The sequence below is a fragment of the Schistocerca piceifrons genome, chromosome 1, assembly GCF_021461385.2.
Source record: "Schistocerca piceifrons isolate TAMUIC-IGC-003096 chromosome 1, iqSchPice1.1, whole genome shotgun sequence".
NCBI classification, from domain to species: domain Eukaryota; kingdom Metazoa; phylum Arthropoda; class Insecta; order Orthoptera; family Acrididae; genus Schistocerca; species Schistocerca piceifrons.
Window position 1 is genome coordinate 252,192,537 of NC_060138.1, and position 1,098,229 is coordinate 253,290,765.

Here is a 1,098,229-nt window from a genome sequence, read left to right on the forward strand (position 1 = left end):
CGGTATACATTCCAATCTGAGTTTAGGATTTCATTACTGTTTACGTCTGGTTTCAGTCAACTTTCTGTCCCTAGTACTATATGAGTATTGTGGCCATTTATTAATGAGAGCAGTTCTGGGATCTTTCTATAGACGCTCCTGCAGTTTACTATTAGCACATTAAGATCGTTATTCGCTGTTGGATTTTGCCTACTCCTACCTTGCCACGTTTCAGGAGGCGTCTTGTCGAGCCTAGGGAGGGAATTCACTAACCTAAAAAACCCACATGTGCACTCCACACGTACTCCGCTACCCTTGTAGCTGCTTCCAGCGTGTAGTGCACGCCTGACCTATTCAGGGGGACCCTCCATTTCTCCACCCAATAGCGGAAGTAGAGAAATTTGCACCCCAGATCTCCACAGAATCGTCTGAGCCTCTGGTTTAAGCCTTCTACTCGGCTCCAAACAAGAGGACCGTGATCGGTTCTGGGAACGATACTACAAATAGTTAGCTCAGATTCCACCCCGCGAGCAAGGCTTTCTGCCTTCACCAATTCCGCCAACTGCCTGTACGAACTGAGGATGACCTCTGAACCCAGACAGCAGGAGGTATTTCTCTGACACTGATGCACATGTGGAACTTGTGACTAAGAGATTGTCAGCAGGTACTAAATCACATAATGTAACCACTGGGTGAGTTGACTGTTAAATTGCTCACGTGCCTACAAGAAACAGTGCAGCTTCATCCACAAGAGAACTGCAGTAGTTTAGTTGTGGATGTGTTAGTATTGACAGCATGACATTGTCTGTTGTCCCAGAATGTCCATTGTCCAAGAAACCCAAATGCCTGACTGCAATCGGTTTCTGAATTATTCCTCTTCCACCACATAGTGAGTAATGGCCACATATGTGTTATAAGCTACCGCAATGGCTGCAATTTGACAGTGTACATTGTTCAGTTGCATTGCAGATGTGTGCAAAGTGTTATAGTTTGGTCACCATTTGAGACAACTTGTATTTTTGAATATGTTGAATATTTTGATGTATAACAAGGGAAATCTGAATAGCAACTATTATGGCAGAGAGGTTTGGGGTCCAAGTTATTTTCAGAAACTCTACATGCCATGTACCAACAAGATTGGGAGACAATTTCCTATGTATTACTTCAGTCTTTATAGGTTTTATTTTATGATATGCGAGTAAAATATTATTCCTCCCTTGCCTCTGTGCACATTGGGAGTCAAACGTGCCTTAGATAATGCTTGGCTGGTGACTTGTTAATCACAGTCTTCCAGCAACAACCTTTGATGTTTTGTGGTCGTTATCAATACAAACCTCTTACTCACTCTGCTGTACAGTACTTTGCACTTGGGCATTAAGCAGACAAGTGGGTCAGGGCAAATGACAAACAAGAGATGCATGTGTCTGTTTAAAAGCTGTACTTTCAGAAGGTCATAACCGTGTACCATGAGAATAAGGGCCTGAATTTTTTGCATGATATCTTGCAGATTTGCTTTCCTGTGCTTAAAATACTAGGTAAAGTTGGTGATTTTTCCTCGACAGTAAAATCTGTAATTATTATCAGTACCCATGAGCAAAGCCTGTAGCTGTATTTTCTACATAGATATTTATCTATCTCTCTCTCTCTCTCTCTCTCTCTCTCTCTCTCTCTCTCTCTAACAATTTTTCTGAGATCCTGTGATCCCGAATGGCAAATAAAAATTTATATTTAGATCTGTTTCACATGTATTCATGTCACATGGTCACATGTACAGTCCTCCATGTGCAATAAATATAAAACATTTGTTTAATGGATGTATAAAAATAGAATTTATAAAAAGTGTCACTGTTGGGAGATGTACTGACTTCTTCCACTTTAAACTTCATGGTTACCAGTTAAAAGAAAGATCAGAGTATTGTAACTCAAACTGCCAAAGACTGTTTCTGTAATACTTTAATAATTTACATGAGAAAATTATTGTACAGGCTCTTAAAATACAAAATATCATTTAACAGCAGTATAACAGACAACAAAGTTAAGAAATTTTGTATACACATAATACAAGTATTTACATCTTTTCCATAAACTTACATTACTGATAGTTCAGCAGAATGTGCATGAGAAATTGGCCAGTCAGTCAGTCTTCCAAATCCTCAACAAGAAATTGAAACTTTTGTTTTGAAGTGGAATATATTTTATTCATTAACTTCTAAATTGTTTACTGTATTTCCAATCAGCAGTTTATAAGCAAAATTGCAAGTAATAGATAAAACAATATTTACAGAGTGAGCTTAGTATCCCAGCAAATTTACTGAATCTAATACAAATTACCTAAGACCATACATGTCTGATTTCTGAAAAATAAAATAATGGAATACAGAAACTGTTATGAGAATGTTTCATGGAATGTGTTTTTGACAATCACAGATCAAACTATGTCACACAAAAATAACTGTTAGAATTCTTTACTTTCTCTTTTAAAACTACATCCCCACAACTGCTTCATTTTCAGTGCCTACTAAGACAAAATTTATAAAAGAAGAAAAATTTCTGTACCTAATATGTTTTATACATTTCATAAAACAACAATATAGGTGACACATAGGACTGAACAGCAAAAGTTTTGAGAGTCAATAGCACAAAATCATCTTTATTATTTCTCTTCAATTGAATGTGCGTAAAAGTTATGATTTTTTATGTTACTTGCTTGAATTCAGGTAAACTGTTCTTTACTTAATGTACTTGTGTTGTTAATTTTTTGTTGAATTTTATTGCTTTTGGAAGCATATCAAATAGTGTCAGGTACAGCAGTCTCAAACATCAGTATGAAATGGAAAAGACATATGGTTGCTGAGATTTGCAAAGGTTAAACGTCAAAACTTGCTTGCTGGCCAGAGATGAAGTGGCAGAAAAAAATAATAACTGTATAAAAACGAAAACTGTATAATTACAGGGAGACATTATGGCTGACCAGTACCTACCTCCAGGATGAAAAATACCAAATACGTGTTGAAAGGAAATCGCTTAAGAAACATAAACACACATACACACCACACACAATATTTTCTCCCTGAGAAATGAACAATCAAAACAGTGAAAAATTATAGATTAAGGGATCTAGTGTACATCAAGAACTGCAAATGTTGAAGAGGTTTTCACATCACTCTGTATACAAGTGAAGTATGTAGCAAGCAACTGAAACACATATTGACATAGTCTTGGCAATAAAGTACTGTACTAGTGGTGAACTGTTTGTTCACACTGTAAAATCAATAAGCTGTCTGAAGCATAGAATTGCTCATTCTCCTGACAAATAATTTTGGCTGTTGCATACGCCACGAGCAGGGGTAAACACATAGAGATTTGAAACTGTAAAATATATTGTTTAACAAGAGTCAAAACTCGAAACTGACTGAATTTGGATCTAGTCACACCTTTTAACATTCTTCTTGATTTCCACTGTATTTAAAACTATAATTGTTTCTGGTCAGGAACTGCCTAGGTTCTGAAGTTGGTATCTGGAGTACGGGTGTGGTTCTTTAAGCGTAACTAAATCAAAATGCAGTTCACCTTGTCAATATCCATGAAGTGAGTTATAGGTTGTGTAAACACCTAAACTTGGCATACTGCTCTAAAACTTTTTAAAAAAAATGGGAAAAAACTTAAATTAGAAGCTCAACAAGCAACATGTATGGTGCTCTATAAAATATCCTAATAAAATCATTTATAAAGAAAAAAGACTGAAATAAAGTTCCAAGCACAGACTGCATTATTACACATGTGGCAGACTCACACATTATACAAATGTATGACAGCATTTTAATGTGTTATCTGGCAAGACAACATATATAACTTCTTTTATAATTATCTACTGCAAAAGTATTACTGACATTAACCATAACAAAATCCTTCAATAATGTTCTTTGGTTTGCCAAAACACAAATAATCTTCAGTCTTTTAATAATTAATTCATCCCCATCATCATCTTACAACAGAGAAATAGTATCCACAGTCTCTTATAGTGTTTGACTTTTCCAGAAGTCCTTGCTCTTCACACTTACAAATGACAGTACTCAAGAGAACATTACTTCTTTTGCCACCACAAAAAAATTAACAAATGCAAATATTTAGTATGTTTGAGAAAACTGTGTACTATTTTCAAATACATATATTCTTTGGTTAACTGAGATAGTTACAAGAGTTTTGGAAGCATTCTGTTCCAATTAAAGCTAGAAGTGCTGCTAGTTGGCTCTTTAATGTACATGAAAAAAAAGAGCAATAACTTCCTAAAGCATACATGGCCACAGTGTTGATAAACAACTTGTCCTCTGTGGAGATGATTTGATTTTATCTATGTTAACTATATAGAATAATCATTAAATTAACAAAATGATACACTAATCTACTGCTTAAATGCTGAACTAAGATGTTTTAGACTGATGAATATCACAAAACGACAACTTTGATGTTGGTCTGTTTGGCTAAAAACAGAAAGATAAAAAATATATATTTCTAATTGCAAAGTGCATGGGCAAGCTCTGTGAGTACTATTTCTAAACAGCTTGCAGTATGCACATACAGTTCACAAAATAAGTTTTTGTTTACAAAAATCTTAGCTGAATTAGCTATGAGGAATGATGTATAATTGTACTGCACATTTGGAACAAAGAGGAAAATTCTTGCAGTTGTCTTACAAAACTGCTTATAAATTATATTCTCATTACAATGGACTGTTCAAAGAGGTTTGGGTACATTGCTCACAAACTGGCCAATGTAATTTCCACGTGGATTGTAATTTGCTACAATTATAGCTCTTCCATTTTTGGAGCGTGCTATCCCCATACCAAGTTCTTTGCTGCTCCTCCATATCATTTGTGAAAAGTGACCTAAATGAGAAGAAAAAACTATGAAGTGTTAAATGTTCCTGTCACAATAAGACAAAAATATATTTTAATTCATTTATGTGGATTTCAAATAAACTACAAATAATTCTAGTGACAATGACTCTACTACAAACTTTTATGAGGCAATGTAAACATTCTCTTATAATAAGCAATGTGATCTGTTATTACATGACAATTATAATTAACATATTAACCAACAAGTTTGAGGTACTCTGTCTCATTGAAACTGAAACTGAATCACTGGGAGTCACTACATCTATTTTGGGAAAACCTATTATGTCCGGTGTCAAGAGGAGGCAAACACAAAAGGATAGGGGTCTATTAATCAACAGCTGTTCAAACATATGGCAAATGATGGTACCCCTTATAGAAATGGCAGCAAGTGACAGGGAAGGATGCTAGGTGCTATCAGTGTGTATGTCTGAGAGCCTCATTCAACACACTAAAGAGGCTGTCCAGCAGGTACTGAGAAAAAAGATGCAATCAACTGCAGATTGTGGCACACATTGGGGGCAAATGGTGCCTGTCATCTTGGCTCCAAGGTCATACTTGGGTCACTCCAGCAACTGGCAGAGATGGTTGAGAAGACAGCCTTGCGCATGGAGTTTCAATGAAGCTCACAATTTGCAGCACTGTCCCCAGAACTGATTGTGGCCTTTGGTTCTGAGTTGTGTGGAAGGACTGAATCAGAGTCTTTGAAAGTTTTGTGACAAGCCAGGCTGTGATTTCCTGGACTTGCATCATAAGGTTGAGAACTGTAGTGCCCCCTAAATGGTTCAGCTGTGCACTACACATCAGAGGCTACTCTACTATTCAGGTAGCTGATTGTGTGCAGGGTGCACATATGGTTTTTTTTTAGATTAGGCAACTTTCCACCCAATCCAGATAATGATAGCTGTAGATAAGTGTAATATTGAAAGAAATGCCTCCCACAGGTCAGAGTGTTAAAACCATAATGGTAAACTGCTGAAGCATTTGTGACAAAGTACTAGAGTTTGTAGTATTCATGAAAAGCAGTGAAGCTCACATAATACAGACAGCTGATGGAAACCTGAAATTGACAGCAGTGAGATTTTTGAGGACAATTTAAGTGTATCTGAAAAGTACAGGTAAATGAAAAACGGAAGTTGTGGATTTGTTGCAGTAGACAAGAAACTCATATCATCAAATTGAAGCTGCATGTGGGATTGTCTAGGCAATACTCAGTATCAGGCATAAAATGATAATTGATCCATCCCTCACCCACCAGACTCACCTCCTGGCGTAATAGAAAACTTTAGAGAAAGCTCCAGTGCATTTGGAGACTTGAATATCCAACAATTAATTGGGAAAATTACAGTTTTGTTAGTGGTGGGCTGAGAACTACCTAAAACAGATGGTAAGGAACCCCACTCATGATAGGAACATATTGTATCTACGAGTAATTGAAACAAACAGATCTTTGATGATGTCCAGATGGAAACTAGTATCAATAACTGTGTTGCAGTTGTGGCAAAAATGATTACCAAAGTACAAAGGACAACTAAACCAAGCAGAAAGATATAAATGAACAGTTATCAATATAATGGAAGGAAACATTCCACGTGGGAAAAATTATATATAAAAACAAAGATGAGGTGACTTACCGAACAAAAGCGCTGGCAGGTCGATAGACACACAAACAAACACAAACATACACACAAAATTCAAGCTTTCGCAACAAACTGTTGCCTCATCAGGAAAGAGGGAAGGAGAGGGGAAGACGAAGGAAGTGGGTTTTAAGGGAGAGGGTAAGGAGTCATTCCAATCCCGGGAGCGGAAAGACTTACCTTAGGGGGAAAAAAGGACAGGTATACACTCGCACACACGCACGCACATATCCATCCACACATACAGACACAAGCAGACATATTTAAATATGTCTGCTTGTGTCTGTATGTGTGGATGGATATGTGCGTGTGTGCGAGTGTATACCTGTCCTTTTTTCCCCCTAAGGTAAGTCTTTCCGCTCCCGGGATTGGAATGACTCCTTACCCTCTCCCTTAAAACCCACTTCCTTCGTCTTCCCCTCTCCTTCCCTCTTTCCTGATGAGGCAACAGTTTGTTGCGAAAGCTTGAATTTTGTGTGTATGTTTGTGTTTGTTTGTGTGTCTATCGACCTGCCAGCGCTTTTGTTCGGTAAGTCACCTCATCTTTGTTTTTATATATAAATGAACAGTTACCTATATAAAACAGCAGTAGTGTCATATCTCAATGAAAAACTTGAAAATTTCAGCACAGGGCAAGAGCATGTACAGGCACTATGGCTCAAGTTTAAAAGAATAGCTGACCATGCATTGAATAGATATGTACTCAGTGGAACAGTCCACAGTGAAAGGAAACCTCCATGGTACACAGTCTCTGTAAAGAAACTTCTAAAGGAACAAAGACTGCTGCATAATAGGCGTAAAACAAAGCGTAGGGCTTTAGATAGGGAGATGCTGAATGACAAGCATTTGGCTGTCAAGAGATAGTACTACTGTATCAGAATATTGTCAAATGATATTTCACAGAACCCAAAGAAATTCTGGTCATATGTAAAGGCTGTTAGTGGCACCAAAGTGAAGTGTCCAGTCCCTAGCAAATGAGACAGGAGCTGAAACTGAGGGCAGTAAAGCAAAAGCTGAAATGCGTAATTCTATTTTCAAATATACCTTTACAAAGGAAAACCCAGGAGAAGTGCTTCAATTTAATCCTCGCACCACTGAAAAGATGAATAAAAACAGTATTAGTGTCAGTGATGTTGAGAAGCAACTGAAATTGTTGAAACTGAACAAAGCTCCAGGACCTGATGGAATCCCTGTCAGATTCTATACTGAATTTGTGTCCAAGTTGCCCTCTTCCAACTATCATCTATCACACATCCCTTGAATAAAAAACTGTGTCCAGTTTTTGGAAAAAAGCTCAGGTCACACCTGTCCACAAGAAGGGTTGTAGAAGGGGTCCGCAAAACTACCATTCAATATCCTTGACATTGATTTGTTGTAGAATGAGGTATCTTGAACAGAATGGCCTCCTCAGTGCCAACCAGCATGAATTCTGGAAAAAATAATGATCATGTGAAACCCACTTTTCTCACATGACATACTAAAAGCGCCTAGCATCTAGCACATGTTGGTCTAGCGATTATTCAGGTTGGTTTTTGAACATTTTTTAACACATTTTAAATTGATTTCTGAATGAATCTTAAGTTGATTTTTGAATGTATAAACAGTGTATGTGATGTGTCTGCCAGGGGAATCCCCATCACATCTAGAAATAAAAATCTTTCATGCAGACTAAAGGTGACAGGGCACACAAGCTGAGCTGAATAAACTCAAACAGGTGAATGGCAATCACTGTTTGTTTATGTGCTTGATTGGGTATGCAAATGATAAACATTATTTTAATCATTAGTGAAATATATAGATTCAGATTATCAGAATGTGAATAAACAACTAACAGGAATAACAGGTAAGAAATATTACATATTATCTTGTTGGTATATCTGAGAAAATGAAATTATGACACAAAATTTTTGTCACACTACTAAAGGTGATCCCTAGTCTGCAGCTCCTTAAACTCTGTTTTAAGAATAGCACAGAAAATGCTTTGTACAGGCATGTAATAATGCCTAACTGGAGAATAAACATGGGATAACTGAACTGGTTAGTGAAGTTAACCAGAGAATAAGTTTTCACAACTTACTTGATTATGGAATTAGTAATGAAAAGATCATTTGTTAGAAAGAGAAAGGAGAAGAAACATGGACATCACACAGATTATACTGAAGAATATGACAATCCCAAATTTTTATAAAAATTTTGAACTAACACTACTTTCCAATCTCATGCTTGAGGAATTGGAGTGTATGAATTAAATGTGAAACTATTTCCTAACATAAAACTTTTTGCTTGTAGTAGACATAATACGCATTTGATATTGGTACTTTATGAATTATATTCTGTAGTGTATCTAAAAACAAAGATGATGAGACTTACCAAGCAAAAGCGCTGGCAGGTCGATAGACACACAAACATACACACAAAATTCAAGCTTTCGCAACAAACGGTTGCTTCATCAGGAAAGAGGGTACACCTGGTGTATGTGTGGATGGATGGATGTGTGTGTGTGTGTGTGTGTGTGTGTGTGTGTGTGTGTGTGTGTGTGTGTGTGTGTGTGTGTGCACTCGCAAGTGTATACCTGTCCTTTTTTCCCCCTAAGGTAAGTCTTTCCGCTCCCGGGATTGGAATGACTCCTTACCCTCTCCCTTAAAACCCACATCCTTTCGTCTTTCCCTCTCCTTCCCTCTTTCCTGATGAAGCAACCGTTTGTTGCGAAAGCTTGAATTTTGTGTGTATGTTTGTGTGTCTATCGACCTGCCAGCGCTTTTGTTTGGTAAGTCTCATCATCTTTGTTTTTAGATATAATTTTCCCATGTGGAATGTTTCCCTCTATTATATTCATATTCTGTAGTGTTATTTATATAAATGACATACATAAAAATGACCATTTTCATTTCCACTGCTTTTATGGCTTCCATTACGAAACATACACGTTTGGATTCCACAGAGCAAAATACAGTTCATGCAATAGAAGAATGCTGTGTGAAGAGGCATGCCACTGCATTTTGGCACACTTAAGACCAAATAACATGTCTTACATTTCATCAAACACATATGTTTCATATATCAAACTCACCAAAAAGATGTGCAGTACAAAATGAGCATAATTTTGAAACATCAATTTTTTTTTTTTTTTTTTTTTTTTAATTCTTGGTGTCCTATCTGAAACGCTCAAGGGGGAGGAGGAGTGTCACTATCAAGTTTTGTCCCAGTTTGGGAATATCATAGGTCTTGGGTTGCAGAGAAGGGCAGCACAAATAGTCACAAGTTTGTTTAATCCATGGAAGAGTGTCACAGAGATACTGAAGGAACTGAACACTGTTGAAGACAGGTGTAAAGTATCCCAAGAAAGTCTACTAACAAAGTTTCAAGAACCAACTTTAAATGGTGACTCTAGGAATAATACTACAATCCCCTGTATATTCTTCACACACAGATCATGACAATAGGATTAGGATAATAACTACATGCACAGAGGCATTCACACAATCATTCTTCCTGCACTCCATACATGAATGGAACAGGAAGAACCCCTAATAACTGGTACAATGGGACAGTGGTTTGCAGAATATAGATGTAGATGTAGTTGCAGATGGTGTAAGGCCATGTCTATGCCACCCTACCCCTGTGATTCACCTGTAAATGGATTAATGTAAGTCCTGAATTGTGTTCACAGGAATTTTGTAATTTCGTCATACTGTGAAAAATTTTCACCAGATGCTACACTTTGCACTGAATCACAATCCATTACAAAATTGCAAATTATCTGTAATATTACAGGTGATTATGAATTCAAAAGTGATCAAAGTCAACCTGAAATTCTTCAAGTCACACTTGAACAGAAGTATGGGCTTTCTTCAATAGGTATCAAAACTGATCCCAAAACGAAATTTATTGCAGATGTATGTGCAACTGTAAGACTGTTCAGGAACCCCATCAAAGTTACATGGATCACTTCAATCATACAGAAACTAAGTCTTTTCAGCATAGTTGGGCACATGACCATTAATCATCAATTACCATCTTCAGAAATCATGTTGTGGCAAGTTCGGGGCAAGTAGGTGTGTGGCTAAAATCAATTGCACGTGATCAATGCAAACAGTCAAGCATGAGTGAGAATAATTAGGTGTTGGCTGTTTATGATTGTATGTTAACTGAGATCAGGTTACACACTACTTTTGTTTAGTGGATTGATTTTAAACTACATGATGGAATCAGATTCTAGCTCTACAACTGATGAATATCTATGGTTGCATTAAAGTGGTTACATTAATTTTGTATCCAAATGGGGAGAGCAAACACTTGACTGTAAATTGTGCTTGCCTAAAAGATCAACAATTAGGGCTCACACTTCAAGCCATAATGATCTGAAACAACATGTAAGGGGAGGACACAAATCTTGGTATGTTGAATTTGAACAAAAAGTGAGGACAGGATCTGGTCAAGGGAAATCTTGGGCAGTCAGACAAAGAGAGAGGAATCATTAAAAGCAATTTGGTTAAAAGAATATGACAGAGAAGCACTGGTGAGACTTTTTGGGATTGCAGCAATTGGCAGTGATGTTTCTCAACCTAGTGTGGACCAGTGTGTCATAACATTAATAAATAAATAATTATAAAACTACATGATTTGGTCATATGTTTGATTCCCTTGCTCATTTCACTACAGTCACAATACATCATTAACTCTGCTGAGTTTAGAGGTGGATATTACAATGCCCCACTGATGAGTACCTACTCCTGTTCAACAGCATCAATCATTTGAGTGTTATCACATTGTGAGCCTACAAGTAGTTGGATGTGCATATCAATGGATATGTTGGGCACAACATATTCATGTCACAACTTTCAGCTGTGGTCTACGGAATATTCCCACACCTGCAGATCAGATTCTGGACTTCTACATAGTATGAACATCAAGATAGATGCATTGTGCAGGCAATGATGGAAGGCCAAACTTCAATCAGGGATAAAATCTGAGCACTTATTGCATCCACTGTGTCATCACAGCCACTGGAAACCATCTGCTTGCAGCCAGAATACGACCACAGACTACCACTGAAACCACAGCACAGCTAAACATGGCTACTCTGGTGTTGTGAAAGAGGTAAAGTAACCAGTGCCTGCTACATTACACAGACAGTGACCACATGCTGAAGGCAATTGCTTCATTAGGAAGGTGATGTGGTTTTTCAGCAATATAATGCACATCCACATACAGCTGCTGCGATGCAACATGCTCTTCATGATGAACAACAACTGCCCTTGCCAGTAAGATCACTATATGCCTCACCAGTTTAACACACTGCAACAAAAGGCCCAAGATGCTTGGGACAATCTGTCACAGGATACCATTTGGCACCTTTACGATTGTTTGCAATCTTAGCATGTGAGTATACACACCTACATTGCCAACAGAGATGGGTAAACTGCAAATTTATTCAACTGTTTGGGCACCATTTACTGTGCTGTGTACTTCTCATTTGGTCTGAATTTATTATATTATTGTTGTGGTCTTCAGTCTGAAGACTGGTTTGATGCAGCTTTTCATTCTACTCAATCCTGTGCAACTATCTTCATCTGTGTACAGCTATTGCAACCTACATCCATCTGAATCTGCTTACTGTATTAATCTCTTGGTCTCCCTGTGTGATTTTCACCTCCCCCCTCCCCCAACTTCCCTTCATATAATCTATCGATCTAACCTACTTTCTTGTGTAGCACCATATTTCAAAAGCCTCTACTCTCTTCTTGTCTGATCTGTTTATCATCCATGCTTTGCTTCCATGCATGACAAACTCCAGAGAAATACCTTTAGAAAAGACTTCCTAACTATTAGGCCTATATTTGAGTTAACGAATTTCTTTTCTTCAGAAATGCTTTTTTTGACATTGCTAGTCAACATTTTATATCATCTTGACTTTGCACAAGTAGCAAAACTGATCTACTACTTTAAGTGTCTCATTTCCTAATCTAATTCACAATTCGGATGTATTCCAATATCCTTGCTGCCCCACAACCTCCTGATGCTGTACCTGTTGGCAGTCTAGTCCCTGCACACTCCACCAGACAGCATCTCGACTGCAACTTGATGTGTCTTCTTTATAGGAAGTAGCAATCTGTCAGTGCCTGCTTTCTTTGAAATTGGAATTATTACATTTTTTTTGTAGTCTGATGATATTTCGCCTGTCTCATACATCTTGCACTCCATATGGAATAGTTTTGTAATGGCTGGCTCTCCCAAGTCTATTGTTAGTCATGACAGAATGTTATCTACCCCTGGGGCGTTGTTTCAACATACGTCTTTCACTGCTCGGTCAAATTTTTCTCACAGAGTCATATCTCCAATCTCATCCTTGTCTACGTCCTCTGTCCTTTCTATACTATTACCATCAAGTACAACTGTCTTATATACACCCTCTATATACTCCTTCTACCTTGCAGCTTTCCCTTCTTTGCTTAGTACTGGTTTTCCATCCGAGCTCTTGATATTCATACAGCTGCTGCTTCTTTCTCCTAAGACCTCTTTAATTTTCCTGTCAGTGGTTTCTATGTTCCCCATAGTGAAATATGCTTCTAAATCCTTACATTTGTCCTCTAGTCATTTCTGCTTAGCCATTTTGCACTTCCTGTCAATCTCATTGTTTAGACATTTGTATCTCCTTTCACATGCTTCATTTATGGCATTTTCACATTTTCTTCTTTCAACAATTAAATTCATTATCTCCTGTGATGTTTAGGGATTTCTACTAGGCCTTGTCATTTTACATATTTGATCCTCTGTTCCTACAATGATGAACTAGCTGCCATGTCACTTGTCACGAAAATGACCCTGTCTTGAGGATACTGCTCTTTTTCTGGTAGTGTAGCTTTAACAATGTATACAATTACTATTCAATACAATGATACAGTAACGGTAACTTTAACTTTATCTGATGACTGCTTGCGCAGGGTACTCCAGGCCAGCCATGGAAGCTGCTCTCGCCAATTGAATGGGACCAGTGGGACCACACTATGCCCCCATCTTTTGTTGTAAGTTTTAGCCTGTAGGCCATACAGACATACGCACCTTGTCGGTCAGTGTCATTCGAGCAGTGAAACAGGCATCATGAGTATAACAGTGAAGTTTGTGAATGCAAAAATGGGAAGAGTGAATTATTCAATATTTGCAATTCGTATATGCATACAGAGTCAGCTCATACTGTTGATAGTTTGTTTGAACAGTAGTTTCCAGGTGTGAGTTCTAAGTCGTGATGCAGTTCACAAATTAGTGAATAAATTTCGTGAAATGTGAGGTGTTCAAGACACTGCATATTGCCTGGAAAGTTCCCCTTAAACGTCTCTTAGGCATCTTTCACAGCAAACACAAATATCATGCACCTCTGCACAAAGAGGTGCTAAGCTGTTTAAGCTAACGCCCTATAAAGTATCTGTAGTACAAGAACTTTGACCTCGTGATCTCACAAATGGGTTTTAAAACAAGTGCATGAAGGTGAAATGGATCCTTACCTCATTCTGTTTTCAGATGAGGCTTGGTTCCATTTACACGGATATGTTACTTCCCAAAACTGTTGACATTGCAGTGCGCACAGACCTGTTGTGCTTCATGAGGAACCTCTTCATGATCAGAAAGTAGGGGTGTGGTACACAGTTAGTGGTGAAAGAATAATACACCCAATTTTTTTTAATGACACAGTTATAAGTGAAAGATACGTGCAAAACATTTTGCGAACATTTTTTTATTGAACTGGGGTGAAAGAGAATGAAGCATCACATTTTTTCAACAGGATTCAGTCAGGGCTCGTATGGCCAATGTTTCTTAGTATGCAATTCATGATGTGTGAGATAAAAGCTGATTAGTAACAATATTTGCCTCCTAGATGTCCTGATTTAACACTCTGTGATTTTTGTTTGTGGGGTGCACTGAAGGACAAAGTGTACACAACAAATCCTCACATGATAAAGGAACTCAAGGATAATATCCATGAATCAATTAATTCAATATTTCAGAGAGAATTACATAGTGTGATTAATAATTTCTTGAGTAGATGCCAGAAATGCATGGAAAATAATGGCACGCATTTCCAGCATCTCCTTGCATGACTTGTTGAGTACAAAATTTATTCACTTATAATTTAAATGCAGACGTGTTGTACCACAGCAGTAGCCGGGCAACACTGTGTCTGATCGCCGGGCAATGGAGCGCTCACTGTGTGGCATCGACTGTGCCGTGCAGGCAGTCATCAGATAGATGGAACACCCTGTATAAGTCTTACAGGAGTTTAGATCTTACCCCTTCAGTCATAAGCAATCCTTTATGATACATTTTAGAACCTATTCATCTGTCACCAAGAACTACTTCCACAACTACTTTGATAGCCCAAAAGTGTTTCACTGTCTATTATGAAAATAGTAAGTTATAAGATAGATTTAAATAATTAACATCATGTTTTCTGATTAGCCCTGACACTTGGCAATATTAGGAAGTAAAAATACAGTCTGAATTAATCACAGAGAGTGAGTATCTTGTTCTCATTTCCTGGCTGTAGTATCGTGAAGCTTTTGTTTTTTTCATTACCAATATAATTGGTGCTGCAGATGTGGTTTGCTACTATAACAATGACTTGTCGCATCCATCAGTCCCAAACAACAAAGTTGTAAAAAGTGCAGATTATTTACAGTACTACAACACCCATTGAAAACAATATGTAACATGATAGAGGTGTCATCCACTTCATGATGACTGATGTCTAGCATACAGTTCCTTTTCTAGTTATATTGCCTGATGACCATTCATACACTGCACATCAATGAAAACATTGAAGTCTGTACTTTTATTTCTTATGTATACATCATATTTTGACAGAAATGGGGTTGGAATAGGGGGAAATATCACAAACCATGCATTTTTGAGCAGTTTTGGTGGAATGTCAATACTGAAGAACCACGAAGTCAAAAATCATACTTCCTTGAACAGTATCCTGAATATAGTTTAAATAACACTTCTCTACTTAGGGGGAGATTTTCATTGTTTTCTGGCTAGTCATTTGATTGCAATAATATACCAGGCTACACCCCGAGACTGCCATTACTGTTATAGCTACTACCACAAAGAAAACTTGGGTGTAAAGCTTGAATTTTGACAGTTATATCACTTTACCATTATTAATGAATAGTTCCCTCATTTGAGAGTTCAGAGTTAGCTTGTAGTTGCTTTCATTGCTGCAATCCACAAAGGCTGTGATTGAGCCTAGCTGTCATACCAGTGCACTACCACCACTGTAATGCATTTTGTTCGGTGGCTGTTGAGTATACAAGGCAAATTTCAGCCTTTTAAGAAACAGTAAAATGGGAAAGTGAATATTATTGTTTAGTATACAAGCAGTCCTCAATAACTGAGGAATGGTATCTGTTGTGCATAAGTACAGTTAATAAAATTGAACTGTGATGCACAGTGATTAGCTAGGATAAAGTTCGCAGGGCAGAACGACAAATTTAAAAAAAAAAAAATAATAATAAAAAAATAATTAGAAAAAGATTAAACTAACTACCTGACATTACCAGTGATTAGAAATTCTATGTCACTGATTACTGGAAATTTAATTATGGAATTCTTCCTCAATTTCATACATGAATAACAATCATGATCCTTTTTTTCTTTTTCTTTTTTTTGCCCTGTGTCACTCTTTAATACACCACATTTTTGCCCAAAAAAATTTATGCCGGCACACTACACAAACCCATACAGAATGCAACACTGTTTGAATTCCACATGTGATTATCATATACATTTTCTGACACCCAAGGCATTTTTTTAGACATTGTCTTCTTTGTTTTATTGTCTCTTTTTTTCCCCAAAGTCACAGTCATACAAGTTATATTTTGTTGCTGCTATGCAAACTTTCTGGGATGATTTGAATTCCACCTAGTTTCATAATTGTAATAAAGAACCCATTGCCTATTTTGCAAGGGTCTTATTTCCTCACAAGTATTTGTCTCTTTCCTCTTACACTCAATTATTTTCCATCATTATAGGTAATTTATTGATTTTTTTATTTGAAACTGAATTTCTGAACAACACATCAACTTTCTTGAACGAAATTTCTGCCATTTGACTGTAGATTTGTATTCACTCTTTTCACACAGTCAGGATTTCAGCTTTATAGCCATTTTCAAGGGCAATTTGAAATCTCAAAAAACAACCAACCTGCCTCATTCACACGTCATCATTGAAATAACATTTATCTGATCTCATAAACCAGTTGTTGTATTAAAGGAGATGTGTATATATTTAAGAGACATAATATACTGAAACTGTGCATATACGGTACAACAAATAGTTTACAAGAGCAGGCAAATGTTATTTCGATGATGACATGTCAGTTAGGAGGGCAGACATTTTTTGACATTTTAAATTGTGCTTGAGATTGGCTACAAAGTTGAAATCATGATTGTTTGAAATGAACAAATACAAATCTACAGTCAAATGGCATAAATTTCTTTCAAAAAGTTCTAGGCAACTGTGGTCCCCCACGAAGGAAAAATTATTAACGCAACTAACAGTTTTACTACTCGTGCCAGTACAGCCTTCCACTTGAGTTTTCTAATTTCCCAATAGGCCTGCTACTGCTGGAAAGCACTTTCCTACATACAAGAAGCATTTCCTTAGATACAAGTCATGGAATTTTCCTTCTTATGGCCCCCTGAGTAACAGCATCCAGTATAAATTTCTGTCATATGCCAGAACACTTTTTTGGTCATGTAAAACTTGGAAATTTTTAGTTTTTTGGTCTTCTTTTAAAATTGGTTCCATAATTTTTTCGATTATCTACACCTACACCTGCATCCATACTCTGCAAACTGTTCAACAGTTGCTGGTAGAGGGTACTTCCCATTGTACATATGGATCGCGGGATGGACAAATGTTTAAATAACTTAATGCACACTATAATTCATCTAACTTTGGACTCACGGTTCCTATCAGAGCGACAGGTGGACAGTTGCAGCATATTCCTAGAGTCATCATTTAAAGCCAGTTCATGAAACTTTGTAAGTAGGTTTCTTGGGGTAGTTTGTGGCTATCTTCAAGTGTCTGCAAGTTAAGTTTTTTCAGCAACTTTGTGACATTCTCCCATGGGTCAATCAAACCTGGGATCACTCATGATGCCCTTCTCTGTATACATTTAAAATCAGCTATGAGCCATATTTAGTATGGGTCCAACACACTTGAGCACCGTTATAGGGTGGGTCTCAGGAATGATTGGTAACCAATTTCCTTTGTAGACCGATTTCATTACCCTGCTATTATACCAACAAACTGAAGTCTGCCACCTGCCTCACCCATAACTGAGCCTATGAAACTGCTACATTTCATATCCCTACAATGTGTTATATCCTGATATCTGTACGAGTTGACCTATTCCAACTGTGAATCATTGATCTGCAGTCATATAATACTATAGTTATCTTTTTCATTTTGTGAAGTGCAAAATTCTACATAAGGATACCTTCTTATCAATAAATGCATTATCATGAAAAGGTTGAGGTGATTATTAATGTTGTCTGCAAGGTCTTTAATATACAACATGACCAGCAAGGGTCCCAACACACTCCCTTGGGCACACCCAAAGTTACTTATATATCTGTTGTTGAAGTTCCATCCAAGATACCATGAGGCTTTCTCCCTAACAAAAAACTCTCAATCAATATATTTTTCTTGATACCCCACATGAGTGTACTTCTGATAATACACTGAAGTGGCAAATAAACTGGTATCAGCATGTGTATTCAAATACAGAGATAGGTAAACAGGCAGAATACGGCACTGTGATCGGCAATGCCTATGTAAGACAAGTGTCTGGCACAGTTGTTAAATCTGTTACTGCTGCTGCTTCAATATGGGCTTTTGGAGCGTAAGGCTCACTCGAGAACCCTTGACGACTGCATGATACAAAGCTTTAAGACTCACCTGGGCCCGTAAACACCAACATTGGACTGTTCATGACTGGAAACATGTTGCCCGGTCAGGCGAGTCTTGTTTTAAATTGTATCAAGCAGATGGACACGTACAGGCATGGAGACAACTTCATGAATCCATGGACCCTGCATGTCAGCAGGGAACTGTTCAAAACTGGTAGAGGCTCTATAATGATGTGTGGCACGTGCAGTTGGAGTGATATGGCACCCCTGATACACTTAGATATGACTCTTGACAGATGATACGTACGTAAGCATCCTGTCTGATCACCTGCATCCATTCATGTCCATTGTGCATTCTGATGGAATTGGGCGATTCCAGTAAGACAACCTGATACCCCACACATTCAGAATTGCTACAGAGTGGCTACAGGAACACTCTTCTGAGTTTAAACACTTTCGCTGGCTATCAAACTCCCCAGACATGAACATTATTCAGCATATCTGGAATGCCTTGCAACATGCTGTTCAGAAGAGATCTCCACTCCCTCGTAGTCTTACGGATTTATAGACAGCCCTTCAGGACTCATGGTGTCAGTTCACTCCAGGACTACTTCAGACGTTAGCAGAGTCCATGCCATATTGTGTTGTGGCACTTCTTTGTGCTCACGGGGGCCCCACATGATATTAGGCAGGTGTATCAGTTCCTTTGCCTCTTCAGTGTGAAGTGTAGATGGGGTACTGAATCAAATGCTTCTTGGAAATCTAGAAATACTATATCTTCCTTACTGCCTTGATCTGTAGCTTTCAGGATGTGAGAAAAAAGGGAGATGGGTTTCATGTGATCGACGTTTTCAGAACCCATGCTGGGTGACATTGAGAAGGTCATTTCACTTCTGCTACCTCTGTCATAGATGGATGTGACCTGTGCTTTGTTCCAACTACTGGTCATGGATTTTTGTTCAAGGAATCTGTGGCAGATTATAGCTAAAAGAGGTGCTAACTCAGCTGCACATTCAGTATAGAATCTGTGACATTCAGCAGTTTTCTTAACTAGCTCTGAGTCAGAGCTGCTTGTGCCCTGTTCTTTTTCAGTACAAAACTAAGTGTGCACACTGATGATCAAGCACCTCTTACAAATTTGTAAATGGTGCCTAATCCCGTGTTATATGACAGCACATGTACTACTTATATGATGAGAAACCCTGGTATAACCATGGCGACAATTAGAGGTGAAATACAGATTGGAATTCAGCAACATATTACCCACAAGGATGAGCTGGATGAGGAAACAAAATCCAAGTACATTAAATATGTTATACTAGTCCTTTATATAGAATTATGTACAAAGCTTGCACTCCATTTTTTGTCTTGTTCACACCTTTCCCCACATGACAAATAGCAACAATATACACCTGCCATTATTATAACAAAATGATTAACCAGAAAGCAGAGAATATCCACCACTAAATAGAGAAGGATTATATCTTCGACAGTTCACAAAAAAAAAAAAAAAAAGTGGTTTGACAAGTATTTCTGCACATATCATTATCCTATTGTCCAGAATATAATACCCACATATGAAGTGGAAGATGACTGTTGCACTTCCAGAGAATCGTGGCACTCCTATGCTTGTCATGCAATGAATATAAAGGAAGCCAGGGGCCATTCATAATGAAATTTATAACAGAATACCAGATACCCACATTTCAGAGGAATCATATCCCACATTACTCACATATGTAACAGTATTCATCACACACATATTCCCCAGTCAGAAGTAATACCTTCAGTGAGGTGGAATGATTTTGTGTACTCATTACTGATGAGATGTAACTACTATGGATGCAACCATTTGTTAAATGGACTATCATTGGATTGTGAAATAAAGTTCCCTTTCTTCTAGAGGAGAAGATTACTGTTTAACTCCAGTCAACAATGAGGTCGCTGGACACAGCACAAGCTCAGAGTAGGGAGGGATGGAGACAGAAATTGGCCATGCCATTTTAAAGGAACAATCCCAGTATTTGCCTTAAGTGATTTATGGTAATCTTGGAAAACCTAAATGTGGATGGGGATGCGGGTTTGTAACCATCATCCCCATAAATGTGAGTCCAGTGTACTGACTACTGTGCTACTTCACCTCAGCCCCTTTTTTCTGGGTGCTACAAACAAAATTGACCACAGAGGAAAGGAGTACAAAATAACAGCTGCCATTAATAACTGAAACAAGCACAACTCTTCTCTGTTGAATGTTTGGTAAGATTGAACGTACATTTTCCAATGTACACACACTTGTCTCATAATTTTACAGGATGACCTGAAAGACTGTTAACATTTGAAAACATGCTGTTCCTGAAACAATGGAGGTAGAGATGTAAAACTTGACACACGTGCCTGAAATGACATGGGGTTTTATTTAAATGAAAAGAAGGTGCAAAAACCAGCCAATGCTCTCACTGGGCAACAACATGTAAGTGATGCTGCATGAAAACACCCACAACTGCAGAATTTGAGCAACTGAAAATACTACAACATTCGGCAAATCTCACTGGACAACGAGAGAGTCATGGTGTGGTGTGGATTTATCACATCAATCATGATTGGACCCTTTCTCTTTGAGGAAATGTGAGGTGCTGCCTTTCAAACTGTCAGCATGAGAGGTGTGAGGTATACCAGTGTGTTACAGTATCACATCACCTCTAGCATGGCTAATAACCAACTGCTGGAATGTATGACTTTTACACAGGATAGCACTCCACCCCATATTGTTACATGTGTGGAAGACCCCTTTGGCACCTAATTTGGTGAGAATCATGAGCTGAGCTTCCCCAGGTCCCCAGACCTCATTCCATGGTTTCCTGAAGTCACAAGTCTGTCACAATCAACTTACCCCACGGATGCTGAAAGACAACATCTGACAACAATTTGTCACGATACCTACTGATGTGCTGTACAGTGCTGTTCACAACGTTGTCTCTTGGCTACAGATATTATTGATGAATGACAGCCAACAGGTTGAGCATTTGTTGCAAGGAACATTTCTAACATTGTTAAAAATCCAGAATGAGATTTTCACTCTGCAGCGGAGTGTGCGCTGATATGAAACTTCCTGGCAGATTAAAACTTTGAGTCTCGATCGGGCACACAGTTTTAATCTGCCAGGAAGTTTCATATCAGCGCACACTCCGCTGCAGAGTGAAAATCTCATTCTGGAAACATCCCCCAGGCTGTGGCTAAGCCATGTCTCCGCAGTATCCTTTCTTTCAGGAGTGCTAGTTCTGCGAGTTTCGCAGGAGAGCTTCTGTAAAGTTTGGAAGGTAGGAGACAAGATACTGGCAGAAGTAAAGCTGTGAGTACCGGGCGTGAGTCTTGCTTCGGTAGCTCAGTTGGTAGAGCACTTGCCCGCGAAAGGCAAAGGTCCCGAGTTCAAGTCTCGGTCGGGCACACAGTTTTAATCTGCCAGGAAGTTTCATTGTTAAAAAATCAGTTGTTGTGCCAATTATTCCTTTTGTATCATATGAAACATCATCTGTTGGTCATTTTGTGCACTTTTTTTATTTCAGTAAAGCCTCATGTCATTTCAAGCATGTGTGTAAGTGTTTACCTCTCTACCTACATTATTCTGTGAAGTACTGAATCTCAAATGTTAACAGATTTTTAGGTCACCCTGTATTTTGAGTAAAAATCTGATAAAATACGAGTGTCATTCCAAAATTAATCCCTCCTACTTTTTTGTGGTGACTTTGGATGCCCATTCAAGATGTCTCTGGTCTAGTGCTAATGCTTGAACCTCCCTCTTTCATTTTCAGTTGGTTACGTTGTTCTGTGGTAGTTGTCACCAGCAGGGGAGTGTATAAAACAGTAATGTGTGATTGAATTCCTTACTGCTGAAGAAATTGCACTGACTGAAATCCATACACACTTGCTAAAGGTGAATGGAGATGATACAATAGACATGAGCAATGTGAGGCAATGGGTAATTTATTTTCAAGGTGGTGAAAAGGGTGTGCATGACAAGCCGCCATGGCACAATCAACCCTGAACAGCTGTCATCCCTTGCAGTGAAGAGCATCTTGATCAACTCATCCACGCTGATTGGCCGACAACAACCAGAGAATTCTGTGCAAAGCTGAATGTTGGGTGTAATGCCTTGGAAATAATGTTGCAACATCTTGGTTATTGCAAAGTTTGTGCGAGTTGGGTTCCACGAATGCTTATGGAAGAACAAAAAACTCCTCAAATGGAAATTTGTCAGGACCTGCTGGACCAATATCAAGCTGAAGGTGACAATTTTCTGAATAGCATTGTCACTGGAGATGAGAAGGGTGTCACCACTACAAGCCAGAATCCAACAGACTGTTCATGGAGTGGTGACATGAGAATTCTCCATCAAAGAAGAAATTCAGACACAGCCATCTGCAGGCAAATTGATGTGCACAGTGTTCTGGGATAGCCAGGGTGTGGTTCTTTTGGATGTCCTGGAGCCTGGAAAACTGTCAGTTCAGCACGTTATAAGATGACACTGACTAAGCTGAAATTCTGAATTTCCAGGGTAAGGCCAGAGAGGAAGACCAGCTTGCACATGCAGCGTGATAATGCCAGGACCCACACCAGTTTTGTGACCATGCAAATCATTGCAAAATTTGGCTGGAATTTCTTACAACATCCACTGCACAGTCTTGATTTAGCGCCTTCAGAATTCCATCTCTTTGGGCTTCTGAAAGATGGACTACATGGCAAACATTTTCAAGGCTGAGATGTGGTTGAAAAAGTGGTTAGCCTCTGCTAGTTCTGAATTTTATAAGTACGGCTTGCAGGCTCTGGTTCATCGTTGGCAAACGTACATAATGAATGGTGGTGACTACGTGGAAAAATTATGAAATATGGCTCTATTTAGCTGCGCTGTGTATGATTTATGTATCCAGGGGCGATTCTAGAAGTTGGTCAAGGAGGGGTGGGCTAATGACCGGGGAGGGGGGTTGGGGGAATGGAATATCACTTAACAAAAGGAATTGGGATCCTCCACCAACAAATTGCTAAAATTTGGTGTTGCTTAAAGTAGTTTTTGGTAACTGTTTTGGGGTTCAGGTTAAAAACGTGTCTACAAAATGTGTGTGCCCAGGAAAATAATATGATCTGACCCAGATGTCTGGCAATTTCGTAGTTTTTGTCTGGGGTAGGAAGTTTAAATGTTGGTAGGCATATTTAGCTTTCTTGTACATTAATATACATCCATTATATATTAATAAATAATAAGACATAAATTTTAAGTTAAATAATATTTATTGGGGATAATGCCAAATGTCAGACAAGCCTGAGTAAATAAAATGTGGGGGTTTAGATAGTAAGCTATTTGCCATTCTTAATCTTTTGTTAAAATGTGTTTGAAATACATTGCAACCTATATTGCCACATAATTATTTAAAAAAATGATTGATCTGTTGAAGTAATATATTCGCTGATTTCTGAAGTTATTTTATCCAGTGTAATATGATACTCCATTGGGAGGCAGGGGGGGGGGGGGGAGGGAGCTATAGCCCCCATAGCCCCCCCCCCCTTGCCACCACCCCTATATTTATCTCCTGTAGTTTCCATGAATAAAAATAGGAAGCATTACTTTTGGAATGACCCTCGTCTTATCAATTAGGAAATTGACACACATTGCTAGTACAGTGGAGAGAACAATATTTGGTTCCAGATGTTGAAAACCTCAACAGAAATCTCAAACAATAACTGGTTTCAAACCTTACAACTTTCTAAAGCTAGGTATCAAAAAAGTATCAATCGCGATTAGCATAATTAATTTGTCTCAAAAAGTGTGCAGAAAAATAATGACTTAGGCATCATTTAGTTCATACAAGGATCTTACAAGTACAGTACACCACCTTTTAAAATACGAGGCTAAGTCAATTATTATCAGCAATTTAGTTATATTTTTGTTTATTTTGGTAGTAATGTCATCTTACTTTGATGACGCATGCTTTGTTTATTTGTTGTTATATCTTTGCAATTTTCAAGCTGCTAGGTTAGTTTCATTATCACTGCCATGCTCTTAATAATGGCTGCTCCACTGTCTATTTGCACCAAAGAAGAGCAACGTTTAGTGATCTGTTTTTTGTGGTTGGAGGGCACATCAGGGGCTGAAATTCATCAAAGATTTTCGGTACAGCATGGGAACAGTGTTTTGCCACAACAAAGTGTCTATGAATGGAGTGAAAAATTCCGAAATGATCGCACCAGTGTGACGCACAATGAAGGAGCCGGACGACTGTTTACCACTTCAAATGAAGAAACCATTGAGCAGTCATGTGAAATGATTCTCTTAGACAGACAATTAACTACTGATGAAGCAACACATTGTCATGGTTCTGACCACAAAATCATCCATGACAGACTTCGTATAGTTCATGCAAGATGGATCCCAAAACAACTCACACAATTGAATAAACAAACGTACTTGGACACCTGCAAAAAACATTTGGACTGCTATGGTAACAAAGGGGACAACTTCTTAGACAGGATCATTACTGACCATCACTTGCTTGGTCCACTCAAACAGGCATTAAGGGGCCACTGATTTGCCTCGGACCAAGCAGTGAAAGAAGTGGTGCATTCCTAGCTCGCAGCTCAACCGAGAACCCTCTTTTATGAGGGCATCAGGAAGCTCAATGATGGACCAAGTGCGTTGAAATGCAAGGAGACTATGCCAAAAAATGATGTTCTTGTAAGTTTCCTATTTGATTACAATAAAATTTTATAATTACTTTGCAGATAATAATTGACTTACCCTTATAGCTGTCAGTATAATTAGCATAAACATATATAATTTTTACCGTATCTGTAATGACCATGATTTACTGAAACCTTGGAGAAACCAGGCAAACAAAAATATTCAAAATTCAACCATGATGCCTTTTAATTCCTAGATAATAAGGCACTTTATAAGGGAAAGAAAGAAAATCAATGAACTGAAGACAAGCTATCCACAGAAAGTGCAAATTATGAGTATTATGTTGCTTAATCAGTACTTAATTGAATACAATAATTTAATGAATCTTTATTTTCATCAAGGGTGAATATAGAGGTCCTTTTATAATATACCTGATTTCAGCATTCTTGGCTCAACTCCAAACGTAAAATCTTTTACTTCTTTGTACCACTTCTGACAGGCATCTCGTGCTGTAACATTTTTTCCAGCATCTGAGGACCACACGCAAAAGATATTTTCCCCATATTTTCCATCTGGGCGATGACAAAATTTATCTTCTTTTGCCAAAGTTTTGGCCCATTCTGTAGCATATTCACACAACTAAAAACAAAGAAATTATTGTTTAGTTAATAAAATATTCAAAACATTTATGTCTGTACATAACAAAGTCTTTAATAAGAAATTATTTCTTAGAAATACATCAGTGTACAATCATACAATTACATATTTTGTCACAGCATTTGCCAAAGTTCATAGATAACAGTTTATGTAAGGGGGAAATTATAGGAGCACATCCTTCTCTAAACCCAGTTCTTTAGTTGCGTTTCTTCGGTGAGAGAGTGGGGGAGATGGTGCTGCAAATGATCAAGTGATAAACATCACAACTCCAAAAGTAAACCCCAACTTTAAAGAATATGACTGGCTAATTTTTCTAAAAAAGTCGATTGTCCATTTGCAATAATTTTATCTAATGTTTGTTGCATATCTTCATACTCAAAGTTATTTACTTTTCAACGTTCTGAAATGTTTCTGGAACATATGTCATAAATATGAAAGTTACAAAACTTATGAGTGGGACAACAAGCAGTTAACAGAGTTACAAGCTATTAATTAAATTATTAAGAAATTAGTAGAACATAAAACTTTTGCTCTCAGACACTAAACATTCGAGTCATTTATGTTAATTTTGAAAAATAACAGTTGCTCTTAATTTGCAAAGTTTGCTTCTCCAGTCTCTGTAGTCACATAGCAGGAGAAAGAGTTATTTCCCACTAGAAATGAAACCTACACAACATTAAAACTGATTTGGTGCTATTCAGGTAACACCATTTTAACTTCTCTTGTATTTAGGGAGCTAATGGTGGTGTGCGAAATCAGTTAAGGTGCGTAAACACTTAGTGAAATGATTTAGATAAAAACTACAGCTGGTTAATGACAGAGGGACAAAAGTCTTCTCACATAATAACTACTTTCAAGCTGTCCACCTCAGACATTGTCCGATACCGATATATTAAATTTGGATTTCATCCAGATGAATTTTAAGAAACTCCTCACTAAACAATATATAGCCTCTTTTGATATACACAAGGTGTAGTGGGACACACTCAACTAACATTACCTTTCTTTAACAGAAATAGCCGATACCAGGAATATTTTTGTATCTTGTACAGGTGAACATTATCTCAGCTGTTTAGATAAATGAATTTCATTTGATTTTGTATGTGATGCATTATATGTCTGGCTAAAATATATAAAAAGAAATTAATTTGTTGTGATTGATATGTACTAACTCTGTATGTACAGTTCAAATTACTCTTCTTTTAGTAATATTTGAAGCTACAAAATATGTGGTATACTTAAAATTCCGCAATCTGATGCCAGTTATTATTTCTAGAGTGATTTACAAAATAATGATATAACTTGGTGATGATTCTTCTTTTGTCAAGAAAGTTTGTAATCTCTCTGGTTCCGTGAACTCTCTGGTTCCGTGAACTCTCTGGTTCCGTGAACTCTCTGGTTCCGTGAACTCTCTGGAATATTGTTAGTACCACAGGACAAGTTAGTGTGGTGGGCTTGCCTGTGATGGAATTGGATGTGCTTTTATTTTTGGCAATAATAATGAAATTTTCTGTTTTATCGTAGTGGGGATTGTAAAGTCAGTGTGATATAGAAGACTGTGACACAATAAAAAAAAGTGCAAACAAAGATAATGCAACAGGCTTACTTATTATTTATCTAGTGATTTGGAACTCGCAAAGTTGAAACATTTCACCCTCAAGAAACTACCCCTAGACATGGCAAACTGCAGCCAACAACAAGAAAATGAAAATAAGTAAAAAACCACAAAGTTCTGTAAGTTTGTGCCAGATGGGTCCCTTGTCGTTTGGTTGCAGGTCTTGTGTTGAGACGTTTGGAGCCCTGTCAGATGCTTACAGCAAGGTCTGCAAAAGAAGTGAATGCATTTTTGAGTCAGATCATTATCTGTGATGAAATATGGGCCTCCACTACACTATAAAGCCAAAACAAGACATTATGTGGATGAAAGGGAAGACAGCCACAGTAAAAACCAAGACTTGACTGTAACCAGATTTCCCTGACTGGCAGGCAGTTCACTCATTGATTTTTTGCACGAGCAATGCACAATCAATGCTGTTTACTACCACAAGCTGTTGAACCCAGTGAGAGTTGCATACCATCACAAAAGATGAGACCAACACATTTGAAAGTTTGCAATTTCATACCCAAATAAGGAAATATGTCATCTCAGATGAAGAGAAAACAGAGTGTTGCACTGCCATGATATGAGAATAAAAGGGGCACACAGCTGATTTAGCTTTTCTTCTGTCTGTGTTAATCATGCATGGTAGGTGATAATTAGTTTAAAAAAGTAAATATCAATCACAAACCAAAGGGAATTAGATATGCAACTTTGTTATGGATAATGCAGAAGGAATGCAAAGAGCATAGTAAATTGTATGCACAAAGGTATCCCAACAGAAAGTGTCAACAAGAATGGTAAGTCAGCAGATATGCAAAACTGTTATTGGAGCACAAGTGGAAAGCCTGTAATGAGTGGAGTGAACAAAATGTCCAACATCCTTGTTATCTAAAGATGATTAAAATCATCACAATCTTCTGAAACCTATTGGTCATATTCAAGTGTTAACCCTATAGAAATTGCAAATGCCTCTGGAATAAGTCAATGTTCACATTTAGTGTGCAAACAGTTCCATCCATGTCATGTCGCTTCACCAGCAGATTAACCAGAGCAAGTCCAGAACAGACATGGAATTCAGTAGCTCAGTTTTGATGTGGCTGCAGGACATTAGGTTCTTTTTACAAAGAATTCACCTTACCAAAGAAGCTACCTTTGCAAATCATGGAAAGATGAATGTAACAAATATGCTTTATTGGGCCACTGGGAAACCACAGGTTGAACATCAGAGGTAGTGGAGTGTGAATGTTTGGTGCAGGATCATTGGAGACTACATGATTGCTCATTACTTCATTAAAGAAACCTTTATAAGCAGAAGATACCATTTCTTACAGAAGTGCTAGCACGTCTCATAGATGGAGTACCATTTTAAATACATAGATGTACATGGTACCAACATGATGAGTGCTCAGCTCACTGCTTCTGGCTGTGAAAGCACTCTCATAGTTCTTTCATTGTAAACAGATATGAAGTGAAGACACCATCAGTTGGTTGGCACATTTGCCTGATTTGACACCTCTAGACTTCTTTCTGTGGAGTAAACTCAAAGACTAAATCCATGCTCATCATTGTGCTGTTGAAGCATGTACAGTAATACAGAAGAAGTCTATCCAAAAGTCATTGCATCAGCAACTGCAAAGATGTGCTCCAGTAGAGACTAAATGGGGGGTATTTCAAACACTTGATGACATAAATGAAATTTTGAGGAATCAGATCAACCTCAATCTTTTGTTATTTTCTTTTTGTTGATTTTACCCTTGTGAGGACAACTGAGGAACTACTTGTTTGAAAAGTAGTGGCTCTGGTCACAAAAACTGACACTGGCCAGGAGAGTAGGGCGCTGACCAAATGTACCTCCATATTTGCATCCAGTGATGCCTATTGTCAGAGGATGACACAGTGGTTGGGTCTTCTGAGGCCTGTTTGGACAGAGTTTTTGTTGATTTTGATCATATAAGAGTGTATTTTTACATTAAGCTCAAGACATGTAAACTATCTTTGTAACTAAATTCCCTGTTTTTCAAATTGATTCAGTTTTTGATGTGCACATTTCTTTCAAGATTCTGGCAGAAACTAGATCAGAACTGGGACCATAGTTAACTTATGAATCATCCTTGGATGCCATGCCCTGTGCATTTCAATTGGTGTGTTTGTGCAAACATGTGCATTCCAATTGGTGTGTTTGTGCAAAGACTTGTAGCCAAGTGTGATTATTATTAATTTTAAATTAAACTTTTCTCCACTATTCTGCTTTTAAGTAGATTCTCTTAGCTGCATTCAGCTGGAGTGCACCATCAGCCTGACACATTTGTTCTATATAACAACACGAACTTCTGTAAAAGACAGCAATCAGATTTATATTCCAAACTAATCAATCTTAAGATCTAAATACTTCAATTATTTGAAGCTACTAATCAAATTTTGTAGAGGGAAACTACAGTACTGGCAGCAGAAATTATCATAGCTCTATTTGAAGAAGTGAACTTGGTACTTCTGTAATTAATATACCTATGAAAAAAAAAGACCACATGCAATTTAGTAATTACTTTTTCACGGTTCAATTGGGTGAAAACAGAATCACGATAACTTGTTTTGTGTGCGCGCGTGTGTGTGTGTGTGTGTGTGTGTGTGTGTGTGTGTGTGTGTGTGTGTGTGAGAGAGAGAGAGAGAGAGAGAGAGAGAGAGAGAGAGAGAGAGAGAGAGATATGTAAGTTATGAATTTTGCAAAAAAATTTCTGTAAGGGCAGATATATAAGCCAAGGAAGAAGTGTTGGACAAGTACTTGCACTAGAGGTGGGTTGTTCATAAATGAATGGATCCAAAGGAATGGTTCACTAAAGTGAAGAGAAGGACCGAGGAATGACTTCTAAGTAACGGTCATTCATTGCTCACTTCAGGCACGGCTGATCTCATTCCTCGAACACTTGTAGCCCGTCTTGCTCCCACCTCAGTCTCTTTCTTTTTTGGGTAGTAACACATTCCATGTTCCATTTAAACTTTTTATAATTATACAGGGTGATTCAAAAAGAATACCACAACTTTAGGAATTTAAAACTCTGCAACGACAAAAGGCAGAGCTAAGCACTATCTGTTGGCGAATTAAGGGAGCTATAAAGTTTCATTTAGTTGTACATTTGTTCGCTTGAGGCGCTGTTGACTAGGCGTCAGCGTCACCTTTCTTCGAAGGTGCTACTGTAACTGGACTACAGTATCTGGAGACGTTAGAGAATTGGCTGTTCCCTCAGCTCGAACAAGAAGCACAACAATTCATATTTCAGCAGGATGGAGCGCCACCACATTGGCACTTATCTGTCCGTAACTATCTGAACGTCAACTACCCGAGGCGATGGATCGGCCGCCATGCAGCCCGTGACAGAGCACTTCATCACTGGCCTCCAAGAAGCCCTGATCTTACCCCCCTGAGATTTTTTCTTATGGGGGTATGTTAAGGATATGGTGTTTCGGCCACCTCTCCCAGCCACCATTGATGATTTGAAACGAGAAATAGCAGCTATCCAAACTGTTACGCCTGATATGCTACAGAGAGTGTGGAACGAGTTGGAGTATCAGGTTGATATTGCTCGAGTGTCTGGAGGGGGCCATATTGAACATCTCTGAACTTGTTTTTGAGTGAAAAAAACCTTTTTAAATACTCTTTGTAATGACGTATAGCAGAAGGTTATATTATGTTTCTTTCATTAAATACACATTTTTAAAGTAGTGGTATTCTTTTTGAATCACCCTGTATAATTTATACAAAAACTAAGTTATATCTAATGTATACATTCTTTTCCGGCAGCAACAATCAAATCTATTTATCTCTATCATTTTGATCAGCTGTTGAACACATACCTACATCAAGGCAAGTGTTTTTTTATAATTTTTACTCATAGATTCTTTTTAGCTATCATCTGCTTGATATAAAGTCTAGTTTTTAAAGTAGCTTGTAACCATTTTCAGATTGTAGTGTAAGGAAGTTTACATAAAACTTATGATTTTCCCATTTCTTCCAAAAATAAAACAGGACATTTAGGAAGGTTCTTATTTTTCAAGTTTGGTTGCTTCCTTGTGCTACCTGTGGTGTGATTACTTTGCACAAAAAAATGAGTTGTTCCTGATTTTGACTCAGTAGGAGAAAGGGAAGCAATGTTTCTCCATTTGAAAAATTGTAGAATGGCATAAAATTGTATTTAGTTTGTATCTAAGAGATATTGTTGAAAAGCATCTTTTTAGTAAAGAAACTATTACTTTCAATAATTTTTCATAATGTGGGGCTACAGTCATAATATATTTCTTTAAAGTCAGTACCGCCAGTAGAGTTTTTATTTTATTTTATTTTTTTGGGCACGATCATGATTTCGGCTTACAATGCCATTATCAAGTGTTTTAATGCTGTATAGCTCCTAAGATGGCATACTGTTGTATTTAAAATACACTATTAGACACATTGTCTAAGGATCAATATTTCTGGTAAAATACTACTGCTAAAATTTATCACTGAGTATACCATCTTGACTGAAGGACAGTTGGCAAAGAGTCGAATTGTCTTTCTCAAAGAAATTCCTGGTACAAACAGGAATTTCGTGTTACAAGCAGGAATATCTTTGACCAAGACAATTGACACTTAGCCAACTGCCATTCAGCCAAGATGGTATATTCAGTGATGTACACTCAGTGATGTACACTCAGTGATAAAACATAGCAGTAGGATTTTACCAGAAATATTGACCTTAGACAATGTGTCTAATAGTGTATTTTAAATATGAAAGTATGGCATCTTAGGCACTGTATAACATTAAAACAACTGATAATGGCATTTTAAGCTGAAATCATGATCATGTAAATGTAACACTGCAAATAAAAAATAAAATAAAGTAAAAAAATAATAAAGTCTAATGGCAGTACTGACTTTAAATAAGTATTACTTTCAACTTAGTTATTAATACTCATTGTTATATTAACTTTAATAACACAAGATATAAATCTACCATTTACTAAGTGACTGAGGCAGATATCATGAGTAAATCACATTTTCATTTAAAAATAGTTATTCTTCATTAATGGGTCATTTTTGGCCTGGAACCATATTGGGATACTCTGGTACAACCTGAAGTATATCTAGCCTCCTTTCCTTTTTTTTGTGAATTATTTGTTACAGTGTTACATGAAGTTGATGCCAATCTCAATCACATAATTTAAACATCTGGTTTAGTAACTAAGTGTAGAGCACTGACATCCTCATTTACATGCCACTGTGGAAAATCTGTCTTGAAGAACTTGTCACTCACATTAAATTGTTGAAAGAAACTCCTTTTTTATTAGAAATAAGCGTTCTATTTTTGATGAAGGCCTTGCTGGCCGAAAGCTTATTTGTGACAGTCTTTTCATTGTGCGTACCTTCGACTTCTTAATAGTCATGGGTGACTGGAATTCGATAGTAGGAAAAGAAAGAGAAGGAAACATAGTAGGTGAATATGGACTGGGGGTAAGAAATGAAAGAGGAAGCCACATAGTAGAATTTTCCACAGAGAATAATTTAATCATAGCTAACACTTGGTTCAAGAATCATAAAAGAAGGTTGTATACATAGAAGAAACCTGGAGATACTAATAGGTTTAAGATAGATTATATTAATCGTAAGACAGAGATTTAGGAACCAGGTTTTAAATTGTAAGACATTTCCAGGGGCAGATGTGGACTCTGACCACAATCTATTGGTTATGAACTGTAGATTAAAACTGAAGAAACTGCAAAAAGGTGGGAATTTAAGGAGATGGGACCTGGATAAACTGACTAAACCAGAGGTTGTACAGAGTTTCAGGGAGAGCATAAGGGAACAACTGACAAGAATGGGGGAAAGAAATACAGTAGAAGAAGTAGTGAAGGCAGCAGAGGATCAAAGAGGTAAAAAGAAGAGGGCTAGTAGAAATCCTTGGGTAACAGAAGAAATATTCAATTTAATTGATGAAAGGAGAAAATATAAAAATGCAGTAAATGAAGCAGGCAAAAAGGAATACAAACATCTCAAAAATGAGATTGACAGGAAGTGCAAAATGGCTAAGCAGGGATGGCTAGAGGACAAATGTAAGGATGTAGAAGCTTATCTCACTAGAGGTAAGATAGATACTGCCTACAGGAAAATTAAAGAGACCTTTGGAGAAAAGAGAACCACTTGTATGAATATCAAGAGCTCAGATGGAAACCCAATTCTAAGCAAAGAAGGCAAAGCAGAAAGGTGGAACGAGTATATAGAGGGTCTATACAAGGGCGATCTACTTGAGGGCAATATTATGGAAATGGAAGAGGATGTAGATTAAGATGAAATGAGAGATATGATACTGCGTGAAGAGTTTGACAGAGCACTGAAAGACCTGAAGCAAAACAAGGCCCCAGGAGTAGACAACATTCCATTAGAACTACTGACAGCCTTGGGAGAGCCAGTCCTGACAAATCTCTACCATCTTGTGAGCAAAATGTATGAGACAGGCCAGATACCCTCAGACTTCAAGAAGAATATTATAATTCCAATCCCAAAGAAATCAGGTGTTGATAGATGTGAATATTACCGAACTATCAGTTTAATAAGCCACGGCTGCAAAACACTAATGCGAATTCTTTACAGAAGAATGGAAAAACTGGTAGAAGCCGACCTCGGGGAAGATCAGTTTGGATTCTGTAGAAATGTTGGAACACGTGAGGCAATACTGACCCTACGGCTTATCTTAGAAGCTAGATTTAGAAAAGGGAAACCTACATTTCTAGCACTTGTAGACTTAGAGAAAGCTTTTGACAATGTTGACTGGAATACTCTCTTTCAAATTCTGAAGGTGGCAGGGGTAAAAAACAGGGAGCAAAAGGCTATTTACAATTTGTACAGAAACCAGATGGCAAATATAAGAGCTGAGGGACATGAAAGAGAAGCAGTGGTTGGGAAGGGAGTGAGACAGGGGTGTAGCCTCTCCCCGATGTTATTCAATCCATATATTGAGCAAGCAGTAAAGGAAACAAAAGAAAAATTCGGAGTAGGTGTTAAAATCCATGGAGAAGAAGTAAAAACTTTAAGGTTCGCTGACGACATTGTAATTCTGTGAGAGACAGCATAGGATTTGAAAGAGCAGTTGATCGGAATGGACAGTGTCTTGAAAGGAGGATGTAAGATGAACATATACAAAAGCAAAATGAGGATAATGGAATGTAGTCGAATAAACTCAGGTGATGCTGAGGGAATTAGATTAGGAAATGAGACACTTAAAGTAGTAAAGGAGTTCTGCTATTTGGGGAGCAAAATAACTGATGATGGTCGAAGTAGATAGGATATAAAATGTAGACTGGCAATGGCAAGGAAAGCGTTTCAGAAGAAGAGAAATTTGTTAACATCGAGTACAGGTTTAAGTGTCAGGAAGTCGTTTCTGAAAGTATTTGTATGGAGTGTAGCCATGTATGGAAGTGAAACATGGATGATAAATAGTTTGGACAAGAAGAGAATAGAAGACTATGATGATACAAACCTTTTAATCTGAGTATGCATTTTCTCAGCTCCTGTGTTGGAGGCTGTTAATTTTCTGAATAAATCTCACTTCCCACACAGTATGATCAGTTGGTAGGACGTGTTCTGAGGCATCAAGGGATCACCAATTTAGTACTGGAGGGCAGTGTGGAGGGTAAAAATCGTAGAGGGAGACCAAGAGATGAATACACTAAGCAGGTTCAGAAGGATGTAGGCCGCAGTACGTACTGGAAGATGAAGCAGCTTGCACAGGATAGAGTAGCATGGAGAGCTGCTTCAAACCAGTCTCAGGACTGAAGACCACAACAACACACAATCTTCGACTCAATATTTCTCTGCTATATGGTGAGTGGCAACTTTCATTTTCTTAATATTGTGTGTAAAGCTTATCTTTTTAGTACATTAATATGCACTGGTAACTTACTGATTTGTTGATTTTCATATTCGTCTCACTCTTATCTGTTAGTGGTTGCCTGAGCTCCCTCAGAAGTTCTCTTTTCCAAATAACTGATGGCTGATCAGAAACTGGTTATATTTTTTGATTGTAAAAGTCTTCAAAGCAATGACATGCTATGTCACAAACATCTTAAAAAAATTGATGATACAAACCTTTTAATCTGAGTATGCAGTTTCTCAGCTCCTGTGTTGGAGGCTGTTAATTTTCTGAATAAATCTTCACTTCCCACATGGTATGATACTTTGATGTGTAGTTAATTTACACATCCACAAATTGTTAAAGAAAAGCACTAATGTTGGTTTGACAGGTGATAGTTTACTTTCAGTTATTTCATGCTAGTAATGCCCATACAAATATAGATCATTTTCTGTAAACATACTGAAACACTGTACTTGCTATGACTATAATCTTCCCTCATAAGTGATTGGGTTTGTTCACGCTGGGTCATAAACAGGTTGCAAAATTTTTACTTCTGATCAGCTTATGATGGGCTCTCTCTGCCTGGCTTTCAGTCACTGGCCAGTCACTTTACCTGGTTAATATGATGTGTTCTGAGAACACAGTCAGCCAAGGAAATTGAAGTAAACAACTTGTCTGCATTAGATCAACAATAAATTTTTCATGTAGAGGTAATAACTGTGTGTACAGGATGTTTTTCACGGGATTTATGTAAAATTAGATAAAGAAAGTAATGATGAACAAGTAAAAATGAACAGTTTCCAAAAAAGAATTATCTCCAGTGAACTATTTCCTAAAGATGGACAAGTTTGCCCATCTCTGACTTGCATTGCCTCAATAATCACTAACATCTATGTGAGACTGAATTATCACATTACTTTAATTCTATTGTGGAGCAACAATCATACATTGCAAATAGTTTGACTACAACCTAAACAATATCCACTTATTTCATATGTAACTTATATTATTAATGGAAATTGCCTTCCAAAACTCATCAAAAATTTTACAATAATCCTATCATTCTTGTGGTTCAAATGTCTTCTGTTAACTAAATCTTTTTATACAGTCATCTACAAACACTGTTCTTATGTAATCTGCACAGTTTGCTCTTTTTTCCCACCTATCTCATTTCTCCTTTTCTTTAAGCATTTTTTCTCAATGTGTTGATCTAATTAAAGAAACACTAATTTTTCTGAAAATGTGTAGATGACTAAAAACATAGTAGTTTCAAATGTCCTTTATCACTGATGAGACAGAAATAGATTCACAATCTATCAATGTTAGACCTTCATCTTAGAGTTTCAGTTGTTTATTTTATACTGCATGACATTAAAATATAACCTTCAAATTATTCTGTGCAGGGTAGACAAATGAGGAGAGTACAGAATATAACTTTACTGTAGAAATTTACCAACTATCATGGATGGCAAGCATTTGAAGTCTGTTTGAGAATTAACTTTTTACTCTAAGTAGATCGTTTCCTGCAGTTACTGTATATCGTAAGTTAAAACTGAATGCTGCAAGGGATTCAAACCCAGATTTCTGCTTTCATGGATAGTGTACTACCAGTTACTCCATCCCAACATACCAGTGGACTGAAACAAAGCTTCGGCTTGTCACAAGTTCCTGATTCTACCACTTCCTCAGTATCTTTTGACAGCTATCCACATTTTACAATGAATATTGATCTCAGCTGAACTGAGAATTTAAAACCACTTTGGTCCCATAAATTCACATTTTTGGCAGTGAAAGCCTGCATCAGTCATCAAAAATACTTGTAAAATAAAAAAATAAAAAGAAGCAAAAATCATTGCCCAAATTTCACAGATGGTGGCTGTTTTTATTCTGTGCTTCTTTTTCACTGATACATCATTATTTGTGCATGGTTCATCACAAAAACAGATGCAGTAAGTTACTTGACAACAAAAGTCTGAGTAATGTGCCTGCAAAATGGTAGTGCTAACTGGCCAACTGTCACTATGATTCATAAGTAAATCTTACTTTCTTTTGATGAGCTGCTCATATTTGACAAGAACTTAGTAACCCTCATATATTTTATATGACTTTCAGTAATCAGTAAGACAAAGTGCCATTAAATACCTCTTTGCTTAATTTCAAATCAGGTACCCCATGCTTTCTTCTGTACTCATTGTGGATCCTTAGACCCTCCTCTGCAAAGTCTTCATCACTTGCACTCCCATTAACAGCAGATCCATTAACAACAGCACCATACTTTACTGGAGTCTTCTTAGCCTTGTCCTTAGGGAATCCTCTGAAAATAAATATTACAGAACTTTATTCAATTCATATTTTACTCAAAACTATAAATATAAACTATGAAGATGGAAGTTGTCACACTAGGCTTCTGAAATACTTGTGCTTCAAAAGCAAAATCATCCACATAGATCTACCAAAAAAGCTGCTTTATTAACACGAATACCTTGACATGAAACTAAAGAAGCATGGTATCTTAGATGACTGTAGATCAATGTCTACACCTATGTCTTCATGTATAGTTGCAGTCTGCTTGCCTGTAGTGGATGACATTTCAGCATATTCTATTTTAGTGCCTATGTCTTGCACAAACAACTGGAGACATGATATAATTAACTGATTTCATTAAGAAGCAAATCTTTCTCAGACTTAGTCAGTTTAGACAATAAAATTTTTATTTTAAGTTCATTGCTTCTCTCACAATAATCTTCATGTCAATTATGTTCAACTTCCATTAACTGCCATTCGTTTTGAATTGCCACCAACTCTGTTTCTGTTTTGAGTAACTTTTAATATAATTTCCCAGACTTCAGTATATTGTTTGTCATGTATAGTGCATGTCCTAAGGTATGTCTGAATCTGAACTGTAGTTTTAATATAAAATGATATGGTATATTTCTTTAACTAGACAAAATTTCTCTCTCACATAGGAGGAATGCATACTCCCAACTCATGAGGCTGCAATATATGATGTCCGTAATTCTCTATTTTGTTACTTGATTTCGGTATATGGATATCTCATACTTAACATAACTTGAGCACTCAGAATCATAGAAGAGATCCAACTACTCAAATGAAGTAACATCTAAAAATTGCTCAAGTTTGTTTTAATTGGAAATGATAAACAGAAACATTAAAACTATCAGCTATATGAACAGAAGTTACTGAATTCTAATATCTAGGTTTGACTAGGTACATACCCCAGTGGTGGTACATTTTCAGCAAAGCTTCCAAGGAAATTGCCTGGTGGTGAATAGTTTGCAACAACAAAAACTTGGCCACTGCGACTTCGTGCCACTGCTACTCCTAGCTCCTCGCTGTCTCTCCATACAACCTGGCTAAAGTGCCCTGAAAATGTTTAAAAAGATATTTTTAATCACGTAAATCATACATCACCTCTGATAATTAATTTTAAGAAACAAACAAATAATATCATTTAAAGTAGATGTATTCTAAAAATAATTTAAAATGTAATGTAATGATAGTAAAAGGTGATCTGTATGACATATAGCCTTACTGATTTTACCCCTGTTCACATTGGTGTATAGGATGTATGAGTCTGGTGACATACCATCTCACTTTTGGAAATATATCACCAAAACAATTCTGAAGACTGCAAGAGCTGACAAGTGCAAGAATTATTGCACAATAAGCTTAACAACAGCCCAAGTGTCCAAGTTGCTGACAAGAATAATATGCAGAAGAATGAAAAAGAAAATTGAGGATGTGTTAGATGACAATCAGTTCAGTTTTAGGAAATGTTAAGGCACCAGAGAGGCAATTCTGATCTTGTGGTTGGTAATGGAAGCAAAACTAAAGAAAAATCAAGACAAGTTCATAGGATGTATCAACATAGAAAAAGTGTTCAATAATGTAAAATGGTGCAAGATGTTCAAAATTCTGAGAAAAATCTATAGGGAGAGACATGTGATATACAATATGTACAAGAGCCAAGAGGGAATAACAACATTGGATGACCAAGAATGAAGTGCTCGGACTAAAAAGGGCATAATACAGGGATGTAGTCTTTAGCCCCTACTATTCAACCTGTACATCAAAGAAGTAATTATAGAAATAAAAGAAAGGTTCCAGAGTGGGATTAAAATTTAAGGTGAAAGGGTATCAAGGACATGATTCACTGATGACATTGCTAACCTCAGTGAAAATGAGGAAGAATTACATGATCTGCTGAAGGGAATAAACAGTCTAATAAGTGCAGAATATGGATTGAGAGTAAATTGAAGAAAGACCAAAGCAATGAGAAGTAGCAGAAATGAGAACAGCGAGAAACTTAAAATCAGGATTACAGGTCATGAAGTAGATGAAGTTAAGGAATTCTGCAATCTAGGCAGCAAAATAACTGATGATGGATGGACCAGGGAGTACATCAAAAGCAGACTAGCACTGGCAAAAAGGCATTCCCCACCAAGAAAAGTCTACTATTATCAAACATAGTTCTTAATTTGATGAAGAAATTCCTGAGAATGTATGTTTGGAGCACAGCATTGTATGGTAGTGAAACATGGGTTGTGGGAAAACCGGAACAGAAGAGAAGCAAAGCATTTGAGATGTGGTGCTACAGACAAATGTTGAACATAAGGTGGACTGTTAAGGTAAGGGATGAGGTGATTCTGCACAAAATCAGAGAGGAAAGGAATATGTGGAAAACACTGACAAGGAGAAGAGACAGGATGATAGGACATCTGTTAAGACATCAGGGAATGACTTCCATGGTACCAGAGGGTAAAAACTGTAGAGGAAGACAGACACTGTAATACAGACAACAAATAATTGAGAATGTAGGGTGCAAAGGCTACTCTGATATGAAGAGCTTGCACAGGAGAGGAATTTGTAGTGGGCCACATCAAACCAGTCAGAAGAATGACGACACAAAAAAAGAAGAGTGAGTTCTCTGATGATCCATTTTTCTCAGTTAACTCTCTAATAAGCCTTGGGAGTGTGCTTTACCTCAGATAACTTTTCTGAATGAGGTTACTAAAATATAAATTTTACTAATATATACATTTTAATTCTGAGAACTCACATCTACAGTATCAATTTCAAGAATAATATATTCATTATGCATTTTTTACAACAAATGCACAAACAAAATATTTTTCATTTGCTGAACAAAACTTAAAATTCAGAAACTCATACAACTAATATTAAGTTTCCAGAGTCCTTTTGAATATTACTTAAATACAACAGAAACACTCAATCTGCCAACTGTGCTCTGACCCTCAAAACTACAGTCATGTTGTTACTCTTAATTTTTCTTCTTATGAAATTCATTCCAGGATAATTACCTGATTTTAAATCACGTGGTTCTCTCCCAAAAGGATGATCCTTTATTTCACTGTACCAATGATCAACAGGCTCTCTCCCAGTGACTTTGTGAGCTCCACTAGATGACCAACTGCAGAAAATGTTTTCTCCATAATCAGAGTTTTGTCGATGTTCTGAGTGACCTTTCTGGGCAAGATGCTTGGCCCATTCTTCACTGTATTTACACAGCTGTAGGAGGAAACAGTGAAACCTTTAGCAGCAATAACAAATTTGACTGGGAGACAATGCAAATTTCAGAAGGAGGCTGGTGTGTAGAGAATTATTCATTTTCCCCTGAACAGAGTTGTGTGTCCGTAGAAACTGGAAATTCTCTCTGCTCTTATGTAACGGATATATTTTACTCCTTTTACTTCTCTAAAAATTAAGCTCAGAGGTTTACTTTACTTGACAGAACATTGCTTTACTTCATTTACATATTGACACAGCCTGTATAATCAAATAAGTCAGGGACTAAATCAAAATATTTTCAGTTATTAGTAACTTATGTGACAAACACAAGGAGTAGAATGAGGAAAAAAGATGCAAATATTTGATCAGATGGAGAAAATATAAGTTACCTTACCAGAAGACTAAATGGGTGGTAGAAATCAAAATTCGCTAGAAACATGTCCTCATAGCTTCATTCTACAGCATAGATACTGATGATAAGTGCAAATAATGACAGGCATGGCTACATTATTATTGTTGCTTCTGTGTTATTAGCTGATCAAAATATTATTTCACCTGGGAGTGATGGTGTTTTGATTGGCTTATTGTGATTTTTTTATAAATATATCTGAAGAGGACATGCTGAACCACTTGGTAGTATATGCACAACTGTCTTCGAAGTATTCACAATATGATGTGTTTTCCTTGATTACCACAGTAATTGTTTACTGTGACATCACCTCATGTTTCCTTTAATGCCCACAGGAGAGCAAGTGCAACAATATCACGGCCAGCAAATACATGCTTTCTCTAGGTCCCTCTGTATTGTCAATATACGATCAGTCTGTTTTTGAGGCATCTTTGTTATAAGGTTTATGACAGTCTTAATACTGTAAGTGGCGTCTTGTTACCATTGGCTGTATAAATATTTAGGAAAATGGCTGTCATTGTTATGAAATATGCATGTTATGATTAATAAATATGTTTCATGACAAGAGGCTGGACTAATTTCATTTGTCATTCTGTGAACCTATGTAAAGCTGAAAATGGTAATGTATGTTAGGTTGCACAGCTGTGTCACAATATGTTTCCAGACAGAAGGCAGCACAGTCGTGCAACATCTGCTGCTGCTTACCATCATATTCCTGAGACAGAGTCTGTAGTGCTTTGAACAGTGGAAGGAGATATACCAAGACCTAGTTGTACACATAACAGAAGGACCACATTCTGTAGGCTACTGATCAAGATCAAGCCAAGTATCAGTACACAACTTCTTGTCATCGCACATAATACATCTTACGGTACTACACAGAGGGTATTTCATGGTACTTTCAAACACAAGGATTGGAACTTTAATAGTGGCAACTATTTATTTACAGCTCATACAAAATATATACACGTTTCAAAATTTTACTGACCTTCAAAGTAGTCACCAGCACTGTGTATAATCCATTTCCACCGATGTGGAAGTCTAAAGATACTCTTAGCAGTGTCAGTTGTGTTGACAGTTTGAGTGGCGCAGTCTATTGCCAGACGAATATGTAGCAGTTCTGGAGCGAATGCCGTGATGTATTTCCTTCAGTTTAGAAATCGAGTTGAACTCACGAGGGCTTAAGTCAGGGGAGTGCAGTAGGTGGTATAGCACTTAGCAGCCCCATCAGTCAAACAAATCATTAACAGCTTGCACTGTATGTGCTTGAGCATTGTCCTGCAAAATGATGGTCAGGTCCTGCAGAAAGTGTCATCACTTCTGTCTCTAAGCTGGTCACAGGCTGTGTTCCATAAATGAACAGCACAGAGAAATAAATAGATAAATAAATAAATAGTTGCCATTATTAAAGTTCCAACCCTCGTATTTGTGTCAGATTCGATCTATACAGCAACTTTAACCTCCTGTTAACCAATGATACAACTACTTTCCACCAGTGATTTATTGCACTATCTGCTGGTCCATGGTCCAGTCTCATTTTGAGATGAGACAACATTTGGAAGAGATGGAACAGCATATTTCCCTGACTGACAATTAATTATTGGCAGATGAAAATTATCATGGTAAAATATTGTGAAAAGGAAAGTTGCTACTCACCTTACAGAAGAGATGCTCAATCGCATACAGACACAACAAAAACTCAGTGTCAGAGTTGTGTTCATGTGAGTGTGTGTGTGAGCATTTGTCGTCTAATTTTGACAGAGGCCTTACTGGCCAAAAGCTATATTTGTGACAGTCTTTTTGTTGTGCCTATCTGCGACTCACCATCTCTACTATATGGCGAGTAGCAACTTCCTTTTCACAATGTTGTCACATTCCATCCTGGATTTTCCATTATCATCATACAATTGAATTAGACACCAGTTGCAGTTTGATGCGTGGACTGGTACTACTCAGAACTGTCTGTGGTAAGTTCATGTGCTTTACTAGTTCATCTTATAGGTGCTACCTAAAATGTCTATTCAGAACACACTTCCAGGTTAGCTACAGGATGCGCCCCTGAAAATACATGAAAGCATGTGGTTTGTGCATAATGGAGCTCCAACACATTTCAGTCACTTTGTTATAAATACACTGAATGATATCACCCATGATGCATGGATAGGTGGGAAATTAGTGGATCCATTATGTGCACCTTCTCCCAGAGCTGGCCATTCCAAAGCAGTGATGCTTTATAAACATATCTTGAAAGTTCGAAAAAACATTTTCCATTGTTGAAGGATATTTGAAAAGGTGGAATCAGACAGGCACTATATCCCAAACCTAGTCTGCAAACAAATTTCCTGCAGCCTATCCTCTCACAGCCCCGGCTCACTTACCACCACAAGAATCACCTACAAAGGAGCACCCATTCTCAACCAGTACCACACTGGGCTTAAAAAATTGAACAATATCCTTCACCAAGATTTTGATTATCTATCATCATGCTCTGAAATGAGGCACATCTTACCACATATCCTTCCCACACTCCTCAAGTGGCGTTCCATTACCCACCCAACCTACACAACATCCTAGTTCATCTCTATGCCACTTCCTTTTCCAACCTGTCTCCATAGGTTCATACCCTTGTGGCAGACCTACTGCAAGATTTACCCAATCCACACATCCAGCACTTCCTGCTCTAGACCTGTTAAGGCCTATCCTGTCTGAACAGAGGCAGGGCTACCTGTGAAAGCAGCTATGTCATATATGAACAAAACATATTTAACCAGATTTTGTAGATGACATAAATCTGGGATTACAATAATTTTGTGGTGCGTACATTTAGTGGTCGCCATTAACATGTATGTGTACTTACTTCATGAGAAACTACAGAGTGGTTTGCTATTTAACACAGGGTGTACAACCTAGAGATCAGAAACTTTACTTAAACCAGTTCACTCTCCCCCCCCCCAGTTCCTGCTACCCTCCTGCATCTAATGTACTAGTGGTAAAAAACTTCTACCAACAGAATTCAAAATGGGTATGTCCAAGTTGAACATTTCCAAATAGCCTCTTTTAGTAAACAGCTGGAGTTATTGTACAATATGCTTTAAGGAGGACATAACAGTGAATAATAAAAGAAAATATATCCAATTTTTAAAATCATAAAACAGAATGGCAGGGTCACTGCCTAATTTCAAGAGGTAAACTTCTTGTATTAATGATACAAAGAAATTAAGTACAAGAAACTATCCCAGTTTGCAGCTAACCTTGGGGAAAAGAGAAGGATAGTTTGGTGAAGATTAGAAAAGTGGGGCATGCCACTCTCAAGAGAACTATATACAAACTGGGTGACCAACTTTGTTCACCTTTCACGTGACTGTAGTACAAACTTAGATGTAGAAAATACTTTTGAGGCATTTATGCGAATTGAGATTTGAAGTTTTATGATCCTATTCAGTACCATGAGAAAAGTACCTGTCAAATAGTGCATGACATTATGTGCAACTGGCTGAACTGGCAGAATGCAAGTCTGCCCATGCTGCACTCAAGTCTAATCTTCCACCAAACACTTACATCACCACAATGAATTACATTTCTTCAGAATGGAAAAGCAACAGCAACAACAACAACAACAATAATGAAAATAATATGAATAATGATATCATAGTGTTACATTCATGGCAAGATATAATAAAGATTCTTTATAAAAATGAACCTTTATTCATGCACAAATCACAGTGAAGTGATACTGTTCTATAACTGCTTTGAGTAATGTACAATGTATTAGTAATTCTTTCGGAGCATCAACGGAAAGTAGCTGTGACCACTATTTGTGGAATGGGCTGTGGTTGGCAACTTTCCTACCTGTTGCATTACAGAATATGTCATTTCAATGTTAGAATTGGTCTATTTGCTAGTGAACCACTCAGGAGCCTTGTTTATTTCTGTACACTGCACAGATTCATTTAGTGTGTTTTAAAAATGGAGGCATTACCATGACCTCCAACAGCAACTGAAGAATAATAACAAATAATGACAAGTCTCAAATGCAGTAGGGGCTAACATCTAGTCTATTGCCTCAGCCAGTAATGCTGATGCTATAGATGCTACCATATGATATTCAACAGGCTTTGATTTCTCAAAAAATGTTAAAGAAGTGCATTGTATTAGGACAGAAATAGTTACACATAAGTACCTACTACTGTCACGTGAAAGATGGGCAAAATGAGTTACACATTGCACGCATGCCTCTCATAAGTTTTCTCAATTGAATTTTCCTTTGATACAATCTTTCCAGTTTGGTAGATGAATGTCATCCAGCCAACAATGCCCAGAATTTTCCTTTGATACAATCTTTCCAGTTTGGTAGATGAATGTCATCCAGCCAACAATGCCACAAGACTACTTTAAGCATTTCATATTAGTGAATAAGTATTTTTAATCAGTTTTGCCAGCAGGATTGATTTGCCTTATTTTATTCGAAGGAGTTAAAATCACCTTCTTGCTTAGCCTCAAGGGTGGAACACCATGCTTCTCTCTGTACTCATTATGGGCATTAAGACAATCTGTTGCAAAATCAGCATCACTTTCCATAGATTCAGTTGATGCTGCACCATTTGTTGTTGGACTAACAGGCTTCAATCTTGATTTCAGTAAACTCAGCTGCGTTTCAGCTTTCTGTAACAAAATTGATGATAGTATTAATTGTGTCATAATTCACATCATATATATTTGCTTCTGTCTTATACATGCACTACCTGATCAAAAGTATCCGGGCAGCCCTCTGTAATGTGAAATTGACCAGCAGATGTCTTGAGGGATGGAACCACCAGTATAAAAGGATGCAGCAAGTGTTGTGTTGTCAGTAGAGTAGCAGTAACAACAGACTCGGTCAGTCAGGAGAGCTACGTGACCTTGAACTTGGACTAGTCACTGGGACATTTCAACCCCACTAAATCTGCCCAAGTTTATTGTTGTGATGTGATTGTGAAGTGGAAATATGAAGGAACAACCATAGCTAAACCACAACCATGCAGACTACATATACCAACGGACAGCGACTGTTTAGCACTGTGAAGGTGGTTGTGAAAGATCGCATGAAATCAGTGGAAAGAATCACTCACGAGTACCAAACTGCTGCAGAAATCCAGCTAACACAATGTCTGTGCGTAGCGAGTTAAAAACAGTGGGGTACAGTGGTCAAGCAGTGTGTCACAAGTCGCACATCTCTGTAGTCAATGCTAAGCGACGCTTGAGGTTGTGTAAAGAGCAGCACCACTGAACAGTGGTTGAAATGATTGATTGGGAGTGATGAGTCATGCTATAACTTGTGGCAATTTGACAGAAGGGTTTGGGTGTGTCGGATACCTGGAGAACATTAACTGCCATCATGTGTATTGCCAACAGTGAGGTAAGGAGGAGACGGTGTAATGGTATGGGAACGTTTTTCATTGTTAGGTTATGGTAGTCTTATTCTGCTTAAGAAAATACTAAATGTGAAAGGATATGACTACTTTTTACAGCATTGTGTACTGCGTATAGTAGAGGAACAGTCGGGAGATGATGATAGTTTGTATCAGTGTAACAATACACCCTGCGAGGCAATAATTGGTGGACAATATCAATCCTATAATGTACTAGCCTGCCCAGAGTCATAGCCTGAATATTAAGGAATTGTTAAAATGAGTTAGAATGTTGACTTAGCTTCAGACCCCTGTGCCCAGCATCACTCTCCTCCTCTAGTTTCAGCTCGTGGCGAAAAATGTACATTCCTCCACAGACATTCAGGCACCTAATTGAAAATGTACCCAGCAGAATTTAAGCTATCATAAAAGCAAAGGGTGAACATACCCTATACTACTGTTCACTAATAGGTGTCCGGATACTTTTGATTACATAATGTATTAAAAGAACTAAAGTAGGCCAAACTTCATTGCCTTTAACTGAAATATTGCAGATGTTTACAAACTGTATATGGCTCCTTGATACCAGTCTACATTTTCATGTAGTCATGAGCTGTACTACACAGAAAGCACAGCAGTCAAATGCTATTTATATAACTACTAAAGTGTTTCTGCTTTAGTTGTAAATTTACCTTTGGTGAGGGAATATCTGGAGATACACTAGGAGAACGAAATTTTGAAGTTCCTGTAAAATAAAATACAGAGACACAGCTTTTTTAATTGCTAATGTAGAGGCCAGGAAAATACAGCAAGCTATGCATAATATACAAATGCATAAGTACAGTATACAAATTGTTTGTAAAGATCTCTATGGCAACGGCTCTTCCTAGCTCTGAAGATGGCTATTGCTTTTTGCCTACAGCCATTTGAGTGTCACAATTGAAAGCTGTCAAAAGGGTTGCTAGGTATCAGGGACTTTCTTACTCAGTGTTTACGACATATTTGTGTATGTAGGTTCAGCAGTTTATGTAGGCATTTTCTGTGAAATATATTGTGAATACAGTTAGTAGAAAAGAAGTAATAAATTTAAATATCATGCACAATGCGGCAGTTTTCCGTGCATTTTAGTGTTCATGACGTCTTATATCCTGAACTGTGATAGGTAGATGGTTATTATCCCCACAGTCATTGTTACCTAACAGTAAGGGATGTGTGTTCCATGTTGAACATACACACTTGTACTGATGAGCCAGAACATTCTGAGCACCTACCAAATAGTATGTCCACCTTTGGTACAGGTAACTGAGGCAACATGTCATGGCAAGGAACCCTTGAGGCTTGGTAGGTCACTGAAGAGAGTTGGCGTAACATCTGCACACCAAAGTCACCTAATTCCCATAAATTCTGAGGAGAGAGCAATGAGCTCTGATGCCACATTCAAACACAGCCCAGCTGTGTCCAATCGGGTTCTGATCTGGTGAGTTGGGAGGCAAGCACGTCAATTGGAACTCACGACCGTGTTCTTCAAACCCCTCCATCACACTCTTGGCCTTATGACATGGTGCATTATCTCACTGAAAAATGCCACTGCTATCAGGAAACATGATCATCATGAAGGAGTGTATATTGTCTGCAACCAGTCTACAATACTCCTTGGACACCATGGTGCCATGCATGAGCTCCACTGAACCCAAGGATGCCCACATGAATGTTTCCCAGAGCATAAGAAGTTATTGGGTTCATCAGAGCATGCAATGCTCTGCCACTGTGCCAACGTCCAATGTCAATGGTCTTATGGCCATTTCAGTCATAGTTGCCAATCTCTTGTTGTTATCACTGGCATATGCATGGTTTGTTGGCTGCGGAGGTCCACTATTAGGAGTGTTCGGTGCACTGTGTGTTCAGACACACTTATATTCTGCCCAGCATTAAATTATTATGTTAGTTACACCACAGTTTACCACCTGTCCTGTTTTACTAGTCTGCCCAACCTACGATGTCTGACATCTGTAATGAGGGGTGACCACCCAACCCTCATGACATCTGGACATGGTTTCTCCTTGGTATTGTCAAATGCTGAAGACACCACAGTACTCCTAGAACAACCGACAAGTTATGCAGTTTCTGAAATGCTCATCCCAAGCCTCCAGTGATCACAATCTGCCCTTGGTCAAAAACAGATAGATCATACACCTCCCCATTCTACAAACAGACAGCATGCTCACTTATTCTACATGCACCATGTGTGTGTTTGACTAGCAGTCATTCCTCACCAGCTGATGCTGCTATTGCCTGGACAGGTTTATATCAATAATAGGTCAGTTGTCATAATGTTCTGGTTGACCAGTGTACATACATCCATTTTTATAACCTGTATGGAGTTAATAGACAACCCACAGATGCAACATAGTGCATTTTTTTGAGTAATTTTGTAATTGATGCTTTCTCCCTATGTTTATGTTAAGAATTTTAGTATGAATTATATGTGTTGCCACACAGCACAAATGGAAGGAACTGTCATCCCAAGAATTATTATGAATCACACAACCAGGCCAACATACACATCTGCTGATGAAAAGAATGGTAAGACTAAAAGATAATCAAAATCAATGCCAGATATATCTTTATGATAACCATATGTGCATGTAAAAATAATTGTGATGTGACTCATGTGCATGAAGGAAAACACGCATGTAAAAGTACAAATACAAGGCTAGAAAATTAGGAATCATTCCATACCATTTTGCGAAGGTGTGCCAGGAAGTGAGGCGAGTAGATCCTGTGGCATTCCTTTGATAACATCTCTCTTTTCAGAAGTAATCACTTTTTGTGGACGGTGTCCCATGAAGGTCTCCACAGTCTCTCTTGTAACTGTTTCAAATTTTGGTTCCTTAAAAAAATAGAAGCAACCACCATGAGGATCTCTGAATAAACCACCATAAGGATTTTTGAATAAACAGAAACATGGAAAAAGTAAAAAAATACCATTAAATACTGATACACTATGTGATCAAAAGTATCCAGGCACTCCCAAAAACATACTTTTTTCATATTAGGTGCATTGTGCTGCCACCTTTTGCCAGATATTCCATATCAGCAACCTCAGTGGTCATTAGACATCGTGAGAGAGCAGAATTGGGCACTCCACAGAACTCATGGACTTCGAACAGGGTCAGGTGACTGGGTGTCACTTGTGTCATATGTCTGTATGCGAGATTTCCACATTCCTTAACATCCCTAGGCCCAGGTTTCTGATGTGATAGTGAAGTGGAAATGTGAAGGGACATGTACAGCACAAAAGCGTACAGGCCGACCTCATCTGTTGACTGACAGATACCGCCGACAGTTGAAGGGGGTTGTAATGTGTAATAGGCAGATGTCAATCCAGACCATCACACAGGAATTCCAAACTGCATCAGGATCCAGTGCAAGTACTATGACAGTTAGGCGGGAGGTGAGAAAACTTGGATTTCATGATAAAGCGGCTGCTCATCACAGTGGTAAATACCAAACGATGCCTTGCTTGATGTCAGGAGCAAAAACAATGGACAATTGAACATTGGAAAAATGTTGTGTGGAGTGATGAATCATGGTACACAATGTGGCGATCTGAAGGCAGGGTGTGGGTAAGGCGAATGTCTGGTGAACATCATCTGCCAGCGTTGTAGTGTCAACAGTAAAATTCGGAGGTGGAGGTGTTACGGTGTCGTCATGTTTTTCATGGAGGGGGCTTGCACCACTTGTTGTTTTGCATGGCATTATCACAGCATAGGCCTACATTGATGTTTTAAGCACCTTCTTGCTTCCCACTGTTGAATAGCAATTTGGGGATGACGATTGCACCTTTCAACGTGATTGAACGTTCATAATGCACAGCCTGTGGCGGAGTGGTTACACGACAATAACATCCCTGCAATGGACTGGCCTGCACAGAGTCCTGACTTTAATCCTATAGAACACCTTTGGGATGTTTTGGAATGCCGATTTTGAGCCAGGCCTCACCAACCGACATTGACATCTCTCCTAGTACAGCACTCCATGAGAAATGGGCTGCCATTCCCCAAGAAACCTTCCAGCACCTGAGTGAACATATGCCTGCAAGAGTGGAAGCTGTCATCAAGGCTAAGGGTGGGCCAACACCATACTGAATTGCATCATTACCGATGGAGGGTGCCACGAACTTTCAAGTCATTTTCAGCCAGGTGTCCAGATACTTTTGATCACATAGTGTATGGAAGTAAATGTATTTCTAACACACAAATTCTGGTATTGATGGACATTGTTCAAAACTGTACCATTTGTGAGCATTATTATTACAATTATAGAAACATTTATTTACTTTAAAATGCTGAAAAATATGAACACTTTCATAAAAATTGCAGTGAAATATTGATGACTCACAAAACAGTATCAGCAGTATCATATTATCACATTTTTATTGTGCCTGCATACCATTCACCCTTATTGTAAGGAACACTTGTAAGAAGTCAAATGCAGTAAAGATTTCACAAGATGATAAATATGGCATAGGAGAGAGAATCACTGTGAAGATCTTAGAGAAGCAGCATAGAGCTCACTGTTAGGTGAAGAGTCTCATATATATGCACAGATGTAGAACAATAACAAAATTAGCAAAATCAATAATCCTTCGGGAATTTATGCTTTGTAGGTGTCCAACTGAAATATGATGACAGCCTTCTTTGTTAGATGTTTCTGCATCATAATTTAGGCTATTAAATTGCACATATATTCACATCTGATGCATTGACATCCTTGTACTATTTCTATTTGCTCCCAGATAAGGAAGCCACTTCTCTGGCTTGCTAGCAGTGCAACCAGCTTATCAAAGATGGTAACATCAAAACCTTGAGTGGCTACTTTACTATTAATGTGTTACGGAATACCCCCAGCCAGAGAGTTTGACCAACCATATACTTCACACTTCCAGGAGTTACAGTTCCCCATCAAGGACAAAGATCCTGCTCAGAACCACTTCATTCTGAGCAGCAGTTCTAATTACGTAAATCTGCAGCAATCTCATGTCTCAAACAGATTCTACCCGTATACTCATCGCCAGTGCCAATGATTGTTCTGGAACTTCTCCCAACACAGCAACTCAAGGCAGCCACATCATTGTCTTTAAATTCTGTACAGCCCACTGCTGATTCTTATTTCAGTCTTCTCCTTTTTTTCCTAGTTCTATCCCATAGCTTCACAGATGGGCACGTTAATTTGAATTTGGCAATGTTAGTAGTCGATGGTGACTGGATGCATTCCCTGATACTGTAACCTTACTTACCCTCCCGCCCCTCACCCACCCCACCCCAGGATGGAAACTGTGTACCCCAGCGATTACATCTAGTGTTTCAAATCGTGGAAGTGGTCTGCTAACACATGCAGCTATCCCTCCTATCTCCGGTGCTTATTTCAATACTCCATATCTTTTAATTTTTGTTCCTGTCATTTGTCAGTCCCTCAAGCTGAAATCTTTTTCCCAGTGTCTTAATTTGCTTTTATCATCTTTATTAATCACAGCAACTCCTACTATGCCTTGAACAATATTGTTGTGCAGTCCAGAATTGTGTCAGTTTTTTTGCAGCTATAACACTAACAAAACGTAAGTTATCCAGTTAAATGCTGTCCATATCAGACCCAATATTTGCGGGTATAAATGCGGTTGGTATCCCTGCAGACGCCCGTGTTTAACGTGTAGCTGCAGGAAGTTTCACTGTTGTCTGTCTGTTCATTATTGTTCAGTGCTGTATTGAGTAGAACGTTGTGTCGCGCAGTTTGCGAATTTCAAGATGGTAGAGATAGAGGAGCAACACATCCACATTAAATTTTGCGTGAAACTCAATAAAATCCTTACAAAGACACCAAATGATGCAGGGAGCCTGTGGTAATTAATGCTTAAGCCGTACTCAGTGTTACAATTGGTGCACACGGTTTAAAAATGGCCGACAGAAGTTAAAGGTGACGCTCATTCAGTGCATCCTTAGACTTCGACCGACAACGCTCAAGTCAGGAACGTGAACGAAATTGTGCGTGCCAATCGAAAACTGTCAGAGAGACTGCAGAAGAATTTAACATTTCAGTAGGATCATGTCATGAAATCCAGACACAGCATCTTGGACTGCATCGTGTTGCCACTAAGTTCTTCCCGGGTTGATAGGCCTCAAGCGTCATTTAAACTGTTTGTCATTAGTTCTCCTTCACCACTGTGGAACGCTTTAAACAGCTGTCATTAATGCCCTGCATGCATTTCACACACACATTTAACAAGTTTCACACATGTTTGTACATACAGTACATGTCATTCGTGTCTCTAGCGAAATCCGCCCTGGAGTTTCATCTGAATTAAGAGCAGACGTGTAATGCAGTCAGTAACTGATTGTCGTTACGCGAAAAAGAACGGACGCTGCCAACTGTCAGATGCACCGCTGTTTTACACCATCCAACTGATGATATGGTATTACCTAAATCCAAAAAGTATTTCTCTCTCCTAGTGTCTGTCTCGTCGCATGGGCTCCGCTGTTTCTTCAACATTTCGCAATTTCATTTTATTTTAACTCTTTAACCATGTGCCCTTCTACCGCGACAGTTGTCAGTTAATGTGAGGCCCCCGTACACGATCAAACAATTTGTCAAACTTTACTAAGTTTACCAAATATTTGACACTGTACGCGCTGCTTAACGTATTTGTCAAACGCAGGGCGTGTTTTTGAAACATTCTGACTGCCAAAAAATTTTACGAGATGGCGGATATTATTTGTGTTTATGTTTCGCCGCATATGTTTGGTGAAAATGAGTTTTATTACAATTTATCTCCCTCTATCGTGAGTTTCCACAACTATGGAAGCTATTATGAAGCATAAAAATGAAACAGCACTGGCTATTACCAAAATGGTAGAGATGTCTCACTTTTACTAGTCATGTTACTCATTAGGCCTATGCAGGAAGAGGTTAAGAAGAAAATCGATAGGTACACACGAAATAAAAGTGGATGTGCAATAAAATTAAAAAAAAATCTAAATTCCTTGTGTATTGCCCGGACAGTACAGTATGTGTGTTTCCACATTTTGCTATTTTAGTAAACCGTCATTGATGACCAAGAAGAAGCTATACGAGCAAATCAGTCTACGAAAAAACAAAATTGTGTAACAGAAGCACGGCTTGTCTGTACAGTTGCACACAATACACTAATATACCACCTAATCTTATACACAAGTTGTTAAACTTGCGAGTTAGTCGGTCATTCGTGACGTAAGAATGACGTTTTTGTGACTGCTTGAGAGGAAACCTTAGCGCAAAGTGCAGCTTGTAATTAGTTTTAAAATTTTTAACGTCTGCAATCCATTGTAAGCAAGTATCGCCCAAATACCATCAAGTGAGATCCCGGATTTTATTCATGCATGACAGTTTTCTCTAAGAGAGCCTCTTAATTGAAACTGAATATGCACCTGACATCCTCGATGCTTCCTTCCGCCCCTTATCTCGCACTTACCCCCACCATGAACGCCAAAACAAAAAGGGAACCTCTCGCTTCGTGAGTCGTGACGATGAATCGAACATCTGACGTACGTTCATTGCATATTCATGCCATGAAAAGTTTACGAGGGGTTAGAGGGACCGCTTACATCATCTGTCTGCACCGCATGGACAGAATACGTAAGATGATGTGACGATACTTATATTTATCCTTCGGTCGGAGATTATAAATACATACTCTTGAGTCAGATTTACGTAACACGCACATTTCCCATCCGCTACCAAGATCCTGCACCTCAAACAAAGTACGAGGATCACCCAGAAAGTAAAGCACCACCTTTTATGTCATCCAACAACAATGGTACGAATGCGAAATTTAGGTAAGCATTATTTTAAGTTGCCGGAGTGCGCGCGCAAAATTTTCCATTACCTCCGACAGAAAGCGTAGCTGCAGCAATGTTTCAAAATAGCGTCATTGAATTTATCACTCTGGAGAAAGAAACTGTTGGGCATATTCACAAACGTATGTGGGCAGTTTATGGAGCATCTGCAGTCGACAGAAGTACGGTTAGTAGCTGGGCAAAGAGGGCGAGGCCATTACGAGAAGGCGGTTCGGCAGAGCTCCAAGCTTTGCAGCGTTGGAGGAGACCATCCAGGGGTGTCACACTTTACGAGACGCAGCTTGGTGATGTGCTCATTTGTGATGCCAAGGGGCTGCGTCATTAACTTCGTAGCATATGTGAACACATTAATCAAACTCAAGAAGTGCTTCCAGACACTTCGGCGCCATAACAACCCAGGTGATTGATTCACTATGATAGTGATCGGCCTCACACGTTTAAGAACTCCAGAACACATCACTAAACAGGACTGAACACTGTTACCCTATCCATCCAACAACCCTGAACTACCTCCCTCAGACTTCCACTTGTGTCAGCCATTATGCCACTCGTGGAAGTAATTTTGAGGACGGCAGAGAGGTAACACGCACGCTGAAGAAAGGGCATCATGACCAGAGTAAGGAATGGTAGCCATAGGGCATACGCACCCTTGTCTCTCACTGGAGGAAGGTCACAGAATGGGAAGGTGATTACTGGAAAAATTGGGAGTATGGAAGAAACATCATTCTTTCTTGTCTGTACGTTTCACTGTGTTCAATCAACAATTGTTGAAGAAAAAGAAATGTGGTGCATTACTTTCTGGCCAAAAACTGAGTCACGAAATTTTAACCCCGGATAGCAGATGCAAGTACGAATCAAAACTACTAATGTTGTGTAGGTCGCCAACGCACCATTTTTAAACTGTGGAAACTTGGCGTCATGCGCTCCAGTTGACCGTGGGATTGCCCTGTTGCCGTTCATCGGTTGGCGTGCAGCGCTATGGTTGTCCGTTCACACCATAGACTTACTAAGTAAAAACTAGACCGCGCATTGGCGCTAGTGTCGCGTCCCCACATTGAACGTGGTAGAAGCCACCATTTGCAGGGAAACGGTGCGTAAACAGGGTTCGTTCGTGTGCTGCTTTTAATTGTAACAGTATAATGGAAGCAAAGACGAAGACGGAAACAATGTTACATTTCACAGGTCAGTCATTTCTGGTTGTTTGTTACTTTCTGTTACTTGTATATAGCATTTTCATGGAGAAATAATACATCATGAGCGTTTGTTTTTGTTTAGGTTTCCCCTTACAAATGATTTTCTAAATCTGAAATGGATAGTTGCTACTCGGAGAGAGAACTTCCAACCGACAGCAAATCATTTGCTGTGCTCTCTTCATTTTGAAGAGAATTGTTACATGGAAAATTATGTAAATATACGTCAACTGAAGGACGATGCTATACCGACAGTATTTGGATTTCCAACTCATTTGAAAAAGGTATAGTGTCCTGGAAATCGTGCAATATAGGCGGAGGTTAAATAGTGTGCAAATACTGTCAGTGTGTATAACTTTGACGTTCCTTTTCCAGGTTACCAAGGCAATCAAATATATATTAAATATGAATCGTAGGTAGTTCGAATAACTGCGTTTAGATACTTAATCTGTATTGTCAGGTGGTGATTATACTTCGTAAATGGTCAAATATTTGACTAAATGTTTGAAACTCAACCACTTTCAGAGGTGCTAACAGTGTTAAAAACTAATGTGCGAATGAAATTCCTACGGTATTTAAAGTGATATGGATTATTACAATTAATCATACCAAAATTCGAGTGTGGACAATACTGTGCTACACAAAAGTAAGCGTGCAAAATGTACACAGTAGCCGGCAAAAAGCAAACGGACCTGACAGGAAAATTACGTGAATTAAATAATAATCGTACTGTCTGCTACTTTAAAATTTTCATGTAACTATCTAATGCAAATAACTCGATGTAAACTCGCTTCACCTTGTCAGGAAAGATCCTTACATTCTTAAATTTCGCGTCTCTATGCAGACGTATTTCGGAAATTAGGAAACTTCTTTCATTTAAGTATACTTTTCAAAGAGACTCGAATACTCAGTACTTTTTTAAACAAACGTGTTTAATTTGTGCTTCAATTTGCTCTTGTTGCGTCTCATATACTTCAAATCACAACCCCAGTACTAGGATTCATCCCTGAAAATGGCGGCGATCAGCTGCTTCAATTGGGGGACAGTTGCCTCGCTTCCCCGCTACGGCGTGGTAGGGGCTTGGTTCACACATACAAACGTCCCTCGCCCCGTCAATGCCCAAACGCCTTGGATACATCGCGATCTCCGGCAGGCAAAGTATTCGCGGTCATGCGTTGTCCAGAGCATGCGGCAACAGGGCAATCCCGCGGCCAATCGGAGAGGGTGGCGCCAAGTTTCCGTAGTTTAAAAATTGTGCGTTGTCGACCTACACAACATTAGTAATATTCGTTCCTACTGTCATCGGCTATCCAGAGTTAAAATTTCGTGACAATTTTTCTCCACTCTGTATTTGCAACTGTAATGATGAATCAAATGCCACACTGTGAATAATGGGGAAAATGACGTGGAAGTCAATATGGAATGCCCTTGGATACTACTTGTTACTATGGATGAAGAAGTTGATATTACTATTTCTGTGCTAAGGGCGTTTCATTGGTGGACCACACATCAAAGAAATTTTGTAGGTGGCTCTCACGTTTGCCACAGAGTTGATTTTTGTACCATTGAGTTGATTTTCGTTCTTTTAGTGTGTGTTCACATTACTTAAAAAAAGTTAAAGATTTGAAAAATAATAGATTATGACCAATTTAGCGGAGTTTGTGATTAATTGGGTAAATGAAATGAGAAATTTTGTAGATTAACAGGATACAAGAAACCACAGGATATTTATAAGACATAAAAGAAATAATAAGCTTCACAACAAAGTAGATATTCGTTCATAGATAAGGATAGAAAACTGGCAAAAAATGGTTATAAGAACGAAGAATTTCGTGGATTCACTAAGAGGTTCATGAGAATTAGAAGACAAAACCATCAGATCAATCAAAAGACTTATAGATGCGGTAAAAAAAATATATATATTGAAGGACTGCTTTTTGCAGTATGCAACCAACGAAGAGTTTATAACAAGAAATAGCGATCTTTCGTTTAAGCTACTGTTTATTCCCTGGCTAGATACGACACACAGTTTGAGGTGTTCATACAGCGTAATGTGCAGCGCGCTAGCTCGCACGACAGGGAGATAGATTAACGGTGGATTAACGACCGCAGTCTGTTACACTGGCCAGCCTGAGAATGGTTTCTAGTCGGTTTTGCACGCTCGTTTAGGCAAATGCTGCTCTGGTCCCCACACTCCGCCTCAGAGTATACGATACACAAACTGAATACTTAAAATAAGATTACATGCAGAACGAAATTTACACTACTCATAGACAGAGACGCACATGACTGCTCCCTTAGATTACCTTGACGACTGTGGCCTTAGGAAAAACATCCATCTACAAAGTTAAATAATAAAATTTGCTAATTTCTGAAAAAAGACACCTTACTGTACAAGATAAATACTAGAGAAAAGGAAGAAAGAATTACATATTGTGTACCTGCATAAATAGACACGCTTGACTGTCATTCTGTCTAGTACAATAAACACAGACAAAAAGAATAAAAATTACTTAAATGTATTCCAATGTATTTTGTTTTAAAAGTAAGGTGTGGAAAGTAACGAATTAACCGTTTGTTCTGATAAGATGAACGCAAAAATGATTATCTGCCTTGGAAAAGACTTCAGTGCAGCGAGCAACTGATGCTGTAAATAAATGTGAACCGAACTGGCTCCTACTGGTGTTCTGCTACAGCTCTATGGAAAAGCGTTTCCTATGTAACACAATGATATCATCTCATAAGGTTTGGCAAGATATATACCAATTTTTTGACACTAAACTTGGGAGATGAACTGGTTGAGTATTTGAAAGAAAAGAGTCTTGATTTTTCATTACAAAGCTTAAACCAAGAACATTCACATTTCAGTTTTGCTCAGAGCAAAGTTATATATATAGCAGAGTATATATGGAATCTGCTCCCAAACCTCTGCGTCGATTTCAACCAAGTTTGGTACAGTAAAAGCATGCCTCGTGAGCATCAGCTTTGTGGGATTTATAACCTCCTAGCTCCAACAGGAGTAGAGATACGGCAAAAACGTGTTTTTTCAGCCCCTGGCATATGGGCTCCACTTCATGATACGTATTTTGTGTAGAAACAGTACGCATTTGCCAAATCAACCTGCTTCGCAGTGCAGCCTACATGTAAGAGGCAACAAACGGTTTTCTGGGCTGCAGCATGTAGGTTGCCCTGCATGAGAGGTGTGTTGGGCGAATAGTACTGACCTGCTTCATTGAACTGTATTGCAGAGGATACATATGCACAAAGTATGTTGATGGGGAAGTTGAGGCATACAGAGGAAGGGTTAGACAGATAGAGCGGGAGGAGGAGCTGGACAGAAAGAGAGGGATGGAGGCGATGGACAGAGAGAGGGGAAAAGAGGGAAAACTTATGCGAGTGAAGCTGCAGCGAAAAGTCTAGTCTGTTAATAATTAAAAAAAAGGGGTGAATGGAGTTGAGTGATGTGATTTCAGTTTACGAAATCCAGATCCCACAGCTGTTCTTGGTAAAGTGTAGTTAGATAAATTCTTCGTGTTTTTGAAAAAACTGAAGGGAATATACCACCTTTTGCAATACGAAATTTTTGCATTTCAACACTTGTGTTGACATTTGTTTCTTACAACAGATGAAGTGCAAGGTATGGCTATAAAATTTGTTTAATGATTCCATGATCCTTAGAAAATAGATGAAACAAAATACCATGATTCTCCTTCAAAGTAATCCGCATAGGTAGAAGACACATTTGTTAAGTTTCATGGAGCTGCTGGTAACTATCTGCCAAGACTTTTTTTTAATCGAAGTATTGATATCACTTTTCTTAGACGTTCAATATATTGGCAAAAATCTCTCTTTTGCTATTCTGCTGAAGAGGAAACAGAGGTGTCTATAAGCAACATATCCGGGAGTAAATTGAATCTTTCAGAACCGTTTCATGGAGTTTAGTTGTCACTGTTCTTTGTTAACCTCTTCTACCACAGAGAGACACAAAACCGCACGTGACTCCATCTCTGTCATCCTAAGCTCTGAAACCAACCAATGAGGTCAGCGCTCTGAAATTACATGGCGAAGTAGGGTAGACAACTCAGTTTGTTCTTTACAACGTAAGCCAATCACTGATTTTCAAAATCAAGTAATCTGATGTTCTAGTATTACATCAGTGAATCTCCACCACCGATCCTTTAAAGACTCGAACCTCAATGTATGAAACTGCTTCAACTGTCTGATTACAAATGACTAAAGATATGACATTAAGCGTCCATGTGGGAAAAGGTTTGTTTAAAGTTTGTTGGAAGTCGCTAAGACCTCTCTTTCTCAAATATTGGATAAATATAGTCTGGGTAATTTGTACTCCGTAAGTTACGCTGCCTAAAGACGTGTGTAGTTTCTAACTGTAACACTTGTCTTATCGTGTCAAATTTTTACTCTGGACGAGTATACCACGACAGCATTTTAATTTTCAAATTCGGTCGATAATTAGATGAAATATTGAACATCAAGTTTCTGTTACCCCTGGAAGAAGTTCGATAGGCAACTTGCAGCTGCGAACATATCCTCGGTTAGTCATTCAGTAATATAGTAGATGTGTATCATTATTAGTAACATCGTTTCTGTGAAACAGTCTTACATTGATATACAGTCCGTCACTGAAGTATACATATACCCCCATTTTGTAGCATGGTGCGTACAACCTGGATGCACAGAGGTAGACGTGCAACACTCTGCCTGCGTCCATAACATAAACCAAGGTCTTCAGACAGGTACTGTGCATTGCAAGCGTGATAGATGCAACAGTATTTGTTTACTGCGGTACAGAAGTCAACATACACTTCCGAGTCTGTCGTTAGTTGCGAGAGAGACGTTGCAGTGGGCATGGTGCAAGTGGTGTTTTGTTGATACAATAGACGTGTATTGCAATACATAATTCGATCGCGTAAAATGGATTCAAAACGAACTGAAATACCAGTGGAGGTGAGGAAAAATATTATTGAACTCAGTAAAAAGGGCTTCTCACTGTGGAAATTGTTAGGAGGAGCCATGCAAGTGTCCAGAGCGTAATAAGAAATTACAAGGATCAAGGAAGTGTAGAAAACAAAGCTAAATGAGGATGAGGATGACCACCGAAATTAACTAACACGGAGCGCCGACACATAATTAGAAAAGTCAATGCAGATCCCAGAATTACAGCTACGGAGCTGCCATTTGATGTCGCAAATACTAGTGGAAATACAGTACGAAGACTCCTGCATACTCATAGATTTGGAAGTAGAACATCAAGAAGAAACCGTTCATAAGAAGGGTAAATGAACAGAAGCGCCTAGAATTTGCAACTCTGCGCCGAAATAAAGATTCCACATTTTGGAATACAGAACTTTTCACGGATGAGAGTAACATCTTCCAGTGTGATGGACAGCAAAAGATGTAGCGAAACAGGAATGAAAGTTGGGAGAAGAGAAATCTTGTCCCATCAGTGAAGTATGGTGGTGGAAATATTCTTGTGTGGGGTTGCATGTCTGGAGCTGGAGTTGGGAATTTAGTATTTATTGAAGGTATTATGGATAAACGGAAGTATCTCACCATCTTAAAAGAGAATCTGAAGCCATCTGCGGAGAAACTGGGACTAAGAACAGACTGTGTTTCAGCAAGCGCACGGCCATTATCGTAAAAGAATGGCTACTTTACAATGTACCATAACAGTTGCATTCGCCTTGCCAGCCACCAGATATTAACCCAATTGAGCATCTTTGGGGCGAACTAAAGTGTAGGATAAAAAAATACAACATCAAAAGCAAAGATGATTTAAAAGCAGCCTTAGTGAAAGAGTGGAATAACTTTACACGTGCGTACACGAAAAAAATGGTGGAATTTATGCGTCGACGTTTGGAATCTGTGATCGAAGCAGAAGGTGGCAATACAAAATATTAACCTGACCGCTGTTTCAAAAATGGTTCAAATGGCTCTGAGCACTATGGGACTTAACATCTAAGGTCATCAGTCCCCTAGAACTTAGAACTACTTAAACCTAACTAACCTAAGGACATCACACACATCTATGCCCGAGGCGGGATTCGAACCTGCGACCGTAGCGGTCGCGCGGCTCCAGACTGAAGCGCCTAGAACCGCTCGGCCACACCGGCTGGCTTCGTTCTGTCATTGCAACTACAAAAAATGCCTGTTTTTTCGCCAGACGCGTTTCGCTTTATTGAGGTTAGGCTTCATCAATGGTCTGTAATTAAGTTATTTACATTTCGATTTGCTTTCAGATCGAAAAACAGTTCGTTAACAATATGTTGGTTTGTACTTATGGTTATTTCCGCTTGATTTCTCGCTTCCTACGGAAAATGCCGTCAGCTGGCACATCATTGATGTTGTTCTTGTTTAGACACCCATAGTTTTAGTCTAAGCGGAAATCACCGCATTTAAAAACCAACATATTGCTAACGAACTATTTTGCGATCTGACAGCAAGTCAAAATGTAAACAACTTAATTACAGACCACTGATGATGCTTTACATCAATAAACCGAAACGCATCTGGTTAAAAAAAAGACGCATTTTTTGTAGTTGCAACGGCAGAACAAAAATCCTCTCAAGAATGTAAAGCAATACGGACAATATGGCCACACAAATGAAGAATTTAAAGACATGGCTGTAGTCTACTTTTTAGATAGACATACACTTTACGTGTACGTAAAGTTTCACGCACCTAAGAAAGATAGTCAGGCAAAGATTCCAAATGTGAACCAGCACATCAAAATGTAATTTACTGATCTTCACAAAAAGTATTGCAATAAGTCAGCGTGAGAAATAATGTTATTAATTGTACATCAAAATGTTCAGGAAGAAATTCTCCTATAGTATTACAGTTTTTATAGTACTAAAAGTTAGAGCCGTGTAAGCTTTATGACCGTTGTTAGTATTTTTCCAGACGTTCGCAGGCAAGATACATGAGCATATTGTTAAGGAAGGAAACAAAGTATTGATTTCTTGCAAAGTGAGACTTACCTGCGAGCGTACAACACAGAAATCACAGAACTATTTGTATGCACATCCGCGTAACACTAGCTCCGTCACAGCAGAAGAGGCGCCCGTGCAGAAACGTACCTCTCCGCTCCTGGTGGAAGCAAATGTCCGCTGCTCCGTCTTGCGCACCATGACGACCCGGCTGAGCCCGGAGTGGAAGTCGTGCGCATGCGTAGTGCTCGGCAACATGTTCAGGTCCATAATCCCTGTGTACCGCAAGGACCTGCAACACCAAAACACATCCCAGTCACTTTATGACGCAATCAACGTGACAAATGTGGCATTTACTATGGAACAGAACAGGTGGAAGGCACGATCTCCTACCTCGACCCCCCCCCCCCCCTCCATCGGAACTACAGCCAATAGTATGTATGACAACTGGCGTCACTGGAATCCTTACATGCTGAAGAAGCTTGAAATGTGTTTACGTTTTAGCAACACCAGTCCATAGCGTTAAGTTATGTGACAGTAAACTATACAAGGTCTGTTGATAAAATAAAGCAACTTTATTTTTAAACTTTATTGAGACGTAGATACATATTTTTAATTTGACAGATTGTTAGTCCTTGTCCTCTTCAAAGTCCTCACACTCTCCCCCCCCCCCCCCCTGTCCCCCATTCACACACTGATCTCAGTGGTGTTTTCATTTCGCGAACCAATCCGGGATAGTCTCATTTGCTTTTATGTTACCAATACTCTGAAAACGGCGTCCTTTCACTACAGATTTTAGTTTCGTAAGTAACTAGAAATCACAACGAGTCAAGTCTGGCAATTAAGGAGGCTGCGGCACATCAGTCATCTGACTCCTGCTACCAAACTGACGAACTGACAAATGTGAGTGTGCATGAGCTGTCGCGCCACAACTTTGGCGTCTTTTTTTTTTTCACGTACCGGTAATCGTTGCAACATAGTTATCGCTGATTTTCCCGCATCAGATCGTCGATTTTATGAACGTGTGAGTTGTCAGTTGAATTGGAAGGCCTTCCTGATCAAGAATCACCGCCAATTGACCGACGACCACTTTTAAACCGTGAAAACCATTTGTAACATTGTGTACGACTCAGAGCGTCATTGCCGGCCGGTGTGGCCGAGCGGTTCGGGCGCTTCGGTGTGGAACCGCGCGACCGCTACGGTCGCAGGTTCGAATCCTGCCTCGGGCATGGATGTGTGTGATGTCCTTAGGTTCGTTAGGTTTAAGTAGTTCTAAGTTCTAGGGGACTGATGACCTCAGCTGTTAAGACCCATAGTGCTCAGAGCCACTTTAGAGCGTCATATCCGTAAGCTTATTTCAAAAGTCGAAACGTTACTGTAAAAATTTTCCCCAGTTTCATGCAAAATTTGACGTTACATCGTTCCTCCACAGAACACAACATTTCAAAAATCGTCGCTAAATGTTGCACTCAAAAAAGCAATATCACGAAAACTAAACGAAATACCATCACTAAGAAAACAGGGAGGTTACGAAGGAGGTAATACACAAGGCAGTGCTGCCAACCACATATCACTAAATATATGCGTTGGCGAATAATTTAAAAGTGATTTGTTATTTTCTAAACAGAGCTCTTACATTTTATTACGTTTGGATTGCTTTCAGTATCACAGGGCAACAGAAGCATGACTAAGTTCGGCAGATTTTGTGGTGTAGTTCATGTTTGTGGGAAGGGGTATTCAATGTTCTGCTAGAATACTGTGACTTCCCCCACCCTCCACCCAGCACGTCAATGACCACATTGGAGGGCACGAGATGCAGTACGAAAAGTATAGAGTGTAGCATAAACAGGCACGGGATAAAATTTTACCCGCGTGCTCCATAACTTAATCACAATACTACTTGAGCACGTTATATGTAACTGTACTGCGTGTGACAGCGTACTATACAGTCGTACCTGTTGACAAGACTGTACAACGCTCTCTTCTCCAGTTTGTTAACCCATATTGGAAAACCAGGAGATTGAGGTCAGGCGATCGTGGAGGCGAAGTCACAGACACCTATCCATCTCGAACCATATTGGCGAGCTACATGTTATCTTAACGCCAGAAGAAAATGGTCCGGTACCTCAGCATGTATGTACGAGTATTACATTCCCCAATCATGGGTCGTGGATGAAATTTTAGCTCAAGGAGATGGGTTCTTAATTGAAATGTTTACATTTCAATAACATTTGTACTAAGTATATGGTCCAGTCACACTAATACGACCACCGCCTATGTTCGACGTCAGCATGGAATAACCACTCGCAGGTGGCACCACTAGCATGGAAAGTGCATATAGAGCGCGTCCGGGGTACAAGGAAAAAAACAGTGCAGTCGCCGTCGTTATGCAGGATAGGAGCGATTTATCTTGCGCCCAAAAAGGCATGATCATCGGCTTCCGGACCAAGAGCGGCAGCATTTCCGAAACGGCTAAGTTCGTAAACTGTGCACGCGGTTAAAGTATACCGTGCATGGCAAAATAGCGCAACCCAAAGATCCATGACGTAGGTGACTGACGGCTGCGGAGATCCGTACGGGAGAATAGACGTATAATTGTTGAGCAATTGACCACCCAGATGAACCAACGACACAGCTCAGCGAACGTTGCTGCGTACAGGCCTCCGCAGCTAGCGCCTGGTTCATACGCCCTGATTGGGAACGCAGGCAGCAATCTGCAAGCCAATACCGCAACTGGGCTTCCACTGAGGGACGATAGGTGGCCTTTTCAGGTGAATCGCCTTTTACGTTTAATAGGACAGACGGCATTGACGTGTTAAGCTTGGAAAGTCCGAAAGCAAACATTCTGCAACAATTGTCGGAAGGATCTAGGCCGGAGAGGAGAGCCTTATGGTCTGGGAAATGTTTTCGTGACAGTCCCTGGGTGATCTCGTCATTCTGGAAGGCACGATGGATCAACACGAGTACGCGTCTATCCTTGGGGACCATGTCCATCCCTATATGCAGATTGTTTTTCCTAGGCACAATGGCATCTACTTGCAGGACAATGCAACAAATCACACGGCCTCGCAGTGTGCGTGCGTGTGTGTTTGGAAAAGCGCCAGGATGAGTTTCCCTTAATCCGCTGTCCGGATTTAAAGCCAGTCGAGACTCTGCGGTCTCACATCGATCGGGCTGTTCGTACCATGAATCCTCAAACGAGAAACCTAGCGCAGCTAGCCACGGAGCTCTCGCTCTCCGTCTGAACAGGCCATGAAGGTCCAACGGTACCGACCGGCCGCCGTGTGATCCTCAGCCCACAGGAGTCACTGGATGCGGATATGGAGGGGCATGTGGTCAACACACCGCTCTCCCGGCCGTATGTCAGTTTACAAGACAGGAGCCGCTACTTCTCAGTCAAGTAGCTCCTCAGTTTGTCTCACAAGGGCTGAGTGCACCCCGCTTGACAACAGCGCTCGGCAGACCGGATGGTCACCCATTCAAGTGCTAGCCCAGCCCAACAGCGCTTAACTTCGGTGATCTGACGGGAACCGGTGTTACCACTGCGGCAAGGCCGTTGGCCACGAAGCTGTAGTTGGCATGATAAAATCTTCTCGGGTTGACAGCCGAGTCAATACATGGTTTTCCGGCAACGTTTCAGCAAGTTTCTTACTTGCCATCTTCGCCTGAAGATGGCAAGTAAGAAACTTTCTGAAACGTTGCCGGAAAACGACGCATTGACTTGACTCGGCTGTCAACCCGAAAAGACTTTATCATCGAGATTCGCCGAGAAAGCCTGCATTCTCATGTAGTCGGCTTGGCTCCACCATCTTGTCGGTGTCCTCCACAACCTCGTTGACTCTGCAAACGCTGCCAAAGTAGTTTATTCAGGCTTTTGACAGGTGTCACATTACTGTGACTGGAGAGTGTAGGACAATATTTCCATATAGAACACAGTGGCTACTTGTAACATTACCTAACAAACGGCCTGTTTGGGGACCAAGGCTTAATGGAATGTATTTGTTTCTATTATCGTATACTTTTACCCATGTTACGCTGTGATACATCGTTTACTGCAGATACGAGGGGTGCAGAGAAATCGTATGATCAGATACATGTACAGACAACATTACGCATCACTTACGGATCAGATTACTCTCAGCTCTAATAAAAATTGCTCACTTTTCTCGTTACGGAGACAGTCACGCGCAATGCGTTAGTTGAAGGAAATGCTGAAAACATTTGTCATGGTGAATTTCACGAATAGTTCATAACAGCACTTTCGGGCTGAATGTGAGCTTTACTTTGCCACCATAGTGAGTTCGGACTCGCTCGATTTCATCTGGTTCGTACATACTACCTCAAGATCTTGCACTTCGAGCATTAAATTTTTGATCATCGGTAGGTGTTTGGTAAACCGTCGACTGGATGCAACCGGGGAAAAAATTCAATACGTACAAGCTGGGGATCATAAAAAAAGATTTATTAGCAAGGAGATCGCTGTTACATCCATCTCAGTCACATAATTTGCGCACTGAGTTTCATTACAATTCTACTCGCTAAAAACATACATCCTCTCTGAATGAGTCTTGCGAACAGGCAGGTGAGTTTTACAATGTAGAAGTCGAGAGGGCGTAGCTGTTCACTATACAAATGGTATTTCGATTAAGACATCGTACGCAGCTGGAACATTTAAGCTGAGATGTACGTCTACGTATCTTTCATACCTGTGACAATTTCCTGTACTGTTTTATTCGCTACGGAGAGCAGGAAAAAATTATGCTCTCTGTATGCCTGCGTACGTGCCCTAGCCAGACTCACGTTGTTCTCATGATTCCAGCAGGAAGTCTAGGACTGAAGCAGGATACCGAAAAGCCTGTCTCGAGTTCCCGGTCTCTAAATTTACACTACAGGATTTCGCGGCAACATCGCTTTTCTTCCAGTGATTTCTATTTCAGATCACTGCGCGTCTCTGTTAATTTTTCGTGTGAGCTATGCCGACCGCTTGCATTCGTGTCATGGAGTTCCTAAATTCCTTCGTCGTCTGTTACCTATACGACACGGATCTGAAACACAGGAGCAGTACCCTACAATAGGTACACTAGTTTCTAGTAATCAGTTTCCCCAACGAAGTCAGTGATTTTAAAACATAATCCTGCCGACAAATTTAAAGTCCTCCATTCGTGTTCTCTATTAATGTTTTAACGTGTCACTGTCTTCCCTAATGTTAACAAGTGACAGACTGAAGATCTGAACGACTAAGGCTGTAGACTAATTCCTCTTCTTTATGCCCATTCTCTAACATCTATTCAGACACAAAGTGCAACTACAGCTGACGTCGTCTTGTACTAGCTCACAATAATCCAGTGACGTTGTTTTCCTATAGCCATCAGCGATGTCAGTGAACAATCTGAATGTGCTGCTGACGTATCTGATAAGGCTTTTACGTATACTGAGAACATTAACTGTGCTTTTGCACTTCCTTGGGACACACCCAATGTTACGTTCCTTCGCTCAAACACCTGTCGTCACAGACTAAGTGCAGGGATCTACATCGACATCTACGTTTATGTTTACATCTGTACTCCGCAAACTACTGCGAAGTTGATACCAGAAGCTAAGAGGGTATTTCCCACTGAAGAACTTATTAGGGACTTCTTGCCGTTACGTTAGTGTATGGAGCTGGAGAAAAATTATTGCTTGGATGCTTCTCTGTGCGCTGTAATTCATCTTCTCTTTGCGGTCCCTGCGGGACTCCTAGATTTCTCAGTTAATGCTGTTAAGCAGGCTTTTGCGGGATATTAGGCGCTTATTTTCAGGTGTCTGCCAGTTCTAGATTTTCAGCATTTCTCACGCGGGTCAAACAGACGTGTAGCCAAACGTACTGCCTTTTATTTGTATAAAGTTCTTACGAATCATGCTTAGCCCCCACTTTCCTTGATTCATTTATTAGGGAACGACACCGATATGGATGAAAAATAACTTTCCATTTATGTCTAATATTTTTTTACCCGCTATATACACTGAGGTGTCAAAAGCCATGGGATAGCGAGATATATATATAGGGTGCGTCACCTAACGTTACCGCTGGATATATTTCGTAAACCACATCAAATACTGACGAATCGATTCCACAGACCGAACGTGAGGAGAGGGGCTAGTGTAATTGGTTAATACAAACCATAAAAAAATGCGCGGAAGTATGTTTTTTAACACAAACCTACGTTTTTAAATGGAACCCCGTTAGTTTTGTTAGCACATCTGAACATATAAACAAATAAGTAATCAGTGCCGTTTGTTGCATTGTAAAATGTTAATTACATCCGGAGATATTGTAACCTAAAGTTGACGCTTGAGTACCACTCCTCCGCTGTTCGATCGTGTGTGTCGGAGAGCACCGAATTACGTATGGATCCAAAGGGAACGGTGATGGACCTTAGGTACAGAAGAGACTGGAACAGCACATTACGTCCACATGCTAACACCTTTTTATTGGTCTTTTTCACTGACGCACATGTACATTACCATGAGGGGTGAGGTAAACGCACACACGTGGTTTCCGTTTTCAATTACGAAGTGGAATAGGGTGTGTCCTACTGGAAACGCGTGGACGTATGTGGTATCAGCATGATGGTGCACCTGCACATTCCGCAATTAACACTAGGCTGACCCTTGACAGGATGTTCGACGGGCGTTTCATAGGACGTGGAGGACGCATAATTGGCCAGCCCGGTCTCCTGATCTTACACCTCTGGACTTCTTTCTGTGGGGCACGTTAAAGGAGAATGTGTACCGTGATGTGCCTACAACCCCAGAGGATATGAAACAACGTACTGTGGCAGCCTGCGGCGACATTACACCAGATGTACTGCGACGTGTACGGCATTCACTACGCCAGATATTGCAATTGTGTGCAGCAAATGATGGCCACCACATTGAACATCTATTGGACTGACATGTCTGGACACACTCTATTCCACTCCGTAATTGAAAACGGAAACCACGTGTGTACGTGTACCTCACCCCTCATGGTAATGTACATGTGCGTCAGTGAAAAAGACCAATAAAAAGGTGTTAGCATGTGGACGTAATGTGCTGTTCCAGTCTCTTCTGTACCTAAGGTCCATCACCGTTCCCTTTGGATCCATACGTAATTCGGTGCTCTCCGACACACACGATCGAACAGCGGAGGAGTGGTACTCAAGCGTCAACTTTAGGTTACAATATCTCCGGATGTAATTAACATTTTACAATGCAACAAACGGCACTGATTACGTATTTGTTTATATGTTCAGATGTGCTAACAAAACTAACGGGGTTCCATTTAAAAAACGTAGGTTTGTGTTAAAAAACATACTTCCGCGCATTTTTTTATGGTTTGTATTAACCAATTACACTAGCCCCTCTCCTCACGTTCGGTCTGTGGAATCGATTCGTCAGTATTTGATGTGGTTTACGAAATATATCCATCGGTAACGTTAGGTGACTTACCCTATATACGGCGGTAGTGTCGCGTACGCAAGGTGTGAAAGAGCAGTGCCTTGGCGGAGTTGTCATATCTACTCAAGTGATTTCATAGACTTTGGACTCGGAATGGTAGCTGAAGCTACATGCATGGGATATTCTGAGATCCATAGTGTCAAAAGTGTCCTAATTTCAGGCATTACCTCACACCAGGGACAACGTAGCGGTCGAAAGCCTTCACTTAACGACCGATAGCAGTAGCGTTTGCATAGAGTTAGTGCTAACAAACAACTACTGAAATGCAGTGTCTGAAATAATATCAGAAATCAATGTTGGACGTACGAGAACGTGTCCGTTAAGACAGTGTGGCGAGATTTGGCGTTACTGGTCTATGACAGCAGACGACCGTGCGAGTCCTTTTGCTAACGGCAGGACATCGCCCGCATCGCCTCTCCGGGTTCGTGAGCATATTGGTTGGATCCTAGACGACTGGAAAACCGTGGCTGGTCAGATGAGTTGGTAGGAGCTGCTGGTAGGGTTCGAGTGTGGCACAGACCCCACGAAGCCATGAACCCAAACTGTCGACAAGGCACTGTGCAAGCTACGAAATTGTGTCGGCTGTGTTTACATCGAACGGACTGGGTCCTCTGGTAAACTAAATCGATCGTTGACTGGAAGTGGTTATGTTCGGTTACTTTGAGACCATTTGCAACCTTTCAACGACGGAATTTTTGTGGATGATGGTGCGCCGTGTCATCAGGTCTTAATTGTTAGCGATTGGTTTGAAGAACATTCTGGACAATTCGAAAGAATGATTTGGTCACCCAGATCGACCATCAAACATTTATGGGTTATAATCAAGAGGTCAGTTCGTGCACAAAATCCTGCACCGGCAATACTTTCGAAATTATGGACAGTTACAGAGGCAGCATGGCTCCATATTTCTGCAGGGGCCTTTCCTGTTGAGTCAACATCACGTAGAGCTACTGCACTAAGAGCCCCATGACTTCTACAATGAGGTGGGTATTCAATGACAGCAGCAATATAGCACACTGTCGCCCGCTTACATAGCGTTTATAAATGTCAGTTCACGCATTAAGAAGTAGTGTCACGTCTTTTTTTCTCTTTATTTGGCCTTCGGCAGCTAACAGCCATTTAACCAAGCAAAATATAAGTAACTGACACACACTACAAAACATAAATTGACGACATAATAAGAGAGGATAGAAATATAAGTTTAACGAAGGAATTTATAAGCTTGCTGTTGATTTACATGCATGTAAGATTTTTACAATAGGTTTTTGAAATTTAAAGTCGAAGAACAACATAACACTACGATAAAAAATTATGTTCTGGCACAAAGATAAGTATGCCCGTATACATTTGTCAACGATGTGAAGCATGCTGTGTAAAACTCTACACGGTAGTTTAACAGAGTTAATTGTTCTGACATCACAAATTTACGAAATTAAACGGAAATGATAGAAACAATAGAAATACAACTTTTCAGTGTCTAAATTGAATAATTACAGTTATAAAATTCTTATTAACATGAAACAACAGTTAAAAGTTCCTAGAGCCGCGTAATTACTACAAAGATATCTTGGTAGCTTTTAAAAGTTCTTCAGTATATACGGGATTACTCAATGACAATAGAATTGCAGCACTCGTAGAGAACTCTACTTTCAGACAACGGAAGTGTTGCAGAAACGATTGTCTGTGCCTACCCTATTTTACACATGCAAAGAGGGTGCGATTGATTTCACCTACTGTAGCGTTAGTGCAGACCAAGAACGGAATCAAAGTGATCCCACTGCTGAGAAAAGCATCTGAAAACTTGGATATCACGCATCTGGATAGGTGAACATTGCGATACCAGGGTCGACGCGGAACAACAGGCTGAACATACGCATAACACAGGGGTGGACGAATATACGAAAACATTGTGAGAAATGCGAGCTTGAACATAAATGTAGATGCTAGCCAAGTCTGCGTTTTGTTGTGTTTGATACGACCACGAACTGCACCGAAGCGATGTCCTCAGTACTTTGCAAGTGTCAGTTATGGTCAGAACGGTATTTCTGTAGTTGCAGATGCATTACGTCGGAGCCCGGTGCATTCTAATATGGGCACGTTGTTGGTATTTATGGTGCGTGCTTCTGTAACCAAGATAACCGCAGTGTTTCGAGAGCCACCATCCTGAAGATCCATAACGCACTTAGGGGGAAGCGAAAAAACTTCATCCGGATCAAAGTGTATGTTGAGTGAACCTGACAGATAGTTCAAATGGCTCTGAGCACTATGGGACTTAACATCGGAGGTCATCAGTCACCTAGAACTTAGAACTACTTAAACCTAACTAACCTAAGGACATCACACACATCCAAGCCCGAGGCAGGATTCGAACCTGCGACCGTAGCAGTCGCGCGGTTCCGGACTGAAGCGCCTAGAACCGCTCGGCCACCGCGGCCGGCGACAGATAGTTACTGAAGAAAACTGTGACGAAAAATAAGAGGAAGACAGCTGCAAAAGTCATTGCAAAACTGAATGTTGCACTCGCGAACCCTGTCAGCATCAAAACAACACGAAGGGAGCTCCAGAAGTAGAGAATTTTAGGGTGAGCTGGAATTCCAAAACCACTCATCAGTGATGCAAATGTCCAAAATAGGAAAACGTGATGTCCAATCCACAAAACCTGGAGCAATGGAAGAAAGTTATTTGGTTGCAAGAGTCTTGTTGGACATTGGACCCCAACTTCTCGCCGAGCTGGCCAGGCGGGGATTCGGTGATGATTCGGGTATCCTTGTCGAGGTAGTCCAAGTGACCCTTGTGATTCTGCAAGATCGCATTACTACCAAGGATCATGTGACTATTTTGGCAGATCAGGTCCATCCCATGGTATAATGTTTGCTCTCCAGTGGTGATCAGGGACCTTGTCATCTTGGAACACTGCACCATCAGCTCCCATCCTCCAGGACTGGTTTTGTGAGCACGAAGATGAAGCGTCGCGTCTCCGTGGCCACCACAGCCACCAAATCTCAATATTATCGAACCTTTGTGGTCTACTTTGGAAAAAAGGGTGCCTGATTGCTCTCCACCTCAATTATCGTTACCTGAAGCTGATACTGTTTTGCAGGAAGAATGTTATAGGATTCCGCTGAAAACCATACAGGACATGTATTTCTTCATTTCGAGACCAGTGGCAGATGTTGTGAATGACAACGTGTTTCCCACCCCTTGTTGTGCATGGCAATGCGTTTGTGGTTTTTTTTTTTATGTTTTTGCCCACCTGAAGAATTGAGACACACATGTTCCAGTCCTCTCGCCACTGGTGAAGGCGCTTTCGCTGTCTCTCGACGCAGCCAGCTACGGCAGCAATTGGTGACGAGTACCAAAGCTGACAGACACGTGGCGCGGACTGCCGCACACTGAACGGGCAGATTTAAAGCGTCTGGAGAGATGCCTGCACCAGCCGCGCTAGACACGCCCCCCGCCAATGTTGTTTGTATTGTTGGGCTGGCGGCCTTCCAGACTCGCTTCTGCGATCTCCACTGCGCCATCATCAGCGAAATTGATGCGAACGAACGCGACTTGATTGCACGGGGCTAGTTATGCCAGACATACACACACGAACTGGCGGGAACTAGCTACACCGACAAACTCACAACAGCTGCGCGATTTCCAAGGACTACCGGATGTTTCGCTGTGGCATGTCGCCGATTTTTGGCAAATCGCTAACAATTTCATTTATGAATCATACATACTGTTGCTCTAGTCAAACGGTGAGACGGTGGTTTTAAAAATATTGCTCAGGTTAAATACAGAGAATGCCAAACAACTGTAGATACTAAAACTTCCTTTACATATTGCGCTTTTGGTTGTTCAGACTTTCTCTCAGCGCCCCAATGGTATTCGTCCCATTTTTTGCTAATCATATATCCATGAAGATGAGGGGTTCGTGGGGTGCTCAACTGCGCGGTCATCAGCGCCAGTACAAACTCCCAACCTTTGCTCAGTCCATACTCGCTACTTTCATGAATAATGATGAAATGATGGGGACAATACAAACACCCAGTCATCTAGAGGAAGGTGAAAATCCCTGACCCAGCCGGGAATCGAACCCGGGACCCCGTGTTCGAGAAGCGAGAACGCGACCGCGAGACCGCGAGCTGCGGACTGTAGTCCATTGCATCCATTTTATTCTGGAGCACTGTACCATCATCATCATCATCATCATCATCAACATCTTCTTCTTCTTATCCAGAAATAGATGTTGGCGACCACACGATGCGTCTTTGTTCTATGAAACGCAGTATTCAATATTTGTTCTGCACTTCGTAGTCAGAAGCATTGCCTCATTTCATCGCGATAATCTTCTTCGCCCTTTTCTTATACAGGGTGTCCCAAAAATCGACGAACTTTAGTGTCAGATTCCTTACACAAAAACAAGGAAACATACCTCGTAAAGGGCTCTAAAGCGCATGCCTTAAGCGATATGAGCACTTATTCGTCTTCGAAACGACGAAAACTTTTCTTCTATTGCTCAATATTTCCTCCTCCCAAAAGACGGAAACCAAATACCTTGCGGTAGATAACATCTGTTTCATATTAGTGAAGTTGAGCAAGTGCTTATATCTGTTAAGGTATGCAATTTAGCGTCCATGGGCACTAGACGCTTTTACTAACTTCTGTATATGGAACTTGTCCCTAAAGTTTGTCGGTGTAATTCTTTTGGGACACTATTTTTGATGTTCCGTGTGATATGTCACAGGTATACAGTTTTTCATTCTTTTAAAAGTTGTTAACTGTTTTCTCTGTTCGAGTATTCTTCCCAGTATTTCGTTATTAGTTATTCTTGCTGTCCACGGTATTTTAAGCACTCTGTGGTAAATCCACATTTCAAAGGCCTCGATCATTCTCGCTGTTATATTTAGTGTCCATCCTTCAGAATCGTACAGAAGTATAGACCAGATGTAGCATCTTACAAATCGAACACTTGTGAGAATTTTCTTAAATTTTATGTAGGAGTTACGGGCGTTCTCTATGCGACGTTTTATTTCCATGTCTGTTCTCCACCGTACCACGTGTACTTTAAGATATCTACTCTTTGTAGTAAGGACGTATACATAAAGGAGTCGGGTTGTCGCATGACAATCATAAAATTCGTCTTTCTTATGTTAATATTCTGACCTAGATTATTGCAGTGATCTCCTACTATACTGACGAGTTGTTGATCATCTAAATTATCAGCAAACAATACCGAATCATCAGCATAGCGAATGATGATGTTGAAGTCTCCATTAACCTTTATGTCTTTTTACATACCTCCAAGTGCTTCCTGAAAAATACTCCCAGAGTACAAATTAAATAATAGGAGTGACAGAATGCAACCTTGTCGGACTCCTCTACCGATTCTAACCACGTCGGTGACCTCATTATCAAACTTAACCTGTGCTCTTTGATTCCAATATAAATTCTCTGTACATCGGATGTACTTCTGGTCTATACTGAAGTGACAAAAACTATGGAATATCTCCTAATAACGTGTTGGCTCTCCTTTTTCCCGGTGCAGTCCACCAACTCGGCGAGGCATGGACGACTCGTTGCAAGTCCCCTGCAGAAATATTTATTCATGCCGCCTTTGGAGCCGACCATAGTTGCGAAAGTGTTGCCGGCGCAGGATTTTGTGCAGGAACTGACTTCTCGATTATGTCCCAGATATGTTCGTTTGGATTTATATCGGGCGATCTGGGTAGCCAAATTACTCGCTAGAATTGTCCGGGGTGTTGACAAACAGGTGACACAGCGCATTGTCGCTGTTTGGTGACATGAAGTAGCGGAATATAATAATTTCCGTCACGATCGTTCAGCCATGTACACACAACCCACACCATCATGGAGCCACCACCAACTTGCACAGTGCCTTGTTGACAGCTTGGTTCCATGGCTCTGAGAGGTCTGGGCCAGACTAACTTTACCATCAGCTCTTACCAGCTGAAATCGAGATTCATGTTAACAGGCCGAGGTTTTCCAGTCGTCTAGTCCGACCGACATGGTCACGAGCCCATGAGAGGCGCTGCAGGTGATGTCATGCTGTTTGCAATGGCACTCGCGTCGTTCGTCTGCTGCTATAGCCCAGTAACACCAAATTTCGCCGCACTGTCCTAACGGATACGTACGTCGCGCGGCCCACAGTGATTTCTGCGGTTATTTCACGTAGTATTGCTTGTCTGGTAGCAGTGACAACCCTACGCGAACGCCGCTGCTCCCCGTCGTTAAGTGAAAACCATCGGACACTGCGTGTTCCGTGGTGACCGATAGTGTCGGGTACACTTTTGACAATGTGGATCTCGTGATATTGGACACCCTAACGATTCCCGAAATGGAATGTACCATGCGTCTGGCTCCAACTATCATTCGGCGTTCAAGAATTCCCGTCGTGTGGCCATCATCACGTCGGACACCTTTCACATGAATCACCTGGGTACAAATGTCAGCTCCGCCAATGCAATGCACTTCTATATCTTGCGAACGCGGTACTACCGCCATCTGCACAAATAATGCGTATCACTATCCCACGACTTTTGTCACCTCAGTGTATACCAGTTTTTCTGAAAATTTCCGAAAGTTTTATGATTTACTCTATCGAAGGCTTTTTCACAATCAATAAAACAAAGGCCCACATTTTTATCCTGATCATAGCAGTTTTGCACTAGAACTTTTGGTGTAACTGTGGCTTCTCTTGTACCTAAACTTTTCCTACATCCGAAATGTGTTTCACCAATGAGTTTCTCGCGTTTTTATAAGCTTTCATGGCTGGCTTTGAGACGTATTTTCAAGGAATGGCTCTGAGCACTATGGGACTTAACAGCTATGGTCATCAGTCCCCTAGAACTTAAACTACTTAAACCTAACTAACCTAAGGACATCACACAACACCCAGTCATCACGAGGCAGAGAAAATCCCTGACCCCGCCGGGAATCGAACCCGGGAACCTTCAAGGAATGGCTCTCAAGTCTATGATCGTGATATTTTCGCGTAATTTCTTTTTTTGATAAGGGAATAAAAGTTGATACTAGCCACTGGGCATGGTAATCTGTAACGTGTATTTTGTTAAAAAGATAGAGTAAGAATCTGACACCTTCAAGAAGTTACTGGATTCCACTGGAATTTCGTAGGTTACTGTATTCGATACCTTAAAATAAATATCCGTAATTCTGTATTCATTCTTCCATGTCTTTTTTTTTTGTTCTTCTGAAAATGTCTTTTCTGGTGTATGTTAAAGATGGAAAGGGAGACCAGAGCTCAACAATCCGTCTACGATGAGTTCATTATAGATGGATCAAATGTCTGCAGATGACAATGAGTGGTAAAGAGACTGGACGTGGTCATTTCGCACAAACCATTCCGAAATTCGGGTTAATTTAGGAACATTGAGGAAGGCCAAAATGTGGAAGTTGTATATTGCTACTTCCGAGTGGGAGTCCACTTTCCTGAACATTGAGCCACGTAGCTAGGTTCCTTTTCTTCCTCATGATCTACACCTCTCTTCAAAAGAGTATGAATGTATTTGTAGTTATCATGAGTTCGAAGACTGGCTGGACGCAGCTCTCCACGCCAGTGAATATTATGCAAATATTTGCACATTCTGCATCCTACAGCTATTTGAATCTGATTACTGTACTCAGGTCTTGGTCTGTCTCTATAATTTTTATCCCTCACACTTCTCTTAATTACCAGATTATCAATTCTTTGATGCCTCAGAATGTGTCCTATCAACCTAAGACTTCGTTCTGTCATACTTGTGCCACTCAACTCTTTTCTCCGCAATTTCCTTTAGCACCTCTCTAATAGTCGCTAGATCTGCCCATCTAATCTTCAACAGAAAATACTCTTTGGCACTGGCCCCATATTTACCGTGTATTTATCGCGAATCTCTCGCTCAGCACTAAGTGCCAATCGTCGGAAAAAAAAACGCTAAAAGAACTCACCCGCAAAAATTAATAACCAATATCCTTAACATCGGTTTGCCGCAAAATTCTTGCGCATAACCTTTCGAAGATAATAAATTTCCTTTTTACAGAAAAACATCTTTCCACGAATTAGCGCGTATTTAGAAAACATCGTTCGTGGGGAAACTCGGCTTGTCCTCCTCTCGCACGATATCCATCGATTCATGGATGAAGGGCAACAGGCAGATTCCATATTACTAAATTCCCGGAAAGCGTTTGGCATAGTGCCACACTGCAGACTACTAATGGAGGTCAAAGCATGCGGAATAGGTTCTCAGATATGTGAGTGGCTCGAAGGCTCCTTGACTAATAAGACCCAGAGTTGTTTATGAAGGCGAGTGTTCAGCAGAGACAAGGGTATGATAGGAACGCTCCTATTTCGTATGAACATAAATGACCTGGCGGACAGCGCGAGCAGCAATCTGCGACTCTTTGTTCATGACGCCGTAGTGTATGGGAAAGTGTCATCGTTGAGTGACTGTCGGAGGATACTGCAAGATTTAGAAAGAATTTATATTTGATATGATGAATGGCAACCTGCTCTAAATGTATATTTGATATGATGAATGGCAACCTGCTCTAAATGTAGAAAAATGTATGTTAATAGACATGAATTGAAAAAACATCCCTGTAATGGCCAAACACAATATAAGTGGTGTGCTGCTCGGCACAGTCAATCTATTTATGCGTAAAGTTGCAAACGATATGATACGGAGCTAGTAGATCACGTCGCTGGTAGGGAAGATGAAAGGTCGCCTTCAATTTATTACAAGAATTCTAGGAAAGTGTAGCAAATTTATGAAGGGGACCGGTTATAGAACACAAATTTCTGAGTACTGTTCAAGTGTTTGGGATTCCCACTAGACAGAATTAAAAGATCTTCAGGAAGCATGCTGCTAGATTTGTTATGGCAGGTTCGATCAACATGCGCGTATTACGGAGGTGCTTCGAGAACGCAAATGGGAATCCGTAGACGAAAGGTGACACTCTTCTCTCGAAAAGCTATTGACAAAATTTAGAAAACCGGCGTTTGTGGCTGACTGCAGAACGATTCTGCTGCTACAGCCGCGCGGGGTTAGCCGAGCGGTCTCAGGCGCTGCAGTCATGGACTGTGCGGCTCGTCCCGACGGAGGTTCGAGTCCTCCCTCGGACATGGGTGTGTGTGTTTGTCCTTAGGATAATTTAGGTCAAGTAGTGCGTAAGCTTAGAGACTGATGCCCTTAGCAGTTAAGTCCCATAAGATTTCGCACACATTTGAACATTTTTGCTGCCACCAACGTATATTTCGCCTAAAGACCGCGAAGACAAGGTAAGAGCTTGTAAGGAGGCATACAGACAGTCGTTTTCCCCTCGCTCCATTTGAAAGTGAAACAGTGTCTAGTAGTGGTACAAGGCATCCTCCGCCATGCAACTTATGGTGGCTTGCGGAGTGCGTATGTAGATATAGATTTCAAAACCTTATATTATTTCTAGCAAATCTTTCCTGAAAGTATTTATTTGTAGCGTGATCTTGACAGGAAATGAAATGTCAGCTATAAATGTTACAGGCAAGAGGGGGGAAGAGAAATAACCGAGTAAAATTTCGTTACACTATTTCCATTTTTAAAAAATTCTTTTAATGCGTGCCCTTAATGTAAGTAGTTCTCCTTGTTTCATTCAGCTAAACGATTTGCCTGTTTTCGGATACCAGCTTATACCCTGCTGCCTGTACGTTGTCCAAACGCGATGACTTCAGTCTTGTTCCTCCAAATACCAAGGTTATGGACCACACTATCAACTGGAGCTCGCGAGCGGCTTCCTGAAGATATTTTCCACTGTAAACAATTATTGCCGCTTTACCAGCAAAAATATAATCATTATATATTATTTATTAGAATGTAAGTGGTACTTCGTTTTCTTAATTTATAGTCTCCATTCCTGCAGCACATCATCAACATCAAATTTAAACTGTATTTAAGCTCCACTTCCCGTACATCTACATTTTTATTCGATAAAAGGACTGCTTTGCCACTGCTACCTTGTTTCCACTTCTTCTTTGCATGTCATGCGGCTGCTTGTCCTGCATCCTACATACCTGGAAACTACGTTTTCCTTTATAATTTCCCTTCCAATTATCATATTCAGCTTGCTTTTCCCCCAGGCTGTCATAATTGCCTTTGTCTTTTTGGTTCAAATGGTTCAAATGGCTCTGAGCACTATGGGACTCAACTGCGGTGGTCACAAGTCCCCTATAACTTAGAACTACTTAAACCTAACTAACCTAAGGACATCACACACACCCATGCCCGAGGCAGGATTCGAACCTGCGACCGTAGCGGTCCTTTGTCTTTTTAACATTTGTGATTAGACCATATTGTTCACAACTCTCCTATACTTTTTTGAAACTGCTAATGATTATCTTCTCATTTTCGGCTAATTATGATGTATCATCAGTAAATCTTACACATCTGATCTTCCTTCCACCAACTACAACTCCTCTTCCTCTTCATCCCTGAAGACAGCCTTTACTTTTTCTCTAAATAATTTGGAAATAACCTCTTCAATTTCACTCGAAACCAGACTGGTAACTTACAAACATGTCTCTAACGTTACGTGTATCGGTGTCCTTACATAGCTATGGCAATGCGGCATCTTTACTGACCTTTACGCCTGGTAAGAGTGAAATTATGAAGCAACGAAGTTGTCATGAAACACAAAATAGTGTTGCTTTGCAAGTCAGGTACCTGGGCTCCGGGAAGCTGTTCCAGATACAGTGGCGGCGGTGGACCACATAGAGCCGGAAGTGCCGATAAGCAATCTCTAAGCCCGATATGCGGGGGCAACCAAAGCGGCGAGAGCGGCATCTACCTGCGGTGTGGACTTTATGGCCATACAACGTAAGTGGTACATCCTTCTCCAGCTTCAACAAACAAACTGTTCCCTATTAAAGAAGGACAAGCGTAGGAAAAATACACTTAGTTACAACTATATTGCTGAGTCAACTCTTTGTGAAATTGTGCGTTACGCTTTGCTGTCCAGCATTTTTTTTTTTTTTTTTTTTTTATCAGCCTTCTGCTGGGTGTATGCAGGCCGCTACGATTTCCTCTCCTGTAACAACCTCTTCATTTCGCGGTAGCACTCACATACGATATCTTTAACTGTTTGTTGTTTATATTCTGACCCTTGTCTTGCCTTTCATATTTTCCCTGTGGAAACAATGGAGGCGACCCCGGATGTCGCAACACATGTCCTATTGCCCTGTCCCTTCCTCGGGTTAGTGTTTCCCAATTATTTCATTCTTCGTCAATTTTCCAGATAATCCCTTCACTTTTTATCTTATCAGTCCACATAATTTTCGCCATCCTCCAGTAAAACCGTATCTCAGACGCTTCGATTCTCCAATTCTGCGATTTTCTCAAAGTCACAGTAAGAGTTATATGTGGTAAGAACTCAAGAACATACTGCAGAAGCCTGTTTAGGGAACTAGGGATACTAACTACTGCTTCCCAATATATTTATTCCTTAATGAAATTTGTCATTAAAAATATATCACTTTTTCAAACCAACAGCTCAATTCATGGAATCAATACTAGAAATAAGAATAATCTTCACAAGGATTTAAAGTCACTTAGTCTTGTACAAAAAGGTGTGCATTGTTCAGGAACACACATTTTAAATAACTTGCCAGCAGCTATAAAAAGCTTAACAACCAATGAAATTCGTTTAAGAGAAGCCTAAAGGATTTATTGATGGCCAACTCCTACTCCACTGATGAATTTCTCAGTAGAACCAACTGATTTGTATATATCAAACTTCTTCACAATTTCAGTGCAGTAATGTGTTCATTGTAAATAAGTGTGTGTGTGTGTGTGTGTGTGTGTGTGTGTGTGTGTGTGTGTGTGTGTGTGTGTGTGTGTGTAAGTACAATCTAACTTCTGCACCACTTTAGTGCAGTAATGTGTTCATTGTAAGTAAGTATTATAGTAGTTGCATTGCAGGTTTATTACCTTATAAATAAATAAAAAACTTTATTATTTTAAATTCAGTGCATTAGTATTTGTAAAATGATTCTTTCATACAGTGTTCATTAAAAAAATGACGATCATTCCACTTGGGACCCGTGGAATTGTACATTAGCTTATTTGTTTGAGTTGTAAATATTGCCATGTATTATTGCTTTTCTGACGTATTCTACATCCTGGAGGACATCCTAACTACGGATCAATTTGAATGAAAGTAAATCTAATCTAATCACTTCCGTACAAGCTGTGCTCTGGACGAACAATCACAGAAATCTGTTTTTCAAAGTGAGACATATATTTGATAATGATAGATGTCTGCCATGCGTTATTTTGCTTCCAAGATAGTAAAATTCCCTCACTTCATCGACTACGCGGTCCCAAATTTTGATGTCTAGTGTTTAACTATCATAAAGCCGTTGCTCCTCAATATTTTGAGTTACTTTAAATCCATATTAGGTGGTCAGTAGCCACAACTGCAAGACCAAAAACGAGGTGCTCGGCTTAAAAAGGTGTAAGACAGGAATCGGGGTGGCCGAGCGGTTCTAGGCGCTACAGTCTGGAACCGCGCGACCGCTACGGTCGCAGGTTCGAATCCTGCCTCGGGCATGGATGTGTGTGATGTCCTTAGGTTAGTTAGGTTTAAGTAGTACTAAGTTCTAGAATATGGAATGAAAATAAACCGGAAAAAACAAAAATTATGAGGAGTGGCAGAAATCGGAATAGCGAGGAACTTCACATCAAAATTATATACTCATATGGATATGGTGTCTGTTCTTTCGGACATGGCTCAGATGGATAGAGCGTCTGCCATGTAAACAGGAGATCCCGGGTTCGAGTCCCGATCGGGGCACACATTTTCACCTGTCCCCGTTGATATATATCAACGACCGTTAGCAGCTGAAGGTATTAATATAATTCTAATTTCACATCAAAACTGGTGATCACAGGGCGGGTGAGGATAAGGAATTCGGCCACCTTGGAAGCAAAATAACCCATGACGGGTGTAGCGAGAACATAAAAAGCAGACAAAACGGGCATTGCTGACCAAGAGAAGTGTACTAGTATCAAACATGGACCTTAATTTGAGGAACAAGTTTCTGAGAGTCTACGTTTGGAGCAACAGCACTGTATGGTAGTGAATCACGGACAATGTCAAAACCGAGAAGACAGTATGCCATCTTAGGCACTGTATAACACTTGTGAAAAACACTTGATAATAGCACTTTGAAGCCGAAATCATGATCGTGTAAATGTAACACTGCAAATAAAAAACAGTATAATGGCGGTACTGACTTTAAAGAAAATATGTTATGACTGTGCTCCCACATTATGAAAACAGAACAATGTTGAAAATCGTGTGGACTGATAAGAAAGAATGTTCTCCGCAGAATCGGCGAAGAAAGGAACCTCCATGGTACTAGAGCAATCTGTAGAGGATAAAAACTGCAGAGGACACAGATTGGAATACATAGAACAAATAACCGAGGACGTGGTGTGCAAGTGTTACTTTGAGAGCGCTGGAGAGGAATTCGTGACAGGCCGCATCAGACCAGTCAGAAGACAGATGACGCACATAAAAAAAGACTCTTCACCCGATTCAACATGGCCGGTAATTATTCCTCATTTTGACAGAGGGTAACAACTTCATCAGCAAATCTTAACACTGATATCATTTCCCCTAAATTTTGATTGTTGTCTGATCCTTTCGTTGAAAAGTACGCATTTCATTTCCATCGCAAATACAAGCTTGTCCCCCACCTCTAATAACCTCGTTGTCGATGGGATGTTAGACCCTAACCTTCCTGCCTTCCTTCTTTATACATTACGCAGTGCTTAGCTGTTGAAATTCCGATAGCATACGTTCCGAAAGAGAGTCGGGGCAACTTCTGCGTTCCTTCTCCACAGATCTCAAGAAATGACGATGACAGGAAAAAATGAATTACAGCTAACATGAACTTTCACAGACAGTTGTCCTTCCCTTGCGCCGTTCGTGAGTGGAGCACGAAATATTGAAAATAACAGTGCGACCGGCACCTGAAGGACCCTCTGTTACCGTAAGGTGGATTACGGCTATAGCTGTAGAATTGAGCTTCGTGATAGATCGGCAGTTCGTATCGCCAGAGCAACAAATGCACAGCCAGCGAGATTCAGGGAAAGATTCTTAAACACAAAAATTGCCCTTGATGAGGAGGATTGCTCTTGACATTTAGACAAATGTCTCTCTGAGGGGTCAAGAAATATACTGCTGCCTCCTACATACAGGTCGCGTCATGACTGCAAAGTTCAAATTGAAGAAAATTAGGGCACAACTGCCCACCTCGGGCACCATCCTCACGTTTAACTTCCCGTCGACGTCGAGGTCATCGGAGACGGAGAATGTACTCTAGCTGCACAAGTGTTGGGGAAGAAAATTATTCTACGAACGTTTCGCGAGTAATGACCACACGTTGTTCGTCAAAAGTCGTTGTCATCTCTATAACCAGTGCGGTCAAATGTCAAACGAAGTCAGTATCCTAATAACGGATACCAGGGTTTTTGAGAGGGCCAAGATTGGGCACACAATTACCACAATTCATTGATCGTAAATAACTGATTTTTCATGAATAACACACTTTTTAACACTTGATTCAAAAGCAGTTACCATGTTGGTAATCTAGGGCCTCTATTGCCTCGCATGGAGGCATGGATAGGATGCCTCATCTTCCAAACCTTACAAGGAATATGTTGGTACCGCGACGAGCGTTTATTCTCAATATCGTCAGACAAATAAAAATGACCTGCTGGCACCAGAAAAAGGTATTATTCTTGACGTAGTGAATGGAACACTACGTGTAAAGTTCCTTGGAGTCCAGACTACAGTCTAAATCGTAATCAAACTGATCAAGAAGCTCAAATCATCACATTGCACTTAGAAGTATCTCACACTGTATTCATTACAATAAGATATCAGGTTGTTTTGTATGTTTTCATTACGTATTGTCTTGCAGAGTTATCATCTGGCGTGATGCAGCAAAAGTAGACAAAACGATTACTCAGCAAAAGTGAGGAGTAAGTGTACAATAGTTAACCGAATTAGTTGACGGAGATTACTGAAGTCTCTTCAAAAATCTTGCAATTATTACACTCATTTCCCATTACAATTACTCCTTAACTGTATTTATTGCTAAAAATCAATTTCTAATGAACTGTAGTTTGCATACCCACAATGCAAGGCTGGAAAATAGTTTCGAGCAGACTTTGCCTCTTTGTGCGGGGTTCAGAGTGAATTCTCTATCGTGGTCATACGCTGCAGTGTACTAGGTAAGGTTAGGGTAGCAACAGAAGACATACAACAGCTATTTACAACTGAGGAACTGTCTTTTTTCCAAAAGTCAACTGCATTAAAAAACAGTTTGAATAAGTGTGGATACTTCGCAGCAGTTTAACGATAGACATTTGATCCAGTTTCTAGCAGCTAATTCACACCTAAATCTATACCTTAATTCGTCGTAGCGCTGAAATAACTTGCAATAGAAATTATTGCTTCGAGTTTCGAAGGATGGCGCAGAGAAAGAGATTTTTTGGGGGGGGGGGGGGGGGGGCGGTGTGGAATGATGGAGGAAGCCGGAGAAGAAGAGGAATGATGATGTCTGGTTCGTGGGGCGCTCAACTGCGCGGTCATCCCGTACAAAGTCCCAATTTTTACGCAGTCCAATCTTGCCACTGTCACGAATGATGAAATGAGGAGGACAACACAAACACCTACTCCTCGGTAGAGAAAATCCCAAACCCAGCCGGGAATCGAACCCGGGACCCCGTGATCCAGAGGCAGCAACGCTAGCCACTAGACCACGAGCTGCGGACGAAGAAGAGGGAGGAAGGCAATTTATGGAAATTTGTGGTAAGTTCTATGGGACCAAACTGCTGAGATCATCGGTCCCTAGGCTTATACACTACTTAATGTAACAAACTAACTTACACTAAAGACAAAACACACACACACACACACACACACACACACACACACACACACACACACACACACACACGACCATGCCGAAGGGAGGACCCGAACCTTCGACGGGGGCAGCCGCGCGAACCGTGGGCAAGTGCCCCTAGACCGCGCGGCGGGAATTTATGTGCCGATAACTATAGGTATAGACTGTACATACTGAAGGGATCGGCGTGGAAATTGAAATTGCTATTGTCTACATAACATTGTTAATGTATCAGCCAGTGTCAAAAATGTTTTCAAGCGGACTGACAGGCTGTAACTCCGTGAAAGCAACATTTGCATCTCAGTGAACTGAGTGACTTGTAATCAAGGCGGTTAAGAATTGCATGCCTGTTGTCCATCCATGGGCGTTCGCAGAAATTTTAATTAGCTTTTTTGACGGAAATGAGTTGTCTGTTTCGAGACATGCCGTAAGAAGTAAATTTTAAGGTGACACAAAGAATTTACCATCGCCCAGGGAATTCATGGTTATCCAAATAAAATATGGATAAAACCTCTATGCTCCAGATTCCGAGAGAGGATAGCTGGGTCGGCACCCCATTGCGGAAGCCTATGTGGTCAGCCAAATTTAAGTCTTCCTTGGACTCGCTAAACATCTCAAGGGAATATGAGAATGGCTGCTTCGACTAGCTCATTCACCTACACTTGTCCAAGTGTGCTAGGGCTCTATCTGTAACAGTACAAACGTTAAACATCAACTAACAGTATTTCTGTCCCTCCCCATTTATTTGTGTAGGCTGTTCCTACAGGATGCAAACGAAAAGAAAGAAGCATTTGCAATTAACAACACAAACATTTTCTTGGGCGCCTTTTAAAGTTGTCTCGTGGCACAAGCTCTGGCGGTCTAAGAGAATTACATTCCTTGGAAGAAGCATTCCACTGAAAGTCAATGGCGGAGGAAGTTGGTTATGACTTCTTCTGCTTCTGCATTGCGGGAACTAGGTCAGACTGCTGTGCAGCGCTTTGTCGCATTGTCTGCTGAACATTATTCTTCGCTCGCCGCATCGCTGTTGCCAGCTTTTCGTGACAATCCGCCATGGCAGCGGAGCAGGCGGAAAAAGCGTAACGACGCTGCAGGCCGTGAAAGCCCGCCACCCGACTACACTGTCGAGCCACGGCCAGCACGATAGGGTCTAGGCTTGCCACAGGCGTTACTGCCCGTCGGATGTCAAGGGTAGAGGGGATTTAACTGTGTTGGGACGCCAAGGTGGCCATAATACGTAATCGCACGCTTGACCAGATGCGCAAAACTGTTTCGTTTCCACTCACATGAGGACCAGCAGACCTGTTAATCACGTATTTCGACAGGTGTTAGACACGATGTAAAGCAGAGTGTCCAACCTTTTAGCTTCCCTGGCACACATTGTAAGAAGACGAGTGTTTTTGGGTCACCAATAATGTAGTTAACATTAACAACAACCGCCGACGAGGAAAAAACATGATTCTTTATTATAAAAAAGCAAGATTGAATTAATTTGACATTTTATATATGAGATTTCATTAACGATTTTATATGTAAGTAATAACAAACCACAGAAAATGTGACAGTTGTCCTTGAATTTGAGAAATTAATACGGTTCGATCGAAGTTACTGCAATTTTCAGGGTGTTCTCGATGTCTTCATCTAAGATTTTGATTCTAATTTTACTCTTTGTGTGCTTTACTATCGAAAATACTTGCTTACAAACGTACGTGTTTCCAAACAAAGATGACATACACAATTTATGACTGTGCAACAATGGATATTTGTCTCTGGCTAGATGATCTGTAAAAGATGAACAAAGATGCAAGCTCAAATTTTTCTTTTAGTCGAATGTCAGACTGCATGCAACTCTACGCATTACATTTGAAGATCTTTGGCAACGTATCTATATTGTTCTGAATCGTGTCGCATAAACACAAAATATTTGCTTATTTTCTCGAAAATCATGAAATAGATTTTCAAATTCTTGCATCAAATCGAAAATTATGGCTGCTTCTTTCATCCCGCACTTTGCCAAGGTGTTGAAATGAAAAAAAAATGTACTTTCCATAATTTCAGTTTCACAAACATTGTACTGGCAAATACGTTCCTAAGCTGAAGACTCCTGTTTAGGTCACCTAAATGAACAGTCACGTCTGCCAAAATTCTAAACCTGTCACGGAGTTGGCATCGTCAAGTTCTGGCAAAGACTTTGCTTTTGATTTCATTTCATTAATTATGCTGTAAAATTTTTAACACCTGACCTCGACTGAGCACCCTTACTTCTGTAAAAAATACACGGCATCATCACACACAGCATGCAAACTTCTGATGAATTCCTGGAATCGGCAATGTTCAAATGTGTCTGAATTACTAAGGAATCAAACTTCTGAGGTCATCGGTCCCTGGATTTACACACCACTTGAACTAAGTTAGACTAACTTATACTAAGAACAACGCACACATCCATGCCTGAGGGAGGACTCGAACCTCCGGCGGGAGGGGCCGCGCAATCCGTGCATTGCTCCTCAAACCACGCGGCCACTGTGGCAACGATTCAAACTTCTCTTCTTACAAAATTCAATCTTTACAACGATTTGAATAACGTGAACCATTTTTAAAACTTTTTCCTCATAATTTTTCTTGGTTGCCGACTGGCTTGTTACGAGAACTGAGACTTTCTGGGTTGAAGTACATCACGGGCGGAAACATTATGAACGGGGTAAACGAATGAAAGAAGAGCATCGTGTGGTGGGACTTTCAAATTGAAAATATTCAATTTATCGTAACTTTACATTAACGGAATTTTATGTTTTTAGATTTCTATTTTTATTACCGGTCACTTCTCGGGCCGCATTGATACTTGCTCTGGGCCACATGCGGCCCGCGGGTCGCGAGTTGTACACCCGGCTTGTAGAGAGACACGTTCTGAGTACGTGGCTAGTGGTTTTACATGCGACGACTCCTAGTTTCCGAGAAAATCGATGTTAAAGTTTTATGCGTACCTTTTATATATCCGTAAAGTTAAATTTGTTTCGACCGAGCCAGCGTAGTGCAGTTTCAAGGCCACCGCGCTGTCGGTAGGGATTCAAACGCTGCACGTGTATTTTTTTTTTTTTTAATTTCTTCGTGCAGATCATCATCAAAGAGTATATGTCATACAAAATTATTCTAAAATAGACGTTCTCGCCGGTGTAATTTCACTAATAAATCAATCACCACAGCACACGTTCTTCAAATGCATATTCTGTTTGTGGTTCGTAGTTAAAATTCCAAATATTGTATTTGGACAGCTCCAAAGAGTTCTCAACGACGCAGAAGTATTTGCAGCTGTGGAAGGATTCCAGATACAGTCGGATGTATTCATGTATGATTTCGACCTCGTTTATGTGACTAACGCCGATCAAACTGGCTGCCAATTCCAATCGTCGTACGGAACAAAGAGTGAAAACTGTTTCTTCACAGCACAGTATACAGAATCTGCGTCAGAACAGACATTCCCTTACGTTTTCTGGTGTGTGTAAGAACCATCCGGGAAAAGGTCGGACGGTTCAAAAAAGAGCTGACGACTTGCTCATAAATTAAAAAGTGACCTGCGCGAAGTCAGGGAAGTTTACGCAAGTGCTGCGTGGCGAAAATGACTATTTTTGAATAATTTTGCATGACATACACTATTTAATAATATTATGTATGATTAAATAAAAAAATATGAGTAGGTTTTGAACCCATACCACCAGCGTGGTAGCCACGAACCTTAGCCACCGCACTACGCTTGGTCGAATCCAAATAAGTGTTTAATGCTATGCAAATAAGAGGTACGCATAAAATTTCAACATAGATTTTCTCAGAAATTATGGGATGTCGCATGAAAAGTCGCTAGCCAGCTTTTCACGGCAGATCCCTCTACAACATATACCTATGGCTCATCAAAATCCGCGATTAACAGATCTGATACAAACTGTGCGTATATCTTGCACGTGGGCGTTTCTCAGCTTGGTTGGTGCCCAAGTAGCCGCTACTAATTGTGAAAAGTCCTGTACAGAAATCGTGCAGTTGTGACGCCCCCTAGTGCCTCTTTCAGCACGATGCTCCAAACTTCGGCTTGTGTCGCGTGGGCCTTAAACTGGCCCTGGTAATGATGTTATTGCAGTGTCGTCCGAACAAGACACAGCCAGGGCAAAAGCGCCAGAGGCGCGAAGAAGCGAGCTGGTGCCAGTGCCATAGAGACTGACCATTTGGCGCGCGTTCCACCTGCGCCACGGGGGTCCTGAGGATAAAGATAACGACTTCGCCTCGGCCAATTGCCGGACGAGTACAATCCACCAATGAGCGGACAACAGCGGACGAAGTCTACTACGAAGATAGCAGTGCTCGCCCACTTGATGACAGATCATCGTGCAGGGCTGGCTTGGACAGGGAACGTCGTTGGGGAACTCTTAGACGTATACAGAGTTGTTATAAATTGCATTTGCTATGTAGTGTATTTACCTACGATTATTTGCACTTAGCCATTGAGGGCCCTTTTTGTGTTATACAGGGTGTTACAAAAAGGTGCGGCCAAACATTCATTCAGGAAACATTCCTCACACACAAATAAAGAAAAGATGTGATGTGGACATGTGTCCGGAAACGCGTAATTTCCATGTTAGAGCTCACTTTAGTTTCGTCCACCTACGCTCAATGGAGCGCGTTGTCATGATTTCACACGGGATACTCTACCTGTGCTGCTAGAACATGTGCCTTTACAAGTACGACACAACATGTGGTTCATGCACGATGGAGCTCCTGCACATTTCAGTCGAAGTGTTCGTACGCTTCTCAACAACAGATTCGGTGACCGATGGATTGGTAGAGGCGGACCAATTCCATGGCCTCCACGCTCTCCTGACCTCAACCCTCTTGACTTTCATTTATGGGGCCATTTCAAAGCTCTTGTCTACACAACCCCGGTACCAAATGTAGAGACTCTTCGTGCTCGTATTGTGGACGACTGTGATACAATACGCCATTCTCCAGGGCTACATCAGCGCATCAGGGATTCCATGCGACGGAGGGTGGATGCATGTATCCTCGCTAACGGAGGACATTTTGAACGTTTCCTGTAACAAAGTGTTTGAAGTCACGCTGGTACGTTCTGTTGCTGTGTGTTTCCATTCCATGATTAATGTGATTTTAAGAGAAGTAATAAAATGAGCTCTAACATGGAAAGTAAGCGTTTTCGGACACATGCCCACATGACATATTTTCTTTCTTTGTGTGTGAGGAATGTTTCCTGAAAGTTTGGCCGTACCTTTTTGTAACGCTCTTTACACTCATTCTCATAAATTAAGGATAATGCTGATACGTGGTGAAACAACGGTCTGGTGGGCGGTTTGCGGGTTTAGATCACCTCGGGGTACGATCATGCGGTGCATTTGACCTGCGGTCGTCGCACAGTGGCGCTGGCAGCAGTCCACATACGCAGAGGTGTGTTGGTGCATGTCAGAGTACGGTGCAGGGAGTAAGTGTTCAAACATTTTCAGATGTGTTAATGGTGACTGTGTGTTGCAAATGGCTCAGAACACATTGATGACGTTAGGAGGGGTAGAACACTAGGGCGACTGGAGGCTGGTCAAACACAGCAGGTCGTAGCACAGGCTCTCCGTGTGCCACAAAGCGTGATCTCAAGATTATGGCAACGATTCCAGCAGACAGGAAATGTGTTCAGACGCTACAGTACGGAACGTCCACAGTGTACAACACAACAAGAAGAACGGCCACGGAATACTGCAGGTAGCCTTGCTCGGTACCTCAGTGCAGTCACTGGAACAGTTGTCTCCAGACACACAGTCTACAGACGACTGAACAGACGTGGTTTATTCGCCTGGAGAGCTGCAAGGTGCATTACACTGACCCCTGGTCACAGGAGAGCGCGTAAAGCCTGGTGACAAGAACACAGTACATGGTCACTAGAACAGTGGTTCCAGACTATGTTCACGGACGATTCCAGGTATAGTCTGAACAGCGATTCTCGCCGGCTTTTCATCTGGCTTGAACCAGGAACCGGATACCATCTCCTTAATGTCCTGGAGGTCGTGGTTTGATGGTGTGGGGTGGAATTATGATTAGTGCACGTACACCCCTGCATGTCTTTGACAGAGGAACTGTAACAGGTCAGGTGTATCGGGACGTCATTTTGCACCAGTATGTCTCCCTTTTCATGGGTGCAGTGGATCCCACCTTCCTCCTGACGGACGATAACGCACGGCCTAACCGAGCTGCGATCGTGGAGGAGTACCTTGAAACAGAATATATCAGGTGAATGGAGTGGCCTGCCTGTTCTCCAGTCCTGAACCCCATCGACCACGTCTGGGATGCTCTCGGTCGACGTATCGCTGCACGTCTTCATACCCCTAGAACATTTCAGGAGCTCCGACAGGCACTGGTGCAAGAATGGGAGGCTATACCCCAGCAGCTGCTCGACCACCTGATCCAGAGTATGCCAACCCGTTGTGCAGCCTGTGTACGTGTGCATGGTGATCATATCCCGTAATGATGTCGGGGTTCATGCGCAGTAAACAGTGGCGTTTTGTAGCACATGTGTTTCGGAACGGTTTTCTCAACTTATCACCAATACTGTGGAGTTACAGATCTGTGTCGCGTGTGTTCCCTATGTGCCTATGCTATTAGCGCCAGTTTTGTGTAGTGCCACGTTGTCTGGCGCCACATTCTGCAATTATGCTTAATTTACGAGCATGAGTGTATTAGAAGCACTGTTGCAGACTTCCTTATTCAAGTAGTTACAAAGATAAGTAAACCTATTAAGTCATTTGTGTGACTTCGTTACTAATTTCTTGGAGTGTTGTAGAATCTTCATTCTCCTATCCTGTTACCTGATCCTGGGGCATAGCTGTGAAACAGTGGCAGGGAGAAACTGTCTGAGCTGTGTACTGCACCAGAAGCTGTTTCACGAACTCAGTAACTCTGCCTACCGTAACAACAGTGGCAACTCTGCCTCCACAGCAGTAGCGACGAGGCCTTTACAAAACTGGCGACGGCGGTTCACAAAAGTTATTTACTCTTCATAACGTACTTTCAGGTCGACTACACTACTTGATCAAAAGTATCCGCACACCTATTAGTGAATGGTGTATGCCCACTGATCGCCTTTTTAACGGCTTGAACTCAACCGGGGTCATTTTCCATGAGGTATCTGAATGTTTTTGGAGGAACTGCAGCTAATTACCAAACAACAGCCGAAACCAGAGAAGGCAGTGATGTTAGGCACTGTGGTATGCAGCGAATTCCACATTCTAATTCATTCCGATCATGTTCCACTGGACTGAAGTGAAGACTATGGGCAAGGCACTCCATTTCAAGAATGTTATTGTCCACAAACCATTGCCTCACTGATGATGTTTTAAGAATGGATGCATTCGAACTGCTCCTCTACTGTACGAACTACACAATGCTGTAAAAAGTGTTCATTTCCTTCCACATTTAGCGTTTTCTTAAGCGCAATAAGCGGACCACAGCGAAAGGAAAAAAAAGATTCATCCATAACGTAACACAACCTCCTCAGTTCACTGTTGGCGGTACACATGATAGCAAATAAACTTATTCTCCAGGAATTTGTCGGATCCACACCCATCAGATTGCCACAAAGTATAGCGTGATCATCACTCCAAATCATTCGTTTCCAGTCATCCACTGTTCAGTGGATGACTACCGAAATATGTGCTCGGTCACCATACTCCCAACGCGTAGTCACTGTGTTAACTGGACTGGCAGGACTCACGAGTGATTCTTCCCGCTGATTTCATGCGATATTTTACAACCATCCTTCGCAATTATCGACGATCCCTGTCAATCAGAACATGACGACTGCGTGGTCTTTGTTTAGCTGTGGTAGTTCCTTCGCCTTTCCACTTCATAGTCATACCACCAACTGTCGACTTGGCTGCTTTAGAAGGTTTCAAATCAAATGACTCTGAGCACTATGGGACTTAACATCTGAGGTCATCAGTCCTCTAGAACTTAGAACTACTTAAACCTAACTATAACCTAAGGACATCACACACATCCATGCCCGAGACAGGGTTCGAACCTGAGACCGTAGCAGCAGCGCGGTTCCGGACTGAATTAGAAGGTTTGAAATGTCGCTTATGGAGTCTCCTGCCGACCGATTCTGCTGTTACTGCTTTTTTTACTGACCACAGTATACTCTTTCCCTCGTTTTCTAATGGCAGATCCGTCTCTTGCAACATCTAGTGGTCAATTATGCATTACATAGAGGTGTCCGGATACTTTTGATCAGATAGTATGTATTTTGAGAGCTGTAGATTAGTTTAGATTAGATTAGTTTTTTGTTCCATAGATCCGTGCTGAGGAGATCGTGGATGTGGAAAATGTCAATTTTTTTAAAAGCTGAAATAACTATACTAATAGTATGAGTATATACAATACATTATTTTTTAAGCTGAAATAACAATACTAATAGTATGAGTATATACAATAAATCACTTGTTTCTATTAAAAAATTCATCAATGGAGTAGAAGGAGTTGGCCACTATTAAGTCTTTCAGGCTCCTTTTAAACTGATCTTTATTTGTAACTAAATTTTTTATGTTTGCTGGCAAATTATTGAAGATGAGTGTTCCTGAGTAGTGGACCCCTTTTTGAACTAAAGTAAGTGCTTTTAAGTCCTTGTGCAGATTACTTTTGTTACTGGTATTGTATGTATGAACTGAGCTGTTTGTTTGAAAAAGAGATATATTATTTAGGACAAATTTCATTAAGGAGTAAGTATACTGAGCGGCAGTAGTTAGTATACCCAGTTCTTTGAAGAGGTTACTTCAGCACGTCCGTGAATTTACTCCACAAATAATACGTATTACACGCTCTTGGACTCTTAAAACTTTTGTTTGACTTTAAGAGTTACCCCAAAATATACCATATGACATTATGGAATGAAAGTAGGCAAGTATGCAAGCTTTTTCATTTTTATGTCGCCTATTTCTGCTAACACTCGAATTTCAAATACAGATTTGTTAAGGCGTTTCTGCTGTTCTGTGGTGTGCTCCTCCCAACTGAATTTATTATCAAGTTGTAATCCCAGGAATTTAAGGTTGTCAACCTCTTCTATCTGCTCTTCTTCATACTTTATGCATATGCTGGGTGGAAACCTCTTACAGGTTCTGAATTGCATATAGTGAGTCTTTTCGAAGTTTAATGTCAGTGAGTTGGCTTTAAACCATTTATTAATATCCATGAAAATATCATTAGCAGAGCTTTCTAGAACTACACTCGACATACTATTTATTGCAATACTTGTGTCATCTGCAAACAAAACGAACTCTGCTTCTGGCAGTGTAACTGATAAGAGATCATTAATGACTTGAACCATTTTGCAGCACTGCCCGTGACACCATAGATTTCTAATTTATTTAAAAGGATGCTGTGGTTTACACAATCAAATGCCTTTGACAAATCAAAGAAAATACCTGCTGCTTGTAATTTGTTATTTAATGAATTAAGTACACTTTCACTGTAGGTGTAAATAGCCTTCTCGATATCAGAACCCTTCAGAAATCCAAACTGTGTTCTTGATTCCAGAATGAGATTTTCACTCTGCAGCGGAGTGTGCGCTGATATGAAACTTCCTGGCAGATTAAAACTGTGTGCCCGACCGAGACTCGAACTCGGGACCTTTGCCTTTCGCGGGCAAGTGCTCTACCATCTGAGCTACCGAAGCACGACTCACGCCCGGTACTCACAGCTGTACTTCTGCCAGTACCTCGTCTCCTACCTTCCAAACTTTACAGAAGCTCTCCTGCGAACCTTGCAGAACTAGCACTCCTGAAAGAAAGGATATTGCGGAGACATGGCTTAGCCACAGCCTGGGGGATGTTTCCAGAATGAGATTTTCACTCTGCAGCGGAGTGTGCGCTGATATGAAACTTCCTGGCAGATTAAAACTGTGTGCCCGACCGAGACTCGAACTCGGGACCTTTGCCTTTCGCGGGCAAGTACCGGGCGTGAGTCGTGCTTCGGTAGCTCAGATGGTAGAGCACTTGCCCGCGAAAGGCAAAGGTCCCGAGTTCGAGTCTTGTGTTCTTGATAATATGTTATTTGTGGTCAGATGGTTGAGAAGCTGCCTGTATATTACTTTTTCTAAATCTTTTTAAAATTCTGGCAAAAGTGAAATCCGTCTGTAGTTTGATGGTATCTCTTTATCCCCTTTCTTGAATAGAGGCTTAACATCTGCATATTTTAGCCAGTCAGGAAATGTCCCAGTAATAATTGACTGGTTACGCAAGTAACTTAGAATTGTACTAAGCTCACAAGAACATGCCTTAATTAACTTTGTTGATATTTCATCGTAACCACTAGAATGCTTTGTTTTTAAAGATTTTATTATGGAAGTTATTTCTTTTGGTGAAGTGAGTGACGTACTCATGTACCTGAAGCTATTTGTAAAGGCTAGTTTCAGATATTCAAGGGCATGCCATTCTATCATCAACGGATATAAAGTACTTGTTAAGTAGATTTGCCACACTATGCCCATCGGTTACTAATGTATCTACCCTTAATGCTGTTTGCTCCTGTTCTGGTTCTACCAGTCTCAAATGGCTCTGAGCTCTATGGGACTTAACATCTGAGGTCATCAGTCCCCTAGAACTTAGAACTACTTAAATCTAACTAACCTAACGACATCACACACATCCATGCCCGATGCAGGATTCGAACCTGCGACCGTAGCGGTCGCGCGGTTCCAAACTGAAGAACCTAGAACCGCTCGGCCACACCGGCCGGCTCTACCAGTCTCCTCTCTCACTATATCCCACATTGTTTTTATTTTGTTCCTTGACATTGCTATCTTCTACTCGTAGGGCATTTGTTTGGATGTCTGAATTACTTTCTTTAATATTTTACAGTATTCCTTGTATTTAGCTAAATCATCAGCAATGGAGCTATTCTACATTACCCTGTGTATTATCCCAGCTGATTTAATCCATAACCATTACGATGGATAAAACAGTAAGAAAGGAGTGTTCCGCCTCAAGACTGGCGTAGAAATCCTGCAGTGTTCCACTGCAGGCGCGGCCCAAATGCGAAGAAAGCTAAAAGTGTGCAATGACGGGCAGAGCGCTTGTCGACCAGCGCTGTTCCTAATCGTTACCGTCGCCCACCACTGGGGATATATTGGCGCGTATGTGGATTGTTGGCTTTGGCTGAGTTTACACTTTGTTTATATCGCACAGCTGAGGTTAGGCGTCCGCCCCCGCATCTCAGCAGTTCAGTGGAAAGGAGCTAACGTTTATGAGCGACCCGGGTAAAGGTCCCTGTAAACGATCAAACAATTTGTCAAATTCCAATAGTTTGTCAAACTGTTTGTTTGACCAAGACGTCTAACAAAGCCACTAACTGCCACAGAGAGTGACGTGTTCGAGACAGATTTTGCTTGACAGCCAATTTGGTAAAATGTTGGACGTCGTTTGCGTTGAAATTTTCTTCGCGAATATTTAGCGAGAAAGAGTTTTCACTACATTCCACAATTGTGGAAACCACGATTAGGAGAGTAATGGATAAAAAGAAAAGAGCACTGGCAATTACCAAAATAGTGGAGGTGTTTCCTGTCCGTATATTACGTAGGAAGACGTAAGAAGATAATCAATATTCTACGACAGCATACAGGCGATAATGCAATAAAATGGAAAAGTAAATAAAATATCCAAGCTCTCCGGTTCTTCCACGGACGATCTATATGTTCCGATAGCGTGTTATTTTAATGAACTTTCATTAGCGGAAGGAGTACAAGAGAACAGATTTTCGCCCAAGTGTGTCTTCTTTTTCAATTTGAATGTGTAGTAGATCTAACAAGTTATTAGAAGTTTACAAAACTGTTCAGGCTTTCGTGGACGCTTGTTGACAAATTGCCTGATAACCGAAGTTTAAATGATAATTTTTCTGATATTTCGCCAGCGCGAATGGCTAGCATTCTCGAAGTTTCACCCTGTAGTCCACCACCGTCACCACCACCAACAGAGGAAGAAGCTTCGACATTACCATCCATTCATACTGTTGAAACGTCGAAAAATTATCAAACAAATGTCGGCCGGAGAAGCCGAGACAGAAGCCAACAGATAGTTTCTTAAAAGTTTGATTGTCCATTAGGAGAAAGCTGATGCAATTATCAGGGTTCTGAGTGTAATATTTCCTTTAGAAAATTTTAATGGGTGTATTTCCTTATCCGTTTCAACAGTTGTCTGTACCACCGTCGTCCTTTCTTTTCTTCTTTATACAAGGGGGCGATCAATGAGTAATACACCATATTTTTTTCTGAATGTACGTTGGTTTTATTCAGGATTCCAATACACCATATTATTTCCCAATCTTATGGTTACAAAACCCTCGTTTTCAATATAATCTCCGTTCAGTGCGAAGGCCTGTATGCTCGCATGATACCACTCTACCGGTCGAGATCTGAGCCAACGTCTTGCTGCATCAATAACGTCCACATCATCCACATACTGCTTCCCGCGGAGTGCATCCTTCATTCGGCCAAACAGATGGATGATGCGAGATCCAGACTGTAGTGTGGTATTCTGTTAGGCGGCGAGAAAACCAGCGGGCACGCACCTCTGAGTTCCCAAACTGGAGGACGAATGTGGTAGCACTACTAACAAGACGTCCTGTTGAGCAGCACGGTGTGTGATCCGTCGATCACCTCGAATGAGAGTGTCCGCACGTTCCAACACTGTAGGAGTCACAGTTGTGTGCGGCCGGCTGGACGCGGGGATGGAGGTTTGTACAACGTCGTTGTGCTGGTAATAGACGCCTTGCCCAATAATTGACCGTACTTTTGTTCACTGCCAGGTCTCCGTAAATATTCTGCAAGCGCCTATGATTGTCTGCAATGCTCTGGTTTTCCACCAAAAGAAACTCAATGATATCTCTCTAGCGCACCTCCGTTACAAACGAAATTTTGAAGGTTGCATATAGCGCCGCCAGCATATCACCAGTCGCAACTTCATGAAACTGTAGCGATTGAAGCGGAATATTCCACGATGTCCTGCAACAAATTCCTCATTTTTTGAACAGAAACCGGCCGCAATTACTTACTGAACGCCCCACATACATAGCGCTAAAGTCAATGTAAGAAATGCCATGTCTTCACTGATAACCATTCCCGTTGTTGTTGTGGTCTTCAGTCCTGAGACTGGTTTGATGCAGCTCTCCATGCTACTCTATCCTGTGCAAGCTGCTTCATCTCTCAGTACCTACTGCAACCTACATCCTTCTGAATCTGTTTAGTGTATTCATCTCTTTGTCTCCCTCTGCGATTTTTACCCTCCACGCTGCCCTCCAATACTAAATTGGTGACCCCTTGATGCCTCAGAACATGTCCTACCAACCGATCCCTTCTTCTAGTCAAGTTGTGCCACAAACTCCTCCCCAATTCTATTCAATACCTCCTCATTAGTTATATGATCTACCCATCTAATATTCAGCATTCTTCCGCAGCACCACATTTCGAAAGCTTCTATTCTCTTCTTCTCCAAACTTTTGATCGCCCACGTTTCACTTCCATACATGACTACACTCCATACAAATACTTTTAGAAACGACTTCTTCACACTTAAATCTATACTCGTTAACAAATTTCTCTTCCTCAGAAACGCTTTCCTTGCCATTGCCAGTCTACATTTTATATCCTCTCTACTTCGACCATCATCAGTTATTTTGCTCCCCAAATAGCAAAACTCCTTTACTATTTTAAGTGTGTCATTTCCTTATCTAATTCACTCAGCATCACCCGATTTAATTCGACCACATTCCATTACCCTCGTTTTGCTTTTATTGATGTTCATCTTATGTCCTCCTTTCAAAACACTGTCAACTCCGTTTAGCTGCTCTTGCAGGTGCTTTGCTGCCATTGGCAGAATTACAATGTCATCGGCGAACAGCAAAGTTTTTATTTCTCCTCCATGGATTTTAATTCCTACTCCGAATTTTTCTTTTGTTTCCTTTACTGCTTGCTCAATATACAAATTGAATAACATCGGGGATAGGCTGAAACACTGTCTCACTCCCTTCCCAACCATTGCTTCCCTTTCATGCCCCTCCACTCTTATAACTGCCATCTGGTTTATGTACAAATTGTAAATAGCCTTTCGCTCCCTGTACTTTACCCCTGCCACCTTCAGAATTTGAAAGAGAGTATTTCAGTCAACATTGTCAAAAGCTTTCTCTAAGTCTACAAATGCTAGAAACGTAGGTTTGCCTTTCCTTAACCTAGCTTCTAAGATAAGTCGTAGGGTGAGTATTGCCTCACGTGTTCCAATATTTCTACAGAATCCAAACTGATCTTCCCCGAGGTCGGCTTCTACTAGTTTTTCTATTCGTCTGTAAAGAATTCGCGTTAGTATTTTGCAGCCGTGACTTATTAAACTGATAGTTCGGTAATTTTCACATCTGTCAACACCTGCTTTCTTTGGGATTGGAATTATTAAATTCTTCTTGAAGTCTGAGGGTATTTCGCCTGTCTCATACATCTTGCTCACGAGATGGTAGAGTTTTGTCAGGACTGTGTCTCCCAAGGCTGTCAGTAGTTCTAATGGAATGTTGTCCACTCCGGGGCCTTGTTTAGCTATTCCCAGTAGAGTAAAAAAAAAATCCCGACCCCATACGCACAGCGACAGCTGTTTCAGAATTGAGGTTACGTTTGACAATCTTCGTTGGTACGTCTGAGAGGGAGATAGGAGAAGGTAGGGGGGGGGGGGGGAGAGAGAGAGAGAGAGAGAGAGACTGACTTCGGTGAGGGGGAGGGGGGCGTCGGTCAGAAGTCCAATCTCACAGCGCCGAGCAGGGAATCCACCTGAAGGGCGTCACCTGTGGCCATGTGCGACTCAGCAGTCAATGGCCGCCCGCGTGACCGGCAAGCGTAAGGCTTCTTTCATCCTCGCGTGGCTCCGCTAAAGCTCACGGCAGATGAAGGTTCAACGTCCCGCCGACGGCGACGTCAATAGTGACTGAGCGCAATCTCGGATTAGGCTAAGACATCGGCAGCGTCCTTTTCAAAGGAACAGTCCTGGTAAGCAACAAGCACGCCAACCCTCTGCCGATAACTCTCTGTCTGGCTGGCCAGCTCATCTGCAATAGCCTGCAGATTAGATTATACGCAGGCACGTTCATTGACGTATGTAAGCCAAGTTCAGCGAATCTGCGCCGTCATCGCACAGCCGACGCAGTGTCAGGGACGTTGCTGCCTCGTCGATAACATTTCAAAGAACTGCAAACGAATACGCCGTATTTTAGCAGTAGTTCTTTCTCCAAGTGGAACGCAGAGGCGAGTTGTCGTGCATTTTATTTCGTAAACATCGCACAGAGTCCATTTTACCTATTGCAAGATGTCGACTTATTGATGGGCTTACCATACGGCCGGGATTAGCCCTCTGTCCGGGGTTGCAGAAACATCCAGGGTTTGAGGATTTTATGGCAGTTTGACATGTATGTCCGCCGTCGCGTTTTTAAACTTGCTCTCGCGGCCGTGCCTGTGTCATCCGACCTTGGAGCAAGAGCTGACGTCGACGAGGAAGCGTTGCTACCGTTCGGGCCACAACTTTTCACTTACTGTTGTCATTTGGCAACAATGTGTATACTGCTTCAGAGTGTGAAGTAACTGGTCTACACGTTTTTTATAGTTTTATGACTATTCGTTTTTTGTCTCATCGTTTAGCAATGGGCAAAAGAAACTGTGTTTAGTGAATGTCGCAGTACACTCGACAGACAAACAAAAACGGAATCGAAGTTGGTGGATGTAGACTGTAACATCAAAGGCACACGGTATTGGGCGGTTCAGCAACAGATTGCATGCCACTGCCGGTTTCTTAAGATGGACGCTCGCAAAAAGAGAAATTGGTACCCTAGCAGGTTAGATGAAATCAATAAAACGAGATTCATTCCGTCTTAAAACTGATTCCTGACTTACTGTCGCGGACAGTGTAAATATATTCATAGAATGTGATAAATACCATCATTCAAGAACAGCTACACTGTTTAATACGAGGGCAGTTCAATAAGTAATGCAACACATTTTTTTTTCTGAAACAGGGGTTGTTTTATTCAGCATTGAAATACACCAGGTTATTCCCCAATCTTTTAGCTACACAACACTATTTTTCAACGTAATCTCCATTCAATGCTACGGCCTTACGCCACCTTGAAATGAGGGCCTGTATGCCTGCACGGTACCATTCCACTGGTCGATGTCGGAGCCAACGTCGTACTGCATCAATAACTTCTTCATCATCCGCGTAGTGCCTCCCACGGATTGCGTCCTTCATTGGGCCAAACATATGGAAATCCGACGGTGCGAGATCGGGGCTGTAGGGTGCATGAGGAAGAACAGTCCACTGAAGTTTTGTGAGCTCCTCTCGGGTGTGAAGACTTGTGTGAGGTCTTGCGTTGTCATGAAGAAGGAGAAGTTCGTTCAGATTTTTGTGCCTACGAACACGCTGAAGTCGTTTCTTCAATTTCTGAAGAGTAGCACAATACACTTCAGAGTTGATCGTTTGACCATGGGGGAGGGCATCGAACAGAATAACCCCTTCAGCGTCCCAGAAGACTGTAACCAAGACTTTACCGGCTGAGGGTATGGCTTTAAACTTTTTCTTGGTAGGGGAGTGGGTGTGGCGCCACTCCATTGATTGCCGTTTTGTTTCAGGTTCGAAGTGATGAACCCATGTTTCATCGCCTGTAACAATCTTTGACAAGAAATTGTCACCCTCAGCCACATGACGAGCAAGCAATTCCGCACAGATGGTTCTCCTTTGCTCTTTATGGTGTTCGGTTAGACAACGAGGGACCCAGCGGGAACAAACCTTTGAATATCCCAACTGGTGAACAATTGTGACAGCACTACCAACAGAGATGTCAAGTTGAGCAGTGAGTTGTTTGATGGTGATCCGTCGATCATCTCGAACGAGTGTGTTCGCACGCTCCGCCATTGCAGGAGTCACAGCTGTGCACGGCCGGCCCGCACGCGGAAGATCAGACAGTCTTGCTTGACCTTGCGGCGATGATGACACACGCTTTGCCCAACGACTCACCGTGCTTTTGTCCACTGCCAGATCACCGTAGACATTCTGCAAGCGCCTATGAATATCTGAGATGCCCTGGTTTTCCGCCAAAAGAAACTCGATCACTGCCCGTTGTTTGCAACGCACATCCGTTACAGACGCCATTTTAACAGCTCCGTACAGCGCTGCCACCTGTCGGAAGTCAATGAAACTATACGAGACGAAGCGGGAATGTTTGAAGATATTCCACAAGAAATTTCCGGTTTTTTCAACCAAAATGGGCCGAGAAAAAAAATGTGTTGCATTACTTATTGAACTGCCCTCGTATTTTAAAAATTAAGGGCTATTTTTCTCTTGGTTTAGCTCTTAAGTTCCATGAATACGTTCTTTGTCACGTGTATTTGCCATTTCATTCGTCTTCGTAAAAGGAAACTTCACAAATTGTGATCTTTAACATTCATTACGTGTGTATATAATTGCATTTTATCATAAAATTTCGTGGCTTTTTTGTAATGGTGCAGTAAGACTAATGGATTTTGTTGCCTCCTTATCTCGTTTAATTGTGTTTCATATTTTGTAATGAAATCAGACGCACGTTCTGTTTGTATGATAAGTGCAATAATTGTGTGTGGTCAAATGGGCTCCGCCTGAAACCAAACAAAAAAAAAACTTGTGTAATGTTAACCTGCAACAGGATTAAATTTTTTTAAAAAATTAGGGTCTGGTGCAAGTGTTTTGATCAAAAATGCCACATTTCGTCTTTTACGGGTGAACTAATCATTCTGATAATAGCCTAAAGCGTAAAGGGGCCATTTCTTTCTTACGTGGACTCGTCCAAGCGACTTTTCATTTATATGCATAACTTTTGGTTGTGCTGTTTAGTGGCTTTATTTCTGTCGTTTGATTGTAGCCATCCTGTCAATTCAACTCGATAATCTCTCTTGGTGAACGCTGTGAAAAGGAATGATTGAAAACTACCCAAAACATCAGTTTCGTTAGTCTGTGTGGAGGAAAATATTGGATTACAGACGCGGCGTTCTCACATCACATACTTCTCGGTTATTCTAAACGAATAACAAAAAGAAAGTCACATTAACGAGGTGGAAAGCGTCGCATTACTGCATCAGCTACTCATTTACGAACGGAAAGAGTCCAAATATGCTTTCGCAACGCTGCGTTATTAACAAAAGCTCTGCAACATTTTCCATTTAAAAAAACTGTTGCACGGATACGACAGTGGTCTGCTAATATTTAAGGGCTACTAACAAGACAGCCCAGGCTTTAAAAGCAACGGACAGCCTGGGCCTATATTATCATCTCCTGTCATTACACAGTATCTCCACGTGCTTCACCAAAGAGAAGAGATTTTTGAAACCTAAAGATGCCAATAACGATGATCTGGAGCGTGCTGCTAAAGAGGCTACATTTTCATACGACACTGCTAGACACAATCTCTATTTCAAAACATCAGAAAGCACATCGAAACATATTAAACAGTTATATGTACAGATTTTCATCGGCTTGAACCAAAACCGAGGCAATTATTGTTAACGTTAATTCGTCATTTGTATTTGTTAATTTGCTGCGTTCTTTGGAAAACATTAATTATGTAACAGCAACGATGGATAGTTCAAAACAAGTGGCGTAAAACTTGTTGCAACGGTAAGATATTTCAGTCTGTAGAAGGGAATTCAAGTTAAACTTTTGAATTTCGGTGAAGCGTCAGGTGACACAGCTCAAATTATGATTCAGTATATTTTGCAGTGTATGAAGAAATACATACTTGAAAAAATGGATCAAATGGCTCTAAGCACTATGGGACTTAACATCTGAGGTCATCAGTCCCCTAGACTTAGAACTACTTAAACCTAACTAACCTAAGAACATCACACACATCCATGCCCGGGGCAGGATTCGAACCTGCGACCGTAGCAGCAGCGTGGTTCCGGACTGCAGCGCCTAGAAGCGCTCGTCCACAGCGGCCGGCTTGTTCATATCGAAAAATACAATTGCATAAATAAAGTTTCAGTAAACTGTTGAGACTTATAAGTAATTTCAAAAATATACCTTGAGTTGGACCCAAGGAAAATGGTAATTTGTCCTGCATTGGACCAATAAAAATATGTTAAGCATACCTATTGTTTGCCAAAATATTTCACTGAAGCAACATAGATAAGCCTGTAGCTAATAAAAATATGAACACATCGAAAATAGCTAGGTCGAAAATCTTTGGATATACAGTCTTTGACAAGATTTTTAATATCGTATAACGCAAAACTCTTGTGATAGTAAAACAAGTACGGAGGGGGGCGGCTAGGGGTGGTTGGGAGGCGAAGATGATGAAAGAAATGGCTCTGAGCACTATGGGACTCAACTGCTGAGGTCATTAGTCCCCTAGAACTTAGAACTACTTAAATCTAACTAACCTAAGGACATCACAAACATCCATGCCCGAGGCAGGATTCGAACCTGCGACCGTAGCGGTCTTGCGGTTCCAGACTGCAGTGCCTTTAACCGCACGGCCACTTCGGCCGGCGATGATGAAAGACAAGTCCGTGTTAAGAAGGGTATTATTTCCATAACGCTGTAATAATTACCACATAGTGTTACAGTTACCACATACCGACAGATGTCAGCAGGATGCAGCAGCAGTTATCTTATAGAAGGCATCGTTATCAATTAGGGAAGCCCCCTCCGAGTTACGAGGGTCGGTTAATATATGAAGTCCCACAATTTTTTCTCGGAACGCATTCGCTATTTATAGATGGAATTTGGTGAAACTGTTAACATTTATTTTACATGTACCGCACTATGTTTCTATCTCCCCCCCTCCCTCCCTTCCCCACCCCATGGACCATGGACCATGGACCTTGCCGTCGGTGGGATGGCTTCCATGCCTCAGCGATACAGATAGCCCTATTATAGGTACAATCACAACGGAAGGGTATTTCTTGAGAGGCCAGATACATGTGTGGCTCCTGAAGAGAGGCAGCAGTCTTTTCAGTAGTCGCAGAGGAAAAAGTTTGGAACAGGAATTAAAGTTCAGGGAGAAGAAATAAAAACGCTGAGGTTCGCCGATCACATTGTATTTCTGTCAGAGACAGCAAAGGACTTGAAAGAGCAGTCCGACGGAATGGACAGTGTCTTGAAAGGACGATATAAGATGAATATCAACAAAAGCAAAACAAGAGTAATGGAATGCAGTCGAATTAAATCAAGTGATGTTGAGGGAATCAGATTAGGAAACGAGGAACTCAAAGTAGTAGATGAGCAAAATAGCTGATGATGACCACACTAGAAAGGACATGAAATGTAGACCGGCAGTAGCAAGAAAAGCACTTCTGAAGAAGAAGAAAAAATAGTTAACATCGAACATAGATTTAAGTGTCCGAAAGTCTTTTCTGGACGTATTTGTCTGGAGTGTAGCCATGCACGGAAGTGAAACATCTGCCAGAATGACAGCAGCGCTATACCAAGGACTGTCATTCTGATACTGTCAGTAGAGGAAATCCGCCTTGAAGGTCTTCTTTTTTGGTGAATTCACTCCAATGACTGTCTTTTCTTTCCAGCTCAAGGTGGTGCACCCATGTTTCCTCATCTGTAACGATCAGAGGCAGAAAGGCCTCTCCATTGATCTCAAACTGCTCCAACAGTTCAGATGAAACGCTTTTACTTCGAACCGTGTGATCTATTGTGAGCATTCATGGATCCGATCTTGAGTGCACCTCTGAATATCCAAGAGTCAACCAATGCACTCGCACTTTCAGTGCTCACCCTTACTGTAGTGCCAGTTGTCGACATGTGATGCGCCGCTCGGCACGAATAAGGGTATCCGTGCGCTTCAACCATTCGGGAGTTGTGGCTGTGACACGACGACCCGAACGTGGCCGATCATATAGTTCATGTTCTGAAGTTACTGACGCCTTAACTCTGTTTGCCCGTGGCCCAACAGCACTTCTATCAGCGGCATCAGTGCCATGCACTGCACGCAAACGTTAATGGATGTTTAATATGATTTCTTTTTTCATAATCGAGAATTCAGTTACAGCACGTTGCTAGTAAGGAGTGTCTGGCGTAGACGACACTTTGTCATCTGCCAGAATTGTTTGAGACTGCAGAAGAAAAGTTAAATTTGAAGCACCGATACAGACGTTTCCGTATGTATAGTAACGGCTGTAAGAAAAAAATGATAGATTTTGTTGAATGATAGTCGTGACTGTGTATGTCTGACGCGATTTAAAGAAAAGAAACCGCTCTACACTTTCGTGAGTAGCGCCCTTTCAGCTGAACATAGGATCACGCTTTCATAGGCATACAAGCAGCATGGCCATTCAACAAATAACAATGCAACACGTAGTTTCGCTTGTGATGGATTCAAATCTGTCCCTAGCCTCGTAGGGTATTTTTGTCTGATACAAAGGACCACCTTCTTCCCAGAAGTAAATTAAAAAAAGTAAGGCAAATCTCGACTTGTAATTGGCTGCAAAGTAAAAAATACATAGGGATCATAAGCGGTTTCTTTCTTCTATAGCGTACACGCAACGTATGCGTATCTCTTATGACAAGCAGCAGTATAGAAGTCGGAGCAAAGGCCACCAGCAAAGGACCCGGTTAGAGCGTCTGGCTGTGGCCCGTTTTCTGTGTTGCTCCCGAATAATGTCTGTTCGCGAAGTACTTAAAGTAACGCAGCTGTTCATCGCACATGACAGAAGAAAGGAGCTTTGCGAGGAAGTTGTCAATAGCAGGAAACGATTTGATGGACAGTGCGTGTCTGTCGTCAGAGTAGAAGGCTGGGAATCCTATAAGAGTGAGTAAGAAGTCAGCAGTTGGAGACTATAGAGCCTGTGACGTCTGCCTAGGGAAGACCGCAGCTCCGCTGTCCATCGTAAGTCTCGCCTGAGACCCTCAGAGTTCTAACAGAATGTTAGTAGCAGTCGGTTCTTCTCTTAACATAGCTTCAGTCGTCGGTCGAATAATAGAAACGCCAGTGGAATCATTATATGGCACTTGATAATTTGTTATATCAAACTAAGTGCTTCTTTTGAAGCACCTTCAGACTGTCCTAAGCTTCAGTTCAAAATTCCAGCTTCAACTCTTGTGCCTGTTACCTTACGCTGCACGATCTCACCTCTGCTGACTTCTCGAAACCACTCGCAGGACGCAATCAGATTTGTGTTCCGTTGCGTTGATAAGGGTAGCACAGTTACACGCTATTTCATTATAACTGCAAATGGTAACTTTTATCGTACGTCTTTCCCATTCTGCACTCGACGGTCACACGAATGGCCAGCCACCTGTTCCAAGACATCCCAGGAATGGACCATGCCGAACAATCTCATTCGTCTCGGTCATATTTGCAATCTGTCTGACACAGCACTTATCCTTAATTCTATTCTCTCCCCTCGTTCGAACTGGCCTCGGCTAACGTTACCGATTGGCCGCCGTGTCATCCTCAGCGAGGCTTACGAGAAAGACAGGCCGTGGTACGTACGTCATAGCACGTGACACTGCAGGTCTTGAAGAATGCCAGCAGCCGTCTCCGCCGGGGAGCGAGTAACTATATCTGGCGACTTTAGTAATTCTTGACTGCGCGTTTAAAAGCACGCAAGTTCTCGATAGCACACGACAAAGTTAAGATCTGAGGTGGGTACCTTTTCAATTAAATACTGATTTCTCGTTGGCCCTGTACGGAGCTGAGCGTTCGTAAAGTGTCGTGGTGGGCACACAGAGTCGAGGCCCACGAGGACAGGCCAGGGCGTGTACGCCACGAAGGTAGGCCTGAACTCGCTCGCTCGCTCGCTCTCTCAACTCAGTAGACAAAATGCGTTTCTAAACCTTTTAACTGGCAGCTGGCCGTGTACGTACTAACGAGAATTGCATCTTCTATTGGAATCTGCTACTATGAAGTCTTACTGATTGACAGTACTACAACAAAATTTTATTTAAGATCAGTACTCGTCATAAATGGTGTAACGGTTTGTTTATAGCATTTAGTCTCATTTCATACAATGACACGTTATGCAACTGGTACTGGCATAATTTTAATTTTATTGTACCCCAGTACAGCCGTAACAAATTATAAGTAGGCTATGGACTTCTGATCATTGTAGGACTAATAATAGCGGATTCAAGTAGAGGATGAAATTCTCGTTTGTACGTACACACCTAGTTACGAATTAACAGATGCAGAAACGTAGTTTGTCTGCTGAGTTGGGCGAGCGCAGGCCTCTCTTCGTCTTTCTCGTAGGTCTCACACCGATTGGTGTGACGTCACAAGTTCGTTGCAGGGCCCTTATATCTCGTTGGTCCCGTCCTCAGCCGACTGCAGTCATCGTATACGGATCTGGAGGAGCGTTTGGTCAGCACACAACTCTCTGCCGTTGTCAATGTTCGTGACCTGGAGCCGCTACTATTCTGTTAACCCTTTCTCGCTTATTTGGCCTTTCGTATCCACGTCCCATTCCTAATCAATTACGTACGGAAACATTTTTAAACGTCTTCCTTGCATTCATAGCGCCAGACTTGCACCTGGTGGCTAAAATTGGAACTATTTTTTTCTAGTGTAAATCGGTTCCGCATTAACGCATTGGAATATCTACGAAATATCGCTGCCATAGGTGATACGTACAGTTCACACTGGACCTCTGTGAGTAGCTGCGCTTTGATTATAACTACCCGATAGCTCCGGAATTAGCATCACGAGGCTGAGAGCACCCCGGTATGTCAACAGCGCCTGGCGACACGGATGTTGTCCCATACAAGTGCCACCCACGCCCGACGGTGCTTAACTTTGGTGATCTGGCGCACGGCGCACGGCCGTTGACATCCTTAACTCTATTGATCGTGAAAATGCAGCATTTAACATTTTAAATTTTAACGATTTGGTTACGTAAGTCAAAGCAGTTATAGGGTGAAAATTTTAACGTGGCTGGTCGCGATCGTAAATAAACGAGAACTTCACGTTGGACTGGCGTGGGAAGAGGAGCTGCGTTGGGGAACCAGCACTATCTTCCTTTTCTTGCAGTGTTGCCAGCCATCACAACAGATCCGTGTTTCTGCGCAAGCAGAACTGACACACAGTAATTGCGTTCGTCGGTTGTTGACTGGGTCTTCAAGTCGTACTCGAATCCTGCGACGGGCCTAAATTGCCTTCTTCAGCCATTCCAAAAGTAAGAAAACTGCGAGCAAATCAGTGTGGAACATACAAAGAATTCTGTAATGGCTACCGCAATTCCTTGCTGAGGTTATGAGACGACTGTGGCTTTCAGTCTGTGTTGTGACAGTCGCTTGCACTTCCCGATTGAAAGCTGGCAACAGTGCAGCTAACTGATATTCATCTTTTTTCGCCGTATAGAGTATAGGTTGCAGAAGCGGGTGTCTTTCTCCAGGAGAGCTATTTGATCCGACCACGCACGACTGATAAACCCATTCAGACTTTCTCTTCTTCCCTTCTCTACTACGCTGCTTAACCTCACACAGCTGTTGAATGACAGACTTAACCACTCTTACCTCCTCCTCCTCCTAATACCGGTACTGTAGTTTGGGAGTACTCACACAATAAAAATGATAATAATAATGATGAGAAGAAGAAGAAGAAGAAAAAGACTACAGTTAAGTAAATGACATAGCCTTAGACAAAGTGAATCTTTTCTTCTGTGTGAGTACTATCTACACCAAGGAGTAGGGACGATTGTTCGAGATCAGATGCATTATTTAACAGTTACTGCAATTACTGCAAAGCGCAGCTCGTCAGCCGGAGAAAGATCGATGGATCTGAGGATAAACCGTAACAAACGTCAGAAGCAGTTATATACTAAAACTTGACCCAGACGGTATCTTTTTTCATTATAGATGAAGGAAGATTAGGACTTGATGTCCTGCCGATGAAGAGATTATTAGAGACTGAACACAAGCTGGTATTTGGGAAGGATAAGGGACGTATTGGTCGTGTCTTTACGAAGAGGAACCCGACCCCGGCGCGATTTAGCAAAACCACGGAAAACGTAATTCTGGAAGACCGGAAGAGGACTAACTGTTACCCTCCCGAAAGCGAAATCCGTGTTATACAATCATTACACCTCTCTCGTTAAGGTGTGCTGTCAGTGATTTTGATGGCGGCCACACTGGAAGACAGCGACATCAGAAACACACGGAAAATACGTCAAATAATAGGCTAGACTGCCAAGTAAGAAGGAAACGTCAATATATTGTATGAAAACCTCTCCAGCAATTCCTTGATCCCTAACATTACACTGTTGTGTAAGCCTTACCTAAAATTCAGCACCAACATCACACTCGCAGCATCTACATGAAACTATTTACAACAAAGGAAAATTGTGTGTCCTCAAATCTTCCAGCAACAGAATTTCTTCCTGCCAACCGTACACTAATGAGTTACCTGCCTTTCCCCTCTCCGCTTCTCTGCCCGTCCAGGCAAAACTGCTAACCTCTTATTCTAGTTGCTTACGTACTGCCTTCGTCTGTTGCCGCACTGGGCAAACATTCATAATAGGGCCGGCCAAACCAGCCTACTACTGACCGCAGTTAATCCCCATCTCTCTCCCCTACCCTTATAATATTTTCAGCCTTTTCCACTTCTGATCGTTGGACTTTAACCTCAATAAAAGCGAGTCCCCCAATGGTCACACTCGATTCCGTTCGCAGCAGTGCTAGGTACTCCCAGGTGCAATTTTCTATATAAACTATCGGAATATCTGATCATAAGTATCCAGACGCCTATTAGTGAACATTAATATGGGGTGCGTATACCCATTGCTTTTACGATGGCTTGAACTCTGCCGGGGAAACATTCAGTGAGATGTCTGACTGTAGGTGGAGGAATGTTAGTCCTCAAGATTCGAAACCAGAGAAAGTAGTGATGTTGGACGCTAGGGTGTGGAGCGAAATTGACATTCCAGCTCACCCCAAAACTGGAGCGAAGTCAACGTTCCAGCTCATCTCAAAATTGTTCCACTGGGTTGAGATCCGGTTTCTGGACAGACCAGTCCATTTCAGCAATGTTATTGTACCCAAACCACTGCTTCACATATGGTGTTTTATGATAGTGTGTACTGTCATGGTTCTACGAACAATTATCGTCTCCGAACTATTACACTACCGTTTGCAGTACACAGTGCTGCCTGTGCGTCCATATCCTTCTGCATTTAGCGTCTTCTTAAGGGCAATAAGGGGACCACACCCTAACCATGTAAAACACCCGCATACCGGAACACCACCTCCACCATGCTGCATTGCTGGCACTACACATGATGGCACCTAACATTTTACAGCCACTCTCCACACCCAAATCCTTCCACCGGATTGCTACAGAGTACAGCGTGATTCATCACTCCAAATCTCTCGTTTTCAGTCATCCACCCTTGCCACCGCCCCTGATCAAGGATAAAAACAAAATAGCACTGTCGATTACCAAATTGGTAGATGTGTCATCTTTTCCAACCATATATTACGCAGGAAAAAGTTAAAATGAAAATCAATCTTCCACACACAACATACAAGCGGCAGTGCAATAAAAACAAACAAAAAAAACCTAAGTTCTCCGGTTGTTTCACGGAGGATGTAGACCATATGTTCCAAAGCTGTTATATTTTAATGTACAGACATTATAGGACCAAGTACAAGAGAAAACATTCTCATATTTGTGTATTCTTTTTCAGTGTGGGGGAGAAATAAATTTAAACAAGTTATTAAAAATGTCTCTGTACATTCACAGAATGTTGATGCAATCATCACGTTAAGACTGTAACATTTGCTTAAACAGGTTTTCATGTGAGTATTTCTCTCTTATTTTGAACCATTTCATTGAGCAACGTCTTGTTTTCTTCTTCTTTAAACACGGTGCCATAGTCGGTGTTAGAAATGCTTTATCTGCAAGTGCAGCCATTCCCACTAGTGTCAAAATACGGCATACACGAACAGCTTCAAAAGTGAGGTGAAATTTACAAACTTTGTTGGTGCGTGTACCGGCTTATTTCACAGACTCGTGGCAAGAAAAAGGAAACTGACAAACAAGCTTATGAGGGTCTGCATAGTAATTCCTGAGAATACAAACAGACAGACAAAAACGCAGCGAAAGACTTTATAAATAAAGATAACTGTATACTTCCACCTTTTCTTGTGGTATTCTTTCTGTTATATACGTCGATCTGAAAATGGAAATTCCGGCCGAAACTAGTGGTCAATAAAGCGTTATTCACTAAAAGCAGCTTATGGTGGTAATGTGAATTCCTTTAAAAACCTTGGCGCTGTTGGGTACGCATTACAAGAAATGTTTTGGTATTTACTGTGTAAAAAACATACCATCTGATTAAGTTGCAGTGCTCCAGGGTGTACTACACTACCAACAAACGTAAATTGTTTGTTGCTTAACAATGAAAGACTGGCTTATGATTTGTCAACTGGCCGTTCCACGGTCAAGGCTGCCGTTCCGGAGGAAGACCTGCCCCGTAGAGTAACGACAGTAGGACAGTGTAATTACTCCGAGTCTCCTCGTGGCGGCCTCATTAGTAAACTCTCACTTAGCGGCGTGCCATGGCCTGAGCGTGCCGAATGTTGTCACGCAGTCCCGTTTTCTATTCGTACCGCGAGGGGCACGCTGCTCGCCGGCTCGGCGCCAGCATGTCTGTCGCTACTGTTGGCGGGAAACGGTTGACTCATTGTAGAAACTTGGTGAAACGGAATTCTCGGTACGCCTGTGTACACAACTCGATAGGCGCAATCATTAACATTCCGTGAAAACTCTCGAATCGCCAAATTTTCTGAGCCACAAACGGCCACTATAAAACCGTTGACTTTAAAGTTTCTCTGAGATTTATTAGTCCATTGTTTACTTTAAATATCGACGGCTTAATTAACACTCACTTGTTTTACGAGGTGCGTATTATTGCACGATGGTATTGAAGCATTTGAAAACGCAACAAAATACGGGTAATCTGTTAGTTGATCCAGGACCGCACATACTTTTCTGTGCGGACCACCACGTAATTAAGGCAATCCCAATTAGTACTACTAATTTTATCAGTTCTGGAGGATGTCTCCAGACAATGAAACGTATACAAAACCATCTTCGTTTTGCTGTTGACTTTGTACTACTTGTATAGTCCTGAAAATCAGTTACAAAAAGACTGTTATAATGCATAATGAACCACTGAAAAGAAGATAGTACAAATTAACAATGATGTTGTACAGGCTTTTTTAGGATGAATAGTAGAGGGTGTAGAAACAAGGAGAGAAGTAAATATGGGCATCCCTCCCCAAGGGGGAATGAGGGGTGCTGCTACCTGGTGGACAGCACTGTAAATGTAGCCGCTTGTTGGAAGACAGCAGTGAGCAATTAGAATCGTTATTTCAAGTACGTTCGCTTCAGCGTCGGTTATTGTATGAATTGGTGTTTGTTGTGGACTGCGAACCTGAGGCAGGTTTATGAAATCAGTTTCTTTCCATGCTCTTCTGATTAGTTTAGTCCGAACAGCCGAGAGATGAAGACAGAGACTGGAATGCATCTATCAAATAATTAAGGATGTAAGTTGCAAATGCTACGCTCGGAAGAAAGATTAGCACAGGAGAAGAATTCGTGGAAGGCGCTTCTGATGCATGGGGAGGACTTGAAACGCATCGCTGATAGACGAGGGCTGGTGAGCCGCCCAGCGTGGATGTGATTTCTAGGCTGTTTCCCACATCCGACAAGGTAAATAACGGCCTGGTACCCACGTCCTGCCTTAAATACATTCTACGGAAAGGGTTAGAAAACGTTATCACTGTTGACCATAAGATCCATACACGACGTAGACTTGGGGTGCACAGATTCCTTCCCATGTCAATTGGTGGAGTCAGGAAGGGCATCTGGCCACAGTATGCCACTTACATTGCCAAAACTGATTTATAGGGTGCAATGAGTATAGGTGCAGATATTTTTTTACGTGGTACGCTAATATGTAGACATCTGTGTTTGCTTGTTTTTTATCTGCGTCCAACAATCTTATCACAAGCACGTCACAAACCTTAAGACCCAACGTTTTCTGCACAGTCATAACTGCATCACAAAGTGAACTACGCCTGTAAGTATAAACTAACCGTTTTGGGTCCACACTTCGATACCTGACCTGCCGCCGATGGGAGAGTAAACATTAATGGCTTGCTCTTGCTATATGTACATCGAGGTACTACTCAACTTAAAACCATCCGAGTAGTAATAGCTATACCTATTAGTCTGCAAATGACGTAAATACTCCTGTAATGTTCATCCGTACACCGTCCACAGCCACCAGTAGAAATATCTGCACTAATACCCGTTACATCCTGTATAACAACGCTGACCCTGTAGGGAACGGGAAACGGCGGAAGGAAAGGAGGTTGTTATAGTCCACAATAATTTCATAATATCTGGTTGAAATGGCTCAAAGCACTGTGGTAGTTGAAATCTGTGTCATCAGTCCCCTAGACTTAGCACTACTGAAACCCAAATAACCTAAGGACGTCACACACATCCATGCCCGTCAAATGCACTTTTTTTTTTCATTGCTTCTGCAACAGTGTTCTGATCGTTTTGTGTACAAGGAGCGAGGGGGCGGGGAGGGCAGTACATTCTCTTATTAATTTATCTGGTATATATTCCTAAATGTCCATCGATACTATTTCTCTGAATTTAAACCGCATCCGGTCTACGCTTACAATAGTCAGATTGGAAGGAGTGTAGACTCTCTCTTAGGAAGAAAAGAAACGAATTTTTATCTGCTTTTTTTAAATAGATGTATTTTGCGTTTGTTTTTGATGGGTTTGGACGTTATTGTACTCAATTTAGTTACAACAGCCTGGTGGTCACTAACTCCTGTATCTGTCATGATGCTCCCTATTTGGTCCGGATTATTTTGGTCCGGTTTATTTGCTGCTAAGAGGTCAAGTATGTTTTCGCAACCATTTAAATTTCGAGTGGTCTCCTGAACTAATTGCCCAAAATAATTTTCGGAGAAAGCATTTAGTACGCTTTCAGTCTATCATTTATGCCTGCCACCTTCTTTAAAACATGTATTTTCCCACACATATCGAGGGTAGTTTGAACTCACCACTAACTAAAGTTATATCAGTGGGGCACCTATTTGAAATGAGTTTCAAGTTTTCTTTGACCTGTTCAGCAACTATATCATCTGACTCGGTCTCAGTCGCCAATATTAAGAAAAATTCTACTCAGATACCCAAAGCAGCACTCTCACCACTGGAACGCCGTATAAGGTTCAGTTGAGCAACTCCCTTGACAGAAGTGCTGTTAAGAAACGGTCGTTAAATTTTTGCAAGATTAGGGGCTGGCCAATGGGCAGAAGAGGGGCGACAGCAAGCCTTACGATTTGACATTCGGTTTAAACGCTTTCTAGACCAGGCTACCATTCACTTTCATCAAAACACCTTTAAAGAATTTTTGTACTTTCTTGGGAGAGGATCCATAATTGCACACAATTATTATAGTGCGATTTTATGAGCTTTTCGAACAGAAATAACTAATGTTAATCATGGTTTCGCCTTTTTAGTGAACTTGTTATACGTGGTCCACTCAGATTAATGTGCCCACCGCCAGTGCTGACTTGGCTCTGAGCACTATGGGACTTAATATCTGAGGTCATCAGTCCCCTAGAACTTAGAACTACTTAACCTAACTGACCTAAGGACAACACACACATCCATGCCGGAGGCAGGATTCGAACCTGCGACCGTAGAGGCCGCGCGGTTCCAGACTGAAGCGCCTAGAACCGCTTGGCCACACCCCGCCAGTGCTGTACGTCAACTTGCAATAACCACTCACAGGCGGCAGATGGCAGCACTATCAGGACGGGAGGACGCAAAAAGAGCGCAGCCGTTGTTGTAATGCGAAAACAGGGCGATTCATCTGACCAAGGGTGGAAACACTTCTGTAAAGACAGTCTGTAAAAAGTGCGCGTGCCGCCGTGGATAAAGCATACAATGCCTGGAATATGGTGCTAATCAAAACCAGCGCCGCTGTGACCGAGTGGCTCTGGGCGCTTCAGTGTGGAACCGCGCTGCTGCTACGGTCGCAGGTTCGAATCCTGCCTCGGGCATGGATGTGTGTGATGTCCTTAGGTTAGTTAGGTTTAAGTAGTTCTAAGTTCTAGGGGACTGATGACTTCAGATGTTAAGTCCCATAGAGCTCAGAGCCATTTTGAGCAACTGTGGTGCACCACGGTCCATTGATGACAGGGACGAAAGATGGCTGCTGAGGTGTGTAAAGTCGAATTGACGTTCAACTGTTGAGCAACTGACCGCTCAGAAGAGCCAAGTGGCTAGCAATACTATCTCCTCAACGACCGCTCAGCGAACGTTGCTGCATTTGGGCCTCCGCAGCAGACGCCGGGTACATGACCCACGCTGACTGCTCTTCATTGGCGAAGAAGGCTGCAGATTGCACGCCAATATGGCAACTGAACGTCCACCTCTACATGCAGCTCGTTTTGCTTCGGCACGATGGCATCTACAGTGGGAGAATGCAACGTGTAACTCAGCTCGCAGTGTGCGGCCGTGGTTCGAAGAGCATCCTTGCCACCAAACTCCCCTCATTAAAGCCCAATCGAGAATCTGTAGGAGCATCTCGATCGGTACCTTCCAGAACCTCACTGGCACTATTCCAGCGGCGTGCGCTGCAAAAGATGGTTATCCAGGCCGTTGAAAGATGATCACATATGTGACGGGACATTATGATTGTTCATGAAGGTCAAAAATCTACAATTTTTCCGAAATGAAGTACCTTTATGTCAATAACAAAATAGACTTCCCATATTTGTACCTGCTGCAGATACTTTAGGTGGTCCTAGACCAGATTAATTAACATTCCATGATGATGGTCGAAGTAGAGAGGATATAAAATGTAGACTGGCTATGGCAAGGAAAGCGTTTCTGAAGAAGAGAAATTTGTTAACATCGAGTATAGATTTAGGTGTCAGGAAGTCATTTCTGAAAGTATTTGTATGGAGTGTAGCCATGTATGGAAGTGAAACATGGACGATAAATAGTTTGGACAAGAAGAGAATAGAAGCTTTCGAAATGTGATGCTACAGAAGAATGCTGAAGATTAGATGGGTAGATCACATAACTAATGAGGAAGTATTGAATAGGATTGGGGAGAAGAGAAGTTTGTGGCACAACTTGACCAGAAGAAGGGATCGGTTGGTAGGACATGTTCTAAGGCATCAAGGGATCACCAATTTAGTATTGAAGGGCAGCGTGGAGGTTAAAAATCGTAGAGGGAGACCAAGAGATGAATACACTAAGCAGATTCAGAAGGATGTAGGTTGCAGTAGGTACTGGGAGATGAAAAAGCTTGCACAGGATAGAGTAGCATGGAGAGCTGCATCAAACCAGTCTCAGGACTGAAGACCACAACAACAACATATCAGGCGACCAAGAGATAAGCTTTCATTTCGTGTGTTGGTGCTTCAATACTAAGCATTTATTTGTTGAGTGTCATTCCCGCTTTCATGTTGATGCTGTGAAGTTGTGTTTAAGTTTACATTATTCAATTTTTCCACTATTGTTGTGACCAATTGCCTAATTCTACCTCGTTGTTTAACCATGCCGCACGTACTTACAAATGCTGAGTGCGGCATATGGTTTTTGTGTACGTACTTTGTAATGGAAACGTTCAAGTTCAAGTCTCTCTAAGCACTATGGGACTTAACATCTGAGGTCATCAGGACATCAAACCTAAGAACATCAATGCCCGACGCAGGATTCGAACCTACGAAGGTAGCAATGGAAACATTAATGCTGCTTATAGTAAGGTAGACTATTTCCCAACCGCAGAGTACCAGATTCACTCGTGATTCCACTAAATGGAATGTGACTGACACAGTGTCCAGCAGTCCTATTTCATCTGAATTGGAAGTGAACAGAATGTGAATTAATTAGAACACATTATTCGATTAGCAAAACTTAATCCTTTTAACGTATCGGTGTTCCACGTACAAGAATACGACAAACATTAGGCGTGCAACGGTTCTATCATTTCCACTTATTGCGGATTCAACGAGTTGGAGGAGGAGACGCAAATGACGATTGAAATTTTGTTGTTACCCAGTCCAAAATCGCCGAGTTATGCCATTAGTATTGTTTCTGACGAAGCCACTTTCACTAGTGAGGATATCAGTAACAGTCGTAACTCACATCGGTGGTTCGATAAATACCCACATGTCTTGTGGAGATACATTTTCAATAGTGCTTCACGTGCTGTATGATAGAGAATCAGCTGAGTGAGTCCGTGTTGCTGCATCGTTTCGTAAGACTTCTTTCAAAACGAGGTTCCAGCCTCATCGGATGCCCATTTACTGTGTCTGGTGAGGCATCATCTAAATCTAACGTTCATCGGAAGATGGATTGGCAGAAATTGTCACGTTTCTTGGCCATCAAAGTGCCCGAACCTTCCCCCCTATAGATTTTTGCCTGCTGGGATGGTTGGAAGGCGAAGTCTACAACAGAAAAGGTAAGCATAAGAGACGAATTCATCTTTCTAAATACGTGTAATGCTGGCCCTCATAACGTAACTCCCAACCAAGCGCACAAACGCTACACGCGCCATTGTCAAGGGAATTCGAGAGTGCGTTGAAGTTAGGGTGAAATTCATGAAAATCAGCTTTGAACTCAATTATTTGCCTCCCAGAACACATTCTGTGAGTAGTAGTTGTGATTACATTCTAACAACTGAATCTTTAAAAACATAAAAATTTTGACACCTATTGTATGGATTACCTCCTAAGATATTTACTATTCCTCGTGAGACAATCAGTACATTCAGTCAATGAGGTTTAGTGTTTATAGAAAATGGAGACTTCAAATGCGAACGTTTTTGGTGTGGCTTTAATGCGTCCGGTATTGATATCGAATGATACAAGTTTCAAATGGTTCAAATGGCTCTGAGCACTATGGGACTTAACATCTTAGGTCATCAGTCCCCTAGAACTTAGAACTACTTAAACCTAACTAACCTAAGGACATCACACACATCCATGCCCGAGGCAGGATTCGAACCTGCGACCGTAGCAGTCCCGTGGTTCCGGACTGCAGCGCCTAGAACCGCACGGCCACCGCGGCCGGCCACAACAAGTTTATTGTTACCAGTTGCCAACAAATAAACATGAATATTCATAGCCGGTTTCGGTACACAATATTACCAGAGAACGATACTCTAAAGTTTTTTAACTTTTGTGCGTCATCTACCGACAGGACATTGCGATGCACAGGTCAGACCAACAGGCTCGCGGTCAAAATAGTGTTCAAGTACCAGTCCAGTCATTATAATTTAGCTTTCCGTAAATCACACCCAGTGTGAGTTCGGATGATACTTTCTTCGCGGATCTTCGTCTATTCTGGTCCTAACACTGATAAGAAAAAGTCTTTCCCTGCCGGTCCAACCATTCAAAAAGCAGATGCTGGTCCAAGCACTTAAAGACAGAAGAGCGAAGGATACGTAACAGCGACAATATTTATCCCTTAAAAACATCTGTCGTCTCCCCTTCCGTAGTAGCTCTGTTCCTTGATGCTAAAATCAATGCTATAACCTGATCGATTACAAATAAACAGTCGTCACAAATTGCGGTATTTTTACTCAAAAATTAATCTAGATAAAAGCCGCAATTAGGATGTGTATTCAGACAAGTTTATTCTCCTAAAAACTCTCCTAAACCTAAAGTCAGCGATCGCCAATGACTCTCAAGGAAAAGCAGAAAATGGCCAAGTACTGTCGTTATGTGAATGTTGAAATTTTTCTGTTAGGATTTCGATTACAATAAGAGAAAACCAAGTATTTTGAAGTAATTACTCGAAAATGCATGATCTGAAGTTACACTTTACCGAACAAGCACTTTAAGTTATACTGAGCCATAACAAAATAACGCTTCTTATCTACGAGAGAGGCTATTTACAACACGCTCTTGCATTGTATCTTTTACCATTGTTCCAACGCGTGAGAATTCTACGGCACTGAACAGACGATAGAGCGAGAAATGTTGCGAGGCAGAGTCACGCTATCTGTTTGATGGCCTGAGAACACGTCAATCCATTCTTCTCTACAAGGCTGGACAAAGCGGTAAATTTCGAGAACCGGCGAAACTGAACCAACGATCACTTCGCTGCCGTTATATATTCATAATAAATATGAGAGTGATTCAATACAACAAGTAAGGCACTCGATGTGTATTTTTCTTCGGGTTCCATGCTTCCGAAACAGAAAATAGCAGAAGCAGATGAGAACTACACTAGAAGGCTGAGGAACCAAGAACAGTTTTTTCTCGCGCACTGCGTATCGGAAGTTATAAACCAAATGTGATGTGGCGCATACCAGTACTACAAGAGCAGCAAGTATTCGTGCTGCTCTACATCCGTGTACTTTGTGAGGCCAACGAAAAGCAGCCAAAAGGATCAAATCTACAAGCGAGATAGTGCAGCAACAAAACAATAGACCGTTATTTTCTATCATTCCGGAATAAAGTTTTGCGTAATTACCTTGAATTAATGCAGGTTTTGAAGATAATTTACAAGATGATTCGTTCAAACAGACTACTCTTGTTGACCAACTGACTTCACAGCCTACCCTATCACTTGTGGCACGACGGTAAAGACGAAAGATTCGTGCAATAGCATTCATTACATATGCTATATAAGTAGCAATACTTTTGGTTTTCCCAACCACTTTGATTGACCAAGAGCAAGAAACATGACATGTTCTTGGTATAATCTTAGAACCACAATACCTAACAAGCTGATGAAGTTCTCATTGATAACTGCTTCCTTGACTTTATTAATAAAGAAAGCAAGTTCGAAAAATGAGAATACAATCATCGACTTTGCGAAGAAAACTGTCTAGTTCGCTCAATATATTTTCGTGTATTACAAAGTTTCGGCTACTTCAATCACTAAATCAAAACATAGACCTTGTAAAATAAAGTTTAGAGTCAGCGGACATAAAATTTATGCCTACTGCACCTGTCTGTGAACACAGACTTTAACGATTTCTAAGTTTTGATGCCGCTAGCCAAGTGGTAATACACGAAAATATTTTGGGCGATCTAGATGGCTTCCTTCGCGTTAATGTCCCTACTATGTCGTAGCTTACGGGAGATGCTTGACATATCATGTTTTGAAACGTGTATTTTGGAGTCGAACAATCCGCGTTGCTAATCGTACAGACTTATTTTAGAATTATCGAAGTTGACTACAGATACCTACATGAATAACTGATAATATCGGTTAGATAGTAGTTGTAAATGTATTCCTTATCGTTCTCAGTTACTCTTATCGCGGTGCTAAAAATTGCATAATTCGGGGAACAACTTCAAACAATGTCTTCACGGAATATTTGTTTGGCGCGGGAGTGACCACATCGAATTTCTGAACGGTAACTGAAAATTTGTGAACACTAGCCCCCCACGTTCGAGACGGCGACATTGTTCAAGCAGAGACAACATCCCCAACGGGGATCAATGACGACTAACCTGGCGTCGGCGTGCTGGTTGCTCCGTGCCCGTCTGGGCGCAATCTAACGTACTACTGGCCAACAGCTGGTGTGTGACGGCGACCGCTTCGATCAAGCATCGCGACGCCAGCAGTGCGCATGCTCCGACACCGCGTCGGCGACTCACTGGCGGCGTAGCGTGGCGTCTGGCAGAGCGCACCTGCTGGCGTTGAAGGGCTGCACGCACCGCGCTTATGAGGGACAGTGTGTCAGCGGCCAACACACGCGCCGGCGCCGAAGCCGGCGCTGGCGTTTGTGCCGCCGCCGCCGCTACAAGCCATTGTTAGCCGCCCAGCCTTTCGGGGAGCCCCGTTCGTTGGAGGTTACGCACGTCTCCACTTCGACCTCTACATCATTACCATCACCCCAGTCACATCATCTGCTTTATAAAGATCTCTATAGACTTTTCCACGCATTACGGTCTCGGTTAAATGCTCTCGCGTTGCTCGTATATGATTCTTAATGACATTCTCATAGCTTCTGTTATGTTCGCGCCTTTTCGCATTTCTTGGAGTCGGGTAAAGAATTTTGCATTAACTACGATGTAGGTATCCAATCTGTATATTGAGCAAGGAGTAAAGGAAACCAAAGAAAAGTTTGGGATTGGAATTAAGGTTAAGTGGGGAGAGATAATAACCTTGAGATTTACCTGTCAGAGACAGCAGAGGACTTCGAAGAGCATTTATATGGAATGGACAGTGCCTTGGAAGGAGAATATAATATGAACAACAACAAAAGCAAACAATGATAATGCAATGTAGTTGCCGGCCGCCGTTAAGTGGTTCCAGGCCCTTCAGTCCGAACCACACAGCTGCTACAGTCGCAGGTTCGAATCCTGCCTCGGGCATGGACGTGTGTGATGTCCTTAGGTTAGTTAGGTTTAAGTAGTTCTAAGTCTAGGGGACTGATGACCGCAGATGTTAAGTCCCATAGTGCTTAGAGCCATTTGCGCCATTTTTTGCAATGCAGTCGAATTAAATCTAGTGACGCTGAGGGGCCGGCCGGAGTGGCCGAGCGGTTCTAGTCGCTTCAGTCTGGAACCGCGCGACCGCTACGGTCGCAGGTTCGAATCCTGCCTCGGGCATGGATGTGTGTGATGTTCTTAGGTTAGTTAGGTTTAAGTAGTTCTGAGTTCTAGGGGACTGATGACCTCAGAAGTTAAGTCCCATTGTGCTCAGAGCCATTTGAACCATTTGCCATTGACGCTGAGGGAATCAAATTAGGAAACGAGGCACTTACAGTAGTAGATGAGCTTTTTGCTATTTGGCAGAAAAATTGCTGATGATGGGCAAAGTAGAAATGATACAGAATGTAGACTTGCGATGGCAAGAAAAGTGTTTCTGAAGAAGAGAAATCTGCTGACATGGAGTATAGATTTAAGTGTCGGGAAATCTTTTCTGAAAGTATTTGTATCGAGTCTAACCATGTATGGAAGTGAAACATCTAAGATAAACAATTTAGAAAATAATAGAAGCTTTTGAAGTGTGCTACAGAAGAATGCTGAAGATTAGAGGGTAAACCACGCAACTAATTGGGAGGCACTGAATGGAATTGGAGAGACCAGAAATTTGTGGCACAATTAGACTAAAATGAGGGACCTGTTCATAGGATACATTCTGAGACATCGAGGGATCACTCATTTAGTACTGGAGAGAAGTGTGTGTGTGTGTGTGTGTGTGTGTGTGTGTGTGTGTGTGTGTGTGTGTGTGTGGGAGGGGGTGGGGGGCGTTAAAAATCGTGGAGAGAGACCAAGTTACGAATACAGTAAGCGGATTCAGAACGATGTATTTGTAGTTACTCGGAGACAAAAGAGGCCTGTGGACCACAACAATAACATATATGCAGACAGAAGCGAGGAAGACAGACCTGGGTTCATATCCCAGACTTGGTACGAGTTTTCGTTCGTTGCTTCAGTCTGCACATATACGTCATTGATGTTCGAAACTTGAAAAGTTCTCTGGAATCATGTAGTTACATTAATATTCACTGTGCTCGGTGCATATGGCACAATAATTCGGAATGAAAACTTTGAGCTTTCAACAACTGCCACCATTGCCTTCGTCAGGAAAGCAAGTGATGGTCAAGGAAGTTAAGGAATCGCACACTTGTAACCATGGGAGTATAGTACGGGGCGTTGTCTTGACGTCACAAACTTGAAACCGACGTCCGCCATGTTAGGAGCCCCAAGCATTAGTTCCTGATAAACGTGGTTTGATAAACACAGGTTACTTTCACTGCAATGGTTTTATTTCTGTAATTTGGCTTTAGATTTCCTATCATTACAGCTCGATGAGCGCTCTGGTTGAGCGCTGTGAGAAGGAAATGTTACAAAGTGTCCAGACGTAGCTAAATATGTTCTTAGGAGTTCCGGGAAGGTGACACACCTAGACGGAACGTTAGTTCGTCATTCCATGTTAAGGAAAATGCTGGATTACAAAAGCAGCTTTGTCACATTAGATAGTTCGCTTCTCGGTCATTCGAAACATTTTACATAAAGAAAGTTATATTAATGAGGCCAAATGCGTCCTATTACCGAAACAAATATGCCTTTAAGACCAGGAAAGTCTGAAAATGCCTTCCTGACACTATGTTAATCACGAAAGCAATATATGTAATGTTGACCGTTTGAAAGAACTGTTGCGTGGACACGACAGAAATTAATAACCTGAAGCAATTGTACACAGTAGGAGGAGGAGGAGATTAGTGTTTAACGTCCCGTCGACAACGAGGTCATTAGAGACGGAGCGCAAGCTCGGGTAAAGGAAGGATGGGGAAGGAAATCGGCCGTGCCGTTTCAAAGGAACCATCCCGGCATTTGCCTGAAGCGATTTAGGGAAATCACGGAAAACCTAAATCAGGATGGCCGGAGACGGGATTGAACCGTCGTCCTCCCGAATGCGAGTCCAGTGTGCTAACCACTGCGCCGCCTCGCTCCGTGTGTACACAGTAGTCTGCTAATTGTTGCGGGCTACTAGCTCGGCGGCACCGTCTTCAAAGCTACGTGTAGCGTAAGGCTGAAGCGCCGCATCCCCTTATTATACCTGCATGGATCTAAACTAAGCCGGCCGCGGTGGCCGAGCGGTTCTAGGCGCTTCAGTCCGGAACCGCGCGACTGTTACGGTCGCAGGTTCGAATCCTGCCTCGGGCATGGATGTGTGTGATGTCCTTAGGTTAGTTAGGTTTAAGTAGTTCTAAGTTCTAGGAGACTGATGACCTCAGATGTTAAGTCCCATAGTGCTCAGAGCCATTTGAACCATTTTGAACCATCTAAACTAATATTGTAAAGTCCATTGCGACCAAAGATAACGTTGGTGCCACGCTGCGAGTGATTTTTCGTCGTTGGCGTCAGTATAACCTCTGGTCGGTGTGGGCACAACAATATTTGCGTAATTCCATTGCTCCCTTGACTCAGTACTTTCCTGACCAAGGCAATAGCGGATATTGTATAACAGTCAGTTTTCATAGAGAATTAACGCTAGAAGTCTACGGAGAACAGTTAAGACAACAAAACAACCGTCGCGGAATACGCGAGCGGGTAGAGAATTCGCCCATCCGATTACACTGTCACACCCCTCCAACCTCCACCATTCCGCCGCCGCTACTCTACTCTACTTACCGAATGATTTGTTTGTTTTAGTATTATTCTCCAATATATGTGTCTCTACTGTCCGCTTACCAAGCCTCAGTTTCAGGGTTTCGCTGGTGACGACGTTGTCTACTGATTAAAAATTATGTAGAGCTGTGCTATTTATTAAATGTTCAGTCCAGTTATTTGCCTGGCCTGATAATCCTTTTTCCCGTTACTGTAACGTTTCAATAATTTCTGCCTTTTAAAGGAAACAAAAATTTAATTGAGTTGCGGGCTGGAATTGGATAGTACGAGAACGAAGGAAAAAGTAATACGGGAAAGGAAGGAAAGTGGGAAATCCCCTGAAAGAATGTTGTAAAGAGCACAATTTAATCACTGCAAACACTCGATTTACGAATCATGAAAGGAAATTATATACATTGAAGAGGCCTGAGGACGCCGAAAGGTTTGTGACAGATTATGTAACGGCAATACAAATATCCCGAAATCATATTTTAAACTACAAAACATTTCCAGGGGAAGCTGTGGACTCTAACCTTAATTTACTGATTATGAACGCCAAAGAAATTGCAGAAAGAAACCTGGGACCCGCATAAATTTAAGGAACCGGAAGTTGTTGAGAGTGGGGAGTATTAGGCAGCGAATGACAGGAACTGGAGATAGGAAGACGAACAGAAGACGAATGGGTAGCTTTGAAAGATGAAATTGTGAAGGCAGCAGAGCAGCAAATAGACAAAATGGCAATACCCACTGGTAATATGTGGGTAACACAAGAGACGTTGAATTAAATACTGAAGTGAGAAAATATAAATATGCCGCAAATGAAGTAAGGTATAGAAAATACACGCGTCTAAGAAATGAGATATATAGAAAATACAAAATGTAAAGCATGAGACACGAAGCTATTGAAGCATGCATGACAAAGGAGACGACAGATTCCTCCTGCAGGACCTCTGGAGAAAAGCAAAGCATCTGTATCAGATGACTAGCCAGTCTCAAACAAAGTAGGGAAAGCTGAAAATTTGAGGGAATATAGAGGTGTCTATTCAAAGTAAACAAACATATCAGTATGGGAAGGGAAGAGGGAATTGTGGAGGTTGACGTCGGGGATGAGATACTGCGAGAAGAATTGAAATGCGTTAGTCGAAAGGAGGGAGATGGAATAGACGACGTTTCTTCGGAACTACGAGATCCTTGAGGTAAGTACCCATGACAAAACCATTTCACCTGCAGGCAACTTACACGAAATACTACACGGTAAAACACTTGTCTTGATCGCTAAAATAATTTTATTTGTTGTCTCAAGACGCATACCAGGAGAACTCCATCCTCAGATCTGTGGCATTAAACAACGACATAAGACATGTTAAAAGGAATACATTGCAATAATGCAGTACATCTTAGTAAAATAACTATTAAAATCAATACAAAGTATGTTATCACTTCCTACTACATTCTGCAACACGATTGGAGCCCTGCTGACGTAGGGAGCTCGACGTTGCTCATGGTAAACAATTATACACGCACGTTGCGTTGGTGACTATAACATTAAGCATAATTCTTGTATTACTTAGTGCTTATTAAGAAGTATAATAAAGGACTCAAATTGTATTAAACATGGCCGTAGCTGCAGCATTTCAAAGCTGCTGTAATTTGAACACAGTAAAATCTGTAATAGGTGCTTATTGTCTCTAATATGACATTCTAACGCACTCATATTACTAGTAAAAGTGTACTCCCGGAAACGCATATTGAAATTACGCCCTGACTGCCCAGCATAATACTCTTGACAAGACTCGCTTTTCAAACTTGTGATGAAGACACAAACCAACTCTTTCCTTAGTAAGAAAACCTATCTTCACAGAGGACTTTTTAAATGCATTAGCAATAGGCCATAATGTGATTGTAATTATAACATATAGTTTTCAATAACCGTTTGCCACGTAGGAAGCAGTAGGTATGTAGAGATGAGCACAGCGCAGAGAGTGCCATCATGCGGATTTTCGGATGGAAGACGACAACAACAACAACAACAACAACAACAACAACAAGACTCACCGAAAGCAGAAATGTGCGCAAGTGAAATATTTGAGTTACACTGTGTTTACGATTCTGCGTTAACTGTGGGCTTTGTGAACCAGATGACAGACTGGATGAAGCCAAGAGCCTATAACCTCCAATCGGCCCACTCCTAGTGGAACATCCTCGTGTTCAAAACAGCGTTCAAACTGGTGATTGGTCAAGTTCCAAGTACTCGTACCTCAAAGTCAGAGACATATGTTAGCAGCATTTCAGCCTTATATTGCTTAAGACACATATGGATTTAAAATTTTTTAAATGCATCAATTAAGAATTTTTCCTGATATAAATTAAAATGAAGAAAGTTGTTTATCGGTACTGAAGTTCAATGACGATGTTTTCGGTTTTCTGTTATGAGCAAAAACGATGAAAGGGATTGTCCCAGAGATAGTGTTGAACTGAAGAATCCAAACCTTGGAAAGCCATTTTGAGGGGAGACACTTAAATGTTTGTTTGAATGACTATATGTGGGCAGAAGTAGTTACGTGGAAATATGGGGACAGATTTCTTCGTAATCTTCCTGTATCCATTAATTTCTCCTAGTTTGACGCCGTCGTCCATCTCATATCTTCTGCTATTCCGAGCAGTAGGAACTGCAATCTAGTGCTGTACCGTCGTTTAATAGTTACAGAACCTCAGTATAAAAATCAGATTGATTTTAGATGTTGACAACGCTCACAGTAATGACTATTTCGTCTGACTAAAGAAATATTCCACATGCATTGTCATTAGAAAGCAAATTATTGCCTGAAACACAGAGTATGTACTCAACTGACTTCGGACGTTCTCAGACCATGCTACAATGTGTTACTTCCTCGGTTATTACGACGTAAGGCCACAAATTATCTTCAAAATTTCCGTTGTTTGTCACAGTGGATGATGTGAACCACGTTTTCCAGACTGCGTGTAATTTGTATCTGCACTCTGTTTATCATTTTGAGACCCTTGTGTAACTATCAGTTGTCGGTTTGTAAAATGGCATGCAAGACTGAGTCAGTACTCAACTAAAATCTACTTCCTCGAAAGGCCGTCTACGTAAATATTTAATAGCGCAGGGAATGCATAGCAGATTTCTCCTTCTCCCTGGATAGTTGGAAATTCCTTGTACGGGCGGTCGTCATAACTAATATTACGGATTCGTTCCCTTGAGACTTGCAATATTATTCGTTTCCCAATTTCGCCTAAGACGACCTCTTGAAACGTTATCAAAAGCGTTTTGGACATCTACAAAGTTCATAAAAATTTCAGGTTTATTCTCTCTGTGTGTATTAGGAGTTTAATACCGAACAATCTTTCAAGTCCAAATGTTCATCTTCCACGAATAATCTATACTTTTATACACAAACAAGACGTTTAACGTTGTCGCCAAAATTCTCGAAAAGTTCTTGAACTATTTACTTCAGATATTTACACAATAATCTAACAAATGTTCAGATGGACATAAGCTATACACTTTTTAAAAGAACAGTGTACAAGTGTCTTGTAAAAACCGACAGCGATAAAGGAAATGCTGTGCTGTGAATATGTGCTATTTCATTTTCTTTCTCGCAGTCATTTTTAACTATGATAGCAGGGCATTTAAATTATTACACAACTTGTTTCTGCTATATATTTTCGTTTTAGTTACGACGTTGCATTGTTTCTTTCTTTCTTTTTTCTTCGCTGTTAGTTTTAACAGGAAACAGGAAAGCTGTATTTTCAGCTTATCTGATCATGATCAGATATTGATATGGACTGTGATTTTGTAATCCTACCCGTTCGCAGATTTAAACTTATGTGTAATACCGTCACTGAAGCTACTACCTTCATAGATGCACCAGCTGGAGCAGCCTCTCTCATATTCCATGTACCAGTGATCCTAACCGATTTACCCACTCATTTTAAGCAACTTCAACACACAATCAGGTTTTTGTTTGCAACCGCAATAAACACATCGAAGAAGCAAAGATGGAAATAAAAGAAAGGTTCAGGAGAGGAATTAAGAATTGAATGTGAAAGGATATGTGACGCGATTCGCTGATGACCCTGCTATCCTCAGTGAAAGTGAAGAAAAATTACATGACCTGCTGAACGGAATGAACAATCTAATGAGTACAGAATATGGATTAAGAGTAAATCGAAAACAGACGAAGGTAATGAGAAGTAGCAGAAATGCGAACAGCGAGAAATTTAACATCAGGATTGATGTTCATGAAGTAGATGAAGTTGAGGAATTGTGCTACCTAGGTAGCAAAATAACCAATGACGGATGGAGCGAGGAGGACATCAAAATCAGACTAACACTGGGAAAAATGGCATTCCTGGCAAAGAGAAGTCTGGTAGTATCAAACATAGGCCTTACTTGGATGAAGAAATTACTGAGACTGTACATTTGAAACACAGCGTTCTATGGTAGTGAAACATGGATCATGGGAAACCGGCAACAGAAGAGAATCGAAGCATTTGAGATGTGGTGGTGCAAACGAATGTTGAAAATTAAGTGGACTGATAAGGTAAGAATGAGGAGATTCTGCGCAGAATCGGAGAGGAAAGGAATATGTGGAAAACACTGATAAAGAGAAGGGACAAAATGATAGAACCTCTGTTAAGACATAAGGGAATGACTTCCATGCTATCAGAGGGAACTACAGTCCACTCAGAAGACTGATTACTCAGATAAAAGAAAAGGTATGAACAATGCACAAGGTCATAGAGAGAGGGGGAGGAGATGGACATAGAGAGGGGGAGGTGGTGATGGGCAGAGAGAGGTAGGAGAAGGATATTAGGACGTATATCCAATATATATTTAGTAACTGTAAATCATTGCCTGGTTCGCTAGTCTGTTATAAATTGCAATCTATTGTTTTAAAATTACAACATATGGTATATAGCGAAATGATTTCTCAGCTATAGTCTTCAGGGTATGTTCTGTTTACGTTCTTGAAAGAGACACCACTATGGATTTAGAGGCAGTAAGGGATTTCATAAAAAACGTTATGTAGTACAGGTTCAGCAGCGGACTGTGATGTACAGATTTTTTTAAAAGTTCAAAACTACCGCATTCAGGCGATATGATCGCAAACTTCATGAGACCTTGGCGCTCAGGCTGGTATAGTCAGGAACTCTCCTCCTCCTCTCCAGACAATAATCGTAAAAAAAAATTTCCAACGTAAGGATTCGAACCAGTTATATTCGCCACTGCATTATTGTGCGTTGTTGTCCAGTGGTAACGAGACCGGTAACTGGCAGTTTCTTTGAAGACATTACTTCAAAAATTAAAGCAAAAGTTTTGTTTCATTAGATTTATAATTTACCTTAAAGATGTAATTTTCGTACATGTACGTCTCTGGTTACTAAACGAATAAATACGCAACCGAAATGCTGATATTTATTTTAAAAATTGTCTTAATATACTGAAATAGATTAGCTTCTGTTTCTGACGCGACAGAAGGCACTGCCTTTATATAAGATTTACGTAGCGTCTGATGAAACTCGTTGTGAACAAACAGCGTAGTAACGACATTGGTTTCAATGGTATATCGTGTGGATTCAGAATTAGCGACTGCCCAGTAATTCGCGGCCGTATACCATTAGTATCCATTTTCTGCTATTGTGAACAATTTTCTAGTTTTTCTCTACTTGCAGTGATTGAAATATATTGTTTACCAACTTGTATAAATTTTTAACATCAGCTTATTTTTCTGCAATTACTCGTTGCTTTCTCTCATCTGTGGCAGACACAGCAGTTTATTCTAGAGTTTGCAGACGCGATTTGCTAAAGCTTAATGCTCTCTTATCATTGAGAATCAGAAAGGCAGATGCCATCAGAACGAATATTACACAGTTACAGAATCTGTGGATGCATCGTTTCCTGTTCTGTAGGACCTCCATGCCAAATAAATCTGAAGTATCAAAGAACCAATCCTCAACATACTTCATAGTGAGACTGTTTGCTGACGTTGTACGGGAAAGTATCGTTTGTTGAGTGACTGTAGAAGGACAAAAGATGACTTGGACAGAATATCTATTTAGTGTGATGAATGTGGAAAAATGTAAATTCGGAAGAGTAGGGGAAAAAATCGTGTAATATTCGAATACGGTATTAGAGGTGTGTTGCTTGACATCATCGCGTCGGTTAAATACCTAGGCGTGACGTTGCAAAGCGGGTAGGGAGTGACACTGTTTACTGGAAGAGTTTGACGAAAGTTTGACTCATTTACAAAGGAGAACGCGTATACAACACTTATGCGACCACTCTTAAGTACTGCTCGAATTTTTGGAATCCCCCACCGGATTACAGCAAGATACTGGAACAATTCAGATGCGGGCTGCTATATGTGTTACGGTAGGTTCGATCAACACGCGGCTGTTATACAGACGCTTCGTAAACTGAAATGAGAATCCGTGGAGGGAATACGATGTTCTTATCGCGAAGAAACTCTATTGAGGAAGTTTGGATAACGATTCTACTGTCGCCAACGTACGTTGCGCGAAAGGATGAGGAAGATAAGTGAAATTAGGTCTCGCACTGGGACGAATACATAGCCGTTTTCCCATCGCTCCATATGCGAGCGGAACAGGAAATGACTGGTACTGATACATTATACCTTCAGTCAGATCCGATGAGGTGGATTGCGGAGTACTGATGTAGATGAAGACCTAGATCAAAGTGCAAGATAGAAAACCTTCTAGTCTTTTGACTACACGAGAAAGAACATTTTTTAAAAATCTTGTCACAAGAAATGGCCTCGCAGCGAAGGCGAGCTGCAGCATTGAAGAAGTAACCAGAAGGACCGCTGCAAGACAATGCGTCCAGCAAAATACAGGGAACAACGAAAGTACGTATTAAAGAATGTGTCGCCGATAGTCAGGATGGATGGTGTTTGTTTCAGAAGACAAGCTGCAGCAGTGGGCAATGAACGGTCACCGATGGCATCTCTCATTATCACTACATGTCGTAAGTAACACCTGTGATTTTCAAGCTCAGATCATAAATTTTACGAACAATGCCGTTTTACAGAAAAGTGCTCTTGTCCGTCATTAAAGAAGTATACTACAACTGGTATGCTGTAACTAAACGTAATTCCCTGGAGTCGAATAACACCCAATTATTGACATTTATACACTCGTATAAGTTTTCAATCGAAAGATAAGAAAGAAAAACCATCACAAACGCTGTGATATCTTAGATATGGAGCAGTAGCTTCCTGAACTCAGTCATCGCCATGTGCCCGAAGTGGTTTCTGAAAACAAGCGAAGACCAAAGCCAGTCCTGCTTATCCCAATACGAGGACTGTGTTTTAACTACTGAATCATGTCTTTCAGTCTTACCTCTTTATGAAACCATTTATTCTACGTCAGCTTCCATTGTCACCAAATTAGTTGCATAAACAAACATTTTCCTAGTTATTTTCGTTTGTAGTGGGTGTTCACGTTGACTGATGTAGATTTTGTGAGATACCGAATTCTCCCGTAATTGCAGCTAGCGTATATTCTTAATTTATCTTCATATCCTCCTCACCTAACCCAATATTTACTACATGACAAGTGGATTTGTCCGTTATTGTAGGTCCAATTTACAGGTTGTTTTTCTGGTTGCAGGCCACACTTTCAGCTGTCTTATCCTTCAATAACGGCTATGTGTCATAAAGAGGTGTGTATGTCTTTGGTTGTTCTGATTTAAATGAATCTGTTTCTGATCTACTGTGTATGTACTGTAGTCGTCTTCTTTGGTCTTACTTCACAGTTTATAGTTTGGTACATTACCTACCCACACACCTGCCTACCAGCAGACTTCCCACTTTCAAGATGATGTTGATTATGACCTTTCCCGTATGATATTTCAACACTTCCTGTTTGGTAGGGATTTGTTACGAGGTATTACAATAACTTCACAGTTTGAGTAATTAAAAAATGTTTTTAGTAATAACGGGCACATTATGAATCTGTGGTTGACAGATTTAGTTGACGTAACTTTATATTCTTGTTTTATTAGTAGTTAGTATATGAACATGGTAATAACGTGGGGTTGGCCACCAGTAAGTGTTTTATGTTTTACTAGTATATGATTATCTCACCTGAAGATATAATTTCGCTGTCTAAAATAAATATTTAGAGGAAAAGTTGTGACAGAGCTTTGAAACCTGTTGTTCTAACGTTGACACCAAATAAAGAGCGAATACAAGAAGAATGCGTGGGAGAAGAAAAACTTGTTAGTCAGAAGGAAAGACGTGTCAAAGAGAGAAGAGAGAGTGCTACGATAACAAAACAACGTATGCTAGATTTCATTATATCAGTGCCACTAAAGGGAAGAAAGCAGGTCAGACAGCCAGGTGATTCTTCTTCTTCTTCTTCTTCTTCTTCAGAGTCAAATTCGGACTTCTCACATCATGACAGTAGCTTAGATACAGCTATGGGCTTACTATTTAGCGAAGAAATATCCAAAAAAGAAGAGCAGCCTGGTGCTGCGGACTGCTAACCGAAGGGACCTGGGTTCACTCCCGGTCGAGTCGGAGATTTTCTCTGCTGCGTGTTGTGTCATCATTGCATTCGTATCGTTACAATTGGCATTTCACTACTGAAATGCCTGTATGGCCAATCAGATTCTCCTGTCACTTAATGACTTGGCTGTACTAAAAGAGCAGGGAAAACCCGGAAATTCATTGTGGCTCTTTGTGGCCAAGGTAATTTTATTAAACCAAGAGGGAGGCTACTTACAAAAGACTTCTAGGAGCCACAGGAAGAACCATTCATTGACACTGACGATTTGATAATGAAACTGTCGAATCTGTTCGTGGAGAAGAATGCATTATTTTTTAAAGAAGTATTTTTAAGTATAATGTTCAAATTTATGAGGTATTTAAGTTCAATATTGTGTTTGGTAACTTGGCTACAGCACAGCAATGTTGCACAAGATTATTTTAAATGTTTTTATTACGCATTCATTCTTACGTATCCATGTTTAACTCAATGATCCGCACTTCGGGGCTTTATCCAATTCCGTGCGGTAGAACCACGCATTTTTTGTTTTTGCTGAATTGTAATCCTCCCTATAATTAATAATCAGAAAGATCTAGAATTTGGATGGGCAATAGGTAACAAAACAATCTATGACTTCAATTTGAAATCGCGGGAAAATCTTCCCCTCACTGACGATAATGTTAGAGAAACTAAAAATTGCGGAACTTCAGCCTCACGTACCATAGATAACGCTGCGCATTCATAGAACACAATAGTCAGCTTACAGCTTCCGTTCACTGATTGCCGATATAATTTCCGAAACTACCATAAGAAGACTGTGAATTAGACAATACAGGGAACTCGGTAGATTTATGTCGAGTCCCAGAACGACTAAGGATTTCGAATAGTCACAGAAGTATTTGTGCAGAGAACTACAAAAGTTGGGTTGCAATCCCTTGTTACTGCAGTGCAGTAGCAGCAGTAGTGGCGGGGGCGTTTTCTTGGCGCCGCCAGACTGCTACTGGCGACAGCGTGTCGGCTATGCCCAGACACTGCGCCGCCTGCGTGTTGCATATAGGGCCGGGATCAATGTTCAAGTATACGGCAGGGTGGGGGTCCAAATAACGTTCAGCTATACTGTTTTAGATTTACCGTACCTTTCCTAAATTACCAGAGACGAATCCCGAAACGATCCCATCAAAACGACCGCTAACACTTTTTCTCTCCTCTTTTTCTTTATCGTTCTCGACGGCGACTAGAAACTCTAATGTACCTTACTTGCACGCACCACTCATGTGGCACACTTCTTTCTCAGGAAATTCATTTGAATGGTAGCATCTGTGTGGCCCCTTTTTACCTCTCTCGACATTCCTGCACTGGCTATATATTTTTTCTTTAACAGCGTTAGACACTTATCGAGAGCCACTGAAGATCGTCGCATGGCTGGGTAGAGCACTATAATTTTTTTTAAAAATTAACGCAGTGCAGCTGATATCGACTTTCACTCATTAAAAATGAAGTTCCTGACTTTCCAACGATTTGTATTGCAACGGGTGTACAAAATTGTTGTGTCTAGACAAGACAGCCTAGACACAATGAGAGGAAGCCGAAAGGCACGCGCTAAGTTAAAGCTGGATAGCGTGAAGTCTGAAACAGGATACATAATGAATGCTATAAAGAAAAGTACGTAGCTGCGGGAATACTTAACTTTAATCCATCCTTTTGGTACATCTGGAGATTGTGGCGATACAAGTGAGATTCTTTAGATACATGCAATGTTACTAATGGCGCCTTGCTAGGTCGTAGCCATTGACTTAGCTGAAGGCTATTCTAACTATTGGCTCGGCTAATGAGCAACGCTTCGTCCATGTAGTCGCTAGCAAAGTCGTCCGTACAACTGGGGCGAGTGCTAGTCCGTATCTCGAGACCTGCCTTGTGGTGGCGCTCGGTCTGCGATCCCTGACAGTGGCGACACGCGGGTCCGACATGTACTAGTGGACCGCGGCCGATTTAAAACTACCACCTAGCAAGTGTGGTGTCTGGCGGTGACACCACAAAAACAACTAGTTCCGCCTTAGGCAACTGCGTCGAAATTCTCTGTCAGTATCTATCAAAAGCATTCCACATCGACAATTTTGAAAATCATCTTGTTTCTCCTACCTTGCAGTTTCAGCCTGCTTATCTTACAGGTTACCCATCTTCCCTTGCTCTCCGAGGGTATCGTTTTAATTTTAGTGTGTATTTCTTTATTTTTGAGTCATTTGTGCCCGTACCATTTCAGAGTCCATTCTTTGCAAATGCTCATTCCACCTCACATTGTTTTCTTTTAATTTTACTTTTACATGACACACGTTTGGTTCATTTGCAGTATCATTATTCTAATTAAGTCTGCCTTTTTCACCTCGTGGTACCTCTTGGAGATCCCATCCCATTATTCTGGATATACCTTTCTAGTGCCTTGTTTACCACCAACAATTTAACCCGTATTATCATGGTGGTAGGGGGTTAGTCTCGATTGTTATTGTTTTGTTTTGGTCATCAAAGACTGGTTAGACGCCACTCTCCAGATTATCCTATCCTTTGCAACCGTCTTCATCTCTACGAAACCACTGCAGCGGCCATCTATTTGAACCTGCTTAGTCTATTCATCCCTTGGTCTCCCGCTACAGATTCCCTCCCCCCCCCCTCTTCCTTACATATCAAAACTGACAAATATTTTAAAGATTCAGGATCAGTACTACCAACCGATCCCTTCTTTTAGTCAGGTTGCGCCATAAATGTCTCTTCTCTCCATTTTGATTCAGTACCCATTCATCAGTTACTCGATCTGTTTCAGCATTCTCCTGCAGCACCACTTTTCAAAACCTTCTATTCTTTTTTTGTCTAAACTCCTTATCGTCCACGTTTCCTTCTGTACAAGACTTAACTTCAAATAAATTCCTTCAGACAAGACTTCCTAAATTTGCATTTATATTGGAAATTAAAGAAAATTATCTTTTCCAGAAATTCTGTTCTTACAGTTGCCAGTCTGCTTTTTATTCCTCTTTACTTCGGCCATCATCAGCTATGTTGCTGCCCAAACAACAAACCTTATCTGTTACCTTTAGTCTCTTATGTTCTAACCTAATTACCTCAGCATCACGTATTTTATTTGAACTACATTCCATTAAGCTTTTTTTTATTGGTCTTCATGTTATCACTTCTTCCCAATACTCTATCCGTTCCGTGCAACTGCTCTTCTAAATCCTTTACTGTCCCAGACAAATTACAGTATCATCGGGAAACATTAGTTTTTATTTTTTCTCCCTGAATTTTAATTCGCTTTCCAAATTTCAAATGTTCAAATGTGTGTGAATTCCTAAGGGACCTACCGAGCGAGGTGGCGCAGTGGTTAGACCCTGGACTCGCATTCGGGAGGACGACGGTTCAATCCCGCGTCCGGCCATCCTGATTTAGGTTTTCCGTGATTTCCCTAAATCACTCCAGGCAAATGCCGGGATGGTTCCTCTGAAAGGGCACGGCCAACTTCCTTCCCTAATCCGATGAGACCGATGACCACGCTGTCTGGTCTCCTTCCCCAACCAACCTAAGGGACTAAACTGCTGGGGTCATCGGTCCCTAAACTTACACACTACTTAAACTAACTTATGATAAGAATACACACACCCATGCTCGAGGGAGGACTCTAACCTCCGTCGGGAGGGGCCGCGCAGTCCGTGACATGGCGCCTCAAACCGTGCGGCCACTCCGCGCGGCTTTCAAAATTTGTCTTTTTTTTTTTAAGATACCTACTGACTGTTCTGCAAACATTACCAAACTTATTAATTTCAATTAGTATATTTTTGTCATAATCGTACCTTATGTCACAGGCAAGGCATCTGAAGCTTAATATACTGCGAAAGATCACTTTTTGGAAACCCCACAATAGTTTGAAATTTGGCTCAAAGGTGCCTACAACCTTCCTTTGTAATGCTGCAAATGCGTGGAGCACTGCGGTGTCGCCCTAAGTCTTGGCGACGCTTAGAACAACGAAGTGTCGGCAACAAAAGAAAAGGCTGCAGCTCGGTAGCTCATGTGAAGTGTAAGTTGTTAATGTTAATGATGTCACATTGCCACCAAATTTCACTCCATTTCTGCCAAACGCCATCGTGGACACGTCATACAAAGGAAAGGTCGTCACACTCCGTCTTACCCTCATTTCATCCCTCTTTTTGACGCCTCTGTGACCGAAGTCAGAACCGCGGCTCCCAGTGTTGAAATCACACGGTTTCCTTATGGGCGGCCAAGGAAAACATTTTGTTTCGGACACACTACCGCTCAGAATCGACATGAAAGCCATAAGGAGGTGAATCGACCCGGGAAAGCCCCAAAAAGTGGCATAAAGACGTCAGTGAAACCACACCTTCCACTGGGGAAGATCGAGAACTACGGTCCGTAATGCGATCAGCAACAGAACGACGTTCTTGAAAACGTTAGACAGTGCTGGCACCCTCGGACGATTCAGCCCTACTCTAAATGCGTCGTGCGCTGCAACTACAGTGATTATGATTTGACCCCTTCAGAGTGTAATGCGACTACAAATCGTTCAAATGGTTCTAAGCACTAAAATGGTTCAAATGGCTCTGAGCACTATGGGACTTAACATTTGAGGTCATCAGTCCCCTAGACTTAGAAGTACTTAAACCTAACTAACCTAAGGAACATAACACACATCCATTCCCGAGGCAGGATTCGAACCTGCGACCGTAGCAGCAGCGCGGCTCCGGACTGAAGCACCTTGAACCGCTCGGTCACAGCGGCCGGCCAGAGTGTTTGCCTACATCGACATTACCTATTTTTTTGTTGCATAAACTCCTACCCATACGCGTCTTTTGTACTTCAGAGCAGAGCAAACCAGTTGTATCTTTCCATTATTACTTTAAAGAAGACAACACACAGTCACTTTTTTATATATTTTTATCTAAACTAATACGCGTTTCGGAGTTTCACCCATCTTCAACTGACGTAATACAGCTTTATATCTTCATTTAGTAGATCGTTAAAAACATGGACTGCAATTTGAATGGTGCACTCCCCTCTGCAAAATAACAATTTTCTTTCACTGCTGTACTTCGCGAACTACACATTGGATAAATTAATACAAATGATAAATTACCGCATATCCTTCGATGTGAATTGCAATTGCTGAACCAACTTCCCGTCGTCTCCTAGCAAACAGTTCGATACGACTTTAGGTTTTCGTAGAAGAGAAAGTCTGACCTTCCTGTACGTCTTCATGCTTTATCGTATCAGCGAATATCAAACCCACAGGGACCATAAAGCCCTGCAGGACAATGTTGACGTTCATTTCTAAGCGTATCATGTCGACTTACGGCTGCTGCCAACTATACGTAGTAAAATAAGCGTGCCACAGCGCCCTCTCCGTCTTTGTTATTCAAGGTGTACGCGGGTGGCTTATGCTGAATGCATCCCAAAACGCATTGCTGGAGTCGAGGCCGTGAAAAGAATTCAAACTCTGAACGATCTTCAATTGGCCGGAGCAAGTGGCCAGAATGCAAAATTCTAATCGTGGGAAGCTTACCAACTTCATTTCTCATCTGTAATAAGTTCTCCCGAAACCTATAAAATCGGGTCCTCTACTATGTAAACAGCCTGAACATTTGCTTCTGCATGTGTACTCAGCAAGCTAGTCCCCAGTGCGTGATGGAGAGTCCTTTGTACCAGTATTAGCAAAACTTCGTTGCCTGTATGCCTCTGTACGAGCCCTGACCTCTTACTCTCGCAATGCCTTTACGAGACGTACATGCTAGCAGCAGCATGGTTGCACAGTCTTCCACTAAGACAATCGCTCTGAACTAAGGATTTCAGGGGGAAGACAATGGACTCGTATTCGGGAGGACGGCGATTCAATCCCTCCCTCCCTCCCCCCCCCCCCCCTTCCCCCTGTTCACACACAGATTTTGGGCTTCCGCGATTTTCCTAAATATCTTAAGAGGAACGCCTGGATGATTCCTTGCCTTTCCCATCCTTCCACAATCCTTGTGCTCTATGTCTAATCACCTCGTCGTCGATGGGACGTTAAACCATAATATTTCTTTCTTCCAACAGGCATTCGCGAAAAATGCGTCACCTTTCTTCGAAGCATTTCTGATTAAGATCCGAACATCTCTGTTAAACTTTCATCCCTGCTACGAATGCGTAAATAGCTCTGACTGTTACGTTTTGACAAATATAGAGTTTAACCGATTTTGATGAAATTTAGTATGGAGGCAGCTAGAAGGACGCTTGAAGAAGAACGTAGGTTGTTTTTCAATTTTAAAAAAATTAGGGAATGTGAAAGGTGGCTACACTGTGCCACTGCGCCAGAGAGTGCGCCAAAGAGTACTATTAAGCCGCCTACACAGTGCTTGTTGTGAGCTCGTCGTAGTCAGTGGTTGTTAAGAGATCGGAGAGGACAGTGCGTGTTAAGAGCTCATGGCAGTCAGTGCTTGTTGTGACATCGGAGAGGACAGTGGTTGTTGAGAGTTCATAGCAGTAAGTGCCTGTTGAGAGCTCGTTGAAGACAGTGTGTGTTAAGAGCTCGTGGTTGTCGTGAAGTTGGAGTAAGATGTTGTAGTAAAGAGTGTTGTTCCATGTCTTATGCAGTTATTTGATGGGAGAGATAGCAGATGTTATTGTAATGAGTGCATTTCGTCAATATATATGAAGGTAAAATTTATAATGTTCTTTTATTAATTATGTATCTGAAATAATGCGTCACTACAGGTTCAGTCAACAAAGCATCTGGCTTGTGTTCTTGTATTAGAGTGAGTTCTGGTTTTCTTACGCAATTACAGTTTTTCTAAATTTCTTTTGTCACGTCAGCATAGTTGGTATTTAAAAAATTCTTGTCTTGTTGGAAAAGAACCGTGCCAGATGTGGACGTTGAGTCACACTCCCACATACAGAACAGTTACTCTTGTGCTTATTGGTGTTGTAGGTTTTATAGTTGCTGGGGACTTAATTAATTAACTGTGTTTACGAAAATTTTCTTACATTGTTTGTTGCAGTCAGATAGCGTAATAATACTAGTCAGGGCCAACCGATTACGAGACTTGCGTAATCGGACATTACAGCTACTAAAAATCATTTTCAATCTATAATATTTAATTAAGCCCCCATGCAAATGGAACATCTTTTTATGGTTCCGTTGCTCAGTTCGTAGAACGAAACCCTTTTTGTTGTCTGTCTGTCTATATGTCCGGCTGTTAAATACCCTTTTCCTCAGGAATGGGTGGACATATCAATATGCAATTTATAAAATCTACGGTTGCTTGGCGCTGTAAAAAAATGTAAGCTTCTAAATCAATTCATTCATGTCAGATATTTTGATACTCGCAGACTCACTCATCAAAACCTATAGGATACTTCGCGCTGACTTAGAATCATAAAATTTAGCAAGAAGCAAGGTTTCAAAGTTTGAGTAAAGTAAAAAAATCCGAAAATTGTTAATCTGCAGTTATATCACACGAAAAATTGTAATTTGTTAAAATTAAAACGGATGGGACTAATGTAATCGGCGACTGCATTTATTTCGTGTAGAGAGAAGAGCAGTCATCCGCAATAAATGTTTATTGCAAATCTAGATTTCGGTCACTGTGTCGCCATCTTCAACACAGCAAGTTAAAAAAAAAAAACGATATTTTTTCCGACTGCTGTACTCTTCACTACTTAAAACATCCTCTAAAGTCTTGGAATTCCCAGGACCCATAACTGGCTAGCTTCGAAAGTTACTCGATCCAACAAACCCCTGAGCAATCTCAGACACGCCCGATCTAGGATGCAGAGCTAGAGAGACATTAAAACAGCCACAAGCTCGTCGCACTTAAGAAGCTGAGCGTCACGCGCGTCTTAATAGCTTCTGAGACGCTTGAAGACTCACGACGACGGCTTCATTTAAAAGCTGTACGACAAACAGAGAGACGGGCTGCCTTTAGTTGGTCACCGTCTATCATCATAGCAAAACTACGAATGTACGAGCGCCGCCGTGGGTAACAGGTAGTACGGGCATAACGAACTGTTGCGATCCTAACAATGCCTGTCTCCGTTTCATTTCTGATTTTAATCCCTGCTTCATGAGAACTCCTGACGCTGGAACAGTACTCTGTAGTTGGTCTCAATACTGTAAGTACTGTCTTCTACGTAGTTCACTAAACCACTGCAGTTTCACATAACCCTTCCAACAAAATCAAGTCTTCCATTCGCCTCCCTACAATTTTACGTGTTCGTTCCATTTCATAGCCTAACAAAAACAAGGGAGACCGATGACCTGAGCAGTTTGGTCCCTTAGGAATTCACACAAATTTGATCTAAGAAAAAAAAGTGAACCACCTAGAAGAGGAAGAGCAGAAGAATCCTTCACGGGCTGAGAGTGAGTGAGTGATGTTATTCCAGTGATTACAAAATCGAATCAAATTTAAAATTAGCTTGGCAGTATCAGCCCACTTACCAGTATGAAGTTGCTTCCCTTCTCGCCTGGATTCATGCACTAATTCGGTAGAGACCTTGTATCCTCTCCTGATGGATGGTGGCTCACAACTGCTGTAACTAGTCCTTGATATCCTGGACACTGGCACTGGACAAAGTTGATCGAGACCGTCCCAAACATGTTCTATCGGGTACAGACCTGGGGATCTCCTTGGTCATGTGAGTACTTTAACATCACGCAGACAGTTCTTTGAGACACGTGTCATATGTGGACGAGCATTGTCCTGTTGAAAAATGGGACCATGATACTGGCGCATGACAGGTAACGCATCAGGACGTAGATTCTGCCGTCAGAGTTCCCTCAGTTACTAGCAGCCGTGACCTGAAGTCATACCCGATGGCTCCCCACAAAATGACGCAAGGTATAATACCACTGTGGCTCTCAAATCATTGGAAGAACGGCAGCTCTCGCCAGGTCGCCACCATACTCGGTAACAACAGCCATCCAAGCTACTGCGGAGCTGCGATTCATCGCTGAATACAGTGCGACGCCATTCATCAGCCGCCCATGACACCACTCCAACCGCAGCTGTTTGCCTCGCACTGTTAACGACTGCTGCTACTCTCCAACCACTTGTGCGGGATGACACAAACTGTAGCCGGACGTCCACCACTTCTTGTTCTCCGATGGCAGGCGTAGATGTGAAAGAGTTACGATGTGCCTCTGTCTTGTGATACAAAGATCGTACCTTGAATACCCGACGGTTATTCGTATTCCGCGCCTAGTCTGAGTATCGATAAGGACGTCAGCGACATTCGGGCTCCAAGCGACAACCGCAACTTGAGCCCGCAGCAAGAATGTCAGGTGACGCCGCTAAAAACCCCAGCCCGGCTATTGATGGCCAATCTCTCGCTAGTCACTGAAGCGTTTAATTAAGCACCATTGAGTTCTGACCTTGACTGATTTACGTTAGTGATCTGGATTGCTGTCTGTATTGTTGTATACGCTTAACAAAACTTTGCTACACCCTGGACTTGTTTTGTTCATTCCTTTACTCCACGTTCTCCGCTGCCAGTTACCTCCGGAACCGCCTGCTTCGTTTCTGCGGCAACCAGTGCACGTTACCACAAACCATGTTGTAACTACGCTGAGATGGACAGAAGAATCCCTTGTGCTGCTCAGACGTGGTCGACCAGAACCAGCTAAACGCAAATCAACAAAGGGGCACCTATTACGCACTGTCCGGTGTTCACGACGCCGTCTTACACGGGTTGGCGGAATCTCCGTGTCCTTCCAAGTGATCATCAACATCTGATGCTATCCATACTTCTTATCTGTATAAGCTCTATCAATGGTGTTAACATAAAGTACCAATAATAAGAAGGGCATTTGAAAAGTCCCTGCAAAGTCCGAGAGATGGCACCACCGACGCGTATCGAGGTCATGTTTAGTTAGTAGCATCTTTGGAAAGAGCGCACACCAAGTTTCGGCCATATTGGCCTATTTCTTTGTGTTTGGCATTCGTGTGAATCAAGGAAGTTGAGTGATTGTCAAAAAATGGAAGAAAAAGAATTTCGTGTGGTGACAGAACATTACTTTACGAAAGGCAAAACGCCTCAGGAGACTAAAGAGAAGCTTGATAAACATTATGCTGACTCTGCACCTTCGATTAGAACAGTTTATGAGTAGTTTCAAAATTTTTGGAGTGCCCATATGGACATAAGTAATGCTGAACGTTCTGGACGCCCTGTGGAGGTTACGACTCCAGAAATCATTGATAAAATCCATGATATAGTGATGCATGACAGAAGAGTTATGATGTGTGAGATTGCTAGAGCTGTGGGCATCTAGAATGAACGGGTACATAATATTTTGCATAAACATTTGGACATGAGAAAGCTATTCGCAAGATGGGTTCCGCGATTGCTCACGCTTGACCAAAAACGGAATCGTGTGAAGTGTTGCAAGGATGGTTTGCAGCTGTTCAGGAAGAATCCGCAGGACTTTAAGCGTTGTCTCGTCACTGTGGAAGAAACATGGGTACATTACTATACAACAATGGGTTACCAAGGGAGAATCTGCACCAAAAAAAGCGAAGACCATTCCTTCGACCGGAAAGGTTAAGGCGACTGTCTTTTGGGATTCGCAAGGGATAATCCTCATCGACCATCCGGAAAAGGATAAAACTATTACAGGTCCATATTATTCATCGTTACTGGACCGTTTGAAAACAGAGTTCCAAAAAAAAAAAAAAACGCCGGCGATTGGACCGCAAAAAGGTCCTTTTCCATCACGACAATGCACCAGTACACCCCTCAGCAGTTGTAGAAGCAAAATTAATGGAAATAGGATTCCAACTCGTTTCACCCCCCCCCCCATCCCCTATTCTCCAGACTTGGCTTTGTCGGACTACCATTTGTTCTCCAATTTGAAGAAATGGCTGGCGGGACAAAGAGGAGGTGATTGCAGCAACTAATAGCTATTTTGCAGACTTGGACAATTCCTATTATTCGGAAGGGATTAGGAAATTAGAACAGCGTTGGACTAAGTGTATAAGTCTAAAAGGAGACTATGTCGAAAAATAAAAAAAGTTTACACCAAACACGTAAGTAGTTTTTATTTTTGCATGGACTTTTCAAATGCCCCTCATACTAATTCACTCTGGTGACCATTCAGCTTGTCACAGAGAATTGCAACTCTAATCATTTACAAGGGCTGTTCGGAAAGTGAGGAACGATCAGTCGCGAAATGGAAACCACAGTGAAAATTCAACGAAGCTTTGCACAGATGTGTTGGGCAGTGTCTCTAGTACGCCGGTAAATGGCATTACGTCGCTCTTCTCAGTTCTGACCACAAAGCAATCGCGTAAATACGCTTAGAAACTAGTGTTTCCCAGCAAGTGTGAGTGCCCGCCTTGATAGTTCGCCTGATTTCATGCAACCCAGCATAATGTAACTGTAAAGCGTTTCATTATTCAAGACAGCTCTCGCCACACACAGTGGCAATGAGGACGCTGCTGCAAAGTTTTTCACGGGAAGTGTCTGATCATGCACCATACAGTCCGGGCACGGCTGCCGCCAATTTTCATTTCAGCTCGAATGAACCGCTAGCTATGAAGACAGCATTTTGGCACAGACAACGTGCTGTAGTCCAGCGGAGAAAATTGTCGGAAAGCACAAGATGCTGTCTTCTATGACGAGAGTATTGAAAGTTGGTACAACGCTACGACAAATTGGAACGGCGACTATGTGGAGAAGTACCTGGAAGGTGTAAATAACTATTTCACTGTGGTTCCCATTTCGAGACCGCCTGTTCCTTAATTTCCAGAAGCCCTCTTACATACCAGCCGATATTGTGTACGTGTACAAAGTTACATTGATATCCAAACACGTCCTCTCGGTATTCCACTTTTTTGTCAGGTCATGCACTTACACAGTGTGACGTTCATAATACGTTCCGTACTAATCTTGAACGCGGAGGCCATCGGGTGCTACCTCTTTGTTCAGGAATTATCTTACATGTATCCATACTTAAGGAGAGCTCCCATTAGTTACACGATCTGGTGTGTGTCTTGACAGCTCTCGAGCGTTCTGTGCGAAAGATTCAGAAATTCAAATACTTTCCCCTTATACAGCTACAAACGACTTTTCTCAAAATCAAACTTCGTGAAATCAATCATAGTTTATCTGGAGCAAATAACTGTTAAAGAAGATTTTTGCCTTGGTGATAACAGCCTTACCAACTTCCTTCGAGATTCCACCAGAATCAGACGTGAGGTCCAAATGTTTTCTTTTGAAGAATGTTTTGTTTCCATAGACAACGAGGTCATTAAGGACGAAACTCGAGGGAGAAGGAGATTATTAAAGACGGTCATTAGAGACGGAGCACAAGCTCGGATTAGGGAAGGATGGGGAAGGAAATCGGCAGTGTCCTTTCAAATGAATCATCCCAGCATTTGCCTGAAGTGATTTAGAGAAATCACGGAAAGCCTAAATAAGGATGGCCGGAAGCGGGTTTGAACCGCCATCCATGCGAGTTCAGTGTGCTAATCACGGAGCTACATCGCTCGGTACGAAACTCGAACTGGACAGGAATGGGGAAGAAAGTCCTTATCGTAGCGATCACCCCGACATTCACCTGAACGTTTTCACGAAATGTATATCTAGATCTGGATGGACGGTAGGGATTCTCAACTATGGCCTTCACGAATGCGAGTTCAGTCCCTCAACCACTCCATTACAAGGCTTCATTTTTGAAGCGGAAGTCTATCAATAAATAAATGAACATACAAATAAATAATAGCTAAAGATGTTGCAGAGTGAGTCGTCCCGCAGGTGCCATGTGTCTCGCTGCAATTACGTAGATTCCAGCATCGCGTGCAGCAGGTATAGTTGTATTCAAGGACATGAAAGTCTCATTAGCAAGAGGTGCCTTATCGCGTTTCATTTGTCCTGCGGAAGTACCTTATCAGTACAACACAGCCTGACAGCAAACAAGTGTCAAAATCTCCGACCGACTACGCACTATTGATTCACCAGCGTTTACTTTGCTCTAACAAACAGAAGAAAAATTATTTCGGGTTGCGGCTAACAATTTGCGCTTTTATTATTGTAGTGACAATGCCTACTAACGAAAATAAAAATCGAAGAGTCGGCATTTTTAGTCCAAACTTAAAAAGCTGCAGGGAAATCAAACATGGTATGGATTCCGTCATGATTCTAGGGTTCTTTTCCCTATTCCGCAGTTTCCTTCTGTTGCCTGAAGCGTTATTGTAATTTTTCATTTTAATCTTCCCAAATGACTTCTGAGAACTTTTCAATTTTCCTTGCACGTAATCTGTAAATTTTTTACATGTTTCATTATTTGATAATTACAAATACTATACAAAATTCTTGTACGTGTCATACAGAGAGAGAGAGAGAGAGAGAGAGAGAGAGAGAGAGAGAGAGAGATTTAGTGTATACACTCGCTTACTTAGTTACCGGAAGTTAGTGTTAGTTGTAAAACATTCCTTCAGGAAGTCAATGTTTATCAACACTTGTCTCCCCTATTCGTCGACCACAATATTATTGCGCATGAGAGTGAAGGCGCTTCGGTCTGCTTATCTTGAGTTTTTACCGTGATATTTCACGAGGACACGCTGAACCACTTAAAGAGTATGTGCACGACTGTCTTGAAACCATTCACAGTGACATGCGTTTTCATTAATCACCACTGTACCTATTTATCGTGGGAAGGCAAGTGTGGTAGTATCGTGGTCGGATTATGGTTTAGCAGGAATCACCGGTTGTCTACTTTCGGACACTATAAGCTGAGTTGTTGCTTCCGCACTAATGCACTTTTGGTTTGTACCAGCAACATTGACGAGATATTTTTTGTCAAATTATTTGATGTATTTTTTAAGATGGTCAGTGGCCAGACCGCATCAAGAAATTAATAAAATAATTGTGCGCAAGGCGAACAAACAGTTCAGTTATACAGGGTGATTTAAATTTTTTACAACAAACTGTTAGGGTTGATAGATCACGTCATGGGGAGCAATTATTGTTGGAGACGGGATGTTCACTGACTGTTTCCAGCGACAGTAGGCGTCGTACAAGATTGGTTACACTCCTGACAGGCAGCAGCGCATAAGCATTCTGCGGCATTCGCATGCACTGTGTGTTGCCTATCATACAGTCACCAGCTACACGCAAATGGCTGTACGCCGAGCAAAATTGAAGTTCCTCATTCGCTATCAAAATATATTTCTCCGCCTAGCAACACTCAGTTTTAAGGTTTTCTTAAAAATACTGGGATAGTTGTATGCAGCACACTTGGTTAGAAGACCCTGCTGCTTAAGTGAAATCTTCTCGCCCCACAGCGGGTGTACAGGGTGCTACAAAAAGGTACGGCCAAACTTTCAGGAAACATTCCTCACACACAAAGAAAGAAAATATGTTATGTGGACATGTGTCCGGAAACGCTTCCTTTCCATGTAAGAGCTCATTTTATTACTTCTCTTCAAATCACATTAATCATGGAATGGAAACACACAGCAACAGAAAGTACCAGCGTGACTTCAAACACTTTGTTACAGGAAATGTTCAAAATGTCCTCCGTTACCAAGGATACATGCATCCACCCTCCGTCGCATGGAATCCCTGATGCGCTGATGCAACCCTGGAGAATGGCGTATTGTATCACAGCCGTCCACAATACGAGCACGAAGAGTCTCTACATTTGGTACCGGGGTTGCGTAGACAAGACCTTTCAAATGCCCTCATAAATGAAAGTCAAGAGGGTTGAGGTCAGGAGTGCGTGAAGGCCATGGAATTGGTCCGCCTCTACCAATCCATCGCGCACCGAATCTGTTGTTGAGAAGCGTACGAACATTTCGACTGAAATGTGCAGGAGCTCCATCGTGCATGAACCACATGTTGTGTCGTACTTGTAAAGGCACATGTTCTAGCAGCACAGGTAGAGTATCCCGTATGAAATCATGATAACGTGCTCCATTGAGCGTGTGTGGAAGAACATGGCGCCCAATCAAAACATCACCAACAATGCCTGCCCAAACGTTCACAGAAAATCTGTGTTGATGACGTGATTGCACAATTGCGTGCGGATTCTCGTCAGCCCACACATGTTGATTGTGAAAATTTACAATTTGATCATGTTGGAATGAAGCCTCATCCGTAAAGAGAACATTTGCACTGAAATGAGGATTGACACATTGTTGGATGAACCAGAAGTGTACCCGTGGAGGTCAATCAGCTACTGATAGTGCCTGCACACGCTGTACATGGTACGGAAACAACTGGTTCTCCCGTAGCACTCTCCATACAGTGACGTGGTCAACGTTGCCTTGTACAGCAGCAACTTCTCTGACGCTGACATCAGGGTTATCGTCAACTGTACGAAGAATTGCCTCCTCCATTGCAGGTGTCTTCATCGTTCTAGGTCTTCCCCAGTCGCGAGTCATAGGCTGGAATGTTCCGTGCTCCCTAAGACGCCAACCAATTGCTTCGAATGTCTTCCTGTCGGGACACCTTCGTTCTGGAAATCTGCCTCGATACAAACGTACGTACCGAGCGTGGTGTCGGAGTGGTTAGACACTGGACTCGCATTCGAGAGGACGACGGTTCAATCCCGCGTCCGGCCATCCTGATTTAGGTTTTCCGTGATTTCCCTAAATCACTCCAGGCAAATGCCGGGATGGTTCCTCTGAAAGGGCACGGCCGACTTCCTTCCCAATCCTTCCCTAATCCGATGAGACCGATGACCACGCTGTCTGGTCTCCTTCCCCAAACCAACCAACCAACCAACCAACCAACCAACCAACCAAACGTACCGCGCCACGGCTATTGCCCCGTGCTAATCCTTACATCAAATGGGCATCTGCCAACTCCGCATTTGTAAACATTGCACTGACTGCAAAACCACGTTCGTGATGAACTCTAACCTATTGATGCTACGTACTGATGTGCTTGATGCTAGTACTGTAGAGCAATGAGTCGAATGTCAACACAAGCACCAAAGTCAACATTACCTTCCTTCAATTGGGCCAACTGGCGGTGAATCGAGGAAGTATAGTACATACTAACGAAACTAAAATGAGCTCTAACATGGAAATTAAGCGTTTCCGGACACATGTCCACATAACATCTTTTCTTTACTTGTGTTTGAGGAATGTTTCCTGAAAGTTTGGCCGTCCCTTTTTGTAACACCCTGTATACTGAATTAAACCTACCATCACTGGGAAGCGTCAGTGAACTTTTACATTCGAACAAAAGTTGTTTTCCATGACATGATCTATCATCCATAGAGGTTTGTCGTACAGATTGTGAAACACTCCTTACACATTAAGATGACAAAAGTCATGGGATAACGGCTTGCACAAATACAGATGGCGCTAGCATCGCGAACACACTGTATAAAATGGCAGTACATTGGCGCAGCTGGTATTTGTACTCAGGTGATCCACACGAAAAGGTGTCGGACGTCATTATGGCCGCACGACGGGAATTAAGAGACTTTCAACGCGGAATAGTAGTTGGAGCTAGACACACGGGACTTTCGATTCCGGAAACCGTTAGTGAATTCATTATTTTGAGATCTACTGTGTCAACAGTTTGCCGAGAATACCAAATTTCAGGCTTTACCTCTCAGCACGAACGACGCAGTAGCCGAAGGCCTTCACTTAACGGCCGAGAGCAGCGTCGTTTGCGTAGAGTTGTCATTGCTAATAGACAAGCAAGACGGCGTAAAATAACCGCAGAAATAAATGTGGGAAAGTACGACGAACGTATCTGTTATCACAGTGCGGCGAAATTTGGCGTTAATGGGCGATGGCTGCAGACGACCGATGCGACTGCCTTTGCTAACAGCACAACATTGCCTGCAGCGCCTCTCCTGGGCTCGTGACTATATCGGTTGGACCCTAGACGACTTAAAATCCGCGGCCTGGTCAGATGAGTCCCGATTTCAGTTGGTAAGACCTGATGGTACGTTTCGAATGTGGCGCAGATCCCACGAAGTCATGGACCCAAGTTGTCAACAAGGCACTTTGCAAGCTGGTAGTGGCTGCATAATAATGTGAAGCGGTGTTTGCATGGAATGAACCGATTATTGACTGAAAATGATTATGTTCGGCTACTTGGAGCACAGTTGCCGCCATTCATGGACTTCATGTTCCCAAACAACAACGGAATTTTTATGGCTGAGAATGGATCAAGTTAACGGGTCACAATTGTTCACGGCTTGTTTGAAGAACGTTTTGCCGGCCGCTGTAGCCGAGCGGTTCTAGGCGCTTCAGTCCAGAACCACGCTGCTGCTAGGGTCGCAGGTTCGAATCCTGCATTGGGCATGGATGTGTGTGTTGTCCTTAGGTTAGTTAGGTTTCAGTAGTTCTAAGTCTAGGGCACTGATGACCTCAGATGTTAAGTCCTATCGTGCTTAGAGCCATTTGAACCATTTGAAGAACGTTCTGGATAATTAGAGCGAATGATTTGGCTACCCACATCGCCCGATATGGGACACTGCGCTGGCACTGCTCTCGCAATTATGGACGTCTATAGCTGCAGCATGACTCAATATTTCTGCAGGGGACTTCCAACGACTTTTGGAGTCTTGTCACGTCGAGTTGTTGCAATACACTGGGCAAAAGGTGGTCCGACACGATATTAGAAGATATCCCCTACCTTTTGTACACCAGAGCGTGCTGAAAATATTTTCTGTATGAAACAAATTTTCCATTATTCTTCAGCCCTATATATTTGTAGCCCTCTGTCGTTAGAGGGCTCCAAATTGTAGTGTGTAACATGGCGGTGTCTAACGTACTGTGTCGGCGGGTGAGAAACAAATTCCTGTCATCGAGTTTCCGATTCGGAGAGTTCGTCCACACATGGAGCACCCTGTCTTTCACATAACAATGCCAGCGACGTACGAGCCCTGCAACATCTGCAACAATCCGACGCCTTAATTTCATTATCATCGATCATCCTCCATACACTCCCGACGTAACCCCGAGTTTCATGTTTCCAGAATTTGGAGAACACCTTCGAGGACTGCACTCTGATAGTGACCAAGCGGTGCAAGCAGAGGTAATGTTATGGTTCCGTCAACAATGTCAAACATCGTACAACGACAGCAGAAGTAATGTTATGGTTCCGTCAACAATGTCAAACATCGTACAACGACGGTACCAAGATACTGCTCTCTCGTTGGGAGAAATATGTTTGTCGCCAGGGTGACTATGGTGAGAAATAAATGTGTGGACTTGAAGAGTAAAATGTATAATGACAACAGCTTTTGGTTTATTTAAACAACTTTAATAGTTTTCGGATAAATAATTCGGAAGCATTACTTTTCAGGATGACCCCGTATGTACAGTAATCGGAAAAATTAAAGCCAAGTCTTACTTAGTCCATTAAGGTAAAATATCATTCTGATGCAAGTAGGTAGAAAAATCTTTAATGGAGTATGAATAGCCATGAATAACGCATTAATTATCGACTAGTAATGAAGTTTTTGTTTGATTTCATCTCTCTTCAAAATTTATTTTCTGAAAATTTCTCGCACAGTGGATAGAAATTCCGTGAGTGCCCGATCCTGAGCGGTATGTACATTGAAACCTTTATCCCTGTATATTCGGCTTTCTGGCATCTTTATTTCGATAGACTCCTCAATTATGCTGTCCAGAAACTCTGCATCTGGATTTATTACACTCTCGCCGACCGTCACAGTCATCAAAGTTAGCAAACACTCAGGGAATCACGTAGTATTGGTGCATAATCTGTAAAACAAAAGAGTGCGGCAACACGACACCGACGCATTGTTTGTTCTTTGGACGAGCAGCTGATTTCTCTGATTTGACGTTTATTCTTTATTTTTCGTTTTTTGGTTAGAGCTGACTTCCGAAGTTAATCCACGTAAAATAAATGTGTCTAAGTATATGTCGGTTTGATTTCTTACCTACAATAGCATCAAAGGGCTCAGTGGACACTGGGAATCGAACGCGGCTCTAAATTCCGGCGTGAGACCAACAATACTCTGGTTGGAGTCCATGCACCGAGAACAAATTACTGCAAAACCCGCAACACCTGAAGAAGACGACTGGAACGGTGTCCAAAATATTGTGCAGGAAATCGAAACAGTTGCTCGACTGAGCAGCCGTAAAAGCAAGCACTCCGTCTTCAGGCCACAAGTGGCCCATGGGGACCATCCGACTGCCGCGTCATTCTCAGCTGAGGATGCGGATAGGAGGGTCGTGTGGTCAGCGCACCGCTCTCCCGGTCGTTACGATGGATTTCTGTGACCGGAGCCGCTACTATTCGGTCGAGTAGCTCCTAAATTGAGCAGCCGTAAGCTCACTATTAATTAAACAATCGGAAGGTTCTACGAATCGTTCGATTTCCCGAAGACTAAAATCCGCTCCTTCACCACGAAGTCATTCGAGAACCGCTGTGTGAACGTCTTGATCGCTAGAAAATCTTCACAGATGTTCTTTCGCTTCACGGAAAAATGGCATTCGCAAGTTGCAACATCTGGACTTCGCAATACGCATAATCCACGCCTGTTCGGCCTTGCTCAAATTGTGGCACCATGTCACTACGGAAGGACGGCACATTGCATTTGATCCATATACCGGCAGAATTTCACGGTGCACTTTAGACGTTTTGACCACAAGAATCGTACTAAGGCACGTACCTCAACTTAGGAGTACGTTTTCAGCTGCCGTGCCATTTGAATGTTCAAACATGTGTGAAATCTTATTGGACTTAGCTACTAAGGTCATCAGTCCCTAAACTTGCACACTATTTAACCTAAATTATCCTAAGGACAAACACACACACACACACACACACACACACACACACACACACACACACACACCAATGCCCGAGGGAGAACTCTAACTTCCGCCGGGACCAGCCGCACAGTCCATGACTGCAGCGGCACAGACCGCTCGGCTAACCCCGCGCGGCGTGCCATTTGAATGGCATACTGTGATGCACCTGTTATCCGTTTTGTAGCAGAACTGTGTCTGCTGGAAACCGGGTACCTCTACTATTTCAGACTGTGCGTTAGTGTCTTGCTCAATGGTCTTAGCGTGTGACGACATGTGTAACTTCCTTGCTGAAGTCCGTATGTACAAGAAAACCATTTTAAGCGTAAGGGGCACGATTGCGGTAGGCGACAGTATTGTGTGTCAGAGAACGAAAGGAACCATGTCTGGGTTTTAACATAGTCTCAGAAAGGAGCAAAAGCTGTGAAAGGCCGGCCTGGTGCCACGAGTGAAAGGATCCGTTTACCGAGCGCTTTCCTGCTGCCCTGGGCGGCGCCCGCGTTCTCTAGAAATACACAATGACTCCCACAGGTTACGGCATCGGGGCTGTCGCACAGCAGAAGCGGTCTCAAGACAAGGTCAGACTTGATAGCCATACACAATGCTTGATGACTGAACAACGCGAACAACCTGCAAAAGACCATCCCTGAGAGAAGGAGCAAACACACTACAGGCCATTAAAATTGCTACTCCAAGAAGAAATGTAGATGATAAACGGGTATTCATTGGACAAATATACACTCCTGGAAATGGAAAAAAGAACACATTGACACCGGTGTGTCAGACCCACCATACTTGCTCCGGACACTGCGAGAGGGCTGTACAAGCAATGATCACACGCACGGCACAGCGGACACACCTGGAACCGCGGTGTTGGCCGTCGAATGGCGCTAGCTGCGCAGCATTTGTGCACCGCCGCCGTCAGTGTCAGCCAGTTTGCCGTGGAATACGGAGCTCCATCGCAGTCTTTAACACTGGTAGCATGCCGCGACAGCGTGGACGTGAACCGTATGTGCAGTTGACGGACTTTGAGCGAGGGCGTATAGTGGGCATGCGGGAGGCCGGGTGGACGTACCGCCGAATTGCTCAACACGTGGGGCGTGAGGTCTCCACAGTACATCGATGTTGTCGCCAGTGGTCGGCAGAAGGTGCACGTGCCCGTCGACCTGGGACCGGACCGCAGCGACGCACGGATGCACGCCAAGACCGTAGGATCCTACGCAGTGCCGTAGGGGACCGCACCGCCACTTCCCAGCAAATTAGGGACACTGTTGCTCCTGGGGTATCGGCGAGGACCATTCGCAACCGTCTCCATGAAGCTGGGCTACGGTCCCGCACACCGTTAGGCCGTCTTCCGCTCACGCCCCAACATCGTGCAGCCCGCCTCCAGTGGTGTCGCGACAGGCGTGAATGGAGGGACGAATGGAGACGTGTCGTCTTCAGCGATGAGAGTCGCTTCTGCCTTGGTGCCAATGATGGTCGTATGCGTGTTTGGCGCCGTGCAGGTGAGCGCCACAATCAGGACTGCATACGACCGAGGCACACAGGGCCAACACCCGGCATCATGGTGTGGGGAGCGATCTCCTACACTGGCCGTACACCACTGGTGATCGTCGAGGGGACACTGAATAGTGCACGGTACATCCAAACCGTCATCGAACCCATCGTTCTACCATTCCTAGACCGGCAAGGGAACTTGCTGTTCCAACAGGACAATGCACGTCCGCATGTATCCCGTGCCACCCAACGTGCTCTAGAAGGTGTAAGTCAACTACCCTGGCCAGCAAGATCTCCGGATCTGTCCCCCATTGAGCATGTTTGGGACTGGATGAAGCGTCGTCTCACGCGGTCTGCACGTCCAGCACGAACGCTGGTCCAACTGAGGCGCCAGGTGGAAATGGCATGGCAAGCCGTTCCACAGGACTACATCCAGCATCTCTACGATCGTCTCCATGGGAGAATAGCAGCCTGCATTGCTGCGAAAGGTGGATATACACTGTACTAGTGCCGACATTGTGCATGCTCTGTTGCCTGTGTCTATGTGCCTGTGGTTCTGTCAGTGTGATCATGTGATGTATCTGACCCCAGGAATGTGTCAATAAAGTTTCCCCTTCCTGGGACAACGAATTCACGGTGTTCTTATTTCAATTTCCAGGAGTGTATTATACTAGAACTGACATGTGATTACATTTTCACGCAATTTGGTTGCATAGATCCTGAGAAATCAGAACCGCCGGCCGAAGTGGCCGTGCGGTTAAAGGCGCTGCAGTCTGGAACGGCAAGGCCGTTACGGTCGCAGGTTCGAATCCTGCCTCGGGCAAGATGTTTGTGATGTCCTTAGGTTAGTTAGGTTTAACTAGTTCTAAGTTCTAGGGGACTAATGACCTCAGCAGTTGATTCCCATAGTGCTCAGAGCCATTTCAACCAAATCAGAACCCAGAACAACCACCTCTGGCCGTAATAACGGCCTTGATACGTCTGGGCATTGAGTCAAACAGAGCTTGGATGGCGTGTACAGGTACAGCTGCCCATGCAGCTTCAACACGATACCACAGTTGATCAAGAGTAGTGACTGGCGTATTGTGACGAGCCAGTTGCTCGGCCACCATTGAACAGATGTTTTCAATTGGTGAGAGATCTGGAGAATGTGCTGGCCAGGGCAGCAGTCGAACATTTTCTGTATCCAGAAAGGCCAGTACAGGTCCTGCAACATGCGGTCGTGCATTATCCTGCTGAAATGTAGGGTTTCGCAGCGATCGAATTTAGGGTAGAGCCACGGTTCGAAACACATCTGAAATGTAATGTCCACTGTTCAAACTGCCGTCAATGCGAACAAGAGGTGATCGAGACGTGTAACCAACGGCACCCCACACCACCACGCCGGGTGATACGCCAGTATGGCGATGACGAATACACGCTTCCAATGTGCGTTCACTGCGATGTCGCCAAACACGGATCCGACCATCATGATGCTGTAAACAGAACGTGGATTCATCCGAAAAAATGACGTTTTGCCATTCGTGCACCCAGGTTCGTCCTTGAGTACACCATTGCAGGCGCTCCTGTTTGTGATGCAGCGTCAAGGGTAACCGCAGCCATTGTCTCCGAGCTGATAGTCCATGCTGCTGCAAACGTCGTCGACCTGTTCGTGCAGATTGTTGTTGTCTTGCAAACGTCCGCATCTGGTGACTCAGGGATCGAGACGTGGCTGCACGATCCGTTTCAGCCATGCGGATAAGATGCCTGTCATCTCGACTGCTAGTGATACGAAGCCGTTGGGATCCAGCACGGCGTTCCGTATTACCCTCCTGAACTCACCGATTCCATATTCTGCTAACAGTCATTGGATCTCGACCAACGCGAGCAGCAATGTCGCGATAAGATAAACCGCAATCGCGATAGGCTACAATCCGACCCTTATCAAAGTCGGAAACATGATGGTACGCATTTCTCCTCTTTACACGAGGCATCATAACGTTTCACCAGGCAACGCCGGTTAATTGCTGTTTGTGTATGAAAAATCGGTTGGAAACTTTCCTTATGTCAGCACGTTGCAGGTGTCGCCACCGGCGCCAACCTTGTGTGAATGCTCTGAGAAGCTAATCATTTGCATATCACAGCACCTTCTTTCTGTCGGTTACATTTCGCGTCTGTAGCACGTCATCTTCGTGGAGTAGCAATTTTAATGGCCAGTTGTGTAGGTTTAACAAAGTAAGTCCGGAAATGCATGATTTCTATTCTACAGGCCATTTTGTTCACTGTCTTGCGAGGGTGTTACACTACGTATCAATGTTCTGTATGCTAGTTAGCAGACTCATAGTACCTTCTTTCTTTCTCCAGATCCAGGTTCCCAGGTGCTCCCGGGTACGGTTTTCTGCTTATAAATATCTTTCCTGGTCGAACATGTAAAGATTTCAACAAAGTTTGGGGAAACGTGTGCGCATTGCCACTTTACGACACTAACGGCTGTCAGAACAGCAGTCTGACGAATCGCCGTCCGCCTCAGAGACGTCATTCGAACGTTCTGTTCCTCTCGTGAGATATGCAACGCTGAAGAACTGGTTTCTCGCGGTTAATAAAAATGACCTGAGGGAAATTGCATGTACGAGCGTCACTCCAAAAGAAATGCACACTATTTTTTTTAAAATCCATCTTTTATTCCACATGTTTGAAAATTTTACAGTGTGTAGATACACCCTTTAGGAACAATATTTTCATTTCTCCGTATAATTTCCATCCCTCTCAACTGCCTTATGCCATCTTGGAGCCAGAGCCTGTATACCTGCACGGTAAAATTCTGGACCAACCTGTTGGAGCCACTGTTCGGCAGCGTGCACAAGAGAATTATAATCTTCAAACCTTGTTCCACGACGAGAGCCTTTCAGTTTCCCAAAGAGGTGATAGACATATGGAGCCAGGTCAGGATTATAAGGCGGGTGTTTCAGTGTTGTCCATTCCAGTTTTGTGATCGCATCCACGGTTTTTTGACTGACATGTGGCCGTGCACGGTCGTGCAACATCAAAACATCCTGCTTTTGCCGATTGGTCGAACACGACTCAGTCGAGCTTGAAGTTTGTTCAGTGTCGTCACATATGCATCAGAATTTATGGTGGTTCCACTTGGCAATGTGTCCACAAGCAAGAGTCCTTCGGAATCGAAAAACACCCTAGTCATAACTTTTCCAGCAGAAGGTGTGGTTTTGAATTCTTTTTCCTTGGGTGAATTTGAATGATGCCACTCCATTGACTGCCTCTTCGTCTCTGGTGAAAAATGATGGAGCCATGTTTCATCACCTGTCACTATTCTTCCAAGAAATTCATCTCTACCATTCTCGTACTGTTCCAAAAGTTCGCTGCATGCCGTTTTTCTTGTTTCTTTGTGAGGCACTGTCAACATCCTGGGAACCTACTTGGCACAAACCTTTTTTAACGCCACCACTTTCAGTAATCTGCAAACGCTTCCTTCCCCTATCCCAACGTAGCGTGACAATTCGTTCACTGTGATGCGCCTGTCAGCAGTCACCAATTCGTTAACTCTCTGCACATTGTCTGGAGTGTGTGCAGTACGAGGCCTGCCGCTGCGATGACAATCCTCAATATTGCCGTGCCCGCTTTCATCACTTAACCTGCTTGCCCACCGACTAACTGTACTGCGATCGACAGCAGCATCTCCATACACCTTTTCAACCTCTTGTGGATGTTTTCCACTGTCTCTTTTTCAAAGCATAGGAATTCTATGACAGCACGTTGCTTCTGACGAACAAGTGTAGCAGCCATCTTGAAGACATGCTGTGAAGGCGCCACTCACGGAAACAGGTGGAACTAAATTAGAAAACAAGCGGGAAGGATGTATCTACACACTGCAAAACTTTCACACATGCAGAATGAAAACTGTACTTTTACAAAAATAGTGTGCGCTTCTTTTGGAATGACCCTCGTAGGTACCGCCACCGGAAAGCAGTGGACCTGTGGGCTGCCTTTTGAGGCTGGGTGGCTGCGTGGACACAGACATCGACATCGAAATAAGTGTCCAAGGAATAGAAAAGCAACTGGAATCACTCAACAGAGGAAAGTCCACTGGACCTGACGGGATACCAATTCGATTCTACACAGAGTACGCGAAAGAACTTGCCCCCCTTCTAACAGCCGTGTACCGCAAGTCTCTAGAGGAACGGAAGGTTCCAAATGATTGGAAAAGAGCACAGGTAGTCCCATTCTTCAAGAATGGTGGTCGAGCAGATGCGCAAAACTATAGACCTATATCTCTGACGTCGATCTGTTGTAGAATTTTAGAATGTTTTTTGCTCGAGTATCATGTCGTTTTTGGAAACCCAGAATCTACTATGTAGGAATCAACATGGATTCCGGAAACAGCGATCGTGTGAGACCCAACTCGCTTTATTTGTTCATGAGACCCAGAAAATATTAGATACAGGCTCCCAGGTAGATGCTATTTTTCTTGACTTCCGGAAGGCGTTCGATACAGTTCCGCACTGTCGCCTGATAAACAAAGTAAGAGCCTACGGAATATCAGACCAGCTGTGTGGCTGGATTGAAGAGTTTTTAGCAAACAGAACACAGCATGTTGTTATCAATGGAGAGACGTCTACAGACGTCAAAGTAACCTCTAGCGTGCCACAGGGGAGTGTTATGGGACCATTGGTTTTCACAATATATATATAAATGACCTAGTAGATAGTGTCGGAAGTTCCATGCGGCTTTTCGCGGATAATGCTGTAGTATACAGAGAAGTTGCACCATTAGAAAATTGTAGCGAAATGCAGGAATATCTGCAGCGGATAGGCACTTGGTGCAGGGAGTGGCAACTGACCCCTAACATAGACAAATGTAATGTATTGCGAATACATAGAAAGAAGGATCCTTTATTGTATGATTATATGATAGTGGAACAAACACTGGTAGCAGTTACTTCTGTAAAATATCTGGGAGTATGCGTGCGGAACGATTTGAAGTGGAATGATCACATAAAATTAATTGTTGGTAAGGCGGGTACCAGGTTGAGATTCATTGGGAGAGTGCTTAGAAAATGTAGTCCATCAACAAAGGAGGTGGCTTACAAAACACTCGTTCGACCTATACTTGAGTATTGCTCATCAGTGTGGGATCCGTACCAGATCGGTTTGACGGAGGAGATAGAGAAGATCCAAAGAAGAGCGGCGCGTTTCGTCACAGGGTTATTTGGTAACCGTGATTGCGTTACGGAGATGTTTAGCAAACTCAAGTGGCAGACTCTGCAAGAGAGGCGCTCTGCATCGCGGTGTAGCTTGCTCGCCAGGTTTCGAGAGGGTGCGTTTCTGGATGAGGTATCGAATATCTTGCTTCCCCCTACTTATACCTCCCGAGGAATCACGAATGTAAGATTAGAGAGATTACAGCGCGCACGGAGGCTTTCAGACAGTCTTTCTTCCCGCGAACCATACGCGACTGGAACAGGAAAGGGAGGTAATGACAGTGGCACGTTAAGTGCCCTCCGCCACACACCGTCGCGTGGCTTGCGGAGTATAAATGTAGATGTAGATGTAGAGTGCGTAACCGCCTCTACGCGACGAATCTGGCCTTTAGCTGCACATCAGCAACAAAATACTACCTTCCCATCGCAATAGTGCGCAAAGACTGTGGTTAAGGGAACTTCTAGAGCTGAACCTGGATCGGTGGCGTCTGCTTCTCTTCACCGACGAATGCAGGGTTTGTGTGACGCCTGCGGATGTGTGGAGGTAACCAGTTACCGATGGGTATATTTATGAGTTACCCACTTCTCGTCGTTATCTACAGTAATATGTGGATCTCACCGTGGCCACCTCACGAACACGTCATTCCAGGAGGTAGGAAGAAAGTGAATGGAGTGGCCTGGGATATCTGCTGACATGAATCTCACTGCGCGTGCTTGGGACGAGATGGCACTCACAGCTCGTCGTCGCAGGAACCCACCTCACACAATTGACCACGTCCGGAGGGCTGCTGTCGAAGAGAGAAGCAGACTCCAACAAGAGTATTTAGACCAGCATGGGAGGGAGTCTCCAAAAGGGAGAGTCCAAACTACTATGCACATGGCAGACCTGCAGGATATTGAATGTTATGCAACAGCGGATTTCGGTTATACAATCTTTTTCTCTTTCACTGTAGCCAGAGTCCGTGGTCTAGATACTGGGGAACCGTGTTCGATTATAGGCAGCGCCGGAGATTTTCTTCGCTCACAGACTGGATGTTTGTGTTGTCTTAACCATTTGCTCTCATCTTCATTGACATGCAAGTTGCCAAAGTAGCGTCAAATAACTACTGGCCATTAAAATTGCTACACCACGAAGATGGCATGCTACAGACGCGAAATTTAACCGACAGGAAGATGATGCTCTGATATGCAAATGATTAGATTTTCAGAGCATTTACACAAGGTTGGCGGCGGTGACGACACCTTCAAAGTGCTGACATTAGGAAAGTTTCCAACCGAGTTCTCATACACAAACAGCAGTAGACCGGCGTTTCCTGGTGAAACGTTGTTGTGATGCTTCGTGTAGGGAGGAGAAATACGTACTATCACGTTTCCGACTTTGATAAAGGTCGGATTCTAGCCCACCTAGATTGCGGTTTATCGTATCGCGACATTGCTGCTCGCGTTGGTCGGGTTCCAACGACTATTAGCAGAATATGGAATCGGTGGGTTCAGGAGGGTAATACGGAACGCCGTGCTGGATCCCAATGGCCTCGTATCACTAGTAGTCGAGACCACAGGTATCGTATCCGCATGGCTGTAACGTATCGTGCAGCGAAGTCTTGATCCCTGAATCCACAGATGGGGACGCTTGCAAGACAACAACCATCTGCAGGAACAGTTCGACGACGTTTGCAGCAGCATGGACTATCAGCTCGGAGACTATGGCTGCGGTTACCCTTGACGCTGCATCACAGACAGGAGCGCCTGCAATGGTGTACTCAACGACGAACCTGGGTGCACGAATGGCAAAACGTCATTTTTTCGGATGAATCCAGGTTCTGTTTACAGCATCATGATGGTCGCATCCGTGTTTGGCTACATCGCGGTGAACGCACATTGGATGCGTGTATTCGTCATCGCCATACAGGCGTATCACCTGGCGTGATGGTATGGGGTGCCATTGGTTACACGTCTCGGTCACCTCTTTTTCGCAGTGACGGCACTTAGAGAAGTGGACGTTACATTTCAGATGTGTTACGACCCGTGGCTCTACCCTTCATTCGATCCCTGCAAAACCCTACATTTCAGCAGGATAATGCACAACCGCATGTTGCAGGTTCTGTAAGGGCGTTTCTGGATACAAAAGCCGGCCGGTGTGGCCGTGCGGTTCTAGGCGCTTCAGTCTGGAACCGCGTGACTGCTACGGTCGCACGTTCGAATCCTGCCTCGGGCATGGATGTGTGTGCTTTCCTTAGGTTAGTTAGGTTTAAGTAGTTCTAAGTTCTAGGGGACTGATGACCACAGATGTTAAGTCCCATAGTGCTAGAGCCATTGGAACCATTTGAACCATTTTTTTGGCTACAGAAAATGTTCGACTGCTGCCGTGGGCAGCACATTCTCCAGATCTCTCACCAACTGAAAACGTCTGGTCAATGGTGGCCGAGCAACTGGCTCGTCTCAATACGCCAGTCAGTCACTACTCTTGATGAACTGTGGTATCGTGTTGAAGCTGCATGGGCAGCTGTACCTGTAAACGCCATCCAAGCTCTGTTTGACTCAATGCCCAGGCGTATCAAGGCCGTTACTACGGCCAGAAGTGAATGTTCTGGGTACTGATTTCTCAGGATCTATGCATCCCAAACTGCGTGAAAATTTATTCACTTGTCAGTTCTAGTATAATATATTTGCACCAGACGTTTCATATTTGTTTCACGCAAAAGTTACTTCTTTTTTTACTTCGATAAGGCTTGGTCTTTCATTCTCTGCTCCCTGCTGGACCTGCGCAGATAAGCAAAGGTATCAGTCTTTTTCTTTGGATGCTTTATTTGGCGAGAGTCGTACTAATGGTCTGTGAGATGGTGGAGCTGGAACAGTCGCTGCAGCCTGCAGGCAGTGGCGGCTGTTGACCCGCAGACCTGCCGCGTCGCCTAATTGCCGGCGCCGGCTCATTTAAGAGCGCGTGTTCTCGCAGACCGCCCCGCCGCACGCGCGTCGCACGCACTCGCCGGCGGCCGCGTGCGCTGAGCGTGACTGTCCCGACGTGCCGTTACATCCTCAATACTAGTCCACAACGCGAGCCGCCACAGTTTTCCGCAACCAGGAACACCAGTCCCTCGCGTGTCCACTCGTTCCTACCCATTAACCCCTCCCCTCCCCCTCCTCACGCACACGGGCTTTTTAAAAATGTTTTGTGGGAACAATTTAAATGTTTCACCCCCACTTATTCACAACTGGAACTAACTCTATCCAACTACCGTTTCTCCTCGTATTTCGCTAAACAAGCCGGGAACTTTAGTATGTTCCATCTTACACTACTGGCCATTAAAATTGCTACACCAAGAAGAAATGCAGATGCTAAACGGGTATTCACTGGACAAATATTTTATACTAGAACTGACATGTGATTATATTTTCACGCAATTTGGGTGCATATCCTGAGAAACCAGTACCCAGAACAACCACCTCTGGCCGTAATAACGGCCTTGATACGCCTGGGCACTGAGTCAAACAGAGTTTGGATGGCGTGTACAGGTACAGCTGCCCATGCAACTTGATACCACAGTTCATGGAGAGTAGTGACTGGCGTATTGTGACGTGTCAGTTGCTCGGCCACCATTGACCAGACGTTTTCAATTGGTGAGAGATCTGGAGAATGTGCTGGCCAGTGCAGCAGTTGAACATGTTATGTATCCAGAAAGGCCCGTACAGAACCTGCAACATGCGGTCGTGTATTATCATGCTGAAATGTAGGGTTTCGCAGGGATCGAATTTAGGGTAGAGCCACGGTTCGAAACACATCTGAAATGTAACGTCCACTGTTCAAACTGCCGTAGTGCGAACAAGAGGTGACCGAGACGTGTAACCAATGGCACCCCATACCGTTAGGTGATACACCAGTATAGCGACACGCTTCCAATGTGTGTTCACCGCGATGTCGCCAAACACGGATGCGACCATTCATGATGCTGTAAACACAACCTAGATTCATCCGAAAAAACGACGTTTTGCCACTCGTGCACCCAGGTTCGTCGTTTAGTACACCATCGCAGGCGCTCCTGACTCTGATGCAGCGTCAAGGCTAACCGCAGTCATGGTCTCCGAGCTGATAGTCCATGCTGCTGCATACGCCGTCGAACTGTTCGTGCACATGGTTGTTGTCTTGCAAACGTCCCCATCTGTTGACTCAGGTATCGAGACGTGGCTGCACGATCCGTTTCAGCCATGCCGATAAGATGCCTGTCATCTCGACTGCTAGTGATACGAGGACGTTGGGATCCAGCACGGCGTTCCGTATTACCCTCCTGAACACACCGATTCCATATTCTGCTAACAGTCATTGGATCTCGACCAACGCGAACAGCAATGTCGCGATATGATAAACCGCAATCCCCATAGGCTACAAGCCGACCCTTATCAAAGTCGGAAACGTGATGGTACGCATTTCTCCTCGTTACACGAGGCATCACAATAACGTTTCACCAGGCAACGCCGGTCAACTGCTGTTTGTTTGTGAGAAATCGGTTGGAAACTTTCCTCATGTCAGCACGTTGCAGGTGTCGCCACCGGCGCCAACCTTGTGTGAATGCTCTGAAAAGCTAATCGTTTGCATATCACAGCATCTTCTTCTTGTCGGTTAAATTACGCGTCTGTAGCACGTCATCTTTGTGGTGTAGTAATTTTAATGGCCAGTGATGTAAATATACCGCCATAGATAGGATACCAAGTGTACGGATCAGTTACCAATGAAACCATGACAAGAGCGAAGAAGCAAAACCGGAATGGACGAAAGAGAGAATTTTCTTTATTTTGGGTAGAGACCTGGCTCCAACTCGCCTGTTGTTGTTGTTTAGTTTGCAAGTATTTTTGATTGCAGAATTTTACGTAATCGGTCAGATGCGGGCGTTAAAAGCCGTTCTCCAAGTGCTATATTTTATTTGATTTGATTTTTTATTGGTCCAGTTTTATCACACAGCATAAATTGTACAACTGATATTGGACAGGTCAAAGATAAGTTACAATAATACATTGTATTAGCAAAATAGTAGTACGCAAATTACTAATAGGTACCTATTACAATTAATTTTGTTACGTATTCAGAAATTCTCTGACAGAAGAGAAACAGTGCTTCGTTAGAAATGCCTTTAGTTTAGCTTTAAATATTGGATGAGTAGCATTTTTTATTTCCTCTGGTACCTTATTGTGTAGTATTACACCAATGTTAATTATGCTCCTCTGATAGGTGGTTGTCCTGTAACATTTTTGATGTATATTTGATTTCCCTCTGGTACTATAACTGTGTACATTTTTGCTCTGTAGCTGTTTGCCTGTTTTCAGGAGGTAGTCCCTAGTAAACAAGATAATTTCTTAAATGAATAAACTTGGAACATTAAGAACATCAAGCTCAGTAAAATGGGATTTACAGGACTCCATCTTTCTAAGGCCACAAATTATTCTTAGAGCTCTTTTTTGCATTCTAAAAACCTTTACACTGTGAGTTAAGTATCCCCAGAAAACGATCCCATGTCGGACTAGTGTGTGGAGCTGTGCATAGTATGCCTGCAGTACTCTTGCTTTGCTTGTTGCAGCCTTTAAAAGGTAACAAAACGACTGATCCTCACTTTAAACTCCCGGGCTGATAAGTCGCAATCAATGCATAATAAAGCTTTCCCCTAAAGTTTCATCTCAGACTGCAGGAGACGTCTTCAGACCTTTGAAGATGTCTCTCGCAGTCGTAAATCAAAAGTTATGGGAAAGTTTTATGCATCGATCAAAGCCTATCACCCCTAAAGTTCTAAGTGAAGTCAGTACAGGCCGTGAAAGCCTACATTCTGTGATGAAACGATTGCTGTTCGTGCTTCCACCTGAGATTATGGACACTGTGAGCTATATCAGTATGCTTACTTGCTGTAGGTGTTTTCATAGGAATGGCGGATGGGAATGACTACGGTCATCTTCAACGGATGAAGGAGAAATTTGAAACAGGGCGTTTCGAAATTTTTTATAAAAATATCGGTATTTTAGTTCGATATTTGTGCTATCGGTATTTATACAAAGTATTCGCTAATCTGATGGTATAGTAAAATGTATCATTAAGCTTTCACTACTAGTTCAATAAGAATTGAAATGTTCGTAGTAACAGAGTAATAGAGGAAGTAAGTGCTATAGCTACTGACCATTCAACAGAAGCATACACAGCAAGCTAGGCGGGCGTTCTCGAAAGTAAGGGATCCGAACTCTTTATGTGAAAATTCTTAAAGGTTTTTAAATAACATACTTTTGATTTTGTTGAAGGAGCCATATTCTCACCTCTGCTTGCACCGCTTCATCACTATCAAAGTGAAGTCCTCGAATGTGCTCTCTAAGTTTTTGAAATATGAAAATCGGATGGAGACACTTCGGGACTATATTGGAGGATATTCGATGATAATAAACCCATGGCGTCAGATTGTTGCAGATCTGGCAGAGCTCGTGTGTAGTCTCGCATTGTCATGGTGAAGGAGAGGGTGCTCTGTGTGTGGACGAACACTTCGAATTCGAAACTAATTACAGCACGCTGTTTGTCACGCACCAGCATAATTTCGTTACATACCGCCATGTTGCACGCTACAATTCGGAGCCCTTCGCAGCAGAGGGCTGCAAGTATGTAGAAATGAAGAATAGATGCAGAAATTGATAACTTTTGTTTTCGGAATGAGATTTTCACTCTGCAGCGGAGTGTGCGCTGATATGAAACTTCCTGGCAGATTAAAACTGTGTGCCGGACCGAGATTCGAACCCGGGACCTTTGCCTTTTGCGGGCCAGTGCTCTACCATGTGAGCTACCCAAGCACGACTCACGCCCCGTCCTCACAGCTTCACTTCTTCTAGTATCTCGTTTCCTACCTTCCAATCTTTACAGAAGCCCTCCTGCAAACCAAGCAGGGAGTGCTTGTTCTGCTTGGTTCGCAGGAGAGCTTCTGTGAAGTTAGGAAGGTAGGAGACGTGGTACTGGAAGAAGTGAAGCTGTGAGGACGGGAAGTGAGTCGTGCTTGGGTAGCTCAGATGGTAGTGCACTTGTCCGCGAAAGGCAAATGTCCCGAGTTCGAATCTCGGTCCGCCACACAGTTTTAATCTGCAAGGAAAGTTTCAACCTTTTTTTTATTTAAAAATTTTATAAGAGTTTTAATGTAAAAATTCGAAGGCATTACTTTTCCATGCCCATGTAAAAGCGGCTCCATTCTGTAAATAACACGTTGTGATTTTATTGTTTCCCGCTCGTCCGATCTTCCGATCACGTGAAGGCATGGTTAGTTGCAGTTTTTGTCGTACGTTGTTGCTTGAAAGTGATCGCAAAGTCTTATCGTCGTTCTCCGTGTTGGTCAAATACAGAATGTCGTATTCTGTGAATGAAATCATGTCTCTAGTTGATTATTACAGCCTCACAGGTTCATTTAAGACTACTCAAATTTTCCCATGAACAATTTCAGTGTGCAATCAGGCGAGAGAAATCCGCACACGTACAGAGCTTGTGGCCGTCTCTGTATTACACTGTTGGCGTTAAATCGCTGGAAATTTTAACACCCTTAAAGTACCTATCCGTTTCCGTCCGGTGTACCGTAAGTGGAACGACCACATAAATCTAAATCTAATTGTAATAAAAGACTGACAGCTGGAACTGAAAGGCAGAATCCTGAGGAAACTTCACTAATTCATGAAAGAAATGGGTTACAAACAATCCTTCGATCGATTCTTGACTAATTTTTTTCAGACTGAAGTGTTTACCGAGTATGAATAATAGAAGAGGCAAAGAAGAGCATCATGTTTCGTCTTGGGTTCGTTTAGTAGTCGCGAGAGCTGCGGAGAAGCTCAGCCAGCCGCTGTGACAGAGAGGTTCTAGGCGCTTCAGTCCAGAACCGCGCTGCTGCTAAGGTCGAAGGTTCGACTCCTGTCTCGGGCATGGATGTGTTTGATGTCCTTTGATTAGTTAGGTTTAGGTAGTTTTAAGTCTAGGGGACTGATGACCTCATATTAAGTCCCATAGTGCTCAGAGCCATTTGAACCATTTATGGAGAATCTCACCAATTGCAATGTTCAAACATAGCCTTTGTGCATCAAGGGGAGGTTGATATTAAAATTTCGACAGCATACATTCAAAGAGAGACAGGTAACAAATTTCCTCATCCAACGTAAATCTCACAACATGATCAAAACGGAAAATTCGGACAAATTGGAACTCTAAGAATGCATAGGATAGTCCTCCCCCTCACGCATCATTTATAAACAAAGAAGGAAAGGCGGGGAAATAACAATGTTACCCAAAAATATTCTCTGCCACACACCGTAAGATGGTTTGCGTAGCAGAGATGTAGATATGTTCGTGGAACGCATACTAAGAGCAGGAGCGTCGTTTTACGTCGTCGACGCTTAGAAATCCGCAGTAATAATCGCGAAAGATGACCCGTGCCGTAGTCTTATAACAGTTCACAGGACTATTAAGACTCGGAGCGCTAGTCAGGTAAGCCGCGTTCTAACCGGCCAGATTCCGTAATCTGTGGCACACATCCACAAAGTGTGGTGATGTTATCTAAATTGCTTTAGGAAAGGTACGAGGTGCTGTTGCCTCAGCGAGGCATAGACATCAAAAGCTGCCGCCATGCTATCTCTTGTTTGTTACCTTCAGCGTTTCCCTCCTCGTTTGACACGCCGAGATTCCTTCACTCGTTTTAACTGTCAACCGCTATAAGAACGTAAACATTCATACGTGTAGTGTCTACAGAAGGCGATAAGAAGTTCTTTTAAAAATTCCTTCCGTTGGTTCGGCTGCGTGAAGATAATTCTTACTCGTCCCTGTTTTGGTCTGGCCGCCGCGGTGAACCTATTTCCTTTCCATACGGAAAACTTGTAAAAAAGGTGTATGACCCGCCATTAGCGTTTTAAGTTTCGTGCTGTTTACTAAAACCTCTGCACATAATTGCAGACTCTGGACACAGCGTCGCAACACACGGAAGTCGCTAATTCCCCTTACGTTCGTCTTTTTTACTTCTGTTCTGAGGAGCGCGTAAAGTTGTGGAATCAGTTGACAACGGGCAGGGTAAGAATCATCGTTCCGGGTTGGCCAGGGGTAGGGGAGGGGGGATGGGTGAACGTACGATGGAGCTTCTGAAAGGAAGTTACACATTATTATTGTAGGCAGTGACGCAGATACTGATATTTTCCAACCTTGTGACAAAGTCTCTGTAAATAACGGTCTGTCCGTTCTATCAGTCGTTCAGTTCCTCGACGGTAGAAAGCTGCTCCTTGGCCACGGAGCCATTCGAGAAACGCTGTGTGGAACTTCTCATCGTTGGAAAATTAACTTTTTCCCCCAGTCGTTCTTTCAGCTTGCCGCAAAGATAATAACCATGTGGTGCAATATCTTCATTCCTTCTCAGTCAGCCTCACCCACGTCTGAGCAGCTTTGGTCAAATTGTTGGCACCATCTCATAACAACTAGTCGCGACATTGTATTTGGTCCATACATCGCCAGAATTCCAAGGTGAATTTGCATGACGTTTAAACGTTCTGCCTGTAAGAATCGTACTTAACGCGCACTTCGCCTTCGGAGTATGGTTGCCACGCCTTCTCACTCGCACACTGTGATGCAGGTATGGCGGTTATCGCCGAAACAACCGGTTATCGGTTCTATTGGATGTTTCGTCTCCAGTTTAACCTGACCTAAAACCTGTAAAAATAACTGGTTTTCGAAATAACCTATTTTCGGTTTTTTATTATTTCCAGCTAACTGCACAGACTCCCAACAAAGGTGAAAAATTCTAATGCACGTGCAAGGACGAGGAGGAGATCTCGATCTATATGGGGTTGAGGCTGTGACAGAAATCAGTCGTTGAGGATCAACAGCCAGTTTCTCCCACAATCGCCGAATCTCTGTACGTCTACCAGCATTCCGCAATAGTTTTCTGGTGTTGCCGCTTCCAAGCACAACAGCATCAACTGTGAACGGCTTCGCGAAATTTACGACATTATCTACGAGATCATTTTTGTACACATTGTGGACATTAGTGGCCCTATAGCTACTCCTGGTATTACTTCTACAGCTGACGATATCGCCCAGTTCATTACGCCAAGTCAAGGCCTGTGACGAAATCCTGAATACAGCCGTATAGTACATCTGGAGGAATATTTCGTAAGCTAGTACACTATGCGATCAAAACTATCCGGACACCTGGCTGAAAATGACTTACAAGTTCTTGGCGCCCTCCATCGGTAACGCTGGAATTAAATTTGGTGTTGCGCCATGACGACATGGCATAATGCTGGTACATGCACAAGTGTTTCGGGAGCACACCGTCCATCGCACGTTGTTGAACATAGGGCTTCGCAGCAGACGGCTCCTGTGTCCTTCCATGTTGACTCAACGACATCGTCAATTACGACTGCAGTAAAGCGGGATCATCGAGGTCGGGCGCCAGATCAAGGGGTACGGGAGTTCTGGTCGGATGAGTCAAATTTCTTGTTGGCAAAGTCGATAGTAGTGTCCGGATACACCGTCATCCAGGCGAACAGCTGCTGGCCATGTGGGGGAGGGGGGGGGTCGGCTGTATTGTGTTGTGGGGGATAATAACCTAGATCTCCGTGGGAATAGTGTTAGTAATCGAAGGTACCATGACAATAATGGAATGCGTGAATATTACTGAGGATCACCTACATCCGTTTATGGTTGATGTCTTCCCTGACAGACAGCAGGGTAATTGTCAGTGTCCTAAGTACAAAATCGTGCTACATTGATTTGAGAAGCATGATACTGAACTCATATTAATATCTTACCGACTGGCAATTTGTCGGTTCAGGTCTGATGACCGCTGTTACCATAACTCTTTTCCATTTTCTTTTTTTCCTCGCAATGTTAAACGATTAATTATGAAGTTTAAATATGTTTAAAAAGTTCAAATTATACACGTAAAATGAATATATTCATTTTAGTTATGATTACATTTGTAAGAGGGTCACTCCAAAAGAAATGCACACTATTTTTGTAAAAATACAGTTTTCATTCTGCATGTGTGAAAGTTATACAGTGTGTAGATACATCCTTCCCGCATGTTTTCAAACTTAGTTCAACCTGTTACCGTGAGTGGCGCCGTCACAGCATGTCTTCAAGATGGCTGCTATACTTGACGTTCGTCAGAAGCAACGTGCTGTCATATAATTCCTGTGCTGTGAAAACGAGACAGTGGGAAACATCCACAAGAGGTGGAAAAAGGTGTATGGAGATGCTGCTGTCGAACGCAGTACAATTAGTTGGTGGGCAAGCAGGTTACGTGACGAGAGCGGGCACGGCAATATTGAGGATTGTCCTCGCAGCGGCAGGCTTCGTACTGCACACACTCCAGACAATGTGCAGAGAGTTAACGAATTGGTGACTGCTGACAGACGAATCACAGTGAACAAATTGCCACGCTACGTTGGGATAGGGGAAGGAAGCGTTTGCAGAATACTGAAAGTGGTGGTGTTAAAAAAGGTTTGTGCTAGGTGGGTTCCCAGGATGTTGGCAGTGCCTCACAAAGAAACAAGGAAAACGGTATGCAGCGAACTTTTGGAACAGTACGAGAATGGTGGAGATGAATTTATTGGAAGAATTGTGACTGGTGATGAAACATGGCTCCATCATTTTTCACAAGAGACGAAGAGGTGATCAATGGAGTGGCACCATTCAAATTCACCCAAGAAAAAAAATTCAAAACCACACCTTCTGCTGGAAAAGTTATGATTAGGGTGTTTTTCGATTCCGAAGGACTCTTGCTTGTGGACATCGTGCCAAGTGGAACCACCCTAAATTCTGATGCATATGTGACGACACTGAATAAACTTCAAGCTCGACTGAGTCGTGTTAGACCAATTGGCAAAAGCAGGATGTTTTGCCGTTGCACGACAATGCACGGCCATATATCAGTCAAAAAACCATGGAAGCGATCACAGAACTCGGATGGACAATACTGAAACACCCGACTTACAGTCCTGACCTGGCTCCATGTGACTATCATCTCTTTGGGAAACTGAAAGACACTCTTCGTGGAAAAATATTTGAAGATGATGACTCCCTTGTGCACGCTGCCAAACAGTGGCTCCAACAGGTTGGTCGAGAATTTTACCATGCGGGTGTACAAGCGCTTGTTCCAATATGGCGTAAGGCAGTTGAGAGGGATGGAAATTATGTGGAGAAATGAGAATATTGTTCCTAAAGGATGTATCTATACACTGTAAAACTTTCAAACATGTAGAATAAAAGATGGATTTTAAAAAAATAGTGTGCATTTCTTTTGGAGTGACCCTCGTAAATCCAAAGGGTACAGGCCAGCACATTGCAGCACATTGGTAAAATCTGCACGAGCTGCTACTGCTGTAAGACCTCAGATATAGAGAGATTTTTACTGTCTACACTCGTCTGCGTCATCACACCAAGAGCACGTGCTGTTACCTCCTCGACAATGGCGTGCATGGCCAAGAGCTATTATATGTGAAAGCTTCTGTCTGCTCGTTGTGTATCCAGTGGTAACCCCGCTACTTTTATCACCTCCCCACTTACCTGTTACAACCTCTCACTGAACGACTGCTTTCTCGCTTATTGAGTCACGAAAGAAAGTGCCCTTTCATTTCTGGCGATTGCCGCCATGATCGGTGAACATCTGGGGCCGATGAGTGAACACTTGCCTTTCTAGTGCTCGGAGATAGCAGCTACCGAGACCGCAGATCTTGACGTAAGAAATGAGAATGGCCTCTGACGTCCATCTTTGAAAAAAAAAATGCAATTGAGTGGCGCAATATCTACTACGGTAACATTAACTGTCATTGTTATATAACCCTTAAACTATTCACATTGGGCAGGTCAGAAAAATAAAGGTACATCATATTTCAGTAATAATTAGAAAAAATAAGTCAACGTACATTAACGCTTTGACTACGTGCTGGAAACTTATTTTACCAGCTTACAGTGAAGGCCGTGTCTATGTGGGCGACAAAAACCAATGACGACTGGACGCGCGACTTAACACGTACACTGGTGTGCAAAACTTAAAGCTAACAGTAACTTTTGCATGATGTTTCATTACCAAGTAATATAGCTCTACGAAACATGCACCGTTCTTGGAAAGGACTTTTACAGTATAGTCCAGAAGGTAACTGAAAGAAATATCCAATGAGACTAACAGAAATTACACTGAAGTCACCGCATTTCATGATGGTCCACTGTACATTACAAAAGGAGAGAAGTGCTTCCTAATAGCGTTTATGATCACCACGGACGAGAATGCATGCTGTGCAACGTGTTCCCATGCTGGCCAATCCTCCAACAGTCCTGTTGGTGCATGTACACATACTGCAGTACTTCTCTCCAATGCATCCCACACGTGTTGTACGGGATTTAAGTGAAGGAAATGGGCAGGTCAGTCTATTCGTTGAATATCGTCTCGTTCCGAGAGCTCCTCCACTTAGGCTATTCGATGCGGTCACGGACTGGCATCCACAAAACAGAAATCAGGGCTGAATGCACCCTTGAAAATACGCAGATGGGAAAGGAGTACAGTACCACAATAACGTTGAAAGGTAAGTGTATCACGTACAAAGATTTGAAGGTCAGTAAGCTCGTCCAACATTAAGCCAGTCCACACCATAACACTTGGAGCACCAAAACGATCACTTTCGACAATGTTCCAGCGTGCGTTACGTTTTCCAACCTCTCCACCAGCACGGTAAATATACACTACTAGACATTAAAATTGTTACACCACGAAGATGAGGAGCTACTGACGCGAAATTTAACCGACAGGAAGAAGATGCTGTGATATGAAAATGATTAGTTTTTCAGAGCGTTCACACAAGGTTGCCACCGGTGGCGACACCTACAACGTGCTGACATGAGGAACAGCAGTTGACCGGTGTTCCCTGGTGAAACGTTGTTGTGATGCCTCGTGTAAGGAGGAGAAATGCGTACCATCACGTTTCCGACTTTTATAAAGGTCGTATTGCCATGCTGGACCCCAACGGCCTCGTATCACTACCAGTCGAGATGACAGGCATCTTATCCGCATGGCTGTAACGGATCGTGCAGCCACGTCTCGATCTCTGAGTCAACAGATGGGGACGTTTGCAAGACAACAACAATCTGCACGAACAGTTCGACATCGTTTGCAGCATTATGGACTATCAGCTCTGAGACCATGGCTGCGGTTACCCTTGACGCTGCATCACAGACAGGAGCGCCTGCAATGGTGTACTCAACGACGAACCTGAGTGCACGAATGGCAAAACGTCATTTTTTCGGATGAATCCAGGTTCTGTTTACAGCATCATGATGGTCGCATCCGTGTTTGGCGACATCGCGGTGAACGCACATTGGAAGCGTGTATTCGTCATCACCGTACTGGCGTATCACCCGGCGTGGTGGTATGGCGTGCCATTGATTACACGTCTCGGTCACCTATTGTTCGCATTGATGGCACTTTGAACAGTGGACGTTTCATTTCAGATGTGTTACGACCCGTTGCTCTACCCTTCATTCGATCCCTGCGAAACCCTACATTTCAGCAGGATAATGCACGACCGCATGTTGCAGGTCCTGTACGGGCCTTTCAGGATACAGAAAATGTTCGACTGCTGCCCTGGCCAGCACCAATTGAAAACGTCTGGTCAATGGTGGCCGAGTAACTGGCTCGAAATTGGGTCTGAGCACTATGCGACTTAACTTCTAAGATCATCAGTCGCCTAGAACTTAGAACTAATTAAACCTAACTAACCTAAGGACATTACACACATCCATGCCCGAGGCAGGATTCGAACCTGCGACCGTAGCGGTCGCCCGGCTCCAGACTGTAGCGCCTAGAACCGCACGGCCACTCCGGCAACTGGCTCGTCACAATACGCCAGTCTGTGGTATCGTGTTGAAGCTGCATTGGCAGCAAGCTGTACCTGTACACACCATCTTAGCTCTGTTTGACTCAATGCCCAGGCGTATCAAGGCAGTTATTACGGCCAGAGGAGGTTGTTCTGGGTACTGATTTCTCAGGATCTATGCACCCAAATTGAGTGAAAATGTAATCACATGTCAGTTCTAGTATATTTGTCCACTGAATACCCGTTTATCATCTGCATTTCTTCTTGCTGTAGCAATTTTAATGGCCAGTAGTGTACTTAATGTGTTCCTATTGCTTCTTCAGAACCCAATCTGATTTTCCCTGCGGTCAGCTTCTAGTAGATTAGTGTTACTTTATTCTAGTTTGCTTATAAATCTATTGTAAAACTTGTATAAGGTAGTTAATACTTACCAAGTTATTTGTAGTTCTCAAGTCACTCTCCAAATGTGAACACAGTCGCAAATCAGAAATTCGTCGTAGTCAATTTCTCGGTTAAGTAGAAAGTTTTTCAAATAAAACAATCTTTATTAATATTCTACATCTTTAATCTTCATGTCTATATATTTATTTCCGAACAGAGTCACCCTGGCAACGAAGACATTCTCCCAACGAGAGACCAGTTTGTTGATACTGTCGTTTGACTTCGTTGACGGAGCCACAACTTTGCCTTTGCTTAGTGCTCATTTCATCATTGTCAAAGTGATGTCCTCGAATATGTTCTTTGGGTTTTGGAAACAGGCCAAAATCGAATGGAGCCAAGTCGTGGCACTAAGGAGTTGGATGGAGGACAGTGAACCCAACGCGTCGGATTGCTGATGTCTTAGCGCTCGTATGTGGTCTGGCATTGTCACGCTGAAGAAGAGCGAGCTCATGTGTGTACGAACTCTGAATTCGAAACTCGTTTACAGCACGGTGTTTCTCACGCACAGAAAAATTCAAGTTGCACACCATGTTACACGCTGCAATTCTGAGACCTCCAGCGGCAGAGGGCTGCAAGTATGTAGAACTGAAGAATAAAGATGTAGAACGTTAATGTTTATTTTATTTAAAAACTATTAAGAGTTTCACTTTCAAAATTCGGAAGCATTACTTTTCAGCACGCCCTCGTAAATATACACACATTTTACTGTGGTACTTCCTACTTTACGTAGTGTTTTTCCCTATAGAAAATTTTTCTGCAATTGTTTAATCAGCTTTGACTTTCAGACACTGAGTTAAATATCAGAATTTTTTCATGGTGCACTTAAGATAACCTTTGAAGTGGCTGTTACACAGTTTCCATTCGTACAAACTGACATTTCGATGCCAGGTATATTACCACGAAGATTACTGCTACAACCTTTCAATAAAACTTGTACGCCGTGGCGTTGCGTCATAATAGCATCAGCGATGACGTTTATGCCTGTAATAAACCAACAGTTATTGGAGGTTCTGCTTACTGCATAGCTGTTCGAGTAATGTCAGGTCTTGACCCAGAAAAGTCCCGTATCGCATGGTGGCGTCGTTTTAAGCACATGACGTTTCTGAACGGTGCCTATTGCTATCGCGTATTTGAAAGCGTTGGCATAGTCTGCGGCTCAGTTCAGTAGCGATTAATACGTTTTTAATTGGTCTTCTTCTTGCACCACGACGGTAGCACATTCGTACAGACAATTTTCAAATTATTATATTTATTACAAATTAATTTTTTTTTACTATCATCTGGCTAGTTTCATGCTGCCGCCAGAGTTGCTTACCTGTGCCAACCTTTTCATATCACAGTAGCACATGCAGTCTACGTCCCCAATTATTTGCTGGGTTGTATATTTAGTCTCTGTCTTCCTCTAGAGTTTTTTCCCCTCTACTGTTCCCTCTGGTACTGTGGAAGTCATTTTCAGATGTCTCAGAAGATTTCATTCTGTGACTTCTCCTCATCAGTGTTTCCCATATGTTCCTTTCCTTGTCGATTCTGTGGAGAACCTCCTCATTCCTTACGTTATCAGCCCACCTTATTATCATATTCTTCAATTCTCTTCTGTTCCGGTTTTTCCGCAGCTCGTGTTTCACTACTATACAATGCTATGCTTCCATCGTACATTCTAGGAATTTTTCTCAAGTTAAGGCCTATGTCTAATAGCAGCAGATTTCTATTGGCCAGGAATGCTCTGTTTGTTAGTGCTAGTCTGCTTTTTACGCCTTTGCAGCCTAACTAGCAAAATTCCTTAGCTTCCCGTACTTCTCACTCTTCCATGTCCTCTGTCGCAGCAGATTCGTTGTCTAGGTGACAACAATGAGCAGGTAGTGAATCCCTGGTTATAATGTAGTGTTCCGTGAGCAGAAATGAAGTATTTCTCAGGTGAGTACAGGTTCCATAGACACGATGCTTCCCTATGCATACAATGTGAATACACCAGTCAATTGGGGCTCCCTCTATCGGAGGTTCGAGTCCTCCCTCGGGCATGAGTGTGTCCTTAGCGTAAGTTAGTTAGATTAAGTAGTGTGTAAGCCTAGGGACCGATGACCTCAGCAGTTTGGTCCCATAGTTCTTACCACAAATTTCCAATTTTTCCAGTCAATTGCAAACCTGAGACGTAGAATGAGCTTTAAATCGAGTCAGTGATTTTATATCAAATTAATAACCATATCTACATTTACATCTATATGTACATACTACTCTGCCATTCACATCTAAGTGCTTAGTAGAAGGTTCACAAACTCACTTTCGGACTATTTTGCTAAGTTCTGTCGCATCCTGGTGTCCCTTGCACCAGGAGCCAGACAGCTTGGTTCAAATGGCTCTGAGCATTATGGGACTTAACTTCTAAGATCATCAGTCCCCTAGAACTTAGAACTACTTAAACCTAACTAACCTAAAGACTTCACACACATCCATGCCCGAGGCAGGATTCGAACCTGAGACCGTAGCGGTCACGCGGTTCCAGACTGTAGCGCCTAGAACCGCTTAGTGCAGGTACTCGGGGTAATGGACGACATCCACGTGCTGACGTTGACAGAGGACAAATGTAAACATAAGTAGAATGCACACCCGTCATTCTGTCAACCATCGTCAGTGGAAGAGTTGCACGAGTAGAATGTACACCAACGAAGAGAAGGTACAAATGCTACTCATCTATGGGAAATGTAAGTTAGCAGAACAGTAACTACAACACTGTTTTCTTATGTACGGATACATTTAGTACAGTAGTTTAGTCCTTTTAAATCCTGTTGTGTATAGTAGGCATACAGTAAAGGCAGTCATTCCTACAAACTGCATCGACATAACGTTTCTTTTGTTGTTGTTGTTGTTGTTGAAGATGGGCGAAATGCTACACAGGCAGCGGAAATGTACAGAGAGCGATATCCTGACAAAAACCCACCTTCCCGATGGATGTTTTCTCGTCTTGTTGCGACACTTCAGGAAGCGGGAAGTTTCAACCCACGACAACGCAATCGACGTAGCACTCGCGCAGACGAAGCTGCTGAAGTTACTGTTCTCGCTTCCGTTGCTATGAATCCACACGTGAGCAACGACAGCTTGAACACGAGATTGGCATTCCTATGACCAGTGTACATCGTATTCTTACAAGTCACCGTTTCCATCCTTACCATGTATAGCTACATCAAGAATTGCATGGGAATGATTTTCAGAATCGTGTACAATTCTGTCACTGGGCACAACAGCAAATCCTCACCAACCCGAACTACTTCTCAAATGTTCTATTTACCGGTGAATGTGCCTTCTCAAACAAAGGAACATGCATTATTGGTCCAGCGACAACCCACGACGGCTGAGACAGATGGAACATCAGCGTCAATGGAGAGAGAACGTCTAGTGTGGGATGCTTGGTACTACAATTATTGGCCCTTCTTTCATCAATGGTAGTCTAAACGGCACAGCGTATGCCAACTTCCTCAGACGAATTCTTCCTCCTCTTCTGGAAGAAGTGCCGCTAAGAACCAGAATGCTTATGTGGTATCAACACGATTGATGTCCAGCACATAATGCCTTGCGCGCACGTCGTATTCTGAACCGAATGTATCCTGCCAGATGGATTGGTAGAGAAGGAACAGTAACTTGGCCTGCTAGGTCTCCTGATTTAAATCCTCTGGGCTTTTATCTTTGAGGATTCATTAAAGACGTTGTCTATAGCGATATTCCAACTACTCCAGAGGACATGCAGGAACGGATCGTGCTAGCTTGTAATTCTCTTCAGCAGGCAACAATGGAAGCAGTAAATAATTCTTTCATTCAACGAGTGCACCGGTGTATCGGTGTCCAGGGTCACCACTTTGTGCAAAAAAAATGTTCGAATGTGTGAAATCTTATGGGACTTAACCTGCTAAGGTCATCAGTCCCTAAGCTTACACACTACTTAACCTAAATTATCCTAAGGACAAACACACACCCATGCCCGAGGGAGGACTCTAACCTCAGCCGGGACCAGCCGCACAGTCCATGACTGCTGCGCCTGAGAATGCTCGGCTACTCCCGCGCGGCCCACTTTGTGCACTTTTGAATGTTCTACTCCTGGGCAATGGTACAGGAGAGTCAAAGTCAATTTTGTGTTATGTTTTTACTTGGTTTTCATTTGTTTTTTGACAACTCCAGCAAGTGGACGAGTTTGCGAACCCGGGCTCAAAGTCAATGTTGTATTATGTAATTAATAACGTTGTGTTTCAGTGAACGGTAAGCTGCAATACATTTTTGAATAAGTCTTTAGGAGATCAAATGAATTACCAAATAAAAAATAGAAGGTGCCATTTAAAAAAAAGTCATACCGCTGTTCACATCTTTGTAAGAAACAAAGCTACAACGAAGGCAATCATGCTGATTGATGCCCCCCTGGCGGCTAAAGAACATTTGCTTGAAACATTTTGCAATTTGCATCTGGACAGACAGTTATTTAGGATGGTGAAGATAAATGGGACACCCTGTATATCAACAACAACTGTGGTTATTTCATGTCCAACCTGTTCGCCTTGGGCGAAAAAAAGATAGCTGCAATTCAAGTTTCGGCTCCAGTGGTCGTCATGCATTGTCCTTTAGAAACCTGCAGTGCGACTTTCTAAGCATTCTCCGTAAAGCAAGGTCGATGCCCTACTCGAAACTTCACAGCTCAAGAAAAGAAAAAAACACTAACTTCCTGAACACGCGAAATTCCACCGCCATCTACTCTTACCGAGAGACGCACGCCGCGTTTTACAAGATGTAACAGATAACTGAAAATCCTGTTTGTCGTACGTGTCTTTACCATCGCTAAGACTGTGAGCCGCGCTAAGTGATAACGCGACCACCTTCTTGTGTCAGGAAATGTCAGAAAGTGCGCAATACTGCGTCCAAGATGGATCTCACGTTCTACAGTGAGTGACCTGACAGTTCTCTTCAAATCTGTCAGGGTGATACGACAGCTTTCCACAGGAAATGCGCCTAGCCTTTATGAAATCACCGAGAAACAAAGGAATTGTGGCAAATACGTGACTACCCGAATTTACAGAGATGGACTGAGAATTTAAATTTTATTTTTTGTCTGAGGAGTTTTCTAAGAGAAGCAGTAACCAGTTATCGTTTATTTTTCGGGGTGTTGGAAATAATTACACTTAACAATAGTTACAACATAGCTTGGAATACTATATTGCAACTGATAGCTACTGCATTGTAATTTTGTACGTCATATTTGTTATCGAAGCACGGGAGCAAAAATAATGAATTGTACGAAACTGAAAAGGCCGAAGCCAAACAAAGTATGAAGAACTATTATAGCAAATTTTGGAAGCAAGTTTACATGATGAAGGAAAAGCAAAAGAAATTGTTTTTCGTCAGTATTCAGCAGCTGACATCCGTGCACATCCCACCTACATGGAAGAAAGAAAACATTTCTAAGCGGAAACACGAAGAACATTTATTTGCATTTATTTTCACGGCGCAACACTCTGCAGAATTACTTTGAACGTTGGATAATTTTTCGATAATATGCTTATCTTCCAGAAAAAAATCGACGTTCGGAAGTATTCATCTTTTTGTTACGTGTTTCAAAATAAGAAATTTCTCAAATTCAGACTAAGCTTTGTTTGTTGATTGCTGTAGGTACTTCAGATATACCTTGATTTCTTTTTTCACCTATGTTTTCAGAATTTGTAGCTTATTTTATACAGTTATGTCTTGAGTTTTAACTCTCAAGTCATACTGTCCCCAGTCAGAATGTTGGTTTGCATGCTATAGTAAGCATGGTGCTATCAGAGGTCGTATGTCCATCTTTCCCCTACCTTGAATTTCTTAAACACACATCTAGCAAGGTGTCGTTAAATAGTTATAATGTAGAACTGCCAAAAAGACATACAGAAATTAATGTAGTATTTCGTAATACCCAAACTTAACAAAAGAAGGTGACTAGAATATTAGTATTTTTAATCATTTGCACAGAAAGAATGACAGTAGGATAGCAAAACAGATCATCAAGTATGTTTGGTAAAATAAATTGTACTTTGCTCCCAAAAAGACTAAGTAATAAATAATATATCAACGAAGATGGCGAAACACCAAGAAGTGTTCTCAGATTTTTTCCCGTTGTTATTTCATGTCTCTTTCCCCGTATGGACTAGGGGTGGGCTGTTAGCGGTACAATATCCCTCTCTTCAGCCAAGCGAACTGAAAATTATAACGAGAATGAGAAATAATTTTAGGATTATTTTTCTATTTTATATATAAATCAAAGACGGAAAATACATATATTAAAAAAAAACCATCGCAGAATGGCGAAATTCTTCTGTGGAAACGCACTGAAGCACTGCACCTTCACTTAAATTCTGGAGTACCTACAAAGAGTGAGAAGTATTTGGGGAGGAGTGAATGTGTTCCACATGGTTAAGGGATGTGAGTAGTTAGATAAGAAAACTATTGAGATGAAGGTTGATAGAGGGAATACAGAATGTGGGAAAGATAGAGGGTGAGGAGGAGTTTGGGTACGTTAGTGGTAACAGGAGAAAAGGGACGGTGATGCATGAACAGTGAAAAGGAGAGAGGAACCATGATGTGGGTTGGGATACGTGACAAGGGTTAAAGTTGGCGCTTCAGTCCGGAACCGCGCGACTGCTACGGTCGCAGATTCGATTCCTGCCTCGCGCATGGATGTGTGTGATGTCCTTAGCTTAGTTAGGTTTAAGCAGTTGTAAGCTCTAGGGGACTGATGACCTCAGATGTTAAGTCCCATAGTGCTCAGAGCCATCTGAAGTTAAAGTTGGTACGCAGAATAAATATCCGGATGGATCTCATTGTCTGGGAGAGCGAGTTGAAGTTTCATTGGGATCAGAGAGGACACAATTGGCTATTGGAATCATTTTCAGGAAAAAAGGCTGAGAACTATAGGGCTTACGTGGTAGAAGGGGATGAACGAATAGGATTAAAGCGAACTGAAAATAATGCTACGACAACTTAAATGAGTATTTTAGTAAAAGAAAATTTAAAATGGGATGAAGTAGATAATGACACGCGATTCGTAAATGGCCATTCTTATGAGAAATAAGAAGAAAATAACGTGTCGCTTCGTACAGATTCTAGTTACTGCAGACTGCGATGCGATAGGCAACTGAATAATTCTTCTCTCTGCCACTAGAATGCACTAATGTGATGGAAGTGTAGGACCGACGTAAGCATGAATTTTCTGAAGGATGTGAATCGAGTACGACAGAGTCATTACACAAGTCCGTGTCTTCCCCGACAAAACAAGCATACAGATTTCTACATTTGAAGGAGTGAGCAACCGCAGTCAGATGTGAAACTGCGTACTTGGACGCGAGAGCCTAGCGGGATTATCCTCCTGCTAGCAGCGGGACAACGATGTACGGTTTGATGCGTGTAAAGCGACGTCTGTCCTTGTGTAATAATAGTGAAGCGACCAATTTTTCCTCAGAAAATACTGTTGTCTCAGTTGACGCAGGCGGAGAGCCAACTGGCGTCCGTAACGATTCATACGCGGTCAGTGTCTGGCGCCAAATGTGTTTGCTACTATCTCACAGTTTTTGGCCACTGCTGATTGCAGTACTACACCGAAAAATTTGTAACAAAAATAGAGTGACATTTCACTATTCATTAAAATAACGTTAGAATACAGAGTGCCCATAAATGCTCGCTATCATTTCAGATAATTAGAACTTGGAAAATAGTAGAGGTATAGAGAGAGAGAGAGAGAGAGAGAGAGAGAGAGAGAGAGAGAGAGAGAGAGAGTCGTGGTCTGTTGCAAAACGTTTAGCACCTTTCGAAGCATTTTTTTCTGTTATTCCAGAATTTAATCTGTTTCTCATGGTGAGCTCCCCATTGACACTCCCCTCCGGAGATCCGAGTGGGGGACTGCCAACGAAGGGATCATCAAGACACTTTCTCAACTAGAGGGACTGAGATGTACTCTTTCGCTCCTACGGTTCGTCTGGACATCTAAGAAGCAACATCCGAAATAAAAGAAATGTTGGAAAGTGGGATTGAAATTCAGGTTGAGAGGATATCTACGATTAGACTAGCTAATGACAATGCTGTCCTTAGTGTAAGTGAAGAATGAAATGAAAAATCTAATGATTACAGAATATGGACTAAGTGTAAACTGAAGAAAAAAGTAATGAGAACAGGGAAAAATTTAACATCGATCTGAGGATCACGAGGTAGGTGAATTTAAGGAATTCTATTGTCTAGGCTGCAAAATAACCCATGATGTACGTAGCAGGGAAGGCATAAAATGCAGACTCGCCCCGGCAAAAAGGGCACCATAAGCCTTAATTTGAAGAAGAAACTTCTGAGAATGTACGTTTGGAACACAGCGTTATACTGTAGCGAAACACAGACTGTGGTAAAACCGGAACAGAAGAGAGTCAAAGCATTGGGATGTGGTGCTACAGACGAATGTTGAAAATGAAGTGTTCTGATACGGTAACAGTGGCACAGTTTCTCCGCAGAATCGTCGAAAAAAGAAATATATGGAAAGCAGTGACAGGAAGAACGGATAAGATAATAGGGCATCTATTGAGACGTCAGGGAATAACTGTAGAGGAAGACAGAGATTAGGATACGTCCAGAAAATAATTGCAACTGCATAATAGTGTAATACGGAGCTATACCTGATATATGGACGTGAAATTGACCGTAAGTGTGTAACTAAGTGGCAAAACTATCATACCAGCATAACTGTAGTAAAGGTGCTTCATCTTTTTGTAAGTACAGACATATTTTCGTCAAATGCTGCCTTACCACTTATAATTGTCCCACTTGTACTTGTGTAGTCACCAGAAAATTATTTTTTTTTTGTATTTATACAGTGATCTCCAGCAGTACAAACATGTAAATGAATGTATAAACACCTGAAGATGGGCGCAAGCCCGAAACCGGTCGTGTGACGAATAAACAACCTTTTATTGTGACTGGTAGCGGATATTTTTCTACAACCCCATAAAGGAACAATCACGGAGTTCGACAGCATCCACTATGGATAAAATTCATTCAGCATTGTCTGAATTCTAAAACAAGTCTTATAAAGGAAGAAAATGGAACAAAATTCGAAATGTGAGTATCGTCCTGTTTCTCATATTCCAGTTTATTCCTGATCAAAATATGAACTGGAATGTGAGAAACAGGTCAATACGCACGTTCTCGAAGTTTATTACTTCTTCTTACTTTATTAGCTGGTCTTACAGCCTTGACAATGTATTCAATTTTAGAGTGATTCCTGTAATCAGTTTTACCGTTTTCATATGGTTAAACTTTTTTAATCTTGCTTTCTTATATTTAACTGGGAATACGTTAAAGAACTGTATTTTTAAATGAATTTCCTTTTACTAGGCGCTTCAGTTCGGAACCACGCGGCTGCTACGGTGGCAGGTTCGAATCCTGCCTCGGGCATGGATGCGTGTGATGTCCTTAGGTTAGTTAGGTTTAAGTAGTTCTAAGTCTAGGGGACTGATGACCTCCCATAGTGCTCAGAGCCATTTGAACTTACTTTTTATATTTATTGGTACGTTATGCATGCATAGAAGACCCCTTCGATCGCTTTGTATCTTACATATGATTTGTTGCAGTGCAACAGAACGAGACGTAAATCCTATTTTTACTATAATCGTCTGTCATTTGTTTTTAATCTCTTGAGGTAGTAGCTAGTAATGTACTTTCTTTTCCTCCTATTGCAGAATCTGAAGATGGGCATTGTACAGCCGAAACCGGTAGTTCTACTCAGGAAGCTGTAGGATCAAGGCAATTAAATAAAAATTATGTACATTATGATCGGTCTCCAATTGTCATTTAACGCCAAATGCTGTTCGACTTTGAAACGTCCGGAGAAACTGGATGTCAGGGCCACTTGATGGTTTTCCTCAACTAAATCTTGTCTACTCCATTATTGACGAAATCATATGATCTTATCTTTGTGACCTAAGAAAATCTTTATCGTCTTTTGATACCTAGTCATATCCATCAAATTTTGCCGGGAAATGTCAGATAACTCGACGAGATCGCCTTTCCAAATCTGCTGCTTCATATATACTGTTTTTCGATTTTTTTTACTCTGGTTTAGTATTCTCTATACGGCTTCTGAATATCAGCACAGATATTTGCTTTCCTCCAAATTTCCTGTAGCTTAGTACTGGTAGTTTTAGCAGCACCAGAAAGCGTTTCCTTCATTTCCTTGCGACTGTAAATAAAAACTAAAAGTACTTTTTCTTTTGAAGGGAGCCGAGCTCCTAAAAACTCACCACGAGGCACCTTTTCTTGCAGCCAAATACCTCTTTTGGTTCCCATTTTAAAGTTCATTTACCTGCAAAGGATGAAAGAAAATACATGAGAAGCTTATTAGTATAAAGCACTTCAACATTAGAAATTTAACTAGTTTGAGATGAAAGTGATCAATGTATGCAACAACCTAACTAATATTTTGAAATTTGGCATGTATGTCTGATGCGTCACAGACAATCGAGGCGTAAGTAAAGTCATATTAAAATCTCATCTTTGGCAAAATGGAACATGCTGATGTTCTAACTGTACTGCTAGTGAGGATTTGTATGAGCGGAAGGTACCAAGCCACAAAACTTTAATTGAAAACGAGATTCACAATACTTTATTTCACTTTCAATTTAGTAAACTTCACAAGTAATGGAAAAGAATTTTAAAGTTTAATCATTTCCAATTTGAACCAACTTGACCAAGCTGCCTTGTGTACTATTGAAACTAACAGTGATAAAAGACTTTCATCATAACCGTTCGGAAGCCCTCTTCACCTCCGCTAAATTGCACTAAAATAGAGAAATGATTACACTGCAAATTACTCACAAGATTCAACTTACTATTGCAAGCAAACATTGACTACGACAATCCTGACACTAGATCAATCAATTGGGAATGGAATAATTACCCAACAAAGAAATTATTTCATTTTAACGTATTTGCTCTAGACAGCATGTTACTAACCATAAGCCTTTAAATCATAGCTTAATACAGAGTATTAAAACCATTCTAGTTCTGTAACAGAAATATTAAATGCATTTACAGTGAAAGTGATAAAACTGACAGTTCAACGTGCAAAACTGGTTTATATATAATGGTCGCCAAGGAGGGGAAGGAAGCCAGAGTGCACTCCGCGTGCATACCGGGAGGAGACATTCCGGATGTGGAAAGGCTGCTTCCGGATGCCATGAAGTGTACAGGGTGCAGCCAACTGCAGGTGGTGGCTTATGTCGGTACCAATGACATGTGTCGCTTTGGATCAGAGGAGGTTGTCTCTGGTTTCGGACGGCTAGCGGAAATGGTAGAGACTGCCAGTCTTGCTTGCGAGATTAAGCCGGAGCTTACCATCTGCAGCATCGTCGATAGAACCGTCTGGGATCCTTTGGTGCAGCGTGGTGAGTTTCCAGGTTCCGCCTAACAGGTCAGGGGTCCACTATACGGAGGAAGCGGCTACACGGGCAGCGGTGGCTGTGTGGAAGTGATTGGGAGGTTTTTTAGGTTACGGTGTCTCAGGAAACCACAGAAAGGTCGTTCGTCTTAAAGGGGGCAGATAAAACACAGTAAGCTAGTTGTAGCAACAATCGGTAATTCAGTTGTAAATTGTCGTAGCTGTGTTGGGGAAAAAACCAGAGCTCCAAGCCCTAATAGAAAGAACTGAAGCTCAAATAGTAATAGGTACAGAATGTTGGTTAAAGCCGGAAATAAGTTCAGCCGAAATGTTTTCAATCAACCTAACAGTGTGAAAGGTTAGATTAAATACAGTTTGCTGTCAGAAACAGTTTACCTTGCAGTGAAATTGAAGTAGATAGTTCTTGCGAAATAGGGAGGTTAGAGGTTATACTTGACAATCGGACTAGAATATTAATTGAATCGTTTTACCGCCCCCCCCCCCCCCGACTCAAAAGATATACTTTCTGAACAGTTCAAAGGAAACATGAATCTCATTTCAAATAGGCACCCCATTCATTCATACAATTATAGTCGGTGGTGACTTCATCTAGCCGCGATATGCTGGAAAAATTAACCGTTAAAAGCCGGCGGCAGGCATAAAACGTCATCCGAAATTGTACTGAAGGCTTTCTCAGAAAATTATTTTGAACAATTAATTCCTAAGCCCAATCGAAGCATAAATGGTTGCGAAAGCATATTTGACCTCTTAACAAGAAATAACCCTGGACAAATAGGGAGTATCACGACGGATAAAGGGATTAGCGACCACAAGGCAATTGCTGCTAGGCTGAATACCGTAACACCGACAGCTATCAGAAAGAAAACACAAAGTACATCTAACTAAAAAAGCTGAAAAAATGCTCTTACCGCCTTTTTGAGAGACAGTCTCCGCTCCTTCCGATCTGATCACGTAAGCGTAGAAAAGTTGTGGAATACTTTCAAAGAGATAGTATCGACGGCAATTGAGAGATATATACCACATTAATTAATAAGTGATTGTACTGATCCCCCATGGTACACAAAGCGTGTCAGATCGCTGTTGCAGAAGCAACGAAAAAAGCACGCCAAATTTAAAAGAACGCAACATTCCCAAGATTGGCAAAGTTTTGCAGAAATTAGATGTATAGCGCGTGCTTCAATGCGAGATGCTTTTAATAATTTCCACAACTAAACTCTCACTGCGCGATAACAACTGTGAAGTCACTGATGACGGTGCCACTAAAGCAGAGATATTAAACACTGTTTTCCGATACTCTTTCACCATAGAAGACGAAGTAAATATTCCTGAATTCCAACCAAGAACAACTGCGAAGATGAGAAGCGTAGAACTAGATATCCTCGGTGTGGCAAAGCAGCTTAAATCACTTAATAAAGGCATGGCCTCCGGTCCAGACAGGTTCCTTTCAGAGTATGCTGATACAATAGCAATTATATACAACCACTCGCTCTTAGAAAGATCCTTACCTAAAGGCTGGAAAATTGCTCAAGTGACACCAATACCAAAAAAGGGAAGTAGAGTAATCCGCTGAATTGGAGGTCCATATCACTAAGGTCGATTTGCAGTAGGGTTTTGGAACATATACTGTGTTCGAACATTGTGAAGCACCTCGAGGAACGGATTCAGAAAATATCGTTCTTGTGAAACACAAGAAGTAATGAGTGCTACCGACAGGGGATGTCAAATTGATTCCGTACTTTTAAATGTCCAGAAAGCTTTCGACACCGTCCCTCACAAGAGTCTTCTAACCGAACTACCTATGGAATATGGCCTAAGTTGTGTGACTGGATTCGTGATTTTCTGTCAGAAACGTCACAGTTCGTAGTAACAGACGGAAAGTCATCGAGTAAAACAGAAGTAATATCCAGCGTTCCCCAAGGAAGTGTTATAAGCCCTCTATTGCTCCTGATCTATATTAACAACATAGGAGACAATCTGAGTAGTCCTCTTAGATTGTTTGCAGATGATGCTGTCATTTACAGTCTTGTAAAGTCATCAGATGACCAAAATGAATTGCAAAATGATTGACATACGATATCTGTATGGTGCGAAAAGTGGCAATTGACCCTGCATAAAGAAAAGTGTGAAGTTATTCACTTGAGTACTAAAAGAAATCAACTAAATTTCGATGACGCGGTAAGTCACGCAAAGCTAAAGGCTGTAAATTCAACTAAATACTTAGGGATCACAATTACAAGTAACCCAAATTGGAACGATCACGTAGATAATGCTGTGGGTAGAGCCAACTAAAGACTGCGATTCATTGGCAGAACACTTAGGAGGTGCAACAGGTCTACTGAAGAGACTGCTGTGGGGTGTGGGATCCGCATCAGGTGTGACTGATGGATGACATCGAAACAGTACAAAGAAGGGCAGCTCGTTTTGTATCATCGCGAAATGGGGGAGACAGTGCCACAGACATGATGCGTGAATTGGAGTGACAATCATCAAAACAAAGGCGTTTTTCGTTGCAACGGTATCTTCTCATGAAATTACAATCACCAGTTTTGTCCTCCGACTGACATTCTGTTGGCACCCACCTACGTAGGAGCAAATGATCATCACCGAAACCTGCAATGTCGAAGATCTTTTATCTCCATATTAAAGTGCATCTATTCTCCCTTGGAACGTATTCCAGTTCATACGTCATCTAACCATTATTGCTCCTTATCCTCTCAGGAATAGTTTCATGCAGATTAGAAAAATCATACCGTATATGATTCGTATTGAGGTGTGCTAATGATAATTTAGCAACTTTTTTTATTTCTGAAAACACAGAGGAAGTTAACTTTTTTAACGGTTAGAATGTTGCATGAATTCATGAGCCAGAGTGGAGGGGGTAGGGAAAGAGGGAGGGAGGGGAGTGGAGTGGAGGGGAGTGGAGGGGAGGGGAGGGGAGGGACATAGAGCGAGAGAGAGGGGAGGGGAAGGACCGAGAGCCAGAGAGAGAAAGAGGGGGGGGGGGGGCTTGATGTCATCTGGAAATCGGCATTGACTAGCCCGTCTGTTTCCCTGCAGTGAGCGTGCAGTGTGTTCACTGCAATTACACTTACCGCAATATATCACTTTGTTCCCATTTACGCTAGTGGGCTCTCTGCTCGTGGTCGTCTGTTGTAAGCACTGCAGTTCCACAGCCAGTTCAAAAACTTCATCATTTTGGGGAGCCTAAAATTTAACTGGCAGCAGCTATCAGAAAAACATTTCCTGATAAACGATGACCAGTGCAAGGCGTTTCTGCATTTTTGTACTTCGCAAGCAACCGTGCGGTTTGAGACGGAGAGGGGGTATCGTTCTCCTCAAAATACGTCCCTCTCTCCCACCCCACGCCACATCGTCTTAATCGATTACAGTATGTGTACGGGATTAAAGGAGAGAATCTACGCAGACAAAGAGTGGTGGCCAACCTTTCGGAGGCCACCATGTTAACAACAGTCTGCGCACGGGGTCACATTTAGGTAGAATCGTAAGGTTATATCCAGTTACCAACCGACCATAAAAAGAAACAGATTATATAAGAGTCTTCCAAAACAGCATTTCTAACCTATTATTTAGTAAGAGATTAAAGCAGGCGCCATGTATTTAAGCAAAAATTACGTATTCTGATCTGAGGGTAAAGTGACCTGTTTGTCGCGAAACGTTTTTGAGCGTACTGTCATCCAATCTTACTCATTATATGAACGTGTGAGTAGTCCGCCGGCGCGAAGAACTCGAATCGACACATCGCCCCTGAAGGTGGGCTTTGTCGTCAGCACAGACTGGAGTCAGGCAGTGACTGGTGCCTCCCGCATCCTTACCAGACAGCGCAGTATCGGAATGAAAATGGCGTTAAATAGAACGTCGTAATGCTTCCTCTAATGTAAGCTCCCTTGCAAATACGGCCTGAATGTTGTGAAGAATCCGACGAAGTATTGTATCTATAGAAGAGTGCTGTATCCAGTAATAAGCAAAATTGCAGTCGCCTGTAGTGTTTATGCACATGCGATTAGGCCGGCCTCTGTGGCCAAGCGGTTCTAGGTGCTTCAGTCTGGAACCGCGCTTTTGCTGCTGCGGTCGCAGGTTCGAATACTGCCTCGGGCATGGATGTGTGTGATGTCCTTGGGTTGGTTAGGTTTAAGTAGTTCTAAGCCTAGGGGACTGATGACCTCGGATATTAAGTCCCATTGTGCTCAGAGCCATTTGAACCAGCACATGCTATTATGATTTATTATCCAGATATTTGTGACAGTATCACTTCAGTAATACTACCAGACCGAACTGTGCCACTTGCGTGGGGAAGGGTGTGTGTGTGTGTGTGTGTGTGTGTGTGTGTGTGTGTGTGTGTGTTGGATGATTATGAGAGAAGGGACAAACTCAGTGCTGGCACATAGCACACTTTTCTCGAATAGCATCAAGGGGCCCTCCGACGGACAGATTACCATCAGCAATATCGTAAACCCTCAGTTCGTGAGATACTGCCGAGGGTTTTGGTATTTAATCCAGGACGTTGGTGTCCCTCCTTTCACCCGTACCGGCAAAGGGAACAGCTGCCAGCAGCACGCAAGATACCCAGACGGTAACCGATCCAAGCATTGGCCACCCAATGGCGCTTAACTTTGGTATTCTGACCGGAACCTGTGTACCCACCGTGCCATGCCCGTTGACTCATCCAATAGTGACTAATTAATAATAAGTTCTGAACCCATACCTGTGATAAACCGTTTCCAAACGTGCAGTACTAATGGTTGTTTCATTAAAGGTCCTTCAGGAGGTACAGGAGTGTATTTTTGAGCTTGTGGGGGTGATGTTCAAAAATCGCATTACTACCAACATAACTACCACTTTCAGATACGACCTGTGGCAGCGTGGACAGTGAGTGATCATAACCTATGTACCACTGGAAGGTGAGGGGCATATAACATTATGACGTGCTCTTGATCAACAAACATACGACTGCGCGAAACATATTACATTTCACAATGCGCGGTGTTCGGCTCCAGGCAACATGGTAGAATAGTCTAACAAAACAGTACTGACACATCTAATTGTACAAGAGCAAGAGTAAGGTGCCTCTTTCCTTTATTCCAATATTGTAATCCCAAACTACGGCGACGTTCGGAATTCTTCCCGAAATCATGTAGTTCTCATAACTTCATGTGCAGAAAGTTTAAGCAGATGTCATGGTTGCCTTAGTGGCTATTCTTGGCAAGACAGTGAAATGCATCTTTCCAAAAGTATTTCTGCCACACCAGTTTACATTCCGAAGTCAGCTTTTTATCATTTGGACTGCAGTTGTCCTTCACTGTGATGTCAACCCGTGTCTGGCGTGTCGTCATTGCAGTGAAGGTCTTTATAGTCTTGATGATGAAGAGATGACTTTGAAACGTCTATTGGTAAGGTCTTAATATTTTTTTGGGGGGGGGGGGGTGATTAGTCTTTTGACTGGTTTGATGCGGCCCGCCACGAATTCCTCTCCGTGCCAACCTCTTCACCTTGGCAAGGCAGAAACTCTGTAGATGACAGTAGATGCGTTTTATTATTAAGCGTCCGTTAAGCAGCTAAAAAAATTGCTGCTCATATCACTCGGCAATCGTAACATTAAGACTCCGAAACTAGGAAACTGTCCTCGTCAAGAAGCACTAACAGCGTGCCTTCACAGCAGTGTCAGATCTCTCGAGCGGGGATAATGATCGTATTGTGTCACTGTCTTCCTTAACGACTTTACAGTCGTTATGACGTCTTATGTAACAGCGTCTGTTCCGATAACGTGAGCGTTACTTAGAGCTAGTCGTAGCTTTCTGTGTTGAACACGCCTGCCCACGCTGTGTTGTGGGCAGACAGATCTCGTATCCTCTGAGGGTAAAGGGGCATTTGATGACTGCACCGATTCTGAGAAGCCGGTCAGTCGACTGAAGGACAGATTTTTGCATGGATTCAACAATGCATATCCAAAAGAACGCGGTGTTCAAAACTAATACTTTCACGGCGACATACATCAATTACACGAATTCGGTATCAACAGCTGTGTTATCATGCACATCTCTACAGAATCAAAGTACTAATGTGCTCATATTGTGAGGATCTCTCCTCAGAAGTAGCAAATCTAAACCATCTTCGAGCTACTCCAGTCGGGAGGCCATACTTTACATGGGAATCGTCAAACTGGGAATTCCTCTACCAACAGGAGTCACGAAACTGTGCTCACGCCGCAGTATACTTTCGAGAGACGGAAATTCATCCCTGAATTCTAAGACGGGGAACCTTCCGTACGTGTCAAGGAGCGACACAGACGAAACTTCGCAGAGTGAAAAAGGGATGGAAAAAAAAAAGAAAGACACCATTTTGGCTTAGGTTCACACACTCAATAGTATCCGAGAAAATGACACTTGAAGTTTCGACTCCGTTTTATGAATCCCTGGCACAGTGAAAAAATGAATCGGCAGCGTGGAGATACCATGTTCAAATCCAGTGTTATGTTGTTTCTTTCTTTTATTTTTTGTTACTGTAGAAGCATGTAACGTCATTATTCTTTGACATGGTGAGATAGAATGGAATTATTGATAAAATAAATAAGCATTTCAAATCTATTTAAAAGTGGATTTTATCAACAGAAATCTTATACAATCTTGTATTATTAACATTAATTTAAATTAATGTGTCACATAGTGGAATAAGGCAAGTCGGAGCGCCTAATGATGCACTGAATAAACAAACATGTAACAAATTTCACACAAGAATAGGATAAAATTTAACAAACCAGTAATTTTTTCATATTTTGCAACAGTAAATAACAATCTTTATGAAAAGTCGATATGCTGGAAACATCTAACAGTTATCACATCCCTTCAATAGTAATACTGATCAGGACCCGATCGAATCAGGAGGATATAAAGGACCTCCAGGAGAAATGTCAAAAGAAAATGTTTCCCATTTCGGGATGTGTTTCTTGACACACAATAGAATATTGGATTCCATTGAGGATTTTTCATCTAATTCCGCACGAATAGCATTGTTAACGATTAAGTTGGAAAAAAAAATCTACAAACTGTTAAATGTTCCTGTTCCAACTAACAGAAAAATTTTGGGGTGAATTTGAGCAATTGTTAACGACCACACCGAATACTAATATTAAACTTCTAGATGGAAACTTTAATGCAAAGATAGGACGAGATAAAAAAATTTCGAAGTCTGGTGGGGCGATGGACAACGCATAAACTTACAAATAGGAATGGAGAACTGTTCATTGAACTTTGTACTTTTATACAGGTTGGTCAAATCTCTCACGAAATAAGCATCAAACGAAAAAACTACAAAGAACGAAACTTGTCTAGCGTGAAGGGGGAAACCAGATGGCGCTATGGTTGGCCCGCTAGATGGCGCTGCCATAGGTCAAACGGATATAGGAACCCCCATTTTTATAACATATTCGTGTAGTAAGTAAAGAAATACACTCCTGGAAATTGAAATAAGAACACCGTGAATTCATTGTCCCAGGAAGGGGAAACTTTATTGACACATTCCTGGGGTCAGATACATCACATGATCACACTGACAGAACCACAGGCACATAGACACAGGCAACAGAGCATGCACAATGTCGGCACTAGTACAGTGTATATCCACCTTTCGCAGCAATGCAGGCTGCTATTCTCCCATGGAGACGATGGTAGAGATGCTGGATGTAGTCCTGTGGAACGGCTTGCCATGCCATTTCCACCTGGCGCCTCAGTTGGACCAGCGTTCGTGCTGGACGTGCAGACCGCGTGAGACGACGCTTCATCCAGTCCCAAACATGCTCAATGGGGGACAGATCCGGAGATCTTGCTGGCCAGGGTAGTTGACTTACACCTTCTAGAGCACGTTGGGTGGCACGGGATACATGCGGACGTGCATTGTCCTGTTGGAACAGCAAGTTCCCTTGCCGGTCTAGGAATGGTAGAACGATGGGTTCGATGACGGTTTGGATGTACCGTGCACTATTCAGTGTCCCCTCGACGATCACCAGTGGTGTACGGCCAGTGTAGGAGATCGCTCCCCACACCATGATGCCGGGTGTTGGCCCTGTGTGCCTCGATCGTATGCAGTCCTGATTGTGGCGCTCACCTGCACGGCGCCAAACACGCATACGACCATCATTGGCATCAAGGCAGAAGCGACTCTCATCGCTGAAGACGACACGTCTCCATTCGTCCCTCCATTCACGCCTGTCGCGACACCACTGGAGGCGGGCTGCACGATGTTGGGGCGTGAGCGGAAGACGGCCTAACGGTGTGCGGAACCGTAGCCCAGCTTCATGGAGACGGTTGCGAATGGTCCTCGCCGATACCCCAGGAGCAACAGTGTCCCTAATTTGCTGGGAAGTGGCGGTGCGGTCCCCTACGGCACTGCGTAGGATCCTACGGTCTTGGCGTGCATCCGTGCGTCGCTGCGGTCCGGTCCCAGGTCGACGGGTACGTGCACCTTCCGCCGACCACTGGCGACAACATCGATGTACTGTGGAGACCTCACGCCCCACGTGTTGAGCAATTCGGCGGTACGTCCACCCGGCCTCCCGCATGCCCACTATACGCCCTCGCTCAAAGTCCGTCAACTGCACATACGGTTCACGTCCATGCTGTCGCGGCATGCTACCAGTGTTAAAGACTGCGATGGAGCTCCGTATGCTAAGGCAAACTGGCTGACACTGACGGCGGCGGTGCACAAATGCTGCGCAGCTAGCGCCATTCGACGGCCAACACCGCGGTTCCTGGTGTGTCCGCTGTGCCGTGCGTGTGATCATTGCTTGTACAGCCCTCTCGCAGTGTCCGGAGCAAGTATGGTGGGTCTGACACACCGGTGTCAATGTGTTCTCTTTTCCATTTCCAGGAGTGTATGAATACTTTAGTTGAACCACTTTTTCCGCTTTGTGATAGATGGCGCTGTAATAGTCACAAACATATGGCTCACAATTTAAGACCAACAGTTGGTAACAGGTAGGTTTTTTAAATTAAAATACAGAACGTAGGTACGTTTGAACATTTTATTTCGGTTGTTCCAATGTGATACCTGTACCTTTGTGTACGTATCATTTCTGAGAACTAATTTTGTGTCTCGTGAAAAGATCTTTCACGTAACTCCTTGGTTTAACATTTTGTAGGTCTTTGCACCAGCTTTCTCCAGCTGATGATAAAGTTTATGCAGACACGCTACTCTTTCAAGTCAGCCAGTGTACAACCGCAGTTCCGAGGAAACACAAACCCGATAATACGTACACAAAATACAACCCACTCCAATCAGAACGGCACTGCTTGTAACACCCATTTTGGGAAGGTGGCGTAGGGCGAAGGAAGGAGCAGTGTCCCTGAATAGTCCTCAGTTCCCTCCATATTCTTCCAGTAGGGAGCGTCAGGATAAAATTAGATTAATAACAGCTGCTTGGTTCACAAGCAGTCAGCCTTCGCCCTCTGTATCCATGAATGAAACGGCAGGAAGCTTTAAATTTACATTTCAGGCTTCTATCTGGTCTAGTGTCTTTCATTTTCTGGTATCTTTGATAACATTTTTCCCTCTACGTACTTAATACAACCAATGTGCCCGATAACCTGTTTCAAATATTCCAATCTTTGTCCCTACAATCTTTCAAATGCTCATTGTACTGTTCTGTTGTCTATGATTTGATGCCGTAACATCATTCACCACTAACCTGTCTCCTCTCTCGGTAAAAGTGTCCGACAAACTTAGTAAATCACCTTTTCTTTTTAGTAATAAATCTAGATCTACATACATACTCTGCAAGTCACTATACGGTGCATAAAGAAGGGTATCTTTTCACATTACTAGTTATCTTTTCTGCTCCAATAGCAAATAATGCAAGTGCAAAACGTCTGTCTATGTGTAAGAGCCCATATTATCTCGTATTCACGTTGTAGACAGCAGTCTGCCGCAAACGCTCTTTCTCTATTACGTTTCGCGAAAAGAACGTCGTCTTTCTTCTAGAGATTTCTATTTTAAGTCAAAGGCCATTTCCGTAATATTGCCGGTAACAAACCTAGCAGTAACCTCTGAGTTGCTTCAGTATATTCCTTTACTCCGACCTAGTGGAGATCCAAAACAGCAAATCAGCACTCAAGGATGGGTCGCACAAGTGTTCTGTACGCGGTCTGACACTGGATACTGTCCTAGAATTCTCCCAATAAGCCGATGTCGACCTCCCATCTTCCCTACCACAAATCTTAGGCGCTCTTTCCATTTCATATTGCTTTGCAACGTTACGCTTAGATACTTAATCGATATGACTGTCAAGTAGTACAGGACCTGCACGGTCTAAGGCGCTGCAGTCATGGACCGTGCGGCTGGTCCCGGCGGAGGTTCGAGTCCTCCTACGGGCATGGGTGTGTGTGTTTGTCCTTAGGATAATTTAGGATAAGTAGTGTGTAAGCTTAGGGACTGATAACCTTAGCAGTTAAGTCCCATAAGATTTCACACACATTTGAACACAGGACTGCTAGTGATACGAGGCCGTTGGGATCCAACACGGCGTTCCGTGTTACCCTCCTGAACCCACCGGTTCCATATTCTGCTAACAGTCATTGGATCTTGACCAACGCGAGCAGTAATGTTGCGATACAACAAACCGCAATCGCGATAGGCTACAATCCGACCTTTATCAAAGTCGGAAACGTGATGGTACGCATTTCTCCTCCTTACAAGAGGCATCACAACCACGTTTCACCAGGCAACGCCGGTCAATTCCTGTAGGTGCTCACCCGTCTCCTAGCACAGAGGTGTCTTAGGATCTACGCCACCCGAGGAGGTTAACATCTATCCTACTTCATACATAGAGTAGATTCTAACCTAACTCAATGTCTTTGACTCCGAAAAAACCTGGCAAAGGAGATCAGACGCACTGTGATCACGCTGTCGACCGATGTTGTGGGCGACCTCTGGCGAAGACGACCGATGACCGTTGTCGGTGCCACTATGAACGCAGCCTTAGATTCGCCACATCCACTCGGTCATCGAACCGCAAGAATGAATCCTGAGGAACTCCAATTCGTCTAAGAATGAGGTCACTTAGATCACTCTTTCAACCAATTCTTTAGTCCCCAGAATGAGATTTTCACTCTGCAGCGGACTGTGCGCTGATATGAAACTTCCTGGCAGATTAAAACTGTGTGCCGGACCGAGACGCGAACTCGGGACCTTTGCCTTCTGTAAGGTTCGCAGGAGAGTTTATGTAAAGTTTGGAAGGTAGGATGTAACCTCCCCCCTCACTTATCGACCTTAAAGACAGTGAGAAATTAAACCGCGTGTACCTAATGGAAATTTGGGAAAAGCAATCGTCACCGAAGTTAATCTATCGGTAAAGAGGGAGGAAAGGGTTACATCTAAATGAAAGGAAAAATGCAAATGAAACTGGTGGAAATTAATTTTGAAAAGGGGTAAAGATAATAAAGAAAGTAAATGTGCGGCCGTTACGTTAACAATTAACTAGCGGTAATTAGATATTTGAGATTTGGGGGAAATCACGGTCGCCAGTCCTAAGGACAATTACTATAGTAACTGAAAAAGAAAGGTTATTACACATATAATTAACACTAGAAGCGTGGCAACTGAAGGTTGACACGTGTAGTGTGAAAACTGAAAGTTTGTCAGAAGTAATAAATTTCGCTACACTCTGACTTAATTTAGCAAAGAATTAATAAAACCGGAAAATCGAAAATTAATTTAGTGACTGAAGTTAATAGTGAGCTTTCTTTCTGAAGCACATCGAAATCCAGTAAAATACGGTTAGTCTTGGACTACCTCAACAATCATTTCAAAAGCAACTTGACTCTACGCAATTTAGAAACAAGAGATTTAACTTTGAACTTGAATTAAATGATTCTGAACAATTAACAATAGTAAAATTTAGTACGTACCAAGCTGAGCTGCAGTCACAGGTAAGCTAAAATATGCTAACAAAACTCGCACTCTAAATTTGTGCTCGTGTAACCTAAATATTGTAGCCAGCTGCTGAACTTTGAAATTAAAGCAGTGAAATCTAATTATATTATTTTAATGCTGGCGTTTGAATTTCAACGACACTCGGGTTCATTTCGGAAAAGGAAGGGACCCTGCTTGGCAATGCAATCGGGACAATGAGCAACAAAGGTTCATGCTAAGTTGCTGTAATTTTGCGAGGCAAATGGAACAATTTGAAAAGCTGAGGTCTGCCATACAGTTCTGAAACTTTACGTGCTTTTAGTCTTCCTTGTTGGTTGATTGAAGGTTTGAAGCCGTCGATCGAGGAGGTGGCGACAGTCACTCATTGTCGGCCGTCGCTATTGCAGAAGCTGGATGTTGGCGCGCCTTCTTCTCGACACGGTCACCAGGCGAAACGGGCTCTTGATGTGCGCCAGCTAATGCTTCCCGTCCGCGACACCATGTCAGAAACTATCATCGCGAGTCGAGCGCAATTACATGCTGCCAAACCCCGAAAGCGCGGCAACTCGCGGGAGCTTCACACAACACCTGCTCCACTCGCTACTCCCGCCAGACTCCCACTGCTCTGCCCGCGCTCCACGCGGCAGAGTTAACACTACCAAAGATCCTACACACTTTGATTCGTCACACGACCTATCGACGTAATCGTTCGATAGCAGTTTTCCCTAGGCAAGACCCAGCGTAAAAATACAAATAATATTTACGAAACAAACCAATTATACATCGACATGAGTGCATAAATATATATATACAAACAGTAAAACAATTACAATATATAAAGAGACAGAAATGTCATATCTTGAGGTAACAAAACAAGGAAAAAAAATAATAGTACAATAGATGGAAATAGGAGTATATGCATTTCCGGCGTTACAAGGAGACGAGGTACTGGCAGAAGTAAAGCTGTGAGGACGGGGCATGAATCTTGCTTGGGTAGATCAGTTGGTAGAGCACTTGCCCGCGAAAGGCAAAAGTCCCGAGTTCGAGTCTCGGCCCGGCAGACAATTTTAATCTGCCAGGAAGTTTCAATTCTTTAGTACTGTCAGGCGGTCTGGTATCCTCAATTAACAGAGAAGAGAAAAAGAGAGTCAGAGAATAGCAGCACGCTGCGTCGCACATTTGTTCTGACTGCATGGCTCTGAGCACTACGGGACTCAACTGCTGAGGTCATTAGTCCCCTAGAACTTAGAACTAGTTAAACCTAACTAACCTAAGGACATCACATACACCCATGCCCGAGGCAGGATTCGAACCTGCGACCGTAGCGGTCTTGCGGTTCCAGACTGCAGCGCCTTTAACTGCACGGCCACTTCGGCCGGCTGTTCTGACTGCATGATAGAGGCATGGAAATGCTCAACGAAGTCCATTGGACCACTGGGAAACAGTGCTAGGAAGGCGTTGTGCATCTCAGAGAGCCTTATTTTCAGACTATAGAGGTATTCCAAAAATGTTCAAATGTGTGTGAAATCATATGGGACTTAACTGCTAAGGTCATCAGTCCCTAAGCTTACACACTACTTAACCTAAATTATCCTAAGGACGAACACACACACACACACACACACACACACACACACACCCATGCCCGAGGGAGGACTCGAACCTCCGCCGGGACCAGGACCAGAGGCATTCCAATAAGAGTCAGGAATTGTACTTTTTTTTACTCCAACTCATCTCGCATGTTGAGCAAGAGGAATAAATCAGAGAAATATTGGCGTCTACATAATTATGCAGACAGTAGTAATTATCACATCTCTTTTTTGAACGGAGTAAGAACGGAGGAAAATTATTTTGGCAGATCTTGCGTTGTTCTCCATGTGGTTCGCAGGGAACAGACGTATTTTGTGTTTTACGGGAGGTAGATCGCGTGGGTACCACAGCATCACATTAAAGGAGTATCACTCTTTGTCCGCTGGTAGAACAACGTACCTTACCTTAATGTACTGCAGCTATGTCGGCGCTGTTAACACTTCACTTCAGAGGCTAGAGCTCCTTCCTTATCACTGCGTGTCCACAGCTCCGCGCTCGCGTTTTACAAGCTCCGCGCCACGATAAAGTGCGTCATCCACAGATAAATGTCGTCACAAAGTGTTAATTCCTGGCGAAGCTGGTACATTCATCTCCTGCCGAAATTTCGGCAGAATCCGCCTATCGTATCTGTCGTATCTTGATATAATAAGGGCGTTGCCCAGCGGATTAACCGTAACAGCTTGGCAAACATAGCTTTGTCGCGGGTTATCAAATAAACGTCGATTCATCATACATATTCGTGTCCACATCTGTCCTTCGCAAGCCATATGTTTCGGATAGTACTTTGTGTGACACCATCATATTCCTTTTGAATGGTAGAAATGATGCCCTTGTGTTGCATGATTTTGTGGTGTTGTTCAGCGCGCTCTTGTCCGACGCATGTTCGTGGTGAGCTGCAACCGGGGCAGCGAGAGATTTTGGTTGTGGAGATGTAAAAAAGTTTTATAGGATAATTTTCACTTTATTACTTGTGTTCTGTTCTCAGAAATTACACGCATTGAACCCTGATTGCCTTAAGAACAATGTTGAATTAATGCCAATACATTATCTTCCAAGAATGCCACATGTATGGATATCTGCAATACTTAACGCTATAGTAACACTTCGACTAATAACCCTAGGTTCGGTATGAGGCGACGGTGGGGTGGGTGGACTGCTGTAGCCTGCTGTTGGGTTCTGTACCACTGCGGGCTACGGTGGGGACGAAGCCTCTCCGTCGTTTCTAGGTCCCCAGGTCCATACAATACAATACACAATACAATACAACACTTCGACTTCCTGGTATTTTATGTCTAGAATGTTTCACAACTTTGATCCTCATAACGATTAGGTACACATATTAATACAGCATTACACTTATCCCTTCGTATAAGTAATCTCGTTTATGTGGTAGGTGTTGCACGCGTTCAGACTATCCTATCAGTAACAGCTGACTGATGGAGAGACTTTGCACTGTGGTGTCACACCTTTCCTCCGCCTCTCCTCCCATTTCATCTCCTTGCGCAAATCTTTCAAAAAATATTATATATCCCACTTCCAGTTTGTCTTTGAACTTTAATGAACTTCTGTTAACCATAAAAGGTCTCTTCACTAATTCTGTAGCTCACGACGTGACGAATTTGAATCTTACACTTTTATGATGTGATTTGGCTAAATATCTAGTTCTAGGCGGAAGGGATGATTGTTTGCCAAACGAATATACACAAAATGCTTATTAATACACTATCTGATCAAAAGTACATGGCAACGGCCTTGCCGCAGTGGGTACACCGGTTCCCGTCAGATCACCGAAGTTAAGCGCTGTCGGGCGTGGCCGGCACTTGGATGGGTGACCATCCGGGCCGCCATGAGCTGTTGCCATTTTTCGGGGTGCACTCAGCCTTGTGATGCCAATTGAGGAGCTACTCGACCGAATAGTAGCAGCTCCGGTCAATGAATACCACCATAACGACCGGGAGAGCGGTGTGCTGACCACACGCCCCTCCTATCCGCATCCTCATCTGAGGATGATACGGCGGTCGGATGGTCCCGATGGGCCACTTGTGGCCTGAAGACGGAGTGCTATCTTTGATCAAAAGCATCCGGGCACGTATTAGTGGACATTAATACGGGCTGTGACAGTTCTTATGACGGCTTGAACACTGCTGGGGACTCTTTCAACGAGTTGTCTGAATGTCTGCAGAGGAAAGGCAGTCCCTTCTTCCTCAGAAGCCGAAACCACAAACGGTTGTGACGTTGGGACCTGGGGTATTGAACGAAGTCGACGTTCCAACTCATCCCAAAGAGGCTCCAATGGGTTCAGGTCAGGACTTAGGGCAAGCCAGTCCATTTCCCCCACAGATTCTGCTTTAATACTGGGCGCACCCTCATGATCATACAAAATCACCGTCTCCAAGGTGGTGTTCTAATGCATGTGGTAGACAATGCTATAAAAGGTGGTCACATCCTACCTCATCCAGCATTTAAGTAAGCACAATAAGGAGACCACAACCAACCACAAAAGGACTCCCATACTCAATATCTCCTTCACTGCTGGAACGCGGTGGCCGAGCGGTTCTACGCGCTTCACTCCGGAACGACGCGGCTGCTACGGTCGCAGGTTCGAATCCTGCCTCGGGCATGGATGTGTGTGATGTCCTTAGGTTGGTTAGGTTTAAGTAGTTCTAAGTCTAGGGAACTGATGACCTCAGATGTTAAGTCGCATAGTGCTTAGAACCAGTTGAACCATTTTGAACTGCTGGAACTGCGCTAGATTATAGATAATGTTCTCTAGGCACTCGCCAAATCCAGACATTTCCATCGTACTGCCACAGGGTATAACGTGATTCATCACTCCAAAACACTCGTTTGTTGCCATCCACTGTCCAGTGGCGCCCCTCTTTACACCACCTCCGGCGTCGCTTATCAGTGATACAGAAATATGTGGGTTATGAGTGGCTGCACAACCACTGTGCCTCGTTCATTTTAAATCCCTACACACAGCCATAGCGCTAGCTGGACTGCTGGATCTCACGAGTAATTCCTTCAGTTGATTTCACGCTATTTTATTACGCCCACCCTCCGCAATGCTCGACTGCCCCTTTTCGTCAGTGCATAAGGTCTCCATCATTTTGGTAACAGTCGGACAGGTTTAGAAGGGCTGAAATGTACCTGATGGATCTGTTAGTCAGATGACACCCAAGGACTAGTTGCTCTGCTCTAGAGACAACTCAATACACCCTGCCTCCTTTCATACAGATGACCTGCCTCCCTTGGCACCCAACCAGTGCTCAATTCCTCATTACATAGAGGGTTCCGGATACATTTTATCAATGTATCTTACATCCCACATCTAAGTAGCCGAATACTCGGTATCATATCCATACGCCAGAGTTTGCAACCCTGAGTCTTCGAAATTGATAGCAATTTAAATGGGAAGCAATATATACAGTTTTCTTGAATCTTCCTGACAGATTAAAACTGTGCCTCTGACCGGTTCTGGAGCACGGAAAATTGCCTTTCGGGAACAATGCTATTCCAGCACGAATCTCGACTCATCTACACAGCTTCAGGTTCGTCGCCCGCTTTCACGCCCAGGATGAATATTTCACCCTGCAGCAGAGCGGATGCTGTTTCGAAACTGTGTTGGTATGGCTAAGCTACTTTTCTGTAGTTGTTTGCTTCCAGCAGTGCTGGTCCCGCAAGGTGTGCAGGAGAGCTTCTGCGACATTCTGAAAGAAGAAGAGGTATTCGAGGAAGTAAAGTTGTGAGGTAGATTCGTCAGTTGTGTCTGGATAGCGCAAGTCATCAAAAGTACTTCCCGCGAAAGACAAGACTCTGGGTTCGAGACTAGGTCAGGTACAACGTGATCATGGTCATGTGTCATCGAACGCATTGCTGCAGGGAGAAATATTCATTCTACAAATAAAGACATGTATTTGAATATAGAAGTAAAAAACAAACTGTATTAATTCTTCGCCGTCAAACTATTAGTAATTGACAGCTCCATCTCTTCAGTCACTATGGAAGCTACACCCGACTATTCCCGTTCAGAATGGAAATTTTACTCTGCTGTGGAGTGTGCGCTGATACGAAACTTCCTGGCAGATTGAAACGTTCTAGTCTCGGTCCGGCAAACAGTTTCTTATTCCCGTTCCCTTTGCGAGTGGTAAGTGGGAAGAACCACAGGGCAGTTACAATTCAACTTTCGCTAACTGAGAGGGCCACCATTAGAAACGAGTGATCGTAGACCAATGAATCTTCGCGGAAACTTGCGGGAGAGAAAAAACTACTGAAAGAAACATTTTAATTTCCACATCAGTGGACAACGTTTGTTAATTGCTTACCATATTTACGTTCTAGGTTACAAACATTGCTCAGTGTGATGACCATATTCATCCAAGATAGCCTAGAACCGCAGTAGACACTGCTCTACTGCTGCCCGAAACATCTCAGGTGAGATGTTGGTTACCTCCCTCGCTATGCTCATCTTCAACCTCCAACGTGTGTTAGAGTCAGTTTAATAAACCGTGCCCTCCAGGTAACCCCACATTCAGAAATCACATGAGTTCAAATCTGGTGATCTTGGTGGCCACGTAATTTCGAACGACCGGCCAATGATTCCGTTTTCTCCAAATGTATTACGGAGTAACAAAGACACATCACGGACAATGTGAGGTGGAGCTGCATCAAAAACAGCTGAGTTCAAAGCGCCTCTCTCCCGTAGAGCAGGGAGCACATGTTGGCGAAGCAGATCACGTTGTATGTCCTTACTCGTTGGGGTCCGTGTTCCATTACCAGTTCCGGCGCCTAACGGCAAGTCATGACACTAACACTATCAACATCGCAAATCTTGCACCTCACAGTCTGAACATCATTCCTGTACAGTTGGGCACACATACAGTAAACAGTTTTCCCTTTACTCTTGTCAATTAGCGAAAATTTAATTGTAACTGCCCTGTACTACAGACAAGACTCCGTATGTTCTCGAATTTCTGCGCCTTTACCGTCATAGTAGTTTCACGAGGTGTCGGTAGGGGGAACTAAATATTTGATTAGTTTTTACTTGAAACCTAAGTCCTCAGAATTTTAATAGCAAACCTCTCAGTGATGCGCAACACCCATCTCGCAGCGTTTTCCATTGGAGTTCGCGAAACATCTCAGTGACATTTTCGCGCTTACCAAGCGAACCCGTGAGGAAACATGCTGCTTTTCTTTCTTCACTGCCTGACAAAAAAAGGATGAAGCACCCATTCGTACACGACACACCACCAGTAAGTCTGTAAGTGACTAGAACTGCAATTCTGTAAATATGTGTGTGTAATTTCCTAAGGGACCACACTGCTGAGATCATCGATCCATAGATTTACACACTACTTAAACTACCTTATGCTAAGAACAACACACACACCCATGCCCGAGGGAGGACTCTAACCTCCGGCGGGAGAGGCCGCGCAGTCCGTGACATAGCACCTCAAACCGCGCGGTCTGCATTTCTCTGTGACAAGTAGAACGGCCATCAGAGTGCATAAGTGTTGTTCGTGGTTAGGGCTGCTACCACGGCCAGTAAGACAAGTATTTAGGTTGAATAGCGTCATATGTTGAGTGATCACTGTCAATGACACGGAGTTCCACCGTACTAGTGTGACACACCGTTATCAGCCGCTTAAAGGGCTTGAAAGGGGCGTCATTGTGGATCTCCATTTGCCCAGCTGGTAGACTCGTTCAGTATCCACATACTTGGCGCATTCAGATGTTACTGTGGCCCGATGTTGGACTGTGATGAGAAGGATAGGCGTCATCAAGATTCCAGTCGATCACGCCTGACAACAATGAGAAAGCCTCCCCGTATTTTACACCAAGCAAATTCGTAACCCGTTCTCACCAGACCATGCCATACAAGAAATAGTAACGGACTCCCTGCAAGATTCTGTGCAATCCCGCATCATTCGTCGGAGCCTAGCATCAGCCGAACTAGAGAATTACCGCCTCATGCGAGGCTGCCATTAACACTCAGCACAAACGGCTACATTTGGTGTGTTGTAACCGGGAAGCACGGAACGCTGATGAATGGCGTCGCGCTGAGCGACAAGTCACGGTTCTGGTTTAACACGGATGACCATCATCGGCGAGTATGGTGGCAATCTGACGAGGTCTACTCCTACGCTTACATTACAACCCGGAAATTCACAATTAAGTGTCTGGCAGCGGGTTCATCGAACCATTTTCGGAATATTTCTCAACCGTTCCATTCTCGAATAGCGCGCAGGTAGATGAAACACTTAAGTCTTTCAGTGCGACCTCTAAATGTGTGTTATTCTATTACGATGAACATTTCTCCCTATGTAGGCTGCCGCCAACAAAAGGCAGTATTTTCACGTTCAGAGGAGGAGGTTGGTGACTGAAATTTCGTGGAAAGATTTCGCTGCAACGTATATTCAAAACGTGCAACCTTTCCTTTAACTTTCGACGTCCTCCGTCAGTTTTATCTGGTAAGGTATTGCTACCTTTATTCTGTACCGGCGCCCTGTGGATGTTCAAAATGGTTCAAATGGCTCTGAGCACTATGGGACTTAACTGCTGAGGTCATCAGTCCCCTAGAACTTAGAACTACTTAAACCTAACTAACCTAGGGACAACACACACATCCATGCCCGAGGCAGGATTCGAACCTGCGACCGTAGCGGTCGCGCGGTTCCAGACTGCAGCGCCTAGAACCGCTCGGCCACTCCGGCCGGCCCCTGTAGATGTCAATATGAAACTTTTGTAGAATTTAATACTTGTTATTGCCTACTTTTTCCGTTTCTGTCAATAATTGAATTGACTTAAGAGTGGCACTGAATAATTTTTAACTGGATTTCGCTATGAATTTTCACGCATTGCTAAATTTGCCAGTATGACTGGTCTGAACGTTTACACAGACCGTTTCGCGGCCGAATGCGTATATTATTTTGCTAATTCGTAACAATCTGGGGTACTTTGTTTTACTAAAACCGTTATGTTATCTCGATAAGCTGAAATTTATTTTTATTAGTACAGTTCATACTAATTAACGTTTCTTCTTTCATTTACATCTTATACTTACGGTTGTGTTTAACACACTAATCGGCATTAATATAGTCTTACACATGATTGAAAACAGTCTGACAAAGTTCGGGTAGTTTTTCAGTTTCACGCCTGTGCGTAGTACGTTGGTAGCACTTTTTCGCCATGCTTGTTATACTGTATAGCAGACTTTAATGCTGTGCGAATCGGCATAACGAAAAGGCCAAAGGGTCTCCCTCGTTTTGTCAACATCCGTGCAATTTGCTGGCTGTAACAAATCTAATCGTCAGTGAATGGCTATGGCTATATATGGTATACCTAAAGAAACTTTTGGACTTTTCCCTGCCGAATTGAAGCCATTATCGATGTTGAGCTCAGTGTCAGAATTTATTAGCATTATGTATCCTAGTTTTCTAAAGTTATGTCCACCGTGTTTACTTACATGTTCAAGCCATCATGCCAAGGCCATTAACGAATTGTGAGTCCATATCTGAAGTGGAAAATACTTTGTCATAAAGTACGGCACGGTTTATCAGCGCGACTTATCGGCTGGGCCATGTAGAAATGTCGCGCGTAGGGAGTTTACGTCTTGCGTTTAAGTCAGTGACACAGTAGAGCATTCCAGAAATGAATCAACGGTTAGCTTATCGATGTTTTTTTTTCTCCGTCCTGTCATTCGTGATTACTTTTAGACTCATCGGTCTTTGTCGAACCACCCCACATGGAGATTTACGTATGAAATAGTTACCAGCTTACGTGGCAGAGCTGATGAATGTTGCGAACGATAGACCCGAATATACAATCTATATACGGGAGAACTTCGAAAGGCAAGCTACAGATGTCGTTCCACGCTAAGACCATTGAGTGGTGCATCGTTAGAGTGAGGACATGTTCTGGGTTTCCTATAGACACAGTTTTACTGCAGTGTATCACGGTTACCAGGCAGCCTGTTTTGTGCGAAACGAAGTCTAGGTCGTAGACTGATAACTGTGTTAGATGGTATTCGAAATATCTACGAAATGCAAGTTAATTAATCAGGGACGTTGTAAGAGAAATAGAAACCGTCTGACAGGTAAAATTCGAGCAGTTAAAATTGACTCCTTCGCTGGCGTCGGCATATCTGCGGTGAAACTGAAACGAAGAGACTGCGATTACTGACCATGGAAGCTGTAATCAGCGGCCTCGTGGGAGAGAAGGTGCCCACAGCTTTCCGAAGACGGAAATGAAGTCACGCAGCGGAACAAAAAGAATGAGAAGTCACGCTCCGACGATATGAAATTTTGTTGCGTCTTCCCCCTTTACACGCTCGAGCAACTCGTGGGACCCATCAGGGAAGTTCGACCTTCGATGCGGTCTATGCCTTACAAGCAAGACAAGTAACTTCCATTTTAGCCCGTCATGGTAACAGGGATGTCCGTTCAACTAAGAATACGTAGCAAACAGAATTTTTAACTGCCAGCTCTATGGAAAGACTTGTAATCGTCTCATGTGTAACGTGCTGCCCGTCACCGTATCCCGTTTATTCTTGACAAACGTCCCACATAAATGTAATCATACAGTTTCATCTCTGCCACCTTCTTTAACGAAATTGTAACGTGTTTTGCAGCTGCCTACGTATAATTTCAGGCCCGAAAGTCTTGTTCGGTTCGCACGTCGATTGTCTAGGCCTGTCAAGTGACCATGATAGGATTCGCTAACTTCTTCAGCCACATTCTCATGTTTGTCGTTATATACTTTTCTTAATCCAGAGATCCTAAGCTAAATAAACGGCATCGCTTTCAGTATAAAGAGACACGCTCTTTCTTCCAACGGCTATGTCAGAGAAACCGCGGAGGAATGGGCATAGTATCAAAGAAATTCTTCTTGCGACTGATACAGTCCATGATGACAGCAATCATCAACGGCGTTCCTGAGCTACTTGTTTGCAAATATTTGGTACAATACGGCTTACGTTTGTGGAACCTTTCCTCCTGGCTGCTGGTTGGTGCTTTACTGCGCACTTATGTTCATATTTGATAATATTTGGCACAGGTACTGTCACTGATGTCTTCTTCGAAGGATATTTTAAATGCCACAGGAAAAAGTATATACTTCCATTGACAAAAAAAGTGTGTGTCATAATGCAGCTCTATAAGCGTTAAAAATTACTTGCGAACATCAGAAAATTCAGTACATTAACAGCTACAACTTAGCGAAAACCGCACCTCGATATACCTATTCATTTTGCATATATTTTTGTAGCATTGCATTCGCTACCGCACCATGTATAAAACTGTGTAGGGTGAATGTGCATCGGATCATTATACACTACTGGCGATTAAAATTGCTGCAGCACAAAGATGTCGTGCTACAGACGCGAAATTTAACCGACACGAAGAAGATGCTGTGATATGCAAGTCATTACCTTTTCAGAGTATTCACACAAGGTTGGCGCCGGTGGCGATACCTACATCGTGCTGACATGAGGAAAGTTTCCAACCGATTTCACATACACAAACACCAGTTGGCCGGCGTTGCCTGGTGAAACGTTGTTGTCATGCCTAGTGTAAGGAGAAGAAATGCGTACCATCACGTTTCCCACCTTGATAAAAATCGGATTGTAGCCTATCGCGATTGCGTTTTATCGTCTCGCGACAATGCTGCTCGCGTTGGTCGAAATCGAATGACTGTTAGCAGATTATGGAATCGGTGGGTTCAGGAGGGTAATACGGAACGCCGTGCTGGATCCCAACGGCCTCGTATCACTAGCAGTCGAGATGACAGGCATCTTATCCGCATGGTTGTAAGGGATCGTGCAGCCACGTCTCGATCCCTGAGTCAACAGATGGGGACGTTTGCAAGACAACAACCACCTGCACCAACAGTTCGACGACGTTTGGAGCAGCATGGACTATCAGCTCGGAGAACATGGCAGCGATTACCCTTGACGCTGCATCACAGACAGGAGCGCCTGCGATGGTGTAAACGACGAACCTGGGTGCACGAATGGCAAAACGTCATTTTTTCGGATGAATCCAGGTTCTGTTTACAGCATCATGATAGTCGCATCCGTGTTAGACGACATCGCGGTGAACGCACATTGGAAGCGTGTATTCTTCATCGCCATACTGACGTATCACCCGGCGTGACGGTATGGGGTGCCAATGGTTACACGTCTCGGTCACCTCTTGTTCCCATTGACGGCACTTTGAACAGTGGACGTTACATTTCAGATGTGTTACGACCTGTGGCTCTACCCTTCATTCGACCACTGCGAAACCTACATATGAGCAGGATAATGCACGACCACATGTTGCAGGTCCTGTACGGGCCTTTCTGGATGCAGAAAACGTTCGATTGCTGCCCTGGCCAGCACATTCTCCAGATCTCTCACCAATTGAAAACGTCTGTTCAATGGCGGCCGAGAAACTGGCTCGTCACAATACGCCAGTCACTACTCTTGATGAACTGTGGTATCGTGTTGAAGCTGCATGGGCAGCTGTACCTGTACACACCATCCTAGCTCTGTTTGACTCAATGCCCAGGCGTATCAATGCCGTTATTACGGCCAGAGGTGGTTGTTTTGGGTACTGATTTCTCAGGATATGCACCCAAATTGCTTGAAAATGTAATCACATGTCAGTTGTAGTATAATATATTTGTCCAATGAATACCCGTTTATCATGTGCATTTCTTTTGGTGTAGCAATTTTAATGGCCAGTAGTGTAAATGAACAGGAAATACAAAGAAACTAAATCAGAAATGCAGGATGGTTGGTTTAAGGATTAAAGGGACCAAACTGCAGAGGTCATCGGTCCCTTTTTCCAAAATACTAAAAATACCCACAGAGAATAAAAAAAATTTTCAACAGAATAGGAGACAGACGACACAGAACAAAAGAAACATAGACAAGGACCAGACAAATCGAAATAAAATCACACAGAGTGTGACGGTGGTTGGCCGACCATAGGAACAAAAAAAAGGGAAAAGCTAACCACCGAAAACACATTAAAAACTTAGTTTAAAATCGTAGGCCAAAGGCCAGAATCAACACAAAACAATAAAATAAAACAGAAACACTCAGATTAAAGAATAAAAACTCCCTGCCCTAATAAAACTTAAAACTAAGGCAGCCATAACAGGGCCATCAGATAAAATGGCAGGGAGCGTATCAGGCAGCGCAAATGTCTGCCTGACCACAGCTAAAAGGGGGCAGGCCAACAGAATGTGGGTCACTGTCAAAGCCGCCCCGCAGCGACATACAGGAGGGTCCTCCCGGCGCAGTAAATAACTGTGTGTTAGCCGGGAGTGGCCAATGCGGAGCCGACAAAGGACGACTGAGTCCCTGCGGTTGGCTCGCATGGATGACCGCCACACAGTCGTCGTCTCTTTAATGGCACGGAGTTTATTGGGTGTGATCCGATCGCGCCATTCAGCGTCCCAAAGCGCAAAAACTTTTCGGCGGAGGACTGCCCGCAAATCAGTCTCTGGGAGGCCAACATCCAGAGATGGGTTACTCGTGGCCTCTTTCGCCAGGCGGTCAACATGTTCATTGCCCGGGATACCGACATGACCGGGGGTCCACACAAAGACCACAGAACGGCCGCAACGCGCAAGAGTATGCAGGGACTCATGGATAGCCATCACCAGACGAGAACGAGGAAAACACTGGTCGAGAGCTCGTAAACCGCTCAGGGAATCGCTACAGATAACGAAGGACTCACCTGAGCAGGAGCGGATATACTCTAGGGCTCGAAAGATGCCGACTAGCTCAGCAGTGTAAACGCTGCAGCCAGCCGCCAAGGACCATTGTTCGGAATGGTCCCCTAGAGTTAGCACATACCCGACACGACCAGCAACCATCGAACCGTCGGTGTACACAATTCCAGAGCTCTGATACGTGGCCAGGATGGAAGAAAAGCGGCGGCGGAAGGCCTCTGGAGGGACCGAGTCCTTCGAGCCCTGTGCCAAGTCGAGCCGAAGGCAAGGGCGAGGAACACACCACGGGGGTGTACGCAGAGGCGCCTGGAAAGGAGGTGGGACAGGGAAAAACCCAAGCCCGCAGAGAAGCTCCTTGACACGTACGGCGATCGGACAACCCGACCGGGGCCGACGGTCCGGCAGATGGACGACCAACTGCGGGAACAGGACACGGTAATTTGGATGCCCGGGCAAGCTAAAAACATGGGCAGCATAAGCAGCCAGTAATTGTTGGCGTCGTAACCGCAGTGGAGGGACACCTGCCTCAACAAGGATGCTGTCCACAGGGCTGGTGCGGAAGGCACCAGTGGCAAGTCGGATCCCGCTGTGTAGTATTGGGTCCAGCACCCGCAACGCAGAGGGGGATGCTGAGCCATAAGCCAGGCTTCCATAATCCAGACGGGATTGGATTAACGCCTGGTAGAGCCGCAACAGGGTAAATCGGTCGGCGCCCCAGCGGGTGTGGCTCAAGCATCTCAGAGCGCTTAGATGCCGCCAACACGCCTGTTTAAGCTGCCGGATATGAGGCAGCCAAGTCAACCAGGCATCGAAAACCACCCCCAAAAACCTGTGATTCCACCACTGAAAGAAGTTCGCCGGCAAGATAAAGCCGCGGCTCCGGGTGGACAGTGCGTCGCCGGCAGAAATGCATTACGCAGGTCTTGGCTGCCGAAAACTGGAACCCATGAGCTACAGCCCAAGACTGCGCCTTGCGGATACCACCCTGTAGCTGACGTTCAACAGCTGCAATGCCAGGAGAGCTGTAATAAAGGCAGAAGTCGTCAGCATACAGGGAAGCAGAGACAGAATTTCCCACGGCCGCAGCGAGCCCGTTAATGGCAATTAAAAACAGGCAGACACTTAAAACAGAACCCTGGGGCACACCGTTCTCCTGGACGTGGGTGGAACTATAGGAGGCTGCGATACGACACAAAATTTCTGATAAAGATCGGCAGAGGGCCCCAAAGACCCCATCCATGAAGCGTAGAAAGGATGTGATCACGCCATGTCGTCTCGTACGCCTTCCGCATGTCGAAAAAGACAGCGACCAGGTGCTGACGGCGGGCAAAGGCAGTACGGATGGCCGACTCCAGGCTCACCAGATTGTCGGCGGCGGAGCGGCCTTTACGGAACCCACCCTGAGATGGAGCCAGAAGGCCCCGAGACTCCAGTACCCAAGCCAAGCGCCGGCTCACCATCCGTTCGAGATGCTTGCAAAGAACGTTGGTGAGGCTAATGGGGCGGTAGCTGTCCACCTCCAAAGGGTTCTTGCCTGGTTTCAGAATGGGGATAACGATACTTGCCCGCCACTGCGACGGAAACTCATCCTCGACCCAAATTCGGTTGTAAAGGTCGAGAAGCCGTCGCTGGCAGTCCACTGAGAGGTGTTTCAGCATCTGGCAGTGGATGCTATCTGGTCCAGGAGCGGTATCAGGACAAGCGGCAAGGGCACTGCGGAATTCCCACTTACTGAATGGAACATTGTACGATTCTGGATGGTGGGTGCGAAACGAAAGGCTCCGACGTTCCATCCGCTCTTTAATCGAGCGGAAGGCCTTAGGGTAATTCGCAGAAGCGGAACTCATAGCAAAATGCTCTGCTAAGTGGTTTGCAATGACGTCGGAGTCAGTACAAACTGCTCCATTCATTGAGAGCGCAGGGACGCTGACAGGTGGCCGATAGCCGTAGACGCGTCGAATCTTGGCCCAGACCTGCGATGGAGTGACATGGAGGCCAATGGTGGACACGTACCGCTCCCAGCACTCCTGCTTGCTTTGGTGGATAAGGCGGCGGGCCCGCGCACGCAGCCGTTTGAAGGTGATCAGGTGTTCAATGCAGGGATGTCGCTTCTGACGCTGTAGCGCCCGCCGGCGATCTGTAATCGCTGCAGCGATCTCAGGCGACCACCAAGGCACAGTCCGCCGCCGAGGGGACCCAGAGGAGCGGGGAATGGCAGATTATGCGGCAGTAACGATGCCGGTGGTGACCGATTGAACCACCGCATCAATGTCGTCATTAGAGAGAGGCTCAAGAGCGGCAGTGGAGGAGAACAAGTCCCAGTCAGCCTTATTCATAGCCCATCTGCTAGGGCGCCCAGAAGAGTGACGCTGTGGCAGTGACAGAAAGATCGGAAAGTGGTCACTACCACACAGGTCGTCGTGCACACTCCATTGGACAGACGGTAAGAGGCTAGGGCTACAGATGGAAAGGTCAATGGCGGAGTGTGTGCCATGCACCACACTGAAGTGTGTGAAGGCACCATCATTTAAAATCGAGGGATCGAGCTGCGACAATAAATGCTCAACGATGGCGCCTCGACCTGTTGCCACTGACCCACCCCACAGAGGGTTATGGGCGTTGAAGTCGCCCAATAGCAAGAAAGGTGGCGGCAATTGGGCTATCAGCGCAGCCAGGACATGCTGCGAGACATCACCATCCGGTGGAAGGTAAAGACTGCAGACGGTAACAGCCTGTGGCGTCCACACCCGAACAGCGACAGCCTCTAAAGGTGTTTGGAGAGGGACAGACTCGCTGTGCAGAGTGTGACGGACATAGAGGCAGACGCCACCCGACACCCTTTCATATGTTGCCCGGTTCTTATAATAACCCCGATAGCCACGGGGGGCGGGGGTTCGCATTGCTGGAAACCAAGTTTCCTGAAGAGCAATGCAGAAGAAAGGGTGAAGGCTGATAAGTTGTTGGAGCTCAGCTAGATGGTGGAAAAAACCGCCGCAGTTCCACTGGAGGATGATATTGTCCATGGCTGAGAAAGCCGTGAAAGGACTGGGAAGGCAATTTACGCCGCTTGTTCACTTACTGCCACCGATTCAGTACCCGTATGAGAGGCATCCATGGCGTCTGAGGGACCAGCGAGATCAAGGTCCTCAGCGGACGCTAGAATCTCGACTTCATCCTCAGACGCAGAGCGCGAAAGGTGCGGTGGGGTTGGTGCCACCGCAAGTTCTTTGGCCTTAGAGATCTTTCTCTTGGACTTCTCTCGCTGAACCTTGGGTTTCACCGGCTGGGAAGGCTTCACCGATTCAGTCTCCGGGACAGAGGAGGATCGTGAAGCCCTACGCCCGGCCGCTGGTGAGGACTTATGCCACTGGTGGCCGTCATCCTTCCCGCTGGTGGAACCCTGGGAAGGGAGGGTCCCAAGGGAACTCTTACGAGCGAGAGTAGTCGAAGAAGTTAGACGCTTCTCCGGCTGAGAAGCGGGGACGGACGTCCCCGACGGGTGGGAGGAGGTTGCTCCTGAGGTAGGTGGTGCAGGAGCAACCGGTTGGGTAGAGACCCCCACGGGCAAGGGGGCCGGATGAGTCTTACTGCTTATCGAGCTGGCTGGAAGTCTCGAAACTGATGGAGCTAGCACAGTTGTTGTAGCAGCTGCATAAGAAGATGTCATTCTCACAGGATGGAGTCTGTCATATTTCCTTTTGGCCTCAGTATAGGTCAGCCGGTCCAGGGTCTTATATTCCATGATTTTGCGCTCTTTCTGAAAGACTTTACAGTCAGGCGAGCAAGGTGAATGGTGCTCCCCGCAGTTGACACAGATGGGAGGCGGGGCACATGGAGTATCGGGATGAGATGGGCGTCCGCAATCTCGACATGTGAGGCTGGAAGTGCAGCGGGAAGACATATGGCCGAACTTCCAGCACTTGAAGCACCGCATCGGGGGAGGGATATAGGGCTTGACGTCACATCGGTAGACCATCACCTTGACCTTTTCCGGTAACGTATCACCCTCGAAGGCCAAGATGAAGGCACCGGTAGCAACCTGATTGTCCCTCGGACCCCGATGAACGCGCCGGACGAAATGAACACCTCTACGTTCTAAGTAGGCGCGCAGCTCGTCATCAGACTGCAAAAGTAGGTCCCTATGGAAAATAACACCCTGGACCAAATTAAAATCTTATGTGGTGTAATAGTAACGTTAACATCCCCCAACTTGTCACAAGCAAGTAACCTGCGTGACTGGGCGGAGGATGCCGTTTGTATCAGTACTGATCCAGAGGGCATTTTAGACAAGCCCTCCACCTCCCCAAACTTGTCCTCTAAATGCTCGACGAAGAACTGAGGCTTTGTGGAGAGAAAAGACTCCCCATCAGCTCTCGTGCAAACTAAGAATCGGGGCGAATAACTGTTACCTCCATCCTGAAACTTACGCTCTTCCCACGGCGTGGCCAGGGAGGGGAACGTTTTCGGATCGTACTTCTGAGCATTAAATTGAGTCCGAGAACGCTTAGAGACTGCTGGCGGCTGGCCGCCAGCGAGAGATGATGTACCACGCTTCATTGCGGGTCATCCGCCCTGATGCCACCTACTCCGACCAAGGGCCCTCCCCACGGGCGCCACCCAGCCACAGCAAAGGCCACCTGGCAGGATGGCCGTTGCCGGGAGTCCCGATACCCCAGGAGGATAGGCATCTACTCCTTGGCATACGTGGGGAGTTAACGGCGCAGGCATCAGTAGAGCGATCCCTGTGTTGTCAGGGGGCTACAACCAAGAGGGTACATGGCGGCCCCACCACAACGGACTGGCTACCGTGCTGGATCTTAGGTGCAAAAATGTCCAAGGTCGTCGTCGTCGCAGTTAAAAGAAACACTGCAGAGTGCAGCGTGGTAATCGCACCCAGGGACGTATCCTCGCCCAAGAGATCGAAAACGAGCGGGACACCATTGCAACGACGAGAAATCCGGCTAAAGGTCGAATTGCACGACGGATACAGTGCACCATGTAAGGCGCCCTTCCCCAATTGGCTCGCTCTTCGGATAAATTTAGAAAGATGGAGGTCAAACCCGAGAGGGGACCATTACATAAGGCCGAAACGTTGGAGACTCCTTTTAGTCGCCTCTTAAGACAGGCAGGAATACCGCGGGCCTATTCTAACCCCCGAACCTGCAGGGGGGAGAAATGCAGGAGCTCGTCGGAAAGTTGGAGACAGTGCATAGACAGAAAAAACGCAACTATAGCGAAATAAATCTGTGTTTACATGAGTACTCCGCAATTCACACTTAAATGTCCGGCAGAGTATTCTAATCGAACTATCGAACCACCTTCAGACTGTATCACCACCATTCAACACTGAAAACGGGAATAATGAACGTTTAAACATTTTCGAGTGAGCTCTTATCTATTTTCTTTCGATGATCATTGCTCCCTATGTAGGTGAGCGTAAACAACATATATTCGCATCCAGAGGAGAAAGTTGGTGATTGAAATTATGTGATAAGACCTTGCCGTGACCAAAACTTCTTTGCTTTAATGATTTCCAGCTCAAATCCCTCATCATATACGTCATGCCCTTTCCCTATTTCACGATAGTACGAAAGGACTTTTTCGATGTCCTCTATCTCTCGCATATTTTAAGGATCTCATACCGTGCAGCAGTACTCTATAAGAGGACGGACAAACAGTCTCTTTGGTAGATCTGTCGTACCTTCGAAGTATTCTGCCAATAAACGCAGTCTTTGGTTCGCCTTCCCCACAACATTATCTATAAGATCGTTTCTGTTCACATTGTTAGTAATTGTAATACCCTGGGTATTTCGTTGAGTTGACAGCCTTTAGCTTTGTGTGATTTTCATGTAACCGAAATGTAACAGATTCCTTTTAGTACTCGTATAGATGACATTACAAGTTTCATTATTTAGGGTCAACTGCCACTATTCGCATCATACATATACAGTATCTTATCTAAATTGGCGCCGCGCGGTCTAGGGCACCTTGTCACGGTCCGCGTGGCTCCCCCCGTTGGAGGTTCGAGTCCTCCCTCGCGCATGTGTGTGTGTGTGTGTGTGTGTGTGTGTGTGCGCTCTCCTTAGCGTAAGTTAGTTTAACTTAAACTAAGTAGTGCGTAAGCTTAGGGACCGATGACCTCAGCAGTTTGGTTCAATAAGACCTTACCACAAATTTCCAATTTTTCGAAATTGGTTTTTATCTTCATATGGCCTTAAGAGACAGTAAACGTCAGCATCATTCGCAAACAATCAAAGAGGGCTGCTCAAATTGTCTCCTATACCATTTATACATGTTAGTAACAATGGGGGATCTATAATACATCCTTAGGGAACGTCAGATATCCTTAGGGAACGTCAGATATCACCTTGGTTTTTCTCGATAGCTTTCCATCAATTACTAAGAACAGTGACATTTCCGACGGGAAATCACGAATCCAGTCGCACAGCTGAGGCTGTACTCCGCAGGTACGAAATTTGAAAGAATTAAGCTTGTGAGACAGAAAGACGAACTGATAGAAAGGCGATTCTTAAATGTGATCAGGTTTTATCACATCAACAAATAATCTGAGCTCCAAGTTAGTAAAGGTCGGTAATATATCTTCTGATTAAAGTGTAGGGAGGTGTAAGAACTAGCAGATTACTTAGTGTGGGATGAAAAATCTAAATAAGAAAGACTTATCTCTCAAACGGTGAAGCCGTGGATTAATGTTTTCAAAACCACGCGATAAGAGAACGCCGAATAAAATTTTCCCGTTTTTATAAATCCGCAGTAATTCTAGGAAAAAATTCGGCTCCTCAACACCTCTTGCCAGCAACATAAACAGGCTTCGAAAACCTGATTATAGCAAAGGTTTCTGACATCTGTGTTAACGAATCACCCTGTAGTTTTTTTTTTTTTTTTTTTTTTTTTTTCCTTTGCGGTACTGAAGTGTCACATCGTTCCGTGCCAAGCCGATGAATGAACGACTTCAACGAAGGAAATTTATATATATATATATATATATATATATATATATATATATATGAACCACCTACCTGAAACACACTAGTTATTTTTTGCTGTAACCTATACTTTCGACAATTTTGATTCCATTAGAGACAAAGCACCTCCAGGATGGACGTGGCTTATAGCCGAGAGGGAAACGTGGCAATCGATTCCAAAGTGAAAGTTCCTGGTGTAAGAATTTTTAGCATATTGTAGCTCCGTCAGCAACTGTGATAGACTAATATATTGAAAAATCCGCCTTTGTGCGAAAATTGTCTGGTCTTCACCCAGGTTTCGGCTAGAATAATCTAGCCTTCTCCAGAAGCATAAAATTACTATAACGTGCCAGAGTAAGGCACAGTCAACATTAAAAATTAAAACAACTGAAGTCCAGCCCCGGCATCGCTTCACCACGCGGTCGGTTGGCAGCGGCAACTATGTTGGCAATCCAGTGTGAAGGGATGCCGGGGCTGGACTTCAGTTGTTTTAATTTTTAATGTTGACTGTGCCTTACTCTGGCACGTTATAGTAATTTTATGCTTCTGAAAAAGGCTTAATTATTCTAGCCGAAACCTGGGTAAAGTCCAGAAAATTTTCGCAACCGAGGCGGATTTTTCAATATATTAATTCCTGGTGTCTTAATACGCAGACGACAATACAGGAAGAAAGCTGACGTGCAGAACAGCCATAAACTGAGCGTCGTCTCATATCCGAGAGCATCGATCAGATGCGATGGGCCTGCACTTCTTCCTGGGATGTTTTCCCAACAGGTTACGTAGACATCATAATGGTTTCCAGCATGAACAAATACTAAGTCCCATTGTTCACGTTTTGTGTGTCTCATGTGCCCGCTCGCGGGTTGTCAAATTGCATTTCCTCGCGTTTGTAGTTCACTGACATCGTTACCAAGCCCCGCTATAAAAGTAAATTTGTCACTTTATTACTGTTTCCTGCGTGCACAATCTTCCGATCACGTGACGGACGATGTGAAATGTCGCAGCTTATTAGTTGCTTTGAAAGTGCTGAGAATCTCTAATCGTCGTTCTCCGCGCTATCACGCAAAGTGTGCAGTATTCTGTTAGTGGAATGCTGTTTACAGTTGAAGTTTAGAGTCGGGCCGGTTCATTTACGCAGACTCGTAAAATTTTTCATGAACAATTCTCGAAGTTCTGTGGTCATAAAAAAAACTGGTGTTCGGGAACTGATAAAAAAAATAGGAGTCCAATGGCGATATACACCATCTCATCAAAAATGGACAATTTTGCGTAGTGCGTCCACTCTTCTCCCTGCAGCTCTTTCAACGAGACGTCTGAGTGTCTGCAGAGGAATGGCAGCCCACTCTTCCTCAAGAGCCGAAACCAGAGAAGGTTGTTGAACTCTAGGGTCTAGAGCGACGTCGATGTTCTAAGTCATCGGAAAGATGTTTGTAATATTAGTAATTTTCGCCTCACAAACATTAATATACGCTCAATAGTAAACGTCTGATGGCCTAAAGTTATCGAACAATTGTAAGGTAAAAGAAATGAACCATCGCATAGCAGCGACAGAATCTATTATTCTTTATCTTTGCCATTCTTGCGCGGTGCCAGTAAATCTCTATGTACATTTATCGATTAATGGTATAAAAAAGAATTCTGTTGTTTCAAGACAAATGAGGCTTTTGGCGCCTCACCTTTTACTGTTTGTATTCCATGAGAGGCGGACGCGGAGTTGCTGCGTTCCGCAACTGTATTTTATACTCTATGTGAAATATTGAGTGAAAATGCTAAATTTTTTTTTTTTTTTTTTTTCAGTCAGAAAGCATGTAGTTTCTGGTAACAGATTACGAACAGACAGCATCAAGAGGACATTTTGAGTGTTATGCATAAAGTATTTAACCACTATGGTCATCTATTGTAATTTAATATGAAAAGGTACGTAGCATTAAAAAAAACGTGTGTTAAAGATAAGTGTGCTTATTTTCGTAAATTAACCTTGATGATTCCATCTCCTTATTTACTTGAATTATAATTATTTTGTGTTACTTCATCATCAGAAATTACGATCACGCTGATGGGCCGAACGCAGCATGAGGCAGAAGGAACATTATCGTTTTCCTATTATTTCTGAACCAATTTTTTTTGTGTAGTGTTGCATTTCTTTTAAAGTCTATAAATCTTCTGGTCCCTTAGTGTTGATCCGGGTATGACTACATCGCGACTATAAAAAAATTCACAGAAATGATGTTTCTTCCGAGTGATCTCAAATATATATATATATCAATATGCTGCTCTTATTCAGGTATTTAATGGTCAACGTATGTTACTATAATAGCGTTATAAATCCCTGATTCTGTTGCCAAGTGGCCCACCAAAATATTCACTTTTTCGACATTAAAAGAAAAGTAACAATTCTTTTTATTTTCGTCCCCCAAGAGCAACGCTACATGTTCCACTGGGATCAGATTGGAACGCTAGACAGGCCAGTCCTTTTTGGGAATGCTATCGTCCATAAACCATTCCCTGACTGTTGCTGACAGGGTGCACTGTCACACAGATACGTACAATAATTGTCTCCGAATTCTGCCTCTACTGTAAGCAGTACACATTCTTCCGCACTTTTCCTTTTCTTAAGGACAGTAGCAGGCAACATCGAAACCACAGAAACGATGCCACATCTCCTCCGTATTTTACTGTTGGCGCTACACACGATAGCAGATAACGTTCTCCCGGTATTCGCCAAACCCAACGTTTCCACCACATTTCCACAGGGCATAACGTGATCCATCGCTCCAAATCTCTCGTTTCCAGCCATCCACTGCAGCTCTTTACACCTCCTCAAGTGTCGCTTAGCGTTGCCTGCAGAACTGTGTGGCTTTTGAGGAGTTGCCCGGCCACACTTCCCCATTCTTTTTAACTCTTGCGCACAGTGACTGTGATAGCTGCTAATACTTCGGAACTCACGAGTGATTCCTTCTGCCGATTTTATGTGATTTCTTACAACCACCACCCGCAATGCTCGACCGTCCCTGTCCACCAGCACATCAGGTGTGCCTGGTCTTGGTTTGGCTTAGATTGTTCCTTCGCGTTTTCACGTCACAGTCACATGAACAGCCGACTTGGGAAACTTCAGGCATGGATTTTTTATTCAGGCGACAGTCAATGACCAGTCATTGATTGACCTCTTCTGACCGACCTATTTTGCTGTTACTGCTTCTTTACTACCAATAAGTACTCTTTTTATACAGGCGGGTCCATCTCATGCGACATCTAGAGGCTAATTCAGCGTTACATAAGGATGTCCGGATACTTTCGATCATATATGGAAATGCCCAGCATTAGATACACTATGTCTTGTTTGACGTGGCTGTAAACATTTTGCAGAAAATTAGTGTCTGCCCGAAAAGAACATCTCACAAGGGGACCAAAAGGCAACAGGATTTTCGTAATCTTTATATTTATGGTACGTGAAATCCAGAACTAAAATATACCACTCTCAAAGCAGTTTCATGCAAGTCTCAACCATCCTCGAGAAATTCAACTTTGAAGTTTTCCAGCCATGTTTCATACGCTAAAATGAGGTACATATTTTTCGGCGAGTGGTAGGGCTCGCTTGCTGCGTGTGGGGGCTGGGTTCGGTTTCAGGTGAGATCGAATTTTTAAACAGAGGTGCATGTTCCACAAGCATTTCCGTGCAGCGAAGAATACATACAGCACACTAGATTAGTAATCGCTAAGTAGAGTGTCATTTCGGTCATTTTTTCTTTTTCCCTTTCAGTTCGAATACATACGTCATACGCTTCAAGTAAATGCTCATAAAACACGCAAACTTGTTTAAAAATTGCATTGCGCCAGGATTCGAACCCTGGATCCCCATGGATCAGGTGAGCACTCCACTACATAGGCGCGCTGCTGTCGAAAGACCACCATTTTAGTTTAGCATGTTATTAATGGTAGGAAAACTCCAAAGTCACTTTTCTCGAGTATTCTTGAGAGTTGCATCGAATTGCCATGGGAGAGGTGCTCGTATATTTGAGTTTTGAAGTTCAGGTGCAACAAATATAAAAAATTAAAAAGGTCTCATCGCCGTTTGGTCCCCTTGTCAAGTGGTTTCCACAAGAGACTGGTGTCAATTGTAGATTTTGTCATTCTTTACCTACGTCCTTACACCTGAAACATTGATGCGTTTCCCGTGTTCAGGTATTACTACCAGCTGATAAGGAAAGAGGTTTAAGTGTTGCAAGATGGTTAATGGAAAAGACTGTGCATGACGTACTTTACCCGACATTGTAGTTTATGAGGCATGACACGGTTTCTCCTTTATGGTCATTCGACCAGCCAGACTAATCGTTCCTGGTCCACTGAAATCTCTCCCACTGTGCATCAAAAGCCTCATCACCATAAAAAAATGACTGGAGAGTGAAAATATAATACGTTCTAAGTGGCACTTTTTTTTTACCAAATGCGTTTCCACTGCAGCTGTGTTCTCGGTATGCCTCAATATTTGTTGCAAGTCCAAATCATGGAGAAAATGTTTCAAACATCTATTACCAGATGACGTATGGTCTTCGTGCCAAGCAGTGCTTCCCTCTGAAATTCCGAGTACGATACATCATGGTTGAGAAAGCAAAACCTATGAATCCCTTCCATGTCATTCCAATGCATACAACTGACTTATTTGATTTTGAACATGATGTCGGAACATTGCTATCAGTGCAGATGCGTAACATCTCCAGATGCAGTATGACCAAAGAATATCATGATCGTCTATCTCAAATAGCTACCAAAAAGTATTATTCTGAAACAGAAGATTGGAAAAATATCAACCTATTTTAAAAGCGAAAGGTTATGACTTATGAATGCCGTCTGAAAGACCAGCTAAGTTTGTCTGATGCAAAACAGAAAGAACTATTAATTATCTTGCAGTCTCTTCCTCGAGACCACAGGGAAGTTCCGCAGTAAATATTGCAACTTCTGATCCGAAGAACGAAGTTGTGTAAGAAACAGAAGTCTGTTGATAGAACGTCTTTTTTTTCTTGTAAAAAAAACTGTAATAGGTTTGCGAAATGAATTTCGTTGACGACAGATCCACTATTTTATAACTGACGCCATGTCGCAGGAAACCGAGATCGGTGTTGTTATAGTAAATAAGCGATCACCGAGTGGATCACTTTTTTATTACCTGCTACCGATTTCAGTCTGCGCTGCATATCATCTTTAGGTCTGCCTCACCAAAGTGCAGTTTGTCAGTGAACTTAAAATACAACCTTTGTATTTTACGTTAGTCGCCGAATTGTACTTTGAGGCGCCAGACCTGAAAATGATATGCAGCGCAGACTGAAATCGGTAGCAGGTAATAAAAGAAGTAATCAAAACGGTGCTTGTTTATTATTTAGAACAGTTCTAGTACCGATAGTTAAAATATTACTGCTGAACTTCAGTAACCCTACTATTAGAAAAAAAATTATTCCTCGAGTATTAATGGCACCTGAAAAACAAATTTTCTTATTAGCGGTTAGAATCTGTCAGTTCCCTGGTATGGTACCTAGAATATTCTTGTTAAATTGTTATCCAACTAGATTTTTTTTTCAGCGACGAGCTGTGCAGAATAATTCCGTGGTACCTGAATTCCTTAGAAATTTTTGATACAACTAAACTAAAATAAACTAAACTCCGACCGAACAGGCCTTGGAAGGCCCAACGGTATCAACCGGCAGCCGTGTCATCCTCAGCCCACAGGCGTCACTGGATGCTGATATGGTGGGGCTTGTGGTCAGCACACCGCTCTCCCGGGCAGAAGTAGTTTACGAGACTGGAGTCACTACTTTTCAGTCAAGTAGCTCCTCAGTTTGCCTCACAAGCAAAGTGCACCTCGCTTGTCAACAGTTCTCGGTAGACCAGATAGTCACCAATCCAAGTGCTAGCCCAGCCCGACAGCTCTTAACTTCGGTGATCTGACGGGAACCGGTGTTACCACTGCGGCAAGGCCGTTTGCTTTGATGCGACTAAGTTTCTCTAGACAAACGTGAGAATTAGGACGAAGAAAGTCTGACATTTCCACACTCTAATTTAAGTTTGGAGAGCGGATCTGGTACTCGAATTAAGGGTCCACAGCCTTGAAATCACTGTCAACTCAGATGTTTATCTTCCAGTGTTCCAGGACTTGTATTCTCAGTTTAAGGAACTTGAAAGGTATTAATGCTTCGTCCAGCAAGACAAGACGGTGTGCGTGTAAGTTCTGCTTCAAGTGAGTTTAATGTTATTTCACCAGCACAAAACTGCATAGATGGATAAGGCAACCACTTTGAGCAGGAGTTCAATTTTTAAAAATATTTTCTGATTTTAAATGCAACACAATTTTCTCTGTGACTGAATATGTGTATCAGTGATGTGTGGCCGCATTTACCTTGGACACACTCTGCCTCACCAAAAGTATCCAGTCACCCAATAGATGTCACGAGATGATCATGATCATCACAACACGATCAGCACGATGATCATGATGACTGGTTTGTGGGGTGCTCAACTGCGTGGTCATCAGCGCCCGTACAATGTCCCAATCTTCCCCATCTTTTAGCCACGTTAAAAAATGATGATGATGATTAAATGATGGGGACAACATAAACACCCGGTGCCTGGGCAGAGAAAGTCGCCAACCTGGCCGGAGATCGAACCTGGGACCACGTGATCCAGAGGCAGCAACACTAGCCACCGGACCACGAGCTGTGGGATGTCACAAGAGGCGGACCCGCCAGTATAAAAAGAGGCGGGGATTATTGTCAGTAGACAAGCAGTATCAGCACAATGCGTCGGTTAGGAGAGCTCAGTGACTGACTGTAAACTAGTCATTGGATGTCACCTGAGTAACTACTCCATCAGGGATATTTCAACCCTTCTGAAGTTGCCCATGTCGACTGTTACCAAAACCAGGCAGACCTCATGCACTGACAAAAAGGAACAGTCGAGCACTGCGGATGGAGGTTGAAGGAACCGCATGAAATAAGCGAAAGGAATCACCCGTGCATTCCAAAGTGCTACCAGTACTCCAATGACAGTACTTAAAGAGTTAGAAAGGAAGGGGTACGAAGGTCGAGTAGCTGGTTATAAGCCACATATATCTGGAGTCAGTGCTATGCGACGTTTGAGGCTCTGTAAAGAGCGACATCACTGAATTATAGCCTGTGGCAATCCGATGGAACGGTCTGACGTTTTGGACTGGCTGGAGAACGTTACCTGTTATCATATGTGGTGCCAGCAGTGCAGTATAGACGAAGTGGTGTTACGGTATTGGGATGTTTTTCGTGGTTATAGTGTGCCCGCATAACGTGCTTAAGAAAATGCTAAATGCGGAAGATTACGAACACATTTCACATCATTGTGTACAGCGCGTGATAGGGGAACAGTTGGAAGACAGTGACTGTATCAGCATGACAATGCACCCTGTAATAAAGTAGCATCTGGGGACTAACGGACTGGGTGTGCCGCCCATAGCCCCGACCTTAACCCAATGGAACGTCAGCTTCGCTTCAGACCACTGACACTGAGACACATAATTGAACATGTCGCCAGTAAAGCCGTCATAAAGGCGAAGGGTGAACACACTCTATATTTATATCCACTAATATGTGTCTTAATACTTTTGATCATGTATTGCACTGAAGTTTTTTAGCAGTGAAAAATAAAAGGAATGTATCTGACAAACACAAAAATTATTTCTGTTCTGCTTCCTATGCAGATCTCCTGCACATCGTGTGCAGTCGCCATAATCATTCTGATCATCCGAACAGGCCGCGCGGTCCTATCCCCCTTGCCATGGATCGCGCGGCTCCCCGCATCGGAAGTTCGAGTCCTCCCTCGGGCGCGCGTGTGTGTGTGTGTGTGTGTGTGTGTGTGTGTGTGTGTGTGTGTGTGTGTGTGTGTGTGTGTTGTCGTTAGCGTAAGTTAGTTTAAGTTAGATTAAGTAGTGTGTAAGCCTAGGGACCGATGACCTCAGCAGTTAGAATTTGAATGAGTCCTGGAGGCGTGCTCAGATGTGTTCGCCACACCAGCGAAGACCTGTCAGCAAAATGATTATTCCACTAAGCCGGTAAAATACATCTCATAGAAGACAGTGGAACATTGCGTAACGTCAGACATTTTATTTATCCTGAAGCTTTCCACTCTAATCTCTACGCATCTGGTTTTCTTAAGTAAACGCTGGAGGTCGTACGCAAGTTTTTGTCGGCGTGTAATTTATCTCTGCGAAGACAGGTTCTCGGAACTGCTCCGAATTTTCCGAGTTCCTGAAAGAATACTTTCGAAATGACGTAAAATTTGATAATATATCCATACAGCAATCGTTCTCCAAGAAGTGATGAGAGACATCTGTTTTTTATTTTTTATTTCATTGATACTGTCTGAATGTGCGGTATGGAACGTGACGGCCTCTGTTGCCAAAGCCGCTAACGCAACCTTGTGCAGTGGCACTCGTTTCGTAGGTAAGATGGTTCGAATCCCGGTGTTGTTGTTGTCGTCGTCGTCGTCTTCAGCCCAAAGACTGGTTTGATGCAGTTCTCCGTGCTACTCTATCCCGCGCAAGCCTATTCATCTCCGAGTAATTACTGCAACCTACATCCTTGTGAATCTTCTTAGTGCATTCATCTCTTGGTCTCCTTCTACGATTTTTACACTCTATGCTTCCTTCCAATACTAAATTGGTGATCCCTTAATACATCTGAAAGTGTTCTATCAACCGATCCCTTCTTCTAGTCAAGTTGTGCCACAAATTTCTCTTCTCCCCAATTCTATTCAATACCTCCTCATTAGTTATGTGATCTACCCATCTAATCTTCAGCATTATTCTGTAGCTCCACATTTCAAAAGCTTCTATTCTCTTCTTGTCTAAAATGTATATCGTCCATGTTTCACTCCCATACTTGGCTACACTCCATACAGATACCTTCAGAAAAGACTACCTGACACTTAAATCTATTCCCGAAGGTAACAAATTTTTCTTCTTCAGAAATAGTTTCCTTGCCATCGCCAGTCTACATTTTATATCCTCTCTACATCGACCAACAACAGTTATTTTGCTGCCCAAATAGCAAAATTCATCTACTAGTTTACGTGTCTCATTTCCAACTCTAATTCCCTGAGCATCAACTGATTTAATTCGACTACATTCCATTGTCCTTGTTTTGCTTCTGTTGTGTTCATCTTATGTCCTCCTTTCAAGACACTGTCTATTCCGATCAACTGCTCCTCCAAATCCTTTGTTGTCTCAGAGAGAATTACAATGTCATCGGGGAACCTCAAAGTTTTTAGTTCTTCTCTGTGGATTTTAATCCGTATTCCAAATTTTTCTTTTGTTTATTTACTGCTTGCTCAATATACAGACTGAATAACATCGGGGATAGGTTACAACCCTGTCTCACTCCCTTCCCAGCCACTGCTTCCCTTTCGTGCCCTTCGATTCTTGTAACTGCCATCTGGTTTCTGTACAAATTATAAATAGCCTTTCGCTCTCTGCATTTTACCCCTGCCACCTTTAGAATTTGAAAGAGTATTACCGTCAACACTGTCAATCTCTTTCTCTAATCCTACAAATACTATAAATGTAGCTTTGTCTTTCCTTGTGGTCCATCTTTAATGACTGCACCGTAGGCGGGATATTAAGTCATTACCTTCCCGCCTTCCTTCCTTCATCCTTCCTATGTCCCTTAGAAACAAATTACTATTCAGAAAAAGGAATGCCGAAACGTCACCGAGTCTTAGGTCATCGTATACCGGAAATTAGCTCAGTTCGACAGTGATTGGGAAGGAATTCGACGGTAGTCTGCTGACATACATTTTATTTATCCGACCAAGCGTAATTTTAACAGCAACTATTACAACATTTATAAACACAGTATCTCATTAATGCAGAAACGGGGCAAATGAATAAGTTAAAGTTAGATATAGCGGGTATACGGTATCGTTGAATCGTACAACGCCTGCTGAAGACTAACGACTACAATTATGTGATACTTTTTGACGAACACTAAACGGTAAATCAGTAGTAAGTATGCAAAAAAAGAAAAACAAATAACAATATTTTAAACTTTACTTTCGTTTAGTCTGAAAAATGTTATAAATGATTTGATCATGGAATAATTATTATTAGAATTAGATTACATTGTAGTTTGCTCCACATTAAAAAAACGTGGTATCATATAAAGTATTACGAACTTTATTGTATATGATTTGAATTTCTGCCATGAACGTTATGGAAGTTTTTTATAAATAATTAGTAGAATTTAATTTACCATAGATATGAAAAAGAGTATCTGTTGTAATGTACCGATGCTGCACGTATATCAAGAATACAGTCTGAAAAGAAACAAACTTTGATCCTTCTCATTAAGTAAAGTTGAGAAAAAAGTTCATTATTTCAAAATCCAGTAGACACGGCCAAAAAACAGGGGCTACAACATCGTGACTATAAAAGACGTCGGGAGAATTTCCCTCATGCACGAAATAAAATCACTGTGCAAGGGCTTTCAAGAAAATACACTAATGGCCATTAAAATTGCTACACCAAGAAGAAATGTAGATGATAAACGGGTATTTATTGGACAAATATATTATACTAGAACTGACATGCGATTACATTTTCACGCAATTTGGTTGCATAGATCCTGAGAAATCAGTACCCAAAACAACCACCTCTGGCCGTAATAACCGCCTTGATACGCCTGAGCATTGAGTGAAACAGAGCTTGGATGGCGTGTACAGGTACAGCTGCCCATGCAGCTTCAACACGATACCACAGTTCATCAATAGTAGTGACTGGTTTATTGTGACGAGCCAGTTACTCGGCTACCATTGACCAGACGTTTTCAGTTGGTGAGATCTGGAGAATGTGCAGGCCAGGGCAGCATTTGAATGTTTTCTGTATCCAGAAAGGCCCGTACAGGACCTGCAACATGCGGTCGTGCATTATCCTGCTGAAATGTAGGGTTTCGCAGGGATCGAATGAAGGGTATAGCCACGGGTCGTAACAAATCTGAAATGTAACGTCCACTGTTCAAGGTGCCGTCAACGCGAACAAGAGGTGACCGAGCCGTGTAACCAATGGCACCCCACACCATCACGCCGGGTGATACGCCAGTACGTCGATGACGAATACGCTTCCAATGTGCGTTCACCGCGATGACGCCAAACACGGATGCGACCATCATGATGCTGTAAACAGAACCTGGATTCATCCGAAAAAATGACGTTTTGCCATTCGTGCACCTAGGTTCGTCGTTGAGTACACCATCGCAGGCGCTCCTGTCTGTGATGCAGCGTCAAGGGTAACCGCAGCCATGGTCTCCGAGCTGATAGTCCATGCTGTTGCAAACGTCGTCGAACTGTTCGTGCAGATCGTTGTTGTCGTGCAAACGTGCCCATCTGTTGACTCAGGGATCGAGACGTGGCTGCACGATCCGTTACATCCATGCTGATGAGATGCCTGTCATCTCGACTGCTAGTGATACGAGGCCGTTGGGATCCAGCACGGCGTTCTGTATTACCCTCCTGAACCCACCGATTCTATATTCTGCTAACAGTCATTCGATTTCGACCAACGCGAGCAGCAATGTCGCGATACGATAAACCGCAACCGCGATAGGCTACAATCCGACCTTTATCAAAGTCGGAAACGTGATGGTACGCATTTCTCCTCCTTACACGAGGCATCACAACAACGTTTCACCAGGCAACGCCGGTCAACTGGTGTTTGTGTATGTGAAATCGGTTGGAAACTTTCCTCATGTCAGCACGTTGTAGGTATCGCCACCGGCGCCAACGTTGTGTGAATGCTCTGAAAAGCTAATCATTTGCATATCACAGCACCTTCTTCCTGTTGGTTAAATTTCGCGTCTGTATCACGTCATCATCGTGGTGTAGCAATTTTAATGGCCAGTAGTATACAGGAAACTGTACACACCTTTAATGAAATACGCGTATTACGAAAATTTACTGAGGAGTCGATTTTAATAAATTTTGTACCATACATTTAACTTTCTGAGGTCAGTAACACCGCTGTAGTACCACCATTACCAGTTACAGCACATGGGGATTAGTGAAGTTCATTGTCAGGAAGAACAGGACTTCTGGTCAGTTGAGTACAGGGTTGAAAGTACAAAATCAAATATGGGTAATGCAGTACTCTATCTAACAATCAAGAAGAAAATAGGAATGAGGGTGAGCTACTACGAACAGCATGGTGACCACATTATCCTAACAAAAATAAACACGAAAATCATGAAGACATTGACGAAATTTATGATGAAATAAAGGAAATTTTTCAGATAGTTAGGGGAGGGGAAAATTTATTGTGATGGGGGACTGCAATTCGGTAGTAGGAAGAGAAAAAGAAGAAAATAAATAGATGATAATAGACTTGGAGAAAGAAATTGAAGACAAAGCCACCTGGTGCTATTTTGCACCGAGAATAATTTAATCATCGCTCACATTCTGTCTAACAACCATGAACGAAGGTTCTATACGTGGCACACACAAGGAGACATCAGATTGATTATATAATTGTAAGAGAGATTTTGGAGCCATATTTTAACCTGCAAGGGACAGATGTGCACTCTGGCCACAATTTATTGGTTATGAATTGTAGACTGAAACTGAAGAAACTGCACAAAGGTAGGAAATTGGGGAGATGAGACGTAGATAAGCTGAAAGAACCAGAGGCTGTTGAGAGTTTCAGAGGAAGCATTACGCAGCGACTGATTCAACAGGCGAAAGGAATACAGTAGACGAATAGGTAGCTTTGAGAGATGAATCGTAAAGGCAGCAGAGGATCAAACATGTGATGATCAGTTGGATTCCGGAAAAATATAACAACACGTGATGCCATAGTGACCCTACGATTTATTTTAGAAGGTAGGTTAAAAAGCCTTACCTACGTTTATAACGTTTGTGGATTTAAAGAAAGCTATTGACAATGTTGACTGGAATACTTTCCCTGAAATTCTGAACGTAGCAAGGGTAATATACAGGGAGCAAAAGGCTGTTTACAACTTGTACAGAAACCATACCGCAGTTATGAGAGTCGAAGGGCATGGAAGGAAAGCAGTGGCTGAGAAGGGACTGAGACAGCCTATCGCCAATGTTATTCAATCTGTACACTGCGCAAGAAATAAAGGACACAACTGAAAAATGTGGGGTAGGAATTAAAGTTAAGGGAGAAGAAATAAAAACTTTGAGGTTTGCCGGTGACACTGTAATTCTGTCAGACACAGCAAAAGACTCGGAACAGCAATAGATCGGAATGGATGTCTTGAAAAATGAACATCAACAAAACCGAAACAAGAGTAATGGAATGTAGTACAACTAAATCAGATTATGCTGAGGCAATTAAATTAGGAAACGAGACACTAAAAGCAGTAGATGAGTTTCGCGTTGAGGGCAGCAAAATAACTGAAGAGCGTCGGAGTAGAGAGAATATAAATGTAGAATGGTAAGGAAAGCGTTACCGAAGAAGAGAAATTTGTTAACTTCGAATATAGATTTAAGTGTTAGAAAGCCTTTTATGAAGGTGTTTGGAGCGTAGCCTTGTAGGGAAGTGACACGTGGACGATGAATAGTTTAGGCAAGAAAAGAATAGAAGCTTTTAAATGTGGTGATACTGATGAATGCTTAAGATTAGATGGGTAGATTGTGGGCAGAGAAATTTGTGGGATAACTTGATTAAAAGAAGAGATCGGTTGGAAGGACATTCTGAGACATCAAGGAATCACCAGTTTAATGTTGAAGAGAAGTGTGCTGATTAAAAATGAGACCAATACAGTAGGGAGGTTGAATAGGATGTAGGTCGCAGTAAATATTCGGATACGAAGGGTGTTCCACAGGATGGAGTAGCATGGAGAACTGCATCAAACCAGTCTTCGGACTGAAGACGAAGACGATGACGACGAGAATAATAACAACAACAACACTTAAGACGGCTGCTCTCTCTCTCTCTCTCTCTCTCTCTCTCTATATATATATATATATATATATATATATATATATATATATATATATATATATATATATATATATATATATATATATATATATATATTATTGTGAAGCATATTCAATGAATATTTGTAGTCAAATACAGGCGAACACATGGACCAACAGCCTAAATCTGAGAAGCTAACTTTACACAATTCTTTTTCATAATTGGGCCTTGAATTTTTGTAATTTAAAGACTGTCTTTTCATGAAGAAAAAAAAATGGAGCCAACGTCTCCAACATTAACGCCAACTTTCTGCTATAACTTATGCCTCTGCATAATTTTTTGACTGAAGTTGTCAATTGACACCTGAATTATGTTGAAAATTTTTGGAGAGTGAACTTTTTTAAAAACTAACCTTTTAACTTGTCATCCTTTGTAGCTTGATGCGTAATGCACGCTTGTCGCTCTTTACGTTTCTTTAATTTTATTTGCAGATCTGGTGATGGCAATAGCCGAAACGATGTAATAAATATATACATATATTAAGTACTGAAAATGTATTCGCAACTGAGAACATGAATCACCATCGGCTGTATATTATAATGACAACAACGAAAATTTGTGCTGGACCAGGACCCGACCCAGGATTTCCTGATTCACGAGAGCGGTTGCTTTAACAGCTTCGGCTATCCGTGCACGAATCACAGACAGACCCAAACTTCCAAACGTCGTCGTCCATGTGTCACAAACTGCACTAGTACGTTATGTATATTCCCGTCCATTAAAGGACACATTTATTTAGAGTCTACGGCGTGGTGTTGGTGAATAAATGCGAAACAGAAGTGCCTGTGTTATTAAGAAGTATGATGCAATGTTCCTTCGGAAAATGCATGCATGCATCTCCGAAAGAACATTGCATCGTCCTTTTTAATAACACATGCGTAAGTGCGAGGGTCATTCAATAATTAAAGAGAGAAATTGGTCTGGGGGAAAAAACTATTAGTAGGGCAAGTTCGGTACTTTTAAGACTAAGTTGGTATCACTGGGATGAGCCCTGATGAGCTGATGTATCAACATTGTTTTGTTTATAACTTCAAAAATATATTTCAAGATGGCGAGTCCGCTTGAAACGTCCACATTAGTTGAACAACGTTCTGTTATTCGTTTTTTACTTGCTGAAGGCGAGAAACCAATGAATATATACTGTAGAATGTCTAAAATTTATGGTGAAGGTTGTATGAATCGTGCATATTTCTACAGGTGGGTAGAGCAGTTCAAAAACGGTCTCGACTCAGTGACTGACGAACACCGTTCTGGCCGTTGCAGTTGCAGTTTCGACTCCCTCACTTGAAAGTCGAACTGATGACATTATTCGTGTCGACAGCCGGGTGACTGTGGCAATGATAGGTGCTACGGTTCAACTCAGCTACTCAAGGAGACAAGGTTGAGAATGTGCACAGAGCTAAAGGAACGTTATGTACTACCTCAACAAAATTTTAACTTGTGATGAAGCTTGGGTTCTGGCTATTATGAACCAGAATCAAAAAGACAAAGCATGGAGTGGAAGCACACCAACTCACCTATCAAGAAAAAATTCAAAACCTGAGGATCAGTAGTAAAAGTCATGTTGACGGTGTTTTGGGACGCTGAAGGTCGAGTTTTTCGTGATTATCTCTAAGAGCAGCGTACAATGAACAACCAATACTACTCGGATTTGCTTTTAAACAAAGTGAAACCAGCCATGAGAAAAAGACGTCGTGAATCTCAGAGGAGAGGTGTGATTCTCCAGCAAGGCGACACACGTCCGCATATTGCTAAACTAACCCGTGAAACCATCGACAAAATGCGCTGAGAAGTACTGCCTCATCCCCCTTACAGTCCCGATTTAGCACCTAGTGATTTCCATTTATTTGGTGCACTGAAGGAGGCATTACGTGGGAAGAGGTTCAAGCACAACGAGGACGTGAAAAAGTTTGTGGGAAATTGGTTCAAACATCAAGATAAAGAGTTCTTTGCAGCCAGAATAAAAAAAAAGCTTGTAGCCCGCTGGAACAAGGGCATAAATGTTCAAGGAGATTATGTTGAAAAGTAGGAAAAGTATTATTTTGTAAAAATAAACGTTTTTTCTCCAGACCAATTTGTCTCTTTAATTATTGAATGACCCTTGTGAATTATGCGATTCCGACGGTTTTATTCCAAAACATCCAATTTGCTCGCGGACGGGTACAGGAAATTTATTTCATTTATTAAGAAGTTTGTAGAAGTAACAGCAACAGATCTAAGTTAATTTAAGGAAACGGCGAAGAAGCTAAATTTTGAGGTATGGCCGGAGATTTTAATTTGTTTCATACGGAATATCTGTTAATGGAACAGCAATTTAAAAAAATAAAACAAAATCTAGTCTATATGTATTTACGAATACAAAACGAAAGAATCGTAAAGAAAAATAATGGAATCATATTAACAGAATCTTCCGTCGGTTCTTGGTAGAACAACATTATAATAATAAATGAAAAGCACCAGTTGGCTTTTGTTCTACAATATTATTTTTATTGCTAACCGGTTTTCGGCTTACAAGGCCATCTTCACGCATTTACTGAGTATTATCACCAAAGAATTTAAATGTTAGCAGACAACACTGGAAGAGAAGTAACACATCTAGAGTGAAGTAGAAACATACAGTAACATCTTTGCAATGAAATAGTAAAAACTGAACAGTACATAAATAACAATGGAGTTGACAGGTTGGTTGGTTGGTTTGGGGGGGTTAAAGGGACCAGACTGCTACGGTCATCGGTCCCTTGTTCCAAAGACAAAGAACACCCACAGAGAATAAAAACGAGGAACAGAAGAGATCACAGACGATACAGAAAAAGAGAAACAGACAAGGACAAGACAAAACGAACTAAAACCACACAGAGCGCGATGGTGGTTGGCCGACCATAGAAAGAAATAAGGAAAAGCCAACCACTTAGAAATACATTAAAAAATCAGTGTAAAACCATAGGCCAAAGGCCAGAATCAACACAAAACGATAAAATAAAACAGAAACACTCAGAGTAAATGATAAAATCCCCCTGCCCGAACAAAACGTAAAACTAAGTCAGCCATAGTGGAGTCGTCTGTTAAAAGGGCAGGGAGCGTAGCAGGCAGCGCAAATGTCTGCCTGACCACAGCTAAAAGGGGGCAGGCCAGCAAAATGTGGGCCACTGTCAAAGCTGCCCCACAGCGACATAGAGGAGGGTCCTCCCGGCGCAGTAAATAACTGTGTGTCAGCCGGGAGTGGCCAATGCGGAGCCGGCAAATAACTACTGAGTCCCTGCGAGTGGCTTGCAGGGATGACCGCCACACAGCCGTCGTCTCCTTGACAGCACGAAGTTTATTGGACATTGTCAGTTCGCGCCATTCATCTTCCCATAGCGCCAAGATTTTGCGGCGGAAGACTGCCTGCAAATCAGTCTCTGGGAGGCCAAGGTCCAGAGATGGCTTGCTGGTGGCCTCTTTCGCCAGGCGGTCAACATGTTCGTTACCCGGGATACCGACATGACCGGGGGTCCACACAAAGACCACAGAGCGGCCGCAACAGGCAAGAGTATGCAGAGACTCGTGGATAGCCATCACCAGACGAGAACGAGGGAAACACTGGTCGAGAGCTCGTAAACCGCTCAGGGAATCGCTACAGATAACGAAGGATTCACCTGAGCAGGAGCGGATATACTCTAGGGCACGAAGGATGGCGACCAATTCAGCAGTGTAAACGCTGCAGCCATCCTGCAAGGAACGTTGTTCGGAACGGTCCCCTAGAGTGAGCGCATACCCGACACGACCAGCAACCATCGAACCGTCAGTGTAGACAATACCAGAGCCCTGATACGTGGCCAGGATAGAATAAAAGCGGCGGCGGAAGGCCTCTGGAGGGCCCTGTGCCAGGTCCAGCCGAAGGCAAGGGCGACGAACACACCATGGGGGTGTATGCAAAGTAGCACGGAAAGTAGGTGGAACAGTGAAAACCTGAAGCCCAGAGAGAAGCTCTTTGACGCGGACCGCTATTGTACAACTAGACCGGGGCCGACGATCTGGCAGATGTACGACCGATCGCGGGAACAGGAGACGATAATTTGGATGCCCAGGCGAGCTTAGAACATGGGCAGCATAAGCGGCCAGCAAACGTTGGCGTCGGAACCGCAGGGGAGGTACACCTGCCTCCACTAGTACGCTGTCCACGGGGCTGATGCGGAAAGCACCAGTGGCAAGGCGTATCCCGCTGTGGAGAATTGGGTCCAGCACCTGTAACGCAGATGGGGATGCTGAGCCATAAGCCAGGCTCCCATAATCCAGACGGGACTGGATTAACGCCTGGTAGAGCCGCAACAGGGTAAAGCGGTCGGCGCCCCAGCGGGTGTGGCTCAAGCATCTCAGAGCGTTTAGATGCCGCCAACACGTCTGTTTAAGCTGCCGGATATGAGGCAGCCAAGTCAACCGGGCATCGAAAACCACCCCCAAAAACCTGTGGGTCTCCACCACAGCAAGGAGTTCGTCGGCAAGATAAAGCTGCGGCTCAGGATGGACTGTTCGGCGCCGGTAGAAATGCATAACGCGGGTCTTGGCTGCCGAAAACTGAAACCCATGGGCTACAGCCCAAGACTGCGCCTTACGGATAGCGCCCTGTAGCTGACGTTCAACAGCTGCAATGCCAGTAGAGCTGTAATAAAGGCAGAAGTCGTCAGCATACAGGGAAGCAGAGACAGAATTACCCACGGCCGCAGCAAGCCCGTTAATGGCTATTAAAAACAGACAGACACTTAAAACAGAGCCCTGTGGCACACCGTTCTCCTGGACGTGGGAGGAACTATGCGAGGCCGCGACTTGCACGCGAAAGGTACGACAAGACAGAAAATTGCGGATAAAAATCGGCAGAGGACCCCGAAGACCCCATCCATGAAGCGTAGAAAGAATGTGATGACGCCATGTCGTATCGTACGCCTTCCGCATGTCGAAAAAGACAGCGACCAGGTGCTGACGGCGGGCAAAGGCAGTACGGATGGCAGTCTCCAGGCTCACCAGATTGTTGGTGGCTGAGCGGCCTCTACGGAACCCACCCTGAGACAGAGCCAGAAGGCCCCGAGACTCCAGTACCCAATGCAAGCGCCGGCTCACCATCCGTTCGAGAAGCTTGCAAAGAACGTTGGTGAGGCTAATGGGACGGTAGCTGTCCACCTCCAGAGGGGTCTTTCCAGGTTTCAAAACGGGGATGATTATGCCTTCCCGCCATTGCGACGGAAACTCCCCCTCGACCCAAAGACGGTTGTAAAGATCGAGAAGGCGCCGCTGGCAGTCCACTGAAAGGTGTTTCAGCATCTGACAGTGGATGCCATCTGCCCCAGGAGCGGTATCAGGGCAAGCAGCTAGGGCACTGCGAAATTCCCACTCACTGAATGGAGCATTGTAAGATTCCGGGTGGTTGGTGCGAAACGAAAGGCTCCGACGTTCCATCCGCTCTTTAATCGAGCGGAAGGCCTGGGGGTAATTCGCAGAAGCGGAACTCATAGCAAAATGCTCTGCTAAGCGATTGGTAATGACGTCGGAGTCAGTACAAACTGCTCCATTCAGCGAGAGCGCAGGGACGCTGACAGGTGGCCGATAGCCGTAGACGCGTCGAATCTTGGCCCAGACCTGCGATGGAGTGACATGGAGGCCAATCGTGGACACATACCGCTCCCACCACTCCTTCTTGCCTTGGCGGATGAGGAGGCGGGCCCGCGCACGCAGCCATTTGAAGGCGATAAGGTGGTCGAGGGAGGGATGTCGCTTGTGACGCTGGAGCGCCCGCCGGCGATCTGTAATCGCTGCAGCGATCTCAGGCGACCACCAAGGCACAGTCCGCCGCCGAGGGGACCCAGAGGAGCGGGGAATGGCAGATTCGGCGGCAGTAACGATGCCGGTGGTGACCGATTGAACCACCGCATCAATGTCATCGGTAGCGAGAGGCTCAAAAGCGGCAGTGGAGGAGAACAAGTCCCAGTCAGCCTTATTCATAGCCCATCTGCTAGGGCGCCCAGAAGAGTGGCGCTGTGGTAGTGACAAAATGATCGGAAAATGGTCACTACCACACAGGTCGTCATGCACACTCCATTGGACAGACGGTAAGAGGCTATGGCTACAAATTGAAAGGTCAATGGCGGAGTAGGTGCCATGCGCCACACTGAAGTGTGTGAAGGCACCATCATTTAACAGCGAGAGATCGAGCTGCGACAATAAATGCTCAACGATGGCGCCTCGACCTGTGGCCACTGACCCACCCCACAGAGGGTTATGAGCGTTGAAGTCGCCCAATAGCAAGAAAGGTGGCGGCAATTGGGCGACCAGTGCAGCCAGGACATGCTGCGAAACATCACCATCCGGTGGAATGTAAAGACTGCAGACGGTAACAGCCTGTGGCGTCCACGCGCGTACAGCGACAGCCTCTAAAGGCGTCTGGAGAGGGACAGACTCGCTGTGCAGAGTGTGAAGGACATATATGCAGACGCCACCAGACACCCTTTCATAAGCTGCTCGGTTCTTATAATAACCCCGATAGCCACGGAGGGCGGGGGTTCGCATTGCTGGAAACCAAGTTTCCTGGAGAGCAATGCAGAAGAAAGGGCGAAGGCTGAGAAGTTGGCGGAGCTCAGCTAAATGGTGGAAAAAACCGCCGCAGTTCCACTGGAGGATGGTATTGTCCATGGCTGAGAAAGGCGTGAAAGGACTGGGAAGGCAATTTACGCCGCTTGTTCACTCACTGCCACCGATTCAGTACCCGTACGAGAGGCATCCATGGCGTCTGAGGGACCAGCGAGATCAAGGTCCTCAGCGGACGCTAGAATCTCGACTTCATCCTCAGACGCAGAGCGCGAAAGGTGCGGTGGGGTTGGTGCCACCGCAAGTTCTTTGGCCTTAGAGATCTTTCTCTTGGACTTCTCTCGCTGAACCTTGGGTTTCACCGGCTGGGAAGGCTTCACCGATTCAGTCTCCGGGACAGAGGAGGATCGTGAAGCCCTACGCCCGGCCGCTGGTGAGGACTTATGCCACTGGTGGCCGTCATCCTTCCCGCTGGTGGAACCCTGGGAAGGGAGGGTCCCAAGGGAACTCTTACGAGCGAGAGTAGTCGAAGAAGTTAGACGCTTCTCCGGCTGAGAAGCGGGGACGGACGTCCCCGACGGGTGGGAGGAGGTTGCTCCTGAGGTAGGTGGTGCAGGAGCAACCTGTTGGGTAGAGCCCCCCACGAGCAAGGGGGCAGGAGGAGTCTTACTGCTTATCGAGCTGGCTGGAAGTCTCGAAACTGATGGAGCTAGCACAGTTGTTGTAGCAGCTGCATAAGAAGATGTCATTCTCACAGGATGGAGTCTGTCATATTTCCGTTTGGCCTCAGTATAGGTCAGCCGGTCCAGGGCCTTATATTCCATGATTTTGCGCTCTTTCTGAAAGACTTTGCAGTCAGGCGAGCATGGTGAATGGTGCTCCCCGCAGTTGACGCAGATGGGAGGCGGGGCACATGGAGTATCGGGATGAGATGGGCGTCCGCAATCGCGACATGTGAGGCTGGAAGTGCAGCGGGAAGACATATGGCCGAACTTCCAGCACTTGAAGCACCGCATCGGGGGAGGCATATAGGGCTTGACGTCACATCGGTAGACCATCACCTTGACCTTTTCCGGTAACGTATCACCCTCGAAGGCCAAGATGAAGGCACCGGTAGCAACTTGATTGTCCCTCGGACCCCGATGAACGCGCCGGACGAAAAGAACACCTCTACGTTCTAAGTTGGCGCGCAGCTCGTCATCAGACTGCAAAAGGAGATCCCTATGGAAAATAACACCCTGGACCATATTTAAACTCTTATGTGGTGTAATAGAAACGTTAACATCCCCCAACTTGTCACAAGCAAGTAACCTGCAGGACTGGGCGGAGGATGCCGTTTGTATCAGTACTGACCCAGAGCGCATTTTAGACAAGCCCTCCACCTCCCCAAACTTGTCCTCTAAATGCTCAACGAAGAACTGAGGCTTGGAGTTGACAGGAAAACATTTAGCACAATATAAGAATAACATGCCTACATAACGGTATCTATTGATAAACAAAACTATTGAAATAAGATAAACTTAGTACTAGGCAAGGCTGCATCAAGAGGTATGAAACATGGAGAGTGATACACAACCAATTAAAAAAGAAGAGACAGTTGTCAATGTAAATACAGAATACACGAAGAACTTAAGCTATATCAATACGATAAACAGAAATTAATAAATGCCGGAAAATTGAGGTGTTTGAGGGAACCTACAGTTTGAGAGTGTGGTGGTACTGCATTTTAACATTAACTTTATACCAGTTTACATTAAATAAATGAGCAAAGTAAAATATGAACAGTATTTGATGAGACAACTACAAGGGGAGTTAAACGTGGACAGTAATACAAGTACAAGTTAAAAGCAAACCCTTAACTATTGAAACTACAGCATATGTGGAATACAAAGACAACTGCAACAAATAAAACAACTTAATGACTACAGGAAAATGGGAATATGTAGGAAGAGAGGGTGTGGGAAGTAATGAACAACAAAGATGATTATATGAAGTTTAGGAGAGGGGAAGTGTTGAGTTGTGTCTGGTCATTTAGGATGAGATCTGGACTGTGAGCAAGATGTTTGTTAATTTCCAGGGTTTCCAGCAGGTTGAGTTTATGGCCTTTATTTGCTAAGTGAAGTACATGGGACACTGGCTGGTAGTTGTGACCCTCACTCAGTACATGCTCAGCAAATGCAGAGTCTGAATTCTGCAACCTCCAGCTGTGTTCAAGTTCAGCCAGCCTAGTTGATATGTCTCTGCCTGACTGACCAATGTAAAATTTTTGTCACAATCAGAACAGGTGATTTTGTATACCCCACTGTTGGCTAATAACTGGATCTTATCTTTGCTATTAAAAACACACTGGGCTGTAGTGTTCCTGACATAGTAGGAAACCCTATACTTGCAGGATTTCAGTGCTTTGGCTATAGTCTGTGATACCTTACCTAGAAATGGTAGAATACACCATTTCTTGCAGACAGTGGATGGGGAAGCAGGTGGGGCATAGAGGAGGGGTATAATTTTCCGTTTTTGTTTCCTGTGCAAGATGTGGTCAATAAGAACTGGATTGTAGCCATTGGCTGAGGCAATAAATTTTATTGTATCTAACTCTGCTTTAAAATCATCTCTGGACATGGGGATGGATATGAGACGGTGTACCATTGAGTGGAAAGCTGCATGTTTGTGAGCTATGGGGTGTTGTGAGCAAGAAGGTATTACTGTGTCTGTAGTTGTTGTTTTTCTGTAAATTTTGAAACAATGTGTGTGTGTGTACTGATGTCAATGGTGAGATCTAAGAAGTTTATGGATTTGTTGCCAATTTCCATAGTGAACTGGATATTTTTATGTTGACCGTTTAGGTTTTTCAAGAATGTGTTGAGTTGTCTTGTAGTACCAGTCCACATACACAGGACATCATCTACATATCTAAACCAGTATTTGATGTTTGCACTCAAAGGTTCTGTTTTTAGAAAATTTTGTTCAAAATGGTCCATAAATATTTCAGACAACAGTGGACTAAGAGGGGAACCCATAGCTAAGCCATCTAATTGTTTATAAAGAGTGCCTTGGAACTGGAAATAGTTCTGTGCAAGGCAGGTCTGTGTGGCAAGTCTCAAGTCATTCAATTCCACAGGATTGACATTAGACTTGTGCATCAGCTCTGTCAGAATGTCTATACATTCTACTACTGGTATGTTAGAAAACAAACTGCTGACATCAAAGGATACTAATTTATCACTGTGTGAGACAGATATACCTTTTAACTTGTTTACTAGGTCCACAGAGTTTGAAATACCATGCTTTGGTTTAAATTTAGTCTTGCTCTTAATTAGGACATCAAGTTTACTGGCTAGTTTGTAAGATGGAGCAGTGAATGATGATACAACTGGACGAATAGGAATATCTTGTTTATGCAGTTTAGGAAGGCCGTACATTCTAGGAGGCATTGGGTTCATGTTAGTTAACAGTTTTACTTCAAATTCAGAGAATATGCTTTTGCATGAAATGATTGCATATTTAACATCCTCTTTGAACAATTTAGTAGGGTCTTTAGGACAGGCTTGGAAGCCTGTGGTATTCAGAAAATCATTAACTTTACCCACATAATCACATTTGTTCAAAAGCACAATGCTGTTGCCTTTATCAGATTTTGTGGCAACGATACCTTGGTGTTGTAATTTCTGTTTTAAGGACTTGAGGGTGTGAAAGTCAATAGACCGTGGGATGTTACACACGAATTTGGTTTCGTTCTTTAGTGCATTGGCAACTATATATTTTGCAGTGGTGTCTTTCGTTAAGTCATTTGCTTTTAACTTGTACTTGTATTACTGTCCACGTTTAACTCCCCTTGTAGTTGTCTCATCAAATACTGTTCATATTTTACTTTGCTCATTTATTTAATGTAAACTGGTATAAAGTTAATGTTAAAATGCAGTACCACCACACTCTCAAACTGTAGGTTCCCTCAAACACCTCAATTTTCCTGCATTTATTAACTTCTGTTTATCGTATTGATATAGCTTAAGTTCTTCGTGTATTCTGTATTTACATTGACAACTGTCTCTTCTTTTTTAATTGGTTGTGTATCACTCTCCATGTTTCATACCTCTTGATGCAGCCTTGCCTAGTACTAAGTTTATCTTATTTCAATAGTTTTGTTTATCAATAGATACCGTTATGTAGGCATGTTATTCTTATATTGTGCTAAATGTTTTCCTGTCAACTCCATTGTTATTTATGTACTGTTCAGTTTTTACTATTTCATTGCAAAGATGTTACTCACTGTATGTTTCTACTTCACTCTAGATGTGTTACTTCTCTTCCAGTGTTGTCTGCTAACATTTAACTTCTTTGGTGATAATACTCAGTAAATGCCTGAAGATGGCCTTGTAAGCCGAAAACCGGTTAGCAATAAAAATAATATTGTAGAACAAAAGCCAACTGGTGCTTTTCATTTATTATAATAATGGAATCATTATTGCAACCTTTTCTATTACGTTGCAGACGATATTTAAGACACAGTGTTCGTCCAAGCAGCTTCGCTTGTAAAGTACAGCAATAACGACGAAATTGCACGTAAATTTTGGAAATTTGTGGTAAGTTCCTATGGGACCAAACTGCTGAGGTCATCGGTCCCTAGCCTTACACACTACTTAATCTAACTTAAACTAACTTAAGCTAAGGACAACACACACACACACCCTTGCCCGAGGGAGGACTCGAACCTCCGAAGCGGGGAGCCGCGCGAACCCTGGCAAGACGAGACGCGGCTACCGCGAGCGGGGAAATTGCACGTAAGAAATATCTTCTAGTAACAAACTGTGGAGGCTTTTCTGCAGAAAGAAAGATGAACTTTTCCTAGTACACAGTTTTACAATATTCTCGGAGATAACATTACTTTTAAATTCATAGGGAGTTCAGGCAACAGAAAAGTAAGGTAATACTGAATACACTCGTAAAAAAGGTGAACATCGCCTAGTACACAATTTTGTAATATTCTCGGCGATGACATCACTTTTAAAAACACGAAGAGTTCAGGCGACAGAAAAGTAAAGTAACATTGAATATACTCGTAAATCGTGTAACTCGAGACACAGCTTCGACCTCAGATACGAAAAGGTCGAACAGTCGCGCAAACAGTTTCTTGTAAGATTACGACATGGAAACATTGCTATAAATCCGACAATTTAAAAAAAAAAAGCTTTTCATTTCAAATTTATAGTGTGTAACGTGAAGTGAACGTAATTCTGCGAAGAAACGCTCCTTGGTAGTGGATCGTACCCATTTATCAAATGGCTCCAAGCACTATGGGACTCAACATCTGAGGTCATCAGTCCCCTAGACTTAGAACTAGTTAGGGAACTGTTGACCTCAGATGTTAAGTCCCATAGTGCTTGGAGCCATTTGACAAGTTTTAGCGACGAAATATACGGCTGTACTGGGTTCTTCACTAATTGACAACACTGATCAATATACTTCACCGATGTTAAACTCTTAAGGTACAACTAACACAGAAGCAACAGATCTTCCCGTATGCTTCATTGTTCAGCATTTTCGTTCCGTGTGAACATCTCATTTTAGCTGCCATGCACACCAGGACGTTACACCTTGCAATATGTCAATCACGCCGTTTTACAAGCTAGCCCGTCTTGCACTTGATCTTGAGCATACGATGCATTCTACGACTTTTACAGCGAAGCCAAATAGATGTCCATGTTCTGAACAACGTATATTGTTTATACATTTTACTTAAGATTGTTTGGTACACAGGTATAATCATTATTCCATCCTGGTAGTTTCATTCCTGTTTTATCCCTATGAAGAATTATAGCTGTTTACTTAGCAATTAACGTAGCTATTTTTTTAGAGATTAATGTCTTATTATGTATTATATAGATTGAAATGTGGGGCTGCAGGAGAATGTTGAAGACTAAATGGGTAGATCATGTAACCAATGAAGTGGTACTGAATAGACCTGAGAAGGAAAAAAAAATTGTGGATAACTTGACTAAAAGAAAGGAACGGTTGATAGGACACACACTGGGACACCAAGGGATCACCACTTTAGTATTGGAGATGAAGAGGCTTGCACAGGATAAAGTAGCATGGAGAGCTGCTTCACACCAGTCTATGGATTGAAGGCAACAACAACAACAACAACAACAACAACAACAGTGGTGAAATGCTGTTGCAATGTGACTACCCAAAATTTGTATCTCTATACAGAGACTCACGCTTTAAGTATGCTGAGTATTTGAGAATGGTACTACGATCTAAAAGTTAATAGCAAAGGAAGGTATACACATTAAAAAATGAAGAGTTCTATATCCAGAAGAAAACATTTCAGTTGAATTTTGTGAACATAATATATAGTGCGTTAGTTTTGAGCCGGTTTGCTTCTTGTAATTGATACTGTACATTTATAAACAGCACGAGTTTAGAATTATCTCCGGTTAACTTGTTTTTAAATAAAGCAGACCGTCTCTATAATGAACCTGCGGAAACCTGGTGCTGCGAAACGAGACTCGGCAACACGAAGCACGCTCTGTAGCTGTCTTACAGTCTTAAAACCCGTGCTAGTTACTAGACTCGTTTCCTACAGGCAAACGTTGGCCCCTGACACCGACACCCGTTAAATGGCACTGGCTAACTGTGCTACCCTTGCTGAAAAAAAAAAAAAAAAAAAAAAAAAGACGGGCCCGCCGTGACGGGATAATGGTAGCAGCGCCAGTCAGCATCCTGCAGCACGCAACAGTTAGGGAGAGGAAAGTGTGCCGGTGCTGCCATCTACTCGCCAGGAAGCGGAAGCTACCACCAGCCGGCGCGTGCTGACACGCCGCATTTCTGGCACGGAAGATTGAGGGTTCGCCACTGCGGTTCTCCAGCCTCTATTTCAACACGTACCGGCCTGCAGACACGAGAGACGCCTGAGAAACAGACGTGAATGGATGAGTGGCTTCTTGGAAGAAGATAATGTGAGGAAATAGCAGCCGTCACGTCAGGTGAAGAACGTATCCATCCCTCTTAACACGCAGACAATAGCCGAGCCGGACGTCTGCAGTGATATCAGATGCGACTATCAAACTGGAACCTGCATTTCGATTTGAAACATCTATACTTTCGAAACAGAGAATATATTTCGGAGTAGTAAATCTACAGATATTTCGCGCACGTCCCCAGGGTGTGGTACATCTACATCTTTACTTTGCAACCCATCGTGAGGTGCATGAAAGGTACACCATAGCAGAGGTGGCTAACTCAGATTAGTGCAGAGATGCTCAGTTCAGAGGCAGCCACTTGGAGTTCTGGTGGAGGAAGGAGATATGTACCAGCACTAGATCCGAGTCTCTGCCTCCTTTTGCTTTATTTCCTTACTCGTCAGGACCGCATAGTCAACATCAGAATTTACACGACCCTTCCTGAGTGCTGACTAACGGCACTGCACTGAGAAGACCATAAGTGCATTGTGAGGTATATTCCATTAACGTACAAAAACGCAGAACACCATTCGGTTCTTCAACCATCGCACTAATGCGATACAGATACTAATAAGGGAACCTCCCCATCGCACCCCCCTCAGATTTAGTTATAAGTTGGCACAGTGGATAGGCCTTGAAAAACTGAACACAGATCAATCGAGAAAACAGGAAGAAGTTGTGTGGAACTATGAAAAAAATAAGCAAAATATACAAACTGAGTAGTCCATGTGCAACATAGGCAACATAAAGGATAATGCGAGCACACGAGCGCCGTGGTCCCGTGGTTAGCGTGAGCAGCTGCGGAACGAGAGGTCCTTGGTTCAAGTCTTCCCCCGAGTGAAAAGCTTAATTTTTTTATTTTCAGACAATTATTATCTGTTCGTCCGTCCGTCCGATGCGAGGTAACTGCTCCGTAGCATGTGGACGCTACACCTAAACAAACATCGAAACACACGACGTCAGTCGGCTTCACCGTACGGAAGAGAGAGTATTCCTGGTAACGAGATTCCGTGGCTGGCAGTTGACTGTTCGCTACTTTGGACGAGAGTGCATTAAATACGTGAGATGTATTCCCTGGGCAATATGAATCCAGCAAATATAGCTCGCGACTTCAATAACAAGGTCAATGAATATTTTCCGAACTGGAAGTTTGCGGTGCGGTCGCAAAACACAGACACTAAACTTATTACAGTGAACAGAGACGTCAATGAACGAACGGACAGATCATAACTTTGCGAAAACAAAGAATGTAAACTTTTCACTCGAGGGAAGACTTGAACCAAGGAACTCTCGTTCCGCAGCTGCTCACGCTAACCACGGGACCACGGCGCTCGGGTGCTGACATTATCCTTTATGTTGCCTATCTTGCACATGGACTGCTCAGTTTGTATATTTTGCTTATTTTTTTCATAGTTCCACACAACTTCTTCCTGTTTTCTCGATTGATCTGTGTTCAGTTTTTCCAAGGTCTATCCACTGTGCCAACTTATAACTAAATCTGCGGGGGTGCGATGGGGAGGTTCCCTTGTAAGGATTTTTTTTTATCCGCGTCTGAAGCATCAATACAAAGAAAACAAAAAATTGTGGACTGCGTAACTCATGTAATCAAAGTAAACATGTCTGGACTGATTATACCATGGATGACCAAAAGCGGTCTCATATGCATCTGCAGCTGTCTGAAGTAGGTTTTCCTTGTTGGAGGATGCGGGACAGAGCCGCTAGCAGATAAAGCGGTCCATGAATTGTACTTCTTCACAGTCGCAGTTGGTGACTATTGGAAGCCGCCACTTTTGGAGATTGCATCTAGATCTTCCAACTCCACAGCGCAGGCGACTGGGTGGACGCCATGCGGTCCACTTCTACTGGCAACCAGAGGGAGATATTCGGATGGTTGAGATCAATGAGGGTTGTTTATAACTTTTTTTTCCATTTCCGCTTTGTAAGGAGTCGTTTCTAGGATGTTGACGGTTTCCTTTAAGCTTTTACTGGACCTCTGTCTTTGGACGGTTGGTACATGCAATGTATGGCTAGGCTTCGTGACCAGGTTGTTTGTTCTCACATTGAGAGCAACATCAAGACTGATGTCTAAGGGAGCATTACCTGCCACAGGATATATATACTTTGGCTAATGACAAGAGCGTCGGACACTAACAAGTCTACAAATCTCACTTGTTGCCTTGTCGACTTCTTTGATGTGGCAGACATGTAACAGACACAGCATTCGTATTCTAACACAGAGAAGAACGATTGATAATGCCGTTTTTCTTCAAGTTCGTGACTGAGACACCTAAGTACTGCATGTTATTTCTGGTTTCTACTTTAAGTTTTGTGTTACGGGAATGCTGGATGTAAATAAAGCTGCGATCAAAAAAATGGTTCAAATGGCTCTGAGCACTATGGGACTTAACATCTGAGTTCATCAGTCCCTTAGAACTTAGAACTACGTAAACCTAATTAAACTAATGACATCACACACGTCCATGCCCGATGCGGGATTCGAACCTGCGACCGTAGCGGTCGGGCGGTTCCAGACTGAACCGCCCAGCCGGCCGGAGTGGCCGTGCGGTTCTAGGCGCTACAGTCTGGAGCCGAGCGACCGCTACGGTCGCAGGTTCGAATACTGCGTCCGGCATGGATGTGTGTGATGTCCTTGGGTTAGTTAGGTTTAATTAGTTATAAGCGACTGATGACCTCAGAAGTTAAGTCGCATAATGCTCAGAGCCATTTGAACCATTTTTTGAATCGGCCAGAACCGCTCGGCCACATCGGCCGGCAGCTGCGATCAGTTGAGACAACTAAATATTCTGGATATGGTGTGGCATCCAGTTGTACTAGCCACGAGAAACAGAGTTTGTGATGTACCTACTCACACAGTTGTGTTGGTTTGGGCGAAGTTGATTGTTATTGTGATAAATACACTACTCTTCTTGAAAGCATCTTACAGGTGGACTTCCACTTCTTCAAAGGACCCGACATAAGCTGCCAAAGCTAAACCTTAGTGTACTCCGAAATTAGCTGGTCATTAGATGTTAAAAGGAGCAGGGTCAAAACCCATCCCTGTGATAAAGCATTTTTCAGACATCGACCGTTATGGTCTTAATAGACTCCATAGGATCTACTGTTTCCGCGTAATCCTCCAATTGTTTGATTACACCAAATTCCTTTGTAAGCCCAGGTATTGTTTTTTTTAATCAGCATTCGCTGACTGACAGCATCATCAGCACCAAAAATCACTAAAATATCTATAAACTACTAGTCGCGAATATACTGTAGATCAACATATTCAGAGTTTCTCAAGAAATTATGTTTGGTCTACAATCAAATCTAAATGCCGTGAATTGTTTTCTGCAGGTGCTGTGTTCCATAGTGACATTAGGACCATACATCATCTGCGACAACTACAAACCTGAAGTCTTGAGTATCTTCCGCGTCCAATGTACCTCTCAGATCTTCCCCGAGCGATTACCAAATTGAATATTTCGCAGCTTGAAGTTCTGTTGGAGAGGACACATAGTGTAGTGAATGGGTGCTTTTGAAGATCCTCGAAAGGAATTTGTTTCTGCATTAATTCAGGCACATTTTAAGCAAAGGCGAACTTTAATTACATGTAGGGATATGAAATCGAAAAATTACCCAACTTCTCATCACATAAGCTCAAAAATGTTTTTAAAAATATTTACCGTTTTCACTCGACTCACTGCTGTACCGACAATCGTATAGTTATCTGAATGTTCAGTTCAGCTGACGAATTTTTTCTACCGAAGTCTGATAAACGTAGCTACAAAAGTCGAAGGTCGACTCTGAAACATTAACAAAATTTATGGCGGCCAGAATCTTTAATGCGTATTAGTGTAAGCTATTTCAGTTTATTCACTTATCATCCTTTACGCTCTATGGGAGATGATAAAGTCACATCCGAGCTTGTGACCTTTACGTTTGAGATACGGAGCAGTCTTGAGTAAGATAGCTCCCTTTTCTTATCGTATATGGCAACTTTCATATACGTCATTAGTGAGATAACTAACATATACCGCGTAACTGTATGACATTCAACATGAACAAATAAAATACATTTTTCAGTTGATGACGCTACTCTAGATAATCTTAATAATAATAATAATAATCTTGCCGTATTTTTAATACAGAGAAGTCGCTCGGAGCGTAGGTCAGGGCGGTAGAAAAACACTGTAGCGAAAGAAGTTTGTCGTTTCGTTGCACATGATTTAGATATTTGCGGGAATGAAAAATAAATATGTAGCTCCGTCTCTGCGATCGAGTTCTCTTGACAAATGCCACTGGCGGACTGAAGCCCAACGTCTCGGGAGCTCTATTATTCCATCCAGAACACCACTTCCATTCATCTGTGTACCAGCTCGTATAACGGTGGTAGAAATCTCTCCCAGAGATAGATAACGACATCCACGCATAAGTTTTTTCTACTTCTGGGACAAGTCGAAATCTGGTGGACTCACGTCCAGGCTGTAGGGAGGATGGGGGCAACACTTCCCATCCCTATTCCACAGTTTTTGGGCTACGACATGGCCGATATGTGGGCAAACATTGTCGTGGAGAATGAATGCCCCAGCCTCGAGCAACTGAGGTTCGGGTTTTGTGCATTTTTCTGCGCAAGTTTTCCACGAAGTTCCGATAATACACTGCCGCGACACTTGTCCCACGTGGAACTATCTGTCCTGATGACTCCTTGGTGATCATAAGCAAAAATCATCATTTACTTGAGCTTTGATTGTGCGAATCGAATTTTTTTTGGACGTGGAGAGTCTGAAGCTCACCACTCATTGGACTGTGATTTCAACTCTGATTCACAGTCTCTAACCCACGTTTCATCAATAGCAACAATTCGACACAAGAATCATTGACATTCAAGAACGAATCGCGACAATGCACAGGTTGGTGAATTACACAGAAATTTGGAAAAACGCTTCCGCTTCGAAGAGTACATCATATCTGCGATGGCTAGTAAGAGAAATGTGAAACGCATGTCAGCTTCACCAAATTATTACGAAACGTAAAACAATATACTACGTAAATTTCCTGAACATATCTTTGCCAGCTAGATATATTACTACACAGGTTTACATAGAATTTTACTAATTGTGTTTGCTGATATTACACAACTAAATTTGGAGCATCAGAATGAACTGGATACCACCAGAAATCTCAAAGCTACTCCTAACCTCTCATCGACTGCCATTAGTTCTCATTAACGTATTTTGTTTCGCTGTTTTATCTAGTATCAACAATTATAACTTGTCGTACGATGCAGGATTCATCGGAAAATAATTTATGAAGTTTTTCGAGTCCGTGGTTCTGATCTGTCAGTAACTTAATATATAACGAGTTTTTTTCAATCATTATTAGATCCAAGTTATGGTGAATTTACAGGGTGATTTTCTACACCGTGTATAAACCCTAGCGATTGATCGATGATAGGAAACGGAACAAAAAGGTATAATGAACTTATGTCCGAAAATACATGGTTTCCATGCTAGAGACCATTTATTCAGCCATACTTTGTTATAGAGAGTGCGGTCTAATAAGCGCTGTACCAAGCAGCCACGTTTACAGTATGTGCTGAAAATGGTTTCCATGTGCCTCAACGCAAGCGTGTCATGTCTCACACGTTCACATCGACCAAGCTGCATCCGAATAGTGTGAAACACAGAATGAATATGCTGCCCCAGTGTCTCCACATCTGGAATGGACTCTGCATACAAGATACTTTTGAGATGGCCCTGTAACCAGAAATCGCACGTGTCGATATCTGGTGAACGAACAGGCCACGCAACTGGACCCCCCTCGTCCAATCTATCGGCCGTGGAAGGCACAATTGAAATACGTCAGGACGTTAAGTGCGAAGTGGGCTAGAGCACCATCATATAGCAGCAACGTAACCCCTCGAATTATTAATGGCATTTCTTCCAGCAGGGCAGGCAAAGTCACCCGTAAGAAATGCCGACAGTTCCGGCCTGTTAGGCGACGTGGAAGGACGACCGGTCCCACTATACAGTCACCAATTCTGGCTCCACCGATGCTGATGATTCGGCCACTACACCATGGAGGCTCTGCATACTGCCCCACAGATGACTGTTATGTGAGCTGAAGATACCACTATGTATAAAGGTGGCCTCATGTGTGAATATGATGGACGACACAGATTCCGAAATTGTGGTTACCTGGTGAAGAAACCAGTGACAGAATTGCTCGCGATGTGGAAAGTCTGTCGCTAGTAAGCCCTGCACACGCTGTAAGTGATAAGGGTAGTAACAATTGTCATGGAGAATGTCGCACACAGTCGTCTGGCTTAGCCTTTACTGGCGGACACAGTCGTCTGGCTTACACTGTACTGGCGGACCAACTGCCTGGTATTGACACGGCGGTCGCCTCCACAGTGTTAATCACATTTTCCTCCGTCTGGTGTCAGAAACATTCGGGTACGTCCTTCATGATTTCCTGCTGCCTGAAACGACCCTGTCTCAGCCAAACGGCGAAACACTTTTGCGAACATCGAATGCTGTGGCTGTTGTCGACGGGGATAGGTCTCCTGATACAACCTTGTTGCCCACCGCCCGTTGCCATTCGCCTTTCCGTGTGTAAACACCATGTCGGCAAACTCTCGATTCGAATACGGAACCATTGTGCACAACGCTGTATCACATGCGCTGCAAGATGAATCAGCAAGAGAAGTGAATCGGACACGACACAACAAATTACCATTGCAGGAGAGGGCGGTAGGGCAAGACGTATGAGGTACAGTTCCACCCTCTAGGAGAAAACCATGCATACTGTAACTGTGGCTGCATGGTACAGCGCGTATTACACCGCAGTCTCTGTAACAAAATATGACTGAATAAATGGTCTCTAGCATGGAAACCATGCAATTGGACATGAGTTCATTAGACCTGTATTGCTCAGTATCCTCTCATCGATCAATCCATAGAGTTTGTACACGGTGGAAAAAAAATCACCCTGTAATTGCAGCAAACGCTTTCTTTTGAGTGTTCGACATCTTAACCTTATAAAGTCGCCGCTGTCAATAAACTTTTGTCAATATTATTGACAGTGTGACGTCGATTCGGTATATTTAAGGTTTAACAAACCAGTATTGTCAATAATTCTTGAACGTATGTGGATCCCTTTATAGCATCACTTTGTCAATAAATTCGTGTTTCGTATCCAAGAAGTCAATTATTAAACTACACCTATCGAAAGAAGCAAAACAATTTCGTCAAGTTTCAGATCTAAATCAGTAAACTCTTATATCATAACCAAGTAAGCTCAATGTTGGTTTCTATTCCTAAAGATAATATTGCGGCGCTTATTTGTGTCACTGATGTAAACTACCGACCAAATCCTTCCTCTAAAACAAATGAACAGAGTCGTCTATTGGTTCCTTGATGGACTAAGAAACTAACTACGCCATGTGTAGATTCTTTGGTGTATTACGCCGTTACTAAGATAAACATCCGGACTACTAAGCTGAACAGACTCTTAAAACTTTGATTTACGATATCTTTTTTTCTTCCGTGATCCAATTGTGACGAAATGAAGCCTTTAAGTTGCCCCAAACTCCGCTCAAGTTTAAAGTATTTTGGCTAGACCGTTGATTTTCTCCGAGAGAAATGTTCTCAAAAATTACGCTCAAGTTATCTGTGAAAACCCCATGAAAATTCCCATAATAGTTTTCGAGATTGGCGGGTTGACACAGACACAACGGGTTTACAGATTTATTATTAGTACAGACAATTCCCGTATGTCATTGTAACTGTCGCTCTAAAAGAGACTGTAGCAGAAACAACGCAGAAATATTGCGAAATATTCGAAGAAGGCACAGTAACGTACCAGGGAGAGTTCTGCGTATTAGCTTTATTTGCCTCTTCCATGTAAGTACTCACTAAAATGAAATTCCTGACCTGAAAACATTCTGAGGAAGAACACTAAGTTTCCTTATGATGTTCTGCGGAGCTATCTATACTGGGAATAGGACTAGCAGACAAATTTGCTTCTCATGAACTCGTTCCCAGAATGCTGCATTGTAACGCAGGTTGTGTACATAAGGAAGCACTTGCCATTGTGGGTGTTTCCTAGAATGTCAACCTTGACACGTGTTTAAAACATTTTTCAATCTCATGGAAATTTCGGCGTAACTTCGTTTTAAGCACTATTATTTTATTTATTAGCAAGTTAAAGTGACGTCAGCACCTTACGACTTGTAGAAACAAATAATACACATTGTGCTGGTGAAAATATTTATATTATACAAAAAATAATTAGAAAGAGCAGTTGTTTCTTGTATTTCTGGGCGAAACAATTGTAATCGTGAAAAAGTCTCTAGATACACATAAATGTAGGGCACCAACAGCTAAGAGCATCACAAGAAACGCTCAAATTCCAAAAATCTGGTATTTTACGATGCCATCCCAGAGCGTCAGGATGACTAAAATAAAAGAGACGTGGAAAATCTTCATATGTCCAACACAAAATGTGACCCCAGTCAATGAACACGAAATCATGGTTCAAATGGCTCTGAGTACTATGGGACTTAACAGTCCCCTAGAACGTAGAACTACTTAAACCTAACTAACTTAAGGGCATCACACACATCCATGCCCCAGGCAGGATTCGAACCTGCGACCGTAGCAGTCGCGCGGTTCCAGACTGAAGCGCCTAGAACCGCTCGGCCACCACGGCCGGCGACGAGAATCATCCACACTGGTAACAGCCATCGGTGAGGTCGCTAGAGCGCTCTGGATGATACATGAAACTGTAAGGCAGATCTAACAGCTGACCTACCAGTCAGCAACGCGCTAGCTAAAGAGCACGGAGGTAACAATAAAAAGGAGCGAATCCACGAGACTGATAAACGACCATAGTTCTAGTACACCGATGAGGCTGGGTGTGAGTTTTAGATAATTTTCCACGTTCTTTCTGGCAAAAGCTTGGGTTTTCCCCAGTCTCTGTGATACATAAACAGTTGAAATACAACAACAGAAATAAAGTTTACATGATTCACAGACAGCGCAAATGGTTTCTGCCCGTTGCGTATCTCATACGATGGCATTAAAGCAGGGGGTGGGGGGTGGGGAGAGAGAGAGAGAGAGAGAGAGAGAGAGAGAGAGAGAGAGAGAGATTGTGTCGACCTGAAATATGGCAACAATGTTTTCAGTTTTCTGCTGCAGATCTTCCAGTCTATAAGGAATATTTGAGTACTCCTGGACTTTCAGCTTTATCTTAAAAATCACACGCACAGTGCCTTTTCCGTCATTTTCTTACCGAGCAGCCAGCCTTTGTGGCCGAGCAGTTATAGCCGCTTCAGTCCGGAAGCGCGCTGCTGCTAGAGTCGCTGCCTCGGGCGTGGATGTGTGTGATGTCTTTAGGTTAGTTCGGTTTAAGCAGTTCTAAGTCTAGGGGACTGATGACCTCAAATGTTAAGTCCCATAGTGCTCAGAGACATTTCAACCATCTTACCGAGCTATGCAAGAAATGGCGCCAGAATTACATGGTGGGGTGCTATTTTCCTCCATCTTGCTGAGAAAATCCATACAGTCGGTCACATTATGTCATCTGAACTACAAATGGTTTAAAGAGATTCTGGACATAACAGGTTTTCCCTTTTTCCCGCCAGTAAAGTACGACCCTTTCTACGGCAGTGCGTTAAAACATCATTGTGTTTTCTAAGACATCTGTCAACTGTTTGGATGGTCACTTCCGTAGAATACTGATTCGCCCTTTACTTTATGGTCATATCGTGATAATTTTTAATCATACAGATTAACAGAGCATGGAAATTAGGAAATGTGCCGCGAAAGTGCTTCCGCATTCCAGGAATTGCCTGCTTTTTCCTCTTGGAACAGGACTTCACGCGAACGCTAGGAGGACTATTTCGTCACGTGTTCCGCACCTTTGAACGATCGTCATAGCCGAGGGACACCATGTTATCCAAGTTATCATTAGTCCAGTATAATAACCGAATTTCTACAATAGTCATGATGTACTGTTATTCTGAAACAGTTTGTTACAAATGTAATGTTAATCGTCAGTTTCTTTATTTTAGTTGTTGATTTAAAAAACAAAAACAAAAAAAACTATTCTGCTGGGGCTGTAAGCTTTTGTTATAAATTAAAATTTATTGGGGTATCACGCATAATGGATTCCTGCTTAAGTAACTTCAAATACTGAAATTTAAATTAGATTTTTCGGAAATTAGATGAGAAAATAAAAAGCACACTGCACGTCTACAGACGCGTAGTTTTCTTGAGAAATAACGTAATATTCCTTCATGTGGAGAAAATAATATAAATTACAGAATTTAATCTGCACTGTCGCGAAACTTAGGATAATACTGATCAGCGTATGTAAGTTGACCAACATGTGAGCATTACCCATAATCGCTGTGGTGAAATTGGCAGGAAATTACAAAGACTTAAAACTCTTTTTCTTCATACCAACAGTTTTTTTTCCACAATAGCTGAACGGACAGTGTTTCTGAGACAGACCTCCTGTAAAAGCGAAATTTTATCATCACAGCGTTGTCACATAATCAGGCAGTTCAAATACACTCCTGGAAATTGAAATAAGAACACCGTGAATTCATTGTCCCAGGAAGGGGAAACTTTATTGACACATTCCTGGGGTCAGATACATCACATGATCACACTGACAGAACCACAGGCACATAGACACAGGCAACAGAGCATGCACAATGTCGGCACTAGTACAGTGTATATCCACCTTTCGCAGCAATGCAGGCTGCTATTCTCCCATGGAGACGATCGTAGAGATGCTGGATGTAGTCCTGTCGAACGGCTTGCCATGCCATTTCCACCTGGCGCCTCAGTTGGACCAGCGTTCGTGCTGGACGTGCAGACCGCGTGAGACGACGCTTCATCCAGTCCCAAACATGCTCAATGGAGGACAGATCCGGAGATCTTGCTGGCCAGGGTAGTTGACTTACACCTTCTAGAGCACGTTGGGTGGCACGGGATACATGCGGACGTGCATTGTCCTGTTGGAACAGCAAGTTCCCTTGCCGGTCTAGGAATGGTAGAACGATGGGTTCGATGACGGTTTGGATGTACCGTGCACTATTCAGTGTCCCCTCGACGATCACCAGTGGTGTACGGCCAGTGTAGGAGATCGCTCCCCACACCATGATGCCGGGTGTTGGCCCTGTGTGCCTCGGTCGTATGCAGTCCTGATTGTGGCGCTCACCTGCACGGCGCCAAAAACGCATACGACCATCATTGGCACCAAGGCAGAAGCGACTCTCATCGCTGAAGACGACACGTCTCCATTCGTCCCTCCATTCACGCCTGTCGCGACACCACTGGAGGCGGGCTGCACGATGTTGGGGCGTGAGCGGAAGACGGCCTAACGGTGTGCGGGACCGTAGCCCAGCTTCATGGAGACGGTTGCGAATGGTCCTCGCCGATACCCCAGGAGCAACAGTGTCCCTAATTTGCTGGGAAGTGGCGCTGCGGTCCCCTACGGCACTGCGTAGGATCCTACGGTCTTGGCGTGCATCCGTGCGTCGCTGCGGTCCGGTCCCAGGTCAACGGGCACGTGCACCTTCCGCCGACCACTGGCGACAACATCGATGTACTGTGGAGACCTCACGCCCCACGTGTTGAGCAATTCGGCGGTACGTCCACCCGGCCTCCCGCATGCCCACTATACGCCCTCGCTCAAAGTCCGTCAACTGCACATACGGTTCACGTCCACGCTGTCGCGGCATGCTACCAGTGTTAAAGACTGCGATGGAGCTCCGTATGCCACGGCAAACTGGCTGACACTGACGGCGGCGGTGCACAAATGCTGCGCAGCTAGCGCCATTCGACGGCCAACACCGCGGTTCCTGGTGTGTCCGCTGTGCCGTGCGTGTGATCATTGCTTGTACAGCCCTCTCGCAGTGTCCGGAGCAAGTATGGTGGGTCTCACACACCGGTGTCAATGTGTTCTTTTTTCCATTTCCAGGAGTGTATTTTAAAGTGTTAGAACTGAAGAGAGAGAGGTAAAGCTTTCTTGAACGTAGCATATTCAGGATCTCTTACACATTCTGCATGTTGGTACTTCCAGTACAAGAATTGTCTCCACTGTCGTCAATGACACCAAAACTCAAGGGCTTGTTGGCTTTGCTTACTTTCAGTCAATTATGTCCTGTGATACAGCATTTTGTAGAAACTCTGTAGACCGGACTAGTGTGATCACAACCTAGTGTGTTGAAAGGTGCTGCAGAATTCACTCAACTAATATTCGGCAGAAAACTATTTTTACTTGGATTGCGCTTGTTTCTACAGAAAGGTGTGAACTGTTCTACAGACTGCTTTTTCAATAAGCTTCCTAAAGAACTGTAAAATTTGTCAAATAATTTTTTTTTAAATGAAGTTAAATGGTTTCCGCGTGGTAAATTTATTTGGCAATGAGGTGACAAAAGCCACGGTATACTTCCTACAACCGCGTCGGACCTCTTTTTGGCCGGTGTAGTGCAGCGATTCGACGTGACATGGGCTCAACAAGCCGTTGGAAGTCCCCTGCAGAAATATTGAGCCATGCTGCCCCTATAGCCGTCCTTGGGATTCATCTCGGGCGATCTGAGTGGCCAAATCATTTGCTCGAATTGTCCAGAATGTTCTTCAACCGAATGCGATCAAAAGTGGCCCTGTGAAATGGAACATTGTCATCATAAAAATTCCATCTTTGTTTGGGAACACGAAGCCCACGAATGGCTGAGAATGGTCTCAAAGTAGCCGAACATTACCATTTTCAGGCAGTGATCGGTTCAGTTGAACCAGAGGATCCAGTCCATTCCATGTGAACACAACCTACACCATTGTGGAGTCACCACCAGCTTGCACAGTGCCTTGTTGACAACTTGAGTCCGTGTAAAATCGGTTAAACGAAACCATGAGAAGGACCAACTTTTGCAACTCAATAAGGACTTCCAAAACAATAACACGAGTTCCTTCTAAAAAAAAAAATTTAGATCTTATTTGCAAAAATATCAGCCACCGAACCATCACATCTGTGTTTCAAAGTTGATAAAGAGAAATAAGCGCTAAATAATAAGAAAAAATGTATATTTCTGGCAAGATACTGACAGAAACTTTAAACTGTGAAAAACAAACAGAAATTCCCAAAGGAAGTCCCATAAGCTAAATCTGAAGAATCACAACTGCCAGATTTTCAGGTAATTCAATAAAACGGGGAAAAACAAAATGACTGCAGAAATGGTGAAAAATGCAGGTATACAATTCTAAAATAGCTACACAACTATATAATCTCTGAGACTGAACAAACAGCAGAGGAAGTAAAACAGCGCATTTTCATCTGTTACACAAAAAAGGGGGGAAAATGTAAAGAATTATCGAGTGATATCTCTCCTCCTAGTGGCGCATAAAATCCCGTAAAAAGCGTTGCAAAATTGATTAGAAAATCAAATGCGGTAACAATAAGGAGAATCCCAGTGAGAGTTCAGGAAAGGAAGACCATTTGTTCAATAGATATTAAAAGTAAAAATATAAGATATTAAACGTAAAAATATTTATGTCTTCTTTGGCAGTTTTTAAAAACCCTTTAGTTCTATCGATAAAAATACGCTACTCAATGCCCTTTAAGAAACTGGTGCTGACAATAGAACGGTGTCAATCTTTAAGAAAACTAAATCTGGCGTAAGGCAGGAGGATGTACTATTTCCATTATTATTCAACTGCGTTTTGGATAAAATAGTACGAGAATGGAGACAAAGAACAGAAGAGGAACGAATACATAAAGTGAAAATTGGAAGAAAGAGAGAGAACTTTGAAAGTGACTGCTTAGCTTCTACTGCTGACTTCGCTACCTCAGCAGTAAACATTCCCCAAGAGGTACCAGAAAAAAAAAAATCTGGCTTACAAATTTCGTTTGAAAAAAACCCATACATGACCAACGTTTAAGTGCAGCAAAATATATGGAATCGGAAAGTGGAAAACAAAGTTTCGGAATTTAAATATTTAGGAAAAAGAAACAGAAATGGTCTGGACAAAGCAGTTAACATAAATGGAAATGGGATTTTACTTAATAAACAACATATCTATTAATACAAAACGATAATTACAACTAAATGTCTTTATACCTCAGAATACTCGCCATAAACACAGCTGCATAGTTGAATAATTTGGAGAAAGAAGATTAGCAATTCAAAATCTTTTGTCAGAAGTATGAAAATGGAATTTGGAAACTGAGAAGCAACATGACAGTTTATAATATATATATTTTCTATAGCCACTTAAAAACCGTGGATACCAAGAGGCTGTCAAAAAAAGATTCAAATTCTTTGAGCATAATCCGAAAACTCAATTTCTTGATTTATAGAAGGCGAGAGCTCGGAATAACAGACAGAGATACAGAAAACAGACATGAATTCAGGGAAAAGCTGCAAAGAGTCAAGGGCTTCCAAAAGAAAATACAAAAGAAGAGAGGAGAGGAGAGACGTGCACAAAAGAAAGAAAACACCAAAATGAAATAATGAAGTACTTGAAAGTAGTAGAAAAAATGGGGAAAGAATATAATTTCATGAATTGGCTGTTTTACGTGGTTCTGAGATGGCCAAATTCGAATCATAATAATAAAATATCCTCGAACGCTTTGGTAGCATTACGGGACTGAAGATCGGAATGCGAAAATATTCACCATGGTCTCCGGTGAGAGGGCCACTCACAAAGCTATTACAATTCGCAGGAACAGTCGACGTGGAATACAGCATCGGTCGCGGAGAGGCAGACAGTAGTACGTATCGTCGCTAGATGGCAGGGCAGTCGGTCCGCGCCTGCTCTTCTCTCTCTCTCTCTCTCTCTCTCTCTCTCTCTGTGTGTGTGTGTGTGTCTCGCGCGCTTTGATCAGTTCATGAAGAGTGTAGCCCCTTATCGAGGTTTCTTAAAGTTGCTTTACGAAATGGTGAGGGTGTATTTGTAATGCGCGGATGCTTATGAGGAACGCTTTTTTCCCTACGAGTGAGTAGGAAGTGAAACGGATAGGGGTGGGGGTTGGGGGGTGGGGTTGGGGGAGAGGGGGATAGATCTTACCCCTAGCACACAGCAACCATTTTTCTAATTTCTCTGCCCATGGCTCCGAGCATATTGTTTACATCCGGTGGACGGTCCACTGTCAATACCATACGAAGAGCGGGGCGATTTAGGATTTTACCCAGGATGTTGGAGGACAGTCTGATGCTCAAGACTTCCGTTTGCCCGTCTAATTCTGGTAATGAAAATATGCACCATCAGGATCCGAAATAGGAACCACTTAAGGCCTCATCGATTTAATGAGTTAACTAACTTAAGCGGCGAAATTCTTTCTTGTACTGCTCCATTTGTATGGTAACCAGCCAAAAAACTAAAACCATCCGACTGAAGGCCATATGTTGCCTGTGTCGACAGGATAATGAGATTATTTACTGAAACATCATTATACATTGACTGAATGATGCCGTCCGTGCCATGAGCCAGGATGATGTATTTAGCAACTCTTACAGCTGTGGCTTCATAGTCCGTCACGACCAGAAACCAATGTTCAGACTACTTATTTCTTACAGCTTGAAGCTATTTACAAGAGGACTGCAACAAAGAAAATGGTTTGATGTCATCCTGTAACTGATTTACGGGTGGCATCTTTTATTTAAGCCTTCCCGACAATTTCAGTTGAGAATGGAGCAGCAGAGATTCCGTTTCGAGACCCTATGTGGGCAACAGGATTACTGTCACTTAAGTTCAAACAGATGAAACTACTGTGGAAATGATCTCTGGAAAAACTCCAAATAGTCAAGTAAAGTATTTACTTAGATGACCGGTTTCGGTAAGAAAATGTTACCATCTTCGGAACTTCAACTTTACAGTTCACACAATGCCCGCAATCTGCGCTTTATATAGTCTGATATCACAAATGATTGTGTAAGAATAATGGAACACAATGGATGCCGCTATGTCACAATCAAAATATCTGCGTATGCAAAACATACAGTAATTTGGTAACAGTGTTCTGTACATACAGTTGTTTTAATTACGACATGCCGACATGAAGTGCGTCACACGATCCTTAAACATACATTTGTGATATAGACGGTACAAAGCGCGGATGACGGAGATTGTATGAACTAAAGATGAAGATCCGAAAACAGTAACACAGTCTTACAGAAACCGGTCATCTAAGTAAATTTAAATAGGCCTACTTTATTTAGCGATCCTGGCTATTTTGGGGTTTTCCAGAGTTCATTATATTACAGATCGCCCACATTTTGGCAAATACATATTGTGGAAGTAATGAACATTTTGCATACGGGTGGATGATCAGAGTATGACGCCACGTCGAACTCAAGGTCATTAGCGATGGCGCAGAAATGTAGTTTGTACAGGATGGAAATACGAGTAGATACGAGTCGCAGACTTCTTTAACGAACAATACTGGCATTCGTAACGTTTACCGTTTAAAACTGCCAACTAGCCATATGTATGGTTTAGAAAGGCCATAAATCACATGCACAGCTAAACACAGAATTGTCGTGAATGTATTCCGAGGTCATCTGCGTTGGCGACCATGTTACGTGTAACTGTGTATGACATGTTATTTATGTTTTATATCACTTACATCCACGTACATTGAGCACTCGAGAATGATCAACGCTAGAAACTAACTAGTAGTGCTGAAGAAAGTAGTAATTTGAAATAAAAGTCAGATTGAAACGATGTTTTGTGAGTTCGTAACATGACATTTACTTGCATCAGGCGTTGGTCATTTGCACGTCTCTCTGTATTTCATAACAAAGAGTTGCCTGCCAGGTCATTTACGTATGTACCGGTCCTACCACACTACCTCGAGGTACGTCGGTTGCTATTTTCGCTTCTGACGAAGTCTGCCGGCTAAGAATGACGTACAGTCGTGAGAGGGCAAAGGTCTCAGTGCAGCGCGCAATGCTAATGTATAGGCAACTTCCCTTGCAAAACTCTTGTTTGACAGTGGAGTCAGAGGCGTCGAAATTTTAAAATGTGCTAAAAGGTTCACGGTTGGCCTCCCTTCTCATTCCAGTGGCCTAACTAACAGTCTTGCACGGAAAACGACTTCGCAAAGCGATGGGGAAAGATGCAAGCAAGCAGAGAGATTAATTGCTGCAGACGTGGAGTGCACTTCCTAACGACCTTGCCACCAGCGCTGATAGCGTCAAGAGTGATGACGGCGTAGGATTTAGCAGCCTGCTAATGAGATCTTGAGACTGAGACGCCGACAAAGCTGATTTCTCGAGTCGTTCGAAAAAAGCCAAGCGTCGCGAACGGCCATGTTAAGTCTTAGTGCGGATGCCGGAGCAAGAACTTATCAATAGAACAACTCTCAGATCACTTGAAAATAGCCTGATGCAAAGCCCAAAACCCATCGTGGTGTTACTAATGTTCCTATTAACAAATGGTGCGGCTTTCCACTAACTGAACACACAATTACGGAATCATCACCATCTGAACACGGAGAAACTAACAATTACAACAGCCAGGGAAACAGCCATAGTATATGCAACACATTGTCGCAGATTATCTCCTCTATACGAACTGATATCAAGTTGATAGGTTTCATTTGAGTATTAATCGATTGTATAATAATGTCATATCCTCGCTCTCGAGCTGATACATGAGAGCGAGCAGCGATGTTGTAAGCTGTATCGCTGGGTTAGGTTAACATCTTTGGTGTGCGCGTACGAGCAGTAGCAGATAGTGGTTAGCTGTGTTGAAGTGAGGAAGTAGTTGTAATGTTACGTTTCAAATGTAAAGTCTTGATTTTTTCTGTGTGTTTAATTAAGATGATTATGTAATGGTAATTGATCTCAGAAGGAGGAAGTGTAATGGAATCTCTTATTTACGTGTGACGAGGAATTACAAAGTAATTTTTTTTTAAGTCACTCTTATTATTGCAGTGCTTTTTTCACCTACCTTTCTCTTACAATTTTTAACTGATCATGATTTTTTTCATGAAGTAGAAAAGGAAGCAAGTGTGTTCCGAAAATACTTCAATTTGCAACTAACAGAGAACTCATTGCACCTCAAGTGTTTCTGTGTAGATATACTAATTTTCAGCTTTAGCACAGCGGCGCGAAAGACTGCAGCGCGTTATCCAGATTTGCGCAGTATAGAGGTAAGGACTAAATATTTTTATATTTTTTTTATTCAACCTACTGTAGTGTCAAGGAATGGCCTGTGACACACATGTATGTTGCAGGAAAGAATAGTGTTGGGACCAAACCATTACGTGTACCACGTCGTACTAATACCGTTTTTTTTTATTCAACCTACTGTAGTGTCAAGGAATGGCCTGTGACACACATGTATGTTGCAGGAAAGAATAGTGTTGGGACCAAACCATTACGTGTACCACGTCGTACTAATACCGTTTCCTATTAAGTTAGGCCTTAGAAAGAATTTTGCAGAGCCTCATAATAAACTGACTGAGGTTTCCAGTCTCTGGAAAACAGGTTTTTCCTAAGATCAGTGGGACCCAGTGGAAAGGACGTGTGTTTATCGTAACACAAATAGGAAAACTGCAAAAATAGCCGTGTGTTCGAAATCATGAAAACACACTTTTTTATGCTTGTTATTTTGTTTTTATTTTCAGCAAAACTTCACTGCTGTTGTGTACAAACAGGGTGATCGCTTCCATCAAGACATCTTTTACTATGGAACATCGCTCTCAAGAACGCTAGAATCCTTCAATAATGAGTGATTATTATAGATTTTTGTTTCGGTAGACTAGTGGAACGCCTTACGAAAGAAAAGCATTGTCATCCCATGTCTGCAAATAAATTAGCATTAAACTTACGTAACACATTAACACTTTGAACTATGATTGCTGTTTTGATCGTACATGTGGCGTTATGTACAACATCATGATCATTTTGATATTTTATGTACGCGAGGTAACACAATGCGTGTCAGTTCTGAATACCATCGAAAGAGGTTGCTGATTAAATGTTTAAGAAGAAATACAAATTTGCACACACATGACGAAACATCCTGGCATAATTCTGAATGAACAGATGGCCCTAATAAACGAAAAAATTCATCGAAAATCTCACAAAACGTCTAGTGTTTAATTTAAATACGTTCTTTACGTTCTTTTGTTTACATATTCCATTAACACAGATAATTTAAAATGAAATTATATGATCTATTACATAAAAGACTCAGTCATTATTACATCCTGATTAAAACAATAACATGGTTAGCTAATTATGTGACTGTTGTAGGCAAACGTCTTCGGTATACGCCGAGAAAAAAAACAAATGAAATTTATGAAAATGTAGTGACAAACTATTATTAAACACTGTATACGTGAGGTCAATATGTTTTGAAAAATACTTTTTCAGTAATGCAGATGACGCTGATAATGGGCCCGTGCATCCGATAGTAGTTTGGGAATAATAAACGAAGGTCCTCTCCACTGAGTCGCGCAATCGCGTAACTATGATTGTAAGGATGTAGAGCGCTAATCGCGCGAAATTTAAACTCTTTGTCGCTCTCGTCTTTTGCTCGCTGCATTAAGAAAAACATATAATTTATAAATTATAAAGCGCAGCAATCAGTCTTCCTTTTTTTGAAGGTTTATTACGCAAATCCAGATTACGGCTAGTACCTAGCCATTATCAATGCACTATTTGCTAGTCTCGATTCATGTCAAGTTCCCTGTTGTTCGGGCGTCAGTCACGGCAGTGCAGTTAAATGAGATGGTTAACGCTCGTTTTAATTTGACGTAATTTCGAAACTGCAACTTCTTGATTTGTTTCAAAATAATTTAATTGCGTCTTACAACCTGAAGGACAATCTTTAGTGTCGTATACAGTCAGACAGGTTCAAAATGGTTCAAATGGCTCTGAGCACTATGGGACTTAACATCTGAGGTCATCAGTCCCCTAGAACTTAGAACTACTTAAACCTAACTAACCTAAGGACATCTCACACATCCATGCCCGAGGCACGATTCGAACCTGCGACCGTAGCAGCAGCGCGGTTCCGGACTAAAGCACTTAGAACAGCTGGGTCACAGCGGACGGCTGTGTATAAGGCAAGGGTATAATAATCTTTAATGTTTTATTATTATTTTATAAGTCTGAATTGTGACATGATGGAAAAACTGACTCCACCACTGAATTCGGCATCGCAAAAAGAAACAATATGCTGAAAAAACATTTTAATTTGTCGTCTTGAGTAATTACGGAAGTGCTGTGTATACATCCCATTTCGAACTGCCACATAAACAATGTCTTAATACTGCAGCAGTGCTTGCAATTGCTCTGGATCCGCCGATGAACGTCTTTTAACTAATAAGTTGTGTAATACGTTTTATAATTTGCTTTGTGTGCCGCTCGATGGTTGGAGCGCGTTGTCTGCGGCTGCAGAATCGAGTGCACGTGGATCTTTGCGCGACCGCAAGTCGCCGCAAAACAAGAAAAGGAAGGTAAATTCCAAACTTAGCCACGCTTTTACTGTGTTGATGTTAATTAAGAAACCTCGCGGCAGTGACACTTTAAGGTTTCACCGTTCGCTTTCCATTTAAAATCGAGAATCTTTCGACTATGTGGCACATGTAAACAGCTTGCGGCTCGACGTCCGCTGTTCAAATCAGGATACTGTCGGCGGACACTTTCGCGTTGCGCAACCACGCGAGACTGGTTTCGCTGTTAACAGATTAATTATGGCGTCTTTTTGTTGGGCGCCGTAACCTGTCCCGGACGACTGCACTTTCCATCTCGCGCGCAGCCGGCGGCGGCAGCCAACAGTGTTTGAGCGGTACCGCTTATCGGATTTAACGCCGGGCCCGTTATACGTGCAAGGCTCAGGGTTGCCTGTCACTCTTTGCGTAACACCTAGCTGTGGAATTCCTGCAGCGCACAGCATCGTGACTGAAATGACTCTTAATTTAAAATGCTGCAACCGTTTTTTGATGGAGCTCTGCATGTACTCTATTCTGTGCGACGCTTTTCATCACCCAATTGCTACATCCGTTTGAAGCTGCTTGTTGTATTGAAGCCTCGGTCTCCCTCAACAGTTGTTCCCCCTCCCCCTCCCCACTTCCCCCCGTTACCAAACTGACGACTGCCAGCCGGGGTGGCCGAGCGGTTCTAGGCGCTACAGTCTGGAACCGCAGGACCGCTACGGTCGCAGGTTCGAATCCTGCCTCAGGCATGGATGTGTGTGATATGTTTAGGTTAGTTAAGTTTAAGTAGTTCTAAGTCTAGGGGACTGATGACCTTAGAAGTTAAGTCCCATAGTGCTCAGAGCCATTTGAACCAGCCAAACTGACGATTCCTTTATGTCTCAGGATGTGTCCCAGTACTATCAAGAGATCCCTTCTTTTAGTCTGATCATGCCACAAATTTCTGTTCTTTTTTTCAGTTTTATTTAACAACTTATCATTAGTTATTCCATTACTCCATATAATTTGCAGCATTCTTCTGTAGCACCATATGTCGAAAGCTTCTGTTGTATTCCTGCTGAACTGTTTATCTTCCAAGTTTCACATTAGTAAAAGGCCACGCTCCAGACAAATACCATGCAGCTGTGTTAGCTACAATGCTAGGGTAGTTTAATGGATAGTACATCTGCCCAGTAAACAGGAGGCTCAGGTTCAAGTCCCGTCCTTGGCACAGATTTTAATTCATTCTACCTTTATCGAAGTTAGGATATACAATTGTATATTCCACGTTAACCAATTTCTCTGTTTCAAAATTGCTTTCTCGCTATTACCAGTCTGCATTTTATCCTGTGTACTTCGGCCGTCGTCACTTATTTTGCAGCTCAAACACCAAACCTCGTCTGCTAACATTGTGTCACTTCTTCGGCATCTCCTGTCGTAATCAGACTACATTTCGTTACCCTTCTTTCTGTTCCTGTCACAACCGCTTTTCAAGGCACTGTCCATTCCCTTAAACTGTTCTCCGTTACGATCTCTAGCAATTCTGATATGAAGGTAACGAAATGTAGTTGGATTACGTCAGGAGATGCCGAAGAAATCACACAATAGTGGAAGATGAGTTTTGGTATTCGGGCAGGCAATCTACAAAATTTTATTTCTTCTCCTAGAACTTTAACTCTCTTTTGAAATTTCGCCTTGGTTTCCTTCACAACTCTCTCACTGTACAGACTGCATGACGTACTTGATAGACTACAACCCTCATTTACGTTTGCAAAAGTTACGTAGTCAGTGAAGCACATACTAGCAGCCATGCGTTCTGTCAGGTGTTGCTCGCCTTGTTTACAAGCGTATGACAACTATTTTCTAATGATGTAACTTTCCCCTACGTCGTCCGCGAATGGCAACGTACAGATTACAGACTTTACGTGTTAAGACCCACGTTGCTTTCGCTTCTGAAGGTGCTTCCCCACTGACCTCCAAAACTGTGTTAGACAAGAAGCCTTTAATCCGATAGCGCACTTGAACTGATATACCGAAAAAAAAAGAAAAGAAAAGATGCGCCAGTGAGACCGAGAAGAGACAGTATATGAGAAACATCAAGGTATCTCCTAAATGGATGACAGCATAAGGATGGAAAATTCAGAAGGTGGAGGGATAGGTTTGGTTTGGTTTGGTTGTTCGGGGAAGGAGACCAGATAGCGAGGTCATCGGTCTCATCGGATTAGATAAGGATGGGGAAGGAAATCGGCCGTGCCCTTTCAGACGAACCATCCCGGCATTTGCCTGGAGTGATTTGGGGAAATCACGGAAAACCTAAATCAGGATGGCCGGACGCGGGATTGAACCGTCGACCTCCCGAATGCGAGTCCAGTGTCTAACCACTGCGCCACCCCGCTCGGTCAGGTGGAGGGATATGAATACCTAGGAGCCAGGGATTTACAAAGGGATCATAAAAGAAGAAAGTCAGAATTTGGAAATACAAAGGAATATCACTAATACCAGCGAGTTGCAAGATATTCCTAAAAGTAATTCTGAACAGAGTGGAAAGCCACTAAATTCGCGAATAGGGAAACACCACGGAGGCTTCTGAAATAGCATATCATACAAAGAACAAAACTTGAATTTTAAACTAGTAATCGCATATCAAAAACAGAGGATCAAGAATTTTGTGCTCACATTCGTAGGCTTCAAGAAGGCATATGATTAAGTAGATAGATGAACACTGTTAAAATTTTTGGAGGATAGAAAATCCAGTGAACTAATTAAACAGACCTTAAGCCACACAGCGTCAAAGATCAAGTTCAGAGGAAATCTTTCAGAGACCTTCAAGATTTCAAACATGGAGACGAACTGTTCGTTTTGCTCTTTACTGGCTCTTGGTAGGAAGGTAATCAAGGAATGGCGACGAGAAATGAGAGGAATGGGTAGAATATGATTGGTATCCAAGAAAAAACATGTAGAATGTGTGGCATTTGCAAACGATGTTGGCGTAATCATTAAAAGAGGTTGTTAACTAAACCACGCAACTACAGAGACTAACGGCTGAATCAGACTTACAGAACTCAATCGAGAAGAAGTAGTATATTATGAGAAACTTCAAGGCGTCTCCTAACTCATGCTCATAAATTAAGGATAATGCTGATACATGGAGAAGCAACGCTCTCCTGGGCGGTTTGCGGATTTAAATCACCTCGGGTTATGACCATGTGGTGCATTTGACCTGCGGTCGTAGCACGGTGGCGCTGGCAGCAGTCCACATACGTAGAGGTATGTTGGTGCATGTCAGAGTACGGTGCAGCGAGTATGTGTGCAGACATTTTCAGACGTGCTAATGGTGACTGTGTTAAAATGGTTCAAATACCACATATTGATGACGTTATGAGGGGTAGAATACTAGAGCGACTGGAGGCTGGTCAAACACAGCAGGTCGTAGCACGTGCCCTTCGTGTGCCACAAAGTGTGATCTCAAGATTATGGCAACGATTCCAGCAGACAGGAAACGTGTCCAGGCGCTACAGTACAGGACGTCCACAGTGTACAACACCACAAGAAGACCGATATCTCACCATCAGTGCCCGCAGATGGCCACGAAGTGCTGCAGGTAGCCTTGTTCTGGACCTTAACGGCAGCCACTGGAACAGTTGTCTTCAGACACACAGTCTACAAACGACTGAATAGACATGGTTTATTCGCCCGGAGAACTGCAAGGTGCATTCCACTGACCCCTGGTCACAGGAGGAGCCCGCAAAGCCTGGTGTCAAGAACACAGTACATGGCCATTGGAACATTGGCCCCAGTTTATGTTTACGGACGAGTCGAGGTATAGTTTGAACAGTGATTCTCGCTCTGTTTTCATCTGGCGTGAACCAGAAACCAAATACTATCCCCTTAATGTCCTTGAAAGGGACGTGTTTGGAGGTCGTGGTTTCATGGTGTGGGGGTGGGATTAGGATTGGTGCACGTACACCCCTGCATGTCTTTGACAGAGGAACTGTAACAGGTCAGGTGTATTTGGACGTCATTTTGCACCAGTATGTCCGCCTTTTCAAGGGTGCAGTGGGTCCCACCTTCCTCCTGGTGGATGATAACGCGCGACCCCACCGAGCTGGCATCGTGGAGGAGTACCTTGAAACAGAAGATACCAGGCGAATGGGGTGGCCTGCCTGTTCTCCAGACCTAAACCCCATTGATCAAGTCTGGGATGCTCTCGGTCGACGTATCGCTGCACGTCTTCCAACCCCTAGGACACTTCAGGAGCTCCGACAGGCACTGGTGCAAGAATGGGAGGCTATACCCCAGCAGCTGCTCGACCACCTGATCCAGAGTATGCCAACCCGTTGTGCGGCCTGTGTACGTGTGCATGGTGATCATATCCCATATTGGTGTCGGGGTACATGCGCAGGAAACAGTGGCGTTTTGTAGCACGTGTGTTTCGGGACGGTTTTCTCAACTTATCACACAGATCTGTGTCGTGTGTGTTTTCCCTATGTGCCTATGCTATTAGCACCAGTTTTGTGTAGTGCCACGTTTTGTGGCACCACATTCTGCAATTATCCTTAGTTGATGGGCTAGAGTGTAGATAGATGACAACATAAGGAGGGAAAATTCGGAGGGTGGAGAGATTTAATTACCTAGAAAACAGCGATTTACAACAAGGTGATTTTCAAATTAAAAATTTAGGCTATCACTTGTTTCAGGGGCAGAACTAGACCCAAGACAAAATCATCGTGGACAGGAGAATGAAGAAGGTTGCGAAATGTGAGAGTGAAAGTACAATAGACAAGATGAAATACAAGAAGAAATGAACTTGATCCGAATTAACATGGTTCTCAGGCAGTCAAGACCAAAAGAAGAAGAAGACGAAGTCAAGGCACACGACATCAATTTTTGTGTTGTTGGGAGAATTATTCTGCCATTTGGTGAAGTTAATGGGAAACTTAGAATGACCGCATCAGTGAGCACCATTCGTGCGGAATACAGGTTGAGCGTTAAACGTCTTATATATTTTGTGCTACACTATGCAGCTTGGATTCTGTTTACGCTACATGAAAAGTAGCAAATAGTCTACAGGGGAAGGGAAACACGGAGGAAAATATGTCGCTAATTTAACTGACAGGAATATTAATTATCTTGAGCGGTAACTGACTTTAAATTTACGTACCCTACATCTCACGTGTGTGTGTGTGTGTGTGTGTGTGTGTGTGTGTGTGTGTGTGTGTGTGTGTGAGAGAGAAAGAGCGCAGTGCACCCAGAATTACGGACAATAGTCGGTAGTAACGCTTTAGTGATATTTTTGACTTGAATTGTGCAAAAGACGTACATGGTTTACTCCAAAAGCATAAGTATATCTCACTCCCACTACCCTCTCTTATCCCTTGGATTCGTTTACAACAGCTGCCGCGACATTAAGGAAGAACGGATCAGGTATGAACATGCACTCAGCTAACAGCCGCGCGGGAATAGCCGAGCGGTCTCGGGCGCTGTAGTCGTGGACTGTGCGGCTGGTCCCGGCGGAGGTTCGAGTCCTCCCTCGGGCATGGGTGTGTGTGCTTGTCCTTAGGATAATTTGGGTTAAGTAGTGTGTAAGCTTAGGGACTGATGACCTTAGCAGTTAAGTCCCATAAGATTTCACACACATTTGAACATTCTTGAAGTCAGCTGACACAAACTTTGATGTCCTGTTCGCTGCATTACTGCCACAGAGGTTGACAATGGAATTTCATTCGGAATGGGGTTCAAATTCTCGTCCAGTGATCCAGATTTTCGCTTGAGGCGAATACTGCGATGACATACATTAAATGTATTCTCAGTTGCGAATATGGATAACCATCAGCTGTGTGATGGAATAACGACAATGAAAATTTGTGCCGGACCTGGACTCTGGGTCTGGCCTTGAGTCGTGCTCAGGTAGCCAAATTGTAAGGCGACCGCTCGCGATGAGCGGGAAATCCAGGTTCCAGTTCCGGTCAGGGACAAATTTTCACTGTCATCATCCCACTATACAGCTGACGATTATCCATATTGCAACTGAGAATGCATTAAATGTATTTCATAATGGCTGCAATCGCCGAAGTGCCTGTTCTTTCGGACATAGATGCAAGTTAGAAGAAACTTTGCATCGTAATTCGGTATAACACAGGCACTGCAGTATCAAATACTGCGATGGTTCCTTTGAAAAGAACACGGCTGATTTCCACTGTCAACACGCGACGAACGAGCCCTGCGCTCCGTCTCTAATAATGTCGCTGTCGGAGAGACGTTAACCGCTAACTACTCATTTTTCGCCCCCCCCCCCCCCCAACACCACAATCGGTATCAATATACATGGCACGATGTCAGTCGAAACATCCGGCACTCAAAGGACCGTACCTACATTGCCTGTCGCTATATGTGCCACACAATGTCAGACTAATGGGGTCACTTGACTGCGGAAGCAGGAAGGATTCGCATCAATGTTTCCGGCTGCCTCCCACTCACGTCTCTTCCGTCGGAGGCGGATGCAGCAGCTTCCACAGGAAGCCAGATGCGACTGGCAAGCCGATAACGTGAGTGGTACCGTCCGGTAGTACGATAAAGAGCTTCCTTCATCTGAGACCACAGCTCTAATTTTCTTGCTATTCTGCTTGCCTGAGCCAGAAACAAGCCAAAGTTTTAATTACATGTACGTATAATGTGTGGTCAAAAACGCATAAGAAAATATAAGTGAGCGTACGTTCTACGATACTGGCCATTAAAATTGCTACACCAAGAAGACATGCAGATAATAAACGGGTATTCATTCGACAAATATATTATACTAGAACTGACATGTGATTACATTTTCACGCAATTTGGTTGCATAGGTCCTGAGAAATCAGTACCCAGAACAACCACCTCTGGACGTAATAACGGCCTAGATACTCCTGCGCATTGAGTCAAACAGAGTTTAAATGGCGTGTACAGGTACAGCTGCCCATGCAGCTTCAACACGATACCACAGTTCATAAAGAGTAGTGACTGACATATTGTGACGAGCCAGTTCCTCGGCCACCATTGTCCAGACGTTTTCAGTTGGTGAGAGATCTGGAAATGTGCTGTCCAGGGCAGCAGTTGAACATTTTCTGTATCCAGGAAGGCTCGTACAGGACCTGCAACATGCGGTCGTGCATTATCCTGCTGAAATGTAGAGTTTCGCAGGGATCGAATGAAGGGTAAAGCCACTGGTCGTAACACGTCTGAAATGTAACGTCCACAGTTCAAAATGCAGTCAATGCGAACAAGAGGTGACCGTGACGTCTAACCAATGGCACCCCATACCATCACGCCGGGTGATAACGCCAGTATGGCGATGACCAATACACGCTTCCAATGTGCGTTCACCGCGATGTCGCCAAAACTCGGATGCGACCATCATGAAGCTGTAAACAGAAACTGGATTGATCCGAAAAAATGACGTTTTGTCATTCGTGCACTCAGGTTCGTCGTTGAGTACACCATCGCAGGCGCTCCTGTCTGTGATGCAGCATCAAGGGTAACCGCAGCCATGGTCTCCGAGCTGATAGTCCATACTGCTGCAAACGTCGTCGTACTGTTCGTGCAGATGCTTGTTGTCTTGCAAACGTCCCCATCTGTTGACTCAGGGATCGAGACGTGGCTGCACGATCCGTTACAGCCATGTGGATAAGATGCCTGTCAACTCGACTGCTAGTGAGGCCGTTGGGACCCTGCACGGCGTTCCGTATTACCCTCCTGAACCCACCGATTCCATATTCTGCTAACAGTCATTGGATCTCGACAAACGCGAGCACCAATGTCGCGATACGATAAACCGCAATCGCGATAGGCTACAATCCGACCTTTATCAAAGTGGGAAATGTGATGGCACACATTTCTCCTCCTTACACGAGGCATCACAACAACGTTTCACCAGGCAACTCCGGTGAACTGCTGTTTGTGTATGAGAAATCGGTTGGAAACTTTCCTCATGTCGGCACATTGTAGGTGTCGCTACCGGTGCCAACCTTGTGGGAATGCTCTGAAAAGCTAATCATTTGCAAATCACAGCATCTTCTTCCTGTCGGTTAAATTTCGCATCTGTAGCACGTGATCTTCGTGATGTTGCAATTTTAATGGCCAGTGGTGTATTCTAACGCCCATTAATCATGAAATCGTGACTCCTGAACAAAGGAGGAGGAAAGAAACTGCTTTATCCTCCGTGTAGAAATAGTTATACAAGGGAAATGGTTTCAGAAAAGAGGCAAAATCAAAATCAGATAGTCAGGCTGGAATTTAAGCACCTGCTGCCTTACTTGGAATAAATACTTTACCTTAAGTCTTTTAGGTAGAACACACTATTCCAGTCTTAAGAACGTTGGTCTCTCAGAAAAACATGACAACTTTGGCAACTGCGCATAGAAGTAAGGAGAGTGTCCCAAATCTTTGTAAAGACAGTAAAGCATCACTGCTTGCACAGTTCACTATTGTGTATGTCAAGGCCGAATTCCGGTATGTGGGGGACCGGGTCTTTTTCCAGTACGGGGAGGGGGGGGGGGGGGAGGGGCAGGGACGTTCTTTTTATCGCCTAGGGATGGAGGGATGGTTTTCCGTAAACGTCCAATATGTACTGTGGTTTGGTCCTAGGAGGCTGGCTCTGCGGGAACGTCCAAAATGTACTGTGGTTTGGTCCTAGGAGGCTGGCTCTGCAGTAAGTGATTTTTCCCAGGATGGCAGCTGATTTCCGGCATTGGATACGAACGAACTAATAAAAGCCCTGGAAGAAAGCAGGTCTTTCCTAAAGGATACAGGGTGCAGGAAATGGGCAATGAAAGTGCTCAAATTCTGCTCCGGAGACTGACTGACTGAAAGGCTTGACTGCCGAAAACAATTTCTTGGAGAACTTTGGAGCTGCTGAAGTCATGGAGTCGGCTGCCAGCCCCCGCAGAAGCAGGAAACTAGTCGTGGGCTCTGTCGGTTGGAGGTGATATTTTAAATGTTGTTTGGTGGGGTTCTTTTGTGATGGTAGGTGGGTAGCGCAAGTCACGGGTAGATCGAAAGCAGTTTAAGCCTTCAGTTATTTCTAAACAGTTTCTTACTGAAGACTCATGACTATGTCCGGCAATTGGGGAAGGGGTAGGCCTCGAACCCATGGACGAGCAGTCACGAAAATGCCTGCAGATGTTACGCCCAGCAAGGCTCAGTAATGGGGCGTCGTTGCATTATGGGAATTCCAGAGTGGCGACGTCTGTGTCAGGTGCTGGCGCGGCAGTGTGACCTGCTACGTCGATAGCGAGGCAGCTGCGGTAACTGCCCAGCCGTGGCGAGAGAAGGAAGCGTAGACGTTCTGAGCCTCGATATCTGATGTTGGCATCTAACGTCGGTACTCTCCTGGTGGACTGGGGGCTCGTATAGTCTCAGTTCGACCGTGGGTCCATCAGTGTTGTGGCTGGACGACCAAGGACGTAGTCCTGTCAAGACAGTTAAGCAATGGTGGCCTCGCGGAGAAGTGGACGATTCAGTGCGTCAGCCTAGTAAGGCGGTCAGTATCTCTGGAACCAGACTGGGATTCTTTAGCAGACACCCCAGGTGCCTTACACACCACCTGCCTCGTTAGAGTAATATGGTTCAAATGGTTCTATGCACTATGGGATTTAACATCTGAGGTCATCAGTCCCCTAAACTTAGAACTACTTAAACCTAACTAACGTAAGGATATTACACACATCCATGCTCAAGGCAGGATTCGAACCTGCGACCGTAGCAGGAGCGCGGTTCCGGACTGGTTCCATAACCGCTCGGCCACAGCGGCCGGCGTTAGAGTAATAGCGTTGGTCATTGACCGAGAGGTGGTCCTCGTGTGCTGAGGTGTGGTGGCGAAACGCTTCACCAGCTGGCAAGCAACTCGATGCATGCATGTATGTATGTATGTATGTATGTATGTATGAAGAAGCATTGCATCGTACTTCTGAACAAAACAAGCATTGAAATATTGTATTTATTCGCCGACATCCAGTAAGCGACTTCCAATTAAAATGTCACCCCTGTACGGGAATATACATAATGGATGTACGAGCGCAGGTTGTAGACACATGGTTGACAACATTTGGAAATTTCGAACTGGCCGTGAGTCGTACTCTGATAGCCTAATGATAAGGCGACGGCTTCCGACAAGCGAGAAATCCGGATTCGAATCTCGGTCCAGCACACATTTTCATTGTAATCATTTCATTATACAGCTGATGATTGTACATATTCGCAACAGCGAATACATTTCATGTAAGGCGGCCAGTGTGGCCGTGCGGTTCTAGGCGCTTCAGTCTGGAACCGCATGACCGCTACGGTCGCAGGTTCGAATCCTGTCTCGGGCATGGATGTGTGTGATATCCTTAGGTTAGTTAGGTTTAAGTAGTTCTAAGTTCTAGGGGACTGATGACCTCCGATGTTAAGTCCCGTACTGCTCAGAGCCATTTGAACCATTTATTTCATGGAACTGTACGAAATTCATCCTGATATTTACCACTATGTGAATGAGCTACTACAGCAAGGTTCTTAGCAATTCCTTTAAAATTTGCTTCGCAATTATTTGGCTCCTCCTGAATCCAGTAATGGTTTTTTATCGGCTAACTGAAAAAGAAAGAAATATTCGCCAGGCATTTTTTCATAAAATGCGGACTACGTTTTTAATGGCTGAGTCATATTAAAATTTAATTTCAGGGAGTTCAATATGGAAGGGACTTCAGAAATGTTGATCTAGAGTACTAACAAAAACAGACTAAATGCTCGAGGGAAATTAGAGTCAGAAACAGATACTGTTGTGTGTAGGTTAACTGCGGTCTTTTAACAAGTGTGATAAAAATCTTAGACCAGACGTTTCGCTTTGTTTTAAGGCGTTTTCAGTGTTCTGAAGCGTAAATGTGTGAATTGCAGTGAAAGTTCTCTGTGCAAATGGAATACTTAACACACACATGGAAGACGAAGAAAAATGGAATAAACAACACACCTGACCACTGAAGATGCTTTAAAATAATGCGAAACGCGTCTGGTCTGAATAAGATTTTTATTGCAGTTGCTAAAGACGGCAATTAACCTGTACAATTTGTATACGTGCAACTGTGGAAAAACAGGAAAAAACCAAAGAAGACAACATGTAGATACTGTTGTACTACACGTATTGTCGGTACTTGTTCGTTGTCGAACAGACATTCCCCCCGCTGTAACGGTGGATATATGAAGTACGGAACTTGGCATTCGTCTGCCTATTAAAATACTCATTTGCATGCGACTTGATTCGGTAATTTCATTCTGGGAAAGGAAGTTAAGACAATGAGAATGGCTAAAGCGTTCTGTTCCCTCTAGTTAAATGACAATGGCAGCTAAAAAGGCAGACAATCTCTTCGTCCAAATGTGTTTCTCACGGAACTAACCCTTCTCTTGTATCACAGTCGTTCTGTAAAGGCGACGGCGTCGGCATCTTGGCTGTGGAAAAGGAATGAGCTCTTACGTCTTCAAACGGCGATCGTTGGAAGGTCTCTAGAAATGTTTGCAGGCGGCGCAGTTGTGTGCGGGGAGGTCGTGCCGTTCAAAAACTGTTGAGAAATGCGGAGAGAATCGAAAATGGCCGCCGTTTGGTATAAGACATTCAACATAAATAAATGTAGTCTAAAATAGTTCGCGTAAATACACGACTAGATATTGTGACTACAGTATCTACGACCACATCAACGCCGTACTCCGGAAGTCACCTAACGATGTGTGATGGAGGATACTTCTAGTACCTACCCACCTCTCCCTGTTCCACTCGCGAATGGCGCGAGGGAAGAAAGATTGTCGTTAAGCCTTTTTATTAACTCCAATTTCTCGAGTTTTCTTGCCGCGGTTGTTCTGCAAACCGATACTGGTATCCTGGCGTTGTTGCTTCCTGGTAGCCAACGGTAGCAGCTGCGAACGATCTAAAATAGTTTTCGACGCTTTCTACTAGATTACTTATATGCATTGTATATAACTGGGAACTATTAACCATCAAGTAATTTAGCTAAAATAGCCAATGAATATCAAAAACCCCTTGTTCTTGCACTTACAAAATGTAAAATTGACTTCTGTGAAAGTTTCATCACAAAATATTGTGAATTTTAAGAACAAAAAATATTAACGATTAAATCATTTTGTCTGGTCTTCTTACAACGAAACTAAAGCGTCTGTAAGGATTAAGTTTACACTGAACTAGCTGTACTTCTGTACTGTAACTCAGACTGGTTAAATTGAAAAGAAAGAAAAGTAGTAGTATGGGAATTGGATATATGTCCTAATCTCCTCCCCTTCCCTGTCTCTGTCCATCTTACCCCACCCCTTTCTTCGTCCATCACCTTCTTCTTCCTCCTGTCTCTGTCCATCTCCTCCTTCCCGTTTTCTGTTTACGTCTTCTCTTATCCCTCTGTCCAGCCCTTGAGCCTTGTCTATGATTGCTGAAAATTCAGATTCTGTAGTAGTATCCTAAACACAAATAAATTACCCGTAAATCAACTTTCCTGTTTGTTAATAACGTTTCAGTATTATATACTTTGTATGTATATTTACATGTTAAGAAGTATACAGTCTGTATGTGTCCAAACGTTTATTACAGTAATGTGTAAAAATCTGAAGTAAATAGGAGGGATACATTTTGCGATTTTTTGGTAATATATATATATATATATATATATATATATATATATATATATATAATGTGTATGTGTGTGTGTGTGTGTGTGTGTGTGTGTAAGTAAGTAAGAATTAGGTCCCTAAAAACACGCATGTATTAGAATACAACGTTGTGTCAAAATTCCAAAGCAATCGGTCAAGAACTTGCGGAGATACACGAGTCTGAACGAACGAACATTTACATTTTTGTTTACATTGTCTGTAAACGTAATTAGTTTTTGCACAACGTCTGCAAAAGTCATTTTTATTTCATTTCCCTCACGGGGAAGCTTAAATTAATAGTTTTAACGAAACAGTCGACTAAGCCGGTGATGCAAGAGAGCGTGAGGATATTGAAAATCTTGCGCGAAGCGCGTGCACTGTAGGTTTGATAGCTTTTGTAGGTCAATGTGAGGTTATTTGCCGGCTCGATAGAGCGCAAGTTTCTTATATCAAATTGTTCGTCTTGACGTCTCCTACATCACTGTGATGGGTTGTAAGCAATGATCGTTCGCTTGGGATAGAGGGGGGGTTAAAAATTGTTAAACGCTTCCTCACCGATTCGGTTAGTCTGCGTGAGAACGTAACCTAAATGCTCGACGAACTCTAATGTAGTGTTGGTTAACCCAAGAACCGAGAATTTCTGTATTCCAACTTGTACTCTGTTTTTCGCGAGTCGAATATTCGAAAACACTACCGGAAACAAGCGCCCCCTCTCCTCTCCCCCTAATTTCCCGTTGTTCATGTGATCGTGTTGGCAGCTCTCTAGATCATAACGTGAACTTTTGTAGGCTCTACGCGTCAAAGTTGCTGTATATGTATTCCCTTACGTTTGATCCCTACTTCCTTTTCTAGTTAATGTCACCGGATGTGTATTTGTGTTCATTTAGCGTCTGCTGGCTCTTGGCAGGAGAATTCACGCAGCTGCTTTTATTGAATGGTGCATTAAAAGCACAATGCATACGGTTTTGGTACGATGGCGACAAATTGCACTTCGTTGGTTGAATCTATTTGGTTCAAATGGCTCTGAGCACTATGGGACTTAACATCTATGGTCATCAGTCCCCTAGAACTTAGAACTACTTAAACCTAACCAACCTAAGGACAGCACACAACACCCAGTCATCACGAGGCAGAGAAAGTTGAATCTGTTACTATACACAAAATGTACTGGCCCGAATCGGAATGTAAACCTCTGCAGAAGTTTTATTTAACTACTGAGTGTGCGTATCTCATTACATGGTGGAGAATACTTCTTACCCATGCTATCTACGTTCCTTCATATTCCATTCGCATTTTGAGCCAAGGGGAAATTACTGTCCAAAAAGCTCTGTGCAAATGGGCCAGGGTTCTTTGGCTGAGTGCTGCTTCGGTACAAACAATTTTCCATCTTCTCTCTGATCGAAATCAGTATTTCGTAAGTCATTTCAATAACGAATTCTCTGTAATTAAATTTTAAAAAGAACACCAAAAAGAGGCAATATTTTGTGAGCTTGATAGCGATGAATCAAGTGTCTTTTCAGATACCTCGTATGAAAAGTTGGTATTGGCTTTTTTTTGTACAAAAGTATATTTGTATTTATTTTGCATATTCTGAATGTGACCGAACGTCTGTAACATTTCTTTATTTAAATATCGTTATGGTATATTAGTTTAATCGGGAAAGATGTCAAGTTGAATCAAATCATGTCGTAGAACTTTCAATCACCAACTTCCTCCCCTGAACGCGAAAATATTTTGTTGATGTAGAGCTACGTAGGGAGAAACAATCATAATAATAAATAAATGAGATCTTAGCCCACGCGTAAAGATATAGATGTTAGTTTTTTCTGCGTGCTGTTCGAAAGTGGAATAACAAAATTATTGTGAAGGTTGTTCAGTAACCCTCGGCCAGCCTTTTACGTGTGGTTCGCAGAACAGTCACGTAGATGTATAGAACAATGTATTTTTGGTGGCGATCAGCTTCAGCCAATGGAAAAGCAGGCAATAGTGGAGCATCACTGGTGCCAAGTGGAGACAGACTTCATTTCGAGGGAAGAGCTTGAGAGAGCGATTCGATACACTTTTTCGTTTGTGCTGGAAGAAGGCTGACCTGCCTAAGGTAATGTGCATGGTTCGGTCGTATAGGTGACTGACAGTCGGTGGTGCAAGGCCACTACGATTCTTTAACCTTTCCGATCTCGTGTGTATCAACATGTTGAAAGCTGAACTCTTTTGAGCTACTAAATATTTAAGTGTATTTTGATCACGAAATTGACTTAGTTTTCGCGAGTCTTGTTCTCTATTTAATTTGTGGATTCTGGTACCATTCTCGAACCGAACTGGACGCAGTTATTTTTTGCACGTATTTTAATTGAACATTGTAGGACCCCTTTCCGTTTAGCTCACACTTTCATATATATACATGAGTCAGCATTATTCTCTGCCGCGTACATCATTGACAGGCGTTATAATAGAGTCTTTTTTATTATACTATTCATTAATGGTTCAAATGGCTCTGAGCACTATGCGACTCAACTTCTGAGGTCATCAGTCGCCTAGAACTTAGAACTACTTAAACCTAACTAAAGGACATCACACACATCCATGCCCGAGGCAGGATTCGAACCTGCGACCGTAGCGGTCACGCGGTTCCAGACTGAAGCGCCTTTAACCGCACGGCCACACCGGCCGGCCTACTATTCATTAATTTTATTTTATATTTCAGTGTATTTTATTAATTCGCAAGTGCAGCCAATGCATAGACTATTTGACCGCAGGATCACAACTACATATTATTATTTGCAGTGGGTTAGCTGCTGGGCATGGAAACAGACATGCGGCTAGACCCCATAACTACTTCGAGCTGTTCCTTTTGAACAGAGCCGTGCATAGTACAAGCAACATCACATAAATTCGCAATTAGTTTGCTTGCATGTACCACTGGTTACAGCGGTACTACTGAACAGAAAACCGCCAGATAAAGTCGCAGTTTCCACTTCTTTCAGTTGCTTCTCGGCGCCAGTGATGTCTATTTCTACGTTCTTCATACGGGAGTCTGTGCGATGGTCAAACCATTAGTTTGTACGATCCTCTCACGTGAATGATTTCCTTCAGGCGAAATTTAAAACGTCAGCTTTCCTTTTGCTGTCTACTTTTGTCACACGAGACTGGTCAACAAGTGACTGGATAGAAGCCTTCGACCCGCTTAGCGATTTTACTCAGGACCAGAATCTATTGTTAAAAAAATTTGGAAATTTCTGGTAAGGTCTTACGGGACCAGACTGCTGAGGTCATCGGTCCCTAAGCCTACACACTACCTAATCTAACTTAAACTAACTTACGCTATGAACAACACACACACCCATGTCCGAAGGATGACTCGAGCCTCCGACGGGGGAGGGGGGGTGGGGAGGGGGGGAGCCGCACGGACCGTGACAAGGCGCCCTAGACCGCGCGGCTGATCTATTGTTAAGTAGTTATAGCGGTGGAAGTAGTTGTATGTTTCGCGCATCGACCTTATTCAAACTCACAAATCTCTGCTAACTTTTGCCTGTCATTTGCGTGCTTTCTCTAGTACTGTCCGTGCAACAGTCTTTGCTTCCTCAGCATTTTCGGAAGTTTGTTATTACGGTAATAATGTAATTGTTTTCGCATGTTTCAGTTTGACATCACAAAGGTTCGCCAAAAAGAAAAGAAACTACCTATGAACGTCTGATGGGAAAGAAATGGCTCTGAGCACTATGGGACTTAACATCTGCGGTCGTCAGTCCCCTAGAACTTAGAACTACTTAAAGCTAACCAACCTAAGGACATCACACACATCCATGCTCGAGGCAGGATTCGAACCTGCGACCGTAGCAGCAGCGCGGTTCCAGACTGAACCGCCTAGAACCGCTAGGCCACCACGGCCGGCGCGGCTAGTCGGAATGCCGAAATATTGTGTCAGATTGAGCTGCAAACTCGACACACAAAAGACGCATTACTAAGCCGGGAAAGACTACCCAGTCAAATCGTCAATAACTTACTGTATGTTGCGGAAGAGCTACTTCGACAACCAAATGAATAAAATCAAGCGGCAGCAGTGCCTGACGCCGTACCACCGTTATTGGGGTAGGTTTGAAAAGTACGAAGCCAGAGAGGCTGATGCGGGTGGGGGGCAAGGGGGAAGGAATCGGAGAGCTGTCCGCTCCACCGCCGCCAGACGCGAGAGCATTGCCTGGTATTAGTTCTGTCTGCGAGGGCGTACGCCGTGCCGTTTACGTGGGGGACCCTCCAGGGAGCAGCGCGGGGAGCGACCGTTGCTATGGAGACGACCCGGGCGCGCTGTCCCCACCGGAATCACGGCGTGCAGCAGACAGCCGGCAAGCGCTGCAGCTCCGCGCTTTACGAGGCCTTAAAAAGGACTCAACAGCTCTGACGATGCACTGGGCGACGAAAACGATGAGTGCACTTTCTGCGCGTCGTAAGCCTTTGGAACAAAAGTGCCTGGTAACGTCGGAAAATAATGAGGTAAGCGAGCAATGCCTTGTAAGTTGGAATGACCACATAAAAGTAATCGCAGGTGGGACAAATGCCAGGCTGATGTTCATTGAAGTAATAGTCACGAAGCGACCTACGAAGGATGTAGCTTCGTTGTTCGTGTGTTCCGTGCACCATAACTGCGAACTCTCGCTGTGATGTGGAACGTGTCTGTTTTACAAAAATGTTCAAATGTGTGTGACTTGCTAAGGGGCCAAACTGCTGAGATCATCGGTCCCTAATCTTACACGCTACTTAAACTAACTTAAACTAAGAACAACACACACACCTATGCCCGAGGGAGGACTCGAACCTCCGGCGAGAGAGGCCGCGCAATCCGTGACATGGTGCCTCAAACCACTCGGCCACTCCCCGCGGCTCGGTTTTACAGTTATACTAAACAGTCTAGGCGGAAAATATGGCAGCATGCCTATTTATATGATTTCTTTACAATAAATTTTTACATGCTCACAGTTATTCATTATTAAGTAGCTTATCTGATCAAAAGCGCCCGGACAGCAATCAGTGGACATTAATGTGGGTTGTGGCCCCTTTGACTTTATGTAGGCTTTAACGCTCCTGAGGAGCTACGATAGTTCGTTAGTTACATGTTCCACAGATCATTTGAACGATTCTTTTACCGAAATGATGTGGAACGAGTCAGTATTTACATGTTTAGTGTTAACATTAATGAACACTTATTTTGGTCCTACTCATGCAACTACACTTAAAAGCAGGTGGCTTTTTTGTGAGGATCGAACATCTGTCATCGTTTTGTAGCGAGCGCACCCGCACACGCAATGTTACTTTACAACGTCAAAATGTTGGTTCAATTTTATTACCTAATATTCCACAAGGAGCTCATATACATTAACGAAGTATATGTGTCTTCAGTGTTCTACATTAGCCTCACTTAAAACTACAGTGAAAAGTGAAAAGCGACAAAAAACGCGCAACAGTCGTTTCTGCTCAAGTTATAAGCTAAAGGAAGTATTAGGTTTCTCGATTAATATTTGGAATGTGGGCAGTCTGAATGCTGAGAGATAGGCCTTCAGATACAAGCGAATAATCAGACTGTTCTGATGCTGCTGTATTCTTGAAGAACTGCAAATACACATCTTACTAAAAACGATCGAAGTCACCTGTAATCGCCAGAAACTGTCAACGTTTTATCCTTTCCTTGTTTCTGAAGATGTTTAACTAGCGAATGTTTCAACAAGCACTGATAGAAGAAGACTAATATAGGAATACGCGTTGATACAATGTGAGATTCCTTGCTAAAAACTGTGTCGAAAAGGCGCCAATTTATCACTACGACTTTTCTCAACATTCGCTGTTCACCGATGAATATACACACATCAAAAAAGTTTTGCATTACCCCGGTTCCCAGAACGCCTGAATACAGACGTTGACTGTGGATGTTGTATCACGGACACAGTCCCTTTGACTGATCAGAGAGGTCACTAAATCCGCTCAAAGATGTAAACAACCATGCATGAGCAGCCTTGCTGAGGCCGCCCAGGGCCTACTACTGCAGTGGATGACCGCTACCTACAAATTATGGCTTGGAGGAACCCTGACAGGAACGCCACCATGTTGAATAATGCTTTCGTGCAGCCACTGGACGTCGTGTTACGACTCTAACTGTGCGCAATAGGGTGCATATGCGCAACTCCACTCGCGACGTCCATGGCGAGGTCCATCTTTGCAACCACGGCACCATGCAGCGCGGTACAGATGGACTCAACAACATGCCGAATGGACCGCTCAAGATTGGCATCACGTTCTCTTCACCGATGAGTGTTGCATACGCCTTCAACCAGACAATCGTCGGAGACTTGTTTGGAGGCAATCCGGTCAGGCTGAACGCCTTATACACACTGTTCAGCGAGTACAGCAAGGTGGAGGTTCCCTACTGTTTTGGGCTGGCATTATGTGGGGCCGACGTACGCCGCTGGTGTTAATGGAAGGCGCCGTAACGGCTGTACGATACGCAAATGCCATCCTCCGACCGATAGTGCAACCATATCGGCAGCATAGTGGCGAGGCATTCATCTTCATGGACGAAAATTCGCGCCCCAATCATGTACATCCTGTGAATGACTTCCTTCAGGATAACTTCACCGCTCGAATAGAGTGGCCAGCAGGTTCTCCAGACATGAATCCTATCGAACATGCACGGGATAGATCGAAAAGAGCTGTTTATGGACGACGTAACCCACCAGCCACTCAGAGGAATCTACGCCGAATCGCCGTTGAGGAGTGGGACAATCTGGACCGACAGTGCCTTGACGAATTTGTGGATAGTATGCCACGACGAACACAGGCATGCATCAATGCAAGAGGACGTATTACTGGATGTTACAGGTACCGGTGTGTACATGCAGTGTGTGGTTTTCATGCGCAATAAAAAGGGCGGAAATGATGTTTATGTTGATCTCTATTCCAAATATCACGGAACCGAGGTGATGCAAAACTTTTTTTGATGTGTGTATGTAGTCCGACAGCCTGTATTGGGGCGTGGGATTACGACGAAATCTTCAACAGTCTACTCACGTAATACTGTATTCCTGCTACTCTCGCACTCGCACTGCTAGAACATGAGACACACGGTGTTCGTACCTGAAACAAAACAAAAAAAATAATAATAAATAAATACTTAAGAGTCATGTTGGGGAACATTAAGCAAATATTTAGATCGTAAAAAAGTTTAATTTTAACATTTATTGGACAAAGTATTATTTTAAAAGAAAACTTTTATTTTGTATTAATCTTTTAAATAAAGCATCTGAAATGATTCCTAGTTCTGGTATGAAGTTTTTGGTATGAACCTTGCTATTGTGATTCTTTCTAATTAGCTGTGCACAACGAAATAATGGTTAATTGTCGAGCTAAATTCATGTGACATCACAGGAAACTAAATTTACTGAAATCGTGCACGAAGAAAATAGTAGAACGATATTTGTGCATATGAAGAGAGCTTCAAACAGGTCCAAATGGCTTTAATTAGGTTTGTCAAAATAAATATGATAAAAATCTAAAGTTTTCTTCTTAAAACTGAAAAGATGAAGAGAGATGTAGCAGGTGATTGACCAGAGTGGCAGAATTACTGAAAAATTTGGCGTTTCCTGGTTTGCTGTTGGTTGAGTAACTTCCAAGAAAAGCCGTCGATAGTGGCACCCATTCACAGCAAAGTATCCAAGTTAAAACTTTGCTGTCTACTAAGTGGTTCACGCATTGATTAGGCTGAGCCAGCGGTGGAGATAAAATATACGCATTCATAAGGGATAATTTTTATTGATTTTGACCTCAAATCAGTATTCGAAAGGTTTACAACAAGATTTTGACGACTCTTCACCTTCTGACTGCGATAATACTCCCAGTCGGCCTTCGTCTGAGGTCAGTTAATTACACAGGACTCATTACTTCCACTGATTGTGCCTGTATATCTAGCTGAAATAATTGCATAAAATACACTTTGCAGATTAATGTAACTGTACGGTTTCTCTGAAAGAATAACCTCAGACGATAATCCAAATAGAAATGTTCTGGGGCGGACAGCAGTATGATGACTGAGAATCGATCCCAGAGTGCAAAATGAGTGGCGGTAGCAACAAACGATATATTATTTGGCTGGTAATGCAAAAGAAATTATAAATACACAAATACTACGTATATTCTTAATGCATTTCAATGTGTTCGTTATAATGATAAAAACGCTCTGAAATCCAACTGGTGTGGGAGAAAATAGAGGAACAATTGCACCACGGTTTTGCTACGCACGGATAGCTCATCTGCATACTGCAAATGGTTTGCTGCGGCGATACTGACTGCAGAGATGTCACAAAAGGAGCCCCTCAGGGTTCAATTTTGGGTCAATTTCTATTCCTTACACAGGGTGAGTCACAAACTATTGCCACCTAGAACAACTCCGAAAGTATGATAGTAGATGAAAACTTTGTAGGACAAAAGCTGCATGGGACATGGGGGGACCATAATATGATGCTTTTTTTTTTTTTTTTTTTTTGCTAGGTGGGGTCGTGTCAGAGATATGAAGGTCAACTTTGTTTCTTTTTTTTTTTAATTTGGTATGCTATAGTTTGGTACTTATTTTCTGATAGCGGCTATCGAGAAGAATCCAATGGCGTGTAACAGTAAAGTCTTTGAAGGTCAACGAAGGTCAAAAAGGTGGCATGAACGCCCATTTACAGAAGGTGTTCGGAGTGGCGTCCACTGGTATCAATGCTGTGCTGCAATCTTCTTATCATGGATTGAGTGGTATTCCTTATCACTTCCTCACTTATCGAAGCACATGCTCTGACAATTTTCTCTCGTATATTGTGCAAATAGTAAATATTCGCCGAATACGACGTATCCATCTAACGTGCCATTGACATGTAAACACCATTCGATGGTTTTGTTATACAACACTAATAGGAACGTTAAGACTAGTATCGTCAAATCAAGCGAATGTGAATAGTGTATTCCTTCGAAGAACAAGTCGATATGCTTCACATTTACGGAGAATGCCACCGAAGTTCAGTGAGAGCTAGAGACTTATACGCTGAAAGAGAAACCCAACGTACCCACCCTACACGTCGTACATTTAAATGCGTGTATGATAAATTGAGAACTGGATCTTTAACGCACCGGAAACATATCGGGCAAAGGAAATTTACTAATGAGGAAACGGAAATTGGTACTCTTGCCATTGTGGTCCGAGATCCTTGTGTTACTTCGCGTCAAATGGCAACGGAATCTGGCATGAGCCATAGTAGTAGTGTTCGTGTTCTGCATCGCCATAAATATCATCCTTACCGTATCAGTCTCCACCAAGATTTAACTGGTATGGATTGTATGTGTCGCATTGAATTCTGCCGATGGGCACAACTTCAGATTCAGAGGGATGGCATATTCATTAATTTGATTTTATTTACTGACGAGGCTATATTCACGTACCCTGGAAATGTTAATTTGCATAAGATGCATTACCGGGCAACTGAAAACCCATGTTGGCTGCGGCAAGTTGCACACCAAAAGCCGTGGACAGTGATTGTATGGTGTGGTGTGGGATTCTGGAGGACAGAATTATAGGCCCCTATTTTATCGAAGGAAATCTTAAATGGCTCTGAGCACTATGGGACTTAACATCTATGGTCATCAGTCCCCTAGAACTTAGAACTACTTAAACCTAACTAACCTAAGGACATCGCACACATCTATGCCCGAGGCAGGATTCGAACCTGCGACCGTAGCAGTCGCGCGGCTCCGGACTGACCGCCTAGAACCGCTAGACCACCGCGGCCGGCGGAAATCTTAATGGTAGGAAGTACACCACAGTCCTGCAAGAAACATCAGGCCTGTTATTGGAAGAAATACCTTTAGGAACAAGAAACAGATTGTGGCATCAACACGATGGGTGTCCGACACATGTTTCCCAGATGGCTAGAAATGAGTTGCAGAGATAATTCCCATATCGTTGGATTTGACGCGGAGGAGATGTGTCGTGGCCGGCTCGTTCACCAGACTTTACGCCTCTAGATTTTTTCTCGTGGGGATTCGTGAAAGACATTGTTTATAAAGACGTCCCAACTGCAACCGAAGATATGCGAGAGAGAACTGTCAGAACATGTGCTTCGATGTGATAAGGAATGCCACTGAATCCATGATAAGAAGATTGCAGCATTTGCGCTGATACCAATGGTCATCGCTTCGAACACCTTCTGTAAATGGACGTTCCTGCCACCTTTTTGACCTTCGTTGACTTTCAAAGACCTTACTGTTACACATCATTGGATTCGTCTAGATAGCCGCTCTCAGAAAATAAGTATCAAACTATAGCATCCCATAAAAAAAAGAAACCAAACAAAGTTGACCCTCATATCTGTGAAGCGATCCCACCCAGCAACAAAAAAATCAACATCATATTATGGCCCCCAGTTCTCCCAAGCAACTTTTGTGCTACAAACTTTTCAGGTCCTATCATACTTTCGGAGTTATTCTTGTTGGCAACAGTTAGTGACTCACCCTGTATATGTCAATGAGCTTCCACTTAACATTCAACATGTACAATTAGTACTTTCGGCAGACGATACTAGTACAATAAATCCCATTAGGGAGAAAGCGCAGAAGAGATGTTTCACAAAGAATTATTAAGTGGCTTTTTACCAACAATTATGGAGCACATGAACTCCAGTCGGTAGGTAAGACAGAATGATCTAAAGTTTTCGGTGTACATATTGGTGAAAAATTGAACTAGAAGAAGCATATTACTGAGCTTCTCAAACTATCAAGTTCAGCTACATTTGTTCTTCGAATAACTGCTAGTCTTGGAAAAAAAGGAATGAAACTCCTTGCATATTAGGCGTGTTTCCACTCAGTAATGTCTCCGGAATCATTTTTTCGTGTAAGCCATCACTTAGAAAAAAGCATTAATTGTACAAAAGCGATCAGGAGGGATAACATGTGGTGTTCACCCACGGGCATCATGTAGCTACTACTTCAACGACCTTACGTCATCCATGTTGGACTGTTGGAAGGAACTGCGACTGTTTATGACAATGAAAGTGCAATTGAAACGAGTATCTGTGTGAGGCACTCTTTATTTCATGCCACGACGCGTCTCGAAAGTTTACACTCTCATCTTCACGTGGGAAAAAGATATTACGTTACGTTTTTGCTGGCTAGATGCAACCAATTGTTTACTGTGATTTTATTTTGCTACAAAAACGTAGCAAAGGCGCTTGTTAGCTTAATCTAGTACTAAGGTTATAAATTTTAAACGGTGATAGTGAATCACAATCTGTTCCAGTGCACAGAACCCTGCGGTTCGTTATACACATACATTTTAAACTTAATTTGTCTCACAGAACACGAATTAATAACATAGACAAATCAAAGGTTATAACGACGTCAAGATATAGTGCCTTACCTCAGAGACCATTCATTACTAACTTACATTGTCGACCATAATACAAAAAAGAATTAAAAAATTGTTTCATTGTGTACAACTTGTTAAAAGGGTTACTACTGCAAATACATGACAGTAAAGAAACAAATATAAAAAAATATAAAACTTAAAAAACATAAAACTTGCAGACCTTCTATCAACATAATCTAACTCTTATTGTTTCTGTATGGTGCTTTGGTAATTATCTTTTATCAACGTCCCTCAGGAAGTGGTTCGAATGGTTCAAATGGCTCTGAGCGCTATGGGACTTAACTTCTGAGGTCATCAGTCCCCTAGACTTAGAACTACTTAAACCTAACTAACCTAAGGACATCACACACGTCCATACTCGAGGCAGGATTCGAACCTGCGACCGTAGCAGCCGCGCGGTTCTGGACTGAAGTGCCTAGAACCTCTCGGCCACAACGCCGGCCCTCAGGAAGTGGAAAGAGTAAAAGTGTACCATCTAGTGTACCCGCGAAGTTTTTAAAGAAGCTCAGTGGCTGTGTCTCACCTTTTTCATTTAGTGTGTTCTATTCACGTTTTCTATTGTGAGTGAAAATTTCCAGTTCTTCATACAGATTGTTTGTGGCCTTTGTTTATTTTATGAAGTAGGAAAGGAATGTCTTATGTCCTGAATGAGTGTAGCTGTGACAGCTTTATTGGATGTGTATCTGCCGAAGACGGAGAAACCAATAACAATTGATTTTAACAGCTGGTGCGGAAGATGGCCATGAAAAAAAAGTATTACTGTCCTATGTAAATGCTCTATATGTGATCACTTTGGTATCTTGTGTATGAACAATATCTGTGTTAAGTCGCACCTTATTTTATCTTTGCTTTTGACGCTAGCATTTCCGTGGGAGAATCCAGTTTCTGGTTAATTGGTTAATCGCCAGCCTTGGACACGCAGATGACGAATCAGCAGTGGAACTGCTCCACTTTTTGCTGCGACCGTGCGGCCACCTGCAGGAGTAATGCGGCCGATCCGGATTAGCAGTGCGGGCCTGAGCGGCTGGGTGATATGCACTACTTGCTCGTGCCACAGGCGGCTGGACACGGCTGGCACGCAGCAGCCCCCACGGTAATTGGAAAGTAACCGTTCGTCGGCAGTGAGGCGGGGGCGGACAGCGGATCGCCCCGAGAGCGAGCGGAACGACGAATAACGGGGCAGCAACCGTTTTTGCCCTCGCAGCGATGGAAGCACGTCTCCCCATTGTCAGAGCGACGCACAGGATCAACGGCAGCTAGCTGCCGACCACAGCGTCCGGCACTGGAAAACACGAGGTCGGGACGCTCACACTGTTACCTGACCCTAAGGCCGCAAGTGCAGGACCATCGCCACTCATATTGTTAACGTGCCACAGAAGCGTATGATTTTAATAACAATTAAAAGTATAATACGTAAAATATTTTATCTACATAAATGTGAATGGTCTGTTTTCGGAAAGGCTACGCATGAGCCTTTCGAACGACTTAATTTTGCATTTTGATACACGAAATACAACTCTCGCGCATCGTGGAAAAATATCTTTTTTTTTTATCACAAGAAACGAAAGTATCTTCCAAGGAAAAGTAGCTTAATAGAGGTTCTACATGTAAGTTGGGCCCTCTCTTTAGAAGAATAATGCGTAACTATGTACTCTATTGACATCGAAGAACGTTGCAAGGAATTAACAGAAATTCTCGATGACCAAACGCAGCACCTCTGGCGGCTGGCGCGTAAACACTGACAGCCCGATACACACACACACACACACACACACACACACACACACACTGCTGCAGCTGACGGCAATCTTCATTGCTACAGTTCGTTTGTTCAGAATGTTAAATCTCTGGAAGTTCTTCACCGATTGCTTCGAAATTTTGACAAAACGTTGCATTCGAATACGCTCATTTTTTATATTACGTAATGCAGCACTATTTGTCGAACGTAAACATATGTACACTCACGGAAATGGAAAAAAGAACACATTGACACCGGTGTGTCAGACCCACCATACTTGCTCCAGACACTGCGAGAGGGCTGTACAAGCAATGATCACACGCACGGCACAGCGGACACACCAGGAACCGCGGTGTTGGCCGTCGAATGGCGCTAGCTGCGCAGCATTTGTGCACCGCCGCCGTCAGTGTCAGCCAGTTTGCCGTGGCATACGGAGCTCCATCGCAGTCTTTAACACTGGTAGCATGCCGCGACAGCGTGGACGTGAACCGTATGTGCAGTTGACGGACTTTGAGCGAGGGCGTATAGTGGGCATGCGGGAGGCCGGGTGGACGTACCGCCGAATTGCTCAACACGTGGGGCGTGAGGTCTCCACAGTACATCGATGTTGTCGCCAGTGGTCGGCGGAAGGTGCACGTGCCCGTCGACCTGGGACCGGACCGCAGCGACGCACGAATGCACGCCAAGACCGTAGGATCCTACGCAGTGCCGTAGGGGACCGCACCGCCACTTCCCAGCAAATTAGGGACACTGTTGCTCCTGGGGTATCGGCGAGGACCATTCGCAACCGTCTCCATGAAGCTGGGCTACGGTCCCGCACACCGTTAGGCCGTCTTCCGCTCACGCCCCAACATCGTGCAGCCCGCCTCCAGTGGTGTCGCGACAGGCGTGAATGGAGGGACGAATGGAGACGTGTCGTCTTCAGCGATGAGAGTCGCTTCTGCCTTGGTGCCAATGATGGTCGTATGGGTGTTTGGCGCCGTGCAGGTGAGTGCCACAATCAGGACTGCATACGACCGAGGCACACAGGGCCAACACCCGGCATCATGGTGTGGGGAGCGATCTCCTACACTGGCCGTACACCACTGGTGATCGTCGAGGGGACACTGAATAGTGCACGGTACATCCAAACCGTCATCGAACCCATCGCTCTACCATTCCTAGACCGGCAAGGGAACTTGCTGTTCCAACAGGACAATGCACGTCCGCATGTATCCCGTGCCACCCAACGTGCTCTAGAAGTCAACTACCCTGGCCAGCAAGATCTCCGGATCTGTCCCCCATTGAGCATGTTTGGGACTGGATGAAGCGTCGTCTCACGCGGTCTGCAAGTCCAGCACGAACGCTGGTCCAACTGAGGCGCCAGGTGGAAATGGCATGGCAAGCCGTTCCACAGGACTACATCCAGCATCTCTACGATCGTCTCCATGGGAGAATAGCAGCCTGCGTTGCTGCGAAAGGTGGATATACACTGTACTAGTGCCGACATTGTGCATGCTCTGTTGCCTGTGTCTATGTGCCTGTGGTTCTGTCAGTGTGATCATGTGATGTATCTGACCCCAGGAATGTGTCAATAAAGTTTCCCCTTCCTGGGACAATGAATTCACGGTGTTCTTATTTCAATTTCCAGGAGTGTATATAAAATAAGGTAATATTGTTAGCAAAAATCTTGAAAAGCTCCTGACAGATTAACCTCAAATATTTACACGAAACAATTTTAATAGCAACAATGCACAGGTTTTGAGTGAAATACAACTGCGAGAAAGCAAATGAGGTGCTGTGAAAATGTACAGTTCGTTTTCGTTTCCGCAGTTACTTTTAACTACGATAGCAGCGCATTTAAACCGTTAGACAAGCTTTTTCTCCCACCAATATTCGTTTTCCCTTACATATAATTTTAAACAAAAATTCTGTACAGAACTACGTGCTGATTTGTGTGGTTTCAACATCGCAGCACAGTTAGCAATCATGATAATCTAATATGTAAGAAACTATCAGACTCGATTGCGATAATGAAACCAACCTTTACCTAGGTTTCAGCCCAAATAATTGAGCCTTCTTCAGAAGATATACCTGAATCTATAATTTATCTAGGACGGCGTGGTCCAGAAATAAAACTAAAACAGTCTGAATAGGCGTGGTCACATTTTAAAAATGCGGTACATAAGTACTAAGTCAACACCAAGACTTAAGCTCTGTCGTGGGCCTCGTCTCCATGGACACCGTTCGGTGGTAGACCACGCACCGTAGATGACAGAGGCGAATAAAGGCTGCGGAAATGTGTAGGGGCGCATAGATGTCCAACTGTTGAGCAACTGATCGCGCAGATGAATCAAGGGGCTAACTACAGTATCTCTTCAAGGACTCTTCAGCGAACATTGGCGCGTATGGGCCTCCGCACCAGACGCCTGGAGCATGCACCCATGCTGACTGTTGTTCATCGACGACAACGGAATTTGGAAATTTGTGGTAAGGACTACGGGACCAAACTGCTGAGGTCATCGGTCCCTAGGCTTACGCACTACTTTATCTAACTTAAACTAATTTATGCTAAGAAAAACACTCACACCCATGCCCGAGGGAGGGCTCGAACCTCCGACGGGGAGAGCCGCGCGAACCGCGACAGGACGCCCCTGAGCGCACGGCTGCTCTGCGCGGCGACGACGACAACGACTAGAATTTGCAAGACAATAATGCAACTGGGCGTCCACTGAGTGCCGAGAGGCGGCTTTGTCAGATGAATCACGCTTTACATCTCATCGGACACGTGGCCGGTTGCGCGTACGGCGTGAAGTGTCGTAGAGCATATACCTTGCAACCAGGAGGAAGCTTTATGCTCCGAGTATTTTTTTCATGGCCTGGGCGACCTCGTCAATGTGGATGGGACAGTGGATCAACACAAGTACGCGTCTATCCTTGGGGACCATGTGCATCCCTACATGTAGTTTGATTTTCCTCGTAGCAATGACATCTACCAGCAGAACAATGCAACGTGTCAAACAGCTCGCAGTGTTCGTGCGTTGTTCGAAGAGCACCAGGATGAGTTTACCGTACTCCACTGGCCGCCAAATTCCCCGGATTCAAACGCAGTCGAGAATCTGTGCTATCAACTCGATCGGGCTGGACGCTCCATGGATCCTCAACAGAGAAGCCTTGCACAGCTGGCCACAGCACTGGAGTCAGCATACCTCTACATCCCTGTAGGTACCTTCGAGAACCTCACTGATTCTCTTCCTGCACGTCTCGCAGCGGTCCGCTGCTGCACAACGTGGTTATTCAGGCTTTTGACAGGTGGTCACATCCAATGTTACTGGAGAGTGTAATAACAACAACAATAACAATAATAACAACAACAACAACAATTTGTATACATCAGCCCTTAGAACGTCACTTCTGGCACAGCTTCCAAGAAATTTCAGTTCTGAGAAATGCACCATTTGTGAAATATTTGTCTGAAGAAGTGGGAAGTACATACGTCACGATTTTGATTTAAGAAAAATAATAGCAACAAAGGCTGACAGCTTTAAAAAATCATACACAGAGTGATTATAATAAACTTAGGTCCACCTGTGTCATAATTTTAGTTCAGTAGTTGGGAAATCCTCTCTTGCCACACCTAACACCAAGGACCCGTTTACCAGGGCCACGCCTTAGCTTTTGCCTAATCCACTGTGCAAACTTCGTAATTCAGCAACGCTCTATCTCTCAGTGGCACAGGTGATGTACATAACTGCACCAGTCTGAAGGATAGCATTCAAAGCTCTAATAGCGCTTGTCTCTACGGAACAACGCAATTAAGTGAAACAAAGATTAAGTCATTCGGTGTTGGATACTTACAACACTGATCCGAGCTGAAGCAAGTATTACAGACGAACGTCAACTGCTGAGAGCCGTTTCGTGGAAGTGAGAAACAAATGCGCGACAGTGGCGCACCGTTCTTCTCAGCAATTTCAGTAGACGAAAACAAAAGCAGAGTGCGTGTAACGAACTCTGTGTCCTTATTCATCATTAGCTTCATTTCATTTCCCTTTCCATTTTTGCTGTGCAAGGTACCGCAGTGATTAGCTTGCTGTAGTGGCATTCGGGAAGACTGCGATTGAAATCCACGTGCAGTCATCAAAATTTAAGCTTTCTCTTGTGTGGCCGGCCGGGTTGGCCGAGAGGTTCTAGGCGCCACAGTCTGGAACCGCGCGACCGCTACGGCCGCAGGTTCAAATCCTGCCTCGGGCATTGATGTGTGTGATGTCCATAGTTTAGTTAGGTTTAAGTAGTTCTAAGTTCTAGGGGACTCATGACCCCAGAAGTTTAGTCCCATAGTGCTCAGAGCCATTTGAACCATCTCTTGTGTGTCTAAATCGTTTAAGCCAAATGCAGGGTGGTTCCGTTGCAAAGAAAACGAACCTGTTTCCTTACCTACATTTCCTCAATCCAAGGCTCTGATAATTCGTCATCTACAGCTACGTCTACATAAATACTCCGCAAGCCACCGCATGGTGTGTGTAGCGGAGGGTACCTTGTAACATTACTATTCATTAGCTTTCCAGTTCCACTCGGAAATAGCCTCTGTACGAGCCTTCATTTCTAGTATCTTCGTGGTCTTTATGCGATATGCTTGTTGGCGGAAGCACAACCGTTCTGCAGTCGGCTCCAAACGTCAGTTCTCTAAATTTTCTCTGTGTTCCTCGAAAAAATGTAGTCTCCTCTCCAGGGATTCCCATTTCAATTCTCGAAAAATCTGCGTAACATACCGTTCGTACCTACCGGTAACAAACTTAGCAGCCCGCCTCTTAATTGCTTAGAAGTATTCCTTTAATCTGACCTGGTATCGATCACAGACACTCTAGCAGTACTAAAGAACAGATCGCACAAGCGTCCTGAATGCTGTCTGCTTTCCAGATTAACCGTACTTTCCCAAAATTCTCCCAGTAAACCAAAGTCTACAATTTTCTTTCCGTACCACAACCCTCACACTCTCGTCCTATTTCATATCGCCTTGCAACGTCACGCCCAGATATTTAAACGACGTGACTGCGCAAAACAGGATTGAGCTAATGTTGTATACGAACATTATGCGTTTGTTTTTCCTAGTCATAAGTATTAACTTACATTTTTCTCTGTTTAGAGCTAGCTGCCATTCATGACACCAACTAGAATATTTGTGTAAGTTATCTCCACGGCGATACCTTCCCATACGCCACAAAATCATCGGGAAAGAAACGCGGATTGCTGGAACTTTGTCCGCGAGATTATTTATGTATACAGAAAATAATAGAATGCGAACTTATTCCATATTCTCGTACCTTTGTTAGAATCAGTGGAGCACCGTGTCAAATGCTTTTCGGAAACCTAAGAATATGGAATCTGCCTGTTGCCCTTCATCCGTAGTTCGCAGGGTCCCACGTGAGGAAAGGGCAAACTGAGTTTCGATCGAGCCATGGTTCCTAAAACCGTGCCGGTTGTTGGACATAAGCATTTTGGTCCTTAGGATACTCATTATATCCAAAATGAGAATATGTTCAAGAAATGCGCTGGAAACCGATTTTAAAGATATTGGTCTGTAATTTTGCGGGTCCGTTCTTTTGCCCTTCTTATCCCTGCGCTTTCTTTCCAGTCGCTCGGGACTTTGCTCAGGGCGAGAGATGCGCGATAAATCGAGCTGAGGTGGGGGACAACGCTGTAGAGTACTCTTTGCAGAACCGAACAGGAATTCCATGTGGACCTAGTGACTTATTTGTTTTCTATTCTTCCAGTTGTTTCTCTACACCAGGGCTACTTACTATGTCGTCCATAGGGGACTTTCGTTTTTTTTCCCTCTTTCCACTCGAAAAGTGATTTATATTATCCATAACGGGAGATTTCCCTTTTGTGAACTTGCGGCATTATACAGATTTAAAATTGGTACCAGTGCGTTGTGTTGTGCACCTCCAACCGTACCTATGATTCTATTGAAAATGATTTTTTTTTTCATTTTCAATAGAATCATAGGTACGGTTCGAGGTGCACATCACAACACACCGGTGGAGATTGCGCAACCCACCGACAGCGGTAAATTCCTGTGTTTGCGCTCTGGTGCCCTCTGTGAATGCCGCGGGATGAGTCCTGATGTTACACATAGATAGCGCTCGTTTGCCAAGGACGGATCGCACGCCCGCATCGTAGCTCCCACCGGCGTTATGTAAAAGCCGTCTCGTGGGCCGCGCATCGCGAGGTCGCCTCGACCGTACAGCGTGTCTATCGGTGCACGGGGAATTCCCCCAAATTTATTAAACAGTTTGGAACGGTACCACGATGTAAGACTGCCAGCTTGATACCTCAAAGAGTGTTGTTCAGCGAGATTGTGATAATGGCTTTGAGCTCAGTTTCGGTAGAAACTGGGTTCAAAACCCAGTCCTGTTTTAGATTTTTGGATGCTTCTGTAACTCAAACTCCAGGACGATTCCTTTGATTAAGCTACGTCCGATTTCTTTAGACTTCCTCCTCTAGCTGAGCTAAATTATGAGTGCAAAACAAATGTGCAAAGGGCTGAATTGTTCTACTTGTTTAGCTAGGTTCTAGCTTGATGGAGGTGCTGAGTAGGTCTCTTTCATTCATTCAGACAGTTTATTTTTATATAAAACAACAATGTTTTTTTTTTTTAACTATTTCATTTTTATTACTAAGGCACCAATCTAACCACGAAAAGTGTGATCTTTCATAAAGCACGTTACCCATCCATCGAATGGACTAAAATGAGGATGACTAGCCTCTCACGGCGTTCAAATGTAATGATGATTATCGTTGTTCTTCATATCCCTTGTTGTACCCCGCAACAGTTGCGGCAGTGTTGTTCAGAAAAGCATAATTACAATAGACGTTACTACATTGTGTATGGATAAGCTAGAAAATTGCAGCGAATTGTAGGCAGATCTGCAAAAGATCTACACTTAGTGCAGGCATCAGCATTTCTGACGGTCAGCCTAAGCAAATGTGCTTAAATAAATAGAAACACCCGTTATCGTAAGATGACAGGACTGCCAAACGATCACTGGAAACACGCTCAGAAAATGTTTGGCAGTACGCATTTGAGCGTTTCCAAATGAGGCTAACATAAAACTACTTGTAGTAAAGGTACAGGCATTGGACAAATACACTACTGGCCATTAAAATTGCTACACCACGAAGATGACGTGCTACAGACGCGAAATTTAACCGACAGGAAGAAGATGCTATGACATGCAAACGATTAGCTTTTCAGAGCATTCACACAAGGTTGGCGCCGGTGTTGACACCTACAACGTGCTGACATGAGGAAACTTTCCAACCGATTTCTCATACACAAACACCAGTTGATCGGCGTTGCCTGGTGAAACTTTGTTGTGATGCCTCATGTAAGGAGGAGAAATGCGTACCATCACGTTTCCGACTTTGATAAAGGTCGGATTGTAGCATATCGCGATTTCCGTTTATCGTATCGCGACATTGCTGCTCGCGTTGGTCGAGATCCAGTAACTGTTAGCAGAATATGGAATCGGTGGGTTCCGGAGGGTAATACGGAACGCCGTGCTGGATCCCAACGGCCTCGTATCACTAGCAGTCGAGATGACAGGCATCTTATCCGCATAGCTGTAACGCATCGTGCAGCCGCGTCTCGATCCCTGAGTCAACAGATGGAACGTTTGCAAGACAACAACAATCTGCACGAACAGTTCGACGACGTTTGCAGCAGCATGGACTATCAGCTCGGAGACCACGGCTGCGGTTACCCTTGACGCTGCATCACAGACAGGAGCGCCTGCGATGGTGTACTCAACGACGAACCTGGCTGCACGAATTGCAAAACGTCATTTTTTCGGATGAATGCAGGTTCTGTTTACAGCATCATGATGGTCGCATCCGTGTTTGGCGACATCGCGGTGAACGCACATTGGAAGCGTGTATTGGTCATCGCCATACTGGCGTATCACCCAGCGTGATGGTATGGGGTGCCATTGGTTACACGTTTCTCACCTCTTGTTCGCATTGACGTCTCTTTGAACAGTGGACGTTACATTTCAGATGTATTGCGAACCGTGGCTCTACCCTTCATTCGATCCCTGCGAAACCCTACATTTCAGCAGGATAATGCACGACCGCATGATGCAGCTCCTGTACGGGCCTTTCTGGGTACAGAAAATGTTCGACTGCTGCGCTGGCCAGCACATTCTCCAAATCTCTCACCAATTGAAAACGTCTGGTCAGTGGTGGTCGAGCATCTGGCTCGTCAAAATAGGCCAGTCACTACTCTTTATGAATGTGGTATCGTGTTGAAGCTGCATGGGCAGCTGTACCTGTACACTCCATCCAGGCGCATCATAGGCCGTTATTACGGCCAGAGGTGGTTGTTCTCGGTACTGACGTCTCAAGATACATGCACCCAAATTGCGTGAAAAAGTGATCACATGTCAGTTCTAGTTAAATATATTTGTCCAATGAATACCCATTTATCATCTGCATTTCTTCGTGGTGTAGCAATTTTTATGTCCAGTAGTGTATATGGAACCCGCAAGAAAACCTTGCTTGAACATAAAAGCAGATGACAGTCAGGCCTGCAGGTTGCGCTGTTGTATTTAACCACGAACGGCCCTTCTACAATGTTCCCACTAGGTCGCAAGTGTCAGTCGTGGTCAGAACAGTGTTCTGTGTAATTATGAGTGCATTATATCGGAAAACTGTTTGTGTTCGTAGGCGGGTGCCTCCCTAACGAAGGGAGCCGAAGTGTTTGGTGTATGAAGATGATGCTTATTCAAAATTTATACGCGTACAGGGAAAGCGGAAAATCGTCATCCGCTAAGTTACAACGCAGACGAAAATGTATGCTGAGTTGTCGTGACGGACTGTCATTGAACAGAGCTGCGATTAAGAGGAGGATGACAGCTGCAAGAGCGCCTAAAGAACGGAGTGTCGCATTCACGAACCCTGTCAGCATCGAAACAACACGAAGAGAGCTTCGTAAGCTGGGAACTGCAGGATTTCCAAAACCGCTCACCAGTGATGCAAATGCACGTAACAGGAAACGTGGCACCGAGGCCATGAAACCTGATCTATTGAGCAATGCAAGAAACTCATTTGCTCGCATGAGTCTTTTGTCACGCTGTTTCAACTTCTGGCCGAGTTTACGACCCAAACGTGGGGGTTGGGCTGTTTGAGGGAAGAGACCAAACAGCGAGGTCATCGGTCTCATCGGATTAGGGAAGGATGGGAAGGAAGTCGGCCGTGCCCTTTCAAAGGAACCATCCCGGAATTTGCCTGGAGCGATTTAGAGAAGTCACGGAAAACCTAAATCATGATGACCCGATGCGGGATTGAAACGTCGTATTCCGGAATGCGAGTCCAGTGTGCTAACCACTGCGCCACCTCGCTCGGGTCCCAAACGTGGAAAATGGCGGCGGTTCGATGATGATTTGGACAACATTATATCTGTAATCGATGGGCCGTCTGCTTATTCCGCAAGAGCGCATTACCGCGAAGGATTCTGTGAGCATTTTGGCTGATCAGGTCCGTCCCGTGATACAACGTTTGTTCCCCAGTAGTGATGCTGTTTTCTACGACGACTGTTCCCACAGTTCGCGTTGTACAGGACTGGTTTTGTCAGCTTGAGGATAAAGCGTCGTGTCTCGCCTGGCCACCACAGTCAGCAGATCTCAATAATACTGGACCTTTGTGGTCTACTTCGGAAAGAATGGAGCACCTTTATCTGAACTTGCATTTATTTTGCCGATTAGATGGTATATGGTTCCCTTCAAAACCATACAGAACAGACATTTATACATTCCGAAATGACTGGAAGCTGTTTTGAATACCAACGGTATTTCTACACCATATTAGGCGTAGCAATGTGTTGTGCTTGCAGTGTTTCGATATTTTTCTGGGCCTTATGTAATATCTGACAAAGTTATCGAAAGGTTCCTAAGAACGTGTGGCCCATTCCAGGAGGAAGCTTACAATATTCTCGTTCGACCTGAACTTGAGTACTGCTCCCCATTCTGACACCTTGACACCGTATGAAGCATAGAGGAAATATAGAAGACAAACGGAAACGCTGAGTGTTTCGTCACTGGTTCCTTTAGTTAGCGGGAGAGCGTCATGAAGATGCTTATCCAACTCTAGTTGTAGATGCAGTAGGAGAGGTGTCACACATCGTGGTGTGATTTACAGTTAATGATCTGAGAACGTAAGATCCTAGAAAATTTAAGCAACACATTGCTTGCTCCTACATGAAGTAGGGAGCCAAAACATTATGACCACCGCTTAATGGTCTGTTTGTCCACTAGAGAGCGATTCCTTGTTGCATGAATTCAACAAAGCCTTTGTAGGTTTCCGGGGATATGTTGGCCAGATGTCAGTGAGCAAGCTACTCATTAAAATTAAAACAATTACAGCCCTCGGTCACAAAATTTAAGTCTTTTGACCAGGTTTCAACACTTCTATGAGTGTCTTCATCAGAAATTAAATATTCATATTGGCCTATAACATAAACACAAATTTATGGGAAATTTTTTTTATATAAAAGTGTAAGTACTGACTAAAAGTACAGGAAAGAAACAGTACTTACACGTCACGTATAAAATATATATTAAGCGAAAAAGCTTTTTCACAATTTTTAAAGTAGAATTCGTGGAAAGCAAGCTACACATAGGCGAACAGCCCTTGGTGGCTTGCTTTCCACGCATTCTACTTTAAACATTGTACTGAAGCTTTTTCACTTAATATTTATTTTATACGTGACGTGTAAGTACTGTTTCTTTCTTTCTCTGTTAGTTAATTAAAAAAAAATTCCCATAAATTTTTATTTGTCATAGGTCAATTTGAATATTTAATTTCTAACGAAGGCACTCATGGAAGTGTTGAAACCTGGTCAAAAGACTTAATTTTTGTGAGCGGTGGCTGCAATTGCTTTAAATTTAATTTGAAAACGGTCACTGAACTACGCAGCCGTGTTTAAAGCTCTAAGTTACTCATTTCCGGTAAACTACCGTATGGTACGTGTGGCTGCTGAACTGGAGCCCGATTGTGTCCCATATGCGATCCATCGCATTCAGATGAGGCGAATTTGGCAACCAAGAAATCAGTGTGACCTCACTATCATGCTCCTCAAACCACAGTACCACGATTACGGTATTCTGATACTGTGAGAGATCATGCTAGAAAATGCTATCGCCATCCGAAAGATGAAGAGACGTAGGTGGTTCGCAATAATATTCACGTAGACCACAGCTGTGTCGGTGCCTCAGATTACCACCACAGGCCCCATGGAAGCCCATGTAAATGTCCCCAAAGGACAACACTGCCCCACTCGCTCACGATTGTGACGAGATGCATTTTCCGAGCAGCCTGGACGACGGCGCACGTGGATACGACAGTCGACCAGGTGTAACAAGACGTATGATTCATCTGATCAAGCGACATTGATCCACTGTGCGAGCTCGATGATACTATGCCCGCTGCACATGATCATTTCGTTGGGCCAACATGTAACACGTAGTGATCGTCTGCTGCGGAGCTTCATATCCAACAATGTGTGTCAAACTGTGTTCTTCGGGATACCTGTGTCTGCACCAGCCTTGTATTCTGTCATTGGATCTACCACAAATCGCTGCCTATACTGCTTTATAAAGCGGACAAAGCCTCTGACATCTAATCCTGTCAAGAGACGTGGACGCCCGAACGCTTGTCGCCCACTCATAGTTTCACTGTCCATCAGCGACTTCACACATACGCTCGCGACTATAGCATTCGAACAAATGACCAACTTCGCCGTTTCCGAGTTGCTCGTTGCTAGTTGGCGGCCTCAACAATGTACCTTTTGTCGAAGTTACTTTTGTCAGTGGATTCTCCCATTTGCGCCCCCATGTCACTGCTAGAATTTCGTCGTTATTCGTCTCTGTACAGCTTACATACAGTACTTTCCTTACGCTGACACGTGCTCGAAACGCCCCCAACCGGCAGTCGATCTCGCAGTGGAAAGTACTCCTAGTATTGTGTACGAGAGCTATCCAAAAAATAGTAGACGTTTTGAAATAAAAAATTTGCAATATGGAAAAACCAAATTTTAGACCCACATTTTAAGGGGGGGACGTTGATGAAATTGACCAAAAATGTCAATTTTCGATTTATTTTTTATTCGATAGTACAACTCATGGACAATAAGTTCCCAAAGTTCAATGTTGAAATCGCAACCGAAGTGCCTGAAAATTAATTGAAAGTGTGAAGTGGCGTTTTAAGCAGAACTTCAAGACCAGCTCAGTGAACAACGATTCTGTGTATTACTTTCAACCAAACGTGTGCAGGATGCATCTAGAAGGCCGTGATACATACTATTTGGTTTTATAGATCATATTTGACTCTGTTCCGTATCTTATAAACTCATATGGAAACGATGCCCTAAAAACACATTTGCATCTGCTACCGTTGTCAGAATTGCAACTTATGATGCAGTTACTGTATTTAATGATGGGAACGCCGGGAGGATGAGGTATTAGAAAGAATGGGCTTCAAGGTCGGAAATTTTACTCAAGACATCCTGAGAAAGAGAGATTTACAGCGCGCCTCTGCAGCTAAAACGTCAGTTGAAGACCTGGTAAAGGAAAGAAGACAAACAACAAGAAACTAGAAGAGAAGCCTTGAAGGGAAAGACGACCCAGATTACAAATGTGGTGTCTTCTGAAAAAATGACATACGGAAAAAAGTTAGGTTGAACTGTGTCCTGAAAAGTTTGTATTTTAAAGTTTATGCACCTTTTCCTCAGATTCCATGAATGCTAGAATTATGATATTTTGTACACATATTTCTGTAAACCTAATAAACGTTACCTCAAGAGCAAATTTTGAAATTCTGATTGCAAGCTGAGATATGGGGCAAAGTGCTTGAAATTTTGCATGAATTTTAAATTGTACTTGTGGAATTATAATTAAAAAATTATGAAAATTCTCCTATTTGACCTATTCCAGAAACCTCACGACAAAAGCTTACAACATATAAAGAGATGAAACAGAGAAATTTTTGTAGATATCTCTTTAATACGTTCTGAGAAAAAGGAACATACATAATTTTTTGAAAATAAAGCTTCAAATTTCATTAAAAAAAGTTGAATATATATATAAACTCTAAGGATTTTATATGTGAATGTGTTACTTTCATGTAAGGCGTGGTACAAAATTTCATTGCCATATCTTCAAAACTGTGGATTTGACGCATTTTTGAAATAGTGTGTTTTTCATCAACGTCCCCCTTAAAGGTACACTCTTAAGCTTTTTTCTCCGTAATTGGCCTTCAAATTGAGGCACTTATTATACCGCGGAACAAATTTTTCAACACCGTCTCTGCAAAAATCTGCCGCCTGCGATGTCAAACCATTGGTTTATGCCGGTATGCAGTTCAACGTCCGTATCAAAACCTTGTGTTAGCGACCCATGTCTTCACAGCTGGTCATCGCTCGGTGCCAATTGCAGATTGTTTGGTGGGCGATCTAACATCTCGCACTCAAAACCCCAGGAGTTTTCGGGTACGACTGGCCTTGTGTGGAGAGCATTTTTGTGAAAAAACAAAACTTTTGCGCTGTTTTCCCCGACGCTTGTTTTTTACCACCCGCCGTAGCTTTGTCAGTGCTGTAATCGCCAAACTACGATTTTCACGTATTTTGTCGTTGATTTTCACCACCAGTTCGTCAGTGATAGGCCAGGTCTACCACCGCGGTCCTCATCGCGAACATTGGTACAGCTCCAGATTGAGATTTTCACTCTGCAGCGGAGTGTGCGCTGATATGAAACTTCCTGGCAGATTAAAACTGTGTGCCGGACCGAGACTCGAACACTTGCCCGCGAAAGGCAAAGGTCCCGAGTTCGAGTGTCTGTCCGGCACACAGTTTTAATCTGCCAGGAAGTTTCATATCAACGCACACTCCGCTGCAGAGTGAAAACCTCATTCTGGAAACATCCCCCAGGCTGTGGCTAAGCCATGCCTCCGCAATATCCTTTCTTTCAGGAGTGCTAGTTCTGCAAGGTTCGCAGGGGAGCTTCTGTAAGGTTTGGAAGGTAGGAGACGAGATACTGGCAGAAGTAAAGCTGTGAGGACGGGGCGTGAGTCATGCTTGGGTAGCTCCGTTGGTAGAGCACTTGTCCGCGAAAGGCAAAGGTCCCGAATCCGAGTCTCGGTCCGGCACACAGTTTTAATCTGCCAGAAAGTTTCATTGGTACGGCTATTTTCGAAAATAAATGCACCATTGTCTCACTCGACTTCAACTGTTTCGTAGTTTTTTACCAACAAAAACCTAATCAGAGAACGCATCTCACAAGTGGCAGCATTTTCTATTGCAGCGCACATTTTACCACATCACAGAATGCACAGTAGTAGAGAGACAGACGACAAGCCACCACCACCGGATGTGTACTGATTGTACGAACGTTACTGCACCTTCCGCCGCGACAGACAAACATCTGTTATTATCTGGACAGCCCTCGTATCATCAGTGTACAACCGGTGAATATCAGTTTCGAACTCACTCGAAAGCTGAACAGCATTCGCGAACGGTTTGGGAACTGGTACATGAGGCACTTTCCTGCTTCTATCACACACACCATAAGGTGTCTTGCAGAATGTGAATGAAGACGTCGATCCTCTGACGTTGCCATCTACATTACCTGCAGTTCAATCTGTGTGATCTGTCCGCTTTCTAGCTCCTCGCCTTGTTAGCGCACCTCAGCGTAATAACAGCCAAGTGCTTCAGTGTTACAACACTTGGTAATATCTAAGTGCGGCGTGACAACGACGCTGGCTGGCTTTCGCGGAATGCCGAGCAGGAAATTCGCTGCCGCGAGCGGGCGTGTGAAAGGTCGCGGGGAGCGGACGGCATTTGCGGGCGTAAATTCGTAGCCAGCCCCAAGGCCGGTCACGCCCCATGTAGCTCTTCCAGTGGTACGTGAGTGATACGGTCTGGTATGCGGGTAACAGAACAGGGCGAGCCGAGGTTATCTCGCTATCTGCCGTGTGGGCGGCTTTGTTCCGTCCCAGGTCTCTCCAATGTCGACAGCTTAACAATTCAGCTCCTCTCTCTGCATAGTATCGTTTCCGGTACGAGAAGGGGTGAAAGGGTGAAGGGTAGACCTTACGCTATGATCGGTGAAGATACCCCAAGCAACAGTTTATATTTTTCTGGGCTTTTCTGTGTCAAAAGAGCTAAGAACAGAATGAAACATTATAGAGAAATACACCCTGTGAACCCGACAACTCATTGGTTTACCAAGAAAACAACGTGGAAAGTGTTTTGTGGAGCATATATGAGTTTTAATCATGGTCGTTCCAAAAAAGATTTAAAAGTCCCTAGGCAGAACAACAGTTCTGTCGCCTCACGTTTTTTCACTCAAAAATCATGAAAACAAAGAGATAGTACAGCACATATAGAGGCATAGAATCAACTGTTTCTCCCTGGCCCAGTATAAACTGATTTAAGAAGGGAGTGGGTAATGCTGGGACAAAATAGCCTCCGTCATGTGTTTTGCAGTGTCTTTCGGAGTATGTATGTCTGTCGGACATAGAATGGACTACACTTGCACGAAAGGTTTGCTCGCCAGGTTTCGAGAGGGTGCGTTTCTGGATGAGGTATCGAATATATTGCTTCCCCCTACTTATACCTCCCGAGGAGATCACGAATGTAAAATTAGAGAGATTAGAGCGCGCACGGAGGCTTTCAGACAGTCGTTCTTCCCGCGAACCATACGCGACTGGAACAGGAAAGGGAGGTAATGACAGTGGCACGTAAAGTGCCCTCCGCCACACACCGTTGGGTGGCTTGCGGAGTATAAATGTAAATGTAGATGTAGATGTAGGTATGCAGAAACCTCGAACTTTGGTATTTCGAATTTTAGAGATTCTCTCCGAATTTGATTGTAAGAAGGCCTCATCAAACGTGAAGTATATTACCGATTGAACAACACATGATGTTATACACACACTGTAGGAAGGCTCTAGGCGAGCGAGATGAGTGATGTGGGATGCGGAATCGAGAAAGTCAGGTGACATCAACCAATATGTAACTGTTTTCTGACCTCTGCCAACTTTAGTTGGTTGGTTGGTTGGTTGGTTTGTGGGATTAAAGGGACCAGACTGCGATGGTCATCGGTCCCTTTTTCCAAAAAAATTAAAACTGCCAAAAGAGAATAAAAAACGAACAGCAGGAAAGACGTCAGGCGACACAGGACGAGAAACACTCCGACAGAGATCAGACAAAAGAAATTAAAACACACAGAGTGTGACGGTGGTTGGCCGACCATAGAGAAAAAAAAGAGGAAAAGCCAACCACCAAGAACACATTAAAAACTCAGTTTAAAATCAGAGGCTAAAAGCCAGAATCAACACTAAAAAACAAACACTGAGATTAAACTATAAAAACCCCCTGCCCGAAAAAAACGCAAAACCAAGTCCACCATGGCAGAGTCATCTAGTAAAAGGGCAGGGAGCGTATCAGGCAGCGCAAATGTCTGCCTGAGCACAGTTAAAAGCGGACAAGTTAATAAAATGTGCACCACCGTCAAAACCGCCCCACAGCGACAGAGAGGCGGGTCCTCACGACGCAACAAATAACTGTGAGACAGTCGGGTGTGGCCAATGCGGAGCCGACAAAGAACAACTGAATCTCTGCGAGTGGCTCGCATGGATGACTGCCACACACGCGTCGTCGCCTTGAGAGAACGGAGTTTGTTTGGCGTGGGCAGATTGCGCCATTCAGTATCTCAAAGCGAGAGAACTTCGCGGCGGAAGACTGCCCGCAAATCAGTCTCCGGGAGGCCAATCTCCAGGGTGGGTTCACTGGTGGCCTGTTTGGCCAGGCGGTCAACACGTTCATTGCCCGGGATACCGACGTGACTGGGGGTCCATACAAAGACCACAGAGCGGCCGCAACGCGCAAGAGTATGCAGGGACTCATGGATAGCCATCACCAGACGAGAACGAGGAAAACACTGGTCGAGAGCTCGTAAACCGCTCAGGGAATCGCTACAGATAGCGGACTCACATGAGCAGGAGCGGATATACTCTAGGGCACGAAAGATGGCGACCAGCTCAGCAGTGTAAACGCTGCAGCCATCCGGCAAAGAACGTTGTTCGGAATGGTCCCCTAGAGTTAGCGCATATCCGACACGACCAGCAACCATCGAACCGTCAGTGTAAACAATTCCAGAGCCCCGATACGTGGCCAGGATGGAATAAAAGCGGCGGCGGAAGGCCTCTGGAGGGACTGAGTCCTTCGAGCCCTGTGCTAAGTCGAACCGAAGGCAAGGGCGAGGATCACACCACGGGGGTGTACGCAGAGGTGCCCGGAAAGGAGGTGGAACAGGGAAAAACCCAAGCCCGGAGAGAAGCTCCTTGACGCGTACGGCGATCGGACAACCCGACCGGGGCCGACGGTCTGGCAAATGGACGACTGACTGCGGGAACAGGACACGGTAATTTGGATGCCCGGGCAAGCTAAAAACATGGGCAGCATAAGCAGCCAGTAATTGTTGGCGTCGTAACCGCAGTGGAGGGACACCTGCCTCCACTAGTATGCTGTCCACAGGGCTGGTGCGGAAAGCACCAGTGGCAAGGCGTATCCCGCTATGGAGGATTAGGTCCAGCACCCGCAACGCAGATGGGGAAGCTGAGCCATAAGCCAGGCTCCCATAATCCAGACGAGACTGGATTAACGCCTGGTAGAGCCGGAACAGGGTAGATCGGTCGGCGCCCCAGCGGGTGTGGCTCAAACATCGCAGAGCATTGAGATGCCGCCAACACGCCTGTTTGAGCTGCCGGATATGAGGCAGCCAAGTCAACCGGGCATCGAAAACCACCCCCAAAAACCTGTGTGATTCCACCACTGAAAGAAGTTCGCCGTTAAGAGAAAGCTGCGGCTCCGGGTGGACAGTACGTCGCCGGCAGAAATGCTTAACGCAGGTCTTGGCTACCGAAAACTGGAACCCATGAGCTACAGCCCAAGACTGCGCCTTGCGGATAGCGCCCTGTAGCTGACGTTCAACAGCTGCAATGCCAGTAGAGCTGTAGTAAAGGCAGAAGTCGTCAGCATACAGGGAAGCGGAGACAGAATTTCCCACGGCCGCAGCGAGCCCGTTAATGGCTATTAAAAAGAGGCAGACACTTAAAACAGAACCCTGCGGCACGCCGTTCTCCTGGACGTGGGAGGAACTATATGAGGCTGCGACTTGCACGCGGAAGGTACGATACGACAGCAAATTGCGGAGAAAAATCGGCGGAGGGCCCCGAAGACCCCATCCATGAAGCGTAGTAAGGATGTGATGACGCCATGTCGTATCGTACGCCTTCCGCATGTCGAAAAAGACAGCGACCAGGTGCTGACGGCGGGCAAAGGCAGTACGGATGGCAGACTCCAGGCTCACCAGATTGTCGGCGGCGGAGCGGCCTTTACGGAACCCACCCTGAGACGGAGCCAGAAGGCCCCGAGACTCCAGTACCCAATTCAAGCGCCAGCTCACTATCCGTTCGAGAAGCTTGCAAAGAACGTTGGTGAGGCTAATGGGGCGGTAGCTGTCCACCTCCAAAGGGCTCTTGCCCGGTTTCAAAACGGAGATGACAATGCTCTCCCGCCATTGCGACGGAAACTCACCCTCGACCCAGAGACGGTTGTAAAGGTCGAGGTGGCGTCGCTTGCAGTCTACTGAAAGGTGTTTCAGCATCTGACAGTGGATGCGATCGGGCCCGGGAGCGGTATCAGGGCAAGCGGCAAGGGCACTGTGAAATTCCCACTCACTGAATGGAGCATTGTAGGATTCAGAAGTGTTTGAGCGAAAAGAAAGGTTCCGACGTTCCATCCGCTCTTTAATGGAGCGGAAGGCCTGGGGGTAATTCACAGAAGCGGAACTCATAGCAAAATGCTCTGCTAAGCGGTTTGCAATGACGTCGGAGTCAGTACAAACTGCTCCATTCAGTGAGAGCGCAGGGACGCTGGCAGGGGTCCGATAGCCGTAAACGCGTCGAATCTTGGCCCAGACCTGCGATGGAGTGACATGGAGGCCAATGGTGGACACATACCGCTCCCAGCACTCCTTCTTGCCTTGGCGGATAAGGAGGCGGGTCCGCGCACGCAGCCGTTTGAAGGCGATAAGGTGGTCTATAGAGGGATGTCGCTTGTGACGCTGGAGCGCCCGCCGGCGATCTTTAATCGCTTCAGCGATCTCAGGCGACCACCAAGGCACAGCCCTCCGCTGAGGGGATCCAGAAGAACGGGGAATGGCAGATTCGGCGGCAGTAACGATGCCGGTGGTGACCGATTGAACCACCGGATCAATGTCATCATTAGAGAGAGTCTCAATAGCGGCAGTGGAGGAGAACAAGTCCCAGTCAGCCTTATTCATAGCCCATCTGCTAGGGCGCCCAGAAGAGCGACGCTGTGGTAGTGACAGAAAGATCGGAAAGTGGTCACTACCACACAGGTCGTCATGCACACTCCATTGGACAGACGGTAAGAGGCTAGGGCTACAGATCGAAAGGTCAATGGCGGAGTATGTGCCATGCACCACACTGAAGTGTGTGAAGGCACCATCATTTAAAATCGAGAGATCGAGCTGCGACAATAAATACTCAACGGTGGCGCCTCGACCTGTCGCCACTGACCCACCCCACAGAGGGTTATGGGCGTTGAAGTCGCCCAGAAGCAAGAAAGGTAGCGGAAATTGGGCTATCAGCGCAGCCAGGACATGCTGCGAGACATCACCATCCGGTGGAAGGTAAAGACTGCAGACGGTAACAGCCTGTGGCGTCCACACCCGAACAGCGACAGCCTCTAAAGGTGTTTGGAGAGGGACAGACTCGCTGTGCAGAGTGTGAAGGACATAGAGGCAGACGCCACCAGACACCCTTTCATAAGCTGCCCGGTTCTTATAATAACCCCGATAGCCACGGAGGGCGGGAGTTCGCATTGCTGGAAACCAAGTTTCCTGAAGAGCAATGCAGAAGAAAGGGTGAAGGCTGATAAGTTGGCGGAGCTCAGCTAGATGGTGGAAAAAACCGCTGCAGTTCCACTGGAGGATGGCACTGTCCATGTCTGAGAAAGGCGTGACGGGACTGGGAAGGCAGATTACGCCGCTGGGTCACCTGCTGCCTCCGATGGAGCACCCGTGCAAGTGCTATCCATTGCGTCTGAGGGACCGGCGAGATCGAGGTCCTCAGCGGACGCAAGGATCTCCACCTCATCCTCAGACGCAAAGCTTTTAGGTAGCGGTGGAGTAGGGGCCACCGCAGGTGTCTTGGTCTTACAGGTCTTCAAAGTCGTTTTCTCTCGCTGTTCCTTTGGTTGCCGTTGTTGAGAGGGCGTATTGGAGTCAGTCTCCGCGACCGAAGAGGATCGCGAAGAGGATCGACCAGTGACCTGTGGCTTCTTCAGCCACTGGTTGGCGTCTGCTGTGCCGCTGGTAGGAACCTGGGAAGGGAGTGACCCAAGGGATCCCTTCCAAGCGAGAGAAGCCGAAGAAGACTTACGCTTCTCCGGCTTAGAAGTGGGGACTGGTGTCCCCAGTGGTTTAGTGGGTGCTGCTCCCAAGGTAGATGGTGTGGGAGCAACAGCGAGAGAAGGAGCCCCCATCGTCAAGGGGGCAGGTGAGGTCCTCTGACTCTGAGAGCTGACTGTATATCTTGCAGCTGAAGGAGCTGGAGCAGGAGTGACAGTGGAGGCATAAGATGACATCATGCGCACGGGATGTAGCCGTTCAAATTTCCGCTTAGCCTCAGTGTAGGTCAGTCGGTCCAGGGTCTTATATTCCATGATTTTGCGTTCTTTCTGTAAGATACTGCAGTCCGGCGAGCAAGGTGAATGAGGCTCTCCACAGTTGACACAGACGGGAGGCGGAGCACATGGAGTATCGGGACGAGATGGGCGTCCACAATCTCGACATGTGAGGCTAGAAGTACAGCGAGAGGACATGTGACCGAACTTCCAGCACTTAAAGCACCGCATCGGGGGAGGGATATAGGGTTTGACGTCACATCGGCAGATCATCACCTTGACCTTCTCTGGTAACGTATCACCTTCGAAGGCCAAGATGAAGGCACCGGTAGCTACCTGATTGTCCCTCGGACCCCGATGAACGCGCCGGACGAAATGTACACCTCGGCGCTCTAAATTGGCGCGCAGCTCGTCATCAGACTGCAAAAGTAGGTCCCGATGGAAAATAATACCCTGGACCATATTTAAACACTTATGTGGGGTGATGGTAACGTTAACATCCCCCAACTTGTCACAAGCAAGTAACCTGCGTGACTGGGCAGAGGATGCAGTTTTTATCAGAACTGACCCAGAGCGCATTTTGGACAAGCCCTCCACCTCCCCAAACTTGTCCTCTAAATGCTCTACAAAGAACTGAGGCTTCACGGATAGAAACGAGTCACCATCAGCTCTGGTACAGACGAGATACCTGGGCGAATACACGTCACTGTCATTCATTGCCTTTCGTTCCTCCCACGGTGTGGCCAGGGAGGGGAACGATTTGGGGTCATAAACGTTAGCTTTAAAATGAGCCCTCGAACGCTTAGAAACTGCTGGTGGCTGGCCACCGGCAAGAGAAGATGTGCCACGCTTCATTGCGTGTCATCCACCCTGATGCCACCTACTCCGACCAAGGGCCCTCCCCACGGGCGCCACCCAGCCACAGCAAAGGCCACCTGGCAGGAGGGCCATTGCCGGGAGTCCCGATGCCCCAGGGAGATGGGCATCTACTCCTTGGCATACGTGGGGAGTTAACGGCGCAGGCATCAGTAGAGCGATCCCTGTGTTGTCAGGGGAACAGGGTACATGGCGGCCCCACCACAACGGACTGGCTACCGTGCTGGATGTTAGGTGACATGTGGTCCATGGTCGCCGTCAGTGCAGAAAGTGGCCCTGCACATTGCTTGGCATAAAGTGCACGCAGGAGCGTATCCATGCCCAAGAGATGTAGAGCGGGCAGGACTGCAACGCAACGACGAATTAGCTGGCGAAAGTTCTCAACGCAAGATGGACACAACGCACCAAGTAAGTCGCCCTGCCCCAATCGGCTCGCTCTTCGGAAAAATTTTGAGATATGGAGGTCAAACCCGACAGGGGACCATCACATAAGGCCGAAACGTTTGAGACTCCTTTTAGTCGCCTCTTACGACAGGCAGGAATACCGCGGGCCTATTCTTACCCCCGAACCCGCAGGGGGGGCAACTTTAGTTAGCAGGAGATATTATGTTTAGTGTGCCAACATTTATGGAAGTGGAAGCGACTGAGTAAGACGATTATCTTATTTATTGGGGTAATTAGATGCATTATACAGTACGTTGTCTGCTAGTTAAAGTAGGTAGCGACCGAAAAGTAACCAGTACTGGACAATGGCATTCAATTTCTATCAATTCAGCTACTGACATGTGGATAATCTGGTATACTGCCGGATATTTGTGTCGCTCTGGCACAATATTTCGGCCACGTAACTCGTTGCATTCTTCAGGTGCTATCTCCAATACGGCAGTCTCACGTAGCATTAAATTTATGTATTTATCTTCGTAATTATTCCGCTGGTTCGTTTTAAAATAACTGCAGCTCTAAGGGAAACATGAGTGACTGTGAAACGATGTTGTATTTTCAGTTGCACACGATGTACTCTTGCAGGATACAGGAAGACGAAATTCTCTAGGGTCTGTTGGAAGGGATTTCTTCTGACACCGGCTCGGATTCATAGTAGCAGTTGAAAGTAGAAATGATGTGTTAGCTAAAGACAGTGATCTCGATTTTCGACGAAAGAAATCAGTATTGTCGTGCATTGTTTCGGAGAGAGAGAGAGAGAGAGAGAGAGAGAGAGAGAGAGAGAGAGAGAGAGAGAGAGAGAGAGCAGAGAACCACAATAAAAAAAAAGTACAACTATTGTTCCGGTTGAAAAACATGCAACACAAGCAAAGCATCTATCAATTACATGGCACCTCAAGACACTGTGTACACTGTAGCACAAAGGAGCTGCCTCACTGAAGCAGATGCAAGTGTGCTCTGTCTACTAGCCCTATGCCTAACTGCGGAAAGGAACTGCATTTTACCCTTTCACCAAAAGTAACGACAGTACATGCGCAGTGGCTCCATTTGAAACCACCCCTTGTGTGTTCAATTAATTTGTGTAAAACTTGTTTTTCACGCTGTTCTGCGTCACTGTATGTCTCATAACCTAATATAAACAAGAAAACTTACAAAAAATTAATTTTTAATATTTCGAATCTGAATGAGTTAAGCAGCTGGGTATATTAACCGTGGCCTCTCAGTACATTTATTCATTTACGAAATATGTTACCAACAGCCCATCTGAGTTTGAGAGTAACAGATATATTCGCGAGTACAACACTACAAGGAAAAATGATATGCGGTTCCCTTTAATGAACTGAACTTTGGTACAGAGAGCCGTGAAATGTTCTGTTATAAAACTATTTCGTAATTATAGGTTTCCTTTAATTTACGTCTATGCTCACAATCTTTTTGTTTAACAGATTACCGGTTTCGGTCTTTAATGACCATCACCAGATCTGTTTCATAAAAACAAAGTCCTAATGTACTGCAGCTATATTTCGTAAGTACCGATAGAAATTAAATGTTTGATTTTTAACAATTCCGTCCACATATTTTCAGTTAACAGCATACTACTATACCATAGAGGAACTTTTGAATAGAAATAAACCGTAAGTAGCCAGCATGTAGCCATACATTCAAATTTTTTTTAAATATGCGTTTTATAGGAGCGACGGGCGATCAAAAAGTTTCCATACCAAGGCCGTACAGTCCGGAACCAGAATGTCAATCAGGCAAAATCGTCGTGAGCGTTGAGATGATCATCCCACCAGATTGAAGATACCCGGTTTGGTTAAACAACGTTCCTGCTGCTTGAGGAAGTCCGTAACTGCCTGATGCACATCCTCGCCCGACACTTCAAGGCCTGTTTTAAGGGACCGAAGGCGTGATAATCGCATAGGGAGAGATCAGGAGTGGAGAACAGGTACTATGCTTCCCACATGAGTTGGTGCAACTTCTGCATTGCGACATTTCCGATGTGGGGACGTGCGCTGTCATGACCTTGGTGCACCATTCCACAACGGTGTTCTTCGACAGACATGCTGCCCTAGACGCATTCTTCATTCTCCAATGAATGTCTACCTCTGTCTGTGATTCGGCAGCCAAGAAAACAATAACAGCGCGTTGGTCCTTTATGGGTGCATTTGGTTGATTGATTTGCTGGAGGGGACCAAACAGCAAGTCATCGGTCCCATCGGATTAGCGAAGAATGGGGAAGGAAGTGGGCCGTGCCCTGATGGCCGGACGCGGGTTTGAACCGTCGGCCTCCCGAATGCCAGTCTAGTGTGCTAACCACTGCGCCACCTCGCTCGGTGGCGCATTAGGTAATAACGCTGCCGCAATTCACGTTTCCGCATTTACCGCACGCATTTCAGTAAGACACGATTGCCACCTTGATCCGCTGCCAGCATGTCGGTACTTATATACTAGCATACGTTGCATATACGCTGCATCAACGACTTCAAACGGGAACTTTTTGATTGCTCCTTATGTGTTTCTGCAATTAACATGTTTAACATCATCACGTTTATCGTGAGTATGATATTCGGAACGTGCAACAAGCTGACTAGCACTCAACTCGCAGAGAATCTTCTTTCGAGTGCGAGAACAGTTGAAACTACCTTTTTAATTATTTTTATTAAACACTGACCTACAGAATTTTACCTGACAAAGACAACTCAAAGTTAACCTACTCATTTATTACCCACAATATATAAGGCCAACGCAAGCGAACTGGAATGCACTGACAACATGACTTCCAATAATTAAAATAAAAGAATGGCCCAGAATTGCAAGAAATCCCAACAATAATACCAATCCAAAGAAAAAATTAAATAAATATGAAACCACCTGCAACTCTGTTAATTGCCTAAACTCATTTCAGCCACGAATCCCAACAGTGCAAATCCCATTCTTTTTCATATGTGACTCACATCACAGAAAATCTTCGTAACACGAACTACAGCAACTAAAACAAGTAGCAACTATAGCCAGCTGAATGAAGAGATTTTAACTAATATAGACTCCAACTACTGGGAGGCATATGGTTAGCGAAAGAAAGATTTGCTGAAGAGCAATGTTTCAGAAAATTTTTCCTTTTCATATGACATCAAGTTCCAATAATTATGTAGTTGTCAATAATTCTACTGTCCAAATATTATCAACCAAACATCCATCATCACTCATTTCCTTGAATATTTTCTTATAAACACATCATTTCATCTCGCTTTACAATGCATGTCCTACCAACACAGGGTCTCCACTAAAAATATCATGTCCATACATTCCTTTGTCCACTCGCTAACTGCTAGTCCGTCCAACCACAGAATCTTTTGCCGAGACGTCAAGCGCTGTCAGCGATATTAAAACAGTCTATAGTGCTGCCAACATACAAACAGGCTATTTGCACAGTGAGAAGACACCTGGCGGCCTGACTCTTCCTAACCTACCAGACTTAACATCATTGCCGATGCCAATAAAATACTTCTGCGCTGTTGACCGCATTGTCAATATATAAAATTGTCCGACGTTTCGGCCACTATTGCAAGCGGCCTTCGTCAGGTCTTTCTGCTGAGCTGACTGCTGAATGAGATGGACTTTAAATCTTATACAGTAGCAGAGAAAGGTGCCTTCCCTTGACGTGGAAGTTTACCGAAAGCCTGACGGTAAACTTGCCAACAGAGTATACAGAAAAGCCACCAGAACAGGCAGGTACATCCGCGTCTCCTCACACCATCATCTTATGCAGAAGACGTCCGCCCTTACCCGTTGCTCTCCCGTTCACAGGATCAGCGACGACGATCACCTGAAGCCACAACTACGAAAATTCTGATCGTTTTTGGAGCCAATGGTAATGGCAAGAATATGACACAAAACTATGACGATAGAGGAAGAAGCAAGTAGGGAAGAGGAGAAGCCCTATTACCGTATGTACAAGAGGTCACTGAACGTTTGAGCAAAATTCTCTGCCGAGCCGTCATCAAGCCAATCTTTCGGAGCAATAAAAGATGTTCTAGGCTCAACGAAAGACGCGGTCGACAAGCTAAACACGGACAGGAGTCTACGAAATAGGTTGCGAACGTGGGCGAGACGGAGCGGCTGATCAGCACACGAACTGCAAAAAATGAAAGTTATATCCGTCTGGGACAAAGCACCAGTCAGCGGTGGCATAACATCAGGATGAGTGCGATAAAGAGGGAATATTCCATGAAGACCGCATACTGGTTAAAACGCCATTTACACTGAAGAGAAAGATTAGAGCGGCGATAGAAATGGTTAAGTGACCAGCCAACATGAACAGAGAGGACAGGTATGGGTTTCTGGCGTCCTGGTTGCCAGCAGTGACAACGCTACGGAAGAGCAACGCGTAAGAAGTAACTCACACAGGCGCGCGGGAGGCGGCGATGGCCTTACGTGCACAGAGCTCAGGCACACCGCAGCCCGCACCTGGCAACAAGTAAACACCGCTGCGTCACGGCCACCGTCCGTTTCTAATTCGCCTGCCTCCACCAATGGCAAGAAATAATGTAAACACCTGTCACGCACGTCTTTTATCCGCCAATGACGAGGAATAATATATAGACCAGTACATAACGCCTAACCCCTAATACCGTCAAGTACCTTACCAAATTATATAAACAGCCTCCTCCGCTACTATATACACTACTGGCCATTAAAATTGCTGCAGCAAGAAGAAATGCAGATGATAAACGGGTATTCATTGGACAAATATATTATACTAGAACTGACATGTCATTACATTTTCACGCAATTTGGGTGCATAGATCCTGAGAAATCAGTACCCAGAGCAACCACCTCTGGCCGTAATAACGGCCTTTGATGCGCCTGGATGGAGTGTACAGGTACAGCTGACCATGCAGCTTCAACACGATACCACAGTTCATCAAGAGTAGTGACTGGCCTATTTTGACGAGCCAGATGCTCGACCACCACTGACCAGACGTTTTCAATTGGTGAGAGATTTGGAGAATGTGCTGGCCAGCGCAGCAGTCCAACATTTTCTGTACCCAGAAAGGCCCGCACAGGACCTGCAACATGCGGTCGTGCATTATCCTGCTGAAATGTAGGGTTTCGCAGGAATCGAATTAAGGGTAGAGCCACGGGTCGTAGCACATCTGAAATGTAACGTCCACTGTTCAAAGTGTCGTCAATGCGAACAAGAGGTGACCGAGACGTGTAACCAATGGCACCTCATACCATCACGCCGGGTGATACGCTAGTAAGGCGATAACGAATACACGCTTCCAATGTGCGTTCACCGCGATGTCGCCAAACACCGATGCGACCATCATGATGCTGTAAACAGAACCTGGATTCATCCGAAAAAATGACGTTTTGCCATTCGTGCACCCAGGTTCGTCGTTGAGCACACCATCGCAGGCGCTCCTGTCGGTGATGCAGCGTCAAGGGTAACCGCAGCCATGGTCTCCGAGCTGATAGTCCATGCTGCTGCAAACGTCGTCGAACTGTTCGTGGAGATGGTTGTTGTCTTGCAAACGTCCCCATCTGTTGACACAGGGATCGAGACATGGCTGCACGACCCGTTACAGCCACGCGGATAAGATGCCTGTCATCTCGACTGCTAGTGATACGAGGCCTTTGGGATCCAGCACGGCGTTCCGTATTACCCTCCGATTCCATATTCTGCTAACAGTCATTGGATCTCGACCAACGCGAGCAGCAATGTCGCGATACGATAAACCGCAATCGCAATAGGCTACAATCTGACCTTTATCAAAGTCGGAAACGTCATGGTATGCGTTTCTCCTCCTTACACGAGGCATCACAACAACGTTTCACCAGGCAACTCCGGTTAACTGCTGTTTGTTTATGAGAAATCGGTTGGAAACTTTCCTCATGTCAGCGCGTTGTAGGTGTCGCCACCGGCGCCAACCTTGTGTGAATGCTCTGAAAAGCTAATCATTTGCATATCACAGCATCATCTTCATGTCGGTTAAATTTCACGTCTGTAGTACGTCATCTTCGTGGTGTAGCAATTATAATGGCCAGTAGTGTAAGATCTAAAATCTCTTTCATTCAGCAATCAGCCCAGCACAAAACCCTCAGGAAGGCCGCCCGCAATAGTGGCCGAAACATTTACATATTGACAATGCGGTCAAGAGCCCAGAAGAGTTTTATTGACAGTGACAACGGCCGCGAAAGCTTACGTTTACATAATTGTCGATGTACATTTCACGACATATTTGCCCTCCTGTCCTTTTCCTGTGGATCAGATGCTCCGTCTGTAACTGGTAGTTACCACGACATCAATCGGACTTTAACCTCTCTCTCTTATTTACACCAGTAAGAGCGGGGATAATACAATCATTAAAGTAACAGAGGATGGTATGGATAATGCCCGTCCTCATGTCCTCTTCACGGGCTCGAAAGTACTTTTTAATGTTGGTGTGACCAGGCCGCATCGTACCGCGTAGTAATCTGCGATTTCACGGCCTGACCAGGAACTGTTCCATGCGAGGTACTCCGTTCGCTGCGCTAATTACGAACGGCGCGCTAGTCAGCTGCCGCGGCTAGCTGCAGCAGGTGTGCTCCAGCTGTGCTGACTGATCACGTAACCAGAGGAGAGAGAGGTAAGGGCTCTCAGCAGCGCTTGCCCCGCCGTTCAGCGTGCCTCCATCTAGGACACAAGCGAGCCACTGCCGGCTAAACGTCCCTTCGTGCTGCAACTTGTTACGCACACTGTCGAAGTACTTGAATACGGGGGCTGTGCACTCTCATTGTTCACGTAACGAGATGGCCTTCCCGACAAAGCTCACCGCAGCTCCGCCGAAATAAGTTTGCGTGCTAGCAAGACAGACGGAGGTGAGCGCCATGTACTCTGTGCAAAAAAGAAACTGATGGAGAGGAAGATTTGGGTTTAGCATCCCGTCGATGGCGAGACAATTAGTGACTATGTAAACAATCAGTATAGCGAAAAACCAGTCCAGAATCGCAAATTTTACTTTTTTATTCACCCGATGACTAGTTTCGGGCGGAGACCAATTTTCAAATTATCCTAACATAGTCAAAAATGATAGTTCCGAGGAGGCGAAAACCATGTCAAAAATGCGCAACGAACAGTTACAGATAGTTATCTGTATGCGCTGTAACTTTTCCTTGCGCATTATTGACATTGTTTTCACACCTTCGGAAATACCATCTTCGGAAACAAGCCATCGAGTGAATAAAAAAGTAAAATTTGCAACTTTGGACAGGTTTTTCGTTGTACTGATTAACAGAAGTTGCTGATCCACAGCTACTCCAGCATGCTGGAAGTTCGTAAATATGTGAACAAGGTTGGAAACCGTATTGCTCCGCGCCACCCCGATGTGGTTGCGGCCAAAGAATGACGTTTTCTGTAACTGACAAGAAGAAAGATATGGTAGTAGTGGTTAATTCGAAACAATTTTACTGTCAGAAATGTTTTTTTTTTTTTTTTTCATGTTCAGGCTGTCGAACAGAGAACGATGGTGCCTTCTATGGCCAAACGCAGTCACGGCTACCGAAACGAAGGCGCGTAATAATCACCACCTTAAGCGCCACACATAGCAGGAATCTCCTCGGAGGGCGGAAGAACGCTGAATTCCTAAGAGGAGATACATGTTTTTCTCACAACGTCAGCTCATGTTTGATGAGATTTGAAGAGAGATACGTAAGAGATGGATACCCGACATTGTCAGCAAGAGAGCGATATTAGAGAGGGTTATTTGCCCACATCGTGATACATACGTACAACTAGATTCGGCAAGTTAAATTGTTGCCGTCTTCGGACCATCTACATACACATTCCATTCTGCTACTCTATGTCGTGAACCGTCATTAAGTCATGAACATATCTGGAAAAAAACTCGTAGAATACGCTTCAACCTAGCGAGGTGGTGCAGTGGTTAGCATACTGCATTCGCATTCGGGGGGAGGACGGTTCAAACCTGCGTACGGCCATCCTGGTATAGGTTTTCCGTTGGTTGTTGGTTGGTTGGGGGAATGGACTAAACAGCAAGGTCGGAGGAGGGAAGGGTGGGGAAGGAAATTGGATGTGACATTTCAAAGGAACCATACCGGTATTTGCCTGAAGAGATTTAGAAAAATCAAGAAAAACCTAAATCAGGATGGCCGGACGCGGGTTTGAACCGTCGTCCTCCCGAATGCGAGTCCAATGTGCTAACCACTGAGCCATCCCGCTCGGTAGGTTGTGATTTCCCTAAATCGCTTTCCTTTGAAAGTGTACGGCCGACTTCCTTCCCCATCCTTCCCTAGTCCGATGGGGCCGATGACCTCACTGTTTGGTTCCCTCCACCAGACCAACCAACCAGCGCTCCAGTATACCTTTATACACTGTACAATAAAAGCACGATAGTGCCAAACACAACTTCTGTGCATGTTTGGTACAACCATGGTTTTATTGCGTAGTGTATTACACTGGAGCGTATTCTACAAGCTGTTCCCAATATGTCCATGACTAAGTGACAGTTCGCTAGGTAGAGTGGCACAACGGTTTGTGTATATAGATGATCCGAAGATGGCAACAATCTGACTTGTCGAAACTAATTGTAGGTACATGGATTTCGCGATATAGACAAATTTCTGTAGTAAGAAGATTACATTTTTCAAGAATGTTGTAACCATGTATGTTAACTGCCAGTTTAGCATCGACTAGTACTGTACGCTGTGGCGCAGAAATGTGTTATTTCAGCTGACTGCTTTTTTTACTACTGAGGTTCAATCAGTTGTTCAATGCGGTGCAGCAGATGCGTTAGACAATTACAAGTGACTGACTGTGAGTTCGGCGCAACAGACGCAATACGGACTCTACGTTAGCAAGAAGATATTAAGTAAGTAATGGCACAAGAAATATATCAGCGTCAAAATAAATAATGAAACAGCTGCCACATTATAAAACCTCTGTTTGGCACAAAGATGAAGATTATCTCAAATGGCTCTGAGCACTATGGGACTTAACTTCTGAGGTCATCTGTCCCCTAGAACTTATAGCTACTTAAACCTAACTAACCTAAGGACATCACACACATCCATGCCCGAGGCAGGATTCGAACCTGCGACGGTAGCAGTCGCGCCGTTCCAGACTGTAGCGCCTAGAACCGCTCGACCACAATGGCCGGCGAAGATGATCTCAATGATATTGTTTCTGTTATATTAGTACACGTAGCGGAATCATATGTAACAGTTTTATTTGTGGAATAGGTTTTTACGGTGTTTTAAAGGGGTGTTGCTGTGTGTTTCGTTCAGACGGACAATTTGGATTCGGCGCTGCCATGAATTTCCCCGTTTTGAACGCCTACTGCTTACGGCCAGTCGTCCATAGTAGACGTTGCAGGGAGACTGCTCCATCATTCAAATGATCCGTGCTTTCCGTTGAAAATGGACGCACTCAAGCTTCAACCAGCCATGAAAACATCGAGAAAGTGTACAATTTTGTGTTGGATGATTGGAGATATAGTGCGTCTCAAATACCTGAAATTGTAGGCACATCGTATGGAAGCATACGGTACATTTGTTGGGGGGAAAGGGCTAGACCTGGAAGGTATGGGATATTTTTAATATTTTGGAAGACGAATGCCGACTTGTAGGTAGCTACAAAAAGTTCCAGTCCCGACCCTATTAAAAACATGCAAAATACGGACCTATAAATGATTTTCTTGAAATAAAAACACCGAGCTACACTACACTTTTGTTCAAGGTGTGTACTGCACTTACTGAATGCTGAAAAACAGCAAATGTGAAAAATTCTCAGGAATGCTTCGGTTTTTTTTTTTAATGGGTAAGAACAGTCCAACCATAGCTCTGCGGCGGCTCGTTGCTTGGGTGAAAAATGGATCCATCACTCCACGCCAGAAGCGAAATAGCAAATAAGGAAGAATGATTACTGTTTACCGTCGTGCTGCCGACGAAGTCGTTGTAGAAGGCACACGTGGTCGTGTTTTAGAAGTAAATCGGCCATGTCCTTTCTAAGGAGCCATTTTAAGAGAAGGTTCATACAAGGATTGCTTTAACTAAAATTGAGGTTTTACCACTCAGTATACATCCATTAGTGTTTGTAAAAAAAGTTTTTCTAATAACAGATTAAAAATGGCGGCTGAAGCTCTTGTTAAAAAGTACGCGCGTCGCGGCTCGTACTTGTTTGCGCGAAGTCTTGTACACACTCGTCATTAAATTAGAATGAATTTTGGGGGTCGTCCCGAGAGGATATGAAAAATACCTCGAAAGGACGGCAGCTTTTTCAAAACATGTAAATTTCTTGGAATGTTTTTCTGAGTTCAAGTTTTTAAAAAAATATTTAAACGTAGAATAAAAAAAGATTTCGCTAAGGCCCCCTGCATTTAATTATCTATCATTTCAAAAAATCAAATGAATCGGTTAATCTGTCGAGGCTCTTTGCGCGCAGAAAATTGTTGTCGCGAGAAAAACGTTTAAAGTTTGGAGTAACAAAAAAAAAAAAAAAAAAAAAGAAAGCCCAGGACCATAGAGGCATCCTTACTCTTTCTCAAGCATAATCTTGTTCTGAATTCAGTGCAGTATCTTCTTTTTCATTTCGGTCTCTTTCAACAAACTGAAGCATTCCTTGCTCCGCGGCATGACCCGTTTCCCGTCAGATAACTCCGTGAAGATTTTGTTGTTCGTCCATCTGACGGTTACTAAAAGGGTCATGGTCTTCATAACAGATGAACAACCTTCGTTGAATATATCTGCAGCTAGATATGCTGCGATTTCAACATTTTTCCCCCACAATGATATTTTGCTGACAGCTTCCATATGCACACGTTGCAGCTCTAGTTGTCGTTTTGTGCACTGATACAAGTGCATCTTTTAAGCATATTTTCATTGGACAGGCATTCGGATATTGGTCGAATCTTTTCTTGAACTAATTCATCGATCGCTTGTAGCAGCCAGTATTTTGGACGGCGCACTGTTCCATTCAGCACTTCTAAAATACTTTCACAATAAAAAATCCCTCTGTAGGCATAAATGAAATGAACGTATGACATCGTCGGCCGGGAGCCTCCATCCGGGAAATTTCGGCCGCCTTGTGCAAGTCTTAGTTCATTCGACGCCACATTGGGCGACTTGCGCGCCGGTGAAAAGGATGAAATAATTATGAGGACAACACAACATCCAGTCTGCGAGTGGAGAAAATCTCCAACCCGGCCGGGAATCGAACCCGGGCCCGCTTGCATGGGGGGCGACCATGTTACCACCCAGCTGCACAGGCGAACTGTAGGCATAATCTGTATAGGTCAGGGATGAAAATTAAGTAAAAAATTCATTTTTGTATCGGTGTTGCACAGAACGTTTCCTTAATCAATTTAGGGAAATCAGGAGAAACCTAAATCTGGATAGCCGGACGGGGATTTGAACCAACGTACTGCCGAAGGCGAGTCCAGTGTCTGGTCACTACGCCACATCTGTTGGCAACAGAAATGAAAAGCGTAGGCCGATGGCAATCCACAAAATAGTAAAAATCTATTTCATCTACAGGAAGGCTTATGACCTGTTTTTTAATGAACAAGGTTTTTTTTTTCATTTTGTTGGTTACCTTAAAAAGCGTTAAATACCACACGCCGTATGCAATGAAAGCCTTTTGGACTACCACGATGAAAGAGTAAGCAAGATGATATCTGAATTCCAAAAGGGAAAAGAATCTTTCATCAGAACTATGTACCTGTTCACAAAGACAATAGGAAAAATCGAGGTTTCTAAGTACGGATTGTTGATATATTAACCCTGTGTATTCTGGTCTTCAGTCAGAAGACTGGTTGCTGCAACATCACTCTTCGAAAGATTGTTCTCTTCCTTTCCGTATTGTTTATCATTCATGACTCATTTCCATGCAAGGCTATACACCTGACAAACTACTTCAGAAGATTATTTACGGTATTCACCATATTTGCGACCCTCAAACTTTCACCTGTTCCCTATGTAAAGCGAAACTGTGTGTAGCAAAAATTCTGAATATAAGGAAAAGTTATAGCAGAAGTAATTTTTTCCAGAGCTTTCAAGAATCCTTTAATTGTATCTTTTCGATATATAAAACGTTAAGACGTGGTGCATTGAACGGAAAAAAGATTCTCATTGAAAAATGAGTGCATATTTGTCCTATACCGATAACACAGAAATACATTATTATGTATATATATCTCCAGATCTATTTTCAGGCATGCAAACTGATAGTGTGCATGCGCATGATTTGGATCCAACTGCAAAGGTAACTTATTCGAATGATTATCATTTGAGAGATACTTCAGAATAATCACTCGACCCACTATGATGCAGGAGGACAAAGTGTGATGACGTAGACAATGCGCAGAATTTTATTTTAATTCAATGGAAGCCACGAAGAAAGAAGAAGAAAAGAAGAAGGAGGAGGAGGAGGAGAAGCATATTGCAGACAGACAAAGGTAGTTCACAGAATACTCCTTTCTTTTTTTAAAAAAACGACAAAAAAGACCGCAAGAAGCGTTTGTGTGTGCCAGATCTGTACCGACTTGGCAGTGTTAACGTTGCGATGCGTTTGCCTCATCTTTCAGAACCTTCATCTGCAGAAACCTGTAATTTTTACTGGAAATTCCCTCTTCGCTTGAAATCAGGGTACTGGATTTTTCTGCCTGTGTTTCCACACCTGTTGCATTCAGTGTTATGGAGTTACTTCTACAGTAACAATTTTCTCTTGATGTTTCGCTTCGACCCGCTGTAGTTAATGGAATATCAGATGATCATCGGTGCGGCCTTCACTGCTGTTCACCAGAAGGTTGAGAACTCAGAAATGCCAGGCTGCGGCATTCTCGGAATTCCACAGTAAGCCCTAGTGCTCTAACACTGCTCTTTCACGCTGTGGAACTTAACAGTAGGCCATGTCTTAATAAAACCCGAAGGATATTTTTAGTTTACCCATTACAAATGGTTGATGAAACCCTGCGATTGTGACAAAGATGAGTCATTGCCAGCTGCCAGTCACATTTTTCTTTCATTTATTTCTCACACGACGCGCTTCGGGAAATTGTTCCCATCTTGAGGTGATGTTTTCGTTGTGTGAGGTGCTTCACTATTCTGTAGCCTTTACTGTAATATTTTGTCATTAGTTATGGATCTTTATACATAGTTAACGCCGAATTTAGAAAAATGAATATTGTTACCGAATAGGTCCTTCGCATAATGAGTGTTTGTGGAATGGTGGCCTACATGAAAAATGGTAAGAAATGCAGTCGTCCATTAACGTCAGTTCGAAACAGTTGTCACACCTCGTCCTCCGAGGTCGCTCTATTTTCTGTAGGGGATCGGTTTTTTTCCCCAGTGGCAAAACTGCACTATATTTATATTTGCCATCTAAAGGCCAGAACAACAATTGTTAAGTACTTCATACAGTCACTACCATTTATCATTCACAAAGGTGTTATTTATTACCGCTGAGCCTACTGGTTTCGACACTTACTGTTATCACCAGACGACGTTTTCTCCGCCATAAGTATCCCACAGTAAGTCCGAAGTCACCGTCTTAAACATAAAACACAAAATCCCCAAAACCGCTGCTAATCACGAAGAAAAGTAGCTCTGATTTCATAATTTAAATGAATTAGTGTTATTGTCGCTGGTAATTCATGACTAGCTGCTGTTTGGTTACTTAGTGTTTCTCGTGAGGGATGACGACTTTGAACTGATTGTGGGTTAACTGTGTTAACTGAGGCGAAGATAAAAGGCCGTCTGATGACAAAAGGCAACGCTTGAAAAGGGGAGTGGTAGTGTAAGTAAAAAATGGTAGTGAATGTGTTGATAAAGCAGTAGTGATAATGTTGATATAAAACGGTGCTGTGACTGAGAAAAGGTAATATATTTAATTTCAATACATCTTTACACTTCGCTTTTAAGACTGTCAACAGGTCGCACCAGCGTCCTATACGCGGTCTCCACTACTCTTCCTTAAAATTCTCCCAATAAATCAAAGTCAACTATTCGCCTTTCCTACCACAATTCTCACATGTTCGTTCCACGTCATGTAGCTTTGCAACGTTATGCCCAGATATTTAAACGACTTGACTGTGTCAAGCAGGACACTAGTAATACTATATCCGAACATTACAGTTTTGATCTTCCTAATCATCCGCATTAACTTACATTTTTCCACATTTATGGCTAGCTGCCATTCATCACACCAACTAGAGATTTAGTCTAACTCGTCTTGTATCTTCCCACAATCACTCAACTTCAGCACCTTGCCGTACACCACGGCATCATCAGCGAACAACCGCACATTGCTGCCCACTCTGTCAGCCAAATCATATGTGTGTGTACAGAATAACAGCGGTCCTACCACATTCCTTGAGGCTCTCCTGACGATGCCCTCGTCTCTGATAAACACTCGCCGTCGAGGACAACACACTGGGTTCCATAATTTAAGAAGTCTTCGAGCCACTCACATATATGTGAACTTATTCCATATGCTCGCACATTCGTTATCAGCCAGCAATGGGATACCGTATCAAATGCTTTCTGAAAATCTAGAAATACGGCATCTGCCTGCCCTCCATCCATGGTTTTTTGTATATCACGTCAGAAAAGAGCAAACTCAGTTTCGCACAAGCGATGCTTTCTGAAACTATATTGATTCGTTGACAAAAGCTTCTCAGTCTCAAGAAAGTTTATTATATTCGAACTGAGAATATTTTAAGGATTATGCAGCAAATAGAAGTTAGGGATATTGGCCTGTAATTTTGCAGGTCCGTTCTTTTACGTTTCTTATATACTGGAGTCACCTGCGCTTTCTTCCAGTTGCTTCCGACTTTGTGCTGGGCAGGAGATTCACTATAAATGCAAGCTAGGTAAGGGCCAATGCAGTAGTGTACTCTTTGTAAAATGGAACTGATATTCCATCCGGATCTGGTGATTTAATTGCTTTCAAATCTTTCAGTTGTTTCTCTACCCCAGGTACGCTTATTATTATGTCGCCAATACGGGTGTCTGCCTAATGGTCAAATGACGGTATGTTTGTACGAGTCTCCTGTGTGAAACGATTTCTTGAACGTGAAATTTTTAAGCTTCAGCTTTCGTTTTGCTATTTTCAACTGCCGTGCCAGATTGGTCAACAAGGGACTAACTGGAAGCCTTAAACCCGCTTGGTGATTTTACATACGTCCAGAATTTTCTCGAGTTCTCCGCCAGATCTTTTGCTAAGGTGCGACGGTGGTAGTAGTTGTATTGTGGGGAATGCTAACCAACAACTGCGTTCTATTGGCAGGACACTTAGAAAATGTAACAGATCGACTAAGGAAACTGCCTACACTACGCTTGTCCGTCCTCTTTTAGAATACTGCTGCGCGGTGTGGGATCCTTACCAGATAGGACTGACGGAGTACATCGAAAAAGTTCAAAGAAGGGCAGCACGTTTTTTATTAACGCGGGATATGGGAGAGAATGTCACTGAAATGATACAGAATTTGGGGTGGACATAATTAAAAGACAGGCGCCTTTCTTTGCGACGGAATATTCTCAGGAAATTTCAATCACCAACTCTCTCCTCCGAATGCGAAAATATTTTGTTGACACCGACCAATCGCGAGAAACGATCACCACGATAAAATAAGTGAAATCAGAGCTAGTACGGAAAGATATAGGTGTTCGTTCTTTCCACGCGCCATACGAGATTGGAATAATACAGAATTGTGAAGGTGGCTCTGCCAGGCACTTAAATGTGATTTGCAGAGTATCGATGTGGATGTCGATGTAGATGCGTCGTGTATAAACCTTTTCACAGACGCACGAATCTCTACTAACCTTCGCTTGTCCTCATTTAAGCGTTCTCTTTTGAACCGAGAGTGCAACACCCTCTGCTTCCTCAGCATCCGCCGAATTTCGTTGTTAACTCATGGTGGGTCTTTTCCATCCTTTATCCACTTCTCAGGCACACAACCCTCAAGACCACGATTTACAAACTGTTTAAACTTTGCGTATAATTCCTCTACATCCATCTCACTAGAACAAAGTGATGCCAATTCACTGTCTAAGTGAGGTGATAACAACTGCTTTTCTGCTCTATCTAGCAGAAAAACTCTCCTAGCCTCCTTGACTGATTTATTAACTTTCGTAATCATAGTTGCTATAATCACATCACGATCGGCAACCCCCGTTTCTATACTGACATTGTCGATAAGGTCCGTCCTAAAAAATGGCTCTGAGCACTATGGGACTTAACATCTATGGTCATCAGTCCCCTAGAACTTAGAACTACTTAAACCTAACTAACCTAAGGACATCACATAACACCCAGTCATCACGAGGCAGAGAAAATCCCTGACCCCGCCGGGAATCGAACCCGGGAACCCGGGCGCGGGAAGCGAGAACGCTACCGCACGACCTCGAGCTGCGGACAAGGTCCGTCCTATTTGTAGCTACAAGGTCTAAGATTTTTTCATTGCGTGTGGGCTGCCGAACTAGCTGCTCAAGACAATTTTCAGAAAACGTGACCAAACGTGTTTCGCACGACTGTCTGTCTGTATTCCCCGTAATGAATCCATGCACATAGCAGTCTATACTCGGCAGATTGAAGTCGCCTCTAACGGGTATTGCTTGATCTGGGTATTTACGCGTTATTCTACATCTACATCGATACTCTGCAAATCGCATTTAAATGCCTGGCAGAGGATTCATCGAACCACCTTCACAATTCTCTATTATTCCAAACTCGTATAGCGCGCCGAAAGAAGTATCACCTATATCTTTCTGTACTATCTCTGATTTCCCTTATTTTATCGTGGTGATCGTTTCTCCCTATGTAGGTCGGTGTCAACAAAATATTTTCACATTCCGAGGAGAAACTTAGTGACTGGGATTTCGTGAGAAGATTCCGCCGCAACGAAAAACGCCTTTCTTTTAATGATGTCCAGTCCGAATCCTGTATCATTTCTGTGAGACTCTCTTAGGGATTACAATTACAAATAACCTTAATTGGAACGATCACATAGATAATATTGTGGGTAGAGCAAACCAAAGAGTGCGATTCATTGGCAGAACCCTTAGAAGTTGCAACATGTCTACTAAAGAGACTGCTTACACCACGCTTGTCCGCCCTATTCTGGAGAATTGGTGTGCGATGTTGGGATCCGTATCAGGTGGGACTGACGGATGACATCGAAAAAGTACAAAGAAGGGTAGCTCGTTTTGTATTATCGCGAAATAGGGGAGATAGTGTCACAGACTGATACGTGAATTGGATTGGCAATCATTAAAACAAAGGCGTTTTTCTTTGCGACGGGATCTTCTCATGAAATTTCAGTCGCCAGTTTTCTCCTCCGATTCCGAAAACATTCTGATGCCATCCACCTACATAGGGAGCAATGATCATCACGATAAAGTAAGAGAAATCAGGGCTCACGTAGAAAAAATTAAGTGCTCGTTTTTCCCGCATGCCGTTCGAGAGTGGAACGGTGGAGAGACAGCTTGAAGGTGGCTCATTGAACCCTTTGTCAGGCACTTTATTGTGAATAGCAGAGTAATCACGTAGACGTAGATGTGGATGTGTGTGTTCCTTCCAATTTAAGTTGTTTTTAATTGTAATACCTAGATATTTAGTTAAATTTACGGCCTTTAGATTAGACTGATTTATCGTGTAGTCGAAGTTTAACGGATTCCTTTTAGCACTCATGTGGATGACCTCACACTTTTCGTTATTTAGAGTCAACTGCCAATTTGTGCGCCATTCAGATATCTTTTCTATCGTTATTGACTGTAGACTTTCTTTGAACGACTCTAGAACTGTCACAGAAAAACAGGGTGGCCGGCAAAAACATCCAACAATTAACTCGGCTTCACCTACAGCTGTTATACGCGACCAGATGACTTCACTGTCACCCAACTTCGACCTCAATAAATATTTCTGTCAACTGCAATGAACACTCCCCCTTCTATGGCCTCTACTCTGTCTTTCCCATAAACGTTTCACGGCTGGCTAAATACCGCAGAGCTTTCACTTCGGGTTTCAGCCAGCTGTTGGTCCCAAGAATAATCTGAGCGCAAGTTTCCTGGAGAGCAGTAAATTCGGGAACGTTATTACGAACACTTCGACAATCGACATGTTGCCTTGGCCTGCTCGATTGCCAGATCTACCTGCAGTAGAGCACATATTGGACAACGTCGGCTGACAACGCCAGTGTCATCCACAACCAGCATTAATTGTCCCTGCATTGACCGACCACGTGCAACGGGCGTGGAACTCCATCCCACAACAGACATCTGGCACCTGCAAGACACAATGTATGTACGTTTTCATGCTTGCATTCAAGATTCTGGTTGTTACACCGGCTGGTAATGTACCAGCACCTCACATTTGCAATGGAGTATCTCGCGCTTGCGTTAACCTGTGATCTTTCTGTATTATAACTGTTACCCGGAAAAAAACATTCCCGAAATTTCATTACTCGATGTAACAAATTTTCAGTATTGCGACTTTTTTCCGCCAGCACATGTTAGTTTCAGAGAAAGCTGGCCGCCCAACACCACAAACAACTTGTAAAAATTGCATTTCCTTCAACACCTCCGTAAAGAAACGGTAGTTCGAAGCACGTCACAGCTACCCGCATCTACCGACAGAATTTGAAATCTTTATTCTCTCTTCTGTCAAGAGACAGAATTTAATTCGCACGGGCTATTCACACACTCACGAGAGTCCTTGTTATTTTACTCAGTTATTCACCTCCGCAGTTGGCTGATATTCGGTTAGACGTGCCTCATTGCAACGTAGCAGCCAGAAACGCTCTCATATTGCGCTACCGGCCTGTGCAGGCCGCAGCGGTCTTCGTTCTCCTCGCCGTGTTATGCAACCGCAGGAAACTCATTATCGAGCCAACACCGTCACAGGTGACGCCAAATGGAATGCATAAGCGAAGGCGGAGAGGCACGTGTTGCGTGAGAGTGCAGGCCAGTCGTAACTTCGTCGTGTCGCTCGGCCGGCCGCGACTGGAGTGCCCTATGCCCTGCAGCTGGCTTATGTTCTCACATCTGCGCATTCGCAGCGCCCTTTTGTGTCCGAAATAGCAGTGACAGGGGGGCAGCCCTGCTCCCCTCCCCCACTTCCTCGTTACAAACGCCTATCGACCGCGCGCGCCGGTCTGCAACACATTCTGTGTCCTTAACAACCTCCGCTGCCACTTCTCTCGCTTCGTGGTACACGGTTTGCGAGATGCACGATCAGCTTCTAGCTTTCCGCTCGCGGCTGCGAAGGTATTGCGACAATGCTCTCATCACTATTTCTGCTTAAGTGCAACTTGCTTCTTTGATCGTTTAACGTTGTTCAAATTAATGCGATTAACAAACTGCTGTGATGAAAATTTTCTGCTGAATTTGAACAGTATTTATGATCGCTTATTATGACATTTCTGGCGACCGAAAATCTGCACTGTAGGAGTCGGCATGGATTCCACAAACAACGATGGCGTGAAACCCAGTTCGCTTCGTTCGTCCACGAGACGCACGAGGTAGCGAATAACACAGCCCAAGTTGACGCCGTGTTACTTCCGGAAGGCGTTCAATACAGACCCACATTGCGCGGAATATCAGAACAACTTTCTGATGAGATTGAAGAGTTCCTAGCAAAACAGAAGAATGCACATCGTTCTTATTTAAAAGAAACTTTCAGACAAAAAAATGTAACGATCGTATGCCTTTACAGGCTGGGAGACACCCTCTCGGGCAGTAAGGCCGCCTAGCGCACGCCTTTGTACTCTTATTTTACGCCACTTCGGCGACCTGCGCTTCGATAACGATGAAATGAAATGAGGAGGACAACATAGACACCGAGTCCCCGAGCGGAGAAAGTCTCCGATCCGGGTATCGAACCCGGGAACACAGGATCTAGATCACGAGGTGCGGACACTCTGAAACATAGAAACAATTTCGGGTATACGCCAAGTGATTGTTATAGAACCATTACTTTTGGCGGTCTATATAAATAACCTAGTGGATAACGTTGGAGGTTGCGTGAGGCTTTCCACGGATGAAGATGCTGTATACAGAGAACTCGCAATGCTAGAAATGGTTCAAATGGCTCTAAGCACTATGGGTAGAGGTCTGCGCGGATGCGGATATCCGCAGATATTTCCGCGGATATCCGCGGTATTCGTTACTTGGCGGATAAAATCCGACCGGCGCGAATATCGGCGGGTCATCTGCGGATAATGAGCAAGGCATCTGCCCAGTACGTATGTTGCAATGTTAGTTCAAAACTTCAAGTCTGTTGTCATTCTTGGAATCTTGCAGGGCACGGGTAGAGCGGATGTCTGTTGTCCTTAGCCCCTGGCTACGACCGACGTAGCTGTACCCAAGAGACCAGTGCCTAATCCGCTTCCACGACCGTGTCTTTTGTGTGGCTTGTGAAGTGCTCTCTGGGTGGCAAACCTTCCCACTGTCTACCAGACAGGTGCCCGTTGCAATTTTCCGCTGCCTTCAGTTAGCGCTGTGTAGCAAATGTCAGTGAGAGTTCTTTCTTCAAATGAACACCGTATCGATGGATACAATTTCGTGTAAGGTGAAAAAAGGTGATTTTACATTAGTGAAGGAAAACAAATTGAAATCGCCAATTTGAAAAAAATTCGCATACGTATTTGATGGCAACGAAAAGATAAAAGATACAGTGGCTTGTTTTGCATGTAAAAATGTATATTCCTACACTGGACACAAAAGTGGAACTTCAAATTTGCTAAAACATTCGTGTGAGGCTCGACAAAGTAGCATAATTAGTTATTTAAATACCAAGAGAGACGTGAAAGTTTCTGAAGTCCCGCCAAATTTGAAGACAGCCGCGACAGAAAATCTTATCAATCTTGTCAGCAACGACATTTTACCATTCGAAGTTGCGTGTGGATCTGGGTTTCTCGAGACGGCACAGTTTCGTATTGATGTGGGGGCCAAGTACGGTGCAGTGAGTGCTAAGCAACTGCTACCACATCCAACCACTCCTAATTTCTATAACCACTGATTTTGTTGTCACTCTTCGGAAGACGAGTTATTTCTTCCAGACAACGTCAATTATTGCTGGCAATTTAACTTTTACACAGGTGCGCCAGCGTTTTGCAGTGTAGGCCTAATACTGTAAATATTTTCACCTGGAAATGACGAGGGCTGAACGCGTAAGCTATAATATAATCATCAGCTGACATGAATGGCTTCAAAATTTGACACATCCAAGCAGTGAGTACAAAAAAACTGTCGCTAGATGATGCAATGTGCTAGTAACAGAATGAGATTTTCACTCTGCAGCGGAGTGTGCCCTGATATGAAACTTCCTGGCAGATTAAAACTGTGTGCCCGACCGAGACTCGAACTCGGGACCTTTGCCTTTCGCGGGCAAGTGCTCTACCAACCTTTTTTTTTTTTTTGATTCTCTTTTTGTTCATTTTCGTTCGTTCTATGTGCTCGGGGCGGACGTCGTAAGACATCCGTTTTAAGTTCGTCTTTGATCGATTAACTCAGTTTTTTTTACTACAGAGGGCTGCTAACCCTCTGACCGAACACGCTGAGCTACCGTGCCGGCTTATCCACCTGAGCTACCGAAGCACGACTCACGCCCGGTACTCACAGCTTTACTTCTGCCAGTACCTCGTCTCCTACCTTCCAAACTTTACAGAAGCTCTCCTGCGAACCTTGCAGAACTAGCACTCCTGAAAGAAAGGATACTGCGGAGACATGGCTTAGCCACAGCCTGGGGGATGTTTCCAGAATGAGATTTTTCACTCTGCAGCTTTCTTTCAGGAGCGCTAGTTCTGCAAGGTTCGCAGGAGAGCTTCTGTAAAGTTTGGAAGGTAGGGGACGAGGTACTGGTAGAAGTAAAGCTGTGAGTACCGGGCGTGAGTCGTGCTTCGGTAGCTCAGTTGGTAGAGCACTTGCCCGCGAAAGGCAAAGGTCCCGAGTTCGAGTCTCGGTCGGGCACACAGTTTTAATCTGCTACTAACAGTTTAAAACCATTGCCATTTTCAGCTGCCTTGGCACAAGAGCAGCGAAATATAATTGTTTCTGTACACGTATTTTCATCATTTAATACTATTACATTGAATTTTATTTTTTTAAATAGCGTTTCCAATCTCACGAGATCCGAGCCGCTACTGTTTGTGCTCTGGAGCGCCAATGCTTTCCTGTTTGGAATGGTCTGCTTTAGAGTAGGTATGCAGCATTTCTTGTGATTTAAGAAGTCAAGAGTAGTTAAGTTGTCGCAGAAATGGCACCCAAACAATAACTATGTCATTACATATCATAATTCTAAGTACTACTGTCTATTACTATTAATTACTCATTCAAAACTTAAATATGTGCAGATGCGGATAAGGAACTTGCGGATGCGGTGCGGATGCGGATTGCACTATAACCACGCAGACCTCTAACTGTGGGACTTAACATCTGAGGTCATCAGTCCCTAGAACTTAGAACTACTTAAACCTAACTAACCTAAGGACATCACACACATCCATGGCCGAGGCAGGATTCGAACCTGCGACCGTAGCAGCAGCGCGTTCCGGACTGAAGTGCCTTGAACCGCTCGGCCACAGCCGCCGGCGCAACGCTAGAAAATTGTAGCGAAATGCAGGAAGATCTATCTAATATCGACGCTTGGTGCAAGGAGCGGCAGCTGACCTTCATGATTGAGTGGCAACCTCAGTGCGAAACTCTGTGAAATTGTCTGTTTCTGTCCATACGCCGACAGTTTGTATCAGATAAAAATTATAGTGTGTCTTTAGCGCGCTAAAAAGAAATCAATTAATACTGAAGACTTATTTGTGATCTATGTTATTTAATTGATTGAGACGGCTTATGGGACCAAACGGCGATGTCATCAGTCCCGCGATTCCGAAATTAGTCACACAAGAAAGAGGGTCGGCTAAAAGTGGACCGATCCAGTCAGGGGAGTCAAATTATAAAATAATGGTCATTAAACATACACACAGTAAAGGCATGAAAGGTGAGACTAAAACTAAAAACTGGACAAAAAGGGGGGCGGTCATGGGGTCACAGACCGAGAAGACTGTAAAAGAAGTCCCAACCACAACCTACCTGCCCCGGCTCCAACCTTATATCTGAAAATAAAAATCACTTTCACGGAGGAAACTGAGGACCAGTTCAATCATCCGTGGATCGTCTGCTAATATTAAATTTAAGGAATCGGGAAGACTATACTTAACACGAAGGGCCGAAAGAAGGGGAAACTCCACCAATATGTGAGATATCATCAGTCTGGTTCCACAAGCACATTGTTGGGGTGGGTCCTTACATAGTAGGAAACAATGGGTGAGCCTGGTATGGTCAATGCGTAAACGGCATAAAACAGTGGACTCCTTCCGAGAGGAGCGGAAGGAAGAGCGCCAAACTGCAGTAGACTCCTTGATTGTGCGCAGTTCATTACTATGAGCAGTAGTGCTCCAGACGGCATTCCACTTTCGGGCAAAGAGAGAGCTTTAACGTAGATCCGTATATCCGCAGCTGGAATCATGAAAGGAAATGGCGGGTAAGTATCTGCTTCTCTAGCCAAACAGTCAGGCAGTCCATTCCCTGCGATGGTCACATGACTTGATCACAGAGAAAGACGACTGAACAGGCGGCACGCGCAAGGGCAGAGAGGAGGTCATGGATAGCAGAGACCAAAGGTGACGAGAGTAGCATCGATCGATAGCCTGTAGGCTGCTCATGGAGTCTGAACAAATTAAAACACTGTGGAGGGAGGCATGAGAAGCAAGAAGGAGGGACCTGTGAATGTCTAGAGGCTCTGCTGTGAACACACGACGTGACGCCGGCAATAAATGGTGTCCGAAGCCAGTAGGAAACGTGAAAGCGTATCCCACCTTATCGATTGCCTTAGAAACATCAGTGTAAAAGATGGTGGCACCCTGGAACTCTGCAAGAATGGCACATACAAGACGTCGGTAAACCATAGGAGCGACAGAGACCTTAGAACCTTGGAATAGAAAGGTCCCCTAATCCGTGGTCTACTAGGCACCATCCAATTGGGGGGGGGGGGGGGGGGGAGGGTGAAGAAAGACACTGGGTGCAGTTCAGTGAGTGGAGATGGAGATCCCGACAGATGGTAGTGATAGCGAGATGCATGCCAACCAGCAATCCCTCCCATGCGCAGGTGTTAGGAGGGAGATATCCCTCGTTGGCAAAGAGTAAAGGATACGTAGGATCGTCAGGGAATTGGCGAATGGCGACTGCATAAGAAACAAGGAGTTGGCTCCGTCGTATGTGCAGAGGGGGAATCCCCGCTTCTGTGAGGAGACTATCAACGAACTAATGCGAAAGGCACCAATAGCCAGACGCACCCGACAATGATGGTCAGGGTCAAGCAGTTTCAAAGTGAAATGAGCTGCTGAGCCATAACCTACCATACTCTAGTGTGGACAAGACCAGAGCACAGTAAAGATGGAGAAGAGTGGAACGGTGTGCACCCCAAGATGTGTGGGTCAGGAGGCAGAGAGCATTAAGCTTCCGCATACATGTAGCCTTTAGGCGGCGAATGTGGGGCAGCCATGTCAACTTGTTATCAGAAATAAGGGCCAAGAAACGGGACTGTGCTACAACATCGAGGAGATGGTCGCCTAAATAAAGTTCTGGATCGGGATATACTTTAGTTCGACGACAAAAATGCATAAACCGCGTTTTGGAGGGAGGAAACTGGAAGTAACAGACCAGTCGGATGGCACCTTGGAGCCGGCGCTTATTGGCGAACCCATCCAAATGAGAGTGGGCTTCGTCGCTAAACCAAACAACAATGGGCATACTAATTCCCGTCATGCTCCGCGGCCAACCGTGCAGTTTGAACATCCTAAGCAAACGAGTAGAAATTTTGACGGTTTTATTTCACATAGTTCAACAATTATCACATGTGCGATGTCTGTTTTTCGTACATCTCCGAAAGAGCAGCTACCACAAACATAATTTTATAGATAAGCCTCGATGGGCAATACGATTATTTCAAAGCGGATGCAGACGATCCTTCATCCTCTTGCGGGAATACAATGAGGCTGCAAGCAAAGGGCAAAATGAACGGGCTCACAACGTCATTGACGAGCAGCACTTGAGAATTTGAGTCCGACAGAAGACGTGTTCGGATGGCCGAGTCAGTCAAGGCGATGGTTCGCGAGAAATGGAGAAACCGGGTTCGAGTGCCGGTCCAGTCACAAATTTTCAAGTGCAGCTGTTTAATTGTTTCAACGCCCAAAGCAGCCAAGTTATACAAATTTCTCTATTATTACGGAAGTCATGCCTAGAGAGTATAGACAATAACAACGTTGCCCGCGAAAGCCAGCGATCTAGGCTTGAGTCTTGATCGGAACCTATTTTTAAATCTGCCATGTCTCACATCAGTATACGTACACCGAATTTCATGTACGTGGAGTTGGGCTGAAGCCAATACCTGAGACCAGTATTACGACAACTTTTTGATGACGGAAAAGGGTCTTGTAAGATTGTCTGTGTAGATGTAATCCAGCATAAAATAACCGCAGATCTTTTCGTTAGTCATTATTTCTGTGAAAAATGGTTGAAGTGTAGTTTTCACAGGCTAACGCAACGTAGACACACGAGGAAGATAAAAATCCTGCTTGACAACTTCCAAAGAGACAGTCGTCACTCCTTCCAAACTATGTAGCCGTAGACCAGATGTAGCTTAAATTTAAAGAAATGGTATCGACGACATTTGAGAGATTTATACTAAATAACTTAAATCAGAGTTGGAAGTGATCCCCGAAGATACACAAAACGGGTGAGAACACTTTCAGAAGCTACGAAAAAATCCCACCAAGTTTAAAAGAACGCAAAATCTCCAACACTACCCAAGTTTTAAGAAAGTTCGGAACTTAATGCGAACTTCAATGAGAGATGCTTTTAATTGTTTCCACAACGATGTTCTGTCTCGAAATTTTACAGAAAATCCAAACTACACCAGCAGCAGTGCCACTAAAGCGGAGTTACTAAATACGGTTCCGAAATTCCTTGACGAAGGAAGACGAAGTAAATGTTTCAGAATTCGAATCAAGAACAGCTGTCAACATGAGTAACGTAGAAGCATATAACCGCAGTATAAAGAAGCAGATTAAATCGCTTAATAAAGCCAAGTCCTTCAGTCCAGATTGTATATCAGTTAGGTTCCTTTGAAGTATGCTGATACAATAGCTCTTTACTTGACCATCATATACAACAACTCTCTTTACGAAAGATTCATACCCAAAGACTGGAAAGTTGCACAAGTCACACCAGAACTGAAGAAAGGCAATAGGAATAATCCGCTTAATTATAGACCTGTATCACTGACGTCGATATGCAGTAGTACTTTGGAACATATACTTAGTTCGAACATTATGAATTACCTCTAAGAAAACGACTTATTGATACAGTCAGAACAGATTCAGAAAAATATTCTTGTGAAACAAAGCTAGTTCTTTATTTATACCAAGTAATGAGTGCTATCGGAAGGGGATCTCAGGTTGATACCATATACCTAGATTTCCAGAACGCTTTTGACACCGTTGCTCACAAGCTACTTCTTGTCAAATTGCGTGACTTTGGAATATCGTCACAGTTGTGCGACTGGATTCTTGATTTCCTGTCAGAAAGATAACATTTCGTAGTAACTGACGAAAAGTCATCCAATAAAAAAGAAATCTTATCTGGCGTACCTCAGTGGAGCATTGTAGGCCCTCTGCTGTTCTGAATTTTTGTAAATGATTTAGCATACAATCTGAGCAGCGCTCTTTAGACTGTTTGCACATGACACTGTCACCAGTAAAGTCATCAGAACATCAAAACAATTACAACATGATTCAGCAGAGGTATCTGTATGACGACAAAAGTAGCAAATGACTAAGTAATGGAAAGTATTAAGTTATTCACATGAATGCTAAAAGAAATCCGCTAAATATCAGTTACATGATAAATCACACCAATCTGTAGGTGTCAGTTACAATTTCGAACCACTTAAACTGGAATCATCTCTTTGAAACTGGGTGCATTTAATTTGCAGATCTGCTAAAGAGACTGCTTACATCATGCTTGTCCGTCCTCTTCTGGAATAATAGCTGCACCATATGGGATACGTATCAGATAGGATTGACTGAGGACATCGAAAAAGTTAGGAGGGCAGCTAGTTTTGTTTCATAGCGAAATAGGGGATAGATACGATACGCGAATTGGGGCGGCAGTTATTAAAACAAAGGCGCGTTTCGTTGCGGCGAGATCTGTTCGCGAAATCTCAGTCCCTAGCTTCCTCCTCTGAATACGCCGACTAACATACAAAGAAATGATGATCGTAATAAAATAAGAGAAAGTAGATCTCACACGGAAAGATTTAAGTGTTCGTTTTCCCACCTGCTATTCGAGAACGGAACGGTAATGAAATAATCTGAAAAGGTGGTTCGATGGATTCTCTGCCATGCTCTTAAGTGTGAACTTTAGAGTAGACATGTAGATGTAGAGGAATGTGGAGCAATCGACACCCCGGAGCACATCGTCTAGGAGTGTGCCATTAGACAAGATGTTACAGACCAGACCAGGATAGGAATGTCTTCGGTAACGCAGCAGTCTACACATAATAAGGAATGACGAGCCGTGGCACACGCTGAAATTCCGGAAGCAGAGGAGATGAGCCTCGGGGAGGACCAGGGAGGATGTTCTGGGACCCTGACGGCCGTCTCCCAATCTCTGTACCGTGTATGGTACGGCAGCTCAGCCTCTGCGAATATTGAGTTGTGACTAACTACGCCAGGGCCTAACTACCACACAAAATAAGGAAATCTAAAAGTTTCGTTCTGACACAAAGTGTAGGGGTGTAATGTAGTGCTCAGTAACGTAGTTTTGTATAGTACAGTGCAGTCTCCAACTATAAAGTACAAAATTTGTGATTGAACTATGTATCACAGTGCAGTGGAGCAGTAGCATGTGCCTTTTGGATTCCGGATGAGCTTATATCAGTATGCCAGAAGATGGCCGCTGGGTGATACGTAGACTTTTAAAATAATAACAATTATTGTTATTATAATTGTTGTTGTTATTCGTGAAGCAAATTTTTACCCTTGAACACCACACTACTTAATGACACGAACATACCTGATATTTTGTTAAAATATTATAAGTTATACTCATATATACACTGATCAGCCAGAACAGTACGACCACTGACCTACTATCGAAATAAACCCTCTATGCGACAGCACCCTGTTCAAGAATCACAAGAGGGGGAGGTATACTTGGAAAAGGCCGGGAGATACGGGAAGATTTCAATTAGATTACATCATGGTCAGACAGAGATTCCGAAATCAGATACTGGATTGTAAGGCGTACCCAGGAGCAGTTATAGACTCAGATCACAATATAGTAGTGATGAAGAGTAGGCTGAAGTTCAAGACATTAGTCAGGAAGAATGAATACACAAAGAAGTGGGATACGGAAGTACTAAGGAATGACGAGATACGTTTGAAGTTCTCTAACGCTGATACAGCAATAAGGAATAATGCAGTAGGCAGTACAGTTGAAGAGGAATGGACATCTCTAAAAAGGGCCATCACAGAAGTTGGGAAGGAAAACATAGGTGCAAAGAAGGTAGCTGCGAAGAAACCATGGGTAACAGAAGAAATACTTCAGTTGATTGATGAAAGGAGGGAGTACAAACATGTTCCGGGAAAAATCAAGAATACAGAAATACAAGTCGCTGAGGAATGAAATAAATAGGAAGTGCAGGGAAGCTAAGACGAAATGGCTGCAGGAAAAATGTGAAGACATCGAAAACGATATGATTGTCGGAAGGACAGACTCAGCATACAGGAAAGTCAAAACAACCTTCGGTGACATTAAAAGCAACGGTGGTAACATTAAGAGTGCAACGGGAATTCCACTGTTAAATGCAGAAGAGAGAGCAGATGGGTGGAAAGAATACATTGAAAGCCTCTATGTGGGTGAAGATTTGTCTGATGTGATAGAAGAAGAAACAGCAGTCGATTTAGAAGAGATAGGGGATCCAGTATTAGAATCGGAATTTAAAAGAGCTTTATAGGACTTACGGTCAAATAAGGCAGAAGGGATAGATAACATTACATCAGAATTTCTAAAATTATTGGGGGAAGTGGCAACAAAACGACTATTCACGTTGGTGTGTAGAATATATGAGTCTGGCGACATACCATCTGACTTTCGGAAAAGCATCATCCACACAATTCCGAAGACGGCAAGAGCTGACAAGTGCGAGAATTATCGCACAATCAGCTTAACAGCTCATGCATCGAAGCTGCTTACAAGAATAATATACAGAAGAATGGAAAAGAAAATTGACAGTGCGCAAGGTGACGGTCAGTTTGGCTTTAGGAAAAGTAAAGGGACGAGAGAGGCAATTCTGACGTTACGGCTAATAATGGAAGCAAGGCTAAAGAAAAATCAAGACACTTTCATACGATTTGTCAACCTGGAAAAAGCGTTCGACAATATAAAATGTTGCAAGCTGTTCGAGATTCTGAAAAAAGTAGGGGTAAGCTATAGGGAGAGACGGGTCATATTCAATATGTACAACAACCAAGAGGGAATAATAAGAGTGGACGATCAAGAACGAAGTGCTCGTATTAAGAAGGGTGTAAGACAAGGCTGTAGGCTTTCGTCCCTACTCTTCAATCTGTACATCGAGGAAGCAATGATGGAAATAAAAGAAAGGTTCAGGAGTGGAATTAAAATACAAGGTGAAAGGATATCAATGATACGATTCGCTGATGACATTGCTATCCTGAGTGAAAGTGAAGAAGATTAAATGATCTGCTGAACGGAATGAACAGTCTAATGAGTACACAGTATGGTTTGAGAGTAAATCGGAGAAAGGCGAAGGTAATGAGAAGTAGTAGAAATGAGAACAGCGAGAAACTTAACATCAGGATTGATGGTCACGACGTCAATGAAGTTAAGGAATTCTGCTACCTAGGCCGTAAAATAACCAATGACGGACGGAGCAAGGAGGACATCAAAAGCAGACTCGCTATGGCAAAAAAGGCATTTCTGGCCAAGAGAAGTCTACTAATATTAAATACCGGCCTTAATTTGAGGAAGAAATTTCTGAGGATGTACGTCTGGAGTACAGCATTGTATGGTAGAGAAACATGGACTGTGGGAAAACCGGAACAGAAAAGAATCGAAGCATCTGAGATGTGGTGCTATAGACGAATGTTGAAAATTAGGTGGACTGATAAGGTAAGGAATGAGGAGGTTCTACGCAGAATCGGAGAGGAAAGGAATATGTGGAAAACACTGATAAGGAGAAGGGACAGGATGATAGGACATCTGCTAAGACATGAGGGAATGACTTCCATGGTACTAGAGGGAGCTGTAGAGGGCAAAAACTGTAGAGGAAGACAGAGATTGGAATACGTGAAGCAAATAATTGAGGACGTAGGTTGCAAGTGCTACTCTGAGATGAAGAGGTTAGCACAGGAAAGGAATTCGTGGCGGGCCGCATCAAACCAGTCAGTAGACTGATGACCCAAAAAAAAAAAAAAAAAAAAAAAAAAAAAAAAAAAAAAAAAAAAAAAAAAAAATGCGACAGCAGCATCGCGTGGCGAGGAATTACCCGCTAGTCAGACACACGCTTGGTGCATTAGCATCAGTGAGCGTACTGTCCGTGTGTAGAATGGGGAAGGCGCACCATCTATACGAGATTTACCGAGGGTAGATTGTGATGGCCGGGAGGCTCATCACGAGCATTTCGGAAATTGCACGACTTGTCGGGAGTTCGAGGAGTGCTGCAGTGAGTGTCTTCAACAAGGGGCGGAACCAAGGTGTGACCACGTCCAGTCGTAGTCGGACGTCGTCAGCTGGGCAAATTGGTAAAACAGGACAGGCGGTGAATTGTGGCGGAACTAAGATCATGTTTTAATGCTGGGCAAAGTACAAGTGAGTCTGAACACACAGTGCACCGAATGCTCCTAACGAGGGGCCTTCGCAGCCGATGACCCATCCATGTGCCAATGTTACTCACGACGACATCGACAACTATGACTGAAATGGGCACGTGACCATCGGCACTGGGCGTTGCGCAGTGGCAGAGTGTTTCATGATCTGATGAGTCTCGATACCTTCTTCATCATGCCGATGTGATGGAGCGAATCTGACGTCTTCCAAGGGAACAGCCTCTTGATACCTGTACTGCCGGCCGGCTCCATTGTGCTCTGGGGAACATTCACGTGTGCATTCATGGGACCAGTCGAGCTCGTGAAAGGTATTACCGCGGCCAAGAAGCATCGTACACTGATTGCAGACGACGTACATCCCTTCATGACGATCGTGTATACCGACGGCAGTGGCATTTTTCAACAAGATAATGCGCCATGTCACAAGTCCGTGGGTGTGATAGAGTGGTCCGACGAACAAAGTGGCGAGTTCCAGTTTATGTGAACTCGCCAGATCTGAACCCGACCGAACACGTCTGGTGTGTGACTGAACGTGGCGTCAGAGCTCGTGGCTCCCCCTCCAAGGAGTTTACGGGAATTATGTGACTTGAGTGTGCAGATGTGGTGCCAAATCCTTCCATCTACCTACCAAGGCCTCATTGCTTCCATGCCACGACGCCTCGCCGCTGTTGTCCGTGCCAAAGGTGGACATACTGGCTATAGGTAGGTGGTCATAATGGTCCTTCTGATCAGTGTAGCAGTTCACAGGCAACATTTGGTCTTGTCTTGTATCTAGATTGAGACTAAAGTAAAATAATAGATAAAAGTAAACAAGTTTTCATATACCTATCAGAAGTAATGGATGGGTGGAAAAAGATCGCCGGCCGCTGTTACCGAGCGGTTCTAGGCGCTTCAGTCTGGAACCGCGCTGCTGCTGCTGCTGCGATCGCAGGCTCGAATCCTGCCTCGGGCATGGATGTGTGTGATGTCCTTAGATTAGTTAGATTTAAGTAGTTCTAAGTCGAGGGGAATGATGACCTCAGACGTTAAGTCCCATAGTGCTTAGAGCCATTTGAACCATTTGACATGTTTCTAAGCTTGCAATAGAAGAACAATCAACTTTTTATGATATTTTTACGAAAATATTAAGACCCACTGAAGATACAGCAGTAGAAAAATGTGCGCGTAAACAATAACTAAAAAAAGAACATTGTGTTTTACAAAAGGGGGAGTATTTTAAAACCATAATTAATTTTCAGAAATGAAACAGCAAAAGAAGCGTGTAACCTGAACACAATGACTATGAACAAACATTGTTGAATATTAGACATTCCTTAATAAAAGACAACGAGTATTTTGGGCGCAAATGCTACTCTGGTGAAGATGTTGGCACAGAAGAGGAATTCGCAGCAAGCCACATCAAACCGCACGGAAGACTGATGATCCACGAAAAATAAAATGACATTTGTTTGCATCAACAGTGTTGTTAGCACGTGGAAATTTCGCTGTTCTTGTAGCAAAACACCTTTAATAAAAAGCACTATTCAACAGCGGGATGTGAACCTGCTTATCTAGAGGCGCACGCTACAGTGCCAGTATAACACTTCAATGGCAATTCGTCACTGAAACCCCCTTAGAATTGACTGGAATGCTTTAAATATATATGTACAAGAATTGCGAATAGTCATCATGTAAGAATAGAATCCTCGAGTTGGGCAGCGTCGAAGCAAACATCGTAATTCAATTAGTCACTTTAAATGGTTGATGACAGCTCTTATCGGGTTCTTCAAATCACAACAGTCACGGGTTCCTTGTTTTGGAACGAATCTTATCATTCGAGAGGCTGTTTGTCAGACTCCTCTGTTAATCATCTACAGACTTGAATTTATCGTCTGTCCACGACTTGTTATGCATCAATATCTTGTTCTGAATGCACGTAGTCAAACGAAGGAGGAGGCGGCAATATCACCTTCTGCCATCCGAAGGAGGCACCATGTTGAGAAAGACGGAAGACATTTCGTATCATTAGTTGTACAGACAGTAAATCACATAAGCAAGCACTTCCACACACGTCATGCAGCTCTCAATCTGTCTATTATCTCAACATAAGTATATTTTTACGAGTCTTTAGTCAGTTCTTTTTGTTTGTTTTTAAGTCCTGTGTCGCTCACTTCATCTGTGCGTACTTACTACACCCGAAGTTTCGAGTATTTATGATTCATATCATTATCTCGAACAATAATATGTCCTCTTCGCGCTTCTCCTCTACTGCTGAATTATGTCAATGAGACAAATTTTTTTTTCTACTGAGCCTTGGCACTCTTCCCACTAACCTTTTTTTGCTTCTAGAAATGATTGTCCATGTATTCCACTTCTGGCCTTTTGTAATACGTCTTCATTAAGTATTCTACGTTTCTTCGGGCTGTCTCACAGTCAACGTTCTCTTTAATTTAGTGTACCACAAAAGACATACAGTTTCTGAAACCATTACCTCGTATCTATACCATAATTTTACACAAGTTGACTTTTGACGAGACAACTGCCCGCCTCAGAGCATGCATATCCGAAAAGTATGAGTTACAAAACCTCTGCATATATACCTGGTTACTTCTGGCAGACCCATAAGTGATAAGTCATTTTGCAGTTTAACGTCTAAGCTCAATGGCACCGCATGATGCTTTGGAGGATACCACTACTGTCACTAGAGAGGAGGCGAACTTTCGAGTGCGGAACAGGACAGCAACCAGTGCTACACGTTGATGAAAAAAAGCCATAACCACTTTTTTTACTTTTAGGACCTACTGTATTTAAAAACAGATAGTCTTAAGTTATTTACGATAATATGCAGAGTACAACTTATGGGGACATGAAATGCAGTGGTCACGAACCAATAGAAAGAAGAGCAGCACGAACAGTCACAGGTTTATTTGACTCGCGGAAGAGCGGCGCGGAAAATACTGCCAAACATAAAATGGCAGGCGTTTTAAGATCGACGTCAAATATCTTGAAAAACCTATTTACAAAGTTCAAGAACCAAAATTAAGAGAGGAATCTACGAATACACTACAGTCCGCTACCTAACGTTCCAAGAGGGATAGCGAAGACTAGATGGGCTAATACAGCAATCATTCTTCCTGCGCTATGTATACAAATGTGGTGCAATGGGAAGTGCGCTGATTTATGCAGTTCATATTGATTTATTGACTGTCTGGGTGGATGCAGATGTTCTAAGACAAACATAAGGACAGTAAAGTTAGTACTTAATCAAAATTAGTTGCAATTGTAGTAAAGAAGATTTCAATGTTGTCTGAGTAGAGGTGGTCACCTTTTTGTGAGAGAAAGAAGGGAGAGAGAACAACCGGCGCTGCTAATGTTGACAGAGCAACGTCGACTTCAAATGAAGTGACATCGACAAGTGAAACACTTCCAATTTTAAACTTAAGTGAGGAGACACCTCAGTGTAGTGGCTGTGTGCCTGACACCTGTTGCGATTTTCTGCACTGATGTTTCGCCACCGTCAGATTATCAAAGAAGCGGATTGCGAATGTTTACGTACCTACTCCTCTCTGGTGGTCAAACGTGAGCAGAAATAACAAACTCAATGCATGCCCAATTTATTGCCCTGTTCTGCGCTCATAGGCAGCACACCGCGCCTGGTACACACGGTGCTCGGGGACCACAGCACAGCTACGACACCTGAGGATGGGCCTATAACAGTCCGAAACCGGTCGTGTGAAAATAAAGTAATTTACAAATGAAGCGGTATTTTCAACCTCTGCCAATTTATTTGGTTGAAATCTACATGGTACGGATCATTTGACCTAGAGACGTGTGATGCATAACTCGCGTTTGGAGAGGAGACATCTAGATTAAAGATTCCTGTGGTTTCCTCGAATCGATTAAGGCGTATTACTTTCGCCGCACTTGTCCATTCCAAAACAACAATTCCTTTAGTTACCACGATTCCAGAGTCGTATATTTACGTCTAATTTACAATTAGGCGTACGTATTTTTATTCCGTATTTTGTAATTCCGTGTTTTGTGTTTGTATACGTAACGCACAACTTTTAAATAACTACTATTCTCACGAAGCCCAGCATTTGCCATGTGGCCGACTTACGTGTTAGTTTACATTGAAAAATACACCGACAGTGAAATTACAGTTCCCGTGTGTATTCCAAAACTACTACTGAACTCAGTTGTGCTTGTAGACTTAATTTCGAACCTCATACCAAACTCCCTAAAGGTGAAAAAAATGAACGGTGTCCTGTTCCTACACTAACGAAGTACTTTAAGCACGAAACACGACAACATTCATTTTTTCAGTCATACAGAGGCCTGTATCAAATATTGAGGTCAACAAAATTAAGGCTACAACACAAATGACTTCAGGATTAGCTTCCGAATATACAGGAAAATTGTAATTAGACTGTGTGTGTGTGTGTGTGTGTGTGTGTGTGTGTGTGTGTGTGTGTGTGTGTGAGTTTAGCTGTAAGTAAACATAATTCGCCACGTGGAGATTGCTACAACGCTCCAGTGTACTAACGAACCTAAAAGTATGTATGTTATATGTATAAATGCGAAACAGTGTTACAAGATACACAATAAAATAAGTGCACCTAACTGTAAATTAGACGTAAATGTAAGACTCCAGGAATGCGATAAGTAAAAGAATTGTTGATTATACAGGGCGTCTGCAATGTTCAAACGTCACCAGCTGAAGATCTCTGAAAACCCAAAACGCGTCTTGTCATGAATAAAGTTGTATAAAATGTGCCTGGTAGCTGTATTTCTTCAAGTAATACAAAAATCTGAGTGCAAAAGACGTTGTCGAGAACTAATACAGGACATTGTATGGTCTGTATTTGTCAGTACTTAGTCGTGCTAGCGCACTGAGTGAAACTGCTCAATGCATGACGTACATGTGATAATGTACTCTCTTTATGATATATGGAACTACGAGGTGCTTGTGCTGAGGTGTTAATGAGCTCATCATCAGCTGCCCAGTGACGTCATGTCTGAATGACTGCACTAGTGACGCGCTACTTCGCACTATAGACTGAAACAGCTGGTCAGATGCCACGTTAGCAGTCCGTTACATGCTTGCAATGTACACGCTGTCTGCAGCGAGGTGTGGCGTGAATCAACAAACACTTTCGTTGTGTGAGAGATTACGTTTCGTTAGCTGTTGTTCCCTCAGCGAGCCGCTACTTACGTTAGAGCTTGTGGACTATGCAGGTTAATGATACTGGCGTCAGCGTAATCCTCTTGAGCTCCTTATGTCACGTTCCTACAAATTTTTATTTAGATGCTAGTCTCTTCCACTAGACGTCTCAACAGACGTCACTGCAGTTTTATCTTGAAGCAACATAAAGAGAAACCGATGTAAATTAACGGTACATCTTTCAAGTCTTCAGTACGCATATATGAAAATATCGCTATAATAATTTTCTCGTGTCCAGCTAAACTTAATACATTCTGTCTTTTGATGGAAGTTCACCTATCCGATAACGCAGCTGAGAAATACACTTATCTGCTCCAAAAAGATAACTCTCTTCCAAGTATGTTACATTACGTTTTGTTCTATATACAGTCGGTGACACAGTGACTGACTTAGTGATCAGCATATTCCCAATTGTTTATCTCGGATGTGCGGGGAAAAAAGTTAGCGAAGGTTATGTGCCATTACCTTACTCCGACTTGTAAGTGATGGGTCAGATGCGTGCGTGGATTCCAGGTTTGAGTGCTTGTGCAGTTTAATGTTTTACCTGTCTTGTTGTCAGTAGGGAACCGAAACGAAGTGAAAAGGTGAAACTTGTTTTCTGGAAGACATCCTCATTTCCTGTAACATCAAGAGAGACTTCGAGTTTATCCACCACATCTGAAGGACTGATCACTATTTACCATGTCTAACAGTTTCATTCCTAAAGAAGTGGTTGAAAGGTCAAGAACTATACGTCAGAATGTAGATAATTTATTAAAACACCTCTTAGTCGAGAGTCATTGTTGTAGCGTACGCTGGTGCCCTTACTTATAAAGCCATGTTAGGAACGCAAAAAATAGGCTATTCTAAATCCACAGACTAGATAGCCCTACCATTCGGTTAACTTTATATTGTGCAGTATTCCACTCCGTGAACAATGTAATCGAGTAACCATAAACATGGTTTGTACGATTATTCCCAAAGGTGGCTATACCGCAAATGGAAGATGCATTTGTTAGATAATAGGAAAAAACCGTATAGAATATTCGTTGGTGTGGTCTTCAGTACGAAGACGGGTTTGATGCAACTCTCTCTGCACTAGTCTGTCCTGCGCAAGCCTCATCATCTCCGAATAACCACTGCAACCTGTATCCATTTGAACCTACTTACTGTACTCATTCCTTACTCTCCCCCTACAGTTTCTATCCGCCCCCTATCCCCAACCACCCACACACTTCACCCCACTATCGCATTGGCAATTTATTGATGTTTCAGAATGTGTCCTCTGTCCTCTCAAAAAGAGGGGGGGGGGGGGGGGGTCCACTGGGGGAGCGAACCGCAAAATAACCATGGGTTCGGTGTGAGGCGGCGGAGGGTTGGGTGGACTGCTGTGGCCTGTTGTGGGGTTGTGAACCACGGAGGGCTACGGCGGGACGAAGTCACTCCGTCGTTTCTAGGCCCCCGGTTCAATACACAGTACACAAGGGTATTGATAAGGGTGTTATGGGACAGTCTCTTTCCAAAACTTCTCCTTCACCATTACTCAGACGAGGCTTTCCAGTCTATTTAAATTATTAACACCGCATAAAAATATACACACAATATATACACACAATATATACACACAATATATACACAAATATACAGCAATGATTACAAATCTTAGTATTTCTGTTTTCTTTGATTCTGTATGGTAACGTGTCCTTGTAGTGCTTTTTGCAGCTCGGGGTGGCTAGCTCCGAGAGGAGCATGGCGTGCGTACCACAAAAATATTTCTGCTGAAGGCGAGCATTCGGTCTGGTACATGCTGGTAACCGAGTGCTGTGGGATGGCAGATCATGAGCGTCCAGCACACTGTACACTTTCAGTGTGTGATGAGCTTAAAGGATGCCTTCGAGAAAAGATAAGACGCCCTCAGAATGGGACAAGTCCGTTGGGGGCCAAGGAGGCCACGTGTGTAGAAATTTTGTATGGAGGCCCATAACAATTACTTTAGTAGCGGGGTTAGACACTCGCAGTTATATATGCGCAGCAGTTTCTATTGACAAAACACGGAACCACACACACAGGCAGAAAATTTCTGTCCACTACCCCAGCAGTGTTGCCAATTTGGCGACTTTTGCCTTCGTCTTAGCGACAAAAGAAAACTTGTTAGCGACAAAAATTATTTAGCGACTAATCTGGCGACTTTTGGAGTACTGACGACTTTTGAAGCACAAATCAAAACTGTTTTGGGCCAGTATTTTCATTAACAAAACTAAGATTTTAACGATAGAATGGGTACTACACTTATTTTGTACTAGATTTACTAAGTTAAAGTAAGTTCTTAGCAGATCATGTAGCACTGTTCAGCATTTAGTAAACCTGAATGTGGGAATTGCCTAAACAGTAAGAAAACCTTGACTATAGAGCAATTCATTATTCAATACCCACCAGCCTGTTATCGTCGATAGCGAATCGATCTATAATTCTTCAGCTTTTGAACTCCCTTTATTTTTCGAATTGACAAAAAACATACCTAATATTGAGTACAATAAAATACATTTCTGTCCAGCAACCTCTAATTTTTCGAAATGTTAACTCGCAGTCAAATGATTACCACATGCACAGTGGTAACGCAAGAATAATTCGGTGGGGGTATCTGAGACATTATTACGTTTTAAACAATGAACAATAGGACTGATATCGAGTTACCGAGTGAGAACATTGTTTCTTGACCTCTAGTTCGCCTGAGTTTTAATGTATTTTCAGTGATTATAAATTGGTGAAACTTATGTTGTGGTGGCTTACATAATGGATTTACCGCAGAAGAAGAAGAAGCAGTACGCTCAAAAATATCGGGATGCGTGGGAAGCAGAACCTGAATTCAATGGATGGCTGAAACCAGTCGTTGGAGACTTATCCAAGGCAAGATGTCAAGTATGTGCAACAGAGTTTTACGCTAAATTGTGTGATATTAGAAAGCATTCGAAAACTATTAAGCATAAACAAAAAATTGATTTAAAAAGAAACACAAACCACCTTACCTGTGAAAATTGTTCCGAAAACTACAGTTAGAATAGCAAGCAGAGCGGAAGGCGCCCTTTCTTTATTTATTGCTGAAAATTGTTCTATTTTAGCTTTAGATCATTTAGGAATACTGTGCAAGAAGGTGTTTTCCGGTGATGAGGGCGCTAAAAACATGCAATTACATCGTACAAAGTGCACTAACATTATAACTGCAGTTTTGACTCCATATTTTACACAATCATTAGTTGAAGATATAGGTAACCAAAAATACCGTGTACTAATAGATGAATCCACAGATGTATCAATATCTAAAATTCTAGGTATCGTTATACGGTACTATAGTCTAAACAACCAAACCATTAGATCAGCATTTCTCAAACTCGCTGTAGTAGAAACTGCAGATGCAAGAAATCTGGTTGCTGTTCTTGTGAATTCTTTGAAATATCTCAAACTTCCAATCGCTAATATGAAAGGAATTGGCACAGATAATGCTTCTTCAATGGTTGGAATAAACAATGGGCTTTTCGAACAACTCAAGAGAGAATATGGTTTGAAGCATTTGGTATTGATCCGTTGCATTTGTCACTCTTCAGCTTGCAGTTTCGAACGCCTCAGTGAATACCATACCTAGAAACATAGTTTCTTGTACGGGAAACCTACAATTGGTTCTCCATTTCACCCAAAAGACAAGAGGAATATAAAAAGGTTTATGAGACAATAAATTGTGGAAAACAGCCACTAAAAATTTTGAAGGTCTGCGCAACATGTTGGCTTTCAATTGAACCAGCAATACCAAGAATTCTGGAGCAGTGGGAAGAACTAAAGCTACATTTATCACTTGCCATGGTTCAAGACAATTGTTACACTGCCGATCTTTTGTACAAGATGTATTGTAACGACTCAAATCATCTTTACATGATTTACATTAAACATGCTTTAAAAGACGTACAAATAGCATAAAAGAAATTCAACAAAGACTGCCAAGTAACGTTACGATCCTGGAAAAAATGTCAATGTTGAATGCTGAAGAAACACTAAAAGTGAATAAAAATAATGCTGTAGCGGATGAAGCCAAAGAATTGGGTTTTAGTGGAGATTTCATAGACGGTATGCTGCAAGAATGGCATAATATCATCTTCATTAGGTGGAACAACACTACTAACACTGTTCGATTTTGGAGTGAGGTTTTGCAGTATAAAAATGCCGCAGGGGAGAATCCTTTTTCTTTGATTTCACAGCTAGCAATGACTGTTCTATGCCTACCGCATTCAAATGCAGAAGTGGAAAGAATATTCAGTTCTATGAACATTATAAAAACTAAACAACGTAACAGATTATCGTTAAAGACAATTAATGCTTTGATAATATTGAGAGACCAGCTGAAGAAACAAAATAAAGATTGTGCATCTTCTGACATACCGTCAGACGTATTGGAGCTTATTGGAACGAACAAAAGTTATTCTTTTGCGACAAAACCAGTCGAACTTTTGATCGACGTTCAACCCTCTACATGAACTACAGTTCTGTCAGAGCATGAAACGGAAGAGTCATTCGAGCTTCTGAGTGACGACGATGAATAGCACACATACCGGTATGTATATATTTTGTAACCTAATTTGAGTTCTTGCTTTCTTTTATTACAAATATAGTTGTATATTTCTAGTATATTTGACTAATGTTATTGAAACAACAATTTAGGTGTTGTGTCAATTATGATAACATGTTTAATTAAACGTTAGCGTATTTTACATGTATGTTGTTGCAAGAGATGCGTCATTTAATTAAGACAATATAGCAATTACGTATGAGAATTTTTATTAATATTTTATTACACCCTCCCCCCCCCCCCCCCCCCACACACACACACACTGGCTTATTGCACCATTCACAGCACGAAATTTTCAGCACACCCCTAGTAAAACCAGTTTTAGCGACTTTCTAGCGACTTTTGATATTGAATCTAGCGACATGGGTTTTTTTAGAGTTGGCAGCACTGTACCCCTGTCTGGGAGAGAACTGGGCAGTATTTATTAACCACAGGATTTTCTTTAGGAGAAGGGGAATTGTTGCAATGTTGTACACTCTTCACTGGTCACAGTTTGGACAGTATAATGCTATTGGCTACTGAGACTCTGGTGCCAGGAAAACCAGCTAGATTCTGTGGAGCGAAAGAGAAAGGCCCTTCTCATAGGGCATGGTACAATACACCTCTTCGTCCTAGATCTTTATGGAGAGATGACTACAATTTAATACTGCAGAGGGAGATGTCTTCCCCTAAGAGCTGATCACGGATGTCGGGTCTGAACTTACAATTCTCTGTCACTACTGCAGCCATCCTGTGCACACAAGTATCAGCAGTGGTGAGCACGGACCGCATCTGAATACGTCGTAATGAAGGGACCACGAAGTTTTATGTTTCTTGTCAAAGTTACGTTTCTCTTAATTAGTCCATATAGCTAGGCGAGAGAACTGGTTGGCGTTAGTGGGGTCTTTTCTTCAGGCTGTCAACATGTTCAGCAACCGTTGGCGATTTTCGTGGACACAATTTTAGTACCATTTCTGTCTCCCCAACCATCTGTGCCAAGGTCTTCTAAACATGATTTTACATCCTTGTATCCTATTGTAATTACCTGTATAGTTTATTTTGTGGCCAGAATCACATTAACACATCTAGCAATAAATCTGATTGTTATAGCGATCTTTAGTTCTATTTGGTATCTTGATGAAAACCTTTATCAATCTACCTATGTGAGTTGTTGTACCCATATTTTATGTTTAACTGGACCATTCCCGTTTAATTCAGATATTTTATTAGTTATCCTTTGCACTACTTCGCATTTTTATTTCACATGACGTCATGTGTAAGGTCACCGGGTTTAGATCTCACAGCATCTCAAGGGTATGGTAAATGCTCAACTGACACCTCTGAATAGTTATCTTACACACTGTCGAAACATCATAGTTCATCGATTTTATTTATTTGCTTTTTACTGAGGTGAACAGAACATAAATAATTACAGGTTACAAAGGTGGAGTCAGTTCGAATGAAATTCTATTAGTTTAATACTGTACAAACATGTTCAAGTGTGTGTGAAATCTTATGGGACTTAACTGCTAAGGTCATCAGTCCCTAAGCTTACACACTACTTAACCTAAATTATCCTACGGACAAACACACACAACCATGCTCGAGGGAGGACTCTAACCTCCGCCGGGACCTTAATACTGTAACATGTTACAAAATGTACTCAACGTTTCTGTCACAGATCTAGATTTTTCCCAATCCTATGCGACACCGAAATGTTTCATATATTTTTATTTTATAGCCTGATGTAATATCCATTGCAGAAACTTTGGTACTCCACTGCCATATGGGAACTAGGCACTTTACGTGTACAGGTACTCAAGCGAATAGCATAAATTATCTTGGCAGGCTATGAATAGTAGAATGGAACTTGTGATGATGGCTAGGCTCGTCTCCCGGAAATAACGTTTGAGAAGACTCCGAGGTATGACCCCTACCTGAGAGCAGAGAGCGTGCAGCCGTAGTAGCGCTGAAGATGGACAATGCCTGGAACTCCAGCAGCTGGCGAGCGGAATGCTAAACTCCGACTGCTTCCTACTGACTCCGTACGCGAGTTGCTGCTCTCTGATTCACGTTCACGTTCCATCACAGTAAATCCCGCTGAAGGAGAGAGCACGTAGAAAGAACCCCTTGGCGCATGTTCCTTCTGGCCGTTGCAGATTTCTTCGCATTTCACCGGACAACGTTGTGCAAAAGTACCGCCCGAACAGCAAAATTTCTCCCCATTCTTTTGCTGCGCGTGGGCGTCTGTACTTGGGTTAACGCATTTTCTAATCTATACTGCTATATAAAGACAAGTTGAAGTTTAACGCTGTTATCAAACATCTCAAAGTTCTTGACATATTTACTTCAGATTTCTACAGGATACTCTATTAAAAATTCAAACAGGCGACATTTTTTAACCTATATGGTATATACTGTAAATCTATACTACTGTATAAAAGCAAGTCGTTCTTTAAAGTTGTTATCAAAAATCTCGAAAAGTTCGTAATCGATTTACTTGAGGTTTTCGCATGATACTCTAACAAATATTTGGACGGACGCAGACTGCATATTTCTTAAACATATATAACAGATAAACATATATATCTATTTATACTTTTTATATAAAGACACGTCATTGACTATCACCGTTACCAAAAATATCGAAATGTTCTGGACTTATTTACTTCAAACTTTTTCGCAATGCTCTAATAAACATACGCATAGACATAGGCTACATATTCTTAATACGTATAGTACATAAATATATATGTAATACATAAAGAGGAAACGTGATTAGCAGAAATGTCGAAAGTTCGTCGCCAATTTATTTCAAATTTTTACACGATGCTCTAAGAAACATTCGGACAGACATCGGCTATATATTGTTAAATAGATGTAATACATAAATATTTATTTACTATAAAAAGGAGAAACGTTGTTAACAAAAACCTCTAAAAGTTCCTGGACTCTTTTTTTTAACTTAACACCTGTACCAAATTTAATTGCATTGTCTTGAAAACTTTGGACGCTATAATTTATTTTCAAAGTATTTCAATCTTGCTATGTTCTTCATTAAGGCCCGATGACTTCTCGAGTGGGCTGAAAATATAACCGTGGTCACCGTAATTACTTGGCTGTTTGGCAAACGATCAGTCTCCCGCAAACGACTTATCTTTCACTGGGAAAAAAAACTGTTTTCGCTTGCTTGCCAGCTGACGACTCGAAGTACATGAACACCGACCCGTGACCGTCACGCGTCGCTAACACAGTTCCCGGCACAACGTCACAGGCCGCACACCGAAAGAAAGAGTTGCCCAACATCCGCCAGATAACAATCACTTGTGACCTAGGAGGAGACGAAGGTCGGGAAAAGGACGTCGCTCGTTCTGAAGATACCTCCTGTTTCACAGGAGGGGGAAAAAAACCTATCTTCATTCTAAAACAATATTCTAGTGTGCAGAGGTGTCCGACGGAACGTAAACATCGTACTGAACAACACAGGCACTGCAAGAAGGTATTCATGCGCCGATTACGGGCAAGCAACGTCCTATTAAAAAGTCTCCTTTGTACGAGAATACGCATAATGAATTTACGAGTGCAGGCTGTAGACGCATGGTTGACAACATATGGAAGTTTGGGTCTGGCCGTCTAAAGGTAAGGCGACCGCTCGCGAAAAACGGGAAACCCGGGTTCTGTTCCAGGTCCGCAACAAATGTCCGCAACAAATTTTCACTGTCGTCATTCCATTATACAATTGATGGTTGACCATATTCGCAAGTGGGAATACATTTCATTTAGGTAATCCTCATCCTCCCCCCTTCTGCACTTTTAATACTAACAAGGGGAAAAACACTGGTACGGTTTCCTTAGTTGTCAACTGAAACTATATTATTTTTGGCGATTTGCAGACACTGTAAAATTGAAACTTTTTTATCCGTAGCATTAAGGCGACGTCTCATAAGCTGTATTTCTCAGTGTCTATGCCACCATTCTTGTAAACAACATTTCGACAACTGACCTAGAAATGTTGACATTTAATCTGCGTGTGTACTCCACAAGCTACTGCGCACTGTATGGGAGACGACACATTATAACCAGTATTATCGATTCGTATACTGACCAAAGAAAAATGACTATGTATAGCATAATGGTCGCACCATGTTGTCTAAATTAGCAAACAGGATTTCGCGACAACTCTGTCGTCTTTCTTTGAAAGATTACCATTTAATTTCCCTGAGCATATCTACTGCACTTTCTTATAGGTTGTACTCACCTGTCACGATCCTACCAGGGAGTCTCTCAGTTCGTCCACTGTCAGTTGTCATGCCTACTTGATAACGACGCCAAACAATGGAACGATAGAATTATTCGTAGTAGCATTTTGCATGTTTTTTTCATTACACTTGTAAGTAGGTTGTTTATGTTTTCTTATTGGCAACGTTACGTAGCGCTCTGTATGAAAATCACTGGCTGTGCTGTGTGCAGTCTGTGGCTAGTTTGCATTGTTGTCTGCCATTGTAGTGTTGGGCAGCGGCAGCTGGATGTGAACAGCGCGTAGCGTTGCGCAGTTGGAGGTGAGCCGCCAGTAGTGGTGGATGTGGGGAGAGAGATGGCGAAGTTTTGAAATCTGTAAGACTGGATGTCATGAACTGCTATATATATATTATGACTTTTGAACACTAGTAAGGTAAATACATTGTTTGTTCTCTATCAAAATCTTTCATTTACTAACTATGCCTATTAGTAGTTAGTGCCTTCAGTAGTTTGAATCTTTTATTTAGCTGGCAGTAATGGCTTTCGCTGTATTGCAGTAGTTCGAATAACGAAGATTTTTGTGAGGTAAGTGATTTGTGAAAGGTATAGGTTAATGTTAGTCAGGACCATTCTTTTGTAGGGATTATTGAAAGTCAGACTGCGTTGCGCTAAAAAATATTGTGTGTCAGTTTAAGCACAGTCATGTGTAATTGTTCTAAGGGGACGTTTCACACTGTACATTCCCAGAACCTTTCTAACAAATATAAGTATTTCATTCGCTTTCCTTGATGCTTATTTACGTAATTCTATCTTGCTTCTGACTACTATCAGACGGACATATTTTAGCCCCCCTTCCCCCCTTTAATTTTTATGTAACATACGCCCCACTAATTTGATACCCCCGTGAAAGCCTATAAAACTAGGCAAAGAGGGCATTTCTGGCCAAGAGAAGTCTACTAGTATGAAACATAGGCCTTGGGGGGGGGGGGGGGGGGGGGGTGAGAGAGGGGAGGAGCACCAAATGATATGTTGAGTTGTGTGAAAAAAATTTCTCGAATGTGCCCTGCCAAGGCTGGTCTTAGGTCCAAGCGACACTACCTGTCGCTTGTGGCGCCAAGCTGAGATAGGTGCTGCGGGCGCCACAACAGTAACATTTCTACAAAGGGTGTACCACAATCAGAAACGGCCACTTGCAGCAAACCTGGTGCCCAAATGCATGATCTGTATACTGTGCATATCGCAATTAGTAGCGAAAATTGACACAGTTGAGAATATACGAGAGAAAAGTAGAGGGGAGGATGAAGGACGTCATATGATAAGTCGCTTGTGTGGGAAAATGTTCTCGAACTGGCCCTTGCCGTAATAGTACGACCTTCCAGACAACCTGTTTGTCAGATCAATACCCCGGTGGACGTTCAGGCTTACTCTGGACGCAAACAGTGTAAGGTGGCAATTTAAATGAATGTCAATTTCGCACCTTACATGAGAAATCTTATACATCGAAACAGAAACGTGAATTTGTCACCTGACATACTTCGGCGAAAATGAGCAGATTTGCCTACTAAAATGTACAGTATGCAATGCAAAGGGATGACACTCAGTCGATGGTATTAACACAACAAACCTAAATCCTGCATGTCAGTGAGCAAGAGAAGAAAAAAGCTGCTGGAGGAAACGTTATAGTTTGGAAGAAGATGTGAGTTGCGACGTCATGGCCTGAGTACAACGGAACGCTCTTAAAGTGACCTGTGGCGAGGGACAACGAACACGATAGGTGACTCGTTGAAGAGGACAGGTAGCGAGCCAGCGGCGTGGTACGGAGAGAATCTTCAGAAAACTGCTTCGGGGAATTTCCAGATGGATACAAACAGACCAGTAATGCAGTAGATCACGTGAACTGTGCGTGGTACGCTCATGATTTAAGCGTGTAACTTCTAGGCGTCTGGAGCGGGCACAAAATGTCAGATTGACTAACATGAACTAGGAAGGAGTAAAGTACCGAAATTTCGACGCACTTTGGTGGTAGGCCCTTTGCGATTGGCAGAGATAGTTTCCGCAAGATGAAAGGAACGCTCCTATTGGTCAGAAAAAGCCATGATGTGGAGCACGAAAGGACCCAGGTGGGGGGGGGGGGGGGGGGGCAATTTTGCTACAAGAGACACAACACCGAAAATTTCTAGGACTCTCCTCTAAACCAGCGTCAAGTGCAGAACAGGGCGCATCACACACTGTACGACGCACAGGAGCACTGTGTTCACTTCGGCCGACATTCAACTAGATATTAGCTGTAGCGTCGTTGAGCTCCAACAGCGGAGGAACGAAACAGCTATCTAGTTAATTGTTCTTGCGAGAATTGAGAGGGCATTGTAATATGAACACAGCTCCAACCATGAATTTGCATATCGCCATATTTCAAGACTAGGGATGAGTGAATGTTTTCTCGCCTAATGAGGAACATAGGACAGTTTCTGCTGATACAACAACAAAGATTTTGATTAGCTTTTATAGAACTTTCAGAGGACGAGAGCAGCCATGCAGCAGACAGCTCATCACAGCTAAGGTAAATACCGCTAGCAGAGGCATAAACTTGTTGGTGCATCAACTTGCATCCACTGTGAACTCAAGTAACCTTGAGTAATCTTTTTCTCAGCTTATCACGAAAACTAACCATCCTCTGTAGACTTGATTGTCATCCTAAATAGTGCCGAACTTAGACCCGGAATCGGATGATTTGTCGTAGTATTCGCCAACTTCATGGTGTACTGGCAAGGATAATTTTGTAGGGAACCTTCTGGTTAAAATTTGATATTGTTGTGTTCAGAGTTATTTCGATTAAACAGGACGAAATGCATTATCTTGACAACTGTCCTAAATTGTCATGTTACAACCTGTGTAAATTAGTGTACTTCTTTGGCAATAATCTTGAATTAAAAACAGTTTGTGTTCAGCTAAACATCGTTGTTCTCGGTCATAGAATAAGGGTCAACTCCTAACTCCAATCATTTGTTCTATAGACGCTAACGCACTCACAGGGTGTTTTTGATGATGTCTGACGATAGAGAAAAGGAGTGGAGTGCCAGAACAGTTGCGGTGGCTCCAGGAAGGCTATCCGGCCATCAGCTGCCACTACCATTGCCAAACTCACATGACAGTGCCGATGGTGTAGAGAAACGGGAAAATGACACGGAAGAAGAAGAAGAGAAGAAGGAGGCGTCGTCATTATCCATCGACAACGTGGTGGTGCTAAAAGAAGAGAGAAGACGGTAGGTACGTTTGACGTTAGTTTTGTCAGCCGCGGAAAATCAGCTCATTTCGCGATTGCCTCGGCTTGTAGGATGGGAGGCGGTAGTGGACAGCGCTATTGTCTAAGGAAACATCTCAATATTTGTCTCCATTCAGGCAAGGAAGCAAATTGTTTACATCTCCTTGCACATTCCGCCATTTTACGCGGTACATGACATGTATTCACAGTTACGAATATGGATAACCATCAGTTGTATAGTGGAATGATGAGAATGAAAATTTTTGCCAGACCGGGACTCGGACCTTGATTTTTCGCATATCAGAAGCAGCCGCCTTACCATTTTTTTCTGATCTCATTTTGTTCGCCTATTCGGGGCGGATGTTCCATGACACCTGTTAAAGTTCATCGTTGATCCGTTCACTCAGTTTTTTTTTTATTATGGAGGGCAGCTAACCCTTTGACCGAACACGCTGAGCTACCGTGCCGGAACCATAGACTATCCGAGCAAGACTCACGGTCAGAACCAAATCCACATATCTCTCCAATCATGTGTCTGGAACCGACACTCTTACATTCATTATACATATTCTTGTACAGGAGAGACATTTTAATTGAAAGGCGCTTGCCCAGTGTACACGAATAAATACGATATTGCAGTACCTCTGTTGTTAAGAAGAACGATACAAGAACAACAATGCACCGCAACTGCATTCTTCTGAACAACACAGGCACTCCAATAAAACACACACACACACACACACACACACACACACACACACACACACACACACCAGTACAGGACGTCCATTTCGAAAAGTAGAACGAAATGTCAAAGTGTTCCACCGACTAAATAAAGGGCATAAGATGGATGTGTTTGAAGAGCTCGAGATATATTCACATTTCAAGAAAATTTGAAGATAAAAATATTAAACGAAGAACTTGAAATTGAATCAGTGATTTTCTTCAGATGCTTCGACTGTATACTTCAATAAAAATAGCAACACACAGAAATAAGCACATTAACTGTTAAGATAAACACCGTTTGTGCAATAATATATTGTACTCTGCGGAAGACCTGTAGTATTACCTCTGTTGATTACATCTGAAAACATCTTTTTAACTGTTTGTTTATGTACGTTCGTTACTCTCGATGTATAACGTGCACTGAAAAATGTTATGTGATGTGTAACATGTGCGACACTTTCTGCAAACGGACAACAACAAAACGAAGTACAAGTTCTTCCAAATTTCGCCTCTAACTATATATAAACATCGATAATCAACTAAAAGTTGCGCGTTTTCATACACTGCAGTAAAGGCAACTGAAAATGCAGAACCTCACCCATCAAAAACATTATGAAGAACTGGCATAGTCCACACGGAAAAACGTGCCTGAAATAGGGAATAATTTCCCGAAACGTGGAGCGCAAAATATAAATAAAGGAAAATGGCAGCAGAAAAGCTATTTGTAAACAAACCCGAAAAGTTAAGAAAATGTTTCTTTCTTTGAAAGACGCCAAAATAATTTTCATCTCATACAAAGAAAAGATTTCCAGAAAAATCCTCCATATCTTACGAAAAACAAGTAATGCTGGAACCATGGTAGTAGGCAAGGTCGGGGAAACTTGGATTGAGCTGCCAGAGCTTTCTTCGTTTCAAGGAAGCCAAGAGTGATCCACTTGGCTGGACCGCTGCACTTGCAAACAGACCCAGTTGGCAGACTGCGAAGCACCAGGCCAAACGTATGTGTTGTGGAAACGTGCGTCGCTTTCTCAAGACAGGCTGCGTCTCCGATTTCTATTGTAATTTATGTTGGGACTTAGCTTCGGATTGATAACCTGGTCATCCAATTTCCTTCTGACACGCATTTGACGGATTGGTCACGGAACTGTTCTGAGATGTGAAGGAGGAGGATTGAGGAGAAGTAAAATTTTGACTGGATTACACTCGCTGAAATTCTGGAGACAGCAGTGACAAAATTCACTGGAGCTCAAATCGTTGTAGGTACTGAAAGCTGACTAAAGTCCACGATAAGTTCAGCCGAAACCTTTACGAAGGGCCTAACGGTGTTAAGAAAGGATAGATTAAATACGGTTTGTGGTGGAGTGTTTATTGCTGTTAGGCGCAGTTTATCTTGAAGTGAAATTGAAACAGATTGTTCCTGTGAGTTGGCGTGAGAAGAAATTATACTTGACAACCGGAATAAATTAATAATTGGTTCCTTTTACCGGCCCCCCGATTCATATGAACAGTTGCTGAACAGTTCGAAGAAATTGTTTCCAATGGACCCGCAGCTCGATGTAAGTCGTTTAAAGACATTATGAATTATATCCAAAAAGCTGCTTCTATTTTGAGATGTTTATTTAATCACGACAGGCCTGTTTCAGCACTGTTGCCATCAACAGGCGATCTGAAAGTAATGGTTTTATTATATAATATTTTCTAGGGCAGATGGTAGCCTACTTGTCATATATGCCACTCATATTAGCCACTCAAGCGTTTTTCTTACGTCTTTTAACCAGCGATGTTATAGGTAAGTCAAGAACTCCATAAATGTATGGTTGTCAATGTCATATGACAAGTAGGCTACCATCTGCCCTAGAAAATAGTATATAATAAAACCATTACTTTCAGGTCGCCTGATGATCGCAATAGTGCTGAAACAGGCCTGTCATGATTAAATAAATATCTCAAAATAGAAGCAGCTTTTTGGACTTAATTCATAAGTTCGAAGAAAACTTGAGTCTCATTTCAAACAGGTACGAAACCTTACTTCGATCTTTTGTGGCGGCGTTCGTAGCGACAAGCAATTCGCTGTAGAAACGGCTTACGAAGTCACCGCCACACTTTTAATAGCGGGCCGACCGGTCCGCTGGAACAGTGAACAGAAAGATGAAAGCCCAAACACTCTGATTAAATGAAAGTCGGTACTTATCTTTATTAACGAAGATACAGAAACACAGTAGTGAACTCCGTGTCTACAGAAATCTGTCTAGTTCGAGTCGGAGCGGCTAGGTCAGCGTCGGCTGACGACAAACAACAACTCTGCTGCGATGAACACACAACTGATTAGCAAGTACACAATTCGGTGGCGAGTATACAACTGAGCGGCGAATACAGAACTGTCCTAGCGCTCGCGACTCCAGCGCTTAAGAAACCAGAAGCCAGCGGTGGCGCGCGCAGACTTGCGGCGATTTCCTGTCTCGCTGGCGCTGCTTATGCGGACGGCGTCCGGACTTTGATGCTGCCAACCTTTTTGGCAGCGGGCTCGGGTGGCATTACTGGCTAGGATATAACACGATCATCATCCATTTCGGTAAATTCCAACTTATCATATACAGATGTAATGCATATATATATATATTCTAATTTAGATAATATAGGTTTAGTTAATATGCTCATACATAAACATATTAATTTTTCGCATTCATAATGAAACACTCCGTTGTGGCACATTAAAAATGTGCTCCCATTCCCACGGCGAAAGTAGATCCCGGAACGTCCGCTTTACGAGAAGCAAACCACCTCCACTCCATGAAGCCCTGTAGCGCGAATATTCCATTTCCTCCGTTGAACACGTCGCATAGGTACCAAACACCAAAAATTAAAAAAAGAATAATTGATAAAGAAGTGTCAAATGTTTTGTGCCGATCGACAATTTAATGAAACTCACAGAAATGGTAACTCCGCCGGTGAAATATTCAACAGCTGGACTTTCTATCGTAGTAATACCTCAACGCCACACAAATGCAGACTGCACTGCCTACATAGCCCAGCAGACAAATATTCTCCAGTGCTCTTTAAAATTCTAAGATTGTAAGTTAAAAATTGAGCTTTACATGTTCAATTGGTACCACATCTTCTGTACCTGAATTCGAACATGATTCAAAGGCACGTCACATGTTTCTCTACTCTATTTTATTTCTTATTTTAGAGAAATCATTTAACAAAACATTTGACCGCTGTTTTTCATTTTTTAAATTTTCAAGTTTTGTTCAGGATGGAGCTGTTAGTAAAATGTTTCACTTTTTCTCTCAGATCAATAAGTTTTCTTCATTTCCTGATTACTTCCAAACCTTTTTGTTCTTTTGTAAAACTAGACCTCACGCTGGTCTGTTTGCTAGCCCATTTGTTGCTTACCCCATTTGTTGATTGGGCTATAAAAATTCGTACAAATATATAGTGTAATTTCTTGGGAGTCTTTTTCCGCTCCGTTCAAACATTTGACCAAAAAGTATAGGTTGCTGGCGGAGGCATAGAAAAAAATCATTTATTACTCGCTCCATACCCGACTGGAACGAGCCAGACGCTTAGTAGATATGATACATTCCCTCTGCCACGTAAAATATAGTGTCTTACGAATTTTATATCTGTGAGATTCTTGGACACGTCGGATAACCTATTTCGATATCGTACTATAAAAGTTTGGATACCACTCCAGAGGATACATATTACAAAACTGTCTGAGTATTTTTTGACGTTTTATACGAGCCTGCCATCCAGGAAATTGTGCTACCGCGCTCAATATGATAGTGTACCATAGCTTATTACCTCTTGTTTTACTGCAGACTGGCGCTTTTGAGGTAATTACTCGTATATCAGCATCCACTGGCGGAAAACATCAGACTACTAGGTACGCGAGTTTAGCTTCATTGTTTTACCGCCACACCGTACAGCACAGCAGTGTCATTTGTGTGGCTCCGTGCCAGCAGCTACTGCACATTTTAAATCAGGCTCACTAGCGGTTGCACAGAATTGGATTTCACTGTTGCTGTCTACGCTTCCGGCGTGGGAAGGGTACCGAAGTGCGCCGTCTACTTATCTCTTGAAAAGGTCGCTAGTGACTACAGAATCGCATCCGATATACGTCCCCGACAGACTTCCTGTGATGGCCTCAAGTTCTCCGGCACTAATTGGGAGATGTTGCTCAACGAAAGCCAAGGCCGAATCCGTCCTCGCGGGTTATCTAATACTAGCAGGACACTTCCATCCCTAACGACGCTGAAAGTGCAGGGCTTCTTAAGTAACATTACCACAAGGCCAAGGCGTCCGTCTCTATTCTACTGCAATTCGTTCCGCTCACTGATTCTTCACCGAGTGTTCTAGTTACCTACTTTACCTGTATTTGAGGTTCACTGGAGCATGAGAGTCTGCTGAATGTCACAGAAAGAGCTCTTATTATAAACAAGTTTCGATTCAGGTAAAAAGAACAAAAACCGAAGCGATGAGTTGCAGAAAGGAGAAAAATGGAAACGAGGAGGCCTCAGCAGTAATCAAATAACTCGCCTGTTTGAGCAGCAGTCCTACAAAGGCGCCAAGGGGAACATCAGAAGCACTTTGCACAAGAGAAGAAACTTTCACGCCAAAGTGCTTTGCCAATATCTTTGCCCTAGCTGTAATTCTTCTCGAATACCCAATAATTATGTAATTATTACGTCACTCACTTATTTCTCTTCATACTATACACGGTGTAACCAAATTTCTTTTGCAGGCTTCGAGGGCAGGTTCGTTACATACAAAATGCCAGTAAACATGGGTTCTAAAACTCAATAGAAGAGGTGTGTTTCATGCAAGCGAAGATTAACAAGTACTCAGAGCTCTTAAAGTATGCACTTTAGAGCTTATGTTTACTTGACTTTTTTCTTGTTTTTGTGTAATGAACCTGCCCTCAAAGTCTGTAAAGGGAATTTAGTTATATCCTGTTTATTGTTAATTAAATGGATTAATTTTAAATAACACAACACCTAAATATCACAAGATAGTTAACGAGTTCGTTTGTTTTTGAACATTAATGAGACTCACGCGACTTTACGTCAGTTCTCACTCCTAAAAGTTCGCCTTTCTCGCCGGAAAAGTAGAGGCATTCTGTAAAACTTCTCAACAAGTAAGATTAGGGTCTAACTGTCCGTAGGCGACGAAGTCATCAGAGATGGCGCTCAAACTGGTACTGGGTTAGGAAACCGTCACATAATAACTGTTTCATACTCACTGTGCTCTGTATATTAAACATAAGACACGAAGCAGGAGAACGTAGTTATCCCGTCAATAGTACAAGTCAATGAGATGTGGGCTGATTCTTCTTGAAACAGCTGTTGAGGAAATGTATTGCAGATTACGACGCAGTTTAGAGTAGAAGCAGTTCATGATGGGCGTAAGGTGTAGTAGAGCAACACTATCCAGAAGGAGGCAAGGGGAAGACTATCGCACTATAAGTTTAACAGCTCGTGCATCCGATTTTCTGACAAGAGTAATGTACGGAAGAATAGGAAACAAATTAGGAACTGTTGGATGGCGATAGGGCAACGGCCTTGCCGCAGTGGATACACCGGTTCCCGTGAGATCACCGAAGTTAAGCGCTGTCGGACGTGGTCGGTACTTGGATGGGTGACCATCCAGGCCGCAATGCACTGTTGCCATTTTTCGGGGTGCACTCAGCCTCGTGATGCCAATTGAGGACCTACTGGACCGAATAGTAGCGGCATCGGTCGAGAATACCATCTTACGACCAGGAGAGTGGTGAGCTGACCCCACCCCCCACCTATCCGCATCATCCACCGAGGATGACACGGCGGTCGGATGGTCCCGATAGGCCACTCATGGCCTGAAGACGGAGTGTGGATGGCGATAAGTTTGATGTTAGGACAGAGAGACAGTTCTCCTGTTGCGCTGGGTAATGGAAGCAAGATTTGAGAAAAAATGGAGATACATTAGTAGGATTTGTCGACCTAAACCAAGCGTTCTACAATGTAAAATTGAGCAAGATGTTTGAAATTCTTGGTAAAACTATGCAATGTACAATATGTACATGAACCGAGAGGGAATAATAAGAATGGAAGACCAAGAACGAAGTGCTCTGTTTGGAAGGGTGTGAGAAAGGAATGTAGTCTTACACCACTTCCACAATCTATACATCGATGTTGCTATCACCAGTGAAAACGAGAGACAATAACATGATTTGTTGAATGGGATAAAGAGGCTAGGAGTAAAGAAAATGGACTGAGAGTGCACAGAAAACAAACAAAAGTAATGAGCAGTAGGAGAAGCAAAATTGGCAATAAGTTTATCAAAATTTGTGACTACGATGTAGTCGAGGTGAAGAAACTCTGCTGCCTTCAAAGTAAAATTACGCTTGACAGAAGGGGAAGGACACGAAAAGCAGACTAATATAGGTAATGAGACAATTTGTCGCTAAATCAAGTGTACTAGTATCAGATATTCAATTCGAGGAGAAAATTTCTGAGAAGGTACGTGTGGCGCGCAACAGGGTGCACGAGTGAATCATGAACTCTGGGAGAAACAGAAACAATAGAAATGTTTGAAACGTAGGGTGCGGTGTTGGTCGCCACAGACAGCACGCCGAAAGTGTTACTTCCCAATTCAGAGGTTGGTTCCGAGAACCTCCGCCAGAGGCAGCCACGCGGTTGGTGCAGCCGGCAAGCGACGGGTCGCTACCACGGATATGCACTCCTCGGCCGGCGGAGGCAGCACCAATATTGAAGTGTACAGCGTGTAAGTTATTTAAACCGACAAACACTGCGAGTGCGCACGAAACAACGAAAATATTTCGCTGTAATGTCAGTTTTCTGTGAGGATTTTTTAAGCCTATAGAAGGAGATTTCCTGGATGAAAATTAATTAAATCGACAAACTCTGGGAGGTTGCATGGTACACACAGACAACAATTTTTCTTAGAGTCAGGTACATTAACACAACACAATTACTTCACTTACAGTAGACTACATGAAAGGGAAGCATTGGTTGGGAAGGGAGTGAGACAGGGTTGTAGCCTCTCCCTGATGTTATTCAATCTGCATATTGAGCAAGCAGTGAAGGAAAGAAAAGAAAAATTCGGAGTAGGTATTAAAATCCATGGAGAAGAAATAAAAACTTTGAGGTTCGCTGATGACATTGTAATTCTGTCGGAGACAGCAAAGGACCTGGAAGAGCAGTTGAACGGAATGGAGAGTGTCTTGAAAGGAGGATTAAGATGAACATCAACAAAAGCTAAACGAGGATAATGGAATGTAGTCGAATTAAGTCGGGTGATGCTGAGGGAATTAGATTTGGAAATGAGACGCTTAAAGTAGTAAATAAGTTTCGCTATCTGGGGAGCAAAATAACTGATGATGGTCGAAGTAGAGGGGATATAAAATGTAGACTGGCAATGGCAAGAAAACATTTCTGAAGAAGAGAAATTTGTTAACATCGAGTATAGATTTAAGCGTCAGGAAGTCGTTTCTGAAAGTATTTGTATGGAGTGTAGCCATAGTGTATGGAAGTGAAACATGGACGATAAATAGTTTGGTCAAGAAGAGAATAGAAGCTTTCGAAATGTGGTGCTACAGAAGAATGCTGAAGATTCGATGGGTAGATCACATAACTAATGTGGAGGTACTGAATAGAATTGGGGAGAAGAGGAGTTTGTGGCACATCTTGACCAAAAGAAGGGATCGGTCGGTAGGACATGTTCTGAGGCATAAAGGGATCAGCAATTTACTATTGGAGGGCAGCGTGGGGGGTAAAAATCGTAGAGGGAGACCAAGAGATGGATACACTAAGCAGATTCAGAAGGATGTGGGCTGCAGGCTGCAGTAGGTACTGGGCGATGAAGAAGCTTGCACAGGATAGAGTAGCATAGAGAGCTGCATCAAACCAGTCTCAGGACTGAAGACCACAACAACAACAACAGTAGTAGAAATTCAAAATGCCTCCATAGACTTGTAAACGAAGATAACACCGGCGGGGGTGAGAGGTTCCACGCCTTCTTTTGCATGTCGCCTCTCATTTTCATCAATTTGATTCATGTTTCATATCATTTCGCGGTGGGAACGGGCCGAATGAGGTAATTCTAATGAGGGTATTTGTACTGGGAGCTTAAAGTACTGTTCACTTGATTGCTACGCATGCTGGGAACAGTATGTGGTCTTGCTTTTAGTTTCCCCTGTTACTTCCCTGGGTGCAATGTTGCCAGGCGAGCACCGGAAGACGCAGCACACTGCGTTTCGAAATTTTATTTAAAACTGAGAACCGAGTAATATTTTGTTCTCGAGATGCTGGTTTTTGTCTCTGGTAAGCGGTTGTGCATGACTCGCCGATTGCTTCCGCTGTATATCGGAAATCGTGTGGTCATAACAGTCGTCATATTTCATAAACGGTTCAAGATATGGAAACGAGATATTCTGCAACTGATAGCGTTTAAAGAGGCACATTTTATGATAAATGCTTTAAACTTTTGTATTCGCCGAGATAGGGAAGTAGCTTGTCCGTAGCAGTGAGAGGGTCGGCGGGAAAGGACGCGTAACAGGCCAACGGCTCTTAAGTTCTCTAAGCGTAGAGTATGAGGGATTTTCGAGCAGTGGTACACATATCAATTCCGTAGGTTACTACATCTACATTTATACTCCGCAAGCCACCCAACGGTGTGTGGCGGAGGGCACTTTACGTGCCACTGTCATTACCTCCCTTTCCTGTTCCAGTCGCGTATGGTTCGCGGGAAGAACGACTGTCTGAAAGCCTCCGTGCGCGCTCTAATCTCTCTAATTTTACATTCGTGATCTCCTCGGGAAGTATAAGTAGGGGGAAGCAATATATTCGATACCTCATCCAGAAACGCACCCTCTCGAAACCTGGCGAGCAAGCTACACCGCGATGCAGAGCGCCTCTCTTGCAGAGTCTGCCACTTGAGTTTGCTAAACATCTCCGTAACGCTATCACGGTTACCAAATAACCCTGTGACGAAACGCGCCGCTCTTCTTTGGATCTTCTCTATCTCCTCGGTCAAACCGATCTGGTACGGATCCCACACTGATGAGCAATACTCAAGTATAGGTCGAACGAGTGTTTTGTAAGCCACCTCCTTTGTTGATGGACTACATTTTCTAAGCACTCTCCCAATGAATCTCAACCTGGTACCCGCCTTACCAACAATTAATTTTATGTGATTATTCCACTTCAAATCGTTCCGCATGCATACTCCCAGATATTTTACAGAAGTAACTGCTACCAGTGTTTGTTCCGCTATCATATAATCATACAATAAAGGATCCTTCTTTCTATGTATTCGCAATACATTACATTTGTCTATGTTAAGGGTCAGTTGCCACTCCCTGCACCAAGTGCCTATCCGCTGCAGATCTTCCTGCATTTCGCTACAATTTTCTAATGCTGCAACTTCTCTGTATACTACAGCATCATCCGCGAAAAGCCGCATGGAACTTCCGACACTATCTACTAGGTCATTTATATATATTGTGAAAAGCAATGGTCCCATAACACTCCCCTGTGGCACGCCAGAGGTTACTTTAACGTCTGTAGACGTCTCTCCATTGATAACAACATGCTGTGTTCTGTTTGCTAAAAACTCTTCAATCCAGCCACACAGCTGGTCTGATATTCCGTAGGCTCTTACTTTGTTTATCAGGCGACAGTGCGGAACTGTATCGAACGCCTTCCGGAAGTCAAGAAAAATAGCATCTACCTGGGAGCCTGTATCTAATATTTTCTGGGTCTCATGAACAAATAAAGTGAGTTGGGTCTCACACGATCGCTGTTTTCGGAATCCATGTTGATTCCTACATAGTAGATTCTGGGTTTCCAAAAACGACATGATACTCGAGCAAAAAACATGTTCTAAAATTCTACAACAGATCGACGTCAGAGATATAGGTCTATAGTTTTGCGCATCTGCTCGACGACCCTTCTTGAAGACTGGGACTACCTGTGCTCTTTTCCAATCATTTGGAACCCTCCGTTCCTCTAGAGACTTGCGGTACACGGCTGTTAGAAGGGGGGCAAGTTCTTTCGCGTACTCTGTGTAGAATCGAATTGGTATCCTGTCAGGTCCAGTGGACTTTCCTCTATTGAGTGATTCCAGTTGCTTTTCTATTCCTTGGACACTTATTTCGATGTCAGCCATATTTTCGTTTGTGCGAGGATTTAGAGAAGGAACTGCAGTGCGGTTTTCCTCTGTGAAACAGCTTTGGAAAAAGGTGTTGTATTTCAGCTTTACGCGTGTCATCCTCTGTTTCAATGCCATCATCATCCCGGAGTGTCTGGAAATGCTGTTTCGATCCACATACTGATTTAACGTAAGACCAGAACTTCCGAGGATTTTCTGTCAAGTCGGTACATAGAATTTTACTTTCGAATTCACTGAACGCTTCACGCATAGCCCTCCTTACGCTAACTTTGACATCGTTTAGCTTCTGTTTGTCTGAGAGGTTTTGGCTGCGTTTAAACTTGGAGTGAAGCTCTCTTTGCTTTCGCAGTAGTTTCCTAACTTTGTTATTGTACCACGGTGGGTTTTTCCCGTCCCTCACAGTTTTACTCGGCACGTACCTGTCTAAAACGCATTTTACGATTGCCTTGAACTTTTCCATAAACACTCAACATTGTCAGTGTCGGAACAGAAATTTTCGTTTTGATCTGTTAGGTAGTCTGAAATCTGCCTTCTATTACTCTTGCTAAACAGATAAACCTTCCTCCCTTTTTTTATATTCCTATTAACTTCCATATTCAGGGATGCTGCAACGGCCTTATGATCACTGATTCCCTGTTCTGCACTTAAAGAGTCGAAAAATTCGGGTCTGTTTGTTATCAGTAGGTCCAAGATGTTATCTCCACGAGTCGGTTCTCTGTTTAATTGCTCGAGGTAATTTCCGGATAGTGCACTCAGTATAATGTCACTCGATGCTCTGTCCCTACCACCCGTCCTAAACATCTGAGTGTCCCAGTCTATATCTGGTAGATTGAAATCTCCACCTAAGACTATAACATGCTGAGAAAATTTATGTGAAATGTATTCCAAATTTTCTCTCAGTTGTTCTGCCACTAATGCTGCTGAGTCGGGAGGTCGGTAAAAGGAGCCAATTATTAACCTAGCTCGGTTGTTGAGTGTAACCTCCACCCATAATAATTCACAGGAACTATCCACTTCTACTTCACTACAGGATAAACTACTGCTAACAGCGACGAACACTCCACCACCGGTTGCATGCAATCTATCCTTTCTAAACACCGTCTGTACCTTTGTAAAAATTTCGGCAGAATTTATCTCTGGCTTAAGCCAGCTTTCTGTACCTATAACGATTTCAGCTTCGGTGCTTTCTATCAGCGCTTGAAGTTCTGGTACTTTACCAACGCAGCTTCGACAGTTTACAATTACAATACCGATTGCTGCTTGGTCCCCGCATGTCCTGACTTTGCCCCGCAAAGTCGACTTGGCTTCGCTTTCCACTGCTGCCATCATTTTTTAAATTTTATTCCTTGCAATATTAAGCGATTAATTATAAAAGCAGTTCAATTTATATCATCATGTATCATATCATCACTATATAAAATCAACACATTGAATTTAGTTACGATTACTTACCTTGCACGTCAAGAGGCGACAAGGCACTACATTATAGCACACTGATAAAACTATGTACGAGCCGCAACTGTCCCCCTCGTTGACCCAAATTCTGACAATGAAAATAATGTCCATCATACAATCTTTAAAATCAAAAACATCTAGTGAGTAAATGAAATATCAACAAAGTTAATTAAAAATGTGATTCTGAGCTAAGTAACATACTAAGCTATCTGTGTAACCAGTCGTTTATCAGTGGAATATTTCCTGAATGGTTGAAATATGTTGAAGTTAAGCCACTGTTTAAGGGAGATAAAGAAATAGCATCAAATTTCCGTCCAATTTCACTGTTGCCAGCATTCTCAAGAATTTTAGAAAAAGTAATGTACAGTCGCCTTTATAACCATCAAATCTCAAATAACATTCTGTCAAAGTCACAGTTTGGATTTCTAAAAGGTTCTGATGTTGAGAAGGCTATCTACACTTACAGTGAAAATGTGCTTAATTCATTAGACAAAAAATTGAAGGCAACTGTTATATTTTGTGATCTGTCAAAGGCATTTGACAGTGTAAATCACAATATCCTTTTAAGTAAATTAGAATATTATAGAGTAACAAGAAATGCTGCAAAATGGTTCAAATCTTATATATCTGGCAGGAAACAAAGGGTGTTATTAGGAAAGAGATATGTATCAAGCATCATCCAATTACATGTGGGATCCCACAAGGTTCCATTTTTGGGCCCTTACTTTTTCTTGTGTATATCAATGACCTTTCATCAGTAACATACCAGATGCCAAGTTCGTTTTGTTTGCCGATGATACAAACATTGCAATAAATAGCAACTCAAGTGGTCTTAGAAAGATCAGCTAATAAAATATTTGTGGACATTAATCACAGGTTCCTAGCCAATTCCTTGTCATTGAACTTTGAAAAAACACATTACATGCAGTTCAGAACTTGTAATGGGTGACCCACGAGTATATGTCTAACATACGATGATAGGAAGACAGAAGAAGTGGACTGTGTTAAATTCTTGGGATTACAGCTAGATAATAAATTCAACTGGAAGGAGCACACCACAGAACTGCTGACGCGTCTTAACAAATCTCTGTTTGCAATGCGAATTTTGTCAGACATAGGGGATATAAAAATGAAAAAGCTGGCATACTATGATTACTTTCATTCCATAATGTCATATGGGATTATTTTTTGTGGTAATTCATCACGCCAAGCTAAAGTTTTCCGGGCATAAAAACATTCAGTAAGAGTTATATGCGGTGTGAACTCAAGAACATCCTGCAGAAGCCTGTTTAGGGAACTAGGGATACTAACTACTGCTTCCCAATATATTTATTTCTTAGTGAAATTTGCCATTAAAAATATATCACTTTTTCAAATCAACAGCTCAATTCATGGAATCAATACCAGAAATAAGAATAATCTTCACAAGGATCTAAAGTCACTTAGTCGTGTACAAAAAGGTGTGCAATATTCAGGAACACACATTTTCAATAACTTGCCAGCAGCCATAAAAAGCTTAACAACCAATGAAATTCACTTTAAGAGTAGCTTAAAGGATTTATTAGCGGCCAACTCCTCCTACTCCATTGATGAATTTCTCAGTAAAACCAAATGATTTGTAATAACTTCTGCACAGTTTCAGTGGAGTAATGTGTTCGTTGTAAATAAGTATTATAGTAGTTGTATTACATGTTTATTACCTTATAAATAAATAAAAAAGTTTTTAATTTTAAATTCAGTGCATTAGTATTTGTAAAATGACTCTTTCATATAGTGTTCATTAAAAAATGACGATCATTCCACTTGGGACCTGTGGGATGGTACATTAGCTTATTTCTTTTAGTTGTAAATATTTGTCATGTATTGTTGTTTTCTGACATGTTCCACATCATGGAGGACCTCCTCACTACGGATCAATTGGAATGAAAGTAAATCTAATCTAATCTAATGAGATTGTGTAAGCAGCCGTGGAATCTGCTACTTCTTAAACGAGCGTCTGTTGATTTCCGAGAATTAGCAACTTGGTTATTGGTGATTACAAAGGCTCTCTTCATAGCAGGAGTGGTTCTCGTTCAGCAGTTGTCACCCCGCTGGGAAGCTGGGCAGGTCGGCATAGTCAGGTGGCGAGCGTTTTGCGGTCTGAGAATATTCTTGCCTCGGTCGACAAGAAGCCGGTGGCTGTGGCGTCACGGGCTGCTGTAGGGAGCGGTTGCAGCCTGCCGTAATCTTTACTGCCGCCTTATCTCCGCGCAAAAACATTTCATGTTCGCAATCACTGCCAACACAAGCCGGCGGTAGATAAAAGCCACGGCGGAAGTTCAGCGGGGCCGGTTACCTCGTTCTTCAGCCGATCGGCTGGTGGGAGTCACCTCTAAAGACAAACTTTCAGTTTTTTCACTAGCAGACGTAGACGTGTTTTGTAGCGTTTGTTAGCGAGAAAGTGATTTAATAACAGCAACCAACCTCCAGATACAATATTTATACGAAAAACTATGTCCCGCGCGTTTCTGATCAAAGCTCCAGTTGTTCACGTTATATTTAAGGCGGCTTTCATTGTGTCCGGTTATCCTGGAGGTCGTGAGACAGTCCAGATTGGCTAGGTTTCTAACTCTTTAGCCACTTGACAGCGTTGCCCAGGGTATACCACGTGGACGCGAGTTAGCTATTAAAACCACTCTGCTCTATTCTACTGGCTACCAGTCCTCAGTAACATCGAACCGCCTTATATACGACGGTGCAACATATTCATAAGAGAGTTTAAAAAGATCTCCAGTAATACATCCCTGCCAATCCACCAGGACTTTACTGTATTTAGGACTCAAATCCAGAAATCCTCCTATGAAGACTGCACAGCAACTTCTGAGCGAAAACTACAGTGGCGTTGAAATCTGGCGAACGGACTGGAGAAACAGAGCCGATCCAAGAGGGCATACTTTATTTGAGACTCCAAACCAACCAGCGGGCTTCCACCTTCCGAGGAAAACATGGGTAACACTGAACAAAATACGGACAGGTCATGGCCGATGCGGATCCTCGATGTACAGACGGAACTTGAGACCCGACCCTGGGTGCGACTGTGGTGCCAAAGAACAAACCATCCACCACGTCGTCAGCGAGTGTCCACTGAGGGCGTTCACCGGCACTGATGACGACTTCCTGAGGGCAACACCACAAGCTGTGGAGTGGCTGAAGAATCTAAGTGTAGAATTGTGATTGCTGAAAATACTGGAATCTGAACTTTATGCAATCTTATTGTTTTGTAATATAGTTTTACATTTGTTATGTACCAATGTTCAATTTACATTACTTTATTATGTTTGTATCCTATACTTTAACAATGTATATTCTCTTTCATGCTGTTTCCAATGTAGTATGTCATGCCATAAGCTAAATAAATATTTAAGGCGGCCGTTTGTTACAGCTTTTAGATAAAAAAATCACCGAGCTCTTTGACAAAGTATTAAAATAAGGAGTTTCGGTCACACAACCGGCCGTCTCGAGGTACAAAGCAAGCGACAGACTTTCAACTCGGCCTTGTTCTTCGCGTGTTAACATATTGTCTTACGTACAAATCTGCGATTTTCCTGCATTCTGTAATTTTCATATAGTCATTGTACGCTGTCCAGTCACATTAATGTGACCAGCGCCGATGTTCATCACCAACGTAGAACAATCACTCACATACGGCAGATGGCAGCATTAGCAGTGGAGGATATACAAAGCGCGTCGGGGAGAAGCGGAAACAATGCAGTGCTTGCCGTGATGCGGAAATGCAGCGATTTATCTTATCGGCAAAAGGGCGTCATTATTGGCTTTCATGCCAAGGGTGGAAGTACTTTCGAAACAGCGAAGGTTGCAAACTGTTAGCGAATCGCCGTGGTTGAAGAATACCCAGCATGGCAAATGGGGCTATGCAAAATCGGCGACGAGGCAGCTGCGATGCAGTACGAGTATGAAAGGTATGGAGATGGTATATATTCTTTCGGACACGTCCGAAAGATCAGATACCATCTCCATATAGTTAAGGCTAACCGGCCATTGACCTACTTCTGTATGCACACGCATTGCCCAAACTCTTACGGGACTCAGTAAGATTGACTACCCCGAGTAATGAGTGTAGTGGCCAGGGGCACTACGAATGTAGTGTGTGGACATTACGCTGGGAATGTGGGTCTCACGGGGAGTGTGCAGGGTATAAATATCTGCAGTCGCACTATCCTGTGCGCCCTCGCTGGCTCAGATGAACAGAGCGTCTGCCACGTAAGCAGGAGATCCCGGGTTCGACTCCCGGTCGGGGCACACATTTTCAACTGTCCCGTCGATGTATATCAACGTCTGTCGGCAGCTTAGGGTCTCGATGTAATTAAAATTTTATGTCATAGATGAAAGGGAGCGAACGACGTCAGCGGAGATGTGTACCGCCGAATGGATGTGTAGTTGTAGAGCAACTGACTGCTCAAATGGACCAATGGGCTGCCAACAGTGTCTCCCCAAGGATCATTCAGCGAACGTGGCTGCTTATAGGCCTCCACAGTAGACACCTGGCTCATGGATCAATGCTAACTATTAGTCATCGCCGACGAAACCTGGAATCTGCACACCAATACCTCAGCTATACGTCCGCGGAATGGCGACATATGGCGTCCTCAGACGAATCGTGTTTTTTGCTCCAGCGGACACGTGGCCATTGACTTTTCGCCCCTGAAACAGCCGTCCGAAGAGTCCAGGCCAGAGGAGAGAGAGCGTTATGCTCTAGAGAATGTTTTCTTTGTACTCCCTGGGTAAGCTCGTTATTCTAGAAGGCAACACAAATATGCCTCTATCGGCGACCATGTCCACTCCTACATGCAGTTTGTTTTTCTTCGGCATGATGACATCTATCACCAGAACAATGCAACGTGACAGCCTGCAGCGTACTTGCGTGGTATACTCGTCCTGGTGCAGGGTAAGTCTGCCTTAATCCCCTGGCCACCAGACTCCCCTAATTTAAGCCCAATCGAGAATCTGCAGGCCACCTGTATCAGGCTGTTCACGCCATGGATTCTCAATGCAGATATCTAGAGAAACTAGCCACGGCAAGCGTCGGCTTGGCTCCGCATGCCTGTCGGTACCTTTCAGAACCTTACTGATTCTTCCTGCACCTCTCGCAGCAGTCCGTGCTGCAGAAGATGGTTATTCAGTCTTTTGACAGGTGGTTATGCAACGTGAGTGGACAGTGCATAGCGTTGAACTTGGTACAAATGGTCATGTTTGGACGTATGTCCTATTATTAATGGAATTTCTTTATATTTTAAGATGGTTGCACTGTTTAATCGAAACGAGTTATATTAATAAAATGACGTACAAGTATTGCGCCAAATCACGATTTCCCATAAAAGTGGTGGCGTAGCTAACATGTTTTGCAAAGGTTGTAGCTCGTAAATTGTATGTTACCGGATATCGGTTCCCAATCAAAATATTTTCTGCTCACTCTCCTCTACAAGTCCTAAGAGCTTGTCACGCGGTTTTCCGAACACCCTGTATATGAAACTTCCTGGCAGGTCAAAACTGTGTGCCGGACCGAGACTCGAACTCGGGATCGCAGGAGAGCTTCTGTAAAGTTTGGAAAGTAGGAGACGAGATACTGGCAGAAGTAAAGCTGTGAGGACGGGCGTGAGTCGTGCTTGGGTAGCTCAGTTGGTAGAGCACTTTCCCGCGGAAGTCAAAGGTCCCGAGTTCGAGTCTCGGTCCGGCACACAGTTATGATCTGCCAGGAAGTTTCATATCAGCACATATTCCGCTGCAGAATGAAAATATCATTCTGGAAACCCTGTATATGAGGCAGTGGCTTGGCGATTCAATCTGGAATTATTTCGATATGACAACGAGTCAGCTTCAGCTGTTATCATCAACGTCAATTCAGCCATGCCGACTGTTCATCAGTGTGTAGATGTTCCCTATGTGATCAAAAGTATCCGGACACCTGGCTGAAAATTACTTACAAGTTCGTGGCGCCTTCCATCGGTAATGCTGGAATTCAGTGTGATGTCGGTCCACCCTTAGCCTCGATGACAGCTTCCACTTTTGCAAGTATACGTTCAATCAGGTGCTGGAAGGTTTATTGAGGAATGGAGCCCATTCTTCAAGGGGTGCTGCACTGAGAAGAGGTATCGATGTCGGTCGGTGAGGCCTGGCACGAAGTCGGCGTTCCAAAACATCCCAAAGGTGTTCTACGGGATTTAGGTCAGGACTCTGTGCAGGCCAGTCCATTACAGCGATGTTATTGTCGTGTAACCACTCGGCCATAGTGCTCTATCGTGTTGAAAGATTGAATCGCCATCCCCGAATTGCTCTTGAACAGCGGGATTCAAGAAGGTGCTTAAAACAACAATGTAGGCCTGTGCTGTGTTAGTGCTACGGAAAACAACAGGGGGTGGAAGCCCCCTCCATGAAAAATACGACCACACCATAACACCACCGCCTCCGAATTTTACTGTTGGCACTACACACGTTGGCAGTTGATGTTCACCGGGAATTCACCATAGCCGCAGCCTGCCATCGGATCGCCACATTGTGTACCGTGATACGTCATAACACACAACGTTTTTCCACTGCTCAATCGTCCAATGTTTATGCTTTTTACACCAAGCGAGGCGTCGTTCGCATTTACAGGCGTGACGTGTGACTTATGAGCAGCCGCTCGACCATGAAATCCACTGAACTTTCATAGTACTTTTAGTGAATCCTGGTGCAGTTTGGAATTCCTGTGTGATGGTCTGAGAGATGTCTGCCTATTACACATTACGACCCTCTTCAACTGCCGGCGGTCTCTGTCAGTCAACAGACGAGGTCAGCCTGTACGCTTCTGAGCTGTACGTGTTCCTTCACGTTTCCATTCACTATTACATCGAAAACAGTGGACCTAGGGATGTTTAGGAGTGTGGAACTCTCGCGTTCAGAAGTATGGCGAGTGACACCCAATCACCTGACCACGTTCGAAGTCCGTGAGATCCGCGGAGCGTCCCATTCTGCTCTCTCACGATGTCTAATGACTACTGAGGTCGCTGATCGGAGTACCTAGCAATAGGTGGCAGCACAATGCACCTCATATGAGAAACGTACGTTTTTGGGGGTGTCTGGATACTTTTGATCACGTAGTGTATCTCTTTAAGAAAGACAAACTGTTCAATGGTGCATTCTCGAGCAAGAGTAAGCCCACAATTTGATATGTTAGCATCATTATCATCTTCATATCTACACCTTCATATCTACACCTTCATATCTACACCTTCATATCTACACCTTCATATCTACACCTTCATATCTACACCTTCATATCTACACCTTCCTTTCAAGGATTAGGATATTGCCCATTCTGAGATAACTAACAAAATCTTTTCCGGAGTTCTTCAATGTCTTTTTTCCCATTGTGCTCATAGCTGAGGATATTCTGAGGAAATCTATGACCTGACATTCTCATGAGGTGTCTCCAGTTTTCGAAATATTATTCAGTTTTTTTATTCATGTTGACGTTATTTAATTCTTCTAATATCTTCATTTCTAAGCGTGTCTCTTCTTGTGTTGTCTTTCGTCGTCTCCAGGAAGCTCATATCTCGTGTTGAATTTTATTTTATTTTTTAAATTTATTTTTTTGTGGTAAGCCAGCTTTAAACTTCCATAAGATACAGGCATTCATGGAATTTCATTGTGGTCTTCTCAGTGCCGCAGTCTAAACCAAAACAGAAATAGTAATAGATTCGAGACACTTATTCCAAAAGTGCATTACCTAAAACAATTTTTGATGTGACTGCATACTTTTCTCGGAATGCCATTATTCTTATCTTATTACTAGAAACTTTGAAATAGTATTCCTTTCATATTTCGTTCAGCTTTTTTAACTGATCTGTGGAGGTCATCTTCATTCTTTTGAGTAAGAGAGACATCATCTGCGAACAGAAGCACATTCAGGTCTCATCATTCGCTATCGTTATTCCTATGTTTATTTTACTTTTACATTTATGACGAATGGAGTCAATGTACTTAATCAAAAAAGTTGGTGGTAGTCCACATCCCTGTCTTACACCTCGGTTAATAACGGTTTCTTCTGACTGATTCCTACCTTTGTTTATTACAACGCGTTACTTTTATACTTTTCGCTACCGCTATGAGGTGGTAAGGATGTCTGCATTCAGACGAACCGTTCGCGCTAACAAGCTGACACACTTCAGTCGCTCCCATCGGCCACCGCGCCAAGTGTCATCTTAGACTGCGCGAATAGTAATCTGCCGAAGACAGTTTCACACTTCAGAAGCCTTCTCATGGTCGATAAAAGTCATAGGGGTTTCTAGGTTAAATTCTCTGCGTTTATCTATAAGAAGTTCACTTTATTTAAGCAAAAAAGTATATGTGTGTGTATTGGGTACAACAGTAACGAAGTAACGAATACTTTGTAGCTGGTAGGTGTCTAGACAATACCGAATAGAATCGGTGCAAGGTGAGGTGATTACTTTTACAGCCCTACTCTACATATGTCTTTCGCGGCGTGCTGAAATGACTGGATCATTAGCGGGCGCGAGAGACGTGTGGCAGCTGCGTTTGATCGCGAGGTGTCCAGGCCCGTGCTGCAGGGGCGACGCTGAGTGAGGCGGCCAGATCGCTTTTACCTCAGGCCGACGACGCACAGGTAAACTGATACCGGCCCCCAACAGAAACCTGTCGCTGTCGCACCGGGACCCGCGGGGCAGTTCAAGAGGAACTGTTGCATCATCGCAGCTATTTAATACAGCCGGCGCGGTGACCTTTAGCGGCGGCGCATGCGCCATGACAGGCGGCATAGGTCGCCAGTTTCCGGTATGCTCAGGCGGTTGTAATTCGTGGCTGTCGGCGCTCATCAAAAGATTTATGAACTGAAAGTACTCGTGTCGGGGCTTTCGCCAACCTTGCTGCTACGGAGACAAGTCAGCGTTCTAGACCTCGAGGAAGCAGAGGCATGGCCCACTTCCTGACTGGACACGGCTCTTACACAACGCATTTACACCGCATGCATCTCAGTGAAAGGGAAGAATATACATACGGAGAGAGGGAGGTTCCCCAGAGCGCATCGCAATACTCTGCACATTTTTCACACAGGCCAGACGTCTAAGGCACACATAGCAAGGACTTGTACTTCGCGATTAGAGGCAAAACAGCATGGCATGAAATCAGCAACACGGCAGACTCGATATCGGAGGCCCTGCACCTTCAACAGGTGAACGATAGACAAGACAGACCTGACATGAGACCCAGGACACAGCACAGAATCAACATAAGACACATCGAAGGAAGATGGAGAAACTGATCCGAGTAACAATATAGAATATGATACCTTTTTTGATCTAGAATACTGGGTGTCTCTCCTAGGAGTCGTCAAGCGCATTTTTCTGGTGTTTTGGCATATATTTTCAACTTAGTTTTTGCAGTGTTTAGTTGAATTCAGCCCAAACGACTACTGCTCATCACATCTCTCGTGTGTCGTCCAGTGTAGACGGAAAGCGTCGGTTTGTTTCCAGTTACAAACAAAAATTTTTAAAGCATAATTTTAGGGGGTCCTTCCATAGATCGGTGATACCTGTTTAATCGATATGGATTAATAGGGACATGAAGAATAGTACTCTAGTAGCGACTGAGCAGCGCTACTGCGTGGCGATAGAAGTCAGCGCTGGCCAGGGCTCTGCTTTCGCTGCTGGAGTACTAGTTATTCTTCGTGTTTCACTCTCCATTTTAATAAATATCGATAAAACGAATGTCGCACCATGCTAATTTGGTACCACTCTATCGAATGGGTCCGTAAAATTCTGCTCTAAAAAGCCTTTTGTTCGTAATGGGAAACAAACCGACGCTTGACTTCAGGTGTCGCCTGAAAGACGTGATGGTCAGTATGTGTGTGGGCTGATTCCAGCGTCACACTGCAAAAATCAAAACGCTAATATCTGCCCAAACTCCAGAGAAAATGCACCTCACTATTCTTACGAGAGAGAACCGGCATAATCTAGCCGTGACAGGTTATCGTACCTAGAGTCACGTAAAAACTGTGTAGGTAGATATTGGCATATGGCCTAATAACAACAAAAACCAACGTTGGACCTACATCTCTATGTATTACCCTCTTACCCACCACCCGCGAGAATCTACAGCTCATCTCTAATCTTCCCTGTCATCCTTAAATTTCCTTCAGTTTCAACAAATTAGTGACAGTCTTGTGCAATACCCTCCGATTCCGTTCATTAACTTGAATTTTCCTTTCTATCTCATTATTATTACTTCGATTTTAAATGGTGAATTCAGTATTTGCTTGGAATAAGGAACAATTTAGGTTATCACATGACAAAACATAAAATGTGTGACGTGTTTCAAAATACTAGGTAACAGGATCCTAAATATGCAATACATCAAGTGAAAAGTCTCAAGTAAGTCACAGTCTTCTACGTCTGTCAATATTGATTTCCAGGGCCCAGTACCAAAATATTCAAAATGCTGCGATGCCTACTTGCTGTTAGCAAGGGAGCAATAAATCTCATGAATACTTCGACAAGATAACTATAAAATCATCGTCCGCCAGCATTGCTTTCTCGACAGTTGCCCGGTTCCATCGCTATATGCAGCTACTTTATAGTACTGTAAATTATTTTTAGTCGTATGTGTTTTTTCTGACTGGTTTGATGCCGACTGCCACGAATTCCTCTGTTGCGCCATTCTCTTCATTTCAAATAATACTTTCAGCCATCGGCACCAATACGTTTTTAGATGCATTACACTCCGTCTGCAACTGCAATGTACGCATTGCCAAGGAGTACAAAAACATTTGCCCCCTGGCAGAGTCGAACCTGAGACCTTTTCATAGGGAATCCAGTCTCTTACCGCTGAGCCAATCACCGCTTCCTATACACACTGTTTTAGGGACAATTCGCAAGGTGCAAATCGTGATAGGTCCGTATCAAAACTCCTTGTATTTCCAAAACGTTTGTCCATCTGGAGTTTGCACTTGGGGCACTTTCATGTCTCACCACGCCCTACATGTACCATGAATGTGGACTCATTCGGCAATGACGAGTAGGCGCTCTCTCCTTGTAAGTCTCATGCTCAACATATGTCCTTAATATATTATGAATACAAAAGAAACAATTCAAAGGCAAATATTACTCTATGTATAGTGATGTTACTTCACCAGAGCTACTTTTTTTAACTATATTTTATATTTATTGCAAACGGTTTCGAACTGAGCTCATTTTCAAGTTGTACCTAAATATAGTTCTATTATCACCACATATGTCTACGAGGAAAGTAAGGAACGAGCGGTCCCCAAATGGAAACAGCGTAAATCCAAACTTTTATTTGCAACAGTTAGTTACACCTTCCAGCTTCTTCTCTACATAATCGCCGCTCCGACTTTGAAATCAGTCGTAGCGTTGTACCAATTTTCCAATATCCTAGTCATAGAAGACAGCCTCCCGTGGTTTCTGACAGTTTTCTACGGCAGACTACGAGGTGCGGCTAGAAAAAAACCGGACTGATGCTGGCAAAAGCATTTATTTACAATTATTTACAATTTCATGTTATCTCCTTCAATGTACTCTCCTCCTCGGTCTCTACACCGCTCCATACGAATTTTCCACTGTTCATAGCAATGCTGCAGATCATTTTCGGTAAGTCCATACATTACTTCCGTCGCTTTTTCTTTTACTGCTTCAACAGTCTCAAATCTAGTTCCTTTCAAAGCTGACTTGACTTTAGGGAAAACAAAAAAGTCACAGGGGGCCAAATCAGGTGAGTAGGGTGGATGATCTAAGATGAGAATGTTGTGTTTTGCCAAAAACGTCTTCACTGACAACGCACTGTGAGCTGGGGGATTGTCTTGCTGAAGGATCCATGACTTTTTTCTCCACAAATCGTTCCGTTTTCTCCGTACTCGCTCACGTAGGGTAGCCAGGACGCTAATGTAGTAATGCTGATTCACTGTTTGTCCCTCTGGTACCCAATCAATGTGCACAATCCCTTTGATGTCAAAAAAAAAAAAACAATCATCATTGCCTTGAATTTCGATTTTGACATTCGTGCTTTTTTTTGTCGTGGAGAACCAGGAGTTTTCCAATGCATCGATTGGCGTTTAGTTTCGGGATCGTAAGTAAAAAACCACGATTCATCGCAAGTAATAACATTTTGTAAGAAGGTGGGATCACTTTCAATGTTTTCCAGGATGTCAGAACAAATCATTCTTCGGCGTTCCTTCTGTTCAATTGTGAGACACTTTGGAACCATTTTTGAACACACTTTGTTCATGTTGAAACTTTCATGAAGAATCTGCCTAACACTTTCCTTGTCAACTCCTGTTAACTCAGACACTGCTCTGATTGTTAAACGGCGATCTTGTCGAACAAGTTTACCGATTTTTTCAATGTTTGCGTCAGTTTTTGCTGACAATGGTCTGCCAGTGCGAGTGTCATCACTGGTGTCTTCGCGGCCATCTTTAAATCGTTTAAACCACTCAAACACTTGTGTTCGCGATAAACAATCATCGCCGTACACTTGTTGTAACATTACAAACGTTTCACTTGCAGATTTTCCTTGTTTGGAACAAAATTTGATGTTAACACGCTGTTCTTTCTGTACACTCAACATTTTCCGACGCACAGACAAAACGTCAACTACTTAAAACAGACGCCACGGGCAGACTGAGTGCAGGAGGCAGATGAAACTCGAGCAGTAGGCGGAGCGAGAGTCACGTGACAAGCCACGCGACTTTCAGCCTTATTGCATTCGTTTTATTGTTTCACCAGTACTAGTCCGGTTTTTTTCTAGCCACACCTCGTATAGCTCTGTTGCCTATGCCAAAATAATGTCTGGTTGTATTGTGGGTGATCAAACACTTCCCATCGAAAAACAGGACCGTCCTCATTGCCCGTGTAGTTTGCGGTCGACAACTGTCATGAAGAAGGAAATGCATGATAATTACGTTATGTGGGGTTGCATGATATCAGGAGAAATCTCACGGCAGGCACCCTTAACTGGCGGGAGACACTATTTTTTAAAAAAATATGATGTACCTTTGTTATATTTCGGCATGGTTGTTACATTCTCCAGTTATATGTGAGAGATACGGTTTGCTTTTAAATGTTAGTCTTTCATGAAAATCGATTTATATCATACATAAAGTTTAGGATTGTGTTTTGTTCCGAATTATCTGTGATAGATAAAAATTTAAAAGCAAACCATATCTCTGACACACAGATCGATAATGTAACAATTATACAGAAATATAACGAGACAAAAAAACGTCAAATTTAAAAGAAGCATTTACGATCTTATTGTAAAAAAATTATAATACAATCAAATATTAAACATTTGTGTCTATATAGGGTGGTCCATTGATCGTGACCGGGCCAAATTCTCACGAAATAAGCGTCAAACGAAAAAACTACAAAGAACGAAACTTGTCTAGCTTAAAGGGGGAAACCATATGGCGCTATAGTTGGCCCGCTACATGGCGTTGCCATAGGTGAAACGGATATCAACTGCGTTTTTTTAAAATAGGAACTTCCAATTTTATTACATATTTATGTAGTACGTAAAGAAATATTAATGTTTTAGTTGGACCACTTTTTGCACTTTGTGATAGATGGCGCAGTAATAGTCACAAACATATGGACTACAATTTTAGACGAACAGTTGGTAACAGGTAGGTTTTTTAAATTAAAATACAGATCGTAGATACGTTTGAACATTTTATTTCGGTTGTTCCAATGTGATACATGTAACTTTGTGAACTTATCATTTCTGAGAAGGCATGCTGTTACAGCGTGATTACCTGTAAATACCACATTAATGCAATAAATGCTCAAAATGATGTCCGTCAATCTCAATACATTTGGCAATACGTGTAACATTCCTCTCAACAGCGAGTAGTTCGCCTTCCGTAATGTTCGCACATGCATTGACAATGCACTGACGCATGTTGTCAGGCGTTGTCGGTGGATCACGATAGCAAATATCCTTCAACTTTCTCCACGGAAAGAAATTCGGGGACGTCAGATCTGGTGAACGTGCGGGCTATGGTATGGTGCTTCGACGACCAATCCACCTGTCATGAATTATGCTATTCAATACCGCTTCAACCGCACGCGAGCTATTTGCCGGACATCCATCATGGTGGAAGTACATTGTCATTCTGTCATGCAGAACATCGGTAGAACATTACGTAGGAAATCAGCATACATTGCACCATTTAGATTGCCATCGATAAAATGGGGGCCAAATATCCTTCCTCCCATAATGCCGCACCATACATTAACCCGCCAAGGTCGCTGATGTTCCACTTGTCGCAGCCATCGTGGATTTTCCGTTGCCCAATATTGCATATTATGGCGGTTTACGTTACCGCTGTTGGTGAATGACGCTTCGTCACTAAATAGAACTCGTGCAAAAAATCTGTCATCGTCTCGTAGTTTCTCCTGTGCCCAGTGGCAGAACTGTAAACGACTTTCAAAGTCGTCGCGATGCAATTCCTGGTGCATAGAAATATGGATCGGGTGCAACTGATGTTGATGTAGCATTCTCAACACCGACGTTTTTGAGACTCCCGATTCTCGCGCAATTTGTCTGCTACTGATGTGCGAATTAGCCGCGACAGCAGCTAAAACACCTACTTGGGCACCATCATTTGTTGCAGGTCGTGGTTGACGTTTCATATGTGGTTGGGAACACATCCTGTTTCCTTAAATAATGTAACTACCCGGCGAACGGTCCGGACACTTGGGTGATGTCGTCCAGGATACCAAGCAGCATACATAGCACGCACCCGTTGGGCTTTTGATCACAATAGTCATACATCAACACGATATCGACCTTTTCCGCAATTGATAAACGGTCCATTTTAACACGGGTAATGTATTACGATTCAAATACCGTCCGCACTGGCGGAATGTTACGTGATACCACTTACTTATACGTTTGTGACTATTACAGCGGCCATCTATCACAAAGCGAAAAATTGGTCCAACTAAAAGATTAATATTTCTTTACGTAGTACACGAATACGTAAGAAAAAATGGCGGTTCCTATTTTTAAAAAACGCAGTTGATATCCTTTTACCTATGTCAGCGCCATCCAGCGGGCCAACCATAGCGCCATCTGGTTTCCCCCTTCAAGCTAGGCGAGTTTCGTTCTTTGTAGATTTTTCATTTGATGCTTATTTCGTGAGATATTTGGCCCGGTCACTATCAATGAACCGCCCTGTATATGTAGATATATGTACTTATACTAACTTGATTACATTTAGGTACAGCTTGAAAATACGCCATACTCTAAACCAGTAGCAATAAATAAAAAATATGCAAGGAAAGCATTTCTGGCGGACTCACAAAAAAGGAAATATTCAAATAGAAGTCCACTACGGAAAACCATTGAGTAGCGTAGATCATTTCTCAATCTACCTTGTGAATTAGGTAGACTAATGATTCCTATTAAACGTGGGACAGTATTCTTATATTCTCATGCGCTCTCTCTCTCTCTCTCTCTCTCTCTCTCTCTCTCTCTCTCTCTCTCGCACGCGCGCGCGACCCGTAGTAATGAACTGTTGTTTGACGATATACCTACGTCAACAGTCGCTCTTTCGTCTGCGAGGTGTTTTCTTCCATACCACTTGAATATTCATGGTGTTAAAGCTGTTGTTGCAGTTTCAGCCAAATATAATTTGCAATAAAAAATAACCTTGTTAACTCTTCACCGTCCCCTGCACCCCTTAATTGCTCGGAAATGTCGGCGGAAGCGCAGTGACGCGAAATTACGCAACAGCTAGTGTTTTCCGTCACCTTGTCCTCGCTACGTGCCCAGCAGGGTGACAATGACAAGGACACCTGTCGGCAGTCACGCGAAACTGAACAGTGCACCGTGTGTGTGTGTGTGTGTGTGTGTGTGTGTGTGTGTGTGTGTGAGCGCTCCGCATCCGGTGCATTCACTGTGTGACACGCTTTTGCGGCGTCGCGGTAGACGGTCCAGCGATGAGCGCACTGTGCCACGACCCGTCATGTTTAATGCATAGCACGACCGCGCTGCCACCAGCTGCTGACGTCACAGGGTGAAAAAGACTACTTCACCGAGAAATTTACTTCTGCAGTCATTCCTAGGAGTCTGTCGGCGCCTCATGTATATATGACCCCTCTGCTTTTTCTTTTCTTATTTATTTTTTATATGCAAGAATGTTTTCATTATGGTTCATCGTCGCATCAAAAGCGATGTCATGGAACTGTCGAAAGAGCTAACTAGTTTTGCAGTGAAATTGAAGCTCGTTATAACCAGCAATTGACGTAAGAAGCGGAGATTTTTCCACACTGAATGTCTACTGAAGCACATGTGAATGGAATACCATAGTGAGATCCTAATACTGGTGCTGTATACGTATCGGGAAAGAAAAAATTGTTCAAATGGCTCTGAGCACTATGCGACTTAACTTCTAAGGTCATCAGTCGCCTAGAACTTAGAACTAATTAAACCTAACTAACCTAAGGACATCATACACATCCATTCCCGAGGCAGGATTCGAACCTGCGACCGTAGCGGTCGCTCGGTTCCAGACTGTAGCGCCTAGAACCGCACGGCCACTCCGGCCGGCCGGGAAAGAAACTAATCAAAGTTATTGAGTTGTTGTGTTACAAAATGATTCTGAAAACTAAATGGACTGATGAAATAAGAAGTGGTGCTCCACATAATCTGCGAGGAAAAGTGTCTCAAAAACACGAATTCGAAGAATTGACAGATTGGACGGTCGTTTGTTAACATAGCTTACATTTATTTCCACGGTACTGGGTGGATCGAAGTGGAGGGCAGCGATTGGAAAATAATTAACATACGGCGTCAGCGCTATTCCGAGATGTGACTGGCACATGATCCGAAGTCGTGGCATTACGTGTCAACCCAGACGTAAGAGTGGTGATATGTGATTCGGTCTGACCAATCACGTTTTCCGACTAGAATTATTCGCCATGTTTACATGGGGCTCCTAAAACTGGACTTCGTAAAACGATATCCCAATGCCGCTTCTGGTTGTTCACGCAAACACTCCAAAATCGATTCTGAATACGCTGTTCTAGGTGCCGGGCATGCACTTCCACAATCGATTTTCGCTCCCACGTAAACACACAATCGTTTTTGAAATGTGCTTGGTTTGACAGTTTACGCCTTGCTTTTAAAAATCTTCGTCTGATGTGGACCGAGTGATTTTGTGCAGTGAAGGAGAAGCAGAAATATAAGATCGAGAAGGAATTTGTCTATCTCTAATATTTAATTTCAGAGAAACAGTCAGTGTGCTAAATAAGAAAACGCAAGAGCTGACAACTGCACGCCATTTGTGTAGAACAACTGACGATCAGAAAAGCGATATTTGACCGTTCTGGCAAAACCAGTTCAAGCCTCAATATGTAAAGACGACAGCGAAAAACGATTCCCAAAATTCGGTTTTCGTTTACCGGAAGTTTTGACGCATGAAAAAATGGGCACTGTGTTCCCCTGTGAACGAAATTCGGAAATGATGAAGTCGGCACTGTAGTATTGATACACATTGTCCTTTGCCAACCCCCATTTGTAAAAACATATCCATAATATGTCCGCATTCTCCATCAATGAACTCTGGGGAAGACATCATTTCCATTAGTCTGTTTGGAACAACTACTTTATTTAGCACCACTGTTGTTGTGCCGCATGTAAACATCGTCACTGTGTTTCGTTACCAACGAAATTCGAAAATGATGAAATTGGCGTAGTAGTATTAGTACATGCTGTCCTTTACCAAACCCCATTTGCAGAAGCATCAGTCCATAATATTTCCGTATTCTCCAGGGCTGTACTCTGCGGAAGACATCATTTCAATTAGTCTGTTTGGGACAACTACTTTATTCAGCGGTACTGGCCTGTTTCGCGCTTTAGTTCATTTTCAAGAGTATTAATGAATGTGAACACATTCTTCTAAATAAGTATGGATTAAGAATTACATTTCTGGAAGGTGACTATTAACAGCCGTCAAATAATGTATAAAATGCTTGTTTGATCATCTGCTGCTTTCTTTTTTAAATTTAAAACCCAAATGGTGATATGTTTCAGTCACAAACTCTTCACGCATTCTACTAAAGACACAAAAAAAAGTTACGTACAGTCTACAGGAAATGCAAAATATACATGAATAGTTATCGGGTTAGATCAGTTCAAGACACATCATCACATGTCTCATTAGTTTAGTAATGACCACGTCTCATGTGTAGAGCATGTCATGAATTCCAATCTACTCTCAAAATGTATCCTTAGTGGATGAGCCTCTAATGCCTTTTAGCTAAAGTTTTCTTTAGTTAAAGAATGTTACTCATCACTACCACTATCATATACATGTGTTGTCAATGTTCCCTAAACCCAAATTTGGGCACATGGTTGGTTATGCTGTGGTTATTTATCCACCTCTCCTTTTTTATGGTATTCGTATTACTGATGTACAAGGCTTCTAATGAAGCACTTTAACGAAACTTTACTTTAATATGTTTTCCTCTAAATGTAGTCAATATTTTACAGTAATTGTTCACTGTGTAATTTAGATGCAAATGAACGCTGGATAACATTTCAACCTATTTCTGAACACTGTATTTTAGCTTGTTTTTATGTTATCGATACTAGCACATAATGGCAGTCAGACAAACCGTGAAAGGTTCTCCTGACTATGCAAGTAGACACAAAAAACGTCCTCCTAAGGATATGCCAACAAGGAAACTTGGACCTACGGTCCGAATCTGCCATCTCAACATAGAGAGCATAAGCTATTCTAAGTGCCAATACTTATCAAAACTACTGAAGAAAGACAACATTGATCTGATCGCCATTCAGGAAACACATTGTAGTACTGAAGTACAACTGCGGAAAAGGGGCAAAATACCCGGATTTGAATTACTTGGTGCCACTTACCACCATACCCATGGTGTTGCAACCTACATCAGACATGATACAGAAAATGCCTCCCTTATCTCCACGTCGTCAGGTGATGGAATCCATAATGTCACAGTAAAAATTGGGAGCGTAACCGTTACAAATATTTATAAACCTCCAACCACTCCATGGCCAAGATCAGTAATTCAGGCTCAACCTCACCCAGCAATCTATCTGGGAGACTTCAATAGCCACCACGAACAGTGGAAATATAAGGAGTGTGATGCTAATGGTGAAACCTTGGTGAAATGGGCTGAAAATGAAAATCTTAACCTTATCTTTGATGCGAAAGACCGTTACACATTCAGATCAGCTGCCTGGGAGCAGGAATACAACCCGGATCTATGCTTCACCTCAACTGACGGAAATAACCAACCACTACCAGCTACCCGTAAAGTCCTGTGCGACTTTCCTCATAGCCAGCACCGACCAGTCATTATTGAAATTGGCAGCCAAATCCCACTGGTGACTTCCATGCCTTGCCCCAGATGGAATTTCAAGAACGCAAATTGGGAAAAGTACTCTCGAGACCTTGATAAATGTCTAGGATGGATACCACCTACCCATAAAAACCATAGAAGATTCATCGGAGCAGTAATAAGCACTGCCAAGAAACACATCCCTAGGGGATACCGACGAGAGTATGTCCCAGGGTGGTCCAAAAACAGTGACGAGCTCTACCAGCGCTTCCTCAAGACGGGCGACAAAGAACTGGCCGATGACCTTCTCCACAGTCTTGATACTGCAAGACAACGTAAATGGACAGAAGCAATGGAGAGCCTGAATTTCCAGACTTCAAGCCGACAAGCATGGACCTATTCAAAGACAGACAGCAAACGTCTCCCCAAACACCATGGCATCTCATATAGTGGCCACGTCCAGAGCCCCTAGTGACAGAGCACACACGATCAAGATAAAACGAGAACTCAGGAATCTGAGGAATAAGGCGACAGAAACTGAATACGCTCTCCCTTTCTCACTCGAAGAAATAGAAACAGCACTCAAAGAGGTCAAGCCAGGGAAAGCGCCAGGACTCGACAGCATTAACCCAGAACTCCTGATACACAACGGTAAATACACAAAACTCTGGCTGGCGAGATTCTTCACCGACATCATCCAAACCGGTAATGTGCCTAGTGACCTCAAAAGATCGAAAATAATAGCCATCTTAAAACCAGGGAAGCCAACAAACTCACCGAAGAGCTACAGGCCCATAGCACTACTGTCAGTAATATATAAATTGCTAGAAAGGCTCATCTACAATAGAATCTGCCAGAAAATACTCAATGCTATACCAATCGAACAAGCAGGTTTCAGACCAAACCGCAGCTGTGTCGATCAAGTTCTCTCACTCACGACGTACATTGAAGCTGGGTTCCAAAGAAAGCTTAAAACCTCTGCAGCATTCATAGACCTGTCAGCTGCCTACGACACAGTCTGGAGAGAAGGCATGATTTATAAGTTCCTCCGCATAATCCCATGTAAACTAACAGCTCGCCTACTAAACAACATGCTGAATGACAGAACGATCCAAGTCACCATGGGTTCAGATATTAGTTCACCGAGGAAATTAAAAAATGGCCTACCTCAAGGATCGGTGCTTGCACCACTCCTCTTCAATCTCTACATTGCAGACATACCGGAAACAAGATCAAAGAAGTTTGGCTACGCCGATGACTGGGTCCTTGCAACGAGAAGTCAGTCATTTGAAGGGGCAGAGGAGACCCTAACAGCTGACTTGGAGAAGATGGGAGAATATTTCCGAAAATGGCACCTGCAACCTAACGCCAACAAAACAGAAGTATCATGTTTTCACCTAAACAATAAAGCGGCTAAGAGGGAGCTCAGAATAAAATTCGAGACCACATGGCTTACCCACAATAAAACCCCAAAGTACCTAGGTGTGACCCTCGATAGAACACTCTCTTTCAAAGGTCACCTAATGAAAACAGCAGAGAAACTAAAAACAAGGAATAACATTATACAGAAGCTCTGTGGAACGACATGGGGAGCGGCAGCTACTACGTTACGGACATCAGCCTTAAGTATCGTCTTCTCAGCTGCCGAATATTGTGCGCCGGTATGGCTAAACAGCCCCCACACCCATAGAATCGATGCACAGCTCAATAACACAATGAGAATGATCGCTGGTGTAATAAAGACTACACCCGTGGAATGGCTCCCAGTACTAAGCCACATACCACCCCCTAACCTACGCCGCACAAACGCTCTTATAAGAGAGTACAAAAAGATAATGAGCAATCGGAATCTACCGATCCATGAGAATTTTGAAGATGCCACCCAAAGCCGCCTCCGCTCCAGAAGGTCACCCATCAGAACCGCAATAGCCACATCTGCAACAGAGGAAGAATTCAACATAACCAGCGCCTGGCACCAAGAATGGTCCTTAAAGAACATCAGCAAACTTCCATGTATCTCCCAGAAGCCTCCAGGTTTTGACTTATCACGCAAAACCTGGGCAACTTTAAACAGAATTAGAACTAAACATGGCAGATGCGCCTATTCCCTCTACCAGTGGGGCATGACAGAATCGCCGCTATGTCAATGTGGAGAAAATCAAACTATCCAGCACATAATAGAAGACTGCCCCAGGACAGCCTATGATGGGACTCCAGAAGATTTCCTGATGGCGACTCCAGAATCAATTGCATATATTAACTCATTAGATGTTTGTTTGTAATTACTTCCAAACTACTATAACTTTGTATAACTACTGTAACATGTGTATTATGTGTAATTTTGTATAATTTTGTATAATTCTGTATAACTATTGTAATAACTGTAAGAATATCTAATGCCAAATTATTACAATTTTGCATATTGATTGTAATAACAATTGTGTCTAAATGCCATACGCTAAATAAATCATTACGTTTATGATGCAACTGACGTTTGTTTATACATATTTCATCGAGTATAAGCAATAATTATGCTACTGCTTAACATTAGGGTTTTGTAATAATTTTTACCTTATGTTCTAAGATCGTTGTTATTCTGGGGATAGCAACTCGGTTTTTCTGTTTACACATGACACTATACCAAATATGGTCCAGTCCTCAGCATTTGGCAAGAAACTTGTCATCGAGATATTGTTATACCATATGACGAAAATACTTTTTAAAGATTTTTGACCAATTCCTCAGTATTTTGTACAATTTTAATACTTATACCTCTGGTCTTCTCTTCAGTAGTTCTCTGTTTACGCTTGTTTTTAATATGTTTGCATTTAAAAGTCCTGTGTTGTGTACTGAAATTCATGACATGATCTACACATGAGACGTGGCCATTATTTAAGTAATGACAGATGTGATGTGGCTTAAACTGTTTGAACCCTGTAAGTATTGATGTATATTTTGCACTTCCTTGGAAAAGAATTTGTAACATTTCCTGTATACTATATGCAATTTTTTTGTGTCTTTGGGTAGAATACCTGAAGATTGTCTGTGACCGATACCGGTCGATAGCTGCTGATAGTCAAACATTCATTTTATACATCAAATTTACATGTCACCAGCAAATCAGCATGGTGGTGGTGGTGGTTAGTGTTTAACGTCCCGTCGACAACGAGGTCATTAGAGACGGAGCGCAAGCTCGGGTTAGGGAAGGATTGGGACGGAAATCGGTTGTGCCCTTTCAAAGGAACCATCCCGGCATTTGCCTGAAACGATTTAGGGAAATCACGGAAAACCTAAATCAGGATGGCCGGAGACGGGATTGAACCGTCGTCCTCCCGAATGCGAGTCCAGTGTGCTAACCACTGCGCCACCTCGCTCGGTAATGAGCATGACGTGTGATTTTTAAAGTGCAGGGTGAAACAGTTAATAGGCGATCTCAGATATATGCAGAATGAATAAATATAACGAGCTGTGGTTTTCGGCAAGTTATATCGGACAATATGGCGAATTTCCTGATGTTCACGCGTATTTTTTATCCTTTATAATCGCCAAATTACGACATCGACTAGGTTCTTTTTCTAATGGAACTATAAACTTTTCCTGTAGCTTTTGAAAGAAGTTTTTCAGAGAACTTCAGTGACATAGCAGTGTGTGGGATTTGTTAAAATAGTATCGAAATAACAGTGCCGCAAATCAACGTCAGGAGAAGAGATTCCACAATTCCAATGCAAGAAAACACATAACTCACGTATGGTTGGTTCAAATGGCTCTAAGCACTATAGGACTTAACATCTGAGGTCATCACTCCCCTGGACTTAGAAATACTTATGCCTAACTAACCTAAGGACATTACACACAGACATGCCCGAGGCAGGATTCGAACCTGCGACCGCAGCAGCAGCGCGGTTCCAGACTGAAGCGTCTAGAACCGCTCGGCCACAGAGACCGGCTCAGGTATGGTTCTTGTGTTTATCTGTATTCTGCTGTTTTAACGGTTAGATAACTTGCTCGTAAAGCTATTGGGACATTCACAGTATATACGACAGTCGAAAAAGTGAATAACTTTTACGGCGAATGTCGCCAAACAACTAGAGCAGCGTGTATAAATACTCAAGTTCAATGTTTTGAGCACGTTGTGTGACAGTCATGACAGTAAACACACGACCCACACCTGAGTTACGGGTTCGTATCTGGTGTAATAGGACAGACGTTTGTGGAAGAAATTCTCGTGACGGCGGAACAGTAGTTTGCGACGCTGTTATTTGATCAAGTTCCACAATGTTGTGTCCTTGAAGTTCATCTAAAAGCTTGTTTCAAACGTCAGAGAAAAATTATATAGTTCCATTAGAAAAAACCAAGCCGATGTCTTAATTCGGCGACTGTAAACGATAAAAATTACTTGTGAACGTCAGGAAAGTCGTCATACTGACCATTATCACTTGGCGAAAACCGGACCTCGACATATTTTGTTCATTCTGGATATGTTTGGTGTGACCTGTCTTAGGTGCCTCACCGTTATACTTACTAGGAGGATATATCTACATCCATTTGTGCCCTTGAAAATAAGCGTTCTCGAAACTGATCAGTAACTCAAAATACAGTACTTGTTCTAACCAACTGCCTGGTTTGATTTCAAGCATTGAAGCAAAGAGCGACAAAATACATTTTCAGTTTTTCCTTTTCCTCAAACTCGAATGCGGACGCAGTCCTCGTTTATCAGGGAAAACACCTGATTTGCGACGACAGTCATCCGGTAAGAATGTGCCAACCAATATGAATTCTAGATCCACCGATGACTCTTCATTATCGTATTTTATCTGCAGACTTTAGAATGTTTCTTATCAAAAGCCTATGCCGTAAACATTCTTTCCGGATTGATTCGTCGTTTGACTGCGAATGGATTATATCGTGCAAGCACTGATAGGTTATCACACTGAAGCCTGTATTTTGTCACGTATGATTATCTGCGCGCTTTCGGCACAGATTAACGCCGTGCAGTCTCGACTGAGTCGGACAAATTTGGGTGCCACGGTATTGCGACGCCGTTGTCGGTGACGAGGCAGATTTAGTAATACAGTACTTAACGCTTTATGAAGCAAGTTTTTTTAGCAACCAATGGAGATTGCTTTTCACATAAACTGCGAAATCTTTTTTAGAAATATAAGGCAGCTCTGTGCTGACAAAGAGCGATTACTCAGACATATAATAAAAGTAAGTGGAAAGCGCAGTGTTAAGGTTATGTTATGTTAACCGGGGACGTAGAAACGACGGAGAGGCTCCGTCCCCGCCGCAGCCGCAGTGGTCCACAACTCCACAACCCCACAACGAACATCGCAGCCCACTTCACCTCTCCGCCGCCCCACACCGAACCCAGGGTTATTGTGCGGTTCGACCCCCGTGGATTGGTCGTGGAAGCACCATACCATGGCCCGCATATTCACCGAATCTGACGTCCCCGAATTTCTTTCTGTGGGGAAAGTTGAAGGATATTTGCTATCGTGATCCACCGACAACGTCTGACAACATGCGTCAGCGCATTGCCAATGCATGTGCGAACATTACGGAAGGCGAACCACTCGCTGTTGAGAAGAATGTCGTTACACGTATTGCCAAATGTATTGAGGTCGACGGACATAATTTTGAGCATATATTGCATTAATGCGGTATTTACAGGTAATCACGCTGTAACAGCATGCGGTCTCTGAAATTATAAGTTCACAAAGGTACATGTATCACATTGGAACAACCGAAATAAAATGTTCAAACGTACCTATGTTCTGTATTTTAATTTAAAAAACCTACCTGTTACCAACTGTTAGTCTAAAATTGTTAGCCATATGTTTGTGACTACTACAGAGCCATATATCACAAAGCGAAAAAAGTGGTCCAACTAAACCATTCATATTTCTTTACGTACTACACGAATATGTAATAAAAATGGGGGTTTCTATTTAAAAAAAAAACGTAGTTGATACCCGTTTGATCCGTGGCAGCGCCATCTAGCAGGCCACCCATAGCGCCATCTGGTTTCCCCCTTCAAGTTAGACAAGTTTCGTTCTTTGTAGTTTTTTTGTTTGACGCTTATTTCGTGAGATAATTGGCCCGGCCACGATCAATAGACCACCCTGTATAATCAATACGGGAGTAGTTTGTAAGAACATTTGTTTGTTGACCACAATATTTGTTCCCGGCATATCGTGAGTGCTTTTTGCGATCATTTAGTAATCGCGAAAGCGTTACGGAGATGATAGATAAACTCCAGTGGAGAGACGCTCAGTAGCTCGGTACGGGAGTTTGTTAAAGTTTCACCGAAGAGTCAAGCAGTATATTGCTCCCTCCTACGTATATCTCGCGGAGAGACCATGAGGATAAAATCAGAGAGATTAGAGCCCACACAGAAGCATACCGACATTCCTTCATTCCACGAACAATACGAGACTGGAATAGAAGGGAGAACCGATAGAGGTACTCAGGGTACCCTCCGCCACACACCGTCAGGTGGCTTGCGGAGTATGGATGTGGATGTAGATGTAGATTTCAGGAAGATATACTGAAACACTTGCTTATTGTATGCACAACTGTCTTGAAAGCATTCACAGTGCTAAGCGTTTTCCATAGTCACCATTGTCTCCAGACACGTGTCCGCTGGTCATCGGGACTCAATGCAAAGAGGATATCTTCACAGAAGACATGGAGTGATGGTCTGGGGCGCAGTTTAATTCCATAGCAGGACTTCTTGGGTTGTCATCCGCTTCACCTTTACAGCACATCGGTACACTGACTATATTCCATTTCTCCGTAACGTTGCCCTTTGTGGCAAGCCATCCTGGGCATAACAAGATAGTTTCTACTGCTTGTCTTCATGCTTGGCAAACCCTGCCTTAGCTAGCGCCTTTGGTTTTTCGTCTAAAGAAATTCAATGACAGCTATCGGCTTGTAACGCACCACCCTTCAGACGCCATATTGAAGAATACGTATGGCGCCGCCCACCTATCGGAACTTCATGAAACTACAAGGGCTGAGGCGGAAATATTCTACTATGTCCCACAACAAATTTCACATTTTTCAACCGAGACCTTTTTGAACGTACCTCGTAACATTCGTCTCCAGTCACTGTCGGTCATGAACTCTTTATGGCCAATGCTCTGACGCCATGTTGTACAGCTGGAGTGGTACACCAGTCTTTGTAGCCACGTAGGCCACACCGCGTTGATACACCAAAAAATCAGGAAACTACATTGACGGTGTGGTCATTGGTGCGTTCAAAGAGCTTCTTGCCACTCCTTTACGTCTCCACAGCGACTGGTTTCACTTCGCTTATTCCGATCTAGAGGCACATACCCATTACTTCACTGCCATGACTACCGTCAGTAGTGCTCGGTCATGACCTCCTGGTAGCTGTTCCTCATCATCTACCGCGCTCCTAAGCGAACCGTTTGCTCCTTTAAGTGGCTGACTAATATTGTTTTTGATGAACTTATCATCCTGTATCACGCATCTCTAGTTCATGTAGAATATATTTTGGGTTTAAGTGTGATGATCCATTTGAGTCACAATCTCCCTAGTAACTAACACGTAATCTGAAAACAAAGCTCATATGGAACTCAACCCATACTCTTCACTAATTGTATCTACGTTCCACACACAGCAGCAAGCCGATGGACCTGACGTTCCTGGAGTTTCGAGGGCTGTAAGAACCGCACTAGCAGCAACAAAGGAAAGTTAATTCCTGCGAGATACCTAAGCTTATAGACCAATTAAAATTACTTGGTCGCTTGGTAGCTGCCCCTTTATGCATTGGAGCTGATTTACTCAAAGCAGAGCTCTCGACGCCAGGCCCGAAGCGTTTGCCGTTGCCAGACTGCCTCAATAATCGGTCAGTTAACTTCCAGTTCCTTGTCTGGCATTCTTTCTTGATGTGCTTGGATCCTGAGTCGCCCCCCCCTCCCCCCCCCCCCCACACAGACAGACAGAGAGGTCATCAGTCCCCTAGAACTTAGAACTACTTAAACCTAACTAACCTAATGACATCACACACATCCATGCGCGAGGCAGGATTCGAGCCTGCGACCGTAGCGGTCGCGCGGTTCCAGAATGAAGCGCCTAGAACCGGTCGGCCACACCGCCCGCCTTTGAAGGCTGCAATTCATCGTTGCGACTGGGTCACGCAGTTATCTATAACTACTTTGCGCAGTGTTGTGGTGTAGCGCGATGTTCAGCGTAGTTTCTTCACGTTTAGAAGGTCGTAGGTTCGGATCTTGTCCACTGAATCGAATTTTTTTATTTCTAACTCAATTGATATTTTTATTCACTTAATTGGTTTAAATTTTTTTACAAATCTTTGTCGCGTCAATTTTGGTCATTGTATTGACTTTCTTATTTGCTCTCATTTTGCTTCCAATCAATCTTTTTTCCGTTTGGAATCTGCCTGTGCCGCCTATAATCTGCAACCAAGTGTCAAAGAGGACTTCTCATAGGTTGAAAATACGGCAGTGCGTGTAGCCAGTGTGACGATAGTTTCAAGTAACCAGTGACAGAGAGAAATCACAGTTTGTTTTTAGCGCCGAAATTGAATTTTTTCTGTCTTTAGTTTGGTCTTAAGGGTTAACTTTAGTCGCCGTGTACGATGCGGTTGTGATTTCAATTCTGACGCCAAATTTTTTGACCGCCGTTTTCTCGGATATTTTGCACATCACGAGTTTATTATTACCTTAGGAGGTGAATTTAAATTCAGGGTTACAAAACGCGTCGTCTGCCGCAGTTCAGTCATCGTTCGCTTAAAATCAGCTGTCGACAGAGCGTACCTCATTTTCGACATACCTCGCGGCTGCCACTTCAACATTGCTTCAAGTTACACGTTAACAGCATTTGTGTAGTGACCTGCCTTATCTGTGTATCACCTATAACCGGGCGATAGCCGGCAGCTAATGCGGCAACACTGTAGTGGCAAGTGACAGGCATCATCTATCAAGTAATTTTATTCTGACAACAGTCAGAATGCATTGTCAGCTTGTCGACGGACAGAATGCAGCACTTCGTCCCGGATCGAGGATCGTTCTTAGTCACACAAGTAATTTGTGATGTGGTGCAGGTGAGTGTACCATGGGCGTTAATGTTCCTGTCACACATCAGGTACATAATGTATAGTATTAGAAACCTGTAGTCATATATTTACTAAATATCATTTTTCATTTTATGCGAAAAACTGACAACCAGTTCTTAATGTAGACAACTTAACGAAACATAAAAAATTATTAGCTTTTATATGCGCAGTTCAGTTAGCACTCAATACTCTCATGCAAATACCTGGAAGTACAAAGGCGCTGGATGCGAAATGGAATTTCCGCGTGAAGTTAAAACTGTATGCCAAAACCAATGCCCTCATCGAATGAGATGTAGAAGCATGACTCCAGACGCATCGACACTTCTATCCTACTATGTAAACTACGCATAAGCTCTCCCTCCAAGGTCGCTGGACCAATTCTCAGGAAAGGAAGGCTATCGCGGAGAAATGCCTCAGTCATGGCATACACATTATTAGCACAATTAATTTTTCACTCTGCAATGTAGTCTTTCTGTTATGACAATTCCCGACTGACAAACTGCGCGCCGAATCGACACGAAGCCCAGACCGCTGAGCATTGGCTGTGAAGGAAGGGATCAAGCAGCAGGTAAATACATGGCCGGTGTCGATTTACTGGCAAGCTGAAACTTGTCTACGAATGAAACTATTAACAAAACAGTTTTACGGCATGCACTGATGGATTTCGAGATCCATGTCAATTTCAAAGGAAATCAGGGACACACTGATCACCATCAGGTTGGCTTTAGAAAGGGAGAGGCACTTTTGACGTTGCGCTGTACACTGGAAGCATGACTTCAAAAAGTCAAGACACAATAAAAAATTTGGAGATCTAGAAAAGGCATTCGAGAACGTAAAATGGTGCAAGATATTCGAAATTCTTAGGAAAATAGATGTAAGCTGTAGGGAAATATGGATAACACACTATATCTACAAGAATCAAGAGGGAACAATAAGAACGGAAGACCAAGGGCCAAGTTCTTGTATAAAGAAGGGTATGGAGTAGAGATGTATCCTTTCGCCCCTATGTTCTATCTATACGTATATCGAAGAAGCTATAACGAAAGTGAAAGAAAGGTTCTCGAGTGAGAGTATAACTCGCTGTTGTCATTGCCGATGACATGGCCGACCTCAACGACAATGAGGAAAAATTTCAGGACCTGTATAATGGAATGAAGTTTAACAAGCGAAAAATATAGATTGAGAATAAAACGAAGGAATACTGGAGTAATGGGTAGAAGAAATGAAATTAGTGATAACCTTAACATCAAAATTGGAGAAGTAGACTGAGAAATTGTGCTACTTTGGAAGCAAAGTAACACATGACGGACGAAACAAAGGAGGACGTCAAAAGCAAGACTAGCACATGGGAAGAGGTCACTCCTGGCCAATGGAAGGCTACTATAATCAAACATTGATCTTACCTTGAGGAAATAATTTCTGAGAATGTACATTTGGAGTCTAACATTGTATGAAAGTGGATCGCGGTTTGTGGGAAACGCCAAAAGAAGGGATTCGAAGCGATTGATACGCGGTACAAAAGAAGGATATTCAATATTAGGTGGATGTGTAGGAAGAGGGGAGAGGATTTCTACGGAATCGGCAAAGAGAGAACCATGTGGAAAATATTACAGGAATGAGAAGCAGTACGACAGGATGTGTATTAAGACGCAAAGAATAATTTCGACGGTACTTGGGGGCTGTAGAGGAAGACAAACAATTGAGGATGTTGTGTGCAAGAGCTGCTCTAAGATGAAGAGGTTGGCGCAAGAGAGACATTCGTGACAGGCCGTATCAAACATGTCAGAAGACTGATGAAAAAGACAGGAAGCAGTTTGAACTGATTGATCACAGGCTTTTTGACACTAACAGAGCCCTAATATTTTATAAAGGCCCAACGAAACGATTTTCTGGGTGAATGACGCGAATGTTTTCCTCCCTCCCCCTCCCCCCCCCCCCCAAGTCGATACATTGAGATTCATGTGTATAAACTTATACTAACAACGGCTCAATCAGCGGTATGTACTTCAGTCAGTTTTGTGAGTATTACAGTTCGCATGCACCGTAACTGGAGCGGTAAGAAACTTTAATATAAGATTGGTTTAGCGTCATGTCAATGACGTCATTAGAGACGGAACACACGCTCGAACTGTGGAAGGAAATCTGTCGTGCAGTCCCAGGTAGGCAGTTCAGTTGAAGAGTAATGGACATCTCTAAAAAGGGCAATCACAGACGCTGGAAAGAAAAACACAAGTATAAAGAAGGTAGCTGCGAAGAAACTACTGATAACAGAACAAATACTTCAGTTGATCGATAGAAGAAGAAAGTACAAAAACGTTCAGGGATATTCAGGAATACAGAATTACAAGTCACTTAGGAATAAAATAAATGGAAAGCGCTGGGAAGCTAAGGCGAAATGGCTGCATGAAAAATGTGAAAAAATCGAAAAAGAAATGATTGTCGGAAGGACTCACTTAGCATACACAAAAGTCAATACTGCCTTCGATGAAATTAAAAGCAAGGGTGGTAACATTAAGAGTGCAATTGAAATGGCGCAGTTAAATGCAGAGGAGAGAGCAGATAGGTGGAAAGAGTACACTGAAGGCCTCTATGAGAAGACTTGTCTAATGACGTGATAGAAGAAGAAACTGGAGTCGATATAGAAGAAATAGGGGATCCAATATTAGAAACAGACTTTAAAAGAGCTTTGGAAAACTAAAGATCAAATAAAGCAGAAGGAATAGATAAAATTCCATCAGAATTTCTGAAATTATCTGGGGAAGTGGCAACGACACGACTATCCAAGTTGGTATGTTGAATATACACTAACCAGCCAGGGCCACAGACCTATCGATAGCAATTACTGCTAGTCAGACACGCTCATGGTGCATGTAATGTCAGTTACGGTGCTCTCCGTGTGTAGAACAGGGAAAGTGCGCGATCTATTTGACCGAGGCCAGATTGTGATGGCCCGGAGGCTCGGCACGAGCATTTCGGGTACTCCACGACTTGTCGGGTGTTCGAGGAGTGCCACGGAGAATGTCTTCAAAACGTGGCGACACCAAGGTGAAACCACGTCCAGACGTTGTGGGGCTTGGTGGCCATCCCTCGGACGTCGTTGGCTGGGCGGACTGGTAAAACGGGACAGGCGACGAGTTGTAGCGAAACTAACATCAGACTGTAATGTTAGGCAGAGCACAAGTGTGTCTGAACACACAGTGCACCGAACACTCCTAACGATGAGCCTCCCCAGCCGACAGTACCTGCATGTACAAATGTTAACACCACGTAATCGGCAACTACGACTGAAAGGGACACATGACCATCGGCACTGGACGTTGGAACAGTGACAGAGCACTGCATGGTCTGATAAATCCCGATACCTTCTTCTGTAGGCCGATCAGAGCCCGCAAATCCGTCGTCTTCCAGGGCAACAGCTCCTTGAAACCTGCACTGCGGAACGGAGACAAGCTGGCGGCGGCTCCTTTATACTCTGGGGAACATCCACATGGGCATACACGGGTATAACGGAGCCAAGGAGTATCGTATACTGGTTTTAGACCATGGACACCTCTTCCAGACAGCAGTGGCATTTTTCAATAAGCTAACGTGCTATGTCACAAGGCCAGGAGTGTGGTGGAGTGGTTCGAGGAACACAGTGGCAAGTTGCAGTTGATGTGCTGGGCTCCCCAACTCGCCAAATCTGAACGCGACCGGCACATTTGAGATATGATTGAACGTGTCGCAAAGCTCATCGCCTCCCTCCCCGGAATTTCGGGAATTAAGCGACTTGAGTGTGCAGATATGGTGCCAACTCCCTGCAGCAACCTACCTAGGCCTCACTGCTCCAATGCCACGACGCGTTGCCGCTGTTATCCGTGATAGATGGGCATTAGGTGACTTATGTAAGTGGTTATAATATTCTGGCTGACCACTGTAAGAGTCTGGCGGGCGATATACCAGCTGACTTTCGGAAAACATCACCCATACAATTCCGAAGATTGCAGGTGGTGACAAGTGCGAGAAGTCAGCTTAGGAGCTCATGCATCCAAGTTTCTCGCACGACTAATTTACAGAAGAATGGAAAAGAAAATTAAGGATCAGTCAAATGACTATCACTTTAGCTTTAGGAAAGGTAAAGGCACCAGAGGCAATTCTGACGTTGCAGTTGATAATGGAAGTAATACTAAAGAAAAATCAAGACAAGTTCAGAGAATTTGTCATCTTGAAAAAACCGTTCGACAATGTAAAACGCTGCAAATTCTGAGAAAAGTAGGGGTAAGATACAGGGAAAGGCGGGTAACATACAATACGTGCAAGAACCAAGACGGAGCAATAAGAGTGGAAGACATAATACGAAATGCTCGTATTAAAAAGGGCGTAAGAGAGGGGTATAGTATTTCCCGCCCTACTGTTCAAACTATCCATCGAAAAAACAATAACAGAAATAAAAGAGACTTTCAAGAGTGGAATTAAAATTCAAGGGTGAAGGGATATCCATGGTAAGATTCGCTGATGACACTGCTATCCACAGTGAAAGTGATGAATTATAGGATCTGCTAAATGGAATGAACAGTCTAATGAGGACATAATATGGATTGAAAGTAACTCGAAGAAAGACGAAAGTAATGAGAAGTAGCAGAAATGAGGACAGTGAGAAACTTATCAGAATTGGTGATCATAAAGTGGATAAACCACGATGAACGGAGCAGGGAGGACATCAAAAGCAGCCTTCCTCTGGCACAAATGGCATTCGCGGCCAAGAGAAATCTACTAATATCAACAAACACACGCCTTAATTTAAGGAAGAAATTGCTGAGCATGTACGTTTGCAGCACAGCGTTATATGGTAGTGAGACGTGCACAGTGGGAAAACCGGAACAGAAGACAATCTAAGCATTTGAGATGTGGTGCTACAGAAGAAAGTTGAAAATTAGGTAGACTGATAAGGTAAGGTATGAGGGGGCACCTAGCAAAATCAGCTAGGAAAGGAATATAGGGAAAACACTGATAAGAAGGGAAAAGATGATAGGACCTGTTATGACATCAGGGAGTAACTTCCAGGTACCAGAGGGAGCTATAGAAGGTAAAAACTGTGGAGGAAGACGGAGATTGGAATACATCCAGCAAATAATAGGGGTCGTAGATCGTAGGAGGTTGATACAGGAGAGGATTTCGTGGCGGGCCGCACCAAACCTAGACCGATGATTCAAAAAGTCCCATATTTTCCCTTAAGCGACCAAGAAATTACAGAAAACCTGAATCTTCATGGCAGATGGGAATCTGAACCACCGTCCTCCCGAATGCGAGTCCTTAGTTTTACGACTGTGCCGCCTCATACCGGTTATTGGCAGAATTTTTACGTCGTACGCGTTTTGCGTTAAACCTTGCCTCAATCCCGGCTTGACGTGTTGCCTCAAATGTATTCCCACCGCTTTCGCTGACTGTGACACACTGGAAAGTAAACACGATATACTTCAGTCTAAACGGAAAACAGACACTTGTTATTCCGGGCAAAGATTCGCGTCGGAAGTACGCCCTTGACAGATGAAATCTCGCGCAAGGTTACGGTCACGGTAATCAATAGCCGCCACCGCACAGACAAGACGCAGGTATTTCAGTGAGCAGCATCCGGTCCTCTGGTACGAAACAATCATTTGTCGTACGAGACGACGTAATACGTTGCATTTTCCACTACCTGCTTTTGATGCTCGGTATACGAGGTGTGGCTAGAAAAAAACCGGAGTAGTACTGGTGAAACAATAAAACGAATGCAATAAGGCTGAAAGTCGCGTGGCCTGTGAATTGACCCTCGCTCCGCCTACTGCTCGAGTTTCATCTGCCTCCTGCACTCAGTCTGCCCGTGGCGTCTGTTTTAAGTAGTTGACGTTTTGTCTGTGCGTCGGAAAATGTTGAGTGTACAGAAAGAACAGCGTGTTAACATCAAATTTTGTTTCAAACTAGGAAAATCTGCAAGTGAAACATTTGTAATGTTACAACAAGTGTACGGCGATGATTGTTTATCGTGAACACAAGTGTTTGAGTGGTTCAAACGATTTAAAGATGGCCGCGAAGACACCAGTGATGACACTCGCACTGGCAGACCATTGTCAGCAAAAACTGACGCAAACATTGAAAAAATCGGTAAACTTGTTCGACAAGATCGCCGTTTAACAATCAGAGCAGTGTCTGAGTTAACAGGAGTTGACAAGGAAAGTGTTAGGCAGATTCTTCATGAAAGTTTCAACATGAACAAAGTGTGTTCAAAAATGGTTCCAAAGTGTCTCACAATCGAACAGAAGGAACGCCGAAGAATGATTTGTTCTGACATCCTGGAAAACATTGAAAGTGATCCCACCTTCTTACAAAATGTTATTACTTGCGATGAATCGTGGTTTTTTACTTACGATCCCGAAACTAAACGCCAATCGATGCATTGGAAAACTCCTGGTTCTCCACGACAAAAAAAATGCACGAATGTCAAAATCGAAATTCAAGGCAATGATGATTGTTTTTTTTTTTGACATCAAAAGGGATTGTGCACATTGATTGGGTACCAGAGGGACAAACAGTGAATCAGCATTACTACATTAGCGTCCTGGCTACCCTACGTGAGCGAGTACGGAGAAAACGGAACGATTTGTGGAGAAAAAAGTCATGGATCCTTCAGCAAGACAATCCCCCAGCTCACAGTGCGTTGTCAGTGAAGACGTTTTTGGCAAAACACAACATTCCCATCTTAGATCATCCACCCTACTCACCTGATTTGGCCCCCTGTGACTTTTTTCTTTTCCCTAAAGTCAAGTCAGCTTTGAAAGGAACTAGATTTGAGACTGTTGAAGCAGTAAAAGAAAAAGCGACGGAAGTAATGTATGGACTTACCGAAAATGATCTGCAGCATTGCTATGAACAGTGGAAAATTCGTATGGAGCGGTGTAGAGACCGAGGAGGAGAGTACATTGAAGGAGATAACATGAAAGTGTAAATAATTGTAAATAAATGTTTTTTCCAGCATCAGTCCGGTTTTTTTCTAGCCGCACCTCGTATATAATGAACGATGCAACATGGGAAAAAATGGACTCTGTCGAGCTTCCTTTTTCTCCTTGTGTAACTAACCTGCAGTGTAATTCACAAGCTTACTAAGTATTCATAGTCTGGTTCACTTCGTCTCTGGAAAGTAGCTAGCAGACGGTCAGTGGCAACAAATTGGGAAGCTGTTAAAATCTGATTGGGTCGTGTAAAGGGGGGGGGGGGGAGAGGGGGAGAGAGATAGAGAGAGAGTCACAAGTTTCTATTCTGGGTTCGCTTTTCCCGATTCCCGATATCTGTGGATAATATGCTACTAAGTATGGCAAATGATTGAACTATTTTTCCTTGCAGACGAGAAATGTTATTGTGAAAGACTTTGAACGTAATATAAATTATGTAGCTTGCACGGTAGGCAGTAGCATCAGCACGTATCTTTCAGATAACTGGTTAATGCTTAAGGACAACAAAACGCAGTGCATACAGTTTCTGAAACGGATCTCCTGTAAACTGAAAATTTTATTGACATGTGGTGACTAGTCAGTGATGTGGACAACTTAACATTCTTTGGACTGAGGGTAGGTGGAAGCTTTCCTGAATGTATCACTTTCAAGATCTTGTGCGGAAACTGAATGCTGCTGTCTTCACTGAAAGAAAAGACTCATTGTCTCTGACACAAACGCGTAGGCTTGTTTAATTACCTTTATTTCGCTACATTACCTCGCATGCTGTTACATTTATTCTGGAGCAATTCTGTGCACTCACCAAGATTACTCATTGCCCAGGAAAGGATTGTCAGATTGATCTGCAGCACCAGTTTGCGAACTTCGTGTTGGATGTTGTTCAGATGCCTCTGAATTCTTTCATTCCCATACATATACCATCATGGGATTATTTGTTGACAGTATAGACTCACTCCGACGGAACTGTAATACTAGACTAGAATACTAGACCGAAAAACGACATGTACTTGGACAACACTTTCCCAAGCGCTATACTGGATGGCGTGAACTATTAAGCGGCTTTCATTTTACGTAGGCTTCCAGTAAAACTGAACAAAAATTGAGTGATAAATTCCAAGTATTTAGATCCAAGTTTAAATCTTCTATTCTTTATGTGAGTTCATCGTGGTGGTACAGAATTTTTCTCTGGAATGTGTTACTTATTCGTATACTTCCGCAAAATTTTATTAATTCGTTAATTATTTTGTGTACAAATGTTCTAATCAGATTTTGTAAATTATGTGCTGACTCCCTTGATGACGGAGTAGCTTCGGCTCGTATGTTTCCACGGAACTAGGTAAATAAATAAATATTACGATGTTTACGTTCTGAGAGCTATGCAACTTTACGTGGAAATTATAGTAGTGAACAGACAACGAGAATGAAAGTGTCCTATGAGCGGAGCGGAGCTGATGAACAAGTGATTGCGAATGTAGCATGTTTACTGAGCGACAAACATGATGACTACCTCGACGCGATAAGTGAAATGTCGTAATGAGTTCAGGCGTGGTTAACGAGCGACGCAAGAACAGCTGACTTCGAAGCGTGACAGAGTAGCGAAGGTCGAACCACAACAGCGCGCTAGTTTAAAGGGACAGGAACTAACTTGCTGAGGAAGAAAAAGAGTATATGGCTTAAAAATAGCACCACTTCACTGCTAAACATAAAGAACAACTGATAGAAAATTATAGAGAATAAAGGCACACGTAAGGCACGCATTAAGTTACTCTAAGCAAATACTCCGTCCCGATTATTTTGTTTGGGTAAGAAACCAAAAACAATAAAAATGGAAAACAGCAACGCAAAAAATACAAATATACCTTTAAACATAAACTCTCTTGCGGTGCTGAATCAATGTAAACATGACTAGCGCACATCATCTTTTGTTGTGTAATATACCGTAAAGAGCAGTCGGTGACTACACGCACAAATTCTCATCTCAAAATAGCCACCTGTTTGTATGTATGTTACACTTTCCCGGCGACGTTTCACAGTTGGTAAGGATGACAGGAAACCGCAGTGGATGTTCATGACAATATTGAAATAAATATTCGCATGGCATATTTTCTGCAAATAGGGATACGGGGCGCAGAAAGAAATTCAATCGTCAAAAATATTGATACACTAATTCGACAAAAACAGTAAATCATGGGTGCATATCAAGCCACTCAATGAGTTCAGCATTTCGAGGGATACACTTATCTAAAGACGATGTTTCGTAAATACATGTATGTTCTCCAGGTATTCCCCGCACAATATTCTAGAGCGAAAGCAACTTTGCAAAAATATCCAGTTTCGTTGACGTAGCGTGGCAGCTTATATATATTTTTATGCAACTGGCAATAGCCGCTAAATGTTAATTACGGACAGCGGCTAAACCGTAACAATGAAACATTATACGCGATGTACAAGATTAACTGTGAAGGGCAGAATAAGGCCACCATCGACGGTTGGCTAAGGCTCGTGATACAAAACATTGTAATTTTCACCACATCAAAACTTTAGAAAGCTTAAAGTAAATTTACCTGTCATAGACTTTGAAATAACTAATTCTGGCCAGTTCTGTCGCGGCGTAATGTTATTTGTAAAACAGCATACTTAGACTCTGTTCTAACTTTTGCTCAAAGTTAATGAGATTATATGAATATCTTTGCCGAAATATATAGTAAGTCCGCTAACGAGTAAGAACAGCGGTAAAGAATGACAGGTGTACGATGTAAACACAGAATAGGAGAACACCAAGCTCTAAACATAATCCAAGAAAATTAGTGAAGAAGTTTAACTACTGAGACCCCAAAACAACCAATGACATGACATGACAAGATTAGTCATAGAAAAAATGCATGCCTACACCAATGTTGCCAAAAATGAAAATCTGTGCATAGGAAAATTTTTTTGTCGTTTCACATACGTGCCGGTGTTACGATAAGGGCTGCCAGGCCGTATAACAACTCAGCTACTTCGTACAGAAACTTTTACAGAGCAGTTGCGGTCACGCAGTTAGCGTTAAAATCTACATTTAAAATTCACGGAGCTTTCTATATCGGGCAAATATTGAGCAACTAAAGTCCTTATGCACGTCACAGAGATTACTGTAATGGAAAGTGAATGACACATGAAATTTTATTCTCAGAAAATATCCCTGAACAAACTCCGAACTTCTGTTTGTGTAGTTCGGATTCATCATGTATATAAAACTGACACATTGGTTGGCTTCGTCAATGCACAACTAAACTGATGCCATTAATTGTTGTAACACGTGGACACAGCCTCTATAAATTCTGTAAGTGACATATGCCGCTCTTGGGTATAACTTTTTACTGTTCGCAGTAAGAACACTAACAACGGAAAGTAAAAGATGCCACTTAAGGGATAAACTGTAATCCTCGAACACATGCTAAACCTCTGGCAAAGCTTCTGATCAGACTTAAATCCTTCATTTGGAAGAGCAGCAGCTTGTTTTCGTGACACGTCCGTTGGCTTCAGTACACTAACTTTACGCCAGGGGTCGGTATTTCACTACGACCTTCATTAAACATAGTAAAAATAATTATAATAATGATGATGATGATGATGATGATGATGATGATAACAATAATAATACGTATGGTTACGCCAGTAATCAAAATGGACAAGCGGTGTCTCATTGTTCAGTACGCCTGTTTGCAACCTATAGTTATTCTCAAAATAAACTACTTGTAGCTGGTAGATCGGGGTCGTTGGATCGAAATTAAAAATACCTGATCCCAGCGGAGAAAAGGGGGCTTCGACCGTAGACGTAAATGTAACAACATAATGTGCATATTCGTTGGCTTACGGTCTGTTACCTTTCAAACTAACCTAGACCTCTGAAAAGGATACAGGTCTGCTACCCCAAAATTCTGCACAATAAAACAGAATAATACAGCAGTCTTCTTACGAAACATGTAAACCCTTCATGAATCGTGTCGTACGAGCCTCGATAATATGTTTAATCCTACCGTATTCTGACACAGCAATCGGCCAAGAAACATTGTGAGAGATGTTTACAACGATTGAACAGTATAAACGCGTATAGACAAGAAATAAATTTGAGTCAAAATGAACGAGAGCGAGGAAGTTCTCGTCCGATAACGGAGCATGTATGAGCACGGATCACTAAGTCATCACAACGTTTGTCTAAGAAAACTAATAGAAATAATAGTGGCCGTAGCTACGTCACTGGTCAAACGGAACAGCAGTATCACGGTGTTTGATGCACCGTTTTATTACAAGCTACAACCTGGAATTAAGCTCAAAAGAAACTGCATGGAGCAAATAGAGCGGTGGTGGATGCAGAGGAATGTACGATACGAATCGCCGTCTTTGGCCAGTGACATAGGAAACATGCGATAAACGTCGTAAACAATATGGCGACTATAACGTGATGTTATTGGCGATTTTTTTTTCAAACGTAGTAAGGTACAGAGAAATCTTAATTTTAATTGTGAACAGTCTCAGTTGCAGCGTTTACCAAGAAATTTACATAGGTTTCAGTCGGGATAATCCAACCTTCTTCAGAATAACAGTATCGTTTGTCATAGTGGACATCGTCAAGCTAAAACTACAAATCCATAAATTATCATCAGAATGTAAAATTTATCTGGCACTGCCTCGGCCACAATGCCAGATAAATTTTACATTCTGACGATAATTTATGGATTTGTAGTTTTAGCTTGATGTCCACTATGGACAAACGATAGATACTGTTATTCTGAAGAAGGTTGGGTTATCCCGAGTGAAAGCTAGGTAAATTTCTAGGCAAACGGTGCAACTGAGGCTGTTCATTATAAAAATTAAAATTAATATTTATACAGTTGCTAATAGGGTCGCGAAATGTTGAAGACACAGAGAAATCTGTCACTACAAAATGATTCAAATGGCTCTGAGCACTATGCGACTTAACTTCTGAGGTCATCAGTCGCCTAGAACTTTGAACTAATTAAACCTGAGTAACCTAAGGACATCACACACATCCATGCCCGAGGCAGGATTCGAACCCGCGACAGCACCGGTCGTAAGGTTCCAGACTATAGCGCCTAGAATCGTACGGCCACTCCGGCCGGCCTGTCACTACAATCAGGGTTTTGTTACTATCACATTCGTTGGTTTTGCTAACTCATAACCATGTAATTACCTTCCAACCTAACCTGTACCTCGGGCGAAGCTGTAGGTCAGTGTGTCACCACAACCAGTTTTATTTATATATTGCTTTCAAATACGTTGGCTTCGTCAGCTAATAACAAAACTGTGGCTGAAAACACGAAAAGGTGACGCGACAGTAGCCAGTAACACAACGTCATGGGGCCAAAGCCGTCGACTCATATCGAATATTCGTCTCGGAGTCTCTGCGTCGGTATCACGGCAGAGGAGCAGCGCGTGCCAGAGATTTGGCGGGAAAAGTCAGCTGCTGGCGGGCTCACCTTGTGGGGGTGCGCGTGCGCGTTGGGGTATCGATCCCCTTGGCAGGGGTAGTGCGTCGCGGCGAGGGCGACCCGTTGACCGCGGGGGCGGCGGCACGGCGCGGCGAGGGCGCTCCGTTGGCCGCGCCGGGGGCGGCGCGGCGCGGCGACGGCCCGCCGTTGGCCAGGCCGGGGGCGGCGGAGGCGGCGCGGCCGCGGCGCGCGCACGGCGAGCCGGCGCGCTCCCTGTCGCGATCGCGCTCCTGCCTCATCGAGAGCGCGCGGCACACTGGCCTGCCGGCGCCCGCCGCTGCCCCCGGCGAAGGCGCCACGCCGGCCACCGAGCTGAAGCGCACCGAGTTGGCGCGCCGCGCGGGCCGCTTGCTGGCCGCCGGGCTGTTGCCCGCGCTCGCACTCAGCGCCGTCGCCGTCATCGTCGTCGTCGTCGTGTTCGTCGTCGACGTCTCCGTCGGGCCCGGCATCTTCACTGCCTTCTAGCTCCTACCTCGGATGACACTGTTCCGCCGATATCTCGTCGCACTAGTTCATCACAATAGCTCACCCCGAAAATCACTCAATACCGTCCACCATCACCACTTGCAAAGCGCGACCTCCACGCTGACTCTCCCGGCAATGCCACTGTCGCCGCTTGCTGTCACACCCGAGAGACGAAACGCGTGCAGCGTATCGGACGAATCGAAGGCGACTGCAGCGCCGGACACACGCGGCGTTATCAGGGCGAGGCAGCGCCGGAGCCGGCGGCGTGCGTACTACTAAGGGGACCCAGCGCCCGGACAGATAAACGCCGCCGCCGCGGGCGCGACGCAGGCGCAATGCAAGGTCAGCCTCGCGGAGGAGCTGCGCGCCTCAGAGGGGGACACCCCGGCCAGTGGGCTGGCTCGCTGCTACCACCACTCCCTCTCTCTCTGCTGCCGCCCACAAGTTATTGATACATACTGTCACACGTAAAAGACGCCTGTTGTTGTGGTCTTCAGTCCTGAGACGGGTTTGATACAGCTCTCTATGCTACTCTATCTTGTGCAAGCCTCTTCGCCTCCCAGTACCTACTGCAACCCACATCCTTCTGAATCTGCTTAGTGTATTCATCTCTTGGTCTCCCTCTACGATTTTTACCCTCCACGCTGCTCTCCAATACTAAATTGGTGACCTCTTGATGCCTCAGAACATGTCCTACCAACCTATCCCTTCTTCTAGTCAAGTTGTGCCACAAACTCCTCTTCTCCCCAATTCTATTCAATACCTCCTCATTAATTATGTGATCTACCCATCTAATCTTCAGCATTCTTCTGTAGCACCACATATCGAAAGCTTCTATTCTCTTCTTGTCCAAACTATTTATTGCCCATGTTTCACTTCCATACATGGCTACACTCCATACGAATACTTTCAGAAACGACTTCCTGACACTTAAATCTATACTCGATGTTAACAAATTTCTCTTCTTCAGAAATGCTCTCCTTGCCATTGCCAGTCTACGTTTTATATCCTCTCTATTTCCACCATCATCAGTTATTTTGCTCCCAAAATAGGAAAACTCTTATACCACTTTAAGTGTCTCATTTCCTAACCTAATTCCCTCAGCATCACCCGAGTTAACTCGACTACATTCCATTATCCTCGTTTTGATTTTGTTGATGTTCATCTTATACCCTCCTTTCAAGACACTATCCATTCCGTTCAACTACTCTTCCAAGTCCTATGCTGTCTCTGACAGAATTACAATGTCATCGGCGAACATTAAAGTTTTTATTTCTTCTCCATGGATTTTAATACCTACTCCGAATTTTTCTTTTGTTTGCTTTACTGCTTGCTCAATATACAGATTGAATAACATCGGGGATAGGCTACAACCCTGTCTCACTCCCTTCCCAACCACTGCTTCCCTTTCCTACCCCCCGACTCTTACAACTGCCATCTGGTTTCTGTACAACTTGTAAACAGCCTTTCGCTCCGTGTATTTTACCCCTGCCACCTTCAGAATTCGAGAGAGAGTATTCCAGTCAACATTGTCAACAGCTTTCTCTAAGTCTACAAACGCTAGAAACGTAGGTTTGCCTATCTTTAATCTTTCTTCTAAGATAAGTCGTAGGGCCAGTATTGCCTCACGTGTTGCAGTATTTCTACGGAATCCAAACTGATCTTTCCCGAGGTCGGCTTTTATCAGATTTTCCATTCGTCTGTACAGAATTCGTGTTAGTATTTTGCAGCCGTGACTTATTAAACTGATAGTTCGGTAATTTTTACGTGCCAACACCTGATTTCTTTGGGATTGGGATTATTATATTCTTCTTAAAGTCTGAGGATATTTCGCCTGTCTCATACATCTTGCTCATTAGATGGTAGAATTTTGTTAGGTATGGCTGTCCCAAGGCTGTCAGTAGTTCTAATGGAATGTTGTCTACTCCCGGGGTCTTGTTTTGACTTAGATCTGTCAGTCCTCTCTCAAACTCTTCGCGCAGTATCATATCTCCTATTTCATCTTCATCTACATCCTCTTCCATTTCCATAATATCGTCCTCAAATGGCGCCTATGGTCACGAAAACAGTTTTGTGTGGTTGCCAATGTCGACCGACCGGCGCTTCAGTGTTTTCTGAGGCACCGCCCTCTCTCGGTCCTTAACGTCGGATGTGAAAAATGAATCCGATAACGGTACGCATGCGACAGCTGTCAACTATGTTCCACTGCCACTGTGTATCTCTTTCTCAGACACTGCCCTGGTATCATTCACTCTTTATATAACACAACCGGTGTCTCTTTCCCACTGCACTGTCTCCCCTCTCAGCATATAAAAGGACGAATATCTTCACGTGCCATAATATTTGCGAAAATTTTTAAAGGTGAAGAAGAAGGCTGAATGAGGCAGCTGGTACCCCACCTTTCTGTCAGAGTATTTTAATAAACAGGAGTATATTCACCTCTTTTGCGCTGCGATAGGAGCATCTTTCCGCTGGTTCCGCTCTTTTCCCTGCCATTACAGGGCATGTTACTCGGATAAAAGAACTTTATTGGCCAGTAAAATTTTGATAGTATACTTACGTGAAATTGAAACAACGCAAAACTATATAATTTTACACGTCAGACCGCCGGCTGGTGTGGCCGGGCGCTTCTAGGTGCTACAGTCTGGAACCGCGCGACTGTTACGGTTGCAGGTTCGAATTCTGCCTCGAGCATGGATGTCTGTGCTGTCTTTAGGTTATAGTTGTTCAAAGTTCTAGGGGACTGATGACCTCAGAAGTTAAGTCCCATAGTGCTCAGAGCCATTTGAACCATTTTGTAGGGTAACTTTGTACCTGGGTATCTCGGCAAGAGATCAAGATATCACACCAATTTTCAAAGTTGTTCGACAACGGGATATTAGGAATGTATTGTAAAAATTTCGGCCATTTTCTGTGCACCGGCACCATGGAATCCGTGGTTCGGTTTTGGTACCCTAGAACCATGGTTTTCGGGTATTTTCAGGAACCTCCCGTGAAGTAACTGGTGCATCTATAAGCCTCGTAAGGCGCACCGTAGACCGCACGTAATGCAAAAAGGACCAATCGATTTGCTGCGTTTGTCTTAGCTGGAGGAAGTGTGTAATATTCAAACTCGAGCCTGTACTGTACGATAGATAAAGTAAATCGATTGCTCTGTTGCATATGCAAATGGTCCCCAGCCCAAGGTGATAGAACGGTAGCGTCAAAGATTTAGGGTGGCTCTTGGGTCATGGACCATTTGTATACCAAACAGAACGTTCGCCTTTCTATAACCGTCCAACATTACATGCCCAAAGTATGAATATGACACACTTCCTCCATCTTAAGCAAATGGAGAAAGTCGGCTGGTTCCATTTGTATTAGATGGGGCCTACAGTCCGCCATAAGGGGCCTACAGAGGCACGTTTAGTATATGGGCTATTCCTGAGGAAACCAGAACAACATAGTTTTGGGTACCAAAATCGAGCCGCGGGTTCCAAGACGGCTATGCGCAGCAAATGGCTGATATTTTCACGGTGTATTCCTAAGATCACGGTCCCGAACCGCTTTGAAAATTTTCGTAATATCTTCATCAGTTTCCGACATTCAAAGTTCAAAGGTACCCTATTTGTACACGTAAAATACGCACGTAAAATCCTGTGCGAGCTGAAACCCTATTTAGTGACGTAGAAAGGAGAAATTTGCTGTAAAGTTCTCCGTTATTATCAGAATGGTTCTGGGAACCCCGCGTTGTTGTAGAACTGAAGCACATGTAAAATTCTCGTCACATAAAATCCGGTCTAAAGCATAAAATTATATGGTTTTGTGTTATTTCAATTTGACATAAGTAAACTATTAAAGTTTTACTGACCCATAAAGTTGTTTTCATATCAGTGAGATGTAGGATGGAAAAGAAGAGAATCAGCGAAAAAATGCTGGTACCTGACTTTTCAGTCAGTCTTTTAATAAACAGCAGCGTATTCCCCCTTCGTTTGCTCCAACAGAAGTACAGTACTTCAGTGATTTCTTCAAGTCCCCCCCGTTGCGATCGGCGTCTAGCGACATCTTCCATAGTCTTTAGAGATCTCGTTTTCCTTGCGGTTTCTAGTTCAATACTTGTTAATCTTTTTTCTGACGTCCAACCGGTATGCTGCAGGCATTTTACTCTCTTGTGATATCGTCAGATCTCTCGCCAATGGAGAACATTTGCAGCATAATGGGCGGGGTCCTTCACCCAGCTCGAGATTTTGATGATCTGTCGCGCCATTCGCCGGAATTTGGCACGATATCCCTTAAGAGGACGTCCGACTACTCTTTCAATCAACGGAAAGCCGAATAACTGCTTGCATAATGGCCAATGCGTCACTGACTTGCTCAGTTTGTGAAGCTCTTTCTCTTGTATAAATCATCCAATTTTTCTGAAATTGTAATCATTCGTTAGTCTGTACGCATACATCACATCTACATATTTCCGTGCCATTCAACTAATCCCTTCGTGGTGCTTCTTTTTTTTTCCTTAGAGTGTGTACTAACATCTTCATTCAGGGCAATGGTTTCTCCAGTGTAGGGTTCTGTTTAGATACTACGACAAAGGCTCTACGCTGCCTGTCAGACCTTTGACACCTTCCGCGAGGCCATTCTAGTTAGCAGAGTGTGTTGTGATGATTCAGTGTGTGAGCTCGCTGGGGCAATGACGTGTTTGCGAACTGTGCTCAATAAAGCTTCCCCATTCTCTAACGATCACAAGGTCCTGAAGAACGTTCCTTGAAAGGCGATACTGAATTTCAAACTGCGACAGCGCCTTGAGGACACCGCTAATTTCAACTGTTGGCAGTTGCCGCATCTGGTAGTGCTTGGACAGGATATCTCGGATACAGAAAATTCTGACTGTTCAGTTTAAGTTTTCATTTGGTGCCACATTTCGTAGTCCTGTTTAAATGTCTCACACTTTAAGCGTATCAACTGTTTTCGAAAGGAAAAAAGAAAAACATGAGACAGAGACGTCGGTAAGATAACTACACATGAAAAAATATTTCGCGTTGGATAAGATGGGGATTGGCATTCACCTTAAATGATGTAGCAACATAAACAAAACCTGAAAGTGAGCACTTCATATCCTTGCTAATTCCGAATAGAATACGGAGTCATAACTATAGGAACGAAACGGACACAAAAAAGGAGCGAAGAGAGAGAGGGTAGGACAGAGAAGAGGAGAGGAGAGGAGAGGAGAGGAGAGGAGAGAGAGAGAGAGAGAGAGAGAAAGAGAGAGGGGGGGGGCTAAAAATTTGAGACGATGGGCGAGATGGAAGGTTAAGGGGAAGGGGGGGGGGGGGGGGGCAGAGGGAAAAGGAAAGATTGCTGAGTGGAAGGAGGAGGGTGAGAGATGGTGACAGAGGGATTAAAGGGTGAAAGGGGGAAAGGGGAGAAAAGGGGTGGGAAGTAATATTCAAGTTTTTTGAAGTGATATTCAAGTATTTGTCAAACGAAGGTTTTGTAAACTACTTCCTTTGTTGACGGACTACATTTCCTGAGGAATCTTGGTGAATCTGAGTCCGGCATCTACCTGCCTTACTTACGATTATACGTATACTCCTATACATTTTATGGAGATCGTGTTCTTTCCGTTTTGAATGTACCTGCGGACCTTCAGCCCTCCTTATAACATTCATTCACATTTTAAGGAGTTATTGCTGGAACGCGTTCCCTTGCTTCTAGTTGTTTTATTTGACTGCTGTCATGTTATCAGCACGGTAGAATATGCTGTCATGTTATCAGCATGGTAGAATTTCTATGCCAACGGCTTTGCCGCAGTGGTAACACCGGTTCCCGTCAGATCACCGAAGTAAAGCGCTGTCGGGTCGGGCTAGCACTTGGATGGGTGACCATCCGGTCTGCCGAGCGCTGTTGCCAAGCGGGCTACATTCAGCCCTTGTGTGGCAATCTGTGGAGCTACTTGATTGAGAAGTAGCGGCTCCGGTCTCTTAAACTGACATACGGTCGGCAGAGCGGTGTGTTGACCGCATGCCCCTCTATATCCGCATCCAGTGGCGCCTGTAGACTGAGGATGGCATGACGGCCGGTCAGTACCGTTGGGCCTTAACGGCCTGCTCGGACTGAGTTACGTTTTTTTTAGTTTTTAGAGTTTCTATGAGTTTACCATAGCCTAGTCAGAAGACTAAAGGTTGAAACTTCCGCTTTGAAAGTAAAGAATGAATGTACTGGTAAAACTTCTATGTTACTTGATTTTCAAACTCCAGAGTGAAACTGAATGTACTGAGACTGTTTTCTCTTTACTTATTCTGATCATTTCTAAACTGACAGACAGTATTTTAGCGCAACGCAACCTCAATAACTACTGAAGGCACTAACTACTGATAGGCATATAGTTAGCAAATTACCTTAATAATGTTCAAAAGTCTTATATATATATATATATATATATATATATATATATATATATATATATATATATATATATATATATCCAGCTTTACAAATTTTCTTTTTCTGAGGGACGCACGTCCAGATCGTCCACTCATATTAACATCTCAAAACTCGGGAATCTCTCTCCCCACATCCACCACTGCTGGCGGCTCACATCCAACTGCCCAACGCTACGGACTATTCACATCCAACTGCCCAACACCACACACTGGCGAATAACTTCCAACAACTAGTCCAACCAGCCACAGACTGCACACACTGCAGTCAGCGATTTTAATAGAGAGCGCTACGTGGCATTACCAACATAAAAACCTCAACAGCTTATTTACAAGGTTAAACAGAAGATGATCTAATACCGAGTCATGCCACAACCAAAATCTGACCCAGCGTCCACATTATGCACCCGCACATTTCGGTCAGGCAACTATACTGTGCAGTTATCAAACGCAGCAAAACCACACTACCGCCCCACGACCGTCGCGCCGCACGCCTCTTCCCGGTTCCCTCGCTTCCGTCAGCTGCCAGTTGGCGAAATCTGGCGACAGGATGTGAGTCAGGGCGATCCCGCCGAGTCAATACGGGCGTGGGACCCCCTCAGCCCGTGACAAGCTCCGCCGCTGGGGGAGCGGCCTTGGCGCGGCCCGCGGCTTCCTGGTGGACAGCTGCTCCCTCCAAGCCGCGGTACTTTCACTGACGCCGAGCGGCCGCACTCAACGCGGAACTCAGTTCGGCCACTGCGTCCATAAGCCGGGTGCAGTGGTTCAAATGGTTCAAATGGCTCTGAGCACTATGGGACTTAACATCTATGGTCATCAGTCCCCTAGAACTTAGAACTACTTAAACCTAACTAACCTAAGGACATCACACAACACCGAGCCATCACGAGGCAGAGAAAATCCCTGACTCCGCCGGGAATCGAACCCGGGAACCCGGGTGTGGGAAGCGAGAACGCTACCGCACGACCAAGAGATGCGGGCAAGGGTGCAGTGGTCCTGCAGCGAGCGGGTTCAATTCGTTACCGATGATGCTTCAGCTCTCTAGCCCTTTGAAACATTCATTCCGTTTGCGCAGACGACAGAATATTCGCAGCAGCCTATTTCGTTGCGCGTCTCAGTCGTCACCTCTATTTGGCGAATAATATACGCTGGTGAGCAGAACAAAGACGGGAGTAACTTTCCCATGATTTGTCACTGCCAGTTCAAATGGCTCTAAGCATTATGGGACTTAACATCTGAGGTCATCAGTCCCCGAGACTTAGAACTCTTAAACGTAACTAACCTAAAGGCATCACACACAGCCATGCCCGAGGTAGGATTCGAACCTGTGACCGTAGCAGCAGCGCGGTTCCGGACTGAAGCGCCTAGAACTGCTCGGCCACAGCGGCCGGACACTGCCAGTTATCCATAAAACGATGTATGTTCGTAGAAAGAACTGGTGCAATATAGTACAGAAGGTAATTGAAAGAAATACGCAATGAGACGGACAGAAATGACACTTTTATTTAAAGACAATAATTACATTGAAGTCACCGCTATTTACGATGGTCTCCTGCATTTCCGAAGGAACTTTGCATCGTAATTCCGAGAAACATGCATGCATGTCCAAAGGAATTTTGATCGTAATTCGGAATAACACAGGCACTGCAATTTCCTATTTATCCGCCGCCACCGGGCAAGAGACTGGGAAGTACAATATCTCGCCCGTGCGTGAACATACGTAATGGATGTAAGAGTACAGGATGCCGACACACGGGTAACGACATACGGAAGTTTGCTTATATGGATATGGTGTCTCTTTTTTCTGACATGTCCAAAAGGACAGACACCATTGATGACTTGCAGCCGTCTAGAACGAAATTAGAACTATATACTGTATAATATCTTCAGCTGCTGACGGGCGCCCGTATCCACTACTGGTTATTAAAATTGCTACACCACATAGATGACGTGCTACTGACGCGAAATTTCACCGACAGGAAGAAGATGCTGTGATATGCAAATGATTAGCTTTTCAGAGCATTCACACAAGCTTGACACCGATGGCGACACCTACAGTGTGCTGACATGAGCAAAGTTTCCAACCGATTTATCATACACAAACAGCAGTCGACCGGCGTTGCCTGGTGAAACGTTGTTGTGATGCCTCTGTAAGGAGGAGAAATGCGTACCATCACGTTTCCGACTTTGATAAAGGTCGGATTGTAGCATATCGCGATTGCGGTTTATCGTATCGCGACATTGCTGCTCGCGTTGGTCGAGATCCAATGACTGTTAGCAGAATATGGAATCGGTGGGTTCAGGAGGTTAAAACGGAACGTCGTGCTGGATCCCAACGGCCTCGTATCACTATCAGTCGAGATGACAGGCATCTTATCCGCATGGCTGTAACGGATCGTGCAGCCACGTCTCGATCCCTGAGTCAACAGATGGGGACGTTTGCAAGACAACAATCATCTGCACGAACAATTCGACGACGTTTGTTGCAGCATGGACCATCAGCTCGGAGACCATGGCTGCGGTTACCCTTGACGCTGCATCACAGACAGGAGCTCCGGCGATGGTGTACTCAACGACGAACCTGGGTGCACGAATGGCAAAACGTCATTTTTTCGGACGAATCCAGGTTCTGTTTACAGCATCATGATGGCCGCATCCGGATCGGCGACATCGCGCTGAAAGCAGATTGGAAGCGTGTATTCGTCATCGCCATACTGGCGTATCACCCGGCTTCATGGTATGGGGTCACCTCTTGTTCGCACTGACGGCACTTTGAACAGTGGACGTTACATTTCAGATGTGTTACGACCCGTGGCTCTACCCTTCATTCGATCCCTGCGAAACCCTACAGTTCAGCAGGATAATGCACGACCGCATGTCGCAGGTCCTGTACGGGCCTTTCTGGATACAGAAAATGTTCGACTGCTGCCCTGGCCACCACATTCTCCAGATATCTCACCAACTGAAAACATCGGGTCAATGGTGGCCGAGAACTGGCGCATCACAATACGCCAGTCACTACTCTTGATGAACTTTGGTATCGTGTTGAAGCTGCACGGGCAGCTGTACCTGTACACGAAATCCAATGACTCAATGCCCAGGCGTATCAAGGCCGTTATTACGGCCAGAGGTGGTTGTTCTGGGTACTGATTTCTCAGGATCTATGCACCCAAATTGCGTGAAAATGTAATCACATGTCAGTTCTAGTATAATATATTTGTCCAATGAATACCCGTTTATCATCTGCATTTCTTCTTGGTGTAGCAATTTTAATGGCCAGTAGTGTAAGAATGCGTGATGTCGAAAAGAACAGAAGAAAAGCATTCATATAATGGGTGGTACTTGTCATATAAACTTTTAAAGCAAAGATACTCGTGGCACCAAGAACTTCTAACGAATGCAGTCTTCGCGCAATTACATACTGTAAAAGAGGTCAATCGTTTGACCAACTGTTAAAAAACTTTTCGTCACATGCTACAAGTCCGGTAAATTGACAAATTACATTTACAAAACATACCTACATCTATATGGATACTCTGCAAATCACATTTGAGTGCCTGATAGGGGGTTCATCGAACCACCTTCACAATTCTCTATTATTCCAATCTCGTATAGCGTGCGGAAAGAAGGAACACCTATATCTTTCCATGCGAGCTCTGATTTCCCTTATTTTATCGTGGTGATCGTTTCTCCCTATGTAGGTCGGTGTCAACAAAACATTTTCGCATTCGGAGGAGAAAGTTGGTGATTGGAATTTAGTGAGATGATTCCGTCGCAACGAAAAACGCCTTTCTTTTAACGGTTTGCAGCCAAAATCCTGTATCATTCCAGTGACTCTCTCCCCCATATTTCGCGATAATACAAAACATGCAGCCCTTCTTTGAACTTTTTCGATGTACTCCGTCAGTCCTATCTGGTAAGCATCCCACACCGCGCAGCAGATGTCTAGAAGAGGACGGACAAGCAATGTGTAGGCAGTCTCCTTGGTAGATCTGTCACGTTTTCTAAGTGTACTGCCAATAAAACGCAATCTTTGGTCAACCTTCCCCACAACATTTTCTATGTGTTCCTTCCAATTTAAGTTGTTCGTTAATTCCTAGGAATTTAGCTGAATTTGCGGCCTTTAGATTTGTCGGATTTATCGTGTAACCGAAGTTTAACGAATTCCTTTTAGCAGTCACGTGGACGTCCTCACACTTTTCGTTATTTAGGGTGAACTGCCAATTTTCATACCATTCAGATATCTTTTCTAAATGGTTTTGCAATTTGTTTTGATCTTCTGATGACTTTATGAGTCGATAAACGTCAGCGCTACGGTCGCAGATTGGAATCCTGCCTCGGGTATGGATGTGTATGATGTCCTTAGGTTAGTTAGGTTTAAGTAGTTCTAAGTTCTAGGGGACTGATGACCTGAGATGTTAAGTGCCATAGCGCTCAGAGCCATTTGAACCATTGTTGATAAACGACAGCGCCATCTTGAGAACATTTTAAATCAGTACGTCGCTGATAACAGTTTTTGTGTGATATTGTATTCCTGGTACGGGCAAACTGTATGGCCAGGATCAACCGACTTGTACGGTAGTAGTAATACTACCGAACTGCAAGCTTGAGTGTCAGACAAGTGATGTTTATTTTTGTCGCCAAATTAGAAACTTTGTTTCGAGGAGCGAAAATAACAGTTTGCTTCTGGAAACACAGCAGGTGATTTGCACAACCGTGCGGATACAATAACAATTCACATCTTACTTCATGATCACTTTCAGCACCGATTTTTAAGGCAATGTTCCCGTAAGCATGGTACACATCAAGATTAACTACCTGAAAATAAATATTTTTAAATGTAAACCAAGTCTATTTTCAACCGAAACTTGGATATTTATTTGCCACCTTACTGTTATTTCTCACTGATTTAGTCCACTTACCTTATTAACCCTCCAGTTCCTACCAGTTTTGAAACAGAAAAAGATAAAAAAGGGAAAAGGAACTGCACTTGGGAATCGAATAGAGGTTTTCCGCTCCTAAGTCAGATGCCTTGATCGCTACACCAGCAACGCTTTCATTGCACAGCATTTACCTTATGGGTACATCAGCAGAGAAAAAAAAAAAATCTTTCCTTGATTTCTATGAAAGTATGCGTCTGCCGATCCAATATGTGGGGATGCAAAATGCTGAGTTTTCCATTACCTATCGATCTCGTCAATGTTTAAGTCGAATGCGCGTTATGAACTTCAGTGTGGGTTGTTGAGCCAAAATACCGTAGAGTATTTCATTTTAGACTGTACACAGGCGACCTACCAAATAGGAGCCTAATTGGTTGGCCGCTTCTGAGACCTTCCCCTTGTTAGTTGGAATCGATATCCAGCCGCTTAGAGCCTTTCTTACTAACAGAAGCGACAGGTTTGTGTACTATTTCACTCTGAGTGGCTATACTGTCTACGTTTGGGAACTGTGTCTGCTGCCAGGCACTTTTATTTGTTTTATGTTTAATTTAACACACTGGAACGGGTTTCGAGCGTGTTCTGCTCACCTTAAGGGAGAAAATCGTTAATTAAAAATAAAATGTCTTAAGCTAAATTAATGTAGGACTTTTTGTTTACTGTTCATTGCTGGAGTAGCTGTTGGGGTATTTGGAGGGACATTTTGTTGGTTGGTTGGTTGATTTGGAGGAGGGGACCAAACAGCGAGGTCATCGGTCCCATTGGATTAAGGAAGGATGGGGACGGAAGTCGGTCGCGACCTTTCAAAGGAACCGTCTCCGAATTTGCCTGAAGCGATTTAGGGAAATCCTGGAAAACCTAAATCAGGATGGTTGGACGCATGTTTGAACCGTCGTCTTCCCGAATGCGAGTCCATTGTGGAGGGAGAGGGGGGGGGGGGGGCGGTTCAAATGGTTCAAATGGCTCTGAGCACTATGGGACTTAACATCTGTGGTCATCAGTCCCCTAGAACTTAGAACTACTTAAACCTAACTAACCTAAGGATATCACACACATCCATGCCCGAGGCAGGATTCGAACCTGCGACCGTAGCTGTCGCGCGGTTCCGGACTGAGCGCCTGAACCGCTAGACCACCGCGGCCGGCAGAGGGGGGGGGGGGGGGGGGCAAGTCCAGGAGTTGATGTTTATTGATATCTTCTGCTGGTATGGAACTGTCTCGTTGTTTATTGGTGTCAATCAAAGCAAAAAAACGAGACACAGCTCCACATCAGCAGGAGAAATCACTGGACATCAATTTCTGGCCAACCACTGTTCGCCCTCCCTCCGAACACCCACACCAACAGCGAACAATAAACAAAAAGTACTATTTTATCTAGTTTAAGACATTTTATTTTTAAGTAACAATTTTCTGTATGTATAAATGCCTGAAGATGAGCAGAACATGCTCGAAACGCGTTGCAATATGTTAAACGAAACATAAAACAAAGAAAAGTTGCAGAAAATACAAATAAATTCACTCGTGCTCATAAATAAAGGATAATTGCAGAATGTGGCGCCACACAACGTGGCACTATACAGAACTGGCGCTAATACCATAGGCACATAGGGAACACACGCGACACAGATCTGTAAGTCCACGGTATTGGTGATAAGCTGAGAAAACCATCCCGAAACACATATGTTACAAAACGCCACTGTTTCCTGCGCATGTACCCCGACATCAATATGGGATATGATCACCATTCACACATACACAGGGCGCACAACGGACTGGCATACTCTGGATCAGGTGGTCGAGCAGCTGCTGGGGTATAGCCTGCCATTCTTGCACCAGTGCCTGTCGGAGCTCCTGAAGTGTCGTAGGGGTTAGAAGACGTGCAGCGCTACGTCGACCGAGAACATCCCAGACGTGCTCGACGGGGTTTAGGTTTGGAGAAGAGGCAAGCCACTCCATTCACCTGATAACTTCTGTTTCAAGGTACTGCTCCACGATGGCAGCTCGGTGGGGCCGTGCGTTATCAAGTGGAAGGTGGGGCCCACTGCACCCCTGAAAAGGCGGACATACTGGTGCAAAATGACGTCCCGATACACCTGACCTATTACAGTTCCTCTGTCAAAGACATGCAGGGGTGTACGTGCACCAATCATAATCCCACCCCACACCATCAAACCACGACCTCCATACAGTTCCCTTTCAAGGACATTAAGGGGCTGGTATCTGGTTCCTGGTTCACGTTAGATGAAAACCCGGCGAGAACTACTGTTCGGACTATACCTGGACTCGTCCGTGAACGTAACCTGGGACTACTGTTCCAATGACCATGTATTGTGGCCGTGACACTAGGCTTTACGGGCTCTCCTGTGACCAGGGGACAGTGGAATGCACCTTGCAGGTCTCCGGGTGAATAAACCACGTCTGTTCAGTCGTCTGTAGACTGTGTGTCTGGAGACAACTGTACCGGTGGCTGCGGTACTGTCCCGAGCAAGGCCGCCTGCAGTACTCCGTGGCCGTCTGCGGGCACTGTTGGTGCGATATCGGTCTCCTTGTGGTGTTGTACACTGTGGATGTTCCGTACTGTAGCGCCTGGACACATTTCCTGTCTGCTGCCATAATCTTGAGATCACATTCTGTGGCACATGCAGGGTCCGTGCTACAACCTGCTGCGTTTGACCAGCCTCCAGTCGCCATAGTGTTCTACCCCTCATAACGTCATCAATATGTGTTCTTTGAGCCATTGTCAACACACACGAACCATTAGCACGTCTGAAAACGTCTGCACATTTACTCGCTGCACCGTACTCTGAGATGCACTAACACACCTTTGCGTATGTGGACTGCTGCCAGCGCCACCGTGCGACGACCGCAGGTCAGATGTACCGCATGGTCATACCCCGAGGTAATTTAAACCCGCAAACCGTCCACCAGAGCGTTGTTTCACCATGTACCAGCATTATCCTTAATTTATGAGCATGAGTGTAATCACTCTCAATTCTCCTACAAATTTATACATGCATTCTTCCCACTAAACAGTGAACGCACAGTAAGTAAACCTTCATTGTTTCGTACCCTTCCTGGTATTGCAATTTTAATCACGGCGCAGTCTGAAGCAGAGCCAGGTGGCAAAGCTGTAAGCGGTGCCAAGCAGTCACCGGCGGTGCTGATAGCGGCGGTAAACAAAGTCCGCGGCGTGCAAGGACGCCGTGCCTGCCGTAATCGCTAATTATGCCATCGCGTCGTCAATCGCAGTCTTCCCTCCGGGAGACGGAGGCCTTCCGGAACAGTGCGATCCGCTCGCTGATGTAGGAGAAACAACTTTTCTTCCCGTTGGGCGAAGTAGCACAGTGTTGCAGACAATGGATTCATCTGTGAGACTCTCCGAGGGCAGTATCGTTGACAACTTTTACGCCCGTTCGTCTCCCTGGTCTGTGACTGGATAAAAAAAAAAATTCTTGACAGGCAGCATGCAGCACGTTATCCTGGATGGATAGCTATCGGCTAAAATAGTAACTGGTGTGCCTCAAGGGACTGTAAGAGGACAGTCGCTGTTCATGTTATACAAAGACGACTTAGGGAATAGTACCAGTTGCTGTTTCAAGCTTTCCACAGGGGATGCAGCTATCGACGAGGAAATTATGAACGCTAAAAGTTAAACAATATCGTTAGATCTTGACGAAATATCTATTTGGTACACAAGACAGCACCTTGTTATTTCTGTAGGGAAATGAAAAGTTGTTGGAGTTTCACGAAATAGTTTGTGATACTCGCTCCCTGTAATCGTATACCCGATAGATGTACAACTCCTGTTACAACTTGTTTTGTTTGTTCGATACGTGTTCGTTATTTGACTACAGAAATTTCAATATCTTTTTTCATGTAACGGATGATCAGGGGGAGAACGAGTGACGCCTTACAGGGCGCGTTGCGCCGTCAAATATCTCCTCACAAGATGCATTGTGCCGCGCGCAGTGGCCGCGCGGTTTGAGGCGCATCCCGCCGGAGTTTCGAGTCCTCCCTCGGGCATGTGTGTAATTGTTCTTCTTAGCATACATCTACATGGATACTATGCAAAACACATTTAAGTGCCTGGCAGAGGGTTCATCGAATCACCTTCACAGTTCTCTATTATTCCAATCTCGTATAGCGCGCGGAAAGAATGAACAACTGTATCTTTCTGTACGAGCTCTGATTTCCATTATTTTATCTTGGTGATCGTTCCTCCCAATGTAGTTCGGTGTCAACAAAATATTTTCGCATTCGGAGGAGAAAGTTGGCGATTGGAATTTAGTGAGAAGATTCCGCCGCAACGAAAAACGCCTTTCTTTTTAATGACTTCCAGCCCAAATCCCGTATCAGTTCTGTGACACTCTCTCCCATATTTCGTGATAATACAAAACGTGCTGCCTTTCTTTGAACTTTTTCGATGTACTCCTTCAGTCCTATCTGGTAAGGATCCCACACTGCGCAGCAGTATTCTAAAAGAGGACGGACAAGCGTAGTGTAGGCAGTCTCCTTAGTAGGTCTGTTACATTTGTAAGTGTCCTGCCAATAAAACGCAGTCTTTGGTTAGCCTTGCCCACGAAATTTTCTGTGTGTTTCTTCCAATTTAAGTTATTGTAATACCTAGGTATTTAGTTTAATTTACGGCTTTTAGATTACACTGATGTATCGTGTAACCGAAGTTTAACGATTTCCTTTTAGCACTCATGTGGATGACCTCACACTTTTCGTTATTTTGGGTCAACTGCCACTTTTCGCACCATTAAGATATCTTTTCTACATCGTTTTGCAGTTTGTTTTAATATTCTGATAACTTTATTAGTCGATAAACGACAGCGTCGTCTGCAAACAACCGAAGACGGCTGCTCAGATTGTCTCCAAAATCGTTTATATACACTCCTGGAAATGGAAAAAAGAACACATTGACACCGGTGTGTCAGACCCACCATACTTGCTCCGGACACTGCGAGAGGGCTGTACAAGCAATGATCACACGCACGGCACAGCGGACACACCAGGAACCGCGGTGTTGGCCGTCGAATGGCGCTAGCTGCGCAGCATTTGTGCACCGCCGCCGTCAGTGTCAGCCAGTTTGCCGTGGCATACGGAGCTCCATCGCAGTCTTTAACACTGGTAGCATGCCGCGACAGCGTGGACGTGAACCGTATGTGCAGTTGACGGACTTTGAGCGAGGGCGTATAGTGGGCATGCGGGAGGCCGGGTGGACGTACCGCCGAATTGCTCAACACGTGGGGCGTCAGGTCTCCACAGCACATCGATGTTGTCGCCAGTGGTCGGCGGAAGGTGCACGTGCCCGTCGACCTGGGACCGGACCGCAGCGACGCACGGATGCACGCCAAGACCGTAGGATCCTACGCAGTGCCATAGGGGACCGCACCGCCACTTCCCAGCAAATTAGGGACACTGTTGCTCCTGGGGTATCGGCGAGGACCATTCGCAACCGTCTCCATGAAGCTGGGCTACGGTCCCGCACACCGTTAGGCCGTCTTCCGCTCACGCCCCAACATCGTGCAGCCCGCCTCCAGTGGTGTCGCGACAGGCGTGAATGGAGGGACGAATGGAGACGTGTCGTCTTCAGCGATGAGAGTCGCTTCTGCCTTGGTGCCAATGATGGTCGTATGCGTGTTTGGCGCCGTGCAGGTGAGCGCCACAATCAGGACTGCATACGACCGAGGCACACAGGGCCAACACCCGGCATGATGGTGTGGGGAGCGATCTCCTACACTGGCCGTACACCACTGGTGATCGTCGAGGGGACACTGAATAGTGCACGGTACATCCAAACCGTCATCGAACCCATCGTTCTACCATTCCTAGACCGGCAAGGGAACTTGCTGTTCCAACAGGACAATGCACGTCCGCATGTATCCCGTGCCACCCAACGTGCTGTAGAAGGTGTAAGTCAACTACCCTGGCCAGCAAGATCTCCGGATCTGTCCCCCATTGAGCATGTTTGGGACTGGATGAAGCGTCGTCTCACGCGGTCTGCACGTCCAGCTCGAACGCTGGTCCAACTGAGGCGCCAGGTGGAAATGGCATGGCAAGCCGTTCCACAGGACTACATCCAGCATCTCTACGATCGTCTCCATGGGAGAATAGCAGCCTGCATTGCTGCGAAGGGTGGATATACACTGTACTAGTGCCGACATTGTGCATGCTCTGTTGCCTGTGTCTATGTGCCTGTGGTTCTGTCAGTGTGATCATGTGATGTATCTGACCCCAGGAATGTGTCAATAAAGTTTCCCCTTCCTGGGACAATGAATTCACGGTGTTCTTATTTCAATTTCCAGGAGTGTAGATAAGGAACAGCAAATGACCTATAACACTACCTTGGGGAACGCCAGAAATCACTTCTGTTTTACTCGATGACTTTCCGTCAATTACTACGAACTGCGACCTCTCTGACAGGAAATCACACATCCAGTCACATAACTGAGACGATATTCCATAAGTACGGAATTTCACTACGAGCCGCTTGTGTGGCACAGTGTCAAAAGCCTTCCGGAAATCCAGAAATACGGAATCGATCTGAAATCCCTTGTCAATAGCACTCAACACTTCTTGTGGATAAAGAGCTACTTGTGTTTCACAGGATCGATGTTTTCTAAACCCATGTTGACTGTGTGTCAATAGACCGTTTTCTTCCAGGTAATTCTTAATGTTCGAACACAATATATGTTCTAAAATCCTGCTGCATATCGTCGTTAACGATATGGGCCTGTTATTTACTGGATTACTCCTACTACCTTTCTTGAATATTGGTGTGACCTGTGCAACCTTCCGGTCTTTGTGTACTAATCTTTCGTCGAGCGAACGGTTCTATATGATTGTTAAGTACGGAGCTAATGCATCAGCATACTCCGAAAGGAACCTAACTGGAATACAGTCTGGACCAGAAGACTTGTTTTTATTAAGTGATTCAAGTTGCTTCACTACTCCGAGGATATTTACTTCTACGTCACTCATGTTGGCAGCTGTTCTCGATTCGAATTCTGGACTATTTACTTCGTCTTCTTTTGTGAAGGCGTTTCGGAAGGCTGTGCTTAGTAACTCTGCTTTGGCTGCTCAGCATAAGTTAGTTTAAGTAGCGTGTAAGTCTAGGGACCGATGGCCTCTGCAGTTTGGTCCCTTAGGAATTCACACACATTGCATTGTGCCGAAGATCATCGTCTCTCGTAGCAACGTTCACATATGACCCCTATTATTTCCGCGGGATGTTTTTATCATTAATGTTAATGGAACTGGATAACTTTGAGTTGAGTTATTAATGTGACGTTCTTGAATATTTGTCGGCTTAACATTGAGGAAAGTAAAGGTTACGTTTAGCGAGAGCTGGTGATAGATTGTTCACATCGAGTGAGTTTACTGAGATAAGAAAAACTATTTTTATCAAATAAAATGTTTGTCTTTACAAGTTGTAAAGTCAGAGGAAGTCCTCACAAAAAAATTGTAAATAAAATATTAACAGTAGTCACCTCTGCTCTACATATTCTAATTTCTTTTCCTTCTCACACTGTAGAAAGCCGAAACTGCAAACGAAGATAAATTTATATTCACAGACAACGACGAAGCAACACCGCATTGTTCGCTTCACGAAGTGAAAGCGTGCTCTTTTCAGTGTCATATTAAGAAGTCACAATCATAGTAACTGATAACATAAATATGTTTGAGAATGACAGTGTAGAGAGAAGAAATACAGTAATTGATTAATCGGCTGTAAATGTTTCTAACAAAAAGGAATTTAACAGTTGCCAAGTAGTAGGTGAAAAATATGCTGTTTTATTGGAGGTCGCTGCTAGAATTTGTTGGCTCAGAAACGACTTCAAACAGGTTTTTGAAACCTGTGCTTGTAAAATTTCATGTTACGAAAGTATGGAAAACTCCAAGCACTTTTAATTCGACGTTGTTCTGCAAGCTAGCAAGTTATAGCATGACGCTGTATAGACGAATAATATATGTTGATTGCGCAATATTTTTCATCAACCACAGTGACGTAACAAATCTATTCGTCACCTACCTTGAAAAGAGAGGACTTGTACTTCCGCTTAGCTTGCTTCTTCGTGTGTAATCCTACTGAGAACAACTCGACTGGTTCAGTCCGGAACCGCGCTGCCGCTACGGTCGCGGGTTCGAATCCTGCCTCGGGCATGGATGTGTGTGATGTCCTTAGGTTAGTTAGGTTTAAGTAGTTCTAAGTCTAGGGGACTGATGACCTCAGCTGTTAAGTCCCATAATGCGTAGAGCGAACTCGACTGATATTGATCCAGAGATAGTTGCCTGATTTGGCGACATCAACGATTTTCAAAGGACTGAAAACAAAAAAAGTTGGCGACAAAGTGACTACGACAATCAATTCACCGTTTACGGTACGCAATTACATAGCAGACAGAGATCCAAGTATGTATTCACAAATCCCATTATTCTCCAAGTAATAATACTAAAAGCTCTTCTCCACACTTTGAGCATTCTCGTTGCTATCTATGTGCTACGTGGGGCGTTCAATACGTGATAAAAAACATTTCTTCCTCGGCCAGTTTCAGTTAAAAAATACAGAATTTGTTGGGGACATCGTGAAATACTCCCGCTTCAGCTCCTGTGGTTTCATGAAGCTCCGATAGATGGTGGCACTACACATAGCCTTTAAAATGACGTCTTTAACGGAGGTGTATTCCAAACAGAGAGTTGTCATTGAGTTTCTCTTGGCGGAAAACCTGAGCATTGCAGATATTCATTGGCTCTTGCAAGATGTCTACGGAGTCCCAGCAATGAGCAAAAGCACGGAAAGTCGTTGGGCGCAGCGTATGTCACATCGTAACAAGGTAGCGCAAACCTGTCCGATCTGCCGCATGCCGGCCGGCCACACACAACTGTGACTTTTGCAACGTTGGAACGTGCGGACACACTCATTTGAGGTGATCGACGGATAACAAACATCTCGCTGCTCAACTGCTCGTCTCTGTTGGTAGTGCTGACACACTCGTCCACCAGTTGGGGTACTTACAGGTGTGCCCGCTGGCTTCCTTGCCATCAAACAGAAAATCATAAAGAGTAAAGAAGGACCATTTGTGCGGGATTGCTTGCGCATTACGAGGCTGATCATGACATTGTTCGTCGAATATTGTCACAGGCGATGAAACATGGGTTCATCACTTCGAACCGAGAAACAACTGCAGTCTATGGAGTGGCGCCACAGTACCTCTGTTCCGAAGAAAATGTTCACAGCCGCACCCAAAGCGGATAAGGTCATGGCGACGGTGTTCTGGCACTATTTGATGGACTCCATCATGATGCAACGATCAACTTGGAAGTATATTGTGATAGTTTCAGAAAATCGAAGCAACGAATTCAGCGTGTTCGCCATCACTAAAGTGCAAACGAACTACTTCTTCCTGTTCATGACAACGCAAGGCCTCAAACAGGTCTGCTCATCCGAGAGTTGGCCCTACCTCATAAAATGTAATCGGACTGTTCCTTCTCAACTACCCTACAGCCCGGATTTCGCATTTTCCAACTTCCATCGGTTTGGCCCAATGAAGACTGATGGGGAGGTTACTGATGCCATAAGACGTTGGCTCCAATGTCTACCAGTAGAGTGGTGCGATGCGGGCATACAGTCCCTCGCAGTAAGGTGGCAAAAGCCGTCGGATTGAAATGAGATTAAGTTGAAAAAATGTGATTTCGTGGGCAAAAGATTGCTGAATAATATGGTGTATTGCGATCCTAAAGAAAACCAGTCTGCTTTCACAAAAATATGTGTTGCATTTCTTATGAACGGCCTCGTACATAGTACGGCACCGCAGCCTTCACACACCACAGGTGCAGGTAAAGTGCTTTTAATCACATGCGTGTGATTATATGCTGTGCCATTGAACTTTTGTCGGGAGAGACAAACGGAGAACCAAAAGCCACATTAAAAACTGTACTTAAGAGGGTTTCAGGAACCATTAGCAACTCCCGTCTCTCAATAAAGAGACTGAAGCATAGTTACGACTTCTTTCAAAGACGTCACCACTTCGGAAAGACTTGGAAGAAGAGGAAGAAAATTTAATTTTAAGGTAGTATTGGTAGACTGAAGGCTTTCACGACAGTGCTGCTGTTAAACCTTTCGGTGTATAGGGTGGTGGTCCGCGAAACTGTTCCGTTCCTAACGTTTCGTCCAGAACTGCACTGGACATCTTTAGATGCGTTGCTCTTCCTTTGAGTCTTGCCAGTCGGTGATATTGCCGAACACGTTCTCAGGGGACTGACAATTTTCACGTGATACGTGCTTTTTATTTTAAATTGTCAAAGTCACAGTAAGTGACATTGTCCACTACACTACGTTTTTACCCCTTTTCTGGTTTATGAAATTTTCTTGTGTCAGTTTGTGATCGATCTGATTTTGCTTTGGTTGACCTTCTGTTTAAGGAACTATTTGTTTATTTAGTACTGTAGTGAGAAACTGTTGACTTTGAACACAAGAATTCGTCACATTACTGGTTTTACTGACATAATCTGTTAATATTATAGTTTGTAGACTCCCTAGCTGCAGCTTGCAAGTTGTGCGGGACATAAGTTTGCGCATAGGCTTCATGTGTCGAATTGCACGTGCTCTACTGCGAAACTCACCTTGCTTTTTGCTCATGCAATATACTGCGAACTGTGGATGAAGGGCAACAGGCAGATTCCATATTCCTAGATTTCCGGAAAGATTTGACACGGTGCCGCACTGCAGATTATTGTCGGAGGTAAGAGCCTACGGGATAGGTTCACAGATACGTGTAATAGAACCCACTACGTGGTCCTCGACGGCGAGTGTTCATCAGAGGCAAAAGAATCGTCAGGAGTGCCCCAAGGAAATGTGATAGGACCGTTATTACTATTTATAAAACTAAATTATCTGACAGAGTGGGGAGCAGTCTGTGGTTGTTTGCTGGCGATGCTATTGTATGCGAAAGGGTGTCGAAATTGAGCTACTGTATGAGGATACATGATGACTTAGACAAAATTTCTAGTTGGTGTAATAACTGGCAGCTAACTCTAAATGTAGACGGGTGAGAAATACAGTCATGTCGTTTAAATACCTGGGCGTAATGTTGCAGAGCAATATGATATGGAACGAGCATATAAGGATTGTAGTGGGGAAGGCGAATGGTCGAGTTAGGTTTATTGGGAGAATTTCAGGAAAGATCGCACATAGGACACCAGTGCGACCTGTTCTTGAGTACTGCTCGAGAGCTTGGGACACATACCAGATCGGATTACAGGAAGACATCGAAGCAATTCAGAGGGGGGTCGCTAGATTTGTCAACAGCAGGTTCGAACAATACGCACATATTACGGACGTGATTCGGGAATTCAAATGGGATTCCCCGGAGAGAAGGCGACTTTCTTTTCGAGGACCACTATTGAGAAAATTTAGAGAACTGGCATTTGAAGCTGACGGCAGAACAAATCAGCTGCCGCCAACATATATTTCGCGTAAGGATCACGAAAGCCAACGGCTTTGCCGCAGTGGTAACACCAGTTCTCGTCGGATCACTGACATTAAGCGCTGTTGGGCTGGACTAGCGCTTGGATGGGTGAACATCCGGTCTGCCAAGCGCTGTTGGCAAGCGGGGTGCACTCAGCCCTTGTGAGGCAAACTGAGGAGCTACTTTCCTGAGAATTAGCGGCTCCGGTCTGGTAAACTGACATACGGCCGGGAGAGTGGTGTGCTGACCACATGCCCCTCCATAGTCGCATCCAGTGACGCCTGTGGGCTGAGGATGACACGGCGGCCGGTCAGTACCGGTGGGCCTACGTGGCCTGTTGGGGCGGGTTTAGTTTTTAAGGATCACGAAGATAAGATACGAGAAATTACGCTCATACGGAGGCATATAGACAGTCGTGTTTCTTTCGCTCTGTTTGTAAGTGGAACGGGGAAGGAAATGAATTTTACCCATAGTGGATGCTGTTGAACTCCGTGACTGTTCCTTCATAGGGTGCAGAAAAATTTCCGCTACCAGTTACAATAAAGATTATTTACTCGTCACACGACCGGTTTCCGGCTTGTGCCCTTCCTCAGGTGTTTATACATTCATGTACATGTTTATATTTCTGGCGATCAATAAAGATGAAGCATCATTATTATAATTACGTTGTTGCGACAGTTTTTCACTTAGTTGCACATTTGTTATCATTTTCACGTCGATGTTTCAGTTTTATAAAATTTAGCTGCATATTTCACTCTTGCGACGTGCACTCGTGACATATATTGTGTTTACATACAAACATATACGCTATATATAAACACGTACATGAATGTATAGACATATGACCCGGGTTCCAGGGTTCGATTCCCGGCGGGGTCAGGGATTTTCTCTGCCTCGTGATGGCTGGGTGTTGTGTGATGTCCTTAGGTTAGTTAGGTTTAAGTAGTTCTAAGTTCTAGGGGACTGATCACCATAGATGTTAAGTCCCATAGTGCTCAGAGCCATATAAACATATGAGGATGGGCACAAGCCCGAAACCGGGCGTACGCGCGCAGACAAAAACAAGGGAAAACAACAGAATGGATAGTTGACACCACTTAAAAAAAAGGAAAAAAAAACACCGCTAGATACCGAAAACGGCAGGTGAAATGTTATGTTACGAAATTACAGACAGAGATGGAAACATTGAACCAGTTTTCCACACGAAGGAAAGCTACTTGATTTTGAAATAACGAATTAGACATTTCACTGTAAGTACATTTTCATTTCATCACGTACTGTATAAAATATTTCAGTGAATTGTTGTGAACCTAAGGAAGCGGTAAGTCGAAAATAACGTAACATTCATGGCCACCAACTTGAAGACGCCTTGCTAAAAAAGGCAGAACGTGTATTGGTGTACAAATGGAATAAGCAGTTTATCTTCGGAGGAATCCATACTGATATTATACACACTAAAGTAGTCCTGTCTATTACGCTTTCACAACAGATTTTGATAAAATTTGGTTTGGCGATAGCTTCAGCGCTGACTAAGAACATAGGCTAGTTGAGAAAGTGTTTAGTACAACATATTTATTGATTTGAAGAATATAACGCGAAATATGGAACAATAATCGCTCTTCGAAGAAACTTCTTATTCTTTGACTTTTGAACTTTATCATGTTAACTGTGAAATTGCTTTTAATGTTTAATATGTTTTACATAATACGAGTCAATGTGAAGATTACAACGCTTATACAGCCCTCTATATGTTTAATCCATACTTCTATACTAATATCAGTCAAAAGCCCATCACATTTTAACCGATGAATGTCATGCGTCTCTTGTTAACTTCAGTGTTGCATTTTCATTTGCGTGAATAGCTCATGGGCTATAGAGACTCCGTAAGTAGAAAGCCATAGGTCCCGGTTCGAATCCAGCCCGGAGGCAACATTTTGGCCGGCCGGGGTGGCCAAGCGGCTCTAGGCGCTACGGTATGGAACCGCACGATCGCTACAGTCGCAGGTTCGAATCCTGCCTCGGGCATGGGTGGGTGTGGTGTCCTTAGGTTAGTTACATTTTTGAAGTGTATCATATCTATGAAAATGCTTTTATTGATTGATATGCTCTACATAATATGATTCGACGTAATCAGTACAATGCTTATTCAGTTCTCAACTTGTTTAATCCATACTTTCGTACTAATACCTGTATTATTCATTGCGAAAGTAACTCTGTCCGTCACGTTTTCGCGACTGTACCGCTGAACCGATACTGATGATATTTGTTGAAGAGGCAGTTTGAATCCTGAGGAAGAGCACAGGCTACTTTAGAAAGTGGTATCCTTTTGGGTATTATTAACATTTTTAATATGATGTGGATGGTTTTTAATTTGGTATGCATGAGTGGTATGCACATGATGCTATCGCGATGGTCGGCGACTCTTAGCGTTTATAGATTATTCCCTAGCATTACAAATACAATTTTGTTTTGCGAGTGCTTTAAGATATTGAGTTACAACACAACCTGACATTGCTGGAGAGTTTTGGAGCAGATAGAACAATAAAATCGGATGGTAAGCACGAGAACTTAAAGCTATTATAGTAATACTCGCAAACGTAAATCTGATTTAGTGCATGGTTCTAAGAGAGTTCCAGTTGCAAAACTTACTCTATATAACAACCTCAGAGCAATCTCATATCCGCCGGAACTTTGATGCAGAAGGTCAGGTGGTATTAAGAACTACAGCGCCAATAAACAGTCACAAGCCCATCGCATTTTAGACTCTGAGCGCCATGCATCTCTTGTGGCTTCCAAGATGCTTGAAGACTCGCAACGACGGCATCATTTAAAGGCTGTACGACAAAGAGACAGTCGTACCTTCACATATGGAACGTGAGGGACTTTTAGTGACGATACATTTGATTATGATCTATTAATTGACTATGTTAATCCAGAATGAGATTTTCACTCTGCAGCGGAGTGTGACTATGTTAATCATAAATTAGTCTTTATACGGGAATGTATAAAAAATGTAGGCAATATAATAAATTAAAATGGAACGAAGATGGTCTTACATCCAGTTCTAGATGAGCCAACCCCTAAAAGCTCTACTTCTGCACGAATGTAATGAATCGAGACATTTTTAAAAATATAATTGAAAAATATAATGCATGCTTTCAGATTCGACATACAGCAAAGTAATATGAATCGATTCATTATGTACCTACATATCGGCGCTGCATACATTTTTTATATTGACGTCTCTACATCTCTATATACTCAGACATCTCGTAAAATTACTAAATTACTTACTCGCCATCACTCATCATAACAAAATTTCTGATGTGCGAGGGAAGCAGCGGGTAGCAACTTATCCTGAATAATAAAAACGACGGTAAAATATTATACATTCTAACGTGTACAGTAGCACGCATATAGTATGTGCTCCCGTACACCATTCGAAAAATGAAACAGAAAGGGCAGAAATGGTACTCCTACAATTTATACATACACACACGATGTCTGAGGAAGTCAGCTGCACGTGTAACTATATGGTTCAAATGGCTCTGAGCACTATGAGACTTAACTTCTGAGGTCATCAGTCCACTAGAACTTAGAACTACTTAAACCTAACTAACTAAGGACATCACACACACCCATGCCTGAGGCAGCATCGAACCTGCGACCGTAGCGGTCGCGCGGTTCCAGACTGTAGCGCCTAGAACCGCTCGGCCACTCCGGCCGGCGTGTAAATATAGACTAAGCAAAACGTACAGTAATTTAAGACCACGAAATTTCTCCACGTCTTAGTAAAGAATTGCGTCTGCTTCTGCAGTACAGCCTCAAATGTTCATCGAATGTTTCTACTTTTCTTTTTCTTTTTGCTGCGCTTCACATGACAAGTGAAGGTAAGTTCGTTTAAAAATAGCAGAATTATATCATGTTTGTGGTGCATATGAAAGGCCCTACTAATTGTATAAGATATTTAACTTGCGAGAACATCAACTAGCTAGATATTTGTGACTGGTTTCTGTTTCTTATGCTAAATTTCCTATGTTTCGTATTACAATCACATTTATCCGCACAACAATTTGAATAACTGACTGGTAGCCTTTGCAATTTAGATGAAGCCATGGGCACACCACAGTCATGTAAATCACATTTTGCTGAGCGATGTTGTGTTCAAACACACCTTCAGAGAGATTATGCTTTTGAATAACTGCCGTGGCGGGTGTGGTACATGGTGGATCGTCTACTTCCAATGCCTAGCCATTAATTCGAACTCTACGGTCGTCACCCACCTTCATTTCCAGATAATGAGAAGCTGTTCTCATTTTACCGCCGTGTAGTATTTCATTTGTGCGTCTGTGACGCTTGGCTGTCTGCAGTGAGTGTAGGATTGTGTTTACGTTCTTAGAGCGGATTATGGAAATGAATGCAAGGGAGAGACCGCCTCCTGCTTTCTGCAGCAAGGTCGCTGCAGAGATTAACGTCCCCTTTCGGCGGATATATTTCCGTCAACAGCGTCATCCGCACTCACTCCACAAGATGTTGCGACTTCGCCGTGGAGACTACCACAGTGCCTGGAGATCAGGATTTCTACGTCACTACCGAGGTGATGATGGCAGCCAGTAAAAGAAACCAACGGACTAAAAACCAGCCATCCCCACCAGACATCGCGCTAATGCCGTGTACCACCGCCTCTAACATACATAAAGTTCTCAACTCGGCGAGGAACAGTCGGCACGTTTCTTCATGCTTGTCATCTCTAGCTGAAGACACTCATCAGTGATTAGATACCGCATAGGTGCCGAACGTCCCGGATGCTGGTTGCTACGATTCATCCTCTGTTCGAAATGGTCCCAGAGAGTTTCCATGGGATTAAAACAGGCTGATTGGGCAGCGCAATGCAGGAGCAATAGGATGCTGCAGTGTTCGTCAACTTAACGACTGGCATGGACTAGACTAATGTCTGGAGTAGTGCTGGAGGGAACTGACACCATGAATCCTGCAGGGCAGTCCATAAATCTGTAAGTGTACGAGAAGGTGGAGATCTCTTCTGAACAGCGCATTGCAAGGCATCCCAGGTATGCTCATTAATGTTCGTGTCTGGGAGTTTGGCGGCCAGCGGAAATGTTTAAACTCGGAAGAGTATTCCTGGAACCGTCCTGCAGCAATTCTGGACGTGTGGGGTATCAGGTTGTCCTGCTGGAATTGCGCAAGTCCGTCGAAATGCACAATGGATGTAGGTGATCAGACAGGACACTTACGTACGTGTCACCTGTCAGAGTCGTGTCTAGACGTATCAGAGGTCCCATATCACTTCAACAGCACACGCTCCACACCATTACAGAGCCTCTACAAGCTTGAACAGTCTCCTGCTGACATGCAGGGTCCATGGACTCATGAGGTTGTCTCCATACCCGTACACGTCCTTCCGCTCGATCCAATTTGAAGCGAGACTCGTCCGACCAGGCAGCATGTTTCCAGTCTTCAACAGTCCAATGTCGGTGTTAACGGGCCCAGGTGGCGTACAGCTTTGTGTCGTGGAGTTATCAAGTGTACACTAGTGGGGCTTCGGCTCCGAAAGCCCATATCGATGATGTTTCGTTGAATGGTTCGCACGCTGACACTTGTTGATGACCCAGCATTGAAATCTGCAACAATTTGCGGAAGGGTTGCACTTCTGTCACATTGAACGATTCTCTTCAGTCGTCGTTGGTCCAGTTCTTGCATGATCTTTCTCCGGCCGAAGCGATGTCGGAGATTTGAAGTTTTACCGGATTCCTGATGTTCACGGTACACTCATGAAATGTCGAACGGGAAAATCTACCACTTCATTGCTACCTCGGAGATGCTGTGCCCAATCGCTCGTCGCCACCTATAACACCACGTTCAAACTCACTTAAATCTTGATAACCTGCCATTGCAGCATCAGTAACCGATCCAATAACTGCTCCAGAAACGTGTTGTTGTATATAGGCGTTGTCGACCGCAGCGCCGTAGTCACCTGTTTACATACCTCTGTATTTGAATACCTGTTTCTTCGGCGCTTCAGTGTATAATCATTAAAGATTAATGGAATAAAAAATCCGTTTCAGTTTCCTAATTTCTTTTTTATTGCACGACTAGCACTGTGTCGTGCTGTCGAGACAGGCGCCACAGTTGCTGGTCCTACGCTCCCATGCGTAATTCCACAATTATCTGGTGGCGCCTGAAGATGAAACTTTACGCTTCGAAACCGGTCGCATAAATAAGAAATTACTAACAACTGAAGCGGATATTCTATTCTATTAATATGTTCCTCAGTTAAGAATGTTCACCTGATCAAATATTTTGTTTTAGCATTTTACTTGGGCACGTTTATAATATAATTCACAGTAATTGGAGCGTGATCCTGGTTATTTCAAAAGTTTTGTCAGATGTTCTCGACACATAATTGTTGGTGCGTGATGCTGGTTATTTCAGAAGTTTTGTCAGATATCCTCCACAGCGTTCACCAGTGCGTGAGGAAAAAAGTGCGCTAAGCCTACCAGGAAAATTGTCAACACCGCAGCGCGTCTTTTTCGAGGAAGGTTTGCAGAAGAGTGAACTGATATCTCGTATTAATATTACGACGTTCCACTGGAGTTGCTTACAGTAATTCCGAGAATGTCACGTGTTTCCTTCTCAGCAGTCGTACGGTTTCATGGGACTGTTACTTAATACCTGGGTCAGCAATGGAGAATCGTAGCTGATCGCGCCGTTATTCTATTAACTTTCTTAAGATGCTAACACATGATTTGTGCCTTTGCTTCATTAGCGGCGGATTCAGGGTTCGCTTCTGGGTAAGGTGAGGTCGCAGGTTTCCGCTGTTTCCCATCGCCCCAAAAAATATTAATTACGCTGGAACATGCTGAGGAATCACACATCTCTACGGGGAGATGTATTACGGCAAGCTGCCGTTCGCTGATTGCCTTTGCATTTCTTATGAGATTCTTGAAGAACGAGTGACTCGAACTTCGCCAAGGTAATACAACACACCGTCTTAGCGGCAGCCAGAAGAATCAAGAAACGTTCCAGCCAGCCTAGCCACGATACGGCTAAGAGTATGCTTTACTAGCTGGTGCTTGGTCTCGGCTAACAGAAAACTGTGCAAACTCTGTCTAGACCTGGCCATCCAGTTCAGTTGATTTTTATTTATTTAACCTGTTCTGCTTACATCGGGGCGGGACTTCACATATGCAGTACCTTCTATACATTTTAGTTATCTAAGAAATAACAATTTTAATTTGAGAACTAGTATTAAACACAAGGTATTAAAATGATTTGAGCGTCTGAAGTGACTATAAACTAATAAAGTTAATATTAGCAGCTCTTGTACTTTTGCTGCTACCACTAATAGTGATAATAATAATAATAATAATAACAATAGCAGATATAAAAAGAATTTACAGGTGTACAAACTGATGTTTTTTGCCATAGTGAGTCCTGGGGAAAGGAAATTTAAGGAGACTGCACCAGCCAAGAATACTGGGTATTGAGGAAGATCTATTTGGAAAAAAATGAAATGTCGTGTGGCTACGGCCTCCCGTCGGGTAGACCGTTCACCTGGTGCAGGTCTTTCAATTTGACGCCACTTCGGCGACCTGCGCGTCGATGGGGATGAAATGATGATGATTAGGACAACACAACACCCAGTCCCTGAGCGGAGAAAATCTCCGACCCAGCTGGGAATCGAACCTTTTTTTTTTTTTTTTAACGTATTTAGACTTTTATTTACAAAATAACAATTTCGTTTTACAAAATACAGTTTACATTTTACTTGTAAAGACGAGACAATCCATTCTTTATTTTTATTTTTCTGTTACTGTACTGTCCAGGTAATGATTTCATTTTGTATCTTTTTTTAAATATTTTTCGAAAGTCTGTCAGTCTGAGGTTTTTTTAGTTGTTTCTTGCACCGTTTATTGTTGTAGTTTAGCAATTTAGCTTTTTTGAACCTTTGTACGCTACATTTATACGTATGGCAGAGTGAATATGGAGTAAGCATTGATTGTACGATCTAGTTATTTACAGAGAATAATTAGTATATAAGAAAACAAAGTTATTTTATGGAATTTTACTTATTACTAGTTATGGTATTATTATTGATATTATTTTTGTAGATGTTTTGAGTTGAGGATGTGCTCTATTCATTTTAAAATAACGTGTTATTACTATCCTCTTTTTAAATCTTGTGTTAGAAACAAGGGGGAGGCATTTTACGTTGGGTCTTGAAAAACGAGACCTTAGTGGGACATGCACTAGGCATGAAATCAGTTTGATAGAAATATTAACGAGTGTATCAGTTGTCAGCTCTTGTTTGATGGGTAAAGTGGTATCCAAAGGGGAAACCCTCATGAAAAACTATCTTAACATATTAAACAATCCATGACAAAAGAAAAAGGACATTACTATTTTAGCGAATTTTTAAACCTATTTTTTTTTTTCGATTGAGGAAGGAGCAATTCACTAGGAAGCATTATATAGTGCAATTTTAGAGCTAGTTTACTATCGGTGGTGCGAGAGAGTGAGGAAGACTGAAAGGAGGAAACTATTCGTGGTGGCAAGACAGACATATATAAGCATGTAGATCACTAGTTTGTTGTACTGATAGGCCTGTAATAGTTTTGTGGTACTCACAGTTTCGCACACCTCTCGATTGCACACGATGGAAGGCAGAAAAAAAAAAAGCACAAAAACACAAAAGACAAAAGGAAACTGGGAGCTACGGTTATATTGACACTATATTGTAAACTTTTACGCGTTCGATCACTTTTCACTGTCACTTTTTTTTTTTTTTTTTTTTTTTTTAATAAAAGGCACTGTAGCACTTTAACACACGCATCACTGTTGGTGCTTTTGGGATGTGGGAGGACATCTGCGACTGCGGCAAGGGCGTGGGGGGGGGGGGGGGGGGGGGTTGTGGCGGTGGACGGCGGCGATGGCAGCGGCGGCGGCGGCGGCAACGGCGGTGGCGGACACGTCACGTGGCGGCAGACAGGGCATCCCTGAAGGCGGCGGTCAGCGGGATCTCCAGGAAGTTGTGGAAAGTCTGACGATATGTAGCGCGTTGTTTTGCCCTCTTGTGCTCTTCCCACAAGTCCGTGAGGAACTGCACGCTGTCTGACTGCTTTTTGGCAATGACTGCGTGTGCAGTCATGGCGAGTATCCACATCGTGGCCGTTCGTTTTGGCCTAGGGAACGGTTTCGCGTCAGGGACAGTGAGAGCCGTGACTTGGATGTTTCTTGGGTCGCTTCTGTTCATGTGGGCTATTATCTTCTTGCTTGTCTCCCATATGTTGCTGGTTGCCCTGCATAGGAAACGGTGCTCTACAGTGTCCTTTTCGTTGCACGTTTCACAATTGGGCGATTCTTTTATCCGGATTCGCGCCAGTCTCTCGTTGGTCGGTACGGTGTTGTGCACTGCTTTGTACCACGTAGATCTGGCGTGCTCCGGTATTGCTTTCTCTGAGATATTTCTCCAGACGACTGGCCAGTCGTGGTCTGGAGATTTTATCTCGATTCTTGTTCTGTGGGTTTGCCCTCTTAGTGCGCCGTAGATGTTTTTCGCCGTCCTTAGCTGCGGGTTTGTTACGGTGGGCAGTGCGTAACTTTTATCGAGGATCAGTTGCCTGATGTGTCGCATCTTAAACGGTATGTGACTGGTGTCTACCGGCGCTTCTTCTGATCGTGGCCTGTAGATGAACCCGGGACCTTAGGATTGACATTCTGTCACGCTGACCACTCAGCTACCGTGGCCGGACATCTATTTGGAAAGAAGGCTGTACAAGGATACCGAGTGTGTAGACGAACAATGGTAATCCTTGTTATTGCTTTGGTAGATAATATTATGCAGGAGGTTATTCCAGAGTCGGCTTCCTGTTACTGAGTAGACTTCGAGGAAATGGCTGAACTATGGATTGGGACAGAAAGGATTTTGCTCTGATGGGAATGGGTGTTTCTGCTGTGTTCTTCACACGAGGGCGTTAAGGTCGAGCGAGGAGAGATATGAGGGACAATGTTCATTGGGAACACAGTAAAGAAGACAGAGGGTATGGAAATTTCTACGCTTCTCTGCAAGCAGCTAGAATAGTTGTCGATATGATGGTGAAGTAAGAGCAAAGAGTCTAACATCACAGATACAACTAACACAGGCATTCATAATCAGTTTCAGCCGTCGTGAGCATTTCTGAGAAAGGCCTTGCAGCGTAAAATCGCAGTAATCAGTAATTGGAAGATTAATGTTTGTACAAGTGTCTTTCACGGGTCAAGAGGGAAAGAGTTTTTTTATATTTTTGTATGATGGAGAGATGCTGATGCTTTCTTGCACACTGCAGTTATGTGCTAAGTCCGATTTAGATTTTTATCTATTATTATTTCTGGACTCTTTGCTGAAGGTGAGAAGTTGATATTTATCCCATTAAGGGTGAAAGATGGTAGGGATTCCCGATAATTCGTGCAAATTAGTCTAGAATTACCAACCAGTACCGCCTGGGCTTTGGTGGATTGAGCTTTAACCCTATATCCTGCGCCCATTTTGAGTGCTCACAGGTCGATACTTAGGTTCTTGATAGCTGTCTTCGGATTTAATGATTTTGCACTTGGATACAACTGGAAGTCATCAGCTCACGTGTGGCATTTGCAGCAGGACAAAACTGATAACACATCATTGACGGACAGTGAAAAGAGTATAGGAGTTAAAGGAGAACCTTGGGGGACGCCTGATACTGTCTCCATTGTGACTTTATGGTGCCAGACATAAAGCACTACTGGCGGGACGTCAGTATGAGCGAAACTATTGCACTGCACTTGGCGAAAAATTAAGTTGCTAAGTTTGACAAGTAAAATGTCGAAGTCGACGGTGTCAGAGGCTTTGCTGAAGTCGAAGAAGCTCATCATAGTTCCATCTTTTGCATCCACGCCAAGCTTCAGGTCATTTGTTGTATATATTAAGGCATTGTGCTGCGTTGTTTATGGACATCCGATTGATATTCGTCTAATAGGTTGTTTGTAGTTTGGTAGTTGGTTAGCTGATTCTGGATTATACATTCCGAGGCTTTGAACAGTGGAGAAAGAATGCAAATAAGTCGGGAATCATAGGGTACTGTGGCAACTTCCTTTTTAGGTAATTGCTTAACTAGTCCCTGTTTCCAGGCTTCAAAGAAAACACTTCTGCTTCAGGAATAGTTGGAGATATCTGTTTTAATGGGCGGTAGTGGGTCAATAATAAGCTTCAGCATTTGGGCTGCTGTGCTGTCGGATCTAAATGAGTCTGTTTCGTTAATGGTCAGTTGTGGTTGTAGGTACTGTGAAGCACCGTTTCACTTCTTCCGCTGGAACAATGGGATCAGCTGCAGCTTTTACTTTGCCTGTACTAAGACCGCACAAGTTTCTCTATGGCACTGGTTGTCTTTTTATGTTGTGGGTTAATATATACGCGTGCCTGAGTATTGCATTAGTCACAGATTGACTGACTATTCCGCTTCTGCTTGAACTCATACGACCTTGTAAACAGAGTAGACACTGATACAAGCGTGACAGTTATAACTCCAACGGGATAGATTATGCCATAATCAACAAACACGCTACAAACAGTGTTTAGCACAGCAACATAAAATTTGACTACTCGGACTGCTATTGTCAATCTGTTGAGCATCTGGGTATAAACACATTAGAAGTTACAAATGAAACAATTTTGAGACGCTATAATCATCGTTTCCAGTTAAAGATGTTAAAAAAAACTCTAACACATAGAAAGAATCGAAAGGTGAACCTACCTACTACTCTGATTAAACTCAACCGGAGTGTTCGTGACCTCTTCTTACTTTATAAATCAAAAAAGTTATCATTCTCAAGGAAAAGTATTACAAAGTCATGGAAATGCTTAAGACAGAGCTTTCGCATTTCAGGAAAAAAGTTCAAAGTGATTCAGTCATTAAATTTAAATGGTTCAAATGACTCTGAGCATTACGGGACTTAACATCTGGAACTTAGAACTACTTAAACCTAACTAACCTAAGGACATCACACACATCCATGCCCGGGGCAGGATTCGAACCTGCGACCGTAGCAGTCGCGCGGTTCCGGACTGAAGCGCCTAGAACTACTCGGCCACCACGGCCGGCCAGTCATTAAATCTGACAATGGACTAAAGCATCTTGGAAACTCATTAATCATAGCGAAAAACAATGTCAAATGTGAATATGGAGGAAATAAGCAAACTGCGCGAGGAAAATTAATAGAAGATCCAAGAAAAATTTGTGACATTTTTAATAAATCTTTCATCACTTCATGTGCTACCCCAGCTCAACCAGCTGGCCAAAAGAGTCAGATAAACATTTGCTCACACCAAGGTGCAACCTCTGAATTCAGAATTGTAAGTGAGCGTGGATTAAGTCTAATTATCAACACATTAAAGATGAAGTACTAAGCTGGGATGATATATCTAGTTCCCTAGTTTAGAAGTGTCACAAAGAATTAGTTAAACCTATTACCTATCTCATTAACTGCTGTATTAGGAAACACATCTACCCAAACTCGCTAAAATGTGCTTAGTTAAACTAGGATATAAGAAAGACTTCAAAAAAACAGGTTGAAAACTTGAGGTCAGTTTCATTAATCTCCATATTTAGCAAATTCTTTGCATATGTTTTGCTTTCACAACTCAGTGACTACTTCACAAAAAACAATCTACTCACTGAAACACAACATGCTTTTAGGAAAAACTACAGCACCATTACAACAACCTCTGAATTTTTACATAGGTATGTAGTGTCCTAGATGAAGGAAATCTGGCAGCAGGCATATTCCTTGATCTTACTAAAGCATTTGATTCAGTTAAACATGACCTATTAATAAAGAAACTTCATCTACATCTACATACATACTCCGCAAGCCACCTGCGGTGTGTGACGGAGGGTACCCTGAGTACCTCTATCGGTTCTCCCTTCTATTCCAGTCTCGTATTGTTCGTGGAAAGAAGGATTCTCGGTATGCCTCTGTGTGGGCTCTAATCTCTCTGATTTTATCCTCATAGTCTCTTCGCGTGATATACGTAGGAGAGAGCAATATACTGCTTGACTCCTCGGTGAAGGTATGCTCTCGAAACTTCAACAAAAGCCTGTACCGAGGCACAGAGCGTCTCTCCTGCAGAGTCTTCCACTGGAGTTTATCTATCATCTCCGTAACGCTTTCGCGATTACTAAATGATCTACGACCAAGAGCACCAAGGCCACCCAGGTTATATGGTCTACCCAAAGTCCATAACGATGGGGTTCCGTTGAGACCTATTGCTAGTGCTATTGGGTCTCCTACATATCGGTTGGCAAAATACTTATCCAAATTATTAGCACCTATAGTCGGCCACTGTAGCCATCATATTACTAACACAAAAATGTTTGTTGACATTATAAAGCAGATGAGGATAGGTCCGAATGACATCATGATCAGCCTAGATGTGGTCTCTTTGTTTACAAAGGTTCCAGTGGAAGATACGTTAAAAATGTTGGCTGCTCATTTCTCTCCTGAAATACTGAAGTTATTTCGACACACTTTGACGACCACCTATTTTTTGTATGGTGGAAAATATTATGAAATGATTGACGGAACAGCCATGGGTTCGCCACTGTCACCAGCCATAGCTAACTTCTTCATGGAGGATTTCGAAGAACGAGCGTTGAACAGTGCTCCCTTACGTCCATCCTGCTTCTTCAGGTATGTTGACGATACATTTTTAATCTGACCACATGGCAATGAGGCACTGCAGCAGTTTGTTGAACATTTGAATGGTATATATCAGAACATAAGATTTACAGTGGAGGTGGAGAAGGATGGAAAGTTACCCTTCTTAGATGTACTGGTGGAGCGAAAATCAGATGGACGTCTCGGACATTCTGTGCACAGAAAACCGACACATACAGATTTATATCTAAACGCGCGTAGTTTTCACCACCCAGCTCAGAAGAGAGCTATGCTGAACACCTTGGTACACAGAGCAAGGACTATTTCGGACAAGGATCATCTCGGCTCCGAGATTAACCATCTGACGACGGTATTCATAAAAAATGGTTATTCTGATCGTGATATCAGATCTACTCTGGCGAAGAAACCAAGAAAGGACGCTGTTCGAACAGATCAAGAGGACCAACACATCGCGCGGATACCATTCTGCGGTGCAACGACCAGCAAGATCGGCAGAGTCCTGAGCCGGCAAGGAATCAGACTAGTCTTCCGGCCACCCAGGAAGATTAAGGATATGCTGCGACCCGTGAAAGATAATCTTAGCCTGAGAGTACCGGGAATTTACAGCATTCCTTGCGAGTGTGGCAAAAGTTATGTGGGCCAGTCTATAAGAACTGTCGCCGATCGCAGTGTGGAACATCAGCGTCACCTGAAAAACAGGCGCCTAGAAAAATCAGCGGTGGCTGAGCACAGTTTGTTAAATAAACATAAGATTTTATTCGATGAAACAAGACTACTTGCTCACGCTTCAAACTATTGGGACTCTGTCATCAGGGAAGCATTTGAAATTAGACTCTGTGAAAATAATTTCAACAGAGATTCCGGTTATGCACTCAGCAATGCATGGAAGCGCGCAATTGATATAGAAAGAGCGCAGAGGGAGACTTCTTACGTTCCTCGCATTTCTCCGCCTGTTGCGATGGATGGCGCTGCAAGCAACGCTGGATAAAGCGCGCAAACAAAATCTATGGATATAGAGGCCGCCACCTCAGTACGCATCGGTTTCACCGTGACGTCATCCAGCCAATGAGGAAGCCGTCCACTACTTATAAAAGCGGAAGCCTCACCGGTCCACGATCCCTCCCCAGGGCCCCCTTCTCCTCTTTCTTCCTTCTCCCAGAGCGGATTTTCCTCCATCCCCCCCCTCCCCTGAGACCCTGCCCCCCATACTTGCCTCTCTCCTTCCCACGTCCCTCCCTACCTGGCCCTCTTCCGAGCGCCCCCCATTCCCCTCCCCCATCTCTTCCCCTCCCTCCCTTCTTCAGGTCTCCCTCATCTCCTTGAACCTGGCAGATCCTCTGTATTGCTCATCATCAGTGTGCCACGTCAGTGTTGTGTTTCGTGCTGTTTCCCGTGTGCGTCAAGAGGTGTGATTTTAATTGTGTACTGCCTTGAGGTTCGCCGTCAGTGTTACGCTGTGTGCTATGCCATCCGTCAACACCTTTATGCTCCAGTCATACTGTGCCTTGTGTTCTTTTAATCGTCGCAGTGTGTGGCTTTTTGTGTGTGCTACTTTTCAACAGTTTTTTATCTCCATTTTACAGTCACCCCGTTTTTTGTATATTGCCTTCCATGATGTTCTCCCTTTTTATATCTATGTTCGCCTTCTTCTCTCCTTTGCTGTTTTTAAATGTCTTCTCTTGTTTTGTTCTATGTCTTTCGGCTGAAGAGCAGCGCATATGCTGCTGCCAGCCCGCCCCGATGGGGAATTGAAATACAATAAAGAAAAAAAAAAAAAAAAAAAAAACGGTCCACGACAGTCAGTTTTACCCCTGACGAAGATGACGGAGTTAGTCATCGAAAGCTTGGGATTTTATCCAAATTTGACGCGGCAAGTAAACCGAGAACTTTTTATGCAAGGACTCCGTCGCGGAAGACTTCGTAGTCACTAAATGATCCTGTAACGAAGCGCGCTGCTCTCCGTTGGATCTTCTCTATCTCTTCTATCAATCCTATCTGGTACGGATCCCACACTGCTGAGTAGTATTCAAGCAGTGGGCGAACAAGCGTACTGTATCCTACTTTCTTTGTTTTCGGATTGTATTTTCTTAGGATTCTTCCAATGAATCTGGCATCTGCTTTACCGACTATCAACTTAATATGATCATTCCATTTTAAATCACTCCTAATGCGTACTCCCAGACAATTTATGGAATTAACTGCTTCCAGTTGCTGACCTGCTATATTGTAGCTAAATGATAATGGATCTTTCTTTCTATGTATTCGCAGCACATTACACTTGTCTACATGGAGATGCAATTGCCATTCCCTGCACCATGCGTCAATTCGCTGCAGATCCTCCTGCATTTCAGTACAATTTTCCATTGTTACAACCTCTCGATATACCACAGCATCATCCGCAAAAAGCCTCAGTGGATTTCCGATGTCATCCACAAGGTCATTTATGTATATTGTGAGTAGCAACGGTCCTACGACACTCCCCTGCGGCACACCTGAAATCACTCTTACTTCGAAAGACTTCTCTCCATTGAGAATGACATGCTGCGTTCTGTTATCTAGGAACTCTTCAATCCAATCACACAATTGGTCTGATAGTCCATATTCTCTTACTTTGTTCGTTAAACGACTGTGGGGAACTGTATCGAACGCCTTGCGGAAGTCAAGAAACACGGCATCTACCTGTGAACCCGTGTCTGGCCCTCTGAGTCTCGTGGACGAATAGCGCGAGCTGGGTTTCACACGATCGTCTTTTTCGAAACCCATGCTGATTGCTACAGAGTAAATTTCTAGTATCCAGAAAAGTCATTATACTTAAACATAATACGTGTTCCAAAATTCTACAACTGATCGACGTTAGAGATATAGGTCTATAGTTCTGCACATCTATTCGACGTCCCTTCCTGAAAACGGTGATGACCTGTGCCCTTTTCCAATGCTTTGAAAGGCTACGCTCTTCTAGAGACCTACGGTACACCGCTACAAGAAGGGGGGCAAGTTCCTTCGCGTACTCTGTTTAAAATCGAACTGGTATCCCATCAGGTCCAGCGGCCTTCCCTCTTTTGAGCGATTTTAATTGTTTCTCTATCCCTCTGTCGTCTATTTCGATATCTACCATTTTGTCATCTGTGCGACCATCTAGAGAAGGAACTACAGTGCAGTGTTCCTCTGTGAAACAGCTTTGGAAAAAGACATTTAGTATTTCGGCCTTTAGTCTGTCATCCTCTGTTTCAGTACCATTTTGGTCACAGAGTGTCTGGACATTTTGTTTTGATCCACCCACCGCTTTGACATAAGGCCAAAATTTCTTAGGATTTTCTGCCAAGTCAGTACATAGAACTTTATTTTCGAATTCATTGAACGCCTCTCGCATAGCCCTCCTCACATTACATTTCGCTTCGCGTAATTTTTGTTTGTCTGCAAGGCTTTGGCTACGTTTATGTTTGTTGTGAAGTTCCCTTTGCTTCCGCAGCAGTTTTCTAACTCGGTTGTTGTACCATGGTGGCTCTTTTCCATCTCTTACGATCTTGCCTGGCAAATACTCATCTAACGCATATTGTACGATGGTTTTGAACTTCAGGCATTTAGAGTAAACATTTCAGCAATACTACTGCTAACGAACTGCCTGCCAACCAAAAGCAGTGCACAAAGATAACCTATCAAATTAATGACTGAGCTGTACTCTGCCTGTCGTCTAGTGTAAGAGTGAAACGAATGTCTCCCAGGGGTCAATCCTTAGCTCATCTCTGTTCTTAGTTTATGTGGATGATATCACCCTGCCACAGAACTCCAAACTAATGAGTGATGCAGATGACTCATGTCTGTTGTTTTCTGACAAAAATACCTGTGATCTTACATCTTCTGCAATAGATGCAGTAATAAATATAATTAAGTATTTTCATGAACGAGATCTAAATGTAAATGTTAACGAATCGCAATTATTGTCATTTAAGACTGTTAACTCTAGCCACACTTCTACAAATGATATATGTGAAACTGATGCAACGGACACTTATAGCTGTAAATTCTTAGGCCTATACTTAGACGAAAACTTGTGATGGTCAAATCACGTTAACTGTGTATTTGGGAAGACAAGTAGTGGATCTACTCACTCACCAAGCAAAAATAGTTACAAACCCTACTATCAAAGCTGTTTACTATGGAACAATATATCCTTTACTAAATTATGGAGCTTAATGTTGTTGCAGAAGAAAGCAATTGGTTTTGGTCATCATGATTCTTGTGGAGAGGTTTTTGTGCAACGTAAGCATCTTACAGTATATTCCTTTTTCTTATATTTGGAAATCTTATTTTTTTTGTACATCACCAAAAAGACTCTGGAAAATGCAATGACATACATGAGCACAATATAGGAGTTAAAATACCTACTTTAGTCAAATAACTAATCTAAAAATAACAGACTACAGCCCATACATCAATGACCAAATCTGGTGCGCATGATGGAAATATCTTCAAAGGAAACTTGAATTATTCCAGTCAAAGCAATCTGTATACTCACTTCCTGAATTTTCAGTTCACAGCATGTGATATTACAGTTTTTATTAGAATTTGGATATATCTTGTTTGTGTACTAACTTTTACTGCTTTAAATTTTCTTTTGTGTGCTTCTATTGAAGTTTTGTTAGTTTATATCAACTATCTACGAGTGTTGGAACTTTAATAGTGGTAACTATTTATTTACAGCTCGTGCAAAATAAATATGTGTTTCAAAGTTCTACTGACCTTCAACTTAGTCACCAGCATTGTGTATAGCCCGTTGCCGGCGATGTGGAAGCCATAGGATACTCTTAGCAGTGCCCGTTGTGTTGACAGTTCGAGCGGCGCGGACTATTGCCCGACGATTTGTAGCAGTTCTGATGCGAATGCCGTGAAATGTTTCCTTCAGTTTAGAAATGGGGTTGAGCTTAATTGAGGGGAGTACAGTAGGTGGTATAGCACTTAACAGTCCCATCAGTCAAACAGATTAGTAACAGCTTGCACTGTACGTGCTTGAGCATTGTCCTGCAAAATGACGGTCAGGTCGTGCAGAAAGTGTCATCGCTTCTGTCTCTAAGCTGGTCGTCGGTTGTGTTCCAAAAATGAACAGCATAGAGACAGAAGTGATGACACTTTCTGCAGGACCTGGCCATCATTTTGCAGGTCAACGCCCAAGCACGTACAGTGAAGCTGTTACTGATTTGTTTGACTGATGGGGCTGCTAAAGTGCTATACCACCTACTGAACTCCCCTGACTTAAGCCCTTGTATGTTCAACTCTATTTCTAAACTGAAGGAAACACTTCACGGCTTCGCTTCAGAACTGCTACAAATTCGTCAGGCAATAGACGACGCCGCTCGAACTGTCAACACAACTGGCACTGCTAAGAGTATCCTACGACTTCCACGTCGCTGGCAACGGGTTATACACAATGCTGGTGACGACTTTGAAGGTCAGTAAAACTTTGAAACACGTATTTATTTTGTACGAGCTGTAAATAAATAGTTGCCACTATTAAAATTCCAACCATCGTATTTTATTTGTATTTTAAAAGAAATTCTCAAAACTATGTGAAACAAGAATGACGTTTTCAAAAGTCATTGTCTTTGTTGACTCTTTGCAAATAAATAAATAAATAAATACGATATGAGTTTTAGGCGTGACACTCAGTCTGTATGACCGATGTGCAGCAACTCTGAGGTACAAGTGCTGCTTTAGTTCTTCGTTAGCCAAGGTGCAAATTTCCTTCCTACTTTTGCGATATGAGGGCATATTTGTCATATAGTTGAGTAAGTTGGTTAGTAAATCCGAGAAGGGACTAGAAGGCGCTCGCCAAACTATTTCTTGCACCTCAGTTGTAATTCCATGGACGTGCGAATCGACTGACGGTGTCGCATGGATCACAGTGGAAGAAAGACCGCTGGACGTCAGACATAAAAATTCAAGCGTATTTCAAAAAGACACATTCTGATGTTCGCTGTTAGAGTACCGCAAATATCACGTCCAAGCACCTGGATGAGGAGGCGGTTTCAGTCCTTAGGAAAGTATTCCATATTGCACCAATCGTAAATCTGCACCTATCATGGACGTCATCAACGCAATGAAATAGGAAGCTGCACGACTTCCACCCATAGCAGTTTAAGATGTGCAACTTGTCGGACTCACGCACGAACAAAACCTAAGAAATCAAACATCTCTAACAGAGAGATGGCAGCCATACGGGAGCTAAGAGAAGATACGCATATCTGATCTTACCAACCGATAAAGACATCGCAGCTGTAGTCTTGTCTCACCAGAGTTACACTGAGCTGAGAAGATGCGAGGCCTGCGAGAAGACAGTGAGTACCGGCGGATCGACAATGATCCTACCAAGGGGGTGGAGAGAAGTACCATGACGCTTCTCAAAGAATCCGGCTTGCCAGAGTAAGATGTTAGAAATGTACGAGAGAGCACCTGTTCCACCGAGAGTTTATGGACTTCCGAAGGTTAACAAAAATGGAACGCTGCTACGCCCCATTGTTAGCAACATTGGTGCCACGACGTGCTCACTCACTAGATAGTTGAAGCATATGCTTAGCCTTTACGTCGAGAAATATCCACATTATTATAAAGAATCCGCCTCGATTGCGTTCTTAAATGAGGTGGCTACCGTCTGCCTGCAGTTGGGCCGCATCCCACGGCGCCTGCTATTGTACAGCCTGCTGTGGAATGTGCTTGCCGGGCGCAGCGTATTTGTCGCCCTGAATACCTGCGGTGTCGTACTCTGCGGTCGTTCCTCCGGCACCCAGGTGTCAACCTGACACCGCAAACAACACTCGTTACCGTAGCGACCAGTGTTCCGCGCCAGATGCTTCGGTAGTGGACCCTACAAAGCAACTTTCTGTTGTGATTTGCAAGAAGAGCTACTTGGGGGCAAACTGTAATCTTTCTAGCATAGAACACCTTAATATACATACCGAGATCTAACTAACTCCATTAATTGATCTATTGCCTGTGATATCTACATCTACATCTACAATGATACTCCGCAAGCCACCCAACGGTGTGTGGCGGAGGGCACTTTACGTGCCACTGTCATTACCTCCCTTTCCTGTTCCAGTCGCGTATGGTTCGCGGGAAGAACGACTGTCTGAAAGCCTCCGTGCGCGCTCTAATCTCTCTAATTTTACATTCGTGATCTCCTCGGGAGGTATAAGTAGGGGGAAGCAATATATTCGATACCTCATCCAGAAACGCACCCTCTCGAAACCTGGCGAGCAAGCTACACCGCGATGCAGAGCGCCTCTCTTGCAGAGTCTGCCACTTGAGTTTATTAAACATCTCCGTAACGCTATCACGGTTACCAAATAACCCTGTGACAAAACGCGCCGCTCTTCTTTGGATCTTCTCTATCTCCTCCGTCAGACCGATCTGATGAGCAATACTCAAGTATAGGTCGAACGAGTGTTTTGTAAGCCACCTCCTTTGTTGATGGACTACATCTTCTAAGCACTCTCCCAATGAATCTCAACCTGGTACCCGCCTTACCAACAATTAATTTTATATGATCATTCTACTTCAAATCGTTCCGCACACATACTCCCAGCTACACTCCTGGAAATTGAAATAAGAACACTGTGAATTCATTGTCCCAGGAAGGGGAAACTTTATTGACACATTCCTGGGGTCAGATACATCACATGATCACACTGACAGAACCACAGGCACATAGACACAGGCAACAGAGCATGCACAATGTCGGCACTAGTACAGTGTATATCCACCTTTCGCAGCAATGCAGGCTGCTATTCTCCCATGGAGACGATCGTAGAGATGCTGGATGTAGTCCTGTGGAACGGCTTGCCATGCCATTTCCACCTGGCGCCTCAGTTGGACCAGCGTTCGTGCTGGACGTGCAGACCGCGTGAGACGACGCTTCATCCAGTCCCAAACATGCTCAATGGGGCACAGATCCGGAGATCTTGCTGGCCAGGGTAGTTGACTTACACCTTCTAGAGCACGTTGGGTGGCACGGGATACATGCGGACGTGCATTGTCCTGTTGGAACAGCAAGTTCCCTTGCCGGTCTAGGAATAGTAGAACGATGGGTTCGATGACGGTTTGGATGTACCGTGCACTATTCAGTGTCCCCTCGACGATCACCAGTGGTGTACGGTCAGTGTAGGAGATCGCTCCCCACACCATGATGCCGGGTGTTGGCCCTGTGTGCCTCGGTCGTATGCAGTCCTGATTGTGGTGCTCACCTGCACGGCGCCAAACACGCATACGACCATCATTGGCACCAAGGCAGAAGCGACTCTCATCGCTGAAGACGACACGTCTCCATTCGTCCCTCCATTCACGCCTGTCGCGACACCACTGGAGGCGGGCTGCACGATGTTGGGGCGTGAGCGGAAGACGGCCTAACGGTGTGCGGGACCGTAGCCCAGCTTCATGGAGACGGTTGCGAATGGTCCTCGCCGATAACCCAGGAGCAACAGTGTCCCTAATTTGCTGGGAAGTGGCGGTGCGGTCCCCTACGGCACTGCGTAGGATCCTACGGTCTTGGCGTGCATCCGTGCGTCGCTGCGGTCCGGTCCCAGGTCGACGGGCACGTGCACCTTCCGCCGACCACTGGCGACAACATCGATGTACTGTGGAGACCTCACGCCCCACGTGTTGAGCAATTCGGCGGTACGTCCACCCGGCCTCCCGCATGCCCACTATACGCCCTCGCTCAAAGTCCATCAACTGCACATACGGTTCACGTCCACGCTGTCGCGGCATGCTACCAGTGTTAAAGACTGCGATGGAGCTCCGTATGCCACGGCAAACTGGCTGACACTGACGGCGGCGGTGCACAAATGCTGCGCAGCTAGCGCCATTCGACGGCCAACACCGCGGTTCCTGGTGTGTCCGCTGTGCCGTGCGTGTGATCATTGCTTGTACGGCCCTCTCGCAGTGTCCGGAGCAAGTATGGTGGGTCTGACACACCGGTGTCAATGTGTTCTTTTTTCCATTTCCAGGAGTGTATTTTACAGAAGTAACTGCTACCAGTGTTTGTTCCGCTATCATATAATCATACAATAAAGGATCCTTCTTTCTATGTATTCGCAATACATTACATTTGTCTATGTTAAGGGTCAGTTGCCACTCCCTGCACCAAGTGCCTATCCGCTGCAGATCTTCCTGCATTTCGCTACAATTTTCTAGTGCTGCAACTTCTCTGTATACTACAGCATCATCCGCGAAAAGCCGCATGGAACTTCCGACACTATCTACTAGGTCATTTATATATATTGTCAAAAGCAATGGTCCCATAACACTCGCCTGTGGCACGCCAGAGGTTACTTTAACGTCTGTAGACGTCTCTCCATTGATAACAACGTGCTGTGTTCTGTTTGCTAAAAACTCTTCAATCCAGCCACACAGCTGGTCTGATATTCCGTAGGCTCTTACTTTGTTTATCAGGCGACACTGCGGAACTGTATCGAACGCCTTCCGGAAGTCAAGAAAAATAGCATCTACCTGGGAGCCTGTATCTAATATTTTCTGGGTCTCATGAACAAATAAAGCGAGTTGGGTCTCACACGATCGCTGTTTCCGGAATCCATGTTGATTCCTACATAGTAGATTCTGGGTTTCCAGAAATGACATGATACGCGAGCAAAAAACATGTTCTAAAATTCTACAAGAGATCGACGTCAGAGATACAGGTCTATAGCTTTGCGCATCTGCTCGACGACCCTTCTTGAAGACTGGGACTACCTGTGCTCTTTTCCAATCACTTGGAACCCTCCGTTCCTCTAGAGACTTGCGGTACACGGCTGTTAGAAGGGGGGCAAGTTCTTTCGCGTACTCTGTGTAGAATCGAATTGGTATCCCATCAGGTCCAGTGGACTTTCCTCTATTGAGTGATTCCAGTTGCTTTTCTATTCCTTGGACACTTATTTCGATGTCAGCCATTTTTTCGTTTGTGCGAGGATTTAGAGAAGGAACTGCAGTGCGGTCTTCCTCTGTGAAACAGCTTTGGAAAAAGGTGTTTAGTATTTCAGCTTTACGCGTGTCATCCTCTGTTTCAATGCCATCATCATCCCGTAGTGTCTGGATATGCTGTTTCGAGCCACTTACTGATTTAACGTAAGACCAGAACTTCCTAGGATTTTCTGTCAAGTCGGTACATAGAAATTTACTTTCGAATTCAATGAACGCTTCACGCATAGCCCTCCTTACGCTAACTTTGACATCGTTTAGCTTCTGTTTGTCTGAGAGGTTTTGGCTGCGTTTAAACTTGGAGTGGAGCTCTCTTTGATTTTGCAGTAGTTTCCTAACTTTGTTGTTGTACCACGGTGGGTTTTTCCCATCCCTCACAGTTTTACTCGGCACGTACCTGTCTAAAACGCATTTTACGATTGCCTTGAACTTTTTCCATAAACACTCAACATTGTCAGTGTCGGAACAGAAATTTTCGTTTTGATCTGTTAGGTAGTCTGAAATCTGCCTTCTATTACTCTTGCTAAACAGATAAACCTTCCTCCCTTTTTTTATATTCCTATTAACTTCCATATTCAGGGATGCTGCAACGGCCTTATGATCACTGATTCCCTGTTCTGTACGTACAGAGTCGTTTGACGAAATGGTCTACTGGTAAACGACCGGAAGTCATTGTCCAATGGACTCTATATTTCGGCAAGTGATCACGATGCCATCGTCAGGTGTGCTGATAAATTGACAGCTCAGATGGGATACGTTGCCATAAGTGGGCAACGAACGTGCTGACAAGCTTGCCAAAAGCGTTTAACAACTCACACCCACTGTAATATCAGTTCCGCACTGTCAGTACTATTGATGCACTGAATGAATGAACGAACGGCTTGGAGTAACGGCAAGAGAAGAATGGTCATCGTTATCAAACAAGAACATTAACTTAAAAGCGTCATGGTACTGAGCTATCCAACGGCACATGCCTCAAAATTCTTAATTCTGGCCTTGAGCAGGAGGTACTTGTCACCACTGGTAGATGATACAAGAGCAGGACGCATGGCCACCAATATAAGGATTATGATCGTGCCCTCCCACCCCACCCCCAAAAAAAACAGAAGTACTGTACTAACCACTGATGTAAACAAACTGTTAGTGTCATATTAAAATATTTAATTTTTTATTGTTATTACCGGTAAAAATCATACACATCTGTGGCTCAGATATGCAGGCTATATTTCGTTTGACGAAATGGTCTACTGGTAAACGACCGGAAGTCATTGTCCAATGGACTCTATATTTCGGCAAGTGATCACGATGCCATCGTCAGGTGTGCTGAGAAATTGACAGCTCAGATTTCATTCACAGTGTTTGCGTTGCGTTTGGGTTGGTTGTTTGTTGCGGTACTTTTTATTGACTTTCTGAGAACACGGTCATGACCGTTCCGACTTCCGCTAGCTGTCTAGTAAATGAGTTTTTTTGCCTATCTGTACTGCTCTAGGATTTGTCGACCTGGAAAAAGCGTTCGACAATATAAAATGGTGCAAGCTGTTCGAGATTCTGAAAAAAGTAGGGGTAAGCTATAGGGAAAGACGGGTCATATACAATATGTACAACAACCAAGAGGGAATAATAAGAGTGGACGATCAAGAACGAAGTGCTCGTATTAAGAAGGGTGTAAGACAAGGCTGTAGCCTTTCGCCCCTACTCTTCAATCTGTACATCGAGGAAGCAATGATGGAAATAAAAGAAAGGTTCAGGAGTGGAATTAAAATACAAGGTGAAAGGATATCAATGATACGATTCGCTGATGACATTGCTATCCTGAGTGAAAGTGAAGAAGATTAAATGATCTGCTGAACGGAATGAACAGTCTAATGAGTACACAGTATGGTTTGAGAGTAAATCGGAGAAAGGCGAAGGTAATGAGAAGTAGTAGAAATGAGAACAGCGAGAAACTTAACATCAGGATTGATGGTCACGAAGTCAATGAAGTTAACAAATTCTGCTACCTAGGCCGTAAAATAACCAATGACGGACGGAGCAAGGAGGACATCAAAAGCAGACTCGCTATGGCAAAACAGGCATTTCTGGCCAAGAGAAGTCTACTAATATTAAATACCGGCCTTAATTTGAGGAAGAAATTTCTGAGGATGTACGTCTGGAGTACAGCATTGTATGATAGAGAAACATGGACTGTGGGAAAACCGGAACAGAAAAGAATCGAAGCATCTGAGATGTGGTGCTATAGACGAATGTTGAAAATTAGGTGGACTGATAAGGTAAGGAATGAGGAGGTTCTACGCAGAATCGGAGAGGAAAGGAATATGTGGAAAACACTGATAAGGAGAAGGGACAGGATGATAGGACATCTGCTAAGACATGAGAGAATGACTTCCATGGTACTAGAGGGAGCTGTAGAGGGCAAAAACTGTAGAGGAAGACAGAGATTGGAATACGTCAAACGAATAATTGAGGACGTAGGTTGCAAAAGTGCTACTCTGAGATGAAGAGGTTAGCACAGGAAAGAAATTCGTGGCAGGCCGCATCAAACCAGTCAGTAGACTGATGACCAAAAAAAAAAAAAAAAAAAAAAAAAAAGTAAAGTGGAAACGTGAAGGGACACGTACAGCACAAAATCGAACAGGCCGACCTAGTCTGTTAACTGACAGAGACTGCCGACAGTTGAGGAGGATCGTAATGTGTAATAGGCAGATTTCTATGCAGACCATCACACAGGAATTCCAAGATGCATCGGGGTCCACTACAAGAACTATGACAGTTAGATAGGAAGCGAGAAAACCTGGATTTCATGGTCGAGCGGCTGCTCATAAGCCACACATCAAGCCGGTAAATCTCTAACGACGCCTCGCTTGGTGTAACGGGCGTAAACACTGAACGACTGAACAGTGAGGAAACGTTTTGTGGAGTGACGAATCACGGTACACAAAGTGACGATCAGATGGCAGGGTGTGGCTATGGCAAATGCCCGGTGAACGTCATCTGCAAGCGTGTGTAGGGCCAACAGTAAAATTCAGAGGCGGTGGTGTTACGGTGTGGTCGTGTTTTTCATGGAGGGGGATTGCACCCCTTGTTGTTTTGCGTGGCACTATCACAGCACAGGCCTATATTGATGTTTTAAGAACCTTCTTGCTTTCCACTGTTGAAGAGCAATTCGGGGATGGCGATTGAATCTTTCCACATGATCGAGCACCGGTTCATAATGTACGGCCTGTGACGGAGTGACTACATGACAATAACAAACTGTAATGGGCTGGCCTGCACAGAGTCCTACAGAACACCTCTGGGATGTTTTGGAACGCCGACTTCGTGCCAGGCCTCAACCTACCAATATCGATACCTCTCCCCAGTGCAGCATTCCGTGAAGAATGGGCTGCCATTCCCCAAGAAGCCTTCCAGCACCTGATTGAACGTATACCTGCAAGAGTGGAAGGTGTCATCAAGGCTGAGGATGGGCCAACCCATACTGAATTCTAACATTACCGATGGAGGTCGCCACGAACTTTTAACTCAATTTCACCCAGGTGTCCGGATACTTTTGATCACATGGTGTAGGTTTCTTGAAGGAGGTGAGTGATGGCGTAAGAAAGGACATCCGCCACCACATGCGACCACTTCCAAAACCAATGCCGACTACAGAGAAACAAGAAAAGGCAAAAAGGAAAAGAAGAGGGAGTGTGCTGTCTGCCTCTACTGCAAGAAAGATTGGAAAAGCACAGTACTCTTGCAAGTATGCTTCTACTTAAGTTGCAATAGCACTACAATAATGTACAACTAGCAAATTGACAACGAAGTAGTAGAATCAACGGGGCCATTATGGGATCATTTTGCTGTCCGTCTGCCTGTCTGTCTCTCTGACTGTTAAAAGCCCTTTTTCTCAGGAACAAGTACAAGTGAAATGTTAAAATTTATGTCTTATAATACGATATTTGCTCCCTTGGCTGTGTAAGAAATTGAAGCTTTTAAATCAATGCAGTCAAAAGATACGACCATTTATGTCAGATGCACTAACCGAAAAAAGTCGAAACTCCGAAAAAATATTTAATGTCGTTGTTGTTGTCTTCAGTCCTGAGACTGGTTTGATGCAGCTCTCCATGCTACTCTATCCTGTGCAAGCTTCTTCATCTCCCAGTACTTACTGTAACCTACATCCTTCTGAATCTGCTTAGTGTATTCATCTCTTGGTCTCCCTCTACGATTTTTACCCTCCACGCTGCCCTCCAATACTAAATTTGTGATCCCTTGATGCCTCAGAACATGTCCTACCAACCGGTCCCTTCTTCTTGTCAAGTTGTGCCACAAACTCCTCTTCTCCCCAATTCTACTCAATACCTCCTCATTAGTTATGTGATCTACCCATCTAATCTTCAGCATTCTTCTATAGCACCACATTTCGAAAACTTCTATTCTCTTCTTGTTCAAACTATTTATCGTCCATGTTTCACTTCCATACATAGCTACACTCCATACAAATACTTTCAGAAACAACTTCCTGACACTTAAATCTATACTCGATGTTAACAAATTTCTCCTCTTCAGAAACGCTTTCCTTGCCTTTGCCAGTCTAAATTTTATATCCTCTCTACTTCGACCATCATCAGTTATTTTGCTCCCCAAATAGCAAAACTCCTTTACTACTTTAAGTGTCCCATTTCCTACTCTAATTCACTCAACATCACTCGACTTAATTTGACTACATTCCATTATCCTCGTTTTGCTTTTGTTGATTTTCATCTTATATCTTCCTTTCAAGACACTGTCCATTCCGTTCAACTGCTCTTCCAAGTCCTTTGCTGTCTCTGACAGAATTACAATGTCATCGGCGAACCTCAATGTTTTTATTTCTTCTCCATGGACTTTAATACCTACTCCGAATTTTTCTTTTGATATTTAATGTATTTATTATATTTGATATATTATATTTGATATACATATTTAATGTAGAGTAATGAAATTTCGGGAATACATCTGTCTAGGTAATTTATTTATTCGTATGACGCCACTTCGGCGACCTGCAGTCGACGAGGACAGCACAACACCCAGTCCCTGGGCTGAGAAAATTCCGCAACTCAGCCGGGAATCGAACCTTTTTTTTTGTAACCATATATATTTATTTAAATATATTAACAACGATACATTTAAAAAAAGACATTTTATTCTATTAACCTTTCATATTCCTAGTGTTGGTTAATATTACTGTCATTTTATAGGTTTTCGTTTTTATATTTTTCCTTTTTTGTTGTTCTCTTATTGTTGCTAATTGAAGCCTTTTACATAGGCATTTGTCATCTTTTTTTGGGTAGACATTGCAGGACAGGCATAATAATTTATATGTAGCATCGATACATTGTTTTTGAGTTCATGTATCTGTATGTCATGCACTTGTGATGCCACAGGCACATTGTGCATTCTGGTTTGATCTCTTCCTCTAGTTTGCACTGTTAGGTGGGACAGTATGAGGGAAACATCACCATGATAAATGGAGCAGAAGTGGAAGAAATTTTTTTTACATATACCACAGATTATACATAAATTGAAGAAGAGAGAAAATTTTGTCATATTATATAAGAGAAGCAGAAAGGAGAGTGTGAGTAAACAATATAATTTTATAGGGCACATAGTAAATGAAATCATTTAAAAAAATATGAGTAGTTGGCACTTTCCACTAAGTAATGCTTGTCTCCTAGACAATATAGTACAAATAATGAAAAAAAAAAATTTAAAAAAACTGGTAGTACTACTGGGCATACTTTTGACACTGTTTTGGCTGCGAGCATGACAGATGTTTGGTTGAGAGGTGGCATGAGCCCCCTCTCATATTTCTATCTTAGTCTGAGTAATTCGATCTTCCTCTCGAATTGCATGCACTAAAAAGTCGCTATTCCTTCACACACGGACTTCCCATGCAGTGTCTCTCGTCTCCCGGGTGGTCCGGTGACAGGCGGGCTCTGCTGATCTTGAAAGGGTTAACCCAACGGGTGTGAGGGAGTCGAGTGAATGCTTTCCAGACGCCGACATTGTCATAAGAGCGGCGGAGACACGCCTGCAGGGGCCTGAAGGAGCGTCTGGGCTAGAGATTCCGTTACTTCGCAGAAACTTAGCGAAAACACTTTCTGGCCGGCTACCGGTGAGGCGTGGGAATGACTTGTGTTCCCAGGCAGTCTTGGCGGGCAAATTCCCGCGTTTTCTGCAAAATCGTAACTGTGATTGGCTTGCTCAGGGCATAGCTCCGTGACGTAGCAAAATTGGTGCAGAAATTGGCGCCAAGAATCTCCATTGGTGGAATGGTAGTGCTTCAGCAATAGAGTGGAATTTTCCGCCGGTTTTTGGGTTTCTGATTGGAATGTTTAACCACGGCGACTGCCGTGGGGGCGGGAATGTTCTGTGTTCCGTTTTGTATGGGTGTAGGTCGGCTCTCACCTTTCGGTCGGAGTAGGTTATAAGAGTGAGCTCTCGCTGCTCTGGACACCCTGCCTTCCGGTGGTTGTCTAATATACTTTTATTTAATTGTAACTGTTTGACAAAGTTGCTGAAGTATCGACTTCAACGTATCTTTCCGAGTACAGTTGGCAATTGAGTGTTCTGCGTACAAGCGGCCTATGTTGTCTGTCTTGAGCAGTTTTGACTAAAGTTGACTGTATCGGAGTTACTGTGTGACTTCGCTTGTTAAAATCAATCACTGTACCGTCGGTGATTGTGTGACGAGCCTTATTCGTCTCCCTCAGAGGCGCATTTCCATTGCTAGGAAGTCTTTAGTCTGGAACAACCAGACCAGGATAATTTGTTTCAGGCTATACTCGCGACATTATCATCACCATGACAGGACGTTGAAGCAACCAGCCATCGCCTCCGGTACGTCAGATCGTGTCCTTGCAGTTAAGAAGACAGCTTGGTAATGTAAGTCCGCAGCACCAGCAAAGCAGGCAATTTTGCTAGGTGATAATCAGAGCTCAGCAGAGCGCGCCTATTCGTCTTTTCTAACTTTGTTCTGTCTTGGGTGTTCATTGTCTGAGTTCTCACTACTGTAGCAGCAATTAATGTTGGGTTGGCTGTGTGTTTCTCTTAAGATTTGAGTTGCAAGGAATTGGCTCCACATACCACTTCGTCATAAATGTCAAAATCTAGTTTAGGGACAACTTCATCTTCACAGCATTTATTTGAGTATCCAATTTGAGCCAATTGGATGTATTGTAAATGTTTCATGTGTTTTGTTTATTATTTTGAGTTTAGTCATAATAAATCATATTGTTATTTTGGACAGAACTTTCATTCTGTTAATCGGTAGAACAACACTATCATTTCTCACTACGTTAGTGGAACTTTCCTTTATTTAACTTATTTGTCAAATTAAATTATTGCAGGTGCCAAACTCTTTTCTACACCACTTGCAGGGTCATTACAGTCAGTTCTCGTTTCTTTTTAATCCATGTGCAACAGCAAAAGTTGGGGTTAGAATAGGGGGGGGGGAGGGGGGGCTTAGAGCATCATTTACATATGTAGATTCTAGAAGAATTTAGTGTTAAATACACTGCTAGCCCCGGCACCTCGCACGGTGAGAAGCACTTTGTATCAATGATTTCACTAAGAAGAAATACCTTATATTACTATACTTCACTATTTGAGGCGAGAGGAGAAAGCACTTTATGTTTTCTGTTGCACTTATTCACTATCACTGCACACGTCATTCTTGTGGTGAGTGTGGTGAGGTGGCTGGTGGCGGTGCTGAGGGTCACAGGCTGGGGAGGACTCTGGTGATCGCTGTCTGCAGTGGAATCTGCAGGAAATTTCTGAAGTTCTCGCGGTAGCGCCTGTGCTGCTGGGCCGTCTTGTTCTCCTCCCAGAGGTCCATCAGGAAGGCCAGCTGGTCGGTCTGCTTCCGCGCTACGATGGCGTGTGCCGTCATGGCGAGGATCCAGAGAGTCGCCAGTCGCTTGGGTCGTGGAAATGGGTTGCAGTCAGGGGCGGTGATTGCTTCCACTGTGATGCTTCCCGGCGCCGTTCTGTTGATGTGGGCCACCATTTGCTGGCACGCTTTCCATATGTTGATGGCATTCCCGTAGGTGAATCGGTGCTCGAGTGTGTCGGTCATGGCACATACGTCGCACTTGTCACTTGCGACGAGTTTTATCTCCGGCAGTCTTTGGTTGGTTGGTACCATTCTGTTAACTATTTTGTACCATGTCTCCTTCGCATGTTTAGGCAACACGTTTTCCGAGACGTATCCCCATATTTGTTTCCAACTGTCTTGCGGAGTTTGTGTTCAATTTTGTTTTTTGCCGGCTTCCCCCTGAGGGCCCAGTATATTCTCTTCGGTGTTCTGTGGCTGGGGTTCGCCACGGTGTCCAGAACGTAAGTTTTGTTGGCGTAGTGCAGCCTGACGTGTCGCATTCTGAAGGGAAAGTGCCTCGTGTCAACCAGCGCTTCTTCTGATGCGGGCTTGTATCTTCCAATTATCTTGGCTGTGACACTGTCAGGGTTTTTGTCCTGAATGGCGATCGTTCGTTTTAATAGAAGGGCTGCACATATGGTCTTATTTCAACTAGATCTAATCCCCCTTCTTTCGTTGGCAGCGAGCACGTTGCTTGCGCCACTTTGAATATATTTCGACGCCACAACAGGTAGTACACTGCGCTCGTTAGTGCTCGCGCAATTTCTGTCGGGATGCTTAAGATTTGCGCCAGGTACCATGCTTTCGACAGGATCGTCGTGTTTATCAGGTGTGTTTTCTGGTGGATTGTTAGTTGCCGGTTCGCGTGCTGTCTCGAGAGACCTCTTATGGTGTGTAGCACGTCCCTCCAGTTGTATGCGGCCATTCTACGTGGACAAGACTGTACAAATATTCCAAGAACTTTATGGCTTTCTGCTATTTTGTACCACTGGCCATCTGGTTTGAGTTGTTGATTCCCTATCGGCAGTAGCACTGTTTTTCTGGGGTTGGTTTGGGCGCCTGACGCTTTTTGGAATGTGTTCATGATGGTTTCTACTCCCAATATCTACCTATCTTCAATAAAGATGCCTAGGTCGTCAGCGTAGGCTATACATGCTGTTGCTTTGTCTTCTACGGATAATCCTCTGATGTTATTTGTGAGTTTCCGCAGCAGTGGGTCCAGTGCTTTAGCGGACAGAGCCATTGACAATGGACAGCCTTGCCTCACGGATCTGTCCAGTTTTATCTGTTTTGTTTTCCAACTACTGATTATTACTGTCGATCTCGCAGTACTTAGTATCTTCTGGATGATTGTGATGAATTTTTGCCCAAACCCGAGTCTGTTTAGTGTCTATACGAGATATTTGTGATCGATCCTGTCGAAGGCTTTGTTGAAATCCACCGAAATTGTGGCACCTGCGCTTCTGGTGGTGGCTGCCTGTGCTATTATGTCCCTGTAGGTGCATGTGGCGTCAAATATATTTTACCCTGGTACCGCACATGTTTTCCACGGACTGATGACTATCCTCATCGCCGATTTCAGGTTGTTTGCGATGCATTTCGCTCTTATTTTATAGTCGGCGTTGTGGAGCGTAATCGGACGAAACTCTTCAATGCGGCGGGCGGCTCTCTTCTTAGGGATGAGGGTTATGGTCCCTTCGGTCAGCCCAGGTGGAATTTCCGCCCCATCGAGTATCTCGTTCACCATCGCCGTGAATTGCACTCCTAGCACGTCCCAATATGCGTAGTAGAACTCGAGCGGTATGCCGTCGGCGCCGGGTGCTCTTCCTCTGGCGCTGGTCTTCATCGTTTCTTTGATGTCATGCACGTCGACATTTTCTGTCAGCAACGCTCTGTCTGCATCTGTGAGCACGCTCCTCGTCTGCTGGAGAATTTCAGCAGTCGCCGCGGTCGTCTGTCGCTTCTCGACGGAACGTGTCTCGGAAATAGTCCTCGATGTGTTTTGTTAATTCCGTTTCTGTCGTGAGCGTCTTTCCCTGCCTGTCCTGAAGCTCACTTACGCACTTTCCTGCGGCTCTCTCCCTTTCCCTATTTAGGTGGTGCATGGTGAGTGGCTCTTCATCCACCTCGCCATATGTTTTGCTTCTGGTGAGGACGCCTCATATTTGCTGTTTCTTTATTTGAAGGAGTTTTGCCTTGATTCTCCTTACTCTCGGCAGGTATTGCTGGTCGTCTGCTGGTGCGTCGAGTGCGTCTTTCAGGCACCGATGGTAGAACTCGGCCGTGGTTCGCCTCCAGAATGACTTTTCCGTGCTGTTATTTTATCAACAGGCTGAGCATTGTTGGCTTCGCTCTTGCCAGCCACCACTTGGACGTGCTGCGGTAGCGTGCGCGCTGCGCCAGGCATTCTTGCCACGATTCCGCTATTTCCTTGCGCAGTTCCGCGTCCTGCAGGTGTTCCGTATTTAGCTTCCACGTGCTTCTTGTGCCCACGGTCTTTCCTTTCTGGAGATGCAGCCTGCATTCGTAGCTGCAGTGGTCCGAAAAGATGACAGGATAGACTTCGACGTGCGCTACATTTTTAGTTGCTGCTCTGCTGACATGTATACGGTCCAGTCTGCTTTTACCATTTTTGTGGTGGTATGTAAATTCAGTGTGTGTTGGATGGAGAAGGCGCCACGAATCTTCTATTTTCAGTCGTCGGATCAGTTCTTGCAGTTCTGGGCATATGTTTGGTACGGGTATTTGGTCTTCAGCTGCGGCGACACAGTTACAGTCTCCTCCAATAATGATGTTGTTATTGTTCTGTATCAGCAGTTCGGCTAGTTCTTCATTATAGAAGGTGCTTCTTGCTCGCTTGTTGTCTGTGCCAGACGGTGCGTATATGTTGATAAAGAGCGTCTCTTCTATGTTTAGCGCCGCTTGACAACATTTTAGTGCCGCCAAAGTCGATCCCGTTCCGTACCATTATTGCCGTACCGCATTGGGATTCTGGGTCTATATTTGTGACTGTCGCATATCCTGGTATCTGGTTTATTTTAGTCGTAACCACTTCTTGCAATAGTGCAACGTCCGTTCCTCTCTGGCGTAGGAAGTCCGCGAGGGCTCGAATTTTTAAAGGAGTGCTCATTTTATTTATGTTAACTGTGACAACTTTATAGATTGTATTTGACTGCCTCCTCATTTAGTATATCAGTTGGTGCTGTAGTCTGTGTCCATGTGGATATCTCTCTGGCTATTTTCTCTTCGGTCCTGTGACGAGTTGGAGCTGCGTCTTTTCTTGTTTTCCTTTACCGGTTTGTTTACCATTTTCGTCGTTTGTGTCTGTTCATCGTCTGTATTTTGTTGTTTTTTCGGTTTGTCACTGCTTCCCCTGGTGGAGGACTTTGCGGTGACATAGTCGTTTTGGTTGAGCTTTAACACCTTTCTCAGGTGGTTACTTTTCTCCTTTATCCACTGCTCGCGCGTCTGCTCCACGGTGGGGACGGCGGTCCCGCCCGCGGCCGTCGTCGCGTCGATTTGCAAATTTTGGGTGGCCTGCTTCTCTTTTAGTTCCTCCTGCACCTGTTGTTGTGGCGCGCGCTCGGTCATCGGCTGACCTTGCTGCTCCGCCTCGTCCGTGCCGGCGTCGCTAATCTGCCTTTGTCTGCGTTCCCTGCCGGATGGCCCGTAGCGGGGGTCGGTTCACCCTCGCCCGAGGGGGAGGGCCGCGCGGCCGCCGCCGTTGTCTCCGCCCCGGCTGGGCTGCCGCTGCCCGCGTTCTCCTGCCGCTGTCTCTGCTGTGACGCGTCCGCGTCCCTAATCGGGGGAAATTCGGCAGCGAGATTCTGTGCTCTCCCAGCGTACGTATCTTCTCTGGGCAGCTGTAGTGGTCTTTTCCGCGGCCATTCATTTCTCATATGTCCTGTAGCGTGACATATGAAGCAGGTCTGCGGTTGTCCGGTACACGAAACGAAACCCCTGTGCCCACAAACGTTGCCGGTTCAAAATGGCTCTGAGCACTATGCGACTTAACTTCTCAGGTCATCAGTCGCCTAGAACTTAGAACTAATTAAACCTAACCAACCTAAGGACATCACGCACATCCATGCCCGAGGCAGGATTCGAACCTGCGACCGTAGCGGTCGCCCGGCTCCAGACTGCAGCGCCCAGAACCGCACGGCCACTCTGGCCAACGTTGCCGGCCGGAGAGGCCGAGCGGTTCTACGCGCTACAGTCTTGAACAGCGCGACCGCTACGGTCGCAGGTTCGAATCCTGCCTCGGGCATGGATGTGTGTGATGTCCTTAGGTTAACAAACTGCCTATTGGCTTCTGTCTCGGGTTCTTCGGCCGACGTTTATCTAATGATTTTTCTGACGTTTCGCCAGCACGAGTGGCTGGCATTGTCAAAGTTTCACCCCCCATTGCCGATGGTGAACTGGAGCCGAGCTCGCGGCCGCAGACTATATGTACCTGGCGCGCCAACGTCCGAGGGCTTCTCCGCGGTCATTTCCGGTGCGGTTCTCCTCTTGCTGCCTGCGACGGTCGTTCGCTGCAGTACGGGAAGCCAGGATCCGTTTACCTTAAGGCTTTCCTCTTTCTTGTTGAAACTGTTCGCGTGTTTTTGGATTTCTACAGCTTCTCTGAACGAGCGCGTGTGATAGTGCTTCTCTACAGCCAGAACTTCCGTGTCGGCGAATTTTATTACGTGGTCGGTCTCATTCAGTGCGTGCTCTACCACGGCCGATTTCTCCACCTGCCCCAACCTGCAATGTCGCTTATGCTCTTTGATCCTGGTGTTAATTAATCGTTCAGTCATTCCGACACAAACTTTTCCGCATGTGCATGGTATACGGTATATTCCCGACATTGCAAGTGGGTCTCTTTTCTCCTTCGCCGATCTAAGACACTCTTTGATCTTCCTTGTCGGTTTGAAAATCGTCTTTACGCCATGTTTGCGCAATATACGGCCGATTCTGTCCGTCACTCTGTCGGGTACGGCCTTTCTGCCATACATTCCCAGAGTGACGGACAGAATCGGCCGTATATTGCGCAAACATGGCGTAAAGACGATTTTCAAACCGACAAGGAAGATCAAAGAGTGTCTTAGATCGGCGAAGGAGAAAAGAGACCCACTTGCAATGTCGGGAATATACCGTATACCATGCACATGCGGAAAAGTTTATGTCGGAATGACTGAACGATCAATTAACACCAGGATCAAAGAGCATAAGCGACATTGCAGGTTGGGGCAGGTGGAGAAATCGGCCGTGGTAGAGCACGCACTGAATGAGACCGACCACGTAATAAAATTCGCCGACACGGAAGTTCTGGCTGTAGAGAAGCACTATCACACGTGCTCGTTCAGAGAAGCTGTAGAAATCCAAAAACACGCGAACAGTTTCAACAAGAAAGAGGAAAGCCTTAAGGTAAACGGATCCTGGCTTCCCGTACTGCAGCGAACGACCGTCGCAGGCAGCAAGAGGAGAACCGCACCGGAAATGACCGCGGAGAAGCCCTCGGACGTTGGCGCGCCAGGTACATATAGTCTGCGGCCGCGAGCTCGGCTCCAGTTCACCATCGGCAATGGGGGATGAAACTTTGACAATGCCAGCCACTCGTGGTGGCGAAACGTCAGAAAAATCATTAGATGAACGTCGGCCGAAGAACCCGAGACAAAAGCCAATAGGCAGTTTGTCAACAAGTGGCCACGAAAGCCTTAACAATTTTCTGTCCTTAGGTTAGTTAGGTTTAAGTAGTTCTAAGTTCTAGGGGACTGATGACCTCAGATGTTAAGTCCCATAGTGCTCAGATCCATTTGAACCATTTGAACAAACGTTAATGAAAGACGGGATATGTTTTCTGAGGTCCATTTTTACCGTTCGGACGCCCGAGTCCACCGGTATTCGGTAAGCACTCCCCCATTTTTCTCTTGTTAGTCCAAAAACATTCCCATAAAGCCTACAGCTCTTAATGATTTCCTCGTCCGGTACTTCAAACGGTAAATTGTAGATTTTGACTTTACGGATCCCGTAGCCAGAAGGCTGCATATGAACGTTGCTTACTGACCCATCCCTGTGTTTAAATTTCCAGGTTCCCCCATTGGTATTCAACAATCTGTCAATTTCTGCGGGATTTCCTATTTTTATAAACAGAGCGTACAGAATAAAGTCCAACTGCATTCCGAGAATGTCCACTATCGGCACTTTTACGTCATCAATTTTCCAATTGTGGATGTCTAAAGCAGTCGGCTTCTCCAAATTCCTATCAAATGTGCACTGGATCGTGTCTTCACGACTGAGCGCATGATTTTCCGATTTTTAAACGTTAAAGGTAGAAAGTTTTATGCTTGCCAAGGCGAAGAAGCTGCAGCTCGGCGTCCACCTCAGGGGGCGGGCGCGGTGCGGGGTTGTTCTCGTGGCCGGCCGGCGACGGCGGGGCGGCCGGGAAATCCTCTTCTACCTGGGACGCACAATAGTCTGCGGCACACGTGTTTTCCAGGCGGGCAGCCAGCCGGGCCCAGAGGATTGACAATCCGTCACGCTGACCATTCAGCTACCGGGCGCGGACTGTCCAGGTAATGTATTTGAGTGATTAATATTGCAAAACGAAAAGTTAGAGTAAGCTCCAGATAAGTCACTGCAAAATGTGAAATGCTGGTACATTAATAACCTGTGTAACCGCCAAAATGTTGAATGCAAACGTGCATGCGTTGTGTTGTACAGGTGCCGGATGTCAGTTTGTGCCACGGGGTTCCACGAATGTTGCATCTGTCCGGTCAATACTTGGTGGTTAATACTGGTTGTGGATGACGCTGGAGTTGTCATCCTATGATGTCCCATATGTGCACGATTGGAGACAGATATAGTGACCGAGGGGGGCAACGCAACACGTCGACACTCTGCCGAGCGTTTTGGGTTACAGAAGTGGTATGTGGGCGAGCGTTATCTAGTTGGTCGACTACTCCATTAGCATACAAATTTGCAGTCAGGCTGCGTGGAATAACCATAAGAGTGCTCGTGCTGTCGTACGAAATCTCACCCGAGGCCGTAACTCAACGGTGTAGATCCACTGTGTCTTTGCCGCGGAGAGGTTGGTTGCAGGCCCTGGCTGGCTTCCTTCTAAACAACACGGCCATCACTGGCACCGAGACAGAATCAGTTCTGATTGTACAGTCAATTTTTTTTAGAAACATTTGAAATTACGAGTCATTGGCCCACTTAAAATTTCTATTATTAATTACGCAATCCTGCATTGTTTACTATGTTTATTTCTGGATTCATTTATGAAATAATAATGAAAATTAAAGGTAGCAGAAATTTATTTATTAAGAAAAATTGTAAAACCTCTGGAATATTGTTATTTACGCAGAATGTGAGAGACGTAGGCATGCCTCTGATATGCGAACAAAGTCATTTCGGCTTTGTTAATCTGAAAAATCAAAATACTGTATGATATACTGGCAACGGCCTTGCCGCAGTGGATACACTGGCTCCCGTGAGATCACCAAAGTTAAGCGCTGTCGGGCGTGGTCGGCACTTGGATGGGTGACCATCCAGGCCGCCTTGCGCTGTTGCCATTTTTTTGGGGTGCTCTCAGCCTCGTGATGCCAATTGGGGAGCTACTCGACCGAATAGTAGCGGCTTCGGTCAAGAATACCATCATAACGAACAGGAGAGTGGTGTGCTGACCCCATGCCCCTCCTATCCGCATCCTCAACTGAGGATGACTCGGCGGTCGGATGGTCCCGGTAGGCCACTCGTGGACTGAAGACGGAGTGTACGATATACTAAAATGTGAGAAAATATATTTACGTGAAAAAAATGCTGCTAATAACAATCTTCAGATTTATTTAGTTCAAACCAACCGTGAGGACCTGATGTGACAATTTAAGGTTCGAGAATAAGACGCGTAGACAAGAAGAACTGGAGCCAGCTCGACATGACAAGCTAAGTAAACTAGAAAGTTTATTGTAATCTTCGTTCCTCTCAGATCTTCATAAAAGGCTTTAATGTGGACAGCAGATGGAAGTAGGAAGGAGGGCATAGATTACAAGTCCCAGTACACATTGGAAGCCCTGCACCACAGTACTAGGAAATTAGTTACGTAAGTGACTTCTACTCGCTTCTGCGTCGTTTCACAGAGAGATTCTGAGTTTCATTGTTAAGTAATGGAGCGCTACACAGTGGCAACATGGATGGGTATAGTTTAAGATCGTTGCGCTTCGAGAAGTCTAGAGCAGGCGTTAACCCGGTATTGTTAAAATTCTGTTACTGTAATTTTATGAAACCTGGTTGCATTAGAAGTATACTCTTCAGTATTTCCTCTGAAGAGTTCCTCGTGGAATGAAGAGTATTTCGTCCTTTCATTTATCCCGCTTTTCACCCAGTAACCTCAACTGGAGTTGATCTATATTCGCCGGCCCTTGTGGCCGAGCGGTTCTAAGCGCTTCAGTCTGGAACCACGAGACCGCTACGGTCGCAGGTTCGAATCCTGCCTCGGGCATGGATGTGTGTGGTGTCCTTGGGTTAGTTAGGTTTAAGTAGTTCTAAGTTCTATGGGACTGATGACCTCATGTGTTAAGTCCCATAGTGCTCAGAGCCTGTGGACGATGTATAGCGTTTCCTCTGTTGGCTATATGTAAAATATATTTGTGACTTTGTTACTGAACGTTTGGTGTACTCAGTGTAACGTGCACTGTAAGTTTTGTGACTTAATGTTGAACATCAGAGTCCGACAAAAAGACCCGTCGAAGTTGGAGAGGTCGCCATGTGATATGTGGTGGGGATACCGATGTGGTTGAGGTATCAATCGATAGCTGTGTACGTGCAATTTTCAACAGGCGCAATGGCTTCGCTAGGTGAGCATCGTGTCTTTTTTGTGGAGGAGTATATTCATATTGGTCGTTCTGTCATTACCATTTAGCAAACATTTCGCATTCTGTTCAAACTTGGAGGACGTGATTGTGTTCCTGATAGAAAAATTATTCGAATTTGGGTAGCAAGCTTTAGAGCATCACATTCTCTACGGAAAAGAAAATCTATTGGCCGACCTCGAACTGTAACAATGCCGAAAAATGTGACGCGTATGAGAGCAGTCTCCAAAGTGTTCAGCACTTAAATATGCTGTTGACTAGATATTGTCTGATAGCACCATTTGCACAGAGATGCTCACATAAAACCCTACAAAATGATGGTTACCCAAGAATGAAGTCAGAGAAGAGAGTTTTTTTAAACTCGCAGAGCTATGGTGGGAAGAAATTCTTCAATGCATTCCTCCAGGCTCTGTTCTAATTTCTTCTAATGATACCCACTTTCACGTGTCATATACTGTAAATAAACAAAATTTCCGCTACTTGACAGCAGAAAACCCTTAGGAACTTCACCAACGACCACTTCACAGCCATCGTGTGACAGTTAGGTGCGTCGTTGCCAAATTACGTGTGTGGAGTCCCTCCTTTTTCGGTGACGATATCGTAACTGCAACGGTTAATTCTGATTGCTTCTGTCGCATGATAAAGACCTAAGCCAAATCAGTTTGTTAGAGACCATGAAGAGGCAGAAGTGTGTTTGCAACAATACAGAGCCACAGGTCACACTTCCCGGCGTTCTCTATGAATTTTGAGAGCGTTGTTTCTTGGATGTTTTCTCTCTTCGTGAGGAGACAACGGCTCGCCCCCAAGTTGACGCGAATTATTTGCTTGTGGTTTTTTTTTCTTTGGGGAAACATAGAGGCTCAAGTGTACAAACATCACCCCGTAACTGTGCAAGCACGTAAGAAGGCAATCACCCAGGAAGTCGCTGTCATTCCACAGATAATGACATGAAGAACTACGGACAACTTCAGGAAAAGACTTCGTCAATGTGTTAATAATGGACTACTTCATTTACCGGACATAAATTTTAAAACAAACTAATAAAAATGCCACAATATATGTTGTTCACAAATAAAAGTATTTGCTCTGTTTCTTTTTTGTTTATTTGCAACTACTTTTTGAAATACAGGTCTTTTTGCCGCATCCTGGACGTGCGTTTCTGCGTAAGTCGACTAATGGAAAAACTGCAAGTAAACTTTTTTGCAACGTCTCCATGAAGATCCATCATTAACCACGAAGCTGCGCCTGTTTGTAAATATTACATTAAGGCAACAGAATACTGCAGCTCCTCACACATCGTAAACACCAAGTCTAAATGCCATAACACACGGAAAAATTAGCCTTGAAAATGGGAACGATTTAGCGAAACGTATCGTGCAAAAAATCGTACAACAAAATCGCGCAGCAAATAAATAAGAGAGAATTGCGACCAACGGGAGCAGAATTTATTTTATAAACAAACTCACTAATTTTATAGTCGCAGCGTTTCACAAACCTTTCCTAAAGGATAAAAAAAAGTTTGTGAAGTATTTTGGGGTGGCCACTTTACGTGAAACACACAATACTTCTGGCAATCAGTCGATTCCGTTAGTGTCGCGGAAGCCAGCGGATTTGAAAGGCTGTAGCTGTGCAGTTTCCAATTCCTGGAAGTGAGTCTTTGAGACGCGGTTATTCCAGCTGCTGGGACGGCGGCCGATCACTGCCGTGCGGACTGCTTTGTGGGACAGCCTGCAGAATTGGGTCCGCCTGCTCACATCCGGCGCGAGACATTTACGTAACGGAGCGGGCAATTTGCAGCGTGCACCAGCTAACACAAGGCAAACAGCTGTACGTGCGGACAGCGCGCACACGGATTCGGCTGTCCTTTAAATCGTTTTGTTATTCAGCGACTTCTCCATGTATCTGGTAGGGCGGAACCGGAGACTGATACGGGATCTATAGCTGTTCCAACAGCTCACTCACTGCAACTGTAGTTGGTCCCCTTCGACAGTTAAAAAACACAGCTAACCCTATCCCTGCTACAGATTTATTGCATGTTACTTTTCTCTTTCTACTGCTCCTAATAACTTTCATCTTTCTTTTCTTTGTCGTTAAAGCCAAATTCCTTAATAAGTAGGCCGGCCACTGTGCTTAATACGGCTTCTAAGACTCTCTTGCTTTCAACGGGATATTGCGTTCCATAACGTAGATTCGGAAGCATTGGCTATGCGTCTTGCGTCAGTCAGCTGTCAGCTTAAGAAACCGCAGCAAAGCTCTACGCTGCCACTTGGCCCACACGAGATTACTGTATATTGCCTCGAATTTTGGCAGCGATCACTGAGTGAGACATAATGCTGTGGTAACAAAGTCACAATTTACTAGCTCCTTTTTCTGTGAAGGCTTGGAGAAGTTTTGCCTGAAACGCAGATTCTCCACTAAATAGGTTTTAGTGTTGTGTTATTCAAGCTGTAGTCATGTTATACAAGCACGAAACCTTTTTCTGGTGAAATCGCAAGGTAATGCGACGCGCATGTCTGTATCAGGCGACTACTGCGTAGTTTATCTCGTCTGCATACAACGCAGTACTGAAAGGACGGTCAGTGACCTGCCGTTTAAGCTACCGAAGAAGTCGGTGGGCAGCAACAATTTCAAACAGTAATGAGTATGGCAAAGTTGAACAATACGAGGACAGAAGGTTTTGGTTTCTGTGTTTTTGTTTTTTTATTACGACGTAGACGATGAGGGGCACTGCCAGTATTCAAGACTAATGAGAACATCAACAGGGTAAAATGACACGGGAGTCGGAGTCGCTAAAAATAAACTTAAAGGAGTTGCTTCTTCTTCTATGCTTGATGCACCCTCTGTTCTGGTAGGATGTGTATTTAATTTTTCAATATCAGTAACAATGATATTTTTAGTACTGGTAATGGCTGGTTGACAGTGTTTTATTTATTTATGTATTTATTTATTTAACCTGGCAAGATTAGGGCCATCAGGCCCTCTCTTACATCTAACCAGGCATTCTACTTATTTTACATTCATACGTTTTAGTAGGCATCTTAAACTACATCTAGTACGAAAAGTGAAATAAACAATTAGAAAGGTACACCTGGAAAAATACATACATATAGAGTTTATATTCGTAGATCATAAGTACTGTTATAATTAGACATTATTGAAGAGAGAAATTTTAGATAGGAGTGCTGGCAGCAGGGAGTATGAGGGAGACTCATGGTGAAGGGAGGAGAAGAATAGACATGATGAAACATAATTAAGGAAATATAAAGGAAAAGAAGATTGCCTGGCTAATAGAGATAGATGAAGGGGAAGGCATCTCAGGAGCAAGATAGAAGACGCTAGCTTTGCTATTTGACAGATGAGAGGATTGGCCTGGTACATTAATTTTGTGGAGAACTTTATGAGGATGATAGTAGGAAATGCTTCAACTTCTTCTTAAAAGCAGCAGGAGATTGAATTTTGCGCAAGGTAAGGGGCAGTTTGTTCCAGAGGCGGACAGCGGCAACTGAGAAGGAGTTTGCAAAAGTTTTTGTTTTGTGAGTGGGCACAGTTAGGATACCAAATAAGAATGACCTCGTGTTTCGATTATGATGGCATGACAGGTTTTTAATCTCTGAAGCAAGGTACTGGGGTGCTTGCGCGACGAAGAGTCGGTGAAGTAGACATAGAGTGTGGTAGTCACGCAATTTGTCCGGCCGCAACCACTTTAGCTCGGCGTATGAAGCACTAACATGATCATATCGGCGAATGTTGCAGGTGTAACGCACACAGGCATTCATGGTTAGCTCTAGCCGTCTTTTGTTTTCACTACTCGTGCCTTGTTGAATCACATCACAATAGTGGAGGTTCGGTAGAACGAGTGCTTGCACGAGCTGGCGTTTCAAGTCCTGTGGAAATATGTTCTGAAACTTTTTGAGAGCATAGAGACAAGCAGACGTCTTTCGGCACACTGCGACTGTATTCTCCGCCCAGTTGAGATGCTCATCCAAAGTTACACCCAAGTTCTTCACTGTTTTCTGATATGGTATTGGAGTACCATCGAGTACAATAGGAGGTAGCCGTTCGCGGAAATCTGAACTTATTAATTTCTGATGGGCTATTAAGATTACTTGCGTCTTTTTTGCATTTAGTTTAAGCCCCAGGCTTTTCGCCCATGTCACTACCGAAGACAGATCATCATTCATCTGAGCGATTGCAGTGTTTACGTCTTCAGGTCTGACGCTTAGGTAGAGCTGGAGGTCGTCGGCATAGAAATGATATTTACAGGAGGACAGAACCGACGAAATATCGTTGACATATAAAGAAAACAAAAGTGGTCCTAAGACTGATCCTTGTGGCACTCCCGAGGAAACCTGTTTCCAGGAAGATTTTTCATTTACGCAGACAACACATTGCTGTCTGTCTTTTATGTAGCTTTCAAACCATCTCATTGCACTATCAGAGAAATTAAGCTGTTGCATTTTTCTGAGCAATATGTCAAAGTTAACAGTGTCAAAAGCTTTGCTGAAGTCCAGTAGCGTCAATATTATTGCCTTTCGACTGTCGATGGCACATTTCAGGTCATCTGTTACTTTAATTAGAGCAGTGTTTGTGCTGTGATGTTTACGGAAACCGGATTGAAATTTGTCATATAGGCTGAATTCATGCAAGTGTTCAGTGATTTGGTCATGAACAATATATTCGAGTGCTTTGGAAACAGCAGGCAGTATGCTAATTCGTCGGTAATCACTAGGCAGTTGCGGGTTTTCGATCTTAGGGATGGGTCGAATTATGCTTCTTTTCCATACAGTGGGGTATATTCCGTTCACGAAGGAAAAATTAAATATGTCAGTTAAGACAGGTACTAAGATATCGGCAACATTCTTAATCATGGTTATACCGATACTGTCGTTGCCTATTGCATCAGAAGAGATTCTCATTATTGCTTTTCTTGCCGTATTTGTTGTTACATGTTTTAGATGGAAGCTATCGTTGTTAGTTATCCCGTTTGGGGATTCTTGTGGACGGTAATTATCAGCCGTGCTGGTATTCAGAGGTGCAGAGAAGAATTCATTTAATTCGTTAGCTGACACATGAAAAGTAGTTTCCGATTTTGCCTTTCCGACCCCCAAGCTACGGAGATTCTTCCATAGAGTCGTGGGCGTCAGATCGCTGCATACAAGGGAGCGAGCGTGCCTGATTTTAGCATTGCGAATGCACTGTTTCACTCTGTTCCGTAGCTTTCTGTATTCTTCGAAACGCTCGGGTTTCGGATCTGCCTTGAAACGCCTGTGGGCAGCATCCGTATTAGTCATCATTTGACGTAATTCAGCTGTCAGCCATGGAGCAGGAGATTTTCTTACACGGATTGTGCGCACAGGTGCATGTTTGTCATAGAGGGCAGTGAGTTTATCACCAAGTTCATTAATTTTGCCATCGATTGTAGGTTCTCTGATTATTTGATGCCATGAGATTTCTGAGCAATCGGCTATTAGAGCGTCAAGGTCAATACGTTTCATGTTCCTACAAGTTATGTAACGCGATTTGATCGTTGGGGGCTGCACAGAGTAGGCCAGGAATATTACATCATGTGCTGAGAGGCCAGGGGCCGATGTTTGACCAACATCTCTTACTTTGTCAGTCTGTTTCGTTGCGATTACGTCTATAAGAGTATGACTGTGCGCCGTATGGTGTGTAGGTTGTAATGGAAGAATGTTCATGCTATTGCAACTAAACAATCTTCTTAGGTTTATTGCGGAGGGAGTGTTTTAAGGACTGGTAAAGGTTTGTGCTCAAAATGAAAAGCAGCATCCTTGAAGTGAAAACGAGACAGGGGAGCAATGGTTTAATAGTTTGTGTTTCTCTACGTACTATTCAAAAAGTGTTCAGCAGTTTACAATAAACGTGTACAACAGTCCTCCGCAACAGCTGGGCGCTAGTAGCGATAAACTGCGGGTGTATTGCCGGTTCTTAGTGTCCAACGGCCACAATATTTCGGCGATCAGACATATCGCCGTCGTCAGGTGCACTGACAAACTGACACATTTTTTATTTTACGCTTCTAGTGCCGTAGAACCAAATTGAGGAGTAAATCTCCAACGTCATGGAACGTGTCAGTACATCAAATTGCAGCATAAAAGTGATAACAGATAAAATAAAATGTTTATAAGACCAAAAAAGACAAGCCGTAAGTTTATGTAAACGCAATCAACAATGTGACACGGGAATCGGCTTAATTTTTCAAGGAATTCGACAGAATAGAAGGAGTGACCCATCAGGAAACTCTTCAGTTTCGATTTGAAAGCGCGTGTATTACCACTAATATTTCCGAATTCTTGTGGTAGCTTATTGAAAATGGATGCAGTATTATACTACACACATTTCTGCACAAGAGTCAAGGAACTGTGATCCAAATGCAGATTGGATTTATGCCTGGTATTAACTGAGTGAAAGCTGCTAATTCTTGGGAATAAACTGATATTGTTAACAAGAAACGACAGCAAAGACTGTACATATATTGAGGGGCCAATGTCAGAATACCTAGCCTAATGAACAGGGGTCGACAAGAGGTTCGCGAACTTTCACCACCTATTGGCCAAACCGCCGGTTCTGAGCCAAAAATATCCTTTGAGAATGGGGTTACCAGAAAATATAATACCATACGGCATAAGCGAATGAAAAGAAGCAATGTAGACTACTTTTCGTGTCGAATTGCCACTTACTTCAGACACCGTTCGGATAGTATATTTGTTGTTAGTGGAACGCTTTTCCCCTAACTCCTTCCATGCCCTCAATGAGTTATTTATCTTCACTTAACTGATTTATAATCAGCTCACTAAAATGAACGCAAAAGTAGTAAATATAGTTCACATCCGAATAACTAAGGTCCACTTTAATGTGTTATTGTAGTTGTGATTCACTGGAATTATTTAAAAATAAGAATACATAGTTTAAGTAGGAATATATAGGTTTGCTTCAGTGTTTTATGGTAATTAAACTATATTGCAATGAAGTAGGGAAAGAGCACCACTATGTGAAAAGATTTCAGAATGATTTGTTTCGTGAGGTATGCTAATATGGGTTTTCCATCTCTTTTTCTTCAGATCTTCATATTGATAGCTCATGTCGGACTCCGTTATCAGATGCTTGTACATTATAAGGCTTTGTAAGATGAAATCCTGAGGCTCAGTTCTACGATTTCTATGTCAATTGTAACTACTTTTATTTCTGGCAATGTTTTGTGCTTAGGATTACGTGAATATCTCTGTAGTCTGTGTTTCAGTAGCTCGTGAGTCAGAGGAAGGAAATGCCTTACAACCTTCAATAGGATCAACTGTCTTAGGGCACATTTGGTCGTCAACCATGACTCTTAAAATATTGTGGTTCTCAAACTAGCTGAGGCCACCTTTACTTGTTACTAATTTTATTGTTTTCCTCATCATTTGATTTTATAGCTTAGCTTTCTTACAATTCTGATTTTTCCTTAAAATTGTTGTACCTTATACCCGCGCAAATACAGTAACTAGTGCGACGATAGAATAACCTGTGGTTCGGTGAAGCTGGTAGGATTGCTGGGATGCAAAACGGCAAGCACTTCCACAGATAATAGCCTGGTGTGTGTGGATGAAACTGGTAAGACTAGGGATTATAAAAGTAAAGACTCCAGTCACTTCCGTTACCTAATGAAAAACAAATACGCTTACGCTCAACTGGTGAATGGGTGCATTCCTAGGCTACGCATTATTTGGAGAACGGGGATACGCTGCTGGCCAGTGGACAACGTCTAGTTTGGCCAGAGGCCAACGAAGCTGAATCTGTAATCCTCTCGCAACAGGGGGTACAGAGAATATGTTGCCCGCAAGTAGGAGATGCGCAGCGAAAGGACGGAGCAGGAATGATAGGAGCTTTTCATTGGTCTGTTTTGAAATCCACTCTCAGCGCTTACCGGAGGTTTACCGTTAACTGCTAACCCAATCTTCGTTCGTTACCGACGGCCGCTGTGGCCGAGTGGTTCTAGGGTGCTTCAGTTCGGAACCACGCGGCTGCTACGGTCGCAGGTTCGAATCCTGCCTCGGGCATGGATGTGTGTGATGTCCTTAGGTTAGATAGGTTTACGTACAGTAGTTCTAAGTCTAAGGGACTGATGACCTCAGATGTTAAGTCCCATAGTGCTTAGAGCCATTTCATTCGTTACCGTGGATGGCAGTGCTGAATTATTTACTTGGACGGCAAACCTTCGGTTCGAAAATTCGTCTGACAAATGGTACTCCATCGGCGCATAGCAAATCTCGGTTTCACTGGTAGACGTGCTTTATGATGTGCATGAAATATTAGCGTGGAAAACTTTGAATTTAAGCCGCCGCTTCTCTTAACAAATGAAAATTAACAAAGAGCAAAGGCCGAAATGTCATTTTGACACACTGGAGAGTACCACGTTGACATCAGGTTTTTATCCATAAAAGACTTTAATTTCTAAAAGATCATCACATGTAACACAGTGACAAGTGTTGATTTAAAAAAGGTACATCCAATCGCGAACAACTGTGGCTTGGTGACATGACACATTGCCATCTATAAAAATATCATCGTTGGGAACATGAAGTCCATGAATCGCTGCAAATGGTCTCCAAGTAGCCGAACATAACCATTTGCAGTCAAAGATCGGCCAGAGAACCCTGCCCAGTCTATGTAAACACAGCCCACACCATTCTGGAGCCACCACCAGCTCGCACAGTGGCTTGTTGACAACTTGGGTTCGTGACCCCGTAGGGTCTGCGCCACACTCGAACCCTATCATGAACTCTTACCAGCTGAAATCGGGACTCATCTGACCAGGCCACTATTTTCCAGTCGTCTAGGATCCAACTGACAGTTCAAGCGAATAATTTGGCCACCCTAATCGTCTGACGTGAATCCTATTGAACATTTATGGGACATAATCGAGAGGTCAGTTCGTGCACAAAATCTCACACCGGTAACAACAATAAAGATGGGTCAATTTTTCTGTACGGGACTTCCAACGACTTGTTTAGACCATGCAGCGTCGATTTGTTGCACTACGACGGGGGAAAGGAGGTCCGACATGATATTAGGAGGTATCCCTTGGCTTGTTTCAGTTCAATGTATACAGCACAATGGAAAAAAATCTGAATCTCTCAGGTGACGATCAGTTAGACTTCATAAATCGAAAAGGCAACCAGAGACAGTTTTGACGTCGCGCTTAATAATAATAGAAAAACGGAAGAAAATTCAACACGCATTCATAGGATTTGTCAACCTAGGAAAAGGATTTGACAATATAAAATGGTGCAAGATGTTAGAAATTCTCAGAAAAATTTGTGTAAGCTATAGCTAAAAACGGGATATGAAATATATATATAACAACCAAGAAGGAACAATAAGAGTGGAGGACGAAGAACGAAGTGTTCAGATTAAAAATGGTGTAAGACAGGGATATAGTATTTCTCCGCTACTGTTCAACGTATACATCGAAGAAGCAATGGCGGAAATAAAAGAAAGGTTCAAGAGTGGGATTAAAATTCAGGGCGAAATGATATCAGTGATAAGATTCCGTGGTAACATTGCTGTCCTCACGGAAGCTAGCACGAACCACGGGACATACTGAACGAATGAACTGACTAATGAGCATAAAACATGGATTAAGAGTAAACTGAAGATATAAACAAGTAATGAGGAGTAGCAATAATGAGTATAATGAGAAACTTAACGTCAAAACAGGGGACAAAGAAGTAGACGAAGTGAAGGAATTCTGCTAACTTGAAAGCAAAGTAGTGTATGAGGGACAAAGAAAGGATGACAAAAAAACCAGACTAGTACGGGCAAAGAGGGCATTCCTTGTTAAGAGTACTCTACTAGTATTAACTTTAGACCTTTATTCGTGGAAGAAATTTCTGAGAAATCGTCAACAGTGGGAAAACCGGGAATGATGAGACTAGAAGCGTTTGATATGTGGCTCTGTAGAAGGATGTTGGAAATGAGGCAGACTGATAAGACGAGGAAAGAGGAAGTTCTCCTCGGAATAGACGAGGAAAAAAAAATGAGGAAAATACTGGTAAGGAGAGGAAAAGGATGAAAGGACACGTGTTAATGCATCTGGGAATAACTTCCATGATACTAGAGGGAGCTGTAGACGAAAAAGAGACTGAAATGCACTGGTGACCAAAATCAAAGTAACAAACCGCTATTTCCCCGTCCTTTGTCTAATTCTTGATATAATCATACAAACTGTCAACAGATGTCCGTACTATCGTGTTCTGCGAGGAATATCGCATTTCAGTCAACGGAAAACCACGCCAACGATAACGTCAGGGCACCTATCAAATGGAGTAATTTTTGCCGGGTAGTTCCACGTCCACAACCGCTGTGTACACAGTCACAGACGATGCAGTAGGACACGGAGAACACATTTACTAAACTCACTACGGTGGGGGGCCATAGGAGGAGTAGAAGCAGGACAATAGCAAACTCATGTGGTTCGATGGCTTAACGTGAATCGTTCTTTGTTTCTCGGATGCGACGACGGTTTATAGAGACCGAAACTGTGTCCCGAAGATCAGGGTAGGACAGACTACGTGTGACGTCAGATAGAGGGGACTGTTATTGGCAGTAAGGGCACGACGGTACCACCTTAGAGCTGCGCAGCAGCTGACAACTGACCTCGCAGTATCCACTGGACGTTTTGGATTGAAGCAAACGGCGTAGAAGGCTTCGGCAGAGTGGCGTTTACTCACGGAGGTGTACCGCTAACACATTTTCACAGAAAAGGAACTTCCATAGAGGAATCGTCAACATTCCACGTGGACGGTCGAGCCGTGGGCCAATGTTCTTATGATAGATGAATCCCTGTTCGGTTTGGGGAGTGATTCTTGACGGAATCGCATCTGGAGAGAACGTGGAACACGATTTCGGGATCCAAACACCGTGGAAAGAGACTAGAATCGAGGAGGATCCCTAATGGTGTGGGCAGGGATTATGTTGGCCACTCGAACACCTCTTCACGAAATTGTACGGAAATCGGAAAGGTTTACTCGTAACTGCTGTTAGGCACCGTGACCAAGTCTTGGGACCTCATGTACGGTTGTTGTGAGTTGCTGTGCACCCTGCCGTCGTATTGATGGACGACAATGCTGAACCTCATAGAGCACGAATGGTTGATGCTTTCTTCGAAACGAAAGATACTGCACGCATGGCGTGGCCTGCGCGCTCTCCCGATTTGAATACCACAGAACACGTCTGGGATGCATTAGGGAGACGGATTGCAACACCTACCAACCACTCTCCGAGACTTGCGTGAGGTTCTGCAGGAAGAATGGGCGTTATTGCCTCAACATAACATTGATGACGCTGTTCACAGCATGCTCCGTCATTGTCAATCCTGTATTGGTGCCAGAGATGGCCCGCCCCACAGTGAGCACGTTAACCAGTTGTCGGACTGTCTGTGCACATCTGCTTAAGTTGGAAAAAACGAAGAACATTTGTATCTCCTGTTTTGCATGTTGCAATTGTTTAGGTTCTGTATTATTCACATTGCTTCTACTTTGTTATCACCTGTTTATACTGTTCTCTGGCAAAATAAACGCAACATTGCAAAATTTCCGTTTATTGTTTTAATTTTGTACACCAGTGTATATGCGGCAAATAAATGAGGAAGTCAGGTACAAGTGCTAGTCTCAGATGAAGAAGTAGACACAAGAGAGGAAGTCGTGTCGGGCTGTATCAAACCAATTTTGTGACTGATGAGCCGGCCGGAGTGGCCGAGCGGTTCTAGGCGCTACAGTCTGGAACCGCGCGATCACTACGGTTGCAGGTTCGAATCCTGCCTCGGGCATGGATGTGTGTGATGTCCTTAGTTAGGTTTAAGTAGTTATAAGTTCTATAGGACTGATGACCTCAGAAGTTAAGTCCCATAGTGCTCATAGCCATTTGAATCATTTTTTTTTTTTTTTTTTTTTTTTTTTTTTGTGACTGATGACCAAAACAGGGCGCTTCTTGAACTCTGACAATAATTTGTGTATGTGGAAAATGCCGAGTTCCGTCGTGGTTCGGAGTACACATTAAGCTTAGTCCCTTTAACAGGCTGGGTAAGCTAGCTCCGAGATCAGAACAAGCGAGAGGCATACCATATTGAACAGGACCGCGCTTAGTAAAGCATGGGGGGGTTCAGGGCAACGTTTGGGTTAATGACAACTTTACTTATTTATCAATTAATCTGTGTGCTTAATGTCTTCCACCAACATGTGCCTAATATTTCCTACGTCAGTCTGAGAAACATGAATATTTCTTCTACAATTTTAACTGTTTTATCTACTTTTCATCAGTTTAACACGTTATTATTGATTTTTTAAAATAATTAGTGGTTGTAAGATGCTGAATGGTAAAAAGAAAAAGCAGGTATTGTCCACGTCACAAGTCTTCAGTCAAAATGTGGTACTGCGAAAAATGAAGAAACTAGAAATCTATAAACTGCGAAAACCTTTCGAGTACCAAGATTAGCTGCTCCAGATTACATCAAGGTAAGTAACGAAAGGGAAAATGAAGTAACTACAGCAGAAAGAAAGACATTCAGGGGGAAATAGTGTTAAGTAGATTTAAACATAAGTCGTTAATTCTTGCGTTTATGCTGCTGTAATTAACCTGATGACTGGTTTGAACACTACAGTTCCTTACACCTACATCTACATCAATACTCCGCAAGTTGCCTCACAGCGTACCACTACTGATCCCTCTTACGTGTTCCACTCGCGAATGGCGCGTGGGAGGAGTAATTATCTGTAAATCTCTGTATTAGCCCTATTTTCTTGAATTTTTTCATCCTTGTCTTTTCGCGACATGTATGTGGGAGGAAGCAATGCTTTGACCGACTCTTCCCGGAAAGCAAAAAACTAAAACTAAACTCCTCCCGAGTAGGCCATGAAGGTCCAACGGTACCGACCGGCCGCCGTGTCAACCTCAGCCCACAGGCATCACTGGATGCGGATATGGAGGGGCATGTGGTCAGCACACCGCTCTCCCGGCCCTATGTCAGTTTTAGAGATCGGAGTCGCTACTTCACAATCAGGTAGCTCCTCAGTTTGCCTTACAAGGGCTGTGTGCACCCCGCTTGCCAACAGCGCTCGGCAGAACGGATGATCACCCATCCAAGCGCTAGCCCAGCCCGACAGCGCCTAACTTCGGTGATCTGACGGGAACCGGTGTTACCACTGCGGCAAGTCGTTGGCCTTCGCGGAAAGTACTCTATCCAAATTTCAGTAATAAACCTCTCCGTGATGCTCAACGCCTGTATGCAATAGGAGTTTTTTGAGAATCTCTGTAACGCTCGTGTGCTAACTAAACGATTCCGCGACGAAACGAGCGGATTTTCTTGTCTCTCCTATCAATGCTACCTGGTAAGCGTCCCAGAGTGATGAACAATAGTCAAGAATACGTCAAGCAAGCGCCTTGTTTGCCATTTCCTTCCACAGATCAGGCACGGTCCTATTGGAGTTGCTCTTCCACTGACTTCCTCCGATCTCTGAATGTATATAAGAATATGCGTTTTGTGTCTAACCACATAGGCAATTTCAGCATTAAACGGACAGTTTTACAATTATGAAACTAGAAGTACGGCTGATTTCCATATATAATTACATAGCAAGGGCCCATACGAGGAAAGTATGTTTTGCTTACATAAAACAAACTTGACCAAAGGGAAATTTCGACATCAGCTGCAATACGGCATTAAGATAAATCCAGTGGCTGTAAGTGGAAATTTATGTTGAACCGGGACTTGAACCTGGAATCCCCGCTTATCGCGACAGGTCGCCTTAACAACTTCACCTTTCTGAGCGCGTTTCCTGTCCAACCTAATTCCCATATGTCGTACACTACATACCTACATACGTAGTATCCCCTGTCCATTATCCTCACTGCTCGCAGCCTGACGTGAATCCCGCAAGAGGTCGAACGAAGAGAGCATCCGCCTTGAGTGTGTCATTATTTGCCGTCAAGCTGCATTTATTTATTGTGTAGTGTCTGTTCTTTTGGACAGTCCAAAAAAAAACCAACAAAAAACAAACACCATACATATAAATAAAACAAACTTCACTGCACTGACTGCAGAAACAAATAATATAAAAATTACAGGTACATTTAAGAAATAGTTCGAAAAGATGCCTATATCTAACAGTTTCTGTAACATTGAGGAAATCATAAATTATTCACATTAAAACAAGTCTGCCATTTTGTTCAAGAAAAAGTGTGATTTGTTATACGTCTTTCGTATAAAGAACGTTCCTGCGGCTTCTCTGATAGTAATACAACTGGGTACTTAGAAAGCTGCTGAAGAGGGGTTGGCGAAAAGTAACAATAACCCTGTGAGTGAAATTATTGGATGAAATGATGAGAGAGGAATGAATATGAGTATAGGAGTGACATGAGAACATAAGATTTCCACTGGTTTTGTACATAGCTCCTTTTTGTATTATATTGTTTAGTTCTACTATTATATACGTATTTAAGAACTGATTGCTCCATTAATTGTACAAAATGATCACAGGCTAATTAAACTATTAGTGAAGCTATTATTACTATTACTATGATTATAAATGATGTTGAGAATTCAGTGCTGGTAAATAAGGGCGGTCGCAACAGAAGAAGACAAAGGCAATTGCGTAGGCATTGAATTAAATTGTTTTGTTCTCCATAATCAAATGTGTTGTTCTCCACATAATGCTAAATCTGAATAATTGCTACACCAAATATTCATTCGTATCAGTGGCTGGCGGTGCTCAGCTACTTAGGAGGGTGGAGAACTTTCTGCGTGAAATACGAACACCGAAGTGCTCCTCCAATGCCCCTGTTCAGCATGAAAAACCTTGTAATGTTGTTGCTTTAATTTGCTATGAAAGCGGTGCTGATTGACAATAAATGCGGGTTAAAAGCTGTGAGCTATCTGAGGAAGTTAACCTTGCATTACTGCGCAACTGTTTCACCAGGTATCCTGTCTAGCTTACCAAATTCCCAACCAGACTAACATTAATTATAATCTTTTAATAGTCACACGACAACCGGTGATTTTATATATATATATATATATATATATATATATATATATATATATATATATATATAAGAGAATTTAAATAAAAAGAAATAAATCAGTTTATATTTGGAAATTTATTTTAACATTGATCATTGAAATTTCAGCATATTAAACATGAGTCATAACTAAGCTGGTGCCTTATTTAGGACTGTGAAAATGTGAGTTTGTAATCTTACGGAACACATCAAATATGGAGCCAAGATTGGGAGACTGCATACAACACTGCATTCATAAAATAACACATGAAGAACGTTGAAACATATGCAAGAAGAAATTAACCACAACCAACCAATTCAATTTTCACCCAAAGAAGTTACGTTCGTAGCATAATCCTGTCCGTCATGTAATTACCACACACTGGTATACTAAATTCATACTAACTCTCTGTGAAATCTCCCCGAAAAGAAAAGCTGAGGGCTACTTTGAAGATTACACCACATTCTTCACGTGGTCAACTTGGTTTACACAAAGAGTGTAACTCCACAATAATTTTGATAATTAAAATAAATTAGATCGAAAGGCAATTTACAAAAGAAAACCCTCGAACTGGTTACTAACGTCTTACTATTAACCTGATGGGTCAAACAATTGTATAAGCACGTGGTACTGGTCTCACAAAGTACACCCCACGTGGGTTGAACATAAAGAAAAGTTGCTATATTGAAAATTATTGTCAAGACGAGACGTTATAATCTCACGCACATTCGCATTTAAGACTGATGAACTTAGTTAGAGTTACTGATCAACACGTGGTTCCACTTTACTCACAAAGTAGTGACAAAGCAACTACCGGAATATATTCTGAACTTCACACGAGAATTACACTGCGCTGCAATTTAAGATAACATTAGATATTTTAGAGCTAAACCTGAAATAAAGGTGATTAAATTTTCAATTAGGCTGATCTTAAGAAATCCATTGTCCTACGGACTTAGCAGAGACGCGCTTAGCCGGAGATCTTACCACTTCAGACGCTCGCCACGGACGGACTGCACTGGTCCCTTCCTGAAGGTTGGCTCACAAATACAAACGGAAGTGGCCAGAGGGGCAGCTTCCTATACCAACATGACAAAAGGACGGACAGGACCATACTAAGGATAGAAACCTCTTTGCTTTTAGAAAGCGTAGCTACCTGTTCCGACGTTGGTCCTACTATTCTCTAGCAGACAGGCTTGTCTGCTACCCTCAAGCATGCAACTAGAAATACATTTGCTCATTCATCCTCTCACACAGAAGGGAAGGGGGATGACAGTATCTTATCATATACAGTATATAAAAGAAAGCGGATGTAGGTTCTGTATGAGACTTCGCAGATCACCTGAACCACGTGGGTGACAGGAACGAACGTCCTTCAGACTTCTCGAAGACAAGGAAGATACAACTTCTCGTATCTGATAACGAGACGTTAAGTATCTGTTCTCGTAGATCTTCTTCATAATTGTAGAATTTAAAGGTCAGTACCTGGACGTTGATTTCCAAAAATCAGTAGAGTGCACTTCTCAAAATCATCCGAAAAAATCGACTTTGAAAGTTTGAAAATTCTAGCACTGTTGAGGGCGAAAAATTCTGAACTGTTTAACAGAGCTGTATGTGGTACACTGCGTAATGTTATCGTGAGGTCGCTGATTCGATTTTCGCCAGATGCATTTTTAACATTTTTTTCGATTATTTAAACAGTCCAAGGAAGAAGAGAACAGAAGCTTTGGAAATGTGGTTCGATAGAAGAATGCTGCGCATTAGACTGGTACATGCGTAAGTAATGAGAAGGTACCGAATAGAAGTGGGAGGAAAATAAATTTGCGGCACAACTTTATTAAAAGAAGATTGAAATGGATGTTATGAGGGTATAGAATCTGGTAGAATTAAATTCAGAAAATTTACAAGAAGCATCAGAGATGCGAAATTTTCTGTATCCACGTTATATGGGGAAGCATGTCCGTAAATAACTTTATTATAATTAATTAGTGCAAAGATATGTTAATTATGTTTAGATGATATCCCGTACATATTCAGATATTTAGTTTGTCTTATAATATTTGCTGGTGTTCCTCCTTCGGTGGCGTGCAGCGGACGCAGTTCGTCAGCAGATATCTCCACGTCACAGCATGTGCTGTATAGGGGTTACCAGCGTCGTACAAAGCACTACGGAGGACCTCAGAGAGTTCCGTATCGTGGGCGTCGAAGCAATAATGACAACAAAAACGTGAAATATAGGTTGACGTGAAAAATTTTAGGTTGCTTGTGAGGTTAGTCACTGCTCAAATCAAATAGACTCAGCCATATAATAAAAGTTAATCGTTGTTGGCAACTAACGGAAATTATTTAAAGAAATTACAATCAAAGGTAATTAATTTATATGATTAAAGGACTATGATATGGTAGTACTCGTACCATTTTTATTATGATAGTTGTGGTAGTTAATCTGAGGTGAAAGAGCTTGCACAGGATTGCTTGAGAGCTGCATCAAAACAGTCTCACGACTAATGACCAGAAGGACAAGATTTATTATGAAAATGAAATGTTATTCACACTGAATTGTAATTTTGTAATAAAAATAGTATGTTTTGTGTTCAATCACTAATGGCATGAAAACAAAAGTATTCTTAAGAAACTGAAATTTGGTACAAAAATGCGAAAAATCGAATAGAGAATAAAATGCTTTCTTGTTTCCAAAGGTTACAAATAAATGGAAACATGATGTTAAAAGTCAATAACACGCTTCAAACTTGTACACCATACTTTAATTTATTATGAGCACTCCGATTAGTAAGCGATTAGTAATTACATACAAAATAATTTTTAGTAAGAAATTTAGATTTAGTATTTATTAATTTTAATATAAAAATAAATATAGAATTCAAATAATAATAAAGAAGAAGACGGCGTCAAGCGACAATCCTACCAGCTATCTGGAGGTTACATAACTAAATGACGTAGCTTTTTTTTTTAAATTGAAATTCTCTTATTGTGATCAACCATTATCAAATTTCGAGCTACAACAGAGCTGCCTGGGGAAGAATTTGTGACATCGTTTAAATTCTTCTTTTGCTGGCTCCGTTAATGGCTCGAAATATTTTTATACTTTTTATACAGCACTGGGAAATTTTCAGAATCGATTTTTTCGAGTATTTTTTTCGTGCTTCAGGAAATTTATGTCCGGACACTGACCCTCGACCGCTGCTTAAATTAAAAAAATGGAGATGGCCGGAGTGTAGGGTCACCTCGTGAGACCAGGGCAGCGAACGTGGGTCGGATTGGGTGCTTCGGCGGTAAACGAACAAGTGACGACCTCAGATATGGAAGGGGCGTCATTGGCGCGTACAGCTGCTCGGTGCCCCGTGTGTGCCGCGGCACGTACGCTGCGCGTTCGTGTCGTACGTTGCGTGGCGTTGCGTCAGAGCCGCCAGCTGCGGCCTTGGCCACCTGCTCGGCACGCGGCCCGCCACCTCCTCCCACACCTCGGCCTGCACGGCAGTCCCCTCACCCACACCCACGGCACACACCACGGCGCAGCGTGGCTGTGCGTGCCGCCGGCACTTGTCTGCAGCGCCCCAACAGGTCACGGGCACGCTCTCCACCGTCGCCTCGCCGGGACGCTGCTCAGGAGCGCATACAACCCTCCCTCACCGGGCCGGCCTACATCTGCGTTTACATCATACACAGCAAGCCACCTAATGGTGTGTGGCGGAGGGTACTTTCGGTACCATTATCTGATACCTCCAACCCTGTTCCACTCGTGAATAAGGCGTGGGAAGAATGATTATCGGTAAGCCTCTGTATTGGCTCTGATATCTCGAATTTTCTCCTCTTGGTCAATACACGAGATGTATGTGGGGGGGGGGGGGGGGGAGCGAGGGGCGGGAGTAATATACTACTGGCCATTAAAATTGCTACACCAAGAAGAAATGCAGGTGATAAACGGGTATTCATTGGACAAATATATTATACCAGAACTGACATGTGATTACATTTTCACGCAATTTGGGTGCATAGATCCTGAGAAATCAGTACCCAGAACAACCACCTCTGGCCATAATAACGACCTTCATATGCCTGGGCATTGAGTCAAACAGAGATTGGATGGCATGTACAGGTACAGCTGCCCATGCAGCTTCAACACGATACCACAGTTCGTCAAGAGTAGTCACTGGCGTATTGTGACGAGCCAGTTGCTCGGCCACCATTGTCCAGACGTTTTCAGTTGGTGAGAGATCTGGAGAATGTGCTGGCCAGGGCAGCAGTCGAAAATTTTCTGTATCCAGAAAGGCCTGTACAGGACCTGCAATATGTGGTCGTGCATTATGCTGCTGAAATGTAGGGTCTCGCAGGCATCGAATGAAGGATACAGCCACGGGTCGTAACACATCCGAAATGTAACGTCCACTGTTCAAAGTGCAGCCAATGCGAACAAGAGGTGTCCGAGACGTGTAACCAATGGCACCCCATACCATCACGCCGGGTGATACGGCAGTATGGCGATTACGAATACACGCTTCCAATGTGCGTTCAACGCGATGTCGCCAAACACGGTGCGACCATCATGACGCTGTAAACAGAACCTGGATTCATCCGAAAAACTGACATTTTGCCATTCGTGCACCCAGGTTCGTCGTTGAGTACACCATCGCAGGCGCTCCTGTCTGTGATGCAGCGTCAAGGGTAACAGCAGCTGTGGAGCTGATAGTCCACGCTGCTGCAAACGTCGGCGAACTGTCCGTGCGGTTGGTTGTTGTCTTGCAAACGTCCCCATCTGTTGACTCAGGGATCAAGACCTGGCTGCACGATCCGTTACAGCCATGCGCATAAGATGTCCGTCATCTCGGCTGCTGGTGATACGAGGCCGTTGGGATCCAGCATGGTGTTCCGTATTACCCTCCTGAACTCACCGATTCCATATTCCGCTAACAGTCATTGGATCTCGACCAACGCGAGCAGCAATGGTGAGATACGATAAACCGCAATCGCGATAGGCTACAATCCGACCTCTATCAAAGTCGGAAACGTGATGGTATGCATTTCTCCTCCTTACACGGGGCATCACAACAACGTTTCACCAGTCAACGCTCGTCAACTGCTGTTTGTGTATGAGAAATCGGTTGGAAACTTTCCTCATGTCAGCACGTTGTAGGTGTCGCCACCGGCGCCAACTCTGAAAAGCTAATCATTTACATATGACAGCATCTTCTTCCTGTCGGTTAAATTTCATAGAGGCATTATGTTACTCCAAAAAATATATAAAGTTAGAGCGCATGTACTGAATAATACACTGCTGGAAATTAAAATAACAAGGCAGTGAATAAGGCGTGCGACAAACGCCAGATTGGAATGATGCGTATCACATACTTGGATATGCAAGCGATTAGCACTTCAGTGCAGCAGCAAAAAAGGTAATGGCGTGCTAGAAACTAGTCCTTTCGAATTTTTTATGTGGGAACTCTTAAAGCTTTTTAAATAAAACAGACTTTATTGACAGTCTGCATCTCTATTCTTCAGGTCTTTATATTTATTTGTCAACATATTAACCCTAGCGATGAGCAGTTTTCTCAAAGCAAAAATCCAGTTTCCTGATATCGTCATTGTACAATATCTGACTTTGTTGACCTCTGCTTGCACCGCTTCATCACTATGATAGTGAAGTCCTCGAAAGTGTTCCATAAGTTTTGGAAACAGATGAAAATCGGACGGGGCCATGTCGGGACTGTAAGGAGCATGATAGGTGACAGTGGACCCAAGGCGTTGGATTGTTGCAGATACCGCAGCGCTCGTGTATGGTCTGCTACATTATCAAGCTAAAGAGGCGATGTGTGGATGAACTTTTCGAATTAGAAGCTCGATTACGCAAGCTGTTTCTCAAGCACCGACCTGGTTATGTTACATACCGCTATGTTACACGCTGCAATTCGCAGCCTCTAGCGCAGAAGGCTGCAAATGTGCAGACGTGAAGAATAAAGGTGTACAATGTCAATAAAGTTCGTTTTCAGAATGAGATTTTCACTCTGCAGCGAAGTGTGCGCTGATATGAAACTTCCTGGCAGATTAAAACTGTGTGCGGGACCGAAACTCGAACTCGGGACCTTTGCCTTTCGCGGGCAAGTGCTCTACCATCTGAGCTACACAAGCACGACTCACAACCAGTCCTCAAAGCTTCAATTCTGCCAGTACCTTGTCTCCTACCTTCGTTTTATTTAAAAAGCTTTAAGAGTTTTCACATAAAAGATTCAGGGCACTGCTTTCTCATAGGTAGGAGTAATCTCATCTATATTCTGTATGTAGTGAAAGGTTAAGCAGGCTTCTTATTCTGAAATTGTTTATGAAGGTTTGTTTTTCGTAAGAAGATCTTGTTATGGCTCATCCAAGAATGATAATCATCTAGCAGCTTGCGTCGGAATTCGGCAGCAGGATAGTGGTCTATCAGATGTGCGCATTAACGTTCTGCGGTATTGCTGCTAGTGTTGGTCAGGGTCCCACGTCAGACACGTGAATACGGAAGTTGATCTGTAGCGCAAATTGAAACCGGTAGTCGGTAATAAATGGGGTTGTCCAGACGGTATTTGCTTATTTAGATATGTGTGTGTCTAATTTGTCGATGCTTGTTCCGCGGTCGTATATATTTACGACAATGCTATGCATGAAGTGCCTATGCCATGTGAAACTGACTTATAAAACTTAAGAGACTGATGTATCTACAACTATTTTGCATTTAACTATGAGCTAAGCTCGAACCTAACCAGTAGCCCTGAGTAAAGTCCTACATTAGAACAACAGCCGCCGCGCGGGATTAGCCGAGCGGTCCAGGACTCTGCAGTCATGGACTGTGCGGCTGGTCCCGGCGGAGGTTCGAGTCCTCCTTCAGACATGGGTGTGCGTGTTTGTCCTTAGGATAATTTAGGTTAAGTAGTGTGTAAGGTTAGGGACTGATGACCTTAGCAGTTAAGTCCCATAAGATTTCATACACATTTGAACAACAGCCTGCTGGCAACGGTACCACACTTTAAATTTATTGTGGATGTGGTAGCCACCCGGAAGAAGTCAATGAGGTCAATCTGCTACCCTGGAGGCAAGGAGCAAATAAAAAAAGACCAACGCAGACAAAACATTATTCCTCGCCGAAAGTGTACCAGACATAACTCAGGTGTTGGGAAAGAAATGTCTAAGAATGCAAATCTGCAGTGCAATATTGCATAGAATGTAATAATACTTCGTGAGGAAATAAGAAAGAGACGAGAATCAAACTGTCTGATATGTTATTTTACAGAGGAATGCTCAAAATTAAGCAGACTGCTAATGCAAGAAATGAAGGGGAAAGGAATTTGCGGAAAACGCTACACATAGGACAGGATAATATTCTAGACGTATTTTAAGACCTTCATGATACCAGAGGGCGCTACACAGGAGAAAACTGTAGAGGAAGACAGAGATTGGAAAATACAAAAAATAACTGAGGACGTTAACTGTAAGTACTTCTCTTAGAAGGAGAGATTGGTGAATATACGAAGTCGTGGTGGCCGGCTGAATCAAACCATTCAGGAGCTGTATCCCCCCCCCTCTCTCTCTCCCTCTCTCTCTCTCTCTCTCTCTCTCTCTCTCTCTTTCTCTCTCTCTCTCTTTCCTCTCTAAAATTGGAAACAGGGAAGATGGCGGCGTGAATCCGAAGAGAGGTCTCCTCATTATATTAGTTCGTGTCAGACGCAATGTAACAACATACGTGGTTGGAGGACGACAACGGCATTCTTTCAAAGGAAGGGACCACCCTTTCGTATATAGTCTGTTGAGCTGATGGCTGACTGATGTTGCTGAACTGGAGAAAACATGCCGACACCGATACCGACGCCGACACCTCCAGTCTTATTGCGACTGATTCACAGACTCTCCTATTACCTGACCCGAGATATCGCTACTCGGAGATCGCTGAAATTCTGTAACATGTTAGCTTATACAAAAATTTGATGTCCAATTTTTGTTCTCCTCTGTGATATTCAACAAAAAACGTCTATTACCTCACCACACATTTACCGAAGAATGCACCAATTTTTCATTAAAATGTTCATTTCATACTCAAACGTAAAAACTTTATTTATAATTTTGTTTTACTGTACTGTGTTAGTGCCTTGGAAGTCTGTTTCCAATGACTGAGTAACTAATTTTATTAAAAACCGACTACTGTAAGTTACTCATCATTTATGTTTCAAGTCTACTTGTGTATTACCGTCAGTGATCCATTCTCTATTTGTTACGCAATCAATCACATGTAGTGTATACTACGTAGTTTATTTCTTGGGCTTTTCTTGTGTAGTGTGTTGTTTATTGCTCGTGGATACGCTTATATTTCATCGCGTTCCTCGTCATTGCATGTGTGTTTTACGCAACACCACTTCTCTGCAGCATTAAGAGGCCTTACGCACGACATTAAGAGCCGTATTGTGATGTAAACAGTCAACGCTGTTACATCAAAGTTTGGATGTTGTATTACGCACGTCGTTGTGTGGCGTTAGCACGTGTTACGATGGTTTCTACAATGTGTGTATCTAATGGTCGACTGTTTGCAAATAAACAAAATGGATAACATGAAAGCCTTCTGCGTATGCTGCCGCGTAATATTCTGTAATAATTATCACTAGATAAAACTGACGTTTCGTCCACGCCTACAGTGCCTTTTCTTTGAGTCTAATGGTGTACTTGTTGCCCATGGTAGATATTATTTGTCTCCGCTGACGGAAGAAATGGGAAAATTTTATTGCTACTAGTTTCCTGTAGTGGAGGTAGAGGGGATCTGTTGTTTATCGCCACATACAGCTATCGGCTTGTGTGCAGTCAGTGGTGTGTGGGTTCTTGTTTTCCTCAGGGGACATCAATTTACGACGTATAGTGGTACGTCATAGGAGACCAATAATATCAAAGGTTTTAAAATTGTGACGTAATCTTGTGTTTAGTGGAGTAGTCGTGACGAAATGTAACGGACAGTAGACAACGAAATACACCAGTAGATCCAGAAGGAGGTCACTGTAAATGTGTCCCAAGAATCGGTTTTATCATAGTAGTTATCTTACAGTTTGACGGAGCACCACATCTACAAAACTTTCGTGTCAACTGTCTGGTCGTGGAAGTGTACACAATTCTGAACAAATTCGTCTTTAAAAATTCTTCCGTGCATTCGTAATTGTTTAGTTGCGTATTACTTAAAAAATGTTTCAAATGGCTCTGAGCACTATGGCACTTAACTTCTGAGGTCATCAGTCCCCTAGAACTTAAAACTAATTAAACCTAAATAACCTAAGGCCATCACACACATCCATGCCCGAGGCAGGATTCGAACCTGCGACCGTAGCGGTCGCGCGGTTCCAGACTGAAGCGCCTAGAACCGCTCGACCACTCCGGTCGGCTGCGTATTACTACCAGGCGTTTTACAGCCACTGCTTGGTAAATTGCACCTCCGAACTTTTCCATGCATTAATCTTCAGGCCAAACACCTTCAACGCTATTGGTATTCGAGCAGTTTTTTCCAGCTTTTACGCCATTGTAATCGGAGCTTCCGAATAGCTCCGGCTGATTGAGAACGAGGCAATTTCAAACAGCTAGTCTCCGTGGTTTCGGAGGTCGTGTCACTTCATCGAATCCCCTACACAGAGTACAGCATCTTTCCTTTCCATAGTATTCATACGCTGTAAATACTAATGATGTTTTAAAGTTGATGAAAAGACTCTATGGCCTTATAAAACAGCGAATAGCATGTTATCGAAAACTTATTAACTACCGAAATGCAGGTAATAAATGCATTTTGTCAAATGAATCAAAGCACTTTTTGTTGTACCAAAATAATAGTTCCACATGAATTCCGCTGCTCTTACACAGCACTTATTTATTTTTTGCCCCTCACCTTTAAAATAACATTTCACGACATATTTTAAGTAACCGTGAAGATCATTCTTCCTCCACATGCAGCATCGGACTGCCCGCACAAGCTATATCTACGTAATATAAAATAAATAAAGAAAAATGTTTTCATCATTTGTTTTATTGTTGTTACACATAACTACGTTCTAAATGATATTGGTTCAAATGGCTCTGAGCACTGTGGGACTTAACTTCTGAAGTCCCCTTGAACTTTGAACAACTTTAACCTAACTAACCTAAGGACATCACACACATCCATGCCCGAGGCAGGATTCGAACCTGCGACCGTAGCGGTCTCGCGGTTCCAGACTGTAGCGCCTAGAACCGCTCGGCCACTCCGGCCGGCTAAATTATATTGTTTTAATTTTTTTTTCTTTAAAATTTTTATGTTACACGTATCAGTCCTTCAGGTCTTAATCGCTAGAAGAAAAAAAATTTGGTAACACATATTAGGATTCTTGTTCATGCAATTTTTAAAAAGCAGTTGCTTTAAGAACACACAAATGTGTACTTCATTTCTTATACACGGTTCTTGTATGTGATGTACAATATTCGTAATTACATTTAGAGACATTCTTTGTCATTCTGCTGAGTGATATCTTTAAACCATCCTAAGTGGCATTGCAATAGGAGTGTCATTTTCGATTTGACACCACTTCGGCGACTTGCGCGTCGATGGGGATGAAATGCTGATGATTAGGACAACACAACACCCAGTCCCTGAGCGGAGAAAATCTCCGACCCAGCCGGCAATCGACCCGGGCCCTTAGGATTGACAGTCTGTCGCGCTGACCACTCACCTACCGGGGGCGAACGATACAAGTTATAATTAAACTGACGGTGCTCCGAGTACTGCAGTGCGGCCTGTATTCATCGCAGTATGCTGAAAAATTATAAGGTATGTTCATTAATCGGTGCTCTCGCGGAGTATGCTAAAAAAAATAACAGTTCCACTTTCAGTCCACAGGGGAGAATATGACGCTGCAAGCAGTCAAAATGTGAAATGTTTCCTGTTTTGACGTCAGCATACTGTTTGTCGCTTGGCGACGTGTGTTGATTTCTTTTTTGAAGTGACTGATTGTGTAAGGATTAAGAAGGATGAAGTTTTCCGTACTGTACACAATAACCGTTGAGAAGGAGGATCATGCACAATTGGTAAAGTTGTGTTATCAGGACGCCAGCAATGGCAGTGCTGCATTGCGGGAATATCGCCAACAGAAACAGAAGAGAAGAGCCACCATATCAATAAATGGGCTAAAAATTACGATCAGAAATTTGAAGAAACAGGTACCTTAGGTAGTGCAGCAGGGAAAAGGAAGCCGGCCGGAGTGGCCGTGCGGTTCTGGACGCTACAGTCTGGAACCGAGCGACCGCTACGGTCGCAGGTTTGAATCCTGCCTCGGGCATGGATGTGTGTGATGTCCTTAGGTTAGTTAGGTTTAAGTAGTTCTCAGTTCTAGGCGACTGATGACCTCAGAAGTTAAGTCGCATAGTGCTCAGAGCCATTTGCCAGGGAAAAGGAGACGGCCCATTCCCAACGCTGTTACTGATGAAGTTGATGTAGCTATAGCTGATCGTGCAGCAAGTGCTTCAAATTCTGCAGCCAGTTCTCGAGTTGTGTCACGAAAACAGTCTTTCCCCTGGTCAACAGTTCAAAAGATTTTGCCTCGGATGTTATACTGGCGTCCCTACAAGACTCGGCAAGTGCACCAAATGAAGACATAAGATAGGCTACAACGCTGTGACTATACCCTTGGTTTTTGCAATGCATGGAAGTGGATCATATGTGGCCGGGAATATTCTTTGGGAGGACCAGACACATTTTGTTCTTCACGGTTCCGTGAATGCACAAAACTGTGACAAATGGGGCTCTGCAGGGACATCCACTACACTAAGCTTATGTGACTGTGTGGATTGGTTGACAAGCTCCTTCATTTTCGGTTTGTTGTCTTTCGAGTAGATGTCTCAGGTCTGTTAGGTGTACGGTGACATTTGAACTTTATAAGGGCTTCCTTGTGCAACATGTGTGAGCCTTCGTGGCTCATGTTCCCGGCATCACGTGTTTTACACCCTGTTTTTAACGTATTCCATCTCACTACGTTAATTTAAATTACTACTGTCACTGAGTAGCTGCTTTGCCTGACCGTACCGATATATCCCCTCTTGTAGTTTCTATTACTTTCCTGTCGTTGTGTGTCGTAAACGAGTTCGTCGGGAGTTCGCGTCGCGAGTTCTGGTCTGTCAACCTGTTGGAACGCGTCTGGAGCGAAATCCGGACCTGCCAGTCGGGATTTGCAATGCGGCACTAGTGCAGTCGGGTGGCAGCTGTGAGGTCAGCGTCGACATGGCTCGCCCGACCATTGTCGCCACGCATCACTTGAGCCGGGCTATGGTCTTGGTGGATCGTCGGTCGGTCGTCCTACCGGACGACGCGTTTTGGCTCGCCGATCGTTCATGAGTCGGCTATGTGTGTGTGCATCGACTCCCAATTTGTCTTCGTGAGTGCTCAGTTACTGTTGGGTATCGTTTAGGTCTTCGTGCAAGTGTTCGTCAGGTTGTGTGTGTAGTTAGCGTTATATCCACTGACGACTATTTTAGATGTTGGCGTTGTGAGGGAGTCGGTCAGTTGTTGCGGACGAGGGAAGTTATCTCCGTGCGGTGCAGTCGGCTGGGGCCGCTGGCAGCCCCTGCGCAGTGTCGGAGCATGTGCGGAGCTGTCCGATCGCTATGAGCTTCGTGGTTCACCAACCCAGGACGTCAAAGTTGAGTAGTGGTTTCAACTACCCAAGCCACGTCCATTCATGTTGCGGTGGTGCGTTTCGGTGGTTTGCTGTTGGGGAGGTTTTCCTGCGAGCAACACCGAGTGTTTCTACTGCTGAAATTTAGCCGCCATGCGGTGCAATTAATTATTTTGGTTGACTACCATTCGAGTGCACCAGTGGAATTTTCTGCCATGTGGCCGTTAGTGTTCGGGTTACCTGCCCTGGGCACTGACGTAAATTCAGGCAGTGTTCTTTTGGGTGAAGTTAACTATGTTACCGTGTTTCAAATTCAAGTGTACCAGCGGAATTTTCTGCCTAATGGCCGTTAGTGTTTCGCTTACTTGCCCTGCCCACTAACGTAACTTCAGGCAGCGTCCTTTCCTCACCTGTTGTCGCTGTCCGACATGGTGTGTAATTTTGACAGCTAATACATACTCTATTGTGGGTTATCACGTTTGTAACCTTTTCTGTTTCAGTTCTCATGTACTGATTGACGGGAAGCAAGCTGTGTCGGTCGGTCCGTGGCAGTCCCTTGGTTGGGTTCTGACGGATCAAGTGTAGTTGGGCTCACCACGTGTCTCGCCTAAGTGAACAAGGGCAAGCCGACCTCCCTGGAGGCTTCTGAGTGCCACCGGTGTTTAATTCTCTGTTTTCAACTGCTTAAAATTTAAGGCTTATGGTTATTTTTTTCTTAAAAATTTTGCAAAATTAATTCTTAAATCTATCTTTCAATCTTAAACATTGCAGCCTTCTTATTATAAAATTTTGAAACTTAATTGTGGCCTTAAGCCATTGGTATTGCACCTTGCATATGTTTGTTCTATCTGCTTTGCCTTGAGGCTTTCCACTTTGCCATGATATGTTTTTTTATTTATTTTATTGCCTCTTTAATTTCATTTTTAATCTTGTTGATTTTTAAGATTTATTTTTTTTTTAAAAAAGATTGTGGCCTTCTGCCTTTAAAGATCCATGGTAATATAATCTAAAATTTTGAAACTTAATTGTGGCCTTCGCCATTGGTATTACAATTAGAACGTGAAACTGAGCCCAACCTATTTGGCCCTAATTACCTGTTCTGCCCAGCGGGTTTAGCGGGTGTACCGATATGATTCCAGCTTTGCAAGAATGCATCACATGTCGCTTGACAAATGAAAGATTTGCTTCAAACAACCTTCGGTAACGATCGCATCATCTCTAAGCAATTTCAAAACATATGGCCTTCCAGATCCTAACCTATGTGACTTCTGGTTTGAGGGGTACCTGAAAGATCGTGTCTATCAGGGACATATCTGGACTTTTCTTGATGCGAAGGATTGCGTATGAAGACATATCGCTCTGACTACACTGGATATGCTGCAAGAAACTGGTGACCATGCTGTGTTACGGATGCAGCATTCTGCTGAATCGGGAGAGCAATCTGAACACATGTATCTTGTAACTATATCGTAATAAATGTGGCAGAACCACCGTTATCATGTGTTTGTTCGTTCCTCCTCTTTCCTGCACCCATAACACACAGTGACTACATGCAGTGCCGTACGTTCACCTGGTGGCAGGAAGTGGAACTATCATATCAATAGGCTTGGCGCTGTACCGCTTCCGTGTTCTACGTGATGCAAGTGATTCCGATTGTTGGCGTCTGTGCACAGCCAGGTAGCCACAGGTGTTGCTCTGACATGAGGTCGGGTAACTGAACGCATCGCATGCCATCGAGATGCCGTCAGTTAAATAAACCTGTTGTTATTCCCACTGCCTGTGTAATTCCAAGACGGCCGAGGAGCTGGTCCTCCGTGCTTACTGCACTGCCTACAATCCTGGGACGTCATACGATCTACTACGGCGTCTGAAATACTCACTCAGACCATGCTGTCCACTTATAACTGACGTCAGAAGTAACCAGCGACATCGAGCAATGTAGTGAACTGGCATACAACGTCATCAGCGCTGTGGGGTCAGTGAAGAGAAACTAATGATTACGCGGAGAAATTGAACTGTGATACGTTAGTGCTGTTAAAAGTCCAAAGAGGATGAGGAAGTGGAATGCTAAGCTACAGGAATATCATGTAGGTCGGTAGGTGGCACTGATAAACCCACAGAACACAAAAGGACGAAAGGGGAAATGAAGAAATTTATCATCCGGTATTGAGATGACTGCACCTGGGAATGTCAAATCGCAGTCGGCGACACACATGCCCATTTTGCATGTCGGACGCTCGCATCCTTTTAGGTGTGCACCAGATGCATTGCCACTAGTACCAGCAGCACTCTCAAAGATAGAGAGGAGGCTACAGAAAGAAGAAGGAGAATCCAGCTGCACCTGCGTAGGCTACATGCACACTGCTGTATCTGCTGAGGTAATTAAAGTAGTAGAGTTACTTTTGTGCATGTATTTATTGTCATGTACGATAGGAATAAAAGTATGATGAAGAAAATAACTGCGGTATTTTGAGTGATAATGTGTACAGAAAGTAACTGTTAATCTATCACTGATTAGTTTGAGGATGTAGTTTATATAGGTCATTAATTAATTGTGATGTTGTTGCAGCAATTCAGGGGCTACGATACTAAACATAACATATCCATTACTATACTGGCCTGCCAAACCTGTAGACATAGTATCTACCCAAAACCTGACTTTTCTGAACAGTACCTAAGAATCCAACCTGGTTTAACTCTCTTGACTAGCTGATAGCAGCACAGAAGGGCCATGTAAGTGTGGAGCAAATGTTGCAGCATGTGCAACAATATCGCGAAATTACCAGCACAAAGTCGTGGAATAGGAGTTTCAACTTCACGTACCATCTTCTCTGGGACTCTCATCTCTGCAGCTTATATTTATTTATGGCAGATAATCCCATCTCCCTCCTTAATTCTCTGTAAAACATATAACAATTGAGTGTGTCAACTTTACCAAAAAATTAGTCATTAAGTATGCCATTGATCGAACATTGTGAACTGGATGGGTTAGCATAATAAAAAATAGAATGGGAAGTGTACATAAATGTAAGATGTATTGCTAAGTAATTTTTAGAAGTAATATTAGTCTGTGATCTGGTGGACCCTGTAGGACGTCGTGGTCTCCTGACCTTCATTGCTTACATATTCCACCCTCACAATCATATTCCGCACACATCAAGACGCTTCATTCGAACCCAAACTCGATAAGATAAAGTCAATGTTGTATGAATTCATGTAAACGATATGCAAATAACAAGTAAGCGCACCATGGTTGAAATACTCGAGGCTGGCGTACACACATACATTCCAGACATGACGGTCACAGGAGCTTTTAGTTTGGGGGACGCAAACCGCACAACGGGACGCTGGTCCCTTCAGAGGACAAGTCAACCTCGACCACCCGTGGAGCGGACAGCATTTGCCCGAGTGAAAGAAAGAACGACCCCGTGTTCAGCTTAAAAGCAAATTCCGCTACATTGTGTGGGAGAATCCAACCTACACATTCTTTACACATAGCATGCAGTTTCAGAGATTTTCACAGGGAGACAGCAAACGCCAAACGCCGATGCTACAGATTTCCGGATCGGTTGCCTTAAACGAAACGTCATTCTCCCATTTTAGAAGAGCAATGCTGATTGGCAGACGATATTTCTGATGCCTTGAGCTGAAGGAGTAATGGAAGAGACCGAAAGATATACCCCTTCACGTCTGGTGTGGAGAGGGGCCGTTCCGTTGTCGCTCTTGGAGCGAGAACATGTAACGAGAGCGTGCGCGCTCGTACGTGTACTCAAAGAGCAAGGAACAAGTCTCTCCTCAGTACTTCACTGGGAGAGCACCTCTGTCGAGAGTGAATCAGAGTGCGACTCTGCATTGAGTCCTTGTGACTAAGCGTTGTTCACTGTGTTGGCCGCCGTACTTATTATGCAGTGTGAATGGACAGAGTTATAGTTAAACTCCTGCAAGCGAATTTTTGAGTGGCATCGTGGTGGACTGGTTATCTGACCGGTGTACCACGCCAATAGTTAGACTAGGGGCGAATAGGAATCCTTGACTTCATCAAGACGTAGGGAGAGTTTGATTGGCGAAGGTCAATCCAGATAGAACGAGAGTTATCTTATTTGTCATCAGCAAGCGGCGCAGACAGCAGTCATCACAGCTTACAGTATTGTGTGCTATAGCTCTTGCAAGCCCCATATTTTCTCCACAACAGTACACTTCACTGCATTTCTCATGCGACAGCCTCGACCGTACCTAGCAACATTCTAATGGATAATTATTCAAGTTGAGTAGGCGCGGCTCTCAGCCATTCTGCCAAGTCAATAACAGTCTTAAACTTTGTATAGAAATTTCATTAGCGAATCCTATCCTTGAGAGGTAACTTCACATTCCAAAAAGAACCCGGAAATAACTTGTTCAGTTCATAACTAAAGGTGCCATTGTGATTTCTCAGAATTTTAGCAAAATAAACAATAATTTCCGTTAGTTTCATGTTTTTCTTACACTAACTAGCACTACTCCAGTACCCAAGTATTCCACTAGTTACGTAAGAAATCTTGTGTATTTTTGTGTCATTTCCTTACAGCGGACGACTCCAGAAGATATTTATTGCTGAAAGTTTTTCAGGCATTTCTCTTTAGAACATTAGGTGCGTCTGTCTGACTTCTGTAGTAGTGTGGGGGTGGAAATTGCATCTTGCAGGAGCCACAGGGTAAAGGGTACATCTCAGATTAATCCGTTGCGCAGAATGACAGAATAGCACCCACACGTTCATCACAGAACCGGATCTTCTAAAAAGGGGAAAAAAGAAAGTCATACATTTCGAGACTAACTTACAGACAAGCAAACCAGAACACTGCCACCACATTCCAGCGACCAAAACTGGAAAGACGCTGATCTGACATGACTAAAGTCTGCACTTGAGCACGGAAGTGAGTTGTTTACCACATGTCTAGCCTTGCATCTGCTGCTGGGGCTAGAAAATTGTTGGCACACCAGGGACTGATCACCAGGCTGCCACAGTGGTGACCTGGATTACACCATACCTGTGCATGACGATAGGTATATTTTGTGGTCTACTTGATAAAAAGTGACGACCTTCACAACAAGGCCAAGTCGAAAGATCGCGTTCTCCAGCCGTGCAGTATCTGTCATCGACAACAGCCTATCCTGAGCAGTACTTCATGCCAGTCGTCGATCCCATGTGAGTCATCTACTACTTGGTACTGCCCCCACCAGCCACGAGTCTAAGGGCTGTACATAGACCTGATGCTGGAATGGTACGTTCCAGGTGGGGGCCTATTGTTGGCTGACTTCAACTGACTCTAGGATGTCACCCAGGGGTTCTTGGTTCACAGACTGCACCCTAGGACGCCTTGTTCCAGACCAACTGTCGCCGGCTGTTGGTGTTGAGCAGCACTTGCATTTTCTACCGGCAAACTGCTGGTGATGCTTTGGCTGCAAGGCCTGAGGCACAAGCAACTCCGACTGCTGGCATCTGTACACACCCAGCAATCCACCGGTGTTGTACTCGCGCGGGCTTGACTGCCCGAAGGCATCACTTGCCAACGACTTAACGTCTTCAGCCGCTATACGAAGTCTATTAAATAAACCTATTGCTATTTCTTTTGCCTGAATGATTACATGACGGTCGAGGAGCTGGTTCTCCATGCTCACTTCCAAATTTACCACTTTGCAGTATCGTTGTGACCTACGATGTGTATAACTCTCCGACCATGATGACCCAGCTGCAACTTACACACAACCGACATAAAAGTACCGTATGTAAATAAGACTTCCCTGTCGATTCTCGTGGAACGCGCACCGGCTGCTGGTCTTACGGTCCTTGCATTCATTCGGCGTTGGTGTGACCCTTCATGACTGACTGATAGGACTGACACACATTTATATTTCCATAATTATTTTGGGGCACCTGAAGATGAAGTTTTAGGCTTCGAAATCAGTGGTGCAATAAATAATAAATAATAGGTAGTTGAAGAGGATTCTTACTCTAACAATCATATAAATCATTGCAGTCGCAATTCTCTGTGACAGTGAGAATTGCCACCAGAGTGAATTAGTGTTGTTCATGCTGAATGTTGTTACCAAGCCTGCTAGGGTGTACATGGGATGTGAACACCATAAGATGTTAACTGATCACTGAATTACACGAGGACGTCGTATACTTGTTCAAAAATGGTTCAGATGGCTCTAAGCACATCTGAGGTTATCAGTCCTCTCGAACTTAGAACTACTTAAACCTAACTAAGCTAAGGACATCACACACATCCATGCCCGAGGCAGGATTCAAACCTGCGACCGTAGCGGTTGTGCGGTTCCAGACGGAAGCGCCTAGAAGCACTCGGCCACTGCGGCCGGCCGTATACTTGAATGAGACAGTGTTTTCAGCTCCTAAAAGAGTTTGAAAGCTGGCTCATTTTAGTTTTCCAGTTGGCCAGCTGGTCGAATCATGCAATATTCAGATTTGTAGGTCATTGGGATGTGACAGCCTCCAGTGATGGGCTGTTTGAGAACGTGGGGGCAGACATACACTTAAGTTACTGTTCTGGTCGACCACGTCCGACCGCCATCTGAATCTACTTCTATACACTCGTACATACTCCGCCAGCTGCGCTATGGTGCATGATGGAGGGGGGGCCTTGTACCACTATCAGTCATTTCCTTTCGTTACGAAATTGATTCGCATTTTGCGAATGAGGATTGACATCTGCAGTTCGTGAGAAATGAAAATTTGTGCCAGACCAAGTCTCGAACCCGGAATTCCCGATTACTGCGAGACGTCGCTTTAACCACTTCGGGTATCTGAGTACGCCTCCAGGATCGATACAAACTTCCGTGTGTCACACAGTCGCCTACTCTTACGCTCCATGCACCACATGACTCGATACATACGCCTCCTCAATGTTAATATATGCTTAAATATATCATGTACTCATTTTAGTTAGATATACATAATTGCTTGACAAATTCCTACAGTATAACAGGTGTTTAAGTAGAGGTGTTAAAACTATCAAAAACTAAAAGTGAGTGAAAAGTCCAATAGTCTGCTGTAGCTGTATTTATTTAAGTCGATTAGAGTCTATTTTTCTACCCAGCTCGCAGGAAGAGCCGAGCAGTTTCACTCGTCATAGCATGACATAGCCACTGTGCGGCTGGTCCCGGCGGAGTCCTCCCTCGGGCGTGTGTGTGTGTGTGTGTGTGTGTGTGTGTGTGTGTGTGTGTCCTTAGGATAATTTAGGTTAAGTAGTGTGTAAGCTTAGGGACTGATGACCTTAGCAGTTAAGTCCCATAAGATGTCACACACACATGACATAGCCATTTAATAACAATTAATGATAGTAACCATTTGACTTTTTTGAAACACAATGAACTTTTATCGTATCAAGGGCAATCTGCTACGTTTCTGACTGCGAAACACAAACTTCTGGGAGCCAGCGAAAAGCGAACTCCGGCCCTATACGTAAACTTTCATTATCATAGGCCAGTGAAATGTTTTTTTCTGAGGGAACTGGCACAACTTCCCACTGGAACAATGGTCTCTTGGAAAGGGAAGCAGAGAACTTTCAGCTCTAGTGGTAACACAGGGGATCTCTAAAACCACTTTACGACGGCGTGGTCTAAGAAGTACCGGAACGGAGCCATTACGATGACGACGTGGCACTGTGGCGTGAAAGGCAAATGAACAATGAACAATGCGGTCTCGCGGCCTTGTGCGTTCGCACTGCGCGAGGAACACCAAACACGAGAGTTCGTCTGCGGCCTGCGCCACTGTCTGCGTTATGGCGCCACGCGTATGACGCTGATTTTATGTAAACAAGCTGTCGTAAACAACTCCTTATGATTTACTGTCGGGTTTCTCATTCATCCCGAAATCTGTTTTTTATCATACGCGCGCAGCAACGTACAGGAGATGCGTTAGCAGCTGCGGGTGCTGATCTTTCTCAGATCCTTACCCATGCGTGAGATTGTATGTCGTCGAATACCCTAGACAAAGTCTGGGATTTTAAAAAATGTTTTTAAAGTGGCAAATTACTAATAATACTTAGTTAATTTTCGAACAACTGAAACCTACATGTTTTCTAAGTTTTTGACTAGACAAAAAATAGTGTGTTTGGTTCTGCTCATTTCTAAATGCCTTTTAATATTTGCTCTGAGGTCCGCCACTACACATCGGAAGACATGTATCAAGTTCATTTAGTAATTCACTTTTGGTTTCGTTGTTCCCGCAATTGAAAGTGTACCATCACACCTGTCAGTTGCTGCGAATGGAATCGACATTCGAAAGAGTTATTTCAGTAATAATTGCTGCTAACGACAGACGGTTCGCTAAAACAGGGCCGGTTCTGTCGTATGAAATAAATTTGTGGTAAGATCTTATGGGTCCAAACTGCTTAGGTCATGGGTCCCTAAGCTTACACACCACTGAATCTAACTTAAAATAACTTACGCTATGGACAACACACACACCAATGCAGACTCGAACCTCGGAGGAGCCGCGCGGACCGTGACAAGACGTCTGAGACCGCGCGGCTACCCCACGCGGCTCTATCGTATGAAAATCAGTTTATAGTTTGTTGCCTTTGCAAGGCCTAAGAAATTATTCTTTGGTTCAAATTACACTTCCTGAAAATATTTATTTAGCCACTGAAACTGGTCGTGGAACTCAGATCAGTAATCCAAATCTGGAAAATTTTTTACTATTAGAATGCATTACTGATGGCAAGTGATTATCACCACTGGATACCAGCAGTTGCAATAAATGGAAGAGTAAAGCTGACCTTGAGTACTACGGCATTAATAAGATAAATACATTTTTAAAGTGAAGCTTTACATGTGTATCAAACTCAACGTTAGCAAAACGTTCATACTAAAGTTTCTACTCATGAGAGTTAGACGTCACCTTTGAACACGAAAACCATTCAAAACTTAAAGGTGGCCCATCGACGAATAGAGATATGTACTTTGCGAATTACTGGGAAAGAGAGGGAAGCAAATAAATATCAGAATATTACAATGGGAGACGTAACTATGAAAGTGATGGCAAAAAGTGAATGTGGGCTGGATAGAAGCCAGGAAGTTGAATAGTAGATGGCCGAAGAAAGTTCTTTTTCGGATTTCAAAAAATAGGAGAAGACTGCGAAGAAAAGCTCATGGAAGATAGGTAGCTAATATTAGCAGAAATGCAGGAGTGATATTGATCCTTATTGCTGATTAAATATCTAAAGGAGGCTTGTAACGGGACATCTTCCTCTAGCATTACTTTTCCTCAACAATAGCTGTCGATATCAGTATTATTTTTCGAGTTTTGGAGAGGTCAGTACTATCTCAGCTGCTTTTCTGGAAACATTCATGTAATTTTATACACAGTATGTTATATTTCAAGCTAAAATTTATGAAAAGGAATTACTTTATAAAATATTTTAGTCTCGATGTTATAATCGATAAGTACTAGTTCTGAATGTACAGTTAAAATTATTTTTTAGAAACATTTGTAATTACGAATTATTGGCACACTTAAAATTTATTAATTACGCAATCCTGTAATGTTTATTATGTTTATTTCTGGATTAATTTATGAAATAATAATCGAAATTAATAACGGAAGAAAATAGTAGGAATTCTTTGTTAAGAAAAATTGTAAATCCTTTGGAATATTGTTATTTCCGCAGAATGGGAGGGTCGTAAGAATGCCTCTGATATGACCGGACGTGTTTTTGTACGAAAAATGTAATTTCGGCTTTGTTAATGTTAAAAATCAAAATACTGTATGATGTACTAAAATGTGAGAAAATACATTTACGTAAAAAATGCTACAACAACAAACTTCAGATTTATATAGTTCAAACCAACCGTGAGGAACAGATGTGACATTAAAATCTTCAAGAATCAGAGCCCTAGACCAGAATAACTGGAGCCAACTCAATATAAGCTAAGTAAACTAGAAACTGCTCTCAAATCTTCATAAAACACTTACTTCACCCTGCAGAAAAGCAAGGCGTGCAATGTTTGGGGCACTGGTCACTTCACTGTGCAGAAACACCAGATGTGAACGCGCTCTGTAACTGATGGTCCAGCACATCAGGAAGCCTAGGGTGGAACCCGTGTATCGTTGGCGAGCTCGCTCTGGAATAGGCAGCTCATGAAGTCTACGCCGCACACGGGGACCTCCATCTCTCGCGTACCTACAGAGTCGACTGCCATTACTGAACAGAATGGAGCAAGATTCAACACTACATCTGACTCTTTCACGATACCATAGTACCCGTGCTTGGAGATGTCGTAGTGTGAGTGGTAGCCTAGGGAGAGACACACATGATCTTAGTCCTTTTGCGAGCAGACGCTTCCCTATGGTCACTGGAGACACAGCTGGTGTAACGTGTGTCTGGATTTCTTCCCTGGATAATGTTCGGTCGGCCACAGCTGCTCGCACAACGTGTCGATCTTGACCTCTGTACTACGCACGAGTTCAGAGCCTGCTCGAAGAGTGTGCTGAAAGAAGTGACACGACACTGATACATTGTGCCCAACATGTACAGCAATCAGTCCATTCAGCTTCCCAAAGGCCCACAACGCGATCCAATTCAAATGCCTGAAGGTGTTAAACAGGAGAACGTACTCGTCTGCGGAGCATGGTAGTTTCCTAGAATGAATGTTGCAAACACTGTTGACCTCTAAATTCAGAAAATTTACTGCCCCCAGAGCCAAAACACAGCGCGCAAAGACAGACCTGTTGCAAACGCTGTTCACCTCTAAATTCAGCAAATTTACTGCCCCCAGAGCCAAAACATAGCGCGCAAAGACAGACCTGTTGCAAACGCTGTTCACCTCTAAATTCAGCAAATTTACTGCCCCCCAGAGCCAAAACACAGCGTGCCTTAGATAGACCTCTTGAGCACGATATGATCGCCATTGACCGTGACAGATGAATCATTAACCATATAGCCCATCAGTACGCATATAGTATGCCCTGGTAACATTCCATTCCGTCAAAAAAAAAAAAAAAAAAAAAAAATGGCTCTGAGCACTATGGGACTCAACTTCTGAGGTCATCAGTCCCCTAGAACTTAGAACTACTTAAACCTAACTAACCTAAGGACATCACACACATCCATGCCCGAGGCAGGATTCGAACCTGCGACCGTAGCAGTCGCGCGGTTCCGGACTGAGCGCCTAGAACCGCTAGACCACCGCGGCCGGCAATATGTACATACACTGACGCGCCAAAGAATCTGGTATAGGCGTGCATATTCAAATACAGAGATATGTAAACCGTCAGAATACGGCGCTGCGGTCGTCTACGCCTATATAAGACAAGTGTCTGTCTAGCGCAGTTTTTAGATCGGTTACTGTTGCTACAATGTTAGGTTATCAAGATTTAAGTGAGTCTGCTATAGTCGGCGCACGACCAACTGGGCAGAGCATCTCCGAAGTAGTGATGAAGGGTGGATTTTTCCGTGCGACCATTTCACGAGTGTACCGTGAGTATCAGGAATAATCCGGTAAAACATCAAATCTCCGAAATCGCTGCGGCCGGAAAAAGATTCTGCAAGAACGGGATCAACGCCGACTGAAGAGAATCGTCCAGTGTGACGGAAGTGCAACCCTTCCGCAAATTGCTGCAGATTTCAATGCTGGGTCATCAACAAGTGTCAGCGTGCGAACCATTCAACGAAACATCATCGATATGGGCTTTCGGAGCCGAAGGCCCATTCGTGTACCCTTGGTGACTGCACGACACGAAACTTTACGCCTCGCCTGGTCCTGTCAACATCGACATTGGTCTGTTGACGACTGGAAACGTGTTGCCTTGTCGGACGAATCTTGTTTCAAAGTGTATCGAGCAGATGGACGTGTACGCGTATGGAGACAACCTTATGAATCCATGGATCCTGTATGTTAGTAGGGGACTGTTCAAGCTGGTGGAGGCTCTGTAATGGTGTGGGGCGTGTGCAGTTGGAGTGATATGGGACGCTTTATACGTCTAGATACGACTCTTGACAGGTGACACATACGTAAGCATCCTGTCTGATCACCTGCATCCATTCATGTCCAATGTGCATTCCGACGGACTCGGGCAATTCCAGCAAGACAATGCGACACGCTACATGTCCAGAATTGCTACAGAGTGGCTCCAGGAACACTGTTCTGAGTTTAAACACTTCTACTGGCCACCAAATTCCCCAGACATGAGCCTTGTTGAGCATATCTGGGATGCCTTGCAACATGCTGTTCAGAGGAGATCTCCACCCCTTTGTACTCTTAGAGATTTATGGTCAACCCTTTAGAATTTATGGTGTCAGTTCCCTCCAGCACTACTTCAGAGATTAGTCGAGTCCATGCCATGTCATGCAGCGGCGCTTCTGCGTGCTCGCGAGGGCCCTACACGATATTAGGCAGGTGTACCAGTTTCTTTGACTCTTCAGTGTATATGAATGGCAGTAGTATCGCGTACATAAGGTGAAGAAGGGTAGTGCATTGATGGAGCTGTAATTTGTACTCAGGTGATTTATGTGAAAAGTTTTCCGACGTGATCACGACCGCACGACGGTAATTAACAGACAGAATAGAAGGGGAAGCTAGACGCATAGGACATTCCATTTCGGAAATCGTTATGGAGTTCAGTATTCCGCGATCGGCAGTGTGAAGGGTGTGCCGGGAATACCAAATTTCAGGCATTACCTTTCACGACGATCCTCGCAGTGGCCGACGACCGAGAATAGCGGCGTTTGCTTAGAGTTGTCAGTGCTAACAGACAAGCAACACTGTGTGAAATAACCGGAGAAATAAATGTGGGACGTACCACGAAAGTATCCGTTAGGAGAGTGCTGTGAAATTTGGCGTTAATGGGCTGTGGCAGCAGATGGCCGATGTGAGTGCCTTTGCTAACAGAACGACTTCGGCTGCAGCTCCTCTCCTGGGCTCGTGATCAAATCGGTTGGACCGTAGACGACTTGGCCTGGTCAGATGAGTCCCGACTCGTGGTAGGGTTCGAATGTGCCACAGACCCCGGGAAGTCATGTACCCAATTTGTCAACAAGGCACTGTACAAGCTGGTGTGTCTCCAAAACGGCGTGCGCTGTGTTTTTCATGTAATGGACCGGGTCTTCTGGTCCAACTGAATCGACCATTGACAGTAAATGGTTATGTTTAGCGACTTGGAGACTATTTGTAGCCGTTTGACAAACAACGATGTGCTCTGCCACCGGGCCGCAATTGTTTGCGGTTCATTTGAAGAGCATTCTCAAACATTTTGAGCGAGCAATTTCGCAAAATCAGATCGTCCGACATGAATCCCATCGAGAATTTATGGGATATAATCGGGAGGTCAGTACTTGCACAAAATCCCGCAACGGCAACACTTTAGCAATTGGCTATGCAGGCAGCAAGGCTCTATATTTCTCCAGGTGGGTTCCAACAACTTGTTGAGTCCCTGCTACTCCGAGTTGTTGCACTGCGCTGTGCAAAAGGAGGTCCGACACGATATTATAAGGTATTCCAAGACTTTTATCAGCTCACTGTAAATGTGGAGCGTTTGCAGTTTCCCCTCTTTCACTGTCGATACAGCGTGAGTGGGGAATGTACCAGCCAGGTTGAGCTCTATGGAACTCGTGCCAGGGCAGGGTTTGTGAGCCGAGTTCTTAGCCACCCCTGTGTTATAGGAAGCTGGGCTAGTTGGACGACACCTGACCAGTGGACAGAGGCATTTTACTGGTGATTATTTGCTGACAAGAATGAATAGAAGACATTCAAGATTACTGTAATGGCGAACAGCATCCGGGTGAAATACTAGAAGTTTTGCAAAATTCAAATGGTTCAAATGGCTCTGAGCACTATGGGACTTAACTTCTGAGGTCATCAGTCCCCTAGAACTTAAAACTACTTAAACCTAACTAATCTAAGGACATCACACACATCCATGCCCGAGGCAGGATTCGAACCTGCGACCGTAGCGGTCGCGCGATTCCAGACTGTAGCGCCTAGAACCGCTCGGCCACCCCAGCTGGCGAAATTTTGCAGGTGATGGACATTGTAGCAAATTGTAGTTGGAGAAATGATGAAGAAACGGTTATCATTAAGTGTTATTAATCTTGTTGGAGAGAGAGGTTGTGTGTGAACGGACTTGTGGCTGGTGGATGAACTGTGTATATGATTATTTACTATACCACATGAACAATCGAGATAACAGCTTAATTAGGAAACGCAGATAATACGAGGTTTTGCTTGAAGCGACGTCGCTCTTAAATGTCCATGTTACGAAACAAATACACGGTCATGCATCTGATATTTGCTACCATAATACTGAGTCTTCTTTAAAATTACACAGAAAATTTTCTCCAGCAGCATGACTATATAGCTGAGTGGTCAGCATAGATGGCTGCCTAGTGGAGCACCCGGGTTCGATTCCCGGCACTCCCTCGGATTTGCTCTTGATTGTTGCGGTGTGCACGCAAACTTGTGATATCAATTGAGGAGCTACTTGACCGAGCAGTAGCAGCTCCACGGTCTTGAAAGTCTGCGAAACGGCCGGAAAGCGATCTGCTGACCACGTGCACCTCCGTACGCATCCGCATGACACCGCATGTCAGAGGATGACACGGCGGCCGGTAGACATCCCTTGGGCCATCATGACCTGGCGAGGAACTCGATTAAAATCTCATACAGCAGTTCTCAGGAATTGTTTACAATTTTATTTTGCACCAAATTTTTGGATGGACTTCAAGAACAAGACATTGGTGACTCAGAATTTTCGATGTAATGTGTTCCAAAATTGTTGCCGAAGACTGCAATCTGCATTAACAACCACATTCACCTACGCTGGCGAAAGAGGAGAAGAGAGCACGTGATGTTTTATCGCAGCAGCTGGCGGCATCGGCGAGGTAAAAAGATACATAGCTGGTCACAGAATCAAAACAATAACATAAACGTTGTGGATTTGCACAGTACGAACTCCGACATTACTACTGACTGTCGTTGTGAAAATTACTGTTTAAATGAAAAAAATAGTTCAAATGGCTCTAAGCACTATGAGACTTAACATCTGAGGTCACCAGTCCCGTCGACTTTTAACTACTTAAACCTAACTACCCTAAGGACATCACACATATCATTGCTCGAGGCAGGACTCGAACCTGAGACCGTGGCAGCAGTGCAGTTTCGGACTAAAGCGCCTAGAACCGCTCGGTCACAGCGGCGAGCTATTTAAATTTTAAAAAATTCAGAAGCAGCTTATGCTGTAGAAATTTCGAAACGTAATAAGCAAAATTATAAATAGAGTTTATTGTGGTGCAAGGTACAAGCTAAAGCGTTTGGTTAGAAATCGAGAGAACAGAATGCTTTCTCGCGGGCGAAACTAGGTTAAGCCATATTACACACACACACACACACACACACACACACACACACAACATTTTAATACTTGGCTAGGTTAATGTTCTGAACGAAGGACGATGCACCATAAATGTACCATTATGGCTCAAATCGTGCGGGTTCCGACCAAGAGATTTCCCTTTGTTGTAAGGCGAATGCCACAAATGCTTAGCCCTTTCCATTTATTCTCAATTAGGATCCCCTATCTGCCCTACTATCAGTTTGATAACTGACTGACCAGAACGGAGACTTTTAAAGGGCCGAATATCAAACTACCTGCTCCCCTCCTAGGAGTGGAGAACGAAAAGATTTTTAAAAAAGCACTCGTTTGATAAGAAAATTTTGAGATAGATATTGTAACAATGCATTTACTTTATTGATCTGGATTTTGCAATGTGATGTCTAACAGTAAATATTGAATGTTTCGTTGCTTAAGTTTGCTATACTGAGTGTGGCCTACTGAATCAAAATTATAAACTATTTCAGAATGTTTCAAGTACGTCAACTCCAGGCACAATCGTTTTGATTCTCCATACCATATACTTCAACTGTACTATAAGTTTATCCTACATACACTATGTGATCAAACGTACCCGGACACCTGCCTAAAATGACTTACAAGTTCGTGACCCCCCCCCCCCCCCCCACCCATCGGTAATAATTAATTCAGTGTGGTGTTGGTCCACCCTTAGCCTTGATGACAGGTTTCCCTCTCGCAGGCATACGTTGAACCAGGTGCTGGATGCTGGAAGGTTTCTTGGGGAATGGCAGCCCATTCTTCACAGAGTGCTGCACTGAGGAGCGGTATCGTCGTAGATTGGTGAGGCCTGGCACGAAGTCGGCGTTCCAAAACATCCCAAAGCTGTTCTATAGGATTCAAATCAGGACTCTGTGCAAGCCAGTCCATTACAGGGATGTTACTGTCGTGTAACCAATCCGCCACAGGCCTTGCATTATGAACATGTTGAAAGATGCAATCGCCATCCCCAAATTGCTCTTCAACAGTGGGAAGCAAGAAGGTGCTTAAAACATCAATGTAGGCCTGTGCTGTGATATTACCACGCAAAACAACAAGGGGTGGAAGCCCCCTACATGAAAAACACTGCCACACCATAACACCACCGACATGATTACGCTCCTTTCACCGAGCGAGGCATCGTTTGGCATTTACCGGCGTGATGTGTGGCTTATGAGCAGCCGCTCAACCACGAAATCCAAGTTTTCTCCCCTCCCGCCTAACTGCAGTGGATCCTGATGCAGTTTGGAAGTCCTGTGTGATGGTCTGGATAGCTGTCTGCCTATTACACATTACGATCTTCTTCAACTGTCGGCGGTCTCTGTCAGTCAACCGACGAGGTCGGCCAGTAGCTTTTGTGCTGTTCGTGTCCCTTCACGTTTTCACTTCACTAACGCACGGGAAACAGTGGACCTAGTGATGTTTAGGAGTGTGTAAGTCCCGCGTACAGACGTCTGACACAAGTGACACCCAATCACCTGACCACGTTCGAAGTCCGTGAGTTCCGCGGAGCGCCCCCTTCTGCTCACTCACGTTGTTTAATGACTTCTGAGGTCGCTGATATGGAGTACCTGGCAGTAGGTGGCAGCACAATGCACCTAATACGTAAAAGGTATGTTTTTGTGAGTGTCCGGATACTTTTGATCACATAGTGTAAGTGCCTGTGATATATGTCAATGAATGAGTGGCGTATGAATGTATATAGTTTAGGCAGTTTAAACAGACCTTGCTGGAGAAGCAATGTTATCGAGCATAACAGTTTGCTATGAGAAACCAGTAGTGGAGTTAGCGAATGGCTAACATTCAGCAAAAAATGGTTCAAATGGCTCTGAGCACTATGGGACTCAACTGCTGAGGTCATTAGTCCCCTAGAACTTAGAACTAGTTAAACCTAACTAACCTAAGGACATCACAAACATCCCTGCCCGAGGCAGGATTCGAACCTGCGACCGTAGCGGTCTTGCGGTTCCAGACTGCAGCGCCTTTAACTGCACGGCCACTTCGGCCGGCTAACATTCAGCAGTAGTGACAACAGCAGTTATAGAAGAGAGAAACTGTTTAAGTGCGAGTATCCACATTATAACAGCAAAGATTTAGCACAAGATTGAGCAGTTATAACAGATGCGATTAATTTATTACGTTATAGTCTGAGATGGCGGTTAACACAATCAGTGATCACTGATGATCTTTGGGAAACTTCCCAAATTACTCTTGTATTTCTGGGCATCTGTCCGTCCATAGTAACGTGCTTCATGGTTCTTTCTAAGAAGTACTCAGTGAAATTGCAAATCTGACTGTGTTTACTATATGATCGTTACTTTCTTTAGAACCTATCAGTGCCCTATTGAATCAAGAGCTTTTTGATATAGAAATACCTAATCCATCAGGTCATCATCACGTATGAGTTGGAAGAAAATTCTTATATCGCTTCACACCTTGGAGGATTTTGCTAAATCTTGGTAACTTGTATTTGTAATAGATGGGTTGGCCTTTAATATAAGTTATGAGTTCAGTTTAAACATCTAGCGAGGTAGCGTACTGGTTAGGACACTGGAATCGCAGGGTACAAATCCCGCCCGGCTACTTATTCTTTCCTGTGATTTCTTCAAGTCACTGCATGCACACTCCAGAATAGTTCTTCAACAATGCTGCCACTAAAATATTCCTGTCCTTTCTTCGGATCCAGATCGCCGACTTTTAATCTGTTTCGTCGTTGAGATGGCAGATAGGATGCTGTGAGAAAAGTTTGAAAGAGCGCTGAAAGAACAAAATAGATCACATTCCTCCGGAAGTATATGTCAAACATGCGAAGTACCTTCAGACTTCAAGAAAAATGTAATAATCCCCGTTCCAGATAAGTCCCGTGAAGACAGGTCTGATTATTACCGAACCACGAGCTTCATAAGTCATGGTTGAAAAAAAAAGACATGAATTATTTACAGATGAATGAAGACACTACTCGAATACTACCTTGGGAAAGATCAGTTTGGATTCCGGAGAAATGCGGGAACTCTCTAGTCCATATTGACTCTACAACTTCCATTAAAAGGCTAACCTACATTTATTGAATTTTTAGGCTTAGAGGAAGCTTTTTGTGGCCGTGCGGTTCTAGGCGCTACAGTCAGGAACCGCGCGACTGCTACGGTCGCAGGTTCGAATCCTGCCTCGTGCATGGATGTGTGTATGTCCTTAGGTTAGTTAGGTTTAAGTAGTTCTAAGTTCTAGGGGACTGATGACCTTAGATGTTAAGTCCCATAGTGCTCAGAGCCATTTGAACCAATAGAGAAAGCTTTTGACAAAGCTGACTGGAACACATTCTTTGACATTCTGAAAGCAAGAGGGAAAAATACAAGAGGCAGCAAAACGAGTCGAAGAGCAAGAAAGAGAAGCAGTAGTTGAGAAGCCGGTGAGAAATGGTTGTCACCTACTCCCACTTTGAGGTTTTACTAGTAACATTGTAATTCCGTCAAAGATGGCAAAGCCCGTGGAAGAACAGTTGAACGGAATGGATAGTCTCTTGAAAATGAGGTTACAAGATGGCATCAAGAAAAGTAAAAAAAAGGGTAATGGAATGTAGTCGAATTAAATCAGATGATGCTGAGGAAATTCGATTAGGAAATGAGGCTCCAAAAGCAGTCGCTGAATTTTGCTAATTGGGTCGCAAATTAAGTGGCAATGGCCGAAGTAGTATTCCTGAAAAAGAGAAATATTTTAAGATCCTCTATAAATTTAAATGTTACAAAATGTTTTCTGAAAATGTCTAGAGTGTGGAATTGTACGGAAATGAAATGTTTACGATAAACAGTTTAGACGATAAGAGGATAGCTTTAGAAATGTGTTACGGAAGAACGATGAATAGCTCGAATAATTAACGAGGATTTCGTGAATCGGACTGATTCAGAAAGCAAGATTTGGCGACCTTAACTAAAGACAGAATAATTTATAGACACACAGTCTGAGGCATCAAGGAATCGTCAGTCTGGTGATTGAAGGAAGTGTGAGGGTAAAAATTCTGGAGAGAGGCCAAGACTTGAGTACAGTACGTAGGCTCAAATGAATGTCGGTTGCAGTATTTACGCAAAGATGAAGAGTCTTATACATGACAGACAGGCCTGGAGAGCTGCATCACTTCAATCCTCGAACTGACAACGACAACAACAAAAACAATCTCGATGACTTCAACCTCCCCTGCAGTTAACGAAGATATCTCCGATAGCTGTTCCAGGTTTCCGGGAAGTTGGCGTTTTTGTGTTTGTTTAAAATTAGTACAGCTGTAAGTAAAAAAGCGATTTAAATATTTTCTCTCCTTTCGACATATTTGTGACCTTAATATTACAGAAGATTCAGATTTCATAACAAGAGAACAGCGCATGGTATTTGCTGAGGAGCGACAAGAACTTCAAACAAGCTACATTTAGACGTGTCCCGGTGACATACCGAAGCGGGTTTGTTCGCCCGATGAGTTGATGGTTTCCTATGGAGCTCGTCTAACTAGCAACTACATGCAGCAGATCGCAAATCCTACTGTCGCTTTGCATTGTAATCACCTCTGTGCTCTGCGGAAAATAACTCCTTAAAGCCATTTAAGTTGTCATTACGCCTGCGCATTCGCAACCTTCGCTGTCGGAAATTGTCTCCTGCGCTCATCTCCGGCCCTTCTCTCAGCATTAACGCAAACGCTGCCGGTTGCGACACACAACAGCGCGAGACTTCGAGACGCTCATTACTCACTACTGAATGAAAATAACTGCTGTCAGATATTTCGCGAAAATGTGCTCATCGCGGTTACTAATGGATATACGTTCCTTACGAACTGGTGTTGAAATCGCTTAGCAGCCTGTAACAAGTTCGCGCTAATTGTGTTGTATTTATGTACTCAGCCGACGACTGTAGGTACTTAATTTTCTTAGACATGTTAGCAACGCAACGATGAATGAGGGACATCGGCGTAGACACGCCTTCAAGAGTTTCCATACGCCACCGTTGCAGCATGCTTGCTTACGTCAGAACAGTGTGCCGCTCAGACCAGTCTGCAATCACTGCCGAAGACGAGAGCATCGTCTCACTATAGCCAGCAGCTCGACAGCTGTGTTAGACAATAACTACGTGGTAAAAATTATCGTCAAATGTACACTGAGAGCCGGCCGCGGTGGCCGAACTGTTCTAGTCGCTTCAGTCCGGAACCGCGCGATTGCTACGGTCGCAGGTTCGAATCCTGCCTCGGGCATGGATGTGTGTGATGTTCTTACGTTAGTTAGGTTTAAGTAGTTCTAAGTTCTAGGGAACTGTAGACCTCAGATGTTAAGTCCCATTGTGCTCAGAGCACTGAGAGCAGAAGCTATTATCTTTTTACTGTGCGATGTGATACGTTAAGTTGCAATTTTAAACATTGTTACAGACTGAAGTCCAGCAACCGTGCGTTAACTTAATTACAGAATGTACGTATAGTTGAAACTTCTTTATTTAAATGTGTGAATCTGTACTTAAATTGCTGAATGACTGCGAAGATGAAGCTTCTGCGTTATTTGATTCTGAAACAGCTGAGTAAAACTGAACGTACTGAGCCTATTTTCTCTCTAGTTTTTCTTATCATGTCAACACTGACCCACAATATTCTAGCGCAAGGCAATCTGACCGCAAAAAAAAAAAAAAAAAAAAAAAAACGACCTGACTTCAAATAATTAATACAAAAGAATGGTCCTGAATAAGAAGCAATCCTGACAATAACCTATACATTTCATTAAGCACTTACCTCATAAAAATCTTCATTACGCGAACTACTGTTATACAGCTAGCGTCAATACTGCCAGCTAAATAAAAGATTCTAACTACTTAAGCGACTAACTACTAATAGGCATGTGGTAAGCAAAGGAAAGATTTTGTTGCAAACCAAATAATGTATTTTTTTTACCTTAATAATGTGACATCCAGTCCAGACACGAATGTAAATCGTCATTGACATCTAGTACAAAGGTATATAATCATGAATAATATTCAGTCTCCAAGTCGAACATGTACAGATCGTTAGCCTACGCTAACGCTTCAGACCTGTACCCTCCATTAATGCTAACTTCTCTCATTTAGTATTCATCACTGCTGGCTGTTCACCTCCAACTGCCCAACAGTACTTTCATCACTGCTGGCGACTATCTTCCAACTGCCCAACACTACTGGCGACTAACTTCCAACGAGTCCAACCAGCCACAGTCTCTTACAGAGAAAGCGCAGTCAGAGATCCAATGCAAAGCGCTACACACCGCTGCCAACACAGTAGCAGCTCACTTACATAGTCACCTCAGCTGCATAAAATTGTTGTCAAACTGGCCATGGTTTCGACAGCCCTAAGGCGGTCTTCATCAGAATAAAAATTACATAGGATTACCCAGAAAATATAATGATATGGCTCAATAATACAATATAATTAATAGTATTACTTCCATATACTGTACAAGCAGTGTACTTACATGTAATCACACAATTGGTGAAAAATATCTGAGCAAAAAAGCTCTTGTCAAACTGAAATAATCACAAGAATAAAACTTAAACTGTAAAAATGTAATATGTTTGTCAATTGGAATAAAATGTTCCATCGAAATACAATGGCAGCCGCGAGGTCGCTTAGAGCCAAACAACTGCATCAAACCGCCGCTACCGTCAGACTAGACGACTAACAGGCCAAGGCAGCCACGAGTTGGGCACGAAACAGATTCGCGCCGTCTAGCAAAAAGTGATCGAATTACAGACAAGACTAACTGAGGCACTGTAAAGACGTCCAAATCTTGCACTCGGAGAAAAAAGTATTTAGGATTAACATCTTAGAACAGCTAGAGATTTTTAAACACCTATCTCCTAAGCACGAGCCGGCCGGAGTGGCCGAGCGGTTAAAGGCGCTGCAGTCTGGAACCGCACGACCGCTACGGTCGCAGGTTCGAATCCTGCCTCGGGCATGGATGTATGTGATATCCTTAGGTTAGTTAGGTTTAAGTAGTTCTAAGTTCTAGGGGACTTATGACCACAGCAGTTGAGTCCCATAGTGCTCAGAGCCGTTTTTTTTTTTTTTTTAAGCACGATGTCATTGTGAACGAACAGTTGCAATTACTCAATAAAAACTTTTTTCAAGGTATAGAACCGCTAATTTAAAATGGTCTGAATGGCGATACTCTCCTCAATGTAGACTCTTAAACATTGTTTTCCTTTTCCGTTTCACATTTTTATGTACCAGGCGATCAAAAAGTCAGTATAAATTTGAAAACTGAATAAATCACGGAATAATGTACATAGACAGGTACAAATTGACACACATGCTTGGAATGACATGGGGTTTTATTAGAACCAAAAAAAAAAAAAAAAAAAAATACATAAGTTCAATAAATGTCCGACAGATGGCGCTTCATCTGATAAGAACAGCAATAATTAGCATAACAAAGTAAGACAAAGCAAAGATGACGTTCTTTACAGGAAATGCTCAATATGTCCACCATCATTCCTCAAAAACAGCTGTAGCCGAGGAATAATGTCGTGAACAGCACTGTAAAGCATGTCCTGAGTTATGGTGAGGCATTGGCGTCGGATGTTGTCTTTCAGCATCCCTAGAGATGTCGGTCGATCACGATACACTTGCGACTTCAGGTAACCCCAAAGCCAATAATCGCACGGACTGAGGTCTGGGGACCTGGGAGGCCAAGCACGACGAAAGTGGCGGCTGAGCACACGATCATCACCAAACGACGCGCGCAAGAGATCTATCAGGCGTCTAGCAATACTTTGTTTTCTTTTTGGTTCTAATAAAACCCCATGTCATTCCAAGCATGTGTGTCAATTTTTTACCTCTCTATCTACATTATTCCGTGGTTTATTAAGTTTTCAAATTTATAGTGACTTTTTGATCACCCGGTACATTTGAACTATATTTCATTTATAAAATAAGACCGTTACGGTATGTTGTAATTTTCATGCACTGATTCCTGTTATTGCTTGTAATGTTAAATTGTCTATACAGAGCCTCAGTTGTTCTTGGCTGTAATTCGATCACTTCTTGCTAGATGACGCGAATCTGTTTCGTGCCCAACTCGTGGCTGCCTTTGCCTGTTAGTTGTCTAGTCTGACGGTGGCGGCGGTTTGATGCAGTTGTCTGGCTCTAAGCGACACCGTGACTGCCATTGTATTTCGATGGAACATTTTATTCCAATTGACAAACATATTACATTTTTACAGTTTAAGTTTTATTCTTGTGATTATTTCAATTTGATAAGAGCTTTTTTGATCAGATGTTTTTCATCTATGATGTGATTACATGTAAGTACACTGCTTGTACAGTACATGGAAGTAATCCTATTAATTATATTGTATTATTGAGCCATGTCATTATATTTTCTAGATAATCCTAAGTAATTTTTATTGTCATTAAGACCACCTTAGAGCTGTAGAAACCATGGCCAATTTGACAACAATTTTATGCAGCCGAGGTGACTATACGTATATTCTATAATTGAGATACGTCAAGTGTTCAGTTCCAGTGACAAAAATAACATGACATTCCTGTGGACATGGATTGTTTCAAAGTTGAGATTTCACCTTGTTCAAGTTATAATGAAGTGATCTGGTATTTTGTATGTGTTGTGGTATCAACTCGGCCTCCTCCAAAAGTAACCTATGAACCGAGCACTGCGCCGACGATTGTTATTTCGTTCGGTACAAGTCAGGATTTTGTGGTTGTTTGTAAAACATACTGCCCGGTAAATATTGTGAAAGCAGATAATCTTCACTTTTTACTTTAGTTAGTGACACTAAAAAAATAATACTTCAATAATATCACATCTACAATATTTTTTCTTAATGACTCGATGAATTGGGATTGTCTGGTAGATAAACTTATGGCCATACAAGGGACCAAACCATCCTACCGAGTGAGCTGTACCAGAACGACTCACGATACATCCTCACAGCTAAAAAACTGGAAACCAGGAATTAAACTTGTGAGGACGGGTCGTGAGTGTTGCGTGATAACAGCTCAACTGATAAAGGCACTCCTCACGAATGACAAGATTTCGGGCTGTACACAGATTTAATCTGTCAGGAAGTTTCACACCAGCGGCGCGCTACGTCACATACTGAAAGATTGATTTTGGTGTTATGTTGGTTGTAACAGCAAACTGAATGGTAGATTACGTCCCTTTTTCCAGAGTATAATTCAAAGCCTTAACGAATAAGTCAACCACAGTGACTTGTGCCCATTCCGACAATTTTTATCCATTTTCTGCTATATAGGCACTAAACCTGACAAATCATGAACACAATATGCAAAAAAACGTCAAACTGGCATGCAGTAGATAAGCTTTGATATGCAGATCATTATCATTTCAGAAGAAGATAAGAGCAACACTGTCCACACACTGATATACAAAGAAAAATTACGCAGCGAGTTTCACACTCAGAAACCACATCTGTAAGTTGTTTGTTTGTGAGAAGTGAACCACTGCGAGTCAACGATTGTCGACTGTACTCTTAGCAGCCGCAGGGTAGCGCTTCCGTAGTTATCCTCATTCGCGTAGCCTCTGTGAGCAGTGACTCGGTGTACTGTATAAGACGAAACCGCACCCGCTGCTCTCGTACTGTTCCTTAGCTGCTGAAGTTAGCGAGAGCGCTGCTTCACTCGCTTGTGTACGGAAGTCGGTATGTTAGTGGGTGCCATTTAATGTACGGCCAGTCACGCCAGCCTTTTTCACCGGTTGTAAGTTGCGTTCCAGTACTAACGGCCGCTTTTTCAAGTGCTCATATAGCCACAATACATCACTGCTCCACAAGGTGTTTCTCGACACCAGCTCCCGTGTCGGTACTAGATGTTATTCGAAGGATCTTTGAAGGGAAATAACAGCACCAGAGCACCACTGCAGTCATCATCCGAGTTTGTTTGGTATTCTGAATTTATTTTGTTCCTTTCTTCTTAATGACATTCGTTGCTAAACAGTCTCTCAATGACGTTGTGAGGGCCATTGATTGCTGCCTGAGTTGTTTGCGCATTTGCTTTCTACAATAAACTAGCAACGAACAAAATGCAAACGAAAAAAAAGTGGTTAGCGTTCAAGCCACGTAATCGCTGGGTCGCTGGATCGAGTCCCGCTCGTCAGTTTTTTTTTTATTTCGAACACACGTCATTTTCTTTACTATTTATATTACAGTTGATGTAATGGAAAAAAATACGTGTAATCGGATGAACTTTTATTAAATTTACAATGATATTTGGCAGTCTACAAAATTTTTACTATCGCAAATAATGTAATATTCATAACTACCGACTAGTAAAGGGCCAAACGTATAAAGTGATACCGAAAATGTATGCTTGTCCGTGACTTGAGAAATCCCTTATACCTGGAAGGAGCCCGAAACGACTTGTTGGCTCCAAGTTTTGAGAGCCAGAGACGGCTTTCGAAAGATGTACAGTTAATCGTCGCTTTCGACATTACGATTACAACTTGCGGGATGGTATTTTTCGTAAAAACATGAGAAACAAAGTTAAACGGCACCAGCTGCATTGAATAAATGCTATGATCCCGCACACGCAAGGTCTTTTGAGGTTTTCCGTGGAAAAACAAACCTCGTTAACATTTTCAAAAGCCTCTCTTTCAGCCGATAATTTGGAAGCAAATCATGCATAACGCAGCATTTCCTTAAACATCGGCGCTGATCATTGGTCATGCAGTATCGAGTATATTTTAATAGCGTCTTCACGAGAAGCAATTTCTCGTTCTCTTTCGATTAAATACGAACAATTTTGAAGACACTGACAAGCATATATTTTCAGTATCACTTTATTCGTTTGGTCGTTTACTAGCCGATAGTAAATTATATTATTTGTGATAGTAAAATTTGAAGCCTGCCAAATAACATTGTAAATTTAATAAAAGTTCATCCGATTACACGTATTTTTCCCATTACATCAATTGTAATATAAATAGTAAAGAAAATGACTGTGTTAGAAATTAAAAAAAAAAAAAAACTGACTGGCGGGTTTCGATCCAGCGGAGCGGACGTCCATATGACACCCGTTCAAGTTCATCGTTGATCCATTAACTTAATTTTTTATTACAGAGGCCAGCTAACCACCGAACACGCTTTTTTTGCGTTTTGTTCGTTATTGATCGTTGTGTTTGGACGTTGCGGACGTCGCAAGACATTCTGTTTAAGTTCGATGGTTGATCCTTCCACCCAATTTTTTATTACAGAGGCCAACCAGCTCTCTGACCGAACACGCTCAGCTACCGTGCCGGTGAAACACGCTGAGCTATCGTGCCGGCGCCACTCGGCCGCCGGCGCTTCCTGGGAAAAATGGCCACGCACAGGTGTATGTATTTGACGACATTTGACGGTCGAAATTATCTTGCGATTTTCTCACTAACGCTTGAGAAGTACGCGCTACTGCTTACACATTTTGTTGTCCTCATGGAGTACTACGAGTGTACGAAGTTTGCAGTAAATCCGCGCTCCAAACGTCGTGGCCTCCCCTTGTTAGTTATACCTGTAGAATGTACGAAGTATCTGCTGAGAGTTTCAGGTACAGCAACAGGTAACGGTTGACGAGAAGAGGGGAACGGAACACACTAGAAGAAAAATGGGTAGCTTTAAGTGATGAAATAGTGAAGGCAGCAGAGGATTAAATAGGTAAAAAGACAAGGACTAGTAGAAATCCTTGGATAAGACAAGAGATATTGAATTTAATTGAGAAAAGGAGAAAATATAAAAGGACAGCAAGTGAAGCAGGCGAAAGGAAATGCAAACGTTTAAAAAATGAGATTGATAAGAAGCGCAAAATGGCTAAGCAGGAAAGGCCAGAGGACAAATGCAAGGATTTAGAGGCATATTTCACTCGGTGGAAGGTACATACCACCTACAGGGAAATTAAACAGGTCTTTGGAGAAAAGAGAAGCAAAGCTAAAACTTGGAAGCAGTATAGAGGTTGTTTCAGAATTGATGGCGAATATTCAGAGATATGACAGGAATGATCGTTCTAAACAAAAAACCAAGTAAACATGGGCTCTAAAACGTATGTCAAGAGCAATGAGCAGTTCCTGATCTTCGATACTGTGAAGCAAATCTCTTCTACTGCGAGCTCTTTGCTTTCCATATTTTGGGAAGTGGTAGTATGGACCAAAACAAGAGGAAAATGCCCAGTAAACAAGTGCTCTAAAATACATACCTTAACAGCTACGAGCACCTATTCATCTTGGGTACCTTGGAACACAACTCTTCTAATGAACAAGTGCTCATAATTTTTAAGGTATGCATTTTAGACGATACGTTTACTGGACATTTTTTTCTTGTTTTGGTTCATACTACCACTTCCCAAAATTTGGAAAGTAAACAGCTAGCAGTAGAAGAGATTTGTTTCACAATATTGAAGACCAAGAATATTTCTTAGGTCTTAAGGTAGGCATTTTAGAGCCCATGTTTACTTGACTTTTCGTAACCTATATCCCTGAATATTGACCATCACTTTTGAAACACCCCGTATAGAGGGTCTATGCAAGGGAAATGTTGCTGAAGGCAATATTATGGATAGGAAAGTGGACGTAGATAAAATGAGAAGCGAGATATGATACTAAGAGAAGAACTTGACAGATCCCTGAAAGATCTAAGTGGAAACAAGGCCCCAGGAGTCAACGGTATTATATCAGAACTTTTGAAAGCCTTGGGAGAGACAGCCATGATAAAACTCTTCGATTTGGTGTGCAAGATGTATGAGACAAGCGAGCTACCCTCAAACTTCAAGAAGACTGTAGTAACTCCGATTCCAAAGAAAAGCAGTTGCTGATAGGTATGAAAATTACCAAACAATGAGTTTAATAAGTGCTGGTTGCAAAATACTAAAACAAATTGTATACAGAAGAATGGAGAAACTGCTAGGAGCCGACCTCGGGGAAGATTAGTTTGGATCCCTGAGAAGTGTAGGAATACGCGAGGCAATACTGACCCTGAGACTTATCTTAGAAGATAGGTTACGAAAAGGCAAGCATACGTTTATAAAATCTGTAGACTTGGAGAAAGCTTTTGACAATGTTGACAGGAATACTCTCTTTGCAACCCTCAAGGCAGCAGAGGTAAAATACGGGGAGTGAAACGTTATTTGTACAGAAACCAGACGGCAGCTACAGGAGTCGAGGGGCATGAAAGGGAATCAGTAGTTGAGAAGGGAGTGAGACAGGGTTGTAGTCTATCTCCAATCTTACTCAAGCTGTACTTTGAATAAACAATAAAAGAAACCAAAGAAATGTTTGTAGTAGAAATTGAAGTTCAGGGAAAAGAAATAAAAACTTTGAGATTTGCCGATGACAATGTAATTCAGTCAAAGACAACAAAGGACGTGGAAGAAGTGTTGCACGGAATGGACATTGTCTTGAAAGGAAGATGTAAGCTGAAAATCAACAAAAGCAAAAAAGATTAGAAAACGAGACAGTTAAAGTGGTAGATGAATTTTGCTATTTCGGCAGCAACATAACTGATGATGGCCGAAGTAGAGAGGATATAAAATGTAGACTGGCAACAGCAAGAAAAGAATTTTTGAAGAAGAGAAATTTATTAACATCCAATGTGGATTTAATTGTTAGGAAGTCTTTTCTGACAGTATTTGTCTGGAGTGTAGCCACTTATGGAAGAGAAACATGAACAATAAACAGTTTAGACAAGAAGAGAATAGAAATGTAGTACTACAGAAGAACGTTGATGATTAGATGGGTAGATCACATAACTAATATGGAGGTGCTGGATAGTATTGGGGTGACAAGAAATTTGTGGCACAACTTGACCTAAAGAAGGGATTGGTTGATAGGATACATTCTGAGACATCAAGGGATCGCCAGTTTAGTGTTGCAGGGAAGAGTGGAGACGTAAAAATCGTAGAGGGAGACCAAGACATCAATACAGTTAGCAGATTAAGAAGGATGTAGTCTGCAGTAGTTATTCGCAGATGAAGAGACTCGCACAGAGTAGAGCAGCATGGAGAACTGTATCAAACCAGTCTTCGGAATGAAGACCGCAACAACTGGTGCTTTACAAGCAAGTAATCACAATCCGTCAGTCCGAAAAGTTTCGAGGCTAGATTAATAAAAATTAGAGGAGAGTTAAGATGGTAATTATAATGCTTCAGGAGTTCTACGTAGTCTTCCTTCGCTCGAGTACAACACACCAGGACGCTCATACAACAAATTGAGAGATCAGAAAAAGCCATCTTAGAAGATGTTATCCAACTCACACGGCAAATTCGATTGGATGTCGGTTAAGTCACCAGATCGCTGACCCTTCAGGCGAATTTCTGCACTTTGTTGTTTTTGTGGTAGGTTCGTCTCGATAGCACAAAATGTCACCTGTGATAGTTTTTTTCCACAAATGTTCCGCGTTTTTGTCCCTCGCGTTTCAGTGGTAACATTGTCTTGTGTGAGAAGGAGAAACTTCTACTAGAACGCACTGGAACGTGCTTTTCGATCCGCGATATTGATGTTGACGTTTGTCGGGATTCAATTACTACCAAGCGAATATGGAATTTTTCGGTTCGGAAGAGCTATACTAAGCGCCATGGAAGATCTCAAGTCTTACCCAACTAGTGGCCGAGAAGACGTTTTGTTTCTTCGATCGTGCGAGAGGGTGCAATTATGTCGAATGCCTTTGGTCAGTCAATCGGCTCTTTGCAGCACAAGTATCCACACGGGCAGTGCGACGACGTAAGGAGCACCATGAACTGTCATCACGACGACTTTTGCTGCGGCTTTCCTTGACACGGCAGAAGACGAAGGCGCCTCAACCGTGATGCTCCCAACGACAGCAGTTGTACCGCGCCGTCTTTCAGACGAGTCCCATTTCTCTGAAAAACAGCAGAATGGACGTTTTCGTATGCGTGTAGGTCCTGAAGGTAACAAGCGTTGCCAGGACGCATTCGTCGTCGTCACATGGGAACAGTTCCATGCATGACTGTATGGGCTGTCATCGTCTTAGCAACACGATCACCTCTGCTTCGCGTAGCCGGTAGTTCGGACAATGTTCAGTGGCTGTGCCCTATCTTCGAGATCTTGATGACGTTATCTTTCAATAAGACCGTATGAGACCGTATGTGTTCCTTGCTCTCTTGACCTATCTCAGTACACACGGTGTTCGTTGATTGTTGGCTTGGCACGCATGTTCTCCAGGTCGCTTACCCACTGAAAACATCTAGTTATAGGTTACCGCGAGACTGGCATTCCGTCACTCGCCAGCCACCGTGATTGGTGAACTCTTACACTGAGCTGAAGCAGCATGAAACGACGTATCTGTAACTGTCATCCAAGCAGTATAGGTAGGACACATTTAAACCAGCAAAAAAAGTCTCTTAATGTAGGTTGTTATTTACAATGCGGCTAATATTTGTATGTTTTTCTTGACGTGATTAACTGGTAGTGTGTAGTCGAATTCCAGCCGAATTAATAATGTCATTTTTCCAAGCAATATTTCGACGTCTTATTTATATGCTAAGAGCGATACAAGTACGAGCACTGCGCTCAAGAATGGAATCGTCGCATCGGGTGAGAACCCGACAGCGTACTACCTTCGATACCGCATTCAGTTATAAAGCAGTAAATAAAATATCTCGGGTGTATGACATCGGTACGCACGTTCCAAAATACCGCGCATAAAAATGGGATTTTTCCGGAGCTCACACTTCGGATTCTATTAGTAATAGAAAGGTTGGTTCAAGTGTTTTGGATAGTCCTTCGGCTAGAGACCATTTGCATACTGTACAGGGTCAAAGTTTGAATATAACACACTTCCTCCAGATTTGGCAAATGGAGTAAATCGTTGGTTATTTTTGCATTATATGCGGTCTATGGTGCGCTTATGGAGGCATCATTTAGTTCATGGTCGGTTCCTGAGAAAATCCGAAAAATATAGTTTCTCGGTACCAAAATAGAGCTTCGGTTTCCAAGACGGCTATGCACAGCAAATGAATGGCTGAATTGCTTACGATACATTCCTAAGATTCCTATCTCAAAATCTTGATATCTTTATCCGTTTCCGAGATACAGAGGTTCAAAGTTATCCTACTTCCATACGCAAAATACTTACGTGAAAACATAAAGTCCGTTGTGAGGTGAAATCTAAATAACCGCAGCAAACTGCATAAATTTTAACGGTATATTCTACAGGCATTTACCTAGAAGTGCCATTTTCCTTTCTCAAAATTCTTTATCTGTTATCGGTTTCTGGGTGCTGAGGAAGACAGACTGAGGCAACTGATGCCCCATGTTTCAGTCAGGGTCTTTTAAAACAGAGGAATATTAGCCTTTTTTGTGCTCCCGTAGGAGCACTTTTCCGTTTGTTTGTTATTACCCGAAGATAGTTTCCAGAATTCACGTCTGAGGAGTGGTGTAATAGTCCTTTCATTTAAACTTCCCTATACTTTACACATTAAAATTGCAATGGTTTGACACTGGCATTAAATTAATAAGTCCTGAGTTCATGGAAATTAGGAGAACAAAACTATTGTGCTACATTCGACAAAACTTGCTTTTGAATGGCTTAGAAATTTTCGAGTCATTAGGAGATCGAACGAAATATTTTTGACGAATATGAACACAGGTTATCTTCCAAAAGAGGTGTTATGAGAAGGCTGATGGCTGAGGCTTCCCAAATTCCAAGCTCAGGCGACTGTTTTTGCTAGCTTCCGGTTTGCGTTACACTCAAAAGTAGTGGCGTGAAGAGACGTCTGGAAAGAGTGACAGCAGGGTAGGAAATCCAGCACGTACAACAAATCATGTTAATCTGCTGGAGAACTGTGCAAGGAAACGGAAAATACATATTTCCATTAGTGCACTGGCACTAGCGTTAACCCATACGGATGAAATAAGTGCTGCAACATTGTAATAAGAATGCTAGGCGGGAAGAAAAACTTGGGTCCCATCGAAAAGATGCATTTTATTTATTAGAGAGAAATGTATTGTGGAATTTTAAAGCAGAGGGGTAGGACTACCGGCACGCTGATGTTTTTTCTTTTTAAATAAGTCGAGAGCATAGTAATGAGCACCAGAATTCCAACACTGTAGAAAGTTCAGCGTGTATAGCAGAAATTATGTACCTTTTCAGGAATGAAGAGGCTTTAAAGATATAGGTGTTAACGACAGATGAAAATTTGGAAATTTGTGGTAAGGACTATGGGACCAAACTGCTGAGGTCATCGGTCCCTTGGCTTACGCAGTACTTAATCTACCTTAAACTAACTTACCCTAAGGACATCACACACATACCCATGCCCGAGGGAGGACTCGAACCTCCGACGGGGGCAGCCGCGCGAACCGTGACAAGACGCCCTTAGACCGCACGGCTACCCCGCGAGGCAAACGACAGATGAATGGCTCTGAGCACTATGGGACTTAACATCTATGGTCATCAGTCCCCTAGAACTTACAACTACTTAAGCCAAACTAACCTAAGAACAACACACAACACCCAGTCATCACGAGGCAGAGAAAATCCCTGACCCCGCCGGGAATCGAACCCGGGAACCCGGGCGCGGGAAGCGAGAACGCTACCGCACGACCACGAGCTGCGGACGATAGACGAATTCCCTGTAGTTTGTCGATAGCAAAGTTCGCTATAAGATAGCCCAAACTACAAATTTGTTTCTGTTGCCATCTCGTACTTAGACAGAACTAAAATATTATACTCATGACATTCAGTGAGATATCTCGCCGATGTATGTTATATCCACTGCACGCTGCTAACAAAGTCTAGAATAATTATCGACGTAATCTCTCCGGCAGTTTTGGCCTAGTCTAGCACACTGACTATATTCGGTTAATTGTTATAAACCTTCAAACTAAGTAACTCAACTTATTTATGGATGTTATCTATAGTTAACCCTGTATTCAAGAACTATTCGTGTACAGAGTAAATATGAACAATAACTTTCAGTGAGAAATACGCTGTTTAGTAACTTTAAAGTTACGAGTGTCACCTTGTTCTCCACTAAACACGAAGAATGACATACATTTTGTTCCGTGGAAGAGACATATAAAACATTTATGTCCTACAGTAGAGTCAACAAAAGAAATTCCTTGACAGCTGGCCGCCCTATGGCCAGCATGCAACTGCAAAACGCGAACGGCGGTAGAAAAAACAAAATAATTGTCTTCTAAAGAGCCTTGACAACAGTGCGGCGTTGCCATAGAGACGTACGCAAAATCGCGTTAAGTGATTGGTTGACGTGGGTGCGCGAAGCAGCTCTGCCTCAAGCTCACTGTGACTGTCAGGGGACTTCATTCGCCGATTCTATTGCAGATCCATCTTTTTACGGTAAAATACAATAGTTGAATCGCAGATGATCTCCAACTACACACTGACCGTTTGTTGACATTACAGCCCCTTAAGGATACAATGACAGAAAAATTTTCAAATAGTTCCCAAATCATTACAGTGTGTATCACTGGTCGTATGCTTTGTGGAGGATACTAGCTCACAAACAATAAATTTGATTTTGGTAATTTCCAAGAATGATTGCCTATCGATATCGCGGGGTACAAACGATACATATCGAACGTGCGATCCTAAATCGATCACGTGACTCTTGTGGCGGGCGTTATGAGTATGTTTATAGTGGTTACTGCAGCAATGACAAAAGAAGACCGTTACAAAAATACTTGTAAACCAAAGGAGATGACTTACCTTACTTGTCGTCGGTGTTGTCGTCATGTGAAAGGCCATGTGATGTGTACGCTATGGGAATAAATCTCTTTTTGCCCGTAATTCGCGGAGGTATGTAACTTAAGGGAACGACGGAAAACAGATAAGAATGACGATCACAAACAATTGATCATAACGCCCGCCACCAGAGTCGCATGATCGATATGTATCGTTTGGACCCCACGACTTCAATAGGCAATCATTCTTGGAAATTACCTTGATTTTGGTAAAAGACGACTCCCTCTTACTGGATTACGAAATATATACGCCCAATTTATTTTTGATGTACATCTTTTTCTGAAACACCTTGGTACATTTGCTTTATTGTGAACTGTTACTTATCGCAACAAAGGAGACTATTATTAGATAAAACTAACATGTGATTTAATTACATTAATCCCGTGAACTTCTTCACCTTTCCTTACTCGACCTCACAACCAATTGTTTCACCGAGCAAGGTGGCGCAGTGGTTAGACACTGGACTAGCATTCGGGAGGACGACGGTTCAATTCCGCGTCCGGCCATCCTGATTTCGGTTTTCCGTGATTTCCCCAAATCACTCCAGGCAAAAGCCGGGATGGTTCCTCTGAAAGGGCACGGCCAACTTCCTTCCCCATCCTTCCCTAATCCGATGAGAACGATGACCACGCTGTCTGGTCTCCTTCCCCAAACCAACCAACCAAGCAACCAATTGTTTCGGAAGCAGAGTCTCAGAGTGATTTGAAGCAAAATGATTCAGTTCATTTCTTTCTGTCAGCGAATATTACTCCTCCTTACGCAGTCTCTCAGAACACTCTGAATCTTTCAGAATTCCCTGATATTTGCCGCGTTATTTCAGTGAATTTAATTTCCCTGAGGAATCTCGGTTTTCCAGGTCACCCAGACAGGTCGCCATCCTAACGAAGGTAACAGTGAAACTCTTTTACATACCTGGTATGAGTAAAGTGGTCACCGTCTGCAGACGGAGCGACGGCTGCTGCTCGCCCGTCCCTGCTACTGGCGTACAAAGCGGCTGACCGCGTCCCCTCCTACACAGCGCTACCGAACCACTGGACACAATTAAGCACACTCACAGCCAGACAGCCAGGCCAGCGCGCCATCCGCTGCCGACGCTGGAAGCCCCCGGGATGACCCAAAAAGTCGATACCGTTTGGGGAACCCCCGGGGTTGGCTCTGTCAGGCTTCCCAACACACCCTCCCCTCTCCTTCCGCCCTGCGATACCTTTCACAGCCTACAGCTGAGTACAGAGCAGCCGGAGACTGCGTTGTGCTCTCTGTCTATGTCTGGCTTATTTGCAGTCTGTATGAACTTTAAGATTATTCATGGTCTTGGCAGTCACTACATTCACTTTCTTCTGCTGCTCTGTGATTACTGATTTTTTTTTTTTCGCTTGCCTGTCACAAATTGCCGTTGTGGTGTCACCGCCAGACACCACACTTGCTAGGTGGTAGCTTAAATCGGCCGCGGTCCATGTAGTACATGTCGGACCCGCGTGTCGCCACTGTGATCGCAGACCTAGCGCCACCACCAAGGCAGGTCTCGTGATACGAGAGAGGACTCGACCCCAGTTGTACGCGAACCTAGCTATCGCCCCAGTTGTACGCGAACCTAGCTATCGCCCAGGTGTACGAGAACCTAGCTACCGCCCAGTTGTACGCGAACCTAGCTATCGCCCAGTTGTACGAAGCCTTTCTCTCTCATTAGCCGAGAGACAGAATAGCCATCAGCTAAGTTAATGGCAACGAACTAGCAAGGCGCCAGTTGTATCAGTGCCTATAGCTTACGAGTATTCAAGAGAGATGTATTCCAAGAACTAAATAAAAGATAAGTACTAAGCATCTACATACTTTTCTTCTTAATCATTTATAAGTTCTCATGTTCCAGACTTCACGCCCGTCTGCTTTATGCCGTGCGTGCACTATCGGCTACAGCGTTAGTCTAGCTTTCTTTTTCAGCAATCAAATTCACGGTGTCGGTCCAGCTACCGACACAACAGCCGTTACTTGCCCTTGTCACTGTACGAAGCTTCATACCGTCACACTTGCAAGAGGTAAAAATTTCGAGTATCTGGGATTAGTAATATCAGAGACAGGATCAGTTAAAGCAGACGTCTCGAAGAGTAACATCTGGTTGGAAAAAATGGCGTATGTTTCAGAGGTTTTGTGTGATTAAAAAAAAACCATAAAAACCAATGGAAATTTTTTTAAAAATAGGTGTAAGGCCAGTGCTATTGTCTGACAGTGAAGTCTAAGCATCAAGAAAGCACCACACATGGGCCCGAGGAGTAACATTGAAATACAAATAGCGCGATGAATTCGGAGGTATAGTCCAAGCATTCTGAGACGGCATAGTTAAATTTGCAAAAATCATTACCTGAACACATAAAATATTAGCGTAAAGGAAATTAAATTTCAAATAGTTTAATGAAACTCAATCCAAGTTGGCGAACTTGGCCTAAAAATTCCGAAAAGCTGCAAAAAACTGTTTTTCTTAAATAAGTAAAAATATATAGCCCAGAGCGAGAAATGTTATACGAGAAAGTATTAGGGCTTAAAAAGATCTATTGATTCCTTTTTTGTAAGTATAGATTGCATTCTTACGCTGCGTGATATATCGAAAAAAAGTTAAACATCGGATTGTCTTTAACTCGTTAACATTCACGTTCCCATACTTGCTATTTACTGTAAGTAGATCTGCGGTAAGTCGAAAAAGTACTTGTTTGAAAAATAAAAAAAAACATTAATTATTTTTCGAGATATGTCGATTACAAAAAACAGGCGCTCTCGCTAATTTGCTAGATCTTATCAGAGGATAGCCCCTTTAGCAATGGTTTTAGGCTTATTTTCCTGGAAGAGAGTTGTGCGATCATACTATTAAATAATTTTTACGATTTTATTAGTTGTAGGGATCACGAAATGACTACGAAAAACTTACACTTTCTAGGCCGACCGCGCACCGGTTCCCCCCACTCCGCCACCCGCTCGAGCTGACGCACTCTGTGTTTGCACGACTTTATTATTCAGTTACTAATAGTAAAAGTCGATTATACAGACTCTGCGTAGTTGAAAAAGGCGAGGACGAAGGATAATGACTCGTCGAACTGAGCAGTGAACACTGTTTACATTTTTCTACTGTCCGTCTCGATTGACATTGCCATTCCTTTTTCAGACTGAGCATGAGGAAACAGATATTGTGTTTTATTGTTTTGTGAGTAACACCGTCAAGATGACGTCTTGGCACACCAGCCAACACTAGTGGTAGCTACCGTCTTCATGGATTTAAGATATGAAGGTGGGCCAATTCGGACGAAACTCAAAATTACAGTTAAATACGAAAACATTGTGTCGGTTGTTTTATTCACAAAATTTAAAAAAGTTTTTAATATCTGCACCTTCCGCATAACGGAAAATGTTTCTCTCCTTTTGATGTCCAAATATTTTTCTGGGGCCTGTATTTCCGTCTTCTATGGGTCTCAATTTCTGGAAAATCACTACATAATTTGAATGGTTTCGAATATTATTGTTGCAGGCCCACAATTTTTTTAGAGTCTATCTCTGTTATAGTTCCTCACCTTGCTGCGGTTCATTCTTAAGCATGCAAGTGACAAAACTTATCACTGTCATGAAAGAGAGAAAAAGCTTCGTCGTTTTGATTGGATCATGAAAACCAAATTTCTCCCAAATTCACATGTCAAGGTAAATGAGATGATGAAGTGCAGTTCCTTATCAGTATACGGTGCATCTACATTAAGGGCTGAAATGTGTATCTCTCTGAGACGTGTCGTGAACAGAGAGTAGGATACAGTGTCCTTCGTGATCCGTCTGTTGGAAATGGTTCCAATTTATGCTTTTAGAAGGAATACTCTATCTGTAGGAATTGGGATTTAATTCTCTGCCCTTTTTGTTCTATTATATCAGCATCTTCTGCACATATTATGCTTTACTTATTACGACTACCTACTGAGATTAGTCTTAGTTCTTGCGTATGGTTTTGTGTCTCCCTGTGTATCATTTTCCAGCTGGTTTGTATTTGTATGGTATTGTTGCAGTCTCATCCTCCATCACACTGGCGTATTCTTTCATTTTCCTTCGTATGGTCTTCTCTTTTTTGGATGTGGACAGTAATCAAACTTTTGCTGTTCTTTATGTATTTTCCTTTCGACCTTGTGTTGTGTATTCTGGTTCACGTCCGAGAAATTTCTTTTTTGAACTCTGGATTCTTAGTTAGTCCCCTTTTTTTTGTTGCCTATTCATGTTCCGCTTCCATACAGTACAATTGGGAACGACAGTGTTTTATAAAATTTCAGAAGTGCTTCTTTTCTTATTTTCTTTTGTCAGGTTCATCTAATATTACCGTTCATTAAGTTCAAATTGTCTATCTAATATCGAAAATCAATGTTGTCCCCATGTGATATATTGCATTTCAAGTATTAGAAGTTTGTTACTTGCTTTACTGTTTCCCCATTCCATAAAACGTCAGCATCTTTTGTGTAATTGCAACATATCGGTGGACCGGGAACTTCATTTAGTTTTGCGTTACAGTTTCACATAATCTTTTATGGTGACCAGTTTCGAACGCTTGCGTTGTTTCAAACCATTTCCTGCATCTCTAATATTTGACTGTAACACAGTTCCAACGGAACATTCGAAAGACTTGTTCACACACCATACCAATATAACAAATGAATTCGTTATTGAGCCAGAGTTTGTCTTCTTCGGTTTCTTTTCTTTTCTGATGACAACCTTATTACAGTCCTGAAGTGTGGCTTCTCTTTCTCGAAACATTGTAAAACTGTGAAATATAAAAATTAGGCGATTAAAAAGGAAACTTGTGCCAAGACTCTCGATATCGACCCCCACAAACACAAAGTACTCACAGTAGTCTTTGCGCTGAAATGCATTCTTTTTTTGTTGCGCGTTATCTCTATGCAGAGATGCAGTCAGCACGAGTTCACCCAATGAACGCAGAGTCACTTAGGAAGTCCTTGGGGGTCGTCACATTTACGATAGCAGTTCTGCCACTTGACCCGTAAAATTCCAGAAACTTTAGCATCTCAACTAAGCTGGGCACCCTGTCCGAGGCATGTTTATCATGGCGATGTTCTGGTGCAGCTCATGATGCAAGCGAGTGACTTCATTTAAATGGTCAAGGTATGTGTATGAAAACAGCTCCCTTTGAAAGTATCATTTCCAAAGGAAGAAATCGACAAGCTAATCACAGAAGGACCTTCCAGCTGTGTTTACACGTGATTTATTGCTGTTTTATTTAATTGTTGTCTTTATCTTCTTACACACAATTTGACATCAATTTATTTGCGCTTTACATTTACATGTGCAATAAAATTTTCCATATCTGCTACTAACATGTAATTCGCTTTGTTCAGTAAACGTGGGATAGTCGTCTAAAAATATTGTATGTAAAATAAGTTTTTCTATTCACTCAGAACAGTGTCTCTATTAGTTCTTTCACTTACTACAATTCCCTCGCTGCTTGCATCAATATATATTTTATGCGCAGTCAGAAAGCTTTCCGTTTATTGTTGGGATCCTTATTTCCTAATTGGTATAAGACAGAAGACTGTAGGGTGATAATTTTTTGTACCCGATCACTCTCAGAGATGAGACGGTAGTGCATGCCAAGAGAGAACTCAGGAGTAAGGACTTGAGCCAGAGTGGAGGGCGACTCATGTCAGCTTTTTTAAGTTTTCTGTCATTCCTTTATTGCTTATTTTTGGTGTGGGTTACTTACCTGTATCTGTACTAAATAAATCGAAGTATCCTGGAAACTTATGGGTACTAGATACGTGGTTGGAGTTTTAAAAAAAAGTTGTTTGGCTCTGTGAGTGTCGTATAGAGGGGAACTCTCGTCGCATCAAACAACAGATCGACTTGCTGACAACGTAGTTAAAATAAATTCAGGCAAGATTGAGAATGGTGATCACTTTAAATAATGTACACAATTCATGTAGTTTGTATTTAAAATAGCTAAAGTTTATTAAATGCTTTTACTTTTCTGATTCACACTTTGACACAACAAATTGGCTTTACAAGAAGTTACGCAGAGCAGAAGACCACGATAGCGTTAGACACATATCGAAAACGTCACACTGACATACTGTTACACAAAATTAAGACATGATAGAATTTCATATTCCTTACCTTGCTTACGTCATAAACTTGAACGTTACAACAATATAACTTGTAATACTGTATATTTTTTAATCGTACTGTGCTTAATATTGGCCATCGCGTAATCCGTAATTCACAATGTGAAACATGTAAAATCAGTGAGTAAGAAAGAGGACGAATTATTGGCATGAGAGAATGTGATGCATCCATCCGGGAAATTGCTGCTCGTGTGGGACGAAGTGTTTCGGCAGTGCAACGGGTGTGTGGCGAATGGTTCACGGAGGGCCGTAGAACACTACCAGATGAGTCAGTTCGAACAACCCAGACCACCCGCCAAGAAGATCGACACCTCATCCGAATGGCATTGCAGGACGGATTTGCGATCTCCTTGGCTTCTTCGCAACAGTGTAACACATCGTACGCTATCAGGGCTGATAGTCCATCGCCGTTTATTACGTTTTATGTTAGGTGCGCGTCGTCCACTTCTCCGCCTACCTTCGACGAATTTACAGAAGCATGCTAGACGGCAATAGTACACGGAACGACGTAACTGAGGACAGGAATGGCATCAGACAGTGCTTTCGGACGAATCCAGGTTCTGTTTGTTTCAAAATGGTGGCCGCATTTTGGTTCGCCGCAGACCGTGGGAGCGGCATCACAGTGAATGCATTCACAGAAGACATACAGCGCCAACTCGAGGTCTTATGGTGTGTGGTGCTATTGGATGCAACCATAGATCACAGTTGGTGCTTTTCCAGGGCACTGTGTGACCAGTGTGACCTACGTGAATGACATCCTGCGACCCGTAACCGACACCATTTTTCAGCAAGATAGCGCACGACCACATGTTGCTGCCCGAAAACGTGCCTGCTTGGTGTCACAGGATGTCAGCCTTTTTCTCTGGCCCGCCAGATCATCACACTCGTCGCCAGTCGAAAATGTGTGGGGTATGGTGAAACGATGGGTGGAGCAGTGTGACCCAGTGGCAACAACCATACTTGAACCTTGGAACCAGGTGAATGCAGCATGGGTGGCTATATCACAGGACGACATTCACGCCTTATACGTGTTGATGGATGCCATCACGTATGGAACATTTTATCAGGGCCCATGGCGGACCCTGCGCCTACTAGGCAGCAGGAAACATGCTGAACCGAGGTGACTGAAATGTGATCACTTCTGCAGATCATGCTAATGTACATATCCTGTGAAAATGAATGTCCTTTCTCTACTCGTTCAAGGTGTTCTGTTTTTTCTGTAACCTGATTGTAGGACGACATATATGGGTTAAATAGGTCGTAAAATCGCCACTGAAGATGTTTCACAAACGAAAAGAAGAGAAACGCTTACGGCACGAAACAACAGCATTTCGTTTATTGCATAGACTGACCACAGCTCTAAGAATCAAGTCAGTTTCATGGTGGATGACAAAATAACGAGATTTCACGACAAATAGCTAGTATGTACCCATTACATGATCTGACTTTCTTCAGATTGAAACTGACCTGAAGGGTCTGTCTGTTTGCGAGGAAGGAGTCAAGTTCAGTTTGAGATTTTTTTTTTAAGGGAGTCTCATTCGCCAAACCCAGCGTCGCTAGCTACGTCCTTCGTATGTGCCAGCTAGTATTGGTTTTGGTACTTCTGTCGTACGCGCCATGGGACAGCAGTTTCGAGGACAGCTGATGCACGGATACTGCTTACAGTTAAGCAAGTCAGATGGTGAGTAATGTGACACTGATGTTGAATTAATACGAAATACAAGCAAATGAGAGAGTTCGGCGTTTCCCTTTCTGAGCGATGGCTGCTCACGACAGAACCTAACCAGTATTTATCCTCTCCCTCACAACCTCCTGCTTAACCGTCTGCCTATCAGACAAATTGTAAGACTACAAGTCCAAAAGAAAACATGATATTTTAAACACATTTCCTTTATTTGTAAAAACAACATTTGAAGCGAATTCATTTTTCTACGCAATCCCTCTTAAACTTGATCCGTCTCTTAACAAGGTCCATTTTACAAGGCGCTAATTTTGCGCCAGCATCCGATGAAAACATGGATTCATGTAGGCGTTGCTCTTCACATGGAAAAGGTGAAAATCACTTGGAGCTATGTCAGGACTGTGTTGTGGGTGCTCCAACACCTCAAAACCAAGATTCTGAAAGCACTGAATTTTTCTCTTAGTTGTACGAGAGCGGGCATTATTCTGAGAGAAAATCACACCTTTTGAAAGCTCCCCGCTCTTCTTTGTTTTGTTTTTGGATTCACATCTCATATTGATGAATTCTTCCCGGGTTATCAGCGGAGTGGTGGCGTCGTCTTGTGGTAACGTTTCAATGAGTTTCGTACCCATCATCTTCTGGCAAAGTCTTCGCTGATAACCCGAGAAGAATTCATCAGTGGAATACGCCGAGAAAGACTGAAATCGCATACATCTCATATTGTCTTACAGTAGCTGTAGCCATTTACTCTCTGATCGTATGGAGTGTACATGAATCTGCAGCTGACATCTCATATCCAGAAATACTGTCATAATCAACTTCCTGCGGAAGTTTAGATTTTGAATTCTTTTGCTGTAGGCAAAGATAGATTTTCCACACCATCCTCTGCCGCTTACTTTGTCCTTAGAAGTGATGGATCCACGTCTCTTCAACAGTTATTATACGACTGAAGAATTCTTCTTCTTCATTTTCTTCAAAATACCTTCACTGTGATTGTCACATTAAACGTTCAAGTTTGTGTTTGTCAGTTTTGCGTTGTGCCTATCGAGCAGGTATTTTGCGTTACTTTAGAGATTCAAAGACTATTGTAAATTGTGAACTGTGGTTAATGATCAGCTGACAAGAAATATCATCAGTTCGGACACAGCCAGCCGGGGTGGCCGAGCGGTTCTAGGCGCTACAGTCTGGAACCGCGCGACCGCTAAGGTCGCAGGTTCGAACCCTGCCTCGGGCATGGGTGTGTGTGATGTCCTTAGGTTAGTTAGGTTTAAGTAGTTCTAAGTTCTAGGGGACTGACTCGTTACTTTTGGAAGTGGATATCCTACCACAACACTCTTCTTAGCATACAGATACACTTGCACTTTCATTAGCGGCTTCAGAGTATAGAAAAGGAATCTCTCCCCTGACTTCTTCCTTGATGCATACAGATAGTGGAGCACTCGTAACAAAATGCACTGAAATCTCTATGTTTGGAGCTATTCACTGAACCAACATAGATAGCGCACAAGAACAAAAGTGAGGTTAAGGTGTATCACTGAAGAGTCAGTGCTGTCAACCTATGGAGCAGAAAAATTGCCTTTACTTATCGACTTACCCTCGTGCATTACACTCATGTTTATGACGTAAGAGCATAATCACAGTGGTTATACAGTAATTTGCAGTGGAGGCTGAACCTGCTCTTCCCGTATCGTTCCTCAGTCCGCAGCAATACATACACTATGTGATCAAAAGTATCCGGATACCCCCAAAAACATAAATTTTTCATATTAGGTGCATTGTGCTGCCACATCAGCGACCTCAGTAGTCATTAGACAACGCGAGAGAGCAGAATGGGGCGCTCCGCGGAACTCACGGACTTCGAACGTGGTCAGGTGATTGGCTATCACTTGTGTCATATGTCTGCACGCGATATTTCCACGCTCCTAAACATCCCTAGGTCCACTGTTTCCGATGTGGTAGTGAAGTGGAAACGTGAAAGGACACGTACAGCACAAAAGCTACTGGCCGACCTCGTCTGACAGAGACCGCCGACAGTTGAAGAGGGTCGTAATGTGTAATAGGCAGACATCTATCCAGACCATCACACAGGAACTCTAAACTGCATCAGGATCTACTGCAAGTACTATGGCAGTTAGGCAGTAGGTGAAAAAATTTGGATTTCATGGTCGTGCGGCTGCTCATAAGGCCGGTAAATAACAAACGACGCCTCGCTCGGTGTAAGGAGCGTAAACATTGGACGACTGAACAGTGAAAAAACGTTATGTGGAGTGACGAATCACGGTACACAATGAGACAATCCTATGGCAGGATGCGGGTATGGCGAATGCCCTGTGAACGTCATCTGCCAGCGTGTGTAGCGCCAACAGTAAAATTCGGAGGCGGTGGTGCTATCTCCACTTCACACACTCACCGTCATTACTAACGAAGGAATTTTTTTTATCAACTGTACACAGTTTTATCACATAATTCGTCTCTGTCACTGATGCCCCTGACACTTCTTCATTTTAAAACTAATCTCACATTGCCATTAAAAATGGTCTGTCCACAGAATATGTCACTTATAAATTCATGAATCAGATTACACAAACTTTAATGATACGTTGTCACCTAGTATTTTCTGTGAGTTTCCAAAAGCATTTGATTGTACAGTTCAGAATATGCTCCTTAAGAATCTCAAGAAATCCAGGCAGAGTACAAAATGAAACAGCATCTTCATCTTCAGAATGGTGAACAATGAGTACTGGTGTAACTTCGATACTGGGTCTGCTCATGTTCTTGTTATACTAGATGATCTGCCTGACACTTGTGCTACAGGACGGGGTGAATACGATTTCCTCCCCAAAACATTCTGCTACTCGGGACGAGAACTACGGCGTTCACCAGCGAATCGTATCATTGACATCATTTCACACTGAAGTTTAATCCCATTCTTGAAACTTTCTTTTATTTCTATCATTCGTTCTTCGATGTGTAGATTGAGCAGCAGGGGCGAAAGATTACTTTATCTTATACGATTTCTAATGCGAGATCTTCGAGTTTGGTCTTCCATTGTTGTTGTTCCTCTTGGCTCTTTAACATACTGTGTATTCAACGCCTTTCCCTGTACCTTACTCCTATTTTTTCATATTTCGAACATCTTTCGCCATTTTACGTTGTCGAAAGCTTTTTCCAGGTCGCCATATGACTAATGAACGTATTTTGATTGTTCTCAAGTTTTGTTTCAATTATCAATCGCAACGTCATAATTGCCTCACTGGTGCCATTATCTTTCCGAAGGCCTAACTGATTGTCATCTAACAGATCAGTTTTCAGACTCAAACAGGAAATATATTCCCTACTAGAAGTTTAATTACTTCAGAGGCCGGGTCTTGGCTTTGACGATGTAGCGTCCGAGAAAAATAAAGTATATTTAATATAACACATAATGATAATCAATACAGTGAATAGACATAGATACACATTCTTGTTTCGATGAGTCAACAACAATGATGAAAGCCTTTGTATCCATAACCGCGAATTCGTAGTATCTTTGACTACCACAGCTATTGTGCACTTATTACTGATTTTCTCTCGCAGCAGCTTTCGCGTTGCACGTAATTCTAATTCACGTTTTGTGCATAACACTTAAACATATAAAAATGATTAATAACAACGAGTGAACTTAGATGTTCTACAGTAAGTGAGTATTCGACGCACTGATAATTTACCTTGTTCAATTAATCTTCAAGAGTGACAATGATACATGAAAGACTCGTTTCTGAGACAATACCTCAGCACAAAATATTTCTATTTACAAAGTAAGGTGTGATGTTATGTGAGCGCCCGAGTCGCATGAAGTTTCAGGTCGGAAAAGGTGAGTACTCAATGCCGTCTCAGATCTGTAAAAGACAAACGCTAGACGACGCACTCACATCAGCGATATGATATTTTCAGTATTTGCTTTGTATCGTCAGCGATCAATTACTGAGTGTGGAATACATACATTCACATTAAAAAACTGTAATGGCCACTACAAAGAATTACATGAGGGCTTTTCTTTTCAAAGCCTGGAAGATCACAAAATTAAAACCACAGTTTTGCATGGATGTGTTGCGCAGTGTCTCTAGTATGCCGATCGCTCGCGTCACGTACTTTTTTTTCATTCTGAGTACAGAGTGAGCACATAAAGATGACTAGAACAATCGAATCTCCCTCTAATTGTGATGCGCGTGCTTTCACTCGTTTTCTTCATAATGAGGCGTGCAGTGCAGCCTAAATTTAGGTACAGATAGGCAATGTGTACGGTGAAACTTCTATGCTTGACAGCAAAGTGCGAAAATGATGCAGAAACTTTGAAGCAGGAGTTACAGACGTTCGTGACGCAGGCGGTCAGGAAAGAAAGCGAGTCTCAGCCGATGATCTTGTTCGGCGAATGGATCAGGCGATTCGAGAAAATCGCCGCTTCACGGTTTTGTGTTGAGCGATTTATTTCCCGAAATTTCAAGCTCAGCTCTCTATACTGTCGTGAATGAGAGACGAACTCCGTGCGAGATGGTTTCGCGAGATACTGTCGGACCATTACAAAACACAGCGAGTGGGCAGTTTCTCCAGCGCTACTATGATGGAGATTTTTTTGAACACAGGGGCAAGACATGGATTCATTTCGAAAATTAAGAAACAAAAGAGCAGCGCAGACAGTGGATGCATTCTCATTCCTTGAGTAAACGAAAGAAGTACAAGCGAACCTTCTTCATAAGAAAGTGTATGGCTAAAATGTTCCAGACCCAAAAGGAATTTTGCTGGTGGAATTGATGGAACATGGCACGACCATCGTTGCAGCGCCTGATACAACATGGTTCTTCAACGTCTACCAAGAGCAATTCAGAACAAGCGAAGAGTAATGTTGTCATCAGGCATCGTCCTTCATGGCAATGTTCGGCCGCACACTGCAGCTGCAACGAAGACGCCCCTGCAGCTTTTCTATGGAAAATGTTTTATCACCTACCGTACAGCCCGGACTTGGCTCCCTCATATTTTCATCTCTTTGTTCACATGGAACGCTGCCTTGGAGGACAGCATTTTGGCACGGGCAAAGAGCAGCAGACCAGAGTAGGAAACTGACCGGAAGCACAGGCGGTTGCCTTCTATGACTAGAGTATTTGAAAGCTGGTACCACGATACAACAAACTGTAAGTCGAAACGGCGACTGTGTAGAGGAGTACCTGGAAGAAGCGGCTAAATGTTGCAATTAAAATACGAGGGTCGTTCAGTAAATAATGAAACACATTTTTTTCCCCGAAAGCGGATTGGTTTATTCACGATTCGAGTACACTACATTATTCCAGTCTCTTTTGGCTACAGCACCCTGCTTTTCAACACAATGTCCCATCAATATGACAGCGTTACGCCACCCTACTGGGAGGGCCTGTATTGCCCCATGGTACCATTTTAGTGGTCGGCGTCGGGGCCGACGTCTTGCTGCATCAATAACCTTCCACCATCCACATACGGCTTTCCTCGGAGTGCATCCGTAATTGGGCCAAATAGACGGAAATGCAAACGTGTGAGATACGGGTTGTAGGGTGGATGAGGAGGAACAGTCCAAAAACGTTTTGGTGCTCCTCTCGGGTGCACAGACTTGTGCAAGGCCTAGCGTTGTCATGGAGAAGGAAAAGTTCGTTTTCTTTTTTGTAGGGACGAACACGCCGAAGCCGTTTTTTCAATTTCATAAGGGTGGCAAAAAACACTTCAGAGCTGATCATTGCACCATGAGGGAGAACATCAAACAGAATAACCCCTTCAGAGTTCCAGAATGCCTTCGCCAAGACTGAGGTTTCCGGCACTGAATTTTTTCTTCACAGAAGATGTGATGTGACGCCACGCCATGGATTTCCGTTTCATTTCTGTTTCCAAGTGATGAACCCGTGTTTCATCGACTGTGACGATGTTTGACAAAAACCTGCCACCATCAGCCTCGTAACATGCAAGCAATTCGGCCTTCGTTATTCTTCATGGTCTTCTGTTATGCGGCGAGGAACTGAGCGTGCACTCACCTGTAAGTACCCCAACTGGTGGACGAGTGTGCCAGCACTACCAACACAGACGTCCAGTCGTGGGGTGGGAGTTTGATGGTGATTCGTCGATCATCTCGAATGAGAGTGTCCGCATGTTTCAACATTACAGGAGTGACAGCTGTGTACGGCCGGCAGGGCACCACGCTGGGAATCGGATCGGTTTTGGCGACATCGTTGCGGTGATGACAGGCGCTTCCCCAACGACTCAAAGTGCTTTTGTTCAGTGCCAGATTCCCCACAGACATTCTGCAAGAGCCTACGAATTCGGTGATGCTCTGTTTTTCCGCCAATGGAAACTCAGTGACAGCTATCTGTTTGAAACGCACCTACCTTACAGTAAAATTGATCCGCAGCTCGCGGTCATGCGGTAGCATTCTCGCTTCCCACGCCCGGGTTCCCGGGTTCGATTCCCGGCAGGTTCAGGGATTTTCTCTGCCTCGTGATGACTGGGTGTTGTGTGATGTCCTTAGGTTAGTTAGGTTTAAGTAGTTCTAAGTTCTAGGGGACTGATGACCATAGATGTTAAGTCCCTCCTTACTGTAAGACACTATTTTGAAGGTTACGTATAGGGCCGAAACCTATCGGAACTTATTATTTATTTAAAGTTTCTGCTACCAGACACTTTCTATTTTATGCTTAATCAAACATAATGCAACGCGTTTCGAACATGTTTTGTTCGTCTTCAAGCGTTTGTACATACATACATACGCCGAGAAATGTTACTTAAAAATAAACAGTCTTAAACTAGATTAATCTAGAACACTTTGTTTTTTACTGTAGCTGCTGGTGTGGCATTTGGGGGGAAGGAGGGTGGCAGTGTATATCTAGAAATCGGTGATGTCTTCTGCTGGTTTTCTTCTTTGTTTTTGACTATGTATATCACAGCCTGTCTCGGATGCAGATAGATTTGCATCAGTTACGTGTTACGAAAATAGTGTGAAAGGCTTTTATATGACAGTTGATCACTTAACAGTTACATCATCTTGTTGCTTCACTTGCATCACTGTCCGGCTGGAGTGGCCGAGCGGTTTTAGGCGCTTCAGCTTAGAACAGCGCGACTGCTACGGTCGCAGGTTCGAATCCTGCCTCGGGCATGGATGTGTGTGATGTCCTTAGGTTAGTTAGGTTTAAGTAGTTCTAAGTTCTAGGGGACTGATGACCTCACTTGTTAAGCCCCATAGTGCTCAGAGCCATTTTTTTAAATCTAGTTTAAGACTGTTTATTTTTAAGTAACATTTCTCGAAGTATGTATGCATGTACAAACGCTTGAAGACGAACAAAACATGTTCGAAACGCGTTGCACTATGTTAGATTAAGCATAAAATAAAAAGTGACTGATAGCAGAAACTTGAAACAAACAATTGTCCCACACAGTCACGGTTCACAAACATAGCCATTATGGCTGAAAATAACTATCGGAACTTCATGAAAGTATAGGAGGTGCTGCGGGAATATTCCACGGTGTTCCACAACTAACTCTGCAGTTTTTCAGCGGAAATTGGCAGAGAAAAACGTACTGTGGTTCATTTTGCGACCGATCGGACATTGTGGGGGGGGGGATAGCCCTCGCACATTTCATGTTGTGATACATCAGCCATATCATGATCACGTGAGCGGTTGCTAAGTACGCAGCGCTGTCAGTTTTTCGGCGAGATAGCGTGCCAGGCACACGTGCAGACGCGGCGCTAGTGAGTGCTGCCCTGCAGCCGTAATAAAGCGCGTGCTCAGCGCCCAGTTGGTGGTCGCCGGACAAGCGGCGCAGGCGCCTGCCGGCCCACGCACGCACGCACACACGCCGGCGACGCAGCACGCATCGCGTTACACGCAGCTGCAGCCCTGTCGCCGCAGTTCTCACGGGGCTCGCACCTCATTACTTGCAGCGGCTCTCGCTGGACCTGCTGTCTCCTCCGTACCGCCTTCGTACGTCACCATGCTCAGCTGCAGCAGGAGCATCATCTACCATTTGGTATCCAAAGCTGGATAAAAGCGTCCATGTGTTACGGTTTTCTGCTGCACGCATTCATATTGTTCCTACACAGACACATACTCTTATAAAAAAAGTGATACTGCATTGCTTGTGTTATTCCGAATTACGATGCAATGATCCTTTGGACATTCATGCGTTTCCAAAGGGACAGGCACTACAGCCGTTATGAAGTACATGAAATGTATTCGCAATTGCGAATATGGACAACCATCAGCTATATAATGGAATGACGACAATGAAAACTTGTGCCGGATCGGGACTCGATCCTGATTTCCCGATCATCGCGAGTGGTCGCTTCACCATGAGGCAGCTTGTTGACGACATATGCAAGTCTGGGTCGGGCAGTGAATCATGGTCAGACAGCCAAATGCTAACTGTCTGCTCGCGATAAATGGTAACTCTAGGTTCGCGTCCCGGCGCAGCACAAATTTTCAGTGCTGCCATTCCATTATACAGCTGATGGTTGTCCATAATCGCAATTGCGGATATATATATATATATATATATATATATATATATATATATATATATATATATATATATGTGTGTGTGTGTGTGTGTGTGTGTGTATTCCAAATCGCCTCCTAAACCCCTGGACCGATTCTATTCGCAATAAATTTCGCAGATAATATCCACATCTATCGCTAAATGTATCCACAACATTATACACTACTGGCCATTAAAATTGCTACAGCAAGAAGAGATGCAGATGATAAACGGGTATTCATTGGACAGATACATTATAGTAGAACTGACATGTGATTACGTTTTCACGCAATTTGGGTGCGTAGGTCCTGAGAAATCAGTACCCAGAACAACCATCTCTGGCCGTAACAACGGCCTTGATACGCCTGGGCATTGACTCAAACAGAGCTTGGATGGCGTGTACAGCTACAACTGCTCGTGCCACTTCAACACGATACCAAAGTTCATCAAGAGTAGTGACTGGCGTATTGTGACGAGCCAGTTGCTCTGCCACCTTTGAACAGAGAGGATATAAAATGTAGACTGGCAATGGCAAGCAAAGCATTTCTGAAAAAGAGAAATTTGTTAACATCGAATATAGATTTATGTTAGGCAGTCCTTTCTGGATATATTTGTTTGGAGTGTAACCGTGTACGGAAATGAAACACGGATGATAAACAGTTTAGATAAAAAGAGAATAGAAGCTTTTGGACTGATACAGAAGAATGCTGAAGATTAGATGCGTCAATCACATAAACTAATATGGAAGTTCTGGACATAACTGGGGAGATAAGAAATTTGTGGCACAACTTGACCAAAAGAAGGGATCGGTTGATTGGACACAAGGAATCACCAATTTAGTATTAGAGGGAACTGTGCGGATAAAAATGTCAGAGGAAGACCACGAGATAAACGCAGTAAGCAGATTCAGAAGGATGTACGTTGCCGTAGTTATTTGGACATCAAGAGGCTTGCATAGGATAGAGAAGCACGGGGAGCTGCATCAAAGCCGTATTCGGACTGATGACCACACGCGCATACACATACGTTAGTGCAATATTATGCCTCCCTACACGACAACTTCTGTACCACGAAAATAATCATGTTCGACCATGTTGGACGTAGCCTCACATGGTGAGAGGTGGGAAAATGCACCTAGGACTATTGCCTATCGCTTTGGTCGTCCAGGTGTAATGTTATGGGGAGGCATAATTATTCGTGGGCGCATTGGCCTCCAAATCATTGAACTCTGTACACTCACCTATAGGAATTATTGTCACACTGTTCTCCCTTCCCATGTACATCTTTTCAGGAATGTATTCGGCTCTGACTTTATTTTTAGGACGACTATGTGCAACCAGATACAGTAGCGCAATTGGAGCTCTCGGAATGAGAGGATATTCGGCGAATGGACTGGACTCCTCTTCACCATCGAGCACTTGTGATAAGCGTGGGGGTAGTGTATTGCAGCACGTCCACAAGCACTAGCGAGGATCCAGCAGATGTCAGCCGCACTTCTGGACTAATGGAACGCTCTACTAGAAGCACTTCACACGAACCTAGTGGCTGGCATGGGAGCGTTTTGCAAAGCATCCACTGCCGTCTGTGGTGATCATACACGCTATTAAATCCATGTCCCGCCTTTTTTAATGCCCAGGGAGTCATCACACATTGCGCTAAGTTCAGTTTATTTATTGTCTTTGAATAAAAGCGTAATTTCTGTTCGCCTGATTGCCTTTTTATTTAGTTACCTTTGTACTATACTGTAGCAGTTCTCTATATATGGTCCAAGTTTCATCGAGCTATGTTACTTGCTAGTGACACATCATGCGAAAGTCACCTTCCTCCTTAAGTTTTGCACAGCAGTGTAATGTAATCTGTTTCCTCTCAGCAAGCAAGCCGCAGTTATGCAGGTGCGAATCCTGCCTCGAGCATGGATGTGTGTGATCTACATCTACATCTACATACACATTCCGCAATCCACCATATGGTGCGTGGCGGAGGGTACCTGGTACCACAACTAGCATCTTCTCTCCCTGTTCCACTCCCAAACAGAACGAGGGAAAAATGACTGCCTATATGCCTCTGTACGAGCCCTAATCTCTCTTATCTTATCTTTGTGGTCTTCCCGCGAAATGTAAGTTGGCTGCAGTAAAATTGTACTGCAGTCAGCCTCAAATGCTGGTTCTCTAAATTTCCTCAGTAGCGATTCACGAAAAGAACGCCTCCTTTCCTCTAGAGACTCCCACCCGAGTTCCTGAAGCATTTCCGTAACACTCGCGTGATGATCAAATCTACCAGTAACAAATCTAGCAGCCCGCCTCTGAATTGCTTCTATGTCCTCCCTCAATCCGACCTGATAGGTATCCCAAACGCTCGAGCAGTACTCAAGAATAGGTCGTATTAGTGTTTTATAAACGGTCTCCTTTACATATGACCCACATCTTCCCAAAATTCTGCCAATGAACCGAAGACGACTATCCGCCTTCCCCACAACTGCCATTAAATGCTTGTCCCACGTCATATCGCTCTGCAATGTTACGCCCAAATATTTAATCAACGTGACTGTGTCAAGCGCTACACTACTAATGGAGTATTCAAACATTACAGGATTCTTTTCCCTATTCATCTGCAATAATTTACATTTTTCTATATTTAGAGTTAGCTGCCATTCTTTACACCAATCGCAAATCCTGTGCAAGTCATCTTGTATCCTCCTGCAGTCACTCAACGACGATACCTTCCCGTACACCACAGCATCATCAGCAAACAGCCGCACATTGCTATCCACCCTATCCAAAAGATCATTTACGCAGATAGAGAACACCAGCGGACCTACCACACTTCCCTGGGGCACTCCAGATGATACCCTCACCTCCGATGAACACTCATGTGTGTGTTGGGGTTTATGGGCGCTCAACATCGAGGTCATCAGCGCGATGAACACTCGCCACCGAGGACAACGTACTGGGTTCTATTACTTAAGAAGTCTTCGAGCCACTCACATATATGGGAACCAATCCCATATGCTCGTACCGTAGTTAGGAGTCTGCAGTGGAGCACCGAGTCAAACGCTTTCCGGAAGTCAAGGAAAATGGCATCCGTCTGATACACTTCATCCATGGTTCGCAAGATATCATGAGAAAAAAGGGCGAGATGCGTTTCGCAGGAGCGATGCTTTCTAAAGCCGTGCTGATGCATGGACAGCAACTTCTCTGTCTCAAGGAAATTCATTATATTAGTGTATGTCCTTAGGTTAGTTAGGATTAACTAGTTCTAAGTTCTAGGGGACTGATGAGCTCAGATGTTAAGTCACACAGTGCTCATAGCCGTTTGAACCATTTTTGAACCTGTCAGCATCTACCATCCTTCATTATCATTAGGCATCTGTCGCTTCCATAAAGAAGTGCTCACACATCAATTCATTTCGTTAGGGTTCTGTATCAGTAGCAATCAAATTAGCGAATCGAGTTCTGTGGTTGTTGGTATGACGAGTCACCTCCTAAAGCAGATATACGGCTTTTACTTCCGACTTCGGTCGCTTGTAATTCTCGCCGCGACTCGTCTTGTTGCGCCGGCGCACGCTTCCGTTCCCCCGGGGCACAAGAAACGCGACGGGATGGCGAGACGGCGTGATGGAAGCTTGTCTCACTGTCAGTGTCGGCAGCAGCCAGGCGGCGGGCCGCTACTGCCGTAAAAGTCACTCCTCTAGGGCCACCGGTTTAAACGCGGCGGCGGCGGACTTTCTCCGGGGCGGGCGGGCGGATGTCAGACCGGGCCGCTGGCAGGCAGTGAAAGCACCTTCTCTGGCCGCCACGCCTGCGGGCGCACTCTACCAGCTGCATCCTGACCGCGTGTTGTCTGTTGTTGCTTTTATTATCCGAGAGCGGGAAGTCGTAACGTACTTAGAAACGCTCCTTTCGTCCTCGAAGCTTCTGTCGCGACGCGCCAACTCCCACTTGTTGCCGTGGCTAGACGTCGCATTTTCTTTGGGCGCGCGCACAGACCAGGCCAACGGATGACTGCCAACCGCTTCGTTGGCCGAGACTTGCTTAGTGTGTACGGCGGCAAGTGGGAGCCAATGAAGCAGCTCGCCTTGGTGATTGGTTCGGTCTGCTGACGCTAACATAAAAGCGTTGGCGGTTGGTTGGCGTTTGTACCCCTCTTTTAGTAAGAACACCAGGTCAAATGTTCATTGGTTCAGTGCAGATCACCAAAGTTAAGCGCTGTCGGGCTGGGCTACCACTTGGACGGGTGACCATCCGGTCTGGCGATTGCTGTTGGCAAGCGGGATGCACTCAGCCCTTGTGAGGCAAACTAAGGAGTTACTTGATTGAGAAGTTCAAATGGCTCTGAGCACTATGGGACTTAACATCTGAGGTCATAATTCCCCTAGAACTTAGAATTACTTAAACCTAGATAACCTAAGGACATCACACACATCCATGCCCGAGGCAGGATTCGAACCTGCGACCGTAGCGGTCGCGCGGTTCCAGACTGTAGCGCCTAGAACCGCTCGGCCACACAAGTCGCACTCAGTATGTTTTATTAATCGGTTTTGCTCTTTAATTTAACAAAAGCACCATAAAAAACAATGGAATTTAAAGCTGGTTGTTTATTTCAACAATCCCTGTTTGTCCTGCATCCAATGTCTGCTCCCATAATGGTGCATATTTATTGCGTTTAAAAATACTCGAGTGTTAGATTGAATATTGATAGAGCATTTAAACTGATAGTTTCATTGTGAACGGGTAATGTTTATGGACCCCCAGGAACTGGGATTGTAAAAACAACATGAAAAGAAGAGCTATTAGGAAGTGATATTAGAAAGTGGTATGCAAGATGTGAAAAAGAAAATGTTATCTTTATTGTCATCTATTCGCAGTGAATGACTAAAAGTAACAAACAAAACTTCGAGTGACTATTAACTTTCTAATGTTTTGAACATCGCTGTGATCAGCAACAGTAATTAATTACAATGTCACAAATTTCTAGCCAACCGGTTGCAAATGGAATTTAAAATTCTTTGACTAGTTTTCAACGCCAACTAGGGGCGCCTTCTTCAGAAGAAACTGTTACCTTACATGTGGTTAAAAGGAAATTTGAGCGACATTAATAGGTAAAGTCAATATTTTAAAACAATATATAAGTATGCCATTAAGGACACGACAGTGGTATAGTACAAGAGTGATTAACACGTAAGGTAACAGTTTCTTATGAAGAAGGCGCCCATAGTTGGCGTTGAAAACTAGTTAAAGAATTTTAAATTCTATTTGCAACCGGTTGTCTGGAAATTTGTGACACTGTATTAACTTTCTGCTGCTGGTACGGTTTTCTAAAAGAGGTATTATCTTCGGTAAATTTAGGGCCTACACAATTCTCTAACAATCCGAAATCTGTAGCTTTCATTAGGGAAAAATTGTGAAATAGAATATATTCCATTTCATTTTTAACGTAGACATTAATTTTGTCCCATCTTACTTTTTCCTACTTTTTAAAAGAGACGTCGTCCACCAGCGTCGTTTCTCCTTTTTCTTTTTCTGACGATAAGCTTCTTGCAGTAAAATAAATGCAACGACTACTAAATCCTCTTCTTCCCTCATAATATCTGCTGGTGAAATTGTCATTAAAACGCTGCTTTCTAACAACAAAAAAACGTCGACAAGTAAACAGAGCCAACAGCGATTCACATGGCCATCCGTTGGTCCCAAGCCCTTCGTTTGGGTGGACGAGAAGCAGAACGTCAATGCATTGGCGACCAACGTTCGGCTGAATCCAGTCTCTGCTGTTCGTTGTCCTAGTGTGTACACGCCTTTAGCTACGTGTGGCGCGCGAGACGAATTATACAATTTAACATCTCCCTCGGAAGTGTTTATTGGCGGATCTTGACTAATTTTCTACACTGCTACAGTGTTGAAATCACTTGAAATAAGGATCGCCAGTCTCGTTTTGCGCATGAGGCAGGGTTAAGGATCTCATTACTTCTAAAGTCAGTAAGTCCACTATCTGACTGCTCTGAGGTGCATACAGAAATTCGACCACTAAACTGGATTTTGTGTGCTGCTAAGAGTATGAGGTCTTGGTCAGGCACAAAGTTTTAATCTGCCGGGAAGTTGCAATGACGTTTCTGAAATGTACAGTCCTGCCAAGACACGCTACGTGAACCCAGTGGAACGCTTTGGTATGAATTATAACTCAAATTCCACTCTTGTCCCCAGCGTGCAACATCAATACGTTCTCTGGTTTCGGATATTGAGGGTGAATGTGATGGCTCTCGATCTTCCACCATAATCGAATCCATCAACATGAGGTGGCAAATATGAGGTAGCCAAGGAGGTGGAAACGTGGGTTCTACTATGCCAAGACGGCTTGGTACCTACAACAGGAAACACAATTAATTAGCAGGTGTACGAAATAAGAAAGTATTTATTACTTAACTTTGCTGTAATCCATGATCAGTTGGTTGACAATTATAGAAGACGCGACTGGACTAAGCGTCTGTAGAATGACATATTTTACAAGTCACAAATCTTGCAGTGACGAATTAATCTCTAGTAATCGTGAATGTCGAATCCGGTGAATTTGAGGACTAACTTGGAACGGAGCTACAAAGACTTGATGGCAGCAGTGACTGAGCTGCAGACGATGACTTACATTGGCGCTGGCTGACCACTGAGCGCGGCTACGAACTGTAGACGGGCACAACTGCATTACTCTCCTGCTGCACATGAAGTTGCCCAGCGGGCATAAGTACTGCGACTGGCTGTGTACTCTTTGGCTAACACAGCCGTTCTTCTGTTCCGTTTATCGAGAGAATCGCATCCGGCGGATCGATCACCCAGGCGGCGGTGTGGTCGTATGACTGACGACATCACAGAATGAGTGCCATTACACTTCACTGGAAGTGTCTCCAGCAGGATTCAAGCCGTCACTAAGGCGAAAGGTGAACAAACCCTATGTTAAAGTCCTCTAATAGGTGTCTGGATACGTTTTATCAGATAGTGTACTTGGGGAGCGGCCACCCTGTATTATGTCACGCGTTATTTTCCGTCTTATATCTTTTTTTCTACTTTAGCATCAGACAACTCCGGAGTCCTGTCATCTGCATAAAATTCAGCTGCAGCAATTCAGTTTTGCTCCTAGTTACAGGTGATCTCCCAGTTAACCTGTTAGCTAAGCGCCATGAGGTTGCGATGATCCAATGCGTTCGTCCTTTGTTAGCGTGATAATCTAGGCTGGCTAATGCAAGAGTATGTAGTCTGACGGGCACCTAAATGCCAAGCTTAGTTGTTGTGGAATTACTCAGTCGCCTGCTGGTAGCAATTCCGTCTGTGGTCTAATATGGTTAGCTGCTCACTGGAGCAAGATTTTATGAAGCCTTGATTATACAAGGATCACTTTCAATCCAGTAAAATATGCAATAAGTGGAATGGTACTATCGTGACCTTATCCCTAGAGGGATGTTGCCGGTACACAGTAGTTAACGTACCTGTGAGAACAATGTTTGTAGCATACCGCCACTCTTGGGACAGCAGTTCATTCTTCAGCTCTGGATGGCAACCACTCACCTGCAACAAAAAATTGGCACTCTCATATGCGTTCTAAAGCATTTAAGAAGATACGTTTGTATGATTCCACGACCATTGTGAATTTGAACATTTTGAACCGTTAGGTCGGGACTTAAAAAATTTGCAAAATTCATTTCGCATTTTGTAATGGTGCGTCCTAACATCCACAATTATTTAATTCAAATTACTGAAGTAGAGTTTCAGGATGAAATACGTCATGCTCACTGCATTCCTTAAGTATCACCTTCCCAGGGACATCAGACTTTCAGCACCACTCAGTACACATTGGATGGCTCTGTGTTATATGGCTCTGAGCACTATGGGACTTAACTGCTGTGGTCATCAGTCCCCTAGAACTTAGAAATACTTAAACCTAACTAACCTAAGGACATCACACACATCCATGCCCGAGGCAGGATTCGAAACTGCGACCGTAGCGGTCACGCGGCTCCGGACTGTAGCGCCTAGAACCGCACGGCCACTCCGGCCGGCCACTCTGTGTTATAGATGACCAGAATAAATTATATTTATTGTTATTGTGGTCTTCAGTTCGAAGACAAGTTTTGTGCAGTTCTCCACACTTGAAAATCCTGTAGAAACTGTTCATGTCTACATGATTACTGCGACCTACATCCAATTGAGCTTGATTAGTCAAACCTTGGTCTCCATCTGCAGTTTTAACCCTCCCCACACCAACCCATCCACCCACACCACACACACACACACACACACACACACACACACACACACACACACACAAACCTTCCTCTACGACCAAACTATACCAGATATCAGTCCCCATCTTTTAGTCAAGTTGTGCCATGCTAAAGGTCTGGATTTCATGGTAATTTCATTCTTCCAGAGATGCAGTATCACCATGTCCGAAAGAACAAATACCATCTTCATATAAATAAGGCTTACTGGCCAATTATCTTCTTCAGTGCGGATGCACTCCCATTGCCCTAACTCTTACGGGAATCGGTAGATTGACTGCCGCGAGTAATGAGTGAAGTGGGCAGTGGCACTACAAGTGTAGTGTGTGGACGGTACGTTGGAGATGTGGGCCTCACGCGGAGTGTGCCAGAGATGGATCCCTGCAGTCGCACTATCCTCTGTGTGCTCGGTGGCTCACATGGGGCCGGCAAGGTAGCTGAGAGTGTTCGGTCAGAGGGTTTAGCTACCCTCTGTAATAAAAAAAAAACTGAGTGAACGGATCAACGAACCACCTGAACGAGTGTCATCGGTCGTCCGCCATTAACAAATTCAACGAACAATACAGAGTAAAAAAAAACTGCCGGCACGGTAGTTCAGCGTGTTCGGTCAGAGAGCTGCTCGCCCTCTGTAATAAGAAAACTGAGTATAGGAATCAACGATCAACTTAAACGGATGTCTTGTGGCGTCCGCCTAGACCAAACGCAACGAAAAATACCGAAAAAAATGGAAAAAAGACGGATAGAGCGTCTGCCATGTAAGCAGGAGATCCTAGGTTCGAGTCCCGGTCGGGGCACACATTTTCAATTGCCCCCGCTGATAGTTATCAACGACTGTCAGCAGCTAAAGGTCTGGATTTCATTGTAATTTCATTCTTCGAGAGCTGCAAGATCACCAATGGTATCTGTTCTTCCAACATTGCTCCCCGTTACACGTTTACATCATTTGTGAAGTAACCGTTCGCGTCTGTGTGTCACCTATACCGCAGTGGCAGCCGGTAGCCGATGTGGCAACACTTTAGCAGCAAGTGATAGACGTCAGCTATGAAGTAATTTTAATCGGGCTACAAGGAATTGTAGTCGTATACGGTGGCTGCCGTTGACACCGCACAGAAGTGGCTGCGTTTGCAATGGTGAATGGGAAGCATGTAATGCTGATGAATGCCCTCGCATTGTATTCAGCCATGAATTGCAATTCTGCAGTACCCTGGATGGCTTTGTCGTTGAGTTTGGCTGTGAGTTGGGGAGAGGCCCCATTCTTCCAGTGTTTTGGAGAGGTACGACAGTGTTACTCTCGGCGACGGGTGTGGGGACCCATCAACTATATCTTCAGATCATGGCTTTCAGTAAAGAAACGTTATGGACATCGTATGTTTTGTATCCCGCCTGGAAGGCGGTGCGTGGGTCTGCTCCTGAAAACTGAAGGGTAGGCCGAATGTAGGAAGCTAGGAGGAGCAGGTGAAGTAGAACTCTCGGTACTGTAATTAAAGTAAAAGTGGTTTTACTGTATCTCATCACAATCATATACGTGGATACATAACTTTGCACTGAGGAGCACGTAGGTGCGAAGCCAGATGTATCAAAGCTCACAAAAGTTACACAGGCTCGCCCCCTATGAAAATGAAACAATGTTGGTCGGTCGTCTGCTCGTGATCAACTGGGCTGAATCCGGAGCGGCGCTCGTAGAGCTGCACAGCGCCGGCTAGAGGCCGCTGTCGTCGGCGAAGATCTTCCGCTCTCGTAGTGCCAACCTAAGAACGCGCACCTACGCTGTGGCATCGTAGCTATCGATACCACAGTATGTATTCATCCTTTACTTCTAATGCAACAGCATCTTGATGCCACTTTTCAGTAGGATAACGCTCATCCACACATACCACGCGCCTCAATGAACTGTCTACCTGAAATAATTGAGGTACTCCCCGAGCCATCAATATCTCGAGATCTGTCTCCGGTAGAGCATGTGCAAAGCCAGCTCCAGGATATCAAGGTGTGATACAACAGTTGTGGTCCAGATGGCATCTGGAGAGGATACAACAGCCTTATGAAATCATTTTCAACCGAATCAGTACTTGGATCCAGACCAGCGAGGGTACAATGTTATACGGATAAGTGGACAAAATCTGCCAATTTCTTTGTACATCTGACTGATTTTGTAATCACTGAAATGACTTCATATATCCTCTCAGACTGTGCAGTCAGTGGCGCGGCAATTTGTGATCTACATACTCACGATTGACATAGGATTAAGGTAACAAAGTAAAAACAGAAATGCTGAACTCCATTTTCAAACGTCATTTCTCGCACCACTGCAAAGATGAGTATTATTACTGTTAGCAGCATCGAGAAATAGCTAAAATAATAAATATTGTACGAAGCTTCAGAGCCCGATGTAATCCGCATCAGATTCTGTACATAATTTTCAGCTGACATAGATTCGAAAGTAAATGGGAAGGGAGGAAGCCCTAATAATTGGTACAATGGGAAGTGTTAAGTATTATTTTTTATTTATTTATTTTACCTGAACTGAGTATGACCATCAGGCCCTCTTACATCGGACCAGAGTTTCACATATACAGGACATTTTCTACAAGATTTATTAAAAGAAAATTTGTTATAATAAAGTAGTTCATAGTCGGTATTATTTACCCACATCGTCTCTATGGATACTCAAATCATTTTATTACTTTTTAGTAGTAATAATCAGAATAGTAATTATAATTGTATTACTATTTACTAGCAATAAAACGGTGAGTATCCATAGCGACAATGTGAGTAAATAATAATGACTGAGACCTAATAATGTTATTAGTGACAATACTCATATTACTGCTGGTGCCGATATTACTAATCGGGTGATAATAAAAATGAAGACAATAATAATTATAATAATAATGACACTGTCCTCTGCCATGCACTTCACTGTGGTTTGGAGAGTATGGACGTAGATGTAAATACGGTGCTGTTGAAAAATGTTAGAAGTTAGACCTAACTCGGAAGATAAAGTAAGAAACGAGGAAGTAGTAAACATCCCGCTGGGAGGAAGGAACATGTCATAGTTACGTAGAGATGAAAACTAGGGAAAAATAGCGGGCCGCATCAAACCAGCCAAAATAATGAAGAAGTCTTAATCAGCCAGGGAGTCTGAAACCACCTCACACATCCCGACGGGTTGGAAACAAAAGCATGATGACTACAAAAGACTGGAAAACAATCACGAGTGTCGTAATGCAGTCGAACGCAGCTGCACCTCGTGACGTGCACCTGAAACTATACTTTGTGTTTAGCAAGCAACGGGAGCTGTTTCCTGACACTGTCGTGATCGCTAGCGCACACTGGGCAGGGGATGAGGGAAAGGCGCGAAGAGACGGTGGCTCTGAGTCGACGGAGCGGGAATTTAATCGAGGCGTCCCCCGCAGTGTGTGACGCGCCGCGGCCCTGATATTGACGCTGAGGGGCGCGGGGGCTGGCGTCGGTCCTCACTTCTGCGTCGCCGCTTCTGCAGGCTGTTGCTGCAGATCTGCCGCAAAAGCTACGCAGAGGGGGAGCCGCACATTTCTCTGAGGACTCTGCTGCAGCAACTGACTCGTTACTTTGTCCCTCAGTGTCCTGCTTCGTATTTCTCTTTTACACTACTGGCCATTGAAATTGCTACGCCAAGAAGAAATGCAGATGATAAACGGGTATTCATTGGACAAATATAATATACTAGAACTGACATGTGATTACATTTTCACGCAATTTGGGTGCATAGATCCTGAGAAACCAGTACCCAGAACAACCAACTCCGGCCGTAATAACGGCCTTGATACGCCTGGCATTGAGTCAAACAGAGCTTGGATGGCGGGTACAGGTACAGCTGCCCGTGCAACTTCAAACGATACCACAGTTCATCAAGAGTAGTGACTGGCGTTTTGTGACGAGCCAGTTTCTCCATTGACGAGACGTTTTCAGCTGGTGAGAGATCTGGAGAATGTGCTGGCCATGGCAGCAGTCGAACATTTTCTGTATCCAGAAAGGCCCGTACAGGACCTGCAACATGCGGTCGTGCATATCCTGCTGAAATGTAGGGTTTCGCAGGGATCGAATAAATGGTAGAACCATAGAGCCACAGGTCGTAACACATCTGAAATGTGGCGTCCACTGTTCAAAGTGCTGTCAATGCGAACAAGAGGTGACCGAGACGTGTAAGCAATGGCACCCCATACCATTACGCCGGTTGATACGCTAGTATGGCGATGACGAATACACGCTTCCAATGTGCGTTCACCTCGATGTCGCCAAACATGGATGCGATCATCATGATGCTGTAAGCAGAACCTGGATTCATCCGAAAAAATGACGTTTTGCCATTCGTGCACACATGTCCGTCGTTGAGTACACCATCGCAGGCGCTCCTGTCTGTGATGCAGCGTCAAGGGTAATAGCAGCCGTGGTCTCCGAGATGATAGTCCATGCTGGTGCAGACGTCGTCGAACTGTTCGTGCAGATGGTTGTTGTCTTGCAAACGTCCCCATCTTTTGACTCAGGAATCGAGACGTGGCTGCACGATCCGTTACAGCCATGCCGATAAGACGTCTGTCATCTCGACTGCTAGTGATACGAGGCCGTTGGGATCCAGCACGGCGTTCCGTATTACTCTCCTGAACCGACCAATTCCATATTCTGCTAACAGTCATTGGGTCTCGACCAACACGAGAAGCAATATTGCGATACGATAAACCGCAATCGCGATAGGCTACAATCCGACCTTTATCAAAGTCGGAAACGTGATGGTACGCATTTCTCCTCCTTACACGAGGCATCACAACAACGTTTCACCAGGCAACGCCGGTCAACTGCTGTTCGTGTACGAGAAATCGGTTGGAAACTTTCCTCATGTCAGCACGTTGTAGGTGTCGCCAGCGGTGCCAACCTTGTGTGAATGTTCTGAAAAGCTTATCATTTTCATATCACAACATCTTCTCCCTGTCGGTTAAATTTCACGTCTGTAGCACGCCATCTTCGTGGTGTAGCAATTTTAATGGCCAGTTGTGCATATCCTAGCTCAGTTCGTATATGAAAACTTGGGTACGGTTGATCACTGCGTCCCACTAGACGTCGTGTTCCTTGAGTTCCCGAAGTTTCCCACTGTCGCCTACGGAAGAGAATATATGGTTTGGAAGGAAGGAGAAGAAATAGTGAGGGAAGTGAAGCTGCGAGAAAGGGAAAAAGAGGGTGGTGTCTGGTGTGAGTTGTGCTTAGGTTATCTCAGTCGGTACCAGGTGCGACACTCGGTAAGACACATGGTTTTAGTCTGTCAGGAAGTTTAGAATTAGCGCGCACTCCGCTGGAAAATTCATTCTGGAAATTTTGAAATTTATGGTAAGTTCCTATGGGACCAACCTGCTGAGGTCATCGGTCCCTACGCTTACACACTACTTAATCTAAACTAACTTAAGCTAAGGACAACACCCATGCCCGAGGGAGGACTCGAACCTCCGACGGAGGGAGCCGCGCGAACCGTGGCCAGGCGCCCCAGACCGCGCGGGGTAGCCGCAAATTCATTCTGAAAACAATGGCAGTGACTTATGCATTTCTCTGCAATATTCTTTCTTCCAGGAGTGCTAGCCTCGCAGGCTGTGCTGGAGAACTTCTGTGAAGCTTGGAAGATTAGGAGAACAGGTATTGGGAGAAGGGAAACTGTGGGGAGGGTTCGTGAGACGTACTTGGAGAGCTCAATCGTTAGAGCATTTGCCTGCGAAAGGCAAAGGTCTCACGTTAGAGTCCCAGACTGGCACACCGTTTTAATCTTTCAGAAAGTATCAAATGAGCACAAACTCTGCTGCAAAGAAAAATTTATTCCGTAAAAAATACCAGTACATGGCGTTTCATGCAGGAATTATCTCCAGGGTGACGCGGGAACCAAAATTCCAGTAGACAGTCAGCCATCACCGCCTTATGTTCGAGCCCTTGCCTGTATTGAATGGCAGGTACCGTACAGGTTGTAACCAAGAACGAAACAGAAAACACTGCTCGATCAGAAAAGTAAATCCTGACGAGGAGGAGGAAACAAAATGAAACTTGCATGTGATGTTATTTAAGTAATTACAGAGTTTAGTCAGATTACAAAGAATTTGGCAGTTTGAGCCCACTTATCAGCACGACGTTGCTCCCTTCTGGCCTTCTGTTGGGAAAGGTGTCATTAAAACGTTGTACCATTTCCTGAGGCAAACTGCCTACAGTTGTGTATCGGTCCTTCATATCCTGGATAAGGGGGTTGGCACGTAGTTGATGTCTGAGTCAGTTCCACATATGTTCTGTTGGGCACAGATCATCGTGGTCACGCGAGTACCTCAGCATTACGCTGACAGTTAATAGACACAAGTAGACACAAGTGGCATCCCGCTTCTATCAGAGAAGAGTTACTAAATGAGTACGCAGGATGTCCGTGCAGAGTTACCTCCATCACTACCAGGCATGACCTGAAATCATACCCGATGGCTTCCGGCACCATGATGATAGAAGAAGCATTGCTTGCAAAATACACCACCAAGATTACGTGCTACAGACGCGACATTTTACCGACAGGAAGAAGATGTTGTGATATGCAAACGATAAGCTTTTCAGAGCATTCACACAAGGTTGGCGCCGGTGGCGACACCTACAACGTGCTGACATGAGGAATGTTTCCAAACGATTTCGCATACACAAACAGCCGTTGACCGGCGTTGCCTGGTGAAACGTTGTTTTGATGCCTCGTGTAAGGAGGAGAAATGCGTACCATCACGTTTCCGACTTTGATAAAGGTCGGATTGTAGCCTCTCGCGATTGCGGTTTATCGTATCGCGACATTGCTACTCTCATTGGGCGAGATACAATGACGGTTTGCAGAATATGGAATCGGTCGGTTCAGGAGGATAATACGGAACGCCGTGCTGGATCTCAACGGCCTCGTATCACTAGCAGTCGAGATGACCGGAATCTTATACGCATGGCTGTAACGGATCGTGCAGCCACGTCTCGATCCCTGAGTCAACAGATGGGGACGTTTACAAGACAACAACCACCTGCGCGAACAGTTGGACGACGTTTGCAGCAGCATGGGCTATCAGCTCGGAGACCATGGCTGTGGTTACCCTTGACGCTGCATCACAGACAGGAGCGCCTGCGATGGTACACTCAACGACGAACTTGGGTGCACGAATGGTAAAACTTTTTTTTTTTTCGGATAAATCCAGGTTATGTTTACAGAATCATGATGGTCGCATCCGTGTTTGACGACATCGCGGTGAACGCACATTGGAAGCGTGTATTCGTCATCGCGATACTGGCGTATCACCCGGCGTGATGGTATGGTGTGCCATTGATTACACCTCTCTGTCACCTCTTGTTCGCATTGACAGCACTTTGAACAGTGGACGCTACATTTCAGATGTGTTACGACCCGTGGCTCTACCCTTCATTCGATCCCTCCGAAACCCTACATTTCAGCAGGATAATGCACGACCGCATGTTGCAGGTGCTGTACGGGCCTTTCTGGATACAGAAAATGTTTGACTGCTGCCCTGGCTAGCACATTCTCCAGATCTCTCACCAATTGAAAACGTCTGGTTAATGGTGGCCGAGCAACTGGCTCGTCACAATACGCCAGTCACTACTCTTGATGGTCTGTGGTATCGTGTTGTAGCTGCACGGGCAGCTGTACCTGTACACGCCATCCAAGCTCTGTTTGACTCAATGCCCAGGCGTATCAAGGCCGTTTTTACGGCCAGAGGTGGTTGTTCTGAGTACTGATTTCTCAGGATCTATGCACCCAAATTGCGTGAAAATGTAATCACATGTCCAGTTCTAGTATAATATATTTGTCCAATGAATACCCGTTTATCATCTGCATTTCTTCTTGGTGTAGCAATTTTAATGGCCAGTAGTGTATTGGAAGAGTGGGATCTCTCCAAAGATCGCTGCCATACACACCGACAATGTTCATCCAAGGAAGTGCAGAACCGCTTTTGACCGCTAAACAGAATACGTCAGCATTCAGCAGCAGACCATACTTCCCAGTCACAGTACCACTTCAAAAACGCAGCCGTTCGTGTTATGATACACTCCTGGAAATTGAAATAAGAACACCGTGAATTCATTGTCCCAGGAAGGGGAAACTTTATTGACACATTCCTGGGGTCAGTTTTTATGATACACTCCTGGAAATTGAAATAAGAACACCGTGAATTCATTGTCCCAGGAAGGGGAAACTTTATTGACACATTCCTGGGGTCAGATACATCACATGATCACACTGACAGAACCACAGGCACATAGACAAAGGCAGCAGAGCATGCACAATGTCGGCACTAGTACAGTGTATATCCACCTTTCGCAGCAATGCAGGCTGCTATTCTCCCATGGAGACGATCGTAGAGATGCTGGATGTAGTCCTGTGGAACGGCTTGCCATGCCATTTCCACCTGGCGCCTCAGTTGGACCAGCGTTCGTGCTGGACGTGCAGACCGCGTGAGACGACGCTTCATCCAGTCCCAAACATGCTCAATGGGGGACAGATCCGGAGATCTTGCTGGCCAGGGTAGTTGACTTACACCATCTAGAGCACGTTGGGTGGCACGGAATACATGCGGACGTGCATTGTCCTGTTGGAACAGCAAGTTCCCTTGCCGGTCTAGGAATGGTAGAACGATGGGTTCGATGACGGTTTGGATGTACCGTGCACTATTCAGTGTCCCCTCGACGATCACCAGTGGTGTACGGCCAGTGTAGGAGATCGCTCCCCACACCATGATGCCGGGTGTTGGCCCTGTGTGCCTCGGTCGTATGCAGTCCTGATTGTGGCGCTCACCTGCACGGCGCCAAACACGCATACGACCATCATTGGCACCAAGGCAGAAGCGACTCTCATCGCTGAAGACGACACGTCTCCATTCGTCCCTCCATTCACGCCTGTCGCGACACCACTGGAGGCGGGCTGCACGATGTTGGGGCGTGAGTGGAAGACGGCCTAACGGTGTGCGGGACCGTAGCCCAGCTTCATGGAGACGGTTGCGAATGGTCCTCGCCGATACCCCAGGAGCAACAGTGTCCCTAATCTGCTGGGAAGTGGCGGTGCGGTCCCCTACGGCACTGCGTAGGATCCTACGGTCTTGGCGTGCATCCGTGCGTCGCTGCGGTCAGGTCCCTGGTCGACGGGCACGTGCACCTTCCGCCGACCACTGGCGACAACGTCGATGTACTGTGGAGACCTCACGCCCCACGTGTTGAGCAATTCGGCGGTACGTCCACCCGGCCTCCCGCATGCTCACTATACGCCCTCGCTCAAAGTCCGTCAACTGCACATACGGTTCACGTCCACGCTGTCGCGGCATGCTACCAGCGTTAAAGACTGCGATGGAGCTCCGTATGCCACGGCAAACTGGCTGACACTGACGGCGGCGGTGCACAAATGCTGCGCAGCTAGCGCCATTCGACGGCCAACACCGCGGTTCCTGGTGTGTCCGCTGTGCCGTGCGTGTGATCATTGCTTGTACAGCCCTCTCGCAGTGTCCGGAGCAAGTATGGTGGGTCTGACACACCGGTGTCAATGTGTTCTTTTTTCCATTTCCAGGAGTGTATTAACACCAGCATAAGCGTGGCGGTAATTCCCTAGTCCGCCTGGTCATAGTCTCCTGTCAATGCTGTGAGATGACAAAAAGTACTCCAGAGTGTCCATCAATCTTTCTCGTGTGGTAGGCGTAGACATGAAGGCACAATAAGGCGATGCTCCGTCGCATTGGTCAGAGGCGGTCGTTAGGAACCTGGCAGCAAGGTGTTGGGAGCCACTATGTACTATATGTGGTAGCGGCTGGTAGTAGTAATGTAACTCTAACGGCTCAGTGGTATGTCACAGGCATCCTGCGTCTCACATGACAATAACGTGATCTCATATCTACAGGACACCGAACGTGTTCACAAGCTACTGTCTGCGCGGTTCTGAGTTACTCCCACCACCAGCAAGGTCGTCACCTGTTCCCAATAGAAAATATGTGGAACCAAATCCGGACGTTGTGGACCAGTTTGTTTCAGGAAAGCACACAGCGGCTGCCAAATCAGTGCATACATCAGGGACAGACGGGGTGCGACGTAACACTGATAAATGCGCTCCTACTGACAAGTTCTTTCTCAAATTGACTCCATCAATGAATGAAGTTTTTTATTTCGTTCAGCCCCCCTTTCTGGGTCCTTCACTTTTTTTGGTCAGGCAGGGTGTATTCCAACACGTTGGTTTGAATACTGAGTTATTTTCGCTACCTGTATTGTTCATGTTTCCTGTTTTTAAATGGCTCTGAGCACTATGGGACTCAACTGCTGAGGTCATTAGTCCCCTAGAACTTAGAACTAGTTAAACCTAACTAACCTAAGGACATCACAAACATCCACGCCCGAGGCAGGATTCGAACCTGCGACCGTAGCGGTCTTGCGGTTCCAGACTGCAGCGCCTTTAACCGCACGGCCACATCGGCCGGCTTTTCCTGTTTTTAATCATCACAGGAAATATTTTCTAAGAGACCGAAATAAGCTACTGTCTGACCCCTTTACAGGAAAGGTAGTAAGACATATATTAACCAGTGTATAACAGAGTACGTGTCCGCCCCCGGTAGCTGAGTGGTCAGCGCGACAGAATGTCAATCCTAAGGGGCCGGGTTCGATATCCGGCTGGGTCGGAGATTTTCTCCGCTCAGGGACTGGGTGTTGTGTTGTCCTAATCATCATCATTTCATCCCCATCGACGCGCAAGTCGCCGAAGTGGCGTCAAATAGAACAAATTGCACCCGGCGAACGGTCTATCCGACGGGAGGCCGTACACACGACATTTACATTTAACAGCGTAAGTAACGAAACTAGTCGTGGATATGAATTTAGATTTTCCTTTGCTTTCAGTGTTCAGCTTAAACAAATGACTTCTGTTAGTTAACCAGTAACTCCACTATTTAGCATAAAAAGTGTTATTGAGTCAACGAAAGTGAAGACACTTCCGCCCGCTCGATCTATTGCCGTAGTACCACAATAGGAAAATTGAACACTTTTGGCTATGTGGTAGATTTTACTCAGTTTACGTCCCCTTACCTGTTCTGACCTTAAAAATGTTCCAATGTGTGTGAAATCTTATAGGACTTAACTGCTAAGGTTATCAGTCCCTAAGCTTACACACTACTTAACCTAAATTATCCTACGGACAAACACACACACACACACACACACACACACACACACACACACACACACACACACACACACACACACACACACATGCCCGAGGGAGGACTCGAACCTCCGCTGGGACCAGCCGGTTCTGATCTTATTATCTGTTATTATTATTATTATAATTTTTTTTTTTGCACCATGTATTATACATGGATATGAGTGGGTGAGTATGTTCCATCACAGCTCTCGAGATCATCGAGCTGTTTCATTCAGCCACTACCGGAAAAAAAACCTTTAGCGTAAGACATCCCGAAACTCTTGGGAAACTGCATGAGATTGGGAATGGCGTGTAATCTGAGAAACGGGTAACTTTAGAATGTCTGGTCCAATTTCACCAAACCTGCAACACATGTGACGCACTAGCTGGAAAAAAAAACTACTGTGGGAGTAACACATGACAGATTCTCTGAAGGTAAAATGGGAGTAGAAACGGAGTGACTCGTAATCGATAACGAACGATATTAGTGCTGGAGCTCGCTAAACGTATTGGTGACAGTTGCAGTGACATTTAATTCCACGTTTGTCCAACAGAAATCTGTAGAAACTTAGGTGATGCTGATTCTGAGTAAGTGTTTAAGGAGAACAAACGCCGAAGATCGGTAGTCTCCACCTCACCATCCAGGACAGAAGCAGCGCACCCAGTCTATCTGCATACAGAGTAAATTATGTGTGTAAGTGCTCTAAATGTTTGCGTAGCATGTATCTGAGACCGAACATGGGAACCATCCCGCTATTCACTTAGTGGGCTCTGGTAAACCGCCGCAAAACCACATCCTGGCTGGCTGTCACACCGATCCTCGTCGTTAATCCGCTGGGCGGATTCGAACACGTGCCAGTGTAAATCCTCGTCTCGTAAGCGGGTCGCGTTAACGTACCTGGCTAACTGTAGAACCTTTCTCCAGGTTCAAAATGGCTCTGAGCACTATGGGACTTAACTTCTGAGGTCATCAGTCCCCTAGAACTTAGAACTACTTAAACCTAACTAACCTAAGGACATCACACAGATCCATGCCCGAGGTAGGATTCGAACCTGCGAACGTAGCGGTCGCGCGGTTCCAGACTGTAGCGCCTAGAGCTGCTCCTTTCTTCAGGCCTTTATGGTCTGCGAAATCGTTCGTCTTCCTGTATACACATACTTCTAAATTCAGGCTTTGGAAGGATCGCGAGAAAGAGCGTGGCGTAATCTATTATTTGTACCAGGCGTCCTACGCTGGAAGAAACACGCACATAGTTATCTATCCATATTCACCCAGCAATTATTTACTTATTGGTATTCCCGATGGAAGGGCTAAAATGTTGATTAAAATTAAATTTTGCCTTAAATAAATATTTTATCGAGTTTTTAAGATTTTTTACTTTATAATTGTGTACTCTATGTATAATTTTTATCAGTCAATAATTTGAGAGTATTAGTAACTCTGTAAGATCATCTTCAACTTTTGTGGTCCTGTCCTCCTCAGTTGCGCGTAATACTACGGTATATTGATAAGTTTCACTTATGGACCGTCTGACAGCAACTGAATAAAACACTCTGTAAGATATTTAATAAGTATTTGCACTGTTGATGTTACTCTGACACTCTTTTGTCACAACCGACAATAAAACTGTTAATTGTAAACTCTCTCCCTCCTAGATTAAGGGCTGGATTGTGTCTGCCGACATACGAGCATGTTAGAAACAATAACATTTTTGGGAGGTAGTCCGGTTTCATGAGTCGACAGGGCAGTGCAGCATCGGATATTGTAGTACATGGAAACTACCTGCTTTGCTCTACCCACAATTAATGAGGCTCCCGTATAAAGTAAGTGAACGGTGTCTCATAAAAATTGTGCTTCGTAAATGTGTGCTCATTCTTTCCTAGACGTATCGTTTCTCAGTGGACGGTCACTACAGATTGTTATGACACTACCTATTGCAGATTTCTTACTTGCTAAGACAAACTAGGCGACGGCTAACAGGAAATGGAATAAGAGGGCGCATATCAGCTACTTACTCTCAAATTATTCTAGATTTTTTTTTTTTTTACGGAGTTAAAGGTGTTATTCTTTTAAGTTCGATATTCTGGGTTATAATATTAGTCGCATATTCTTTAGTTGAACGTTTCCTTTTAAACAATACTTTAACTATTTGTGAATTTTCTAAAGAAGCCATCGGACGAGAGAATTGCAATTGGGTAGAAAGCGTCGTTTATTTTCCTGCCAACGGGAACCCATAACTCCATTAACTGCGCGGAAGGGTGTGGTCGTTTTCGCAATGGGCGTTCCTTGCCAGTGCACAGAATCTGGAACGCCCTGCCAGAATTTCAAACACATGTGCTAAAATATTGAACAGCTATCGTCGATCGAGGTCAATGGCTTCTGAAAACCACCCCTGTTGCGTTAATGACAATCGTGAATAGCATCGTGGGAAGTAGCAAACAGCTGCGGCTACAGAAAACAAATAAGAAAAGAATAACTCTCGCGCATAGTGAAAATGGCCTTTTTAGAATTCGAGCGATGTGTTACGGTGTATTTCAAGCTTTATCATGAAACAAATAATCAGTGAGTGTGAGCTGACGTAAATTATACAGCCATCGTCCATAAAACTAAAATCACATGAGAAGTTTAAAATCTATCTAAACTGTTGTCGGTACACGCTCAGCCGAGAAGACGATATTGTTTGCATAATACTTCAGACTCTGTTCGTAATGCTCATATGACTGTTAGCATATGAGAGGGAAGTTAGGCCGCTTGCTAATTCATAAACGGAACACAAAAATCAGCCCCAGTCCCTACTTTTCTTTTTCACAACTCACAGTTCAGGTTTACAGCATTACGTCATATTTTTCTTGACCGACTCCGTTTTTTCCCATTCAAGATACCAATTTAATGAAGCTGCAGATCAACACTTTCTATTGTGAGTTCACTGCGAAAAATTGCTTATTTTTAACCTAGGCAGAATAATAAATGTTTTCTGCATGTAACAGTAAATATTGCAGCTGCAACACCTATCACCACAGCAATACACGGAAAACCCTTTCCGAAGACGTGAAACGTCCCCTTAGAACAATTATACATGACTGTGCTTAAACTGACACACAATGTTTTTAGCGCAACGCAATCTGACTTTCAAAAAATCCCTACGAAAGAATGGGCTCTGACTAACATTAACCTATACCTTTCACAAATCACTTACCTCACAAAAATCTTCGCTACTCAAACTACTGCAATACAGCGAGCGCCACTACTGCCAGCTAAATAAAAGATTCAAACTATGGAAGGCACTAACTACTGATAGGGATAGTTGGCAAATGAAAGATATTAGTAGAGAACAAACAATGTATTTACCTTGATATCATCATATATAAATATAGCAGTTCATGACAAATTACAAATCTCCGCCATCTCTCTCCCCACATCCACCACTGCTCGCGGCTCACCTCCAACTGCGCAACGCTATGCGCTGTTCACATCCAGCTGCCGCTGCCCAACACTACAATAGCAGACAACAATGCAAACTAGCCACAGACTGCACACAGCACAGCCAGTGATTTTCATACAGAGGTGGCGCTACCAATAAAAATACCTAAACAGCCTACTTACAGACGTTGCAACGATACGCTCGAGAATATCTGAGAAGCTTATGCTTCGTGACTGTAGAGCTATTGTACAGAATTATTTGGCAGTTGCGGCCTCTCAGTAGGCCTCAGTAAGTGGCTAACAACCATTAGTTTTTAAACTGACGTCTGTGCAATGAATAAAGTCGCAAGATAAGCCTTTGTAGTATTCTCTTCTTTCCAAAACGACAAAGAGATTTCCAATCGGGAATATCTGAGATGGTATTTCTAGTGCGGCATTTCTCTTGCAAACAAGCAAAAAATTCGATATACGTTGAACGGAATGGGAGATTGGACGTATTTAATTTTTTTTCTGGGACATTACAGCCCCAGTCTAGAAAGATATTTTCCTTGGTACCTGCACAAGTGTTTGCGAGCAAAGTCTGTGTCTTGTTCGATATAAGCTACTCCATTACATTCCGCCAGACCACAAGATATAGTTCACAGGAAATCTCCGTTATTACTCACCAGGCAGTCTGTCCTATCACAGCATAAAGTAAATACAAGCGTTGCCTTTCTTCTGATTGTGTATGCTGAACGACATTTGTAATGTATAATCATGGAAATATTACAACACTCAGATCATGTCTAACATAATTTTAATAATCCCTTCCGAATTATTTTTGAATTCTTGCCGTCAACATTACAAAACCAAGGAAACATTCTGTATCCATGACAAATTTCTGTCAGTGCGCCAATAATCTTGATAAAATCTGGGCCCTTTCTGATATAATGAAAAAATTAGTGTAAACATTACTTACATAAAATTAAAGAAGGAAAGCGTGTTAGTAATACGAAAACAAACCTCGTTCCTTATGATGGAGTAGCATAGAAATAGTTATGCAAAAGGTTTGGAAATATACGGTAGTTACCAAACTTTGAGGCAGCTGCTTTTTGATAGCACAGTGATTGACAGTATGGTTCAAATGGCTCTGAGCACTATGGGACTTAACTTCTGAGGTCATCACTCCCCTAGAACTTAGAACTACTTAAACCTAACTAACCTAAGGACATTACACACACCCATTCCCGAGGCAGGATTCGAACCTGCGACCATAGCGGTCGCGCGGTTCCAGACTGCAGCGCCTAGAACCGCTTGGCCACCCAGGCTGGTAGTATTTCTACGCTAATTCTTACTTCCTTACTTCTTTTGTGAGCACAAGCAGAGATCACACGGTTTCTAGCCCCTAGCTGAGGTGAACAAAAATATGTACGAACTTCTCTCTCTAGAGACTGTAGTCGCAATTTCACTACAACCCGAAACACTTCGGGAAAGTAAGGACAATGTGAATCCCTTATGGTAATGAATGGTAATGAATTCTCACTGATAAAGGAGAACTGTCGGTATTATAACTATAATAATTACAGTAACTGCAAAAATAAAAATTGGCAGTATGCCAATTTTCAGTGCAGCACTTATGAAGAACGAGTACTTTTGTGATACACTTAACTCTTGCCGGCCGCTCTGGCCGAGCGGCTCTAGTAGCTTCAGTCCGGAACTGCGCTGCTGCTACGGTCGCAGGTTCGAATCGTGCCTCGGGCATGGATGTGTGTGATGTCCTTAGGTTAGTTAGGTTTAAGTAGTTCTAAGTCTAGCGGACTGATGACCTCAGATGTTCAGTCCCAAAGTGCTCAGAGCCATTTTAACCATTTTGAATTTAACTCTTGATTTACAAAATATAAACGAAAATAGCAGCTCAGTTTACCACATCTGTACATAACAAATTATATCTTGTCTTTGCTCCTTCCTGAAAGGCACGAAAAGATGATTCAGATGGCTCTAAGCACTATGGGACTTAACATCTGAGGTCATCAGTCCCCTAGATTTAGAACTACTTAAACCTAAATAATCTAAGGACATCACACACATCCATGCCTGAGGCAGGATTCGAACCTGCGAGCGTAGCAGCAGCGCGGTTCCGGATTGAAGCGCCTAGAATCGCTCGTCCACAGCAGCCGGCGTTCGAAAAGAAGACGACTGCTAGCGTGTTACGCAACATACTGGTATAGCATTATTTATGAAGATAGGGATATCAGTCACATACTAAGTATTTCTCGTGTCTGACACCAGTCGTCTGTTTTAATGGTGTTTGTGTTTCCTCCAACCATACACTGGCACAGGAATTATACACCAAAGACAATCTAACAACAACGACGATGAAAGGAATAGTAATTTTCGGCACTTGGTTGTCCTTGATCACAGCATGTAGTTATTCCATGATAAATATGGTCAATTTTGCATTCCAACTGGATTCCAACAGTAATGCCCCGCATGCGTTAGCAAACGTGGCACAAACTTGCTTGTTGTTTAGCAGCGCCGATTCGATTGTTTACTAGCTAGGACACCACACCTGTTAACAGTGGACTGGGAGGACATAGACTTGGCTTTGCTTCATTTGGAACTGTTCCACTTGCGTTGTGGCCAGCCAAACTAGTGGAATTAGTTTGTACACTTTGCTTGCATTTGATAAATAAACGTCTGGCATGCCTATAACAAGCAACTATTGTGCGTAAGAGTGTTATTTGTCATTAGTTTTGAAAGTAATGTGTCAAACGTAAACTCGTGTTTGTAAGTCTGAAGTCGGTATGTGGAAAATTGATAAAACTTATTTTGATATCAGAATGTGCCAAGTTTCGGTGCAGTGCAACAGAAATACGTGAAAATTTAATTCTGAACGGAAATATGTGGAGCTCACGCTACTTGATGCGAAATCCAGGCTAGCCGGTACATCAAAGAATTCTTCCACGAAAAAACAATCCGTTTTCAGTGAAATTTACATGTGTCATCTGACTGTAAAACAAATTACTCGTATTAAAATATTGGCCCTGAATATAGCTTATCTTTATCTTAGTCTTATAAACAATCACTATATCAGAACTGTTATTGTAATTCAGTGCAAATGAACATAAAAATTAAAGCATCTGACTTTCCGATAAAACTGCGTGAAAATTCACAAGATAGCCACTTTACTGGAATCTTTTACTAACGTTAAGACTCAGAACTGACGCTGATATTTTCACAAAAACGCTCTGACAATCACTGCGCCTTATAAGGGACATGGACTTTGGTGGTAATTAAATGTATTGGAATACCTGCGCGCACTGAACGCTCGTCTGCTCTGCAACCTGTCATTATTAGCATAATGATGAGGCAATCAAAAGTCAAATTTCATTTGCGTACTTGCGACGAGCAATGCAAGACAGTATCTTATTAATTTTCGTAAAAATGCTTCTCAGAACACAACTCGCGATGTGCAATGCAAGTGTGGAAAAAGAATCATTAAAGAAATGGTTCAAATGGCTCTGAGCACTATGGGACTCAACTTCTGAGGTCATTAGTCCCCTAGAACTTAGAACTTGTTAAACCTAAGGACATCACACACATCCATGCCCGAGGCAGGATTCAAACCTGCGACCGTAGCGGTCTCGCGGTTCCAGACTGCAGCGCCTAGAACAGCACGGCCACTTCGACCGGCAAGGTTTAATGAAAAAACATGCCAATGCGGGACTGATCTTACCGGCTGATAAAAGAGAACAAAGACTTCGGGTTTCAGTATGCTTCATGAAGCCATAAAAACAACACCTTTTCATAAAGTTCTCACATCTAGACAAGTTAACAAAACATTCCTCCATAACTTTCTCGTGTACAGTTATCTTCCTTGACACTTGTTTCAACAATAAGACAAAACCGTATGTCTCATTATAAAATTTCTACAGCAAACTCCTACCATACGCAGTGTTCTAAGAATAAAGCTCTACATAGTTACAAATACAAAAAGACTGGATTATTAAAAATTGGCTTTTGTCGTTCTTCCATTCATATCATCTAATTTCCTCAGTGTTTTCCCTCAAAACATATTGTTACAAAATCCTTTTTAAATAATGCAGCCTCCACTACAAGGCAGATCAGCTTCCAACAAAACAAGTACATAGCCCCACCGTCCAACACACACTAGTACTCTCTTCCAAATGAAGTAACCTCTCTGGCCAAAGAACGCCGTATTACAGAGGTTGAGTACATTTATCAAATTTGCAACTTCATTTTCATTTATAGATAAAACTACTTGAAAATCGTCATGGCAAATACGACAGTCCCCTTTCAGTTTCTAACACGTGTCACAGAGCACTGAAGCTGCTAATCCCAAAGTCCTCTACTGGATGCGAGTCAAACATTGGCATATTACATGTTGAAAAGTTCGCCTGTATTATTTTTATTTTATTTGCGGTCATCTACAAATCATCCGCCACGTAGTTGCAACAAAGAAAGGTCACATTTTAAATTGTACATGTACAGAATGTGAGACTTACTTGATATTTCTTATTTGTAATAAGGATTAATAATATTTTAGCTTTAAATAAGCACATACTTAAAAGTAGTTAAGATTTGAAAATATTAAAGTTAACGATTTTTGAACAGAAGATAGGAATTTAGAAAGATGGAAAATGGGTTATGGCATATTATAACTTTGTAACATATAAATTCGGAAAATTTTTCTGAAATAACACAATTATTGCATTTAAGAAGGAGAAATAAAAGATGGTAAGAAAGTACATCGATTTGTAGTGGACATCCCACCACCTAGCTTCCTCGGGTTTGAAGACTTGGCAATTCGTCGAGCCATTCTCATTCGAGGTAGCGTACAAAATATATCTTTAATATTCATCTGATAAATTTGTGTGTAGAGACCTGTATTTGGATCACTCTTATACTACATTTGTTAAACGCAATATGTGCTTTACACAGGGCATGATCGGTAAATTATTTGCTCTTGTTTGACCTTCTTATTTCTACTTATTGTGTGCATGATATTTGTATTGTCTGTAAGGCAAAACCTTATCTAAACTTAATAACCAATCGTATCATTTGCATTACAGGCATTACTTCACCTAAGCTTAGTAATCATTTAAATCACGTCTATTATTCAAGACGTTTCTATGTATATTAAAATATTTTATCCATTTCTGTTTTCTTTAATTTAGTCTTATCTTATATCTAGGTCCGAATGTTAACCTCACTGTTCGTTTATGTTTCATCATCTGAGTCTCCCGAGTCTGTGTCTGTGTACGCCGTTCCAAGTACCCTGGCCCCGTTGTTTGTGTGTTTGCTCTTACTTCTGTGCGTGATTGTTCTTGTTTCGATAATTCGTGTAACGTGAGTGACGCATTATTTGTTGTGTCATTCATTATGCACCAATCGTCCGGCCGTCGTAGAATTTCTCCTCTGTTGTCGCACTCAGTTCGGGGTCGCATATGTGTGAGTCTTTCTTGGTGTAAAGTGACATGTTTAGGAGTTCTAGCTCTCCGCTTCGTCTGTGATCAAACCGATGGAAGTGTTCTGAGCATGGACCAAGCCAAGTGCGCGATCTATATGTTTTAGCCTCATTCGTTCCTTGCTGTTTGGGGAAAAGGTGTAGAGCCGATGCCCTTTTGTCAAATCCCATTCTCTCTGCCAGGTATAATTTCGCCAGCGGTTTAGCTGGTCTGTGGTGTTCTGTGGTGTCCTGTCCAATAATTTCTAATGCCTTGTCGCGTCTGCCTTTCTTCTATCAGCACGCTTCTGCTCTTTGACGGATGGTGATGTCAATGGGGCACATTCCCATCACCATGCGTAGTACCTCCATCGATGTTGTGCCGAAGGCACTAGATATCCTGAGCATGCTCCTTTGGCCACGTCTCACAATAATTTTATGTGTTGCAAGCCTCAGTCGATGCGCCCAAGCGCTCGTTGCAAAGCGAACTATGGATTCAAATAGTGTAATATGATATTTACCGATTGCCTTTATGAGTAGTGTCTTTTGTAGTATTTAGTCTTGCTAATTTATGCGTTATTATCATTGCTTTGTCGTCATCAGTCTGTGAACTTCAGTTTGTCGTCAATGTGTAAATCTACATATCTTGTCACTTCTTTGCGTGGAAAGGTTGTTTTTTCTAGCTTGATGCTGGGGTTTCTTCTAAGTTCGTTTTTCAGTAGTACGTACACCGTTCTATTAGCTGTAATTATTAATTTATTGTTGTTAAGCCATTCATTGATGTCTACGAAGAGTTGCGTAGCCTTTTCTTGAGTTTCCCGATACAATTACAAGCTCTATCATCTCTGTCTACGTTGTCTATCAGCGGCTCAATAGCCAATGTCCCAGAATATGGGTCCACATACGGACCCCTGTGGGTATTGTTGGTGATTTTCTTGACAACCCTTCGGTGGCCCGCTCACCATTCTTCAATTATGTCTCTGCAATAGTCGAGAAAGCTGTTTTATAAAGGTGTTGGGATTTGCGTTTGTCTTAACTTTGCGAATAGCGCAGGTATATGAAGATCGATAAAAGCGCCAGATGTGTCAATTAATATTACCACCACATACCTGTTCTGTGTGTTCTGAGTTATCTACTGGATCGTCGATACAGTTGTACCGTCTAAACTCATACTGATGTGGACTGAGGCCCGGAAGCTGTGTAAGTGACTGCAGTCCGTCACCCATTAGCCTCTTCAGAACATTGCCTAGCACATTCAGTAGACAGAGTGGTCTGTATGATTTCGGTTCTGTTGAGGCCTCGTCCTTTGATTTCTTAATAATTCCTACATTGACCGTCTTCAAGCAGGCAGATATTTTCCTTTCCTGTACAGAGTCATTAAGTAAGTCCATCAGGTAGAGATCGGTCATTGTTGCAGCAATTTTAATATTTTCCAAAAGGACTCCAGGACCTAACTTAGGTTGACTGCTTAGGGATTAAATCCACCACTCGATCTAAACACTTTTTCAGTGTCTTAACAACTGCTCCATCTTGCTACGTATTCCTATTAGGTGTGTAATTATGTATTAACATTCCTGTTTAGAAGACAAAAACAGACTTAATAACTGGGTTGTTCCGCATTCCAGGCAAAATTTTCAGGACATGACGTCATATTTAGCCACCTTAATTAAATAAACTTGTTCAATAGAGATACGTGGTACATCAGACCAGAACACAGTAAATGTAGTCGTAGGATAACAAGATAGCCGGAGATGCTACGACGACACGCTGTAGACAACGAAGGCATTGCTTGCATACGTTTCCGTTAGATAAAAATTTCGCCTCCTGGTTGATTACTTCATTTACAATATGACCAGGTTGTGCCGGATTGCAACGTAGTAGTCTATTCCTCGGCAACTAATATCGACAGAGGAATCAATCTTTGTCCCACGTACTTATCCTGTTCAAACCAGCTGACGCAAAACGCCACTGAATGTCACAATGAGGTAACTTTCTCATTACTAAACTTACTTTCGCCGCAGTGGTGTCACCCACCCGCTTGAAACATCTGCCTGACATTTGCGCGGGAGGATTACAGAAAGGGCAATAGAGACTTCCTGTCACACCCAGGACGCCTTAACGCCCGTTGGTGACTAATCTTACTGTAGATAGTAGACCGCATTACTCAGAACTACATCACTTGACGTGAGTCAGGCACAATTGTCTCGATTGGAAATAAATACGTGTTCTGAAGGTCGTAGAATTAATGAAATATTGCACCGAGCGAGGTGGCGCCGTGGTTAGCGCACTGGACTCGCATTCGGGAGGACGACGGTTCAATCCCGCGTCCGGCCATCCTGATTTAGGTTTTCCGTTATTTCCCTAAATCGCTCCAGGCAAATGCCGGGATGGTTCCTTTCAAAGGGCACGGCCGACTTCCTTCCCCGTCCTTTCATAACCCGATGAGACCGATGACCTCGCTGTCCGGTCTCCTCCCCCCCAAAAAACAACAACAACAATTAATGAAATAAGGCCTCGCCTCCGTAACTGAGTGGTCAGTGCGTCTGATAGCCATGCAGAAGATCCGGGTTCAGTTCCCGGTACTCCACGAGCTTTTTCTTGGTGGGAGGACTAGAACAGGATGCACTTAGCGTCGAGAAGCCAAAGGAGCTTGCTTGAATGAGAAGTAGTGATTCAGAGGTCTAGTAATTTGACAAAGGGCAGGAGAGCCTTGTGGTGAAACCATGCCCCTCCACACGGCATCCAAACGAGGGCATATAGCAGAGGATGCCACAGCGGCAGATCAGCATTGGATGGTCCCTTTGGCCTGTTCGCCGACTCTCTTTAATATATTTAGGAGGGAATGTAAAAGGAAGGTTACTCACAACACACTGGAAGCACTACAAAAGGAAACAGGTGATATCTCCAAGTGATTCAATAAATTCTTCTGACACGATATAATCTGTTACAGTTCTGCTACTAGCAAGGATGCTGCCGGGATTTTATCAAAGGGGGGGTGGGGGTGGGGGGTGCTGTCCGATTTGTTAACGAGAACAGTAACAAGGATCGTGGTTTTGATTTATTCTGAAAATTTCCATACTGAACTATAAACCGTATCATTCGACAATGATTTCGGAATTTTCAGTAATCAGAGATATTACCTCATTGCTCAGGAGTGCTGTATTTTCACAAACCGCTCAGAAGCAGTTATGTTCCAATCTTCAGCCTCCAAGGTCATTTCACACTCCTCTTCCTACAATCTGGATATGAGATGAAGAAGTGATCAAGAATAGACAAATGCATTAGCCTAAATGAGGAGAATTTAGATTTTTATTTATTTATTTTATAGTTTTTTTTAGAGACAGCAAAGGACTTGGAAAAGCAGCTGAACGGAATTGACAGTGTCTTGAAAGGAAGATATAAGATGAATATCAACAAAAGCAAAACGAGGATAATGGAATGTAGTCGAATTAAGTCTGGTGATGCTGAGGGAATTAGATTAGGAAAGACACTTAAAGTAGTAAAGGAGTTTTGCTATTTGGGGAGCAAAATGACTAATGATGGTCGAAGTAGAAAAGATATAAAATGTAGGCTGGCAATGGCAAGGAAAGCGTTTCTGAAGAAGAGAAATTTGTTAACATCGAGTATAGATTTAAGTGTCAGGAAGTTGTTCCTGAAAGTATTTCTATGGAGTGTAGCCATGTATGGAAGTGAAACATGGACGATAAATAGTTTGGACAAGAAGAGAATAGAAGCTTTCGAAATGTGGTGCTACAGAATAATGCTGAAGATTGGATGGGTAGATCACATAACTAATGAGGAGGTATTGAATAGGATTGGGGAGAAGAGAAGTTTGTGGCACAACTTGACTAGAAGAAGGGACCGTTTGGTAGGACATGTTCTGAGGCATCAAGGGATCACCAATTTAGTATTGGGGGGCAGCGTGGAGGGTAAAAATCGTAGAGGGAGACCAAGAGATGAATACACTAAGCAGATTCAGAAGGATGTAGGTTGCAGTAAGTACTGGGAGATGAAGAAGCTTGCACAGGATAGAGTAGCATGGAGAGCTGCATCAAACCAGTCTCAGGACTGAAGACCACAACAACAACAACATCCGTTTTAGTGCCGGGAGTACCCGGAAAGATGTTCAGCTTGATTTGAATGCGGCTATTTTCATTTAAGCAGTGGGACTGCATCTTTAAGGGAATTGGAATCCGTCAGGAAAGAAAGATATTCGGAATGAATTGGCTGTGGCCTATACTAAGTCACCAGCCTCGGAATATACCTCAGTTGAAAATGGGAAAGCACGCAAAACTATTTTCTAAGCTGCCGGCGGAGGATTCGAACCACCTCGCCTCCTGAATCCAGGAACTGATAGCTCAGCAACTCAAAGAGTAGAGCTTCCCTCGTCGGTATAGAATTTGGAAAAACTCGTTATTGTAAATTAACTTAAAATAACATAAAATACATGTAAAATGCGTCACAACAAAAGACGGAATGGATGCATATTTTAAGAGTTAATTTTGTGTGGAAATTCTGGCTTCAGTTTTTATACTAACACGTGAGAGTAAATAAACTTTAAAGAATGAGATTTTCACTCTGCAGCGGAGTGTGCGCTGATATGAAACTTCCTGGCAGATTAAAACTGTGTGCCCGACCGAGACTCGAACTCGGGACCTTTGCCTTTCGCGGGCAAGTGCTCTACCATCTGAGCTACCGAAGCACGACTCACGCCCGGCACTCACAGCTTCTGTAAAGTTTGGAAGTTAGGAGGCGAGGTACTGGCAGAAGTAAAGCTGTGAGTACCGGGCGTGAGTCGTGCTTCGGTAGCTCAGATAGTAGACCACTTGCCCGCGAAAGGCAAAGGTCCCGAGTTTGAGTCTCGGTCGGGCACACAGTTTTAATCTGCCAGGAAGTTTCAAACTTTAAAGAAGTTTGGGGGGGGGGGGGGAGGGGGTTGTAGGGTAGGGATGCAGGGCGCAGTCCGCTCGGAAGAATTCAAGCAGTCCGGTAAAAAAAATCTATTAGAAACGAAAAAAACTATAGAATGTGCTGTCATCACATTCCTCTTCCGCTCTCCACAAACCACTCCCAATCGCTTCATATCCGAACTGATTTTCATAACTGACTACTGCCAGGGCGACCAGATTGAGTGATATTTTGCCGTTTGGGCAACTAATGATAGAATACTGAGCAAACTTTTTAACGAAATGCAACTATCGCCGTTTAGACACTGTTTCTCTTGTTCAATGAAACTTTTGGGTGACTCGGACAATTCCAAGTGTATTTTTATGCAGTGATATTAATTTGACGTTATTTGTAACGATGTTTGATGCTCCGCTGCCTTATGAGGTACTGAAATACTGCAACACCAAAGCTCTACCATGCTCCAAATAACGATTCTAGTGCTAACATTAAACTGCTGTAGATAAGTAATTAGGCTCAGTAGTAGTACGCACATATTTTTAACTTGTCATAACGCTAGTGGACGAATCAGAATCGGTTTACCTCTGTGTTAGAAACTATCACAACAGCCCACGGCAGAAAAGCAATAAACGGTGGCACTTACATTAAATTCAACTGCAAGTAAGAACCGAAGTGAGTAACATAACAATAACTCAGCTCATCTGAGGCCAAACAGCGAATGGTAGTTGGTCTTGGCTGGGATGGGCAACGGCCGGTAGTGCTATCGATATCTATCTTTTGCCTTGTTGAGTATCGATATTGAATGTCCCCTTTTCGTCATATGATTGCCGATCAAAATATTTTTCAATTTCATTTCTCGGAAACTATGTCGTGGGTAATCTCTAAAGACCGTATTATATGCATCATAAAAACTTTAAAATATGCGTGAAAATTTTCACGAAAATGTTTAAAATGCATGAAAAGTGTCGAAATATGCAATATAAAACAATAAAAAACATGGTAGTGCTTTATATCTAAAAGTCGATCCTGTGCATATCAATTACGAGGAAGAGCGCCGGCCACGCGAAAAATCGGTACATTTAGAACGGTGATATCATTTTCTGAATACTTTCTGATAGAGGTTAGGAATGGGCCTTTCTGGGATTATTTTCTAAAAGTTTGCAAAATTTCCAAGAATTGTTCCTTTTTTGCTATTATTGTCGATAACAAGCGGATGCGATGCGAGTGAGTCGCAATGAAACAGTCGATATGTAGAGCGACAACTTCGAGATATATCGTATACAGAGGTGCGCGCTCAAAAACTCCGTAATATTTTATCTAAAAAAACAACATACACTCATGAAATTTTTTGAACAACTTTAACTTTTAATTAAGAGTATTGGACCAAAGCATATTTACAATTTATTTTACATTTTTCTACTATTGTTAACATAAATGAGCAAGTACTGTTCCAAATGTTCGGTAGTAAGATTCTGTCTTCGATCACTCAAAACATTTTTATAAGCAGAAAAGGACTGTTCTACATTAACTGAGGTAACTGGGCAGTATCTGAATTAGGATACTATGTAAGCACTTAACTTGGTTCAAAAAATGGCTCTGAGCACTATGCGACTTAACTTCTGAGGTTATCAGTCGCCTAGAACTTAGAACTAATTAAACCTAACTAACCTAAGGACATCACACACATCCATGCCCGAGGCAGGATTCGAACCTGCGACCGTAGCGGTCGTTCGGCTCCAGACTGTAACGCCTAGAACCGCACGGCCACTCCGGCCGGCAGGCACTTAACTGTTTCTGGTAAAAGTTCACCCGTGCCGTTAACAGAACCATTAATATAGCACAAGGGTTCAAAGCCTGGGTTATTGTTTAAAATGTTTTCAAACTTTTCTTTAAGTTTTGTTGGGAATACCTCCAGCAATGAGAAGTTCACTAGAATAATTTTATTCATTAACTAAATAGATTCATTCAAAGCCAGAACTTGAGTTTCAAGCTTTTTAATACTTGCATGCATGTGGGAAAAATGAGTGCTAATCAAAGCAATGTCTTTTTAATACCGGAATCATCAAAAGCTTTCTTGCACTGAGAAACTGCCAGAGCCTCTGCACTATTGAAGTCGTGGCCTCGAAATGTTCATTGCAAAACACCACAGCTTCGACCCACGTACCCCAACGAGCTACCACTGGTTAAGGAGGTAAAAGCACATTTGGTAGTTTTTCTTTGTAGGTATTGATTCGAGCAGGAGCCTTTAGAAACACTTTCTTTGTGGATGAAATCAGTTTATTTACATTCACAAAAGTGGAAGGTACTTCTTCAGCAAGGCGATGTACTCCTTGAGCTAAGCGCGTCTTATGAATGAAATTGGAATAAAATACTCGGAGGGCCTTTCTTGCTTTGATCATATAGGGAGTAGCGTCTGAAATAAACACAAACACCCGTTCATCTGGAGAAGTTTCTGGAAATATTTTTCTAATACTCTCATTCACAAATCTGGCGATCGTAGGATGATTTACTGTTTCAAGTTATTTGCAGGCCGCTAAATAGAAAAAAGAAGGTTCTTCTTTTAAAGCACCAACAATTAAATTTGTAATGTAACCGCCACAAGTCTCTGTAGTTTCGTCAATTGAAGTCCAGATAATGCTGTCCTTGAGTTCATTGCGTATTTCTTCCGGAACATTTACGTAAATTGTCGGTATGTAATTTTTACGCAATGTTGATTCATCTGGTATATTTTGATTTAAACAATATTTGTGGAGGAAGCCTTTGAGAATAGGGTTTGTAAGTTTGTGAAGAGGAATATTGCTAGCAATTAATGCTTCACGTAGATCCATGTTAAACCGATTTTTTTGATTACCTTTGGACAAATCCCTACTACTGCGACTTGCTGTTGTCGGAAGTAGTTCTTGTGGTCCTTTCTTCTGCATTTCTGCGATATGACCGAGCGAGGTGGCGCAGTGGTTAGCACACTGGACTCGTTTTCGGGAGGACGACGGTACAATCCCGCGTGCGGCCATCCTGATTTAGGTTTTCCGTGATTTCCCTAAATCGCTCCAGGAAAATGCCCGGATGTTTCCTTTGAAAGGGCACGGCCGACTTCCTTCCCCATCCTTCCCTAATCCGATGAGACCGATGACCTCTCTGTCTGGTCTCTTCCCCCAAACAACCCAACCCAACCCCTCTGCGATATGAAGACGTGTGACAAGCTGGTCTATTTGAAACTTTTTTTCTGCACGAAACGTTTTTCTCGCAAACTCAACAATATAAAACAATTCCGTCATATGTAAATGTTCCAGGATGGTGAGCTATCCACGAAACGACGTTTTTCTTTCGGGCGCCATGACGCACAACACGTTACACACTACACGTCGTAAACACGTTCAGCTGTGTACAAGTAAATAGAAAGCTAAACTGAAACAATGGACGTGCGACTATAAGCTTGCGTAGTTTAAATGTTGCCGACGCGTACAGTATGACAGCGGAGGGGATTAACCGGGGGCGTGGGCGCAGGAGCATTCACTGTCTGCCTGTTCCTGTTCCTCTTCTGTAATGATTTCGCCAGGCAGCGGTCTCTCAGTTAGCGATTGCACGCAGTTCTAGGTCGCGATCAATCTGTGAGACATCAAAAAAACTAGATGGAGCTAGAGACTGCTCGTCTAAATTTTTAAAATATTGTAAACATAGAGCGAAAATACACATCGTCACTAGTTTTTACTTAAAATATGCAGTAACCGGTGACAAGGAGCCATAAACGCAGATGCATATGCAACATGCAAATTCATATAATTCCATCCCTAGTAATCTCATTTAGTTGGCAGAGGCGGTTCGGACCCTGGACCCTAAATAAAGAATCTTTCAATTTCATTTGGGCGATAGGGGAGGGGGAAGTCAGGAACTCCTGGACCCCACATGCCTTTGGCTGTGTCCTTGCTGCTAGTGAACCGAATGCCGCACTGCTTGAGTAGCATACATAAGCACGCTGCCTGTTGAGGTGAGCACTCATCAGATGCTACGCTTCACAGTAGTTTCATATCTGATTTGTGATTTCCGTTTGATGTTGTTTTATGCCTCTGTGTAGCAATCCAATACATTAACACATTTTCAGTTATTGTTAGACCATACCCTCGCCCCTCATGAGTGTAGTTCATCAGCCAACACACATTAAAAAAAAAAAACTGAGATAAAAAATTTAAGGATGAAAAATTAAAAGTGTTTTGAAATTATTAAAGCGGTTGTTTAAATTGATGGTGTCAGAAATGCGCTAGGTAGCTGCCATCTATTTTAAAGCTACGATGTTGGAAAAAGCACTGCAATTTGCGAAACGGAAAGGAACTCCACAGTGAAAGAAGTTACAAGAGGAGAGGTTGATTTGTTGTGTGAGAGGCTTTAACGTTCTGAGTAAAGCGCCGCCACTACAGACGGAAAATGGGTAGGAGAATAATGGAAAAGGAGGGAAGATGGTTCACATTTGCTAATGGATTGGAAGGATTTGGAAAGAGTTTATAAGAGAGAATATGCCAGAACAGGCTTCATGGTCTGGAATTTGGGGTCTGGGGCAGAAGTGTTAAGAGAGGAAGTGGACTGTGTGCAAGAGTAGAGTCGAAAATCATTAAGACCTGCAGATAGGGGGATGCGGGAGGAAAGGTGTGTCGGTGTACGCACAGAGGCACATAGTAACAGTAAAATAAAGGGGAACCAATGAAGTTGTTTGGAAGATACATGGAACTACTCATCGATTACAACTTCAGCTAATAACCATGAAACAGCAATTTCACATAAAAATACGACTAAGGACTACACGGTGGAATTTCATTCATCTGTCATGTACTACATCTACAAAGCCTTCATTCGACCTGTCCTGTCCTATGCCAGCGTCATCTTCTTCGCTACTCAATCAAAATTACGTAGCTCCTCCCAAATCCACAGGCACAATGCATTCCGCCTTATTTGCTGCATCGGTATAACTGTACATCGTTGCATTTGGAAACGTCGCCTGCAGAATGTACAGATTATTCTTTGTATACGAAAATTTCTCTTCCATTTCTTTTGCTTGAAATTAGTTTAGTCAATAATTTACGTCAAACTTTTTTTTTAAAGAAATGAACGACCTTTAGAAATTTCTTGGCCTGGAAATCCCTGGGGCTGCAACAAGCAGCAGCATGCGGATTTAAGAACAAGCAGCCATGCGGGGCACTTCCTGGTTAATGCTGACGACTATGAAACGAGAAACGAAACCGATACTTCACGACCAGGCCCTCGATCTCCCGCCGTGTCATCCTCTGCCACACAGCCTCATGTGGATGCGAAATGGAGGTTCATGGGGTTAGCCCATGGTTCATGGGGTTAGCCCATCACCCTCCCGGCCGTTGTCAATGCTTAGATCTCTCAATTAGGCAGGTACTTGGCATTACGAGGCTGAGAGCGCCACGATACAGTCCCCGCACCGAGAAAAAATCCTTAGCTGCAACGGGAATCGAATCTGGATCCTCCGCAGAGCGGCCATCTACTCTCACCACTGAGACAAGGTGCTTTTGGAAAAGTTCAATCGTGCCCTTCTTTGATGCCTCTGCTGTGGCACTACAACAGGCGCACCATTCGAAACTGCACCATACATCTGCGTTAAAGGAGTGCCATTGGCCAGACGCGCGGCTACTGTCACGCTGCTTCTGCCGCCACAACCGCCGCATTGGAATCGCGCTTTTTACGTCTCTTTGGCGCTTGGATGAAGTAGTTGCATGATATCTTTACTACGTGACCAACGCTTGGATGAATTAGTCAGTTTTATGTTCTTCTGCCATGTCGTTTGTGACAACAGAAAGGTGGTGGCAGCTCCGTGAATATTGAGTTGCTTGAAAAATGGCTCATAACTTTTCGATTATTTTCAGAATATCTACTCTTCGATTAGCTTTTCTGTACACAAGAGAAAGCGAAATTTTAGATTTGTATTACGACGGTTTGTTCGTTCAAAGTAATGTCGGTATGTATAGGATTTTACACCCAGCGTTATGTCACACAGCCTAAAATGGTAGCCCACTAACGGTGGCGTAGCGTGGATTTCTGCCATTCGGTGCGAACCCTAAATCTGCCACTCCTTCCTATTTTTACAATTAAGAAAACAATCTGTGATGCTCTGTTATATTTCAAATGGATTCTTGAATTAAAATTTTATTCTGTGTGTCTTTTTCAACTCAAACTCTTTAATACGTTCATGAATATTAATGTGTACGTCTTGTTTGATTGCCAAAATCTCTGGATTCGTTAATCTCAACGTGGAATTTATACAGCTTAATTTTAATCATTTTTGGTTTATAAAAGTTCCTCTCACAACTGGCATTACTTATGGCAGCGGTGAGGAATATATAATAACCATTGTAACTATTAAGGCACGAAGGAATTAAAGACTTTACCTGGCAGTGGGCGTTGATCTATCCCAGCTGGGCAACTTGAAAATTTGTGCTAGACTGGGATTCGAACCCAGGTCTTCGTCTAAGTAGGCAGATGCGCAACCCGGACAAAGTGGTTACTACCATGGCACAAATGATACTAGCAGGCCTCCTGTCAGACGGAAATTCTCAACCTATACCACATATTAGCGTTGTAGTACTCCTGCTCATTAGCCTTATTACTCGCGACATCTCGCCGATTCCAGCAAGAGTTTGAGCTTGGTGTGCATCTGCACTGAATGGATCACTGGCCATCATCGCTTTAATTATACAGAGTGCTCTAAAATTCCTCTTACAGACTTCTAGGACTTGCAGAGGGTGGTGCATAGATAAATTGAATTGGAACACCTGTCCAGAAAGATACCGTTTCGGTGCTACAATATGTTGGCAACGTAATCAATTTTGCTACCAGTTTGTTAGACATGATCCAAATACATCATTTACTGTACACTTCCACTACAAAATAAATGTCGTGTGACTAGGGCCTCCCGTCGGGTAAACCGTTCGCCGGGTGCAGTCTTTCGATTTGACGCCACTTCGGCGACCTGCGCTTCGATGGACATGAAATGATGATGATTAGGACAACACAACACCCAGTACCTGAGCGGAGAAAATCTCCGACCCAGCCGGGAATCCAACCCGGGCCCTTGGGATTGACTTTCTGTCGCGCTGACCACTCAGCTAGCGGGGGCGGACACACTTCCACTCATTAATATCCAAAGAAACAAAAAGAAAACTTAAATTAGTTTTCACAAAAACTATTTTTACAGTTAAACTCTCTTTGTGCTTTTCAAATGAGGGCTAGCAATATGATCCACTACAAGTAAAGCACGACGTGGCGACCACCAATTTCGGTGCACACAATGTACCTACGAATGATGAACCGGTACACATGTTCTATCACACCTGGTGTCTCTGAATATGTCCCGAAGCGACCACAACTCGTATCACCAGACCTTCTTCTGTCTCTACAGGAGTCTCACAAAACAAACTCTTCATTCGATCCTATAGGAGAAAGTCCAACGGAGTCAAATCCTGTGATCGTGGAGACCATGCGATTGGACAGCTTCAGCCTATCCACCTGTGTCCGAATCATTGGCCCAGATGTTCCCAAGCATGACGTGAAAAGTGAACGGATGCCCTGTCATGCTGACACCATATGCCTTGACGGACGTCTAATGGAACAGCATCCAACAACACGTCCAATATTTGTTGCAGGAAAGTCAAGTAGACGGAACCCGCGAGCTTGGGTGCAAGCATGTATGGTCCAATCAAGTGACCATCCAGAATACCTGTCCACAAATTGATACCATATTTGGAATAGACATGCATGGCATGCGAGTTTTCGTCTGGCTAGACATGGCTGTTTCGAGAATTGAGAACACAATGCCTAGTCCATTTACGTTCATCTGTGAAGAGAATGCGCCGTGGAAATGTTAGGGACTCGTGGATGCAGCGGTGCACAACCTGCGTACAGAACTCAACGCGTTGTGCAAAATCGCTTGATATTTGTAGTCTTTGGAAGTTGTATGGATGTGGTTGTTTGTAATGCAGTACATACCAGACGGTGATGGGAACAAGATCCACTGGACGTGTAATTACTCGTGTACTCATTGACGGATTGCTTTCAACGTGATGCAGCACGGCCTCTTCCAATTCGGGTGTGCGGCCTCTCCTTGGAACACCACAGACACGCCTGCTGACTGCCAAGGCACCGCTTTCTCGAAGCCGTTGCGTAATTGTGGCAAAAGGGTATACGATGGAGTCGGACGTTGCGGATAACGATCTTGATAAAGGCGACGAGCAGCTCTTCCATTACCGTGAGCGTCCGAATCAGAACGCTCATGTGGGTGTGTTCTGCAAATACACTCCTGGAAATTGAAATAAGAACACCGTGAATTCATTGTCCCAGGAAGAGGAAACTTTATTGACACATTCCTGGGGTCAGATACATCACATGATCACACTGACAGAACCACAGGCACATAGACACAGGCAACAGAGCATGCACAATGTCGGCACTAGTACAGTGTATGGATACCTTTCGCAGCAATGCAGGCTGCTATTCTCCCATGGAGACGATCGTAGAGATGCTGGATGTAGTCCTGTGGAACGGCTTGCCATGCCATTTCCACATGGCGCCTCAGTTGGACCAGCGTTCGTGCTGGACGTGCAGACCGCGTGAGACGACGCTTCATCCAGTCCCAAACATGCTCAATGGGGGACAGATCCGGAGATCTTGCTGGCCAGGGTGGCACGGGATACATGCGGACGTGCATTGTCCTGTTGAACAGCAAGTTCCCTTGCCGGTCTAGGAATGGTAGAACGATGGGTTCGATGACGGTTTGGATGTACCGTGCACTATTCAGTGTCCCCTCGACGATCACCAGTGGTGTACGGCCAGTGTAGGAGATCGCTCCCCACACCATGATGCCGGGTGTTGGCCCTGTGTGCCTCGGTCGTATGCAGTCCTGATTGTGGCGCTCACCTGCACGGCGCCAAACACGCATACGACCATCATTGGCACCAAGGCAGAAGCGACTCTCATCGCTGAAGACGACACGTCTCCATTCGTCCCTCCATTCACGCCTGTCGCGACACCACTGGAGGCGGGCTGCACGATGTTGGGGCGTGAGCGGAAGACGGCCTAACGGTGTGCGGGACCGTAGCCCACCTTCATGGAGACGGTTGCGAATGGTCCTCGCCGATACCCCAGGAGCAACAGTGTCCCTAATTTGCTGGGAAGTGGCGGTGCGGTCCCCTACGGCACTGCGTAGGATCCTACGGTCTTGGCGTGCACCCGTGCGTCGCTGCGGTCCGATCCCAGGTCAACGGGCACGTGCACCTTCCACCGACCACTGGCGACAACATCGATGTACTGTGGAGACCTCACGCCCCACGTGTTGAGCAATTCGGCGGTACGTCCACCCGGCCTCCCGCATGCCCACTATATGCCCTCGCTCAAAGTCCGTCAACTGCACATACGGTTCACGTCCATGCTGTCGCGGCATGCTACCAGTGTTAAAGACTGCGATGGAGCTCCGTATGCCACGGCAAACTGGCTGACACTGACGGCGGCGGTGCACAAATGCTGCGCAGCTAGCGCCATTCGACGGCCAACACCGCGGTTCCTGGTGTGTCCGCTGTGCCGTGCGTGTGATCATTGCTTGTACAGCCCTCTCGCAGTGTCCGGAGCAAGTATGGTGGGTCTGACACACCGGTGTCAATGTGTTCTTTTTTCCATTTCCAGGAGTGTATATACTCAGTAATGTTGCTCCAACACTCGCACACATGAGAATGAAGCTTGAACGAGGTCAGAGGCGTAGGATAGACGTCAAATGACATCAGCCGATCCAATGTTAGCACCCCCACTCCCCATGCTACCCTCTTGCATATCTACCTAGCAAACATGGTTTTAAAAGGCCGTAGCACGGATCGGACTCAAAAATAAGTTCTTTCTTACAGTCTATTGTAGCTGCGAAAGCCCACAGACGCAAGCACTCAAATTTTTCTCTGTCAATATCTTCAGCAGCTTGGTCGAAGTTGCAGTCTTCATCATCGACGTTTAGTATTATTGCAGGCCTTCGGGAGGTATATTTTTCGGCCAAATTCTGAAGTTACTGGAACCTTCTTCGAATTTGACCAGTCACGCTATTTAATGAAGAAATCATTTTTCGTTTTAAATCGGCTGAGTACTATAATCCGGCTTCTCTAATTCCGTCACATGAAATGTACCTCCTCCTAATTCGTCTTGAAGGATCAATGAAAATGGTAAGTTCTTCACGCAAGCTTTTCAGCATAAATTAAAGTCTCGTCTATGAATTCCTTTAGTTTCTCTTCCAACAACTTCTGTCAGGCGCTTCTTTTCTGAGCCCGCTGGTGTACCTTAAAGCACTCCGTCTACAAATAATTTTGGGCATCATTCACTTCAGGCAGCACCAGTTGACAGAGACCCAAGAAACATAAAAACTAAAATCAGTTCATCAAGACTATCAACTACCTGCGTCCACTCGTGCGTTCAAGCTTTCGTCTGTTTCTGTTCGCTTCTCTATCGTCGTCACAAGTTCTTTGTAGTGATTTCGTGTCATGTTTACTGCGTCGCTTCTAGCGCTCCAACGTGTATCCTGAGCACTCTTCAGACTTATGCCTCTAGGAGCAATCAGAATTTCACATCGGTGTGTGGACATGGGGAAGAAAGCGGTTCTAGCCGCTCAGTCCGGAACCGCGCTTCTGCTGCGACCGCATGTTTGAATCCTGCCTCGGGCATGGATGTGTGTGATGTCCTTAGGTTATTTAGGTTTCACTAGTTCTAAGTCTAGGGGACTGATGACCTCAGATGTTAAGTCCCATAGTGCTCAGAGCCATTTGAACTATTTAAACCCACACTCCCACCCTGTGCCCCCTATCCGCAGTCCACATCCAGCTCCTTTCATACTCACTACTTTGAGATTTCTGCGGGAGTCAAACGTAATTGTGCATCCGCAATAAAACTGGTGGATTCATTGCCCATCGAGGCCAATCAATTACACATACATCAAAAAAAGGTTTGCATCACCTCAGTTCCGAGAGTTCCGGAACCTGTACAGAAAATTGGAATAGAGATCAACATAAACATCACTTCGCCCTTTTCATTGCTCATGAAAACCACACACTGAATTTTGTACCACCATACAGCGAGACCGAGCTGGTGGTCCAGACTGCTGTACACACCGGTAGCTCTAATACCCAGTAGCACGTCCTCTTGCACTGATGCATGCCTCTATTCGTCGTGGCATACTATCCACAAGCTCATCAAGGCACTGTTGGTCCACATTGCCCCCCTCCTCAACGGTGTAGATACCTCAGAGTGGTTGGTGGGTCACGTCGTCCATAAACAGCCCTTTCCAATCTATTCCAGGCATGTTCGATACGATTCATGTCTGGAGAACTTGCTGGTTACTCTAGTTGGGCGATGTTATCTTGAAGGAAGTGATTCACAAGATGTGCACTATGGGGGCGTCAACTGTCGTTTAAGAAGACGAATGCCTCACCAATATGCTGCCGATATGGTTGCACTATCGGTGAGAGGATGGCATTCACGTATCGTAGAGCCATTACGGCGCCTCCATGACCACCAGTGGCGTACATCGGTCCCATATAATAACACCCCAAAATGGCAGGGAACCTCCACCTTGCTGCACTCGTTGGACAGTGTGTCTAAGGCGTTCAGCCTGACTGTGTTACCCCAAACAGGTCTCCGATGATTGTCTGGTTGAAGGCATATGCAAATCCTGAGCGCTTCATTCGACATGTTGTTGGGCCCATCTGTACCGCGTTGCATGGTGTCGTGGTTGCGAAGATGGACCTCGGAATGGACGTCGGGAGTAAAGTTGCGTATCATGCAGCCTGTTGTGCCCAGTTTGAGTCGTAAGACGTGGTCCTGTGGCTACACGAATTATTCATCATGGTGGCGTTGCTGTCAGGGTTTATCCGAGCCATAGTCCGTAAGCTGTCATCCACTGCAGTAGTCAACCTTGGGCGGCCTGAGCGAGGCATGTCGTAGACAGTTCCTGTCTCTCTGTATCTCCTCCATGTCCGAACAACACCGCTTTGGTTCACTCTGGGACGTCTGGATACTTCCCTTGTTGAGAGCCCTTCCTGGCAGACAGTAACAATGCGGACGTGATCAAACCGCGGTATTGACCGTTATCTATGGTTCAACTACAGACAACACGAGCCGTGTACCTCCTTCCTGGTGGAATCACTGGAACTGATTGGCGCCGGCCGCGGTGGTCTTGCGGTTCTAGGCGCTGCAGTCCGGATCCGCGGGACTGCTACGGTCGCAGGTTCGAATCCTGCCTCGGGCATGGATGTGTGTGATGTCCTTAGGTTAGTTAGGTTTAAGTAGTTCTAAGTTCTAGGGGACTGATGACCTAAGATGTTAAGTCCCATAGTGCTCAGAGCCATTTGAACCATTTGAACTGATTGGCTGTCGGATCCTCTCCGTCTAATAGGCGCTGCTCATGCTTGGTTGTTTACACCTTTGGGCGGCTTTAGTGACATCTCCGAACAGCAAACGAACTGTGTCTGTGATACAATGTCTACAGTCAACGTCTGTCTTCAGAAGTTCTGGGAACTGGGGTGATGCAAAACTTTTTTTCATGTGTGTATGATTCATACAAGCTAGATTCAATGAGCGGTTCGAGCAGGGCACAAATTCGCGATTAGGATTGATAAATTTTATTCGTTGCTGCCCACCTGTCTATCTTCCGGCCACTGCAAAAACATTATCCTAATCTTGCCCTCTACAATTCATAGAGTCCATCAGCGTCGAGCTAAATATCATCTCACTAATACCCTCGGCTGTTTTGTTTTTCGTTTCAGTGAAATTCGACTACTCGAATATCCGATTCTTAATCATCATGTATGGTAATACTTGGCTTGTTTAATATTGTGCGAAATATACGAGATACTGTCGAATATCATGGAATAATAGTTGGCCTTTTGTATATGACCTATAACTTTCTGGGTAACCTAATTCCCTGAAATTTCAGGAGACTCAGTTTGAATTTCTGGTAACTATAAATAACTGAAATTTTTTAGCCCATTCTTATTCTTACTAAATTTTGTCGGAGAGTTGGATGGTACTGCAAGAGTTCTAAAAACTCACTTCTATCACCACTTGTTATTTTTCCTGTGCCCATGTAACGCCGAATTTTGTTTTGTCACGGATCTTCTCATGTCAAACATTCTGGTTAGAATTTCATGCCATTTTTTACTTCTTTTGCCGCGACTTAATGCTCTTTTTTTATCAATTGTCTGTTCTTTTCGAATTCTCCTACCATTTACAAAAAACAAATGCTGTGTGTAGCACTTGATTCAACTCTCATGGTTTATGATTACGGAATTTACGGTGAGTTTCGTTCTCAAACAAACGACAACACAAAAAGCATACTAAGTGATCCTAGTCAGTGAAACTTTTTCGCCATTTCTCGCATTAGCTGTCTCTTTGACAATACTTTTAGTATGACAGGTTCATTGTCTCACTCTTATTGAACAGTGCCTGGCACTATTGGGTAATTACCGGAGTCTCTACTAACGTGCTGACAGATTTCGGGATCTCACCGTACATATAGCGGTCGCATGTTTGAAATTATATTTTCAGGCCATTTTTCTGTATCGTTCCCGACAAAGTATGAAACAATTGACATCGCTACAGTTTATTCTGATGCCTCAGGTCCTAGAAAATTATCGTTGTCGGGTACTTGTAATGCCTCAGCTTCTTCTTAGTTTTTGGCAGAACTAGCGTTTTTAGCCGAGCGGTCTAAAGCGCTGCAGTCATGGACTGTGCGGCTGGTCTCGGCGGAGGTTCGAGTCCTCCCTCGGGCATAGGTGTGTGTGTTTGTCCTTAGGATAATTTAGGTTAAATAGTGTGTAAGCTTAGGGACTGATGACCTTAGAGGTTAAGTCCCATAAGATTTCACACACATTTGAACATTTTGAACTAGCGTTTCTGGAACCCACACCTGATGGCCTTGGCGTAGGTTCTGGTTTCTCTGAAGAAACTTTCACAAACTTTAGTATAGCCCTTTCATTTTTTCTGTTACTTTCCTCCTTGGCTTACTCCCTATTTTGATACGATGCACCATTTTCTCTTACGCTAGTCATGTTTAGGTGGGGTGTAATAACACAAAACCATGATAGAAATGTAAAGTAAGAACATCACGAAAGGGGTTGCGCATTTATAAAATTAAATTACTTGTAGTTTAGTACATTAAACGAATAAACAACGTTCAGCGTTGATAAAACCTTAAAACCACTGAAAAGTTAAAAAAAATACATTTACGTAACACTCCTATATGTTCTAAGAATCCTATAAAACAAACAGACTTGACTTTAATAACTAACGGCAAATTTAGGTCGACATCAAACTTTATCAAAGTATAAAATAAAACGTATCAACACTGCATCGCTCTTCTAAATAAGAAAAAAGTTGAAGAAATTAAATGTCGCCTCCTCACCGTCACGTGTATGAGTTGTTGAACATTTTGACATCAAATAAGTCTTTCCGAAAGTACAGAACATTTGCAAGGAAACATCTCTTATTTCTTACTTACTTTACACGCTTTAATTTACTAAGAAGTTAATTTACTTTGTGCCATGTTACAGTTGGCTAACTTGGGCCCAGTCCTTTTTCTTAATGATTGAGCAAGTAGGACTGAAAATTCACGTTAAAAGGTTGTCTTGCACTTTCAAAAGAAAAAAAATACAAAAATGGTTTGCTTTAAAAGATTATTAAGCTTGATCAATAGCAGCAAGTGGATGATGCGCATGAATTTGTGGGAAACGGCTGAGAAATAAAATTTTCAAAAGTTAGTTACATTTTAAGCATTTGTATGTTGCGCTTCAAAATGACCGTAAAAAGACCTTTCTTTACAAGTTTCGGAGTTATTTTTTCCAACAATGTCTTCCCATTTCTGGGACAAAATATCCTATAGTCGACCATTTTCGGGCTTTGTTGGTGACCCCCAAGCATTTGATTAGAGTACCCTTATCATCTATTTGGTCGTCCTCGTGGTCTTCAGTGCAAATATTGGTTTGATGCAGCTCTCCATGCTACTCTATCCTGTGCAAGTCTCTTCGTCCCTCAGTAACAACTGCAACCTACATTCTTCTGAGTCTGCTTACTGTAGCCATCTCTTGGTGTCCCTCTACGATTTTTATCCCCCACGCTTTGCTCCAGTACTAAATTGGAGATCCATTGATGCCTCAGAATGTGTTCTACAAACCGATGCCTTCTTCTAGTCAGGCTGTGCCACAAATTTATCTTCTCCTCAATTCAACTCAGTACCTCGTCATTAGTTATGTGATTTACCCATCTAATTTTCAGCACCATCTAATTAAGCCATAAAATGCCTTCATATGAGTACCTACACTGCTGTTTCTTAAATGCAGTTTATTAAAAAATTTTCTGGTTATTAACATCTCTTTGATAATTACCAGGAAAACCTCTAATAAACTAAATTAGGAACAGCAGTGTGGTTACTCAACTGAATGTATTTTATGGGTTACTTGAGCTCTCATTAAGATCGCAGTTGAGGGTTAGACATGTAATTCAGGGTTATCTGAGCCTATGAGACCACTTTAGCGTGTTATGTTGATAAATTTTTAAATCATCCTGTTTGTATGATTTACTCCATAAATTACATTGAACTTACAATACTATAGACAAAGTTGTAAAAAATGTGAAATTTGAAAAATAACACGTATTAACAATCTGTTTCCTTTGAAGGTGCGTGTACAGACGAAAATTTGTGTAGTAAATGAAACAATAATTTTTCACTGTGACAAACTAGCCTCTTGTGGCGAGTATATGAACTAAAAACTCTCTCCGTACTAAAAATACTGTTTCTAACTGTCGGGAAGTCATAGAGCTAACTCTCACATCAGTAACTGATGCCTCTGACAACAGACTAAACTTCTTTTTCCTTTTTGGACAGAAGATAACTCTCAGCCTCAAGTAGCCCTAAATTACGGTATATTTAGATATATTCTAAACCACTTCCACTTGTCCAATTGCCTTGAAATTCTGCATATTTGCCAATGTAGCCTCGATGACGTACAATTATCTGAGGTAATTGCCATGGCCTGATATTATAGGTAAAGATTATTCAGCCTAGTCGCTCCCACATCTTTACCGCCCTGGGCCACGTCCCCTTTGCCTCCTCCCACATGCTAAGCCACTGGCTGCTAATTATTAAAAATCGAAATTTTCACTCATATGACGAAACATCCTGTCATCATTTTCACCGAAAAATCGGGTGCTTTGTTTCTAAGCTACGCCGGCCTGCAAAGCGGGATGCGTTTTCACACCATGATTTGTTATAACGGAGAAACGATTGCTAATTACCGATCAGAGCGGTGCGTGTGGAAGGGGAGGGGTTGAAATTCTCATCATATGATCCAGTTGTAGGTTCCTGTGATTTCCTCAATTTTAGACAATGCCAGGACTGTTCTTTTAACGTATCAACGCTGTTTTTTTCGCTAGTTTTGTCCAGCTGAGCTCCATCGTTAATGACCTCGACTTTGATGGGACACAATTTGCCTTCCTTTCTTCTTAGGACAATCATGTCTGCGGAAATTGTCCGCGCTCCGGTCGAGGGAACGGTTCCGGCATTCGCTTTAACCCATGTAGAACAATTTAAATCTGGTTGGTTGAACAGAGATTGGTACTCCGCTCTTCCCGAGGGAGAGTCCAATGGTGCCGTTGTCTTTGGAGACGTTCGAAATGATGGTGAAGGACGGTGCTACGCTTTCCGAAAGTCATTTCTGTAATCCTATTGTCCATGTTCCTCCATCATCAGTCTGATGATATCAGATGTTCGAAAGTAATTACGTGTTACTAAATATTTTTTATGCTGATATCAAAACTGTTCTTAATCATTTCCTATCACGTATAGTTTTATAATGAAGTAAAATATATTTTATTTTTAATCATAGAAATTTTACTAGGACAGTAAGCTGGGTACACAAAAATGCCTTTTTTGTGTGAGTAGGGTATTTGGATAAAGCAAAAGAATTGGAATGTAAACCTCTGTCGAAATTGGAGACATTTTGTACGTGGGTCTAAAAGCGTCTTAGTTCAGGCTGCTTATATATTACAAAAATATTACTATCACAATTACATATCGAACTGAAATAGATGGAGCAGTTTGTAAGGGTTCCTCCACAAGATGCATCGCGTTTTAAGCATCTTTCTACGAAATTACCTTCATTAGTGAAAAAAATTGAAACCTGAAATTTTATGTTTGTCCTCAAATTTACAAACTGATGGAGGATCACGAATTTGAGATACAGCGAATGAAAGGGAAAACGATGCATAGAGGGTTTTAGGTCTGTTACTGAAAGCATTCTGGGGAATAGAAAAACCCATATAATAAGAACATTATCAACACTGTGTTGGAAAATTTCAAGACCTTGTATTGTAGACCGAGAGTAACGGCCCACTTCACAGTCACGTATTGACTGCTGAGAGATTATAGTAAAAACAGGAAGAACCCTCGTCAAGAGTTACCAGGGAACGTGGAAACACAGTATGATGGCCGATTATTCTTGGATGTTCAAGAGGGACAATAAAAAAATGAAGATAACGCAAGGAAATAAAAAAATGAGAAAGTCTGAATATTGAATGTAGCAGAGTATCCATAATGTTTCTAAGACATTTGTTTGTAGTGATTGCAGTACATGCCTAAAAAGAAAACGATAACAGTAAAAATATAGAAATTTATTTAAATTTTATTTTAATATTTGTGCTCTGATTACTTAAATTTCCAAAAAAATATCAGATCTTATTTGGTGAAGAATCCTGACGTGACAGAAGAAAAGCAAAGTAATTTTCAGAATGAGCGTTACAAATAAATTCTAGAACGCCTATTTTTGAGAAATTACCAGACAAAAATTTTAAAAATGCAGGCTTGTCCATTTAATTGGTTAATCTGTTGGAGGCTAGCCGGATAAGTTTCGGCTAGTGGTCAGGTGTAATGCTGTACCCTTATTCAACCACAGTGTCAGTATCTTGTCTGCGTTCTGATTCTCCAGAGGGATTGTTCTAGTACTTGTATCTCAAAAATCAAATCATTTAGCTTGTGCGTAAATCTGTTTTTTCTCCACAACCACTGAAAAGTATTACACTGTTTTTCATCGGTCTCATCTACTTAACGACATGATAGAAAAACACGTTGTATTTTTGGCATCCAAAGTGTTATTTACAGCGAACAGTTCCCGGACAAGCTGAGCTCCAGCGCTTTCAAGCCGCCTTCTGTTGGCACAGGTGCAACACTTCTCAGCGTTCTTTCTCCCCCTTTGTTTTGCCTTGGGCACAGGCTGTACGTTCCCTAAGCGTGATGTTTTGTGGTAGCTCCCGGTCTTCCGCCCCCTTTATGAGCTGGAATTAAAGCTATCTTGTTTATGCATAACGACTACTCCCTTCACGAAAGAGTCGAAGCGCAATTAAAGTTTATTAAAAGTAGATTTTTAGTTATGTCTTCGATCTATTTTCCTCTTTCCTTCTTGAGTATACGATGTGGAACGAAGCTTAGCTCCAGTTGCCCAGAAAATTTCCTGGGTGAATGCCAGTTAAACAGAATAAGATAATATATCGTCCGAACTTATCAACCGACTTGAAAGATGAATACATTCTGTTGTATCAACAGGAAATTATTCTGGCACTATACGTTTTACCTTCATTCCAGATACTCGATACACTATCTGTCAAGCAAATACTACAATCACACCGCCCCAGGGAGTTATTATGTTGGCGGCAGTGTCTCATGATCAAGTACCAACTCAAAGGAAAATCCTCTTTTACAGAGGCATCTCAATAATTACGTGTTTCTCCTAAATTAGAATGACAGTAAAATGGCAGACCTAATTCTTTTCCCCTCACTTCGAAAAAAACTTACATGTAAATAACACAATGGAATTCCAGGTGAGTCAATGATACTTACATGTAAATAAGACAATGGAATTCCACGCGTGTCAACAGTACACTGTAGCAGTACTGTGGAGAATCGATGTCAGTCGCTAACAGCAGCATAGAATCACGGCCCAGGGTAATATGTCGACTGATAGTCTGGTTCAGCGTCTGGTGCGACGTTTTGAATCACAGTAATCAAGAATTATAAGAGTTCGTTTTACCATTATGGGATCTTGTGGAACAGACATGGATTTCACTTGGCCATCCATTTATTCAAACGACAGATTTCTGCAAAAAATTTGAAAACACCTATTTTTAAGGTGCAAAATTAAATCGAAAACGCAAAGAAACTGCGGACTATGCCAAGTCTCTTCAACTTAAAGTGGATGGGAAAGTTGTTTAGCCTCAGAACTGTAGGTGGTTTTTCGCTTCTGGGCCAGCAGTCTATACACTAAATGACTAATTATGATACTGAAACTAACGGGTGTGACAGAAGATGCAACAACCTTGTGACGTTACATAAGCAAAAAAGACACTGTCGGGTGTTAATTTAGCTCTGTACACGTACACACCGTCGATGGGAATGTAAATAATTAGAGCTGCGATTCACGGTAAATGATAGCTTCAAATGGTTCAAATGGCTCTGAGCACTATGGGACTCAACATCTGAGGTCATCAGTCCCCTAGAACTTAGAACTACTTAAACCTAACTAACCTAAGGACATCAGACACATCCATGCCCGAGGCAGGATTCGAACCTGCGACCGTTAGGTCGCGCTAAATGATAGCAGCCAAACAGTTGCATGATAAAGATTTATTGAAATCCTTGACCACGGTTTCGGTATTTCTAAATATACCTTCACCAGAAGCAAAATACACTAAAAACACATCCTGCATTGGAGATACATAAAACAATAGTGTCTCTAGTCACACGAGGAGGCCCATACAACGGGCTTAAAGTGAATTTGCTACAACTTGTTTAATAGAAGTGACAAAACCTTATTGTTATGCATCAAGTTTTATAAAGTTGACGTAGGACATGGCTTGTTTTAGGCAAAAATTTAAATAATATTTTATGTTCTGAAGAAGACGTTATTACTAACGTTGAAACCTAGGTAAACGATAAAGTTAACCTGCATCTGTAGGCTGTATATTCTTATATAAATAAATATACACTGACGATGTCTTTGGCACTATTGTTTTATGCATCTCCACTGCAGGATGTGATTGCAGTGTATTTTGCTTCTGATGAAGGTATATTTAGATATACCGAAACCGTGGTCATGGATTTCAATAAATCTTTATCCTGCAACTGTTTGGCTGCTATCATTTACCGTGAAGATTTTCAACAGTTGCTGCTTCAGCCATGTTTAAAATTTTGAGAGCTGCGATTCTTTGTGAAAGTTAGAACGACCACCGGAGTTCAATAATGTTGTTACCACACCTGGTAGGGTGCACTAGGGGTGTGGCCAGCTCCAGATGTTAAGGGATGACTGTAAAGGACACGGAGATGTCGCACACTCGTGTGAGACAGTTTTATCAGCAACTGGCAAAGTTTCAAAGAGGCATTCTTATGGGCCTCCATTTGGCCGGCTGGTCGAATCGTGCAGCATCTAGATTTATGGGGCCTTCGGAAGTGACAGTGGCCCGATGTTGCAATGCGTTAGAAGGTGAGGACAGTTATACTTGTCAAGATTCCGCCCGATCATGTCTAACCAATACGGAAGTCGATCCCCAAATTATGCACCAAGCACAATGTAACCTCTTCACAACTACGCCTGCCATCGGAGAACAAGGAATGTATTCCCTGCACGAGTCGTCAACTAGTAACAGTCTATCTCGGGAATTACCGTTTTATGCATAGGCTGCCGTTAACACATTGGGGTGGTGCTCTGATCGGGAAGGATGGACTGCTGATGAAGGGCATCGCCTTGCGTTCGGTGATGAAATGTCGTTTCGGAATACCCGGGCTGACCACCGACGGCGAGTACGGCGGCTACCTAGGGAGGTGTCCCATTCTTCCAGTGTTTTGGAGAGGCACAGTGCTGTTACGTCATGGTGCGGGAAGTCACGGCTGATTGTGATCGAGGGAACTTTGGTGGCACAACCCTACGTCACGGACATCTTGCATCCTCATACGTTACCTCGCATGCCGGGGTAACGTGGTACCATTTTTCAACAAGCCAACGCTTGTCCATGCATGGCACGTGCCTCTGTGAACTGTATGCACGATGCCGAGGTACTACCGTGGCCATATCTGTCCTCGATAGAACATGTGCGGGACCAGCTCACCGGCAACTCCGTCCCCCTGGCAGTATCTAGGTAATGAGACCATTTGCACAGCTGTGGGCCATCTCGCCTCAGAAGAATATGTACGACGTTATGTCACCCTTCCCAAGCGAATCAATGCATGGATGCAGTCCACATGGGATGCAACGTCACACTGAGAAGTAGACTCGATTCTGCAGTCACTTAAATAACATGACATACCATCTCATCCGTGATGATTTCTTTTTCCTCTTCACCTTCTTCGTGCATCACTTATCTTTGACAGGCATCATATTGCGTACATAGAATACCATGGGCCACTGGTACCTGTGTGTTCGACAAATGCATTCTCGGACAGCTTATGTATTTGTCGATAAAGGGAGGATGAAAAATTAGGGTTTAACGCTGAAGTGACGACGAGCTCATCAGACAAGAAGCACATGCTCTGATTAGGGAAGGAAATCGATTGCGTCATTTTCAAAGAAATCTCCCCTAAGTTTATCTTGAGCGATTTCAGCAAGTGTAGGAGTACCTAAATCTCAGCGACCAGCCGGTGATTTTAAACAAAGTCCTTCCAAATGCAAGTCTAGTTTCTTACCGCTGTTCCGCCTCGCTTGGAGCTACGTATGTGCACTCACATCAACAAATATAAATCTTCAGAGAATTCTTCCGGAAAAACTACCTTTTACATCCTGAGATCTACCTATGTTTACTTTCTGGTATCTAATCGAGCTTCCTGATTAGTAGATGACTAAATCCACAGCTCTCATGCATATTTTTATCTCAGTTGTGGTCGTTTCGTCCAGAGTTACAGGATCACGGCTGAATTTGATATCTGGAATAATATGGAGGCTGGAATAAAGAACAACAACTTTACGGAATGTCTGTTTTTCTTTATTTCCAGCACAATCAAGAACAAATAACTTCTGTGACTCCAATATGACAGCCACCAGTGTTTTGCTACAATACTGTTATTCGAAATGAAAATAGAGCGCCATGTGAAACGATACACAGTTGCTGTATGTCCATCCTTTTAGCAGGACGTCTCTGGGACGACGGCCGTTTACTATTGTGACAAAAAATAAAAACACCTACAGCCGTCCTTATGATTGTATTTTATTTTGTAGCTACCAGTTTCGACGTTTCATTGCGTCATCTTCAGGCTGTTTTGATGCAGTACAGGTTGATACGATCTCCATATATATCCCATCAGTTGCCAGCATTACTGGATTCGCAGATAATGTGTCAGCACTCCACTCCATCTGCGAATCCAGTAATGCTGGCAACTGATGGGTTATACATGGGGATCGTATCAACCTGCACAGCATCAAAACAGTCTCAAGATGACGCAATTAAGCGTCGAAACTGGTAGTGACAAAATAAAATAAAACCATAAGGACGGCTGTAGGTGTATTTATTTTTTGTCACGATACACAGCTGTTGCTGTCAGATCGACCAGTGTCTATCTCCGTCCGTCACTCTCCCAGTACTGTGTCCTCGTCAGTTCTTCGGTAGAGGTGGCTTATAGCGACAATCAAGCTATGTGTAATAATTACAAAATATCTTAATTTAAATTATCAGGTGGCTGTGAAGGCCAACTTTATACAAGATTGAAGGCATTAAAAAGAAAATCTGCGTATCCCAATGTTGTTAGCTGGCTCTATTCGGTCGCAAATAATCAGGTTCTCTTGAGGCCGAAAACTCATAAAAATCGAAATCACTACAAAAACACCAATACAAAAATTGAGCACAATATTGTTTGTTATGTACGTATTTAATCTGATTAAAGAGCGGTAATCTATGTCGGACTGTTTTAGAGAAAAGTGGCTAGAAATTTGCCGATGTATTATTATCGATGTTTTAATTAGTAAGTATTAATAAAAATACCATCTTTTAAGAGAACCTTGTTATATGAATCGAAGTATTTTGGCTTAGCACTTCGACTAAGATATGTCAATTGCTTGTAAAAACTTTTTTTTAATATGTCAAAAAATTAAGATTGTCAGTGTCTCCTTTTCAGGCTTTATAGGGTCAGTTCAATGGAACCACCGCCCACAAAACCTATTACATTACTGACAGTAACAGGAGGTTCTTTCAGTAAAAGTTAGTAGTGTTACGTATCATTTCTAAGTAGAAAACCAAACGCAAAACTTGAATGGCACGCTGAAAGCTGACATAGTAAATGTAAGTGCAGTGTCTGGTATGAAAAGCGATGGATCATTTCAAGCCGCAATTTTTTGTTATGTTACATCAGAAGGTAGTTTTATTACATGCAAATTTAAATTATGGTGAACAAAGCAATTAATTTGACGTAGGGTGAGTGCTTGAAGTCGACCTCAGACTTATGAAAACAGCGGAAAATTCAATATATTTACACCACAATGTTTCTGTTACGCATAAAGGGGTAGATCGTCTGTGGTCTTTTCAAAGACACGATTCCGTCATTTACCAAAAGCGTTTAACGGAAACCACCGAAAACATAGACCGCACGACCGGATGCGAAATTAAACCTCGCTCCTCCAAAATACATGCCACGTATCTTAATCGCTACATCACCTTGCTCGGTATTGGAACCTACAATTTCGCTATATTTTATTATTATGACACTATTGACGATTTCCGTGGGCAGCGTTGTTTTGACATGTACACGCTCGTAACCTAGTAACCTGTAAGAGATGAAATGCTGAAATGTCGTTAGTGTGTCGACAAGTCGTTTTGGCTGCAGCCTAGACCCAACGAACAGTGGTGCCCAGGGGCATCCGACGGGAAATGAACTGGCAGTCTTCAGCGGAAAGGCACTTCGTTGCGCTACAAACGGCCGATTTGCATTATAGTCTCCTTCCTGAGAGACCTCCAGATGGGACGCAGCGATACGCTTTGTGTACTAAGCGGCCTGGTTATAGAGAGTGCGCCCACCGCTTTCGCTTCCTCCAGCAGTGACGCCCACACACGGTGTAGGGAATGGAGCGAGGCGCTGTGGAGGACGGGTGGCAGTACATCACAAGCACCAACACAAACATCTCCTCTCCAGATATTGTTGGCTGCCTTATACAGGGTGGTCCATTGATCGTGACCGGCCCAAATATCCTACGAAATAAGAGTCAAACGAAAAAACTTCAAAGAACGAAACTTGTCTAGGTTGAAGGGGAAAACCAGTTGGCGCTATGGTTGGCCCGCTAGATGGCGCTGCCATAGGTCAATCGGATATCAACTGCGTTTTTTAAAATAGGAACCCCCATTTTTTATTCCATATTCGTGTAGTACGTAAAGCAATATGAATGTTTTTGTTGGATCACTTTTTTCGCTTTGAGATAGATGGCGCTGTAATAGTCACAAACGTATAAGTAAGTGGTATCACGTAACATTCCGCCAGTGCGGACGGTATTTGCTTCGTGATACATTACCCGTGTTAAAATGGACCGTTTACCAATTGCGGAAAAGGTCGATATCGTGTTGATGTTTGGCTATCGTGATCAAAAAGCCCAATAGGCGTGTGCTATGTATGGTGCTCGGTATCCTAGACGACATCATCCAAGTGTCCGGACCGTTCGCCGGATAGTTTCGTTATTTAAGGAAACAGGAAGTGTTCATCCACATGTGAAACGTCAACCACGACCTGCAACAAATGATGATGCCCAAGTAGGTGTTTTAGCTGCTGTCGCCGCTAATCCGCACAACAGTAGCAGACAAATTGGGCGAGAATCGGGAATCTCAAAAACGTACTATATTTCTGTGCACCAGAAATTGCATGGCGACGACTTTGAAGGTCGTGTACAGTTCTGCCACTGGTCACAAGAGAAATTACGGGACGATGACAGATTTTTGCACGCGTTCTATTAAGCGACGAAGCGTCATTCACCAACAGCGGTAACGTAAACCGGCATAATACGCACTATTGGGCAACGGAAAATCCACGGTGGCTGCGACAGGTGGAACATCAGCGACCTTGGCGGGTTAATGTATGGTGCGGCATTATGGGAGGAAGGATAATTGGCCCCCCTTTTTCGATGGCAATCTAAATGGTGCAATGTATGCTGATTTCCTACGTGATGTTCTACTGATGTTACTACAAGATGTTTCACTGCATGACAGCACGGCAATGTACTTCCAACATGATGGATATCCGGCACATAGTTCGCGTGCGGTTGAAGCGGTACTGAATAGCATATTTCATGACAGGTGGATTGGCCCGCTCGTTCACCGGATCTGACGTCCCCGGATTTCTTTCTGTGGGGAAAGTTGAAGGATATTTGCTATAGTGATCCACCGACGCCGCCTGACAACATGCGTCAGCGCATTGTCAATGCATATGCGAATATTACGGAAGGCGAACTACTCGCTGTTGAGAGGGTTGTCGCTACACGTACTGCCAAATGCATTGAGGTTGATGGACATCATTTTGAGCATTTATTGCATTAATGTGGTATTTACAGGTAATCACGCTGTAACAGCATGCGTCCTCAGAAATGACAAGTTGACAAAGGTACATGTATCACATTGGAACAACCGAAATAAAACGTTCAAACGTACCTACGTTCTGTATTTTAATTTAAAAAATCTGCATGTTACCAACTGTTCGTCTAAAATTGTAAGCCATATGTTTGTGACTATTACAGCGCCATCTATCACAAAGCGAAAAAAGTGGTCCAACTAAAACATTCATATTTCTTTACGTACTACACGAATATGTAATAAAAATGGGGGTTTCTATTTAAAAAAAACGCAGTTGATATCCGTTTGACCTATGGCAGCGCCATGTAGCGGGCCAACCATAGCGCCATCTGGTTTCCCCCTTCAAGCTAGACGAGTTTCGTTCTTTGAAGTTTTTCGTTTGACGCTTATTTCGTGAGGTATTTGGCCCGGTTACGATCTATTGACCACCCTGTATATGGATCGTCATAACTCCTTCAGCATCAGCTAAGGCTTGAAGATGGTGCAATGAAGGACCGAAACTGATAGCTATTCAACATATGACATCACAAGGACGGCTGAAGGTGTTTCACTTTCTTACAATACGGAGTCTGTTCGATGCTCAAATGACGGTGTGTTTGTTCGATTCTTCTGAGTGAACGATTTCTTGAATGTGAAATTTAAATTTCGGCTTTCGCTTTACTATCTTCAACTGTCATACCACACTGGTCAAGAAGGGACTGAATGCAACCTTTAGACCCGCTTAGCTACTGTATTTTACATACGACCAGAATTTTCTCGGGTTCTCTGCCAGAACTTTTGATAAGGCGTGAGGTGGTAGCTGTTGTACGCTTCGCGCATGGATCTTTTGACAGACGCCCGAATCGCTAGTAACCTTCGCTTGTCATCATTTGTGCGTCCCCTTTTGAACCGAGCTTGCGTAGCCTCTGCTTCCTCAGAATCCTCCGAATGTAGTTATTAAGCCATGGTGGGTCTTTTCATCCTTTATCCATGACTCTGAAGAACACGATTTACAATCTGTTGTTCATAATTCCTCTGCATCCATCTTACTGGAACTAAGTGATGTCCTCTCTCACATAACCTTCCTGACTTTCGTAATCACAGATGCTATAATGACATCATTATCTCTAATCCTCGTTTCTACACTGACATTGTCGATAACGTCAAGCCTATCTGTAGCTACAAGTTCTAAGATATTTCCGTTATGTTTGGTCTGCCGAGCTAACTGCTCACGATAGTTCTCAGAAAACGTGTTCAAAAGTATTTCGCATGACTGTCTGTCTGTAGCCCACGCAATGAATCCATAGACATCCCAGTCTATACTCGGCAGGTTAAAGTCGCCTACAACTCGTACTGCATTATCTGTGTATTTATGCACTACTGACCGTAACCGGTCTTTGAATGTCTCTAGAACTTCCACTGCGGAATCGGGTGGACGGTAAAAACGTCCGGCGATTACCATGGTTTCACCTACACCTGCTATACGCGACCAGATAACTTCACTATCACACTCAACTTCGACCTCACTAGACACAGTACTTTTGTCAACTGCAATGAACACTCCCCCACCGCCTCCCCCCCCCCCCCCTATAGCTTCTAATCTTTCTGATATACGTTGCACGACTCGCAAAATGTCTCAGAGCTTTCCACTTCGGATTTCAGCTCGCTCTTGGCACCAAGAAAGATTTGAGCGAGAGAACTTTTCTGGAGGACAGTAAATTTGGGAACTTTATAATGAATAGTTTGACAGTTTACTGATAAAATTATGACAGTCGAAGGGTCTTTACTCTGAACGTTGTAATGTTCATAAAAAGGCAAAGGAATGCTGATAACTGAAAATAATATAGATACAACGATCTCCATTGAAAAAAACGAGATACGCGCGAAGTTACACAAAACGCTACCGTAATTACATTTGAGACAACGAGTATAGAAGGATGCCGCAAATATTACAAAGTTAGATTCCTTTCAGAGTATGCTGATGCAATAGCTCCGTACCTAACAATCATAAAAACCGTACACCAATATTTAAGAAAGGCAGTAGGAGTAATCCACTAATTTACAGGTCCATATCATTAACGTCGATATGCAGCAGGATGTTGGAACATATATTGTAGTCGAACATCATGGATTATCTTGAAGAGAACGGTGTATTGACACGCAGACAACAAGGATTTAGTAAACATCGGTCATGTGAAACACAACTAGCTCTTTACTCAAACGAATTGTTGAGTGCTATTGACAAGGGATATCAAATTTGATTCCTTATTTCTAGATTTCCAGAAGGCTTTGACACTATACCATACAAGCGGCTTGTTGTGAAATCGCGTGCTTATAGAGCATCGTCTCAGTTGCGTGGCTGGGTCCGTGATTTCCTGTCAGAGAGGTCACAGTTAGCAGTAACTGACGGAAAGTTATCGAGTAAAACAGAAGTGATTTCTGGCGTTCCCCAAGGCAGTGTTACAGGCCCCTTGCTGTTCATCTATATAAACGATTTGGGACACTATCTGAGCAGCCATCTTAGGTTGTTCGCAGATGACGTCGTCATTTATCGACTAGTAAAGTCATATACTGTACTCGAACATTATGAATCACCTTGAAGAAAATGACTTATTGATACATAACCAACACGGATTCAGAAAATATCGTTCTTGTGCAACACAGCTAGCTCTTTATTCCCATGAAGTATTGAGTGCTGTCGACAAGGGATCTCAGGTCGATTCCATATTCCTAGATTTCCAGAAGACTTTTGATACTGGTTCTCACAAGCGACTGTTAATCAAATTGCGTGCATATGGAGTATCGTCTCTGTTGTGTGACTGGATTCGTGATTTCCTTTCAGAGAGGTCACAGTTCGTAGTGATAGACGGTAAATCATCGAGTAGAACAGAAGTGATATCTGGTGTTCCGCAAGGTAGTGCCATAGGCCCTCTGCTGCTCCTGATTTTCATAAATGATCTACCTGATAATCTGAGCAACCCCCTTAGATTGTTTGCAGATGACGCTGTAATTTCCCATCTAGTAAAATAATCAGACGATCAATTCCAATCACAAAATTATCTAGAGAGAATTTCTGTATGGTGCGAAAAGTGGCAATTGGCACTAAACAAAAGTGCGAGATCATCCACATGGGTACTAAAAGAAATCTAATGAATTTTGGGTATACGATAAATCGTACAAATCTAAGGGCTGCCAATTCGACTTAATACCTAGGAATTACAATTACCTGCAACTTATATTGGAAAGACCACATAGATAATATTGCGGTTTGTTGGCAGAACACTTAGAAGATGCGACAAACCCAGTAAAGAGACAGCCTACATTACACTTGTCCGTCTTCTGCTGGGATATTGCTGTGCGGTATGGGATCCTTACCAGGTAGGATTGACGGAGGACATCGAAAAAGTGCAAAGAAGAGGAGCTCGTTTCGTGTTATCGCGCAGTAAGGGTGAGAGTGTCACTGATATGATACGCGAGTTGGGGTGGCAATCACTGAATCAACGGAGGTTTTCTTTGCGGCGAGATCTATTTACGAAATTTCAATCACCAAATTTCACTCCCGAATGCGAAAATATTTTGTTGACACGCGCCTACGTCGGGAGAAATGATCATAATAATGAAATAAGAGAAATCAGAGTTCGAACGGAAAGATTTAGGCGTTCCTTTTTTCCATGCGCCATTCGAGAGTGGAATGGTAGAGAAGTAGTATGAAAATGGTTCGATGAACCCTCTGCCAGGGACTTAAGTGTGAATTGCAGAGTAACCATGTAGATGTAGATTTAGACATCGGAAGATCAAAACTATTTAGAAAAGATATCTGTATGATGCAAAAGTGTGAGACCATCCACGTGAGTGCTAAAAGGAATCCGTTAACCTCCGATTACACGATAAATCAGTCAAATCTAAAAGCCGTAAATTCAGCTAAATACCTAGGAATTACTGTTAAGAACAACTTAAATTGAAAGAAACAGATTGAAAATGTTGTGGGGAGCGCTAACCAAAGACTCTGTTTTATTGGCAAGACACTTAGAAAATGTAACAGATCTACTAAAGAGACTACCTACATGACGCTTGTCCGTCCTCTTTTAGGACACTGCTGTGCGGTTTGGGATCCTTACCAGGTAGGACAGACGGAGTTCATCGACAAAGATCAAAGAACGGTTTTTTACTATCGCGAAATAGGGAAGAGAGTGTAACTGAAATGATACAGGATTTGAGTTGGTTAGTTGATTTGGGGGAGGGGACCAGACAGCGAGGTCATCTGTCCCATCGGATTAGGGAAGGATGGGGAAGGAAGCCGGCCGTGCCATTTCAAAGGAACCATCCCGGCATTCGCCTGAAGCGATTTAGGGAAATCACGGAAAACCTAAATCAGGATGGCCGGATGCGGGTTTGAACCGTCGTCCTCCCGAAAGCGAGTTCAGTGTGTTAACCACTGCGCCACCTCGCTCGGTCAGGATTTGGGGCGGATGTCATTAAAACAAGGGCGTCTTTCGTTGCGGTGGAATCTTCTCAAGGAATTTCAATCTCTAACTTTCTCCACCGAATGCGAAAATTTTTTTTTACCCCGACCTACATAGGGAGAAACGATTATTATAATAAAATCAGAGCTCGCACGGGAAGATATAGGCGTTCGTTTTCCCCGCACGCTGTACGTGATTGGAATAATAGAGAATTAGTGCGAACGTGGTTCGATGAACCCTCTGCCAGGCACTTAAATGTGATTTGCAGAGTATCGATGTAGATCGGTCATTACAACGGTAGCTGTGACAGTTAACCGCACCCTCACATCATAGTAAGACCGAAAGAGCGGGCTCTAGAAAGTCACGGAAAGAAGCTGTGACAACCGCACCCGTCACGTCATGGGAAGATCGAAAGAGTGGACACTAAAAAGCCATAACGTTTTGCTTACAGAACACGGCCGGCTTTACCTTGGACGTACTGCACTAGGAATTACGTTCAGTGTGGTCACACCGACTTTAAATGTTTCGTTGTTGTAGCTACAGCGTTACACGGCAACTGTCGCAGGAGAAAGTTCGGCAAGAGAAGGTTCAGGTGGAGCGCGGTGGCATGTACAAGTTCTGAGCGGTTTCTTGACTAATGTTCTGAGAGCTATGAACGTCGCGAATTCCTCGTGTAAACGCTGTGCCTGGCACGGGGCGGCAAGGCGGAACAGGCTAAGCTACAGTCACGCGAGATGCTCATTTCAATCTGTATCTGCAGCGATGGCGTTGGCAGCTCGATTTGTAGCTGCTCTGAGTCGGTAATAGTGGAAATATGGACCGTCACATTAATGACCCACACTTAACAGGCGACATCTCCCTCGGCCAGCCTTTGGATAAAGGAATGCGGCAAATCGTGTTATTCTTGCAGCATTACTCTTACTGTTCACTGTTTTCCATTATTCTGATGAAGTGAACTTGCTTTCTGCGTCCGCCGGCTAAAGAATAAGTGCCTTTCGTGAGTGGTGTCGTCTCTTGAAGCTCGCACAACGATTGTTTGTGCCAGCCAATGAGGGGCCAGTACCTCTTTACAAAGTGCAAAGAGGTTAAACAGAGAAATTTTTGTAAATATAAATTTTCAAATTGAATAAAAAAATAAATAAATACTTACTTAGCAGTAAATGTGTTAATTTCACGCATAGCGAGGTACAAAATCTTAGTGCTGTGTCTTCAAAATTCTGGATTTGGTGCATATTTTAAATAGTGTGTGTTTTCAGAATGAGGTTTTCACTCTGCAGCGGAGTGTGCACTGATATGAAACTTCTTGGCAGATTAAAACTGTGTGCCGGACCGAAACTCGAACTCGGGACCTTTGCCTATCGGGGACAAGTGTTCTACCAGCTGAGTTACCCAAGCACGACTCACACCCCGTCCTCACAGCTTTACTTCCTCCAGTATCTCGTCTCCTACTTTCCAAACTTCACAGGAGCTCTCCCGCTCTTGTCCGCGAAAGGTAAAGGTTTCGAGTTCGAGTCTCGGTCCGGCACAGAGTTTTAATCTGCCAGGAAGTTTCATATCAGCGCACACTCCACTGCAGAGTGAAAATCTCATACTGGAAACATCCCCCAGGCTGTGGCTAAGCCATGTCTCCGCAATATCCTTTCTTCCAGGAGTGATAGATTCGCATGGTTCGTAGGAGAGCTTCTGTGAAGTTTGGAAAGCAGGAGACGAGGTACTAGCGGAAGTAAAGCTGTGAGGACGGGGCGTGAGTCGTCCTTGGGTAGCTCAGCTGGTAAAGCACTTGCCCGCGAAAGGCAAAGGTCCCGAGTTCGAGTCTCCGTCCGGCAAACAGTTTTAATCTGCCAGGAAGTTTCAGTGTGTGTTTTCCTTGAACGTCCACCCTTAAGAAGACTCCAGAAACTTCTTATGAACAATTCTCGAACTCCAATATTCCTGCAAAAACTAGTGTTCATAAGTTTATAACAAAATGGCTGTCGAGTTCCGATGCCTCTAACTCCAGGTGTAGTCATAAGCCTTCAGTGTGAACTCTGGAAGCCGTTGCAAATATTTAGCAGCAAATCACTGCATGCCCGACACAATACGTTACTTGGCTTGCGCAACAGACAGGTCTTACACGTACATCCTGTCATTTTGTATTTACGACCTGAAACCATAAAACACTGTTATGTGTTTGGCCGTTATTTCTATCTGATAAAGAAAAGAGCGTTAAGTATTGCGAGTGGTTGTTTAAAAATATCGTAGATGGCGAACTAGACGCTGCACATTATTTTACAGTGAAGACTCATGGTTTCACTTTTTGACCATTGGATAACCATATTAATTTCTCCTGGTTTACGGAAAGCTGTCACATTGTGCATAAAATTCCTCTTCACAACAAACGAATTGGAGTTTGATTGGCTGTTTCTGGTAGGCGACTTACCTGACCGATCTTTTTCTTTAATCTTCAAAGTTGAGAACTTCTAATCTCTGTCACAGGAACTTGAAAGCCATAACTGCTTTTTCCAGCAAGACGGACCTACGTACCACACGTCTTATAATGAAATATTCAAAGAAGAATGCGCAGTAAGCAAAAGTTAGTGGCCATCTCGTTTGCCAGTTTTGTCTGCTTGAGGTTTTTATATATGGGGAGATTTAAAAAGAAAATTGTGTGAATATAACCCTAAAATGGTAGAGCAACTGGAAGAACAGATAGAACGCAACACTGAAACGATCGACGTTATTGTTCTTCATAAAGTACGTTTGAATATGATTTTAGGAACTCAAAAATGCATACAGGGGCAGAATGACAATTTTAAACATATGTTGTAATTTTCAGATTTAATTCTGAAAGTTTTTCTTCTGATTTTAAATAAAATAATTTTTCCTATGGGCGTATGCGCGGGCGCCTATATAATTTTTCCTGGGGTAGGGGGCGCAAGGATTTGTAGTGCGAACATGTCCTTATGGTTTTTGTCAGTCTAATTTTAAAATAAACACACACACACACACAAACACACATTTAGAAATTAATTTTATTGCAGTCAATGTCATCATGTCATACACATATTAGAAATACAGTTTTATTACAGTCATAATTTTATCACAATCATTATTACATATGATGCAAAGAAGATTTCCTCTTGTGCTTTCTACGGAAGATATCTAACAGACCCTCAGTGTTCATCGTTGATGCAACAAAAAAATGTTCAAATGTGTGTGAAATCTTGTGGGACTCAACTGCTAAAGTCATCAGTCCCTAAGCTTACACACTACTTAACCTAAATTATCCTAAGGACAGACACACACACCCATGCCCGAGGGAGGACTCGAACCTCCGCCGGGACCAGCAGCCCAGTCCATGACTGCAGCGCCTGAGACCGCTCGGCTAATCCCGTGCGGCGTTGATGCAACACCTTGCTGGATATGCATCAGTGCCAATCCATTAAAACGATCTTCCGTCATCCTGATGAAAAGATATGTCTCTGACGGCGTAACTTTGAGAAAGATCTCTGACAGTGCTAGCTGTTACAGCAAATGTGTACAACAAATGACACAAGACTCCAATATTTGACATTGCCGTTGCTGTTTCATGGACCTAGACTGGAGACTCTTCCATATTTTCGTTCATTTGTTGTCAAATTTGAAGCTCCCCCTTCCAAGCTACGAAAGAAGGGAGATCTTTTTTGTATGGTTCAGCACTTTGCAAAACATGCTCTGTATCTTCATCACTAAAGTTTTGCGACAGCAATTTTTGTAGATGCCTGATCTTTGTAGCTGAGTTGTAGGAAGTCTTAATGACGTTTCATTTAATAAATGGTCTAGAAAAGGTATGGATACTGACAGACGGTAATACTCCTCTACAGACTGCGTCTGAAAATTCCTTCTATTGGTCTGTTCAGAGCATAGGTGTACATCGCTTCGTAAACAGAGTGCCATCTGTAAGCGTTTCCGAAAGTTCTCCATCGATTAATAATAGTGTCTGTTTAACTATATATTCAAATAGCTTTTACCTGAGGCTGCCTTCGCGAATGCATCAGTGCAATGTTTTATCTATTTAAAGCCTAGATTAATCAGAATTTTTGTGACATGAGTTTGATGATAGTTTGTTCAGCCGTTTAAAGATAATCTGCTGTAAAAAGTAAAGAGTTTACTGACAGCTTAATCGATAAACGACACATAATTTGACGTCATATTATAATGTTGATCTCAAAATTCTCTACAAAAGTTCCGAGAGAACATAAATGTGATATCTTTCGGATTTGCTGCGCCTGGTGCAATCAAAAGGCAAAAATTGTTACGGGTGAACAGTAAAAGCTAAGCATATCCTCTCGTGGGAACGTGTAGATCTTTTGGAATCTGCAGTTTCGTACTTTCCAAATTGACATAGCTTGCACAACGTATTGTAAAACAATGTATTGCCGACAAAGATTTTGCTGCCTTGATTCACTATTACAACTGTTATAACCTCTGCCTACTGATTTTTTTTTTAAGTAGCCTGTGTTCTTTCGCAGGGTTCTTGTTACCTCCATACCAAATTTCATCAAATTCGATTTAGTGGTTATGCCGTGAAAAGGTGACAGACAGGCAGAGTTACTTTCACAAATATGATACTGGTACCTTATGGATTACTCACCGTGCCGTTCAACAACGAAGTGCTATATCGCGAGCGAAATACGCTGGCCAAACGAGACACAAGGTACTATTTGTCAACAAGAGAACTTCGGTGAAATGTCAAGGCGCATAGAACAACAGATGTTCTACTGGATGGAAAATCGAAACGTGGCAGCATTATTTCTTACTTACAAGAAAAAAAACCAAAGAGATCAAATATTTACCGAACATATCTGTGTGAGCCTGAACACAGCCCTGGAAAATTACAAAATTTTCACAAAGCAAAAGACTTAACTTTACTGGCATGTCGAGTAAAACCTACACAATAGCTCATTTATCTGCTACACAATCACGAAACGGTAAACAAGGTCGTTTTCTATTGCTCTTTTATCGCAAATTCTGACAAAAAAGAAATAAAACATAAGTCACACTTACGTCCAGTTCTTGCGAGGCTTGCTGCAGTTTTTAAACTCACACTTACCTGCTGCCCGTGTATAAAATTGTGATTATACCAAGATTCACTATCTCTCTCTCTCTCTCTCTCTCTCTCTGTCTGTCTCTCCCTCTCCCACTGTCCACTGGTGGTGTTGCAAAGGGGCGGGGCATGTACCCCGTGCCCTTCCCTGAATCCTCTAAAAATGGCCCTGAGCACTATGGGACTTAACATCTGTGGTCATCAATCCCCTAGAACTTAGAACTACTTAAACCTAACTAACCTAAGGACATCACACACATCCATGCCCGAGGCAGGATTCGAACCTGCGACCGTAGCAGTCGCGCGGTTCCGGACTGCGCGCCTAGAACCGCTAGACCACCGCGGCCGGCCCAGAATCCTCTATTCACTGTATGTGAGTGTAATTGACGCAGGGCTGTTTTTATGATGGACGTACTGAATTGTACCGCTTTGGACAGTTGTTTCAATCTGGAACACTAAATTAAATTTCACTTTCATTTTCCTGCTTTGACTGTGTAGCTGACCGGCCATTGTGCCTGACTGCTGGGCAGGGGATCTGGGATCAAAACTCTTCTGCAATATAAGCCGTGATTGCTTGTAGAAGTAAAGCTGCAAAAGTCGTAAGCTGAGTCGTGGAAAGTACTAGAGCACCAACTGTGGTTGACACGGCAGTGGTCATGTCAATGAGGATAATGTTACAGTGAATTGGCAGACCGATCGAAACCTGTCACAGCGTCATAGTCATCGCGAGCCAAAGTTGATAGTACCGGACCAGAAATCCACAAGCGAAAACCAAATAACGGGACCGGGCCTTACAGCAAATGTGGTTAACTGTCTCATTCAATACGGTTCGTCCATGAATAGTCGACCTTTCCTTCTGGTGCTGATAGCAGCGGAGAAAATCGGCGCTAGCCGTAGGATATTCATCTGTTTCCAAGCACTGCCAGTATTTTCGCGTGTGGCACTTCTGCTTTCGTGTGCGTAAAAAGCTCGGGTAACGGTGCCAGCTTTTCAGGAAGTAATCTGGACAGCCCTCTTCTTACGACTGCTGCCCCGCTCCCCGTCCCTAAGCGGGGGCAAGGCACGCCTTCTGCCGTTTCCGAAACCCAACGCACGAAAGGTCAACATTTCCTGACAAAGTGTACACAGCAGTGCTAAATGGGAGATGCACCGTCTATTCAGTGCATCTCCTCTAACGCACTCTTTTAGAAGCCAGATCGGATGCTGCTAATGTTTCTGCTTCCAAGTCCGTATCTACACTCCTGGAAATGGAAAAAAGAACACATTGACACCGGTGTGTCAGACCCACCATACTTGCTCCGGGCACTGCGAGAGGGCTGTACAAGCAATGATCACACGCACGGCACAGCGGACACACCAGGAACCGCGGTGTTGGCCGTCGAATGGCGCTAGCTGCGCAGCATTTGTGCACCGCCGCCGTCAGTGTCAGCCAGTTTGCCGTGGCATACGGAGCTCCATACGCAGTCTTTAACACTGGTAGCATGCCGCGACAGCGTGGACGTGAACCGTATGTGCAGTTGAAGGACTTTGAGCGAGGGCGTATAGTGGGCATGCGGGAGGCCGGGTGGACGTACCGCCGAATTGCTCAACACGTGGGGCGTGAGGTCTCCACAGTACATCGATGTTGTCGCCAGTGGTCGGCGGAAGGTGCACGTGCCCGTCGACCTGGGACCGGACCGCAGCGACGCACGGATGCACGCCAAGACCGTAGGATCCTACGCAGTGCCGTAGGGGACCGCACCGCCACTTCCCAGCAAATTAGGGACACTGTTGCTCCTGGGGTATCGGCGAGGACCATTCGCAACCGTCTCCATGAAGCTGGGCTACGGTCCCGCACAGCGTTAGGCCGTCTTCCGCTCACGCCCCAACATCGTGCAGCCCGCCTCCAGTGGTGTCGCGACAGGCGTGAATGGAGGGACGAATGGAGACGTGTCGTCTTCAGCGATGAGAGTCGCTTCTGCCTTGGTGCCAATGATGGTCGTATGCGTGTTTGGCGCCGTGCAGGTGAGCGCCACAATCAGGACTGCATACGACCGAGGCACACAGGGCCAACACCCGGCAACATGGTGTGGGGAGCGATCTCCTACACTGGCCGTACATCACTGGTGATCGTCGAGGGGACACTGAATAGTGCACGGTACATCCAAACCGTCATCGAACCCATCGTTCTACCATTCCTAGACCGGCAAGGGAACTTGCTGTTCAACAGGACAATGCACGTCCGCATGTATCCCGTGCCACCCAACGTGCTCTAGAAGGTGTAGGTCAACTACCCTGGCCAGCAAGATCTCCGGATCTGTCCCCCATTGAGCATGTTTGGGACTGGATGAAGCGTCGTCTCACGCGGTCTGCACGTCCAGCACGAACGCTGGTCCAACTGAGGCGCCAGGTGGAAATGGCATGGCAAGCCGTTCCACAGGACTACATCCAGCATCTCTACGATCGTCTCCATGGGAGAATAGCAGCCTGCATTGCTGCGAAAGGTGGATATACACTGTTCTAGTGCCGACATTGTGCATGCTCTGTTGCCTGTGTCTATGTGCCTGTGGTTCTGTCAGTGTGATCATGTGATGTATCTGACCCCAGGAATGTGTCAATAAAGTTTCCCCTTCCTGGGACAATGAATTCACGGTGTTCTTATTTCAATTTCCAGGAGTGTATCATCTAAATTTCGATCTACATCTACTTCTACATCCAATCCTCAATCCACCATACTGTGCGTGGTGAAGGGTACTCCGTACCACAACTAGTCATTCCCTTTCTGTTCCGATCGCAAACAGAGCGAGGAAAAAACGACTACATTTACGCCTCCATATGAGCCATAATCTCTCGCACCTTATCTTCATGGTCCTTACGCATAGTGTATGTTGGAGGTAATAGAACAGTTCTACAGTCAGCCTCAAATGCCAGTTCTCTCAATTTTCTCTCCTGGAAAGAGAAGTGCGACCCTTACGCGACGACAAGTCGCAGAAGCCTGCAGGCATGTCAGCTGGTGCCTATGCTACTACTTAAACTATCAACATTAGCCCACTTACCACACCAAGATTGAGGCGACTGATGTTTGCCGGTAGCACTTCAGTACCCGCCACGCTGCGTTACGCACATTGCACTTTCCTTTATCCGTGCCTCTGACCCCTCTACAGAAATCTCCTGGAGCGACGAGGACAGGACTGTCTCCTCGTGAGAGTGGAGTGCTGAGGTCTTGTCAGCATCCTGATGTGAGTTTTTGATGTTTTCCTGAAATTGTTTAAGATATGGCCGATACTCCGGGCCATCCTTGTCCATTCTGGGTTTGTGCACCCTCTCTAGCGGCTGTGTGTCTTAGCTGAATTCTAAGTGCTAAACGAAAGCCTTGGCTACAGCCTAACACAGGACATGAAAAAACGCGCAGGAACAAAATGGACGCAAGACCTTCCCATATGGGGCATCACAGGAAATTATTGCCTGGGTTGGTGATTTCTTTGTAGGGAAGATTAAGCGTGTTATCTATAAAGAAGATGCGCAAACGAATACGAGAAAGTTTATCCATGGGTCGGGGCTTGTGGGTTTTATTGTTCTTCTGAAGAAGGTGTAGTTATCTACGCCGAAACCTCGGTAAACACTTAACAGTAGGCGCTTTTTTCGCAGTCGAGGCGGGTTTTTAGTTTTTTAATATATTAACCAACGATTGCTGACGCGCTGAGATGTTGAAGGTTCTTATTGCAGTTATCAACAGGGTGTTTCCGTAAGAGCGTGCAAAAATTTAACTGGACATAGGGAATGCGCCATTGAGCAATTTGAGGCAGGGAACCTACAGTCGGAGAAACCAGCTTAAGGAGATAATAGGAATAAAATCACGTCACTGTGTACTTTTTTTATTTAAACTAGTTACAGTTAACTACAAACATCATTACTGACACAATGAACGTAACATTTGTACTATATCTTAAAAAATGTGCTGAAATTGACAGCCATCGATCTCAACGCAAGCATGACATCGGGAAGAAGATTCTGACGCACGCTGACAAATATCCCTGCTGTGTTTCAAATCACAACGCAGGCACCTACAATTCTGCAACTAATTCCCTATCCGTATCCACTGGAACCTGATACACAAGTGACTATAGGTATCCCCATAAGAAATAATGAATGTGATTCAGGTCAGGTGACTTCGCAGGCCATGGAATAGGACCTCCCAATCCAGCGACCAGGATATACAGCACTGAGATGCTTGTGGACATCCACACTGAAGTGAGGCTGTGCACCATCATGCTGGATACACATCCTCTCAGGAACAGCCACCTTAGGTACAACTCCTCGCACGAATGGTGGTCAGTCAGACGGCCAGGTAGATTTCCTAGTAATCAGGCTCTTCCTCCCTGTTTCCTTGCAGGAAATAAAGAATGTACTTGTAAACAAGAAGCACAAAAAAATGGCTCTGAGCACTATGGGACTCAACATCTTAGGTCATAAGTCCCCTAGAACTTAGAACTACTTAAACCTAACTAACCTAAGGACATCACACACACCCATGCCCGAGGCAGGATTCGAACCTGCGACCGTAGCAGTCAAACAAGAAGCACAGAACGTGTAGTCTTGTACGCATGTTAGTTGTAAATAAACCGGAAAACAATAACGCTAGAGAAAGCGGTAGACAAGTTTACTCTCATATCTCCTTAAGCTGGCTCCTCCGACTCCAGGTTCCCAACATCAAATTGTTCAGTGGAGCATTCTCTATGTCCTGTTACATTTTCGCACGCTCTTATAGAAACACGATATGTAGTAAAATACTCTCTGAAATAAAAGGCACAAATAACCATTCAGATATTGATAAGATTTAAAACTGATGCAAACTAGGCAACTTGTGCGTTCAAAATTACCACGCGGGACAGAATATTCCATCACCTTTTGGGCGCACACCCAGAATAGCTATACTTCCTGTGAAAGAGGAGGTACTGCTGTCAAGAGCGCACGTTCCAGAGATGAAGAAATAATTTTAAATTCGTAATTTTCTAGGTGGCCTACTTTTGCTTCTCCCACCCATCTGGGCTAGAGACGAGTCCAGTAGACCGTTACAATAGCATGTCTGCCCATGCGTCTTCCTTTCAGCTTCTTTTCCTATAGTATTCCTATGCTAAGCCTCCAGACCCCTCCAAACGCTCTGTTGCCGCCTGGCCACGGGTGAGTTGCATTCTCAGCAAGCGTTTTGTGGCCGCAGTGCTACAATGATCACGGCCATTGTGCACTCCAGAGAATCCTGATGCTGTCACTCAGCTAACATTCAAATGACTATTGATCCAAATGTCGGATTAAGTAGCGGTTTGCGCCAATCTAGTGTAAACTGAAGAGAGCACGTATTAAGGTGAAAGCCACCGCAAATTATGCCCTTGGTCTTCTTAATAATACCGTAACTTCAGTGTTCGAAAATGCTAGACAAATCGGTACACAGGTTTACTCCCATATCTCCTTAAGCTGGCTCCTCCGACTCCAGGTCTCAAAGAAATTTGCTTTAAAATGGTTCAAATGGTTCTAAGCACTCTGGGACTTAAACTCCGAGGTCATCAGTCCCCTAGACTTAGAACTACTTAAACCTAACTAACCTAAGGACATCACACACATCCATGCCCGAGGCAGGATTCGAACCTGTGACCGTAGCAGCAACGATGTTCCGAACTGAAGCGCCTAGAACAGCTCGGCCAGAGCGGCCGGCAATTTGCTTTAAAAGTTCTGAAAAGTAAAATTGCGCACTTCACATAATGCGAACACATAGGATCATCCTATGATTATAATGTGAATGAACCGGGGTCTAAGAGTTCATGGAGATGGTCCGGTCACATTAATGTGACCGCTGCCCGTGTTCGACTTCAAAGCACAACAACCATTCACAGACGGCAAATGGCAGCACTGGCAGTGAGGGTATATAAAGCATGTCGGGGGGTGCGCGAAACAGGAAAGTGTTGTCAATGCGGAAACGGAGCGCTTTATCTGACCACCAGATGAACTTGATCATTGGCTTTCGGACCCAGGGTGGAAGGATTTCCGAAATGGCTAAGTTTGTAAATTGTTTGCATGTCGCCACTGTTCAAGTACAGTATACCGTACATGCTGAAATGGACTATCCAAAACCGGCGCCGAGGCAACAGTGGTACAGCACGTGCCAAATATGACAGGTGTGAACGACGGCAGCGGAGATATGTACGGACGAATAGACGTGCAACTATTGACCAACTGACTGCCCAGAAGAACCAAGGGGCTACCAACAGTGTCTCCGCAAAGAGTGTTCATCGAACGTTGCCGCGTATGGACCTCCGCAGCATGCACCTGATTCATGCACTCACGGTGACTGCAGTTCATCGGCGACCAAGACTGGAATTCGCACGGCAGTACCCCAACTGGACGTCCACTGAGTGGCGAATGGGGGTCTTTTCACGCGAATCACGTTTATGTTCCGTCTGACTATAGACGTCTGAATGCAAACACCCTGCAACCATCGTCGGAAGAGTCCAGGCCGGCGCCCTATGATCTGTTGAATGTTTCCGTGGCACTCTCTAAGTGATCTCGTCATTCTGGCAGACACAATGGCTCAAGTACCTTTGCGGACCGTGCTACCCCTACATGCAGTTTGTTTTTACTCGACACGATGGCATCTACCAGCAGGACAAGGCAATTTGCCACAGCTCGAAGTGTTCGTGTGTGGTTCGAAGAGCACCACGATGGGTCCACCGCGTTCCCCTGGCCACCAAACTCCCCGGATTTAAACCCAGTCGAGAATCTGTGGGGCCACCATGATCGGGCTGTTCGCACCATGGATCATCAACCGAGAAACATAGCGGAGCTGGCAACGGTTCTGGAATCGACATGGCTCCACATCCCTGTCGGTACCTTCCAGAACCTCAACGACTCTCTTCCTGTACCTCTCGCAGCGATCCGGGCTGCAGAACGTCGTTATTCAAGTGTTTGACAGGTGGTCACATTAATGTGACTGGGCAATTTAAGCACCTGGGTGTAACACTTTGATTAATTACAAAGCGCAGAGAGGCCTTTCAGTTCTTCTTGCATTCTGTTCTGGAATGGAAAGAAAACTAATCTTTATATATTTCTCCGCCACCAGTTACATATATTATCAGTGTTGTTAAAGGCATAGGATAACGACATATTTGAACGCTACAACCACGGCTAAGGCGAGAACCGAACTCACAGTCTTCTGCTTTACTGAAATCTAGGGTATTTTTCTATTTTTAGTTCGGCAAACGTGGCAGTTTTCTTCAGTAAAATGAAATCAATTAATCTTTTTTTGTATCGCCACATACACTGAAGCGCCAAAGAAACTGGTATAGGCATGCTTACTGAAATGTAGAGATATGTAAACGGGCAGAATACGGCGCTGCGGTCGGATACGCCTATATAAGACAACAAGTGTCTGAAGCAGTTGTTAGATCGGTTACTGCTGCTACAGTGGCAGGTTATCAAGATTTAAGTGAGTTTGAAAGTGGTGTTACAGTCGGCGCACGGGCGATGGGACACAGAATCTCCGAGGTAGCAATGAAGTGGGGATTTTCCCGTACGACCATTTCACGAGTGTACCGTGAATATCAGGAATCCGGTAAAACATCAAATCTCCGACATCTCTGCAGCCAGAAGAAGATCCTGCAAGAACGGGACTAACGACGACTGAAGACAATCGTTCATCGTGACAGAAGTGCAACCCTCCCGCAAACTGCTCCAGATTTCAATCCTCGGCCATCAACATGTCTCAGCGTACGAACCATTCAACGAAACTTCATCGATATGAGGTTTCGGAGCCGAAGGCCCATTCGTGTACCTTGATGACTGCATGACACAAAGCTTTACGCGACGCCTGCGCCCGTCAACACCGACATTGTACTGTTGACGACTGGAAATATGTTGCCCGATCGGACGAGACTCATTTCAGATTGTATCGACGTGTACGCGTATGGAGACAACCTCACAAGTCATGGACCCTGCATGTCACCAGCGACTGTTCAAGCTGGCGGAGGTTCTGTGATGGTGTAGGGCGTGTGCAGTTGGAGTGGTATGGGCCCCTTATACTTCTAAATACGACTCTGACAGGTGACAAGTACGTAAGCATCCGGTCTGATCACTTGCTTCCATTCATGTTCTAACAGTACCACCACTTGCAAAGTAGGTTAGAAATCAGATTAATAATGTTGCTCACGCAGTATATGTTCGCTTTATCGGGCAACAACAAAGTTATTGACTGTGGATGGTATTGTCAGAATGGAAATAATGAAGTCACTGTAAAAAAAGTCATTAATTTTGGCAGTTATCTTGAATGGATTCCCACGTAGATTTCGTCGAAGTTTTTATGGCTCATCTTGTTGATTCTAGGGTGATTCCACTTTGACTGCTAGAAGGTCCAGATCTGTATTTTAGCAATATTTGAAGACCTAACAAATGCGTTTTTCAGAAAATTCTTAATGATCAAACAATCCTAGATCAGAACAGTGGTATGGTAGAAATAATTTTTGACTTGGTGTTCACGATCCACATTTTTATTAAACTTCTTGTAAATTCACGTATACTTGTTCTTAATAGCCACATCATCAAGAAAACAGTTTTGTATCAATCTTCATAGATTTAATTTCCACTTTAACCAAACACAAGGCTTGACTGTTCTTTTACAAAATGAAATAACAACTTAACTTCTGCAAAGTGAAACAAAGACTGCTCTGTGCGCATTCGCGCCAAAACGGTTACAAGTAAGTCAAAGATTATGACAGTCTCACAGAAATGAATACACACAAGAACTATATCACTGTAATATATCGATACATCGAAGTACCTATACATTAATAAAACCAAGTGTGAATATTGTCACAAATATGTGTCTGTTATTTCGCATTACTGGTATCGAGAACTGGGGTTGGAGTGCCGTAATGGTCACGTAAATAAAAAACTATTACAATGTCCATTGTGCATTCCGACGGACTTCCAGAAGGACAATGCGACACCTCAGACGTCCATAATTGCTACAGAATGGCTCGAGGAACACTATTCTGAGTTTAAACACTTCCGCTGGGCAAGGGATCTCCACCCCCTCGTACTCTTGCGGATTTACGGACAGCGCTGCAAGATTCATGGTGTCAATTCCCTCCAGTACTACTTCAGACATTAGTCGATGCAATGCCACGTAGTGTGGCGGAACTTCTGCGTGCTCACGGGGGCCCTACACGATATTAGGCAGGCGTATCCACTCCCGCCGGAGTTTCGAGTCCTGCCTCGGGCATGGGTATGTGTGTGTTGTGCTTAGCGTAAGTTAGTTTGTGTGTAAGTCTAGGGATCGATGATCTCAGCAGTTTGGTCCCTTAGGAATTCACACACATTTGAACATTTTTTGAGCATGGGTACCAGTTTCATTGGCTCTTCAGTGTAAGAGCAGAGGTTGATACTCGTAAGATTCGCAAGTGTCTGCAGCTCAGTGGCAACGGAGTACGGTACGTCCATGGAGAGGAATAAACATATCTGCACATATTATGCGCAGCCTGCCACCAGACGCAGATGACGACCCGCATGAGCGGCGGCCGTGCACGTTTCCCGCCTTCCGGTATTGCCGGAAGTAATCAAAACATCCGGCGTCGAACGTGCTGCTACGGCATCAACTCTCCTGTTAGTGGCAGAGACCTGATCATTCCGCAAGGTCTGTAGGGTCCAGCTCCCGCCATCGAGCATCAGCAAATATTGTTCAGTGGTGATCTTCGTGATCGACCAAAAACATTTTTAGGCTGTTAGGTCCTATGGGGAGGGGGGAGGTTAAAGTCTGTCACAAACAGTCTCATTGAGTCAGATTCAATACGCTACTCTTGCGATAGCCTTATAGTGCATCAGAAATGAAGGATTTTTCGAAATTTATACTCGCACTCCACTGTGCACAATTGATTGCATCGTTTGCTAGATGTCTGACACACAACTGACACACAAATGATGTTCCATGTCTTGGCGACTGAATATGGCCAGAAGAAGAAGTAGGAGGAGCTAAAAAAATTATGCACTAAAATACACTACTGGCTATTAAAATTGCTACACCGAGAAGAAATGCAGAAGATAAACGGGTATTCATTGGACAAATATATTATACTAGAACTGACATGTGATTACATTTTCACGAAATTTGGGTGCATAGACCCTGAGAAATCAGTACCCAGAACAACCATCTGTCGCCTAGATACGCCTGGGCATTGAGTCAAACATATTGGATGGCGTGTACAGGTACAGCTGCCCATGCAGTTTCAATACGATATCACAGTTCATCAAGAGTAGTGACTGGCGTATTGAGACGAGCCAGTTGCTCGGCCACCATTGACCAGACGTTTTCAGTTGGCGAGAGATCTGGAGAATGTGCCAGCCAGGGCAGCAGTTGAACATTTTCTGTATCCAGAAAGGCCCGTACAGGACCTGCAACATGCGGTCGTGCATTATGCTGCTGAAATTTTTCGCAGGGATCGAATGAAGGGTACAGCCACGGGTCGTAAAACATCTGAAATATAACGTCCACTGTTCAGTGTGCCGTCAATGGGAACAAGAGGTGACCGAGACGTGTAAGCAATGGCACCCCATACCATCATGGAGGGTGATACGCCAGTATGGCGATGACGAATACACGCTTCCAATGTGCGTTCACCGCGGTGTCGCCAAACACGGATGCGACCATCATGATGCTGTAAACAGAACATGGATTCATCACAAAAAATGACGTTTTGCCATTCGTGCACCCAGGTTCGTCGTTGAGTACACCACCCAGGCGCTCCTGTCAGTGATGCAGCGTCAAGGGTAACCGCAGCCATGGTCTCCGAGCTGATAGTCCATGCTGCTGCAAACTTCGCCAAACTGTTAGTGCTGATGGTTGTTGTCTTGCAAACGTCCCCATTTGTTGACTCAGGGATCGAGACGTGGCTGCACGATCCGTTACAGCCACGCGGATAGGATGCCTGTCATCTCGACTGCTAGTGATACGAGGCCATTGGGATCCAGCACGGCGTTCCGTATTATCCTCCTGAACCCACCGATTCCATATTCTTCTAACAGTCATTGGATCCCGACAAACGTGAGCAGCAATGTCGCGATACGATGAACCGCAATCGCGATAGGCTACAATCCGACCTTTATCAAAGTCGGAAACGTGATAGTACGCATTTCTCCTCCTTACACAAGGTATCACAACAACGTTTCACAAGGCAACGCCGGTCAACTGCTGTTTGCTTATGAGAAATCGGTTTCAAACTTTCCTCATGTCAGCTCGCTGTAGGTGTCGCCACCGGTGCCAACCTTGTGTGAATGCTCTGAAAAGCTAATCATTTGCATATCACAGCATCTTCTTCCTGTCGGTTAAATTTTACGTCTGTAGCACGTCATCTTCGTGGTGTAGTAATTTTAATGGCCAGTAGTGTAACACCTTCAGAAACATCAAAATTGTAGATGACGTAATAGAAGAAGTAAAACAGTTCTGCTATAAAGCCTGAAAGTTAAGTAAGAGGACACACAATAGGAGATGATTCGTCACAGAAAAAGGAGCTAGAAATTGACCACTAGATGTCACTAGTCTGACCTGTCAGTATAAAGGGAAGCGAAGAGTACTGCCGTGTCAGGTGGAAACGTAGTAACAGCACAATGGGTAGATCGGGAGAGCTCAGTGACTTCGAACGTCAACTAGTCATTGGACGTCACCTTTGTAACAAATCGATCAGAGACATTTCGAGCCTTCAACATCAGGCCAAGTCGACTGTTGGTGATGTGATTGTCAAGCAGAAGCACGAAGGACCAACGCAGCCAAACCAAGACCACGCAGGGCTCTTGTAGTAACGGACAGAGAGCGTCAACCACTGCGGAGGTTGGTCGTAAGAAATCGCATGAAAGCAGGGGGTAACTCTTTACTTCCAAAGGGCTATCAGTCGTAAAGCTAGCAAAATGTCTGTGCGAAGGTAGATTAAAATAATAGGGGACAGTAGTCGAGCCGCTCCTCATTATCCACATAATATTTGTCCTGAAAATAAAGGAAAAAAAATTTCGTAAGGAGATTGGAAATAAAAAAGGATACACAAAAACTTTCAGCCAAATCAGTACTGTCATTTGTAGCAAGTATGATGTGTAACCTATGGAACACTGCAATATCATGATGATCCTGATCATAGAAACGTGGAAAATAATGATAACTGGGACATGAAGCATTTGTAATGAATGCCGAATTTTTGCATGTGCATTGTTTTCTTCGATGTGTCTATTGCAATACAAACTTGGTTTACATTATGACTCTCGGTCATCACACAATTCCGTATTTCGTGTCGTACCGCGGATATGTCTTGTTAGCATTACGTGCGAATGAAAAAAAAACTTAAAATAACCTTATGAAACAAAGCGTTTATTCGCTCGGACGCGTCATCATTGAATACTAGTGACCATAACAAGTGAATAAACACGCCAAAAATTTGAAAGCAGGACGAGCGAGTAAATGAATGGATACGTATAAACTAACGTAACTTTTATTATTTGAGAGCTAACTGAATCAAATTTTGCACATGTTGTCATTACATTTTTGTATATGATATGGATTTTCTAATTTTTTTATTGCGTAATTTTATTAGAACGTTCTGGATACTTTCAGGTCACGTACTGTCTCGTGAGGTACATTTTCTCAAAGGTTACTGTGTTTATCACTTTCAAAATGTGGTAGGGTATTCTTAGTAATTAGATAAACAGATCTATGTAGTACAAAATGGTTCAAATGGCTCTGAGCACTATGGGACTTAACATCTATGGTCATTAGTCCCCTAGAACTTAGAACTACTTAAACCTAACTAACCTCAGGACATCACACACATCCATGCCCGAGGCAGAATTCGAACCTGCGACCGTAGCGGTCGCGCGGGTCGAGACTGTAGCGCCTAGAACCGCTCGGCCACACCGGCCGGCGATCCATGCGGTACTTTTTTAATATTAGTCTAAGAACTCTCGAGACATTATTTTAAATTTGTGTGTATGACACACAGCAATTTTTATTTCAAAAAATTTCAACAAATTCGACAGTAACGCACTTTGAAAAGTTTTGTACCACAGATAGTGGTGTTACAGCATCTACAAAGTCTGCAGCAAATTTCATTTCCTTATCTGCAATTGTTCAGCAGAATATATTCCTCATACAAGGAAAAATTCAAGTTGCAAGAAATACAGGACAAAGATTTTATTAGGATTTCTGGCAGAAACAAGTACCTTTAAGCTATCCATAACTACACATTTGGTCTTTATACCTCTTTCCATCTAGACCGATCCTTTTATGCTGCCATTTTGCCAATATCCTTCACTGACATTTCAAAAACTAGCAATACGCACATCATCTTCTTCAGTGAAGCAATCGCATCAAATCCTAGTCTCACAAGGGTCCTGACTCTTTCAGTGTTACTATTATGGAATAGCAGACTATACATACGAGGATATTTTAAGATTAGCAGGTGAGCAAAATGTTGTCTTTGCAAGTCTCTTCTAAATGAACGTTTTGTTTGGGTTGTGTGTTCCACTGTGTGTCCATCTCTTTAATAAATCGTAATTAACCGCATCGTAAGTGAACTCTACAGATGTCTCCTCTGATGGTAGAAAGTGCAGGAAATAATGAAATATCGCCGGCCGAAGTGGCCGTGCGGTTCTGGGCGCTACAGTCTGGAGCCGAGCGATCGCTACGGTCGCAGGTTCGAATCCCGCCTCGGGCATGGATGTGTGTGATGTCCTTGGGTTAGTTAGGTTTAATTAGTTCTAAGTTCTAGGCGACTGATGACCTTAGAAGTTAAGTCGCATAGTGCTCAGAGCCATTTGAACCAATGAAATATCGCAAAAATGGACAGAGCTGTATACAAAAGGGGGCGTGGCACTGCGCATTGGTTCAAACAAGGTGGCTTTTACTACTCTGTAGTACGAGTTAAACTTTGAAAACTGGAGATAGTATTTCTAACATAATACAGAATCATATGGCGGCAAAACAAAATTTCAACGTTTTTGGCTAGTTTTATATACATTCCCACTCAAAAATCGATTTTCCCGATAACAAATGGTTCAAATGGCTCTGAGCACTATGGGACTTAACATCTGTGGTCATCAGTCCCCTAGAACTTAGAACTACGTAAACCTAACTAACCTAAGGACATCACACACATCCATGCCCGAGGCAGGATTCGAACCTGCGACCGTAGCAGTCGCGCGGTTCCGGACTGAGCGCCTTTCCCGATAGCATTTGAGAGTTGTGTCGTCCTGTTTACGTATGTTGAGGTCATAGTCGAGCCCTTCACACCGTGCCGATATGAATAAAATCGGCGAAGCCAGGTTCGTACGATCCTCTTGTAAACAGCGAGTTCCTGGCGTTTGGATGCGCAAAAGGAACCAGTGACGAAACTTTCCGTACGAGGCCACGCTGCTGGCAGGCGCTGACAGTGGGGAAAACAACAGTGGCTGGAGGCCTGTTATGTCGCGGCGTTCCCGTTACGGGCAGAGCGGAGCTGGCGGCACCGCCACACGGCTAGCGCGCAGGTTGATAGCAGCCTTTGAAGTGCAGCTGGCCGTGGCCGCAGCGCTCGACCGCGCCGCGATGACGCCGCAGCGCAGCCGGTGGTTCTGCGGATGCCGACGCCGACGCCGACGCCGACGCTGACGCAGGCTCTCGGCCACCTGCGCCGTCAGCGGGAACCACGGCGTCGAGGGGCGGCGCGTGCGTCGCACTCTCTGCTCAAGTGCGGGTGCGTCCCTCGTCGCAGCATACAGTAATGGAAATAAGTATTCATACAGCAGGTGGTGACAAACTACGATGGTGTGTTGGGACAGTAAATCACCCACAGCGCCGATACGAATAAGTACGATGATGTAGCGTCAGATAACCATGTTCTTGGTAATGAAGCTTCCCGTATCTATTCCGGGAAAAATAAAATATGTTACACTCCGCACGGTCTACGACAGGCCAAAATTTATTCATACAGCGGACCAAACAAACGGCTGACGCAGCCCCGGAGTGCATGCTAGAGTGCTGCAACGCTTAATGTTTGAACGGTCACTGCTCGCCTGTTGACGGCGGGACCGAACCGCTTATGTCCGGCCCCACACGACTCGGCTCGGTCACGTACTCGCCCCATGTCTGTTGTTCGGATTCCGGACACGCGGATAACCGAGCATGACCGGTCACCGCTGACGTCTCACCTCGCCTCGCCTCAGCTCGCTGCACTGTACTGTACAAATCCAACGCCTCTCTGTCTCTGTCTCCGTCTCTGTCTGTCTGTCTGTCTCTCTCTCTCTCTCTCTCTCTCTCTCTCTCTCTCTCTCTCTCTCCTTTAATACAAATGTAACGTTGCCAAGAGCGGGTACGCGACACAGGTAAATTCATAAAGCACTTGGAAAGTAAAATGATATTTCAATACAATCGCTGATAGATGATGAGTCTCATTTCCAAACAGAAGATATATTTTTCCTTTCATTGATAGGCATTATGCTGTTTCGTATTGCATCAGCTTGTTCTTTGACATGTCTGCTTATACATCTACATCTACATCTACATTGATACTCCGCAAGCCACCCAACGGTGTGTGGCGGAGGGCACTTTACGTGCCACTGTCATTACCTCCCTTTCCTGTTCCAGTCGCGTATGGTTCGCGGGAAGAACGACTGTCTGAAAGCCTCAGTGCGCGCTCTAATCTCTCTAATTTTACATTCGTGATCTCCTCGGGAGGTATAAGTAGGGGGAAGCAATATATTCGATACCTCATCCAGAAACGCACCCTCTCGAAACCTGGCGAGCAAGTTACACCGCGATGCAGAGCGCCTCTCTTGCAGAGTCTGCCACTTGAGTTTATTAAACATCTCCGTAACGCTATCACGGTTACCAAATAACCCGGTAACGAAACGCGCCGCTCTTCTTTGGATCTTCTCAATCTCTTCCGTCAACCCGACCTGGTACGGATCCCACACTGATGAGCAATACTCAAGTATAGGTCGAACGAGTGTTTTGTAAGCCACCTCCTTTGTTGATGGACTACATTTTCTAAGCACTCTCCCAATGAATCTCAACCTGGTACCCGCCTTACCAACAATTAATTTTATATGATCATTCCACTTCAAATCGTTCCGCACGCATACTCCCAGATATTTTACAGAAGTAACTGCTACCAGTGTTTGTTCCGCTATCATATAATCATACAATAAAGGATCCTTCTTTCTATGTATTCGCAATACATAGAAGCATCCGCGCCGCGATGACGCCGCAGCGCAGCCGGTGGTTCTGCGGATGCCGACGCCGACGATGATGAGTCTCATTTCCAAACAGAAGATATATTTTTCCTTTCATTGATAGGCATTATGCTGTTTCGTATTGCATCAGCTTGTTCTTTGACATGTCTGCTTATACATCTACATCTACATCTACATTGATACTCCGCAAGCCACCCAACGGTGTGTGGCGGAGGGCACTTTACGTGCCACTGTCATTTGGCCTAGTTCTCTGAAACCTTAACCGGAAACAGCATTAAAAGTCTCATATCTTTAGCGTACATTGCAACACACTTTTCTGTAATACTACTTTTTATTATTGCTGGTATCTCTGAAGGAGCTGTATCTTTGTGAGGTTTCTTGCAACTGTGTTTCTTTAAATGAGTGGTTTCCGGCTGGAAGCACAATAATGTGGAGCAGGTTATGCACGATACGTACCCAGTAGACGCACGGTTTTCGCCTACAACTAACAGAAATGTTCTCCTTACTTGGCTTTTTGGACCTTCCCGTTCCTTCAATGTGTAAACATTGGTTTCAGCCTTACGTCTTACTGCACTGGCTTCGTCGCGCTGCATGATTACAGAGACACACCACAAATGAGAAGCCCGTACTGGCTATAGACTCACATGGATAATGACACGTGTAAAATGTTTGAAGTTTCGTGTTACGTATTCGGTCACAGCTTCTACGCTCGGTCACTAGAACTAGTGCGGGCAGCCTATCCAGTTAGGGTATGCTCGCCCCCGTCTCGTATTTTGTGCTCGCTTATTCGGTCATGCAGGACTCTAGTGCATGCCACACTTGTGAAGTTGTGTGGCAGCCGTGAAGCAACAGCGAGTCGGACATGGGTACCGTGGAACAGCAGAATGCGCTGCAAGGGGAAGGAAACGACAATTGAGGAACGAAACATCGTTGTCGCCCAATATCTTCAACACAAGTCGTATGCCGAAATTGCGAACATCCTAGGACGAAGCCGAGCGACTGTGCAATCTATCATTAAGCGTTATAAGGACAGGCATGTAGTAATAAACAGTGAACGACACGGTCGTCCAGAGAAGCTTACAAGAAGAGAGACCAGAATGCTACTAAGAATCAACCAAAAAAAAAAAAAAACCGAAAACGAAAGCGTCGGCACTATCCGCATATGTACATGACCACTTCCGAAAGGACGTCACTCCAAGGGTAGTTCGTACCATTCTCAATCTTCAGGCTACAGAGCCAGGGTCCCGAGCGAAAGCCCTACATCAGCAAAAACAACAGGAAGTGGCGGATGGAATTCTCGAAACAGCATGTATTCAAGATAGCAGACTTTTGGGATACTGTATTGTTTAGTGATGAAAGCAAATTTAATATCTTGCACAATGATGGTAGGATCTTGGTCTGGAGAAGACCGAATACAGACCTCGACCGAAACAACATTCAACCCATGGTGAAGCACGGAGGTGGTGGAGTGATGGTATGGGGCTGTTTGTCAGCCTCCGGTGTCGGAAAATTAGTGTTTGTGGAAGGTACCATGGACAGATTTGTGTATATGAAGATTCTCAAACAGAACTTACAACAGAGTGTTGACGTCTTAGGTCTTCCTAGAAGTTATTACTTTCAACAGGACAATTATCCCAAACATACGGCGCAAATTGTCCGGCTTGGTTGCTCTACAACACTCCACACACTTTTAAAACACCAGCTCAGAGTCCGGACTTGAATCCCACCGAACACTTGTGGCGTGAGCTGGAAACACGAGTGAGAAAACACAACATCCGTAATAAGGCTTCTTTGAAAGAGGCTCTCCTTCGAGAATTGGAAGGTATCACGTCGGAAGCTACAAGAAAATTGGTACATTTCATGTCACGGAGGATGCGGGAAGTGATACAGCGGAAGGGTATGCATACGAAGTATTAAACATCTTCTGGCTTTGTTAGTAGTGTAATTTTCTGTTGGTGTATGAATACTTAATTCCCAGCGCAGTAGAGAACTTGGCAGACGGTTTTGTACTTTGTTTTGTAAAGGCTTCTTCATTTTCGTTCTATATACCAGCATAGCTGCATTGGCGACTGGCCAATATGTATAGTGCATATACAATTAGTGTTTTTGGTTTCGTATTGTCAATAAAGGCAGTTTACTTTTCCACGCTCTAGTGTATGAATACTTATTTCCATGACTGTATGTAGCACTTACGTTTCTTTCATGTCGTCAGTCTATCGGTTGGTTTGGTGCGGCCCGCCAAGATACAGTGTCACCACGAAGAATTGGCACATCTACCATTATACAGAGGCAGATAAAAGTATTCAGACACTGGGAGTAATTATAGAAGTAATCCATAAATGTCTTTTTTACTCAAAACATATATTTTATTCTTTACAAATGTATAATACATGTCAGTCTGAACATATGTAAAAAAACAAGTAACAAAACACGCCTTACGTAAAAAAAAGAAAAAAAATTCGACGAAATATACAATGCGCAAAAGTATTCAGACACTAAGCAGTTAGTGTTTGGTAATGCGTCCCTTTCTCTGTATTACAGTCCTCAGTCTTTGTGGCATGGGCCGCGCGGGGTAGCCGCGTGGTCTGGGCGTCCTGTCACGGTTCGCGCGGCTCCTCTAGTTGGAGATTCGAGTCGTGCCCCGGGCATGGCTGTGTGTGTTGTCCTTGGCTAAGTTAGTTTAGGTCAGATTAAGTAGTGTGTAAGCTTAGGGACCGATGACCTCAGCAGTTTGGTCCCATAAGATCTTACCACAAATTTCCAAATTTTCTTTGTGGCAAGGAGTAAATAGTCTTTTGAGTTATATCCGAACCGATATTCACCCATTCTAATTCTATTAAGGCACGCAAATGCATCAAACTGGTCACATGTCGTTCGTGTAGTCCCGTTTTCAGTTCATTCCAGACGTTTTCGATGGGATCGAGGTCCGGAAACTGTGGTGGGGTAATGACGCGATGAGGCGTGTTGTATAGGACCCACAATTTGATAGTTTCCGCCGTATGCTTAGGACCATTGACTTGTTGGAAATAAAAGTCACCTCCAAGACTCAACTTCCCAGCACTTTTCGTCAGATTTTGTTTGAGTATGTCGAGATAGACAGATTTGTCCATGGCACCTTCAATAAAGACAAGCTCGCCAACACTTCTGGAAGACATGCATCCACACACTATCACACTGCCGCCTATCACACTACCGCCTCCATGTTTCATGGTTGTTTGCATATGTTTGGGCTCCCACTCTGTGTTTGGTTTACGTCACAATAAACTGCGGCCATCCACATGGCTTCAGAAATGGTTCAAATGGCTCTGAGCACTATGGGACTTAACATCTGAGGTCATCAGTCCCCTAGAACTTAGAACTACTTAAACCTAACTAACCTAAGGACATCACACACATCCATACCCGACGCAGGATTCGAACCTGCGACAGCATTCAGATGACTCAAAGTAAATTTGCATTTATCACTCCACAGAATCTTGTTCCGTAAACTCACATCCTTGCTGACAAATTCTTCTGAAAAAACCATCCGCGTTTTCGTTACACTTACTGACGAACTATTTGCGCCTTGACACTCTGGCAATGTAACCAGCGCTGTTCAGAGATTTTCCCTCTTGTCTAACACCAACTTCGGTACCAACGCTTCTGCCAGTTCTGCCGCTATAGCACGGACCGTTGTCTGCGGGTCGTTTTTAACCATTCGAACTATCTTCCTTTTGTCTCTGTTCGTGAGTTTCCGAAGACGCCCCTGTCGTGGACGATTCAGCGCATGTGTTCATACGTCGCATTATAGATTGCCGCTCTCTTTCGATCGTCTCATGTTGTAGCTGAACAGTGCCACAAGCTGAAAAGAAACGCTGTTCAAGGATTTGCGCAACAAACTTGGTCAGCATACATGAAACTTTTCAGATGCAGTCACAAGTAAAAATCAGCGAGGTCTCAAGTCCGATGACGGAGATGTCTAGGCACAAGGGCGTCTTCGTTCAGTTCATCTCCGTAGAAGATGCTGAGGTGTTGACGTACAATGTTACAGAATGGCCTGGTGCTCCATCAAGCATCAGCTGCATTATCTGTCATACTGCTGAAGTTGCATTCGCCGTCAAGACAGGTACAGAGTTCTGCGGGAATTACACGTACATACACGTATCCATTAAACCGTTTGGCGAAACGAATGGTGCATGGGGCTGGTCGTCAATAACAACTGACCAAACACTGACGCTGTAGCTTTACTGCTGAGACGATTCAACGATTCCCGGAGGATTTTCTCTAGCCCATCTACGACAGTTGTTTAGGTTAATGATTAATTAACACCCTACAATGTTTTCAGTTTTGTACCAGTGCTAATAGCTTTATCGCAGACTCACTCACCATATCCAGACTTGTCCTGATATTGAGTTCTTTTGTTTCTTTTCCTGTCAGTAAGCACACCCTGTAGTTTGCCCCCGTTACTTAGTATTCATTCTGTATTTCAATCTCTCTTTTCCCTACAGTTTTTGCACTCTACAGATGTCTCTAAAACCACAAAAAATATTGCCTGACATAAGGCATAGACTGTCATCCTAACCTGTCTTTTAGTTAATGTTTTACATATACACCATTTGATCAAAAGTATCCGGATGGACTTATGTAATGCAGAACTGACCACGATAAAATGATGCGAGGAGTATTGTGTTGTGCGTTGAAAAGCAATAACAAAAGAAGGCTCTGAGCACTATAGGACTTAACATCTGAGGTCATCAGTCCCCTAGAACTTAGAACTACGTAAACCTAACTAACCTAAGGACATCACACACATCCATGCCAGAGGCAGGATTCGAACCTGCGACCGTAGCGGTCTCGCGGAAAAGCAATAACAGTTGAACGTTTCAGTCAGGAGATATCAGCGGTTGCTAAGGGGGCTAGTCACTGGAAGTAACCTGAGTACGAAGTTCATCATTTAACCATTCTAAAGTTGTTGGTGACGTGAGGACCAAACATAGCTTAAGCAAGGCCAGACAGACCTCATGAACTGAGGGATATGTACAGTTGAGCATTGAAGAGGGTGACTGTAAAATACAGCATGAAATCAGAAGAAGGAGTCACTCGTGAGTCCCGAAGTGCTACCATTAGTCCAGCCAACACAATGACTGTGCATACGGAGTTAATGGGGTAGAATGGTCGAGCAGGTCCTCATACGCCACACATTTCTACAGTCAGTGCTAAGCGACGCTTGAGGTGGGGTCAAGAGCGACGCTACGAGACGGTGGATGACTGGAAACGAGTGATTTAGAGTGACGAATCATGTTATACCCTGCGGGAATCCGATGGGAGGATTTGGGTTTGGGGAAGGCCTAGAGGACGTTAGCTGTCATCATGTAGAGCCAACAGCGAAGTATGGAGGAGGTAGGTGTAACGGCTTGGGCGAGTTTTACGTGACTGGAGTGTGGTCCCCCAATTACACTTAAGAAAACACTGAATGCAGAGAGAAATGAACAGGTTTTATGACTTTCTGTATTGATTGTGGTACAGGAACAGTACGAATGAACCCTCTAGTAAAGCAGCATCTGTGAGGCAACTGTTTATGGACAAGAACATTCCTGAAAGTGACTGTCCTGCCGAGAGTTCCGTTGTGTAACCAATGAAGCACATTTTGGATAAGTCAGAACGTCGATTTCTCTCCAGACTGCAGCGTCCAACAACGCTCCCTTTTCTGGTTTCGGCTCTGATGGAATAATAGGCTGCCATTATTGCACAGACATTGAAATGCATCGCTGAAAGTATCCCCATCAGAGTTACAATTCGTCGCAAGGGCGAAGGGTGGACTCTTACAATATTAAAGTCAACTAATATGTTACTTTTCTACATTTACATACATACTCCGCAGTCCACCATACGGTGCGTGGCGGAGGGTACCTCGTACCACAACTAGCATCTTCTCTCATGTTCCACTCCCAAACAGAGCGAGGGAAAAATTACTGCCTATATGCCTCTGTACGATCCCTAATCTCTCTTATCTCATCTTTGTGGTCTTTCCGCGAAATGTAAGTTGGCGGCAGTAAAATTGTACTGCAGTCAGCCTCAAATGCTGGTTCTCTAAATTTCCTCAGTAGCGATTCACGAAAAGAACGTCTCCTTTCCTCTAGAGACTCCCACCCGAGTTCCTGAAGCATTTCCGTAACACTCGCGTGATGATCAAACCCAACAGTAGCAAATCTAGCAGCCCGCCTCTGAATTGCTTCTATGTCCTCCCTCAATCCGACCTGATAGGGATCCCAAACACTCGAGCAGTACTCAAGAATAGGTCGTATTAGTGTCTTATAAACGGTCTCCTTTACAGATGACCCACATCTTCCCAAAATTCTACCAATGAACCGAAGACGACTATCCGCCTTCCCCACAACTGCCATTACATGCTTGTCCCACTTCATATCGCTCTGCAATGTTACGCCCAAATATTTAATCGACGTGACTGTGTCAAGCGCTACACTACTAATGGAGTATTCAAACATTACAGGATTCTTTTCCCTATTCATCTGCATTAATTTACATTTATCTATATTTAGAGTTAGCTGCGATTCTTTACACCAATCGCAAACCCTGTCCAAGTCATCTTGTATCCTCCTACAGTCACTCAAAGACGACGCCTTCCCGTACGCCACAGCATCATCAGCAGACAGCCGCACATTGCTATCTACCCTATCCAAAAGATCATTTATGTAGATAGAAAACGACAGCGGACCTACCACACTTCCCTGGGGCACTCCAGATGATACCCTCACCTCCGATGAACACTCACCACTCACTTTTGATCAGATGTGTATCTCTTCTTCACCGATTCTGTGGAAAACATCTTCGTTTCTTTTCAGTGAACTTCCAGCATGCTGCTGTAGCACCACTTCTCAAACGCTTCGCTGCTCTGGTTTTCCAGTTTCCCACGGTGCGTGATTCAATTCCACGCGATTTTATTCTCCATTCATATGAGGACTATTCGTTTATTAAGGTCCGATCGCGAAATGGAAACTACAGTGAAAATCAAAAAGGTTTTATTTGAAACAGTTAGCAACATCTTACAGCTACTTCTCCACGTAATCGACGTTCCAATTTCGACATTTTTCATAGCATTGTAACAATTGTCCAATACACTCGTTACAGAAGGTCGTCGCCTGTACTTTCCGCCAATTCTCTGCGCTGGTCTTCAGCTCGTTGTGTAACTGAGGTGGGACTTTGGTACCAGCCAGGTACACCTCTAGTGAAATGTGGGAAAGTGCTTAAAAGCCACTTCCAGGCTGGAAGGTAAACCGACCCTGCTCTTTAATCCGTCGAGCTGGTTCGATTCTAGGCCAGTGTATCTCCTCATCCCGGAAGCGGCGTTTCAAACCGCGCGGCGGTTTTATAATTTGCCATCAGAATGGCTTAAAATTCCAAGCAAATAGGTCTGGTTCATTAGACACGTCCTAATTCTGACGCAGGAATTGTCTGACGCAATGATTATGGCATCACAAATCGCTCCAATAAAATCAGCAAACAAGATCTTAAAAATAATTTCGTGTGGCTCAGTGGTCTGGTGTAAGTCTTTCAATGGAACGCCACTTCGTCGACTTTTATATCCCAAGCCTCCCGTCCTTATCCAACCTGCAGTTTAACACGGGATCCGAACCACGTGTCGTTTCTGACGACTCCTTATGTAGCTGAGAGTTAAAGGACAGCTTAAAACGAAGACTGAAACATCTGTGATTCAACCGAAATTCGATCCAGCAATCTCTCCATTTTCAGGCACGCGATTTACTGTTAGCCCACCTGGCACGACATCTACATAAACAGCACATCTCTAGATTTTGATCAATGTAATTGGAAGTATCAAAATATGTTGTATAACTGATTGTATCTTTTGACTGCAATGACTTAGAGGTTTCAGTTTTTCACACAGCCAAGGGATCGTAGAGCTTACCATGTGACATCAATTTCAGCTTGAGAATCAGAGGTCTTAACAGTGGAACAGACAGACAGACGGGCGGACAGCAAACTGATCCTATATGTGTTTCGTTTTTAGCCACGGAGGTACGGAAGCCTAAAAACAATCCTCAGTTAACATGTGGTACCGTGGACCTGCAACCCTGGACAACAAACCATTGAGAGATAAGTTTATCCATGGAAGTATTGGTTTTGGGAATCTACTGTATTATCGCGGGCTGGAATTAATGCTATTTAAAATAAGCTATAGGTAGATCACGTTGTCCACTATAAGAACAGCTCTATCAGATAAACCTTTCCCCTCGAAATACGTACACACAGCAGGAACAAATACAGAGTGGATACAATATTGAAGACTGTGTTGTCCTGCCAGCCGGCCGCGGTGGCCGAGCGGTTCTAGGCGCTTCAGTCTGGAACCGTGCGACTGCTACGGTCGCAGGTTCGAATCCTGCCTCGGGCATGGATGTGTGTGATGCACTTAGTTAGGTTTAACTAGTTCTAAGCTCTAGGGGACTGATGACCTCCGATGTTAAGTCCCATAGTGCTCAGAGCCATTTGAACCATTTTTTTTTGTCCAGCCAGGCTCCTCTTTGATGCATGTAATAAAGTGGTAAATTCGTTACACCTTCGTGTTGGCACGGTTTTTTTCAGATTTACCATTAACGAGTAGCATCAAATAGTGTTAAGCAAGATTGTTTACTTAGTTATCCTCCGCAGCAAGCATAGAAATACTTGTTTTGTAAATAAACCCGCCTTTTCCGCTGCCACTTAATTTATAAAGTAAGTGACAGCAGGGAAAGACGGTTTTATTTAAAAATCAAGTATTTCAAATAGGGTTACCGGTATAAATCTGCGCAACGATAACAATTGGCATTTCTTCACTAGACTTGTATTCAATAACATTTCCTTCAGTGCAAGAGGGTAAAGAGGGTGTACTCTTCCAGTACAGTCAACTTTCATAGTGGTTTAACCTGAAACGGGAGAAACCTGTTCGATATAACTGAACAGTTCATTGCAAAAAGCATCAGCTGCTCCTTTGTTGCATTAGATCTCTCGCCCTGAATAGCAATTTCTCGACTCCCGTAGCGATATTTAATCGAGTGAGACGTCCCGATGAAGCGCTAAATTAAGAGCTTCATGGAACTGCTTCCTCTATTAACATCAAATTTGGTACGGGACACTTTCTGCTCCCTTCTGCTGGATCTAAAAGTGTAGAGCTTCGTCTAATTTCGCCTAAGTTGAAGTTTTCAATTACAATGCCGTGACGATTCGGCGAGCTTATCACCTTTGGATGCTAAATTCGACAGCTTTTCTTTCCTTTTTTTAATTCTTCCTCTTTGAAAGCCGATCCGATAAGCTGGAGAAAGTTTCTAGTTCATTTATAATTACTAATTTCCTTTCAACTGTTAGAACAACACGTCGTAAGGCTTGCACACTACATGAAATGCTATTAAATCACAGTTATTTTGGTATATTAACACTTGGTGCATCTTTGAATGAAAATACAGTGAAAATTATCTGTTTATTCGGAATATTGCCACTTTAAATATCTTTACATGCTGAGCACATGAGAGATACAGTCTCTTGTTTCCAGAGACTGCATTTTTGAGAAAAGCGTGGACAAGCTGGTATGTAACAGTTGAGTCACGCCGTGGCCTTGCACAGTAATAGCAGTAGTAGTAGTAGTAGTAGTAGTGGAATCGTGGAGAGAGTGAGTGGTGTCATGAGCGAGCAGCATGGGTAGCAGATGTACCGCACATAGATTTATATTTGCGGTGTAACCTGAGAATGAAGAATGATTTTCAAAATGATTGTACGATTGTTTATTTTGATTTGAATAAACAAGAACGCTGTGACTGTTAGAATTCTTCATTGGAGAACACGACCGGTTTCGCACCTTAAATATGCATCTTCAGGTGCTTTAAGTCATAAGATTAAAGGTTCTATTTAAACCGGATAAAGCCATTCCCGACAGTTATACCCAGGTATTTAAAACTTCTGACTCACGGATGTGCGAGCGTCTATGATAAAATGTACTGGGGCATAAGGCAGGCTCCAACCTCCAATATAGACAGCCTGGGGAGGAAGCGTTGGTGTTGCCGGCGCCAACTAACCGCTATCTGTGGCGAGGCCTACGCGGAAAGCCGCGCATGCGCAGTGTCGCAAACGTTAAGTAACCAGTTACCTTGACTGACATGTTGGCGGCTGGCTGCGCATTTTAAGTTACCAAACTGTAATAATCAGAATAATACACGTTGTTTGGGAGTCGTATAAGTCACAATTACTGTTACAAATAGTTTTCAAAAGGCCTCCTGATACTATCTAGGGTCCAACATGCCAGCATTATCCAGTGCAATATCCTTACAATTAATAAAACTGTTTTCACAAATGAAAAGCTTTTTACTTTCATAAAAAATAATTCACATAAACAATCAAAACTGACTATGCCTTCTCTGTCTGGGAGTTGAGAGTATTTTCTGGGGCTCTTTTCAACGTTCGAAAAACCGTCTTTCGGTAGTAAAACATATATCACTACAACAACAGTGTATTATGTGGGATAATTTTATACTGCTTCAGTCACATTTTCCTAATATTTTATTACACAATGCAATTCGGCAGCATGCTGCTATCATCAGGTGCATTATACAGTTACTTATAAATCAGCTGATATGTTATGTAAATTAACTGTGTGTGCCAGTTGGATTAGGAATGGAAAGATAAACATTTTTGTTGGCGATTTCATTTCCTGGCACACAGAGCACAGTAACAGGTAAAGTTTTAAAACTCTTTGGAAAGTTGTAAACAGACGTTTGTGTAAATGCTAAGTTGTGATTTACCTGTTACTGTTCTCTGTGTGCCAGAAAATGAAATGACCAACAAAGTGTTTATGTTTCCATTCTTAATCTCACTGGCACACACAGCTACTGCACATAACCCATCAGCTGATGTATAAGCAACTGATGATGGCAGCATGATGCAGAAATGCATTGTGCTAATAAAATATTAGTAAAAAGTGACTGCAGCAGTATAAAATTATTCAACATAACCTTATAATACAGTCTCAGACCTCAAACAACATCCATATAACATTGATAAATTTAAATAACAGTGTATTATAAACAAAGATGTTCATTCTAATTATAACGGATTGCTTCAGACAGCTCCATTCTTTTTTCATTCGAAATTCGCCGAGCTGTGCCGAAAATACATAAACCGGACATTTTGAACCCTCGTAACGTCTTTCGCATATAAATCTCAGAGCTCTTGACGTCTGCAGTGACATATGCGTAGCACTCGAAGATTTTAATAAAGTACATACTGTATAAGGAAGATTATAACAAACGATTAAAAAAATATTCATAGACTACTTGATAAAACATGCGGTATACACTGCCACACAAAAAGCGTGAAACGCCAAGATGTGGAGGAGGAGACGAAACTTAATGGATTGCGTGGTCATGTGATGCTTCTTTGGTGATAACAAAACGGAATTAAGTTTACAAAGAACTTGGCAGTATGAGCCCACTTTCCCTCTTCTGTCTTAGAAGGAAAGGGAAGAAGATTGGGCTGAATACCCCGTCGACATCGAGGTCTTTAAAGACGGAGCATAAGGTCGGATTGTGTCAAGCTTGGGGAAGGAAATGGGGCGTGCCGGACGTGGGTTTGAACCGTTGTCCTCGCGAATGCAAATCCAGTGTGCTAACCACTGCACCACCTCGCTCGATCATCTGCCTTGGATGCAACCGCTGATTAGTTTAGGAAGGGTGCCATAAAGCTGTTGTATCCACTCCTAAGGCAGGCTGGTCCGCTGCGTTGTTAGTGGTGCTTGCTATCCAAGATACTGGCTCTAGAACGAAGTTGACATCCGAACTGGCCCCACACGTGTTCTGTCAGGGACATATCTGGGGACCTCGCTGCACATAGGATACCTCAACATCACGCAGACAGTTCACAGACACACGTGCAATGTATGGACAATCACTGTCCTGTTATAAATGGCACCACAATACTGCTGCACGAGGTATTTCGACATTGGCATATCTCTCTCTCTCTCTCTCTCTCTCTCTCTCTCTCTCTTCCCCCCCCCCTCTCTAACGAGAACTGATACGCCTGGACATTGAGTCAAACAAGAGCTTGGATGGCGTGTACAAGTACAGCTGCCCATGCAGCTTCAACACCATACCACACTTCATCAAGAGTAGTGACTGGCGTATTGTGACGAGCCAGTTGCTCGGCCACCATTGAACAGACGTATTCAGTTGGTGAGAGATCTGGAGAATGTGCTGGCCAGGGCAGCAGTCGAACATTTTCTGTATCCAGAAAGGCCCGCACAGGACCTGTAACATGCGGTCGTGCATTATCCTGCTGAAATGTAGGGTTTCGCAGGGATCGAATGAAGGGTAGAGCCACGGGTCGTAACACATCTGAAATGTAACGTCCACTGTTCGAAGTGCCATCAATGCGAACAAGAGGTGACCGAGACGTGTAACCAATACCACCCCATACCATCACACCGGGTGATACACCAGTACGTCTTGCCATTCGTGCACCCAAGTTCGTCGTTGAGTACACCATCGCAGGCGTTCCTGTCTATGATGCAGCGTCAAGGGTAACCGCAGCCATGGTCTCCGAGCTGATAGTCCATGCTGTTGCAACGTCGTCGAACTGTTCGTGCAGATGGTTGTTGTCTTGCAAACGTCCCCATCTGTTGACTAAGAGATCGAGACGTGGCTGCACGATCTGTTACAGTCATGCGGATAAGATGCCTGTCATCTCGACTGCTAGTGATACTATACCGTTGGGATCCAGCACGGCGTTCCGTATTACCCTCCTGAACCCACCGATTCCATATTCTGCTAACAGTCATTGGATCTCGACCAATGCGACCAGCAGTGTCGCGATACTATAAACCGCAATCGCGATAGGCTACAATCCGACCTTTATCAAAGTCGGAAACGTGATGGTACGCATTTCTCCTCCTTATAGACGCATCACAACAAAGTTTCACCAGGCAACGCCGGTCATCTGCTGTCTGTGTATGAGAAATCGGTTGGAAACTTTCCTCATGTCAGCACGTTGTAGGTGTCGCCACCAGCACCAACTTTGTGTGAATACTCTCAATAGCTAATCGTTTGCATATCACAGCATCTTCTTCCTGCCTGTTAAATTTCGCGTCTGTAGCACGTCATCTTCGTGGTGTAGCAATTTTAATGGCCATTAGTACATATATATATATATATATATATATATATATATATATATATATATATATATATATATGTCCTTCCTTGCTAACAATATCAGCTTATTCCCAAGAATAAGCAGCTTTCACTCAGTTAATACTCGGCAGAAATCCAACCCGCATTTGGATGGGACTTTCTTAACTCTTGTACACAAAGGTGTGCATTATACTGCTGCATCCATTTTCAATAAGCTACCATAAGAATTCAAAAATCTTAGCAGTAATCCACGGGCTTTCAAATCGAAACTGAAGAGTTTCCTCGTGGGTCAATCCTTCAATACTGTTGAGGTTCAAAATGGTTCAAATGGCTCTGAGCACTATGGGACTCAACTGCTGAGGTCATTAGTCCCCTAGAACTTAGAACTAGTTAAACCTAACTAACCTAAGGACATCACACACATCCATGCCCGAGGCAGGATCCGAACCTGCGACCGTAGCAGTCGCGAATACTGTTGAGGACTTCCTTGATAAATTAAGCTGATTCTTAGGTTATATTGATGACTACGTTTACTTAAGCTTATAGCTTGACTTTTGTTGGGGTGATAAACATTTTATTTTTGTTTTTATTACTAATATGTTGTAATTTTATGTACCGACACGTTCCATGACCTTGGAGATTTACTCCTCAATTTCGTCCTAAGGAACTTGACGTGTAAATAAAAATAAATAAATAAATAAAAATAACACATAAGGAAACAGAACGTCCGTGAACTACCTTTGTGCCAGCGGAGATCCCTCAATCTATCAGTCGCGATCTAAAGTCGTACCTTGATGGCTCCCTACGCCATGACACCAGGCGTAACACCGTTGTGCCTCTACAAAAGAACAGAAGAATGGGGCTTCTCCCCAGGTAGCCGCCATAGTGGCCGACGATGGTCATGTGGGGTGGAGCCGCTGAACACGGTAGCAATCCAAACGCAGCCGTTTGTCTAGTGATGGTAACAGTACCCTATGCACGGGACGGTAATTTGCAAGTCCGGCTGCTGCTAGTCTCCGACCCATGGTGCAGGATGACAGAGAAACTCAAAAGGGACCCGTCACTTGTTCTCGTACAGCAGGTGCAGATGTGAACGGGACGTGCTTGGTGCACAATAAGGCGATGCTCCCTTGTGGTGGTCACACGCGGACAATCGAAACCTTGACGACGTGTATTCTTCTCTTCACGTTCACATGGATTCCAACATCAGGACACTGTCACTTCCGAATGCCCCACAAATATGGGTATTGGACGATTCGACCAGCTGACTTAATAGAGAACCATGTTGAGGGCTCTTTCAAACTATTTAAGTGTTGATAATGCTGTCTAAGACGAGTATGCAGCATCTCTCTTTCAGTTCCAGTGAACACTCGACATCTGAAGCTGTTCATGTTCATCATATACATTATAAGACCTAAACATGAACTACACTAATGCACTCTGGTCGCCGTTCTACCTGTCCTACAGATTTGCAGCCCAAATCATTTACATACTAGCGCTTGATGGTACGAAGTTACATTGTCTCCGAGCATATCTTCAGCGCGTGCTTAACTTTTTTTGTCAGGTAGTTTAATTTTCTGGAGAAGCGGTATAGTGTTGGAGAGAGACTTCCTTCCATTCGGTTACTACAGTAAAAACTCTATAGCAAAGTCACATAACTACAGTTATCTTGACTGTAAGCGATGAGATTGATCCGGTCTTTCACATATTTTTAATTTTGCATTTGTTGTTGGTGTTGGGGTCTTCATTCCAGAGACTAGCTTGATGCAGCTCTCCATGCTACTCTATCCTGTGCAAGGTTCTTCCTCTCCCAGTACCTACTGCAACATACATTTTTCTGAATCTGTTTAGAGTATTCATCCCTTGGTCTCCCTCTACGATTTTTACCCTCCACGCTGCTCTCCAATACTACATTGGTGATCCCTTGATGCCTCAGAGTATGCCCTACCAAGCGATCCCTTCTTCTAGTCAAGTTGTGCCACAAATTTCTCTTCTCCCCAATTCTGTTCAATACCTACTCATTAGTTATGTGATCTACCCGTCTAATCTTCAGCATTCTTCTGTAGCACCACATTTCGAAAGCTTCTATTCTCTTCTTGTCCGAACTATTTATCGTCCACGTTTCACTTTCATACATGACTACATTCCATACGAATACTTTCAGAAGCGACTTCCTAACACTTAAATCTATACTCGATGTTAACAAAGATCTCTTCTTCATAAACTCTTTCCTTGCCATTGCCAGTCTAAATTTTATATCCTCTCTACTTCGACCATAATCATTTATTTTGCTCCCCAAATAGCAAAATTCGTTTACTACTTTAAGCGTCTCATTTCCTAATCTAGTTCCCGCAGCATCACCCGATTTAATTCGACTACATTCCATTATCCTCGTTTTGCTTTTGTTGATGTTCATCTTATATCCTCCTTTCAAGACACTGTCCATTCCGTTCAGCTGCTCTTCCAGGTCCTTTGCTGTCTCTGACAGAATTACAATGTCATCAGCGAACCTCAGAGTTTTTATTTCTTCTCCATGGATTTTAATTCTAACTCCGAATTTTTTCTTGCATTTTGCATTAATCGACTTAATGGATACATATATTGGACAAAAATATGGAAACATAAGCGACACACATCGATGTCTAATACGATGTAGGAAACCTGTTGGCATTCACTACAGGTTGCAGTCGTCTCGGATTGGATAAATACAGGTCTTCTCTAGTCTTCAACGGAATCTTATACCATTATTACTGCACAATGAAGTTCAAATAACGATAATGGAGGTGAACGGCGATCACGAACCCTTATTTCCAAAGTAGACCACACACGGCCAATACCTTTGAGATTTGCTGACTGTGGTGGCCAGGGGAATGCGACAGTTCATCCTCGTGCTCACAAAACCTGTCCTGAAAGTTGCGAGCTGTGTGAACAGGGGCCCTGTCCTCTTGTAACACAGCATCACCATTGAGGAACAAAAATTATACCATGGCATGGACCTGATCAACCAAAATGGTAGCCAGTTGGCTGTTTCTCATCTGGATCTCTTAGAAGCTAACTTCTTCATTTCTCCATAATTAAAGTCTCCTGCATTATGTCTACATCTTCCTCTGGTTATCTTTCCTTTTAATGTTCCTTCAAGGATGTTTACAAGGAACTGGTTGTGGGACCATTCCAGTCGTGTCTTCTTCGTTCTATAGTTCTCCTATACAACCTCATCAATTCATAGTTATTAAAACTACCAATAATTATTCTTATACGAGGATCAAAAGAATCCGCAATTAAAGACTTTAAATCTACTTGAAAACAAATAAATCTAACAATAACACCGACGTATCTAATGCGGCTGTTAACCACCTTCTTCACACTTAATTATTTATATTGCCCGAACAAAATTATTTTTCCTTTTTTCATGAACATTGTTTTCCCTTCAGTAATTCTGTGTTTAATTTCTTCTTCTCTTCACCCTTTTTCAGTTATCTTACTTCTTAAATATTTGTATGATCTCCATTCACTGTTTCCTCTAATTATGCCACAACTGTGTCCATAATTTCTCGTTGGAGATTTACACTACCTGATCACAAGTGTCCGGTCAGCCCTATATAATGCGGACTAGACCACTAGGTGCCACGAGAGACAGATGCGCTAATATAAAAGGAGACACGGAGTAGAGAAGCGATAACAACAAAACAGATAAGTCAGGAGAGCTCGGCGACTTCGAAGTTGGTCTATAAACTGAATGTCACTTCAGTCAGTAACAAATCCATTACGAACCTTTCCTTTCAACACTCCTGCAGGCAGTTGCCCCTGTCGACTGTTGATGGTGTGACTAAAGTGGGAACGCGGATGATCAACCACACCTAAACCGAGACCAGGCAAAGGTAATGCACGGACGGATAGGGCTCGTCGATTATTGCGAAGGGTGGTTGTCAATAATCGCATGAAATCAGCGGATGGAATCGCTCGTGGGTTCCAAAGTGCTACCTGCAGTCCAGACAGCACAAACACTGTGCGTAAGGAGTTAAAAAGAATCGAGTACAAGGGCAGAGAGCTGATCATCAGCCACATATTTCTGTAGTTGTGACTAAGCGACGCTTGAAATGGCGTAAACCTCGATGTCACTGGACAATGGATGACTGGAAACGAGTGACTTGGGGTGGAGGCATAGGACTTGGGTTTGGCGAATGCCTGGAGACCGTTGGTGCCTTTATATTTACTGCCAATAGTGAAGTACAGAGGTATTTGTCTTACGGTATAGAGGTCCTTATCGTGGTTAAAGCGTGGAACCCTTATGGTGCTTAAAGTAACGCAAAAATACATGAATATATTGAGTTCCAACGTAGCATCCGCGGCTAACCGACCGCTTTCCACGAAGTGGGGCCGGGGCTCTAAGTAACGTAGCTTGACATGGTACCACGGTACTTTAGCTTTTTACATTTTACCGTGCCTTATTCTGCCATATATTAGTTTATATTATGCTTTTGAAGAAGGCTAGATTACTCTACCTGGAACCTGGGTAAATACCAGTAAAATTTCGGAACTGAGGCGGATTTTGGACATATGAATATATTTTATAGCCCTCTTACTGCGTACATTAGAGGAACAGTTCGGAGACGATGATTGTATCAGCATGGTAGTGCACCCTGTCATAAAGCACCATCTGTGAGGCAATGGTCTGTGGACAGTAACATTTCTAAACGGCCCGGCCTGCCGGGTATCCCGACATGGATCCGATGGAGCACCTTCGGGATGAGTTAGAATATCGACTTCTCTCCAGACCCCAAGCGGCAAAATTCACCTTCCCTTGTTTTGGCTCTTGAGGATGAATTGGTTGCCAATCTTCTACAGACATGCAGACACTGCATTGAAAGCGTCCAGCTCCGTTCATGTCGTCTTAAAGGTAAAATGTGGGCACTTCCCATAATAATGTCCACTAATAAGTATCCGAATACTTTTGATAACTAGAGGTTGAAAATACCGCTTCAGCTGTAAATTTCTTTTTGTTATCCCACGACTGGTTTCGGGCTGTTATAAACCCGTCTTCAGGTGTCGTAGCTGTGATGTGGGCCGCGAGCGCCGCGGTGGACGTGTACTACACGCGCTGTGCTACCCATGAGTGCAGAACAGCACTCTTTGTACTTATTTTGTACGTGTTCTATGTAGATGCTGAGTAGGTCTAGGGACATATAGCACCCTTGTCTAACGCCTTCAGGAGATCTTAACTTCGTTGTGTGTATTTATGTTTACTATCGTTCTTTACTATCTATAGTCTTATATCAGCAACATTATAATCCCTTCCCACCACTTAATTATTCACACGACTGTCGTATAGTAACAAAACTGGTTCACATGAGAAAAACGGGAAACTGTGAAAACGAACGTTATCAATGTTGTTCACGCCGATGCGAACTCCGAACTACAGAGCACTCGAACTTCCTCTGATAATTCGCTAAAAGACCGACAACCAGCGCCTGCGAATGCTGACCCAACAGGACTAAATGTTGTTCGCTCGCATTCGCTTACAGTTTTTGCATCATAGAGTATGCTCGTTCTCTGACTTTCATTCCTTTGGATAGCACAGGTGCAACATCTAACGCGTCCTGCTGTAAGAGCAGCTGAAGAATATTTTGTACCTGCGAGCACGTGAAACCGGGGAAATCTAGAGCTGTCTGTTGTTTACGTCTGGAAAGTCGCCACAGACAGGTATGCACAGCCCTAGGCGGGACAGCACGAGAAGCGTGGCGTGGGAGGGCCACAGGCATTCCGTCACGAACCGCTGGCGGCGCGAGCGCAGGTCAGGGGAAAGTGCGTAGCGGCGTGGCGAGACCGGGGCACCGGAAGTCAGACCTGCCGCCGCTGCGGGATGCCGGAAGTGACGCCGTATCTGGCGACGAGCGGATCGCAGCCGAGCACCGATCTGCACTGCAATATCTGCATGTGCCACGCCTTCTGGTAGCGTGCCGGCCGCTTGCAGTACTCCGCGCACTTGCCACTGCGTGCGAAACACGTACCGTATTTACTCGAATCTAAGCTGCACTTTTATTTTGGTTTTTGTAATCCAAAAATCCGCCTACGGCTTAGAATCGAGTGCAAAGTAAGCGGAAGTTCTGAAAAATGTTGGTAGGTGCCGGCACAACTAACTTCTGCCGTCGAATATATGTAGCGCTACACAGGCATGCTTTGGAGGCACAAAGATAAATACTGGTGCCAAAACCTCTGCGCCAGTAAATAAATTAAACGAAAAGGTTGAAGAATGTAAACATTATGCCATGTATCGTTTCGTGTTTGCTGCTGTCTCGTTTAAATCCTGTCTGCCTAATAAACTACAAAACTAGGGTGAGACAACTGCAAACGCGGAAGAATATACATATCAAATGGTTCAAATGGCTCTGAGCACTATGGGACTTAACATCTGTGGTCATCAGTCCCCTAGAACTTAGAACTACTTAAACCTAACTACCCTAAGTCAGAAATGAAGCATGGCAACTGACTAGATTTTTAAATCTAAGATGACTCTAATTTGTGTGCAGAATGTAATGTACTAAAGAGGCGTCTGCAAAGATTTTCAAATGGAGAAACATTTTTCGGTAAACTGTCGTTCAGAACATCTTCTATCATACGCAGTCTATTATTTGGTTCTTGCTGACCATCATCAAAGAAAGTAGCAGTGTAAGTAACAACAAATAGCAGTGGCGACAGGTCGTAATCACTCATTATCAGAATGCCACAAACAATGCGTGACACAGTACAATAATGCATTTTCAGCTTAGAGTGACGTAAACACCTATAACAAAGAGAACGGCACTTATCAGATCAAAGCAAAATAAGCAATCGATTCAAACCAGATGAAGCACGTGAAAAAGGGACGGTACCCGTATAAATACGGACGGAGCGCCTGACACATAGCAAAGGCTACTTGGTAAAGCTTAACTGTTAAGCTTACGACTCGAACCAAACTACTGTTGCTGTCTTTTCATCCATTCGACCTAATTTTTGTCTCATGTTACAATGGGCCAACTTTGTTTCGATTTGTAGGTGCAGTCTAAAACTTTTCTCTCCCCTTGAATTTCAAGTCTCAAATTTCAGGTGCGGCTTAGATCCGGTAAAAAAATTTTTCCTTGATTTCGTGTCTCATTTTTCAGGTGCGGCTTAGATTCGAGTGCGGCTTAGATCCGAGTAAATACGGTATGTCGGCGGTAAGTCGCATTGGGCTGGATGCGGTAGATTCATAGCCTACATCAACCAAAAACGTAATGCGATTTTCTAAACGTGTCTGTGACAACGCCTCAGTTATAACAGCTCTGCAGACGGCTATTTCTTCGCTTGCAGCCATTGGCACTTCACAACTGAAAGCTGGCAACAATGCTCTGAGCTGTCTGGGGTCTTCTTACGCCATTTCGACTATGGCTCTTTCTTGCATGGCATTCGATCACCAGGTGTGGTGATCAGCAAACTGCAGGCCACACCCTGCTGAGCCATCATTACCGAGCGAAGAGGCGCAGTGATTAGCACACTGGACTCGCATTCGGGAGGACGACGGTTCAAATCCCCGTCCGGCCATCCTGACTGAGGTTTCCCGTGATTTCCCTAAATCACTTGAGGCAAATGCCAGAATGGTTCCTTTGAAAGAGCATGGCCAACTTCCTTCCCTAATCCTATGGGACCGTTGACCTCGCTGCTTGGTCCCCTCCGCAAAATCAACCAACCAGCCATCATTATTTTGGTCATCACACACTATTTACTGAGGTACCTTTCAAAGACCACTGTGCCACACAACAGTCGACAACGTGCTTCGATACCAAAGACATTAACGATGTCTAGCTGCAACCCGCAGTGAGGAATGGGAGAGGCTGAAGAAGACACGCCCTCTCTCTCAGCACGTCAGCACCATCGCACAGAGATCAATATAGAGCTAAGCATGGAAGGCTCTGCCACGGTTTGTGACTTCAGCTGAAGCAGTAAATGTAATCGAGTAGGACTAAAGAGTAAATTCAAGTAACAGATGGAAATGTACTTTTGTAAATCTTTGTAACTTCAAGGGGACAATTTGTGACCGTATTCATCAAGTGATGCCTCAATAGTCAACGACAGTTGTAAGTAATCAAGCACTCAAGTGGCAAAGAGCTGTATCAAGTTAAATAAATCTTTCTGTCCATTCATGTAATAAAGTGAGCTACTGTTTCTATGTTGTAGTTCCAATGAGTGGTCTCTCAGAGCCGGCCGGGGTGGCCGAGCGGTTTTAGGCGCTACAGTCTGGAACCGTGCGACCGCTACGGTCGCAGGTTCGAATCCTGCCTCGGGCCTGGATGTGTGGGATGTCCTTAGGTTAGTTAGGTTTAAGTTGTTCTAAGTTCTAGGGGACTGATGACCTTAGAAGTTAAGTCCCATAGTGGTCAGAGCCATTTGAACCATTTTTTTTTTGATCTCTCAGAGCAACCAAAGACCCCACAGTTACGACCAGACGACTGTAGTTTCGTCTAGTCATAACATTTACAAGGCTATATCTTTTACAAAGGGCAGTCATTATGCTTTATCACCTCCAAAAAGAGCTGTAAGGGGAACTAGCTATTGCGACATTCCACTTCACATAGTGCATGGAAAAACCTCACAGTGCAAGCACGGATAATGACTGCGGAAAAAGAGCGTTGCAGGCTGGAGAGATGGCTGACTGTTAACGTCATTACATTTTGACTTCTTGGTGTTCACGACGGTCTTGATAAAGTGGAAGAAAGGCAGTTTCACGCAGTCTAGTGTTTTAAACCCGTAATTTATGGTGCACTCCCAGCTATTTTGGAGCTTTCCTCACTCTCAAGTGCGTAATAGATGTGGATATATAGTGCTTATATCTTTTATAAAACGAAAGTCACATGCAATGCACAGTAATGCATGGCTGGATCGCGTATATCAACGATCGAGCTATGCATAGCTGTGCATGTCGTGTGACTTTCGTTTCATCCGACGTATGAGAATTGTGTATCCAGATACGTTATTACTTGACAGAGAGTAAAGTACTATTTTAAAATAACAGCCTGACGGAAACTGTCATTCTTCATCATTATATGTTTTGACGAATATGTTGGAATTCCACATTTTTGTCTACGTATTAAACGTGGTTGCATCGTTTTGTTTCGTTTCACTATAGCCACATGGAGAAAGGACATCACATTTCAAATTATAGCTCCCCAGAGAGCAAAAGCAACTTAGAAAAATGAAACCGAAAAACACAACGTAAGAAGTGAATCATTAGAGAATCAACGCGTATGTATTTCCAAGAAAAAGTGGGTTCCTCCAGCAACAACATGACAACTATTTGGAACACGATAAAAATGAGACAGGCAAAGATGAATCAGAAAAAAATACATTTCTTTAAAGGTAATTAATGAAATGATCACAGATTGCGCCAGAATTGTCGACATATTCAATAAGGTTTTATTTTAAGTAAACAGTAAATAATTAGGTCTGAACAATTTCTCATTGGACAGCATCCTAGAAAAGCGTTCCAAAAGACGTTTAATAGATCTAAACTTCCATTTTTAACTACTTTCGTTGCCTTACGAAGAATAATTGCCACTGCTGCTGAATATTGCACATTTTCCATATCAGTACGTCATGATACAATGGCGCTGGAATTGTTTGGCAATTCGTTTGTGGCACAGTCGAGGACAGTTGCTACTTTCAGACGATTCTGGCTCTTAGTTTGCCAGCGGTATCTCGCTTGTGTATGTGGCTCTCTCAATGACGCACCGAATGTACACGTAGATCAGTGATGCGTGGCGTATTATACAAGGGTCGTTCAAAAAGTAATGCCCCACATTTTTTTCACAGAACATATTTATTATTAAGAGTCAGAATTTCGTGACAATATACGTCAACATGTCTTGTCCATGTCCTATTTTTCTACGTAGTCTCCATCACGTTCTATGGCGTACGCCAACGTTGTGGAAGAGCATGTTTTGCCTGCTGGTACAAGCTGTTGTCTTGTAGGCGTAGCCATGTTTTCACTGCATGACTGACACTCTCGTCATCTTCAAAGTGTGTTTCCCCTAGAGAATCTTTAAGCAGCCCAAAGATATGGAAGTCCTTGGCTGCCAGGTCTGGACTGTAGGGTGGATGAGGCAATGATGTCCAACCCAATTTGGCGATGTGTTCCCGGGTTCTCAGACTTGTGTGTGGGCGTGCAGTATCGTGTTGGAGCAAGATTTCTGCTGGATTCTTGTCCGTTCGTACACGTCGCAAACAGTTACTAAGTTTATTCAAAGTCTTCACGTATCCCTCTGAGTTGATGGTTGATCATCCTTGCATCACATCCACAAGAATGACGCCATCACAATCCCAGAAGACAGTCACCATGATTTTTCCGGCAGAGGAGGTTGTCTTCAATTTTTCCTTTTGTGGTGAATGGGGATGATGCCACTCCATGGACTGCCTTTTTGTTTCCGGCGCAAAGTGCTGTACCCAGCTTTCGTCCCCCGTAACGATCCGTGACAGAAAGGCCTCTCCGTCGGTCTCAAAACGCTCCAACAATTCAGATGAAATGGTCTTTCATTGAATCTTGTGGTCCGCTGTGAGCATTCGTGGAACGCATCTTGAACACCCCTTTGAATATCCGAGAGTCTCGATCATTGCAGATGCACTTCTAATGCTGACCGACAACTATAGAGCCAATTGTCGAGTTCTGAAGCGCCGGTCGGCACGAATAATGGCATCCGCGCGACTCAGCGTGTCTGGAGCAATGGCTGTGACAGGACGTCCCGAGCGTGGCTGATCAAGGAGCTCTGTTTCTGCATTTCCTGAGGCTGTAAATTTCTTTGTACATTGCCCAACTGTACTCCTATCAACGGCAGCATCGCCATACTTCGCACACAAACGTTTATGGATGTCCATCACAGTTCCTTTTTCTGCACACAAGAATTCAATTACAGGACGCTGCTTGTAACGCGATTCATATGGAAACAACATTTTGACGCTGTACTACGGCTTTACTGACTATAGAGTTCATTTTATATAAGCAGCACATCCTGCTGTTGCAGGTGAAAAGAAGAGAACCAGCGAAAAAATGCTCCTTTCGATGCAGAAAAAAGGTGAATATGTTCGTCCATAATACATTGTGATTGAAAACGGGGGACCAGCTGCCTCAATCCTCATTCCGCCTGCCTCACCAAACATTTTAATATGCAGACATATTCATGCTTTTTTTGCTGAAAGAGATTAACAGAGAGATAATGACGGCGGAAGAGAGGGAGACAAGTGCCAGTGACAGAGAAAGTGAGGGGTGACAGTGATGGTGGAGAGAAAATATGGCAGTGAAACAGAGAGATGAATGAAGACAATAGCAGTGGTCATTGAGAGAATGTGTCAATGAAAGAGAAAGACAGATGGATGGAGATAGGAGTGGGAGCAAAACGTAGAGGAGACAGTGGAAATGAATAAGAGAGATGAGTGGAGACCGTATTTAGGCTTGGGCAGCGAACTATAATATGAAGGTGTAGGGGAAAAAGTAAGTTGGACCCCCGCCCCAGGATTTTTGGATTACGAGGTATCGTTGAGACAGTGGAAGTGGGAAAGAAACACAGAAGGAGACAGTGTAAATGAGACAGCGGCAGTGGAACACACTGTAAATCAATAGGAGAAAAAGGAGGCAGTGGGAGAGAGACATACAGAGGGTGAACATGAATAAAAACTACAAACTGCGCGGTGAATTCCTGACTGGAAATGGAGAAAAAAATATCTTATGAGCATGTGTTCGGAAATGGACAGTATGCAAGCAATGATGACAAATCGTCCGAGAACACGTTACAGAGGGGCATCGCATCCATGTCACAACAGATGTTCAAAGTAGCCACCGTGGGATTACAGGTGATAGGGATAGCAGCGGTTGTCTTGCAGGATACACATACTTCGGCTTGCGCCATGTTGGCGGGCGACTTGCCTCGAGTTCGTACTAACGTTCCTCTCAATATCCTGTAGAACCCGGCCCTCCAAATCTGATGTACGCCATGGCCCTGCACGATCGTCTCCCTGGGAGGACCCACAGTCACACAAACGCCCAAAAAGGGCTTGACTTGTTATGTGATGAGGGTGATGTCTCTGAGGGTACTTGTTTGGGTATAGCCGTGCTGCCTCTCGATCGTTTCCATCTGCTTGGCCGTAAACAGACATCACCTCGGCTTGTTCCTGACTTGTATACCGGACCATTGTGCTGCTGCAGTACGCAACGTCAAGCACACAGCGTTCAACACAAAAGGGGCACACAACACGTGATCAAACTATTATTCGTCAGTGCCGTCTGCTGTGGCAACGATGCATGTTCATAGGACCTTTTTTCCTCAATTTAACTCAGGAATCCGTCCCAGTAGTTTTTCGGTTTTATGTTCACCCTGTATCGACGATGTCAGTGCGAGGGAGATGCTGAGTATGAACTACAAAGATACACTACTGGACATTAAAATTGCTACACCAAGGAGAAATGCAGATGATAAAGGGGTATTCATTGGACAAATATATTATACTAGAACTGACAGGTGATTACATTTTCACGCAGTTTGGGTGCATAGATCCTGAGAAATCAGTACCCAGAACAACCACCTCTGGCCGGATAATAACGGCCTTGATACGCCTGGGCATTGAGTCAAACAGGGCTTGGATGGCGTGTACGGGTACAGCAGCCTATGCAGCCTCAACACGATACCACAGTACATCAAGAGTAGTGAATGGCGTATTGTGACGAGCCAGTTGCTCGGCCACCATTGACCAGACATTTTCAATTAGTGAGAGATCTGGAGAATGTGCTGGCCAGGGCAGCAGTCGAACATTTTCTGTATCCAGAAAGGCCCGTACAGGACCTGCAACATGCGGTCGTGCATTATCCTGCTGATATGTAGGGTTTCGCTGGGATCGAATGAAGGGTAGAGCCACGGGTCGTAACACATCTGAAATGTAACGTCCACTGTACAAAGTGCCGTCAATGCGAACAAGAGGTGACCGAGACGTGTAACCAATGGCACCCCATACAATCACACCGGGTGATACGCCAATATGGCAGTGACGAATATACGCTTCCAATGTGCGTTCACCACGATATCGCCAAACACGGATGCGATCATCATGATGCTGTAAACAGAAACTGGATTCATCCGAAAAAATGACGTCTTGCCATTCGTGCACCCAGGTTCATCGTTGAGTACACAATCGCAGGCGCTCCTGTATCTGATGTAGCGTCAATGGTAACCGCATCCATGGTCTCCGAGCTGGTAGTCCATGCTGCTGCAACGTCGTCGACCTGTTCGTGCAGCTGGTTTTGTCTTGCAAACGTCCCCATCTGTTGACTCAGGGATCGAGACGAGGCTGCACGATCCGTTACAGCCATGCGGATAAGATGCCTGTCATCTCGACTGCTAGTAAAATGGAAATGCCGTATGGCTGGGGCCTCCCGTCGGGTAGACCGTTCGCCTGGTGCAAGTCTTTCGAGTTGACGCCACTTCGGCGACTTGCGCGTCGTTGGGCATGAAATGATGATGATTAGGACCACACAACACCCAGTCCCTGAGCGGAGAAAATCTCCGACCCAGCCGGGAATCGAACCCGGGCTCTTAGGTATGACATTCCATCGCGCTGACCACTCAGCTACCAGGAGCGGACTCGACTGCTAGTGATACGAGGCCGTTGGGATCCAACACGCCGTTGCGTATTACCCTCCTGAACCCACCGATTCCATATTCTGCTAACAGTCATTGGATCTCGACCAACGCGAACAGCAATGTCGCGGTACGATAAATCGCAATGCGATAGGCTACAATCCGACCTTTATCAAAGCCGGAAACGTGATGGTACGCATTTCTCCTCCTTACACGAGGCATCACAACGTTTTACCAGGCAACGCCGGTCAGCTGATGTTTGTATATGAGAAATCGGTTGGAAACTTTCCTCATGTCAACACGCTGTAGGTGTCACCACCGGCGCCAACCTTGTGTGAATGCTCTGAAAAGCTAATCATTTGCATATCACAGCATCTTCTTCCTGTCGGTTAAATTTCTCGTCTGTAGCACGTCATCTTCGTGGTGTAGCAATTTTAATGGCCAGTAGTGTAGATTTGGTAAAAGTATTTAGAATGTTCTGTGTTGAAAAAGACTGAATATGTTCACATGTTCTTGGTGTGTAAGCGGAATGAGGGCTGCGGCAATTGGTTTCCCGTTTTCCTGTCACTTTTATAGAGCAACATTTTTGCCTCTTGTGTGCTCTGACAGAAGCGTTTTTCCACTAGTTATTAATAGTTTTCATTCCCCGAAGGGTCCAACGGTCTTTTCGAGTTCCAACCGACTGCAGATCCTATTTCTTTTCAGCTAGTACCAAGGGAGATGTTAGTGAGGCAGTGGCGTTCTCGGCTGGGAACATCTGGAAGAGAATTTGCAGTTCCAGGATTTGCATTACAATCTTGGGTGGAACCGGACTTACAAACTACATACTCTAAACGTACGGCCAAATTAACCGTCGCTTGGAAAGATATCCTGAAAAAGCGCTCAACGACGCGCTAGTGAAGCTTCACTGGGAAAATCATTGCGGGAACGCTGTGAACGGATTGTGTATTGTGTACATTCGTGACAATGACATTCATTGATGCGCCGTGCTATGCAGGTCGTGGGCAGAGTAACAGGGAACAAGCTGTGGCCTGTCTCACTGCTAGGTGTGTGGGCGGCTGAGTAGCGCGACTTCCTCCTCTCCGCCCCCTCTCCGCCCCTCACCCCCCCCCACCCCCCCCAAACGCTGCGGGACACGGGGGCGGCGCTCAAATTGCACCCAATTGAGCGGCAAACTAGGCCGACACCAATTTGGTGGGCCGAACCTGCCCGCCGAGGCCTCCAGACTTACTTCCAGATTCTGGCCTTTCTCTCTCTCTGCGTCCTGGACTGTGTTCCTGGTCCACGCAACAACTACTAGTCTAACGCAGAGCAAACGGAACAAGCGAAAGGTTGTTTTTCCGTGTAAGGATGTATAGTCTTGCAGCATTACGATTTAATAAAACATTCTCGGGATTTGAGTCGTTTCAAGTATTGACTTTCTCCAGATTCCGATTGACGCTGAATTTTTTCCAATCATTGGCCATGTAATATATCCCTCCTGGACTCGTTAACGCGCTCCTCCTCTTCGTTATTGAGGGCTCCAAAGCCTGTTTCCGGTATCCAGAGATCGGGCTTTTTGTTCAGAGTGCAGCTGAAGCGTTCGGCTTCTCTAAATTAAAAATGAATTGCGGTCACGGCCTGTACTGGCTCGAGGCTAATGATTTTTCCCTGATGCCAGGTATGTTCCGGTACCTGTTGGAAATAACCTTTGAGAGGCTCCGGCTGGAAGCAGCTCGATACTGAAATTGGTAAAGGGGTGACAAGAAGTGGAAAAATCCTTTAACTGCTGTTCGTAAAAAATATGTTTCAAGTCAGCATCAAAGAGTGCACGAGACGCCGTGTAGCGCCACGCACTGGGCAACAACAAGGTGGCGGGCTGCCAACGAGGATTCAACGGATGGGCGAAACAATGATCAAGAAATTTTATTTCTGACGGGCCTGCAGCGCATATTAGGGTCGAAGGAGGAAATGTTATATATATATATATATTCATTCATGTCTTTGCTGCAATTAAAACTTTATTGAATCGTTATATTAAATGTGAACAAGCTCTTTTCGGCAATTTTTACCATTTTCACGTGACCGTGCAGTGATGGCACAAGTTTCTGAAAAATTATATGATAAAAGTATGTTACTTAAGTTTATGTTAGTAGTTGTTTGTTCTACAACGCATGCCAGAATATATGTACATGAACCTCTGGCATTACGGAATAGTCGGGCAATAAGAAATACCGTGTTTTTTCTTCCGGCGAGTGAAGCTCACAATCTGAAGGTTCATGAGCGACTTAAAACGTTCCCGTGATGCGCTGCAGTGCTTTCAGTTCGTTTCCAGGCATCGTATGAGTTACGGTGCAGAGAAATTGTTTTTCTCTTTGACAAAATTTAGCCGGCCTGGGTGGCCGAGCGGTTCTAGGCGCTACAGTCTGGAACCGCAAGACCGCTACGGTCGCAGGTTCGAATCCTGTCTCGGGCATGGATATGTGTGATGTCCTTAGGTTAGTTAGGTTTAAGTAGTTCTAAGTTCTAGGGGACTGATGACCTTAGAAGTTAAGTCCCATAGTGCTCAGAGCCATTTGAACTATTTGACAAAATTTATGCAAGTATGTCTTCAAAAATACGCAAAAATTATTCAAAATGTCCATCAACGATTAAAACAACGTAATTTTTCAACTAAAAAAGTGGTAGAACGTTATGTGTTGCTCGATTTTTGGTAATGGTGTGTCGATCAAAATGGAATACACGGTAAAATGTAGTTGTGCTAGAGCTGAGAACCAAGATTACATTTGTGAATTCTGCAAATAGATAAACTTCAAACTCCACACGTCTACCACATGAACAATTTTTCATAGCTTTGTTTTGAAGTTAATAAACTTAGAAGATTTTTTATCAGATCAAATAATTTCTTTCTTTTACTGATGAGCAATCCTTTTAAGAATTTGAATTAACAGCAACCTTAGACTGTATTTTGTTAAAAATTTTTTTCCAAATATATTTGATTATCCGCATTTTTATCATTGTATTCCATATTTCCCGAGCATTCCATATTAAACTCCAAGTGCAAGTTTTTATGAAAAGCTGTTTTCGGTGGTAATTCTTTAACATCTTACTAAGCGCAATGCATGGTTATTGCCAAGTAGCTGAAGATTGCATTTGAGAGCTGAGAATGAGTTATGTATATATATATATATATGTGTGTGTGTGTGTGTGTGTGTGTGTGTGTGTGTGTGTGTGTGTGTGTGTGTGTGTGTGTTTTATATATGTCTTTGTTATTGGCTTAGTTTGTGTTTCAATATAGTATAGTATAAAAGTATAAATGTTATCACATACAAAAATTACCAGCAGCACAAAGACTGAGAGATAATGAAAAAGACGCTCCAGGACGCAATACAGTAGAATCTTGACATTTCGAGTCTCGGAATTACGACTATCCCACAAGAACATAAAAATAAAAAACTATTGTACGGTGTATCGATCCCGGATCCGTTTCCCCACACGCTGTTAGCACAACATTTGTCAAACAACTCACTTTAGTTGTGTCTGTGTCAATCAGCTCATGCATACGCTTCTCCCGTTTGCTCAAGCAAACCTTTTGCTGAAAGTGGTGTTATAGGTTTGTCATTGTCGATACGGTACAGTGTTGTGTTTCGTTAACTTTGTTGATTGTTTTTGTACGTTCACTTTCTACGAATGAGTGCTGCAAAAAGAAGAGAAATTCTATGCCTTTCATTGTCAAGGTAGAAGCACTAACGATTTGAGAAAGTAAGTACAATAAAAAAACTTGTTGTGGAATATGGTGTCAGCGAAGTTACTCTTGGTCTCTTTCGAAAAAACTGATTTAAATTGGAACAGTTTTCTTCAAAGAAATGCTACCAGGAATCTCTTAACCGTAAATCTACAAAGAAGCCAGAGTTTAAAAAAAAAAACAAGTGACGCGTTGTTCATGTTGTTTACGTAACAAAGACAAAACTGTGATTCCCTTTCTGGTCTAATATTGCAGGATAAAGACCTGGTTTTTTTAAGGAAACTAGCTGCAGGAAGGAGGTGATAGTTGTTCCGCTAGTGTGGGCTGGCTCGACAAGTGGAAGAAAAGGTGTTGGTGCGTCAACTAGACGCAGGAGGAGAAAAACCTTCTGGAGACTGAAGACGTTCAGGAATTTATGGTAAAGTTTGAAAAAAAATCATAACTGAAGTAAGTTTATCTAACGAACAGATTTACGACTGCGACGAAATCAGTATAGATTTCAAAATGTTGTCGGCAAAAACACTTGCTTCATGTGAAGATAAATTGCTCCTGGGCACAAAAAAAGTAGAGCGGTTCCCAGTTTTGGCGGCTCCAAATGCATCTAGAAACCACAAACTAAAAGTGATTGTTGTTGGGAAATCTGACAAGCCAAGAGCATTCGAGAATGAACCTTTCGGCCATCTACAAGCATCAGAATAATGCCTGGATGAATTTAAAAAATTTCAAGAATTGTTTTTGAACTTATTTGTTCTCACATCCAAAAGTAGAAGAACTGCAGTGCGACGGGATCCGTGCTTTGTTTCTCCCATCAAACGTTACCAGTTTGATTCAACCAATGGGTCAGGGTGTTCTGAAATGCCTCAACAAAAAGTATCGTTGCCAACTGCTACAACCTTTCTTGATTGCGAAGACAATGAACGAATCGTATGAGTTTTAAGGAAGTGACTGAAGGACGTTGTGTACTGGATCAATGAATCTTGCAGCGAGATAAAATCAGATACAATTCTATGTCATGGAGATAAATTCTAAAGGGAAGTAGAAACTGAAGATTTTGACGATGAGGATGATCACCCGTTGTGTAGTTTAATCAAAAGGTTATCTGGCTGTGAAGAGGGAGAAAATTTGGAAATAAACTGAGTGGATAAATTCAGATGACTAGTTGGAAGTTACAGACTCTTCTATAACTGACATGGTTGACGCCCCACCGTAACGTGGGAGTAATGGGACTGTACCGATGACGAGTCACAATGATGGGTACGCTTCTCTTCAGCAGCCCCGTATCTACGATATTTACGAACTGGGGCAAAAACATGCCTGTTGCGCCACCCCCTCGAGCGTCTAGGATAGGGCGTCAAAAATTTAAGATGTTCATTTTGTAGCGCACATCTTTCTGAGCAGTTTGATATACAGTGTGGTCCATTGATAGTGACCGGGTCAAATATCTCACGAAATAAGCATGAAACGAAAAAACTGCAAAGAACGAAGGATATCAACTGCGTTTTGTAAATAGGAACCCCCATTTTTTATTACATATTCGTGTAGTACGCAAAGAAATATGCATGTTTTAGTTGGACCACTTCAAGCTAGACAAGTTTCGTTCTTTGTAGTTATTTCGTTTGACGCTTATTTCGTGAGATATTTGTCCCGGTCACGATCAATGGATCTCCCTGTATAAACCATGTATCTTGAGGAAATATAAGACATGTTATTTGGTTTTAAGTGTGCCCTAGTGCAGTGCCACGCCTCTTCTCACAGTACTTTTCTATTGTATGTCCTTGTTATTTCGCTCTGTGGAATTCAAACGCATATTCTGTAATGGAAGACATCAAACCTATTTTCAGAACAGTGGAAATTAAAATGTTCTGTACTGTCTCTCATGCTCCCAGTTGGCCGGTTTGACATACTACTCCCTTAAAAAAGCTCACAATTAATACTGGGTGAGTTTATTTGTGATCGGGAGACTACGAACTCCTCAGGAAAGTTGCACTCTTTATTGCATATTAGCTAATAACTTTTTCTTTTGTGTGAGATAAAATTAAATCTAGGAAACATAAAACCAGTAAAGACAAGCGACAAGCTAAACAGGACACATTTCTTCAACCATTACGTCCCACCATTTTTTCTCTCTAATCTTGTTACAGCTTACACGGCGTGCTTTCCTTTCTGCGAAAGAATCTATTACCGCACCAAAGTTCGTCAAACGGTTTGCTGTACGAAAAATCAAAATGTCGTTGCCTAGCACGTAAAAATACTGGTAATACGAACAGTACCCAGCACTGTTGTGTTTTCTCGATTGGATTACGTCTATTTTGTCACTGTCTGCTAGATAAAACGCAAAAGGGCTTTCTAATGTTGCAGCAGTTGCAACGCACTCCAAATAAGCGAGACTGTTTTGGTACAATTGGTCATTTTGACCTACTCCATTTACGTAACACACGACAGAATGTAACTCACAAAGTAGCTATACCAACTGCCTAGTATGCCTATCGCAAGCAAAAAGTTTTATGTTAGAAAATAGTTTCACATTTCAGTTACATGCTCCAGTTTCCCAAGCATTAGATCGTAAATTAGCAGCAGTACCAAATTTTTATATAAATTTGGGTTCGTCATATTCTCCGATATAATTTCTGTGTTGTCACCGTTTCTTCTCCTTCCTAGTCCTAACAAGCAATCTTGTCATCACTAATTCTGTAACTATTCCTGCCATTGTCAAAGCTTATTCTCCGGTTAACTTCCCTGACCTTACCAGAATCGCCGGTGCAATTATTGTGCGTTTATCCTACGGTTAGGCGATATTACGAGTTCGTACAACGTGTTTCCCGCGCTGTTCCGAGAACAGAATTAAGCGGCTGCTAACCAGGGACTGTACAATTGGCCCTTAGTTGTGCAGCGATCTGGCAAACATTTTCTATCAGAATTTCATTTCCTTGTATACACCGAGAAGATAATATGCAATCTTTCTTACCTGTTATTCCTGTTAGTCGTTTATTTTCACTCTGGTAGTCTGAATCTATGGTTTTCGCTAATAATTACAACAACGCTTCTCATTCGCACACCCAACAAACAACATAAGCAAACAGCAATTGGCATTCATTCGTTCAGGTTTATTCGGCTCAGTTCGTATACCTCTGTCCCCTTATGCCTGTGGGAAAGTTTATTATTTCTAGATGCAACGAGTATTTCCCTGGCAGAGACATCATGTACACTACGCATTCATTCAAAAATCGACTTATGTTGCGTTCAAACACGAACTTAGAATGTGTTCAAAGATGTTCAAAAACCAACAGGGATGCGTTTCAAAATCATATGAACAATGGACACACCAACGTGCGCTTGGTGGTAGTGCTTTCTAAAACAAGGTTTTTCTCTTCAAGAACATGAATTTGGTGCCCCCTGAAATTGCCGCCCCGGGGCCGATACCCCGCTTTGCCCCCCCCCCCCCCCCCCAACCCTATATACGGGCCTGCTCTTGAGGCTGCCATGCGCTACGTGGAACAGCAGCCTGAGGCGATACGAACCAACATGTTCTTCGGTCGCTGGCGTGATATTGTCACGCGGAATCGTTGCAGTTTTACCAAATCAAAGACACTCTACCATTATTTCACGGAGTACATTGTTAACAGATTAAGATACAGCCTTTATGCTGCCATTGTAAATGCCTATGTAAACACTTGTTTCAATAAAGTTCGTATTTTGATTCCTGAATTCTTTTCAAAGTCGTTTTATTTCTTTTTCTAGCACAAACTTCGATAGTCCGCGTTTCAGTAGCTCGGGGCGCTCCCAGTCCCGTTCACCTCAAACTATCGAAACTGCTGTAATTGTAATGGACGTAATAAGGTGCGGCCACGACGCTGGGATCACAGATTTACTTCAAACTTTGTACATCTTTATCAGGACATTAAAGAAACATAATGTGCAAGTAATACGGTGCACAACTCTAGCAATCTCGAGAAAATAGCAAGAGAAATATTAAACATCTGTTGTGGCTTCTACAGGGTGTTACAAAAAGGTACGGCCAAACTTTCAGGAAACATTCCTCACACACAAAGAAAGAAAATATGTTACGTCGACATGTGTCCGGAACGCTTACTATCCATGTTAGAGCTCATTTTATTACTTCTCTTCAAATCACATTAATCATGGAATGGAAACACACAGCAACAGAGCGTACCAACGTCACTTCAAACACTTTGTTACAGGAAATGTTCAAAATGTCCTCCGTTAGCGAAGATACATGCATCCACCCTCTGTCGCATGAAATCCCTGATGCGCTGATGCAGCCCTGGAGAATGGCGTATTGTATCACAGCCGTCCACAATACGAGCACGAAGAGTCTCTACATTTGGTACCGGGGTTGCGCAGTTCAAGAGCTTTCAAATGCCCCTATAAATGAAAGTCAAGAGGGTTGAGGTCAGGAGAGCGTGGAGGCCATGGAATTGGTCCGCCTCTACCAACCCATCGGTCATCGAATCTGTTGTTGAGAAGCGTACCAACACTTCGACTGAAATGTGCAGGAGCTCCATCGTGCATGAACCACATGTTGTGTCGTACTTGTAAAGGCACATGTTCTAGCAGCACAGGTAGAGTATCCCGTATGAAATCATGATAACATGCTCCATTGAGCGTAGGTGGAAGAACATGGGGCCCAATCAAGACATCACCAACAATGCCTGCCCAAACGTTCACAGAAAATCTGTGTTGATGACGTGATTGCACAATTGCGTGCGGATTCTCGTCAGCCCACACATGTTGATTGTGAAAATTTACAATTTGATCACGTTGGAATGAAGCCTCATCCGTAAAGAGAACATTTGCACTGAAATGAGGATTGACACATTGTTGGATGAACCATTCACAGAAGTGTACCCGTGGAGGCCAATCAGCTGCTGATAGTGCCTGCACACGCTGTACATGGTACGGAAACAACTGGTTCTCCCGTAGCACTCTCCATACAGTGACGTTGTCAACGTTGCGTTGTACAGCAGCAACTTCTCTGACGCTGACATTAGGGTTATCGTCAACTGCAAGAAGAATTGCTTCGTCCATAGCAGGTGTCCTCGTCGTTCTAGGTCTTCCCCAGTCGTGAGTCACAGGCTGGAATGTTCCGTGCTCCCTAAGACGCCGATCAATTTCTTCGAACGTCTTCCTTTCGGGACACCTTCGTTCTGCAAATCCGTCTCGATACATACGTACCGCGCCACGGCTATTGCCCCGTGCTAATCCATACATCAAATGGGCATCTGCCAACTCCGCATTTGTAAACATTGCACTGACTGCAAAACCACGTTCGTGATGAACACTAACCTGTTGATGCTACGTACTGATGTGCTTGATGCTAGTACTGTAGAGCAATGAGTCGCATGTCAACACAAGCACCGAAGTCAACATTACCTTCCTTCAATTGGGCCAACTGGCGTTGAATCGAGGAAGTACAGTACATACTGACGAAACTAAAATGAGCTCTAACATGGAAATTAAGCGTTTCCGGACACATGTCCACATAACATTTTTTCTTTATTTGTGTGTGAGGAATGTTTCCTGAAAGCTTGGCCGTACCTTTTTGTAACACCCTATATATCTGTGCGTAGGTTCCGGACGTTAGATTTCATGACGGTCAAATGGTTAGCGTTCGAGCTTCGTATAACAAACATGTACGAGGTGACGGTTCAAACTTCATTATTAATGTATTTTTTCATCAGTCACATTATTTAATTTTTATGACATTTGAGAGGTAATATAATGAAATAAAATCACGTGTATTTGCACGAAGTTTCATTTTATGTTTTCCACGTCTGTATGACAAATACCATTCTGTAACATGTGATGTCGAGAGCACATCCGACAAACAATTGTACATTACTCTTGTGGTGTGGCACATTGCGACTTACTGTATTACTGATTGTGAATAACACCCGTCGCATCATTATTTATCGAAGTTTGACTTGAACTTTCCAAGGTTTGACTTGGACTTTCCAAGCCCGTCCCTCGTCCTTGAAAATTTAATTACAAATAGTAAATAGTCAAATATGAAATTCACTAAACTTCATGAAAATGCGCATAGTTTTTTTTTCATTATATTGCCTCTCATATGTCACATAAATTAAATAATGCGACCAGTGATAAAACAATATAGATTAAAAAATAAATGTCAGTGGGATTCGACCCGTCGTTTTGTTCACGATCTTTTTGCACACGCGAACGCTAACCACTTACCTATATGACTTCTTACAGCTGGCACCTTCGCACACATATATCAGTTACATAGTAGACGTGTAAGTCTTGTCTTGCGATTTTCTGGAACTGCCAGAGTGGTGCATCTTTCTACTTGCACATTATGTTGGTTTAATAGTCTAATAAAGGTGTACAAAGTTTGAAGTAAACCCATGGTCCAAACTTCGTGGCTTCTTGCAAGACGTCAAGCAAGCAACTACTAATATGTACGTAAGCCATATACATTTATATTACACTATATTTGAACGTAAATTAAACAACCATTAACATAATCATAACCTGTATACTCTTGTAGCATAATATACTGTGGCATAAATTGTAGAACAAACAACTACTAATTTAGGCGTAAGCCACATACGTTTCTCGTATAATATTACAAAAAAATGAACTATCATTGCAGGATCATCTGAAAATGGAAAAAACGCCAAAACGAGCTTCTCGTGATGTAAATATAACGACTTAATGAAGTGTCAATTTTAGCAAAAACTTATAAGAATATACATAATCATCAAGGAGCAAGCGGTGCTACACACCCGGCATGCTGATGTTTTCTGCAGAATGAAGAAAAGTATATGAACGTATTAAAGTCAGTCTAGCGCTGAATCCACTCTTATCTCACGTAATACTTTTAGCTGCGCCAGGCCACACTGACTGAATTTAATGTTGACTGAATCTCACTTAAGGAAAGTTTGTCAGAAATTACGACGTGCAGTAATTGCAATTGAGGTTTCAAGATGTAGGCAAGATTTGTTTGTTTAAAAAAAAAAAAAGGTGGAATTCTGCTTAGCTACTTTCTGGTTATCTTGGTGTTTGTTTGATAAAAATGACGGGTCCGAGGAGGTTTCTATTGAAACCAATAAATTACATTTGTTTCCGTGCAGACTTGAAGTGTAGTACTCTGGTATGGCTGTTACCTGCTGCTTTGAACTATTTCCTGTTTTGTTACTATGGATACTGTCGGTGGAGGTTTCTAGCAAAAAATGTTCAAATGGCTCTAAGCAGTATGGGACTTAACATCTGAGGTCATCAGTCTCCTAGACTTAGAACTACTTAAACCTAACTAACCTAAGGACATCACAAACATCTATGCCCGAGGCAGGATTCGAACCTGCGACCGTAGCAGCAGCGCGGTTCCGGAAGGTTTCTAGCAGCCAGCTGGATGTTATGTTCGCCTAATGGAATCTTTTGGGATTTTTCTGATGATAGACAACTAAAGGGTCTTAATTATTGACTTAGGAGTAGTCACGGGTTTAACCCTGTCTCGCGTGACAAAGCGAGGACGGCGACCCCTATAAACACCGATTTAATAAGTGCAGCAGTGCAGAGAATTAATGTGATTCCGCCAATAAACGCTTCGGAGAAACACGTCGCGTAATGGGTCACGTACGCCGTAGTCGCACAAAGTGTGTGGGTTCTGACCGTAGCTGCGGGTGGGATTTCGTGCCGTACCACGGAAGCTCCGAGGATGGAACGTTTCATCGAGTGGCAACCAAAGGGATGGGTGGTCAACACGATAGTAGCGACATATGACTGAGATAGTTTTCCTGACTCATTGTTTACTAGCACATTCATATATAAGAGATTCTCTCGTTTGATATTTGCCCACTCCTCGATTTTATCAAGCCTAGTTAGCCACCTTGTGACATGGTCAAAGACAGAGAGAACGATCGAATAGATCGTAGCTCAAAAATTTACATTAACTACTATCAGACGTGGCAATAATGAACATCTAAATGATTCCGCGCGAATTCTATAGCTCTCTTACTTTATTATTGTGGTCAGTTCTTCCTACGTAGGAGTGAGCCAATAAAATATTTTGGAATTCGAAGAAAAGAAGTTCGTGATACAGAATTCGTGAAAATTTCTTGCCGCAACGAAAAACGCTTTTGTTTTACTAACTGAAACCCGAAGTCGCTTTTCTATGTCCTTTACATTGTCTCCAATATTTAGCCATAATACAAAACGAGCTGCATTTTTTAAAACGTATTTCATGTCGTCGGTCGAGTTTGGTAAGTTTCCCATAGTGCGAAGCAATAGTCCCAAGAGAACGAACAATAGTAATGCTGGCGGTGTCTTTCGTTGATTTGTTGCGCCTACTAAATGCTGTGTCAATAAAAGATGAACTTTTGCTCATCTTTCCCGCAACATTTTCTATGTGGTGTTTCCAATTTAAGTTGTTCGTAATTGCGCTTCCTAGATATTTAGATTAATCGACAATCTTTAAATTCGTGTGTTTATCTTGTAAACAAAATGTAACAGAAATGTTTTAGAATTTATGTGGAGGACCTCAATTTTTTCGTGCTGACTCAACTATTGCTTTTTGTACCATGAAGATACCGCGTGTAAATTAGTTTGTGTTCATTTTTACCCTCTGATGACAGCATAATTTGCAAATTATCCAAGAGTGCTGCCCAGATTGTCTTCGAAATCGTTTATATGCCTCACGAACAGACTGAAGCGCCTACAACCGCTCGGCCACACCGGCCGCCAGACGCTAAAAGAGCATATCCCCGAACGCCTATTTGTCGCTAAGAGACCACTTCCAAAATATTGCTGCCGCAGAAACGCACAGAAGCAATAAACAAACGATGAAAGGTCGCCTGCCTTGTAATCGGGTACCATAGTCGCCAACGTCATGGGGTGGTTGCTTTAAATGTAAAGATGTCTTATTAATAAAAATAGTAAATGCCCCAAATGAGGCTGCAATCATTTTTGTGTTTTTCCGAATAAACCTATCTAGATCGCTTAACGCATTTTCATTTGTTATGACGTTTGCATTACCGCTATCATCAAATCAATACTTAGAAGTTGTAGAAAACGCAGTGTCCTCGGAGTCTTTCGCGGCGACATGTCTGAATGAAATCTTTTCGGTTTTCAAGCCACGACAGTTCGAATAAAATCCTGGATCATTCGATGGCTGTGTAATCACGCCGCGTCAGTTCCAATAAAATTCTCAAGTTTTCGATGGCCATATCCGCCATCGTCGTCAGGAGTAAAAACCACTGACTGCCGTAAAACATCGTAATTGCTATAAAATATACGGCTTTTATTTCGATTTCATGATGGCAGTAGTCGATATGACGTAATACATGAAACTGCATTAATCGATCTAGATTCGCAGAGAAAAAGCACCATTATTTAGCAAAGGCGGTTAAGAGGAAGATTATGGTGCTCATTCAGCGGACAGCCCTTTTGGCGTACTGAGGAGGAATTTGTGCAGTTATTACGTTTATGGGAACACAAATGCACCAAAAGTAGAACAACTGCAGACAGTCGTTTCATGTTAGTTGGGGACTATTCTCTGTTGTATGAAAACTACTGGAATGCACAGTGACGTTGTCTCTGCCTCGGAAATGTATCACGACCCCCTTTTCACGTCTGCGTCACAAAAACGGATTCATCATGACCATTCGATGCAAATGCAGATCTCAGCAGTTGTTACCGTACCTACGAATGAGTATGCACTGGGCGGATCTCACCTTCATTGCAAAATTTTCGAAGCCTGAACAGGATTTTTTTGGTGTAAGGATCACTTTGTCCTCGGGGGCGGTACTGAATGCACGCTTGTTGTGAACTCCAAATTTTACAAGTGAACGGAAAAAGTTCGTTTCAGAACAAGTTAGACAGTGCATACTGTCAACCTTTGCTCTGTTGCGCAAATATTTTCAGTTCAATACAGATAATACAAAGATGAATGTGGATCAGAAATGAAAAAAATAACATTATTACTTTGCAACGATCTACCGAGTTCCATATACCAAAATTGAAAGTATTTCCGAGCGGCCTCGGAAATTTTGTCGGCACAGTTCGTGTTCACATTGTTTGCGAAACAGAAGTAGCAGTTCATAAATCCAGCAAAGTCGATAAGAGAGTAGTTACCGCACAGCGTTTCCGTATTTGCATATTAAACTATTTACGTTAACCACAGACATGTTTAAGTTCACAAAAAAAACTTCCCCCCACTGAAAAATAATTCGCATGTTGAAAATCTTGCGAATGAGATAACATTGGGCGTAAGACGCAAGTAATGTTTGCTGTGAGTATTTGACAAGAAATTATTCGTAAAATATTCCCAACACTGCTAAATATAATGACTGGAGCATCTCAATATCTCAGGGAGGAAGTGGAGGCTGTATGTGAAAGTTCAGAAAAGTAGGCTATTAACAAACGGAACAAGGTCATTTAACATGAGAAGGTTTTTCAGAGACAGTTGACAGCCACAGGTTTTGGTTGATTAAATGATTGAACGAAGAAACATGTTTCGATGCGCAACCCTCATCCTCGGGCTACAATGGCAAACAGACAGATATTAAACTTGCCATTTACAGTCTTGGCATGGGCTGTGGTCATCTGCGGAGAAATCAAAGACTAACCTAACATGAAGGAATAGGTGCTTTGTTTGTTAGTCTTCTGTCGACGTAACTTTTAAAAAAATAATAACTTGCTATATTCATATGAAATTGCTGTCTTACACGCGCTGATGGTGTTCAGGTACATCCAACCACACACATTTTTATTCAGACCAAGAAAGGAAAGCATAACGTAATGTGCAGAAATATTGGTTTCTTTGGTTAGTCTGCTGTTCACGTAATTTCCTTAAAAAATAATCACTCACTTTGTTGACATGAAGTGGCCGTCTTCTTGTGGCGTGTTCAGTTACATGTACACCACACACATTTTTACTCAAACGCAGTAAAACTGGTCTTGAAGCCACTGAAATGATGAAGCGGGAATGTTCCCACTGCCACGCCGTCGCCCATAGATAGAGAAAGCGTGGAAATAGGAAGAGCAACCGGCCACCCTCTACCACGAACATTTGCCACATCCAAATTAACTAGCCGACTCCGTGGAGATACGGGATAAAGGTCAGGAAAAAGGAGGAGACACGTCCAAATACTAGTCAAGAAATCTACTGAGTCCTCCAATTTATAGCTCGTCGTCAGGGTAAAAATCAGAGGAATTCCGTAGTAATGAGTGGTACCGACTACCTTTCCAACCGCGAATGGGAAATATAATTTGAAACAGCAACCAGCCACAAACAAAGCTTTAAAAAGTTATATGAGCTGTTGCTAAGAGCTTAAGTTGTTGTTGTGAGGAATAAGCTATTTACGTTCAGAAAAATACCAAACATTTGTTTTTGATTAATTGGTTCCTTACACCAGTAAGTTTTGTATTATACACTAATATGTACACAATTTTGACCCTAAATGTTTGGAGCTGCGTGTAGATGTATAAGAGATGAGCTGATAAAAATTTGAAACAATTTGAAGAAAAACATTCAACGTAGTCCAAGCTGGGCTAATGGTGTTATAAATAAAGGACTAAAGAAGTCTGCTGAGACAGTTTAATTTCCGTAGGACTATCATCGAAAGAAACCTGGAAACATTTAGAGGGACAGATACAACAATCCCTGAGATGCTACACATTATCGTTACCATCGGAACAGAGAAACATCTATGGCTGAGGCGAAATACTGATCCCACTGTACGAGAAGCCGGCACAGTGGAATTGGAGCTGATGTGAACAGCAGTTTGCTCTAGTTTGACCCTGTGAAAATGTTGAACAGATCGAGATTTCATTAGGAGCAAAAAAGAAGGGGATCGGTGGGAGCAAACTGGGAAAAGAAACCTACCAGTGTGACGCCTACAAAATGTGTGTGTTCCTTCCGAACGTGGGGGAGAATTCCGTGGATCAACGCTACACCTGCTCTCAATATCGCGTGTCTTAGCATCTTTACGATCTATTGCAATTTCTAGGTTGGAAGTGCCTGTGGAAAGTGGCTACAGAGATCCGCGATCGTGAAGCTCCGTTTTATGTAACACGTTGCAGCACCTGTCCCACAAGGTCGTCATTGATTGAGCTGCCCATTGCGGCGTCTACGTGATGGAAGTTTTGACGACTTCGGTAAACTGCCTCACTAACAACGCGGCTTCTGCGCACTCATGACCGCCTGCCGATGCGCGACGTGATGTGCGATCGTAAACATTTTATCAGAGACTTTACCTCACAGTTTGCACGAGAATGAGTTGTAGCAGCAGTTTACTGCCGCAGAAACTGCGCAACTACTGGCAATCGGAAGCTTTTAGGTGTCGCATTGCTACACCATGTATATAGTATGGACTTCCATCTGTCACTAACCTAGTAGTTTGAAACGTCCCCTTAGAAAAATTATTGAATGAATGTGCTGATAAACCTGTTACATAATTTGCTTTTCAAACAGCTGAGCAAAACTGAACGTACTCAGACATTACTCTCTTTACTTATTCTGATCAACACTAAACTGACACACAATATTTTTAGCGCAACCCTATCTGACTTTCAAAAATCCGTACAAAAGAATGGCCCTGACTAACATTAACCTATACGTTTCACAAATCACTTACCTCACAAAAATCTTCGTTACTCGAACTACTGCAATACAGCGAGCGCCACTACTGCCAGCTAAATAAAAGATTCTAACTACTGAAGGCACTAACTACTGATAGGCATAGTTAGCAAATGAAAGATTTTGATAGAGAACAAACAATGTATTTACCTCAATAGTGTTCAAAAGTGATAATATATATATCAGTCCATGATATCCAATATTACAAATTTACTCTTTCTGATGGACACACGTCCAGATCGTCCGCTCTCAAAATTCCGCCATCTCTCTCCCCACATCCACCACTGCTGGCGGCTCACCTCCAACTGCGCAACGCTACGCGCTGTTAACAGCCAACAGCCCAACACTAAAATAGGGAATATTAAAACAATCCCACCCAGCCACAGACTGCACACAGCACAGCCAGTGATTTTCATACAGTGCGCTACGTGGCATTACCAATATAAAAACCTAAACAGCCTACTTACTCTTTGCTGCAGGTGATTTCGAAAAATAACCTACTGGGTGGAACATACGAATTTATTGAAGCCATACACTAGCGAGCAGTTGGATTATCTGCTGCATTAGAGAGTGATCAGCCCTCCTGCCAAGGTGAATTAAATAGTGCTGAGTGCGCGTTACTGTCACCATCATAAGGTGTTACGCCTACTGGCAGGTACCTGGCACTGTTGCTGTCTTCAACTGATCCTGTTCGAATGATTCAAATGGTTCTGAGCCCTATGAGACTTAACATCTGAGGTCATCAGTCCCCTAGAACTTAGAACTACTTAAACCTAACTAACCTAAGGACATCACACACATCCATGCCCGTGGCAGGATTCGAACCTGCGACCGTAGCAGTGGCGCGGTTCCGGACTGAAGCGCCTAGACCCGCTCGGTCACGATCCTGTTCAAGATCAACTGCTTCGTAGCATGGTATCTTACTTTTTTCAGTTCATCCAGCATTTTACTCTTCTCCTTCCTGTTTCCTTGTAGCCTTCCAGTGTACCTTCGAGAGCTGTTGTTAGAATTCCTTTGCTTCTTCTAATTGGTCCAACTCAGTCTCCTTTCCTTTTCTCAACCAGGTTTAGGAAAGTTCTTTGTGTGGTGTCACCGCCAGATACCACACTTGCTAGGTGGTAGCCTTTAAATCGGCCGCGGTCCGGTAGTATACGTCGGACCCGCGTGTCGCCACTGTCAGTGATTGCAGACCGAGCGCCGCCACACGGCAGGTCTAGAGAGACTTACTAGCACTCGCCCCAGTTGTACAGACGACTTTGCTAGCGATGCTATACTGACAAACTACGCTCTCATTTGCCAAGACGATAGTTAGCATAGCCTTCAGCTACGTCATTTGCTACGACCTAGCAAGGCGCCATTACCCGTTTATATTGAGATTGTAATTATGTATCATCAAGAGCGATGTTATCCAATTATGGATTAAAGTTAAGTATTCCAGAAGCTATGTACTATTTTTGGCTACTATAATTCCTTGTCATTTTCCAGACCTCACGCCAGCCTGCGTGAGCTTAAACGCGTGCATTTCGGCCTCCTCTAGCAACACGGTGTTGGCTCTTCTGCCAACACATCACTTTGTTCCTCTATTCTTTCAGTCCTTTATTGTTTTCACTTTATCCATACATTTTATTTCCTTTATTCTCCGCCAACATGCATCACGAAGGGTTCAGTTTTGTATCTTTCTCTCTTCTTCAGTGTATACTTTCACCACTGTACAGAAAAACGCTTCACTCAAACTTTTCCTTAATTCTACCGAAGTTTTCTACGTAATAAGAATATCTTTTTTCTGAAAAGCTTTGTTTGCCATTGCAATTTTTGATCTTGTTTCGTTTCCACATGTCCAATGATCAGTTAACATGCTTCCCAAATATAGGTACTGTGCAACATATTCAAACTGCCATTCAATTGTTTTCTTTTCCAAATCTTCTTCGTCATGTACTTCTCATGATCTTCATTTCTAGTGTTGATTTTCATTCTGTACATTTCCAATGCTTCTTAAAGTGTGGACAGCGTTCTTTGAAGAGACATTGTTACATCTGCAAGCGAACCATGTCATGTACTTCTCATCATCTTCTTTTCTGATGTTGATTTTAATTCTGTACATTTCCAATGCTTCTTCAAGCGAGGATAGCGTTCTTTGAAGAGACATTGTTACATCTGCAAGAGAACCACGTCAGCAAATCTGATGCAGATGATCTTATGGCCTCTGATGCTTACTTCATCCTTCTCTATTTCTAGCATTATCACTATCAAGTCATCGATGTATATGGAAAACAGAGCTGGTGAGAGACAACATCTCCGTGTTTCCTCTTTCTGTTTCAGACCGGTTCATTATACCATATCTTACGGTCATGGGTGCTGTCTGCCTGCTCTTAACTTCTTTATTGGTCTCCTGTCCTTTCAGTTCACCGTCTTCAGTTTTAGAATTTTATCATTTGTCCCATTTCACTCGGTCAAAGGCCCTTTTTCAGTAATATGAAGCGAAAACTCTGTACATTTCTTCCTTCTTTGTATCTTTCACCAGTCATTGTAGTTGGTCCAGTAGCATCCATTTTGCCTCTCCCTTTTCTGAAACCAAACTACTCTTCCTCGATGTTCTAGTATATTGTACACAACAATCTACGATTAAGTGCCCTCTAGATATTATTGTTGTGTACATTAGTATTTCTTGGCATCCTATTGTTTGGAGTTTGAAGCCATCCTTGTCCTGACAAAGTCTTACAGCCATGTAGCAGTTTCTTATATCGCACTGCGCTAAGCCGTCATTTCTGTACTTACTTTTTCATCCACATATTGAACTAATTCTACAGGAAGATTATTCAATCCAGCACATTTCCTCTCTTTACTTTCTTTATCGGTTTTTCCTACTTCGAAGGTCAGAATTGCATTTCCTTCTCCCTCTGCTTCTCTCTCATATTCCATTTCAATGGTTACATCTGTATTCTCCTTTGTCCTGTACGAGTTTTTCATGCACTCTTTCCGTTTACTTTTTAATTCTTCCCCCTTGTACAGTGTCTTACCATATGCGTCATCAGTTTCTTTTCCCCTACGGTCATTGTCAGTTTACCCGAAGCAACTTTCAGCATCTTCTTATAAAATAAGGCCATATTTCCCTTTTATCTCCAGGTCGTCTGTTTTGTACATTGTCTGACTATTCATCTCCTTTATTTTTATATTTTCCTCTCTCTTCAATTTTCTTTATCACCTCTCTTTTTTCTTCTTCTTCTTCTTCTTCTGCTTTTACGGCCTCATTGGACCACTTCAGTCAATCATTTCTGGTCCTCTTCTTTGGTATTTTCCCTTTCCGAGTGGCCCAGTATCTCTTCATTCGTTCCGATGCTTTTCGTCGTTCCTTATCTGTAAATACCCTTTTCATTGTATGTCGTTTGTCAATTTTTGGTTTTAATCTTATTTCTGTGTCCCTCAACTTCTTTAAATTTGGCGTTTTGTTCTGCAAATCTTCCAGAGTTATTTCCACTTCTTCCATATCCTCTCTTATTTCCTTAAGCCAGAGTTTCTCAATAATTTTCCTTGATAATCTGGTTTCTGGTGTCCTCAGAATGTGACAACAAAAAGAGATCCTTTTCTTTCGTATAGTATCAGTGATGGGCTCCAGTTCTCTGTATACCACTTCATTTGGAACTATCCGCCATTGCCCAGCTTCTTGATATTTCTTATTTATGCATGTTCTAGCAATTCTTCTCTCTACTTTTAAAATTTTGTCAATTCTGTTTTTCTGGGTGACTTTAAAAAGAGTTTCACTTCCGTATGTAACCTCTGGTTGAACCACCGTCTTGTAATGTTTTAATTTTGTTTTAATTGATAGACATTTTTATTGTACGTAGACCATGTTAGTTTTTGAGCTTTTATCATTTTATTAGTTCTTGCTCGCCATGCAGGTTTCTCGTCCAATTTATGTGTTATAATTTCACCCAGGTATTTAAATTGTTTCACTATTTTAATTTCCCTATTGTTCACTGTGATGTGATCTATTACAAGTGCATCCGTTACCATTACTTCAGTCTTTTCAAATGATATCTGGAGTCCTAATTTTTGTGCTATATTTTGTAAGCTTGTTATTTGTTTCGTGGCTTCCTGAATATTATTAGCTAGTAATGCTAGGTCATCAGCAAATCCCAAGCAATTTAGGTTTATTTTATCTTTCTTAGTTCCAATTTTAATATTCATAGGATTTTCCTTGTACCATTCTCTCATTACATATTCAAGAGCACAATTGAATAGCAATGGTGATAAACAATCTCCCTGTCTCAACCCTGTTTTAATCGTAAATGGTTCAGATATTTCTCCTCTAAATTTTACTTTGGATTTGGTGTTTGTTGAGGTTAACTATATCATTTTTATTAATTTAGGATGAACTCCAAAATTCCTTAATATTTTCACCATTGAAGATCTATGGATGCAATCATACGCCTTTTTGAAATCTACAAAGGTTATGACTAGTTGTTTTTGCCTTCTTTTGTAGACATCCATAACTAACTTCAAGGTGATTATCTGTTCTGGGCAGCTTCTCCAGGATCTAAATCCTCCTTGATATTCTCCCAGTTCCAGTTCTAGTTGATCTTTACAGCGGTTGTATAGTATTCTTGACATGATCTTATACGTGCAGTCCAAAAGGGAAATTCCTCTGTAGTTGTCTGGATTTGATTTTTCTCCTTTCTTATGTAATGGATGTATTATAGCAGTAGTCCAATTTTCTGGTAATTTCTCTTCATTCCAGATTTTTACTATGCATTGGTGTAATGCTATCTTTACTGGTTCTGCTGCATATTTCCAAAGTTCAGCAAACGTTTGATCTTCTCCACTTGCTTTGTAGTTTTTGAGTTCTTTCAAAGCTCTGTAGACCTCATTAATTGTAGGTGGATTTATATTTTCTGCTGGTGTTTTAATTGGGGTTTCTGTGTTTATCTGAAGAAGTTCTGGGGGATCTTCACAATTTAGTAACTTGTTAAATGTTTCTGCTAGAATTTCTGTATTTTTACTATTGCTATGGGCTAGGTTATTATCTTTATCTTTTAACATTAATGTTGGAGGATCATATCTTTGTAATTGTCTGCCAAATATCTTGTAATAGTCTCTTGAGTTTGTTTTTTCACTATTTGTTTCTATAATTAGAAGTATATCTTTTTGGTACTGACGTTTAACTCTCCTTATTATTTTTTGTGTTGTCTTCCTTTGTTTTGTGAGTTCCAAATATGATTTTTCTGTTTTTTCATTTTGATGCCTTAACCAGGCTTGGTGTCGATCCAACACTGCTTCATCACATTCATCGTTCCACCACTGGTGTTTTTTCCTTGGATTTATAGGGGCAACTTGTTCAGCTATTTGTTTCAATTTGGGAATTATTTCTTCCAGATCATCTGTTATTTTTATATCCCTGGTTTGTGCTTCATAATCCTCATTTTGTATCAGTTTATGAGGGTCATAGGTTCTCTTCTTCTTCTGGTGGGATTTTTTCTTTGCTAATGGGGTTAATTTAATTTTAATTTTTATCATGTAATGATCTGATCCGGTATCTGTCCCTCTCAGTACTTTCACATTGTAAATTTCCTTGTGGTAATTCTTATCCATGCAGACATGGTCCAGTTGCCATTCTCCTTTTTTCCAGTCTGGATGTTTCCAAGTTTTTAGTTTACTTGGTCTTCTCTTAAAATACGTCGACTTTGAGATCATGTCATGGTTTCTGCAAAATTCCATTAGTCTTATGCCATTTTTGTTTGTTCTTCTTTGTGCTGTCCATTTCCCTATTATGTCTCTATATCTCTTTTCCCTTCCTAACTGGGCATTGAAGTCTCCAATTAAAATTTTGATGTGATTTTTATTAATGTTATTCGTCGTTTGATCTAAGAGCTCCCAAAATTTTTCTACCTCTTCTCTGTGTTCTTTTTTATTATTTTTATCATTTGTCGGGGCATGGGCATTTATTATTGTGTACATTTTATTTGCAGCTTTTAGAGTTAATGTTGAGAGCCTGGGAGATTGTGCTTTAAATTCTATTATGGACTATATTATTTTCAGACTCACCACGAATCCTGTTCCAAATTGTGGACACTGTTTCATGACTCTTTTTCCCTGGTATTCCCTTATCAATCCTATATCCTTGTGATTCTCTTTTACCAAAGGTTTCTTCACTTTCTTTCCGTCGAAGTATCCTATTTCTTCTTGTCCTATTTTGGTTACAGCACTTTTGATTCTTGCCCATCTTTCATCTACTTCTTCCTTCCTTCTTTTGTATTCTTTTATGGTTTGGGCTATCATCTCTCCCAGTGATGTCATCTCTTTTTCTATTATTCCAAGTCTTTACTTTGCATACTTTCTTCAGTTTTGTCAACGTTATGCCCGTTTGCATTATGACTAACACGTGATATCCATTAATGTTAGCTCCTGATAGTCCATGAGAGTTTTTCGATGCAGCCCTGTATTATCCACCAAAATACGATCTACTTGGTATCTGTTTCTGTTGTCGTTACTAGGAATTAGCAAAACTTGTAATGCCCGTCGCTGTGACAGTCAAGCTAAGGATGGGCAATACATACGACAGCAATGCATTTGATCACATTTTGTGTGTAGCCAGCGCATGGGGCTCTCCGTCTCAAGGTTGTCTAGAGACTTGACATTACACGTGCCACCATGCCCATTTGGGGGAAATCACCGCCGCTAGAGCCAGCTGCTTTGGACAGCTAAGTGGTGAGTCACCTAACAACGGGTTGTAATAGCGGATAGATGAATTACAGTACGGAAAACTCTTCTCTCTTGCTGATATTGTCATATACAGGATGAGTCACTTGAGACATTTTTTTCCTTCTGCTGATTGGCTTAGCTGCGTGTTAATGTAACTGAGTTTGTCCCTTGTGTCCTCAGGTCGGATCCGTTAGCTGGGATATGCCCGGAGGAAATGTGCTATTTTTTTCGCAGATTTTGAAATGTAGATCTAATATTTTGCGATGTTCCTTAATAAACTGAGGTGAAACTTGTACGAGAAAAACATAGCTTGCATTTATTCACCTGAACACAAAATTTTTAACATTGTGTTTGTAAGATCGAAAGGTAAGCCTTAGTAAAGATAAACCACGTTTCCACTGTTGTTACAGGTGGAGTTATTCACGACTCGAGTGAATGGTACCGTAAGTACCTACAAAAACACAAAAATTCAGCATCTCTCCAACTTCATTCTGTGGCGATATCACGAGCTCCTTCAAACGTCACTGCAAAACTGCAAATTGTCACTGCGGAAATTCAATCGCAATCGGTGGTGACTTTGATCTGTGCCACCTGATGTTGGTCCATTTCTATTTCAATTATCTGTGTTCACCACTCATCTTTCTAACACAATTTGTCCAAAATGGCATTTTTCGTAAAATACATTCTCTTCTCAAATCAAAACTAAATTTCTGTTTGCACAGTGACATATGTTCATATTCCTACCTCTGCGCGTTGTCGAGACAGATATGCTTCTAGGCGAGAATTCTGCAACAAAGTCAAATTAACAAACAAACTTTTTACGCTATCAAGCTACGTCTCTTATTACTGTTGGTTTTGGTGAGTGATACTAGAATCACATCTTCGCCTTTATCTCATCGTGTAAGAAGTCGCTGGAAAGAGATGCAACCTCGTGTTGTTCCCCACGCAATTTTACAATGGTCTGACAAACTATAACTGAAATTTGTTTTCGTAGCAATGTTGTTTTAGAAGTAAATTTTGGAAAGAGACACGTCATCGAATTGTTCAGAGACTGACCATTATTCACGAACCAGTGCAGGGATGCTTATTAACGAAAGTACAATTATGTGGGGTACCAAAAGAAATTTGTGACTGGATTAAGGATTTTTTGCTACGGAGGACGCGGCATGTTACCTCGGATAGTCACAAATAAATGTAAAAGTATTTTCTACCTCTATTTTCAGTCTTGCGATCTTTGCTGTACGTTAATAACCTAGCAGACAATATTAATAGGAACCTCAGACTTTGGCATATTATGTAGTTACTTATAATGAGGTACTAACTGAATAAGCTGATTATGTTTCAGTGTGGTGAAAAGATTGACAACTTGTTTTAAGATTCCAGATATGTAAAATGTGCACTTTATGGAATGCAGGGAAGTACGAGGGTCGCCCAGAAAGTAAAGCACTACTTTTTCTTCCTCCGCCAATAACAATGGTACGAATGCGAAACTATAGGTATGGATTATTTGATGATTCCGGTGAGCGTGCGCAAATTTTCCGTTCCCTCCCACAGAGAGCGTAGCTGCAACAGTGTTTCAAAATGGTGACTGTAAGTGATGTACATTACAGTAGCGTGTCGTCATTGAATTTCTCACTGTGGAAAAAGAAACTGTTGGAAACATTCACAGATGCCAATGTGCAGTGTAAGGAGCAGCTGCAGTCGACAGAATTGGGCATAGTTGCTAGGCAAAGAGGGCGAGACCATTACGAGAAGGCGGTTCTGCATAATCCCAAGATTTGTACCGTTCGGGGAGGCCTTCCATGGCTGTGACGCTTGACAAGATGCAGCGTGCTGATGTGCTAGTTGGCGAGGATCAGCGCATAACGGCTCAGCAGCGAACCAAAACAATGTGGGGATCCTTGGATTCAACTCGAAAACGCTTGGCTTCGAATCAGTTTGAGGACTTCCGAACACATCACGAAACAGTGGCTCCGTAAACTTTCTCGGCGTAATGATCGGCTGTATTCATGTCGGGTCTCCAGCCGGAACATATCGTCATCTGGACACAATATTTCGCACTAAGAAGAGTTCATTACCTGACAATGTTCTTAAAAAAAATTCATCCTGGTGCTGCAGTCTCGCCGAAATTGTACGGTGTACCTAAGGTTCACTAGCAGGGAGTTCCTCTTCGGCCTATAGTCAGCAATTTGGATGCTACTACGTACAACTTACCCAAGTATTTAGCGTCCATTCTCAGTTTATGTCGGAAAATGCCAGAACGATATTTCCAATTCTCTGTCTTTTATTCAGCGTTTGAAGTCTTTGTGTCTCAGTCTCACGGATTTGCTCGTTAGTTTTGATGTTTTGTCTTTGTGTACCAGAGTTCCTCTTGTAGATTCTTTGCAGTTAATTGTTGGAAAATTGGAGGAGGAACCAACTGAGCTTTGTCGCCATGTGCTGACGTCCATGCATTTTTTATTTAATGACAAATACTTTGAACAAACTGACGGAATGGCTGTGGATAGCCCATTATCCCCCATAGTTGCCAATTTGTTTATGGAAGATTTTGAGGACATGGCACTGAAGACGGCGTTCTTATAACCAACTTGTTTCTGGAGATACGTCGACGACACTTTTATGGTATGGCCACATGGGAGGGACGTTCTGGGTCGTTTCCTAGACCATTTTATTTGTCTGCATCCCAATATTAAGTTCACGATGAAAGTTAAAAAGGATGGATGTAGATGTCTTGGTCTACAAGAGAGATGATGGGACATTAGGACATAGTGTTTGTCGTAAGCCCACGCATACGGACCGATATCTTCATGCATCAAGTTGTAATCTATCGTTCCAACACAATGGGGTCCTACGTACATGAGTAAAAAGAGCTTACGCTATCTCAGATGCAGACAGTTTGAGATACGAACTGGATCATCTGAAGACTGTGTTCAAGCAGAATGGTTATACTGACAATCAGATCCGTCGAGCTCTACAGATTGGACCTTCGTGGGAACCAACAGAAGATACAAGCAAATCGGTGGCATTCCTACCTTTTACGGACAGCATATCTTCAAAAATAGGAAGAATTTTAAAGAAATTTGATATTAAAAGTGGATTCCGTCCGCCAGCTAAGGCCAGAGCTGTGCTGACCTCAGTGAAGGATGATTTGGATTTAAGAAAGCCGGGGGGGGGGGGGGGGTCTACAAAATTGCCTGCGATTGCGGGAAAGCCTATATTGGACTAACGATTTGTACGGTCCAGGATCGTTTCGTGGAGCATTATCGCCACACGCGTTTATTTCAGCCAGAAAAATCTGCACTGGCGGAACATTGTCTTACTGAAGGCCATAAAATGTTGTACGATGAGACACAAGCGGTTGCGCCTGCGTCTCGGTATTGGGACTGTGTAGTGAAAGAGACCACTGAAATTCAACTATCTGACAATATCATAAACAGGAATCAGGGGTATGCTTTAAGTAAGAGTTGGAACCCTGTACCGTTTGACATTAAGAAACAACAGACTTTTATCGGTCACCAAAAGCTGTCTACAGTGTTTGATAACGATTTATCGTTGCAGCGAGTTTTCACCACCGGTGCGCTGTTGTTCCTTGCGCTAGGGGGCAATAAGTTCGCGCACGCGCGGTGGTCCCACAGTAGGTGTATAAAGGAGCCGCCGCGGCGTGTTTAATTTCAGTTCCGGCGAGTTAGAGCAACAGCCTACTCACCTGACGATGGCAGCCAGGGGGACCGCCGAAATATTGTGTCCAGGTGACGGTATGTTCCGGCTGGAGACTCGACATGAATACAACATCACGAATCAGGTGTGGATAGTGTTATCTCATGCACCATATAGCCATGACCTCGCTCCCTCACACTTCCACTGGTTTCGGCCATTAAATGATGCCATCCGTGGAAGAGTTTTTGAAGAGGAAGAGGAAGTGATTCACACTGTGAATAAATGGCCTCGTAATTAGGAAAAGAAGTGGTACCGACAGGGTATAGGAGCGTTTGTGTCACGCTGGAGGAAGGCCATAGAACGGGAAGGAGATGGCGTGGAAACGAGGGAGTCTACAAGAAACGTCGTTCTTTCTTGTGTGTATGTTTCATTGTGTTCGACAAATAACTGTCAAAGAAAAAACGTGTGGTGCATTACTTTCTGGTCGATCCTGGCTGTATCCTATGACTCATACAAATGCCTAACAATTTGTGGGGCATGATATGGAACGATCACATAAGTATATGTCAGACTTAAGTTCATTGTAAGATACTGGCAAAATGCAGTCTGTCTGCAAAACATTCTTGTGTCCCAGCCGACAATATTGCTCGCCTAAATGGAATCCGAAATACATAGGCTCAACGAGAGATATTGGTCGTATTCGAAGATGGACAACATGAAAGGTCGCAGGTTTGTTCCACATATGGGTAATGCTGAAAAACCTGCTTGGGAAGACACCAACAATAACCTAATAGCTTACAAAATATCAAGCACCAAAACCAAGAGCAGAATTTAGATATATAACCCTACGTACGACCCCATAGCAACCGCAGAGAAAAAAATTAGACTAATTACAGCATGCACAGAGGCATTTCAGCAAGCATTCATCTTGCGCTTCATGCGTGAATGGAAAGGGGAAAAAATCTGATACTTCGTACGATGGAAAGTATCTACTCCCACGCACTTCACTGTGGATTGGAGAGTAGGGATGTAACTCTGAAATGCCGACTGTTGTAACCATACAACAGGATTTTAGTCTTTTGTCTCAAAGAAACGTGCCAAGAGGGCAACAGCGACCTTCAACTTAACATCCAGCATTTCCTACCTTCAGAACAATGCTCGATCGACACAAAAGCACATCATCAGCATGGCAGCTGAACTGACGTAAGCAGCGGTATTTCTTATAAATTCCAGTCAACTTTTTCCTCTGGCTTCATGGTATTTCAGGAATGTATTTTTCTCCCCAGAGGAATTTATTAACGGCTGCTCACAAGCTGCAACACAAATTGCAGATATTTACCAAAGGAAAATCACCAATCAGTCGTATGTTTTCCGAAGTTGTTATTTCATTTACACGACCAGTCTCGGCATCTCATTAACGCAATCTGGTACATCGATGCATGCATAGCTGGAGCCGTCAATACCTGGATTCCGTGAATTTTTTGTAGAGTGTGTGCTTCGATGCCTTGACAACAAACCGATATATCTGATTCTCTATACATTGAGTGCATAGGGACCTGAAGATAGTATTAATGAGATGCTGAAGCTGGTTGTGTAAATAAAATGACAACTTCTGGAAAGATACGGTCGTTTGGTGATTTTTCTTTGGTAAACATCTGACCAGACTCTGTCCATATCCACGAAGGGTAAACAATGATTAAATTGCAGATGGTTGGAAAACGAGGTGTGGCGAGGCGATTACTAAAATATACAGAAATATCAGAATTAATGGTAAAGCAGAGTTTAATCTTCATTTCACACTTCTACCGAATGTATTAAACCAGTATAATGTAACCAGCACTTAAGTATGTCTCAAAAAGGAAGTCAATTCTAGTGTGAAAAACATAAATAAGAGAAGTGCTGCAAAGACACAACATCAAAGACTCAGAGATAAAAGCAAGGAACTTTTTAAGAATAAAACACAAAATTTTGAAGGCTTTCAAGAAGAGAAAGAAGTTAACTTACTTGCTAAGTCTGTGTACATCCTGGATGATTCGTGGTTGTGGCGAGGCACCTGTTTGACCACTAGCAGCAGCAGTGGAGCAATGGCGGTATCAGCACATTTTGTTAGTGTGGGTTGCATGCATTTAGGGGTAAACTTTATTGATTTATGACCCCCTCCCCCTCTCCTTAAGCTATTGTTCTGTGAACTGATTTGTGACCCATGGTTGCCATAAAATTAATGGACTAACTAATTAAATCGATAAATTAATTAACCCCTCCCCCTCTGGGAAACTGACAGCTCTTTCCTCCTACCTCCCAGGCGCTACCCCCTCTGAAAATTGGTGACTCAGTTTGTGCTGGAGAGGATGGATCACGTGACAGGAAATTAGATCAGTGTTAATCACACAGCAAAGGATATAATGTTTGTTTATAAAATTCATTTCACAGTGGTTGGATCTCTATTTATTTGGTGGGAAAAGTTCATTGTCTCTGCCTTTTTTAAAAATACATTGAAAAGAAGTCATTAAATAGATCGCTTTTTCGGATTGCGCAAGGAATAACGTCATGAAATGGATGTCAGCATAACTCATTGCATGTAGTTACACTGTTAAAAATCTTTTGACTATGTCTCCACACTGATCACATGCCAGACATGCTGGCCACTTCATGTATTCTCGCATGCACAAGTTGGGAGGGGCTTGCACACACCGCTAGCTCGTGTGGCACACAGACCAGAAGTTGTGCTCATTCCCTAACAACGTGTCAGGTGACGGCAAACCTTGTGCAGCTGTGCCCACAGCACACAGAGTTGATAGGAAGCACTAGCTTTCCGCTTCTTTAAACATCAAGAATGATGTCCTGCTCTTATTACAGTGCTACAGATTGGCGATGGGAATAATGTATCACAAAAAAAACAAAATTAATAATGACCTAAATATTCCACAAAAATTACAGAAAAAATCCACCTAACACGGATACTGCAAACAGACTTTTTAAACTCGCAACCACAAACAAGTCCAAGCAAACGCACAGTGCTACAAAAATAACTCCATTACTGCACTTTGCTGGGCCCCTCATGACAATGTATCTACTTTTAAGGGTGTCCAGATGCCTTGTGACCACATCTACGGACAACTAGCGAGTGATCAAATGGTTCAAATGGCTCTGAGCACTATGGGACTTAACATCTATGGCCATCACTCCCCTAGAACTTTGAACTACTTAAACATAACTAACTTAAGGACATCACACAACACCCAGTCATCACGAGGCAGAGAAAATCCCTGACCCTGCCGGGAATCGAACCTGGGAACACGGCGTGGGAAGCGAGAACGCTACCGCACGACCACAAGCTGCGGACAACTAGCGAGTGATCCCAGCACTCCCAAGCAACATTGGTAGGATCTATTGACTGGTGACCACATCACAAACTGTGATGTATATACACTACTGGCCATTAAAATTGCTACAACAAGAAGAAATGCAGATCAGTACCCAGAACAACTACCTCTGGCCGTAATAACGGCCTTGATACGCCTGGACATTGAGTCAAACAGAGCTTGGTTGGCGTGTACTGGTACAGCTGTCCATGCAGCTTCAACACGATACCACAGTTCATCAAGAGTAGTAACTGGCGTTTTGTGACGAGCCAGTTGCTCGGCCACCATTGACCAGACGTTTTCAATTGGTGAGAGATCTCGAGACTTTGCTGGCCAGGGCAGCAGTCGAACATTTTCTGTATCCAGTAAGGCTCGTACAGGACCTGCAACATGCGGTCGTGCATTATCCTGCTGAAATGTAGGATTTCGCAGGGATCGAACGAACGGTTAGAGCCACGGGTCGTAACACATCTGAAATGTAATGTCCACTGCTCAAAGTGCCATCAATGCGATCAAGAGCTGACCGAGACGTGTAACCAACTGCACCCCATACTATCAAGCCGGGTGATACGCCAGTATGGCGATGACGAGTACACGCTTGCAGTGTGTGTTCACCGCGATGTCGCCAAACACGGATGCGACCATCATGGTGCTGTAAACAGAACCTGGATTCATCCGAAAAAATAACGTTTTGCCATTCGTGCACTCAGGTTCATAGTTGAGTACACCATCGCAGGCGCTCCTGTCTGTGATGCAGCGTCAAGGATAACCGCAGCCATGGTCTCTGAGCTGATAGTCCATGATGCTGCAAACGTCGTCGAACTGTTCGTGCAGATGGTTGTTGTCTTGCAAACGTCCCCATCTGTTGACTCAGGGATCGAGACGTGGCTGCACGATCCGTTACAGCCATGCGGATAAGATGCTAGTCATCTCGACTGCTAGTGATACGAGGCCTTGGGATCCAGCACGGCGTTCCGTATTACCCTCCTGAACCCACCGATTCCATATTCTGCTAACAGTCATTTGATCTCGACCAACGCGAGCAGCAATGTCTCGATACGATAAACCTCAATCGCGATAGGCTACAAACCGACCTTTATCAAAGTCGGAAACGTGATGGTACGCATTTCTCCTCCTTACACGAGGCATCAAAACAACGTTTCATCAGGCAACGCCGGTCAACTGCTGTTTGTGTATGAGAAATCGGTTGGAAACTTTCTTCATGTCAGCAGGTTGTAGGTGTCGCCACCGGCGCCAACCTTGTGTGAATTCTCTGAAAAGCTAATCTTTTGCATATTACAGCATCTTCTTCCTGTGGGTTAAATTTCGCGTCTGTAGCAAGTCACCTTCGTGGTGTAGCAATTTTAATGGCCAGTAGTGTATATTCTTCTCTGTCTATGTAATATGCTGCTGTTATTTAGTGGTCAGTCAGAGTGTCTTTGCTGTTGTACATGATTTCGAAATTCACTAAGAATTTTGTTGTACAGAATACATGTTGTCTTATTGTTTCAGTATATTTGCAAAGAATAATTGGTGAGCTGGCTGCTGAAAGCCAGCAACAGCAGTAGCATCAGCAGTGCAAGTGCACATATTTTTTCATCTTCTTGGTACTATATATACATAATATTTTGCTATTTGAAAAAATTTCATCATATATGGAATCTGGCACATATTCTTTGTTGTTATTGCAGATGATTTCCAGGCAGAAGAAGAGGAACAGCTGTGGCAGGGATAAGCAGGAGCAATCACAGGGATAAGCAGGAGCCATCACAGATCTCCTATAAGTCTTTTATCGTAGTTTTTGCTTGTGTTTATGTTTTTATTATTAAAAGATGGATGGCTCTTCTCTGCTCAGCTGAGTATGAAATTCTGTAGTGGGTGGAGGTGATGGAGAGAGACTTTTGTCGATGTGTGGAGATGTTGGATGACCTGAGAGAGAGGAACTAGAGCGAAATAGGTAATTTATAAACATGTACTCATTCTACTTACAATAATAATAATCCATGTTCCTTCTTTCCTTGCTTCATCAGCAGCACCAACTGGCAATGTCTGAGACATTATACTTAATTTTCGTTTTTCTCTCTCTTCCACAGCCATTGCATCTGACAAAAATTCTCAGAATACGCTGTGGCGCTGGTACCAGGGGATGGTGAAACCTGATTCACCAAAGTGGGGCCTGGTGAGGCATGCCTCACAGGCAAGGTCGCCACTAGTCGCTGTGCAGGAAGCTGGTGCTCGTGCTGCCGCCACCTCAGCACCACTCTGGCGTTCATGGGCCACCCTCCCTCCGGCAAGTGGTTCAGGGCTGCATTTCACTTGATGTCTTGGGTATTGGCAGAACCTCCACTTCTGACTGCATAGACCACGGTCAGGATACTGTTTTTTAACACCCCTGCCCTTTTTGTTAATTTTAACATGCTTGGTTTTATTAATTACAAATGCTATAACGAACGGTTTTACACCATTCTCCTTTCTTGCACATATTGCCTCGACTTTAGCAGCTAAAATTCGATGTGCAGCTTGAGGTCCTGGGAGATCTTTATGTTATGCGTATGCACTGTCATGTTCCAAATACGCCTCATCAGGCAGGTAATCCGGTTCTCTCCATAAGCCAAACGTTTTTGAAATTTTGTACCCTATCCTCAGTAATCATACCCTGGAATGTGCAATTCGACAGAAAGATTGTCACGGATACCACCACCTCTTATAATGCATCTACTATCATGCATGTTGTACTATTGTACTGGTTGTGCTCTGAGCACCCCATTACACATGGTGAATAAAAACTCGTGTATTAATACTTCACGGCACGATTACTCAGTTACTAGCAATACAAAAATGTCTCTGACAAAATTTCGTCCTGTGCATATTTCCGGCAGTAGACGGACGTTAAGGACTGGCAGAAAACACTTTAGTCACATGTATGGTAACTATCTCTGGCAGCAGATCGGTGGGATTCTGTGCAATTGGTGCAGTGGATAGCGTTTTAGGTTGACATGTAAGAAGCTGAGCGTTCAACTCTGGGTTGATGAGTATTTGTTATTAGTTGCCAATCTGAAATGTAATGCTGTAGTATATACCATTTCATAAGCCACACGTATCCAACATTTGCATAGGACAGTATTTTGTAATGGTGAACATAACAAAAATGTGGTCAGGCAAGTCAGAAATAGACATGCCCACTGTAACCTCTGTACGACAATTAATTTGGCAGATACCATACCACACAGATTACATTTAGCAAATAAAAACAAATACACCTCGACCCTGAATCGAACCTTCCACCTCCTGCATGCTAATCCAAAACGCTTTCCACTGCACTAAATGCACATCACAACACCTATATGCTGACACAGGTAGTTACCATACATGTGATTACAGTGTTGCCAGATTGCCAGTTTTTAACATCCATTAACTGCAGGAAGTATGAGCAGGACGGAATTTAGCAAGAGACTTTTCTGTATTGCTAGTATGTCAGCTATCGCGCTGTGAAGTCCTAGTGCGCGAATTTCTTCACGCTTTATAGCAAAATGTCAGTACCACTTCAGCTGTTTTGTGTTCCAGGAAAACAAAGCCATTTAACTATTGCTCTATTCCCTCAACGTCTTATATCACGCTCTATGACAAACGTGTGGTTCTGAGCTCTTCTGCATTTCCTTGGTGTAAAAACATCCTGAAATTTCAGTGCCACTGCTATCCTTTAAGATGTAAGTTCTGGGTTTTGTCCTCTGAACTTTGGAAACAAGACTGTGAATATTACACACGACAAGTTTGGGAGGTATGACTTCTCAAATTTTGTCTTGTGTTTTGAGATATATACAAATCAACCACATTAAATTTCTGTTTATGTAGATCCAGCATTTTAACATGTTAGTATCCATGAGTACACTATCATAAACATCGATTGGTCTCATTTTTATTGCGGTGTATTCGGTTTGGTTATACAGGGCAATTATTTATGGGAAGATATCTGTCCTTTTGTATGATCTGTGAAGATTAAAATGCATCCACATTTGACCTTTTATTGTTCTGTTCAGACATTCCACTATACTAACCTTCAGATGGGTGAATGTTAAATAGCGCTGTATTCCACACTGCTGAATCACAGTCTTGAAATACCTATCGTAAAACTTCCTACTATGATCAGTTCGGAGGTTGTCCAGGCATCCCTGTCAGCAACAAACACATCTGCAAAATTTCTGCCTGTTTTTGTTTTAACAGGTAATGCCCTGGTGGATTTGGAGTATATATCAGTAACCATTAAAATATATTAGACCCCATTATTCGCCTGTGAATATTCCTTCATATCTACAAGATCAGCCTGCCGTAAATTATCCAAACCTTCAATCATAACATGCCTATGAGGGTATACGTTGTATATGTTGCATGCTGGTTTGTGCAGTTCTTGAATTACTGTCTCCACACTCATTCGATTATACCTCTCTCTCTACACTCTGAATTATTAAGACAATCTCATTCGAATGAGCAGTACTGCCCGCAGCAGTTGATTCCATGAGCAGTCGTAGTCGATCTGTTATCTCATTGGGGTCATCGTAGTACCTACACTGAGGGGACTGACTGATGACCAATACCACTACCATCTCCTCTGCTGTACTGACCGTCTAATAACTATCGTTTTATAATGTCTCTGTATTTTGCACAGCATTGGTCTCCTGCTTTCCTGTATACACGGGTCAGTTGTAGTATTTCACCATACATCTCCAGATCTTTGGGTGAAAATGTAACTTTGTTTGAGGACTCTAGGAAATTGAGGTTCAGTGGACCTGGTATTCTTTGAAATACCCTATCCCCAATCTGTATTGATTTTTTATTTGAAGTTGGAGGTTGCGTGCCCAACATGTATGGTTTTTCACTGCTAACACTGATTTTTTTGTCTCTCCTAGCGTTGCTGTGCTGCTTAATAAAACCAGTTAAACAACATCGTCATTGTTGCATAATTTCGCTGATAGTTCATTGAAGATTCAGTAACTGGTTTAAACATTTCTCACAGTGTCTGATTTCACTACAGATGTCCGAACCTTAGCAACCGTAACCTCACTCGAGTAGCCTTCTGTGCAGTAATGACCTTATGCTTAGTTGACGTGTTGCTACATACTAAGTGGACTGCTTCGCAGGCTGCACCTAACATAAATTTCGCTCAACCTTTACAGTTAAGTCATGTGCTTTCTTTTCAATTCTATCAACCTTTGCAGTTAAGTCGTCTTCTTTCTTTCTCCAATGATGCAAGTGTAAATCTCTCGTTTCTTAACCCTAGAATCTAATTCATGGATCAGCCTCAAAAGGGTCTGGACATACGTATCTAGCTCTTCAATTTTGTGTCTGACAGACTGAAATTTTCCATCTACGTCCAGTCGCACTCTATATGCACAGTAACCCAAATTCCTATAAACATGTCGAATTTTGTGCCTACGAACTACGATTTGCGGACAGCATTCGTTTTCTGTTATCATTTGGAGAAAGTTGCTGCATAATCGCATCGAATGCTTGTCGAAACTTTCCGCGAACATGCTCTTGGAAAAACACAGTGTACCGACTGGTTAAAAAAATTCAAAAGTGCTGGTTTTGCCCTTAAAAATCGGTGAGCGCGGGAAACCACCTAAAAATTTCGAAGACAACGAATTGCAGGCCTTATTGGATGAAGATGATACTAAAACTAAACAGGAACTCGCGGAACAATTGAATGTGACGCAAGAAAGCCGTTTCTCTTCGGTTGAAAGCTGCGGAAAAGGTGCAGAAATTGGGAAAATGGGTTCCCCATGAACTGAATGAAAGACAGCAAGCAAATCGAAAGACCACTTGTATAATTCTGCTCGCCAGATACAAAAGTAAGACGTTTCTCCATCGAACAGAAACAGGTGATGTAAAATGGATATATTTTGAGAATCCTAAGCGTCGTAAATCATGGGTGGATCTAGGCAAACCGTTGACATCCACTGAAAGGCCAAATCGCTCTGGAAAGAATACAATACTCTGTGTTTGGTAGTATCAGAAGGGTGCTGCTAAAACCTGGTGAAACCGTTAACACTGTTCGCTGCCAACACCAAATGATCGCTTTAAATCGAGTATTACGTGAAAAACGATACGAACATGGAAAAATGCTACACAAAGTCATATTACTCCATGATAACGCCCCATCACAGACAGCAAGACGGGTCAGGGAAACGATCGAGGCGTTCAGTTGGAAAATACTGCGGCATGCGGCTTGTTCTCCAGACTCGACTCCCTCCGATTATCATCTATTTGTCTCACTGGGACACGCTGTCGCTGAACAACGAAAATGTACGAAGATGGCTCGCTGATTGGTTTGCTTCAAAGAAGAACTGCCTTTTTTTTTTTTTTTGGCGTGGCATTCACAGCCTGTCGGATTATTTTGAATAAAATATTGTTTGTCAGTTTCAAACAGTAGATGTGTAATTACTGCAACCAAATTCTGGTTTCATACTTCTACACCTGGTACACATACATGCTCAAAGTGGATTCCATCTGGATGTGTTGGTACTCACATGAGAACATTTGTCTTGCCGCAGTTGGATGGACCTAAAAATTACAGCTTGTGTATTATCTGGTAAGAATACCCCACTCTTCTTCTTCTTCTTCTTCTTGTTCCAGTCTACCATCACAGGACCAGTCACTTGCAACAAAGTCCTGATACTTCACCCAATGGCCATGGTACTAACTACATCAGATTTTGGCGTGTGATGGGCTTTTAGAGAAAAATGAATGCTTGTGGCAAAACATCTGTAGCCATATAGTGCAGTCATCTTATCGACTGAGCTACAATGGCTACACTTTATATTACATAATGACAAGGCAGATAAATAAGAAAAACAACGAAGATGTGCGGTGTATATATATATGTATATATATATTTCAGCAACATACATACGTATTCTGCATTACATCAACAAAAAAAAACCACTGATTCATTGTTTACAGTATTTCCTGAACAACTGTTTCTTGCAAATAATAAATTCCACATGTATTCCTCTCATATGGTTGGATGTTCCTTTAGTTTGTTTTGACACCGTATTGATACACTGTTCTAAATCATCAGCATGCAAATTATGCACATGGAGATAGTTCAAGATGTCATTATACACAGTTTGAACACACAGCAGCCCACGGTTCAGTCTTCCCAGTACAAGTGATAGCACTATCCATATGAGGGACAAGTTTGTAATGGTGGAATTTTGGAGATAAATAAATGGCCTCCACACCATAAGTGTCACACCATCATACAATGATGTTATAGATAGCATCAGGCTAGCGCAGTAAATGTCTGGAGGTGGAGAATACTCAGAGGTCACCTGTTGGTTGAGGTAATGTTCTGCACGAGACAGTTCATACCATTCCAACTCCGTAAAGTGTTTTTTAACAATTCTCAATGCATTTTCAAACTCTAACACAACTAGCCAGTCACTGTCCACTGATGCTTCTGTACCAATATTTAAACATTTTGAAGAGCTATCTGTTAAATTATAAGTTGAAGTGAAAAGCAGTAGAGCACTAGAATGAATCGACAGCTTCTCAACCATCACATCAACACTCTGTCCTTGAGTGAAACTGGGATGTTCAGGGATGGTGCATTTGTTGTAATCCAGTGGTAACCCACACAGAATGGTGTAGGGTCCCCAGCACAGTTCTTATGAGAGCTGTGGACTTGCTGGGTGTCTTCATTACACAATCCGGTGATCAGGATGGATATTACGAGTACCAGCTCATTGTCCTTCTCCAACATGCTGGTCAGGTGTGCTATAGGATCCTTGGTGCTGCTACCACTGCTGGTCCTGGCAGGGCAGAGTTTGCTGCAGGTCCCGTCGAGCCGATGGTAACTGCAGCTGCTCCAGACATGCTTGACTTCACTGCTGGTCCAGACACACCAGAGGTCATTGAACAAAGAAGAAGAAACAGTAGGCATCCACAGACAGTGACATGGAGTTGAACAAAGAAAGGGAACTCTGCAAAGAAGAAGAGAAACCACTACACACAGTAGTAGTAGAAATGACATTTAATGAGTACTTACTTTTATGCATCTTCTGTGATGGAGAGGCAGATGAAGATCTTGGCTGCTGTTGACGCTTCAAAGTTCTTCTTCTTCCAGAGACTGATTGCAACTGAGACTGAGAGCTACAGCTTCCACCTTATATCCCCTACATCACGATCACATGACCAGAAATTAATTAGTCAACCAATTTATTGACTTCAGTAGTAGTTCTAGATCGATTCCCAGTTAGGCATTTGCCTTGGAAGAGTTTTTTTGCATGCAGAAGTGTTCAGCATGGGAAGGCTTGGGGCTTTCCCAAGAAAACGGTGCTTTGTTTTTGGTTCAGTCCAGCTGTGACCGATGGCATGTGCAGACCCAGCAGTGACATGCAACAGAAAGTGGCCACTTGATTCATGTTAATACAAGTGGGTGTAGAGTGGTCTCTTGGACACTGGCACATGGTGTGGCCCATCAAAGCAGCCAGTGCATGGCCAAAATATGGCCCTGCCGGCATGTTTGCCCTGCAGTTGGTGCGAGGATGCAGTCAGAAGTTTTTTTAACACATTAATTACGTGTGATGAGCTATGTTGACATAAATTTCATGACATTATTCCTTCTGTGATCAGACAAAAAAGCAGTCCATTGAATTACTTCTTTTTGAAGTATTTTACAAGACCTGCATCTTCCAAAACAACAAAGAATAATGTTTTCCAACAAAGAAAAGAGATTAAACCTCTTTGAATTGAATTTTATAAATAAACAATATGTCATTTGCTATGTAACTGACATTGATTTGAATTGCCTGTCATAAGATCCTTCCTGTCAAGCACAGACTGAGTCCTTTTCCTGCCAATTTCCAGATTGTGGAGTGGAGGAGGAGTGGGTGGTGGGAGGAGACAGCTTGAGAATTACCCAGAGGAGGAGGAGTTAATAATGTGTCGATTTAATTAAGTAATCAATTAATTTGATATCAGAGGTGTGCCTGCAGCAGTGAGGGGATTTCCCAGAAGGGTGGGGAAGGAGAAGGTATGGGGAAGAGTGGGGGTTTCTGAGAAGGATGAATTAGCCCCAGGAGGTCATAAATCAATTAACAGAATAATATGTTAAGCTGAGGGGACCATAAACCAATCAAGAGTGCCACTGAATGTGTGCAACCTGCACTAACAAAATCCGCTGACACCGCCATTGGCCCACTACTGGTGGTCCCAACTGACTTTTAGCGCCAGCAGTACAGATTATGGTTCAAATGGCTCTGAGCACTTTGGGACTTAACATCTATGGTCATCAGTCCCCTAGAACTTAGAACTACTTAAACCTAACTAACCTAAGGACAGCACACAACACCCAGTCATCACGAGGCAGAGAAAATCCCTGACCCCGCCGGGATCGAACCCGGGAACCCGGGCGTGGGAAGCGAGAACGCTACCGCACGACCACGAGCTGCGGGCAGTACAGATTATCATTTCCATAATCTCTATAGTGGTATGGTAACTAAACTGTGCTAACATTTCCATGATTTTCCTTTCTAAGCTATATCTGAAGACGCAAACTGAACATTTCGGCTTTCGTTTAGCTATTGGTCTACTTATTTGTGTTCCTAAGTCATCAACAAGTGTATGGATACTAATATTTGTGTCACAGACTGCTATAAATGCTAATAAAATTTCTTAGGATGTCGCCAGAGCCCATGTTTTAAGATTCTGATACGGTACTTCAGGAAAATCCTGCCTACTACAACTCAAAAATACAATGTGCTTTCTGCAACATCTGCCTCTTTGTAGAGTTATGCTTTGGTTTGCAATTCTTATTTAGCAGGCTACGTTTCCTGATGTTGTTACTATATCGAGGATGGATTGGAATGGTTGTAGGGTTTTCCTAAAACACTTACGATGAGAGCCAGCTCCTTCAGCAGTTGAGATGTTCAGTATCGCAACTTGTTCAGACTGAGTTACTGGTACGTGGTCTTTAACGACACTAACATTCCATCCTCTTTCCTAAGCCGTAATATACAAAACAATGAAGCTGGAGTTTCTTTCTCATTGTCGCAGCTGTCATTGCACATAAAGCGAACTGTCTGTGACCGTATTGTTCTTCACACATTGCCAGGTGCCTCAGAATGCAGTCCTTGCAACAACCGGATGTTAGGCAACGCAACGTCGTAGCTATTAGTGGCGCTTCGGCGGACGTTCTTTTGTCTGCCGGCGTATTGTCCAGAACAGTACGTAAGAAGCTCGAGATTGCTCTCCTTGCTCGGCGGGCGAGTTCTGGTAATCACGCTTTTCTTTATAGCTGCTGCTGTTCCCGTAGGTTTGTTGCGCTCCATCACGTCCTGTCCTGCGACGTTCACTTTACACCATCAATCGCTGGCAATCTGTATTACCTACTGCAATACTTTGAGCCCCACCTCCTTTCAGCTCTTGCACACTAACAACGCAGGCCGTGGTGGCCGAGCGGTTCTAGGCGCTACAGTCTGGAGCCGCGCGACGCTACATTCGCAGGTTCGAATCCTGCCTCGGGCATGGATGTGTGTGATGTCCTTAGGTTGGTCAGGTTCTAAGTTCTAGGGGACTGATGACCTCAGAAGTTAAGTCCCATAGTGCTCAGAGCCATTTGAACCATTTTTGAACGCTAACAAATGTGCGGAAAACATGCTAATGTGTAAAACATTATCAAGAAATGAGAATATACATTCCGAACGAGGCGTTTAACGGGTTACAGACCAATGTGAAACGTAATCATAAGATATCTGACACACGACTATCTCCGTAACTTCAGACACCAAAGATATGCCGTCAAAATCTACAGTATTTCTTCTGAAACTACAAAGAAGCTTTTTTTATTATTTCGTTTGGCATATACATTACTTGAATTGAACAGCAATGATGTTACTGGTAACACAATATGCATATACTACAAATAAAATAGATTACATTCATTTATGGTAATAAAAGTCTTAGATTAGATCGATAAATCAATAATATACATATGGATAAAAAAACTAGGATGAGTTACATGTAAAAGAGAAAATGTGGTTTTTATAAACAGTAATATTGACAAACAGAGCTACAAGTTGTAATAAAAACTATAGGTTATATCTAAAGTATCCAGACAGGAGATTGCTTCCTCAGAGACCTCATGTATGCTGGTCAGAGTTCCAGCATATTTCCGTAGGGGACACTCTGTGACTATGTGGTGTATTGTTTGTCGTTGGTGTCCGCAGTCACACTTGGCACTTTCAGCGATTCCCCGCTTATGCTTCAAGTCCTGGCATCTTCCGTGCTTGGTGCATATGCGATTTAGGGTGGTCCACGACCCCCTAGGTAAGTGGAATCCAGGAGGGACTCGTGTACGATCAGCAATGAGACCTGCAGAATCGGGATTGGCTGCGAACCATTCTTCCCGCCATGCTGTTTCTGGTTGGAATCCTTCAGAAGTAAGCCTTCTTCCAAGTCTCTAGGAGGGTTTCCTGGACTTAAGACGTTGCCTTTGAGTGGCATCACAGTCCTGGTTTAGCGGTAACTCGGGATTCTTGGAGCATTTCTCCCATTCCCTTTTCAACGCTGCTTGACGTCATAACTTCGGTGGTGCAATATTAGACAGAACAGGTAGCCATTCTGTGGGTGTGGATTTTATTGTCGCGGATACGCTTCTCATGGCTACATTCAGCTGCGTGTCTACCATGGCTGTATGAGCGCTGTTCAGCCATACTGGGCTGCAATATTCCCCAACAGAGTATACAAGTGAGAGGGCAGTTGTTTTGAGTACTGATGCCTTAGCTCCCCAGCTTGTTCCGGAGAGTTTGTGTAATATATTGTTTCTGGTTCTCATTTTTAAAGCTGTTTCAGTTAGGTGTTTTCTATATGTTAGCGAACGATCCAAGGTCACGCCGAGATATTTTGGGAATGGATTATATAACAGCAACTGATTTCTAAAGGAAATTTGCGGTTTATAGCGAGCATGCCTATTACTCAGATGGAAGGTGAAGGATTCAGTTTTATTTCTGTTTACTTTGAGTCGCCATCCATTAAAAAATTCATCTAGAATTCGCAGATCCTGAGTGAGAGTCATTTCTGAAGTTGTAAAATCGTTAGCCTGCGTCACCAAGGCTATGTCATCAGCATAGATAAATGTTCTTGCTTTCGTTTCTGGCAAGTCAGCGACATATAAATTGAAAAGTAGGGGGGCCAATACTGATGCTTGTGGTAGGCCGTCATTTAAATTGTATACCTTGCTTACTTGACCTTTTAGGTGAACTTGGAATTTCCTGTTGGACAGCATGTTATTGAGTAGGTGTGCAAATCTTTTACATGGAATTATTCTTAAGAACTTAAGAAGCATGCCTTTCCGCCACACTGTATCATACGCTGATGTTAGGTCAATAAACACGGCCATTGTTTTCTTCAGGCCTTCGAAGCCCTTTTCTATGTATGTTGCTAACGCTAGCACTTGATCGCTACAACTGCGGTCTCGTCTGAAGCCAGCCTGTTCTACAGGAATGTGTTTCAGGATAGTTGATGCAATTCTATTATAGAGTACTCTCTCCAGAAGTTTATAGCAGACACTTAGAAGGGCAATGGGTCTATAGTCTTCAGGATTGTTACCAGATTTTGACGGTTTCAGAATGGCAATTATTTTAGTTTTCTTAAAAAGATTTGGCAGTCTTCCTGTTGCGAGAATTTCATTAAACAGTGCAGTTAGGCACTACACTGCACCTTGGCCAGCATGTTTAAGGAACTCCGGGTATATACCATCACAACCAGCCGCTTTACCAGATTTCATAGTATCTAGAGCTGAAACAACTTCGGCTGCAGAGATTTTCTGTGCAAATTCGGAAGGCTGTGCTTGAGACATTTTAGACTTTAGCTCATGTTTTTTCTTTGGCTTTCTGTTTGTTGTTGTTGCTTGGTGTTCTTGTTATATTAACAATCCTGGCTGCTATTTTGTTAGGATTTATTTTGTCTGATAAGATATTAACTTTTGTGGCACTGCCAAGCTTTCTTAATAAATTGCAAGCTTTCTTACTCTAGTGTTGGAAAGACATGTTTTAAGTTAGTTCCATCCATTTCTTTTGCCTAGCTGAATCTAGGGCCGAAATCAATTCATCTGCTACCTTGGTGTCTCGAGTCGTTTTAAATTCGTCATACAATTCTTGACATCTAGGGCTCCATCCAGGAATGTAGTTCTCTCTGTAGCCTCTTGGAATATGTTTTCTGGCAATGGAATGAATTAGTCTAACAAAGCGGTCGTAGAGCCTAACTTTATGTGGAATAAAGTGAATAATATGATTGGCTTTTTGGAAGTTCCATCGTGGCTTTGGTATAGACTTCACAACTGGGATTTCGAGTCCAATTTTCACCAGTACAGTTGGCTTCTAGGGAAATCACTGAGCACCTTCCTGCTGCTCTGCAAGGGTAATCCTTTGTTGTTAGTGGTAACGAAACAGAGATCGGGAGTGTAGTGCTGAGCCATCTGGCTGAGCGGAATGTCCCTTTGTCCTTTCTCGTCAAATAGTAAGAAAAGGAGTTCCATTTCAGCCCATTCTGATACTTTCTCACCATCTTCATTCGTGGTTCTGTAGCCCCATTGTGTGTTATGGCTGTTGAAGTCTCCAATTACTATTCCTGGATGTGGAATATTTTGAGCAGCTTCATTTACCCATGGTTGTGCTGGGGGCTTATAGATGTTCACAATCTCTGTGTTGGCGACTTTCAGCCTGATGGTATGGATATTATTTTCCGTTTTTGTTTGGACATCTGTTACCTCTTCAACATCATTCTTGATATATGTTGCAGATCCGTAACTTGCATGGTATGTCGCAGCAGCTAACGTGTAGGCAGGGAGCTTACACCTGGAATGAAGTTGGGTTTCGTCTGAGCAGTGGGTTTCCTGTAGTAGAACAACGTCCACCTTGATTTCAATCAATATTTGAGTGAGATACTTTTTGCTCTACTTGTTCCCTCTATGTTTAGCTGTAAGAGCCGGAGGGTATTCCCTAAGTCCTTTGTAAGGTAGTTCTTGGCAGAACTGTTTTGCTTCATTGCTATGTATCCTCTAACAGCTGGGATATCCTAAGGTAATTTGCAACCACCAGAGGTCCAGCAGCCTATATCTGTAGACTATTTAGCCGTAACTTAGTTACGTTGCCCGGGGTACACCACTTGGAGGCTAGTCTACTGCATCTAATAAATGTTCTCAGCAACTTCTCGCGTTAGTTCTAGAAGTCCACTGCGCAACTGAATTAAAGAATAATTTTTTCGAAACCCCGTAATCATCTCCCACTGCGACGTAAAAGTATGGAACTTGGTTCAACGTATCACCTCTTCTTTTGACGCCTCCGCGATGGAGGTTAGAACAGCAACGCCCAGTGTTTAAATCATGTAGTTTTCTTTTGTGTGGTCGCGGATAGGGTGACCAGATGCAGTTGTTTAAAAAGGAGGACAAACAGCTTCAAAAAGGAGGACAAAGGAAGAAAAAAGAGGACACATCAAACGGGTCAACTCCAGATGAGATTACCACGCATCAGCTTTGGACAAGTCAAGTGACTGCCGGGAATTACGGGTAAAACTAATAGTTAATTGTTACTGGTGGTCCGATGGTGATTCCCAGAGCAATATTTTTTTTTATTTTAAATTAAAAACATTGATTGTGGTGACAGTATGGCATCAATTGTTTTTATATTTACGCGGAGTCTTAAGATTTAACAAAGACGGCTGCCTAAACCCCACTCCTGATTGGCTACTTTCATGTGATTTGTCCAAAGCTGATGGGTGGTATCCTCATATGCAGTATTCCCCATCGAATATACGTTCAATTTTAATAAATGAGTTTATTATTTATATACATAACATACATACATTCCTTAAAAATTATTGATACTTCTACAAATAAACTGAATGACTATGAAACAATGAAATAAAACCATGACAGGTAATTTGTCGAGTTCTTTCTTACCTTTATTGTCCACTGAGACGTACGTTCCAGCTCCACATATCTTACATTCCGCTTCAAATTCATTTCTCCCTTTCTTGAAAGCCGGATATTTGCAGGAAAGGACATCATAAAATGTACACTTTCGTTTAGGCATAGCCAAATATTTTACGTAACTCACTCGGTTAAAAATTACACTCACAAATCACATGTGCACTACAGGAAGCCAAACCAATACAAAGCAAAGATGCGAAAGGAAAATATTAAATAATCGATATTCGCATTCGCTTATAGGTCGATCAACGATAACATCGACGATCCTGGTGCCACTTACTAACATCGCCTTCGTGCGTGTTTATCACGAAGGCTGTGCCAATAGTTAAAGTATTTAAGAAATGAGCAATAGAACGGGACGAATCACGAAGGCTGTGCCAATAGTTAAAGTATTTAAGAAATGAGCAATAGAACGGGACGAATTGTAAATTTAAATGTATTATACTCAACTTTGCGAAAAAGCCGGACACCTAAAAATCCGCCCGGACCCCGGTCAAAGAGCTAAAAAGGAGGACATGTCCGGATGAATCCGGACGTCTGGTCAGCCTAGGTCGCGGAGAACGTTCCAGACACACCGCCGGTCAGAATTGACACTAAGGCCTCCGAGGTTGACATAAAGGGCGTCAATGAAACAGCCCTTTCCCTTGGGGCATTAATTCCCACACATTTTGCGGTCGAAAACCACTGCAATGAGCAACAGAACAACGTTCTTGACGATCTTGGACACTGCTGACAACCAATGGACGTCTCAAACCTTCTCTAAAGACATCATGGGCCAGAAACGACATTGAACGTGGCCGCGCCCTTTGCAGTACAGCGCGACTGCGGTTATAGCTCTGGTGTACAGTGTGGACCCACAAAGGTCGTCGTAACGTTTGTGTCTTAAGTAAGGTATGCAGTTTATGTCTGACGGAGAACAGTTATATCAAGTGGTGTGCTGGCTGCGTATCTAATATAACTCTTCTTCGTTAGGGAAGGGGCGGTTTCATTGACGCCCTTTATGTCACTGAGACCTTTCAGTGGCGATTTTGAGCGGCGGTGTGTGTGGAACGTTCTCCTCGACCACACATAAGAAAACTACATGATTTAAACACTGGGCGTTGCTGTTCTAACCTCCATCGCGGAGGCGTCAAAAGAAGAGCTGACACGTTGAACCATGTTCCAAACTTTTACGTCGCAGTGGGAAATGATTACAGGGTTTCGAAAAAAATATTCTTTAATTCAGTTGCGCCATGTACTTCTAGAACTAACGCGAGAAGTCGCTGAGAACATTTATTAGATGCAGCGTCTTTGTAGTTTTGTAAGAAATACTCTAGATTTTGGCTGCGTATCTGTTTATTTACCTGACCCTGTCTTACACAATCCATCTACTAGCAAGAAAGCAACACCGGTAGACCCAAACTAATTAAAACCTGTGCGCGATGATGACAAATTAGGGGTAAGTACATTCAGATCTACTAGATCTTACTACGGCCCAGCAAATCTTAATAAGTACAAAAGTGGTAACTGTGCGAAATCCATAAACTGTGTGAAATAAATTTCTTACCTCGTATTGGTCTCGCCTTGGATAATCAGTTGTTCTGCTCGCAGCACTACTATTGTATGTATTGTATTGTATGGTAACCAGGGACCTAGAAACGACGGAGAGGCTCCGTCCCCGCCGCAGTCGCAGTGGTCCACAGCCCCACGACGACTACCCCAGTCCACTTCACCCCTCCGCCGCCCCACACCGAACCTAGGGTTATTGTGCGGTTCGGCCCCCGGTGGACCCCCCCCCAGGGAACGTCTCACAGCAGACGAGTGTAATCCCTATGTTGGCGTGGTAGAGTAATGGTGGTGTACGCGTACATGGAGAACTTGTTTGTGCAGCAATCGCCGACATAGTGTAACTGAGGAGGAATAAGGGCAACCAGTCCGCATTCGGCGAGGCAGATGGAAAACTGCCTAAAAACCATACACATACTGGCCGGTTCACCGGACCTAGACACTTATCCGCCGGGCGGATTCGTGCCGGGAACCAGGCGCTCCTTCCCGCCCTGAAAAGCACTACTATACTAACTATAGTTGCAACAGCCAAAATGCAAGATATTTGACTGAGACACATTTAGAATTTGTTTCAATAAAAACGACTTGAAATTTCGAGGCAGAACTTGACTAAGGAGAATGTAATATATTACTTGAATATCTTATTATATTGTGAAGGTGAATAGCGATTGTTAAGCCATATAAGGAAAATTACATTTACGTCTTACCTTTACAAGAAAATACAATAAAAAACTTGGAGTTACACACAAAGCTGGGCTCATTCAAATTCGTTCCACAACAAGCTCATAAATACATGGAAATGGAAATGAGCGTTTGGCGTCATTGGCCTGGAGGCCCCTTGCGGGGCAGGTCCGGCCGCCTTGGTGCAGGTCTTATTACATTCGACGCCACATCAGGCGACCTGCGCGACGGATGGGGATGAAATGATGATGAAGACAACACAACACCCAGTCCCTGAGCGGAGAAAATCTCCGACCTGCCCGGGAATCGAACCCGGGCCCGTAGGGCGGCACCCCGTCACGCTGACCATTTTTTTGTTTGTTTTGTGTTTGGTCGTTGCGGACGTCACATGACATCCGTTCTCGTTCGTTTGTTGATCCTTCCACTCAGTCTTTTTATTACAGAGGCCAATCAGCTCTCTGACCGAACACGCTAAGCTACCGTGCCGGCTGTCACTCAACTATCGGGGTGGATCCATAAATACATGAATATTAATTACCTTATTGTAGATCGATGTAAGAATGTGTAGAAAGACTCTTCATCAAAATTTCATAATACTATTTGTAGCATTTCTTAGTTAATTTTACTTCAAATCTTATTTCTTTCATAAATCATTAATACACATTGAGATTGTTACATTGAATATTTAATAGTAAGCGTCTGCCCTCTACGGAACATCGAAACAGACACTGCCAGCCTCTGACGCGCTGCTCCTGCTACTCCGAGCAGCCACTTATCGCTACTGCGCGGCCTAATGTAAGCTCTTTGTTACACATACTCTGCCTCAGCTGAAGCTACCTCTCAGCGTTCTGTCACACGCACATCTTCGTAATCGATATATCGCTTACGCTCTCGGATAATACGTTAAAATTTACAATTTTCATTATGTGTACTTACTTCACCCTTGAAAACCATTCGACGATATTTGCGATCCGAAGCAGCAAGAGGTGTTCATGGTTTTTCAGCCGTCCTGTTTAGCGACCTCCTGTGGCGTGATCTTGGAGTCGTTCGGTATGACACATGCGCGAACAAAACGGCAAACAATTCCCCTAAGATCCCTCAGTTCGACAACACTGTCAGTGACACCCACCCACGTTCGTAGTGAGGGTCCTTGGTGACGGCAGGTAGCAACCACTTGACATCTCGCCGCCCCAGTATGATTTTCAAAATATTAGGACAATTTTCCAAAATCTGATCTATCGTAAACATTCCATTGCTGTAGACTTAAAATTACTCGTTACAGGCCACTGTTTCTTAATATATGATAGAGCTTTTGTCCTTACAGAAAGGAACAAAAAATCCTTTCATCTGTATCACGCATACGAATGGATTCCAGTTGCTGCCTACGCCAGGGACGACGGATTCCTTGTGTACCAGGTGTAACTAGAGGATTTATGGGATCTTTAGTGTCCTACACCGAGTATTGCACAGAGACTTATTCAAAATAACAGATTATATTGGCGGCAAATTTTTATCGGACGTTCTTATTATATAAAAGGCAGGAAAAAGTCATAAAAATTTTGCAAACCGTGGATTTGTCAAAGCATTGCAACGGAGCTGAGAGGAACTGGGAAAAGAAATCTTCCGCTACATAACATTTCAGTTTTCTCTATCTTGTAATGATAAACTTCTACCAATAAAAAGTGCCAAAAGGAAAGTCCTACTTGAAATATCTCAAATGAAAATTCAGAAAATGTAACAAATGTTGGAATCGGGAGCTAGAATTAAGCTATACAGGTCAACTCTAGTTACCGATTCCAACCATTCCGCGATGTGTTATTTAGACCATTTTTGCACTGAAATGTAATAGGATATCTGAACTTGTAATTTCTCTCTGGACTCCTGCGAAAAAGTAATCAATATCGGAATCGGTAACCAGAATTGACGTATATAGATCAATTCTAACTATAGATTCCAATACCTGTTACTTCTTGTGAATTTTGTTATTTGTGTACTGGCTTTTGTTTTAGGATTGCTGTGTCAGTTTCTCCAAATTTCATGCTACTTTCATGTATGTTATTATATTATTCTTCAGTTTCTCCAGGCTTATTTTATGACGAAATAAATCTCGGGTGAACAGCCTGGTATGAGTGTGCATAGGACACAATATTTCGGCAATCGACCACGTAGCCACCATCAAGTGCGCACCTGTTGATGGCAACGTGGCCCATTGCCGAAATATTGTGTCCTATGCACACTCATAAAGGCTGTTCACCCGAGATTTATTTCGTTATGTTATTGTATGTTTCATTTTCGTATTACATTTTAGTTTCTCTCCCGGCCAAAACCCCCGCTCGCCGGTGACAGACCCGTTAGATTCAATAATTAATGTTATAAGTTAACGCTATTTTCTAATATTACGACTTCATCACACGCTATGCTGTAATGAATATTATTTAAGGGTTCTCTGTGTTTTTCTTATTCGCATGAATTACGACAGTAATTTATTTCACGCATAAATATTTCTCTTTTGTTTTGCTCTTGTGAATCTCCGTTATCTTCAGTTCGTTTCGATGTAATTCGTACCTAAGAAAATAATAGCGTGAAATGTGATCGTAATTTTATCGCACGCTACATTCCTTTGTTTACGAATATCATCCGCTGCTTTCAAATATTGCCTCTGGTATGACGTCATTGCTCAAAGCTGACGAGTTTATCCGGCAAAAGCGCTGCCAGCCGCCTGAGAGCTTCTTTCGGTGAACGGAGTGTACTGGCGGCTGAGATCAAGATGGCTCCTCAGCGCTTTCGGTGTACCTTGAGCCCGTGCCACGACGAGTCACCACCATCATGAAGTGAAAGGAGGTGCTGCGAATTATCAGGCAGGAGTCACTAATGCATTATAGTAAAGAATTTATCTGTTTCTTTAAGTATTAGTGACTTTTACAGATTAATAATTCACTTGGGTTTGTGTCATATCGAAATTGTATCACTTGTCCAGTCGACTTATTTCAGCCGCTGGGAGAGTAAATGTACGAGGACTTCGTTTACCCACTTTGACTGTAATCTGGATTTCCGAAAATCTCGATAACCCGGATATATTCTACTGCAGTTTCTCCAAAATTACTTGAGGATTGACATTTCGGCAGGAGCCGGTGTAGGCGCGGAACAAAGTTACCACGTCCCGCACGGAAAACACACACAAGCTCACATTTTATTCAACTCGCGCAAACAGGCAAATTATTCACTTTATAAATCTGGAAATTGCATTAATGTGTTCTGGAAGAGCTACACTAAGTTTTGATTTTAGTTTTATCTGCGCCAACAAATTATTAAGGTGATATAAGGACAATTTATGAAAGTGCGTTTTCTCATGAATTTTCCACACGCAGGAAACGTTTTTGTTATTTGAGTTAAGTGAATATGTTATGGGAATGAAATCTTAAGAATACATCATAGTTTAATGTGTTAAAAACCAGAACTCTGTCTTAAGATCTGTTATGCGAGATAATTTAAGTGAAATATGACACACAATGGTCCGCTCGCGCGTCAACTTCCTGTCCGGCGCCCGTACAATTTAGACAAGAGAAACACATCGTTATGTTTGTGATGAAACTGTTATTAATTTTTCTGATCCCTCTACTTAATTCTAACACAGCGAAAAATAAGATGAAACGTGTTTATCATGGTGATAAAAAATATCTGAAGTAAGCCAAACTCTATTGCTTAGAAAGAACAAAAATGGTAGAAATAAGAGGGCCTCTGTATTACAGCAGTTACACTGTAACCAGTAATATTTATTTTTTGTGATACATACTGAATTCCTGAGATGAACTTCCTTTATAATTAGTTGCTATCAAGACCTTCTTATTAAATGACACGCCAGTTGGTTTTTAGGCGGTTTTCCACATCCCGCTAAGTGAATACTGGGCTGGTCCCCATGTCCCACCTCAGTTCCACGACTCGCAGACATTTGAAAACACGTTCGCACTATTTCATGATTTACACTAGAAACACACAGCTGGGGTACACTGATTCCGTCCTGGGGGGTACACGGTGGCGGCAGGAAGGGCATCCGGCCACCCCTTCACACTAACTGTGCCAAATCCGATTGTAGCCGTGCTGACCCTGCGAACTCTGCGGGGCAAAGGCACAAGCAAAAAAAAAAAAAAAAAAAAAAAAAGCCTTCTTATTAAAATTTAGGAACTTACGACGATATAATTTTGTCATGCAGGTACTTACAGGTGTAAACGGCATACTCGAAACAACGTAGCTGGATCCGGGGATAATGGAAAAACTGCAGTTATACCACTCTCGTCGCTATGACGGACTGACGGATTCTTGAAGTGTCACTATCACTGCCACTGTTGTCATTTAATGAAATTATCATCTCTTCCACTGAATTTTCCAAAAGAGCTTCAGTCTGCCATGCTCTTTCCATAACGCTCTGCTTATGCTTCACGGCTTTCTTCCTATCTTCAGCGGCGACGTTCCTCACAGCTTCTGTTGTGAGTGCTTCAACTGCAGAGAGGGTAAATTTCTTATTATTCCTGGGAACATAACCTTTAATATGGGCTCATATTAACCCTGTTTGGTTGAAATGGCAGTGGCAATGTAGTAGCATAATGATTGTATGCACATGATTTTTTTGTCAGTTCGTCGATTTCGTGTAGGGGGAACTGTGTCTCATGAAGGGATATTTTTTCCATTAGCTCGACCGTTTTAAGGTCGTCTCTTACATCTATGTTATTACAATGAAGCCAATCAATCATTTCCTCTTATTGGTTTGCCATGGTAGGTGCCTTGTCAACAACAACTGAATCGCAAGGACCATTACCTAGAACGATTGCTGACGGTTTTCCAAGATTTGGTATTAGTGAATCTTCGAACCACTTCATAGGTGTAACATGGTTCATTTCTTCGTGAGACTCTCCTGTTTCTTTGATTTAAATCGCAGGAGACTGCTTGGGAGAAGACCTTGCGAGGTGCCTGCATGAAGAAGAATGAGTCTGCCCCCTCGCTAGAGGACACTGTCATTGTTCCTTTACCTGTGTCCTCTGTCGAGCCCTGCTTGACAACGTGGCCAGAACTGATCAACGTTTCGTTAAGTCACAGCACTTCGTCAATATTGATACTACAGATGTCCCTTAAAAATCGCATTGCCATGCAGCTACATTTTCCCTCTCCATCAACAGCTTACGGCCACAGAAATGTCCACAGTGAAAGCCAATGTCGGACGTTCCTTCCTGCGATAATAATGATTAACATGACGACGAATAGCATCCTCTGCAAAAGAATCGATATTAGTAATTCGCTTATCCATTCGTCCTTTTTTTCCCAGGGTTGTTAAGCTGGTTCCTCAGCTTCCTTTTCTCTGTGGATCATTCGTTTCCCAATCTTCACAACAGTGTCTTTGTTTACATTCAAAGCTGCAGCACTTCTGTTGATCACTTCGATAACGGAGAGCAGCGAGTCACCATTAAGTTTTCGTTACAAAAGTAGGCATGTAACGCAAAAACCATTTCTCTTGACAGTCCTCGTATGGCAGTCACCTGGCCAAGAGAACAACATCGAACTCTTCCACTTGTAACTTTCGACGAACTTCCCACTAACATCGTTCAGCAGCACACAGTGAACAACAGAACCAACGAATAAAGGAATAGCTCCTACCAAACGTAAAGATGGACACACAGAAAGTCACAGCGGACTACGGTCACACAGAGCAGCAAGCTGGTTGCAACGGAAGCCCTCTGCAACGGGAAGTTTTTTGGTGTGGTGTAAAGGTTTGGCAACTTGGGAGATTTGCTGCGGCTGCAGGTAGCGTGATATTGGCGGAAAGTAGCCCGGGCCTGCCTCGTGAGCTCTCCCCTTCCACTTCCATCAACGCTGTCAACCCTAATGTAATTTTGGACAAAGTACAAAAACTCACTCACTTGAATTCAAATTTTCTTTCTTTTCTGAAGTTTTCTGAAGGCATTGTATCCCCCCAAAAAACTTTCAACCGTCACTAAAAACTGGCGTTTGCCACGACGAGACTTCCTTTCCAACAAACCTTGGGTGGCTGTTAAGCTAGGATCGGAATCAGGTCGCTTCCTGGTTTAGTGTCCTTTTCCTGCAGGATTTCAAGGGATGTCGGAACACCGTGCTCCTATTTTTTTTCCACTGCGGCAAATGAATAATGCTTCATACAGTGTTTCATTTCTTGCTTTCTTTATTGTACCGCAGTTCAGTAAACTGCGTTTAATCGTCATTTTGAAGCAGGAGTCTTCACTTTGTTTTTTGTTCTTCTTGTAGTCTGGCGCAGTTGATGTCCCTGCACAGTAATTTGCAGCTATGTTTTTCAACGGTACCTCTCTATCTTTTCTGTTTAGTGCTCCCAACATTTTGCCCATCGTAGCAGCCATTTTCTTCTGCTTCGAATCCATTCCACCCACGCACACTCAAAATATGGGAACGAAATAACACCAGTACAACTTCTTAAGTAAGGAAGAGATACATACTGACCATAGTAATTGTAGCTGGAGACGTGGAACCGGCGACCTCTATGCTAGCTGCAGTGCCGGCATGACAGCCGTACATATGGTATGCCGCCCCGTATTGACAGTATAAAAATGGTTCAAATGGCTCCAAGCACTATGGGACTTAACATCTGAGGTCATCAGTCCCATTGACTTAGAACTATTTAAACCTAACTAACCTAAGGACAGCACACATATCCAAGCCCGAGGCAGGGTTCGAACCTGCGACCGTAGCAGCAGCGCGGTTCTGGTCTGAAGCGCCTAGAACCGCTCGTCCACAGCGGCCGGCTACTAACAGTATACCGAAACTTCCTACGTTATAAAAAAAAGGAAAGGGAAACAGAAGATAAATCCGGATAACCTGGAAATCGAGATTAATTAGGACCTGATAAACGAAGTTTTTGTGTACAGAGTTATTCAAAAAGAAGGAAATTACGATAGACAGAAATCAACTGTACAGAGTAAAGTTTAAAGTTTTTAGCATTCCGCACGGAATTTCATTTCAAAGTCGCAGAGGCGCTGTTGCTTGCTAAAAATTACGAGACCACAGGAACTACCTTGTCTTGTGGGCTGCGGTTAGCATATCAGAGTCCGCTGTTAATGTGCAAATTGCATTTTGTCGGCAGTTCCACGAAGAGCCGTCGTCTCATAAGCAAAGTTATGAGTAGCATCCGTAGTTCATAGAAGGCGGCTGCATCTGTAAACGGAAAATCGCCTACTGTGCACGCACATCGGAGAAAATGTCGAAAATATCTGTGCATGTTCCTGTTCTAGGAATCTCTAATGTGGACACGCTAGAAAACTTGGTATTTCAGCAACTTAAAAAGTCATTCACATAACTTCATGAAAATCCGTCACCTGAACAACAAAATCCCACCACGTTGGATTGGTAGAGAAGGAGAAGAAAATCGCCGTTACATCGTCGGTGGCCTCCTAGATCACCAGAACTCACCCCTGCCATTTTTATCTATGGGGGTGCATAGAATACCTTGTTTTTGTCCCACCTGTGCCGGCTACTCTTCAAGATCTGCAATTTCGAACTGCTGAAGCTGCTGTCCCTGTTTTATGGCAACTTACGATAGGTCGCAGTAGGTGTATTACGTCTGCATTCTTCACAATCAATCACTACCGCCACTAGAATTTCTGAAGTCGTGACAGGAAAGTAACTACGCCGATGGTCTGCTGCAAAATCAGAAGAAAGGACAGGAAGAACAAGTCCCGTGACTGAAGAAACACTCCCAAAGCTGGCGACCGTGAAAGTCACCTACTGCGCCGTCCTCTTACTGAGAATGCAGCGGTTCTGGGAAACCTGGGTAAACAATGTGGCAGATAGGTATCCACAACCGAGGCCAGCTGGGAACAACAGACAAACAAAAACAAAAAATGAGAGAAGGGCGGGAGGAAGGCGCGCCAGCGGAGCGCACTGGGGCAGCCCGGAGCCAGGCAGGTGTTGCGTCAGGCGGTGCGCGCGCATCCCCAGCTGCTGCGGAGATCATCTCTGCAGGCTGGCCGCCGCGCCTTGCTTTGCGCGAGGTCACCACGCATAGCTCACGCAGCGCTGCACTTCATCAGCGCTGCGACGTCTGTTGACATCTAGTATGGCGTATTGGGCCTTTCCGCTTCCATGAGGCTAACACTCCGGTTATACAGTGCCTCCGTGCGTTCTCGACTCAACTGTCGGGGCACAGTGCATCGGTCCGTACGAACGTCTTCGCGGTGCACCATGAAGGGATTAGTGATCACAAGGTCGTTGTAGCTAGGCTCAGTACCGTTTCTTCCAAATCCACCAGAAACAAACGCAAAATAATTTTATTTAAAAAAGCGGATTAATTGTCACTAGAAGCCTTCCTAAGAGACAATCTCCATTCCTTCCGAACTGACTGTTCAAATGTAGACGAGATGTGGCTCAAATTCAAAGATATAGTAGCAACAGCAATTGAGAGATTCATACCTCATAAATTGGTAAGAGATGGAACTGATCCCCCATGGTACACAAAACAGGTACGAACGCTGTTGCAGAGGCAACGGAAAAAGCATGCGAAGTTCAGAAAAACGCGAAATCCCGAAGATTGGCTAAAATTTACAGACGCGAGAAATTTGGCACGGACTTCAATGCGAGATGCCTTTAATAGGTTCCACAATGAAACATTGTCTCGAAATATGGTAGAAAATCCGAAGAAATTCTTGTCGTATGTAAAGTACACAAGCGGCAAGACGCAGTCAATACCTTCGCTGCGCAGTGCCGATGGTACTGTTACCGACGACTGTGCCGCTAAAGCCGAATTATTGAACGCAGTTTTCCGAAATTCCTTCACCAGGGAAGACGAACGGAATATTCCAGAATTTGAAACACGAACAGCTGCCAGCATGAGTTTCTTAGAAGTAGATACCTTAGGGGTTGCGAAGCAACTCAAATTGCTTGACACGGGCAAGTCTTCAGGTCCAGATTGTATACCGACTAGGTTGCTTTCAGATAACGCTCCCTACAATCATATACAACCGCTCGCTCACCTATAGATCTCTATCTACAGATTGGAAAATTGCGCAGGTCGCTCCAGTGTTTAAGAAGGGTAGTAGGAGTGATCCATCGAACTACAGACCTATATCATTGACGTCGGTTTGCATTAGGGTTTTGGAGCATATGCTGTATTCAAACATTATGAATCACCTCGAAGGGAACGATCTATTGATACGTAATCAGCATGGTTTCAGAAAACATCGTTCTTGTGCAACGCAGCTAGCTCTTTATTCGCACGAAGTAATGGCCGCTATCGACAGGGGATCTCAAGTTCATTCCTTATTCCTAGATTTCCGGAAAGCTTTTGACACCGTTCCTCACAAGCGACTTCTAATCAAGCTGCGGGCATATGGGGTATCGTCTCAGTTGTGCGACTGAATTCGTGATTTCCTGTCAGGAAGGTCGCAGTTCGTAGTAATAGACGGCAAAACATCGAGTAAAACTGAAATGATATCAGGTGTTCCCCAGGGAAGCGTCCTGGGACCTCTGCTGTTCCTGATCTATATAAATGACCTGGGTGACAATCTGAGCAGCTCTCTTAGGTTGTTCGCAGATGATGCTGTAATTTACCGTCTAGTAATGTCATCCGAAGACCAGTATCAGTTGCAAAGCGATTTATGAAAGATTGCTGTATGGTGTGGCAGGTGGCAGTTGAGGCTAAATAACGAAAAGTGTGAGGTGATCCACATGAGTTCCAAAAGAAATCCATTGGAATTCGATTACTCGATAAATAGTACAATTCTCAAGGCTGTCATTTCAACTAAGGACCTGGGTGTAAAAATTACGAACAACTTCAGTTGGAAAGACCACATAGATAATATTGTGTGGAAGGCGATCCAAAGGTTGCGTTTCATTGGCAGGACACTTAGAAGATGCAACAAGTCCACTAAAGAGACAGCTTACACTACACTCGTTCGTCCTCTGTTAGAATATTGCTGTCCTCTGTTAGAATATTGCTGCGCGGTGTGGGATCCTTATCAGGTGAAATTGACGGAGGACATCGAAAGGGTGCAAAAAAGGGCAACTCGTTTCGTACTATCACGTAATAGAGGAGAGAGTGTGGCAGATATGATAAGCGAGTTGGGATGGAAGTCATTAAAGCAAAGACATTTTTCGTCGCGGCGAGACCTATTTACGAAATTTCAGTCACCAACTTTCTCTTCCTAATGCGAAAATATTTTGTTGAGCCCAACCTGCATAGGTAGGAATGATCATCAAAATAAAATAAGAGAAAACAGAGCTCGAACAGAAAGGTTTAGGTGTTCGTTTTTTCCCGCGCGCTGTTCGGGAGTGGAATGGTAAGGAGATAGTATGATTGTGGTTCGATGAACCCTCTGCCAAGCACTTAAATGTGAATTGCAGAGTAATCATGTAGATGTAGATGTAGAAGGACTTTGGCTGGCCACTGGGGCCTTTCGCACCTGCCTCCTGGCGAGCCTCTGGTTCAAATGGCTCTGACCACTATGGGACTTAACATCTATGGTCATCAGTCCCCTAGAACTTAGAACTACTTAAACCTAACTAACCTAAGGACATCACACAACACCCAGCCATCACGAGGCAGAGAAAAGCCTATAGAGCACTGTCCACGCCATACACACCTGCATATCACAATGTTGCTCGGCCACAAACGGAAAGGCACTTTCATTCTCGAAACGGAGCAACAATACCCTGTAAGATTCGCGCGAAGAGTTCCCTTTTACAGATGGTTGTGGCTGGTTTTAACATTTTACACCAAGATTGGAGCAGATCTCCACCTTGGCGCTTACAGAGGCCCTGAATTATTTTAGATTTGGCGAATTTTAAGGAAGACTGCAATCCAAATCTTTGATTTTTTTAATATTTTAGACAGACATCACAGTTTTACAACTGGGTGGTTTGTTAAGTGTGGCAAAAAAGAAAGAAAAAATGTTTGTTTCGTAAACAACTATTCTTATTTCTGGACGTAGTCTCCTTTGAGGGATATACACTTGACCAAGCGATACTCCATCATTTTCATCCCATCAGAAAAACAGATTCTGTCAAAATTTGCAAAATACTCGTTGGTTGCAACTATCACTTCCTCATTCAATGACAATTTCTTCCCAGCAAGCCAAAGTTTCAGGTTAGGGAACAGGAAGAAGTCACTTTGGGCTAAGTAAGGTGAATATGGTGGATGAGGAGCCATTTGAAGGCCAAATTCGTGCTCTTTCGCCATTGTTATCGCTGATGTGTGGGATGATGCATTATACTGGCGACAGAGCACTTTTTGCGTGCCGACCTTGGTCCTTTTTTAAGCCAACACGTTTCAATGATCTAACAATGAAGCCTTTTTCGAAGTAATCTATGAGGACTATTCCTTGGGAATCCCAAAAAATCACTGGCCATTTATCAGGTGACAAAATGGGCTTTGCCTTCTTCGATGCACTTTCACCAGGCATTTCCACTGTATTGGCTGCTGCTTTGACTCTTGTGTGTAATGATGGATCGTGGTTTCGTCAACAGTCACAAATCGACGCAAGAAGTTTTGCGGTTTGCGATTAAACATAACCAGACATTGTGCTGAAATGTTGTATTGAAAGGATACAGTACTGCCCGACATTGAAAATAGGTACAACATTCTTCGTTATTCTTGTCAGAACAACATATTTTTTCTAATAATAACTCAATTTCAATTAATACAGCGAAGCCGGATACCAGTGTGGGAAAGAATGACAATTTATTTATTTAATTGCTCACATGTGCACTCCCACAAAATGAATCCCTACATCCAGTTTGGTGAGATCTGTGAAATGAATGAATGTATGGTCGTCTGCTAACCGCAGATAGTGAATGTGAATATATGATCATCTTTGAGACGGTACTTGGGTCACCTTTGGTGGGACCAAAGAGATAAAATTTACCTGAGCTTTGAGCGTCTGAAATGTGGCTGACCAATACGGTAGCAAGGTGCTCCCCCACTTCGGCAGAGGTGCGAGAGGACCTGAAGAACGGCCATGTTTCAGACTCTGCCGCTGGATCTTGTGCTGTTAAGACCTGTCTTGGGTGTGCTCCGTAAAGACAAAAGAGTGGAGACATGGTATGCATGTGGAATACTTAAGAGTAGTTTGAAATAATAATTTCTCTATTTCAGGAACTTTTGTGGGGAGAATTAAATGTCAGGCAGGTAATATTAATGGGATCGTAGTAATCTTCGGAAGTGACGAACGGTCACAATGAAACCACGTGTAGCAACAAGTTGAAATACTTCCGTGTGCTTAAGTTAAGCTGAATTACTAGCGTGTGTACTATAAGTTGAAATATTTAAGAAATGGCGTGTGTAGGACGTGAAATTAGAGACGAGTACTTCCACGTGGTGAGTACTGTGTGAGTCTCAATCTGTGTATGAGACAAAGGATAAAGAGAAGTACTCGTCCATGGTATCAGTTGAGGACTCGCGTGTGTGATGAATATGTTCTTAATATTACTTTGCGTGATATGTTTCCGTGTGACGCTGGATTCAAACTATAATACTCTGAGAGAGAAGCAAGGTGAGTCAGCCGTCTATCCAGCAACGCCACTTGGCTTGCATTGCACAGGAAGATGTGCATATATCTCCAGAGTTCATGGTAGGAAAGTAGAATTACGAAGTGGGGCAGTGTCATGTGAAACTGGGATAAATATTAATTGAAGTGGGAAAGCTGAAAGTGATAATGTTGTGATTATCCCCTGTGTTGTATTTCATGTTGTAGTGTGGTGTATGTCATGTAATTTAAGTATGTGTGGTTTGCATGGGAGAGTGGCAAGGTAGTTTCAGAGGTAGTGGGTTATGCATGTTCCTTTTGTACCGCTCGGTCTGGAGGAAAGTTTCGTGATGCCGGTTGTGAGAGTCATAGTGTGAGATATAGCAAAAGATCCACCATCCTATCCAGAAAGTGCACTGTAGCGTTAAATAATTACGAGACCATAAGATAGAGAATCACCAATGTAAAGCCATGCACACTGGGCGGAATCTCTCATGTGTTATTGTTGTAGGTTATAGAATTTGTGTGTTTAGGTTATAGAATTTATCGAAATAAATAAGATAGTGAAAAGAAAAAGATTGGTGGCCTTTTCCTTCGAATTGTATGTTGTCATGATATCCAGAATTTATAATATGTGCGCCATTCATATTCAGTGCGATGGCCACGTGTTGATCAAAGCCGTTAAATAAGAAAGAAAATGTGGTATTGCCAGTGTGTAGTGAACAGTCAGAGTTCTGTAAATTACTAATAGTCAGATGTGCGTTTCCGTTGCGTAATATTCATACAGGAGAATAATTTGTAACTTAATTGTGAGTACTAGAGTTCATGTTACTCGACAAATAAGAATGAATCCACTCGCTTGGCAGACCACTCATCTTGCAGGCCTGACTGCTTGATGCCACAGTATGAGCAAGGCATGTGGGTGCCTCTCAGTATCAGACGCGCTTTTAGTCAATTGTGAGCAATTGTGGCACTCACCTTACACACAGCTTCTTCACAACCAATTATCCGTGCACGATAAGGTACACTCGCTCAGCTGAGATGACTGCTGTCTCAGAATTCTCACGAATTTTTATTCGGCGGTCTTGCATTACTATATCATGGATTTCGTCAATTGTTTCCTTCGCGGTGACCTCTATTGGATGGCCACAGCTAGCTACGTCCTCAGTGCTTGTCCAACCACGTCTAATTTCAATAATCCAAAAGGAAACGGCCTTGAATGAGAATCCGCGGATTCATCCAATTCTGTTTTGATTTGTGCGGCAGCCGAACCCTTTAAATTAATAACAGCATGAAACTCGGTTTTCTCCAGTTTCAATTGCAGTCGACACACAGACGGCTGTCAACAATGAACTGTACGCTGTATATTTTCGAAATTCTTTTCATGATCGTGCCGGCCGGGGTGGCCGAGCGGTTCTAGAAGCTACAGTCTGGAACCGCGCGACAGCTACGGTCGCAGGTTCGAATCCTGCGTCGGACATGGATGTGTGTGATGTCCTTAGGTTAGTTAGGTTTAAGTAGTTCTAAGTTCAAGGGCACTGATGACCTCAGCAGTTAAGTCCCATAGTGCTCAGAACCATTTGAACCTTCCCACGATCCTTGAAATAATCAAGGTCACCAACCATGAAGCCACAATAAAAATGTTCCATTCTTTCATGGAAATGTAGCATAATTGTCAAACCACCGTCGTCTAGGTGGCTGCCAACAAGGTGACACCCTCGGCTATTTAGTCGCCTTCTCCTACCATGTCTTCGGAATTCGCTTTCGCCATAGTCGAATTGTATTTTCTGCAGATCCTGAAGGCACTGGAGCAGTCGAAGCTTCTTCAGGACACACATCTGCTCCGATTCCGTTAGCGCCCTGCCATCGTTGAGACAGATGTACCCAGAGGAGAAATTACTGCACTTGACAAGTCACCAATTGTACCTCCTACAGCGGCGGGGGAAGAAGGTGTAATAGTGCTGGGTACCAGGACACGTGGAAACTTGGGGAAATGAACAGGCCGGCAAAGCCGACAAGGAGGCCTGCAGGGAACATAACAGCAACGGAAGGCGCCATTCCCCTGCAGGCTGTCTTTTCGCTGGTAAGTCACAGATCCATGCAGTTGTGGGAGGAGGAGTGGGTGGCAGTGACCGACAATAAGATGCAGTTGGTGTCGCCAGCTATCTGGTCATCGTGATCGTCTCGCCGGTCGCTCCGGTGAGATGAGATGCCCCTGACCTGCCTCCGCATTGGGCACTATCCTCTCACATATGACTTTTTACTCCGGTGAGCGGATCCCTCTGTCTATGATGCCTGTGGCGTGCAAGTCATTGTACGTCACATTTTAAGTAAGTATTTTATTTCGCGTAAGTGTCCAGAAACGAATTTATGAGAGTACCCGCCCTCTGTTTTGTCTAATGATTAGACGGGTGTGGTCAAACTTTTAAAATTTTGTGGTTCGTCGACTGTGGCCTAAGCTTTTAGGCTGGAGATTTTAGTGTGTTGCAGAGAGTCTGGCTCAAACCCTTTTCTTCCAACGATCAGCCAGCCGCACGTGTCTGCTGTCTTCTTTTAATTCTTTCCGCCGATTTTTTCCTTTTTTACCATGTATTAGATTCGACAACGTGATTTTCGTTGTGTGTGTGTGTGTGTGTGTGTGTGTGTGTGTGTGTGTGTGTGTGTGTGTTCAAGTTTCGGGACATTTTTTACGTTTTCATTGCAGTTCACATTTTAGTAATTTTATGATATTCTTCCACACTTGTCTCATAACCATTTCGTACGCGCGCTAAAGACCTCGCTGTCGTGCGTCCATAAAACCTTATCATCACCACCGAAGCTAACACGTTAGTGTACAGTCTGAAACGTAGCAAACTACAATAGCTACACTTGCTAGACCCTTAAATATTTATATTTCTTATCAGTTTTCTTTCTGTTATACGAGTACAAGTAACGCATATTCCACGAGTACATAAAATTGCTTGCTGTTCCGCATTGAGCTTTGTACAGCACTGATGTAGCCTGTCTACTAGCTGTCTGAACATGAATCCCCTTACGAACACTCTGTTGCCTACACGGTAGCACCCACGATGGATCCTTGGTACAGCAGTACGCCAAAGGCCTTGATCTTCAACAGCACAGAGGTGGAGCGTCGCATGCACCGGGCACCAATGACTAGGCCTTGACGAAACCCATTGGCACGCGTACTGAGCGCCTTGATCACTCTGACACCGACTGGCGTCCCAACATACCAGTCAGGTGACATCGCTGGAGTACGCCTTTCACACTGGGAGCGCTCACTCATTGTCACAGCAGCTATCTCTTAATTGAGTTGCTCATCTAATTGTCCCTTTTACCAGGTGACAGAAAGGCGAATCCATCCGCCGCGAAAGATAGCTATTAATGACTCTTTTATAAATCAGGTTTTGAAAGTAGAAACCCTAGTGAAAGAAGGTGGAAGGTAGGAGACGAGGTACTCGCAGAAGTAAAGCTGTAAGGACGGGGCGTGAGTCGTGCTTGGGTATTTCAGTTGGTAGAGCACTTGCACGCGAAAGGCAAAAGTCCCGAGTTCGAGTCTCGGTCCGGCACACAGTTTTAATCTGCCAGGAAGTTTCAAATAAAAGACTGGTTAACATTCAGAAACAAATGGCTGAGAGTAGCGTTCTTACAGTATTGAGTACCACTGGGAAAAACGTTTCTGTCGTTGCGGAGATCAGGTTCGTTTGGTAGAAATTCTTTGGTACAGTCACAGTTTTATATAGCCAGTAACCAAATAACAGGGTCCAGATACTGTGAGCCATCCCCACGCAGTGTTACGACTGTGCCGGAGCAAAACATCAAGCCATCACGTTGTCAAATGTACTTCAAATGGTGAACGTTTAGGCAGACCTGCACGCTATTGACTAATGTGGCCGACATCGTCTATTACCCACTTGACAGATCTGCGGCCGCAGATCACAGTGACAAGTTCACTCCATACGATTTGTCACGTAATTTCTGAGCGAGAGGCAAGGCGACTGTGGTATATAACCTGTTGCTTTGTGGTCAGTGCTTCTAACTTACTGTGTCAGACAGCTACATACAGATTATATGTACATCCATTTTCGATATATCATGCAACAACAGATGCTACGGTATCTTCAATCTTCATGTAGTGGGGTAACACCTTCAGCTGTTCCAAAATGGCTCTAAGCACTATGGGACTTGACATCTGAGGTAATCAGTTCCCTAGACTTAGAACTATTTAAACCTAACTAACCTAAGGACATCACACACATCCATGCCCGACGCAGGATTCGAACCTGCGACCGTATCAGCAGTGCAGTTCCGGACTGAAGCGCCTAGAACCGCTCGTTCACCGCGGCCGGCCCATGAGCTGTGTTTACACGTCGTGTTTTCTTTGCAGTTAACTTCGGCGTCACATTGCACCATCTTCAAGCTCACCTACGATAGCAGACAATCATCACTATACAACTCAGAGTGGGGCCAAAATCCCATATCCGCTGTGCTGAAACTTCTTTTCTGCTTATATGTGAACGGCCGCAGTACATCAGAAGCACAGTAACTATGCTGCCGTCGAGAAGTTTCAGTGTAGCGGACATCGATTTTTCGCCCCTTTGTGAGATGAATGGTGATGATTAACCGGTGTCAACAAGACCACCGGTTATCGTACATGAGCCTGATAGCGGTGTAACACTGAAATCGATTCTAACAAAAGCAAGTTCTACAGCCGAAGGTGTCACCCCCGCTACATGAAGGCTAAGGGAAATGATGTAACACAAATTCTAAAAAAGTTGTAATCAGAAAGTTATAGTCACGATCAGACAGAGATCAAAGACGTCAGTACTATTTATTAGCAGTCAACTATGCGTTTCACGAAAGAGTTGTCATCATCAGACTGGCAAAACTCAGCAAATGTGTTCGAGTTTTAATGTTTTAGCCATACGAGCTGAATGACGATAACCTGATGATAAGAATTAAAACCATTCAAAAGCCAAGATAGCAGCACAAAATTCTTTTTTTTTTTCCAAGACAACCTGTTTCAACAGTCATAGCTGTTATCTTCAGGTCCTGCATATTTTTTGTTGTAAACCACTGACCTCATTCACAAGATGTCAAGTGAATAAAACTCTTCGAGCGGTTCTAGGCACTTCAGACCGGAACCGCGTTGCTGCTACGGTCGCAGGTTCGAATCCTGCCTCGGGCATGGATGTGTGTGATATCCTTAGGTTAGTTAGGTTTAAGTAGTTCTAAGTCTAGGGGACTGATGACCTCAGATGTTAAGTCCCATAGTGCTCAGAGCCATTTGGACCAATAAAACTCAGCACATTATAAACGTTTGTCATCACTAAAATATTTTATGGATGTGGCGTTTTGGACAAGACGCTGTGTGGCTTTAAATACGTATTTTAGCGATGACAAACGTTTATAATGTACTGTGTTTTATCCACTTGACATCTTATGCATGATTTCAGCATAAAATGAACATGCTTGACAACAAAACATGTTTGTCATCTGAAAATGACAGCTAAGACTGTTGACTGATTTTTACCAGTTAAAGTAGGTCGCTCTTCAGTACTCTCATAATGAGAAAATTCAACTAATGATGAAACGTGTTTTTGAATTGTGTGAAGCACGTTAAATTGGTTTAACGCTAACACATAGTACTGATAAACTATAACAAGCAAATGCTTCAAATGGCTCTGAGCACTATGGGACTTATCTTCTGAGGTCATCAGTCCCCTAGAACTTAGAACTACTTAAACCCAACTAACCTAAGGACCTCACACACATCCATGCCCGAGGCAGGATTCGAACCTGCGACCGTAGCGGTCTCGCGGTTCCAGACTGAAGCGCCTAGAACCGCTCGGACACACCGGACGGCCTATAACAACCGCCACTTCGCATATGAAAAACGTATAATGTTAAATAAAGATATTTTCTCAATTTTTGTTTTCTAAACCGAGCAGTTGTTTTCTAAAATATTAATTTTGCGAAACTTGGAAACAACCCGATGAAGTTACGTAGCTCATATCAAAATAATGTAAAGAAAATTACTGTAACACTTTGTAAAGAGAATTAATATTGGTCTGTAAATTGGAAAATTAATGTGTATTTGGGTCATCGTGGCAAATTAAGCAACTTAAGGTAAGTAGTTGTTCGGTTACTAAGTAGGTAAGTAACAGATTCAAAATCCAATACTTTGCGTTTAGTCCGCAGTGGGTCCTACGATTGTGTCACTTCCGTCGCCACTAGGATCATAAAAATTAATAAATAAACAGAAGACATGCGGCTACCAGCCCTTTGTAAGCCTTTCTATTCGACGTTCCTTTCACGGCCTGCCAGGGAACTTCAAAGATTATTTTATCAAGCGGCTTCACATTAGACCTCATGAAACTGGGCGGAGCATGTTCCATATCTTTTCGCGACAGAGAAGTCTGACGCGGCCATCGGGAATCCAATCCAGGACCTCCGCGTTAATAGCCAATGTCGTTAACAACTAAATTACCGAGATGACCTGAAAAACGGAACGTTTCGCCGTGTTTCGGAATCCACGTTAACTTAGGTCCTCTATAATTGGTTGGATAAGTCAACCCAAAAGTTATGAATCGGAGGGGAATACCACCTCCAATAGGATGAGTGTCAGCAAGACGTTCCAAAGGCCCTTCGGATTGAAGACTACTTTATTAGTTACTGTTAAGAAAAGAAACAAATGTGCCAAAGATTAGTAAATACTTCGAAATGTTACTGTTTCAACGGTTAACATCCGATAAAGACGTGTAGTACAGACCTCGACGAATAACGGAGAACGTTGCAGTCCACACGAAGCATTTACATGTTAGCACGTTTCATCACTCGCTGAGCTGGCAAAAAATGGTTCAAATGGCTCTGAGCACTATGGGACTTAACTGGTCATCAGTCCCCTAGAACTTAGAACTACTTAAACCTAACTAACCTAAGGACATCACACAACACCCGGCCATCACGAGGCAGAGAAAATCCCTGACCCCGCCGGGAATCGAACCCGGGAACCCGGGCGTGGGAAGCGAGAACGCTACCGCACGACCACGAGATGCGGGCACTCGCTGAGCTCCCACGTATAATGTGGAGGGCTCTTTAACTACTGCACCAACTCACACGACTCTTCTCCGAAGTGGAAATTGAGATTTACGTTCCGACACAGCTTCTGCTGACTCATTCCATGTGGACAGCTGGTTCACATGGGTGCCACCGGTACTCAGAGACTTGTACGCTACGGTCGGGGCAAGTTTCCTATTGGGGCGCATTCGACTGGAACTCGTTTTCAACGCCCATAACGACCTTGAGCGTTCCATTCAGTGTCTGTTATACATGCCTCAACACCTGATGGTGACAACAGATAAGGATGCGCATCCTCCTTACGTGCGACCTTGCGAGCCACATCCGTGCTGCCCGTTATCGGATGCCGCATCGCCTGCCTGCCGCATTATGAACACGAAGGACAAACATCGCGCAGAGGACGCGGCAGCGGGAAGTCCTCTCCTGCAGTTAGCACACACGCGCTTCTGGCAAGCAATTCTTTCAGTCGTCATTAATTTACGTTTAAAACTTGCACTGTGTGGGGCAGTGTCGCATATTTCATAAAAATGTCTAACTCTAAACTTTCTGGCAGATTAAAACTGTGTGCCGGACCGAGACTCGATCTTGGGAAGGCAAAGGACTCGAGTTCGAGTCTCGGTCCGGCACACAGCTTTAAAATTTCATTCTGGAATGTCTAACTCATCTGAATAGACTGTACGCATAGTTATGTTCTATCTCGTGACGTTCGCTTTTAAACGTTTGCTTACAGCTGCTAGTATTAACTTTTTTTAATTGCCAATATATACGATTAAAAACAAGATCTGAGAGAGAGAGAGAGAGAGAGAGAGAGAGAGAGAGAGAAGGGCATTAATCACGCTTATATCTCACTTTCTAAAAGTTTACACGGTGTGCGCTTCCTAGCGCTCTCTGAAAGCGTTAAGTTGCAGTTGATGTAGGGTGTCTGTAGAAGTTCAGATTTATATACATGCCTCCTACTGTCAAAAATAACATTAATGTAATTTACGTATAATTACATTTAAGACCCTGTGGATCAATATCCACAGGCTCTAGTTTCAACAAGACTTACATGCATTTTTTTGTACCAGCTAAAAAAACTATGTTACACAGAATGCAGTAGTTCTTTCATGTCTTCGGGATTCTGTGCGTGACATTCTTCGAAGACGTTACGGTATGTCTCTAGTCTCACAGATTCTGCACACTAACCTCAGTGACTTTAGAATTTCCAAAGGAATGTTATTTATCCCTTCTCCCTTGTTTGACTGCGTGTATTGGAAAGAACTGTTGAATTCTATTACTGTATTCCCGTAAGGCCTCCAAACCGACAATCATTTCTTCTTCTAAACGGTCAATAGTGAATTCCTCCCCCTCGGAGAGCCCTTCATTGTACTCTTTCCAGTTTTCTGCTTTCTCCTCTGGAATTCCTTTTGCGCTTCTAATGTCGACTACCACGTTTTCAAGTTCACCGACCGATTCCTCCACCAATCTTGGTTTAGCTTCAAAGCACATTCACTCCTTGTAACTTATACTCCTGTATTGCTTTCTTTGCTTGAACATTATTGTATTTCCTTCTCACTGAAGTATTTCTTCTCTTGCTCTGTGCAGCCACATTCCTTGTACTTATATTTATCCAGTCAACTGTTATTTCCCTTTTCAGGGATGGCCATTCTTTTTCAACTGAAATGCGTACTGTGGAATTCACTATTGCAGTTTCTACAGCCTCAGAGAACTTCAAGCGTAGATTACCGTTTCTCGATACTTAGTATTGCAGTTCTTTAGACGCTGATTCTCTCTGACGATCATCTTCATCATTCCAAAATTGTGATCCGAGTCTACGTCTGCTCCTGGAACGCCTTACAATCTAAGATCTCGTATCAGAACGTCTTTCTCAATACACTGTAATCCACCTAGTACGTTCCCTTGCCTCCAGGCCTTTTTCCAAGTGTACCCCTCTCTTCTTGCGATTCTTAAAACGTATTTTTCACTAGGTGTAATTTCTAACAGGACTCAAGGTGTCTCATTCCTACCGAGCCCACATTCTCTCGTAGCTTTACCTTTTATGCTTTCTCTCATTATAGCCGTCCAATTGCCCAGCTGGCTAGCCCTAACTAAAGGTGGAGTGAGGCGTAGCTGAAAGTTTAACACCAATCGTTGACTGCGCTACAGCGATAAGGGATAATAATGTACGCACCAATTCAGACATTACTTAAAGGTAATAAGCATTAACTAGATCTAAAGATGTCTGTTTAAGACGGTCAGAATTGTTTATCTGTAATTATAATCGTAATTTTGCAGGAGAAAATAAAAATGGGGTTCAAATGGCTCTGAGCACTATGGGACTCAACTGCTGAGGTCATTAGTCCCCTAGAACTTAGAACTAGTTAAACCTAACTAACCTAAGCACATCACAAACATCCATGCCCGAGGCAGGATTCGAACCTGCGACCGTAGCGGTTTTGCGGTTCCAGACTGCAGCGCCTTTAACCGCACGGCCACTTCGGCCGGCGAGAAAATAAAAGAAATTAAATATAATCACGCTCGTCACCATACAATATACAAAACTAATGTAGGTTGTAGGGAACGTTGCCGATACATTACCTGTCTGCCGGAACCGTTTTCTGATATATCGTGAAAGACGTGGCGGCTGTACGCCTCTCCAAGTTACTTAAAATTTTGGTTCTTGTGCAGTGAGTTGAGATTTGCTCGGGTAAGTACGTGCCAATAACATGCTCAGTGAATACTATCTGATAGCTCTGCTCGTTCTGTTTTTTTCTTACAAAGGAACATTCCCAGGTGTAAACAAACGATCTTGATGAAGCGTGGCGGATATGTAGAGGGGTCAAAATAATGGAATACGTGTTTTTTCGTTTTTACCCAGTTTCACTTGTGAGGGGTAAATCACACCCCAAAAAGTAATTTGGCATATTAGGTTCAGGGGGAGTATCTTCTAACGCTGAAATATATATATAAAAAAAAATGTTTAACATAGAAGTAGAAATGCAACATTCTTGCAACTGTAGAATCAACTTTTGTAATAATTTGAAATTTTGCAAGACACTCCACCATCGTTAACTAATTACGAAAAATAAAAACTTTTGTTACGACATAAATTAAAGAAGCCCTCGAGCCACATCCATTCACGTGTAATACAGCTGGTTTTCTAAAACCTCATTTTTGGAAAATATGCTGTACACAACGTGCTGTCGAAGTATTTGCAACATATCTAATTAAAATATCTAAATATTGATTGTTATTCTAATTGTTTATTTTACATATCTTTTATTTATTTTCTAATTTTTTATTTTTTACATTCATGTTTTGTTTTTATTTTTCCTTTTCACGTACGTGTATTTTGCCAATTGCAAATAATGAGTAATTCATTATCATGATACAAAATCATTATAGTGATGATAATCTCTAAAGATTACTTAAATCATAATGCTTTTTTAAACACTATGCACATAAAAAGAACGAAATTTCTTCACGTAATATAGATGACGGCAACACAATATAAAAAAAATTCAGCAGGAATCGCAAATTGTGGTAGGCGATCCTTTAAATATCCTGATTTGTATGAAGCATATTTCAGTATATTGGAAAACCTTGGCGAAGAAAACTGATCATGTACTGGTCACTGCAGCTTGATTACACAGTCATTCAGCAAGTGGAGACTGATGTCACAGTCATTCAGCAAACTAGATCTGAAAATCTTCTCACAATGTCCTTCCAACATCGAATCCAACGGCTGTACCTGTTCCATTGAGCCTTTTGGGATCACTAGATGAATAAGTCCTTGTCCGCAGGTATATGACGCTCAAAAGAATTCTTCCCCACAGTACATTGTGCACGGCTTATTTTCGAAAAATGGACTGATGGATGCGATGTGAAAGCTTCTTCAGTTTATGTTGTAAAATAATTATTTATAAAAGTTAATAAATGTTGGTGGGGCACTCTTCAAAATTTCCGATTATTACAAAAGTTAAGTAAACAATTTTCAAGAACATTGCTTATATTTATACTTTTCTATGAAACATATTTTTATGTATCATGGTTTCAAACATATTCTCTCCATACGTAACAAGCTAAATTATCTTTCGGGGTTTGTTTTACCCCTTAAAAGTGAAATTGGGCAAAAATGAAGAAGTATGTACTGCATTATTTTGACCCTTCTACATACCCGCCAAGCTTCATCAAGATGATTTATTTACACCTGGGAATGTTCCCTTGTTAGAGTAATTTAAGGAAATATGAATGAGGATGGATGAGTCAGATCAAAATGTGTGTGAATTTCTAAGGGACCAAGCTGCTGAGGTCATCGGTCCTTAGACTTATACACTACTTAAACTAACTTATGCTAAGAACAACACACACACACACACACACACACACACACACACACCCATGCCCGAGGTAGGACACGAACCTCCGGCGGGAGGGGCCACGCAGTCCGTGACATGACGCCTCGAACCGTGCGGCCACTCCTCGCGGCTTGAATCAGATCGGATGAAAGGTTCTGACAGTATTGGATGCTTAGAAAGGTAAGCTCTGTCGCTCCCTGAACCTACTCCATTTGTATCTTGTGACACTTCTTAACCGCTGAGGACCTACTACAAAGCGGTGGCCTTCGCCGATTGGCTGCGGTTCTGAGAAGCGCACTCCACTTTAAAATAAGACAGTGACTATATCAGACATCCTCACATTCATGGTTCTTATGGTGACAATGTCATCAGTGGCACCAGAAGGTATAAAATCACAACGGTATCGCCATCTCTTTCCCTGTTTTATTTCTACAACAAAACGAGACCCTTGCCTGACCACCACACCCTTTCGTTTTGAGACTTTCCGCTGAAGTCTCGTCCTATAAATGCCGACAACATCACAAACCTTTTAGAAACTGGACGTAAGTGGCAAGATCTACTGGCCGAGTCGCCTCACGGAAGCGATGAGCTTCTCTCTGGCAGGGGCAGGGAGACAGCGCCATCCATCATCCTGGGTGGCCGGGAACCCCGTATCACTGCCCCGACCGACCCTGTGCACACATGATACGGGGCCTTGACGGAGGGTCGACCAACAAGTAGCCCGCCACACTTATCGTCTCTCCTAAAGACATTCATATCTCGAGAAAAATGGGGTCCAGGTGTGGAATCTACTAGGAAGGGAAAGTGGTTGCTTTTGCAGAGGTCGTGAGTTCAAAGACTGGTTTTAAGCAGCAGTGTATGCTAATCCATCTTGTGCATGATTTTCGTGCCTGTGTAGATATTGCACCTTTCATCCAATTACATCTGTTTACTGTATTAAAAACATGGTCTCGCTCTACCATTTGTACCAGGACCTTAATCCGCACGCACACACACACACACACACACACACACACACACACACACACACACAAACAAACAAACAAACACACACACACACACACACCACATAAACTATTCCTTGATCTTCCACAATGTGTCATATAAACCTACCGCTTCTTTGGTCAGATCTCTACGTTTAAACGGCAATATCGTGACTGACTGACTCATCATCGTCTAGCCCAAGCCGCTAAGGAAAGAAATTTGTGGATCTTACACTATAGGTGTCATTGAAGAAGGGAGTTTTCGAAATTTCCGCCCTAAGGGGGGTGAAAAGGGATATTAAGGTCTTTTTTTATTTTTTTTTTTAAATGTAGCTATCAAGACGATTTTGAAGCTAAACCTACGAAACTTGGTATTAAGTTTCTCAGTGAGAAATAAAGAAATACTTGTTTCACAATTTTTTTATGTAACCCTATGGGGCTGAAATAATGGGTGATAGCTTTATTGAACATATATCATTACTAAAGAACTACTAAAGGATTTTTTAAGGCTACACCTGTGACAATTGGCATTTGACTTCTCGGTTAGAAATGAAAAAAAAATTACCTGTTTCAGGGTCGCTGGAGATTTAACCCCTAAGGGGCTATAAATTTTAGAGAAAATATTTCGTTGCATAACAAAATTTAAACCTAAATTAATGAAAATTGTTATTTCCTTCTCGGTCAGTTACAAAGAAATGTTTGTTAATGGATGGAAGTTGCTATGGAAATATCTCTACATGAACGCAAAAGGCATGATCAACAAAAACTTTGGACTCCAACTACCAGACTCGCATTTTGATCAGAAGTACATTCGGGAAAGACCATGATTATATGGCCTTAATTAGCGTGAATATCTTAGATGTTGCAAATGTGTGGACAACATAAAAATTCGATGAAATAAAAACAAAAAATCATTGCAGGCCACACAGTCTACCGAGCGAAGCAGTCGGCGCTAAGCTAATAGTGTCACAAAACTCTTTTTCTCTAAAATTCGGTTCAGTATTTATTCACTGATCAATCATCTTAACTTCAGCGTCCGTCTGTGGCACCACATTTCGAAATATCCGTATCTTTAGAAAATAATTCCTAAACATAAATTTATCTTTACTGCTAATAAAATTTTCCTTATCAAGAAGGCTTGTCTTGCTATTATCAGTCTAAATTTTATATCCTCTTTACTTCTGCCAACGTCTGCAACTTTGCTAGCCACGTAATAGAATTTCTTCTACAACTTTCAGCCTCTCATTTCCCAATCTAGTATCAGCTGATTTAAATTAAGAACATTTCTTTAAACTTGTTTACTTTTCTTGGTGTCCAGCTTACAACTTGTTTGTAGTCACTATCCAATCCGTTCAACTCATCTTGCAAGTATGTGCCGTCTGTGACAGAAGTATGGTGTCAGGGGCAAACTTCGAAGCTTTTATTTCTTCTGCCTGTACTCCCCAAATTTCTCTTTGTTTTCCTTTACTGCTCGCTCAGTGTACAGCCAGAATAACGTCGGGGATAGGCTAAAGACTTTTCTCTGGCGCTTTAATGTCCTTCAACTCTTATAACTGCAATTTGGAACCAACATTTAAACAAATAATTAACATTTAAATAATACTGACGTCAGTGACGTCACCTGATGGTAGTCTTCTATGGACTAGCTTCTCGTAAGTATGACGTAGACGTACGTTTGATTTTATTTTCGGGTATAGTCTCTGTCCTTTACGTCCTTTCTGATTGCTGCTTACGTATTTTATATAATTTTATACAAAGATTCTCTTATGTAATTTGAGAAAATTATTTTGTTTTCGTTATTGCAATAATCGTGTGTATCGCATGTCTCAAGAGAAAAGGGCGCTATTCAACCCAAATTGGAATGTTAAACTTGAGAAACACATTTTTTATATCCAATTATTTTCGACGAGTGTTTCTTATCAGTCACAACGTCTGACTACCATTGCTACATAATACATAGTCCATTACTTTATCTAGAAATACGTCCGTAGTAGAGGAGGCAACCGTTCAGATTTGGCACAAATATGAAATACAGAACGGTCTTGATCGCACAGTTCTTTATTAAGCGTTATGCGCTTCAAAATTTCATCATCAGACTGAGGCTGTGGAATGAAGTGTACAAGAAATTAATGACAGAATATATACGTAAGAGTGCATATAATTATTCCAATACACAGAAATTCCAAACGGCATCGTACTTATATAAAAATCGAACCTTAGTACAAAGCTCACGAAAGTGAGCACATAAACTGAATACAGTACAAATCTCATGTCATGTAGGGATATTTGACAGTGCTGTCATCTATCGAATAGAACCATTGCTAGACTGAGAGTGACGATTGAACTATCTAAGAGGTAAACGATGGCCAGCAGGTGGCGCTTGCACTGACCGTAGAAAGCAAGACAAGTTTTGAAGTGAAATTTTGAAACGCGTAACACTTAATCAAGAACTCTGCGATGAAGACTTTTTATGTTTCAAATTTGTGACAACACACAGTGTCGTTCATTAGCAGGATAATGGTTTCTAAACTGCCTAACACAGGCAATTACGTGACTCGGACGACTGCATAACACTTTTGCGAACGTTATCCGTAAAGAACACTTTGTAATTGATAAATTATTCCTATATCGTTCCTAGGTCAGAGTATTTTCCATAGAGTAAAGCATTTTTCTGCATTTCCTTTTGGTTTTGATGATCGAAATCATTCAGGCAATGTGTAATAACCAAGAAATGCATTTTTCTCCTACATATTACTCACTAAGTCATTTCTCAGGATATCGTGAAGGTTTGTGTGTTAAACAACAAATTATTACGATTGTAGTCGTGCAAAAAGACAATTCGTAGCTTGCTGAATTTGTGGACCATAATCGTCGAGCAGAACATTAACAAGCTCCCAAGGCACAGGACTGTGCAGAGAATTCAGAAAGTTCGAACATTAGACTCAACGGCTTTCCGCTGCTACAGTATACCTGGAGGTTGGCTCTTGTTTGATGTTATGGCATGGGAACAAAATAACTGATGGGCCTTCATGCGAGCGTCCATACCTTTGAAAGCATTGCTTCTGCTTAGTTGTCGGATTCCGGAACTCTGCGTAATGTAGAGCTGGATATCGGAAACCCACCTGTAACAGCAAAATATACCCATATTGAAATATTCTCACGAGACAAGGTTGTACAAGCCGTACTGCAGACATTTCAGTAAAGTAGCTCTGACGTAAGAATATCAAGGATGTGTTGCCATCTATCAAAATCTGCTTTCCTAATGAATGGTCTAAAACTACACTACTGGCCATTAAAATTACTACACCACGAATACGACGTGCTACAGACGCGAAATTTAACCGACAGGAAGAAGATGTTGTGATATGCAAATGATTAGCTTTTCAGAGCATTCACACAAGGTTGGCGCCGGTGGCGACACCTACAACGTGCTGACATGAGGGAAGTTCCCAACCGATTTCTCATACACAAACAGCAGTTGACCGGCGTTGCCTGGTGAAACGTTGTTGTGATGCCTCGTGTAAGGAGGGGAAATGCGTACCATCACGTTTCCGACTTTGATAAAGGTCGGATTGTAGCCTTTCGCGATTGCGGTTTATCGTATCGCGACATTGCTGCTCGTGTTGGTCGAGATCCAATGACTGTTAGCAGAATATGGAATCGGTGGGTTCAGGAGGGTAATACGGAACGCCGTGCTGGATCCCAATGGCCTCGTATCACTAGCAGCCGAGATGACAGGCATCTTATCCGCATGGCTGTAACGGATCGTGCAGCCACGTCTCGATCCCTGAGTAACAGATGGGGACGTTTGCAAGACAACAATCATCAGCACGAACAGTTCGATGACGTTTGCAGCAGCATAGACTATCAGCTCGGAGGCCATGGCTGTGGTTACCCTTGACGCTGCATCACAGACAGGAGCGCCTGCGGTGGTGTACTCAACGACGAACCTAGGTGCACGAATGGCAAAACATCATTTTTTCGGATGAATCCAGGTTCTGTTTACAGCATCATGATTGTCGCATCCGTGTTTGGCGATATCGCGGTTAACGCACATTGGAAGCGTGTATTCGTCATCGCCATACTGGCGTGTCACCCGGCGTGATGGTATGGGGTACCATTGGTTACACGTCTCGGTCATCTGTTGTTCGCATTGACGGCACTTTGAACAGTGGACGTTACATTTCAAATGTTTTACGACCCGCGTCTCTGCTCTTCATTCGATCCCTGCGAAACCCCACATTTCAGCAGGATAATGCACGACCGCATGTTGCATGTCCTGCACGGCCCTTTCTGGATACAGAAAATGTTCGACTGCTGCCCTGGCCAGCACATTCTCCAGATCTCTCACTAATTGAAAACATCTGGTCAACGGTGGCCGAGCAACTGGCTCGTCCCAATACGCCAGTCACTACTCTTGATGAACTGTGGTATCGTGTTGAAGCTACATGGGCAGCTGTACCTGTACACGCCATGCAAGCTCTGTTTGACTCAATGCCCAGGCGTACCAAGGCCGTTGTTACGGCCAGAGGTGGTTGTTCTGGGTAATGATTTGTCAGGATCTATGCACCCAAATTGCGTGAAAATATTATCACATGTAAGTTCTAGTATAATATATTTGTCCAATGAATACCCGTTATCATCTGCATTTATTCTTGGTGTAGCAATTTTAATGGCCAGTAGTGTATCACACCAAAAGTTCTAAAAACATGATGTGCCACTGATGTGTTGCCTTGACAGAATTCAAGCACAAGCTTTATTCTTCAACGTTATCGTACATGGTAAAGCGAAACGTGCACTGTTCGTTAGACAAAGTACATTCGTGGATTAGGCACAGTAAAGTGACAGTGTGAAATATCTGTCCAGACGTGTTCGTCAATAGTAAGCAACTAAGAGACGGGACAGATCATAAACCAAATCCAGTCCATACCTATATCTGCACCCACCTACATACTCCGCAAGCCACAAAACATTGAGTTACTTTTCACATTTGACGGGTACTCTCCTGCACACCTTCTTGGACTAGCAGCACTTCCTGAAGAATCGCAGCCGTAAAGGCAAGTCTTACCTAGATAGCTCAGTCAGTGAGAGTATTGTCCACCAAGGACAAAAGGTTGGGTTCTAAACATGATCCAACACACAGCTACATCAGTCAAGTAGTGTCATAGCGGGGCGCCCTGGAAGGTAGACCGGAGCACATTTAAGCAGATTTCCTTTCGGTACTTCTTAAGTTTTAAAACTGTTTTGTTTTATGAGTATTATGGTATAACTTGATATATATACTTCTAGCTCAGTACAAAATAATTTGGTATTGGTGCAGTCGAGTGCGTAAAGTTGCCTCGGTTATGCAGTAGGTTTACGCATCTATGGGGGCACGTTTACACGTATCACAGGACACAAAGCGCACACGAAACACACTACTAAAATTTTCAGAATGTATTTTATTGGCTGTAAAGAAAATTTCAGGGATACTTACACCAATTAACGTGATAAAATACAAATATTGTACTGGCAGTAAACAATTTTTTTGGTGAAATTCCAAACTTTGTTATTATAATATGACCTACATATAAGTTTGAACCCTAATTACAGGCCCGTTCATCGTCACTGTCCAACTTGTAATTTATGCACACTAAAAATGTGTTTCCCATGGCACAAACATCGTGACCCCATCTTTTATAACTAAGGCACCAGACCCTTTTTTTAAATTTCTTTTTGGTTGGTTTTATTGTTTCAAGCCCTAAATATAAAGACAATTTTCATCCTGTTGATCAGACAGCTGCAGGTTGTAAGAGAGAGGAAGAAGAATTGGATGAGGCATTCGTTCAGAAGGAAGTGCTTGCTAACAGAAGATTTGTAAGGACTAGAATGTGAGAGGAGATTGAGAGCAAGCGGCCGAGACTTATCATGTGAAAACCTGCCTTTGAACAGAACACTAATGATGACATCAAAAGCAGGCCTATTCATATTTTCCCTTGTTCTTGCTTTTAGAAATTTGTAGCGCTACGAGTCTTTGACAAATGGTTCAAATGACTCTGAGCACTATGGGACTTAACTTCTGAGGTCATCAGTCCCCTAGAATTTAGAACTACTTAAACCAAACTAACCTAAGGACATCACACACACCCACGCCCGAGGCAGGATTCGAACCTGCGACCGTAGCGGTCGCGCGGTTCCACACTGTAGCGCCTAGAACAGCTCGGCCACTCCAGCCGGCGTATCTTTGCCCTAATGGAATTAGTTCTTTCTGCTTGATATAGATATAGGTTCAAATAGCTTCTTTTTTTTAGCAATTTATACCTTTTATTCTCCTCTTCCCTTTTTGTCTGATTCCGTTTTCAACTCCTGTTGTCTTAAAGATCCCTTAACTGGGGTATCAATTCCGATGGCAAAGCAAAACAGTGCGTCAATGTGCCGCATCGACATGTTGGACTTACTTTCGAAACTACAACAGTAACTTTCAGGGTTTCAAATCGCACAAATATAGCTCGTAATGCACAATAATCTCTTGTAAAGCAGGCCGGAGTGGCCGAGCGGTTCTTGGTGCTACAGTCTGGAACCGCGCGACCGCTACTGTCGTAGGTTCGAATCCTGCCTCGGCCATGGATGTGTGCGATGTCTTTAGGTTAGTTAGGTTTAAGTAGTTCTAAGTTCTAGGGGTCTGATGACCTCAGCAGTTAAGTACCATAGGGCTCAGAGCCATTTGAACCATTTTTTTTTCTCTTGTAAATGAACATATATTTATCTATTCTCAATTCTAAAAGGTACGCTACGTAGGAGCTCCGATATTTGAGGAACAAAATTTTCTCACCTTGTACAAAACCACAGGTATGTTCTTCGCGCTAAGACGTTCACTTAGCCGATGCCGTGAAGTTTGTCAGAGCCCGCAGCAGATGGTACTGCTAATCTTCCATAGTCGCGCTCTACCAAGAACGGTTCCCGAGAAAAGTGTTCTGTGCAAACGTGCTCCGTGTCTAAACGTGCTCCGGTCTAAGCGAGTGAAGGATTTATTCCACTGTGTGCATAGGAATCTGATGTACGGTGTACAACTATTGGGCGACTTGCCAAAAGTGTTCAGTGGACTTTTGATAATCTAGTTGGGTTTGAAGTGAATGAAATAACTGTTAGACCTTTCCACTCCAACGAAGAGGATCTTCTGAGGGCTGATGTATACTAATACTTTTGGTAGAAATTCTATTTGCACTGCAGTATTATATCACCTTTTTCCGTAACCTCCAGTTAATCGGTGCTGTTGCACTTAAATACGGTGTGCGTCTTTCCGTATCCCTTAGTCTCCTCTCTGTGAGAAATATCGAAAGTGATACTTGTTCTATAATGTGACCGCGGATCAGGAGAACATTCAGAAATCACGTGACAGTAACGAAAGAAGGCGACTGTTTCGAATCATAGTTGCTTTACATGCGATGAATGCGTCGACTGTCAGCTTAAATGGAAGCTGCAAGCCGATATACTAACAAAGAGCGTGCTATGCTCTTACAGAGTCCTGTGATCACTGTCACAGGAAGTGCATCGTAGTCACTTACTATCCCTATATGCACTCAGTCCTTGCCTCCGATATTTTTTTACTGGCGACCAAGGACACAAAAATGACAGCAATATCCAAAAGACAAGAATGTGTCACAAGAACGTATCCAAAACAATTATTAGAACAATTATTAGATTCATTGTAAAAATTTGTGTAAAGAGGTAAAGATTCTACCTACATCAAAAAACTCCATCTACATACAATAATTAACAGACTAATATCTCTATTCATGGTGACGGAAAAAGCACCGTACATAACTTACACGTACCGAGAAAAATCAAACAAAAAAAACTTAAAACAGTATTTCGTACCATGGAATTAAAATGTACAGTTCAGTTTTGGTTGGTGGGACCAAACAGCAAGGCCATCGGTACCATTGGTTTAGGGAAGGATGGGAAAGGAAGTCGGCCGTGGCCTTTCACACGAAACATCAAGGCATTTGCCTGAAGCGACTTAGAGAAATCATGGAAAGAAAACCTAAATCAGGATGGCCGGGTGCGGGTTCGAACCGTCGTCCTCCCGAATGCGAGTCCAGTTGCACAGCGCCGCCTCGCTAGGTTACCTTTTTGGTTTGTGTGTACTATAAAACGGGCTTCTACATCATACATTAATAATGTTGTTGTTGTGGTCTTCAGTCCTGAGACTCGTTTGATGCAGCTCTCCATGCTACTTTATCCTGTGCAAGCTTCTTCATCTCCCAGTACCTACTGCAACGTACATCCTTCTTAATATGCTTAGTGTATTCATCTCTTGGTATCCCTCTACGATTTTTACTCTCCACACTGCCTTGCAATAATAAATTGGTGATCCCTTGATGCCTCAGAACATGTCCTACCAACCGATCCCTTCTTCTAGCCAAGTTGTGCCACAAACTCCTCTTCTCCCCAGTTCTGTTCAATATCTCCTCATTAGTTATGTGATCTACCCATCTAATTTTCAGCATTCTTCTGTAGCACCACATTTCGAAAGCTTCTATTCTGTTCTTGTCCAAACTATTTATCGTCCATGTTTCACTTCCATACATGGCTACACTCCATACAAATATTTCCAGAAACGACTTCCTGACACTTAAATCTATACTCTATGTTAACAAATTTATCTTCTTCAGAAACGATTTCCTTGCCATTGCCAGTCTACATTTTATATCCTCTCTACTTCGACCATCATCAGTTATTTTACTCCCTAAATAAAAAACTCCTTTACTACTTTAAGCGTCGCATTTCCTAATCTAATTCCCTCAGCATCACCCGACTTAACTTCGACTGCATTCCATCACCTTCGTTTTGGTCGTTGATAATAAGGTTCGTCAAACGAGGTTAAAGAAGTGTAATTCTTAGTTAATCCTAAAAATTACATACTGAACACAAGGTAAGGACTGGAAAATATTTTTAGGTTGGTGGAAATTAAAAAATAAAACATCGATTGATGTATCGCTCGCACTGACACTGTGATCGCAGTTCACAAAAATTTATTGACCAAGGAAAGGAATTTCTGCTTCGGACGATGGTAACAAAATCACAGTTTCATGTCTCACAGGTAAGAAGACCTGACAGTATGGCGATTCCAGAGTCTGACAAGTAACACAATGAGGATCTTCACAGACAATTACACTTCTATGGGAAATATTCTAAGTCCGATGAAGTTGTCCTGAATAATACCAGCGTAGCGATAGAAACGTCTATCCTGGATGTAGTCTAATTATACCAAGGAAAACGACTATGAATGCTGAGTAAAGCGGCATCAGTCCCTAGGATGCGCTTCGAGAAGGTTCTAGGACGATTCGGTGTGTAGCATCCACCCAGAGGGTAGGAGAGGCTCTCTAAGCGGCCGGCGTTGGCACTATTTTCGGGTCACGTGTGTGGCGGATGCCAATAGGTCCCTTGGAAGTAGTGGCCTCTGCTAGAGCCGATCCGCCACCTGGTGTCCATCCGTCGCTGTGAGAGGGCGAGTGCGTGACGCTGAGGCATGCAGGGGCCATGTAGGCTGCACGCGTGCCTGAGGTGCCTGAAGGGTTGCCGATCGCTGTTGCGAAGATCTCTGGTATATCATCCATCATGCCATAATAGACTTTGAGCATAAATGTACGCCACTGGAAACCCATGCCCAACGCCAGTAACGGGAAATTCTTATTTTCATGTTCCATAGCTCAAAATATCCTTCATTAAGGACGGAAGCTGACTTCGTTTTTCAGACGAAAACCTGACAAAACACACACACACACACACACACACACACAAAATGTGTTCGAGAGGCAGGTGTATCACCACGTTCTTGAGGTCAGATGTGTAATTGGCATGCCTCCTTGTTAACTGACTTAATTGGCTTCTTAGCCTCCCCAATGTTATCCTTTCTGTACACTGAGCAAGCTGTGAAGGGAACCAAGGAGACAGTTGGAAAGGGAATTAATGTTCACAGAGAAGAAATTAAGACTTTGAGGTTTGCAGATGACAGTGTAAATCTATCAGAGAGGGCAAAGGACTTGGACAAGTGGTTGAACAAAGTGAACTATATCTTGAAAAGAGGCTGTAAGCTGAATACAGCATCGACAATGTCTTGTGCCGCTCACATCTCTGCGGAGGAAGATTATTTTTTTTTAGCAGATACCCACTGCCCATGCCGCGCAACGAAGTTTGACCACACAGCAGGGCCGGGGCCACCGCTGCCCATGCAGCTCCAGTTAGAGGTGGGGCTATGTCGAGATCCGTTGTCCCTTTTGTATAAGATACAGCTGTGATTACTTCTTTAAATTAAAGCACATGAAATTTCGAAATGGAAAATTATGAAATTTTAATTTTTAAGAAGAGAAAAAAAAAAGAAGGCAGGGAAGTTTAGTGTTGGGGATAGTTGTCCACTCACCGGCATTGCTCAGGAAGGTGGCTTCGAAATGTGTCCTCGCGCCTTACGTCCCCAGGCAGCACATCCCATGGTTAGTTTATTATGGTACATCAGATAACTCACATCTCGTATATCACGCCTCGGATCATCTCTCACATATCTGTTCTAATATCTAAGTTTCATTAGTGTTTTTATACTGTGTGTATGTTGATTAGCTATATTACTGGTGTTACAGTTTTTATATATTATGTAGTCTAATTACAGGTTTAACGTGGCGCCTAGTACAATAACCAGCCACGATTGACCCTACTTTATCTATTCTTTGGGCTCTATTCCGCTTTATCTGTGTGTTACTGTTTCTACATTTAATGTCATTTGTTGTGTGTGTTGAGTATTATTTTTCTCTCGTCATTATATGTGTGTTCATTCTTATAGTACTTGTGATACAGGTTTTCTATGTTAATTTTGTCAGTTAAATATTGTACATGCCAAATGTACAATAATGGGCTACAAACTATCCTACTTAGTAGATAAACAGGTTTCTAATCTACACTGGTGTCCAAAATTAAAACAACAAACCGCCGTTTCCCCATCCTGTGTCCAATTCACGATACAATCGTACAAACTGTCAACAGATGCCCAGACGATCCTGTTCTGCACGGAAGATGGCATTTCGGTCCACGGACAACGCTGACGTCAGAGCACCTATCAAGCGAGGAAGTGTTTGCCGGCTGGTCGCCAATCCAATATCGCTGTGAACACAGTCACAGAAGGTGCAGTATAGGACAGAAAAGACGCCTACCAGACTCTCTGCGGTGGAGGGCCATAGGAAGAAAGGAAGCAGGAGAGTCGGAAAATGATGTGGACCGATGGATTAATGTGAATCGTTCTGTTGTTCCTCGGACGTGGTGAGAGTTTATAGAGACCGAAACTGTATCCCGAAGACAAAGTCAGGGCGACTACGAGTGACATCTGAAAGAGAAGACGGCTAATTGGCTGTAAGGGCAACACGGTACAGCTTTAATACTGCACGATAACTGGAATCTGACCGCTCAGCATCCACCAGATATGTATCGAGGCAAAAAGGCCGAATAGAAAGCTTCGGCAGAGTGGCCTTTACTGTCGGAGACCTGCTGTATGTGACTCTGACGCGTCTCCACGCCCCTCTCTATCTCTCCATCTCCTCCTCCTCTGTCCTTAACTACTCTTCACTGCCACAAAAATACAAGGTTGGTGGTTCTAACCCTCACAATATTTCTTTCCAGAGAGTAAGTGATATGTGTACTAAGTTTGGTTGAAATCGATACAGGTGTTTCAGAGGACCTTTTTACCCATGGTTTCATCCGTGCATGCACATGTTACACATATTTCACACATATTTAATATATTTCACATATACTTGTACACACATTTCACGTGTATCTCTAGCGAATTTCGTTCTGTAGTATCGTTTACGAGCAACCCAATGTCTATGACGTCGTACCTCCTGAACGATGTATCATACAATGATGTAAATTTAGCCGGCCGGTGTGGCCGTACGGTTCTAGGCGCGTCAGTCTGGAATCGCGAGACCGCTACGGTCGTAGGTTCGAATCCTGCCTCGGGCATGGATGTGTGTGATGTCCTTAGGTTAGTTAAGTAGTTCTAAGTTCTAGGGGACTGATGACCTTAGCTGTTAAGTCCCTTAGTGCTCAGAACCATTTGAACCATTTTTTAATATAATTTTGCAGTTACATTCAGCGGCGCAGTGCCTGCGAAATGTGTTGGGGATAGAGCAAGTAGCAAAGAAGTTCTAAATTAAAACGTAATGCATGCTGCGGCAGTTTTACACGCATACCAGTGGTTGTGACTTAATTTTTCCCGAACTATGTATCGTACAGTGATATAATTTTCCAGGCACGTTCATTGGGTTTTGTGAATACTGTGTGCTAAATATGTGCCTGATGCGGTGCTTTTACTGAATGGATAGCGAAATTGTAGTAAGTGGCAAACTGTTTTCCTTTCAGTATTATAAGGGGAGTGTCAGCGAGAAAAGCTTCGTAAACGTTTGAAACTATGCATAAATGTTGTTGCAAGTCTCTAAGTGATCTCATTCTCGAATAATGGATTTATAAAATCTAGTAATTGCGCGTCATGAGCTACACCTTTTTCACTCACGCCCCACCCCTGTGATGGTAGGTGGTTCTTAACATAAAACATGAAATATGCTATTCAATACCGCTTCAACCGCACGCGAGCTATGTGCTGGACATCCATCATGTTGGAAGTACATCGCCATTCTCTCATGCAGTGAAACATCTTGTAGTAACATCGGTAGAACATTACGTAGGAAATCAGCATACATTGCACCATTTAGATTGCCATCGATAAAATGGGGGCCAATTATCCTTCCTCCCATAATGCCGCACCATACATTAACCCGCCAAGGTCGCTCATGTTCCACTTGTCGCAGCCATCGTGGATTTCCCGTTGCCCAATACTGAATATTATGCCGGTTTACGTTACCGCTGTCGGTGAATGACGCTTCGTCGCTAAATAGAAGGGGTGCAAAAAATCTGTCATCGTCCCGTAATTTCTCTTGTGCCCAGTGGCAGAACTGAACACGACGTTCAAAGTCGTCGCCATGCAATTCCAGGTGCATGGAAATATGGTACGGGTGCAATCGATGTTGATGTTGCATTCTCAACACCGACGTTTTTGAGATTCCCGATTCTCGCGCAGTTTGTCTGCTACTGATGTGCGGATTAGCCGCGACAGCAGCTAAAACATCTACTTGGGCATCATCATTTGTTGCAGGTCGTGGCTGACTTTCACATGTGGCTGAACACGTAACTATCTGGCGAACGGTCCGGACACTTGGATGATGTCCAGGATACCGAGCAGCATACATAGCACACGCCCGTTGGGCATTTTGATCACAATAGCCATATATCAACACGATATCGACCTTTTCCGCAATTTGTAAACGGTCCATTTTAACACGGGTAATGTATCACGAAGCAAATACCGTCCGCACTGGCGGAATGTTACGTGATACCACGTACTTATACGTTTGTGACTATGACAGCGCCATGCGAAAAAAGTGGTCCAACTAAAACATTCATATTTCTTTACGTACTACACGAATATGTAATAAAAATGGGGGTTCGTATTTAAAAAAAAAACGCAGTTGATATCCGTTTGACCTATGGCAGCGCCATCTAGTGGGCCAATCATAGCGCCAGCTGGTTTCCCCCTTCAAGCTAGACGAGCTTCGTTCTTTGTAGTTTTTTCGTTTGATGCTTATTTCGCGAGATATTTGGCCCGGTCACTATCAATGGACACCCTGTATACTTAGACCGAATTTTAGAACATGTATGGATCAAGTTTGTATTTGTACAATTGTAAAGTTCTTTGTTTATGACTAAACAAATAACGTAACAGTGCCTGCGACGTGTAGCTCGCCACACTCTGCGGCAGGTCAGGGCGGCGCCTACATCAGCGCCGACAGCGGCGGTGACGTGAAGCTTGTTACGTAACGGGGAGTACCGGCTCCAAGTTCAAGGTCGCCGCCTGCGCCCGCCTCCCGATCGAACCACAGCTGTTGCGGGTCCTCCCCTGCACTCTCCCCTCCTCATAGCGCACGCGCTGGCAGATTTGTGGCTCTCGCAGCGCAGAAATATCTGTTGAGTTATCACAGCCTAGAGCCCATGTCGATTACAACAAACAGAGATAGTCACGTAACGCTGATATGGCGCTGTTGACTACCTTCTTGCGGTAAGACCGAAACTTTAATACTACACGTGTTTGCCCAGTTTCCGCACACTTATGTCTTAGTAACAGTATTGGTGCTTAATTTTGGCTGCTACGGATGAAAATCGAAACACGTCACAAGAGGAAAAGGTCCTCTTCACATGTAAGGTGTAACTATGGCTTAAGGCTTCTAGAAATTATTGCAACTAATCACCTTTTGTTTTGTTCTTCAATATTTTTTTATTATTCCATTACTGATTTCGAGACGCCTAGCGATTGACCATCAAATTGTGCATATTTATGAATTGGCTGCAGCAGTGTGGGAGTCGTGTAGCTGTGGCAAGATGAATAAACGAAACATGTAAGCTCTCTGGCTGTCTTACTAGTACGAGGAGATTTGTGTTTTGACTGACATCAAGAAACAGTGGATTAAAGAGTTGAAAATGAAATGATCGTATGGCATTTATTGGCCAGAATATCCCCTTCGGGGTTCGGCCGCCTTCAAATCGTAGGATCTTACGCGACTGTATGACCATACGTTTACGAGAGAAGTGCTAGAGACATCCGGTAGTGTGGGAGTGTGCTTCCAATAAATCAGTCAAATAAACACGCATTTCGAGCAATTTTCGTCTGCAGAGACTATTTCTGAGTCATTACCTCCTCATATTCAAACCGCTACGACTATTTTACGATAATCACAATAGCAAACAGTAGTTCTAGTACCTACAAATAACGAGAAAAGAGAATAAGTGCGATTAACGTTTTAGTTTTCCTAAGCGTGATCAAAAATTAAACGTGTGGTACCAGAAAATGGAAAAGGAATTCCGTCCCTAAAAATATTTCATAACATGATAAATCGCTGATTTACTGTCTGTCATAGCCTCAAATGCAATGTTTTTCAAATAAATTCACTTGGCGTGCTCTGAAACTACTCCGCAATGCCGTCACATAATAATTTATTAAAACAAAGGCGCGGTGATACGACCAAGGGCAGCACAAAACAAAAATGTACTGGCTGCTATCTCTTCTTATGACAACAAAATGAAATACGACATAAGTGCTGTGACAGTTGACACAAACAAGCGGAATGTCCTTAAATTTCTCTCATAAAACATTTCAGCCGTGTTCATTCCATATATCGAACAATAATTATGAACTGCTTCGTTTGTGTGGCTATGTTGTCCGTAGTTGCTTCACAATTCTTGAGGGTATTTTTGTTCTGTCGTCGTAACTACAAAAATGCGTGGTTTTTTTTTCAGACGCGTTTTGCTTTATTGAGGTAAAGCATCATGAGTGGTCTTTTTCGCACACCACTGGATTCTTAGAAATATAAAAACAAACAGTAAACAGTGGTGCGCGAAAAAGTGTGGTGTGCAAAACATAAGAAATGCACAAATACTTGTGTCTAAAGAAGACAAACAGAAAAGACGTGCTAGCAGACGGCATTTCCCGATGTAAGCGAGAAATCACACGGAAATCACCATAAGTGCGAATCAACATACTGTTAAGAAACTGTTTTCGATCTAAAAGTAAATCAAAAAGTAAATAACTTAATTACAGGCCACTGATGATGCTTGACCTCAATAAAGCGAAACAGTTTAAATACGAACATTTTAGGTTAGGCTTTACCGTTACTGTTATCGACACTAAATGAACCAACTAGTTTACTGTTACCAGTCACAGTTTATTTATCTCCACGACGCGTTTCAAACGTTTAAACCTCCATCATCAGGTGGATTTACATTTGTTAATATGACATTTGTGTGTGTGTTTACAAACTATGACAGTATACAAATAATGTGTTACGACAGTGAAAGGAACCTGTGACCACTGGAGACAGTGCCACAAGTTCCTCTAAAAAATCGTAACACAACACACACACAAATATCATATTAACAAGTAAATCCACCTCATGATGGAGGTTTAATCCTTTGAAATTTTGAACGGCATCAGGTTTTAGTGTCAATGAAATGGCAAATAAAGTCTGCACATCTCTTACAGTTAAACCTTAGTTCATACCGTAGTCACGCAACCGTGGAGTCAAAGTTTGTTGACAAAAATTCTTAATTTAATTCATTATGATCGATACTTTTAAGAAACCTGCAGCTGTGTCGTTCACGATTTAAATGATGAAACACAGCACTAGTTACGTGTTACATCATGCTTAGCACAACACTTTTCGAGAATTTATCCTCATTTGTCAAGTGCAAATATTTGCACCAGTATTATTTGTGTTTTACGCCTCTCTTGCACCGTAGGCGTGTTTATGAAATTATTACGTACTGTGCCTCTTCCATTACGCAGACTGATTCTGTGTGATGAAAGAGGCACAGTACCTTAGAACTTCAGTTCGTCCACACAACCTCTCCTTCAGCATGTCAATGGCAGATCACATACGACCGCTGCGACATCTGCAACAATCCGACGCCTTGGGTTTACTGTCATCGATCAGTCTCAGTTTTCCATGCGATTTTCATATGTTTCAAAAACTTGGAGAACCCCTGAGTTCACTTTGGTAGTGATGAATTAGTGCAAGCATAGATGAGGTTGTGTCAAATATTCTATAGTGACGGTATTAACAAACTGGTCTCTTGTTGGGAGAAATGTATACATCGCTAGAGTGACTATGTTGAGAAATAAATACGTAAACGTGAAGACTAAAGATGTAGAATTTTACTAACGTTTGTTTTAATTAAAAATCTTTAAAAGTTTTCACATAAAAATTTCGGAGGCATTAGTTTTCAGTACAGTAACCATCTGACGGATAGGATGACCAGCAATCTCCGACTCTTTCCTGATTACGCTGTGGTATATCTGACAGTATGGTCATTCGACTGTATGAGGATGGCTTAGATCAGTTTCTATTTTGTGTGACGAACAGTAGCTTCCTCTAAATGTAGAAAAATCTAAGTTAATGTTGCGATCAAGAAAAGAAATTTTACAGAGCATTGCAGTTGGTACAGACTACGGTAGCAAACACTGAACATAGAAGCAAAACGATGGTAAGTATACGGCAGCTGGACCGTAATAATCCAAGCATGTCACCTAGCGTGCTAGGCAAGAAGGGATGAGCTTTAATTCAATTCTGTTTCCTCCTTCGGCAGCTCACGAATTAGCTTTCTATGCAGCAAGACTTACATATTATTAATGTTCATTGTATTACTGTCAAACGAGGTAGGCAAGGTTTTGAACGCATAATGATACATTAGTTTCCGAAATGTCACATTAATTTTGTGATTTATAATTATATATCAAAATTATATTAATTCCGCCTTGCTTTTTTAGGAAAAACAATCAATCAGTATTACTGGTGTGCTGGCTGACGCAGTCAGGCCAATTAAATATTTAGCTGCAAAGCGACATGAAATGGAATGTGGTCGGTTATAGGGGAGACGAATAGGCTTTTCGTTTATTAGGAGAATTATAGGAAGCTGTAGCTCGTCTATAAAAGAGACCTCGTATAGAACACTAGTGAGACCCACTCCTGGGTACTGTTCGAGTGTTTAGGATACCCAACAGAAGGATTAAAGGAAGACATCGAAGCAGTTCAGAGGCGTACTTCTGTATTTGTTACAGGTAAATTCGAATGACACTGTGTATTACGGAAATCCTCTGTAAACTCAAATGGGAATCCCTGGAGAAAGATCTACATTTATTTCTGAGAAAATTTAGAGGACTCTCATTTGCGGCTGACTGTAGAACGCGAAGACAAGAGAAGTTAGGGCTCGTGTGGACGCATATAGTCTGCCACCTAGCGTACGGTGGCTTGCGGAGTATGCATGTGATGAACTATACCAAAGAGATAGAGAATATATAGAGAAGGTGGAGAACGGTACTCAACACTCCCTGCAGTACCAGGCTGTACTACTAACCGTCAATTTTTTTTTTTGCTCATTCTTCAGTTGTTTTAAAAGTGAGAAAGTTCATGTTTCATTTTATAAGCTAAGAAACAGCCGAATTTTTCTTCGAAATCATACTTGCAACTGCTCAGTGTACACATCTGGACAAGAGATTGAAGACAGGGTATATCATTATACGGGCCGACGAAAAAGTTTTCGTTTCAGGATGTTGTTGCAGCGTAGCGCGACTCCGATACGGGTATATAAGCACAGACATGTAGGCAAGAGATCAGTGTGATATTCGTGTCTTTTGGACGAGCGTGCAGGAAATGCGGAAATGTGAGCTATGGCGACGTTATTACCAACCGCGTCCAAATGGGACCAAGATGCGGTTATTCTTTTCTTGGCTGGCGAAGGACAAATACCGGTAGCCTTCCATCAGAGAATGAAGAACGTGTATGGACCAGCATGTCTGTCGAGAACAACCGTTTTGGAATTGTGTGCCATGTTCCGTGCTGCTCGCTATTCTACACAAGAAGCCGGTCGATCTGGGAGGCCAGCTTCATTTCAAGAAACCTGATGTCTCCATCACTGGGGAACGGTGCTGCGCAACGCTGGAAAACTTACAGAGTGCAGTTAACGCGAAACGTCCAAGAAAACTGAGACAAGGGGTACCGCTGCTTCATGACAACGCAAGTCCCCACATCGCAAATGTCGTAACGCGTAAGTTACGCCTACTCGAGTGGGAGACACTGGAACACCACCCGCCCTTCCTCTCCCCCCACGCCCATAGTCCTTATCTCTGCCAGTCCAATTATCACGCCTTTGGTCCCTTAGAAACGGCCTTTAAGGATCGACGATTCCCGTCGGACGGTTCAACGGTGATGCGTAGCAGATATCTTTACGCACCAGGACAGGGTGTTTTACCGAACGGAGTTTTCAGCCTCGTGTATGGGTGGGATGATTGCCTCAATGCTCACGACGATTTTGCCTGATTAGCATACCGATTCCGGGCTGTTATATTTTTACATGTGTTCTATTACTGTGCTGTGTATGTTACCTTGTGAAATAAAGTTTGCTTCATCAGAATTCTCATTCCCGTATATCCATATTATATTTCCAGAATTATGTGACGATGGAGAATCTTGACAAAGCCTTGCAGCTTATAACATTTACAAAAATTTGGAGCATAAGTTTTTGCTGTCACCGAAAATTCCCTGCTTAGATGAAACGTATGGTGAAATATATTTTTTTCTACAAGATTATTATAAGGCAAGTGATTCATTTTTTGACCAGTCGAATAATTGTTTTTGTGACTTTCTGGTAAATTTCAAATTCATTTAGCGTGAAAATGTGGGCACGTATGATACATTGGGTATTTAAATTACTCCAGATGAGGAGCTGAGAAAATGAATACGGCTAATTTTATGCGTATTAGCAATGAACATCAACAAAAGAAAAACAAGGATAATGGACTGTAAATCAAATGATACTAAGGAAATCAGATTAACAAACGAGCCACTTAAAGTAGTAGATGAGTTTTACTATTTTGTCAGCAAAATATCTGACGATGGACAAAATAGAGAGGATATAAAATGTAGACTGGCAATGGAAAGAAAAGCATTTCTGAAGAAGAGAAATTTGTTAATATTGAGTATAGAATTAAGTGTTAGGAAGTCTTTTCTGAAGGTATTTGTCTGAAGTGTAGCCATGTCTGGAAGTGAAACATGAGCGATAAACAGGTTAGATAAAAATGAATAAAACCTTTCGAAATGTGGGCTACAGAATGATGATTAGATGGGTCGATCACATAACAAATGGGTAGGTACTGAGTAGAATTGGGGAGGCAAGAAATTTGTGGCACAACTGGACCAAAAGAGGCGATCGGTTGATAGCACCCATTCTGAGACATCAAGGGGTCAACAGTTGGTACTGGAGGAATATGTGGGAGGTAAAAACCATACAGGGAGACCAAAATATGAATACGGTTATCGGATTCAGAAATATGTATGTTGCAATAGTTATTCAGAGATGAAAAGGCCCGCTTAGGATGGAGCAGCACGGAGATGAAACAGATATAAAATATACAGTAACATTAACAGCACATATTGCAAAGCAACAGGCTGTAAAATGACCAATAAAATTAGCTGTAAACGGAGGCAATAAAAGGATTAATGACGTGTACAGGAAGGAGAGCAATTAAATGAGCGTTAAAATTAGCAATAAAAGAACAGCAAAAAATTACAGAAATTAACATTAAAATGGACAATAAATATAGACTAGAAATAGACTGTGGATTCAGAAAGACGAACGGTAAACTGTAATCCTTAAGTACTGATGTCTAAGCCATACTGCTAGGAACTTCAGTCCGTATAGATGTTTATGGTCCTGCGTAGGCTCTGATGTTGCCGCCATCACAATATGATCCATTTCGTAGCACAGAGAACCACAGTTACACTGAGGATTTGAGGTATGTCCCTTTTGTACAGAAGGTCCTAGCAAACACCATGTGGTGTTCGAAACCAGTTAAGAGCTTCTCAGCGTCGACAGGGAAGTTTGACCCCAATAGGTCTTTGTTTGGTGTCAGAAGTGGGCCGTTGAATTGCATTGATGTTGAAGTCGCTGTCTAACAGTAGCTCGGCTACGACTAATTCGGGTTTCCTTGATCTCAACATACTGAATGATATGTGAGGAATGTCCTTAAGGACTGTCTCTTGTGGATCACTTTGAATTTTATTCAACTGACGGACCACAATATGCCTTTTCTGCCGAGCGGAGGTGGGGCAGTATGGCTCAGTGCGTGCAACCACTGCAGAAGTGTACTTCTGATGCATCCACTTAGGATACACACCGTGCAATTTGACGTTACCTTACATAGCTTCTATTCAACCTTGCAATGGAGCAGTATTTCCGTTTGCAAGGCCCAGGGGAAGAGGATATGCTCCCTACCTGCCGCCACACTATTAATACAGGATTTTGTTGTGTGGATTGTCGGTTATAGGGGAGACGAATAGGCTTTTCGTTTATTAGGAGAATTATAGGAAGCTGTAGCTCGTCTATAAAAGAGACCTCGTATAGAACACTAGTGAAACCCACTCCTGGGTACTGTTCGAGTGTTTAGGATACCCAACAGAAGGATTAATGGAAGACATCGAAGCAGTTCAGAGGCGTACTTCTGTATTTGTTACAGGTAAATTCGAATGACACTGAGTATTACGGAAATCCTCTGTAAACTCAAATGGGAATCCCTGGAGAAAGATCTACATTTATTTCTGAGAAAATTTAGAGGACTCTCATTTGCGGCTGACTGTAGAACGCGAAGACAAGAGAAGTTAGGGCTCGTGTGGACGCATATAGACAGTCTGCCACCTAGCGTACGGTGGCTTGCGGAGTATGCATGTGATGAACTATACCAAAGAGATAGAGAATATATAGAGAAGGTGGAGAACGGTACTCAACACTCCCCTGCAGTACCAGGCTGTTCTACTAACCGTCAATTTTTTTTTTGCTCATTCTTCAGTTGTTTTAAAAGTGAGAAAGTTCATGTTTCATTTCATAAGCTAAGAAACAGCCGAATTTTTCTTCGAAATCATACTTGCAACTGCTCAGTGTACACATCTGGACAAGAGATTTAAACGACTACACATAGTCGTTTAAAGGACAGAGTGAGGCCCAAAAAATGGTTCAAATAGCTCTATGCACTATGGCTCTAAGCACATCTGAGGTCATCAGTCCCCTAAACTTAGAACTACTTAACTAACCTAAGGACATCACACACATACATTCCCGAGGCAGGATTCGAACCTGCGACCGTAGTAGCCACGCGGATCCGGACTGATGCGCCTAGAACCGCTCGGACACACCGGCCGATGGAGTGAGGTCCAGTATGACGCCAAGGTACTTAGGAAACTGATTACGGGGAAGAACTTTAACCAATCTCTGTATTAAAAAAAAAACTGACTCAGCCATTCTCTGGTTCACCAGCTGGAATGTATAAGGGAGTGCCTGAGGGCGTTGCTGCAGCGAGTATGCAACGTACCGCGACTACGATGCGGGTATATGAGCACCGACATGAAGGCAAGAGAATAACATGGCATTCTTGTCTTTACGACGTGCGTGAGGTAAATGCGGAGACGTTAACTACAGCGACGTTATTACCGAACGCGTCCAAACAGGACCAATGTGGTGTTATTCTTTTCTTTGCTGCCGAAGGGCAAACACCGATATACATCAACTGAAGAATGGAGAATGTGTATGGGGACAGCGCGCCTGTCGAAAACCACCGTTGTCTAATGGTGCGCCAAGATCAGTGCTGGTTGCCAGCCTTATGCATTACGGACAAGAACAAGCGGGCTGTTGATGATGTGGTTAGGGTGGCCCGCCGCATAACCATTCGTGCGCGAGCAAAGGATCTCGACATCATCTTCCGTAGTGTGCAACACATTGTCTGGCATGAGTTAGGTTATCATCAGGTCTGCAGCCAAAGGGTGCCCCAGGAATTGAATGCCCAACAAAAAGCAAACCAGATGGCTGTTTGCCTGAAACACCCGGTCTGTGTCAATCTTGAAAGCAACACGTTCCTTGAGCGCATTGTTGCAGGCGACGAAATTTGGTGCCACCACTGAGAACCGGAGTCAAAAGCATCGGCGATGCACTTGTGTCTTCCATCGTCCCCTCATCCCAAGAAGTTCAAGAGCCAGCCATCTGCTGGAAAGGTGATGGTCACCCTGATTACTAGGTCCCACTGCTTATTGATTTCACGAAAACTGGTTTCTCATCAGTGGGCAACGGTACTATGCAACGCTGGAGAAAGTACGGCGTGCATTTAAGGTGAAACGTCCGGGAAAACTGCGACAGGCGGTGCTGCCGCTTCATGGTAACGCACTTCAGCGTATCGCAGATGTCGTAACGCAGAAGTTACGCCAACTCAGTTGGAAGACACATTTATCACTCCTTTGGTCCCTTGATAACGGCCTTGAAAGGGCGAAGATTCCTGTCGGCCGAAGACGTGCAGCAGACAGTTATGGACTCTTCACACATCAAGACACGGTGTTTTACCAAACGGGTAACCTCAATCTGGTGCGTCGGTGGAATGATTACCTCAACGCGCATGGCGATTTTGGCTGATTGACAACTTATTGATCGCCCCTTATGTTATGAATTTACGAAGAACATAATCAAATCCAAGGCCTTCCCTGGTTTCATTTTACTTATGGCAACACTTTTTTTTTTCAAGTGAAGTATGCTTTTTTTCAAATCAAGTATGCTATCAGGAAATATTGATTACAGAGATTTTCATCGTAATCAGAATAACACAGACACTGCAAAATGTAAGTATCTGGATTGGTCAGTGGATGTGCTACTTGAGACGCCCTGCTGAACCTGCAGGACAGGACAGGTAGTTTAAGTTGTGGAAAGGGGCCAAAACAACCGGCTGTCAGTTATACTCGAACATACAACCTTTTATTTGACCAAACATTAGAAGAGCCAAGAAAAATTTAAAAAAAAACCACACACACACAGCTTTAGTTTTGGGACTTAATTAGCAGTTGAATGCGCCGTACAATCTCATGTCTTAAGGGCAAGACCACTTTAATTTAAAAATGGCTGAAAGGCAAGAACTTTAAGCTCAACCAAAATCAGAAATTTAAAAGGGAAAGCCTTACCTTAAAACAGTTCATTAATTAGGCTGAAGGCCCAAAGAATCTGACACTTTAAGAGCAAACACATTCAAAATCTGCTGAAGGCCCAACACTTGAGACTCAATGACATTCATTTTAAAAATGCCAAAAGCTTTACGTAAAACAGTTCTTCAACTAGGCTGAAGGCCCAAACCATCTAACACCTTAAGACCAGAACAACTTAAATTCAAAATTGGCTTAAGGCCCAACATTAATTTTAAAAATGCCAAAGGCTTTACGTAAAACAGTTCTTAAATTAGGCTAAAGACCCAAACCATCTGACGCCTTAAGTGCAAAACAACCGTAATCTAAAAATCGGCTAGAAGCCATACAAGTACAAACAACAAGAACAAACAAGAAAGGGCAGTACAATCAAGGGCGCTCAGAAGTTCTGAGGGTCGGCCTGGAATTCAAACACTAATGCTCACTTAGGTGAGAAAGGCAGTCGGCCCAACCACTGTCGATCCGACGACAACCCAACGGACAGACAGTCAACGGACCCAGCGACAAGATAACCCCCACTTCACCCGACCAGCACGCGGGAGTTCAATGGAACAACGTAGAAGGTATTGGCGCCCACAACCAATTGTACATTGAGCTGTCAAACTACACACTGTGCTGGACAGCGACAACATGATGAGGAAAATACACTGCGTGAATTTACATCAACGTCCAGGGTAGGTAACTGGAACGTTAACGGCCACGACGCAGAAGATTCCGCTGGTGCACTTCAATTCAAATAACCAAGTACAGTTAAACTCCGCCAGAGGGCCGAACGGAGTGACCGCGCGGTTCTAGGCACTACAGTCAGGAACCGCGCGGCCGCTACGGTCGCCGGTTCGAATCCTGCCTCGGGTATGCATGTGTGTGATGTCCTTAGGTTAGTTAGGTTTAAGTAGTTCTAAGTTCTAGGGGACTGATGACCTCAGCAGTTAAGTCCCATAGTGCTCAGAGCCATTTGAACAATTTTGAATCCACCAGAGGGTGGCTAAAATTTGCATACTTGAAAACATACGTTGTTGCTCGCGGGAATATCCCAACAGCCGACAACGAACTCCAAACGACACAAGGTGAACAGTCGTGACTTGTTGGTAGATTAAGTCAGAACTCCACTTTCATGTCCAGGGTGGGTAAGCCACGAACCTCGTAGCAGTGGGAATAGCACCACACACTCCGACACCGCCTGGATGCCACCAGAGGCCCCGGCCAAACCATGCACCCCAGAGATATCCTCGCTGCTCCACACCAACCGACCAAAGATAGTCCAAGGTGCGAATATCGATACACACGACTGCTGCCACCCGTGGAAAGAGAGGATAACAGCATAATCGCGATAACTTCGTGAGACTAAACACAGAAGAGCAACCAAGGTTTTCATCCAACGCATAGCATGAGCAAGCCATGGCACAGTGCACATTTGTGTGAGCAGAAGCAACATACTCAGCAGGATAAATTGCTAAGTGGTACGGCCATCTCCTCGGACATTTTTCTAAGGTGGCTCATAACACGTCTAGTTTGGCTGAAAACGATACACCACGTGCCGGAGTCTGACGAAGGGATCGGAGCTTATGCGGTGACAGGAGCCTGGCTTGCCGGTATTACTTCGTCGCAGCGCCGCGCATAGCGCTTGTATCGTATGTAAGAACATGGCCTGTGTTTTCGTCCTCTTTCTCGTCATGCAATCACTTAAACAAATGGAAGCTCTTAAACGCCTATAGATGTTTGATTCTCAGGAAACTAAACAGTTTCTGTCTGTTGTTTTTATCATTCTTTTGTTATCCTTGTAACTATGTTTGGAAGCTGAAGAGCGTGCAGGTAAGTCCCCACTCTCTCTTCCATCGTCCCAGGAGCAGCTACAGGTTGTTTCAAGAAGTTATAGCAATACTTCTGTAGCACGTTTTTTAAGCCAGTGACGATGAAGTTCATAGACATATTTCCAAATTTTCCAATAACTGCGTTAAAACTACATGGAATATCGATTTGTATTGTATGTATTGTATTGTACGTTAACCGGGGGCCTAGAAACGACGGAGAGGCTCCGTCCCCGCCGCAGCCGCAGTGGGTCCACAACCGCACGACGACTACAGCAGTCCACTTCACCCTTCCGTCGCCCCACACCGAACCACTCTTTCAGGGTTATTGTGCGGTTCGGCCCCCAGTGGACCCCCCCCCCCCCCCCCCCCCCCCCCAGGGAACGTCTCACACCAGACGAGTGTAACCCCTATGTTTGCGTGTACGTGGAGAACTTGTTTGCACAGCAATCAAATTCAAATGGTTCAAATGGCTCTGAGCACTATGGGACTTAACATCTGAGGTCATCAGTACCCTAGGACTTAGAACTACTTAAACCTAACTAACCTAGGGACATCACACACATCCATGCCCGGGGCAGGATTTGAACCTTCCTAGGTTATTCAGAATAAACTTTATTCAATAACGTGCACTAGTTCCATACCGACTTTTGCTCATTGACTTTAGGAACGCTAGTTATAACTTCGCATGATCCAAAAAATAAATAAACACTGATTTTTCTAAATAAACTTCCGCTGATTCGAATGATTCGAACCTGCGACCGTAGCGGTCGCGCGGTTCCAGACTGAAGTGCCTAGAACCGCACAGCAATCGCTGACATAGTATAGCTGAGGCGGAATAAGGGGAACCAGCCTGCATTCGCCGAGGCAGATGGAAAACCGCCTAAAAGCCATCCACAGACTGGCCGGCTCACCGGACTTCGACACAAGTCCGCTGGGCAGATTTGTGCCGGGGACCAGGGGCTCCTTCCCAATTCGGAAAGCCGTGCGTTAGACCGCACGGCTAACCGGACAGGCAATACCGAATTACTAAGTAACACTATTGTCGATACAGAATCGACCTCTGGTGTATAAAACTCCATCTTCCCCGAACTATGTGTCGTACGATGATATAATGTAGTTGCATTCAGTGGGATATGTGGACACTGTCTGTAAAATGTGTTGCGAGTACAGTTACTCTTTAATAGTAAATTAAAACGCCATGCTGATGCTGAAGTTCTATTGCACGAAAAACAAAAATGCAGTAAACGATAAACTTTTTTCCTTTTACCATTTTTTGGAGAGTAAGCGAGGAAAAGTTTCGTAAAGATCTGAAATTCTGTTTAAAGTTTGTTAAATATGATCTGGACAATTTGCGCGTCCTGAGTTACGCTGCGTCAAGACTTGGTTTCCTGTGTTAAACCTTATAACGTAAGATTATACCTCTTAATGAGTATATAATGGCAACATTTTAAGTTTTTGAATTCTGTCAATAATTATGGGAAATACTGAATGTCAAATATTTGTTGCCCCTGAAAACCGTAGATCGGCAGCCTGCAATTAAGACCGTGCTCCGCTTGGACGTTTAATGATAAAGACACTACGTTCGGGACAAATGAGCACGGACAGAATGTATACTGCGCTGCATTGCTTGACGGGAAACTAATTCTTGGTCACCCTGTATGGCAGTTGTAACGGTCTCGTTCTTCCTGACAACAGCACTTCTCCTTCCCTCCCCCTCTCTCTCTCTCTCCGGAAGCGCTGCTCGCTTTTCAATTTACAACTATGCTACAGACCTTACCGTTATTCATTAAGTAAATTGCTCTAACATTCTGCGTGGTGTCTGTTTGTTCTAAGTCGTGTCTCCCTGCCACTTTCGCGCAACGACGCTCTGAGCGTGTTTTTTAGGGAATTGACTAGTTTGAACCCGGGACCTGCTGCTGGTAAGGAGACGCCAGACCACACATGACATGTAGAGTTCAAAAAAGTTCAGTGAGACTAGCGATGATATAACCAAATACTTAATGATTTCAGCGTCAGCTCCACTGCACTCTCTGTAAAAGAATCTTAATACTAACTAAATTTAGTGGAAGGGGTTCAAGGCTTTCCTATTTTTAGTTAGCTGGTAAAATAACGTCGAAAAAGCAGTTAAGTTTACCATTGGAAATTTTATTCTACTCACAAAACATTGTTTATAAATTGCACTATTGATAAAAGGAAATGTTTTAATACAGGATGATAAAAACCAACTGCGTTCAACAAAAATGTGAACGAATATTCCCTCAATGGGTTTCCAAGTTCTACAATGGATCGAAGGATGACCTATGCCATATCACATCTATAATCTAGGTTTAAATTAAGTTTCACAAAAGAGAAAACTATCAAAATGGTCTACAGTGACCCTCAATTATCTTTAATTACTTATCTAACTTGTCGTAAATTACAGTGGCTGATGTGGCTTCTCAATAATTATATAACAGAAAAATCATCACGTTTCAGATTTTTACTTCAAGTAGCAAATGTGAACACCATGAAATTTAATTGACGATCGACACTAGTATTACGTAAAAAGAGGGTGTAACAGATGAGACTTCTGCAGTTCTGAGTGAAGCTTTATGCGCTGTTATGCGGCATCGCGTGCGTTCATTACCTTGTCGTTAGTTAGGCAGTGTCAGGGGGCGGCGGGCGGCGCAGCTCCATACAGCTCGCCGTCTCGGAAGCAACTCTCTAACTTCTCCTTACTACAATTTAATGAAGTTGGTTTAAAAAAAGCTATCTGGCTGTGTTTTCAACTGACCAATCAGGGTCTCAATGTTAACCTTAAGCTCCGCCTACAAAATTCTGTCTATCCAATGAGAAACGTTATACTTTTCGTGGTGGGGCAATGTTTTTAATGTTTGCAACGTAACAGAGACGCGAAAAAGTCTCACGCTAAAACTTGCAGCTGGTGTGGCCCTTTTAGTGTTATCGTAAGATCTATACTGTTCTTCTGGATGGCTCTATCTTTTAATATGGGCTGGGGAGTGGTCCTGGTGGTCGGCAGGCGATGTGGGTGTCCGTCCCTTATCGTAGGGCCTTCTAGCTTAACACGGTTCTGCTCTCGGCTTCTGTTCTCGTTTCTTCCCTCGGAACTGCGTCTGTTTCACGGTGGGAAAGTATGACTGCATTTAGGGGTTTTTGTGTTTGTGGTATTCCATTTGCTCACTCGTTGATCGTATTACTTTGGTTAATTTAATGTCAGGATTTATTCGGAGCTATGTGACATACTGCTGGATTTGCTTATCATGTCAGGGTTTTCATGGAAGGTGTTTGATTTGCCTGACACCTTGAAAGGTGGCTATACTGAGCCACAGCGCCAGAGATGGCGCCAAAGAGTTTTATTCGGCCGCCTCCACTGGCAGTGCTTGTCGAGATGTGGCAGTAGTGAGTGCTTGTGGAGTAGCAGTAGTGAGTCGGTGTTGAGATGTTGTAGTAGGGAGTGCTTGTTCCATGTTTTATGCAGTTGTTTGATGGGCTAGACAGCAGATGTTGTTCGAGTGGAGATATTGTAATGATCAGAGTGCTTTTCGTCAATATATATGAAGGTAAAAAAATTCCCTTTTCTTTTTATTATTTCAATGTCTTAAATAATGCGTCATTACAGGTTCAGTCAACAAAGCATCTGGCTTGTTTTCTTGTATTAGAGTGTAATTCTGGTTTCCTTACTCAATTATAGTATTTCTATTTTTTTAATTACTTTAGTATAAATGGTATTTAAAATTTCTTGTCTTATTGAAGAAGAACCGTGCCAGATGTGTACGTTGAATCACACTTCCACACAGAGGACAGTTACACTTGTGCTTTGGTTTCGTACGTTTTATAGTTCCTGGGGACTTAATTAATTAATTGTGTTAACGGAAATTTTCTTTCATTCTTTGTTGTTATTCTATGCAGTCAGATTGCGTACTAAAACTAGTCAGGGCCAACCGTTTACGAGACTTCGTAATCGAACAGACAGCTACTAAATCAAAAAATTAAAATTATTTGCATTCTATATAATTAAGCCCCCATGCAACCTTACACTGCAAAGGATTTTTCGCCCACTTCTCGAGACGAGAAATTTTCATCAGTTTAAAGGGAACAGCAACTGACAGCAAGTGGTGCTGGAACGGCGGCTGTGGCAACTGGGGCTCATGTGCTGGACCAAGAGAAGAGAACTTCCCGCGGCACGTCACACACAGCGAGAGGCGTAGTTCCTTCCGGCAGCGCCTCTCAAGGGCGAGTCCGCAGTGGTGCGCGGTGCGCTTTGTCCAGTACAACGAAGAAACGACCAGAAATCACATCTGAGTTTGCACTGGTGTCCTGACATGACAGTACTCATCCACTGTTGCACACGTTCGCTTCCACAATGTCTTCATGAACATGTACGCGGTTTATTGATTACCAACTCTAGTCAAGAGCCTCAACAAATCTTGCTACTGTTGTTCTTCTCGGAGTCAGTTTATAAGTTATCGCAACTCGTCTTATGTTTCTGAAGTTCAAGAAACATTGACTGGAATTCAAGAAACATAACAGTTTTTTTTCTGTATTAATATGTTCATGACATCAGAGCATGTCATAATTTTACATGTGTCAGTATTCTCATTATATTCGCTTCGTAGCATTTACTCCACATGAACAGTTATAGAAAAATGACAAAAAATGAGCCAGTACTGCGGTTCATTTTTTTCTCTTATAGAATCTTTACTGTGTTGAATCTGTGGGATGTGTTTCTACCAGAGTAAAGTGTCACTGTTAATCTGACATAATTGTTGCCATCCAAACTAAACGAATAAGGAAATCGTTACCTACGAGATTAAAAAATGCTCACAATTAATTCAGTTTATTACACTGGAAGTTAACGATAAAGATCTGAAGAAAATTGACAAATCAAAACTAATACTTTGGGAAGGTTGTTAAACAGGAAATGAATTCTAATTGTAAAAACACATATCAGTACAAAACAACTGAAGGGTTATCATGTTAAAGGGTTTAAGTAACAACATGTACTTCCTAGGTTATTCAGAATAAACTGTATTCAAATAACGTGCACCAGCTCCATACCGACTTTTGCTCACTGACTTTAGCAAAGCTAGTTATAACTTGGCATGATCCAAAAAAATAAATAAACACCGATTTTTCTAAATAAATTTCCGCTGAAATGCTAAATCGCCTAAGTCCACCAAACAATTTCTATCCCTAGTAATCATTTTACTGTTCAGCCTGGCACAGTGCAGTATAAACTGTTTCTGTACCTCAGGAAAATATTTCATCATACGTTTGAAATATCTTTTCTTCTCTGAAGGCAGCCTTTTGCACCACTGATCACAATGAATGTGATCGTTTTGAAATCTTCACATTGGCACACATTTTTCAATGCCCTCATCATTTACTATCCCTCTATTTCACCAAATGTCTTTTTTATCTGAATTACCCCAGGTGGGATGATTTCAGTTCGTGAGGCAGAACCTTAGTTGCTTGCTGAAAACCCATAAAATAACTGCCTTTCATCTGAACAACTTTAAATGCTTGCGTATTGTGATCTGTTGCTATGTTGTTCATTAACTTATCCAGAAGTGGAAGAGTATATTATACGTCTAGTACAGCCAGCTCTTGCTAACACATTCTGCACTTACCACTTTACCGTGAACAAGTCATGAGAGTTGCCTCTCGTGCCATTTCGTGGCCTCCGTAGCATCTTCATCAGCCATCATTGAAGACAGCCCTTTTGATATGCGAAAGGCCTGTGCAAGCTTCTTTAACTCCGTGTAACCACTGCAACCTAAATCCTTCTGAATCTGTTTAGTGTATTCATTTCTTGGTCTCCCTCCACGATTTTTGCCCTCCACGCTTCCCTCCAATACTGAATTGGTGATATCTTAATGTCCCAGAACGTGTCCTACCAGCTGATCCCTTCTTCTAGTCAAGTTGTGCCACAAATTCCTCTTCTCCAAATTCTATACAGTACCTCCACATTAGTTACGTGATCTACTCATCAAATCTTCAGTATTCTTCTGTAGCACCACATTTCGAATGCTTCTATTCTCCTCTTGCCTAAACTATTCTATCATCCATGTTTCACTTCCGTACATGGCTACACTCCATTCAAGTACTTCTATGAAAGACTTCCTGACACTCAAATCTGTAATCGATGTTAACAAATTCCTCTTCTTGAGAAACACTTTTCTTGCCATAACCAGTCTACATTTTACATCCTCTCTACTCCGACCATCATCAGTTATTTTGCTCCTCAAATAGCAAAACACATCTATTAATTTAAATGTCTCATTTCCCAATCTAACTCCCTCAGCATCACCTGATTTAATTCGATTTCATTCCATTACCCTCGTTTTGCTTTTGTTGATGTTCATCTTATATCCTCCTTTCAAGACACTGTCCAGTCCGTTCAACTGCTCTTCCAGGTCCTTTGCTCTGTGACAGAATTACAATATCATCGGCGAACATCAAAGTTTTTATTTCTTCTCCATGGATTTTAATTCCTACTACAAATTTTTCTTTTGTTTCCCGTACTGCTTGCTCAGTATATAGATCGAATAACATCGGGGATAGGCTACAACACTGTCTCACTCCCTTGTCGATCACTGCTTCCCTTTCATGCCTTTCAACTCCTATAACTGCCAACTGGTTTCTGTACAAATTGTAAATAGCCTTTCACTCCTTGTATTTTAGCACAGCCATCTTCAGAATTTGAAACAGAGTATATACGTCGGAGTAGTGAACCAGCTTAAATCGCTTAATTCAAGTCTTCCGTTCCAGACTGTATACCAATTAGGTTCGTTTCGGAGTATACAGATGCAATAGCTCCTTACTTAATCATATTCAACCGCTCCCTCGCTGAAAGATTCATACCCAGAAACTGGAAAGTTGCACATGTCACACCAACATTCGAGAAAGGTAATAGGAGAAATCCACTAAATTACAGGTTTTAATAACCCTCCTTTGGCCACTAGAAAAATTATTAAGTATTCCTGATAAGAGCAAAAAGAACAAACAGACAGGCAGCCTCGAAATTTTCCGCAGCAAAATTAATTATAACTACTGTTCCCTACGCTTACCAGGTTCTCTTTCCTTCCTAGTATTAAATGATTTAGATAAATCTGTCCTTTGGTGTTACTTTTGAATATGAAAACTGAAATTGACCTTTTCATCAAAAGTAAAAAAAATAGTGCTGTAGATCTTAATTATTGTCTTCTTGGCTGAAAAAGTAAATTATTAATTTCGCAGTAGTAGTGGCGTCTCCGGAGTGCAAACGAGCGTTGTTGCGGATCCGTGATGCCGTAAGCAAAGTATAGAAACAGAGGATAGACAATCGGAGGACTATTCTGGCGATGCCATGGACAGAAACAATGAAATCCACTGGCATAAGCAATTTCGATAGCAGGTAGTTATGTAGTTATGGCCCAGCAATTGGAAAAGACGAAGGTGGTCGGCCGTTCGCGTACTACTGTCGTGAGCAACTATGGAAAGTGTTTGAAGGACAATGGAGCAGCAAGGTGCTGGATGTCCATGCTTCATCACAGAACGTGGAGATCATATACTAGCCCATTCTGTAAAGTGGATAGATGACGCTGTGTGGCATTTCTGACGACAGAATGCAATGTTGGTGTACGCACAGGCGTTTGGGAGCACATCATTCCGCAGTCATTGTGGAACAAGTGACGTCCCAGGATACGACCCCTTTGTGCTCTCATACTGACCCAACGACGTCGTTGCGTCGTCGATGACAGTGGGTACAGGATCATTGAGATTGGAATGTGAATCACTGTAAATGTGTTGCCTGGTCGGATGAATTAAATTACTTGTTACACAAGGTCCATGATTGTACTGGATAAGCAGACGAAGAGCTGCTCGAAACACGCACTGCGCCACAAATTCAGGCCACTGGACAAAATTATGCTATTCGATAAGAGTTGTCAGTTCAGGTAAGGGTGAGTTATTTTGACATGCAGTTGAGCTTAATTTGTTTCTTCAACTTGTGTAACCCCATATAAAATGTTTTACAATTGAGTATTGATGTCTTTCATTTACTTTTTAAGTTCTGAGTGCAGTTCCGTGAGAAGCGTTTTAGCCACTGCAAAATGCAACCACATGCATCTATGGTTTGTTACACTTAGTCTCTAATGAGTCGTTTGGTTACTAACTCATACATGTAATTGATCACAGTATTTCACAAGATTTCTTTAGGAATTTTTGTCCTTTTTAATCCATTAAGCAGTCTTTTGGAACTTGGTCCTTTGTCTGTGAGTCTGCCACGCGGTAACACGGTCAGGCTAAATCCATGCCGAAATGATAAAGAGCAAACACCTCCACCTAGAGCGATCTAATTACGTCCTTGTAAACCTTTCTTTTGCATATTTCATGTTAGTTATGACGTTTTCTCAATGTTGGACGTAGTCTTCGTGGGCAGTCCACCCCATGTGTTCCTTGTCTCACAACCAGTAAGTAATGTTGTAATACTTGTACTACGTTAACCACATTGTGTAAAGAATTCGTTTTTGCTTTCCGTACGTAGTGTTACTGCAGTTTTTATTTTTTAACTTTGTTTATTGTCAGATGCATGTTCGTATTTAAGCTTTGAATAAATGAATAAGCTCGTTTAAATGTTGCTGTTGTTAGCAACTTCAATATTTTAATTTTTATTTAGCTTAGGTATTAAGAGTTCGTCAATCTCGTGGTTTTCTGATTCAGTTCATTGAATTTTACACATGTGGTGTTTTTTCATTGTTCACTAGATCATATTTCTGGCTACCCGACAGTCTGAAACAATTAAAACAGAGAGGCAACAGCAGAAACATTCCTTATGTGGAAGATGCCGCAAAAATATCGTATGTTTTCGTGAAAAAAGTAAGTAATAGTCCTGTGTGAATGTGAATAATTTATGTATTCTGCCATGTAATAAAAATTATTAGAGATTAGAATCTTTATTAACTCTGTCTTAAATATATCTAACGTTCTTATATTCCTTATGTCTGCAGTCAATGCGCTTAGGAGGACAATGAGTCTGCGTATTTCCGATATGAATGTATGGGATTCTAAACAAATTTACCATAAGATATTCGAATCTGGAAACAGAATTTGTTGTCAGGGATATTTTTGCATAATGTGTGTATTACATGTATATAGGATGATTTTTTCCACCGTGTAAAAATTCTAGGGATTGATGGATGAGAGGATACAGAACCAAAAAGGTCTAATGGTCTTATGTCTGCAAATACATGGTTTCCACGCTAGAGACCATTTATTCAGTCACACTTTGTTACAGACTGCAGTCTAATACGCGCTGTGCCATGCAGCCACAGTTAAAGTAAGCATGGTACTGTTCCTCATACCTCATGCCCTAGCGCCCTCTACTGCCATAGTAATTGGTAATGTTGTGCCCGATTCATTTCTGTTGCTGTCTGACCTTGTAATGGATGTGGTACAGCATTACACACTATGGTTCCGTATGGTGCCGACATGGTGTTTACTTACGGGTAGGGGAAATGGCAACAGGCGTCGGGCAACACGGTTATCTCAGGACACCTATCCCCGCCGACAACCACCAAAGCATTCAATGTTTCGCCGTTTGTTGAGACAGGGTCGTTTTAGGAAGCAGAAAATCATGAAGGACGTACCCGAAATGTTCGGACACCAGACTTGGAGAAAAATGTGATTAACACTATGGAAGGCGACCGCCGTGTCATTACCAGGAAGTTGGCTTGCCAGTACAGGGTTAGCCAGAGAACCGTGTGGAACATTCTCTATGATAACTGTTAGTACCCTTATCACTTATAGCGTGTCCAGGGCTTACTACCGACAGACTGTCCACGTCGGATGTAATTTCGTCCCTGTTTTCTTCACTAGGAAAACCCGATTCCAGGATTTGTGTCATCCATCCCATTCACAGATGAGGCCACCTTTACGCGCAGTGATATTTTCAACTTTCATAACAGCATCTGTGGAACAGTATGCAGAACCCCCATTGTATGGTGACAGCGAATCATCAGCATCGATGCAGCCGGAATATGTGGGCCGGAATAATTGGCGACAGCGTTTTGCGACCAGTCTTCCTTCCACTTCGTCTAACAGGCAGGAACTATCGCCGATTCTTGTGAGTGATGTTGTATCCCCTGCTGGAAGAAGTGACACTGATGACTCCAAGAGTTATGTGGCTGCTATATGATAGTGCTCCAGCCCTCTTCTCCGTTAACGTCCGGACGCATCTCAGTCGTGTCTTCCCTGGTCGATGGATCGGATGAGGGGGTCCAGTTGCATGGTCTGCTCGTTCAACGGATCTCAACCCGTGCGATTTCTGGTTATGGGGCCATCTCAAAAGTACAGTGCATGCAGAGTCCATTCCAGATGTGGAGACACTGTTGTAGCTTATTCGTGCTGCCTTTGACGCTCTTGAGATGCACCCTGGCCGATGTTAACATGTGAGACAGAAAATGCTGTGGCGCGTACACACATGCGTTGAGGCACATAGAAAGCATGTTTTACACATACTGTAACTATAACTGCATGAAACAACGAGTGTTGGACCGCAGTCTCTGTAACAATGTATGATTGAATAAATGGTCTCTAGCATGGAAACCATGCATTTCCGGACATAAGTTCATTAGAACTTTTTTGTTCCGTTTCGTCTCATCGATCAATCCCCAGGGTTTGTACAGGGTGGAAAAGAATTCCGCTGTATATTCATAATCATAGTCATTATGGAGAGGTACAATGAAGATCCGAAACAGTATGATCATCTGCTTAATAGTGTGCTGATCGAAATTTGAACGGAAAGCAGTAGCGATTCTGCGTGGTGTGGTTTCTACACGTCCTCGGTGGGTTTCCGTTGTGTGTGGCTCCCGATATCTACGAACAAGTCACGCATGTCCCGTAAATTATAAGCCTGTGGTTTGTGGGTGTGCAGCCGGCAAGCAGGTGGCCTGCAATAAAGTTCTCGTAATCCACAGGTGTCATGTTGCCTTCGGTTACTACTGTAGGTTTCATGGAAACCCTTGTGAATATACCCATAAAAGGTGGATTTTCAAAAGAATTTACTTGCTGCATACATGAAGCATCCTGTGCATGGACTTTAAATAAAAAAAGAGGATGTTTAATGAAAATATTGTATACAATTTAACAACATAAATCTTAAGTAAGGGCGTCTTGGCGATGAAGGGGTTTGATTACTCTGCTACCCTCATGCTGCCGACCTAATGGACTTGGACAGATTTTGGTTCAAATGGCTCTGAGTACTATGGGACTCAACATCTCAGGTCATAAGTTCCCTAGAACTTAGAACTACTTAAACCTAACTAACCTAAGGACGAAACACACATCCATGCCCGTGGCAGGATTCGAACCTGCGACCGTAGCGGTGGCGCGGTTCCAGACTGTAGCGCCTAGAACCGCTCGGCCACACCGGCCGGCCTGGATAGATTTTCTAAGAGGCCGCGAAGGCGTAATGTTCGGGAAGATGAGATACCTGTCGGTGGCAAATTACATTCTGTTCTTTCCTCTTGCCACATGTCCCTGTCACTCTGTATCACATGTATGTCACGACACACCAGGTGTGTGCAGGTAATCAGAAACAACCGCCACTAATTTCTTGCTCCGGGCAGAACCAATACGTTCTTCTCACATTTCAACCAAAACTCGGTGAATGTGGACAGATGGTTGTGACTACATAAGGATCCCCTGATATGCGTGGTGAAACCTTCAATCAAGTGAAAAGTTTCACAATATTTAAAACGTGAATTCATCCCATACATTGTCTACCACGTCCTGACGATGCGCTTAGATTACGAGCGCTAAAGAAAGGGGTGACCTACTGCTGAATAATTGGCCAACTAATATGGTACCTGTAAATGGTCGTAAACAGAAGTGACAATGAAAGAATGTTGAAGATGATGGCTTTATAGTGGCGTCATATCCCGTTAATGTCGCCCGCACATGGCCATCGGTTGTTTAATAGCGACACGACGAGGCACTCTTGACCGACTGCGCCATGTATAGGATCGAAGTGCCATTCAGGTGCCTTTTAGAGCAGGCGTCACTCTCACATCATTAAATCCATTCTGGCATCATTACTTGGCGTAATCAATATCAGTTAATGAAGATAAGAGACAAAGATTGTTACAGGAGTTATTCATCGCATCTGTATCGGGCTTCTGCGCAGTGCTGGCCACGGTATGTCTCCACATCCAGAAAACTAACGAGCGAAGTCTTATAAGCCATACTTCTCCGAAGAAACTGTAATTCCTTAGCCTGACGGTACTCTCGAAACATTACAGGTCAGTCGCCTTATCTATATTATTTATTTTATTATTGATTTTTGCAGATACATGACTGTAGTGCTGGTACACACTGAAATCCTCAAGCCAAGTACCGTAGCAAGCCGCCAGGGGACTAGAACGAAAACAAAATGGTGCAGCAGAGTGGTACAATGGACTATCATGTAGTAATTCATTTTTCGCATTCGAAGGGGTACAATGCTGCATAAAGCGTTACGGGTGGGGGCGGGGAACGGTGCAGTCCATGTCGCAGTGCGGAAACGGAGCGATTTATCTGGTGACAAAAAGGGCGCCATCATTGGCTTTCAAGCCAAGATAGAATCATTTCCAAAACGGCTAAGTTTGTAAACTGTTCACCTGCCGCCCTGGTTATAGTACACATGGGGTGGCGAAATGACGCTATCCAAAACCGGCGCAGCTCCACGGGCTATAGATAGGGGTGAACGACGGCTCCTGAAATGTGTTGGGGCAATTGTTGAGAACTGGTCACCCAGATCAACCAAGGGGCTACCAACAGTGTCTCCTCAACGACCGTTCAGGGAAAGCAGCTGCTTATGGACCTCTGCATCAGGCGCCTGATTGGTGCACTCATTCTGACTGGAATTCATTGGCGACGAAGGCTGGAATTTGCACACCAGCACTGCAACAGGACGTCCACTGAATGACGACAGGTGGCCTTTTCAGATGAGTCACGCTTTATGATCCATCGGACAGGTGGCTGAAAACAAACACGCTGCAACAGTTATGGTTTGAGAGTCTTTTATGGCATTCCCGGGTGATCTCGTCATTCTGGAAGGGACAATGGATCAATCTAAGTACGCATCTGTCCTTGGGGTTCATGTCCACCCCTACATGCAGTTTACTTATCCTCGGCACGATGGCATCTACCAGCAGGACAATGCAACGTGTCACACAGCTCTGAGTGCACGAATGTGGTTCGAAGAACACAGGACGAGTTTACTGTACTCCTATGGCCACAAAAAAAAAAAGGTTCAAATGGCTCTGATCACTATGGGACTTAACCTCTGAGGTCATCAGTCCCGTAGAACTTAGAACTACTTAAACCTAACTAACCTAAAGACACCACACACATCCATGCCGAGGCAGAATTCGAACCTGCGACTGTAGCGGTCGCGCGGTTCCAGACTGTAGCGCCTAAAACCGCTCGGTCACCCCAGCCGGCTGGACACCAAAAACCCGGATTTAATCGCAATCGTGAGACTGGGGCCACTTCGACCCCCATAGATCCTAAAATGAGAAACCTAGGTCAGCTGGTCACAGCACTGAAGCCGGCATGGCTCCACGGTACCTGTCGGTACCTTCCAGAACCTCATTGGCTTTTCCTGCACGTCTCGCAGCCATCCGCGCCGCAGCTGAGGTTTTCCACAGGTAGTCACATTAATATGATTGGACAGTGTATTTAGCTGGCTAATGAGCAAGAACGAGTGCTGGGGTACATTAGTATCATTTCGACATCGAGAATCAAAGAAGGTGGTGGTAACATGTGTAAAATCGGGAAGACCCAAACACCGTCCGGCAAGGTGATGCCGAATGTTTTTTTTGCGGTTGCTATAATGTGGAAGACGGGCGTCCGCAAGAGGGGATACTCGTCCCCTGCTGATTTCTAGGTAGATGCCTCTTATTCATTTCTAGCGATGATTGTCAGCGACTGTACTGAACTACACATCTAACGCTGCTAAGCCCGCCGGTAACATTAACTACACTGCATATGTTTCATTTTCATATGTCTCAAGTTGTTCGAGGGAAATTATTCCGATTCCTGGACGTCCTCTCCATGGACTGGGGCCACCTTAAATTCTATCGGGTGCAACGCAGCGCCAGTGTAATGCACCGTCGAATATAATGAAATTCCTTGAGATGCAAAGCTTCTGTCCACAAATCAGCATGGCTTTAGAAAGCATCGTTCGTGCGAAAGATTCCTGCTCTGGCAGAAACAGCCAAGTTTCAGAGCGTTGAGGTAGAGAACACTTACTGCTGGGCTAGTGAAGTGTTGATACTTGCTGCCAGACAAGACTTGTGTGATGTATCTTCATTTTTAACCACCGACGCAAACAGTGGTGTGGCATCGAAGCTTCCAAACGGAAGGTCCGATTTTAACGCTGTTTAATCGGGATGGTTCTTAGTTATGTTACATGAAAATTCTGTTCAGCCGTTTAAATTTCATCAACTAAATCAAGTGAAATGTTTTCCGCCAGCGCACTCTTGATATACGCTACATATGAGCTATATCGGGTTACGTAGTAACAAATGATAGAGCTCAAACAGATCTACATAAAAGTTCTCGGGAACATATGTTTATCTTTTGTGGTTGATCAACAATGATGATTATTTTTTGTCTTTTGAAGGAGCCCATTTCAGCACCTACAAGCAGAAAAAGGGTGATTGTGACTCAACTGTAAAAGGTAAACATATGCTTTCGCACGCTTCTTTGTAGTTCTTGTTGAGGTCTACAATTCAGTACTAAATCATATGAGTAAGTAAGGCGACCCGAAGAGGCAGTCGCGTGAGGGCAGGCGCCGCTGACGGCTGTGTCTACAATGCGAACTTTTCGGAGTAAATTAATTGAGACTTAGACTCAATGATTAGATACTGTTGTTTTGAGATCTACCTACGTTTCCTAGGTGGCTTACTTGTATTTAAAATTTACACTTAATTACTTAACGGTCCTCCGACGCGATGACGCTTGGATCAAAATGTTAATACTTGCATTAAACTTAAAGGGGCAATACCTACTATTTTTGAGTTTCTAGAGTCTTTTTGTGTCGTTTTCTTTAATTTTTTAATTTAAGTTTTATAATACTGAGTACAGAGGGCAAGCGGGCTCAAAATCTCCAGCTGCTGCCACCTTAGCTTCATGCTGTATGACTGTGCTAGGAACGAGCCGGCCTTGGAATCACCGATTCGGTAGGGATGCAATGTTAGCTAACTTCATCAGGAAATGGAAATTTGTGGTAAGATCTTATGGGACCAAACTGCTGAGGTCATAGGTTCCTAAGCTTACACACTACCTAATCTAATTTAAACTAACTTACGCTAAGGAGAACACACACACCCATGACCGAGGCAGGACTCGAACCTCCGACGGCGGCAGCCGCGCGAACCCTGCTAAACGCCCTAGACCGCGCGGCTACCCCGCGCTAACTTCATCAGAGACTAACTGCACAGTTTTAACGTTTTGCAGCCAGCTAGTCGCTTCCCTCATGCACTTCGTCGACCTTGCTGATGTTCGTACTTATTTTTTCGTGTGCTGTCTCTAATCTCACACCACTCTTCCAATTATTAAAATGGTTCAAATGGCTCTGAGCACTATGGAACTTAACATCTGAGGTCATCAGTTCCCTAGAACTTTGAACTACTTAAACCTAACTAGCCTAAGGACATCACACACATCCATGTCCGAGGTAGAACTCGAATCTGCGACCGTAGCGGTCGCGCGGTTCCAGACTGAAGCGCCTAGAACCGCTTGGCCACACCGGCCGGAGTCGAATTATAAGCCGTATCTGCCAATTACTCTCATAACTATGCCTTTATCATGCCCGCCCACCTGCTCCTAGGTTAGATTTCACAATTATAATTGCTTACCTCAGTGGGTAATTCATGTGTTGATGCTTTACGCCCGTGAACCTAATTGTTACAGTGAGAAAGTGTTTCTGATATGGATAGATGATCCCTCCTCTCATGAACGTATCCATGATGTGGCGTGGTACCCAAATTTTCATGCGTGATTGGACAACCCAATTAATCACTATTCTATAAGACGTTTCTGTTTGCACAACATTATCATTTCCTTAAAATTTCCATGATCTTATGGGGAGCTTCCCTTCTTTGTACGTCACTGGAGACTGGACTTACAGCATCCTAGCAGTATGTGAAACGCATGGAAGAGAGCCAGAGAGCCGACATGTGGAAAGATTACGCTGAAGGCGTCTATGAGGAGAAGGAAGCGCCTGATGACGCGACAGAAGAAGAAATGTGTGTCGAAGTGGAAGACAGAGTGAATCCAATATTAATCAGAGTTCAACAGAGATCTGGAAGGTTTGCGATCAAATTAGGCAGACGGAATGGATAACATTCCTTCAGAAATGCAAATATCGTTGCGTCAAGTGGCAACCAACCAACTATTCGAGATGGGGAGTGTACTAAACTGATGACGTACTATCGGACTTTCCAAAAAATATCATCCACACAATGCAGAAGGTACAAAGGACGGGTAGGTGCGAAAACTATCGTCCAGTCAGGTTAACAGCTCTTGCAACCAAGCTGATGACAGTAATAATACACAAAAGAATGGAAAAGGCGAAAATCAGTTCGGCTAAGAGCATAAAATAGCGTTTCAGCCCTTCTCTGCTACTGTTCAGTCTATACATGGAAAAGGCAATGACGGAAATAAAAGAAGGTTTCAAAGGTGGGATTAAAATTCAGGGTGAATTAACGATTAAGATTCGCTGATGACACTGCAGTCCTTACTGAAAATGAAGAACAAAATTGTTATGGCTTTCGTGACCACTTGTTGACATATTGAGTGTTGACTTCTATCTCGGTTTCTTCGGCCGACGTTTGCTTGGTAATTTTTTTGATGTTTCGCCAGCACGAATGGCTGTCATTGTTGAAGCTTCCACCAGCAGTAATGGAGAGTGAAGTTTTGACGATGCTAGCCACTCGTGCTGGCGAAAAGTCTGAAAAATTATCAAACGTCGGCCGAAGAAACCGAGACAGAAGCCAACAGGCAGTTTTCCAGAGTGAAGAAGAATTACAGTACTACTGGAATGGAATGAACAGTCTGACGCGTACCGAGTATGGACTGAGAGTAAACCGAAGAAAGAGAAAAATAACGAAAATGTGTATACGGAGCACAGTATTGTATAGCGGTGAATAAGGAACTGTCGGAAACCCGAAAAAAAGAAAGCATTTGAGATTTGGTGCTAAAGAAAGATGTTGAAAATTAAGTGGAGTGATAAGAGACAGAATGAAGAGGCTCTCTGCGAGTCGGTGAGGGAGGTTATGACACTTACGAAGACATTAAGGAATAACTTGCATGGTACTAGAAGGACCTGTAGAGGGGAACAACTGTAACGGAAACAGGGATTGTAACACATCGAACGAATGATGGGGATGTAGGGTGCAGGTGCTACTCTGAAGAGAGAAATTCATTGAGGACTGCATCAAACCATTCAGAAGACTGCTGATTCAAAAACAGAACTGAAGTAATTGTGGAACAATAGCGATCGTATTTAATATTTTAATAAAAAGCAGTCCAGTTCGCAACATTTCTTTTTAAATTTGTGATTCTTGGTAACTGGTTTCGGTCTATAAGACCGTCCTCAAATCAGAGGCTTGAGATGACGTGAGAAGCGGGTGCATGGAGCTCCCGATGTAGTACCGTCTGGTACCTGTCACAAAATGCTCCATTAATCTTTCAGCTATATCTACGCCGAACAAAATATAAACGTATCTGCATCTATTCTCAAAAGAAACAGTTTGGTCGCAAAACAAAACATCGGCTGTTATAAAATCACGAGGCTGTTGGTGTAAACACTGAGTTATTATTATTATCATTATTAATACTGTGAAGTGTTCTCGTGTGATATACAAAAGTAGTGGTTGTGGAAGTACACATCTTTACACTTTGGCCATGAGGAGGATATTTCACAGCAAGTTTAAGCAGTTACAAAGTCTGTCAGGACCTCTCCTATTTTAGGAACCTGAACATTTTGAGGAAAGAAAAAGAAATACGGCTCCACGGTATACTGGGAACGCACAATCCTCGCTCACAAAAATGAAGAAACATTAGCAGTAAGTGTTGCGCTCGTTCTTTACCCAGGGACAGTGACGAGGACGAAAGAAAGGTTCAGAATAACACTGCTCCATCAAGTCATCGCGACTGCGAAGTATTATTCTTCAAAGGGTAAACTAGTCCGTCATGCTGCTCGAAGACTTCCCCTACTCACACACGGAGCTACACTTCCGGATATTGATGACAGTCGTTAGCTTCAGAAAAGAAAAATATCCAAACAACAACGAACACGAAAGATACAGGAATGTCGTGCAGACACATAAACACAAACTGTTTAATATACAAGCACTGAGTGGCAGCGGCAGCTATGTTTACTGGCCACTGTAGGAGCGGAACGAAGGTTTTGTATACGCGTAACAACAGCTACGAGAACACGCACGCACGTGTACTCTCTGCAGCCAACTCGCAGGTGAGATCCGCACACTGTACCGTATGTGAAATTTGTGTCACGTTGGACAAACCGCACGCTAATTGATTTCCCTATTTTTCGTGTGTGTGTGTGTGTGTGTGTGTGTGTGTGTGTGTGTGTGTGTGTGTGTGTGTTTTACCTATTGTTTATGAGAGAGGAGGAAATGTGGGGGAGTAGGAATGGATTGGAGGTAGGCTGTACGCGGGGCTGCAGCATGATCTGTTCTGGCGCCGGTAATTACGCAGTTAATTGGTCCATTAGTCCTGATCGACCCGATCCTCTGTTCGCGGTCGAATTGCTCGCCGCTGCCGCCGCGGAGGAGGGCTCGTCAGCGCTTGCGTCATTGTTTCCTGTCGTGGTGCCTGCAGGAATATGAAGCCGTATGAACTGTAATATCGGCAAGCGATGCGGGACTGCAAAATCACATCTAATCAGTTCCGCTGCGAATCGTCCGCTCGCGCACCAGAAAAAAGGGCAGGAAATTGGGAACATAATGACTTCGCAACACGGTGGCCAACTATTTCCGCAGTTCACAGTCGCTGACGAGCTAATCGGAAAGGCTAATTAAAATAGGATGCGAACACGTCTTTTCGGGGTAGTGATGGTTAGGAACAATGACATAAGTAATTTAGTGATATCAGAATGTATTGTGATTATGAAGAATGTACTGCGCGCGCCTGGTCTACTTTTCATTCCTTTAATCATTTTGGGGATTTTTAAGTTTACATCCATTCACGCTCCGTAGGTTTCCTCCTTTCTGTGTAGCAAATAGGTCCTCGGTCGCTTGAGTCCACTAACTACTTCAAAGATGTCGTGCTAGCAATCTTTGTTGGCGTATTCCCTGCTCTGACGTGAATGGAAAAACCAATCTCTTTCTACTTCCTGGATCGCGCGCGCTGTTTTGGTGGGGTACTGCATGCAGCAAGCGGTCGCCAAATACATAAGAGAGTAGCGAGTATAGCTTTACTGCATTCATGTTCCTGTTTCAGTGTAGCTGTGCTGCAATCTCAGTTTCATTTTGCTAAGAACTGTTTAAACGAATAACGAAGCATACTTACCTGTATAGACTGGAGCACGATCATGGCCACATAGCATGAAGGGAGAAATTCTTACACATCGAGCGATGCTGGCCTTAAAGCTTTCCCTATTCCGATCTGTTGATGTATGAAAACACTGCCGGAATATCAAGCGAGTTTTATGTTTATTTTTCTCCAGCTGTGTTCCTGAGACCAATGATGCATGCGGCTGTGAGTTCTTCGACGGTGCTCGCGCCACGTACTAGGCGATAATTCTAAATAGTACCTACAATTTTTGCAATTTTGTGTAGCTCTGTACTGTATCCAACTGATTTTCACTTTCTCATTCGGTGGACCTAAATGGCCATGATAAATTGTGAGGCAATGCAACGAGCCTTCACTGTTTTTAGTGATGTACTTTCAAATCTACATCAGTACTCTGAAAAGGGCACCATGAAGTGTATGGCAGAGGTTGCATCACATTGTACCCGTTACTAGAGTTTCTTCCCGTTCCATTCACGTATGGAGTGCAGGAAGAAAGATTGTTTGAATGTTTCTGTACATGCAGTAATTATTCTAATCTTGTCTTGTCTTCATGATCACTATGTGAGTGATACGTAGGAGGTTGTAGCATATTCTTAGAGACATCATTTAAAGCCGATTCTTGAAACTTTGTTAATAGACTTTCTCAGGATATTTTACGTTTATCTTCAAGGGTCCGGCAGTTCAGTTTCTTTAGCATCTCTGTAACTCTTTCCTATGGGTCAAACAAACCTGTGACCATTCATGCTACCCTTTCCTGCATATGTTTAATATCCCCTGTTAGTCCTATTTGGTTCCACACACTTGAACAATATTCTAGAATGGATTGCACAAGTAATTTGTAAGCAATCTCCATTCTAGATAGAATGCACTTCCCCGGTATTCTACCAATAAACTGAAGTCTACAACCTGCTTTCCCCACAGCCGAGCCTATGTGATCTACATCAGACATCAGCGTAGCATTTGTATCTCCATCTACATCATACTCCGCAAGTCAGCTAATGGTGTGTAGCGGACGGTACTTTTTGAACCACTAACTGAGGCCTCCAATTCTCCTCCATCGCGAGTAGCGTGTGGGAAGAATGATTGTCGGTAATCCTCTGTATCGGCTCCAATTTCTCGAATTTTCTCTTCGTGGTCATTACACGAGACGTATGTGTGGGGGGAGGGGTGGGGGGAGGAAGTAATATGTTGTCCGACTCCTCCCGGAAAGTGCTCTCTAGAAATTTCAATAGTAAATCTCTCCGTGATGCAACGCCTGTCTTGTAACGTCTGCCAATGGAATTTGTTGAGCATCTCCATAACGCTCTCGTGCCGACCAAACGATTCCGTGACGAAACCTGCTGTTCTTCGTTGGATCTTCTCTATCTCTTCTATCAGATATATCTCGTAGGGATCCCACACTGATGAACAATACTCTCAAGAATGGGTCGAACAAGCGGCTTATAAGCCACGTCCTTCGTTCATGAGTTACGTTTCCTTAAGATTCTTCCCATGAATCTGAGTTTTGCATCTGCTTTTCGCAGTATTTGTTTTATGTGGTCATACTACTTAAGGTCGCTCCTGATAGTTACTCCTAGATATTTTACTTCAGACACTGTTTCCAGCGATTTATCATCAATAGCGTAGCTATACAGCAGTGGATCTCTTTTTCCTGTGGACGTATGCGGAATATGTTACATTTATTTACGTCCAGGGTCAACTGCCAGAGCCTGCACCATTCATCAATTCTCTGAAGGTCATTCTGAAAATTGTTATTATCTTCTGGCATTACTATTTTGTTATAGACGACCGCATCATCTGCGAACAGCCTTAAAGAGCATCCAACGCTTTCTACTAGATCATTTATGTATATTGTAAACAGTAACGCCGGCCGGTGTGATCGAGCGGTTCTAAGCGCTTCAGTCTGGAACCGCGCGACCGCTACGGTCGCAGGTTCTAATCCTGCCTCGGGCATGGATGTGTGTGATGTAATTAGGTTAGTTAGGTTTACGTAGTTCTAAGTTCTAGGGGACTGATGACTCAGATGTTGAGTCCCAAAGTGCTCAGAGTCATTTCAACCATTTTTTTAAACAGTAACGGTCCTATCAAACTTCTTTGGGGTATTCCGGAGATTAACCTTACACCTGTCGACTTTTTTCTGTTAAGAGCGATGTCTTGAATTCTGTCTGCAAGGGAGTCTTAAATCCAGTTGAAAATCTGGTCCGATACTTGAAAAGCTCGTATTTTTTTCACTAAATGACAGCGGGAGACGTCTTAAATGCTTCCCTGAAGTCAAGGAACACGGGGCTCTGGATCTCGGTGAGGAACAGAGCGAGCTGAGTGTAGCAGGAACTCTGTTTGCGAAATCCATGTTCATTTTTACAGAGATTTTCATTCTCCAAAAACGTCAAAATTCTTGAGCATAAAACGTGTATTCTACAACATAGTGACGTCAAAATATAGGTCTATAATTTTACGCACCTGTCCTACGGCCCTTCTTAAAAACGGGTATGAATTGCGTTTTATTCCAGTTGCTAGGTACCCTACGATAATTTACTCCTAGAAAGGGAGAAATTTCTTTCGCATAATCTTTGTAGAATCGTATAGGTATCTCATCTGGTGCTGACGCCTTTCCACCGCTAAGCGATTGTAGTTGTTTTTCTATTCCGCGATCGGTTATGTCAATATCTGCCATTTCGACTTTCGTACGACGGTTGAAAGGAGGGATCGTCTTACGACGTTCCGCGGTGAAACAATTTTGGATGAACGAATTTAGTAATTCGTCCTTCTCTCTGTTATCTTCCGTTTCGGTACCAGTATGGTCACTGAGTGAATGAATAGGTGATTTTAACCCACCTACTGATTTTATATACGACCAAAACCTCTTAGGGTTTTCACTCAGATCCAATGACAAACTTTTACTTTCAGAGTCATTAAAAGCTTCTCTCAATGCTCTCTTTACGCTCATTTTTGCATCGTCCAGCTTTTGTTTGTCAGCTAAGTTTTTGCTTCTCTTGAACCTGAGACATCTTTATTTCCAGAGGAAACACAGCTACTAAACCATAGTGGGTCATTCCCATTCCTTAAGACCTTACTCGACACATACTTGTGTAGGCCTTACTGCACGATGACTTTCAATTTTTTCCGTTTGTTCTCGAGACATCTTCGTCCTCATCACCAAATATTTGATCCTGACTGCTGAAATACTCTGAAATTTGTATTCTACAGCTCTTGTTAAGAAAAATTACCTTCCTACCGTTCTTAATATTCTTTGTACGACCGTTGTCTTAGATGCAATCACGGTTCTATGATCACCCTCACGAGGTGCTTCTCTAACTATCCACTCAGGGTTATTTTCGGACAAGACATCCAGAACAATGTCATATGAATCCCTGTCTCTGGCACCAGTTTTGATAACATGACCCTCCCAGTCTATACATGGCATATTTTTATGTCTTATCCTATCCATTATACGGGGTGTATGAAATGTTTTGGGTCAAACTGAAATAGGTGATAGTGGATCCACAACCAATTTTATTGCGGTACGGAACCAATAGTCGGAAATACATATTAATTGTGTTGTGAACATACACAGCATACATCACATAACAACAACATAGCTCACAATAAATGTTCAAAGTGACGACCGCCACTCTCAATCCATGCATGGCAATGGCGCATGGAGTTCTGCCACACTCTCTCCAAGGTCCCTGGTGGCTGTTGTACCATGAGACACGCAACTTGGACACTAGCAAGCAGGTCTTTTCCGTTTCTACAGGGATTTCAAACACCGACCTCTTGACGCAACACCAGCAGAAAATGTCCATAAGTGTGGAAACCGGCAATCGCGCTGGCCGTGGGACAGGATCTCCCCTTCCAGTTCAACGATGAGAGTGCGTGTTGTTCAGATAATCGCGGACACTAACATCCAAGTTGAAACCATTGCCCTGGAGTAGAACATTCAAAGGTGCTCAATGTGGTGACCCTAGACTCTGATACACTGGTGCACTCATTGAATGAAAGAGTTATTTACTGCTTCCACTGTTGCCTGCTGAAGAGAATTACAAGGAAGCACGATAAATTCCTGCATGTCCTCTGCGACAGACAACGTCTTAAATGCATCTCCAAAGAAAAACGTCCTGAGGATTTAAATAAGGAGACCTAGCAGGCCAAATAACTGTTCCTCCTTGACCAATCCATCTGGCAGGATACCTTCGGTTCAGAACACGACGTGCACGCAAGGTATTATGTGCTGGACATCCATCGTGTTGATACCACATAAGCCTTCTGGTTCTTAGCGGCACTTCATCCAGAAGAGGAGGAAGAATTCGTCTGAGGAAGTAGGCGTATGCTGTGCCGTTTAGACTACCATTGATGAAATAAGGGCCAATAATTGTAGTACCAAGCATCCCACACAAGACGTCAACTCTCCATTGACGCTGATGTTCCACCTGTCTAAACCATCGCGGGTGGTCGCTGGACCAATAATGCATGTTCCTTGTATTTACCTGTCCCTTCAAAATGTTCAAATGTGTGTGAAATCTTATGGGAGTTAACTGCTAAGGTCATCAGTCCCTAAGCTTACACACTATTTAACCTAAATTATCCTAAGGAAAAGCACACACATCCATGCCCGAGGGAGGACTCGAACCTCCGCCGGGACCAGCCGCACAGTCCATGACTGCAGCGCCCAAGACCGCTCGGCTAATCCCGCGTGGCACCTGTCCTTTATTTGAGAAGGAACATTCATCCGTAAATAGAACATTGGAGAAGAATTTCTGATTGGCGAGGATTTGCTGTTGTGCCCAATGCCAGAACTGTACACGATTCTGGAAATCATTCCCATGCAATTCTTGATGTAGGTGTACATGGTAAGGATGGAACCGGTGACTTGTAAGAATACGATGTACACTGGTTTTAGGAATGCCAACCTCTTGTTCAAGCTGTCGTTTGCTCACATGTGGATTCATAGCAACGGAAGCGAGAACAGTAACTTCGGCAGCTTCGTTTGTGGGAGTGCTACGACGATTGCGTTGTCGTGGGTTGAAACTTCCCGTTTCCTGAAGCGTCGTAACAAGACGAGGAAACATCCGTCGGGAAGCTGGGTTCGTGTCAGGATATCGCTCTCTGTACAGTTCCGCTGCCTGCGTAGCATTTCGCCTACTTTCAACAACAACAATAAAAGAAACGTTATGTCGATGCTGTTTGTAGGAAGGACAGCCTTTACTGTACATCTACTCTACACAACAGTATTTAAAAGGGCTAAACTATTGTACTAAATGTGCCCGTACATAAGAAAACAGTACTGCAGTTACTGTTGTGCTGACTTATATTCCCCATAGATGAGTAGCATTTCTACCTTCTCTTCGTTGGTGTACATTCTACTCACACAACTCTTCAACTGACGATGGTTGACGGAATGACGGGTGTGCATTCTACTTATGTTTACATTTGTCCTCTTTCAACGTCAGCACGTGGATGTGTTCCATTATCCCGAGTACCTGCACTAAGCGCTCGGAGCGTCAACGTCAATGTTGTGTTATGTAGTTAATAACGTTGTGTTTCAGTGAAAGTTACACTGTGATACAGTTTTGAATAGGTTTTTAGGTGAGGAAATGAATTACCGAATAAAAAACACACGGTGCCATTTCAAAAACACATACCGCTGTTCATATCTTTGTAAAAAACAAAGTTACAACGAAGGAAATCATGCTGATTGATGTCCCTCTGACTACTAAAGGACATTTGCTTGAAAAATTTTGTCATTTGCATCTGGAGGAACAGTTATGTAGGGTGGTCAAGGTTAATGCGACTCCCTGTATAGCTGGAGGACGATCATGGCCACATACCCTGAAGGGAGAAATTCTTACACATCGAGCCACGGTGGTCTTGAAGTTTTTCCTGTTTCGATCTGATGATTTATCTAAACCATTGCCGGAATATCAAATCACTTTTATACACTGCGTGATACATTTCACCCCAGTTCCGTAATTATCGTTTCCTGAGACCAAAGCAATATGAGGTAGTGTGTTTTTCGGCGGTGCTTATACCACTTATTAAGCGACAATTTTGAACACTCCGTACAGTTCCTGAAATTTTGTTAAGCTCTCTACTATATTCATTTAATTTACACTTTCTCGGTCCTTCAGTGGAGCTACATGGCCATGATAAGTTGCGAGACAGTACAATAAATCTTCACTGTTCCTACTGATATATTTCTCTGTCTTGTCCTATTTATTATAAATATATATTCACCTCTTTGTCCAACTTCCGTAAGTTCTAAGTAACTTATGTATTATTACAACTGTAAGTGGGTTTGTCTGAGCCGAATTCTGGCCAACAGATCCCCCCTACACTGCGAGAGAAACTACAAGTAGATAAAATATAAGTTTTCCATGTTTTGTACATACGAGAATGTGTCGACGCCGAGTGACTATAGGTTGATTCAGGATACTTTTGACAGACTTTATACTTAGTAGAAATGAATGCTACGATTGGAGCTTCCTTTAAATGTTGATAAAAGTAAGTTAATGCGAATTTGCAGGAGACATATTCCTGTAATGTTCGTCTAGAGTTTTACTGGTATCCTGCTTAAGTTAGTCACCTCCATTAATTACATACGTATACTGTTTCTAAACAGCATGAAATTCTGAAGTGTACAGATTTGCTAATTATGCTGTGGTGTACGGGAAGGTGACGTCGTTGAGTGACTGCAGGAGATAAAATTTTTAATTGGTTTGATGAATGACAGTTAGCAATAAATGAAGAAAAATGTAAGCTAATGCAGATCAATAGTAAAAATGATCCCGTAATGTTCGAATAAAGCATTAGTAGAGTCGAGCATGACACAGCCACGTTGTTTAAATATGAGGCGTAACGTTGCAAAGCGATATGAAATGGAATGAGCTTTTATGGATTGCGGATGTTGGGGAGTTCTGCTTACTGAGAGGATTTTAGAAGTGTGGCTCATCTGTAAAGGAGACCGTGTACAGAACACTAGTGCCCCATTCTTAAATACTTGTCGAGTGTTTGGGATCAATAGCAGGTTGGATTAAACGGGGACGTGGAAAATAATTCAAAGGCGGGCTGCTAGACTTGTTATTACCGGTGGGTTCGATCAGCACGCAAGTATTACGGAGTGAAGGCGACATTTTTAACGAGGAACGCTATTGACAAACTTTAGAGAACAAGCATTTGAAGCTAACTGCAAAACGATTGTACGGCAGGTAATGTACATTTCGCTTAAGGACCAGGAAGGTATGATACGAGAAATTAGGGCTCGTACGGAAACATACAGACAGTTGCTTTTCCCTCGCTCTATTTGCGAGTGAATCGGAAAGGGAAATGACCCTCCAAAAGGCACCATTGCGTGGCTTGCGGAGTATGTATGTAGATGTAAACACAGATCCGTTCAACTTTCATTGAGGTGTCTGAATATCTGTGGAGGAAAAGTAGCCTATTATTCTTCAGAGCAGAAGACAGAAGATTGTGATGTGGGACGCTGGGTTCTGAGGAGACAGCGAAAGGCTGATTCTAGTTATTAAAGGAGGATATCGAAGCAAATCAGAAGCATGTTACTAGGTTGGTTACTGGTTGGTTTGATCGGTACGAGAGCTACGGAAATGCTCCATTCGCTCGATGAGAGATAATGACCCAAAGACTGGAAAGTTGCACAGGTCACACCAATATTCAAGAAGGCAGTAGGAGTAATCCACTAAATTATAGGGCCATATCATTAACGTCGATATGCAGCAGGATTTTGGAACGTATATTGTGTTCGAACATTGTGAATTACCTTGAAAAGTTCGGTTTGTCGTCTCATAGTCAATACGGATTTAGAAAACATCCTTTTGTGAGATACAACTAGCTCTTTATTCACAATGAATGTTGAGTGCTATTGACAAGAGATTTCAAATTGATTCCGTATTTTTAGATATCCAGAAGGCTTTTGTCACGGCATCTCAGAAGCGGCATGTAATCAAATTGCGTGTTTATGAAATAACGTCTCAGTTATGCGACTGGATTGTGATTTCCTATCAGAGATGTCATAGAACGTGGTAACTGACGGAAAATCATCGAGAAAAACAGAAGTCATTTCTGGCGCTCCCCAAGGGTTATAGGCTCTCAACTTTTCCTTATCTTTATAAACTACTTAGGAGACAATCTGAGCAGTCATCTTAGGTTGTTTGCAGATGATGTTGTCGTTTATCGTCTAGTAAAGTCATCAGAAGACGAAAACCAATTGCAAAACGATTTAGATAACATAGCTGCATGGTGCGAAAAATAGCGATATACCCTAAATAATGAAAAGTGTGAGGTAATCCACATGAGTGCTAAAAGGAATCCGTTGAACTTCGGTTACGCGATAAATGAATCAAATCTAAAGGCCGTAAATTCTGCTGAATACCTAGAAATTACAATTAAGAACAAATTAAATTGGAAAGAACACACAGAAGATATTGTGGTGAAAGCGAACCACAGACTGCGTTTTATTGGCAGAATACGTAGAAGATGCAACAGATCTGCTAAAGAGACTGCCTACGCTACGATTTTCCGTACTCTTTTGGAGTTCTACTGCGCGGTAAGGGATCCTTAACAAATAGGATTAACGGACTACACCGAGAAAGTTCAAAGAACAGCAGAAAATTTAGTATTACCGAGAAATAGGGGGCAGAGTGCCGGAAATGTGGCAGGATTGGGGGTGGATATCACTAAAAGAAAGGCGTTTCTCACTGCGGCGGGATCTTCTCATGAAATTTCAACCACCAACTTTCTCCTCCGAATGCGAAATTATTTTGTTGAGGCTGATTTACGAGGGGAGACGCGATCATCATAATAAAATAAGGGAAGTCTGAGAAGCACGGAAGATCTGTCCGAGAGTGGAATAATAGAGAACTATTTTGAAGGTTGTTTGAGGAACCCTCTGCCAGGCACTTAACTGTGATTTGCAAAGTATCCATATAGATGTAGAAGCGTAGATGTGAGTATCTGAAGAGAAGAAGAAAAATAGGACAAACTGCAGGATAGTTCTGCTGCCAGGACAAAATGAGGGAAAGTACAGCTCATACAGAGGCACACAGACGTTTTTCCGCCGCTCAATTTCAGGGTAGAGCAGGAAAGGGAATGACCAGCAATAGAACAAAGGCTCTTCCTCAGAGCACTATGGAGTGGCTTGTGAGGTCCATATGGAGAGCTGAATGTAGCTGTTTAAGCGCTCAAATTGCTATAACAACCGTAAATATAATATTCGCCGCGCGGTCTAGGGGGTCTTGTCGCGGTCCGCGCGGCTCCTCCCCCCACCCCTGTCCGAGGTTCGAGTCCTCCCCCGGGTATGGGTGTGTGTTGTCCTTAGCGTAAGTTAGTTTAAGATAAATTAAGTAGTGCTTAAGCTTGGAGACCGATAACCTCAGCAGTTTGGTCACATAAGACCTTACCACAAATTTCTACTTTTCCATAATACTCAACTCTGAAGGTAGTAATCATAGCGACTAGTATGTGATGATAAACTGCAAGGTGGTGTGAAGCGAACTGTTATTAGTCGCTTTCCCAGTCTTTGATAACGCATGCTTGTAATAATAATATTAACCGTCGTAGTATTGATAACAGTATACTGTTCAACTGTGTGTGAAATCCTGTGGGACTTAACTGCTAAGGTCATCAGTCCCTAAGCTTACACACTACTTAACCTAAATTATCCTAAGGATAAACACACACACCCATGCCGGAGGGAGGACTCGAACCTCCGATGGGATCAGCCGCACAGTCCAAACAGTATACTAGTGGAGTGCTTACACAAGACGTAATGCAAAAGCGATACCTAATAGAAGCGAGCAGACTACATTAGAAAACACAGAACAACTTGAGTTCGTATGGCTGGGAACGGAAAACCGAGAGGAGGCCTATATCCATCATCGCATGTCAAATGGCTGATGATGGTGACGATGGCGGTGACGCTACATATCTGTTGTTAAAGGCTTTTATGGCCGCACGTTTGATTTGTTGCTTTCTGCTTAGGCCAGTATTACACTATCAAATATCCGTCAAATATATTTGACAAAGATCTTTGACGTGGCGCTAAAAAGGGGTATTACACAGTCATACTTTTCGTCAAAGTTCAAGATGGTTGACAACGACAACTTGTTATTAAACGCAGCAGTTGCATGTACCACAATTGCACTCTGTGCACGTGCGGAAGAGAGGAGCGTTGGGGAGGGGGGGGGGGGGGGGGAAGGAAACGTACCTGGATGAAGCCGTGGGTTTTACGGCACGATAAAAGCATTCAACAAAACTTGTTACGTGAGCTTATAGTGGAGGACATCAAGTCGTACATCAATTACTTAGGAATGGATGAGCATACATTTCAGTATGTGCTCAGTGAAGTGTATCCTCATATTAAAAAGCATAATACTCACTTAAGAACTGCTATATCTGCAGAAGACAGGCTCACAGTAACACTGCGATTCCTTGCTACAGGAGAGAAGTTGAGTTAGGTTAGGTCTCCAATCTTCTTAATCTATTTTTGCAATCAGGGTGCCTCACGTTGTAAAGCGCCTCATCAGTTTCATACATCTCTATTAATTTTGTAGTTGACGGTACACACCAATTGTATTTACCGGCATGTTTATAAAAACACTACAGATGACAGAACGCTGCAGCGATGCTAGCGCTCCACGTGGTAACATACCACATTGCAATGTACAGAAGACAAGCGACTTCTAGGGCATCACTAAAGATTTGATCAAATTTATTTGACGACAGACGAGATCTGACAAAGTTCCCTATTACACCATCAAATTTCTTTGACAAAGATATTTGATAGTGTTATGCCACACATTACTACTGCCACACATTTTCCTACTGCACTGGCTGTATCTTTCGCTACCGGGGCTCAAATTGCTGCCCCGTTAGGATTTTTGCTTTGTGTGTTCATCATTATCTTATGATAGCAGGGAATTAGTTGACTTTATGCTGTATGCATCGGAGTGACGTCCAAACCCGCAGCAGTCGTAAATGGGCTGTGATGATTTGTTTGCTTATCTCCACATCCTGTTATACTTACCTCGTAACGCGGAATCTACACTGAAGCGCCAAAGAAACTAGTATAGGCATGTGTATTCTAATACAGAGATACGTACACAGGCAGAATATGGCGCTGCGGTCGGCAACGCCCCTGTCTGGCGCAGTTGTTAGATCGGTTACTGCCTCAATGGTAGGCTATCAAAACTCAAGTGAGTTTGAACGTTGTGTTATAGTCGGCGTACGAGCGGTGGGACACAGCATCATCGAGGTAGCGATGAAGTAGGGATTTTTCCGTACGACCAGTTCACGGCTGTGCGTGAATATTAGGAATCTTCTAAAACATCAAATCTCCGATATCGCTGCGGCCGGAAAAAGATCGTGCAAGAACGAGATCAAAGACGACTCAAGAGAATCATTCAACGTGAGAGAAATGCAACCCTTCCGCAAACTGCTGCAGATTTCAATGCTGGGCCATCAAGCGTGCGAAGCATTCAACGAAACATCATCGATTTGGGCTTTCAGAGCCGAAGGTCCACTCGTGTATCCTTGATGATTGAACGACACAAAGCCTTACGCCTCGCCTCGGCTCATCAACACCTACATTGCACTGTTGATGACTGGAAACATGTTGCTTGGTCGGAAGAGTCTCGATACAAATTGTATCGAGCGGTAGGACGAGTACAGGTACAGAGACAACCTCAGACAACCTCATGAATCCATGGACCCTGCATATCAGCGGGGTACTGTCAAGCTGGTGCAGGTTATGTAATGGTGTGGGGTGTGTGCAATTTGAAAAAAAATGGTTCAAATGGCTCTGAGCAGTATGGAACGTCTGTGGTCATCAGTCCCCTAGAACTTAGAACTACTTAAACCTAACTAACCTAAGGACATCACACACATCCATGACCGAGGCAGGATTCGAACCTGCGACCGTAGCAGTCGCGCGGTTCCAGACTGAGCGCCTAGAACCGCTAGACCACCGCGGCCGGCGTGCAAATTTGAGTCACATGGGATCTCTGATATATCTACATACGACTCTGACAGGTGACACGTACACAATCATCCTGTCTGATCACCTGCATCCATTCATGTCCATTGTGGATTGCGACGGACTCGGACAATTCCGGAGAACTATGCGACATCCTACACGTCCAGAATTGCTACAGAGTTGCTCCAGGCACACTCTTCTGAGTTTAAACACTACCGCTGGCCACCAGACTCCCCAGACATGAACATTATTGAGCATATCTGGGATGCCTTGCAACGTGCTGTTCTCCATCCCCTCTACTCTCCGGATTTATGGACAGCCCTGCAGGACTCACGGTGTCAGTTCCCTCCAGCACGACTTCAGACATTAGCCGAGTCCATGCCACGTCGTGTTGCGGCACTCCTGCGTGCTCGATATTAGACGGGTATACCAGTTTCTTTCGCTCTTCAGTGCACTTATGTCCAGATGTATGATGATGTTTCAAACAAAATAAAAATGAACATGTTCTGTCAATTTACTATTTATTCCAGATGGGGACTCGAAGCTGGGATGTCCTGCTTTTTGCGGGCAGTCGTCTTAACAACTGCGCTTTCTGAGTGCAGATATCCAAATGGTTAACGTAACTGCTCCCAGAAAGCTATCAGCTTAGGAAAACACACGAGGATATTTTCTATTGCAAGAAGCATGAAGCAGGATGATTCGAGTCTCCGTCTGGCACAGACATTCATTTGTTACTACATGCTCATTACATTGCAGGTTTAGGATTTCTGAATGTGTTTTCGATTATGTGATTTCATAACTTCTCTGTCTCTCTCTCTCTCTCTCTCTCTCTCTCTCTCTCTCTCTCTCTCTCTCACTCACTCACTCACTCACTCACACACAACTGTTTACTCCCTGTCACGCACAAAGTTTTCACTAAAGTCTTTACAAATCACATCAATGAAATTGCGGAAAACGCACAAGCCATAGAACAGGTTGAATTATGCAGTAATTATAGCACAACTATGCATACCCTGCATAAATAATTAGGCGAACCACATATAAAATGCCGCTATAAACAGCTTTTATAAACTTTGATAAGTATACTAATTATGTCAGCCACGCTACAGTTACATAAGCACTGACAGAACAAGGTGCGGAAAAAAGATACAGAAACGTACCATGTAACAGCTATGATAGTCGATCAGCTTAGGAAAACACACGAGGATATTTTCTATTGCAAGAAGCATGAAGCAGGATGACCATACATCCCTGAAACTATTTACAACAGTCCTTGAGATGGCTATGTCTGAAAATATTTAGAAAGAAAGGGAAATTAGAATAACTGGTAAAAGATTCGTTAACTTGAGATATGCAGACGACATAATTTTCCAAACCAATAATGTGATAGAAATGCGGTCGTCTGTAAAATATTTATCGCACAGTTGCCCAAAACGAAATGGGCCTTAAGATGAATCTGTCCAAAACAAATACTTTGGACAACAAATTAGTAGCTGCAAGACAAATGATACTAGACAAAACCTGTCTAAAACACGTTAATGAGTATGTTTCTATTGGAAATGTAATGTTTCCAGGCATACTTGAAACCTGAAATTTTCCATCAAATCAAGCTGCTTTTGAGGGCTTATGGAAGGAACCCAACCGCTTTTACATCGAGCAGCTTGTAGAGATATGAAAAGGTCACCCCTAGGGCTCACCAAGAAAGATGAAAAAAAGTGAAAACACAAGAGCAAATGTGTTATGAAAAGGATAAAGCCTCTAAACAGGAAACGAGCACAACATATTCCACAAATAAGCGACGGAAGATGGGCAAAGGCAGTACCAGAGTGGAGTCCCAGAAAAAGACGAAGACCACAACGCAGAACACCCGAACGTTTGAATAAACAACTCAAGCATGTCGAAGGCTTCAACTGGCAGAGGACAGCAGGAGACAGAGAGGCACGGGAACAGCAATTTTAATGGAGAGTTTCTCATATTGTGTTCCGCAGAACACGATGTTCCGCGATATGTGATGATTTTTGTGTTATTAGTTATTATTTAAACAAAAACTGGTTTACGAGTGCCCCCTTTTCGATGATGTAGCAACCGCACTACGACAACAACTGCCGAGTAACAACACTTACGACCTACTGAGACAAGAAGAGACCCTTCAAACACTGAATACATTAGCCAACGAGGTATCACGAAAAGTAGTGACAATATTCTTGAGAGACTTTCGCGACTAGTTGCTAATCACCAATCGCGTCCAGCACCCCGATCCTGTACCGCCTGTTCGTGGATAGGTCGACTAAACAGTTGGAATCCGCCACGTGCAGGACTAGGGGATTGGGGTGATCTATTTCACGGACTTGACATATGCACCGATGATGACGTAGATTAGGTAGTAGTTTTAGTAGAATAGAATAGGATAGTAGATTAGGAACCTGCAGCGACAATAAACTTCTTGCCTGCCTTGTGTCAGGGGCAGGCTCATAGTGTTTAGCTCTATGAGCCAGGCACCCAAGTAGGTTTATACTAACACTGGCACACATGTAACGCTGCAGGTAGTTAACACAAATCACCAGTAGTTATTAGAAAGTAATGCTAACACTAGAAATAGTCTGCCCATTAATCCAAGTAATACCGTCTGTAGTCTTGCAAATTAATATGTACATCTACATCTACATCCATACTCCGCAAGCCACCTGACGGTGTGTGGCGGAGGGTACCCTGAGTACCTCTATCGGTTCTCTCTTCTATTCCAGTCTCGTATTGTTCGTGGAATGAAGGATTGTCGGTATGCTTCTGTGTGGGCTCTAATCTCTCTGATTTTATCCTCATGGTCTCTTCGCGAGATATACGTAGGAGGGAGCAATATACTGCTTGACTCTTCGGTGAAGGTATGTTCTTGAAACTTTGACAAAAGCCCGTACCGAGCTACTGAGCGTCCCTCCTGCAGAGTCTTCCACTGGAGTTTATGTATCATCTCCGTAACGCTTTCGTGATTACTAAACGATCCTGTAAGGAAGCGCGCTGCTCTCCGTTGGATCTTCTCTCTCTCTTCTATCAACCCCGTCTGGCACGGATCCCACACTGCTGAGCAGTATTCAAGCAGTGGGCGAACAAGCGTACTGTAACCTACTTCCTTTGTTTTCGAATTGCGTTTCCTTAGGATTCTTCCAATGAATCTCAGTCTGGCATCTGCTTTACCGACGATCAACTTTATATGATCATTCCATTTTAAATCACTCCTAATGCGTACTCCCAGATAATTTATGGAATTAACTGCTTCCAGTTGCTGACCTGCTATTTTGTAGCTAAATGATAAGGGATCTACCTTTCTATGTATTCGCAGCACATTACACTTGTCTACATTGAGATTCAATTGCCATTCCCTGCACCATGCGTCAATTCGCTGCAGATCCTCCTGCATTTCAGTACAATTTTCCATTGTTACAACCTCTCGATACACCACAGCATCATCTGCAAAAAGCCTCAGTGGATTTCCAATGTCATCCACAAGGTTATTTATGTATATTGTGAATAGCAACGGTCCTATGACACTCCCCTGCGGCACACCTGAAATCACTCTTACTTCGGAAGACTTCTCTCCATTGAGAATGACATGCTGCGTTGTGTTATCTAGGAACTCTTCAATACAATTACACAATTGGTCTGATAGTCCATATGCTCTTACTTTGTTCATTAAACGACTGTGGGGAACTGTATCGAACGCCTTGCGGAAGTCAAGAAACACGGCATCTACCTGTAAACCCGTGTCTATGGCCCTTTGGGTCTCGTGGACGAATAGCGCGAACTGGGTTTCACACAATCGTCTTTTTCGAAACCCTTGCTGATTCCTACAGAGTAGATTTCTAGTCTCCAGAAAAGTCATTATACTCGAACATAATACGTGTTCCAAAATTCTACAACAATGTAGTAGCTGCAATTATAGATGACATTGTAGAATTTAAGACCCACTAATCACTAAGGTGGTGGGTTATCCTTGTTGTATGATTATTATGATTGGAAATAAAGGATTTTTTTTAAAGTATAAAACAAGTTTTACTCATTTTTTTAATTTTTTAAAAGTTTTATTGATCTTCAAAATAAATAAGGACTTCCATCAAAGTGTCAGGATTCTCAGAGTGTTCTCTCACAGGAAAAGTTTGGGAACCCCTGTTCCACTGAGCAGAGTGGCATCGTCTGGCAAATGGCCAGACGAGACGGCGCAGAGGCGACGTGTCGCGCAGAACCCGTTGTGTCGGCGCCACCAGAGAAGACGGCGCCCGGCGTCCCACCGAGCGGGTCGCGTTACACCAGCCCGGTGTTCAAGGGCGCACACACACACACACACACACACACACACACACACACACTGCATGCAGCCATCCAGCTTCCAGGCCTTTACCTTCTCTCCACAGCACACTACTTGCCGCGCATGGGTATTCGATAGGATTCACAACCTCCCCAAGGTACTGACAATACGTCGGCCAAGATGTCGTTGGGTCCAACTTTTTCACCTTCCTCCACGAATTCTTTACAGACGAATGGAAAAACTAGTAGAAGCCGACCTCGGGGAAGATCAGTTTGGATTCCGCAGAAATATCGGAACACGTGAGGCAATACTGACCCTACGACTTATCTTAGAAGCTAGATTAAGGAAGGTTTCTAGCATTTGTAGACTTAGAGAAAGCTTTTGACAATGTTGACTGGAATACTCTCTTTCAAATTCTGAAGGTGGCAGGGGTAAAATACAGGGAGCGAAAAGCTATTTACAATTTGTACAGAAACCAGATGGCAGTTATAAGAGTCGAGGGACATCAAAGGGAAGCAGTGGTTGGGAAGGGAGTGAGACAGTGTTGTAGCCTCTCCCCGATGTTATTCAATCTCTATATTGAGCAAGCAGTGAAGGAAACAAAAGAAAAATTCGGAGTAGCTATTAAAATTTATGGAGAAGAAATAAAAACTTTGAGGTTCGCCGATGACATTGTAGTTCTGTCAGAGACAGCAAAGGACTTGGAAGAGCAGTTGAACGGAATGGATAGTGTCTTGAAAGGAGGATATAAGATGAACATCAACAAAAGAAAAACGAGGATAATGGAATGTAGTCGAATTAAGTCGGGTGATGCTGAGGGAATTAAATTAGGAAATGAGACACTTAAAGTAGTAAAGGAGTTTTGCTATTTGAGGTGCAAAATAACTGATGATGGTCGAAGTAGTGAGGATATAAAATGTACACTGTCAATGGCAAGGAAAGCATTTCTGAAGAAGAGAAATTTGTTAACATCGAGTATAGATTTAAGTGTCAGGAAGTCCTTTCTGAAAGTATTTATCTGGAGTGTAGCCATGTATGGAAGTGAAATATGGACGATAAACATTTTGGACAAGAAGAGAATATAATATTTCTAAATGTGGTGCTACAGAAGAATGCTGAAGATTAGATGGGTAGATCACATAACTAATGAGGAAGTATTGAATGGGATTGGGGAGAAGAGAAGTTTGTGGCACAACTTGACTAGAAGAAGGGATCGGTTGGTAGGACATGTTCTGAGGCATCAAGGGTTCACCAGTTGAGTATTGGAGGGCAGCGTGGAGGGTAAAAATCGTAGATGGAGACGAAGAGATGGGTACACTAACCAGATTCAGAAGGCTGTAGGTTGCAGTAAGTACTGGGAGATGAAGAAGCTTGCACAGGATAGAGTAGCATTGAGAGCTGCATCAAAGCAGTCTTAGGACTGAAGACCACAACAACAACAACAACCGGTAGGTGAAGCAGTGTCCAAGTAGGAAGTTACTAAGCAAAGTACGACACTGGTCGTGCTGGAAGTGAGATACTTAATGAGCAATAGAAAATACTTCAGGAGATGGTAATTGGTTGCACCGATACAACAGTTTACACAGATTGCTGGCATTAAAGATGCTGTATGTTTATTTATCGATTATCATCTTTATTTCGAAGATCAAGTTGTGAAGTTGTACCCGAGTTTACATACCTGAATTTTACAGCTGTGATTATGGTTTGTTGGCCAATTATAACGTATCGTTTTACCCTCTCGCACGCCTTTTAAAACACTGAGTATGTCGATATGATATATGTCTACGGGTTTTGTACGGGAAACTCTGCTGTCCTTTGTAGAGAATGTGGTAAAATACGAGGGTAGTTCAACAAGGAATGAAATTTTTTTTCTGAAAGCATTCCAATGCGCCATATTATTCCTCGCCCTTTTAACTACAGAGCTCTATTTTTCAACATAATCCCCGATCAACGCGACGGCCTCACTCCACCTTACTGAAAGCATGATATAACTCTAATGATCAAGATCGGAGCCAACGTCTTGCTACTTCGAAAACTTCCCCATCACCCATATACTGCATTCTGCAGAGTGCATCCTTGATTGGACTAAACAGATGGTTGTCGGAGGGTGCAAGATCCGGGCTGTAGAATGAATGATTAACGACAGTTTTAAGTTTTGTGAGATCCTCTTGGGTGCCCAGACTTGCGTGAGGCTTTCCGTTGTCAAGGAGAAGGAGAAGTGCGTTTGTCTTTTTGTGGCGACGAACACGCTGAAGTCGTTTCTTCCTGAGGCTAGCACAGTACTCTTCAGAGTTTATCATTGCACCCTGAGGGAGGACATCAAACAGAATAACCTCTTTAGAGTCCCAGACGACCGTCGCAATGATTTTACCGGCTAAGGTCGCGGCTCTGAATCTTTTCTCCGAAGGAGACATGGTGTAGTGCCACTCCATGCATTGCCGTTTGTTTGCGGTTCGACATGATAAACCCACGTTTCATCACCTGAGACGATATTCGACAAAAGATTGTCACGATCAGCCTCGTAAAGCGCAAGCAATTCCGCACATATTGTACTTCGTTGCTCTTTATGCTCTTCCGTTTGGCGCCGGCCCCTGTGGCCGAGCGGTTCTAGGGCTTCAGTCCGGAACCGCGCTGCTGCTACGGTCGCAGGCTCGAATCATGCCTCGCGCATGGATGAGTGTGATGTCGTTAGGTTTAAGTAGTCCCATGTCTAGGGGATTGATGACCTCAGATTTTAAGTCTTAGAGCCATTTGAACCATTTTTCTTCCGTTTGGCGTCAATGAATCCATCTGGCACACACCTTGAATACCCCAACTGGTGGAAGAGTGTCCTAGCACTACCAACAGACGTCTACTTGAGCAGTGGGATGTTTGATTGTGATCCATCGGTCCCCACGTTCCAACACTGCAGAAGTCACAGCTCTGTGCGGCAAGATAGGAGAGGTTCTCGCGATTTTGTTGCGATGATGATAGACGCCTCGTCCAACGACGCACCGTGCTTTTGTTCACTGCCAGGTCTCCGCAGACATTCTGCAAGCACTTGTGAATATCTACAGTGATTTGGTTTTCTGCCAAAAGAAACAGTGAGAGCTCTCTGCTTGAGACGCACTACCGTTACAGACGCCAGTTTGGAGACCTACGTATAGTGCCGCCAAGAATCGTAACTTTATGAAACTATAAGGGCTGAAGAGAGAATATTCCACGACGTCCCACGGCAAAGTCCGAATTTTTTTTTCAACCAAAACTGGCCGGAAAAAAAGTGTTTTGCATTACCCGCTGAACACGTGTTTTCGCTTAATTGCGCGAGATTGTTGCACGGAAGGGGAAAGGAAATAGGGCGCCCCCTTTCAAAGAACCCATTCTGGCATTTGCCTGAAGCGATTTGAGGAAATGATGGACAATCTAAATTTGGATGGCCAGTTGTGGATTTGAGCCTTCGTCCTCCCTAATGCGAGTCCAGTGCTTTTGAGAAGGAGATGAAAGTAGACGATTAGAATTTTACACCTGGCTAATTTTCGAGTGCCTTTGTGCAGTCACATTTGCAAGAACGCTCCTTTGTTAATGTTTGGTATAGTATGAAAGATAGTCAGTTGATTGTGCCTGTTGTATTGGCGCATCGTGTTGCAGGACCCCATTATGTAAGACTTTCTTGAAAACGAACTTCCAGCCTTATTCGAAGAGGATAGTGTGACTACAGGGATGGGTATGGGGCAATTACTAGTCACAGCTAAACTAAGACCAGGTAGGTACTGGAGGTCAGGGACCGCGGAGGGTTGTTTGAATATCGCATTAAATTTGGGGAAAGAACCACTCGTGGGTTCCAAAGTGTTACCGGAAGCCCAGTTAAAACAATGCTGTCAGTAAGGAGTTGGCAGGAACGGAGTGTAAGAGGTCGAGCAGAGCCCTATAATAAACTCATTCCTGTGGTCCGCTTCAGATGGTGTAAAGAGTGACGCTTCTGGACATTGGATGACTGGAAAAGTGTGTTTTGAAGTGATGAATCACGTTGCTCCCTTTGGCAATCCGAAGGAAGGGCTTGGATTTCGCTAATGCCTGGAGAACATTACTTGCCATCATGTGTAGTGCCAACAGTGGAGTACGAAGGAACTGGTGTTGCAGTATGGGCTGCTTTTCCTGTTTAGGGTGTGGTCCCCTCACTGCTTTCAAGATAACGCAAAATTCGGAAGGATATCAACATATTTTACAGTAACTGCGTGCTGCGTACAGTAGAGGAAAACTTTGGAGATGTTGAGTTGTTTTTATCAACCTGACAATCCACCCCGTTATAACGTAAGATCTGTGAGGCAATGGTTTCTGGGCAATAATTCCTGGAATGGACTGGCCAGTCCAGAGTCGCGACTTGAACAAAATTGAACACCTTTGGGATGAGTTAGAATGTCTATTTCGCACCATGCCCCAACATCCAAAATCAGTACCTTCTCCGGTTGGATCTTGAGGAATACTGAGCTGGCGTTTGTGATGACCTCAACCCACAGGAAAAATAATTATCAAAATCTGGACTGTGAAGTCATCCTAAATTCTAGTTGGAAAACCACACTCTTTGTTATACTTCTCAATTGGTCACGATCCCACTTTGTTCATGAACTGAAAACTCTAATATTCACGAGAAACTGCTCTGAAATTAACCTGAACCGACAAAATTGTGTATTGTATATTCTCTGAAACTTCAAAGACATCTAAGACAATATCTGAAAGGAATTAGAGAAAGTGACAAAATTTCATGAATCACACACAATACTGTTAATAATTGCATGAACACTGGGGGGGGGGGGGGGGGGGGTTCACCATACATCTACCCACTTTTTAATATAACCAGTGTCTCTTAATACTACGACTCGTAGCAATACAATATCAATAACTTTTATTACTGGGTAAACAGTCCCTACGTTATTTGACAGCTGCCATTTATAATTCACGCTCACGTCAGGAAATGCAACAATACGGGAATAGCAACTTTTACGTTATTGGTCAGAACGCAGGCAATTATGGCGGTCGCCGTAATTTTTGCGCGACGCCATTTTTCGCGACAAAATACTCTTATTAGTCACTGTCAAATATCTAGTCTCATAACAATACATAAAACTACATAAAATAACTACAATAATTTTGACATGCAAGGAGAATTAGTTCTAATGAGAGGAAGAAGTTTATATTTACTGGTGTTTCAACAACGACTACCAGGCAACTTTTAATTCACTGATTGTAATTTTATTTTCGTTAGCAGAAAGGAAACATAAACTAAACAAAGAATTTATTTGAATAGAGTCTGTAATTCTTATACTTTTAATAGAGAAAGAAAGTTTCTAGATCAGGGGATAGCGTTCGGCGAAATCTCTTAACCTTTTGTTGCATACGAAGCGTTGCGTTGGGCAGCACGATGTCGGCGGGTTACGATGATGAGAGCAGGATACAGGCAGTTCCGCTGGTTAATCTTCTCCGGGGAAACGCAAATAAGGTTCCGGCACAGTTGTATCATTAACTCCGTGGTGATTAACAAACCACAAGACGCCAGTATACGACCGTTGTTGACATGTCCTCTCTTTCAAAGTACATTACGTAGACATCGCTCGTTTTTACACTTTATGCACTGTCCGTGACGCTATCGTCCATGATTACACAGTTCGTCGCATTCATATAGTCTTAGCCACAAATACACAGTTCGTAGAATTGTTCTTGTGTGTGAAGCACACCGTAAACAATGTCCATTCTGTTCTCGCATTTCTAACTTCGACAGCGTCACTGAAAGTCATTTATATTGCACAGTTAATTAAAGTCTTCACTCTCACGGCTTGATAGAATGTGATAGACAACAGTTCCACCACCCAAAACCAATACCAGCAAAGTTCATTCGCATAAAAGCACTGTTCGTGTCGGCCACAACAAACTATTGTTAGCAGCACTGTCACAGTCCGGTTTATTTGCTCTTGAAGTTCGCTGCGATGGCATTATATACCACAGTGGTAAAGAGAATTAACAATCTGATAGTTCGGTATGACTGTCCATACAATTACGTATGCTCTTCATAAAACACAGTACTATTATTCCGCGCACGCTTCACAGACACACCATCCACCATCCCCTCTACTACACAACAACCTTTCGACTATCGATATCACTATCGCTGTCCCCTGTCTATAGATGTTATATTGTTATTGTAAATTACATAAATCTTTATAAATGTTATTGATTGCATTTTTCACAATTAATAATATTCCAAAAGAGAACTTTACAAACTTTACCACAGGTACAAACATATTTATCCATTGGCAAACGAAATAATCACAATTACACTTTACATTTAAAAACCACAGTAGAATGTTTCATAATCACAATTAGAAATGCCCATATGAACAAAAGAGAAAGAATAGAAATCTAAAGAAAATCGCGAAAAAAATTTTATATGCGTAATTAGCAATGCCTTCACACTTTTCTCCATAGACTTTCAGACACCTCATTGAAAGCGCCTCCAGCAGAATTCAAGACGTCACAAAGATGAAGGATGGACCCTAATAAGTGTTCAGATACTACTGAACAGATAGTGTGTAACGCCGTTATTAATCTTTCCTACATTTCTATGGTATACTGGTTGTTCTTTCTTTTGCTCTTACTGTAATTAATGTTGAAACGTTGCTGTCATACTTGCTTTATCCAGCTGATCCATCCTTTGCTGCCAGCTGATCCATCCTTTGCTGAACTTCTTGTTTGTGAATCTGAAGCAAGCACTCTAAAATCGAAGATGGTTCAGATAAGATCCGTTTATGCGTGTTCCTTCATCGCCCCAATTTAATTATTTGAAGACATCTTTCAAGACGGCACAAAGCAGTTTTCTTGAAATAAAGGCGCGCTGTCTGCATACCCGGTTCCGAAATTTTCACTGTCTTCATGTAATCGAATGGAACCATTAGCCATATTCAATCATTAGCCATATTGGACACAATTTTGCTAATTAGTTCGTAAATTAATTCCTTTTCTAAAGTGTTGTATGTCACTGATCTGTAGATGGTGAAAATATATGCGTGGTGTAAGCTTATTGTTTGGAAAATCTTCACTAACATCGTCAAAACAATCAAGGGACACGTTTTAGACTCTGCTGTTGTCTCTTACGAAACCGGCCTGCCTTTGTTCGTTGCCCCGCGTGCAGAACCGACTCAATTACCAGTCTTGACCTTGTTGAGATTACGGAAACAGTCACCGAAGCTAGGGCGCGACCAACGAGGGCCGGCGTGTAGGGTTACCAGTTTGCTGACCTAACTCCGCAGGAGGTCCACCTCGCCCGTACGTTATGCAAGCTGCTGCCCCGCTTGGGTAAAGGTATCAGTGTAACAGTGGCATTTTCTGCTCATCTCATACTTTGTCAGAATGTCATTAACTCACGAAACAGACGAAAAATGTTCGAAGATCAGTACTGAAAATGAAGTGCCGCATTTCTTACAGTAGGGGCAATTCCTACAGACAACCGATGAGCTAACGTACACAAGAAAGAACAGTAGCAGGATGCCTATTTCAAAACGCTACAATAGGCCACATATCTGAAATAAATCGTGTGCCGTATATCAAATCATGCCTTGAATATAAATTCTACTTGTCTTGCAGATAAAAATACCTATTACTTGTCTTTCACAAAAAGAATATTTTTCCGTTTTTAACGAAACGTGTAGGGCCTTACAGGCTTTAGCATCTCCAACAAAACTTTCGCACTTTGTTTGTGATCAATAGTATTACGCCATCTTGCTGTTCGCGTGTGTCCCTAGAGGTGTATCGCATGTTGCGAGAAGGCTATGAAAACTGTGGCGCGAATTTCGACGACTTCTGTTCCTTATTTATGTCTCTGTGTGTGATGGGGAAGTCGTTATTTTGCGTGTATGTGTGCTTTTTGTTCTGTGTCCTTGCTCAGTTCTCTCAGGGCTGTAAAGAGTGTGTTGTAGCAAAGGACTGTGTTTTCGTTTATTACATTTTTCCCTTCGACTATAGCCCTTTTTTGCATCAAGGCGGACTCAATTTCTGATGTTGTTTTTCTATGCAAACACGGACCAAATGGAAGACTTCCAAGATAAAGTTATTGTTAAGAATCTCTATTTGTCTAACAAGGAAATGATTTATATATGTAATGACTCATAGGTACATTTTTAGGTTCATTCATTATAATTTGGTTAATATGATACACACTAATTCCAAATGGTTCAAAATAAAATATTTACCGTTAAGAATGTACTTATTGTAACACTGATTTCCTTTTTAGAAGACTGAAGAGACTAACATAATTAAGTGAAAACAAATTTGGCTAAAAACAAGCATAAAATTCGGTTACAAAAAATGTGCAAATGTGTGTGAAATCTTATGGGAGTTAATTGATAAGGTCATCAGTCCCAAAGCTTACACACTACTTCAGCTAAATTATCCTAAGGACAAACACACACACCCATGCCCGAGGGAGGACTCGAACCTCCGCCGGCACCAGCCGCACAGTCCATGACTACTGCGCCCTATACCACTCGGCTAATCCCACGCCGCTCGGTTACAAAAGGAAAGTAAGTTATTATCATCAGCAAGATAAACTGAGTTGAACTATTACTGAAAATGTTGGCTGACAATATGAGCATTATAATATCACATATAAAGCTGCTGTCACGTGGGTATGTCAAACGCCTGCGCCGCCATTAGTTCCCGGGGTAAGAAAATTACAGCAATGTCACAAATAGGGTATTGATACCTTTTTACATGGTGTTGTGAGCGTATTCTCATACCACCTTACGCAGTATCTGAACATTTCAACCGCAAACCGACGCTTGTAATTTGATCTGAGGCATCCTCGCTGGAGCTGGTTACTGCCGGCAGCACGGAGATGCGGGGCGATGGCAGTCTGCGTGTGTCTGGACTTACGTAACTAGACAGAGCCTTAACGCACGAGGGGCGTTCGATAAGCAGCGCAACATTTCTTTCTCCGCCAATTTTGGTTGAAAAAATAAAATGCGGAATTTGTTGTTGGACATCGTGAAATATTCCCTCTTCCGCCTCTATGGTTTCATGAACTTCCGATAGGTGGCGGCACTATACTTGGCCTTCAAAATGATGGTTGTAACGGAAGTGCGCTCCAAGCAGACAGCTGGCATTGAGCTTTTCTTTGGCAGAAAGGCAGAGAATTGCTGATATTCTTAGGTGCTTATAGAATGTCTACGCAGACCTGGTAGTGAACAAAACCACTGTGCGCCGTTGGGGGAGGCATCTGTCATTATCGCAAGAAGGCCGCGCAAAGCTGTCCGATTTCCCGCGCACAGCTGAGACTCCTGCAATACTGGTGGAACGTGTGGACAGTCTCATTCGAGGTGATCGACGCATCTACGTGCCACCTCACTACTCAACTGGACATCTCTGTTGGTAGCGCTGACTCACTCGTCCACCAGTTGCGAGGACTCAAATGGCGTGTGATCGCCGGGTTACTCGCCTTCTAACAAAAGACCACAGAGAGCAACGAAGGAACATCTGCGGAACTGCTTGCGCGTTACGAGGCTGATGATGACAATTTGCTATCGAACGTAGGTTAATCACTTAGAATCGGAAACAAAACGGAAGTCGAGCCTTTCGTAGGTGTTTGTCTGCAGCTGTTCATAATATCGTAAAAGCATATTTGTGCCATCGGCTGTACAATTTTATGTTCATTCTCCACCGGTTTCGACTGTTACAATCATCTTCGAGGAGAAAAATATTTGGTTGATCCACTGACGTACAATGTTTTTCTACTTGAAGATGGTTGTTACAATAGAAACTGGTAGAGAATAAACATAAAACTGTACAGCTTAGGTCACAAATATGCTTTCTCCGAAACCGCAATCCAAGGAGTGGCGCCACACCACCTCTCCTCCGAATAAAAAGTTCGAAGCCGCAACCTAAGCCGGTAAAGTCCTGGCGACGATCTTCTGGGACTTTGATGTGTTATTCTGTTCGATGACCTCCCTCATAGTACAACAATCAACACTGAAGTGTATTATGGTACCCCTCAGCAAACTGAAGTAACGACTTCAGAGCGTTCGTCGCCACAAAAACGCAAAGTCTACGTGACAACGCAAGGCCTCACAAAAGTCTGCGCACCCTAGAGGAGCTCAAAGAACGTCATTCGACTGTTCTTCCTCGTTCACTCGACACCCCGGATCTCGCACCTTCCGATTTCCATCTGTTTGCCCCAGTGAAGGATGCACTTCGAGGAACGCAGAACGTGGATTATGGGAAGTTACTGATGCAGCAAGACGTTGCTCGGCCGCCATCGACCAGACGTTTTCAATCGGTGAGAGATCTGGAGAATTTGCTGGCCAGGGCAGCAGTCGAACATTTGCTGTATCCAGAAAGGCCCGAACAGGACCTGCAACATGCGGTCGTGCATTATCCTGCTGAAATGTAGGGTTTCGCAAGGATCGAATGAAGTGTAGAGCCACGGGCCGTAACACATCTCAAATGTAACGTCCACTGTTCAAAGTGCCGTCAATGCGAACAAGAGGTGACCGAGACGTGTAACCAATGGCACCCCATACCATCACGCCGGATGATACGCCAGTATGGCGATGGCGAATACACGCTTCCAATGTGCGTTCACCGCGATGTCGTCAAACACGGATGCGACCACCATGATGCTGTTAACAGAACCTGGATTCATCCGAAAAAATGACGTGTTGCCATTCGTACACCCAGGTTCGTCTTTGAGTACACCATCGCAGCCGCTCCTGTCTGTGATGCAACGTCAAGGGTAACCGCAGCCATGGTCTCCGAGCTGATAGTCCATGCTGCTGCAAACGTCGTCGAACTATTCCCGCAGGTGGTTGTTGTCTTGTAAACGTCCCCATCTGTTGACTCAAGGATCGAGACGTGGCTGCACGATCCGTTGCAGCCATGCGGATAAGATGCCTGTCATCTTTACTGCTAGTGATACGAGGCTGTTGGGATCCAGCACAGCGTTCCGTATTACCCTCCTGAACCCACCGATTCCATATTCTGCTAACAGTCATTGGATCTCGACCAACGCGAGCAGCAATGTCGCGATACGGTAAACCGCAATCGCGATAGGCTACAATCCGACCTTTATCAAAGTCGGAAACGTGATGGTACGCATTTCTCCTCCTTACACGAGGCATCACAACTACGTTTCATCAGGCATCGCCGGTCAATTGCTGTTTGTGTATGAGAAGTCGGTTGGAAACTTTCCTCATGTCAGCACGTTGCAGATGTCGCCACCGGCGCCAACCTTGTGTGAATGCTCTGAAAAGCTAATCTTTTGCATAACACAGCATCTTCTTCCTGTCGGTTAAATTTTTCGTCTGTAGCACGTCATCTTCGTGGTGTAGCAATTTTAATGGCCATTAGTGTATTTCTACTAATGATTTGTTGCAATGTGGTTTGAATATTGCGAATAATTGGGCGATAATAGTTTTACAGAAGTGTTACTGTACTCAATGACACTTAGAAAGAGTTGTTGTATTTATGCAGATGCGAACATGAATTATCTGGATCCTTGTGAGGATCCCTGAGAAACTTCAGAAACATTACTAAACTGAACTGTGCTTCTTGTGCATAAACATGTTTACTGAAGTATGGTGACAGTACTTACACAATTTATTGGAGTACTAAGTCGCAAAATATTCTGAACTTACGCATACAGTAACGAAGAAATAAGAATTATTTCTGGTCACAAACGTGTGAATAACGATTATCAAATATTCCGTGGAACTGGTTATTTCATTGACGGATTTTCGGAATATAAACGAGCTTGCAGTACGTTATTCGAAACTCGCCTCGCTACCTACTTAGCTAACTAACACTTACAGGTACGGACTGTTGAAAGGTGAGTGACTGACATAAAATGTGTACTGCTCTGGTTTGACATTAGTGAACGTACAAGAGCACCGCGCCCTTTGTATTTCGTAATGCACAATGCACAGATATAAACAATACGGTCTCATATTATAATATAATCAATGTCGATATACCACCAACAACGAAAGGGGCTTATAGTATTCCGAAATTCTTCTTGCGAGATCTTAAACTTGTAGAGGGCGCTAGACGCAAACAAGTTTGCGTTTGAATGCACGTCGAAGGAAGTACAATTTTCGTGTTACAAGAACAAATAAAAGTAACTGAAATTTTAGAAAGGTATATATATTCCATACTCTTTCCCTTGCTGGATGAAACCTAGCGGCAAGTCACTGTGACTATGGTAGTTGTGAACGACTGACTGATGTTCTTAATTTGACGTCAGTGCACAATGCTTCCTGCTGTAGTAGTTCAGTGGATGTATATGACCAGTGGAAGGAGTCAATTACAGAGCTTGTGTACTCAATTTTTCCTGACAAGACTCGCAATCTAAGAATATCTGACAAATCTAAATAGTAATTCTTCATATTGTACATTGCATTAGTTGTTGGATACTTATTACAATGTATCTTAAAACTGTTATGGAATCTAGCTCTTAGAAACAGTTGTAGTTACGACGAAGGCCGTAGAAGTAGTAGTAAAATAAAAATAAGCTTTCATCAGTCCGAAGACTGGTTTCAACACCACAGTGCTCTACGAGTCATGGTCCTTTTGCAGGTGGTGCGCTGTTGTCTTCTTCCAGCAGACGTAGACTGACGTTCTTATTAACTTTCTTTTCTTACTGTTTGAGGAGAGTCGTATTGCTTTCTCTGGAAAAAAGATAGTTGCACGATTTCTCATAAAGAGTCGTTGCATTGCGTTTCTTTACCAAGATGTTTTAACTGTTTCTTTAAGAGGAGTTGCTACTGGTTTTATCAGAAAAGTTTTCTTTCCTGTCGCTTTCTGGTGTAATTTGATGCGAAGAGATTATTTTATTCATTTCCACGAGGAAGTTATTTCTATATTGCTCATGAAGAAGATCTTCTACCACGACGATTTATTTAAGGAGTTTGGAAGACACCTCAGGATAATTTCCGTGAGGAAAATACAATCTCTCCTCTACAAGCTTAGGCCGACTGAGGCCTTTTCTATGGCGAGTGTATCCTAGGGCTAAGGAGGAGGATGGTTGCCATACGGGGGATCCAAGTTCGATTCCCACAACTGGGACGAATTTTTATTTGATGAGATGCCGACTGAAGAGCTACTTGAGCGACTGGTAGCAGCACCAGGACGGCTAAAGCGACAACGGCCTGGAGAAAAGTGTGCCGACCCCCTCCCCTCCATATCGCATGCGATGACGCCACTAGCGCCGGCCGAAGTGGCCGTGGGGTTAAAGGCGCTGCCGTCTGGAACCGCACGACCGCTACGGTCGCAGGTTCGAATCCTGCCTCGGGCATGGATGTTTGTGATGTCCTTAGGTTAGTTAGGTTTAACTAGTTCTAAGTTCTAGGGGACTAATGACCTCAGCAGTTGAGTCCCATAGTGCTCAGAGCCATTATTTTTTTTTTTTTTTTGACGCCACTAGCGAAACGTGACACGGTGGTCGGTCGGCCTCGGTTCGGTGGTCTGTGGTAGAACGGCGCTGGCTTATGTTATGCATATCCTTACTGAGTACCCGGAACTGCACGGGGAAGCATTTATTTCAGTTTTTTTATTAATCTTTCTCCTCGCCCCCCCCCCCTCTCCCTCTCCCTCTCTCTCTCTCTCTCTCTCTCTCACTTTCTCTCTCTCTCTCTCTCTCTGTCCATCACCTCCTTCACCCACTCTCTGTCCATCTCCTACTCTCCCCCCGTCGGTGCCCATTGCCATCTTCCTCCTCTCCGTCTGTCCATCTCTTCCTTCTCCCCCCCCACCCTTCCCCCACACCTCCCTCTCTACATTATTACGCTCTTCCCAATAGGAGGCTGGTAGTTCTTCTTTCCTTGCAGATTCTAACTGATATGTGTACAAAATCGTTCCGGGAGGTATGGATGAGCTGTTCACTCGTGGTGTTAGCGCGTACACATCTGTCAAATATATTGCTCATGTATTTAACATACTTTATACGTATTTGTACACATATTTGACATATCTCTATCGAATTTCGTCCTGCGCTTTCATTTTCACGCAGCTCAATGTTTATGGCTTATCTCCTGAACTATGTGCTTTACAATGATATAATTTTGCAGGTACATCCTGTGGTATATGTGACCACTGTCGGCGAAATATGTTTCGAACAGAGTTAGCAGTAAGCAAGTAATAAATTAAGACGTCCTGCCTGATACGGCATTTTTACTATACGAACAGCGTAATCTAGCAAGCGATAAACTTAGTTCCTTTCATCATTTTACGGGCGCCGTCAACGAGAAAAAGTTTCAGAAAGTTTGTTCTAATTAGTGCTCTCATTCTGGAATACTGGACGCCTAAAGTATGGGTATTCGCATGGCATGGGATACATTGGTTTTTCACTCCCACCGCTTTGATAGGTACGTGGTTCCTAGCCCCACAGCAATGATTTCCAAACAGTAAACTATATATACATATATCCATTTTTGTAATATGTATGTATAAGTTAAGACTGCAGATTGCGGCAAAAATGGAGGTGAGACAATGAAGACGAAAGGAAAAGCTAGCGTTGGAACGTAAGTGATGAAGAGAGAAGAAAAGAAAAGAAAAAGAAAGCATGACTTACAAACGGAAAGAGAAAAGAAACACAACCGGGAGAAGTGAGGATCTGCTTTACTATTCAACAGACAGAAATTGCTACAACGTCAATTTTTGATGAAAAATTAATTGCGTGGACAAAATGAGGAGATTAAGTTTTTTGTTAAATGCAACAGGCTACTGAACTGAGCGCGTTGTTTCCGTGGAAATTTGAGGGAAATATTTCTGAGCGACTTCTTTCCTTATTGGCATTGAAGTGTATTCTTGTTTTGCTACGTGAAGAATGTCTTTGGAGCAAAATGGACGCTCTAAGTAAGCAGTCCATATGTTCCCGTCTAGTGGCCGGATCTCTGAATGTTTCTGAAAGTAGTTTGATTGCCACAAAGCTTTGAGTATTGACACTGAAGCAGTGAGAAGTCTAATCCTGTTTAGTGGGTCAAAGCAAGACTGCCTCCCCTTATTTAGATTGATCTGATGGTGTAGCAGAGCAGAGGATTATTCCAGGTGCGACAGTAAACGTTTCCGATTACACTACTGGCCATTAAAATTGCTACGCCAAGAAGAAATGCAGATGATAAACGGGTATTCATTGGACAAATATATTATACTAGAACTGACATGTGATTACATTTTCACGCAATTTGGGTGCATAGATCCTGACAAATCAGCACCCAGCACAACCACCTCTGGCCGAAATAACGGCCTTGATACGCCTGGGCATTGAGTCAAACAGAGCTTGGATGGCATGTACAGGTACAGCTGCCCATGCGGCTTCAACACGATACCACAGTTCATCAAGAGTAGTGACTGGCGTATTGTGACGAGCCAGTTGCTCAGCCACCATTAGCCAGACGATTTCAATTGGTGAGAGATCTGGAGAATGTGCTGGCCAGGGCAGCAATCGAACATTTTCTGTATCCAGAAAGGCCCGTACAGGACCTGCAACATGCGGTCGTGCATTATCCTGCTGAAATGTAGGGTTTCGCTGGGATCGAATGAAGGGTAGAGCCACGGGTCGTAACACATCTCAAATGTAACGTCCACTGTTCAAAGTGCCGTCAATGCGAACAAGAGGTGACCGAGACGTGTAACCAATGGCACCCCATACCATCACGCTGGGTGATACGCCAGTATGGCGATGACGAATACACGCTTCCAATGTGCGTTCACCGCGATGTCGCCAAACACGGATGCGACCATCATAATGCTGTAAACAGAACCTGGATTCCTCCGAAAACGTGACGTTTTGCCATTCGTCCACCCAGGTTCGTCGTTGAGTACACCATCGCAGGTGCTCCTGTCTGTGGTGCAGCGTCAAGGGTAACCGCAGCAATGGTCTCCGAGCAGATAGTCCATGATGCTGCAAACGTCGTCGAACTGTTCGTGCAGATGGTTGTTGTCTTGTAAACGTCCCCATCTGTTGACTCAGGGATCGAGACGTGGCTGCACGGTCCGTTACAGCCATGCGGATAAGATGCCTGTCATCTCGACTGCTAGTGATACGGGGCGTTGCGATCCAGCACGGCGTTCCGTATTACCCTCCTGAACCCACAGATTCCATATTCTGCTAACAGTCATTGAATCTCGACCAACGCGAGCAGCAATGTCGCAATACGATAAACCGCAATCGCGATAGGCTACAATTCGACCTTTATCGAAGTCGGAAAAGTGATGGTACGCATTTCTCCTCCTTAGACAACGTTTCACCAGGCAACGCCGGTCAACTGCTGTTTGTGTATGAGAAATTGGTTGGAAACTTTCCTCATGTCAGCACTTGTAGGTGTCGCCACTGGCGCCAACCTTGTGTGAATGCTCTGAAAAGCTAATCATTTGCATATCACAGCATCTTCTTCGTGACGGTTAAATTTCGTGTCCGTAGCACGTCATCTTCGTGGTGTAGCAATTTTAATGGCCAGTAGTGTAAATCCGCGGAGCAGTAGGTGACATAACTGGTCTCACGTGCCGCACATCGCTGTGAGAGCCTGGATTCTGGCCGCGCCTCCGTTGTTCCAGGATACGGACGAAACGACCGTGTCACTGAGTGCCGCACTAAACACTGGCGAATGAACTGAGCCTTCAGAAGGTGTTGGCATTCCACGTTACGTTCAGAAGTTTACAATGTGCGGCTGCCTTTCAAGTGAAACAGGTAGTTTCCACGACAGTGGCGAACGCCTACGCAGTCGAATCGGGGTTTCTTAACGCGGGCAGGAAGCGTGAATAACGCGGGCAGGCGTCGCTTGTTCCGTCACGACTCGCGCCGTAACCTCACAAGCGCGGTGACCTGTGGCGCAAATTACGGCCGTTGAGCAGCAAGTGGGCGCCATAAGTGGCATTTTACTGTCGACACGTGACCGACAGGCCAGCACAGCCCAGTGCGTCCTGTACACAACGGCAGGCGCCGTCCCGGGGCACGCGATGGTTGCGGGTGAATAGTTCCGCTGCCGGTTGCTTGGAACACCCTGCTCTGCGCTCAGCAGCGATGGGCAGGTCCACAACGTCTGCGAGAGACACGGATATAGTGGGTAGGGTTACCAGGTATCCCGATTTATGCTGGACTAGCCCTATTTTCCTGAGAAACCTGACTTCCAATTAAAACTCGTCGGGATATGTAAATATCCCTTTCACACTAAGTCAGGTAATATTTGAGGTAACAACTGCTAATCCCTGCACCAGGCTTCTGCATTCTTTCTGAATTTCGCTTCAGTTTTCTAGCGTTGTGATTTTTCTGTGTACGAGGTGATTCAGCTGCCCCTACCACTGGGTTTTGTGCGACTTGCAACGCCACCAAATAGCTGCATAAGATTTTCATATTCTCTTGCTTGAGTACACGCAAACTTTTAGTCCTACAGAAAAAAAATGAGCAGGACCTTCTTGCAGCGGTCTCTCCGCGATATTTTCAAGTTTTCCAAAATTATACAACTCAGTACATATCTCGAAATATCTCTTCTTATCTTACCGATTCGTAAACTTTAATATACGATGATTATCAATGCAAAGTAGTTTTAAGCCCTATTATTCCTTGGAGCGTCCATTTACTCCATGGAATAGCTTCTCTGCTGTCTATGTTTTCTCTTATGAAAAGAATGAAGGAGTGTTTGCCGATTAGCCGTGAAAGAACGAAGATGTATATGTATGTATTGTTGAGCTAGTCGCCATCTTGATGAGATTCTGTATGAGAAGGAATTTAATACATGAACTAAACTAAAGTAAGTGTGTTCGCGTATTATTTAACTCATTATGATTGACAGTGTCTGCTTACTACGTTGTGTTGCACGGGATCAGTGGCGAACGTCTGATTTACACTGGACGAACCTGCCGTTTTGTATGCTCAAGATATCCAGTTTATTACTTCAAATAAATAGGCTAACACGGTCTTACCAGCAGATCTCCGGTCTTCCCCATGTGATCACCGAAAGTTAATAATTATTACAAATGTTTTTAGGAGATCAACTGACAATTTTCGTCGCATCGAGACTTCGAAATTGCTTCACTGCCTTATGGAATTTAAGCTAAGCTCAATTTAATCAGGATAGAAAAGTATTGAACTGTGTGAATGTGATAAGCCTGCTTTGTGAATGAAGATTCCCTTAATATACGTATGTTTTTTACCATCCTGATCAGTGAAGCTAAATCAGGCCGGTGTGAGAGAGGTTTTAAAATTTTAGATCCCTAGAGGCAGTAGTTTTTGAATTATTCGAGAAAAATGTACAAAAGTGATTTTCATACGCGATTTTCTTGAATAACTGAAAAACCGCGGCCTAGATTGAAAATACGAGGACTGTCCAGAAAGTAAGTTCGGATCGGTCGCGAAATGGAAACCATAGTGAAAACGAGAAACATTTTATTTGCACCAGTTACATACACCTTCCACCTACTTCTCTACATAGTCGCCGCTCCAACTTCGAGTTTTGTCATAGTGTTGTATCAACTTTCCAATATCCTCGTCATAGAAAGCAGCCGCTGTGCTTTCGGCCATTTATCTTCACTGGTTTGCAGCTCGTCTCTGGAAAAGTTTTGTCTCCGTAGTCAGCGGTTCTTGTGAGCAGAGACGAGACTCATGGGGAGCCAATTACGGACTGTATTGTTGGTGATCAAACACTTCTCATTGGAAACGCTGCAAGAGCGTCTTCATTCCCTCTGCAGCGTGCGGCCGAAAATTGGCAAGGAGAAGGAACTGCCCGACAGTTGTGTTATGTGGGCTGCATGGCACAGGCGAAATCTCTAACCAGGCCCTCATACTTGGCGGGAGACGCTATTCCCTACGCATCTTTACGTGCTCACTGTTCACTCAAAGCTGAAAAGAGCGACGCGACACGATCGATGGGCATACTAGAGACACTGCCCAACACATCTGTGCAAAGCTTTACCGGATTCTTACTTTCTGGACAACCCTCGTATATATTCCAGTACAAAATTTGACTACATTAAATTTTATAGAAAAAGGTCCTGTTCATTTTTCTCTATAGGACTAATAATACACACATAGAGAGCGACAGAATATTAAAATCTCGCACTTGGCTTTTGAAGGCACTGCGGATTGCATAAAACCCAGATGTAGGGTCAGCTAAACGAACCTGTTTAACATCACCCACAAGCAGTGCGAAGGAAGCTCCGAGGCTGTGGACGATGCTGTTGCACACAGAGATGTCACGAAACTAGAAATTGTAGAGAAATGTGTGGAACTCTGCCGAGGATCAACGTTTCGTGCACGTGTTAGCAATTGAAACGTATCGTAAACAAATGGAGTGAACTGTGCATAAGCATGCAGAGGGACCTATTCTTGATTACGCAATTGCTTATTAACCGCTGGAGGCAGTGTGAATCCATTCAGGATCTAGTAATATGAGCACAGATCGATTTAAAGTGGAAGGACCACAGAAAACTAATCGCAGATGTCAAACTAATGTTCTTTGCAAGAATCCTCAGTAGTCTAAACACAAGGGAGATATCTTACCAAACCTTCCTTTGACTGATACTTGCATATTTCTCCTGAGTGCGGGACGCGTCCCCGACATGCAACAATGACGATCCAAAGCACGTTTAGACACAAACTCGTTTAGTAAATGCGAATTCATCATGGAGATGCTTATTTAATTCCAGTGGCAGACGCTACAAGAGAGACATTGAACATCATAGCATGTCTGTTAAAATTTCGTAAGTGCACATTTTTAGCCACCTTACCCCCCCCCCCCCCTCCCTCCCTTCCCCCCCCCCCTCCCCCCCATGAACCATAGACCCTGCCGTTGGTGAGGAGGCAATACAGATAGCCGTACCGTAGGTGCAACCACAACGGAGGGGTATCTGTTGAGAGGCCAGACAAACGTGTGGTTCCTGAAGAGGGGCAGCAGCCTTTTCAGTAGTTGCAGGGGCAACAGTCTGGATTATTGACTGATCTGGCCCTGTAACGCTAACCAAAACGACCTTGCTGTGCTGGTACTGCGAACGGCTGAAAGCAAGGGGAAACTACAGCCGTAATTTTTCCCGAGGGCATGCAGCTTTACTGTATGAATAAATGATGATGTCGTCCTCTTGGGTAAAATATTCCGGAGGTAACATAGTCCCCCATTCGGATCTCCGGGCGGGGACTACACAGGAGGACGTCGTTATCAGGAGAAAGAAAACGGATCGGAGCGTGGAATGTCAGATCCCTTAATCGGGCAGGTAGGTTAGAAAATTTAAAAAGGGAAATGGATAGGTTAAAGTTGGATATAGTGGGAATTAGTGAAGTTTGGTGGCAGGAGGAACAAGACTTTTGGTCAGGTGAATACAGGGTGATGAATACAAAATCAAATAGGGGTAATGCAGGAGTAGGTTTAACAATGAATAAAACAATAGGAATGAGGGTAAGCTACTACAAACAGGATAGTGAACGCATTATTGCGGCCAAGATAGACACGAAGCCCACACCTACTACAATAGTACAAGTTTATATGCCAACTAGCTCTGCAGATTATGAAGGAATTGATGAAATGTATGATGAGATAAAAGAAATTATTCAGGTAGTGAAGGGAGACGAAAATTTAATAGTCATGGGTGACTGGAATTCGAGAGTAGGAAAAGGAAGAGAAGGAAACGTAGTAGGTGAATATGGATTGGGGGGAAGGAATGAAAGAGGAAGCCGCCATGTAGAATTTTGCGCAGAGCATAACTTAGTCATAGCTAACACTTGGTTCAAGAATCATCAAAGAAGGTTGTATACATGGAAGAACCCTGGAGATACTAAAAGGTATCAGATAGATTATATAATGGTAAGAGAGAGATTTAGGAACAAGGTTTTAAATTGTAAGACATTTCCAGGGCAGATGTGGACTCTGACCACAATGTAATGGTTATGAACTGTAGATTAAAACTGAAGAAACTGCAAAAAGGTGGGAATTTAAGGAGATGGGACCTGGATAAACCGACTAAACCAGAGGTTGTACAGAGTCTCAGGGAGAGCAAAAGGGAACGATTGACAGGAATGTGGGAAAGAAATACAGTACAAGAAGAATGGGTAACTTTGAGGGATGAAAGAGTGAAGGTAGCAGAGAATCAAGTAGGTAAAAAAACGAGGGCTAGTAGAACTCCGTTGGTAACAGAAGATGTATTGAATTTATTTTATGAAAGGAGAAAATATGAAAATGCAGTAAATGAAGCAGGCAAAAAGGAATACAAACGTCTCAAAAATGAGATCGACAGGAAGTGCAAAATGGCTAAGCAGGCATGGATAGAGGACAAATGTAAAGATATAGAGGCTTATCTCACTAAGGGTAAGATAGATACTGCCTACAGGAAAACTAAAAAGACCTTTGGAGAAAAGAGAACGACTTGTATGAATATCAAGAGCTCAGATGGAAACCCAGATCTAAGCAAAGAAGGGAAAGCAGAAAGGTGGAAAGAGTATATAGAGGGTCTATACAAGGGCGATGTACTTGAGGACAATATTATGGAAATGGAGGAGGATGTAGATGAAGATGAAATGGGAGATATGATACTGCGTGAAGGGTTTGATAGAGCACTGAAAGACCTGATTCTAAACAAGGCCCCAGGAGTAGACAACATTCCGTTGGAACTACTGACGGCCTTGGGAGAGCCAGTCCTGACAAAACTCTACCATCTGGTGAGCAAAATGTATGAGACAGGCAAAATACCCTCAGACTTCAAGAAGAATATAATAATTCCAATCCCAAAGAAAGCAGGCGTTGACAGATGTGAAAATTACCGAACTATCAGTTTAATAAGTCACGGCTGCAAAATACTAACGCGAATTCTTTACAGACGAATGGAAAAACTGGTAGAAGCCGACCTTGGGGAAGATCAATTTGGATTCCGTAGAAATATGGGGACACGTGAGGCAATACTGGCCCTACGACTTATTTTAGAAGCTAGATTAAGAAAAGGCAAACCTACGTTTATAACATTTGTAGACTTAGAGAAAGCTTTTGACAATGTTGACTGGAATACTCTCTTTCAAATTCTGAAGGTGGCACGGGGAAAATACAGGGAGCGAAAGGCTATTTACAATTTGTACAGAAACCAGATGGCAGTTATAAGAGTCGAGGGACATGAAAAGGAAACAGTGGTTGGGAAGGGAGTGAGGCAGGGTTGTAGCCTATCCCCGATGTTATTCAATCTGTATATTGAGCAATCACTAAAGGAAACAAAAGAAAAATTGGGAGTCGGTATTAAAATCCATGGAGAAGAAATAAAAACTTTGAGGTTCGCCGATGACATTGTAATTCTGTCAGAGACAGCAAAGGACTTGAAAGAGCAGTTGAACGAAATGGACAGTGTCTTGAAAGGAGGATATAAGATGAACATCAACAAAAGCAAAACGAGGATAATGGAATGTAGTCGAATTAAATCGGGCGATGCTGAGGGAATTAGATTAGGAAATGAGACACTTAAAGCAGTAAAGGAGTTTTGCTATTTGGGGAGCAAAATAACTGATGATGGTCGAAGTAAAGAGGATATAAATTGTAGACTGGCAATGGCAAGGAAAGCGTTTCTGAAGAAGAGAAGTTTGTTAACATCGGGTATAGATTTAAGTGTCAGGAAGTCGTTTCTGAAAGTATATGATGGAGTGTAGCCATGTATGGAAGTGAAACATGGACGATAAATAGTTTGGACAAGAAGAGAATAGAAGCCTTCGAGATGTGGTACAGAAGAATGCTGAAGATTAGATGGGTAGATCACATAACGAATGAGGAGGTACTGAATAGTATTGGGGAGGAGTTTGTGGCACAAATTGACTAGAAGAAGGGATCGGTTGGTAGGACATGTTCTGAGGCATCAAGGGATCACAAATTTAGTATTGGAGGGCAGCGTGGAGGGTAAAAATCGTAGAGGGAGACCAAGAGATGAATACACTAAGCAGATTCAGAAGGATGTAGGTTGCAGTAGGTACTGGGAGATGAAGAAGCTTGCACAGGATAGAGTAGCGTGGAGAGCTGCACCAAACCAGTCTCAGGACTGAAGACCACAACAACAACAAACATTTTTAGCTGAGTAATTGAGCATATTGCTTTCTTCTACGTATACATTGCGCAAAAAAGACCGCGAAGGTGCAGTTAGAGACATTCGCATTCACGCAGACACTTACCAACAATCGATCTTCTCGTGACTATTAGCAACTGTAACAGGAAAGGAAGAAAGTTGGCTTCAGGAGTATATACAAGGTGATTAAGCTGCCCTACCTACGCGTTTTATGGAAACCGCAACGCCTTCAAGTATCTCGTGTTTGATTAGGTCACCAGTCCCTGTTTCCTCATGCAAACAGGTCTCGGGTTAAAACAGTTCCCAAAAGGAATCTGGGAAAGTAAAAAGGCGTAAATCTAACTATGAACCACACTGAAAGAGAAATACATTCGTCACGAAAGTATTTAATAGTAATGACAACGACATATAAATGTGTCAGCTCATTTTAAGTTGACATGGCTTAAAGCCACAAAAACTTGCACTTGGTAATGGCCCAAGGCCGAAATTGCAATCGTGAAATAAAGAAAGTGTTACAGTCACTGGCGTAAATATGTCTTTTGTAAAGTTATGTGGACTCGCTTACCAAATAATGTTTTTGTTGGAATGAAGACACGAAAGTGCGAGGTCAGTGATGCTATTATTGCTTTTAATGATGGCACCATTGGTAGGGTGAAAGTGCTACAGCATATGGGACATTAAGTCCTGAAGCAAACTGCATTAGAAAACTTGAAAGGGTAGACAAGGTCTGCATTGATAAAGCAGAGTACGCAGCACAGTTGGCCACTAACGAGCACAGAAAGAAGAAAAAACTTGGGAAAAGACCAAGAGGATGATATACAGTAAGGTGCAGGGTACTTCTGAGTGACTAAAAATAAAAAATTAAGCATATATTGAGTTACAGTCTTTTGAAACTTTAGAAGCCGTTCCTGAAAACTAACATTTTTGTTGTATTTTTTCCTAATTTGCCGAGTAACCACTTCGATTAGAGTTTCAAATTTTCAGGGAGTAATAACAAACATATCCTGAGTCTACTGAATTAGAAGAAGAACATAATGTTATGTATAATTAAAATTATTTAGGAGAGCGTATAGAAAGTACGCAAAACTTTAACCGTGTAATTAAAAAGTTGTATTCCCGAAAGCAGTGGCTGAAACGCAATTATTTTAGTTCAGTAGACTCAGAACACACAATTTAATGTCCTGTAAAAGTTTCATGTCAGTGGTTACAGTGGTTCCTGAAATACAGGGAAAGCAAGTCACTAAATTTAATATTGTCGGTATAGGGCGTTCCAACTCCCCTTAATTCGCAAATCTAAAGTCAACAGCTGTTTCATCGAACTTACTTGCATTGTATAGCGACTCAGAATAATAATAAGTGGTTGTTACTGTGCAGTATACACTTCCTGAAGCTTTTCTGTGAATGCTTTCGTCGTCAGAAAGCGAAACTAATGAAGACCTATTGCCGAAATAGCAGCAAATGTTGAAACTGGATACCATGGTTAATAACGAATGGTGTAAGGTTTAGTTATGGCTTACAAACGCAAAGATTTCATGGTAGCAGAGAAGCTCTCGTTAACAAAACCGAGACAGTGAAATAAATGGAAACTTTAACAATAAAATCAAACTACCGCCTTTTTTGCAGAGTTTTTGCTACGCCAATGTAAATTTCGAAGTCACAGCTTTATCATCAGGACTACATCTTTTATGTAACACCTTCGTTTAGTATCCTATCGCGATTCAGATTCCCCAACCAGACTGACGTGAGTATCGACATGGAGAAGTCAGAGATATTCGGGCCTCATATCACGGCCGCAGTTTGCTCCCGTGGAGTTGGTTGCCGCAGCCGCCGGCTTGTCACGTGACCTGTTCACTGACGCGACAATGTCCGTAAACATCGCGTTCCCGCACTTGTCCGGCCGTTCTCGCTATACTCTGAAGCCTTCGGTAACTGCCATTCCTAATAGAGTGATGGACCTTCCCTGTGTTTGACAATTCAATCACTCCATGGACTGCCTGAACACGTTCACGACGACTTCCACTACGCTCTCCACTTTTCTTCAGGTTACCTGTTCACTTTATAATCTCTGCCGCCATCGACTACAGGAACTGATCTCTGCGTCACCAACCGTGCGAGTTATCGTAAAATGTTTTCTACTTACGCCGAGTAGAACGAAAAACTTCATTGCATGTAAACAACATGTGGGATTTAATTCATCTACATCATACTCCGCAAGGTACCTAATGGTGTGTGGCGGAGGGTACTTTCGGTACCACCATCTGATCCCTCCAACCCTGTTCCACTCGGGAATAGTGCGTGGGAAGAATGAATGTCGGTAAGCCTCTGTGTTGGCTCTAATTTCTCGAATTTTCTCCTCGTGGTCAACACGCGAAATGTATGTGGGGGGAAAGTAATATGTTGTCTGACTTCTCCTGTAAAGTGCTGTCCCGAAATTTCAGTAGTAAATCTCTCCGCGATGCACAGCGTCTCTCTTGTAACGTCTGCCAGTGGAGTTTGTTTAGCATCTCCGTAGCGTTCTCTCGCCACTCAAGCGATACCACGACGAAAAGCGCCGCTCTTCGTTGGATCTTCTCTATCTCCTCTATCAGTCCTACCTAATAGGGATCCCAGGTAGATGAAGAATCGGGCAAACAAGCACCTTATAAGCCACTTCTTTCGCGGATGAGTTACATTTGCTCAGGATTCTTCCGATGAACCTGAGTCTTGTGTCTGCTTTTTCCACTATCGTTTTTATATGGTCATTCCAAAAATGGTTCAAATGGCTCTGAGCACTGTGCAGCTTAACTTCTGAGGTCATCAGTCGCCTAAAACTTAGAACTAATTAAACCTAACTAACCTAAGGACATCACACACATCCATGCCCGAGGCAGGACTCGAACCTGCGACCGTAGCGGTCGCTTGGTTCCAGACTATAGCGCCTAGAACCGCACAGCCACTCCGGCCGGCTGGGCATTCCACTTCAGGTCGGAGAAGGAGGAGGAGGAGATTAGTGTTTTAACGTCCCGTCGACAACGAGGTCATCGGAGACGGAGCGCAAGCTCGGGTAAGGGAAGGATGGGGATGGAAATCGGCCGTGCCCTTTCAAAGGAACCATCCCGGCATTTGCCTGAAGCGATTTAGGGAAATCACGGAAAACCTAAATCAGGATGGCCGGAGACGGGATTGAACCGTCGTCCTCCCGAATGCGAGTCCAGTGTGCTAACCACTGCGCCACCTCGCTCGGTATACTTCAGGTCGCTCTGGATAGTTGCGCCTAGATATTTTAACACAGACGCTGTCACCAGCTATTTGTCATCAATAGTATAGCTGTACAGTAGTGGATTTCTTTTCCTATGTGTGCACAATGTATTACATTTATTTGCGTTCAGGGTCAACTGCCAGAGTCTGCACCATTCATCAATTCCCTGCAGGTCAAATTCTTACTATCTTCTGGCCTGAGCGCCGTTGTCCACTGCGCTGTGGATCTCATGGAGAGACAGAACGAGCTGAGTTTCACAGGATCTCTGTTAGCGGAATCCATGTTCATTTTTATAGAGGACATTTTCATTCTCCAAAAACGTCATAATACTTGAACATAAAACATGTTCCATAATTCTACAACAGATTGACGTCAACGATGTAGGTCTATAATCGTGTGGATCTGTCTTACGGCTTTTCTTAAAAACGAGAATGACCTGCGCTTTTTTCCAGTGTTGCTCAAGAGATCTGCCATAAATTACTGCTGGAAGGGGAGCAAGTTCTTTCGCATAATCTTTACAGAATCTTATAGGTATTTCATCTGGTCCTGAAGCCTTTCCACTACTAAGCGATTGTAGCTGCTTTTCAATTCCGCGACCGGTTATCTCAATTCTGTCATTTCAACGTTCGCACGGCGATTGAAATGAGGGACAGTGTTACGATCTTCCGCGGTTAAACAACTTCGGAAGACCGAATTCAGTATTTCGGCCTTTTCTCTGCTGTCTTCCGTTTAGGTGCCGCTGTGGACGCTGAGAGAACGAGATGATGATTTTGACCCACTTACTGATTTTACATGCTACCAAAATCTCTTAGGGCTTTTACTCAGGTCGGTTGACAACGTCTTACTTTCTAAATCGTTGAACGCTTCTCTCATTGCTCTCCTTACGCTCATTTTCGTTTCATTGTGATATCGTATATGACGGAAATCAACAAAATTTACACGTACGCGTTTCTGGCTTTTTTACACCACGATGAATATTCGTTCATAAAAACTGTTGCAGGGGTTCGACATAAATATGAAAACACCGCGAGAAAATACAGATTTGAACACAGATGCAAATGCTAGCCATGTGAGCGGGATGCGCTGTTGTGTTCGACCATATTCGACCACGAACGGTACCTTTGCTATGTCCCCAATACGTAGCAGGGGTCAGTCATGGTCAGAACAAGTGTTTTTGTGATTGAATTTTGTCGGAGCTACGTGATTCGAAAGTGGGCAAATTGTTGGTAACCACGGAAGCCGAAGAGGTTGGAGTTTCGAGAGGCATCGTATCGAAAGTTATACCGTTTACAGGGAAATCGAAAGAACATCGTCTGCCAAGTAACAACGCGGAAGAAAATGTGAGTTCTGTGATCGTGATAGACGGGTATAGAAGAGGACTGTGACGAAAAACAAGAGCTCGACAGCTGCAAAAGGCGCATCAGAACTGAATGTCGCACTCGCGAAACCTGTCAGCGTCGGAGAGTTTAAATTCCGGAACCACTCGTCAGAGAAGCAAATGCCAGTAACAGAAAAACGTGGTGCCGAAGCCGTAAAACCCAGACCTTAGAGCAATGCTAGAATCTCATTTTGTCTGACGAATCTTGTTTCCTACTGTTACAAACTTGTGGCGGAGCTTGGGTTCCAAGAGTGAAAACTGACTGCAAGTCGGCGATGATTTGGACAGCCATATCGTGATACTGCATTAGTCTCATCGTCACCCCGTAATATCGTATTACTGCCAAGGATAATGTCACAAGTTTGGTTCATCAGATCCATCGCATGGTACAGTCTTTGTTTCCTAATGATAATGCTGTGTCCTAAGACGACAGGGCCCTCTTCATACAGCTCACATCGTCTAAGACTGGTTTTGCGAGTACTGGGATGAACTGTCGATCTCTCCTGGCCTCCAGAGTCGCCAGATCTCGATATTATTGAGCCGTTATGGTCTACTTAGGGAAGAAGTGTGTGTGATCGTTATCCACCTCCATCATTATGACCTGAAGTTGTTACTATTTTGCAGGAAGAGTAGTACAAGATTCCATTGAAGACCTTACAGAATCTGTACCTATCCATTCCGAAACAACGACCTAGAGGATGGTGTGGTAACCCCCATCCCTAAATATCGTATCCAATGACACTACTAGCGAAGGATGACATGGCGATCGATCGTTTGCTATTGGTCCGTCTGTGGCCAGAATGACTTTGACTTATGTTTTGTGATTTTATAGATTTAGACTGTGGACTCTGCAGCAATGATGGTGAGACACAGGTGATGGAAGGAAAAACTAGTGGTAGAAGAAGAGGGAAAACAAGCGTGAAGGATAAACGAAAAGAGGAAAAAAACGCATCTGTAAGAAGTAGTGACAATTTGCTCTACTGTTCGACAAAAGAAATGGCTAAAATGTCAGTTTTTGAGGTAAACGTAATGAGGAAGCCGAAAAAACATGATTCAGTTTATTTTTTTATTTTTTAATGCAAGGGGCTACTGAACTGAGGTCGTTCCTTCCATGGAGATTTGAGGGTAACCTTTCTGAGTGAATTTTTCCTTACTGATGTTGAAGGGTATTCCGGTTTTGTTATGTGGAGATTCTCAACAGAAGTTATTCGGAGCAAGATGGAGGTAGTGTCAAAACTGTAAATGGTGTCTATCATCCAGTCTAGTCGTCCATCTCTGAATATTTCTGGAAGTAGTTTCATTGACACAAGGCTCTGATCATTGATAATGAAGTAAAGATAAATTTAATCCTGCCTAGCGAGTGGAAGGAAATAAACTGCTTAATTAACAGGACGTGGATGAATTTGAATGTTAGCAGGTTTCTTACGGCATAATGGGCGTGATAATATGCTGTGTTTTTTGGTGTTTATTTTTTTCAACCCCTTTATGTGTACGCAAGATATAGTAGGTAACTAGTTGTGATTTCGTATGCAAAGGAAAATAAACAAAATATGCAGAAACGATTTTGTGGCACGTTGGCTTCACAACGAATGTTCTTACCGAAGAACGAAAGCTCTGACGGCATTACTCGCCGTACTAGAATGACTCTCGTGATCAATTTCATTAACTAGCCTATCAATTTGATATCAATGACGCGGCGCCTAGCGGGTGGAAGCGATGGCTAGGGTGCAGCAGATACGATTCTTGACTTGAAGCGGTAAACAAGCGTTTTTTTCGTTGCGGCGATACCTTTCAGCGATATATCAATCTCTGACCTACATACCTACCAAATTTATAAACTGATACGTAATATAAACCTGATATTTATAACTTATCTGCGCCTGTTATCTTAAGACACCTCGTATGTGGCAAGGCATTTGCTCATTTTAGGGGAGTTCCAAAGTGAGGAGGCGTCCTGTGATAGTAGTAGATCTTAGGAGCCTCTCATGGGCTAAAATGAGTTTAATATTCTACTCCTGTGATGCATGGCGTAAAACATAAGAAAAGACTTTTCGTAATGGTTCAAATGGCTCTGAGCACTATGGGACTTAACTTCTGACGTTATCAGTCCCCTAGAACTTAGAACTACTTAAACCTAACTAACCTAAGGACATCACACACATCCATGACCGAGGCAGGATTCGAACCTGCGACTGTAGCGGTCGCGTGGTTCCAGACTGTAGCGCCTAGAACCGCTCAGCCACACCGGCCGGCGACTTTTCCTACCTGATGAAAAAATACTTAGAGGAAATATAGGCTATACTGTTACAAGATTTACGCAACAAGTAACGATACTTTAGCGTTGTGAGAACGCGTGTAGGCCTCGATTTCTCCTGTCTTCGAGAATAGCTCGTATAAAAGAGAGAAATCTACATTTCTTGTGAGAAATTTGAGGTGCATTGTCAACAACATCGCTGACTCGTATTGGGTAAAGTAGATTTTTTAAACTGGTGGGTCTATGTCAGGGTAGAATTATTTAGAACTATAATATATGTCCAAGCTGCAGCTGCTTGTTTCACAGTGCACCGCGGCTGACTGCAAGGGCGGCCAGGCGCTTCGGCGGCCGGACACTGTGATCAGCTCAGCAAGTGACGGGTGCAGAGAATGCGCCGACCTGTCTGATCTTTCCCAAGGCAGCGAGGGCTGGCGAAGTGACCAGTGTGCTGGCTGAGTGCGACAGAAGCAGACATGTGTGTTGCGTTAGAGAAGATTCAATATGGGCGTGTGCTTGCACTGGACATATTGATAACATCCGAATTCCTACCATTCGAATCGCCCTGGATGCTCTACATTGCTGGGGTTGGTGCACTCTGGTATACACGACCGTCGAAGGCGGTAGTTTTCCTATCACGACCTCTGAGCGTTGGCGCCGAAGGCGCGCTTCGTGTGGACACCAGGAAATGAGCATGCGGGATGTGCAAGTGTTTCAGCGATCTCTCACGTCCATCCACGAAAGCTACTGCTACCGAATGAATTTTAGTTTAAGTGTGTCGTGTGTAGTGTTTCTCAATACATCGCAGTGGACTCTCTTGCAGTGGTATTTGCTGTTGTCTCGATCCTATCACGCAGTAGGCCTTCCTCCTTCCGAATGTAGTGGAGAGAAATAATTTAGAAATTGTACAGCCCTTTAAAAACCCAGTCACGACATCAAATTCCCGATTGATCTACGATTCCAAGCCATGACAACTTATGCATGGGGGCTTAATTAAATATAATGCAAATAATTTTAATTTTAGTCTCTGTCTGTCCGGTTACGCAGTCTCGTAACCGGTTGACCCCGACTAGTATTACTCCGCAATCTGACTGCATAGAATAACAACAAAGAATGAAAGGAAATTTCCGTTAACACAATTAATTAATTAAGTCCCCAGCAACTGTAAAAGCTACGAAAAACAAAGCACAAGTGTAACCGTTCTGCGTGTGGAAGTGTGATTCTACGTACACATCTGGCACGGTTCTTCCTCAATACGACAAGATTCTTTAAACGCCATTTACAATGAAGTAATTAAAAAAACAGAAATACTATAATTGCACATAGAAACCAGAATTACACTCTAATACATGAACACAAGCCAGATGATTTGTTGACTGAACCTGTGACCAAGAGACATTGTTAGTTAGGAAATTTGAAATAAAAAAAATGTTTTTTTTTTACCTTCATATATATTGACGAAAAATACACTCTGATCATTACAACATCCCCATTCGAACAGCATCGGCTGTCTACCCCATCAGAACAACTGCACACGACATGCTCACAACTAGTACTGCTATCGACATCCTCTCAACAAGCACTGACTACGGCAACCTCAGAACCATTACTTCCCACAGCAACTTCTGAACAAGCACTGCCAGTGGAGGCGGCGGAATAAAACTCTTTGGTGCAATCTCTGGCGCTGTGACTCAGTGTAGCCACCTTTCACTTATTGCTACGGATTGGATCAAGGTTTAATCGTGTGTCGTGTTTGGCGCCTCTCAGTACCTTGCTGCGGACACTGTCTTGCACTGTTATTTGTTGTTGTTGTTGTTGATGTTGCTGCTGCTACTATCCCATCATGTGGTAGACCCGTTCCTTCGCCGCGCGGGATTAGCCGAGCAGTCTTGGGCGCTCCAGTCATGGACTGAGCTGCTGGTCTCGGCGGAGGTTCGAGTCCTCCCTCGGGCATTGATGTGTGTGTTTGTCCTTAGGATAATTTAGGTTAAGTAGTGTGTAAGCTTAGGGACTGATGACCTTAGCAGTTAAGTTCCATAAGATTTCACACACACTTTTTGAACCCGTTCCTTCGTCCTTCTTTGTACTGGTGTAGTGCAGAGAACCAGTCAATTTATGAATTCTATAGCGCTTTAAAAAAGAAAATACGTTTACCAGCTGTAGTGGTCAGGAACTCTATAACTGTCACAGCATAAATTCCCTTTGAAATTTGAAATTCCAGCTTTCATTCAATGCATCGCCTCATCCAATCGCGACGTCAAATAATAATATTAGGTTTGGATTATTTAATGAAATTTCTCGTCAGAATCATTACACTGTTGTTTATGCAAGCAAATTACTGAGCAGTGTCAATATATTCTTGTTTCGAGTAGTTTTAAACTGTGTGAAACGAATTGTTTAAACGCTATATTAACGGATTAATTGATATTTCCCATGGCACATCTTTTGAAGCAATTTGCGACAACTTCAATATGTGATACTCTGCACCAGATTTAATAGCTCCTGCACAAATTCGTGAAACGGACCACAAGGAAGTGTGCCAGGGAGGCTGGGGCAGAAAAATGTTTCAAATGACTCTAAGCACTATGGGACTTAACATCTGAGGTCATCAGTCTCATAGACTTAGAACTACTTAAACCTAACTAACCTAAGGACATCACTCACATGCATGCCTGAGGCAGGATTCGAACCTGCGACCGTAGCAGCAGCGCGCTTCTGGACTGAAGCGCCTAGAACCGCTCGGCGTAATGAAATATCCGATGCTAGTTCCTATGTCATCTGCAAAGCAAACTACAGTACTCTCTCTATCTCTTTCTATGCAACGATCTTTTTTTTTAAGTGTTTTTTGCTTCAGCTTGCTACTAGTTTTGTGTGTGTGCGGGGGGTGGTGGTGGGGGGGGGGGGGGGGAGTGGGGGGCGTGAGATCGTGTGACCAGAAACTGTTTATTTATTAACTTAAGCTGTATTTCAGGATCTATTCCGAATGAGGTACTTGCTTTGGAAGGAAAGCGGGCTGGTATCCAACAGGTTCGTCCACGCATACAAACCACCTGAGATAGCAACCGACAGCTGACAGTGGTGCGGCGAGCCCGCTGGCGTTTCCAACAGCATCCTGTGCGCCTGGTGAGACACGAGAGAGTTTTTCAGATATGTTTAACTGGTCTGTGACAGTGTAAATATAGGTTTCCTCACACAATCAGAATGAAAAAGCATCGCAATTGTTTAAATATTCCATACTTATCCTTGTTCCCATAAACTGTTTAAATAAACAGTATTCCACACATTGTCTAAACTGTTTAAACAATATTCCTTACACTGAAATCTATTTCCCTCCAAATGGGCCGGCCGCTGTGGCCGAGCGGTTCTAGGCGCTCCAGTCCGGAGCCACGCAGCTGCTACTGCCACAGGTTCGAATCCTCCCTCGGGCATGTATGTAAGTGATGTCCTTAGGTTAGTTAAGTTAAGTAGTTCAAAAATTCTATGGGACTGATGACCTCAGATGTTAAGTCCCATAGTCCTTAGAGCCATTTGAACCATTTTTGAACCTCCAAATGGCCAATCAACTCTGTCTTTTTCCCGAAAATTTCGAGGTGGTAATTAATTAATCGATTTAATTAAATTGTCAATCAACTATCAAAAGTGTGCTTGAATCAGGGATGGAAATTCCCAGGGGGATGGGGGAAGTGGAGGGGCAGGAACAATATGTTAACGACCTTTCAATCAGAAGGTAAGATCATCCCCAGGGGGTCATAATCCTCTTAGCAGAACAGTAGGTTAAGCACCTGTCAATCAAAAGAGAACAACAGGTTCACCCCTGTAGGTATTGTTGCACCTGAATGTAAGCAACTGGCAACGTGGTGTGACACCGGTGTTGCATTACTAATTCTGTTCCATTTTTTAACGAATCCATAATGATACAACGTGGCATACACACATGTTTTGTGAATAGAAGTCCATCGACCTTCTGTACTTCGGTTTTTAGGTTTTATTTGCTATAGTTTTCGAAAATGAAATGTAAAAGCCAAACTACAGCGATTAGAATTTTCTCTTATTGGAAACTAGTGAATCTGGAAATGTTTCAAAATTACTAAATATGTATAGGAATTGAATATACATCCTTAATTCATTGCGCCTCCCCTCTCCCTGCCCATCTTGTCATCCCCACTTACTCTCCATACATCTCCTTCTTCATTTCTATGCATAACCTCCTCCCCCTCTCTCTTCCATTTCCTCCTCCACCTCTCTATGTTAATTTACATCTGATGTTCAGTAGCCCCATACGTTCCTCCTCCCTCCATCCGTCTCTGCATAGCCTCTTTCCCCGGTTCATAACCTATCCATAGCCTCCTCCCTCTGTCCATCTCCTCCTCCGCTCTCTCTATGTCCATTTCCGTCTGAATGTTGAGTAGAGTACGGTGTAAAAATTTGATATAAATCCGTCAAGCTTTTCTCGAGATTTTTGACAACATCGTTTCCCCTTATATACATCATATATATTTATATATGTCATATACATGTATTACGAAAAGACATAACCTATGTCCGTCCAAATGTTCATTAGAGTATTACGTAAAAATTGGAAGTAAATTGGTCGAGAACTTTTCGAGATTTGTGGTAACTACGCTTCCCCTTTATACATAACGTATGTGTGTGTGTATTGTATATATTACAGACAAAAAAAATGGCTCTGAGCACTATGGGACTTAACTTCTAAGATCATCAGTCCCAGAACTACTTAAACCCAATTAACCTAAGGACATCACACACATCATTGCCTGAGGCAGGATTTGAACCTGCGACGTAGCGGTCGCGCGGTTCCAGACTGTAGCGCATAGAACCGCTCGGCCACTCCGGCCGGCTATATTACAGACACATAGGCTACTCTGTCCGGACATTCGTTAGAGTGTCGTGTAAAAATTAGGAGTAAATCGGTCAATAACTTTTCGAGATTTTCGGTAACAACGTTTCCTCTTCATATATTAGATACATATTTATAACGGGTGATTATAATTAAACTTTCCCTATTTAACATGTTTTAACACGGAAACTAATTACCACACGGGGACCAAACTTGGTAGCATTAATGTCAAGGACATGGGGAAGAGAAATAATGCAGAATCAGTTGAAACACTTTTAATGTGCTGCTACGGTACATCATACCACTATATACTGGTACCATTACTGCTGCAAAAGGGGGCTCAATAGGGCGCCCATCAGTGTCCGGAAGAGTATGAACGCGCAGGATTGCATTCTGCACAACACAGGTCCGAAAGGTATACTGACTACTTCTATTGATATGCTGTACTTCAGATCAGCACAGGTGTGAATGATCGACTGGTAAAGCCTGTCCTTCAGGTAGCCCCACAACCAGAAATCATAGGGAGTGAGATCAGGTGATCGTGCCGGCCAAGCATATGGAAATGACCGGCTGATAATTCGATCATTTCCAAACATGTTTTGGAGAAGCAGGTGAGGTTCACGAGCAATGGGCGGTTGGGCTTCATCTTCATGAAACGAACATGACACAGAAAGTCAACCAAGTCAGCCAAGCGGTTCTCAGGATACGATCTCTCCTATACGCGGCAACTGATTTTTTTTTATACAGATAAAAAAAACGAAATACGGGTCGACTAGTTTTTAGATTTCATTTTCGATACGGATCGGAAATAAAGCCTACATACCCAGATATAGACAGTCGAAGAAGCGTACGTTCATTTTCATAAAAAATCCAGCATATCGCTACACCTTTTCCTATGAAGCGCACATTGTAGGACTTTTTTTTTTTTTGCAGTTATAATATTTGCGAAAGGTTTCATTTCTTATGTACCATTTCCCGTATTTATTAGACGATGTGCTCCTTCACCACTCCTCTTTCTTCTAATTTGAAATGATTTCCTTAAACTTACAGGGTTGCACATTTTACGCTACATACAAATTAACACACTTTATTTTGTGGCGGCGTTCGTAGCGACAAACAATTCGCTGTAGAAACGGCTTACGAAGTCACCGCCACACTTTTAATAGCGGGCCGACCGGTCCGCTGGAACAGAACAGAAAGATGAAAACCCAAACACTCTGATTAAATAAAGTCGGTACTTATCTTTATTAACGAAGATACAGAAACACAGTAGTGAACTCCGGGTCTACAGAAATCTGTCTAGTTCGAGTCGGAGCGGCTAGGTCAGCGTCGGCTGACGACAAACAACAACTCTGCTGCGATGAACACACAACTGACTAGCAAGTACACAATTCGGTGGCGAGTATAAAACTGAGCGGCGAATACAGAACTGTCCTAGCGCTCGCGACTCCAGCGCTTAAGAAGCCAGAAGCCAGCGGTGGCGCGCGCAGACTTGCGGCGATTTCATGTCTCGCTGGCGCTGCTTATGCGGACGGCGTCCGGACTTTGATGCTGCCAACCTTTTGGCTGCGGGCTCGGGTGGCATTACCGGCTAGGATATAACACTCCTCCCCCCCAAATCGCCGCACCGTCGTTGAATAATGACGTGGCGAGCGTCGACGGCGGGGGAGGGGTCTGGCCGCAGGCGTAGCAGAAGAGACCGGGGCGGAGACTGTTGTCGGTGGCAGTCCCCGGTCCGCACCCCAGCATTGGCTGCGCGGGGCCTCGGGAAACACCGACTGAAAACCGAGGTCAGGGTGCACGCCTGTGACCACGGGCGCAGCTTTTGGTACTGGACGCGACGGGGCGTCGGGACCCACGAAGAGAGGCAGCGTCTCCTGACGCTGCGTCGACGGCTGCTGAGTGGGCGCCGGACAAGGCGCTGCGGTGTCAGACTCCTTGGAGGTGCCCAAGGAAAGCGGCTGCAGGACAGGCTGCGCAGACACCGCTTGGGAAGGCGGCCCGGCTGAGGGGTCGACGTCCATCAGCTCCGAAGGCGGTGGCGACTGAAGAGGGACCGCAGGCGCCGGAGGGACCACCTGGGGCGCTCCCGGAGGAAGCTGCGCGGGAGGCATCAACGGGACGGGCTGTCGGCGTGGTAGCGGCGACGGCTGCTGCTGCTGCCCTGGGGGCGGCAGCGAAGTCGGAAGGCGCGGCTGGAACCCGCCGCGGACCAAATCTGTGGACAAAGAACGAGCGGCAGAATCCGGGCGGCCAGCGCGGCGCAACTGGTTCTGATGCCTCCTGTGCACCCCAGTAGCACCTTGAACAGTATAAAATCCGCGACCCTGGACACTTATCACGGGACCACGTTCCCAACGACGGCGACCGTGATAAACTCTGAAAAAAAACGGCGTCGTTGCGCTGAAAACGCGTGCGATGCTCAGAAGCGGCGGGTCGATCCGGGGGGTGCAACAACCGTAGTAGGGTGCGATGACGACGGCCGTGGAGAAGCTCCGCAGGCGAAGGGCCGTCGCGTGGCGTGGTCCGGTACGACGACAGGAACGTGATGAGGGCCTGCTGACGAGAGTGCGTAGCACGAAGGCGGTCCATATGATCCTTGAATGTGCGTACAAAACGTTCCGCTGCACCATTCGATTGAGGGTGGAACGGCGGAGTAAGAACATGGCGAATGCCATTGGCAGAACAAAAACATTCAAATTCAGCAGAGGTAAATTGTGGACCATTGTCAGACACTAAAACTTCTGGAAGACCCTCAATACAAAAAATGGAAGTCAACGCCTGTATAGTTTGTGCAGACGTTGTAGACTGCATGGGCACAACAAACGGAAAATTACTAAATGCATCTATCACGATGAGCCAACGAGAATTCCAATATGGACCAGCGAAATCAATATGTACTCGCTGCCAGGGACCGGCAGGACGTGCCCACTCAAAATAGCGTTGAGGCGGAGCATCTTAGTGTTCGGCACACGTCGAACAATCTGTAGACATCTGCGTAATCTGCTTATCAATGCCGATCCATGTACAATGACGGCGGGCAAGCTGCTTGGTGCGGACCACTCCCCAATGACCTTGATGCAACAAGTCGAGGACCTTGGATTGGAGCACTTGGGGAACCACTACACGAAGCTGGTCATTCTCGGTGCGTAACAGCAAAACTCCGTGCGAAACAGACAACAGATGCCGTTGCGGATAATAGCGACGAACCACAGGATCCGATATGTCCTTTGCCGTGGACGGCCAACCACGTTGAACAAAACGTAATAGTAAACTCAGATGAGGATCCGTAGCTGTCTCACGTGCCACCTGACGATAATCAATCGGAAAATCCCGGAGGGATTGATGCTCATCGGCGTCAATCTGATGGCAAGAGTCGTCAGAGGAATCGAAGACATCATCCGCAGCAATCGGCAATCTAGAAAGCGCGTCAGCGTTTGCATGCTGAGCTGTAGGGCGATACAGTATCTCATACTGGTATTGTGATAACAAAAGAGCCCAACGTTGTAGTCTCTGAGCTGTCCGCTGAGGAACTGGTTTAGACGGATGAAACAGTGACGTCAGGGGCTTGTGATCTGTTACTAAATAGAATGGTCTACCATAGAGGTAGTGATGAAATTTTGTGACACCGAACACAATAGCCAACGCTTCCTTGTCCAATTGGCTATAATTACACTGAGCTTTGTTTAGCAATTTAGATGCGAACGCAATAGGACGTTCGGTGTTACCGACTCGGTGAGACAACACAGCACCGAGGCCGAAAGAAGAGGCATCACAAGCTAACACCAGAGGCTTGTTAGGGTCGTAATGGACCAGACAACGATCATTCAATAAAGCCTCTTTAAGCTGCTGAAAGGCTGATTGGCAATCAGCTGACCACACAAACGGAACATTCTTACGGCGGAGACGATGCAACGGTGCAGCAATCTGTGATGCATTAGGTATAAACCTAATATAATATGTCAATTTGCCTAGAACTGCTTGCAATTCATGCAGATTGCGAGGGGCGGGCAAATCACGAATAGCTGCTAAATGTGACTGGGAGGGATGAATGCCTTGAGCATTAATAACATGTCCCAGATACTCCATCTCCGTAAGGAAAAATGAACATTTATCGATGTGGCAACGTAGGCCTGCCTGAGACAACACTTTAAACAAACACTCCAAATTACGGAAATGTTCAGCAGGCGTCCAACCGGACACAACAATATCGTCTAAATAGTTGCAACACGATGGCACATTAGCCAGAAGTTGTGACAAAAAACGCTGAAAAACAGCTGGAGCTGACGCACAACCAAAAGGCAAACGCAGAAAACGGAACAACCCCAACGACGTGTTTATGACAAAATACTGTTTTGATTGCTCGTCGAGGGGCAATTGCAAATATGCTTCACGGAGATCAATTTTGGAAAAGAAACGAGCTTCCCCTAACTTATCCATCAGCTCGTCCGGTCTAGGCAAAGGAAAAGAATCAATGACAGTCTGAGGATTAACTGTCGACTTAAAATCAGCACACAAACGTAACTTGCCAGACGGTTTCTTTATAATAACTAAGGGAGAAGCCCACTGGCTCGCTGAAACGGGTTGAATAACACCGTTGTTTTGCCAACGACGAAGTTCATCTTCTACAGGTGCCCGGAGGGCGTGAGGCACTGGACAAGCACGACAAAATCGAGGCTGAGCATTATCTTTTAACGTAATATGAGCGGCAAAGTTCGCAGCACAACCTAGTTCGTCTTTAAATATGTCACTGTATCGTTTACACAACTCGGTTATGCTGTCTTGAGGAACAACAACAGAATTAATTTGCAACACATTGTCTTGGATAGACAGGCCAAACAAGTCAAAACAGTCTAATCCGAAAATGTTTACACTGTCTGTAGCGCGGAGCACTGTGAATGAAACTGTTTTTGTATTGCCACGGAATGTGGCTGGCACGCTACATACACCTAACACAGGAATTTGTTCTCCACTATAAGTAGCCAAAGAATGTTTCGCCGCTGAAAGTTTAGGGCGGCCGATAGCCGCATACGTAGCACTATTTATGAGAGTCACAGACGCACCAGTGACTAATTGAAAATTGAAGGTCTTATCCTGGATGCGTAGCTTCACAAATAGTTTATTACACTGTCTCTGGATCGGTGCAGTGGAGGCGGAAGACACAAAATCAGCGCGTTTAGCGCGTGTTCGTTGCTTACGACAACTCGTGGGTTGGGCGGGTGGAACAACAACTCCCGCTTCACTTGAAGTCTGTACATTACTTTTTACAGCGTTTGAATTACGCTTGGGTCGCATAGCAGAGGGCTGGGTGGGTGGCTTATTGCGAACAAGTTTATTACCCACACGAACCGTGGAAGAGTCTTTAAACGCGACCTTCTGGGCGGGCTGGCTTTGAAGAACATGAATATCCATGGGCTGGGCAGCACTAGAATTGTTCTTGCGTTTACGCAAACAAACAGTCTGGATGTGTCCTTTCCTTTGACAAAAGTGACAAACCGCGTTTCTTAACGGGCAACGTTCACGAGGATGAGCAAGAACACACTTAGGGCAAGACTTAACTCTATCATTTTGCACACGCGGCTGACGAATGTGTTTAACATGACGCGGCCGGTTAGTGTTTACAGTCTGACTCTGCCGGTGGGGCCGCGGGCGTGACATAACTTGCTTAGCACAGGCAATTTGAGAAATACATGGCTGATCTAACTCACACTCAGCATAGTCAAAAGTATCTTGGGCTTCAATGATGTTCATCACAGTCTCTAATGACGGGTCAGGCAACCTTAAGATAGCAGCACGAATACGAGAATCTGCAATGTTTTGAGTAATAGCGTCTCGTAACATGACATCACTGTAGGAAGCTCCACACACACAATTAAATCGGCACTGACTGGTGAGGCCCCGTAAATCTGTTAACCACTGTTTATTAGATTGATGTGGCAGTTTCTTTAATCTGAAGAACTTGAATCTGGCTGCTGCCACATGAACTCGCGACTCGAAATACTCAGCAAGCTTGTTAACAACAACGTCATAGTCTAAAGCTTCTGGCTTGGATTCCGGGAACAACTTACAAAGTAGTCGATAGACTTCCACGCCTGCAGTGGAAATGAAATAAAACTGCCGCTCAGTACCCGTGATTTTGTAGACTGTCATGTGCGCCTGCAACTGCGCGAAATATTCTCGCCATTCTTCTCTTGATGCATCAAAAGCACGGAAAGGTGGTGCTGCCTGTGCTTGTTCCTTTTGTGTTGGAGGATTAGCCGCTTGTTTGACGATTGCTTCCACCAGACTTTGTAGTTGCTGACTCTGTAACAAGATCAACTGTTGTAATTCGGCAGACATAGTGAACACAAATTAAACCAGCCCCCAAAATTTTATCGCTATAATCAGTATAACCAGAAACAAGTTGAACCAGCCCTGCACACGAGTTCGGAAGCCCTCGTCGCCAGTTTTGTGGCGGCGTTCGTAGCGACAAACAATTCGCTGTAGAAACGGCTTACGAAGTCACCGCCATACTTTTAATAGCGGGCCGACCGGTCCGCTGGAACAGAACAGAAAGATGAAAACCCAAACACTCTGATTAAATAAGTCGGTACTTATCTTTATTAACGAAGATACAGAAACACAGTAGTGAACTCCGGGTCTACAGAAATCTGTCTAGTTCGAGTCGGAGCGGCTAGGTCAGCGTCGGCTGACGACAAACAACAACTCTGCTGCGATGAACACACAACTGACTAGCAAGTACACAATTCGGTGGCGAGTATACAACTGAGCGGCGAATACAGAACTGTTAGCGCTCGCGACTCCAGCGCTTAAGAAGGCAGAAACCAGCGGTGGCGTGCGCAGACTTGCGGCGATTTCCTGTCTCGCTGGCGCTGCTTATGCGGACGGCGTCCGGACTTTGATGCTGCCAACCTTTTGGCAGCGGGCTCGGGTGGCATTACCGGCTAGGATATAACACTTTACATGAACATTGTTAGTCTTATTTGTTTTGTTTTACCATGACATATTTCCTCAAGCAGCTGTAAATGACATTCCTTGTTTCAAGAATCATTTTAGGTAATAATTGTAGAGCCACGACTCCACTGAATTTCAGGTCTCCTCAACTTCTGGCAGTGGGTAAAAATTGTGATGTAGCTAACACCCTCTCCTCGCAACTTACAAACCCCGCATTCTGTTTCAGCTATGAAATCTTCTCGGATTATCAGTCGGGTGGCGTCGCCTTCTTGTCGCAGCGTTTCAAAGGATTCCGTATCTATCACTTTCAGGCGAAGTGCCGGGATGGATACGAAATCCATTTAAACGTTGCGACAAGACGACGATGCCACTCTGTTGACAACCCGTGAAGATTTTACACCTGTAAGACGCCGAGAAAGCCTGCAATCACATGTGTGCATTCTGTTTACGATGGTTTCATGACGTTCTGCGGCTCCGAAAAGAATATTACATCCATTCTTAGGTAATTTACGAAAATCATTGACTTCCATCTCCTAAATAAAAGGGCTTGGGTGAATTTCTTCTTTTGCATTAGCCACTTCTTTGCCCACAGCTTTCTCTCTGCTTTTCTTGGCCTTAATACCTCTAAAACAGCCAATGCAAATCCCTGGTTTTGTTTCTGTGTCAAACCAAGCGGCCTGTAGGCAGACATAACCTCAGTGAATTTACTATAAACAATTTCCAACCAGCGATAGGAACGGAATGGTACTACAATCGCTGACTGAAGTCGGTCGGAACGTGTGTGTGCTGCACACGAAACTGTGTGGTCAGTCAGTCAGTCGTTCTATTGGTGCTTGTGTAGTGCCCTTTAAACGTAACGTACAAAGGGAAAACCTACTCAAATGATACAAAATTACAGATCTTCCATTATTTTTTTTACGGATGCAAAAACTGGGCTTCTGACTAAATAAGACATACTGAGTAGTTGGGAACGAGGTTTGTATGACATGTAGCTATTATGTGCTGGTAGATTATTAGCAGAATACTGAAATTACACAGAAATTAAGTCTGGAGTCAGTTATGGATGTTTTAAAAGTGCAGAATAAAACGAAGGGATATAATTCGATGGAAGACGGGCAAAAGAACCACTAAAATTACTTTGCAGTATAATTCCAGAGAAAAACGATACATTGGCCGTCCTTTAAAAAGAGGCGTAACAAGCCATTACGACCAACCAATGCTTGCACGTATTTTAAATTGTAAAAGACTTATCACGCCTGAGAGGGGCACAACAGAAGACTGTCGTCTTGTTCTGCTTTATCCAGTATATCGATCTCCAGTGAGGCCTCGTTCTTTTTTCCCCTCGCTGAATGCCACAAGACATTGCTTATCTATAGTTTCAGCTCAGTTTCTGTTTTATTTATTTCCTTGTTTGTTAATTTTATGATCAAAATTTGTACTTTCATGTATAGTGGACGACCTAAGCTGATGTGTGACAAATAAAATAAAGCAAATAGACTACGGAGCTGTATTCAGTTTGCTGTCTTCTCTAAGCTGAGCAGTACTTCAATTTTCCCACATGATGCACTTTATTCTCTTTGTCTGTAGACAAGAGCTGTAGGTGTAACTCAGTTTGCGAAGTGAGTATATTCACAGTGAAGTACAAAATGCAGTTGACTGACATTAACGTTCAACGGAAGTAATAGTTAAATATTTTTTATTGAGTTGCATATAAAAGAAAACATAGGGAAACATTCATCTCAAATAGTAAAGGGAGTCCCACTCAAACCTCCCTGATTTCAAGGACCCAGGAGAGAAAAACCACAGTAGACACAACAATGAAAAATGCACCACATTGTAGAGCATCTCAAAGAACTTATATTTCCGCGTCAGAAGTGCCAAGTATCGTCCCCAGAGTGCAGCATTGTCGCATGAAGTGAAAATGACGACTCCACAGCAGTGCGCACAAGCAGTAGTGTGATTTGCAGACAATATCGCCGATTACTGTGCAAAGAAATTATCGTCGTGTCTATGAATGTGACCCACCTGACGTGAAAGCAATTAAGGAATGGCACAGGAAGTTTCTGGCAACAGGAAGTGTTCTGAAACATTCTGGAGGTGCACGTTACGGAGTTTCAGAAAAGGCAGTGGAAGACATCAGACAAATGTTTCTCAGAAATCCACGTCGTCAATTCATCAAGCATCTAGGCAACTTGATGTACCTCGGTCAACAATGCATCGCATAGTTTACCAGCGTCTTCGTATGTGTGCTTACAACGTGCAAATTCTGCAACATCTGACGCCGAACGACAAACCACGCCGACAACAATTTGCTGCAGATATGGTGCAGCGTATTGATATGGATGCCAGCTTTCTGCAAAGATGTTTATTTTCAGATGAGGCAACCTTTCCCCTATCAGGAAGGGTTAATAGGCATACTGTTCGAATTTGGGGTTTATCAAAATCCGCACGTTGTTATTGAACATGTTCGTGATAGCCCTAAACTAAACGTCTGGAGCGGGATTGTTCGACCGTTCTTCTTTGCGGAACAAACAGAGAATGAGTCAGTGTATCTGGACATACTGGAGCAGATTGTGTACCCTCAGATACAAGACTTGCAACCCAACATCATTTTTCAACAAGATGGAGCTCCGCCGCTTGATATCTTCATGTGGGGATTTGTGAAGGACCGCGTGTATACGACCAAAGTGGACGATATGCCTACGTTGCAACATCGTTTCACTAATGCAGTTTCAACGATAACAGAGGAAATTTTACAAAGAACTTGGCAAGAAATTGAATATAGACTCGATATTCTTCGTGCTACAAATGGTTCAGATGTAGAAGTGTACTGATCCTAAATAAATCAATTCTTTTCGATGCTCTACAATATGGCGCGTTTTTCAGTGTCATATCTACTGCGGTTTTTTTTCCCGGGTCTTTGAAATCAGGGAGCTATGAGTGGGACACCCCGTATTTTACCAAAGAGGCTATGCATATGATCTTGAGCTAAGTGCTAACTGCGCAACAGCCAGCAATGTATTTCCTTCCCCGTCATTTGTCAGGTTGTCCATTTCATCACGTAATATATTTTTTACTTCGTCAGGTGTAGCACGTATCACAGATAACAAAGAAGCATAAGCCTACCCAGGGACAGGAACTTCGTTCACTCGTTGGCAGTCGTTTTGTAAACTACCTGTCGTGTTCTTACTAGGACACCTCTAGACTCACTCTGGTTATCGGAATGTCCGTTATCGCTAACTTATCACTGCCACCACAAATCTGCAGGGAAGAAAACTGAGTCACGTTTGGTTGAAAAATATGATTTAGGAGACCTACAATTTTGATTTTCTGCGTGACGCCTGACTGAAATATTGGAAGTCGCATAAACTCCTTGACGGAACTATAAATTTCTTTTTCTCGTGTAGGAGTCAGTTAATGTTTTTTCTTTCAAATGGCTTTTACGAGCTTCACTTTCAGCCTGTATACTTGCAGTTTAGTATCGCTATGACTACAGATTTTGGGATATAATTTGCATCTATCGCATCCTTAATGGGTCAAATTATTGGAGATCGTAAGTTCAACCCGCTTTGTGTTTCTACGTACGTGACTTTCTTCTTCTTGACACTACTGTACTGTTGGCAACAGATTAAGTAGTACCGTCCGCTACTTCCAAGAAAACCCACCCTCCTGTTTGGAAGCCACTCCTCCACTGACAGCAAAAATAATGTTATGTTACAAAACAAAGGTTTCTTTGATTTGCGCCATATTGTATTGTAAGCCTAGAGAGGGCGCTTCAAGTCCCATACAGCATGGTTTTACGTTAATTTATCTCGCCATATACATTCCTTAGTTTTAAATTATTTTAAGCATCTTCATATACTTTAAATCTTTTATTGGATGAATTTTTGTGAATGGATTCAATCAATTAGCCTTAATATTAAATGCATCGCGCATTTGTCATATTTCTGTAGAGGACACTGCATGTCCTTTTTTCTTTACTCCCATGTAAAAAAAAGATCTGTTTGTTTTTGTTGATCATACTTTTATTAATTTGTAAACCCTGCGCTTACACTTTTATAAGCTCCACTTACCAGTTATGGTTTTGTTAAAAATGGTTTTATAAAAATATTGAAATAATTTTTTTTTCGATGTATACTCCAATACAGGTTACCACAGGTCCTCGAAGATGTATGTACATGCCGATTGCGGTGATGTAAGCTAAGGCTTCAGTTATCTGCCAGTCAGACGCGTGCCCGTACCATGTATTAGTGTTTGTACTCCGACACATTGAGACCTACTTCACCTGTTGGGAACTGATATCTTATTGCTATATACTTACTTATGGATTCCTGTACCTGTGTATTAGATATGTATTTCGTATATGTTTTTGATTCCACCCTTCCTTGTATTTGTTAGCACTGATGATGAATATGTAATAGTCGAAATCTAGATCTTCTCCAATTAACGACTTATTTAGAGACTGACTGCTGTCCCTTTCTTAGTACTGAAGTTATCAAGGATCGCTGCACACACAGAGATTCTAAAGCATTCCAATTCAGATACATGTAATTCTCTCTATTGCAATCACTTATTAGTGTCAGACCGTGAATGGGCAAGTGTTGCTATTGGTCGGCCGGGTACGTGATCGTGTAAGCATTCACAGTTTGTCATGTGAAGTAAATTTTCTTGCTGTAAGGGTTTTCTCCACTAGTGTGTTGCTAGGTAGTTACTTTCTTGTGATTACTATGACAAGGTTTTACATTTAACATTGATTTTTATAAATTGTGTAACCATAGCGTTACCCAAAACATTAACAACATTCACGGTAATTCTGTTGATTTTGATTTGTTCATTTGAAAGAAGCAGAAACCAAACAAACATTAAGGCTTCTCAGTCAGTTTCCGGATATATTGACGGATAGATTGGGAGTTACTGATAAAATTTAACATCAAATTTAGTTTACCCTCGTAACCGTTCACCAAGCAACTTATTGTTTCTCTCCTCCTGAAACGGAAGAGTCACGTCAGATTGACAAGTTACTTGCCAATGTTGTCATTTGGTCATCCACCTCACTTTACGCTACACCCATCTATATGGTATAAGTCAGTTTAGATTATTGTGTTCGCAGTTAAAAGGTTATCTTCAAGTTTGAATTTGAACTCAGTCAAATTTCATTTGGTTTACCTACAGGCACAGCGGTTCTTTCGTATTTATTGAATTTAGTTTTGGGCCAGTTTAAGTATATATACACTCCTGGAAATGGAAAAAAGAACACATTGACACCGGTGTGTCAGATCCACCATACTTGCTCCAGACACTGCGAGAGGGCTGTACAAGCAATGATCACACGCACGGCACAGCGGACACACCAGGAACCGCGGTGTTGACCGTCGAATGGCGCTAGCTGCGCAGCATTTGTACACCGCCGCCGTCAGTGTCAGCCAGTTTGCCGTGGCATACGGAGCTCCATCGCAGTCTTTAACACTGGTAGCATGCCGTGACAGCGTGGACGTGAACCGTATGTGCAGTTGACGGACTTTGAGCGAGGGCGTATAGTGGGCATGCGGGAGGCCGGGTGGACATACCGCCGAATTGCTCAACACGTGGGGCGTGAGGTCTCCACAGTACATCGATGTTGTCGCCAGTGGTCGGCGAAAGGTGCACGTGCCCGTCGGCCTGGGACCGGACCGCAGCGACGCACGGATGCACGCCAAGACCGTAGGATCCTACGCAGTGCCGTAGGGGACCGCACCGCCACTTCCCAGCAAATTAGGGACACTGTTGCTCCTGGGGTATCGGCGAGGACCATTCGAAACCGTCTCCATGAAGCTGGGCTACGGTCCCGCACACCGTTAGGCCGTCTTCCGCTCACGCCCCAACATCGTGCAGCCCGCTTCCAGTGGTGTCGCGACAGGCGTGAATGGAGGGACGAATGGAGACGTGTCGTCTTCAGCGATGAGAGTCGCTTCTGCCTTGGTGCCAATGATGGTCGTATGCGTGTTTGGCGCCGTGCAGGTGAGCGCCACAATCAGGACTGCATACGACCGAGGCACACAGGGCCAACACCCGGCATCATGGTGTGGGGAGCGATCTCCTACACTGGCCGTACACCACTGGTGATCATCGAGGGGACACTGAATAGTGCACGGTACATCCAAACCGTCATCGAACCCATCGTTCTACCATTCATAGACCGGCAAGGGAACCTGCTGTTCCAACAGGACAATGCATGTCCGCATGTATCCCATGCCACCCAACGTGCTCTAGAAGGTGTAAGTCAACTACCCTGGCCAGCAAGATCTCCGGATCTGTCCCCCATTGAGCATGTTTGGGACTAGATGAAGCGTCGTCTCACGCGGTCTGCACGTCCAGCACGAACGCTGGTCCAACTGAGGCGCCAGGTGGAAATGGCATGGCAAGCCGTTCCACAGGACTACATCCAGCATCTCTACGATCGTCTCCATGGGAGAATAGCAGCCTACATTGCTGCGAAAGGTGGATATACACTGTACTAGGGCCGACATTGTGCATGCTCTGTTGCCTGTGTCTATGTGCCTGTGGTTCTGTCAGTGTGATCATGCGATGTATCTGACCCCAGGAATGTGTCAATAAAGTTTCCCCTTCCTGGGACAATGAATTCACGGTGTTCTTATTTCAATTTCCAGGAGTGTATGTTTCTAATTGGCTTGACAATGTCGTGATACATAGCAAAACCTCTCAGAAACATTTAGGCCACTCAAGCTAAGTTTTGGTTCGTTTGTGAGAAGTGAGCTTAACTATTAAACCATCTAAATTTAATCTGGCCTGTCATGATATCTCCTTTCTAGAGTCCGCAAGCTCGTGATCCAGTGGCTAGTATTGCTGCCTCTGGATCGCGAGGTCTGGGGTTCGATTCCCGGCCGGGTTGGGAATTTTCTCTGCCCGGGGACTGGGTGTTTTTGTTGTCGTCATCATTTCATCATCTTCATCATCACCACCACCACCACCACCACCACCACCACCACCACCACCATTCGTGTTAGTGGCTAGACTGGATTACCAAAAAAAAAAAAAAAAAAAAAAAATAGACTGTGTAAAAATTAGGAAGTTGTACGGGCGCTGATGGCCACGCGCCCCCATACCAATCATCATCATCTCCTTTTTAGGGCATTTAGCTTCTGCTGATGGCATGAGAATGAATCAAGTGCGCACTAAGGCTATCCAGAATGTCCCTTCATTAAAAAAAAAGGTATACTTCGGTTTATCGGTGTGCTAATTTTGCCCAGTTAGCCGCGTCGTTGAGTCAGTTGCACCATAAAGGTAAAGTTTTTGAGTGGACTGATAGTCAGCAGGCAGCCTTTGATGCACTTGAACTTGCACCAAGTAGTGCATCTGGTGTGGCTATTCCAGATTTTGAAAGTTCCTTTACGGTGCAAACCAATGCTTACAATTTTGTGGCTGTACTGGTCCAGGAGCATGACGCTGACAAAAGCGCATCGTGTATGCTTCCAGTGCTTTGTCTGGGGCTGAACTGATATATTCTGTCTCCGAGTTAGAAGCGCTTGTGGTACTACTCGACTTGGGGAAATTTAAATTTTAGCCTTAACATAAGGAATTCTTGTTCGACACTCAGGTGTTTGCCAGGTCTCTCAAAACCGGTAGGATTGCGCTTTGGGCTGCCCACTTTTCTGCCTTTCTCTTTTCAGTAAATCATACAACGGGATCAGGTAATCAGATCGCGGATACCGTGAGCCATATATTTGAGGTCAATCGCACAAATCCTCGGGTGTTACAGGTTACTAAAGGTGGGGCGTTGGTTTGGACGGCATTACCCGAAATACCTATTCAGTAATTTAAGGGAAACGAAATATCTGGATCCAGATGTACACTGTGTTACACACAGGCTTCTCGTTTATGAAGAAGTTCAGGTTTGCCAACTTAATAAAGCTCATTTTTGGTATCATGCTCATTATAATGGAAAATAAAAAATTCGTCTCTCCGAGCTATTTGTCCCTCCCACTTCTAGGTATTTTCATGAGTCCTCCCTTAGAGGACTTTTGGCAATCTATAAAAACCATACTGAAAATCAAGGAGGACCTCAATAGGCCTACACCAAATACAGATGGAATAATGCTATTCACATACATCAAACCTATCGTCTGTTAATGAGCTCCATCCAGAATAGATAAATCCAGACATTATCCGACAAAATTGGAGACGTGCGAAACATGTTGGATCTTGCGCAGCGGAGAGAAGCTGGGAGGTATCACTGTGGTAAGCATCCTGCAAAATTGCGCATTGGAGATGACGTCTTCATCAAAAATTTTGGCGCCCAAAACCAGTGTACATCTGGACCTTGCTAGGTTGTTAAAATTTTTACTCTAGCTAGCCCCTTGGTAAGAAATTAGGCTACAAGTAAAAACTAGTCCTTTTCATGCAATTCAGGTTAACGTGAAGATTGTAAAGAATCATTGTAACGCAGTGACAGCTTCCATTTCTTTTTTAAAAAAAGGGAGAAGATTGAGCCGTTTATCGGGAGGTGACAAAAGTCATTCAACAGGGATACGCACATGTAAAGACGGCGTTAGTATTGCGTAAATAAGGCATATAAAAGGGCAGTGAATTGGCGAAGCTGTCATTTGTACCCAGGTGATTCATATGAAAAGGTTTCCGACGTGATTATTGCCACATGACGGGAATTCACAGGCTCTGAACGGGGAATGGTACTCGCAGCTAGAAGCATGGGATATTCCATTTTGGAAATCGTTAGAGAATTCAATATTCGGAAATCCACTCCGTCAACTGTGTGCAGAGAATACAAAATTTCAGAAATTACGTCTCACCGGGGACAACGCAGTGGCGAACGGCCTTCACTGAAACACCGAGAGCAGCGCGTTTGTGTAGTGTTGTCAGTGCTAACAGACAAGAATACTGCGTAAAATAACCGCAGAAATCAGTGTGGGACGAACGACGAACGTATGCGTTAGGACAGTGCGGCAAAATCTGGCATTAAAGGGCTATGGCAGCAGACGACCGACAAGAGTGCCTTTGCTACAAGGCACTGTGCAAGCTGGTGGTGGGTGCACAAAGGTGTGGGCTGCGTTTACATGGAAGGCCTTGTATCATCTGGTCCAACTGAACACATCACTGGAAATGGTTATGTTCGGCCACTTGGAGACCATTTTCGGCCATTCATGGTCTTCATGTTCTCGAACAATGATGGAATTTTTATGGACGACAGTGGTCTGTGTCACCGAGCCACAATCGTTCGCGATCGGTTTGAAGAACATTCCGGACAGTTCAAGCGAATGATATGACCACCCATATCACCCGACATGAATACTATCGAACAATTGTGTTACATAATGGAGAGGTCAGTGTGCCCGCAAAATCTTGCACCGTCAACACTTTCGCAATTATCGACGGCTGTAGAGGCAACATAGTTCAATATTTCTGAAGGCAACTTCCAACGACTTGTTGGGCACACGCCAAGTCGAGTTGTTACACTACAATGGGCAAAAGGAGGGCTGACGCAATATTAGGAGGTATCCCGTGACTTCTGCCATTTCAGTGGATTATCGATCTCGCCGCTCTATTGTATCTTTGGACGTTCTAACCTAGCATCCCTCTAGAATGCGCGGAATACTCCACCTGTCGGATTTAAGTCTACTGCGTGCGCAGTCTCGCTCTCAGTGTGTGCTGCAGTGTACGCCACACTGCTCAGATTAGTACCATTGGAGGGGACCTTAGCCTGAACACGCTGTGATCTGAGGGATTCCGCTGGTGGCAGGCTGATCGCAGATGCCCATACAAACCTAAAATCTGTCTTCTTCCTTCACTGCACCGCTTGTCGTTGCAACGCTGTTAGGCGACGATTGTGATTTCAATTGCAATGCTTATAGCTACCCTGCCAAAGTGTTAAAGGAAAAATTTTTACTTGTTAAATTATAACAGGGTTTGTGGGGATTACGTACACGAGCTACTATTACTCGGGTTCTATTGTGTTTACTGCCATTAAACCTTTATGGATTTATAAACTGTTATTCAGAGCTCGGAACAGTTTTTGTACTTAAGGCTCAGTTTTATTAAGTAAGCCGTATGTGTTACTCTAGAATTCACTGTTTCTATATTTTTTATTGTGCGTGTTCTATTAGTTTTTATGTTTTATGAGAGTTTTTCAAATCTTGTAGTTGCTCTTTGAATGCCAAAAAAATCTCTAAAATTGCATCATCTGACCAGGTGAAATGTACCTCAACACTTAAGGACAGAAGCTTGCTGTGATGCATTAATGCACGTTTTAAAATCTTTTTAGTGCACGTAATTTGTACGTCCATCTGTTAAGTCTGATAGCAACAGAGTTGTGTAAATTTTGTTTTCTGCAGCACTAACCTGGAGTCAACTTTTTTTTATGAGAGGGATTTGGGTAAATGCTTTTTACTAGCTCAAGCCCTATAAGTTGACACTTTATTCGTTAATATGGCCTAAGACAAAATGATAGGCACATTCGCATCTCCTATTACATCAACAAAGCGGATGGTTAGATGCGCTTCCTCATCTCGTTTCTTTCTCTCATGTCGTTCCACTGTGTATTTCGTATTTACTTATGTGGCCGTGAAATAATTTGCTTCCATTGAGTATTCGACAGAGTGATATTATCAGGCCCCGAGAGTCTACAATTGCCATTCGGCTGCGGAAAACCAGAAAAGAAAAATACGTTAAGGGGGCTGAAAAAAAGGTAGAAGATCTGAAAAAATCGGAAGTGATAGATGTTCTGTGCCTTTCTGAACAGCATTTAACCACAGGTATAGAAAAGTTAAACATAATGAATTACAAACTAGCATCACTTTTTCATAGAGTGAATTTGGAAAAAGAAGGAGTTGCAACATAAGTAAGAGTTGGACAAAAAGTCAAAAATATTGATACAGGCAGTTTTTGTGTAGATCAGAACCTAGAAACGTGTGCAGTTGTCACTGAAGAATACTTCTCTTGTAATGAAACAAGTCTACAGACCCTCTCTAGGAAACTTCCACATTTTTACAATAAATCTAGCTGCATTATTGAGGCACTCGTCGGACAAGGAAAGATTTAGTGGTTTGTGGAGGTTTCAGTGTAGATTCGTTAAAAGATATGGCAGGGGAAATAATCTGGAATCATTATTTGGGTGTTCCAATCCAATTTCAGTGGCAAAATTTCCAACACGTTTGCAGCAAGATAGTCGGACCTTGTTTTTAACATTTTTATAGACAGTGCTCAGGTTTAAACAATGTGTATGAGTTCAGTAGTTAATGGAATACCTGATCATGATGGAGAAGTAATGGAAATAAGCAATACATCTTCTACAGGCAGTACGGGATGAGCTATAGCTAGAAAGAGATGCTAATGTCAAGTTTAATCTACTCCACTGCAAATTTGTTTCAATATCTGAAAGCAGCTTTCCTAGAAAGTTATTCAAAAAATCCATTAAAAAAATTGAGCCATGGATAACTAAGGGGATTAAAATATCATGCAAGACAGTCATTAAAATTCCCAGAAGTACTCACATCCTGACAGAAATTAATGAGGCAGATAGTAAAATTAATGCTATATGGGATGTTAAACAGGGACATGACAGTCAGTTAGTGTACACGATACCATAACAATTATATTAATGATAATCTTGAGACTGATAATTCGGAAGTTGCAAGTGCTTTTAATACTCACTTTCTAAATGTAGCAGCAAGAGCAGGATTAAATGGTTCAGTTGATGTAGCAAGAGAATATACTAAAAATGTCATTATACAAAAATTTAAGCAGCTAGAAGTAGCCACAACGTCGTTTCCTAAAATCAGTGGAATTGTAAATAAACCAAAGCTCATATGGTGTTAATAGAATTTCATACAGAATTCTGAAAAATTGTTCTAACTTAATAAATAATGTTCTGAGTAATGTAATTATATAATGCATCACGGATGCAGGGAATTTACCCAGACAGGTTAAAATATGCAATTGTGAAGCCTCTTTATAAGAAAGTCGATAAGAAAGACTAAAATAATTATTGTCCAATTTCCCTACTGACATATTTTCCCAAAATATTCTAAAAAGTAATGTGTTCAAAAGTAATCTTACATTTAAGTAGAAACTACTTAACATACAACTTGTTGGCTTCTATATGAGTTAATCAACTGAGAATGCTATTTACACATTGACCCACCAACTATTAAACGCATTAAATAATAAAATGTCACCAGACGGTATTTTTGTAATATTTTCAAGCCATTTCATGATATAGATCATGTTAACTCTTAGAAAATTTAAGGTTTATACAACTGGTTTGAATCAACATAAGGAACAGGTTGCAAAACGTTGCGCTGAACAATTCAAACAAAGCTAGAAAGGTCGGAAATTTTACTGATTGGGAATAAATCTGAAACAGATTCTTGCAGGGTTCAATTTTGGGTGGATTCCTGATCGTTATATATGTGAATGACCTTCCACTTGACATTCAAAAAGCTGAATTGGTACCTTCTGCATATAATATAATAAAAAATATTAATAATAATAAGAATAATGTTTTGCTACATTGAATTAATGAGATTAATTTTTTGGTACTCGGACAAGCACAATAAGCTGTGCTCTGCCTGTTTACTGGGGGCCGAAAATAACCGTGCGTTCGCTGTGGGGCGGCGTTGGGGTGAGTGGACTGCTGTAACCTGTTGTGGGGTTGTGTACCAATGAGTCTACGGTGGGGACGAAGCCTGTCCGTCGTTTTTGGGTCCTCAGTTCAATACAATACAATATGTAACTTCTCTTGTCCCATATCTAGACACAGCAGAGTTTACAAATATTCATCTCACCATCATTCTAATGCAGTTGAAATTGTGACAGAATCCTAGAACAGTGTGCTATTAAACTAAAAACTGAGCTCAAGACGTGTCAAGGTCAATAGGTATGAGAAAGCCCATTCTCAGTATTAAAATAAACTTGTAACTTCTTCACTTATATTGCCGCAAAATCGACAACAAATCTCGTTTCATCAGCTATTGAAGGTAATTAAACGTTACATTATTTCATCCAAGAAATTGTAGTTCCTTGAATATCGCATTAGATATGGAAGTTTCGCATATCTCTCATACGGCAAAATACTCCCCTCTTTACACGGTACCATTTGTCAAAATCTTGTTTTGGTATCTCAGACCGTTTATGAGATATGAGGGATTTATTAATATTTTATTCAGGCTTTCTCACTGGCGCGTGAGTTCGTGACAGCGCCCTTTACATAAATTGCAGTTTCTCGACATTGGAGACAGCGATATGTTCCTAGTTTAAACAAAAATTCAATATGTTATCTAAATTTCTTACGCAGCTACACATGATCTAACACTCACCAAACGCAAATTTATGGCTATCCCTATTTCTCACTACAAACTCTATAATTTCGCGCAGTAGTCTCCCCGATATCGAAATATCACATTAACTATGACCATTAACGAAATGAAAGGCAGTTCATCATGAAGCTGACGAATAAAGCAATAAGGCGTGCGAGAATCTGAGTTTATTCCCGAATAGTTTCTTTACAATTGCTTGAGAAATTTTGCAGATCGGCTGGCTTCCTGTTCACGCAGTCAAGCGAGATTGACAGGTTCAGCGTTCAGCACACGCTGGCAACTACGCTACCCACCATTCGCTGCGTACTGAACTGTCAAAAGTCGCAACTCATTTTAAAGGCACTATAAGTAGGTCTCTGAAAACAGATTCTCCCTAAATTTTGAGAAAACAACGACGAGTCACACCAACCACTGATATGGGATATGAACAGGAGTAACTCATCACTTGGAAAGGAATTACTGATTGTGCAAAACTGAGCAGTAAGAATAATATGTGGTGTTCGCCGGCGGTCTTCACATCATTTCGATAAAAGAATCGTTCAGATGATCTATGGAACATGCAACTAACTGACTTGCAGTATCTGGTCAGACTAGCTGCTGCCCCTCACTTATATCACGGTCCGTACATTTCGTCACTGAAAGCCTCTATGAGGCGGAAGATTTGTCTGATGTGATAGAAGAAATAGGATTCGACTTAAAGAGATAGGGGATCCAGTATTAGAATCAGAATTTAGAAGAGCTTTGGAGGACTTAGTATCAAATAAGGCAGAAGGGATAGATAACAATCCATCAGAAATTCTAAAATCATTGGGGGGGGGGGGGAAGTGGCAATAAAACAACTAATCACGTTGGTGTGTAGAATGTATGAGTTTGGCGACATATCATCTGACTTTCGGAAAAGCATCATCCACTCAATTCCGAAGACGTTAAGAACTGACAAGTGCGAGAATTATCGCACGATCAGCTTAACAGCTCATGCATCCAAGTTGCTTACAAAAATAATATACAGAAGTACGGAAAAGAAAATTGAAGATGCACTAGATGCCGATCAGTTTGGCTTTAGGAAAGGTAAAGACACGGGCGAGGCAATTCTGACGTTGCCGTTAGTAATGCAAGCAAGACTAAAGAAAAGAAAAATCAAGACACGTTCATAGGATTTGTCGACCTGGAAAAAGCTTGCGACAGGGTAAAATGGTGCAAGATGTTCGAAATTCTGAAAAAAGTAGGGGTAAGCTAAAGGGGGAGACGTGTCATATACAATATGTACAACAGCCAAGAACAAAGTGCTCGTATTAAAAAGGGTGTTAGACAAGGATGTAGCTTTCCGCCGCTACTGTTCAATCTGTACATCGAGGAAGCAATGATGGAGAAATAAGAAAGGTTTAGAAGTGGAATTAAAATTCAAGGCGAAAGGATATCAATGATACGATTCGCTGATGACATTGCTATCCTGAGTGAACGTGAAGAAGAATTACATGATATGCTGAACGGAATGAACAGTCTAATGAGTAAACAGTACCGACTGAGAGTAAATCGAATAAAGACGTAGGTAATGAGAAGTAGTAGAAATGAGAATAGCGAGAAACTTAACATCAGGATTGATGGTCACGAAGTAGATGAAGTTAAGGAATTATTCTACCTAGGCAGTAAAATAAGCAATGACGGACGGAGCAAGAATGATATCGAAAGCAGACTAGCTACGGCAAAAAGGGTATTCCTGCCCAAGAGAATCCACTAATATCGGCCTTAATTTGAGAAGAAATTTCCGAAGACGTACGTCTGGAGCACAGCATTGTGTGGTAAACATGGACTATGGGAAAACCGGAACTGAAGAGGATCAAAGCGTTTGATGGATTTTGCAAATTAGGTGGACTGATAAGGTAAGGAATGACGAAGTTCTACGCAGAATCGCTGAGGAAAGGAATATATAGAAAACACTGATAAGGAGAAGGGACAGGATGATAGGACATCTGTTAAGACATGAGGAATGACTTCCATGGTACTAGAGGGAGCCGTAGAGGGCAAAAACTGTACAGGAAGACAGGGATTTGTGTACATCCAGCAAATAATTGAGGACGTAGATCGAAAGTGTTATCAGAAGACTGATGACAAAAAACTTTTCACCAATAGCAGAGGTTCAGGTGTTTGTTGCTTACACTGACGGCTCCACTCGCTACCTCATCCCAAGCTAAGCTCCACTGTTTCTGGATTCCCGTCGCTCCGCACCACCCGTCGGTGCACAGCGCTTCCGGTCATGTCTGTCTGTCACCTTTTACCCTTCTCACCGCCCCATAAGAAGCTCAAATCAACGGGATCCGTGACACCCAGGGTGCGCTGCTGGCTAATGTACTCACTCGTGGAGAGACTGAATGTTGTCAGTTACTGCCACTACGCTTGATACATTGCAGAAGTCGGTTCGTAGGAGACGAACGCGGTTGCTTTCGGCCTCGGTTGCAGTGAAATGGATCGGTGTTTCCGATGGACTGTATTGGAACACCACCCATACAACCCTATCTCGCACCGAATGGTTTTGACTGGACCGTTAAAGAAGTAACTGGCCTGTCTCTTCCTTAGAACAAATGAAGATGTTTAGGAAGCTGTTGCTAAGTGATACCTAAAATTGGACCCTAACTTCTTTTACGATGATTTAAGGTCTGGTTCACCAATGGAACAAATGCTTAGACAACCATACCAGCTACGTAGGAAAGTAACGTATAGTTCCTTGGGTATGTCGTTGATTTACTGAATACACCTTACCTTACTTTTTGAACGACCTTCATAGCTATGCGCATTCACTGGCTGATAGAGATAGATCGAGGAAAATCCATCGCCTAGCTCTGAATATTTGTAACTGTCCGTGAACACAACATGAATAATTTCAGATTAGAGAAGAACACAATTAAATATCAGAAGTTGCTAATAGATTAAAGCCGTGTGCCGGACTCATTGTCATTCCTGGACAATGTTCCCATCTTTATACACTACTGGCGTATTGTGACGAGCCCGTTGCTCGGCCACCATTGACCAGACGTTTTCAGTTGGTGAGAGGTCTGGAAAATGTGCTGGCCAGGGCAGCAGTCGAACATTTTCTGTATCCAGAAAGGCCCGTACAGGTCCTGCAACATGCGGTCGTGCATTATCCTGTTGAAATGTAGAGTTTCGCAGGGATCGGAATGAAGGGTAGAGCCACGGGTCGTAACACATCTGAAATGTAACGTCCACCGTTCAAAGTGCCGTAAATGCGAACAAGAGGTGACCGAGACGTGTAACCAATGGCACCCCATACCATCACGCCGGGTGATACGCCAGTATGGCAATGACGAATACACGCTTCCAATGTGCGTTCACCGCGATGACGCCAAATACTGATGCGATGATCATGATGCTGTAAACAGAACCTGGATTCATTCGAAAAAATGACGTTTTGCCATTCGTGCACCCAGGTTCGTCGTTGAGTACACCATCGCAGGCGCTCCTGTCTGTGATGCAGCGTCGAGGGTAACCGCAGCCGTGGTCTCCGAGCTGATAGTCCATGTTGGTACAAACGTCGTCGATCTGTTCGTGCAGATGGTTGTTGTCTTGCAAACGTCCCCATCTGTTGACTCGGGATCGAGACGTGGCTGCACGATCCGTTACAGCCATGCGGATAAGATGCCTGTCATCTCGACTGCTAGTGATAAGAGGCCGTTGGGATTCAGCACGGCGTTCCGTATTACCCTCCAAAACCCACTAATTCCATATTCTGCAAACAGTCATTGGATCTCGACCAATGCGAGCAGCAATGTCGCGATACGATAAACCGCAATCGCGATAGGCTACAATGCGACCTTTATCAAAGTCGGAAACGTGATGGTACGCATTTCTCCTCCTTACACGAGCCATCACAACAATGTTTCACCAGGCAACGGCGGTCAACTTTGTGTATGAGAACTTTCCTCATGTTAGCACGTTGTACGTGTCGCCACCGGCGCCAACCTTGTGTGAATGCTCTGAAAAGCTGATCATTTGCATATAACAGAATCTTCTATCTGTCGGTTAACTTTCGCGTCTGTAGCACGTCACCTTCGTGGTGTAGCAATTTTAATGGCCAGTAGTTTATGAATGCGTTGCGCCTGTTCTTTCGGACATGTCCGAAAGAGCAGACACCACGCATTCATATAACTCATTCGCCTCGATGTGCAAGATATCCATCTTCAGTGCGGATGCAGGGTTACGTCTGACCTCCTGTGGGAATCTCACAGTAGCGAGCATGGAGTACATGGACACGGACTGAGGATAGGTAGCGCTAGGTGGGAATGTTGGTCGGCCGAGAGGCGTGCACGGATAGTTCGTGCACTCGTGATAAACAATGTGTACGGGTGGCGCACTGGTTAAAACAACTTCTTAGTAAGCAGGATGTCCTGGATTCGAATCCCGGTCTGGCACACGTTTTCACTCGTCGCTGCTATTTCCGCGTAAAGTTCGGATTCCGCTCACATCAATAATTCCCTTTCATTCCTTCTCCCCCCTCCACCTTCAATTTACATACACTCCTGGAAATGGAAAAAAGAACACATTGACACCGGTGTGTCAGACCCACCATACTTGCTCCGGACACTGCGAGAGGGCTGTACAAGCAATGATCACACGCACGGAACAGCGGACACACCAGGAACCGCGGTGTTGGCCGTCGAATGGCGCTAGCTGCGCAGCATTTGTGCACCGCCGCCATCAGTGTCAGCCAGTTTGCCGTGGCATACGGAGCTCCATCGCAGTCTTTGACACTGGTAGCATGCCGCGACAGCGTGGACGTGAACCGTATGTGCAGTTGACGGACTTTGAGCGAGGGCGTATAGTGGGCATGCGGGAGGCCGGGTGGACGTACCGCCGAATTGCTCAACACGTGGGGCGTGAGGTCTCCACAGTACATCGATGTTGTCGCCAGTGGTCGGCGGAAGGTGCACGTGCCCGTCGGCCTGGGACCGGACCGCAGCGACGCACGGATGCACGCCAAGACCGTAGGATCCTACGCAGTGCCGTAGGGGACCGCACCGCCACTTCCCAGCAAATTAGGGACACTGTTGCTCCTGGGGTATCGGCGAGGACCATTCGCAACCGTCTCCATGAAGCTGGGCTACGGTCCCGCACACCGTTAGGCCGTCTTCCGCTCACGCCCCAACATCGTGCAGCCCGCTTCCAGTGGTGTCGCGACAGGCGTGAATGGAGGGACGAATGGAGACGTGTCGTCTTCAGCGATGAGAGTCGCTTCTGCCTTGGTGCCAATGATGGTCGTATGCGTGTTTGGCGCCGTGCAGGTGAGCGCCACAATCAGGACTGCATACGACCGAGGCACACAGGGCCAACACCCGGCATCATGGTGTGGGGAGCGATCTCCTACACTGGCCGTACACCACTGGTGATCGTCGAGGGGACACTGAATAGTGCACGGTACATCCAAACCGTCATCGAACCCATCGTTCTACCATTCCTAGACCGGCAAGGGAACTTGCTGTTCCAACAGGACAATGCACGTCCGCATGTATCCTGTGCCACCCAACGTGCTCTAGAAGGTGTAAGTCAACTACCCTGGCCAGCAAGATCTCCGGATCTGTCCCCCATTGAGCATGTTTGGGACTAGATGAAGCGTCGTCTCACGCGGTCTGCACGTCCAGCACGAACGCTGGTCCAACTGAGGCGCCAGGTGGAAATGGCATGGCAAGCCGTTCCACAGGACTACATCCAGCATCTCTACGATCGTCTCCATGGGAGAATAGCAGCCTGCATTGCTGCGAAAGGTGGATATACACTGTACTAGTGCCGACATTGTGCATGCTCTGTTGCCTGTGTCTATGTGCCTGTGGGTCTGTCAGTGTGATCATGTGATGTATCTGACCCCAGGAATGTGTCAATAAAGTTTCCCCTTCCTGGGACAATGAATTCACGGTGTTCTTATTTCAATTTCCAGGAGTGTATAATAGTCACACGAATTAAACCCCGCTGGGACAACACATAGACCCGTCTTCGCACCTTCAATTCTGCCAGTATCTCGCAACTACTTTTCATTCTCTAGCAATGTATCCAAATGAACCCCTGTGAAATTCCGCTTTCGATCCCCAGCCTGGTACACAGTTGTTATCTGTTAGTAAGGTTCACATTATAGCACCTTCGCTGCTGAGTGGAAAATTAATTATGGAAAGCTAACAAATATTTCAACCCCATCTCAAAGCACAAAACGCTGCAAAGTTCGTTAAACATCAGTATTAATTTCTTTTTCCGGAAATGTACCACAGTATTATAATCGTCTGACAAATGCAGTAAGACCATTAACCGACGTGAATTGTGCTCTTGGAAAGAAATGCGCAGGGGGGTAGAGAGAACTTACAGTAGATAGCTTTCTGACTGCGGGGAACGACGTGAAAAATATATTCGCCTCGTGTTATCTCCCTCTCGCAGATATTAGAGCGACCTCTCAGCGCTTCTGTCGCACACAAAGGGGCGATAATAAATGTGGTACTTCAGCTCAGTCTAAAAGGCGATATTTTCGTGATCTCGTTTATGGGTGAGGGAAGCCCCTCCCTGCCTCTGACGTGCCCTGCAGGCGTGCGCAGAGCTGTTTCCCCCTGCACCATCCTATGCCCTGCACCCTTCGGCAGAAGCTTTAGGGCTGTCCACTTAACGCTCCTCAGCTGCTTCCGCCTAATGACCTCAGCCCATAAGGACGCTCTCAGAGTTCCTTGCTTCCTGTCTCACCTCCGGAGAGCGCACGTAGTCCAAAGTAACTCTGGCTCCCTCACAGGTATACCCTGTAGCTTCGCAGACTGTAAAATTATATGTCTCTGTTTTCAGAAATAACGACTATTATCAAACACATAAATGGCGAATAAATCTTACGCGTGAAAACAAGTACAGTATTTAAAAAAAAAAGACAACACGAACGCTTAGGAGGTCTAATACGATTATTTATTCACAACAAGGATCTGGTTGCCCGGATAGTAGCAGCATCAGGAACAATTCAGGATACCCCTGGGGTTTTTGCCAGTGTCAGAACATGATCCGACGGTGTAAACTTTGTTTACATGTCCTCTGATCGATATTATTAGGCCTAAACCATACTGGCTTGCCAGGGTGAGTGATTGTCATGATATACCGAGAAGCATGAAGTAGTATACCATGCTTTTGTAAATATACCTGTCCATCGATAATACACTTTCAAAAAATTTAAAAGATAAAAAAAGACGCACCGCGAATGATTTTTCAGAAGGGGAAGGAAATACACCGGATGTGATGTACATTTACATAAAAGCAAATGATGACAATTTCAGAAAAATTGGATGATTTATTCAAGGTTAAAAGTTTCACAAACTGAGTAACTCAATACCGCGTTTCTCCACCTGTGGCCCTTACGCAAGCAGTTATTCTGCTCGGCGTTGCCTGCCGAAGTGACCGAGTGGTTCTACGCTCTGAGCACTATGGGACTTAACATCTGAGGTCATCAGTCCCTTAGAACTACTTAAACCTAACCAACCTAAGGACACAACACACATCCATGCCCGAGGCAGGATTCGAACCTGCGACCGTAGCGGTCGCTCGGTTCCAGACTGTAGCGCCTAGAACCGCACGGCCACTCCGGTCGGCCAGTCGGAACTGATGTCTGTCATCATTAGTAGATGTATGGCAGTTCCTCCGTCCCCAGAGGCACGAAAATTCTAGTAAACATTGTGGCGAGGAACTCAACAGCCGCCGAATGTCATCTTGAGGAATTTCTTGTTACGTCTGAAACGCGAGCTGTGTCAGTCCCTGGCTGGAAGTGTTTTCCCATCGCTTCTCGGACATGCTCTGTGGATGACAAATCGTGGAACCGGCAGGCTTACAAGGATCCGCACATTCCTCAAGACGTTTGTGATCTGAAGAGCACTGGAGTTAACTGAATTATGCTGCTGGAGTGTACGTTTTAGCATTCCGGTAATCAGAGGTATAACATCAAGTTTTATCGTTCTTGCTACCTGCTGATGAGCATTCAACAATTACCAAATCAGTCCCCTTGTCCAGTCGCTCCATACTCCATGATTCCAACTGTCGGAGACGTATGAGTCTCGAGAACAGCTGCTTGCTGTGACCTTTCACCAGGTCGTCTGTGGACACGTTGCCATCGTTTGTCGTGAACAAAATTCATCGATGGTCACCACAATAAGCCACTCAGTGCCCCAGTTAATTCTAGATCCACATCATGCAAGGCTCTGTTGTCGACGATAAGGTGTCAGCGGTAAACATATCATGTCAGTTATGGATCTTACAGTAATCTAATGCAATTTTGCAGAGACTGTAATTTTCATGGTGTGTGAAGTACTATGCAACGTCCTTCATACATGCACGCTTATCTAAAGGTGCAGACACTACAGACGATCTACGGCTGTATGAAATAGAGGATACGAATTAACAAACTTACTGTACACTTTATTAGTGGCAGACGTAAATTTCTACTGAACCGGGAATCGAACGTGAATTTCCCGCTCAACGCGAGCGGTCTCCTTAACCCGAGTACGCTTCCCAGACCGATCCAAACTCCCAATATCACTGTGGAGTGTGTGTCTTTTCCAGTATCTTTGTGGTCTTTCGCTGTGACCTTCAGAAACGCAAAGGAGCAGACACTGCAAAAACAAAAAACAAAAAATGCTTAGACAGGCCGAGACTATAATACTAAAGTCTCTCCCTGTGCGGGAATTACAGGAAGTGCGCGAATACAGAACGTGGCCGTACAGCAATATATGGAGGTTGGGATCGACCCGGGAAGCGTACGCGGATAGCCGAAGTGCTAAAGGTGACCGCTGGCGATAAACGGTAAATCTGGGTTCCAGTCCAGGTCCGGCACAAACTTTCATTGTTGTCATTGCAATATACAGCTGCTGGTAGTCCATATTCGCAATTGCGAATATATTTCATCTTAATCAACATAATCCACACGCGCGAAAATACTAGATTACGAATTTGGTAGCAATCGACGAAAATGTACATGCTGTTCATGATGTAACAGTTTGCAGCTTCGTCAGTGGCCTATGAAGGTGGTCAATTTTATAATTAACTTGTACATTGTTTTATAGTCACGATATTTTTCTGGTGCATGTCGCGTTGTGCGTGGTGCCAAACAGCGTACACTACTCGTATTCGACCATCACATCTGATGTAAACAGTTGACAATGGACTTGATCCTTGTTTAACCCGTTAATAAAAGCTTCTTGTGCCAGGCTAATACATATTACTCATTTAAGTCAGGTAACGTATTTATTACGACACTTCTTATTTCAAAAGACTTATTTAAAACAGAAGCGCTTCTTCAGGCGCGAAACAACTGTGTCAACGATATTTACAAGATATTGTAAGTAGGCTGTTTAGGTTTTTATGTTGGTAACGTCACGTGGCGCTGTGTATGAAAATCACTGACTGTGCTGTGTGCAGTCTGTGGCTGGTTTGCATTGTTGGAATTTGCTATTGTAGTGTTGGGCAATTGGCTGTTAACAGCGCGTAGCGTTGCGCAGTTGGAGGTGAGCCGCCAGCAGTGGTGGATGTGGGGAGAGAGATGGCAGAATTTTGAGAGTGGAAGATCTGGATGTGTGTCCATCAGAAAGAGTAAATTTGTAAGACTGGATGCCATGAACTGATATATATATATATATATATATATATATATATATATATATATATATATATATATATATAATGACTTTTGAACACTATTAAGGTAAATACATTGTTTGTTCTCTATCAAAATCTTTCATTTGCTAACTATGCCTATCAGTAGTTAGTGCCTTCAGAAGTTAGAATCTTTTATTTAGCTGGCAGTATTGGCGCTCGCTGTATTGCAGTAGTTCAAGTAATGAAAATTTTTGTGAGGTAAGTGATTCATGGAAGGTATAGGTTATTGTTATTCAGGGCCTTTCTTTTGCAGGGATTATTGAAAGTCAGATTGCGTTGCGTTAAAAATATTGTATGTCAGTTTAGTGATGTTCAGAATAAGCAAAGAGAGAAATGTCTGAGTACGTTCAGTTTTGCTCAGCTGTTTGAAAATCAAATAACGTAGAGGTTTATCAACACAGTAATTCATTAATTTTTCTAAGGGGACGTTTCATAATATAACTGACAAGAAGCCGGTATTTGAAAAAAAGCTTCAAATAATAGAAATTACATTGTCAATGTTTTACTTGTTCCTATAAAAGAATCAACAGTTTATTCCGTTGACCTGCAAGTTACAGGTTAGATTTCCACGTACAACGATAAGACGCACAAATCAATCTCGTACAGAGCGAAAAAGATAGCCCGTGTGAGGGCTCTAAGGAACCTGTATTTACGCGAAAGTGTTACGGAGATGATAAAGGAAAGACGACGTTCTTTTAGCATTATGTTTATGTCTGGACATCGTTATCCTGTGTTTCACAATGGGTACAAGTTGACTCATCGTCCTGTATTTTGCTTGAACTGTGTAAGAACAAGTTAAGTGAAATTACTTCTATGTACATACCTACAAAGACAGCCATTAACCATAGTCACATACGCAAGGAGTAAAAGAAGTAAAAGAACTGTTATGCAATTCCCTCCCTCCGTACACTTTGTAGTGGATTATGAATATGTAAATTATATAAATATAATAAAATCATAGTAACATCTAGATCTAAATCTAAATTTATACTTTGCACGCCATCTTACCGTGTGTGGCGGGGGGGGGGGGGGGGAGTTTAGTGTACCACTGTGTTTCTACCCTTCTTTACTCTTCCAGTGTCGAATGGTGCACGGAAACAGCTTTTAGTAAACCCCCGTGTAAGTTGGAATCTCTCTAATTTTATCTCCACAGTCTTGTCGCAAGCTATGGCATGAGGAAGCAATATATTAGTTGACCCTTTTATGTTCGTACGCTCTCGGAACTTTTAACAGTAAACCACATGGTGATGCACAAGCCTCTCTTGTAACGTCTGCAAATAGAGTTGGACGAGCATCTCCGTGACTCTCTTCCGCTTACTAAGTGAACCTGTAGCAAACGCACTGTTCTTCTTTGGATATACTCCATTTTTTCTATTCATCACTGAGCAGCAGTATTCAGGTATCTGCCAAAGGACGGTTTTGTGAGATACCTGCTTCGTGGGTGCTCTACACTCCCTGAACCCCGGAGAAGGTAGAGAAGGACATTAGTGTTTAACGTCCTGTCGACAACGAGATCATTAGAGACGGAGCACAAGCTTGGATTAGGGAAGGATGGGGAACGAAATCGGCCATACCCTTTCAAAGGAATCATCCTGAGATTTGTCATACGTGATAGAGGGAATACACGGAAAACTTAAATCTGGATGACCGGATGCAGGTTTGAACACCGTCCTCCCGAATGCGAGTTCATTGTGTTAACCACTGCGCTACCTCGCTCGGTCTGAACTCCGGGATTTTCACAGTAAACCGTATGATAATGCATAACGACTATCTAGTTGCATCTGCCACTAGAGTATGATGAGAATTTCCGTGACGTTCTCGCGCTAATGTTGGAGACGAACTTACATCTATAAAAAGGCCAAGAACAAAAGTTGGACAGAGAAATATAGGTACAGGGAAGGTAACCTTAGGTTACAGAAGAACTTAGGAATAAAGTGGACAATAAATGGAGGGAAATCAAGGATAATTGCCTGCAGGAAATATGCGAAGGAATCGAAAAAGCAGTGGTCGTCGCAAGGACTGATCCCGCATTTAGAAAACTCAGAACAGTCTTCGGTGAAATTAAAAGTAAAGCCATCAACACACACAGACGAAGTGAAATTCCACTGTTGAACGCATAGAAGAGAACGGATAGGTGGAAAGAGTACACTGAATGCTTTTGCGAGGAGCAGAAACTGACTGATGGCATGAGAGAAGACTAAATAAGAACAGATATGAAAGACAGAGGATCCAGTATTAGAGTCAGTGGCTTATAGGGATTTGGATGACTTGCTATAAAATAAGGCATAGATAACATTCCTCCGGAACTATGATTCTAAGATCATTGATGGAAGTAGTACCCAAACGTCTATTCAAGCTGGTTCGTATTATTACCTATGAAAGAAGTTATCGATGGTGTTGATCCAAAGTAAGACAGTATTTTTTGAAAGAATACACCGCCGTTTGACTGTATACTCCTCTATTTTCTTTTGTACAATGAAGATTTCGGCTTTCAGGTCGTTATGGAGTACAACGTTCTTAGACCATCAACACGTCGCATCTGGATAAACAACCCAAAGCAAGTAAAGCCAAGACCTGTGGTCTAAGAACATTATACTCGATAATAGCGTAAAAGCTATGAGGTCGAATTAAAAAGTGTGTTAGACAGGGGCATAATCATTTACCCCTACAATTAAATTTGTGCATCAAAGAAGCAATGATGGAAACAAAAGAAAGGCTCAGGAGTTGAATTAAAATTCAGGATGAAAGGATATCGATGATAAGATTCGCTGACGATGTTGCTTTACTCAGTATAAGTGAGGAGGCACTGCAGGACCTGTTGAATGGAATGAACAGTCTAATGAGAACACACTATGGATGAAATTAAAGCGAAGAAAGACGAAGAAGAAATAGATATATTTTTATAGCAACAGGTAACAAAACATCAGTGTGAATAATACTGTTTACTTAAAATTGAATGATAAACGCAATATCGTTTTTCAAAGGGAAAATGAAAGAAAAACGTTAACCGCGGAACGTGAGTTGTCTGGAATAACTAAGAAGCCCATGATCCACAAAGGAAATAAGCTTCCTTCCAATGAACTTAAAAAGAACCTTTCCTTGTCCACAAACCATAAAGAAAAAAATGGCTAAGAAGCAAGCAATGGCGTTGCGAAGTTGCGAGGCATGAACAGGAGCGAGCAGCAGCTACGCCTTCGCTTATGCAACCCACCAAACACGAGTGCGCTGCTATTAGGCTAAGTAATTATAACGAGCAGATAATGACTAAACACGGATCTGCATGATTATCCCATAAGTCGATTAGGCAACAGCTAACTGTTACAGTATTCTAACGTAAGCAGCGACATGTTACGCCATCCAGTTGTGGAGCACGAAGTGTTATCAGATTAATTCCTATAGTTTTCGCCCACTTACAGGAAACAGGACAGGGGATGCCATATGTAAATTATAATGAAACGAGCACATTTTAGGGTCACTATGTTCAATGGGAACAATAAAAGTAAATAAACTGACAGCTTTATCTGAGAGCGAATCGGAATGCAATGCTGCCGAAAGAAAAGTTAAACTTGCTTTCATAACAGTTTTGCAGTTTCTTTGAAGATGGACGCTTAAGCTTTTTTGAGTTTCAGGAGTTCTCAGTGCAATACGATATCACGCTTTGTTATCTTCATTTATTCACATACATATACACCTGTTTTCGTGTTTTTGATCGCCTTCTGTGCTTGACATCGACGAGACAAGAACAAGAACATCGAACGTTCTGCAGGGACTGGAAGCCACTAAAGATTACGCGATGTTTCTCATTACACTAAACCGAACTATTACGTCGGTAAAATTAATGAGGGCCCTCTTGTTTTCCAATCTATTCTGGTTGATCTCAAATGTCAACATTTTCCTTGAACTAGGTTCTTTTCCACTCCTCGTATTTTGTATTCGTATTTAGAGGGTGCGAAAAATTAAACTGCTCTGGAAAATAGGCTATTTCAGACACCTTCAGACAGGCAACTCTTCTCCGTTTTACCCACCCTATACTTCAGCCAGTCCAGGTTCATCTGATAGAAACGGAATAATACTGGTACAGTGTATATATATGAAGACTTAATGCTTTGAAGCAAAGAAAGAGACGTGGAGGATATTATATGAAGCAGGCTATGCAGTGGAAGCAAGGTAAAGAAACAAGTAGAGAAAGAAGAAAGGAAGCAAGCTGTAATGACAAAACAGAAAATTCTAACATGGAAAGTGTGTGATAACCACATTCTGGTGAAATTAAAAACACTTCGTATAGTACAGTATTTAAAGAGCATCGTTCCGGGGGCTCTGGATTCTTATTTTGCAAGAAGGCAATCGGACTTAATGGAATTGAATCATCTTGTTTATTTGAAGGACTATAACCGTTTTTCACAACATTAATATATAGAGAAGCGCTCGTGTACTCCAACAACCGTAGTGCCAGAGATAAAGATATATTAGCTCGTAAGCATTGTCGTTTGTTCGCAAAACAAACAGTGCATTTCCCTACAAACATAAACGTCGCGGACGGTGTAGTTCTGATTTTATGAGCTAAGAGCGCTACTGTCGGTTAAGAGAGTACTGAAACAAAACCAAAGATTGTCCATGCCTGGTGTAAGTGATAGGTGAGCACGAACGAACAGCATTCGGTCGTGTTTGGTTCTTATTCGCATATACTAGCTCGTGTTTGGTTATTGGTCTCTCAGCGAACCATCAAAGGAAGTTCGCGTGGTGTCCGCTTCTGCGCTAGTAATACAGAAGGCATTAGTCTTTTGTTTTGGTGCGAAATTGTTTCGTTATTGAAAGTTTGCTTTAGTTATAAGATAACGTAATTTTGCTGAAGAATCTAGATAACCGTAGATGTTTGAGTAATCAAAGAGATCCAGAGCAAAAAATACCTTATGGAAATGTATGCTTTGTAGAAAATTACCGAAGCACTCAATGGCCCCACTGTGGACGCGACAAAGACGATCAATTCATTATCTGCTTCCATCAGATTGGAAAGGGTGCAGTTTTTGGACTTCTATTTGTTGAAAAGGAATAGCACAATAATTGTCCTTGAAAGTAAACAAACACGAATATGTATCTGTTATTTTGATAGTTGTGAAATTAAAAATGTACGAAAGACCTGCTCATTCAAGTGACTTATGTTAGAGGCAGCTGTAATCACGTCAAGTATGCAACATTCTTATTTCAGGACGTTCTGATGAAAAATTGAACTAAATTAAGATCGTCTTTCCTTCGAATACGTTAGCTCGTATCCGAACTGTACAGCAGTTTTTATCTATAGCCTACGTTAATAGGTAGTACGTGCGTTTACATTAGTATTAATACCCTACTGACATTATCTTCCTTATAGATACTTTATTATAATCACTGAGTAATTTACGTATGTCACCGCACACTTCAAGAACTATCGGAGATACACAACAGCTATTGAAATGGGAAACTACTTCTAACTAAACTGTCTCCTATTGATGAGAATAACAGTGTAAATGCTTTCAGATAATTTTATTCGTCAGTAATTAGTGTTCGGCTTGTTGCTAAGAGAAGGCAGTGAAAAGCGTCAATTGTCATACGCGTTAGGTTTCCGAATAATGCTAAGGAAGGCTGTAACTGCAATTCAGTGACAAGTGCATTGGATCCATGGCAACTTTTTTTTCCTGTACCTATTCCACTTTGCTTGCTTCGGCAAACACAGCGCGCTCGCCAAGCAAAATAATGCTTACAAACTACCTTACTTTTGATGGCAACTTTAACTGGCGATGTATCGAGCGTTATCTATATGCCGATTATAACGCAGGGTCTAGTTCTCTTGTGTTCACTTCCGTTTCTTGAAGCATAAACGCTTGTTCACACCTACAAACGGCTGGTAGTGAATACAAGTGAATTGTCTGCGAATGTTCGTTCGGTTTCAGTCGCTCCGGTGTAACCGAGGCACCGACCGATGACCTCGCTGTCTGGTCTCCTTCCCCAAACAACACAACCCTAACCGAGGCACCGCAAAGCAGCCACGAACCTGGGGGTGTACTGTTGACAACAGCAGCTGCTGCAGGATCAATCTTTGATCCCCTCCAGACTGCCACTTCGGTGGGCCGACCCTCCCCTCAGAGGCACGCTTACTGAGACGGATGGCTGGCGCTTCTGTGGCGGACAGTTCACAAATTGCCATCGTAGGATACTCCGCCTTCTTCACCACTTTACGGCTCGTAACTGAGAACTCCATCACAGAGACTCGCTAAGAAATGCACTGGAGGAGAGGTAGCCCCAACGATATTGTTGACGTAGTGCTCGAAAATGAGACAGAAACAAAAACTACTATTGTAGCTATCTGGCACATTAAGCCCAGCAAAATACACAGCAATGTCACTGTAGCAATATTAAAGAATGGAAAGAGTTCCAGCTTTAAAGGGGTCCAACAGGCTTGTTAATCACGTATTCTGATGAGTCTTTCAAACGCATGTCCGGCCACTCAGATTTAGGTTTTTCGTGATTTCCTTAAATCGCACCCGGCAAATGGCGGGATGGTTCCTTTTAAAGGGCACGGCTGATTTCCTTCCCCATCATTGCCACAGTTCGAGCTAGAGCTCCGTCTCTATTGACCTCGATGTTGACGGGACGTTAAACCCAATCTTTATTCCTTCCTTCTTCCCTTTCTGATGAATCTTAGCTACGTTGAAGAGGTGCCTATTCTAAGCATCTGGCAAGTGGCTTTTCAGGACAGTTCCTAGTTTTCGAGAAATTCGATCTGGAAGTATTACGCCTATCTCCTACACCCCTAACTTTCACAGTGTATAGAGCGAGCGCAGCGCAATGGCTAAGGTTTATGACTACCATACTGGCGGCGAGAGTTCAAACGCTGCCTGGGGTATCCATTTTATCGTACCGAATACCTTCAAAGAGTATATATCATGCAAACAAAATTAGTCAAACATTATTTCGCCATACTAACTTCATTAATAAGTCTCCCACTACAGCAAACTTTCTTCAAACGTATATTCTGTTTATGGTTCTTAGCATAAATTTCACATATTTGGACATCTTCAAAGATTTCTCAAAGATGGACGAAGTATTAGCAGCTACTGAAGGATTCCAGATACAGATTGAAGTACTCATCCCTAATTTTTACCTCGATTATGTAATCAATACCGATCAAAGCAGCTGCAGATACCAATCTACGTACAACAGAGCCCTTGCGGAACAAGGGTCGAAAACCGATTTGTACAAGGTTAGTCATTCGTTCACAGCACAGAATACTATAACTGCATCAGAAAAGATGTTCCCTTGTGTGTTTTTTTTTATTATGGAAGTGCTACCCGAAAAATTTGGTTGAAATGTTCAAAAAACACATGACGAGTTAAGACAACAAAAAAAAAAAAAAAAAAAAGTAAGTGACCTGAACGAAATCGGGGAAATTCACGGAAGGGCTGCACGAAGAGTTTTTTTAAAATCTGTCATTCTACCGTACGTTGGACAAGAAACACTTCTTTACATGATTGGTTCTTTGGGAGGGCAGCCTCATGTGGTGTTTTTTTTTTTAAATTATGTTTTGATTAGATCATTATTCTCTTGTGAAGATTCAGAAATCTGTTGTGAGTTTTGCACCACTTCTTGGCGGGAAGAGCAAAGACTTTTCAAAAAATTTAAGTACTGTATGTCATATTTTATACGTCACCTGAAATAGTTTGCAGAAGGCGTAGCGTTCTCAAGATCAAGAACAGAGTTCGCTTTGCCACTTAATTTATTTGTGTCGTGATCATGTTCGATCACGACCGGATATGAGACATAGCAACTAAGAACAGGGAAACCTAAGGGACCAGACAGAGCTGGAAATTTTCTTCGCTATACTACACCACACATTAAAAGAAGTTGGATTTAAATCACAAACAAGGTAAATAGCAATGCCCCCTCCGCCTTAACTACGACGTTTGCCAACATGCAGTCGCTCCCTGGTAGCTGTATGAAAACTATAAAAACACCGTTATTTCTGTTGCTATTAATAGGAGATGGATAGCATAAAAATACTTTAAGTGATAAGTAGGCATTATTGCATTTGAGAGCACAATAACTTATTTAATTATCTTAGTCAGTATTGCTAACAATAGATTACGTACAATTTCAATTTTCTATCTTTCTGGCTGTTTCCATAAATAAAGTCCTTTAACATCCTCGATACTTCATCTTAGCTGCACACATAAATTCTTACATAGCACTAAACAATAGTAATATTTTATAATAACTAATTAGTGATTGCGGACCACGCCATATACGCGTCCGCCGTCTTTAAAAAATATCACGACTGTGGTAACAGAAGAGGATTACAATTCTTCAGCTGTCAAAAAATAAGAAACACAAAATATCCCTATCGATACAATTTATGAACAATTTGTATTCCGCGCCGTGCCGCGTAAGGTATTCTTTGAAATATCATGTGGTCGCTGCTCAGCTACGATCTAAGAAATTTTTACACAGATGGGTTTTATGAACCTGCATGGTTAGATTATCGAATGTAAGTTTATTTAAGCCATCGAAACAGATACTAATATTACACTCATCAAACATTTTTTAATCAAATCTTTCTTGATGAAAGACAAAGCATGTACCTGCTCCGTAAAATTTATGCCTGCAAATGTAACTTTCCAAACCCTCTGCTCTTTATTTTTGCAGGCAGTTTAAAATTTTTCACAAAAAAATTTAAAATGTTCCCGACTTACAAAAGACTAATAGAGAATTCGCTTCGGTGGAAGATTTCGTTAAAAGACATTCTACAGTTCTGCATCAATTTAGTGCACCCTCTTTCTCCGGTATGATCAGTTACTTGTGTACTCTCGAAGATAGAGCATTCTTTTCGCATTTAAACTGTGTTATCTGACATTGCATCTGAAAAATGCATGTGCTTGTACGGAAATATCTCTCGTTAAATGTGATTGACCATCTACGAATTTGTGTTTCGGTTGCTTCTGCGACAAATGCCATCCGGAATTCTGTTCTAGCGCTGCTAGCGATAGCATGTAAGCCGATTCTGTAATGTATTCTGTGAGGAACGGGATATATGTATTTAAAGAAAGTTTGCTGTATTTATTGATTTATTAATGAAATTACTTTGGCGAAAATGATTATTTTTTAATAATTTTTCGTCATTTTTCGTGAAATTTTCTAATTAATAATATTATGTACGATGAAATTGGAAAAAAAGGTAGGATCGCACAGCCAGTGCGGTAGGTGTGATCCCTTGCCCCTGCGCTACGATCGCTCTGTCTAAATAATGTAAGAGTTACAGGTGTAGGAGGTACGTATGAAACTTCGGACATGTATTTTCTCGAAAACTAGGGGCAGTCACATGAAAAGCCGCTAGCCAGATACTCAGGACAGCTCCCTCTACAACATATCAAAGACTCATCAAGATCCGTAATTAACAGGTCTGATGGTCATCTTGTTAGTGGGTCCGTTAGGCAATAATGGATAGCTCAATTGACAAGTGTGCTGTCTGAAAAAGTAGTTTGCGAGAGGAGATCTGATGTGTCGAGCGCCGAGAATTTGTTGAGCCTTGCATTCTCGGTGCAACTCGCTACGTCATTCGGTCTGCGTTCACACCGGTTTCTCGTGCATATTCTTCATCTGTAATAAATATACACCCGCACCCATACTCTCCAGATCACTATGAAATGGATGGTAGAGTGTACTCCATACTGAATTAGGGGCTGTCATAAAAGATTTGCGTATCACTTCGAAAAATAAAGTTACGTAATTAGACATTTGTTTGTTTCCAGGTACACGTCTGCATTCCTGGTACACATTAGAATCCCAGCGCCACGATACCGTAGCTTAAACAAAATGGTGTCGCCAAATAGAGTAGCGTATCGTGCTGTAATTCGTCACCAGCTGTGTCAGCAAAAATCCAGATGAAATCTGTAGCTGCCTGGCTTGGCCAGACACAGCTGCAGTCTTTTCGCTGTTGCTGTAAACTATTTCCCCCACTATGATCCGCTTTATCAGTGGACTGCACCATTTTCTTTCCGCTCCTTTAGAGGCGTACTACGGTAGTGGGCCACAGACATTTCAGTATCTTGTAAACAAACAAGAAATTGCGCACGTAAATTCATCTTTTCGAGGTGTTAAGTGAAAGCTTATGACTAACCCTTGTACTAGATATTAGAGTTTCTTCCCATTCTATTCGTGTATAGAGCTAGGGAGTAATTATTTCTTAATTGTCACTGTGCGTGGCGTAGTTATTCTGATCTTGACTTTACAGTCCCTACGGGAGTGATGAGTACCAAGCTGTAGTACGAGACCTTGCTGAAATGTAACACCTCCAAATTTTTTAATTCCGTTCTCAATATCGGTCGACTTTCCCGCTTTGCTGATGCATGTTCTGACCCTCCGCCGCTAGAGGGCTCCGAATCGTGGCGGGTGACAGCGGTGTGTAGCGTAGCTATATCGCTGCGTCAGAAACAGTGTGCTACTATCGAGTTTCTAACCGCAGAAAATGTTCGTCCACACATAGAGCGCCCTCTCAATCAGCATGACAATGTCAGACCACACACGAGCGCTGCGACATCTGCAACAATCCGACGCCTTGGGTTCACTCTCATCGATCATACACCATTGAGTGCCGACTTGGCGCCATCTGATTTCCATGTATGCAAAACTTAAAGAATACCATAGGGGACTTCTCTTTGATAGTGGTGTAGCGGGCAAGAGAAGGTGATGACGTACCTCCGTCAAAAAATTAAAACATTCTACAGCGACAATATCAACATAGTGGTCTCTCGTTGGGAGAAATATGTTCGTCGATAGGGACACTATTTTGACAATTAAATATGTAATCATCAAGAATAAAGATTTAGAATGTTAACAAAATTTGTTTTATTTATAAAGCTATAAGAATTTTCACATCAAAAATTAGGAGGCTTTACTTTTCAGAATTCCCTTATATATTTCTAAATCCTGACTTAATACTGGCAGATGAAACTTAGTAAATACATTTCCGAGAGATAGTTAACGTCGACATTGACATATCTGCTAATTCAAGATTTTCGACATATCTGTGATACTCTCTCGCGGTCGAAACAAAACTGTTAGCATTCGTGCTGGACTGTGACCATTCGTGCTGTCCTTTCTATATGTTCAGTATCCCATATTAGTGCTATTTGTTACAAATCCCACAAAGTTGAGCAATATTCTATGATGGCTCGCACCAGCTTCCCAATATCCTGGTGATACGCCGAAGTGCACCACCTGCTTTATCAGCAGCTTGGCTTGTAGGATCGTGTCATGTCTTTAAAAACTGTTATACCCAGGTATTTGTACAAGTTGACTGAGTCCAGCTGTGACTCGTTCTAGGACAATGTGTTCTTGCTCCTTCTGAAGTGCAGAAGTTTACATTAGCAAATATTTACAGCAAGTTGCCAACCTTTGCATCACTTTGAAACCTAGTCAAGATCTGATTGGACTGTTCCATGAAGTTTCGAGCGAACTGCCGGACATCAGTCAGTTGCTGCGACGATATTCTGGCGCAGAATCTTGTGGTCGTCTTTAGGTGTTTACTGTCGAAAGTACACTTTCCCTGTCTGTGACCCCGCCAGCGCCATGCGTTGAGTACGCAGTTGTAACAGCGCATGAGTTGACGGAACGCATATTGGGATATCTATCCAATTTTTTTTCAAATACTATATCGTACCAGAAAACTACATCATCTGGAAAAATGTCTAAGGTTAATTTTAATACTGGAATGAGATTTTCACTCTGCGGCGGAGTGTGCGCTGATATGAAACTTCCTGGCAGATTAAAACTGTGTGTCGGACCGAGACTCGAACTCGGGACCTTTGTCTTTCGCGGGCAAGTGCTCTACCAACTGAGAAACCCAAGCACGACTCACGCCCCGCCGAGTTCGAGTCTCGGTCCGTCACACAGTTTTAAACTGCCAGGAAGTTTCTTAATTTTAATACTGTGTGTTAGATCACTCATTTGCGACATGAACAGCAAGTGTTTTTTGTACACAAACTGAAAAACATCGCAAGACCAAACAGGAGTTGTACGATATAAACGAAAGGTGGTAGGTCTGTTTCTACATCTGAAAGATGGTGTTTTTTCAGATTTCGTGACAGTCGCATAAGGGAGGCGCTATCAAGATGAAAATCAGTGGCCGTTACGGTCCCCAGCGTTAGTTACCTTTGAACTTTGGCAAGACCCCGAACAACAGGGGACTGACGTATTAGTACATGTATTAAAACCCTGAAATACTGCATTGATAATGGCTAATTACTTGCAGAAATCTAGATTTGCTTCAATACAGCGTGAAAGGAAAGGACGACCGATTGCTGTGCTTCATCATTTTGAAACTCATATCACAGTCATTGAGTGCGTTCCAGATTCCTAATGGATGGTAAGTTGATGAGTTACCTTTGATATTTGACGTGGCGAGTTGATGTTAGCCAAGAAAGCCTATAATTCGACAAAGACACCTTCATCAGAACCACACGAAGTTTCAAAGACGTCATGTAATATGGCTACGAGAAGCTGGATATTCTCTCAGCGATATTCCAGAAAGACTTGGAAGGAATGCAACCACTGTACAAGACTGCTGGTAGTGGTAAATGGTTCAAATGGCTCTGAGCACTATGGGACGTAACATCTGAGGTCATCAGTCCCCTAGAACTTAGAACTACCTAAACCTAACCTAAAGACATCACACACATCCATGCCCGAGGCAGGATTCGAAGCTGCGACGGTAGCGGTTGCGCGGTTCCAGACTGAAGCGCTTAGATCCGCTCCGCCACAGCGGCCGGCGCTGGTAGTGGTAGTCACCAGAATCTACGTCGCAAGAAGACCGGGTCCCCGCCTGTCCGGCGTACGGCTCTGGCGCATCGTACTGCATCTGCATCAGCAATTTGAGCAGCAGTTGGCACCACAGTAGCACAACGAACTGTTACAAATCGATTATCGATTACTTCAAGGACAGCTCTGAGCCAGACGCCCTGTACTGTGCATTTCACTGACACCAAACCACCGCCATTTGCGACCTCTATAGTGTCACCCGAGAACTCATTGATGGGAAAGCTGGAGGTCTGTTGTGTTTTCTGATGAAAGCTGCTTCTCAGTGCCAGTGATGGCCGTGTGTTTGTTAGGCGGTGGCCAGTTGAGGGGCTGTCACCATCCTGTCTGCGTGCAACACACACTGGATCTTCACTTGGCGTTATGGTATTAGGTGCGATTTTGTATGACAGCACGAGCACTCTCGTAGTTATCCCTCGCATACTGACCAAATTCGTACGTCAACCTGGTGGTTCGAGTTGTGCTACCGAGCGAGGTGGTGCAGTGGTTAGCACACTGGACTCGCATTCGGGAGGACGACGGTTCATACCCGCGTCTGGCTATCCTGATTTAGGTTTACTGTGAGTCCCCCAAATCACTTCAGGCAACTGCCTGGTATGGTTCCTTTGAAAGGGCATGCCGGCCGGAGTGACCGAGCAGTTCTAGGCGCTACAGTCTGGAACCGCCCGACCGCTACGGTCGCAGGTTCGAATCCTGCCTCGGCCATGAATGTGTGTGATGTCCTTAGGTTAGTTAGGTTTAAGTAGTTCTAAGTTCTAGGGGACTGGTGACCTCAGAAGTTAAGTCCCATAGTGCTCAGAGCCATTGAACCATTTTTGAAAGGGCACGGCCGTCTTCCTTCCCCATCCTTCCCTAATCCGGTGGGCCCGATGGCCTCGTTGTCTGGTCCCCTCCCCCGAATCAACCAGCCAACCTTGTTGTGCTAATACGCATTAGCAGCATTTCAGGGGGTGTTTTCCATGAGGATAACGCTCGGCCACGTACCGCCCTTGTAACCCGATATGCTCTACAGAGTATCGACATGTTGATGTTCCTTTGTCCTCTTCGCTCACTAGATCTTACTCCAATCGACCACATATGGTATGCTACTGGACGAAAACTCCAGTGGGTTCGTCAAACGAAATTTGTAATCTTTTTAATTTATGTTCCCTGATAATGATCCTGAATGTTTTTCACTTTTGTCCAAGAAAGTTAGATACGTACAAACTGATGGACTTTATTTCTGAGAAGATATACTAGAAGCAGAATGTTCATCATATTACGCATGAAGTTTCAATGAAACTACCAGCGTTAAGGAATAGAAACAATTAAAACTAGTCGTTACATCTTGATCAGAGACTAAGTGTTGCATAACGGCGCATCACCTAAGAACTTTATTCATGCACAAAACAGTTCGTGAAATGTTACATCAGAAATTATGCGAAGCACTTTCTGGTGCCAATTTGTCCCAACCTTATGCTGTGATCAAACGTACCTAACATCAATAAAAAGGTTTTTATGCTTTTAGATAATTCTGTCCACATGACTTATAAACAATGGAACTTGTGACATTCATATAACGCATAATGCATATGTAAAGGCTTTAGAGGATTAAGGTGAAGAAGTCTCTGGTTTTCTGGTCAATATTTAACATTATTTTGATGGCTGGGCTGTTCGCTGAGTAGAATTTGAAGAAATTCAGTCTAAGTTTAACATTCCATATTACAAGTTTTGAGGCATACAAACACAAGACCAACATCCAAGACTTTCAGCCAACACGATTTTGAACAGTGAGAGAGGGTATTCTAAGATACTTTCCTACGCATATACGTCCATAAAAGAGTTCTGTTCAGTGCAACAGGCATATAACTCCATCCCACAAAGTGACATCCGACACCTGTACAACATAATGTATGCACGTTTGCGTGCTTTCATTCAATATTCCGGGCGTTACAACGGTTTGTATCAACATTTTACAGTTGCAATGGGTTATCTCGCGCTTGCATTAACCCGAGATCTTGCATTGTTTATCACTTAAATATGTAACGTAGACAAATGTAAACCCGAAGTTCAATTGCTCTACATTAATTATTTTTGGTGTCGCGATTTTTTTTCTGTTAGTGTATTTCCTTGCGGCACGCCTGAATTTATATCTGCCTCTGTTGATGACTCTCCAGGCAAGATAACACGCCGCGTCCTCTCTGCCAAGAAATCCTCAGTCCGTTCACAGATTTCGTTTGATACTACATATGATCGTAATTTTGTTAATGAGCGCTGGTGTGGTATTTAGACAACTGGTTTTCGGAAGTCTTCCTGTAACTTCCTAGCTGCTAGCCATGTTCGCTGTTGTAATCACTTCAGTTTTCCGCTCCTCAATGGGTGGTGATGAGGGTTGATTAGGTGGATTTTAATGGTGAGTCATATCCCTGTGACGACCGGTGTTTCCAACACCAGTCGCAGAAAAGTTATTACAGTCCTGTCAGGAGGCGGCACTTCATAGATGTGCTTCAAGCAGGAGCAGGACGTGGTCAGTCATATGGCCAACAGTCTGCTATTGATTTTGTCTGGCTAAAAGTTCGCAAAGTTAAATAATTTCGTGGAGCGTTCTGGATCTCGCGAAATCTAAGGACCGGCCGGCACACTTATGAAAGTTCAGGCGGCGAGGGGTGGGTCCTCCGGGACGGAGTTCGCGTTTTAAAGCCGTTATCATTTCGGAAGTTTGGAGTTAGCGATCCTTCGTGACCAACGAAGTTACTTCTTCTGTACGTAAGCGCACAAAACAAATGCGTGGGTGTCGAATTCTGCTTTGAATGGGACCGCGTGTAATCGTCATTCAAATTTATGATATTTGCAAGGCTCAGCCAGAAACGAAATTGTCAGAAGTGAGATCGCTAGACTGTCAAGAGTTTAAAACAAAAATAGCTTTTGCATGTGTCGGGTGCGGCATGACGTATTTATACTAGCGATGTTCAGATGTAGCGCTTGGAGCAGCGGAAAGTGTACAGAACGGTAATCTGATGGTCGTGAGGTCTACTCGCTACTCTTAAACTTTATTTCTTTGATGTTTAATTTTTACGTTACTTCCAGTGCAAACAAATATGCTCAATATCTTGGATTTATTAATATTTTTATAAAAGACTTGAAAGGGAAAGGAACGGAAAATTTGAGATTACAAATAAATTTCCAGGAAGGGATTGTAAGACGTTCATAAGACCCTCGTACATAAAATTAGATACTTTTATTATTTTTCAGTTGCTGATTTACACCTGTTGGAGCAATATTCATAAAACAAATGCGGAAAGCAATAACTTTCTCGGCATCTTTCAACGTTATAAACTCTGCATTTTTACAATTACATGGTTGCTTTAAAGTTGCTATAGAAAAACAGTATTCTCCCTGTGTTCTCGCAATATTCTCTAAAGATTCTCGTTACTTCTTGTAGGCCTAGCAAGTGAATGAGCTCGGTAGTCGTTTTCCTCAATGGTCGATGGGCCGATTTTATCTGCTTCGGCAACCTATTGCTCCGTGTAACTGGCTCAAATGGTTCAAATGGCTCTGAGCACTATGGGACTTAACTTCTGAGGTCATCAGTCCCCTAGAACTTAGAACTACTTAAACCTAACTAACCTAAGGACATCACACACATCCATGCCCGAGGCAGGATTCGAACCTGCGACCGTAGCGGTCGTGCGGTTCCGGACTGAATCGCCTAGAACCGCTCGGCCACCGCGGCCGGCTCCGTGTAACTACCAAGGGCTGTTCAAAGTTCAAAACAAAAGCAACGGAATACGAAGTCCTGTACAATTCCTTCTAGGGAAGTTATTGCAGAGGCCTCATGGATGCTGTGAGTACAATTCCTTCTTGGAGATTTATTTGAAACACCGAATTTTTCTTTGGCTTTTCTTCTCAAACCTTATATCAAAATATTACTAAATATAATATACCTAACATTATTTCGGTTTATTTTCAGTGTAAGTAACATAAAAACTGAAAATGAAGTTTTCCACTTAGGGATTCGACTCTACGAATCTCTGATTACTATTCTGTAGTCTTTCCTCTGCGCCAATCACTGCCTCGAAACTTCGCTGACATGAATGGCTCATGGCTCATGCCTCACTCGATCGGCATCAGAAATGCTGCCTTTTTCGAAACGCGATTCTGTGATTTTCATTTCTGACCAAGCCCTACATCCAACATAAATTTCGACGAAATCGGTGATTACGAGTAACATTCCTGGCTACACGCTACAAGCAGACCGGAATCAAAAACAGCAGAAGACAAACTGTAGACACCTCGAAATTTGTGAGCTGAACTAGCATATCTTTCTTAGTTTTATATCTAGAAGAATGGGAGTGGTGTATTACGAGCAATTAATCGGCGAAATCTATACAGATATGTACTTATTACTTTAAGCATCGCAGAATGGTTCACTTGTCCTCCGGTTTACACACCACAGCCCAGAATGGGGAGAGAGCGTTGTCAACGACTGCATGGACAATGAGAGTGAGGAAGGTGAAGCCTTGACCAGTGCGTGCCGCACGTTGTCGCAACACAATAGGCGGCGCCCAGGAGTGCGTGCCAGGCACGCAACGTGGCAATAAGCGACGTGCGAGCTGGTCACGGCCCCTTCTGCTCCTCTGCTCTGAAATTCCAACCACTAAGAGTTTTTTTTTCACTGTCTTCTCTATTCATATGTACCGCGTGTAACAAAATTACGTACAGAAAATTTTAGGGCGTTTACAGGGACGACTCGAATGAGAGCGTCCCCACGTTCCAACATTGCACGAATCACAGCTCAGACCTGGTAGTCAAGGAAGGCAGGATACGGTTACGATTGTGGACGGAGCCGTAATCAGTTACTATTGGTTCCCTTTTGCAATTACACACACTTATTTTAAAACGGTAATTCCAGATTCAGCAATAAATAAGATATCACACATTATTAATGAAGGAGTAAACAACTGTGTAATAATAGTGCTTTCAGTGCGTTACAATTTGCAAAATGAGCATAAAATACAGACACAAAAAATATTTTTTTGAAAACAAGCCAATGTCGTCCAATAAGAATTTTAAAGCAAGTAACCACAGTCACGGCTGAAGGCCAAAAACGCCGAGAACGGCAATAATAAAATATTTTAACAAATGGCTCTGAGCACTATGGGACTTAACATCTATGGTCATCAGTCCTCTAGAACTTAGAACTACTTAAACCTAACTAACCTAAGGACATCACACAACACCCAGTCATCACGAGGCAGAGAAAATCCCTGACCCCGCCGGGAATCGAACCCGGGAACCCGGAAAATATTTTAACAAACATACTGTTCAACAGCAATGCAATAGCAAAGGTTAATTTAAAAAGACAGGCAACTGATCACCAAACGGGTGGTAGCACAACCATTTAACCCTGCTGTAACACGAAGAATGGCAATTATATAAAAAAATTAGAAACATACAATAAAACAGCAAATACAGTAATAAAACACAACGTCCAGTCACAGACAGTGCACCAGGAATCGACCTCTGAGGAGGTCTGGCCAAAAATACTTTCGGGAGCGATGAGATAGGCAGCCAAGAGTTGCATTCCCTTCACAAGATGGTAACTCAGACTAGTGGCAGTCTAACGAATGACTAATGATAATCTTGCTGAGGCTACCTGATGTCCAATAAACTAAATGCAAAGATGTAAAAATACGCCAAAGCCGGAACCGGAGGTCTGGACTCCGCCCGCAGAATACTGTGCTTAGAGCGCCCGGAACGAGAAAGGAATCACTACCACCAGAATAGAAGAATCGCCAACTATCCTACAATCAAGAAAGCTGTGAAACGTAAACGCGTCACTGGACAGCAGCGGCAAGGCGAGGAAACGTGCACTGCTGTTACATACACTAACCCCCAGGGCAGGTAACCGGGGCGTTAGTGGCCACGGGGCAGGAAAATACCGCTGGTTGAACAAATAGTGAAAAACTTAACGCAATAAATAGTAATCAGAAGTCCAGGAAAACTAATGAGATCCGTCTTCCCCAAGCACTCCACTCGCTGTTCTTCGCCTCGGCAACACAACGAGTAGCAACACGAACCCAAGTCACTGGAGAACCGCAAGATCTCACAATGGTGGAAGTTTCTCTATTTGAATCCAAAAGCATTCAACTTAAAGCTTGCAGCATCCGGTTTACGACGAGGTCGTGCACCCTCGTGACCACAGGCTTTCGACCCAGCAGTCCATGCGCGCCGCCAGCGGTCCCGGCGTGTTCTGTGTGGACCTGTCTCCTCATGAGTCCCCAACCGAACTGCACACTGACACGACACGGAAGAATAACGACGTCGCCCCAAAGATAGGGCCACAGTTACAACATATCGATAACCGCCGCTGCTGCCACTAGCGGACCGGCAACGCTTGCGAAACCAAGTGGCGCCAGTCAACACGAGAAGAAGACAAACAAACCGCAACCATGTCAGCTAAACGTCACGGTCACGGACAGACGACGGAAACCTACAACAGCACCAATGCGAACCGCAGCACGGCTCAACAGCTGTATGCGGCCAGCCGACACGAGGAAGATCGGACAGGTCTGCACGACCTTGTTGCGATGACGACCGACAACTCGTCCGACAACTCACCCTGCTTTTGTTCACTGCCAGGTCTCGGTAGACATTCTGCAAGCGACTCAGAATACCTGCAATGCTCTGGTTTTTCCCCAAAAGAAATTCAACAAAAGGTGTCTGCTTGGAACGCACCTCCATTCCAGAGGCCACTTTGAAGGCTACGTGTAGCGCTGCCTCCGGTCGGAACTTCATGAAACTATAGGGGCTGAATCGGGACTATTCCATTATGTCCCACAACAAATTCCGAGTTTTTCCACCGAAACTGGCAGAGAAAAAAAAAGTGTTACATTACTTACTGAACGCCCCTCGTACATATCTGTTGTAAATGATCACCTCATTCAAATTTCTGGCTGCATCCTAATGACGCTATTTTCAAGACGATTCATAGATATTTCAGCTAACATATCAGCTATGCTGTTATCCATCGCTAGGTGGGATGCTTGGAAAAACATTTCCCATTAAATTTGAAGTAATTAAAAGACAAGGTGAGTTCCAACATTTCCTTTAGCTCAATGATCTTCCCCTGTTTTAATTTATTATACCTTAATAAATTCCTCTTGATGGCATCCAGTGTTTCTTGTAAAGATTGACAGCAGATAAGGACACAAACACGCATTATCTGGCATTGTAATATTTTTAGTCTCTTCTGCAAAATGAAACCAACATTAGAGAGAGAGAGAGAGAGAGAGAGAGAGAGAGAGAGAGAGAGAGAGAGAAAAGTGGCGGGGAGAGATTTTTCAAAAGCATATGCATCTTTTAGTCTTTTGTTGAGTTCACTATTTTATTTGCAACTATCTGTCTTATTGGATGCAACACTGATGGGGCATCCAAATTAAATCTAGTCACTGCATCCCCATTTATTTCCTTAATGCCATTACTCTGAAAAAATTCAAATACCTTTGTCTGCTTTTGTCATATTGATCTTGTTCTCTTTTATTTTCTCGTTTAGCTGTTTAAAAGTTTTTAGTAAATCAGATGGTTCTTGCACATCACCACTGTTTGCGGCGTATTTTCTGTGCTCTTTCTGTGCTCTTTCTGTTGCTGTCTTTCTCAGCGTACACCATGTCATCTGCAACTGTGTGAGGGGCTGTTGGTAAACAAATACTAAAAGGTGAACTTACGTATGTCAGCGTTATACACTTGGGGTCGCGGTAGTGTTGAGGAATACAGTTACGGTGTGTACTGGGCTGCCACCCATCAAAACTGTATTCCACAAATGGTTCAAATGGCTCGGAGCACTATGGGACTTAACATCGGAGGTCATCAGTCCCCTAGAACTTAGAAATATGTAAACCTAACTAACCTAAGTACATCACATACATCAACGCCCGAGGCAGGATTTGAACCTGCGACTGTAGCAGTTGCGCGGTTCCGGGCTGAAGCGTCTAGAACCGCTCGGTCACCGCGGCCGGCTTGTATTCCACAAACAAAAACCGCATATTACTTCACGTATTTAATTACTTCTAATAACTATAACACACTACATAAAGCTTTCATAGATTTGCAGGATCAGAAGCTGAAGCATCACCTTTACACTTTTTCGCTGCGTTTAGCGTGGCACTATTGGGTTCTAAAACTGAGCAACTGTTTGCTAGCCTTCCTACTTTCGTATAAAACACCCGTTACGAGTTTCTTTTTCCTGTGTTTCATATTTTTGAGAGCGCTGACTAATCGTTCTACCTCAGTATTTGAAGATGGAACTACTAATAAAAGTTAAACGAGCACATCGAGTTTTTGTAAATAAAACTGCCATGATGACCTATCAAGCTTAATAACGTATTCCAATAAATTTCGGCTGGCAATTTTTTTTGCTTCTTCCTCACCTCCAACTCCAAAACGTTTGGCTTCCATGAGAGTTTGATGTCTCCATTCGTTGTCAGCTTCTTGCATGTCCCTTTCATCACCAAAAAACTAAAATGGTTAAACACGTTTGTCACAAAGTTTCTCCATATTTCGAGCTACTTGGGAATCTACACACTGCAATAAATCAAAATGTTTCTCCGCTGTTGTGTCTTCAATATTATTTCCACATAAAATTCCCGGTAAATTTCCATAAAATTTTGTCTTTGTCTTTAAATCTTCCAGTACCGCATATCGTTCGAGTTCAACATAAATATCATCTTTAGGAGAATTTCTGTTTTTGTCACATCCAGGTTTATGAGGGTGTTTTAAACAGGTTATTATGACTGTTCAAGATAGAATCACTATGAGAGGGGTTCTCAGAAACTGCTTTCGTGAAAAATAATTTCAAGGTATCATGTCGCTCTAGTATCGTCTCGAAGCAAGCTTGCAGTGGTAGCGATCTCGTATTAGCTGCAAAAAGTAATTCATGTTGAGCAATCATCAGAAAATCTTGAAAATACTATAATTATTCTGTTCGCTTCGTTTTCATATGGAATTACGCAGGTATATTACGACACAATTCATCTAAATTTGTAGGTAGTTTGAAGAAGGCATGTAATGTCGCAAGGCGAATTTAATGGCATGAGCACCCTATGACGACAAGAGGTAAAATTTCCTTTTTTAGTAAAGTCTGAAACGAATTGTGCTTTTCCATAATAACGCTCGTTGTATCAGATGTGCCTCCGGACATGAAGAAGTGGTACATGTTTTGCAAATTCATCTTTCATTGTTTGGAAGATGCCTTCTGCCGCCCCATGAATTATAACGATCATATCAAAATACCTGTATTCCACTGTTTTTGTCACACTGACAACCGTTTTTTCACAAACACATCTCTTGTTTCATGTATTACAATATTAAAATAGTTGTTTTTATGATATCAATAACTTCTTGTTTACAGGACGATCCTGTGTCTTGACATTCATAAGATATTTGCTGCGTTTTGCTTTCCTAGCTGCACAGCTTCTAAATATTTCGACTCCGGGAACAAGTTTCCCGTTAGTGTCTCAAAAACATCGTCTAATGAAATAGGCTGGTCATGTTTTGTAAGAAATACCTCCACTTTTAATTCCATTTCTAACACCTTAGCGGTCCGAGTCTGAATTTTGCTTACAAATGTTGACATGTTTTCACATTTTGATACAACAGCCATCTGTTTAGAGTTTTTCGCACTTCTTTTGTCTCTCGCTAATGTATAGATTTCACACACAAGATCAGTAACTTTTGTCTCACCGTTCTCGTATCTCTTTATCCAAGAAGTTTTAAATTTTTGTTCATACTTTTTTCTTCACTTAGTACTGATCTTGATGACCCTAAATCTTGAGAGGAGAAAGGCGCTTGGTCATCATTTTCTTCCATTTTTAACATTCAAACGATTAATGAATATTGTTCCGCGATACAGAATGAAACACAAACCAACTCTACCATACCAAGAGGAGAATTTGGCCTACTGCGCCGAGAAACTGATTGTTACATGTTGGAACCAGTCGGAACACTTAAGAGTCGACTACTTTTTTGTTCCACGGCAACCAACGTCAGCGACGTAACAACTGTGGCAATCCTAATTAAATAATTTTACAACAGCCTTATTTCAATATCATATTCCTTCTCACAAATAAGTGCCACATTTGAAGATGAGTGCCTGTATAATCCGTGTTAAAGAATGCTTGTTACTTAATTGTATTATTTTTTTCCGCCATATCAGGTGGTGGACACGAGGCGCGCACTACCATAAGTTGTCAGCCTGGAAGTCGAACACGACATTTCTCTCCTCGCGTCCCGACACCACGCAGCGGCATATCTACTTTTCCTCTATACTTCACACGCCCCGTTGTAATCGGTCAACATCTCGTGCATTTGTATAATACGACTAAGTTCCAATGTTGCGCTTAACGATGGTAATAGGACAGTTAATATTGTAAGCTAAAATTAGACAGATTACATTCAATAACTGTTTGAGGTAATCCCCTTTAATAAATCGAGGGTATCATAGAGTAAAGTAATAAATATAGTGGCGTCACCTATAAATAATAGATTAACTCCCATGGTCGGGGTTCGCAGTGGTGTAGAATTTTTTGAAGGCAAATATGATGTCCTTTAAAAAATATAAATAATATGGTTACCACCTCAAGTTATATTTTACCCCAAATTTCCCTAACTCCCTGTCAAATTGAAATAACCACATAAAATAAGACGTCCCAAAAAACGGCGAAATCTCTAGAAGTGGAAACACTGATATAGCAGTATAATAGATTTGCCTGAACATTTAAATTAAAATGTCCGCTTAATATCAGTGAACATCATTTGTTTAGAAGTTATAAGCTTAAATAATCCGTCTAGTTATTTCATAAATAAGTCAAAATCATCAGATGGAGCCCAGAGTATCGTGACTATGATCCCATCAGTTCTACTTTTGCAGCACAAGCTTCAAAAATAATTTGTACTTTGTATTATTTCTTAATATAGGTAGCAACTCCGGCCTCAACTGCATTTCACATGTTGGTTCGTGCTCCCTGAATAATTATAAATTCTAACGTAAGGTTCTTACGCACCGTGGAGAATGCGAAACAAACCGAAACTGTACTATCACGTCAGGCAACCATATTGCCATACTTCACATGTGATTCATCATATTGCCTAGGATTTGCACGCTATCAGCAGTCAGCGACCGATCGCTGCGATTTGTCCACGCGTGTGATATACGAAGCGAACTCGTGCCCCTGTGACGGACCGCTGCGATCCGATCCGTTGTTCGTGTGTGAGCCACTTAAGGAAAGGCAGAATGACACTGGCGAAATTTTTACTTGGCGTACTGAATTGGAACTCTGTGTTAACGTGAAGTAATAAAAGACCATGCCAATAAAAAAGAGGAAGAACCAGATACTATATCGTTAGTTGATAAGAGGCAAAGTTTTGGAGCCCTTCACATCGATTCAGTAGGCAAAAGCAGAAGGGATTTGAAATGGGACAGACGTGTAAAATCTGAACTACGTACCACAGAAAACTTAGATTTTTTGGAAGGGGTTTGGAAAAGTACACTTCATTTCTAAAATGAAATTATACGCGAGACGGTACTGAGCCGGTGGGTTTATGGCGCCAGGCGATATCGATTCTTACTTCAATCTTTGATCGTTGTCCCTGTGCCTCGTTCTCTTTGCGTCTTTGAGGCAGGCTATTTATGGTGGCGCGCGTGCGTAAGTCGAGGAGAGTGGGTCCGCTCAAGAGCCGAGTCAGTCTGCGACGTGACGTGCTTTCGATGTTGTTGAGGGGAGTTGGCGACACCGTGTCACGTGGCACGGCCGTATGCTGTGAGGACCAGTTGAGCTGGAGCAACGAAGAAGCATGGGCCGCTGCCGGAAAGTATTTAAGTTGTATTGACACGGCTGGCCAGTGGCGACCAGGATTTGCTAATACCTCGAGAGCTATGTGGATGGATGGCGTGTGAATTTCACATGAAGAAGAAAAAATTAATCGCCAAGCTTTCGTGATGTGTTCCTCCTTCTATATATAGTGAATATTATTGTGTACTTAAGGACTGTTGACTGTTGCAGTTGGTCGCGCTAGTGGCCAGCAAAACATACACAGCAGTGGTGGCGAGACGAGTTATGTTCTGGAACGGCCATGAAATTATGTTACTAAAGTGGTTAGAAATAGCGCCTCGCATTTGTAAGTTTGGATTTGCTGCTTAATGGCACGCTGAAGGTAGCTGGTTCACATGAACGTCATTTCTTAATTTCGTTATAGATTTAGAATTTTCTGGTTTTACAAATTAGTGGTATTTGTTGTTTCTTAATAATTTCTTGTGTTTATGGAAGGCATGTGGCCATGATAAATATAGGTCACATTGTGTTTTATGGTCGGATAAAGGCCGTGTGTGTTTTGGTCTGTGGCCATAGGGGCCGTGCTTATTGCATTTGCGACCTATTGAAGTGACATTACTTTTCTACTGCAATTTCAAATACCTATCTGAAGGTTGATTGTCACATTAGGTACTGCACGTTTGATTTATGTGGTGTCAGGCATTCAGCAAAGACAGATTATCTTGTAAGGTGGACCTGAAGTCATTGGGTGTGGACTGACATCTTTTCACGTAGTATCTAGATTTTTTTTTTTTTTTATCAAAGGAAACTAAGCTCCTTAATTCTGTTCATTGGTTAACGTGTAATATGTTTAAATTAAGACATTGCCTTTCTATATGTATATTTGTGTAATTTGTATATACTACAGTGTGTCTGCCGCTCATGTTTTTCTGTTTTTAGAAACGTGTATAGTGGTCGACGCGAGCAAACCTCGCCCCGCGAGCTTGCAGTGTGACGGAAATTTCAGGATTTTAACTCAGGGCCGTGCGGACGCCGTTAACGCGCGATTTCTCTGTTCCATTCAACGAGAGGCATGTTTTTTGGCAGAAGATTTCCTATTGCTCAAAATTAAGTATAAGTTCACCATTTGGATCGTGTATTTGTGAAATCGTAATAAATTAACGTTTGCTCGCGTCCATCACATGTTCATAAAATTGACGTTTTGCCTTAAGCTTGCATAAAGTCTAGAATCTTCCGGACGTTGAGTGTAGTAGTGCGCTAAGTCTAAACAGAACAATTAATAGTACACTTCAGGTCAGACAGCATCAAATTAATTTTATCTTTTCAGTAAGTGTAAAACTGAGTGAGAAAGGCGATAGCCGACATTGTAAACATTTGGTTATCTATTTCATCTATTATTTTGGTTGTTGTTACCGGCACGTAAAGGGGCCGTTGTCACAAGTGTGACGGTTAATATTGTAAATACCAATTGTGGATGGGGCCTTGATATGCAAATGTTGTTAATTGATTATTGTTGTTGTTGTTGTGGTCTTCAGTCCTGAGACTGGTTTGATGCAGCTCTCCATGCTACTCTATCCTGTGCAAGCTTTTTCATCTCCCAGTACCTACTGCAACCTACATCCTTCTGAATCTGCTTAGTGTATTCATCTCTTGGTCTCCCTCTACGATTTTTACCCTCCACGCTGCCCTCCAATACTAAATTGGTGATCCCTTGATGCCTCAAAACATTTCCTACCAACCGATCTCTTCTTCTAGTCAAGTTGTGCCACAAACTTCTCTTCTCCCCAATCCTATTCAATACTTCCTCATTAGTTATGTGATCTACCCATCTAATCTTCAGCATTCTTCTGTAGCACCACAATTCGAAAGCTTCTATTCTCTTCTTGTCCAAACTATTTATCGTCCATGTTTCACTTCCATACATGGCTACACTCCATACGAATACTTTCAGAAATAACTTCCTGACGCTTAAATCAATACTGGATGTTAACAAATTTCTCTTCCTCAGAAACGCTTTCCATGCCATTGCCAGCCTACATTTTATATCCTCTCTACTTCGACCATCATCAGTTATTTTGTTTCCCAAATAGCAAAACTCCTTTACTACTTGAAGTGCCTCATTTCCTAATCTAATTCCCTTAGCATCACCCGACTTAATTAGACTACATTCTATTATCCTCGTTTTGCTTTTGTTGATGTTCATCTTATATCCTCCCTTCAAGACACCATCCATTCCGTTCAACTCCTCTTCCAAGTCCTTTGCTGTCTCTGACAGAATTACAATGTCATCGGCGAACCTCAAAGTTTTTATTTCTTCTCCATGAATTTTAATACCTACTCCTAATTTTTCTTTTGTTTCCTTTACTGCTGGCTCAATATACAGATTGAACAACATCGGGGAGAGGCTACAACCCTGTCTTACTCCCTTCCCAACCACTGCTTCCCTTTCATGTCCCTCGACTCTAACTGCCATCTAGTTTCTGTACAAATTGTAAGTAGCCTTTCGCTCCCTGTATTTTACCCCTGCCACCTTTAGAATTTGAAAGAGTATTCCAGTCAACATTGTCAAAAGCTATCTCTAAGTCTACAAATGCTAGAAACGTAGGTTTGCGTTTCCTTTATCTTTCTTCTAAGATAAGTCGTAAGGTCAGTATTGCCTCACGTGTTCCAGTGTTTCTACGGAATCCAAACTGATCTTCCCCGAGGTTGGCTTCTACTAGTTTTTCCATTCGTCTGTAAAGAATTCGTGTTAGTATTTTGCAGCTGTGACTTATTAAGCTGATAATTTGGTAATTTTCACATCTGTCAACACCTGCTTTCTTTGGGATTGGAATTATTATATTCTTCTTGAAGTCTGAGGGTATTTCGCCTGTTTCATACATCTTGCTCACCAGATGGTAGAGTTTTGTCAGGACTGGCTCTCCCACGGCCGTCAGTAGTTCCAATGGAATATTGTCTACTCCCAGGGCCTTGTTTCGACTCAGGTCTTTCAGTGCTCTGTCAAACTCTTCACGCAGTATCATATCTCCCATTTCATCTTCATCTACATTCTCTTCCATTTCCATAATATTGTCCGCAAGTACATCGCCCTTCTATAGACCCTCTATATACTCCTTCCACCTTTCTGCTTTCCCTTCTTTGCTTAGAACTGGGTTTCCATCTGAGCTCTTGATATTCATACAAGTCGTTCTCTTATCTCCAAAGGTCTCTTTAATTTTCCTGTAGGCGGTATCTATCTTACCCCTAGTGAGATAGGCCTCTACATCCTTACATTTGTCCTCTAGCCATCCCTGCTTAGCCATTTTGCACTTCCTGTCGATCTCATTTTTGAGACGTTTGTATTCCTTTTTGCCTGTTTCTCTTACTGCATTTTTATATTTTCTCCTTTCATCAATTAAATTCAGTATTTCTTCTGTTACCCAAGGATTTCTACTAGCCCTCGTCTTTTTAACTACTTGATCCTCTGCTGCCTTCACTACTTAATCCCTCAAAGCTACCCATTCTTCTTCTACTGTATTTATTTCCCCCATTCCTGTCAATTGTTCCGTTATGCTCTCCCTGAATCTCTGTACAACCTATGGTTCTTTTAGTTTATTGATTGATTAGTTTATTGATTATTACTGCTGATGAATTCAGGTGTATGTGTAATCAATAAAGTGTTGCAACTACAAACTGGTTGTGTTACTGGTATACAAGGTTAGTGTGCAATCGCCACACCAGGTACTGCGACTAATTCTAGAGTATTGTCCCATTGTTTGGAGCATGACAGAAGACATCGAACAAATTAAGAGATGAACTGCTACATTCGTAGCAAGTCGATGTAGCTCACATGAAATTTTTACTGCCATCCCCACACACCTCGCATAGGGAGCTGAGAATAAGACATAAGAAATTAGAGCGCATATGGTGACTTACGGACAGTCATTTTTCCTTCGATAAATACTCTAATGGAAAACTACAGATAATCATTGACACAACTGAGCTAAAATGTAACGAGGCATCTCGAACGGAATGACTTCCTCCTTGCCAATCAACATGGGTTCATGTGAAACCCAACTCGTGTTCTTCAGACATGACGTCCTGAAAGCCGTGTATTGAGACAGTGCGGTAAATGCAGTATTTCTTTATCTCCGAAGAGCACTTGACTCAATACCACACTTATACGTACTATCGAAAGTACGACTGGATGGGGAGAACGCAGCATGTTCTTGGACGGAGGGTCATGATAAACGTAAAAGCAATTTCAGATGTGCCTCAGGGAAGTGTGTTGGCACCATTGCTGTACGTAATGTCTATTAATGACCTTTTAGCTAATATTAGTATTAACTTCAGACTTTTCGAAGATGGTGCATTTACCTATAATGAAGTACTGTCTGTAAAGAGTTGCACAAACATTCAGTCATACCTCCATCAGATTGACAGCTCGGTGCAAAATTGTGTACTCAACAAAAAGCAAAACACTTAGAACCCTACGGCTACAATATCAGTTAGTCGCGATTGGAACTGGTCAGCTCATACAACGTAAACGTGGTTCGTAGTAGGCTGTAATGCGATATTTATTTAATCACGCAATTAGATAATTTCGACTAAACGTATTTCTGTATTTCATGTAACTTTCAAATCTGTCTTACTAAGAGTTACCATGTTGTTGTGCATACAGCAAAATTCAGAATATGGTCGTAAAAGGTTTCACTGTAGAGTGGAGCCTTTCGTAAAATGACGGAATACGGCTACAATGACGCTTAGTCGAAATTAGCTAATCGCGAGATTAAATAAACGTCGTATTACATCCTACTACGGACCATCTTTACGTTTATTATACCCGCAGAAAGCCCATTTACAAAGTATCAAGAACCAACTTTATGTCATGAATCTAGGAATATACTACGAACCCTTACGTATCGCTTCCATAGTTATCGCGAAGACAAGATTTAGAAGACTTACAGCGAACACAGACAGATTTAAGCAATTATTCTTCTCGCGCTTCACAAGTGAATGGAACGGGAAGAAGCCCAAATAACTTCCCTATGTCATGCATTTGACAATGGATGTAGATGCAGATTTTGATACAAAGTACCCTCCGCCACGGACTGTACAGGAGGATATATGTAGTTTTTGAGACACTACTGAAGCACCTGACAGAATGAGACCCAGAGTAAGGAAAGCATTGCGGTCTCTTGAGCTGATGCTTTTTTCCCCCGTGGGACCTACGGCAGTACGTCGTCCTGCTCCGTAGCGGGCTTATTATTTCTGGTAGCTGTGTCCGTCACACCACGTGACGGCAAGTGCCGCCCTCCTACGTCACGGAAGTCCGCCTCTGCGGCGCACTGTATTAGAACGGGTTTCCTCTCCAGCGCGCAGTACATTACTGCTCCGCGCTCCCGCTCTCATTTACACTGAGATGACAAGTCGTGGGATACCTCCTAATATCGCGTCGGACCCCCTTTCACCAGGAGTAGTGCAGCAACTCGAGCGCCACGGACCCAACAATACGTTGGAAGTCCCGTGCAGAAATACTAAGCTATGCTGCTTCTATAATCGTCAAAGTGTTGCCAGTACAAGATTTTGTGCGCGAAGTGACCTCTTGCTTATGTCCCATAAATGTTCGATGGGATTCATGTCGGGCGACCTGGGTGACCAGATCATTCGTTCCAACTCTCCAGATTGTTCCTCCAACCAATCGTGAACAACTGTGGCCCTGTGATACGGCGCTTTCTCATCCGTGGAAATTCCATCGTTATTTCCACGGATCCACGAGTGGCTGCAGATGGTCTCCAAGTAGCCATACATCCGAAGGATCCCGTCCATTGCACATAAACGTAGCCTACACCGTTATGAAGCCACCACCAGCCTGCACCATCTCGACCCCTACCATCGGCTCTTGCCAACTGAAATTGGATGTCTTCTGACCAGGTCACACTTTTCCAGTCGTTAGGGTCCGACCGATACGGTCACGAACCAAGGAGAAGCACGACAGGTGATTTCGTGCTATTAGCAAAACCACTCGCGCCAGTCGTCTGCTGCCAAAGTCCATTAACTAATACGTTCGTAATATGTCCTACACTGATGTCTGCAGTTACTTCACGCAGTGCTGCTTGTCGGTTAGCAACGACTACGCAAACGCCGCTGCTCTTGGTCGTTACGCAAAGGCCGTCGACCATTGATTTGTCCATGGTGGGTAGTAACGCCTGAATTTTGGTATTCCTAGCACACTTTTAACACCGTGGATCGCAGGATAATTAATTACCTAAGGCTTTTTGAAATGAAATGTCCCTTGCGTCTAGCTACAGCTACCATTCCGTGTTCAAAGACTTAATTCACGACGTACGGCCAAAATCACGTCGGAAACATTTTTACACGAATCACCTGAGCACAAATGACAGCTGCGCCAATGCCGTGCTCTTTTCTACCTTATGTACGCGATGCTACCGCCATCTCATAAATGTGCATATCGCTATCCCATAACTTGTCACCTCAGTTTACGGCCATTGGCGTCGTATGTAGCCAGTATTGAAGGGCATGCTGTTGGCACATCGGTCTCGTACCCTTTATCAGGTTTACAAACCTTATAGCCACTTCTTCTCTGCAAAGTAACTCCTCTCTTGAACTCACAGGTCTGTATGAATCCTATTACGTTACAGTCCTCCCGACAAAGTACAGTTTATACTGAATCGAACACGAGACGGGAAAATCCTGATAAGGGGTCGTAGCGGACACATCACTACCATGAATCTGTCTGCTCTCGCTTTTTTTTCCTTGCCGAAGCAGAACCATAACGTAATTAAGTCTGAGTACAGCAATTTTTTAAACCAAGTTAAAATGGCTCTGAGCACTATGCGACTTAACTTCTGAGGTCATCAGTCGCCTAGAACTTAGAACTAATTAAACCTAACTAACCTAAGGACATCACACACATCCATGCCCGAGGCAGGATCGAACCTGCGACCGTAGCGGTTGCTCGGTTCCAGACTATAGCGCCTAGAACCGCACGGCCACTCCGGCCGGCAAAACCAAGTTATCCACAAAAGAGGATTACACAGATTTGGAGAACACAAATCTTGTAATGAGGCAAAATTATTGTTACTTATTTGAATATAATGTAATTATCACATTCTTACGATTTATGAACTTCATTATGTTTGCTGTATTTGAAGATGTAAAAAAAATTGAAATAGAAAAAAAGAGAAAATGCACTAATCTCTGTGTCAGACATGCCAGTAAATTTGGGAAGGCCCCACGAACATGTGTCTGGAAATGCATCGGTGCCACGCACGATACGCGGCGCTGGCGAATGAAACTCCCTCTGACCGCGTGCCTTGTGTGTTGCAGGCTGTGTGATTGACGCAGCGTCCTGTAAGCAGCAGAAAGGTCCGGCACTCATGTCAGTAACAAGCCGAGATGATTTTTGTGCACGGACAAGCAGATGGAAACAGTCCAGAGCAGCACGGCTGTACCAAAACAAGTACCCTCACAGAGACCAACCACGTCACACGACGTTTCCAGACCTTTGTGTGATCATGGCTCGTATCGGACAGACGAACATGCAGAGTGGCGGCGGACTGTGCGTACACCACATTTGTAGGTCCGGGTTCTACCGGATATTGAGACGACCCTAGTACAAGCTCCAGGCAAGTGGACCGCCATCATGGTGTAAGCCATAGTACGATATGACAACCGCTACTATCACTGTCACCTGTAACGAGTGCAAGGATCATCAGCAGCGGGTTTCCCCTCAACGGAAAGTAGGCTGTCGAGGGTTTTTGCGCCAGATCATTACAATCATGGGATTTCTGACATCAGACCTCTTTAGCGACGATACAACCTTTACCAGAACTAGCATCATCAATCAGCATAATCGTCATCTGTGGATCACAGACGATCCTCGGGGAATGGCTGAGGCGCCTCATCAGCATCGGTTCAGCATCGTTGTTTAGGCAGGATTCTTGGCGGCCACATACTTGGACCGGTTATTATTCCACAACGCCTAGAGGGAGGAACGTATCTGCACTTCCTGCGGAATACTCTGTCTGGGCTGCTTGAGAATGAGCTTTTGGCAACACGACGGGTTATGTGGTTCCTGCATGACCGAGCACCACCTCACTTCCGTATTACAGTTCGCCGACACCTCAACATCATCTTCCCCGACGTTGGATACGGCCGGAGGTCCTGTAGCATGGCCTGCTAGGTGACCGGACTTAAACCTCACAGATTTTTACTTCTCGAGTCATCTGTAAAGCATTGTGTATGCTGAACAAGTTCGTGATGTGCAGACCCTTCAACAGCGTGTTCACGCAGCCTTTGTCGCTATTTGGAGAGAGGCCGGAACGTACGAAAGAGTGCGGCAATGCATGATGCGACCTGTGAACGAGTGCATTGTATCCCAAGAAGGCCATTTTGTACATCTGTTGTGACGTGGATGCGATGCAGCTGTGTTCCGGGACGATTTGTTGCTGTTGCATGCATGCCGTCCATTTCCAGATACATGTTCATACAATCTTTTCTCCTCCATTTCAGAACAGTCCCTGCAGTTTCTCGGTTTAATTAATGCTCACTCTGTATTTTGGGGACAAAACATGAAACCTTGCGAATCATAACTTTACAGTTCTGAAAAACCTGTATATCAGTGGTCGCATTCATACCTTGACGATTTGCAGGAAGCCACCACGACAGACATTGCAGTCCCAGCTAATTCTCAACATCCAGTGACCCATAAACACAATGCCGTCCATTCAATGATACATCGCCTAATATAAATCCTACTTTGGTGCACTCCATACTCCATAAAAACAATAAACAAGAATTCCCCATTCCTCTGTGTCCCGACCTCGACCGACCACATCACGATCTTAGTAAATGGTGCTCAGTTCCATCTGTAGGACAAAATTCCCAGAATGTGGCCAGAAAGCTTAAATTTGGGAACTTAAAAACATCATCTTATGTGGAGAACACTACTGGATACATTTTGTCCAATGGTAAGGACAGCACACCATATTTGGAAAAAAGTGGAACACACCAAATCACTCATAATTGTAGCAGATTCTGTATAGGTGAGTCTGGCGGTACAATATCCAGCCACTTGAAGGAACATCACAGAAGTTGGAAATTTAGAAACCGAGGCTCTACGTTAGTAGATAACTTGATTAAGGAAGGCCACAGTTACGAAGTGGAACATTAAAGCTCACACATCAACCACAAAGGCACGAAAATGAACCAACTTCAAATAATGGAAATATATACACATACAGCTATTTCCCCGCACTCAGTCCTGACTGTGATGACAACTCCCTCACTCACCACACATACTGCTTCAAATAAACGCATCCAGACTACATTATACTGTATGTGCCATAGTTTACTTTATTTCATTCCTCTGATTTCACTTGCCATATTATTTTACGTTGTATAATCATAGTTGTCTCACTTGCCAGTTTAGTCTCATTATGCGTCTCAGTTGCAATATTATACTTGTTTTTAGTATACTTCTTTATGAGAACCTTATCTTACTCGATCAGGCCGTTGAAACATGTTATCAAAGTTTATTTTATTTTATTCAATTTATTTTTCTTCCCTTAGTAATTATTCTAATGTGCCATTTAATTCATTAACTTAATGTTTCATACATTTTAACCAATATTTACTTCATATTTATATTGAAACAATTCTTCTCACTTTATTCTTTTATCAAAAATTAATAACCGCCATTTTTGCCTGACTCTTTCGAAGCAATTAAATGATAATTAGTAATCGCCATTTTTGAAGGACACTTTCCAAGTATCTAGTTTGAAATCTTGGAGATCACAAAATTCACAGCCACACATATTTATCTTTGTACCCGGTGGCGGCCTAACAGCCGAAAACCACTTAGGGAAATAATGAATACCAGGGGACCCGTGACAAACTTCTGCTCATTTATAGTTTTAAATAATGACACTATTTGGAACAAGAGTATTATTTGGGTAACGGTAGTTTTCTGGAATAAAAAGAAAACATCTTTAAAAATGAACGGAATGACACGAAATAATAATCATACGAAATTTGACGTAAGAATGGGATCTTCGTGTATTTTTTTCATTTTCTGTAAAAGAAACAAAAATGTTATTTGCTTTAGTTCCCCTTGAAAAGTCTTCATACAGTTGCATTTACCAAATCCCGTCTTTACACTCAGACGGGATTTGGTAAATGCAGCTCTGCTCTTTGAAGCGTTCGACCCTGCAACTTATTTTCAGTGAACGCAAATGCAGTTTTAATAGGCAACTGTCTTCTTGTCAATTGAAAACACTTGCCTGGATCAGATAGCTGACTTTATCCGTGGTATTACAACAGTTTTCCCCGCGTCAATCAGCTGAGAATTAATTGCGAACAGGGAACCCGTGCAAAACTTGCGCACTTTTGTAGAGCAAATAATGGCAGTATTTGGAATAAGTGTAGTCGTTGGGGTAAGGGTAATTGGCGACAACGTCAAATATGTTTGCCGCTTCGGAAAGTATATTCGTTTAGAAACGTCAACTTTTAGGACGGACATAGAGAATGGACTAAAGCAGTGATCGCGGTTATTATCTATGACGTTGCTGTATACATATTATCCAGTTAATAAGTATTTTAAAACAAATAAAATGGTATTTGTTATAAGAGAATAAAGAAGGGAGCCTCTTACTCGTGGTTAATAAGTTAGCTTCGTAAAGTATAAGTATGAAGCTGGGCATTTATGATGCCCTTTTGCCTACTGATAGTTAAATGTCTTTTTATCATGAAATTTTCCACAAATGGTACGTTTTAGAGCAAAGTCAGTATGTAATGTCGGAAGCCGCTTAAAAAACATAACGACAGCTCATTTATCCCTGTACGATTAGTATGTTGTGAGGAAAAGAGATATTGACTTCAGAAATATATATGATTGTAGAATATTACACAAGTGTCGTAATGCATTAAATATTCCATGAACCAATAGAAAAGCCAATTACCGCAGCGCTTCCCTTAGAAAACTTTTACCACGGTTGTGTTGCAGTATCAGCGACTAGTCCACGTTGCCCTCTGAATTTGTAACTTCAGAATACCTTATTTTTCATCTACATCTACATGGATACTCTGCAAATGGCCTGGCAGAGGATTCATCGAAACACCTTCACAATTCTCTGTTATTCCAATCTCGTATAGCGCTCGGAAAGAACGAACACATATATCTTTCCGTACGAGCTCAGATTTCTCTTATTTTATCGAGGTGATCGTTTCTCCCTATGTAGGTCGGTGTCAAGAAAATATTTTCTCATTCGGAGGAGATAATTGGTATTGGAATTTCGTGAGAATATTCCGTCGCAACGAAAAACGCCCTTTCTTTTAATGATATCCATCCAAAATCCTGTATCATTTCTGTGACACTCTCTCCCATATTTCGCGATAATACAAAACGTGCTGCTTTTCTCTGAACTTTTTCGATGTACTCCGCCAGTCTTATCTGGTAAGGATCCCACACAGCACAGCAGTATTCTAAAAAGAGGACGGACAAGCGTAGTGTAGGCAGTCTCCTTAGTAGAATTGTTACATTTTCTTCTAAGTGTCCTGGCAATAAAACGCAGCCTTTGGTTAGCCTTCCCCACAACATTTTCTGTGTGTCCCTTCCAATTTAAGTTGTTCATAATTGAAATACCTAGGTATTTAGTTGAATTTACGGCTTTTAGATTAGACTGATTTATCGTGTAACCGAAGTTTAACGGATTCCTTTTAGCGCACATGTGGGTGACCTCACACTTTTCGTTTTTTGGGGTCAACTGCCAATTTTCGCACCATTCAGATATCTTTTCTAACTCGTTTTGAAGTTTGTTTTGATGTTGTGATGACTTTATTAGTCGATAAACGACAGCGTCATCTGCAAGCAACCTAAGACGGCTTCTCAGATTGGCTCCCAAATCGTTTATACAGATAAGGAACAGCAAAGGCCCTATAACACTACCTTGCGGAACGACAGAAAACACTTCTATTTTACTCGATGACTTTCCGTCATTACTACGAACTGTGACCTCTCTGACAGGAAGTCACAAATCCAGTCACATTGAAACGTCCCCTTTGAACAATTATACATGACTGTGCTTAAACTGACACCCAATATTTTTAGCGCAACACAATCTGACTTTCAATAATCCCTACAAAAGAATGGCCCTGACTAACATTAACCTATACCTTTCACAAATCACTTACCTCACAAAAATCTTCGTTACTCGAACTACTGCAATACAGCGAGCGCCACTACTGCCAGCTAAATAAAAGATTCAAACTACGGAAGGCACTAACTACTGATAGGCATAGTTAGCAAATGAAAGATTTTAATAGAGAACAAACAATGTATTTACCTTAAAAGTGTTGAAAAATCATAATATACATAGCAGTTCATGACATCCAGTCTTACAAATTTCAAAACTCCGCCATTTCTCTCCCCACATCTACCACTGCTGGCGGCTCACCTCCAACTGCGCCACGCTACGCGCTGTTAACATCCAGCTGCCCAACACTACAATAGCAAACAACAAAGCAAACCAGCCACAGACTGCACACAGCACAGCCAGTGATTTTCATACAGAGCGCTACGTGGCGTTACCAATATAAAAACCTGAACAGCCTACTTACAACATAACTGAGACGATATTCCATAAGCACGCAATTTCACTAAAAGCCGCTTGTGTGGTACAGTGTCAAGGGCCTTCCGGAAATCCAGAAATACTGAATCGATCGGAAATCCCTTATCAATAGCATCAACACTTCATGAATAAAGAGCTAGTTGTGTTTCTAAACCCACGTTGACTGTGTGTCAATAGACCGTTCCCTTCGAGGTGATTCATAATTTCTGAACGTAATATATGTTCCAAAATCCTGCTGCATATTGACTTTAACGATATGGGCCTGTAATTTAGTCGATTACTCCTACTACTTTTCTTGAATATTGGTGTGAGTTTTTCCCTCATGCTCACACTGCGTCTCGCCTTTTACCTATTTAACTTTCCAAGGTAAAAGCAAACATTAATGGAAATAGAACGCTAAACTTGGTTAACGCATAAGTTCCCTCTTCCTTGTTTATACTCTTGTGTTATAAAATGAATACAACAGAAAGGATGATGCCAAATTTTTAATCACGAAATAATCCCTGATCCGTCGCGCTCGGATAACCGCAGCTCATGTCTGAGTCAGTTGGCGCGCAGCCAGGAGCCATGACTCTTGTACGACCGTGCGTCCTGTCATACCCACAGCGGGATGATGGCCACCGGGGTGTCTCTATTGATCTTCTGATGGGCGAGGGCTGTACAGCATCCGCGTCGCTATTAACTGCCGGCCGAGGGGAGGCGCCCACAGAATGCTGATTCTAGTCTATTCACGGTCTCCACCAAGTTAGTGACACGTAAAAATTAAAACGCAGTGGTTGACATTCGTTACAGTTTGTATATTTAACAACATGGCGACCGGAAAACAAATGGTACGAAAGCGAAGCAAGAACTATGAGCAAAGTATAAAATTTGTACACTGCCTGACTTAGAATGATGACAAAATTTTCGAAAACTGAAACAATAGTATCGAAGAAAGTTTCTTTTTTGTTTCGGGTATGATCCTTGTTTAAATAAGGGAGAACTGGGTAATACATTAAGGTAGATAGTATTCACTGTCAGCCAGTACGTTAAATATGCCAGTTACATCGCGATCCGGAATGTCTTTGTAGAAAAGAATGGTCAGGACACATCAAACAAGTGCAACGTAAGTGGTTATACGAAACGTTCCAGAACGCAGGAAATGAGGCAGATGCTCCCAAAAGAGGCCGACCGAACACAAGTTGATCGACGTGTAAGTTGCACACTCTTTGAGCCCCGAGAACTCAACGTTACAGCTATATAGTCAACCCGATCTCCCCGTTCTGGTGCCCAGAGACTTCTCACACGTGTTTAAAGATATGGCTGTAACGAATACATGCCGATAATGCGCTGCTACGTAAAAGCAGCGGAATAGTGTGGATTTCTTCAAGTGGTTCATCGTCGTCTGGAAAGCTGGATGAGCCGGCCGCTATGGCCGAGGGGTTCTAGGCGCTTGAGTCCGGAACCGCGCTGCTGCTACGGTTGCAGGTTAGAATCCTGCCTCGGGCATGGATGTGTGTGATGTCCTTAGGTTGGTTAGGTTTAAGTAGTTCTAAGTTCTAGGGGACTGATGACCTCACTGCTTAGAGCCATTTGAACCATTTGAAAGCTATCCAGAACACACTGGTTTTGACCAACAAGGGATTGTTCAACCTTGGAGGATACGTGATTGCTTAGAATTCGCGCATTTGGACTACGGAGAAATCATATCAGTTGTTCTTGTCACGTAGGCTAATTTTTATCACATTCGTTAAAGGGCAGTGGGTCTACGCCCGACCGTCAAAACATCCCGTGCGCTGTGCTATACCAACTAGAGATGATAGCCACAAAACCCACTACTATGGAATATCGCCATACGGTGTGTTACAGCATTTCGAGAAAACCCAATACTTGAAAGCAATTACTTATCGCATAGCTGTTAGAAACTTTTACTACAGGTGATCCACATATCCATGTTAGAAAAGTTTACTGCAGCTGTCATACCCACCTTTTTCTTTGTTAAACCTGTAATATTTGTGTTACTATTACCAGTACGTTATTTCAAATCAAACTTCCAGGCAGATTAAAACTGTATACCTGACCGAAACTCGAAATCGGGACCTTTCCTTTCCGCAGGCAAGTGCTCTACCGACTGAGCTACCCAAGCACGACTCACGATCTGTCCTCACAGCATTGCTTCCGCCAGTACCTCGTCTCCTACTTTCCAAGCTTCACTGAAATTCTCTGCAAAAGAGAAAGGTGTCGAGAAAGAGTCTCAGTCCGCCTCACAGTTTTAATCTGCCAGGAAGTTTCGTATCAGCGCTCACTCCGCTGCAGAGAGGAAATTTTATTCTATTTCAAATTTGACAACGATCTTTCACTAATTCGCCTAACATTTGTTATTTGTTTTACGGAGGATAGTTTTCCTTTCTTTTTTTTATCAGTTTTGATTTGAATTCCGTTTCCTGTTATTTGATTATTTTTACTTTCGTTTTAAAATCGCAAAGTTTTGAACATGGCTGCTTGGTTCGGTGACCGTTTATAAATTAAAATTGAAACAAATGAGCCCTCTGTCACAATTTTTTAGTCTTATTTACCAGGTTTCAACACTTCTAAGAGTGTCTTCATCAGGCATGTCTATATTCCGATGAAGGCACTCTTAGAAGTGTTGAAACCTGGTGAATAAGACTAAAAAATTGTGACCGGGGACTCATTTGTTTCAATATTCGTTTTAAAATCTATTATTATTATTACTATCATTAATTTACCATTGAGGAGAGCGCTGAAACACAATTTTCAGGGCATTTTCTGTGTCTCTTTTTTTTCACCAAAAACCTCTCACATAGTCCCAGTGTTTCTTCTTCCTCTCTTCTGTCCACTTCTTTCCTGTTATCTTCTCTTTGGGCTTTTCCTGAAATTTACGTTTCCTTATTTTTTTCTCTCTACTTTTGCCTGCCTGTCAATTTATCTGTGGAGACGTTCGATTTAAAAATCAATTACTTATATTTTTATTATTTTGTGCTATTGGTGCAACGCTAGGTAAATTAGTGACCTTCCTTGAACTAATAACCACTTCCCGTTTTGTGCTTCACATCTGTTTCCTTTTCATATTTTATAGAAGGTTAAATGCGAATCAGGACACCACTCACGAAACTGATACTTCAACCAGCACAACTTGCAACTGTAATTAATGTAGAAATAGGAATCTCTTTTTCTGTACTCTTGGGGCTGAGTAAATTGCATTAGCGATGCAAATGCAATCTTTCTTGCAGAGATAGAAAGCGGGAGCTTAATTATTCCGGCTAACTAGTTTTGACGGTTGATCTCGTTACAGCCAGCGACGGATCGAAAAAATCCAACCGCCTGTTCCTAAGTTTGCCTCAGGGTGCAGGACTACTACTCTCCTATTACGTATTGTTAATTCTGCACACGAGGCAGTGCGAAAAAAGAAGCATCTTTATGTGTGCTCTTGAATAACTGCCAAGTTAGTACTGAAATAGTAATGTCAACCTGGGTGTACTTTTAGGACGTTCGTCTGCTAGGACATCGTAGTTTTGGAGTAAGGACACTGTAAAAACATCGAACAACTGGTCTCATCTGAAACTTTAAATATATCTTGTAATATCTGCGTGATAGCGCACGCCACAATTGTACACTGAACTTCACAGCAAACGATAATACGAATGTAACAATCGTCCGTGGAATATTTTTCTAGATTGTTTTCTACACTGTGGCACCTTTCAAGCGGTGATGACATTGCATGACAATAAAACGAGTAAATTATGCCCCTCTGCTAAACGATTTTAAGCAATTTATATTGGACGGGGAACATTTAACGGAAATAAAAGCGTCATCGAGTGGTAAAACAAATGAGTTTTCCTTTGGGGCGAGATCTTTTCACGAAATTTCATCACAAACTTTCTGTGAAAATATTTTGTTAACGCGCCTTCATAGAGTCAGACGATCATCGTTATGAAATAAAAGTAATCAAAGCTCCCATGGAAATATCTAAGTGTTCGTTTTTCCCGCGCGCTGCTCGAGAGTGGGACTGTAGAAAAATAGTGTGATGGTTCGATGAACCCTCTGTCAGCCACTTTAGTATTCAAGGAGATCTAGACGTCCCAAGGAATAGTAATAGAGCCGATAATAATCTCATTACCCACAAACATCAGAGACATTGAGAATATACAAAATGGTTCAAATGGCTCTGAGCACTATGGGACTTCACATCTGAGGTCATCAGTCACCTAGAACTTAGAACTACTTAAACTTACCCAACCTAAGAACATCACACACATCCACGCCCGAGGCAGGATTCGAACCTGCGACCGTAGCGGGCACGCTGTTCCAGACTGAAGCGCCTAGAACCGCTAGGCCACACCGGCCGGCGAGAATACACAGTTCTCAACAGAAAAGCGTCGGTAAATTATTGTAAACAAACGCTGAAATATTTCGGTAGTGTAACAAGGCTTGTGTTTCACTTTCCTACTAATACTGCGACGCTACAGGAAACGAGATCAACTCGTAAAATCAGACGGGAAACGAGTCGCAGACAAGGATTTGAAAGTTTCTGGGAAGTCTGGACTCGAAGAAAACTGCTTACAATATGCTGGCGTTAACTAATTGTAGAGTACTGCTTCAGTTTCGGAGTCCTTACAAAGTGAGTATGTAAAACATGACAGCAGACACTCAATAAATTCTGAGAAACGGTGCACACTTTCCACTTCCTTCGGAACTGTACCTGACTGTCCGTACAAACCTCTGAAACCTGTTTTTGCCTATCTTGCTTGCCTCCATTACATTTTCGTTACAGTGACACGAGTTTCGCTCCAGTCTGTTCCCTAGGCCATTCTTTTGATTTTTCTGTTTCCTTTGGCAATTCTTAACGTTCATCTTTTCATTACACACTAAGTGGTCCTCAGTTTTGGAATGAGTTTCACATTAAAAGTCCATGTCACACGGTCACAAGGCAAATTTTGTAATTCCCGCTGCAAACTTTCTTTTTTAGGTACACCGGAAGCTTCAGTCTGAAAACTATGTAGTTTACCGAAAGCATTCCAGGTCAGTATAATTCTGTTTATTTTTGTTGCCGACCTATTCAATGTTTTTTGATGATTTAAATACAAGAACTCATCACAATTTGGCATCCATTGTTGTACGAAGTCTCTCCAAATGTTGACGTTCCCCATGACTCAATCTTAGGTCCACTTTTGTTCCTAATATATGTAAATGATCTTCCGTCTAATATACAACAAGCAGAATTAGTTATTTTTACAGATGACACTACTATTATAAGAAATCCAGGCATACATACAGAAACAGAAGAAATGGTAAACAAAGTTCTTAATAGTATCATTGACTGGTTTTCTGCGAATGGTCTCATCCTCAATTTTAAAAAAACACAACATATTCAGTTCTGTACATCTAGGGGTACTACACCAATGATAAGCTTAACATATTGTGAGGATGCAATAAATAGTGTCCAAATTTCAAAATTTTAGATGAAAATTTAAATTGGAGAATCACATTTTTGAACTCCTAAAAGAATTTAGTTCAGCCACATTTGCACTTTGAATCACTGCAAATGTTGGGGAGAGACAAATCAGTAAGCTGACACATTTGAAATATTTTCATTCAATAATGTCGTATAGATTAATGTTCTGGTTAACTCATCTTCAAGGACTAAAATATTTATTGTGCAAAAACGTGCTCTAAGAATAATACGTGGAGCACACCCACGATCATCATAAAGGCATCTGTTTAAGGAGTTTGGCATTCTGAGTACTGCTTCACAATGTATTTACCCTTCGCGAAGTTATTTGTAAATAATCCACTGCAGTTCAAAAGGCACAATGATGTACATAATTACGATACCAATAGGAAAAAGGCATAAATTGTTCCAAATTAATGTTGTCTTGAACAGAAAAAGGAGAGCACAATACTGCAACAAAAATTTTTGATCCCTTACCCAGTGATATAAAGTGTCTGACTGACAGCAAAGTGAAATTTGGAAACAGAGTAAGTTTCTCCTTGACAGCTTTTTCTATTCCGCAGAAGATTTTCTACAACTTTAATGTGTAAAAGCTGGTGGGTAGGACTTACTAACTCACGACATCTGTATAACTATTTTCTTTTTGAAGAAAAAACTTAGAAATGTTCGGAATGTAACCATATGTACAAATTAATTTCCGATGTGAATGTAAAGTGACTCGTTCCACATCATTACAATCTATCGTGCAAAATGATGCATGGAACATGAAACTAACTAACTAACTAGCGTCAAGGGAGGATCGCCGTACTGTGAACCAAGCACATTGTAACTCCGCATCTGAACCTGCCATCCGAGAAAAAGTTAATGGATTTACTTAAACATTCTGTGTCATCTCGCATCATTGATTCGAGACTAGCAGCATTCCTACTGGGGAATTACTGCTCCATGAGTAGGCTTCCATTAACACCACAACACAAACGGCTGTGTTGAGAGCGGTGCCTCGACTGGGAAGCATGGAGTGCTGAGGAACGGCGTCGCATTTTCATCGATGAATCGCGGTTCTGCACTACCCTAGATGCCCATCGTCGATGAGTATGGCGGTAACCTAGGGGAGGTCTCATTCTTCCAACAGCCTGCAGAGAAAAATGTCATGGTATGGAAAGCCACCGGGTATGACTTCAGGTCACGACTGGTAATGACTGAGGGAACGCTACCGGCACGACAGTACGTTACGGACATGCTACGGTCTCGCGTATTACCGCTCATGCGACAGTATCGTGGGGCCATTTTTCATGAGGACAATGTTCGTCTACACATTACACGTGTGTCTGCGGACTATTTGCTTGACGCTCAAGTACTCCCGTGGCCATCAAGATTCACAGAACTACCTCTTATAGGACATGTGTGGGAGCAGCTGGGCACCAGCTCCAGCCCAGATACACTATCCAGGACATTAAGAACGTGTTACAATAGCTGTGGGCCGTCTTGCCTCAGGAACAGGTAGAACGTCTAATGTTGCTTCTACTGGTTTCCTAATTTCTGCTAGCCACCTTCCATTCGGCAATGGTCTTAGTTCTATCTATTGGAAACTTGTAAAGAAATTTCTTAGTCTATTTACTATCTATTCACCTGGCTACGTGTGCCGCCAAGCTCTATTTCACTTTGATTGCTCACACAACTGGTCGTTTCACTCCTCCTTTGATATAGCAGTTTGTTTCCCTGCATCTTTTAGTCGTTCTCATCTCTCCTTTGCTGGCTGTGCAGATCTCAGTTTTTCAACACTTTTTTAACTTAAAAATCCCATATCTCACTGCCACAAGTAAAAACTCATTGTTAACTTTTCTTTTCAGATACTTCGGAACCTTAGTTTTTAAAGCATTGTTTAGTTTACACTTGTGCTGTTGTGGTTTCAGTCGGAAGACTGGTTTGCTGCTATCCTCTATGCTGCTCACTCGTGTGCAAGCCGCTTCACCCCTGCATAACTACTGCCTTCAACTTTCTTGCTATGCTCCATCCTTCGTCTTGCTCTGCTGTTTATACCACCCACACTTCCCATCATTACAGAACCGACGACTTCTAGCAGTTTCAGGATGTTAAGCCGTGGCGGCTTGCGCGAGGGCGCGCTTGATGCTACTGGGACCACTTCCACAAGAATCACTTGCCTCATTACTGAACTGCTATTAAATAAAAATATTTGTTTGGGAATGATCAATGACGCATCAAGTTGGGTCACCCTTTCACGTGTTTTCCTTAAATTAAACTCATCCTTGTCCTATAAGCCGATCCCTTTCTTTAGCCATAAATTTCGTTTTCCCCTAATTCGATTCAATTTTTCTTCACTAGCTATCCAATACACCGATCTAATCTTCAGTATCCTTCTGTAGCATAACATTTCGAGAAGCGTTCTCTTCTTATCTAAACTGAACAGTTTTACACTAGTATATTACAGACAAATATTTTCAGAAAAAATTTGCTAATGTTTATTTAAATTTAACATTAACAAATTTATCTTTCACAGAAACATATTACTTGTTACAGTTTATATCCTCTCTAATTTGGTCATCGTCAATTATTTTGCTGCCCGAATAACCAAACTCGTCTGTTACTTTTAGTTTCTCGTTTCCTAACTAATTGCTAATCGAATTTCTTCACCATAGCTTGATATTGGTTTAGTTTTGTTGGTGTTCATCTTTTAAAGACACTGTCCGTCCCGTTCAATACCTCTTTGCCCAGAAATAGAATTCCCTTCCCAAATTTCTCCTTGTTTTCCTTCGCAATTTGCTCAATGTAGATACTGCATAAGATCGTGGACAGGCTCTCTCAATTTTTGTTTACATCGTTTTTAATATTGTTAGGGTACCCATCTCTCTATCTGTCCGATTGTTCAAAACCGCTTTTCTCCGTGAGCCGTGGTAAAAATTGCTGTTTGAAGAGCCCTCCGTTTCTGGCGGTGGCGCCGCTGTGGCAATCGCAGCTCTGGTGTCTCCCTCTGGTGGGAAAGGGGAAAGGTTGCCTGTTCACGTGCATTTAAGGGGCGCAATGAGCTCGCCAGTGGGGGCAGTCTGAGTCAGTCTCTCGTCCCCAGATTGCTAGTCTGTCTCTCGTCCGCATTTGTTAGGCAGTTAGTGTCTATCTGTAGTTCAGAGTGCTAGTATGTCTGTCATTCGGATCACCCTTTAAAGCCGGCAAAATGAGAGTCTTTCCACTCCGCCAGTAAGAGAACCCAGCGAGTGGTCGCTCAGTCGGGGCTTAGTTCCTACATCTGAGTCTGCGCGTCAGGCCGCCAGTCTAGTCGAGTTTGCTCAGGCAATGGTCATTGGCGGCTGGATCTATCGGTTGTCGATCGCACACTGAGACACAAGATGACTGGTCCTTCTTGAGCGTCGGCGCATGTGAGGTCGCCACGTGAGTCCAGTGGGCCGCGGCGTATAGCGAGGGGTACTGACTTAGCGGTCGACACGACAGCAACAGGAGTCAACCCACATCAGTCTGGCCGGTGCGAGCTGCGACGCCGTGAGAAGGGAGATCGGCGCGCCTTCCTGCGTCCGTTGAAGCAGCTGGCAGCGGACGGCTCGGGAGAGCGATTTGAGGGTGCTGCGCCAGGTCTTCTTGAGAAATCGCAGTTTATTAGAAGTTAAGTGATTGGTGATATGTTGTTTGATTTACTCTTGTTAAATTCTACTTGTTTTCTTGATGAGGTCACCAGCCGTTTTGCTTTGGGGTCGTCTCACCATTCTTCTCCGTTTGTCCTCCCGCGGGAAGGTGGTTGTTTATAAATTGGCTGGTCCGTTTTTTCCCTTGTGGAGTAGAGGCGGGTTAGAGCAACCTGCGGTTCGGGATGTTCGGTAATCTCCCTATCAATCTACCATACGTTAATGGCTGCCTCTGTCATGTTTGTCGGATATGGTATGTTAACGAATTTATTGCTTGGAGTGTAACGGCGTAATACCTGAAGTATGTTGTTTTGATCTTTATGGTCTTGAGAGGCAGTATCTGTGTACTGTAGAGCATCTTAACTATTGTTTGGCCAGCCTTGTAAAATTTTATATAAGATTGCATTTCATGGGCTTTTATTTAAATGATCATTTTAGTATATAAAGTTGCCACCCTTTCACCGTAAGACTTTTCTTAGAAGTTAAAATCAAGTTGCACCTTCGGTGGCAAGGTTAATGTTTTAATTGTTAGTGTTTTTTGTACCATTTCCATCCCTTCTACGGGGGGGGGGGAAGGGGGGGGGAAGGGGGGTGCATAGTTTGTGTGCTTGCGTAAATTGTTAAAACTCTTAGTTTAAAGTTATCTGGTGTGTTGCAGATTTGCACGAGTGTAGTCTTTCATAGGCTGTTGTGAGCGGTCGTAACTACGGCCGTGTCAAAAGGGAGCGGCAAGGTTCTCTGCCCGAAAGCTCATGCAGTCAAAACTTGTTTCTTTCTGCCTCTGAATAAATTGTAACTTTGTTATTTAGAGGGTGCTTTCTGATTATAATTTAAAGCCTCTTACTTTTAAAAAATGTTTTTAGGCACTATTAAAGTGAATAAAATTCCCATTTGTTAAAAGGAATTTGGTTATGATTTCATGAGTTACTCCCTGGGAACTACTTCCATGCTTACATAGTGTGATGTTTTTGATGAATCGCTAGTAAATAAAAAAAATCTTAAGAATATTCCTTGAAAATAAGTCACGGTTCACTCAGGAATGGGCAGAGGCATGAAGTTCAGATTTATGTTAAATATTAAGTGCTACGGTCCCTTAGCCGCATAAAAAAGTGGAGCTTCTAAGTCGATGCAATCAAAATATATGGCCATTTATTTCACATATTTTGATAGTCCCAAACTCATCAAAACCTAGACGTTATTCCCCACTGACATAGAATCATGAAATTTCACTAGAAGAAAGGTTTCACAGTACAAGTAAAGGAAAAAAAATAGAAAATTGTTAATTTGTAGTTCTATAACAAGAAAAACGTATTTCTCTTGTCACTTGTTATCAGACTTCATACTTGAAATTAAAACATTCTTGAAAATCTTGGAGTTCCAGTGACATATCTTGCCAGTATCAATGTTGATAACAGGCAAAGATCGTCGAGATCTTCGTCTCCTGGAATGGATGAACTGTCTACATATATAATTACGTTTGCACGAAACCCTCAGTGCGCGAGTTCTGCTCCCACCTGACCAGTTTTTTAATTTCCTTTTCGTGTCTGTCCACTACAGTCATCAGCTGTTCTAACCATAAAAATTCCTGCACTAGCTCTTTAACGTTAATTTGTGCTATTTTCTATTCAGTGTATTCTTACAGATTTTTTAAGGCTTATTGCGACTGATTTTCAAGTCTACTTTCAGACTGCCCCGATCATATGACAGCACAAATGAAGCACTCGTCTAGGGACGCAAACACAGCCCCCCCCCCCCCCCCCCCCTTACAGCGTTAGTCGTGCCTTACCGGAGGCCGCTATCTCCCGCACGATCTCGGCGCTCCTGTGACCGTGAAGGAGGTATTAATTTACCGTCTAGTCACTCTGGTCGGAAACGGCGGTAATCCAGTAGCGTGTCGAGTTCCGCTGTGTCTTTTATAGGAAAGCAGCGACCCGCGCCCGGCCGGCGCGCAGTTCCCACGAGTATAGCCGCTGGCTTAACGGATGGCTGGCCGCATACCAGCACGCTCCGACCACCGGACCGATCAAACACCGGCTCCGGAGTAAGAACAGCCGGAAGCTGCGCCGCCGCACTGTTATTCCTTCTGTCAGAGACAGCTGGCACGGGGAACCACAAGCAGTCACAAGCTTCTTACGTTTACCAAACGTTTCAGGAAATTACAACCCCCAGAAAAAGGGGACAAATTAAAATTGTTCAAATGGCTCTAAGCTGTATGAGACTTAACATCTGAGGTCATCAGTCCCCTAGACTTAGAACTACTTAAGCCTAACTAACCTAAGGACAATACACACATCTATGCCCGACGCAGGATTCGAACCAGCGACCGTAGCAGCAGCGCGGTTCCAGACTGAAGCGTCTAGAAACGCTAGGCTACAGCAGCCGGCTGGACAAATGAAACCAAACTGCAAATGCATAATTAGTCAGCAATAAGTGATGAAGACTACAAACCGACGATGGTCCCGGCGGAGGTTCGAATCCTCCCTGGGTTATGGGTGTATGTGTTTGTCCTTAGGATAATTTAGGTTAAGTAGTGTGTAAGCTTAGGGGCTGAAGACCTTAGCAGTTAAGTCCCATAAGATTTCACACACGTTTGAACGTTTTGAAACCGACGTTGTGCGACGGACAGTCATAATGTTCCAACTATCACTCGTAATATCTTCAACAGACCATCCCCTGAAGACCAACGGCGATCATTCCAATATGTTTTGCTGCTGTAGCACATGTTGCAAGAAACGGCGCCTGTGTTGGTAAGGATGATCACTTGCTGCCTCTCCACTAACACCCTGTCCACATGACACGCTTCTACTTCATGACTCAAGTGGAATGTTACACACACCATTAAAAGTTTTGCATCCCCCCGGTTCCTAGAACTCCTGAAGATAGACGTTGACTGTGGATATTGCATCACAGACACAGTCCATTTGACTGTTCAGAGATGTCATTAAACCCACCCAAAGATGTGAACAACCATGCATGAGCAGCGCCTATTAGACGCAGGAGGTCCGACATCCGATCAGTTCTGGTTATTCCACCAGGAAGGACGTACACGGCTCGTGTTGTCTGTAGATCAACCATACCTAGACGGTCAATACCACGGTTAGATCGTGTCCGCATTGTTACTTTTGTGCCAGGAAGAGCTCTGAACAAGGGAAGCGTCCAAGCGTCTCGGAGTGAACCAAAGCGATGTTTTTTCGGACATGGAGGAGGTACAGACAGACAGGAACTGACGATGACATCCTCGCTCAGGGCGCCCAATAGCTACTACTGCAGTGGGTGACCACTACCTACGGAGTATGGCTCGGAGGAACCCTGACAGCAACGCCACAATGTTGAATAATGCTTTTCGTGCAGCCACAAGGCGTTGTGTTACGACACAAACTGTGCAAAATAGGCTGCATGATGCGCAACTTCACTCCCGATGTCCATGGCGAGGTCCATCTTTTGCAAGCAAGACACCATGCAGCGCGGTACAGATGAGCCCAACAACATTCCAAATAGACCGCTCAGGATTGCCATCACGTCCTCTTCACCGATAAGTGTCGCATATACCCGTGGTCTAGGGGTAGCGTCTTTGATTCATGATCAAAACGTTTTCGGTCCCGGGTTCGATCCCCGCCACTGCCTAAATTTTGATAAATAATCAGCATTGGCGGCCGAAGACTTCCGGCATAAGAAGTCAGCCTCATTCTGCCAACGGCCTTGTCAAAGAGGGCGGAGGAGCGGATAGAGGTTCAGGGCACACTCTTGTCCCAGGGGTGGGAAATTGCCCCTAAAGGCTGAAAAATCAGTAACGATCAACGACATGAGGATGCAGAAGGCAATGGAAACCACTGCATTAAAGACATGTAAGTGTATCCACAGGACATGTGGCCTGTAATTGAAGAAGTGTCATGATGATTTCTCCATTGGCAAAAGATTCCGGAATAGTCCCCCATTCGGATCTCCGGGAGGGGACTGCCAAGGGGGAGGTTACCATGAGAAAAAGATTGAATAATCTACGAAAGGATAACGTTCTACGAGTCGGGGCGTGGAATGTCAGAAGTTTGAACGTGGTAGGGGTCAGTAAAGTGAAGTGGAATGAAGACAAGGATTTCTGGTCAGATGAGTATCGGGTAATATAAACAGCAGCAGAAAATGGTATAACAGGTGTAGGATTTGTTATGAATAGGAAGGTAGGGCAGAGGGTGTGTTACTGTGAACAGTTCAGTGACTGAGTTGTTCTAATCAGAATCGACAGCAGACCAACACCGACAACGATAGTTCAGGTATACATGCCGACGTCGCAAGCTGGAGATGAACAGATAGAGAAAGTGTATGAGGATATTGAAAGGGTAATGCAGTATGTAAAGGGGGACGAAAATCTAATAGTCATGGGCGACTGGAATGCAGTTGTAGGGGAAGGAGTAGAAGAAAAGGTTACAGGAGAATATGGGCTTGGGACAAGGAATGAAAGAGGAGAAAGACTAATTGAATTCTGTAACAAGTTTCAGCTAGTAATAGCGATTACCCTGTTCAAGAATCACAAGAGGAGGAGGTATACTTGGAAAAGGCCGGGAGATACGGGAAGATTTCAATTAGATTACATCATGGTCAGACAGAGATTCCGAAATCAGATACTGGATTGTAAGGCGTACCCAGGAGCAGATATAGATCACAATATAGTAGTGATGAAGAGTAGGCTGAAGTTCAAGACATTAGTCAGGAAGAATCAATACGCAAAGAAGTGGGATACGGAAGTACTAAGGAATGACGATATACGTTTGAAGTTCTCTAACGCTATAGATACAGCAATAAGGAATAGCGCAGTAGGCAGTACAGTTGAAGAGGAATGGACATCTCTAAAAAGGGCCATCAAAGAAGTTGGGAAGGAAAACATAGGTACAAAGAAGGTAGCTGCGAAGAAACCATGGGTAACAGAAGAAATACTTCAGTTGATTGATGAAAGGAGGAAGTACAAACATGTTCCGGGAAAATCAGGAATACAGAAATACAAGTCGCTGTGGAATTAAAGAAATAGGAAGTGCAGGGAAGCTAAGACGAAATGGCTGGAGGAAAAATGTGAAGACATCGAAAAAGATATGATTGTCGGAAGGACAGACTCAGCATACAGGAAAGTCAAAACAACCTTTGGTGACATTAAAAGCAACGGTGGTAACATTAAGAGTGCAACGGGAATTCCACTGTTAAATGCAGAGGAGAGAGCAGACAGGTGGAAAGAATACATTGAAAGCCTCTATGAGGGTGAAGATTTGTCTGATGTGATAGAAGAAGAAACAGGAGTCGATTTAGAAGAGATAGGGGATCCAGTATTAGAATCGGAATTTAAAAGAGCTTCGGAGGACTTATTGCCAAATCAGGCAGAAGGGATAGATAACATTCCATCAGAATTTCTAAAATCATTGGGGGAAGTGGCAACAAACGACTATTCACGTTGGTGTGTAGAATATATGAGTCTGGCGACATACCATCTGACTTTCGGAAAAGCACCATCCACACAATTCCGAAGACGGCAAGAGCTGACAAGTGCAAGAATTTTCGCACAATCAGCTTAACAGCTCATGCATCGAAGCTGCTTACAAGAATAATATACAGAAGAATGGAAAAGAAAATTGAGAATGCGCTAGGTGACGATCAGTTTGGCTTTAGGAAAAGTAAAGGGACGAGAGAGGCAATTCTGACGTTACGGCTAATAATGGAAGCAAGGCTAAAGAAAAATCAAGACACTTTCATAGGATTTGTCGACCTGGAAAAAGCGTTCGACAATATAAAATGGTGCAAGCTGTTCGAGATTCTGAAAACAGTAGGGGTAAGCTATAGGGAGAGACGGGTCATATACAATATGTACAACAACCAAAAGGGAATAATAAGAGTGGACGATCAAGAACGAAGTGCTCGTATTAACAAGGGTGTAAGACAAGGCTGTAGCCTTTCGCCCCTACTCTTCAATCTGTACATCGAGGAAGCAATGATGGAAATAAAAGAAAGGTTCAGGAGTGGAATTAAAATACAAGGTGAAAGGATATCAATGATACGGTTCGCTGATGACATTGCGATCCTGAGTGAAAGTGAAGAAGAATTAAATGATCTGCTGAACTGAATGAACAGTCTAATGAGTACACAGTATGGTTTGAGAGTAAATCGGAGAAAGGCGAAGGTAATGAGAAGTAGTAGAAATGAGAACAGCGAGAAACTTAACATCAGGATTGATGGTCACGAAGTCAATGAAGTTAAGGAATTCTGCTACCTAGGCAGTAAAATAACCAATGACGGACGGAGCAAGGAGGACATCAAAAGCAGACTCACTATGGCAAAAAAGGCATTTCTGGCCAAGAGAAGTCTACTAATATCAAATACCGGCCTTAATTTGAGGAAGAAATTTCTGAGGGTGTACGTCTGGAGTACAGTATTGCATGGTAGTGAAACATGGACTGTGGAAAAACCGGAACAGAAGAGAATCGAAGCATTTGAGATGTGGTGCTATAGACGAATGTTGAAAATTAGGTGGACTGATAAGGTAAGGAATGAGGAGGTTCTACGCAGAATCGGAGAGGAAAGGAATATGTGGAAAACATTGATGAGGAGAAGGGACAGGATGATAGGACATCTGCTAAGACATGAGGGAATGACTTCCATGGTACTAGAGGGAGCTGTAGAGGGCAAAAACTGTAGAGGAAGACAGAGATTGGAATACGTCAAGCAAATAATTGAGGACGTAGGTTGCAAGTGCTACTCCGAGATGAAGAGGTTAGCACAGGAAAGGAATTCGTGGCGGGCCGCATCAAACCAGTCAGTAGACTGATGACAAAAAACAAAAAAAAACAAAAAAAAAAAATATGCCTTCAACCAGACAATCGTCGGAGACATGTTTGGAGGCAACCCGGTCAGGCTGAAAGCCTTAGACACACTGACCAGCGAGTGCAGCCAGGTGGAGGTTCCCTGCTGTTTTGAAGTGCATTATGTGGGCCGACGTACGCCGCTGGTGGTCATGGAAGGCGCCGGAACGGCTGTACGTGAATGCCATCCTCCGACCGATAGTGCAACCATATCGGCTGCATATTGGCGAGGCATTCGTCTTCATGGACGACAATTCGCGCCCCCACCGTGCACATTTTGTGAATATCGTCATCGCTCGACTAGAGTGGCCAGCATGTTCTCCAGACATGAACCCTATCGAACATGCCTGGATTCGACTGGAAAGGGCTGTTTATGAACGACACGACTCACCAACCACTCTGAGGGATCTACGCCGAATTGTTATTGAGGAGTGAGACAATCTGGACCAACAGTGCCTTGATGAACTTGTGGATAGTATGCCGTTAGGAATACAGGCATGTATCAAGGCAAGAGGACGTGCTACTGGGTATTAGAGGTACCAGTGTGTACAGCAATCTGGACCACCACCTCTGAAGGTCTCGCTGTATAGGGGTACAACATGCAATGTGTGGTTTTCATGAGCAATAAAAAGAGTGGAAATGATGTTTATGATGATCTCTAGTCCAATTTTCTGTACCGTTTTCGGAACTCTCGGATTCGAGGTGATGCAAAACTTTTTTTGATATGTGTATTTGAAAAATGCACAATACAAATGGCGCGTTGTGACGCAACCGTTACAAGTTACCTCGATAATGTTGAAGACTAAGGATGAACAGCTCTTGAACACTAACATAGGTACTTTTTTGTAGATGTTGAGAGAGGGCAGGCTAGTTCGTCGAAGAAATAGCGTTTATTTAAAGAAAATGATAGCACAGAAATGTGAGTAGCACATAGTGAGATTGCTAGGCGTAGCCTGAGCACAGACTAGGATGCTATTCCCCCCCCCCCCCCGCCTCCCCCCCCCCATCTTCCACCATTGAAGCAATGAAATATACTGACGGGGGGGGAAAAAAATCGCAACACCAGTAAGGAGTTGTGCGACATAAACGAAAGTTGGCAGGCGTGTTTCTACATCGGAAAGGTGATTTCTATTCAGATTTCGCGTCAGTCGCACAAGAGTGGCGCCAGCAGCGTCACTATGAGGACGGAAATCAGGTTTGTCTTAAACACACGCTGTAACGGACGTGAGTGTTAGTTACCTTAGAGACTGGGAGTTGTGAGTTGATATTCGTCAAGAATGCTTTTAAGACGACAAAGACGCCATTATCAACAGCTCATTGCGTTTCAACGAGATGATGTAATAGGCCCGAGGAGCTGGATCTTCCTTCCACGATATTGCCCGAAAGACTTGGCAGGAACGTAGCCACTGTATATAAATGCTAGCGACGGTGGTTACGAGAAAGCACGCTCGCATGAAGACTGGGATCCGGAGAGCCATGTGGCAGTACTGAGAGGGAAGGCGATCGTGTTCTACGTATGGCTCTGGCGCATCGTTCTGCATCTCCAGCACCAGTTTGAGCAGCAGTTGGCACCACAGTGACACAACGAACTGTTAAAAATCAGTTACTTCAAGAACAGATCCGAGCCAGAAGCCACGTAGCATGCACTGCGCTGTGGCCTGCAGGCAACCAGTCTGCGTGACAGAACTGTGGGTCTACACCTGAAGTTACCGTCTGCGATTTTGTACGACAGCAGGAGCACTCCCGTGGTCACCCCAAACACCCCGACGGGAAGTCTGTACATCAGTCTGGCGGTTCGACCAGTTGTGCTGCCGTTTATGAACCGCATTCAGAGGGTCTCTCCCAACAGTATAACGCTCGTCCACATACCGCTGTTGCAACCCAACATGCTCTTCAGACTGTCGATATGTTGCCTTGGCCTGCTGGATCAGCAGATCGGTCTCCAGTCATCGGGCGACAACTCCAGCGTCATCCACAACCAGCAAAAATCGCCCCTGTGTTGGCCGACTAAGTGCAACAGGCGTGCATGTCCATCCCACAAACTGACACCTCTTACCTGTACAACACAATGCATTAATGGTTTGCATGCTTTCATTCAACATTCTGCCGGTTACACAGGCTTTTAATCCACCAGAATTTCACAGTTGCAATGGCTAATCTCGCGCTTACATTATCCTGTGGTCTTGCAATGTTAATAACTTATGTATATTACTAGACAAATGTATTCCCGAAAATTCATTAGGCTACATTAATTATTCTTAGGTCTTGCAATTTTTTTCTGTCAGTGTAGGAACAGGTTTCTTCCAAATAAGCGACGAGTTTTTAGTACGGAAATGTAGTATAGACTAGCACAGAAAGCAAAGTGGACAAGATTTAACCAAAGCATAAATCGTTGAGTACGCCACGTCTCTGACACACACCCTGAAAGAGGAGCGGGCTTCTGAGCTCTAATTGTGCGGTGCGCATTGTCCTAGCTGTTAAATTTTGTTAATGTACGTAAAGGTGTTATTGCGTTACCAATTTATTAAGTAGTAATGTTAAGGCAGTGCACATGCGATGGGGTGGGCACCAGGAAAAACTATGTATGAGGAACTGATCAGCCACAACATTATCACCACCTACCTAACAGACGGTGTATCCATCTGTCCATCTTTGGCATGGATAATGGCGACGACGCGTCGTCGCAAGGAAGCAGTGGGGCATTGATAGGTCACTGGAGGGAGTTGGCACCACATCTACATACACACGTCACATAATTACCGTAAATTCCGGAGAGGGAGGCGAAGAGATCTGACGCCACATTCTACATCTACATCTACATCCATACTCCGCAAGCCACTGACGGTGTGTGGCGGGGGGTACCTTGAGTATCTCTATCGGTTCTCCCTTCTATTCCAGTCTCGTATTGTTCGTGGAAAGAAGGATTGTCGGTATGCTTCTGAGTGGGCTCTAATCTCTCCGATTTTATCCACACGGTCTCTTCGCGAGATATACGTAGGAGGGAGCAATATACTGCTTGACTCTTCGGTGAAGGTATGTTCTCGAAACTTCAACAAAAGCCCGTACCGAGCTACTGAGCGTCTCTCCTGCAGAGTCTTCCACAGGAGTTTATCTATCATCTCCGTAATGATTTCGCGATTACTAAATGATCCTGTAACGAAGCGCGCTGCTCTCCGTTGGATCTTCTCTGTCTCTTCTGTCAACCCTATCTGGTACGGATCCAACACTGATGAGCAGTATTCAAACAGTGGGCGAACAAGCGTACTGTAACCTACTTCCTTTGTTTTCGGATTGCATTTCCTTAACATTCTTCCAATGAATCTCAGTCTAGCATTCAATTACTTTCCACATACGTTCGATAGGGTTCACATCTGGTAAGCTGGAGGGCCAGCACATCAATAGGAATTTGCGACCGTGTTCCTCGAACCACTGCATAACACTCATGGCTTGTGACATGACGCATTATATTGTTGAAAAATGCCACCGCCACTGGCAAAAATGATCGTTATAAAGGGGTGTACGTGGTCTGCAACCAGTGTACGCTACTTCCTGGAAGTCATGGTGTCTTGCACAAGCTCCACTGGACCCAGGAATGCCCACATGACTGTTCCCTAGAGCATAAGGGGGCCGCCACCAGCTTGTCTCTGTCCCTTAGTAGAGGTGTCAAGGAGCTGTTCCCGTGGAAGACGACGGATTCCTGCCCTCCCATCAGCATGATGAAGAAAGTATCTGAATTCATTAGACCATTCAACGCTCTGCCACTGCGCCAACGTCCAGTGCTGATGATCACGTTCCCACTTTAGTCGTAGTTGGCGATGTCGTGGTGTTAACATTGGCACAAGCGTGGGTTGTCGGCTGCGGAGGCCCGTCCTTATGAGTGTTCGCTGCTCTGTGTGTACTCTATGTTGTACTCTGCCCATCATTAAAGTCTGATGTTAGTTTCGCCACAGTTCGCCGCCTGTCCTGTTTTACCATCCTCCCCAGCCTACGACGTACGACCCCATGACGTCTGGACGTGGTTTCAAGGCTTCGTCACGTGTTTAAGATACTCATCACAGCACTGCCCGAACAGCCGTGCAGTTTCCGTAATGCTCGTTCCGAGTGTCCAGGCATCATAATATGCTCTCGGTCAAACTCAAGATAGACAGCAAACTCAGTGATATTACATGCACAGTAGGTATATCTGTCTAGCAGTCATTCCCCGCCAGGTGACGCAGTTATCGCCTGGACGGATTCATATACACAGTAGATCGGTGGTTATAATGTTCTTGCTAATCAGTGAATATTGATAGCTAGCCGAGAAATCGGCCGTGCTGTAACTGCTAGCAATATCAACTACCCCAATGGTAGATTTGAAGCACAAAGTGACTGTAATCAGCATATGCAATACACTCAAAACCAGCCAGAACGTACTGAAAAATTTTGAACCTTAGGAAGACCTTCGGAATTGTCAGGGGAAAGCTATGCTACGAGAGAAAACCAGAATACAAGCGACAAGTGCAGGTGGACGAGTAACTGATTACCAGGAAGCAGACGAAGCAGTTAAGAGTGAGTGATTCCTCACTGCCTAGCCTCGAAGCCACTATACACGACGGATAGCTACTACAGGCCATCCTAAATACAGGGTTATTACAAATGATTGAAGCGATTTCACAGCTCTACAATAACTTTATTATTTGAGATATTTTCACAATGCTTTGCACACGCGTACAAAAACTCAAAAAGTTTTTTTAGGCATTCACAAATGTTCGATATGTGCCCCTTTAGTGATTCGGCAGACATTAAGCCGATAATCAAGTTCCTCCCACACTCAGCGCAGCATGTCCCCATCAATGAGTTCGAAAGCATCGTTGATGCGAGCTCGCAGTTCTGGCACGTTTCTTGGTAAAGGAGGTTTAAACACTGAATCTTTCACATCACCCCACAGAAAGAAATCGCATGGGGTTAAGTTGGGAGAGCGTGGAGGCCATGACATGAATTGCTGATCATGATCTCCACCACGGCCGATCCATCGGTTTTCCAATCTCCTGTTTAAGAAATGCCGAACATCGTGATGGAAGTGCAGTGGAGTACCATCCTGTTGAAAGATGAAGTCGGCGCAGTCGGTCTCCAGTTGTGGCATGAGCCAATTTTACAGCATGTCCAGATACACGTGTCCTGTAACGTTTTTTTCACAGAAGAAAATGGGGCCGTAAACTTTAAACCGTGAGATTGCACACAACACGTTAACTTTTGGTGAATTGCGAATTTGCTGCATGAATGCGTGAGGATTCCCTACCGCCCAGATTCGCACATTGTGTCTGTTCACTTCACCATTAAGAAAAAATGTTGCTTCATCACAGAAAACAAGTTTCGCACTGAACGCATCCTCCTCCATGAGCTGTTGCAACCGCGCCGAAAATTCAAAGCGTTTGACTTTGTCATCGGGTGTCAGGGCTTGTAGCAATTGTAAACGGTAAGGCTTCTGCTTTAGCCTTTTCCGTAAGATTTTCCAAACCGTCGGCTGTGGTACGTTTAGCTCCCTGCTTGCTTTATTCTTCGACTTCCGCGGGCTACGCGTGAAACTTGCCCGCACGCGCTCAACCGTTTCTTCGCTCACTGCAGGCCGACCCGTTGATTTCCCCTTACAGAGGCATCCAGAAGCTTTAAACTGCGCATACCATCGCCGAATGGAGTTAGCAGTTGGTGGATCTTTGTTGAACTTCGTCCTGGAGTGTCGTTGCACTGTTATGACTGACTGATGTGAGTGCATTTCAAGCACGACATACGCTTTCTCGGCTCCTGTCGCCATTTTGTCTCACTGCGCTCTCGAGCGCTCTGGCGGCAGAAACCTGAAGTGCGGCTTCAGCCGAACAAAATTTTATGAGTTTTTCTACGTATCTGTAGTGTGCCGTGACCATATGTCAATGAATGGAGCTACAGTCAATTTATGAAATCGCTTCAATCATTTGTAATAGCCCTGTATATCCAGAATGAAGAAATATATCGAAGCGTGGTTTTCGCCAAGTTATAGCAGACAATAATGCGAATTTCCTGACGTTCCCAAGTAATTTTTATCGTTTGCAGTTGCAGATTCACTGCACCTACTTTCCTTTTTGTAACGGAACTATATGCTTTTTTCTGTGGCATTTGAAAGCAGCTTGTAAGAGAACTTCAATGACATAACATATATGGGATTTGATCGAATGTTATCAAGACCACAGCGGTGCAACAGCAGTCCCGCCGTTAGGAGAAGAGGTTCACAAACGTCTGCGTTATTTTACCATATGCAAGCAAACACGTCACTCTGGTAAGTTTGGCGTGTCTATTATCATGTCTGTCATGGCATGTCTTGCATAGATATGCCGCACCACTTTGCAATTTTCGTAGATAACATTCGGAGAACTGTTACTTATTTTGGAAGTTACTGATTGCTGCACACACTGAGGGGGTTTCAAGCTCACAGGTAAACACAATAACCGTAACCGAGCTGCTTATTTGCTTACATTTTGTATAACAGGACAGACGTTTGCGGAAGCTCTATTCCTGATGGCGGAACAGTGGTTTGCGGCGCTTTTATCTTGATACTATTTCATCAAGTCCAGTAAGTGCTATATTGTCGAAGTTCTCTTAGAAACTTCTGTCAAGTGCCACAGAAGAAAAGTATATAGTACCACTAGAAAAAAAAGTCGGTGCGGTAATTCGGCGATTACAAACGACAAAAATTACTTGCGAATGTAAGGAAATATGCTATGTTATCCGCTATAACTTAGGGAAAACCGCACCTCGATATATTTATTCATTGATGTATTTCGGGTGGCCTGTCAATTACCGCAACCCTGTAGAGTGACACTTCAGTGTTGAACAAGCAGTACAGAGTTTTTCTTTAGTAACAACGAGTAGTATTTCATATTGTATGTCCCTCGGAATGTGGGAAGGTACAAGCATTGTCTCACACTTGTCTCCTATTGTGAATACGATATCTGTTTGGATATAGTCTCAACACGTAATAGCTGATATTTTCTGCTTGTGAGAGTATAAAAAAGAAACAAGCGTAGTCTCGCACTTGTCTCCAGTTGTGGTTGAGATATTTGACTGTGCATTATTGGAACGAGATGCAGGCTGACAGCGAAAGGAACCGGTCGGCCCAGTATACAGAGAGCTTGAGTAAATTCATTCGTTTTCCGAAGTATACAACCACTGTAAAACACCCCTCCGAATAAGGTTAAACTATTGGGAAAATAAATTGCTCTTGAACTGACCCCTTCTTTTTACACCATTATTCACTTCCCACGAATAAAAACTCCTTTCTCCGTTCCATAATCACATGTCCTGAGCCTCCGATGAGACTTTCTCCCTTTTACACCGTTAAAGGTGGGCAGACCTCAGCCCACATTGTCATCAACGTCTCGAATGCACTGCGCAGGCCAGGATCTGTGCTGGGACTCGACAACATTAGATGCGTCACTTTATAGGCTGCATTTTCCGGAGGATCCGCCTTCAGAGTTCCTTACCATCTGTGCACTTCCAGGATAATTCGCTTCACTTGTAACGGACGACTGCTGAGACTACCTTACTTTAGCTGTTCCGGCATTAGGCGCCACTGATACCTGCAAAGAGAAAACAAACCATGTACTAAACTCTGTCAATATAAGGAACTAAACGTTATTGTTTTTATAAATCGGTGATGAATTATAAGAAGTTTCCAAAAATTACAGACTAACATTACTGATGTAAACTATACCCAGAAGAAAGTAAAATTTGAAGTGTTATCATGAATTTTCTTCCAATCGCTTCACATTTTAGTCATTCGCAAAATACGCCAACCAGAATTTCAAATGAAAATGCAGAGGACTGAATTACCTTTGGCAACAATGATACCATAGGATTTGCGGATAACATTCTCTTGTATCTCGCCCTAATAATGACAGCGATTCCATCGCGGAAGATATTGACGTCAACGAGTTTGAGGGGTCCCAGCGACTCAGCATAGACGGCGTTGCCGACGAACCATCTGGACCCACTACCTAGAGTCCAGAATGCCCTTATAAGCAGTGGTCGGGAGCTCCACAGTCCTATCGTTCGACGAATGGAGGCACTACACGTCATCGTCAAGATAAGTTATTGGAACCAGGCTGCCTGCTACAGGTTTGGACTACGTATTGCTATGGGGACTACTTACTGCTGTGCTCATAAGGACTTTGCGAGAAGTTCAGATTTTCTGGCATCATTTTTCCACCATGAGGTTTGCTCATTCCGGTTTTTCTGAATCCAAACACGTACATATCTACGAAGAAACGATCTACAAAAGCCTTGAGCGAAATATAAGAAGGAAAACGGAACCTTGAATGCTAAATACACGATCTGCAGTGGATGACCGGATTATGGCTCGGAGGAACCCTGACAGCAATGCCACCATTTTGAATAATGCTTTTTGTGCAGCCACAGGACGTCATGTTACAACTCAAACTGTGCGCAATAAGCTGCGCGATTCGCAGCTTCTCTCCCGACGTCCATGGCGAAGTCCACGATGCTGCGCGGTACAGATGGGATCCTCAACATGTCGAATGGACCGCTTAGGATTGGTATGACGTTCTCTTTACCGATGAGTGTCGCATATACCTTCAACCAGACAATTGTCGGAGACGTATTTGGAGGCAACCCGGTCAGGCTGAATGCCTTAGATACTCTCTCCAGCGAATAGCAGATAAGGTACTAGCGGAGGTAAAGCTTTGAGGATGGGACGTGAGTCGTGGTGGGGTAGCTCATTCGGTAGAACAATCGTCCGCGAAAGGCAAACGTCCCGCGAAGACGAATGCCTCGCCAATATGTTGCCGATATGGTTGTGCTATCGGTCGGAAGACGGCATTCACGAATCGTACCGCCGTTAAGGCGCCTTCCATGACCACCAGTGGCGTACGTCGGCCCACATAAAAAAAATGAGATGTTGAAACTTCGCGGCAGATTAAAACTGTAAGCCGGATCGAGAGTCGTACACTACTGGCCATTAAAACTGCTACACCAAGAAGAACTGCAGATGATAAACGGGTATCATTGGACAAATATATTATACTATAACTGACATGTGATTACATTTTCATGCAATTTGGGTGCATAGATCCTGAGAAATCAGTACCCAGAACAACCACCTCTGGCCGTAATAACGGCCTTGATACGCCTGGACATTGAGTCAAACAGAGCTTGGATGGCGTGTACAGGTACAGCTGCCCATGCAGTTCAACACGATACCACAGTTCATCAAGAGTAGTGACTGGCGTATTGGGACGAGCCAGTTGTTCGGCCACCATTGACCAGACGTTTTCAATTGGTGAGAGATCTGAGAGTGTGCTGGACAGGGCAGCAGTCTAACGTTTTCTGTATCCAGAAAGGCCCGTACTGAACCTGCAACATGCGGTCGTGCATTATCCTGCTGAAATATAGGGTTTCTCAGGGATCGAATGAAGGGTAGAACCACGGGTCGTAACACATCTGAAATGTAACATCCGCTGTTCAAAGAGCCGACAATGCGAACAAGAGGTGACCGAGACGTGTAACCAATGGCACCCCATACCATCACGCCGGGTGATACGCCAGTATGGCGATGACGAATACACGCTTCCAATGTGCGTTCACCGCGATGTCGCCAAACACGGATGCGAACATCATGATGCTGTAAACAGAACCTGGATTCATCCTAAAAAATGACGTTTTGTCATTCGTGCACCCAGGTTCGTCGTAGAGTACACCATCGCAGGCGCTCCTGTCTGTGATGCAGCGTCAAGGGTAACCGCAGCCACGGTCTCCGAGCTGATAGTCCATGCTAATGCATACGTCGTCGAACTGTTCGTGCAGATGGTTGTTGTCTTGCAAACGTCCCGATCTGTTGACTCTGGGATCGAGACGTGGCTGCACGATCCGTTATAGCCATGCGGATAAGATGCCTGTCATCTCGACTGCTAGTGAGACGAGGCCGTTGGGATCCAGCACGGCGTTCCGTATTACCCTCCTGAACCAATCGATTTCATATTCTGCGAACAGTCACTGGATCTCGACCAACGCGAGCAGTAATGTCGCTATACGATAAACCGCAATCGCGATAGGCTACAATGCGACCTTTATCAAAGTCGGAAACGTGATGGTACGCATTTCTCCTCCTTACACGAGGCATCAGAACAACGTTTCAGCAGGCAACGCAGGTCAACTGCTGTTTGTGTATGAGAAATCGGTTGGAAACTTTCCTCATGTCAGCACGTTGTAGGTGTCGCCACCGGCGCCAAACTTGTGTGAATTCTGTGGAAAGCTAATCATTTGCATATCACAGCATCTTCTTCCTGTCGGTTAAATTTCGCGTCTGTAGCACGTCATCTTCGTGGTGTAGCAATTTTAATGGCCAGTAGTGCACTTAGAGACCAAATGAGCTACCCCAGCACGACTTACGACCCGTCCTCAAAGCTCTAACTCCGCCAGTACCCCATCTGCTACTTTCAAAACTTCACAAAGTTGCGGTAGGAGATAAGGTACTCGCGGATGTATAGTGTGAGGACGGGTTGAGTCGTGCTGGGGTAGCTCAGCTTGCACAGCACTTGCCCGCGAAAGCCAAAGGTCCCGATTTCGAGTTTCGGTCTAGCATACAGATTTAATCTGCCAGGAAACTTCATATTAGCGCACGCTTCACTGCGAACTGAAAATTTATTCTGGAAACATCTCCTGTGCTGTAACAAAGCCATGGTAAATTGCAGTACATGTCAAGCAAGTCAACGACTCGATATTTCACACACATTACAAGATACATTCACATACCAGAACTTTATATTTTTGTCGGGGACAAAGTAAAATGCAGTCCTAAACACTCAGTTCCTACCAATATTTTAAGGACATAAGTGGTAAACCCTTCGGCAATATTCCCAGCTGGTAACCGTTCCGTTCCTCATCTAGATCGCCTGGATCTGGCTGAACAATAACACAATAGACGGTTGCTGTTCCTGCCTTAGTGTTAAAAGCGCACGATTAAATCTATGATATTTACTCGTATTATATTGTGGCCGGAACCGTCTTACGTCGCTCACTTTGCATTTACGTACGCCATACGCACCATGCAGAAATTTTAGCCCAGAATGTAAAGGATTGACCAATAAAAAAAATGTGAATTGATCATTAACAAATTATTATTTATTTACGCAATGGATAACGCGGATGTTGATCTACATGAATAATTTCAGGTATGTAAGGATAGGTGAAAGTGGCGTCATGAACGTGAGAGATTTTCTGTCCCTCGTTTATACAGGTAATCAATTCCTATCATTTATACTGCACGTCATATCGTAACAAATAATGCTTTCACGAGTGAGTGCCTCACTGAGAGGACAGATGGGGATGAAGTGATTCACGTTAATTAGCATCTGACTGATGTCATTTAAGCTGAACTGTTTCATTATTTCAAATACAAACCAAACTTTACATTCTTACAATAAACTGGTAGCCAATTTCGCGGCAATTCTTTTTATTCCATGATTGCCGGTTTCGGCGAATCTAAAGCCGCCATCATCGGATCTTAGGACACATACAGGTTACAACATCAAGGCAAACAATGGTGATATTAATAGTTGCCTACAACACGCAGGCCTTACAAAATTGTCATACGTAGCACACAGGCGTCCAAGAGAGATGACATTATAAATGTTAAGTGTGTGATGGAGACACTTAACATTTATGTCATCTCTCTTGGACGCCTATGTGCTACGTATGACAATTTTGTAAGGCCTGCGTGTTATAGGCAACTATTAATATCACCATTGTTTGCCTTGATGTTGTAACCTGTATGTGTCCTAAGATCCGATGATGGCGGCTTTAGTTTCGCCGAAACATGTAATCATGGAATAAAAAGAATTCCAGCAATCTTGGCTACCAGTTTATTGTTACAACCATCTAGATCGCTCCCACATGGGCACAATGTGCTCCCTACAAAATTTACATTCTTACGTTCTCTCAGTTTTCAGTGCACATCAAATATTTATGTTAAAAATAATCCCTTGAGCTCAATTTAGATAGACTTTAGAATCATTTAACCTTGCACCGTACTGGATAGTGGTGAGCAAGCGATAATTATGCATGGGTTCCAAAAGGGAACATTCATTTAATCAAATACTCACCGGTAGATTCCCACTAAATTACTGAATTTTAGCATGCACCAGATGCTGGGAAGCAGGAGTGGATGGCTGGATCTCATAACGTTTATACTCAAATATACTACATCTCCAGACCTAATCTCGATGGCGACCACAGGAGAAAAGAAATGTGTACAGTTACTAAAAGAAACTCAACTTTCCATTGATTATGTGTTCAGGTTCCTAAATAAAGAACTATAAGGTAAACACTACGTGGTTCGATCATGGGAGAAAGTTAAAGCTCTATTAACAAAGAAAACCATTGAAAAATACGACATTTAACACTCCTGTTATACAAGATGGGACAAATAAAAATAGCCCGGGCGAGTCGATACGATCGGCAGCATTAACGGAGGAGTCTAAGGCCTACAGTTACTTCCAGCAGGATGGAGCAACGGCCCATACAGCCGGCCGAACCTTGGAGCACGTTTACACAATCTTCACGCCTGACAGAGTTGTTAGGAGAGGTCAGTCTGGTCGCGGGCCTAGCTGGCTACCCAGGTCAGTGTGCGATTACTTTGTGAGGGGAGCCCTCAAGTCTAAGGTGTATCGCAACAACCCTTACAGTCTTCAAGAACTGCAGCAGAAAATTCCGGACGAAATTGCAGCATTTCTAGCAATCCAGCTTCGATATGCCTTCAGCGATTTGATAACGAGGGCCCAAAAGTGCCAAGAGGTGAACGATGATTATTTTCACCATCTGCTGTAGTCAGGTTAGTACTGTATTTCTTTTCCTCCGCTGTGTTTCTTTACGCCCTGGAACTCTGTTCTCTGGGCCACTTTTATTTGCCCCCACCATGTGATTGTTATAATACACCCCATGATTTTATTATGATTCTACCGTGACAAGGGACAGAGTAGGCACCACGTGGTTGGCTGAAGGCCGCAATAGCAAAAATACCACTCACAAAGAAAATTACTTAAAATTACGAAATTCCACAAGCAAATTGTACGTCATCGTGCTTATTATAACACACGCAGTCCTTTTATTAAGATTACACCACAGTGAGACAGAGTAAGGTACACATGCTTGGCTGAAGGCCACAATAGCAGAGTGCGGTTCACTAACAGAATTAGTTAAAATTAGAAGACTTCACACGGAAATGGTATATGATTGTGCTTACACAATCACTTTATCATTGTCCTACCGCAATGAGAGACAGAGTAACGCCACAACAGCAAAGATGCCGATCTCAAAGAAAACTACAAAAATTCTCACGGAAGTTGTATATCATCACGCTTATTATAATGCACGGAAGCATTTTATAATCGTTCTGCTCTGATCGGAGACAGAATATTGACCACATGGTTGGCTGAAGGCCACAGTAAAAGATACGTGGATCACGAAGAAAGCTAATTAAAAATACGAGGTTTCACTCTTATTTCCGCACGAAATATATTGTAACCTACGCAGTTGTCGGAAACCTAAAATAATCCCCACCAAAGTCGACAGTTTCGAGCTTTAAACTGAAAAGGCTACATAATGGCTAGGCACCTTTCCTCTCTCTCTCTCTCTCTCTCTCTCTCTCTCTCTCGCAACGTTCCGGTCCAGGCGTTGGGTGAGGAGCATAGGTACCAACTGACCTATGCAATACATGAGAGAACGGTGGATCGAGCAAACCATCAAGTTTACCCTATTTGATCCCAGCACTGCGTATCCAGGAGTGTGAGTTGGCGTTAGGTTATACCCTACCAGACTACTAAACACCGTGAGTATGCTGAAGCGAGATTTGACAGTTCGCTTTTCCATGTTTTCTCATTCACACAGGACAGATGAAAGGAAGTGGGGCTATGCAAGGATAGAATACCAACAAATAAATAGACAGGCGCTCGTTACTCCTCAAGGGGCACTGTGTCGGACTAGCAGAACACCGAATCGAGAAATACACACACAGCCAGCCTGCTAAGCCGGAAGTCACATTTAGCATTAGTGAAAGACTTTCAACACTACACTTTCAACAGTTCCATGGTAACACATACAATTGAACTCAGTCTTTTTACTACTGTTAACATTCTGACTGCTATGATGCGCCCTCCACGATTTCCTTTCCTGTAGAAACCTCTTCACGTCAATCACAGGCAAGTCTTCCATTATTTGTTGTATTTATTCCGCGCTCTGTCTTCATCCACTATTTTTGTCCTCTACATCTGCCGCTACTTCTATGGTAGGTATTCCCTGCTGTCTTAAGACATATCGCATCATCCTGTCCCTTCCATCACGCCTTACTTCTAGTTAGTGTTTTCCACAATTTTCTTTCCCCGCCGATTCCGTGAAGAATCTTATTTTTTATGTCATCAGCCCACTCACTTTTCAGCACCCTCCAGTAACACCACTTGACGGTTAAAATTTGCCAGAAGTAAGTTATACTGTTCACACAACTAATTACACCATTCTTTTTCATTTTATGATTCTTTCTCTAAACAGCCGGTCGCTGTGGCCGAACGGTTCTAGGCTCTACGGTCGCTGGTTCGAATCCTGCCTCGGGCATGGATGTGTGTGATGTCCTTAGGTTAGTTGGGTTTAAGTAGTTCTAAGTCTAGGGGACTGATGACCTCAGATGTTAAGTCCCATAGTGCTCATAGCCATTTGAACCTTTTCTCACAACACAAGAAATCTGCAGGGTGTTGGGAAGCTCAACAGCTGAAAGCTATTTCTCTATATGAATGTGACTAAAACTCTGAACCGCTCGTTGTTTTAAGAAACTTTTGCCACCGCCATTCTTACACTGGATCATTACAGTTTGTTTACACTTCCTCCAGCACAGCTGCCGAGCACCTATCAGTGGAACAATGCGCAACAGATCTCGGCCGCATTAATAATTCCTGGCAATTGGCTCTTCCGCACGGCGCCGTTTCTGTGAAGACAGACGCCATCTGCGGCACGTTCCCAGTGGCCACTATTGGCTCGCTGCCCTCGGCGACTCACCAGTGCTGGCGACGCCATCTGCATTCATTAGCGGCGGTCGCTCGCATACATCAGAATGGCCCTCTGCGCTACCGCCCTATAAAGTCTCCGTGGCATCGTACCGCCTCCGCTGGCGCATATTTCGGCGACTGTCAGCTCCACAAGCTACGTCTGCAAACTTACTCTTCTGCACAGTTACACGACATTTTTTTATTCTGGAAAAATGAGATCTGTGGGCTGTCATCCACTTTACCTCAAATACAGGATTCAGTACGCCGTTGTTAATGGCGAGCTGTAGCCATAAGCGATGGTATTGTGTGGTGTATCCAAGACAGTGTGGTAGGATCGCTACTGTTCACTATACACACATACACTGCAACAGAACGATAGGGATAACTTCCAGGAATTATAGAGGGTGTATTGAGAAACAAATTGAGGATAGGAAGTAAGGTTCGAAAAATTCATCCAGAGACACTACAGGACGTCGAATTACAGATGTCAATGCCTGCAGCTTGGGCACCTTTCGGCAGCTGGTGTGAGTTCCTATGGCAACGGACCGCAATGAAAATTCTAACAATGGGCCTAACAGGAGTTACTGCGTTAGAGTGTGTAACAAGTGTCCACGCCTGTGAATCCAACGGTCTAAAACAGGGATGCACAGACCACACGCCATGGACAACTGCCATTGATCTGACGGCGGCCCGCCGTTCGCCGTTCGTTATTGTGAGCCATTTTGCTTTACTTGTCATCCATTCTGTCCTCGTAGAACACAGTTCTTTTGAGCCACACCAATGTAGATTGCAATGGGACAAGAGGATACTTAGAGTCAATTATGCGCTTGTGTACAACAAAAATTGAGCGAAACATCAAGGCATTTATGAAACCAATGGAGTGTCATATTTCAGATAAAATTGTGTAAATAATGGTTCTGTAAAAATACATTATTGTATTTATATTTGTTAAATGATCTACAGAGTGAGTCACTAACTATTGCCACCAAGAATAACACCGAAAGTATGATAGTAGCTGAAAAGTTTGTGGGACAAGTGTTGCATGTGACAACGGGAGCCATGATATGACATTGGTTTTTGTTGCTAGGTGGGGTCGCGTCATAGGTATGAAGGTCAACTTTGTTTTTTTAAGTGGATGCTATAGTTTTTTACTTATTTTCTGATAGCGACTATCGAGACTAATCCAATGATGTGCAACAGTAACGTCTTCGAAGGTCAACGAAAGTCAAAAAGGTGGCATGAACATCCATTTACATAAGGTGTTCGAAGTGACGACCATTGGTATCAATGCAGTGCTACAATCTTCTTTCACGGATTGAGTGGTATTCCTTATCATTTTGTGTCCCAAGTATCTCCAAATTCTCTAGAAAGACTTTTGATTCCAACTGTTCGTCAGCACCGCAGTTTTAATTTTTTTAGTTGTTAGTTTCGAATGTCACGACTATCACATTGTTTTAAAACAAAAAATGAAAAACAGGTCGTTAGAAACCAAGTAAATAACATTCAAAATAACTGCTGTATATGTACAATACCTCGTTTGTGTGTTTCTTCGGGTGTGTCGTATCAAATGGTTCAAATGGCTCTGAGCACTATGGGACTCAACTGCTGAGGTCATTAGTCCCCTAGAACTTAGAACTAGTTAAACCTAACTAACCTAAGGACATCACACACATCCATGCCCGAGGCAGGATTCGAACCTGCGACCGTAGCGGTCTTGCGGTTCCAGACTGCAGCGCCTTTAACCGCACGGCCATTCGGCCGGCTGTGTCGTATCCAGTCAGATGATATGCACAAGTGCTGTGTGAAACACACCAGATGCTAATTTTAAAAATCAAGTAGCTGCCACCCCTAGGTTGTGTTGCTCGTAAGATCACCTAATTGTCCTTAGAATATCGTTTAAACAAGTGTGTCGTTATTTTATCTATGTTGGATCTTGTGAACTCTGCGGCCGTCAGTCTTGGTGAATAATGCAACCAGCCACAAATACTTTTAAAATGAATTTTTTCAGTGCAGTAGCCGTATATACAACGGTTTCACCTTATATGTAAATCAATGCAGGCACATAAGCTTGTTTTTATTAATGAAACATCATATATAGTGGCTCTAAATATGCATATATTCCTGTGTAGTGCAGGAGCAGACGGCATCCTACTGAGCAAAACATCGTGTAGTTGGTAGCCCGAAACCAATATAGTACTGAAATAAATAACGGAGGTGAGAGATCACATCGCTTCAACATCAATTTATGCGCGGAAGTCAGTGACAAACAGTGCCACATACTTTACCAAACACATTAACTGATGTTCTGGAACACCGATTTCTGCGCGATGAAATACCAGCGCTGTTGGAGAAATTATCCTTTCAGAAACACAATGATAATGATTTACGCACGACAGGGCACCACCCCTTTTGCTGTGGATAGTGTGGCAGACGTTTTGTGGGTGGTGGACGGGTAGAGGGGGCCCAGTTGCATGCCCTGCCCCCACCGGACCGGAATCCTCTGGATTTCTGGCTACGGGGGCATTTAAAGGCCCTGGTCTATGCCCAACGCACTGTGAAGACGTCACAGAGGAGCGTATGAGCAGCGCATAGAACGCACTCCTAATGGAGGCCACATTTATTTCAAACTGTGCTTGAATCACGATGACGAAGTGCTGAGGGATGTGTCAGGATACCTCGTAAGAACATAAAGCACTAAGTGTAGTGTCTACTTCTACGTAATAGGGAGATGGAAATGAGAGGAGAGATCCGTATTTCAACAGTTATTGGTTTCCGGACATATCGGTACAGCAACTTTTATTTAGTTTTGACCAAGTCTCCTGTAGGAATATGTGACACGTCTATATGCACCATGTATAAAACTACTAACATCAATATGCAAATTAAATGTTGGCGAATGCTCTTCGCCCACCCCCTCCTCCCGACAGAGGTTCGACTCCTGCCTCAGGCATGTATGTGTGTGATGTCCTTAGGTTAGTTAGGTTTAAGTAGTTATAAGTGCTAGGGGACTGATGACCTCAGAAGTTAAGTCCCATAGTGCTCAGAGCCATTTGAACCATTTTGAACCTGAACACTCATCTTTAATTCTGTATTGTGAATATTTAAAGTTAATTAATTCCAGGTTTCCCAATTAATTGCAAATGGAATTCGACAAGGACGCTCTCTGTACAGATGTTGGGCATGGTACAATATTTCTCTAAGAGCTTGTGTTCTCTTGCTCTTTTGAATTCTGACTCGGAAATCACGCACAGTCCCGACGGGTAAGAGTAATCTCGGTTGACGAGATCTTACATGGTTACTTCAGATGCAGAATATCTATTAGAAACTGCTAATTTGAGTCCCATGAATGAGATGGAAACCAATGATACGATTCTCGGAAAAACCGCGCCATACGTTGACAGCGTGGATTTTCAACTGACCTCTGGCGCGAAGATAGAATTGCCCACGGTCTGTAAACGACACTGCATCCGTAAACAAAAAGTTGCATAGGAACGTTGCATCACTTTTCAGTTTGCGGTAACACCATGTGGAGAAGTCTAACCGATTCTGAAAGGCATTGCCACGAAGCTGTTATTGGTGCGAAACGTGGAAAAGATTAAATGCGTTCGAGTGCAGTATTCACAGAAAACTTCTTGGCTAATACTACTCGTGCAGCCAACCGGTCCCGTGCTGATATGTGGAAGGCGTGTTACCGCTGCTAAAATGTTACTTCAATTTCTCTCATCAACCGCTCTTCGTATTTGAATTGTTTACACCTTCAGTTTCAGAATTTTTTAAAGATGCTTATAAACTCATCGTGAGAGGATTTTCACGACGAGTATGCCTCCCAACATATAAGGGCACGGCTGCTCTAACGATTTGGTGACATTCGCCATAAACGAAAACCATGTCTGTTATTTCAACTCTCATTACCATTGAGAAAGAGTGAATAACTTCATGAGCAAGTTGTCTGATCAGAAGAGCACACACACACACACACACACACACACACACACACACACACACACACACACACACACATTGCACTCGACTTACGTATTTGTTACGTTTGGAGCATTAGGGAAAACGTTTGCGGGACCTCTTATCCTCCAGGCATGACGATGGTTTGCCATGTTGTTTGCTCGTTACTATCTGTTCAAAAAATCTCTTAGTGGTTTCTTTCAGAAAGCGCCGGAAAAACTATGCAGTTGAATTAAAGCAAAGTAAGTCAGCTTAATAACTCAGTATTTACATTCGCCATCGTTGTCGTCACATGGTAATCGTATCCGGGTTTTAATTTACCTCCTGCATTTCCATTATTGCATCGCAGAGCAGATATGGAGATGTCTATAATGGCTTAGTAGACCAACCCTGGCATGAAACATGCCGCCACATAACATTACACATAACAGAAGGTGAAGTGCGTGGAATGGGCCTTTTATTTTTCTGCATCCGACGTTGGCACTCAACATGTGAGAAGAAGTAGTTCTGCGTCAATGTTTACGATCTTCTGCTGCGACACATCAGTTGGTGCGCTACAGTACCTACACTATCTGATCAAAAATATCTGGACACGTACTAGTGTCAACCTTTCGTCTTTGTGACGGCTTGAACCCTGCTGGGGTACACTTTCTATGAAGTGTCTGAATGCGTGTGGAAGAATGACAGCCCATTCTTTTTCAAGATCCGAAACCAGAGAAGATAGTGGTGGACGCTGGGGGTCTGGAGCGAAGCCGACGTTCTAATTCATAGCAAAGGTGTTCAGTTGGGTTCAGGTCGGGACTCTGAGCAGATCAGTCCATTTAGTTAATATATTTGTCCAGAAACCATTGCCCCAGGCGTCCTAGTTTATTGTTATACGGGTACCAGCATCTTCTCAGAAATGGTCCTCTACTGTACGTACTACACAATACTGTAAGATGTGGTCGTATCCTTCCACATTTAGCAGTTGCTTAAGCGAAATAGGGGACCACACCCTACCGACAAACACGACCCCCATGCCGTAACAGCATCTCCTCCTTCACTGCTGCCACTGAACATTTTGGCAGGTAACGCTCTATACGCATTCTCCAAACCCAAACCCTCCCATCGTCTTGCCACAGGTTAAAGCGTGATTCATGATTCATCACTCGATCCAGTCGTCCACTGTCCAGTCTCCAAATCCAAACCCTCCCATCATACTGCCACAAGTCACAGTGTGATTTATCACTCGATCCAGTCGTCCACTGTCCAGTCTCCAAATCCAAACCCTTCCATCATACTGCCACAAGTCACAGTGTGATTCATCACTCGATCCAGTCGTCCACTGTCCAGTCTCCGAATCCAAACCCTCCCATCATACTGCCACAAATCACAGTGTGATTCATCACTCGATCCAGTCGTCCACTGTCCAGTCTCCAAACCCAAACCCTCCCATCGTACTTCCACAGGCTACAGCGTGATTCATAACTCGACCCAGTCGTCCACTGTCCAGTGGCGTCTCCCTTTACACCACCTCAACCGTCGCTTAGCACTGGCTACAGAAATATGTCGCTTATGGGGAGTCATTCGACCATTATAACCCATTCTTTTTAGGACAGTCATTGTTCTAGTTGGACAGCTGGTAGCACTTTGAAAATCACGAATGATTCCTCCCGCTGATTTCATGGGATTTTTTTACAAGCACCCCCACAATGTTCTACAGTTGCTGTCCGTCAGTCGCTCATGGACTTGATTCTCAGGTGAAATCCAATGACTGGTCCACTTTCGAAGTCACTGACCTTTCCTGAACGACACATCTGCTGTTACTGCTTCTCTTGACAACACATGCCGCCACCTCCTTTTGCACTTGTGGATCCGGCTCTGGTGACAACTAGCGGTCAGTTCTGCATTACGTAAGTGTATCTGGGTAGTTTTTATCAGATAGCGTATAAAAATTAAAATTTACTTGCGTATTCTAAAAAATTCCCCGCATTAGAACATAGCTAAACCCGCACCATATTCTGTACTTCTGGACATACGAGGGTTGGAACTTAAATTCACAACCGATACAAAAGAGTTACATATTTGCACCTGTTACTGCCCTTCAAAGTAGTCACCAGTGTTTTGTAGAACCCGTTGCCAGCGACGTGGAAGGCGTAGTATACCGTTGGCAGTGCCTGTTCTGTTGATGGTGCGAATTGAGCTGTCTACTGCTGTCGAATCTCTGGAACAGTTCTGAAGCGAATGCCACGAAGTGGGCCGGCCGCGGTGGTCTAGTGGTTCTAGGCGCGCAGTCCGGAACCGCGCGACTGCTACGGTCGCAGGTTCGAATCCTGCCTCGGGCATGGAAGTGTGTGATGTCCTTAGGTTAGTTAGGTTTAAGTAGTTCTAAGTTCTAGGGGACTGATGACCACAGATGTTAAGTCCCATAGTGCTCAGAGCCATTTGAACCATTTTTTTTGAACCACGAAGTGGTTCCTTCATCTTCGGAATCAAATCAAAGTCGCAAGGATTTAAGTCCGAGGAGTATGGTGGATGGTACAGTACTTCCCAGTCCCATCGACCGAACAGAGCAGCCACAGCTTGCGCTGTATGTGTGGTATACACCACTTCTAACCAACACCGAACAACGCGCTCCAGTACGCGGCTGCCAAATACATCGCTGGCCGCACTTCTCTGGGCGGCCCGCTGCTTCCATAGCTGGCCGTCTTCACACGCACGCTCCCATACGTGGCCGAGAAATACATCGCTGCCGCACTTCTCCGGGCGGCTCGCGGCTACCATCGCTGGCCGCCTTCGCGCGCGCGCGTTTGGCAGCACACAGCAATTGGCTACGCCAGGAAACATTGCGATTGGTTTTCCCTGGAAAACAGCGACCCCAGCCGACGGCTCCATTAACAAGCAAGCCGCCGCAAACGACAGTTCTCATCGGGAAGTGCAGTACGCCGTGTTACAGCTGCTTGTGGATGACTCGCCGCCCACTCGAGGTTACCTGGCTGCTCGGCGGAAATCTTGCGACTTCACTTGGAGAGACTGAACTTCACTGGACTTGGGAATAATTACGGAACGTGCACCCCACCATGCACATTTGGACATTGGTATAACCAAAATTTAATTATGCATTACTTCTGAGTGTGAGCCTGGGTAGACGCTTGGCTAACATAATTGTTAAAAAGTGATTTGTGATTTAATAAACCAGACTGAAGAGGTTATTGTGTTATTCCTGGTTATAACAGAATGTGCCCGCGCATTGTAGTGCAAAATGATGGGTGCGTTGCGCAGAAAGTGTCGCCGCTTCTTTCGCAAAGCTGGTCGCAGGTGATGCTCCAAAAACGAACAGTAATACTGTGCATTGACGGTCTGCCTTGTAGGAACGTAATGCGTTAGGATAACACCATCACAGTCGTACATGAGAATCACCATAACTTTAGACCGCTCCATTCGCACCATCAACAGAACAGGCTATGCTAAAGGTATACTACGCCTACCACATCGCTGGCAACGGGTTCTACTAAACTCTGGTGACTACTCTGAAGGACAGTAACAGGTGCAAACATGTAACTGTTTTGTATCGGTTGTGAATAAATAGTTGCCACTGTTTAAGTTCCAACCCTCGTATTTGAGGTGGTCTGACTCATCATTATCTATCATTTATCTTGATCAACCTATATAACTTTTTTTCCGAAAGCAGAATAACATGAATATCAATCAAATGTGATTAAGCCACCAGGGGAACATGAACCAGCATGACTGCCTTTCTTACAGCTTTGTTCGTTACGAGGAAATCCACTTACCACGCTCAAGACCTGCTCAAATACATACCACAGTGTTCTATTCGCATAAATATGACTTCATGAAGAACGTAACACTAAACTGACACAGAATCTCCTGTCTAACACACAGAACTGGTAAACCGGTTAACGTCAGCCGTTCACTTGCTGGATTTGGCCGTAAACAAAACGAAACACAAAAAATTCACACTCGTAATTCAGTCAGCTGTCTTCATTTGAAGGTTTGTGCGAGCCCAATGCACACCAACGAAGTATCACATATACCCGTATTGTGAATAAGAACACATTATTGCAATTACTGTTATACTTCTACATACGATGTGCGACAATAAAGTAATGAGACTGATGTGGAAAAAAATGTTACTTACCGTTTTAGTCAAGTTTAGTGTTGTCTCCTTCAAAGTAGTTCACTGCTGATTGCACACACATTATCCAGCGCTTTTGCCATTGATGGTAACATTTCTGGAACTCATCTTGTGTAATTTCCTCCAAGACTCTCGTCACAACTTTTTGGACATCTTGTGTTGTTTGAAAATGGTGTCCCTTGACCGCCGTTTTGACTCTTGGAAGTAGAAAAAAAAGTCGTACGGAGCGATATCTGGTGAATAAGGTGGCTGTGGTAGTTCCGAAATTTGTTTTGACGTTAAAAATTGCTGTACTGAGAGAGCAGTATGGGATGGCGCATTATCGTGATCCAGAATCCAAATCTTTCTCATACCAAGATCTTCAGTTATTATTAGACGAACCGTTTCTCGATTGATGTTCAGTCCTTCTGCAATAGTTTTCATGGATAGTCTATCATATCGTACGAGTTCACGCACCCTGGCCAAGTTGACATTCTTCCGTAATGTTGATGGTCGTCCCCTGCGGTCTTCTACATTCGTACTGCCTTCACTAAACATTTTATGCCAACGAAAAACTTGAGCTCTTGACATAACCTCCTCTCCAAAAGCCTTCTGAAGCTTACCATAAGTTACCGTCGCATTTTCACCCACTATAACGCAAAAGGAAATGGCATACCGTTGTCCAATGTTATGCTGTTCCATTTCCGTGACAAACACATGTTAACTTATTACAGCACAACTCAATACTGAGCAGTTGCATCGATGTGCCGCTTGGACTAGAAGCAGCTTATAGACCGAGGTCAAAGATATTGTGCCTACGCAATCCTGCAGGGTTTCCACATCTTGCAAAGAAAATCAGTCTCATTACTTTATTGTCGCACCTCGTACACTCTCCGCAAACCACCGTACGTTGCGGAGCAGAGCGTATTCTGTAACACCGGTAGACATTTTCCTTCCTCGTCCTCTCGCAAATAGAGTGAAGGGAAAAACCACTGTCCATATGACTCCGTACGACCCTAATTTCCCTTATCTTCAATGTCCATACACGAAATGAACATTGTCGGCAACACAATCTTCCTGCAGTCAGCTTCAAATGCCGGTTCTCTAAATTTTCTCAGTATCTTTCCTCGTAAAGAACATCGCCTTCTCTCCAGGGATTCTCGTATGAGTTCCAGTAGAATCTCCGTAATACTTGCGTTTTGATCGAAACTACCGGTACCAAATCTAGCAACTCGCCTCTGAATTGCTTCGATGTCTTCCTTTAATCCGACATGGTAGGGAACCCAGATACTCGAGCAGCACTCAAAAATGCGTTCTATACGCGGTCTCCTTTACAGATGAACCACTCTTTCCCTAAACTCTCCCAATAAACCGAAATCTACCATTCGCCTTCCGCACTACAATCCTCACCTCCTCGTTCCATTTCATATCACTTTGCATCGTTAGGCCTAGATATTTAACGGACCAGTGTGTGTCAAGTGGCATGCTGGTAACTCTGTATTCGAACATTATAAGACTGTTTTTATCTTTCATCTGCCTTATCTTACATTTTTCTACATTTAGAGATAGTTGCCATTCATTACACTGACTATAAATTTTGTCTAAGTCATCTTGTGTCCTCTTACTGTCACTCAACGACAACACCTTCTCGTAGAGCACGGAATTATCAGCAAACAAATGCAGATTGCTGCCCGCCCCGTCCACCGAATCATTTATGTATGTAGAAAATAATGGTGTTCCTATCGCACTTCCCTTTGGCACTGCTGACGATGCCCTTGTCTCTTATGAAAACTCGCTGTCGCCGACAACGCACTCTCCTATTACTTAAGAAGCCCTCAAGCCACGATCTGGGAACACTTTTCGGAAATGTAGTAACAAGAAATCTGCCTGTTGCCTTCAACCGTAACTCGAAGTATATCTTGTGAGAAAAGAGCAAGCTGACTTTCGCACAAGTGATGCTTTCTAAAACTGTGCTGATTTGTGGACAGAAGATTTTCCCTCTCAAGGAAATTTATTATAGTCTAACTCATAATATGTTCAATAATTCTGAAGCAAACCGATGTTAAGGATATTGGTCTGTAATTTTGCGGGTCAGTTCATTTACTCATCTTGCATACAAGACAAGCTTAGGATATTTTTCTGGGTGAGAGATTCGCGATAAATCATTCCCATGCAATTCTTGATCTAGGTGTACATGGTACGAATGGAACTGGTGACATGTTAGAATGTCAATCTCGTGCTCAAGCTGTCGTGTTCTCACATGTGGATTTATAGCAACGGAAGCGAGAACAGTAACTTCGGTAGCTTTGTCTGTGCGAGTGCTACTACGACTGGGTTGTCGTGGGTTGAAACCTCCTGTTTCCTGAAGCGTCCCAACAACATGAGAAAACATTCGTCGGAAAGGTGGGTTCTTGTCAGGATATCACTCTCTGTACAGTTGCGCTGCCTGCATATCATTTCGCCTACATTCAACAACAACAACAACAACAACAACAAAAGAAACGTTATGTTGATGCAGTTTGTATGAAGGACACCTTTTACTGTATGCCTACTCTACACAATAGTATTTAAAAGGACTAAACTACTGTACCAAATGTACCCGTACATAAGAAAACAGTATTGCAATTACTGTTCTGCTAACTTACATTCCCCATAGATGAGTAACATTTCTACCTTCTATTCGTTGGTGTACATTCTACTCACACAACTCGTCAGCTGACGATGGTTAACGGAATGACGGGTGTGCATTCTGCTTATTTTTACATTTGCCCTCAGTCAACGTCAGCACGTGGATGTGTTCCATTACCCAGAGTACCTGAGTGCTGAGAGCGTCAACGTCAATGTTGTGTTATGTAATTAATAACGTTGTGTTTAAGTGAATGGTACACTGTGATACATTTTGAATAAGTTTTTAGAAGAGAAAATGAATTAAATGGCTCTGAGCACTATGGTACTTAACATCTGAGGTCATCAGTCCTCTAGAACTTAGGACTACTTAAACCTAACTAACCGAAGGACATCACACACATCCATGCCCGAGGCAGGATTCGAACCTGCGACCGAAGCGGTCGCGCGGTTCCAGACTGAAGCGCCTAGAACCGCTCGGCCATCACGGCCGGCGCAAAAATTAATCACCGAATAAAAAATACAGCGAGCCATTTAAAAAAGTCACGCCGCTGTTCATATCTTTGTAAAAAACAAAGCTACAAGGAAGGCAGTCATGCTGATTGATGTCCCCCTGACGGCTAACAAACATTTGTTCGGCGCATTTTGTAATTTGCATCTGGAACACAGTTATTTAGGGTGTTCCAGATAAATGAGACACTCTCTATATTATTTTTCGCAGGCTGAAATAAAGTTAATGTGGTGTTGCTTCCATTGGTTTATTCACAATTTCTGACAGAAAATTATTTCCATTTCTACTTATGGAGACATTGTGGACACGTTTCCAATGAACATAAAAAAGAAAAATGCTAGTTGAATTAATGAATGGCGTTTTTCCAGAATGACGAAAGAATTGCAAGAGATGCAGGGATTTTATTTTTTACAAACTATTTGTTTGCATTACTTTGTATTTAGCTTTTTATACCGTTTTCGCCCTAATTCGGTCAACCGCAAATCTAAAACTGTATAGTACAGGAATATTATTGCTGTCACCTAAGAGGGCCGAAGTCGGTAACAATAGTAAAATAAAAAAGTGGTGACGACGCTTTTGTTCATAAACAATAGTATTTTTGTTAATATAAACAGAAAAAAAGAGGCTTGTATCCCCCAGAAAACCGATGAAGTGGGCCACAAGATCTAAAAGGGTAACCCATGAAGAAATGTAAATAATTAGGCATAAAATTATCGATTTTTGTGTAAAAATGTCCAGGGTGACAATTATTGAATCATATGAAATAAAATCGCCATAACTTCTGAACGGTTTGCGTTATGACGTTACAACTGCACGGTTAGCCGCAGGGCATGCTGGGAATTAGTATGCACTATATGGTTTGGTTTAGCGACGAAGCCCTCTTTCATTGGAATGGATTCGTCAGTAAGCAAAATTGGTGCATTTATAGGACTGAGAATCCGCATTTTGCGGTCAGTACTTCTCTTCACCCCCAATGGGTGACTGTGTGGTGTGCACTATCCAGTCACGGAATAATCAGTGCGATATTCCTTGATGCCACGGTGATTACCGAACGTTACGTGAAGGTTTTAAAAGCTGGTTTCATTCTCATTGTACAAAGTGACCCTGATTTCGACAAGATGTGGTTCATGCAAGACGAAGCTTGACCCCACCAAAACAGGAGAGTGTTTATCGTCCTGGAGAAGCACTTTGGGACCGCATTCTGGTTCTGGGATACCGAGAGGCCACTGGCATGAGCGTGCGACTCCTTTTGGTACAGAAATAATCCCAAAATCATTGGTGAGCTGAAAACAGCCATTCACGAGGTCATCGACAGCATCGATGTTCCGACTCTTCAGCGGGTCACGCAGAATTTCTCTATTCGTCTGCACCACATTATCGCTAATGATTCCAGGCATATCGAACATGTCATAACATAAATCCGAATATCTTTAGTGACGTTAATATGTTGAATAAAGTGTGTGCACGCCGTAGTTTGTAGCTAATTGTTTTTTCATGTAGTTCAATAATTGTCACCTTGTACATAACTTCCACAACAATACATTCACGGAAGAAACTACTGAAAATACGTCAACTAAAATACGAATGATTAAAAGGAAAACTGGCAGAAAGCACAAGGATGGTTCAGGAACGCTAATGGAACGGACGAAGAAAGTTCAGACAACCTGAAAAGGACTAAGTGAATATAATCATTTAGTCTCCTAATGAATTTACTTGTCGAGGTCGATGAGTCTGGGTTTACGAAGCTCCAACACATCTGCGCCGGCTGCAGGACGTACAGAACAAGGGTCTAAGAATCTTAAGCAATGCTCCACAACACACAATTACCGCGGACATGCACAGTGTATCCGGGTTCGAGACTCTCATTGAGGTATTTAACAAACTCGGCACGTGACTAGACAGGAATTCGAAACATTTGGAGAAGTTTTTCATCTGTAGAACTACGATCACTACCGCAAGTGAAAGTATAACCATCCATAAACATTTTTCCTCTGGGGTACCTGACCACCTACAATAAGCTCGAACTAGGCATACAGTGACGCGATCGGTGAGCCCCGTATTTCAGCACATCTGATTGGCTCTCATCTACGACAGGAAAACTGTGCACATACAAAGGCAATTAAAATCCACACGGCATTCTACACCGAGCGGCCTATTTTATGACCGGTCTGGTGACGATCTTATCACGTGGTAGCGTAAATCCGTCAGTACCAAGCCACACTATCGCAGAGGGGATTTGTTCCACGGTGCTTGCTGTGGCATTTATTTTCTCTGCCGTAAAATCGTCTTTCTTAAGCGCTTACTGCCTGCTGTCTCCCGTATTACGGGGGGTCGCAGCCAGACGTATGGACACAATCACAGACGCTCTCCTCCGAGTCCAAAGAGAAAACTAATCCTTTCACAGAGTTGACAGTAAAACTTTTTGTGATATCACTCTAAAATTATGGACGTGGAGGTGCTTCACATTATTTATCAAAAAACTGAAGTTTCTGTGTTTTGCAACGTAGATTCCTACGTTTCTTCTTCCGAAGATATTTGGCTGAAAAAAATTTGTGCATTGTTTCAATATTACATGTAGGTATAGGAGTCAATTTGCTGATGGACAGCTCATGTACGGTGTGTTCTCAGCAGGCACCGATAGTTCTACAAGAAGGCAGCAATCGGCTAACGCCTTCATACATCGGTGTAGGCAATTTACTCAACAGCCGTGGTTAGCGTGTAGTATCTCGAGAGAATGTAGGCGCGCAGAAAAATGGTGACAAAACACACCGCGTGTCTTCTGCAACGTCAAGGACGCTTTTCATGCGGATACTAGGAATAGCAACAGAATAAGACTCGCATACACAAACAACAAATTTCACTTCCTAGCCCCTGTATGATAAAACTGGCAAGCATTTCCTGCAAACATATGTGAAGTGAAAGCGCATCTTAACGTTTAGTCAGAAGTCGTCAACAGCAGCAGTCAGCACTCTTAACAGGCCACACTATAAACTGGCTATGTTCCTGATTTTTATATAAATCACGATGTCACAGTAAATCTGCTACATTACGCACTTTATAACAACAAAGGGAGTAATACAGCGGATACTATCGGAATTAAATACTACCTTATCTGCCCAAGGTCTGACCCCTTAACGTATAAAACAAAATTACCATCACCCATTTGTGTCGCAGATGGTCATCTTGGAGCGTTGCCCCTTATTTAAAAGGATCTGCTAATAACTGGATTACACATTCCGTGATTTAAACAGGACGTCGTTCACATCGCACACGATATTTCATCACAGCATCTGCCAAAAATTTTCAGGTGAACACTGATATCGGCTACCCACGTCGCACAATTTATTATGGTGCTGTATGCGCTTCACGCATGTATCATAACCTTAACAAGAAAACCGACTAGCCTGTCAACGCGCCCTCGATGACGGAAATATAGACCTCAGCTGTACGCTGTGTTGCAATACGGCGTGGCCCTTCGCCCAGAGCCAACTGATAGCCGCTGTCCCGATTAATAGCGTCTTCTACCATACGTATCACCACGGAATACAACGATAAAATCCCAAAACGTCGTAGTAATAGCCAAATTTGTTGTTTTTTCATATTCCGTAGAACGTCCATTGAAAGAATAAAGATTAGTGTTTAAAGTCTTGTCAACGACGAAGTAGTTGGACGACAAGCTCTGATTTGGAAAGGGGTAGGCAAGTATCTTAACCGTGTTCTTTCGAAGGAATCGTGTCAGTATTTACAGTAAGCGATTGACCCAAGCCACTAAAACGTGAATCTGGATGGTGTCGGCTATTTGAACAGCCTCCGTCCCGAATCCGAGCCCGGTGTGCTGACACCTCGCCACCTAACTCGTTTGTCCAATGGATAGACAATACTCAGCAATAGAACACCTCGTGGGTTGCGTAAGACAAGTGTATCTTGGTGTTCTACGCAATGTGTTTCCACGGAACATGTGGTGCGACCTGTATAAGACATACCACATTGGTAAAGTATTTTAGAGAGCAAGCCTTCTGCAGTAATAAATCAGCCTTGACAGATCCGAGTAACTCTGCTTGAATAGTGAACGGAAAACTACTTTAACTAGAAATTTTCTGTGTCTACCGCCTGTCTGTCTTTTATTTATGATCTGAAGCTGATCAGTAAGCATCGAAAATAGTAATTATTTGTGACAATTAGCGACTGAGACTGTTAAAGTAAATATTACTTTAAATGTACAGTTGTGTCGTCTGTCATTACAATATGTCACCTCTTATCATATATTTCCTTAGTACATAATTTAGGAGAAAGCTTTGCAGATAAATCAGTAAGATCATTTTTCGCATTTTTCTAGCATTTGCTCACTGAAATCTGAGTACCAGATGCAAGGTCTGTAGGGAATAGCATATTAGTGAAAGTAATAGATGCGTGAATACAAAGCTCAATGTTGACTACGTTCAAAAATTAGTTCCATTCACCGTTTAAATCCCGATGGATCACAGGTTTATACGAACAGCGGCCCTCACACACTGCTGTTGTCTGTCTATTTTTTTCAGGTTGCCAGGTCATCTTCACAGATGACTCATCCGTGTATACAGATTTCCCCTACATACTCGCTTCACCTTTGCGTGTCACAGGCAGTTTCCTAAGACATACGTTCTGCATTCCTGTGTGGGCTGTTTTGAAAATTCCTTGCATTTTAAAACTACTAGGGCAATTCGGTTACTAAGGTTCGATCGGTCGCGATATGGAAATCACAGCGAAAATCCAAAGAAGTTTTGCGCAGATGTGTTGGGCGTGTCTATGGTATGCCCGTCGATCGCGTCACGCCGTTCTTTTCAGTTCACAGCGTATAGTGAGCACCAATGGTGTCCCCTGGCAAGTATGAAAGCGTGTGAGACATTTCGCCAGACATAATGCATCTCAGACAACGTAACTGTGAATGTGTCAACGTATTTAGTCCTTTTACCCATATTCATTTCTTTTAATTTTTGTAAGGGCGCTGACAACCTCCCTGTTGAGCGCCATTTCACCCAAGAACAAAAACAACAACAGCGACGATGACACTACTGCAGTTCTTTATTCATGACAATGCAGCGGCAATGAGGACGCTCCCGTTGCTTTTCCAATGGGAAGTATTTTATCACCCACCATACAGCGCGGACTTGGCTCTCTTGGATTTTCATCTCTACTCACATGGACCGCTGGCTATGAAGACAACATTTTGGCACAGGCAACAAGCTGCAAATCAGCGTAGATAAGCGGTGGAAAGAAAAGGTGGCTGCCTTCTAAGACGTGGGTATTGGAAAAAGGGTACAACGCTACGACACTCTTCTAAGTCGGGACTGCGACTCTGTAGGAAAGTAGCTCGAAGGTGTAGCTAACTTCTGAAAAAAAATTATTATCACTGTGGTTTCCATTTCGCGACCAGTCGGAAACGAGTAGTCTCCGTATAAACGGTGCGAGACTCGAAGGAGCAACTTGGTGTTTCACAGGCAGTGCTCTTATGAACTGAGCTATCCAGCCACTAACCACGTCCCACCCTTACAGCTTGACTTCTACCAGCACAGAACGTCACTACTCGCCTGTATAGTTCCCTCGAGCAGCGCCCCTGGAAGATAGGATATCGCAGGTCTGTATTATTAGACGGTTAACCCGCTTCATGGTGCACGTTGAAAGGTTGCCTGTCCAAGAGCTTGCAGGGGCAACAAAAATTTAATTTTCAACACTTCATATATTTTCTGACCGAATCTAAACATTTAAAATGTTATCTTCTACTCACTCATTAAGAGCCTGCTGAAAAGTAATACCTCCGAATTTTTTATGTGGAAACTCTTCAAGCTTTGTAAATTAAATAAATACAGCTTTAGCCTTCATGTCCACGCATTTTCAGCCTCTCCAAAGCGCCTATTCATAACTTTAGAACACCAATAAAAAAAAGGATAGTAAAGAGGTCTATATATTAAACTGAAGCGACGGAAGGAAATAGAGCTAGAAACAAGGACTTCCCATTGGAGAAAGGTTCACAGAATATGCTGTAGAAACAGCGGAAGTCCCGAACGAAAGATTAAATATCTTTCGCCATACTGCAACGACGGATAAAAAGTAAAACGTGGTCGACAGCCTGCGCGTCGTTCGCTAAAATGGCAGATAATGCAGACGGCAAACATATACTGGAACGTAAGCGTACAAAAAAGGGGCATTTCGTCAGGAAATGGCAGACCATCAAAGGTTGAAGGCAATGAACACAAAATGGTGGGCGATCACCACTTGACATATGGCTAAAAACACAGCGCCAAGTACTCAAACTAGATAAAATGATCTCCTCGCATCACAATCACAACTGATCTCCAGAAACAAAATCTCTTTAAGTAAGCGAGAGCCTGCAACTGTATTAAAACTTTTCTAAATAATAAATAGATTAACCGTATCAAAGAAGTGACCCTCTTCGGTACGTGATGCCAAGGAACTGAGGTACAGCTTGGAGAGTCTGTGAGTCTTTAGTCTCATTCCGTTTACGTTTACTAGACGAGGACTGAAATGGTTATTGGCTCATTGCAAAATAATTGTTAGCGTCTCCTATGGTACACTTCTTCCAACTGGGGGCACCCCTCAGAATGGAGGGGGGGGGGGCGGGACGCTCACCCACTTTAGGTAATTGTTCACACCTCAGGCCACACCTTCCGAACTCCTCACAGAGGGACCAATGGGCAATCTGGGAAGGTAACAGCTCATGCAATCACCCCTCCCTGGGCCTGGCCTGTACCAGGGGGTACATGCGAACCCTACCTGTCGACACGGGGCGGGGAATTAAACGTTACCTGTTACACGTCAACTCGTGCGACGGCTTTCAGTAGGGGAGGAACAAGAGAGAAACCTCAAATCCCAAAGCATAACAAAGGAGATGGAGAACAAAGAAAGAAATAAACAAATGAAGGACTGTTTCGAGGTTGAACTATCGAAACTACAGAACGCATTCCCAAAAATATCCGAGGCATATTCCCCAACGGAGGGTAAAAGGAATAGCCGGAGGACAGACATGCATCACGGAAAGGGATGAGGTTCTGCAAAGGCTGGGGCAGCGGGACCGCGTTGTAGCCAAGCGCAAACTCACCAAAGAGTGAAGAGTGGTGAGCCTCCTGCGGGTGGGGAGGGGGGGGGGGGGGGGAACCTGGCGTTGTGCAACTATATCGATGCATGAGATGGAAGAGTTTCTGCACACATGGAGAACCCTCTCTTTCGGCATAACAATGCCAAACCACGCACTAGCACTGCTACATCTGCAACAATCTGCCGCCTTGGGTTCCCTGTCACCCATCATCCTCCATACGGTCTCAAATTGACCACATCCGTTTCCATAACTTAAAGAAGACCTTCGAGGACTTCACTTTGATAGGGATGAAGCGGTGCAAGCAAAGGAGAGGTAGTGGCTCCGTCAACAAAATGAAACATTGTACAGTGACGTATCAATAAACTGGTCTCTCGTTGGGAGGTATGTCTGCGATGCCAGTGAGACTACGTTGAGAAATAAAATATAAACATGGAGAATAAATATGTACAATGTTAATGACTTTTGTCTTATTTAAAATGCTTTAAGAGTTTTCACATGGAAATATTCACAGGTATTATTTTCAGCACGCGCTTGTATAATCTTATAACAAAGGTTCAACACAGTAAAACATGTATTCCACTTAGAAACTGTGTTCGTGCTGAGGCAGCTTAGGTCACGGCGCTCAAATTACTCAGACCATATTCATCCAGTAGTTGAGAATGAGAGCACTTAGCAACTTAACAACAAAAAAATGGTTCAAATGGCTCTGAGCACTATGGGACTTAACATCTGTGGTCATCAGTCCCCTAGAACTTAGAACTACTTAAACCTAACTAACCTAAGGACATCACACACATCCATGCCCGAGGCAGGATTCGAACCTGCGACCGTAGCAGTCGCGCGGTTCCGGACTGAGCGCCTTAACCGTGAGACCACCGCGGCCGGCACTTAACAACAACTTTACACATAACTTCAAACCTTTACGAAACTTTTTCTCGCTGACGCTCATCGCAGAATGACGAAACGAGAAAACTTTATCGTTTACTACGTTTTCGCTGGTCATTCAGTTAAACTTCAGCAAGAGGCAAGACACTTTAATTTATTGCTTCTTTACTACTACCTCTCTTCGCAACAAATTTTGCTGATAGTATCTCCTTAATACTACTGAATGTACCTGCAAAATTATATCATTGTATAATACAAAGTTCGGGATATATGTGACGTCATAAACATTGAAATGCTTGAAAAAGTAATTTTTGCTTAAAGTGGAGCGCAATTTACCCACAATATACTAATCTAGCATTTAATAATCAGAACACTTGTGACAAACTTTAAACACAATTTCATACATTTTCTAAAGTATCTCTCGCTTACATGCTTAACGTCAAATATTTAACACATTAACTTATTTGTAAAGTAATTAGGCCTTTGAACCTGTTTTATATATCGTTCAATTATTTACGGAGTCAGGGCTGGGTGGTTTACAAGTTTTTTTCTAGATGAAACTTCCACTCTGTAACGAAGCGTGCGCTGGTTTCAAACTCTAGCAGGTTACAGCTGTGTCCGCACCAGGACTCGAACCTGGCATCTTGGCGTTTCGTGAGCACATGGATCTCAATCTGTATCAGCACTGCCAGCAAAAACCAAGATTCTGGATTCGATTTACGGTACGTACATAGTTTTAACCTGCAAGGACCTTTCAGTGCCCTGTTTTCCTACTAATTATCCATCGTGAATCTGGGTGCATTCAATTCGTATCCAGCGCTAGATCTACACTGAGGTGACAACAGTCATGGGGTACCGCCTAATATCGTGTCGGACCTCATTTTTCACAGCGTAGGGGAGCACCTCGACGTGGCAAAGACTCAACAAGTCGTTGGAAGTCCTCTGATGAAAAATTTATCCATAATGCCTCTAGAACCGTCCGTAACTACGGAAGTGTTGCCGGTTGAGGATTTGAGCACGAAATAACTTCACGACTACATCCCATAAATGTCCGATCGGATTCACGTCGGGCGCTCTGGGTGACAAAATCACTCCCACGAACTGTCCCGAATGTTCTTCAGACCAAGTCAAACAATTGTGACACAGTGACATGGCCCTCTGTCGTCCACAAAAATTCCATTGTTGTTTGGGAATATGAAGTCCATGAATGGTTGAAAATGGTCTCCAAGTAGCCGAAAATAACTATTTTCAGTCAATGGTCGCTTTAGTGTGACCAGATGGCCCAGTCCATTCCATGTAAACACAGCCCACAAAATTATGGAACCTCCATCATCTTGCACAGTGCCTTGTTGACAGATTGGGCGCATAGCTTCGTGGGGTCTGCGCCCTACCATCAGCCCATACCAACTGAAATCGCGAATCTTTTGACCAAGTCAAATATGGTCACGAGCCCATGAGAGCCGCTGCAGGCGTGCTGTTTAGCAAAGGCACTCGCGTAGCTGATCTGCGGCCATAGCCTATTAACGCCAAAATCCGACCCACTGTCCAAACGGATACGTTCGTCGTACGTCCCACACTGATTTCTGCGGTTATTTCAACGCAGTGTTTCGTGTGTTTTTAACAGTGACAATTCTACGCAAATGTCTCTGCTCTCGATCGTGCAGGCCATCGGCCACTTCAGCCAATGCGCTGCCCGTGGTGAGAGGTCATGCCTGAAATTTGGTATTCTCCGCACACTCTTGACACTCTGGATCTTCGGAGCATGAAGTTCAACAACGATTTCCGAAATGGCATGTACCATGTGCGTAGCTCCAACTACCATTCCGCTTTCAGTCTGTTATTTCTTGTCGTGCGGCCTTAATCACGTCGGAAACGGTTCCACATGAATCACCTGAGTGCAAATGATAGCAGCGACAGTACGTTGCCCTTTTATACCTTGTGTACAAGATACTACCGCCATCTGTATATGTGCATATAGCTATCCATGACTTTTGTCAGCTCGCTCTGTCGGTCTTTGTTTGACATTTTGACATAGCTTAGTATAGTACTATTTTAAGATATTAACTTTGTTACACGGAGAATCCATGACGTCTCACTACCGTTTCAAAATATCGTAACTTAGAGACTATCAGAAACAGAGAATAGTGGTTTGCTGTAAAAAAAGTTTGGCGGGTCTCATCGATTTTTTTCCTTTGTCCTTTGCTACAATTTGACTTCGAGTGGATCGAAATGGCGACAGATCAGTAGAAGCAGCATGTGTCATATGGTATACGGAATCATGATCTGTGATAACGGTACTACGGAATTATCAACGACAGTATGAGAGGAAACCTCCGGCAAAAACAAATTTGATGAGATGGTTAAAGTACTTTAAAAGAGACAAGCTGTGTCAAAGACCTTCCTCGAAGTGGACGTCCTCATTTGTCAAGTACGTCTTTTCATCGCAGCCTCCAGAAGTTAATTCGCCATGTATCAAGCGAACTGCAACAAGCAAGATCAACTGCCAATAAAATGTCACATAAGCGGTTACTTGCACAAATGATAAAGGCATTGAAGCTAAATGATTGTCCGCTGGAGCCTCCATTCGTGAGTTCCATGCTGACATCCGCAGATGTCGATAACAGAGGCCAACAAAAAAATTTTTTTGGAAAACTTTTTACTTTGATAGCTGATCTTTATAAATTTTTATGAGTTGAATCCAAATCTAGCCTTAGTTTTTTTTTTTGTATCACCCATAGTTTCGAGAAATATATATAGTATGAAAATCCTATGCTATACGGTGAACAGGGAAATTAATGAAACGCTTTGTTACAAGATAGGCATGGTTTGTATTTACAGTAAGCTACTTAACCCAATGATATGTGTTAATAGAAGTTTCACCTGTCAGCTGGAACTGGTTTGTATTTTCTTTCTCTTTTTCTTTGAAGCTCCTTGTGTAGTTTTTTCTACGATGAGTCACTTGCTGAACTTCTCAGTGAAGTGACCAACAGTAGTCTCCCATCATCATCATGCTGGTGTTTCAGCGGCCTTGGTAGCGGTTTTCCATCACTTTCATGCCCTGGTGAAAAGGCTCTCCTTGCTCTTCACAAACATCTCCCATATTTTTCGGGAAGTAATCAAGTTGACTGTTCAAAAAGTGAACTTTCAGGCTCATTAAACATCCAAAAGTTTTGAACTTCTTTAACATTGTAGCTATAATACGAACATATTCTGGGTCTTTTTCGTGTCCTAAGAACTTTGTAACGACTTGCTCGAATGGCACCCATGCTTCTTTCTCATTTACGGTCATTGTGGATTCAAAGTTAACATCAAACATCAATTTTCTAATGTCAGGTCCGACAAAGACGCCTTCTTTTAGTTTTGCTTTTGAAAGGTGTGGAAATTTTTGGCAGAGATACTTAAAACATGGTCCATCTCTAGGCAAATCCTTTACAAACTGTTTCATTAGGCCTAACTTTATATGTAGAGGTGGTAGGAGTACGTTTTTTGGATCTACAACGTTTTTGCGTAGAATGTTCTTCTCACCAGATTTTAAAGGCTCCCTCACAGGTCAATTCTTTCTGCACCAGTGTTGATCCCTAACCCAACTGTCCCATTCATACAAGAAACATGGAAATTTGGTAAAGCCTTGCTGACCAAGGAGCATGCATGTTACTTTTAGATCGCCACGTAGCATCCAACCATGATCAGAATAGCCTATTTTATTTAGCACTATTTCCAGTTTTTCATAGCTTTCTTTCAAAAGTGCCGGTTTTCATACGAAGCAGCATTTCACGTTTGTGGACAGGTGAATCGCTACAGCATTAGGATTTGAGGCTCCGAAAACTTACAAAACACACGTGCACATATGAATGGTAGCCCGAAACTTAAAATATGGTATGATCTAACGTTCGGCACGGCGAAAGACCCATTTTTCTTCGCAAAGAAAACCGTAGCGGAAAATGTTTACCTGGATCTGCTGGAACAGTTGCTGCTACCACAGATCGAAGAGCTGCGGCCGTCCATCATCTTCCAGCATAATGGTACAACCCCCCCCCCCACCCCTCCCCCTCTCTCGACCCCCATATTGGAATTTGAATGAGCGGGTTGTGCTGAATGACAAATTTCCCGACATGTGAATGGGTCGTGACGGTGCCATCACATGGCCCCACGCTCTCCCGACATCACAACACTAGACTTCTTTTTAGGAGTTACGTCAAAGTATCGCTTGTACACAGCACCAGCCACTGAGATTCGTGTCTGTATCAATGAAGCAATCAGAACTGTTGATACTGCAATGCGGACGCGTAACTGGGCAGAAGTTTAATAACGTTTCTACGTTCTATGACCAACGAGTGGCGCACACGCTGAAATTCTCACCCAACAGAGAAAAACTTTGAGAGCTGCTAAATGCTTTACAATAAACCACGATGGTCTATCACTATTACACTACTGGCCATTAAAATTGCTACACCAAGAAGAAATGCAGATGATAAACGGGTATTCATTGGACAAATATATTATACTCGAACTGGCATGTGGTTACATTTTCACGCAATTTGGATGCATAGATCCTGAGAAATCAGTACCCAGAACAACCACCTCTGGCCGTAATAACGGCCTTCAGACGCCTAGGCACTGAGTAAAACAGAGCTTGGATGGAGTGTACAGGTACAGCTGCCCATGCAGCTTCAACACGATACCACAGTTCATCAAGAGTAGTGACTGGCGTATTGTGACGAGCCAGGTGCTCGGCCACCATAGAACAGAAGTTTTCAATTGGTGAGAGATCTGGAGAATGTGCTGGCCAGGGCAGCAGTCGAACATTTTCTGTATCCAGAAAAGCCCGTACAGGACCTGCAACATGCCGTCGTGCGTTATCCTGCTGAAATGCAGAGTTTCGCAGGGATCGAATGAAGGGTAGAGCCACAGGATGTTACACATCTGAAATGTAACGTCCACTGCTCAAAATGCCGTCAATGCGAACAAGAGGTGACCTCATACCATCACGCCGGGTGCTACGCCAATATGGCGATGACGAATACATGCTTCCAATGTGCGTTCACCGCGATGTCGCCAAACACGGATGCGACCATCATGATGCTGTAAACAGAACCTGGATTCATCCGAAAAAAATGACGTTTTGCCATTCGTGCACCCAGGTTCGTCGTTGAGTACACCATCGCAGGCACTCCTGTCTGTGATGCAGCGTCAAGGGTAACCGCAGCCATGGTCTCCGAGCTGATAGTCCATGGTGCTGCAAACGTCGTCGAACTGTTCGTGCAGATGGTTGTTGTCTTGCAAACGTGGCTGCACGATCCGTTACAGCCATGCGGATAAGATGCCTGTCATCTCGACTGCTAGTGATAGGAGGCCGTTGGGATCCAGCACGGTGTTCCGTATTACCCTCCTGAACCCACCGATTCCATATTCTGCTAACAGTCATTGGATCTCGACAACGCGAGCAGCAATGTCGCGATACGATAAACCGCAATCGCGATAGGCTACAATGCGACCTTTATCAAAGTCGGAAACGTGATGGTACGCATTTCTCCTCCTTACACGAGGCACCACAACAACGTTTCACCAGGCAACGCCGTTCAACTGCTGTTTGTGTATGAGGAATCGGTTGGAAACGATACTCATGTCAGCACGTTGTAGGTGTCGCCACCAGCGCCAACCTTGTGTGAATGCTCTGAAAAGCTTCATCATTTGCATATCACAGCATCTTCTTCCTGTCGGTTGAATTTCGCGTCTGTAGCACGTCATCTTCGGGGTGTAGCAATTTTAATGGCCAGTACTGCAGCTTCGAAGTCATGACTTTTCTGAAATAATAGTGGGAGTTTATGAACAGGCTGTAGGATCCTCAAGCATCTATTTACGAAATATCTTTCGCTGTCAGTGCCTTGATTATCTTTTACGATTCTGTAATGAAGTAATAATACTGTAAAAAGCCTTTGCCTGCATTTACAGACCTTGTCACTATGAGATGCTGATCCAACTCCGAAGATTTTCAATAGCGCCATTATCATCTGTGACTGAACTACCGAGGAGAACAGCTTCATTCATCTCGTGTGTCTTTTTACATCCATTGTAGTGCGTCGTCTGTTTCTTGGTATTTTCGCTGTTAATTTTGAGTCCTGCAGCTTCTAATTTTAGCCAAAAACGTTGTCTCTTGGAGATCATGATTGATCAATGAAATACAACTGAAGCTGCAGGCTCAATATTGCAGTATTTAACTTTTGCGGAACATTCATGCGTTTGAGGGAAAATGGGCAACACCAAGACAAAAATAAGAAGTTCTAGAAGCTCCGTCGCTAAAATATGGCATTCGTCTTGTGGCCTCCGAGGGCCTGCTGGAAAATGCAAGATACGGGTTGGCTCCGTTTAGGCTCGGTCGTGATAGAAGTATGAGCGGTCAGCGCTGCGGCGCAGTTGGTGTGTCCCCGTTTTAGGGGATTACGTCAAGTGCGGGTCATATTAATGCTGTGCGCGCGCCGCCCTTGACTCCTTCGAGGTTGGTACGTTTTATATTCGCCGCGGGCAGGACGCTGTCTGCTGCGGCACGCCGCCCCCGCGCGCTCATCTTCTCGCTGGCGGCCGGAGTTCTGGGCGCCGCCGACAGATGGCAGCACAGAACACGAAACGGCGCTGCGACTGTTACCTTGCGGACGACGTTTTACTTTAGTACACAAATGGTGCGTCGCTGTGGCCGTAGCCCAGAGACACGAAGAAACGTATAGCCAAACAACTGAAAATGTGTTTCTTGAAGTTTTCCCGACGGATTTATTGCTCTAATAGCTGCCCTGGGATGGTGGTTCTTCTTCTTCCTCTGATATTATGGTTGCAAAAATCAAGGATAACGGGAAGTATCACAACTAACACAAATTACCATCGCCAACTCTTGTTTTATGTTTTAACTTCCACAATTTTCCGCCATTTTACAATTTAGAAATCGTCTTTTTTATCGCCTGCTTTTATTTTTATTATCTTCTTATACATCAACAAAAGCAAAACGAGGATCATGGAATGTAGTCGAGCTAAGTCGGGTGATGCTGAGGGAATTAGATTAGGAAATTAGACTCTTAAAGTAGTAAAGGAGTTTTGCTATTTGGGGAGCAAAATAACTGATGATGTCGAAGTACAGAGGATATAAAATGTAGACTGGCGATGGCAAGGAAAGCGTTTCTGAAGAAGAGAAATTTGTTAACATCGAGTATAGATTTAAGTGTCAGGAAGTCGTTTCTGAAAGTATTTGTATGGAGTGTAGCCATGTATGGAAGTGAAACATGGACGATAAACAGTTTGGACAGGAAGAGAATAGAAGCTTTCGAAATGTGGTGCTACAGAAGAATGCTGAAGATTAGATGGGTGGACTACATATCTAATGAGGAGGTATTGAATAGAATTGGGGAGAAGAGGAGTTGGATCACAAATTTAGCACTGGAGGGCAGCGTGGAGGGTAAAAATCGTAGAGGGAGACCAAGAGATGAATACACAAAGCAGATTCAGAAGGATATAGGTTGCAGTAAGTACTGGGAGGTGACGATGCTTGCACAGGATAGAGTAGCATGGCGAGCTGCATCAAACCAGTTCAGGACTGAAGGCCACAACATCATCTTCTTATTATGTTTTTAAAACTTCTGTAAGCTGAAGCGCGGCATATTAAACTGCTGCCATCCCGCCCCCTTCGGGGGGAATGAAAAACTAATAAGGAAAAAAAAACACTAACACACAAGTACCAAAAACAGTCTGGCTATTGAACTGGTCTTGATCTGGCTCAAAAAGGAGTTTATTACTGCTGCATTAAGCTGTTTTATGCACTCTCATCACATATTATATTAAATGTCTTCGTAAACAACTGCCCAGATTCAAATGGCTCTGAGCACTATGGGACTTAACATCTTAGGTCATCAGTCTCCTAGAACTTAGAACTACTTAAACCTAACTAACCTAAGGACATCACACACACCCATGCCCGAGGCAGGATTCGAACCTGCGACCGTAGCAGTCCCGCGGTGCCCAGATTCAAACAAATCTTTTTATACAATTGATGAATTTCTAGACAAAATGGATGTCACTGCTAAACTTACAATTACCTTAGAACTAGATTTGATTAACTTTATATCAGGATATCTAATTTAAACATGATTGTGTAGCACCACTTAACAGTTGGTACAAACTACAGTATCTGTGTCCTATTTTCATCTTTCTGTCATTTCTAACGCTACAATTATTTGGAACAAGTTTTGATTAATTTATGTTAAAAATTGTATTTTAAACATGACTGTGTTGCTCCACTCAAGAAGAGTGTAACAATGCATCAAATTTTTCCATCTTCATTGTCTTCCTAAGCATACTGTTAAGTTAGAGCTTTTGCTACTCTTATACTAATTTGGACACTATCATAGGCAAGAGAAATTTTGTTTTTGTGTCCATTATATTTATTTATCATTAGTTTGCTTTTTTTCTTGCTATCGTTTCGGCCTGCTATGGACCACAAAGATTTTTATCTCTTCCCTGATTGTTTTTTCCTCTTTTGCCAGTAGATTTTCATTTTCGCTGAATGTGCTTCTTTTCTCTGTTTCGAGCATTTGCAGGCAGGACGTGGAACTGGCGCAGTAAGCGAAATAAGATTTTTAGTAATTTTGACTTTTTCTCTGAAAACTTCTCGATGCTGAATGTCATAAAATGAAATTTCAGCTTCCTGTAAATACTTTTTAACTTGGCTTGCCCATTTTTAATACGATTTTGTTTTTGAAATTTATGAATGTATTCAATGAGTAAGTCTTTGCGGGTCAATTCTTTCCAAATGACCAAAAAACGTCATTCTCCGCTTCCTCATGCTGGTAACAATGTCTTCTGTATGTTCGTATAATTCACAGTTGTCTTCGGCGGAATTCTCCGTTTTCTTTGATAGTGCCAAGGATTTTCCTCAAAATTTTCCGGTCTTTTATTTCAAGTTTTCGTAATTGTCCTGTCTTCGTCATGTTTAAACATTCTGATGCATACAAAGCTGACGATCTAATTACGGTGTTATAACGACAAAGTTTTAGGCTTAAAGACAGGCTTTTGCTTTTGTTTAAGTCTCTGCACAGATGAAAAGCACCTTCTAGTTTAAAACACCGACTTTCTACAGCTGCATTTTCTGAACCGTCAGGTGTAATAATTTCTCCAAGATATTTAAATTTCTTCGACTGCATGATTTTCTCTTGTTGTATTTCAATATGAGGAGGAGCGTATTTGATGTTTGTGATGAATTCAGTTTTGTGAAATGCTATTTTTAGGTCAGTCTTAGCAGCAATTGATTGTAGGCTGGTCACTTGAACCTTAGCTTAGTCCATATTATTTGCAAATTAGTGTCAGATCATCAGCAAAAGCCAAACAGTTTCCACTGAGACCATTTCTTTTGTGTCCAACTTGAATCCCATGACCTGGCGGTACTGTCTTTTCCAGGACACAGTTGAAAAGCAAAGGAGAGAGCAGGTCACCTTGTGTCGCCCCTGTACAGATTTCAAATGGTTCTGATAGTTCGCCTCTGAACTTGACCTTTGACACTGTGTTATTTGAAGTGGCGCTTATCAGATTGATTGTTTTCCTATCTAGACCAAATTCGGCAAGGGTGTTCTTTATTGTTTCTCGATCAGTTGAGTCATACGCTTTTTGAAAGTCGACAAAGGTCACAACAAACGTTTTTGATCTTGATTTAGCGTATGATACAACAGATTTCAGGTTATGGATCTGCTCTGCACATGACCTTTATGTCCTGAAACCAGCTTGATATTCACCCAGTTGTTGATCTAAAACTGATTCAGCTCTGTTTAACAACAGTCTGGAAAAGATCTTGTACGTCGTTGGTAGCAAAGAGATCCCTTGGTAATTATTCAGATCACTCTTATCGCCTTTTTTATGAAGTGGGTGAATAATTGCTACGGTCCAATCTGGAGGTAGAGTTTCAGTTTCCCAAATCTTCGCTATGATAGCATGGAGATGTTTTATTGTATCATGATCTGCGTATTTCCACATTTCAGCCAAGATGCGATCCTCTCCACAGATTTTTCAAGCCTTGTAAAGTTTTCATGATTTCATCTAATGTGAGAGGGGGACTATCTGATGGAGGAACGTAGGATAGAAATTAAGCTTTTCATTTGGATTTTCAACATTCAGTAGGGATGAAAAGTAATTTACAAAAGCTGCAGCACATGATTCGTCATTCAAATTTAGTTTTCCATCGAGTCCCCTTATATGTAACGTAGGTCGACAGTTGTGATTTAAGGCTTTACATAATTCCCGAGTGTGATGTCTTCTAAAATTTGCTTATATTTCATCGATTTGATTTTTGTTGAAGAGTCTCTTGGTTGTTCTCAATACTTTTGACGTATCTTTCCGAACCTTCAAGAAGTTTTTGTGATTTTCGGAGGTTTTCTTGCTATTCCATTTTATCCAAGCCTGTCTTCGCTTTCCAATTGCTTCATTACAATCTTCGTTCCACCACGGGTGTTTATATATTTTATTGACCAGTATAGTTTCAGTGGCTGATTGTACCATGGCTTCTTTAATTATGTTCCAGTCTGTTTTATTTGGTTTGCTGTGTAGAGTTTCTGTAAATTTGTTATTGACATCTTTCAGTTTACTTATATCAGGTTTTGGAGGTCTGTTTTTTCTTGACATGTCGGAAAGGTTCTTTCGGCTATCTGGGATGATACTCATTTTTACCAGAGACAAGTAATGATCAGAATTAATGTTGGCATTCCTCAAAACTTTAAAACTGAAAATTTCCCTGGTGGATTTCTTAGAAACAGCTACATGGTCCAGCTGGAATTCTCCAAACATTGCGTTAGGGTGTTTCCAAGTTTTGGCTTTTCGAGGTAGACGCTTGTAGGCTGTCGATTTTATAAGAAGATCACAGTTCTGACAAATATCAATTAGTCGCTCACCATTAGTTTGCTTACTGTATGTATTACTCCTCCTTCCGCACTGAAACACAATTTTCCGTTAAATCATTAAATGCTCTGCAACTGATATTTTATTTACATTATAACGTTATTGTCATGTAAATTATATTTGAACCGTGTACGATCTGACAAGTCCCATATCCTTGTAATTCACTCATTACATGAATCTGTGGAACACGAATTTAATAAATAAATAAAAACCGTACAGCTATCAAGAAGTGTTGTTGGCTGACTTCTGAGTGCAATGCTGTGCTTTTGTATGCCTTCGCACGCCAGTATTACTAACAAAGGCATTCCGAATAACATGCACTAAATTTCATTTAAAACACAACAACGTTAGATGGAATATCAAGAGCATATCCAGGATCTTAAATTAAGGAACGGGAACTGTCATTAGTTTCATGGAAGATGAAGGGGTGAAGAAACCGAACAATAATTTTTTTACACAAGAAAACTCAAAATTATTGAAAGACTGTGCCAAATAATTAAAGGTACTACTGGTATCACCTCATAATTGTTACCTACTACCTACAGTATAACTAACTGAGACAGCGTACTCTGTATTCGTTTTGTACACGTTGTTTTGCGAGCGTTCAGACACATGTGAACACTTGCTATATTCATGAATTTAGTGCTGACAACACTTGAAAAAATATCATGAATTGAAGGTACGACACCACGAAGTTTTCACAACTCAGAGCCATATGGTATTTTCAGTCGAAGAGTGGCGAATGGAGAAATAGTTTACAGATTTCATGAAACGTGGCCCCAGGTACGTTTGCCACTAGTCGATATCCTTTACATCTTCTGGAGTTCTTCACAGTGATGCCGAAACGTGACGTATGCGTGTGTAGCGAGGCAGGATTCGACTTCTTCTGGCCCGCGAAGACCAGAATTTTCTTTCGTAAAAGGAGAGAGGGGGAGCAAACAGTTCTGCCTCCTGTACCTCGCTGCGAACCCTCTTGAACTGTACTGAAAAGAATTTTCGCTTTATGTGACAAAGTCATGCCTGCGTTGGAGTCTGAGGACACCATTTTCAACAATAGCTGTGAATATACATACATCAAAAAAAGTCTTCCATCCCCCAGGTTCCCAGAACTCCTGAAGATAGACTTTGAATGTGGATATTGTATCACAGACACACTCCCTTTGACAGTTCAGAGATGTCACTAAACCAGACCAAAGATGTAAACAAACATGCATGCGCAGCGCCTATTAGATGGAGGGGACCCAGCAGCCGATCAGTTCCAGTCATTCCAACAGGAAGGAGGTACACGGCTCATGTTGTCTGTAGTTCAACCATGCCTAGACGGTTAATACCGCGGTTCGATAGCGTCCGCATTGTTACTTTTGTACCAGGAAGGTCTCTCAACAAGGGAAGTGTCCAGGCGTCTCTGAGTGAACCAAAGCGATGTTGTTCGGACATGGAGGAGATACAGAGAGACAGTAACTGTCGATGACACGCCTCGCTCAGGCCTCCCAAGGGCTACTGCTGTAGTGGATGAGCGCTACCTACGGATTATGGCTCGGAGGAACCCTGACATCAACGCCACCATGTTGAATGATGCTTTTCGTGCAGTCACAGGACGTCGGGATACGACTCTCACTGTGCGCAATAGGCTGCATGATGCGCAACTTCACTCCCGACGTACATGACGACGTCCATCCTTGCAACCATGGCACCATGCATCGCGATGCAGATGGGCCCAGCAACATGCCGAATGGACCGCTCAGGATGGGCATCACATTCTCTTCACCGATGAGTGCCGCATATGCTTTCAATCAGATAATCCTCGGAGACGTGTTTGGAGGCAACCCGGTCAGGCTGGACGCCTTAGACACAGTGTCCAGCGAGTGCAGCAAGGTGGAGGTTCCCTGATGTTTTGGGGTGGCATCATGTGAGGCCGACGTACGCCGCTGGTGGTCATGGAAGGCGCCGTAACGGCTGTACGATACGTGAATGCCATCCTCCGACCGATAGTGCAACCATATCGGCAGCATATTGGCGAGGCATTCGTCTTCATGGACGGCAATTCGCGCTCCCATCGTGCACATCCTGTGAATGGCTTCCTTCAGGATAACGACATCGCTCGACTAGAGTGGCCAGCATGTCTTCCAGACATGAACCTTATGGAACATGCCTGGGATAGATTGAAAAGGACTGTTTATGGACGACGTGATGCACCAACGACTCTGAGGGATCTAGGCCGAATCGCCGTTGAGGAGTGGGACGATCTGGACCAACAGTGCCTTGATGAACTTGTAGATAGTATGCCACGACGAATCCAGGCATGCATCAATGCAAGAGGACGTGCTACTGGGTCTTAGAGGTACCGGTGTGTACAGCAATCTGGACCACCACCTCGAAAGTTCTCGCTGTATGGTAGTAAAACATGCACTGTGTGGTGTTCATGAACAATAAAAAGGGCGTAAATGATGTTTACATTGATCAATTTTCTGTACAGGTTCCGAAACTCTCGGAACGGAGGTTATACAAAACTTTTTTTGATGCGTGTAGTTCTTGTGCGAGTTGAGCAGACAAATAACAAAAATTTGCTTGGTTTAGTTTTCGAGCATTAGGCCACCATCGAAGGCTCATCCCTGCGCCTATGGTTTCGTCTCCCACTGAGAGAGAATTAAAGACGTAAATTTTCACACTTAGACAAATTCAGCAGATGAGTACTGTCGTAATGTTTGTAACCACGCAACTGTTTGTTACCACAGATTGCGGAGTCGCACAGACGTATCTTACGGAGCTTGTACTGAAGAAGACTTGGCGCTGTTTGCTGTATTAAGCACAAGTTGCCTTATTTCAGTCTTTCTTCTTTTCTGAAAAGTTTTTTTCTTCTGTTAACGAATTTTTACTGTCTTTCTGTCCATACTATCATAGTAATAAATGGACTTTGATAAAACCAAAGCACAGGAAAATCATATTTGATAGTTCCCTAAACCCAGAGCATCATCTGCTACTTCCGGTTTATGCGTATTGCCCCGAACGGCACATGCTCTTGTTACGGTATATTAATAATTTTTACTTATGGACCGTCTGACAGCAACTGAATAAAACACAATTTTAGTGCCATACGCGTTTCGCCTTTATTTTCTGCAAGGCATCATCAGTGGCAGGTTGCGTGGACAATTTCCTACATATTACGCTCCTGCTGCATTTTTGGTGTTGTCCTTCTTCTTATGAACGCCAATTTGCGGTTTTTTCCCCATTCCACAACACTATGCACTGAACGCTTGCTTTAAAGCAATGTTTTGGTTTCTGTTGCCGACTGTCAACTGTTCAGTGCATAGTGTTGTGGAATGGGGAAAAAAACCGCAAATTGGCGTTCATAAGAAGAAGGACAACACCAAAAATGCAACAGGAGCGTAATATGTAGGAAATTGTCCACGCAACCTGCCACTGATGATGCCTTGCAGAAAATAAAGGCGAATCGCGTATAGCACTAAAATTGTGTTTTATTCAGTTGCTGTCAGACGGTCCATAAGTAAAAATTATTAATATACCGTAATATTACACGCAACTGAGGAAGACAGGACTATAAAAGTTGAACATGCTCTTGTGTTTGTAAGTAGCCTGTTTCAATGTTGACAGTGCTATAAAATGGTTCAAATGGCTCTGAGCACTATGGGACTCAACTGCTGAGGTCATTAGTCCCCTAGAACTTAGAACTAGTTAAACCTAACTAACCTAAGGACATCACAAACATCCATGCCCGAGGCAGGATTCGAACCTGCGACCGTAGCGGTCTTGCGGTTCCAGACTGCAGCGCCTTTAACCGCACGGCCACTTCGGCCGGCGACAGTGCTATAGCCTGTATTAATATCGCTGACAGCGCTCTGCGCCCTCGGCAGGAGATTCTGTGGTTGGACGGAGTAGCAGTTAGCTAGAGGATAGAGAAGGCTTTGGAGATGATATTTTTAGAGTAGACTCGGTGTTGGCAGGACATGCATTGAAAAGTGAGGATAGGTGTAGCTGGTAATGTTTGGGTAGAGGAATTATTGACAACCATATAATTTTTGGAACTGGATATCACATGAATAAGGTAAATTGTTCTAAATACATTGTTTGCTCTTCAAGGAAATCTTTCTTTTGCGAACCATATGCCTCCTAGTAGTTAGAGCCTATAGTAGTTAAAAATTTTTTATTTAGATGGCTGTAGTTGCTGCTTGCTGCAGTTCGTGTTAAGAAGATTTTCTGTCAGGTAATTGTCTTATGAAAAGTTATAGGTTATTGTTGCGATTCCTTGCAATTTAAGGTCATTATTTTGTGTTACTTATTTGAAGCCATGTTGTCACTGCATAGCAGTCAGATTGCATTGGACTTGTATATTGTGGCTAATAAATGAATAGGTTAAGTCTGAGTTATCTTTGTCAGAGAAAATTCTGTAGGTCAGTGTTTAAATGATAAAAATAACTAAAGAGACCAGTGAATAGTTTCACGGACTCAGAAGTTTCATGTCCTTTAAGTAGGTAGTTCGTGCTTCTTTTAGTAGGACAGAATGTTTTACCTTACAGCACTTTTCAGACTTACGCCTCTACTATAATGAATTAGTAACAGCAGTTTAATAAATTTTTCTTATTTCATTATGAAACGGTGCCATTCAGTTTTTTGTGTGTTCCTGCCTTTGCAGCTGAGCGGTTCTAGGCGCTTCAGTCTGGACCGCTACGGTCACAGGTTCGAATCCTGCCTCGGGCATGGATGTGTGTGCTGTCCTTAGGTTAGTTAGGTTTAAGTAGATCTAAGTTCTAGGGGACTGATGACCTCAGATGTTACGTCCCATAGTGCTCAGAGCCATCTGAACCATTTTTTTCACTTTATTGTGCTACACTCCTTTCCTGAAACTACAAATATTACTCCAGAAAAGTAATGTTTTTCCAAACGTGAAATACTGTTCCAATGTCCTACATTGTAACGTACTTTGTGACAAATACTTTATTCAAAATTAAAAATTGTGCAATCGAGAAAATCTTGTGAATACTGTATTTAACAGTCTGTGTGTTACATTATTTTACTGTACCACACACCACTAATCGATAAATGAAATGAAATGACGTGTTACCAAAAACCGGCTACAAGTTAAAAACATTTGCAAAAAGCAAATGTCCCATTGCAGAAGACCTACTGTCTCAAGGTGCAAGATGGTGCACAACGGATAAAATATGGCTTAACCGTTCACGGGTTATGTAATTAGTTTTAAAAGTGTACAGAATTCTAATCACCATAAAATACTGTTAGTGAAGAATTAGCAATATCTTCCAAACAGCTTTAAAATATTATACAGCATTTAAACGTGTAGTACTTCGAATATTTACAAATGCAGCAGAGAAAACACAGTCATATGTAACAACAACAAAGACGTAGAAAACACAGGAAGTTGGTTGTGGCGGTTTCTAGTGGGCACTCCTTCAGGTGATTTTGAACTCAGTCACTAGATCCAGACACCGACCAGGAAATATCACGTGATCCGAGATACGCTATCCTCTACGCACAATTAGCGTTTTTGATAAAATGGCAATACATCAATATTTTGTCCAAACAAAACATCCATATACATCAGCGAATATTTTCCCTGATTTATAGATATATCGATATCAGCGGCAGTATCGAGTGCTGATATTTTTATTTTACATTATATTTTTTTACAATTTTCGGGAAATATTCGAAGTTGGTCATTTGAAATTATAGTAGGACATAATGTTACTTACACTGTGCGAAGGTGTCTTACAACTTTTTGAGCTTTTATCACGTCCAGTCTCTCTCTTTGAGTATATGAAGCAAGTATATTCATTTACTTCCATATTAGAGGCAGACGACCATTCAGTTTTGACACAACTTTGAAACATAGAAAAGTCTTGGTCGCACAATTCCTTATTAAGCGTTACGCGTTTCGAAATTTCATCGTCAGACAGAAACTTAGAGAAGTCTGTCTGAGGAATCGACTGCTGTAGATAACACTGAAGATCGAATGCTTTCTCAGTCCAAAAGCCATTTCAGACCACTGTATTACTTTATGAAAAATTAAAATAAATGATAAGAATGGTCTTGGCGATGGGCGGTGACGTGTGAAGGAAAATGCTGACGTAATCGGCGCTCCGCGCTACCATCAGAAACTGTAACGTTCAGCTTCTTTGCCACTGTAAATGCTACGTAGCTGGCGTTTGCAGAAATGAAGAAACAGGGAAGTCGACATGGAGTGTTCCGGACAAATCCGATGTGTGACGGAATCGAACTATGGACCCATCAGACACCTTTTATTGTGCCACTTACGTACAGTGACCATTGTTAGCAGAGTGGTTATCGCCAAGCGTGAACGAGCATCTTTTTCCTTTCAATTCTTGCTCAAAGGGGGATAGACGGCTGCTAGTTTGTTCATTTACAGAATATCTAATAGTAAACCAATACTTAAATATAAAGCTCTAAAACCGGCAGTATATTTGCAATGCGCAGCCGATATTTTTATAGGCAGGTACGTCGATATATCGATACTTTTTTCGAAATGTCGGGAGCCGATAATGATACTTTTTTAAATATCGATGTATCGGATTCACGATATTTTAAAAAATATCAACAGTCCTAGGCGCAATACTCTCCCCTAGCTCCTAAGTACACCTGGACCGCGTGCGCAAGGGCTTTTTTTTATACTCCTGCCGTGGCAAAAAATTCATGACATTGTCCGCTATAAATTAATATTTTTTGTGGATTTGTTGCTTCCTATCCTTTCAACAGTTCTGTGTAAACTATGACGTCGTATTGTCACAGTGAACAATACTAATTCCAGACATACCCGCGAAAACTACCGGACGAGTTTTACTGCCGTCTCAATATTTGTCATGTGTCTGCTGGAGGGCACACTGATCATGAGTTACAAGCAAATGAAAACTTTCATACTAAAGCCAACTGATAAAATTATCCAAGGTTGTACATACATACATATCCTAAAGTCCCAATGCAGATTTACAAATTTTCCCGTAAATCACTTATCGTAAAATGGTGCTAGTACCGTTTTTGAGTATGTTCGTCAAAACATCCGAAAATGCTCCCTAAAGGAGCACTATTTCGTTCTAGTTAACATTCTGCAGCTATTGTGTATGTCCCACAAAACGGACAACCTCGTATTTTTAAATGGCTAAAAATATGGGAAACAGATTTCCGACGAGTGACAGGGGGCTCAGACGCTAGTAATGTGAAGTATGGTTAATGCTCTAAAACTTTTTTACCTGCGAAGATTCTGAACCACTTGCGATTGAAAAACACAATAGTGTGTTTTTCTACTGTTTTTCAAGTAAAATTGTAAAAACAAAGACGGACTGTAATGTTGATTTCGGTCACGTAAGCTGATAACGGCCAGGACAGCGGTGTACTGACCAATGCCCCTCCATATCCGCGTCTAGTGACGCCTTGCGCAGAGAACGACAGGGCGGTGGGTCGATGCCTTTCGAGATCTGTTCGGACGGAGTTTAGTTTATAATGATGATAATCAAACTTCTTAGAACGAGCCCATGCAACATGTTCTGTCGCATTACGAGATCCAGAAGGCTGATGATGATGGAGATCAGGTTAATACCGTGTTTCTTCTGAGAAACATACAACACAGTTCCGTGCTTAATTCAACTGTTGGTTTTCTAGTGAATGCAATTCAGAACGCTCTCCGTTTTTAAAGAAGGAATATAAAGTGCGTCGGCCTTCTTCAAGGAAGTGCGATAGTTTCCTTGGTGTTCATCAGGTATGTAAATGGCCTGGCAGACCGGTGGTAGATGACGCAAGTAAATGAATGTAACGTCCCAACAAGTACAGTGTGACAGCAAAGACAGATAATCTAAAATGTATGCATAACGACTGTAATGTAGAGATAAGGTTTTTCCTGAGTTAGAAAGGACAATGTGGCCATTTATTTTGCCATCGTAGGAGTAGACGGCCGGCCATTGGGGCCGAGCGGTTCTAGGCGCTTCAGTCCGGAACCGCGCTGCTGCTACGGTCGCAGGTTCGAATTCTGCCTCGGACATGGCTGTGTCTGCCGTCCTTTAGTTAGTTAGGTTTAAGTAGTTCTATGTCTAGGGGATTGATAACCACAGACGTTAAGCCCCATAGTGTCCAGAGCCATTTGAACCATTTAGGAGTACACAAAAGCCCTTGAGCATGTTCTCAAATGCACTTAGGAACTACTAAATGGAGCACCAACATTCAATTTAAAGAACAGAACTGTAACTGTCGTTTGAGAAACACGGATAACTCAGAAATAGCAGACTTCTGTAGAATCAAATGATTCTTTAAACAATAAAAACTTTGCAGTCATATGCTTAGTTAATAATTTAGCCAAACTTCGTTCATGTAGGAGATATAATCTTGTGAAATAAGTTGAACCTTTTTGAAACAGCCTGCAGTTTCTCACATTTGACGCTGTTTCAAAACAATCGGCTCTTTAGGGACACTAAAGATATTAGAAGGATGCCTACACACACTTGTACAAATATGGGGTCGTCTTATCAATTTACCACTGACGCTACACAAGCTTTCTGGCCGCCCACAATCTTTCATAGCGCACACAAACCAGTTACACATTACACTGATAGGCACTGTCAGGTACTTTATTGTGAATAGCACAGTAATCACGTAGATGTAGATAGGAAGCATACATGTTGTTTTGCAAAACGTAGTAACACTAATGACAAATCTCTTCAGGGAACATTACGGTTAAGGTTTAGGGAAATCACTACAGTATGCGTCAGGAAAAATGGTAGTAGTATATTACCTGACGAATGGTTTGCTTAAACGCATCATAACAGCGAAAGGAGAATCATTGCAAACTATACTAAATGTGAAAAGAGTAAGAATACTTGTAACTAGAAATGCAAGTTGGGAGTTAACTGGTATTATAAGTATCTTTTACGTTTATAAAATGAATACGGAATTGTTTTTCATTGTGTGCGAGAGTCTTGGATGAATCCGCTAAGATGAAAATAAGTGGAGCAGAGATATCGTTGTACGTTACTTAGAAAAGACGTCATTAAGCCTGTCCTGTTAGGTAAAGGACTTAGAAAGGTCCACCAGCTGGTAGCGATGCATGGAGTCGGTAAAGCGACACCGTGAGCAGCGGGTCATGAGTAAACTACCTCAACTAGATCACAGAGGATAAGAGAGGGTCGCAATATATAGAGCATTCATCAGGCTTAATCAGTCTCAGGTAATGGAATGTGTCCACAAGTAGACATGTAGCACAAAAAGAACATTATATGACTTTTTCAGTACCAAACAGCATGTTTCTATATTCTTATCAAACGCATTACGACTTGGAGGTGAACAATTTCCTCCTGAGTGATTAACCTAGAGTCAAGGGATATCGGTATTCCTACAGTGCAAATTTTCTCGTAAAAATAGCGAGACAACACTATTTCATTTAGTTTATTGGTACTCCGCAGATGATGAGGTTGTAAAAGTGTATGATGAGATAAAAAATTACTCAATAAGTCAAGGCAGACGAAAATTTAATTCTGTTGGAGATTTAAATCAATAGAAGTTAAACGAGGGGAAGGAAACAACAGAAAACATTTACTGGGCTAGCCGCAAGATACTGTTTTGCTCAGACCGCGATTTAATAATTCCTGACACTTGGTTTAAAAGTCATGAAAGAAGGGTGTATACGTGGGCGCGCGACATGGGAACAACAGAAGTTGTCAAATTATATAACGGTAAGAAAGATATTGAGAAACAAGATTTTAATCAGCTAAATTACTTATTAGTTATGAACTGCAGCTTAAAACTGAATAAACTGTTGAAAGGTAGGAAATTAAGCTGAAGCGACCTGAATAAATTGAAACAGTCAACAATTGTTAAATAACAGTTGTGAAAGGAACCTTAGGAAACTATTGACTGCAACAGGGGGAAAACAATTCAACAGATGACGAATAGACAGCTTTGAGAAATGAAATAGTGAAAGTAGCAGAGGAAGAATTAGACAAAAAGACATCATGTAGTAGAAATCCTTGGATAACACATGCGACATTGAATTTAAAATTTAAAAATGCATCAAATGAAGCAGACAGAAGGGAATACTGACAATCTCTACAAATGAGACTGACAGAACGTAAAACAACGAAGAAGTAGTGGGTGGTAGAGAAATGCAATGCTTATGCGAAACATAGAGTAGGAGAATTAAAGAATTCTTTGGAGAAGTGAGGGGCAGATGTACGAACGTTAAGAGCTCAGATGGTATGTCAGCATTAAGCAAACATGGGAAAGCTGGAGGTGGGACGAACAGACAGAATGACAATACGTGGTGACCTATGTTTATGGAAAGTCAAACGAGGTACGGATAATGCAGGAACGAAGCGAAATATATGTGCCATTTTTTATGCAGGCCGATTTTTCCTGTAACTCATGTACGACAAGTTTGATAAACATAAAACTAATTCTTGAGTAAAATGATAACATTAAAAAGACTGAATTAGGATGCTACATCTAAACGAAGCATTGTTGTGAACAGAAGGTCTGAGCCTCACTTTTACGCTTTGAGATTGGTCAGCATCTCTGTTGTAAGGTAAATGCCGAAATCTGATATTGCTATGTGTCATCTGTACTAGTCTCAGCTAATAGAGTAAACCTTCGTAGAAAGGGAAATACCAAAGAACCAACACTAAAGTTGGGTAATTACGCATTTTCTTTGAGTATAATTTAGTTACAAGGGGCAGTCAAATGAGAACGAGACAGATGGGAAAAAACTTTCGTGACCTGTTTATTATTTCAAAAGTAATCGCCGTATCTCTTAATGCCTTTATCTCATTGTGAGACAAGACTATCAATACCTTTGTGGAAAAATATTTCCGGTTGCCCATGCGTCCATTTCTTCGTACGAAGCACATCGACGTCCACGAATGTCTTTCTTCAGGGCTCCAAAAATACGGAAATCGCTTGGGGAGAGATCGGGATTGTATGGAGGACGTACCAAGGGCTTCCCAGGGAAATTTTTGTAGTGGAAACAACCTTGGCATTATACGAGCCCGTCTTCTCGCCTCACAGGGATATAAATATATTAACAGTTATGGAGATTACTTTTGAAATGATAAACAATTTACTTACTTTGTTCCATGTGTCTCTTTCATATGTCTGCTCCTTATAGTTTCATGTTCCATGACTCATTTGAATAATTAATCGTAATGATGTGGAAAGAATCATTTTATATTTGTAAATATGGCTACATGTTGATCATTTACATTTATTTTTAAATACAGTAGTGAGTTAGTTATAACTAACCGCCACATTATGAAAATATAAATTCTTCTACGGAACGGAACAGGAAGAGTTGCCACAGAGAAACTTTATCCGTTTGTTTTCAGATTTAACTTTGCTGTCTGTCAGATATTTTATATCATTCGGTAACTGACAAAAATTTTTTGATGGCAGCATTGTGCACCCTTTCTTGTGTTAAGGCAACTTTAATGAGGAGTAATCAATGTCAACTTTTTTCTGTTAGTAGAATTAATTACATCATTGTTACTTTCGAACTGCAGTGGATTATTTACAACAAACTTCATGATGGAACAAATGCGCTGTAACGCCGAAGTGAAAATGCCTAACACCTTAAACAGCTGTTTACAGGCTGACTGTGTGTGAGCACCACGTATTGTTCTTAGAGTAAGTTTTTGAGCAACTAAGACTTTCTCTCTTAAAGATGAGTTACCACAGAACATTATTCCGTACGACATTATTCGTTTAAATACGCAAAATATGTCAACTTATTGATTTGTCTCCTCCTCCCCACACATTCCCAGCCAAGATTTGCAACGACTCGAAGTGCAAATGTGGCTAAACTTAATTGTTTTAGGAGTTCCAAAATGTGTTCTTTCCAGTTTAAACTCTCATAAAAAAGAGGGCACCTACAGTTTTGAAGTTCCATCATAGTTATTATTTCCTCGTCGTGTATGTGTATATGTGAGGATAAGGAGGGGGGAGAACGGGCATAATTGCCGATGAAAACTGAGATCTGATTACACTAAGTAGGTCAAACTGCATTTAACGTCCCGTCGACATAGAGGTCATTACAGAAGAAGCACAAACTCGGAATGAGGAAACAAATCGCCTGTGCCCTTTCATTTGTTCCTTCACAGTATCCACCTTAAGCGGTTTCGGGAAAATATGGAACACTTAAATCCGAGTCGCAGGACGCGGATGTGAACCATCGTTCTAGCGAAAACTAATCCAGTGTCTTATTACTGTGCCACCTCAGTCGGTGATTGAAACGAATATAGGGTATGTATGTGGGGGTATTCTAGAATTTGGAAAGAATATTCAAGATGCATAAAATCAAAAATATAGTGTAGTGATCGTAGTGACACAGTCCACGACAGTACCTTTCGGAAGGTGATAGAAGTAAGTCATGGATTTGACAAAATAGTGAAAATCCAGAAAAAGGAAGGTTTGCGCCCGTTTCCAACAGTGACATCATTAGTGACGCAGCACTAGCATGCATGGCCTCACTGAAGATGGACGTAAAGAACTGGCCACTGCCGTGTTAGGGTGCGATCTCAGTAGTTGCGTGATGGCTTTCACTTCCACAAAATCTGGTCTCTCGACGTATTGGTGGGTGTTCTCAGACAATCGTGTCACATGCTGCTACAGGAAACAAAATCAGCTACAAAATTACTGAAGAGTAAAGACTGATATGAGACCATGAAATATTAAGTAGACTAATGAAGATCCATTCATATTTCATTGTCTAGTGCAATGTGTGTCTAATGGTGCCGGTGCCAGTTTCCGGATAAAAGGAAGAAGTCATGTAGACACCTACAGGCAATCATCTCTGGTATCAGTGTTTTGTAGGGTTTTGAGAAGACACTGCGTAATAGAGTAAGTAGTTACACTTTTCAGTACACATAATTTGTGTACTGAAGCATTAACAGAAAAAGCATTATTTTTTCCTAATGTGCGAGTTCTACTTCCGGACCAAGTGGTAAATGAATGGCACTACATATGCGCAGATTGCGGCTCTTTGCTCCCTTGAGTGTGGCTCTTCTGCAAAATAATACGTGCGGGCGAGAATTTCGTGGCCCACGCGTGGAAGATCAGAATTTTAGTTCAAAACCACACGTAGATCTTCTGGATAAGAAGGTACGTTGGTTATCAAGAAGAAACGCCCTGAAATTTTCCCTTCCTTACTAACTGTAATTAAGACATTTATCCTTGATAAGGATCTTTACTATCCAGAATTGATAAATGATCAATGAGTCCAAAAATTGTGGAAGTTATGTCTCATCTAGTAAATCAGCTTAGTCGTAAGCTGCTATCCGATATTAGAAGAAGTTATTTTACTAAAAAACAAATTACCGCTTTTTGGTCAATTTTTGAAAGAGAATATACTGGATTCGTTTTCCAAGAAAAGGAGGAAGATTAGAGTTTAACGTCCTGTCGACAGTGCGGTCATTGGGACAGCGCGCATACTCGGATTACGAAAGGCCAGGGAAGAAAATCGGCCGTGTTCTTTTCAGAGGAACCATCAAATGGTTCAAACGGCTCTGAGCACTATGCGAATTAACTTCTGAGGTCGTCAGTCGCCTAGAACTCAGAACTAATTAAACCTAACTAACTTAAGGACATCACACACATCCATGCCCGAGGCAAGATTCGAACATGCGACCGGAGCGGTCACGCAGTTCCAGACTGAAGCGCCTAGAACCGCACGGCCACACAGGCCGGCAGAGGAACCATCCTAGGATTTTCCTTGCGCGGTTTAAGGAAATCACGAAAAACCTAAATCTGGGAAGTCGGACAGTGGTTTGAACTGCTGTTCTCCTGAATGCGAGTCCGGTGTTCTGACCATTACGCCATCTCGCTCGGTTGGCTTTTCAAGCCTGTTGAAACATCGAGAAGAAAATGATCCTGATACTGATATTGCCGGCTGGTGTGGCCGAGAGGTTCTAGGCGCTTCAGTCCGGAACCGCGCTGCTGACACGGTCGCAGGTTGGAATCCTGCCTCGGGCATGGATGTGTGTGATGTCCTTAGGTTAGTTAGGTTTAAGTAGTTCTAAGTTCTAGGCGACTGATTATCTCAGAAGTTAAGTCGCATAGTGCTTAGTGTCATTTAAACCATTTGATACTGTTTATCCCTGTTTCAAAACAATACTTTCAATTATGAGGGAAGCTTTTCTCAACACGTTTCAGTGATTCAGAAACAACAAAACGATCATAGATTTTCTTAAAAATGCACTTAAGAGTTACCATAACACGATTAAAATTTTCTCCCTCTAATGTTATTCACAACTTTGAAATGTAATTGCTTGATAATTTAAATGACAAATAATTGTGGAGCCCGAAACTGGTAAGTCTTTGTAATGATACAGAAGCACTGGAGAAAAATAAATGCAGCTTAAACACGATACCACAGTTCATCAAGAGTAGTGACTGGCGTATTGTGAAGAGCCAGTTGCTCGGCCACCATTGACCAGGCGTTTTCAATTGGTGAGAGATCTGAAGAATGTGCTGGCCATGATAGCAGTCGAACATTTTCTGTATCCAGAAAGGCCCGTGCAGGACCTGCAACATGCGGTCGTGCATTATCCTGCTGAAATGTAGGGTTACGCAGGGATCGAATGAAGGGTAGAGCCACGGGTCGTAACACATCTGAAATGTAACGTCCACAGTTCAAAGTGCCGTCAATGCGAACAAGAGGTGACCGAGGCGTGTAACCAATGGCACCCCACACCATCACGCCCGGTGATACGCCAGTATGGCGATGACGAATACACGCTTCCGATGTGCGTTCACCGCGATGTCGCCAAAACACGGATGCGACCATCATGATGCTGTAAATAGAACTTGGATTCATTCGTGCATCCAGGTTTGTCGTCGAGTACACCACTGCAGGCGCTCCTGCGTCAAGGGTAACCGCTGCCATGGTATCGGAGCTGATAGTCCATGCTGCTGCAAACGTCGTCGAACTGTTCGCGCAGATGGTTGTTGTCTTGCAAACGTCCCCACCTGCTGACTCAGGGATCGAGACGTGGCTGCACGATCCGTTACAGCCATGCGGATAAGATGCCTGCTAGTGATACGAGGCCGTTGGGATCCAGCACGGCGTTCCGTATTACCCTCCTGAACCCATCGATTCCATATTCTGCTAACACTCATTGGATCTCGACCAACACGAGCAGCAATGTCGCGATACGATAAATCGCAATCGCGATAGGCTACAATCTGACCTTTATCAAAATCGGAAACGTGATGGTACGCATTTCTCCTCTTTACACGAGGCATCACAACAACGTTTCACCAGGCAACGCCGGTCAACTGCTGTATGTGTATGAGAAATCGGTTGGAAACGTTCCTCATGTCAGCACGTTGTAAGTGTCGCCACCGGCGCCAACCTTGTGCGAATGCTCTGAAAAGCTAATCATTTGCATATCGCAGCATCTTCTTCCTGTCGGTTAATTTCGCGTCTGTAGCAAGTCATCTTCGTGGTGTAGCAATTTTAATGGCCAGTAGTGTAACATTATATTTAGCTGTATAATCTGCAAAGAAAAAAATTGGGTGTCATAAGAAAATTTCAATCATTGTACTGTTGATATTTGGTTCGGATGACTAATAAGTTTGCCGACCACTATGTAGACCATGTTGCATTTTTGGATATGTTTGAAGATTACGAAAGTAGGGGAAACCTGGACAATGGTTCTGCTGCGTGCATAGTTGAAGAGGTAGACAGTAACACACACAGGCCCGCACCACAGGGACACATCACCCGCCAGGCGCCTCCTGATGACAAACGGCCGCCTCCAGGATGGCGCTCGGTAATCGATACAGTCTCCTGCTTCCGCCCCACGTCCGCTGGCGCGTCGTATCCAACGGCCTATAGTGTTGTCTGTCGTCACAAGGAGCGCTATCAACAATGAACAATGAACGGGAGCAGATGGAAATACAGCCGCCAACAGCAATAAAACCAAGCGGGCCGCAGAGTTTCTGATATTCGATACGGAGCCCAGTTCCTGTCACTCAGCTCCTGAGTACAGTTTCTGTGTGTACACTTAGGGGACGGAAGTCATGCGATACCTCTTAATATCGTGTCGGTCCTCCTTTTGCCCGGCGTAGTGCAGCAACTCGACGTATCATTCGCTCAACACGTCGGCAGAAGTTGTTGTTGTTGTGGTCTTCAGTCCTGAGACTGGTTTGATGCAGCTCTCCATGCTACTCTATCCCGCGCAGTCTTCTTCATCTCCCAGTACGTACTGCAGCCTACATCCTTCTGAATCTGCCTAGTCTATTCATCTCTTGATCTCTCTCTACGATTTTTACCCTCCACGCTGCCCTCCAGTACTAAATTGGTGATCCCTTGATGCCTCAGAACTTGTCCGACCAAACGATCCCTTCTTTTAGTCAAGTTGTGCCACAAACTCCTCTTCTCCCCAATTCTATTCAATACCTCCTCATTAGTTATGTGATCTACCCATCTAATCTTCAGCATTCTTCTGTAGCACCACATTTCGAAAGCTTCTATTCTCTTCTTGTCCAAACTACTTATCGTCCATGTGTCACTTCCATACATGGCTACACTCCATACAAATACTTTCAGAAACGACTTCCTGGCACTTAAATCTATACTCGATGTTAACAAATTTCTCATCTTCTGAAACGCTTTCCTTGCCAATGCCAGTCTACATTTTATATCCTCTCTACTTCGACCATCATCAGTTATTTTGCTCCCCAAATAGCAAAACTCCTTTACTACTTTAAGTGTCTCATTTCCTAATCTAATTCCCTCAGCATCACCCGAGTTAACTCGACTACATTCCATTATCCTCGTTTTGCTTTTGTTGATATTCATCTTATATCCTCCTTTCAAGAAACTGTCCATTCCGTTCAACTGCTCTTCCAAGGCCTTCGCTGTCTCTGACAGAATTACAATGTCATCGGCGAACCTTAAAGTTTTTATTTCCTCTCCATGGATATTAATACCTACTCCGAACTTTTCTTTTGTTTCCTTTACTGCTTGCTCAGAATACAGATTGAATAACATCGGGGAGAGGCTACAACCCTGTCTCACTCCCTTCCCAACCACTGCTTCCCTTTCATGTCCCTCGACTCTTATAACTGCCATCTGATTTCTGTACAAATTGTAAATAGCCTCTCGCTCCCTGTATTTTACCCCTGCCACCTTCAGAATTTGAAAGAGGGTATTCCAGTCAACATTGGCAAACGCTTTCTCTAAGTCTACAAATGCTAGAAACGTAGGTTTGCCTTTTCTAAATCTAGCTTCTAAGATAAGCCGTAGGGTCAGTATTGCCTCACGTGTTCCAACATTTCAACGGAATCCAAACTGATCTTCCCCGAGATCGGCTTCTACCCGGTTTTCCATTCGTCTGTAAAGAATTCGCATTAGTATTTTGCAGCCTTGGCTTATTAAACTGATAGTTCGGTAATTTTCACATTTGTAAACACCTGCTTTATTTGGGACTGGAATTATTATATTCTTCTTGAAGTCTGAGGGTATTTCGCCTGTCTCATACATCTTGCTCACCAGATGGTAGAGTTTTGTCAGGACTGGCTCTCCCGCACCTTTCTGCTTTCCCTTCTTTGCTTAGAACTGGGTTTCCTTCTGAGCGCTTGATATTCATACAAGCGGTTCTCTTTTCTCCAAAGGTCTCTTTTAATTTTCCTGTAGGCAGTATCTATATTACCCCTAGTGAGATAAGCCTCTACATCCTTACAATTGTCCTCTAGCCATCCCTGCTTAGCCATTTTGCACTTCCTTTTCCTACTACCGTGTTCCAGTCACCCATGGCTATTAAATTTTCGTCTCCCTTCACTATCTGAATAATTTCCTTTATTTCATCATTCATTTCTTCAACTTCATTGGAAGTACGTCGTAGAAATATTGAACGAAGTTGCCTCTATAGCCGTCCATAATTGCGAAATTGTTGCCGGTGCAGGAGTTTGTGCACAAACTGACCCCTCGATTATGTCTCATAATGTTAGACAGGATTCACGTCGGGCAATCTGGGTGGCCAAATCGTTCGCTCGAATTGTCCAGAATGGTTTTCAAGACAGTCGGGAATAATTGCGGCCCGGTGAAACGGCGCATTGTTATTCACAAAAAAAAGTCCGTCGCTCTCTGGGAACATGAAGCCCATGAATGGCTGCAGTGGTCTCCAAACAGCCTAACGTAAACCATTTCCAGTTAATGATCGGTCCAGATGGGCCAGAGGACCCAGTCCATTCCATTTAAACACAGCCCACAGCATTATGGAACCACTAACAGCTTGCACAGTGCCGTCTTAACAACCTGGCTTCGTGGTTTCTTGTGATCTGCACCACACTCGAACACTACCATCTGCTCTTACCAGCTGAAATCGGGACGGCCAAGATTTTCCAGTCGTCGAAGGTCCGAGCGATATAGTCAAAAGCTCAGGAGAGGCGCTACAGACGAAGCTCTGCTGTTAGCAAATGCACTCGCTTCGGCCGACTGCTGCCGTAGCCCATTAACGCCAAATTTCGCAGCATTGTCCTTACAGATACGTTCGTCGTACGTCCTACGTTGGTTTCTGTGGGTATTTCACGCACTGAAAACTCTACATAAATGCCTGGGCTCTTGATCGTTAAGTGAAGGCGGTTAGCCATTGCGTTGTCCTTGGTGAGATGTAATGCCCGAAATTTGCTATTCTCCGTACACGCTTGACACTATGTATCTCGAAATACTGAATTCCCTAACGATTTCCAAAACAGAAGTCCCATGTTCCTAGCTCCAACTACCATTCCGCGTTCGAAGTCTTAATTCCCGTCGTGCGGCCATAATCACCTCGGAAATCTTTCACACGAATCATTAGAGTAAATGACAGCTCCGTCAATGCGCTGCCATTTTATACCTTGTGTACGCGAGACTGCCGCAATCTATATACGTGCATGTCGCTAACCCATGACTTTTGTCACCTCACTGTAGTTCAGGTAAGTACTGCATTTCCGACATAGCAGTCGCTATGTCATTAAAAATACTTAAGTCAGAGTTACTGTAATACTTACAGAATACCCAGAGGCAGAAAGATAATAGAACTACAGAGTATGTTATTTATATTGTGTAGAACATCAAGTGGCACTGTTACCTCAGTTAAGTACATTTTTTGTATCATTACCATTAATAAATGTTATTGATTATTGTTTACTGTGTGGACGCGTTTCTGTTATATTGCCGCCCCTGTCATTGCAGCGTATGTTTAGAGATTTGTTGGCGGGCATATGCTGCCACCTTACACAGAAAAATAGTAAAAATTTCATTTTCTGCTACCATGGATGTTTGGGTGAACTCACAATAACAGTTACAAATCGCAATATGTTCATTTCACACTTATAAAGCAGGAAACAGAGGGATATCCTCCAGTGACAACAAATAGAGCACAGTTTTGAACCTGATTGGTGCTATGTACGGCAGTGTTTGTCTTGGGAGCGGAAAGGAGAAGAGGGATTGGATTCTGTTCAGGTTTGCTGCCTTTCTTAATACATACTACTTATATGCCATTAAACATCTCAGGCGATTAAAGCAAAAGACTTGTATGAAGTATCTTGCGCTGAAATTAAGTTCAAAATGGTTCAAATGGCTCTGAGCACTATGGGACTTAACATCTTAGGTCATCAGTCCCATAGAACTTAGAACTACTTAAACCTAACTAACCTAAGGACATCACACACATCCATGCCCGAGGCAGGATTCGAACCTGCGACCGTAGCAGTCCCGCGATTCCGGACTGCAGCGCCTAGAACCGCACGGCCACCGCGGCCGGCTGAAATTAAGTGCTGACATCTTTATTGTAAGAGTTATCTTCACTGTCTCTGAGACAAGGGTGAAAGCTTCCTTATTTTGCATACTTTCAATCTATTACACACTCTGTTATCGTATCTTGGGACAACAAGACGAATCCGCGAAGATATTTCGTTCGCCCAGGGTAGGGGATCTCAGAACGATTGTGGTGTCGATTTGCGAAGTTTGACAGGTCGTTGTTCAAGCCTCTAGAAACTCACTCTTCCTTCCCTGTATGTATACCTCGTCATGAGAAGCGTGATTAATAAAATGGACTTACTCAAAAGTAACTGCCATTTCCATTCAATAAATGCTACACGGAAAAACGATTTGCACTTGGATAACAATCACATTAAACTGCTGAAGAATAACGTGATTACTATTCTGCAGGCTTCATTTTCAGCAGAACTGAAAAACTTGAATGTAAATCATAGATATTCCAATCTAAGTTACATGGCTTCCTTAATTTGTCCACCAGTTACTAGCAATAATTTAAAGCCTTTCACTGTTAAGTGAATTGGAATTCTTTTTCGATTTTAAAATTTTCTTAAGAGATTTTTGTGAATTATGGGTACTGACTCGATCAATGACCATATAGCTTCTCCCCACATAGTCCCAAGAAGCTTGGTGAACTGAATTAAATTACAGTTTATTACTTAAAAATTGATCCATGTGTGACTTCAACCACTTCTTAGATACATCGTGTAATAGAAATAAGTTTTAATATAACCACTAACTACCATGCAAGCACTAACTTTAGTTCCACCCAGTTCATCCCCACACCAACACACTCACAGGATCTACTTCTTTGTGTGTAGCAATTTTATGTATTTTGTGTGTGAGTGTGGGGGGGGGGGGGTTGTATGTGTGTGTATAAATAAAGCTTTGATACATGTACTAAAATAATGTGTAGTTTTTTCCTTTCGTTTTTTTGTTTTTTGCTACCAGACGTTGCCACTCATTAGTCATTACACGCAAACCTTACACACAACATAGGTGTCTTTTGACATAAGGCCGCCTGTTAATGGAGATTCAAACCATCGAAAAGCATACTGGAAATAAAAAATTAACTGTGACGAGTTATAGTAATTTTTTAGTTTCAAATGATATTTACAATAGCCTCGATAAGGCGCAACCTAACATTTACAGATCATTTTTTTTTGGTCAAATGTTAGCATGGGTTAGAAACAAGTGTCCATATACGTTACCAAATGGACATTTGTCCGAATTTTCACAGCAAATGAAGAGTGGCAAAGAGCCCGGCGTAAGGTCTAGTTTTGAAAAACGGATTTATTTGCTTGAAAGTGGACAAGATAATAAAGAACAATTATTTAGTTATTTGAGGAGAAATTGAAATACCAACGTAAATGAAGTGTGAAAAATTTCGCCTTTTCACGACCTAGCTATTTTCCGGATAAAAAGTTACGTTAGTGTGATATTTAACTGTGAAAATGGTTTCCTTCGAATTAAGTAGTAAATTCAAGACATTTCGGGAACAGAAGACGGTAAGAAAGCAAATGAGGTTGGACGCAGATCGTGCTTTCTGAACAAAATTTTGAAAAATTCTAAAATGTGAAATGATTTGTCTAAAAGTAAGAAACAGAATGGATTAGGAAAAAAAACATTTGACGTGCCTTTGAACAATGGCCGAAATCATGTAAAGCACATGAGGTGCGTCAAATCTGTATTATTTAACGACCGTCCCGAACTAATCACCAGTTGTAGGTTGCCTGTCTAACGGGTTTCAAGGGCAACAACAATTTGACTTTCAATATTTCCCGTGATTCTTCGTCTAATTTAAAAATTAAAAATGGCGTCACAGTGTTTTCTTTAATAGCTAGAACCTAACGTTAAATGTTCAATACAAAAGACGAGTATTGCAGCTGAAAAACTGTGCGTTTGTCTGGAGGCAGTGTAACTGATGACGCGCAAATATCAAAACTGAATTCATCCAGTATTTGAGAATGTTAGCACTTAACTTCCATCAAACATTAAACATAATTTCAAACCTTAACAAAACTTTTTCTTGTTGATACGCCCAACAAAATGACGAAAGCAAAAGAAGTTCATCGCTTATTACATATCCGCTGTCCGTGCAGTAAAACTGAGCACCGGACATGACTTTTTAATTTATTATCTCTTCACTATGAACTCCGTTCGCAATATAGTTTACTGACAGTATCCTCATATACCACTGAATGTGTCTATGAAATTATAGCGTTGTACGACTGTTTTGTTTGAATCCTCAGTCTTCTGACAGGTATGAAGCGGTTCACCACGAATTTCTTTCCTGCGCCAGTCTCTTCATCTCAGAGCAGCACTTGCAACCTACGTACTCAGTTATATGCTGCATGTATCCTAATCTCTGTCTACCTTTACAGTTTTTGCCCTCTATAGCTCCCTCTAGTACCATGGAAGTCATTCCCTGATGCCTTAACAGATGTCCTATCATCATGTCCCTTCTCCTTGTCAGTGTTTTCTACATATTCCTTTCCTCTCCTATTCTACGCACAACCTCCTCATTCCTTACCTTATCAATCAGCCTAATTTTCAACATTCGTCTATAGCACCACATATACATTAACGGAAAGGAAAATTCCAACACCAAGGAGGAACTGTGCGAGATAAACAAAAGTTGGTAGGCGTGTTCCTACATCTGAAAGATGACGTCTATTCAAAGTTCGCGCCAGTCACATAAGATGACGCTAGTAGTGCCACCATGAGAACGCAAGTCAGGTTTGCTCTAAATACGCGCTGTAGCGGTCGTGAGCTTTAGTTACCTGAGACATTGAACGTCCGCTGCAGATCTTCCTGCATTTCGCTGCAATTTTATAATGCTGCAACTTCTCTGTATACTACAGCATCATCCGCGAAAAGCCGCATTGAACTTCCGACACTATCTACTAGGTCATTTATATATACCGTGAAAAGCAATGGTCCCATAACACTCCCCTGTAGCACGCTTCTCTGTATACTACAGCATCATCCGCGAAAAGCCGCATTGAACTTCCGACACTATCTACTAGGTCATTTATATATACCGTGAAAAGCAATGGTCCCATAACACTCCCCTGTAGCACGCTAGAGGTTACTTTAACGTCTGTAGGCGTATCTCTATTGAGAACAACATGCTGTGTTCTGTTAATGTCTTCGATCCAGCCTACGGAAGTAGGCTCTTACTTTGTTTATCAGGCGTCAGTGCGGAACTGTATCGAACGCCTTCCGGAAGTCAAGAAAAATGGCATCTACCTGGGGCCCTGTATCTAATATTTTCTGGGTCTCATGAACAAATCTCTCCTTGAGATGGAGGAGGTGCCCATGAGATAGCCATGTATGGCTGATGCGGAGCCGGCAAAGGACAACGGAGTCCGTGCAAGTGGCTCACATGGATGACTGCCAGACATTCATTGTATCCTTGAAAACAAGTAGTTTTTTTGGTGTACTGACGATGTGCCGACCGGCCGGTGTGGCCGAGCTGTTCTAGGCGCTTCAGTCTGGAACCGCGTGACCGCTACGGTCTCAGGTTCGAATCCTGCCTCGGGCATGGATGTGTGTGATGTCCTTAGGTTAGTTAGGTTTAAGTAGATCTAAGTTCTAAGGGACTGATGACCTCAGATGTTAAGTCCCATAGTGCTCAGAACCATTTGAACCGTTTGAGGATGTACCATTCAGTAGCCCAGATACCGAAAACTGGAGTTATTGTCTGGAGTGCGATTTCATACGACAGCAGGAGCATTCACGTGGTTATCTCACGCACCCTGACTGCAAAATTGTACGTCAGTCTGGCGATTCGACCTGCTGTGCTGTAATTCATGAAAAAGATTCCAATAAGATAATGCTCGCCCACATACCGCTGTTGTAACGCAACATGCTCTACGAAGTGTCGCCATGTTGTCTTGGCCTGATCGATTTCCAGATCTCTCTCCCGTCGAGCATGTATGGGACATCATCGGATGAGAACTCCAGCGTCAATCACAACCAGTGTGAACTGTTCCTATACTGACCGACCAAGTGCAACAGGCACGGAACGCTATCCCACAAACACAGTCGGCACCTATACAACACAATGCTTGCACTTAACATTCTGGCCGCTACAGCGGTTATTAATGTACCAGCATTTCACATTTGCAATGGCTATTCTCGCGCTTAATCACTTAAATACACTCCTGGAAATGGAAAAAAGAACACATTGACACCGGTGTGTCAGACCCACCATACTTGCTCCGGACACTGCGAGAGGGCTGTACAAGCAATGATCACACGCACGGCACAGCGGACACACCAGGAACCGCGGTGTTGGCCGTCGAATGGCGCTAGCTGCGCAGCATTTGTGCACCGCCGCCGTCAGTGTCAGCCAGTTTGCCGTGGCATACGGAGCTCCATCGAAGTCTTTCACACTGGTAGCATGCCGAGACAGCGTGGACGTGAACCGTATGTGCAGTTGACGGATTTTGAGCGAGGGCGTATAGTGGGCATGCGGGAGGCCGGGTGGACGTACCGCCGAATTGCTCAACACGTGGGGCGTGAGGTCTCCACAGTACATCGATGTTGTCGCCAGTGGTCGGCGGAAGGTGCACGTGCCCGTCGACCTCGGACCGGACCGCAGCGACGCACGGATGCACGCCAAGACCGTAGGATCCTACGCAGTGCCGTAGGGGACCGCACCGCCACTTCCCAGCAAATTAGGGACACTGTTGCTCCTGGGGTATCGGCGAGGACCATTCGCAACCGTCTCCATGAAGCTGGGCTACGGTCCCGCACACCGTTAGGCCGTCTTCCGCTCACGCCCCAACATCGTGCAGCCCGCCTCCAGTGGTGTCGCGACAGGCGTGAATGGAGGGACGAATGGAGACGTGCCGTCTTCAGCGATGAGAGTCGCTTCTGCCTTGGTGCCAATGATGGTCGTATGCGTGTTTGGCGTCGTGCAGGTGAGCGCCACAATCAGGACTGCATACGACCGAGGCACACAGGGCCAACACCCGGCATCATGGTGTGGGGAGCGATCTCCTACACTGGCCGTACACCACTGGTGATCGTCGAGGGGACACTCAATAGTGCACGGTACATCCAAACCGTCATCGAACCCATCGTTCTACCATTCCTAGACCGGCAAGGGAACTTGCTGTTCCAACAGGACAATGCACATCCGCATGTATCCCGTGCCACCCAACGTGCTCTAGAAGGTGTAAGTCAACTACCCTGGCCAGCAAGATCTCCGGATCTGTCCCCCATTGAGCATGTTTGGGACTGGATGAAGCGTCGTCTCACGCGGTCTGCACGTCCAGCACGAACGCTGGTCCAACTGAGGCGCCAGGTGGAAATGGCATGGCAAGCCGTTCCACAGGACTACATCCAGCATCTCTACGATCGTCTCCATGGGAGAATAGCAGCCTGCATTGCTGCGAAAGGTGGATATACACTGTACTAGTGCCGACATTGTGCATGCTCTGTTGCCTGTGTCTATGTGCCTGTGGTTCTGTCAGTGTGATCATGTGATGTATCTGACCCCAGGAATGTGTCAATAAAGTTTCCCCTTCCTGGGACAATGAATTCACGGTGTTCTTATTTCAATTTCCAGGAGTGTATATTACCTAGACCTGTGAGCTTGCAAGGTTAATCACTTAAATATGTTACCTAGACAAATATGTTCTCTAAATTACATCACTCTACATTAATTATTTCTTGGAGTTGGCATTTTTTTCCCGTTAGTGTAGTTGAGGAGATATAACGTAATAAACACTGATAGGCGTGAAAACTAGCTTTCGTTTAAAAAGGAGCGCGAATTATCCATACTGTATTCATCCAGTGTTTCATGATAAAAGCAGTTAGCGACTTCAACAATCGTCAAGCATAATTTCAAGCCTTTCCTAAACTTCTTCCCGTTTACATGCTTATCGTCAAATATACAGGGAGGTCCATTGATAGTGACCGGGCCAAATATCTCACGAAGTAAGCATCAAACGATAAAACTACAAAGAACGAAACTTGTCTAGCTTGAAGGGGGAAACCAGATGGCGCTATGGTTGGTCCGCTAGATGGCGCTGCCATTGGTCAAACAGATTTCAACTGCGTTTTTTTAAATAGCAACCCCCATTTTTTATTACATATTCGTGTATTACGTAAAGCAATATGAATGTTTTAGTTGGATCACTTTTTTCGCTTTGTGATAGTTGGCGCTGTAATAGTCACAAACGTAGAAGTACGAGGTATCACGTAACATTCCGTCAGTGCGGACGGCATTTGCTTCTTGATACATTACCCGTGTTAAAATGGACCGATTACCAATTGCGGAAAAGGGCGATATCGTGTTGATGTATGGCTATTGTGATCAAAATGCCCAACGGGCGTGTGCTATGTATGCTGCTCGGTATCCTGGACGACATCATCCAAGTGTACGGACAGTTCGCCGGATAGTTACGTTATTTAAGGAAACAGGAAGTGTTCAGCCACATGTGAAAAGTCAACCACGACCTGCAACAAATGATGATGCTGGTGTCGCGGCTAATCTGCACATCAGTAGCAGACAAATTGTGCGAGAATCTGGAATCTCACAAACGTCGGTGTTGAGAATGCTACATCAACACCGATTGCACCCGTACCATATTTCTGTGCACCAGGAATTGCATGGCGCCGACTTTCAACGTCGTGTACAGTTCTGCCACTGGGCACAAGAGAAATTACGGGACAATACCAGAGTTTTTGCACGCGTTCTATTTAGCGACGAAGCGTCATTCTCCTAAAGCGGTAACGTAAACCGGCAAAATATGCACTATTGGGCAACAGAAAATCCACGATGGCTGCGACAAGTGGAACATCAGCGACCTTAGCGGGTTAATGCATGGTGCGGCATTATGGGAGGAAGGATAATTGCCCCCATTTTATCGATGGCTATCTAAATGGTGCAATGTATGCTGATTTCCTACGGAATGTTCTACCGATGTTACTACAAGATGTTTGACTGCATGACACAATGGCGATGTACTTCCAACATGATGGATGTCCGGCACATAGCTCGCGTGCGGTTGAAGCGGCATTGAATAGCATATTTGATGACAGGTGGATTGGTCGTCGCAGCACGGCCCGCACGTCCACCGCAAATGACGTCCCCGGATTTCTTTCTGTGGGGAAAGTTGAAGGATGTCCGCTATCGTGATCCACCGACAACGCCTGACAACATGCGTCAGCGCATTGTCAATGCATGTGCGAACATTACGGAAGGCGAACTACTCGCTGTTAAGAGGAATGTCGTTACACGTATTGCCAAATGCATTGAGGTTGACGGACATCATTTTGAGCATTTATTGCACTAATGTGGTATTTAGAGGTAATCACGCTGTAACAGCATGCGTTCTCAGAAAAGATAAGTTCACAAAGGTACATGTATCACATTGGAACAACTGAAACAAAATGTTCAAACGTACCTACGTTCAGTATTTTAATTTAAAAAACCTACCTATTACCAGCATTTTTAGACCTAGAGAAAGCTTTTGACAATGTTGACTGGAACACTCTCTTTCAAATTCTGAAGGTGGCAGGGGTAAAATACAGGGAGCGAAAGGCTATTTACAATTTGTACAGAAACCAGATGGCAGTTACAAGAGTCGAGGGCACGAAAGGGAAGCAGTGGTTGGGAAGGCGGTGAGCCTATCTCCGATGTTATTCAATCTGTATATTGAGCAAGCAGCAAAGGAAACAAAAGAAAAATTCGGAGTTGGAATTAAAATCCATGGAGAAGAAATAAATACTTTGAGGTTCACCGATGACATTGTAATTCTGTCAGAGACAGCAAAGGACTTGGAAGAGCAGTTGAACGGAATGGACAGTTTCTTGAAAGGAGGATATAAGATGAACACCAACAAAAGCAAAACGAGGATAATGGAATGTAGTCGAATTAAGTCGGGTGATGCTGAGGGAATTAGATTAGGAAATGAGACACTTTAAGTAGTAAAGGAGTTTTGCTATTTGGGGAGCAAAATAACTGATGATGGTCGAAGTAGAGAGGATATAAAATGTAGACTTGCAATGGCAAGGAAAGCGTTTCTGAAGAAGAGAAATTTGTTAACATCGAGTATAGATTTAAGTGTCAGGAAGTCATTTTTGAAAGTATTTGTATGGAGTGTAGCCATATATGGAAGTGAAACATGGACGATAAATAGTTTGGACAAGAAGAGAATAGAAGCTTTCGAAATGTGGTGCTACAGAAGAATGCTGAAGATTAGATGGGTAGGTCACATAACTAACGAGGAGGTATTGAATAGGATTGGGGAGAAGAGGAGTTTGTGGCACAACTTGACTAGAAGAAGGGATCGGTTAGAAGGGCATATTCTGAGGCATCAAGGGATCACCAATTTAGTATTGGAGGGCAGCGTGGAGGGTAAAAATCGTAGAGGGAGACCAAGAGAGGAATACACTAAACAGATTCGGAAGGATGTAGGTTGCATTAGATACTGGGAGATGACGAAGCTTGCACAGGATAGAGTAGCATGGAGAGCTGCATCAAACCAGTCTCAGGACTGAAGACCACAACAACAACAACAACAACAACCTGTTACCAACTGTTCGTCTAAAATTGTGAGCCATATGTTTGTGACTATTACAGTGCCATTTCTCACAAAGCGAAAAAAGTGGTCCAACTAAAATATTCGTATTTTTTTACGTACTACACGAATATGTAATAAAAATTGGGGTTCCTATTTTAAAAAACACAGTTGATATCCGTTTGACCTATGGCAGCGCCATCTAGCAGGCTAACCATAGCGCCATCTGGTTTCCACCCTCAAGCTAGACAAGTTTTGTTCTTTGTAGTTTTTTCGTTTGACGCTTATTTCGTGAGATATTTGTCCCGGTCACGATCAATGGACCACCCTGTACAGCGCATTAACTCATTCGTATAGTAATCAGACATCTGAAGCTGTTTTTTAGATGGTAATTTTATCCTTTAAAGAATATGCGGTGTATTGGTGTTTCTCTAATCTATTTTATTTCTTAATTTTAGGCAACTTTCGGCTGATTTTTTTCTTCAATTTATCGTTATTCGCAGTAAGTATTGGGAAATACCTCCGATGACAGACAAAGAAAGTATAGAGTGAAGCAAAGAAACTGGAGCATCGATCTACAGAGGATGTGGACCAGGATCCCCGCTAGGGGCCAGACGGCCCGCCTGCTAGCGCCGGCACCGGGTTAATGGCGGCGCCGGCGCGACGGCGTGGGAGCGCACTTGGCCGGCGGTCTCTGCTGGCTGACACACACACGTCACTGTCTACAGAGTACGGCCGCTGCAGGGCCATCGGCACTACTGTACTTATAAAATCTGTATATAGGGTGTTTCAAGTGTGGTAGTATACACTTTACGACGTGCTACTATACACTAATACGAATAAAACATTCCATATAACATGAGTCCAACGTTTGTTGGTTACAGAGTAGTGATGGGAAAAACCGACGGGTTAAAACTTCTCAAGAACCGGTATTTTTCGGTATTTGCTTGGTCTCGGTTATAACAGATTTTTTTTTTAAAAAAAACTTCCTGACAGATTAAAACTGCGTGCCGGACCGAGACTCGAACTCGGGACCTTTGCATTTCGCGGGCAAGTGCTCCACCATCTGAGCCACTCAAGCATGACTCATTCCCCCTCCTCACAGCTTCACTTCTGCCAGCGCAGAACTAGTACTCCTGAAAGAAAGGATATTGCGGAGACATAGCTTAGCCACAGCCTCGGGGATGTTTCCTGAATGAGATTTTCAGGAGTACTAGTTCTGCAATGTTCACAGGAGCGCTTCTGTAAAGTTTGGAAGGTAGGAGACGAGGTACTGCCAGGAGTAAAGTTGTGAGGACGAGGCGTGACTCGTGCTTGGGTGGCTCAGATGGTACCGACACGGTAGCTCAGCGTGTTCGGTCAGAGGGTTAGCTGCCCTCAGTAATTAAATAAAAACTGAGTTAATCGATCAACAACGAACTCAAACGGATGTCTTACGACGTCCCCCCCGAGCAGATGCAACGAACAAAAAGCGATCAAAATGAGGTTAAAAAAAAAAAGATGGTAGAGCACTAGCCCGCGAAAGGCAAAGGTCCCGAGTTCGAGTCTCACTCCTGCACAAAGTTTTAATTTGCCAAGAAGTTTCACATCAGCGCACACTCCGCTGCAGAGTGAAAATCTCACTCTAGATTTTTTTTATTTTTGCTAATGACCGTTTAAAAATGCGTAAGATGAGTTAGTCATAGCGGCAAAATAATCGCTTTTAAATAAACTTTTTTTTTAAAAAACAAGAGTAATTTTTATTTGAAAAATTTCCATAGGTTTGAAATCTTGCGTTGTTACAGAATATGGGAAAAGCGATTAATGTTGTTGTAATAACAACGCCAACGGAAACGAGCAACAAACACATGGCGTAAGATTTGGTACAGTATTGTTGAAATATTGTCTCTGTTAACGTGTGTCGTGACTTACGGTACGCGTGTACGTGCATTGTGCAAGAGTAGCCCTCATCTGGTCTATATCATAATTTCTCGCTGTCGCGCCTATCAGACATCCGTTGTAATGCAGTATGGCAGCAACCATAGCCTGGAAATATTCTTTTGATGTGGGGTAACAATGTAGTGCAATGTGGCATTTACTTGAAAGATTACAGATTCGTCTGCCATATCCATCAAATAATACAATTGGAAGGCAATAAATTAAAGAGTTAACAACAATTCATTCATAATACACAATAAAATTCGAAAATAACTGATTTGCTGCCTGTGTCTACGTAATATGCCCTTACCTCCTTTTAGCCCTTGAAAACGGGCAAATTAACTCCAAAAACAGTTCTTCGAACTGTTTTCACCCTTTAGCACATATTCTTCGTAGAGCCCAGGTACTGATATTATCTGCGATTACAATGTGATTTGTGAGCAGAGTACAGGAAAAACAGTAGTTCTACATTTATTACACGAAATATTAGGAATAAAACACAAAAAATCGGTTATTTCAGAAACCGGTTATATCGAGCCGTTTTAATACTCAGACTGGTGCGTAAAGCAAACGATATAACCGAAAATGGTTGTTTCAGCGATAATCGCCATCCCTGTTACAGAGGTAAAGCTGTGAGATCGCAAAAAATTCGCGGCATTTGGGTTTAAGCAAAGGCACATGATTAAGTTCGTAGCTGATTTTCATACAGTCATCTCCGACTTCAATATATTTTCGAGTTCTCTCGACAAAGATACGTGTAACTATGGCTTTGTTTTTCAACAAAGAAAGAAACACTACCTGGATAACGTACTTTGTTATGATTTTCATTCTGGTCTCGAACTGATGTACAGATGTTCACGTCTAAGACTAGTGCAGCAAACGCAGTTTGTCCAAAACCGTAAGCGTGCAGTTGTGAAATACATGCATTGTTCGGCAAAGGAAGAAATAAAAAATTTGGAAATACTGAGTTTAAAATTATGAAAGAGAATAGTTTACTTTTGCATCATTACTCTAAAAACTGCGCTCTGAAGCATTAGTTCTTAATTTATTTTTATTATTATCACTCACGTGGGGTCCTACTAAACCATATACGTACATTTTCGGGGTTTAGCTTTAGCCTTCCTATCCGCCCATTTTCTGTTCTCTAAGAAGTCCCCCCCCCCCCATGAACCATGGACCTTGCCGTTGGTGGGGAGGCTTGCGTGCCTCAGCGATACAGATAGCCGTACCGTAGGTACAACCACAACGGAGGGGTATCTGTTGAGAGGCCAGACAAACGTGTGGTTCCTGAAGAGGGGCAGCAGCCTTTTCAGTAGTTGCAAGGGCAACGGTCTGGATGATTGACTGATCTGGCCTTGTAACAATAACCAAAACGGCCTTGCTGTGCTGGTACTGCGAACGGCTAAAAGCAAGGGGAAACTACGGCCGTAATTTTTCCCGAGGGCATGCAGCTTTACTGTATGATTAAATGATGATGGCGTCCTCTTGGGTAAAATATTCCGGAGGTAAAATAGTCCCCCATTCGGATCTCCGGGCGGGGACTACTCAAGAGGATGTCGTTATCAGGAGAAAGAAAACTGGCGTTCTACGGATCGGAGCGTGGAATGTCAGGTCCCTTAATCGGGCAGGTAGGTTAGAAAATTAGAAAACGGAAATGGATAGGTTAAAGTTAGATATAGTGGGAATTAGTGAAGTTCGGTGGCAGGAGGAACAAGACTTCTGGTCAGGTGACTACAGGGTTATAAACACGAAGTCAAATAGGGGTAATGAGTAGGAAAATAGGAACGCGGGTAAGCTACTACAAACAGCTTAGTGAACGCATTATTGTGGCCAAGATAGATACGAAGCCCACACCTACTACAGTAGTACAAGTTTATATGCCAACTAACTCTGCAGATGACGAAGAAATTGAAGAAATGTATGATGAAATAAAAGAAATTATTCAGATTGTGAAGGGAGACGAAAATTTAATAGTCATGGGTGACTGGAATTCGAGTGTAGGAAAAGGGAGAGAAGGAAACGTAGTAGGTGAATATGGATTGGGGTTAAGAAATGAAAGAGGAAGCCGCCTGGTAGAATTTTGCACAGAGCACAACTTAATCATAGCTAACACTTGGTTTAAGAATCATGATAGAAGGTAGTATACATGGAAGAACCCTGGAGATACTAAAAGGTATCAGATAGATTATATAATGGTAAGACAGAGATTTAGGAACCAGGTTTTAAATTGTAAGACATTTCCAGGGGCAGATGCGGACTCTGACCACAATCTATTGGTTATGACCTGTAGATTAAAACTGAAGAAACTGCAAAAAGGTGGGAATTTAAATAGATGGGACCTGGATAAACTGAAAGAACCAGAGGTTGTACAGAGATTCAGGGAGAGCATAAGGGAACAATTGACAGGAATGGGGGAAAGAAATACAGTAGAAGAAGAATGGGTAGCTTTGAGGGATGAAGTAGTGAAGGCAGCAGAGGATCAAGTAGGTAAAAAGACGAGGGCTAGTAGAAATCCTTGGGTAACAGAAGAAATATTGAATTTAATTGATGAAAGGAGAAAATATAAAAATGCAGTAAATGAAGCAGGCAAAAAGGAATACAAACGTCTCAAAAATGAGATCGACAGGAAGTGCAAAATGGCTAAGCAGGGATGGCTAGAGGACAAATGTAAGGATGTAGAGGCTTATCTCACTAGGGGTAAGATAGATACTGCCTACAGGAAAATTAAAGAGACCTTTGGAGATAAGATCACCACTCGTATGAACATCAAGAGCTCAGATGGAAACCCAGTTCTAAGCAAAGAAGGGAAAGCAGAAAGGTGGAAGGAGTATATAGAGGGTCTATACAAGGGCGATGCATTTGAGGACAATATTATGGAAATGGAAGAGTATGTAGATGAAGATGAAATGGGAGATACGATACTGCGTGAAGAGTTTGACAGAGCACTGAAAGAGCTGAGTCGAAACAAGGCCCCCGGAGTAGACAACATTCCATTGGAACTACTGACGGCCTTGGGAGAGCCAGTCCTGACAAAACTCTACCATCTGGTGAGCAAGATGTATGAAACAGGCGAAATACCCTCAGACTTCAAGAAGAATATAATAATTCCAATCCCAAAGAAAGCAGGTGTTGACAGATGTGAGAATTACCGAACAATCAGTTTAATAAGCCACAGCTGCAAAATACTAACACGAATTCTTTACAGACGAATGGAAAAACTAGTAGAAGCCGACCTCGGGGAAGATCAGTTTGGATTCCGTAGAAATACTGGAACACGTGAGACAATACTGACCTTACGACTTATCTTAGAAGAAAGATTAAGGAAAGGCAAACCTACGTTTCTAGCATTTGTAAACTTAGAGAAAGCTTTTGACAATGTTGACTGGAATACTCTCTTTCAAATTCTAAAGGTGGCAGGGGTAAAATACAGGGAGCGAAAGGCTATTTACAATTTGTACAGAAACCAGATGGCAGTAATAAGAGTCGAGGGGTATGAAAGGGAAGCAGTGGTTGGGAAGGGAGTGAGACAGGGTTGTAGCCTATCCCCGATCATATTCAATCTGTATATTGAGCAAGCAGTAAAGGAAACAAAAGAAAAATTCGGAGTAGGTATTAAAATCCTTGGAGAAGAAATAAAAACTTTGAGGTTCGCCGATGACATTGTAATTCTGTCAGAGACAGCAAAGGACTTGGAAGAGCAGTTGAACGGAATGGATGGTGTCTTGAAGGGAGGATATAAGATGAACATCAACAAAAGCAAAACGAGGATAATAGAATGTAGTCGAATTAAGTCGGGTGATGTTGAGGGTATTAGATTAGGAAATGAGACACTTAACGTAGTAAAGGAGTTTTGCTATTTGGGGAACAAAAAACTGATGATGGTCGAAGTAGAGAGGATATAAAATGTAGACTGGCAATGGCAAGGAAAGCGTTTCTGAAGAAGAGAAATTTGTTAACATCGAGTATAGATTTAAGTGTCAGGAAGTCATTTCTGAAAGTATTTGTATGGAGTGTAGCCATGTATGGAAGTGAAACATGGACGGTAAATAGTTTGGACAAGAAGAGAATAGAAGCTTTCGAAATGTGGTGCTACAGAAGAATGCTGAGGATTAGATGGGTAGATCACATAACTAATGAGGAGGTACTGAATAGGATTGGGGAGAAGAGGAGTTTGTGGCACAACTTGACCAGAAGAAGGGCTCGGTTGGTAGGACATGTTCTGAGGCATCAAGGGATCACCAATTTAGTATTGGAGGGCAGCGTGGAGGGTAAAATTCGTAGGGGAGACCAAGAAATGAATACACTAAGCAGATTCAGAAGGATGTAGGTTGCAGTAGGTACTGGAAGATGAAGAAGCTTGCACAGGATAGAGTAGCATGGAGAGCTGCATCAAACCAGTCTCAGGACTGAAGACCACAACAACAACAACAACAACAACAAGAATGAGTCTTTCTCGTTCGTCGGACAAAGTCTTTCCGCTCTTCTGGGTTTTTCTACCAGCCCATCTGTTGAATTTTACGATTACATTTTTCTTTCTTGGTCTGGCATCTCAAGCTGTCATTCCTGATTCCTTCACATCTTCATTTAATGCGCCGATCCATTTTATTGTTTAAATTTTAGCTTTACTGTGGGTTTCGTAAACTTCCAAAACGTGTCTAATTAACTTCGTGGGCTCCACTCTTAATATGCATTACGTTTTATCTATTTTTTCTTAGTAGGTTTCTTGTTCAGTATAATTTAGACCTAGATAACTTAAGGCTGGAAGCTGTTTCCATTTTGTGGCAACAGATTTCATAAACAACTTTTTCCAGGCCAGTACTCTGAATGGTTTTGTCTAAATATTTGAACTGAGAAACTCTTCCGATTTTCCCCTACTTAGTTTTCAGAATCTTAGGTCCCAGATTGATGCTATCATGTACTTCATTTTTTGAAATGATGCTTGGACGCCTACTCTTTCTGATATTTATTTTAAAATTTCCATTTGTTCTTATGTTACTTGAATGAGCTGACAGAATCACCAGATCGTCTGCAGAAGCTAAGCACTCTATCCTAATATCAGTTCTTCCTAATTTGGTAAGTTCATCAATTTGAAACTTTTTTAAGCTCTGCAGAATTACAGCCCACTTTCTTATTAAAAATTTTTTCATTATCCAAGAATGAGTTTCAGAAATAATATTTGTCCTATTTGACCTGAAACCTGCTTGCCATTCATCAGTTTCATATTAAAGTGGTTGTTGTGTTCGATTCAGGAGATATTGAGATTTAACTTTGTATGTGTATGTAGTGGATGTATCAATGTAATTTTTCAGTTACCTAGAATGTTCTCAGTTAGTGAAATGTTTTGCATAGTCAATTACTTCTTTATTGTTTTCTATAATTATTGATGACATTCAAACAGTATTCACTCGGCCGGACTCTCATTATAATATTATAGAAACTGCAATGAGGACCACTTATATTAGCAAATAAAAAACGGACGTAACACACACACACACACACACACACGTTTACTCATTCTCCAATCATATGACCGAAATCTTAGTTTAGAATAAAAGCCCTTTAAATTGAGTGAATCATAATCTGTTAAAAACAGAATACATGTTTATGGATCCATAAACCATTTTTTGCAGGCACCCTTGTATGTAGTTGTCCACGGAGCACCAGTTGTCGCTCGGTACTGAAATGGACAGCGGAGAATTACGTGGCCGGTGACCTAATGTCACATACTGTGACGGTGAATGCCATGGGCGTGCATGTACTACATTTCGCGTTACCTCGGAACAAGCCACCCACTGTAATCGAATGGTTAAGTGTTCTTCCCATCACATTAAGTTCTACTTTGCTGGCACACAACATGGAAAAAGCACGCATCCCAATAATACGTGGGTAGAGATATCTATAATAATATATACATAGCTTCCTGGCGCGACATTATTCGTAGATAAGTTGTTGCAGCGTTCAAACTGTGAGGAGTGGGCAATCGGTATGCGAAGTTCGCAGTTAGCGGGCGTTCATAGAGCGTGGGTGTGTTGAATACCGTAGTATTGGTGGATAATGCTGTTTAACAGTTATTCTGAGGCCCATGTTGGAGAACGATGCGGGTAAAAGATTAACGACATGGATGCAACGGAAAGAACTGCAATTATTTATCTTAATTCGAAATAAAGTTTCAATGTGAAAGTTACGACAATAATCGTCAGAGATTGTAGAGTGTTGCCTGTGATGAGTTCAACGCAATCTGTCTAGAATAATAGATAATCGCTATTTTCACGTCGATTGTGTTAAAACATTATCAATCTATCACAAGGGTCCATGGATTCATGAGGTTGCCTCTATACCCGTACTCGTCCATTCGCTCGATATAATTTGAAACGAGACTCATCCGACTAGGCAACATGTTTCCAGTCATCAACAGTCCAATGTCGGTGTTGACGGACCCAGGTGAGGCGTAAAGCTCTGTGTCGTGCAATCATCAGGGTACACGAGTGAGCCTTCGGCTCCGGAAGCCCATATCGATGATGTTTCGTTGAATGGTTCCCACGCTGACACTTTCTGATGGCCCAGCACTGAAATCTGCAGCAATCTGAATGATCCTCTTCAGTCGTCGTTGGTCCCTTTCTTGCTGAATCTTTTTCCGGGCGCAGCGATGTAGGTGATTTGATGTTTTGTTGGATTCCTGATATTCGCGGTACACTTCATCGCTACCTCGGAGATGATGTGTCCCATAGCTCCTGCGTCGATTGTAACACCACGTTCAAGCTCACTTAAATCTTGCTAAGCTGCCACTGTAGCAGCAATAAACGATCTAACAACTTTGCCAGACACTTGTTGTCTAATGCAGGCGTTGTCGACCGCAGCGCCGTATTCTGCCTGTTTACTTATCTCTGTATTTGAATACGCATGCCTATATCAGTTTCTTCGGCGCTTCAGCGTATACACTGCAACGTTTAGAATACCATGAGTGCAGTATAAGAGAGAGGAGCAAGATGCCTTATGGGCCAAAACACGGTAACTTTCGTAATGTGGAGCTTAAGTTCGGTGATCCATTCTAAAGCACTAGTTTGAAATCTGAAGATTACCTGTTCATCAGATCGAAACTGGTAAAATAAAAATGTAGTTCAGTGTGCGACGCAGTCGGTGTTTTCTTTCATTACGGAAGCAGTGAACACCGTTTTCCTGAGACGTCGTACCTTATGTTAGGTTACATCGTAATACTGGCAGGTCTTTACGAACACAGCCTGACACGAGTGATGAAAACTCTAGGTTGTAACGTACTTTGCCGGCCGCGCTGGTCTCTCGATTCTAGGCGCGCAGTCCGGAACCGTGCGACTGCTACGGACGCAGGTTCGAATCCTGCCTCGGGCATGGATGTGTGTGATGTCCTTAGGTTAGTTAGGTTTAAGTAGTTCTACGTTCTAGGGGACTGATGACCACAGCAGTTGAGTCCCATAGTGCTCAGAGCCATTTGAACCATTTTTTTGTAACGTACTTTGGATGCTTGCGTACGTTACATCTACAACGTCCACCTGTTTGAATAAATCTTGCTACGCCAAGTTAAGAAAGGTTGTGACCGAACAAGTTACGTAACTACCATAATGGTTCAAATGGCTCTGAGCACTAATGGACTTAACTTCTAAGGTCATCAGTCCCCTATAACTTAGAACTACTTAAACCTAACTAACCTAAGGACATCACACACATCCATGCCCGAGGCAGGATTCGAACCTGCGACCGTAGCGGTCGCGCGGCTCCAGACTGTAGCGCCTAGAACCGCTCGGCCACTCCTGCCGGCGTAACTTCCATACAATGTGTCTGTTTCAATGGCTCCTGTTGTGCACGTAGCATCAGATATCATGCACTTTTCATCTCATCATCATCATCATCATCATCATCATCACAACAACGTTCACCTCCCTTATCTAGGCCCTACCTGTGTTCATTCATAGAATCAAAACATTGTGAAATTATTTCTGTATTTTCATCTCCTGATGAGGCACTGGCGGATGTAGGACTGTGAAACAGGAGAGGGGATGGTATAAGTCGTGGTTGTAATAGCTCAGTTGGTTGGGTTGCGTTGGGTTGATTTGGGGGGAGGGAACTAACCTGCAAGGTCATAGGTCTCATCGGATTTGGGAAGGATGGGGAAAGAACTCGGCCGTGCCCTTTCAAAGGCACCATCCCGGCATTTGCCTGAAGCGATTTAGGGAAATCACGGGACACGTAAATCAGGATGGCCGGACGCGGGACTGGACTGTTGTCCTCCCGAATGCGAGTCCAGCTAGCCACTGCGACACCTCGCTCGGTCGGCTAAGTTGGTAGAGTAGCAATAATGGTAAATTGAAAGTCGAGTCCTGCTCTGGCAAACAGTTTAAATCTGGAAGCAAGTTTACTTTTCTATTGGCACTACCTACTTCTGGAACAACCCGCCCTAGACTCTGGTGACCATCCAATATCTTAAGCATATTCTTATGTGAACCTCATAATTTACCTTCAAAAAATTAATGTAAGTGGCCATTTCTCTGCGCCAAATAGTGAAGCAAATGTTCCTCTCTCTTTACCTTTCCGTTTCTCAATCAGTCCTGTGAGTTTTTTCTCCTCTCTTCATTATCTTGTTTCTTTCATGTTCCCATTCCCTTCCCCCCCCCCTCCCCCCTCCCCGTCCCTCCGCGACCCCATCTCTTCTCTCAAGTGCATTGCTTACCACGGAGCACAATCTAAATGTATCTACTAGTCATTTGCCTTTATTATTCAACTTTTCACAAGCAAGTATATAGGAGTTTGACGAGAATATGGGTACACCAAAAACATATTACTATGCTTACTACGATGTAGGAAACCCGTTGGCATACAATACAACCTCCAGTCCTTTGTTGTTTTCAGTGAAACGTTATACCATTGTTCCTCAAAATAGAGGAAAGTTCAGTGGCGACGGCAGCTTCCTTGCCGCAGTAGATACATCGGTTCCCCTCAGATCACCGAAGTTAAGCGCTGTCGGGCGCCGCCGGCACTTGGATGGGTGACCGTCAAGGCCGCCTTGCGCTGTTGCCATTTTTCGGGGTGCACTCAGTCTGGTGATGCCAACTGAGGAGCTACTCGACCGAATAGTAGCGGCTCTGGTCAAAGAAAGCCATCATAACGACCGGCAGAGCACTGTGCTGATCACACGCCCCTCCAATCTGCATCCTCATCTGAGGATGACACGGCGGTCGGCTGGTCCCGATGGGCCACTTGTGGCCTGAAGACGGAGTGCCCTGCCTCAGGGACGACGAAGGAAGGGCATAAAGGTCACGCACTCTCTCTCAAAGACGATCACAAAGACTCAATAAAATTATAATATTGACATCCAGTGCAGTGGCCATGGTAGTTGCGACAGTTCATCCTCATGCTTACAAAACCAGTCCATGACGATGCCAGCTATGTGAACAAGGGCCCTGTCGTCTTGGCACACAGCATCACCATTGGGGAAGAAGCATTGTACCATTGGATGGACCTGATCAGCCAAAATGGTCACGTAATTTTTGGCAGTAATAGGACCTTACGGAGTAAACACACAGCCCACATGCGTGTCCAAATCATCACTGAACCACGCCATGTTTCTTTCTGTGGACGTAAGCTCAGTCAGAAGATGGAAACAGAGCAGAACAAGACTCCTCCGGCCTAAAGCCACTCTTTCACTGCTCCATATTCCAGGTTTTACGGCTTTCCTGTTACGGGCATTTGCGTCACTGATGAGTGGTTTCAGAATTCGAACTCGTCCTGCAATTCTCTGCTTATGGACCTCCCTTCATGTTGTTTTGGGGCTGACAAAGTTCGTGAGTACGATATTCATTCCGCAGTGCCTTTTTCTCCTTCCCTCTCCTTATTTTCGTCAAAATCCTCAGCAACGACCGTCTGTAAAGATCACTCAACATGTACACTACAGTCCCTCTCATTATTTCCGTCAGAATACTCTTCAATGACTGCGTTCATGATCACTCAACACATTTTCGTCGGCATTGCGACATAGCAGATCATGCTTTTTCTGCTTTCCCTGTATGCGCAGTATGCGCAGTATATCTTGGGTACAGCGTCTCTTGAAACACCGAACATTTCGGTTACGGAAGCACCCACCGTACGAACATAAATAATTTTTCTAACTCACTTAGCTCCGACATAACGCACTCACAGCTACACAGATCATCGTCCTGACCACGACTGACACTTGCGACAGATTGAGGAGAATGGACATTTCGTTGTAAATTTTCATCTGCATGCTTTATGCCTTTCGCGCATGCGTCAATGTCGTAATTGCGAGTCCGACCACGCTGCCAAGGGGCAGCGCCCTCGATGGCGAAATTGCGAAACTCAGATGTGTGGTGGGTTGCAGCTCACCGAGGGGCTCATCGTAATCTTTTGTCTTCCCTCAGGGCAAATGGTGGAAATAGCTGCATTTCATTTGTTACTCAACTGATTCAAACTGTTCGCATGATTAACATTTTCCGACATGCGTACCCCACACACTTTTTAATAAATAATTTCGAAACGATGTAGCACGAGGCAAAGTTGTTTGCGTCCTCCAATGAATATCCAGTGGACATAATATATTGTATCAGACTTCGTGTATTGGAAAAGACGAGTGCGGCGTTGTTCACCCAACATTCTTGGACGGTGTGTGTGTTCTGATCTACAAAAGACATAACAGAACGTCATGATATTTTGTAGACTCCATCCTTTCGCAATAATAAACGATCCTTTTCTTGTACGTCACATGGAACACATTGATGCAGGTTCCGCAACTGTGCTATTAATTGATCCGAATAAAATGCCAACAGCAGTTGCACTTATTTTATTTTAAAAACTATAAAATAAAAGTGAAATTCTTGCTTGTATTTCATTCATAAATGACTCTTCACCGATCCAGAAAGGTTTGCAATCTTTGATGAAATTCCCGGTGGAACCTACTTATCTCGCGAGGCGTTGCCGACGTACAAAAGATTAGCTGTAAGTTCTGCCGGTGCACTATCTCCCTTATCCGATTACTTGTTTTTCGCTTTAACTGTCATTCACCTTTTTACTTTTTTCCCCACTAATTCCTCTCCTGAGCCAGCCTCTTCATCTCACAGTAGCACTTGCAACATACGTCGTCAGTTATTTGCTGGACGTAATCCAATCCCTGTCTTCCTCCACAGTTTTTACCCTCTACAGCTCTCTCTAATATCATGAAAGTTATTCTCTTCTTGTCAGTATTTACCATAAATTCCTTTCTTCTCCAATTCTCTGCAGTACCTCCTCGTTCCTTACCTTATCAGTTCACTTAATTTTAAACATTCGTCTGTAGCACCATGTTTCAAACGCTTTGATTCTCTTCTGTTCCGGTTTCCCCACAGTCCATGTTCACTACGATACTATGTTGTGCTCCAAACGGACATTCGCAGAAATTTCTTCCTCAAATCAAGGCTTATGTTTGATACTAGTAGACTTCTTTTGGCCAGAAATCTCCTTTTTGCCAGTGTTAGTCTGTTTTTTATGTCCTCCTTGCTCCATCCGTCAAGGGTTATTTTACTGCCTAAGTAGCAGAATTCCTTAATTTCATCTACTTTTTGTCCATCAATCCCGATGTTAAATTTCTCGCTGTTCTAATTTCAACTACTTCTGATTACTTTCATCTTTCTTCGATTTACTCTCAATCCATATTCTGTAATCATTACATTTTTCATTCCATTCCTGCAATTCTTCTTCACTTTCACTCAGGACAGCAATGTCGTCAGCTTATCTTATCATTGAAATCCTTTCAACTTGAATTTTAATTCCACTCTTGAGCCTTTCATTTATTTCCATCATTGCTTCTTCGATGTACAGACTGAACAGCAGGGGGCGAAAGACTGCATCCCTGTATTACATCCTTCTTAATCCCAGCACTTCGTTCTTGGTCTTCCACTCTTCTTATTCCCTGTTTATTTCATTCCTAAGGAACTTGTGTTTCTGTATTCCTGTATTTCCCGATACATTTTTGCACTTCCTTCTTTCATCAATCAATTGAAGTATTTCTTCTGTTACCCATAGTGTCTTCGCAATTACCTCCCTTGTACCTACGTTTTTATCTCCTACTTCAGTGATTCCCTTTCTTAGCGATGTCCATTCCTCTTCATCTGAAATGCCTACCGAGCTATTCCGTATCGCAGTAGCTACAGCCTTAGAGAACTTCAAGCGTACCTCTTCATTCCTCAGTACTTCCGTATCCCACATTTTTGCACATTAATTCTTCCTGGCTATTGTCTTAAACCTTAGCCTAGTCTTCATCACTACAATATTGTCATCTGAGTCTATACCTGTTCCAGGGTATGCCTTACAATCCAGTATCTGATTTCGGAATCTTTGTCTGACCATGATGTAATGTAACTGAAATCTTCTCGTATCTCCCGACCTTTTCTAAGCATACAGCCCCATCTTCTGATTCTTGAACAGAGAAATTCGCTGTTACTAGCTAAAATTTATTGCAGAACTCAATTAGTCTTTCTCTTCTCTTATAGCCCATTTTCTCGAGTAACCCTTTATTCTACTACTCCCCCTACAGCCGCTCTCCGGTCCCCTGTGACTACATCTCCCTTCACCTACTGAAGTACCCGTTCGATATTCTCATATACTTTCTCTCTCTTTCATCTTCAGCCTGCGACGTCGACATGTGTACCTGTACTATCGCTGTCGACGTTGTGTTGCTGTCAATTATCGCTGTCGATGTTGTGTTGCTGTCAATTGTGATGAACTATTCACAGTAACACACTCTCTCTGCCCTACCTCCCTATTCATTATAAATCTTACTCCCGTTACACCATTTTCTGCTGTTGTTGATATTATCCTACACTCATCTGATCAGAAATCCTTGTCTTTCCATTTCACTTCACCCACCCCCACTATATAGAGACTGAGCCTTAGCTTTTCCCTTTTCAGATTTTCTCGTTTCTCTAACACGTTCAAAATTTTGAGATTCCACGCCCTGACTCGTAGAATGTTCTCCTTTCGTTGGTTATTAAACCTTTTTCTCATGGTCACCTATCCCTTGGCAGTCCGCTTCCGGAGGTCCTAACGAGGGACTGTGCTGGAATCTTTTGCCAATTGAGAGGCCATCATGACACTTTTCCAACTACAGACCACATGATTTTGGATACGCATAATGTGTCTTTAATGCAGTGGTTTACATAGCCTTCTGTATCCTCACGCATTACTGATTCTATCGCCTTTAGGTACAGTTTCCTACCCGACGGGCAAGAGAGTACCCTGAAACTTTAAACGCGCCTCCGCCCACTTTACAAGAATGGCTAGACTTCTTATGCCGGAAGTCTTCGGCCGCCAAAGCTGATTATTATTAAAAATTTAAGCGGTGGCTAGGTTCAAAGCCCGGACCGAGGACGTTTTGATAACTAATCAGAAACGCTACCCCTACAGCACGGCGAACCTCTAACTGTGTACTTACCAGTAGAGATGCATTGTTCCTGAACTGTTCTGAGGTGGCCGAGCTCCTTAGGCTAACACTCAGAAACGGAAATTGTGTATGCTCTAAGTACGAGGTGCATTCAAGTTCTAAGGCCTCCGATTTTTTTTCTAATTAACTACTCACCCGAAATCGATGAAACTGGCGTTACTTCTCGACGTAATTGCCCTGCAGACGTACACATTTTTCACAACGCTGACGCCATGATTCCATGGCAGCGGCGAAGGCTTCTTTAGGAGTCTGTTTTGACCGCTGGAAAATCGCTGAGGCAATAGCAGCACGGCTGGTGAATGTGCGGCCACGGAGAGTGTCTTTCATTGTTGGAAAAAGCCAAAAGTCACTAGGAGCCAGATCAGGTAAGTAGGGAGCATGAGGAATCACTTCAAAGTTGTTATCACAAAGAAACTGTTGCGTAACGTTAGCTCGATGTGCGGGTGCGTTGTCTTGGTGAAGCAGCACACGCGCAGCCCTTCCTGGACGTTTTTGTTGCAGTGCAGGAAGGAATTTGTTCTTCAAAACATTTTCGTAGGATGCACCTGTTACCGTAGTGCCCTTTGGAACGCAATGGGTAAGGATTACGCCCTCGCTGTCCCAGAACATGGACACCATCATTTTTTCAGCACTGGCGGTTACCCAAAATTTTTTTGGTGGCGGTGAATCTGTGTGCTTCCATTGAGCTGACTGGCACTTTGTTTCCGGATTGAAAAATGGCTTCCACGTCTCATCCATTGTCACAACCGACGAAAAGAAAGTCCCATTCATGCTGTCATTGCGCGTCAACATTGCTTGGCAACATGCCACATGGGCAGCCTTGTGGTCGTCCGTCAGCATTCACGGCACCCACCTGGATGACACTTTTCGCATTTTCTGGTCGTCATGCAGGATTGTGTGCACAGAACCCACAGAAATGCCATCTCTGGAGGCGATCTGTTCAACAGTCATTCGGCGATCCCCCAAAACAATTCTCTCCACTTTCTCGATCATGTCGTCAGACCGGCTTGTGCGAGCCCGAGGTTGTTTCGGTTTGTTGTCACACAATGTTCTGCCTTCATTAAACTGTTGCACCCACGAATGCACTTTCGACACATCCATAACTCCATCACCACATGTCTCCTTCAACTGTCGATGAATTTCAATTGGTTTCACACCACGCAAATTCAGAAAACCAATGATTGCACGCTGTTCAAGTAAGGAAAACGTCACCATTTTAAGTATTTAAAACAGTTCTCATTCTCGCCGCTGGCGGTAAAATTCCATCTGCCGTACGGTGCTGCCATCTCTGGGACGTATTGACAATGAACGCGGCCTCATTTTAAAACAATGCGCATGTTTTTATCTCTTTCCAGTCCGGAGAAAAAAAATCGGAGGCCTTAGAACTTGATGCACCTCATACAACTTAAGCTCACTCATGGTTTGTAACGAATGGTGATAACTCGAAGATGGTAATACCGAGAATGACCCTGCATGAGAAACACGACGGAGAACGTAGCACGCCTGAATTTTTTCTCGTTACCTCGAGAACTAATAAAGAGACAACGACCGCGCGCCTTTATTAAGCCCTGAATGTAGGGACAACCATTATGGGACATAGTAAGCAACACTGATGTACCCACACGCGATTTAACTAAACATCTTGATATCTCCTTCACACTATATGTGAGATATTGTTTGTACCACACAAGCAACCCGGGTGACTTCATCAACAGACTTGAGGTACTGCCTGAGCAGCTCAGATCGCTTAGCTTTGATGTGTTCCACTCACAGTGTTAGTTCCAATCGGCAAAAAATTTCCGGCGGGCATCTAAGTCTTACTCCGGCATGCTCCTACCTCAACCTATTTTATTTTTAACGAGGAGGTTTTTCTGAAAAGATTGATGGCGTCGCCGTGGGAAGCGTTCTTTCTCCCCTCGGCGTCCAGCTTCTTTGCGAACTGTTTTTAGGAGATAACCCTTAAAGCAGCCGCTCCTTCTCTCTCTCTCTCTCTCTCTCTCTCTCTCTCTCTTTGATGTTCCTTTATGACTGTTTCATAATGTGGTCGCATGAAGAGGATAATCTATCATAAAAGACTGCTGTTCTTTGATGTTCTGTCTAGATGGAAGAATGATAGGTTTCTTGGTCATTCGTTTTACTGTAAACAAAACACCGCAATATCACGCTAGGAAAGAAAAGGCAGAAGAAAACTGACTGGCAGAATATTCACGACTACGCTTTGTACGTATTTGATGTTTTAGTAATCTTATTACTGACTGAGACATATCCAAAAACTTTTTGAATGGAACTAAATAATTCTTTAACTCAAGAATGAGACAAACCCTGTAACGAAACTATTTAGAAGATCTCGCACTATAGCTTGTAATGTGTCCTTCCTTCCTGGTGGATAATAAAGTGAGAAAAAGGATTAAATCCAGCAGAAAGTATCCAGTACATGAACAAATGTTTGCCTCGAGAAATAAACGTCACAAATGCGATTGCATGATGCAGTCTCTATTATAACACACGTCAATTAAGTAATCAGTTGTCTTGTTGTATTATATCACATTCATTGTATTGCGTAGGTCGTCGCTTATTACCTTTCTTTCGATGTATCGGGCCATTGTTTAAAAGCAGTTTGACCGTGAAAACGTTAAATTAACTTACATTTAAAGAGTGGTATTACCTATCAATTCGGACTTCGTACAAGATGCAGGTTCAGCTTTTTAAGAATATAGTATTTAAACGGTGCGACACGATAAACTATCAGTCTTTCTGCCTTCAGGCAGTTTGTGCACAATTTCTGGCACTTTCATCTGAAATATAAAACTCATACAATAAAATTAATATGTCATTACTGAAAGATTTCTATAATGAATACAGACATATTTACTGACAATGTGACAATAATTAATAAATGAGACACATTACAGAGCCCAATCGAAGGTACCTCCCATAGGATCATGGCAACATGTGAAGTGAGTTACAAGAAGAGGAAGGTCTCGCTTCCAAATCTTTTGTTTTACAAAGGGTTGATTTTCTTCAACATTTCTCGCATACACTGCCTCTGAATTACAACCAATATTCATTCTCCAGTCTTGGACGCTATATTAATATTTTATGACATAGTTCTCTTATAGATTAATTATTTCATCGTAAGCTCTTTAAAAAATTAATTTTTCACAGGATACGTTTCATGTTCCTCGAAGCACTTCACCTCAGTTTCCGTACCCTGATACGTTTCCCCACCAATATCCTAGACCAACTCAAAGTTCTCACATCCCTACAAACACCCGGAGCACCTTTGTCCGTACTAAATACCCGTAAATTCGAGTCACAGCAGTCTGTTTTATCTCCCACCCTCGAGAACCATGGCCTGCTGCGACTTTACGAGAGTGACCTAAGAAGTTACGGGCCTGTTAGTGGAAAAGAGAATTTACGTTTTGAAAAACCTCTTTAGCCCATTTCAACATTAACACACTTCAACTTGCAGTGTTCAGTGACATTATTCCATCCTTTTGGTGTTCCTCTGGAAGTGCTGCAAAATACTATGTAGAGTGATCAGAAAGTCTCACTGCCCTCTACGTATTACATAGATGATAATGTACGAGTACATCTGATGAGTCCACTTACACCTTGGAGGAACTGATCCTAATGAGCACGTGGGTTTACGAGTGACCCCATGCAAGAAAATCGATGAGAGGTATTCAGCATGATTTCACTGTAAGGTTTCAGAAACGTTCCCCACCAAAAACCAACAGTTCCACGGTTGGTGAAGACGACTAATTGCATAAAGGATAAGTCCCGCACAGGACGATCAACGACACAATTGGAATCGTGCGTGGAGACTGCAGCGTCTGTCGAACGTTCGCCAAAAAGAGTCCGTTCGTAAGCTGCTGCAAGAGTTTGCAGTTCCATACTCGGCGATACTAAAACATATGAAGAAAGATTTGGAGTTAAAGACATTTAAATCTTCTTCTGTAGATGAACTAAGTGATAATGAGATGCAAAAACGTCATCAGACTTTTGGACAGTTCGAGCGAATGATTTGGCCACCCAGATCGCCCGACATAAGTCTCATCAAACATTTATGGGACATAATCGAGAGGTCAGTTCGTGCACAAATCCTGTACCAGCAACACTTTCGCTGCTATAGAGTCAACATGGCTCAATATTTCTACAAGGGACTTGTTGGATCGATTCCACGGTGATTTGGTGCACTACGCTCGTCAACAGGAGGTCCGACACAGTATTATTATGTATCCCACAACTTTTGATATCTCAGTGTGTAATCGCCAGTCTGATCACATAAGTTTATCCAATCTTTCCGTTTAGCACTACTAAGAGCCCCCACCATTACTACAATAAAACAAAGTCCTGACATCAGCGCCATCACATCAAGGATTCATCTTTGTTTCACTGCATTAAATTTTAAGTTTGTATCACATTCGGTTTTATATTGCAAAGGATGAAGAGCGGCAATTGGACTGCTCCGGCCCACCCGCCGCCAAGAGCTACTGACAAAACATTTCTTTATTGGCAAATGATTTCTATCATATTCACGTATAGGCCTATTCAAGTTATTTATATTGGCGCACATATCAAAATTACGGCGCCAAACGAAATAAAATCCACTTTAATCACTGCCGCCAATACTAAAATGTATTACGTTGTTAACAGTAACATGAACCAACACTGTCAGACTTTCAGTAGCTATTATATATACTCCTGGAAATGGAAAAAAGAACACATTGACACCGGTGTGTCAGACCCACCATACTTGCTCCGGACACTGCGAGAGGGCTGTACAAGCAATGATCACACGCACCGCACAGCGGACACACCAGGAACCGCGGTGTTGGCCGTCGAATGGCGCTAGCTGCGCAGCATTTGTGCACCGCCGCCGTCAGTCTCAGCCAGTTTGCCGTGGCATACGGAGCTCCATCGCAGTCTTTAACACTGGTAGCATGCCGCGACAGCGTGGACGTGAACCGTATGTGCACTTGACGGACTTTGAGCGAGGGCGTATAGTGGGCATGCGGGAGGCCGGGTGGACGTACCGCCAAATTGCTCAACACGTGGGGCGTGAGGTCTCCACAGTACATCGATGTTGTCGCCAGTGGTCGGCGGAAGGTGCACGTGCCCGTCGACCTGGGACCGGACCGCAGCGACGCACGGATGCACGCCAAGACCGTAGGATCCTACGCAGTGCCGTAGGGGACCGCACCGCCACTTCCCAGCAAATTAGGGACACTGTTGCTCCTGGGGTATCGGCGAGGACCATTCGCAACCGTCTCCATGAAGCTGGGCTACGGTCCCGCACACCGTTAGGCCGTCTTCCGCTCACGCCCCAACATCGTGCAGCCCGCCTCCAGTGGTGTCGCGACAGGCGTGAATGGAGGGACGAATGGAGACGTGTCGTCTTCAGCGATGAGAGTCGCTTCTGCCTTGGTGCCAATGATGGTCGTATGCGTGTTTGGCGCCGTGCAGGTGAGCGCCACAATCAGGACTGCATACGACCGAGGCACACAGGGCCAACACCCGGCATCATGGTGTGGGGAGCGATCTCCTACACTGGCCGTACACCACTGGTGATCGTCGAGGGGACACTCAATAGTGCACGGTACATCCAAACCGTCATCGAACCCATCGTTCTACCATTCCTAGACCGGCAAGGGAACTTGCTGTTCCAACAGGGCAATGCACGTCCGCATGTATCCCGTGCCACCCAACGTGCTCTAGAAGGTGTAAGTCAACTACCCTGGCCAGCAAGATCTCCGGATCTGTCCCCCATTGAGCATGTTTGGGACTGGATGTGAAGCGTCGTCTCACGCGGTCTGCACGTCCAGCACGAACGCTGGTCCAACTGAGGCGCCAGGTGGAAATGGCATGGCAAGCCGTTCCACAGGACTACATCCAGCATCTCTACGATCGTCTCCATGGGAGAATAGCAGCCTGCATTGCTGCGAAAGGTGGATATACACTGTACTAGTGCCGACATTGTGCATGCTCTGTTGCCTGTGTCTATGTGCCTGTGGTTCTGTCAGTGTGATCATGTGATGTATCTGACCCCAGGAATGTGTCAATAAAGTTTCCCCTTCCTGGGACAATGAATTCACGGTGTTCTTATTTCAATTTCCAGGAGTGTACAATGCCCACAACGAAATATGTACACAAAGTATGACAAGGTTGGTACACTTTACTATTGACTATATAACGTATTTAACTATTGACGGCAGTGGCGTAGGATGGCTTTCCTGTCATTTGAGCTACAGTTTTAATACTTTATAAATTGACATGAAGATGGTTTGAAAATCGAAACTGGTTTTTAACAAAGAATTATCAGCAGCTGTTGGCGGGCGAACCATGACGTTTTTCAAATAATTACGAGCTTTGAGGAACACCTTCACAAGATATACGAGGTGCGACAATAAAGTAATGAGACTGATTTTCTTTGTAAGATGTGGCAACCCTGCAGGCTTGCGTAGGCACAATATCTTTGACCTTGGTCTATAAGCTGCTTCTAGTCCAAGCAGCATATCGATGCAACTGCTCAGTCGTGAGTTGTGCTGTAATAAGTTAACACGTGTTTGTGTCTCTCGTCATGGAAATGGGACTGCATAATATTGCGCAATGGTATGCCATTTCTTTTTGCGTTAAATTGGGTGAAAACGCGACGACAACTTACGGTAAGCTTCAGAAGGCTTTTGGAGAGAAGGGTATGTCAAGAGCTCAAGTTTTTCGTTGGCATAAAATGTTTAGTGAAGGCAGAACGAATGTTGAAGATGAAGACCGCAGTGGCGACCATCAATCTCACGGACGGATGTCAACTTGGCCAGGGTGTGTGTACTTGTACGATCTGATCGAAGATTATCCATGAAAATGATTGCAGAAGAAATGATCATCAATCGAGAAACAGTTCGTCTTGTAATATCTGAAGATCTTGGTATGAGCAAGATTCGTGCAAAAATTGTCCCCAAAAATCTCACACCACAACGGCGAGAAAAAATGAAAAATGTGGCAGCCGATCTGTTAGAACAAACGGAAATCAATCCAGAATTGTTGAGCCGTGTTATCACTGGTGATGAAGGCCGGTTTTTTCAGAGACAAAACGCCAAAGTTCCCAATGGTGCTCCGAGGGATCACGCAGACCAATAAAAGCTCGCATGTCAAAGTCGAAAGTGAAATGCATGCTTGTGTGTTTCCTTGATTCCAAGGGATTTGTTCATAAAGAGTGGGTGCCTCCTGGACAAACAGTTAACCAATATTACTACAAAGAAATTTTAGAAAGACTTCATAAAAGAGTTCTTCATATCCGTGCCAACACTGCTGATAATTGGATTCTGCATCACGATAATGCGTCATCCTATACTGCTCTGTCAGTACAGCAGTTTTTAATCTCAAAACAAATTTCAGTACTGCGACAGCCACCTTATTCACCAGATATCGCTCCGTGCGGCTTTTTTCTATTTCCAAGAGTCAAAACGGCGGTCAAGGGACACCATTTTCAAACAACACATAATGCCCAAAAAGCTGTGACGAGGGTCTTGGAGAATATTACAGAAGATGAGTTGCAGAAATGTTACTATCAATGGCAGAAGCGCTGGAAAAAGTGTGTGCAATCAGAAGGAAACTACTTTGAAGGAGACAACATTAAACTTGACTAAAATGGTAAGCAACGTTTTTTTCACATCAGTCTCATTACTTTATTGTCGCACCTCCTATTGAGAGGGTAGCGACGACTATATAAGTAAATAAATGCTGTTCTCGAGCTATCGGCCAGTAAAATTCCTGTTGAAAAAACGAAGTTGATGTGGATGAATGACAACAACAACAACAACAACACTGGTAGGTAGAAGAGAGGAAGTGGCGGAAGTAAAGCTGCGAGGGCGAATTGTGAGCCGCGCCTGGACAACTCAGTTGGCAGTGATTCCGGGTTCGAGTACCAATCTGATACACAACTTTAATATGCTAAGAATTTTGGATAATAATACTAGAAATAATTATGTGAATATCCGCTGGCCGTTATTTTTCGTCGGCTTGTGACTGTTCGCCAAATGAAAACGATTGTCAACACTGGCTGCATATCAACAGACGTCTGAGTTGAAAATTATGGACGCTTTTCCTGTACAGACAGACAAACAGCGCCTAAGCCCTAGGAGCTGCTGGCCGTTCTCTGGGAATGGGTGCTGATGAAAAGGCCTGGGCAAGGCGATGAGCCAAATGGGGCTCCCGGCCTGCGGTAAAAAACCGACGGACGCGGCGGCGCAGTTCCTCAGACACATTCCGCTGCAGACGCCTGAGGATGAGTCACGCGCTGCCCTCATCTCCGTAAACCCTTGTTAGCTGCGAGATCTGTGAGTATCTCACAGCGACGGCTACATTGCTCAGCGAGCAGGCGCAAAGTACAGTTCGATATGACGCGAAGGTCTGTTCGTAAGAAATCTAGGCCACGATACCAATTCAGTACTTCATTATCAAACACTAGAAGCAACCGCTCGTTGTAGTAGCCATCCTTCTCTGTCTATCGCCACCATTACCATTTGGTTATACCAGAAAATGAGGGAAGCGAACGGAGGAAGAGGACAACGTTCCGTCGACAGCGAGGTCACTAGAGATGAAGCACTAGCTCGGATTACAAAATAATGGGGAACGAAATCGGCCGTGCCTTTTTCAAAAGAACTGTCCCGAAATTTGCCTGGAGCGATTTACGGATGGCAGGATAGAGATTTGAACCGTCGTTCTTCTGAATGTGAGTCCAGTTGCTGCAATTCATTCCACTGGCAACATTTTGTGATACAGATGCTCTGGGTCTACTTCTTGATTTTTTTCCCCAGGATTTTTCCTTCTAAGACACTTTTTGTAAAGCTGTTGTTTTGAATTAGGTGTCTACGTTATTATTTATTCTCTGTATCACTTTAATTAATATGTCACTTTCTCTTTCACTTCTTTTAGTATTTGCTCATTCAGCTTTCTTTTAGTTCCGGATGCTTCTGTGAACCTTTTACTGCTTCTAATATTTTTTTCCTATTTCCGCAGAGTTCACTCTTCACAAACAATGCCTGAAATGGACCAAATAAATGTCCTTATGAATATCTTTCTTGTTTCTGTATTAGCACGGTCGTTGGTCACAAATTTATCTTACTTTTGAAAAGGGTTCATTGAAATTCTTGTTTCACTGACCATTACACAAGTAAATGACAAATGTGGCGAGCAAATGAGACAAATGGCTGCCATCTGTTCTTGTGATTCCCAATAACAAAGCTAATTTGCATTAGTATCGTATTTTTTATCTTAATACCTGTCCCTACTTGTCTGGCAGATTTATCTGGATAAATTATTTCAGCCTTGTTAGTTTAATTAGATTTACTGAATCAGTCGAGATAAAATCGTTAAAATGCAACGATGCTAAATGATATAAGTGTTATGATTATGAACAACACGCAATCTAGATCACATTCTTTCAGTTGCACAGGACAGTTGATACCACTGATACAGTACAGATTGTGTGATGAACCGATGCACATCAACTCATGCCTGTGTAGCACTGTGTTTTAGAGAGAGGTCGAGAACGATAATTGCAATTAAGAAACACGATATCAAGACTGGGATTTGTTCATAGAATTACAAAACATGATCCATGTTATCTTCTGCGACACACTGCCTCCTTTCTGCAGCAGGAAGACAATAGGCATCCTGAATGAAATTCTACCATAAACTGACGGGTTGCCTACGTACAGGGGCAAGGAGAAATGCAGACAGATTCATTACGTCATCATGCTCCATCCTTCTCCTAAGACATGCCCATCGCCTCCATTCCTCCCTCTCGTCCTTCCCCCTCACTCATCCCCAAACCCCATTCCCAAGCAATGCACCTTCTCGTCCTCTCCCCTCCCCACCCCTGTCCCAAGCCCTGCCGTTTTTGGGAAATAGGCCAAGCACAGAGCCTCTAAATCAAATTTGTTACAAATACTGAGCTCTCTCAGTCACAGGCTGCTAATTCGTTGCCATAAAAGCGAAACAGTCAATAACATTTCTCAGCCCTTTCTTGAGCCACACTGTCCTTTTTTGGAAATACGCCAAATAGAGAGCTTGCTATGGCAACGACATAACATTGTTCTAGTCCAGTGGTGTCAGTAATTCTACAATGTCTCCATGGCATGAACATATTCGTGTCTTTTCCGTATTCCAGGGCCCAAAATGGCGAAACGTTATACTACAAGCAGTTTGAGAGAATATTATTGAATTATTTTGCTACATTTTTGGGTTTTAGATTCAGCTATTGTGAGCAGTATGTGCATAAACATATTATTTCGTATTTTAACGTTTTCCGAGAAAAAAGATTTGAAGTTACAACCATTTCCACAGCGAAGTAAATAACTTATTTTTGTTTGCTGCATTTGCAATGTTTCTTATGTATTTGTGAGACAAATGTAAAACGGTTACTTTACTTACTACATACTATGGATTTGCGCTATTAAATCACTATATTTCAAAATTGAATTTTTTATGATAGTGTGGTCTGTGTGTGGGGGCAGCACCTGTCGCAAATGATTTTCAAGGAACGGTGTGTACGAGAAGAGAATTACTATCACCAGGTGTTTGTACAAGTTTTTCACTAACGGTTCACTTCACCAAACACCAATCTGGGGGACAAGATGATAACGCATAGCGTTCGCTTTACAAAGTATGCTTGCCGTTATTGATTAGCTAATACAGATTCTTATTTGTTTAGATTTCAGACCTAGATGAGTCTATGTTCCACTGAGGCAGACAACATTTGTTCTTATCTATATTATAAACATTATTGAAATAGCAGTTGGAGATGGACGGCTTCATATGTAGACAGTATTATTACTGGTTGCAGATCTGAAACACATATATGAAGGCCCTCACCCCACTCAGCAGTATAAAAAAATGGGAAATTCAAGAAAAAGCTTAATTAAAATCATTTTATTTCCAAATCGCATTTATGTGAAGCTATGGGGTGATTCTCATGCAGCACATAAAATTAAGGTAGGCGCGCAGAGATCTTGGTTAATTGATAAAAATAGGCTACAGTATTTTAAAAAACCATAGAATTAGCACCTGGAAGTAGCAACTCATCGGAATAATTCTGCGGCTCTACTGCACATGATAGACAAAGCAGAACAGATAGCAAGGAAAATATAACAGAAGTGTAGAGAACACAAACAGAGGAATTAACTCCACCGGCAATGGAGGGTGAAGCTTTGACAATGCCAGCCACTCGTGCTGGCGAAACGTCAGGAAAATCATTAGATGAACGTCGGCCGAAGAACCCGAGAGAGAAGCCAATAGGCACTCTTAGATATTGTTGGACCCCGGAAGTTAAATATTCGGGGCGGATCAAAACTAGCAACATGGGTGGCATCTGCACTCCAGAAGAGCGGCCAGCCAAAGGCTTGTATACTGCACGCTAAGGGCGGTCTTGAAAATCAGATCAACAATCCGTTCTGAAGCAAGCATGGCAGTTGTGCTTGTCACCTTTGAGTCGTCATGTGTGGCAGTAAGGTAAAATGTTCCGGTGCTGCATTAGCTCCGCATTCTGATCTCTGTGTGGGTGTTGCTTTAGTGTCACAAAATCCCAAATCTACAAAACGACAGAAGCAATGCTTTCACTTATGCACATATAATTGTCGTTCACTAGTGGGAGACGACAGACCGTCGGAACTAGAAGAGGAATTAGAGAAAAAATTAAGTGGACATTGTCGGCTTAAGTAAAGTATGTCGTAAAGAGGAAAATTGCTTTCGACTGAATCTGGGAAATTTCATCTATTACTGTGGTGAACCAAATGGAAGAACTAAATGGCGTCGAGTTCTAGTAAACAAAACAATAGTGGACAACATAGCCGTATTAGAAGGCACTTCAAGCAGAATTGCTCGTCTGGTCCTCAAAATATCATAAAGGTATAAAATTCACGTAGTTCAAGCATCTGCTCCTACTTCTAGTTACTCGGACTAAGGAAGTAGAATCCTTCAATGAGTGCCTGAAAGAAACCTGTGAAAAATGGAGAGACTGCTTTTATAAAATTATAATTGGTGACTTTAATACCCAAGTTGGAGCATAAAAGGAAGGTGATTCAGTTATTGGCAAACATGGAATTGATGAAAGAAACGGCAGCGATGAGGGACTGGTTCAGTTTGCAGAATGCATGAGAACACCTATTGTATATACGTTCTTCAAGAAGCATCCTAGACGCAAATGTACTTGGGGGGGTTCTAACTTTAAAGTGAAAAATTAAATAGTTGTCATTCTTAGCAACAGGCCTCAAAACGTTAAAGATATCTCTGCGCTGAACAGGTTCAGTACAAACAGTGATCATGATTAATAAGAGCAAGATTTGCATTGAATACAAAAGATGAGAAATTGAGACTAATTAAAGAAAAAAGAAAAAGTTTTAATTTCGAAAATCTCGAAGAACGGAAGAAGGAATTTCAAGAAAAAATTAAGAGAAAATTAAAAGAATGTGAAGCAGAGACAGTAAGAAAGATACCAATCACAACAATTAAAGAAGTGGGTGGCTTGTGCAGATCTCAAAACCAACCAAAGAAGCTGACAACTAAACGTTAAGTTCGATGGACGAGAGGAGAAAAATGAAGTAGAAAAAAAAATGGTTCAAACGGCTCTGAGCACTATGGGACTTAACTGCATTGGTCATCAGTCCCCTAAAACTTAGAACTACTTAAACCTAACTAACCTAAGGACATCACACACATCTATGCCCGAGGCAGGATTCGAACCTGCGACCGTAGCGGTCGCGCGGTTCCAGACTGTAGCGCCTAGAACCGCTCGGCCACTCTGGCCGGTAATGAAGTAGAAACAAAGATAAGATAGAATATACAGACTCTGAGAAAGAGCATGAAAGACGACATAAAAAGTATGAAGAAGATTTCTAAAAGCCAGTCTTGAAAATAAATCTAATTTAAAGATAGCCAAGAGGAAGCTTATGATTGGAAAGAATCAGCTAACAGCATTAGACACAGACCAAGGCCGAATTAGAAGTAAGAAAGAAATACTCGAATACATCGAGAAATTTTTATAGTAACCTGCACTGATAATATGTCAGTCCTAAATGAACTGGATGCCTCTGTTCCTCACGTCCCAGAAATACTCCCCTGAGAAGCCAAAAATGTTATAGACAAGATGAAAATAGGAACCGCTCCAGGTAGTGACGACCTCCACTCGATATTTTAAAGCTGATTGATGATGAATCTATAAAGCATTTAACTAAAATTTCAAATTGTTTGCACAGTGGAAAACTACCAAGAGACTGGAATAAAGCCATAATAATTCAAAAATATAAGAAAGGTAGTGCTTAAGACATGAAGAACTATCGCCCAGTCAGCCTCCTGTCGCTAATGTACAAAGTTTTTACTACATTTTTGACTATCAGACTTTACCTGGCCCAAGCCACTGAGCAAGTTCGGTTTCGTGCAGGGTTTAGTACAACTGATAACACCCTCAGCCTACGCGAAACAATTAGTAGTACAAATGAATACCATCTACCCCTTTGCCTTCTCTTCATAGATTCTGAAAAGGAATTCGATTCGATCGACCTCCCAGCTGTATTTGAGGCTCTAACAGAGCAAGGAATAGAACATGCCTATATTAAAATTTTATACAATATATGCAAAACCTCCACAGCGTTTATGAATGTAGCTGAAGAAACCAATGAATTTCCCGTCGAAACAGGCGTAATACAAGGCGACTCTATATCTCCAAAACCATATTCAGCAGTCCTCTAAAAATTAATGTCTAAATTAGATTGGAAAATAAAGGGAATCCAAATTCTGGGGAGACGTTGAATAATCTGAGGTTAGCTGATGACATATCCTACTATCTGCAAACAGTATAGAAGAACTCCAAATACTGGTTAGTGAACTTGCGTCAGTCTGCTCTGAATCAGGCCTAAGAATGAACTGTGATACAACCAAGATCATGATGAAGGAATGGACACAAGCGGGAAATATGTCTGTTAGATATACGCAGCTCCAGACGGTCTCAGAATAGGTCTATCTGGGTCAACGGCTAAATATGAAAGAAGATTTAAAACCAGAAATATTTCGACATATTAAATTAGGCTGGCATGCTTATGGAAGATACTCCTCAGTTTTAAAGTCCAAGAAAGAAGAAAACACTTTTTGATAAGTGCATACTATCAGTAATAACTTATGGCTGTGATACATGAACGTTAAATGAGTTAATTGTCAGTAAACTAATAGTAGCCCAAAGAGGAATGGAAAGATGACTGTTGGGTTACACAAAGAAAGGCAGCAGTTGATATCAGGCACACAACAAAGTGAGTGACATAATGGAAGGAGTGAAGACCTTGAAATGGCAGCTGGTTGGCCATGTCGCTCGAAGAAAAGATTGCAGGTGGTCAAAACAAGTACTAGATTGGAGCCCGATTTATCAAAAACGACCAAGAGGAAGACCAGCCGACAGATGGGAGAGAGACTTGAGCCAGAATGAACTGGCAACGTGAGGCTCAAGATCGGCAGCAATGGAAGACCTACTGTGACGCTGTGGTGCATGCCGAATCAAAGAGGCCACATTACCAAGTGATCGAATTGGCTGATGGCGATGATGATGATGACGACGAATATATAATAGAATGATTTTTCGAACTCTACAAACTCAATGACAGTGTCCTGAGGAAGAGAAAGAAAGAGAGAGAGAGAGAGAGAGAGAGAGAGAAACGGTAATAAAATACGTATATACAAGAACAAAGAGCGAAAAATATACATGGAAGACCAAGAGAGAGAAGTGCTCGGAATGAAAGGGGCGTAATCAGGGATTCTGTATTTCCCATTTTTCAGTTTCTCAATCTATATATCGAGAAGAATGAAGATTAAGAGTGAAAGGACGTGAGTGAAGAGATTCGTTGCTAATGTTGTTATATCGTCAGGAGAACCGCATACGACCAAACTGTTGCAATAGGTATGTAGGATATATGAGAATAGCATAAGAATAGTTCCATTACCAAGCAGGCAGGTGCTGTTAGATGTATGACCGGAGCAAAAGTTCTCATGTACTAACCATCAGGGGAACGTAGAAATCGACCTAGAGGCGATACACTTGAATTACGGAGGAATACGTTTGGCAACACTGACCCCCTCTACTTATCTTAAAAGACTGATGGAAGAAATAGAAACCCTCATTTATACGTTTCGCATATTTAGAGAAAGTTTTTGACAGTGTTGACTGGAATTTATTATTTGAAATTCTGAAATTGTATGGAGTAAGATACAAAGAGCAAAAAGAGAACCGTACACGAATTCTCCAAAGTAGGGGAAGAGCTTATGTACAACTGTACTGCTTCGTATCAGTGCGTCAATGATATAATAATACTGACGTTCTAGGAGCTTCAGAATCTTCACTGTACGCCACACTTTCAGTCACACCTTCTTAAAGAAGGGGTGGTCTTACGCCATACCTGCTGAAAGCGTGTGGTGGTGAGAGCGACATTATATCTCCTTCGGTTGCATACAATGATGATCCAAAATATAATAGCCACTGCCCAACACGAAATTGAAAGCCACCTGTTGGTGTTGTGGGCAGATGACGCAGTAAGGAAAGTACAAGTATATAGGGTGAGCACGTATGGCGTAACACCTGCTTTATTTCGGGAACGATTCCAGGTATCAAGGTTTTCGGCAAATGATAGTACGCTGCAGTGCACGTACTCTGGTATGTGGTAAAGAGTTTTAAGCCTTGCATCGATCGAGATTTTGGAACAACTACGATTTTTTTTAAAAACAGAATTATATACTTTCTTTAACGGCACCCGAAAGCGCTTGAAAAGACGAATACAGTGTTGTAATGCTCATTAATGTTTGAGGCTGAAATTCTCCGCAAAAGTATCAGTGACATGTACTAAAACTGGAAAGCAATGTGGCTAGATTTAGCTGTTGCGGTGTATTCCACGATTTCCTATACGACATAGCTATATGGTCAGCTAAGATTTTCGTATATGGAAATACGCGGCATATGCTGGCTTCTGGCAGATAGGTCTTAGGAAAACTATTTCAAATGTATGTTTACAGGTCTTTATGGTAACAACTATAGTTCCGTCAGGCAGTTTTCCATTTAAACATCCCCGTTGCTGCTTACTTGCCAAAGTCGAAACAAAAACTTCAGTTATTCGTACTTCATAGTTAACGCTATTCATGGAGAATAGGAAACTATTGTTGTAACTTCCTTGGATCTGAAAAAAAACCTATATGTTTGTGCCTGATGCCGCCTGAATGCTTCTTAAAATTAACAACCTGCTGTTGAGCAAATATGTCTATAAATTCACACTACTCGAAAAGGTAATTAGGCAGAATACACTTCAAATAAACTAAACAGATTATGACCATATGCCATGCATAAAATAAATATTTTTCTTAACGAAACGCCTTTTTACACATAGATATGTGGTCATAGTGTTTACCGTCGACTGCAGAGGACATCTGGAATTGCCGTTCGAGAGAGACACTGATGCTCATAAATTAAGGATAACGCTATTACATGGTGAAACAACGCTCTGGTGGGCGGTTTGTGGGTTTAAATCACCTTTGGGTATGACCATGCGGTGCATTTGACCTGCGGTCGCCTCACGGTGGCGTTAGCAGCAGTCCATATACGCAAAGGTGTGTTGGTGCATGTCAGAGTACGGTGCAGCGAGTAAGTGTGCAGACGTTTTCAGACGTCCTAATGATGACTGTGTGTTGAAAATGGCTCAAAGAACACATATTGATGGCGTTATGAGGGATAGAATACTAGGGCGGTTGGAGGCTGGTCAAACACAGCAAGTCGTAGAACGGGCCCTCCGTGTGCCACAAAGTGTGATCTCAAGATTTTGGAAACGATTCCAGCAGACAGAAAACGTGTCCAGGCGCCACAGTACGGGACGTTCACAGTGTACAACACCACAAGAAGACCGATAACTCACCATCAGTGCACGCAGACGGCCACGGAGTACTGCAGGTAGTCTTGCTCGGGATCTTACCTCAGCCACTGGAACAGTTGTCTCCAGACACACAGTCTACAGACGACTGAACAGACATGGTTTATTCGCCCGGAGACCTGCAAGGTGCGTTCCACTGACCCCTGCTCACAGGAGAGCCCGTAAATCCTGGCGCCAAGAACACAGTACATAGCCACTGGAATAGTGGCCCCAGGTTATGTCCACGGATTCTCGCAGGGTTTTCATCTGGCGTGAACCAGGAACCAGATTGATGTCCTTGAAAGGGACCTGTATGGAGGTCGTGGTTTGATGGTGTGGGGTGGGATTATGATTGGTGCACGTACACCCCTGCATATGTCTGACAGAGGAACTGTAACAGGTCAGGTGTATCGGGACGTCATTTTGCACCAGTATGTCCACCTTTTCAGAGGTGCAGTGGGTCCAACCTTCCTCCTGATGGATGATAACACACGGCCCCACCGAGCTGGCATCGTGGAGGAGTACCTTGAAACAGAAGATATCATGCGAATGGAGCGGCCCGCCTGTTCTCCAGACCTAAACCCCCATCGAGCACCTCTGGGATGCTCTCGGTCGACGTATCACTGCACGTCTTCAAACCTCTAGGACATTTCAGGAGCTCCGACAGGCACTGGTGCAAGAATGGGAGGCTATACCCCAGCAGCTGCTCGACCACCTGATCCAGAGTATGCGAACCCGTTGTGCGACCTGTGTACCTGTGCATGGTGATCATATCCCATATTGATGTCGGGGTGCACGCGCAGGGAACAGTGGCGCTTTGTAGCACAAGTGTTTCGGAACGGTTTTCTCAACTTATCACGAATACCGCGGACTTACAGATCTGTGCCGTGTGTGTTCCCTATGTGCCTATGCTATTAGCGCCAGTTCTGTGTAGTGCCACGTTGTGTGGCACCACATTCTGCAATTATCCTTAATTTATGAGCATGAGCGTAGATCTACAGATGAAAATACTGTATACTGGATGATATGGCGTTGCGCGCTGTGACGATTCGAAGGCGCATACCGCACACTGGCGTAATTGGGGCTTCTTTCAGTACTCCCATGGAAAGGAATCAAGAGGACTCAAAACAAGGGACCTGTCCGGCCATTGTACTCCAGCATTCCGTCCTATCCTATGGCCAAGGATCTTTCCATTCAATATCTGTGTTGCAACTCGGGAAGAGTGAGCTGGGCAGCCGTGTTGTTCGAACCACATACTCTGTCACTTATGCAATGGTACATCTTGTAGTATCATTGATAGAATGTTCGTAAAAAAGTGTGCAAACAGATCTCTATTTATTGTCCCTCGGATAAAGTAAGGTCCCACAGTGGAATTTCTTATGATGCTGCAACATAGGTTTATGCTTCACGGTCTTTGTCATTGTATCTAACGAAGCTAGCGTGGATTTTCAGGTACCCAGCAATGCGTACTACGTAAAGCTACATTACCGTGGTCCATAAGTGTTGCTTCGCCGGAAAGAGTTCTCGTTGGGAAAACGTAGTGCGTCTCTGAAGCGATGCAGAGCAAGCCAACAAAATTCTATACAACTTTCGAAATTACGTCTTCGAGTGCCTGATGTAGCGACACACGATAAAAGTGGAATTTATGGCGACGTAAGATGCTAATGACACTCATCTGGCTGACCCTACATTCCTTGGCAATACGTCTTGTGCCACCGTTCACCGCATAAAAGTAGCACATCTAAATTCTCAGGTATCTGCCCGCAAGGAGTGTTGAAGCAGAAATGACCTGCCGATAGACGACACAGTCCATGCCACTTCTGCAGTGAACACAAGTAAACAGTCGACGTAGTCTTGCGTGAGATTGTTTACAACGCAACAGCTGATTTCGGCAGACTTGCCCTCCGGGATTAGAATATTTCTCGGATTTATTTGCGAAGAGTTTCAACCTCAACATTAACAAGCAGTATATCATTGCACTAGTGTTCTCTAGCGCTTTCGGATGCTTTTAAGAAAAGTACATCACTCTGTTTTAAAAATCATACTTGCTTCAATATCCCTATCGATACGAATTAAGACTTTTTTATCACATTCCAACGTACATGCCTCTTCGTGTACTATCATTTGCCGAGAAACTCGTATCAATATTTGGAAGCGTTCACGAAATAAAAGGGGTTTTCCGTGACTCATCATGTATATTCAGAACACAGACGAATGGGGGAAATCATTCTGGCGACGATACGGATCGCAGATGGGGAAATCCAGTGACACTCCACTTTGTTAAAGGGAAGATCGTTGTGGCTCGATGCCTGGGGCTGATCAGCAGTTCGCATGTCATGAGCGTCCACGCCTTAGAACGTTCACTTTTACGAACTCCAACGACTTTGACAAAGCGTAGGTTGTTGTCATCTCGTACCTGGGAACGCCTATCTCGGAAATGGTGCAGGTGATCGGTTGCTGAACGTGCTATGGTCGTTAGTAACTATGCAAAGTCGAAGGAGGACGGTGAGACGACAAGTAGGCAACATGATGTTTAACGTCAGGGCTTCGCCATAGAATGTGCTGACGACAGAGCCCAATGCTGGGGCAGGCACAAGTTTTTAGGAACCCACCGTTCAGCGCACATTGTTGACCACGAGGGGCCACAGCGGACGACCCATGCGTGTTACCGTGTTGACTGAACGACGACTGCATGGACATGGGATCATCAAGACTGAACAATGAATCAGTGGAAACCTGTCGACAGGTCAAGTAAGCTGGCCGCTGTGGCCGAGCGGTTCTAGGCGCTTCAGTCCGGAAACACGCTGCTGCTACAGTCGCAGGTTCTAATCCTGCCTCGGGCATTGATCTGTGTGATGTCCTTAGGTTAGTTAGGTTTAAGTAGTTCTAAGCCTTAGGGGACTGATGACCTCAGAAATTAAGTCCCATAGTGCTTAGAGCCATTTGAACCATTTGTTCGAGTAAATCTGGTATTTTCTTACGTCGGGTCTATGGTCGTGTCCAGAATTTCCGTCATCAAGGCGAACGACTGATTGAAACATGCATCGCACCACGGACGGAGGCCGCTGTGGGCAGTATTAATTCTTTGGGACACATGCACCTGACCTTCCATCGGACCTGTGGTAGTAATCTATGCACCAAAATTCCTGTGGTTTACGTGAACATTATTTCGAGCCACTTGCAACCATTCATACTTATGTATGACCGATGTGGCATATTCCAGCAGGATAACTGTCCGTGTCGCAAGACCAGAACCGTGCTACAGTGTTTTTAGGATTATGATAGGTAAATGACGTTGATGGCCATCAAATTCGCCTGATCGCGACGCGATGGAACACATCTGGGACGCTGTAGTGCACCAGCTCCGCGCCCACAATCACCGACCCGGAATTTATGGGAACTATGTGACGTGTTTAAACCGTCGGCACACGGACCGTGCATCCGGACGTTGAGCGTGCCGAGTTTCTGACGTCATAGCGTGGTATAGCACGTTCGGGAGTCTCTCTGAACGTGCAGAGCAATATATGGCGTGTCAGATATTCTGAGCGTGCGTCTGAGCGTTGACCAATGAGATGGCACAACGCCACCTACGTCATACGCACGCCGTCTCCCTTCAGTACAGAGCTGTGAGGATCCATATTGGCATTCATTTCAAACCTATATGTATATATGCCGTTTCTCAGCACCAGTAAATTGAGAATCACTGGAAAACCCGTTGTTAGTTGTGTGATTCGTTCCAATAAATAATGAGAAACATCACATTCGTGGCAAAAGAATTATTGTAACTTGCGTATTATGAGAGTATGCTATTTGAAGGCAGTGACACACTGAAGATCCACCCAAAACACATTGTTCTTGGTACAATTTGTTATAATTAAATTTCAATTAGTAACAGTTATCTACAATTAACGTTTTTAGCAAGGGGTAACACAATATGGTTAAGAAGAATGAGCGTCTTGTTGGTTAAGTGTAATGGGTAGCGTCTCTCTTCGGTACTGAGTTTTTGTAGGGGCGGTGGTTCGCGTCTTAACACTTCCAAATTTTTTTTCCTAACACTCGCGTTTTTATTTGGTTCTGATACTTTTAGTTTGATATAAGTATATGTTATAATATTTGATGTTATGTAAATATAAGCTCACCTTTTTTTGAGGGGTTACTTTGTTCGATTGGCTTAATCTACAGGACAGCTTGCTCTACTTGCATAAAGATATTTTGCTCCTTTTTCTTTTACGCTTCGTAATTCACACGTTGCAAAGATTCTGCTACTGGGTAGGAACAGTGATCAAGTAAGACTGACCTTGGGGTTTTACTAAAATGTGGGAATGATGAAATAATGTTTATCTTATGCGGAGAAGTATTCCAAATTTGTACCGCAATTTTTGTAATGGAACTTTTATAAGCCTGTGTCGTTATTGACTGGACATGGTACATTCCTTTTCGTGAACAATGAAGGAAATGTGCATTTTAATAGGGCTAACGTGGGAATTTTACGCGCGCCCGTTGAGTAAACAGTGTGATTTACGAACTAGAAACATCCCTCAACTGCCGCAGGAGTGCGTTGCGATCGCGTATACCACGTTGCGGCCCACGTACCGTATGCACAAGTCGCATCGTTCCTGAGCGTTCAGCAGCACGTTGAACATGGCACGCTCAACGTTGACGTTCGACAGCACGGTCCGTGTGCCGACGGCTTTTTGGGACATCTCGTGCCGCATACCTCGGGAAACCTACCAAGGACTTGTCGGATACATAAAATGCAGAAAGCCCGCTCTAGGCGCTTCAGTCTGGAACCGCGTGACGGCTAAGGTCGCAGGTTCGAATCCTGCCTCGGGCATGGATGTGTGTGATGTCCCTAGGTTGGTTAGGTTTAAGTAGTTCTAAGTTCTAGGGGACTGATGACCTCAGATGTTAAGTCCCATAGTGCTCAGAGCCATTTTTTAGAAAGCCCGCTACATCGACTTCCAAAGCTGGGCCAACTCGCTAATAAGCAGTAGGTGATAATGTTTCGGATTATCAGTGCAAATCGGTGCCCATTGCGAAATGTGATAAAAATGGTTCGCTGTTTTAGCTATTTCGGTATCATCGCAGATGAACTGCAAGATGCACATGCTCTCATATATGTTTTAGCCAACACGCAAAAACATTTTAATAGCGGGGCGTGTTCAATGTGTTCTGAAACTAGTAACAAAATCGACGCTCTATTTTTTGATTTCGTTGTATTAATGGTGTTCTGTGTTATAGGACTAAGAGAAAAAGGGAACATTGGAGATGGTACCTGCGATGCAACGCCTCATCTGGAAAATTAATCACCGCTGCGCTTGGTTTTCTTAAAGCAAACGGGAACGCAGCTGCAGACGCCGCTGGCTTTTGTGCCCGCCTGTCCTTGTGGCTGGGTCGGATCACCCACGTCTCCCGTTGAGCTCGGCCTGAGGCCTCCCAGATGTTCCTGCTTTTGAGGGGGACACACACTCGCCCCCGCCCACATCTTCCACCCGTCTACTGGCGACTGTTACGAGGATGTCACACGAAACATTGGGGCGTTACTTGGAAATACTAGTGTATGGTAGATCTAAATAAAAACTCGAACGCAGTAGACGAGGTAAACAACTGGCAACTTTCACTCTCTGTTCTTCCTATTTTCTTACTATTACCAAATTTAAAGAAAATGCACAGCATTTTGCTGTCTGTAAACTGGCAACTTTCACTCTCTGTTCTTCCTATTTCCTTAATCTTATCAATTTAAAAAAATGCATAACACTTTGCTGCCTGCAATAATGTTTTTTTTTCTACAGGTTTCGGTTCTGAACTATCATCAACGGCAGAACAGAAATCGACAGAAAAATAAAATACTTTATTGCAGACAGCACAGCGTTATCTATTCTTTTTTTTTTTAAAAAAAAAGTTGTACATGCTGTTGGCCATCGTCGAAGCAAGATGTTCAGTTTACTATTATCATCTTGTGTATACAGTAAAACAATTTCCGTTGAGAAACTCTGTCGTTTGGACAACTCGGAATCTGTTGATATTGTCACTCAAGTTTCGGCATTTCCGTGTCGTTTACCACGCTCAAGAACGACGTGACTGATTCTCTGCGGATGATGTTCTGTACATGTAGAAGTCACATCTACAGAAGATCGTAGCGAAATATACAGATTGGCAGAAGACTCGTAACAAAATTATAACGTAGTGCTTAGAAATGGAAACGAATGCTCCTGTTACTGTAGGACTAACTACACAAATAGTGATCAACTATTAGAAACATCACGTAGCGTAAGACATTGTAGAGTATCGTTCGAAATTGGGATGACAATATAAAACTATTGTTAAGTAAGGGAATTTCGGTGTAAGAATTCTAAACGAGTATAATTCACGCACGATGAAAGTAGCTCATAAAATTCACCTTTGACCGATTCACGAGTACTGTTCGTCATTCTGGAAACTTCACCAAGAACAACTGATAAAGCAGAGAGAGGAAATAAAAACAAGAAAAAGCATGTTTCGTCAAGCATTGTTTAGAATGCTCGATATTCAAATGATTAAACCAATTGTTTTCTGTGTTTCATTTATTATTGTTTCTCAAAATACGACTGTGACAGCGGGACCTAGCTTTCAGCATCAGCTGTAAGTTTAGACGCTCTGACAGCATATACAAATCTGTAAGGTGGTGACATTCTAATGGAAAAGGTCTTTGAAGAGCAATTGAACGAAATGAGAGTCTTTTCGAAACTAAATCATGGGCAACAGAATGTAGTCGAATTCAGTCAGGCGATGCTGGGGAAATTACACTAGGAAACAGTAAATGCATTTTTCAGTTTGGGCAGCATAACAACTGAAGACGGCCGCCGCGATATAAAGTACAGGGTGGCTCTATTTAAACTTTCGCTGCTTGCGTCATTGTAGACGCAAAACAACTCGTATTTACCGTATGTGCAACCAACTTTATATGTATATAGTGCGCTGCTGGACTTGCGTTGTTAGGAGCCGGTATTGGTTACGGCGACGTTGGGTTGAAACAAGCATCAGTCTTCATTATAGTTGCAGATACTGCAAGATGAAGAGTGCTTCGCTCCTAAAGATGTTTTATTAAAACTGCAATAGAGCTACCATGGATGCACATGGTCGATACACTGAGTAACGTTTGTAAACTGGTACGTAAACATCGTACACAGTTAAAAAATTAACCTTTCATGTGGAAATTGAAATTCGTTTCTTTCCGCAGTCTATTTCTTATTTCTCTTCTGCGTGTCCGTACAAATGTTTGCACAAAGTTTCATTGCCCAACAATTCCTCGTTTTTCATGGGGGCCCTCTCAAGTAGCAAAAGTTTTATGGTAACCACCCTGTATATAAAATGGATACGGGAAATGGCACGAAAAGTGTTTTTGAAGGGGAGGAATTTATTTACACCGAATATGAATTTCAGAGTTAGAGAGTCTGCTCTGAAGGTGATGATCTAGAGCAGGGCATCCCAACCTTTTCAGCTGGTGGATCGCTTCTTCAGTCGAAAATCCAAGCACAATAACTTTAAATTTCAGAGCGAAACCCGTGGGAACGGAAAGCTTCTTAATGCAAGTTCCATGTTCCCAATGACCCCTCCCCCCTAAAGTATTAATAGTGTTTGGTTTAGAGATGAATGAAAACAACTTTCAAAGATTGACTTGTGAAATAGGTAGTGCACTGACAAAGCAAGTTTAACATTTAATGATGCCTGGGGCCGCATACGTGCCAGCGAGCGCTGTGATTGGTCGACAAAGCTCGCTCCGCGTATGCGTAAAAGGTTTCAGCGCATCTAGCGCCGTGAGCCGGGACACAAACGAACCCCGTACTGTTGCGAAACTGTCGATCAGAGAAGCCGCATTCTCCGGCACTAAACTATGTATGCGTTCTCACTTAGGAACAGCAAAGGCTGCTTGGGAATGCGACCTGAAGTAAAAGTACACATGTTTTTCACACGAAAAAAATAGTAATGAATTTGATTTTCAGATTTTTATTCAATAATTTTACTCATTATTTTACACTATTTGGTGAAGGGCGGCCGCGGACCCCCTAGAAAGAGCCGGCGGACCCCTAAGGGGTCCGCGGACCACACGTTGGGAAGCCCTGGTCTAGAGCCTTGTACCGAAGTGATATAGTCCAGAGAAGAAGAGAATTGAGGATTGTGAAATGTGGTATTACAGAAGAATGCTGAATATTATATGGATGGATAGAATGTACTGAATCGATCTGCGAAGATGGGACACATTCTTAGGCATCAAGGAATCGTTAAATATGCTAATGCAGGAAGGTGTGGGTGGATAAAATTCTAGAGAAATACGGAGGCTCTAATACAGTAAGAAAGTTCAAATGGCTGTAGGTTGCAGCAGTTATTCAGACACGAAGAGGCTTTCATAGGATAGCCTAGCGCGGGGATTTGCATCAAACTAGTCTTCAGACTGAAGACCACGCAACCACAGTTTTAAAATATATGAATGTCAGATCGAAAAGCGCATGTGACCTGCAAAATTTGAAAATATCATAATGATCAACAAATTTTTAACCAAAAATTACTAGAAAACATGTTGTTTAATGAAATAAATGGTTCAGGCTTCACTTGGGGGACATTTCATTGTAAAGATTTTTGGCATGTATGATGTTGAAGTATTCACTTCACTTGGGAGTCGAAACGGACACGATTCTGTATGAGATGTCGATGAGTGGTCAGATCTCAGCGGTGTGGATGTAAATGTATGTTAACTGGGGACCTAGAAACGATGGAGAGGCTCCGTCCCCGCCACAGCCGCAGTGGTCCGCAACCCCACAACTACCCCTCCGCCGCCCTACACCGAACCCATGATTATTGTGCGGTTCGGCCCCCGGTGGACCCCCCTGAGGGAACGTCTCACTCCAGACGAGAGTAACCCCTATGTTTGCGTGGTAGAGTAATGGTAGTGTACGCGTACGTGGAGAACTTGTTTGCGAAGCAATCGCCGACATAGTGTAGATGAGGCGGAATAAGGGGAACCAGCCCGCATTCGCCGAGGCAGATGGAAAACCGCCTAGAAACCATCCACAAACTGGCCGGCTCACCACACCTCGACTCAAGTCAGCCGGGCGAATTCGTGAAGGGGACCAGGTGTTTCCTCCCGCTCCGGAAAACCGTGCGTTAGGCCGCTCAGCTAACCGGGCGGATGTAAATGTACTGAAATCAGCATGACTGTACACTCATAATCTTCCCGCCTGACGCACGATACTGTTTTGTGCTTGATTAGGAAAAACAAACGAATGGATTCCGCTTACTCTCGTTACAATCGATGCGTCGCTGACGCCCTTCACATCGAAACAAATGTGACCACATTCGATCAGCAGCGGGAGATTACGTATCCCACACATCGATCTTTGCATATCTGAAACTGCAGTGCGCAACGGAATTAAAGATAACTTTTTCGAAACCCCTTTAGTGTCTTCTGTTACTACGTAGAAGTTTGAAATTTGGCTCAAAGTGCCTACAAGCTTCCTCTGTCAGACTGTAGCAGCACCCTCGGGCTCGACGACGTTTCAAACAGCAAGGCATCGTCACATACTGAAAAAAAAGGCCAGAGCTGAGAAGTCCATGCGATGTGTAAGTTGGGTAAATAATATCACGTAGGCACCCAATTTCACCACAATTCTCCAAACACCACCGTGGACTTGGCACACGATAGGCACCCCCTCTTACCCTCTTTTCACCCCTTCTTTTGACCCCTCTGCGATGGGGGTCAGAACCGCGCCGCCCAGCGCTGAAGTCACGCGGAAAAAATTTCAGATACACCATCACTCAGAACCGACACGAAAAGGCGTCAGGGGGTGGCATAAAGGGCGCCAGTGAAACTATCCTTTTCTTGGGGCGTTCGTTCCTCAACATTTCGCGGTCGAAACCGATATTTCTCAATGCGATAACAGGACGACGTTCTTGACAACCACTGAAGCTGTTGACACCCCGGGACGTTCCAGCCTCTCTCTGTGGATTTGGTGTATAAGGTACACACATTAAAAAAAAGTTTTACATCGCTCCAGTTCCCAGAACTTCTGAAGGTAGACGTCGACTGTGGATATTGTATCACAGACATAGTCCCTTTGAGTGTCCAGAGATGTCACTAAACACGCCCAAAGATGTAAGCAACCACGCATGAGCAGCGCCTGTTAGATGGAGGGGGTCCGACAGCCGATCAGATCCAGTCATTCCACCAGGAAGGAGATACATGGCTCGTGTTGTCTGTAGTTCAACCATGCCTAGACGGTCAATAGCGCTGTTCGATCGCGTCCGCAGTTACTTTGTGTCAGGAAAGGCTCTCAGCAAGGGATGTATCCAGGTGTCTAGGAGTGAACCAAAGCGATGTTGTTCGGACATGGAGGAGATACAAAGAGAAGGAACTGTCGATGGCACGCCTCGCTCAGACCGCCCAAGGGCTACTACTGCAGTGGATGACCGCTACCTACGGATTATGGCTCGGGGGAACCCTGACAGCAACGCCACCATGTTGAATAATGCTTTTCGTGCAGCCACAGGTCGTCGTGTTAACGATTCAAACTGTGCGCAATAGGCTGCATGATGCGCAACTTCACTCCCGTCGTCGCTGGCGAAGCTCATCTTTGCAACCACGACACCATGCAGTGCGGTACGGATGGGCCCAACAACATGCGGAATGGACCGCTCAGGATTGGCATCACGTTCTCTTCACCGATGAGTGTTACATAGGCCTTCAACGAGACAATAGTCGGAGACGTGTTTGGAGGCAACCCGGTCAGGCTGAACGCCTTAAACGCACTGTCCAGCGACTGCAGCAAGTTGGAGGTTCCCTGCTGCTTTTGTGGGGCCGACGTACGCCGCTGGTGGACATGGAAGGCGCCGTAACGGCTGTACGACATGTGAATGCCATCCTCCGACCGATAGTGCAACCATATCGGCTACATATTGGTGAGGCATTCGTCTTCATGGACGACAATTTGCGTCCCCGTTGTGCACATCTTGTGAATCACTTCATTCAGGATAACGATATCGCTCGACAAGAGTGGCCAGCATGTTCTCCAGACACGAACCCTATCGAAGATGCCTCGGATAAACTGAGAAGGGCTGTTTACTGGCGACGTGCCCCCAACCACTCTGAGGGATCTACGCCGAATCGCCGTTGAGGAGTGGGACTATTTGGACCAACAGTGCCTTGATGAACTTTTGGATAGTATGCCACGACGAATACAGGCATGCATCAGTGCAAGAGGACGTGCTACTGGGTATTAAAGATACCGGCGTGTTCAGCAACCTGGACCACCACCTCAGAAGGTCTCGCTGTATAGTGGTACAACATGCAATGTGTGGTTTTAATGAGCAATAAAAAGGGCCGAAATAATGTTTATGTTGTTCTTAATTCCAATTTTCTTTACTGGTTCCGGAACTCTCGGAAGCGAGGTAATGCAAAACTTTTTTTGAAGTGTGTATAAAAAGATGCGTTGAGATGTTTGAGACGATATAAGTGCAGAGCCGATGTTGTACGTGTTGTTCATACTAATGTTACTTGCAGGATATGAAAATTTACACCAATGCCAAGCTAACACTTTTGCAGTTAAATCGTTCATATTTGTTAGCATGTAATAACCTAATAAAAAAATTAAAAAAACAGGCATATAAGCTGTACTGTTGCACTTGATATACGTGGATTCTGTAAGCCACAACAAAACACACCTACTTACGATGCAATAAAATGATTTCCAAGAAATGTCGTACAATGACTCCGTCCTCACTATCAGTACAATTGGAAATTAAGTGTCAATTTCTTACGCACTTTCATACAGTCACGCCAGGATCGTATGTTTTGCCCCTTTTTACTTATGTCAAGTTCTGGTATTTAAATCAAAGTTTTTGTGTTTAAATACTCGCCAGGATCATTTATTCCATAATTTAAGGATATGTTGGACCTTAGAGAGCGCTGCTCGCTTTCAGTATACTGAAATTTTGTCCTCAGCTCGTGATCTTGCGGTAGCGTTCTCGCTTCTCGCGCACGGGGTCCCGGATTTGATTCCCGGCGGAGTCAGGGATTTTCCCTGCCTCGCGATGACTGGGTGTTGATGTGTCGTCTTCATCATTATTCATTCTCATTACGGTCGGAGAAAGGCAATGGCAAACCACCTCCGCTAGGACCTTGCCTAGTACGGCGGTGTGGGTTTCCCGCATCGTCCCTTACGCTCCTCGGAGTATGGGACCTCCTCCTCCTCCTCCTCCTCCTCCTCATCATCATCATCATCATCATCATCATCATCATCATCATCATCATCATCATCATCATCATCATCATACTGAAATTTAAAAAGTCTGCGTAAGGGCGGATCAAATGGCTGTCAGCAACAATCATTTTCGCCTCGGCAGCAGCTGTGCTAAATTGCTGTAAAGTCTGAAATAAGTTGCAATTGGAAGTTATTATCTAATAAATGAATACATGTACATTCAATGTTGCTTTACAGTGCATTAGGAAATATAACCATGATACATTTACAACAATACCGACTTACCAGTCTAGGGAAGAACAATCGCTACTGAAATAAGAAACAAAAGTAGCTCGATACGGCATGCGAGCAACAAGGTCAAAAGCAAACGAGCAACAAAGATCAATACAGCGAGATTCTAATTGTGAGTTGCTATTTATACAATACTTACAATGGCAGCGATTCTGCCTGCTTGCATCTACATTTCTTTAATTGTCTTTCATATAGTTAATATCTCACATAATTACACGAAAATTCCTACGTCGAAGTTTATTCATTTTTATAAGTTTAAAAATAATGTCTGTTAATTTTTAAAGCCACTTTTTCTATATGTTATGTACAATTTATTGAATTCACTACACAAGGGACGCATCATGGGGCTGCTCTCCACTGAACTTGAATGGACCCCTTTGGAGTGCAATACGACCGCAAATTTGCTCCAGTGTACAGGCTGGAACCACTATCGACCATTCAGAACTATTCGACAAAATTTTAACATGATCTTTTTTCAGCCTTCCTGTTTGTTTCACGCTCTCATGTGGCACGATCACAGAGAAATGCGATACTGTCACATGCATGACTACAACAGCAAAGGGTCTCCCTATGACGCGCCCCCTCCCCACCCCCCACCCCCCTAGTTTGGCGGCATCCTCGGCGACACCCGCCCACTTTCATTGAGAATTTTAAAAATTTGACTTTACAGAGAAATAGTCCTAACCAGGCAACCATTTGACACTCTCCTGATACCAGTTGCCTGGAATCTCAATCAGTGGGGTACAACTGTCTTCAGTACCGAGTCCCTCTTGGGACCGAGCACCGATGACTAGCAAAGACGCGTATGGAGTCACTCCGGGCATCGTCGAGATAGCAACCAGACACTCGGCCGCCATACGGCCGAACAACCAGGAGTGGTGGTCCGGGGTTCCATTTCATTTAAAAGCAGGACTCTTTTGGTTGTCATCCGCGGCACCCTCACAGCACAGCGGTACGTCGACAATACTCAACGCTCCGTTTTGTTGCCCTTCACGGCAAGCCATGCTGCGCTTACATTTCAGCAACACAATGCCGGCCCGCACCCGGCGAGAGTTTCTACTGCTTCTCTTCGTGCTTGCCCGTTTGGAGCATTATGGGCAGAGCCCTCCAAACAGATTGGCATTTTGACGGTCTAACAGCCAGCCGTTGCGGCCGAGCGGTTCTAGTCGCATCAGTCTGGAACCGCGAGACCGCTACGGTTGCAGTTTCGAATCCTGCCTCGAGCATGGATGTGCGTGATGTCCTTAGGTTAGTTAGGTTTAAGTAGTTCTAAGTTCTAGGGGACTGACGACCTCGGAAGTTAAGTCCCATAGTGCTCAGAGCCATCTGAATCATTTGAACAAGCTATCGACGTATTCGATTTGTAAAGCTCTTTCCCTATAATAAATTATCCAATTTTTCTGAAATTGTAATCATTTGTTTGTCTGTACGTGTACGTCATAGCTATCGATTTCCGTCCCATTTCGATAACTGCTCTATGGTGCGTAGTTTTTTTATCTTAGAGTGTGTAACAAAATACAGTAAAATATAGTGGTATACCATGATCGTGGTTCCATCACTATGTGGAAACCGCATTGTCAGCGGAAAAACATGAGGAGCGTCCTATATATAAAAGCAAATCCCCTGAAATTATCTGCATCATAGAAAGTCTCTGAATAAGTTCACTGTATCTCTTCAGCAACAATGTTTATCTGTAATATACTTTTATTCGACATGAATTTTAAGGGATGTTTCAAAAATTAAAAACACAAATTATGAAAGCTTATTAGTGTGCAGTCACATCACTTTATGTAATATACCTGCTTGTTACAGATGCATCACATGTGTGTTATAAAAAACGATAACTGCAGGCTCTGTAATGCAGTTGTATATTTTTATTGACTAGGTTATTTATGTATGATCTTTTAAAATCATCACGGAAATATTTCAACAGCAAATAAACAGTTAGCTGCCCATGAGATTCCTCCTCTTGTACAGGGTTATTCTAAATTATGGACCCATTTTCTATACTTCGTATTTATTCAAGTACAAATCCAAAATGAACAAGCTTCATACCAATGAAAAGAGGAAATTTCAAAGTATTTTTTCATAATGTTTGATATAAATTTTATAATTTGTTATAATTTCTAATCAATTAGTTTTTGATAATTATTTAATAACTATAAACGTGATAGATGTTATAAACGTTCAATGTGGCCATTGTTGGCTGCACGGCTAACATCGACACGGTTGCCAAACTCGTCCCACACACGAGAAAGCGCATCTGCTGTTACTGATTGCATGGCAGCAGTGATCCGGTTCCGCAGATCGTTCAGAGTGGTTGGTAGACGTAGGGCATAACCCCATAAGAAATAGTCGCAGGGTGTGAGATCACGAGATCTCGGTGGCCAGAAGTGCAGAGCCTGGTCCTCAAGTTCCCCTGCGACCGATCCAGCGCTAAGGAAGGAAGTCTCGTACATCACGGTGTCAATGGGGCGGAGCTCCATACTGTTGGAAAATGAAGTTCTGGGAATCTTCCACAACTTGAGAGAACAGCCATTGTTCCAACATGTCCAGGTACGTGATTCCTGTTACAGTTCTTTCCGCAATGAAAAATGGTCCATAAACCTTTGTACGGGATACGGCACAGAACACGTTGATCTTCGGTGAGTGTCTTTGGTGTTGCAATGATGAATGTGGATTTTCAAATGGTTCAAATGGCTCTGAGCACTATGGGACTTAACTTCTGAGGTAATCATTCCCCTAGAACTTAGAATTACGTAAACCCAACTAACCTAAGGACATCACACACATCCATGTCTAAGGCAGGATTCGAACCTGCGACCGTAGTGGTCACGCGGTTCCAGACTGTAGCGCCTAGAACCGCTCGGCCACCCCGGCCGGCTATGGATTTTCCAAACCCCATATGCGAACACTGTAACTGTTGACATTTCCACTAAGGTGGAACGACGCTTTATCGCTAATAATTACACGCTGCAGAAATGCATCAGTCTCCATCTTTTGCTAGCACATAACACAAGATGCGAGACGCTTCTCTCTGTCATTGGGTTGAGAGCCTGCACAAGTTGTAATCGGTAGGGCTTGTACATAGCAAACGCCCTCTCATAAATTTCCGTACATTTGGTTGGTGTATTACAAGTTCTCGAGTGGCTATATTGGTAGACTTACTGAGACTTCCTTAAATCCGTCGGACATTATCCTCTAATAGGCGCGGTCGGCCTTTGCTTATTCCTTTGCACACACTCCCAGTCTGTTTAAACTGCTTAAACCAACGACTAATGCTATTGCTAGTTGATGGCTGAATGCCGAATTTGCTAAGAAATGCCTGCCGCACTACAATTTGCGATTCACTTTTCGCGAACTCAAGAACGCAGAAAACCTTGTGCTCCACAATCGCCATCTCACTCACAACTGACAACTAAATGGAATGACGTCCCTATCGCCGCTTCTGAAACCATCACCGCCCGTAGGCCTACACCCGCCGAAAACTTGAAACTTCCTCTTTTCATTGGTATAAATCATTCTCGTTTTGTATTTGTACTTAAACACACACGAATTTTTGGAAATGATGCCGGCCGAAGTGGCCGTGCGGTTAAAGGCGCTACAGTCTGGAACCGCAAGACCGCTACGGTCGCAGGTCCGAATCCTGCCTCGGACATGGATGTTTGTGATGTCCTTAGGTTAGTTAGGTTTAACTAGTTCTAAGTTCTAGGGGACTAATGACCTCAGCAGTTGAGTCCCATAGTGCTCAGAGCCATTTGAACCATTTTTGGAAATGATGATGATGAGGTCCCATACTCCGAGGAGCGTAGGGGACGATGCAGGAGACCCACACCACTGTATTAGGCAAGATCCTAGTGGAGGTGGTTTACCATTGCCTTCCTCCAACCGTAATGAGGATGAATGATGATGATGAAGACGACATAACACCACCCAGTCATCTCGAGACAGGAAAAATTCCTGACCCCGCCGGCAATCGAACCCGGGACACCGTGCGCGGGAAGTGAGGACGCTACCGTAAGACCACAAGCTGCGGACTTCATTTAGAATAACCCTGGATATTTAGTGGAAAAGTGGTTTCAGCATGGTGGGATTGAAGCACGGCCTCTATTTTATGGTATGACCACTTTATTTCACTGTGTGTTATTGTACGAGAGCGTGCTGAAAACTAATACCCTAGAAATTTTTATGTGAAAACTCTTAAAGCTTTTTAAATAAAACAAACATTATTAACATTCTACTCCTTTATCTTTCATGTCTACATATTTGCAGCCCTCTGCCGCTGGAGAACTACGAATTGAAGCGACTAACATGGCGGTGTGTGACGTAACTATGGAGGTGCGCCAGAAACAGTGTGCTGTAATCGAGTTTCAAATTCGCAGAATTTGTCCACACATGGAGCACACTTTCCTTCACTATAACAATGCCAGACCACTCACGAGCGCTGCGACATCTCTGACAGTGGGTTCTCTGGCATCGGTCATCCTCCATACAGTCATGACTTCGCTCCATCTTCAAAACTTAGAGACCTTCTAGGACTTCACTTTGACAGTGCTTAAGCGGTACAAGCAAAGGTGAGATTGTGTCTCATTCAGCAGAGTCAAACATTTCACAGTTACGGTATGAACAAACTCTTCTCTTGTTGGGAGAAATGTGTACGTCGCTAGGGTGACTACGTTTAGATATGAGCATGTAGTATAAAGGTGCACAAAGTTAATAAAGTTTGTATTATTTAAAAAGTTTTAAGAGTTTTCACATAAAGAAATCACAAGCATTACTTTTCAGCATGCCCTTGTATTTTATATTTGAGTAATCTGTGCCACTTCGCTTTTAATTTTTAAATATATTTTGAGGATGGCGGGTGCCGGCCAAAATCGGTGATTGCATTAGAAATTAATGTGACTGTTCAGGATGATGAATTATTTTCAAGATTTTGTATTATCTTGCAAGACGTGCAAGAGAGTGGGTATTCAAGGCTCAATTGTGCTATGGCTAGGTGCGAGTTGCGCCTGTGATCTGCATCGAGTGAACCCTCTCGATATGGAGTTCGCCCCCCTCCGACTCATTTGTGATGTGAGAGACTGTGCACAACGGAAACGATTGGAAAATAAATGTCCCTGACAAATGAGTCGTGATTGTGATCCTTACGAAAAATTAATAATAATCAAAGGAATAGGTTTGTTTATAAATAACTCATCTGCTACCCGTCACGATTTTCTTTATTTTATTTTTCGCACGACGCGTTTAGGGAAATGATTCCCATTTTCAAGTGCGTTTTTTTGTGTTTGTTATGTCATTCCTATGTGACGTTGTCGATGTGTGAGATTCTGCTTCATTTCGTTGATTTTACTGCAATATATCAGAAAACAAACGATTTTTAGTTGGTTGTCAGATGCAGGAGGAAAATCAAAAACTTTACTCGTGAACGAAAAAATAACTTTTCAGAATCAAAATTTTAGCAACGTTCAATTAACATAAGACAACAACGAGTCGAAAAATGCGTGGGAAAGTACTTAATTCGCAGTCTACCGGGCAAGAATTAAACACACTATCCAATCGAATGGGATGACTGCATCAATCATTGTAGGGTAAAAGGAAACACATGCAAGAACCCAAACACTTGAGTCATGAACGAGCCGTAGCACATAATTCGGAACAAGATCCCCCTTACACTATCACGATTGCAGCGTGAACTTAGGATGATGCTGCGGTACAACCAACCAGTGATGGACAACCAGTGCCTGTGGGACCGAACTTCTGAGGTCATCGGAAATGAAATGCTACCCCGCGCGGCGGCTGCGGTACAAGAAACTACAATGCAAAGTAAGCAGTTGCAGAGGCCCAAGTTAAAGCCATCTGCAGTCAAAATGCCTCGACAGAAGTGTCACAGAAGTCTTCAAGAAGAGTCTTCGGAATAGGGACCAGGACGAGAATGACCATGAAAGACGCTCCTCAGAGCTCTACACTGAGAAGCCACCAAAAGCTCTCTATTCGCCATCCGCAAGTTTCTTAAACGAGCTCCCAATAGGACGCTGAATAACAAACCTTTCGCTCTCTTCTCCTAAAACATTTATTTATCCTCTAGTCAATCTCAGTTTTTTAAGTTTAAATAAAATGTTAATAATCTGGTACAGACTTCCAATTTCGAAAAAAGTTACGGCTCAGATCAATGGAAGCAAACCCTCGCTTCGTTCTCCTGTCAGAAAAGCTCCTGACTCCGACTCTGTCTACTTTTTTTAGGCACCCACCAACCATAGTGTCTCCCGCTCAGTACGACATGACACATTTCAATAACCTCCGAGTCCTGGAGACAGAAGGATACAGTGGCACTTCTTCAAAAACGGGCCGAACATTCCGCAAGTTTAACATTGCCACAGATCTAACGATGTTATCTCGTGAGATTGCCACCTGCGGTCTGTTTATGACTAGTGTCCAGCCTGCTTCCTTCAAGTGCTACAGGGGACAATTTGGATGACTAGAACAGACCATAACGGAATGAAATGCACAGGTTCCCTGCAGCTGCAACGATTCCTTTATTCCACGGTGCCTTGGGCGTCTGCCAGACGCTTGCTCAGTTTGAAACCAATTATTACAAGCGAGTCTTCATAGAGGAATACATCTCTTCCACTTACAAAATTATTACTTAAAGATTGTACATTGTTCAGACAGGTAGGAACTTCACTACTCGTTATAAAGAACACACTTCAGGAGCGTCTCGTAATAAATTAGTGTTTGGCCAACACCTAACACATCACAACCACGCAGAAGGACCTATAACGAATAACTTACAAAGGTTTTCACTTAACACATTAGAAGAGAGAGAAATTATTTATGCTCACTACAAAAGTAAACATTCATCCATACTCAACGAGCAATTAGACTTCAGAGAAAATATTTCTGTGATCTTTTTGAAGACTTATTATAGAATTTTCCTGCTCTTCCGTTCCTCTTACTATTTCCTTAATATTTTGCCGGCCTGAGTGGCCGAGCAGTTCTAGGCGCTACAGTCTGGAACTGCGCGACCGCTACGGTCGCAGGTTCGAATCCTGCCTCGGGCATGGATGTGTGTGATGTCTTTAGGTTAGTTAGGTTTAAGTGGTTCTAACTTCTAGGGGACTGATGACCTCAGAAGTTAAGTCCCATAGTGCTCAGAGCCATTTGAACCTTAATATTTTATGGAATGGGTTCATGTTTGTAACGAACTTTCTGCACTTTGTTTTAAATTCTTGGCAGCTTAGGTTCTTATTTTTATTCAGGACTATCTCAATACACCTGCTTGTGTTCAGTGCCTCCCTTCATGCAGTTCGATGATTTTGCTCTAGGCTAACTAAAGAATGCTATTTATCTTGTACCAATGTTCAAATGTGTGTGAATTTTTAAGGGACCAAACTGCTGACGTCATTGGTCCATAGACTTACACACTACTTTAAACTAACTTAAACTAACTTATGCTAAGAACAACACAGACACCCATACCCGAGGGAGGACTCGAACCTCCGGCCGCAGGAGCTGCGCAAACCGTGACATGGCGCCTGAAACGGCGTGGCCACTCCGCGCGGCTATTTATCATCTGTTCGCATTTATTCCTAGTTTATTCTCTAAATAGTAATTGTAAGGCCATGCTCATTACTATTTTACGGACCTTCTGTGACTGTCGTCACTTTTAACTGTTTATGCGTTTGTTTTAGTTTTATGACAACTTAGATGGGTCCTTGGAGTGTTATATCGTAGTGATGTAAGCTATACGTCTATATATCTGATGCTGTGAGGGCTATTTTATCAAATAACTCTAAATAACTATGTTCACAGTTCTTTTAAGCTTCAGTTTTCTTATGCTTGTCGTTTTATGTCTTTGACTACCTCGATGGGTCAATAAGATTTTGTGCCGTAGTTCTATTTACGTAACTGATATTTTTTCATGCCTTAGGTATCACGTACCCTATTTTACTTGTTATCTTGTGATTACTAGGTCAGTGTCAACTAGGTATCTGCTACATAATACCACAGTGATCTTACTTGCATGGCAGTATTTTGTAACAACTAGCCGCTGTCGCAACTTTGAAATCGCCACCTGTGAAATGTGCACGTCGATACCTCCACGCAGCTTCAATGGTAAATAAATGCGTCAGTCAAGCAGTATTTTCACTGCCGCTACGATCTCAGAACATACACAGTAACTGGCATGGATTTCTAAATGTCGACCTGCATAGCAGTACGTATTTGACATCCAGCCGCGGTAGCAACTCTGAAATCCTCTCTTGCTGGGTCTCCATAGGAACCATTAGCGTCTTTGATGCCATACAATCTACGAGTTTGCGAGAAATCCCCACAGATGGATATCGGTGTTCTTACAACCAATTATGATTGGTTATCTCTTTTTTATATATATTTTATCATAGATTGACGAACTGCTGTTTATAGTAGTTATTTTATATAAGGCACCTGTTTCTTCATTTGTTGTTAGCTTTCGTGTAATCATTCTATATATACCATATTATAACAACTGCTTTATGTCCTGTATGCCTAATTACCTATCACTGATGTAATTCGGTGTGTAGTGGGCGGAGTATCGCGTATTTAAGCAACAGCTGCAGTGTTCCCCTTACCAGTTGACGTTCGTGGAGTTCGTAATGCCTGCTCGGTTCACCGCCACCGCCATGGGTATAATTTCTTCTTTTATTACTTGTTATGTAAGATTATTTTATATGTTACAATTATTTGTACACATCCGTCTTAATCCATTCTACGTTCAAATTTCAGCATGAGGTCTGATTATGGTCAGTAACTGACCGAAACCGATAATCACAAAAATAAAGGCTCTTGTGGTCGAGACTTTACGTTCATTTTAAATTGCTAAGGAAAACCTCTGTTCTCCACGATAAAAGTTCTCAAAAAATTACATTACATTACTGACTAAGTGGCCACAAAAATGAAAAAATCCACATTGCTCTTGGGTCCAAATTTTTGAACTAAATAAACAGAGTTTCAAGCACTGCTTTTTTTAGGAAAGTAAATAGTAGCATGAAAGTTTCCTCTGTCATTTACATGGGCATATATTTGAACATAAACGATTTTGATGAGAGTATTTGTGAAAAATATCACGGGTCGTGAAATAACTTCCATGTATTCTGATGCTGGCTTGTAGTTACAGAAAAGGTGGAAGAATCTCAGGGGTTCTTAAAATTTAGAAAAATGAGCGTCGCAATTCAAGCTCAGTACGAACCACGATACGTTCAAAGTAATAGAATGCTCTTTCAGGACATTGGGCAGTTGGAAATTATCGCTCTTTAGTTACAACTCAACCTGTTCTTCGTGCCCCACGGCAGCAACAACATCACACATCACGTTGTTATCAATTTCCAGGCAGAAATTGCTATGTTACGTCTCCAGCTGAGGCAAGTGATGGAAATGGATCAGAGTGATCAGACGCATTTGAATTGTTTTAAAAACAGTTTTCAAATAAAAACTGAGAAACCACTTCCGTGTATATATTACAGCTAGAAGTAAAATTCCAAATATCACTGTAAACAACAAATAATTTTGTGACTTTTCAGGCTTTCCCGACGGATCTGTTGCAAATACACTTCTCAGATTTTCCGCCGAATCGTATTGTGTAAATCGCACAATATTTCATCGATGCATCTGATCGAGATTCAGGTACACGATACATTTTTGGTGTGATCACATGCATGGAATAGAAATATTACCTGTGTTTCTCCGGCATCTGATCTAGCTCCATCCGCATTGTTCAGTTCACGAAGGAACTGGAAAAAGATGACATTTTACCATTCCTGGGTGTCATGGTGAGACGAAAAGCCGATGGTACACTGAGACATAGTGTCAATCGCAAATCAAGTCACACGGGGCTGTATCTGCAGGCCACAGATTTTCATCACCCTGCATAATGCGGTAGCGTCTTACGCTCTTTGGTGCATAAAGCATACGTAGTCTCAGATGCCGATAGTGTACCCAGTAAGCAACAACACCTAAGAACGGTATTCCAACAGAATGGCTATTTCTGCAGACAGAATAGCCATGCATTCCGTTCTAAGCAAATTCAAAGCAGGGATGCAAATGAAGATGCGGAGCGCCCATTGCAACGGCGTTTTTGCCCCATTTTGGCGGCATGTCTTCAAGAATAGAAAGAATTCTCAAAAGACGCGACAAGAGGTGTATTTTTTGACCACCAGCAAAACTGAGAAATTTAAAGTACTCGGTCAAAGACGGCCTTAGGAAAGATCCCATGCCAATGTGGATACTGGGCAGATATGCCGAACCGTGCTAGAACGTTGCGTCGGACACCTTCGTCATACGCGCCTGGGGCAACCTGATGAATCAGCGGTAGCGGAGCATTGCCTGGACAAGTGGATTGCGTATTTCACAAAAATACTGAAATTTAATCCCCAATGTCATCTTTCTGGGACTGTGTTGTTAAGGAGGTCATACATATCCGTACGGCGGACAGTATTGTCAACAAAGATGTAGGTTTTCAATTAAGCGTCGCCTGGAATCCCTTGGATGCATGATGGGGGCCTTTCAGGCCAGGGAGTGAATTAATGACCCATTTAATTATATTAAAATCACATAATTAGATCTTACTGTATGTAATCCTTGAAAATACGTTCACGAGTAAGAAACACAATGAAGTTGTATTTAACGTCGCAAAGGCTTTATGAAATCAGTGTTTTCTTAATGCTGTGCGCATAATGCGTGGAGGGAGCCTTTCAGGCCTTATGTAATCTAATGCTTTAGCAAGCGCTTTTCTCTCAGTTTATGAATGTTGGAACCTGGGATATTTTTATACTGGCACTGTTTAACGGGTCTAATACAGCGACAATAATGGACTTACCACTCATTGTAGAAATTGACCTCACACGTGAAAGAAGTCGCTGTCATAGCTGATGTAAGTACATAATTCTGTTTGTTATTCTCTCTCTTTTCCTTTCTTCTCTCTTTCTCTCTCCGCCCCCGTTAGCTGGTTAGCTGAGTGGTGCCGGCACGGTAGCTCAGCGTGTTAGGTCAGAGGGTTAGCTGCCCTTTGTAATTAAAAAAAAACTGAGTTAATCGCTCAACAACGAATTTCAACGGGTGTCTTACGACGTCCGCCCCGAGCAGATGCAACGAACGAAAGCGAACAAAATGAGATTTAAAAAAAAAGTGGTCAGCGCGGCGGAATGTTACGCCAAGGGGCCCGGATTCGATTCCCGGCTGGGGCAGGAGATTTTCTCTGCTCGGGGACTGAGTGTTGTGCTGTCATCATCATTTCATCCCCATCTCCGACGCGCAAGTCGCCCAGTGTGGCGTCGAATGCAATACGTACTTCTCCTCGGCGGCAGAACTTCCCGGAATGGGGGACTGCCGGCTCACAATGGCGTACGCTCATTTCCATTTTTCTCTTTCTCTGATCAAGTAATTATTTAGACTCTCTTTCTAATCAAGGAACGTTCGTTTCTTACAGAATGATATCATCCAGTACATCTCGAAAGAGAGAACGTAATTCTGCTGTAAATGCAGATGATCCAAATGCTTCAATGATTGTTTCTGAATGATTGGACGAATGTGAATCTAGTATTGCTTCCGAAGATGAAACTGATCCTGCATATACACCTTGCATATACACCTTTGCCGGACAGTTCAAAATCTGAAGAAAGTAGTAACGAATATTCCGATGTAAATGAAGTAGGCTTACCAACGAAAGTCTGGCCTGATAACAGGTATCTGCCAGCAAATTCAAATAATGTAGCAAATACACAACAGCCTGTAAACTTTATTATTGAGCGCGATGGGACTCATTGGAACAAAACACCACCTCCTTCTAGCAGAAAGCTTACACATAATATAATGAAAATTTCTCCAGGTCCTGTTAGGGGAAGTCACACACAAATACCAAAAGATACTTGAAGTTACTTCATCACAAATAATATCATGGATGAAATAGTTCATTGCACAAATCTGGAAGGACTACGCTCAGCAGCTATAAAAGGTCAAACATGGCGTAATGTCATAGACGAAGAAATGAATGCATTTTTTGGAATTCTCTTATCAGCTTGCATCTCTGACGTCATACGCTATAGATGGACTAGTATACTCAGGAAAGATTCCAGAGTGCCCTCGTGAAGCTAATATTGAAGCTCATGTGGTAAAGACCCTGGCAAAGACGCTCAGAGGAAGCTCAAGCAACATTACGATGGACATTTATTTTACCAGTGTTTCCCGGTTTCAAGATTTATTGAAGGATAAAATTACAGCAGTCGGCACTCTTTGCCATAACAAACCACAAATTCCACCTGAAATTAAACCACATAAGACACGAGAGGTTTTATCTTCAACATTTGGAGTCAGTGATGATTTGACTATTGTAAGCTACATACCAAAGAAGAATAAGAGTGTGGTACTATTAAGGTCCATGCATCACAAAGCTACAGTTGATGAGACTGATGAAAAGAAGAAATCAGAAATTATTGTATTTTATAACAAATGATTCCCTTGATCAAAAGATACGTACATACATTTGCAAAAGACAGACAAGGAGATGGCTGTTTGTATTATGGGCTAATGTAATGGATGCAGCAGCTATAAATGCTTTGTGTGTATTCACAAAACTACATCTTGAATATCACAATCGAAAATCACATAAAAGGAGGCTTTTCTTGAAAGACTTGGCCCTACAACTTGTTCGTCCACGTATGGAGTCCGGAGCCAAAACTCGAAATTTGCAAAGACATGTTATACAAGCATTGGCTAGGTGCGGCGTCAAAAGGTGCAAGGAAATGGTTACCAACCACCCAGAAAAAGGCCAAGAAGAAGAGCTTTTTGTGTCTGCATGAACTGGAAAGGAAAATTGCTCAGTGTTGTTGAAAATGTTCTAACAATGAACAGTGTGCATGTTTGTGAAGATTGTTTCCAGTAATGTCTAAAACTTAGTGACAAGCAGCCTAATCTTTATTTATATAATACGCTGTGTATCTTAGTTTTGGTGTGCTCATTTTCTTTCTTTCTATTTTGCATTTGGATGCTTTATGCATACTGATTTGCATTGCACTTCTACAATGTACTATTTATAGTATGCATTAAAGCCGGCCTGAGTGGCCGAGCGGTTCTAGGCGCTCCATTCTGGAGCCGCGCGACCGCTACGGTCGCAGGTTCGAATCCTGCCTCGGGCATGGATGTGTTTGATGTCCTTAGGTTAGTTAGGTTTACGTAGTTCTAAGTTCTAGGGGACATGACCTCAGCAGTTAAGTCCCATAGTGCTCCGAGCCATTTGAACCATTTGTTCATTAAATTAAAATTTATTTATTGTCCACTCCTTTTCTTTAATATTTTTCTAATTAAACTAGTTACAGACATGTTTTATAATAGTAAGATTTCATAATAAATAATGTAACAAAACTGAGAAATAGTCACATTTATGGAAATCTGAATGGGGGCTTCTGAGGCCCCCAGCATGCGTTGACGTCAGTCCGAACACTCATACATCCAAGGGTTAAACCAAAAGAGGGAAAACAAGAACTTGCTAATCATGACTCGACGCAACGCACTGTTGAGATCTGATTCAGTTTTTAACCACACGAGGGTCCGGCAGCAGTCATTGCCCACACTGCACGCTAGGAAGGCCTTTTTGCAGCTCCCAGCAGGATGAACCAAGAACGCCGCTTTCCTCCAGCTGCGAGCCTCTTCTCGCGCACGTGTATTGCCTGCTCCCCCTGTGATAAATTTCGAAAAAAAAAAGGTTCAAATGGCCCTGAGCACTATGGTACTTAACTTCTGAAGTCATCAGTCCCCTAGAACTTAGAACTACTTAAACCTAACTAACCTAAGGACATCACACACATCCATGCCCGAGGCAGGATTCGAACCTGCGACCGGAGCGGTCGCGCGGTTCCAGACTGATGCGCCTAGAACCGCTCGTCCACACCAGCCGGCAATAAATTTCGACACCGCCGCGCGATCATCATCAGTCGCGTCTCGCAGCACTGACAGCAGCAGCTACCACCATCTGCAGATGTCGAGCAGTTGCAGCGATGAAATATTGTGCGATTCACACAACACGACGCGGTGGCAAACCCGAGAAGTGTATATGCAACAAATAATTAGCTTCTGATAGGACAGGTAGTTACCTCAATGTCATGAACATCTTTCCTTCTAGCGAGATGGCTTTGCTGAAAACAGTGTCGTTTTTCTTCAGTTCATCTCGGCACATCTCCACTAATTCTTCGAATGAACGAACTGACATTCTCACGTAATTGGAAAATTTATCATTGTAGTTTCTTAAATCATTGTATAGCGTGTAAAATAATCGCGATAAGCAATTGAAGGGTGTACCCAGAATTTCTAATTTTTCTGCTTTCTCTTTTTATTTCCGACGTTGCACACGAAGCACAGCTACAAGCTCTTCTACTTCCATTTCGAAAGGAAAGACATTTGCCTCTAGCGTCTCTGCTTCCAGACGTACGAGCAGAGTGGAGAACTGTCAGCAGAGATGCCAGCAGAACTACCCTGCCGTCCCAGTGCGGCAGGGCCCTTACAACTTGCTTAAGTCTGTCCCCAAGGGAGCTGCACTTTACAGCCGACACAGCACTCCGACGTGGCCAAAGCTCCCTGAGACTCTGTCAATTTAGCAGCCCAGTAGAACTTACAAACCCAATACCAAATTAATCGGAGTGACGTAATTAGAAGGATGTTATGACCTCAGCAGTCACCTGCATCCCAGTTTTAATATAAAATCTTGCATCACTTAATCAGTGAACAGAATAATGAATCTAATTATAGTATGATTGAGGAGGCAATAATAGTCATAAAAATGAAACGATGCATTGACTCCAGCATGAAGCATTTCAGTCTGTTTTCGCGAGTTTAATACTGGCGTTATGCATTATTAAATTGCATTTCTGTCTTTTGTCTTAATGTATTGTCCTTACTAAAGTGTCATCAAGAAGTGCACGGGAAATAATTTATAGCGTGTTCATAGTTATCTCACTGAGTGGGAAGTCACAGTGGTTAGCGCAATGGACTCACATTCTAGAGGAAGGCAGTTGAAATCTTTGTCCAGGCATCCAGATTTAGGTTTTCTGTGGTTTGCCTAAATCGCTCCAGGCATATGCCAGAATGTTTCCTTTGAAATAGCATGGTAGCTTTCCTTCCTTAAACTTCCTTATCTGAAGTAGTACTCTATTTCTAATGACTCATTGTCGACAGGACATAAATCTCTCATCTTCCTTCTTTTTCATTTATCTCAAATCTATCATATAGTGTTCAGTCTGAGTACTAATTTTTGTCTTGCACTGCTGCTGTGTCAATGGGAACTTGCTAACCAGCACTGCAACAGGCATCTGACTCTTTTTCTTTCGGTCCTGTCACATAGCTTAACACATTTAGACAGTGTTGAGATAGCATTTAGGACAGGTCGATTGAAATTACAGGGTTGCCACTTTGCGAGAGTCATGGAGACCTTCAACTGACTGCAGTGGCAGATTTTGAAAGACAGGCATTACTGTCATAGTTTCGGGGACACACATTCGAATAAGAGTTGTAAGGTGTGTGTTCTGATCAGTAACTGATCTTCTTCCACTAGTAGTTAGATAAAGCCCTGGTCTATGAAGCTATGCTCTAAAATATGAATATCAACGCCCCAGTAACCAACCGAAAACGCGGTATGACCACAAGTAATTATTAAAGAGATTGCCACAATACATCTCTCTCTCTCTCTCTCTCTCTCTCTCTCTCTCTCTCTCTCTCTCTCTCTCTCCCCCCCCTCTCCCTCGCCCTCTCTTATGTAAATATGCACAATGGTAAATTAATTTGCATAACCATGCACTTGAGGATTAATAGCAGCTACAAAATCATATAATGTGGATACTCTCACCTTATAGGCAAAAGCAGTGCTATGAGGATGTTTCCACGTGACTGTAGTTACTGAACTAGTACTTATGAAGATTTACGACTAAAACACTTCGCCGGCCGTTATGGCCGTGCGGTTCTAAGCGCTTCAGTCTGGAACCGCGAGACCGCTACGGTCGCAGGTTCGAATCCTGCCTCGGGCATGGTTGTGTGTGATGTCCTTAGGTTAGTTAGGTTTAAGTAGTTCTAAGTTCTAGGGGACTGATGACCTCAGATGTTAAGTCTCATAGTGCTCAGAGCCATTTGAACCATCTGAACCAACTAAAACACTTCGTCTAACCAATATGATTATGACGTAATTCAAAAGCAAAATCTACATGTACCATTGAAAATGGGAGACGCCTTACTGCCATGTACTCCACAAAATATCTCACTATTATATATAGAGATATACTGTATAGCCGCTTACAGCAACCTGCATTCCGAACAGCGTCTTACCTTGGTGCACCAGTAAATTACTCATGCACAGTGTGGGATATTTACCAGTAATGAACTGATCTAGCTGTGTGCCACTGAACTATTTGATTATTCGCACACGGACGTATCATTTGTTGCGGCACAGATTTTAGCAACAGGTCTAGAGATAATGACGGCACACCAGCATGTATGTACCCTATGTTGACGTATTAATAAATGGCGTAGGAAGCGCAAGGCAATTAACGGAAATGCTGAGTACCGTTACGATATTGTTCTTGAACTGTGGAGACAAATAACAAAAACCACATGAATTTTCAGTGCATGCAACATGAATTGAACTCCGAATAAAAAGCATGAAAACATATTTTCTACATTTACATATATACTCCAAAGTCACCGTACGGTGCATGACGGAGCGTACCCTGTACCACTACTAGTAATTTCCTTTTCTGTCCAGTAGCAAATCGAACGAGGAGTTTACACTTGTTCTCTGTCAACGTCAGCACGTGGGTGCGTTCCATTACCCTGAGTACTTGCACTAAGCGCCGGGAGCATCAACATCAGTGTTGTGCTATGTAATTAATAACACTGTGTTTCAGTGAATGGTACAATGTGATTCATTTTTGAATAGGTCTTTAGGAGAGGAAATGAATTACCGAATAAAAAATACAGGTTTGCCATTTAAAAAACTCACACGGCTGTTCATATCTTTGTAAAAAACAAAGCTACAACGAAGGCAGTCATGCTGACTGATGTCCCCCTGACGGCTAAAGAACATTTGCTTGAAGCATTTTGTAATTTGCATCTGGAAGAACAGTTATTTAGGGTGGTCAAGATAGATGGGACACCCTGTATATGCCAATTCTCCGCACTTGTTCGTTACTGCCCTGCGTCAATGAGTTACCTTCTACACTGGTTCAAATGGCTCTAAGCACTATGGGACTTATCTGAGGTCATCAGTCCCCTAGACGTAGAACTACTTAAACCTAAGGACATCACACACATCCATGCCCGAGGCAGGATTCGAACCTCCAATACAGCAGCAAGTCTGCGTGACATGCATTGGACAAGCCTTGGAAGCTTTCCGGAGGTACGTGGCACCAAATGTTTAAGCATAGGTCACGTAATTCTCACACACAGCTTCCTCGAATCAAAACCGCCACCAACAATGCTTAGCAGAAGAAGCTGCTACAGGAAATGCAGCCAGCTACCAAATTTTAAATACCGAAACAGCCTCCAGAATCGTATCACAAGCGTGATCCACCACAGTACTGATATTACCACTCCTAAGTCAACAGATCAACGAAATGAGAATGCAGAAGGCGATGGAAACCACTGCATTAAAGACACGTAACGTGTATCCACAGGACATGTGGCCTGTAATTGAAGAAGTGTCATGATGATCTCTCCATTGGCAAAAGATTCCGGAATAGTCCCCCATTCGGATCTCCGGGAGCGAATTGCCAAGGGGGTGGTTAGCACGAGAAAAAGATTGAATAATCAACTAAAGGATAACGTTCTACGAGTCGGGGCGTGGAATGTCAGAAGCTTGAACGTGGTAGGGAAACTAGAAAATCTGAAAAGGGAAATGCAAAGGCTCAATCTAGATATAGTAGGGGTCAATGAAGTGAAGTGGAAGGAAGACAAGGATTTTTGGTCAGATGAGTATCGGGTAATATCAACAGCGGCAGAAAATGGTATAACAGGTGTAGGATTCGTTATGAATAGGAAGGAAGGGCAGGGCAGAGGGTGTGTTACTGTGAACAGTTCAGTGACCAGGTTGTTCTAATCAGAATCGACAGCAGACCAACACCGACAACGATAGTTAAGGTATACATGCCGACGTCGCAAGCTGAAAATGAACAGATAGAGAAAGTGTATGAGGATATTGAAAGGGTAATGCAGTATGTAAAGGGGGACGAAAATCTAATAGTCATGGGCGACTGGAATGCAGTTGTAGGGGAAGGAGTAGAAGAAAAGGTTACAGGAGAATATGGGCTTGGGACAAGGAATGAAAGAGAAGAAAGACTAATTGAGTTCTATAACAAGTTTCAGCTAGTAATAGCGAATACCCTGTTCAAGAATCACAAGAGAAAGAGGTATACTTGGAAAAGGCCGTGAGATACGGGAAGATTTCAATTACATTACATCATGGTCAGACAGAGATTCCGAAATCAGATACTGGATTGTAAGGCTTACCCAGGAGCAGATATAGACTCAGATCACAATATAGTAGTGATGAAGAGTAGGCTGAAGTTGAAGACATTAGTCAGGAAGAATCAATACGCAAAGAAGTGGGATACGGAAGTACTAAGGAATGACGAGATACGTTTGAAGTTCTCCAACGCTATAGATACAGCAATAAGGAATAGCGCAGTAGGTAGTACAGTTGAAGAGGAATGGACATCTCTAAAAAGGGCCATCAAAGAAGTTGGGAAGGAAAACATAGGTACAAAGAAGGTAGCAGCAAAGAAACCATGGGTAACAGAAGAAATACTTCAGTTAATTGATGAAAGGAGGAAGTACATGTTCCGGGAAAATCAGGAATACAGAAATATAAGTCGCTGAGGAATGAAATAAACAGGAAGTGCAGGGAAGCTAAGACGAAATGGCTGCAGGAAAAATGTGAAGACATCGAAAAAGATATGATTGTCGGAACGACAGACTCAGCATACAGGAAAGTCAAAACAACCTTTGGTGACATTAAAAGCAACGGTGGTAACATTAAGAGCGCAACGGGAATTCCACTGTTAAATGCAGAGGAGAGAGCAGATAGGTGGAAAGAATACATTGAAAGCCTCTATGAGGGTGAAGATTTGTCTGATGTGATAGAAGAAGAAACAAGAGTCGATTTAGAAGAGATAGGGGATCCAGTATTAGAATCGGAATTTAAAAGAGCTTTGGAGGACTTATGGTCAAATAAGGCAGAAGGGATAGATAACGTTCCATCAAAATTTCTAAAATCGTTGGCGGAAGTGGCAATAAAACGACTATTCACGTTGGTGTGTAGAATATATGAGTCTGTCGATATACCATCTGACTTTCGGAAAAGCATCATCCCACAATTCCGAAGACGGCAAGAGCTGACAAGTGCGAGAATTATCGCACAATCAGCTTCACAGCTCATGCATCGAAGCTGCTTACAAGAATAATATACAGAAGAATGGAAAAGAAAATTGAGTATGCGCTAGGTGACCATCAGTTTGGCTTTAGGAAAAGTAAAAGGATGAGAGAGGCAATTCTGACGTTACGGCTAATAATGGAAGCAAGGCTAAAGAAAAATCAAGACACTTTCATAGGATTTGTCGACCTGGAAAAAGCGTTCGACAATATAAAATGGCGCAAGCTGTTCGAGATTCTGAAAAAAGTAGGGGTAAGCTATAGGGAGAGACGGGTCATATACAATATGTGCAACAACCAAGAGGGAATAATAATAGTGGACGATCAAGTACGAAGTGCTCGTATTAACAAGGGTGTAAGACATGGCTGTAGCCTTTCGCCCTTACTCTTCAATCTGTACATCCAGGAAGCAATGATGGAAATAAAAGAAAGGTTCTGGAGTGGAATTAAAATACAAGGTGAAAGGATGTCAATGATACGATTCGCTGATGACATTGCTATCCTGAGTGAAAGTGAAGAAGAATTAAATGATCTGCTGAACGGAATGAACAGTCTAATGACTACACAGTATTGTTTGAGAGTAAATCGGAGAAAGACGAAGGTAATGAGAAGTATTAGAAATGAGAACAGCGAGAAACTTAACATCAAGATCGATGGTCACGAAGTCAATGAAATTAAGGAATTCTGCTACCGAGGCAGTAAAATAACCAATGACGGACGGAGCAAGGAGGACATCAAAAGCAGACTCGCTATGGCAAAAAAGGCATTTCTGGCAAAGAGAAGTCTACTAATATCAAATACCGGCCTTAATTTGAGGAAGAAATTTCTGAGGATGTACGTCTGGAGTACAGCATTGCATGGTAGTGAAACATGGACTGTAGGAAAACCGGAACAAAAGAGAATCGAAGCATTTGAGATGTGGTGCTATAGACGAATGTTGAAAATTAGATGGACTGATAAGGTAAGGAATGAGGAGGTTCTACGCAAAATCGGAGAGGAAAGGAATATGTGGAAAACACGATAAGGAGAAGGGACAGGATGATAGGACATCTGCTAAGACATGAGGGAATGACTTCCATGGTACTAGAGGGAGCTGTAGAGGGGAAAAACTGTAGAGGAAGACAGAGATTGGAATACGTCAAGCAAATAATTGAGGACGTAGGTTGCAAGTGCTACTCCGAGATGAAGAGGTTAGCACAGGAAAGGAATTCGTGGCGGGCCGCATCAAACCAGTCAGTAGACTGATGACATAAAAAAAAAAAAGTCCACAGACAGACATCAGAGGTATCGTCCTGCACAATGGGATCACCAACGTCATTCTCTTCCTCAATTACGGAAATACCTGAGGTTCTGCGATGTTCAAAATACCGACCATCTGCCGAGGACTATGGCAATAAGACAATCAGAGAGAGAGAGAGAGAGAGAGAGAGAAAGAAAGAGAGAGAGAGAGAGGAATAAGAATTCATGGTATGGTTTTCTAAGCTCTACGAATCTTTACACTCTAAAAACATGGATTTCTAGATAAAGGATCAGGCTGCTAATACGTGCTGTCTTGAAGGCACAGTGAAGCGAAAGTCGGTGTATTTCTCTTAGATCAGCGCCGTGGAAGATCAGGCTCGCCCTGTGAAAACTGGATGTGACATTTTACAGGACAACAAGACTGAAACAGATAACGAAAGAGTCCAGAACAGTTAGTAATACAAATCCGCAAAATCATGTGAAAGAAAGACTCCTAATTATATTTAACACAATCTTTAAGTATTGCTACCTTTTTGAGGACCAAAAATCTCGAGGCAGAACAAGTATTATACAGGCAGAGATCCTGTGAAAAGCTGGCACTGTTCGTGCACCAGTGGCATTTTTCTATATGCACCACATCTTTTTTCGTAAATTAGAATACTGTGGTGTCATTAACTTTGTTGTAAAATAAATCAAATCAGATCTCGCAAACAGGAAACAGCGCAAGTACGAAACGCAGTGACTTAAGCTATCGATCGTCATCAGACCGGGAAGTAATTACATTGGCAGTATTGGCTCTGAGCACTATGGGACGTAACATCTATGGTCATCAGTCCCCTAGAACTTAGAACTACTTAAACCTAACTAACCTAAGGACGCCACAGAACACCCAGTCATCACGAGGCAGGGAAAATCCCTGACCCCGCCGGGAATCGAACCCGGGAACCCGGGCGTGGGAAGCGAGAACGCTACCGCTCGACCACGAGCTGCGGACAAGTAATTACATGTGGCATCCCAGAAGGGTCTATCTTAGATCCATTGCTTTTACTTGTGGTCTCTTAATTTCTCGTCAGTTACATTGCCAAATGCAAAATTTGTTTTGTTTGCAGACGATGCAAGTAAGGTATCAAATAGCAACCCGAGCATAGTTTTAGAAAGGGCTGCTAATGACATTTTCCGTGGAAATTTATAAATGGTGTATAGCCAATTCACTGTCATCAAATTTTGATTCAATACGTGCAGTTCAAAAAATATAAGGTGTTTCCACGCAGCATGTGTGTAAAGTATGAACAAACGCCAATAGAAGAGGCCAACAGTGTTAAATTCCTGGTATTACAACTTGATAATAAATTCAGTTGAGAGGAGCATATCACGGAACTGCTGAAACACCTAAACAAATTCTTATTTAAAATGTGAACGTTACCAGACATTAGTGACATAAAAATAGAAAGCTGGCACAATTTGCTTACTTACATTCCATAACGTTCCATGGTATTATATTTCGGGGTAACTCTAAAAGCCAAAAAAAGTTTTCGGGGTTAAAAAGCATTATTTGCAAATGAATTCACGAACATGTTGTTGAAGCCTGCTCAAGGAACTGGGATTACCATCTACCACTTCGCAGAATATTATCTAAAGACGCCTACTTTAGTTTAAAGATGGGTACACTACTTAGGAACAGATATTTTAATAACTTACCAGCACCAACAAGATATTTATTTCTAGCTAAAGTTTAATTGAAGTGGAGCCTGAAAGATATAAATGTGGCCAAGTCCTTCTACTTCATTGCCGAATTTCCGAATAAAGTCAGTTGATGTGCTATACGTATGTATGTATCTATTTATTATTATTAGTATTATTATTACTACTAGTATCGTATCTCCTTATTAATACCAGATAATGTGATAAGAATCTTGACATGTGCCACATCCTCGAGGGTCTTCTCAAGAGGAATCAATGGAACGAAGAGTTCATCCAGTTTAATCTAACCTAATCTAAGATCAGAAAGGCAGTAGACTACGTTGGTGAGGTGTAGCCTGAATTCTGGGAGGTGTTAGATACAGTTCGGCACTGCCGCCTAGTGAATAAAATATCATCTTACGGAATATCGGACCAGTTTTTTGATTGGATTGAGCTCTTCCTACAAGATAGGCCTCAACACCTATCGCTGGGGAGTGTTATTGGGCCGTTGCTGTTCACGACGTACTCTTATACATAAGTTATTTGCTGGAGAGCGTCGAAAACTCCGATAGGCTGATGTCGTAGGCAGCGAAGACGCAACGCCAGAAAACTGTAGTGAAATACCGAAAGATTTGCAGGGATAGCTACATGGTACTCCGTGTCCACCGTCTGCATAAATAAATGCAACATAAACCGGTGGAGAGAGTCATTATTGATCGCTTACACGATATGAAATGGATCACTGGAAACTACCACAGTCAAAATACCTACAGTTATGGATCTGGAGAAATTTAAAGCAATAGTACAACTTTTCGCTCGAAAAGCAGATGCCAGAGATTCACCCAAGGATTCCTAAGGCAACCCTTGATCGACCAACTCATATTCCTCGCCAGTCACGAACCCCAAATAGACGGGTGTAACAGAAATGATCCAAAACGTCCTTCAGCAGTGGTTCGTTCAGAATGTTCGAAACTGCCCCTGGAAGTCTGTACAACTCGATGTATCTCCTATCTGATGATGGGTTACCCAGAAATTCGTAATATTAAAATCATTCATTCACCAGTTGATGTCGTTTTACTAAGTGATCTGTTCAGCATTTGTGCAGTGCTGTTCCACTTACCTCACTTTGTTTAGGGCAAAGAAACGGATTTTCAAGATCATTCCCTACGTCCTCTACTTAGCTACAGCGAACAACTAGATCAATACCGAACAGCCACAAAACAAAATAAAATTCCACGTAAAGATATTAAGGAGTTGATGAAAATTAGACTGGAAATATCAACTCCTGTGCAGAAATTACTTGAGTTGGACGACTCTGAGGATGGAACTGAGCCCGAGACACTTACAAGAGCCAAGTGCTGCAAATCCTCCTGCCCCTATTCGTTATAGGGACAAATAAAGGGATGGTTGTGATGGTTTTCCAGTCTTTGATGCTCTGACTTCTCCACAGAGATGTAGGTTAACTTCATATAATAGCAGATCACAAGCCGTTGCGAAAACCCAATTTATGGTTTTTTGTCTTTTTTTGTTGAAAAAACAGATGTTTTAAGCAGTATCACACACCGAAGTAAAGTGTTCTTAGTCTGTTAGTGATTTTTCATTACTGTTTTCCAACGACTTTAGTCATTTATGTAAATTTATATTTTATTTTATACATGAATTAATAAAAATGTTTCACGTAGTTTACACACGCTCGTAAGAAGATAAGAAACTAGAGACACAACAGCAGATTTCCGGAAAAATATCATCCATACACTTCCGAAGGCAGCAATGGCAGATAAGTGCCATAATTATCGCACAATCAGCTTAACAGCTCCTGCAATCAAGCTAGTGACAAGAATAACATATTGAAGAATGGTGAAGAAATATGAGGATCTTTTACGTGACGAACAGTTGGTTTTAAAAAGCTACGGGCGCAACAGAGGTAGTTCTGACGTTGCTTTTGATAATGGAAGCAATACATGAGAATGATTAAGACACCTTCGTAGCATTTGTCGCCCTACGAAAGGCAATGTAAAATGGAACAAAATATTCGACATTCTCAAAAAATGGTTCAAATGGCTCTGAGAACTATGGGACTTAACATCTGAGGTCATCAGTCCCCTAGAACTTAGAACTACTCTAAACCTAACTAACCGAAGGACAGCACACACATCCATGGCCGAGGCAGGATTCGAACCTGCGACCGTAGCGGTCACGCAGTTCCAGACTGAAGCGCCTAGAACCGCTCGGTCACTTCGGCCGGCCGAAATTCTCAGACAAATTGGTATCAGCTGTAGGGTAAAACGAGTAATACATACTATGTATAGGAATGAAGAACGAACAGTAACAATGCCAGACCAAGAACTAAGCACTTGGATTAAAAAGGCTATAAGACAGGAATGCAGTCTTTCTCCACTGCTGACCAATCTGTACATCGAAGAAGCAATGACGGAAATGAAAGAAAGGTTCGGGAGTGCGATTAAAATTCAGGAGTGGAAGGATATCAATGGTAAGTTTCATTGATGTCATTCTTATTCTCAGTTAAAACGACAAAAATTATGATGGAATGAACAGCCTAATGAGTAGAGACTTTTCTTTGAGAGTAGACCGGATAAGGAGAAAGGTAATTGGATATAGTAGATATGGAATTTGTGATAAACTTAACATCAAAATTGACGAAGTAGACGAAGTGAAGGAATTCTTTTACTTTGGAAGCTAAACAACACATGACGAACGTAGTAAGAAGGAGATAAAAAGCAAATCAGTACAAGCAAAGAGGGCATTACTGGCCACAAGAAATGTACCCGTAGCATCAAAAATTGGCTTTAATTTGAGAAAAAAATTCTGAGAATTCTGAAAATTCTGAGAATGAACACTACACGGTACGGTAGTAAATCATGGACTATGGGAAAACCGGGACAGAAGAGAACCGAAGCGTTTGAGATGTGGTGCTCCAGAAGAATGTTCAAAATTAGGTGGGCTGAGGTAGTAAGAAATATGTAGCAGGTTTCCCGCAGGATCGGGAATTTAACATGTGTTAAGACATAAGGTAACCAGAAGGAGTTATAGAGAGTAAAAACTGTAGAGGAAAACAGAGGTTGGATAACGTCCAACAAATACACGGTCCAGTCGCATTAAAGTGACAGCCCTGTATGTTCGACGTCAGTATGCACTAACCATTCATAGACTGCAGGTATCAGCACTAGCAGTGTCGGGTATACGGTATAAAGCATGTCGGAGTGACGCGAAAAAAGTGAAGTAGTTGCGGAAACGGAGCGATTTATCTGACGTCCAATACTACATGATCATTGGTTTCGGGCCAACGGTGGAAGCATTTCTGAAGTGGGTAAGATAGAAAACTGCTTGCGTGCCACCGATGTTTAATTATACAGCACATGGTAAAATGGCGCATTCCAAAATCGACGTCGGGTCAACTGCGGTGCACCTTGGACAATAGATGATGGACGAACGACGGCTGTGGAGATGTGTGCGGGCGAAAACACGTGCAACTGATAACCAACTGACCGCTCTGCAGAACCGAGGGGCTACCAACCCCGTCACCTCAAAGACCGTTCAGAGAGCATTGCTACTTATGGATTTCCACAGTAGGTGCCTGCTCATGCACCCATGTTGGCTGTCGCTCATCGGCGATGAAGCTGGAATTTGGACGTCAGTACTGATACTGGACGTCCACCGAGTGCCGACAGGTGGCTCCTCAGATGACAGGTGGCTGTTGGCGGGTACGTTACGAAACGTCTCAAATCAAACACTCTGCAATACTCGTCGGAAGCGCCCAGATCGGTTGAGGGAGCATTATGGTCTGGAGAAAAAAAAGGTTCAAATGGCTCTGAGCACTATGGGACTTAACAGCTGTGGTCATCAGTCCCCTAGAACTTAGAACTACTTAAACCTAACTAACCTAAGGACATCACACACATCCATGCCCGAGGCAGGATTCGAACCTGCGACCGTAGCAGTCGCACGGTTCCGGACTGCGCGCCTAGAACCGCGAGACCACCGCGGCCGGCTGGTCTGGAGAATCATTTCGTTGCATTCACTTGGTGATCTCGTCGTTCTAGAAGGCACAGTACATCAACACTAGTAAGCATCTACTTTTGGGTATCATGTCCACCCGCATATTCAGTCTGTTTTTCCTCAGTGTGATGAGTGGCATATACCAGAAGCATAATGCAACATGCCACGTAGCTCGTGGTTCAAAGTGCACCAGGACGAGTTTTTCGTACTCTCCTGGTCACCAGAGTCCCCATGTTTAAACCCGACTGAGAATCTGTGGGTCCACGTCGATCGGGCTGTTCGCGCCATGGATCGTCAACCAAGAAACCTGGCGCAGCTGGCTACGGCACTGGAGCCGCAATGGCTCGACATCCCTGTCTGTACCTTCCGGAACCTCACTGAACCCTTCCTGCACATCTCGCAGCAGTTCGCGCTGCAAAAGGTGATTATTCAGGCTTTCGACAGGTGGTCATATTAATGTAACTGGGCAGTGTAATTGAAAACGTTGTGTGCTACTCTTGGCACTGGAGAGGATATAGTGGTGGGTTGCATCAAACCGGTGACCAGATTGAGGACTAAAAAGAGTGCGCGAAAAAAATCTCGCTCTGAGTGTTCCGTCCAAATTTGACTACGTTAGTAGATAGTTCACCTATAGAGTTTGTTGAGTGAGTTTGCGAGCAGGAAAATATGTGACTTAAATGGATATATCCGTTGATGGTACTAATTTAGAAGCTTAAAATTTTTACACCGCCAAGAGACAATATATCTTAGTATCTTATATAAATTTCAACTTGGTACCTCTGCTCATTCCTGAGAATAATGGGTCCTAACGAGCGCACAGACAGACAGGCAGACATAAAAATTTTTATATGATATAACCACAAATCAAACTTTGAGGTTCGTCGATGATACTGTAATTCTGTCACAGACAGCAAAGGACCTGGAAGAGCAGCTGAACGGAATGGACAGTGTCTTGAAAGGAGGATATAAGATGAACATTAACCAAAGCAAAACGAGGATAATAGAATGTAGTCGAATTAACTCGGGTGATTGAAGGAATTAGATTAGGAAATGAGACACTTAAAGTAGTAAATGAGTTTTGCCATTTGGGGAGCAAAATAACTGATGATGGTCGAAGTAGAGAGGATATAAAATGTAGACTCGCAATAGCAAGGAAAGCGTTTCTGAAGAAGAGAAATTTGTTAACATTGAGTATAGATTTAAGTGTCAAGAAGTCGTTTCTGAAAGTACTTGTATGGAGTGTAGCCATGTATGGAAGTGAAAGATGGACGATAAATAGCTTGGACAAGAAGAGAATAGAAACTTTCGAAATATGGTGCTACAGAAGAATGCTGAAGATTAGATAGGTAGATCACATAAGCAATGAGGAGGTATTGAATAGAATTGGGGAGGAGTTTGTGGCACAACTTGACAAGAAGGAGTGATCGGTTGGTAGGACATGTTTTGAGGCATCAAGGGATCATAAATTTAGCATTGGAGGGCAGCGTGGAGGGTAAAAATCGTAGAGGGAGATCAAGAGATGAATACACTAAGCAAATTCAGAAGGATGTAGGCTGCAGTAGGTACTGGGAGATGAAGAAGCTTGCACAGGGTAGAGTAGCGTGGAGAGCTGCATCAAACCAGTCTCAGGACTGAAAACCACAACAACAACCACCACAGATTAACAATTTTCGAATTTTTTTCCGTTACTCTCACTGTGAATCTTCCTTCCTGCCAAATTTCGTGAGTCTAGGTCAACGGGAAGTTCACTATAGGTTTTGATGAGTGAGTTTGCTAGCATCAAAATATGTGATTTAAATTGTCGTATGTTTTGACTGTATTGAATTAGAAGCTTCATTTTTTACACTACCAAGGGACCATAGACCTTAATATTTGACAGAAACTGCAACTTGATACATGTAACCGATCCTGAGAAAAAGGGGTCTTCACGCAGAAGTGAGTGTATGATCCCTTTCTAAAAGACAATCGGATTAGCGTTCGCGAACACGTTCTTTAAATGTCTTGTCCGCGACGACATCAAGCATCAGCCGTTTTGAAGTCATACTTCCAAGTAAAACAACTATGTCTGTATTCAATACAGCAATTTTCTTCTTTATTTCAGGTGTGAGGTGCCGTTTTAGATTTATCTGAATGAATCAGGGTCCCTAACTCCTTATCCGTAGCGCTTCAACATTCCCAATGCTCGTAAGCTGTGGCCTCTTCCTGTCTGGCCACGTATTGGCGGGCCTACATGTTGTCAAGGCTGTTTCGAATACGCCTCAGATGTTTCGGTGGGAAACCCTTAAATGTCCTCCATCACATTTCCAATCTCTCCCCACGTGATTTCCATACCTTTGCAGACTTGAAGAAAGATGCTCCTGGCCGTCGCTTTGACTCGGTCGAAGAGGTACACATCTCACAATCATGGTTCCGTAGGCAACCGCAATCAATCTTCCATGAATGCATTGACCGTTTTGTTTCACAGTGGAATAAATGTATTAACAAATTTGGAATTGCAAACAGTTTACTTACTTTTTTTCCATCTGTCTCGTTTTCATTTGACTGCCCATTATAGTTCGTGCCATTTGACTTCAATCTTAACATTGGGGCTGACGATGGCCTGCGCTCGGAACGCGTAAACAAATACATTTAACAACAAGTGGGCATTTTTATCGGCGACCAAATGAAACAGCGAGAAAGATGTGATCAGTATTCACGTAAATGTCGCAAGCCTTCTGCGAGACTTTTTGTCGCCCTTAAACTAATTTAACCCCGTCTCCTGGGTCAGAGGTAGGCAGTTGATCTTTAGTTAGCTTGATATAGTCATATAGGTGTGTAGAGAATTACTCTGGGCTCACCACTCAGCATATCCGAGTACATCCGTGGAGCAATGCAATCCATACGGAAATACATCGCCCAATTTTCTCGCGTGTCACACAACGCTATGGCGACTGCGTGAAATGGCTCTGAGCACTATGGGAAATGGTTCAGATGGCTCTGAGCACTATGGGACTTAACTGCTATGGTCATCAGTCCCCTAGAACTTGGAACTACTTAAACCTAACTAACCTAAGGACATCACACACATCCATGACCGAGGCAGGATTCGAACCTGCGACCGTAGCAGCAGTGCGGTTCCAGACTGTAGCGCCTTTAACCGCTCGGCCACTCCGGCCGGCAGCACTATGGGACTTAACATCTATGGTCATCAGTCCCCTAGAACTTATAACTACTTAAACCTAATTAACCTAAGGACTGCGTGAAATTATCAATCGACAACGTCAAACTGTCCTACGTGAGCCCATAGGCGCGGATGAGCGTGTGACGGCCGACGCGGCGAAGCGGACGCAATCATCTACTTTCATATTTTCGCGCGAAATGTGTAACACCTATTTTCGACCTATTTTTTATCTGTATCGATGTTTCTATGTCAAATTGTAGTGATACTTACGTAGAGTGTTGCATCTATCACGGAAATTCCGTGACTATATAAGCCGGCCGGAGTGGCCGAGCGGTTCTGGGCGCTGCAGTGTGGAACCGCGCGACCGCTCCGTCGCGAGTTCGAATCCTGCCTCGGGCATGAGTGTGTGTGATGTCCTTAGGTTAGTTAGGTTTGAGTAGTTCTAAGTTATAGGGGACTGATGACCTCAGCAGTTAAGTTCCATAGTGCTCAGAGCCATTTGAACCATTTTGAGACTATGTAAACATATTTCAGTTATGCGAATTTTTTAACGATGTTGTTTAAACGGTGCTTTTGGATTTAAATAACTACTGGAATGATTGTTATGTACTGTACTGTAGATGATTTGGTCCATAGTTAGGGAACGTAGGATTGAATGTAAAAGATGTGGGAAAGCCCCGCACCTACGGAAGTAGCACGGCGGAGTGGAAACGATGGGGTTGGCGCGCAGGTGGCAACTCGTCCTGTGTGATTCGTAAGGAGTCTGGGCTGAGCAGTGCTGTGATTAAGATCTAGATAGCAGTAGCGGATCATTGTGGCTCATATTCTCGGAGTTTTCAGGCCAGAAGAGCTTAAGAGCAGTGTTTGTGGCTCTTCCGAGTGTCCTAATTTATTACGGAAAGGCTTATTTGGCAGCTGTAAAAATAGTTGTGATTGCTTCCTAATTTGTAGAGTTATAGTGTTTTAAGTCCAGTTTTGTAATTTGAGAAATACTCCACTTCTAGTGCACTTTTTAATCAGTCTGCAGTCATTTTCTTAAATAACTTGTCTTACTTGAAAAGCTTCTGAAAGTAGTAAAGTTGTTAGTTAAAAGAACAATAATATTGATCAGGGGTGAAAAGGATTATTAATTGTTGCATTTATGCACTTTGATCAGAATTACAAAGTCTTTTCAGTGTTCATTTCATGAGAAAGTGGTTGAACTTGAATTTAATGTTGTGTTGGCATTTGCACAGCCAACTACACTTTGAGTAGATTAAAAGACTGCTTATCAAAGCACATTTGTTATTAAAGAGGTACAGTTTGTTGTGCTTTACTTAATTAATAATTATTGATGAGAATACTTACCATTCCTCATACATACTTATGTAGTTTTGTTAATGAGCATTGTTCTTCAAACCATGAAAGTTTAAGGCCCACATGTCCTAGGCTAGTTAGCAAAGCAAAGGCTCCTTAAGACCCAGTGTAGTTAGATTTGCATTCTGTTTAATTGCTTCCAATTAATGTTAAGAAAGAAATATTTACTATGTTAGTTATTCTATTGCTAACTGGTTAATGCAAAGACATAGAGACTCTGTACTAAGCAATGATGTGATAGAGTATGATCATTAACAGACCCCCAATTTAAATCAGAATCATTTCATGCTCTTCCCTGCTTAGTGTTGCAATTAGTTTCATGTGTGTTGGTGATTGGTTCCACAAACTACTACACCTAATTCATTTAAGGTACATGTTGTTGAGAGGCATATGTTACTGTCTGCTGTCTCAATGGCTACTTGGCTACTAACTTCCAAGTTAATAGTACATTTACCTGCAAGGTTAGGTTACTGTGTTGTAGTTTGAACAGATACAAAGAAAGAGTTTAGTGTATAAATCAAGGAAGGTTGGGTTAGCCTTAGCACTGCCTTGTGCTTTATTTATTGCTTGACACAAGAATATCTACTTAGGATGGCGACCGATATTAATACGTAATAGTACAACTTGCTTATGTGCTGGAAGAATGTCTGTTCCTGACCCACCTGTTTACTGTTGGTCATACTCTGCTGGAGTGTTTCGGAAACGAATCCTAGTCTGATTGTTCTGTTCCCATTAGGCTATCTCATGGTCACAACTTTCTCAAAAATTCCTCGCAGAGGTTTAACGTTAGTATTGATTGACGTGAAGGTGGTTGGTGTTAACGTTACAAGTGGACTCGGTTTGCGGCTTGTGTTTCAATTTACACTGTCTAAAATTTTGATCACTGCTGTTGAAGACTGTTGTGTGCATGTACATCTATACACTTCAAACCATAGTGAAAAGCTTGGCAAGGTGTATGTCCCATTGTACCAGATATTATGGCTTTTTCCCCTTCTAATCACGTATTTTGTGCAGGGATGCTTTTTCTGCTGACTCCAAATATCATTCAACAATATGCAGACCGGTCAAAGGGGACACTAATTTCGTACGAAACTACTCTTGGTTACTATCTATCCTACACATGCAGGTTAACCAAAGGACATTCAGCATTTTGACAATCAAGTGGCAAATCTATCATCATATCATTACAGCTACAGTGGACATGTTAGAGCTAATTATGCCCCATCGTAACTACGAATCAGTCTTTGATCAGATTGAACATTGGTATAGTATTCTGTATTGTTTTGTAGTACATTTGAATTTTGAAGATGGTACCTCAAATCACAGGATAAAAGAAACTGAAGTAGGGCTTCAGACTCCTCTGTATAAATATCATTTCAGCAGCGTTGCTGGAGGAAGCAGAAAGCAAAAGGATGCTATTTCATATAGCTTTAAATAATTCTAAATATTGTAAATAAAACAATGGGTCTTGATGCAAACTGAAATGAATAAAACACGTAGTTACTTAGCGAATTTATCTCGTGATCTAACAACAAACAAGTTTCGTCTAAAGTTAATTAGTTCACATAGAAAATCGTAAATATTAACGTGTGGCGTGCCACAATATGCTTCTTTGGCGAGGTATTATACGCTATCAAACAAAGGGGATTGCTCCATCAAAAAAGGTAGATAACTATATCTAGACAGGTAAAGAGGTTTTAAGTTTTACTCATACGGCAAAGTACGCACCTCTCTGAGTGTTATCATTAAAAAAACTCGTTTTAATATCTTGAACCATTTATGAAATGCAATGGGTTTTAGGACCATGTGTTTCCCGTTGTGCCTGGTCAGAACTGGGCGCATAGCTACATTTCATACATAGAAACATATTGTAACACCTTTTATTCGACCTATTTTGTATCAGTATCAATATTTATATGTCAGTTTCTTCTACAGAATGTTGTATCTCTCATGGAAATTCTGTGACTATATAAACATATTTCAGTTATGTGAATTTTTTGAGCGATGTTGTTTAAACTGTGCTTGTGGATTTAAATAACTTCTGGAATGATTGTTACATAATGTACTGTAAATGACATAGTCCATAGTTAGGGAACGAAGGGTTGAATTTAGAAGATGCGGGGAAGCCCCGCAGCTACAGAAGTAGCCCGGCGGAGTGGAAAAGGTGTGGTTGGCGCGGAAGTGGAAACTCGTCCTTTGTGACGAGTACGGAGTCTGGGCTGAGCAGTGCTGTAATTAATATCTCGCTAGCAGTAGCTCATATTCTTGGAGTTTTTAGGCCAGAAGAGCTTAAGAGCAGTATTTATGGTCCTCGGATGCTGCACTTGGTGGTACTATTATCATGACATGGTTTTTGGCCCTGTAAATATATAACGCCGAGAAGATATGTAATAGGACGAGGCCAACAGTACTGCGATGACTGCATCGCCGTCGTAACAACAACCACTGCAAATTACGCCACCGGTGCCACCAGCCTTCCACTAAGTTGTTTGTATTTGGCGCTCTGTAAATGGACCAGGTATTTGTGAAATTTGGTTGATTTTGATAATAACCGTGCTGTTGCTAAAAAGTGTATCTTACATCCGTGATTATCCCAAATCACAAACTTGGACAGGAATCCTATCCCAGTGGATTTAATTTCGAGTGTCCTAATTTATTATGGGAAGACTTATTCGGCAGTTGTAAAAATAATTGTGATTGCTTTCTAATGTGTAGACTTACAGTGTTTGAAGTCCAGTTTTGTAATTTGAGAAATACTCCACTTCCAGTGCATTTTTAAATCAATCTGCAGTCATTTTGTTAAATAATTTGCCTCACTTGAAAAGCTGCCTGAAAATAATAAAAGTGTTAGTTAAAAGAACAATAATAATGAACTGAAGTGAAAAAGATGATTATTAGTTGCATTTATGCACTTTGATCTGAATTACAAAGTTTTATCAGTGATCATTTCATAAGAAAGTGTTTGAACTTGAATTTAATGTTGTGTTGGCATTTGCACACCCTACTATAGTTTGAGTACGTTAAAAGACTGCTTATCAAAGCAAGCAAAATATTCAGTAACCAACGATTCAGTAATTAATACTGCTGTAGGTAGTTCAGCTCAATAGGAATGAATGTCTCTACGAAGTGAGACAAACTGATATATGTACGAGGAAGGTAACAGCGAAGAAGCCTACGGTAATGGATGAAATGTTCCAACTGATCAACGGAGGAGAAAAAGAGAGAGAGAGTGAGAGAGAGAGAGAGAGAGAGAGACAGGAATACAGCAGTGTAAATCACATATGAATGAATCATGTAGGAAGTACATAGAAGCTAACGCAGAATGGCTGCAGTAATTGCGAAAAAATCGAAAAAGAAATGGTCGTCGGAAGGATTTATTCAGCGCATACAAAGGTCAAAACAACCTACGATGAAACTGAAAGGAGGGCGCCAACACTACGATTGCAGTGGGATTTTCGCTACTAAATACGGAGGATAGACCAGATAGGTAGAAAGCGTATGGTGGAGGCCTCTACGAGGAGGATTTGTCCGATGACATAATAGAAGACATGAGAATAAATATAGAAGAAATAGCAGATTCAGTTTTAGACTCAGAGTTTAACACAGCTTTGGAAGACTTACCATCAAATACAGCGGTAGAAATAGTTAACATTTCTTCGGAATTTTTCAAATCATTAGGGACAACCATACGACTATCCAAGTCGGTATGCGGAATCTATGAGACTGGAAAATAGCGTCAAACTTTCGTAAAAGTATCATCCACACTTTCTTGAAGATAGCACGGGGAGATAAATGGGAGAACCACCGCACGATCAGCTTAACATCCCATAAATTGGCTGAAAAGAATAATGTACAGAAGAAAACCGATTAACTGTTACATGACGTTTAGTGTGGCTATAGGCGTAAGGCACCAAAGAGTAATTTCTGACTTACGCTTGATAATGTAAGATTTCTTGCTAAAAGAAAACTGGAACAGTGTTATCGAACACGATTTCAAGTGGCTTGTTTACGACGGCATCAAGTATCAGTGGTTTTGAAGCCAAACCTCCATGTAAACAGACTAAATTTGTCTTCAATAATGCAACTATATTCTGTACTTTAGGTGTGACGTGACTTTAAAATGCATAACATAGCTCTCCTACTGACTGCGAATCAAAACTATACCCACCCAACACATAATTAATTCTGTTGTCATCCAATATATTTCTTGGCAACTAATCACTAACCACTTAAGGAACTTTTTCCTGACTAATGTTTAATGCTCCAGAATAACGTAAACAGGGTTAATCTTTCCATCCTATACAGTAAATTCCATTATCACGGCAATCCTCTGATATTCGTTTCCAGATGATCTTAAAGAATACCTTTTATGGTTCACTACCGTATTGCTCGGCATATTCCCAAGGACAGACGTCTCGTCGGCTTTACCAGTCTGGTGTGGAAGATAAAATGTGCCGTTGCCGCATTCGGATTACGTCCCTAAGAAAATTACCGAATTTCACGGTAGATTTTTGTGCTAGTAAAGTACTTCGTCAGATAGAGGTAACTTGTACACATAAATCTACGGTACCCACCAATGTTGTTGTTGTGGTCTTCAGTCCAGAGACTGGTTTGATGCAGCTCTCCATGCTACTCTATCCTGTGCAAGCTGCTTCATCTCCCAGTACCTACTGCAACCAACAGCCTTCTGAATCTGCTTAATGTATTCATCTCTTGGTCTCCCTATACGATTTTTACCCTCCACGCTTCCCCCCAATATTAAATTAGTGATCCCTTGATGCTTCAGAATATGTTCTACCAACCGATCCCTTCTTCTAGTCAAGTTGTGCCATAAACTCCTCTTCTCCCCAATTCTATTCAATACCTCCTCATTAGTTATGTGACCTACCCATTTAATCTTCAGCATTCTTCTGTAGCACCGCATTTCGAAAGATTCTATTCTCTTCTTGTACAAACTATTTATCGTCCATGTTTCACTTCCATACATGGCTACACTCCATACAAATACTTTCAGAAACGACTTCCTGACACTTAAATCTATACTCGATGTTAACAAATTTCTCTTTTTCAGAAACGCTTTTCTTGCCATTTCCAGTCTACATTTTATATCCTCTCTACTTCGACCATCATCAGTTATTTTGCTCCCCAAATACCAAAACACATCTACTACTTTAAGTGTCTCATTTCCTAGTCTAATTCCCTCAGCATCACCCGACTTAATTCGACTACATTCCATTATCCTTGTTTTGCTTTTTTTATGTTCATCTTATATCCTCCTTTCAAAACACTCTCCATTCCGTTCAAATGCTCTTCCAGGTCCTTTGCTCTCTCTGATAGAATTACAATGTCATCGGCTAACCTCAAAGTTTTTATTTATTGTCCATGGCTTTTAATTCCTACTCCGAACTTTTATTTTGTTTCCTTTACTAACTGCTCAATATACATATTGAATAACATCGGGGAGAGGCTACAACCCTGTCTCACTCCCTTCGCAACCACTGTTTCCCTTTCATGTCCCTCGACTCTTATAACTGCCATCTGGTTTCTGAACAAATTGTAAATAGCCTTTCGCTCCCTGTATTTTACCCCTGCCACCTTCAGAATTTGAAAGAGAGTATTCCATTCAACATTGTCAAAAGCTTTCTCTATGTCTACAAATGCTGGAAACGTAGGTTAGTCTTTCCTTGATCTATCTTCTAAGATAAGTCGTAGGGGCAGTATTGCCTAACGTGTTCCAGCATTTCTACGGAATCCAAACTGATCTTCCCAGAGGTCGGCTTCTACCAGCTGATCCATTCTTCTGTAAGGACTCGCATTAGTATTTTGCAGCCGTGACTTATTAAACTGATAGTTCGGTAATTTTCACATCTGTCAACACATGCTTTCTTTGGGATTGGAATTATTATATTCTTCTTGAAGTCTGAGGGTATTTCGCCTGTCTCATACATCTTGCTCACCAAATGGTAGAGTTTTGTCAGTGCTGGCTCTCTCAAGGCTGTCAGTAGTTCTAATGGAATGTGGTCTACTCGCAGGGCCTTGTTTCGACTTAGGTCTTTCAGTGCTCTGTCAGGCTCTTCACGCAGTATATCTCCCATTTCATCTTCTCCTACATCCTCTTCCATTTCCATAATATTGTCCTGAAGTACATCGCCCTTGTAAAGAGCCTCTATATAGTCCTTCCACCCTTCTGCTTTCCCTTCTTTGCTCAGAACCGGTTTTCCATCTGAGCTCTTGATATTCATACAAGTGGTTCTCTTTTCTCCAAAGCTATCTTTAATTTTCCTGTAGGCAGTATCTATCTTACCCCTAATCTAGCCGTCCCTGCTTAGCCATTCTACACTTCCTGTCGATCTCATTTTTGAGACGTTTTTATTCCTTTTTGCCTGCTTCATTTATCTGTCTTCTGCAGAGCCAGTTGGCATATAAACTTGTACTACTGTAGTAGGCGTGGGCTTCGTGTCTATCTTGGCCACAATAGTGCGTTCACTATGCTGTTTGCAGTTGCTTACCCGCACTTCTACTTTTTTTATTCGTTATTAAACCTACTCCTGCATTACCCCCATTCCATATTCACCTACTACGTTTCCTTCTCCTTCCTGCTATCGAATTGCAGTGACCCACGACCAGTACTCCCACGGAATTCTATGTGTGGTATTTTAAAGATCTTAGAAACTGCCAAGGCTTGTATGTAACTGGATTATTTGTCGAAAGATAGATAGCCTATCAATCCTTTTATTTCTTTCAAAGGAAAGAACGCTAGCTTCAAGTTCAGGATATTATTCAGCTTCTTGGCGCTATCTATTTTTTTCTTGATGAAATGCCAGTTTGCACTTAATTGTCCAATGTGATCCAGCGCTGCACATTAGATTTGTCTCAAACAACACTTTTCGCCAGCTTCTCTATTAAAATCACTCTTTGTATTACTGAGAATTTCAAATTTGGATCATAACTGCGCCGATTCTCGAAGGCTGGTGTTGATTTCCTTTCGATGTTACCATTCATTAGTTAAGACTAAATTTTACTCTTTAATTAAATACAGTGTTGGTTTCGTCGTATAAAATTGTGAGTACATTAATACTCACGACTTATATGGAACATCAACAACCTAAGATAGTTACATTGTTACCTCATATACAGCGATTAATTTCCAGACATTAACGATATAGCTGCTCCATTTCGAACTAAGGAATAGGACTCTCTTTTTTGAAAATATGCTGTTTCTAAATATGGTGTTTTTTAGGATCGCTTTGGTAAGCTGCACCCTAATTTTTTGCGGCCCAATTTCGGAAAAAAAGGAATATTATTCGCATCAATGCGTTACTACGTTCTACTAGTCTTTTCGTCAGCTGAGACAGTTCGAATGATACGCTGTCTTGCTTATGTGTTCATGTGTCCCGTTTTTTCCACATCTGTAGCTACTATTTCTTTGTCCGTCTTAGACATAACTGTTGCGTGGAGGCGACCGTGGCGAATACGTGAATGTGTGGAGGTGTGTTCGTGAAATTTAAAGAGAGAACGGAAGGGGTCAGACTCGCTGGCAGCAGGTAGCCTTACGTAACACCAAGAGGAGTGCCGAACCAGACGACTTAACTGGACAGTCTTATCACCACCAGCTGTCCCAAGCTCTCACTCAACGGGACATTGCCGAATTGTTTGAGATCCAAACCAGGGCTTCGGTGTAATTTCTAGTGATGAGGAACTGCAACCCATCTCATAATCTACCTTTGAAGTCCAAATACTGCTGCTGAACAATTCTTGCGTCACCAGGATTCGAACCAACTATCTCTGGGCAAAGCACCGCGACTATGAAGACGGGCTGTAGTAGTTACTTCACAGACTGTAGTGAAACTTAATATTACAAGGCCAAGTGTTTTAATAAACGTCACTTGTCCAGTACACAGTTTTGAGCGAAAGAGCCGGCCGCTATGACCGAGCGGTTGTAGGCGCTTCAGTCCGGAACCTCACTGCTGCTACTGTCGCGGTTTCGAATCCTGCCTCGGGCATGGATGTGTGTGATGTCCTTAGGTTGGTTAGGTTTAAGTAGTTCTAAGTCTAGGGGACTGATGACCTCAGATGTTAAGTCCGATAGTGCTTAGAGCCATTTGAACGAAAGAAGCAGTATTTGAATGGAAGGAAGAACTAAAAGAACATGTCTGAATGTCTACTTGTCACGTAATTTTGGAAGTCGAGACAAAGAATTGTTTTGGAAGTGAGGCCTATGTAACTGACATACTGACGCTTCGATTAGCAATCGTAAGAGTGTGTCAAATGGGTATGGCTATCGATTGTTCAAAGCTGCGTGAGATTTTGCTAAATCGAGCTTGTAATCAAGCTATGTACATTTTTGAGTTAACTGCTGGCAATCATACTAGGTGATATGCACTTAGTGATGTATAATTGTCGTATGACGACATATATAAAAAGAAAATCCTAGAAATAAGGATGTCACGAGAATTTTTTTTTTTCTGTTTTGCTACTCTGTACTTAAGCTGTTCGAGGGCCTCCAGTTTTGCACTTAAATTTCTGAACAAAGCACAAACATATATTCCGAGAAGTGATAAGATAACAGAAATAATAAAGTTTAAACATTGCAGTCTGCTCGCGTGTGAATCATGCGTGCCCTTCGAATGGATTACGTGACACTCTATTCTATAAATAAGCCAGTGGAGCGTTACACCTACAACTCCATCAAGTGAGAAATTGTATGTCGAAGCGATAATTATGGCACAGAATATTTTGTCACCAGCCTCGACTAATGTAATGGTTGTCGGCTCATTTAATATGGGATTACTGAATGAAACACTGTACAAAAGCAAACTCAGAGTAGTCGAGAGATATTAGAAAATTCTATCTACTATTACACGCTACACATTACCGGCAACGCTTTCTGAATAAATACAAAGTGGTTGTAAGTAGGCTGTTTATGTTTTCTCTATGTAAGTAGGCTGTTTAGGTTTTTTTATGGTAACGCCACCTCTGTATGAAAATCACTGGCTGTGCTATGGGCAGTCTGTGTCTGCTTTGCATTGTTGTAATACTCGCCATTGTAGTGTTAGGCAGCTGGCTGTGAACAGCGCGTAGCGTTGCGCAGTTGGAGGTGAGCCGCCAGCAGTGGTGGATGTGGGGAGAGAGATGGCGGAGGTTTGTAATTTGTCATGAACTGATATATATATTATGACTTGTGATGATATTAAGGTAAATACATTGTTTGTTCTCTATTAATATCTTTCATTTGCTAACTATCCCTATCAGTAGTTAGTGCCTTCAGTAGTTTGAATCTTTTATTTAGCTGGCAGTAGTGGCGCTCGCTGTATTGCAGTAGCTTGAGCAGCGAAGATTTTTGTGAGGTAAGTGATTTGTGAAAGGTATAGTTTAATGTTTGTCAGGGCCATTCTTTTGTAGGGAATTTTGAAAGTCAGATTGCGTTGCGCTAACAAAATATTGTGTGTCAGGTTAAGCACAGTCTTGTACAATTGTTCTAAGTGGACGTTTCATATGTATAATTGTTCTAAGGGGACGTTTCATATGTCGACCCTTAGCCTAGGATACCTCACTGGAATCTTCTGATTTTTTCTTGTAATTTGTGTATTTAGTGTAGCTTTTGTTTATTGCGAGCGCGTAATTGTAGAGAGAATCTCCTTTGTAGTTGCAGTCTTTCATTGTTGTACTGTAAAACAGTTGTGGCATGCATGTAGATTTGCACCAAGTATTTCGCAGCTGCAATTAACTAGATATCATTTTCAGTGCTATATTAATGTGTTCTCTTATTTTTGCTATTCAAATTGTGATTTTCTGTGTTATCGTGTGAAATATTGTGACAATAATGGCGTGTGAAAAACGTAATACTAGGCTCCAAAGTAAATTGAGAAATGGCAGTGAAAATGAAAGCAGTGTGTTAGCGCCACCGAGTAATGAATTAACTGATGTTCAAAGTAGTAATTTGGTAATTGTGCATAGGGAAATGGAGCGGGCGGCAAACAATGGCGTGGACAGTGAAACAATTAGTGAAGAGGGAAGCATTATCGATCGATCGGTCGGCAACAGCTCGCCTCAGGAATCCGAAATGACAGGACACAATTTCGCAAATACTGTAGATTCAGGTTTTGGGTCCCCACCTTTTTCTCAAATGAGTCAAGACACATTTTCTGCTTGTCAAAATGTGAATGTTGCCGGTGAAAATGCACTGCCAAAAAGCATAGAGAAACAGATTCCAGACACTAATACATTACTATTGCAATTAATGCAACAAATGGAACAAAATCAGAGACAGATGGGACAAAATCTTCAGAAGTTAGACACAATGGAACAAAATCTTAAAAAGTTAGACACAATGGAACAACACCAGAGACAAACACAGCAACAGCTTCAAAAGTTAGACTCATTGGAACAAACTCTTGAACAAACGCGTGAAGATTTAACTACTGAGTTACATAACATTGAATCGAAATGTCAAAAAGTCTGTAATGACGTAAAAACACAAATTTGTGAGCATTTTCAACCTATTTTTTCGCGGCATGAAAATGCATTACAGAATCACGAAGCAGCCATAAAAGAGCTGCAAACCATTGTTCATGAAAATCATGATACCTTGTGGGCTAAATTTGACTCAGTTGCATCTACCGATTCGGTTACGCAACTTGCAAAAGCTCAGGAAAACTTAAAGGACAAAGTAGATACTCTGAAACTTGGTTCAGAAAAACACGCTGAGGAAATAAGTACACTATCGGAGAAAGTAGCCGAACTTTCGGATCAATTCACTAACTTATCTACAAAGGTAGATGATGATCTGAATGACACAAGACCCGTAGCCTTCACTGACACAGAAGAGTATGAACAAATAAGAAAATTCAAACAAAATCAGAATCAAATTAATACACAACACCAAAGAGAAATCCGGGAAGTACAAGATCAGCTGACACAGGTAATACAAGAATTACGTATTTCAGAGGACACTCGCGCTCCAACACGGGAAGAGGGACTTAGAAACACGGAAAAGCTGCAAAATAATAACACAGGGCATTTCGGTAATTATGAAAGTAATTGGCAAGGTACACCGAATTTTGAGATGGAACCGCCGACACGACGTAACAATGACCGATATGCTACTCGCCGACACGATGATTTTGACTATAAGCTGTTCATTACTACACGTAAATTCAAAACGTTTAAGAATTCTGCCAACGACATTCATCCACAAGCGTGGCTCCATCAATTCTCTCATTGTTTCCCTCCCAACTGGTCACTGGAGCACAGGTTAGAATTTATGTGTGGCTACTTAGAGAATGAACCAGCTGTAAGAATGCGATCGGTAATTCACGATTGCCACAGTGAAGGAGAGTTTTACCATGCCTTCCTCTCAGCATATTGGTCTCAAGCTACACAAGACCGTGTAAAACATAGCATCATGATGATGAAACACTTTGAACAATCTGAATTTTCCAGTCTTGTCAAATATTTTGAAGACATGTTGCATAAGAATCAATATCTTTCAAACCCATACAGCCCCTCAGAACTCATCCGCATTTGCTTACTCAAATTGCCTGAACATTTACGACACATTATTTTAGCAGGACGTTGCAAAGACGACATTGAAGCATTTCAGGGACTGTTACAAGAATTAGAAATTGACACTGACAATCGCGGAACGCGAAACCAGGAACACAACAATTACAGGTCACATCCGTCGCAATTCCGTGATGAAAGAAGTAATAACTTGACACGACAAGGCTATTCTCACAACACAAATCGTGACCAAACCAGACACCACCCGTATGACAACCGTTGGCAGAGTAGTAATAACTACAGGGAAAGATCACCTCTCCGTGGTAATGACTATCACAGAGACAGTAAGAGAAACAGACAATATGGGAACCAAAATAAATACTATCAAGGGAGACAGAATAACTTTAGACGCAACGGACCAGCGCGCAGTTACGATTCAGGGAGAAATTCTCCACCATGTGACCGACAAGAAAGAAACTATGGAATCTACCGACATGACGACAGACGATATGATCGTAACGACAGACCTGAATTGCATCAGAACTGGCGAGCTTCAAACAGAGCAGGGCCCTCTTGAGGAGGTGAATTTGTAGAAGTTAGGTCTCCAAACCCCAATAACGACGCGCGCCAACAAAGAGACAATAGGCAATGACTCACACCGCTGGCAGCCACAAAACATACTTATGAAACTGACGACGCAGCTGCCGTAGCTAGTAATTACGTAAAAATGGAAGACATTAGGGACATGTTACTCCAGGAACACGACATAAAACATAACAACATTGCATATCCTGTGATTCACATTACAGTAAATGACGTAAAATTTACGGCAGTACTTGACTCTGGCAGTCCCATTTCAGTAATCAGTGAAACAGCCTTTAGCAAATGCAACAAATCGAACGATTGCCCCACACTTCCGTTACGTAAGATTAAATTACAAGGTGCAATCTTTGGAAAAAGTGTAGATGTACGCCAACAAACCAACTTAGAATTCTTTTGTCAAAGCCACAGCTTCTCTACGAACTTTCTTATTGTTCCATTATTGTCGACGGAAATTATATTGGGAGTAGACTTTTTGAATGAATTCAAAGCAATCTTAAACTTTCACGATGCTGAAATAACTTTAGAAAAAGAAGGTAAGTCAATAGCTTTGAAATTTGAAGATTGGCTCTCAAACCATGATGAGGAAATTAATCGGCTTTACGTTCTGTTAGACAACAGTTCGGAATTTTCTACGGAACTAGACACTAACAATCACTCTGCAAGTACTGACAGGGATGACATCGACGGCATATTTGAAATTAATGAGTTAATTCAGAATAAAATTCAAACAATTGAGAATTGTAATGACACTGATAGGCAGGACCTTTTTGAGATTTTACAAGCACATTCCACAGTTTTTACTCATAAAACAGGAACAATCAAGGGATTTCAATACCAATTTCGTGTTCGTGAGCATACTAAATTTTGTGTTAGACCATATGTAATTCCAGCACATTATAGGGACCGTGTTAGAACAGAAATACAATCTATGCTCGACGAGGGCATTATTGAGCCTGCAGTAAGCTCATACAACAATCCATTACATGTTGTTGAGAAGAAAAATGGATCGATCAGGCTTGTCTTAGATTCGAGACAAATCAATACTATCATTATTCCTGAAACAGACAGGCCGCAGACGATGGAAGAACTTCTTCAAAATTTTAATGGTGTAAAAGTGTTGTCTTCCATTGATCTCAGATCCAGCTTTTATCAGATCGAACTTCATCCAGAATGTAGAAAATACACAGCTTTCCTTTGTTTCGGCGTTTGTTATCAGTTTCGGAAACTTCCCTTTGGTTTGAACATTTCTTCGGCAGCATTCATTCGCGGGCTAAATTCCATATTACCTGAGTTCTTAAAACGTCACATCACCTTATATGTAGACGATATTCTGATAGCAGAAGCCTCATGGGAACAACACAATCGCATCCTCAACAGCGTGTTACATATTTTTGCAGAATCTGGAATTACAGTTAACTTGGAAAAGTCTGAATTCGGTAGGACAAAGGTGAAGTTTTTGGGACATATTATTTCTTCTGAAGGGATTCAGCCGGATCCTGAAAAGTTAGAAGCAATCAGAGCCATTCCAGTTCCATCCACAAAAAGACAAGTCCGCAGTTTTCTAGGTCTCGTAAATTTTTACCGTCGTTTTCTGAATATGCAAATTCTTGTTACACCAAAACTTTGTTCTCTCACTGGAAAAAATACTATTTGGAACTGGGACGAACAAGCACAATTGGAATTCAATTCTTTGAAAGAAGCGTTACTTCACGCGCCAATCTTAGCTCATCCAGATCTGTCACAAGATTTCTGCCTTAGCACGGATTCTTCTAAAGTCGGTCTTGGTGCCCATTTATTTCAAGAAGCCATAGAAAATGACACTACCATTCAGAAAACCATTGCTTTTGCTAGCCGAGTGCTAACCAAATCTGAAAAAAATTATTCCGTTACTGAATTAGAAGCTTTAGCTATCGTTTGGGCATTTAACAAATTCCGTTTCTTTCTTTCTGGTAAGCACGTAAAAGTATACAGTGATCATCGTGCATTACAATTTCTTATGTCTTCAAAATTAAATCATGACAGGTTAAAACGTTGGACATTGTTTCTGCAAGAATTCCGCTTCACAATAGTCTACATTCCCGGCAAGGAGAACATTGTTGCGGACGCACTGTCACGCGCACCGGCTGGGCTTGAGAAAAGTACCACAGAAGGCAACCTCGAGAAAAATTTCAGTATTCTTTACATTCAGAAAGTCGCCTTTGAAAACTTCATCACCACATCTTTAAAGGACATTGCTCATGAACAAGATAAAGATCCGATTTGGAAAGACATCAAGAGCAAATGGCATGAAAGGACACACACACAGATTCGGCATTATTATCTGGTTAGAAACAACATACTGTTCAAACGCTGCACTGTTGATGACAAGCTATGGGTACTTTGCATTCCTGACGATTTTGTTAATAAGCTCATTTGGTACATTCATTTCAGCTACGCACATTTTGGTCCACGAAAATGTTATCATATTCTTCGAACGACTTGTTATTTTAACAATATGGAAAAGCGAATTCGAAGAGTCTTGTCTATTTGTAAACTTTGTCAAAAGGCGAAACCATCTACTGTCTCACATCGTGCTCCGTTGTTTCCTATCATTCCTTCTAAATTAAAAGAATTTGCGGCTGTTGATCTCTTGGGACCGCTTGTCAGAACATCTAATGGATTTTCGTACGTTCTAGTCGCTGTTGAACTTACTTCAAAATTTGTTTCTTTCACACCGTTACGTAAAGCCACTGGACGGTCTGTATCCAACGCCTTTGTTAAAAATTTCTTACGTGAAGTTGGACACGTTAGCAAAGTCATTTCAGATAACGGACCGCAATTCAGATCTGCTGTTTGGTCACGCATGCTTCGCAACCATAAAATCAAACCTGTTTTTATTTCATTGTACTCACCACATTGTAACCCGTCTGAACGGATTATGAAAGAAATCAATAAGCTTTGCAGACTTTATTGTCACAGAAAGCATCAGCATTGGGACAGATATTTACACTTATTTCAAAATGTGCTGAATGAAATGCCTCATGATTCCACTGCTTTACCACCTACTCTTGTACTAAAGAATGAAGAACCACCGAACAGAATCAGAGAGCTTGTACCTTTCCCAAATACACGTAAACTTCGACACAAAGACATAATTGATTTGGCTCTTAAAAATATAAAATCTGCAGCAGGCAAAAGGAGAAAACTACACGGTAAAGCAAATACAAAGAAATTGTATATTGGTCAGAAAGTTTTCATTAAAGCTCATTCATTGTCACATAAGAAGAAACACTTGAGTCACAAATTCTTTCTAGTTTACAATGGACCTTACAGAATCCGACGTATACCACATGATAATTGCGTTGAAGTTGAAACTCTGCGTACTAGGAAGAGTAAAGGTTTACACCACATTTCACATGTAAAACCATTTATTGAAGGATAATCTGCTTTTTAACTTTGTCTTTGCCATAAAACTTTTCACTTCACATTTCTAGTATGCTTTGTCAGAATTAAGAAACTGTTAACATGCAACAATGTTTGAAGTTAAATATCCAGTCTAGAACCTAGGGAACATTTTTAAACAGAAATTACGAATGCATTGTTATAGTGAACAGACGACACAGTGTAATTGTGTGTGTACATTCTTGCTTGTTAGTTGTACGATTAGAACATTTACCTGTACTGCTAATGAGATTTTAATGCAACATTTTGGTTTACTTGAAAATACATTCCGGATTTAAAGTACTTTCTGAGAGATACCAGATGACACAGAGGTTAGTTTATGTGACAGCTACACGATTTTTATCACGACGCTACTAATGAGTGACAATTTACAATGTTGCTTTTGCAGTGTATCTGTTTTATATCTGCACAGTTTTCTGAATTCTTCTAGGAAGAAAAACATGTTTTAGCAGTAACTTTTGTGGTATAGCAACAATGAGACAGCCTTTTTCGTGGCATAACAATACGTTACTGTACAGTACTTTCCTCATCACGGCAATAAGCGTAATAACTAAGATATCTATACGTAAAGCATTTCACTTTTGTGTATCATGAGGTAAGTACATTGACTTTAGCAGAACTTTGCTTACAGAGGACGATAACTACGACAGTTCCACAGAATTATCTTACAGCAAGACGCGCATTTAGCGCTACAGGACACGCATTTGAGTGATTAATCTTATACTTAAAACACTTATTTTCAAAGATTTTTTTTAATTACAAAGAAAGTTTTCCGTGATACATTTCATTCCATTGCTGTAATTTGTAACACCTGAGGGTATAATTACATTTATCCTCAGGGGGGTACACGCCTGCTTTGGGTACCATGTGTTTGGCAAGCACAAGGAGCCCTAGCTAATATGGTATTTGCTTATACACCTTTACACATCGGTACCATATTTCTCTAACACATAAATTACACAGCTATCTGACCATTTAACAGAGAAACAAACTTTTTTATTACGTCAGTGACACATGTTTACGCAATTACAGAGTTGAATAACTTCACACTTAAGAAACTGTATTTTTTCTGTACTTTGTAAACTGTTCATATTTTTTCGGAATCATTGTGATACTATGAGAGCTTTGAATGATGTATTTGGTAAGGGAGGATGATTTTAAAGTACGTTTGAGGTAGATGACACTATTGAAATGAGCAGAGAATTTTTTTTAGGTTTTGACATTAATGCAGAAAGCTACGGCGTTTTTGAGATTTGACTGAGGTGTTATGATGTTATTTTTACGACGACGATGTGTATTATGCTGCTGAGGTATGTTTATGGCTGAGGCTATATGAGTTATTTGATTATGCTTCATATTTATAATGACGAAATATTGACGAGTGTCGGTGGATACGTATATGTGTAATAAGGTAAGGAGTAATGAATAGTGATTAGGGACTCTGACTTATGGAAAAGGATGTTGGAAACCAAGAATCATACTTTAGAATTATGAAATGTGTGTACATGTGTGAATCATGTGTGAATGTATCACAATGCCACTGAAAATTTTTTTGGACACTTATATTTATAGGATTTTGTTTCTACAGATTTGCAACGCTAATTCTTGACCTGTGAAATATTTTTATGTGAGGCTGTCACTGTAGCGGTAAATATTTCCGTAAGAAAGTCAAGTGACCACCTGCACGTAATGCGTCGCGGGCACCCAGCTGTGTCAGACGCCTGGAGAAAAAGCCATTATTGCGAGCCCTTTTCAGCGGCACAGGTAGAAAAAAAAAGGGGACGTGGGACATGTCAAACACCTGGAGAACAAGCCATTAAGGGGTGCCTTTCATCGCTAATGCGACACCCTCGTTACTTGAAAACATATGATTACTCGCACTTTGTGCTAATTACTGAAATGCTTATGAATTGATGGGAAATATTCGTACATCTGCACACCTGATTACGACAAGCGTCTTTCTACGAGAGTTGAGAGAATTTCTACTAACTTATGAAATGTCACATGACTATTGAATGATGTTTTATGCTTTGGTTTGCGTAACTGCTTATTTCATTTGACATCTGTTTTCCAGCTGTGTTGCAGCATTGCTTTTATAAAATAAAATGCATTTGCTAATGTGAACACTTTCTGTCAACAGATCTATTAAATAATTATTTTATGATCCACATTCTTTAAAAAAAAAAAAAAGGGAGCACTTGGAAAGGAAAGAACAATAAGAAGGAAGTAGTAACTGCATTCATAATTTTCTTTTCAAGTAATTGGTAACTTTTTGGTAGAATAACTTCTTGTGGTGCACCACTTTAATTACATAGACATTAAGATGTGAATATACATTTCCCTTATCTGCATTGTTGTTTAGTGTAATATTTTTTCTGCTTGTGCTATGTCATGTTTAGGTATAAGTTGCTGCTGTTTGCCAGGCATAGTGTTATTGAATTTGACTTTTGCTCATTTATGCTGCTAGCTTTGCCAATTTGCATTTTTTGCATTGCTGTTTGTGTTGATTTGTTATGTGATGCTGCATTGCCTCGTCCCTTAGTTTAGCATCTGAGCTCAGTAGATTTAAGTTAGCTTAAGAGGGGGTAGCCTCTAAGAGAATGAGTTGCGATGAATTGGAAGAAATGCATTGAGAAAACAGGTTTAGGTAGGATTTTCTTGGAAATAAATGTTGAGGTAAGAAATGTGTGAACATATAAATACAGAAAGCATGCTTAGATAGAATTTTTTTGGGTGGAAACAAAGGATGAAATAAGAGGAAAGATATATGAAGTTTTGGGTTGGACTGCAGTACCACATGTTACACTGAAAATGAACCCTGTCCTTTCCCTTTTGTGTTATCCCACTATATGTTTGTGTACCCTTGTGTATTTGTTTTCTTCCTGTCTCTGTGTACAGTTTCATAGAATTTTTTTCTCTTTTAATATTAAGCTACATTCACTATGAGGAGGAATACTGTTATCCTCAAATATAAGTTGCATTAATAATATGTTATTTTCTTTGTAAAGTTGTTTACAATTCTGTTCTGTTTCAATGTTCATGTGTGAAACTAATGTTTCGAAAACTATTCTCATTATTTTATGTATGTACTTATGTCACTATTTTTGTAACACTCATGTATATGTTTATTTCTATTCTTTTGTAAAGCCTGTACTACAAATGTTATCTGTATTATTATGTTTTTAATGATGTATTTTGTACCTTTGTAATTGTATTCTTATGTTATAAAATTGTAATTGTCACCAGTTCATGACATTATTAACTTGTTAGTTATATTTCACTGCACACGTTTCTGTTGGTCATAGTATGTGGACAATATGTGAGAAGTAGGGACTGTTAGTGTTTGCACGTGTGTTAATAACTCAGCAAGGGACTGGATAACAGCATTGCTGGTTCTAAGGACAATTTCAAAAACTTTGGGAGTGCACAAGTGGTGGTTTATGGACTTGCTATATTATCCGCAAGACTCTTCAATGGTGATTGTGCACCTGCACAGTCACAACAGATGGCTGCTGGCCATCTCTTCAAGGACTACAGTGGGTCTGCATCTATGATGACCTACCAATACCATTATTTCTACAAGGACTGCAGTGGGTCTGCATCTCTGGTGGCCCACCAATACCACAATCTCTACCAGGACTCCAGTGGGTCTGCTCTGTGATGACCTACCTACCAATATACTTCAAAACTTCGAATGACTCTGCTGTGGGTTTGCTCCATTGTGGCCCATTACCTGTCAGCATGTCAAGAGCCAGCACTGTCTTTCCGTTGGAAGGACAACACTACTTCTTCAAGACTGCATGGAAATCCACTACTTCTGTGTGCAATTTCTTTTACTAATGAGACTTTGTGAAAAAAAACCTGTGATTACCGTAATGTACGATCAGGACTGTCTTTATAAACTGTGAGAAAATTTTAGCTTTTGACCAACATTGTATCAATAAGTGTGTGCATTTGATATGTTTGTTATTGTAATTATGAAAAATTTTATCAAATCATTATTGGCCACTGCCCAAAAATATTTTGTAAAATTTTTTGTGGGGAGCATGGGGGCTATGTAAGTAGGCTGTTTATGTTTTCTCTATGTAAGTAGGCTGTTTAGGTTTTTTTATGGTAACGCCACCTCTGTATGAAAATCACTGGCTGTGCTATGGGCAGTCTGTGTCTGCTTTGCATTGTTGTAATACTCGCCATTGTAGTGTTAGGCAGCTGGCTGTGAACAGCGCGTAGCGTTGCGCAGTTGGAGGTGAGCCGCCAGCAGTGGTGGATGTGGGGAGAGAGATGGCGGAGGTTTGTAATTTGTCATGAACTGATATATATATTATGACTTGTGATGATATTAAGGTAAATACATTGTTTGTTCTCTATTAATATCTTTCATTTGCTAACTATCCCTATCAGTAGTTAGTGCCTTCAGTAGTTTGAATCTTTTATTTAGCTGGCAGTAGTGGCGCTCGCTGTATTGCAGTAGCTTGAGCAGCGAAGATTTTTGTGAGGTAAGTGATTTGTGAAAGGTATAGTTTAATGTTTGTCAGGGCCATTCTTTTGTAGGGAATTTTGAAAGTCAGATTGCGTTGCGCTAACAAAATATTGTGTGTCAGGTTAAGCACAGTCTTGTACAATTGTTCTAAGTGGACGTTTCATATGTATAATTGTTCTAAGGGGACGTTTCATGGTTATAATTAAACCTTCGCTGCTTGAGCCATGTAGACGGAAAAATATTTACCGTAAGGGTAGGGAAATTAGTGTTCAGGCTGTGCACTCCAGGATTTGCCTCGTTACTGGTGCTAGTGCCAGATTTGCCCTTTGGCCCCGGTACTGGAGCGGCGACGTACGACTGCAACACAAGCATCAGTGTGCATTACAGTTCAAGACAGTCAAGATAGATCTGGACAAGGTTGGCAGGACTTTACTAGTAAAGCTATTTTACCAAAACAACAGTAAGCGCCCTGCTGCTCTTCGTAGTATTGCATTAAGGGAATACGGTAATGTCCTCTTTCCAAAGTGGGGTTGAAGAATATGATTCCGAAGTTCGAATTAACTGCTAGTTTGCAAATTGCTCCTGGGAGAGGCCGACGGCCAATTGCGCCACAAATTGTTGAAGAAGCTATTGTTGCCATGGCAAAAAATACTGGACGCGACGTGTGACCTGCAAGCAGTGCACGAATTGAACATCCGTGGTCCAGCGTTGTTTCGGGCAGCACTAGAGCAGTCTCCAGGCTGTCGTGAATGCAGATAGTCATCACGTTGAGCAACGTCTGAGCCTGCAACGCAAACATGGCACGTAATTAATAAACGTTACCCTCGCACTCGGAAATTAAAATGTGTTTCTTTCAAAGGTTTATGAGTTTTTTCCTCTCCCGCATGTCTTTATAAATTTATCCACGAAGTTTGATTGTCCTACGATCACTTGATTGTCACGGGGCCCTCTCAAGTAGTGGAATTCAACTATAAGCACCCTTGTGCTCCTACGTAAATGGGTAAGATCCTCAGTATTGACTATGAGTATTCGTGTCTTATATCGTTGACAAGAAGTGCGTATACATCTTCAAGTCGCTATTTCAGTAACACCATATTTTATAAATAATAGTTAAGAGCCAACGGTGAGAGCTGTAGCTGTAACTTTGAAATGGATGACATTGTCCACAACATACAGTAATTACGTAACTCAGAGGAAAGATCAGCTTTGTGATGAGGACAGTCCGCGGGACGCAACCCAAAATGCGGTCGCAGACCGGCAGACGCCGCGTCGTGTCAATCGCCCGTGAGTAACGAGACAGCGAGCCACTGTGGCGGACAGATGACCTCTCCGATACTTGCCGAACTGCCGTGACGTCACTGGCCGGCTGGTTAACATGTGCGAAAGCTGTTTCAGCTTACGAGCGGCAAAGCAGAGGCGGAGCTAGAGCAACACAGATGCTCTGTCCGGTGATCGGCTTGAACGCACTCCCAGAACAGATACATATCACACTGATATCGACAAGCCGATTCTCTATTTATTAAGCAGTCGTTATTGTCAGCTAAGGCATTTCTTCTCTTGTACTGAAATCAGTTCACGGAATCCTGCCAGTAGCTGTGTGCGGGGGGCAGTGCTGTTCTGGAAAAAGACCTCCTTGTCTTTTCCGTGTCGGATCATTATTTGTACCATGGTTTACCTTATTAACTATATTTTATCTAAAAGCCGAGGCTACGGAGTCTCATCATACGAGAGTACAGTCAGCGGTACAACGACGTCCTGCTGCAAAAGAGGAAGTAATTCGTCTATTCATTCCAATTTGCATATATCAAGTAGAAACACGTTTTCAGGAAAGGCTTATTCGTCGGTCGGGACATGAAGATCTAAAACTAAGTTTGCAGACATCATTCATACGTATACCGACAACCTAAGTGGCTTACTTTTAACTGTAGCCGCAACTCTTACCAAACTTCTGTCTAACCACCTTCAGATGGCGTCATGTGTCTCTTATTCAGTTTCACTAGTGTTTCCTATAAAGTAAACCAAATAAAAGTGCTTAATACTGCTCATAACCATATATATGAGCCAAAACAATTTGATCACCTGGTTAATACCGTGCTGGTCCACCTCTGGACGGTTCTAGGCGCTTCAGTCCGGAAGCACGCTGCTGCTACGGTCGCAGGTTCGAATCCTGCCTCGGGCATGGATGTGTGTGGTGTCCTTAGGTTAGTAAGGTTTAAGTAGTTGTAAGTCTAGGGGACTGATGACCTCAGATGTTAAGTCCCATAGCGCTTAGAGCCATTTGAACCATTTTTTCCATCTCTGGAACGCAATACAGCAGAGATTCCCTGTAGCATGGATCCGACAAGTTCTTGATAGCTTTCAGCTGAAATATGGCACTAGATGTCTATGCACAGCTCACGCAATTCCACTAAATTACAGGCCGTGGTTTGTGGGCGCGAAGCTGGTGCCCGTCGGCGGCCCAGATGTGTTCCATCAGATTCAGACCAGACAAATATGGTATCCAAGCCATCAACATGATTTCAGTATCACGCTCTTCAAACTACTATAGCACAAATCTGGTTTTGCGGCTTGAACAATTACACTGCTGGAAGACATTAAGCTTAAATGGATTCAGGTGCTCCGCAACAGTGGTCACGTATTCCGTAGGTGTGATGACGCCATTAGTTACCGCCATAGGCTCCATGCGGGGGCCAGGTGAATATCAATGTAGCATAATACTTAACCGACCGGTCTGCCTCCGTTTTGCCGTGCATATTTCGGGCGGCCGTTCGCCTGGATGACAGGGTACGCGGTCATATCCTGGTGCAACATGAACCATATTTCATCCAGCCAGGCAACATGTTTGCACAGATCGACGGTCCAGTCTACATGATTGTGTGTCCACTGCGATCGTAACTGACTAAGTTGTAGGATCAACATGGAAACACGTAGGGTTCTATTGCTGCAGAGTCCCGGCCTGTGTTCGACGTCGCCGCTCAGTAACCACTCACAGACGGTAGGTGGCAGCACTAGCTGTGGAGTGCATACAAAGCGTGTCTGAGGAACACGGAAAACAGTGCAGTCGCTGTCGTAATGCGGAAACAGAGCGATTTATCTGTTACGCAAAAGGCCACGATCATTGACTTTTGGGGCAAGGGTGGAAGCACTTCCGAAACGGCTAAATTTGTAAACTGTGCGTATCCCGCGGTGCTTACAATGCACCGTGCATGGCAAAATGGCTGTATCCGAAACCGCTGTTGTGTACTATGGGTCATAGGTGATGTGGTCAACAACGTCTACAGAGAGGTCTACAGGTAAATAGACGTGCAGCTGTCGAGCAACTGCTCTCCCAGATGAACCAAGAGGCTGCCAGTACTGTCCGCTGTGTAAGGACCTCCACAGCAAGCAGCTGGTTCATGCTGACTACTGTTCATTGGCGACGACGGCTGGAATTTGCACACCAGTACCACAAATAGAGGTCCTGAAAGTGACGACAGGTGGCCTTTTCAGATGAACCACGTTTTTGTCCCATCGAACAGATGTCCATTGGCTTGTATGTCGCGACAACAATTGTTGGAAGGTTTCAAGCTGGGGAAGGGAGCGTTGTGATCTGCGTAATGTTTTTGTACCATCCCCTGGATGATCTCATCTTTCTGGAAGGCAGAAAGGGTCAACACATGTTGTAATATGTCGTGGTCTCCTGACCTTCATTGCTTACATATTCCGCCCTCACAATCATATTCCGCACATCAAGACGCTTCATTCGAACCCAAACTCGATAAGATAAAGTCAATGTTGTATGAATTCATGCAAACAATATGCAAATAACAAGTAAACTGGAAGTGCGCACCGAGATTGAAATACTCGAGGCTGGCGTACACACACACATTCAAGACACGACGCTCACAAAAGCTTTTAGTTCGGCAGAGGCAAACTGCACACCAGGAGGCCGGCCCTTCAGAGGACGAGTCAACCTATCTACGTCGGCCGGCGACCGCCCGTAGAGCAGACAGCGTTCGCCCGAGTGAAATGGAGAACGATCCCGTGTTCGGTTTAAAAGCAAATTCCGCTACATTGTGTGGGAGCGCCCAGCCTATGCATTCTTTAGAAACATAGCACCCAGTGTCAGAGGTTTTCACAGGGAGACAGCAAACGCCAAACGCTGATGCTACAGATTTCCAGATTGGTCGCCTTAAACGAAACGTCATTCTCCCGTTTTAGAAGAGCAATGCTGATTGGCAGACGATATTCCTGACGCCTTGAGCTGAAGGAGTAATGGAAGAGACCAAAAGATATACCCCTTCACATCTGGTGTGGAGAGGGGTCGTTCCGTTCTCGCTCTTGGAGCGAGAATACATAACGAGAGCGTTTGCGCTCGTACGTGTACTCAAAGAGCGAGGAACAAGTCTCTCCTCAGTACTTCACTGGGAGAGCACCTCTGACGAGAGCGAATCGGAGTCCAACTCTATACTGAGTCCTTGTGATTAAGCGTTGTTCACTGTGTTGGCCGCCACACTTATTGTGTGGTGAGAACGGACAGAGTTATAGTTAAATGCCTGCGAGCGAATTTTTGAGTGGCATCGCGATGGACTAGGGGCGAATAGGAATCCTTGACTTCATCAAGGTGTAGGGGGAGTTTGACTGGCGAAGGTCAATGCAGATAGAACGAGAGTTATCTTATTTATCAGCAGCGAGCGGCGCAGACAGCAGTCATCTCAACTTACAGTATTGTGCGCTACAGCTCTTGAGAGCCCCATATTTCCTCCAAAACAGTACACTTCACTGCATTTCACACGCGACAGCCTCGACCATATCTAGCAACATTCTAACGAATAATTATTCATGTTGAGTAGGCGCGGCTCTCAGCCATTCTGCAAAGTCAATAAGAATCTTAAACTTTGTATAGAAATTTCATTAGCGAATCCTATCCTTAAGAGATAACTTCACATTCCGAAAAGAACCCGGAATTAACTTGTTAAGTTCATAACTAAAAGTGCGATTGTGATTTCTCAGAATTTTTGCAAAAAAAATAAATAATAATTTTCGTTAATTTCATGTTTTTCTTACACTAACTAGCACTTCTCCAGTACCCAAGTATTCCACTAGTTATGTAAGAAATTTTGTGAATTTTTGTGTCATTTCCTTACAGGGACGACTCCAGAAAATATTTATTGCTGAAAGTCTTTCAGGCATTTCTCTTTAAACGTTAGGAGCGCCTGCCTGACTTCCGTAGTAGTGGGGTGGGGGAGTGGGGGGTGGGGGGGGGTGGTGGAAATTGCATCTTGCAGGAGCCACAGGGTAAAGGGTACATCTCAGATTAATACGTTGCGCAGAATGACAATAGCACCCACACGTCGCGAACAATGTATGCATCAATTCTTGGAGACCATGTCCACCCCCACCAGTAGTTTGTTTTTCTTCGCCGCGATGGCAACTACCAGTAGGGCAGTGTGTCACACAGCTCGCAGTGCACGGGCGTGGTTCGAAGGGCACCAGCGTGACAACTGTACTCCCCTGACCATCAAACTCCCCAAATCTAAGCCGAATCGAGAATCTGTGGGATCGTCTCGATTGGGCTTTTTACGTCACGGATCCTCAATCGAAAAACCTAGCGGAGATGGCCACGGCACTGGAATCGGCTCCACATCCCTGTCAGTACCTTCAAGAGCACCACTGACTCTCTTCCTGCACGTCTCATGCTGCAAAAGGTTGTTATTCAGCTTTCTGACAGGAAAGTGACTGGACAGCCTACCTATACCTTGCACCAGAGTTACATCTCTTGTCAGACGTGGCACAGATTCCCGCCTATTCCGCTTTGTGGAATGGGTAATCCTGCCAAATACACGTTCTGTGATGAGGTATGTACGAACACCTTGTTGGCTATTCGTTGTTTCACCATTCTTCAGTTACTTTCCTTAGATACTTGGTTCAAATGGCTCTGAGCACTATGGGACTCAACTGCTGTGGTCATAAGTCCCCTAGAACTTAGAACTAGTTAAACCTAACTAACCTAAGGACAGCACACAACACCCAGCCATCACGAGGCAGAGAAAATCCCTGACCCCGCCGGGAATCGAACCCGGGAACCCGGGCGTGGGAAGCGAGAACGCTACCCTTAGATACTCACGACAGCAGCATGCCTACAGCCGAGCTGCTTTCGGATATGCTCGTTCCCGTAAAAACGCCGGGTCATAACAATCTGATCTTTTTCAAAGCCGCTTACGTCTTTATATCTCGCCACGTGTTGTTCGCACCGTCGCTACAGTGATTCTGCGTTCGTGACTCTTCGCCTATATACTTGACTTTCCTCACCGCCCCACGTGTCCACACCAGCGCCAGGCGGCATTCAATTCCGCGATGGGCAATGGTTCATACACACACTGACAGAAATGATAAGGTGGGAAGTGTTACGCCATGAGGCACCAGTGTAATGTATATTAAACTATAAAATTACTCATTGCTGTAGTTCTTCCCTTCTTTGTACAAGTCAATCATGGTCATTGATCAAAGATTGAGTCTAAAACTCTTCAAATGCTTCAGGTTTTTATCGATGTCAAGAGGCATCATATTTTTAATACAGATGGGTTTCAAAATATCTGTTGTAGTTAGTTTTCAGAGAAGTATTTTAAAATTGTTTCGCAGCATGGTTTTGTCTTATCCATCACTAACGTTTCCCTTCATAATTCTGCGCCGGCCGGAGTGGCCGTGCAGTTACAGGCGCTACAGTCTGGAACCGTGTGACCGCTACGGTCGCAGGTTTGAATCCTGCCTCGGGCATGGATGTGTGTGATGTCCTTAGGTTAGTTAGGTTTAAGTAGTTCTAAGTTCTAGGGG

The 1,098,229-nt window shown here is 43.1% G+C and overlaps 1 protein-coding gene and 4 pseudogenes across 4 annotated transcripts; 3 read left to right on the top strand and 2 right to left on the bottom strand.

Annotated features, from left to right (window-relative positions):
• Positions 1 to 1,914: 1,914 nt before the first annotated feature.
• Positions 1,915 to 544,029, bottom strand: LOC124792827 (protein PRY1-like). Of its 4 annotated transcripts, none has more exons than XM_047257973.1 (10): positions 543,976 to 544,029; positions 62,756 to 62,897; positions 49,316 to 49,466; positions 47,269 to 47,321; positions 45,672 to 45,851; positions 40,573 to 40,780; positions 38,467 to 38,614; positions 37,373 to 37,544; positions 25,525 to 25,732; positions 1,915 to 4,865 (listed from the first exon to the last, which is right to left on the bottom strand). In XM_047257973.1, exons 2-10 carry the CDS (start codon positions 62,873 to 62,875, stop codon positions 4,714 to 4,716), a joined length of 1,392 nt encoding a protein of 463 aa, XP_047113929.1. In that variant the 5' UTR covers positions 62,876 to 62,897; positions 543,976 to 544,029; the 3' UTR covers positions 1,915 to 4,713. The 4 variants fall into 4 exon arrangements, with proteins under 4 accessions (XP_047113929.1, XP_047113927.1, XP_047113928.1 ...); XM_047257971.1 differs by lacking the exon at positions 543,976 to 544,029 and adding an exon at positions 417,529 to 417,639; XM_047257972.1 differs by lacking the exon at positions 543,976 to 544,029 and adding an exon at positions 122,590 to 122,653.
• LOC124724326 lies at positions 66,049 to 66,166 on the bottom strand (annotated as a pseudogene).
• LOC124724713 lies at positions 203,182 to 203,299 on the top strand (annotated as a pseudogene).
• LOC124722611 lies at positions 370,516 to 370,633 on the top strand (annotated as a pseudogene).
• On the top strand, positions 479,846 to 479,963 carry LOC124722265 (annotated as a pseudogene).
• Positions 544,030 to 1,098,229: the final 554,200 nt, after the last annotated feature.

Coding starts and splice junctions, on each gene's coding strand:
- LOC124792827 (XM_047257973.1), bottom strand. CDS start 62,875: ATGGACCTGAACATGTTGCCGAGCACTACGCATGCGCACGACTTCCAC. Junction 37,545..38,466: donor GAAAATGTACCACCACTGGG/GTATGTACCTAG, acceptor ATTTATTTTCAG/AGGATTCCCTAAGGACAAGG. Junction 4,866..25,524: donor GCCAAGAATGCTGAAATCAG/GTATATTATAAA, acceptor CTTCTCATTTAG/GTCACTTTTCACAAATGATA.